At 37.6% G+C, this 1,153,433-nt stretch overlaps 2 protein-coding genes, 1 long non-coding RNA gene, 2 other non-coding genes and 2 pseudogenes across 10 annotated transcripts; 6 read left to right on the top strand and 1 right to left on the bottom strand.

Moving 5' to 3' along the window:
- The first annotated feature begins 105,884 nt into the window (after nt 1-105,884).
- On the top strand, nt 105,885-106,009 carry LOC133079401 (U6atac minor spliceosomal RNA). Its single transcript, XR_009698183.1, has one exon. It is a non-coding gene; the product is annotated as a U6atac minor spliceosomal RNA (small nuclear RNA).
- Nucleotides 106,010-155,245: 49,236 nt separating this feature from the next.
- On the top strand, nt 155,246-155,376 carry LOC133079326 (small nucleolar RNA SNORA18). The gene has a single exon (XR_009698161.1). It is a non-coding gene; the product is annotated as a small nucleolar RNA SNORA18 (small nucleolar RNA).
- Nucleotides 155,377-248,999: 93,623 nt separating this feature from the next.
- Nucleotides 249,000-250,117, bottom strand: LOC133096682 (WW domain-binding protein 4-like; annotated as a pseudogene).
- A 168,367-nt stretch (nt 250,118-418,484) lies between these two features.
- LOC133096671 (large ribosomal subunit protein uL22-like) lies at nt 418,485-419,028 on the top strand (annotated as a pseudogene).
- Nucleotides 419,029-550,750: 131,722 nt separating this feature from the next.
- On the top strand, nt 550,751-1,077,582 carry CHRM3 (cholinergic receptor muscarinic 3). Of its 4 annotated transcripts, none has more exons than XM_061198258.1 (5): nt 550,751-551,308; nt 699,707-699,815; nt 785,957-786,009; nt 830,282-830,384; nt 1,075,209-1,077,582. In XM_061198258.1, the coding sequence occupies exon 5, from the start codon at nt 1,075,228-1,075,230 to the stop codon at nt 1,076,998-1,077,000; it is 1,773 nt and encodes a 590-aa protein (XP_061054241.1). In that variant the 5' UTR covers nt 550,751-551,308; nt 699,707-699,815; nt 785,957-786,009; nt 830,282-830,384; nt 1,075,209-1,075,227; the 3' UTR covers nt 1,077,001-1,077,582. The 4 variants fall into 4 exon arrangements, with proteins under 4 accessions (XP_061054241.1, XP_061054236.1, XP_061054247.1 ...); XM_061198253.1 differs by having other exon boundaries at nt 785,957-786,019; XM_061198264.1 differs by lacking the exon at nt 550,751-551,308 and adding an exon at nt 552,114-552,361 and having other exon boundaries at nt 785,957-786,019.
- Nucleotides 1,077,583-1,091,249: 13,667 nt separating this feature from the next.
- Nucleotides 1,091,250-1,094,041, top strand: LOC133096663 (uncharacterized). The gene is made up of 3 exons (XR_009701803.1): nt 1,091,250-1,091,423; nt 1,092,054-1,092,247; nt 1,093,945-1,094,041. It is a non-coding gene; the product is annotated as an uncharacterized LOC133096663 (long non-coding RNA).
- A 4,387-nt stretch (nt 1,094,042-1,098,428) lies between these two features.
- LOC133085057 (zinc finger protein 33B) lies at nt 1,098,429-1,152,753 on the top strand. Of its 3 annotated transcripts, none has more exons than XM_061181932.1 (5): nt 1,108,305-1,108,430; nt 1,109,517-1,109,652; nt 1,123,940-1,124,084; nt 1,124,735-1,124,830; nt 1,150,486-1,152,753. In XM_061181932.1, the coding sequence occupies exons 2-5, from the start codon at nt 1,109,638-1,109,640 to the stop codon at nt 1,152,567-1,152,569; spliced, it is 2,340 nt and encodes a 779-aa protein (XP_061037915.1). In that variant the 5' UTR covers nt 1,108,305-1,108,430; nt 1,109,517-1,109,637; the 3' UTR covers nt 1,152,570-1,152,753. The 3 variants fall into 3 exon arrangements, with proteins under 3 accessions (XP_061037924.1, XP_061037915.1, XP_061037904.1); XM_061181921.1 differs by having other exon boundaries at nt 1,150,483-1,152,753; XM_061181941.1 differs by lacking the exons at nt 1,108,305-1,108,430; nt 1,109,517-1,109,652 and adding an exon at nt 1,098,429-1,098,556 and having other exon boundaries at nt 1,150,483-1,152,753.
- Nucleotides 1,152,754-1,153,433: the final 680 nt, after the last annotated feature.

Here is a 1,153,433-nt window from a genome sequence, read left to right as displayed (position 1 = left end):
GGCATAGCTCTCTGATCCCAAGAGAATTAAACTGGAAATCATTAGCAGAAAGATTTCTAGAAAAAATTCATGGATAACTGGAAATGTAAAAACTCATTTCTAAATAGCCGATGTGTCACAGAAGAAACCACAAGGATATTGGAAAATACAAGAACTGAAAGGTAATGAAAACAAAACATATTAAAATTTGTGGAATGCAACCAAAAAAATGCTTAGAGGGAAATTTGTGGCATCACATTCTTATACTAGAAGAGAAAAAAAGTCTCAAATCAATGATCTAAGTTTTCACTTTAGGAAACTGGAAAGAGGAGGGAAAGTTAAATGAAAATAAGTATAAGAAAGGAAAAAAATAGAGACCAGAGAAGAACTCAAAGAAATAGAAAAACAATAGGGAAAATGAATGATTTAATTTGTATGACCTGGCCATATACCTGGAGAAAAACATAATTCAAAAAGATACATGCACTTCAATGTTCATTGCAGCACTATTTACAATAGCCAGGACATGGACGCAACCTAAACGTCCACCAACAGAGGAATGGATAAAGAAGATGTTGTACATATATACAATGGAATATTACTCAGCCATAAAAAGGAACGAAATTGGGTCATTTGTAGAGATATGGATGGACCTTGAGACTGTCATACAGAGTGAAGTAAGTCAGAAAGAGAAAAACAAATATCATATATTAACTCATATATGTGGAATCTGAAAACATTGGTATAGACGATCTTATCAATATTTACAAAGCAGAAATAGAGATACAGACATAGAGAACAAATGTATGGATACCAAGGGGGTAAGGGGGGTGGGATGAATTGAGAGATTGGTATTGATATATATACACTGTTAATATTACGTATAAAATACATAACTAATGAGAACCTACTGTATAGTACAGGAAACTCTACTCAATGCTCTGTGGTGACCTAAATGGGAAGGAAATCCAAAAAAGAGGGGATATATGTATATGTATAGCTGATTCACTTTGCTGTACAGTAGAAACTAACACAACATTATAAAGCAACTATACTCCAATAAAAATTAATTTAATGTTCTATATCTTGATTGTAATGGTAGTTATGTGGGCAAATTCACTGTAAAAATTTTTTTAAAAAGTATACACTTAAAAGCATTGCTTTTTTATTGTAAATTATCTCAGTAAAGTTTATTAATTTTTTAAAAATCAAAATGTAAATTAAAATATCCAGGTAAAGTTATTTTCCTTTTTATTGGTAATACTTGTGTATTTTCTCTAATTTTGAACTATTTCTGTCTTACAAAAACAAATGGCTCTGTTACATTAAAATAAATTAAGACCCAGAGCATATTTGGTTCTAAATGATTATGACCTCCATAAAGAAAAGCTAGTGCATAGATGCAAAGTGTTGAAGTACAATTACATTCTGGACAAAATAGAATAAAATATGGATTCAATAAACACTGGTTTAATTATTGATATCAACATCTGCACTGGCCATTCCCCTCTCAGCCAACTCTGTGATTTTCAATGACAGTATCTTGGGAAAGATTCAGCAGAGAACGTATAGATGGTGGTGCTGGACACTATGGAAGAGAGGAAGCTGAATAGTGGGGTCTAGGAAATATAGGTCACTGCGTTGGTGAGAGCTCTTATTTGTAGACAGGGATTACACTGTACTGGGCAGAAAGAGATCAAGTCAGAATATAAAAAGAGAGAGGACTGAAAACAGATTCTAAGCTAAACCTCAGGGAATGATTGTTAAAATCCACCATACAACAGGGATTTCAAAGAAGCTGATTTTTCTACCTCACCCAGGAGGCTGTAGATAAAAAGCTGCAACTGCACAACTGCTCCACCTCTGCTATGATCAGGAAGGCACTGACTTAGGAAACCACCGGCAAAACCTAAAAAATTCTGCCTTGGCCATGATCCATGACAAAAGAAAATGGAGGCTGTATGCTGTGCCCTCCTTCTACGTAGTTCAGTTTCAAATTATAGACTTGGGTTTGTGCATCCCAAAACAAATCAGGGACCCTGGCCACAAGAGCATCATCAGAAATCCTAATTGCAGGCTTTAGCTTTGAGAATTTGGAATTGAATAAGAAAGCCTAGAAAGTGCTTGAACTCACTGTTTAGTGAAGCAATTCAAAGACCCTGGGGGCATCACCAAAGATCTCAATTGTTGCAAAAGTTAAGTTTGCAACAATTTTAGGGTCCATTTGTATATCTGTTAGGTTAGCTGCGGACTGCATTAACACATAAACTAAGATATGTAGTTGTTGCAAACAATGGAAGTTTAGATTAGGTAACAGACACAGAAAGCTAAATTAGCAACAAATGTTAAGGTCTAGGTGGACTTTAGTTCTGGTATAAATCTTGTTAGGGAGGAAGACATTTTCCTCTACCCTTCTAGGGTCTCCTGACTGGACTAAGAATTAAATTGACATGAGAAATTTAACAGGAGAAAATTAACAGGAGAAAACCAAATGAAAGTTTAATAACATGTATACATAGGAGAGACCCAGGAAAACTGAGTAACTCACCAAAATGGTAGAAACCCTCACCTTAAGTACCATCCTCAGCGAAAGACAAAGAGGATGTTAGGGGTGGGGAGAGTCAGTTATAGAAGGTTACCAAGAAAAGCACAATAAACAAGGGTAAGGTTGTAAACAGATTTCAGTCATTGACTTCTTCACTGATAACAGTTTGTAGAGATTTGGTCATCTTCTTAGTACACAAGGAATGCACCCTTACTAATGGAAAGTTCCCTTACAAATGTAAATGTTTACTATGAAAGGGTAACTCCTACTTGGTTTTCAGAGTTTTTCCCCTGCCTGCTGTTTCTTAGAAAATAAACAGTTTAAAATAATTAATATGCCAAAGAGACATATTTTGGGGTGGCAAATTCTGCTCCCCTCTACTCTAAACATGTTGGCCTACAAACAATAGCTCAATATAATAGTAGGTTCTTTTCTTTATTATATAACAGATCAGTATAGTTCCAGATTGATAGGAATTCTATTTTCCGTGTGTGTGCCGTGGTCACTCCTGTGTTGTTTCCACTTCAATCTGACTGAAAAGAGAAAGAGATGAAGAATCATGTGTTGTAGAGATTTATGGAACAAATTTAGGAGTAGCAGGGTTCAGTTTTGCTCACAAAGGCATTGTTTAGATATCACTGATATGGCCACACCTAACTACAAAGGAGATTGGGAAACGTGGTTCAGCTATGTGTGCAGGAAGAATGGAGATGGGTTTTGATGAAAAGCTACCAATCTCTGCCAAAATATAAAAGAGAAGTTGGGTGGTTGTGTAACCAAGCAGGACCCTATGGGGCCTTCCTGGGGCAGACCCCTCCCCCCCCCCCATATCCTCTGCTGTAGCTCCTCTCTGAAGTATTCAGATAATGGTATCTCTCGCATATTTCCTGACTTTTTCAGCTGCTAAAACCCACCACCAAATGGAAGAAATTAACTACTTGAGGATCATGAGCATGTAGCCCCAGACCTTCTGGTGCCTAAGGATTGATAAAATTACATTCCTGGTCCTGGCCTGTTACCTCAACATCAACCAATCAGAACTGTGCATGAGCTGATCACATACCCTGGGACACCACTCCCTCACCTGGCCTTTAAAAATGCTTGCTAAAACCCTTCGGGGAGTTCAGGGTTTTTCTGAGCATGAGCCAGCCGTTCTCCTTGCATGGCCCTGCAATAAACCTTTCTTTGCTCCAAACTCTGACATTTCAGTTACTTTGACCTCACTGTGGGTGGGGCACGTGAACTTGCATTTGGTAACACTTTGCCATTTCAAGGACAGTTATGGTGGACAACATAAAGGCTACAGTGTATAGCTTGGGAAAGGCTGGAAATGCATAATTAGTAGGTAATGTGACTATGGATGAATTTACAGATGAGCCCAGCAAAGGATGTGGCTTAAGATGGGCAATATCTTCAGCTAGAATTATGGAGTGTTTAACTTGTGGAAACTATTAAAGACAATCACAACTTATACAATTAAACATTCATGATTACTGATGATACAATAAAATCCTACTAAGGTTTCTGATTGAGCCGAAGGACAGTTTTCAGATGAATCGGGATGGGTTGAATTTATTGGGTGAGGGAGCTTAAGAAAAGGAAGAGAAATGGCAGGCAGGAGTCACTGAGGAAAGAATGGGGACTGCAGAAAGAGTATGTTTTCTGGAAAGATTTTTACCCTTTAAAGCTCAGCTCATTCCTGCTGACATGAAAATGGAGCCATTAACTATTGATACAACAAGTTTCATTGACAAATCTATTCTTTGGATTCTTAGAACCCTTACAATCCTCAGTATATTACTCACGCTTAGTTGCCATGGCTTAGGTTTGGTCACAATTTCATTTGGGTTTGTATATCAAATAAGAATCATCAAAATTACAGACAGTATCATGTTATTGATACAAGTTTTATTTACTTCAAATATAGCATAAATTACTTGAAGGCACAGTATGGAATCTTATGCCCATAAAAAGTTGTTAACACATATTCACTTAGTTAATAAATGTATAAACTGTGGATAATAATTTGAAGACATAGTCTATATTTTAGACCTCTAATATAATAATAATACCTAATAACCTGTTGTAATATATTCCAACACAATGTGACTTTTACCTCCCACAAGGTGGCAATTCAGCAAATGTGTATCCATTTTGGAAAAGAATGAGAAAACTAACTCTAAGGGACATCTCATCTAAAGAATATTAAATTAAACATGCTGGCACTAATTTTGTTCAAAACTCAGATGTGATGCAAATTCTAGATTTGCCACTCAGATATTTTCAAATGATTCAAAACAATACAGATAAAAAAGTGTTCAATCCTGTTTTAACATGATGTTTATACATTTATGTGATTTGTGCTGCAAAGAATTCTTTTTTCTTTCTGCTAAATGATGAAGTAACAACCAGCAATTAAAAATAAAAATGTGCCTGATTTGTTTTTTATCAGAATACATTGTTCAAAAGCATATATATTTACAGTAAAGAAAATACAAATATCACATTGATAGGTTATATTTACTGTAAGTTGTTTTATGCAAAATAGATAAAAACATATAAAATGCTTAGCTTCACACAAACAAAATATTCACAAAATCTTTGAGAAGATAAAGTTAATTATCACAGAAGAAACTGCATTGAAGCTGTCTAGGTGAGATCAAATAAAACGTTAAAAATAAAACTTTAGCTTACAATGCTGAGTACATTTTTTTCTGAATTTCAAAAATTATGCATGTAGTTATTTCTATTAATAATGGTTTTGTAGATGACCTTGCTAAAGACCTCTGATATGGCAAGGAATTTATTTCAAAAGAATGACAGAGATCTAACACATTAAATAAGTGGTTCACATATTTGAAAATAAAGAAATGTTGAACATTGCTACTATATAGTTTTACACCTGGCAAAGCTGTATGCCTTTTTTTTTTTTTTTTTTTTGGTAAAAAACGAGTAAAATTTCCAAATTAATAACTTCCCAAAGAAGTCTTTATATTTTTAAATCTTTTTTCATATCATTATGTGGGATTTTTAAAAAAAATTTTCTCTTGTAATTGTCTAATCTCTGACATTGAAATTAATTAGTTCGAGGACTTTAAATTTTTCCAGGAACAGAAATGAAAACCAAGTAACAAAAAGCAAAATCTTTTATTTGCTTCAAAGTCACATTTTTAGCAGGTGTCAGAGAGAAAGAAATTTTCCTCTACTCTTCTAGTGAAGAACTGTGCCCCCTGCAGTTAACAGAAGCTGATAACTAATAGAAATTCTCGAACTTGTGTTACAGAATAAGAGATAAGGGATCAGCTGGCTAAAACCCCTTTGCTTGTAAACTGCCTTCATGGATAAATTTCACATTAGGTTTTTTTTTTCCCCCCTTTCTTTTTTTTCTCTCTCTAATTGCAAACCTTCCCAGCTTCACACAGCCCAGTTGTTTTACAGGAACTTGAAGTCAGCCCCTGCCCAGTGCAAGCTGGCTGGGGGCCGGTTAGGACCTCCAACCCTAAAACTGGGCCTGCACAGACGTCAATGAATGGTCTTTTGACTTCAGAGGCTGGAAAACCCCACCCTCAGATCATGCTAACAGGCTCCATTTTGAATATGCAAAAGCATGAAACTGAGGTGCACCTGTGCAGAACACCGATTACCTCACTTTTTCCTTACCTCCAATCACTTTTCCCAGCACTTAAGACTACCTTGCTTATCCCATAATATCCCAACCCCCTTGCCTTTGGGGAGGCAGATCTGAGAATTGTTCTCCCGTCTCCTCGCTTGGCTGCCTTGTGAATAAACTCTACCTTGGTTGTAAACCTCAGCATCCTGGCATTTGGCTTACTGCACATGGGGCAAATGGACCTGGCTCAGTAACACTAGGTTCTTTTGGTTGGTCTAAGAATTAAACTGACATGAGACAGATTAACAAGATAAAATCAGACAAAAGCTTAATAACATGTATGTGTGGGAAAGACCCAGGAGAAAAGGGTAACTCACCCAAATGGCTGAAACCCTCACCTTAAATACCATCTTCAGCTAAAGACAAAAGAGGATGTTGGGGGTAGTGGTTTGGGACTTCAAAGGGGAGGAAGGCAAGTCACATAAAGATGAAAAGCAAATGTTTGGAAAACAAATGTTTGCTTGGCCCAGGCTGAGACAATGGACACAGAGAGGAATTTTAACAGACTTTGCTAGGTTTCTCCCTGTCTCTATACCTAGTTCACACTATAGTTATCTACGGTGATAGCCCCCTTCCTGGAACAGGTCCTCCATCTACATTCTTTAGTCAGTTAGGGGGAAGCTCAAACTTTCTTCCTGAGTCTTTATGACCTTGACTGTTTTCAGTTTGAAATAATCCATAAGCCAAAGAGACATTTTGGGGTGATAAACTTTGTTCCCCTACAGTATACAAATAAGTAATTATTTTAAAAAGCAGACCTAGAAATCCTAAACTCAGAACTGTGGAAATTTTTCTATAGACATTGAAGAGTGAGGTTCTGCTTTAGAGCAAGAAAGAGTCACAAACCTCAGCTGCTTCTGGATTGTTAGTAATGTGATGTTTGGCTGAGAGAATAAATGAAAACATGGGGAAGACTGGTAGTACAGAAGCCTGTGAGTCTTCTGCTCTGTTTAAGAATTGTTAAGGATTGTTTTAAAGTAGAATATTTACAAATGTTGTGCAGCATATACACAATTATGTAAGGAATTCAGAGTAAAAATATCATCATTTTTAGTGGCTGTGGATTTGATAGACTTAATGGAAAAATTAATTATGAAGTAAGCATAGGATTTGGGCATTAAGGAGAAAATATACTCCAGGTGAAACCGAGTGGGACCCTGTGGGGCTCCTGGGCACAGAAGCCTTTCTGTGTCCCCTGTTTCTTGTTTGTAGGGAATAGGCTTCAGCCTCCATGACCCTCCCTAGGTTCCAAAGGGGGCAGTTTAAAACAGTTGCTAATCAGGGAAGGGAGGGGATGCAGAGACAAAGGAGGAGCAGTCAAGAAACAACAGTGTAGTTTTGGGGCAGGGTCCTTGTTCCACCTCAAGGGATACACATAACAATATCTTTGAGCTCTTCTGCAGAACTAAAACCTCCCAAAATGGAAGATGTTAATGACTTTATGAAGCATTCTTTATTCCAGAGATAAAGTCACAGTTTGATAACCTTGAGAACCACAGAAGCTCATCAGGAGACCACCTGAGGCCAGATTAAAGAATGCAGGCCCTGCACACACCCTGATCCTTATCAGCAACTCTGCTCTTGAACCATTGCTATAAAATGCCTCACCAAATCCCCCCAGGTTGGGACACACAGTTTTGAGGGCATGAGCCTGCTGTGTCCCCCTTTTCCTGGCAAAGCAATAAAGCTATTTTTTTCTACTTCACCCAAAATTCTGTCTCTGAGATTCGATTTGGCACTGGTGCACAGAGGCTGAGTTTTTGGCATCACAGGAAAAGGAAATAGCATGATGATGGGAATAAAAAAGCTATAGTGAATTGATAGTAGACATAGGGGTGTGTTAGGAGTTGAAACAAGGATGAATATAAAATAAGAAACAGCTCAAGTTTCAGAGTTTGTATTTGATTTGGTAAATAAATAGGCAAAATTAGGTGCTTACATACAGAATCATACAATGATACAAAATGATACACAAATTGTATTCAATTACCAGATTTTCTGATGATTGATTTCCTTCATAAATAAAGTATTGAACATAGAGATAATTTGAAAGCTTTCTTTTTTGGTTTGAATTGGACATTTCTACTAGGTATGTGCTAAGGACTAATCTTGTTTTATATAGGATAATTAGTAAAGTTTCCCATAAAATAAAATAAACTTATGGTATATAACTCTGTGGAAATCTGGGCTTTCAGCTACTGCATTTTCGCCTTCAGAACAGGACAACAGATCTTCAAACAACAGCAATAATGATGAGTTCTGTTACCTGGTTTCTGCCAAGGCTCGCTTTATTTCAAAATTCTTCCTGATTACATAGAGTTCTTCACAGGATGAGCCATCTGGCAATTTCTCTGAATGTCTCACTGGGATGATGGCAGAAAATAAGAACAGAGCCAATTCGCAGAGAAAACAAAGGAAGAATGTCTAGATTGCCATGGCAAATTTTACATCAATGCCAAGAATCTCTGCATAGATGCCAGGTAGACTATTACCACTGAAATCTGATTTAACTATAGAAGGACATCTGACTTTGAGCTTACTAACTGAAATTTGCAAATCACCATCATCTGCAAAATTTTTAAAAATCTCAAGCATATATTGATTTGCAAAAAAAAAAAAATTGTTGATATTAATGAAGGTACCACTAAATTTTAGTAAGCTCGTTTTAGGAAATAAAAACATAGGATGACTAATTTTACCAATCAAATGTGGGTTTAAATAAGCATAAAACTAGGACAATATAAGAATAGATATGAAATAATGACTTTGTTGCAAACAAGAAAGCTACTACTTCATTTTTAGATGAATTTCTAAAAAAAAAATTTTTGGTAATGAAATTAAAATATGGTTTTTTAAAAAAGCTGAAAATAATATAATTTATACTTCATCCTGATCTCATAAGCTCATTATTAATAAGTAAATAGAAATAATCTATTTTTTCTCCAATTAAAGTATTGAATTAAGTTTTAGTAGTTATGTTTTGTTTTCTTTTTACTAATTCAGGTTCAAGAATTTTATTCACTCCTCATTCATCAGATATTTATTAATGCCTACTATTGATCAATTATTGGGGGACTATTAGGAATACAAAGAAAAATAAAACAGATTGCAACTCTGGGAATTTTTAGAAACCAATATGGAAGACAGAGAGCTAAATAAATTACATGCAAATATTAGACTCTTTCCATCTGGGGAGGAAAATATATTTATATTACGATACTCTTCAATCCTGATTAGATATGTCTTTAAACAGGCACCCTTCAGTAGAATTGTCAAAATCCTTGGTTTCTTAGCTATTGAGTTTCTTTAAGATACATATTAACTCATTCTACCATACCCAAAGCTCATTGAGACTAGCTATTATACCATGCAATTTATGCTCAGTTAATGATTCTTCAGTAAATATTAATAAATAAAAATAGCTTTTTTGGTATAAACACCTGCTTGTCTTATTAATTATATATTCCCATTTCATGGTAACACTGGGAGAGCTAAGAGTAATACTAGCTCTGAGCCTCAATACCCAGCTTGCTTTTTAGTGCCCCATGTACTTTCCATTTCTCCCTGCTGCCATCTTCAGGGATGAGGGAGAGGGTTCTCTTGTGGTCACAGATAGCTGTAGCAGTTCCAGGAATTATACTGATGTATGATAAATCCAGATAAGAGAAACTATTTGTTATACTATTTCATTTTAGAAATAAGTCCATTTTTCCAGACTCTCCTCCTTAGATTGACTTTATGTCTTATTGGTCAAGATTTTGTCCTGTCAGCATCCCTAATCCACTCATTTATGGGGCCAGGGTTTATCTAGGTGACCTGGATTCTTAGATGTATAATTGGGGATGATATAGATGTTTGAAATTCAGCCATTTTGACTCATTCCAAGTTATATTTCATTCTTTTTGCTCATTAGGAGATGTGAGGGCTAAGGATTTTCATGGTAAGAAATTCATTCTATCAATTTACATTCCCAACAACAGTGCAAGAGGGTACCCTTTTCTCCACACCCTCTCCAGCATTTATTGTTTGTAGATTTTTTGATATGGCCATTCTGACCAGTGTGAGGTGATACCTCATTGTAGTTTTGATTTGCATTTCTCTAATAATTAGTGATGTTGAGCATCTTTTCGTGTGCCTCTTGGCTATCTGTATGTATTCTTTGGAAAAATGTCTATTTAGGTCTTCCACCCATTTTTTGACTGGGTTGTTTGTTTTTTTGATATTGAGCTCCACGAGTTGTTTATATATTTTGGAGACTAATCCTTTGTCGTTTGATTTGTTTGCAAATATTTTCTCCCATTCTGAGGGTTGTCTTTTCCTCTTGTTTATGGTTTCCTTTGCTGTGCAAAAGCTTTTAAGTTTCATTAGGTTCCCTTTGTTTATTTTTGTTTTTATTTCCATTACTCTAGGAGGTGAGTCAAAAAAGATCTCTCTGTGATTTATGTCAGAGTGTTCTTCCTATGTTTTCCTCTAAGAGTTTTATAGTGTCCAGTCTTACATTTAGGTCTTTAATCCACTATGGAGAACAGTATGGAAGTTCCTCAAAAAACTAAAAATAGAATTACGATATGACCCAGCAATCCCACTACTGGGCATATACCCAGAGAAAACCATAATTCAAAAACACACATGCACCCCAATGTTCATTGCAGCACTATTTACAATAGCCAGGTCATGGAAGCAACCTAAATGTCCATTGACAGACAAATGGATAAAGAAGATGTGGTACATATATACAATAGAATATTACTCAGCCATAAAAAGGAACGAAATTGTGTCATTTGTAGAGACGTGGATGGACCTAGAGACTGTCATACATAGTGAAGTAAGTCAGAAAGCGAAAACCAAATATCGTATATTAACACATATGTGGAATCTAGAAAAATGGTACAGATGAACAGGTCTGCAAGGCAGAAATAGAGACACAGATGTAGAGAACAAACGTATGGACACCAAGGCGGGAGGGGTGTGTGTGGGATGAATTGGGAGACTGGGATTGACGTATATGCACTAATATGTATAAAATAGATAACTAATGAAAACCTGCTGTATAGCACAGGGACTCCACTTATCTGTATAGTAGAAACTAACACAACATTGTAAAACAGCTCTACCCCAATTAAAAAAAAAAAAAGAAATTCATTCTAACAGAATTGATGTGCAGGCACATCATGTTTAAACATAAAGAGGGATTAGTTTACATTTGGATACAACAGAGTGCATATTATTTGGAGACTCCACTAGCCCAGTTTTCTCCAAACAGAGGAAGCCTCTGGAAGAAAAGGGACCAAACACCAGTGTCTTTAAGATTCTGATTGGGCACTGACAACATAGACAGACTGTGAATTAAAGTCTCATAAGGTTTTGATGGGCAGTACTTTCCAGTACAGACACTGTTAAAACCTACTGGATAATGAGGGAAGAGTTTTGCATCAGAAACAAGAGTGATCCATGTGATCATTGCTGATAGGAAAAGAGGAAAGAAGTACAATTACGTATGGTAGTATATGTGAACAGTGCTTAGATATTGAAAATAATTCAGGAAATTTTGTAGATTCAGGTGAAGCCAGAAAGAATATTGACTATTATTATTAATAAAATACTGTATCTCTCATAATTTTTGGCCTGGCAAAATGTGAGCTATCAAGGACAATTAATGAATAAGTTTTTTGAGGAAAGGCAATGAAACCAATTTTGGAAATACTGGCATTATTGGGTCATTTAGACACAATTGTTTAATCATTTAATACAATATAGCCATAAAATTGACTATGATTCATGATATTTCATTGCCTAACAGTTACTTCAGAAGTGTATATTCTAGGCTACATGAATGCAAACATTTCAGTATATGAAAGAAATTCCTTTAAACTCAGACACGCACACAACACAAACACATAAAAACTTAATGTTTACTGTGTGATGTATCAAAGATACTATTTCTTCCTAGTTGTTTGAAAAACAGGATGCTATTTCATTTTTTTCAAGATGGAATTTCTTATTTGATGTTAGGCATAACTCAGTTGATTGTACTTCATATGACTGTAAAAATTGCTAATAACCTTACATAATTGGCTTTTTTAATGAACAACTAAAGGCTATTAAAACACGCAGCTGTATTTTAAAAATGCATATGTGCAACTACTGATTTCAGAATCACAGTTTCTTAGTAGAATAAAGATTTAATTTTATCACACTATTGATGCTGGCCTCCCTAAATCTTTGAGGGATTGAAGTAAATTTGTTTATGGGACAATTCACTTCAGAGAATTAATTCATGCTGTATCAGTTTTTTTCTTATTTCTTCTTATTCTTCAACTGCAACCTTTGAGGGGCTAGCCCTCATTAGCCACTGTTGAATAATTAAGAATGAGAAAATATAGTATGAATGTTTCTTATTAATAATACCCTGGTTCTTTTCCTTCATTCCCCTTTTGCCCCTCCTTAAATTCAATTATTCATACTGTTGCCCAAATAGTCCTTTAATACTCTATCAGATCATGGTCACACCTCTTCCAACACTCTCTCCAAAGTTCTTACCAAAGCCTGATACTCTCTTAATTGTCGATCTTAGGCTCTCACTTGCTCACAGAACTTAAGACTTCAGCCTTTGGGTGATTCTTCTGATACCAAGCATATTACTGCCCCAAGGTTTTGCACTTGCTATGTATCCTCTGACACTCCACAGTCACATGACACCCTCGCTCCTTTCATTCACGTTTCTGTCTAACTATCTTCTCAGGAAGGACTCTCTGATTCTTTACAGTAACAACCCCTACCATTATTTCCTTCTTATTATTTATCATCATTGTCTTAACATTTAATTGATCATATATTTGTAAAATTATTGATCTATTTCCTTTTCTCTTTCCTACTAGAATATAAGTTCTATGAGGTTGGAACTTTTATAGGTTTAGTACACTGCTATATTCCTAGTAACTGAAACAATATCCAATATACAGAATATATCTGGGAATATATGATGAAGTAAAAGGGACAGTAGGCTCTATCTTGGGAGTTAAAAATGGTTAGTGGGGACAATAGGTAGTGTATCAGTCTGCTAGGGCTGCCATAACACAATGCCACTGACTGGGTGGTGTAAGCAACAGAAATTTATTTTCTCAGACTTCTGCAGGCTAGAAGTCCAAGACCAAGGTGCTGGAGAGTTTGTTTTCCAGTAAGGACTCTCCTCCTGGCTTGCCAATAGTTGCCTTCCTGCTGTGATCTCACACGGTCTTTTCTTTGTGTGCGCAGAGAGCGAGAGAGACAGAGAGAGAGAGAGATTTGGAGTCTCTGCATCTTCAGCAGTCCTATGGGATAAGGACCCCATCCTTATAAAATCATTTAACCTTAATTACTTCCTAAAGGCTCTATCCCCAAATACAGTCACAATAGAGGTTAGGATTTCAATAAACGAATTCTTGGGAGACAAAACTCAGTTCATAACAGGTAGCAAAAAAGATTAGAAAGGTAAAGAAAAATCAAATAAAGAACGACTTCTATTGCATAGTAGAAAGTTTGAAATTTACCTTAGGTATTCTTCTATTATTCACTATGTTCTATTAACACTATGTCTACTAGATCAATTACTAATCTACTTGATTCTTCTACACCAAATCTATTTTTTTTTTTTTGGTATTTTTCCTTGGTCATTATTATTTTTTCTTTTATTACATGACTCAAATGACTTTTCTACTGCTGAATTTGACATAAAATATTCTAATATATTTAAGGTCACGTGAATTATGTGATAATTATTTGAAACGTGTGGCTTAATTCCTTTGAAAAGGTTGTACTCTTCTTGCTATTTACCATTTTTAGAGTTAAACACAACAAAGTATTTGATGTGGATGGAGACTATTTCAAATTAAAAACTAAAATAGGAGTTAAAAGAGCACAAACTTTCAGTTATAATATGGTTAAAGTCAGGGGATCTAATGTGTAACATGAAGACTACCATTGTTAATACTGTATTGTATGATTGAAATTTGCTAAGAGAGAACTTAAATGTCCTCACAGAAAAAACAAAAGAGGAAATACGCGAGGTGATGGATGTGTTAATTAACTCGATAGGGGGGATTCTTTTCACAATGTATACATATATCAAAACATCATGTTGTACAGTTTAAATACCTTACAATTGTATTTATCAATTATACCTCAATACAACTGGACAAATATTTTAAAAGCATAATAAAACTAAAATAAGAGAATAAAATGTGGGATGATTGGACTTGTGCTATATGTATACATGGAAGAGAAATATTAAACAACTCAGTGATCACCTATAAGTTGTTCTCAGCTCCATCAGATTTAATGCTCATTAGTCCAAAAGAAAATATATACAGAATAAAACTTGTCTATATATGTAATTTTAAGAAAATCAATATAATGCCCAAATTGTAGTATAAAGGAGAAAAAAAGAAAACTAATTTATAAAAGGATTGTATTTTTAATATGTACATGCTGGACAAGACTACACAAGAAATTATGATGAAGATCACAGACGCTCACACTTACAGAATGTATCACTGTAAATGCAATAACCATAAATGCATTTTTATATAGACACGTTTTAACAGCAACTCAACGTTCAAGGCATTAAAATATTTTTGTAAGTGGTGAATACTTCTCAAGAAAGTTCTAATGAAACAAATTACACTTTTATCTCAATTTACATGGTGTCTGTATTCTTGGAAAGTTTATGGTGCCTAAAACTATGCACAAAGTGTTTCCGTTTATGTAGAAAATGAGGTTATTTCTAAGCTTAGATAATTATAAAGAGGTATTTCACCTGCATGACATTCTAAAGTCAAGTAACACACAGGGTGATATTTAATGGCCAAAACTGTCACGGGCCCTGCAGGAAAACATCATACCTGGCCCACAGCCACTGAATGTCAGTGGCACTCCTTAATCATTGTTACAACCTAAAATGTCCTCAGACATTTGCAAGACATCTGCAGTGAAGTATGGAATTGCCATCTCCCTCTATCCCAGCAACTGAAAACTACTGAAATGCAGTCACTAAGTATCCAAATAAACTTCCTCTTGTAGGCCATACCAGTCTTTTGAAAAATTCATTTCTAACAGTCTTTATTCATCTGTGATTATAATTCTTAAATGCATTCATTCACACTCCTTCATTCATTTAATAAACACTTATTAAGCACCTACTACTCTTTTAGTTCATAGGAATATTTTACAAAGGACCAAAAAAAGTCTAAAAACAAGCAAACAAAAACGAGTTCTTCTCTTAATGAGCGTTACAATCTAGTTAAGTACAGAGATTCTTGGCCTGTAATTTTAATTAAAAGCTCTCAAAACCTACAACTTTAAAGCTCCTAAAGCAACAATTATTCAACACAGATCACACTGTTTTTCCCACGCTACTGACCCTCGACCCCTACCTTCATACCCCCAAAGCCATCACCAAAGAAATTCAAGGTTCCAGTAATCACAGTGGCTTGCACTTCCGGTGGCTACTGTTGCATGTAGACCAGCCAGTGGAATAAAAGGTAGATTTTTAAGTGAGTTATTTTGAAGTTCAATTTATACACAATGAAATTCACTGTTTTAAAGCACACAGTTCTATGAATTTGCATAAATAGATACAGCCATGTTACTGCCAAAATAATCAAGATACAGATTATCTCTTAAGCTTCTTAAATTCTCTCAGAGCATTTGGCAATCAATCTCCTCTTCCAAAAACCACTAGTTTGTTTTCTGTAGCTTTGATTTTGCCTGTTCCAGGAAGTCATATAAACGGACTCATACATAATGTAGCATTTTGCTTCTGGCTTCTTTCATTTAGCATTAGTCATTTGAGAATCATTCATGTTTTTGCATTTGTCAGTAGTTCATTCTGTTTATTTCAAGTAGCATCCCATTTTATACCTAGGAATGTGATTGTTAGACAGTGTGGTAAGTGAATATCTAACTTTCTAAGAAATTGCTAAAGAATTTACAAAGTGGTTGTAAAATTTTGCATTCCCACTAGCAATAGATGACATACCATGTTGCTCCACATTTTTGCCAGGATATGGTCTTATTAGTCTTTTAATTTTTGTCATTCTGCTGAGTATGTATAATCTAAATATTGTGGTTCTTTTTTTTTTTTTTTTTAATTTATTTATTTTTGGGTGTGTTGGGTCTTCATTTCTGTGCGAGGGCTTTCTCTAGTTGCGGCAAATGGGGGCCACTCTTCATCGCGGTGCGCGGGCCTCTCACTGTCGTGGCCTCTCTTGTTGAGGAGCACAGGCTCCAGACACGCAGGCTCAGTAGTTGTGGCTCACGGGCCCAGTTGCTCCATGGCATGTGGGATCTTCCCAGACCAGGGCTCGAACCCGTGTCCCCTGCATTGGCAGGCAGATTCTCAACCACTGCGCCACCAGGGAAGCCCAATATTGTGGTTCTAATTTGCATTTGCCTGCTGACTAATAATGCTAAGAATCTTTTCCTATGCTTATTGGCCATTTATACTTCTGCTTTAATGAAATGTCTGGTCAAATCTTTCCTTCATTTTTTAAAGTGTGTTCTTTGTCTCACTGAGTTGTAAGGGTTCTTTATATATCTCTGATACAAGTACGTTATAAAATATACATTTTGAAAATATTTTCCCCCAGTATGCAGTCTGCCTATTCATTTTCTTAACAGCATCTTTCAAAAACAGAAGATTTTAATTTTGATGAAGCCCAATTTATCATTTTTTTATGATTTTTTTTTTGTATGTCTTAACACATATTTGCTTATTCCAGGATCACAGAAATATTCTTGTTTTCTTTTTCTTTAAAATAAATTTATTTATTTTATTTATTTTTTATTTTTGGCTGCATTGGGTCTTCGTTGCTGCATGCAGGCTTTCTCTAACTGTAGTGAGTGGGGGCTACTCTTCGTTGCAGTGCAAGGGCTTCTCATTGCAGTGGCTTCCCTTGTTGCAGAGCATGGGCTCTAGGCATGCAGGCTCAGTAGTTGTGGCTCATGGGCTCTAAAGCGCAGGCTCAGCAGTTGTGGCACATGGGCTTAGTTGCTCCACGGCATGTGGGATCTTCCCGGACTAGGGCTCGAACCAGTGTCCCCTGCATTGGCAGGCAGATTCTTTAACCACTGTGCCACCAGGGAAGCCCTCTTCTATGTTTTCTTCCATAAGAGTTGTAGTTTTAACTCTTACACTTATGTTTATTATCCATTTTAAGGTAACATTTACATGGTATGTGTTAATAGTCAAAATAGTAATAATTTATCTTATTATTATTATTGACTTACGGACTGTCAGTTAGTCCACCACCAATTGCTGAAAAGACTTATTCTTACTCAACTGATTCATCCTTCTCTTTGTAACAATGAATGGCCCATGTATATGTGGGGTCTACATCTTGACTATTCATTCTGTTTCATTTACCTGTGTAGCTACCCTCGCTCTCAAACCACATTATTTTGATTATTACAGCTTTACATTAAGCATGTAATTAAGTACATTAAGTATACATTATTTATATAATTAGTTCTTTTTCAGTATTATTTGGCCACTCTAGGTCCTTCACATTTGCATATACATTTTAAAATAAGCTTGCGTGTAGATATAATGAATTGCATTGACTGATTTTCAAACAACAACAACAGCTACTGTTGTTTTGGTCTTTATAATCGTGCTAATTTTTTCTCCACTTGGTCCATCAGTTACTGAGAGAAGAGTGTAGAGGTCCCAACTATAGTTTTGGATTTTTTGTTTCATTTCTCACTTTAGTTCAATCAGGTTTTTCTCCATGAACCTTGAAGCTCTGTTGTTAAATGCATACTCATTTAGAATTATCACGTCTTCCTGCTGAATTGTCTCCTATCTCTAAAGTCTCCTTTATCTGAAATTAATAGAGCAGCTCCAGTTTAAGTGTTTGTCTCTTTACCTTTAACTTATCTGTGTTTTCGCATTTAATGTGAGTTTCTTATAGACAGCATCCAATTTAGTCTTATTTTTTAATTCAATCTACCACTTGCTACTTTTTAACTGGAGTATTTAGACAACTCAAGTTTAGTGCAATGATGAATATGGTTGTGTATAAACATCTTGCTATTTTCTATTTCTCCCATGTATTCTTTGTTTGATTTTTCTTCTTTATTTCCAACTATTTAGACTATTTCTTTTATTTCATTTTATCTCCACTACTTGCTTCTGAGTTAAATCTCTTTATTTTATTTTTGCAAATTGTCTACCTTTTCCTCCAGAAACTTGAAGATATTACTCAGTTATTTTACAGTCCCATATCTGGGTTTGCCTCAGGTGACTATTTCTTCCTTTATCAATCAGTTGGTTTTAACTGCTTCTTTGTGTGTCTCATAATTTTTTTTTAATGATTTCTGGACAGTAGAGACCAAGATAGTTTTCTCTCCCTGAAATGATCACATCTCTTCCCTGTGTCAGTACAAAATTACTGTGGATTGAATCAATCTCATAAGTAGTTGAGCTGGATTTGGGATTAGTTGTTGCTTTCCTCATATTCAGTGACTTTAAATTTCACCAATGCGATACTGCCTCAACCTTCAGACATTTTTTAATGACTTCAAACCACTCAGGATAAAATTTAAAAACCTGCCATGGCCCAAGGGTCCCAGATCTCTCTGTCTTCCACCTTCCTCAAATTTAACCTGTTCTCTTTAAGTTTTGTAAGCAGGATAAGCTCTCCACTGTTTTCAGAGACTGTTTTTGCTTTTGTCTTCTAGGACTGTTCACAGTTGGCAATTATGTATTCATTTCTTGCTTACTTTATTATTTTTTACTCCCTTACTGAATTATAATTTCCATGAGTGCTTAATACAGTCTGACATATTATGTGTTGTCAGTAAATATATTTAAAAAAAATAACAAATGAACTGTAACAAGAAGAAAACACACCAATTAAATTAAGACTAGATGTTAATTAGGAGGGTAATGAAATTACCTAGAACATGTGTGCAATACTGAATAATTTCAGACTTATAAAGTTATTTTACATAGTGATTCTCTGTTTTAAAATATTATTATACTTGATGTATTTCCTTAAAATATGCTAAAACTATCAGAATTAAATAGATTTTGCTCTAAAAGTGGCCTGTTCTGTTTAGTGAAGTACAGTTGCTCTGACTTAAAAAAAATGGCTGACCTCTGTGTATAAATTCAATATTTAATCTAAATGTATAAATAGAAGCATACCATTAATTGATCCATGTGGGATTTATATGAGTTACTTTGAAATTTGTCCCACATACCTAACCACTTTTTAAACTTTTTGTCACTGTGGTTGTGAAAATAAAAACTAAAAAAAATTTGGAAGAATTTCAACCACTATGATCTTCTTCAAAAACTGTTCATAGTTTTTCTTTTATGTCATTTCCTAACATTTAGCATTATAGCACAAACTTGCACACATTGGAGACAAAATAAGATAATTATAATCTAACTGTACAATGCCAGAAAATGTCATTTTCATATTAGTGTAACATACTACAAGAGTGATTTTTAAATCTTTCTAAACCCACCAGTTTCCATATATTTATTAAATAAGCATGGGATTATTAAGAGACTTCATTATGCTATAAAATGTGTAGTTCAATTGCAGAGTCATATGATTATTTGTATATGTATTCAATTGGTTAGCATATATTTTAAACTAGATTTTAGCTCTCCAAATTTTATTTTAAAACTTTGGCTAACAACAAACTTGAAAACAATATGATGATTTTGCTTAATAAAAAAATAACTTTGTGATATACATACAGATAATCAGGAATTATAAAATCTTCAGGTACATCTCCCTGGCTATGTTGAATTTGGAGGTTAAAGTAATTTGTATGCAGGCGAGAAGAAGGAGATAGAAAATTTTGGAAAAAAAATTTCTAAATTCTGTATCTTTGACAAACATCAAATACAATGGGGAAAAGCGAAGCTAGAAATATAGAAAATATTTTTTCTACATTGTGGGATATGCTTTCTTAAATAAAATTCAGCGTGTCTATGGCTCCATATATCAGTAAAGTTCATTAAAAGGACTGTAAAATTATGACAAAGGAGCAGTCTGGTACCATATTTAGAAGGTGCAGCTTAGAAGGTTATCAGCATCTTTGCTTCAGTCAAGTGGAAAAGCAACAAAACCTCACAGCCCGCTATGTGACTTCATCACTATAAAGGGGCAGAGGGCAAAGGAAAAAAATCAGCTGGTCAACAGCACACTGGCTGATTGTGTCCAGAGCATCATACTATATTTATCATCCTTATAATCATTACACCATGATTATACATGATCATTTTATGTATTGTATAATGTATTATATGCCATTAAAATTGTATATCACCATTATCTGTCTACTATGGACTGAATGTTTGGGTTCCCCCCAAATGCATATACTGAAACCTAATCCCCAGTATAATGTTACTTGGAGATGGGCCTTTGGGAGGTGATGAGGTCATAAAAGCAAAGCCCTCATGAATGGCATTCAATCTCATGAATGCCCTTAAAAAATAGATCCCACAGGGATCCCTCACCTCTCCCTCCCTGTGAGATTACAGAGAAAAGACTGCCATCTATAAATCTGGAAGAGGATTCTCACCAAACACCAAATCTGCCAGCTCCTTGATACCTTGATGTTGTACTTCTTAGCCTCTAGAACCATGAGAAATAAATTTCTGTTGTTTATAAACCACTTAGTCTATAATATTTTATTATAGCCACCCAAGTGAACTAAGACAATATCATGCACCATTGTGTTTTATATAATCCTATACTTATATATTACTATGAAATTTATATGTCCTTCTAATAATTATATGTATATCTAATCATTCCTGATAGACATCACTCATTTGCACTCATTTGCATTGTATTCCTTTAGCAGAATCATAACACTGATTAAATTTGAATTTCCACCTGCCTTGGGCATATACAATGATGTCCTAAACATGGCTGTAGATACATACGTAAATATGCTGACCGAATCCACTTTGAATTCATAACAACTAATGTGAATTGGGTACTTAATCCTGCTTCCCTAGTTTATTCACTCTTGAAGACCTGAAATATCTATTCCACAGTTTTTCGTATATCTTCCTATTTCCAACACCTCCTCCACGTCTTCAAACTTGAGGACTTTGCTTTCTTTTCAATTGAGAAAATTAATAGTATGAAGATTTCTATCTGTGCACCTACAAACATGGGTATCCACACCACCTATTCAGACTCCCTTCCTGACATGAACTAAGAATCCATTCTACTGTCACCTGCAAATTGGCACTTGACATCTACCTCTACAAGGATCAAATTATGAGCCGCTGCAGCTGCTGAACTTCAACACCCCTGAAAGGAGTTCAGAGTGAAGATGAGAAATGAAGCACTTTGTGCTCTTGAAAAAACTGGCAGACCAGGTCTTCAGATAGTTAGATATTTTTGGGAGAAGATTTTATGAGCCCAATTGTTGCATCTCCCCATAACTAGAAAAACACTAAAGTCCTTCATGGTGATGTCTACTCCTCGTGACTAGCGGTAATCTTCATGAGACGAGCAGCAACCTTCTGGAAAAAATACGTGCTTGATTGCATGTACTCCCCCTTCACCAAAATCACACACATATATATACTGACCTTCCCCTCCTACCTCTTTGGAGCAGTTTCTCAGACCTTTCTGAAATGCTGTCTCCCAGGCTATAGCCCTCATTTTGCCCCAAATAAAACTTAACTCACAACTCTCATGCTGTGCATTTTTTTTTAATCGACACTACTATCCAAAATAATTTTAACCTGGGAACCTGATATCTGTGGATAGGATTCATACAGTTAATAAACTTGGGTGGGGGGGGGGAAACAAATGAAATTATATCTTTATTTTCACTAACAAAAATTATAAATTTTGATTATAAATGTGGATGAAAAACCATGGTTGTATTAGCAGATTTGTTTTCTGCTGGTCTCAGCCTATTAATAACCAATGTTGGACTGGCCCTTGTGGTTATTAAGATTCCAAGACACCCTTTAGCAATAACCATCAGGAAACTTTGAAAAAATAAAGGTTTTTTACTTACAAGACCTGGAAGTTACACAGCACACCCGGGGCTACACAGTGAGGTTTTGGGTAGAGAGAGAGAGAGAGTGCACAGGCTTTTATTGGGGTTGAAGGTGGGGACCTTGGATTTAGGGGGCTGACTCACTCTTTACTGACAAATTTAAAGCATTAGAGGGAGCGTTTAAACCAAGAGAAGAGAACAAATAAGTGGCCCAAATGGTCAGTTATTGAAATCAACCAAGATCTCTACAACAAAAGAGCTTCAGGGGAAGGTGGCCTGGCTCTTTATCTAGTCCTTCCTGTGGTTGGCAAATTGTTTATTCAGGAGAGCTCTCTTGATGTGGATGCCTCTTAATCAAAGATTAAGTCATGTACTTGCACTGCAAACAAAACAAAATAAAAACAGCAACAACAAAACAAAGAAAACCCCAAATCAACAACACTCAGGCTTTACAGTACAAGATACTATGGCTTTATCTCCAATATTTTCATATCGTATTATAAATGGTGCAGGTATCTTGGACTTTCCAGCCTCCAGGACTGTAAGAAATATATTTCTTTTGTTTATAAACCATCTAGTCTATGGTATTTTGTTATAGCAGCCCAAAGGGACTGAGATAATTATAATGTCTTTTACATCTATCACTATCAAGTGAAGTTGTTCAGCCATCATTCCATCTAAGGAAAAGTAATCTTCACATTTATATGCCTTTAAAATAATAAGTTTAAGTTTATCTGTATTATATTGTTTTATCTAACTGAAATAATAATAAGCATATATTATACATTACAATTGTAAAATATTTTGATGACAGTATTTAATTATAATTTTGTATAATCCTATGGGAATTCATTTTATACATTTAGGACTTATTCATAATAAGAAGCCCATAGGCAACCACAGAACTTCAATGGGATTCATGAAATACATACACACACACACACACACACACACACACGAGATTAAAATTTCTTGACCTAAAGCCATAAACCACTCTTCCCAATTGTCTACTCCACTTCATTCCCTCTCATATATTCAAGGGCATCCCTTAGTGGATCTTTGTTCTCTCTCTTATATTAACATTTATTATGTTACATTTCCATCAGCTGGCCATTATTTCTATGTTCCCAAGGAAAGAAAGAGAGAGAAAGAGAGAGGGAGAGAAAGAAAGAAAGAAAGAAAAGAAAGAGAGAAAGAAAGAGAGAAAGAAACAAAGAAAGAGAGAAAGAGAGAGAAAGAGAGAGAGAAAGAAAGAAAAGAAAGAAAGAAAGAGAGAAAGAAAGAAGGAAAGAAAGAAAGAAAAAGAAAAGAAGAAAGAAAGGAAGGAAGGAAGGAAGAAAGAGGGAGGGAGGGAGGGAGGAAGGAAGGAAAGAAAAGAAAAGAAAAAGCAAACTCTTTTTCTCGAGTATCTCACACTCCTAGATGAGACTATGTCAGAACTGAAAATACAGTCTTTGAAATAAATGTAGCTTACTTTAATGGCACTATAATTAATAATGAATTGTTACAAACAAGCTACCACCAAAAATAAAACAAAACAAATGCTAAATTGGAGAGGCTAGACCTTTCCTAGTCAAATCAGGATATGGATATGTAACTGAAGCTGAGTGGAAGCACCGAACTGAATGAATAAGAATTTAAGAATTTGCTGGAGGGAGAGAATAAGTCATAAAGAAATTGAAAAAAAGAAGATGGGCTCTAACCACGTCTTGAAGAACCCTGATATTTAAAATGTAAATTGGGAAAAAGATAACAACTAAGTGGCTAATAAAGAGAGGTGGAGAGTAGTTTGTTTACATAAAATAAGAAAAGAAAGCAGATGTTTTCCTCTATAATTAGTCAGTGTAAAATTTATTTTTCTTCTATCCTCAGAAAGTCTACCATTTATTTGTGAAATAAGCAAAGGAGCATGAAGAGAGGCTCTATACATGGATACAATATTACAGCCAAATGCAACTTGGTTATCACATCAACCAAATGTTCTATTTAGTAATAAATGCAACCAAAAGTTACTGAAATTCTATATTTCTTTCAGGTCAGCTAGTCATGGAGGGGCTGAACATAGAGATAGTGAGTTATTCTCCCCAGGGTAGATTTATATTATCAATTTTGAATGTTCTATTCTTATGACTCAATTGTGTTACCCATTTCTGTCTTAGTCAGTCTGGGATGCTGTAACAAAGTACCATAGACTGAATGGCTTAAAATTTACTTCTCACAGTTCTGGACGCTAGAAAGGTCAAGATCAAGGTGCTGGCAAAGTCAATGTCCAGTAAGGGTTGTAAGGGTCTGCTTCCTGTTTCACAGATGTCCATCTTCTTACTGTGTCCTCAGGTGGCAGAGGGGTGAGAGATCTCTCTGGGGTCTCTTTTATAAGGGCCCTAATCCTGTATATGAGAGCTCTACTCTCCTGACCTAATCATCTCCCAAAGCCCCCACCTCCACATACCATCATGCTGGCAATTAGGTTTCAACATATAAGTTTGGTTGGGACACCAACATTCAGTCTATTACAATGTCCTAGTTAAATGTCTTATATCACATCAGAGTAGTCCTCACATCATTATTCCCAACACAGGAACACACATTAGATTAAAAACAGACTTGGGGGAGGAGGAGCCATAGGACTCACTTACTGATAACTGACATGCACTCTATCAACTGGTATCAAAGACCTTCCATAATAACAGAATGCCTACTATACAAACTGAGGAATACCAAATTGGCAGCTAGAAGCTGGCTTAAAAGATACAAGATGGTCTATGATTAAGGACTGTTCCTCCTTTTACTAACACATTAAAATGAGCCTACAAATCAAGAGGTGGAAACCATAGGTGGTGCTTATAGTTGCAACAAATAATGGACTTTTAAAATAGTTGTTTCTGATCCCTGTGATTCTGAAATATGGCAGTTTAGGATATGACTTCTTAGGGACAGGAAACTTAAATCAGGGAACATAATAATGTTTTTAAAGTATTGAAATCTGATAGTGCCACCTGATTCTGGATAATGGGTCATGTTGTTGGTCGGAATGATTGACTTGAACTGTCAAGAGGAAACTATTGGAACTATAGTTGCAGTGATACCAGAAGTAATAAAGATGTGCTGAAGACACATTTGGGTTGTCTGCACAGCTTTTAGTGATTCATTCCTTTCTGAGAATTACTAACCTTCTGCAAGCTTCCATTTCCAAGCATACAGTGGGAGCAACATATGTGTTCTATATAACCACCTCGTGACCACCGTTGAATGGACCAAACATAGGAACAAGACCAACACAGAGACACTCAAGTTCTTCCCAAAGTTGAGACTGCATAGTAAATTCAGGATTTGATGCATACTACCAGCCATAAAGATAGATACGATGTTGAAAGTGATAATAAATAGAAGAGATTGTTGGGTTCAGAAATAAGCCAACCAGTTTCCTGAGCCAGCAACAAAATTGATATTTTGAAGATGGAACAGGAGTATTTTGCTCATCAAATATGAAGATTTAATATCAAGAATAGTAATTAAGACACTGTGGTATTGACACAGGGACAAAAAGACCAATGAAACAGAGCAAGAAGGCCCATTCGGAACCACGCATATATGGAAACTTGATATATGACACAAGGGGCTCTACAGCATAATAACATGATAGACTCTTCAGTAATTGGTAAGTGGTTGTTCGTTTTTAAAAAAAAAATTACCTCTTGCAAAAACAAATATCAACTCAATTTAGCATAGATATATAAATAAAAGCCATTTTTTTACATCATTTAGGAAAAAATGTCAGAGAACATGTCATTAGCCTTGGGTAGGGTAGGACTTACATAGGTACAAAACGTACAAGCCATGAAAGTAAAGTTTAATAAATTTGACTACATTAAAATATAAAACTTCTGTTCATAGAATGACACCTTAAAAAGAGTTAAAAGACAAGCCACTGAAAGAGAAATGATTTTTAAAACATGAATAAGTAATCAAGGAAGTATATTAAGAATTGAAATAAATAAATAGATGTATTCTTAATGAAAATGAGGAAAAGAAAGTTAACTCACTAGAGGAAAGGGCAATTCACAGAAGAAAAAACTGAATGACTAATACGTGAAAAGATGTTCAAACTTTCTAATATTCAGGGAAATGCAAATTAAAATAAGATCACATTCCACACCAATAAGATATATAAAATTTTAAAAGCCTTACAATATCAAGAACCACTGAGACTATGAAAAGAAACTTCTAATGTGTCATTCTTGAGCAATGCTGAATATGTGACTGTCCTACAATCTGGGGGAGAGGAAAGAAAGACATAAATATCTTGAGACTAATTACAAAACAGAATGATCCACTGATACACATGCTAACTCAGTTCTAGGGCCTTTGGACTAGCAAATGATACTATGAAATAGATTTCATTTAAAAATACTAATTTGCATTTATAATTAAAAATCTCTCAGAGACTAAAAAAAAAAAAAAAAAAACAAAACTTCCTCAAAATTGTCCAAAAGAAGGATTTGCCACAAGTCTTTCATTTACATAGAAAGAAAGAGAATCTGGCATGCATGGAACCCCAACTTGCTGCAGACCCTAAAGGCAAAAAAGAGATGCAAACTTTCCAAAACTGTAGGCAGTGATAGTCCCTGAAAGGAGAGTCTTTTTAAGATCTGGCTGCTGTGAGGAATGTCTCTGCTCTCTTGTGTGACAGAGCACATTGTACAAATTTTTGAAAATGCATCTTGCCAGGATGATCCTGAAACTACTTCTCCAATTACTCAAGACCTTGATGACATGGGCAAGTTTGAATATTCCCCTCTAACTAAACATTCCAATCTTCCTGCTTCTGCGCTTAGCGGTAGACGTTCTAAAAGTGTTGTGCCTTAGCTTTCTTAGCAATCTTACCCATTTCTTTGCTCCAACTCTCACTTTTCCATGGGTAACCATAAAATCAATAATTCTATATAAAATCCCACCCCTTCCCCTCATTTACAAAGCCAGATTACCAAACGTTGGACATCTCCAATTGTAGGTCTACCTTTGGATTGCCCAACTGAACGTCTAAGACCATGGAAATGTTTTCTGTGTTCACTGCTGGCATAGCCTCAGATGGCTAGTGAACCTTTAAAATGTGGCTACAGAAACTGAGCAACTGAATTTATTCTATTTTATTTTACTTTATTTTAATTATAGTTTAAATAACCGTATAACCACATGTGGCTATGGGCTACTGTATTGGAAAGCCTAGTGCACCTGAAAGCACAAAAACTACCCTATAATATTTCAATTGCCAAGAATAAATTTCTCCAATTCCCCTCTAGCCTCAATAGTAATTTTTTGTAGCTTTGTCAGTTATCCCAGGGAAATGCTTACTCAACCTTTTTATTTTCAAATGGTATAAAATAAGAATTGACAGGGCTTCCCCGGTGGTGCAGTGATTACAAATCCGCCTGCCAATGCAGGCGACATGGGTTCGAGCCCTGGTCTGGGAAGATCCCACATGCCATGGAGCAACTAAGCCCGTGCGCCACAACTACTGAGCCTGTGCTCTAGAGCTGTGAGCCACAACTACTGAGCCCATGTGCCACAACTACTGAAGCCCGTGCACCTAGAGCCTGTGCTCCGCAACAAGAGAAGCCACCACACCACAACCAAGAGTAGCCCCCGCTCGCCGCAACTAGAGAAAGCCCACGTGCAGCAACGAAGACCCAATGCCAAAATAAATAAATAAATAAATAAATAATTTTTAAAAAAAAAGAATTGACAAAGATACTCTACAAAAATCAATTCTTAATATTTTGTCTTTTAACAAGTATATCTTTTAACATTTTATATTTACTGTGTCAAGCCTATTTTGCTTTACTTCAAGATCTGGAGCTGTGTTGCATTAAATTATCCCTCCTTTATAAGCTTTAGCCGAATGCAAACAAACTCTTAGATTCCAACTCTCAAACCAAAATTCTAATCAACATTTCCAAAGGTAAAATGGAGCCTATACTACAACAAAAGTGAGCACATAATTTCTTGATGTGTGCTTAATTTTCTCTGCAGGTAGATGATAGAATAGAAAATTACGAAAATCAATTAGCTATTGTTTGTGAATAGATAATTACAGACTGGCTGCTTTGAACTTGTTCATGCAAGTAAAAATGAAAAGAAAAGCCTGTTGCTCCATTTTAAAACAAAATGTCAGGATGAAGAGCTGGCTGAGAGGAAAACTGAACCACAATTGAGTGGTTACTATTCATGAATATATATGAAGTACTATTGTTACTGTTAATTTGCATAATGAATAATTTCTCTTTAATTTTTCATTTTAAATAGAACTTTCTCACAATTTAACAACATACAGAACATTAACAATGTTAATATTCTTTACTAATACTGTCACAAATAAGGTTAATATTCTCACATTACAGTGAGAATTAAGAATAATGCTTCCAAGATCACCTCTATATTATCAATTGAATCAAAGTCAGAAATAAGAGTTTTGCCACATCGATATAATTACTTAGATATTAAAAGAATAAAAAATTTTAACAGTGGTGTCTTTAGAGCCAACAGATGTGTTGGCTCTAAAGAAATCTAAGGAAAAGGCAAGGGACATATTCATTCCCTTGCCTTTTCCTTAGATTTCTTCAGACCTGCTTTGATGGGACACTTACGGCACAGAGCCCTGCCTTCAAATTCATATACGCAAAAGGCACATCATGAAAAAAACATAGTTCAATAGCAATATATGGTTTTTAATACTGTGAACTCAGATCCAAACCCCAACATCCCAAACACACACCCCCCCAAAAAATAAATTATATAAGCGTACAAATAAAAAGGCTAACTTCTTAACATACATTCATTTTCTCTTTCCTTTCTTTCTTATGATTGGAGCTACTTTAAAATAAAATGGATCATCTAAAGTGTCAGTAAGTTCCTCTCAATAGAAAATTTGAAGTTAAATCAGGACAAATGCAATAAGCCAGCTGTTGAAATGAGAACAAAGCAGATGCCGGGGAAATAAATTAATTATTACTTCCTACCTTCTTTATAATCTCAACGATCTATGAGTTTTCCCTAATTCTGTATTTTGACAAGCCAGAGTGTTTAGAAATAAATAATAGAAGCTTAATGGCATACTTTCTTACCAAATTCTAAAATAAGCTAAGAAATATAAAAACATGGAAAAGCAACTATGAATACTGAAAACTAAGGCATGGAGCAGTCGAAATAGTCAAAATATAATAACTTGTAAGGAATTCTATCAGATGCAGTGCAAATGGAACCAAATATAGAAAGTTGCTCCCTCAGAGAGGAGCAAGGCTTTGGGAAAAAATTTTTATGTTCTGTAAATGGGCTCTCTCTGTGTGGAACTATCAGAGTTCTGTTATCTTTTTCAAATAAATTGAGAAAATTAATATGCAAATTCTTCTAGTGCCTGGACAGTTATTATGCTACCTATATTGCATGTTATTTGAAAGTTAATTGTATTATTTTCTAAAATTATCTGTACCTGGTATACTTGGGCTGTAATTCATTAACAGCTATTTGGCATATATTTATTAGACTATCCATATATTCTACTTTCAATTATGTTTTTATAGACTATATTAAGGGGGGGCAAATTTAGGTTCACAGCAAAATTGGGAGAAAGACACAGAGATTTCCCATATGCCCCCTCCTCCCACACAGACATAGCCTCTCTCACCACAGTGGCACATCATAATCACGTAAAGTACTTAGTTTATCTCAGGGTTCATTCTTGGTGTTATACATTCTATAGGTTTGGTTTTCTCAGTCTTTGTTCTCTCTACTTTTTGGTGTTCAAAGATTCTATTGGTATACCCTCAAGTCCAGATATTCTTTCCTCAGCTATGTCCAGTCTGCTTATAAGCCCATTAACTTCATTCTTCATTTCTATTACAGTCATTTTAATCTCTATCATTTCTTTTTGGTTCTTTTTTAGGATTTCAATCTGTTTACATGAACTGTTTGTTTTTGCATGCCGTCTACTTTAACCCTTACAACATTTAGTATATCAATCATAGTTGTTTTAAATTCCCTCTCTGATAATTCCAACATCCCTTCAATATCTGGTTCTGATGCTTGCTCCATCACTTCAAAGTGTGTTTTTTGCCTTTTAGTATGGCTTGTAATTTTTTCTTATAGCCAGACATGATGAGTTAAAAAGAATTGCAGTAAATGGAACTTCAGTAATATGGTAGTAAGGTGTAGGGGAAGGGAAGTGCTCTAGTGTCCTATGATTAGGTCTGTCTTTTAGTGAGCTTACACCTCTGGATGGTAAGCTTCACAAGTATTTCTCAGGTTTTTCTCCTCCCTTGGGTGAGACAGGATGGCTACCCAGAGCTAGAGTTGAATACTTCCCTTCTCGTATGTCAGTTATGCTCTGATAATACCTTTTTCAGTTTAGACTCTAGTTAACTAGTTTATCAGAAGGCAGGTCTTTATAAGAACAAAGTGCCGTGGTGTATTTCAAAGTTTTCTTTCCCTCCCCTGCCTTACTGAAATTATGAGTGGATTTTTGTCTAATATTTACTATGAGAACCTGGTTGGGCTCCTGGAGGTAAATCTCATAATATTGTATGATCTCTACTAGGATCAGGTACCCCTGGAGTTTTTAACTCTCAGATGTGTCCACACTGAGCCCCCATAAATTCATCAACAATGGTTTAAATTTTCCCATTCTGGCACTGGTTCCTGTGGTGGTTTCCACTCATAAGTCTCTGTTGCAGTAAGCTACGACTCCCTGTATTCACCTGTTTGTTTCTCCAATCTTGGCTGCCATGGTTTGCCCTATGCACCTACCTCTCTCATGCATCCAAGTCTGTTCCACTTTTTACTTTTGTTAGGACAGAGTGTCAACTTCCTAGTTCCTTACATGTGGAACTGGAAACCAGAATTTGATTTCTTTATAGTAAATTCCTTTTGCCTGGAAAAATTATTATTTCATCACGATTAAGAAAAATGTTTTGTTATAGAATTGCCTTACAGAGCAGAATCTATCCTGTTATGATTCTTAAGAGTGTATTTGTGCACACATGTTTATTATTTTTGATATGTCTTGACAGTTTCTGCTATATTATTCTTTTATTGAACTACACGGTTTTGAATTTTACATTTGTATTTGTTTTCTAATTTCTTAATAACTAGACTTACATGGAATATATTTGTGTTTATATTTAGCTTGACCCAGAACAAAACCTCTTATAATGGGTGGCTGTTGCCCACGTCTAAATATGCAGTTACCTTTGGGGCTGTCAATCAGTAAACTTCCATTTCCCCTCTCCCAGCTATTTTTGGCATTCCTATTGCTTGTACAAGTGTTATATTCCTCACAATTCATTGTTATTGTATTATTCAATTTCATTTCACTTGCAAATGATGCAAAACCAAATTAAACCAAGTTGAGCAAAAACTAAAAAGGAGGAGGAATACATTGTCTTGAGTAGCCAGAGGGTGGAACTAGTTGGATCCAGAAACTCAAATGCTGTTGGAATGCTATGTCTTCAACTCTCAGATCTATTCTCTAAATTTCTCCATGCGCATGGACATATGAACACAGGACATGTAGAAATATATATCCTTACAGGCTCCAGAAGTGAGAGTTTTCCTGCTCTGTATGTGATAATAAAATTTTGTAAAAAATACTACAGGCATAAGTTAAAGATACATATACATTTATGCACCAATAATTTCAGCCAGGTCAATACAAATATGCTACTCACAACAGTCAAGTCTATAGAGATTGGAAAGGAAAAATTAAAACTATCTTTATTCACAGATGATATGATCCTCTCTGTAGAAAATCTGAAAGAATCTACAAAAAAAAAAAAAAAACCTACTAAAATTAATACTTCAGTTTTGAAAGTGTGCAGAATGTAAGGTCAATATACAAAAGTCAGTTGGATTACTATGTACTAGAAAATAAAAATGTAAATTTTAAATCTGAAACATATTTAGAATAGCATCAAAAAATATAAAACAATAAAAAATGTTTGTCAAGAGATGCAAAAGATCTATACACTGAAAACTTCAAACATTGCAGAGAGAGATTAAAGAATGAAAAAGTAAGTGGAGAGATAGATATACCCTATTTATGAATTTGGAAAGTCAATATTGTTCAGATGTCTATTCTTGCCCTAATTGAACTACAGATTTAATGCAATGACAGTCAAAATCTCAAATTGCTTTTGGTAGAAATAAATAGGCTCACTTAAAAATTAGCATGGAAATTCAAAAGACCTAAAATAGCCAAAAACAAATTTGAAAAAAAAAAAAATGTAGAACACCATTATTACCTGAATTCAAGATTATTTTAAAGTTACTACAATCAAGCAAGTGTGGAATTTGCATACAAATGAATACATAGAAAAACGGTACTGAATATAGAGAAAGAACCACCTCAATTACTTGATTTTTGACAGAGATCTCAGAGAATTAAATGGTGAAAAAATAATGTTTTCAACACATAGTGTCATTGCTATTGGCTATTCATATGCCACAAAAAATAAAAATAATCCTTGGCTCTTACCTTTAGCCATAGACAAAAATTATTGCCGAAAGTCCTGAGTGTAGTTGTTAAGTCTACAAAACTTCTAGAAGAAAATATGCGAGAAAATCTTAGGGAATTTAGGGTTCGGCTAAGATTACATAGGCTGCAAAAATCACATTTTATAAAAGAAGAAACTTCATAAACTAGAATTCTTCAAAATGAAAAAAAAATGGACTCTTTAGAGTACAGTTACAAATGAGACAAGTGAATCCACAAACAGGGAGAACATATTGTAAAACATAAATCAGACCAATGACTTATATCCAGAATATAGAATGTATATATACATATATGCATATATATGTGTATGTATAAACCTTACACAACTCAAGTATAAGACAAACCAATTTTTAAACTGATAAAAGATTTGAATGACACTTTGAAAATTAAAATATTCAGGTGGCAAGTACATGAAAATATCCTTAACATTATTGCATTATTATGTATAGGGATATGAACATTAAAATGAAAATGAGATACCACTACATATCCACTAGAATGCCAAAATTTAAAAGAATATTGTTTTCAACAATTGAAAAAAATGAGTGCAATCCACTATATCAACAAACTAGAGAAGCAAAATCACACACAGACCGATGGAAGGTATCATGGCTGCAAACGTGCCACGATTTTGGAAAACAACAATCTCCAAATTTGTGATGACAATAGAATTGCAATAAACTGAAAATGCCCATGCAAAGCTGTGTATAAAGAAGGTAAGGGAGACCAGTGTGGTCAGAGTGCAGTGATATAGGGGAGAATGGTAGAATATAAAATCAGGGTACTAAGTAAGGAGGCTGGATCATGTAGGACCGTAAGTGCCATGGTAAGAATTTTGAAGTTTATTCTGAGTGAGGTGAGTCGCCACTGGAAACTGTTGAGTAGGAGAGTGACACTACCTGCGAGAGGTAAAGGTTAATTTGTTCAAGAATGATCTCCTGCAAGCTGGCCTCCCAGAAAAGGAGCTGGCTTCTAACAAATTTCAATGGACATCAGTTACAGCCTACTGATTAAAATATTAATCTTGGTCAACTATAAGACATCAAAGGACCCTCCTCTCCAACCATAAGTGCTGAGGGGCAAACCATACTGTTGGCTTATCTCATCATATGGTTGCAACTATAAGGGTGCATCACACGTCTCTTGTCACTAAAATGGAAGTTATGCTCCTGCAACTGTGAGCTGGCAGAATAGGGCTAGAGCCAAGGATTTGACACGCCATCTTACTATTGGATCTCAGTCCCTGATCAAGCCACAGAGGGCACTTCCATTAAAAGCCTCAGGGCCAACATCACTCTCCCTGTATCTTATGTCCATCCATATTAGTGTTCTATTCACTTTCTTATAGTGCAATGGACAGCAAGGGGCCCATACATTTGTGATTTGTTATTGGCTTAATGAGTTTTCCCCAGTAAGAGCTGTTTACAGTGTCTTTGGTTTGTTTGATACTGGCTTAATTAAAAGAAAAAAATACTATAGTTGCTATGCTAAGAATAGACCATATGGGGAAATGGGATAAGATGGTATAGCAGAGAGATCCCGGGCTCACCTCCTCCCATGGAGACACCAAAGTTACAACTACATATAGAGAAACTATCTCTGAGAATGAACTGAAGATTCAGAAGCAGAAAAGATTTTCCACAACTAAAGGTAAAAAGGAAAAGTTGCATTGAGACAGGTATGACGGGCAGAGATGCAGTCTGCCTGGGACTCATACCACCAGCGCTGTGACCCATAGGCGGGAGAGATATCACAATCTCGGAGGTTTTCCCTGAGGATCAAGGGCTCCGAGCCCCATATTAGACTCCCCAGACAGGGAGACCTGCTCCAGGAAGATGATGACATAACCTCTGGCCTTGAAAACCATCAGGGCTTATATCCAGGAGAGCCAGAGGGCTGTAGGAAACTGAGAATCAACTCTTAAAGAAGGCACACAAAACTCAATCTCTTTGAGTCCCAGCACAGAGGTAGCAGTCTAAAAAGTGCCTGGGTCATACATGAAGGAGATTCTTTGACTAATTTTAGGAATTTGGGGGACTTTATTTGGGTATGGAGAAACTGGTATGCACGACTTTTTTGTTGTTATTTTTGTTTGTGGCTCATCTTTTACCAGGGCTGGCAGGTGCACAACTACCCTATTTGCTCACCTTGTTGCAGGTTCACCTGCAGAAGAGACACAGTCAGAGCTCCTCCAGAGTGGGCCCCCTGTTCTCTCAGTCCCAGTTAGTGCCCTTGGCCAGCACCAGTATACCCCCAAATTGGCTGCTCCCTGGGGTCTGGTCCCATATAACAGAGTGCCCACAACAGTCGAAACCAGGCCTTACAGCCAGCTGTACCAGGGGCCATCCCTGCGTACCTGTGTGCCCAGAGCAAGCACAGCCCAGCCACAACAGGAGGACACATACATCCCACACAGACGACACTCCTGGAGCACCTGGCTCTGGCGACCAGAGGACTGCATTACTGGGCCCCACAATAATACTAGGGGACTTTTAACACCCCATTTACATGAATGGATAGATCATCCAGACAGAAAAACATTAAGGAAACTCTGGCCTTAAAGGACACATTTAGACCAGATATACTTAATAAATATATGCAAGCTATTCCACCCAAAAACAGCAGAATACACATTCTGTTCAAGAATGCAACACTCTCCAGTATAGATCACATGTTAGGTCACAAAACAAGTTTTAATAAATTTAAGAAGATTGACATCTTATCTTTTTTCATGATAATGGTATGAAGTTGGATATCAACTACCAGGAAAAATAAAAAAGAGAAAAAAATGCAAACATGAAGTGAAGTCAAAAGAACATGCTACTAAACAAACAATGGGTCACTGAAAAAAATCAAAGAGGAAATTAAAAAAATACCTGTAAACAAATGAAAATGGAAACAATGCTCCAAAATCTATGGGATGCAACAAAGGAAGTTCTAAGAGAGAAGTTTACAGGAATAAAAAACAAGTATGCCCACTTTCACCAATTTTATTCAACATAGTACTGAAGTCCTAGCCACAGCAATCAGAGCAGAAAAAGAAATGAAATCATCCAAATTGGAAAGGATGAAGTAAAACTGTCACTGCTTGCAGATGACATGATATTATAGTATATAGAAAACCCTATAGATTACACCAAAAAACTATTAGAATAAATGAATTCAGTACAGTTGCAACATACAAAATTAATAGACAAAAATCTGTAGCAATTCTATAACTAACAATTAACTATCAGAAAAAGAAATTAAGAAAACAATTCCATTTACAATTGCATCAAAAATTATAAAATATTGGGGAATAAATTTTACTATGGAGGTAGAAGACTTGTACTCTGAAAACTATTAAGACATCAAGGAAAACAATTGATGATGAAACAAATAAATGGAAAGATATACCAAGTTCATGAATTGGAATAATTAATATTATTAAAATGTCCATCTTACTTGAGGCAATCTAAAGATTCAATGCAATCCCTATCAAAATACCCATGGCATATTTCACAGAACTGGAACAAATAATCCTAAAATTTGTGTGAAATCACAAAGACCCCAAACAGCCAAAGCAATCTTGAGAAAGAAGAACAAGCTGGAGGTATTATGTTCTCTGATTTCAAACTATACTTCAAAGCTATAATCATCAAAATAGTATAGTACTGGCACAAAAAACAGACACATAGATTAATGGAACAGAATAGAGAGCCCAGAAATAAGCCCTTGTATGTGTGGACAACTAATCTTTGACAAAGGAGGCAAGAATATACAATGCAGAAAAAGCCTCTTCAATAAATGGTGTTGGAAAAACTGGACAGCTAAATGCAAAAGAATCAAATTGAACCATTTTCTTATACCATGTACACAAATAAATTCAAAATGGATTCAAGAATTAAATATAATACCTAAAACAATAAAACTCCTGGAAAAAAACATAGGCAGTATGCTCTTTGACATTGTCTGAGCAATACTGTTTTGGATCTGTCTTTTCAGGCAAGGGCAGCAAAACAAAAATAAACAAATGGAACTACTTCAAACTAAAAAGCTTTTGCACAGTGAAGGAAACGATCATCAAAAGAAATGGCAACCTTTTAAATGGGAGAAGATATTTGCAAATGAAATATTTGATAATGGGTTAAAATCCAAATTATATAAAGAAGTCATACAGCTCAGTAACAAAAACAAACAAACAAATAAAAAAACCCAAACAATGCAATTAAAAAACGGGCAGAGAACCTGAATAGCCATTTTTCCAAAGAGGACATGCAGATGGCCAACAGGCACATCAAAAGATGCTTGACACCACTAATTACCAGGGAAGTGCAAATCAAAACCACAAAGAGATATCACCTCACATCTATCAAAATAGTTATCATCAAAAAGACAACAAATAACAAGTGCTGGGAAGGATGTGGAGAAAGGGAACCCTCTTGCAAGCTGGTTGGAATGCAAACTGGTATAGTGACTGTGGAAAACATTATGGAGGTACTTCAAAAATTAAAAATAGAACTACCATAAGATCCAGTAAATCCACTCCTGAATATTTACCCAAAGAAAACAAAAACACTAATTCAAAAAGATATACGCACTCCTATGTTCATTGTGGCATTGATTACAATAGCCAAGACATGGAAGCAGCCTAAATGCCCATTGGAAGATGAATGGATAAACGAGAAGCTTATTTCCTGAATTCATACTTAATTAATTATCTCTCTCTGTATTACAATGGCTATACTGGATTTTTTTTTTTTTAACATCTTTATTGGAGTATAATTGCTTTACAATGGTGTGTTAGTTTCTGCTTTATAACAAAGTGAATCAGTTATACATATACATTTTCAGAGCATCCAGTATGGAGCTGTGCCTAGTGATTTTTTGTTGAATGAATGCATAATAGAATAAATTCTGTTTTACCTAATCTAATAGTAGGCTTTATTTTACAGATCAAGATTATGATCAAGCTAGGACTAGCGGTTCCCTAGGACTTAAAGTCTAGCTTAATTTATATTAGAAATGGCTAAAAGATCGCTATTTTTAAGAGATAAGGTTTTAAAAGAGAGGAAGGGGCTAAAGAGCCGTTCTAGGCAGAGTTTATGAACCACGTTTCAGAGGCTTGGGTCTGCAGTTGAAAGAAGACATTGGGAATAACTGAGAAACAGTAAGATATTGAGGGAGAGAGAGGGAGAAGGGATTTGAGTTATGCTCTTTATTATAAATTTAACTCTGTCTTCAACCTGTTGGCATGTTCTTAGAAACTATTGGAAAGATGTTAAATTGCTTAGCAATTATTTTTGGATGCCATTCTGGTACATCTTTGAATGCCATACTGGATCAACATGGAACCACAACATAGCCCCAAGCTATTTTCAGGTTAGATGAATGAACGGAAATTCTCTTAGATAATATCCATGACTCCAGTCTTGAAATTTTTGAAATCGAATTCAACGATGCGGTCAGAATAGAATTTTTGAAGCACAATTCTAGCAAGTCAGTCCTCTGCTTAAAACGTTTTGGTGGTTTCATTCTTTTTTTTTTTTTTTTTTTTAACATATTTATTGGAGTATAATTGCTTTACAGTGATGTGTTAGTTTCTGCTTTATAACAAAGTAAATCAGTTATACATATACATGTGTCTGACCAATCCCTTACAAAGACCTTGCTACAACGAGTTTAGGTCTCTTCTCTATGTTCTGATAGAGTAAGATAATCAGTTATTCCTTCTTTAAACGGGTAGTATCTTGAATATGTACTATATTAGTCTCAGAGCCTAGCCTAGTGCTATGGTCTAAGTGTTTGCATCCCCCAGAATATATATGTTGACATCCTAATGCCCAGTGTGTTAGTATTAAGGAGATGGGGCCTTTGGGAGATGCTTAGATCATGAGGATAGAGCCCTCATAAATGACATTAGTGGTCTTGTAAAAGATACCCCACAGAGCTCCCTAGCCCCTACCGCCATGTGGGGACACAGCAATAAGTCAGCAATCTACAACTCAGGAGAAAGCCTTCATCAGAATGCGAGCACGCTGACACCCTGATCTTCGACTTCTAGCTTCCAGAACTGTGATAAATAAATTTCTGTTCTTTATAAGCCACCAAGTCTGTGGTATTTTGTTATAGCAGCCTGAATGGACTGTTACCTAGTAATCTCAATAAGCATTTAAGAAATATTCAATTAATACATGATATATTATTTCAAATTTACTAAACTTACTATATAAATTCAAAAATAAAGTACCCATTATATGTGAAACGTATGCATTTATTTCTAACAATGTTTCAAGAAAAAATAAAGATGGCTGCAGCTATAAAATATATGAAACAAGTATATGTGGGAAAAAAAAGAAAAACAAGAAGAAATTCTTAAAATCAGTAACTATTTAAAAATCCCATATATCTACTATACCTTGTCCTATGTACCTAGTATCATATTTCTTCATTTTATGGAAAAAAAATTGACAACACTTTATGTAGTAAAAATGTAAAGGCAGCAGTAAGTTCAAAGTGAATCTTCTTTATTGGAAAAGTTTGTTAATATATTCTGTGTGAGTCCTTGGTTGATTCTCAACTCACTAAAGCTTATATTTTATCTTATCTCCAATAATATGGTATCTGGCTCAGTGTAACGACTTGTGATCATTTATTTGATTGCAACCATCTGTTCCCTAAAAGTCATTTATCTTTCTTGGGATTTGGAATGATATCTACAGATTCCTAGGGTGTCCTCTTTCTTTTCCCTTGAGGGAAATTACTTTGTTTTGATTGCCTCTTTCTTTTTTACTCTCTCCTGGGTTTTGTCCTAAATCAACCCTGTCCATGGGGAGTTCAAAGGCAGCAACTACAGAGCTTGAGTCTAAGAACCACAAGTGACTGCGTATCAGAGAAAATGAGTATGTGTGTTCACGGGCCCCTTAGGACTTTTCATCTACTTTCAGCCTTTCAAATTCCTATGCAGAAGCAATAGTATACAGAAAACTCTGAACACTTTTTGTAAAATGGTTTTCTCTAGATAAAATATGGAGGTGCTAGGAAGAGGAAATCAGAGAACTTACCTATAATGGGCAGGTAGTGTGTGTCCATCACTATGCAAAATAATTTACTTATATAATCCATTGAATCCTCACAACAAATCAATAACGCAGGCATTCTTTTAGCTATTTTTAGTAAGAAAACTAAGAATTACAGACTTGCCCAAGGAGAACCAGTTAGTTAGTGGCAGAGCTGAATTCAAACCCAAGTCTGAATAACTTCAAAACATGTTCTTTCATAAGAGTTTCTTTACTTCATACAGCTATATAACAGCATTTTAGTGCACTTTCAGCTTGATCTAAAGCTCTGTTTTAGCTTGGTGGTTTATAGGTTCTATGAATGTCAGAGGGCAGTCAGCCCTTGGTATCCAAGGGGGATCAGTTCCAGGACCTTTTACCACACCAAAATCAATGGATTCTCCATTCCCTTATGTAAAATGGTATAATATTTACATGTAACCTATGCAATTCTCCCATATACTTTAAATCATCTCTAGATTACTTATGACACTTAATATGATGTAAATGCTATGCAAATAGTTGCCAGTGCACAGCAAATTCAACTTTTGTTTTCTGGCACTTTCTGGAATTTTTTTCTAAATATTTTCTAACCATGCTTGGTTGAATCTACAGATGTGGAACCCACAGATATGGAGGGCTGAAGTGTATATGTAAGAAGAGTATTAGATGTTTCTGTCTCGCAAGGTCTGTATAGTCTAGTTTGGAAGATAGTACATGAACCATTGTAAAACATTTAATTAGATGTAATGAAAATTTGAAGCCACATACATTTTTCTTTTTTCTTTCCTTCCTTCCTCCCTTCCTTCCTTTTTTCCTTCCTTCCTTTCTTCCTTCCTTCCTTTTCCTTTTTTATTTTTTTTAATTGGTTTTTAAGGCTGGAGGGTAAATCCCTTCCCATTACTTACCTGGCGAGCACTGGAATTTAACTGTTAAAATCAATTGGTATTTTCCTCCAACTTTGTTTATTGCTTTAAAATTTTTTTGACTTTTATGTATCATTAATATTTCTATATAAATTTTACAATAAACCTAACAATTTCTAAAAGATTCTTGCTGGAATTATTGTTTGAATTGTTTGGAATTTATAGATCCATTTGGAATTAAATGACATCTTGAAAATACTAAGTCTTCCAGTTCATAAGCACAACAAATCTCCTTTATTTAGGTCTTCTTTATATCTCCCAGCAATTTTCAGTGGTTTTAATGAAGAGGTCTTACATATTACTTATCCCTAAGTATTCCATGATTTTTGGCACTACTGTAAAATATATTCTTTTAATTTCACGTTATACTTTTGTCCTGGCAGTACCAAAAATTGTAATTGATTTTTGAGAGGTATTAAATAATTTGATCACTTTTGAGTACCTTCAATTATGGTTATTAGTAACTGAATGTTGTTTGGAAATTATTGACAAATAATACTATTTGTTTAACTAGCCCTTTATAATATAAAAAGCCATTTTATATTTATTACATCATTTTGTTCCTTCAACAAACTATGAGGCAGTCTGGGAAGTTATTATTTTTATTTTCTCAGTTCAGAACAGAAAAAATATATATAGTAGGCATCATTTATTGAACACATTAATTACACTTACTTGTTATATCGTAAATTTGTATCCTACAAGCTTATTAGATTGATCTAATAGTTTCAGTAGTTGTTTTATCAATTTCTTAGGATTTTCTATGTAGACAACCATGTCATCTACTTATTTTTTGCACAGACTAGGACAATCAGTGTGAATTTGCATAGAAATGTGATACTGGGCATCCTCGCTTTGTTCTCAAACTTAAGAGGAAAGTGCTAAAATTTTTATAGGACATATAATATTTTTGTTAGTTTTTTTTTTTTTTGTAGATGCCCTTTATCAGGAAGAAAGAATTACATTTAATTCTTAGTTTCTTGAGAATTTGTATCATGAAAAAATGTTGACTTTTGACAAATCATTTTTAGTCTCCTATTGACATGATTATAAAGTGTTTTCCATTTGTTTTATAACATGGTGAATTACATTAATGATATTTGAATGTTGAACTGATATTGCATTTTTGGAATAAATTCCACTGGGTCATAGTGTACAATTGTTTTTACATAGGAATGGATTTGAGTCACTAATATTTTGCTATCATTTTAGTAGTATTGATTATTTTTCATTTTTATTAATGCCTTTGTCTAGTTTTGCTTTTAGGATTATGCTGCTTCATGAAACTAATTGTAAAGAACTCCTGTTCTGTACTTTGCGAAAAAGATTGTTGATAAGATTTAAATTTTCAAAAAATATTGTATATAATGCACCAGTGAAGCCATGTGTCATTGAAAATTACTTTTTTATATTTACTATATAAATTAGTATATGTAAAGAATATTTTCTAACATATAACATCTTCCAAATGAGCCCTTTATCTAAGTGCTGCAAAAGGTCTAATGTAGTCTTAGATAGCCTCATCCACCAGAGGGCAGACAGCAGAAGCCAGAAGAACTACAATCCTGCAGCCTGTGGAACAAAAACCACATTCACAGAAAGATAGACAAGATGAAAAGGCAGAGGGCTATATACCACATGAAGGAAGAAGACAAAACCCCAGAAAAACAACTAAATGAAGTGGAGATAGGCAACCTTCCAGAAAAAGAATTCAGAATAATGATAGTGAAGATGATCCAGGACCTCTGAAAAACAATGGAGGCAGAGATCAAGAAGATGCAAGAAATGTTTAACAAAGACCTAGAAGAATTAAAGAACAAACAAACAGAGATGAACAATACAATAACTGAAATGAAAACTACACTAGAAGGAATCAACAGCAGAATAACTGAGGCAGAAGAACGGATAAGTGACCTGGAAGACAGATTGGTGGAATTCACTGCTGTGGAACAGAATAAAGAAAAAAGAATGAAAAGAAATGAAGACAGCCTAAGAGAACTCTGGGACAACATTAAACGCAACAACATTCGCATTATAGGGGTCCCAGAAGGAGAAGAGAGAGAGAAAGGACCAGAGGAAATATATGAAGAGATTATAGTCGAAAACTTCCCTAACATGGGAAAGGAAATAGCCACCCAAGTCTAGGAAGCGCAGCGAGTCCCATACAGGATAGACCCAAGGAGAAACACGCCGAGACACACTGTAATCAAATTGGCAAAAATTAAAGACAAAGAAAAATTATTGAAAGCAGCAAGGGAACAACGACAAATAACATACAAGGGAACTCCCATAAGGTTAACAGCTGATTTCTCAGCAGAAACTCTACAAGCCAGAAGGGAGTGGCATGATATACTTAAAGTGATGAAAGGGAAGAACCTACAACCAAAATTACTCTACCCGGCAAGTATCTCATTCAGATTTCATGGAGAAATCAAAAGCTTTACAGACAAGCAAAAGCTAAGAGAATTCAGCACCACCAAACCAGCTCTACAACAAATGCTAAAGGAACATCTCTAAGGGGAAACACAAGAGAAGAAAAGGACCTACAAAAACAAACCCAAAACAATTGAGAAAATGGTCACAGGAACATACATATCAATAATTACCTTAAACATGAATGGATTAAATGCTCCAACCAAAAGACACAGGCTTACTGAATGGATACAAAAACAAGACACATATATATGCTGTCTACAAGAGACCCACTTCAGACCTAGGGACACATACAGACTAAAAGTGAGGGGATGGAAAAAGATATTCCATGCAAATGGAAATCAAAAGAAAGCTGGAGTAGCAATACTCGTATCAGATAAAATAGATTTTAAAATAAAGAATGTTACAAGAGACAAGGAAGGACACTACATAATGATCAAGGGATCAATCCAAGAAGAAGATATAACAATTATAAATATATATGCACCCAACATAGGAGCACCTCAATACATAAGGCAACTGCTAACAGCTATAAAAGAGGAAATCGACAGTAACACAATAATAGTGGGGGACTTTAACACCTCACTTACACCAATGGACAGATCATCCAAAATGAAAATAAATAAGGAAACAGAAGCTTTAAATGACACAATAGACAAGATAGATTTAATTGATATTTATAGGATATTCCATCCCAAAACAGCAGATTACACTTTCTTCTCAAGTGCGCATGGAACATTCTCCAGGATAGATCACATCTTGGGTCACAAATCAAGCCTCAGTAAATTTAAGAAAACTGAAATCATATCAAGCATCTTTTCTGACCACAACACTATGAGATTAGAAATGAATTACAGGGAAAAATACGTAAAAAACACAAAGACATGGAGGCGAAACAATACGTTACTAAATAACCAAGAGATCACTGAAGAAATCAAAGAGGAAATCAAAAATACCTAGAGACAAGTGACAATGAAAACACAACGATCCAAAACCTATGGGATGCAAGAAAAGCAGTTCTAAGAGGGAAGTTTATAGCTATACAAGCCTACCTCAAGAAACAAGAAATATCTCGAGTAAACAATCTAACCTTACACCTAAAGGAAATAGAGAAGGAAGAACAAACAAAACCCAAATTTAGCAGAAGGAAAGAAATCATAAAGATCAAAGCAGAAATAAATGAAATAGAAACAAAGAAAACAATAGCAAAGATCAATAAAATTAAAAGCTGGTTCTTTGAGAAGATAAACAAAACTGATAAACCATTAGCCAGACTCATCAAGAAAAAGAGGGAGAGGACTCAAATCAATAAAATTAGAAATGAAAAAGGAGAAGTTACAACAGACACCGCAGAAATACAAAGCATCCTAAGAGACTACTACAAGCAACTCTATGCCAATAAAATGGACAACCTGGAAGAAATGGACAAATTCTTAGAAAGGTATAACCTTCCAAGACTGAACCAGGAAGAAACAGAAAATATGAACAGACCAAACACAAATAATGAAATTGAAACTGTGATTAAAAATTTTCCAACAAACAGAAGTCCAGGACCAGATGGCTTCACAGGTGAATTCTATCAAACATTTAGAAAAGAGCTAACACCCATCCTTCTCAAACTCTTCCAAAAAATTAGAGAGGAAGGAACACTCCCAAACTCATTCTATGAGGCCACCATCACCCTGATACCAAAACCACAGAAAGATACTAAAAAAAAAAGAAAATTACAGATCATTATCACTGATGAATATAGATGCAAAAGTCCTCACCAGAATACTAGCAAACAGAATCCAACAACACATTAAAAGGATCATACATCATGATCAAGTGGGATTTATCCCAGGGATGCAAGGATTCTTCAATATACGCAAATCAATCAATGTGATACACCATATTAACAAATTGAAGAATAAAAACCATATGATCATCTCAATAGATGCAGAAAAAGCTCTTGACAAATTTCAACACCCATTTATGTTAAAAACTCTCTAGAAAGTGGGCATAGAGGGAACCTACCTCAACATAATAAAGGCCATATACGACAAACCCACAGCAAACATCATTCTCAATGGTGAAAAACTGAAAGCATTTCCTCTAAGATCAGGAACGAGACAAGGATGTCCACTCTCACCACTATTATTCAACATAGTTTTGGAAGTCCTAGCTACGGCAATCAGAGAAGAAAAATAAATGGAAGGAATACAAATTGGAAAAGAAGAAGTAAAACTGTCACTGTTTGCAGATGACATGATACTATACATAGAGAATCCTAAAAATGCCACCAGAAAACTACTAGAGCTAATCAATGAATTTGGTAAAGTTGCAGGATACAAAATTAATGCACAGAAATCTCTTGCATTCCTATACACTAATGATGAAAAATCTTAAAGAGAAATTAAGGAAACACTTCCATTTACCATTGCAACAAAAAGAATAAAATACCTAGGAATAAACCTACCTAGGGAGACAAAAGACCTGTATGCAGAAAACTATAAGACACTGATGAAAGAAATTAAAGATGATACCAACAGATGGAGAGATATACCATGTTCTTGGATTGGAAGAATCAATATTGTGAAAATGACTATACTACCCAAAGCAATCTACAGATTAAATGCAATCCCTATCAAATTACCAATGGCATTTTTTACAGAACTAGAACAAATCAACTTAAAATGTGTATGGAGACACAAAAGACCCCGAATAGCCAAAGCAGTCTTGAGGGAAAAAAACGAAGCTGCAGGAGTCAGACTCCCTGACTTCAGACTATACTACAAAGCTACAGTAATCAAGACAATATGGTACTGGCACAAAAAGAGAAACATAGATCAATGGAACAAGATAGAAAGCCCAGAGATAAACCCATGCACCTATGGTCAACTATTCTATGACAAAGGAGGCAAAGATATACAATGGAGAAAAGACAGTGTTTTCAATAAGTGGTGCTGGGAAAACTGGACAGCTACATGTAAAAGAATGAAATTAGAACACTCCCTAACACCATACACAAAAATAAGCTCAAAATGGATTCGAGACCTAAATGTAAGACCGGACACTATAAAACTCTTAGAGGAAAACATAGGAAGAACACTCTTTGACAAAAATCACAGCAAGATCTTTTTTGATTCACCTCCTAGAGTAATGGAAATAAAAACAAAAATAAACAAATGGGACCTAATGAAACTTCAAAGCTTTTGCACAGCAAAGGAAACCATAAACAAGATGAAAAGACAACCCTCAAAATGGGAGAAAATATTTGCCAATGAATCAATGAACAAAGGATTAATCTCCAAAATATATAAACAGCTCATGCAGCTCAATATTAAAGAAACAAACAACCCAATCCAAAAATGGGCAGAAGTCCTAAATAGACATTTCTCCAAAGAAGATATACAGATGGCCAAGAAGTACATGAAAAGCTGCTCAACATCACTAATTATTAGAGAAATGCAAATCAAAACTACAATGAGGTTATCACCTCACACCAGTTAGAATGGGCATCATCAGGAAGTCTACAAACAACAAATGCTGGAAAGGGTGTGGAGAAAAGGGAACCCTCTTGCACTGTTGGTGGGAATGTAAATTGATACAGCCACTATGGAGAACAGTATGGAGGGTCCTTAAAAAACTAAAAATAGATTTACCATATGATCCAGCAATCCCACTACTGGGCATATACCCAGAGAAAACCATAATTCTAAAAGACACATGCACTCCAATGTTCACCGCAGCACTATTTACAATAGCCAGGTCATGGAAGCAACCTAAATGACCATCGACAGACGAATGGATAAAGAAGAAGTGGTACATATATACATGGAATATTACTCAGCCATAAAAAGGAACGAAACTGAGTCATTTGTTTAGACGTGGATGGATCTAGAGACTGTCATACAGAGTGAAGTAAGTCAGAAAGAGAAAAACAAATATCGTATATTAACGCATGTATGTGGAACCTAGAGAAATGGTACAGATGAACCAGTTTGCAGGGCAGAAGTTGAGACACAGATGTAGAGAACAAACGTATGGACACCAAGGGGGGAAAACCACGGTGGGGTGGGGATGGTGGTGTGCTGAATTGGGCGATTGGGATTGACATGTATACACTGATGTGTATAAAATTGATGACTAATAAGAACCTGCAGTATAAAAAAACAAACAAAAAAAACAACTAATATTAAACTTTCTTTGGGTTATTTGTATGGAAATATGTTAATATAAATGTTTCAGACATTACATGAAATTTCTAAAAATCTTATATGTTCTGGTATAATGTTATAAGTCATAATTCTAGTTATTACTTTAAAATGTACATCTCAGAAATAACTAAAAAAAAAAAAAAGGTCTAATGTAACATCAGATCATTCTGATTGGCCATCCATCAAATGTAAGCTTGCCATAGTTTTTGAGGAGGTCCCTCAAAGCCCATCTACTATGAAATGTTTAGTCCAAATTATTAATGTTTAGCATAAATGCCTCTAATTCTACAATGCGAAAAAAAATTTATGTTCCTAATGGCAAGTTATAGCATTTATTTTCACAAAGCAGTGTACATATGGAGAAAATGTATTGATTTATATAAATATTAAAAGTAGAATTTTATGCATACTATTCTGAAATTATACATTTATTTAAATTACAGACCTTGCAAATGCTTTCTATGTAATTTAGATAGACTTTCTCAGCAAATTTAACATAATTGATATAAGTTAAAACACACATGTTTATCAAGTCATTTCCTTTTGCCAGAATTGTTCAGAATTCCAAACTTTCTCTGAATCTAAAATATTGAGGTAATCTGAACATAGAGTTCCTTTCAATTTAAAAATGCTCTCTCTATAATGAGAATAGGGTGGGGGAAAATGGCATAAATTTTTAAATGTTCTTCAGAGAAAGCTCTGAAATATGCAGCTTTTCTTCTCATTTTCAAAGGGTGAAAAGTATACTGTCATGTATCTCTCAATGAACAAATGTGTTTGGTTATACAAGATACATCTTTCCAAGAAAACAGTTTGACTTTCTATAGTTTTTGCCATTAAGTTTTGCTTTTGAAACCAGAGGTAAAATTGTTAATGTCTCTTTCCCTATACCAGATGGTACAGGCACACACACACACACACACACACACACACACACACGGAAGCGCTTCTGTTTATTCGTTTATCTCCTGGAACACTATATATCAAATTACATTTGTTTATCTAAGAAGAGAAAAAATAATAATGCATTATCTTATTAGTTATTTTTCATCTTTGCATCAGTTATACCAGACAGTAACGGTTTCTCTTATTCAGTAGTTCCTCTTTCATAAAGTCTGTCTGTAATTAAATCCTTAATGTTAAAAAAAAAAAAAGAGACAGAAAGCCTTGGTTAGTATGCCCAATGCCTCCAATATTTTAAATATTCCTTTTTTAAAACGGGCTAAGTAATCAGCAAAATTTTAGTCAATCACAAAAAAGATGCTTGGTAAAGCTGACCATGGTATAGTGATTATGAAGCAGCTGAAATTCCTAAATTTCTTGGTAATTTTCAAGAATATGCTTGTTTAAAGAATGATTTTAGTAGAAACCATTGAATATATATATGCCTTTGAATTTTATTTTAACTTGGTCTACTCATGACATTTTATCTCATCAACAGTGAGACTACATTCTCAAAATGTGGTTGCTGAATGCTTTTAACAACATAATGATTACAAGTATGGAATTGAAATTCCTGAGATGTATAGGAGCTTCAATTTCTTTCAAGATCAAATTGCCTGTGCCACACTGATGTGGGATGTTCTCTCCCAAATGAGGAGCATATATCTTGTGTCGTTAATAACCTTAAAGCTAAACATGTAAATAAAAATAAATTTTATTTTAAATTCTATGCATATTTTATTCTTTACCTCCATTATAAGGATCTGTAGCTAAGCAGTAGTTACTCTCTGTTTTTCAAAATAAGTTTTGGAGTATGAGGATAACCTATGAATAATAATGAGTTTGAGGCACAGAAATTTATAGCTCTGCAGAATATTGGTAAAAATTCATGTATTATGTCTGAAATGTAGAAATTAACCCATTCCTAGATAAGGTAGTGTGTGTAAAAATGGATACATGCATACCCGAGCCAAATGTTAAAATATATTAAGATTATATGCTTCTGTTTCAGAAGACCAGACAGACTCCTATGCAAACTGAATGTTTGTCCGGTTCAGTATAAAACAGAAAGTATCTCAGTGTGAGTATTTCAAAATAATGTTCAGAATATTAAAACTTGTTAAAAGAACAGTTTATATCTATTGGAGTAGCATTAAAACTCCCAAGGCCTTAGAAAATCACTATATGTAGGCATTCTCAACCTCTTACATATACGCCCCTCACACCCATAAGTACCTTTCCAATACACCTTTGAAGCGTTAAAATTAACACACAAACATCCTGAGACATGTGCATGCATGTGACTGAATGCGCGTACATGTAAGAGGGTAATGGGAAGCAGTAATGCATGAGAATAAGAGAATTCTTATGTGATTTGCCACAAAAATGTTATTGAGAGAGAGTTAGGGAGTTATGGTTTCAGCTCTGACATGCAAAGCATTTGAATTTCATCCTTCTCATCACTATAGTAAGAAAAAGCTGAACAAACTAAATTTCAGTAAATTTTCTTGAACGCATCAGATAACTGAGGACACAGGGAAATCTGCATCCCCAAATCTGGAGATGTAAGTAAATCGAGAGAGTCACAGCTGTGATTTGCTTACTTGGAGTAGAAGCCACAGGAGCAATAAGCAGGTGGGAACACTTAAATGGTAATTTTGGAGATTGCTAGAGGCTGAGTGGGAACAAGTTCAAGAGAGAAAGTTCTGGGAACCACAGTCTTAGGGGTTCCCCACGATGTTGTGGATTTTGCCTCAAGGAAACCATCATGTTCTCAAAGTGAAGATCCAAAAAGGATCACCTCATAGCTCAGGCAGAGGGAGGAGAAAATTAACCATTTGAACCAGAACATTAACCAGAACATTTCTTAGAACAGAAGCCTATTCTTTAATAAATACCAAGATCAATCATAAGATGACAGGCTGCTTCCCCTCCTTCACACCTTAACATCACAGCAACAAGACTACAGTGTAATAACTGTGGATTACAGCTGAAGGAGCATGAGGCAAAAGCTCTATTTAATGAGGAGATCATAGGGAAGTTCAAAGATAACCAGGGAGTAAAAACAAGGGCATTAGAGGAATATGAAGCCTCCGGAAATTATAGTTAGAGAAAATATTAAACACAACCCAATGTCTATCCAAATTTATATCAAATCTCACAATAAAAGCCTATTTTCCACATTTCCTATTTCTCAACACATCATAGTAGACTTTCAACAGAAAAAATTGTAAGGTTTGTGAAAGGCAAGGATAATCGTAGTCTGAAGAGACAAAAAAAGCAACCAAACCAGATTCAGATATGACACAGACTGTAATTATGAGGAGAGAACATAAAATAACTAAGATTAATGTGTAAATGTTTCTAATGGAAAAGAGTAGGGATATGAAAGAGAAGTTGGGTAATGTAAGATGAGAAATGTAAAATCTAAGAAAACGAATCAAATGGAAATCCAAGATATCAATAAATGGTAACAGAAACAAAGAATATCTTCTATTGACTCAACAATAAGCTCAACAAGACCAATGAAAGAATTGTTGAGCTTGACTGAGGCAAACAGATACATCTCAAACTGAATGAAAACAGAGCAAAGCATTCCAAAACAAAGTCACTATTTCAAAAGGTGTTAGAACACTCAATTGGATATTAGAAGAAGAAGAAAGTAAGATGGTGCAGAAAAGATTCGATATAAAAATGGCCAAGAATATTTCAAGATTAATGACAGACACAAAATCACAAATACAGGAAGCTCAGAGAATTCAAAGCAGGACAAATAGCAAAAATGCCACATCTAGACATATCATATTTCAAATGCAGAAACTGAAGACAAATACAAAATAATGAAAAAATACAGAGGGGAAAAGTATGTTACCTGTAGTGGAACAAGGGTAAGAATTACAGAGGACATCTAGTCAGAAACTATGCAAACAAAAGACAATAGAGTGACATATTTAAAGTGTTGAAACTAAATTTTACTAACCGAGAATCCTGTATCCAGTGAAATTATCCTTCAAATTTCAGGATATATAAATAGTTTTAGAAACAAATAAATTAAGACAATGTATATCTAGGAGCACTACCCTTCAAGAAATGTTAAAAGGGGGCTTCCCCGGTGGCACAGTGGTTGAGAATCTGCCTGCCAATGCAGGGGACACGGGTTCGAGCCCTGGTCTGGGAAGATCCCCCGCGGAGCAACTAGGCCCGTGAGCCACAACTACTGAGCTTGCGCATCTGGAGCCTGTGCTCTGCAACAAGAGAGGCTGCGATAGTGAGAGACCCGCGCACTGCGATGAAGAGTGGCCCCCGCTTGCCGCAACTAGAGAAAGCCCTTGCACAGAAACGAAGACCCAACAGCCAAAAATAAATTAATTAATTAATTAAAAAAAATAAAAGAGTAGTTGTTAGGTCTAAGTTCTCAAAACTTAGTTAAATTAATTTCATATGATGGCGATCATCAAGTTTTATCCAAAGGAAACTTCCTTTTTGGTATTCTCAGACATCTTTAACTTCAGACACATAAAGTAATACAGAGCAAAACATCCCCTAGGGTCTATAAACGTAAAAACAAACAACTCCCCCACCCTACCACTGCAGACTTTAGCACGTGAAACAGTTATTTTTTATCGCAAGAGCCAGATTTGCTTCGGGAGCACTCATTTCACAAATTTACCCCCAAACTTAGTATAGTCTGAACATACAACCCTTCAACAGAAAAAGACCGACAGTCTTAGAAAAACTGAACCAGTTTTGAAAATAAAACTGATGGTTTTATTTCCTCTTATGTCTATGTCAGCATCATAAAACAGTTAATGCTCAGCCCAATAATTTCAAAAATTTGAACCCCAGATATGTGTTTATTAGTAATAATGGGTTGAGTTTCTAAAAATTCCCATAATGTAAAATAGCCCAAATTATAGTAGGATTGGAGGCAAGCAGCCACTGCTACACAAGCAGTGGGATATGCATGGAGCCAGCTGAGTCTCATGGTGCCAAGAACTCAGAAGGGCACCAGCTTGCGCAGGGGTGGAGTCCTAAAGAGCGGTGGCTAGGAGATGCCCCTTAGGTGGTGTATCACCTGTGAATAACGGGAGTCCAGAGACAAGAGTTTGGTCTAGAAAATGGGGTGAATACCAAGAGATTCAGGACAGTGGATATACGCCAAATCTTAAAGATGTTTTTGATACTAAACGAATCTCTACAGTAAAGCCATAAACCCTGACCATACATAATAATTTGAGACCATTTCAGTGGCTCAGAGACATCAAACCTATTTTCATAATAATACCAAGATTTTGTATTTTTTTCGCTGCCATTTTTTTATGAGTGTGGAGTGGAGTTTTCAGAGGCTGTATGAAGTATAAAAGGTGATAAATAAATAAGTGAAATACATAAAGTGTGATAAATGAATTCAGGAGCAAATATAAAAATACAGCCAGATATTAAAGACATTTGCAGCAATGTAAAACAGTTTCATTCTTCTCACAATGTTTTTCTTGTTTTCCGAAATATAGTTATTTATTTATTTTTAATTGTTTTAATATTTACTTTTTTCTTCCAGTTTTATTGAGATAAACTAGATATACAGCACTGTACTGTATAAGTTTAAAGTGTACAGCATAATGATTTGATTTACATACATCATGACAAGTTTACCATAATAAGTTTAGTGAATATGTATCATTTCATATAGATGCAAAATAAAATAGAAAAATATCTTTCCTTGTGATGAGAACTCATAGGATTTACTTTCTAAACTACTTTTATATATAACATACAGCAGTGCTAATTATATTTATCATCTTGTGCATTACATCCCTAGTGCTTATTTATCTTATATCTGGAAGTTTGTACCATTCGACCACCTTCCTCCACTTCCCCCTCCCCCTAACCCCCGCCTCTGGTAAGCACAAATCTGACTTCTTTTTCTATGAGTTTGTCTGCTTGTTTTTGAAGTTTAATTTGACCTACCACACTATGTTAGTTTCTGTTATACAACACAATGATTCGATATTTCTATACATTTCAAAATGATCACCATGGTAAGTCTAGTTACCATCTGTCACCATACAAGGATATTACATAATGATTGACAATACTCCTATACTGGACATTTTATACCTGTGACATTTATTTTGTAACTGAAAGTTTGCACCTCTTAATTTCCCTCACCTATTTTTCTCCTCCCAATTCTTCCTCCCCTCAGGCAACCACCTGTTTGTTCTCTGTATCTATGACTCTGTTTCTGTTTCTTTATGTTTGTTCATTTGTTTGGTTTTTTAGATTTAACATATACAGTATTCATCTTTCTCTGTCTGACTTATTTCACTTAACATAATACCCTCTGGTCCATCCATGTTGTTGCAAATGGCAAGATTTCATTCTTTTTTATGGCTGAGTAACATTCTTTGGAAATATATACCACTTTTTTTTTAACATCTTTATTGGAGTATAATTGCTTTACAGTGTTGTGTTAGTTTCTGCTATATAACAAAGTGAATCAGCTATATGCATATGTATATTGCCATATCCCCTCCCTCTTGCGTCTCCCTCCCATCCTCCCTATCCCACCCCTCTAGGTGGTCACAAAGCACCAAGCTGATCTCCCTGTGCTATGTAGCTGCTTCCCACTAGCTAACTATTTTACATTTGATAGTGTATATATGTCAGTGTTACTCTCTCTCTTCGTCCCAGCTTACCCTTCCCCCTCCCCGTGTCCTCAAGTCCATTCTCTATGTCTGCGTCTTTATTCCTGTCCTGCCCTTAGGTTCTCCAGAACCATTTTTTTTTTTTTAGATTCCATATATATGTCTTAGCATACGGAATTTGTTTTTCTCTTTCTGACTTACTTCATTCTGTATGGCAACTCTAGGTCCATCCACCTCACCACAAATAACTAAATTTTGTTTCTTTTTATGGCTGAGTAATATTCCATTGTATATATGTGCTACATCTTCTTTATCCATTCATCTTTCCTTTCTCTTTTTTTTTTTTTTTTTCCACTGTAACAGCTCCTTTACTTTGCAGTGAAAATTGATTTGTATATTTTTTGCCTCTGAGTCCTTATGGGAATTTTTTTTTTATTCAAACAGAAAGTCAAAAAAATTAAAATCATCCTCATCACTTCACTCAGTCCCATGTAATTAATTTTTTTTATCTTGATTTTTTGTTAGCACTTTTATGAATTCATCAGTTTTCCATTAGAGTTCTGAAAATGCTTATTCATTCAGTTCAGCAGTATAGTCAGTTACCAGAAACCTGTACTTGTCAGAGTGTTTTCCATCAATTCTCTGAAGATGAAACCCTTTTATAGGAATATATTTGCAAAAGCATCAGAGTTCACCCAGAACTGTCTGTAAATTATTCATTCACATTTCGATGGACACTTGGGCTGCTTCCATGTCCTGGCTATTGTAAATAGTGCTGCAGTGAACATTGTGGTACATGACTCTTCTTAAATTATGGTTTTCTCAGGGTATATGCCCAGTAGTGGGAATGCTAGGTCATATGGTAGTTCTATTTTTAGTTTTTTAAGGAACCTCCATACTCTTCTCCATAGTGGCTGTATCAATTTACATTCTCACCAACAGTGTAAGAGGGTTCCCTTTTCTCCACACCCTCTCCAGCATTTATCGTTTGTAGATTTTTTGATGATGGCCATTCTGACTGGTGTGAGGTGGTGATACCTCATTGTAGTTTTGATTTGCATTTCTTTAATGATTAGTGATGTTGAGCATCCTTTCATGTGTTTGTTGGCAATCTGTATATCTTCTCTGGAGAAATGTCTATTTAGGTCTTCTGCCCATTTTTCGATTGGGTTGCTTGGTTCTTTGATATTGAGCTGCATGAGCTGCTTGTATATTTTGGAGATTAATCCTTTGTCAGCTGCTTCATTTGCAAATATTTTCTCCCATTCTGAGGGCCGTCTTTTCGTCTTGTTTATGGTTTCCTTTGCTGTGCAAAAGCTTTTAAGTTTCACTAGGTCCCATTTGTTTATTTTTGTTTTATTTCCATTTCTCTAGGAGCTGTGTCAAGAAGGATCTTGCTGTGATTTATGTCATAGAGTGTTCTGCCTATGTTTTCCTCTAAGAGTTTTATAGTGTCTGGCCTTACACTTAGGTCTTTAATCCACTTTGAGTTTATTTTTGTGTATGGTGTTAGGAAGTGTTCTAATTTCATTCTTTTACATGTAGCTGTCCAGTTTTCCCAGCACCACTTATTGAAGAGGCTGTCTTTTCTCCACTGTATATGCTTGCCTCCTTTATCAAAGATAAGGTGACCATATGTGCGTGGGCTTATCTCTGGGCTTTCTATCCTGTTCCATTGATCTATTTTGTGCCAGTACCATACTGTCTTGATGACTGTAGCTTTGTAGTATAGTCTGAAGTCCGGGAGCCTGATTTCTCCAGCTCTGTTTTTCTTTCTTATGATTGCTTTGGCTCTTTGGGGTCTTTTTTGTTTCCATACAAATTGTGCCATTTTTTTCTTCTAGTTCTGTGAAAAATGCCAGTGGTAGTTTGATAGGGATTGCACTGAATCTGTACATTGCTTTGGGTAGTAGAGTCATTTTCACAATGTTGATTCTTCCATTCCAGGAACATGGTATATCTCTCCATCTATTTGTATCATCTTTAATTTCTTTCATCAGTGTCTTATAGTTTTCTGTATACAGGTCTTTTGTTTCATTAGGTAGGTTTATTCCTAAGTATTTTATGCTTTTTGTTGCAGTGGTAAATAGGAGTGTTTCCTTAACTTCTCTTTCAGATTTTTCATTTTAGTGAATAGGAATGCAAGAGATTTCTGTGCATTAATTTTGTATCCTGCTACTTTACCAAATTCATTGATTAGCTCTAGTAGTTTTCTGGTAGCATCTTCAGGACTCTCTATGTATAATTATCATGTCATCTGCAAACAGTGACAATTTTATTTCTTCCTTTCTAATTTGGATTCCTTTTATTACTTTTTCTTCTCTGATTGCTGTGGCTAAAACTTCCAAAACTATGCTGAATAATAGTGGTGAGAGTGGGCAACCTTGTCTTGTTTCTGATCTTAGAGGAAATGGTTTCAGTTTTTCACCATTGGGAATGATGTTGGCTGTGGGTTTCTCATATACGGCCTTCACTATGTTGAGGTAGGTTCCCTCTATGCCTACTTTATGGAGAGTTTTTATCATAAATGGGTGTTGAATTTTGTCAAAAGTTTTTTCTGCATCTATTGAGATTTTCATATCCTTCAGTTTGTTAATATGGTGTATAACATTGATTGATCTGCGTATATTGAAGAATCTTTGCATTCCTGGGATCAACCCTACTTGACCATGGTGTATGATCCTTTTAATGTGTTGTTGGATTCTGTTTGCTAGTATTTTGTTGAGGATTTTTGCATCTATGTTCATCAGAGATATTGGCCTGGAGTTTTCTTTATTTGTGACACCTTTGTCTGGTTTTGGTATCAGGGAGACAGTGGTCTCATAGAATGAGTTTAGGAGTGTTCCTCCCTCTGTTATATTTTGGAAGACTTTGAGAAGGATAGGTGTGAGCTCTTCTGTAATTGTTTGATAGAATTCACCTGTGAAGCCATCTGGTCCTGGGCTTTTGTTTGTTGGAAGATTTTTAATCACAGTTTCAATTTCAGTGCTTGTGATTGGTCTGTTTATATTTTTTATTTCTTCCTGGTTCAGTCTCAGAAGGTTGTGCTTTTCTAAAAGTTTGTCAGTTTCTTCCAGGTTGTCCATTTTATTGGCATAGACTTGCCTGTAGTAATCTCTCATGATGCTTTGTATTTCTGCAGTGTCAGTTGTTACTTCTCCTTTTTCAGTTCTAATTCTTTTGATTTGATGCTTCTCTGTTTTTTTCTTGATGAGTCTGGCTAATGGTGTATCAATTTTGTTTATCTTCTCAAAGAACCAGCTTTTAGTTTTATTGATATTTGCTATTGTTTCCTTCATTTCATTTACATTTATTTCTGATCTAATCTTTATGATTTCTTTCCTTCTGCTAACTTTAGGGGTTTTTTTTGTTATTCTTTCTCTAATTGCTTTAGGTGTAAGGTTCCGTTGTTTATTTGAGATTTTTCTTGTTTCCTGAGGTTGGACTGTATTGTTATAAACTTCCCTCTTAGAACTGCTTTTGCTGCATCCCATAGGTTTTGGGTCATAGTGTTTTCATTGTCATTTTTTTCTAGATATTTTTGATTTCTTCTTTGATATCTTCAGAGATATCTTGCTTATTTAGTAGCATATTGTTCAGCCTCCATACGTTTGTATTTTTTTTTACAGTTTTTTTTCCTGTAATTTATATCTAGTCTCATAGCGTTGTGGTTGGAATAGATAATTGATATGATTTCAATTTTCTTAAATTTACCAAGGCTTGATTTGTGACCCATGATATGGTCTATCCTGGAGAATGATCCATGAGCACTTGAAAAGAAAGTGTATTCTGTTGTTTTTGGATGGAATGTACTATAAATGTCAATTAAGTCCATTCTGTTTAATGTATCATTTAAAGCTTGTGTTTCCTTATTTATTTTCATTTTGGTTGATCTGTCCATTGGTGAAAGTAGGGTGTTAAAGGCTCCTACTATGATTGTGTTACTGTCAATTTCCCATTTTATGGCTGTTAGCATTTGCCTTATGTATTAAGGTGCTCTTATGTTGGGTGCATAAATATTTACAATTGTTATTTCTTCTTCTTGGATTGATCCCTTGATCATTATGTAGTGTCCTACTTTGTCTCTTGTAATAGTCTTTACTTTAAAGTCTATTTTGTCTGATATGAGAATTGCTACTCCAGCTTTCTTTTGATTTCCATTTGAATGGAATATCTTTTTCCATCCCCTCACTTACAGTGTGTTTGTGTCCCTAGGTCTGAAGTGGGTCTCTTGTAGATAGCATATGTACGGGTCTTGTTTCTGTATCCATTCAGCCAGTCTATGTCTTTTGGTTGGAGCATTTAATTCATTTACATTTAAGGTAATTATCAATATGTATGTTCCTATTACCATTTTCTTAATTGTTTTGGGTTTGTTTTTGTAGGTCTTTTCCTTCTCTTGTGTTTCCTGCCTAGAGAAGTTCCTTTAGCATTTGTGGTAAAGCTGCTTTGGTGGTGAATTCTCTTAACTTTTGCTTATCTGTAAAGGTTTTAATTTCTCTGTTGAATCTGAATGGGACCCTTGCTGGGTAGTGTAATCTTGGTTGTAGGTTTTTCCCTTTCATCACTTTAAATATGTCCTGTCACTCCCTTCTGGCTTGCAGAGTTTCTGCTGAAAGATCAGCTGTTAACCTTATGGGTATTCCCTTGTATGTTATTTGTTGCTTTTCCCTTGCTGCTTTCATATTTTTTCTTTGTATTTAATTTTTGATAGTTTGATTAGTACGTGTCTCGGCGTGTTTCTCTTTGGGTTTATCCTGTATGGTACTCTCTGTGCTTCCTGGACTTGATTGACCATTTCCTTTCCCATGTTAGGGAATTTTTCGACTATAATGTCTTCAAATATTTTCTCGGACCCTTTCTTTTTCTTTCCTTCTTCTGGGATCCCTATAATTTGAATGTTGATTCTTTTAATGTTGTCCCAGAGGTATCTGAGACTGTCCTCAATTCTTTTCATTCTTTTTTCTTTATTCTGCTCCCTGGCAGTTATTTCCACCATTTTATCTTCCAGGTCACTTATCCGTTCTTCTGCCTCAGTTATTCTGCTATTGATAGAGTATTTTTAATTTCAGTAATTGTGTTGTTCATCACTGTTTGCTCTTAGTTCTTCTAGATCCTTGTTAAATGTTTCTTGTATTTTCTCCATTCTGTTTCCAAGATTTTGGATCATCTTTACTGTCATTACTCTGGATTCTTTTTCAGGTAGGTTGTCGAATTTGTCTTCATTTATTTGGTCTTGTACGTTTTTACCTTGCTTCTTCGTCTGTAACATATTTTTTTGTCATTTCTTTTTTTTTTTTTGATGGGTGGTGCTGTATTCCTGTCTTACTGGTTGTTTGGCCTGAGACGTCCAGCACTGGAGTTTGCAGGCAGTTGGATAGAGCTGGGTTTTGGTGCTGAGATGAGGACCTCTGGGAAGCCTCACTCCAACTGATATTCCCTGGGGTCTGAGGTTCTCTGTTAGTCCAGTGGTTTGGACTCCTAGCTCCCACCACAGGAGCTCAGGCCCGACCTCTGCGCTGGGAACCAAGATCCCGCAAGCTTCATGGAATGGTTAAAAAAAAAAAAAAAAAGTAAGAAAGAATGAAAGGAGCAGTACAATATCAAAGAATTAAAAAGAACATAAAATTAGAAAGATAAAAATATATTAGGAAACGTATAACTATAACTGAAACAACTGCAAGAAGGTAAAATAAAAGCACCATAGAAAAAAGAAAAAAAAGGGTGGGTGGGAAGGCCAAAAGGAGAGAACAATCACAAAGTATAAAGAATAAAATATAATTAGAAAAAGAAAAGATTAGGAAAAATAAAAATATAAAAGAATCAACAGGGGCTTCCCTGGTGGCGCAGTGGTTGAGAGTCTGCCTGCCAATGCAGGGGACACGGGTTCCAGCCCTGGTCTGGGAAGATCCCAGTGCCGTGGAGCAACTAGACCCGTGAGCCACAACTACTGAGCCTGCGCATCTGGAGCCCGTGCTCCGCAACGGGAGAGGCCGCGATAGTGAGGGGCCCACGCACTGCGATGAAGAGTGGCCCCCACTCGCCACAACTGGAGAAAGCCCTCGCACAGAAACGAAGACACAACACAGCCAAAAATAAATAAATAAATAAATTTTTAAAAAAATTGGGCACCCATGAGGGGTGGGAGAAGATGAGGGTTCCTTGGTTGTTGGGTTACATCCCTCTTAAAAAAAAAAAAAAAAAAAAAGAATCAACAACAATGAATCAACAATGTAAAACAGAACCCCAATCTAAAAGAGGAAAAAAAAAAAGCCTTGGCTCTGGAGGCAGAGTTCAGATGGGTGTGGAACTTAGGCAGGGGCGGGTTTTTGTGTGGGGCAGGACCTAGGCAGGTTTGGGAGGTGACGTTCAAGCGTGGGGTGGGCCCTCTGCTTAGGACCTGCACAGAAGGGTAGAGGCAGCACGTTGAAAGGAGGGCCTCTGGAGTGTGGAGTTCCAGAGTTTGGAGGTAGAGCCCTGGGTGAGGGTGTGTGGTTGGGGTTTATGCCCAGCTCATTGGAGGGGGTCTCAGAGGGGGTCTCCGAGTGTAGAGATGGGGCCCTGGGTGGGAGTGTAGGGGTGGGGCTTGGGTTCTGCACGGCAGGAGGGAGTCTCCAAGGGCAGAGGATTAGGCCCTGGAGCCCAACAGGCTCCCCCATGCCTAAGTGGACAGGGAAAGTACTGCCCCCGTTCCCTTCCGTTCCTTCTCCACTGTCTCCCCCAGGGTCTCCCCCGTCGCTCCTGGACCCCTAACCGTGGGTGGGTCCTGCTGTGTGTAGGAACTCCTTCCCTCCCCCAGCCGCCCCTCAGGAGTGCTGGTCCCGGAGGTCCGGCCCTTACTTTTGCTCCCCCTTCCCTCCCTCCCTCTCCCTCAGGACCTGCGTGGCTGGAGGAGGCCTGGGTGGGCAGAGGATCAGGCCTGGGATCTCAGCAGGTTCCTGGGGGCCCAAGTGGGCAGGGGAAACCTGGACATGCTCTCTTTTGATCCTCTGCCCTCCCAATGGTTCCCCAATTTCCCCCTTCCGGCGTGGGATCTCTTCCCCTCCCCCAGCCACCCCTCAGGAGCGCCAGTCCTGGCCAGCCTCCACTTCTCCTTCCCCTTCACTCCCCCCACGCCCCATGTCCTACCCCATCGCCGGGGGTTCCTCCCGTCCCTTTAGGTGCCCGTGTCCCCCCACGGGTGTCTGGCAGGTGCCCTAGTTGTGAGGAGTTGGGAATTCCACGTCCTCCTAGTACGCCATCTTGATTCCATCAGTATACCACTTCTTATTTATCCATTTATCTATTGGTGTGCACATAGGTTGCTTCCCTATCTTGGCTATTGTAAATAATGCTGCAATGAACATAGGAGTGCAGATATCTTTCTGAATTAGCGTTTCCATTTTCTTCAGATAAATATCCAGGAGTGGAATTGCTGGATTGTATAGTAGTTCTATATTTAATTTTTTAGGAATTTCCATACTGTTTTCCACAGTGGCTGCACCAATTTACATTCCCATTAACAGTGCATGAGGGTTCCCTTTTCTCCACATCCTGTCTGACACTTGTTATTTGTTGTCTTCCTGAAAATAGCCATTCTGACAGGTGTGAGATGATATTTCATTGTGGTTTTGATTTGCATTTCTCTGATGATTAGTGATGTTGAGCATCTTTTCATATGTCTCTTAGCCATCTCAAAATACAGTTATTTTAAACAAAAATATGTTAACATATAATGGATGTATTACTGCTATTTTAAGTGAATTAATAAATACTTAAGATTTTTCTCAGTTTTAATTTGTAATGTGGTAAATATTAGTAGAAATAACCCATACAAACAAAGTCTCTTTGAGACGCTCAATAACTTTTAAAAGTATAAAGGAGTCATGAGTCAAAAAATTTGGGAATCATTATTGTACATTAACAGATTAAAATTGAGAAATTAAACTTCTCAAAAGATACAGAAAATGCATCTTATAAAATTAAACATATTTTCTGATAAAGAAATAAGCAGGAATTATTCTTAATAATCTTCATCACAGATTTATTCAAACTATATTCAGATGTAGAAAGAAAGGTTTCTACCTGACTGAATAATCTGAAAATTTACACTTTCAAATCAATAATAATTTGGTCTTTTCAAGTTTAATGGTCTTTTTTTTTTTCATTTAAATAGTCAATATATGTAGTAGCCAAGGTTTAGATTCCTATTTGTTGCTGAATTTAAAAGTCTTTTTAGAGATTCTCTCCCCTGAATTAAATGCTTTCAGAATGCCACTTCTTTCTTTTCTTCAAAGAGCATCTGGGGATTGAGGATGTCCACTCCAGCTTTATGAAAGCACAGAAGATCTGTGCTTGGATCCATATGGTGTCTTAAAAATTCACTTTCTGCTACAGTTTCCATCTGGACTGTTAACTGGGTTGGCGACTCTCAAGTGTGATATTGATAGGTTCCACTGGGTATTTTGAATTATATTGGGATACAGTATCTGAGTGAATGCCTTACCCATTTTCACATGCTTTCTGCTCTCTGATTAGTCCTCTAGGTGTCCACAGACCCTTTCAGAACTTATGTTTTTTTTTCATTCGGGTCAGCAGTGAATTGCCTCACACCGGAGACAGAGTGCATGAGCCCAGGAGCTTGCCGTTGGACTCTGCAATATTCTTCAACATTTATTCAGGAGTTTTTATTTTTTAAAAATTTTTACTGGAGTATAGTTGATTTACAATGTTGTGTTAGTTTCAGGTGTACAGCAAAGTGAACCAGTTATATCTATACATATATCCACTTTTTTTTTTTAGATTCTTTTCCCATATAGGCCACTAGAGTTTTGAGTAGAGTTCCCTGGGCTATACAGTAGATCCTTATTAGTTATTTATTTTATACATAGTAGTGTGTATATGTCAATCCCAGTCTCCCAATCTATCCTTCCCCCCGGTATTCAGTTTTTAAAGCAACACTTCCTCATCAATGATCAGTGTGAAGGAGTGGATAGAGGAAACCAAAACCTGGCATATTAATCACTGTCTTACTGTTGTCTCCCTTCTACACTCACTCCCCATCTCTTGGGAACAGAGAGACAAGCTTTACTCCCCTTCCAGTTTTACTGGGACCACCCTTGACTTCCTCCTCTTCCTCCTTGATTCCATTTTCCCTGATAAGCTCTCATACTAATAAGAGAAAACAAATCAGAACTTACAATATTTCAAAAATTATATATCTATTATGTTTATATTTTTATATAACCTGAGAATAGATGAAGAGATATCTTCAAAAATCTATAGCAAACTTTATACCAAATAATACTAATCATTATACCAAATAATAAAATGTTAAAAACATTTATAGGAAAGTCAAGAACAAAACATGGATGTTCAATATCATCTGTAATATTCAATGTTTGCTTGCAGTTCTTACATAACACTCTGAGACATTAAAAAGAAAGAGGTGTAAATAAAATGGAAGAGACATAACAGATATATTTACACTAATGTTATGGCCAATTTGGAAAAACCAAGAGAATTATCGGTCACATTGGTATTGAACAGATGTGTAAGAATTTTTAGTAAGGTTGTCTGCTGTAAAATAAACATGAGAATGTCAGTAGCTTCAGAATGCCTTTAAAAAGCAAGTAAATTAAAATAAAGTTCACAGTAGCAATACATCAGCGCAAGTGAGAACTTTCCTGTTCCCTCTTTATTTCTCCCTTCCTTCTCCTTTCTCAGAAACTACAGTTAACACACTGGAGAGGGAAAACAAGTAAAGAAAGAAGAAGCCAGAAGTCAAAGAGGAGACCTTTGCTGATCAAATAATCCCTTCCTGCAGTACCTATCTGGGAATGGCAGATATACTTAAAATTAATTTCAAAGCTTTCATTATATAATGGTGCCAGACAATTTAATTTGTGAAATGAGATGATGTCTTAATTTATAATGTAAAAACATGACATGTGATTACAAAAATCCTGAAACCACCTGAGTTTTCATGCAAGGCAATGGAAAAAAATTCTACTGAATGTGTCTTAAAGAAACATGGAAGACAAAACTAAGTTGCTTTGTAATTTCATCTATGAGTAATGCTAGTTCAACTTACTGGTTATGTTATTTCATAAAAGTATATGTCTTTTACTGTCTGACTTTATTCAATCATAAAATAGGTTATGTAGAACATATTTTACATAAGTAAGTAATCAAGTCATGGATCTTTGCTTTGGCAAATGTCAGGAAAATTTGGAAATAATTTTTAAAAACTGTAAACTTCTGATATCAAAATATACATGTGCATGTGTACTAACTAGAAGGAATTGCAAGTACTTTTGCAATGTATCAATAATACGGATTATTTTAAATAATAAAAGAGTCGTTGTAATAGGAAACCATAAACTTTTACATCTTTAAGATACTTACACTATTTATTATATATACCTATAAAATCTTTCTTGTAACATGAAGCCCAATGGCCATGAACCCTGTCAAACCTTTTTCCTAAGCCTCAAATTAGAATTATTTGCTTCCTCTTTGTGTGTTCCCCTTGTTCCTCTTAAATAATGCCTGCATTTTGGGGTATTGCAGTGGGGTCAGCTCTCTCTCCTGTTAGATTAGGCTCCTTAACAACAGGACTAATGTCCTCTTAATTTTTGTATTATCTTTGCTTCATATATTCTAGATACCTATTAGAAAAGTAATGCATAATAATTCTGTTAAAAGAAATATTAATATATAACTTAGAATTCTCAGAGTCATGAATTTTTTTTACTATTATGAATGGTTATGATGTTTTTCTAAATTTACTACTTTCCTTTCGCTATTTATTACATTGTTAATCATTGTTACATTACATGATTATACATGATCTATGCTTACAAATCCTCAAGAATGATTCCTTTGGCTTCTATCTTCAAATAGTTAAATTTACATAAACCAAGCAAACTATTATAAAATGTATATTAAAAATTATGATCCATTTGAGTGACATTGCTATTATACATATTGTAATAAAATATTATATAATTTTATTTTCTGACACTAAATAATGGAAATTTTAAGACATTTGCCTGTCACGCTATGAACAATGAGAAAATATTTACTTTGAAAAAGTAAAACAGCCATAAATCTGTGTAATGGCTGATAACAGAGCCAATATTTTAAAGAAAACAAGGTAGTGGCTTAATATATTCCAACTGAATTTTAAATTTTATAAATAAAATATAAGTAGCTAGGAAAGAAACTCATATTTCAAAGGGAAAATAAAACACAGTACATCTAAGGCAGAAGCAAACTAAAAAACATGATGAAGATCTCTGGAAGGTATTCCACAATTTCATAGTACACCCTGAAATGATCTACATACAATCTGTCTGATAATGACATTTATTGCCCCAATTTAGCATAATATAAGAAATACAAATGGCATATTTACCCTATTTTCCTCTTTTTTTTTATTTTCCTCTTTTTAAAAATGTCTATGTCTCCTTCTTGGAATGTGAAATTTACAATGTATATACAACGCACTGTATTCACGACCTTACCTTCCCCTTCCTTCTACTTTTCATCCACCTATTTGTTCTCTTTCTCTTCTTTTCTTTTTTTTAGCCTCTTTTTCTTAATTAAACCCTGTTTCTTGCCTCCTTTGGCCTTTACAATGAACGGTAGATATGCCCATCTCAAGTCCAGGAATAGGTTTTGATTGATTTAAGTCAATCATAATGGTTCTATGCCCTTTATCAATGATTGGTTTAATGATGCTACGGGTCACAATTTTGGCTAATGAGAATAAAGGGAAACTTCTGAATGGCTTCTAGGAAATGGTGTCCTTGCTCTTATTGATTATGGGAGAGTCCCTTTTATAACCCTGGATTATAGGGGCTAAAAGATATTTTGACACAGATGAACCAGCCTAAGATAATATAACATAAGCTAGCAAAGCAAAAACATTTGAAAATCTGGGTCTCTGAAGCCATTATTGAACCATGATGTCTCCATCAGTTTGGGCTGCTATAACAGAATACCATAGACTGGGTGACAACAAACATTTATTTCTCAGAGTTCTGGAGGCTATAAGTCTGGTGGGGGCCCTCTTCCTGGTTTGCAGATAGTTGTTTTCCTGTTGTATCCTCCCATGGGAGAGAGAGAGAGAATGGAAACAAGCTCTCTCATGTCTCTTCCTGTAAGGGCACTAATCCCATCAAGAGGGCTCCAATCTCCTGACCTAATTACCTCCAAAAGTCTGCATCTCCAAATACCATTACATTGGGGATTAGGGTTTTGACATATGAATTTTAGGGGAACACAAACACACAGTCCATAGCACATGGGTTCAACATGTTCTGAAGCTCCCCTAACCTGGACTTCTTTCATGAGACAATAGGTTTCTTTGTTGTACAGACAAATTTGAATCTTAGCATTAAATAACTGAAAAAATTCTACTGGATATAAAACAATTCTACAGCATTGTGATAACACTTTTGAAGACTCACACAGTAATTCTCTGAATGTACCAATATTGTGATTTTTTGTACCCCTCTTCATTGAGACTCCTTTGAAATCCATCATGCATTAAGAATGCTTCTTCTTTTCTTGGTAATTTCCACATTTTCTTGGTAAAATTAACATTTCCCATTTTTAACCTTTTATTAAAGGTGAGGTATAGTATACATTCTGTGCCTTAAAGGTACGGAGAACACACTTGCACAACTCAGTGGTCAACAAAGTAAATGATAATGTAAACACAACTCAGATCAAATAAGAGAAGAACTCTGGAAGCTGCCTGCATACCTCTGCCCAATCACAATCCTGACTTCTAATACCATAGATTAGCTTTGCTTGTTTTGGAACTTGTCATAAATGGACTCATAAAGGATATATTATTTTTATTAGATCATTTCTTTTATATAGAGTATGTTTCTAAAATCCATGTATTTTTGTAAGTAGCTATTAATTACTCATTTTTTTGCTATATGGAATTCTGTTTAATGAATATATCACCATTTACCATCAATTTTAATATTATTTATAATATGAAATATATATAAGTATTAATTATTATTAATTTATTAAAAGTTATTAAAAATGTGAAAATGTAAGCCACAAACCATAGAAGTACTTGAAATATATAAAACTGACTGAGATCTCACATCCAGAATACATAAAGAATCCCTAGAATTAAGTAAGATAAAGACAGAAAAACAAGTAATAAAATGAATGAGAAATTCACAAGTGCTGTACAATGGAAGACACCTAAGTCTCCAATAAAAACCTGCCAAGATTATTTTTATTAGTAGTAGTCAGAAAAATACATATTAAAAAGCATAGTTAAATTCCACTACACATTACATTCCTGAGAACTGCCAAGAAAAAAAAAAAAAGACAACACCAAGTATTAGCAAACAAGTGGAGCAACAGGAAATTTTAGACTGTGCCATTAGGGTTGGGAATTAGATCAATATTTTAGAAAATATTTTTCTTGCTCTTACAAACTTGACCATATGCATTTTCTGACCTGAAAATTTCATTCATAGGTATATCTTTACCTGGTAGCCATTTGTTTCGAGGGACATGTGCTTGAATATTTTTAGTAGAATCAATCTGATTGGTCCATAAAACTGGAAAGTACTTTTTAAAAATCATCTGAATGTGTGCTTTAATATCATTCAAGTTTCTATATCAGTTCAGTTGTGTGGGTGGTGTAATAATTTACAAACGACTGAGCACTAAAGAATGGAGAAAAATAAGGAATAAGAGTTTAGTGTTGAACCTTGACAGAAATTCCCAGGAAGTCTATTGTGTTCAAAATCCAAGAACACTAAACCTAGCTATATCAATTATAGAATCCATTATTATGTTTATTGAGCTCTCATTCTCCACAACGATTTTTCTCACCCTCTCAACTATTCTCAAGCCTAATGTAGCAGCCATGGATGTGTATTGCTCAGCTCTCCCTTTAAGAGAGACCCAATGGGAGCAATGTAGTTGGTTTACTGACTCCAGCTGCCAAAACTTTGAATACATCAGAGCATTCAGGATGGATATATTTCTCCCTGGGCTGCTCCCAGCCAATGATTGTGCATGGCAGAGAGAACAGAGCACTGTTTCTGTCTGACAAAGGACTCTTTAAATGTATACTCTTTGCCCCATCAGACTGGTTGAGAATTTCTCAGAAGTGCACTGTAGTCTGTGACTTCTCCTATTCAATCATCTTTCTTTTCCTATTTCCTTTAATAGTTGTCAGACCTGCATTTGGTCTAAAAACTCTCATTGCTTACTGCTACTACTTCTGTCCTTTGCCCCCTGCATTGACTTTTCCTCAAGTAAATCTTTTGCACATCCAATTCCATCTTGGTGTTTGTTTCCAAGAGGACTTGAACCAGCATGTCTAATAACCTATGCCTTCTCCAAAAACTCTCAAAAGTATTATCTCACTGTCTTATCTTACAGAGATTCTAAAAGCAAACTTACATTTTTATCAATTAATTCTTCCTTCCAGATTATTAAATAAAAGTTGATCTTCTGCTTTAGATTAAAGGTGACTGAAAATTATTCGCCACTTTCCAATGAGTAGTGAAATCTAATTTTTATGCCCTTAAAACTGAACTGGAGCTTCTGAGACCAGATCACATGGAGCCTTGCAGATTTCAACCAAGTCTCTTAGAACACTCTTTCGGGGAGGCCTGGGGCACTGTGTAAGAAGTTAGATTACCCTGAGACTAGAAATAAATCACATACTAGCCTCTGATCCATAACCCCAGCTAAACCCAGCTTTCTGGCCATTTCCACCAAGGCACAAGGCATGAAGGAAGGAATCTTGGATGGTCTAGACCCACCCATCTACCAACAATCTCTCAATGGCACATGGTACAGAAGAAGTGCCCAGCTAAGCTTGCCCTAAATTCCAGACCCTCAAAATCTTAAGCTATAAGTAGATACAGTGAAATTATTATTGCTAAGTTTCAAAATAGTTTATTATACAACAATGGATAACATGAACACTCTTTCCTCTCTGTGGGCCATTTCTCAACCTTTTATTCTGTCCTTATCCACATTGTTTTGTGAAGGATATAGAGCTATGGTCTGTCTCCTTTGCCTCTAATATCCAAGTTCACACTCTCTTCTGATACCATTTTAATACACTTAAATCTTAAAAACACGGACTCTGTGGACTAGACCTTTTGAGCTAACAATAGACACCAACATTTCAGTGGTTTAATAACATAAAAATGTATATCTTGTTATTGTTCGAGTCCTGGGGAAGAGTTAAGATGGTCAGAAGAGCTCTACTACATGTTCATTCAAAGACTTGTGCTCCTCTCATCTTGTGTATCCATCCTTGAGGGATCATCACAGTCTGCCTCTATCGTACAGAAGAGAAAAGAGACAGAAAAAGGGCACAGAAGATTTTATACACCAGGCACGATAGAGGAACACCGCAAAACTGCTCATAATTGGGACTTCCCTGGTGGTGCAGTGGCTAAGAATCTGCCTGCCAGTGCAGGGGACACGGGTTCGAGCCCTGGTCTGGGAAGATCCCACATGCCGCCAAGCAACTAAGCCCATGTGCCACAACTACTGAGCCTGCGTGCCACAACTACTGAAGCCTGCGTGCCTGGAGCCTGTGCTCCACGTCAAGAGAAGCTACTGCAATGAGAAGCCTGTGTACCACAACAAAGGGTAGCCCCCACTCGCCACAACTAGAGAAAGCCTGCATGCAACAACAAAGACCCAACGCAGCCAAAAATAAATAAATAAAATAAATTTATATATATTAAAAAAAATAAAAACGGCTCATAATCTACTGACTAGAACAGAGTCAAATGGCCACAACTACCTGCAAGGGATCCTAAAATACAGTTGACTTGCAAACCCAAGAACGGGAGAAAATGATTCTTGAAGAAGAACATAGGTTCTATCATATTTACTACTAGATCAAGCAAGTTATTTGTTAAAGTGCCCCAAATAACTGTGAAAGCTGGGCATTTTGTAATTCTTATTTAAAGAATTAGCAAATAATTTTATGAATTCCCGCTATCAGATAACTCCATGAGAGCAGTCTTTATATAGTCTCTTCCTCCTTCTTCTCCCCTCATTTCCTTCATCCTCAAGGTATCTCTGGAACTACTCATAGAACATAGACCACTGTATACAACTAACATACATTTAATAAAAGCATGATTTAATGAATTAGCATGTTTTTTCAAAAATATTAAAAGTTATCATTTTTATATGTAAAATCAGTTGTCCTATAGCATTATATCGAGAGTCTAACCTTTTCTTAAAAATAAGGGATGCCAGTGTTTTATACATTATGTTATACATTAATGGATCTATTTTAGGTCTCTCTATTCCATCTACATGTTCACTCACTATCCTATTTTAATTCCCAGAACTTTACAATAATTCTTTATATGACAAAGAGCAAGTACCTCACCCCCAAATTATTCATCTACAAAACCATATTGGTTGTATTTGATCTTATTACTGTGTTTTAGATCCAACCTCTCTGGTAAATAAAAACGCTTTGAGCCAAAATGTCAACATGAGGAGCTCTGGGACCTTCTCTTCATGAAACAACCATAGGTGGCTAAGGTCTCTGGAAATTGTCCTAAGGGCATGTAGCAAAAGAAGAAATATTTATTCAAGAAAATCTGTTAACTCTTATTAAGAACAGCAAGAATCTGTGGCACTTGAGCAATGACCCGACCCCTCCTGCTCATCCATCACCAATGCAGCAGCTGTGGCCAAGGAAATGGGGCTCTCTCTCCTCTCATTTTCTGAGTAAGGGATGTGGCATCCCCCCCAGGAGGATCAGGGACCAGCACTTCTCATCCCTCTAAACTCCCAGTTGCAGAGGCTAAGTTCTTGGTAGGTGTTGCCAAGAAAATGGGGGCTTCCTTCCTCCACTTAGCTCCCACTCATAAGGCAGAGTTATATTCCCAGAAATGGCAGGCTGAGAATATTGGGGCTCTGATCACTATCAATCCCACTTAATCGTGGGGTAAGTTTCCATTATGGGAGAGACAAACAAAGAGGACTAACAGCCACTGTCCCCATTCAGCACTGTACTCTAGAGCACGGGTATCGTTCAAAGAGAAGGGGGCTATTGTTCCCTCCCACAGCTCTAGACAAAGACTCAAAAATTTTTCCCAGGGGACCAGGCAGTCCATAATAGAAGAGAACTCTGAAGCTCTCCCATGGAAAATGCCTTTATTTGAAAAAGAGTGTGGTGAAGTTCAAGCATAAGATACTCCCAAAACAATGGAGATTTCAGGGGTAAACCATGGAGATCTTAGTGGTAAACAGTAAGAGCAACAGGCTAAACCGTAGTCCATATAGTTTACCAGAAAGAATCAGAGAATGAGACAGCTAAGGTGAACCCTTCTAGGGTCAGTATAAAGCTCAAAGACTAAATCTTTAAAAGAAGCCTGAATTTAACAGGAACAGAATATGGAGCAATCTATGTCCCAAGGCATCATCAAAAACAACGGAACAATCAGCCTGCAACTAGTGAAACTGAGTGGAATACCAGCAGAGGCAGACAGATTCATGGAGAGATCAGGAAAAGAGATAGTCAAAGATGGTCATGCAAAAACCAGTCATCTCAGTGTGGTTGTGTGCATACCCAAGGCTGCACCCTCAGAGCATCAGTATCAGAGGTTTCACAATGAAGGGCAAAAGATTTCAATGAAATACTCAGAATACCAATTCTTCATAATTGCACATAAACATTTTCCAGGATAGACCATATGTTAGGGCATGAAACAATCTTCAATACATTTAAAAGGCTTAAAATCATACAAAGTATGTGCTCATACCACAATAAAATGAAATTAGAAATAAATAACAGAAAGAAATTTGGGAAACACACAAATACTTTGATATTAAACAACACACTCCTAATTAACCAATGAATCAAAGAAGAAATCACAAGGGGAAACAGAAAACATAATGAGATGGATAAAAATGAAGATAGAGCACACCAGGGTGTATGGGATTCAGCTAAAGCAATGCTTAGAGAGAAATTTAGATGTGTAAACACCTACATAAAAAGGGGAAAGATCTCTAATCAGTAGCAAAACCTCCTACCTTAAGACATAGAAAAAAATAAAAAGTAAAGAGCAAACTATACCAAAAAAAGGAATAAATAATAAAGATTAGAGGAAAATAATGAAATATAGAATAAACAAAATTGACAAGCCTTTAGCAATACTAACCAATTTTTTTTTAAAAAAGAGAGAGGATTTAAATAAACAAAATCAAGAATGAAAGAGGGGACATTATTACTGACCTTGCAGAAATATAAGGGATTATAAGAGAATACTATGAATAATTATATGCCAAAAAATTAGACTAGATAAAATGGACAAATTTACAGAAGCACATAAACTATCAAAACTGACTCAAAAAGTTAGCAGAAATCTGAATATACCAGTAAGCAAAGCGACTGAGTTAGTGACCAAAAAAACTTCCAACAAAGAAAAGCCCCCAGTCAGATGGCTTTATGGTGAATTCTACCAAATGTTTAAGGAAGAATTAACATCAATCTTTCTCAAACTCTTCCAAAAAGTTGAAGAAGATGTAACTCTTCCTAACTCATTTTATGAGGACAATATTAACCCTGATACCAAAGCCAGACAAAGACATCACAAGGAAACAAACAAACAAACAAACACCTATAGACCACCACCTTTTATGAATATAAACAAAGGAAAACATAGGTGTAAAACATCATTACCTTGAATTAGGCAGTAGTTTCTTAGATATGCTACCAAAAGCATGAGCAATAAAAGAAAAAGTAGATAACGGTCCTTGGTTTTTGTAAAAAAATTTAAAAATTAAAAACTTTTGTGCTAAAAAAGACACAACCAAGGAAGTGAAAAGATAATCCACAGAAGGGAAGAAAATGTTTGCAAATCATGTATTTAATAAGGGACCTGTTTCTAGCACTTGTATAGTTTAATCAGTCTTACACAGACAATACATATTTTCCTATAATCATTGCTCAACATCATTATCTTGTCATCACATTGTCCCTGTCCTTTTCTTTTTACTTTGAATAATTTATCTGTTAGATAAAAGATTTACTTGTAATTCTTTTCCAACAAGGATGCTTTCATCTCTAAATACTTCTCTGTGTTGCCATTGCACGTGAATCGTAGGTTGGCAAAGTGTGAGATTCCAGGGTCATAATATTTTTCCCTCACGATTTCGTAAGAAAAGTTTCTTTTTTTTTTCCCAACAAGTAAAGAATCACTTTTTTGCCTCCCTAACTTCAATTAACCTTCTCACACGCATGTTTTGGGCTTAGTTTACATATGAAAGTGAATACCTCTTAAATAAATGTATATAATAACACAAAATTTCTGTGAGCAAGTTGACGATTCAAGCAATAATAATATACTAATATTTTAAATCAACTTAAATGCTAAGGATTAACACTGATTTATAAACACAGATACTCACACAAATGTTAAAACATTAGCCAAGAATTTTTATTGGTTTCACCATAGAAGTTTCATAGATGTGTTATCTACTTAGCCATACAACTTCTCATGGTGCTTAGTATAGAGTTTATAAAGAGCATAAATGCAAATGGATATATATATACACACACACACACTCCCACCTCCCCAATGATGCCTACTTTTCCTAGTTATAGACACTTCTAAAACAAATTTTACAATACTGAGGTTATGCCCCATAGATACTGTTCTGAATGTTTATAGTTAAGTTCATTATGCTGTATTTGTCTTCATTGCCCTAGGGTTTATAGCTTCCATTAAAATGACACAGGGCCTACTTGTTTCAATGAAAATTGTATTAAATCTGGACCAAAGAAAATTAGCATAATTCCCACTGAAGGGTAACTTGAAAACTTGTGAAACCCTTCATTTTTTAAAAAAGGAAGCCTGACTTTGAACACTTGATATTTATTTAATACTGTGTAAACTTGTAAACATGGGTTAAATCTTCTCAGCAAAAGTAAGTGAAATTAAAGTTTAGTTCAAAAGAAAATCAGTACTGCAGAAAGGTAGATGAGAATGAAAATAAATTAAAATTACAGAAATTAAAAAAAAATCTAAATTAGAAAAGGTAAAAATCACACCAAGGGGACGTGGAGAGCACACATGACAAGTTTAACATTGTCCAAAATATTACATGGAGCATGGGATCAAAAAAAATGCCATTAGTATTTTTGTTGCAGAATCCAGAGTAAATAAGAATATTTTGATTTAAATCATCCTTTTTAAATGGTAACATAGATATTTGTTTTATTTATTCATTTTGATAACATTCATTTACTGAGAGAATATTCTGCAGAGTGGAAAGGCACATGACAAGTAAGCTATACATTTTAATTGGAGAATCTTCATAAACAACTTTGCTTCAAAGCAGACTGTCATGACCACTATACAAGATGTATTAAGTGCTGTGGGAATACAAAGAAGGGAGAGGTGACTCCTTATTGGTGTGATCAAAGAAGGCCGCATAGAAAAGGTCACATTTGAGGGAGTCTAGAAAGACAATAGGATTTCAAAACTCACAGTTCTGAGGGTGGGTAAGGCCTCAGAAGGATCATGAATACTTTGAACAAAAGTCTTAAAGCAGAAATGTATCCAAAGAATGATAAGGAGATCTGTTTGAGTGTATAGCAGAGGGCTTGAAGGATTGTAATGAGAGGCTAAATTAAAGTGTGACATCAGTGCCAGAGTTATAGAAGCCTTGGATGCCAGACTGAGGGCTTCTTTATCAATTTGATAGAAAACTATGAATTTTAATTTGAAAAGTTTTTTATCTAGAAGTTGTTACAAAGTGTCAAATATTTAAAGAGTGAGATTCAGGAGCTTCATGGATTACACTGTCATATATTAGCTAGATTATGCCTCAAAGTAGAACCTTAAACATACTTTTTCTAAATGTATCATGGACTGAACATTGTAACAACAACAAAGACATGATCAAGACATAAAGGCAGACTTGACACTGCTCCAGTGCTTGTAGGAGGAAAACACAATGAGGATCTAATACGATATGACAATAACTTAGCATAAAACATTTGAACATTTTCCAAACTATTTGAAATTTTCATTTGCAATCATTACTTTTAAGGATGAACAGTTTGCTTTTAAGATATAAGCTAATAAAAGCATGAGGCACTGCCATTATCGAGCTATTTTAAGATAGTGTTAATCAAATTCTTTATAAATCCTTCTTTAGTTGAATTTTGTCAAAATTCAACATCCATTTATGATAAAAACCCTCCAGAAAGTAGGCATAGAGGGAACTTTCCTCAACATAATAAAGGTCATATATGACAAACCCACAGCCAACATCGTCTTCAATGGTGAAAAATTGAAACCACTTCCACTAAGATCAGGAACAAGACAAGGTTGCCCACTCTCACCACGATTATTCAACATAGTTTTAGAAGTTTTAGCCACAGCAATCAGAGAAGAAAAAGAAATAAAAGGAATCCAAATCGGAAAAGAAGAAGTAAAGCTGTCACTGTTTGCAGATGACATGATACTATGCATAGAGAATCCTAAAGATGCTACCAGAAAACTACTAGAGCTAATCAATGAATTTGGTAAAGGAGCAGGATACAAAATTAATGCACAGAAATCTCTTGCATTCGTATACACTAATGATGAAAAATCTGAAAGTGAAATTAAGAAAACACTCCCATTTACCACTGCAACAAAAAGAATAAAATATCCAGGAATAAACCTACCTAAGGAGACAAAAGACCTGTACGCAGAAAATTATAAGACACTGATGAAAGAAATTAAAGATGATACAAATAGATGGAGAGATATACCATGTTCTTGGATTGGAAGAATCAACATTGTGAAAATGACTATACTACCCAAAGCAATCTACAGATTCAATGCAATCCCTATCAAACTACCACTGGCATTTTTCACAGAACTAGAACAAAAAATTTCACAATTTGTATGGAAACACAAAAGACCCCGAATAGCCAAAGCAAACTTGAGAAAGAAAAACGGAGGTGGAGGAATCAGGCTCCCTGACTTCAGACTATACTACAAAGTTACAGTAATCAAGACAGTATGGTACTGGCACAAAAACAGAAATATACATCAATGGAACAGGATAGAAAGCCCAGAGATAAACCCACGCACATAAGGTCACCTTATCTTTGATAAAGGAGGCAAGAATATATAGTGGAGAAAAGACAGCCTCTTTAATAAGTGGTGCTGGGAAAACTGGACAGCTACAGGTAAAAGAATGAAATTAGAACACTCCCTAACACCATACACAAAAATAAACTCAAAATGGATTAAAGACCTAAATGTAAGGCCAGACAGCATCAAACCCTTAGAGGAAAACATAGGCAGAACACTCTATGACATAAATCACAGCAAGATCCTTTTTGACCCACCTCCTAGAGAAATGGAAATAAAAACAAAAATAAACAAATGGGACCTAATGAAACTTCAAAGCTTTTGCACAACAAAGGAAACCATAAACAAGACGAAAAGACAGCCCTCAGAATGGGAGAAAATATTTGCAAATGAAGCAACTGACAAAGGATTAATCTCCAAAGTTTACAAGCAGCTCATGCAGCTCAATATTAAAAAAACAAACAAGCCAATCTAAAAATGGGCAGAAGACGTAAATAGACATTTCTCCAAAGAAGATATACAGATTGCCAACAAACACATGAAAGAATGCTCAACATCATCAATCATTAGAGAAATGCAAATCAAAGCTACAATGAGATATCATCTCACACCAGTTAGAATGGCCATCATCAAAAAATCTACAAACAGTAAATGCTGGAGACGGTGTGGAGAAAAGGGAACCCTCTTGCACTGCTGGTGGTAATGTAAATTGATACAGCCACTATGGAGAACAGTATGCAGGTCCCTTAAAAAACTAAAAATAGAACTACCATACGACCCAGCAATCCCACTACTGGGCATATACCCTGAGGAAACCATAATTCAGAAAGAGTCATGTATCAAAATGTTCATTGCAGCTCTATTTACAATAGCCAGGACATGGAAGTAACCTAAGTGCCCATCAACAGATGAATGGATAAGGAAGATGTGGCATATATATACAATGGAATATTACTGAGCCATAAAAAGAAATTAAACTGAGTTATTTGTAGTGAGGTGGATGGACGTAGAGTCTGTCATACAGAATGAAGTAAGTCAGAAAGAGAAAAACAAATACCGTATGCTAACAAATATATATGGAATCTAAAAAAAAAAAAAGGGTCATGAAGAACCTAGGGGCAAGACGGGAATAAAGACGCAGACCTACTAGAGAATGGACTTGAGGATACGGGGAGGTGGAAGGGTAAGCTGGGACAAAGTGAGAGAGTGGCATGGACATATACACACTACCAAACGTAAAATAGATAGCTAGTGGGAAGCAGCCGCATAGCACAGGGAGATCAGCTCGGTGCTTTGTGACCACCTAGAGGGGTGGGATAAGGAGGGTGGGAGGGAGGGAGACGTAAGAGAGAAGAGATATGGGGACATATGTATATGTATAACTGATTCACTTTGTTATAAAGCAAAAACTAACACACCATTGTAAAGCAATTATACTCCAATAAAGATGCTAAAAAATTAAAAACTAAAAATAAATAAATCCTTCTTTAGGATTCCTTCTTTAATCCCTCTTTAGTGCTTTATTTTCAAAATATATTTGGCATAGTACTGCACATTAATCATTTAATACATATGCTAAACTTTTAACTAACAGTAGTTCCTCATCGGAAAAGTTTGAAAGTTCTGTAAAGTATAAGAATATTTGCAAACTGTATTTATGTGTGAGGAACCTCTTTGTGTGAGGAAAATATTTGAATTTTTATGTGTGAAAATTAAGTTAGTTGAGACTACAAAATATAATCTGTAGGTACTCTAAATTGAGCATGTGTTGTGCAGGATGTTCCTATTTGTCAAACATGAAGGAAGGAGTGAAGCACTCATCTCAGGGTTGGGATATGATCAACCTTTTAACATATATGATATGAGACCATCCAGCATTCAGACCAGGAGGGAGGACCAGTGTCAATGTGTTAATTAAAAATTCGTTTAAATATTAGTAGATCTTAATTTTTTTATTATTTAGATTAAAATAAATATGAACAGGAGTTCTGATGTTTGCTTCTACACCACGATCAATCTTTCTGATCCCTACTTTGTAAATCACTACTCTACAATTATACCTTAAGCTTCATATTAAAATTCTATTCAGATGTGAACGTAGCAACAGAAAAATCTCTCATTTCCAACTGTCTGCATAAAATAGTAACACCTGATTACATTAAAATAATCCACTCTTTCTGGTTGACTGTTCTGTATTTTCCCTTACCTGAAAATTTTACAAGCTTACTTTGCCTGTGGTCTAAGCTATACTATTAGCCATATTATTCTTTTTTTTTTTTTTTCCTCTAGTGTAGCAGTTTATTGTAATGATTAATCTTACAGTAAGATTTTCAGAATCAGAAGAAAACATACAAGTTGGCTAGTAGTGCAGGCTATATAATTTTGTTAGTTCTTTTTTTTTTTTTTAAACATCTTTATTGAAGTATAATTGCTTTACAATGGTGTGTTAGCTTCTGCTTTATAACAAAGTGAATCAGTTATACATATACATATGTTCCCATATCTCTTCCCTCTTGCATCTCCCTCCCTCCCACCCTCCCTATCCCACCCCTCTAGGTGGTCACAAAGCACCGAGCTGATCTCCCTGTGCTATGCGGCTGCTTCCCACTAGCTATCTATTTTACATTTGGTAGTGTATATATGTCCATGACACTCTCTCACCCTGTCACATCTCACCCCTCTCCCTCCCCATATCCTCAAGTCCATTCTCTAGTAGGTCTGTGTCTTTATTCCCATCTTGCCACTAGGTTCTTCATGACCTTTTTTTTTTTTTTTTCCTTAGATTCCATACATATGTGTTAGCATACTGTATTTCTTTTTCTCTTTCTGACTTACTTCACTCTGTATGACAGACTCTAACTCCATCCACCTCATTACAAACACCTCCATTTCATTTCTTTTTATGGCTGAGTAATATTCCATTGTATATATGTGCCACATCTTCTTTATCCATTCATCCGATGATGGACACCTAGGTTGCTTCCATGTCCTGGCTATTGTAAACAGAGCTGCAATGAATATTTTGGTACATGACTCTTTCTGAATTATGGTTTTCTCAGGGTATATGCCCAGTAGTGGGATTGCTGGGTCGTATGGTAGTTCTATTTTTAGTTTTTTAAGGAACCTCCATACTGTTCTCCATAGTGGCTGTATCAATTTACATTCCTACCAACAGTGCAAGAGGGTTCCCTTTTCTCCACACCCTCTCCAGCATTTATTGTTTCTAGATTTTTTGATGATGGCCATTCTGACCGGTGTGAGATGATACCTCATTGTAGTTTTGATTTGCATTTCTCTAATGATTAATGATGTTGAGCATTCTTTCATGTGTCTGTTGGCAATCTGTATATCTTCTTTGGAGAAATGTCTATTTACGTCTTCTGCCCATTTTTAGATTGGCTTGTTTGTTTTTTTGTTATTGAGCTGCATGAGCTGCTTGTAAATCTTGGAGATTAATCCTTTGTCAGTTGCTTCATTTGCAAATATTTTCTCCCATTCTGAGGGTTGTCTTTTGGTCTTGTTTATGGTTTCCTTTGCTGTGCAAAAGCTTTGAAGTTTCATTAGGTCCCATTTGTTTATTTGTGTTTTTATTTCCATTTCTCTAGGACCTGGGTCAAAAAGGATCTTGCTGTGATTTATGTCATAGAGTGTTCTGCCTATGTTTTCCTCTAAGAGTTTGATAGTGTCTGGCCTTACACTTAGGTCTTTAATCCATTTTGAGTTTATTTTTGTGTATGGTGTCAGGGAATGTTCTAATTTCATACTTTTACATGTACCTGTCCAATTTTCCCAGCACCACTTATTGAAGAGGCTGTCTTTTCTCCACTATATATGCTTGCCTCCTTTATCAAAGATAAGGTGACCATATGTGCGTGGGCTTATCTCTGGGCTTTCTATCCTGTTCCATTGATGTATATTTCTGTTTTTGTGCCAGTACCAAACTGTCTTGATTACTGTAGCTTTGTAATATAGTCTGAAGTCAGGGAGCCTGATTCCTCCAGCTCCATTTTTCGTTCTCAAGATTGCTTTGGCTATTCGGGGTCTTTTGTGTTTCCATACAAATTGTGAAATTTTTTGTTCTAGTTCTGTGAAAAATGCCAGTGGTAGTTTGATAGGGATTGCATTGAATCTGTAGATTGCTTTGGGTAGCAGAGTCATTTTCACAATGTTGATTCTTCCAATCCAAGAACATGGTATATCTCTCCATCTATTTGTATCATCTTTAATTTCTTTCATCAGTGTCCTATAATTTTCTGCATACAGGTCTTTTGTCTCCTTAGGTAGGTTTATTCCTAGATATTTTATTCTTTTTGTTGCAATGGTAAACGGGAGTGTTTTCTTAATTTCACTTTCAGATTTTTCATCATTAGTATACAGGAATGCAAGAGATTTCTGTGCATTAATTTTGTATCCTGCTACTTTACCAAATTCATTGATTAGCTCTAGTAGTTTTCTGGTAGCATCTTTTGGATTCTCTATGTATAGTATCATGTCGTCTGCAAACAGTGACAGCTTTACTTCTTCTTTTCCGATTTGGATTCCTTTTATTTCTTTTTCTTCTCTGATTGCTGTGGCTAACACTTCCAAAACTATGTTGAATAATAGTGGTGAGAGTGGGCAACCTTGTCTTGTTCCTGATCTTAGTGGAAATGGTTTCAGTTTTTCACCATTGAGGACAATGTTGGCTGTGGGTTTGTCATATACGGCCTTTATTATGTTGAGGAAAGTTCCCTCTATGCCTACTTTCTGCAGGACTTTTATCATAAATGGGTGTTGAATTTTGTCGAAAGCTTTCTCTGCATCTATTGAGATGATCATATGGTTTTTCTCCTTCAATTTGTTAATATGATGTATCACGTTGATTGATTTGCGTATATTGAAGAATCCTTGCATTCCTGGAATAAACCCCACTTGATCATGGTGTATAATCCTTTTAATGTGCTGTTGGATTCTGTTTGCTAGTATTTTGTTGAGGATTTTTGCATCTATGTTCATCAGTGATATTGGCCTGTAGTTTTCTTTCTTTGTGACATCTTTGTCTGGTTTTGGTATCAGGGTGATGGTGGCCTCCCAGAATGAGTTGGGGAGTGTTCCTCCCTCTGCAATATTTTGGAAGAGTTTGAGAAGGATAGGTGTTAGCTCTTCTCTAAATGTTTGATAGAATTCGCCTGTGAAGCCATCTGGTCCTGGGCTTTTGTGTGTTGGAAGATTTTTAATCACGGTTTCAATTTCAGTGCTTGTGATTGGTCTGTTCATATTTTCTATTTCTTCCTGGTTCAGTCTTGGCAGGTTGTGCATTTCTAAGAATCTGTCCATTTCTTCCAGGTTGTCCATTTTATTGGCATAGAGTTGCTTGTAGTAATCTCTCATGATCGTTTGTATTTCTGCAGTGTCAGTGGTTACTTCTCCTTTTTCATTTCTAATTCTATTAATTTGAGTCTTCTCCCTTTTTCTCTTGATGAGTCTGGCTAATGGTTTATCAATTTTGTTTATCTTCTCAAAGAACCAGCTTTTAGTTTCATTAATTTTTGCTATTGTTTCCTTCATTTCTTTTTCATTTATTTCTGATCTGATCTTTATGATTTCTTTCCTTCTGCTAGCTTTGGGGTTTTTTTGTTCTTCTTTCTCTAATTGCTTTAGGTGCAAGGTTAGGTTGTTTATTCGAGATGTTTCCTGTTTCTTGATGTAGGCTTGTATTGCTATAAACTTCCCTCTTAGAACTGCTTTTGCTGCATCCCATAGGTTTTGGATCGTCGTGTCTCCATTGTCATTTGTTTCTAGGTATTTCTTGATTTCCCCTTTGACTTCTTCAGTGATCACTTCGTTATTAAGTAGTGTATTGTGTAGCCTCCATGTGTTTGTATTTTTTACAGATCTCTTCCTGTAATTGATATCTAGTCTCATAGCGTTGTGGTCGGAAAAGATACTTGATACGATTTCAATGTTTTTAAATTTACCAAGGCTTGATTTGTGACCCAAGATATGATCTATCCTGGAGAATGTTCCATGAGCACTTGAGTAAAATGTGTATTCTGTTGTTTTTGGGTGGAATGTCCTATAAATATCAATTAAGTCCATCTTGTTTAATGTATCATTTAAAGCTTGTGTTTCCTTATTTATTTTCATTTTGGATGATCTGTCCATTGGTGAAAGTGGGGTGTTAAAGTCCCCTACTATGATTGTGTTACTGTTGATTTCCCCTTTTATGGCTGTTAGTATTTGCCTTATGTATTGAGGTGCTCCTATGCTGGGTGCATAAATATTTACAATTGTTATACCTTCTTCTTGGATCGATCCCTTGATCATTATATAGTGTCCTTCTTTGTCTCTTGTAATAGTCTTTATTTTAAAGTCTATTTTGTCTGATATGAGAATTGCTACTCCAGCTTTCTTTTGATTTCCATTTGCATGGAATATCTTTTTCCATCCCCTCACTTTCAGTCTGTATGTGTGTCTAGGTCTGAAGTGGGTCTCTTGTAGACAGCATATATATGGGTCTTGTTTTTGTATCCATTCAGCCAGTCTGTGTCTTTTGGTGGGAGCATTTAATCCATTTACATTTAAGGTAATTATCGATATGTATGTTCCTATTCCCATTTTCTTAAATGTTTTGGGTTTGTTATTGTAGGTGTTTTCCTTCTCTTGTGTTTCTTGCCTAGAGACGTTCCTTTAGCATTTGTTGTAAAGCTGGTTTGGTGGTGCTGAACTCTCTCAGCTTTTGCTTGTCTGTAAAGGTTTTAATTTCTCCATCAAATCTGAATGAGATCCTTGCTGGGTAGAGTAATCTTGGTTGTAGGTTTTTCTCCTTCATCACTTTAAGTATATCCTGCCACTCCCTTCTGGCTTGCAGAGTTTCTGCTGAAAGATCAGCTGTTAACCTTATGGGGATGCCCTTGTGTGTTATTTGTTGTTTTTCCCTTGCTGCTTTTAATATGTTTTCTTTATATTTAATTTTTGATAGTTTGATTAATATGTGTCTTGGTGTGTTTCTCCTTGGATTTATCCTGTATGGGACTCTCTGTGCTTCCAGGACTTGATTAACTATTTCCTTTCCCATATTAGGGAAGTTTTCAACTATAATCTCTTCAAATATTTTCTCAGTCCCTTTCTTTTTCTCTTCTTCTTCTGGGACCCCTATAATTCGAATGTTGGTGCGTTTAATGTTGTCCCAGAGGTCTCTGAGACTGTCCTCAGTTCTTTTCATTCTTTTTTCTTTATCCTGCTCTGCAGTAGTTATTTCCACCATTTTATCTTCCAGGTCACTTATCCGTTCTTCTGCCTCAGTTGTTCTGCTATTGATCCCATCTAGAGTATTTTTAATTTCATTTATTGTGCTTTTCATCGTTGCTTGGTTCCTCTTTAGTTCTTCTACGTCCTTGTTAAATGTTTCTTGCATTTTGTCTATTCTATTTCCAAGATTTTGGATCATCCTTACTATCATTATTCTGAATTCTTTTTCAGGTAGACTACCTATTTCCTCTTCATTTGTTAGGTCTGGTGTGTTTTGACCCTGCTCCTTCATCTGCTGTGTGTTTTTCTGTCTTCTCATTTTGCTTATCTTACTGTGTTTGGGGTCTCCTTTTCACAGGCTGCAGGTTCGTAGTTCCCGTTGTTTTTGGTATCTGTCCCCAGTGGCTAAGGTTGGTTCAGTGGGTTGTGTAGGTTTCCTGGTGGAGGGAACTAGTGCCTGTGTTCTGGTGGATGAGGCTGGATGTTGTCTTTCTGGTGGGCTCGTCCACGTCTGGTGGTGTGTTTTGGGGTGTCTGTGGCCTTATTATGATTTTAGGCAGCCTCTCTGTTAATGGATGGGGCTGTGTTCCTGTCTTGCTAGTTGTTTGGCATAGGGTGTCCAGCACTGTAGCTTGCTGGTCGTTGAGTGAAGCTGGGTCTTGATGTTGAGATGGAGATCTCTGAGAGATTTTCGCCGTTTGGTATTACGTGGAGCTGGGAGGTCTCTTGTGGACCAGTGTCCTGAAGTTGGCTCTCCCACCTCAGAGGCACAGCCCTGATGCCTGGCTGGAGCACCAAGAGCCTTTCATCCACACGGCTCAGAATAAAAGGGAGAAAAAATGGAAAGAAAGAAAGAAAGAGGATAAAATAAAATAAAATAAAGCAATTATAATAAAAAATAAGAAAAAAAATTTTTTTTTAATTTTTAAAAATAGATTTATTAATTTTTTATACTAAAAATAAGAAAAAAATTATTAAGAAAAAATTTATTAAGAAAAAAATTTTAATTTTTTTAAAGTAAAAAACATGAAAAAACTTATTAAAAAATTTTTTTTAAATTTTTTAAAAATAGAAAATAAGGAAAAAATTATTAAAAAAACATTTATTAGGGAAAAAAAGTTTTTTTAAGTAAAAAAAAAAAAACAAAAGAAAAACCGGACAGACCTAACCCTAGGACTAACGGTGAGAGCAAAGCTATACAGACAAAATCTCACCCAGAAGCATACACATATACACTCACAAAAAAAGGAAAAGGGGAAAAGTTAATATATCCTGCTCCCAAAGTCCACCTCCTAAATTTGGGATGATTCGTTGTCTATTCAGGTATTCAACAGATGCAGGCACATCAAGTTGTTTGTGGAGCTTTAATCCGCTGCTTCTGAGGCTGCTGGGAGAGATTTCCCTTTCTCTTCTTTGTTCATACAGCTCCCGGGGTTCAGCTTTGGATTTGGACCCGCATCTGCATGTAGGTCGCCTGAGGGCGTCTGTTCCCCGCCCAGACAGAACGGGGTTAAAGAAGCAGCTGATTCGGGGGCTCTGGCTCAGTCAGGCCGGGGGAAGGGAGCGGTACGGAGGAGGCGGGGCGAGCCTGCGGCGGCAGAAGCCGGCGTGACGTTGCAGCAGCCTGAGGTGCGCCGTGCACTCTCCCGGGGAAGTTGTCCCCAGATTACGGGAGCCTGGCCGTGGCGGGCTGCACAGGCTTCCGGGAGGGGCAGTGTGGAGAATGACCTGTGCTCGCCCACAGGCTTTTTGGTGGCGGCAGCAGCAGCCTTAGCGTCTCATGCCCGTCTCTGGGGTCCGCGCTGATAGCCGCGGCTCGCGCCTGTCTCTGGAGTTTGTTTAAGTGGCGCTCTGAATCCCCTCTCCTTGCACGCCGCGAAACAAAGAGGCAAGAAAAAGTCTCTTGCCTCTTCGGCAGCTGCAGACTTTTTCTCGGGCACCCTCCCGGCTAGCTGTGGCGCACCAGCCCCCTTCACGCTGTGTTCACGCAGCCAACCCCAGTCCTCTCCCTGGGATCCGACCGAAGCCCGCGCCTCAGCTCCCAGCCCCCGCCCGCCCCGGCGGGTGAGCAGACAAGCCTCTCGGGCTGGTGAGTGCTGCTCGGCGCCGAGCCTCTGTGCGGGAATCTCTCCGTTTTTCCCTCTGCGTCCCTGTTGCTGTGGGATCCGCGCTGATAGCCGCGGCTCCCGCCCGTCTCTGGAGCTCGTTTAGGCGGCGCTCTGAATCCCCTCTCCTTGTGCGCCGCGAAACAAAGAGGCAAGAAAAAGTCTCTTGCCTCTTCGGCAGCTGCAGTCTTTTTCCCGGACTCCCTCCCGGCTAGCACCGAAGCCCGAGCCCCAGCTCCCAGCCCCCGCCCGCCCCGGCGGCTGAGCAGACAAGCCTCTCGGGCTGGTGAGTGCTGGTCGGCACCGCTCCTCTGTGCGGGAATCTCTCCGCTTTGCCCTCCGCACCACTGTGGCTGCGCTCTCCTCCGTGGCTCTGAAGCTTCCCCCCTCTGCTACCTGCAGTCTCTGCCCACGAAGGGGCTTCCTAGTGTGTGGAAACCTTTCCTCCTTCACAGCTCCCTCCCACTGGTGCAGGTCCCGTCCCTATTCTTTTGTCTCTGTTATTTCTTTTTTCTTTTGCCCTACCCAAGTACGTGGGGATTTTCTTGCCTTTTGGGAGGTCTGACGTCTTCTGCCAGCGTTCAGTGGGTGTTCTGTAGGAGCAGTTCCACGTGTAGATGTATTTCTCATGTATCTGTGGGGAGGAAGGTGATCTCCGCGTCTTACTCTTCCGCCATCTTGCCCCCTCCCCCATATTATTCTTTAAACAGTGGGTAATTTTGTAATCCTTTTGTTTTCACCTACCTGGGTTTGTAAGAAATTGTATGTTAGACTAGCTCTATTCTTTAATTCTTCATGGGCCTCCTAAGCCTGACCACTGATTTCTTCCTCTCTAGACCTATTAACATCTTTATCTTCTTCTTCTTTCTCCTCTTCTTCTATTTTTAAACCACTATTATAATGTCATAAGACATACCGCAGAAAACTAACACATTTGTCAGGGGAATGCAAAACTTATATAGGGTGGCAACTTTAAGAGAGAGAGGGCCAGAAGAAGGCACTGTATTGAAAATGATTGATGGTATATGTCAGTTGATTTGAAAAGGAGTTAATGAACTCAGAATTTAAGGCAGAGAAAATGCAAGGATATTAATACTACCAAGTAATAGAATACAAAATCTGAGCCCATGTGAGATAGATTTTGCCACTTGATGAAACTTGTGAGCTCAGATTTTCCTAAGTCATTTGTTTCTTTTTATTATTATTATTGTTTAGATGCAAGAAATTAATATTTGTGTAGAATGAGAAGTATGAGAAGATTAATTAATTATAAGATTGATTGATTCATTTAATAGGCTGATTTTTGAAGCCAAGGGAAAGATATCAAAACCAAAGGAGCTGAGGTCTAAATAGACATTTCTCTAAGAAAGACATACAGATGGCCAAAAAACACATGAAAAGAAGCTCAACATCACTAATTATTAGAGAAACGCAAATAAAAACTACAATGAGGTATCACCTCACACCAGTCAGAATGGCCGTCATCAGAAAGTCTACAAACAATAAATGCCGGAGAGGGTGTGGAGAAAAGGAAACCCTCCTACACTGTTGGTGGGAATGTAAATTGGTACGACCATTATGGAGAACCGTATGGAGGTTCCTTAAAAAACTAAAAACAGAACTACCATATGATCCAGCAATGCCACTCCTGGGCATATATACATAGAAAACCATAATTTGAAAAGATACATGCACTCCAATGTTCACTGCAGCACTATTTACAATAGCCAAGACATGGAAGCAACCTAAATGTCCATCAACAGAGGAATGGATAAAGAAGATGTGATATATATATACAACAGAATATTACTCAGCCATAAAAATGAATGAAATAATGCCATTTGCAGCAACATGGATGGACGTAGAGATTATCATACTAAGCGAAGTAAGTCAGACAGAGAAAGACAAATATCATACGATACCACTTGTATGTGGAATCTAAAAAAAAAAAAAAGTTACAAAAGAACTTATTTACAAAACAGAAACAGACTCACAGACTTCAAAAACTAACTTACGTTTACCAAAGGGGAAATGTGGAGTGGGAGGGATAAATTAGGAGTTTGGGATTAACATATACACACTATTATATATAAAATAGATAATCAACAAGGACCTACTGTATAGCACAGGGAATTCTACTCAATATTCTGTAACAACCTATACGGGAAAAGAATCTGAAAAAGAATATATATATATATACACATATATGTACACCTGAAAGTAACACAACACTGCAAATCAACTATATTCCAACATAAAATAAAAATTAAATAAAACAAACAAACAAAGGAGTTGAATCCATGGATGTCTAAATATCTAAAAACCAGCATAGATTTTTGGTTCATTAGAAGCACACAGATTGACTAGAACCCCATTTTTCCCACCACTCTGCCACGTACCCCTGGAGCCACAGTGCCAGTGGGGCACCCTGAGGGCAGAACAGTAGTGCTTGGTCCTACATGGCTGAGCTTCTCAAGGAGAAGCTGGCACTGGCAACAGAGGTGGTGAGGTAGTCTGATGGGGAGTCCTACGGGACATTGATGACCATTAAGTAAGCTTGTCTGAATCTGCATGTGACAATCTGCAGGGACTCCCAGAGATAACTGGGAGAGACTTTGTAGTGGGAACAAAAGACACTGTGATTTGATCACTAGTGTTTATTGCTCCCTTAGAGTAGTAAAGCTCAAGAACACTCAGATACAAAGAGGAGTAGAGAAATCAACAATCACAGGCAACAGTTTGAGGTTGGTTTTATGGAAGCAGAATCACTCACACTGAGATCGTGGCTCAAGCCATGAACATAAATGTGGTTTGTAAATGAAAGGTGAGCAGAGAAATGTGAGAAAAAGATCTTAAGAGATATCCTCATTTATTCTGCTATTTCATTTACATTAATATGTATTTTTTCTATAACCACTGAGACTCCAAACTTTTGATTTTTGGTGAATAAGTGTTGAGAAAGGGGAGAAAATGAATCAAATAAAGTAGAATGTGTCCCTAAAGATAAAGCCATTTAAGTCATAGGATGCAGATGAGATGTTTTAAGTATTATTCATAAGAGGTCATTACTGTAGAGATGTACATATTAAATTCTGCTTAATATAAAGACAGAGACATATCGGCACTGTTAAGGTCATTTTAATTAAAACTGGAAAAAAAAATCACTCATGTTTGAGATTCTATATTTCATTTTAGTGGCCCTGATCATATGTGCTCTAGAGAAATTCTTTAGTCTATTTTCAGAGATACATTTTCTCAACTATAGGTTTGGTTACTTTAAAAAGGTATGAACCACATAATTTTGTATCTTTTGAAATCCCATTTTAAGCAAAACTTCTTTCTTTGTCCTATTTTATTCAGCAGTGGAAAAATTTATTTTAAGTATATATCATATGTTACATGAATCATCAAGTGATTTACACTGCACTTTAGTTTCAAATATTTCCTTTTTTATATTGCCAGATTACTACCGATAAGAAGAAGACAGCACTTTTTTTTGGAGTTGTGCTAAAAAAACTAAATAAAATCAAAGAGTAATTTCTGTAATGTTAATTTTAAAGAGTTGTAGCTACTGAAACAGGCGGTATAAAAGTGAATGGCGTGGGACTTCCCTGGTGGCGCAGTGGTTAAGAATCTGCCTGCCAATGCAGGGGACATGGGTTCGATCCCTGGTCCGGGAAGATCCCACATGCCGTGGAGCAACTAAGCCCGTGCGCCACAACTACTGAGCCTGCACTCTAGAGCCTGCAAGCCACAACTACTGAGCCCACGTGCCACAACTACTGGAGCCCGTGCACCTAGAGCCTGTGCTCCTCAACAAGAGAAGCCACCACAATGAGAAGCCTGCACACTGCAATGAAGAGTAGCCCCAGCTCACCGCAACTAAAGAAAGCCTGTGCGCAGCAACGAGACCCGACGCAGCCAAAAATAAATATATAAATAAATTTTTTTAAAAAGTGAATGGTGTAAAATCAATATGAATTGACTTCCTTGACTTCATCAAGTTTATCCCATAGCTTTACCTTCTAACTCTTCTAACTTAGATTAGTCTGGAAAACACATTGAAATGCTGAATATGTTACATAAGCCAACAAAAGAGTGAAATTAGCATTCGAAGGATTGTATAACCAAGGGGATAATATTGTTAACTGTGAAAATTTAAGGATTATTTAAAATAATAGAATATTTTTAAATTTGATTCTTTCTACAATTATAGAAAGAATTGTAGAAAGGAAAACAAATAGAAAGGAAACTTATAGAAAGGAAAACAAATCCTTAATAGTCTTCCTAAATGCTGAGCTTAACTAAACTAATGACTAGGTTAAGCAAACCCTGAGAAACATTTTTCTTTGTCTATTTCTAAGAATTGGAATGAGATAACAATATTAAGTACCAAGGAACATTGTAAAATGGAGAAAGTGCAGGTAATTGTTAAAAACATGGGAATACCCTCCTAGGAAATCAATCCTTTAGTTGCATACAATTAGTATTTGAAGTAAATAAAAAGAGAAAGACGAGTGTGTCAACCATTAATTCTGTATCAACATGGGATCAAAGGAAATCAAAATGGAAAAATAAAGTAAAATTAGAAGATACTGTTCAAAAGCTCAAGAATGTAATGATGCTATTGGAAGAACCCAATGATCCTTATAAATGCTGACACCTTGGAAAAAGTGTTTTAAATACTTGCAAAGTTGCAAGCAAGCACAAATGAAAGCAGAACATAACTATGTGTGTATTTACTATTAAAGTACAGGACAAAGATTCCCACAGAGGCTTCTGCTAGTTTCATTCATCGTTTCATAAACTTCTGTTAAGAGAACATTCCGCCTGTCTCCGTAATATGTAAGGTCAGACATAAAATAATAAAAGCATGTTTCTTTCCACAAGAATTTGTAGTTTGGTTAGATATAAAAAGATGTGACCTGAAATTTGTGAGATGGGAAGGATGGAGAACTAGTTTCCAGGACGTGGATGAGGAAGAAAACAGGAACATCAGGACGAAAACACAGAGATTAAATCTGCTCAGCTGTGATGAATTACAATAAAAAACCAAACAACATTTTAAAGATTCAAGGGATGCTATATTTCTGTTTTATAGATTAGGAAACTGGAACCAATTAGCTTATCTAATGTTACACACATAAAAGTAGAGCTCAGAGATTCCAGCCCCATGTGCTTCTAACTTCACAGTATCTCTGAGGTTCACTCTGAGCCTTGAGTAGAAGAGATTATATTTGATGGAACTGAGCCATCAGAAAGTCTTAAGGAAGTTTCTGACATGAGTATAGCGCAGGAGAAACAAGAATGCCCAGCAAGAAACAATAGGAACCTCAAATGTGTATCAGATATATTCAAGTACAGCTCTTATGATTAACATGTCTTTTCTTGATTGAGTTGCTCAATTTGTTAAGAGTAAAATCAACAGAATTTACTGGCTTTATCTTTAAGGCATTGATGTGGTTTTTTACTGTGTCAATTTTGCTAAACAGAAGCTACATTTTCTAGATTCCCTTCCTTATACGGTTCTGGGTTAAGTGTTGCCCACAAGAGAAATTAGCAGATTTGGAAGGCAGGAGTGAAGCAGTAGGCCTTACACTACAGGCAAAATCCCACACGTTGTTGCTGATTGGCTGGCTCACGTCGGTGACATGGGACAGCCAACTTCCCATTGGATCTCCTCGTTACACTTTTCCGAGCTTTGGGCCAGGTGTGTGTGCAACTCTGAAAGGCAGCAGCTTCTTCTTCAGGTCACCTATATGGTTGGGGTTAGATGCAGTAAGAGACAGACAGGGGTTCCAAATTGTGCCTGTGGGTTCCTGATTTCCCTCGAAGATTACAATTTATTTTTGCAGGTCTCAGTTTGTTCCTGATTTCCTCCCTTACGCTACCTGGAAATGGCCTGCCTTGATGAATTTAATTCAGGGCTGCCCATCAGCAAAAGCAGAGATCACAGTCTTTCAGAGACTTCTGCAGCTCCCTCTGTCATTCCTCATTGGTGGATGTTCTCTGCTCCACCAGCCACTCCCACTCAGAGCTTGATTTCCCCTACTTCTCCCATAATTGTGTAAGGTCTCAAGCCTGCAGTACATTATTTATTTTATGTCACTTTACCAGACCCTAACAGATACAGGCATGAAATGAAGAGAGTTCATTTTTTCCAATTTAACTAAGAGTTTAATTCCTACTTTTCTATTAGTCAAACATACTTCCAAAATGAACTCAGAGTTCTTTTAAGTGCCATTTTAGAATGTTTTTATCCATAATGGTAAAATTTATATTGAGGAAAAGATAGTTAAAATAATACAAGTTGTATTTCCTTTCTTAGTCCAGGGACCATAGGATGAATGTAATATATCTTCTTATGATAAGGGCAGACTCTAGTCGATAAAAATTTGGCCATGACAACTCACCACATTATTTACCATATGATCCAGCAATCCCAATCCTGGGCATATATCTGGAGAAAACTCTAATTTGAAAAGATACATGCACCCCAGTGTTCACTGCAGCACTATTTACAATAAGCAAGACATGGAAGCAACCTAAATGTCCATTGATAGATGAATGGATAAAGAAGATGTGATATATATATATATATATCATATATATATCATATAATATATATAATGGAATACTACTCAGCCATAAAAAGAATGAAATAATGTCATTTGCAGCAACATGGATGGACCTAGATATTATCAGACTAAGTGAAGTAAGCCAGACAGAGAAAGACAAATATCATAGGATATTACTTATATGTGGAATCTAAAAAAATTGATACAAATGAACTTATTTACAAAACAGAAATAAACCCACAAACAGAAACTTATGGTTACCAAAGGGAAAAGGGAGGGAGGGATAAATTAGGAGTTTGGGATTAACATATACACAATACTATATATAAAATACATAAACAACAAGGACCTACTGTATAGCACAGGGAACTATACTCAGTATCTTGTAATAACCTATAATGGAAAAGAATCTAAAAAAGAATGTATTATATGAATCACTTATACATTTATATATATATTTATATATACATAAATATATATATATTTATGTACATATAAATATATATATATAAAACTGAATCACTTTGCTGTACACCTAAAACTAACACAACATTGTAAATCAACTACACTTCAATAAAAAATGCAATCTATTGTGTTTTTGATCTGTTGTTTGTTCTGTGATTATCTGTTCTTTAGTGCTTCATTCCTTCTAATGTATTAACATTCATATAATTGGAAATGCAATTTGACAGAAAGATGTTTGACATCACAGGTTAGTCATTATCTAGAACTTGGAGGTAACACCCATACCTTAAATTTGGGATGGCTTCATGAAAAATAATGAAAACAACAGCAGCAGCAGCAGAAAAAATACAGTTGAAACAAATACTGCATTCAACAGCTGTATTTTTTGTATGCTCATTTAATCTTCTCTATCACAGAACATTTAGAAGTTGATGTTATTAATCTCAGTTTAAACATGAGGGGCTAAAGCCCCAAGAAAAAAATTTTTAAATTGCTTCTAAGTCATATAGCTCATAAGTGGCAGAGAAAATATTTGAACACAGATCTGCCTATTGTCCAAGGGCTTATTCTTTACACCAAAATTCTCTGCTTCTCTTCAAAATTCACCTATCTTTCTCTTTCCTTCAAAACTCAACTTTTTTTGTTTTAAGGAAATATAACACATTTTGTTTTTTTTACATCTCTGCATATAGCTCATTTACTTAAACCCATATGAATCCTATTAAAGGGCATGCAAGATTTTAAGATGAAATGTTGTTGTTATGGATGCCAAAGGTAATACACAAACTGTTTTGTATGGCTACTTTAAAATATGTTTTTCCAAAATTATCACATCTGACAGGGATGTTTTGGCCATCATAAAAACAAAAACCAATGACAACAAGACAGAAAAGCAGAGAGACAAGTTGGGTAGTCTGGGTCTTGAATTTATAGTGGGATCTTGATAGAATTAAAACCTTCTGGAAGTGCTTTCTACCCAGCCAATTTGGAAATATGACAAGAACCATCTCTCTCATGACATTACAGTACTTCGCTTGTCAAACATTTAAAGAGCCAAAAAAAAAAAAAAAAAAGATGTGTGTTGGCTTCAGTCCCAGTTTAAAATTGGTTTGCCCACTGATGACTAGAAGCACTTTTATAAATGCAGTCTGCTTACCCACTCATCTGTCGACATTAACAAGGCTTTGTTTCACTGAGAGGTTGTGCTGGTTTGGGTTGGGGGAAGACAATGTCCATTTCCTATTCCATTTTTGCATTTCCAAAGCATGAAACAGAGACTAAGCAATGGAAAATATAACCTCTCTTTGATAATATGTTCATGAATCTATTTTCCCAAAATGATTTTGTCATGACAAAAACTGAGGGTGATTTTGATGTCTCAGATTTAAAAGTATAGAATATGAGAGAGAGACTATGTAAGGGAAAAAGCTGAAATCCATGATTACTTAAATCAGCAAAGACACAAAGATAGAGCATAAGTGATAAATGACAAATATATCTTATAATTTAACAATGGATAGCTATAAAGAAACCTGTCATATCTATTTCTCTTGTGGAGGCAGATTTATATTCTCAATTAAGGAATTCAACATTTCTTCCTAATACAGCCATACTTCTTAATATAAAACAATAAAATTCAGAACACAGTAATAACTTGTTTTGCAGCATAACCTAATAATTCAGTTAACCCTTTACTTTTTCCTTAGAAGTACATCCATTATTTTATCTGTGTGTCTATGTGCATGCATGCATGTTTGAGTTTAACCTACAGAGTTGAGTAGCTAGAATCTTAAGAGTTGTAGCTTGAGAGGGGAGTGTGAACAGAACTGATGGTATGCTTCACATATATTCACGCCAGCTTTAAAGAACTAGCTTGCAACCTGTGAGATCATAAAGGTTAGATAAATATATACTTTAAAAGAGAGGCTGCAGGTATAGAAAATGCAAAATCTTTTTTCCCTGCTGTCTGGAAAGCTCTTCTCAATTCCTTCACTCTATCTCAGCTCAACAACAAAGAGTCCCCTAAATCCCCTAGTCTGGGTTAATGTTGTTTTGTTAGATGCTCCTTTGTTCCCACAATTTATCTCAGTTCATAGGATGAGTTCAACAGAATCTCTAAGGCCTGTGGGGGAAACAATGTTACTGGCTTTGCACCACGGCCTCTCCAGTGAACAGGAACTGACACTGTGCTTAGAAAGTATTAGGTGCTCATAAATGTAAGTCAAATCAGGGACTTCCCTGGTGGTCCAGTGGTTAAGATTCCGGGCTTCCACTGCAGGGGCCGGGGGCGTGGATCCGAACCCTCCTTGGGGAATTAAGATTCCTGTATGCTGTGTGGGGGGTGGGGGAAGGAATGTAGTGTGTAAACAGTATTCAAATGAAAAAATAATCCACGTCTAACAGTACAATCTGGCCTAGAATCAAAATTTGCTCATCATAAAAGACAAAGACAAAAATGCTAAGAGAAGATATGGCAGATGAAGGCTCTGTTCCAAAATGCCAAAGTATTCCTTGACATGAAATGATAAGAAGAAAACATACTTTGGAGAGAAGTGAAGTCAACTTTAGTATTAATTTTGCTACTTTTGTATTTCTGAAGGGCATAATGGCTCAGACTCACTTTCCTGCAAGAAAGATAAACAGGAAGGGAAAAGAATGAGAAAGACAGAGGAAAGGAAGGAAGACACAAGAGGGGAGAGAGGGCTGGAGCTTCTCTTTCTTGGTGACTAACTGGTCTCTCCTGACCTTATCAAGGGCTGCTGAATGGAGTGATCCTTCGGCAACCAGAGCAGAAAAGACAGAAGGTTGATAATGATAGTATCCTCCTCACGGCATTGCTATGAGGTTTAAAAGATTTACTAAAGTTCAAGTTTCTAGCATAGTTCCCGGAATATAGTAAACCCACAATGAAACAGCTCACTAAAATACAGCTCCTGTTTAGCTAATTGAAGACTTTGGAGATTTTTTCACAATAAATGTTAGATATCATTATTGTTCTTGATGTCTCCTTATTGTTTTTATTATTCTAATGCAGTCAGATTGTTTGTCTTTGAAAGGGTGGGATAGTGCCCTTGATGCACTGCTGCAGTCATAAAATCACTGAGTGATAATATGCAACATTTAAAGTAAGAACCACAAAAATTGGTCTAACCAATCTGACCAGGCATAATTCACTGAGAATAAAAATACAAAATCAAACAAAGCAAACTACAAATTAAAAGAAATATATAGGTATGTTATTTTACACTAATTAGAGAAAATTCAGACCATATCAATAAGAAGAAAAAATGATCCTTTTTCTTCACATAATAAACTTATATAATAAACCTAAAAAATTTTAAACTAGAGTCTTTTATGTGTTTTATCTTCTAGAATGTAGGTGGTACAAAGAAGTTGATACATTTTCTGAATTAAAATATTATATACAATATTGAGCCTAAAAATAAGATTTTCCTCTTAGAGCTCTGAGAACCAACTAGTTAGAAATTATGCAAATATATTAAAAATAGGAAGATCTTTTTGTATTATGTGCAGATTTTGTTATCTAATAATAAGCACAGATATTATTTGGTTGATATTAAATATAGGTAACTATTATTTCTATTAGAGTATATACTATTGTCTCAATTTGAAGATCTTTTTACCATTCATTTAATTTAGACAGGCTCTAGTTGAAGGTAAAGAAGCAAACATGAATTGTTAAGTCTCAATTCCATTCAAAATATCCATTAGTGAGACAAAATTTAGTTTATAACTAAGAGTTTCAAGGTAAGTAAATAAACTATTTAGAAAAACTTTAAAACAACTAGATAATTCATAAATTGTTTCTGAATTAACTCAACATGAAATTCAATGGACAGATGTAATTTTGTCTTCAAAATTAAATTATTCCAAAACCATATTTTTTCATAAAATTACTTGCATCTTCAAAAATATTTTTACTAAAATTAAATGAACAAATCATAAAGACCTAATAAGCAATGGTCTAGGAGTCTAAATTTGATGGTTGCCTTTTGTCAAATGTTTACTACCTACAGTTCACAGTCAGTTAATTAGGGACTTAGGGTTTTTTTTAAGGCCATTGCCTTGCACACTGAATGGCTACACTGACAAAAGTGTCAGGGGTCTATGTGCTGTGATAGTGTTGCTCAAAAATGTGGAATTGTTGGTAACATTTTCTTTTAGAAGTAAATGTAGCATCATCTCTTGAGATCCAAACCCAGGAAGGTAAACAGACATCTATAAAGAAATAGGAGCAGAAAGCTGGAAATGGTGCTTAATCCAACTTCTTTTTTTCCCACCCTTTGTGGCAATGTGAATCAAAAGAGTTCATTAAAAAAGAAAAATCTCAGCAAGCATCCTGATAACAGTTCATGCTTCAACTCTTTTATTTTACTAGTGGGAAATTAAAAAGAATTTGCCCTACATAGTTAAAAAATTGAGTTCCTTTTGTGGCTGTACTCTGGTTTTATTATTATATTTTTCTTCTCTAGTTGAAAAAATCCTAGATTCTATCTTGCCATTCCAATTCTTAAGCAACAACATTTTGTATTTAAACTATTTATACATTGTTATTAAAACAATCTCACATATCACGCCACCTGCATAAAAATATTTGACGAAATATATCACCATCTAACCACAGGGACCTTGACTAAAATTTTGGTATTAGTATGCTGAGTTTTATTAGACAGCATATGACAGATGTTTTTATACAGTTGAAAGTCAAATGTTAGGATATATATGTACAATAAAAACCTTAGTTCTATGTTGTACTGTTTCACTACAGTTGTATAACTTCATGTCTATTAAAACATTGTTTATTAAACAAATTTAATAAATGGCAAGTAACTGCTGTTGTAGCTACTTTACATGACTCTTAATTTATAACCCTTCTTTTCTTCTTTTGAGTATAATGTGGATAGAATTGCAACATACAGTATCACACATATACAACTTCTCCAAACATGCAATATATTATTTTTCACCAAGGAGACGTGGTATTTTAAATGGTGCAGCTAAAAAGACTCAAGTCATGATCACCAAAATTCTTTTTCTCTATCTGAACACTTTTATCACCTGATAACTCAGCTGGCAGAAGTTATCTAAATGCTTTAATGTTTTGGTTAAATATTTTGGTTTGTTAATGGATGAGCTGAAAAAAGGAGGCAGCCACTAAATCTATTAGCATCAGAGTAGAGAATAATCAAGAGTTCAGGGAAATGCGAAAACATGGTAAGAAGCTAGAAAAGGGAGAATAAATGAATAGAGAAAGTCACACCCTCTCTGAAAGATGATAGACTAGGGTTTACATTACACTTAAGAGCAATAAACTGTGAGGAACATTTATTCCAATAGAATACCACAGGGTAGAGAAGCATACAGATAGAAAGAGAAAGATGTCATCATTATCTGATTTGACTTCGATCCATAAAATAGACTTGGAGTAATCTCTCAATAAGTAGAAATTACAATAAGGAACATGTTATGAAGTTGGTCAGTAAAAGGTACTATCATTTGATTATACTCAATTGAGTGGGAAAGTACACTTTCTGCTTCAATATTCCTAGAGACAATTGTTGGTTTCATTTTATATTTACTTACACAATTAATGAGTTCATTATAGTAAAAACATCATATTATCCAATCAGGGATAAATTTTGTTTGTATTCCACCCATTTTCTATACTTAATGTACATAAACGGGAACCTGTATACATACAATTAGGTATTATTTTCTGATTTTATAACAAGGTAATTTCTTTCTATATCAGTAAATACAATACATAAGAGGAAAATACTATCATTATTCTCATGTTATGGACAATAAAATTGTGGCTAGTTATAGCTAGTAAGAGAGGTAAGATTCATAAAATCTTTTATTGCTCATTATTACATTCACTCATTATTAGAAGAGTGGCAATCAAATGTAAAATAACGTTTGCTGCCCAAGTGTTTTGACTTTTATTATCAAATTGCTCAAATATATACCATTATAATTCCTACAGCAATATGTATTTGTATATGTATATATACATACATACATATAGTTTAAGGGATTTTATATATTCTCTCATCAATACAGATAATTTTCAAATTTTTTCATTTCTGCTAAAATCCCACTTACATTTTTAATTTATCTTTTGCTTACTTTTGAACTGGAACATCTCCATGTAATTATGAATCATTTATTTTCTTATTTTTTATTTGTGGTTTTATTACTATGTGTAAGTGCTTTTTAAAAATATATCTTTATTGGAGTATAATTGCTTTACAATGTTGTGTTAGCTTCTCCTGTGTAACAAAGTGAGTCAGTTATATGTATACATATATCCCCATATCCTTTCCCTCTTGCGTCTCCCTCCCACCCTCCCTATCCCACCCCTCTAGGTGGACACAAAGCACCGAGCTGATCTCCCTGTGCTATGCGGCTGCTTCCCACTAGCTATTTTACATTTGGTAGTGTATATACGTCAATGCTAACCTCTCACTTCGTCCCAGCTTACCCTTCCCCCTCCCCGTGTCCTCAAGTCCATTCTCTACATCTGTGTCTTTATTCCTGTCCTGCCCTTAGGTTCATCAGAATCTTTTTTTTTTTTTTTTTTTTTTAGATTCCATATATATGTGTTAGCATATGGTATTTTTCTCTTTCTGACTTACTTCACTTTGTATGACAGACTCTAGGTCCATCCACCTCACTACAAATAACTCAATTTTGTTTCTTCTTATGGCTGAGTAATATTCCATTGTATATATGTGCCACATCTTCTTTATCCATTCATCTGTCGATGGACACTTAGGTTGCTTCCATGTCCTGGCTATTGTAAATAGTGCTGCAATGATAGTCAGCAAGTACATCCATTACTTTTTATTACACAGATGTTTAAAATTTTTTCTTAATTTTAACATGTGTTTGAATTTGTGGCACAACCCTGCCAACTTTGAATGTTTTCACTTAGTGGAGTTTAATCTCCATATATACTTTCAATATTTTCTGCCTTTGAATTCATGCTTCACAGTTCTTCTCCACCACATTTATATTTCCCTCTATATGCTTATGGTTTCTCTGTTTACATGTAATAAGTATTTAGTTCATCCAGTATTTATTTGAGTAAATTATATGAGAGGAATTAGAGTATTAAATTTAGTCTAGATTTTCCCAATTTCATAAAAGCAATAATGCAATCTCACACATGGATTTGAGATGCTATTTTATTACAGATTAGAACTATACATTTTGAAGATCTGTGTAACACTTTCTCTTCTTGAAATATATTTGGCACCTAATTATTTTACTCTTCCTGTTAATAGGACTTGATGCCTGGGAAGGCAATTTTAATTAAAAAATTTTTCTTATTCTATTTTATTTATTTGTCCAAATAGATATGATAATTATTTTGTAAAGAAAAAGAAAACATTGCTAGTTTAATCAAAATTTCATCTAATCCTAGGAAAGTTAAATAGTCTTTCATTTATTAAATTATTATATTGCTCAGCAAAACTTGATAATTCTCTCTATAGATTCTGAACAATTCTTGTTTTAATGTTCTTATGCATTTTATAATTTTGTTGAGATCTTTTTGTCATTTGTACCTGATTCCTAGATTTAATGTTATGTTAATATCTGGTGACTTGCTCAGTGTTTATTGTTGGAATCAATTGATATTTCTCTATGGAAATATTTTAAATTATTTTTTAATATTTGGAACCAATGTCTGCATATGTAGGACAGAATGACAGCAATATAAATATATGTGTCAGTTATATATATATTTATAAATACCAATATCAAAAATCTTATTAATCATTCAGACTCTACAATTGATATATAAATATAAATATTTTAATAATTCCCACTTTTAATTTACTTAGCAATTTTGTGAAAAAATTCTTAAATAAGCAAATCATCATGGGGTGAATGAATTAAAGAGCAGCAATATTAAAGAATTCTTTATTTATATGGTAGCCAGATCTTGTAAGTGATACATTAGATATATTTGATTTTATTTATTGCATTCTCTTTTGTTCTATTTATTATTTTGCTTCTATTGCTTTATAATTTTCCTGTGACATAATTCTTAGCTTTCAACTTCTCCTGTTTCTAGAGTGTATTTACAGGGTGTTTTTGTTTCTATTAATAATTATATTTTACATTTTCAGAAGTATTTATTATCTGAAGTTTTTTACAATTTAGAGTCAAATGTAAAACATGCTTTATATTCCAGCTAATTAGGTAAATATCAAGTTTTTCCTCAATCCCTATTGCTTTCATCCCACCTGTTACTTCTTTTTAAAATGTTTTATTCACATTTATTATCCATATAGTTTTGCATTATAGAAAACTTCTACAGGGAAAAATTGTACGTTTGCCTTCTCATAACAATCTCTATTTTAAATGATTTAAGTACACATAGATCACCTTTTTATACCCTGGCTTTCTCATTCTTACCTATACTTGCTAAATTTTTTTTTTGGTAGGGTTAAAAATATGTTATATATTAAAACACCTTTCTTTAACTTTATACATTTTAAAAAATGTGATTAAACCCTTGAATGTTAATCTTTTTCTTTAAACTTTATTAGTATGGCTCTACTAATTTTAAGAAAATGTTACATCAAAAACTGAAACCATCACTTTTATTTTAGATTTACACCAAGAATAGCATTTCGTTAGCTCACCATTTTTTCACTCCGTACTTTCCTTCTTTAAAACATTTCTCCTAAAAGAAAAAATTTGTGTTTTAAGCAAATCTTTAAAAGTTCCTTTAGAGAGGATCTTTTAATAATAAACTTTTCATAAAAGTCTTTATTGTTTCTGAAAGATAGTGTGCCTGGGTGTAAGATTCTAAGTGGAGGACAATTTCTCTCATAATGCACAGTTAGCATCCCACTGTCTTCTGGCTGCCTTTGTTATTACTAAGAAACAAGAAATTATCACACTAATTGCCCTGCCTTTGTAGGCAGTTTAGCCCTTTTTTCTGGCGACTTTTAAAATCTTCTCTTTGATTTGAATATCTTCTGAGTTTCATTTTTATGTCTCTGGGTATAGACCTGTGTTTGTTATTCCTGTTTGGGACTCATCGGGCTTCCTGAAACTAAGGACCTGTGTCTTTCAACAATACTGGACTAGTATCGGCTGTTCTACATTTCCAAAATTCCGGCTCTTCCATTCTTTCTATCCTCTTCTTTTGGCTTTTGTATATCTTTTATATGTATATTTTGCATTTTATACCAAAATATTTCTTGCTCTCTTCTCTATTCCAGATTTACTCTCCTTCACATTTCCCAGCCTTTTCTCTATCTCCTATTTCAGGTTTTCTTTTTCTTCAGATGTGTCATCCAGTTTACTCTCTCCTACTTATCTTTGGCTTACCCCATCCATTGATTGATTTTTTAAAATCAATTCTTACATTTTTAATTTCTTAAAGTTCTGTTTGATTTTAATCAAATATGCCTGGTCACATTGATACATATTTATTTTTTAAGCATAATTTTGATTTTCTTTTTTTTTGTAGTTTAACAACAAAAAAGTCACCATTATATTCATTACATAAATATTTTTCTTATCTGTGATAGTATATTTTGTTAGTTTTGTTTATGATCATTTTTTCCCTGATATATTTAAAGATTTTTGATCGTGAGTTTAAGTTTCTTACCACTTTATTTAGAAAAATTTTCATGTCTGCAATTAAAATGCATCCCCTAAAGAAGTTTTAGTTTCTTTTGCTAATTCTCTAAAAGCACTTAAACATGGGGACAATTAAAATATATTTTTTAATTTGGGCGTTTTCTGGCCACATAGGTAATGTGAATTGCCCTAAATCCAAGTAAGAGTAGGTGTTTCTTTAGAGGTTTTCAAATGAAATATTTTTCCACTCTATTCAAGGCCAACATAATTATAGATCACACTATTGCCCTTTGTAGAGTTCTTTCTTTTTTTTTTTTTTGAATCTAGTCAGCCCACTGTGAATGTGGACTTTCAGTGGTTCCAACAGGAATGAGCAAATGTGTCACAGTAACCCCAAGATTCTCTTTGCCCCAATGGATTTAAAGTGTGTCACTTCTGAAGAATTTTTCTTTCACATCAGCTCAGTTATGTATTTAGGACGATGAATTTTTCTGCCTCTACCAGTATTTCTAGGTGCGTTCCCAGAAAAGAAGTTCCTCTGATCATTTAGTACACAGTATTTAAAAATAGTAAATTAATTTAGTTCTTTGCATCCAAAATTACTCATATATTTTTCTTTTTATACATTTCCTAATTATTGACTTCACATTTTCCCAGGGTTTATCAAGATGAGTCTCTTTCATTAAACTGTCATTCAACATGAATTGGTAGGATAAAGTTTGGATAGAAATTTTTTTAAAACTCCAAATAACAGTGGTTTTTACAGGCTTAAAAAAGATAGAAGTTTATCTCTCTCGTGTAACAAAAAGGCATTCTAAGACAGGTATGCTGGCTTCAATATCATCAGGGACCTAGGATTCTCTGCACCAGCTTTCTACTTCACAGTCCAAGATGGCTGTGCTAATTCCAACTATCACATTGGCACTGAACCCAACAGAAAAAGATAACATTGGGACTTTTACTAAGACTTTTTAGAAGTTATACATACTACCTTTGTTACGACCTTTCAGAAGTTATACATACTACCGCTACTTATATGACATTGACCATGACCAGAACATTGCCACATTGGAATATTTAGGTTCAAGGTATGTTTGAAAATACCAGCTAGGTAATCATGTGCCCAATTTATATTCAAAGATCCTATTAGTAAATAAAAATAAATTGAAACTGGGGAAGAATCATCAGTCTCTGACACAATACATCCATGAACACCCATCCTTGCATATGGAACATACTGACTTTCACCACCAAACAAGCAATTCCAAAGTTGCATCCGAACACTGTACCCAACTTCAAGCCCAGGATGTCTAGGGATGTTCCTTTCTTTCCATCAAGCTGTGATATGACTTCCAATGGCCTAGTTATTTATAAAATGGTGCAAAATCATAAGGGTAATCACAATACAATTTTCCAAATAATAAGCAATTAGCAGCCTGGTGGTAGGGTAAGTTCTTAAGCTTGTCCAGCTGGCAGCCCCTGATTCTACTTTTTGGGAAAAACTCCTTTGTCATCTGTAGTCCCAGTCTCTGTCCTTAAGAGGTTGTCCCCTGTCCATTATCCTCCATCGCCCCATCTAAAGATGCCCTTAGAGTGTCCAAAGTTACAGATGGTGCAGATTTGGGAGCCCCACAGGTTGATTTTAAAGGATGAATTTACACAAATTTTTGTAATTTTTTGCTACCTTCAATGCCCCTTTTAGAAACCATTTGATTTGTTTGCTTGGTTCCATATACAAGAAACCATAGCTAAGTATTTTTGCCTAGACATAGTTTTTAAGCCTAAAAGCTGATCTTACACATACTGGCTCCTAAACCCTTCTTACCTTTTTTTTTTTTTTTTCTCAAAGAAGATATATCATTTATTTACAAAACAATAGCCTTGGGTAGAAATATAATACACTAACTTTGTCTTTCCCTTGGGAGACTTGCTTAAGGGGAAGGGAACTCTTAACCAGGGAAGGTAGCAGTTGCTGAGGCTGCAACTACAGAGCTACCGCTGGGAAGAAGGAAGGAGCAAAGAAGAATATTTTCTGCAATCTCTTCCCTTAAGGTTTCTAGTACTGTACATATCACTTCCACGTCATTACATCGGATAGAACATATTCATATGACTACACCCACCTTTAACAGAGTCAGTCAAAAGTTGGCTTTATTTCTGGCAACTGTATGCCAAAAGAAAGGCTGGGGGTTCTATTACACTATAATGGAGGAGAAAAATATTCAAAGAGCAGTATCTGCCACCAGATGACCTTGTTTTTAGTGCAAACAAGAGCTTGGGTTATGGAGCCAATGCCTCAGTTCAAACCCTAGGTCTGCTACTTCTAGTAACCGCTGGCAAGTCTGTTTCAAATGAGGATAATGCTATTGCCTAAGCCTCAGGGTTGTCATATGAAGAACATAAAATAATGTTAGCAGAATGTCTGGAACTAAGTACAGAGCTCTGTGAATATTAGATATAATTATACTACATTATGGTGCTTATAATAATTATGATAATGATTGTATGTTTTGTCCCATACCCTTTAGATTTACTTTAAGATTTACAGTGGAATGAAGCTAAAGACCACATTTCCTGTCAATTCTCTGTATCCATATAGTCAATAATTACTATGTAGGAGGCACTGTTTGAGGCACTGGGTCAGTGAAGAAAACAAGATCCTGCTCTAATGGAACTTCTGAGAGTCTTATCTCCAATGAGCCTCATTTCCCACTGCATGACACCCCAGTCCTCTAGATAGGTATAGTAAATGAAAAACTATAATTTCCTAGCATGCATTGCTATCAAAGTTTTTCCTGAAGGCACATGCCTGACTTTTCTCAAGAGACTGTACTCCCAGAATAAACCACCAGTTTACCTGACTATTCCCTTAGTTATCTAATGGGCCTGTTATTCTTTGCCAGGATTTAAAATTATTTCCATAGGTGAGAAACACAGGAGAGTGCTTACCCTGTGTATTTAAGCCTGATAATACATGGTGAGGGAGGTACTCAACATTCTCCTACCTGTTTCAGGTACACTTCGTTTCAAAAAGCAGACTCAAAGCGCACTTTGTGCTCAAGTCTTAGAAGATTATTCTCAATCTATATCTGTCTGCCTTATAATTACTGTCAAATCTTCCAAGATTTTACCAGTAGGTGTTTTGCCAATTTTTATTTTCCATAGTTTGAAAATTCTGTCTCCCTCCTCCCATGTCTGCAGAAGAATTTTAATTAGAATTTTAGAGAAAATTGATGTGGCCCTGCTAAACACACACCATTTGAATTAGATAGCCATCATTTTCAGATAAAATATTAAACATGTTATAACCTTGACTATTCATTTGACTTGATTTTCTTCCTGTAATATTTTAGTACTTTTTATTTTGTTTTTTAGTAACATGAAGAAATTCTAACCAAACTTAGTTATACAACATCTTTAACATCTAGGTAATTTTAATATCTAGTTAAAACATTCTTTCCAAAATATGAATTTATGTTATGCTCCTTAATATATCTACATTATATTTAAATTATTAAATTTATATCTTAATTACAAGTATACCTAACCTCTAAAATATATCATTTTTGGATTTTTTTCTGACTCTAAGCATATTTTTAAAATGTGAATACTGTTTATTGATGGTATGATTTTATGTAATAAAAAATAATTACACAATATTTACTTGAGGCTTGTAACCCAAAGTCTCATTCCCAAGGAAATCAGAAGCAAAATAAATTAGAGCAATAAAACACATGTCCTCACTATAAATCTAGGGATCATTCTGCAACATTGAACAGAAGATAAAAAACAAACTTGTTTTAAAATTAGATTTTAGTGTTGTATGAAAGGAGAGAAGGTTAGCACTCCCCTTGACAAGGATGGAAAGGCCCTTGGGCCTGACAATATGCATATGGTTAAGGCACTGCCACCTACTTCGTGGCATCAAACACTGTTTTTATTGGGATTGACATATACACACTACTATATATAAAATAGATAACTAATATGGACCTACTGTATAGCACAGGGAACTCGACTCAATACTCTGTAATGACCTATATGGGAAAAGAATCTAAAAAAGAGTAGATATATGTATATGTATAACTGATTCACTTTTCTGTGCAGCAGAAACTAACACAACATTGTAAATCAACTATACTCCAACAAAAATTAAAAAAAAAAATCCCAAACCATCCTCGACAGTTAAATAAATGAAAAATGAATCTTTAAAACAGATAAATAAATAAATTAGATTTTTAACTAAAAAAGTATAATAATAACTTGTAAAGATTCTGAATTATCTACAGGATTGTGACTCACTTGATAAATGTGAAAGACTTCTTTTACCTTGAGAAAGACAAGCAAAAGCAAAATGTTTATGGTGTGTGTTCGTGTGTGTGTGTGTGTTTTGAAGAGTGGATGAGGAATCTTGAAACACTAAAATCAATGGCTAAAGTTGAAAGAAAATGAATATTGTTCCCACTGGGAAATAGGAAGATTCATACTGAGTAATGAGTGAGTTTTCTTCTTATCAAAAGAGCTGGAATTTATACCTCCTTAATTATCTGTACATCTTTTAGATGTTAGGCAGTAAAACAGGCAAGAAGAGAACATAATCAAGAATTCTATTTTGGTGCAGTTTATATCCATTATATCTCTTAAATATTCAAAACAGCATGCCAAGTAAACAGTGGGATATATGAATCAGAAATTCTGTGGTGAACTCAGGGGTGAAAATACAAATTTAGGAGTTATTGGCATGTGTATGATATTTACGACCAGTGGACTAAAAATAAGTCACCTTGGAAAAAGTAAAGATAGGGAAAATTGTGAGTGTATTTTTTATTTATTTATTTATTTATTTTTGGCTGCATTGGGTCTTCGTTGCTGCGTGTGTGGGATCTTCCCGGACCAGGGCTCGAACCCGTGTTCCCTACATTGGCAGGCGGATTCTTAACCACTGCGCCACGAGGGAAGCCCTGTGAGTATATTTTAGATTAAACTTGTTTTGTTGAGCACATTTATCTCTATTTTCTCTTAAAGCCCCACTAAATAAGGGTAACATAATTAAAACTCTCTCTCCCTACTAATGCTATCAAGAGATAAAATAGCAAGCAGCAAGTGCAAGTGTAGTCAATAACTTTTGGAAGCTAGAAAGCACATGAAGGAGGTAGGAGGACTGGAAAACTGGATACCAAGTGCCTGAAGGGTGAGGCCAATAAGAACAATTTATTCCTCTGGAAAACTCTAGGAAGGCTTAAATATCAGAGGAACTATTTACTGCAAAATTTACAGGTGAGGTAGGGAGTTGAAAATAAGAAGATTGGTGGAATTCTTCAGGATAGGAGAGCAATTAGAACTTCAAATCCCCTTCCTCAGCCTGTTCTAGAAAAGTTTAACCAGGAAACTATGTAGATCACAGAGAGTTAAAGAAGGGTTTGGTTAGTACCATACTATCTTGCATTTCAGAAGCTGAGAAACTAGAAACTACCTCTGCTAGACTCCCTTGCAGTTGAGGTTCAATGTAAAGGCCACACTTACACTGCTTCTTCACCTCTGATGACACACATCAGCAAGGAGGAGTAGGGATTCTCCAAGACTGTTAACAAGGTTCCATGTCCGGTCACTAGCTGTGTGAGTGTCAAAAGACAAGCAGCAGATCATACAAATTTGCCATGTTTGTCTAGCAGGTATGGTTTGTTCTAGAATCAACAGTGAGGTGGCCTTGATTCCTGCTTCTTGATATCGCAATATATTCTCTGGGCTCTGGTTTCCTGATCCCAGGAATGCTGGTAAGAGAGATTATTCCTGGGATCAACAGAGCCAGTTACAATTCCCTGATTCCTGACCTTCTTAAGCATGACAGTGATTGTGGGTCCTTTCACAGGCCAGTTCTAGAGTGTTTTTCTGGGGATAATTTTTGAGAACCCTACCTGGAACTACTTCTCCAATCTTCCCAATGTCTTTTTCTAAACATAAAACTTGCTGTGTTAAATTCCCTCAGTTTAAAGTGGCCAGGGTGATTTCCCTTACAGGTATAGTAGATGGAAAGCAGCCATACTTGAAAGAGGAGGATTAGAAAATGTCTATGTATAGGAGGATGAGACTCCCATTCTTACCACATTTGTTCCATTTCTTTCCAAGTATGATGGAAGCCCACAAAACCCCCCTTCCTAAATGCACACGTATACATACACTGTGTGCATACACACAGACGCACATACATAAACATACACGGTTATGTTTGTTTTCTGACAGACTACCTTACAGACAGGCTCCCAGTTAATGGTCCACGCACATACAGAATCCAACTGGTTTTTAGTAACTTACACTTCCAAATATTTGAGCAAGCCTTCTACATGTAAGACAAACATTTAAAAAAAAGAGAAGAAAAAGAGGAAGGAAGGAAGGAAGGAAGGGAGGGAGGAAGGAAAGAAGGAAGGAAGGAATGAAGGAAGGGAGGGAGGGAAGGAGGGAGGGGAGGGAGGGAAGAAAGGAAAGAAAGACACGATGTGTGATTCAGAAGGAAATTTCAAAACTATAATTAAAAGCTGTAAGCAAAGAGCAGAGGGTCCAGGCTATCCTCTAGGTAATCAATGTTTAGAGGAGGTTGTCAAAAGAAGCAGCCATCAAAGAATACTCTGAAGGAGTAAGCATTAACTGAGGAGGAACTTTAAGAAAGCCCGACGTCAAAAATTTGGAGCAGAGATTTCTGTGTTCACCAAAACACATCTTATTTTCCTTCTGGGCACCACCTAGAGCACATTTCCCTGCATCCTTGCAGTTCACAGTGACTGTGCTGTAGACACACAGTGGCATGTGTTCTGGGAATCAGCCCCCATGGAAAGCCTTTCCTGCACATTTCCATGCTCTCTCTTCTCCCTTATCTGGGGCCTTTTTTCTGAGCACTGACATCTAGAATGGGTCCCCAGATGACTGTGTGGAGTAGAGCCTCTTCCCTTCTCTCACCACCGTTGAGACTTTATTCAAATAAGAAATAAACTTCTACTGAATAGGGCTTCCATGGTGGTGCAGTGGTTAAGAATCCACCTGTCAATTCAGGGGACACGGGTTCGAGCCCTGGCCTGGGAAGATCCCACAGGCCACAGAGCAATTAAGCCCGTGCGCCACAACTACTGAGCCTGCACTCTAGAGTCCACAAGCCACAACTACCAAGCCCGCGTGCCACAACTACCGAAGCCCGCGCACCTAGAGCCCGTGCTCTGCAACAAGAGAAGCCACTGCAATGAGAAGCCCACGCACCACAGTGGAGAGAAGCCCAGGCTCACTGCAACCAAAGAAAGCCCGCGTGCAGCAACAAAGACCAAACGCAGCCAAAAATTAATTAATTAAAAATAACTTCTACTGAATAAATCCATTTGATTTTGTGGTTGATATTTTACAGCAGTTAGTGTAACCAGACTGATTCTGAAATCAAGTAAAGTGATCAATGAGATTTCCTTTCTATATCAGGCTCCTAGAGAGGGTGAAGCAAGTCTCAAAGGTTGGGTGCACCGGGGGAAGGAAAACTGTTATAATATTAGTCTCACCTCTTTTTTAAAAAAATTTTATGTTTGTTTATTTATTTATTATTTTTTTAATTAAGTTTTATTGGAGTATGGTTGCTTTACAATGTTGTGTTAGCCTGCACTGCACAACAAAATCAATCAGCCATACACATACAGATATCCCCTCCCTTTTGGACTTCCCTCCCATTTAGGTTACCACAGTGCACTTGGTGAGTTCCCTTTGCTATACAGCATGTTCCCATCAGTTGTCCATTTTACATGTAGTATCAATAATGTACATGTGTCAATCCCAGTCTCCCAATTCCTCCCACCCCACCCCTTTCCCCCTTGGCATCCATACATTTGTTCTCTACGTCTGTGTCTCTATTTCTGCTTTGCAACTAAGATCATCTATACCATTTTTCTAGATTCCACATAGTCTCTCCTCTTTACCCAATTACATCCCCCTTGCGTATCCTCTCCTTTATTAGGATTCACTTTAAGAAATAGTTCACAGACATACAAGCACCACAGGGTACCTTATTCCCTGCATTCATGTGCTGTGTTCTGAAAGTGGTACGTAGGTTAGCAGCAGATCCTTTTTGGGGTTAGTGAGTCCTGAAATATCAAAAGTCAAAAAGAATTGAAACAGCCAGCTACTATCATTGTCAAATGTCAGATCAGTGAAAAAAAATTGTTCCAGCAGTCTTGCAAGGGAGGGACTGACCTCAGCATAAAACACCTGCCCATACGGACCAGATAATGTAATAAAGAAGGCAGAACGCTGTGGAAGCGTGTGTGTACATGTTTGTGCAGGCTTGCAAACACGCTCAAGAAATGAGCCTCTATAACCCTCCCAGTACATAAAGTATTGAAGTTAATGCAGGTTAAATTTATGTCATAACACGGAGGACGTTCCAGGTGGTCTTCCTTGCTCCATCAGTAACCTCACACTCATCTCAGCACCTTGGCCCCAAAATCAACTCTCCTGAAAACTGATCCCAAGTCCATAAAAGCAGGGATACCATTTTGCCAGAAATCATCTTCTCAGTCTAAGAAGAGTTGAAACTACACTTGAGAACTCCTGAATCTTCTTTATTTGATTAAAAGTTACCTTCATTTGCTAAGCACATAAATCTATGCACACACTCACATACACACCCTGGCAATACAATTATGGGAGAAGGAGAGTAAGTAGAGAATAAAATGGTTTGGCTTGGGACTTCCCTGGTGGTCCAGTGGTAAAGAATCCGCCTTACAGTACAGGGGATGCAGGTTCGATCCCTGGTCAGGGAACTAAGATTCCACATGCCACGGGGCAACTAACCTGGCGTGCCACAACTACTGAGCTCGTGTGCCTCAACTAGAGAGCCCACATGCCGCAAGCTACAGAGCCACACGCTCTGGAACCTGCGGGCCACAATTATAGAGCCCACGTGCCCTGGAGCCTGCGCACAGCTAAAGAATAGAAAACCCGCACGCCGCAACTAGAGAGAAGCCCATGCACCACAACGGAAGATCCCGCATACCTCAACGAAGACTCCACGTGTTGCAACTAAGACCTGATGCAGCCAAAAAATAAATTAAATAAATAAATAATAAAATAAAATGGTTTGGCTTTAATGTCAACTGTTAAGAATCGTTATGTGCACTGACCCTTATCCTAAATAACATGATGATAATTGTCCACCAAGCACAATAAAACAAAAAAGTCTGTGATGATGATTTTGCACAAGTGGTATGAGGTAATGAGGAACACCGGAATATTATTTAGGCAAAACCAAAATACGGACCAATGTGTCCTAATATTTTCAAGATTCTTGTCATCAGAACTGTAAGATGCTTCATGTTGCTCAGACTGTCTTAGGTCCCATTTCTAAAGTATTTTTAACATCAAAAGTCTCATCAAAACTACAACTATACATACATAGTTAAATGGGTGTTTGAGGTAAAGGGTTAACAGCAAGTCTAAATGCTTTTTCTGTGGAAAGAATGACCTCAGAATTACCTCTTTTAGCACTGCTTCCCTGGAAACCTAATGCTTTAAGTTAAATGTGGCACATAAGCTCTGTTACTAAGAAATGATGTTTATTGTAAAAATTTTTGGTTAACTGCATATTTGGTTAACTGCATTTGGGCTTGCAGGGCTGGGAGTGAGCTATTAAAACCTACTGAGGCACAGGTCTCAGATCCCTGCGTGTGGTGGACAGCTTGTAATCAAATTGTTCCTTAGGATACCTGAAAGTTTTGCTCAAGGATGTTATGAGATAGTGGTCCAATGTTGAGTGAGACTAATCAAATCCAGGGTGGTTTCTTCCTCAACACACACGGTCTCATACCTTATAAAAGAACTGATGCTTGGGTGGCCTGAACAATGTGTTCTTAAGTCCTATAAGGATTCCTCTTAAAGACAGCGCTCCTGAAACTGTCAGTTATGTTGAGATTCCTGCCCATATCTCTGCACAAAACTAAAGTGAACATGGTGCCAGATTATGCCACATAGTTATGTGAAGGAGAATGCCAATCCAAACCTGAAACTATCTCCCATGTTAGGTGAAGCAGGTGTGACAGTTCTATATATATATATTATCTATACTATTACTGTTTGCAAGAGTAAATGACACAGATGGTTTAAATGTTTTACCAACATGTCCAGTAAAAATTCGACTATATCTTAACGTTCTGAGCAACTGTATTTCTAATTTAACTTATATTTACAAATGTTTATTCCTGCTAAGGATACATAATTTCTTTGGGACTAAATAAATACTACTATAAAAGCTCCATCATTAAAAAAAAGTATTTTCACTTCATTTTTTGCTGCATGTATTTTTTACTTACTACATAACTGCATTTTAAAGCACTTGTTTGGAATGAGTTTTTATTTAATTCATAAATTTTTATTAAAGATAATTTCCTTATTTATCACAATTTTCATTACAGTATGTTTTATAAATTCTGTTGTATTTTTAAAAATATACATTGCCTTTTTAATTAGATAAAGGTTTTCTTTATTTGTCTACTTTTTTCTTTGCTTATGCCAATGTCGATCCAAGAACTTTGTACCCTGAGGTTGGTAACATCTACCAGAACTAGCTGACTTATGCTGGATAAAAACGCAGGCCCAATTTTTCAATAGAGGCCAGATATCTTGCTTAAGATGTGAAATCTACAAGTTTTAAAACATTGACAGCTACGATGGAACCCACTGAATGTGCACTGGTGCCTTTTGTCCTCTTTTTCCATTAGGTAAAAAATTTAAAAACATCCCTGTCTCTACCTTACTAAGCTAGGGCCATGGTCATCCAACTCCTATTCTCTCTATAAATACACATGTCATGCCACTGGGTTCAATGTCACAGGGCATGTGAGTAGAAATGACTGCCTATTTCAAGTTTAACCTTAAAACATTTTTGAATTTGTTTTCTTCCTCTATTTCCTCTTTCCTGTGATAGATCACAGATATGGCAGTGTCCCAGCTTCCAGACTGCAAATTAGGGGAAAGCAGAGCAAAAAACTGAAGGAAGCTGTGTCTCTGAAGGCCAGGCATCCTGCCAATCTGTACCACTGACCTTGAACTGATAATGAGAAGGAAACATTTCAATCTCATTTAAGCCAGTTTATTCTGAGAACTCTGTGTTGCTGCAGCAAACAATTACTTTAACTAATACAGTAACTCATTTAATATATATTTTCAAAATTTTGTGAAGGAAATAGTTTAAAAAAAAAACACCTCTTGGCATGTAAATTGACATCATAGGCCAATATTTCCAATATAACCCTTACCTCCTACACCAGCTTCAGCTCCTCCTTGATGGAGTCATACCAAACTACTTGTACCTCTCTGAAAATATACCCATCTGGGGTTTTGAAAATGTATTCTCCCTGACCGAAATGGCCTTTTACACTTTCTGTACCAACCACCAACATCTACTATACTGTCAAACTTCCCTTTAAACTGATGATGTGATTTAAATGATAAATAATAAAATGATAAATTTTAAGACTATGCCAACATTACTGATTCAATAAATATTTATTTAGCTTGCACTGTCATACCGTGGCCAGGGAGAATGATGACACAGAGCATAACGCTGTGTTCTGCTGCCCAGATGTCCTCAGGGCCCCCTTTCCTGCTGTGTCTACCTTGGGTATGATTGCTCACTCTCTGTCATTTGCCTCAGTATATCCTACTTAAACATTCACTATGGCATCCTTCACGATATTATTTACTTGTTTGCATGCTACTCCCTCCTCTCTATTCTAAGCTCCCTGGGGCTCACTCCGAGCCTTATTGATCTTTGTTTCCATCTTAGGCTTATTTCCCAGGAAACAGACACTGAAACAGAGATCCCCACTTAAAAGGCCTGTTGGGGAGGACTCTCTGGAGCAGATTCCCTAAAGGAGTCTGGGCAGAGGGAGTTGAACCACACAGCAGTTGTAACAGAGCCCTCAGCTGATCCCTCGGAGAGCTCTGGAGCTAGGATGACTCTTCAGAGTTGGCCCAAGTCATGAACTTCTTAGCCTCCTCCCCTATTGAACAAACACTGGATTTGAGCTGCCTCTAGGGAAGGAGTGACGTAACTGTGAGGGAGGCAGCCCCTTCTGCCGAGGGCAATCCCTGAAGACAGACTCATCTGTGAGCTGCCAACCGCTAACTTCCCCAGCGGCTGGAGAAATAAATGTGCGGTCCTCAGGGAGATCCAGGTAGCGGGACACAGGCCCACAACAGCATCACGGTCACTGTTCACGGTACGACAGTGCCTGCTAAATAAATAAACATTTATTCAATTAATAATAATGTTGGGATAGTTTTTAAATGTGTCACTTGATATTTGTGAAATGATGGGTATGGTCTTGTTTAACATAGTTTCTCAATCACCAGTGCCATGACATACGGATTATTGATTCCCTCACTGTCAGGGCAGCTGACCAGGATCTGTGATTCAGAGCTGTAGTTCTGTAACATCAGGCCATGAACAGCCTTCTCCATCTACTATATTCAGTGCTCTTTAGAGTATTTGCATTTTCTATGTGTGCCATTACATGGAAAAGGTTCAGAAGCACAGGAGCGCTGGAAGTAAAAATAGAGAAAATATGTCTCCTGAGGACTCTTCAAGGCATAAGACTTTATAATTTTACTCACAGAAAGTGTGACAGGATATGCATTTTATTTTTACTACTGGAAAACTATGACTTAGTATATGAAAGAGAAAGAAATTTGAGGTGATTACCTTTCAAGTTTAACTTACAGTGAGTAACTGTGTCTCTAATTCCTGAAGCTATAATCCTAGTCATGGATCTAAGCTCATTAATGACCATGGGGATGATGGAACCCCAAAGGAATAGAGTCATTTAAACAACAGAAGTTAGGAGGCCTCAATTACCATAACCATCTTCAAGGGATAGCTAAGGGACCTTGAAAGGGGGAGTGGTGGAAATGATTAATAAAGCACAGTGTCCATAGGACAAAAGAGATGGGCAGCCAGGAAAAGTGCTGCTTAACATATACATGAAATAAAAGGCCATGTGGTCAGTGACCTGGACAAAAAAAAGGACAGGTGCATCAGAAACAAGGAGACTCGGGGAAGACGCATGTGGATGGACACAAGAGAGTGTAAAGATTTTTCTATCACATGTTATCAAAACCCAGGATCCCTCACAGAAAAAAAAAACATTGAAATACCAAAGAAGAAATGGCTCAGCCAATGACATTAGCCAACCTCCATCATTAGCCACTCCATAACTGACAACATAATCACATGGACAGAGTGAAAGTAGTGGCAAAGAAAAACCCGGTGCGTAGACCTAACAGGATGGAACCCTACTTATCAAAATATAGATACTGCTGCTCCTGAGTGTCCAATTTGTCAGCAACAAAACCAACCCTGGGCCCCTGATAAGGCCCTGTTCTTTAAGAAAACCAACCAGCAACTTGGTATCAAGTTGAATACAGTAGGTCTTTTTGCATCTTAAAAGTACTGGTGATTTATCTTCACAAGAATAGATACCTATTCCTGGTATGGAGTCACCTTTCCTGCCTGCAGAGCATCAGCCATCACCAGGATGCAGGGACTAATACAGTGACTGATCTATAGACATGGAATCCTGCACAGCATAGGCTTTGACCAAAGAAGGAGGGGTAGGACTGAGCCTATGACCATGTGACCCATTGGTCATCACATGTATCCACCATCTAGAGGTAGCCAGTTTCTTAGAATGATGAAGTGCCAGCATGGAGGAAACATGCTGAAAGCATGGGGTACCAAACTTTAGGACAGAGTGACTTTTCTAATTAAAGAGCGGTATATGGTGCTTTTTTTTTTTTTTTTTTTTTTCCCAATAAGGAGAATAGGTTGGTCCAGGAACCAAGGAGTTGAAGCAGGAGTGGCTATGCTCACCATCCTTCCCAATGACCTACTGGCATATTTTGTCTTTCTCAGGCCTGCAACTCTAAACTCTGAAGATTTAGAAGCCCTGGCCCCCAAAGGGAGAACACTCTTGCCAGGGGACACAGCAAGAGTCTCACTGAACTGTATCTTAGGGCTGCCCTCAGGAAATGTTGAACACCTTGTGTTCAAGAACCAGTAGGTGAAGAGGAAATGTCATATCATCATGTATAATTGACCCTTATCAGAGGGCAGTAGGGCTGCTTTTACACAATGAGGACAGAGAGAAATATCTGTGGAACCCAACTGATCCTTTTGGGTACCTCCTGGTCTCACTAGCCACACTGCAACTATAAATAGAAATGTGTAGCAACCTGGACTGAGAAGATTTTAATTATTAATTATTCCAATCTCCCGGATATGAGGGTTGGATCACATACAAGCTACATATCAAGGCAACTTGCATAGTCAGTACAGTTTACCATTGATTCCTCCATTTTTCAAAACTTTTGCTCCATCCTAAAGACGTTTGCTTTCATCTAAGTTTGCATTCCATGCCTCCTCAGTAAAGAATCTTTAGGAATTGATAATGTCCAGCCTTCAAAGAAAGCAAGCAATAACGCTGACCAGTAGTAATTGAGATAATCACTGTAGGCAAAGAAACTTTTAAGCCAAAGCCTATAATAGTATCCAGTGGAATGAATAACTCCATCAAGGTAAAGGCTTCCGACTGCTGAATGCTCTGTGGTTTATTTAACTAGTCTGCAAGATTGCTTTAGTTAGTCTGGCTGTGGAGCATCTGTCTGTTATTTGGTTTCTGCTTATTTCTGATTTTTTTTTTTCACTTCTCACTATTTTCAGTGAATTTGGTAAGAGAAGAAAATCTTTAAAATTTTTGTTACGGAGTATGGTTTCACGATATGACACACCCGTGGGAAAATTGCAATTTTACTAACCTAACTTGTAGGCTTGCACATTTCCTTTGGGAATGGTATATTCTGCGACTGGGAGGCATTTCGTCCCTGCAGGTTGGGCAGGAGAAGAGTGTAGGCTCTCACTCTACCTAAGAGGGCTGCTTACTTTCCACATGAGTGAATCTCATTAGACCTAGTGAGCACAGTGACTAATTCCGAGCAGATGTCAAGTTGACTTAAATGACTGAGGTACACAGTACCAGGGGACTTAAGACGCAAAGTACCTACATTTTAATGAAGGAAGACATATGTGAGGGATCTGAGATCTGCAACGTTTCTCACCATCTTCGCCAAATAAGCAGTTGCTACTTTGCCATCCTAGAATATTTGTTATTATGTTGACATGGATTAGTTTAAAGCCAGGAGATTTTGTTTCTGTATTCCAAGTATGTTTCTTGTAAAACAGGTAAATCCAAAGTCTTATGGTTCTTTCCAGTGACAGAGGAAATTTATATTGATTGTAAAAGAACTTTTAACTATCTGGTCAGATGGGAAATACATAAATGGAAAAATACAATGGTAGTGATTGCACTAGTATTTGCTTTGCTTTGTTTCACTAAATTTTCTGATCTTTATTCTCACCTTAGCACAGATATAGGTAACCTATTTAATAGTAAGAGCCAATGAGCCACAGGGAAAAAATTAATAAGGCCACATAAGGAAAAATACTAAAAAATTCAGAGTAGACACACACACACAGAGTTTCATAGATGAGGAAGGAGTTCCTTGAATATACAAAAATGGAGTTATAAAACAAAGGCAGGCACGGGAAGCCAAGGGTTTTGTTCATGTCTATACTTAAAATTGTATCCAGATACATATATGAATGTATGTGTAAAATATTTTAAAATGACGATGTCCTACCTAATGTTTGGAGATCCCTGCATCTTTAAGAATACAGAGTTGCTGCTTTGATGATGGGAAGGCCTCTTCCTACTTCATAATAAATACGGTCTTCCTGAACAGAATATGGCATTCAGTGATGCTGGAAAGCTACACTGTGCTTTACCATCACTGTTTTGTTTTTTTTTTTTTTTTTTTTTAATTTATTTATTTTGGGGCTGCACTGGGTCTTCATTGCTGTGCGCGGGTTTTCCCTAGTTGTGGCGAGCAGGGGCTACTCTTCGTTGCGGTGCCCAGGCTTCTCATTGCAGTGGCTTCTCTTTGTTGCAGAGCACGGGCTCCAGGCCTGCGGGCTTCAGTACTTGTGGCACACGGGCTCAGTAGTTGTGGCGCACGGGCTTAGTTGTTCTGTGGCATGTGGGATTTTCCTGGACCAGGGCTAGAACCCATGTCCCCCGGGTTGGCAGGCGGATTCTTAACCACTGCACCACCAGGGAAGTCTCACCATCGTTGTTTTAAGTTCCCTCCTTTGCTTGTGCGTGTGGTGTCGGCCAACTCATATCAAGGCTGACGCACCATCATTATACACCATCGCTTGGGTCTCACCTTGGAAGCCAGATCTGCTGCATTCCTCACTCTGCCATGCAGCTCTTACATTACCTTGAATTACCATTTATTAATTAGCTATGTTTTCCTTCTCAGGAAATAATGTTTTATTTTTAGAAATATGCATAGCCAGACTTTTAATTTAAGAGAATACAGAAAAGTAACAAGAAAATTATACAACACTATTTCTCATATCCAGACATTTTAAGAAAAAACTAGTTATTTTAGACTCGTGTATTAGAGAGTAAGTACATATATTTCTATGGCATTTACTACAAGCTAAGGAAAACAATCTCTTTTTTTTTTCTGGACCTATATTACAGTGCAGAATTAATTGAAAAGTCAAGAGAATTTTAAAATATTAGAGACAGTTTGTGGGAGAAAAGAAGAAAGTAAAAAGAGCCCATAATTCTACCACTCTAAGAAGTTATGATGATGTTTGCGTATATTCTTCTAAAATTTTTTTCTCAATAATATACCTTACATGGTTAAATTAAATTAGATCAAATTTATATTGAATTTGCTGTTGGAATACTACTTACTTTACATCAATTTCTCTTTTTGGTCATAACACCACCAATATTTGACCATAATAACATTTTATAACACATTTTAAAATAATTACTAACAATAAATTTAATAGAAATTAAAACACACAAATATGTGTTTTAGTGTTTACTTATAACCAAATTAGAATTTATTCTAAAAATATTAACAGAATATATAAATGAATGTCTTTATGATGTAAAACCATACCCAGATGCCCAAATAAAAAGACTGATAAATAAGATTAAAATGACTGTATTGCAGAAAATTAGCTTAAATAAACTGAAAAAGAGATATAACACAATGGGAACATATTTTCTAACTTCCTTTTTTTTGTGGGGGCCATGCTGCTCAGCTTGTGGGATCTTAGTTCCCTGACCAGGGATCGAACCCACGCCTCCTGCAGTAGAAGCGCAGGGTCCTAACCACTGGACTGCCAGGGAAGTCCCTCTAATTTCCTTTTTTACAAATAACTCTGATAAATAACAATAGCTTGCTGGGCAAGGACATGACCTAGAATTTTAAATACAAAATTCGATGAATAAATTCATATTTGTTGAACCTTATAAAACTTACAGAATATTAAATATTACCCTAAAGTTTATGAAAACCAAAATAGTTATAGTGCTCTTTTTAAAAATGAGGACTGTAGAGTCACACAATCAGACAATCTATGTACAAATCTCAACTCTAAAACCAGGCTGGTCTTGTGACCTCAGACCCATCATTTAACCTTTCTATGTCTCGATTTCCCCATCTGAAAAATGGGGATAGTAGCAATTCATAGAGTTGTTTCCAGGATTAAATAAGTTAACCTTCTTAAGCACTGGTGAGATGTTCAGCCACAGTAAGCACTGCATATATATTATCTATTACTATGATGTTATATTTTATCTACAATCATGATAAATATTGAAGAGATTGACAGTATTCTGTACTGATAAAAATGAAAGAAAAATACACTCTCAAATTCTACTGAAAGTGGAGGGATTTTTTGTTTTGAATGGCAATTTTAAATGATAAACACTTTGACCTCTAGATAGTCTACCTTAAAAAAATAGCTGTAGAAAGATGAAACAGTAAACATCCTAAGTGATGTTCACTAAAGCATTGTTTGTAATAGCACAAAAGTAGGACAAATGCTTGAATATGTTGTTGTAGGGCACTGATTAAAAATGTTTTGATGTAACTGTGTAATGAGATGCTATGCAACCATTTAAAAAATATATAGATATACTGGGATGAAGCCTGATATATTAAGTGGAAAAAGGAAATTGCAGAACAGTTCATATAGTATATTGACATTCATATGAGAAAAATTCATTCATAGATTTATGCTTAAACACTGAGAAAAAGATGCCTAGAAGAAAGAAATGATACACAATTCCCTGAGGTTATCTTTGGGAAGTGTGCTTGGAGTAGTAGGGAAGGGGATTTTTTTTTTTTCACATTATATCTTTTTATGGTGCTGAAATTTTTTTTATAACTGATTTGTTACTTTTATATAATAAAACTAGAAATTTTATTGCCTTTAAAAACAAGAATAATAAATAAGTATATTGAGTCTGTGTGTCTCAGACTCTTTAAGGAAGAAAAAAAGTTGAAGCTAACGCTCAGCTTAAACGAAGGGCAGGCTCCAAACCTTAGTATTTTTTTTTCTATTGTATCTTTTTTTTGGAATTTCTTTATACATATAATAGATTTATTAGCAGATTGCTGAGTACAATGGCCTTCCAAATAGTTTGTATGAGAATCAAATGAGTGCTTTTATAGAATAAAAATAGATTGGTTCAGAATCCACAAGAGTGGGCCTCTTGCTCTTTTTTAAACAAGCCCCCCAGGAAATGATCTGGAGACCACCAAATTCTAAGAAGCACGTCTGCAGTGCAAAGGGATTGAGCTGGATGTGAGAGCTGGTTTTTTTTCTTTATCTGTTTCTGACAAGTATTGCCGTATGACCTTGAACAGTCCCAAAGAAACCTCCTGAGAACTCAGGTTCCTCATCTGTATAATTAAAACATTTACAAATTGATGAATTCCTAGATATCTTTCAATGCTTCTATGGGGCTTAGCATGTAGGCATTTTGTAATTTTTAAAAACCCATTAAGTTTCGGTGTATTTTTTTCAAACTTAAATAACAATTTATTAGTTCTCTTAAATAGCAACTAGGGCTTTAATTGGTACTGCACTTTGTGAAGCAATTTATCAGTATATATAAATAACCATAAACCGCTCATGAAAATGTATATGAGTGAATATTTAAATTATAAGATAAAACTGTATTTCAAATACAGCGTATCTAAACACAAAATATCAATATTATCGATGATGGTAACGTTTTTGGGGGAAAAACTTCCCGTTTGTTTAACAGTGAGGAAAAGTGAATGTGATGACAAATCAATCTAAAAAGTTCCTATGTGGCATTATAAGTATAATAGCAGTGAATGCAATAGAGTACAATGGAAAATGTTCATAATAGGTCAAATGAGAAAAAGAGTTCACCAAAATACATATATATTTGCAAACTGTAAAATGCGCATGTAATTTTTTAATTTTCAGTTTGAAAAAATGGTATACTAATTAGATATGTCAACCCCAACTTTACTATAGTACATTTACTATATAGTAAAAGATTTAAAACATTTAATCCTAATATTCAGATGTTCTAACTGAAAATGTAGGAAGGATATATCAATAGAGGGGTTGAATTTTGTATCATAGCTAATTTGGGAACACATCCTCTCTCCTTGCTAGAAAAAATCTTTGAGAGCAGGTGTAGTTGCAGACTTCTAAGATTCCTGGCCCCTGGAGTATACACTCTGTATAACTTCCTCCCATTCAGTGTGGGTGTGGCCTATGAACATGGTGCAGTCACTCTATTAGGTTGAGTTATATAGACTGTCTTAGCAGACTGCAGGGATAGATTCCCTGCAGGAAAGAATTTCTCCTGTTGGCCTTGAAAAAATGAGCTGTCCTATTGTGGGAGGAGGGGGGTCACATGGTTAGGACCCAAGGGCAGCTTCTAGGAGCTAAGAGCGACCCCAGCAAGAGCCAGCAAGAAAATGGAAAATACAGCCCTACAATTTCAAGGAACTGAATCCTGACAAAACCAGTGAATGGGGAAGAGGACCCTGAGCCCCAGATGAGAACACAGTCCCCACTGACACCTTGATTTCAGCTGGTGGAAGCCTAAGCCAGGAAACCATCTAACTAATAACCACCATCATGACCCATGGCAACTGTGAAGTAATAAATTTGTGCTGTTTTAAGCCGCTAAGTTTGTGGTAATTTGTTAGACATCACCTTCTCCTTCACTGAAGGTACCACAGGGTCTAGTAGAGTATACTTGGTTTGTGAATAAATATCTGTTCAGTGAATAAATAAATAAGTGACCAACTCTGACTTTTTACTGGCTTTTGGATATTTTATAGTAAAATCTAAAGTCCTTCTAGCTAAGTCCTTCCTATGATTCATAAGTCAAAAAAAATGCATTAGAATCATTACTTATATCCAAGGTGAGAAAAATAAGGAATGAAAATAAAATACTGAGATTGATTCCTTAAATCACCTGAGAATTTTTTTATGCCTTATTGTATTGTAGTAATATCAAGTATTTTGGAAAGGAAATGGAGAAAGGATTATGAAATATGTCTTTGGCTGGTGAAGTAGGAAAGAATATCAATAAATTAAATGATGCATTTACAGCAGAGTGAAGCATATTTTGCTTGTAGTAATATCCAGTTAAAGAAATAAATAAAACAAAACTCTCTGTTTTCTTGAAGTCCATCCCTACTTAGGATCACACGTTGATGATAAAACTTCTGATTTTTCCCCCTATCACCCTGTAGCATAAGTTTCTGTTTAATGAGGGATCTCAATGTGATGAGGTACAAACAAGAAAATATCCTCAATCATAAACCATACTCACAAGGACTGATAGAAAATAATTGCTCTGTTGAAAATCTCTACGGTAGTGTCTAACTCCTTTAGTGAATGTTTTCCTTTAATTGGGATACCCTACGAAATATCCATGTAGACTTCCTGCAACCTCACTACTACTTATTTGTAATTCCCTGCTCTGGATAATATATGAAGAGTTTGCCACCTACATATGTTTGAATTCATCTGAACTTTTCCCCTGTGCTACAAAAAGAAAAACATACATCCTATTACTCCAGCTCGTGGAGGTAGAGCTCATATTATCTTTGAAGGACATTCCCTGCTACGAAAAAAGAGTGCAGGGACATGAGAATGAACCATATGATTTTTGAAATAGCAGGTATAGAGAGAAGATAAAAAGGCTTTAAAAAATAATGACTTTGATGTCTACCAGCAGCCCAGAAACATGAGGACAGCACCCTAACAATCCTATTAAATTGCTATTGACCAAAGAAGCAATTTTTTTTAAAAAAGGGCCTTTTACATTTGTTTTTTGTTTTTTTCTTTTTTGGACTACATGTCAACTGTCACAACTTTTATTCTCTCAGGAGTGTTTTAAGAAGTTGATTACCAAGCAAAGTTAATTTAATAATGGATACACTGCTCCAACTGATCCTGTCATCTGTCATGCTGCCAGCAAAGCAGTGCATTATTTCAAGTCCAGGAAATAAAAAGGACAGGTAAAGTATGATTAAATTGGCTGTTATGAAATTTGGCTAAAACCTGGGAACGTATGCCTTTACTTTTTCGCTATTAAGTACCAGAGGACTTGGAAAATAGCAAACTTATTGCTTTGAATGTAAATTGCATGAAAAGATGTAACTTTGAGAATTATTTGACCTTTCATTCATATTGAGGAATAATGTCTATCTCTCCAAATTTTATTTTTTACCTTGATCTAATCCATTCCCCCACACAGCTGCCAAAATCAAATTAAAAATTATGTTAGGAAAATATATGGTGAATGCAAATTGGTGGACTCAGCTAAAACTCTCACTTAAGACATCTAGAAGCACTTAGTAAATGATAGCCAAGAAAATAAGGATAGGAAATATACAGGTGACAAAGATGAGGCAAAAAACAGAAACCAGAACAATCAGAGGTGAATTGACATGGTCATAGAGGGCTAGAGAAGAGGTGGAGGTGATCTGATCAGTAGCCAGGAAAGAAGACAAGGCCTTGGTACTTGTTAGGCAGGAATTGCACCTGTGACCATATATTACTGTGGGATACTTTGACAGCTGTCCCCTCAGTAGAACAAAGCCATCTCTTAGTCCAGGAAGTTTACAAGCTGTCTGGGTATTGGGTGTTAAAAAAGTATCCTCTGAAGAACAGAATCATGTGTTTTACATAGACTGAGTAAATTTAGGCTAACCATGTGTCAGGATTCTCTAAGATCAAAGTAAGAACTTTGGTGCATCTGGTAGAAGCAAACACAGAACTAGTTGAAGGACTTTTCAAAAACCAGTCCTTGGGATATTACCATAGAAGAAAAAAGCCCTGCCGTAGATAATGTAATAACAAAATTGCAGAGAATATAAGAAAAAAATCTTATATGAATGTGAACAAGTGAACCCAACACACAGAAGGATTCAATCCTAAGAGCTTCAGCACGGATGAAACAAACACACACAGCTATATAATAATTACATTTTATAAGTTTAAAGATATAAGAGAAAGAATAAAAAATCCTAGAAAGGAAAATAAACACTACTGGCAAAAAATAACATGGTTTGAGACAGAACTAGAACTTCCATAACCAAAAACAAATAGAGCAGCTGACATGAAAATATTAGAAAATGTGTCAAATAACAAGTATACATGAATGAGGAGAGAATTGTTAAACATTAGGATAGGTTTTAGGAAATTACCTACAGTTTAGTCAAGAGAGATAAAGAGAGAGACACTAAGTGGAGATAAAGGCAGAAAGAGTAGAATGAGAGCATTCAACATACGCAGTCTAACAATAGTTTGAGAAGGAGCAAATAAAGATAATGGGTAATAAGTAATATGCCAATAATTTTTAAAGGAGTAATTAAATGTATGATTAAGCTGAAATATTAGGGAAAATAGAGATAAATCCACCTCTAGCCAAAGTGCTAGAAAACTGCAGAAAGCCAAGAACAAAGATAAGGCAACTAGAAAGAAAAGACATTCCCTACAAAGGAATAATAGTTAGATTGAAACTAGGGTTCACCACACAATAATACAAGATAGAAGGTAGCAGAAAACGAGCTCCAAAGTGCTGAAGGAAAAAACTGTCAATTTATATATCTAGCTAAGCTGTAATCCAAGGATCACTGTGTGTGGTGGAAATAAAGACATTATACACAATAATGAAGGATATTACCAATTCCAGATACTAACCAAAAACAGTACTAAAATGTATTGTACTTCAGAAAGAGGGATGGAAATCTATCTCATAAATTTGGAGTAGGATAAAAAAAATTGTGCATTAAGAAATTAGTTGACCTAGAGATTGTCATACTGACTGAAGTAAGTCAGATAGAGAAAGACAAATATTGTATGATATCTTTTATATGTGGAATCTAAAAAAAAAAAATTGATACAAATGAACTTATTTACAAAACAGAAACAGACTCACAGACTTAGAGAACGAATTTATAGTTACCAGAGAAGGGTGGGAGGGGAGGGATAGATAGGGGGTTTGGGATTGACACGTACGCACTGTTATTTTTAAAACAGATAACCAACAAGGACCTACTGTATAGCACAGGGAACTCTGCTCAATATTATGAACAACCTAAATAGGAAAAGAATTGGCAAAAGAATAGATACGTGCGTATGTATAGCCAAATCACTTTGCTGTACACCTGAAACTAACACAACATTGTTCATCAGCTATACTCCAATATAAAATAAAAAGTTAAAAAAATTAGTTGTTAAGTATAAAATTAAATTATCATTGACTCAAGAAAACAATGATAATATGAACTATTCTGGAAGATAAATAACCAAGATGATAAATACAGTGTGAAACTAGAATAATGTGAAAAACTGTAGTTGGGTAATCAGAGAGGTAGCATTCTGAGATCCTGCTGTTAGTTGGAGAAAGTTGGGGATCATGATTGATAATATACTTAATAAAGTCAAATGTACATATTAAATATTTAAGATAATTACTTATAAGAATTAAAACATGTCAAAATTTTACTCCAGGACACAAAAAACACTTAACAGAAGGCAGAAAAGGAGAATAAAAATAAAAGAGAGTAAATAAAAATATAATATGATAGACATTAATTCAAATATATAAAATATTCAAGTAAAATAGGAGAGTATAAAGTTTAGCTATATACAGTGAACGTAAGATTAAATTATCATGCAGCAGCACATTTAGAATGGAATCTGCTACTCAATAAAAGTAAAAAAATATGGCAAAAAAAGTACAGTTGACCCTTGAACAAGGCAGGGATTAATCCATGTATAATTTATAGTTGGCCTTCTGTATCTGTGGTTCCTCTTCATCCACAGATTCAACCAACCTGTAGCATTATAGTACTTATTGTTGAAAAATATCTGCATATAAGTGGACCCCTGAAGTTCAAACCCATGTTGTTCAAGGGTCAACTGTAGTCAAATTCAAGTTTTTCAGAGCCCAGGAAATTAACCAAAGACTTGCAATCATCAAAACAGCATTTATTCAAGAAAACTAGTTGAATCTCAGTGAGAACAGGGAGTTTTTTTGGCATTTTATCTTGTCCCATCCCAAGCCTCTTCTCCCCATCTCCATGGTAGTTGTAAAAACCAGCATCCCTGCAGCCAATGGAGGAGTCGAACTGGGTATGGAGCTCACAGAAAAGCCCATCCTGAGAGAACTGTCACCATTTGATCTGCCTGACATAAAACCCATTTGCAAGGCTTTTTCTTATTTGATCAGAATCAGCACTCACTCAGTGAGAAAAGCCCTACTCCCAGGGAGTTAAACAACAGCAACAACAACCAAACACATACACACATACAGCACACACACCAAAAACAGACACCGATGTTTAACACTGCAGCTGCCTGAGGCAGTAATACCCGTAGGAGCAAAAAAGAGGCTGGCAAAAAACAAAAAGGAATATCTGGGGAGTGAAAGATTCACAAGGGCTTTGAAAATCTCCAACATGAGGCACGTATACAGGTCTGTGTGTATGCCCCGGGAAGCCCTAAGAAGGCCCCAGTGTCTTACATCTGGCTGACCCACAGGCTATGCAGAAGTAGGGAGAGAAGCCTAAGGTGGAGGTGTAAACTGCCAGAGCACTGAAGGTATGACCCACAGCGTACAAGAGTCCCACTCCACAGAATGGGAGATTGATTGGATCAAGCTTTTTTGGGAAATCTTTTTATATAATTGAAATTAATATGAAATTTATATCATTGGTATTAATATGAAACAGACTGTAAATTAAGGTTTTAATTATAGTCCCCAAGTAAATTACTAAAAACATACGTCAAAAAAGTCAGTAAAAGAAACACGGAACTAAAATGGTACACTAGAGAATATTTAGTTAACACAAAATAAGTCAGTAATGGAAGAAGAGGAACAATAAATATGATATATTTGTTTATTATATATGATATACAGTAAATGTGTATGTATGATATACAGTAAATCTTTATCATATATATGATATATAGTAAACAAAATAGCAAAATGGCAGATATAAATCCTATATTATCAGTAATTGCATTAAAAGTAAATGAATCAAGCATTTCATATAAAAATCAAGACTGGAAGAATGGATACAATATATATGTGCTGTCTGTAAGAGACATACTTTAAAGATACAAATATATTAAGAGTAAAATCAAAGAAAAAATATATACCAAGGAAACTGTAACCAAAAGAGAGCTGGAATATCTCAAAATAAATGGAGTAAAATAAAATATTTATGGTCAAAATAAATGGAAAGACATTCCATATCCATGGATAGGGATAACAATATTGTTATCATGCTATAACTCCTCTAATTGACCTGTAGATTCAACACAGTTCTTATCAAAAAATGCAAGAGATTCAGAATAACCATAATAATCTTAAAAAGGAAGAATAATGTTGGAAGATTCAAACATCCAGATAGTAAAACTTACTAAAATGTTACAGTAATCAGTAATCAAGACAGTGCATTACTGAAATGAGGATACAAATACAGATTAATAAAATAGCACTGAAATTAACACATATTTGTGGTCAGTTCATTTTTCAATAAAAGTTCCAAGACTATTTAATGAGAAAAATTGACTTTTCAACAAATGATGCTTGGAAAACTCGATATCTATATGAAAAGAATGAAGCTGGACCCCTTTCTCACAACATATAAAAAATTAACTCAAAATAAATAAAAAACTAAATGTGAGAGATAAAACTATAAAACTTTAAGAGAAAACATAGGAGTACATGAAATGCTGAATTCTGAGAATATGTTCTCTCATCACAACAAAATTAAATTAGAAATCAATAACAATAACCAATCTGGAAAATATCAAATATTGGAAAATTATATAACATAAATTTTAGAAACTGATGGACAAAGAACAAAATCTCAAGTGATTGTAAAATATATTAATATGAATGTTAATGAAAATAAAATACATCAAAATTTGTGGACTACATCATAATCAGTGTTTTGTAAGAAATTTATAGCTTTATATGTGTGTATGAAAATGAAGAAAAATTTCAATTAATGAAGTTTGAAAAACTTTCGCCATAAGAAGTTTGAAAAGGAATAGAAAATTAAAGTAAAACAGAGTAGATAAAGGAAATAATAAAAAGAAGACAAAAACAATGAAACTGAAAGCAGATAAATAATAAACACAACTAACAAATCCAAAAGTTGATTTTTTGAAAATATTAATAAAGTTGATAACCTGTAGTGAGGCTGAACTAAAAAAGGCCAAACCAGAAATTATTAGTAATAATGACTAGAGAATCAGCATGTATGAACCACTGCTTCCTATGCTGTCTTCTCTTCTTGAGCTCATCTGTCTTATTAGCCCTTCCCTCTCGTCTGACATTCGTTGCATGCTGCTAACCGTGGTGCCTGTGCTCTGCTGTAAAATAAGATTTTAGCAAGGACTTTGTAAGTTTCAGCTACTAGAGCTTGATGACTTCAGTAGATGAAAATAATTACCACTTCCTTTTCTTGGTTTTTGTGTCAGCAAGGGAGCCTGACAAGTTGTGTTTGATTTGTTGACTCATTGACAGGATGAGACAAGTGAAAGGAAAGGGAAAACTCATTTCCTGCTTAATCACAGAATGAGTAAGATAAGAAATGAAGTGTAGAATAGATTGGACAAGGTAAGGCAATAGAAGTCTTACAGTTCACAAATATTTATGATTTTATTTTGATTTTGAGTGTGTGTGTGTGTTTACTTTCACACTAATAATGTAAATGAGCCAGTGGTGAGTACATTCAGAACAACTATGATATCTCTAGAATAAAAACAAAACCAAACAAAACCCAAAACTCCTGGCACTGTACATACTGATCTAGTGTCTCTTCCCCTTTAAAAAAAAATGACCTTTAAAAATGATTTGACTATTAACAAAACTAAGAGTTGGTTCTTTGAAAAGGTAAACAAAATTGGCAAACCTTTAGCTACACTAACCAAGGGGAAAAAAAGAGAGAGAACCCTAATCAACAAAATTATAAATGAAAGAGGAGATATTACAACTGATACCACAGAAATACTAAAGATCATAAGAAGCTGCTATGAACAACTATACGCCAACAAACCAAACAACCTAGAAGAAATGGAAAAATTCTTAGAAACATACAAACTACCAAGACTATACCAGGAACAAATAGAAAATCTGAACAGACCAATTACTAGTAAGGAAATTGAATCAGTAATCAAAAATCTGTCAGTGGAAAAAAATCTCAGGACCAGATGGCTTCCCTAGAAAGTTCTACCAAATATTTAAAGAAAAATTCATGCCAATTCTTCTCAGAATCTTCCAAAAAATAAAAGAGGAGGGACCACTCCTAAACTCATTTTATGCAGCCAGCATTACTCTGACACTAAAGCCATAAAAGGACACTACAAGAAAAGAAAAACTACAGGCCAATATCCCTGAGGAATATAGGTGCAAAAATTCTCAATAAAGTACTAGTAAACTGAATTTAGCAGCACAATGAAAGGATCATTCATCATGATCAAGTGGGATTTATCCCTGTAATGCAATGATGGTTCACATAAGCAAATCAATAAATGTGATACATCACATGAAAAGAATGAAAGAAAAAAATCATATGATCACCTTAATAGATGCAGAAAAAGCATTTGACAAAACTCAGCATAAATTTATGTTAAAAACTCTTAACAAGTTAACAATAGAAGGAACATATTTCAATATAATAAAGGCCATATACGAGGAGCCCAAAGGTAACATTATACTCAATGGTGAAAGGTTAATAGCTTTTCCTCTAAGATCAGGAATAAAACAAGGTTGCCCACTCTCACCACTCCTATTCAACATAGTACTGGAAGCCCTAGTCAGAGCAATCAGGCAAGAAGAGAAGTAAAAGGCATCAAAATTGGAAAGAAAGAAGTAAAACTGTCACTATTTGCAGATAACATACTTTATATATAGAAAATTCTTACACTCTACCAAAAAACTTAGATCTACTCAATGAATTCAGTAAAGTTGTAGGATATAAAATTAACATACAAAAATTAGTAGAATTTCTATACATTAACAATGAGTTACTTGAAAAAAAATAAAGAAAATGATCCCTTGTACAATATCATGAAAAACAATAAAATACTTAGGAATAAATTTAACCAAAGAGGTGAAAGATACCTAAACTGAAAACTGTAAGACTGATGAGGGAAACTGAAAACAGAAATAAATGGAAAGATATTCCATGTTCATTGATTGGAAGAATTAATATTAAAATGTCCATACTACCCAAAGCCATTTATAGATTCAATGCAACCCCTATCAAGATTCCAATAGTATATTTTTACAGAAATAGAATAAACAATCCTGGAATTTATATGGACCCACAAAAGCAATCCTGAGAAAGAACAACAAAGCAAGAGGCACCATAGTTTCTGATTTAAAGCTGTATTATACAGTAATCAAAATGGTGTGGTACTGACATAAAAAATAGACACATAGACCAGTGGAACAGAATCTAGAGCCCAGAATATACCTGTGCATATATGGTCAACTAATATTTGACAAGGGAGCCAAGAATCCTCAATGGAGGAAAAACAGTCTGTTCAATAAATGGTGTTGAAAAATTTGGATATTCACATGTAAAAGAAGGAAACTAGAATCCTATCTTATACCACTCACAAAAATTAACTTGAAATGTATTAAAGACTTAAATGTAAGCCTGGAAACCATAAAACTCCTAAAAGGAAACATAAGAAAAAGCTTCTTCACATGGGTCTTGGAAGTGCTATTTTTGGATATGACACCTAAAGCATGGACAATAAAATAAAAAATAATCAAGTGTGAGTACATCAAGCTAAAAACTTTCTGCATAGCGAAGGAAACAATCAACAAAATGAAAATATAACATACCAAATTGGAAAAAAAATTTGCAAATCTTATTTCTGATGAGTGGTTAAATATATAATATATAAAGAACTCATATAACAATAGCAAACAATCTGATTATTTTATATTTAATATTATGTAACATACAGCACAATGACTATAGTTGACACTGCTGTATGGCCTATTTGAAAGTTGTAAAGAAAAAAGATCCTAAGAGTTCTCATCAGATGAAAATATTTTTTCCCTTTTTTTGTATCTATATGAGATGGTGTATGTTAACTAAACTTGTGATAATCATTTCAAAATATATGTAAGTCAAGTCATTATGCTGTATACCTTAATCTTATACGGTGGTCTGTATCAATTCTATTTCAATAAAACTAGAGAAAAAAATGCCTTCACTGTACTTACACTTCCTTACTTCCCAATCTTTCTTAAATTACTCTATAAGATTTTCATTATATCATTTCATTGAGATCCCTATTACTTTCATCTTGGTTACAGATTTCTAAATATAAAACACAATTGTAAGTTTCCATCTTACTCGGTCTCTCAGTAGCACGCAAAAAACATTACTGTCTTTCTTGAGACATTTTATTCCAGGATAGCCACTTCTCTGGGTTTCTTTTAATTCACTGGCTGTCCCTTTTTACCCACCTTTGTTGATTCTGCCTCACCTTCTTGACTCTATTACCATGCCCCAGGGATCAGGCATTAGACTTCTTATCTACACTGACCCTGAACTCTCACCTAGTCCCATGACTTTACTATCATCCATTTTCTAGTATGCCCCAATTTGTATTGCTCTTAAGAAACAGGAATACCTATTGTTTAGTTTATTTTTGATATGTGTCTATATCTCCTCTAAGCCCTCAATGAAATCTATATACAATTTCTGGGGGGAAATTAAGGAACTGGACTGTGTTTATCTAGTCTACAGAAATCGACGTAAGGACTATATTAATTAGATGGACTATATGAATAAGATGCTGAATTGGACGAAATTCAGCAGAGGTAGGAGCTTAAAATGAGAAGCAGCTTTGAGAACATAAGAGCTACCCTTCTTCAGCCCAGTTACTTCACACTGAAATGTGGGGGAAGGAGACTAATCAACAGATGGGGATTTGAATGAACCTTGTCTAGGTCTTGGGGAAAGGGGCATCTCTGTTTATATATACAGGGTACATTTAGAGAAAATATAATAAACTCTCAATTTTACCAGTTAACTAATCCATTAATCATAAATGTTTAAAGTTTTTCATTTTTAAAAATGAAAGGTAGTTCCAAATTTGTAAGTACTTGCATGCAAACCTACTTTATAACGCAGAATCCAAACTTAAATGAAGCAACTCAAATATCATTTGAATCTTTCTATCACTGGCCATGTAAAATTATATCAAGATGACTGTTCCCCAGAACAGGAAGGTACCTGTTTGAAGTATGAGTTATTTTGTTTTTATCATAGTTATCCTGGGTTTGGAAAAGAGAACAAAATTAGACTGAAACACTGGTTTCTGAATTCACTGGCTTGTGGTTACCTATTGTTTTATAATAAATAACCACCGAACTCAGTGGCTTCAATTATTATCTCTCCCAGTTTTGTGGACTACAGTCAGCTCTCCATATCCACAAGTTCCAGAGCCCTGAATTCAACCATCTGCAGGTCGAAAATATTTGGAAAAAAATCCAGAAAGTTCCAAAAAGCAAAATTTGAATTTGCCAGACTGGGCAACTATTTACACAGCATTTACATTGTACTTACAACAATTTATATAGCATTGACATTGTATTAGGTATTATAAGTAATAGAGATGGTTTAAAGTATATGGGAGGATATGCATAGGTTATATGCAAATACTTTGCCATTTTATATAAGACACTTGAGTATCCTTGCATTTTGGTATCTGAGGAGGGTCCTGAAACCAGTCACCTGAGAATACTAAGGAATTAGTACTGTACTGTACTGACCTTAGCTGGATGGTTCTCACTGGGGTCTCCCATTTCATAGATGAAGCTGCAGTCAGCTGAAGCCTTGACTGGAAGCATGTGGAACATGGCTCATTCCAATGACTGGAGTTTGATGCTGGTTCTAGACAGAGCTCAGTTGTGGCTGTGACTGGAGTGTCTACACAAGGGCTCACCTTGTGGTTTGGGATTACACATGACATCTGGGTTCTCAGAAGAGTTCCAAGAGCAGGCATTCTAAAAGAGCCAAACAGGAGATTCTGTTACTCATATAAGTCAGCCATGGAAATCATACACTGTTACTTAGTTCTTTCGCTTTTTATCAGGCGAGTGAATGACAGGGCCAGTCCATATTCAAGGGGAAGGGAACTAGACTCCACCTATGGATGGGGAGAAAGACTAAGAATTTGCAGCCACCTATAATCTACATATATGATGAGTTTTAGTTGCATCTATGGTTAGACTAGGGATAACTGTATCAATTAATACTACCTAGAGTCAACAAACAGATCATAAGTAGGCTTCTAAGGGGATCCATGAAGTGACTAAGCTATTGAGAAGAAATACACACATACACACACACACACACACACTCTTACTGCTAACGGAATACTACTAAGGATAAATTGAATGAGGGCCACTCGTGTGAGTTGATTTTCTTCCTCCCTAACTGAAGTCAATGAGCACTTTAAGAAATGAGAAATAATTTCAAAAGCATTCCTATGAACTACTGCTCCATTAATAGAGCCTCCTGTGATAACTTTGTTAGATATACTAGCCCTTATAGGTTTAAAGTTAATGGAATAATTGAGGTGAATGGTTTTGTAAGTTTAACCATTAAAATACTACAACCAAGAGAGCAGCTGGGGAAATATATTTTAAAAGTTGATTGAAACAGCATATTATGATATTTGAAGTCAAGGATCTAAAGGAGATATTCACAAGCTGACTGGTTTTATTTTGGGACCTCCAGAGAAACAAATGACTAAAAAACAAAGGTAGGTAGTTTATAGTCTTCTTTTTTTTTTTTTTTTTTTTAAACATCTTTATTGAAGTATAATTGCTTTACAGTGGTGTGCTAGCTTCTGCTTTACAACAAAGTGAATCAGTTACACATATACATATGTTGCCATATCTCTTCCCTCTTGCATCTCCCTCCCTCCCACCCTCCCTATCCCACCCCTCTAGGTGGTCACAAAGCACCGAGCTGATCTCCCTGTGCTATGCGGCTGCTTCCCACTAGTTATCTATTTTACATTTGGTAGTGTATATATGTCCATGACACTCTCTCACCCTGTCACATCTCACCCCTCCCCCTCCCCATATCCTCAAGTCCATTCTCTAGTAGGTCTGTGTCTTTATTCCCATCTTGCCACTAGGTTCTTCATGACCTCTTTTTTTTTTTTTTTCCCTTAGATTCCATATATATGTGTTAGCATACTGTATTTGTTTTTCTCTTTCTGACTTACTTCACTCTGTATGACAGACTCTAACTCCATCCACCTCATTACAAACACCTCCATTTCATTTCTTTTTATGGCTGAGTAATATTCCATTGTATATATGTGCCACATCTTCTTTATCCATTCATCCGATGATGGACACCTAGGTTGCTTCCATGTCCTGGCTATTGTAAACAGAGCTGCAATGAATATTTTGGTACATGACTCTTTCTGAATTATGGTTTTCTCAGGGTATATGCCCAGTAGTGGGATTGCTGGGTCATATGGTAGTTCTATTTTTAGTTTTTTAAGGAACCTCCATACTGTTCTCCATAGTGGCTGTATCAATTTACATTCCCACCAACAGTGCAAGAGTGTTCCCTTTTCTCCACACCCTCTCCAGCATTTATTGTTTCTAGATTTTTTGATGATGGCCATTCTGACCGGTGTGAGATGATACCTCATTGTAGTTTTGATTTGCATTTCTCTAATGATTAATGATGTTGAGCATTCTTTCATGTGTCTGTTGGCAATCTGTATCTCTTCTTTGGAGAAATGTCTATTTAGGTCTTCTGCCCATTTTTGGATTGGGTTGTTTGTTTTTTTGTTATTGAGCTGCATGAGCTGCTTGTAAATCTTGGAGATTAATCCTTTGTCCGTTGCTTCATTTGCAAATATTTTCTCCCATTCTGAGGGTTGTCTTTTGGTCTTGTTTATGGTTTCCTTTGCTGTGCAAAAGCTTTTAAGTTTCATTAGGTCCCATTTGTTTATTTGTGTTTTTATTTCCATTTCTCTAGGACCTGGGTCAAAAAGGATCTTGCTGTGACTTATGTCATAGAGTGTTCTGCCTATGTTTTCCTCTAAGAGTTTGATAGTGTCTGGCCTTACACTTAGGTCTTTAATCCATTTTGAGTTTATTTTTGTGTATGGTGTTAGGGAGTGTTCTAATTTCATACTTTTACATGTACCTGTCCAATTTTCCCAGCACCACTTATTGAAGAGGCTGTCTTTTCTCCACTGTATATGCTTGCCTCCTTTATCAAAGATAAGGTGACCATATGTGCGTGGGCTTATCTCTGGGCTTTCTATCCTGTTCCATTGATCTATATTTCTGTTTTTGTGCCAGTACCAAACTGTCTTGATTACTGTAGCTTTGTAATATAGTCTGAAGTCAGGGAGCCTGATTCCTCCAGCTCCATTTTTCGTTCTCAAGATTGCTTTGGCTATTCGGGGTCTTTTGTGTTTCCATACAAATTGTGAAATTTTTTGTTCTAGTTCTGTGAAAAATGCCAGTGGTAGTTTGATAGGGATTGCATTGAATCTGTAGATTGCTTTGGGTAGCAGAGTCATTTTCACAATGTTGATTCTTCCAATCCAAGAACATGGTATATCTCTCCATCTATTTGTATCATCTTTAATTTCTTTCATCAGTGTCCTATAATTTTCTGCATACAGGTCTTTTGTCTCCTTAGGTAGGTTTATTCCTAGGTATTTTATTCTTTTTGTTGCAATGGTAAACGAGAGTGTTTTCTTAATTTCACTTTCAGATTTTTCATCATTAGTATACAGGAATGCAAGAGATTTCTGTGCATTAATTTTGTATCCTGCTACTTTACCAAATTCATTGATTAGCTCTAGTAGTTTTCTGGTAGCATCTTTTGGATTCTCTATGTATAGTATCATGTCATCTGCAAACAGTGACAGCTTTACTTCTTCTTTTCCGATTTGGATTCCTTTTATTTCTTTTTCGTCTCTGATTGCTGTGGCTAAAACTTCCAAAACTATGTTGAATAATAGTGGTGAGAGTGGGCAACCTTGTCTTGTTCCTGATCTTAGTGGAAATGGTTTCAGTTTTTCACCATTGAGGACAATGTTGGCTGTGGGTTTGTCATATACGGCCTTTATTATGTTGAGGAAAGTTCCCTCTATGCCTACTTTCTGCAGGACTTTTATCATAAATGGGTGTTGAATTTTGTCGAAAGCTTTCTCTGCATCTATTGAGATGATCATATGGTTTTTCTCCTTCAATTTGTTAATATGATGTATCACGTTGATTGATTTGCGTATATTGAAGAATCCTTGCATTCCTGGAATAAACCCCACTTGATCATGGTGTATAATCCTTTTAATGTGCTGTTGGATTCTGTTTGCTAGTATTTTGTTGAGGATTTTTGCATCTATGTTCATCAGTGATATTGGCCTGTAGTTTTCTTTCTTTGTGACATCTTTGCCTGGTTTTGGTATCAGGGTGATGGTGGCCTCGTAGAATGAGTTGGGGAGTGTTCCTCCCTCTGCAATATTTTGGAAGAGTTTGAGAAGGATAGGTGTTAGCTCTTCTCTAAATGTTTGATAGAATTCGCCTGTGAAGCCATCTGGTCCTGGGCTTTTGTGTGTTGGAAGATTTTTAATCACAGTTTCAATTTCAGTGCTTGTGATTGGTCTGTTCATATTTTCTATTTCTTCCTGGTTCAGTCTCGGCAGGTTGTGCATTTCTAAGAATCTGTCCATTTCTTCCAGGTTGTCCATTTTATTAGCATAGAGTTGCTTGTAGTAATCTCTTATGATCGTTTGTATTTCTGCAGTGTCAGTGGTTACTTCTCCTTTTTCATTTCTAATTCTATTAATTTGAGTCTTCTCCTTTTTTCTCTTGATGAGTCTGGCTAATGGTTTATCAATTTTGTTTATCTTCTCAAAGAACCAGCTTTTAGTTTCATTGATTTTTGCTATTGTTTCCTTCATTTCTTTTTCATTTATTTCTGATCTGATCTTTATGATTTCTTTCCTTCTGCTAGCTTTGGGGTTTTTTTGTTCTTCTTTCTCTAATTGCTTTAGGTGCAAGGTTAGGTTGTTTATTCGAGATGTTTCCTGTTTCTTGATGTAGGCTTGTATTGCTATAAACTTCCCTCTTAGAACTGCTTTTGCTGCATCCCATAGGTTTTGGATCATCGTGTGTCCATTGTCATTTGTTTCTAGGTATTTTTTGATTTCCCCTTTGATTTCTTCAGTGATCACTTCGTTATTAAGTAGTGTATTGTGTAGCCTCCATGTGTTTGTATTTTTTACAGATCTTTTCCTGTAATTGATATCTAGTCTCATAGCGTTGTGGTCGGAAAAGATACATGATATGATTTCAATTTTTTTAAATTTACCAAGGCTTGATTTGTGACCCAAGATATGATCTATCCTGGAGAATGTTCCATGAGCACTTGAGAAAAATGTGTATTCTGTTGTTTTTGGGTGGAATGTCCTATAAATATCAATTAAGTCCATCTTGTTTAATGTATCATTTAAAGCTTGTGTTTCCTTATTTATTTTCATTTTGGATGATCTGTCCATTGGTGAAAGTGGGGTGTTAAAGTCCCCTACTATGATTGTGTTGCTGTCGATTTCCCCTTTTATGGCTGTTAGTATTTGCCTTATGTATTGAGGTGCTCCTATGTTGGGTGCATAAATATTTACAATTGTTATACCTTCCTCTTGGATCGATCCCTTGATCATTATATAGTGTCCGTCTTTGTCTCTTGTAATTGTCTTTATTTTAAAGTCTATTTTGTCTGATATGAGAATTGCTACTCCAGCTTTCTTTTGATTTCCATTTGCATGGAATATCTTTTTCCATCCCCTCACTTTCAGTCTGTATGTGTCTCTAGGTCTGAAGTGGGTCTCTTGTAGACAGCATATATATGGGTCTTGTTTTTGTATCCATTCAGCCAGTCTGTGTCTTTTGGTGGGAGCATTTAATCCATTTACATTTAAGGTAATTATCGATATGTATGTTCCTATTCCCATTTTCTTAAATGTTTTGGGTTTGTTATTGTAGGTGTTTTCCTTCTCTTGTGTTTCTTGCCTAGAGACGTTCCTTTAGCATTTGTTGTAAAGCTGGTTTGGTGGTGCTGAACTCTCTCAGCTTTTGCTTGTCTGTAAAGGTTTTAATTTCTCCATCAAATCTGAATGAGATCCTTGCTGGGTAGAGTAATCTTGGTTGTAGGTTTTTCTCCTTCATCACTTTAAGTATATCCTGCCACTCCCTTCTGGCTTGCAGAGTTTCTGCTGAAAGATCAGCTGTTAACCTTATGGGGATGCCCTTGTGTGTTATTTGTTGTTTTTCCCTTGCTGCTTTTAATATGTTTTCTTTATATTTAATTTTTGATAGTTTGATTAATATGTGTCTTGGTGTGTTTCTCCTTGGATTTATCCTGTATGGGACTCTCTGTGCTTCCAGGACTTGATTAACTATTTCCTTTCCCATATTAGGGAAGTTTTCAACTATAATCTCTTCAAATATTTTCTCAGTCCCTTTCTTTTTCTCTTCTTCTTCTGGGACCCCTATAATTCGAATGTTGGTGCGTTTAATGTTGTCCCAGAGGTCTCTGAGACTGTCCTCAGTTCTTTTCATTCTTTTTTCTTTATCCTGCTCTGCAGTAGTTATTTCCACCATTTTATCTTCCAGGTCACTTATCCGTTCTTCTGCCTCAGTTATTCTGCTATTGATCCCATCTAGAGTATTTTTAATTTCATTTATTGTGCTTTTCATCGTTTCTTGGTTCCTCTTTAGTTCTTCTACGTCCTTGTTAAATGTTTCTTGCATTTTGTCTATTCTATTTCCAAGACTTTGGATCATCCTTACTATCATTATTCTGAATTCTTTTTCAGGTAGACTACCTATTTCCTCTTCATTTGTTAGGTCTGGTGTGTTTTGACCCTGCTCCTTCATCTGCTGTGTGTTTTTCTGTCTTCTCATTTTGCTTATCTTACTGTGTTTGGGGTCTCCTTTTCACAGGCTGCAGGTTCGTAGTTCCCGTTGTTTTTGGTATCTGTCCCCAGTGGCTAAGGTTGGTTCAGTGGGTTGTGTAGGTTTCCTGGTGGAGGGAACTAGTGCCTGTGTTCTGGTGGATGAGGCTGGATGTTGTCTTTCTGGTGGGTTCGTCCACGTCTGGTGGTGTGTTTTGGGGTGTCTGTGGCCTTATTATGATTTTAGGCAGCCTCTCTGTTAATGGATGGGGCTGTGTTCCTCTCTTGCTAGTTGTTTGGCATAGGGTGTCCAGCACTGTAGCTTGCTGGTCGTTGAGTGAAGCTGGGTCTTGATGTTGAGATGGAGATCTGTGAGAGATTTTCGCCGTTTGGTATTACGTGGAGCTGGGAGGTCTCTTGTGGACCAGTGTCCTGAAGTTGGCTCTCCCACCTCAGAGGCACAGCCCTGATGCCTGGCTGGAGCACCAAGAGCCTTTCATCCACACGGCTCAGAATAAAAGGGAGAAAAAATGGAAAGAAAGAAAAAAAGAGGATAAAATAAAATAAAATAAAGCAATTATAATAAAAAATAAGAAAAAAAATTATTAAGAGTAAATTTATTAAGAAAAAATTTTTTTTTAATTTTTAAAAATAGATTTATTAATTTTTTATACCTAAAATAAGAAAAAAAATTATTTAGAAAAAATTTATTAAGAAAAAAAACTTTTTAATTTTTTAAAATAAAAAATATGAAAAAACTTATTAAAAATTTTTTTAAAAATAGAAAATAAGGAAAAAATTATTAACAAAACATTTATTAGGGAAAAAAAATTTTTTTAAGCCAAAAAAAAAAAAAAAAAAAAAAAACAGACGGACCTAACCCTAGGACTAACGGTGAGAGCAAAGCTATACAGACAAAATCTCACCCAGAAGCATACACATCTACACTCACAAAAAAAAGGAAAAGGGGAAAAGTTAATATATCCTGCTCCCAAAGTCCATCTCCTAAATTTGGGATGATTCGTTGTCTATTCAGGTATTCAACAGATGCAGGCACATCAAGTTGTTTGTGGAGCTTTAATCCGCTGCTTCTGAGGCTGCTGGGAGAGATTTCCCTTTCTCTTCTTTGTTCGTACAGCTCCCGGGGTTCAGCTTTGGATTTGGACCCGCATCTGCATGTAGGTCCCCTGAGGGCATCTGTTCCCCGCCCAGACAGAACGGGGTTAAAGGAGCAGCTGATTCGGGGGCTCTGGCTCAGTCAGGCCGGGGGGAGGGAGCGGTACGGAGGAGGCGGGGCGAGCCTGCGGCGGCAGAAGCCGGCGTGACGTTGCAGCAGCCTGAGGCGCGCCGTGCGCTCTCCCGGGGAAGTTGTCCCCGGATTACGGGAGCCTGGCCGTGGCGGGCTGCACAGGCTCCCGGGAGGGGCAGTGTGGAGAATGACCTGTGCTCGCCCACAGGCTGTTTGGTGGCGGCAGCAGCAGCCTTAGCGTCTCATGCCCGTCTCTGGGGTCCGCGCTGATAGCCGCGGCTCGCGCCCGTCTCTGGAGTTCGTTTAAGTGGCGCTCTGAATCCCCTCTCCTTGCACGCCGCGAAACAAAGAGGCAAGAAAAATTCTCCTGCCTCTTTGGCAGCTGCAGACTTTTTCTCGTGCACCCTCCTATAGTCTTCTTTAAAAATATTCTTTGCAATTGTCCAATTTCTAATTAGCTTGATCAAATACTCATTCACTGTCATAATCACCCTACTCTTCCTTGTTTCCAGGGTGAACATCTTGAGATCTAGGACCAGCATCTTGAAAATATCTGTAATCCTCATAGTACCAAGTATGGTGACTTTCACATTACAGAAAACAAGAAATAAAGGGACTGTGTAGGAAAAGTAATATTTGATCATTCTTTAAGATGGCCAACAAATCTTTCAAAGCAATTTTACTGCATAAAATCCTGGAATACACCACACAGCTTGCTTTTTATCAGGCAAAGCAACTCTAACCTGTTTAACAAACACATAAGAACAGTTGCTATGGGTATAGGGTCCCATGCTAGAGTCTAAAGAGAAAATGCAAGTATAAAATGTAGTCATATTTCATACTCATATGAATTTAAGCTGATATATTCAGTTCATTGTTATGAGGATATTTAAATTGTTTTCACTTAGTGATAATACAAAAGAACTATTTTGAAGAAATTAAGTTTCCTGCTTTTCAATAAGGAAAACAAAAACAATGACATACTTTTGTTATAAAGAAGAGTTGGAAAAAATATCTATGCTGTAAAACAAGCAGTCATTGTAGTCATTCAGTTAAAGTAAAATTCTATTGGAACCAATTCTGACAAGTTTTGAAAACTTCTAACCCTTAGGCAGTAGGTAATAAGCAAATGCATGATTTAAAAAGTAGTGGTAACAGACAGTAGGCGAATCTTATGAACTTCTTTATCTCTAAGGCATCCTTGACCAAGAGACTGATAAGCGGTCCACCATACTCTATTTTCTATTCTTCTAGCTAGTCTCCAAGTCCCCACCTGTACATGGCCATATGACTGAGCTCTAGTCAGTGGAAAGTGGGTCAAAGGAATGCATGCCATAAAGAATACTCATGGACATGACCTAGCTTATTTTTCCCACTCTGCTCTATGAAATAAAGTAGAACTTAAACTCCTCCCAGCACCACCTTCCACTGACATGGACCCACCATAGTCTGTTAAATGTGTGAGAATTAAACACTTCTATTTTGTTGCCCCGTTCTATTTCTGGGTCTCTTTGTTACTCCAGCGTAGTCTACCCCAACTCATACATCATACATGTTAAAATACACCTGGATTCCATATTAGTTTCCATGAACTTTTAAAAAGATATTTATGATTATGTTTCAAAAATATGTCTAAATGAACACCTTTAACATACAACTGGCAATGTGTCTGTAATTATAGTATAAACCAGTTAACTTTTGGAGTGTAAAAATTTTTTCTTTTAAATTAATTAATTAATTTATTTATTTTTGGTTGTGTTGGGTCTTTGTTGCTGCTTGTGGTCTTTCTCTAGTTGCAGCGAGCAGGGGCTACTCTTCCTTGTGGGGCGTGAGCTTCTCTTTGCGGTGGCTTCTCTTGTTGTGGAGCACGGGCTCTAGGCGCGTGGTCTTCAGTAGTTGCAGCACGCGGGCTCAGCAGTTGTGGTGCACAGGCTTAGTTGCTCCGTGGCATGTGGGATCTTCCCAGACCAGGGCTTGAACCCGTGTCCCCTGCATTGGCAGGTGGATTCTTCACCACTGCACCACCAGGGAAGTCCCTTGTAGTGTAAAAATTTAAACTACAAATTCCTGACAAAATTAAGTTCTTGTGAATACCAAATTGACAATCATAACGTTTCATTCTAGATATTTAAAGGTTAACTTTTTAAAAATTAATTTTTATTGGAGTATAGTTGATTTACAATGTTGTGTTAGTTTCTGCTGTACAGCAAAGTGAATCAGTTATACTTATACATATATCCACTCTTTCCTAGATTTTTTTAAGCTTAACTTTTGAGTTTACAATTTTCTCTCCATTAGGAGTCATTGCATTTTTTATATGCCTAGGATGTGTGATGAATTACTCAAATATACATCCACTCACTCCATTCAAAGGCACAATTCTAATTCCCTCCAAAAAATAGAAAATGGTGATACTGCTGTTTTTTCCAGGCAATCTCTGAAATATATCCTGTGCTTATCATTTAGTGTCTGGCACATGGTAAACTCAAAATAAACAGTTGTTGCATGAATTGTGGAGAGAATTTCAGTCTTGATGAAACTTGAGCACCAGGTAGGGAAGATCAATGTAGTCACTTAGAAATTGGGTAAATGCTTAGAAACTGAGGGTGCAAGATAGGGGATGGGTCCTATTGGTCAAAGACAAATAGGCAGAATACCAATACCAGCCCAAATTGGGATCAGAGATTGAATGATGTTGACACTGAGTTCCTCAAAAAATAAAATTTCCACTAATCAAGAGCTCTAATGGACCCTGGCCCTTCAGGGAAAGCCTGATGATCTCAAACGTATAGTTTGGGTGATTTTGCTGTAAGGCAAAATACAAGAAAACCTTTCTATTTCTACTTTAAAAATACTGGCTTCCCATAATTTGTTAACCTACTGTTTATTGTTTTTCCAAATTAGTTTTAAACAAGTGGACTGGGGATGCACGTAATAAAGAATAAGGTTTGACTAGTTCTGGACATTTTTTAAGGAAGCACTCTTGTTTTTGGGGACCTATATGTCTATCATTTTTTCCTTCATCCAAGTAACTGATCTTAAGAATACAGTCTGATGAATTTTGGCAAATGTATATACATATGTAACTGAAACCCTTATCAAGAAACAGAATAGTCCTACCACCCCAGAAATCAACTTTGCGCCTCTTTCCATTCAATGCTCAAATCTATCCTGGAGCAAAAACTACTTCGATTTCTGTCAGCATAGTTAAATATTGCTTTTTATAGAATTTGATGTAAACAGAGTCGTGCAGTATATATTTTTTATTTCTGCATTGTTTTAGTCAACATAATGTGTTTAAGATCCACCCATGTTCTGTGTATATAGTTTGTTCTTTTTATTGCCAAATAGAATATCCTCCTTAGTTGATTATCCATTCTTATACTGTCTGATATTTCCTGCTATGAACTTTTTTGTATTTGTCTTTTTTGTCATCACATGCTTTCATATCCCTTGTGTTTATTATACTAGAAAAGGAACTTCAAGGACATGATATATATTAAATAAAATCGCCTATCAGTTTTTCAAAGTGGTTGCACTATTTTACACTCCCTCCAGAAATATGTTGAGAGTTCCTGTAGCTTCCTCTCCGTAACAATAGTGGGTATTGTCTGGTTTTTTATTGTTTTCATTTTAGTGGATGTGAAGCAAGTCATTGTGTATTTAATTTGAGTTTCCCTGATAAGTAATGATACCGAGCATCTTCTCATGTACTTATTAGCCATGCAGGTATCTTCTGTTGTGTTCTGCCAGTTTTATTCGGATCATTTGCTCTGTATTATTGAGTTGTAGGAGTTCTTTGTGTAATTTAGATATAAGCCTTTTGTTAGACCTATGTATTATATTTTCTCCAGTCTGTGGCTTTTCCTTTCCTTTTCTTGACTGGTGTCTTTCGACAAACAGTATTTCAATTTATTGTTTCTTTCTTTTGTAGTTGGAACTTCTTATGACAAGTCTAAGAAATATTTGTCTACCCCAAGTTTGATAAAATATTTTCCTGTGTACGCTTTTAGTAGCTTTATGGTTTAATTTTTTTGTTCAGGTCTATAATCCATTTGGAATTAATTTTTTTAGTAGTGTGAAGTAGGGTCAAGGTTCATTGTTCCACTTGTTTTAACACCATTTATTGTAAAGACTGTTTCTCTACTGAATTGCACTGGCTCCTACGACTCCCTATTCTGTTCTATTCTGTAGATCTATTTGCCTTTCTGTCAATACCATGTTGTTGAAATTAATGTAGCTTTATTGTAAGCTTTACAAATAGGAAGTAATTGTACCTTATGATACAGTATGTTACCTTGAAATCAAGTAGTGAAAGCCCTCTGAAATTGTTTTTCTTTTTCTAGATTGTTTTGGCTATGCCAGATCCTTTTGAATTCCATATACATTTCAGAAACATCTTGTCAATTTTACCAAAAAATGCTGATATTTTGATCTAGATAGCACTGAATCACTAGTTTGAGATTTAACATCTTACCAATATTGATTCCACTTTTTGAATGTGCCATATCTTTTATTATTTGTCATCTTTAATATCTCTCAAAATGTGTTTTATATTTCATTGTAGAGTTCTTACATATTTTTCAATAAACTTACTCCTAAGGGTTTTATATTTTTGATACTGTATTGTACTTAAAAGAATTGTCATTTTCCAATTATTTTTTCTTATTATGTAGAAATGTAATTAAATTTTGTAAATTGACCTTATGTCTCCTGGCCTTTCCAGTATTTTTTTTAAAAGATACTTTTGGATTCCTTTGTTGATCTGAAGACTTTCCTTTAGGATTTTTTAGGGTGGTTTTTGAGCCAATGAATTCTCTCAGCTTTTGATTATCTAAATATGTCTTAATTTTGCCTTTATTTTTAAAGAATATTTTTGTTGAATATTGAATGAAGGCTTGGCTTTTTTTCTCTTTGCACACTAAAAGTCTCATCTTGTTGTCTACTGGCTTCTATTATGTCTGATGAGAAGTCAGTTATCATTCTTACTGTTTTTCCTTCAGTGCAGTGTCTTTTATTCTGTCTGCATTCAACATTTTAAAATTATCTTAGGTTTTCAGTAGTTTGGCTTTGATGTGTCTAAAGGTGGTTATTTTTGTATTTATTGAGCTTAGATTTTGTTTCTTGGAAATGTACATTGAATTTTTACAATGAATATGGACCTTTTAAGCTATTTTTTCATAAAAAAATTTTCTAGCATATTCTTTCTCTTCTCTTGACTCCAATTATAAATAGGTTAGAAATTGGATGTTTTTCTACAGGTTACTGGTTGTCTATTCATTGTTTTATTTTTGTTTCTGTGCTTCGATTTGGATAATTTCTATTAATCTGTATAAGGATAACTAACCCTTTCTTCTGCTGTGTCTGAACTGCATCCAAAATTATCACAAAGGATAGGAGGGGGTAATTGATTTATACTGCTTTAAATTTATTTTAAATAATTTTACATTTAAAATATCATATATTTGTTTTAGAAGTTTTCTTTCATATACTACGTATATTCCTTTTCCATACCATAATTTTCCATTTCTTGTCCCAAACTATTTTTCTGTTTTGTTTTCTGTTTTCGTTTTTTGTTTTTGTGATTCTTAACATAGTTATAGTCCTTTCAAACTTTTCCTACTCATTACACTCTCTGGGTCATCTGTTGCTCTTCCTCTATTGACTATCTTTTCTCTTAATTATGGTAACATTCCCTGCTTCTTTGCTTATTTTTTTAGAAAGATTTAATGCTGGGCATGTACATTAAATAGAGATTAAACTATAAAATATTTTGTTGCTGTTGTGTTATTATTTTTCCTAGGGAGTTCCAGTAGTATTCCTTTCTCAGGGGACAACTAGTAAAAAGGAATGATTTTTCAGATCCCATGAAGGGTTCAGTTGAGTTTGTATGGCCTGTTACCATAAATTGATTGCATTCAGCGGTGGTTTCAAATTGGATTAAGGCCCTCTTTTTATTCTTCAGCTAATCTCTTTGATCTTGTCAGAGTTTGAGCTGGAAGTGGTTCAGGTTGCAATTTTAGGTAGTTTTGGTTCATTTTTGGATTCTTCTGTAGCTGATCCCTGGAATATTAAGTACCGTGTAGCTGCACAAGTCTGCTGAAAGACTGCTTTTCACTCTCACCTCCACTGCCTTTACTCAGCCATATTGTGCAAAGGGAAGTGACAGGATTGCCAGACCAAGATATTTAAATTTTTTATTACTGATTTTCTATCTTCCATTAGTAACTGGCTGATTTTACATTGTCTCTACAAGGCTCTCTCTCTATGAGGATGGGCTTACTTTCCCATTTACCTGTTCCCACAGTAGGTGCTTGACCTCAGGTGTAGAAGTGGCACTTTGATAACCTATAAAGGGCTCATCTCTCTCTCTCTCTGGAATTTAGTTCATTAAGACATCTTAATGTCCAGTTCTCTTCAATTGTTTTATAAAAATTATACATTCTAGCATAATAATATTTTTGTCTTGCTGCTACCATAGAAGTGAAGTTCGTTTATGTACTCCTACATCCTAATTGGAAGTGGAAATCCAAATAACCTTTTCCAAAAACATGAATCTCTAACACTTATTAATACATTCAGCGGGTAGCTTGTAATACTTTCTGCAACATTAAGGTTATATTTACACAGATTTCTGTCCCACTTATTTGCCCATCTGGAAAGTGTCCCTATTTGTTAATGATACCATTAACCACATTACTGATTGCAAAAGAAACAGTAGGTTTCTTTTGAGAGTATGGACTTTGGTGTTGAGAGACTTGAGTTTGAGTACAGCACTGCCGTATACTAGAGATGTGACTTTGGTCTCATCTGAAAATGGTGATGCTAATGGTAGTTTCTTCCTTTAGTTGTTATGAGAATTAAATATGTCATCGCATGTGATATGTGTTGCACACCTGGTGCATAGTAAGCACCCAATAATAAGTCCTACTATTGTTCTACATTATTGTAAATGTCTTTTATTTTCTCACACCTGTCACTCTATTGCCTTCTTTTTTTTCACTGTCAAATTATATAATGAGAATTTAGATGCGTTCTAGTGGATGGTTTGCTGTTAAAACAAGGAACTTCTTTGCATATCAAAGTATCACCAACTCAACTATGTCTAAGTGAATTTGACATACAGATGAAAGACAACTGAGAAAATGGTTGCAATGTTTAAAAAAATTTTTTAACACAGTTACTTTATTTAATTCTCTGTCAAAACTTTGGCTTAATGAATCATAGGTTGATTTAATAAATGAATTAATCAACTCTTCAGAGACTCTAATCAACAATTAGTAATTTCAAGTGTTTATTTTAGAAGCAAATGCATGTAAATTTCTACATTTTGCTAAGGGAAATACATTGAAATGGTAATATCATTTATTAATGGATAGAACACACAGTATGATAACAACTTTGTTTGTAACTGCCATATGTATGTGAAACAATGAAATGAGGAGTAACATTCATAATACTTTGTCCTGAGCTGCTAAATATGTTGCCCAAGGTTAAGTTATAAATTTAATTTTTTAATTTTTTAATTGAAGTATATGGACTTGCAATGTTGTGTTAATTTCTGCTGTACAGCACAGTGATTCAGTTATACTATATACATTCTTTTTTTAATATTCTTTTCCATTATGGTTTATCACAGGATATTGAATATAGTTCCCTGTGCTAGACAGTAGGATCTCGTTGTTATCCATTCTATATATAATAGTTTGCATCTGCTAACCCCAAACTCCCACTTCATCCCTCCCCCATACCCCTCTCCCTTGGCAACCACAAGTCTGTTCTCTATGTCTGTGAGTTCATTTCTGTTTTGTAGATAGGTTCGTTTGTGTCATATTTTAGATTCCACATATAAGTGATATCACATGGTATTTGTCTTTCTCTTTCTGACTTACTTCACTTAGTATGATAATCTCTAGGTCCATCCATGTTGCTGCAAATGTCATTGTTTCCTTCTTTTTATGGCTGAGTAGTATTCCACTGTATATATGTATCACATCTTCTTTATCCATTCATCTGTTGATGGACATTTAGGTTGTTTCCACGTCTTGGCTATTGTGAATAGTGCTGCTATGAACATAGGGGTGCATATATCTTTTTGAATTATAATTTTGTCCAGATATATACCCAGGAGCAGGATTGCTGGATCATATGGCAACTCTATTTTTAGCTTTTTGAGGAACCGCCATACTGTTTTCCATAGTGGCTGCACCAACTTATATTCCCACCGACAGTGTAGGAATGTTCCCTTTTCTCCACACCTTCTCCAGCATTTGTTAATAAAATTTATTTTTGATATTTGTTGAATATCGACATTGTGCCTTCAAAAGAAGTTAACTCAGATTTTGTAAGGAGCTAATATAAAAGGAAAAAAATTTAATTCTTTATCACTTTTTGAATATTGACAAGCTATCCTGTCAACATTTCATATTGCCAGACAATATAAAAAAAAAAATTGGATGGTTATTCTTTGCCTTCATCTGCAGGCCCAAAAAAGATGTTAGCTAGGGGAATGTCCTCCATGCCAGTTCCCTTGAAAGCCATGATGGCTATGGACATCTTTTTCTTTAGGCCTGGAGCAAAGCTTGCCTAAACTAATTTCCAATGCACTGGGCTTCTATATTATGACAATTGGTTTACCTTCCAAACGTAAGAACACCTACAGGCAGAAGTAATCATCAGGCTACCTTATCAGCACTGCAGCAGGAGAGGAAAGGAACAAAAACTACAAGAAGGAAGAACACTCAGACCTCCACTGATATGGCCCCTAAAGCCCCACCCATTGGCACACTGATTTGAAGTCTCTCAGAACTTCAATTTTTCTTTGATCCACCTACAACTCTTCTCCCTGAGGATGGAATGAAATGAGCTCACCCAGGAGATTAGCCTGTGACCTACAACCCAATGCTTTTATTTCTTTTTATTATTTTTAAATTAATTTTTTTAAAGCATATTGTTAGAAATTATTACTTTAGAATTTGTCTCCACCATTGCTTAATCATTTGCTGACCCTAGATCTGCATTATGATGCTACACAAAATTTCTTCACATGAAAGTCCATTAATTATATAAACTTCTATTAGTTAGGCTAAAGATGCTTGATTCTCCCAATCACTTCTCCAAACTCATCACCAAACCTGACTGACTTAAGTGGACAAATGATAGTTTCTGAAATTTAGTTTCCACCACACAATGTGAATGTACTGTGTGCTACCACCTCTTATCAAATCATTTTGTTATTAAAAAATCATATATTTATATTTAAATATTAAATAGATACTTGCAATATGTTTAAATACATAAGCCAATTTAGAATATATGAAATATGTGTTCAAAAATGTAAGATAGGGAAAACTGGTAATTAAATAATAAATAGTTGATATCAAAGAACTATAAATAGGAACTATTCTATACTTGATGGGAATTTCTTGGCTAATCTTCATTAAATTTTCTTTTCACTCTATAGGCTTCTAAGTTTCTTAAAATCTCCACTGAGAAAACAGTTGCTTGCATTATCTGCTTAAAAATGAAAAATTCACTTGTAAAAGACCAGCTTTGACTGTTGCTTTTGCAATTCTGATTATGATTTAAAGAATTCATTACTTTAACTTGTGTAAGGGTAGCCTTTATCAATAAACCAAGTGAACAAGTAGCTGCTTGTGGTGGTCAGTATAAAAATTGTTCAAAACACATTTTCTTAACTACTGTCTTGATATGGTTGCTTGGTTGCACTACCAAATGCTATGCTCCCCAGTAAAATAATTCAATTTTGCCTGCATTACTAAGAACTTCGCAGTTTGGTCTCATAGCTAATGGGAGATCATAGTGCTGTCTGATTCTGGGGAGACAACAGTAGGAGTTAAAGTTAATAATGCATGCAGAAGAGTGGCCCTGCATTAAGTGAGGCAGAGAGAAACTGAAGTTCAGGTTTCTAAATGCACAGAGAATAAAACTGAATGTCACGTCAAGGGTACAACCTCTGCTAATGCAGATTAGAGCCTCTCCAAAAGACAAAAAGCTTTTAAGGAAATTATAAATATTTCTTTTTACCACTGCTGAGCCTGGACAGAAAATCTTTCTTAGTCATATTCTCTTAGTTGAATCTCAAATAAGGTTTATTTAATTTCTGCCACAGTAGTAATTATGGTTAAAAATTCTAAGCCTTGAAACAAAAATAACAGCACATATTTCTTAATTTTCTGTTGACTAAGGGAAAAAACCTTTTTTTTTCTTTTCTTCAAATTTGGCTCTGCCATTTCTTAGCTGTGTGATCAGGGGTATGATTTTTATACTTGTTGAGACTAAATTATATCATCAGTAAAATTGTTTAAAGGTCACTTATGTGGAATAATTTAGAAAACGCCTAACTTGCCCAGCAAAGAGTGTCAAGCAAATAGTAAGTACTATTGGAATTTGTTATTTGTTCTTGTTATTTGTTTGCTAGTATATTTGTTACCTACCCAGTCTTGACCAAAATAGACAGAATATTAGTCATCTCAGCTTCACAAAAAGAGGTTATGCATCCAAGGTTATTTGAATGAACCCAGACAGTTCTTGTACATAGACAGTTCCTGTACAATCTACTGAGCTATTCTGTCTCAGCTTTCTGACTTGTATTCCATTTATCTTTTAATGACTGGAGTCCTGGAATGAGCTTTAGACCATTACTCTTTAATACTTTAATGTACACACATATCACATAAAGATGTACTAGGGCTCAAGTTTCTGCATTTCTAAAAACCTCTGAGGGACTTCCCTGGTGGCAGAGTAGTTAAGAATCCACCTGCCAATGCAGGGGACGTGGGTTCAATCCCTGGTGCAGGAAGATCCCACACGCCTCAGAGCAACTAAGCCCGTGCGCCACAACTACTAAGCCTGCGCTCTAGAGCCCGCGAGCCACAACTACTGAAGTCCACGTGCCTAGAGCCCATGCTCCACAACAAGAGAAGCCACCGCTATGAGAAGCCCATGCACCACAACGAAGAGTAGCACCCGCTCACCTCAACTAGAGAAAGCCTGCACGCAGCAATGAAGACCCAACACAGCCAAAAATAAATAAATAAATACATTTATTTTAAAAATAAAATAAAATTAAAATTAAAAAAATAAATAAAAACCACTGGGTGATGCCAATGCTGCTGATTCATGGACCACAATATTCTGGCTTGGCACTGCCCCGATGATGGAAATGTCCTGTATCTGTGCTGTCCAGTACGTCAGCCACTGAGTACTTAAATGTGGAGAGTGCTACTGAGGAACTGCATCTTTAATTTTATTTAGTTTTAAAACATTCAAATTCACCAGTAGCTAGTGGCTACTGTACTGGACAGTGCAGCTGTAGATAATTTAGCTGATTCTCTGACATTCTTTTTTTTTTTTTTTTTTTTTTTTAGAGATTGGAGTTTATTAATTTATTAATTTATTTATTTCTGGCTGCGTTTGGTCTTCGTTTCTGTGCGAGGGCTTTCTCTAGTTGTGGCAAGCGGGGGCCATTCTTCATCGCGGTGCGCGGGCCTCTCACTATCGCGGCCTCTCTTGTTGCGGAGCACAGGCTCCAGACGCGCAGGCTCAGTAGTTGTGGCTCACGGGCCTAGGTGCTCCGCGGCATGTGGGATCTTCCCAGACCAGGGCTCGAACCCGTGTCCCCTGCATTGGCAGGCAGATTCTCAACCACTGCGCCACCAGGGAAGCCCCGAGACATTCTTTTTTAATATTCCCTTTGTATTACCAGGCGGTAGGTGGGTTCTGTTCTGAAGCAAATGACAATTGTTAGTGGGTTGGCCAGTAAGTTCATTCCGGATTTTCCGTAAGACGTTAACGGAAAAACCCTAATAAACTTTTTGGTCAATCCGATACAATCCTTGGTAAGGGTTGTCACTGCCCAGAGATTCCTGGTCCTTTGTTTCATCTACAAGATCAGACCTCCTAGAATATAACCAAGACTGGTATTAGGCCACCTAACAGGCCGACAACTCTAGAAGTCATCTGAGTGTTCTGGATGACCACACTGTCTTTCTGAGTTTCTGCTAAGAGTTGCTTAAGGGTCAGTATTCCTGGAGGCTGAGTTGATCTGATATTCAGCACTAGAGAATATTTCTGTTTTCCTTTGTTTAGCCATTCACTGCTTTGCTCATTCTGCATCCAACTTACACTTCTCCTTCTCTTTATTTCATTTACCTAATGATTCACAGTTTTTACAGGGAGGTGCTTACTGTTTCTAATGGACAGATATTTAAAGAGACAGAGGAGGAAGACGGAAGTGGTTGCACTGGGATGATACAATCTGAAGGATTGGAATATGTATTAAACTCGTATCTTTTCCTCATAATCACCAAAACAAAGGAATGTAAAAATAATGTGTTTATATAGAGTTTTGTACTTTTTGCTTATTTTCACTTATTTCACTGGGGTTTAGCCTCTATTCAAAGACTTCATTCATCCTTTCAAAGAAGGTGCCCAATTAGTTCCTACTTCCTCATTTTTTACTTCTTTGCTCTCGATTTCCAAAGTGCACAACACTGGAGATGAGAAAATACTAAGCGAAACTCTAAGAAAAGCTTGATAGATACATATACTGCCATTTAACACAGCTAAATTAAATATATATGTATATATTTAAATACTTTTATTTATACTATATATATACACAGTAAAGGAGCACTACTGGAATCAACTACAGTTGATTTGGTAGATATTTAACTTAAAACAGTTATTAAAATGAAACTCTGGGACAAATTCTGCCAAGATTCTCTGTCACATTACCCAAGTTGTTTCTCCCAAGTCAAATGGTCTAGTGCTGAACAACACTTCTGTTGTAAAAGATATTTCTTTTGCTGCTGTTGAAGTTATTTGGTGTTTAAATGATTTTTCTTTTGAATCAAATAAATTATTAGGACATTTATTTTCCTAATTCTTATTTTACCTTTGAAATGGGAAATACATGATATAAATATAACCAGTGCATATGGATTTTCTTTTACTTATGAATTAGGGAATTTAAGTCAATTTCAGCTGTGATAACTAGTAGCGCCATATTTTGACTCCATTTCTTACATTTGTTTCCAAGACAACCCTGGAAATTGTTCTCTTGTTAATGAATGATATGCACTAGAAAAAACATTTAGCAAAAGGGTAGGAAAATGGATTTTGTTTAGTGTGAAAAAATTAAGAATTAAAGGAAATGTTTGAAAATGAATAGAGACCAGAACATTTTAAAAGAACAAGTCTAAAGATGCTGATCAAAGATACAGGAAAGGCAAAATGCCGTAGTAGTTTAGGTGCGGGGGAGATATTTTATTTTGCTATTCTAATTTTGAGAATAAAACATTACAGTTAGAAACCAAGAGTAATCCCATGCAATCTAGAGGTAGAAGCCACAAATCACTTCATGAAAATGTGACAGGACTAATGTACCTAGTTCTCCTACTCTTCTGCAGCTGAGGAAAGTGTGGCAGGGCAGACACCGACTTTCATACTAACCTCCCTTACAGAAGGGCAAAGCCAGGGGAAGAACTCAGGTCCCTGATTTTCCACTCACCACAGGCATTGATGGGAAGAAACCAGTTTGCATCTTCCTAAGTCTCACTCTAACACTTGAGACCTGGGAGCCATTTCCTGTTGATTCCCACATTGTGTTCTTCCTGTTAGTCTGAAACATCCACCTGCCTTCTCACTGATCTGGGTGATATTTCATGAGTTCATGCTTCCCCTTCAATCTACTTCAATCTCACCCCACTCTTTCCTTCCATCTCCACAGTTTTCAGATTGGTTTGATGCAAATATCAATTTCTTCATCATCTACTTATCCATTTTTAAAAATTGAGAAAGAATTCTAGCATACCTAGAAGTATAGAGAATAATATCATAAACAGTCATGTAGCTACCCAGTTTAAAACAAAATACAAGGCTACTTTTGCTTCAAAGCAGCATTCATGGATTTAGTGACACAATTTCATTTCCTTCCCTCTCTTCCCAATTAACCTTGATCCTGAATTTAGTGTTTATCATGCCAAATCTGTTTTTATACTTTCAACAAATTTGTGTGTATCCAGAAACACGCATTATATTTTTTTCCAAAGTGTAAAGGTTATTTTTTATTATGTGTAACATAGGCAAAATTATTTGTCAATAAATTTTTAAGGTATTTCACATGTTCTGATTCTTTCCACTGCCAATCACCTTAGTTCCTCCCAAGTCACAATCTTCAAGATAAGACAGCCCTTTCAAAAAGAAGTTTTGCTCAATCCACAGCTGTCATGTCAGTCAGTCCACAATTCTTTCAGTTGGGCTTCTTTGATCTCCTATGGAATACAGACACACTTCAAAATTCGCTGCCTATAACCTTTGCAATCCAATTTCCTCAAGCAATTTACTTTAGGACCATGTTTAGGGTCAGGAGATGGATCTGCCTGGTTCTGAATTTGACACCCTCTAAAAATGTATTAAGTTCAAATCATATTCACTCCTAAGCTATCACACCCTAGAACAGTGGAGGTCTATCCCGATGGGGCTTTTTCTGTAAACCTACATGGTTGGAAATACCTCACAGAGTGACTATGTGGTTTCCTTTACCTGTAGAACTACCTGTTAGATCTGTGGGGAAGAACTACAAGCCAGAGCTGCCAAGTAAACTATGAAAAACCTAACAAACTTTTAAAATCTTAGGTATTGGCATATCCCAACATCTGTACTGTTATATTTTTACGACTGTACTAAATGCTTTTGCTCATATATCCACATGCAACTATGTGAGAATTTCCTCAGCACTTAATTCCTGAGTTAAAGACTATGCACAGCTTCAACTTTAATGCATATTGCCTAATTGCCCTCCAAATATTTGGACAAACTTATATGCCTACAACCAGCATATATCTATTTCCATTGGTCAGCATCCTTTATAACACTTGGCATTATCAGACTTTTACATTTTAACCCTCTTGATGGGTATGAAATTATGTATTACACTTGCTGTATTTTAATTTCTCTAATTACAAATTCTTAAATTCCTATTGATGGCTTTTATGTGCATTAGAAATTTGCTGTTTATAACTCTGTAAATAATCTCATATCTTTTATCGACTGAGTTGCATTGGATTATTTGTTTTGTTCTGATGCATGCTAACACTATATTAGTTATATATTCTTATTCTTCTATACTCCTCATTATTTTATGTGCTAAATTTTCTATAAACTTGTCACAAACTCTCCAAAATTCTCCTATGGAACTCTTACACACTTCTGATAAAATAATGATTTGTTTTAAAAAAATGGGAGGAGCTTAAAGACAGCGGAAGAGTAAGACGCGGAGATCACCTTCCTCCCCACAAATACATCAGAAATACATCTACATGTGGAACAACTCCTACAGAACACCCACTGAACGCTGGCAGAAGACCTCAGACCTACCCAAAGGCAAGAAACTCCCCACGTACCTGGGTAGGGCAAAAGAAAAAAGAAAAAACAGAGACAAAGAATAGGGACAGGACCTGCACCAGTGGGAGGGAGCCGTGAAGGAGGAAAGGTTTCCACACACTAGGAAGGCCCTTCGCGGGTGGAGACTATGGGTGGCGGACGGGGGAAGCTTCGGAGCCACGGAGGAGAGTGCAGCAACAGGGGTGCAGAGGGCAAGGCGGAGAGATTCCCGCACGGAGGATCGGTGCCGACCAGCATTCACCAGCCCAAGAGGCTTGTCTGCTCACCCGCCGGGGTGGGCGGGGGCTGGGAGCTGAGGCTCCGGCTTCGGTCGGATCCCAGGGAGAGGACTGGGGTTGGCGGCGTGAACACAGCCTGAAGGGACTAGTGCGCCACGGCTAGCCGGGAGGGAGTCCGGGAAAAGGTCTGACGCTGACAAAGAGGCAAGAGACTTTTTCTTGCCTCTTTGTTTCCTGATGCGTGAGGAGAGGGGATTAAGAGCGCCACTTAAAGGAGCTCCAGAGACGGGCGCGAGCCGCGGCCATCAGCGCGGACCCCAGAGACGGGCATGAGACGCTCAGGCTGCCGCTGCCGCCACCAAGAAGCCTGTGTGCAAGCACAGGTCACTATCCACACCTCCCCTCCCGGGAGCCTGTGCAGCCCGCCACGGCCAGGCTCCCGTGATCCACGGACAACTTCCCCGGGAGAACGCACGGCGCGCCTCAGGCTGGTGCAACGTCACGCCGGCCTCTGCGCTGCAGGCTCGCCCCGCATCCGTACCCCTCCCTCCCCCCAGCCTGAGTGAGCCAGAGCCCCCGAAGCAGCTGCTCCTTTAACACCGTCCTGTCTGAGCGAAGAACAGACGCCCTCAGGCGACCTACACGCAGAGGCGGGTCCATGCATCTGTGGAATACCTGAATAGACAATGAATCATCCCAAATTGAGGAGGTGGACTTTGGAAGCAACAATATATGTATTTTTTTCCATTTTTCTCTTTTTGTAAGTGTGTATGTGTATGCTTCTCTGTGTGATTTTGTCTGTATAGCTTTGCTTTTACCATCTGACCTAGAGTGCTGTCTGTCCCTTTTTTTGTTTTTTACTCAAAAAAATTTTTTTTCTTAAGTATTTTTTATTTTAATAACTTTATTTTATTTTACTTTATTTTATTTTATCTTCTTCTTTCTCTTTTTTTCCTCCCTTTTATTCTGAGCCATGTGGAGGACAGGCTCTTGGTGCTCCAGCCAGGCCTCAGGGCCGTGCCACTGAGGTGGGAGAGCCCAGTTCAGGATACTAGTCCACAAGAGACCTCCCAGCTCCATGTAATATCAACGGCGAAAATCTCCCAGAGATCTCCATCTCAACGCCAAAATCCAGCTCCACCTAATGACCAGCAAGCTACAGTGCAGGATGCCCCATGCCAAACAACTAGCAAGACAGGAACACAACCCCACCCATTAGCACAGAGGCTGCCTAAAATCATAATAAGCCCACAGACACCCCAAAACACACCACCAGACGTGGACCTGCCCACGAGAAAAACAAGATCCAGCCTCATCCACCAGAACACAGGCACCAGTCCCCTCCACCAGGAAGCCTACACAACCCACTGAACCAACCTTACCCACTGGGGACAGACACCAAAAACAACGGAAACTACGAACCTGCAGCCTGTGAAAAGGAGACCCAAAACACAATCAGTTAAGCAAAATGAGAAGACAGAGAAACACACAGCAGATGAAGGAGCAAGGCAAAAACCCACCAGACCTAACAAATGAAGAGGAAATAGGCAGTCTATCTGAAAAAGAATTCAGAATAATGATAGTAAAGATGATCCAAAATCTTGGAAATACAATGGAGAAAATACAAGAAACGTTTAACAAGGACCTAGAAAAACTAAAGAGCAAACAAACAGTGATGAACAACACAATAAATGAAATTAAAAATTCTCTAGAAGAGATCAATAGCAGAATAACTGAGGCAGAAGAACGGATAAGTGACCTGGAAGATAAAATAGTGGAAATAACTACTGCAGAGCAGAATAAAGGAAAAAGAATGAAAAGAATTGAGGACAGTCTCAGAGACCTCTGGGACAACATTAAACGCACCAACATTCAAATTATAGGGGTCCCAAAAGAAGAAGAGAGAAAGGGACTGAGAAAATATTTGAAGAGATTATAGTTGAAAACCTCCCAAATATGGGAAAGGAAATAGTTAATCAAGTCCAGGAAGCACAGAGAGTCCCATACAGGACAAATCCAAGGAGAAACAGGCCAAGACACATATTAATCAAACTATCAAAAATTAAATACAAAGAACAAATATTAAAAGCAGCAAGGGAAAAACAACAAATAACACATAAGGGAATCCCCATAAGGTTAACAGCTGATCTTTCAGCAGAAACTCTGCAAGCCAGAAGGGAGTGGCAGGACATATTTAAAGTGATGAAGGAGAAAAACCTACAACCAAGATTACTCTACCCAGCAAGGATCTCATTCATATTGAATGCAGAAATTAAAAGCTTTACAGACAAGCAAAAGCTAAGAGAATTCAGCACCACCAAACCAGCTGTACAACAAATGCTAAAGGAACTTTTCTAGGCAGGAAACACAAGAGAAGGAAAAGACCTACAATAATAAACCCAAAACAATTAAGAAAATGGTAATAGGAACATACATATTGATAATTACCTTAAATGTAAATGGATTAAATGCTCCAACCAAAAGACATAGACTGGCTGAATGGATACAAAAACAAGATCTGTATATATGCTGTCTATAAGAGACCCACTTCAGACCTAGGGACACATACAGACTGAAAGTGAGGGGATGGAGAAAGATATTCCATACAAATGGAAATCAAAAGAAAGCTGGAGTAGCAATTCTCATATCAGACAAAATAGACTTTAAAACAAAGACTATTACAAGAGACAAAGAAAGACATTACATAATGATCAAGGGATCAATCCAAGAAGAAATAACAATTGTAAATATTTATGCACCCAACATAGGAGTACCTCAATACATAAGGCAAATACTAACAGCCATAAAAGGGGAAATCGACAGTAACACCATCATAGTAGGTGACTTTAACACCCCACTTTCACCAATGGACAGATCATCCAAAATGAAAATAAATAAGGAAACACAAGCTTTAAATGATACATTAAACAAGATGGACTTAATTGATATTCATAGGACATTCCATCCAAAAACAGAATACACATTCTTCTCAAGTGCTCATGGAACATTCTCCAGGATAGACCATATCTTGGGTCACAAATCAAGCCTTGGTAAATTTAATAAAATTGAAATCATATCAAGTATCTTTTCCGACCACAACACTATGAGACTAGATATCAATTACAGGAAAAAATATGTAAGAAATACAAACACATGGAGGCTAAACAACACACTACTCAATAACCAAGAGATCACTGAAGAAATCAAAGAGGAAATCAAAAAATACCTAGAAACAAATGACAATGAAAACACAACGACCCAAAACCTATGGGATGCAGCAAAAGCAGTTTTAAGAGGGAAGTTTATAGCTATACAAGCCTACCTCAAGAAACAAGAAACATCTCAAATAAACAACCTAACCTTACACCTAAAGCAGTTAGAGAAAGAAGAACAAAAAACCCCCAAAGTTAGCAGAAGGAAAGAAATCATAAAGATCAGATCAGAAATAAATGAAAAAGAAATGAAGGAAACGATAGCAAAAATCAATAAAACTAAAAACTGGTCTTTGACAAGATAAACAAAATTGATAAACCATTTCCAGACTTATCAAGAAAAAAAGGGAGAAGACTCAAATCAATAGAATTAGACATGAAAAAGGAGAAGTAACAACTGACACTGCAGAAATACAAAGGATCATGAGAGATTACTACAAGCAACTATATGCCAATAAAATGGACAACCTGGAAGAAATGGACAAATTCTTAGAAATGCACAACTTTCTGAGACTGAACCAGGAAGAAATAGAAAATATGAACAGACCAATCACAAGCACTGAAATTGAAACTGTGAATAAAGACGCAGACATAGAGAATGGACTTGAGGACCCGGGGTGGGGAAGGGTAAACTGGGACGAAGTGAGAGAGTGGCATGGACTTATATATACTACCAAATGTAAAATAGATAACTAGTGGGAAGCAGCCACATAGCACAGGGAGATCAGCTCAGTGCTTTGTGACCACCTAGAGGGGTGGGATAGGGAGTGTGGGAGGGAGACACAAGAGGGAGGAGATATCAGGATATATGTGTATGTATAGCTGATTCACTTTGCTATAAAGCAGAAACTAACACACAGTTGTAAGGCAGTTATACTCCAATAAAGATGTTTAAAAACAAAAAGTCTACAGAATAGGACAACTAGGGATAAGATTTAGAAGTCTTAATGTGATAGAAAGAGCAAGAAGCTATAATTTTAAAAATTATGGTTAAGATATGGTGAGTTACTGATCCAACATTTGCCTACCTAATCTAAAAAGTCACCTTTGATATAAAGAACGAGGTGTTAGGAAATCTTTATGATGTTTTTCAAAAGATAATAACTTTCTGGCAAGCATTCACTCACAATTGATTACCTACTATGTATAAAATACCATGTTATTAACATGTAAAAAGGGCATGGGTCCTGATGTAAACTTAAAATCTCCAACAGTATTAAGACAAGCATGTAATATCTATAATAAAAGTAGACTGCTTTAAGGCTCATAAAAGTAATAAATACCCTGGGAGTTAAATTATGGAGAGAGTAATTCCAAAAGGGGGCAAGATAGCTCTCTATGTCACTAAGACACTGAACAGAAGAAATTGTACTATCAGCTTAATGTTACTCAAAATATGATATAAAAGGGACTTAGAACCCTGGATCCAGCATGCACTTGTTGTGTTACTTCAAGTAAGTTATTTAATATCATTAAGTATAATTTTTTCCATCTGTAAAATAAGGATATTAATACTTTCTTCCTCTAAGAGTGAAGTGAAATAATTAATAAAAATTTTATACTTAGTGAATGGCACTTGTGAACACCCATTAATGGTTGATTTTTCAGATGTTTTTACTTTATACATTAACCAAACAAGGAATAATATTGCTTTTTTCTGCTTCCCTTGAAATTATTTTCATAGAAGTTCTCAAGTGAAAATTAACGGTTAGAATGAAGATTATTTTTACAGAGATATTTTAATCCTAAACCTAAATGATACTGAACAAGTTTCCTTCAGAATTAACAATATCTTAAGCTTTATGATACCCATCATACCAGTACATCAGGTATTTATTGCTTAGAGGGGGAACTGAGTTATCTGTTGAGGAATTTAATTTGCAAAAGTAAAATATAAGATAGAATAGAGGAAAACCCACTTAAAATACAGGAGACCAAGGACTAAATACTCATGATTGTAGGTTTTCCAGCACTCAAATTATTTCCATTAGATAAGACAGTCTTTGCATTCATATGTGTGCCAAATAGGGCTCCCAAATTAAAACTCAATGTGTTTTTGCATGTTTGGAGTTTACTTGGTAAAGGAAAGTAATGTGAAAGTAAAAATAAAAAATTAAAATATTTTGGTATTATTTTCATTTGGCGTTTCCTTAAGAGTTTACATATAACTATCTTTTGTCATGAGAAATACATGACAAATACAAATCCTTTTTGTTTTACTTTGTCCTCTTCACAACGTAAAACAAAACAGATATAACTTGCAGTTATAATAGGTGAGCTTTACAATCATGCAATATTATAATAAATGTGAAAGGAGAAAACAACAAAAGGACATAATTCTCAATCATTAATGTGGAGAATTTAGGAAAAAATTAAAATCTTGTTTTCTGTGTTTTAACACATATGCATTTGAAATGAGCTTTTTCCCTCTAGGAACTTCTGACTTTAAACATTAGTTTTTAATTTTTGAGAATGCAAAGTATGAATCATTGACAAGAAATGTAATAGGTGATCCTTAACTATTTATCAACAGAGCAGAATACCAATGACTTCTTTCCTCCCCCTCTCCCAAAAAAGACAGATTTGTCATTCTTCTTTCTAACACCTCTGTTCTCCACAGTTGTGAAAAATTTTACCTCTGGTGGCTGAGTGGCCTTTCCTACAGACCAAAAGAAATATGTCTGGCAGTTGGCCAGGCTAACTATTTCCAAACATAAGGCTAAGATGAATGTTACCACCCAAACAACTTCTGCCAAATCTGGTTCCATTGCCCCCCTCCATGGTCTAGATACCCAATGGGCAAAATCCTCCTATAGAAAAATCCTCAAGAGAAAGGAAAGCACCAAAGAAATGAATCATGGGAAGAGGCAAGGGATTCTGTTTCACTGAAAGTCATCTGCTTAGAAAGAAGGCTATTTTTTGCTCTAGCCCTGTTTCCCCATCAATTGACGAAGAATGTTTTTCTCCAAGCCCTGGCAGCATTTCTCTCCTTATCTAATCAGCGTTCACAGTACCAGTTCCATAAAAAAAAAATGGAATTGGTTTTAGTGACCACATTCAAGTAAGTCTGCCAATTTTTTCTTGCATTGCTGAAGCTTGCAGTAGTTATGCACATATATCTTTCACCATGAATGAGGCAGTCTTTGTTCCTTTCATGTTTTTCATGTGGCTATGCTATTGTGACCATAGTCACATGAATTGGCCTAAGCCTTTATCTTCAGAGACTTTGACAAAGTTAATCTCTTATACAAACTGGACATGAGCCAGTATTCATAAGTCTCTACAGCAGAACAGCATGTTGTGACAAAGCACAAGCAATATTTTCAGCCAGTTGATTGCAAAGCATATGGATATTTTCCCCTTCTCAGGAGAATTTTATGAGGACGGCAGAGTGTTCATTTGGAACATTTTATGTTTGGGCCATAATGCTCCTTTCAATACCTTGGAGGTTTAAGTTGTGGCCATTGATATTATGTATGTATTATGAAATTCAATAAAATTGAGAAAACATTTTTAATCACTGTATTTCTGGTACTAAGTTAAGTACTAGAGATATAAAGAGAAGTAGAATGTAAGGCAAATGAATGTTTCCAAGATTTCCTAATAAGTTTGGCAATAGGAACAGTTGTAAGTTTAGAGGTTTTAAAGATTCACCTCTAATTTTTTTGCAGTTGTATTTATTATATGTGGTCAAATTATACTCAATTTCTTATTTTTTCCAGATGGGGCTTAATGCCAGTTTTTCTATATAGAAAAATATATTGTCCTGTTTTTCTGTATTTCCCAAACACTATTATCTTTCATGTTAAGATGCTCAAAACTGCAGAAATTCAGTACTTCAAGATTTACCAAATATAGCAACTAATGCCTTTTGTCCTTAACTTGGTGATTCATTCAACTTATTTCAATATATCTAGTAAATATTTAAAACTACCAGTAGTCCATAACTTTTAGAAGTGTCTCTAGAAACAATATTTTCACTTGACTGCTATGGGGTGAAACACTGATGATATATGTCTTTCCTATATTTTGTGTAAGTCATCAGAGAAAACAATAAAATGATGGAGTAAAAGTGGTGAGCATTAAAACTTTTTAAAAGTCCTATTAAAATGGAATGAGCAGAATGACCAAGTTTGAAGCATTGAAAAGTTGGCACTGCAAATATTTTTATATAGTTCATAGTTTTTGCAAATCCCTTAGCTGATTCAACTAAGAGATAATCTTTAGTATTTGAATGGACTCATGAGACATTTCACTGGGTAGTGGAAAGAATTCTGGATTTGCAGTTATGTGCGGGTCTATTTTATGTCCAGTTTTGATCTGATCTACATATTTGCTGGGGGGGATCTTTCCTTATGACATTCACAAGTTTCACACTTGGCAAAGGAATTATGAAAATATTAGCAGGAGATTTCAAATATTGGCAAACATTCTATCTTAGGAGTGTAGATTGAGATGCTTTAATTATAAATTTTTCAGTTTTCATGAAAATCAGTTTATTTATTTTTTTAATATGGCCACAGCTTGCACCAATAGCATTAGCCTCCTTTTTTTTTTTTTTTTTTTTCCTTGCCTTGTTGGATATAAGGGAGCAGGGTAAGATATCTGCATAGAACAGTAAAAGATCATCCATCCATTCACATTAACTAAAGCAACTCAGAGTCTGTGTTTCAGGAATGGTGAGCATAATCAAAGTTTATCAAAATTACGCCTGCTTTCCAGTGATGGAAGCTTTGTAATGGGGAACAAACACTACTATTACAAGATCTGAATTTGAGACTATTTTTCTTGCCATTTACAATGTGTTTGAATCTCATCTCTAAAGAGAATAAAATAGTATCTTTCTCAAAGGTCTTTTGACAGAAATCACTGATGTGATATATTTGAAAGCAGTTTTAGATAATAGGAAGTATTAACTTACCTATGCCTTTTAGCAGGTGAATATTTGGTTCTGGTTTTGAGAATACGTTTTATTATTCTGTGTTCACTCAAGGAAAACCTAGATGAATAATATCATGAGGTGTGGTTTCTGGATTGTGTGTAACTTCTATTTTCATGATATGCAGTAGTCTTTTGACTAGTAGAAAACAGAGTTCCTAGACTCTAATTGTAGGCACTAAAACTACAAAGTCTAACAAAATCACTATGTGTATTTGAGTAATTTTCCTATCTTAAAATACTATTTCTGATATACGTGTGTTGACTTCAGTATTGTGTTTAATTTAGGAATTATGAAATTTGTCAAAAATAACTTGGATAAGGCAGCTTCACATGTGAAGCTATTCCTACTGATACTTTGATTATGACTCTTTGACACTAGTAGCACAACATCTATATGGGACGTTCATCTCGTACCTGAATTCATCTGTTTCCTCTGTGTTCATGTCATTGGTACCAGCTCACTATAGTATTGTTAAAAGCTGAGAAATTATATACTACACTATACTATATTATATGTTTTAAATTGAAGTATAATTGGCATACAATATTAGTTTCAAGTGTATGACACAATGATTCAATATTTATATATATTGCAAAACAATCACCACAATAAATCTAGTTAAAATCACCATACATAGTTACAACAAACATGTGCACGTGTGTGATGAGGACTTTTAAGATTTCTTCTCTTCCCCTTCTTATAAGGACACTAATCCCACCATAGGGCCTCACCTTCATGACCTCATCTAAATCTAATTACCTCCCAAAGGCCTCACCTCCCAATACCATTGCACTGGGGATTAAGATTTCAATATATGAATCTGTGCATGTGGGTGGGTACAAACGTTCAGCCTATAATAGGCACTATTCTTTCCCTCCTACATTATCTCTATTCTCTTCTTCACTCTTGTGTTCTATCAAGTTAATAATTTTAATAAGGATCCCAAATTCCAATACAAAACAATTAATATGGCAATTTAAAGGAAAAAAAATTTTTTAATGAATTTTTACTCCAAAACTTAACTAATAATGAAATGTTCATATTGGGCATTACAAAGATGAGTTATTCATAACAAATGCAGTTAGAAACTAAGTATGATAGAAACCTATATATCAAATTAAAAATAGAATTTTCTGAAGTCTAACAGACACATGAGAAAAAACAAAACTACCTAAAACATAAGTATAGAGCTCAGTAAGATATAAACTGTGTAAACTCGTAGATCAAGAACTAGAACACTGCCAGAATTACAGAAGTTCAAAACAAATAAATGTAATTATTACAAATATTGATATATGCTCTGAAGAAAGCAAATGAAATATTGCATTTTCAAATAAGAGGAGCATCTATGTTAGTGGGTAGATACAGGTACATATCTCCATGCTGAGAGGAGTGATGGACAAGGCAGGATGAGTAGCAGACAACACATGGTTTGAGAAGAAAGTGATGGGTAACGTGCTGAATAGATTTTCCAGAGTCAGACATTGATAGATGAAGAATACTTTCTTCATTGAATTAGGAAAAAAGTGGGAGAACATGGGCACAAGAAAGGACAGGTTTCTAGGTTTGTGGTGAAACTTTTATCTGATGACTATTCTACGATGCTGATTTATTTTTTGAATATGGATGTATAGGAAGAGTCTAAATGTTTTAAAGAAATAGGAGAAAATAAAGAAATGATGGTGCTATAATGGTCTCAGTAATGAGAAAGCCTATAAAGGATGACTGGAGAGTAATGATTGCCTGATTGAATTTAAGCACCATAGATTAAAAATACAATCACCTGATCTGGTTGAATTTTCCCCCCCCCCCGAGTTGCGGATTTTTAAGGTAAACTTAAAGACAGCTAGTAGGATTTATTCAGGTTTAGCATTTTGACTAAGTATAATGGAAAGAAATAATGATAAGGAAGTTAAAGATTTTGCAAAGGACCATCAATAAATTGCAAAGGCAACCCATGGAACAGGAGAAAATATTTGCAAATCAAATATATCTGATAAGGGGTAAATACCCAAAATATATAAAGAACTCATACAACTCACAGAAAAAAAAAAAAAAAAAAGAACCCATCTGGAAAATGGGGAGAGGAACTGAATTGACATTTTTCCAAAGAAGACATACAAATTGCCAATAGGTACATTATAAGGTGCTCAACATCACTAATCACCAGGGAATACAAATCAAAGCCACAATGATGGGAACTCCACTCAATATTCTGTAATAACCTAAATGGGGAAAGAATTTGAAAAAGAATAGATATGTGTATATGTATAACTGAATCACTTTGCTGTACACCTGAAACTAACACAATATTGTTAATCAACTATGCTGCAATATAAAATAAAAATTAAAAAAAGAACCACTCTCTTCAAACCTGATGCAAGCAAAAACAAACACAAAATCAAAAAAACAAACAAACAAAAACCCCACAGTGAGCTATGCCTGTTAGAATGGCTATTATCAAAATGACAGAAGATAACGAGGGTTGACAAAGCAGTGGAGAAAAGAGAACTTCTTTGCACCATTGGTGGGAACGTAGATTGGTGCAGCCACTACAGAAAATAGTATGGGGGTTCCTCAAAAATTTAAAAATAGAACTGCCATAGGATCCAGCAATCCCACTTCTGGGTATACAGTTGTCCCCTTATCTGTGGGGGACATATGCCAAGACCCCCAGGGGATGCCTGAAACCATGGATAGTTCCAAACCCTATATATACAATATTTTTCCTATGCAAATATACCTATAAGAAAATTTAATTTATAAATTAGGCATTGTAAGGGATTCACAATCATAATAATAAAATAGAACAATTACAACAATATACTGTAATAAGAGCTATGTGACTATGGTCTCTCTCTCTCTCAGAATATCTTACTGTACAAATTTAATGCCTTTTCTGTGTTAACTTAAGTGCTTATCACACACTGTGGCTGTAACTTCTGCAATTCAAAATGCAATGGGAAAGCTAGCATGAATTTTTTTCTCCTTCACAATTTCACCAAGAGAAGATTCGTTCTTACCAGAGATGTCAGCAACCTCAGCATGTCTTTCCTTTCCATACTAAGTCGAGAACTTTTGTTACGGACCCTCCTGAGTCAGTCCCCAACAAGTTTCCTTCTGCCCAGTGTCCTTGGAGCCAATAGAAGGAGACTAAGTTTGGTTCAGAAACTACGGAAAACTTTCTTCTCTGACGAAGAATGGAGAGGCGCAAGCTCTCGCTCGGAGCACACTCTCTTCAGGTTAGGACAGTCCGCGGGCGGGGCTCCTTTATAGCTTTCTCCACAGCGGGGAGGGGGCGGGGTTCTCGCAGCGCACGTGCAGGCGGGCGGCTCACGCGGAGGATCCCCGTGCAGATCGCAGCGTCTCCGCACACTTCACTGCCGCCATCTTGAATTGAGGTGTCGTGCGCAGAGCTTCCCGTGCAGCTTGCCAGCTGAGGCGTCAGGTGCCCCCGTTTTGCTGTAGGAACCCTGGTCTGAAGTGCCGGCCGCGAGGCCTCTGCATGCAGCACAATGGAAAGAAAGGTCAGACTTTATTACCCAGATTCTATTTTTATTCCCCAGGAATGAATGGTCTTTGCTGGTAATATTTTCACCTGTTCACTTAAAGGAAGCGCTTTATGGCTTCTCTTTGGCGTATACGCATCGCCTATAGCACTGCTCTTGTGCTTTGGGGCCATTTAGTAAAATAAGGGTTACCTGACACAAGCACTGTGAGACCTCGACAGACCATCTAATAACCCCATGGCTGCTAAGTGACTAACGGGCGGGATGTGCAGACAAAGGGAATGAGTCATGCAGGAGGGGTGGAGCGGAGTGGCGCGAGTTTTCATGATGCTGCGCAGAACAGCATGCAGTGTAAAACTTATGAATTGTTTATTTATGGAATTTTCCATGTTATATTTTCTGACCATGGTTTTCTGAGGGTAACTGGAACTGAAGAAAGCGAAACCCTGGATAAGGGGGGACTCTTGCGTGTTCAGAAGAAATAAAAACAGGATCTTAGGATACCTGCACTCCCGTAGTCATCACAGCATTATTTACAATAGCCAGGATATGGAAACAACCTAAGTCTCTGTGAATGGATGCATGGATAAAGATGTAGTTTATATACACAATAGAATATTTTTCAGCCATGAGAAAGAAGGACATTCTGACATTTGCAGCAACATAGATGGGCTTTGAGGGCATATGCTAAGTGAAATAAGTCAGGCAGAAAGATAGATATCATACAAATAAGTATGATCTCACTTATATGTGTATTCTAAAAAAAAAAAAAAACAAACTCCTAGAAACAGAGACAAGAATTGTGGTTATCAGGGGCCGGGCAGTGGGGGAAAAGGGGAGATGTTGGTCAAAGAGTACAGACTTCACTTAGAGGATGAATTAGTTCTGGTGATCTAATGTACAGTTTAGTGATTATAGTTAATACTGTATTACATACTTGAAAGTTGCTAAGAAAGTAAATCTTAAATGTTTTCACCACAAAAAAGAAATGGTAATTATGTGATGTGATAGCAGGTGTTAGCTAATGCTATGGTGATAATAATTTTGCAATATTAGTATATCAAATCAAAGTGTTCTACACCTTAAACTTACGCAATGTTATATGTCAATTATATCTAAATAAATCTGGGGAAAAAAAGATTTTGCAAAGGAGAAATTGTAATTATTGCTCTTGGATATTTTACATGGATATGTTTACTTTTGTTTCCCTTTTATTTTCCACTAGGTATATTTATTCATGCTGACATCATTGTCATAAATATTTATGGAGTTCCTTTTATACACCAGTTCTCATTCTACAGGCTAACAATTCAATATTGAACAAAATGGGAAAAAAAAATCCCTGCTCTCAAGGAACTTCCACTCTAGTATTCACACACTGTTAGATTTCGTCAGTTTGTATATTCTTGCTACCTTGTTGTGGTCATCCCTGGCCATTTTGTTTACTTAGTTTCATACGTACAAAATGGCACAGACCAAGTGGTCATTGTCGGCTAAGCTTTTGGTTTCCATATTTTACGTCAGTCTTAGAGCAGAGCCATATATACAGAATCCTGAAAAGCTGGGATCTGAGACCTACCTATTTATGTGTTGTGAATGGTATACCTAGTCTCATTCTTTTTCTTACCATGTATTCTCCTCACTCTTTTAAGTATTTCTTGATGTTACTACCTGCCTGGTGAATGCCTTCTGTTGTTCAAACTTAAGTCTAAAATTAAGACTTCGCTGTGAAATTTTTACTTTCATACACATCTCTTCCTTTTTCTTTCCTTTCTCTCCTATTTCCTTTGTTGCCTTGCTCCCTCTCTTCTTTCTTCCCTTCCTTTGTTGAAAACTGGATAGGACTCAGTCCAAGTTATTTACTTAATCCTTGGTGTTTTGTAACGTCTCACAGACTAAATTTATATAGGAGCCTATTATGCTATACATGTTGGGTTTTGCTTGTTGGTTTGGTGTTTGGTCTTTTCCACTATCCAGTAAGCGCTTTATAGACAGATCATATATTGATCTCCAATATATATTGGAGACATCTTTTTATCTTTAATACCTTGTATTTTGCTTAAAACTTAGTAAGCACTCAGTCAATTTGATGGATTAATATGTTGGGCGTATTGTGGAAGATACTGAATGTCAGCCCAAGGTGAATGGATTTTGTCCTTTCTTGTGTTAGGTCATGATGATTCTGGATTGCAAAATTCAGGGAAGTTATGAGAGAAGAAGTGCTGTCTGAGTAGGGCCTTGCCAGGTAGACGTAGATGCTTGCCAAAGAGACAAGAAAGAGAGAATGGCATTCCTGGCATAGGAAGAAGCCTGTGCCAAGGTGCAGAGTTAAGAATCAGTACAGTGTGTCAGGGAATTCTAAGTATTTTGTGTTGCTGGAACATAAATCATGAGTGAGGTGGACTATGTGGGAGATGAGTTGGAGAGGTAGGTGGGAGCAACGGCATTTTAGGCAGAAAGCCTTGTAATTGGAAGCCTTAAAAGCCTGCAGCATCCCTGCAGCCAGCTCATCTTTATAGAGATTTCTACATGAATACGCAGTGACCTGCCAAGACAAGCATGGAGTCCAACCAGAGGGCAAAATGAAGCAAAGTCAGCCAGACCCTGGCGCAGTCGGAGAGCTGACTTCTAGCTAGTCACCAGTAAAAGACAATGAATTCCCAGTTAAGAGAGTTTGGCAGTAAGCAGGAGAACAACTAGGCATCATGTACAGATATTTTGTCATTAGTTATACATGTTTCTATCTAGTTTATTCAGGAAGTGGATACATATTTCAAACATTGATGCATTTTAGTTTCTCACAGATCCTTGTTTGTCACATGCCAGAAGTACATGATAACAATGAATGTTGTGAAATTGTTTTTAAAAAGTACTTGAAATTGGGTAAATCTAACCAGCTTTCCATCACAGTATACATCTGGTTGAGTCTACCAGCTATCATTGAGTTCACTTGGACATATTTTTAACTGAGCTGCTACATTAAGTTAGGTACTAGCTACACAGCATAACAAGGACACAGTTCTTGATCTTGAAGAGCTTACTGAGCTTACAGATGCTGAATATCCAAGTGGTTTCTAACAGGGACTGCCTCTAATTTGGGTACCACCTGGGAAGAAGATGCAAAATGGTTTAAGCAGAGATTGAATTTAAAAACAAAGACGTGCTTTTAAAAATGGGGTACGTCATGAGTCTTTAAACTATAAAGATGTATTATCGACGCAAGCAAGTAAACAGAAAATAGCGGAAAATAATATGACATATCCATATAGTTCACATTGAAAATTTTAACATGTTAATATTTTTCAAAAGCATCTCAGAAAACTTTACTGTTTTTTAAAGGACTATTACATTACAGTTGAAATTGAAGCCTCTTGCCTAATTCATTCACCTTTATTCCTTCCTAAAGATATAATCAAGAGCCTAAATTTGTTGTTTATCCTTTCCATTTGTATTTTCATACCTTTCCTACATAGGTATGTATCCATAACTAATGTATTATATTTTTGCTGTTGTTAAAATTTATATAAAGGAACATATATGTTAATTTACTTTATTGACACTGCTGTTTAGTGGTCCATTTGCAAATACATCATAATTTAAATACTCAATTTATTATTGATGAAATTTTAAGTTGTATTTCCCTCCCTCCCTCCCTTTCATTCCCAGCAGCATTCTAATGTACATTCTTGTACCTGCATTGCTGTGTACAAATGTTTCTATAGTGTATATACTCAGAAGTGGAACTTCTTGACCTAAGATGTTCACATCTATATTAAGTTACCTGATACTGGGAAATTGTTCTCCAAAGTGGTTGAACTAATGTATACTCCCACTAGGATTATCAGAGCATTCCTATTTTTCCACATAAGCATCAACACTTGGTATTACAAGACTTTTCAACATTTATACCAATTTGTTTTGTGTGGAATTGCATTTCTGTTTTAATTTGTCTAGAAACTGACAGCTCATGAGGTTGAGCCTCTTTCATATTTATTAGCCACTTGGACTTTTTCTTCTGAAAATTGCTTTTTTATCCTCATTTCTAGGATTTTCTTGTTTAGAGTATAAAGAGTAATGATTTGGAGATGTGCAAAGCAACCACTCTTGCCCCAATACATACTGAGCTCCACCCTTGTAGAGTACCAGACTTTTAACAATCATTTGGAAAGACAAATGGTTTTCTTGAAAGGAAAAAAAATATTTTCAATTTCAGCTATAATCCAAGTCATTCATGTAGGAATAGTAAATCTTTTGGAGAATGAGGTTGTCAATAAAGGTCGTGGATCCCCAAGTGTTTATTGCACTTCAGGAAACAGTGTTGGTCAATGCAATGCACAGAAAATGTGGGGACAAAAAGGTAAAGATATTTTCACTGTAATTAGGAACTCTAGTTTTATAGCATAGTCTTTACATAAAAATGAAACTGAATACATGCTTTTCTGAGAAGATAAGTGCAGTGATATGGAATGTAGAACCAAATTGATATCTTGCTATTTATTTAGCAGCAACTACAAGTCTTTTGTTAACGTCTTTAAAATATTATATCTATTCTAATATATATACATCCAAATAACATATGTGTTAAGATACCACCTAGTAAGAGCTGTGGTTGGCTCTGCAGTTCTCCTCCATGTGGTGATTCAGGGACATAGGCTCCTCACACCCTATGACCTTGCCCCAAAGGGACCAGCGGTACTTAGCATCTGCAGGTGGGTGATGAGAGGGTGAAAATGAACGTGCACTTTCTAAGTCTTTGGTGTAAGGTGACCCATATGACTTCAATTACTCTTTGTGAGTAAGAAGTAATTATATATAGCATCACCTAGACTTAAAGGAGAATTAGGAATTTAGTCTCTGGCTGGGAAGCTGTTTTGAACAGCTCTGTAATATTTAAAGAGGAATCACGAATTTGGGGAGCTAATAGGCATCTCTGTGACGTTAGAGTGTTTGCTTTATAAGTTACCTAGTATAGATAACATCTTGTACAAATTGCTCAGTTGGCATCCTGGTTGTTTAGTTTAATGTACATGATCTAGATTCATCTCCTGTTAGTACTGCCTCTTCAGCCCCGTGGGATAATGTGTTGAATGGTAAGAGAATATTTCAAGTTTCTAAGTCTTTTCTTTCACTTCCTCATATTGATAACACCTAATCAATTACTCTTTAAGTCTTAAGTCAAATTTTACTTTATTGCATAATTGTTAATACTACCCAGCATTTGCCATTTTATGATCCAACATCACCCAATATTGCTTCTATTAAACCAGGCTACAATTTTTCCTCTTGATGTTTGACTGCCAATCTGGGCTATAAGCATCTTCTGGGCAGAGAACATGTGTAACTTCTGCCCCAGCACAGTATTTAATCAATCCTAGTGTTTTGGACTGAATAGTGATTTGAAAGAATAAATTAATATACCTAACCTCATTTCTCAATTAAGGGGAAGGATGTCATGGATCCGTAAGGCCAGAAAACACGTTGATCTTGTTCCAAATTTGTCTCCAGTTCTAACCATAACTAAGCAGTAGTAATCATCCAATATATATTTGTTGGATGAACAAATATGAATTTGAATAGGACTGGGGTCCTTGGGTGGGGGTAGGGGAGTAACCAAAATTCCCCCAAAGGATAAGGGAACCAAAGTCTTATATATCAGATACCGTAAGTGTGGATGGAGAGCAAGACGTATATCCAAGTGGCAGGATCTGAAGGTGAGATGGTAACACAGAGTACGAAATTTCTGAAATGAGCTGGAGTATTTCTTTAAATCAGTTGAATGCAGTGGGAGGGAGCCACAGCCATTCAATTACATATCATCTACAGCTGTGTTCATGCTGCAATATCAAAGCTGAGTAATTGTGACCAAGACCAAGCCTGCAATATATTTACTATCTGGATCTTTAGAGAAAAAGTTTGTTGACATCAGAAAAGATTTCAGTTGATTTAAATCTTGTAAATATGAGTATAGAGAGCTTGTGGTTTGCTAAGACAAGGTAGAGAAACATGATCATTGTAACTAGTTAGGATATAGGCTCTGATTGTATTAAAGGAAAAACAAAACAACCTAGAGTAAAACTGATTATGAAGAACATAGATAACATGCAAAAGCATCTGATCTTTTTCACATGGGAAATGGGAAATTCTGAAAAAATTTTGGTAGGTCAATAGCACAGTCACTTTCAAGCTTTAGAAAGATACCCTGGCAGCCACGTGTAGGATATATTGGAGTGAATCGAAGCCAAGCGTGTTCTTAAGTCACCTAATGGACGCAGTTCAGCATGTAACTGCCTGAACTCTTTTCAAGGAGATTCTGATCTGGTTTTTCTGAAGTGAAAACTGACGTTGGCATTTTTAAAAATGATTTCCGTTCTTCACAAATGATTTCTGTTGTATATTCCTGGTTAAAAGCCATAGTACCATACCATTTAGAAACCACTAAAATAGTTTTGATATGAGAAAATATATGAATTAGGGCAATATTAGCAGGGGTAAGAGGCTAGGAGATGCATCAGTATTATTAACAAGTTTAATATGGATGACCAGTTATTAGTTATATGTGAGAGGTTATGTAAATTGGAGCAGGTTTCAAGCTTTAGTTGCTAGGCAGCTGCTGGTACCATTCATAAAAATAGAAACTAGGTGAAGAGAATATGGAAATAAAATTAAATATGTAAAGCTTGAGTTACAATTTGTATATCCAAGTGAAGGCTTCTCACTAGGCCACAGAATCTACAGATTTGGCGTTCAAGAAAAGTTTGGAGTTAAGTTGAATATCAAAAAGTTAAACGTAGAGCTGGTCACTGATCCCCAAGGACAGATACAATTTCTCATGGAAATCATACAGAATGTGTAAAGAAGGCTGAGGAAGAGAATCCCAGGAAACACCTTCTCAAGGGCATGAAGGATTTCTAGAAAGAATTTGGAATGGAGAACTGTATTTCTGGCTATGAAATTTAGCTTACATTAGGCAAGCACTTCTGCTGAGAACAACTATGAAAGCTGGATAAAACCCAAAAACTGACTGAAGGCATCAGAGATCTACAAGGCTGCAAGGACTTGAGGGACCGAGAGCTAAGACATGTAGGAGACTTAGAGGGTTGTGCCTAATATCCAGCAATGCTTTTGCCATTGAGACATGTTTCAGCTTGTAAGTGTCTACCAAAAGTCCAAGAAGCCAAAATAGAATGTGGCAATTAAAAGGTTGAGAAACTAAACAGAGATTTCTAAGTCCCATGGTAAGGAGAAAAAAAAACAGAGATAAAAATCTACATTTTTTTTTTTTTATCAAACTAGGACTTTACCTAGTTTGAGTCAACTAACTCATCTAAAGGCTTTATCTTTTTTTTTTTTTTTCATGTTTTGGCTGCACCATGCTGCATTGTAGGATCTTAGTTCCCAGTTCCCCAACCAGGGATGGAATCTGCAACCCCTGCAGTGGAAGCACAGAGTCTTAACCACGGGACTGCCAGGGAAGTCCCTAAAGGCTTTATCTTAAGAAGTGCAAAGCTGAAAATAAAGTGGCCTTCAAACTCATAATTTTAAATTATCACTACAATATTTTATGCAAAATGTTGAGCATTCAATCACAAATTACCAGTCATATGAAAAGACAAATCTCTAATGACAAAAAAACAAGACAAAAATCATAAGATACAGGACTGGATTTTTTGAAAATAGAAATTGAAATAACTACAGTAACATATTCAAGAAAATAAACGACAACATCAAGAATTTCAACACTGAATAGATTGTAAAAAAAATCTGGAACTGAGAAATATAACTAAAATTACCAAATCCATAGACAGTTTAATTGGAAAATTAGACATAGTTAAAAAGATTAGTGAATTGGAAGATGGGTTAGTAGAAACTACTCAGACCACAGAGCAAAAAATTTTTAGTAAGATAGAAAATATAAAGAAGATATTAAGAGATATATGGGACACACTGAAAAGGTTAATAAATGTGCAATTGGAGTGCCAGAAAGAAAGGAGAGACAGAAATTAGGTAGAAATAATAATTGTTTCCAAGAATTAGGTAGAATAATAATTGTTTCCAAGAGTAATGACCAAGAATTTCCCTGAACTAAATATATACATCGAGCAAGAAAATAAAGACTTCAAAACCAAATAGAATTACAAAAAGAAAGAAACCATGCAAATAAAGATCACAGTTAAACAAATGAAAATGAGAGAGTGTGAATCTTAAAAGCAACCAAAGTAAAAAAAAAAAAAAAAAAGAAAGAAAAAAAAAACATATTTCTCAAAGGACCATTAATAAGACTGACATGGGCTTCTTGTTTCAGGCATCTATTGACATGTTACATAATACCAATATCATACATATTCATTCAGAAAATAGAAAATATGGAAACACTTTCCGGTGTTTTATGAGATAAACACAGCTTTGATATTTAAAACCTGATAATACATTATAAGAAAGGAAATTATATTCCGACCTCTCTCATACACATAAATGCAAAAAATCCTATACAGATATTAGCAGAGCAAATCCATGAATCTATATTTGTGCAGAAAGGAGTTGATATAGCAGGCCTGAAACTGCTTACCTGTTTACAGGGTAGGCCTTGGTTGATGTCCAGGATCCTAGATTTCAAGAGAGTTTCCACCATTCTCTGATAAGAATGACTTCTTGTGTCCAAACAGCTTGTGCAAAAAATATGGTTTATGCTGAACATCTGCTTTCCTTCTGGGAGTTTGGCAGTTTAGTATGCGCTGGGCAGAGGATGCCAACGTGACCAGCCCCCCAGTAAAATCCCTGGGCCCTAAATTTCTAATTAGCTTCCCTGGTAGACAACATTTCATGTGTGTTGTCACAACTTGTTGCTGGAGGCATCAAGCGTGTCTGCGTGACTCCACTGGGAGAGGACTCCTGGAAAATTGCCCTTGGTTTCCTCTGGAGTTTGCCCCAGGTGTCCTTTACTGTAGCTGACTTTCCTTCGTATCCTTCACTGTAATAAACCACAGCTGTGAGTACAACTGTGTGCTGAGTAATAGGAGTCCTCCTTGTGAATCATTGGTCTGGGGGACCCCTGACACAACACCAAAACCTAGCTGTTGTTGTTTTCAGAAATGAAAGGGTTTTGTTTTGTTTTTTGACATTTGACAATCAGCAAATGTAATGCACTATGTTAAAAGTAAGAAGAAAATTCTGTGATCATTGGATAGATTTAGAAAAGATATTTGAACATTTCAGTATCAAGTTTTGATTTAAAAAAAATTATTAGCAAGTAGAATTTCCTTCTGCTAGAAGGTATCAACATGAAATCTATAATAAACCTCATACTTAATGTTGAAATATTGAAACTTACTTCCCTAAAAGATAATGAGACCCACTAAAAGACTTGACCCACTACTGTCAAGTCATTGTTCATTTTCAGGAGAATAACACAAGAAAAAATATATACAAATTGGAAGCAAATAAATTTGTTATTCATAAATGACATGACTGTACACAGAAAATTTTAAAAATAATTGACAGTTAATGTAGTAGAATATGTAGGTGAATTTAACAAGGTCACTAGATATGAAATCATAATATGAAAATCAATGTATTTCTAGATGCAATAACGAACATTCAGAAAATAAAGTTTTAAAAATATGATACCATTTCAAACTAAACATTTTTTAAAACTAAAATAAACAAATAAATCTAACAAAAGATGTTCAAAAGTCTTGTATACATTTTCTATTGCTGAATAACATATTACCACAAATGTGTCGACTTGAAGCAACACAAATTTATTAGCTTACAGTTCTATTGATAGCTGGATACACATGGCTGGTTTCTTTGCTAATAGTCCCAACAAAGCCAAAATTAAGGTGTCAGCCAGGTGGGATTTTTGTGTGGAATCTCTAGGAGAAAATTAATCTCCAAGCTCATTTTTGTTGGCAGAATTCATTTCATTGTGATTGTAGGACTGAGATTCCCATTTCATTGCTGGCTGACAGCCGGGACCCATTCTCAACTTCTAGAGGCCACACACATAGCTTGCTGCATGGCCCCATTCAAACCTGAAGCCAGCTTTGAATCTATGACTTTCTCCTTCTTTGACTTCTAGATCCAGATTTAAACACTGATGTGATTAGGTCAGTCTCATCTGATGATCTCTCTATTTTAAGGTCAAGTGATTTGGGGCTTTAATTGCATATACAAAATCTCTTTTGCCATACAATGTCACATAACCACAGAATAAATTTTTCATATATACAGATTCTGCCCACATTCATGGGGAAGAGATTATTATACAAGGGTAAAAGTTTTTAAAAAAAGGCCTGCATGGGAAAAACTGTAAAACATTACTTTGAGAAATTTAGAAAAAAAATCAGAGACATAAACTATGTTCACAAATATAAATAATGTATATTATAAATCTTCAATTCTTTTGAATTGATCTTTAGTTAGTTCAATCAATTAATATCACATTGGAGAATGGAAAATAAAAGATTCATTTGAAAATTTATTTATAAGTATGAATACATATGAATAGCCAATATAATCTTGAAAAACAAAGTTGGAGAACTTATACTAACAAGAAACATTTCTTACTACAAAGGTATACTAATGCAACATTGATAGGAAAATAGACAAATGAATATAGTAGTTGACTCAACAACAGTTTCACACATTTTATTTTTATACTTCTTTATTGGAGTATAATTGCTTTACAGTGTTGTGTTAGTTTATGCTGTACAAGTGAATCAGCTATAGGTATACATATATCCCCGTATCCCCTCCCTCTTGAGCCTCTCTCCTACCCTCCCTATCCCACTCCACTAGGTCGTCACAAAGCACGGAGCTGATCTCCCTGTGCTATGCACCTGCTTCCCACTAGCTAGCTATTTTACATTTGGTAGTGTATATATGTCAATGCTACTCTCTCACTACATCCCAGCCTCCTCTTCCCCCCACTGTGTCCTCAAGTCTGTTCTCTATGTCTGTGTCTTTATTTCTGCCCTGCCACTAGGTCCATCACTACCATTTTTCTAGATTCCATATATACGCGTTAGCATACGGTATTTGTTTTTCTCTTTCTGACTTACTTCACTCTGTATGACAGACTCTAGGTCCATCCACCTCACTACAAATAACTGAATTTCATTCCTTTTTATGGCTGAGTAATATTTCATTGTATATATGCGCCACATCTTCTTTATCCATTCATCTGTCGATGGACATTTAGGTTGTTTCCATGTCCTGGCTATTGTTAATAGTGCTGCAATGAACATTGTGGTACATGACTCTTTTTGAATTGTGGTTTTCTCAGCGTGTATGCCCAGTAGTGGGATTGCTGGGTCATATGGTAGTTCTATTTTTAGTTTTTTAAGGAACCTCCATACTGTTCCTTCATACTGTAGTGGCTGTACCAATTTACATTCCCACCAACAGTGTAAGAGGGTTCCCTTTTCTCCACACCCTCTCCAGCATTTATTGTTTGTAGATTTTTTGATGATGGCCATTCTGACTGGTGTGAGGTGATACCTCATTTCATACATATTTTAAACATTTGATTTATGACACAGGTGAAATATAGAATGAGCAAAGAACAGTTTTTATAAAATGGTGCAGTGTAAATTGGATTCCATATGAAAAAATAAACACACCACTAATATTGACCCCCTTCATCATGCCACACACACAAAAATCTATATGGGTTGTAGGGTTGGTGAGAATGTGGAATAACATTATTTGTGGGATAAAATTGTTAAATCATTTTTAGAAAATTGTTTGGCAGCATTCAGTAAAATGAAACATACACCTCACCTATGATCCAGCAATGCTACTCCTGAGTAAAAGCAATATGTATAAGCGTGTGCAGTGGGCACATACAAATATGTTCACAGCAACATTATCAAAATAGCTCCAAACTGAAAACCACTAAGTAGTCCATTGACATTGGAATAGATATATTGTAGTAAATCTACAAAATGAAATATTACATCATAGTAAAAATGAACAAAAATATGTACACAAAACGCTGTAGATGAATCTCAGATATATAAATTTAAATGATAAAAGCCCAGTCATTAAAGACTGCATACTGTGTAAAACTATCCTCATTTTACTAAACATAGTGAGCTGGAGAAACTTGACACATCCAGTATTCCAATTTTCTAATAATAGACATGGTGTCATACCATGGGGATTTAGTAGTCAGCAGTAAACACATGTATTTTTGCTTTTGCCATTTATTATAAAATATTAAAAAATATATGCATGATATTCCCTTACTCCTCTAATTACCAGGTATAAATGACAAGCAAAAAAAGATTTATCTTTCATAGTGAAAATTAAATACTGAGTAAATAACATTTCTGGGAGGTGCATATAAGTGTATGAAATAACACAAATTTCTTAGAAATATAGGAGACAATTACATGGGGAGACATGTTTTACTTAATGGAATGGAGAGATATTTTAAATATTAACATGTATCAAATTCCTTTACATTTTTATCACAATCCCATTTAAAAATAACATAAGATTTTTAGAAAATTATTATTAGTTAGACAAAACTCAAAGGTTAAACTATGAGATTATCAAAGCATAAAAGACAAATATGATGGCAAAAGTAGTACAAATATATATCAGAATATATCAAAGGAACAACATAAAAAAATGAATGTTTCTGACATACAATAAACTATATTGGAGTAGGACTTCCCTGGTGGTGCAGTGGTTAAGAATCCGCCTGCCAATGCAGGGGACACGGGTTTGAGCCCTGGTCCGGGAAGATCCCACATGCCGTGGAGCAACTAAGCCTGTGTGCCACAACTACTGAGCCTGTGCTCTAGAGCTTGCGAGCTACAACTACTGAAGCCTGCACTGCAGAGCCCATGCACTGCAATGAAGAGCAGGCCCCGCTTGCCGCAATTAGAGAAAGCCCACACGCAGCAATGAAGACCCAGCATAGCCAAAATAAAACAAACAAAAAAACAAAAACAAAAAATATATATATTGGAGTATATAAAAACTTTAAATAAATAGAAAGATAAAAACTTTTGGACAGAAAAATGTTTGATGTGTAAAATAGAAGAAAATCTGAAAACAGCCAGGAATAAGGGGTTCCAATGATGTTGATATGTGAAAAATCTAATGAAAAACCAGCTGTTTTGGTCATAAGAGTTGAAAGGGAATTACAGCTATCTAAAATTTCAGTTTTTACAAACACAAAAAGGGCACAAATACAGTGATATTTAATTTTACAAAGAAAATTTGAAAATGTATATATTAACTTATATCGCATTGATCTTCATAAAGAAAGAAAAGCCTCTATGTATGATATTACAGAGAAAACTTTTAAAGTTTGCATTATATGGTGATATTGAGGACATTCAAATCCAATTATATGATGCTTAAAGTGAATTCTGAGAAAAATCTAACACTTTTGGTAATTTAGACCTTCCAGCTCCCTTCTGACAACCCCCACTAGATCTTAACTGGCTTATTTTTTTTTTAAATAAATTTATTTATTTATTTATTTATTTTTGGCTGTGTTGGGTCTTCGTTTCTGTGCGAGGGCTTTCTCTAGTTGTGGCGAGTGGGGGCCACTCTTCATCGTGGTGCGCGGGCCTCTCACTATCGCGGCCTCTCTTGTGGAGCACAGGCTCCAGACGCGCAGGCTCAGTAGTTGTGGCTCACGGGCCTAGTTGCTCTGCGGCATGTGGGATCTTCCCAGACCAGGGCTTGAACCCGTGTCCCCTGCATCGGCAGGCAGATTCTCAACCACTGCACCACCAGGGAAGCCCACCTGGCTTATTTTTGAAACAAGTTAAAACTTTTTAAATCTTTTAAAAAATTAATTAAGATATGCCAGTATTGTATAATGGTAAGTGTCCTACTTGGAATGTATAATGGTAAGTGTCCTACTTGGAAACCAAGACATTAAATTATATATTCTTCTAAATAAGTCCTTTAATATCTGTTATGGTTTCCTAATCTGTAATTAATAAAGGTGGATTTGTGTTTTTCTACTTCTTAAATACTGATATGATCTAGCCAAAGACAGGTGACCTGGGTTCTTAGTTTGATATTAAGCACCTGGGGACATTTGAGCATACTTAGAAGCCTCACAGGACTTTCTTAGCCTCCCTGGAATTTGCTTTCCTGTGAAATGAAGCAGTTGGAGTAAATGATGCTTCAAATTCTTCCATTTCTAATATGCCATGTCTCTATTTTGCTGCTTCTGACAGGCCATCCATGATATCATCACTGAAATAGTTCTTTGTCATTCCAGGATCAAAAAGCTATGAAACCGGAACTAATGTAACATCTTACAACATTGTTATTTTGTCATGTCTTTCCCTCCTTTATCCTTTCCTCGTTTGTAGCCAAAGGCATTTTTTCACTTAGGCAGTCTTATCCCCTTTATATCACACTGAACCAGAAAAGAAATAGCCCTTTCCAAAATACATATACATTGAATAGATCTTTCTCTTGCTTTTTCCTTTTGTCAGGCAGTTTAATAATTTACACCATCTTGAAATCTCAGGCATTATATTATTGGTGTGTGGAATTGTCCAGAGACCACAGAGACGTTTCAATTTTTATTTTCTCCACAGAGGTGGTTTGTATTCTTTGCCAGTTCCGATATGCTTCATTGTTGCTGCTGCTGTTGTCCTCGCTGTTGCAATAGTATCCAATTTCAGTTGCTCTAAAGGTGGGGTGTGGGGAAGACTTGTGTAGGGGCCCTGAATAAGCCAGTTGGCATACAAATTATTTTGAGCTGAAGGCATTTAAGTTCCTGAAATACTTAAATGCAGAGACTCCAAAAACAGCTCAGTTGCCATAAATTCCTTCCCCAGAACAACTTCAGTCTTCTCTTACCAAAGATGAGAAGCCAGCGCTACACCCAAACAGACATTGTCACAAAACTATCATATCTCCTATCTATTCTTACAAGGGCCCATTTATATTTCCAAAAGTTATTTGTTTTTCCACAAGTGCTCCTTTTCCCCAGTTCGAGTGCCCCTTTTTCCCATTTGTTCTCCCAGAGGTACCCCTATGCCCCTTCTTATCCCAGATTACGATAGTATATAAACCCCAAATTCTAATCTCCTCTGAGTCACAGTTTCTTTGTCACTCCAGTGTATACATATGTAATTAAATTTTTCCTTTTTTTTTTTTTTTGTCTCTGCTAATCTATCTTCTGTCAGCTTAATTTGCAGGCTCCCAAGAACTGAACCTAAGAGAGTAGAGGAAAAGTCATTTTTCCTCAACACTTGCTTTCTGGTGGGTCTTTTGCCTATCAGGCAATAACTTGGCAGATCTGCAATATCAGTACATGAAGTTCATTTCTTTGGAAACTTTCAGTTTCTTAAGAGAAGAGTCCTCAAATCTCAAGTCTTAGAAGCATATCCTGGAGAGAAGAGGGAAGGTCCAAAACATCTCATAGTTCACTGGAGCATCTTTCATGTAATCCTCCTGCTTTCATGCCTGTGCTTACCCTTCTCCATCAAGTGCTCTTGATATTAGTGAGCCCAGAGTCTTTCTGACTAAATTCCTATAAAAATTAAATGTCAGATCGAACTCCTGTAGAAGGTGAGAGTTAGTGAGCTTACGCACTATTTGTAGGCTACTGGTAGCTTTCTGGTGGTCCAGCTTTTCTGTCCTGGCATTTTCCTTACTTTGAGGGGTTATGCTATTTTTCATTTCTGTATTATAATTTTAGTGAGATTTCAGAGAGAAGAGAAATGTATGTGAGGATTCCTCTATGTTTAAATATGTTAGCTGTGGTGAGCAAGTCAGCCAACCCCTCTTTTTTTAATTTTTTTTTTTAACTTGGTGTTATGATTTAGGTGAAGTTAGAGAGGTTAGGGGAAAATTGTGAAAGACTTTGAAAAGGATGAAAAGATTACTGGGTGTCTTCAAAAGAAAACTAGACACCATGTGAGTCTGTGATTCTGTGGACCCTCTGGGCCTTTCATTGTCTTTAAGCTCTTCTGTAAATTGTCAAATACTGAATCTTGATCACAGAAATTAAAATTTCCTTGGAGATAGGGTTGATTATTGCCCTGCTGATGTTGTCCAGTTTTGCTTTTATTAATAAGGGAAGTTTATGTCAGCATTCCTGGCTTCCCAGACATGTGTCTGCTCTTTGGATTTTCCTTTGAACCCCTTGTAACATATTCCTGGTCCCCACATTAATGAGTTAATATTGGACGTGTGTCCATTTCAGATTTGTATGAGTCATTATTTTATCTTTTAAAAATTATTCTTTAGCAATATGAATTTTATAATATGTGAAGTCCTAGAAAATAGTTTTTATTATTATGGTTTTATAAGAGTGAAATTATAGTTCTGTATTTCAATTTGCAAAGTGAAAACATTATTTAAGAAATAGTGACTACAGAATGGCTAACATAAATGAAGGTAAAGGAAGTAAAATAACAATGGAAGAAGCTTTGTCATGGAGACATTATGTCAATGTTCTATACTTGGTAACCAGATAGATACCATTTTAGAATGTAAACTGCTCCAGTTTCTGAGGAAGTGATATTGAAGGACCAAACAATCTTATTTTTTCTTAAGTGCAAATAAAAATCACTTCAAAGAGTTGTGAGGATTAAATCTAAATATCTGTGTGAATTATCTAGCAGGGTGCCTGTTATGTAGAAAGCATTAAATAACTGATAACTGTAACAGGTACCAGATATCTGTGCTCAGAGACATGCGGAATTAATAGAATTATTGCAAATGACCCTGGTAGATTTTAAAGGTAAAGAGTTCAAAATATTTGAAAATTTCTCTTTAGTATGTCACGAATATGATTAATGATATCCTTCTGCATTATCAAAATAATATGAATCTTTTGCACCAAGAGGAAATTAACTATTAGGTTGAGTTTTTTGCTTGGAAACTTGATTCTCAGAATGATCATTATTAATTTTAAAAAGTAATTTTTGTATCATATACTTGCTATTTTGATCATTTCCATGAAAGATTACAATAATTTGCCACTTTTGTGCAAGACCCTTGAGTATTTTTTTCTGTTCTCATAAAAACTCCTCCCATTTTTTCTTCTGAATTTCCACTAGCTTCCATGTATATTGACCTTGAGCGGTGATAATAGCTACTGCTCCTGAGAGCGAAAACACCATTAGCCATTCTTTCTTCTCCGTGAAAGGGTTTTAGATGCTGCTGATGCTGCTGATGCTGGAGGTTAGGGTTGTGAAGGTGTTTTAGCTAATGAAGCGTGGCCACAAACACACTACTACTATTCACGGACTGGTTCCTGAGAAAGAGGCTGAGCTTTATCATTAAAACCTCATTTCCTGTTGTTGATAGTATAAACACTTCGCCTTTCCTCCTTCTTTTACTAAGAATGTCTGATTGCTTGTACAATAATTTACAGCTTTAAAGAAGGTGAGAAGGGATCTGGGGAGAAAAGGAGAAGAACATAAAGGAGAGAAATTTGTTAAATTTTTACTTGTTCCCTATTTGATAAATGATTTGTTTTGGAGGGAGGTTGTTATAAGGATGTTATGGGTTACTTAATGATTTCAGTTGTTTCTGTTTCACTGGTTGTTCCCATTAGCACAAATAAGACAAAATGGACCATTTTACCTCTGTTCTGTTGTATGAATTCTGCAAAACAAAAAACAAAAAGGGTGAAGGACAACACAAGGGGACAACAAAAATGTTATACAGTGGTTTACTTAGAGTAGTACTAAAATAAATTTTGCTCTGAATGGTTCTTGAAGGATTAAAAAGAAGCTAGGCTGGCTTGGGACACAAAATATGGGGTTTTCCCCCAAATATGGGGAAAGGTGACAAACTCTTTAAAATGACTACTCTGAGTCAAACATTGTCACCATTTTTCCTCATTCACTGTTCACAATGAAAACTCTTCTCCACCCCACCCCTCTCCCATTTTTCTTTTTTGAGGAGAAGACTGAGGCAAAGAATGTTTTAAAGGATTGCTTCAGGTAAATCAACTAATAAACGGCAGAGCTGATATTTGAACTCAGCCTTGCACGGTTTCAAAAATAAGGTACTTCCTAGAGTGCCATGTCAGCTTAAGATGTAAAAGCAACGTAGACAAGCCTTTACCTTGGCATGAAAATGAAAGACTTAAAAACACTTAGAAACCAGAAAAATGAGTGAGATGGTTTTGTTTTGTTTTAATTTTGCATAAGAGGATTAAAATTACCTTTTCATATTCTTCTCTGAGATTGGTTAAAACAAATGTTCTGTTCTTCATAGATGAAAACTGAAGGTATCTTATATTTGGTACATATCCAGCAGTTTTCAGGCTCTCTTCCTGGCAGTGACCTGACTTTTTTCTGGTAACTCCTGGAGAATATGAAACTCCTCCCTGTCTCTGGAGCTATTTCAACCATCAGGATTGACAAGGTTTTCCCTTTTATTTTCTTCTAGAAATTTTATGGTCTTTGCTCTTATGTATAAATCTGTGATCCTTCATGAACTAATTTTTAGGGATTTGTTAAGTAAAAGTTGAGGTAAAGTTAAATTTCTACTTGTTTCCTTCTTTAACAAATAGGTTTTTTCTGAAGTAGGTTGTAGAAAGTAGTGTCATGGATTAGAGGCTTAGAAAGATTAAATAACTTCAAAAGTCATAGTCCTACTAAGAGGTGGGGGCAGGACTAATTACAGGAAGTCTTTCCCTCTAATCTATGTTCTAGACCACTAAGATCTACCTCTTTTCGCTGAATTATTGAATTTATAATAAATAACTCATTTTTCCTACACTGATAAGAATGCCACCCTATTCTAGTATTATGTTAAACTCATATAAACTTTGGTTGTTTCTAGCATTTCATTGATCTACTTTCTCTAACCAAAACTATACTGTTTATCCTTTTAAGATGGTGGAGGAAATAATATTTATTTTTAACAGCTCTAATGAGGTAGAATTGACATATAATAAACTGGACCTTCTCTTTCCTCCTGTTCTGAGGCAACCATTGATTTGCACTATGTTGTCATAAATTAATTTCCAGTTTCTAGAATCTTAAATGAAGGGAATCATATGGTATATACTCTCTTTTATATGGCTTTTTTCACTCCAAATAATTATTTTGAGAGTCATCAACAGTTTTTTCTTTTTATTGCTGAATAGTATTCAGTTGTATGGATGTACCACCTTCGTTTGCTCATTTATCAATTTGATGGACATTTGTGTTATTTCCAGTTTCGTGCTACTACAACTAAAGCTGCTATGAACGTTCTCTTGCAAGTTTTTGTATGGATATATGCTTTACTTTCTCCTAGATAAACACCTAGGAGTGGAATGGCTGGTCTATATAGTAGGAGTGCGTTTTGCGTTTTAAGAAAAAGCTCAAGAGTTTTCCAGAATTGTTGAGTTTTTGTTAATATTCCCATCAACAGTATATAAAACTTTTAGTTGCTACATGACTTTGTCAACCAGTAGTATGGTGCAATTTTTTTTAAGAAGTATGTTTTATTCTACTAGGTACATTTTGATGTCTCATTGTGATTTTAATTTTCATTTCCCGAATTGACTAATGATGTTAATCAACAGTAAATAATGCTGTTAGAGGGCCTTTTTAATATGCTAATTTGCCATTATTTTGAGTGAAATACTGTTCACATCCTTCCTTAACTCTTTTATTGGTTCACTTTCTCATTATTGAATTTTGAAGCCTCTTTATATGTATTAGGTTCAAATCCTTTATCAGGTAAGTAACGTGCAAATATTCACTTCCAATCCATGACTTGTCTATTTATGATCTTATGAAGAGAAGAATTTCTTAATCTGGAAAAGTCGAATTTACCAAATTTTCCTTTTATTGATTGTGCTTTTGATGTTGATCTATGAAGTCTTTGGCAAACCCAAAGATATAATGATTTTCTTCTCATTTTTTTCCTAGAAATTTTATAATTTTAGTTCTACATTTAGATCTATGATCCAATTTAATTGTGGTGTGAGATATGGACTGTAGTTACTTTTATTGTGGATGTCTAATTGTTCCAGGATCTTTTGTTGAAGAGACTATCCTTTCTTCATTGAATTGTCTATGAAACTTCTCCAAAAATGAATTGGCTGTGTATTTACCAGTCTGTTTCCGTATTCTTGTTTTCTAACTCATTGATTTGTTTGTCTAGCTAAAGGCCAATACCACACTGTCTTGGTGACACTAAATTTAAAATAATTCCTAAGTTGTTTTGGCTTTTCTAGGTCCTTTGTATTTCCATTCACATATCAGAAGCAGCTTGTCAACTGTGTTAAAAATGCTGGCTTTCATTGTGATTATGATTGCACCATATCTATAGACCAATTCAAGAATTGCTGTTTTAGCAATATTTATTTTTCTGATCTATGGACAGGGTATGTCTCTTCATTTATTTATTTACTTTTTAATTTCTCTCAGGAATGATTTATAATTTTCAGTATAGAGATCTTTTGTCAGATATAGCCTTAAGTATTTCACTTTCTTTGATGCTTTTATAAATGTCACTGCTTATTATTTTCAATTTCTTATCGTGCATTGCTAGTATACAGAAATAAAACTCATTTTCATATTGATCTTGTATCCTGAGACCTTGTTGAACAATTTCCATTAGCTTCTTTGTAGATTCTACAGGATTTTCCACATAGACAATCGTGTCTGCTGTGCATAGACAGTTTACTTATTTCCTTTCTCTGAATGCCTTTTTTTTTTTTTTTTTTGACCTGATTACACTGGCTAGAACTTCCATTTTATTTTATTTTATTTTTTTATTTATTTATTTTTGGCATTGAAAAGAACTTTATTGCAAAGGAAGAGGAGAATGCTCACTCGCCAGCGACTGGAGAAGCCCATGCCCTGGTTCACTGACACATCAAAATTAGGGACTGTGTCTTAGAGCTGAGCATACCCAAGACATCACCACAGCCCCCATACCCTTAAGAATGACTTTGGATTCATAAACAAGCTTCAAAAGAAGAAGGTGATACTTTCCAATGAAAACAAAGGGAATCAGAGATATCTGCCCAGAAGAACAGAGGGAAGTGTGCCAATTATTAGACTAGTGTCGCTCCACCCCAACCTCGCTCTTCTACATCTTTGCTTGCCAGTTGTTCCCTGTTTGGTTCTGCCATGAGGGGACGCCAGAGGGACACGGCAAGATTGGAGGAGGCACTACTATATATAAAATAGATAACTAATAAGGGCACACCGCATAGCACAAGGCACTCTACTCAATACTCCGTAATGACCTATATGGTAAAATAATCTAAGGAAGAGTGGATATATGTATATCTATAACTGATTCACTCTGCTGTACACCTGAAACCAACACAACACTGCAAATCAACCACACTCCAACAAAAATTAAAAAAAAAAACAAAAACATTGGAGGAGGGAGAAGGCTGTGCTTCTTGTTTATTGCAGATTCTGTTAGTGTCTCCCCAGCAGTGGTTCTTTTCTTTTTTTAACATCTTTATCGGAGTATAATTGCTTCACACTGCCATGCCAGTCTCTGCCATACACACATGTTAATCAGCCATACGTACACACACATCCTCATATTCCCTCCCTCTTGCCTCTCCCTCCCGTCCTCCCTGTCCCACCCCTCTAGATGGTCACAAAGCACCGAGCTGATCTCCCTGTGCTATGCGGCTGCTTCCCACTAGCTAGCTGTTTTACATATGGTAGTGTATATATGTCCATGCCACTCTCTCACTTTGTCCCAGCTTACCCTTCCCACTCCCCATATTCTCAAGTCCATTCTCTAGTAGGTCTGTGTCTTTATTCCCATCTTGCCCGTAGGTTCTTCTGACCTTTTTTTTTTTCTTAGATTCCATATATATGTGTTAGCATAGAGTATTTGTTTTTCTCATTCTGACTTACTTCACTCTGTATGACAGACTCTAGGTCCATCCACCTCGCTACAAATAACTCAATTTAGTTTCTTTTTATGGCTCAGTAACATTCCATTGTATATATGTGCCACATCTTTATCCAGTCATCTGTCGACGGACACTTAGGTTGCTTCCATGTCCTGGCTATTGTAAATAGAGCTGCAGTAAACATTGTGGTACATGACTCTTTTTGAATTATGGTTTTCTCAGGGTATATGCCCAATAGTGGGATTGCTGGGTCATATGGTAGTTCTATTTTTAGTTTTTAAGGCTCCTCCATACTGTTCTCCATAGTGGCTGTATCAATTTACATTCCCACCAACAACACAGGAGGGTTCCCTTTTCTCCACACCCTCTCCAGCATTTATTGTTTATAGATTTTTTGATGATGGCCAGTGTGAGGTGATACCTCATTGTAGTTTTGTTTTGCATCTCTCTAATGATTAGTGATGTTGAGCATCCTTTCATGTGTTTGTTGGCGATCTGTATATCTTCTTTGGAGAAATGTCTATTTAGGTCTTCTGCCTATTTTAGGATTGGGTTGTTTGTTTTTTTGATATTGAGCTACATGAGCTGCTTGTATGTTTTGGAGATTTATCTTTTGTCAGTTGCTTCATTTGCAAATATTTTCTCCCATTCTGAGGGTTGTCTTTTCGTCTTGTTTATGGTTTCCTTTGCTGTGCAAACACTTCTAAGTTTCATTAGGTCCCATTTGTTTATTTTTGTTTTTATTTCCATTTCTCTAGGAGGTGGGTGAACAAGGATCTTGCTGTGATTTATGTCATAGAGTGTTCTGCCTATGTTTATGTTTTCCTCTAAGAGTTTTATAGTGTCTGGCCTTACATTTAGGTCACTAATCCATTTTGAGTTTATTTTTGTGTATGGTGTTAGGGAGTGTTCTAATTTCATTCTTCTACATGTAGCTGTTCAGCTTTCCCAGCACCACTTATTGAAGAGCATGTCTTTTCTCCATTGTATACTCTTGCCTCCTTTATCAAAGATAAGGTGACCATATGTGCATGGGTTTATCTTTGGGCTTTCTATCCTGTTCCATTGATCTATATTTCTCTTTTTGTGCCAGTATCATACTGTCTTGATCACTGTAGCTTTGTAGTAGAGTCTAAAGTCAGGGAGCCGGATTCCTCCAGCTCCGTTTTTTCTCTCAAGATTGCTTTGGCTATTCAGGGTCTTTTGTGTTTCCATACAAATTGTGAAATTTTTTGTTCCAGTTCTGTGAAAAATGCCAGTGGTAGTTTGATAGGGATTGCATTGAATCTGTAGATTGCTTTGGGTAGTAGAGTCATTTTCACAATGTTGATTCTTCCAATCCAAGAATATGGTGTATCTCTCCATCTGTTTGTACCATCTTTAATTTCTTTCATCAGTGTCATATAGTTTTCTGCATACAGGTCTTTTGTCTCCTTAGGTAGTTTTATTCCTAGGTATTTTATTCTTATTGTTGCAATGGTAAATGGGAGTGTTTCCTTAATTTCTCTTTCAGAATTTTCATCATTAGTGTATAGGAATGCAAGAGATTTCTGTGCATTAATTTTGTATCCTGCTACTTTACCAGATTCATTGATTAGCTCTAGTAGTTTTCTGGTAACATCTTTAGGATTCTCTACGTATAGTGTCATGTGATCTGCAAACAGTGACAGATTTACTTCTTCTTTTCCGATTTGGAATCCTTTTATTTCTTTTCTTCTCTGATTGCTGTGGCTAAAACTTCCAAAACTATGTTGAATAATAGTGGTGAGAGTGGGCAACCTTCTCTTGTTCCTGATCTTAGTGGAAATGGTTTCAGTTTTTCACCACTGAGAATGATGTTGGCTGTGGGTTTGTCACATATGGGCTTTATTATGTTGAGGTAAGTTCCCTCTATGCCTACTCTCTGGAGAGATTTTATCATAAATGGGTGTTGAATTTTGTGAAAAGCTTTTTCTGCATCTGTTGAGATTATCATATGGTTTTATCTTTCAGTTTGTTAATATGGTGTATCACATTGATTGATTTGCGTATATTGAAGAATTCTTGCATTCCCGGGATAAACCCCACTTGATCATGGTGTATGATCCTTTTAATGTGCTGTTGGATTCTGTTTGCTAGCATTTTGTTGAGGATTTTTGCATCTATGTTCATCAGAGATATTGGCCTGGAGTTTTCTTTTTTTTGTGACATCTTTGTCTGATTTTGGTATAGGGTGATGGTGGCCTCGTAGAATGAGGTTGGGAGTGTTTCTCCCTCTGCTATATTTTGGAAGAGTTTGAGAAGGATAGGTGTTAGCTCTTCCGTAAATGTTTGATAGAATTTGCCTGTGAAGCCATCTGGTCCTGGGCTTTTGTTTGTTGGAAGATTTTTAATCACAGTTTCAATTTCAGTGCTTGTGATTGGTCTGTTTATATTTTCTATTTCTTCCTGGTTCAGTCTCGGAAGCTTGTGCTTTTCTAAGAATTTGTCCATTTGTTCCAGGTTGTTCATTTTATTGGCATATAGTTGCTTGCAATAATCTCTCATGATCCTTTGTATTTCTGCAGTGTCTCCCTTTTTTTCTTGATGAGTCTGGCTAATAGTTTATCAATTTTGTTTATCTTCTCAAAGAACCAGCTTTTTGTTTTATTGATCTTTGCTATTGTTTCCTTCATTTCCTTTTCATTTATTTCTGATCTGATCTTTATGATTTCTTTTCTTCTGCTAACTTTGGGTTTTTCTGTTCTTCTTTGTCTAATTGCTTTAGGTGTAAGGTTAGGTTGTTTATTTGAGATTTTTCTTGTTTCTTGAGGTAGGATTGTATTGCTATAAACTTCCCTCTTAGAACTGCTTTTGCTGCATCCCATAGGTTTTGGGTCATCGTGTTTTCATTGTCATTTGTTTCTAGGTTTTTTTTGATTTCCTCTTTGATTTCTTCGGTGATCTCTTGGTTATTTAGTAGCATATTGTTTAGCCTCCATGTGTTTGTATTTTTTACAGTTTTTTTCCTGTAATTGATAGCTAGTCTCATAGCGGTGTTGTTGTAAAAGATACTTGATACGATTTCAATTTTCTTAAATTTACCAAGGCTTGATTTGTGACCCAAGATATGATCTATCCTGGAGAATGTTCCATGAGCACTTGAGAAGAAAGTGTATTCTGTTGTTTTTGGATGGAATGTCCTATAAATATCAATTAAGTCCATCTTGTTTAATGTGTCATTTAAATCTTGTGTTTCCTTATTTATTTTCATTTTGGTTGATCTGTCCATTGGTGAAAGTGGGGTGTTAAAGTCCTCTACTATGATTGTGTTACTCTCGATTTCCTCTTTTATGGCTGTTAGCAGTTACCTTATGTATTGAGGTGCTCCTATGTTGGGTGCATAAATACTTACACTTGTTATATCTTCTCTTGGATTGATCCCTTGATCATTATGTAGTGTCCTTCTTTGTTTCTTGTAATAGTCTTTATTTTAAAGTCTATTTTGTCTGATATGGGAATTGCTACTCCAGCTTTCTTTCAATTTCCATTTGCATGGAATATCTTTTTCCATCCCCTCACATTCAGTCTGTATGTGTCCCTAGGTCTGATGCGGGTCTCTTATAGACAGCATATATACGGGTATCGTTTTTGGATCCATTCAGCCAGTCTGTATATTTTGGTTGCAGCATTTAATCCATTTATATTTAAGGTCTTTATTGATACGTATATTCATATTACCATTTTGTTTTGGGTTTGTTATTGTAGGTCTTTTCCTTCTCTTGTGTTTCCTGCCTAGAGAAGTTCCTTTAGCATTTTTTGTAAAGCTGGTTTAGTGGTGCTGAATTCTCTTAGCTTTTGCTTGTCTGTGAAGGTTTTAATTTCTCCATTGAATCTGAATGAGATCCTTGCTGGGTAGAGTATTCTTGGTTGTAGCTCTTTCCCTTTCATCACTTTAAATATGTCTTGCCACTCTCTTCTGGCTTGCAGAGTTTCTGCTGCAAGAGCAGCTGTTAACCTTATGGGGATTTCCTTGTATGTTATTTTGCTTTTCCCTTGCTGCTTTTAATATTTTTTCTTTGTATTTAATTTTTGATAGTTTGATTAATATGTGTCTTGGTGTGTTTCTCCTTGGATTTATCTCATATGGGACTCTCTGTGCTTCCTAGAGTTGATTGAATGTTTCCTTTCCCGTATTAGGGAAGTTTTTGACTATAATCTTTTCAGATATTTTCTCAGTCCCTTTCTTTTTTCTCTTCTTCTTCTGGGATCCCTGTAATTTGAATGTTGGTGCATTTAATGTTGTCCCAGAGGTCTCCGAGACTGTCCTCGATTCTTTTCATTCTTTTTTCTTTATTCTGCTCTGTGGTATTTATTTCCACTATTTTATCTTCCAGGTCACTTATCCGTTCTTCTGCCTCACTTATTCTGCTATTGATTCCTTCTAGAGAATTTTTAATTTCATTTATTGTGTTGTTCATCATTGTTTGTTTGCTCTTTAGTTCTTCTAGGTCCATGTTAAACGTTTCTTGTATTTTCTCCATTCTATTTCCAAGATTTTGGATCATCTTTACTATCATTAGTCTGAATCCTTTTTCAGGTAGACTGCGTATTTCCTCTTCACTTGTTTGGTCTGGTGGGTTTTTACCTTGCTCCTTCATCTGCTGCATATTTCTCTGTCTTCTCATTTTGCTTAACTTACTGTGTTTGGGGTCTCCTTTTTGCAGGCTGCAAGTTCGTAGTTCCCACTGTTTTTGGTGTCTGCCTCCAGTGGGTAAGGTTGGTTCAGTGGGTTGTGTAGGCTTCCTGGTGGAGGGGACTGGTGCCTGTGTTCTGGTGGATGCGGCTGGATCTTTTCTTTCTGGTGGGGAGGATTGCGTCTGGTGGTGTGTTTTGGGATGTCTGTGAACTTATTATGATTTTAGCAGCCTCTCTGCTAATGGGTAGGGTTGTGTTCCTGTCTTGCTAGTTGTTTGGCATGGGGTGTACAGCTTGCTGGTCATTGAGTGGAGCTGGGTCTTAGCGTTGAGACGGAAGTCTCTGGGAGAGCTCTCGCCGATTGATATTACGTGGGGCCGGGAGGTCTCTGGTGGTCCAATGTCCTGAACTCGGCTCTCCCACCTCAGAGGCTCAGGCCTGACACCTGGCCAGAGCACCAAGACCCTGTCAGCCACACGGTAGATCACTGGTTGATTATAAAAGGATGTAACTCACGAATAGTCAGGTGAAAGACACGCAGAGGGCAGGTGTGGGAAAGGGCACGGAGCTTCCATATCCTCTGTGAGCGCCCCACTTTTCCCAAATTTCCCCATGTTCACCAACCAGAAGCTCCAAGCCTCCATTTTAATATTGAATAAAAGTGGTAAAAGCAGACATCTTTGCCTTATTCCAGATATTGGTGAGAAAGCATACAGTTTGTTACCATTAAATATCATGTTAATTTTTGGTTTACCATAGACTATAGATGCCCTTTATCAGGCTATGGAATTTCTCTTTTCTTTCTTGTTTGTTGAGAGTTTCTTATCATTAAAAGGAGTTGAACTGGTTAAATAGTTTTTCTGCACCTCTTGTGGTGATCATATAAATTATGCCATTTTTTCTGTGTGCATGATGTATTACATTCATTGATTTTCAGATGTTAAAGCAACTTTACACCGTTAGAGTAATTTCCACTTAGTCATGTATAATCGTGTTTATATGTTGTTGGATTTGGTTTCCTAAAATTTTATCAAAGATTTTTATATCTGTATTAATGATGGAAATATGTCCATAGTTTAACATAGTTTCCCTGGTTTTGGTATCACTTGGCTACTTTTAGTGAGTTGTGAAGGGTTTTCTCCTCTTCATTTCCAGTTTGTGGATGTATTTTCTCCTTTCAATGTTTTTTAGATAATACGAGTGAAGCCATGTGATCCTGAGTTTTTCTTTGTGAGGAAATTTTAAGTTATTTAATTCCCATACTTGTTATAGTTCTATTAAGAGTTTTTAGTTCTTCATGAATTAGTTTCAGCAATCTGTTTCTCTCTAAGAACTTGTCCATTTCATCCATTTTTTCTAAATTTTATTGCCTAGAGCGTATCATAATATATGTTTATAATATGTAAAGTTGGTGGTAATGTTCCCTCTTTCATTCCTGATTTCTGTCATTTTCTTCAGTATTTTTCTTTGCTCAGTCTGGTAAAAGGTTTGTCCCTCTTGATTTTTTCTAGAAACCAACCTTTGGCCTCCTTGATTTTTCTCTGTTGTTTTTGTTTTCTATTTCAATGATTTCTACTCATATCTTTATTATTTCCTTCTGAATGCTTGCTTTGCATTTATTTTTCTCTTATTTTCATAGCTTACTAGGTGGAAGATTTTAAGATAGTTATTTAAAACTGTTTTACTTCTCTAATATAGACTGTTAAACTAACTGCTGCTTTTGGCTGCATCACATAAATTTTGATATCATTTAAAAAAATTTTTTTAATTCAATTCAACTATTTTATGATGTTTCTTGTGAAATTTGCTTTGCCCTATTGGTTTTTAGAAGTGTGCTAATTAATCAGTTTCTTTTTGGTGTTGTATATAAGAAACTGTTGGTTAATGCATGATCATGAAGATTTACACTTATATTTTCTTCTAAGAACTTTAAAATTTTAGCACTTACATTTAGGTCTTTGATCCATTTTGAGTTAATTTTTGTATCTGATGTGAGATATGGGTCAAAATTCATTCTTTTTCATGAGGATATACAGTTGTTCAAGCACCATTTGTTAAAAAAGACTATTCTTTCCCCCGTTGGATTTTCTTGGCATCCTTGTGGAAAATCACTTGATCATAGATGCATATTTTTTTCTAGACTTTCAGTTCTATTCCACTGATCTATATGTCTATCTGTATGCCAGTATCACGTCTTTATCACTGTAGATTCTTACTAAGCATTGAAATCAAGAAGTGTGAGTCCTCCAAATTTGTTCAATTGGGTGTAAAACTTTGCTCCTATGTAAGTCCATTCCCTCTCCCCAACTTTGTGTTTATATTGTCATATAAATTACACTGTATACCCATTAACACAGATTTATGATTATTGTGTTTACATTTGTATTTTAAATCACATAGGAAAACAAAAGATATATAAACAAAAAACATATTTATACTATCTTTTATATTTGCCTATGTAGTTGCCTTTAATGTTGCTCTTTGTTTTATTCCCTATGGATTCAAGTCAGTTTCCAGTGTCCTTTCATTTCAGACTGAAGGACTCTCTTCTTAGAATACATCTCTCCTAGAGTCATAATTTCTCAGTTTTTGTTTTCTGTGAATGTCTTAGTTTTTCCTTCAATTTAAAGGATTATTTTGATGTATATAAAATATGTGTATATATGTATATGTATATATATACATATATTTTTTTTTTCTTTCAATACTTTTAGTATGTGGTTCCTCTGGCTTCTATGGTTTATGATGAGAAATCAGCAATTAATAGTACTGAGGATTCCTTTTATGAGATTAGTCACTTCTTTCTTGCTGCTTTCATATTTCCTTTTCCTTGGTTCTCAACTGTTACATTTTGATGCATCTAGGTGTAGATGTCTTTGAATTTATCCTATTTAGAATTCATTGACCTTTTTAGATATATAGGTCAATGTTTTTCATTAAGTTTGCAAGTTTCCAGTCATTATTTTTCAAGCTGTCTTTCTGCCTTTTTCTTCCCTCTTTTCCTTTTCTGGAGTTCTGAAAAAGCCGATTCTGACATTATCTGCTAGTTTTCTCATTGCCCTTTAGGAGGAGTAGAATTTGGAGGTCTTTCTGTGCCTTCATCTTTTGAATTTCAGTCTATTAGTATATTTGAAACTAATGGTTTTTGTTGTTTTTTTTTTTTTTGTAGATAGTATGTTTTTAATCTAGTCTGTCTGTTTTTTGATTGGAGTGTTTTAGTCCATTACCACTTAATATAATATTTATATGGTTGGATTTATGTCTGCTTTTATATATGTGTATATATATTAACATATATACATACATATTTTTATTTTGTTCCTCTGTTTCATAAGTTTTTAAATTGTATATGTATATTTCTTGTTAAGACATATGTATTTATGTATGTATGTGCAGAATCCAATTTAATTCCTCTGTTGATTTTTTAGTAATATTGTACTGTATAATGTATTCACTATATTCTTTAGCTCTTTTTTTTTCTTTCTTTCTTTCTGTGCACTTCCCAGATCAGATCTGCCTTAGTATTCCTGTCATGCTCAGTTATTAACTGAGAGTAGCCCTTGATAAGTATGGCCTCAGTGTAAATGCACCAGTGGATTTCAGAGTATAGAGCTGGAGCCTTTAATATTGCAGTCAGAGATTTGAGAGGTGCATTCTCTTTTCCTACAGACCCAACCTCACCCCTGTATCACAGTCCAAGAAATGTCTATAGGTAGAAAGCTAGAACAATGGCAGGGTGTTATGGAATGGAAGTTTATGTCCCCACCCCAAAATTCCTATATTGAAGCCCAAACCCCAATGTGACTGTGTTTAGAGTGAGCACCTTCATGGAAGTAATTAAGCTTAAATGAGGTCATAAGTGTTGAACTCTAATCCAACATAAGGTCCTTATAAGAAGAGACATAAGAGATGTCTCTCTTTTGCCAAAATGTGAGGCCACAGTGAGAAGCCAAACATCTGCAAACCAGGAAGAGGGTCCTCACCAGGAACCAACTTGATTTGGGACTTCTAGCCACCAGAACTGTGAGAAAGTAAGTTACTGGTGCTTAAACCACCCAGTCTTTGGTATTCTGTTATGGCAGCTTAAGCCAGACTAAGACATAGAGTTTATCTCATTTGTTTCTTTTCTATTAGGGGTCCTACAATTCCCATCTCTTGTCCAGTGTCTGGTAGTGATATTTTTCATATATCTAATCCAGTTTTCTAACTTTGTGTGTGTGTGTGTTTGTGGTAAAAGGGTATTCTCAATCCCTATTATTTCATTGCAGCTGCACTTGGAAATCTTTTAATAAAGTATCTGCTTTTTCCTTTGAGTTGAGCAATGTAAATAGCAGCAGAAGGACTTGGGCCACTACTTCCAGTTTTAGAACTCATTACCTGTTTCTCTGGCCTAGGGCAATAACTTTCTGTACAGATTGTCTACCTACAGGAAGCCTAAGCTAATTCTTAGCACATCTCCTTCCTGTCCCTCTTCATACATTTCTGTTTATAGCTTTAGTGGAATGCTTCCCATAGTGCATATTCTAACATAATATATCCATGAGGTATTCCATTACAAGAGAATCAGGGCTAAATATTTTGGGGAAGCCATACTGCAATTCCTTCTTGGTTGTTCGAAATGCAGTTTGGCATATTTAAAGCTATGAAAACTCTTACTCTTTTTTTTTTTTGAATTATAGTTGATTTACAATGATATGTTAGTTTCAGGTGTACAGAAAAGTGATTCAGATATATAGATATATAGATCTATCTATGTATATACATACCTTTTTTCAGATTCTTTTCCATTATAGGTTATTACAAGATATTGAATACAGTTCCCTGTTCTATACAGTAGGTCCTTGTTGTCTATCTATTTTATATATAGTGGTGTGTACCTGTTAATCCCAAACTCTTTTGATTTATCCCCCACCCCCTTTCCCCATTGGTAACCATAAGTTTGTTTTCTATGTCTGTGAGTCTATTTCTATTTTGTATATAAGTTCATTTGTATGATTTTTTAGATTCCACATATAAGTGGTATCATATGATTATTTGTCTTTGTTCACTCAGTATGATAATGTCTAGGTCCATCCATGTTGCTGCAAATGGCATTATTTCATTCTTCTTTAGGGATGAGTAATATTCCATTGTATATATATACCACATTTTCTTTATCCATTCATCTGTTGAAGGACATTTAGGTTGCTTCCATGTCTTGGCTATTGTACATAGTGCTGCTATGAACATTGGGGTGCATGTATCTTTTCGAATTAGAGTTTCCTTCTTTTCTGGATATATACCCAGGAGTGGGATTGCTGGATCATATGGCAACTCTATTTTTAGTTTTCTGAGGAACCTCCATACTGTTCTCCACAGTGGCTGCACCAATTTACATTCCCACAAACAGTGTAGGAGGGTTCCACACCCTCTCCAGCGTTTATTATTTGTAGATATTTTGGTGATGGCTATTCTGACTGGTGTGAGGTGATTCCTCATTGTAGTTTTCATTAGCATTTCTCTAATATTTAGCAGTATTGAACATCTTTTGATGTGTCTGTTGGCCGTCTGTATATCTTCTTTGGAGAAATGTCTATTTAGGTCTTTGGCCCATTTTTTGATTGGGTTGTTTGTTCTTTTGATATTAAGCTATATGAGCTGTTGGTATATTTTGGAAATTAATCCCTTGTTGGTTGCATCATTTGCATATATTCTCTCCCAGTCCGTAGGCTGTCTTTTCGTTTTGTTTATGGTTTCCTTTGCTGTGCAAAAGCTTTTAAGTTTAATTAGGTCCCATTTGTTTATTTTTGTTTTTATTTCCATTACTCTAGGAAATGGATCCAAAAAATGTTGGTGCAGTTTATGCCAGAGAGTGTTTTGTTTATGTTTTCCTCTAGGAGTTTTGTAGTATCTGGTCTTACATTCAGGTCTTTAATCCATTTTGAGTTTATTTTTGTGTGTGTTATTAGAGAATGTTCTAATTTCATTCTTTTACATGTAGCTGTCCAGTTTTCCCAGCACCACTTATTGAAGAGACTGTCTTATCTCCATTGTATATTCTTGCCTCCTTTGTTATATATTAATTGACCATAAGTGCATGGGTTTATTTCTGGAATTTCTATCTTGTTCCATTGATCTATATGTCTATTTTTGTTCCAGTACCATATTGTTTTGATGGCTGTAGCTTTGTAGTATAGTCCGAAGTCAGGAAGCCTGGTTCCTCCAGCTCTGTTCTTCTTTCTCAAGATTACTTTGGCTATTCGGGGTCTTTTATGTTTCCATACAAAGTAAAAGTTTTTCATTCTAGTTCTGTGAAAAATGCCATTGGGAATTTGATAGGGACTGCATTGAACCTGTAGATCACCTTGGGTAGTATGGTCATTTTAACAATATTGATTCCTCCAGTCCAAGAATTTCCCATCTATTTGTGTCATGTTCAGTTTCTTTCATCCGCATCTTACAGTTTTCGGAGTACAGGTCTTTTGCCTTCTTAGGTTTATTTCCAGGTATTTTATTCTTTTTGATGCAGTGGTAAAACTCTTTTTCTTTAAGTCATCATATTTATTTGTTATTGACAATGAATTTTATTATTCTATGGAATTCTTGCTTTGCAGAATGCTATTTGAGAAATACTGTCCATTTTTGTGGAAAAGCTTAGAGGTGAAATAGAGTTACTTTAACTTCCTATCTTCAGCACATACATGTTTGTTCTTTGAGTAGTGCCATGGTAAACTTTTTGAGCTCACCTAAGATATGAAAATATTGTGAGAATGAAATGAAATAATACATATTATAAAGTGTCTGTTTCATAAGTAGATGCTCAACACCTGTTAGTTCCTCTTAACTCTACCTTTATAATGCAAATACAAGAAGTTTAAAAATTTTAAAGCTACAAAATACATTATCCAGATGTCATGTACTTTTGTATTTACACCATCTAAAATAAATCTAGGACTGCCCTGGTGGTCCAGCAGTTAAGACTCTGTGCTCCCAACGCGTGGGGCACATGTTCGATCCCTGGTTGGGGAAGATCCCACATGGCGTAGCTAAAAAATAAATAAATAAAAGATTTTTAAAAAATAAAATAAAATAAAACTGTAGCTTTTTATTATAGGATCTAACCAAGGAGGACTTTTTATTTTTGTTACTTATGATGTATTCAGTGGCTGGCAGTGTGTCTCTATGGTGAAATACATAAATATTTTAATATTTGTCTAATATTAGGTAGTGTTTTCCATTATATTTGGTATTTATTGCCCATTTCCTACATGATGAGTTTTGAAAGAAGTATAATTATAGAAGTAGAGGTATATTTTTTCCATTTTACATAAAGAAGTTTTAATTGATCTCTATGGAATTTGAAGAAGTGTTGGAGCTAAATATAACCTAATCCAGGAGACTCACTAAAGTCACTGAATAAAGTTTATTCTCAAAAAACCTGTGAGACCTCAGAGTGTGCTTCAGCAGAGTACTTCAGAAACTTGTTGGTTTAGAGTGAAGACAGTGCCATAGCTTCCAAGGCTGACCAAACCCACTGCTATGGAACTGAACACTCTCTGCTTATGCCCCCATTGTACACAATCTTAATTCTAGAAAAGGTCTGAAATATTTTATCTTCTCCCCACTATGTTTTAGAATTTGCATATTTCCTTTAATATCTTGTGAGACCCACTAAGCAGGAGTCATGCTTTATTTTTGTTTGTTTTCCTGGGAAATAATAGAGTGCTTAACAAGAAAGAGGTATTTAATAAATGACGTTAAATTCAACCTTTGTCTTCTCCCTGTCACATTGAGACTAGTATGATTTTGCATTTTTGATGCCAATCTTTGTCTCAGTTTTGCATTTGCTTTGCACCAACTAGAAAACTGATATCTAGAAAGTAATAAAAAATAATTTTACTCTACAATATCCACTGCAATGAACTGAGAACAGACACTACATCAGTTTATTTCCCCAGCAGTTGAACAGTGAATTTCATATAGTTGATATTTAATAAATGTTTGTTGAATTATAACATTAAAATGTTAGCGCCATTTACACTGTATGTTAATATATTCCAGTATTGAATGCTATTAAAGAATCATAATAAAGGAATTATACATTATAAAGTTTTATATTTAAAAATTTTATTTTTCTATTAAGCATCCTTTCAATTTTAAGAGATCAGTTACCTTTATTTATATTAGAAACATATTACTTTTAAAATTATTTTTCAGACCTTGAAAATTCATTTGCAAATTTTTATTAACATTTTCATAGCACCTTATTTTCAAAATGCTTTTTTTTTTCACTTTATATCAGGGCACACAATAGTCCTAAGCAAAAAGTCAATATTCTCTCCAATATGAGGAGGTGAACAGAGGTGAAAATAATTTTTAAATGAGTTGTATGTTTTTCATAATGAGTCAGATACACCTGGATTCTGTCCCAAACTAAGTCCTGACCCAGCTTTCCTCACTCTTGGAAATGAAGGCTATAGTTCTTAGCCAAATATCTTTTTTTAAAATTAATTAATTAATTTATTTTTGGCTGCATTGGGTCTTTGTTGCTGTGTGTGGGCTTTCTCTAGCTGCGGTGAGCGGGGTCTACTCTTCCTTGTGGTGCGCGGGCTTCTCATCGCAGTGGCTTCTCTTGTGGAGCACGGGCTCTAGGCACGTGGGCTTCGGTAGTTGTGGCACGCGGGCTCAGTAGTTGTGGGTCGCAGGCTCTAGAACTCAGGCTCAGTAGTTGTGGTGCACAGGCTTAGTTGCTCCACAGCATGTGGGATCTTCCCGGACCAGGGCTTGAACCTGTGTCCCCTGCATAGGCAGTCGGATTCTTAACCACTGTCCCACCAGGGAAGTCCGTAGCCAAATATCTTTAGATGAGATTTTCATATAAACAGGTTAGTTTTTTTTCCATTGTGCTCGTCTTCCCTCTAAATCCAATTTTTGTTGTTACAATTATAAAGTGGCTTTTAAGCTGACTGATTTGAAAATGATTGTGTGTGCTAAGTGTTGTTGATGACTATAGTAATAAAGGAGATTCTGTTCATAGAGAAGTTATGTTATGATACTATTCTCATGGGTATATATGCTACTTGAAAATCACTATCGCATACAAAGTCAGAGGTGATGCTCATTTGTCTTTGCAGAGTTTTCTAACTGCAAGTTGATTTGCATATTATTCTGATTTGTGTTTCTTAGGAAAGATAACACTCGAAATCATTTTTCACCTGAGACATTTTTGTTGAGGATTGTTTTCTTTTTATGTATTGTACATTAACCCTGGCAGCAACTTTTTTGTAAATATAGTGGAAACTGTAGAGATAATATACATGCAGTGTAGAAATTCCTTAACTCTGTTACCCACCTTCGCCTAAATGATGTGCCAGATTAATTGGCACCCTCTCTTCTCTCAGTTAAACAAAATTATGACTGCACATAGCGCTTTATTTTCAAAATGCTTTTGTCTTCAATTTCAGTCTCAGGACTGTGTGGAATCCTCAGAATTAGAAGGACATTTGTTAGTATCCCTATACTTTTATGCTTCCAATTGATTTATCAATAGTTAATTGTGTTTTCATAAGAACTATTTATGACTCTAGCTTAGAATTACTATTCTAAGTATATTATTTAAATAAGTCTTATTTAGCCAGTATAATAAAAATAATTCTTGTTTCCATGAAAATTAAGTTGATTTCTATGAAAAGAATCAATAATGATGACTTGCTAAGAAATCAGTCAGATCAGGAGTAAGATAAGCATAAGAGATTGCGAAAATATTCTACAAATCTAGAAGCTTTCTGCACTTCCTTTGCAGTAGTTGTGGGGTTGTTTTAATTTCACTGAAACTGAATATCATGGACAGTCTCCTTTGAATATGTGTTTTGCAATAAAGACAAAACTCAAATCAAAGAACTTGTGTTCAAAGAAAGTCTTTTTCCCTCTTCAAAAAACGTCCAAATAAATGCACATACACTAGTTTTAGATTAAAAGAATACCTTTAAAGTGCGTTTAAAAATATTTACATGTTTAGCTAACTTTTTTTGACTGACTGGGTTCAGTTCACTGTCTTATGGCAGGAGACTTTTCTTTGTTTTTGTTTTGTTTTTTGCATGTACACAATTGAAAATACTTTTTAAACATAATTCAAATAACATTGTAAGCTCAATATTTTTGACTATTTCATTATCCTAAGTTAAACTCAAAACATTTTCAGAATCCAACTAGTGCCATGATCGTTATTTTTGAATATTAAAGATAACAGTGTAATTGAATTTTCAGTCTTTATCTTTTTTATTCTATATTAATCTAAAGGAATTTAGGAGTAGGAAGGACTTATAAGGATGATTCCCACTCCGTAGATAGGGGAACTAAGGTCCATAGACCTAAAATGACTGCTGCAGGTTCCAGGCTGGGGACTCAGAGTGGAGATCAGCCCCAGTGCCCTTGACTTGCAGGTTTGGCTCATTTTATTTTAATGCTCCTAATTATCTTTCAGGGCTGAGCTATGCCACATATTCTTCTTCCACAAATATTTGGAATCATATGGAAATCTAAAGACAGAAGAAAGATAATTTGTGTTGTTGTCTGTTATTGGCCCCCCACCCCACCCCAAGTAACAATGTTGCTTAACTTTTCATCAGCTCTGTTCCTGGCACCCAAATATCACTTCTGGCTCCTTCTCTGGTTCCTCACCTTTTAATTAGTCACAGATAATGGAGATTTATGAAATCTTTCACAGCCAAAAGTTCTCCATCTCTAAACCAGAAACTGCCTGAATGACGAATTATGAGGGAGTAAGAATAGATTTTAACTTTGTTCAGGTCAATTTGAATATGCCTTCGATGACTTAATGTTTTAAATCAACATCATCTTTTTTTCCTGCAAATTAAATAATGCACATTCACTGAAGAGTATTAGGAAATTTAAGACAGAATATATAAGTGCAATAATTGTCCGTTAATTATCCTCCCAGAGATAATTGTAACAAATATTTAGGTATTTTTTCCCCAATATTTTTCTATATATGCCCACATGCATATATTAAAAATGTCATTCCTACATTTTAAAAACACCTAGCAAATATTGATACTATAATAAAATTTCCCATATTAATAAAAACTTGTTATAGTAATTGTTTAAGTATTGCACAGTATTCAGGTGTATGGATAAAAAACGTTATTTAAAAATATTTTCATATATTTTTAGGAAAAGAAGACATCTCTTGTTTATCAACATATTTAATTACTAGTACAGTTGAACATTTTGCATGCTTTTGGTTTTTAATTTCTTTTTTATTTATCAGTGCTTTTTATATACTTATGATATTATAAAATTGTATCACTTGATTTTTTCAAAAATTTATTTTGAATTTAAAGTTTGTTTAAATATATTGGCATAAATTTATGTGATCAAACATCTCCTTTTTTCTATGGCTTTTTTCCATGCTTTTCATCTTAGAGAGTCTTTGTCATCATGATATTAATGTTGCAATTTCCTCATCTCTGTGGCTTGAGAGTTGTTCTCAGTAATCTAATTTCTAAAGTTATTAGCTGTGCTACCTTTACCAAATATTATAACTCTCAGTGCTTTGGTTTTCTCATATGTGAAATATACACATCATTATTAACTCTCTCATGTCGTGAATCTGAATTTTACATGAAAGTATACATGTAAAGCATGGAAAAGGGCACTGACCACAGAATGAGTGTTCAGTCAACGTTAGCTCTTATTATTTTACAGATTTAACACCTGAAGTTTCTTTTCTCAATAAATAGTTTCAGCATTATTCATTGAACACTTCCATCTCACATGATTTTTATTTCATATTTTTAAACATTTAAATTTTATTCGTGAATATGTATGCACGTCATTAATGTTATTTCTTTATTATGTAGATTACTGTGTACAAAAAACATTGGTCAACAAATTGTTGTGCTAATCTATTCCGTTAATTAATGGAAAGGAAGTATTTCATTTGTATTAAGATAGGCAAAATTATGCTTGCATAAAAAAAGTTACCTATGACAATAAAAAGTTTATTTCTTGCACCCACTACATGTTAAATATACATTGTCACAGTGCTCTGAACATTATAATCACTTAGGAACCAAGGCTGATGGAGCTCCATCTTCTTTTTTTTTTAACATCTTTATTGGAGTATAATTGCTTTACAATGGTGTGTTAGTTTCTGCTTTATAACAAAGTGAATCAATTATTCATATACATATATCCCCATATGTCTTCCCTCTTGCGTCTCCCTCCCTCACACCCTCCCTGTCCCACCCCTCTAGGTGGTCACAAAGCACTGAGCTGATCTCCCTGTGCTATGTGGCTGCTTCCCACTAGCTAGCTATTTACATATGGTAGTGTATATATGTCCATGCCACTCTCTCACTTTATCCCAGCTTACCCTTCCCCCTCCCCATATCCTCAAGTCCATTCTCTAGTAGGTCTGTGTCTTTATTCCCGTCTTGCCCCTAGGTTCTTCGTGACCTTTTTTTTTTTTCTTAGATTCCACATATATGTGTTAGCATAGAGTATTTGCTTTTCTCTTTCTGACTTACTTCACTCTGTATGACAGACTCTAGGTCCATCCACCTCCCTACAAATAACTCAATTTTGTTTCTTTTTATGGCTGAGTAATACTCCATTGTATATATGTGCCACATCTTCTTTATCCATTCATCTGTCGATGGACACTTAGGTTGCTTCCATGTCCTGGCTATTGTAAATAGAGCTGCAATGAACATTTTGGTACATGACTCTTTTTGAATTATGGTTTTCTCAGGGTATATGCCCAGTAGTGGGATTGCTGGGTCATATGGTAGTTCTATTTTTAGTTTTTTAAGGAACCTCCATACTGTTCTCCATAGTGGCTGTATCAATTTACATTCCCACCAACAGTGCAAGAGGGTTCCCTTTTCTCCACACCCTCTCCAGCATTTATTGTTTGTAGATGTTTTGATGATGGCCATTCTGACCGGTGTGAGATGATATCTCATTGTAGTTTTGATTTGCATTTGTCTAATGATTAATGATGTTGAGCATTCTTTCATGTGTTTGTTGGCAATCTGTATATCTTCTTTGGAGAAATGTCTATTTAGGTCTTCTGCCCATTTTTGGATTGGGTTGTTTGTGTTTTTGATATTGAGCTGCATGAGCTGCTTGTAAATTTTGGAGATTAATCCTTTGTCAGTTGCTTCATTTGCAAATATTTTCTGCCATTCTGAGGGTTGTCTTTTCGTCTTGTTTATGGTTTCCTCGTCCTCAATGGTGAAAAACTGAAACCATTTCCACTAAGATCAGGAACAAGAGAAGGTTGCCCACTCTCACCACTATTATTCAACATAGTTTTGGAAGTTTTAGCCACAGCAGTCAGAGAAGAAAAAGAAATAAAAGGAATCCAAATCGAAAAAGAAGAAGTAAAGCTGTCACTATTTGCAGATGACATGATGCTATACATAGAGAATCCTAAAGATGCTACCAGAAAACTACTAGAGCTAATCAATGAATTTGGTAAAGTAGCAGGATGCAAAATTAATGCACAGAAATCTCTTGCATTCCTATACACTAATAATGAAAAATCTGAAAGAGAAATTAAGAAAACACTCCCATTTACCATTGCAACAAAAAGAATAAAATATCTAGGAATAAACCTACCTAAGGAGACAAAAGACCTGTATGCAGAAAATTATAAGACACTGATGAAAGAAATTAAAGATGATACAAATAGATGGGGAGCTCCATCTTTAAATGAACTTTTATAATCAGCTCAGTAGGATGCAGGGAACATGATGAATCAAAAACTGGTCCTATAAGCTTCCACTGATGACACACATCACTTTTCCTCACATTTCATTGGACAAAACATGCCACATGGCCACAAATATTTAAAATAAAGTTAGAATGTAACGTTCAACTATGTGTCTGGAATATTTATGAGCAGTTATATTAAATACTATACCGTCTTTACTGTTTTCCAAAATGTTTATCTATTCCTTCCTTACCGCTTTTCCAGAAAAAAAATTGAAGCATTTTCCAAAATTTCAATGACCCTTTAATTCATATCACATTAAACATACACTTGAGAAGAATTTTTAGCCCAAGAATATAAAAGTTTTATAATTCATTTCAAAAATACTTCTCTCCTCAAAAGCGTCTTACATATTTCTTCGTGCATTTAATCTCACAACCCTGTGTTTACAGCTACATTGAGAGAGAACAATCTCTTTATCTATTATGTTTTCTAATTAGTTATGGGTAATAAACCTGAAAGCCATTAATTCTTATAGATTTAGGTTATCCCTGTCAAACAACAAATTTGCTAATAAATTGTAAACTTTTCCTTTGATTCTCCTGGAATTTGTTATAATTATTCTTTTGGCATACAGTCATGTTATTTGCAATAGTGATAATTTGTATACCTTTCCAGTTCAAGCTATATATTAATATCTGTGTTATTCTTATTGTATTAATCTCAAATTCTAAGCAATGTAAAATGTGTAATGGAAAGAAAAAGAATACATTCTTATGTAACAGTCACTACAGATAATTTTGTCCTCTATATGCAATAGATGGCAAAACTACTGTTATGAAGGAAATACATGTCTCTTCTGTGTCCTTCTTGCCAACACTAGTTCAGGTGATATGAACATGTTTCTGCTTCTACCTGAATAGACGGCCAACAGGCACATGAAAAAATGCTCAGCATCACTAGTCATCAGAGGAATGCAAATCAAAACCACAATGAGATATCACCTCACACATGTCGGAATGGTTATCATCAAAAAGACAACAAATAACAAATGTTGGCTAAGATGTGGAGAAAAGGGAACCCTCCTGCACTGTTGGTAGTAATGTAAATTGGTGCAGCCACTGTGGAAAACAGTATGGAGGTTTCTCAAGCAATTAAAAATAGAACTGCATATGATCCAGCAATTCTACTTCTGGGTATTTTTCCAAAGAAAACAAAACCACTAATTCAACAAAGATATATACACCCCTCTTTTCACTGAAGCATTATTCACAATAGCCAAGATATGGAAGCAACCTAAGTGCCCACCAATAAATAAATGAATAAAGAAGATGTGACATATGTATGAAATATTACTCAGCCATAGAAAAGAATGAAACCTTGCCATTTGCTACAACATGGATGGACCTAGAGGACATTATGCGAAGTGCGATAAGTCAGACAGAGAAGGACAAATACTGTATGATTTCACTTATATGTCGAATCTAAAAAACAAAATAAATGAACAAACATAATGAAATAGAAACAAAGTTATAGATACAGAGAACAAACAGGTGGCAGCCAGAGGGAAGATGTGGGAGGAGGAGAGAAACAGGTGAGGGAGATTAAGAGGAACAGATTTATAGGTGCAAAATAAATGAGTCATGGGAATGAAAATGTACAGAGTGGGGAATATAGTCAATAATAATGTAATATCTTTGTATAGTAACAGGTGATAACTAGGCTTATTGTGGTGATCATTTTGTAATGTATAGAAATATCAAATCACTACGTTGTACACCAGCAAGTAACATAGTGTTACTATGTCAATTATATCTTAAAAAAACCCTGACCAAACAAACAGGCAAACTCATAGAAAAAGAGATCAGATTTGTGGTTACCAGAGGTGGGGGGTCAGGGAGGAGGAATTGGATGATGGTGGTCAAAAAGTACAAACTTCCAGTTATAAGATAAATAAATACTAAGGTTGTATGTACAGCATGATTAATATGATTAGCACTGCTGTATGTTGTATATGAAAGTTGTTAAGTTGTTGGTATACCTTAAACTTACACAGTGCTGTATGTCAACTATGTTTAATAAAACTGGAAGAAAAAATTATTTGTGATTCTATTAGTAACAAATCAACATGCACTGCTATTACTGTTGTGGTTTGTTGACTGAGCCACAATTGAAAGAAATGATAAATTTTGGCTGCAGGTTAGTGAAAATAACCCATACATATGCATGACACTACTGAATTCTGGTTTTTGGACCTTAGGTTAAGAACCCATGTTGTAGCAGATCAAATGAGAATGGTTGAGGTTGCAAATACGATGTGCTTAGTGCCTACTAAACTGGACATCAAACGTGTTTCCTTTGAGAATGCTTCAGATAGGTATTTAGGATTTTAGAGAATTAATAAATGTTGGAACAACCCAAAGGATTCTAAAATACGTTGCTTTCCTTGAAAAAAATTCCTTTAAATTAACTATGTAACACTTTTACCTGAACATAAGCATAACAATTCATTAATAATCACAAACAACTTATTGGCAAAAAAGCAATACAGTAGCAGTTCTATGAGCCATTGTCTAGAAGACTTAGTAGAATGCGTGATGCGTCATATAGAAATGTGCCTTTTTTTCCTCACCTATTAGAAAATAAAGGTGTATTGTAGAGAGGGGACCCCCTTATCAAATTTATTCCACATATTTCCAGAGCATAAAATGTGATCAATTTCATTCTCAATTACAACCCAAAACACAGGCTAATTCAATTGTATTAAGAGTTGACTTCTTTAAGTATTTTGTGGGTGGCATTATTTCTTTTATAATATATCAAAATCATTGTCATATGGAGGAAGGTTAATATAATACCTTTACATGTTTTTGTTTTTAACCATTGAAAACTAATTTGAGGAAAATCTATGTAGTGAGAGTGGACTTTTTTAAAATTATTTTTAATGCACAGGATTAAATGCTAAGAGAAGGTAAAATTTTATTTTAAATTTCAATTACATGCTTTCTAACAGAAAATAAACTATGCTATATTTAGTGCTGTAATTAGGAACTAAATTATTATCTTTTCTTACTGATTTTGATGCAAGGCAAGACTCCTTGCCACAAAAAGAAAAAAGTGCCTCCGTTAAGATATACTAAAAGATTCTTCTTCTCACACTGCTTTTGGGTGCTCATTTTGCAAATTATCACTATTTATATACACAAAATAAATGCTTTTCTTTATCCAAGTAGAAACATTAGTAAAATATACATTTGCTGTTAGAAGAAACAATAGTGATAAAATTTAAATGTTCAGTGAGTTGAGTTCTGCAATTTTGAAATTTCTTATTGCATATATTACATAGATAAGGTTATTAATATTAAATATAAATGTTAAAATATGTTAAAAATAGTATCCATCTGCCTCCAGTCTGACTATACTTCCCAAAAACTATAAGCTAAGGTCAACTACCTAATGGGACCACCTTGTAAATCAAACCAAGTATTATGAGAAGAAGGAAGGATAAATGCTCGGCAAAACACAAAAAGTCTCCCATGTGCCAAATGTGAAGTCTTTAAAGAAAGACCTTGACTAATGTCTCAGAACCTCCATTGCATACCCAACCAGATGATGTGCAGTGGGGGTACATAGAGTTAGAAAAAGACACCGATCTTACCTGCAGGAAACATACAGTCCAGCTGGGAAACATGTCACATGGTCGAAACTTGGCTTCTCTGCAGTCCTTGCTAAATATAAGACCGGAACTAAGGAATGGGGAGATATTATGAAGGATCAGAAGAATATATGGTGTTGGAAGAGATATCAAATAATTCGCATGGTATATGCAAATTTAAGAAAACATACATGACTTTAACTTCAAGACAGGAGGGAACAATGACACTGGGAAGCCCAGATTCTGGGGCTGGTCAAATGCCCTGTTCAAAGAGCTTAGCAAGGTCCCAGACCTGGTATATAACTGTAGCAGGGGAATGTGCTAGATCTCAATAGATTCATCAATCCACTATGAGGAAATAGTAATATCTCTCCAGGTAGCCCCATGGAAGAGAAGGCCTAGCTGTAGAACTTGGAGTTATGCAGTGGGATGGGTTTACTAAAGAAAGCTCTGAGTGTCGCCATTAAAACTCAGCATCTGGCAAAAAGTCTCTTTTGTACCATATGTATGTAAATGCACTGTTCAACTCACATGCTGCAGGGTGTTTCCTTGCATTCAGGCCAAGGCCATGCTTCTCCCAGGTTTCTGCCATCAGTGATAGAGACTGACAGAAGTACTAGTGTTGGCCTATTGCTATAGTATATGGAATTCTCTAATGAAGGCCTTTGAGTCAAGAGTACTCATGGGTCTGGTTGAAACAGTCTTAGAACTGAGCTATAGTGTGAGACTCTTGCTAACTAATCTGCTCTCCTTACCACTCTCCTTTCACAGGTATCAGACATGTATCATAGTCTGCAGACTCTCCCTACCTATTCATATTCCTTCTCTTTAATCCATCACAGGCATTTCTCCTAATAAATCTCTTGAATGTCTAATCTCATTTTAGCATCTGCTTGTTAGAGGCCCCAAACTAACACCAGAACCTATATTTAGATTATCCACTTCTTTCTCTTTCTTAATTACCTGCACTACTTTAAGGTTTCATTTATTCTTACCAAATTCTCTATCCAGTATTTGAACTTCCTCCACCCTGCCAGCCTTTATTTCTCTGCTTTCATTCTTGCTGTCACCCATTCTTTCCTTCACACTCCTGATTATTTGGTTTTATGCCTACTTTTCTGACTTTCCTTTAGGAAAACATTGCTGATTTCTTAATGGCCTACCTTCAGTGGTGCCCTGGTAAATGTTTAACAATAGACTCTTAGGGGAAAAAGCCCTAATTTGTAGCAATTGTCTATTTCCATTGCGTGAAGACCCCCACCGTGATCAATTTCAAAGTGTCAGCATACATTAATGAAAATGCAGTTGGGAAGAGATGTACCCAATTAGCTAATGTAAGCCTGTACAAGCTGACTCCGACACAACACTGCCCACCTCCCTTCTCAACCCATCCGTATTCTAGTCTCCCTATCCTGGAAAAATCCTTTGCATGGATACTTTCTCTTCTGTCTATCCTGGACAGCAACAATGTGGGCAGTGAGATAGGTGTGGATCATAGGTTCCAGGATATCAAAATTCTTTCTTTTTTTTCTTCCTGCTTCTGGCATGCTCCTGGATATCATAAGTGAATTTTCAGGGCAAGATGGTTATTAGTATTATGCAGTATACTTTGTTCCTGATTGAGGTAATAAGAAAAGCTTGGGAAGTACATTTTTAAAGTTACCATACATGAAAATATTGGTAAATATGAGACTGCAAGTCAGGTAAGGCTTGAAATCTGTGATAAGTCTAAAACTGCTAACCATTGCTAAAAAGCCACGACATTAATTGTACAGCTATTTTTTTAAATGGCCTTTTTTCATGCTACGAGGCCCTTTGCAAATATCATGGTGAGAAACAAAACGAGAATGTGAAGAAATATGGGGAAAATGAATTAATATGGTAATTAGAATAATGAAACTGATAGTTTCTCTCATGGAGAGAAAGGGATAGACTGTCATTTCAGTTGGCATTAACGTCCCCCAGCAGCTCCTGGAGATGAGTGTAAGAGCTTTCTTGATAGAAATACATTAATCTTCCCACCATTCTCTGAGGAATTAATTTGAGCAGAGTTCCTAACTCTGGGTTTTTAAAGTTGAGAAACTTAAGGTCATGGAAATTAATTGCCTTGTTCCCACATTGCCCAACCTGATTCCAGCAGAATTCGCATTTATCTTGCCAGAATGAGTACTACAAAATATATTTTCCTTGTAAATCTTTAGGCTCTTCCTCTTCCTAAACCAACATTACTGAAATATATTTCTCAAAAAGCAAGACCTTTTGCAGATTCAAAAATTTTAAAGATTGTTCCATTCTTTTAGTCACCTAGGGATAAAAATACAGAGTTATTTTTGTCCCTTTCATCATCATATTTAATCCATTGCCTACTTATGCAGAGTTTACATCTGCACTATTTATAAAATGATACCTATCATTTTACTGCTTATTACTTTTTATGGCAATAATCTCTATATTAGTGCTTTCTCTTTTGTAAGAGGAAGTATAGCAAAGTACTCAAGAATATAAGCATTGGATTTTGCACAGCAAAGGAAACCATAAACAAGACGAAAAGACAACCCTCAGAATGGGAGAAAATATTTGCAAACGAATCAACGGACAAAGGATAAATCTCCAAAATATATAAACAGCTCATGCAGCTCAATATTAAAAAAACAAACAACCCAATCCAAAAATGGGCAGAAGACCTAAATAGACATTTCTCCAAAGGAGACATACAGATGGCCAAGAAGCACTTGAAAAGCTGCTCAACATCACTAATTATTAGAGAAATGCAAATCAAAACTACAATGAGGTATCACATCACACCAGTTAGAATGGGCATCATCAGAAAATCTACAAACAACAAATGCTGGAGAGGGTGTGGAGAAAAGGGAACCCTCTTGCACTGTTGGTGGGAATGTAAATTGATACAGCCACTATGGAGAACAGTATGGAGGTTCCTTAAAAAACTAAAACTAGAATTACCATATGACCCAACAATCCCACTACTGGGCATATACCCAGAGAAAACCATAATTCAAAAAGACACGTGCACCCCAGTGTTCATTGCAGCACTGTTTACAATAGCCAGGTCATGGAAGCAACCTAAATGCCCATCGACAGATGAATGGATAAAGAAGTTGTGGTACATATATACAATGGAATATTACTTAGCTATAAAAGGAACGAAATTGAGTCATTTGTAGAGACGTGGATGGATCTAGAGACTGTCATACAGAGTGAAGTAAGTCAGAAAGAGAAAAACATATATATTAACGCATGTATGTGGAACCTAGAAAAATGGTACAGATGAACTGGTTTGCAGGGCATAAATTGAGACACAGATGTAGAGAACAAACATATGGACACCAAGCGGGGAAAGCTGCGGGGGGTTAGGGGTGGTGGTGTGATGAATTGGGAGATTGGGATTGACATGTATACACTGATGTGTATAAAATTGATGACTAATAAGAACCTGCTGTATAAAAAAATAAAATTAAATTTTAAAAAAGATTAATAAAAAAGAATATAAGCATTGGAGGCAGATTCTTGGGTAGAAAAATTGATGGCAACGTTCGGACTTGCTGATTAAGAGATGGACATGCATATCAGAGGTCCAGTGACAAAACGAGACCACAGTGTTGGCTCTCCCATTTACTGGTTTTGTGAGATTTAGAGATTTAACCTCTTTGATCCTTAATATCCTCATCCCTGAACATAACAATGATAAAAATAATACCTATTTTAGAGAGCCATTGGGAGAGTAAAGGCGAATATGTATGTTAATTGCTTAGTACTCTTCCTAGCACTTAGTGAGAACTTAACAAATACTAGCTATTAGTGTTATATGTGAATAGGTAGTTGCTATTCATGAAGAGCTCACACATTCTCTTCTGAACTGTTAATTCAGTGACCTCATATTGGTAGCTTCAAATTAGACATGGTGGGTTATTTAATCACATAATACAGAACAGTTTGGTTTTTGTTTTTGTTTTTCCTAGAGAGCCTACTGCTAAACATTTACTACCATACCACTGATGTTGGGTTTATTAATATTGTACTTTGATATAGTTGTTCTAAATAGGTTAAAGAAAAAACAATGGACAAATGAGTGAACAGGATGAGTTCATACCTAGTACAAGTTGGCCAGGATATGAAGTAATTTCTCTAGCAGTAAGCTAGAAGTGAAAGATATACTTAGTTAATTGGTTGGAGCCTTCCTTTGACTTGGATTATGTTCGGATGTGTAATTCAAAACTCTGTTAAGCTTTGGTAGCCTCTTAGTTAGGTCCTCTTTAGTAGGTCACAACCTAAAGATGATGTTTGTATTTTATATGCCACATTATCCATGTTTTATACTCTGTATCAACCTGCAGATGAGTCTTCAGTAAATTATTTCTTAATTGTTCCAATCTTGTCTCTTCTATGCTATGCAGGCTGTGGAGAAGAAAACAGGTGTCCAGTCTTGGGTCAGAGAACAGAGGCAGAGCGGTGGCGTCGGCTGTCCACTCTAGTTGTCTGAGTGGTCATCATGGGGACCCAAAGCGAAGGTAAACTTTGGGGAGGAAAGTTGTCTTCCATCTCTTCTAACAAGAAGATTCTCTTTCAAATACTGGCTTTTAGCTTTGTGCTTTATTTTTTACTAAGTATATTTTTCTTATACTGTCAACATCTTATTTCAGGCTGTTATTTAAACTTTCATCTTGTTTGTGTTGTTGCAATTGCCTCCTAAGTATATTTACAGCTTCTAATATTTTTCTGTTCTAATTCTCTTTATGCCAACTTCTAAAAGAGAGATGAAGAGAGTGAAATAAAGAGAGACTGAAGTTTCTCATTAATTTGTGTTGTTTAAAATATGTTGTACAAACTCATCTGTCTGGAATTCAAGATCCTTCTCAATATGGTTTTAGTCTGCCTTTCAGATTTGCCTCATATTACTCTGTCCCGTATACCATAAAGAGAAACTAAATTGAGCTATTTATTTATGGTACATGATTTGGACTTGTTAAAAGACAAAATTCAACTGAGTCAAATTTAAATATTTTATTGACTTTATTTTAATGATTCATGAATCAAGCAGCATCTAATCTAGCAGATAGAAAGGAGCTCTGAGGAGCTGTAAAAAAATGAAATACTTTTATAGAAGGGAGTAGGAACAAGGAAGTTATACTGGGCAAAAAATAAGTGGATTGGTTATTGCAAGGTTACTTTCCTTTAGGGGGTGGCAAGGGTATATCAGGCAGATTACCTCACTAGCACTGATTGGGTGAGTCCTGATTGACTGGTTTAAGATTCCATTTCTGAAAGAACTGAAACTGTCATTAAGTTTAGTTTTGGTTTGGTGATACTGAGCTTAGCATAAGTAACTCCATTTTGAGCCTATTGTCTTGTTGGAAAAAATTAATAAACAGAAACTTCAGTTAAATAGAGTTGGGAGACCAGAATAGGGGGCTCTCACACCCTGGGTTTATACCAGAGCACAAAAGGAAGAAGAAAGATTGTTCTCTACTGGCAAGGACTCAGCCAGTGAAAAGCCATGAACTCTGTTTTCTAGAGCCCTCCCAACTTCCTTTTCCCCGCTATAAAAGCATCTCCTTGCCTTGCCTTGCAGGGACTTGCACACGGCTCACCATGTTTGCAGAGCCTGAATTGCAATTCTCTGCTGATCCCAAATAAAGCCATCTTTGCTGGAGAAATATCTGGCAATCTATTTGTTTCAGGTCAACATCGTTAACAGACTTTTGTGTTTCGTGCAGTTTGCCAAGGCTATTCCTCTGCTTAGCCTACCGTTCACCATCTTTGCTTGTCACAGAATTCTACAATGTGTACCACACGTTTCATTGGTCCAATTGTACTTTCATCATTTTTTTTAACATCTTTATTGGAGTATAATTGCTTTACATTGTTACATTAGTTTCTGCTGTATAACAAAGTGAATCCGCTATATGTATACATGTATCCCCATATCCCCTCCCTCTTGTGTCTCCCTCCTACCCTCCCTATCCCACCCCTCTAGGTGGTTACAAAGCACTCAGCTGATCTCCCTGTGCTATGCGGCTGCTTCCCACTAGCTGTTTTACATTTGGTAGTGTATATATGTCAGTGCCACCCTCTCACTTCGTCTCAGCTCACCCTTCCCCTTCCCCATGTCCTCAAGTCCATTCTCTACATCTGTGTCTTTATTCCTGTCCTGCCCCTAGGTTCTTCAGAACCTTTTTTTTTGTTCGTTTGTTTTAGATTCCATATATATGTGTTAGCATACAGTATTTGTTTTTCTCTTTCTGACTTACTTCACTCTGTATGACAGACTCTAGGTCCATCCACCTCATTACAAATAACTCAATTTCGTTTCTTTTTATGGCTGGGTAACATTCCATTGTATATATGTGCCACATCTTCTTTATCCATTCATCGGTCGATGGACACTTAGGTTGCTTCCATGTCCTGGCTATTGTAAATAGTGCTGCAATGAACATTGTGGTACATGACTCTTTTTGAATTATGGTATTCTCAAGGTATATGCCCAGTAGTGGGATTGCTGGGTCATATGGTAGTTCTATTTTTAGTTATTTTAAGGATCCTCCGTACTGTTCTCCATAGTGGCTGTATCAATTTACATTCCCACCAACAAATTTTCTTTTTAATCTCTGAAAACCCTTAACACTTTGTCACTTTGTAAACATTTGGCAACTGTTACATTTGGTTTTGTATTATAGTTATTGGGGGACCAATTACATTTAGACATACAGATATGAGACAAGATGGAGGGACTCAGGATCCAGGAAATAGCACAACTGCCCTTTAAGACCAGAGAGATGATAAGAAAAAGAGTGAAACCAAAATTGACTCCAGACTGTGTGGAGAATTGGATGGGTGGGCACAGAGTTCAGAGTATGTGGAATGCTCAGACAAGATTCAAGAAATGGTTGGTACCAGCATTTCTAAATGGGAGTGGAGTAAGGCAGGTAGCCTGTGACATTGAAGGTACAAGATAAGACAACCCTAGAGAAGCCAGTTATAATCAGAAAAATAACCAGGCCGTAACTCCTGCCATAAAAGGGGATAGAAGAACCAGGCCGAATAAATGGGTGAAAATCAAAGTACGGCTCTTATAATTTCTATGTTTGGGCAAGCATGGCATCAAAGAGGACCAGGTGAGCTTTGATCAATGTGAGCACTCAAGGATAATTCCTGCAGGTGTACCTGGCTCTGATTCTTAGCAAAAACCTAGCAGTGTTGCCTGAGCTCAGATTTGAGAGGCCTAACTCAAGCCACACCAGAATAAAGGGGAAGGAGAGGGTGGAATTAGGTCTGAAGCTTTAATCTAATCACTGCCTCTGTCAGAATTATCTCAAGAATAAGAAGACCCTGAACCCACTAATGCTGATGCTGGAGGTAGCTGGGCAGGAGACCTCCAGGCTGTGAGATTTTCTGAGTGGCAGATGATATGGAGGTAGGGCTGTGATACTTGATACTGATTTAGCTGTGTTTTGAACCAGTGGAGAGTAGCAACTTGCCTCATTAGCATGTCTGTTGCTTAACATATCTGAGACCTTGCATATAGAAGGTACTCAGAAAAATTAGGATTGGTCGTAGTATAGGCTATTATGGCAGAACATCTCTGTAGCACAGTTGAAACTCAAGATCTGGGTCTTGTGCCTTTTTCCCCTCATCTATAAAATGTGGATAATAGTTTTATATTATAAGGTTATTGTGAGAATTAAATGAGATAATTTATATAACAAAATAAAAATACATAGTAATTAGCAAGCAATCCATACAAGCTAGAGATTATTTTGTCATTATTATTCATATCATCGTCATCCTTTTAAAAAAATTCGTATACTTTATAAAGTCCAATTACAGTAGAGGTGAGATATTCCTATTTTATTTTCTGTTCCACAGATTGAGAATAAGATTGCTATTAATTATTCATAATAAATCTACACTTCAATCAAAATTGTTTATCTCTTTGAGTTGCTTATAATAGGCAACCTGTATAGATTATACAAGATTTCAACCTTTTATGCTAGCTTTTTAGAGACACTCACATCTACGTTGAATGTGGCATTTTTTCAATTAAAGAAGAAAAAATATAACATTTAAAGGTCGTATTGTTTATATCCTTAATAAATACAGTAAAATAAAATGCCAGTCTGAATATTTCATTAAGTAGCTAAGTTTGCTAGGCTGTCATTCTCAGAATTTAATTTAGAAGAAAATATCTGCATTTTTCTTGGATGTTACATCTTATAAGTTGCAAATACTGACTGCAGCAAGTGAGTTTAATACAGAAAAATAATTAGAAAGCATAGCACTGTTGTTCCTGAAGGGGGGGCAGCTCTGTTACAAAAAATACATTAAAAAATAAACCTTCTTGTCTTGTGGACTAGAGTCAGTGGTCTTCAGAGCCTGGGGTTTATGCAAATATTTGGATGATTTTTAACTTGTAAGAGAATTGCTAAGTTACAAAATTTATCTCTAAAGAATATTCCCAGAGGCCTCTAACACAACTCATGTTATGCAAATACCGTGAGTTGGACAAAACTATCAGCATATTGCCAAATGTATATAAGCAGTTAGATTAAAAAATACTTACATAAAAATACTTTCTTATTACTAATATCATTTAATTTCAGAGTTCATCCAAGATTTCCAGATCAGTCTCTACAGCCGCCAGTATTGTTAGTACGTTTGAGACAATTCACTCCAGTGTAATTTGCTCAGAGGTGTTGTCTCAGAAACAAACATTTCCAGTCCACTGGAATTTGTGTGTTGCAAAGTCTTGTCAAAGCTTGGGAGAATAATTGTATCTCCTTGAATGTGAAGCTATTCATTAATTTACTTATAATAATAATAATAGAACTAATATTGATGAAAATGATGATGATGAACACTACAGTTTTTGAATTTGAATGCTTATATGTACCAGGCTTTGTGTTAAGTGCTTTTTGTGTATTATCTCCTTTATTTGAATCTTTACAATGCCTTATGTATTGAGTAATATTATTTTTAGTTTGTTTAGGAAATATTCATTGAGTGCCTATATACCTCACACTCTTAAGTGTTGGAAATTTGGAGGTGAAAAAAATATACAAGTTTCCTGCCTTCATAGAGCATATGTTTTTGGGTTCATTAACACTCTCGATTCAAGAGTTTATATTTTATTATTTATATATCATTAGGTTCCTGAAGCTCTCAAAGATTAGATAAGTTATCCAAGGTTGCACATGGTGTGTGGTTTTTAGTGTCCTTCCCTTTCAGATGTCCTAAGGATCACTTTGCTTACAATTAGTATAGACATTTTTTTTTTCTCTATGGGGTATGTGGAAATAGTAAATTTCAAAAAAGCATGCCCTATATCTCATAGCCCCTCCCATATTCCTGTATTTATGAATTAGCTTTTGCCTTTGCTTTATTTTTTATTTTAATGTAGTCAAGCTACTTCAACACTAAGTGTGAAACTTGCTGACTGGATAAATACTGATTTTTTAATTCTACCCTTAATTTGTGCAACGAAATTATTTTTTAAATCATGACTGATATAAACCTTTTCAAATTCAAATATTGAGATGAACACATACTTTCCTCTTTCCTTTAAAGTGTTGAATTGAGTCGCATTAATTATTTTTCTAAAGTCAAACTGTCTTTGCTTTGGATGTACCACTACCAAATGATTCAGCTCACATCTCCTAAGTATAAGAATATTATCCTGTAACCACAATATCATTATCAGGCCTTAGAGAACTACCAATAATTCCATAACATCATATAGTACCTAGTCTGTAATTTTTCACATTGTTGCGAATATTTTTCCTTCCCCTCAAGAGCAACTCAAGATTCTTACATTGTCTTTCATTGCTATGTTTTTTTCAATCTAGAAAAATATTTTTCTTGTTTTCTTTTTCTTTCTCTTCAGCTTTTATATTAATACCCAATACTGAAGACACTGGGTATGCATTTTTAATCATGATACAAACTCACACCCTAGGCCAGAGTCAACTTCCATTCCATAATGGTTAAGTAGAGTTTTTCTGTTCTCCTCTTTACAGACACTTTAGATATCTTTGGCTACAATATTTATGTAGAAAGTACTTTTCCAGGTCACTTTGATAATGGGTCTAACTAAAGACTCATTGGTTGTATTTGTGAGTACTTTCAAATTGCAGCTCCTAAAGCTTAAATCCAGTGTTGATGATCATGTGAGACTTTTGGTTTGACCTTCTGATCACCAAGGTTTGAGTACCCTCTTCTTTGATGAAGCTGTCACGATTTTTCATCTTTGGTTTGCATTCAACCAGATAATTTTTTTACATGTTAAGTATTTTATCCAGGGCCTTCCCTGGCTGTCCAGTGGTTAAGACTTCACCTTCCAGTGCAGGGGGTGTGGGTTCGATCCCTCGTCAAAGAGCTAAGATCCCACATGCCTTGCAGCCAAACAACCAAAACATAAAACAAGTAATATTATAACAAATTCAATAAAGACTTTAAAAATGGTCCACATCAAAAAAATCTTTAAAAAAAATTTGTTTAATAAACAAATGTTAATTTGCCATTCTTGTTTTTGTTGACCAAAAAAGTCATTCATCTTTTTTACATGCTAATAGCCTATATTACCCCCACCCCACCCCCGCCGAGGAAAGATTGTATGCAGAACATGTGGCTAGTGAATTAAAGTATTATAAACATTGGAGATCTATCAGTGTATTAAAACCACTACTGTAAGAATTTTGCATTTGTTATAGAATATAAATTTCTCTGAGCTTATAATGATTGTATAGCTTTTTAGCTGAAAGAGAATTTATTTATTTGCCTAATCCTCTAATTTTCCATTGGAGGAAATTGAAGAATGGAAATGTGACTTGTGCTGGGTCACAAAGCTAATTAATGGCCCATAGCAGGAGATGTTCCCAGGATGCTTGACTCCTAATCAAGTGTTCCTCTAAAGGGCAACCTGTACCAGATAATATAAAGTTCAACCCACATATATATGGTCAATTAATTTATTACAGAGGAGCCAGGAATATACAATTGAGAAAGGACCGTCTCTTCAATAAACAGTGTTAGGAAAACTAGATGGCCACATGCAAAAGACTCAAACTAGATCACTATCTTACATCATATACAAAAATTAATTCAAAATGAATTAAACACTTGAATGTAATACCTGAAGCCATAAATCTCCTAGAAGAACATATAGGCAGTAAGCTCCTTGACATCGGTCTTGGTGATGATTTTTTGGATTTGACACCAAAAGCAAAGGCAACAAAAGCAAAAATAAACAGTGTAACTACATCAAACTAAAAAGCTTCTGCACAGCAAAGGAAACCATCAACAAAATGAAAAGGCAACCTACCGAATGGGAGAAAATATTTGTAAATCATATATCTGATAAGGTTTTAATATCCAAAATATATAAAGAGCTCATACAACTCAGTATCAAAAAAAAATTTGATTAAAAAATGGGTAGAGAATCTGAATAGACATTCTTCCAAAGAAGACATACAGATAGACAACAGGCACATGAAAAGGTGTTCAACATTGCCAATCATCAGGGAAATGCAAATCAAAACCACAATGAGATATCATCTCACACCTGTTAGAATGGCTATTATCAAAAAGACAACAAATAGCAAGTGTTGGTGAGAATGTGAAGAAAAGGAGAACTTGTGCACTGTTGGTGGGAATGTAAACTGGTGTAGCCACTATGGAAAACAGAAAGGAGGTCCCTCAAAAAATTAAAAATAGGACTACCATATGATCCAGCCATTCTACTTCTGGGCATTTATCTGAAGAAAATGAAACTACTAACTTAAAGATATATGCACCCCTAGGTCCATTACAGCATTATTTGCAATAGCCAAAAAAAAAACAACCTAAGGGTCCATGGATGGAGGAATGGGTAAAAAAGATTGCCTCTCTGGCTGTCTATCTATCTATCTATAAATATAGGTAGATTATGGAATATTATTCAGCTCTAAAAAAGAATGGAATCTTTTTTTTTAACATCTTTATTGGAGTATAATTGCTTTACAATGGTATGTTAGTTTCTGCTTTATAACAAAGTGAATCAGCTATACATATACATATATCCCCATATCTCCTCCCTCTTGAGTCTCCCTCCCTCCCTTCCTATCCCACTGGTGGTCACAAAGCACACCAAGCTGATCTCCCTGTGCTATGCAGCTGCTTCCCACTAGCTATCTATTTTACATTTGGTAGTGTATATATGTCCATGCCACTCTCTCACTTCGTCCCAGCTTACCCTTCCCACTCCCCATGTCCTCAAGTCCATTCTCTACGTCTGCATCTTTATTCCTGTCCTGCCCCTAGGTTCTTCAGAACCATTTTTTTTTTCAGATTCCATATATATGTGTTAGCATATGGTATTTGTTTTTCTAAAAGAATGGGATCTTGATGTTTGTGAAAACATGGTTGGACCTTGAGGACGTTCTTTTAGTGAAATAAGGTAGACAGAGAAAGACAAATGCCATGTGGTCTCACTTATATGTGAAATCTAAAAAAAAAACAAAAAAACCCCCCAAAAAATCAGCAACAAAATAAAAAGCAAACTCATAAATACAGAGAACAAGTTAGTGGTTGCCAGAGGCAGGGGTGGGAGGGTGGGCAAAATGGGTGAAGGGAGTCAAAGGTATAAACTTCCAGTTATAAAATAAAAAAGTCAGGGTGTAATGTATAGCATGGTGACTATAGATAATAATACTGTATTACAAATTTGAAAGATGCTGAGAGAATGGATCTTAAAAGTTCTCGTCACAAGAAAAAAAATTCTGTAACTATATATGCTAACAGATGTCAACTAAACTTCTGTGTGATCGTGTTGCAATATATACAAATATTGAGTCATATTGTATACCTAAAAGTAAAATAATATTCTATTTCAATTATATATCAATTTAAAAAGTTCATTCTTTAAAACTTCACTGTTAGCATAGAAATCAAATATAGATGAAAAATATTTCCTTATTTAAACAATGCATCACATTACAAACAATATATTCTACTGGAAGCCTATTAAATGATTCTCTTGCCATATGATGCTACATTGGTTTTTGTGAATTCAGCTCAAGTCCTAAGTAGCTGTGTAACTCAGTCTGTAAAAGCAGCAGGCATGTCCTTATTCAGTAAGATTCAAAATATTTTATGAGTGAATGGTGTATGATTTATAAGTGCCAGTTAGGGTCTCTCCAGTCCTTGACATGCAATACCACTTTCTTCATCAAGAGTTAGTAAGTACAGGACCCAAGTTCCCCTCCTAATTCCCCATTATATACCTTCTCCCTGACCCAAGGCCCTGACAGCATCACTAATCAGCCTTGGCCTTCCTTTTGACTTTGTCTGGATGTAGCCTCACCTTCCTTGGCCACCTAGTGCTCCAGGAAATCCCTAAAAATGAAATGGAGTTGGCAAATGAAGTGAAACTTGTTTAGCCTCCTGGTCCTAATCCCTTTTGCTTACACTCTGGTAGATATTATCTTCTTTTCCCCACCTCATCTCTATTTGTCTTGAAATCACAGAAACATTTATTTTAATAGCTTGGACTTAGAATGTACAGACACAAATTAACTTTTTTTTGACATGAGGATATTACAGAGACTCATCGTGATGCAGTACGGCAATACAATTTTGAATTTCTTGGTTATTTTTGCTCTTTCCATTGTTATGTCTTCATTTTTCCCGTGATTAGTGATCTGGCAACCAATAGGTCTCCTCTTCCCTTCCATAAAACAGTACAATGTCCAGGGAGAAAGATGCCGCCCCTGGATATTCCCTTTTAGGGACCTATTTACCTATCAGCAGAGTCAGTTTCACAGTTATCTTGGGATTCTGCAACAATTTTCCCAGATGTTGGACAGGCAGGAATCATGGCATATGTGTTAGCACAAGTCCGTAATTGAATCCTTGCCAGTATGGGATTAGGAATAAGAGGCAGCCCTCATTCCATCTGCACGGTCCTCTGACACTTAGACTTCTGCTGAAAGGGAGCAGGTTATTGGAACTTAACTTTCCCCCTCTCAGTTACATTCTTATTTAGAATTAACCTCAATTTCATATTCATTAATGAGCTCGGTGATGCAGCCACTCAAAATATTTCCCTGGAAAGTTGTCAGCGTTAATCATCAGAAATAAAATCGTTGCCACCTCGACATTCTTTATCCAGTGTGAAGCTCATAACCACCTCCTCCTTGCTTGTTATAATGATATCCTTGGGGGTATTTACCAGTTTTACTGAGAAAATACTGGCAGTCATTCAGATTTTTCAGTCCTCCCTCAATAACAAACATCATCATAAGCATTATGTTCTCTGTTAAACAATAAAAGTTGTGAATATTGATTTTGATTCACCCAAAATGCTTCTACTGCCCTTTAACAGCTGGTGTGGACAAGGATGGTAAAGTACCTTTTATTACTCTGTCATGTAAGGAGCTCCTCCTTGAAATGCACTATCTTTTGGACAAGTCCAAATGCTTCTTGTTTGTTTCCTTTTATAAGGTATAATTGGAGATACCAACAATGTTAGTGGTGGCTCCAGAATGGGTTTGAGAAGAGAATGGGTACCACCATTCTGTGTGGAGAGGGCTGGTACTGAGTGTATTCCTGAGCATTTTGCAGGTTGAGGGCATCTCTTACATCAGAACTTACATCAGTTCACTGTCACATGAAGTGCCTTGTTTTCATAGCAGACTGACATCAGGGACCGAATAGGACAGGTTTGCAAATGCTGCAGTCATGGACCAATGGAAAAGCTGCAAACTGGCTTGTAGTGGACTGAACAGCAATTCAGAGCTAGGAAGGTGATGTACATCATTAGGGCACAAGGACCAAATTTTAATAATTTGAGATATTTCATGTCTTCCAAGATAATCCCCCTATCTGCAATTTAAAGGTCTCAGCAATGGAATGTGGCCCCTCATTCCTCCTCTCTATGTACTTTTGCTTTCTCTACACTTTTTCTCACTCTAGTATTTTTTTTTTTTTTTTGGCCTTGCCACGCAGCTTGCAGGATCTTAGTTCCCCGACCAGGGATCGAACCCATGCCCCCTGCAGTGGAAGCGTGGAGCCCTAACCGCTGGACCACCAGGGAATTCCCCTCATTCTAGTCTTAACATAGATGCTAGACAACATAACAAAAAGCTTAGACAACTAGGTACTAGATTATGGGGAAAAAAGTTTGTTAAACCCCAGAATTAACTCTTCAGTGTGGTTTACCATCTTGGCAAATCCTATGTTTTAACTTAAAATGGGTAGTTTATATTCTCCAGGAAGATAAATGCTAAAAGAAACAATATTTTAGGGTGCACTGTCCTCAGGCACCCCACCAAGCATCCCTGTGCTCGGAAAGTGGAAGCTCTTTTCTGCGGCAGTCCAGCTCTGTCTCAGCTGGCCCTTCTGTTCAAGACTCCAAGCACTTCCCTTCCCAAACATCCACAATAGGGGGCAGAAGCTCAGGCCGGGGAGATGTGTGGCGTTCCTCGGACGAGGGAGCATACAGGAATACACTTTACCAAAGGACTAGGATGATTTCTGGCCAGAACTCTGCACTTAGACCGAATGGTTGATTTTTTCTTGTACTGACCTTCTCGGATGTGGCCTTGGCCGCTGCTCCCGAGTTTCACCAACTTCCTAAGACTCAGACCCTCTTTGCCTTTCTTGATCCACTCCTAAGCTTGAATCTAGACTTTTCTTTGCTGCAGCTCCTGCTAATCATTTCTTCATGGCTGAGGACTCCCCGGCCATTATGAACAATTGACCCTCAAATCAGTGAGATGAATTAATCACTTATTTCTTTCCTAACATCAACCCCCCCTTCACCCACCCCACCAAATTAATTAGGATCTAAACCTTACCTGAGAAAGGATAGGGTTTACCAAATCAAGCAAACAGTTAATGTGACTGCATTCTACACCAGCATCTTGTCATTCATCAAAGACAGCAATTCTCCAGGAAAAGAGTAATCACATCTCTTCTAATATTTTTAATATAAAAGCTAATGCTGTCTTCCTGGCAATTTTAGAGTTCGTGTGAAATGTATTTAAAATTAGAAAACAATATTGAGAGAAAAAGTGACTGCATTCTTATTACTGTCATAAAAATAATAATACTTTTAGTTATGTAGTTTAATGACTCTTAATTCAGATTGTCGTAAACTGCTTTAATTGAGTGCCTATAAAAATATGGAATGTATTTGACAGTGTTTTATTTCTTATTTCTGGTAATATTTTGTGACCATCTGCCAGACTTCAAGCTGCTGCAAGCAAAGGTATTTTGTGTTTCTCAAGATCAACAAAGTATCTTTGCTTCAGAGAGAGTCTAATCCTCCTTGTGGGAACTGGCTGTACAAATTACCTTATTTTGGGGAAGGACCCTTTCTAAATTTTTTTGTTTATTTCACTGTGCTAATTTCATGCAGTCTAAGTACCAATTACCTTAGAATGAGCTCCTTTTCTCTTAGTTATTTTTGAAATATTATAATAAAAATTTTATTGAATTGCATACCTCCAAAGAAGGTAAAATGTATTTCTTTCTGATATATTATTTTCCTACTAATGGATATTAACTTCTTTTCTCTAACTTGTCACTTTTATGGTTGACTAATAAAAAGTAACAAATTGACTTAATTTGGAGGAACTGTCATGGACAGAGTAATTTGTAGGAATTTTAGAAGAATGAGTTGTAAATTAGGAGTGAGAAGCAGAGAGAAGCATGTATTGGGCCAGAGGAGGAGACTTGGTAATGTTTGGAGGTATTTGATCACTGTGAGTCTAACCAATGTGTGATAGGAGATAGATATTTGCTTCAAGAAATTTCTTTCATTAAGCATAGGAATCTACTGGATAATGTAAGCTTGGAGAAAAAAATGATTATAAATTCATCTGAAAAAAGATGTCCATCTCATACTCTCCAACCAAATATTAATACATTCTAGATTATTTTTAAGTTTGAAAGAAAATAAATAAAATAATTAAAGTACTGGAAGGAAATATAAGTGAGTGATAATACAACCTTATGAAAGCAATGGACTATCTAGGTATGACGACAAAAATTAAAATCATAAGGGAAAGCGTTTGACAATAAGAATTTTTTAAAACTTCCTTTTGGCAAAAATGGCTTAAAAATTACCTAAGAAAATTGTTTGATATATACAGATATAGATATATAGATATAGTGACAAAGGGTTAATATATCCAAACATGATGCACTTATTCTCCAGGCCTTTATTCCTTTTCCCTCTCCATGAAATATTCTTCTGTCCTTCTTCACCTGGCTCATTGCCATTTACTCTTCAATTTCAATTTAAGCCTTTCTTCCTTGCGTGGTCTTTTCTGATGGCCTGATTCTCTGACCTCTCTTACCATACTTTCTGTGCCAGGGAATTATTTACCAACCCAGCTGTCTTTTTTAGTGTCCCTCTTCTTTGGTAGACTTGAGGCGCCATAGGGAAGGGGCCATGTTTTATATTCACAGTGGTATCTGCAGCTCCTAACACATATTATCGAGCGTATAGTAGGTCTCAATATTATTTGCCATTGAAATGAATGATTTGTTAAAGAGCTTATTATGAACTACTAGATGAACAAGCAATTCAAAAAGAACACACACACAGAAGTGGCCAAACATGAAAACGTGTGCTGCTTCAATAACAATCAAATATTAAATCATATATTTACGTATATATCTCTATTTTCTATAATTGTGTATGCATTTTTGTCAGAATACCTAAGAAAATGAATAATGTCAGCAATGTCATGTAAGGGTGTGATGGCACATGTATCTCATAAGCCACCTCTGGCAGGAATTTCAACTGGTACAAATTTTCTGTGAAAACAATACTGTTCATACACAAATTTATATTAAGAAAATAATTTGTTTAATTGAGCAAGGATGCATATAAAGCAAAGCTTTGATAGTACTGTTTTACAAAATTAAAGAATCAGAAATAAGCTAAATGTTTATCTGTAAGATACTATTTTTAAAATCTGGGCACAACCATCCAAATATTGCAGTATTACCAATGCAGCTATGAAAACATACGATATATCTAGCGTTATGGAGATAAAGAAATACCCATGTGACGAATAATTGAAAAAGAGGCTCTCTATATGTATCTATGTATATGTGTGGATATATGATAGTAGGATCCCGTTTTTTTGCAAAATACATTATAGATGCATAAATATTTAAATATTCTGAAGAAAAATTGTGGAAGAGTATACCTACAATATTAAAAGTGCTTATATGTTGGCACTTATTAGCATTACATACTAGTTAATCTGATGACCTATGATTTCTCTCAATGCAGTAATTTTCGTATAAGTTACAATGTCCCTAAGAAGGGTGAGTAAATAGAAAGATAACCAGACAGATTAACAGAGAGGGATAATGAGGCATGAAGGTACAGACTGATTTTGGGTTCTCGCAAAAGCAGAGCTTGAGAGAAAAAAATTGCATGCAGATGGTTGATTCTGGAAGACCATCCCAGGGAGGAGGCATTAGGAACAAGAGAATGAAAGAGGGAAGGACATAAAATCCATTAAAGACCATGTTATCAATTTGACCACCACCTTTGGTGACAAGTTGCTTGATTCCATGGACCTTGAAGGTAAGATTGATTGTATCTTCTGTGTGGTGGATGAAAAGTCTGACCTTCATTGCTTCCACTGTGCACACATATCTCTGTGGAGGTCAGGAACTTAGGAGTCAAGCTCTGCCAGGTGGATGTGACTGAGCTACTTGGAAGGAAATAATGAGAGAAATGCAAGTAATTATTGTTAATTGTTAATTTTGGAGTGAACATGGCTGGGATAAAATACTAGCAGTAAAATTGGGCTTAAAAGCATTCCTTTGAGAATATCAGTTACTGGTTGGGAAAATTCCCTTGGCTGTCCACAGCAGTTTCAGCTTTGATTCTGTTTCTGAGGACAGAGAAAGTGCACACGAGGAAAGATGCATTCAGTCTTTCATGAGTTTCTAGCGTGGATCACGAAAGAGTCCAGGAGAGACTTTGGCCCCATTTCAGAAATGGGATCTAAAGAGCAGATACCTGGGTTGGGTCACTAGGGAGTAGGGTCAGCAATGTAAACTAAGCAAGGGAGTGTCCTGTTAAACATATCTCTGCCAATTAGGGATTCATTTGTATCCAGAAGATATTTTTAGGTCCTGACCCCCGATAAGGGTATGATAACTGAGATCAACCATACTGAGTGTATTTTTTTTTTTTTTTTTTTAAAGGAATTCCTTTATTTTTATTATTTATTTATTTATTTATTTATTTTTGGCTGTGTTGGGTCTTCGTTTCTGTGTGAGGGCTTTCTCTAGTTGCGGCAAGCGGGGGCCACCCCTCATCGCGGTGCGCCGGCCTCTCATTATCGCGGCCTCTCTTGTTGCGGAGCACAGGCTCCAGACGCGCGGGCTCAGCTATTGTGGCTCACGGGCCCAGTTGCTCCGCGGCATGTGGGATCTTCCCAGACCAGGGCTCGAACCCGTGTCCCCTGCATTGGCAGGCAGATTCTCAACCACTGCGCCACCAGGGAAGCCCCCTGAGTGTATTTTTTAATTTAGGATTAAAGGATAGGGATGTTTTAAGTGCTAGATACTTCCGTTTGGAATATTGAAGTGACAAAGAGTCTGTGGTCTGGTGACAATTATGTTTCTCTCAACAGTGCCTCACCAACTCTCTCAATGCTGCCATTTTTGGAATAGAAGAAATTAGAATTCATAAGAATTGTTTTTAGGCATGTGTTCAAGAATCTAAATATAAAAAGTCATTAAATTTTTTTAATCAAGAATTTTTTTTAATATAGCATTGGGATCTCATTTGTTCAGCTGTGGACAGTAACATGTTGCTTATGCCCTGATTAAATATGCTTACGTTGAAGAGCAGATCTATTTGCATATAGAAAATGCGAACAGGCATGAATGGGAAATAGTATCATAAGGGAGATCATTTGCATACATAGATGAATGAATCTGAGGTTTAAAAATGAATGAATCTTACCAGGTCCATGCTCTTAGGATTAAAGAAGTTAATATCACTGAAGTTCTGATTAAATTAGAAGTGTTCTAAAATGTGACTAATTGCCTTTTCCAAAAGAAGAACAATGTGGAAGTGGGTACTTTTTTTTCTTTCTTTTTAATTAAGGCATAGTCATTCATTTCAAGTATTTTATATTTCATTCAGCATAATTCAGTTAATAGGAACATGATCCAGAGGTAAGGGAAAATGCTAGGATAATTTGCACAGGGCTGCTCAAACTCTGTTGAAACTGAGCTTCACAGGCCAAGGGACTCATTTAGACCCCAGTTCCCCTAACTCTCAAAGAAATGTGGAATGCTTAAAGAGACAGAAAGAAGTCTGCTAAGTATTTCTACTTGAAGAGAGAATTTGAATTAAAAGGTATTTACTTCTGCCAGCTTGAATATTTCTTATGTCCTCCAACCCTTTACACATCTTAATTGAGGAAATAGATATCCATTTGTCCAACTGATTACCTCCTTACACTGCCCCAAATACATTTTTTCTCTTCCTAATGAACTAAAATCTTCACCCTAGAGGAAACACTTGTGGTCATCTATCTTTTCCTTTAATTCCATTCCCAACTGGTTTTTTTGTTCGTTTTTCTGATCCTTTCAGCCCATACTAATTCCTGTACCCTTCCCTTACAAGTTGTTTTGGTATCTGTTGGAAATACTACTGAAATATCAAGAAGTTTCCCAACATTCTTCACCTTGCCTTGAAAGTCGGCTGTGACACACTGGATTACCGATCTCAATCTTTCAGTCTTTCAGTTAAATGACAGAGCTATTCCCTCACCCATGGGTGGTGCCCATGACCATGTCACTTGCTCTGTCCAATAGAATATGAACAAAATAGTGGTTTGTTTGTTCCAAGCTAAGGCCTCAATGATCCTCCCTGTTCTCCTACTCAAACTCTTGTTATCCACTGATAACTTGCCTCAGGTAGCCACAGATCCAAGGAAAGGGAAGAGATGACTAGAACAGATCAGAACCTAACTCAAAGTCTGGAAGCAAATCCAAGTGATCTGTAGGCTCGAGCAGAGCAGCCCCAGACAAACCTGTGCGTAAGAAAAGAAGGGCCTTTGCTTGTGAGCCACTGATTTTTGGGGTGGCTTATAATGCAACAGTTACAGTGATAGATGACAAAATTCATTCCTTTTACCGGCTGAAATCTAACAACTTCCTTCTACTCTTCTAACCTCACTTAGGTAAAAAATTGCTAATTTATCTATATCATTTGTAAGGTTATCAAATCCATTCGGATAATTGCAGTCATTCTGTAGTGCAAGCTGACACCATCTATTCAAATTAAACATAAGCCTTCCCTACAACCATGCACTCCTGCGTATATATCCAAAAGAAACACTCACCCAGGCCCACAGAAGGGCATCTATGAAATCATTTAAGTATAATTTGTATTGTCAGAAGTTGGATATAATTGGAGTGAAGCCTGCAGCAGATCAAAGGGTCTACTGAATCCAAACAGACAAGTAGGCAATAAAACTAATCAATAACAAAACAAAAATTCTGTCATCTCTCATTCAAGAGATGAAAGATATCTATAAACCATTGATCTATTTACAGTGCTCATCAAATAATCAGACCATAAAACCAAATCTTCAATCATTGCTGCCACCAATGGGGAATAATAACTTATCCGTCTTTAACAAACCAAAAGCAAAAACAAAACACAAAATCACTCCATGCCCACCCACCATGGAGTATCACGCAGCAATTTGAAGAAAGTCATAATTGTACACATGGCAACAGGCAGAATTTTGAAAACATGATATTGAGTGAAGAAAACGAAATAATGAGATATATAACAATGGCATTTATGAAAACTAAAAAACATATGTATACTCATGAACACATATAAATGGAAAATACCAACATTTAAAAACATCAAAACAATTCTCTGGGAGGGAAGTAAGGGATGGAGTATGAGATATGAACATTACCACAAACAAAAGATGGGACAAGAAGAGAGCTTTGAAGTGACCAAAGACAAGAGTATGCCACAGACCGAGAGTATCATGGAATCAAACCTATCCATCTGAGTTAAAAAAATAAAGTATGTTACAAAGTCTTTCCCCCAAACAGTGTAAAAATAACTATATTATTTTTTCTGATAGTTTTTAAAATGATTGATTTTTTTCATTTTGTCAGTTGATATATTTGAACTGGATTATACTAGATAGTACTGTAAGATTGTGATTTAATTTTGTTTTCTTTCCAAATACCTAAATCTCTCAGTCTTTTATTGAATAATCCTTATTTTTTCCACTGATCTGTAATGCCTCTGTTAACATATATTAAATTATACTATATACTCTGTGAACTCAAGGCTATTTCATCTTTTATTGAATTGTTTTCCAATTTTTGGTACTATTATCCCAATGCTTAAATATTGTTTATCTAATTTTAAAAGGCTTCCCCAGAGATGCTCAATGGATGTACGTGACAGAACTGGATAAACTTCCTCACCGGAGGCGTGGGTAAGTCTTAATTATGGTAACTCCAAAGTCATAGTGGAACTTGGCTGATTTTTTTAAAAAAGTTAATTTCTCCTCTTCAATAATTTTCCGTTATGCTGTGTTGTGTTTTTGGTTTGTTAAAGGCAGATAAGTTGTTATTCCTCACTGGTGGCAGCAGTGATTGGTAATTTGTTTTATGGTCTGATTACTTGCTGATCACTGTAAATAGACTAAAGGCTTATTGAGATCTTTTATGTTTTGGATGAGAGATGGTAGAGAAACTATTCTGTTATTCTGATTTGTTTGATTGCCTATTTGTCTATTTAAGTTCAAATCAATTACGAATTTTATGACCACTGGTGAGAAAAAAATGTTCTTTAGTGTCTAGACTGGTGAATTTTTGTGTTTCTGTATTTATTCTTTGCTAAAATTGGAGAATTGCAATTATAAATATCCTTTATGTCTGTATGTCTGGTGTCTATAATTCAGAATGGCCTTTACCTCTAATTGTGATTCTGTGATGTTTTCCTATTTCTTGAGACTATTAAAGATTTAGATGAAAGAGATCCAGTTTGGGGAGGTATGGATGCAGGCATAGGGGCTTTCCTCAAACCTGGGTATCTGATCCAAAGTTGGGGAGAACATTTAGACCCCAGTATAATCTCTCCAGGCAGAAATTACTGAACATGATGAGGTTAACCATATCTTACAACATTTTTTGTGAGACAGTGTAATGTTTGCCTTCTCTCTGCTTTATTGTAACATCAGTGTCACAAATTTGGATGGAAATTTCTCGATGAATTTTACATGCATTCCATGTTCAGTTTCTAACAATCACATGAAAGTTATATGTCTGAGGAAGGTGCACAAAGATGTTCATGTAGCATGTCTGAGAATAATAGTTAACAGTCACAATTTATTATTACTGTTATTATTATTATTTGTCCAAGAGAAAAAGGACAAAATCTTGAGAAGCTTGCAAGGTGTTTGGATAAATCAGAATTTGACCAGTGGTCACCCGAAACACCCAAAGCAAAAGCACACACAGCCACACACTTTGAGCCTACACACCCAGAAGGATGTGCACAGTGCACAAGTGTCTGTGTTGTGTTTTACGGAGAGCCTGGAGCTGAGCAAGGACATTTACGTGGCTCAAATAGAAACAAGTAAAATTTTAATTTTAAGCATCACATTTCTCTTTCCCTCCCTTTTAGGAGCTATAAATAACAAGCAAATAATTTTTTAAAAATTACCCTCATTTTCTAATTCAGAAAATCTCTTTCTAGCTCAGACCTCCAAAACCAGCTCTGAGACTCTCTGGTCCTAACTTGTACAAAAGCTGGTTAAACTGCTCTGCCCTCCTTTCAGGGCCGTTCTCTTTCCTCCTCTAGTTGCAGCAAGGCTTTTACAGCAGTGTAAAGATGCTGTTCCTCTAGTCACACACGTGTTCATCACTCAGGACAAAAGTCAGTTATGGTTTAAGTACCAAATCTCTCTTTTGGTTATATCAGTGCAGTTTGATGTTTATATTTCTGTTTCTCCTTTCCCCCCTCTATTCATTTGCTGATTGTTTTCCTTTTCCTTTATTATTTTTAAACATTCAGTATATTTCAGAAGTGTTTCATATAACTGGTATATAGTTGGATTTAGTTATGTAAATTAATTTGAGCCATATCCCATTACATTTCCATTTTTTCTTTTCTTTCGTCTGCTTAATTGCCCCTCTACTTTTTTTTTTACTTTTACATGTTTAGTATATTTCAGAAACGTTTTGTATAATCAGCATTTAGTTGGGTGTAGTTATGTAAACTAATTTGAGTGCTATCCCAGTTTATCAAGGTTATGGTCATCTTGTACCCGTTGTGCCTCATTCTTGGATTTTGAGGATAACATTTTTCTGCATAATTCAAAACTCTCTAAGCTTTCTCTTTGCTTGTAAGCAAAATTTGTAAAACACTTTAAATTCCATGATGCATCACTGCCACAATCCTTCCACTTTCCACTTGAAAACAGCTTTCTTTAGATCCAGATGCAGTAGACCCCCAACCCTTCTATTTCTGACCTTTTTAATGAAAAGGAAAGGCAGTGTACTGTGAACCTAGTGAGAGAGAAGGTAAGGCATCCTGAAGCAGTGACTTCATCTTTCAGCTTTCCATATTCCCTCTACTGGAAGATGGATATAATAATAGTACTGGCCTCATGAGTTTTTTGGTTAGGAATAAATGAGGTAATATATGTAAACTTCTTGGCATAGTGCCTGCCGCATAATAAACAGGAAATACATGTAATTACTATTATTACTGTTTTTATTTTTACTGCAAATGAGGTTTGGCTGGTTTTTAAGATCCCTCGTGCCTGGGCTAATACATTTGGAGCATCCTGAGTTGGTAGTGACTTCATTGCTTCTACTTTAGGAATCACCAGTGTGTAGGAGAGACTGCAAGGGGAGGTACAAGCCAGGAGGTTCTACCATAGTTTAGGCAAATCAGGATGACTAGCTCCTTCTGCTTTTCAGGCTTGCAAATTCCCAAGTGAAAGGCAACATCGCACTGGTGAAAGAGCAGAACACTTTTGGATTTACTTCCCAGTTTTGTCACTTACCATGTATTGACTTTGGGGAAATAATTTAAATTCAGGCAGCCCAAGCATCCTTATTAAAAGGGGTAACAACAACATGTATCTCCTAAGTTACTTTGGAGTGCTGAAGGAGATAGTGTGTGTGGAGCACTTTCATAATCCTAAAGCACTATTCAAATGTCAATTATTTAAAGACTTTCAGGAATGTCAAACGTAATGCTGTAAACAAAAGCTAAATCAAAGTTCTTGGAAAAGTCGGGTAACAGGGCAAGAAATATTTTTCACATCTCTTTACCCAACCCTCCCCCTCCCATAGAATAACTTCCTGGATGTTTATTTTCCTTCTTAAGATACTTCCCTTCTATCTAATTATGCAGCATTCTACAGTTTCATCAGCTATCAGCAAAATCAAGCTGTCCTTACTTGACTTAGAGTATCATAGAAATGATAAACTAAACAGCTTAGAATAGCACAAACCGGAGAGCGTAATGCAACCGTCTCAAGTTTAGAGAGAGACGGTTAACCATTCTCTGCAGATTGTACAAGTTAACTTTTAGGAGCTGATTAAAACTGCACGTGTTCAATAGTGTCACGGTTTGTATTTCACAGCATTTGTTAAGTTCTCATTACCATGTGACCTTCATATCAACAGTGTAAAACTGTAAATTAAAGAATAGCTTTAAAATTGCCTTCAATAACTGACCTAAAAAATAAAAAATCTATCAGTTTCCAAGCTTTGAATATAACTTGTATGATTTGAGAATAGTTCATTCCTTAGCTATCTTAATGTTTATTCTTTAATAGACATGTCTCCCTAAGGCAAAAAATGTTTATCAAGAATAACATTTTTTAAATGTCAAAAAGGTCACTTTTCTGCTATTTTTTTTTAATGTTCCTCAGAAAAAGCATAATGCACTCTCTCAGACAACTCTCAGGCTTCTATTAATGAACATGATCTTCTCTAAGCCTTGAAGGATGTGATTTCTGATGATATAATCAGAGACATACATTTATATATTTAAAGATCTGAGATGCCCTACCCTCTCCCCAAGGGCTCAGACCATTTTCTATAGATCATACTCTTTTTTGAAGGAAGGGTTGTCTGAGTTCTGTCTAAGATGTCTCATCTAGTGTAAGAGTCATTTAAACTTAGCTAAGTTAATTTTCATCCACAGAACATCTGAGGAGCTAACTCTCTGATCTGGTTCTATATCTGTCTATATCAGTTCAGTTCTACATCTCTGTTCCCAGCCACAATTCCCCTAACTCCAGAGGCCAGGCTGGTAGAAGATCCTAGGAAGGTCCATCTGTACTGCAATGGACCAGGGTGTCCCTGGTTCAAAAACACACTTCCTACGGGTTATAGAGAAAAGCTACTTGCATTCTATGATCATTAAAAAAAAAAATCCAAATTCCTTTTTGCATTCCTTATCAGGTGCTCTCTACATTATTTTACCTTAGTGAGGGTGAGTCTGAAGTTTCTAGCTCGTAATAAAAGTGCCTTCCCTCCTTTGGTGTTTTCACAAAGACTGCACGTTCACAGCAGACTTTCATTCTTGACAACTGAACAAATGATCATCTTGCTAATTCCATATTCAGTGTGACTCATGACTCATCCAGCAGTACTGTCAAGCCTCCTTTGTGAGAAGCAACAGCTGCTTTACATTAACCATCTTTACTAAACAGCTTTTCTTTAAAGATGGGCAGAAAAAAAATTCCTCTGTCTTAAAACATAGATAGCTTTTCAGGTTTAGAAGACTACATTTAGTTGAGGAGTCTATATTTTACAATCGGTTTATGAACTCTGACACTCTGTCTCCTTTCTCCCCTCAAAAAAGCTGTGTGGAACAATGGAGAGCCTGAGAGTCAAGAGGCTTGGTCCCCATTTTTATTTTTTTTGCTCACCACTAGCTGGACATCTTTAGGACCTTTGATTTAATGAGGCATCTGAATGTTTTCCAGGTAAAATAACTGTGAGCCTCATGAAAATGTAAGCTTGTGTTTCTCTCTATAGGCTAAGCACTTTATTTTCTGGTTTTTTATCACATGTCCATGGTTTTTATCTGACTTTTAATAGACTCTTTGGTCCTCAACAGGTTAATAACTACTGCTATATGCAACGATTCTCTTAATGGGGTTCAATTTCATGGACTTTTCCATTCTCCCAATCCTCATCCAAAGATGATCAGAATAACAGATCACAACCAAAAGGAAAAGGCTATCTTTTCATTAAAAAAATATGTAAATCCAGACTTCATTGTTGTAGATTTGATTCTGGATTACTCTGAACAAGGCTAAATTTTGAGTCAGTCACTGAGAAGAGAAATTATTTTGAAGATGGTATGTTATGAAATTTACTACACTAATGGAAGATTTTCTGTATACTGCTCTTTAGAACAAAGTAGAGGAATCGAGTGTAGGCATAATTATTTATTGTTAATAGCAATAAAAGTGTTTCTTTCTTGTCTCTAAGTGTGTTTCTGCTAGCATGTGGGGCCATCAGGAAATCCAGACTTTCTGCCCTTCAATGAGGAGAGTTAGTTGTTTCTGCCACCCTCCCTTATGGCTCAGTCTTTAAATGGTCACGTGTCCTAATCTACACGTCCCTGCTGGAGGTCTCACAGGATGCTTTGGAAGTGCTTAGCATCCTTTCCTTAGTACTTTCTGCCTTATCAGTGTTCCCCAGATTATGATAGATACATATGAAATGTCACTCGCATCTCACGGAAAAACCGAGTGTTTTGTTGTTATTGTTAACCGAGAAATACAATGAGAAGAATTGAGGCTGGAACTTTAACAAATTTACTTCCTTTCCTCACACTAGGATTGGGTTCCTTTTTCCACTTTAGAATTAACATATTCCTTCTACCTGGATCTTTAAATGTCCCTCCACCCCCATTCTTTTCCCAGAAGTGTCTTTAAGCTTTCCAGTGCCATGCTCTCTCTGCTTCCTTCGACCATTTATTCCTCTTTGCAGAAAGAAGATTTTTTTTAATCCCCTCTGTGTCCCTTCAATGCTTAGGCTTCAGCACATGCTAATCACAGCTCTTCCTCTAGAGGTATTGCTCCTTGAATTTTCTCCTGATCATTAGCAGTCTATTTATCATTCCACATGGATGGCTAATAGGTACATCGGTCCTAAGATGCTCCAAACCGACTTCTTGATCTTCTTTCCCAAACCTGCTCTTCCCTCAGTCTTTCCCCACTGCCTTCTTGTCTCCCTCACTAATTCTCTGCACTTACCGCCTACTCCTCTTCCCTTGGCTCACTCCTGTGGCCACACTGGCCTCCTTGCTGTTCCTCCAACACAGAACACACTACCAGACACACTGGAGACCCTTGCTTCTGCTTGAAAGGCAACCCTCCAGGCTTTTCATGGTTTGTTTCTATACACCCTCCAGGTCTGCTCAAAGGTATCTTCTAGGTTCACACTTCCCAGGACACACTGTTTAACATGACAGTTCCTCTGTCTATTTCTCTTGTCCCCTCCTCTGCTTTATTTCTCTCTGTAGCACTTATTTCCAAGACTCATAATATATATTTTATCTATACCTTTGTGAACTGTGTCCCTACAATCTAACTAAAATGTAACCTCCATGAGGGCAGGGATTTTTTTTGTCCACTGCACCTGGCAGAGTGCTTGTCACATTTTAGGCTGTCTGTAAGTATTTTTGAATGAAGTTGTGAAAGAATGAAACTACAATTTAGGTCTACCTTGGGAGGGTAGACTCTAATCTTAATGGGAAACTGACCATTTATGGATGGATTTCTTTGTGTTTTAGTGAAGCAAAATCCTTTATCAGACATTTACAGCTGTCTCAGCCAAACTAAAGAAACACCCAAGCTTGGGACCATGCACAAAGGTTTTAGCCTAGGGCTGGAGTGGCAAATGTATTTGCTTACATGGCAACTTGTGTTTGAAGGCATCCAGAGAAACTCCTGGTGTAGGGGCAGGCACACTATGATTGTACCTGGGTGTAAGATTAAGGAATGGGGACAGTTGGTTGTGTTGGTTTTTATATTAGATTCTAATTATTCTAATGATAATATTCAAATACAAAAACAGTTGAGAATAAGTTTTAAAGATAATACGAAGGCTCAGTGCCATTCGGTCTCAATGGCATTTTATTGAATTTCTCAATAAACCATTTTTATAGGAGTCCAGGACTGAGATGAACTAAAAAGAAAAATGATGAAAACTTATTACCTGTGTCAGAAAAAAAATCAAACCCAGATTTTCTGCTTTTTGGTGATATTCCAAGGTCAGCACAATTTATCCTTATAATAATTATGTGACAAAAATGATACTTGATGACAAAAAACTAAGGTAATACAATGGTAAAAAAAAAAAGAGTATTTGTTCCTTAGGGGTAACTGGCTGCCTGTGATTGGAAACAAAAGAAGGGTGCTAGGATATTTATAGTGGTTTCATCTAGTTTAGTGGAATCAGTTTGTAGTATCAAGCAGATACGTTTTGAATAGAGGCAAAAGTTGATTTCATGTGCAGACTTACATCTTCTCTGCTCAAAATCCAGCCTCCGAATCGTGACTGGGAATTAAATGTCCACAAGACATGTAAAAAAGTTCTGTCTTTGCCATAATGATAATTCATTTTGTTGCAGGAAGGGGGACCCCTTCCAGGGCCCGAGAGTGGGCTCTTGTCTAACACTTGGAAATGAATTGTCCGAGGAGACACAGATGCTGACAAAGCAAAAGACTTTATCGGGAAGGGGTGCCTGGGCAGAGAGCAGCAGAGTAAGGGAAGCCAGGGGAATTGCTCTGCCGCCTGGCTCGCAGTCTCGGGTTTTATGGTGATGGGGTTAGTTTCCGGGTTGTCTCTGGCCAATCAGTCTGATGCAGGGTCCTTCCTGGCGGCACACGCAACTGCTCAGCCAAGATGGAGTCCAGTGAGAAGGATTCTGGGCGTTTGGTAGGACATGTGGACTGGAGTCTTCTCTCTCTTTTTGACCTTTCCCAAATTCTTCCGGTTTGTGGTAGCTTGTTAGTTCTGCGTTCCTTACCAGGACCTCTTATTGTCAGGTAACTCATGCAGGTGGTTACTATGGTGCCTAGCCAGGGTGGGTGGTTTCAGTCAGTGGTTCCCCTAACAATTTCATTCTCAATCCTGATTAGGAAGACCAGAGAAAAGCTTTTCCTGGCTTCTCATGGAAGGGATTTTACCCTTGCACCCAGAGAGCTGCATCTCTTAAGCCGTGAGGAAACTCGTATGGTGAAACAGCTGCACTTGGCTACCCACCTTTGGCTTTTGGTCAGTGCAAGTCATTGTATATCTCATCCAATGTCCTCACCTTTACTTTTCTATCCAATGAGGCCAAGCTAACTTGATGGAGAGGGTATCATTCTTTTTCCAAATTTGTGAAGGATTGCCTGTTGGCACATGTAATTCATCTTTATCTTCTCTCCTTTCACCATTTTGTTTTATCTTGGCAGGAGAACTTTCTGCTATACACACAATTCCACTTGGAAAAATAGATTGACTCAAGCAAAACAAAACAAAAATAACGTTGTCTTACTCATTTCACTTCCTCTCTCTTAAATAGCCTGGCTTCCATGTGAAGATATTGCTTAATTCCTACACCCTTATTTTATATTTGCATGCAGACTATTAACACACCTTTTTCCCTTTATTGTATAGCCCTAGTTAAACTGTTCTTGAGAAAGAAATGATCTTTTATTGTTTGTTTGCGTAGGCACTGTTCTAATACTTTAACATGGGCATTTCCTTTTTCCTTTTTCTCACTACTAAAACTGTGAGGTAGAAATTATTATTCCCATTTTACAGATGAGGAAATGGAAGATCAAGAGGTTAGCTAATTTGCTCAACAACACAGAGTTAATAAGTCCCGCATCCGGGATTTAAACAGAAGTCTATGTTTCTTAACATTACCATGCAGCCAGTTTCAGTGGAAACATCAGTTAATCTAATGGCTTTTAGGAAAGACTACAAATGAGACTAAAAGATAGTAGAATGACTTAAATCCTTGCAGTTTTACTTTCTAAATAAATTTTCAATCCAGCTTATCTCCAAGCTTATCTTCCTATCACCATTACTCATTCTAATTCCTTCTTAATGGGGCCTTGTGTTTTGTCTTTTTCGGTCAGATTTGCTCTTCCCACAGATACTAGACATATCCTTCAAATGTAAATCTGATAGTATTATTCCCTTCCTTAAAATTCTCTGGTAATTTCCCTTCACCTACACTAGCAGTTTTCAAACTGTTGTTGCATGCAGGTGCTTTAGGGAGTCTGCAATTGCTCAATGACAATTTTAGTTTAAAATAGTTTTAATGTTCTATACATTTTAAAAGATCAAAGTGTTGTAATAAAATTTATTTTTAACCCCTTGAAGTTGGTGTAGGATTAAGGGTCAGGCTACCACATAGCTGTTCATGATGCCTGCATATTAAGGGACACTAAAACTTCCCTAGTAAGAATAGGAGCTCTGTGATGCCAGTACACTTGGATTTCTATGAGAGACCCTTTACATCATCAGCAAAATGTAAATGTGTTCTTCTTCCTCCAAAGTATTTAGTGCTCTAATACAAAACAAGGTAAATCAATAACAACAACAACAAAACCTACAGTTTTCACTGATACTGACCTATCTTAAATACTTTACAACTGCAAGGCTCAGTTCATGACCCAATCAAGTCCTGCTGCAAATTGTCATAACTGATCAAATATTCTGAATTATCAGTTCTTTTTTGTGGATAGGGAGCATTCTTTAATTTTTAGAGATAGCTGAAGTCTATAGGTTTCTAATCCTCGAACTGTGCCCCACCATAGAAAGTCTTATCAATAAAATGAAAGTGAGTCTTGGACTGCCACATGTAAAACCATCTATTAGCAAGAAATTACAAAAAGTTGTACTATCACTTCTGAAGACTTGAAGTCTCTGCTCTCTATCCTCACACTTTACATAAAACATTCACTCGAGGCAGATGTGACAGCATTATAGCAGCATAATTCAGCTAAAGTTTAGGTTAGGGAGAGGAACTATTTCTCATTAATTTGCTACAGACAGGTCTGCTTCTGAATCCTAAGTCCAGGGCTCTGATGCATAATGTGTAGGACACTGGGATCAATGGATTCTTGAAAGGGTGGAATCTTAAAAATTTCTAGTTAATGACATATCTTGGAAAATGTTAAGATCCGGTATGCTAATTAACACATCCTCATAGAGGATAAAGACAGTGTTAGCACTTACAGTAGCTATATTTGGATTGTGAGTTTCTGAATAATAGGCTTTTATACCATAACTAAAACTGGAGTTGTTAACTAGCCGCCTCTGAGATACAGAGTAAAACTCAACCTGAACACCAGCCCCCTAAAATGAATAAGTGGGATCCAGAAAATCCATATGTGTAATATGGAGGTGATCTTGGGGTATGGGACCTAAGGAATACGTGGGATACTGCCTGATCCTCCAAATAGAAAGAAATATTGTCCAGTATCAGAACAAGGGCTCGACAAAGGATGGGAGGCAATCACTGGTCAATTCATACTTAAATGGGAGTTTTCATGGGATATTTTATTTTATATATCAAACTATGTTGAAGTATTACAAGATAAATTACAAACCACATAAAGCAACCTTACTACCAATCAAATGAAATCCCTGCCAAGACTCCCCTGAAGTTGACTGTCCCAGTAACCATGAGCTCTAACCTAAGTAATCTGTTGCCCACTAGTCCTTATTTTGATATTTATTTATTTGGGAAAAATAATATTTATTTTTATGGGAACAAGTGATTTATTATCTCTAAAATTTAAAAATCTTTAATATATTTTAGGAAAATGTTTGAATTGGAAAATTACAAAAGAATATCAAAAAGAAAATAAGAATAATACGATAGTAGGAAATGTGTTTTCACGTAAATGGCAGAAAAACATTAATTATATTTTAAAGAAAATTTTGAGAATTATTAGTCACTGTTCTTCATGAATATGAGCAACCAGTGTTATCTAGTAGGGAGTGATGAACAACCTGAAAAATAATTCCAAAAGTTACTTTCGATGTACACAAATTCTTTATTTTTCATCAAATGTAGTTGGTATCAACTTTAGTCCATAGATCCTCAGGAGAAATGTAGCTTATAGGCTACAAACAGAGACTCAGGAGGCTGGCTGTCTGGATTTGAAACCTGGTTCTGCTCTTTATTTACTGTATGATTCCATTATTTAATCTCACTGTTTCTCGATCCCTCATGCATAAAATAGGGGTAATACTAGTACAGTCAACCCTTGAATAATGCAGGTTTGAAGTGCAGAGATGCACTTATACGTGGATATTTTTCAATAGTAAGTACTATGTATGTAGTACTGTATGTACTACATACACTTGGTTAATTCGTGTATGTGGAGGAACCTCTGTTACAGAGGGCTGACTATAAATTATGCTTGGATTAAACCCCTCCTTGTTCAAGGTCAACTGTAACTATTCTGTGGGTTGATGTGAAGATACAATGACTTGAATGTGTAAAGTGATATGACTATTGCCTGGCCCACAGTAAATGTTTGAAATTAAGATTTTTTTTTCAACATCTAAACTCTATTCTATGCTTTGCTTACTTATCCACCAAATTGCCCTCTCTAGAAAGGTTCAAGAGTCTTATAGAGTATACTGAAGTTTCAAGGAACAAGTCCTTCTGAAACTCAGTCCCTCTTGGTAATAGCTGGTATGTAGTCAGAATAACAATGTCCCAGGAAATTAGCTGTTTCTCTTCCTTTGCACCAACCTCAGGCATTTTTCCATTGTGGCCAGAGAAAAGGTCACTTAAATGCCAAACTTCTTAGGTCACCAATCAACTACTTCTCTCTGATGTCCAGTGAATTCCCTAGGATATTGTGGAAAGAAAACGTTGAGACCCTGCTATTCATAGAATACCTAATATTCCCATTCCCTTCTGAGTTTCGAGGGAAATCCTCTGGGATCTCTTTCCTCCATGATGGACTGACATCTACCTTCTAAACCCTGGGCACGGTCTCATTCCCTGTCAGCCACCATTGCTTACCCTCTACTACAGAAGCTCAGGGCAAACAGCCTCCTGCTGCCCATCCTCTGAGAGCCAGGAATGGGCTCAGGACCTGAGCTCAGCTAAAAACACATTCATGCCTGGGGTGGGTTGGGAGTCACCCACAACAGCTGCTGCCATGTCCCGCAGTGGAGAGAGGGGTGTCCTGCAGTGAATGAATGCATCCTGGGCAGACTGTTCCTGATGAAGGTAGAGTTGCCCTTTTTCCTTATTTTGGAACTTTCAGGTTTGTCTGTGTTTCTGTGCGTTTTCTAGGCTGGGTTTTCCACCCTCTTGTCAATTCTGGGAACCCCCATGCCTTCCAGTAATTTCTTCCTTTTGCTTAAATACCTAGATTTGGATTTTCTTACTTGCTAATAAAAAATTTCGGATACAAAGAAACACATTATTTCCTGAATGAAAACCAACTTCCAAATGCCCCCACCACTGCCATTAATAAATGTTAAGCAAGTATTTAAAGGTTATTGGTGAAAGGCTACCAAATCCTTGGCCTTTCCTGGGGGCTAACCTGAATGACCGACCCCTGGTCAGCTTATTACCTGTGCTTCAGGTTTGCTAGTGTTCAAGCTGTCTCTTTTTCCATTCAGATCCCAGAATAATGCTTCTTTTGCCACTTCTGTCTAATAAAAGTTGTTGAATGACTATTTGCAAACTTTTATCTCTATGATTTAAGACTTTTTTTGGCTAATATACAACTAAAATTAAATTTAGAAATAAATCATATGGTAAGGGTGAGACTTTGGGGGTTTATTGGATTGGCCTCATTGCACTTAATGCCTGACTATAAACTGATGTCACCAACTGTAGCTTGTATAATTATGCTAATAAGACGCTGTGTTTTCATCTTTTTATATATTAGATCTCCAGGTAGATATTATTTGAATAAAGGGTTATTCTACTTCAAAAGATTGAAAAGCAATGCCCTGCAGAATATGCTTCAAATTATTTACCATAGGGTTATAAGGCCCTCTATGATCTGGGCCCAACTCACCTCTTTGTCTTCATTTCTGTCTATGTAATGACTCATTTTGTAAACATTCTGACAACCGCTAAGCTTGTAGGCCTACTTCTTCCCTCCTACACTATGTATTGTTTTTGCCTCCTGTTTTCTAATCTGCCTGCAAAGCTTTCTCCTTTCCTGTGAGTTGGTTAAGTCCTACTAGCCCTTAAGACTAACCCTTAGCAATAGTGCCCTCCCCACACACATCCCTTTGGCTGGGTTAGGATCCCTTAAAAGGTGGCTTCCTTATACCACATGGAAAGAGAGCTTCCTCACAGTGTGTCCTCGTTGGCTGTGCTTTGCATTGGTTTTCCTGTCTGCCTTAATGGAAGGAGAGCTCCTTGAAGGTAGAGAAACACAAAGCTCGGCCCCTAACAGATTCTGTGATGTTTTGATTTATAATAAGAAATGTATACGTATTTGATCTTCCTTCCATTTCTGGCACAAAGCAACTAAATTTTCCTAAGTGATAAGGGCACTAGGAGCATCTTTAGTTCGCATATTTGGTCTTTGGCCCCAGTTCCTGACACAGGGCTCCTAAACCTCTTGTAATTTCCTGGGTGATAGAATTACTTCTAACGAGGGGACTCTGGGTGGGCTCCTGGATGGTCCTGGATGAGGGCTGGTCACCAGAAAGACCAAGCCATGATTAGAAGCTTGGAATTTTCAGCCCTGCCCCCCCATTCTCTTGAGAAGGAAGAGAGGCTGGAAATGGAGTTACTGATCGATCATGCCTATGTGATGGAGCCACTGTGTTTCTTTTTCCTTTGTAAACCTTGGTTTTTGTTTGTTTGTTTGCTGTTTTTGTTCATTTTGGTGCTGTTTGTGTGTGTGTGTGTGTATGTGTATCTGGACGCTTGTAGCATTTCAAATTTATCTTAGGAATTCAAAATTTCTAACAGGATTTGTGTGTGTGTGTGTGTGTGTGTGTGTGTGTGTGTGTGTGTGTGTTCCCAAAATGTTTTCCTCAGCTCTGGAAATTTGTCATATATAGTTTGCTTGATTATTCATTTCCATTCTTTTTTCTTTCTATATGCTGTTTAATGGTTGTTGCCTTGCCTAGATTTCACAAGCACATATTTTATCTATTCTCTATATATTTTATCTTTTCACTTTCCCATAGTTTTAATACAGTTGATCTTCACAAATTTGGTTTCTAGAAATATACATTTCATTCTTGAATTGCTATTGAGTTATGACATTTCTCAATCATACTTTTTACTTCCAAGAACTCTTCTTGCAGCTACATTGCCTCCCTATCTTTGTAACTTGCTCTTGTTTTTACCACTGCAGTTCTCTTGGATCTGAGAATACTAATTAGATACTTTTTAAATTCTCTCTTATTTTTTCAGTAGCTCTGTTTTCTTTGGTGGATTTTCTCTCATTTTAGAGTATGAAATTATCATTTCTGGCAGCTATTTTCCTCATGTGCCCAGGGTTGTATAACGATTGTTCATATTTTTTAAAAAAGTGAAAGGGTAGCTGCTAGTTTTGGTTGCTGATGCTGGTTCCTCCAGGGTTTCTGTGGTCCAGGGATGATTTCTCCTGCAGGGACTGTGGCCACAGATCTCCACTTCCTTAGTGCACTGTCTGTATTTGACTGAAGCCTGACATGGTGGTGATGGCAACAGCTCAGGGAAGAGGATTCAGCACCCAGCTATTCTGCATTCAAACGTTTTATGGAGACCCTGGAGAACTGATTTTTTTCCCCCTAAAAGTTCAGTTAATTGACTATGCACTATTTACGATTGACTTAATTCCCTAGCTATTTGGGGTTTTTTCCCACATAAAAAAAGATTTATTTTAAATTCACATAAAATACATTTAGAATAAGTCTAAACTTTTAGCATTTAAGTACTGTAAAACAAACACAGAGGAGCTTTTAGGATGTATATTCTCCATTCTGTCCAAAAAGCCAGTACAAAAAGCTTTTTTTTAGTTATTGATCATCACCTCGTTGCCTTAAATTTCTAGATTTTCCATTTTCAATTCTTCTCTTTTTGAAGACTGGGGCCACTCCATCTGCCACAACTCCAAGAAAAGTGTCTGTTTTTTCTTTAAAAACCACTTTGGGTTCCCCACCAGCATCAGCCTCTGAAGTTGATACATATTCATTTTCAGTGCTTGGAAGTTCCAAATCTACCTCCTCATGGGACTCAGCTTATTTAATTTCTTGCCATTCTCCATATGGGTTTGATTTTTCATGAGCTTTGGGTTTTTCTTCACTTGGACCTGATGAATTCTTCCCTTGGGTATTTTTTTCTTTCTGTGTTTCTGCTTCAGTTCCTTTATCACTATTTTTATTTTTTTCCTTAAACTTTATTTTTAGCTTTTGTGTTTCTGTAGAGTCTTCTCCTTTTTTTCCCCCTTTGTCTGCTTCCTGTTCCCCATCAGAATCACTATGTGAATCTGATGATTTGGACTCTTCTAGGGTGCCAGGTGACTTCTCATTGACCTTACTAGAAAGCAGATCGCCAGAGTGTGGAATGAAATCATCAGGTTTTTCCCATCTGGATTCCCCTGTTTCTGTATTATAATAATAGGTATAACCATCTTTGCTTAAACCTTTTACCCAAACAGTTTTCACTGCCGTCTTTTTTAAGTTTCCTTGAAATCCTTCAGGTTTCTCCCACTCAGATGCTCCTGTGATAAGATCATAATAGTAATGGTAACCCTCAGAGGTTATGCCTTCTACCCATCTGCCCCTTGAAGGACCCCTTTTCTTGCTGCTGATTTGATGCAGAGGTGGGTGGGATAGTGCTGGTTACTGGTGATACGCTTGGCTCTGAAATTTCTGACTCTAAGCCAAGCCTTTTCACATGCTCTTGGTATGCTTTCAGGGCAGCTGCCTCCATTGCAGCAAACTCCTTTGATGCCTTTTCTTCTTCCTTTGCCTTATCCAGGCTTTTCTGTTTTAATCTCACTGATCCTCTTTGCCACATTTTCCTTATGATTCTTTCCTCTTGCATGAAATTCAATGCTAAGCCTATTGTCCACTCTCTAGCACTTGTCGTAATCATAGAATTTCTTTGGTTGTGACTTCCACTAGTCTTCCATGACTGGACCAGCCGCTCCGCAGGTCGCCCCCAGGCCCAGCTGAGGCATGCGTTCCCCACTCGGGGCAAGTTGACGCCCAGCTCACCGCGAGGCTCACTGGAGCCTCCGAGCCCAGACACCTCCCTTCTTCCCTGGGTAGCTATTTGTAATGAAAAGGTAACTGTGTACTGAATTCATATAAATAAAAATTATAAATAGAAATTCTAATAATTAAGAAAACTGTTGTATCTCTTCAGAATCATGATCCATTGAAGTTTTAGTAGTATCTTTGCGTAAGTAACCTATTCTTTTAATCATTGAAATTTCAAGTTCCTTCTGCTTACATCTTTTTAAATATCTTAGCTATTCAGCAATTTACAATTTCATTGAATTTGCATTCTCACAATAGGATATCAAATTAATCTCCACTGACATTTATTTGAAATTCGTTAAAACTACTTAATTGAAGAATTAGAATTTGAAAATTTTCTTTCTACCTGTTCAGGTACATATTTCTATGTCTCTTCAATCAAGACTCACATGTGATGCACATTTCTTTTTAAAATATCCCTAGGAATTTTATATTTTGTATTTATTTTTAAAGTGATGTTTTTTCCATTATACATTATAACTGGTTAAACATTTCATGTTTCATATAATCATTTGCAGGTGTTCGTCTTACACAGTTTTTCCTTAATTCTATTAGACTTTCAGGTAACTTTATTGTATTTTCTCACTTAAATAAGATGTATTTCAAATACAAAATAATATAATAAACATTTGTACCCATCTCTTAAAGTGATATTTAGTTATATTTATTTTTGGTATGTAAAAAGTTATATAAAAATAACTAAATAAAGTTAAAACCCCATCCATAGACACCCTCACAGAAGCACTCAGAATAATGTTTGATTAAATGTCTGAGTATCCCATGGCCCAGTCAAGTCGACCTATATATTAACCAACACATGGAATCTATTTTTTCCTGTTTTATGTTTATCATCATATCTCATATAGACATCCACTTAACATCCTCCAGCAGTATGTCATGATTACTATTTGCTAATTGGAAAAAAATTATAAAATATCACTTCAGAAGAAAATATTAAAGACAAAGTATAAACTTCTACTTCTACTTCTTGGGTTCTTCTTTTTATGTGGCATTTGCACTTAATTTTAGTGGTAGAAAACCTTATCAGGGACATTCTGGTCCATAATTTAGAGCCTATCAAAAGATGTATTTCCTGTGAATAAGCCTCAGCTCACAAGGAAAACTGGGTGCATTTGGATTACAACACAGAAAGTGGATACAGGCAGGTTTGGATTTGACTCCTGCCTCAATGTCCACTTTAGCCAATCATCCTTGGGCCTCGGAGAGACTCAATAAATGTTTTTTTTTTTTTTTGATGGATAAATGAATCGATATAATTTAGCTTTCTATTTTAAATTATGTTGAAAGTGTTGCAAAGATTAAATAAACTTAAATGTGAATATACAGAGACCCTGGCAGACAGTAATGGCTCAATAAATGATAATAATAATTGTTAGGGTGGTGGTAGCTTTTACTACTTTGAAGCTAACTTTGGCCATTCGACCTTAAGTAGTAGACTAGAATATCTGTGTTAACATGAATGCCTGGGGATACTGAAAGCCTTATTCAAGTGAATTTAAAAAGTACACCTGTAATGTATTCCTATCAAGAGGTGTCATATACTTGAGCACTTAAGAATTTTTTGTGATAATGGTAAAAAGACAAGATAATTGATAGTCTGAAACATTTTCACAACTTGCATACATGCTTTAAAATGAAATAGGGCTGTTTTGGCCCTACGTGTATATATATTTTTTTTATGAGTTTTAAATTTTATGCTTAAGAGTAATTTAGTTAATATAGCAGTTAGCAGAAAGTATAGTAATAAAAAGAAGAAACTTATTATGGTAGAAAAAATGTATCTAAAGTGAGATGATCAGATTGATTGCATTTTCTTAGAAGTAAGACTGGCTTATTTCTTCTGACACTGCTCCAAACCATTATGAATTGAAATTCTACTGAGGCAGTATTTGTCGGGTATTTGTCAGAGTGCAAACTGAGAGACTGAAATGGAGAGTAGCCAGACCATACATAAAAATAGAATGCTAATCCACAATCTGCATCAACCAATCCAGGGTTAAGCCAAACCACCTCTGTAGCAATCAGCCCAAAATAGAAGTTATCAATAACTGCCAGCTTCCCAAATTTTTGCTTCCACTTCTAATTTACAGCCAACCAAAGAGAGCCAAATATGCCCCCCTAACCAGTCGCTTAGAATGCCCCCCTTCTAAATTAGCCCACCTCCAGCTTCTGCATGCCAACAACCTCCAATCAAGGCAAACTTGAAACCTTCCATTTCTTTCCACTGTAAAGTTTTCTCACTGCTCGACCTGCCTTTTCAGTCTCTGCCAAGCACAAGCGGTGGTGACTGACTCTCTTTCTATATAGCAAGCTCCGAATAAAGCTTGTATTCATTTGGGTGGGCTTCATTTATTCCCACAGGACAGAAGAAGAAACTTAACTTCCTATAAAGGACTATATAAAATCATTTCATATAAAGAATCCATATAATCATTCAATATAAAGGACTTCAAACAGTGAATAATATTAAAGATTTTCATGTGTCATGTTAATTAGTTACTACTCTGTGATTTTGTTTACCTTAGTTTTATGATGCCCTCCTTATTTTATTGCTCTCCGTTCAACCACATTATCTTAACTTTGTAATAGCTGGAGTGGCAAGTTTATTAGCTGCTAAATTCTCAACCATTGCTAGCAGTATAAAGTATTATAATAATAATCTCAAAGATAGCTTCTTACTGTAAGGCACAGATTGTGATCATTTTACCTGGAGCAGTTAATGTTTAATGGATACTTTCAACAGCTGGCCGTGTTTAGTTTTTAGAAAGCTTTTGAAGAAAGAGTGGACTTAAAAGTATATGACTGCCTAGATATCAAAGACCTTCTTAGGCGGTATGCGGGAAGCATATTTAAAATTACTCCTTAACTAATAACATGACTGGTTAACTAACTGTACACGTAAACATTTATAATAACATTGAAATTGTTGTTGTGCTTGAGTATAACACTGGATTAATTTTAAATTGAATGGAAGTTCTAAACAAAGGCAATGAAAATACAAAATCCATGATGGGTATTCCTATGGATTGAATTGTGTCTCCCCCTCACCCCCCAAATTCATATGTTGAGGCCCTAACCACCAATGTGATGGCATTTAGAGGTGAGACTTTGGGGAGGTAATTATGTTTAGATGAGGACACGAGGATGGAGCAACCATGATGAGATTAGTATTCTTATAAGAAGGTAAAGAGACCAGAGCTCTCTTCACACAGTGAGACCGGCAAGGAAGAGAGCCCTCTCTGGGGAACAGAATTGGCTGACATGTTGACCTTGAACTTCCCAGTTTCCAGAACTGTGAGAAATAAATTCCTGGCTTCTCAGTCTGTGGTTTTTTATTATGGCAGCTTGGGCTGACTAATACATGTTTCAAAAATTTACCAAATTATCCAGATATTTCAAATGTTCTGATTTTGACATTCTAATGAATGTTTCAGTTTTCATCCAATAACCTACTTTATTGAATTTTTTATGAATGCCCCTTTTTTTTGCCTTAAGAGCAAACTCTGCTAAAATTATTCAATTTGATTGGGCTGATTAAATTTAGATATTAAGATTACTGAAAACCATGAATCTTAAAAGATATTATTTGAATTAGATTCAATATAAAGTATTAACAATCATGATTAGATAATGAGAAATTTCAGCAGAGTAATTGTTTTCTTTAATAATTAAGGCATTTAAGGCAATACTGTTTTTTCATTTATAGTAGTTTTGCTTGATTGTATAGGTTTTGGTATGATGTGTTTTTCTTTCTGTACCTTTGTATATGGTGTGCATTTTCTATTTTGTTCCAAAAGTTATCGTGCACTTTTGTTGCTTAATTTCTAAGTAGGTAAGATTATGTTGGTATGGTTTTTGTTATTTCTGATTTCGTGCGTTTTGTGATGAAAACGTAATATATATTTCTTTCTCTGGATTATACATCATATATGTGTGTGTATTCAACATTGTTGATTATCCAATTGCTTTCTTCCTTTTTTATTTATACTAATAAATCTGTTTCTCTATGGTTTTTCTCTTTATCTTAAAAAGTTTTTAAAGCATTGAATAAGTTGTGTTCATTTTTCCTGTAGCTCTTATTTCGTTAATAGCCGTCACCTCTATCTTGCCTGTCATAATTACACTGTTTCCCTGCTATACTTGGGGACAAGTCCCCAGCTATTCCCTCACAAGGACTGTGTCCCCTGCTCTCCAGCACCATTCTCCACAAGCTGAGCTCCTAAGAACATATTTACTATCCTTTTCCACCACAATCTGAGACACTCTCTTTTTCTTTTCGGCCGCACGACCACGTGGCTTGCGGAATATTAGTTCCCCCACCAGGGATCGAACCCACGCCCCCTGCTGTGGAAGCACGGAGTCCTAACCACTGGACCGCCAGGGAATTCCCTCTCTTTTTCTTTTGTCTCTCCTTCACTACACCTTATCTCAGAGTTTTAATTAGGACAGTTTAATACTTTTAATCTCAGATTCTTTGTATATTTTTCCTCTCAATGACAAGAATTACTCTTCAATTTTGATAATTTACATCCATTTGATTTCAAGGATTTCTCCTCAATCCTGAGCATCCTTACGATCATTTTATTGCATTCCTACACAGTGTCTCATCAATTTCGATCGTATGTATATAAAATAAGAGATTCATCCCACCCTACCCCCATGATTCTTCTTCTCTTTACCTTCCAGTCTCTTGAGGTTTTTCCCAGATACAATGTTATTGGTTAGATGCAGAACAGGACAGTGTATTTCCTGAAGTCTAGCATATCCACATATATCTTTCTTTTTTTCCACCCACTTCCCCTCATCAGAGATTAGTATCTCTGCTAGGAATGGAATGACCAAGCTACATTTCTTCTCAATATTCTGTTGGTGGTTTATACTCTCCTGTTGCCAATGTGGCAGATTACTTGCCTGTGGCTGGTCTGATCCTTTTTCCTTTTTTCCTTTTTTAAGTAAATTGTTTCTTCTCTGGAAGCTTGCAAGGGTTTTCACCTTTTGTTTTAAGTTCTGGAATTTCTCCAAGCTTTTTTCAAAATCATTAACTTTGCCTGGGTTGTTTAATGAATAATTTTCACCTGCAGGATCAGCTCTTTTTTTCAGCTCAAGTTAGCAAGTTTTATTTCCTGTCCTCTATCTGTTTCTGTCCTTCCCTCCAGAATTTCTACAATTGACATTTCCTCAGCTCTCTCCTCCAGCCCTCAAGTTTTCAGTATGGTTTTCTGTCTTTATATTTTTGGCTCTGTGCTTTAAGATATTTGTTACACTGTATCATCTAGACCACCAATCCTGATCTCACCTGTAACTGCCCTATTTTTCAACATCTACTGAATATTTTTAGTTTTACATTTCTATAAAGTCTTTTTGAACCATTCTTGAAACTCCCTAAATGCTCACTGTTATTCACGGCCTGGTCTATCTCTTCTTGATGGATTGATTGATTGATTGATTGATTGATTGATTTGGGGGCTTAATCTAAGGGTACTTTTTTTCTCTCTCTCTTAGCTTGCTCATTTGTCGTAGATGTATTACTGAAACCACAATCCTTCTAAGATGGGACTTGAACCCAGCCAAAACTTAGATTGGGACTCGAACCCATGGGCTGGGACTCAAATCCAGCCACACCTCAGATTAAGACTTGAACCCATGATCCCTGACTTAGGAGGGGACCCAAATCCACTGTATTTTAATTGAAACTGCTCACCTGGTGTCAGGATTTACTGAAGCTCAGGTTCTGTTGTCTCAGAAAGAATTCAACATGAGGCAAAGGGATAGGCAAAGAGTGAGTTTATTAGCATAGGACACTTGTGAGAGAAACAAGCGGGCAGGCAAGGGAGCGTAGCCCTGAGAACAAAGAAGCCTACATTTTTATAATCCAAGGAAAAGTGGGGAGGGGAGAAGACCACCTTCTTCCTCATTCTTCAGTAGATGTCAAGGCTTACATCATTAGTTCCTCCTTTGACCCTGTACGGTTTAACCGGGACTGTCATGGTGCTATTTAAATCATAAGTATATTTAGCAGAAGGGCGGTACCATATATAAAAATATGGTAATTCATCCCAGGTTTTGGTATAATGCCCCCTTTCACCTAGTTTCTTTCCCCTTTCACATATATTTTTGTCTTGGCTACATGCAGAAATGCTACTCTTCAAGGACCATTAACTCCCTGACTTCATGTAACAATATTCAGACCTCATATCTATTGTCTTGTGTTTTAACTAACAGGGTTTGTGGCTTGAGTGTGCCTGGTGCTTGGATGGGCCTGATCTTCCTTCAAGGTAGTGTAGCTTGTTGCTAGGTTGCTGAATTCTTTTCTTGAGTGGTCATTAGCTTCAACAGTCTCCCAGACTCCCTTACAATTCCCTCTCTGCCTTTAATCTCCTAGTGGGATTTCTAAACTATTTAATTATCCTACTCTATCCCTATCACTACCATGGTTCTTTCCTTGTTTGTTGCCGTTCTGATCTTCTGGGGAACCTCCAGAGGAAATAGCCACATTCGTGGAAGAATTAACGGGATTCTATGGGCCAGTAGTTGATTAGCAGCAGGTTATCAATCCCCCATTACAGCACAGAAGGTCCACATTTTCTTCTTTCATCTCTTCTTCCTCTCTTATCTGTAGATTGAGAAAACCATTTGGCTTCTCAGTTCTTTAGGATTGAGAAGACCAATCTCATATTGGCAGATGGAGTGCACAGAGCTGCTTTCACTAGGATATACTATATTAAGAGTCTCTTTTTGGGTATCCCCAATACTGGTTTCCCGGTTCTTACATGGCGCAAATGTGAGACAGTCCTGCACCAGTTATTGGTCAAGTACCTCTCATATATTCCAGGTACCAGAAGATACTTGACTCCAAAGAGGTAGATTGATAAGTTGGATCTAACTTGAATCAAATGCTCCAGTGTTTTGGTGGTATATACACTTTTATTTATGTATCTTTCATTATATGAATGGCCTCTATTTACTGGTTTCCAGAGGAATCTTATTCATCCTCAGAGAACCAGTTCCTTTTTCTCCTTCCGTGAAGCCTTTGCCTATCCACAGTGCTTTCTCCTCTGAATATCTCGTGTATTCACCCCCTATTCCTTTAATTTTACAGTTTGAAGACTTAATTTAGTTTCCTGCCTTTAGCAGTCCTTGCCACATAGTAGTAAGTTAATACATATTCACCTAACAAACGAGTCCATGCTAACGTAAGTATATTTAATGCAAGATCAAATATGGAAAATTAATACGTATCACAACACCTGGTACCATATGATACTCTTCATAAGTAAAAAAGAATATCTGTAGAGTATTTTGTAAGAAGCAGATAGTGGCTGATCACTGGGAGTCTTTTCTTTTAGTGCTACTTCTCCTATCAATTTATTTCTATAATTTTACTAAAATACCATTGGCAAAATGTATAGACAAAAGGTGTTGAAACCATCTAAGATCAAATACTGTGTCTTACTCATCTGTTTTATGGCCAGACCCTACTCAGGGTAGGTTTCTGATTGACAAATGTTACTGTGCATAAGAATAACCCAGAGGCCCTGTTAAATGAAGGTTCATTTTCCCCCCTTCTTGAAAGTCTAATTGAGTAGATGTGAGGTGGATCTCAAATACCTGCATCTTTAAAAAGCATCCCAGGTGATTCTGAATTAGGTAGGTCACCCAAAACCAACACCTGGAGACACACTGGTTAAATGCCTCAATGAATATTGGTTGAAATGAATTAATTCATCTAAGGAGTTTCATCATTTCATAATGCATTATTCTTTAAGAGATGATCTAAAGATTTCTTCCCTTAAAAGTGATTTTTTACTATTTAATTTCTCTATTTATGAAAATATAACTGACTGAATGCCCAAGTGAAATATGTCAGGTGACTGATGTTGAGAAATTTTATGTAAAGCTGTAAAGGAAAAAGAGCAATATGAAATGTCCAGAACAGACACATACAGAGTCAGAAAGTAGATTAGTGGTTTCCAGAGGCTGGGAGGAGGGAGAAATGGAGAGTGACTATTTATGAGTATGGAGTTTTGGGGAATGAAAATGTTCTAAAATTAGATAGTGATGGTGGAACGACTCTGTGAATATACTAAAAACCGCTGAATTGTGCACTTTAAAAGGGTGAGTTTTATGGTATGTGAGTTATAATTCACATACTATTTGTATATTCTCAATAAAGCTATTATTACAAAAGAAAATGAGTAAGTCTAGTAAATTATATAAAGATTAAAAAGTAAAATGGAAGAACAAATGAACAACCATGCACTTACGTCTAGCTCTTTTTAGTTGTAAAGCTGAGACCTTTGTGGAAGGCATTCTTATAAAGAACTCTTATGGGTCTGAAGGGAATTTTATATTCCAATCTGATTGTGAAGGTTTCTTAACAAACTGTCAGTAGAGCTCAAATATTAAATGAGATTATGCACATTGTGATCAGAAGGAAGAATTGCATTTACCATGTAAATAAGCCAAAAGTGCATTGAGTGCACACGTGCGTACGCGCACACACACACACACACGTCATGTGTTCTCGTGGTCCTGTAGAGAAATATGGAAGCAGAAAAATCCCATCCAGTTTATCTGTGTAAAGATAAAAACTGAAGTCAGTTTCTTAAAACTATACTATTTCCTTTTGGTTTATCTGATTTTTATCTAGTCTTTTAAAGGGTAAGAATCTACCTTCCTTTCCTGGTTTGCCTTTAGCATTAACCAAAAGATTCAGAAGCCCATAACTTTTCTTGTATCTTGACAATGAGTGGCAGAAAGAGCAGAAAGGAAGGATGTTTTCAAGCAAGGATTGAGCAAAGGTAACAATTTTCTTTTGTTATCAGGCATCTTCACTGACATGGAGAGTTTTTTTTCTTTCTTTTTTGTGAATTTGAGAGACAGCAACTGTAGAAAAAGGGCTAGACATTCCTTGAGATTTATCTTTTTTCAAAATTGGTAATAAATGTTCAAAAGATGCCACAAGCCAACCAAAATTATGAGTGACAGAGAGAGACATGCTAGATTTTTTTTTAAAGTTTGTTCAGCTTCTTTTCCTGTTGTAAAGATGGGACTGATGTCTTCTGATCTCTTTATATGACTGAGCTGAAACAAGAAATATCAAGATTTATTAAATAACCAACATATTTGGATGGGAAGAACAACATAGGTAATATTTATCTTATTCATTATTACAATTTTACTTTAAGGTCATATATTTTTCAAGTGATCCCATCAGTATAGTAAATTGAATTTGTAGAGCCCACACAACCAGTTTAGTTAAATTAATCCCCAAATCTCAAACACTGACATTCTGATACTGTTTGAAATTTCCAGCTTAATTAAATAGACCTTCCAAAATAAGAGGATAATTCCCTTGCTTCATTTGATACTTTATACACACACACATATAGCTTATCACATAGTTTTCAAAATATTTAAAATAACACCCTCTATTTTATATTTATTCCAAGGTTTCTATAACCTATCACAGTTTCTGTTGCTATACAACAGAGCAAAAATTATTAACCTATTTCACTGTATGGTCATGAAGAACAGCTGGTAACCTTGACTGCCAAACACCCCACAGCTAGAAGCTGCTAAAGACAGCTTTGATGGTACAGGTTGTAACTTCCAACCCGACACATAATACACTCTCTCTGCTGAATAAATGCCTGTGTTCTTATGCATAATTATACTCAGTTCTGTTATCAACATTTTTAATACCCACCTGGATTCACTGGAGATTTGGTTTGAAGTTCAATTCTTAAATTATCAGCTGTAACCTCAAACTAAAAAATGGAGGCTGAGTAGAAAAGTCATAACCAAAACTAAATTTTACATCTGCCTTGTAGAGTGTCTCCCCAGTCATCAGACTCTGGTAGTTCCTCTGGCACTACATCTTCTCTCTCATCCAAGGTAATTGCCCATCTGCTCCCACATCTTTTGATTCAAAATGACAGAAATGGGATTTTTAAAAGCTATGCACTGCTATAGTTTCTATATACAGTGCACTTATCTAGACGGAGTAAAATATACACTGTAGTCTGTTCTGGGAACCACTGTTTACTTTTAGATCCTGCACACAAAAAAGAAATGGGTGGAGTTTGCTTTTTTATCATTTTTAGTCTGAGTGTGGTAAGAAAGACTCCCTTGACGCAAAGATAGTAGAGAGCTAGACTCAGACATTATGTGTTTCAGATTTCACATTTGTTGATGGGCACATAAGGGGTATACAAAAGTGACAGATGATAGTCATTTGTGGAATGACAATTATTTTTATGTTTATAGTCTAATAGCAAACAGTGTCTCAGCAAATTTTGACATGGAGTATTATGGAGACAGGAGTGATACTTAACACACTTCATAATCTTAAAATTGGGAAAAGTTTTGAGTAGACCACCTAGAAGAACACCAGCCTTTGATTCACTGGCTGCCTAAGAGATGGGTACAGTGGATTTCACACTCGGATACTTGCTATATTTAGTCATCTCTGAAATCTGTATATAATTGCTTTGGCATGTAAGCCCTGCTTTTTTGATCAAAAGATATACTGCTCTTTTGGGATAAATGTACATGATGGTTTAGCCATTTTACTAATTTCACCAGTAAGAAGCTAATCCTAGAAAAATTATTTTGGTTATAGTATAACTAAAAAAAAATAAAAGGTTCCAAAAAGGAAGATAAAGTAGTTTGAAGGAAAACAGCTCTGATGTCTTGTTGGGTACAACAAGAATATCAAGGAAACTACTTGATAATATTTGTGAATTGTTCTAACTCTAAATTACACCTATATAACATATCAGAAAATTTTATTTATAATCTTTATTACCCTCACCTTTCTCAATTCTCCCCTCTACTAAGGAAGGTAAGCCCTGGAAACTTTTACTCAGACATACTTGCCAGCAGTATTCCACATAGATTTTATTAACAGGAGACATTTGGCATTTGAGCAAGATGCAAAGATGGAAGAGAAAGGGAAGCTATTAATCTCCGGTTTCTGTGTGGTGCCTGATTAGATTAATCAATCCTATTCTGGAATCCAAAGCATCACATAGAACGTGTGAAACGAGAGAGTAAGTAGGCTCCTCCTCCCGGATATTTACATCACACCAATAATGTATTTTCAGAAATTGTGAGCTTATGTTCTGAATAGGTAGATACATTTTTCTGTAAGATCCTTGAAAATTCAAGTGAACCTAGTGGAGGAGGGAAGCTCTAGAATTGCCTAAGGTAGTCAGAATTTAACAAGTGCCTGAGGGAATCTGACTTTCTACCTTGAGCTTGTACTATCCCAGCAAATGAAAATATAGCTGGAATCCTAATTAAAGATGACTCCTGACAACTGTTCATAAGCAAGAGTTTATTTTAGTTTCTGATAACAGAAACTGTAAAAGTAAAGTGACAACATTTTTGTTTGAGACTGTCACTTAAAGCTTTGCTACTAAAGCAGATCAGATATGCTACCCTCAAATATGCCACACTGGAATATGGATTACTGTGAGCTGAAGGCAATTGAGAATTGACAGATTCAGAAAGAAGTCGTCTTGGGGCTTCCCGTATCTTACTAAAAGCAGAAACTTCTGAGAAATAAAGACTGCCATAAATCCCCTCTCCAGGGGAACTTTATGGCCATGGAGAAGACAAAGTCAGCACTGAGGTGATTCTGCACAAACAAAATAAACAACCTTAAAAAAATAACCCTTATCTTCCATTAACTTCCCCGTATATTTACCTTCCCACAGCTTATTGTCCCTAGAAGCCCAAGCCCCCTTTCTTTTATTTAGTCACTTCTTCAGAATTTATCACTGTTTGTTAAAATGGTATATAAGCTCTCATGTCTAACCATCTCTTTGGATTTTCACTTCTTTTCTGTGATGTCCCCATACATAAAAAAAACATTAACATCATTGAAATTTGTATGCCTTTTCTCCTGTTAATCTTTTGTCAATTTAATTTGTAGACTTCAGTCATTAAATCTAAAATGGCATAGGAAATGTTTTCTTTTCCTACATTACCTCCATAGAAAAAAGTGACTAATATTTTCCCCTTTTGCAAGACAAAAAATTATAAGATGAGACAAAGTGACTTTCAGGCTTTTGATGGAGTTGGGAATAAAATTATTCATGAAATGTGGAAAATAAGCTTATTTTCTAAGTCCCTAGTTAGTTGACTCAAGAATCCAACCTTGACCCTATAATCCTATTCCATAAATTCTCATTTCTAGGTTTTTATGGATTGGGATAAAGTCATGGCTGCCCAGGGCTTACTTATTCTGCTATTGCAATTCAGTGCAAGGTATAAAATAGTGGTAGAAGGGGAATACTGTTGGAAATATTTTTAGTGCCAATTCAGATCTGATTTGAAATTTTAATTCTGATGTTCATTAATGTATTTTACATGACTTATTTTATTGTTTTTCCTGTAAAACATAATTTTAAAAAAGATTTTGTTTCTATTATGGCCAATTACAATAACCAATCAACTTTGAAAACACAAATTAACCAAAACTTACATAATGGCTGAGTGGATTTTTTAGGATATTTGTATATTTAAAGCTTTCTATGTTTATTGCTGTCTAACAGGTAGAAGTAAGCATGTCTGCTCAAATACTCTGTTTTTCAAGTTTTTTTTCCCTTCCTGAAAATTCTAATGTGAAGCTACAGCTTCTAAACTTTTCCCTCACAGTCAAAATAAAACAAAGCAAATGAAAAGACCTGTAACAATGCTTCACACATAGCAGTGCTTCAATAAATACTTAATTGTTTATCATGAGTATAAAATTTAAATTATTTTAAAGCTGTGGATATATCTCCTTTTTAAAATTTTTGCAACTACCTTAATTGCTTTGATATAGTAGATACTCCAACATTTATTTTGAATTGGAATAAATTATAATTTCTTTAGCTGAATACATTTTATTTTATTACATAAGAAATGTTCAATGTTCATATGAATGTGTTCTTTTTGTTAATTTGCAGTTTTATATCTATTTTTCTTCCTTTTCTTCATTGGAACATATTGCTATGTTAATGGGAACAACTGCTGATTTTTAAGGATAAGAGAGCTTTATGTATATTATTTGGTTGAAAAATATGTTATATAGGAAAAACTAAGTGAAAACAGATAAAATAATACTAATAACCACATCCACATGACCTCAGGACCTTCAAGATGTTACATTTCAATCACTTCACTCTACCTATGAGAAGACTAGATGAAAGAATTGTTACGAATTTGATCTGGAGTCTGTTCAAGAAAAATCTCTAATTTCAAACATTTTGCCATTCTTTGAATGTATGTGCATAGATGCCCAGAATTTATGGCCTTTTGTTTGCCATCTATGGATTTTGGGTGTTCAAGGTTAGTTGTTTTGGGGAAATGGAGAGCTAAACTGTTCTGGTTAGGATTGTAATGGTTTGCAGCTGGTGGCCAGAGAAAAGGGAAAGAGACAAAGAGGAGTGTAGTACATGAGAACCAAGAAAAGACAAATTCCCATGGTAGCACATGGCCAGTGAGTTTGAAAACAATGAACTCCTTGAGGTCAGGGGTTATGTCTTCTTCATGTCTTTATCTTTAGTGCCTAACCAAGTGCTGGTCATTGCCTAGGACCTAAGTAAATGTTTGTTGAATTGAATCAATTGAATTAACTTAATGCATTTATACAATGGCCCTACAAGGTCAGGAATATTTCCTGTTTACATATGATGATATCAAGGCTCAAAAATTTAATTAACAGAGGCAAAATTGGGAGGAATTGGGATTTGAATATAGTCTTCAGTAATCCAGAACCAGTAATATTTCCACTATACCAAGATTTTTCATAAAATGTTTTTAGTCCTGTGATAAAGTTGACAAAAAAAGGGTTCTATGATTACAGATTTTTGGGAAATCCCACATGCAGTGTTGCCTCTCCTGCAATTTCATAAAGCTTATTAAAATCTCTGATAAATCTTTTAATTAAGCAATTGTTCTAACTTTGTTTTTGTCAGCATTTCTTAAAGGTGGTTTATTGCAGTTTTCATCTTTTTTTTGCATAATTTATTTTTAAATTTAATTTTTATTTTATATTAGAATTTAGTTGATTTACAATGTTGTGTTGGTTTCAGGTGTACAGCAAAGTCATTCAGTTATACATATATCCATTCTTTTTCAGATTCTTTTCCCATATTGGTTATTACAGAATATTGAGTAGAGTTCCCTGTGCTATACAGTAGGTTCTTGTTGATTATCTATTTTGTGTATAGTAGTACGTATATGTTAATCCCAAACTCCTAATTTATCCCTCCCCCAGTTTTAATATCTCTTTTAAATGAGTTATTTTTTGAAGGGTCGGAGGAAAATGTCAGGAAATGTTCACTATCCATCATAGTAAAAGAAATTATAGCACTAGCTAAAAACATGACGAAATATCTTAGTCACTACATTCTGGAAGAAAATTATTTTAGCTTACAGGAAGCTATTAAGAGAGTATAAACTAGTGGCTTGTAAGATTTCAGTACTTGTAAAGGTGTTTATGTAGAGCTTCATTAGCTATCTACTTTTATATTTCCTAGAATGATAGGACCTAAAATTGGAAACATACATTTTTAGCATCTACTACTTCCCTGAAATAAACAGAAGAAATGGATACTTTTAAAAAATTGTCCAAATATTTGTCATTTAATTATAAACTTTGATACTTAGAATTGCAAAATCTTTTTCCATTTAGGGAGTTTATTGTAAGTGTTGTATCATGCATTACTGCTTCCTGTCTTAAAGTTCAAACAGATTCAACTGAAGTTATAAATACTACAGTCTTTAAAGGAGGTGGTTGGAAGTGAATTAATTGACTCTCAAGTAAATAGGCTGGCTGTAGAAATTGTATCTTATAAATGACTAGTTCTGTGGAAGATGTCAAACTAAAGTATTCTCTTTTCTAGATAAGATGTTTGACAATCACAGGCATATATCCCTATTATTGATAGAGCTTTGGTGAGAGAAATAAGCAAGATATACTCGTAATGAAGTGTTAATATAACCCATTTAATGTTAACACCAAACGAAGTCATGATGATTACTTTTGTTAAACTGATTTGGAATAAGATAGCTTATATTAATAGAGATCAGGCAAACCAGACAAAACATATATTAGCATCCTGGCATTTTCATTACACCATATATAAATTTTTCCAAAGAAAACCTATCATTTTTATAAAACCTTCCCAGGTTAGAAAGGAAAATGCAACTCACATTAAAGGAGAACATGTTATTTTCTTAATAAAACATACTCATTGATTCCTTAAATAAATATGTACATTAAATGTTTATCATGTGCAAAATTGCTCTATCATAGGAACTGAAGAGTGAACAAGGGAAATTAATAAACAGATATTGATTAAGCAGTTATTACTTTTTTTAACATCTTTTATCGGAGTATAATTGCTTTACTTTGTTGTGTTAGTTGCTGCTGTATAACAAAGTGAATCAGCTATATGTATACATATATCCCCATATCCCCTCCCTGTTGCGTCTCCCTCCCACCCTCCGTATCCCACCCCTCTAGGTGATTACAAGGCACGAGCTGATCTCCCTATGCTGTGCGGCTGCTTCCCACTAGCTAGCTATTTTACATTTGGTAGTGTATATATGTCAATGCCACTCTCTCACTTCGTCTCAGCTTACCCTTCCCCTTCCCCATGTCCTCAAGTCCATTCTCTACATCTGCGTCTTTATTCCTGTCCTGCCCCTAGGTTCTTCAGAACCATTTTTTGTTTTTTTAGATTCCATATATATGTGTTAACATACGATATTTGTTTTTCTCTTTCTGACTTACTTCACTCTGTATGACAGATTCTAGGTCTATCTACCTCACTACAAAAAACTCAATTTCGTTTCTTTTTATGGCTGAGTAATATTCCATTGTATATATGTGCCACATCTTTATCCATTCATCTGTCGATGGACACTTAGGTTGCTTCCAAGTCCTGGCTACTGTAAATAGAGCTGCAATGAACATTTTGGTACATGACTCTTTTTGAATTATGGTTTTCTCAGGGTATATGCCCAGTAGTGGGATTGCTGGGTCATATGGTAGTTCTATTTTTAGTTTTTTAAGGAACCTCCATTCTGTTCTCCATAGTAGCTGTATCAATTTACATGAGCAGCTATTACTTTTCAGTTTAATGTCGAAGAAAGAAAACAGTTTCCTCTACTCTTCTAGGTTCTTTTGTCTGGTCTAAGAATTAAATTGTCATGAGACAGATGAACAGGAGAAAATCAAATTTAACTTTGTACATACGTGGGCTTCATAAGAAAATGGAGCCTGAGGGCAAATTAGGCAATTGAGGCTTATATGTCATCTGAGAGGAGAAGGAGTTAGGAGTCTGGGATTTCCAAGAGGAGGAAAACAATTTATAGGAAGATGAGGAAAATAAATTTTGGGTTTGCCATACTCTGCAGAGACAACTGGACACAGAGAGGACTTTGATAGAACAAGCCTTGCTAAGTTCTCCCCAGTCTACCACATCTAACTCACGTTCTTTGTAGTTAGCTCTGGTGACAACTCTCTTCCTGGGGTTGGCCTCCTATCTAAATTCTTCTAGGCAGTTCAGGGGAGGAGGTAAAAGCTCTTCCTGAGCCTTTTGTTTCTTTAAAAAAAAAAAAAAACCAACCAGCCTAATATAACTGTCATGCCAAAGAGACACATTTTAGCAAATTTTGCTCTCCTACAATGTATTGTTACTTTTGTGATGCCAAGAGTCATATTCAAAACACATCAGAGAGGTTTGGTTGCAACCCAATAAATTACCAACTCAAATTATTTTTGATAGGTGAAACATGAAAAGGTGAAAACAACACCTTATGTTGTATTCTAACAACCTAAGAATGCAAAGAATAATTATTAAGGAATTCAGGATAGTGAGCTATCAAAGTGGATCGGAACACAGGAGAAAAACTCAAATAGAAGAGGGGCTTTACTTGGATTTCAAAGGTGAGAGTAGTTTGTTTGTTTCTTTGGTATTTTTAATGGGAGGTAAGAAAAACATTAGAAGACCAGGACTAATGCTTAAAGCAGAAGCATTCAGAGATACAAGGTGGAATATTGGAGTAAGGGGAGAGAGATAGTAAAGATGACTGCCGATTTGATGGGACAGAAAGGTACCGAGATGGAAACTGAGATTGCAAATGTACTTTTTAGTTGAAGTTAAATGAGGGGCAGGGGAAATCTAGTAGGATATAAATTTTAGCTGCTGAACGTTTTTATCAAGGAGGAAGGCTCATTTCCACTCATTAAGAAATTCTCTGTAAGCTAAACTAGGGTTCGGTGAAGCCCTGGAAAGTGCATAGATTTGAGAAGCTATTCTGGAAGTTCACGTCTGATGTGAATGGAGGCCTGGTGTAAGAAAGTGCAAGATGGTGTGTAAGCTAGTTAGGCATGAGGAAGGGACAGATGTGAGAACATTTCAAAGAGAAATGCCACAGGATTTACCAATTATTAAAATTAATAAAATAGCAAATTTACTGAAAGTAAGATCAATATAAAATAGTGAACTTCACTTCTTATTTATCAAAAGAAAAATATTACTTAACATAGCAATGGCAATAGAATACTGAAGTACCAAAGAATATATCTGAATGCTATTAAAAGCATGTGAATGTTATTAAACAAAAATTGTACTTTACCTAGCAACAACAATAATAAGTATCAAGGAATATATTTAACAAGGACATGTAAAACCTTTATGGATAAAATTATAAAACTTTCTTGAAAGATATTAAATAAGACAAATTTACTAGAGACATAAAGTGCTCATTAGGTGTCATGATGATGTCAGTTTCACTGAAAACATTATTTCAAGACTGTGTAATTCCAAACAGAATGCCAGTCATTTTTTTTAACTTGAAAGGCTGATTCTAAAATGTATATGTAAGAGTAAGAAGGGGGAACTTCCATACTTGGTACAAAAACTTAAAATAAAATTGTAGCAACTAAGGCAGTGTGCTTTTGGTTAAATGATACAAAACGTGAAAAATGGAACAGAAAAAAGAACCCAAGATCAGATGCATGCACACATAGGAATACGGTGTATGAATGAGATGATATTGCAGACCAGTAGTGAATAGGCAGACTACTCAAAAATATCTGAAATAATTATTTAATGGGATCTTTATTGTATACAAATACACAGAAATACATTCTAGATAGGTTAAAAACAAATGTGAAAAACAAAATGTAAAAATTTTAGCAGATAATTAACCTTGGGCTGGAGGTGGGGGGGATTCTGTAAATCAAGGAATCAAAAAACATTGAGAAATATTGACAAATATAATTACATTCAAATTAAAATTTCTTTTCAACAATGAAATCATATGAAGAACATGTAAAAACTTTAAAACACAACAAGGAAGTGACAATAAATCCAATAGATAAAAGGAGTTAAAGACATAATCAGACAGTTCATAGAAGACATATGAATGACTCAAAACACGTGAAAATACTCTGCACATCAAGAGTCATCAGAGAAATGCAAATTTAAATGAAAGGAGATACCAGTTTACATGTAATATATTGGCAAAAATTTAAAAATCTGAAAATGGTAGAGATGTGGGCTAGGAGAACTCTTCGAACCTGCTTGTGGAATTAATCTCTGGAAAAAATAATGATATTACCTAGTAATTCGGATATGAACCAACACTATGACCTAGTAATTTTACTGCTCATCATATACTATATGGAAACTATTTTCACGTGCATAAGGAAAATGTTCATAGTGACATTATTTATAGTAACAAAAAATTGGAAAGCACCCCTGGTCTATTAATGGGAAAATTAATAACCCATTTTGGCAAATTCATATGATGGAATAGTATATAACAGTGAAATTGAATGAACTATACCTACACATTATAACAGAGTCTTAGAAACACAACATTGGATGAAATTCAATGAAAAAGTAAATTAGTGAAGAATTTATATACTTGTATTTATTAAGGTCTGAAAATAAGCAAAACTAAACAATATCTTATTTAGAAACACAAATCTAGGGAGAAAAGCAATAAAGAAAACCAGGGAATGACAAATATAGAATTAAAAATATTGCTTACCTTTGGCTGGTAGAGAAGATGATAAAATTGGGGAGAAGCACTCAGAAGGCCTTAATAATATTGCTAATGTTTTGTTTCTAAAGATAAGTAGTGGCTTTTTAATAAATATTGTATTATACATATGTAAATATAAAATACATATGGTAATTCTTTTGTATATGTCAAATATTTCATGAAACCTAAACCATGAAAAAAATAACATAGCTCCAAAAAGGTTTGATAAGAAGCTACAACTATGGAATGACTCCTGAGTTTTAAGCCTGGTTCAGTGTGTGGAGTTAAAACACTGATAGTCATAGAAAATTTGAATTTTGAGTTGGAGCATTCTTTTGAGTATGGAATGATGACATATGGTTTGTTTTTTTGCAAATTGATTTAAGGTAAGGGTAAAATAATTAATTAGTACAGTTCACCTGGTTAGCCTTAAGTTTCAGATCATGTCTAGAAAATTTGTGCAGATTTAACAAACATCACAAAAAATTTGATAGAATGCCGTGAGAACACATGAGTTTGTGGTTCCTGAGAAGTGTGACAGGTGCTTCTTCCTCCCTCCTGCATTTTGAACGGCTGGCATCTTTATCTCCTTTTCGTTCTAATTTCTCCGACAGCCTGCCCTGTCTGAGCTAACTACGTCCTTTCCCTCTAACTATTTACCTAGCTTCTAATTTGATTCTATCCTAATATCATTCTCAGGTTATTTCAAATTTGTGTTTGATTGGTTTCTTGTATGTTATTTCTCTCTTCCTCTAGACAGTAAGCTCTAACAAGGAAGAATATGTCTGTTTCATTTGCAATTGAATACCTGTATCAAAGCCTGTGTATAGACATTTCTGAATATTACCTTATGAACAAATGAGTGAGGACTGGAACCAACCAGTACTGGAGAGAAAAGAGACAACTTTTCACTTTGACACATCATTGAGAGCAAGTTTAGACTAATTCCCTGAAGGCTGGTATTTTTCTCAGTGAAATAGATGTTCCTTTGTATTATGCATGATCCAGGACATATAGGTCTCAAGGAATTGGACACCAGCCACATCTGATTTCTTTCTTGCATGTTGTACCCCTTGTGGTCTGAGGTTAGAAGTATGTTTTATGGGATCCTGAAGGAGCAATAGAGTCACTCATAATATTCCTTTGCCACAACTTCACCAGTATTGCTGTGTAGCTGCCACTATTATACCTTCTTCTTTTGTCTTCAATTATGGGGTTAGAATATTGAATTCCAAATTGCCTTACACTGAGCTTTCTTATTCCCTTAATACAGGGGTCCCCAACCCCCGGGGTGGCCTGTTAGGAACCAGGCCGCACAGCAGGTGGTGAGTGGTGGGCGAGTGAGTGAAGCTTCATCTGTATTTACAGCCTCTCCCCATCGCTCACATTACCGCCTGAGCTCCGCCTCCTGTCAGATCAGCAGCGGCATTAGATTCTCATAGGAGCGCGAACCCTACTGTGAACTGCACGTGCAAGAGATCTAGATCTCTAGATCTAGATCTTGCGCTCTCCTTACGAGAATCTAATCCCTGATGATCTGAGGTAGAGCTGAGGCGGTGATGCTAGTGCTGGGGAGTGGCTGCTAATACAGATTATCATTAGCAGAGAGGTTTGACTGCACAGAGACCATAATAAATCAATTGCTTGCGGACTCATATCAAAACCCTATCAGTGAGCGGCAAGTGACAACAAGCTCAGGGCTCCCACTGATTCTGCATTATGGTGAGTTGTGTAATTATTTCATTATATATTACAATGTAATAATAAGAGAAATAAAGTGCACAATAAATGTACTGTGCTTGAATCATCCTGAAACCATCCCCCATCCCCTGGGTCCATGGAAAAATTGTCTTCCATGAAACCAGTCCCTGGTGCCAAAAAGTTTGGGGACCACTGCCTTAATACATGGGCAATCTTAGCTCCCCAGGCCCTCAGGCCAAGTCAGTCCATCAGCCATGCCCCAGACTGTGACAAGACATTAATTTGTATCTATACTGGGACCTCACTATACACAGTTCCAAGTGTCAAGCCTGTAATTCCCCTGAAAGTAGCAAATTCACTTTCCAAATAAAACTGCAGACCATACTACTGCCATTATATTTCCCCCATGTATTTTACGGAGAAAAACACCAGCCTTTGGGGAATTAGTCTGGATTTGTTCTCAGGGATATGTGGAAGTAAAAAGTTATCTCCTCGCCCCCAGCATTGGTCTGCTCATCACAGTCTTCATTCATTTGGCTGCTTGCTCTCCTCCAGTGAAATTCCTTTACCTGCTACCGAAACTTGCAACCTCTGATGGCTCATTTGTGATGCACAAAGGGACAGAGGTACTGGTAATTTATACTATTATAGTAAATAATCTTCATGGCTAGAAAGATCAGGTCAGATTTTTTAAACTCAGTAAGGACCTTGAATATGACAATATAATTCACAAATAATTCTTTTATTTAACCTTACTATGCTATAGAGAGATGATAATATGTATTTATAAAGTGGAACTCAAAACATTTTAAAACTTAGAGAACTAGTATTCAGTAATGATGGTACAGTAAAACATTTAGTTCTATCTCTTTACTTCATTCATTTTTTTTTTTTTCACTCAGCCAATCCTATAGACTAAGAATGGGCTGTATGATTCCCCTAGGCTTTCCAATCTAGAGAGATAAGGCCCTTTAAAACTATTTGCTCTGCTTAATTTATTAACAATTAGCAAATGGCTTGCACTAATATGTACATCGGACAATGCAAAAATGCAGTGCAAACAATTTGTTTTGGTGGTAAAGTGACATTAAATATTATTTTCCCAACTTACTGCAATATACATATATACAAAGTTTCTTGTAATCCTAGAAATATTCAGATTTGCATTCCATTCAAGTTGAAACCAGACAACAACAAAAAAGTTTTCACCAAATATTTGCATTACTAGACAAACCTGGAGATGTGACAATTGCTCAATAATCTGAATTGATTAACTTTCGAATAATAACTTTATAGGGAACGAAACTTGCACCCCAGAGTGTAAGTTGGTGTAGCCACTATGGAAAACAGTATGGAGGTTCCTTATAAAACTAAAAATAGAGCTACTGTGTGATCCAGCAATCCCACCCCTGGGTATACGGAAAAAAATGAAAATTCTAATTTGAAAAGGTATATGCACCCCAATATTCATAACAGAACTATTTACAATAGACAAAACATGGAAACAATCCAAGTGCCCACCAACAGACAATTAGCTTAAGAAGATGTGGTATATATATATACACAGGAATATTACTCAGCCACAAAAAATGGCTGAGTAAAACAGAATGAAAAAAGAATGAACTATTGCCATTTGCAGCAACATGAATGGACCTAGAGAATATTATACTTAGTGAAGTATGTCAGACAGAGAAAGACATATATTACATTATATCACTTATATGTGGAATCTAAGAATAATACAAATGACTCTACATATAAAACAGAAACAGACTCGCAGACCTAGAAAACAGCTTATGGTTACCAAAGGGGAAAGGGAGTATGGGATTAACAGATACTAACTACTATACATAAAATAGATAAGCAACAAGGATTTACTGTATAGCACAGGGAATTATATTTAATATCTTGTAATAACCTATAATAGAATATAATCTTAAAAAAAAACTGAACCACTTTGCTTTACACCTGGAACTAACACAATATTGTAAATCAACTATACTTCAAAAATAAAAGCTGAAAAAAAACCAAACCAAAACAAAACAAAAAAACCTTGCTGCCCCAAAATATCTCTCTGGCATACAGATTATTTTAAGCTAAAAACAATCGAGGCCCAAAGACTCAGAAAGAAACTTTGACCTTCCCCCTAACTGCCTAAAAGAATGAAGATAGAGGACCTGTTCCAGGAAAGGAGCTATCACCGTAGGTAACTATATTATGAGCCAAATGAAGTAGACAGGGAGAAACCTAGCAAAGTCTGTTTGTTAAAATTCTACTCTGTTTCCCATTGTCTCTGCATGAACCAGCAAACGTTTGTTCACCAAATATTTGCTTTTCCATCTCCATGTCAGTTGCCTTTCTCCCCTTTGAAGTCCTAAACCGCTACCCCTAACATCGTCTTGGGTCTTTAGCTGAAGACGTTACGTAAGGTGAGGGTTTCAGCCATTTTGGTAAGTTAACTCATGTATATGTGTTATTAAACTTCGTTTGATTTTTTTCCTGTTAATCTGTCACATGTCAATTTAACTCTTAGAGCAGTCAGAAGAACCTAGAAGGGTAAAGGAAAATTTCTTTCTCCCTGACCACTTCATTTTTCCTTGATTTTTATGGCTTATTTCTGGGTTACTAATGTTTTATCTCAGGATATTATGATCATTTTACAGGTGAGGAAATGGAATTGTGTGGAGGTTAACTAATGTGCCCGAAGTTTACCTAGTGAATAATTCAAGCTACTATTCAAAGCCAGGTCTGTAAGCTTCAGAGCTTGAGCACTTATCCAATATATTATATAGCAGTCAGTCAATGAAACTTTGTTTAATTTAAGTGAATGTTGCTACCTGAGAATCAAAGTGCCAAATTATAAGCTGAAAGGATTAATGAAATTAATTCAGAATTTGAGAGAAAGGCAGAATGATTATAATGAAACTTGAATCTCTTCAAAAATGCTGAACCATGTTATTTGTGCGTGACTGCAAAATAAAAAGAATATTTATGAAACAATAGAATAAACAAAATAAAATAGTTATGCACTGTATGATAAATACGAAAAGTACTATGGCAAGAACATTCAGTTTATTATTTAGAAATTCTATGGCAGGATGGCTTGGCCTCTATTTCCCATATATTTCACGTATGTTTTAAGATAACGTCCTACATTTCCCACTGACCCTACCAATTGGTGGCCTAGAAGCTTTCACATCTTACAGTGCATTGCTGGTTTAGGAACAAGTGCCTGGTAAGCCAAGTGGCTTACAAGGGCACCCATGTTGAATAACACTCTGACCACTACCCTAGACAAGAAGGAGTTAGCTGCCTGAATAGTTTCATCAGTAAGTGCATTTTATGCTGTTATTAAAAGTGAGGTCTGAGCTACATTGCATCTGGAAAGTGTTAGGAAAGAGAGATAAGTTGTCACTGATTATATTTTTCCGATTCACCATGTGTGTGCATGAGAATTCTGTTGCCTGTTAAAATGTCTCACATACTAGTAGAAAAGAGCAAAAGAGAAGCTAGGAGTACAGCATGGAGTTCTCTCTAGTCCTTCCTGGATTGTTTCAGTGCAACTATTAACAATAATCATTGCTAGAAATGAAAAAAATCTGGGGCAAGTACAAACGGGGACATGATGCTGGGACAACAGTTAAATTGGGGCTGTCTTGAGCAAACTATGATTTATGCACGGTCAGGTTAGCTGATGACACCAGAGTATTCCAAAGTGTATGCATAAATGTCTCATGCATGTCTCATGATTTCTTTGATGTAATAGGATGGGGCTAGTCTCATTTGATGTTTTGTTTTTCAAGTTCATTAAATGATATATAATCTATTTTTATTCTCCATTTCATTCCTCAAGAGTTTTATCTTCTTTATTGGAGAAAGCACACATTTAATTTAAATTCACCAATATAGAATTCAAAGCATTAAGATAAACCAATTAATTCAGTGCTTAAGAATAGACAAAGTGACTAATAATATCAGCTTCTGAAAAATGTATAAATTATAACACTGTCTTTGCAGGACAATTTCACAATATATGATCAAGTTGAAAATATGTGTATTTTTCATGCAAAGACTGGGGTTCTTGCTGTGTATGCCGAGACATATTTATCCATTAACACAGAGGCTGGTTCAAATTTTTTGATTAAAGATACAATATGATAATTTAATACTAAATTAATTAAATGAAATCTTTAAAATGAATTATGTAAGCTATATGTTATTTTTCAATGAAAACACAGCCAGTGTAAATTTTTCAGTGAAAAATAAGTACATTGCTATGAATATGGACAGACCGATTTACCAGAAAGCTAATGAAGCATAATATGCAGAGCCCTTCACTTGAAGGGCTGTCCAATTCTTGGATCTTCCCCTGAAAATATGTACATTATAATACCACATAGGTAGTAAAGCTTTTCACAAAACAAAGAGATGTGTATATGTTCATGTCTGTATACATATATTCTAACAAACAATTCAGAAAGATTATACTCTAAATGCATAAGAATGATTATTTTTGGAGTTGGGAATTAACTTTCAGAGTCTGGGGTTGAGGCTGGAAAAGTTTGAAGAAGATTTAACTTTATATACATTAAAATTTTCTGTAGAATGAGTATATATTATTGTATGATTTATGCATTTGAAATAAAAATGTTAATTTTAGATATCCAAAAAACAGAAAGAAAATACGTGGCAGAATTTTATTTTCTTGTCAGGTGTAGAAAAAGGATATAAAGTGAGTAGAAAATATTATGAAAAATAGAATTGCGACTTAAAGGATAGTTTGAAAGTCTGCAACATACTTCTGAAGGAAGCTACAGAGAATGAAAATGGAGAGAATAGTTTGAAACGATATTCAAAAGGATGAAGTCTGAGAATGTTTATAGTAAGTAGATAGGTGAGTTTTCAGCTTGGAAGTAACCTACAAGGACTAAGGTAGAATGAATTCTCCTCCTGAATGTTGAAACCCTCCCTTTGTCATGCTGTGCAGTCTCTCCACTTAGCGGAAGAGTGTACTTCGTACCTCTTGACTCTGTATTTGGCCATGTGTCTAGCTTTGCCCAGTTGTATGTGTGCAGAAGCGAGAGTGTTAGGTCTGGGTCGACCTGTAGCTCAGTGCTGTGTCTTGCCAAGTCTTAACTAGGTCAGCTGATCCCAAGACTACCTGTAGATTCATGAGTATGAATGAATGTTCTTTTAAACTACTGAGTTTTGGGGTTGATTATTTTATACAGCAATAGCTTGACTAATACAAGTGCCATATAGTAGGCTTGACATAAAGGATAATAGAACTATATCTTTAATCTAGAAAGTTATGCATGGTAAAATACTCTTTAAGAATGTGGGCAGAATAAAAGAGACTAAAATGCCCAAAGACATTACAACTACTACTACTACTACTACTAAAATAAAGGTATCATGGATGAAATAATAATTGTATGTTTTAAGTATCATGTAAGTGAAAATCTAACAATTTCAGCACAAACTGATAGGGAAAGTGCTTAATCACAATTGGAAAAGTCCTCCAAGAAAATTCAACAATAATGACTTTAAGTGAGTTAATATTTGCAAAGTGCTAACAAGAGTAACCTGGACCATAGAAAATACTCTATAAGTAAAATATTTTCAAAATAAACAATCTTATAGAATTTTGAGAACATATTTACTATCACATTGTTGATTTGAACATTAGCCTACTGGAGATTGATCACAGAAATACAAAATATTAAGTATATAGTTGAACATAATCAAAAAACTTAATCTGATAAATACAGAGCATTATGCAATAGATAGAAATTATATATTTATTAATAAATATATATAAATATATTTATTATATAAATACAGAGCATTATGCAATAGATAAGAATTATATATTTATTTCAAGAAAACACAAGACATTTAAAAATTTATTATATTTAAAGTTACTAAGGAAGCCTCACCTAAGGTCAAAGAAATGATACATGCAGACCACTTTCTCTCACTACAGTTAAGATACAATACAATATGAAAGTATGAATACCTCATATATTTTGAAGGAACAAGTTATTTAAAAGAACCCATGGATTAGAGTGGATGTCAAAATGGGGTTTAAGACTGAAAAAAAATAAAATATTGTGTATCAAAATTCGTGAGGTGTATTTAGTGTATTTAAAGATGAATATATATGAAAATACATGAATACGAATATATATGAATATGAATATAAAGATGATATATACTCTTAAAGAATATGAATATATATATATATACACATAAATACTCTTAAAGACAGTGAGTGACGTGGCGGGTTTGTGGTAGCTGTGGGAAGGACTTTTGGTTGACCAACACATCCAGGAGGAGATCCCTGAGCGGAGTGCGGCAGGTCCTGTTTGAGACCATCCAGGAGGCTAGGATGGAGGGGAGGCAGTGCAGTGGTGAGTGGGAGTAGAGAAGCCAAGATATCCAGGGCTTGATCATGAAGCATCTATAGGTCCTGATAAGGACCTAGAATTTTATTCTAGGGACAATGGAAAACAAAAAGACGGATTTGAAGAGAAGGATAACATGATATCTCATGCTTTTTAAAGGATCACTCTGGATGCTGCAAGGAGATGGAATTGTAGGGTGCCAAGAGTGGAGGCCGGGAAAGGAGTTTGGAGGCTAGTGCAGGAATCCTGGTCTATGGTGACCAATCTTTGCCTGTCCCCCCAGCTTGACCTCACAATCGTCTCTCAAATCTATTACTCACTTGAATAAATAGGCATTATTTGAAGGCTATTGGTAGAATGACCCTCTCCCCTTCCTTTCTAAAGGCCAAATGTTCCTGGCACATTTTATACGAATTTTATTCTCATAATTTAATCATTTGACTTGTCTTTCTTTGAAACCTCTCCAAATTATGTACATTTGTCTAAAATAGCGGGCTCCAAAAATAAAACCAGGGCTTCTAGAGTGTCCGAAGTAAGATCAAGACAATTAAGCCCAGGATACATATTTTTCTGTTGAAGTTAATATATTCTGATGATTCATACAATTGTCTTTTTTATCGAAGATTCTTTTGCTGGTGGCTTTATAACGTGTACAAAGGAACTGGTCATTTGAGAAGTTTGTCCATAGGAAAGCTGTTGTCTTAGGTCGGGGTTCCTAAGAAATAGACTCAGGGAGATTGTGTGCAGGAGGTTTATTCTGGAGTACTTTTGTTAGCACTTGTAACGCTGTAATGGAGTGAAAGAAACAGGACTGGGCTGATGGAGAATCTAACCTGCAATAAAATTAAAGCAAAGGTCTCAGCAATTTCAGAACTGCTCTAATTTGAGACAATATCTGGTCTTCATCCTTCTGTATTCACCAGTCACTGCATGCTGGGTGTCCCTGGATGGAGTTATAACCTTGACCATGGCAGCTCCCTTTGCCCTACCCAGAAAGGGACTGAGGCATGAGCCTTCTCATTCACCAGCTGGTGAATGAATACCTTGGGCTCGAAGAGGGGTTCTGGGCATCCTGTATGGCTGCTTACTGATTTGTAGTTCCACGCAGTCGTGATAAATAGCGCTTATCCTTTTGCGTGTCTCATCATTCCAGAGTTGTTACTCTAAATCTGACTGAGAAATTGCTCTGCTTAACTACTCATTCCTTACAGCCAGCCAAGATTCAAGCATCATCCTCATCTCTTCTGTAGATGCCTTCTTTCTAACCACATCTTGTGCTGTGTGTCGAATGTAGCACTTCAACTTCTCTGAACTGTGCTGTGCTTTGATTCTGAAATTATAAGATGGGACCAAAAGCCAGGAAAGCAGTCAAAGCTCTTTCTACAGTAAAACAATGCATCAAACAATATAGAGAGTACCTATTCTATCACACTCATGTTTATTTTGCCATGCTCCCAGCAATTTTCCTGAAGGCAGGAAACTGTAATTGTCCTAATAGTCCTGAATTCTACAATTGGCATTTCTTATTACATGCTTATTGTAAAGCGAGGTAAGAGAAGAGGCAGAATATAGAGGATTATGGACAGTAGTTTACCCCTGAGCTCCTGTTGGGAGTAGCAAGGGATCACTCCAGCAACCTGCAAAAGTGGTTTAACGTTTATTTACATTGCTTTGAGCATAGATTGTTAATCCTCGAGGAAATGAAACGTTGACATTCTTTTGCCTTACTTTGGATACTAAGGGCAAACTTACAAACTTCTTTGTTATTTCCATGGAAATAAGGAAAACAAAGAAGCACAATTGGAAAAACAAAGAAGCACAATTCCTAAACAAAGGACTTTTAAGTGAGAGATAGTATTCATCCTCCATGAGTGCAAATAGGAATAGTCTGTAGTGACATTTTCATAGTTTACTTACTAAAAATTGTCATTATTTTTCTATTTGTTTCATAAAATCCTTTAAGAAGAATATCTCATTAAATATTGGTGTTCAGAGTGTCAGGCCTGATTTTTGTATTTTCCTAAGCATCTCCCATCACATATAACTAGGGAAAAAGGATCTCTCTCTCCTTTGAATTCATATGGCAGTTGGGATTATGAGTCAGTATCATATATCAGTAAGAGCAGTCTACTGGTCAACAGAAAACTGGGTGTGAGTTTGCGTTCTCCATTTATTTTTTAAATGAGTTGAGCAAGGTAGTGTGGAAGAAGATTATCCAGGGCACAATAAACATACGCCTTTATTTGTAATACTGTGACATGAGAAGAACTCCAAAGCAGGGTCCTGTCTTGGAATAGAAAGGTGGAGTTTTTATACAGTTTTAGGCAGAAGCATAAGCTGAAGTTCAGCTAGTTTTAGGAATAGTTGGTCAAAATGGTTTTTGGAAAAGGCAGGAATTACTCTTGCAGTTCAGAAGTTGCTGGTTGGAGAGTTTAGGTTTAGCAGGAAGGTGGAGCAGGGACTGTAGCAGTAGCTAATCATTTACAAAAGTGGGAAGGAAAAGCTGAGGGGTCAGAGAAATGCTAGGCCCACGGGAGGAAGTTTTAGTTTTACAAGGTCTCTTCTGGGCCGTCCTCTTGGTCTGCAGGGGAACTGTGGCTCTGCTCTGACTCTAAAGCAATTACATCACTTGCATCCCTTGCCGTCTCAGACTCACTGAGCGTCACCGCCATGGGGGCTTTTTGCAGCTTTTGATGCTGTAGTTGGACTTCAACCATAAATTGAGTTCATAGCTGTGCAGGAGGAGCATTTAAGAATCAGGAGAAAACCCGCGAACTGTGGTGACAACAAGCATTCACGTGAGAATTATCAGAAGGCTTGGGACCATGCCTCTTAGACCAAATCCTGTCCCACCTGGGATTGGGAAGGAGAATTGATCCCATCCCTTCTGGAGTTTATAGGTAAGGCAGGTTTAACATCCATGGATTTATGTTCATTCTCTAGCTTTGTCTACAGAACCAACATTAAAAGGAGAAACTTTTAAGAGCTTCATTTTAGCTATCAAAATTTTAAAGCAAGAGAGAACAGGGGAAATGGCAATGAGAAAAAGAAAGAGAAAAAGACTAAAGAAACTAGCAGTCTGGGGCCTGGGGTCTTGATCTAAAGGCCTTGCGCAGAAGGAATTCATTGGATGCTTGATCTGAAGTTCTTGAGAGAATTACCTCCTTTGTGATGAAGTTTAATTCTGCCGAATCTGGAAGAGGTTCTGTTTTAGATCTCCCGGTAGTGTGGGTATATAGGAGGTAACTGTAGGAAATCTCTTAAACTTTGAAACAAGAATCCAGACTTTTAAAAAAACAGTGGAAAATACCTTAAAAATAAAATTTAATATGATACTTTATTAAATAAAAAAATGAAATCTGAGCTACTGTTGTTGAGGTGGTGGTTCGGGGTCTAAGGGTTATGCAGTCAGTCCTCTCCAGACCTCTCCCTGGCGGTACTGAAGTGCCTGTGGCCTCCAGCTAGATCTTATGAACAAAGTTCTTAAAAGGCTCTTGCGGGGAACAGAGTATAAATTTCCGTATATGTGTGTGTGTGTGTGTATAATGCAAACTAGAACATGTCAAGTACCGCAATACTTAGAAGCAAATTTTATGGCAGTTAAAGAGGGAAACATTGTCACTACCTATTGATATGCATCGTGTAAACAAAAAAATCTCAAAATGCTGTTGATGATTGTGAAACTAATGGTACAGTCCAGTTTGGGAGGAACAGATAGTGAATGGAAAGGTTTAGTGAAAGACAACTTGAAAAAACAGTTTTTGGACAGTCTGATATGCTATGCTAATGAGTTACCTTGTAGGCGAAGGAGAGCCCACTGAAACTGTTTGGTCCATTAAGAAAAAGATTAAAGTTATTCTTGGGGAAGGTTCCTATGGCAACAGTGTGTGGTTTGGCTTGAACAGAGAGAGCCTGGAGGCATGGGACAATTTAAAAGTTATTGGAACAGTCCAGATAAGTTATAAGGGTTTAAACTAGTGAAGTGGCAGTGGGAATAAAACAGAAGGGGTGTGTGTGTGTGTGTGTGTGTGTGTGTGTGTAGAGTTTTAGAAGTAGTTTATTTTAATCTGCAAGGCTTTGTGACTAACAATACTTGGAAGGGATAAGGGAGAGAGAAATTTAAACACAATTTTGAGGACATCTAGGAGGAGGACCATCTAATGGTCCCATTAAAAGAGATAAAAGCAACAGGAATACAGTCAGGTTTGTGTGGTTGGCAGACATCTCAGATTTTGATTTTGCACATAGTAAAGCTTTCATCTTGTCACTAGTTCTCACTGGTAACATTGTTAAATAGAGTGCTTCAAATCAATCCTTTTGATTAACCTTCATTTGTGAAATGACTGTTAAGCCTGAATTGTGTGTAGTGTTATCTTCTTGCAGTTTATACTTTTTTTTACTTTATTTATTTATTTATTTATTTTTGGCTGTGTCGGGTCTTCGTTTCTGTGTGAGGGCTTTCTCTAGTTGCGGCGAGCGGGGGCCACTCTTCATCGCGGTGCGCTGGCCTCTCACTATCGCGGCCTCTCTTGTTGCGGAGCACAGGCTCCAGACACGCAGGCTCAGTAGCTGTGGCTCACGGGCCTAGCCGCTCCGCGGCATGTGGGATCTTCCCAGACCAGGGCTCGAACCCGTGTCCCCTGCACTAGCAGGCAGATTCCCAACCACTGCGCCACCAGGGAAGCCCCCTACTTTTAAAATAAGTTTCACGCTAGCTTTTATGATGACCATCAAGACAACCTGCGCTAACAGGAGGTTTACAAAGCCATTTATCCTGATGAAGACCTTAAGAACTCTGAAAAGTAGAAAAGATGCCTGTATTTTTATGTTAGAAGTAAACTTAATAACATAGAAACACAGTGTAGTACTGCCAGCCACTTGACAGCTTATTTTGGTGCAATGATAAAAGGACAATTTAAATGGAGAAATGTTTCTTAGATATTATCACAGATATTCAGAAGAGCAGCAACGCAATTCAGACAGACATGGATGGTTCTTCTCCAACTTTTGTACCAATGGCGCAGTTTCTAATGTGAAATAGAGTCTCTCAGTATTGACCACCACTTTTGTGGATGTTCATTCTTTCTCTGTGGGCACACCTGAAAATGTGTCAGAAATCCTCAGCTGCAGATTCGTTGTGGATTATCCGATAGAGCTTGGAAGAGAGGGAACTTGCACATTTTGTAGGCCCAAAATTAAGGGTGAGTATTTTAAATTTCAAGGCAAACAATTAAAAACATTCTCCTTTGTCATTGCTAATTTGCACAAAGAAAGTTCTTCCTGCCTTTCTGTAAGTCAGGAACTTATTCAATGTATTTGACTCTGGAGAGAAAAAGTAGGATTTGCATACTTTTGGAGGAAAGTCTGAGCTATTATCCCAAAATACAGATGTGCATATAATAGTCCTTCATTTGGGTACATGCTGTCTAAAAGACAGATTCACAGCCCTATATCAATACCCACAAAATGTATTCCAAAGAAACCTCAATCTTCCCCACCTCTCAGACTCCAACCAACTCTGTACTCCAGCCATACTGATTTCATCTTTCCCCACAATTCCCTTTCCAGCCTCCCATCTTGGACATGATGCTTCTTTTCTTTTCTTTTCTTTTTTTTTAACATCTTTATTGGAGTGTAATTGCTTTGCAATGGTGTGTTAGTTTCTGCTGTATAACAAAGTGAATCAGCTATACGTATACATATATCCCCATATCCCCTCCCTCTTGCATCTCCCTCCCACCCTCCCTATCCCACCCCTCTAGGTGGACACAAATCACCGAGCTGATCTCCCTGTGCTATGCGGATGCTTCCCACTAGCTATCTATTTTACATTTGGTAGTGTATATATGTCAGTGCTACTCTCTCACTTCGTCCCAGCTTGCCCTTCCCCCCGCCCCCCATATCCTCAAGTCCATTCTCTATGTCTGCGTCTTTATTCCTATCCTGGCCCTAGGTTCCCATCTTGGATACAATGCTTCTTACACATAAATTTTTCTTCTCATTTACTTAGTAAACATGTTTATTCTTTTAGACTAAATTCAAGTATTAGGTTTTCTATGATCATTCTGGAATTTCTTTAGGCAGCATCAGCTTTAAATTAAATATAATTCTGTCATATTTCATTTTCCATTTGAACATTTAGCACATTAGTGTGTTTTCATATATTAACTTCAGTTGGTCTGTCTGTTCTGCCTCATGATATACTTCTAATTCAGGACTCCCACATAAACTCAATTATGAAAGAAAAATAATTCGTAATAATTATTATTGAGAAGTTATTATGTATCAGGAGTTGTACATACAATATCTCATCTAACCTCAGAGCAACAGTCTATGTGGTAGGAATTAGTATCCTTCATTTGCAAGAGAAATAAAGTCCCATAGAAGCCTAGCGACTTGTTTGAAGTCACACAGCTAGAGAACAGTTGAGGAACCAAACCCTGCTTTACCTGACTCCAAAGACCTTGCTCTTAAACACAATAATATATATTCCCTGTAAGATGATCTATTTTTAGCCAGTTATTAAATTATACATGCCTTTGTAATAGCTTGATCAATTTCTAATTTATCTTTTTTGAAAAAACAGCTATGACACCTAAGCTTAATATGTGAATATTCATACAAAAGATCAGAGTGAATCCTATTCCACTACTCATTTTATTTCTAGAGGACATTTGAAAAATTGTACTGTGAAACATTCATTTTCAGTCAACTATTGTAGCCACAGAAAAGAACTTGTCAAGGTGAGTAGTGATGAGTAATGAAGCAGTGCCTATTATAAGAAGACTCTCAATAAGGTATTGTTGAGTTGAATATAATGGATTAATTGTGCATGAGAATGTGAGTTAAAAGTTTTGACATTTTCCTAAAACTGCTTTTGACATACAAATATTGTCCCCACGTTGCTGAACTTGTATGTGCTTAATTAATATGTATTATTGATCACTCTTAGCACTTTATCTGGGGCTTCTCTGGCAAAAACAGGATAACAATTACTTAAATGGATCATACTCAAGCTCTAAAAATTAATCAACTAGCATTATTTAAGTTCATTGCGAGCTAAAACAGAAAGGAGCTGCTAGATATAAGGGAAGAGTATATAGATGAACTTTCTAAAACTGCCAGTACTTTCTTCTTTCTTGGTGTAGTTGTGCTTGAGGCTCTTGGATTCCACTTGGAAGATGCTGATACTGACAAAATGCTCTCCTTAACCAAATTCTAGCCAGGCTCCTCTGAGCCATCTTCTCCATTAGGTCTCAACTCTGGTCTATAAAGACTTGAACAAACGCTAACATAGTTTCTGATAGCTCAAGGCCTCATCCCTAAGGTGACCCAGTCCCCCTTAAAGTGTCAGCCTGAGAAAGCTCCAGACTACCAAAAGAATTGACTGTTCTAACCAACACCTGAGGATGGACCCTTGACCACCCTTTCTTAGGGCATTTACTAAAAAGGGCTTGCCCTTGTGAATCCTTCCTTTGTCCCTTTGGGATGTTTACGTATCTTCTACAACTCAAGAGTGTCTTTCCCAAGGATCTGAAGGCCATCCTTTGAAATGCAATCATCAGGAAGCATAGGGCTTGTCTCCCAGTCCCTGTGGATGGACAGAATCCTAAAGTTGGTCATTGCCAGCTAACAGAGGAAGCTGGCTCAGTCATATTTACCCTGACAGACCCTTGGCATTTTTACTTTTCTGATTCTACCGAGCTCCTGCTTAACCCCTTCCCTATTCCCTCATTCTTCCTTTAAAACATGCAGTCATCTCTGTACAACTTGACACTGGACTTGTTTCCCTATTGCAGTACTTATTACTGATTAAAAATCTGTCCTTAACCATTTTATCTAGTGTCCAGCTTTGCTTATCTTTGACAATAGTTTTGCAAATGCTTGATCTTCATTAAACCTAGATACTAGGGAATTCAATCTGGATTAGTCAGTTTACTATGAAGTAAGATATCAACTTTAATGTTAAATAATGAATAGCTGAAGGCAAGAGTGATCTGCATCGTACTGATAATTGAGATAATATAAAGAATATTGGTAATGCTGTCCACTTTGACTTTCAAAGATAGACACATTCTAAATATACCTTTATTACATAAAATATTATCTCTGAGAGAATGAACATTTCTCCCTAACTTCACTGAGTATAAATTGGCTCAGTTTTCTATGTAATATTATTTTGTTTATGATGAATTTAATATTTATTCTTTGGGAAAAAAAGAACACACTATAAGTAGGGAAATCATACATATACTCACTACCCTTCGTTGGTCACTGTTAATATTATGTAGCTTTTCTGCCAAATTTTTTCTGTTTACTTATAATTAATGTTACATCACAAAAAAGTCTCATGTGTCATTAACAAGTCTCAAAAACCTGTATTTAATGCCCACATAGTATCCCAATATGTGCGTGTATGCAGCACAGTTCCTACAATCACCCCTCATTTATACTGGTTCTGATATACTTTCTATAGAATAATGCAGAAAAGAATACCTACGTATGCAAATAATTTTATTAATTGGATTATTTTAGGCTTCATTTGTAGAAGTGAAATTATTAATACAAAGAGCAAAAATCCTTTATGTTTTTGATGTATATTGCCAATTTGCTTTCTTTCCTACAAGTGTGTCCCAATTTACAACCACTTTGGAAGTATAAGAAATTGCTGCCTAGGGACTTCCCTGGTGGCGCAGTGGTTAAGAATCCTCCTGACAATGCAGGGGACACGGGTTCGATCCCTAGTCCGGGAAGATCCCACATGCCGTGGAGAAACTAAGCCTGTGCGCCATGACTACTGAGCCCGTGTGCTGCAACTACTGAAGCCCGTGTGCCTAGAGCCCACGCTCCGCAACAAGAGAAGCCACCGCAATGAGAAGCCTGCACACTGCAACGAAGAGTATCCCCCACTCACCGCAACTAGGGAAAGCCCATGCAATGAAGACTCAATGCAGACAAAAATAATAATAATAATAAAGAAATTGCTGCCTATACATAGTCTTAAAAATATTACTCCTTTGTTTTAAATCTTAAAATAATTTGGAGAGAACTGACATTCTGTCAACATTGAATCTTGTCATGAAGAGTAACAATTTTGTCTACTATTGTTCGTCTTTATATTCCTCATTAAAATTTTGTTTGCAAAAAAAAATTACTCCTTTTAAATTTTCTCTCATCTGATAGATAAAAAATGGTCTTATGCATGTGTATTAATTTCTTTGACTATTGTAAAGATGTATTAAATCCCCCAAAGAGAAATTTAGGATAAAGGCGAAGCTGTGCAGTATAGCAAGAAAACCATAATGAAGTCTACCTTCCTAGACATAATTTCAAACTGTAGAGATACTTATATCCCTTGAGAGGTTTTGTCTAACACCACCTCACAAAAAGAAAACATCACATTCCTAAACTGTTAACTCTTGTAGTTCATCTGAACCGGTGGATCTCAAATATTCTTCAGCTAGAAATCCTCATTTCAAAAGGAATCCTATGCAGACTTCCAAGGCACAATAATTGCTCAAGCTGAAACAGAGTAAAGGCCACAAGCTTCACTGGTTTTAGTGCTCCTGATCAGAGAAATGCCTGAATGGGCTACAGGGAACCTTGCTTTCACACCCCTGATGTGGGTTAAAGAACAGCAAACGAAATGGAGGCAGAGAGAGATTACACAGTTTGTCAACTGTCACACAACCCTTAGTGATATAGCCAGAATATCTCATGATGCTTTACAGACTTATATACATCCTTGTATATTTTCTCACTTTTTTTTCCCCTCCTGTGTCCCATAGTCCCTATTCTATTTGGCAAGAGGGCAGTTTTCCCAAAAATGTACTATCTGTTGGCAATATTTGTTTCAAATATTAATCATGCCTAACTTCACAGCTGTGGATTTCATGCTATTCTCATAATCCAGGTTTTATTGGTTCCTGCAACATACTCATATGCAAATATTGAAGACGAGAGAAATAAAATGACAGGTTAAGTAAATGAATGGAAATTGAATGAACTTTAATGTTCCAGAAGAGGTTGCATTTCTTCAAAATAAGCATAAAGTGGTTACTTGAAAGAAAGAAGCATGAAAATGTTGGTTCCTTCTAACCATTTATGGGACATTGGTAGCTTTCTGGTGGAATTCATGTCAGGGCCTGTAGTTTTCTTCCATATTGAAGTAACGGTTTTTATTACTGAGTTGGCAACTTTTACAGCCTCTCAAAATACTGAGATCACTGTTATGGTAAAAACAATTTTTCTTTATTTCACATGAAGGTAATACAAATTTTTAGTTTTCTTCTTATCAATTAATCTTATTTCCTCCTGACAATTTAAATGGTATTACAAGCGCTTAGAATTTGCGATAAAGAAAATTTCAAGAAATACATAGTTTATTGTTTTTTTGAGATTTTAACTGGGTCTCTGTCAGCTAAGTAACTAGACTATGACATCCTAGGTCAACTCACTTAACAGGGTTAAAGTTCTGGGCAGTTACATGCTTTATGAATCCAACATATAATTTGCACTCAGTCATGTATATTTGTATCTGAATTCCACAGCTCAGAATGATTCACAGTGACCTCTGGGCCTTTGTGTGCCCAATTAGCTATTATATATCAAAAATCTTTTCCCTTTTCAGTGTTTCCTCTTACATAATAGTGCCTAGAATCCTGGTAACTATATTTCTCAGGACCTCTGCCAGCAATCAGAGGCATCAATTAGATACACTTGCTTGAGATTTGGGAGGTGGAAGACAAACAGAAACTATTATGGCCTCTTGGCAGATTTAGGCACAAGTGTGGGTATCAGGCGGTTCCAGCAACTCTGAGAGTCCCCCTGTGCAGGGCATGCAGGTAGCTGAGCTCATTGGCTGTCCTCTGCTGCAATCCCTGATTTCTTGAACATCAGTAAGTAGTATTTTTCCTGACCTTGATTTCTCAGTCTCCAGATGGTTTTGAGAGCTGCTAAATTTTCTTCATGGAATGCCTTCCTTCTTGAAATACCTGCTGTAATATCTGTTTTCCTAATGAAACACTGATAACACTACTTTCCTTCATTTCTGAAAAAACTGATAAATTTCCTCCTAGACTAAGTCATTCTGTGTTTGCTAAGTCAGATAAGACATTATTTTATTCACTTCTCAATTTAACGTGACATATAAACTTCTTGGGTGGCCAGAATGTGTGTGTACTGTTTGTGAAAAGCATTGCCCATGGTACTGATAAAACATGAAGATGAGTAAGATTCAGGAGCTTCCAGAACACATGTGGGAAGAGAAAAAAAAACACACAACTTACATAAGATAGACACTGAAATGAGAGGCATAGCAGCAATACAAACAGAAATTAAAAGTACTTGAATTAGGGCGGTATGGGGAAGTTTCATAAGGGACGTGAAGTTTATATGTTAAAAAGTTGGGGAAGGGCTACTTAAGAATTCAATAAAAGGAAAAGAATAGTGGTATGGACATGTATGATATACTTGTAAAATAGTGTGAATTTCCATGATGGGTTGAAGGTAGGGTCAGAGCGAGAGATGTTGGGACCAGTTGGTAGATGGCTTTGACTGCCACGCCAAGGAGTTTGTTCTGTGTTCCACAGTGAGGAAACTTTCAGTAATATTTGAGCATGGTAATAATATTGGCCTTTATAACATGAACCTGTTTAGGAAAGAATATTGAGCAGTATCTACACTTGAGGTGAGTGGAGGCAGAGTCACCATCAACAGAAAGGTAGCTTGAAAATTTGAGATGTTAGATATAGGTTTTTCCAGACCATCTAGAGAAGAGACATTGAAGAGTTGAGGATGAAAACAGCATCTATTTGTTCTTGCCTTCTCATCTCAGGTGGAATGAATCCAGAAATTTTCCTGTTTATGCCAGCTACCCTGTATCTTTGATAAATGGAGAGTACCTTAAAGGAACTGCTTTCTTCTTTACTCCTTGCCATTCTGCTCTCAGTTGTTATTACTGAATCTCATTTATCTGGGGAAGAAAGGAGGCAAAGAGAGCTGCCGCACAGAATCAGCCACTCACTGGCAAGAAGAGAATAGATTTCGAGCACAATGCTCCATCCAGTAGAAGGCTTTCTTGTTCAATTAGCCTAAACTCAAACATTGTCAGCTTACCTCTATCCTTCTGTCAACTTTCTTACTCAATTTAGGGCAGGGTTACTAGTTCGGAATTAAAAACAGGGATTTCATAGGCACTAACAAATAAACTACTAAAGGCATGATAGAGTGAGTTGACAAACTGAAGCTATAGAACTCTCATATTTAAAGAATTATTTACAAGAAAGAAAACTGACCTTCCAAGGATCATGGTGAAAAACATAGTGATTCTAGTTAATGGCATAATGGCAAAGCCTGTGGAGAATGATTTGTTTTTTATTGCCGCAAAGTTTGATCCAGGGCACTGGGAGTTTGGGATAAAGTACGTTAATTTTCTTGTAGCAATGCATAGCTAGTGTGCTCTAGCAAGTCGCTTAACTCAAGATTGGAAGGAGCACCGCTGAGAGAGGTGGTGTGGAAGAGTAAATGGGTAGTGGTTGAGACAATCGGAAAACGGGTTCCAGGACTACTTCTGATACAGGCTTACTATGTGCCTTGAGCAACTGATTTAACTCTGTGGGGCATCCATTTTCCCACCTACTTAAATTGATGAAGTTGAACTGAGGGGGCTTAACTTGAGTTTTTAGCTCTCAAAAATTTTATCACTATGATGGAAAAAATAGTATATATACTTCAAAAAACTCTTGTATGTGGTCCTTGAAATTCACCCTGATTTCTCTCAGGGCTTCCTTTTACTACTTGCTTTTCTTTTTCTTCAAGAATATCAAGAGTAATGTGCCACCATCTCTTTTACAAAATTCATTTTCAGGAGACTTAAAAAATAATTTCCAAATATTTAAGTGCTAAATTTCTGTTGGGAAAAATCTTTTGATGGGGAAATCTTTCTGATAAAATTATACTTACCATTTTTGTTTCTGAAGGAGGGTTCAAAATATTGAATAGGGAGTGGGGGATGTTTGTCAAAGATATTCCTATAAGAATTTTAGGTGCTTGGAATGTGTTCAGATTAAACTTTGAACTGTCTGGCAAATGTTTATCTGATTTAACAGGGAGGATGGTTACAAATAAACTGGGAACCATGTTCATGCCGATAATGGGACATCAAAGCAAATTTTTTTTTTTTGGTAAATTTCCCTTTCTTTACCACCAGTAATTAACATGTAAATTGGAAGATATTTTACTTTGACAGAAATAGCATTGCCATTTGACTTTTACTATGGATTACCTACATTTAATATTTTATTTATCCTATTCATCAACTTCAAAGTAGACAATAAAAATTTGTGATTTCCATGTGTGTTGAAAATCGACTCTATCAATTTCACAAAGGGAGAATGCATTTGGCTTTGTTCGACTTATAGGAACCATTGTATTTTGTTAATTTGTTTTCATTGTTTTTCATGCTCACGTTATTTGCATGTTGTTTTCATTTATTTGCAGTGATCCTGGTTAACTTCTCATGAATATGATTCTGAGTTTTCTCTTTGTAACATCGAGCAAGTGATTCAATTTAAGGGAGATTTTTTTTTTCTCTTTCTTTACTGTCTAGGGTGCTGTTATCTCTTTCTGAATTGTTGAAAGCCATACTTTTTAGAACTTTTAGGACTTTTAGAACTTTTCTCTAAGTTTTGCCGGCCTCTTACAAAAAGGAAGCTCCAATTTGGAAAAATGTGGCAAGGAATTGAAAATACCTTGCACAAAAGAGACAAATAAGCAGGTATTTACTAACATTTCACACCATGATACTAGCTATTGAGGAAAAGGGTTCTTGCACTACATTACATTGTCAGTCGTCAGATACCAATGGTGGGCATCTTGAGTTTTTGTGCAGTGAGATGATCCAGATTTCTTTTAGTTTTCAGGGCCAACTTAACAAAAGTCAAAGCAAAATAAATAATGCTATTCAACTAGATAATGCATCTCTGAGGAAGCTGGGATGACTATCTAGAAAACTGTTTTTCATACGTCCATAAATAACATTTCTCTGAGTAGCTTGAAATCCCTGTCTTCGGTTCTGTCTGCAGCCCTTCAGGCTTTGGCTGTCATGCTTTTAATAACCAGCCGCCATTTTTTCCCTTGGGTTGTTTTCTTCAGAAACAACTTTTCTTGAAATATAATAAGCATTCAAAAAATTGTACAGCTCGATGAAATTGTCACAAATTGCCCACATTTTTATAAACAGCATTCAGATAAAGAAGTAGGACATGAAGCTATCTTTATGTCTAGTGACTTTCCGTGCCAAAAGCAACTATTGTCTTGGTCTCTAACAGCATAGGGTAGTTTTGCCTGTTTTTGAAATTTTTATAAATGGAATTATACATTAGGCAGTCCCTTTTTGTCATTAAGTTTATGATATTTATCCATTTCATTGAATATACTTGCAGTTTGTTCATTCTCAATGTGTTATAGAGGTTCACTGTCTGATTACACTATAGGTTATTTTTTTCACTCAACTGTTGATTATCCTTTGTTTAGTTTCTAGGTTTTTTTGTTTTTTTTTTTTACAAATAGTGAACATTTTACAAATAGTGAACATTACGAATACCTGAACATTTCTGTGCATGTCTTCTGGTAAGTGTGAATGTATATCTATAAGATATGTACCTAGGGGTGGAATTGCTGGGTAATAGGCATTGCATATATTTAGTTTTATTAATCATTTTCAAAGAGTTTTCCAAAGTGAATATATCAATATAAATACCACCAGCAATGTATGAATAATAGTTTTACCACATTCTCACCTAAACTTGGTATACATTTTCTTCTCCTTTTCCTTCATCTTTTTTAATTGTATCCATTCTAATGGGAATGTAGTTATATGACTTTGTGGTTTTTGCATTTTCCTAATGTCTAATGAGGTTAAGCACATTTTGTATGTATTTTGGCTGATTGAATATACTCATGAATTTCCTGAACAAGTTTTTTGCCCAGATTTTAATTTTATTTTGACTTTTTCTTATTAACTTGCAAAAATTCTTTATCTATGGAGGATACAAGTCTTTTGTCAGATACGTCAAATATCTTCTCCCACTCTGCAGCATGCCTTTTTCTCTTTATTAATAGAAGTCCTTAATATGTTCTGATTCATCAAAGTTTTAAAATTATTTATGGTTATTTTCCCATCCTGTTTAAGGAATTTTTGCCTCCTTCAAAATCCCGAAGATATTTTTCTGTTTTCTTCTGAATATTTTGTTGTTTTACCATTTTCAATTAGATATGCAATGAGCACGGCATTAATTTTGGTGTGTGGCATGAATTTTGGATCAAGATCCAATTTTTTTCAAAATGGATATCCACTTGACACATCAACATTTATTTTTAAAATCCTTCCTGCATTGCAGTGACATCTTTGTCAAAGTATACATACATGTGTGTGGTTGCTCTCTTTTTTGAGCAAATACAAAGCTCAGGTAAACTAAGAAGTATAGAGTGGTTTGGTAAGTGTGTGTGCCGGAGTTGTGTGTGTGTGTTTGTGTGTGTGCTTGTTTTAGTTCCTTTGAGATATAATTTACATATGACAAAATCCACTGATATTAGATATACAGTGATGGATTTTTCTAACTGTATACAATTATATAACCTCCATCAAATTCAAGATATAGAAAAGTTCTGTCACTCTGAAAAGTTTCTTCATGCCCTTTCTCAGTCACCTCTCTCCAGACTACCAGCCACAGGCAACCACTGATCTGCTTTCTGTCACCATAATTTTGTATTTTCAAGAATTTCATAGAAACATGTTCACACTATATGAAGTTATACTAGACTTATTTCTATAGCATATATATATCTGAGATTCATTCCTGCAATGTGTGTACTATTATTTGGGGTGTTTTTGTATTGTTGAGTGGTATTCCATAATATGAATATGCCACATTTTGCTTATGTACTTACTAAGTTGATGGATCATTGTGTTGCTTCCAATTTTGCATTGTTATGACTAATGCTGTTATTAATATCAGTAAATAAGTTTCTGTGTAAACATGTTTTCTTGCATTTCTCTTGGGTAATGTTTCCAATGAAACACATTGTAATATATTGTTCTGATATAATGGAAATGTTCCTATAGCCACATTTTACCATATGGTAGCCGCTAGCCACAGGTGACTATTTGGAACTTGAAATGAAGCTAGTGTGACTGAGAAACTAAATAAGCCACCTGTGGCTGGAGGATATTGTATTGCGCAATGCCATGAGTGGGATTACTAGGTCAAATGGTAAATATATGTTTAATTTGATAGCATGTTGACATAGTATCCAGAGTGGTTGTACAGTTTGTCATTCTCACTAGCAATGCCTGATAGTTCTAATTGCTCCACATTCTTGCCAACACTTGGTAATGTCAGTTCTTTCAGCTTTAGCCATTCTAGTGGGTAGTTTTAGAATGTATTTTCCTAATGAGTAGTGATTTGGTGCATCTTTTCATGTATTCAATGGCCATTGTATACCTTCTTTTGAACTATCTGTACAAATATGTTGCCTGTTTTTATTGGATCATTTGTTTTATTATTGAGCTGTAAGAGTTTTTTGTTCTGGATGCAAGCCAGATTTGTGTTTTGCAAGTATTTTCTCCCAAATGTAGCTTACCTTTTAGTTAACCTAAATATGTCATTTAAAGAGTATGAGTTAATTTTATGTGTTACCTTGGCTAGGCTACGATACCCTGATATTTGGTCAAAAATTATTATGGATATTTCTGTGAAGGTGTTTTATTTTTTGGAGGGGTGATTAGATTGACATTTAAATTGGTGGACCAAAACTTGAACTGCAAGTCTTCCCTGGGTCTCCAGTTTGCTGGCCTATACTGCAGATTTTGGGCTTGCCAAGCCTCCACAGTCACATGAGCTAATTCCATAAAATATCAATAAATCCCTATCTATCTGTCTACAATATCTATCATCTATCTGAATCTATCGTCTATCCATATCCTGTTGCTTCTGTTTCTCTGGAAAACCATGACCAATACATAAAGTAAATGTTTTTAGTTTTGACAAGGCTCATTTTGTTAATTGGTTTATTCATTTATAGATTGTGGGGTTTTTTTTGTGTGTTCTGCTTAAGAAATATCTCCTTACCCAATGTCACAAAGATTTTCTCCTTTTTTGTCTTCTGGTATGGCTTTAGCTCTCATATTTAGGTTTATGATTCATTTTAAGTTTTATTTCTGGTGTGAGGTTAGGGTTTATTATTATTTTCCACATAGACATCCTGTTGTTCTAATACCATTTGTTGTAAAGGCTATGTTTACTCATTAAATTACATTTATACCTTTGGAGAAAATCAATTTACCATGTAACTATGGGCTTATTATTGACCTTATTCTGTTCCATTGATCTATATATATATCTCCTGATACCAATACAACACTGACTTGATTAATGTAGCTTTATAATAACTATTGAAATTAGGGAGTGTAAGTTCTTCAAACTTGGTCTTCTTTTTTTTTTTTTTCGTTGTTTCAGGTCCTTGGTATTTGTATATAAATTTTAAAATCAACTTGTTTATTTCTTTTAAAATAAAATCCTACTAGTATTTTAATTAGAATTGCATGGACTTTATAGATCAATTTGGGGAGAACTGCCATCTTAACAATATTGAATCTTCCAAAACATACAATAGTTTATAGTTTTCTATGTATTTATCTTGTGTTTTTCAGTAATTTATTCCTAAGTATTTTGATGTTGTTATAAATGAAATTGTTAAAACAATTGTTAAAATAATTTTATTTTCTAATTGCTCATTGCTGGTGTATATGGACACAAATTATTTTTATACACTGATCTTATATCCTGCAACCTTCCTAAACTTACTTTTTAATCCTAGTAATTATTATTTTGGGTAGATTCATTAAGTATTTCTATATATTTGAGCATATTACTTCAAGTTGAGTTGTGCTTCTCTCTTCCAAATTTTTATTTCTTTTTCTTGCATTACTGCACTGGTTAGGATCTTCCTTACAATATAGAACAGAAATGCTGAAATTGGACATTCTTGCCTTGATCCTGGTCTCAGTTAGAAAGCACCAAGCCTTTTGGTGTTTTGATGTTAGTTGTAAATTTTATCATAGATGCCTTTAATCAGGTTAAGTGTCCTTTTATTCCTGGTCTCCTGAGAGGTTTAGTCATAAATGGGAGTTGGATTTTGTCAAGTATTTGCATCTGTTGCCATGGTTATGCATTTTTTTCTCCTTATTCCATTAACATGGTGAATTACATTTATTGATTTTAAATGTTATAGAAACTTTAATTTCTAAAATAAACCTTACATGGTCATGAAATATTTTTGTTTTACATATTGTATAATTCAATTTGCTGAGAATTTGGTAGATTTTTTTTTTTAATCTATGTTCATGAGCAATAATCATCTGTAACTTTCTTACTTTATACCTTTGACTGGTTTTGGTATCATGCTAGTAGTACCCTCATAAAATGAGCTGTGAATCATTCCCTCTTCTATTTTCTGAACATTTGTGTTAAAATGGTAATAATTCTGCTTAAAATATTTGAAAGAGCACACTAAGAAACCATATCCAAATTTGCTTTTAGGAAGGTATTATGTTTGGAATCGAATGTCTTTAATTCATATAGGGATTTTTGAGTTTTTTCTTTTTAGGTCAATTTTGATCATTTTTGCCTTTCGAGAAATGTATCCATTGAATCTACATTTTCAAATTTATTGGTACTATGTTGTTCATAATACCCCTTTATTATCACTTTAATGTATGCAGGACTGGTAATGTCCCCTTTTTATTCCTAATACTGTCAATGTTTTCTTTTTTCTTTCTTCTTTTTAAGATTAGTCTTGCTAGAGGCTTATTAATTTCAGTGAAATTTTTAAAGAACCAGTTTTTGGTTCATTGATTTTCTGTTTTTCTACTTTCTATTTAATGGAATTCTGTTTTTATCCTTATTTTTCCCTCCTTCAGCATACTTTGGGCATACTTTCTCTTCTTCTAATGTCTCAGGGTGGGCAACAGATCATTAATTTTCAATTTTTTCCCCTTAGAGAAGAGCAAGCCTGGTTGTTCCCTCCTCAGTGCAGGTGGGAGATTCAAACATTACAAGGGTCTGCCTGTGCTCAGCAGCTCTCACCCCAGCCCCAGCCCTAGCCCTAGCCCCTAACTACAATAAAGACCGGGGCCATCCCTTCTGGACCTGCTTTAGTGGTCTTCCCTGTTTCTGTAAGACCTCAATTATGTAAGTAATAAACCTCCTCATAGCCTTTTGGTGTGTGCGCACATGACCTCATCAGTCTTGACATTGATCCAAATTTGGGGTTGGGTTCATCTGCTTGTGAAGGTAACCCATAACAGCTATTAATTTAGTCACTGTGGTCCTCCTGCCTACCTCTTTGCATGGTATGTTTTCCGTATATTTACTTTCATCTTACCTCTCTTTATATGGAAAGTGTGCCTCTTGTAGACATCTTATAGTTGGGACTAGTTTTTAAATCTGTTCTGACAACCTGTATCTTTTAGTTGTTGCCCATTACATCTAACATATTTTTTTATATGTTTGACTTTGGGCCTATCATTTTCTTATTTGTTGTTTACATATCACTTTCTAAGTTTTTTTAATTCCTCGGTCTCTCCTTTACTGACTTTTGTTAGATTATTTGAATATTTTCAGAATTCCATCTTAATTTTTTATTTACCTTTTAGCTAGAATTCTTTTTTTTTTTCCCAAGGGGCTACTCTCCAGTAAAAAATATATGCCCTTAACTTTTCACAGTTGAACTGTTATTAATACTGTACCTGTTTATATAAAACATAAAAACCTTGCCACCATATAGGTTTATGACTGACTGTCCCTAATTTTTCATGTTATAATTGTTACATGTATCATACCTACATAGATTATAAACCCTATAAGAAAATATTATAATTTTTGCTTGAAATTGTTATGATTTATATAGAAATGAAGAAGAATAAAAAACAAAAAGAAAAAACATTAAAAAAATTTCTTCCCCTTGGACATTTACTATTTTTAGTATTCTTCATTCTATTCTTTGAATGTGAGTTTCTGTCTGTTATCATTTCCATTCATCCTGAAGAACTTCCTTTACCATATCCTATAAAGCACATCTGCTGGCAAAGAATTATGTCAGTTTTCTTTTATCTGAAAATTTCTTTATTTTGCCTTCTTTTTTGAAGAATATTTTCACTAAGATATAGAATCCTGGATGGATTTCTTTTCTTTTAGCATTTTATAGTTGTCGTTCTACTCTGTTCTGACCTCGTGGCTTCTTATGAGAAATAAGCTATTATTTTGCTCATTGTTCCCGTTTGTAAGTTTCAATTTTTACTTGCTGCTTTCAAGATTTTCCCTTTATTTTGGCTTTCAAAGTGTGAATAATAGGAAAATCTGAGAAGCCAAGCCGGTGTAGCCGCTGCAGAGAGAACTGTGGGAACTGCTGCCTCTGTGTAGCTGCTTCCGCTGTGGGAACATATCTGGGGGCCTGGGAGAGGGCCTGAGGCTGCTTTTGCTCAATAGAACTAGAAGGTGCAAAGATGAAATGTACATGGAACACAGGAGAGAGAATAACCTGAGGCCTGATGGACACTTTTATTTTTGTTTGTCGTCATACTGACCCATTATGACTTTTCTGAGAGCAATGAATTCTGTCCTCCAAATCACACTCAAGATTAATGAGAAGCAATGAAGGTTTTCAAGCACACATAAAGACGTTGTTTTCGTAGGTATTGCTCTGGCTTAATTGTGGAGAGTGGCTTAGAAGGGGGCAAGAGTGCTCCATCACAACTGTGTAGGCAAAAGCAGATAATTGCTAGGACAAGGAATGTAGTAGCATAGGTGGTATGAAGAAAATGTAATTGAGGTGCACGTTGGTGGTAGATCCAGAAGAACTCGGTGGTAGATTAGACGTGAAGGAAAAATAAGGGAGATGAGTAAAAGGTGATTCAAGAATAAATGAATAGATGGTGGGGGTGGGAGCACTGAAAACAAAGCTGGTTGGGAGACAGAGTGGAGGGAAAATTGATGTGGGAGCATAAAGGCTTAAGATTCTTGTGTCACATCCACATGGAAATGTTCACTAAGCAGTTGGATGTTTGATCCAGGATCCCAGGACACTGCTGAGATGAAGATCTAGACTTGAAAGTCAACAGCAAACTGATGGGAATTAAAATGTTATAGATATGATGATATCCCAGAATAATGATAACAAAACACTAGGATAGAAATTATGGGATGGATAGAAGAGCTCACTAATAGGCCTGAGCTGGAGGTTTGTCTTTCATACAACTGTATATGTTTATTGTTGGTCTTGGTAATGACTTGGAAATCAAACTCTGTTTTTTGCTATGATTTAGAACATAATGCAATATCAAGGTTCACCTTTCCCTGGGTTTATCTTATCTATTCCTTTTTTATTTTGTTCTGATAAAAATTATGTAAAGCGTCTTATCAGTAAACTATACACTGCATGTTTCACTACTCTAAATGACCATCAACCTAACACCCAGACAGATGACCTGTCAGGATTTCTCTCTGGGCATTTCTTATTGTATGTTTTCTATTTACAATGCAGATTGGACTTGACAACTTTTCCTTCCCCAACTGCAATCTTACTTTAAGTTGCTGCCATTTTATCAGTGGAAAAGAGAGACAGCATTAAAAAAAAAAATACAAATGACCAGCTGCTTAGACAGCTAGGGTTTTTGACTTCCACACTCTGGTAAATTGGGTGGTATACAGTATTAACCACTGTGTCCAGTTAGATACTTACTAAACATAAATAATCTTATTTGAACATTTAAAGACTAAGTTGTTTAAATTTATACTTCATTAGAACAAAGGTGATATCAGACTTTATAAATGCAACTGCCAGTGACCATCGCTTATATACTTGCTTAAGGGGATTTTCATTTGTATCTTGTAATTGTAATTACAGTTCAGACTTTAAAGATAAGCAATTATCAGGATTCACTAAATTAAATATCAGTTGTCTCTCTGCAGAATTATCCTTCAGGGACTTTCATTATACTGTGATACTCTATCTTTTCCCTTTTTTAAAAATAATTATTTTATTATGAAAAAAAGTATAATTGCAACCATCCAATGGCTTTGTCTGTCTTTGTAGCATCCTTTTTTAAAAATAATATTCAGAGAAACAGATTTATTCAGAGAAACAGATTAATTCAGATACTACGAAGAATAATTACCTTTAAATAACACATTGTCACTGGCAAACTCATTAAAGATTTAACTGTGAACTCAGCATTGATTACAATACAAAATGCTACTGTCATTAAAATTTGTATAAAATGCCAGTCTATACCATCTGTAGTCTCCTGTAGGTAAGATAGCTGTCTCTATGTTCTCATGAATGTAATACCCTGTAGATGCTCTTTATTTTGTTGTTTAAACCCTCTGAATTAACATAGGTATAGAAAACAAAGTGCTTTTGTTTGGCATGTTTTGTTTGGTTTACATATTTTGCTTAAAAAAATATGTATGCTGTGGGAGTTCCCTGGTGGTCTAGTGGTTGGAATTCGGCACCTGGGTTGCTGTGGCCTGGGTTCAATCCCTGGTCGTGGTCAGGGAACTGAGATCCAGCAAGCCATGTGGCACAGCCAAATAAAATAAAATAAAATAAAATAAAAATTTAAAAATATGTATGCTTTTAGATACACATTAGGACATTTCTCCCCAGTTCACTAGTGACCCCTCCACCACAAACTGGATTTCTCATTTGACTGACTGGGCTTCACCCTTGTTCAACATTTGGATTTATAATTTATAATCATTTCCTTATGTGGGACCTTCTCAGTGGCTGTTTTAAATACAATCTTATTTTTCAAATTAGTTATTATTGTTATTATTAATATGTCAGCACACACATCCCACTAGTAGGGCCTCTTCCTGAATTAATTAGTTAATATGGGGTATGCTATGCTAATGTGATGTGTAGCAAATCAACCAGGAAGAGGCCTGGCTAATTTCACATTATTTAAAGAGAAGTGTTTATTTGGTCTGCACACTCAGTATGCAACAATTTTTACTGAAATTGTCATTTGGATTAACCTCAATCCAGTCTTTTCAATCATTGTCATAAATAATTGTTATAAATAAAAACACTATATTGAAAATGCCTGTACATGTGGATGCTGACATTGGAATGAGAAATAGATAAAGTTTCTTTTATGGCCAAATATAATTTTGTACAAGTTTATACATAATATAGAGATAGCCCTATCTTAACATGAGGTTTCCTAGTAAGAATTGGCCCACTGTGGCTAAAGGGATACTCTGTAGTGCATTGATTTTACTTTATTTTGACATCTAAGTCCTACTGATCCTCTTTGGGGTGTCCTGTGTTGTTTGGTGCCCTCATCAGACTGGCCAATGTTGTCTCTTGTTGGTAGAAACACCTTTATTTACTGGTTGTAGAGATTTCTCACATCTGCACAGGTAGTTACTCAAAGTTAAGGTTTTTCAATGTTGCTTTTTCTTGAATTACGTTATCTCAAAGTTTCATAAAATCCCCGAAGCTATTTTCTCCATTCCTGGAAGTGTTTCTCTTTGTGGACTTTCATCCTCATGCCTTTGACTTCATCCCCATCACTCCTTCCTGCTGATGCCGCCAGGTCTTAGCAGAGGGTGGAACTTATATTTTCTCTTCTTGTAGGAAACATAAATTCAAGGCTGAACTAAAACTGAAAAATCCCCTCATTGAGGAACAGTGTAGATTCTATCACATGTTCAAATATTCATTTGGCTGTAGACATTTGGGTTGATTCCTCTCTGAAATTATGTGGAATTCAGTAATTATATTTGAGGTAACTTTACACAAGTCTTCTAATATATTAATTAACTATTTATTTATTTATTTATTTATTTATGGCTGTGTTGGGTCTTTGTTGCTGCGCACGGGGTTTCCCTAATTGCGGCACGTGGGGACTACTCTTCGTTGCGGTGCATGGGCTTCTCATTGTGGTGGCTTCTTTTGTTGCAGAGCATGGGCTCTAGGAGCGCATGGGCTCTAGTTGTGGCATGTGGGCTCAGTAGTTGTGGCTCATGGGCTCTAGAGCGCAGGCTCAGTAGTTGTGGCGCACGGGCTTAGTTGTTCTGTGGATGCTTAACCACTGTGCCACCAGGGAGGCCCCTATAAGATTTTTAAAATGCAGTTATTTGTCTTACAGAAGTATTTTTGAGATGTGCTTTCTAAAAAAGTGATCTAATGAATCCCTGAGTCTAACTTCTGTCTGGATTTGACAATAACACTAGTTGAATTTAACAACAAATCCTACTAATGCTGCATTCACTGAACTAGTTAAGAAGTTTAGAATATACACTTAGAAAATGTATACTCTCTTCATCAAAGAATCTAGGGTTTATCTCTCAGCTTCTGTCTGCCTGATATATTTTCCTATCACCCCAGGCAGAATACCCTTCAGTGCAAAGACTAGTTCACATCCGGTTCAGGCACAAGGCATGAAAGAACAAACACACTGCTTTCCTCCCTCATTTAAGCACAGTGCACAGGGCTTAATCCATGGAACAATTTTTCATTTTAACAGAAAAGCATTAATATTTTATAGAAATGGTTGTGTCATATGGGAGAAACCCTACCAAAGGAATACTATTATAAACAGTGTTTACAATGCCAAAGAAATGTAGAGTTGGGAAATTTGGCCCATTGAACTCCATCTCTGTCAATAGCCTTGAACCTCATGTTGTAGAACTATTTGAAGTGCTTTGGCATAAACTCACACTTGGAATATTTTCTTAATCATCCTACTTTAAAAAACTGGTCTATTGGGCTTCCCTGGTGGCGCAGTGGTTGAGAATCTGCCTACCAATGCAGGGGACACGGGTTCGAGCCCTGGTCTGGGAAGATCCCACACGCCACGGAGCAACTAGGCCCGTGAGCCACAATTACTGAGCCTGCGCATCTGGAGCCTGTGCTCCGCAACAAGAGAGGCCGCGATAGTGAGAGGCCCGCGCACCGCGATGAAGAGTGGCCCCCACTTGCCACAGCTGGAGAAAGCCCTCGCACAGAAACGAAGACCCAACACAGCCATAAATAAATAAATAAAAAGAAAAATAAATAAATAAAATAAAATAGAATTAAAAAAAAAAACTGGTCTATTGTATGTATGTGTGTGGTTGGGGGTGTTCTCCTATGAATTTTGACACTGTAAACTTTTTGATGCCATGTAAGAAGATTTTCTCACCTCTTTCAGGAATTGAAACTCAATAATTTCTATACCTATTAGTGATTTATGCTTTTCTTTAGGTTATTGAATATATTTTTAGTCTCAAGGTTGATGAAGGCCTGTTTTAAGTATTTCAAAATTTCTTATGTAAGTCTATGTTAACAGTATTCAAATTCCAATTAATAATAGCAGTATTCTATAAACATCATTGCTATTTCCTTATAGGCTTCTCTTTGTAGACAGAAAGGATTTTGTTTTCATAGTTATTTGTGATGGGTTTTTTTGTTTTTGTTTTTGTTTCTTAGTGCAACAAAAGTCCTATGCTTGCTGATTGTAGGTTCCTTCTTTTCATGTCCTCTGGCTCCATTAAACTTTTTGGATGTCTGGCAATAAGGATGGCTTATAGTATTCCATTTCCAAAGGAAAATTGGACTATGAATCACTTTTCTTTCTTTGTTTGTAAGAGCATTCTGAGTGGTGGGTAATTCATTCAGGTGGTCTGGTATATTCTTTATTTTCAGAACAAACTTTTGAACTGTGATCAGTTGGTCTCAGCAGTTTCTGAGCTATGGATTAGACTTCAGGAAACACATTTCAGATGTGTCTGTGGTTAAGGTAATTTCTCGTTTGTACCTTAGTATATAGGGACATTTATTGGAAAACAGTGTAGAATTGAATTTGGGTGTCTCACTCTATTCTCTATTCAATGCTCTAGTCATTTGCTGTTGACTACTTAAGGTTCTTTCAGACCAAGTGCCTCTTTAAGGGACATGGTAATATTCAGATAGGATATGAATCTGGTAATTGTCTGAGGTATATGTTGTTTCCTCAATGAAAGGCCATTTGTTTTGTTTTGCCTTTTTCCTTTTGAAAACAGGTTTCATAACTGTGCTCAAGAAGCATACAAACCTAAGGTCATTTTGTTGATTTTGATTCAGGCTTACTCTGAACTTAAAGGAAAACTTACTGGTTAGTACTCAGAAACTATACTTAAATGAATATATAAATAAATGCATACACATATATATGAATTTTACAAATATATCTACTTATACATGTACACCTGAGTTATTGCTAGGTAGAAAATATCATTTCCCTCAATTATTATGATGCCAAACAATTTCATGGCTTCATTCTTAGAAATTTAAATTAATGTTTGTGACATATTATAAATTATATTGAATTAAAAGAAATATATTTAAGTATGTTTTAAACATTTTAAATATTTAAGTATTTTAAATATAAAATATATTTTATATTTTAAGAACCATTCATTTTGTGCTAATATTTATTTCAGATTTTTAAATCTTCTCATTTTATTAATTACGGTTTTTCCTAGACCTTCATGAAAACTGATTTTTGAGTATCATTCAAAACAATACAGGCAAATAATTTAGTCTTTTATTATATTTCCTTCAAAAGATATTATAAACTCTCTTTTTCCCTAATGCATTATTTTTTTAAATTTTTAAAATAATTTATTTATTTATTTTTGGCTGCATCGGGTCTTCATTGCTGCACAGGGGCTTTCTCTAGTTGCGGCGAGCGGGGGCTACTCTTCGTTGCGGTGCACGGGCTTCTCATTGCTGTTGCTTCTCTTGTTGCGGAGCACGGGCTGTAGGCGCGCGTGTTTCAGTAGTTCTGGCACTCGGGCTCAGTAGTTGTGGCACACAGGCTTAGTTGCTCCGCGGCATGTGGGATCTTCCCGGACCAGGGCTTGAACCCGTGTCCCCTGCATTGGCAGGCAGATTCTTAACCACTGCACCACCAGGAAAGCCCCCCCCTAATGCATTATTAATTGAATTTGAAAAGGCAAGGAAAAATATTTTCTAAATTTTTTAATTCTACTAATTTTTTCATGGACCTTTTGTGACTCAGTGTCTGCATGATCTGTGTGCTGATTAAATTTTGATGTCTTTTCATTGCTTTTACACAGGGATTGACAAGTCTAATCACAATTACTTATGCAGTAATTAAAATAAAGCTAAGAAGAATACTTTAATTAAAAACACTAATATATTAAAAACACTCATAATTTTTATTCAATTTGCTCGTGCCCGATTCCATTAATTTGCATTTTTTCTCCTTTTCTTTTTCTTTTTCTTTTTTTTAAGCTATGACTTACCTTTCTGTATTCAACTTGAGTATCAGCATCTCATCGTGGCTCTCTTTGGCACCCCAGCACCTCACTTATATGCCCTGATTGAGTGCCACAGTTTTCTGTCCCATTTACTGCAATGGATTGTTTACTTATTTCTTTTTCTTTTCTTGTGATAGTCTGTAAGTTCTATGAAAGGGAACTTTTATTGTCTTCTTTTCCCCGCTTTATCCCTCAGTTCTAGGACAGTGCCTGGCACAGAGTAGTGCGCAGTAAATTACCATTGGGAGGAAAAAATGAATTGACCAAAATAAATGAATTGACCTCCATATTGCATGTGGTAGGACATATATCTTGGAATTCCAAATCCATAATCTCACCATTGGGAACACTGCTTCATTATCAAGAGTCAGAAACCAATCAGCATATACCAACCAGTTAAGGAAGATATCCTGAAAGAGTTGAACTACTCTTGTTCCTGAATGGACTACTGCTGGAATCTGAGAGGAGTTAACTGGTGTGTATAATCGTGGGAATGTATTCCTTAAAATGGCATAGATGTTATAAAAAAAATTTAGATGAATGACAATGATTTTCTGTCATTTCCAATGTGTAAGTAAGCAAACCAATGAAAGATTGTTGTCAGGTTGTCACTGGTGCTTAAAAAAGTAATCCTCCCATTCACGAAGAGGCTTCAGAAGAAAAGGTACAATTCTGGTTAGATATTTGGGTATGATTTGGAATCATGAGATGATCCAGATAAACTGTGTGTAAAGGTCTGGAGTGTAAGAAAAATTAATAAGATAAATTTTTCCAAGGTCAGCCAGAATTAAGTGATCAGAGAAAGAGAGAGAATGAGAGAGTGAGTGTTTCTTTGTTGGTTTTAATTTTAGTAAGCATGATGGACTTAATATTTCAGCTCAGGTAGGTAAAATGCTAGAAAGAGCACGACTCCCACTCTTATGACAAGACGAAAGCTGGATAAACTGCAAATAAGTGGCTTTTCTTGAGCCCTTCAGAGAACAGGAATTGCAGAGCAAACAATCTGTAGAGAGGTAGGTGCCTAAGTGGAGATAGAGGACCCTAGCATTTGCATACCTAGAAGAACAGGCATTGTCAAGGTGTGGATGACAGTGTGAAACTCCTCGGGGAAGCAGACATAAAAGGGTTCCCACCCTCTCGCTGACATTTCCTCTAGTGATTCAACCTAATACTCACAGGGAGTTTCAGGGAGGATCCAGAGAAAGCGCCCAGATACTGGTTGGCTGAGGGAAGAGCAACCAGTACCAAAGTCTCCCCAAACTCATGTGCCCATCTCCCCTATGAAACAGAAGCCTTAGTCAGACTCATGTCCCCCATTTTCTCTATGGAACAAAAGCCTTAATCCCTATGCCTTGGCCTGGAAACTTTCTTCAGGGAGTCAACTGGGGCAACAGAGGGCTCACCTTTGCTTCCTGTGTCTCAGGGATCACTATCCTTCATTGCCTGATGTTCTATGTTGTGAATACTATTGACATATATAACTTCTGGTTGTTTAGAGAGGAGGGTAAATTGGTCTCTGTTATTCCATCTTGGCTGGAGACACAAGTTTCCCACCAAAAGAGTTTAGCACCCAATTATAAAAACATTTCTCCAGAGCTTTTTGTGTCTTAGAACTATATAAAGGATTAGGGATCGCTTCAGTCTTCGCTTGAGTTAATACATAGGCTACAAATTCCTGAGATGTACAACCAATTCTCATGCTGAAGAATAAATGTGTTCTGATTTGTTTGTTTCTTACAATCACAAGTTCACGTCATAAGATCACTACAAAGTATGTTTATTATTGTTTCTAAGAAAATGTTCTATTTATTTTATTAAACATATATACTTTTTTCCACTGAAAACATTCATACAAAGTTGATGACATTTTCCCAAACATCTCCCAATCCTGTTTTATAATCCTATTATATATTTTAGTAAAGGAAATATCTTGAAGTGTTATTAAATCTGTTTCTTGAACTGAATACTGTTCAGAGAATCTTTAAAAATTCCTTTAAAAAATCTAAGAGTAAGTCATGGAGTTTTCAGGACCATTGCTTGTCAAGGTCTTGTATTGTCTGGCAAAACTTAAAGTAACATTATTTGTTTTGAAGCACTTTGTTCAATGTGGCAGGCTTGTTTATGGATTGCTGTTCCTCTAATTGCTCTAACTCTCATGAAAGTCAAATGACTATATTTTAGTCATTCTCTCCTTAACGCAATTACTAACTCATTGTCTCCTATTTTTTGTATTCCTGGTCTGCTACTTTTTCATATTTCACATTTTTTTTTCCTCATATTAATTTATGAGAATGTTCCCTCAATTTGTACTTAACAATCAATAATATTTATTATTTTATTTTTATTGATATACATGTCCCCAGACTGTGTGACAAAGTGCCCTGGGGCAGCATTGCAAACTCACATGGCACCGTGGAATATTTTAACATTACTAAGAATCACATTGATAGCATGTTTGACACTGTGTGAACTGCTAGCTTGAGTTCAAAATTGCAACATTAGAATGTGCAATTCCGTTAGAACATAACTAATGTTATTTCCATTAGAACATAGCTAATGTTCTTTCCATTAGAACATAACTTGGCAAAGCTGGTTTTTGGCAGTTGCTGTGACAAGTAGGAAGGGCCATACAAAAATTTTTGTGGAGTAGGAAATGGGAGCAATGTTGTCCAGTCTGATTCTGAGGTTTGAGAAGTTGTAAATGCCCCACAGATGCCCACATCGCTTAACTCGGGAATTGGGATTTTTTTTTAAATTTATTTAATTTTTTAAAGTTGGCGTATAGTTGATTTAACAATGTTGTGTTAATTTCTGCTGTACAGCAAAGTGAGTCAGTTATACATATACATATATCCACTCTTTTTTAGATTCTATTCCCATAAAGGTCACCACAGAGCACTAAATAGAGTTCCCTGTGCTATACAAGTAGGTCCTTATTAGTTACCTATTTTATGTAGAGTAGTGTATGTCCATCCCAATCTCCCAGTTTATCCCTCCCCCCCTTCCCCCCGGTAACCATAAGTTTGTTTTCTACATCTGTGACTCAATTTCTATTTTGTCAATAGGTTCATTTGTACCATTTTTTTTAGATTCCCCATATAAGCGATATCATATATTTGTCTTTCTCTGTCTGGTAATTGGGATTCTTTTAAGAGTGAAAATAAAATATCATTTCCTTTTAATTTATGTGTAGTATATTTTGAAATAGTTCCTAAATTGTTAGGACACAAATATTATGAAGTTGTTTAGATTTATCTACTGAATAAAAGAAATAGATATTTGTTGTAGTATAAGAGTGTGGTGAAACAATTACTGAGACATTAAGGGGGCCATGAAGTGAGAATGTAAGGGAACCTCTGTTATGCCATTCTCTCAACAGACTACAACAGTAAAAGTATTAACAGTGAAAAGTTTTATATATATATATATGTGTGTGTGTGTGTGTATATATATATGTATATATTTGGTTTTTTGAGCATCTTCTTTGTACAGCAGTATTTATTATACGTATTGTTTCTAAAGCATACTGTAAAACTATAATGTTAAATCATTTCAAGATTGAGAAAAGTGAGGCTACCTTTTTCTTAACCACATAGTTATTAAGTGATACGCAGTTGTAAGCTTTAAATCTAACAGTGTCCAGAAAAGATGAAGATATTTTACTATGTTTTTCATGACAAAAAAAAACCTTATTAATAATGCATAGTATAATCATTACTCAAGTCTCATTAGTTAGAGATATCTAGATTTGATTTTAAGTTTAGTTTCTTTCTTCTTTTTTAAACATTTATCTCCACGTTAAAAGTGAAAAGGGAGTAGAAAGGAAAGTATTCTTGAGGGCTAAGAATCTGTGGCTCATAGGTCCCTGTTCATTCACTTCAAATTCCCAACATCTTCTGTCTTCTTAAATTTGGTAGTGCCTCTACTTTTTATTCAATCTCATAATTTGTATTAGTTTTTATAAGAACCAACACATGAAAGAGAATTATTTTTAACACCAGTGCCTACTTGTTTAGATCTATGTCTAAAAAAAGGTTTGAGGCAGTGAAATGTGGTAGGAATTAAAATATAACGAATTTTTGTTATGCCAATAGAAAAAACGCTACCTTGACAATTTAAACTATAGAATTAATACAGTAAGCTGAATTAATGGAAAACAGAAACACAGATTTTATTTAAGAAAATTTAATTACCTTCAAATACATTGGTCAGCTTATAATACACTATTATAACATTATCAAACAGAGATGCTTTATTTCCAAGTTGAACTGATGATTTTGTGAAACATATTAACTATAAACATACGTCCAACTTAGTTTTTGCCAAATTAAAAAAAAAAGATCCCCTAATCATGAGATTATTCAAAACTACTTTGATTTCCTCTGCTGTGTTCCAACCTCCATGTCTTAATAATTAAAGAAAGTGAATTATGAAACAAAAATTAGTTCATTGAATTTTATTTTCTTGAAAAGAAATTAACAAAAAAATATACACAAATGTCCATTTATTTTTGGATTAAAAATGATGTATAATTACAAAGAATAAAATGCAAAGATATTAAGTGTATAATTTGATGAGTTTGACAAATAATTATACTTGTTTCACCCACATTCCAATCAAGATATAGAACATTGCTGTCACCATAGAAATCCTCTGTGCTTCATTCTAAATAATCCCCTTTACCTTGAGAGCCAACAATTATCCTAATTTCTACCCATGTAGACTTCTTTTGCCATCAAGTGACCCAGCCAATATGGAAGAAGCTGCATGCCTTTTCTGTCCCAACTTCAGAAGTCATGCATCATCAAGGCCACCGTATTCTATTTATCGTGAGTTACAAGCAGAGAGAACATAGAGTCTACCTCTGAAATGAAAAGAGTGTTAAGATCATATTGTAGAAAATTATGGTGGCAGATAGTGCTGTGGCTGGATCATTTACAGTTTGATTTTGTGATTTCTTTTATATTCTTTCTATTCCCAACATATTTGTATTCTTGGCATATTTCATTATATTTGATAGTATACTGTACTTTGTATATAGAAAAAATAGAAAAAATTGAAGAAGACTACTACCCTGCTTTTATTTTCTGCAAAGAATGTGAATTTTTTTTTTTTTTTTAAGTTTAATTATTTATTTATTTATTTATGGCTGTGTTGGGTCTTCGTTTCTGTGCGAGGGCTTTCTCTAATTGTGGCAAGCGGGGGCCACTCTTCATCGCGGTGCACGGGCCTCTCACTATCGCGGCCTCTCTTGTTGCGGAGCACAGGCTCCAGACGCGCAGGCTCAGTAATTGTGGCTCACGGGCCTAGTTGCTCCGCGGCATGTGGGATCTTCCCAGACCAGGGCTCGAACCCGTGTCCCCCGCACTGGCAGGCAGATTCTCAACCACAGCGCCACCAGGGAAGCCCAGAATGTGAACTTTTATTTCATGTCTGGAAGATAAAGTGAGGTGGTTATGTTTTAGATTTTACCAAGTTTTAAGTTTACTGGGGCCTGTGCTGCTGCTGTATGAACAATGAGCTAGGTGAGTTCATTTGCTCTACAGCCTCAATTTACTTGTTTTTTCTCTGCAAAATTCAGAGGTAGAAGGAGGGGAGAACAATCGTAATGCTATACAAAAAATACTGTATTTAGGAGTCCTTCAGACTAATCCATTTCTGTCTGTCCCTACCATTGCCAATGGCTCAATTGGTCTCTTCTTTGCCTTTAGCAAGTCTTCTCTTTTACCTGATGTTTGCCCACGAAAGTTGATAAAATTTGCTGCTAAGCTATGAAGGGCGCTTCTCTGTGGAAATCAGTTTAATAAGGATTTGTGTATGTGTGTCCACTTCTCTTTGATACGGTAGCATTTATAAGGATGATTTTTTATTTTATTGGATTTTTCTTGGTGTTACCATATGAATGAAATGCTTTTATGCCCTTCTACATCTTAAGCAGAAGAAAAAACTGTTTACTCAATTTTAAAACGACAAAATTTTAAAGAGATAAATGCAAACCTGCTGAAAAGAAAGTTATTTTTTCTCGTCAAACCCATTCCCTCCTTCTGAATCTCCAGAAATTATTTTCTTACTGTTTTAGATAGTAAATAATAGACTATATTTATTTACTTCTATATTTATTTACTTTCCCACAAATAAACAAATGTTTTAAGCACTTATCATATAATATGCTTACACATACACACATACACAAATTATACATGTAATATGATCTCCACTTGATTATGACATTCAAGATTACAATATGACTTACGAGAACAAAAATAAAATAATGTGTGAGCAGTTGAATTGGGCTGATGTTATATAATTATAGGAGTGCCTGGAAAATACTCTTTAGATTAAAAAAAGATTTTAGAAATACTGGGTAGTCCCAAAATAGACTCAACGTGCAGGATTTCTAATTTATTTGATTACAGACACAATTTTGTAGAATTTTTGGGAAACCAGTGTTCCCAGAAAACACTTTGAAAAATATTCTATATGAATTCTGAGCATGGAAAAATACTTTTGAGCTGGAGTCATCAGCAGAAATTACTCAAGGAACTAGAACTTCAGGTAAACTTTAAGAAGGTAGAGAGTTTGGAAGAAATGAAACAGAAAGGTTATGACAATTCCAGATAAATTGTGTGGGAGACAGAGCAGCTGAATAAAAGGAGCAAGATGTGAGGGTAAGAGCGTGGGTTTGGGAATTGGGTTCACCTGGATTGGATGCAAATTCTGTCACTTAATTGGTTTGAGCACTCTATTTAATTTAAAGTCACCTGAGACTTAGTTTTTGTTCTGCAAAAGTGGCAGTGCCACTCTCCTCCCAGGCTGTCATATGGATTAAATTAGATCTAAGTGTAAACCTAGAGAAAGTATTAGCGTATAGGGACACTCAATAAAGGTCACTTTCCTTCTTTCCCCAGTGACGCAAAAGAAGCAAAATATGGAAAAATGGACATTAAGCAGGAGGTGGGATTAGTTTAAATATTTTTTAAATTTTTTCTTTAGAATTGTTTTGTTGCTGTTACCCCATGTCCAAGTCCTTATGACCATAGACATATTACAGTAAAAACAATCTATGCATTCTTTTTCTCAAGTCTACAACATTAATTAAGCAACTCCTCTGCCCAGGATTTTTCCAAAACAAATATCAGTGATGCTTAAACTCAAATGTTTATCCTGAATTGAACTCTGCCCACTCCACAAGAAACAAGTTCCTCAAACCTCACCTAGTTCTTTGGTTAATTCCTGAACACCTCCACCTAACCTATTCTTCTCCCATTATTTAGTCTCCTCTGGACATTAGTCTTCGTACTTACATTCCCCCTTATTCTCCCTCTCCCCTCAAATTCTGTGCTTACCTTGAACAATCCCTTTACCATCTCTGGGTGACTTCACCCATTCCTTTGCTTCAGCTCATAAATCTCTCCAAAATTTATGTTTCAGGTCATCAGCTTTTAAGTTTCATACCTATAATCTCCGATTTATACCAGAAACCTCAGCAGAACTGAGGGGTGCCTAACATGTACATGTTTTGAATTTACGATCTACCACCTTCCTTTCCCTCTGTATCCAAGTCAGGACCTGGTTCTGTTCCACCTTCATGAATAGCGATATGATCCACCAGCAGCTCAAGCTAGAATTCTGGATATCCTTCATAAATTTCCTTTTTTATTCCTATCCTTGCCGTCTACACACTCCAATTAACTATGAAGCCCTTTTGATTCTACTTTCTCAGTATTTCTTGAATTTATTCATGTGAAGCAGGAAGTGCAATTGCATGAAGGAAAAAGTTTACTGGCAGTATATCAAGTTCTTCACCACATTGAAGACCCTAGTCTTGCATTGTGAAGGCAGAGAGACACTATCTTGTCAGTGCCCGGAGTCTGCTGGGAAACTGATTTAGTTAGACAGAAAGGGGAGCTAAATAGTGAAATGACTTAATAAATTCACAGTAAGAACATACTTACCATGGGAACTAGAATGCCCTTTTTCCCCTTGGGCTCTTTGGATTTCTTCTTTTTAATTTAGTTTTTCCCTTTTCTGGTAATCATAAGGCCATTGATAATAATATATTCATAACAAAGCTTAATATGCTAGTAAAGGCAGGCTGCCCAGTGCTACATCCTATTGGCCGACTCCAAGTGATTATTTTGTCACAGTCAAGTTATTATTTAGGCTCGTGGGTTTAGAACTGACCACATTTCTTCCACTGTGTGTTACTTTCATAATTTAAATATCAGAGAGCAATCTGTTTTTCCTCATTTAATAGGATTTGTTGGACAATGCATCATGTGTTCACATATCACAATAATTTACACAGCACTGCTGCTTTCTGATTTCTGTGCAGCCTCCTAGCTGATCTCCCTATGAAAAACCTTTTCACTCTCCAAATATTTTTCCTCAGCCACCAGAGTGAACTTTCTAAAATGCAAATCTGTCCATGTGACTGCCCTGCTGCAACCTCTTCAATTGCTTCCTATCACCTTCAAGATAAAGTCTGCCCAGCTTAGAATGTCAGCCCTTTATCTTTTCCATCCACACTCACAGATGTGTGATTTTTTTTCTCACAAAAACATTTTCTTTTTGCCTCTGGTCCTTTCCACACAATAACACTTTCTGGTTTGAATGCCCTCATCCCTTAAGGATAGTCCTGCTCATCCTTCAGGACTCCCTCTACAGGTTTCTCCTATTGAAAACTCTTCCTGACCCCGAATTCCCTGATAAGCCCTGCACCTCAGCTGGATGGGTATCCTAGTTCCCATGTGATGCTGCATATATGTCTGTCGATTCATATCTCTCTCTCATGCAGTTAGTTCTCTTGTTAGTGTCTGACTTCCTGGCTAGATTCTTGAGAGCACAGACTTGATCTTAATCCCTGTGGTCACCCTTCTGTTTATTCAGTGCCTCACATACAATAAGCATGTGATAAATGTTTGCTGAATAAGTGAGTACCTGGTTAATCATTCAATACATAAATAAATTGTGCATATCTTTGTCCTTCTAAGTAGGAATTTGTTTACCCTGACTATGATTCTGCCTTTATAATACCTCTTATACTCCTTTTATATCTTTGACAATGCCTAGCACAGTGTTGAGCATATAGTAAATGCTCAATAAATCATTTCCAGTGGCTAGATTAATATGTCACATTCTATAGTTTTCTTAGTTAATATTATTGTTGTAGTTGTATATATGTTTTTAATTTATACTATGTCTCTGAGGCTAGTAATAAAAACATAAACATATCCAAAATGAATCCAGGCCTGAAAGATTGTTAGTAATTAAGTAGTGGCTATTTCATACTAGAAGCTTCCGAATTACATCAACTGTTCTACAACCATTTAAGTCCTACATTTTTCATACATATTCTCTTTGTTCAATAGGGAAGAACAATTACCAAATCCATAAATGACCTTGCTGATAATAAAATTCCCTAGGTAAATATTAGGTTAAGTCATGCTTTGAAAGGCAAGAAATTATGCAATGGCTGTGTGAAACGGAGACTGGGAAATGAAAACATGCTTGAGAAATTAAAATATACTTTATGAGTAAATTCTAATGGGCTGTTATTAAAAATAAAACTGTTAGAAAGCAAGACGTTAATTGTAGATAGTTGTTTTTGATGCTACAGTAAAAATAAAATAGGACAAAATAAGTAGCTTTAGATAAAAACCTGCTTGCTGGGAAGGACCTTCCTTTGATAATTTGCATTAGTTTTCAATTCATGCTGTAACAAATTATCACAAATTTAGCAGCTTAAAAAAAACATAAATTTATTGATTCACAGTTTCTATAAGTCAGGAATCTGGTTGGGTTGGACTGGGTCCTCTGCTTAGCCTCTCTAAAGGCTGAAATCAAAGCCCTGTCTGGCTGCATTCCTTACTGAGGGTTCTAGAGAAGATTTTGCTTCCAAGCTCATTCCAGTTGTTGGCCAAATTCAGTTCCTGGAGGTTGTACAACTGAGGTCCTTGTTCCTTGCTGACGGCAGCCAGGGGCTGGGCTTTGCTTCTAGAGGCTGTGCATATTCCTTCTCATGCTTCCTGTAAGGTCTCATCCCCATCCAGCAAGGATGGGTCAATTTCCTTTCATATTTGGAAACTCTCTGACTTCCCCTTCTGTCACATTTCTCTTATCTCCAGCTGGAGAAAGTTCTCTGCTTTTAAGAGGTCGTGCGATTAGATTGGGTCCACCTGGCTAATCCAGGATAATCTCCCTATTTTAAGGTCCATTCATTACATTTGCACCCCCCTTTTGCATTGTAATTAAACAATTTACAGCTTCCAGAGATTAAGGTATAGATGTCTTCAAGGGGCAATTTTTCTTACCAAATAACCTGCGATAGTAGAACGTGGAATAGAAATCCTCACTGCAACTCTGAAGGTATGGAACAGTCGGTGATAAATCCCCTGGATTATCCCAATTGATGTGTGTGTGTATTTTTTTTTAGGAATATACATTTAATCCATCATTTTTATTAACATCTCCATTGAAATACTTAGTTTTGTAGATTTTTAATGTTGAAAGCAAAAATTTCAATGTTATATCCAAATATAATTCAATAACAAAATTTAAATATTAATATTATAAATATGAGTCTAGCAAGATAAATTGAAAAAGACTGAAATATTTTTCACTGAGACTCACTTTGTATTGACTGGCTCCGCTTTTGAGGAATGCAAGTTAACATTGAAATGGCCAAAAAAAGAAGTAGCACAAAAACATGCGGAAAGATGGGGATCTAAACATTCTGTGGTTCCATAGATGGTGTCCAGATCATTGAAAGCTGATTCAAGTTCTTCAGAGAAACTTGTGGAGTTTGGTGAGAAGGAATGGGATTGTACAGAGAAATCTCTTTTAGAGATAAATTTTACTAAGGAAATAAAACCTTAAAGAATATTTCTGAAGGAATCAATTAATCTTTTTCTTGATACATGTTTTATATAAGTTGTAACTTAAAAATACTTGGCAGTATTTGAATATAGAGAACTGATTTTTAAAATCTATGGATTTTTACAATGTTCAGTCTCAAGGAAATTGAAGATATAAATAAGATAAATTTATGTCCTAGTTTGATGGGAATGGTATGATATGTGAAAATCATCCAGCAGGAACTGCAAAAATCTTGTTCTTATTGTTTGTCCATCCTTCTGAATAAAACTTTGCCACAACATAGCAGGTAGAGTAAGTGTGACGTTGCTGTGCTACACTTAGTCTTCCCGTGGTCATGTTTTAACCTACAAGCAGCTCTGCCACTTAATACATCATTGTGGGCCTTTCAGAATCACCCAGGCTATAAATCAGTGAAAACAGCTTGATGGGAGTGATTCTGGCTATTAAAGTTTTATTTGAGGTTTTTATTTGAAATGTGTATCAGACATTTCACACCAAGCTACCACTGACCTATGATTAAGTGGGATAATATTTGCTGTTAACGATGTTGTTTCCAAAGATTTCAAACAATCGCTAGGTGTGAATGCATCATTTTTGGTTAAGAGAGGTCAAATTGAAATTTGATACATTGTTATTAAAGGCTGTAAAGAGTATAATCAAGATACTCCTCGTCAATAGTGGGAAAAGGCAGGAAATACCATCACAAATGTCAAATATTTTGATGTCTTCTTGGAAAGCTTGTTGGTTAATATTCAATATTTTATAACTCCTCTTACATAGAAAATTTGAATTAAGGCCTTTAATTTTTGTTACACGATCCAAAACCTGAAGAACAAAGGAAAAATAAAGTAACCAAAAAAGAGAAACAACATGAAATGTCAACCCCCAAGAAAACTTTATTAATAAATTATACTTTGCTCATGTATGTATATACCTGTTCCAATTTTGTGCATTACAATTATTTTCAATTTATTTTAACCTGGAAGTTGAAAATAGTACCTCATTCTTTAAATAATATTCATTGCAGTGCATGTTTATGGATATATCTTTTTATGTATATTGACTCTTTTTCTTCTTTTGTGACATATTTATAGAGTTACCTGTTTTTCTATTGTGCACTTGTTCTTTCCTTAAAGATTTGTACCACCTATTGATTTATTGAGGTTATTAGATTTTATCTATGACATAGGCTTTTTACCAGGACCTTAATTGTCTTCAGTTTTATTTATGGGACTTTATACTTAATAAATTTCACATTTTTATTTATTCAGGTTTACTAAATGTTTTTGTCACTTCTATCTTTCTAATCATGCTCAGAAAGACCTTTTTATCACTATATTTTAAAATTTGCATATACATACGTCTACTTTTATGTTTTCATATTTTACATATAAAGTTTCAGTCTATCTGGAGATTATTTTGGTATTGGTGGTGGTGATGTATTTTTCCAAAATAGCCTAGCTAAACAATGTTAATTAAATACATTGACAAAAGTATCAATTCCTTTTGATTTAAAATGATGACTACTGTATATTAAAATTTATATATGCTTGAATCTGCTTCTTGACTTTATTGATGTGTTTGCCTGTTATGATGCCGAGGACACACTCTTTTGATTAATTAGCTTTCTGCTTTAAATGATTGATAGGGCTTATCCCCCTTTATTTAAGATAAAATTCCAGAAATTTCCTGACTTGTCTTTCATATTTATTCTTTCACTTAAATTTAAGCTGTATTTTTTAAGGTCCATCAAAATCAGATGGAGAGTTTAACTGGGATTATCTTAAAGTTTTTAATTTATTTTGGGGATAATTGAGCCCCTATCTTCAGTACTCCCATCTTTCTGAGAAACACCCTAATTTCTGCTGGGAGAAGTTTTTTCACAGATATTTTTACTAGATTATGTCTATCCTGGTCATATTTATTTGATTTGGGATAGATCTACTGGCACTTACACTTGTGGAGAAGTCTTACGATACTTTTGCTGTTTTTAATCTCTGCATTTAACAGATTTTCCCTTTACCTCAATAATTCTATTTGTTCTTAATATTGAATACTTTAGTAATTATTTTATTTTTTATTGAAGTGTAGTTGATTTACAATATTATAATAGTTTCAGGTGTACAACACAGTGATTCAATATCTTTATAGATTATACTCCCTTTAAAGTTGTTATAAATGTTGGCTATATTCCTTGTGCTGTACAGTACATCCCTGTAGCTTATTTATCTTATACATAGTAGTTTGTATCTCTCCATCACCTAACCCTATCTTGCTCCTCTCTGATTCCCTCTCCCCACTGGTAACCACTAGTTTGCTCTATGTACCTGTGAGGCTGTTTCTGTTTTGTTATAGTCGCTCATTTGTTTTATTTTTTAGACTCCACATGTAAGTGATAACACACAATGTTTCCCTTTTTCTGTCTGCCTTACTACTTTAGCAACTATTAAATTATAATCTAGGTGCTACCTGCTGATGATTAATTTTATGTGGTGAACTCCTTCCATCTTACAGTTTAAGAAGATTTATATTTCTGATATTGCTCTTTATATTTTAAATTTTACATTTGGCCTTCCCTCTATTTCAAGGAAATGTTTTATCTATATGTTAGCTTTTCATTATCTGTTATTCTTCATTAATATCCTCTTTATAATGACTTCCACATCTTTCTCACTTTCCTCTCTTTTGTATGTGATTTTCTCAGTGCCATTCCCCACATCATTGATCCAACTTTCTTCATTGTTGATTCTACTCTTTACTTCTTATATGCCATTTTCTTCCATTATATTTTTCTATTTTAAAAACCATCTCATATTTCACTAAGTTCAGTTTTAATAGGATTCACACCACCTCCACATAATTTTTTTTACGTAAGATAGAAAACATTAATTTGGATTTCCCTCCTTAACTATGCTTTAAATATTTTCATAAATTCTTTCTTAGTTCTTTAGGGAAAGATTACCTGGATAAATGCATGTGCTATAACCATGAAGTAAAATCAATGATATATTCTAAACGAATGGAAGATGATGATCTTTCATTATAATGTGTACTGATAATGCAGTTATACCCAATTAAACATAAAGATATAAGGAATTCAAAGCTTTTTAAACATATCACCCTTTTCTCCTACACATTTATCAAAGTGTCGATTAAACTTGAGAATATATATTTAGTTCACAGAAAAGAATGAGTTACTATAATTATATCTAGCATAATTCGTTCACCCACATAGGCCATTTTACCAAAATGGCAGAAATTATCACCTCCCTGGGTGGTTATATTGACATTATGCCTCAGACTGAAAATCTGCCATAAAAAAAAAAAAACTTACAAAGTACTTTCATACTTTAATAAAGGTAAGTAATCTCTTCATAAAGTTTTACATACAAAAATAATTTATCCTCCATTATCTCATTTGATTTAATCTTAAAAAACTAAAATGGACTTTATTACAATTTTTATTTCCCCTTTTGTGATGGTTAATCTTATGGGTCAACTTGACTTTGCTGTAGGATACCCAGATATATGCTAAAGTGTTATTGCTCTGTATGTCTGTGTGTGTGGTTTTAGAAGAGTTTAGCATTTGTTCCGTAGACTGAGTAAAACAGATTAGCCTTCCCTTGTGTAGATGGGAATCATCCAACCCATTGAGGGTTTGAATAAAACAAACAGATGGAAGAAGGAAGAATTCTTTCTCTCTGCTTTAGTGCTTGAACTGGAACATTGGTCTTCTTGTGCCCTTGAACTAGTACTTACATCATAGGTGCTCCTGGTTCTCAGACTTTTGGACTTGGACTTGGACTGGAACTGCACCACTGGCATTCCTGGATCTTCAGCTTGCAGGTGGTAGATCATAGGACTTCTCAGCTTCCATAATCACATAAGCTAATTCCGTACAAGAGTCTCTTTATGTATCTATATCTGTTTTTTCTATCTAATTCATTATACATATATAATATATATATATATATATCCCCATTGGTCTTGCTTCTCTGAAGAACCATAATACACCATTTTTCAGATGGTTAAAGGTTAAGCTCAGATTTTTATTTATTCTAGATAACCTGGCTGGTTTTGAGATAGGCTTAATACTAAAGCAAATGTCTTTAGACTCTGAAATAATGAACCCTTGCAGTGTAATATACTGCTTTTCAATTAATGGTGCTCCAAGCTTTTATAAGTCATAGAAAATTACACTTTCATAGATGGGAACAGAATATATTTGAGCAAATGCACCAACACTCTGTCCCTTATGAGTAGATTTTCCATTTTCTGAGTAAGCAGCAGAGATTGGAGACTACAACAAAGTAGAAAAATAATCGGATCCCATAAGAACTTTAACCTGGGCTTCATCAGTCTCATGCTTTAACTAACTGAATAGGTAACAGCCTGTACTATTTGTCCATTTTGACTCAGCAAAAAGTGAGGAATAGAATGGTTATGGCTGGTCAGAGTATAAAATCCTGTTTGCTTTTATATCATTTTCCGTTCTATGTCATTTAGACGCCCTCATTTTAAAATATAAACCCTTGTGGGGAAAAGTTGTCATTGTCAGAAGCTAAAATTTAGAGCTTACAGAGCTAAAACATGAGTTGTACTCTGCTAAACTCTTCGGTAAAACTTCCCCTATAAGCTTGCGCTCAAACGAAAATGTAAATACTTTCTACAGTTAAATCCCAATTTCTGACCAAAATGAAGTTGGCAGAACTTGCTGAAGCTTTTGTTCTTAAAAGATTCAAGGATCAGCTGACATGGGAAGCAATTCAAAAGAAAGCTAAAAATGACTGTATTAAAACTGCTGGTAGGGGCCACAGTGAAAACAAACCAGAAACCTTGAAATATTTCAACTCATCCACTACACAATGACTGTGGCTAGCTCAGGACTTTTCTAAGTTCTAAGACCAAATTACAGGGACTTCCCTGGTGGCGCAGTGGTTGAGAATCTGCCTGCCAATGCAGAGGACACGGGTTTGAGTCCTGGTCCGGGAAGATCCCAGACGCTGTGGAGCAACTAAATCCATGTGCCACCACTATTGAGGCTGCTCTCTAGAGCCCGCGAGCCACGATTACTGAGCCCGCGTGCCTAGAGCCCATGCTCCGCAACAAGAGAAGCCACCGCAATGAGAAGCCCATGCTCCGCAACGAAAAGTAGCCCCCACTCGAGAAAGCCTGCGCTCAGCAATGAAGTCCCAACAACGAAGACCCAATGCAGTCAAAAATAAATAAATAAATTTATATATTTAAAAAAAAAAGACCAAATTACATTCTACTCTTCAAGGACAATGAAAAAATGAGCTATTTATGTAATGTTTCACACTTTGTTTTCTGAAATACTTTTTTTTTTTTGGCCGCGTTGGGTATTTGTTGCTGTGCGCGGGCTTTCTCTAGTTGTGGCGAGTGGGGGCTACTCTTCACTGAGGCGCGCGGGCTCAGTAGTTGTGGCTCGCGGGCTCTAGAGCGCAGGCTCAGTATTTGTGGTGCACGGGCTTAGTTGCTCCACGGGATGTGGGATGTTCCCAGACCAGGGCTCGAACCTGTGTACCCTGCATTGGTGGGCAGATTCTTAACCACTGTGCCACCAGGGAAGTTCCCTGAAATACTTTTTTATGAATTTGTATTCTAAAAGTGGAGTATTTAGACGACCATATGGAAAACTTAGTCATCCAAACATAAACTGCTAAAATATACCAGGAACTGAAGTAATTTAGTTTGAGTTAATTGGTAAAATCAGTATTAATTTTCCTTTCTAAGTTAATGCCATTGGTTAAGGAGGTAATGCAATTTCTTAGAATAGCCTGAGGAAATAGGATTCTAAGGAGAAGAGAAATCACACATATCTGGCAATTTGGATTGGTTTTCCTGAAGTTGTTGACTTTCTAATGCCTACCATTCTAGAGTTTCCTTGTTGATTTCCAAAATAAAAGTAAACTTTTTCCAGTTAAAATCACGTTCTAAATAATTACTAGACTCATGGTGGCAAAAAGAAAACCATGGCTGTTGGCCTAGATGACTTTATCTTCTATTGATCATCATCTAACTACCTACAAACACATAACATAGTTATTAACATTATTAACACTTACATATAAATGTTAATAAATAAACTTATAAATTTCTATATAAGTTTTAATATCTTTATATCTATGTTATATACATGTATGCATGTAGGTATGTGCAAGTGTGTATAAAATCTTCATGTTAAGATATTTAAGAAGTTTTCCCATGTATTCCCAAAGAGCACAAATTATTTACCATCATAGTACTTTTGTGCATTGATTTTAGATTGGTGAGTTCATTTCTTATAATCATCCTCTAAGGCATGCTCCCTGGTTTTTCTTCTAGTAGCCCCTCAAAATACATCCTAGGAGCTCCTTAACCTATACTATACCTAATAGGTATAGGTAATGCTGATTAATACATGACAAACTATGCAGTAAATTTTATTCTGGGAAGAGCACCTTGTAAATAGAAAGTTTGTGCATTAAATTGATGAAACGATTATTTTTGTTTTCAATGATAAAATATATCTACTCTCCCATCTGTTTTTTAAAGAAATATGTACATTGTTAAAGCTAAAGAAGACTACCAGGCAACACACTCAAGGCCTCAGTTAGGAATTTGTTGCTTTTAATCACAGCTTCATGGAATGTGGTCTCATCTGAAACAAAACAAACCAGCAAAAAAACCCCGAAAAAACAGGGTGCCATAGTTTTTTTATTCCCATGGCTTCTTTTTTTATAAACTTTTTCCTTTTATATAGTTTTTTTTTTTTTGGAAAAGTAAACACAAGTAATTTCAAGAAGTCAAACTTTATATATATATAAAAGAATAATATAGGGCTTCCCTGGTGGCGCAGTGGTTGAGAATCTGCCTGCCAATGCAGGGGACACGGGTTTGAGCCGTGGTCTGGGAAGATCCCACATGCTGCGGAGCAACTGGGCCCATGAGCCACAACTACTGAGCCTGCGTGTCTGGAGCCTGTGCTCCGCAACAAAAGAGGCCGCGACGGTGAGAGGCCCGCGCACTGCGATGAAGAGTGGCCCCCGCTCGCCGCAACTGGAGAAAGCCCTCGCACAGAAACGAAGACCCAACACAGCCAAAAAGATGAAAATAAAATAAATTAATTAATTAATTAAAAAATAATAATAATTAGAGTTGAGTAAAGAATAACTACGGCCTGTACCACCTCCCTAAGGGGTAAAAACAAGTTCAGTTTGGCCATACACACCTTTAAAAAAAAAAAAAAAAAAAAAAGAATAATATAGAGTACAGTTGACCCTTGAACCTCGCAGGGTTAGGGTTGCAACCCGGTGCAGTAGCAAATCCACAGATTGCTATCTCTATCTCAAAAACTAAAGAATTGATAAATGACTTACCCAAAGGCAGGAAGCTGAAGCATTTTGGATAGAATCAGGATTCAAACTCTAGTTCTTTTGATTCCACATATTGTGATCTCTGAGTGAACACAAACATTCCCCTGCATTTAGACCTGTAAAATGAAAATTATTGAAAAAAAAATCCATGTATAATTGGACCCAAACCCCTGTTGTTCAAGGGTCAACTGTAAATATGTATATATATTAATATACATATCAATCTTACCATACTGTTTACCAATAACCTTAGGTAATCTTTCACATTAGCAGTTTCATTCCACATAATATATTTTCCAAATATATAAAAATATATTATGTATCTGTATATTCTATATATTTATTATTTTATGTCTTTTCAAGTATCTTCAAATATATAGAATACATATTCAATATATATATATTTGTGTATCCATTGACTCACATACAAACCTGTACAATTTGATTTCTGTTAACAGTAGCTATAGCTTACAACTCTGGTTACTGCCTTGAGAAACAGATGAAATTTGGGGGGGAGAATGGTAGGAGATTGCAAAAAAATCCTCCTGTCAAAAAATGATATATATGCAGCCAAGAAAGACTGAGCTGCTAATACAATATATATATGTGGGCTACAAAGTGAAAATAAATACAGAACACTGTTCTACAACAATTTACCACAAAAATACACAGTATCACATAGTGGAACATTTCTTTTGCACTGTTTCAAATTCTCTTATGCTGTGAACCTCTCCTTGTCTCATGTTTTGAGTATGTGAATGGTGGGGAATGTAGGAAACTCACTCCCATTGCAGTCAAGTGGGAACAACCTTCCAGGAAAGAAGAGGGTGGGGGACATTTAAAACCATGTGTGTCAATTCTTGATCAAGGGAGACAGGAAGTAAGATAAATGTTCCTCCCTTTCTCTTCAGGATAACCTGATCCAAGACACATTTCATGTGATCAGGCAACCAATTACCTATTGGTTAGATTCTACTATTGGTACATAACTTGATGACACATGCTTGTTTTGGCTTTTCCTTTTTCCCTGTTTCCATCCCCTTGTTTCTTACCCCAGACACTGAGTGGTACTTGCAAATAAACTGTTTACAAATAAACCTTTTTCTCAGGCTCTGACTTTGGAGAAATTGAAGTTAAGACATAAAGTAAAATTAGAGTTTGAATCAATATAAAGATAAAATGTAAATTCATTTATTACAAGACTATTTTACCTTTTTGCCTCATAGATTCTCCACAGTTTTACACTACCTTTTACAATAGAAAACCTATAAATATGTTACTTCTTTTTGGTAAAAACCAACATGGTAAGAGGAATGAAAACAGGATCAAAGTAAGGCTGGATCTTTGCAATGTTAGCAGTCAATATAAAACTCAGCCCTAGACATAAAATACTAAGTTACAAACATCTGATTTCCTAGGTGAATGGAAGATTATAATTGAATTGAATTGTTGTTTATAAGAGTAAAAGAGTTTTAAACAAATAAAAACTAGTTACAATGGAAAGAAATGTCTTAGAGGAAGCAACTGCAATTATTCATCAACTAACCAGTATTGGGCATATCCTATGTGCAATACCACATGATCCTGGGTATAACAAAGTAATCACGTTAACCTGAAAATATTTCCATTGTAAAACACCATGAAATGTTGGGTAAAATATAACAACCAACCTTTAAATGCATATCAAAACTCACAAGAGGCACATACCAACAACGAAGGAAAAACTTAAAAAAACAGAGCAGTCAATGGAAGCTCCAGCACATCACTGATAGAATCCCAGCTACAGAGTAGCACGTATAAGTAAAAAAAAAAAACTGTTAACTAAGCTATGGCACACCTTAAATTTTAAGATACGTCTTAATTTCAGAGATCTTAATACTTGCCAAGTTCACAGCCATCACACTATCAAAAGTGATCATCATTTCCCTTGCGTGATCAAGATAGCCTCTAATGGGTCTGTCTTCCTGCCTTGCATTCTTGCCTTACTCTGATTGGTCCACACATGGCTGCCAGTCATCTTTTAAAAATGCAAATCTAATAATGGTTTTCTGTGTAAAGACTTTCCCTGATTTTCAACTTAGAAAATGATTGTTTAAAATAATTTTACGGGGCTTCCCTGGTGGCGCAGTGGTTGAGAATCTGCCTGCCAATGCAGGGGACACGAGTTCGAGCCCTGGTCTGGGAAGATCCCACATGCCACGGAGCAACTGGGCTCGTGAGCCACAATTACTGAGCCTGCGCGTCTGGAGCCTGTGCTCTGCAACAAGAGAGGCCGCGATAGTGAGAGGCCCGCGCACCGCGATGAAAAGTGGCCCCCGCTTGCCACAACTAGAGAAAGCCCTCGCACAGAAACGAAGACCCAACACAGCCAAAAATAAATAAATAAATAAAATTTTAAAATAATTTTACCATGATCTACAATACTTTGCATGATCTGGCCCCTGACTTTCCCAAAAACTTAATGGCAAGATCTCTCTAATTCATTGTGCCTCAGCTGTATGGCCTTAACTATGTCATACTTGCCATACTTCTTTTTATCATATGTCTAGATTACCCCCTTGCCCTCTCTACTCAACCTCTCTAATTGCTACAATGACTCGTCAGTCTTTAAGAACTCAGCCTTCTCTAACCTTCAGACGAGATAAATTTCCTTTGTTTTAGACTCTAACCTCTTTTGCACTTGTCATAAAACTTCATAGAATCACATACAATTATCACGGTAGTTGCTGAATCATTGGATAATGTGTATAATTAAATTTAAACTTGTATTACATTGTAGCACACATACAAAAAAAGAAACAAAGCATTAATGTACAGTTCAAAAGAAAATCAAAAAGTAAACACTCATGTAACAACCAGCATCAAGAGAACATTATGGACGTGACAGAGCATCCATCCAGCATTCCTTATCTCAACAGATACCTCTCCATCAATCTCAGTTAACCTGCTTTTCTTTTTATACCATAGTTTAGGTATGAGTGTTTTGAACTTTTCAATCATACGTTTATTTTATTTTGTGTTTATTTTTGCACTTAACATTGTATTTGTATAATTCATCTCTGCAGTTGTGTAAGTAGTTCTTTCTCATTAATATAAAAATCCAGTCTTCTATCTTTTAATATTTTTAGTTTTTGTTTATTACCTATAATGCTGCTAAGACATACTTGTACATATCTCAGTGCATATTTTCACACATTTATTTTGGTAGAAAGTAACAGTGGATTTTCATTGTCATAAAGTATACGTCTATTCAAATTCAAAAAATCATGGTAAACTATTTTTCAATGTTGTTATGATTTAAATTTCACAGCGATATATGGGAGTTTCCATTGTCCTAAAGCATTGCCAATATTTTACATTTTAGCCATTCTTCTGGGTATGGAGTGATATTTCATTGTGTTTTTAATTTGCCTTTTCTTGATGATTAATCAATTTGATCATATTTTATTATCTATCATAAAATCGGCCATGTGGATACATTTTTTGAAGTGCCTGTGCAAGTCTCTTTTCCAGTTGGTTCTTGGGATGTTCAAACTTTCCTTACTCATTTGGGGACATTATTTATTTTGAGTATGAAATACTTCTCTGTTTTATTTTTTCTGTGGTTTGTCTTTTCTTTGTTTTAATGGTATTTGTTGATAAAAATAAGGTCTTAATTTTAATGCACAATGTTCGCCTTATAAAATTGCATTTTCTGTTGTCAAAAATGGTCAGATGGTGGCATTTCATATGATTCAAACCAATCGTTCAATTTTTCAATATGTCTCCTTAGGGGTAAGTATTTTTCATATCTTTTTAAAAAATACCTACCCCAAATCATGATATTCATATAATATTCGAGGAGATTCCTTGCCCTTTCATTTACATTTAGTGCTACAAATCATCTGAAATTCATTTTCTTGAGATTGTCATACACATTCCAGTGTCTCCACAGTAAATAAATTATTTATCGGTATATATAGATCTCTTTCTGGGCTTTTTATTCTGTTCCACTGGCCTTTTTGTCTAACATTGCTTCAGTAGAAAACTCTTAAATCCTGTATTTTATTTTTTTATATTATTAAAAAAATTCCTTTGCATTTTTATTGAAGTATTGTTAATGTACAATATTATATCAGTTTCAAGTGTACAACATAGTGATTTGACATTTATATAATTTATGAATTGATCATTACGATAAGTCTAGTAAATCATGTCACCAAAGTTATTACAATAGTATTGACAATATTTCAAGTGCTGTAGATTACATCCCCATAACTTATTTCTTTTATAACTGGAAGTTTGTACCTCTTAATCCCCTTCACCAATTTTGCCCAATCTCAAACCCTGCTGCCCTCTGACAACCAGCACTGTGTTATGATTCTTTCTATTACTGTGGTTTTGGTTGTAACTTCTTTTCCATTTCTGATCTTATTTATTTGGACCTCTCTATTTTTTCTTGATTTTGACTAAAGGTTTATCAATTTTGTTTATCTTTTCAAAGAATCAGCTCTTAGCTTCATTGATCTTTTCTATTTTTTTAGTCTGTATTTCAGTTATTTCTGCTCTCATCTTTATTATTTCCTTCCTTCTACTAATGTTGCACTTTGTTTCTTCCTCTTTTTCTAGTTTCGTTAGGTGTAAGATTAGATTGTTTGAGATTTTTCTTGTTTCCTGAAGTAGGATTATATTGCTCTAACTTCTGTTTTAGAACTGATATGGAAAGGTTGTGTTTTCATTTTCATTTGTTTCCAGGTATTTTATTATTTCCTCATTGACCCATTGGTTGATTAGAAGCATGTTGTTTAGCCCCAATGTGTTTGTCTTCTTTCCAGTTTTCTTCTTGTAATTGATTTTTAGTCTCATACCATTGTGGTCAGAAAACGCTTGTTATGATTGTCTTATTAAGTTTATTGAGACCTGTTTTCTCTCATAGGATGTGATCTATACTAGAGAATGTTCCATGTACATTTGAAAAGAATGTGCATTCTGCTATTTCGGGGGTAGAATGTTCTCTATCTATTAAGTACGTATTAACTAACGTGTCCTTAATGCCAATGTTTCATTTAGATTTTCTGTCTGGATGATCTTATCCATGTAAATGGAGTGTTAAAGTCCTCTACTGTTATTATATTACAGTAAGTCCCCTACATACTTACTTTCAAGTTGCGAACTTTCAAAGATGCAAACGTGCGTTCGCATGTCCAGTCACGTAAGTTAGTTCACATGTCTGACATACATTGTCACTTGCGTGCATCCTCTACAAGTGGTTATGCTTTTGTGTACTTTACTGTACAGTACTCTATAGAGTACAGTAGTACAGTATCTTTATTTGAAGCCCAGGATATCCAGAAGCAAGCATAAAAGCAGCAGTGATGTAGCTGGTACTACTGTACCTTTCAAGATACTGTACTGTAAGATTAAAAATGTTTTCTTTATTTTTTGTGTTGTTTTTTATGTATTATTTGTGTGAAAAGTATTATAAACCTATTACAGTGCACTACTATATAGCTGATGGTGTTAGTTGGGTACCTAGGCTAATTTTGTTGGACTTAAGAACAAATTGGACTTACAAATGTGCTCTCAGAACAGAACTCATTCGTATGTAGGGAACTTACTGTATTGTTTATTTCTCTCTTTATGTCTGTTAAAATATTTTTTATGTATTTAGGTACTCCGATATTGGGCTCATATATATTTATAATTGTTATATCTTCTTTTTGGTTTGATCACTTTATCATTATATAATGTTCTTCTTTGTCTCTTGTTTCAGTCTTTGTTTTTTTTTTTTTAATTTATTTATTTATTTTTGGCTGTGTTGGGTCTTCATTTCTGTGCGAAGGCTTTCTCTAGTTGTGGCAAGCGGGGGCCACTCTTCATCGCGGTGCGCGGGCCTCTCACTATCGTGGCCTCTCTTGTTGCGGAGCACAGGCTCCAGACGTGCAGGCTCAGTAGTTGTGGCTCATGGGCCTAGTTGCTCCGCGGCATGTGGGATCCTCCCAGACCAGGGCTCGAACCCGCATCCCCTGCATTAGCAGGCAGATTCTCAACCACTGCGCCACTGAGGGAAGCCCTCAGTCTTTGTTTTAAAGTCTATTCGTCTGGTATAAGTAGTGCTACACCAGCTTTCTTTTCATTTCCATTTGCATTGAATACCTTTTCCCATCCTTTCACTTTTAGTCTGTGCGTGTCTTTAGATATGAAGTGAGTCTCTTGTTGGCAGCATATATATATGGGTCTTGTTTTTTTAATTCATTCAGCCACCCTATGTCTTTTATTTGTAGTATGTAGTCCATTTACATTTAAAATAATTATTGACAGGTGTGTACTTATTTTCATTTTGTTAATTGTTTCTCATTGTTTTTGTAGTTCTTCTCTGTTCCTTTCTTCTTCTCTTATTTCTCTTCCCTTATAATTTGATGACCTGATTTAGTGTTATATTTGTATTGCTATCTCTTTTTCTGTGTGTATCTGTTATAGGTTTTTGGTTTGTGGTTACCATGAGGTTCATATATAACAACCAATGTATACAGCAGTCTATTTTAAGTTGATGGTTGCTTAAGTTCAAGAGGATTCTAAAAGCACTATATTTTTACTACCCCTAAACATTTTATGATTTTGACATCATACTTTACATCTTTTTTGTGTGTATATCACTTAGCTATTTATTTTAGATATATGATTTTACTACATTTGTCTTTTAACCTTCATACTAGCTTTATAGATGGTTGATCCACTACCTTTATTATATATTTGCCTTTACCAGTGAGGTTTTTTCTTTTATAATTTTCTTGTTTCTAGTTATGACCTTTTCTGCTTAAAGAAGTCCCTTTAACATTTATTGTAAAGGCAGTTTAGTGGTGATGTACTCCATATGATATCCTTGCTGGTAGAGTGTTCTTGGTTGTAAGTTTTGTTTGTTTGTTTGTTTTTATTTCAGCACCTTGAGTATGTGGCATCAATTCCTTCTGAACTGTAAAGCTTCTGCTGAAGAATCAGCTGATAGTCTTATCAGGGGGGTGGGGGGAATCCACACAAAAGTAACTAGTTATTTTTCTCTTGCATTTTTAGATTCTCTCTTTATTTTTAACTTTTAACACTTTAATTATAATGTGTTTTGGTGTGAGTCCCTTTGGGTTTATTTTTTTGAGGACTCTCTGTGTTTCCTGGACTTGGATGTCTCTTCCCTTTGCCAGGTTAGGGAAGTTTTCAGCTCTTATTTCCTCAAGTAGGTTTTTTTTGTCCCTTTCTCTCTCTGCTTCTGGGACTCTTACATTGTGAATGTTAGTAGGCCTGATGTTGTCTCAGAAGTCCCTTAATCTCTCCTCATTTTTTTTTTCTTTCATTTTTCTTTTGGCTGTTCCAACTGGGTGATTTCCACTACACTGTCTTCCAGATAGCTCATCATTCTTTTGCATCTGTAATGTGCTGTTGATTCTGTCTAGTGTTTTTTTCACTCCAGTTTTTGTAGTCTTCAGTTTTGATTGGTTCTGTTTTATGTTTTTTATCTATTTTTTGAAGTTTTTGCTGAGTTCACCCATTCTTCTCCTGAGTAAGATAGCATTTTAATGACTGTTACTTTGAACTCTTTATCTGGTAAATTTCTCATCACTGTTTCATGTAGTTCTTTTTCTGAGGTTTTGTTTGGAAGGTATCCCTTTGTCTTTTTATTTTGCCTAACTCTCTGTTTATATGTATTATGTATATCAACTATGTATCCTGGGCTTGAAAGAGTGGCCTAAAGTAAAAAGTGTCCTTTGGGGCCCGGTGGTGCAATCTCCTCTTGTCGCCAGGGGTATCCGCTCTGTGGGCTGCATGTGCCCTCCTTTTGTGGTTGAGCTGCAGTTGCTGCAGACATGCTGGTGGTTGGGGTTGGTACCCAGGCCAGCTGGCTTCAAGGACCAGCTGCAAGTGCTGCATGCATGCTGGTTTGCAGGGCCAGCCTATTGGAGCATCAGTCATTTTGGAGGGGCATTAGTGCTGGCTCTGGTGACCCACTGGGTGGAGTGGGGCTGGAGCATCTTTGGAGAACCCAGGCAGGGTAGGCAGTTTGGGTATGGTAGATCCTCATGGAAACACCTAGGAGGGGTGCATGGTGTTACTGATGGAAATGGTACCCATCAGTGCTGGGCTGGCTAGGTGGAAGGAGATTTTTTAAAAAGCTTCCACCAGTGCTTCCATCCCTGGAGAATGTTTCACCAGATCCCTGCCCTTCTGGCTCACACTCTACAATTAGTTAATGAATCTCCTTTTCATATGACCTAGAGTGTTTTAGTCTGCTACCTCTGTGCTAGGACTTGGATCAAGTGTGTTGTGTGTAAGCCCTTCAAGAGTAGAATCTTGGTTTCCTACAGTTCTCTAGCTCTCCTGGACATAAGCCCTGCTGATTTTCAAAGCCAGATGTTATGGGGGCTCATCTTCTCAGTGCTGGACCCCTGGGATGGGGAACCCAATGTGGGGCTCAGAGCCCTCACTCCTCAGGGGGAACCTCCTCAGTTGTGATGTCTCTCCTGCTTGTGGGTCATCACACTGGGGGGTATGTTCTGACTAGATCGCATCTCTGCCCCTCCTACATATCTTGATGTGGTCTTTTCTTTATATCTTTAGTTGTAGAAAATCTGTTATGCTAGTCTTCTACTTTTTGCTAGTTCTCAGAGATCATTGTTCTATATGTAGGTGTCATTTTGATGTGCCCATGAGAGGAGGTGAGCTCAGGATCTTCCTACTCTGCCATCTTGATCTGGACTCTAGCCAATACTTTACTTTAAAAATAATATTTAGTAGAGAATGTGTTCTCCCTTATACTTCTTTTTCAGGAGTCTGTTTTTTTTCTCTCTTTGGCCTTTTAAGTTTCTACACAAATTTTAGACTGACTTCATCAAGTTCTAAAAAAAAGCTGAGTTTTTTTGGCATTGCTTGCTTTCTTATTTTATCTTCTTGTGGGACTGTGTTTTTCTTTCAGTTGAAGTATTATATGCAAAAACTTTAGAAATAATTTGAGGTCAAGATATTGTTAACTTCTATTTGTCGTGATTTAAGGCTGATTTTTAAAGGTAGCCATGGATGCCAGAAATCCATTCTTACTTTAATCCAATTATAAAACATAATATAATTTGAAGTTAAGCTCTATTTCCTTTTCATCCTGGTATATTTCTGGTTCACCTTTTCTTTAGGGCAGGAGTCACACGACAGATATGGGTCAAATCTGGCCTGCTGCCTGTTTTTGTAAAGAAGATTTTATTGAAACACAGTGATGTCTGTCTATTTATGTATTGTCAATGATGGCTTTTTTGCTAGAAAAGCAGAACTAAGTAGTTGCTACTGATAGTACGTCTCACAGAACCTAAAATATTTACAACCTTGCCCTTCGCAGAAAACACTTACTGACTTCTCTTTTAGGATACAGTACTTTATGATCTCAACACAAAATATAAGGGGTTAATAAAGATTTCCCTCTTTGAAATACCTGGATTCCAGTGTGTCCTTCAGCCCCAGGAGCCTGCCACAATCACTACTCAGTATCTCAGGCTCTCATCTGCCTTTTCAGTAAATGGCAGATGTCCCTTGTGGAAAAGATGTTCCAAAATGCTAGGTTAAACTATTTTTGTTTCTTTCTCCTACTTCATTGGTTTATAGTTCTCATTACACTGCAGCATTCCTACGTCTTCAAATATATTTTAAAAACATACTTCCCAGTGTTTCTCACCATTCTCAGTAAAAAGGTTAGTGCACCTTACATAATACGCCATTAGTATAAACAGAATGTTCTGTATTAAACCTACATATATCTGTCTGCTCTACTAGGATATCAGCTCCATGAAATTCAGGATTGTGTCCCTGTTCTTCTTAGCAATGTATCTCTGGGTTCTTCTGTAGAGTTTGCATTGTGTTAAATAAATGGGCATGGAGTCATATAAATATGTAGAACTCAGGTGCATTTGTGATCCAGGATTCATGTTATGCAGCATTACTTTCCTAAATTAAATTTTCTTCAATCATTGGAAGCAAGAACAGACAAGATCGTGATAAATACTATTCGTATTATAAAATATTAATAATCCCAAGCTTCAACAAAATGGTACTTGGTTTTATAATAATGTAAAGGTGAACTTTATTGGTTAAGCAGTTGAATTTATTAAGCTGTTTGTGGTTGTTAAAACCCAAGAACTTGCTTTAACTTTGGAAAAGTGCCTTCTTCTCCTTTTGGGAATAGATCTTTCATATAAATAATAAATAGGCTTAATGCTTCCCCTCAGAGAGAAGACCCAGATATCCGTAGAACAGAGCTTTAGTTCCAAATAAGATTTATTTTTCTGAGGGCCTATAATTGTAAGTTAGGAGCTTGATTCCTTACTGGAATGCAGAGAGGGTCTTATAAATAGAGTCTTTTAAATATTTTAATTTATATGAAGTGATCATTTTATTGGGTCAAATAACCAGTTTTTATGATGTAGAAGAAATAACATCATACGTGCTAGCACATTTTCAGGAAAGTTCTGAAGAGTGTGGACTTGACTATGATGATGTGCTAACATGAGTCATTCAGTTTTGCATATTAAAGAAAATAGTATGGATAATTCATGTAGTTACTCACTACAAAATCATTTTAGTTTAAATTTTTTCTCTGTTAATGATTTGATCAGTACAACCAATGGTGGTGGGAAAAACCTTAGAAAAATAATTTAGTCTCATTTTGTCATCTTACTTTGACTCCTTAACTTAAAGAGACTTTCTAGGTAACTCTGTTCTGCTGTGCTAGAGGGATAGTTTTTCAGACCTCTTCCTTCCCCTTCTTTTCTTCCCTGATAGGGTTTCTGTATGTATTTGGGGAAGGATCTAGCTTATATGATCTCATGGCAGCTAGAAGAAAAAAAAAAAGCAAACAGATTCTAAGATCCCTGTAGAGTTCATTGGATCTTCCTGGGACTGCTGTGGAGCTAGGCTGATCTACTACTTGAACTTTTGAACACAGAGAAGCAATTTCTTTGGCTACTTGGATTAGTCATACTGGTTCCATTACGGCAAATGAGATCTAGCCCCTGATCCAACATCCTTGTCCTCTACAAGTGTTCAGGTGTGCTGCTACATAATATACTACCTCAGTGTCACCCTGCTGGCCACTCTGCAATTTTCAGGATCCTTAGGTCATTTACCTGCTTTCCATCTGATAACACTTTCACATCATATCTCTTGCAGTGCCGTCAATGGTTTATTTATACATTCTTTGAACAAAACATTTTGAGTGTCTCCTAATGTACAGGTTGTTGCTATGTGTCTATCTACATATAGCAAAACACCTAGAAACATGTATTTCAAATGTTAATAGTGTCTGTGCACAGTCAAGCTTGTTTTGCTTTTATATTTTGCAATTTTCTAAAATTCTATGCAATACTTGGTGTTCAATGAAAAGAGAAATAAGTGAAAATCAAACAAATGAGTAAAGTGCTTTATTAGAAAACCGACGAAGGACATAGCCTGTTTGATAAATGTATAAAAATGGTAACTTCATTAGAGAATAAATTAATGATACTTAAAATTTTTTTAATTTGCCTTTTTTCAGCTAACATAAGAAAATATTATGCCACCTATTTTTCTACTACAGAGATAAGTTTTGAGATTTGGGTGAAGACAGATTGTAATGGCAATCAAAGATCAGGCAGAAAGAATTGTTTTGATTTCCTTGGTACTCATTAGGAAACACATCCAGTAGGGAATAATTTCTTCCATTCGTGGATAGATTAAAACTTGTTTTTAAGGTGGTCATTGACAATCTCATCAATATCATAATGTCAATATCACATTAGTGATACTCTCCTAGAGAAGTCTCCAGGTCTTTAAAAGTGGAAGAGAAAGGAATCTTTTGGGACTAAAACAAATAAGCATCTTGAGGAGGAAATTGATATGAAATCACAAAATAGGTTTGTGTTTTAATTAACACTTCGGTTGAAATTCAACCTGTTTCATAACACGTACTTTTTTTTTTCCCTCTAGGATCACAATTGCTGGATGTTAATCTAAAGTTCTTTCTCAGTGTAATAGAGTTTTATTAACTTGTGGTTATTAATTTATAGTTTATAGAGCCGCTATTCAATAAAGTTGTTTTTTTAGGTTGTAAGCACCCCAAATGGCTATTGAGATTAGTATACATTTTAGATCTCTTAGAACACTACATTACTTAAGGCATACTGTATGATGAGGATACTTGTTAAATTAGAAACCCTGTCTAAATAGAGTTCAAAATTTCAAATATGTGTATTTTATTAGAATTGGTCAGAATTCTTTATTAATTTATTGTTATGAACATAGTTAAGATTTGTGTAGCAATCTGTAGTTTGGAATTTTCTAATATCTCATTTGATCCTCAGAAATTCACTGATGTAGAGTTGTTATCCCAATTTCATAGATGTGGAAACCAAGGCCCAGAAAGGTAAATGATTTCTACAGGATTACACAGGTAGACTAAAATTGCAAACATTGGAAACTTCATTCAGGTATTCCAATTCCATTTTATTGTGTCATCTCCCTTAGTTATAGAACACAGATAAGGTTCCACATTGCCTCATATGTTCTGCGGCTTGGTTCCAAATGCAAATACTTATCAAAATTAGATATAAAAAGAGAATGAATGAAGAGGGAGGATGGGAAATATGATGAACTGGAAAGCACATGCTTAAGCTAAAAGGGAAATTGTTGTTCATCTACTGGGTTTTGTCTTGGGGAATTGTGGGCCTACCGTTTCCAAATTTCTAATATTCAAGAGAAGCTCAAAATTATATTTACATATGAAATTTTACTATTTAGAATGACTGAAATGAATTCTATATTATTTTATTCTATACACACCAGAAGCAAAACTAAACTACACTAAGCTAACTAAAAAGCATTTCTGCAAGCTAAAACTGCCCTGTTGACTGCCATTTTATGAACTCTGTTCTAGAGTAAATAGTAATTAAATTGCTATAACTCCTGAGTCCTCAAAGCAAAATAGGATAAAAAATATTTGGTTAGTTTCTATTTTTGAAGTAATTTCAGACTTCAGAAAATTTGCAAGAACAGTGAAAAGAATTGCCATATACCCTCTCAAGATTCCCCTGTTTTAAATATTTACTTGTATTTGTTTTTATAGTGTTTTCTCTGCATACACACACATTCTGTGTGTATGCAGAGAAAACACTATAAAAATGTATAAATATACATCATATATATATATATTTGAACTATTTGACAGTAAGTTGAGGACTGAGGCTATAATGCTCCATTTACATGTAAATGTTGTGTTTCCTTGGAATAATGACATTCTTTTACATAAATTCAAATTCAAATCAGGAAATTAAATGATTCACACTACAATATAATCTACAGCTTTTATTGAGAGTTCACAAATTATCCTTAAAATTTCCTTTATAACAACAGAAAATCTCAGATCATGTGTTGCATTAAATTGTCACATCTTTTTAGCTTAATTTGGAAGAGTTTTTCAATCTTACCTTGTGTTCCATGACCTTGAGATTTGTGAAGACTACTGATAGGTAATTTTTAGAATGTTCCCCATTTTTGGTTTATCTGATGTTTTCTCATGATTTGGTTGAGATTTTACATCTTTGGCAGACATAGACCAAAAGTGATTTTTGTCCTCAGTGCATCGTATGAAGAATCACATGTGGTTGGCTTGTTCCATTACTGATGACATTAACTTTGGTCACTCAGTTAACTAAGATCCTGTCTTACAGTTTTCTCCACTGTAAATTTACTATTTTTCCCTTTGGAATTGGAGAATATTTGAGAATATGTAGATATCTGGCTCATCATCAGTTATACTAGGATATGTGTCAAATAGTGACTTTCTAACTGCATTGTTATTACTACATTTATCAGTTGGCATTCTACTACAAGGAAGAACGTGTCTTTCTTTTTATTCATTTATTTATATCATCAAGGACTCGTGAGTTCCTGTTTCATTCAATGGATTCTAAACACTGTGTTCTAATCCCTTAATATAATTACGTATTTTCACACTGAAATTATCCCAGACTTGGTAGTTTGGAGCTTCTTCAAGCTGACTTCTGCGTACTTACAGTATTTCCCTGTCATTCTTTGAGTACCTCTTTACTTCCTGGCACAAAAAACTGTTCCAGATTCATTGTGTACTTCCCTGCCCCAGTGCTGAAATTATTTCTCTGAGAAGCCAAGCTTACTTTAAGTGAATGGTATTTAGAAATTAATATCTGTGTGCCTAGTGTGTTAATTGCTACTGAGTGCTATTATTTCTAGTCCCTCACAGTAAGCAGAGGTAGAAAATAAATATTTTTAACAACCACTTGTGATGCTGAAGGACAAGAGGAAGTACTACCATGCTTGTGCCATCAGTCTTAGGCATATCTGAGACAAAGTCAATGAATAAAATAACATTGCACTGTTGTGTTGTATATATAAGATATTATTTTGAAATATCCTTTAATGTCTCTACCTTAAAATATGTTCTGTGGAATTTTCAACATAAGAATATTAATTATTATCAGAGATGGATTCAAACTGCATAGGCCAATCTAATATTGAAAGAGGCTCCAATAATTTTGGTGTCTTCCTGTTTACATTAAACAAATGTTCAAGTAGAATTAAATTTTACAACTTCCATTTGATAGATGCTGGCACATCAGCCAAAACCCAAAAATAGTATGAAAAAATAGTATTTTATTTCAAAGTAAAGTTTTTCACATGCAAAAAATTTTCTCTCCTCTTTTGCTGTTCTTTACGGCCCAACGTATTTCTTCCTTTTTAATGAGAAATACTTCAGGAAGAAGAATCTTGAAGAGTGTATAACTTCATATAAATAAAAAGAACATATTTTCTGTCAGATCTGAACTAATTTATTAATAGAGTTCTGAGAAGTTACCTTCCTGAGAGAGACATGAAAAAACCCCTGGGCTCATAATTTGTAAGACTGCTGGTGAACCAGGGTATACTTTAGAAAGCCACTATAATACTGAGGTATAATAACATTCTAGAGCAAGCTTGTAGTAAAGGTTATAGTAAAGAAAACAAATATTCTGATGTTCTAATTGTGTTTCAGAAAGAATGAACATTTGAGTATTGTTTGAGGAAGTATGAAAATTGAAACCTTAAATATGGCTCAAAAATATTTTGAGAACATAGTTGCTCATAAATCTCCAAATAAGAGCACTTCTAGGTTCTTGCTCAAGGGCTGAACTTGGTGCTTTATCTTGTTTGCTGTAATACAGAACAATAAAATAAAATATAAACTAAAATAAACTTCCACTATTTCTAAAATGCTGTTTGGATCTGATCAAAGACCTTGGCAGAATGCTGGTTTTCACATCAAATCTCAGGTAGATAGTTCCATTAATTGAATAGATTTATATTTGTGCTGATTGTTTACTGGAATGGGGCCCATCCTTAAAAGATAGAACGTCCTAACTTAAGTAATTTCTGATGATGGAAGAAGGATGACCTTGGTTTTTATATTAAAAAGCAACATTTTAATACATAATTATTTAAGTAAATAGGCCCTTTAAATAAAATTTCTTTTTTCAGAAAATAGTTTTCTCATAATTGTTTTATTAGCATATATCTTTTCCTCCTTATATAAAATAAACAAAAATTGAATTTTTTCTCATTACAGTAAATTTACATTCACTGAAATTTCTTCTCTGTAAAATATAATTGTAAGATATGCCATTTGATAGGTTTGATCTTTTAATGAATTACCACAGTGTAATATAATTATTTGAACAATATTGTAGATATTTTATTACATGTAATATATGTTTTCCTTTTATTGACTTATGTATAGTGCCCAAAAGGAATTAGAAAGTCCTCAGGAGGTGTGACTTAAGAAAACTACCCCGGTTCTTACCTGTCCCAATTTTTCTCCTTGTGTCAGATTTTTCTTCTTCTTGTTAAATCCTTCTGACTTTCCTAGGTGTTCTCTCCCTTCCGCGTCTGCACCAAGATACTGCATATTCATAATTATGACTTTGATTGAGCAACAGTTTCTCTGTCTGTGCAACTACTCAAAGTTTAGACCTGAAATATCAGATAGCTTTTAACATTGCCTTGTCAATAAGTCTTTATTTGCCTTTAAATGTGCTCTATAAACCTACATGTCCCTTACTGTTGATTCAACAATGGCTTCTCTTTCATTTGCTCCCCATCCCACATCCATCCAGCTTCTGTCTCTATCACATCTGAGTAGTCACAGACGTTATTTGTATTAAAGTCAGAGATACACACCAGCGAAGGTTTTGTTTTTCCTTCTCAGAAAGAAACAAGGGAGGAATGAAGTAGGAAGCAGGCAACACTTACTACTTATATTATTTTTATTCTGAAAATAAAATCTGTCATCCACTGACCCATCTCAGGCAATATACTGATTGGAGAAATTTTTTTTCACCTGAGAAGAACTAATCGATTTTGCCTTTTTATTAGAAATCTATTGAATTGTAACTGCTATAATTCTCTCACATACCAATATTGTTGATGAACTTATTTAGGTCTAAAGTATTTGAAGTGTAGTTTTGATGTTTAATTCAAGTAATAACAAACCAGCGATACTGGTTTTGTTTGTTGAGTTTCATTTTTCTTAGTAATAAATTTTGTTGCACCAACTCCTGAATCAGAACTTTGTTCTACTGATGCATAGTTAAGTGAGTATTATTACTCAGTGAAGTAATATCGATGTTAGTCTGATACCTTGTTGCTTTTTCTTTTCTGCCTCAATTATTGGTTTTATTACTTGGCATCAAAACCTTGCTCCCCCTGCTAAGGTACCAATTGTCTGTATGGGATCTCTGATGCAGTCATTCATGCTAGGGTTCTAGACATAACTGTACTTCACCCTGTCCAGGTATAACAATAGTGACCTACTGACCAAGCGCATCTTATTTAAGTACTATTATGACCCAAAAAAAAGTAAAAAAAATGCATCTATCAGACTCTTTTACTGAAAATGTTAAAAATGTTACTGAACATAGAGGAAAATAAAGAATTTTCAGTAACTACAGAGGATGATGGCTCATCATATATTTATCATATACTTATAGATATATGCAACATACACATAGGTATATATAAAAATATTTAATCCCGAGTTGTGAAAAGAAACACCATATATTTATCAGGCATCAAAATATTGATTAAAATTTGTAGAAAATTATGGTGTGTATATTAAAGTACAGAGAGGTATAGCTTTGGAATTGGATTTTGATTTTAACTATTTCAGTTAGTAACCATGGGTTTGTAGTGAAGTTGCTCAGCTCTTCACATTTCTTTCTCCATATCTGTAGGATGACGATATAGAGTGTACGTGCTTCAAAGAATTTTTGAAAGGTTTAAATGAGATAATGAATGCAAAGCTTATAAGTGCCCACACTTGTGAGATATTCAGTAAATGCTGAGTTGTAATTATTATCATCATTAGTAGCTGCTGTAGAAGAAAATGCAAAATTTTCATGACTCTTTGAGAAATAAATAGTTTAAATAAATTTCATGTGTATTTTTATACCTGTAACTATATTCACGCCCTACCTTTACTTCTCAAATTTACTTCACCCTCATTCTGACTTCCTAGCGACCAGGTCAATGATTTCTCTGATCATATATGTATCATATCACGAGTACTTGTGTGGTGGTTAGTTTGGATTTATAGTTATATTATGTTCACAGAAAAAAAAAATCTAGCCAGAATGGCTTGGTTAATTCATACCACTCTACTCTCATTCTGGCCTGTATGGGATTTTGAGAAAAATAACTAACTTCCTACCAAAGGAAAATGAGGAAGTTTAAGCCAACCGAAAAAAAAAAAAAAAATGATCTCTACTACATGGCCTTTCCCTGCCTATCATTTAAACTGAAGCCTGACTATGTATATGTATTGGTGACAAGGTCTTTAGACTTTTCATATTTTTATCACTGTAAATTGTTTTTTATTTCCTTAAGAACTTTTAATACTGTTAAACTAATTTAAAAATTATGGGGAGGTGGGTTGTTCAGGTGAGGTTAGTTCAAACAGAGGAATGACCAAAGGCACATATAAGGATAAGACTGAAATTCGAAGATATTGCCCCAAACCCTAATTCATTCTTTAGCTTCACTTAACTACCATTTCTGCTCCCACTAGACAGCTTTATGAGTAAGTGATGTGTTTTATCAATAAAAGTCCTGTGTGTTTCCTCATTTTCATACTAGGCAGTACATTACATTGCATAAGATATTGGACAAATAAGGGAATATTGTTGGACTAATTTGTGAAATTTTTTACTCCCAACTGGGAGCAAATGTTCCCATATTTCATCATACAATTTAATTTTTAAGAATAATTTTTCACTTTCATTTATTTATTTTTTTAATTTTTTAAAATTTATTTTATTTATTCATTTATTTTTGGCTGCGTTGGGTCTTCGTTGCTGCACGTGGGCTTTCTCTAGTTGCAGCGAGCGGGGGCTACTCTTCGTTGCAGTGCATGGGCTCTAGGCACACAGGCTTCAGTAGTTGTGGCACGCGGGCTCAGTAGCTGTGGCTCGTGAGCTCTAGAGCGCAGGCTCAGTAGTTGTGGCACACGGGCCACAGTTGCTCCGTGGCATGTGGGATCTTCCCGGACCAGGGATCGAACCTGTGTCCCCTGCATTGGCAGGCGGATTCTTAACCACTGCGCCACCAGGGAAGCTCCTCGTTTTCATTTAGAAAGCAAGAATCATGAAATAATTTTGTTTATGCTAAAGCTCACAGAATCCAATGAAGGTATCCATAGATGTCATGACTTCGGCAGTGATTGTTCTTGAGCACAGAGGTGGAGTAAGTCTATGAAGCAGTTGATGTGCCTTGATGTAGACTCCATGGGGCTGAGCTTTGGGGCAACCACAAGCTCCCAAGAAAACTTCACTAAGCAGTGTGTGAGCACTCCCAGGAAGATGGGACGGCAGTCTGCCATAGCATCTGTGCTCATTTTCCACTGAGTCATCTGATCTCTCCTAAACTCACCCACTCTTCCCTAAATCCTTCAGTTCAAAATATGTGTTATACTTAGGAGCACTCGCTGAATGAAATAAATAGGAATCTGCAAACTAAAAATAATAGATAATGTGGTATGGTAATTCTCAACCTACTCAATCTTCTCAGGCTGTTCTCTACAGCTTTTAAATATGTGTGTGTGTGTGTGTGTGTGTGTGTGTAATTTCTTTTTTCTTTCCACCGTCTGCTCTAGTCCAGTGAGAGCATTTCCTGCTGTACCTCTCCTGCAAGTCCTCCCATGCCAACTCTCTGACATTCTTTTAGGTCCCTTGGTATATAACTCCTTTTTATTCTCCAATGCTCCTTCTCTCCTATTTCATGGCTTAGCATACCCAACCCACACTCCCAACATTGCAGAGATGTCCAGTTTCTCAGGATTTGCTACTGGCTTAATCTGATAGCTATGCCAACAAGCCTATGCATTGTTGAAAATAAGATTATCGAGCATAAAGGCAAAACATCAAACAAGAGTTAAGAATAAAATTCCAAACAACACGAAAGTAAAATTCAAATTTTTATTAGTTAAGGAGACAGAAAACCTTAGCTTGTATATTTACTCTTCTGGAAAGTTTCCCAGGTCTCCCCATTCATAGACTCAGATGGCTGACTCTCTGTTTTTTCCACTAGCTTCCCTGTCCATGTACCTATTATAACATTTACCACACTGACAGAGCCTTTTTTTAATATAAATTTATTTATTTATTTATGGCTGCCTTGGGTCTTCATTGCTGCGTGCAGGCTTTCTCTAGTTGCAGCAAGCGGGCTACTCTTCGTTGCAGTGCGCGGGCTTCTCATTGCGGTGGTTTCTCTTGTGGAGCATGGGCTCTAGGCGTGTGGGCTTCAGTAGTTGAGGCATGTGGGCTCTAGAGCGCAGGCTCAGCAGATGTGGCGCGTGGGCTTAGTTGCTCCACGGCATGTGGGATCTTCCCGGACCAGGGCTGGAACCCGTGTCCCCTGCATTGACAGGCAGATTCTTAACCACTGTGCCAACGGGAAGTCCCACTGACAGAGTGTTATGTCTCTCTTTTATTAGAATGAAAGTTTCCTGTGAGTAGAAATCCCCTCGTTCATCATTTGTGATTGGCACATGATATGTATTCAGTATATGTTTTTATAAAGAAATCAACTACAGGAGGCTATCTCATTCTTTATGTTACATACATAAGAAGAAAAATATTATACAGGTTAACTTTATCTCAGATTTAAGAATTTCATTATTGATATAACTAAATTATTAACAAATTTATGAGGTGAAAAAGTAAATCAGAATTGTTCCCCATCGCATGTACTAAGCTGTAACAAGAACACAGAATCTCTGCAACCTGCCACTTATATCTCCACTGAGAACCTAATACACTCAGGTATTTTTTCTTGATACAAAATGATTGTATAGAAAAGATCACAGATTTGATTTCTCAGCTCTAAGACTCTTGCTGTCAAGTGATTAAACTGAGGTGTGTCCTCACCTTGATTGCTCTCTGATTTGAAATTTTATTATACTAAAATTTCACCATCTTAACATTTCAAGCTGTCTCATTTTACTAAAATAGAATTAATAGTGTGTTTTATATAAAATGAATCCTTAGTTAATTTTTAAATGACAAGCATAAAATTACCTATTTTCTTAAAAATAGTTAATAGTTTTAGTCACACAAAATTTTGGGGAAAAAAACTCAAAAACTACAGTGTAAACAAAAGTATGACTTCTTCTGACCCCAGAAGGTATTCTCTCTTCAGAGGTACCCACCCTGTTTCATTTATTGTATTTATCTCTGAAATGTTCCACACGTATTAAAGCATGCATTTACATGTAGTACTATTTTTGTTATCCATTGTGACATAACAAATTACCACAAAATTGGCAACGTAACCCACATTTATTATTTTTTTATTTTTTTAATTTAATTTTTATTTTATATTGGAGTTTAGTTGATTTATTGTACAATGTTGTGTTAGTTTCAGGTGCACAGCAAAGTGATTCAGTTATACATACATCCATTCTTCTTCAGATTCTTTTCCCATATAAATTATTACAGAATATTGAGTATAGTTCCCTGTGCTATACAGTAGGTCCTTGTTGGTAGTCTATTTTATGATAGTAGTGTGTGTATGTTAATCCCAAGCTCCTAATTTATCCCTCCTCCCCACCTTTCCCCTTTGGTAACTGTAAGTATTTTTTTGAAATCTGTGAGTCTGTTGCTGTTTTGTAAATATGTTCATTTGTATCATTTTTTAAAATCAGATTCCACGTATGAGTGATATCATATGATACTTGTCTTTCTCTGTCTGACTTACTTCACTTAGTATGATAATCTCTAGGTCCATCCATGTTGCTACAAATGGCATTATTTCATTTTTTTATGGCTGAATTGTATTGTATATATGTACCACATCTTCTTTATCCATTCATCTGTTGATGGACATTTCGGCTCCACATTCATTATTCACAGTTTCTATGAGTCAGGAACCTGGACATGGCTTAGCTGTACCCACTGCTGCAAGGTTTCCCACAAGGCTACAGTCTTGGCCAGGGTTGGGGCCTCATCTGAAGGACTGACTGATGAAGGATCCATTTCCAACCTCATATGTTTGTTAGCAGTATTTAGTCTCCTATGGGCTATGGGACTGAGAGCCTCAGTTCCTTGCTGGTAGAATTCCAGAGGCCACCCTCACTCAGCTCCTTGCCCCATGGACCTCTTTGAGAAGGCAATAGGGAGAGTCTGAAAGCAAGACAGAAGTTAAATTCTTATGTAATTCTAATCATGGAAGTTATATCCCCTTTGCTCTGAGGTATTCTATTAGTTAGAAACATACTACTTAAAAGGAGGGGTTTCCACAAGTTCATGATCATCAGGAGGCAGGGATATTGGCAGTCATCATAGAAGCTGCCTAACCAAGTCTGCACTCTGACCCCAAAACACATCACTTTCACATGCCAAACACATTAAACCCCCTTTCTCAAAAGTTCTTTAGAGTACTAACCTGTTACAGAATTTGCTCCAAGTCTAAAATCTCACCTTCAGAATCAGGTGTAGGTGAGAATGAGTGTAGTTTGTTAAGTAAAACTCCTGAAATACAGTTTCTCTTCCTCTGCAAGCATGTGAAACTAAAGAGAAGAGTTATCTCCTGTCTATCTCTCCAACACACAGTGGTGGGTGAGACATAGGATAATGGCTGCTGACATTCCCATTCGAAAAGGGAAAAAATGAGAGGTAAAAATGGTCTAGAATAATTTTGAAATCCACCTGGGCAAAGGTTGGAAGGTCCTTGATTAGGTTTCAAGGCCTGTGAGTAACTCTCTGTAACTTTGTTTTTTGGTTTGGGTTTTGGTTTTGTTATAGATTTATGCATCCAGTTTGGAATCCATTTTTTTCCAGGAGTCTTTCAAAGGTGTTAACTGCTCTAATACATTTAGTACGCTTCAAAATCTCCATGGCTGTGGCTAGCAAATTTAGAAGGAAAAAAAAATTAACTCCTAGTGACTGGCTTTCTGGCTATTCAATTTGCGACCTCTTAGGACGTATCACAAAAGTCAAGACAGGTTACGATACACACATCATTTCATGTATGAAGCTAGTGAAAGACTTCATTTCTACCTCTAAAATCTTCTGTCTGTGGCACTGGGAAAAAATGACAGCCACAGCCACTTCCTCTGCACTCCTTCTATTGGTATACGTCCATCCTGGACCAGCTGAGTATATACCTGAGAGACATTAGTGTTAAAACTTGTAAACAAGGACTGGTAGATGGGGCCAAAGTGCAGGAAGCATGTTTTCCCTTGGTTTATTTCATTGTGAGCGTCACAGTTTTTAGAGCTCCTTTCGCTGCCTTTCCACAGTCTTGGTTTCATCCTCTGAGTCTCCCTGACTTTTTCATGAAAAGTAGCACGTGTTTGCTCTTGAGTAGTTTTCGCAATATGGTCACTGTCAGGAGACATTTAGAGGAGACCAACAGTGTCTTCTCATTTTCTACTCTCTTTGTTCCTTTTAGTTCAAACCGTCAGTGGTTTAGGTGACATGATTTTCTCAAAAATTTGTGGGCTTTCTGCAGATTTCATTGGGATTTATTCCATTAGGCAAGGCCACACCCAGAAATGCCTTCTAGATAAACCTCTTTCTGCTTTGGGCTCCTGCAGAGCTGGCTGTGGACAATGCCCTAAAGTTTCCTAGATGCCCTATGGTTTGAATGAAGGGTTCTATCAGCCACACCATTAGTCTCTCTAAATGACTTTTTGTGACAGAATACTCTGATACTTTATCTTTCTAAAGTTTTAACAAAAGATTTGTCCAGTTACACACTCAACTTTATTTCCAGACCAAACCTCATCACTAGAATACATTTTTCTGACATGTTTCTTGGAAGTCATTTCTTAATTTTAGCATCTTTTGCCATCTGAAGAAGCTGAGCACTTTGCAAATCATTGGTCCTGGTTCCTTTTTTGTTTGACACCACAGGTCACCCCTAATTTGTCTCCTCTTGCACTTTGCTGTAAGTAGTAAGAAGAAACCAGGTAGCATTTTCAACACTTGTCCCTCACTTCTTTTGAGCCCTCACTGGCTGTGTCCTCAATGTTCAAATTTCTACTAACAGACTGGTCAAGGCAATTTAGGCTTTCTTTGTTATTCTCCTGCAAATCCTTCCAGTCTTTAACTATTGCCCAGTTCCAAAGCCACTCCCTCACTTTAACGTTGTAGAAGCATCCCACTTCCAGGTACCAAAATTTGTGTTAGTTATCTACCGCTGCCTGACAGTTTATCACATAATAAGCAGCTTGAAACAATGCATATATACTTACTATCTTACAGCTTCTCTTGGTCAGGTATTCAGATATGGCTTAGCTCGGTCCTCTGCTTCTGTGTCTTTCATAAGGCTTCAATTAAGGTGCCATCCTGGCCTGGGGTCTCTTCTGAACATTTGACTGGGGAATAATCCACTTATTCTCTCTCTTTGTGGCCTGTTGGATTGAGGGCTTCAGTTCCTAGCTGACATTGGCTCAAGGCTGCCCTCAGTTCCTTCCCATATGGACATCTCCAACATGGCCACTTGCTATATCAAAGCACGCAAGCCGAAAAGAAATAGAATCTGCTAGCAAGATAGAAGTGGCAACCTTATGTAACCTAACTTTCAGTAACATCCTGTTCCCTTTGTCATATTCTGTTTCATAGAAGCAAGTCACAGGTCCCACCCACATTCAAGGTGTGGGAATTACATAAGGGTGTGAACACCAGGAGGCAGGGATCATTCAAGACCATCTTAGAGTCTGTCCACTACAAATTCTCTACACCATTTTTTCCCATTAAATGATATATTTTGATGATCATTCTATATAAGCATATATAGATATATCTTTTTCTTAAAATGACTTCTTTATATTTTTATTTATAAAAACTCTTTCAGGTGTATTATGTCCTTGATCAGTGCTATTTTATAAAGAAAAATGCAATGTGAAAGAAAAGATTAATCCTGTCTCTAATATATAAGTGAGCAAATTGTACTGAATTAATTCTACTCCACAGAACTGTTTTTAAGAAATTCTTATCGTCTTCTCCATACTAAAATTCATATAGAAATAAAAGTGACAAGGCTTTTGTTATTTGTCATTTATTATATCTTTTCACCACAAGTTTGATTAAACACACTGGAGAGAATTAAAATTTGGCAATATTCTCAACTTAATATGCCACTTACTAAAGCCTTCATCATATGACCATAATGAAATCAAACCTAAAATGATAATAATTATATTAAACTAACAGAACTATTAGGTATTGTGAATATAAGTATAGAGCTGGTATCACTTAGTAATAAAGAAAACATGTAGAAATTTTCTGGGTCAAATATTTGAGTCAAATCTTTTGAAACTATGACAAGGGGGTAAAGGAAGCATTGCACTTTGAATACTTTGTTGATTCACTGCACTCAGAAGGCTGTTTCTGTTTTCTTTCTCTAGCTTAAGTAAATAAAACTGTGGTTTTTTGCTCATCTGATTTTTAGGTGCCAAACCTTTGTTTAGCCAAATGTTTCATGCGCATTCCTGTTAAACAAAGTAGAGAAAGATGACACTTAAAAGAGTTTATTTAAAGATTCACTTCATGAATCTGGAAAAGCTGTGTATGACTTCAGGAATAGGAAATTTCCCAAATTCCCAATATCAAATGCTTCCCTCCAATAATAGAAAAATATGTCAAGCAAAGAACTCTAGAAATGCTGAAGCAAGTCTCCAATGTATAAAAATGTCACCTTTTAAAAAACTTTCATTGATTCTAGCAGGACTGTTTAACACTCCTGTGAATTTCCAAGAAAATCTGTCAGGGACTTCCCTGGTGGTGCAGTGGTTAAGAATCCGCCTGCCCATGCAGGGGACACGGGTTCGATCACTGGTCCACGAAGATCCCACATGCTGCGGAGCAACTAAGCCCGCAAGCCACAACTACTGAAACCCACGCGCCTACAGCCCGTGCTCCACAACAAGAGAAGCCACCGCAATGAGAAGCCTGCGCACGGCAACGAAGAGTAGCCCCCGCTTGCCACAACTAGAGAAAGCCCGCACACAGCAACGAAGACCCAACACAGCCAAAAATAAATAAATAAAATAAATTAAAAAAAAAAAAGAAAATCTGTCTGTTAATAGGAACTTATTTTGTTACTTACTTTGAACTTACTTTGTTACTTGTAAAAAAATAATAAGCAGAAATCTCAGTTAAATAGAATGCCAGAGGGGGGAGCTCTCACACCCTACGATAATAGCAGAGCCCAACAGGAAGAAGAAAGACTCCCTCTTCTTTCCTGGCAAGGACTCAGCCAACGAGAGACTGTCACAACTCAGCCAATGGAAAGCCATGGCCCTCCCAACTTCCTTTTTCCCTCTATAAAAAAGTTTTCCTGTCAATTTTTGCAGGGGACTTGTAAGGGCTCACTATGGTTGCAGACCCCAAACTGCAATTCTTTGTTGATCCGGAATAAACCCATTTTTGCTGGAGAAACAACTGGCAGTCTTTTTGTTTTAGGTGAACATATTATATTTGATAACAAAACTACATTAGAAGATTTCTCAATAGAAAAGACTTTTTATTCATTTAATACACAAACATGATTGACTTGTAATGTGACTGAACCTGGTAAAGTGATTTTATAACAAAGTTTTGATTTAAGTTAGATTAAATCTCTGAGTAATAGTATTTTTTTAAACTCTAGAGCTAATTCAAACTTTGAAAACTTTTAGAGTTAAAATTTATAGTATTTTTTTCACAATGGTAATAAGATATCTACTCAATAAATTATCTTGGCTAGGTCACATGTTGAGGGCAAGTTGATGTTCATATCTTCTTTTTCCTTTTTTGTGCAATTTCTTTTTATTTTTTAAAAAACTTCTGCTCATATACTAAGTTTTCCTATTTAAACGTTAATGTTGCTACGTCTTTGAAACCATGAAACACAAAGTACATATTGGCATGTCACTTGCTAAATTTTGTAATTGTTTACCATTTCTTGCAATAGGTTTTACCTGTTGTGAAGAAAATGGTATAATCATTTTCTTCAGAAAGCATAATTTTAGACAGCGATATAGATTTTGGAATTCTTATGCTTTGGATTTCAAGGGGAGACATTGACAGTGCCATCTAGAGATTATTAACTTCATTGTGGTCACAGTAGTAAGAAATTTAACCACCTAGACAATTTTATCTTGTACAAGTAGAGCACATGTATTCCTGATTCCAAATTGGGTTCAGGTCATTATTTGAGCAAATCTCTTACTTTCTCCGATACTCTGTTTATGTATATAGGATAGATATGATTTCTAAATAGATGAAAATACCCAAGAATATCATTTCTGATACTTAATAAACACTCACTGTATGTTAGGTACCACTATTAGCATTAATAAAACATACCAAATATATATATATATTTATATATATATCTCACACCTAACTCCCTTTTCTAGTCTCTTTTTATTTTTTAATTTTATGTCATGGAGTTGTGAAGCATCTACTCAAGAAAGATAAAATTTCTAAACATACAAGTTGCATAGCAATGGGAGTGAGTGTTGTAGGCTATGATACATGCTGGACTTTAGTCCCAGGGGCTGTTTCTAATTCATTATATTATTTCAAGAGCCTAGTAGGCAGTTGAATAAAGTATTAGTTTCCTAGCCCTGTTGTAACAAAATGTTACAAACTGTGTGGCTCAGAACAATAGAAATTTATTGTCTCACAGTTCTGGAGACCAGAGATCTTAAATCAAGCTGTTGGCAGGACCATTCTCCCTCTGAAGGCTCTAGGGATGGATCTGTCCAGGCCTCTCTCCATGTTTCTGGTAGTTCCTTGGCTTGTGGCAGCATAACTCCAGCCTTCATATAGTATTCTCCCTATGTGCAGTCTTTCTTGAATCCAAATTTCCCTTTTTTATAAGGACACCAGTTGTATCAGATTAGGGGCCCACCCTACTAATCTTAATTTAAATAACATATGTGATGAATATGATCATATTCTGAAGTACTAGGGGATTAGGACTTCAACATATGAATTTTTGCAGAATATATTCAACTCATAATAGGCAGCAATTAAATAAATGTTACATTACATTAAGGTGATATAGGCTATAATCTCAATAAATGACCTTTGAAATTTTTGTAAAAAAATGTTTTAAAGAGAGTTTTCTCTGATTTTACCTTCTAATAAAATTTTATAGGAAGTTACCCTTCATCTTCCTTAATTGTATTTTAATACATACATTTTTAATCTGCCCAATTGTTTACCTCCACTTGTGGGTTTTTTCCTCCAAGAAACAGCATGAAATAATAATGGAAGGCACAGAAATTAAATTCCAGTCTGAGGACAGACTAATTACCACACTGATGTTTCTGCAAAAGTTGGGTGTGAAGCTGGGTATTTAGGTTTCTCCTATTTAATCAGTGTGTGGGTGTTTCAGAACTCTATTGTATTCACATCTGTTCATAATCCAATGGTGGAACACTCCAAAAAAGCTATCGTGTATGTTGTTGCTTCTAATCAGTTTTATTAATTATTTCCTAGTTTTCAATAGAATAATTGCCATTTCTTTTTTATGCAATCCCTTTTTTTCCTTTTCTCTTTCTCTCACTTTTTTGCTTCTTATGTTTTGGGCCATTGAATACAAATCAACTTTGTTATTACTTGGCTGTTTTTGTGCTCTCTGTTTTTTGTTTTTTGGTATTTTTTTTTTTCCAGAAATGAGCTTTAATATTTAGACGTCTGGGGGGTGCTACTGGTTTTGTTAGTGATTATAAGCAAGTACAAAAATAGGAAATCCTTATATTGGCAGTTCTTAGATGCTAGTAGTGTTCTAAGCCCTTTAGATATATTAATACACTTAATCTTCAAAACAACTATATGAATATGTAGGTACTATAATTTTAAGGCCGAATTTGTGGGTGAGGAGATTGAGTCACAGTGTTTTGTTTATTATGTTATAATTACATTTTACATGTAAATGGTAATATATTTTATGAGTGTTACGAAGCTGAAATATGTTCAATCCTATTTTTAGGATTAAATTTCATTCTGCCTGTCTCCAAGATGGGTGGTCAGCAAAATTTTTCTCTAAAGAGTCAGATAATAAATATTTTAAGCTTAGTTGGCCATATGATCTTTGTTACAACTAATGAATTTTGTCATTGAAAATATGTAAATAAATGATGTGGCTATGTTTCGATACAACTTTATTTATAGAAACAGGAAGTGGGCCAGATTTGGTACATGGGCCATACTTTATAAATTTCTGATCCAGAATATATTTTTTAAATCCATTTTGTATTCACTTATGCTTAAGGTGAAAAAATTTACTGAGCTCCTACTTCCTATGCCGCATAGATTCATTTTCCTCAGAGAACATTTCACGAACCTTTGTAAGGTAGTGCTTTGCCTTAAAAATAAAAGATTTTCCTCAGTGCTTAAATTTAATGTTTGTGGTAAGTGCATACCTAAATCCAGAAAGTACATGTAAGTTTTAAAATGCAGTATTGCATCAATTCTAAGATGCACACTTTTTATACATCAATATCTGTGAAATTGGAATGTGTCTTGCAATTTGTAGTCTTACACTTGAGGAATTACAGAATTAGCTCATTTAGTTATGTTACATGGTTGATAATTTTTGATGAAGGACCACCAGAAACATACCTGGAGTTGACCAAGTTGTGTTTACTACTCATTTCAGGGAGTAAGAAGGCACCCAGGAGTAAAATGGTGTTGAAAATGACTTACAGAATTGGGGTTTGTGTCAGCAGATTTGGGGGAGGGTATAAAAGTGGATGTTTGTTCCTCATTGGACGCTGTCAGGAACTGTGGGTAATTCTATGCCTGGGTATCTTACTAAATCTTCTCTGAAGATGAGAGTATAGATCAAGGCTAAGCTGTAGTTGGTAAAAGGGCAGTAGTCACTCATATTTTCCAGGATAGAGTGATATTTAGTCATTTTCGTGACATGAACAGTGTTACAGAGTGGTCTTCTTTTTGTTCTCAATTCATCGTGGTCACAGAGTGGCTTTGTTTGATGTTGATGATCTGTGAAAGTGTTTATGTTCAAGGGCAGAGCACTGATGCCTCCCCGTGTGTACCAGGCCAGCCTCCGGATGGACGGTCAGAGGCTGCTTTTCTCTAGCTCAATATAATGTTACCTTAATCAACTTTTCATGCTGCTATAAACTTTTAGTTGACATCAAAGAGTTCTATATGTACCTTTTATTCTTTGAATTTAAGATTTCTTGAAGTAATCAAGTTTGAACTAGAGTGACTAGTAGAGTTTCCTGAGTGTAGTAGGTATTCAGTAAACGGTTGCTAAATGATTTCGTTACACTCATACGGTATATTTTTCTCCATGAATATTGAAGGCTGAATTGTAAATGAAATGTATCAGAGCTGAATGACACACAGATGTCCAATATATAGTCTGATATGTCTAACAGACCTTTTAAACATTAGACTGATGAACTTCTGTGAGTTCACTGAAACGCTGGAAATTTTTCCATCTGTTTCCTTACTCTCACCTACAGTAACACCACCTTCAAAACAAGACAAAGTGATTTACAGTTGGGCCAAAAGACCTCTCAGACATGAGTTTGCCTTAGATAAGTATGTAAACTCTTCATCCTAAATGAGAAAATAAAAAGTTAAAAATGATTCCAATAACCATAAATTTTAATACTTCTGACTGGAGTATTATTGAGTGATTTATTTTGGTTCCTAATCCTTTCCAAGTCGTGGTCCCAGAAGGTAATAGCTTTACATAATAAGGGCAGAAAATATCTATTGCTAAGACTCACAATAATAGGGGAAAAAACAAAGTTAGAAAAAATATAGTAAACAAAGCACATAGGATCTTATACAATGGGAACATTCTGCACTAATAATGGAGTTGTTGAAGTCATTTAGTCTTTGACTTAAATTTTTTGGTTAAGTACATCATTCTTTTCCAACAAGTCTTAAAATGTCATATTTTTCACAGCAACATCAGTCTCATAAAAAAATGAAAAGAACTTGTTTCTGAAAGTGCCATTTTTTAACACCAAGAGCAGAGTTGTAAAATGTGTTTCCTTATATAAGTGGGGAATCATGAAATCATTTAAGGAAAAAGTTGCTGAAAAAATTTCTTGAAAGTGCTATGTGTATCTTGTTGGGATGGAGTTTAGTTCTGACTTATAGGATCACAAAAACACTCATTAAACTGTCACTCAGATGCTACACAAGTAGAATAAGCTATTACTGGTTTAATTAGGTCTTTGGGATTTTGCAGTTTAATAGTGACAGTTGCCTACATGTGAATAAAAATGCATATTTTTGCTTTTTTATGTTATTAAATTTAAAGTTGATGATGTAGTAAAGGCAGAATATTGCCCTTTTCTTGACAGTAGTCATGGTTTATATCTGATGTCTCTCAGTTAAGGAACATGGCTTTTTAAAATTCAGCTTCATTAGGTTCTTCAGATGGCATGGGCTAAAGAAGAAGGGACTGGAAAATAATTATAAATAGTAAAAGAAGAAAATATGTACTTTGGGGGGCATAAGGAAGTAAAGTTAATTGAGTATAAGGTCCTGTTTCGACAAGCATGCTCCCCATTCAATCATAAATTGCTTCTGGGTGGACATTTTTTGTCCATCAAAACACCTAACAGCATTTCTTGGCACATAGATAACTATTAAATCTAACCGTTTAGTATAATCTTTCAAGAACTTTATTTTAAGCCATCATTAAGAATTCATTTTTTAATGTGGTTATTTGTAATAATACATATTAGCTAGTTGAATAAATAAAATTTCTTGTATAGGATCCAAGATAGGACCATTCATATGAAATTCTAAGTTGCAATAAAGTAAAAAATTCAGGGATATTATTAATCTAAAATGCCTACACTGATTGCTTCTATTCTGAGCAAGATTCTTGACAGCTCTAAGTACCATTATTCCTGAGAGCATCCTTTGGGAAGATAAGAGAGAATGGAATCTAGAGCTTTACTAATTTAGGCAGAAAGGTGCCAGGATGGAGAATCTCCGTACAGGATGTGAGTGGTGAGAGGAGGCAGGGATAAACTCCTGCTATGAAAACAAAATTGTCTAGGATGTTATACTAGACTTCGTATTTCATGGCATCGCATTCAGTATGTCTCTGAACATAGGGAGGAAGGAACCCTATCAGCCAGGTAAGTAATTGAAGATCTCTTGGAAAACTTATGCTTGTATGACCTACGGAATCTTGTGGAATCTCTTCTCTAGGCTGGCATAACACTTTTATGCTGTCAGTGCTTAAACTGCAGTGATTAGTCTGCGAATTCAACAATCTATGTTCATTAAAAACTCCCCCAGTTTGAGTCTATATACATAAGTAGCATGAATAAACTTTGCTAGCTTCGTGGTCCTATTTTCACCCATAAGTTTGTTAAAACCTGTAGAAACTGCCATCTCCTTCATGTTAAATTCTCTGTACTCTGCATAAGAGTGTAAATTGGTATAAACACCATGGAAACTATTTGAAAGATCTGAAAAATCTAAAAGAACATATATGAACCAAATTTCCATTCCTAGGCATATATACAATAGAAATGCATAGATATATGTTCAATAAAAATATGAGTAAAAATATTTATTGCAGCTCTATTTCAATAGTCCTAATATTAGTTTTCTAGGCTGCCATAACAAAGTACCACACACTAGGTGACTTAAACAATAGAAATGTATTGTCTCAGTTCTGGAGGCTGAAAATTTGAGATCAAGATGTAGTTTGGCAAGGTTGTTCCTTCTGGGGATGGTGAGGGAGAATCTCTTCCTGGCCCTTCCCCTAGCTTCTGGTGGTTTGTTTCATTTTCACATGGTGTTCTCCTTATATGGATATCTGTCTTGAAATTTTCCCTTTTTATAAGAACAACAGTCATATTGAATGAGTGTACACACTAATGATCTCAGTTTAACTTGATTACATTTATAAAGATTTTATCTTCAAATAAGGTCACTTTCTGAAGCACTGGGGATTAGGACTCCAACGTATGGATTTTGGGGGCACACAACTCAATCCATAACAGTCCTCAAATAGAAATGGCCTAAATATCCGTCAGCTCAGAATAGATTAAATAAAGTGTAGTATATTCCTAAAAAGGAAGAAATGCTAAATGGTAGTAAGAATAAATGGTGTATTGACAAATGAATCAACGAGGATGAATCTCACAGTCATGATACTGAGCAAAAGCAGCCAGAAATTTACATGCTGCATGAGCTCTAGAATGCAAACACAGTGAATCATTGCTCATAAAGTCCCAAAATATGGGCTACATTGCAGAGATAGGAGCAGCCACTACTGGAGAAGGCTCAAGGGTTGTCACTACGGTATTTAATTCTTGATCCAAAATGATTAAATCGATGGAATCACGTAATTAATTAATTAATTGAGCTGTAGAGACATTTGTGTGCTTTTAAAAAATATATAAAGACACAGTATAAAAAGTTCTAGGACACAAAAGAAAGGAATAATTATGTGTTACCTTTAAGGAAGCCACGGAAAACTGTCTCCAATTTCAATAAAAGTAATTTCCAACTTAAAAAATTGCTCATAATCTCATGCAAAATGAATGGTTTAATTAATATGCAAACATGATCATATTGAAGCCCAGATAACTAACTCTTTCATTAGAATATATGAAAACTTCAGAGGAAAAGTGATTTAAGAGCAGATTTTTTTATGGGTGAGTAAAAATGCTACAGGTGAAAAAGTGGAAGAAAAATTCTAGAAAAAAAGAACTCACTGTGAATTGGCTGAGATTCACAACAAGACTATGACACAGTTGAACAGGAGTTACTGAGAGATTTAATGTGACTAAAACGTGAAGGAAAAGTCTCGGGGTAGTTGGTATATGTCTCCTGCTAACTTACAGAACTCACAGCTTGGAACGCTTTTCTGTATTCTCCTGTGATTGTTGACTCTTTTAACATGGTTTCTGTAAATTACATTTGTTTTGATGCCTTCCTCAATACCCACAGTTTATGACTGACAACGTATTGAATCAAAAACATATATTTTCTCTGCTCGAGAGATAGACTATGCCAGCGTTGGCTTGGAGTTTAGTTTCTGGGAATATGGGAGACATTTAAAGAAACATCTCCTAAGAATGTTAGATAAAATATTTATTTTGAAAATTTTTATAATGCATAGGTGAGTGGAATTTAATATAAGTATGAATCAGTGATCAGAAATACAGTAAAGGGCAATGCCACAGAGGTTAGGAGATCTATAGCAAATGTTTGTCCCAAGTATATGCGTCAAACCAAAGTGTTTTGATGTTTGAGTGTTAAGGGTTGCGTACCTGTGATAAAGGAGACAAAGCCTGGCCTGAGCAAGGTGGAAACTCAGATTAGAGATCCCGTGAGTAAGACTGAGACAGCAAAGGATAGTATCTTCCCCTTATTTCCATTTGTACAGAACAAACAATGTATGCTTTGGAAAATGACCTGTCTTTCCCAGCCCTGTTTCTAAGTGAAGAAAATTCTCACTTAAAAAGCCTTAATAAATCATGAGATTGAGGCCCTTATGCACAACATCCATTGAGACTCTAAAATCTAAATTCAAGATTTGCATTAAATATGCTACTAGGCATCTGGCAGAAACCAGTGCATATTCTCTGTGGAGGAACTCAATTTAAGTGCAGGTTTCAAAGATTTCCCAAAATTAAAGTCAAAGAAAAATAAGCCCAAACTCAAAAATCACTGAAAATATTAGAAAACAAATCATAATGCAAATGATGCAACAGAAAATAAATCAGCAAAATCACTTTCAAAAAAGCTTGTAAAAACAGGCATTCCTCATTTTATTGTGCTTCGCTTCGTTGCACTTCACAGGTATTACATTTTTTTACAAATTGAAGGTTGTTAGCAACTCTGCATTGGGCAAGTCTATTGGTGCCATTTTTCCAATGGCAGTATTTTTAAATTAGAGTACGTACATTGCTTTTTCAGACATAATGCTATTGCACACTTAATAGAATACAGTGTAGCGTAAACAGCTTTCATGTGCACTGGGAAACCAAAACCTTCATGTGGCTCACTTTATTGTGATACTCACTTCACTGGAGTGGTCTGGAACCAAACCCTCAATATCTCCAAGGTATGCCTGTAGTAGAATTGTGAGAGACAATATAAAATAAATTATGTTTAATATTTTGAAATACATAAAGAATTAAAAACGTGAAAATAATAAATTATAAAAACGGACCAAGCAGATTTGTAAAAGTACTAATATGAACTTTCAAAAATTAAAAAATGCATAAGTAAAATTAAAAATTCAGTTAATAAACATCAGAATAGGTGTAACTCAAGAAAACATTGACAAGTTAGAAAATATATCTGAGAAATAACCAAGAATTCAGCACACAGAGAAGTAAGTAAAATACAAAGTGGAGGTTTATAGACTTACAGAATAAAGTAATAATAATCAAAATTCATCTAATCAGAGATTTAGAAGTAGATCTGGGGAAAAGGAAGTAATAGCTAAAAAGAAATTTCTAGAACTGATGAAAAATATCAATCCAACTGATTGGAAGAAGACTAATGAATAATACACATGTTGTAATTTAAAGAAGTAAAACTGAAACACATTGACAACAAATAGAAGACTTCAAGATCAAATACAAAAGGCACATATTCAGTAAATGAATGATTACTTGGCTGGTAGAAATAACAGATGCCAGAGACATTAAAATAAGTTCTTCAACATTCAGAGAGAGAAAACAAAGCAATTCACCTAGCTAGAATTACATATCCAGAGAAATTATCTTTCAAAAATGAGGGTAAAATGATGGCAATATTACACAAATAAAACTCAAAAGATATTATTAACAACACACCCTCAAAAAAGGAATTTTTAAAGATGAACTTTAGAAAGGAGTTTCCAAAAGGAAGGTGTCAGGTGTAAAAGAAATGATAAAATTATATTTATGTGTAAATCTATTCAAATATTTTGAATAAAACAATAAAAAATCACTCTGAAATTTGTGGGATTGAAAAATCAATATAGAAAATAGCATGTATCTCACACAGAGAGTGATAGCACTTTAAAGTTCTCCAGTCCTTGTTTTCTTAAACTGTCTAAACTGTTCCCTAAAAGATTAGACAAGTAGTATATAATTTTCATAACAGTACAGGCAAAACTGAAAGAAAAGAAAAAGAGACGATTAAGAAAAGGGGAAAGAGGAAAAAGAAATACAGGAAAAGTGTAATCACTGAGCACACAAATATGATGGTAGAAATAAATCCAAGCCTGTCAATAGTTATTGTCAATATAAAAGGGTTAAAATCTCCAGTAAATGTCAAAGATTGTCAAAAAATCCAGTTACATGTTGTTTACAGGAGACATACTTAAAGCATAAGGACATAAAATTTTAAAACTAAAAATTTAAAAGTAAAAATGTTAGTAAATTTTATTCCCTATGAATCCTAATTACTATCAGTCAAAATAGATAAAAGCAAAACATTGTAAGTGATGAACAATAACCATATGCTAATAGAAGGCTTAGTTCCTCAAAAATCTCTATCAGTAATTCACCAGTATAGTCAATAACATGACTCCAAACTCAATAAGCAAGTTGTTTTTTTTTAACATCTTTATTGGAGTATAATTCCTTTACAATGTTGTGTTAGTTTCTGCTGTATAACAAAGTGAATCAGCGATACACATACATATATCCCCATATCCCCTCCCTCTTGCGTCTCCCTCCCACCCTTCCTATCCCACCCCTCTAGGTGGTCACAAAGCACCCAGCTGATCTCCTTGTACCATGCAGCTGCTTCCCACTAGCTATCTATTTTACATTTGGTAGTGTATATATGTCAGTGTTACTCTCTCACTTTGTCCCAGCTTACCCTCCCCCCCCCCGTGTCCTCAAGTCCATTCTCTACGTCTCTGTCTTTATTCCTGTCCTGCCCCTAGGTTCATCAAAACCTTTTTTTTTTTAGATTACATATATATGTGTTAGCATACAGTATTTGTTTTTCTCTTTCTGGCATACTTCACTCTGTATGACAGACTCTAGGTCCATCCACCTCACTACAAATAACTCAATTTCATTTCTTTTTATGGCTGAGTAATATTCCATTGTATATATGGGGCACATCTTCTTTATCCATTCATCTGTCAATGGACACTTAGGCTGCTTCCATGTCCTGGCTGTTGTAAATAGTGCTGCAATGAACATTGTGCTACATGACTCATTTTGAATTATGGTGTTCTCAGGGTCTATGCCCAGTAGTGGGATTGCTGGGTCATATGGTAGTTCTATTTTTCATTTTTTAAGGAACCTCCATACTGTTTCCTTCATTTCTTTTTCATTTATTTCTGATCTGATCTTTATGATTTCTCTCCTTCTGCTAACATTAGGGTTTTTTAGTTTTTCTTTCTCTAATTGCTTTAGGTGTAAAGTTAGGTTGTTTATTTGAGATGTTTATTGAGGTAGGATTGTATTGCTATGAACTTCCCTCTTAGAACTGCTTTTGCTGCATCCCATAGGTTTTGGGTCATCGTGTTTTCATTGTCATTTGTTTCTAGGTATTTTTTGATTTCCTCTTTGATTTCTTCAGTGATCTCTTGGTCATTTAGTAATGTATTGTTTAGCCTCCATGTGTTTGTATTTTTTACAGTGTTTTTCCTGTAATTGATATCTTGTCTCATAGCAGTGTGGTCGGAAAAGATACTTTATACGATTTCAATTTTCTTAAATTTACCAAGGCTTGATTTGAGACCCAAGATATGGTCTATCCTGGAGAATGTTCCATGAGCCCTTGAGAAGAAAGTGTATTCTGTGGTTTTTGGATGGAATGTCCTCTAAATATCATTAAGTCCATCTTGTTTAATGTGTCATTTAAAGCTTGTGTTTCCTTATTTATTTTCATTTTGGATGATCTGTCCGTTGGTGAAAGTGGGGTGTTAATGTCCCCTACTATGGTTGTGTTACTGTCAATTTCCCCTTTTATGGCTGTTAGCATTTGCCTATGTATTGAGGTGCTCCTACGTTGGGTGCATAAATATTTATAATTTTTATATCTTCTTCTTGGATTGATCCCTTGATCATTATGTAGTGTCCTACTTTGTCTCTTGTAATAGTCTTTATTTTAAAGTCTATTTTGTTTGATATGAGAATTGCTACTCCAGCTTTCTTTTGATTTCCATTTGCATGGAATATCTTTTTCCATCCCCTCACTTTCAGTCTGTATGTGTCTTTAGGTCTGAAGTGGGTCTCTGGTAGAAAGCATATATAGGGGTCTTGTTTTTGTATCCATTCAGCCAGTCTGTGTCTTTTGGTTGGAGCATTTAATCCATTTACATTTAAGGTAATTATAGATATGTATATTCCTATTACCATTTTCTTAATTGTTTTGGGTTTGTTTTTGTAGGTCTTTTCTTTCTCTTGTGTTTCCTGCCTAGAGAAGTTCCTTTAGCATTTGTTGTAAAGCTGGTTTGGTGGTGCTGAATTCTCTTAGCTTTTGCTTATCTGTAAAGGTTTTAATTTCTCCATCGAATCTGAATGAGATCCTTACTGGGTAGAGTAATCTTGGTTGTAGGTTTTTCCCTTTCATCACTTTAAATATGTCCTGCCACTCCCTTCCGGCTTTCAGAGTTTCTGCTGAAAGTTCAGCTGTTAACTTTATGGGGATCCCCTTTTATGTTATTTGTTGCTTTTCCCTTGCTGCTTTTTATAGTTTTTTCTTTGTTTTAATTTTTGATAGTTTGATTAATATGTGTCTCGACATGTTTCTCTTTGTATTTATCCTGTATGGTGCTCTCTGTGCTTCCTGGACTTGATTGACTATTTCCTTTCCCATGTTAGAGAAGTTTTCGACTAATCTCTTCAAATATTTTCTCAGGCCCTTTCTTTTTCTCTTCTTCTTCTGGGACTCCTATAATTCAAATGTTGGTGCGTTTAATGTTGTCCCAGAGGTCTCTGAGACTGTCCTCATTTCTTTTCATTCTTTTTTCTTTATTCTGCTCCCTGGCAGTTATTTCCACCATTTTATCTTCCTTCTCACTTATCCATTCTTCTGCCTCAGTTATTCTGCTATTGATTCCTTCTAGAGTATTTTTCATTTCAGTAATTGTGTTGTTGCTCACTGTTTGCTCTTTAGTTCTGCTAGGTCCTTGTTAAATGTTTCTTGTATTTTCTCCATTTTGTTTCCAGGATTTTAGATCATCTTTACTATCATTTCTCTGAATTCTTTTTCAGGTAGATTGCCTATTTTGTCTTCATTTATTTGGTTTTGTAGGTTTTTTCCTTGCTCTTTCGTCTGTAACATAGTTTTGTCATTTCTTTTTTTTTTTTTTTTTTTTGATGGGTGGGGCCGTATTCCTGACTTACTGGTTGTTTGGCCTGAGACATCCAGCACTGGAATTTGCAGGCAGTTGGATAGAGCCGGGTCGGTGCTGAGATGAGGACCTCCAGAAGGCCTCACTCTGATTAATATTCCCTGGGATCTGAGGTTCTCTGTTAGTCCAGCACTTTGGACTAGGAGCTCCCACCACAGGAGCTTGGGCCCCACCTCTGGCCTAGGAGCCAAGATCCTGCATGCTTCGTGGCGTGGTAAAAAAAAAAAAAAGAAAGAAAGGAAAAACAAAAGGACCAGTACATTATCAAAGAATAAAAAACAAAATAAAATTAGAAAGATAAAAAATATATTAGGAAAAATAAAACTATAATTGAAACAACTGCAACAAGGTAAAATAAAACCAGAACAGAAAAAAGAAAAAAAAGGGGCAGGAACAAGCCATTAAAGAGAGAACAATAACAATGTATAAAGAATAAAATAAAATTAGAAAAATGAAAGGTTTATTAGGACAAATAAAAATATATAAGAATCAACAACAATGAATCAACAAGGTAAAACAGAACCCCAATCTAAAAGAGAAAAAAAAAAAAAAGCCTTGGCTATGGGAGTGGAGTTTAGGCAGGGGTGGAACTTAGGCAGGGGCGGGGTTTTGGGTGGGGCAGGACCTAGGCGGATGGGAGGGTGATGTTTGAGAATGGGGCGGGGCCTAGGTGGGGAGACGTTCAAGTGTCGGGGGGGCCTCTGCTTAGGACCTGCATGGAAGGGGAGAGGCAGCACCTCGAAAGGAGGGTCTCTGGAGTGTGCAGTTCCGGAGTTTGGAGGCAGGGCCCTGGGTGAGGGTATGTGGGTGGAGTTTAGGCCCAGCACGTTGGAGGGGGTCTCAGAGGGCGTCTCCGAGTGTAGAGGTGGGGCCCCGGGTGGGGGGGTGTAGGGACGGGGCTTGGGCTCTGCACAGCAGGAGGGAGGCTCCGAGGGCAGAGGATTAGGACCAGGAGCCCAACACGTTCCCTGGTGCCTAAGTAGACAGGGAAAGCGCTGGCCCCATTCCCCTCCGTTGCTTCGTGCCCCTCCCCCACCATCTCCCCCAGGGCCTCCCCCGTTGCCGCTGGACCCCTAACCCTGGGTGAGTCCTGCTGGGTGTAGGCAATCCTCCCCTCCCCCAGCCGCCCCTCAGGGGTGCCGGTCCTGGAGGTCTGGCCTTTACTTTTGATCCCCCTTCCCTCCCTCCCTCTCCCTCAGGACTCGTGCGGCTGGAGGGGGCCTCGGTGGGCAGAGGATCAGGCCTGGGATCTCAGCAGGCTCCCAGGGGCCCAATTTGGCAGGCAAAACCTGATCGTGCTCCCTTTTGATCCTCTGCCCTCCCAGTGGTTCCCCAATTTCCCCCTTTGGGCGTGGGATCCCTGCCCCTCCCCCAGCCGCCCCTCAGGAATGCCAGTCCCGTCCTGCCGCCACTTCTCCTCCCCCTTCACTCCCCCCCCACGCCCCACATCCTACCCGGTCGCTGGGGGTTCCTCCCGTCCCCTTAGGTGTCCGCGGTCCCGCACCGTTGCAGGGTAGGTGCCCTAGTTGTGAGGAGACACGAATTCTGCGTCCTCCTAGTACACCATCTTGACTCCGCCCCCCAATAAGCAAGTATTGACAGAATAAGAAGGAAAACAGAAAACTTCACAGCCATAATAGAATATTTTAATTCAGCAATCTTAGTTATTGTTGAATCAAGCAAAGAGAAATTCAGTGTGCATCCAGGTGATTTATTTAACATATATAACAAACTTATTTAATAAACTTATATACAGTATTTCATTGTATACAAATGTGCATTGTATAGTTAGTCAAACTCTTCCAGAAAACTAAAAAAGAGGAAATACTAATTCATTTTATGAAACCAGTATTGCTCTCTTACCAAAACAAAATGAGGATGTTATAAGACAGAAAATTTTATTAATACTCATAAATCATTAATGTAGATACAAAATAATAAAATTGGTGAAGCCAGTATGGAAAACAGTATGACAGTTCTTCAAAAAATTAAACATAGGATTACCATGTGATCCAGCAATTCACTTCTGGGTATAAACCCCAAACAATCGAAAGCAGTAACTAAAACCGGTATTTGTTCATCTGTGTTCATTGCAGCTTTATTCTCAATAGCCAAAAGATGGAAGCAACTCAAATGTCCGTTAATGGGTGGATGAATGAATAAACAAAATGAGGTGTGTATACACACACGCACACACACATATATAGGCACAATGAAATATTATTTAGCCTTAAAAAGGCAAGACATTAAGATACATGCTACATCATGGATAAACCCTGAAGACGTTATACTGGATAAAATGAATCAGTCACAAAAGGGCAAATGTTGTATTATAAGAAACATGTAGAACAGTCAAATTCATAGAGACAGAAAGTGAATGGAAATTGCCAGAAGCTGGAGGGAAGGAGAATGGGAAGTTAGTGTTTAACTGGTAAGATTCCTCCAGCTCTGTTTTTCTTTCTGAAGATTGTGTTGGCTCTTTGTGGTCTTTTGTGTTTCCATACAAATCGTGAAACTTCTTGTTCTAATTCTGTGAAAAATACCCTTGGTAATTTGATAGGGATTGCATTGAATCTGTAGATTGCTTTGGGTAGTATAGGAATTTTCACAGTATTAATTCTTCCAATCCAAGGCCATGGTATATCTCTCCTCCATCTGTTTCTGTCATCTTTGATTCCTTTTATCAGTATCTTATAGTTTTCTGAGTACAGGTCTTTTGCCTCCTTAGGTAGGTTTATTCCTAGGTATTTTATTCTTTTTGATGCAATTGTAAATGGGATTGTTTCCTTGATTTCTCTTTCTGATCTTTCGTTGTTAATGTATAGGAATGCAAGAGATTTCTGTGTATTAATTTTGTACCCTGCAGCTTTACCAAATTCATTGATGAGCTCTAGTAGTGTTCTGGTAGCATCTTTAGGATTTTCTATGTATAGTATCATGTCATCTGCAAACAGTGACAGTTTAGGAGTTTCAGTGTGGGAAGATGAAAATATTCTGGAGATGGCTGGTGGTGATGGTTGTACACAATGTGAATGTACTTAACACCACTGAACTGTACACTTAAAAATAGTTAAAATGGTAAATTTCATGTTATGTATATTTTACTAAAATAAAAAGTCATAATAAAGTATTTTCTAATTGAATTTGACATTTTATAAAAAATAATATGCCGTGGTAAAGTTAAATTTATCTTAAGTATACAAAGATAACTTAACATTTAGGAATATGTGCACTTAACAGGTCAAAAGAGAAAAATATTATCAAGAGGAGTAGAAAGTATTTTCAAAATTAAACACTCCTTATGATTAGAAAAAAAGTCATGAATAAAAATGAGGAAGAGAAGGGAACTTCATTAGGCTAATAAATCATATCTAGAGATGATTACAGGGCAAAGTACATCATTCTAAATGGAGATTTCTGTAAAGAGAAGCAATCTCTTTAAAATCAGGCATAAAAGATGATCACTATCATTGCTTATGCCCATCAGTATACTGGAGATACTGGCCAGGGTATTGAGGAAAACAAACAAAGTAAACTGGAGGATAAGAATAGGAAAAAAAGAACATAATATCATCACTGCATTAGAAAACCCTAAAGAATTGTCAGGCAAATTCTAAGAATTAATAAGAAGAGATTAGTTAGATGGCTGGGTATAAGACTGATGATCGTAAGTCTTTTTACACATCACTAGCCAATAACCCAAATATAAAAGAAAACACAGCTTACAACCATATAGGCAAATGTTAAGTATCTAGAAATAAATTTAGCGAAAGGGGCACAAGGCTTCTACAGAAAAACAATTTCACACATTTATGAAAGAGATAAAGAGAGATTTGCAATGTATATGGATAGAAAGAATGAATGTTTCACAGATTTTAATTCTTCCATGTTAATCTATAGATTCAGTACAATTACATTAAAAATCCCAACACATATTTTCATAAAATGTGATAATATTCTAAAAAACTTAATTGGTCAAGTGAAGGAAGAATAGTTAGAACACTTTTGAAAATAAAGAGCAAAGTGAGGGGACTTGCCCTACAAGATGTCCAGATTTATTCCAAAATTGTCATCGAGAAGATAGTGTGGTATTGTCATAGAGACATACAAAAATTGACAAATGGGTTAGAATAGAGGACACAGAAAGAGACTTACACATGTAGAAAACTGCAGTAAATGCTACAGATGGCATATCCGATTAGTGAAAAAGGAGAGACTTCAATAAATGAATCTAGAAAAGAACGATTATCAATATGGGAAATGTTGGATTGGGGGACTATCACCCACCATATTATAAAGTAACTCTAAATATAGCAAAGACTTAACTGTTCAAAGGAAAATTTTTAAATCTTAGGAGAAAATAAAATGTGACAAACTTATTAAAACGAGTTAAAGATAAATCTAAGACTCAAAGAACATTGTTCAGGAGAAAACAGATCAATGTAACTTATTAAAATTAAATGTGTTTTTCTTCAAAAGACAACAATGAGAAAACATGATAGAGACTGAGAGAAGATATTCTCAGTACACACAATTGGTAAATGATTGGTATCAAGAATGTGTAAAAAAATCTATAAATCAATAAGAAAAACACAAACATTTCAATAGAAAAATCGTTTAATACGTGTCAGTGAAATGGAATTACATATTACCAATAAATCTAGGGAGAGTTGTTCATGTCATTTTCAGTTTGGAAATGCAAAACCTAACCATAAAGAGTGATAATTTTACACCTAAATAGCAAATTAGTAAATTTGAAGATTGTAACACTACCTAGGATTGGAGAGAGTAATTACCCTTAGAACTGCTGTTATATTGACTGTGATAGTGAACTAGTACTACTGTTTTACAGATGCCGGGTCACATTATTTTGTAAAGTTGAATTTTTATTTACCTTGTGATCCAGTTCTTTACGACCTAAAAGAAAGGTGGCAATAGCAAATGTGACAGTTGCGAATACCTGAGGATGATCCAACTGCCCATCAACGAGAGAATGGATGAAAAAACTGTTATAATCACACAATAAATATGATGTAGCCATTAAAATGGATGAGAGTAACATGTAACATCATGGATGAATCTGCAAACAAGTTCCAAAATATTATATACAATAAATACCTTGTTCCTATAGTTGAAAACTATGTAAAACTAAAATTTATGTGTGCATATGTGTATGTAAACATATGCAAATGATTTTTAGCAATACCTATAGAAGTAAAAAATAAGTTGAAAGCAAGGAAAAAATGAACACAGCATTCATTATTAAGTTAGCTCAAATGTAGGGGAGATGGAGTGAGGAGATAACTTGGTTAGATGAAAGGCACAGTTCAGGTCCTAGCTTTTGTTATGGGTGTTGATTTCACACATAATAATATGATTAACAGTGATATATAATAATATAAATATATTATAAATGAGAAACTAGATAAGAAACTAAAATGGTTAGGAGAATGTGTCATGATATTAATGCTATAAACAAAAAACATTTGTTTATATTTATGGGTTACCAGAATGGCATTGACTGTAACGAAGCATTCGGTTACTGTGCCTATCATAAAATTAAAATATTTTGCTCATCAAAGGTCACCTTAGAAAAGGTAGAAAAGATAAATTACAAATGAAGACAATATATATGTCCCCAGTTCTCCTTTTCCCATATATTTGGGAAACCATAAGTTAAAGCAAAAGAATGATTACCCCAATTCAAGTTAGCGGTTAACTCTGGGTGTGGGGGGAGGAGGCTGCAATGAGGAAAGACACAATGGAAACTACTAGCAAAATTTGGTGTATTAAGCTTAGAGGTGGTCATATGGCTGCTCTTAATTATTACAACATTGTTATCGCAATAATTTGCATGTGTATTGTGTTAATACATATACTACCTGGCATCAATTTCCACTAAAATACCTTCTAGTTGGGTGAAGTATATCTTTCAAACTGATGTTAGAGTTAAATAATGTATTACATATAGATAAATCAGAACAGTGTCTAGCAATAAGTCCTTATTTTAGTTAAATCAGAACAGTGTCTAGCAATAAGTCCTTATTTTAGTAAGTCCTCAATAAGTGTCAGCTGTTATCATTATTTAAAATGCTGCAAAAGCCATTTGCAGACTTATCTCATTTAGTCAGCAGAACAGTCTTCTGGAATCAATATGTCTGATAACATTTTATAGATAAAGGGTTTTATGTTTCCCAATAAAATGCCTTTGTCTTGGTCATATTTCTAATGTGAAATAGAATCAGAAGTCAGATTATTAGATTCTAAATAATAATCAGTTTACTGTAAAATGCCTAAAAAGAACTCAGTGTTAAAAAGTTGGCAGGCATTATGCCACGGCCAAAATGCAACGTGGCCTGGGATTCAGCTCCATTCTGTTGCCGACTAGCCTGTGACCATGGCCACTTAACCTCTGTGTAACTCAGAAAGTGACCTGGGCTGAATAAGGTTATATCTTAAGCACATTTTTAGCTCTAAGATTGTGTCACATATTTGATTTTTTTTCCGTATTGCCACTGATATTTTTGTAAGGCTTGACAAGAGTAGGTGGAAAGGAGGATACATCCATGTTAATTTTCCAAGATAAATGTGGCTGCCTGTTAATCTACTTTTTAATCCTTTATTTGCATCACTCTTGCTTGCTTTGTTTTCTTTTCTCTTTTCTTTTTATGTATGTCAACATAAAATTATTTTTTTCTCTTCAGAATTTTTTATTAGGAAAAATAAAACCCATGTCTTTCGTATAGCACTGGAGCTTTCTAAAACTATGCACCAACCACAGCCATAGTCTTTTGTAGAGAATATAACACACTTCCGACCAGCTCTATATCCCAGTGGTTCAGAAGTGATATTATGTTTTACATGTTTAAATCATTGAAAATATTTTACTGATTTGCAATTCATGAAATTTAATCTGGAGAAAGAAAAAAAGAATAGAAGGTGCTCACATTTCTATTACTTGAAAAGTACTTAGATTGCCTGGCGTATAAGAAGCAACAAATAAAAATCAGTTATTATCATTGCTAATACTAAGTAAGTGGAATTAGGCTTAAGAAGTGACACACTTTAGGCTGTCAGTCAGTTACCTGGTAGGATAAATACAATTTTTGGTACAGTTTGGAGATAGTTTTCTTGTAATATGTAGCAGACAGGCACTGGGCTCCTGGAAATAGGACAGAAGGTACAAAACTAGTTGCTGAGGGCACTGAAAACATACTTCACTGATTTGCATTTGCTTAGGAATAGTCTTTGAAAAAAGGAAGCATAATTAGATAAAAATGTTAAAGCAAATTCCATATTGATAAACAAGTATTAAAGCAATGAGCTCCCACTTTGGAAATAATAGTAATTATTTATATAAATACTATTTTAATGTACTTCACATACATTAGTCAAAAAATTATACTGTAGATGGAATAACTAGGAGAATTCAAATACAAAAGGCATTAATGTTACTGGAAGTGTTAGATGTTATTTTTAAGAAATGACTATAAGAAATTGTGTGGATAATGAGAAAATAAACATTGGGATTTATGGAGAACTCAACATCCATTCAAATAACATCATTCTCTATCTACTATGAGTAAGGACTCTGATTGATTTTGGACTTTATGGTCTCCAAGATAAAAGTAAAAATGTCAAATTACTTTTATAGGAAAAAAGAGATTTTTAGAACCACAGAAAAAGTCATGTAGGTGTTGCTTCTTCTGCTACTAAAATATTTGAATAGCAATCATTTGGTGTTAAGAGTATCAAAGGTTGTAAAAGACAGCAACTACCTCCAAAGGAAGCAATATCCATGTTTTCTGAACTTTCCAAAGATTGCCTCCAAAGAACTATCATATTCTTTATCAACGGGCGATATGTTCCAAGACCCCCAGTGGATGCTTGGAGAGCACCAAACCATATCTATACTATGTTTCTTCCTATACGAACATACCTATGATAAAGTTTAATTTATAAGTTAGGCACAGTAAGAGATTAACAACAATAACTAGTAATAAAATAGAACAGTTATGACAGTATACTGTAATAAAAGTTATGTGAATGCAGTCCATACCTTTCTCAAAATATCTTGTACAAATGCAGTGCCTTTCCATCTTAACCAAGCACTTACCATGCACTGTGGCCGTAAGTTTTGCAGGTTGAGGTGTGACAGCAAACCTAACATGAATTTCTTTTCATTCTTCACAATTTCAAAGATAGAAAATTCATTCTTACCATACATTTTAGCAATCTCACTATAATGATTTTTTTCTTTCCTTATTAAGTGGAGAACTTTCAACTTTTCACTTACAGGAGGCATTTTGCAGCTTCTTTTTGGCATATCTGAATTGCCAGCATCACTGCTCTTGTGCTTTGGGGCCATTTAATAAAATAAGGGTTACTTGAACACAAGCACTGTGATACCTCAACAGACTATCTGGTAACCCAGCTGCTGCTAAGTGACTAACGGGTGGGATGTGCTAGACAAAGGGATGATTCACGTCCCAGGTGGAATGGAGCGGAATGGCATAAGATTTCATCTCACTACTCAGAATGGCGTGGAATTTAAAACTTATGAATTATTTATTTCTGGAATTTTCCATTTAATATTTTCTGACCACATTTGACCATGGGTAACTGAAACCTTGGAAAGCAAAACTGTGGATAAGGGAGGACTATTGTATACTTTCTGAATATTTCTTTCAATAGTATAAGTTGATGAACTATATTAAAAAGCTCATCAGTTGCCAATCATCTTTAAGAGAATATTAACTTTATCAGGCCAGATATATAGAATATACATTTAACATTCTGCCCCAAATAATTTGAGGCAGTAGTATATACACATTGGTTACAATGAAAAATAATAAAATAATGGTTCCCTGTTTTTTCTCTGTTCCTTCACCCATTCTTCCCTTTATGAAAATAAGCATACTAAATAAATTACTCTAGACAATGTCACTTGAAAATTGAATGGCAGCCAGGCATTTTCTTAGGAAACATTTAGAGCACGGAAGTACTTAGAAAATTGAGGGTTTTAAAAGTGCAATATTTCAAATGTATCATTTTCTAACATTTTAATTTTATTTATTTATTTATTTATTTATTTTTGGCTGCGTTGGCTGTTCGTTGCTGTGCGCAGGCTTTCTCTAGTTGCATTGCGCGGGGGCTACTCTTTGTTGCAGTGAGCAGGCTTCTCATTGAGGTGGCTTCTCTTGTTGCGGAGCACAGGCTCTAGGTGCACGGGCTTCAGTAGTTGTGCCTCGCAGGCTCGGTAGTCGTGGCTCATGGGCTCTAGGGCACAGGCTTAGTGGTTGTGGCGCACGGGCTTAGGTGCTCCATGGCATGTGGCATCTTCCCGGACCAGGGCTCAAACCCGTGTCCCCTGCATTGGCAGGTGGATTCTTATCCTCTGTGCCACCAGGGAAGTCCCTTATTTTAATTTTTAAATTTGTTTTACTTTTGAAAGAAGAAAGAGGAAAAATTGCAAGGCAAAACAACCTTACAGAAAAAAAGCACAACAGTTTGAATTGGTTCTTTCCAAGAAACTAATGAATCAGTTCAATAATGAGTGAACGTAAGATTCTAAAAATAGTCTATATTTTAACTCATTAATTGGTTGCATACTAATTTGAAAAAATATCGTTAGGAAATTGGAGGATTCTGGGAAAATTACATACTAAGTATAATAATGCGTTTTCTTTTTCCCAGAAGTTGACCTTGTGTGTGTGTGTGTGTGAGCCCATGTGCACATGTATGTGCATTGGAGGTAAGAGAGGAAGATGATTAATCCCCAAAGCTATGATGGGGCTCTCTAATCTGTTTCCAGTGTGCCATGATGATGTGGATAGGTGTGGATATAAGAATGAGAGGACTTAGTGTTTGGCGAGGAAAGTTGCCTATCCAAGTAAGCCAAGAGCAAATAAGCACCTTGATATGCTAGCTAACAGAGGGTACCCAAATAATTTACATATTGTATCTTCTTAGCCATCTGTTCATTTATCCATCTGTTTAATTTGTGCTCACTTATTTTACATGTATTTATTATCTACTATTTGTTGGAACTAACTTGGTATTAGGGATACAATGGCAGCAAAACAGACATGGTCCTTACCCTCATGGAACTATCAGTCTGGCTGGGATTGGGGTGGTGGATGTGTGATGGGTAGGAAATAAATACAAAAACATAAAATTCTCTTTTAGAAAAACATACAGAAAGTGGAGACTGTAACAAGCATAATCTTGCCAGAGGAGGTCGAGAAAATCTTCCTGAAGGCAGTGACATTTGAACTAAGACTAGAAAGATGAGTAGGAGTTAATTAGCTCAGTAGACAAAAGACTTGGAAAGGGCAAAAGTCCCTGAGGCAGAAGGGAGTCTGGTTCATTTCAGGAACTGAGAGTTGGACAATTTCACTGGACTAAAGAGAAGGAAGAAGAATTGTACATCATGATGTCAGAGGGGCAGACAGTGACCAGATTTTGTCCTTAAAACTAAGGGAAGTTATTGATTGAAATACTTAATCAGAAGAGTGTATGGTTAGATTTGTAGTATGTAAACGGCTTCTATGACTTCAATCTGGAAAATGGTCTAGTGGTTCCCAAGAGTAGATGTGCAGAGACTATTAATACCATAGCCAGAAAAAATTGATAGTACATAGGACTAGAGATGGTGAAAAGAGGACAGATTTGTGAGATATTCGGGGGAAAAAATATCAGGTGCTAGAATGTGATAGTAAAATTTGAAGAGCCTTCAGTTATTTGCCATGGGGTATTTTATGTTGGGTATATTGAATTTGAAGAGCATTTGAATTGTGTGAGTGGAGATTCAAAATAGTATTTGGGTGTGTGTAACTGGAAATGGAGCAATATGTATTGAGCAAGAGGTTTAGATTTAGGAGTCAACATCATATATGTGCTATCTGAAACTAAGTGGAAGTGTTAACCAGAATCATGTAGAAATTTGAAGGAAATTTGAAGGAAAAGAAAATTACAATATTATTTTGAGGAATAAGAAGGAGAATGCCTAAAAGCAACGAGAAGGAAGAAGCAGAAAGGTAGGAGGAATTGGCAGAAAAGAAGAGTATTACATTTTTTTATAACTGCAATGATACGAAAAGCTGCTGAGATAAAGACTAAAAATGTTCATTATTAAGAATATGGAGGGTCGTGGAAGTTATTGGAGTCTTTGACAAGAGCAATTTTAGTGGCTGCTTGGTAGGAATGGAACTAGGATTGCCTTGGGTTCAGAAGTGGAACGTGAGGAAATGGAGAGAGTTAGTGAAGGTAGTGTTGGAGTGGGAAAGTGGAGTGGAAGATAAGAAAAGCTCCCCTGCCCCTGTGTACCCCATCAGAATGGGAAATAGTTGAGTATGTTGGAATGCTGATGGAAAAGGAACCATTTGAGATGGAAATATTGAATATAGGAAATAGAAAAATATAGAAAAAATAGAAAATGTTGAACATGGGTAAGTAGTAGGAGTCATTGGGATCACCTTAATCCAATCAGGCATTTAACTCAAAACTTTTGGTATGGTTTTTTCTACCTCTGCTTTGCCCCGTATTGTAAGGTGTAAATTTCCAGGGACACCAAATGTTTTCTAAGACTCCTTCTATTTAGTATAATCTCATTTTCATCTCTAAATCAGCTTGAGGCTACTGATAACTCTGCTCTGCTTTTTTGGTGGCTTTCTGCCTAGTTTTTAGCATCTTGCTGTTTTCCTGGTTAAAATTTCAGCAAATATATCAAGGAAGGAACCCCTTGAGTTTGACATTACTTCCCTTCACCTCCCTTCTCAAGATTTTGGCTTATTGAATCATGGATGACTGGCCAGCAGCAAAGTTTATCTCACCTTGCCCTTGTGAGGTTGGCAAAAGTTTGCCTTGCTCTGCTGATTCTTTGCTGCATTCCTGACGATTTTATCAGCCTCTAGTTCTACGCTATTATTAGCAAATACCCTGCATAGAAAAACAACTTACATGATACTAGCTCACATTTCTGGGATTCCCTTTCCTTCAAGATCTTGTCCTCTCAAATGCTAGTTTCTTCAGCAACTCTGCAATGGATTCTACCTGATTTTGTATTTTATCCAACTCCTCTGGTTGTTCCCAGTGGGAGCATGGCTTTGCGGCAAGTTACTCCATCATATTCTAAAGTGGCAGAGTTGTGCTTCATCTACCTCTAAATACCATGATTGATTCAATAAAAATCTCAAAAGTTATGCTCAAGGTGTTCTCTTGTTTTATACAGTTAAATTATTATAGTGGCAATTCATTCAGCGTTCTGATTTTGCATAGAAATCTTTAAAATGGTATGCTGTTAGCATCCAATACCCAGTGTAAAAATGAAGTTCTTTTAATTAAAACCTGCTTTTCCATTAGGGACAGTGCACAGTCTTCAAAAAACTGGTAAACAAAACCAACAATTTGGGTTTGATTCACAATCCACAAGCCATGGATTTTAGAATGTCCTCTGAAGAGGAAAGGCATGTTTTCTCATTCCAATGATTTCGGGAACAGAGAGGTGCCAGATGAAGCTTTGAGAACTAACAATGCTCCCCTTAATCTTGATTTTTTTAACAGGGAATCTTTTATTTTGCAAAATTTATAGAATTAAGTAATGAAAAGAATTTTTTACATGCTTCTGTTTATTCTATAAGAATTTCCCTGTAATAGGAGACAAACAGCATCATTCCTCACGTATAAAGTTTAATTTATATTATAATTCACTTGGTGAAAGAAACGAACTCTATATGTAGTATGTTGTCCAGTTATAGCCCTATTAAATTCTCCTCCTTCCATTGTCCTTTGCTTTGTTTTATTAGTGATTGGACATAGCCCAAAGCTGTTGCACTGTTCATATGAACTACATATTGATTCAGGGCCTTCTTTTCTAAAATCCTGTATTTGCATTCCAAGTTTCCACAAGAAATCAAGAATAAAATTATATTGACACTGGGAGATAACTACAATATCCTTGGAACTTATTTTTAGGATATCAGACAGAAGATCATTTTTTATCTGCTAAATAACCTGAAAAGATCTTTCTTTAACAAGTCAGGTTGGTTATATCTCTCACAAAGTTTGAATAATTTGGCTTTTACCTTCTTGTTCTCTACTGCTTTAGTGATTAAGGAAGGTGAATTGAGTATAGGAGTGATAATATATGTCTATTTTGAATATTGAACTGTAGCTTTCAAAGAATCTGAACAGCAGCTTTGGGCCTTTGTGTTGATGTGTCTGTAAGTCAGTGTGAAGAGTTAGGCATGGTGACATCTCAATCAGAAGGACTTGAGAGTGCAAAGAGTCTGATATTGACTAGCTATATCCTTGGGCAAGTTACTTAATTACTCAGCTCTATAAAGGGAGAAGAATGGAACAATAACAATACTGTCCTCAAAGATATTCCCTCAAATGCAAATCAAAGAGTGTGTGAAAGCACTTTATAACCACATAATACTAGGTAAATGTTAGATTGGACAACAGTTAATAACTAGTAATCGAAAACATCAAGGGTAGTCAAAAGGTACAAACTTCTAGTTATAAAATAAATAAGTCAAGGGGATATAACATACATTATGGTGACTGTAGTAATAATACTCTATTGTATATTTGGAAATTGCTAAGAGAGTTAGATATTAAAAGTTCTGAACACAAAACAAATTTGTAACTGTGCGTGGTTATGGATGTTAACTAAATGTTGTGGTGATCATTTCACAATATATACATGTATTGAATCATTATGAAACTAATATAATGTTATTTGTCAATTATATCTCAAACAAACAAATAAGAGCTTAAATCTATACTTAAGGATCATGGTAAATCCTAAACCACAATCTAACACTTCATTGAGAAAACAATGAGATTTGGTTTAAAGAAAATACTATTTTTTTTAACACCGTAGTGGTATATAAAACATTGAGGATTTTGTTCTTATCATCATGACTTTCAAATACAAAATTAGATGTGTCATACTGTGTAAGTGCTTCGAATATCTTCATGTGCAAATGACCGATCATCCAATTTTGTTAACATGAATGAAAACTTTTGGCTGCCAAATAATTGCTAATTCTATAGAGATGGCCACATGGATAATCTGAAGAAAGATATTAGCATTGTATAGTGTTTTCATTTTGGTTAAATCCTCATTCCAATCTGATTTAACATTTATAAAGCAATTACTCTGCTTTTATAAAGCAATTATAAAGTCCTGGCCTAGGCTTGGTTCATAGTTTGTTCTTCCTTGGTCTTCATTTTCTAAACAATCACATTATAAAATACTTAATAGATATTGTAGGGCATCACATTTTTTCCAAAACACATCTATTGGGATACTGTATAAAATATAGTGTAAGAAAAGTATGACTCCCTGCAAATAGTTGTCTATAGTAGACCATATCTATTTTGTTGAAAGTATAATTTTAAAAATGTATAAAAGACAGTAAAAAGAAAGCTCAATTGAGAAATCATATGCTTTTGGGAAAACTGAATAATAAAATAGTGATATCTAGCAAAAAAGCACAAAATTCGATTGTGTAGATGCTTCCTACCTATAGAATGAAAGGGTTTCTATTCATTTTAAGATAAAACAGGGGTAATAATTTAGGAACAAGAATGAAGAAATTGACCTCCTGTTAATAAGGCACTAACTTGAGAACAGTTTGTTTACGTTCCTGAAAAAACTGAGTCATGATACCTAGCCTGAGGTGTTTGCTGGGATCTGAATCCCAGCCCCATGGCCTCAGAAAACCTTGTGCAAAGGAGGGCCATGTACCCCAGCAGGCGGAGACAGGGGAAGTGGGTTTTGCCTTCCTTTACTACTTGTCTTGTGAAAACCCAGTTGAGGGGATTTTTCCCCCTTTCCTCCTTTCTTTTTTCTGTGTCCAGTTCTAGTGGTGGGTGGATGGTGGGAGTAACCAAAAGCAGGCAGGAGAAAGCTGTAGAATACATGTTAATGTTGTGTGCACACAACCAGTACAATACAGATTACCAGGATTTAAGAGACACATGGTAACTGGAAGAGCTTTCCCTTAGCTGTCAACCCAACAAAAACACAACAGTGACCCATTCTTTCTGAGTATCGGTCTGTGATTGTCCTTCAGTGTCTACAGGTTTTCCTTTCATCTCCTGTGCTTTTGAATGCCTTGGCGCAAAGATTTCCCAATCTCTTACTGTTGTCTCCGGGATAACACAGCCAATGTGACAGGCAAAGTCTCACGCTTTAAAGTTCTGCTTCAATTTTTTTTTTTCTTGTCTTCCTGCTTCCACATTCTGTGGGCTTATGCTCTGGCACAGATCCAGCCTGGGACTGAGCATCAATATTAAAAGATTGGATTTGTCTAAGGAAGTTGTTAATCCTATTGTGCTAGTTAACATTATGAAATATTTATGAAAAAATACTGCAAAACACTTGGAAAACACCCTCAGTATTTTGTCACGAAAGAATACTAGAACTTAAAAAAAGTAATACAATAAAAATGTGTGGTGCACATACTGATATGAGCCCAAATCAAAGGTTATTTATTATATAGTATACAAAGTAATAATGTTTTTAGGAGAAAAAGGCCAGAGTAAAAGGCACAGCCCCCGTTTTTATGGAAATAGAGTGTAATTACAGACACAAGTAAATAACTAGTTACATAGAGATTGAGCATATTATTTTTGTTATGATAGAGTAATAATCATACAGAGGATAAAGAAATTATTTTGATTGGCAACATAAGAGAAAACTATGGAAGAGGTAACATTGAGTAGAGATTTACAAAATTTCAGCATATCAAGTTGAGATTAGTAGGGTAGGTTGTCCAACATAAAAGAAAAAATGTGAAAAAAATTAAGAAACCAAATGATCAGAGAATTGGAAATTACCATGTGTTTCATTTTTTCATGAAGAAATAGTTATTGAACATTTGCAAACAGTGTTTAATAAAATAGGATGAGCCTTACTGCTTAGTGTTGAATACAAACTTTAAATAAATGAATAATTATAATTGTGATAAATGTTATGAAAAACGTAGCCACTGTGTTTTCATAGTTCCTTACTTGGTCAACTCAGGGTGGAGGAGCAGAGAAATCCATCTGATAAAGAGATTTTTAATTAAGTTAGATATAAAAATTGTTTACATTTTGCCATACTAATTGCATCCTTTTTGCTAAATTTTGTGGGGGTTTTTTGTTTTGGGTTTTTTTTTTTGGCCACACCCCTCGGCATGCAGAACTTCCCTGACCAGGGATCAAACCCGTGTCCCCTGCATTGGAAGCACGGAGTCTTAACCACTGGACCACCAAGGAAGTCTCTTTTTGCTAAATTTTGAAAATAAATTATAGACATTGTCATTTCACACCTAAAGATTTTAGTAGGAATCTCTAAAGTATAAGAACATTTTCTACATAATCTTAAAATCATCATTAAAACTAAGAAGGTACCAATATTTCCCTAATATCATACACTTCCCAGCCATATTCAATCTTCTCAAACTGCTCCCTTAAAAATGTTATTTTTTTAATAACCAGACTATAGTCAAGGCTACGCATTGCATTTCTCTCTCTTAATCTATAACATTGCCACTGCCCAACCCAAATGTGTGTGTGTGTACGCACACACATGGAACATTGGAACATTCTACCTTCTGGATTTGTCTCAGTCATTTCTTTTTGGTGTGTTTTAGGTTGTTTTTCTATACCCTGTATGTTCTGTAAACTTAAGGTTAAATCTAGGGACTGGATAAGATTCACTCCATAGATGATGTTGTGTACTTCCTTTTGCATCATTTCAAAAGGCATATAATGTATGGTGTAGGTTTTCTCATTATCCGTTATTTTAAATTTGATCTCTGGGTTAATGTAGAGCCAGCAAGCTCTCTCCATTGTGAGGTTATATTTTACTCCCTAAACCAGCAATTAAGCTGAGACAATACCTCAGCTCCTTGCAAATTCCAGTTATCCATTGATCTTTGACCTAATAGTTTTAGTGTCTAATGATTATGCTTGGTTACCAGTTCTACCACTACAGTTGCAAAATTGTGGTTTTCTAATTCTACCACTCAATATATTTTTATTAGCTTATAATTTTTAAAGAAGTTCTTTGCAATATCACTATTTGGGGATATTTGGTAACCTTGAAACACAATTGTTACTAAGAAGGTATCACAAAGGCTATTTCTTTTCCTGTAATTACCAATGCTTCAAACAAGTAAATAGTTAACTAATTCATTTGATGAAACATTTTTAAGCTAGGAACAACAACAACAAAAAGAACAAGATGTGGAAAATAATTTTTGAGACAAACAGAACAGCATTTCAGAGTGTACACTTTTTAAAAAAAGATATAGTTCTTTAAAGGAAACAAAAGAATGGAGTGAGGTTTAGATGGGGAGAGTGAAATAATGCTAGAAGAAATGAGGCCGTAATTGTGGGCCTTGTAACTGATGGTAAGGATTTTGGTCTTCGTTTCTATGTAATTACAAAATCACTTAAAGGTTTTAAGCAACAGAATCAAATGTGCAGATATGCATATTTTTACATAGTTCCATTTTTTTCTTTCTGTATGTCTATTTTTTAAATTGAGGCATTTCTTACATAGGATAAAGTGCACAAATCCTGACTGTACAGCATCATGAATTTTCTGATATCAGTACATTCATGGAACTACCCAGATCTACATATAGAATATTTCCAACCTCCCAGGAGGTTCCCTGATGCATTTTCCGAGTCAGTACCCTGTGGTACCATCCTCAAGATGAATCACAATGACCCCTGTGTCCTGGTATCCACATCCTTGTGTAGTCCCCTTGCACAATAAATAAGGCTGGGTTTTCTTGTCTTCTTGTTTTGTTTTGTTATAACAGATAAGATGGTGTATGTTGCTGATAGAGGTTGCATTGAATATGTAGATCTCACATTTTAATAATATTATTCCAACCCAAGAACACAGAATACCTTTTCATTTATCTGTGTCTTCTTCCATTTATTTCGTCAGTGTCTTATAGTTTTAAGTGTATAAGTCTTTCACTTCCTTGGTTAAATTTATTCCTAGAGTTTATTATTTTTGATGCTATTGTAAATGGAATTGCTACCTTAATTTCCCTTTTAGATAGTTCATTGTTAGTGTACAGAAATGTAATGTATGTTGATTTTGTATCCTGCAAGTGCACTGAACTCATTTATTAGTTCTAACAGTTTTGGGTGGAGTTTTTAGGGTTGTCTTATAAGATCATGTAATCTGCAAACAGAGATAATTTTATTTCTTCCTTTCCAATTTGGAAGCCTTTTATTTATTTTTCTTGCCTAATGCTGTGGCTAGGACTTCCAGCACTATGTAAAATAAAAGTAGTGACAGTGGGGCATCATTGATCTTAGAGGAAAATCTTTCGTCTTTTCACTATTGAATGTGATGTTTGTTGTGGGCCTGTCATAGATGACCTTTTTATTTATTTATTTATTTTTTAACATCTTTATTGGAGTATAACTGCTCTACAATGGTGTGTTAGTTTCTGCTTTATAACAAAATGAATCAGCCATACATATACATATATCCCCATATCTCCTCCCTCTTGCGTCTCCCTCCCATCCTCCCTATCCCACCCCTCTAGGTGGTCACAGAGCACCGAGCTGATCTCCCTGTGCTATGCAACTGCTTCCCACTAGCTAGCTATTTTGCATTTGGTAGTGTATATATGTCAGTGTTACTCTCTCACTTCGTCCCAGCTTACCCTCCCCGCTCCCTTTGTCCTCAAGTCCATTCTCTACGTCTGTGTCTTTATTCCTGTCCTGCCCCTAGGTTCATCAGAACCTTTTTTTTTTTTTTTTAGATTCCATATATATGTGTTAGCATATGGTATTTGTTTTTCTCTTTCTGACTTACTTCACTCTGTATGGCAGACTCTAGGTCCATCCACCTCACTACAGATAACTCAATTCCGTTTCTTTTTATGGCTGAGTAATATTCCATTGTATATATGGGCCACATCTTCTTTATCCAGTCATCTGTCAATGGACACTTAGGCTGCTTCCATGTCCCGGCTATTGTAAATAGTGCTGCAGTGAACATTGTGGTACATGACTCATTTTGAATTATGGTTTTCTCAGGGTCTATGCCCAGTAGTGGGATTGCTGGGTCATATGGTAGTTCTATTTTTCATTTTTTAAGGAAACTCCATACTGTTCTCCATAGTGGCTGTATCAATTTACATTCCCACCAACAGTGCAAGAGGGTTCACTTTTCTCCATTCCCTCTCCAGCATTTATTGTTTGTAGATATTTTGATGATGGCCATTCTGACCGATGTAAGGTGATACCTCTTTGTAATTTTGATTTGCATTTCTCTAATGATTAGTGATGTTGAGCATCCTTTCATGTGTTTGTTGGAGATCTGTATATCTTCTTTGGAGAAATGTCCATATAGGACCTTTATTTTGTTCAAATCCATTCCCTGTATTCCCACTTTATATATATTTACAATTGTTATATCCTCTTGATAAAATTACTCCATCATTATATAATAACATTATTTGTGTCTTGTTATAGCTTCAACTTAAAGTCTATTTTGTCTGATATAAGTAGAGCTACCCCTCCTCTCTTTTGGTCTCCAACTGCACAGAATATCTTTTTCTGTCTCTCCTATGAGTGTTCTTAAAGGTTAAGTGAGTCTCTTGTAGGCAGCATATATTTGGGTCTTGTTTTTATCCATTCAGCCACTCTATGTCTTTTAATTAGAGATTTTTAAACCATTTACCCTTAGAGTATTTACTGATAGCTAAGGACTTAACTATGGCCACTTTGTTCATTGCTTTATGATTGTTTTGTGGTTGCTTTCTTCCTCTCTTGCTATCTTTTGATAATTTTTTATAATGGTATTCTTTGATTTTTTTTTCTCTATATCACTTGTGTATCTATTGTAGGTTTTTGCTTTGTGATTCCCATCAGCCTTTCATAATACATCTTATAACGGTCTATTTTAAGCTGATAAGAACTTAATTTCTACCTACTTACTTGACCTCCCCCCACATTTTACATTGTTGATGTAACAATCTACATCTTTTTATATTGTGTATCCATTAACAAAATATTGAAGCTATATAGTTATTTTTATAACTTTTGTCTTTTAACCTAACTAGAGTTCAAAGTGATTTATGCACCAGCATTTCAGTACTAGAGTATTTTGAATTTTACTATATATTCACCTTTACCAGAGAATTCTATTTTGAATTCTTTGTCAGGTAACTCATTGATCTTCATTTCTTTGGGGTCAGTTACTGGAAAATTATTGTTCCTTTGATGGTGTCATGTATGATTGCTTTTTCACATTTCTGATGGCTTTGCATTGATGTCTGAGCATTTGAAGGAGCAGTCATTTCTTTCAGCCTTTTTGGACTGGCCTTTTTGGACTGGCTTTTTTGGAGAAAGACTTTCACCTGTGGTTGGCTGTGAGGGCACTGGCTGGGTGGGGTGTAGTGTCTCCGGTTCCTGGAAGGGCAAGGTGGCAGTAGTCTCCACGCAGCTCTGCCAGCTGAAAGCAGCATCCACAGAGACTGGGGGGGCCTTCTGTGGTCAAGGCTACAATGGTCCCATGAGTGGCAGGGTACTCAGAGGCAACGGCTGCTAGACTCCTGTTTTCCCCTTTTTGCCCATGGGAAGAAGTTTTAGCTGAGGGGATTCCTCTTGGCGCCAGTTATGGGGTGCTGACGCCCAGAGCAGCAGCTGATCTGGGGTCCTGGGATCAGGTACAATTAGAACTACTGTAGCACCTGGGTTCTGGGTATGCTTGTTGTGATGGTGGTGCAGGTATCTGAGATGTGGGCATGTGCAGATCTCTTGTGGAACCTTGCTCTGGGTCTCTGGGGATTGCCACAGTGACTCAGGCTAAGGGTGAGGGGGGAACAGTGGAATGGTCCCTGGGTTGAGAGGGTGTAGCGGTGGCTTGGGCTCAGAAGGCAGGGTGCAGCAGTAGCCTGCGTTGGGGATAGTGAGTACAAGTCCCAACTCTGGCCCCTGGGGGCGGTCACAGAACAGCAGTAGCTCAAGTTTGGCAGGTCAGAGCCCTAGCTTGGAGCCCAGCGGGTGGGATGCAAAGCAGCAACAGTGGAGCCCTGGTAATACTGGGTAAAACCATGACATACAACCTTGGGGATGGGGCAGAGCTGCAGCAGAGCAGCCTGGTGATGGCAGGTCAAAGCCCCAACTTAGGACCAGGGAGTGGGGTGTAGAGCAGCTGCAACTTGGCCTCGGTAATGGCAGGTCAATGACGTAACTTGGGGCCTGGGGAAACAGGGGGTGGGGTGCAAAGCAGCAACAGCTTTGGTCCTGTAGATGGTGAGGTGCTTTGGTGATGTGATCTAGGAGAGCCAGGCACAGCAGTCAGTGGGGTCTCACCGCAGAGACAGCCCCAGCCCCAGGGAGGAGACACAAGGGCAGGGACTTTAGGCAGCTCCATCATCTGGGTTCAATATTGGTGAAGAATTGGGGGATCCTGAGCAGCAAAGTCTGCGTAAGTCATTGGTAGTAAGGATTGGTGACGTTCTCCTGCTCTCCTTTTCCCTTTGGCATGAACTGCCCCCAAGGGAGTGTGTCTCTATCGGCCCCAAGCTCCTCTACACTGGGGGATGGGGTGGTGCAGGTGAAATGCTTCCTACACTTTTCTGTGTAGCCATCCTTGAATTTTGAGCTTCATAGTTTTTTGCTACTTCTTTGCTGTAGTCCAGAGCTTTCCCAGAGATATTTTCTTCAGTTCGTGGTTATTTATTTACTACTTTTGTTGTTTTTGTGGGGAGAACAAGTGTTGAGACCTCCTAGCCCTCTCTTTGCTGACATCACCCTCATGCAAATTTACTTTTGTTCTGAAGTCTTTCGCTCAACATAATGTTTTTGAGATAGATTCATGTTCTTGGGTATGTATAATTTGTTCCTTTTTACTGTTAAATACATTTCATTATGGGGATATACCATATTTTTAAAAATTCATTCTACCACTGAAGGGTATTTGTTTTAATTTTTTCCATTTGGGGATATCATGAATCAAACTCTGTTTTCTATTACACATATTGTATATGTCTTTTCATGGAGTTATGCACTTCATTTGTCTTAGGAATATGCATAAAGGTAGAATTGGTGAGTCATAAGGAAGAAGTTCGTTTAGTTTTTAGTAGATTCTGCCAAATAATTTTTCAAAGTTTTTCTATCATTTTACAGTCCTACCAGCAATATATGACCATTCTAAGTTGTGTCACCGCTAGGTATTATCCCTTTCTAGTTTAAGTCATTTGTTTAGATTTGTAGTTGTTTTTTTTTAAGATTTTTTTGATGTGGACCATTTTAAAATTTATTTATTTATTTATTTATGGCTGTGTTGGGTCTTCGTTTCTGTGCAAGGGCTTTCTCTAGTTGTGGCAAGTGGGGGCCACTCCTCATCGCGGTGCGCGGGCCTCTTACCATCGCGGCCTCCCACCATCGTGGCCTCCCTTGCTGCGGAGCACAGGCTCCAGACGTGCAGGCTCAGCAATTGTGGCTCACGGGCCCAGCCGCTCTGCGGCATGTGGGATCTTCCCAGACCAGGGCTCGAACCCGTGTCCCCTGCATTGGCAGGCAGATTCTCAACCACTGTGCCACCAGGGAAGCCCTATCTTGTAGTTTTAATTTGCATTTCCATGGTGAGTATTGATGTTTCATGGTTTTTGGCCACTTAGATAACTTGTGATATATCTGTTCATATCTTTTTCCCATTTTACTTTTTATTTTGATCTATAGCTTATTGATTTGAAGAATTTTTAGGACTTCTTTATATAATCAGGATATGACTCATTTATTGTATATATGTATTGAAATTATCTTTCACAGTGAGAGATTTGCATTTTCAATCTTTTAAAACTGTCTGCTATTTAGCAGAAGTGATTAAGTTTAATAAAATTCAACTTATCTATCTTGATTTTATGTCTAGTGATTTCTGTGCCCTAAACATTTAAGAAATGTTTGCTTACTCCAGGTTATGAAGATATTATCTTATGTTTTATTCTAAAAGCTTTATAATTTAACATGTCACACTTAAAGCTACGATCCATTTCAAATTAGATTTTGTATAAATCATGGGGGGAGGTCAAGGTTCATGTTTCTCTACAATATTCAGTTGGCTCAGTATCATGTTTGGAAAGGCTATCCTATGCCCTATGAATTGCAGTGGTGTTTTTGTCATAATCATATAACTATATAGAAGTGGGTCTTTAAATGCAATGAATGGATCCTATAACAGAAAACAGGCATGAGTGGAAAAACTGGTGATTCTTCAGTAAAGTCTGGAGCTTAGTTAACAGTAATGTTTCAATTTTGGCTTCTTGGTTTTGACAAATATATCATGGTGATGTAAGATGTTAACATTAGGGAACACTGGGTGAGGGTATATGGACACTTTCTGTATTATCTTTGCAAATGTTCTCTATATTTGAAAGTATTCCAAAATAACTAGCTTGTTTTTCAGAAGTCAAGTCAGCATGGACTCTATTTTGCTTATTTGGTTTATTTTTCTACCATTTGCATTGATAGCACAGTGCCTTAATTGCCATGGCTATATAGCAATCCTTGTATGTCTGATGGCTTTAACCAATTCAAGGTGATGGAAGTAAACTTTGCCAGTTCTGGGATTAAGCTGGCCTGTTAGATTCTGCTTTTTCACTTTTAGGAGTCATGAGTCTCCAAGTAAGTAATTCCAGTTAGAGAGAGTATAGGAGCTGTGACACGGAGAGATGAAACGGAAAGGAAGAGAAAGAGACTCAGCTAACCCAGAATCCCTGCTGAGCCCTGCCGTCAATATTATCCCCTACGTCAGCTGACTTGGGAGTGAGTCATCTTGGAACTCCCAGTTACTGAGGCTACTGCTGGTATCATTGGGAACAGAACGCTCCAGCTGAGCCCAGTGAACATATGGAATTGTAAAAGCCACTTTTAAGCCACTGAACTTTGGGTTTGTTTATTATGCCACAAGAGCTAAACAACATTAAAGCTCTAACAAAGGCCTAGGCAAAAGGTAGGGTAGTTTATCATTGAAGTTAAGAAGGAGGATTCAAGTGACCAGGCAGGAGAGAAGTGTAAATGTGTAGAAAAAAAGGAAAGCACATGACCTTCTATAATGCTCTGAGGGACACAGTGCATGGCTCTTTCAGGAGGTGAAAGGAAGAAAAAAGAAGAATGAGTAACCATCTCTACTTCTCTACATGCTGGAATTCAGGGAGCAGACTTATTCTCCTACCTTAAACAATAAAATATGACAAAACATAACAAAAATTGTTCTCAAATATGGGACAATAAATAGTGCAGGACTGATTATTTTTTTCCTTTTTTGAAATATTTATTTATTTATTTGGCTGTACTGGGTCTTAGTTGTGGCATGCGGGATATAGTTCCCTGACTAGGGATGGAACACAGGCCCCCTGCATTGGGAGTGCAGAGTCTTAACCGCTGGACCACCAGGGAAGTCCCAGGACTGATTCTTAAGCAAAGGGGAACAAACATGGTGAACCCCGTGACTGTACCAGATATCTATCCAGAAGCAATTTTTGAATCATGGTGCAGGGAAGAGGAACCGAAGCAGAGCCAGTAGTCTTGCTTAGCTGAGGAAACAGATCAAAGTTCAGGAAAACTGCTGCAGGCAGAATTTGGAGGGCAGAACACTGAAAAGGAGGGCACCATGAGGAGAGAGCTCCATAAATCAAAATAGGGGTCCCATTGACCCTTTAGCTGAATACCTATCCACACTTACCTGGGGTAAAAACTCATGAAAAAGGTGGGAGGCCAGGAATCTTAAAAGTCCATAGTTCCTGGTTTTCAACAGGACTGGGAAATGTTTGAATTCCAGCCACTGTGGAGACCACTTTGGACAACGTTGAAATTTTAGTCAGTAAAGCCCCAAGACAAGTCAATTCTTACTAGTAAGGCTAATTTAGTCTTGAATAAAGGCTGCTGTAAATCTTCCCTGCAAAAGCTTAACAATAAGCCTCCAAAAGATCAACCTGATTTGCAAGTAACTTGATTGCCTACCAAAACAAACTTCAAAGCTCTGAAAGAAAGAAAACAAAATCCGAACAACCAAAATTCTATAAAGGAAGAAAACAAGTTCTAACACTCAAAAATATAATAGTCAAAATATCATACATTCAATTAAAAAATAGTAAGCATATATGGACATAGAAAAAAGTGATCTATTATTGTAACATTTAGTCAATAAAATCAGCCAGAAATAATAGAGATGATAAGGATGCTAAGGAATATGTTTTAAATGTGCTCAGTATGTTTAAGGATTAAAGGAAATTAGGACAAGAGTAGAGGGAGAAAAGAAACACATGGAAAAAAAGAACTGAAGGAAACTTCTAGAAATGAAAAATGTAATATTTAAAATGAAAAATTCAGTTGATAGAATTATAAGTAGATTAGTCATTGAAGAAGAAAATATTCAGTGAAGTTGAATACACAGTAAAATAAATGAGCTAATAGTGGAGATAAAATGGACTGTAAGGAAATATAAAATTAATAAAGAAAAAAAGAAGGGCATAAAAAAGATGAAAAGAACAGAAGGGAGAAATAGAACATAATTGGAATAGGGTTGATTTACCCTAATCATATTAAAATTTTTATTAAACAAACAATCTAACTATTCTAACAAAGCAGTGGTTTTAAATACAAAGATACCAATATTTTTTACAGAAAGTAATAATTTTAAAGTGATATAATCATCTAAAATAACAGTAATAAAGCAGCAGTGGCTGTGTTAATTTCAGAACAAGTAGACTTTATGACAAAGAACATTACCAAGGATGAAGAAAACATTTCAAAATTATAAAGAATTCTACTTATCCATGGGACTTCCCTGGTGGCGCAGTGGTTAAGAATCCGCCAATGCAGGGGACACAGGTTCGATCCCTGGTCTGGGAAGATCCCACATGCCACGGAGCAACTAAGCCTGTGCGCCACAACTACTGAGCCTGCACTCTAGAGCCCATGAGCCGCAACTACTGAGCCCACGCACCACAACTACTGAGCCCAGGTGCTGCAACTGCAACACGATAAGCCACCACAATGAGAAGCCCGCACACAGAAACGAAGAGTAGCCCCCGCTCACCACAGCTAGAGAGAAAAGAGCTTCAAAATACATGAAGTAAAACTGACAGAACTGAAAGCCAAAAATAGACAAGTCTATAATAAGAGTAAGAGTTTTCAACACTCAGAGCTTAGTAATTAATGAAACAAGTAGATAGAAATCTTTAAGGATGGGGGAATTTATACAAAGATTATCAACCAACCTGATCTAGTAAATTTGGTAGAGTACTCCATACAACAGCTTAAAAAATAGACATTCTGTAATGCACATAGAAATTTACCAAGATAGGCCTTATGCTCATCCATGAAACAAGTCTCAATACATTCATAAGAATAGAGGTAATTCAGAATGTGTTTTCTGACCACATTGGAATTAAACTGGCAATTAATAACAGAAAGAATGAGACACTGCCAAATATTGGTGAAATTATAATGCACATTTTAATGTAACTTATAGATAATAGAAGAAATCACAAGAAAAAGTAGAAAATATTTTGACCTAAATGGGGATGGCAACAAAACGTATAAAAACTTGTGTGAGGGCTTCCCTGGTGGCGCAGTGGTTGAGAATCTGCCTGCCAATGCAGGGGACACGGGTTCGAGCCCTGGTCTGGGAAGATCCCACATGCCACGGAGCAACTAGGCCCGTGAGCCACAATTACTGAGCCTGCGCGTCTGGAGCCTGTGCTTCGCAACAAGAGAGGCCGTGATAGTGAGAGGCCCGCGCACTGCGATGAAGAGTGGCCCCCACTTGCCGCAACTAGAGAAAACCCTCGCACAGAAACGAAGACCCAACACAGCCAAAAAAAAAAAAAAACTTGTGTGATACTAATGAAGTGAAATTTGAGGGAAATTTATGGCTTTAAACATTGTTATTAAAAAAGAGGATTTATCTAAAGCTAAATAATCTAAGAGAAAGAGGAGAGAAAAAGGACGAGGAGCAGGAGGAGAAAGAAGAGGGAGGAAAAGAAAAGTGAATTAAATCCAAAGTAATTAGAAGGGAAGAAGTAGTAAACATAATAAAGATTAAAATCAGAAAATGGCAAAATAAAATATGAAAAACAATTAAAAAAACAATGAAACTAAATGCATATTATATGGAAAGGTTTAAAAAATGGGGGGAAAAGTCTAGTTATCAAGGAATAACAAAAAGACAAAGACATAAATTCCTAATACCAGGAAGGAAAGGGCCCATTACTACAGATTTTACAGACATTAAAATGATACTGAGGGACAGTTATAAGCAACTTTATGCCAGGTTATTGAATATCTTAGCTGGAATAGACAAACTTGTTGATGAACACAGCTTACCAAAATTGACTCAAAAAGCAATAGAGTACCTGTCTCTCAATAAAATGAAGTAATTTTTAATTTATAATAATTTGCCACAGCAATGATTTTAGGTCCGGATGAATTCATTGCTAGTTTTGACCAAGCATTTAATGAAAACTAATATCAATTCTACAAAACTCATGCAGAAAATACAGGAAGAGGAAACACAAATCATTTTATAAAGCCCACATTACTCTAATATCACAACCAGACAATGACATCGACAAGAAAGAGATCCACAGTCCAATATCTTTTATGATCATAAATGCAAAAATCTTTTTCATAATATTAGCACATCAAATTTAGTAATATAGTGGAATAACATACCTGACCAAGTGGGATCTATCCCACTTGATTTCAACATTTGAAAACCATTCAATGAACTTTATTAACAGAATAAAACAAAGGAGATATATGATTGTCTCAATAAATGCAGAAGAAAACACTTGACGAAATTCAACATCCATTAACAATAAAGAGTCTCAGCAAATCAAAAAAATTCAACTTTTCATGTTGAAAATAGACATCTTCAAATTTCAAAGCTAAAATTATACTTAAGAATAAAAGCATGGGGCATCCCTGGTGACTCAGTGGTTAAGAATCCACCTGCCAGTGCAGGAGACACGGGTTCGAGCCCTGGTCTGGAAGATCCCACATACCGTGGAGCAACTAAGTCCATGCGCCACAACTACTGAGCCTGCGCTTAGAGCCCACAAGCCACAACTACTGAGCCTGCTCACCTAGAGCCTGTGCTCCGCAACAAGAGAAGCCACCTCAACGAGAGGCCTGCACACCGCAACGAAGAGTAGCCCACGCTTGCTGCAACTAGAGAAAAGCCCGCGTGCAGCAATGAAGACCCAATGTAGCCAAAAATAAATAAATAAATTTATTTAAAAAAAAAAAAGAATAAAAGCATGAACACTCCACCCATGAGACTGGGAAAAATCAAAGATGTTCCTCTCACCACTTACACCGAACATTGTACTGGAGGTCTTGAAAAGTGCACTAAGGAAAGAAAAAAGGAAAGCATACAGTTTAGAAAAAAACTAAAATTTTAAATTAATAGAAAATATGATCATGTATGCAGAAAATTCGTGGAAATCTACAAATAACTACAAGAATGACACAAGTTATTTGACACAAGTCGATATGTAAAATTAATTGTATTTCTACACACTAGCAATGAAAATTGGTACTCAATATTTGTAAAAACTGATTATTTAGAACAACATAAAACATGAAACAATTAGGGATACTTTTTAAAAATAGTGCAAGAATGGAAATAAAACACTGCAAAATGAAGCAGAGAGAAAATAAAAGAGATCTACATAAACGGAGAAGTAAGTATATCATGTGGATAGATCAGAAGATTCAGTATTATTAAGATTTCAATTATCCCACACACTGTTGGTGGAAATGTAAATTGATGCAATGACTTTGGAAATGCATTTGGCAGTTTTTTAAAAAGTTAAACAACACTTATAAGTATTTATATCCTTAGACATGTTTGTCAAAGAGAAATGAAAACTTGACCACACTGATACTGGTATACAAATGTTTATAGAAGCGTTATTCAGAATGGTCAAAAATGGGAGTCAGTTTATCCATTGAAAGGTAAATGGATAAATACACTCCAGAGTATATATAGTCATACATAGAATACTACTCAGCAATAAGAATGAACCAACACCTGATATATGAAGCATGAATAAACCTCAAAAATAGCAAGATGAGTACATACTGTGTACTACAATTTAAATTAAATACTAGAAAAGGTAGAAGGCAGAGCAGTTGGTGGTGGTATCTGGTTTGGTAAATGGTATACCGGCAATAAGTACACGGGAACATATTGTGGTGATGGGCATATTCTGTATCTTTCTAATGGTGATAACTATATGGATGTACACACCGAGGTGTTTGTGAAAACTCATCAAAATGTGCACATAAAGTGGATGCATTTCATAGTATGTAAATTATATTTCAAAAAGTTAATGAAAAATAAAGTGTATAAAAAATAGCCAGGAATACAGGATTTGGATTGCGAGTGAGGAAAGTAGTGGAACAAATATTTGGAATTACATGTAAGTTCGGATAATGGAGGGAGTTGAATTCCATTTTAAAATTTGGGGATTTTATTCTGCCTTTCAGGCTGTTGTAATATCAAATTCTCACAGTTTACTGTCAGACACTCAACTTTATGAATTGTTTTACTATTGTGTCACATAACTTGACATGTAAGAGACTGATTTAAAAATACAGGTATGGACTAACAGATTTTACAAGGATGGGTAAACTTGGCCTGATGATTGAGGCTGGTTGGCTGAGGAATTGGCCCCTGTTTAGAAGTTTACTCAGGAAACAATTAGGACAAACTTGGTGAGCATAGCATAAATAAAATAGACCTCAGTATTCTGAATGGGGTATTTCCATGGTGAAGTGATAAATCCTCTTCTACATTGAGAAATATACACTTGTACTATGCCCTTTATTTTAGGCTGTAAGGGACAAGCAAGGAACTCTCCTTTTTCATGTATGATGATCATCCTCCATCTTAATAAATTCTAAAAAATGACTTGATTTTACAGTTTGCAAAGCATTTTCGTGTAAAAAATTTATATTAGTTTTATTAATTGCATTGGTAATAGTATACTAGCTTTATTTATATTAGCTTTATTATTGCTTCTATTTTAGAGGTAAGGAAACTATGATTCCAAAAGTGAAGGAGAAGACACAAATAGAACTGACATTTATTGAACATTTATTATGTGTCAGCATTATGATGTAGAACCTAACCTCTGTGTGCTGTCTGCACTAATCCATACAACACTCTTGAGAGATCAGAAGTATATCACTGTTAATACATACAGAGACTCAGAACCAAATGTCCAGGCTAGTAAAAAATAATAGTAAAGAACAGAAACAATGTTTTAATCCAAATGTCTGGCTTCAAATATCTGTATGTTTCACTAATCAAAACTGCCTTATGTGAGTTCCTAAAGAAAATATAACTTGAATCCTGCACTTTCTATTCCAAGTTTAGTTTTCTTCACTGTGCATCAGCTGGTCAAAGTACATATTCCCCCACTTACAACTCATTTCAAATTAACTTTATAATATAACAAGTTTTAATTAATTCTTGTGTGTAGAATAATTTTTATCCATTTTATATAACTGAAAGTATTCAAATTAATATGTAATTTTATCAGGAATATGATCCAAACCAAACTCCAATAATGGTCGTTCAAAAAATGTTTAATTTAGCATCTGTTCTTTCCTGTAATGTGCAGATTTTTGTAGACTGCATTTGCAGAAACATTTTCTGACACAATTATCCCATCCTTTTATTTAACATTTGACAACTGACTCTAGTTTTACATTTTGGGGCATGTCTGTCTTAATTATTGGCACATAGTATGTTCTTTCTCCAGATATCATTATTGACTTCTTTCACTTTGAGAGGCATTCCAGTTTTCCTCCCAGGGTCTATAGCTTGAAATCCTTGGCTGAGAGTCAAGACTACAAATTTATAGTCCAAAGATACCATGGGATATAATTGGGGATTCATATGAAAACAATGTAAAAAATTTTATGCTCAGAATGATTACAATATGTAAGTTTATAACAAGATAGTACAAAGTAGCCATATGAAAAGTATAGATACACTAACAAATTTTTGTGGGAATCAACAGGCAATTAACAGGGTCATTTTGTTCCCCACAATGCTGGCTACAATGAAAAGAACCATGGACTCAAAAGAAACATGGAGGGCTTCCCTGGTGGTGCAGTGGTTGAGAATCTGCCTGCCAATGCAGGGGACACGAGTTCGAGCCCTGGTCTGGGAAGATCCCATGTGCCGCGCGGCAGCTGGGCCCGTGAACCACAATTACTGAGCCTGCGCGTCTGTCTGGAGCCTGTGCTCCGTAACAAGAGAGGCCGCGATAGTGAGAGGCCCGCGCACCGCGATGAAGAGTGGCCCCCGCTTGCCACAACTAGAGAAAGCCCTCGCACAGAAACGAAGACCCAACACAGCCATAAATAAATAAATAAAAGAAACATGGAAGAAGCTTGCAGTGCACCTGACAACTTATATTCTCTTTTTAAGAATAAAGCGGTAGATTTACATTTCTCTAATAATTAGTACTGCTGAACATATTTTCACGTGCCTCTTGGCCATCTGTATGTCTTCTTTGGAGAAATGTCTATTTAGGTCTTCCGCCCATTTTTTGATTGGTTTGTTTGGTTTTTTTTTGATATTGAGCTGCATGAGCTGTTTGTATATTTTGGAGATTAATCCCTTGTCAGTTGCTTTGTTTGCAAATATTTTCTCCCATTCTGAGCATTGTCTTTTCATCTCATTTATGGTTCTCTTGATGTGCAAAAGCTTTTAAGTTTAATTAGGTCCCATTTGTTTATTTTTGTTTTTATTTTCATAACTGTAGGAGGTGAAATCTAGAAAAATGGTACAGATGCACCAGTTTTCAGGGCAAGAATAGAGACACAGACATAGAAAACGGATGTGTGGACACAGGGTGGGGAAGGGGGGTGGGATGAATTGGGAGATTAGGATTGACATAAATACACTACCACGTGTAAAACAGGTAGCTAGCGGGATCCTGCTGTATAGCACAGGGAGCTCAGCTCGGTGCTCTGTGGTGACCTAGATGGGTAGAATGGGGGCGGGAGGGAGGTCCAAGAGAGGGGATATATGTATACATACAGTTGATTCATTTCGTTGTACAGCTGAAACTAACACAACATTGTAAAGCAACTATACCCCAATTAAAAAAAAAAGAATAAAGTTGCAGAGTGGGACTTCAACCACTAAAGCATTTCCTCTAAATAGAGTTGAAAACACAGGATCTTTCACCAGACTTTGAACTGCTCTTGGTTTTTAAAACAATGGTCTAGGCTAATTAAGTAATGTTTAGGAATGTAGTTACCTAAGATTTTATTTGCTCTCATTTCAGTAACAGCTGACAGCACCTTGCTGTCTATAACTAAGAGTAGAAAACAGTTTTGGACACTGTAGACCTAATACTTTTGAAATAATTTCTAATGAGTTGATGAATTGCCTAAGTTTTAAAATACTGTTTTCTTTCTCTTTGGTTTTATAATTCATGAGGTTTCAGAGAGTTAAAAAAATCACACATATTCAGCCTTTTAAACAGCTGAAAAACATCAGTAATTTATCTAAAAGTTACCCAGATGTAGGCAAAGTTTGTAACATTTCCTAGAGTTTTGTTTGTGTATGGTTGACCTGGAGTTCATGATCTTACAAATTAAATTCATGCTGATGTTAATGGACCCAAATATATTTGTCTAGTGAGTATTGCTACTTTACGCAATTTTGCCTGAAGAGGACAATGCTTCACCAATGGAAGAAATCTCTAAGGGTAACCTTTTGGAGACTGCAGTGATTCTGGGGGAAAAAAAAAAAGCCCACGGTCTATGTTTTGGTTGCTCAGGTGGCGACTTTTTTTCTTTTTTGTTGTCTTACTTAATAGTTGAGATTACTAAATAAATAGGAAGAGATCCAATTTGAAAAGACCTTGGAATGATCCAGTGGCACATAAGAAAAAAGAAAAAAATGCCAGGTATAAAAGGCTGGGGAGGAAGAAGTCTTGGAAAATGAAAATAGTGACAAAGCTTTCCATAAATAGAAAATAACTATCAATAGTGATATGTATACTCATATAAAATTTACTTCAGATCAGAAATTTTTTTGGAGACATATGAATGCAATGTAAAGAAATTTGAATATTATTCTGTATCTCAGCTAATATATACAGAATTATTTAATGGGTGTTGAGAAATGTACTCTTCTGAAAAATCACACTTTTTTGTTATTGTTATTGCTTAAGGATATCACTGCCAAAATGAACATTAAAGGGGAGTAAATGCAGTAAAAGTGAGCAGAACAACACATTAACTTGTCTTAAAAATAGTTCTGCGTGTGGGAGAGAAGATGGTTGCTCTAAACTTCATTAAGCCAATTGTTAAGAAGACATCTGGAAGCTGATATACTAGGGGAGGCCAGGCAATAAACGTGCATTGCTATTTTATGTTAAAATGCAGCCGTTTTAAGTTGTATTTGCTTGAACAAAATGCATTTTTTTAGTACTTGCCAATTGTGTTGCCTCCCTGGGTCCTTGCTGGTGTGGCAGGAGGACAAGAGAGATGGGAGGTGAAGTGGGCAGGCTCAGTCTCCATGACAGGACAGATACAATTAAGTGATGGGCAATCATAGGCCAACTCCCCAGAGTGGGACAGTCTAGATCTGAAATTACACTTGGGAGCAATTTTATTTTTTCTTCCAGTATTATTAACTCATAGAGGGTAAAAAAAAAAAAAAAGTGTATTTTTTTGGTATCTCTATCAACTAAACTAATAGGTATTCAGTGAAAACAAAATAATGAATTATTCCCCAAGAAATATTATTTCCCGAGAAATAAAATATGAAAGTTTTATTGGAAAAAAAAGTCATTCAGAATTGGATATAGTGGTGGATTTAAAGAATTGTTTCTGTAAAATATCAAAAGGTTCCTGAACCATTTTATGCAATTTTTTCAGTCAATGCAGGATTAGGCCGTATTAATTTAAAGGTGAATAAGACACAGCAGCTGCCTTCAAGAAATTTAAAAGCCACTGGGGCCAAGTTATGAGTATACTAACTTTTTTTCTTGGAACTTCATATCTAATAATTCTTTAACATCAATTCATTACTTACGCATGGAAAAATGAAGTCTTATATTCAATGATAAAGTTGATGTAAAAGTATATATCCAAAGATATTTTATGAACTTTCATTTTTGCTTTAATGATATTGCCAAAGACCCACCACAATCTTGGTTTGGGTCTAGAGCATAATATATGGAATACAAAAAAAAAAAAAAAAAGTTTTAAATCACAGCAGTAGAATTAGGTTTATTTAAGAACCTTATGCTGTTATGCTATGATCTTTTGTGGAACTTCTGTCTGAATGACAAGCTTTCTTTCAACTCTGGCATGGAGCAACAAACAGTAATCTTTAATATACTTATAAGTTCAAATTTATTAATTATTTCATTGTTTTACTTCACCGACATTTATTGAGTGAATACCAGAGCCTAGGAACTGTTCTGGACAGTGGTGATTTAATGATGAATAAAAGAGATAAAAATCCTTCATTGAAGGAATTCCTATTGTAGTCCACCCAGACTCATCTCCCTCTTTCCATACCATTTGCACAACCATTTAATATCTGTTCTATATATTTCTGCACAAGTATAGCCTGTGCATAATGGTCACTTCCCTGCAATGAGCATCATTTATTTGTCTTCCCAAGGATTCTGAATATGCATGGATCCTCAAAGCCACCACCAATTCTTGCCTAACTCTGGTTAACAATCTGTTTTTATTAGTTTGTCATCTTTCCATGTCTTCCCTTGCCTTCATCAAAGCACATTTTAAAAGGGCTGAGATTTTTTTTCTATTTCAAAGCAGCTGTTTCAAAATATATACAAATGAGTTTCTTTAAAAATGTATTACCAAGGATTATGCTCAGCATAAATCTCCTTGACCCTGACTCCCACTTCGATTACAGAACACTTTCACTTTCTATTTTATACATCCCTCTACTGTTTGAAGTTTCACAAGCATGTATTGCTTTTTCTATTCAGGGAAAACAATAAAGATATTAAAATTTTGAGTAGGCTTCTAAGGGGATATATCAAGCAATTATATCCTCAAAAGAGTTTTCCAAATATTAAATTTAATTTATGTGAGCTATTGAGAGAACTGCAAGAAATTTAAGTTTTTCTAATGCAGAATAGAGATGATATAAGAAGAAATATTTTCCCAACCCCATCTCCTATATAATTAGGAATACCATGAAGGATAGAAGTGTTTATCCTCTAGAATAAATGTAACACTAAACAATTCTTATTCTTCAGCATGGAAATGTATTAATTCAAATAAATTACAGCAATCAAAGACTTCAAGTATAAAAGAGAAAATACTTGAAGGATGCCATTTAAAACATAGTTTATAGACCTTAGAATTTGATTGTAATTTTCAAAGGCCCTGAGTCAGATAAACAGATAGGACCAAAACATGACTCCTGATTTTGTCATATTTCTATTCCAATCCTCATCTGTGTCATCACCCTGTTTTTGAGACATTTCTCACCCCTACCACATTAAGTTCCCCAGTTCAGAAGATACGGGTGGAAATGAGATGAAAATCATGGATAAATTCAGTCATGTATGGCACTATTACTTTGACTACCCTTTTCATTTCTTTATACTCACTGAGCCCTCCAGAAATGCTTGCATATCTCTTTTATAATTTTCTCCCACTGTTGTACATTTCTGCTGTTTCCAAATAGCTCTGTACCACCTGTATATGATATCTTTAAGAATATTTGTGTAACTTCCTTCCTAGAGGAGTGAGTGTCACCTGATAGAGGATAAATGTATTTGTTATCAATAGTATTTTTATTTATTTATTTATTTTTAATTTATTTATTTTTGGCTGTGTTAGGTCTTCATTGCTGTGCGTGTGCTTTCTCTAGTTGTGGTGAGTGGGGACTAATCTTCATTGTGGTGCATGGGCTTCTCATTGTGGTGGCTTCTCTTGTTGCAGAGCACAGGCTCTAGGTGCTCGGGCTTCAGTAGTTGTGGCTCGCGGGCTCAGTAGTTGTGGCTCATGGGCTCGAGAGCGCAGGCTCAGTAGTTGTGGTGCACGGGCTTAGTTGCTCCACAGCATGTGGGATCTTCCCGGACCAGGGATTGAACCCGTGTCCCCTGCATTGGCAGGTGGATTCTTAACCACTGCGCCACCAGGGAAGTTCCCAGTATTATTTTAATGAGTCTTCAACATGGAAATTTAGGCAACAGTAAGGCTGTCAGAAAAGCAAAATGCCATTTAAGAAATGTTAATCTAGGACATAATGCTATAAATGGAATGAATGAAGTCTAAGAGCATGTTTCCAATGCTTTTCTAATTATTCTTCTGTTTATTTGGGAGTACTCAAAAAAGCTTTTTGATGGTTATCAAGTAAAGACATGCAGTTGTAGTAGCCAGCTTTGATGATGGCCCCAGTGATGCTCACCCCCAGATGTGTATCCCTGTTGTCTTCCCCTCCTGCATTGAATAGGGATGACCTGTGAAACGTGTAGCAGATTGGGGAAATTATTGCAGCTTCTGCTTTTCTCTCTTGGATCATTTTCTCTGGGTGAAACCAGCTGCCATGTCCTGAGAATACTCAAACAGCCTTTTGGAGAGATCTCTGTGGCAAGGAATAGATTCCTCCTGCCAGCAGCCAGCACCAGCTGGCCAGGCATGTGAGCACTCCCCTTAGAGATGATCCTGCAGCCACAATTAAACCTGCACATGACAGCAGCCCTGGCCAACGTCTTGACAACAACTTTATGAGAGGTCTTAAGCCAGAACCACCCAGATAAGCCACTGCCAAATCCTTATCCACAGATGTGATCAAATAAATAGTTATTGCTTTAGGTTGCTAAGCCTGGGAGTAATTTGTTATGCAGCAAAAGCTAACTAATATAAGCCTGTTTACTAAAGAAATTACTGTAACTTTAAAATTTTTTTCTTTTATTCCATCACATTATAGCTAGAAAATATATTTAAAATCAGAAAAAAAAAAATTCTGACACAGTCTAACGGTTATAACCATGAGAACATTCTACGACAGACATATTTAAATATATCTTGCTCCTGATCTTTTTTATTTTTAACAATGCCAGCAGTCAACATAATAAGTCTTGTTAGTGCAGAGTCACGGAAACTTCGTCTTAGAAATAGTTATACAGCTTTTGATTTAAAAATACCATGAATATTTAATCCAAATGGTGTTAAATTAAAATGTATCTTAATTCAACTATTCCCAACTTAACATAATTTAACTTTAATAAGATGTCCTCAAAATTAAAAAAATATGAACCGTGAATATATGCATATAATTTATCGGAAAGCAAAGTGATTCCTATTGCTAGCTTTTGACCTGCTATGCTTAATCTATTTTTTAAATCCTTTTGTAAATGATGATTAAGATGCACAGCATTCAAAGGTAAGAATTTCAATTAAATTGTTCTAAAAAAAAATCTAAATTGTTCCAGATTAGAATGATAGACTGACATTGGAGTTCATTTCTCCCTCAGACTTTATATTGGAAAAGAAAAGAGAGATAACAATTACTCATCCATCCTCCTAGTAATTGTACTTTATAGTTCTTCTTACTGATTTATTCAAATAAGCTGCTGTAGTTTTTCCTTCCAATATACACCTCACAGGCAATATCTATTCCATACTCTTCCCCCCAAATTTAATATATCTCTCATAAGAGAAGTATATTTTATGCATTTTTTGGATAAGTGTATTTTTAAGAATTTTGAGGCCCAGTATTTATGAGGTAGAGGTGGTAACTGGAGTGAAGTGTTGATCTCATCAAAAAGAAACAAACAATGAAACCCGACCCAGGTATCAAATCTATTTCTCTTGGTCAGGATTATCAGGTCTCAAGTGGAAGCTCATCTCTCATCCATACTAATATTAACTGCTTTTGTTTCTTAGGTTGTTAGGGAAAGGTTAAATATATTTCATGGGAATTCATGGTTTGTAAGTCTCCCTGATTACTTGCCAAGAGAGGGAAGGGAAGATAATAGCGTTGTTTTCCTCATCTAACTCCCTTAATATTGAAAAACAATCTGAGCCTTCTCGGTGAAAAGCTTTGCTGAATATATTCAATTCTCCTGCAGTAAAACTGAAAGCATTTTTTGTATTCAATTATTTCTAGTTATTGCCCCTGTATTTTCAATGCTGTTTTTTTAACCACACTAAGGAGTAAATCAAATAGACTTGGTTTTGCTACTTACCAGCTATCTTGAATATGTTTCTCAATCATTTATGTTATTTTTCCTATGGTGACTGTATTTCTTAATCACTCTGGGCCTTAGTGTCCTCATCTACAAGATGGGAGTGATAATACCTAACATTATGTCTAAGAAATGTGGACGGTGATTATTTTACCTTGAGAAAAGGGAAAGTGAAACCACACAGGAAATATTTTGGTTTAGAATGTATTACTCTGAGTAAATGAAGTGTAGATAATTTTGAGCTGGACAATATCATCAGGAATTGGTAACAGCAATTTCTTCTTTGTAGAAACATTTATTCTCCCTGAATAAAATAGAGCAGTTTAGCATTGGTAATCATATCCCTGATTTTCTGAGCAAGCCTTAGGAGACATTGGCTGCTCCCTTGGGGAGATGCAGAACAGCTGGTCTTTGATGGGCAGGCATTCGGTTGGTGGTACAGGATACACTTGGAAGGCGGAGGCCTGGTAACCAGGCATGCCTATAATGTAGATTTGACTTGTTCACAAAACACTGAAGTTCTGGGGACGCTCCCTTTAAAATAACAGTGGAAGATAGGTCCTAGTACCAACAAACCATAGTTTAACACAGGTCCCTGAAATCTGCTGCGATCTCAGATTTTGGAAGGGAAAATATCCATAGTCTATGAGCATTCTCCCTTGCATCCCAGGACAGGACAGTGGCAGAGATGGGGGAGGTTGGTTCTTTTATTGTCCGTTGATCCTTAACAGTTCTTTTTCCCTTGCCTGATCCTGAGTGCTCAACGCCAGGACCCACATATGCAGTTTCCCTACCTAACTCAGAAGCACACAGAGCACCAAAATGCACAAGGTTGTGGTGATGATTAAGTAAAATATGAATGAACATTTACAAAATACCCAGCCCCATACCTGGCCCAAGGTCATCATCCAGCAAATCATATATATTCCCTTGCTCAATCCTTTGCATTCATTTATTCAACAAGACTTACTGTCAATGAGATTTCTTAATTAAACATTTTCTCTTTTTGTCTTAAAATGTTAATTTATGAAGAATTTTCATCTAAGCATGTTGAAGTTGTAGATGATGAAAATTGAGATCATTGCAATTTTTAACACTAAAAAGGTATCTGCTTCTCAGTTTTAGGCAAAATGACTCTTTGGTTTGTTTACTTTCCCTTTTTTTGGTATTTCTTGCTACATGTCAGTAGCCCTTGAGTGTGATATGTGGTCACTGAGCAGCAAAGAGCCAAAAGGAGGAAGAAGCCAGATGTGAGGGAGAGGTACTGACTGGGTAGTGGGAGGGGGGCAATCCTGGTAGAGTATCCAAGGCCCTTTCAGTGCTATTTCCAGAGTAGTTTTCCCCAGGACATCTAATGAAGTGGAAAGTTATGACATCTTTTTTAAATTGAAGTATAGTTGGTTTACAATGTTGTGTTAGTTTCTGCTATACAGCAAAGTGGTTCATATATATATATATTCTTTTTCAGATTCTTTTCTGTTATAGGTTATTACTAATATTGAATATAGTTCCCTGTGCTATACAGTAGGATCTTGTTGTTTATCTATTTTATATAAAGTAGTGTGTATCTGTTAATCCCAAGCTCCTAATTTATCCCTCCCCCTCTGCTTTCCCCTTTGATAACCGTGTTTGTTTTCTATGTCTGTGGGTCTATTTCTATTTTGTAAATAAGTTCATTTGTATGATTTTTTTTTAGAGTCCACATATAAGTGTTATCATATGATATTTTCTTTCTCTGTCTGACTTCACATAGTATGATCATCTCTAGGTCCATCCATGTTGCTGCAAATGGCATTATTTCATTCTTTTTTATGGCTGAGTAATATTCCATTGTGTATATATACCACATCTTCTTTATCCATTCTTCTGTCAATGGACCCTTAGGTTGCTTCCATGTCTTGGCTATTGTAAATAGTGCTGCTATGAACATTGGGTGCATGTATCTTTTCAAATTAGAGTTTTCTCTGGATATATGCCCAGGAGTGGGATTGCTGGATCATGTGGTAACTCTATTTTTACTTTTTAAAGAAACCTCCATACTGTTCTTCATAGTGTCTGCAATTTACATTCCCACCACCAGGGTAGCAGGGTTCCCTTTTCTCCACACCCTCTCCAGCATTTATTATTTGTAGACTTTCTGGTGATGGCCATTCTGACTGGTGTGAGGTGATACCTCATTGTAGTTTTGATTTGCATTTCTCTAATAATTAGTGATGTTGAGCATCTTTTCATGTGCCTGTTGCCCATCTGTATGTCTTCTTTAGAGAAATGTCTATTTAGACCCTCTGCCCATTGTTTGATTGGGTTATTTGTTTTTTGTTTGTTTATTTTTATTTAGCAGTATGAGCAGTTTGTATATGTTGGAAATTAAGCCCTTGTCAGTCGCATCATTTGCAAATATTTTCTCCCATTCCATAGGTTGTCTTTTCGTTTTGTTTATGGTTTTCTTTGCTGTTCAAAAGCTTTTAAGTTTAATTAGGTCCAGTTTGTTTATTTTTGCTTTTATTTCCATTACTCTAGGAGATGGATCCAAAAAAGTATTGTTGCAGTCTATGTCAAAGAGTATTCTGCCTATGTTTTCCTCTAGGAGTTTTATAGTATCTGGTCTTACATTTAGGTCTTTAATCCATTTTGAGTTTATTTTTGTATATGGTGTTAGAGAATGTTCTAATTTCATTCTTTCACATGTAGCTATCCAGTTTTCCCAGTACCACTTATTGAAGAGACTATCTTTTCTCCATTGTATATTCTTGCCTCCTTCATCTAAGATTAATTGACTGTAGGTGTGTGGGTTTATTTCTTGGCTATCAATTCTTTTCCACTGATCCATAGGTCTGTTTTTGTGCCAATACCACACTATTTTGATTCCTGTAGCTTTGTAGCATTGTCTAAAGTCTGGGAAGAGTATACCTCCAGCTTTGTTTTTTTCCTCAGGGTTGATTTGGCAATTCTGGGTCTTCTGTGGTTCCATATAAATTTTAGGATTATTTGTTCTAGTTCTTTGAAACATGTATGGGTAATTTGAGAGGGATCACATTAAATCCGTAGATAGCCTTGGGTAGAGTTATACCATCTTATGGTAATCCAGCTGGGAATTAAAAATTTGGGAGCAGAGGCGTGAAGAACATCATGACCACAGATACGTATATAGGTACTGAAGTGTTTATGATCAGGGTTAGGTGTACGGCCTAGAAGCAGGGGATAAAAGCTGTATAGAGAGAGTGATGTAGGGTTCATACGGATAAGTTATACATTTGTTCACCTTCTGTGGATAAGTATATGAGACTGACCCACACATTCACTATCACCTTCCTAGGACAACTGCATTAATTGCATTATTACATAATATTATTCCCTTTGCTTTGGGCAGAATTAATATTAAAACCAGTTGTGTGAATAATACTTTGGTGTGTTTTGGAGCTGATATTCACTTGGGTCCTTGAGTTACTTTTATTTTTTAAATTAATTTATTATTTATTTATTTATTTTTGGCTGCATTGGGTCTTCGTTGCTGTGCGTGGGCTTTCTCTAGTATCTATTTCTAGATAATGAAATATAGCTAAACAAATGTTTTTGTTTTTACTAAAATATTTCTTCTCAACTGTAGTAAGGGATTAAAGTCAAATGGAATTCCAATAGCTTCTATTTTGTTTTACCTTAAATATCCTAAGGGGTGAGTTGGACATAAGAACAACTAAATATAATATCATAAAGGCTTAAATAGAAAAATGTTCATTTGAACAAAATCTTCGTTTTCTATAGATTTTCTCATGGAAGCAGCCTAGAAAGTCTTGTTCAGAGATTCAGACAGTTGAGGTTAACTCTACAACCTACTGTACTCACTTTTGCATTTATCAAAGAGCATGGTATGATCTAAATTTATTTTGATATTTTTGATATTTGAAAGCCTATTAATAATATTTATCAAGACAATGGAATGTGCATTTATATGTTCTCTTGAATCTGCAGTGGAAAAAATCCAACACAGTATTCGGCAAGAATATTGAATTATGAATACTAATAGATTCTGGGTTTTTATAAGACTCTACATCCATTTATTTGATAAATAAAAACAATGGGTGAGACTCTGTGCTAGGTCAGAAAGATTCAATGTATTCCAGGCTTCATGAATCATGGAATCTAAGAAGCAGGACAGACTTTAAACAAATTAACTATGTAGGGACAAATGAAAGCATTTATCAGAAAAATATTGAAATATAATCCGGAGGGCCAGAGAAATATCTTTGAGGAAGTGATTTTAGATGAGTCCTAAGGGTTGAGAAGAAAGTTATACTTGTGAGAGTGTGAAAGGAAAGATCAAGGTCTAAAAAAGTCACCATCTTTCAATGTTTAGTGGAGAGAGGAGGATGATGAGGGAACTGAAGATTAGGAGAGGCCATAGAGATAAGAAAGAGGGGAAAAAAAGAAAGGAATTAAAGAAACAAAACTGGAATTACAAGTGATAAAAAAGTCAAAGGAGTGTAAGATGAGGAGGCCTTGGTCAAAACTGCAGACTTGTACAGAGAGAGAAAAACTAAGACGAATACTGATAGAAGACCACTCCATTTGGTGGGCTAGACATCATTTGAAATCTTACCAGTGAGTGAAAGGTAAGGGAAAATAAAGGGATGAAGACAAACATATACCACTCTTAAAAAGTTTAGCTATGAAGATAAAAAATCAGAAATTGAAAGAAAGTAAGGGTAGTTGGAGTTTTTTGTTTTGTTTCACTTTGTATTGTCTGAGAATGCAGTGCTATTGTGATCGTTGCTTATAACACAATGGGAGCTGCAATATAGAAAATAATTTGAACATGTTTGTAGAAGTGAAAATGTGTTAAAAGGGAGTCTTCTTTCTAATTAATGATTTAACTATATACAAAAATACTTACAATATGAAACCTGTACAGAATTATGAGATGAGTGTGATTACATCTCAACATTTTAATGTCACATAAAATCAAGAATATTTCAATAGCACTTAAATCTTCAAAGCTAAATCCATAATTCAAATTGATTTTAATGGCTCATAACACAATGCCTGATTATTTTCTCTGCTTTCACCCAGTATATGTAAGGATATTAAATAAAATCAAGTCGAAACTATCTTTAAGAAAGGAAGCTTTGTCTGGCCTATAATTGTGTCAGATTAGATGGGTTAACACCACTGTTTTAGCTTAAATATAAACTCTGGATTTGGGTATTGAAAAAGGATAACTTTCTGGACTAGTCTCTAACAGACTAGAACTTTTTACACTGCTGGCTTAACAAATGGGTGAACTAAAAAACAAGTACAGTTTGAAAACACACTCAGTCTTTTAGATGAAAAGTATGCCAAGATTGTTCATGTCAATAACTGATACCATTAAATTAAGACTTGTCTGAAGTTAATCAGGGAATATATTTTATCCTTGCGAGCTACAATTGCCAAATTTCTCCAAGTTCAATATTATTTGTGTTAGATTAAATGATTATCTTAATGATATTAATTATTAAGTACTTACCATTTAATTAAGCATTTAGTAACCACTGTCTTATCAATTGAGATGATATTCATGGTGGCACTGGATTAGTTCACTAGATATGTTATTTTCCATGATCATGATTCTATTACAACTGTGTTTTCAAAATCAGATATTGTAGCAATAAAAAAAACTGGTAGAGCTTATGATTTCTAATAGTATTAAAAATGTGTGAGTCAATCCAGATAGGAATTCTGAGAATAATAAAGGTGAAAATTAAAAGCTGATAATAAAAGCGAATAATTTAATCAATGATATTAGAAAGAGTGGGGCACCAAAGTTAATAAAAATAAAATAAAATTTCTACTTAATTTTTTAAATTTCAAAATAAATTCCAGTTGGATGAAAACTTTTAAGATAAAAATAAGAATGATTTTAGCCCCAGTATGTAAAGAGCTGACAAGCTGCTATTTTCATCCTTACAACAAGAAAGCTGGACAAAATGAAAACTGACAACTTTCTACTCATCAGATGACTGAAGTCACAGGGCAGACTGACACCCCAGGCACATCCACAGAAAGAAACACAGATCTGACTACCGGGAGCAGAATCCTTTGAAGTCATAACCTGATAGGAGCAAATAAAGGGTAATTTTGATTAATTGCAGAGATTCAGTGTGGACTTGAGTGTGAATTAGAAACTCCTTGGTCTCTTAGGGGAGCCCTCACACAGTTTTCACTTTGAAGATCTGAGAACATCCCCTCCTAGCCCTGACAGGGGGAGGGAGAGGGAAATCAATGTGAAAGAAGCCCAGCGCGTTCTCTACCCAACTCCCGAGAGTATGGGCTGTGGTAGAGGAAGGAGTAAAAGCATTTTACCTGAGCTCAATTCTGAAACCATATCTCAGCTGGGAGAAGGAAATTCCTCTTTCCTCCAGCCCCTTGAGCTTTCCTGTCTTACCTGAGCGGGGGGAAGAGGAAACACATTTCAACAGGGGGTAGGGCTTCAAGAAAATAGACTGGAAATGTTGTAGCCAGGAAAGTCAGCAAGAAGAAAAAGCTGTATGAATGGAAGAGGGGAAAAAAAATCACTTTTGAAGTCTACGGTGCAGAGACGCAGGCCCACTAAATGGCTGAGGCTTTTTCAGAAGACTATATAGAATGTTCCTCCTCCTCCCCTACTTGACCACCACACCAACTGGGATCCAGGATAATAATAATGAATTACAGTTGAAAAAACAGCAAGCTATAGACTCTCTCTGAGGAAGAATACTTAGATAAGCCCAAAATCAAGAGGAGAGACAATAACAAAAGCTCTAGAGAGATCTGAAGCCTCAGACACTCATAGCTACAGCAAACATTAAACATAGGCTAACTCCTAGTAAGATTAACATAATACTCAGGCTAAAGGAATTTCTGTTACCTAATACAACATGTCTGGCTTTCAAAAAGCAAAATTACAAGCTTTGAGAAAAGGCAATAAAATACACACTATGAGGAGATAAAGCAAGTGTCAGATTCAGACTCAGATATGACACAGATTTTGGAATTATCAGACAGGAAATTTAAAATAACCATGAATAACATGTTAAGAGATCTGTTGAAAAGGAAGACAACATACAAGGACAAATGGGTAATGTAAGGAGACACAGCAATTCTAAGAAAGAATCAAAAGGATACATTAGAAATAAAAATAAAAACAGTAACATAAATGAATACCTTTGACTGGCTCATTAGTAGACTCAACATGGCCAAAGAAAGAATCAGTAAACTTGAACACAGGTCAGTAGAAACTTCTCAAGCTGAAATGTAAGAGGATAAAAATAAAAACAATAACAACAACAACAAAAACCCAAAACATAATAGCACATTGAAGAACTGTGGGATAATATTAAATGATATATCTGTAATTGGAATATCAAAGTAGAAGAAATAATGAACAGAACAGAAAACACGTTTGAAGTCACAATGGCAGAGAACTTTCTAAAATTAATTACAGACACCAAATCACAGATCCAAGAACCTTAGAGAACACCACGCAGGATAAATACCGACAAAGACACACCAAATCATATCACATTCAAACTGCGGTAAACCAAAGAAAAAGACAAAATCTTAAAAGACATTAAGGGATGGGGGAGTGTCTTACACATAGAGGAACAAATATAAGAAGCAGGCTTCTTACTGAAAACAGTGCAAGACAGAAGACAGAGAAGCAGAACCATAAAAAGAATGAAAAACCTTTAAAAATAATACTGTCAAATTAGGATTCTTTTTTTTATTGGAGTATAGTTGACTAACAATGTTGTGTTCATTTCAGGTGTACAGCAAAGTTATACATATACAAGTATCTGTTCTTTTTCAAATTCTTTTCCCACTTAGGTTATTACAGAATATTGAGTAGAGTTCCCTATGTCATACAGTAGGTTCTTGTTATCAACCTAAATGTTCATCGACAGATGAATGGACAAATTAGGATTCTATACCAACAAGTATATTTAAAAATGAAAGTGAAATAATGACATATTAAGACATACAAATCTGACATAAATTATCACAAGAAGACCCACATTTTAAATATTAAACAAGCCCATCAGACAGAAAGAAAATGATAACACTTGAAAATCTGTATCTGGGTAAAGAAAGGAAGAAGACTGGAAATGACTTACATTTGGGGAAATTGTTATTTGTTTGCATTATAAAAACTACAAAGCAAATTACGAAGACTATGAGTTATCTCATATGGGTTATGTCACATTTTTTAATTAATAACTTCCAGATAGAGCCCACATTATAATGATTTCTGTTGCCTGATTTTTTCTGGCATATCAAACATTCTTTTCTGGGTTTTGTTGTTATTGTTTTTCATTTGTCATAATTCTTTGTGTAAACCGCATTTTAGCTAAAAAAAATGTTGTAGCAACTCTGTCCCCCCACCCCCAAAATTTGTTGTAGTTTTTCATTATCTCTTTTGTTTATTTTTTTAGTGACTAACTAGATTATTTAATTTAAATCTCTTCTGCCCTGTACAGAGTTAAGTCTCTAATGTTCTTTAAGAGGCATAGCCTCGGTTATGCCCAAAATTAACTGGGAGTGACAGTAGTTTTGGCTTGTTTCTCTTTGACTTTCTTTCCTTAACCACATCCAGCTCTTACATTCCATTAATTGCTAATCTCTGTAGTTATGAACAATGTCCTGAAGCATAAATAACTCAAAACACTATACCCATCAATAGCAGACTCCTTTGAAAGGATCTTTCCTTAGGTTAATGTTTGAGATGTGTTTCGACCCCAGTCAGGCTCTTCCGTGCTGTCTCTTTAGCAGGTTCTCACAGGCAAACTAACCAGCCTGTAGTTTAGCTTATGTGCACAATGACCCTACCAATCTTCTGCTTTTTGTCTTTTACTACAAGCGCCACTGTTTTTAAGAGGAATCGGAAGCTTGAAGTTCTCCATACTCTATTGCCAATAAAGATAGTCTGTTGGGGTAAAGAAACTATCTGTTTTACGCCCTGCTTTTGCTCCCCCCAAAAATTTCTGAGCCTTGAGTCTGGAGTTGGGCTTGGGGATATTGTGCACTTCTCACTGGATGGGGTCATTGCTTTGGTAGTGCAGTGCTCAGTGAACAGGAAGCAGTAGTCTCAGATCTTCTACGCTTGTCTCTCCTGAAATGGAACCATTGCTAAAGGAGGGGCTCCAGGATTCTCAGCTCCATGCCCAGGGTAGACTTTCTGACCCACAGGCGAGGGCTGGCTGAAAGAAGAGAGTTCACACTAATCAGCTACACTCACCCAAAACTTAGCCTCAGCAACACACCCTGAAGGCAGGAAGAGACATGCTGACATCCTGCCCATCCCAGTAAGATAACCCTCCATCTGGGCATTGGCTGGATGGGGAGCCTTGTGTCCTTGGCTGTACCAGTCTGAACTGGGATTTTCATCTAGCTGAACTGGAAAGGGAAGGGAGGAAGCAGGTTTCAGTTCAAATACCACAAACTCTCACTATTCTTGCCAAATGTTAATGAAATCTCTTGAGTAAACAGTTTCCTCATTTGCCGAATAGGCAGACCTCAGAGATGGGGCGGGTTTGGTTCCAGACCACCGCGATGAAGAGAATATGGCAATAAAGTGAGTCACACAAAGTTTTTGGTTTCCTAGTGCGTGATATATGTTATGCTTACACTATACTGCAGCCTAATAAGTATGTAATAGCATTATGTCTAAAAAAACAGTATACATACCTTAATTTTAAAATACTTTATTACTAGAAAATGCTAACAATTGTATGAGCCTTTAGCAAGTCGTAGTAGTAGCATCAAAGATCACTGATCACAGATCACCATGACAAATAAAATAATTATGGAAACGTTTGGAATATTGCAAGAATTACCAGAATGTGGCATAGAGACAAGAAGTAAGCAATGCCTTTGGAAAAATGGCACTGATAGACTTACTGGATGCAGGGTTTCCATAAACCTTCAGTTTGTAAAAATTGCAGTATATGCGAAGCACAATGAAGTGAAGCACAATAAAACAAGGTATGCCGGTATACCCATGGGACCATTTCCGGAGACTACTGATTTTTTATATATACATATATAAAATTTTTACAGATATATGTGTAAAATTTTCCCCAGTATCACTGAGGAATGGATCCACAGAGCATCTCACACTGTCATGCTAGAAAATACTGCAAAGAAATTATTAAAGCATCTAGTGTCCAATTCAAGTAGAAAATACAAAATCAAGTGCTTGGGTTTTAATTTGATCCAAAGAATTATAATATAGAATTAACTAGGAAGAAGATAAAATGAGGAGGCAGAGTGATTACTTTTGTATATTAAAAATTTTTTAATTTGGAACTCATCCAGTACCTTCATTTATTTTAAAGGCAGCAAACAGGCAGATAACGAATTAAAAAAGGTCTATGACCAACTGTAATAGATGTTACAAAATCCATGCACATACTTAGAATAAAGTCATTCAGGTCTTCATTCAGAATCAATTTACTTTAATATGTACAGAATTCTAACAATCTTAGTTATCTGGATTTGAAACCTAAAGCTGACTAAAAGCAGCTACTATGAAGATGAATAAATTCTACTGCTGCAAAATGTAATAGCACAACAGAATAGACCTATTTAGTATAGGAGAAATAATCTTCAATAATATAATAATTTATGTTAGTAATGATCATTTTTTAAAATTAATTTATTTATTTTTGGCTGCATTGGGTCTTTGTTGCAGTGCGTGGGCTTTCTCTAGTTGCGGCAAGCAGGGGCTACTGTTCGTTGCGGTGCGTGGGCTTCTCATTGCAGTGGCTTCTCTTGTTGCGGAGCACGGGCTCTAGGTGCGTGGGCTTCAGTAGTTGTGGCTCGTGGATGCTAGATCGCAGGCTCAGTAGTTGTGGCGCACAGGCTTAGTTGCTCTGTGGCATGTGTGATCTTCAGACCGGGGCTCGAACCCATGTCCCCTGCATTGGCAGGCGGATTCTTTACCACTGCGCCACCAGGGAAGTCCTCTCTTTGCTCTTCTTAGAACACACTCTGACATGTTCCTACCTCAGAGGTTTTGCATCCCTCTTCCCTCTGCTTCAACTTCTCTTCCCCAGATATCTCCAGAACTCCTTTCTTTACCTCTGCAGCATCTTTGCCTGACTGTGAACTTCACAATTAATCTTCCCCGATCTCTGTACTAACTTGTACACCTCCTCACCATTTCCTATTCACTGTCCCTGCATACTCTCCACAGCCCCGGTTGCCATCAGACATATTTATTATCTAACCCTCTTGTGTACGATATAACGTCTATGACAGCAGGAGTCTTTTTTGTTGTTTGTTTTGTTCATTGCTAAGCCTCAGTTGGTAGAAAAGTGTTTGACACAATATATCCTCTTAGTAAGTATTTTTGAATCAGTAGGTATGACTGGAACACTGGTGTGCTCAAGCTCTTAAATTTAGTTGGAAAAGGAATCAGTAAAGATCATTGAGAGCAAAGAGAGAGGAGAAAACAAGTCATATAAGTCATGGGTAGGAAGAGTCTCAAGAAGGTTTAGATAGGTGAAGATTTTCAAATGTGAAAAGTAGTCAAGATTTTGAGGTCAGGTCATGCACTTTGAAATTAGGAGCTTGGTGATGAGACGGACTCTTTCCACAGAAGCATGGGTCTATAAGTGACATTGCACTGATGTTTTGTTTTGTTTTTTAAATATTTATTATTTATTTATTCTGCTGCGTCAGGTCTTCGTTGCCGCGCGCAGGCTCTTCATTGTGGTGCACGGGCTTCTCTCTAGTTGTGGCATGTGGGTTTTTCTCTTCTCTAGTTGTGGAGAGGGCTCCAGAGCACGTGGGCTCTGTAGTTTGCGGCATGCAAGCTCTCTAGTTGAGGCGTGTGAGCTCAGTAGTTGTGGCGCGTGGGCTTAGCTGCCCCACAGCATATGGGATCTTAGTTCCCCACCAGGGATCGAACCCACGTACCCTGCATTGGAAGGTGGATTCTTTACCACTGGACCACAGGGGAAGTCCCTGCACCCATGTTAAATGTGATTTGGAGTAGATGAAGTCAAGCAGCAGCATTTGACCATCGTGTTACAAAGCCTGATAAAGCAAGAAAGGATAGAGACTGAAAACGATTCTATGTGGATTTAGGCATGAAAATAGGTTATTTTAAGATGTGGGAGACTTGAAAAGAAGGCTGAAAAGAAGGAAGGCAGTAGAGATGGACCATGGCTGAAGATAATAAGATAAAGTGTTCTGCCTTCATGGATCCACCATTCTAACTGGAGAGGAAAAACAAGAAATTTCAGTAAAGAACAGAGTATAATCAATGCTATCAGAGGAGTAAAGGAGTTCAGCCAGAACAGATAAAGTTAAAAAGGTTTCAGCAAGGTTCTGACATATGAGACACCACTTGGAAAATACAACAATCCCTTCATAGTATTTATACATTTATACAGTTATAGTTTTCATGTAAGAATAAAGTTTGGGGGAAAAAAAACCCTTATGCTTCTGAGTTTTGTAGACCCAACACAAGAAGCAGAACTAAGCTGCTGTAAAAAATTATTAAGGTTAAAAAATTATTAAGGCAAAGAAAAGCAAACTTTATAGAAGCAAACTGTAAACCTATGATCCTGATGGTTTTAACAAGTTCCAGAGTAGACATGCTATACAGAAGGAACTTCCACAACAGCACAGAACAAACCAAACTGAGCCAGGGAAAGGGTATTTTGATGCAGTGTTACAATAAAATATTTTACCTAAAAATAATTCATTGTGTCGTAGTAGGGAAGTAAATTTGCCTGCAGAAATGACAGATTTTGGAGTTATAGTCCTAATTCAACTATTAAGATTGATTTCATTTTTTTGGAGAGTGGTATTGGGTCTTGAAATTTCTTAGTATCTATTTGCTTATAAAATTGTCTACTTTATTTGAAGGATATTATAAAAATGATAAATAAAATTAAACTTGAATAACACTTGCTCTGCAAATAATAGGCAAAAAGATATTGCTGCTTCAGTTTTAGAGACAGCAATGCATTGACATTTGAAGGCTTTCAAAGAGTGACAGAGCAGTGGCCCTTGTCAAAATCAATCTAATCCTTAAGGAAGTATCTATATGGCTCCCACATTTTGTTGTCCTTAACATGTCACATTGAGAAATTTAATGGTTAAGAATTATGTTTGATAATATATAATTTTAGAAGGCTTTCGAGTGAGTATAATACTGTATTTTTATGGATAAAGCCAACACATGTGAAGGAGTAGTTATTTGGAGTGCTCTTATGGGAATGATATTCAACTTGTCAAATCAGTATTGTCAACATGAGAGTACTTAGTAAAAACAAGGAAGGGGAAATACAGGGAAAATGATCTCTGTCAAGAGGAAAAAATGTTATTTTGCAATGTTCTAATACATTAATCAAATAGATTTCATGTTTGCTTTTCATTTCCCAGTGGTATGCTAGTTTAAGATAATTAGTGCTATGTAAAATATATTATTTAAGTAATTGAAGGTTGGTTGTGGGAAAATTTTTTATCTATTTCTATTACATTCTGGATTTTATATTAACACAGTGAAACATGGTTTCCAAGAATATAAAATTCTAATAAGGATTTTTTATGGTGATGTCAGGTATAAAGTAAAGATTAGTTGTTTTTTTTTAGTTACACTTCCTTGGCAATATATTTTTTTCATTGTTTAACTGAATGAAAATTATCTAATACAAATTATCCTCTCTTTCTTCTAATGCTTAAGAGAAATAGAATGGGTTTATAGTAACAATCATTAAAAATGAGAATCATTTCAAATGTAAAATTTATCATTTTAAAAGAAATGATTTCAGAAAAATTTACACTCATTTTAGCAATAAACATGTACTTTAGGAACAGCTTTCCTGCTATTTTATTTCAAGCAGAAATAATTCAATATCAGCCTCTTTTTACAATGTTAAATTATTCAATATGTTCTTTGATTTGAGACTGGGAATTGAGCAAATCATTTACCACAAAAAAATTGCATAAACTCAGAGCTCAGACATTGGAATCTCTTTGATATTTTGAAACTTTTAATTGTCAGTGAATAAAAACACTTAGTCCCAATATTAACCTCTGAGTCATTGAATCGGTCAGTTCTATCAGTGATCACCTATTGTTTTATGGTAAGCACAGTGTTAGGCCCTATGGGTATCGAACAAGACTAACTTCTTGACCTCAGGAAGCTCACAGCCCAATGGCAAAGAGAGTAAAAAAGAAATTAACTTGGCACCGTAACTATATGCAGCTAACAAAAGAAACAATCTGTTTACCTTTAACAGAAGTAGTGTTTATGAGAACAGCACTGGAGAACCCAGAGATTAGGAGGGAAGCCTGAGGACCTTAACTTGTAAAACCCAAAGGAACCAAGGCATGGTGGCTCTGCTGATGGGGTTTTGGATGGTGTCGCGGGCACGGTCACCACTTGATAACTGCTTCACCACCGCTAGATTCTTGTTGAATACAGTGCTGGTGTTGGGAATTTCTCATCTTCCCCTGCAACTCTGTGTCACTCGCTCAAGATTCAAACTCGAAGTGGAGCGCAGGTTTGACTGAACTTAAGTAATGTATCCCATGCCCTGTGTGTCAAAGAGAAGGGAGAAAATATCTTCCCCATGTGGTCCTGAGGTTGGATGCACGGCTGAAGTTCTCATCATAAGAGTCAAGAGGAGGGAGCATGGGCTGATGAAGCAGCTTGAAGGAAGCAAGGTGGCTCGTGCCATACTGAGGTAAGGCCAGCTCTCATTCATATAAATTTGACAGTAAGAGGAGTAAAATGTAATTTTTCAGTATCTGCTTCAGCCCTGTTCCCACCTGCTCATCCTTTATAACTACTATTCTTGATTTCTTCTGTATCTGTCTAGAATTTCTATCTTTATAATCAAGTAAATATGAATATAGAGTCTTATTTCCTTCCCCCTTTACACATAAGAACATATTAAACCACTGTTCTACATCCTGCTTTTATATTTAATTTATCGTGGAGCTCTTTCTCTATCAGTACATATTTTCCTCCCCTTTTTTTTAAAGTTCCATGCGTCATTTTGGATTAGCATAAGCTATTTAAATTACATAGAATTTAAAATAAACTGGCTTAAATTATTTTAATTTAAATTATTATAATTTAAGATAAATCAATACATTATTGATGTCTAAGTTTGTCCTTCAACCTTTTGCCATCACAAACAATTTTTGCAATGAATATTCAGAAGTCATTTTGCAAGTGTGTGTATACATCTATATAGATATAGATATGATAAATTCCCATATGTGAAGTTCCCCGATTGAAAAATACATGTATTTGTTATTTTGAAAAAATATTTACAAACTTTCTTCCATTAGGATTGACGTTTTGCTCCCACCAGCAGTATATGAGAGTGCCCATTTTATCCCAGCAACTTGACAAAAAAAGTGACTTTGAACTTTTGTATTTTTGCCCATCTAATGCAGTTTCAAATTTTTTCTTGCCACTTTTATTTACATTTGTTTATCAATTTTGCCAATTTTAAGTTTGGCGTTTTAGATTTTTGTGGTTGCTGTTTATTAATGTAGTCAAATGTATCTTCTCACTGTTTCTAAATGATGAGTAAGAAAGGCATTTTCCACCACACAATTATAATGCAATCTCCCACATTGTCTTCCTAGGCTTTTACACTATTATTTTTACATTTAAATCTTCGATCCACTTGGTTATAATTTAGTGTAATGCATATGATGGAACTCCAAATTCATCCTTTTCACATAGATATTCAGTTACCCGCTTATTCAAGTCTATAATTTGCTAACTGTCTTGGGTCTCGCTTTTAATCTACACTAAATTACCATACCATTTTGATTTATTTCCAGGTTTTTAATCATATTACATTGGTCTGTTTGCCTATCTTTCTAAAAAATGAATCTCTTACCTACCAGGGTTATGATTTACTTCTTAAAATGTAAAGGAAGACCCTGATGCAAATTGTTGCACTGGATTTAATTTTAACTACTGAAAAATAACTGGTGCTACGAAAGTGTGTGAAGGCTTGGGAAAAAGGTAGTCACAGTGAAAGTTGCTTTTTTTGCCAAAAATCTCTCCCCTTCCAGTCTTTCCATAATTCTTGAAATTATCGCACAATGTATTCTGTAGGGTTACAGTGTGAATAGCTCCTTTTCAAATGCAAATATTAAACTGCTTAAAATGTTTTTTTTAACAAAATAATACGTAGCTACAGGTAAATCTTAGACACAGCAGTCAAAATCCAGGGTAAATTACATTATATCAGAGGCACTGGAAAATCTTCAAGGATGTCTTCCATTTAAAAGATTTTATACCTTTCTGTTCCCTGTCCATTTATTTCCGTAAAGCCACATTAGATTAATCCTGTAGGCAGCAATCTGCTGAGTACTGTGTCAGGAGCGCAGTAAAACTTCAAAAATATGGTTCTAAAATGAGGAATATTTTATCCAGAGTAATGATTGATGTTTACTGCTATCAGGGAAAGTTTGAGGATTGTTATGTTAGTAAGTTCCTTTTCTCATCCTTACACGTTAACAGATGCAACCTGAACTTCATTGCCAAAACTCGAAAAACATTCCCTAGAGCAGGGGCACAAACATAGGTCCATTTGATGGCAAAACATGAACTTCTTGATTGCAGCTCTTACAGGGACTTTTAAATGTGCTGGAATACAGGAGAAGCCTGCTTTATTTCACCCTGTGTCTCAAGCCCAACAGATCTGAAAGACAAAGCCATCTGCTTATTGGTCATTTATTATGATATGAACAGTATCTAAATCCTTAGAAGAACAACAGAGGGCATCCTTACTTAAAATAGATTTTTTTCTCTTTTTCCTCCCTACCATTTATTGTATTTTGCCATAGTTTTCTGCACACTTTTTATTGAGTTAAAATTTATATAACAAAACACAACTACATTTTACTTTTGAATTAATTTTATTAATATGTAATGTCATGAAATAAAATGCATTCATTTTAAGAGCACTTTTTAGTGAGTTTTGACAAATATGTACACCATGCTATACGCTTCCCCCCAACACACGCATATTCAAAACCAAGAAATATTTCCACTCCCGGTGTACCTGCGTGCTCCTCTGTTCCCTTTTTAGTAGACTGTGCACGGCCCCTCCAGGTGCCTGACCCCAGGCAACCAGTAATCTGTTTGCCAGAAGAGATCAGCTTTGCTTTTCTAGAATCACATATTAATGAAAATCATGGTGTATGTACTTTTCTGTGTCTTGTTTTTTTCTCTCAAAAAAATGTTTTTGAGATTCATCCATGTGGCTCAATGCCAGTTTTTAAATCTTCTCTGAGGTTGCCCATTTGAATAAAGCTGCTGTCTTATTAAATTGTAGACATTACATATTTGGATACCAGTCCTTTGTCAGATACATGTATTGGAATATTTTCTCTAGTCTATAACATGCCTTTCACCAGAAATCAGAAGTTTTTATTTTTGATGAAGTCCAATTTATCCTTTCTTTGCCTTATATGCCCCAAATAAGATAGCTCTGCCTATTTTAAATTAAAAAACAAACTGCTTCTTGTTTTACAGGCATAGATTTTAGGTTTAATGATCCATTTTTAGTTCATTTTTCCATATGGTATGAGGAAAAGATAGTAGTTTGTTTTTTCCCTCCCAAATGATATCCAGTTGTTCTGGCACCCTTTGTTGAAAAGGCTTTAATTTCCCCATGAAATTACCTTGGCACTTTTGTTAAAAATCAGTTGCACATGTATGTACGGTTTACTTTCTGAATCCTTTCTGATCCATTGATCTATTACCAAATTACCTTCATTACTGTAGCCTGTTAAATACTGAAATAAGATGGTATAAATCCATATGGTATAAATATGTTCTACTTTTATAAAATTGTTTTGGCTATTCTAGGTCCTTTGTGTACCCACATCCTTTTAAAAATCAACTTAACAAATTTCTACAAAACACATCATGCTTTGATTGAGATTGCATTGAATCTATAGATCAATATAAGGACAACTGATATCCTAACATTTTTCAGACCAGGAGCATGGTATATATCTGCATTAATTTATGTCTTTAATTTCTCTCAGCAACGTTCTATAATTTTCAGTATACAAATCTTGCATGTATTTTGTTAAATAACTCCTTAAAATTTCATGTTTTTGATAATGTTGGAAACTTTTGTTGTTGTTGTTATTGTTGATGTTGTTTTGAAATTGTTCATGGCAGGTATATAGGAATACAATTGATTGTTGAGAACTAACCTTGGCTTTTCTTGTTAGTGGCCTGAGATCATCTCTGAAAATTGTTCGCTGTTCACTTAACCCAGAAAACCCCACAAAATCATGCGAATCAAGAGGTTCAGATCTTTGTGTTTACTTGTAGAACATGAGTGAAACTTTTCAGGCCATCAGGGGCATGCATACCCAAAAAGCCACTAAGTATCTGAAGGATGTCACTTTATAGAAGCAATGTGTGCCATTTTGTCATTGCAACAGTTGAGCCAGTTGGTGTGCTTAGGCCAAGAAGTGGGGCTGGATACAGGCTCAGTGACCCAAAAAGAGTGCTGAAATTTTGCTGCACATGCATAAAAGTGCAGAGAGTAATTCTGAACTTAAAAGTTTACACGTAGATTCTCTGGTCATTAAGCACATACGGATGAAAAAAGCACCTAAGATACAGAACTTACAGAGCTCATGGTTGGATTAAACTATACATGAGTTTCCCCTGTCACACTGAGTTGATCCTCAGTGAAAAAGAATAGATTGTTCCTAAACCAGAAGAGGAAGTTGCACAGAAGAAAAAGATATCCCAGAAGAAACTGAAGAAACAAAAACTTGTGACCCATGAATAAATTCAGCATAAAATAATTGCAAATAAAAGTAAACAACAACAACAAACTAACCTTGTATCTTACTACCTTACTAAATTAACTTATTATTTGTAGTAGTTTTTTATAGATTCCTTAGAATGATCTACATACTTGGTCGTGTCATCTACAAATAACAGTTTTGCTTCTTCCTTTTCAATCAGTATGCATATTATTTATTTTTCTTGCTTGTTGGACTGGTAAGGATCTTTATGATGCTAAAGAGGAGGGTTCAGAAGGAACATCCATGGCTTGCTCATATCTTAGGGGAAAGCTTTCAGAATTGCATCATTAAGAATATTGAGGACTTCCCTGGCTGTGCAGTGGTTAAGACTCCTTGCTTCCACTGCAGGGGGCATGGGTTCAATCCCTGGTTGGGGAACTAAGATCCCACATGTCATATGGCATTGCCCAAAAAAAAAAAAAAAAAGATTATTGAGAGTTTTCCTCATTGATGGGTATTGAATTTTGTCATTTTTTTTTCCACCTATTAGTATTACATGTGGTTTATCCCTTTCTTTCACTTAATAAAGTGAATTACTCTGATTCACCTTTCCATGTTAAACCCAATTTGGTCATGCTGTATTACATCTTTATGTGTTGCTGCATTCTATGTTCTAATATTTTGTTAAGGATCTTTGCCTTTATGTTTAGCAAGGTATTATTATACACATTCTGGGGTTTTTCCCCACAGACTTGTGATGTTTCACTTTGATTAGTTTTGGAAAATTGTATACACCATGAAACAAATACTTAAAAAAAGTACAGGACATTTCAGTTACACCAGAAAGTTCTCTCCTGCCTCCTTACCCCGTGGGTAACCATTGTTCTGATTTCAATCACCATAACTTAGTTCTGCTTGTACTAGAACTTTATATAAATAGAATCATACTGAAGTCTTATACTTCTCTATTTTTACTCAACCTGATATTTTTTTGATTCATTCATGTTTTTTTCCATGCAGAAGTAGATTTTTTTCCCTTTATTGCTGAATGGTAGTTCATTTGGTGAATATACTACAATTATTTTAAAAATCTCCTTGTTGAAGGACATTTGGCTTGATTCCAGATTTTGATGAGTATGAATAAGGGTCCGAGAAGATTCCCGTAGAGGATTTTTGGGGGACATATGTTTTTATTTTTCTTGGGTAAATACCTAGGAGTAGAATTGCTGGGTCATAAGACAGACGTATATTTAAATTTAAAAAAACACAGAAGAGTGTTTCAAAGTGATTATACAATTTTTCTTTCCTGCCCACAATGTATGAACATTCAAGTTGCTCCACGTCCTCATCACCATTTTGTATTTTGAGCCGTTTTGATTTAAGTCCCTTTAATGGGTATAAGAGGGTATTTAAATATTGTTTTAATTTGCATTTCCGTGATAACTGATGAAGTTAGAAGTATTTCTATGTGTTTATTGGTTATTCACTTACCTTTCTTTTTAATTGCCTCTTTATGTTCTTAACCCATTTTAATTAGATTGTTTTTCTTTTAATAGTTTAGTATTTCTTCATGTTTTCTAGATACTATGCTTTTGCCTGGCTTTGGTCTACTGATTCATTTCCTTAATTGTACTTTTGATGAGCAAAACATTTTAATTCTGATAAAAATCCAATCATTCTTTTCTCCGTTTTAATTGTTAATTTTTATGTCTTATATTAAAAAATCTTTGCTTATACCCAGTTTGCAAAAGTATCATCTTATGTTTTTCTTTAAAAAACTGTATAGTTCTACCTTTGTATTTATGCCCATGATCTATCTTGAGTTAATTTTTGTACATGAAGCATAGTCATGGTAGAGGTTCTTTTGTTCATATGGATACCCAATATTACAAAATTATTTATTTAAAAGCTTCTCTTTTTTTATCAAATTGAATTGATGCTTTGGTTGAAGATTAATTAACTGTATAGGTATGATTCTATTCCTGGACTCTTCATTCTGTTCCAGTGATTTATGTGGCTAGCTTTCAACCAGTACTACACTATCTTGATTACTATAGCTTTATAGTAAGTCTTGAATTCAAATACTGAGAGTCCTTCAACTTTGTTTTCATTCTTAACCGTTTTTCTTCTCTGGCCATTCTAGATCCTTTGCATTTCAATATTAATTTGAGAAGCAACTTGCTAATATATTTTTTAAAGCCTGTGGGATTTTAATTGAGATTGTGTTGAATCTGTAGATCAGCTCCATGAACATTGTATATGTTTCTATTTACTTAAGTCTCCTTTAATTTTCTCTCAGCAGTGTTTCATAGTGTTTAGGTCTTGCATACCTTTTGTTAAATTTACCCAAAGGTACTTGATGGGTTATATTTAATTATTTTGAAATTCAATTAATTTTAAATTTGATTTCAAATTGTTTATGGTTACTGTAGAGAAATAAATTAATTTTGTATTGACCTTGCTAAATTAATTTATTAATAATGATAGGTTTTTATAAATTTTATAATGTGCCCTACATACAATCACGTTAGCTGAGAATAATGACGGTTTTTTACTTATTCCTTTATATACTTAATGTCATTTTTTTCTTGCTAGTATCTTCATGAACCACTACATTAGGCCCTCCAGATGTTATTTTCTTAACTTTGTTTTGATTGAAACATAGTTTTCTCTTTTTTTAACAGCTTTCATAAAATATAATTGACTAAAACAAACTGTACATATTTAAATTGTACAATTTGATAAGTTTTGACATATGTATATCTGTGAAATCATTGCCAGAGTGAAGAAAATTAACAAACCAATTATTGCCAAAAATTTCCTCTTGCCCCTGTAATCTCCCATATTGTTCCTTCCCATATCCATTTCCAGTCCCTCACTGCTACTGGGCTGCTTTCTGTCACTATAGATTAGCTAACATTTTCTAGAATGATATGTAAGTGGAACCATACATTACTCACTATTCTTTGACTTATTTTGCTCAGCATAATTATTTTGAGATTCATCCATATTGTTGTCTGTATAAATAATTTATTTTTATTGCTGAGGACTATTTCATTGTAAAGATATACTACAGTTTGTTTACCATTCACCTTTTGATGGGCATTTGGGTTGTTTTCAGTTTTTGGCTAATAGCAATAATGTTGCTATAAACATTTGTGTGCAGGTTTTTGTAAGAACGTAATCTTTCTCCTGAGCAAATACTCAGTAGTAGAATGTCTAGATCATATGGAAGATGTAAATTCCCAAGCTGTTTTCCAAAATCGTACCTTTTTATATTCCAGCAGTGTTGGAGAAATCAACTTGCCCCAAATATTTGTTAATATTTAGTATGGTTAGTTTTGTTGACCTAAAACAAATAGACTGCCAGATATTTCTCCAGCAAAGATGGATTTATTTAGGATTAGCAGAGAATTGCAGGTTGGGGTCTACAACCATGGCAAGTCATGTGCAAGTCCCCTCACAGCAAAGGAAGGCGAATACATTTAGAGAGGCAAAAAGAAAGTTGGGAAGGCTCTAGTAAACAAAGAGTCCATGGCTCTTCATTGGCTGAGTCCTTGCCAGGAAAGAAAAGGAGTCTTCCTTCTTCCTGTTAGGCTCTGCTATCCTTCTAGGGTGTGAGAGCCTCCGCCTCTGGTTTCCAGACTCTATTTAACTGAGGTTTCTGTTTATTAATTATTATACTCTTTTAAAAATATTATATATTCTAATACGTGTATAGTGGTTACTCATTCTAGTTTGAATTTGCATTTCCCTAATGGTTCATAATGTTGACATCTGTTTATATGCTTATGTATGTCATGAAATTAAAATAAACTGGTAGTTAAAAATGACACATTTGCAAGAAAAAAACAACGTGGCAAGAAAACACAGATTTATTTATGCTTTAATAAGTTATGAGCAGAATAGTTAGTATGTATGAATTACAGTTGCAGTATCTTGGCACTGGTAAATTTATCTGATTGTTACACTATCCCAAGCTTAAAATATATTTGAATATTAAAAAACAAAAATGATTGTGTATTTCAAATATTAATATTTCTTTTCACTAGAATATTTCTTTCTGAATATTCCTCTAGTTTTACAGCGCACACACATGCACACACATACTTTAAAAAATAAGATTAAGTTACTATGAAAAGAAAACAGTATCATACTGAGACTTATAAATTCTTAACTGTACTGTTCTTCTGATACTGCATCTGATATAGCTCCCAGGTGATGTAATATGCTTAATACATTTCTCATTAGTAGTGAATAATTTGTGTTATTTCATAGGATCCATCCGGTGACAAATATCAACTTAAATTTAGTAGTACTGTCAACAACGGTGCTGCAAATTGTCTATGAGAAGGCTTTACAGGAATTAAATCCACAACCTTAACTATGTTGTCAATCTTTTCTAACAAATGAGTTACCTTATGTAGGACTGGTTTCTGTACGTGGTCAGAAATGTAAAATAATGCTGAATATTTATGAATTTTGGACTCAGATGACCTGGGTTTGATTTTGAGGTCTGAAATGTATTAAGTATATATTGATAATTTTAGACAGATAATTTAATCTCACTGCACATCAGTTTCATATTTTATATGATTGCATTAAAATCTTTTTTATATGTCACAAATAGTAAGTATAAGTTTACAGGAATAAAACTAACAAGAAATATTTCAATCAATACATATTTTTGATTGCCTATAATGTGCCAGTCCTAGTGTTAAACCAGAGATTTTTTTTTTTTTGGCCGCGCTGCGTGGCATGAGGGATCTTAGTTCCCCAACCAGGGATCGAACCTGCGCCCCCTGCAGTGACAGCTTGGAGTCTTAACCACTGGACCACCAGAGAAGTCCCTAAGCCAGAGATTTAGTTATGAGTAAGTCACATGTGATTCCTGCCTTCAAGGGAGTTTATTTTAGTAGAGAAGATAAAGCTAAGGAAGTGAGAATTCAGTAAAAATATCTAAGACTAAAGGAGTTAAATAGCCAAATGAGGAAAAGAGATAATATACCAGGCAGAGCAACTTCCGCAGGCAAAAGCCAGTAACTGAGAGAAAATAACATTAAAATTTTGTGTCATGGCTAAGGTTTAGAAAATAACAGGAGAGAATGGCACAAGATGAGCCAGGAGGGTTGAGCTGGAGACATCTCAGAGACCATGTAAACATATTACTAACATTGCAATTAATCCTTAAGACAACTGAACAACTAGGTTGAACTGTACTAAATTGCTGTCCTTATAGATGAAAACAACTCTTTGGTTCAAGCTTAATAAATAATAATAAATCATAAAATAGGATGAATAATCATACCTGACATATAAGAATAGAGATTTACATGATCCAATATATTTAAAGTGCTTAGAACAATGTTATACTGTGTTAGCTATGTTTTAAAAAGGCAATGGCAACAATGATGGGGAAAAGATGACCAATAAGAGGTTATATTTACAAAATGTGAGATTATTTGGAAATTTTTTGGTTATAAAGGAGACGGAATAAATCCGGGGTTTTAAGGATGATCTTCACATTTCTGGCTTGATGCAAGTGATTTGTACCGTTTCTTGTCAGCATGAACAGTGTTCAGATATCACATCTCGGGGAGCTCAGTTTTGGACATGAGGAGTTGGGGATGGCAGTGGAATGTGGACATAGAGGTGTTTGGTATAAAGTTTTGGCGTAAATGCTGTTAGGAAATATCAATATAAGAGTTGCTAGCATGTGGATGATAATTGAAGGCATAGGAAGGATGAGTTACGGGTGTCCCAGGGAGAGTGTGGGCAGTGGACAAAGTGAAGGTATTATGCTGTAGCTCTGAAATACACACACTTTTAAAGGGTAGATGGGAGGATGGAAGAATAGAGTAAGAGACTAAACAAAAGTAATTTGAAAGCAGGAGATATGTTGTCTTAAAAGTCAAAGGAGGAAAGTATTTTGAGGACAAATCATTTCATGTGGAAAGCAGTCAAATTTAGTGGGGTCAGTTGGTGCGTCACCATGAGTGAGTATTCTGTACTGCTGCTTTTCCTCCATGCACGTTTCATTTTCTTATTTTTCTCTGCCAAGAAATATACTTCATGTGTCACTCACAGGGAGCACAGTGTACAAAAATCAGCTAAAGAAGACTGTTATTCATAATAACCTTCTTGATAAAAGCCAAGAATGATAGTTTCAATATATTACAAAATAGACATATGCTTTTTTCCTTTGCTAAATGCCTACAGTAGTGACTGAGATAAATGCATAAGAAAAGGCAGAAAGGGGAATTCCCTGTCCATCCAGTGGTTATGACTCAGCACTTATACAGCCATGGCCAGGGTTCAATCCCTGGTTGGGGAGCAAAGATCCCGCAAGCCACGTGGTGCTCCCCCTCTCCCCGCCAAAAAAAGAAAAGGCAGAAAGTTTGAAAATGAAAATTTAATAATTTAAATTATTACTGTTTAAAATCATTAACATTCATTGCGAACAAAGAGGGAAAGAATGTCAATCTTTTAATTCACAAATAAACTAAACAAATAAATATCACAATTTAAAAAATTTTTTAAATAAATTTATTTATTTATTTTATTTTTGGCTGCGTTGGGTCTTCGTTGCTGTGCGCAGGCTTTCTCTAGTTGTGGTGAGTGGGGGCTACTCTTCATTTCGGTGCACGGGCTTCTCATTGTGGTGGCTTCTCTTGTTGTGGAGCACGGGCTCTAGGCACGTGGGCTTCAGTAGTTGTGGCACACGGGCTCAGTAGTTGTGGCTCGTGGGCTCTAGAGCATAGGCTTAGTAGTTGTGGTGCACGGGCTTAGTTGCTCCGCGGCATGTGGGATCTTCCTGGATCAGGGATCAAACCCGTGTCCCCTGCATTGGCAGGCATATTCTTAACCACTGTGCCACCAAGGAAGTCCCTAAAATTTTTTAAAGAAAGTTTTGTAAGGAGTTGGAACACTCCAGGTTACCAATGGACTCTAAGGACCACACAGTGGAGGCCTATTGCCTCACTTAACTTGTGGTGCCTTTTGAGGAGAATACTGACCTGAACGCAGTGTTGGCCTGTATGATGAGTTTATCACAATTCAACAGAATATTTTGGAGATTGTGTTATCCCTAATCGTTTCATTAAAGAATAATTTCTGAAATATTTTCATTTTCATATGTGATGCCTATCATGGAAGATATTTATAATCTAGTTTTACAAACGTTCTTAGGATGTGAAATAACAAATTATATATATTTGTCCCAATAATTCTGATAAAATTAAGTGTAAGGGTAACAGAAAATTTACACCGATGGGAACTTATATTACAAATTAATTTGCATAACAACCTGGACACTAATGATTAAATATTACTTATGTTTGTGGCGTGAGAGGGTTGAAGGGGTCATTGATGCTATAACAATGAAATCACTACTTATTGTTTAGATTATATAACATTTAATTCTGTCACCTAAAAATGGAGCATCAGTGTTACTATACTCCTCTCCAAGAAAATGGTATGAAATAATGTGTTATCATCAATAAATGTAGATGAGCTGGGCAGGAGTTAGCAGGGCACTTCCTTATAGTTTCTTTGCAGAGTCAGCCTGTTTCATTATTGACCGTTAAAAAATTGATGTCCTGGTTTAACATGCTGACCAAGCACTTCATGTCTCCTGGATTACTTTAGAGAGGTTGGTGAAGCATAGGAGAAGGTTAGGGCCATCAGTTGCTGGCAAAATGCGGAGTATATAGCAGCAAGCTAAGTGGAGTGGCTGTAAGATCATAACTCTTAGAGACTTACAGTTTATCAGGAGGTTAATTGGGGAAAGAAGAAAATAAATCAGTAGCATAGAAGAGGAGATTAGAGGAAGAATTGTAACAAAATAAGTAAAGTGCAAATAAAGTGCAAAACAGAAGAAATAGGGAAAATGTTATCCTACTCACCTGGAGATAGAGAATTATGAATTTAGAGAAACCCACCAGAATAGATGAAATTACCATTTCTGAATATGAACTCTTAGGATTTGTTCGAGTATCTCATAGAAGCAGAAGTGAAATAATTCTGAGTGTTTGAAAGATCTACAGCTTTAATGAAATGAAAGTGATTTTGGGGTGGGGATTTTTGAACATGCTATTAATTTATAGTTTTGCCTTATCATGCACAACAATGTGAATTATTACTAACATTAGTTATTGTTTTCCATTTCATAGATTCCTACATTGCTTTCATTAAACTGACATTGCAAATGTATCAGTGACATTTTTCCTCCAAGGTCCAGTTGGAATCTCTTTAAATAAATGAGCTGATGTCATCTTAACTTTGAGTGATACTGAGATCAGGTCAATACCTAAGGATGAGAATGCACTTTCATTAATAAAAAAAGAAACAATAAAAGAAAGCATCTAATAAATCACAATCTTCTTTGATGGCTTTAGAATGAAGCCTCATTCTGTAATTCCCTTTCAATCAGAAAGAACATTATCATGTATTTTTTACTTCTCTTGCAAACTATTTTAAAGAAACCTTCAGCATTTACCTAAGTAACCTTACTACCGGCTCAAAACTTAATTTCTCTGAACCTTCTCAATTTCTGTTAAACTAAGTGAACATTTCTATTATGGTATTAAACTTAAAAATATTCCTTAGAAAATCCAGCATAACTGGCAATTTTGATTTTTATTGATTACTACATCCCCCATGGAACATCAAATATATTATTTCTGATGTTTGTTTTAGGAATAGTTCCAGAAAATATACAGAAATTTGAAATAATAATCCAACTTAGAAAAAAAAAGAAAAAGAATGAAATTGGCACACTGGATTGGACAGCATAGGAAAGTAGTCAAGAACAGGGACAAATCTTGGCTGTGTGATTTACTGGCTGTGTGATTCCAGACAACTCTCTACTTCAGTTTCCTCTTGTGAAAATCAAATATACTAGTACCTAATTCATAGAGTTGTGAGGATTTGATAAGGTGATATATATAAATTACATAGAATAGCACTCTCTCTCTATAAGTGCATATATGTGTGTATGTGTGTGTGTGTGTGTGTATATATATATATATATATATAAAATTATTGCCTAAGGTAAGCCAGGGATTGCTGACCAAATTATATCTATAAATGACAAAACAAATAAAACTAGTTTATCATTTAGAGATCCGTGATTGGTTATTAACATAATTTAACATTGTTTTCTAATTTATGAAGACAATTGTCTAATTCTATTCAGGCTGCTATAACAAAAATACCATAGACTAGGTGGCTTATAAACAACAGAAATGTATTTCCCACAGTTCTTGAGGCTGGGAAGTCCAGGATCCAGGCACTGGCAGATTTGGTGTCTGGTAAAAGCCCAATTCCTGGTTCATAGATGTCTGTCTTCTGTGTCCTCACATGGCATAAAGGGCTGGAGGATTCTTTAAGGTCCCTTTTATAAGAGCATTGCCCACCCTCGTGATGTAACCACCTTCCAAAGGCACCACCTTTAAATATACTCATATAAGGAATTAGGTTTCAACATATGAATTTTGGGTGGGGATGAATGCAGTCTATGGCAACAATCCAGAAAATATGTCTGTGTGAATGCAAAGACTGTCTCCTACAATCATGGTCTAGAGATCGTTTGCTCAATAGAACATTCTGTGATGACTAGCATGTTCTATAATCTTTATTGTCCAATATGGCAGCTACTAGCTTCATGTGGCTCTTGAGCCCTTGAAATGTGGCTAGTTTAAATGATGAACTAAATTTTCAATTTTAATTAATTTAAATCTAAATAGTCACGTGTGTCTCATGGCTACTATATTGAATATCACAGGTGTAGAAGATATGATAGAGGACCTAGAAATATATTTTTAATTATATTTTATTTTGTTTACAGGTTATAAAAGACTGCACAGTCTTTTCAACAAATTTGCATGCTATATAAACAATAATAAAGGGAAAACTGCCTATAGTTTCAAAATGTATAAGAAATAACCTCTCATAAAACCTAAGTAGATTTTCTCCCAGATTTAATCATGAATGTGTATAAAAATTCTATGTGCTTTTGTTTTTTGAATAGTTGGTATCATAATGTGTAAAAACTAGGGAATTTTGAAAAATGGGTACTTACGTACAATGTTTTTGGGGCCATTGGGTGCCTCTGGAAATGAAGGCAAATTCGTTTGTGTTTCAAGAAAAGGTATTACCAATATCAGACAAATGCAAATGGACAGACGTTCCAAAAAATAACTGATCAGTACTCGTCAAAATTGTTGATATCATGATGAACTGGTGTGATGTGGAATGCAATGTGGAGCACTAGATTGGGTTCCGGACCAGAAAAAAAGAAAAAGTACATTAAGAGGGGGGACAATGGTAAAACTCAAACAGGTTTGTAGCTTAGTTAATAGTGTTTTGGATGATAATTGTTCGATAGTTACATAAATTGCTAACATTAGGGGAAGCTGAGTGAAGGAAATATGTGAATTCTATAATATTTAACAACTTCTTTGTCAGTCTAAAATTATTTTAAAATTAAAAAAAATTCACCAAATTATGTAGCTTTAAAGATACACATTCAGTAAATTTTCTTGAACTGAATCAGACTTCAGTTAGCAACATGTACCTTTCTGTATTCCTCCTGCCCATTTTCCTTCAGCTTAAGCATAATGGCAACACACATCATACAAGTTGTGTGTATGCAGGAAAATGGCTTAATCTCTCTGAAGTTTAGTTTCTTCACTTAAAAAATCAAATAAAACCTGTTGCCTGCCTGACTCATAGGATGGTTGCCAGATTCAGATAAGGTTTGGGAAAGGAAACTTTGGCTCAAAGCTTTTCCCTCCTTATTGAGCCTGAAACTCGAAACTTCATTGATTTATTGTATAAATATTGAATGGGTATCTAGTACAGCATATAAAATCATGGCTCTCAAAGTGTGCTAACCTAATGGAAAACACAACAAAGTCAACAGATAAGCAAATCCTTTAGGATTCCACATTAGGAGAATCTTATTCGATTTTGGATATCAAAAAGTTTTCTCTAAGGTGAATGTGATTTTGAGATTTAAATAATTAATATGTATTATCAAATGAAATATGACTTTTGATCCAAAGACACACACATAACCTGTTTAGGAAATAAACTTCAGCATGACTAGACAGTAGTGAAGTGAACAACGGGAGCTTTAATTGTTTAACTTAAGACAGAAATTATATCATGATGCCTCTTGAACATCACGCTAAAAGATTGTTATCTTTAAGGTTTGGGGGAGGAAGTATGGATTTTAAGCAGAGGTTTTGGAGGCCTGTCATCATGATTACATTTTGGAAAAATCATTCTATTGAAATGTGGAAAGAAGATTGATGAATCTTTTCATGAATCTGTATGATTTATCCAGGAATCCTAAAAATAAGCTTTGGTAGGAAATGGTAAAAATAATTACAGGTGCTACTGTTCTTGCAATAGCAGTGGGAGCAGGAAAGAAGAGATTCCTTAGGTTTAAGGAAAGGTAATTGGTATGCATTATAACCCAGCTAGATGTTGGGAATGAGAGTAGTAATCGGTGGCATCCTTGATCTTGGGTGGTCAGTTAATTAAGCAAGATTATGTACATCAGGAATTTGTGTATGGAGATGGGGATTTAGAAGTTGTCAATAAATATACTGTAGTTGAAAGGAAACATCACGAGAAAAGATTATTAGTGAAAAGTATACACCACAAGACAAGAGAAGGGCTGGAGGATGAAAGAAAAAAAGAGTACAGAGGAGTGTTGAGTAGGAGTAGCGAGAGAGATTGAAGAAACATCAAACATGGAAAGGGTTTGAAATTCATTAATGATGCCAAATACTGAAGAGCGGCCGAGATGCTGACTTGGCACTCAGTTGTTCACTGGTGACCTGGAAAACAGACTTGGTAGAATGGCAGGAATCCAGAAAGCAGCATGGAAAAAGAGTAAATGGGAAATAGTAAAATTGGAAAGGCAACTATGGCTAGTTCTCTCAAGAAGCCACTCTGAATCTGTATCTCTAGCTAAACAAAATTGTTGAACTCAGTTATCTTGAGGGACGCTTAGCAACTCTAAAGTTCCATGTAAATAGTACTGACTGGAGCATTGCATCACTTCTCTATAAGTTATGTATTTGGACTGAGTGATCAGAATTCTTAGTTGGTATGCTCTTATAAGAACCATATTCTTTTTGAATTCCCTATTCAGCATACACATTAATGATGTTAAATGATCAAGGAGGCTATTAACATTCCATTGTTTTAAATTTTGTCAGCGGATTTGATAAAAATAAAAAATACAGCAGTTTCTCTTTTCTCTACCCAAGTAATAATTATCATATTTGTTTGCTTCTGCTTATTTCTGTGTTGAAATATAAATGAAATGTAGTCTAAGCGCTAGTTCCCTTTGTTTATATACTTTATTTTAATTTACCTTTAAAATGAAGTATTAAAGATTATTTTGAGTGCCTCAAATTTCTGCTAAATGTTTTATCATAAGATAGTGTAAAATGTGCAAGTCACATGGCAGAAAAGATTATTCCAGCCCAACTGAAAATTCTTCCCTGTGTGTTCCTTGGCATGTTAATCAATCATGAACATGAAGGAACAGCTGGTGCCAACTAGTCTCATTGACAAGGAAGTGCTAGCTTCTGGAAATAGATGGTCCAAGATTTCCTTATGTTGATTTCTTTAACCCTCTCTCTCTCTTGCCTTCTTTCTAGTTTCCTCCCTACCCTCTTTTCACACATACACACACACACACACACACGCTCACGCATGCATGCACACATGCACACGTGATTCATGGCCAAACAAATAGGCATTTTGATCAACTTATTCATGATATCATGATTAGACACTATAAAGAACCATACAATTAAAAAACATAGCTTGGGGCTTCCCTGGTGGCACAGTGGTTAAGAATCCACCTGCCAATGCAGGGGACACGGGTTCGAGCCCTGGTCCGGGAAGATCCCACATGCCACGGAGCAACTAAGCCCGTTCGCCACAACTACAGAGCCCGTGTGCCACAGCTACTGAGCCGGTGCACCTAGAGACCATGCTCCACAACAAGAGAAGCCACCTCATTGAGAAGGCCACACACTGCAACAAAGAGTAGCTCGCCGCAACTAGAGAAAGCCTGCACGCAGCAATGAAGACCCAACGCAGACAAAAATAAATAAATAAATAAGATTTATTAAAAAATAATAAAAAATTTAAAAAATTAAAAAGTAACTTTAAAAAAACATAGCTTGGAAAACATTGGGATTTATTTTTATTTATTACTAACCATGTGTTCATTTCCCTTGACTATGAATAAATTTCTTTTTAGAGACTAAATTATCATATTCAAACATTTATGAATACTGGCCCCCTAATACATTGAACAAATATGGTTATCAGTCTTGATTTTAATGTATATATTATTTCTTCTTGAATTCCTGATGCCATTTTTATTGTATTCCTTATTATGCATACCACAGATGAAAATCCTCAGAAAGTATTTCAATATGCATTTAGAAAAACTTGTACTAATTCTGGATTTGCAGATTGCTGTATCACTCTTTTCAAATGGGTGGTCCCCAGTCATTTGTTTGAATACTATAATTGTATATTTCTGTAAATTTGTTTTAGGTGTTGTTTTAGAATAAAGTCAAAAGAAGATATTTATTATAGTTTGTAAAAGGTAGCTAAAATAATGTAAAATTCCTAGAACTGAATAAAAAGGGTCTTACAGAGACAGAAAACATCACAATTTCACAGTGAATTGGAAACAGTATGTGTCACCTTGGCAAAACCACCTTTGTTTGTAAACATTACAAAACAGTGTTACCTAAGCAGGAGGAAGAAAATGGAGTGATAAATTACATGAAAGGTTCTCCATTATAAGAAACATACAGGAGGAAAAAAATTGTGTTTAAAGGAGAAAGGAACAGATTCTGTTCAGCTTAGAAATTTCGCCAGTGAGGAAAATGAAGATAAGGGAGATTAAATTGTTTGCTCTAAACCACAAAGTTATTTACTTAATGAAACAGGTGGGAAAATAATATTTTCTTTAATTCAGAATTATAACTAGTTTTTCATTAAAATGCATTTCGCTTGCATTATTATGCTTCCAAATTACGATTATATTGGCAATAATTCATCTTCTCTAAATAAATACACTTAGTTTAATCTGAGTATTTACAGACGAAATAGGATTGGGATACCCTCATTAGTTAGAGATTTAAATGTAATTTGTGCCTAATAAGCAAGAAAACTAAATTGTAAGAAAACCAAGTAGGCTATTACTGCAAATAATGAATCCATTTAGTAGATGCTAATTCTAGAGTACATACATTACATTTAACTCTACATTGTTTGTACTGCATAACTCTACAATATATCAAATAGATGATCCATGAAAACATTCACTAATATTTCAGAGTTTAAGCTTAATTTTCCTTTCTATAAAATGGAGGCCTTAGACTATTTGTCCTTTAAGATTTCATCTGAGTTTTAAAACTTTTCTAACTTTTACATCTGATATTATTAAGTAGTATCAATTTTATGACGAAGCATTAAGTAATGGAACAGTATATCTTTACAGTAGAATTGTAGGAGAGCTCATTTCTTTTCGCTCTTGTCTCCTTGCCGTTGGTCTCTACTTCTAGGACTACCCTTCACGCTGTCAGAGTTATAATATTTCAATCAGAGAACGAGAAACACAATAGAAAACTCTCAACCCACCTTTCTTTAAAAAAAAATACACAACAACATGAAATGTTTCAACACCTGAAAACTCACCCCCTGAGGTCCCCAGGCATCTCAGAAGGCAGGGGTTAGGCTTAAGTCTAAAAATAGAGGGATTGTTCAAACTTCCCCAGAGGGAGCAGGTCAGTGGCTATGTACCCTCTGAAACCTCTTAGCATCAGCTAGATTGTGACCCTTCTACCTACACCACTACGGGAGACTGGATTTCTTCTCTGAAGATTTAAAATCTGAGAAATTGCAGACTAAGGACTACCAGGTGCAGAAAAGTTTAGTGTTGAGGTTCAGGAATACAAACATTAAATGAAAGTCAAAAGGCTGAAAGAAACTGCTCCAAGCCCTCTTGCTCCACCTTATCTAAGAATACAGGCAGCCAGGAGAATCCTCTCCAGAGAGAGCATTCCTCTAGATACTAACGTTTGGGAAATTCTCAGTGAAAAAGTAACTCACTATCTGTTCATTCTACAGGGAAGCCTACAAGTTAATAAGTCCTGGGCATGCACACCTAACTTCCAATCAACACGATTAGTTTTTAAAGAGCAGAAGGAATTCTACTTTAGGAAATACAGTTAAGGTGAATTGGTCTCCTTCCACTGTAAACATATAGACATTCTTGATTAAATATATTTTATATTAAACTACACTGTTCTTGTTAATACATTTGTATTTTATTAGGAAATCAATCAAAGTGTCCAGATTCAAATGATAAAGAAAGGAAACAAATTGGTAGCATTAAGTTGGAGCTGATGTCAAATAACCCAGATGGATTGGGTCCTACTTCCAACTTTTTGTGACCATTTAGGCATAAATGTGACTTTATTAATAGATAGCATCACATACACAGTAGTCCAGAGTAAAAATGTCTTCATAATAAAAAATATGTAACAGTGAACTTTGTTGACATAATATAATACTATGTTATAGTTAACATGATTTCTAATCTAAGGATGTACCTAGGGAGTTACTTTCAGCAAATAGTCATGCCTCATAACACTATTTTTCATCCATGTCAAGAAAAAAAGTGAGAAATATCATCTATGTATATAGACTATTGTACTAACCTCTAGCCACTTTGTTTTTTAACTTTTAGCCTATCTGTCCAATTGTTTTGACAATTCTCCTTGCACAAGGTCTAGAAAGAATTAATCAAAGTAATACCAAATAATGGCAACTAAGATGTAGAGAAAATAATTTTGTTTTTTACCTAGAAAATGTTATTAGCATAAATAAATCTTTTTCAAGCCATTAAAAGGGTGAGTTTAGAAATATAAAATTACTGATTTCAAGAAATTATAAGATTTAGTACTCTGTATCATCTATTATTTTTCTTGATGTAAGCAGCTTATTAAATGGGCTGAACTCAATGCGCGTGTAAATGCCTTAATTTATCTCCAACTGCTGGTATCTGGAGATCAGAGATGTGACGTCTCTCACATCCTCCCACTCTGGATGACATCTCCAGCACACACCTTATTTTTTCAGAAGTTGAAGGAAGTGAAGGAGGCAGGAGAGGAAAGGGACAGGTTATTTGTTTGTTCATGTTGTTGTTTATTCACATTTAACTGTCCTGGTATGGCAGGTCTTTCTTGGTTAATGCTCATAACCATGAACGCTCAAGATGTGGCAGTCGCTCCAAAGCTTACTTGGAGATACATGCATATGCTGTTTGGAGGCCCCATGGGAGAAACACTAGTATGTTTCATGATATGGACAAGGCACATTCTGGCTGCAGTCTTGCCACATGTCCCTATTTTTGCTCCTTTGCAAGAAGTAAAGTCTATACCCTTTAAATAGTTGAGGTCTTCTAATCTTGGCAGTATGCCTACTTTGGAAAAATACTTGCAAGACGGCTCTGTTCAGCTATCATCCAAAACATCCATGTGCCAGTCAATTCCCACATCTTTGAATGTCAATCCAGGATGCTCCCCAGCTGCCCTCTCTACTCACCCTGTCATAAGAGGCTCATCCAGGTCATTTCATATCTTCATCGTCCTTAAGGCAGAGAGGTCGGCGCCAGTTGCTGTGTTTGCGTATGTCCTCAGACTCCAATAGATGTATCACCTTCTAGCTACAGTCCATTTTCGTGGTGCCCCTGGGGTACGCTTAAGAGTTTCTAAAACTCAGTCTCCTCTTCTTTCAGACATCCCCAACTCTACGACAGATCCCCGTGAAGCCCTCTTTACCTGGCATAACTATAACATTATGTGAAGCTTGATATTTTATGAGATAAATCATCTACATTAATCAACTTCAGAATTACTTTGCTATTTTCAATAACTTGTTCTTCCATATGAATAGTATGAAAAATACCTCAGTGTCATTGTAAAACACCGCTGAGATTATTAGAATTACATGTAATTTATACGTTATTATGAAGAAAATTGGCATAAGATATTGAATCCTTTTATTTATGAACATGGTTTCATTCTACAATTAGATTCTCATTAGTTTATTTCAGTAGAAATTTATAATTTTTTGAAAAGCTCTTGTACATTTTTATTTAATTATTCAGTATTTTCAGTTGTTGATACCATAGCTTAAAAACTACTTTTTATTGTGGTAAACTATACATAACATAAAATTGACCATTTTATCAATTTTTAAGTGTACATTTTAGTGGAATTAAATACATTCACATTGTTGTGCAACCATCACCACTATCCATTTCCAGGACTTTTCATAATCCCAAACTAAGCTCTATCCTTTTAAGTTAGATTGCGTAATTAATTCTTTTGCTACTATAAAGGATAACTACTAATTTTGTATAGTTCATATAAGGAAAACTCTCGAGTCTATTATTCATTCTAATAGTTTATCTCTAGATTCTTTTATATTTGCTGTATAAAAATTCACGTTGTCCTAAAACACCAACTATGCGGTTTCCTGATAGTTTCATGTAACTTAATCTCATATTTTATAACACTTTATTTCTCTATTCTAAATCTTGGGCATTTTCCTTACATCTTTCCTAAATTTCTGCTAATTTCCCTTTCAGCTGGGTGTAATTAGCTATTTAACTCAGTTGCTGAGGTTTTAAGTTCCCAATTTTAATTTTTCTCACATCTACCTGTTCTCTTTTTTTTTAAGATTTATTTACTATTTATTTATTTGTTTCATTTATTTTTGGCTGCGTCAGGTCTTAGTTGCGGCACACGGGCTCTTCTCTGCAGCACGAGGGCTTCTCTCTAGTTGTGGCGTGCAGGTTTTCTCTAGTTGTGGTGCTGGTTCCAAAGCGCTTGGGCTCTGTAGTTTGCAGCACTCAGGCTCTAGTTGAGGCACACAAACTCAGTAGTTGTGGCGTGCAGGCTTAGTTGCCCCGAGGCATGTGGGATCTTAGTTCCCCGACCAGGGATAGACCCACGTCTCCTGCATTGTAAGGTGGATTCTTTACCACTGGACCACCAGGGATGTCCCTCTGCCTGTTCTTTTGTTCATAGCACCGACTCTTTTCATTATAACTTCTCTTTGTATTTTGCTTCTAAATGATTTTTTTAACATCTTTATTGGGGTATAATTGCTTTACAATGTTGTGTTAGTTTCTGCTGTATAACAAAGTGTATCAGCTATATGTATGTGTGTGTATATATATATATATATATATATATATGGCTCCATATCCCCTCCATCTTGTGCCTCCCCCCACCCTCCCTATCCCACCCCTCTAGGTGGACCCAAAGCACCGAGGTGATCTCCCTGTGGGATGCGGCTGCTTCCCACTAGCTGTCTGTTTTACATTTGGCAGTGTGTATATGTCAATGCTACTCTCTCACTTCGTCCCAGCTTACCCTTCCCCCTCCCTGTGTCCTCAAGTCCATTCTCTATGTCTGCGTCTTTAAGTGATTTTTACATCACCTTAAAATTGTTCTGTTTTAGTTTCTCTGGGTGCTAATATTCACGTATGTCGTTCTTGTGTTCTCTTCTTTATGGTAGAATGTTTAACATGGAACTTTTTTTTCTGTTAGCTCATCTTCTGTTGCTTCTTCCAATCCTGTAGTCATCCCAGAAACTTTAATACTACCTGTTCCTCTAGAGTTATTTCATGTTTGTCCCAGCTGGTGCTCAATGGATTTCAAAAGTCACCTTATTTGTCCCTCTATATTAATTACTGGCTTGTAGATATCTAAACAAAGGGAATGCGGCCAATTTGAGCTGAGTGCTTGCACCAGGTAGAGGCTATAGCTTTTTCCACATGCTAAGTTCAAGTTAAAGCCAATTTTCCTATTCCATCTTGACCTGCAGGTGGTTTCTTTTTCATCCACTATCCTAGAGGGTGATGCCTGCCAGGCTTCCTATATCATGCAGATATCTCAGTTCTAGAGTCTGATTTGCTTGGGCCCAAGGAAAAGTCCTTATGCCCCTTACCATGGGATACCCCAGACACCCAGTCATTATGTCCTATTTCTGGACCTAGTTCTTTCAGGCTGCATATTACTGTTGTGTCAAGTTCACTCTAGTTTTGCACGTTGACAATTCTTTTTTTCATTATTTTTTTTCTCCTCTATTTAAAAATTCTTCGTGTTATTTTTAATCCAGGATTTCTATGGGTAGAAGGAAGACGACTAGGTTTAATACATTTTGTTTCATGTTGCTAACTCAGAAAAATATTAAATAGTAAATATTATATGGCAGTATGAGCTCAGGGAGGAAAACATGGTTTTGCAGCAACATGGGAACCAAGACCAGGTGGCTTTGGGAAGTTAGAAACATCAATTTGTGAATTACTGTGCAAGATAAAACAATAGGATTTAAAAAACAAGGATCAGAGTCAGACAAGCTATTGGAGGTTGCCTATATGCAAACATATTGTCTAAAGCTGATGATAGAGCGGCTTGTATTCCCATGAGCCAATCAGGTCTCAGAAGACTCCTATTTCTGGCTCTTCTCTTTTAGGGAGAATATTTTCCTGCATATCCACATATGGAATTTTAACTGCACAACCAAAATCCAAATATGTCTGAACTTGCAGAAATTAACTTTCGAACTCCACATTTTATCAAATTTCTTGGCAGAACTTGCTTTACAAGAGACAGTGTTGTAAACTCTTTTGCCTTTCATGAATTGTAACATTTTGAACCATATAAATAAAATAGTATCATTTCCCTTAGAATTTCTCATAACTGTACTAGGAGTTACTAAGTTTATTTATTAAGAATACTGAGTACAATTTTTAAAGGTGTTCTTCCCTTAATTCAAATCCCGAGGACAGTTGCTAAAAGTCCTGAATCTTGGAGTTTGATTATAACCACATTTTAATAAAAACGTAGATGCTGGAAGAAACTGAGAGATCTTTTAAGTCTAACTACTTCATTTTAGAGTGAATCTTCTTATTTATGCAGATTTGGCTGTTGGCCAAATTGAATGCCTCTTATCCCCCTGCTTTTAAAAGGAAGAAGTCTCAAAGTAATCTGACTAAAGTACAATAATTTAGTCTACTTCTATTTCAGTACTAAACATTGCAGAATATATTTTTTATTTTTGAGTACAGATGCTTTATTAAGAAATAGCAGAGAAACAAAAAGAAATATAAGGCAAGGAAGAATGGGAAATAAAGAGATAGTGCATTACACAGAGGTCCTTTCTTCATGCAGAAACACAGACCTCCCCTCTGTTACTTGCAAGATCGGCAGACAGGCTATAGAGAAAACAACATGCTCCAAAATGGACATAGAAGGGGATATGGAGAGGGAATTTGTCTGTCTGCTTCCACCATCTTCCATTGGTCAATGTTTGCCCATGGGGAGTTCCAGTTTGCGTCTGACAGATGAGATAATGGAACTGCCCAGATGTGCGTGGGGAGTAGGTCTCCTCAGCAGCAGCTTGAGCTGAGCAAAGGGTCAAGGACTCCAGAGACAGGTAAACTGAGAACCTAAAACAGTGCCTAAGAGGTATCATAGTACATCCATAGTCCTCATCATCTTTTCTTCATCAGATTTGCTTGCGTGTCATGTGGCACCAAGTTCCCTTTCTGAAACCCCGTAAACTCTTATTGTTGGATTTTAAGCAGACATAGATGAGAGAGGTCTTTCATCACCAGAAATATCCATGTAGAGGTGCTGTAGTACAATCTGAAGCGTACAATGCCAGAGGATGTTGAGCATCGAAATTATATATTGATCTTCCAGTCTTGTTGTCCAGTCTTGAGCCATGCAGAGTGTCACAGCTCTGGGCAGTAGATTCCAGTGCTGCATCCCTGCTAACACAGAGTTGTAGGCTCACCCTGAACTTTCAAAAGAGGTTTATGGTCAGTAGAAATTGGAATTTTTTGCCCTAGAGGCATTCTTTTTCACCCCACAGACATTCTTTTTAGATATAAAAATATCTTCTTAAAGCACATTGAACCTGGGGAGGTAAATATTATAGACAGGTTAAGAAGTGGTTTTAATTACACAGTAAATTTTGGGCTAGTCATTATTGAAGGAAGATACGGAATTCCTTTATATCTCTCTGTGAGTTGTCCTAAATGAAGGATGTTCTCTGAACTGTAACTTAGTTATTTTAATACACTTCAAATGAATAGATTTCAGAAATCACCTGAAAACATATTAAGTCAGTTTGAGTCTCTCCTTCGATTTCTTTTAGGTTTTATCTATGGGTTACAGAAATAAATTTGGTTAAGTTTTAAATGTCCTTCCATTGTATTTCAGAAGAGGAATCACAAATAGTCCCTCACACTAGCTGCTGACTTGAAGAAATAAAAACTCATAAACCAGTTGGAGCTCTTTGGGTAAAAGATAGTATGTATAGTCTAGTAAATAGCCTATATACTAGCCTATTATATACCATAGTGTACCTATAATATACAATATACACTATAGTATAGTATGTCTTTTGGGAAGGAGGATGGGAGTTGGTATCAGTGAAAAAAAAAGAAAATAAGCAAGGGAAAAGTAAAATGGTAAGCTAGCATCTTTATACAAACTAATGAGATGGTGTACTCTGAATTGAGAGCATGTAAACTCAAATATATGAACTCAGGGAACACCAAAGTTTTAAAATAAAAGTGAAGTAGGAAGAAATGTAATTTCAAACTGTATTCTGTTTTCCTTCCTCCTTTACATGGTGATTTTCCATAGACCTTTAGAGGTACATTGTATTAGACAACTTCTTTTGAAATTCAAGGTCATGCTCTAAATGTAAATTTGAATCAAGCACGGTGATGGGTAGTTTTACATGTCAGTGGCTACACTATAGTACCCAGTAATTCAAACACTAATCTAGATGTTGCTGTGGAGGTGTTTTGTAGAAGAGGTTGACATCTACCATCAGTAGTCTTAAAGTCAAGGAGATTATCTGCAATAATGTGGGTGAGCCTCATCCAGTCATGTGAAAGACCCTAAGAGCATAACTGAAGTTTCCTTAGAAAGAAGAAATTTTGCTTCTCAGCTGCGTTTTCTGTTCCTGCTTGTAAGTTTCCAGCCTGTCATCCTGCCTATGGACTTCAGACTTGCCCAGCCAGACCCCACAAACACATAAGCCAATTCCTTGAAAAACAATCTGTGTGTGTCTGTGTGTCTGTGTAGTTCTGTTTCTCTGGTGGAACTCTGACTGATATAAACCTTGAAACCTTGACTGTCAAATACAAACATCAGAATTATGAACAAAATAATCAGCACTTTCAGTATCAACAGTGAATTTGGCTTAAAGGGGCACAAATTCTCAAAAACAAATAGCCTCTTTGGATTGTTTTCCTCGATTATGAATCAACCATGTTCTGAATTTCTGACACTGCTGTAGAAAGGCAGTTTTATATATGAGTCTATATTCAGAGATTTACCTCATTTTCTGAACAGTCTTTCAATTTATATTCTTAGGAGTTAGCACATACCTTCACAGATGCAAGCATGCAGATAGTAGATGATAATTTTAGGTAGACAATTGCAGGAACAATAATTTGTCATCAACAACAAAAATTTTCTCAATTTTTATTCAATTATGAACTGCTTACTTTCACATGAAATGTTTCGTAGACTTTTAGTTACAATAACTCATTCATTTTATCATGCTCCATTTTCAAGTATACTGCAAACTTTTGTTTTTCTTTTATTTTTTACATACATACATATTTATTTATTTATTTATTTATTTATGTTTGGCTGCACTAGGTGTTCATTGCTGCGTGTGGGCTTTCTCTAGTTGCGGCAAGTGGGGGCTACTCTTCCTTGTGGTGCACAGACTTCTCATTGCAGTGGCTTCTCATTGCGGAGCACGGGCTCTAAAGCACAGGCTCAGTAGTTGTGGCGCACAGGCTTACTTGCTCCGTGGCATATGGGATCTTCCCGGACCAGGACTCGAACCCCTGTCCGCTGCATTGGCAGGCGGATTCTTAACCACTGTACCACCAGGGAAGTCCTGTTTTTCTTTATTTGAAAACATTCAGTCAGTTCTCTCAACAAAACAATTCCTTCTCTACTGCCCCTAGGGGAGTTTGCACCAACCTGTTAGTAGTTTATTTTTCTGAAATATCAGTTTTGCTGTTTGAATATTTAAGCCAAAGAGGAGGGGGTCAGAATTAAAAAAGCATTGCCTACCTTGTAAAATAGCAAGTAAATGATCTTAGAATTCTGTCAAGGCAGGATGTGCAGTTTTGCAAAGGAATTTCCCTTCATAATTCTGCTTTTCCTTCTCCTTCTCTCTCACCTGTGGAATGGCTTGTGTGTCTGAATACTTCTGTAAGGCTGGGCTTGGCTGGACTTCCTTACACTGACTCTACTTGCCTGGTCCCTCATTGTCATTTGCATCACCTTTGATCCTGGCCATGGAAGATGGAGTTCGTTGTTTCTCCCAATGCTTTCATCTCTTCATGAGCCTTACCAACTCCACTGTTTCAAGTGAGGAGGCAGTCTAACCGATTTTCCTTGAAGGCCCCCCCACTGGACCTCTTTCTACTTTAGACACTTGAACCTTCAATTATTCTCTTTGACCGAGAAGCAGGTGTGTTTGCCCTAAATATTACACACTCTGAAACAAAATATGTTGCATGCACATTCATTTCTGTATATACATGTTTAGCATAACTTCTTGAAATGTGGGTAAGGGGAAAGCTAAAACTTAGACAACAATTACAACAGTTACACAAGTAAGACTTTTTCTTCCCCAGATCAGATAGTCTCTGAGAAGGAAAATTAAAGGCCCTTATTAGCTTTGCAGTCTTGGACAAATTATTTAACTCTGAGTTACATCAATGAAATGCAAATGATATCTATCTTGCGGAGTAATGTAATGATTATGTACATAAAGTTCCTGATACATTGTAGGTGTTCAGTAAAAGATAGCTGTTACTGTCATTAACTTTCCCTCCAGAAAAGGACATCATCACACTTGATTATATCTTCCCTGTGATCCACACCCCAGGGTCTGAGGATGGGCAGAGAAGCCTCAGCTCCATCCAACCTCAAATTAATACCCTGCCTGTGAAGGGCATTGCCCTTAATATTAGGGTAGCTTTGGTTCCTGCTAGTTGTTCAAGTGTCTTGACCCTAGAATATCAGGACAAGCACATCGTCACTGTCTTCCCCATGAGCCTCATTCAATACAAACTTTGATATCAAGAAATTGTCCATGCATGCACGCAAATTGGGCAATCCACGTTGCCCTACAGTTGTTTATCCTACTCAAAGATTTTGAAGCTGATAGAGCTGGAGAGGTCAATTTGAGATCAACTGGATCCCACATAGTCAACAGCATATATTTGGAAACATTTATTTTAAGGTTTTGGTTTTTAATTTTTCTCAAGTTGGAAGATACCTATGTATTTGAGCTTAAACTGATTTTTCAAAATCCAACGAAGAGTGCTACCCACTTGACATGGAGATCCAACCACCAATAAAATTCAGGAGTTGGAGCTGAAATAAGGTGGAAACAGAGTCAGAGCCAGATCGCACACCACTGCCATTCGGGCACCTACTACAGGGTGTGTCCGTGTTAACTGGAAGAACAAAGACAACCAACACGCAGAGGACTCGACCTCGCTCATTCTGTAGAGACATCTGCCCTTCAAAACCCTCTTCGATGACTCCCAAGACTGAAGGGCTGTAACCTGAGAAGGGAGAGGACTTGCTTGGAAGCTGCCACTTTGCTCTTTTTTCCTTCCACGCTCTTGAAATGTTTCCCCTCCTGCTGGGAGTGCCACCATCCTTCTCTTTCTCCAATGAGATTTCTGCATTCTTATTGAATACTGAGCTCATCCAGGAACAGAACAGGAGACTGTTCTGAGTCTCAATGGATTACGTGCTCATTCTTTGTGCTCCCACATCCTCATTAAAATTATTACAGAACTGTAATTTGTATCTATGTGCTCCACTGGAGCAGGATCAGTTTAACAGCAGAGACAATGCGACACTCATCTTTGATCTCCAGTGTTTAGAATATTGACTGGTAAATGATACAATTTTGGCTTTTAGAAAGAGTTACATCAATAAATAACATTTGTAAGATACATTTATTCAAACTACTATGCATTTACTTAAGAATACTGTTATTTAGCTCAAATCTTTATTCATTTTTCAAAAAAGATATCACAATAAACTTGATTAAATGATCTGTTAAACACAAAGGAAAATACTGATTTTAACATACCTTCATGTGCCACACTAGAAATGTCATTAAGGGAGGAAATGATTTGTCTGTAATGATCCCTTAGGTGGCCTGAGTTGGTCCCACTTACAAGTTCTTTCTACATCCTAAGACATGATTTGTTGATATGAAGCCAAGGTAAATCATCTTTTGTCATCCTTTCTTACCTTTGGGGCAGTCCATTTCTGAGATGGTTGGTTCTCCTCTTCCCGTCTCGTGGAGGTGCCTTAATCACAATAGAGATTTACTACTGGGGGCTTTTCCTCATCATATGGAAATCTGTACCAACCATCCCAGATAGTAATCCTGTCTTTTGCGTCTTTGTTCCTTATTGTTTCTTCTCTATTTACCCAAACACATTTAAATAGTTACTAAAGTTTGTAAATCCACAAATTCTTCCCTAGTAATCACTGTCAGGTCTTATTGCTTCCCTCCATGATTTCCTGTAGCATTTTTTCCTATACCATTCACTTTGCCATTTAATTCTTTCTCCAGCTGATGACAAATGCTGTGCACTCTATTTCCAAATATAATATAAGCTGGCATGTTAACAAATGGATAACATCTCAGTGTGAGTTTTCCCAAGCCTGAGACAAGGGATTGTACTCCGGTACCTTATTTTGGGAAGTAATTCCAAGGGACAAAAGTGGGGGACTGGGAAACATGAAACCAGGAAAGATTGCCAATTCAAGGCTAAATGGTTACTGCTGTGGACAATGGGGTCCCAGTTCTACTGGGGACTCTCTGAAGAGCCATGTAAAGTAGTCCTTAGAATCATTCACCTTAGTCATTGAATCAGGGTATACTTATCCATGGACCTCCCCCTTCTCTTTGACCAAGGGCTTGCCCATGCTTCTTGGTTTAACTTACCTCAGAATGGTGAGTGGATCCCTGCAGATACCCATGTGGGGGCCATAGAGAATTCTCATGGCAAAAAGTAAGAAATGTGTGATGCTGCTAAAGCATAGTATTTCAGGTTGCACTGCATAGCGGTGGCCACACAAAACCTAGAGTAAAAAGGTGGGTGAGGGAAGGTGAGGGGAGCATAAAAATGGCTCAGATAAGCTATAAAAGCGGCATCTCTGGCTTTTGGTGGGTAAACACATGAGGAGCTACTGGTCAGCTGCTCCATAGGGCAAGAGGAGGGACAGGGAAAGCATTGTAGATGGGGTGATCATTGAGTTGCACAAAATATTGACTTCAGCCTCAATGAATTACTATAGTACAGAATGAAATGCTTTGGCAAAGTCAATGAATATAAAGGAGAGATTTTTCTGTTTCCCTTCTTCGGCATCTTACTTACAGGAATAATTTCATTCTGGCTCTGCTTAATGAGTTTTATGACCCTGGGCAAGTGAACACCTTGGCTGGACTCCAATTTCTTCATTTATGAAATGAGGTGATCACTGAACTCCACTGAGGCTCTAACATTATGATTCCATGAATCCATATCCTCATAGTACACTAGAGCCTAAAATCCCACTATCTTTCCAGAAATATGCACATCTGTATTACTGTGCTTTGCTTTCCTGCTAGATTCTCTGCTAGAATTTTTCCAAGGCTGGGAGATGCCACTAAGCTTCATTTTGGTTTCTCATGTTCTGTATACTGATATTAATGATTCATGAATTGCTTTGGAATTTCCTAAATATTTATACAAGAAAAAAGTCTGTAAAGAATGCAACCCTGAAAAAAATAGTTAATGGTGACTTCATGAAAATCTTAGCACATGTGCCCTTGGAAATAGTGACTTATAACTGCACGCTAAATGGTAAATTCCCAGAGTGTTTCCACTAAGATGAAAAAAAAAACAAAAACAACCCTGAACTCTTTCCCATGGCCTCCAGATTATCTATAATCTGACAAACGAACTCTGCTTCCTCATGCCCTTCCATCTCCCTTCCCTCTCCTAGTTCGAGCAACAGTGGCTTGCTCTCTACTTCTTGACCATGCTTAGCTCATCTCTGACTCAGGGTCTTGCCATTCATGTTCTTCCTGCCTGGACTGCTCTGCTCTTCTGTGTCTTCTCCTTGTCATTCATCTCTCCAAGCCAATATCACATCCTCAGAGAAGCCTGTCCTGCCCATCCAGCCTAAATTTGCTACGGTCAGTCTGTATTACTTTGTTTTATTTTTCTTCCCCAAATTATCACCATCATATTTTTTGGTTATCTAGTTTATATTTAGTTATGTATTTATTTATTGTCTGTCTCTAATGAAAGATAAGCTTCCTTCTTCAATTGCATCCCCAGTTCCTAGGAGAATATCTGGAACATAATCGATTCAGGATTGCTGAGCGGCCCATGGTCAACATTCAAACAAAAGAAAACAAACATTGAACTTGAAACTAGAATTCTTGAGTTGTTTCTGATACGAGATTATATAATCTGAGAATAATACCATCTCTCCTGTCTATTGCACAGGTTGTTGCTTTATGTTTTGACTTTAATTATCTGAGACTTTCCCTTCAAGAATATTCTAGAAGAATGCATTCATTCATTCTTTAACACTTTATGCTTATGGTTTGAATCCCAACTTCATCATATATTAACTGTGACAACTTGTCCAAGTTACTTAGCTGCCTTATGCCTCAGTTTCCTCATCTACAAAACAGTGATGACAACAGTACCTACTTCATATATTATATCCAGAGTGCTTAGGAAGTACCTAACACATAGTAACCACTATGTAAGTGTTAACTACTATTTTTTTTCATTCTGTATAGGCTTCTTTCTCTGTTAATAACTCTGATTAATCCTAACCATCCTCCTAGGCAACACTCAAATGCTTGGTCTTCCATAAAACCCTTCCTTATATCCACATTTGCCTTTACCTTCCCCAACCAAAATCCACGTAACATTTATAATTTCTTACATTCTATTCACTTAGTAAACACTTCAATACTTTCTTGTTTGTTTATTATTTGGTTTTGTAACACACAGTAAAGAATCATCAGGTATTTTCTTAGTGCCAGTTTATGAATAAATTTATTTTTCTCCCAATAAATGGAATTAATTCTGTCTCAATTTACTTAAAATGTGTATTTAAAACATTTGATTCAAACGGTTCCCTTTGTAATGATCACAGGTCTTCATGAATAGAGGGGAAAATATCACATCTACTTTTTCAAGTCAGTTGTCTTTTCATTTCAACATACTTCAGAAAAAGTTCATTTTTATTTTACTACAATTTATTTGTTATAATTCAAAATAAATTTTTGAGAAAAATAGTTACTGAATTTAATGAAAAAGATCTGTACACCAACCCCAAATGATGTGTATCTGCTGTTTGTCCAGAAGATTTGTAACTTTAAAAGTACAATACAATATTTTTCAGGATAGTTCTTATAATTTAAAATAGTTTATACCCAAAATGAAGTGTGAAGCAAAATATTATACACAAATGATAGTTTACTTCTATTTTCCAGTTATAGTCAGAAGTGTTAATTTCTTAGTAAGAACTTCATTTGCTTCATCTTCTAATGATAGAAATATAGATGAAACTCCAAAGATGTTCTCCTAAATATATTTAGAAATTGAACAAACATAATTCCTTTATTTATCTCCAGTCAGTCATCTCTTCTATTTCCTGAAAAGACTGGTCTAAATCTTTATCACTAGCCCCAGTTCCCCAGGTATACACCTGCAGGGACATTCAGCTGCAGATAAAATAGGACCATCGGATATGAACCTTTTGATTTCCCTCTACTTCCGGTCATAAAGATCTCTGTGTTCACTTATATTTACTTCCTGTTCTTCTGTGGAAGGTCAAAGAAAAGTACCCCATTTTCAAGCTCAACACCTTTGTCCCCTTGGCTTGCTGGAATAAAGAGTATTAGATGTACCTGATTTAGATGTACCTGAATATGAATCCCAGTTCTGTTACTTAATAACCATGGGACAATGGTTATTAAAATTTCCTGGGTATCTTTTGTTTCTTTATTGTAAAGTGGAGATAATAAGTGCTACCTTGTCGAGTGATGATTATAAACATTATAAATTACATAATGTGTTAAGCAACCAGCAGTGTACACGTACAGGACCTAAAAAAGTTGATTTCTTCCTCTGCTTCTTTTTCCTGTCTTAAACTCACAACTCGCCAGACCTCAATTGTCTTTGTCTCAATGAGGGGAGATTCCTTTTCCTTTCATCCCTCTCTAACATCTCATTTTCTTATTTTTGTCTTGTCCTTATCCAAATCACTCCATTACCTCCTGGATTCTACACTTAAAGACCCTTTCCTTACTGTCTCTCTTCTCCTTCTTATAGCCAAATTTCTCTAAAAGTTTCTCCTGTCTTCATTTCCCCAGTTTCCCATTCATCCTTCAAGCTAACTCAGACGCCAATCATGTTATTAAAACTTCTGTTTGCAAGATTAACAAGAATCAGTTGTCAATTTTACCATTTTCTTTATGATCATTCTACTTCTTCCACGTCCTTGAAAGTCGTACCTTTCGTGGCTTTGATGATGTGGTGCTATTTTCTCCTTCTCTCTAGGTAAGTCTCCTTATTCTAGCTCCCTCTTACATACACGTAAGTTCCAGCAGCCCCTTCTTTGTCTCATGTGCACTCTGTCTATTGTAACAGAGCATTATTACAAGTTCCCACAACATGAATAGTTTCCTCTCTGCTTCTGTCTCCCAAATCAAACTCCCCAGCCAAGCGTATCAACTGGTTAATATGCATTTCAACCTGAATATCCTGCATGACACTCAAACATCTAGAATCATCATCTCTTACACCCTCAAATCTATTGCTAATGGTTTTCTATATGTTGCTTACTGGACAAAGAGCTTTCAGATGTCCAAACTACAGGCAAATGAAACTTTTCAGATTTCACTCTGGATTCCTCATCAACCCTATCCAAATGTCCATACAGTGAATTCTACCTCATAAATGTCATTCCATCTGTTCTGGTTTTTTCCACTGCTTAAATTTAATGCCTTAGTATTTTTCACCTACACTATTTTCATATTTCCCAATTGGTCTCCTCAATCATTAAATTCTCCTTTTTTATTGATCATTGTCCAAAATACTACCAAAATTGTTAACATTCTAAAACATAAAACTTAAGAAAATTTATAAACTTTAATAAATTTAAGTTCATCAGCAGCCTAATTATGTATTTAATTACAGTCCCTAGAGGATGGGAGAGGACAGAAAAAATATTTGATGAAGTCTGTAACTCCTTCATGAGAAGCTCAAAGTTATGAATACTTCCAAGAATCCTAACATCCTCCTAACTTCCCCCCCCCAAAAAATGAAGGAATCTATAGTTGCTTAAGAAAATTACTTAAAAGAAGTGATGAAGATAAAATTTTAAAATCAGCCAGAGAAAAAGTTTGAATTACACACAATGGAACAAAGATATGGATGACAGCAGATTTCTTATTGGAAACAAGGTAAGCCAGAAGAAAAAAACCGCTGAAAGAAAAAAATTTCTACCAACCTGATATTCTAAATTCAACAAAAATTAAAATTCAAAAACAAAGGCAAAGTACTTTTTTAGACCAAAAAATGCTGAAAGAATTCATCATCGATCAGGAGACCTTCATCATACTATATACTGAAGAAAGTCCCTCAATAAAAAGGAAAATGACAGAAGCTGAAAATCTAAATATACACCAAGAAATGAAGAGCACAGGAAATGGTAACTGCATAAGTAAATACAAAAGATGTTTTTCTTGCACATTAAATCATTTTAAATGGTAATTGATAGCTTAAGGCAAAAATAATAATGCACTGTAGTATTTGTAACATTTGTCAGAAGTAAAATATATGACCAAAAAAGCACAAAGAACAGGAAGGAAGAAAGAGAAATATGGATTTGAACAAATACTTTATCATAAAAGATATATGGAAGGCAACTAAATACATGATAAGCTGTTTAACAGCATTCGTCGTTAGGGAAATGAAAATTAAAACTATGATGAGATACCACTGAATACTTATGTGAATGACTCAAATTAAATGACAATACCAAGTGTAGACAAGGATGAAGAGCAACTGGAACTGCTGATGGGAATGTAAAATGGTACAATCACTTTGGCCCATAAGTTAACAGTTTTCTAACATTGTGAATAAACACTTACCAAGTGACGCAGCCATCCTTCTCGGAGGTATTTGCCCAAGAGAAATGAAAGCATATAACAGTATTCCTCTACATGCATGTTCCCAACAGCTTTGTAATAGCTCAGAACTGGGGACAACCCATATATCCATCCATAGTCTAATCAATAAACAAATTACAATATATGCTTACAATAAAATGCTACTCAGCAATAAAAAGAATGAGCTATGGATATATTTTAAAATATACATGAATCCTAACCTGTTTACGCTTAGTGAAAGAAGCCACATCAAAAAAGTACAACATTATGATTCCGCTTATAAAAGTCTAAAAATTACATGTAAATCTCTAGTGACAGAAATGAATCAGTAGTTTCCTGGAAGGGGATGCAGGCATTGCAGGAAGGAGGAAATACAAAAGGGGCATGAGGAAATTTTTGGTGATGATGGATATGTTCATTATCTTTATTGCTTTGACTGTCTCATCAATGTCTACCTATGTCAAAATGTATCAAATTGTACACTCTAAATATGTATACAATACAGCTTATTGTATATTGATTATACCCCCAATAAATCTGTTAAGTTTTTTTAAAATTCAATATCCATGTTCTTCAGCATATTATGAAAGGTGCTGTTTTATGTGCATAGCCTTAATTTCTACTTCGCATGTGCATGCATCCTATCCTTCAGTCATGCTGCATCACTACCTACTATGCCCTAAGAACCATTCTCATGCCACCGTGACTCAATATCCAGGCCTTCTTTCTAGAGCAGGCTTTATCCCTTAACTGAAAAATGCATAATTTTTCTTCAAGATACAATTCAAATGCCCTTGACACCAAAGTACAACCAAAACAACAAAAAGAAGGAAACACTATTTGTTGGGTATGTCTTATTGAGTTGACCCATAGTGAGTGAAAAATCTTAATGTCAATAACCAGTAGAAGTCCATACAATCAATAAACGAATTTCAAGGATTCTTTACTCTGGAATTTTTAAAGGCAAGAAAGATACTAGTTGAGAATGATTAATCCAACACTAGGAGTGTATGATTAATCGAGAGTTTAGTAAAGAAGTATATTAGGCACACAGATACTAATAATGTTAGCTAAATTTTATTGAGTGATTATTATACTGTGGTTACTACAAATGTATTATTTAATGCAGAAATTATATTAGTGACACATTTTTATTATCTTCATTATAAAAATAAACTGAGACTTTATAGTTAAATTAGCTTTCCCAAAGTCTCAAAGGTCATGAATTGGAAAGCAGAGGTTTGAATAGTAGTAGTCCAAATTCAGTGATCTCTCTTACTGTCAGCACCCTGCCATTCATCTATACAATGGATTATAACTAGCACACACTGATTCTTATGGGAATTTCTAAAACCACTTCACTGAGGAATTAGTTAAACATTTGTCCAGGTATAGTTAAGTAAAATGTCTGTTTTGTTTTTTTATAGATCCTGTTAATTTCCCATTCATACTCTACATTATGTCCTAAACTTTTATCTTCTCCCTTACAGATAAGTGACAGAATGAACTCTTTTTAGTATTTGGGCTGCTAAACTAATTTCACAGAATTTTATATCTCTGTCTGCTCAAAATCCAGATCCTAAAACCCATCTTTCATCAACGGCATTCACATTGTTTCAAATATCCCTGACTCTGGTTGTTACTGCATTGAGTCTATATAATGCAAAGCTTCCCAATGCTTCTTCTGCCATATGTCTAGTGTCAGTTGCTTCCAAGATGGTGTTTGTCTCTGTTTATCTGTAATGTCTTCAGCAGTACTAATAAGGGTGGGAGGTATTGTGTGGTCAACCCTAGCTATTACCAAAAAGAAACATCTTCCAGACTAAGTTTCACTAGATTAAGTCTCCTCCACTGAAGAGAAATAATTTATTCTTCGTCACTTACTGCATAATATTTTCAAATATTTGCCTTATGATTTTCTTCATATCAGGGCTTATGTGGTTATATCACATTTTCCCTGCACTCTTTCGCGTCACCCTCAGTTAGAATTGCCACCCACCCCCTCTGTACTGCCCTGGCACTTTGCCTATAGCAGAGTTATAAAACTTTGCCTATTGGAGTCTGCTAGACTATGAATTACTCCCAGGGCATGACCATGTCCTATTTCTTTCATATGAAAAAGCCATCCGGGACTTCTCAGTCCTCATCTTATTAGAGCTCTCAGCAGCACTGGACACAGTTGCCTCTCCTTCTTCCTTGAATCCCTTCCTTCGTTTGGCTGCCAGGTCACCACCCTCTATTAGCTTACCTATGCTTGTGGTGGCCCCTGCTTCTCTGCCTCTTTCTGGCCAAGGTGAGTGGTCCCCAAAGGGGTCATGCAGAGCATGGTTGTGCCATTGGGTGTGGCAACCCTGTCCCTAGGGCCAATCCTTTGAGCATTTATATTCTATCTACTTTAATTCTTGTTTTCTATCTCACCCATTTCTGTGGCTTTAAAAACCATCTCTAAGCTGACAAAACGCACATTTATATCTCCAGCACAGACCTCTCCATGAACCCCATCCTCTTACATCTGTCTGCCTATTTGACATGTCTGCTTGCACGTCTAATAGACATACAAGTCCTAGCTTGCCCTAAATTGAACCCTGAGTCTTCCCTGCTCCCATATCTCCTAATATGGGCTTTCACATTTCGGTAAAAACAATTCCATCCCTCCTGTGGCTCAGGGTAAAACCCCTGGAGTCACTTCTGATTGTGCTCATTTGTCTCCTATAATATAAATGATCCATTAACAAATCCTCTCATCTCTCTTTTCAGTATATATTCAAAAACCACACACTTCATACCTCCTTCACTGCTACCACCCTGACCCAAACCACCATCATCCTCTACATGGATTATTGCAGCAGCTTCCAAATTGTCTCCTAAATGATAACCTCACTCTCTTCAGCCTACCCTCAATACGGCAGCTAAAGAAATTCTGTTGCTCAAACCTGCCCAAGGCTTCACATCTCAGAGTAAAAGACAAGCTTATTGCAATGGCCTGCAGGGTCTTTCAGGATTTGTCATCGCGCCTTCAGCGCATTATATCTACTCCTCCTTTCCCTACTCACTCTGAGGCACGCTGGCTTCTTTGCTGTTCTTCAAATATCCCAAGCAAAATCCTCTGTACTTGCTATTCCCTTTGCCTAGAACCGTCTTCTCCCAAATGCCAAATGTCCGCACAGCTCATTCTCCCCCTTCTCCCAGGTTTTGACTCAAATGTTATCTTCCTAGGGAAGCTCTCCTTGATCCTCTCTAGAAGATAAAAAGTTTCTGACCACTTCCATCTCCCGTCCTACTTTGTTTATTTTCATAAAATTTACCTTGGTGTAGTCTATTATATATTTTAGTTATTTAGTTAATTTATTGTCTTTCTCTCCCCTTATTAGAACGGAAAACCCAGAGTGCAGGGACTCTGTTTTTCTCACCATTGTTTTCCCAGCACTTAGAACAGTGCCTGATACATAGAAGGCACACAAAAAGCATTTGTAGAAACTGTAAAAGTATGAAACAAGTGCATGTGTGAATGAGAGAGTGAATGAATGAATATTTTCCATGACCTAACCTCATTTCTGTGATAGATAAATAACACAGTAAGTATTTATTGAAATGAAAAGGAAAGCTCGGGCAAATAGGACAAAGTTAAAATGAGAAAAAGGTGAAGATTAATGGAGAAGGACAAAAGTAATAACAATATTACTCTCTTCTCTGGTCTTCACATCTGATGTGGGAAAAGGAGAATTGTTTTGGACAGCTTATACTATTCTTTATTTTAGCACAAGCACTGAATTTTTCTTTTCATTTTTTAAGTTCCCTGCCACCTGCTTTCTTTATGTTTGTAAATATTGATGATCCACCTCCTACTCAGTTGGCTTCTGTCAGCTATCCTGACTTTTGTTCCAATCTTATTTTGCTGTTTGACCTACTCTACCATGCTGTAAAGACATTTAGATTTAAAACTGCTAAATAAATCAAAAAGAATATGCCAGTTCCTTTTAGAAGAGACTGTACTTTGGTTCTCAAGGAATAAACATGAAGAATTGTTTACATATTAGTGGAGACATAACTTGTCTCTATACGTATTTTTTAATGTATTATATATAATCCCACTTTCGCCAAGTTATGTCAGGAAAATTTCCCAGTATTTTTCCTCACTTCACAAAAGTCAGTTTATCAGGGTTCTTATAAAGTAAAACTGAAGAGGAACTCATTTGTGCCTAATCATGTTGGTCGATTCAGACACTCATACTATCAGTACAATTGTCACTCCATTTTGAGAGGCATGTTGTATGCAAACCTCTTGCTTTTTCTGTAACTAGATGGACATTGTAATTTCTGTAGTTTGCTGTTCCCACTTGGTTACGTTTTGGAGACACTGTCAAAGCACTAATGAAAATTACTAGTCAATGAGCAATCATTTATTGAGCAGAGCCCATGCCTTCAAGGAGCTAATGATGCAGCAGAATTATCAGACATACATATGGGATTATAATATTCAGATTAATAGTACACTGCTATTAAAAAGGCATGCTACTGTAACTCACATACAAGTGGGCGTGAACCAGAGGTTGCCTTTCAACTTTCATTGAGACAGCATGTTGCTTCTCTCTGCCCAGTCTGTAGTCCGAGACAAAACTGATCATGTTAGAAAACAACTGAAAGAGAAACAGCTAATCCAATGTGTTTTCTGCTCACACAGGGAACAGAAGACAATTTATGCTCTTCTAAAGCCAGAGGGGAGTGTGTAAACCACCCCTTACTCCCACCTATGCATAAAATCATTCACAAGCAATGCAGCCTAAAATGCACATTTTAAACAAGGTTTAGCAGAGCCAAAGAAAGCAGAGCCTCTTTCAAGCTTTCTTTGGCTCTTACTAAGAGGGAGATGAAGACAGTCTGTAGTGTCAGAACAACCAGGCTGCAGAGAGGGTCCTGCTGTTGAGACTGAGGAGGGGGATTCACCTGAGGGATCAATCTGGGGAATTCTGCCTCCTGACAGTCCCTAGTTATTGCCTCTGTGGCTGGGAAGAGTCAAGAGTCAGAGGATTCTGCAGGGCATGGAACTATGCCTATATTCTTCTTCCAGCTCCCTTTTCGCTTAATGGCTTTGAGGAGAGCAGCCGGATGACCTCGATGTGACTGCCCCAGAAATAAGCACCTGGCACTAGCACCCGTGTGGCTTCCCGTCTTTCTAGTCATTCTGAACCCTGCATCTCTGAATTGCAGGATATGCCCTGTTTGCTCTCAAATCATTTCCTGACAGTCTCCTGCCTGCTCTGCGTCTCAGGAAACTATTTTCCATGCTCCCTTGTCCTCTGGCTTCTGGGTATTTTGAGTCCATGGGAAGCGGGGCCAAAGGAAGGGAGAAGCCCTTATATTGGATATCGCTCCCTCTCAGCCTCCTGGCAGCTCCTCAGTAGCTTCATTTCATGCTGCATAGGACCTACCTATGTCACAACTCCTGCCAGGGAGCCAGCCTCATGGCGTCTGAGCTCTGTTAACACGACCTCTTCTTATTCCTCCACTCCTGGGGTAATAGGGGCTTCCTGGTACAGCTAAGCTCTAGGTTGCCTTCCTGTCTCTCTCTGTCTTGTCAGGCTACTCTTCACCTGTGTTACCAATTTCTTGCATTAAATTATTTTATTTTGAAGGAGCCAGTGTCATTTCTGTTTTGCTGCTGGACACTGATTCACAGGTTGTCAGTCAAGTTGGATCGTTCAACCTCCTTCTTGGCTGGGGTTGCTAAGGTATAGAAAAGGACAGCGTTCAATAGACCACCAATTGTTTTCCCAATCCAGCAGATGATAGCCCTGACGTGCATATTAACTATATATATGTTTTATTTTGTATATTCTTGACGCTCTGACATCTGGGCCCTCGGTGATTGGTAGGAGACTGCCCCTTGAAGGGCTGGCTGATTCTTAGAGGTGGCAGACAACCCCTCTGTGAGCATAACTCTCATAAGCAAACCAGCCAATCCAAAGCCCACCGAGCTCAATCACCTCCTTTATCACAATCGAACGCTTCTAGCCGTTATCCACCCGCCGTAATGACCCTGGCCAGTGCTTGTACTCCAGAGCCCACTGAAAGTATTCAAACTAGCCAATCCCAAGCCTGCTTCCCCTCCTGCCTCACCCCTTCTTGCCACGGAAACCATGATAAGGGCTTTTGCTCATATTTTCCTCTTACTTCTTCTGCCTCCTGACTGGTTCCCCATGTGGCCCTGCATGGTGTGTCATGTGTCCTATTTCTAGGGATCTGTGAGTATAAAAATTTCTTCCTTCATAACAGTCAGTTCCATGTCTGTTTGTCTTACCACACATGTTTAAACAAATCTTGGTACATTTTTAAACAATGAGATACAGTCTTTGGTTTCTGTAGATTTTTTTCCTCTAATTTTTTATTCTTAAATATCATCATTCTATTAAGATAGTCGGTTGGGAGATCAGATGAAAGGGAATGTTAGCCTGAAGCTACGTTTGTCTAAACACCACAGAGTGTTTACATGCCACTGGTTAGCCTTAAGCCATCTTCCTTAATGGTCATTTTTAATTGTAATCAGTCTTATTAGGTCTTCTGCCCTAAAAGAACCAATCTCCTGGTTCACCTTTCTTTCCCTCCTATTTCACAAAGAGAATCGAATGCACCATAGGTGAATTACTTCAGTTACCTATCCCCCCCACACAGCATGTTCTGTTCCTGCAACCTCAGAGAATGTGGCTTCACTCCTCCTGGAATCTAATCCCCTCCCCTGTGCTCTATATCCCACCTGCTCCAAACTGCTGTATGCTCAACCCAGCTCTCTTCCTTGGATTCTCTACTTTTTTAATTCTTCCCCTCAGCTTAAGAAAAGTCCAAGTCTTTTCATATTTTTTAAAATTTATTTTATTCAAGTATAGTCGATTCACAATGTATTAATTTCTGCTGTACAGCAATGTGACATATATATATATATATATATATATATATTCTTTTTCATATTCTTTTCCATTATGGTTTATCATAGGATATTGAATATAGTTCCCTGTGCTATACAGTAGGACCTTGTTGTTTATCCATTTTATATATAATAGCTTGCATCTGCTAATCCCAAACTCCCAATCCATCCTTCTCCCACTCCCCCTCCCCCTCCCCCTTGACATCCACAAGTCTGTTCTCTATGTCTGTGAGTCTGTTTCTGTTTCGTAGATAAGTTCATTTGTGTCCTATTTTAGATTCCACATAGAAGTGATATCATATGGCATTTGTCTTTCTCTCTCTGACTTACTTCACTTAGTATGATCATCTTTAGGTCCATCCATGTTGCTGCAAATGGCATTATTTCATTGTTTTATATGGCTGAGTAATATTCCATTGTATATATGTACCACATCTTTATCCATTCATCTGTCGATGAACATTTAGGTTGTTTCCATGTCTTGGCTATTGTGAATAGTGCTGCTATGAACATAGGGGTGCGTGTATCTTTTTGAATTAGAGTTTTGTCTGGATATAAGCCCAGGAGTGGGATTGCTGGATCATATGACAATTTTATCTTTAGTTTTTTGAGGAACCTCCGTACTGTTTTCCATAGTGGTTGCTCCAATTTACATTCCCACCAAAGGTGTAGGAAGGTTCCCTTTTCTCCACACCTTCTCCAGCATTTGTTATTTGTAGACTTTTTAATGATGACCATTCTGACCAGTGTGAGGTGGTACCTCACTGTAGTTTTGATTTGCATTTCTCTAATAATTAGTGATGCTGAGCATCTTTTCATGTGCCTCTTGGCCATCTGTATGTCTTCTTTGGAGAAATGTCTATTTAGGTCTTATGCTCATTTTTCAATTGAATTGGTTGTCTTTTTGTTGTTGAGTTGTGTGAGCAATTTGTGTATTTTGGAAATTAAGCCTAGTCGGTCACATCATTTGCAAATACTTCAAGTGTTTTCATCTTTAAACAAAATATTTACCTTTTCCGTGTGTCCCCCCTCCTTCCCGCTTTCCTTTCATACCCGAACTTCATGGAAGATTAATACTTAAAAGTCACACTTCCTAATTTATCTTCTCTTCCTCAATTATAATCTGGTTTATGCCCCTTCTTTCCACTGAAACTGATGTTTCTGTGGTCTCCAGTCACCTCCCAGTGAACTACTTTGTAAATCTGATTTGGCCTGTGCAGTATTTATCACCTTAGGCTCCTCTTTCTTCCTTTGATTGATGTGACACCACCCTCTCTTGATTCTCAGGCTGCTCCTTCTCACTTCCCTTCCTGTCTCTTCTTCTTCCTGTTTGCCTTTTGAATATTGCAGTTCCTGGGTTTCTTCCTTTGTCATTCTCAAAGATCCATTCACCTACTTTCCTGGCCAAAACGGTGTCACTCCAAGTTATACCATTGGGTTAAGCCAGCATTTCCCTAGTGGGTATTACAAAGAAAATGTATGTAGATATATACAAATATTGACAGATATTGGTAGAAATGCTATAAAAGAATGTTTTCCCTAGTCAGATAAGATTGGGTAACAGTTAACTAGAGAAAATTAAACAGAGAGAGCATACCTGCGATGCACCATTTCTAAAATGTTTTAATTTTTTTTTAAATAAGGCATATGTTAACACCTTTTGGCAGTATTGTCATGCAGAAGCTAGTTTATAAAATGTCAGATGGTAACACTGTTTCAGAAGGACCTTGCATAAATTTGCACTAAGATACATTAATTTATTAGGACCCTCTAATAAACTGTCTAGTGTGGGCAGGAATATCACAGTGTCTGTCATATTAAAACGTAAGTTAAGCAAGTTTTGGTAAAAAGGAAGAGACAGGCCTGAGGCAAGTCAGGACCATGAGAAAGTATGGCACTGGGCTAACTTAGACATTCCCAGAACTTGAAGAGATTTCAGGAAACTGCAGTAAGGTAGTAGACATACCAAAGGAATGAAAGATTTGTACAAGACTATTGTTCTGCACCAGTGAAAGTAAAAAAATACATGTTTTTTTAAGTTGTATAAGTCAATGAAAGAAACTCTTCAAAATATATATAACTTCTCCCCATCAATTTCATCAAAATGTAATACTCAGATAAAACCTTTGAAAAACTAAAAAAAAAAAAACCCTTTTCCTTATAAACAATTTTATTTCCTTTCACAAATGATAAGGCTGTAACTAATCCAATTTACAAAGAGAGAAACCTAGTTTTAGAAGATAATTGAATTTGTGTTATTATGTCCACAGAACTAGTCTTTGTTTTTCTTGTAGGTATAATTAGAAATAGGAAAATGAAGAAACAAAATTGAATTTCACCTAAAGCACATATGAAAAGTTTAGTTACAAACATGGTGTATGTTGTTCAGCTTTGAGCTGTGATGAATCCTTTTCAAAGTCGTGGAAAGCTGTTTTAGAATGGTGTCCACAGCAACCTAGCAAAATCTAAACAGAGGTACAATGTTTTTAAATTAGTCTTTAATTGTCCCTTTTCGAAGCTGGAACAATCATATCAAAACTTTCAATAGATTTCATTTATATTGACACAAAAATACAATACTTTTAAATAGTACCCTTTAGCATCTACACTACAGATAGACACAAAATTAGAATACAGCTGTAAATAGGAAATTACTCATTTCAAATTAGCTATTAAAATAGAATGTGACATTACATGATGCATCTCTTCTCATGAAAAAAGCATATCACAGATATTTCAAGACAATACCATATTACATAGAATTTATTTCTTTTTGCTTACACATGTGATTTTTTAATATTAACCACTGACTATGGTGTTCAAAATTACATACTTGGCCACATAAAAGTTTTACAACATTTTAAATGCATACATTGAAAGTTTAGATTACATTGTAATCTAAACAAACAATATTCACCCAGCCAGCAATACACAAGAGAAGGGAACACTAAAAACTGGACATTTTAATTTTAAAATTTTGTATGAAAGAGAATTTGCTATCCTCTCAAAACTTGACGGAACTATTACCTAACTGCAGATTATGTCTCTTCGATCCCTCTGGGAGCATCTATCTACCCAGCATCTGTCCTTGTTCCCAGCTTCACTCCTCAGCGTCACAGCTTGTGTTAAAGTATAACATCTTTTCTATCACTTAGCAAACTACTCTTGCTCACAAGCACAGAACTTGGGATTTCCAAGGCATTACTCTAAACTTGAGAAGAACATCTTTGAGGATGTAGCACTTCTCTGCTAATCCTTCCTCGTTTTCCGTCTTCAACACACACACAGGCAGCAAGGAAATAAACAGGACCATACAGTTGTTTGGAGGACTCTATGATGAGGAAGTGTCTGGGTCTCAGTGGATTGTGTAAGACAGTGATGTCAGCCTATGCAGTATTCATTCTTCCTTTCCTCCAACCTGAAAGGCTCCCATCTGTTCAGGATTACAGCATGCTCAGATAAAAATTCACAACTTATAGATCCTTTGTTATTAGACATAACTGAATGCTGGCTAATAATGCACATAATGGCATTGAGTGGGGCTTTGGGAAAGTTTCTTTTAAAGGGGGAAGATTTAGCTGACATGTGCCCTTTGCCTTTTTTTTTTCCTTCTTCCTGCTTGAAACTCAGTACAACACTGGAGGCAAACCAGAGGTGCCAAGTATAACATGTGAAGGATGACTGAATGAAAGGCTGAATCCCACACAGAGTCTTGGGACCACCATACCTGTCCCGGGCAGCCTATCTCTGGACCACTTGATATGTTGAACAAACAAACAGAAAAACCAAATCCCTCTCATGTACAACTGATTTTTCATTTGGTTTTCTATTATTTGTAGCTGAACACAGTCCTAGCTACTACAGTAAGAATAGTCTACCCTAGTTAATTTTTATAATGCTGAAACATGTCCATAGTATTTGTGCCAGATAAGCATGACTTTTTCTGTATTATAATAGAATGAAAATATTAGACTTTATCCCTATTTAAATCCTTGTTTTTGTGGATAAACTTAAAAGAAGCATAATTATCAGCACTATAGCCATTAGAAGTCAGAAATAAAACCAGATAAAATCTGAAAACATGTTTGTATTGGGTGTTGTTTAGAGCTTTAAATTTAATTGTTAATAAATTGTATATATAGTACATGAATTAAAATGGATAACTCCACAATAAGGAAATATATGACATTTGAACTATTAAACATAAACAATTAAATAAAAGAAAGTTCAATTTCAATAAAAGAATGTTATAACTTAAAACCACCAGAAAGCTGGTAACTGAAAAGACATTATTTGAATTTAAAATTTAAGGATGGAATGAGCAGCTATGTTGTTGAAGAGCAGTATAGTTTTGTAAAACAAAGTGCTTGTGTAAAATCTGTGAAACCAAAATCAACGCTATCCACTCTTATCACACTAAATAGATAACATTGATGAGAGAGAGAGAGAGATGATAGATGATGGGTAGATGGATAGGCAGATGGGTGGATAGATAGATGAAAGATAGATAGATAGATGATGGGTGGTTGGATAGATAGGTAGATAGGTGATACATACATACATACACAGATGATAGAAAGAATATGGCAGTTATCATGGTACAAACTCTTTATGTGGCCTTCATGACTCTCAGCGAAGTATCCCCAGCCTCTTTCTCCAGTTCCTATCTTCCCACCTCGCCACCCTCAAACTCTATAATCAGTTCAACACAGTTCGAATAAATGGCTGCAGATAGAAGGAGAGTTACCACAGCCTTCCCACACTCCCTTAGGAAGAGCAGACAGGGTCTGATAACTGTGTTCCCACTTTGCACACTGAGTGAAGAATGTCTCTGAAAGAAAATTAAAAATGGGAAATTCAGTGCTTGTGAACATGCAAGAATCAGGACAGCTTCATTTTTTAGATTGTGTAAAATGTGAGACTATGGCTTTACTTTGATAAGCATGTATTTGAAGGTGGCTGAGTTTACTAATACTGTAGAAGCATTTTAAATTATTTGCTGTTGATTGACTCTTAGAATTACCTGGTATTCTCCATTTTCCTTGTAAAAATATCAATATGGACCTACCCACCTGATGCAGGAGCCCTTCTGATCTCATTTGTTTTTACTTTCTTTTGTTATGTTCATTATGCATTTTAATTAAACATCAGGAAACCAAATAAAATATAGGTGTATAAAGAAAAGTAATTAAATAGCTTTGAAACTTGTAAAGGCAAGCTGTTGCTGCTCTCCTCTACCTCCCAAACCATCTGTGGAATTAGGTGTGAGATAAATAACTGTAAAATATGAGTAAAAATGTAAAAATATTGACTAATTCTTCATTTGCTTCATAAGTGTTTATAAGCTACCACTTGATGTTAAAAATAAAAATTGAAACTTTAGACAATGCGTTATGAATATAGTTTATGCAAGAAAGACTAAGAGATATCCATCATGGGCATCTATTCAAATGAAAGGCTTTGGTCTTACATCAAAAGATGGGAGATTGCAGGTATACTGATCAGCTTCAAGTTACAAAAATGGTGTTAAGCTATTGGACCAGATGATTACTTTGTTGCCTCTGAACTCTGAACTCTGAACTCAGTATAATTTATGCCTCTCTTATAGAAGAGGAAAGACTAAGAAAGGGAAGCAACATGGCCAAGATCACCTGGTAGAGTTCATACTTGAACAAAATCAGCTCAATTCCCAAACCGCTGTAAGCAGATACTGAATTCCTTCCTTAGGTGACCACTATGATATAGTAACATCATTGACAGTGGCTAAATTGGCAACAAGTATACATACATAGAAAACATATGTATCCCTCAAACAAACTGTATTGATTTTCAGTTTTGCTTTCTATGAATCAAATAGAATAAAAAAGACAGCATTTTAGTATTAATGTTTGTTACCAACGAATTATGATTTCCATTCAACCGGAATGCATTTACTTGGATCCTGGATATTAAGATGTTTACTAAATTTATATTGTTGCTAAGTAACAGATTAAATCCAACCCACCTCAGTGATTCTAAACACTGGATAAATGCCACCAGTTTTTAAACAGAAAATGTTAAGTATTACAGGATACTCAGTTTTGGGTTCTTGAGTTGCATTATGATTGGAAACAATTTTTCAACTTATTATTCTTCCCTCAGCCTTCTCATATCATGTCATTCCCTTTGCCTTCATGTCCTCCTCATGTAGGAAAACTTATTATGTACACAGAAAAAATATGAAGGCTCTTTATTTAGCTCATAGAAATTATACCTTAAGCCTGGAAAGATTTTAAGTAAATAGTAAAAGATTATTTAAAAATCTTATGGCCATTAAACCTAATAATTTTTTTTTAACATCTTTATTGGAGTATAATTGCTTTACAATGGTGTGTTAGTTTCTGCTTTATAACAAAGTGAATCAGCTATACATATACATACAAACCCATATCTCCTCCCTCTTGCGTCTCCCTCCCTCCCACCCTCCCTATCTCACCCCTCTAGGTGGTCACAAAGCACTGAGCTGATCTCCCTGTGCTATACAGCTGCTTCCCACTTGCTATCTATTTTACATTTGATAGTGTATATATGTCCATGCCACTCTCTCACTTTATCCCAGCTTACCCTTCCCCCTCCCCATATCCTCAAGTCCATTCTCTAGTAGGTCTGTGTCTTTATTCCTGGCTTGCCCCTAGGTTCTTCATGACCATTTTTTTTTAGATTCCATGTATATGTGTTAGCATACAGTATTTGTTGTTCTCTTTCTGACTTACTTCACTCTGTATGACAGACTCTAGGTCCATCCATCTCACTACAAATAACTCAATTTCATTTCTTTTTATGGCTGAGTAATATTGTATTGTGTATGTGTGCCAGCGTTCAGTAGGTGTTCTGTAGGAGTTGTTCCACATGTAGATGTATTTCTGATGTATTTGTGGGGAGGAAGGTGATCTCCACGTCTACTCTTCCACCATCTTGAAGCTCCTCCCAAACCTAATAATCTTTTATATAAATACTTTTGTTTGTAGCATTCAAAAATATGAGAAATAATTATTATTTTAGATTAAAAAAGAATGCTTTCTTCAAACTGGACATTTTTACTTATTTCTGTTACAAACTTAGGGTTGAAAAGATCCACACCACTAAATTCCTATAAAACTTCTTTTAACTTTAGAAATGTTTCAACACTGAGATCAGAACAGTGTCTCTTTAATTAAGTAGTTTCTTTACCAAATTCTATGGCTATTTAGGGAGGTATATTCATACTGCTTCCTCGGAAAGTCATAAATCTCACAAGGATGTGCCTCACTTTAGAAAAATTCATCTTGAAAAGCCACCACTTATGGAAAAACGATAACATGTACATATATTTTTGCATAAGTCCAAGCAGCCTCTTAATTATGTACAAGTCCATAGCTCATAACAAAATCAATAGCGGCAAATACCTTTAATGTGCTTTCAGCCCAGCAGATCTTAGTTAAACAGATGAACAATTAGTGTATTTACAGTAAAGAACAAGGAATCAACATGAGTAGAAAAGCCAGCTGCTTTTAACTTGTACATTGGCTTTTAAAGAATGCTTATCTCAGATAAGATGTCTCCAAGAATGTGTACCTTTGTTTGCATTAGGTTTCTGACTTAAAAAAAAAAAAAACACTACTCAATTTTCCTTGTATTTAGATCTTTGGCTTCATCCTTGGTTGGGTTTTTATTTTTATCTAGAGTACAGTGTATTTGTTTTCTAGGAACATACTTAATTTTTATAACGAAACTTGGAAAGAACTTAAAGGTTCAGTTGTTTTAAGAAGTTGATTGAACATGTATGGTTGTGGAATGTGTCTCTCTGCATAGTGATGGATGGCTTAGCCTAGTAATTTAGAATTTGATTTTGTTACAAAACCTGAAGAGCTGAAGTTTACTGTCACTATCAATATCTTGACTTTGGTTGTGCAGATTATTGGGGGGTACTTAATTACAGACATGAAGAGGAGGATTTTTCACCATGCCTAGATTATGCACTGGTAAATTATTTTACAGTAGTAAATTATGCACTTTTTATAAAATGCCTTATCTCTTTCAGAAATAACTGCTGCATTTAAAATGGATACATAGTGTTTCTGCCTGACTGTCAACTGAATTGTTAGCTCAAATATCATCAGTAACTTCTTATTTATTTATTTATTTATTTATTGCTGCGTTGGGTCTTCGTTGCTGCGTGCGGGCTTTTCTCTAGTTGTGGCGAGCGCAGGCTACTCTTCGTTGCGGTGCACAGGCTTCTCATTGCGGTGGCTTCTCTTGTTGCGGAGCACGGGCTCTAGGTGCACAGGCTCAGAAGTTGTGACTCCCGGGCTCTAGAGTGGAGGCTCAGTAGTCGTGGCACATGGGCTTAGTTGCTCCGCGGCATGTGGGATCTTCCTAGACCAGGGCTTGAACCTGTGTCCCCTGCATTGGCAGGCAGATTCTTAACCACTGCACCACCAGGGAAGCCCTCATCAGTAACTTCTTAATCTCCAAATCCCATGGCCTTTTTGGTCTACATCTTCATCAGTCTTTTGCATCATTTGCCCCTGTTGATTATCGTTTCCTTGACATGTTCTCGTAGGGGCTCTCTAACCCTGCTTTTCTGTCCTGCCAATCATTCTTATTCCTCCTTACATCCCCTGAGCGGCAGTGTCCTGAGTTCATTCCACTACCTTTTATCTTCTTGATTTCTTTCTCTCTGAAGTCATGCCCTCCTTGTAGCTCCAAGCATCTCCTCTATGAAGATGACTTCAGAATCTGCAGGTCCAGCCTAGTCATTTCCCCACTCTCTGGGTCCACACTCCCAGCTGCCAGCAGTTGTGTCTTCCTGGATGTCTCATCAACAGCTTAGACTCTGATTTCCTCACCATCAGATGCAAACTCCTGACACCACTTGGTCCTGATCTTCTTCCATGCATCAGACAAAATGAGTTATTGGTCATTTCCTAAACACAGCTTATTCACTTATTTGACTCTTTTGTCCATTCTGTTCTCTCTGGGTAATATGTTTTATAACTTTTCTCCAGAAAAAAGTTTACACAAAATGCTTCAATTCAGTGCTTTGTAATTCTGTAGAATTTCATTTTAATTGCCCTTAAGCTCTCATAGGTCATCACTTTCATCATGGATATTTATGTCAAGATGTGTTTTCTGACGAAGATCCTAAGTTTCTTGTGGGCAGGAAACCTCATGCCATCCACAGTGCCTATGTGAGCTGTTTGGAAGGTGGTGTTCAAAGAATATACAACGGCTCATAAACAGAGTGCAATGAACTCATGGCTCTTGAAGCAGAAGGATGCTGTTATTGGTTTGGAAAACTGAGCTCTACAACAAGCTGTCTAAAGGGAGAGTGCTAATGGTAACCTTAAGAAGTAAATTTGCTTCCAAAAACCTGTGATAAATTCCCAAGGAGGGATATACTCACCAAGATAACCTGTCTCTATATTTGAACTTGAAATCCATGATTTTTGCATTTAAAATAAATTACTTAAATCATTGTGGAGCTGCATTTTTCCTTATATAAATGGTTTTAGGAAAAGCAAACCTGAGTATACATAAAAATGTGGTTCTCTTACATATAATTTTGTTTCCAGCAACATAACTTCGTATCGGCAATGTAATGCCAAAATCCAAATACCTGAGCAACTGGTTTAATTTTTAATATTGTAGAAATGTAGAGAGCTCTAATTTCCCTTATCACTTTCAATAGATATCTGAAAGTATCTTTTTCAGTCAAACTATTCAGAGAATTGGGGAAATATTTACATCAGTTGAATATATCATACAAAGTTCAAATACCTTGGCAATATCTTAATTTATCATTTTTCATACCAGAGAACAGTTTTCAGTCAAAAAAATAAATTTTGTATGAAAAATTAAAATACTGGTGTAGATTTTTAAGAAGAAAGGACTCTCATAAATGTTGTTTCATATAATGTACTCTTGTTTTTTGCCAGGTCCTGATAATAAATTACATAATACACTATTAATCAGAGTTCTGGTTTGTGAGTCACAGTTTTATTTTGATATTTCAGGTGCCCTGATTTTTTGCCTATAAACGAATCTGTTCCAGAAAGCCTCCATGATTGATTTTCATGTTTTGTTTTGTTTTTCCCAAGAACAGCAGCAGGCTCAAAGTCCATGTGGGAGAAAAACATAGGGATCTGTGACTTTTTTCCCTTTGTTAAGTGTTGATGTATAGCAAAAAAAGTAACTTTATCTTAAGAAAAGATAAAACAAAGAATAGGTCTCATATTTTCACTGTAGCCCAGGAATTAAGGCTCTCGAATCGGTCTGCCTGCCCCTGGCAAGGAAAAGCTCTTGTGGGTTAGAAGCATGCTCCCAGCTCTAGGGGTGATCAAGATTCCACATCTTCCTTTACATCTTCTTCACTTTTCTGAGCAGGACACTGGCTGTTGGCTTGGACCAATGCCAAAGACACCACTGGTGCTTTTTTTTCTGAGGCACATAGTTTTGGGTTGGGTTGGGGTATGATAAGGATTCTAAAAGCAATTACTCCCAGTTGGAAATCTTCTTTTCGGATGTTCCGTTTAGGATCACCACTTTGGGGACCAATCTCTTTCAGCTCTATCACTTTTGAAATCCTTCTTTCCTATTTTGGATTGGTTCTTTTGGATTGCTTCTGTTTATTCTCCTGTTGGGTCTGATACAGTACCTCTTCTTGCCTGATGTGATGAATCACAGTCATCTCCTTAGAGCACCACATGGGAACCAGGGTGAGGGCCAGGGAAAGAAAAGGTGGGGCAGAAAGCATAGGTTTGTCTCTAGTCCTTATGGTGGAAATTCCTGACTCATACATAGTCTGTTCCATCCCCATGAAATAGGCTTCATGAACACTGGAGGCCAGAGCTCCAGATACTAATACAAGGTTAATTTTATCCTAGAGTTTCTCCTCTGCCCAACTCACCCAAAAGCTTGAGAGAAATCAGCCAGCTGACTGGGGCTAGACATTCAGGCTCCTAGCCATCTCTCTTCAGAGACTCCACATAAGAGAAAGATTAAGACCAAAGATTTGGGTCATTTATATATAGGAGATTAGCGCAAAGAGAGAAAGGGCCTCTGAGGATTAGAGAAATGTAAAGACCTCAAACCTAGTCTAGACACCCTCAGGTAAAGCCCTAATGTCAGTTCTACCCAGGGTCTGATACAGAGAGGGCTTCACACAGTACAAAGAGAACTGAGATACCACCTGATTCCATCTAAGCAAAAACAGGCAGAGATTGCTAACAGTCATTTTTATCAGAGTTAAAATAGATGATCTGAGTCCTAAATGACAATTTTTCCAGGTAACAGCTATGTGATATTTACTGATGAGATAGCACTCATCAGTCAACCCTTATTCATGCCATTCATAGGCAGTACCACTGTTAGATCTGGCTAGGCAGGGTCCTTATTTGTACTTTGGAGTGTCTTCCTGAAAATATCCTAAGACCCCTCTGCTGTGTGGGCCTGCAATGTCATCAGGCAAGAGGTCCCAGGCCTGGACTGCTTGGCCCTAGTCTCCGTTTCTCTGTTTTAGGGCACTCTCTAACCATATCCCATCAACCCCCTCTCCTATGCCCACTCCACATGAGGCCAATGAGATGCCCCAAGGAGGAGAGGAAAGACTCAAGCCTTCAGAGTTATCCCAAGACCTTGTGTCCTCAGTCCCTGCTTCTAGAAGGAAGATCTGCTAAGCAGATCAATCCAACTAGCTAGCACAATATTTCTTTCACATGCCAGTATTATGCCGACACTCTGATTTTAACTCATGGAGGAAACAGAAGACATTTACAGCCATGGGTACCAAAGGACCACCACTAATCCATGGGCCTGAGCCATGTGTTGAGGCCTGTTCATTGGCTCTCACCCATCACTGCCTCTGCTCTGTACCTGAGAGTGGTGGAGTAGCACCAGAATTCCCTTACTCCATGTTCCCCATGTCAATAGCCCCAAGAGAAGCCAACTCACCTCCTCTACAGTCTTCACCACACATATGAAGCAGTTCTCAGGGGTGGCTGTACCTATTTCTTTTAAAGGATTTTGAGACCCTTAAAATCCGCAAGAGAAACCTGCCATGCTAATCAATGTCCTCTTTTGCCTCCAATAAATGTGGTGATGTTTTGTTCTCCTTGGTCATTATTAAGCCATACCAGATGAGAGGTGGACATTGCTTATTCAAAGGGAATCACTCTTCTTGCTTTGCTCATGGGCTCCTTAACTACCCTCCCGACTTGTGTTAGTATCTAGAAAGCAGGGACACCATTGTAGGAGACCACATTCTAGGAATTTAGTCATCGTGACCTAAAAAGTTCAAGAGACATGGTTGGATGTTGTCCTGTGTTTACACCATAAAATACTGACAGTAAATTTAATGTACCAAGAAAATGAATTATCTTTCACGTTATTCTGAATATTCTGAGTAAGATTTGCATTTGAAATCATTCCTAACAAAGCACAGTAACAAATTTTGATAGTCATTAGAATACAATATTCACAGATGGCTCAATGGATGATATGATGTCATGAGTATCAATGTAATCAGCATTAAATAAAGGATATCAGGAAACTGAAACAGCAAGAATATCTGTATTGTTTTAAATATAGATCATTTGAATAATAACATTTTAAATATTAACATTGTTGCTACCTTTTCATTGTGGTGAACATATGAAATTATCCAAGAAGTATGCGTTTGATAATAAAGTCCATGAAGAGATAGTTTCCTAGATCTGAAGAGAAGATGATAGTGCCTGAACACCACAGAGAATCCTCATGCATTGATTGGACAATAAACAAAAAAAAATAAGTACCTCTTCTCTACTCATTATTCTAAGTCTAAATCTAAATCTGTGGGTCACTATACCTCACATGGTTCCTTGAATTTTGCTTATAGATACAAAAGCCCCACACACAAAAATTGCCCAAGTTCCCACATACTAAGAGCAGCCCTGCCCACATACTGGGGTTTGGCAGCCTATTTGGCCCTGGCAATGTCAGCACAATCATTCTTTAGTGTCTGTCCCAAAGCAGAACTGATCTCAGCAAGAACCAGCAGGTTTGTGATCATTCCAAAGACAGTCATTTCTTAATAGGTGCCGGCTACAATACCAGTAGCTGAGGTGTGGCTTGGGTTGGGGAAGGGGTATGCAGAGCAAGAGCTTAAGGAAAGTGGAAGAATGTTTTAACTTTTTGCTTAATCTCTATCACAACCTCCACTACCATCAGCTTCCAAAATAAACCAATAGACCAGTGTGCTAAGGAGTGCAAGCAACCTCAACCCAAGCCCCAAGCATTTCTCATTTTAAACTAGATTGTAACTAGTAAGCCTTTCTTTTCTAGAAATTATAGAACCACCACTCTTAGTAGGATTAATATCAACGGACTATGCAGTAGGATGATAAATGAACCCTTTCCTGATGTTCAGGAATTCTTAATGAGCCACAAACTGAGTCTAAAGAAGTGTTAAGTACTCCCATAATCTAAAGAGATCTCTTCATAGTGGAATTTGCTACAGAAAGAGCTTACTTCAAGGAGAAAGAATGAACTATGTTAAACTCGGTTCATCCCAACCCAGAAATTTTAAATACGTTTGAGACATTGAGAGAAAGGGAGAACTTCTCAGGTCTTCTCAGACAAGGCACATAGTCTTACCCTCCAAACGGGAGAGGAAAGAAGGAAGTGCTCACCCTGCTCTCTCAAGCCAGGTGAAGGTGTCTGCAAGAGATTTTCCCATAAAGCTTAAAGATGTCTTCCAGAAGGGGGTCCTGGTAATAGTTTGTGGGCCTATTTTATATTTATTCTTTGTAGACCAATGCCAGTAACATTAAGATGAATCCATCTAGGCCTAGCCTAAATATAGTGAATAAAAGATAATTTTCAGAATGTTGTATCAGAGCAGCTCCTGAATACCAATAGGGATCACCATAAAATTGTTACAGTGATGGGGTCCAAGCCAAAGTGGAGTTGAGGTTTGTAATGACTCCTACTGACCTTTTCTGATTCAGTTTATAAGTTGATTCTAAGAAAGTCTTATTCACAAATAACCCAAAAAGTAGGCAAGTACAGAAGAAACGTAAATAATTTCCATGATAATTTGTCATCTCCTTCATTTGTCCTTACTCCACTCTCTGTGCCAATTTTCCATGAATTACATAGACAAACTTTCGATAATGTTAGAGCTCTTAGGATAAGTCCTCAATTTTCCTTTACTTTTTGTGACATAACTATTATTTCTTGTTGAATTTTTGAAAAATACCTACATTGCTTTTAATTTCTTAGGTAGATTTCCTGAGTCAGAGTTCAGTGTTCCATTCACTGTAAAAATTCAGTAATCGCTTATTGATTGATTGTCTCAAAAGAGGAAGCGTACAAGGTAGTGTAGTTGGACTTGAACCTGATTAAACGCCAGCTGACACTTAAATGTGCTGTGGGATCTCCACCGTGTCACATGAACGTTCAGGGCCCAAGGTTTTTCAACTGTATAATGAAGGGAATGGACTCAAATATCCATCTTGAGGTGTCTCATCCTCCATTATCTTGAATGTTTTGCGTAGTTTAATTGAGAGATTCAGCTGTTTTCCAGCCTGAGCAATGTTGCATCTGAATATCTGGGTTTATTAGCTAAATGTCAGAGCCCCTTCTTATGCCAATGAAATGTACATGAAATGTACATAATTTAGACTCTAGCAGAAAAGGTCTGCTTTACTATGACACTGGAACAGACTTTTCCCTATGCACCCCACTCACACCATCTCTGGTTGACTGAGACCAAGATGCTTCCTGAGTAGGAAATGTCACCCTTACCTTGAGAATAGATCACAATGGAATGGACACTTACGCCTGTGGGTTATGACTATGACTATAGAAAAATATACTGGGAATCTAAGGAGAGTGAATTAGAAATGCCAGAAGCCTCTTATACATTACCTGTTGAAATATTCGTACTCTTCCTTTACTGAGGGTTGTTTTCTAACCTCCAAAGAAATGTCTGGCCATTTAGTGAAAACTATTATATTTTCATTAAAAAAAAAAAATCCCACAATTTTATACAGAAAATTCTACCTTTGTACCATCATTACTTTATACCAGCAAGAAAAAACAAACCATATTCTTCAGAGCATTTTAAAATGTGTGAGAACCTAGCATATTTCCTAAACAAGATTCATTCTTTTGGCATATATTTGGGGAGGGGAAAAGAAATTATAATACAAAACCGTCATTGAGTTTTTGCTTCACAGCTACAATATATTTGACTTCTTTCCCTTTTGTTGTTAATTTATTCCTTTGGCCAAATTGACTTTTCTTTTTTTTTAACATCTTTATTGGAGTATAATTGCTTTACAATGGTGTGTTAGTTTCTGCTTTATAACAAAGTGAATCAGCTATACATATACATATATCCCCATATCTCTTCCCTCTTGCATCTCCCTCCCACCCTCCCTATCCCACCCCTCTAGGTGGTCACAAAGCACTGAGCTGATCTCCCTGTGCTATACAGCTGCTTCCCACTAGCTATATATTTTACATTTGGTAGTATATATAAGTCCATGCCACTCTCTCACTTCGTCCCAGCTTACCCTTCCCCCTCCTCGTGTCCTCAAGTCCATTCTCTAGTAGGTCTGTGTCTTTATTCCTTTCCTGCCCCTAGGTTCTTCATAACCATTTTTTTTTTTTAGATTCCATATATATGTGTTACCATACGGTATTTGTTTTTCTCTTTCTGACTTACTTCACTCTGTATGACAGACTCTAGGTCCATCCACCTCACTACAAATAACTCAGTTTCGTTTCTTTTTATGGCTGAGTAATATTCCATTGTATATATGTGCCACATCTTCTTTATCCATTCATCTGTCAATGAACACTTAGGTTGCTTCTATTTCCTGGCTATTTTAAATAAAGCTGCAGTGAACATTGTAGTACATTTCTCTTTTTGAATTATGGTTTTCTCAGGGTATATGCCCAGTAGTGGGATTGCTGGGTGGTATGGTAGTTCTATTTTTAGTTTTTTAAAGGATCCTCCATACTGTTCTCCATAGAGGCTGTATCAATTTACATTCCCACCAACAGTGCAAGAGAGTTCCCTTTTCTCCAAACCCTCTCCAGCATTTATTGTTTGTAGATTTTTTGATGATGGCCATTCTGACTGGTGTGAGGTGATACCTCATCGTAGTTTAGGTTTGCACTTCTCTAATGATTAATGATGTTGAGCATTCTTTCATGTGTTTGTTGGCAATCGATATGTCTTCTTTGGAGAAATGTCTATTTAGGTCTTCTGCCCATTTTTGGATTGGGTTGTTTGTTTTTTTGATATTGAGCTGCATGAGCTACTTCTAAATTTTGGAGATTAATCCTTTGTCAGTTGCTTCATTTGCAAATATTTTCTCCCATTCTGAGGGCTGTCTTTTCATCTTGTTCACAGTTTCCTTTGCTATGCAAAAGCTGTTAAGTTTCATTAGGTCCCATTTGTTTTTGTTTTTGTTTTTGTATTCCATTTCTCTAGGAGGTGGGTCAAAAAGGATCTTGCTGTGATTTATATCATAGAGTGTTCTGCCTATGTTTTCCTCTAAGAGTTTTATAGTGTCTGGCCTTATATTTAGGTCTTTAATCCATTTTGAGTTTATTTTTGTGTATGGTATTAGGGAGTGTTCTAATTTCATTCTTTTACATGTAGCTGTCCAGTTTTCCCAGCACCACTTATTGAAGAGGCTGTCTTTTCTCCATTGTATATTCTTGCCTCCTTTATCAAAAATAAGGTGGCCATATGTGCGTGGGTTTATCTCTGGGCTTTCTGTCCTGTTCCATACATCTATATTTCTCTTTTTGTGCCAGTACCATACTGTCTTGATGACTGTAGCTTTGTAGTATAGTCTGAACTCAGGGAGCCTGATTCCTCCAGCTCTGTTTTTCTTTCTAAAAATTGCTTTGTCTATTCAGGGTCCTTTGTGTTTCCATACAAATTGTGAGATTTTTTTGTTCTAGTTCTGTGAAAAATGCCAGTGGTATATTGATAGGGATTGCATTGAATCTGTAGATTGCTTTGGGTAGTATAGTCATTTTCACAATGTTGATTCTTCCAATCCAGGAACATGGTATATCTCTCCATCTGTTTGTATCATCTTTAATTTCTTTCATCAGTGTCTTATAGTTTTCTGCATACAGGTCTTTTGTCTCCTTAGGTAAGTTTATTCCTAGGTATTTTATTCTTTTTGTTGCAATGGTAAATGGGAGTGTTTCCTTAATTTCTCTTTCACATTATTCATCATTAGTGTAGACGAATGCAAGAGATTTCTGTGCATTAATTTTGTATCCTGCTACTTTACCAAATTCATTGATTAGCTCTAGTAGTTTTCTGGTAGCATCTTTAGGATTCTCTATGTATAGTATCATGTCATCTGCAAACAGTGACAGTTTTACTTCTTCTTTTCCGATTTGGATTCCTTTTATTTCTTTTTCTTCTCTGATTGCTGTGGCTAAAACTTCCAAAACTATGTTGACTAATAGTGGTGAGAGTGGTCAACCTTCTCTTGTTCCTGATCTTAGTGGAAATGGTTTCAGTTTTTCACCATGGAGGACGATGTTGGCTGTGGGTTTCTCATATATGGCCTTTATTATGTTGAGGTAAGTTCCCTCTGTGCCTACTTTCTGGAGGGTTTTTATCATAAATGGGTGTTGAATTTTGTTGAAAGCTTTCTCTGCATCTATTGAGATGATCATATGGTTTTTCTCCTTGAATTTGTTAATATGGTGTATCACATTGATTGATTTGTGTATACTGAAGAATCCTTGCATTCCTGGGATAAACCCCACTTGATCATGGTGTATGATCCTTTTAATGTGCTGTTGGATTCTGTTTGCTACTATTTTGTTGAGGATTTTTGCACGTATGATCATCAGTGATATTGGCCTGTAGTTTTCTTTCTTTGTGACATCTTTGTCTGGTTTTGGTATCAGGGTGATGGTGGACTCACAGAATGATTTGGGAGTGTTCCTCCCTCTGCTTATTTTGGAAGAGTTTGAGAAGGATAGGTGTTAGCTCTTCTCTAAATGTTTGATAGAATTCGCCTGTGAAGCCATTTGGTCCTGGGCTTTTGTTTGATGGAAGATTTTTAATCACAGTTTCAATTTCAGTGCTTGTGATTGGTCTCTTCATATTTTCTATTTCTTCCTGTTTCAGTCTTGGAAGGTTGTACATTTCTAAGAATTTGTCCATTTCTTCCAGGTTGTCCATTTTATTGGCATATATTTGCTTGCAGTAATCTCTCATGATCCTTTGTATTTCTGCAGGGTCAGTTGTTACTTCTCCTTTTTCATATCTAATTCTATTGATATGAGTCTTCTCCCTTTTTTTCTTGATGAGTCTGGTTAATGGTTTATCAATTTTGTTTATCTTCTCAAAGAACCAGCTTTTAGTTTTATTGATCTTTGCTATTGTTTCCTTCATTTCTTTTTCATTTATTTCTGATCTGATCTTTATGATTTCTTTCTTTCTGCTAACTTTGGGGTTTTTTTGTTCCTCTTTCTCTAATTGCTTTAGGTGTAAGGTTAGGTTGTTTATTTGAGATGTTTCTTGTTTCTTAAGGTAGGGTGGTATTGCTGTGAACTTCCCTCTTAGAACTGCTTTTGCTGCATCCCATAGCTTTTCGGTCATCGTGTTTTCATTCTCATTTGTTCTAGGTATTTTTTAATTTCCTCTTTGATTTCTTCAGTGATCTCTTGGTTATTAAGTAGTGTATTGTTTAGCCTCCATGTGTTTGTATTTTTTACAGATTTTTTCCTGTAATTGATATCTAGTCTCATAGCGTTGTGGTCGGAAAAGATACTTGATACGATTTCAGTTTTGTTAAATTTATCAAGGCTTGATTTGTGACCCAAGATATGGTCTATCCTGGAGAATGTTCCATGATCACTTGAGAAGAAAGTGTATTCTGTTGTTTTTGGATGGAATGTCCTATAAATATCAATTAAGTCCATCTTGTTTAATGTATCATTTAAAGCTTGTGTTTCCTTATTTATTTTAATTTTGGATCATCTGTCCATTTGTGAAAGTGGGGTGTTAAAGTCCCCTACTATGATTGTGTTACTGTTGATTTCCCTTTTATGGCTGTTAGCATTTGCCTTATGTATTGAGGTGCTCCTATATTGGGTGCATAAATATTTACAATTCTTATATCTCCTTCTTGGATTGATCCCTTGATCATCATGTAGTGTCCTTCTTTTTCTTTTGTAATAGTCTTTATTTTAAAGTCTATTTTTTCTGATATGAGAATTGCTACTCCAGCTTTCTTTTGATTTCCGTTTGCATGGAATATCTTTTTTCATCCCCTCACTTTCAGTCTGTATGTGTTGCTATGTCTGAAGTGGGTCTCTTGTAGACAGCATATATATGGGTCTTGTTGTTGTATCCATTCAGCCAGTCTGTGTCTTTTGGTTGGAGCATTTAGTCCATTTACATTTAAGGTAATTATCGATATGTATGTTCCTATTACCATTTTCTTAATTGTTTTGGGTTTGTTATTGTAGGTCTTTTCCTTCTCTTGTGTTTCCTGCCTAGAGAAATTCCTTTAGCATTTGTTGTAAAGCTGGTTTGGTGGTGCTGAATTCTCTTAGCTTTTGCTTGTCTGCAAATATTTTAATTTCTCCATCGAATCTGAATGAGATCCTTGCTGGATAGAGTAATCTTGGTTGTAGGTTTTTCCCTTTCATCACTTTAAATATGTCCTGCCACTCCCTTCTGGCTTGCAGAGTTTCTGCTGAAAGATCAGCTGTTAACCTTATGAGGATTCCCTTGTATGTTATTTGTTGGTTTTCCCTTGCTGCTTTTAATATTTTTTCTTTGTATTTAATTTTTGATAGTTTGATTAATATGTGTCTTGGCATGTTTCTCCTTGGATTTATCTTGTATGGGACTCTCTGCACTTCCTGGACTTGATTAACTATTTCCTTTCCCATATTAGAGAAGTTTTCAACTATAATCTCTTCAAATATTATCTCAGTCCCTTTCTTTTTCTCTTCTTTTTCTGGGACCCCTATAATTCGAATGTTGTCCTAGAGGTCTCTGTGACTATCCTCAATACTTTTCATTCTTTTTTCTTTATTCTGCTCTGCAGTAGTTATTTCCACTATTTTATCTTCCAGGTCACTTATCCGTTCTTCTGCCTCAGTTATTCTGCTATTGATTCCTTCTAGAGAATTTTTAATTTCATTTATTGTGTTGTTCATCATTGTTTGTTTGCTCTTTAGTTCTTCTAGGTCCTTGTTAAACGTTTCTTGTATTTTCTCCATTCTTTTTCCAAGTTTTTGGATCACCTTTACTATCATTACTCTGAATTCTTTTCCAGGTAGACTGCCTATTTCCTCTTCATTTGTTTGGTCTTGTGGGTTTCTACCTTGCTCCTTCATCAGCAGTGTGTTTCTCTGTCTTCTCATTTTGCTTAACTTACTGTGTTTGGGGTCTCCTTTTCTCAGGCTGCAGGTTCGTAATTCCCGTTGTTTTTTGGTGTCTGCCCCCAGTGGGTAAGTTTGGTTCGGTGGGTTGTGTAGGCTTCCTGGTGGAGGGGACTGGTGCCTGTGTTCTGGTGGATGATGCTGGATCTTGTCTTTCTGGTGTGCAGGACTACATCCGGTGGTATGTTTTGGGGTGTCTGTGACCTTATTATGATTTTAGGCAGCCTCTCTGCTACTGGGTGGGGTTGTGTTCCTGTCTTGCTAATTGTTTGGCATAGGGTGTCCAGCACTGTAGCTTGCTGGTCGTTGAGTGGAGCTGGTCTTGGCATTGAGATGGAGATCCCTGGGAGAGCTTTTGCAGTTTGCTATTAGGTGGAGCTGGGAGGTTTCTGGTGGACCAACGTCCTGAACTCAGCTCTCCCATCTCAGAGGCACAGGCCTGACACCCAGCCGGAGTACCAAGACCCTGTCAGCCACATAGCTCAGAAGAAAGGGGAGAAAAAAAAGAAAGAAAGAAAAAAATTAAATTAAATTAAGTTATAAAAATAAAAATAATTATTAAAGATTAAAAAAATTAAAAAGTAATTAAAAAAAGAAAGGAAGAAGAGAGCAACCAAACCATAAAACAAATCCACCAATTATAACAAGCGCTAAAAACTATACTAAAAAAAAAAACGAAAAGAAAATGGACAGACAGAACCCTAGGACAAATGGTAAAAGCAAAGCTATACAGACAAAATCACACACAGAAGCATACACATACACACTCACAAAAAGTAAAAAAGGAAAAATATATATATATTGTTTCTCCCAAAGTCCACTGCCTCAATTTTGGGATATTGGTTGTCTATTCAGGTATTCCACAGATGCAGGGTATATCAAGTTGATGGTGGAGACTTAATCCGCTGCTTCTGAGGCTACTGGGAGAGATTTCCCTTTCTCTTCTTTGTTCACACAGCTCCCTGGGTTCAGCTTTGGATTTGGCCTTGCCTCTGTGTGTAGGTCGCCTGAGGGTGTCTGTTCTTCGCTCAGACAGGACGGGGTTAAAGGAGCAGCTGCTTCGGGGGCTCTGGCTCACTCAGGCCGGGGGGAGGGAGGGGTACGGATGCGGGGCGAGCCTGTGGCGGCAGAGGCCGGCGTGACGTTGCACCAGCCTGAGGCGCGCCGTGCGTTCTCCCGGGGAAGTTGTCCCTGGATCACGGGGCCATGGCAGTGGTGGGCTGCACAGGCTCCCGGGAGGGGCGGTGTGGATTGTGACCTGTGCTCGCACACAGGATTCTTGGTGGCGGCAGCAGCAGCCTTAGCGTCTCATGCCCGTCTCTGGAGTCCGCGCTGATAGCTGCGGCTCGCGCCTGTCTCTGGAGCTCCTTTAAGCGGCGCTCTCAATCCCCTCTCCTCGCGCACCAGGAAACAAAGAGGCAAGAAAAAGTCTCTTGCCTCTTCGGCAGCTCCAGACCTTTTCCCGGACTCCCTCCCAGCTAGCTGTGGCGCACTAGCCCCCTTCAGGCTGTGTTCACGCCGCCAACCCCAGTCCTCTCCCTGGGATCCGACCGAAGCCCGCGCCTCAGCTCCCAGCCCCCGCCCGCCCCGGCGGCTGAGCAGACAAGCCTCTCGGGCTGGTGAGTGCTGCTCGGTGCCGAGCCTCTGTGCGGGAGTCTCTCCGCTTTGCCCTCCGCACCCCTGTGGCTGCGCTCTCCTCCGTGGCTCCGAAGCTTCCCCGCTCCGCCACCCGCAGTCTCCGCCCGCGAAGGGGCTTCCTAGTATGTGGAAACCTTTCCTCCTTCACAGCTCCCTCCCACTGGTGCAGGTCCCGTCCCTATTCTTTTGTCACTGTTTTTTCTTTTTTCTTTTGCCCTACCCAGGTACGTGGGGAGATTCTTGCCTTTTGGGAGGTCTGAGGTGTTCTGCCAGCGTTCAGTAGGTATTCTGTAGGAGTTGTTCCACATTTTTGATGTATTTCTGATATATTTGTGGGGAGGAAGGTGATCTCCACATCTTACTCTTCTGCCATCTTGAAGGTCTCTCCTAATTGACTTTTAATGCTAAACTTGCTTTGGGGTTTGTTGGGTTAAGATTGGCAGTGCTCAACTTATTTGTCTTATTAAAGACACTTTTGCTCATTAACCAATATAGACAGCTTACTTGTTTTTCTAAATCTTTCTCCCTCTAGAAAACTTACTCTTTGGAAAGATTAAATAAGTAAGGAAACTGTAACAGAGAACAAACTTTCCTCTTTAAAGTAATATCTTAGAGTTAAAACCAAAATTTTAACCATAGAATGCAATGGAGAGTTTCCACTGTAAGTAATGTTTGAAGATCCGATCCTGTTTTCTGAGACCACTAGTATTTTCATAAGGAATAAGATATTCTCTTGACACTTAAATTTATGCATTTGACCTTCTCCCATAAAAGATAATTTGTTTAATACTTAGACAAAGGTAGTAAGGAATTAGTTTCACTTCAAATAACTGTCCCACACAGCACTGACCTGATAACTTGGTTACTGAAAGCCACAGGTCTGGGCTATTAACAATTAACTAAGGTAAGCTGCAATTGTGAGGGGTGATAAGAATGACCTTGTTTAATAATACAATTCACAGGTGAGCAACCAAGTTTATGTAGCTCTAGGCTTAGAATAAGTTCTAAATAAGCCCTAACATATACATGCACACAAAAATGACAGTGTTCACCAACCTTATTCTAATATTTGTCGGAAATTTTATTATTCTATGACGGGATCAGTCATAAGGAAGTTTATTTCGCGTGCTCGGATTTGATAAAATAATATCATCCAACTTACTTCCTTATATGTACTGAACTAAGTCATTGTGAAATGATTTCAGGAACACTGTCTTTTAAATTTCATATCACATCTGAAATGTTTAGTTTTCGGAAGATTTTATATCCCAACAATCAATTGTTTTGCATTCCACAGTAAGTGTTCAAGTAAGCGTTTCAAACCATCCTAAGCATCTGTTCTTACTACTGCTGAAAATGGAAAAATGATAAATATTGCATTTGTTCAATGAGCAAATAAAATTGTCTAATCTGTTGTTTACTTCTTTTCTTTCCTTTTTTTTGAGCAATTAGATATTTTAAACTATAGTAATGATTTTTCACTGCAGAAAATATAAATAAAAAAAATTATTTGCAGTTTGAGAAATAAAAATGTGAGAATTTAGTCTTCCAATGACTCGCATGAACAAATAGGCAAGGGCCCTCAGCTCGACGACTGACCCAAGCACCACGAGCTCCATGTTCTGTGCTGACTGAGGATTTGCAGGGTTCAAGAGAAGATAGGTAAATTAAGACATCTGCTGGTACCCTACACAAGTCTTAAAACATTGACTTAAGCAGGTTTCTGTACCCCCAAGATTTTTCAAAGCACTTACTATGCTTTGGGTGCTCTGTGTACCTCCAAGTAGGGGATCGAGTAAAGCACGATCCTAAACATTATTTCCAGTGGAACTATTTTTCGGTTGAATTGCTATCACCAACGTGAGGAACACTCATGCCCCACAAATACAGTTTGGGGAATGCTGGGCTATAGATCTATGTTTAGGTGGAAGTAAGCAATATTCTTGTGGTAGTTAAATCCATGAGACTACACAAGGTGGCTCACAGGCAAAAGACAGAACAAGAACTTTGCAAAAGAACACCGCAAGTTCCGGGACAGGCAGAGTATTATATTGAGTTTATTATGCATGCCATAGACTCACAGACTTGCTAAATTAGAAGTAAGAACAGAGATCATTTAGTTCAACTTCCTCACTTCAGAGCTAGGGCAATTAAGAACTGAGGAATTAGGTGACTTATTTAAAGTTACACAGCTTGTTTCCTGTTTGCTAGTGGAAATCAAGAGAGAAAATATATTCGCCTAAGGAAACTTGCTCTAAACAAAAGCAGCAACTTCGGGTCACAAGTCATTAAAGTACGTTAAAACTAATTTCTTAATATAGAAGATGAAGGAATCCACTGGGCTTCTTCCTTCCTTCCTTCATGTAATTTTTTTTTTAATTTATCTATTTTTGGCTGTGTTGGGTCTTCGTTGCTGCGGCAGGCTTTCTCTAGTTGCGTTGGGCGGGGGCTACTCTTTGTTGCAGTGCGCGGGCTTCTCATTGCGGTGGCTTCTCATTGCGGTGGCTTCTCTTGTTGCAGAGCATGGGCTCTAGGCACGTGGGCTTCAGTAGTTGTGGCACGTGGGCTCAGTAGTTGCGTCTCACGGGCTCTAGAGCAGAGGCTCAGTAGGTGTGGCGCATGGGCTTAGTTGCTCCGTCGCATGTGGGATCTTCCCAGACCAGGGCTCGAACTCGTGTCCCCTGCATTGGCAGGCGGATTCTTAACCACTGTGCCACCAGGGAAGCCCCCCTCCATGTAATTTTTGATAATGAGGAAGGAATGTTTTGAGTGGACAAAGTAGACCAAACCTTGGCTGGAAGCAACCACACAATGATAGTTCTCATGACAGTGATAAGAAGAGAAAGAAAAAGAAAATTCCTGTGGTTTGTAGTTTTATGGGGCCTTTTGTTGTTTCATTTGAGAGTGATGAATACAGAAAAAAAAATAGAGTAAGTTCTTTTTATTCCTCTTGACTCCTCAACAGCTCAAGTTATCTAATATAGGTGGAGTGATTTTACTCTTTAGTAAAAGGCTTTGTGTATGTTGGCCTAGAATAATTCAAAATGATATAATACAACTTCCAGCAGCATTTCACACTCATTTTTTATGCTAAAAAATAACAACAACAAAAAATGACTGGCAACTTTTTTAACACAGTCTTAAAAGAACTATATTTTTGGAGCTGCTGGAAATCTAGTTCCTTGCCCTCACGGTTAACAGTGTTTGCTCATATAAAACAGGCCACTGAACCTCTAATTGCTTAACAACTGTACCTTTGATCTGTTCTCATTTTCTATCTAATTAAATGAAAATATTATTTCAGATTATAAGCCAATGAAACGAGGTGTCATTTTTCTACCCTTCTCCATATCTTCCCTTTTTTCTAGAGCAGGTGCCATAATAGATATTCAATATAAATGCCTACAAAGTAGAGATAACAATAATATCTCCCTCAATCTTATTGAGAGGCTTCATTGAGATAATATATGTGACCATTCTTTGTAAAGAGTACAGCACTACTTATACATCATGGATGATGATTATTATTATTACTAGTGTTAACATTGCAATTTACAAGACAATGCTCCAAACACGGAATGGGGGATATTAAAAAAGAATCAGGATATTTATAAAGCTAGGTTCACAACTCTTAGCACACAATAATCCTTCAAAAATATTTGCTGAATTAAATATAAAATCAGTAGAGAACAAATGGAACACAGTGGAATGTGGGTACAGAATAAAGGATGAGTAAAAGCCTCATGAAATTAATGTGGAAAGTGAGTAGTAAGATAATTTTTTAAAAAGTGAGAGACCTTGATTCATAATTTGATGGAGAAGATAACATAAGAAAAGTAGCCTTGGTGAAGTCAAAAATGACAAGAGTGATTCTGAGCAGGGAGCTATGATTATAATGTGATCAAGGAATTAGGCAATAATTAAAGTATCATAATCAGGGCGGGTATTTATTTGTGAGGGTGATGAAGTTGGAAACTTCTCTGTATATAGAGAGAAGAAAAAAGAGGTGAGATCATCCAGGATTTAAGAAAGAGCCAGTTCTGTTCGACACAACTGTCTCAATGCAGCAATCTTTGCTTCACTTTAAAGATATCTTTTGGACTTCCCTGGCAGTTCAGTGGTTAAGACTCCGAGCTTCCAGTGCAGGGGATGTGGGTTCGATCCCTGGTCAGGGAACTAAGATCCCGCATGCTGTGCAGCCCCCCCAAAAAAATATCAGCTTAATATATCTGTATTAAAAAAATTCTCCAGTCTAATCTCTCCCTTCAACTCCAGAATTAGACATCTAGTTATTTAGCACCCATGCTTGCATGACTAATATAAGCCTCAAAATTAACAGGTCTGGGAATGAACTGTTGCTTCCCTGCACCCAAAACCTTGGCTCCCTGGGTCTTCCCCATCTCAGCCAGTAGCAACACCTTTCATTTAAGCTAACATGCTTGGATCGTTTTTAACTCCTTTGTTTTGCTCATACCTCAAATCCAAACCATCAGCAAATTCTCTCAGCTTTCCTATCAAAATATATCCTAAAACCGTGAATTCACCATTTCTCACAATTCCTACAGTTCTGTGCTAGTAAAACCCACAAAATGCAACAGATTCTTAAATGGCCTCTGTGCTTTCTCCTTTGCCCTACGACAGTCTATAATCCGATTGGCAGTTATTTTTGTTTGTTTGTTTGTTTTTTGAAGTATAGTCGCTATACAATATTATATGTTACAGGTGTACACTATAGTGATTCACAACTTTTAAAGCTTATAATCCATTTATAGTTGTTATAAAATGTTGGCTGATTTCCGCATGTTGCACAATATATCCTTGTAGCTTATTTTATACCTAATAGTTTTTACCTCTTAGTCCCCTACCCCTGTGTTTCCTCTCCCCCCTTCTCTCTCCCCACTGGTAATCAAATTTTGCCAGTTGCAGCAACATGGATGGACTTGGAGGGCATTATGCTAAGTGAAATAACATCAGACAGAGAAAGGCAAATACTGTATGATATCACTTACATTTGGAATGTAAAAAATACCGCAAACTAGTGAATATAATAAAAAAGAATGACTCACCTGGGAATTTTTGCTCTTGCTTTTCCTTCAGTCTGGCACACCCTTCCCCCAGATGGTCACAGGCTTCCTTCCAATCTCTGCTCAAATGTCACTCCTTCAGAAAAGTCTTCTCTGACATCTCATCTAAATATTACCCTTAAGCATTCTCTGGCCCTTTACTAAGCTTTATTTCTCTTCATTGCAATTATCACTACAGACCTCACCCTATTTAGACACTGTGTATTTGCATGTAGCGTGTCTCCTCCACTGTAAATTAAGTGCATGAGGCATGTCATCTGTCTTACTACTGAGTTCCAAGGACCAGTGCCTGGAATATAATGGACACTCCACAGATGTTTGCACATAACGTTTACTAGCCCCTAGAACCCTATTTTTTTATTCGAGGTAATCTGTATTTGACATTTGTGATTTTTACCTATGATCATCGCCTGAAGAAGAAAAAGACTGAATTCTGCAACTTTTCAACAGTACTCTTAAGGCATACTTTTAGCTCCTCAGGAGGGCTCTGTATTATACAAGTGAGTCATTACCTGCCCCAGCACACACACTTCTAAGAGAAGCCAGTCTCTATCCCACTGCAGATGGGCATTTAGAGCAAGGTTCTGTTCTATGTGAACCTAAGGGCCTGCCCCAGCTTATTGGCTTAGCTGTGGTCACCAGGTTCCTGATCATCCCACACACACCAGCTGGCTTGAAAAAAGGAGCAGAATCAATCATATTCATCTCTTCAGAGTTTAGAAATAGGAAACGGTGAGATTGAAATAATTAGCTGAGCTGAACAATCTTCAGAGGTGGGGAGCTGGAGCAGCCGTTCTAGGTCTTTTGCAGGTAAAAGACAGAGCAGGGTAATGAGCACCTGTGCTCAGAGGTGCCAAGATTCCCTGTGTGAGCTGCCAGGGAAGTCCTAAGAGGGAGACAGAGAAGAGGACACCGTCACAATTCAGCTCCAAACTGTGTGTATCTTGAAAATAAATAAACCCCGTCTTTCTTTAAGTATTTGGGTGGACCCCTTTTCTCTGAACCCGAGAAAACCGTGACATAATCTGCCTAATTACAGACTAAGGACCGCAAAAGATACAATATCATACATAACATTCTTTTGCTCTCAACCAAGGGCAATTACAGGTTAAGTGGAAGTCTTTTTTTTTTTTTTTTTTTTTAATTTTGAATGGAGTATAGTTGCATTACAGTGTTGTGTTAGTTTCTGCAGTACAGTAAAGTGAATCAGCTATACGTATACATATATCCCCTCTTTTTTGGATTTCCTTCCCATTTAGATCACCACAGAGCACTGAATAGAGTTTCCTGTGCTATACAGTAGATTCTCATTAGTTGTCTATTTTATACATAGTAGTGTATATGTCAATCCTAATCTCCCAATTCATCCCACCCCTCTTCTGCCCTTGGTATCCATATGTTTGTTCTCTGTGTCTGTAGGTAGCAGTGTTTTGATGATGGTCTGTGAAGCCCATGCAGCTTCATCTTTATCCATAGTCACACAGGCACTTTACCTACCTGCTCCTTGCATGTGAAGTTAGATGTTTTATTCACCTTATAAAAATATAATGAAATCAACTGCCAATAAAAGTTCTAGGGGTGAAGGTCTGAATTGGAATCTCTCAGGCTACTTGCTGCCTTAAGCCATTTTTCCCAAGGTTAGCTTTCAATTAGCAAAGCAAAATATAGGTTTAAAGCAATTATCTGGATAATTCAAGCAAAAACATTGCTTTGACTTAAATTGCCTGAATAATTGTAAGTTAATCATATCTTCGCTATTGACTTCCTCTCAAGTGAATTGTCCAGGTAATAGAGACAAAGCATGGTGGTAGCTTAAGTTACCCAGATAATTACATGCTTGCTTTACTCCACCTTGTCAACAAGACCTGGCTATGATGTAAAGAACGCCAGTGGAGAAATGACCTGAAGTGACAGCTAAGGCCAGACCTATCAATGGGAGGTGAATCAGGCATTGGACAAAAACCAAGAAGGCTTTATTAGGGAACACAAGGTGTGTGGGGCACCAGGGACAGCCCAGGTGGGCAGACCTGCCTCCCTGCAAGGCCACTTGATGAGTAAGGGAGTGGAGGTGGGGAAGGACAAAGCCTGATGATGACAAATCCTCATAAATGGGAGATGCTTGGGGAATAAAATGGCCTTCCAAACCCACAAACAGTCACTATGTAATATGTTCAGCTGTTGATTAAAGAGAAGAATTTTTAAAATTTTAGGAACTTAAAGTCCAACATAATATCACTCCAGTGCCTTATACATCAGATAATTTGAAATGTACTGTTAGTAAAATTACATCCAACAAACTAAAAGCACAAAGAAATACTCTCCACCATTATCTTATTTTTATAGGCTTATTTTTTTTTTTTTTTTTTAATTAATTTATTTTTATTTTTGGCTGTGTTGGGTCTTCGTTTCTGTGCGAGGGCTTCCTCTAGTTGCGGCAAGCGGGGGCCACTCTTCATCGCGGTGCGCGGGCCTCTCACTGTCGCGGCCTCTCTTGTTGCGGAGCACAGGCTCCAGACGCGCAGGCTCAGTAGTTGTGGCTCACGGGCCTAGTTGCTCCGCGGCATGTGGGATCTTCCCAGACCAGGGCTCGAACCCGTGTCCCCTGCATTGGCAGGCAGATTCTCAACCACTGCGCCACCAGGGAAGCCCCCTATAGGCTTATTTTTAAAGTGTGATTTCCTCAATTAAACTCTCTAATTCTAATGCTAGCTATAGGGGGAAAAAATAAAGAGGTGACCTTTGAAATAAGAACCTAGAGGCAAGACAGGAATAAAGATGCAGACCTACTAGAGAATGGACTTGAGGATATGGGGAGGGGGAAGGGTAAGCTGGGACAAAGTGAGAGAGTGGCATGGACATATATACACTACCAAACGTAAAATAGATAGCTAGTGGGAAGCAGCCGCATAGCACAGGGAGATCAGCTCGGTGCTTTGTGACCGCCTAGAGGGGTGGGATTGGGAGGGTGGGAGGGAGGGAGATGCAAGAGGGAAGAGATATGGGGACATATGTATATGTATAACTGATTCACTTCGTTATAAAGCAGAAACTGACACACCATTGTAAAGCAATTATACTCCAATAAAGATGTTAAAAAATAAAAAAATAAAATAAAATAAAAATTGAAAAAAAAAAAAAATAAATAAATAATCCGGGCCGTGCTAAATCAACAATGACTCCATTTCCAGAACTGAGGGAATTCATGAAGTAATGACTCTATATCTCTATTGCTTTAAATCCATCTGCCAGTAAAATAATTTCTGCTGAAAGGCTGTCCTGTGAGCTATTGGACATCTGTGTTATGAAGGTTATAACCAAATTATCGTTTAAGGTTTATGGATGTATCATATTCATTCAACAAACTTTTATTGTACACCTACAATGTGAGAGGTAATGTGCTTTCACATATATTATCTCATGCTTTTATTTGCACCACAGAGCAAGTGATACATTATCCTTGTATTTCACCATAGGCTACTTTACTTTCAATTCCCAAAGCTGTAGCTTCTATATTAAAATAAAAAAAGAAATCAAAACAGGATAGGATATAAAGGGAATCAGTATTCAGATATTGTCCACACTCTGTCAAATAACGGTTTTCTCTTCTATACTATTAGTATGTTGGTATAAAATGTCAAGCTTTCCCTTTTACTAAAAATTCAGACTCTATCTCATTATTATCATTAAATAAATAATATAATTTGTATATTATCAGTGGTGGTAATTATTATTTATAATGTTACCTAAGTCTTTTTTCTTACCTTTCATGTTCAAATGAATCTTCCTGACTATGTTGGCAACAGATCTGCTTTTGTGAAAGAATGATTCTGTGAAAGAAAATCTGAAATACGTGGTTAAAAGAGTGGTTTGGAATTACTTGAGTTTCAGTTTTGATTTGTAAGAATCGTTTCTGCCTTAATTTTTAGGTATATTATAGATTATAGAATACATGGAACTATGCCAAATTACTCCATATAATGTAGACCTGTTTCTTCCTCTTTAATTGATTGGTCTAAATTACCAATTTTTCTTAACTTGTATTTTAGAACACATATATTCATATTTGAAGACTCAATTTTGTAATTTCTGTTCCCGGTTAATGCACACCAGGTCAGATATGGATACTATGTGAATTACCCAAGGTCACGCAAACTGCTCCTATAGGCAGGCAGTGAGGGCTTATCAGAATAAATCAGCAAGGCACAGCGCAGCTTTGAGTTTACGTAAGAGGAGACAGAAGCGTACAAATAATTGATGTGCCTAATCAGGTAAGGGATCAGCTCCAGAAACCACACTGCTCTGTATAAACAGCATGTTTTTGCTCAGATGTCTGCCTTGATCATTTCCCCCCATTTTTGTTCAAGGAGTTTAAAACCTTCAGGCTGATGGATCCCAGGAAAGAAGTCAAATGGGCTGTAGGAACTACTTGGTGGTTTGGTTACTAATACCACAACAGCAGTTACACTCAATTAGATGCCACTGAATTGGCAGTTTTTAGTGGCTCTTTTACAAAGTGCGTGTGTGTGTGTGTCTATATTTCCTCTCTCTATCTCTCATTTCTTATGTGGTCACACTCTGCAGTTGACACTTATATGGGCCCCTAGAATTTTTCATACACCATATGATAATGTCAACATTTTTACTTGGAGGCCATTCTGAGAAGTTTATTAGAAGGCCTTCCCATGTGCATTTGGTTCAGCTTGGCTCTGGTTAGATACCTGTTTGTTCTTAGATTTTTTTTTAACTGCTATGTATGTTGGAAGGGAAGTTGGATGACATTTTATTTATTTTAAGTTGTCTTTTTGTTTCCCCTAGAGCAGCAAAAGGAAGGATGTTTTTGAGAATAATCTTTTTTTAGTTACCGATTTCTACAAGGAAAAGCTTTTTCATATATTTGAATAATTCCTTTTGTAAAACAGACTATTTAACTTTGAAATACAGCTGCTATACGCACTTAATTGACTACTCGACACAGCAATTTTCTACTCTACAGGGTGTCCCAGTGCTACAGACTACCATATAAAGTGATTTTCAAAGTGCATCGATAACCTACGGAATTCTTGGAACGATTTGAAAATTACCTTTCCCTTTCTTAACTTTTACATTCAAAAATATTGTGTGACAATCTGACAAAAGTAAACTTGAAGCTGAATTTTATATCTTAGATATGTGATGGATGGTACGTTTGTGTTGTTGTTGTTGTAGTCTATATACAACAACATAGACTTTCTTTTCGTTCGTTGGCCATCTTTAAATATTTACTGAGTACCTGCTATGTGCAAGGCACTGACCTGGTACACGGAAGTATACAAAGGACATAACATGTAGTCCCAGATTGCAGTGAATATATCATCTTTTATGTAATATAAACTATGGATACAAACACTTTGCCTTCCAAACCCCAAAATAATGTACAATCTGAGTACAGAGGAGGAAAGATAACTTCCTTCTTTATTGAAGTTTAGTTGATTTGCAACACTGTGTTAGTTTTAGGTGTACAGCAAAGCGATTCAGTTATATATGTATGTGTTTTTTTCAGATTGTTTTCCATTATAGGTCATTACAAGATATTGAATATAGTTCCCTGTGCTATACAGTAGGACCTTGTTGTTTATCTGTTTTATATATAGTAGTGTGTATCTGTTAATCCACTACCCCTAATTTATCCCTCCCCCCTTTCCCCTTTGGTAACCATGAGTTTGTTTTCTATGTCTGTGAGTCTGTTTCCATTTTGTAAATAAATTCATTTGTATTATTTCTGATTCCACATATAAGTGATATCATATAATATTTGTCTTTATCTGATTTACTTCACTTAGTATAATATTCTGTAAGTCCATCCATGTTGCTGCAAGTGACATTATTTCATTCTTTTTTATGGCTAAGTAATGTTCTATTGTGTATATATACCACATCTTTATCCATTCATCTGTTGGTGGACACTTAGTTTGCTTCCATATCTTGGCTATTGTAAATAGTACTGCTGTGAACATTGGGGAGCATGTATGAAAGATAACTTCTAAATAAGGGATCTGAAGAACACTTCCAGAGGTGATGATATTTGAGGGAGAGGATGTTTAGGACTTCCACATGTGAGATTAAAGGTTGGAAATCTGAAACAAAGAACATGACCAAAGTGAAGAAAACACAGGATGCAATAACTCACCAGGAAGTCTCCTACTTTGATGAAACCATAGAATAACGATGTAATAGTAGAAGGTTGGAAGATGAACCAAGATTCAATTGTAGTAGGTCTTGACTGTCAATCAAAAGAGGCAGTTTGTTATTCGGTGGGTAATGGGATTTAAGTAAAAAATAATAACACAAACAAATATCTTTGCTCAAGAAAAATCAGATGGTAAGAATTGGATAAATCAAAATGTAAAAATAATAATGTGTAATAATGTATTACTGTTGCTATAACTGTTATTGTTAAAGAGGAGTATTTTCCCATACCTTCTCTTTCTGGGGAGAAAGAGCAAAGTGTGGAAGAAAAGCAAGGTAGACTGAATTCAGAACAGAATTAAACCAATAGCAGAATGAAATGAGAAAAAGATATTGAATTTTAAAATAGCAATGAAGATATGTTAGGGGATAGAAATCCCAATCCGAATCCACTTAGAGAAAAGTGTATTAGATCACGTAACTGAAAGTTCTGGAACAAAGCAAGTGTCATCAAGCCCTGGTCTGCCTTTCAGCTTTGTTCTTGTCTATGTATTGGTTTTATTCTCAAGCACAGTGTGATTCCAACATAGCTGCTTGTAGCTCCAGGCCCACATCTTCCCATGCCCAAAGCTGGTGGAAAGGAATATCTTGTCTTCCCCAACACCTGATGAAAGTATCAGGCCCTGATTCACACTGACCTGAGTCGGGTCAATGTACATCTCAGAAACATTAACTAAAGCCAAACAAGCAAAGAGACAACCAAACACCTTTGGATCTGACAGCCCAGAATTGCCCTGTTTCTCAGAGACCTGTTCTACTTCTTTGGAATGAGCACCTGGTACCCTGCTGACAATGGGTAGCTGCTCCTTAGCCATAGCCAAGTAGATAAAGATATTCTTCTGACCCAAACTGGGCTGATCAGAATCTGTCTCCAGGAATTTGGATTCAAAATGTCTCTGCATGTGCCTAAAAGTAAGGATTTATAGAATCTGTAGCAGAGGGAATCCATGTACTTTTAGAAGCAGACATAGTCCATAAAACAGGAAGAGTAAAATTAATGTGCAGAGAGAAAAAAGGATAAAGAGACCATGTACCTCAAAAAAAAAAAAAAAAAAAAAGAGCTTGAGAAAGTCTTAGTCCCTCAGAGCATTCAGAGCCTAGTTCCTGCCCGTTCTAAAAGCCCAGCTACATAGCCTGCAGCTGCATAGGTCTCGGACGGACATCCTTGTGTGCTTTTTAATGAATACACACGGGCTCCAATATCATAATCCTCCCCTTTCTTTTATTTTCTTAAGATAGTTGTAGTTTTTTAAAATTTGCAAATGAAAAACATGCACAAAACCAGAAACAAATAGGGCTTAAGTCAGCCACTCATTCATATATCTGAATAAACTGCAGTGGTTCCTAGAATCAGTAAATGAAGAAAGTACAATGAAATTTCCTGCCAGATATAGGATGGCTTAAAGGTCTGAAGCTAAAGAGGAAAGGAGGCTAAGAATAACGAAGAGGAAAAGCTAATTATCTCACTAGTAGAGGAAAAGTCATTTGCACATTCTGCTTTACAATGACTTCTGTCTGAAGGGATCAAAGTTGTCAGCTATAGCATTTTAGAATATGAATGATTTAATCACAACGTCTTACAGTTGAGATTTGGGATTTTTTTTTAATGTGCTTGTTTTTGAGGTAAAAGGAAAGGGTTTCTAAATGCATCCTTAATTACAAAGTTCAAAACAAAATTTGGTACCTTTCCAGCCCTATTCACGACTAAACCCCAAGGCCATTTCAAGATGATACCTCAGTCAAAGAAGCAATGCTGTTGGTCTATTGTCATTCTTAGATTTTGGGAGCATTAAATAATCTGGGCAGCCTGGTTAGGATGCCATTAACTCCTGTATAGTTTGATTCAGTAGGTCAGATATGTGGCCAAAAATCTACATTTTTGACAAATATTCCAACTGATTCTGACTCAGGGGTCCCTGAACCAAGCCCTGAGAATTCTCATTCTGGGAGTAATTATCACTGATCTTGAGTAGGCAGTTTGGAACAGCAGATTAAACATTGACCTGTATGTCAGAAGTCACGACTTTTCTGAGGCTGTTTCTTCAGACTAAGAAATATTAATTCTATCCTTACGCATTTCAGTTATTGTCAAGTTAAAATAATGTAATAAAGTATGATTACAATATTCTTTGTTCACCATTTATGTTGCAAATCCCAAGAGTGAAAGCATTCTTATTCCATGGGAAAGTGCCCTGAATATCAAAGTACTCCTCAGCTGCAATTGTTAACAGGTATGAACTAGACAGCAAAACTAAATGTTTGCAGGGTGATTACAAAAACTCTCTTTGTTTTGATATGAATTGGGTTTCCTTTCTCAAGACCTCATTCTTTCTCAGTGGCCAAGGGTTAACAAAATCATGACATTTCCAGTTATTCTTTTCTCTTTTAGTTCAAAGCTTCACTTCCTTTGGGTAAATATTCAGTCAAATTCAAGTATTATTATTTCCATCACTATCCACAGCACGTTACTTCCCCCTGTCTTAAGGTCTTCACCCCCTGTTCTCACTTCTCTTTTTATAGGCCCTTTGTGTCCCTTTCCACCACAGCTGCAGGTAGGAAAAGAGGAGTGGTCTTATGTAATTGACCTCCCTCAAGGAGAGGCATTGCATATCTGGTCTGTGCAGTTCTTTTGTCTTCTGCTGTTACTGTTGAACTTTAGTTAGTGTCTGGGATGAGCAGTATCCCAGCTGGCTTTCAGCCTGGACAGCATCCGAAGGTGGTCTCAGCAAATGAAACATTCTCTTTCTGCAGGTCCCCAGCTGGACCCCAGTGCAGGGAAGCATGGCTGCCTCCCTCAAAATCCAGATGGAGTTCTAGGCTGTCTCTAGTGAGAGAGAGCTCTCTTTCTGCATGGTATCCCCGTGTAGTGGTGGAGAAATGACTCACTCTTCTAGATTCTTTCACAGGTTATCTTAGGCCTATTGGAAACCTATGAATCTCTGCCAGGCCAAACTCAGTTCTAAGGGAAACCGGGGATTGTCCTTGCCGTCTCCCACCATGTTACAGCTCTCCCCAAGTTCTGCGCTATCCACATTCCCAAATTGCTACACTTATCTGTAGGCAGGTTTCACTGCCAAGCCGACATCACCAAACTTGATTCCCTTATACACAGAATAGCCTCCCTAATGTTCAGCAATGTCCTTAGTGGCCCCCATGTTAAGAGGAGACATGTCGAGTATACCCCTCATACCAGGACCAAGTTCCATTCTTCAACTTTCTTCTCTGCTGCTTCTCTCTTTTTCCTTAGCTAAGTTGTCTTTTTATTTCTTGCTGTAATCAAATAAAAAGAACTAATTTTGCCTCATCCACTTGGTTTGAATCACAGGCTTTCAACACCAGTGACACCAGTGTGGGGTATTCCTTACATTTGGCCTTTTGGAATTCAGTCTCTTTTATTCTCAGCTGTGTACTGTCTCATGGGAATCCACGCATTTTTACTTTGGTCCCCAGATGGGACAAAGAGCATGCTTATTTCTTAAAAACAACAACAACAAATAATAACAAATGATAAAACCTATAGACACTGCCTATGTTTTTAAAGCATTTACAGTTTTTTTTTAACATCTTTATTGGAGTATAATTGCTTTACAATGGTGTGTTAATTTCTGCTTTATAACAAAGTGAATCAGCTGTACGTATACATATATCCCCATATCCCCTCCCTCTTGCGTCTCCCTCCCACCCTCCCTACCCCACCCCTCTAGGTGGTCACAAAGCACCGAGCTGATCTCCCTGTGCTATGCAGCTGCTTCCTACTAGCTATCTATTTTACATTTGGTAGCGTATATATGTCCATGCCACTCTCTCACTTCGTCCCAGCTTACCCTTCCCCCTCCCATGTCCTCAAGTCCATTCTCTACATCTGTGTCATCTGTGTCTTTATTCCTGTCCTGCCCCTAGGTTCATTAGAACCTTTTTTTTTTTTTTTAGATTCCATATATATGCGTTAGCATACGGTATTTGTTTTTCTCTTTCTGACTTACTTCACTCTGTATCGCAATATATTTTAGTTTGTCTTTTATCATCATTTTTGTATCAGCAGTGCCTACCACAATAACTCAAACTTGGTAGAGGCTCCTAAGACTTTTTAAAATAATTAATTTACCAATATGTTAATTGCATTAAGACAAGTGCAATTACTATTAATAAAATATCACATCAAAGATTTATCATGTGGTTGGCAATCAGAGAAGAAGAAGAAATAAAAGGAATTCAGATTGGAAAAGAAGAAATAATACTGTCACTGCTTGCAGATGACATGATACTATATGTAGAAAATCCTAAAGATACAACCAGAAAACTACTAGAGCTCATCAGTGAATTTGGTAAAGTTGCAGGATACAAAATTAATACACAGTAATCGCTTGCATTTCTATACACTAACAACCAAAGATCAGAAAGAGAAATCAAGGAAACAATCCCACTTACCATCTCATCAAAAAATAAAATACCTAGGAATAAACCTACCTAAGAAGGCAAAAAACCTGTACTTTGAAAACTATAAGACACTGATGAAGGAAATCAAAGATGACACAAACAAATGGAAAGATATACCATGTTCTTGGATTAGAAGAATCAATATTGTCAAAATGACTATGCTACCCATGGTAATCTACAGATTCAATGCAATCCCTATCAAATTACCAATGGCATTTTTTGCATATCTAGAACAAAAAATTCTTAAAATTTGTATGGAAACACAAAAGACCCCAAATAGCCAAAGCAATCACTGATGCTGGTCAGTGAGTAGCCTCCTTCTCTGGTGGCAAAGGCACAAACAATTATAATCAATGTGATAAGTGTTATATGGGACCTACAAAGTGCTATGGGGAGAAAGTAAGTCCTACTTAAGAAAGCCAAAATAACATGTACAAAAAGAGTGGGTTTAAAGATGAGTAAGAGTTTGCAAGACAGTGGCAGTTACAGCATGTACCAACCTAAGGAGTAGATTAAAAACCTAAGCTGCCTAAGGACCAGTGGGGTCTGGTGTGACTGGAGCATGTTTTATATCAATTGTGGTAGGAGATAAGGGTAATGCTAAAACTACTAAGCTTTTAGAAGACACTGAAAAACATCTTCATGAATTTGAGTTTTGGGAAGACATTCTTAGTATGAATAAACTATCGGCCATAATTTTTTTTTTTAATTACTATTTATTTATTTATTTATTTATTTATTTTTGGCTGTGTTGGGTCTTCGTTTCTGTGCGAGGGCTTTCTCCAGTTGCGGCAAGCGGGGGCCGCTCTTCATCGCAGTGTGCGGGCCTCTCACTATCGTGGCCTCTCTTGTTGTGGAGCACAGGCTCCAGACGCGCAGGCTCAGTAGTTGTGGCTCACGGGCCTAGTTGCTCCGCTAGCCATAATTTTTTAATGAAAATTGGATTGCAGTAAAATTAAGACTTCTACTTATCAAAATACACTGTTAAAAAGTGAAATGACAAGCAATAAGCTGGAAGAAAAATTTTTTAGTCAATACATATTACAAGGGACAAGTATCCAGAATATATAAATAATCCATAAAAAGGAATAATAAAAGAAAAGTTGTATCTAGAACATGTAAAGAATTCCTACAATACAATAATAAATAAATAAAACCCTATATTAAGTGGGCAAAAGATACTTCACAAAAGAAGATACATGAATGGCCAGTAAGTGCATTAAATTATGTCCAATATTATTAGTCATCAGGGAAATAAAAATTAAAACTAAAATGAGATGCCATTTGCCTCCCACTCAAATGGCTAAAATTTTAAAAAGAGGTCAGTGCCAAATATTGGCAAGATTTGGAGCAATGGGAACACATTTACCATCTTGGAAACCTTTTTGTTTTATGTGTTTTTCTTTTGTTTTGTTTTGTTTTTTTAATTACACATACCTTTACCAGATATGCCTGCAATTTCACTCCTAGTATCTGCACAAGAGAAATGAAAACACATGTCCACGAAAACAATTCCACTAGAAGAATGTTCATAGCAGTTTTGTTCATAGTAACACAAACGTGGAAACAACTCCATTCCCACCAACAGACACATGGATTAACAAATTGTGGTGTAATCATTCAAGGGAAGATCACTCAGCATTTTTTTAAAAATGAAGTAAGTTAGACCTCTTCAAAATATTTACTAATAACAAAGTGAAAACTAATAATTTTGCCAAAGAAAACACTAACAGACACCAGCTTAACCAGGTATCCAATGTAAGCATCACAAGTCATGGGGCAAAGTGATAGCATGAGCCTCCCCATAGGATGTACTGAGAAGGAAACATCATCATCCCCATGACATTCCTGCCAAAAAATGTATAGCCTGAATTTAATAATGAGGAAATATCAGACAACCCGAACTTAAGGACATTATACAATGCCTCTGCTCTTCAAAAATGTCAAGGCTATGAAAGACAAAGTCAGACTGAGAAACTGTTCCTAATTAAATGATCCTGAAGAGACCTGAAAAGTAAATGTAACACTTGATCCTAGATTGGATCCTGAACCAAAAATCATGTTTTTTCTATAAAGGAAAATATTGGGGAATTTGGTGACATTTTAATAAGGTATCTAGATTAGATGTTGGTATTATATTAATGATGATTTTCTGACTTTGATAAGCGCACTGATATTCTGCTGTTTTGAGGCATTATGCATGGAAGAATTTAGGGGTAAAGGGGCATAATGTCTGCAACTTACCTCAAAAAGCTCAGAAAGAGAAAGAGAAAGCAAACGTGGTAAAATACTGACAATTGGTAACTTGGGTGAGTGGTTACACAGAAATTCTTTAAACTGTCCTTAAAACTTTTATGTACATTTGAAATAAAGTCTTTTTTAAAAAATCTGATACACACAGTAACAGGGATGAAATTCATAATTAGTATGCTGAGTGAAAGTAGCCAAACAAACATTAACATATAACATACTTATATAAAGCTCAGAACAAGCAAAACCAACCTACGATGATAGAAATCAGAGAATATTTTTTTTTCCTATGACCAGTAGGGATTGATTAGAAAGGGGCACTGGGAAGCTAAGAAAAAACCAAAAACAGGAACTGAGGACATTTCAGATTATATTTTGCAATGAAGCAGGAAGTATTAAATCAAGCTCCTATCTGGCCCTACCTTAACGGATCAACTGTTTTATAATGGTTGATTAGGTAGGACAGCTTTCTTCCAGAGACATCATATCAGTTAAATGACACGGAGGAATTGTTATGTTGTTTCTTTTCTTACTGATGTCTTATGTTAATTTGCCATATAGGAGAAATTTGGACTCTTAAGGAAGCTGTTTCCGACTCTTCTGAGTAAATACTTCTAAAAAGAGCTTTAGTAAGTGTAAAGGCTACTACTGATAAGTATTATTGATAGTTCACAATTACTGATTACTTAGAACATCCCCAGCACCATGCAAAGTATGTACCGTCTCCTAAAAGTGGTTATTCCCATCTTACACATAAAGAAACGAAGAGTCAGAGAGTTTAAGCACCTATAGAAATTTACAAAGAGGCAGAGCTAGGTCTGGAATCTAGATCCAAACCTGGATCTGTGTTAACCCAGAGGCCCCTATTCAACATATATTAGTATATCCATTATTCATTGTATAGTACCTGTTGGTACTGCCTCCCTTATGTGACAGAGTCTGTATAAACAAGAAACACACATCTAGTTACTTATCTTTGTAGAAAATTAATAACATCCGATCTCTCACATGGACTGTGGTGGTATGATAACATGTTGAGTCATACTGTATGTCATTTCACAGTAGTGTGAAAAAGCTAGGTATTTGTTTGTTTCTTTGTTTAGAAATTCAAATAAAGTATAGGGTATGTTGAGGTTCATTTGTGGTTTTATCATCTCTGACAAAGTTCACCAGTATCATGTTAAATGATGCCAGGATACCACTTTTCCGACTAAAGGATCTGAGGATCTAAGATCATTTTTTTTTTTTTTTAAGATCATTTTTAGAGTATAGAAACACAAATGATTTTTGTACACTGATTTTGTATCCAGCAAATTTACTGAATTTGTGTAATAGTTCTAATAGTTTTTTGGTATAATCTTCAGGGTTTATTATATATAATATCATGTCATCTGCAAATAGAAACAGTTTTGCTTCTTTCTTTCCAATTTAGATGGCTTTTTTTTCTTGACTAATTCCTCTGGCTATGACTTCCAGTACTATCTTGATAAAAGTGGTGAGCGTATCCTTTTCTCTTTCCTCATTTTAGAGGAAAAACTTTCAGTTTCTCACCACTGAGTAGGATGTTAACTATGGGCTTGTCGTAAATGGCCTTTATTCTATTGAAGTTTATTCCCTCTATTCCCACTATGTTGAGAGTTTTTATTGTGAAATGATATTGAAGTTTGTCAAATTATTTTTTGCATCCATTGAGATGATCATCTGATTTTTATCCTTCATTTTGTTAATGCAGTGTATTACATTGATTTTTTGTGTGTGTGCATGTTCAACCATCCTTGCATCTCTGGAATAAATTCCACTATATCATGGTGTATGATCCTTTTAATGTATTTGAATTCTGTTTGCTAATATGTTATTGATAATTTTTGTATCCATGTTCATCAGGGATATTTGCCTGTAATTTTATTTTCTTATAGAGTCCTTGGCTGGCTTTGATATCATGGTAAAGCTGGCCTCATAATATGAGTTTGGAAATGTTCCCTACTCTTCTATTTGTTGGAAGAATTTGAGGGTTGATGTTAATTCTTCTTTAACTATTTGGTGGAATCCACCAGCGAAGTCATCTGGTCCTAGGCTTTTTTTGTTGTTCAGAGGTTTTTGATTACTGATTCAATCTCCTTACTAGTAAGGAGATTGCGGCAAGCGGGGGCCGCTCTTCATCGCGGTGCGCGGGCCTCTCACTATCGCAGCCTCTCTTGTTGCCGAGCACAGGCTCCAGACGCGCAGGCTCAGTAGTTGTGGCTCACGGGCCTAGTTGCTCCGCGGCATGTGGGATCTTCCCAGACCAGGGCTCGAACCCGTGTCCCCTGCATTGGCAGGCAGATTCTCAACCACTGCGCCACCAGGGAAGCCCTCCCCTTCTGTCTGAATTTTCGTTAAATATAGTCTTTATCATGGCACTTCACTCCTTTAAAAATATGATTAACTTGATTTTATTTAAGATGTTAAAATTAACTCTGTTTTTCTCACATTCAGTACCCTTTGTAATCTGGCCCTAGCATACCTGTCAAAATATTTTCTGCTATCTCCTTTGATTCTCTGCACTTCTAAAGCTAATTCCCTAAATGCTTGGGGAAAAGTCTCATTTGTCCCTTTTGTTGGTAGCTTTGCTTATATAGTTCTCCTGTTGAAATAATGCTTTTCTCTAAATAATGCTTATTTTCAAAACCCTTTCTCCATGAAATCTTCTCAGAAGGATCCTTGTCTTCAATCATTTCACTCTTTTCTGAAATCTTATTCAACTAACGTCAGCATATCACAGATAATTGTTATTGTTCAGAGGCTAGAGTTCACACCTTAGGATTCATCTATGTAATATCTTGTATGGTTTGCTAATTGTTTTCATGTAGGTGATGAACACAATCCAGTTTTCCTAAAGGCCTTCTGGGAGAAATTTCATGCCTTTTGTTTCTATCATTTGTAGGTCACTTGTTGAATGGGTCACACATATTGGCACCAACCCTTTCAAAAATGAAGTAAACTGTTACTATTATTCAAAATTTATGGTTGAAAACAATGTGGTTCTGAAGAAGTCAGTCGTTAACCCAGATTTACACGATGATAAAGTTGAAAGCCAAGACTTAACTCTAAATCAGCCTTATTCCAAAGCTTGTTATTGAGCATAGTTCAAAAAAAAAAAAAGTAAAAAGCCTCAGAAAATACATCCTTAACCCTAGTGGCACAATCCAGTTAGTAGTAGGAAGCTCCCCAATATTGTAAGATTTTTCAGCATTTTCAAGATTTCATAAACCAAGTCCTTGTCTACCTGTGACTTATTGGTCAATGTAGTGGTGCTTTAGTCTTGTCACACATAGTGGGTAAATTTATCCATTTACACTATACCACTTTTTCTATATGGTGAATAAAGAAGTGGAAGTAAAAATCACGGCCATAAAAATTCTTAATTGCACAGATATGATATACTTTAATTTAGAAAATATCTCACTTGATAAAATTGGAGTTAAAACATTTGGAATTAATTTTAGTTATGTGATTAAAAATGTGTGTGTGCCCACGTGCATATAAACACACATGTAAATAAAGAGCTGAGGGAGTTTTTGGTGTTGCTGAGGGATTCTTTTTTATCTTCTCTCCATATTCCTTTCAATATTCATTTCTTATTCTTGGTTTAAAAGTAGCACAGATTATTTTTATATTAGGATTCATTAGCCTACATTCCAGATATGGATATCACTCATGGATATATCTGGTTTTGAAAAAAAATTAACTGTGACAATAAAAATAGAGCTTTCTTTTGTAATTACTAGTAGTGAGAACAGGTAAATATAAAAACTCAAAGAAAGTATAGGGTTGTTTAGGACATACGGACCACGGGACAAGCAATGAGCAGAGCTTATCACAGCAAAGCACACAACACCTGGGAGATGGGCAATGCTGGCCAGCCTTGTCCATTCACTTTCTTGAAAAATCACATCTTTAATTTTAATTACAGAGTACAATTTAGATAACTAATTGGACTGTGTTGGAGCAAATGGAGCTTAAGTGAATATCAGATCAATGACCTTAGAAATTTAACTTTCCTAAGAAACAAGTTATAAAAGTGTGTATATTCACTTCAATAAATATTTGTTGAATACCTACTCTGTGCCCCATGTTACATTAAGTGCTGTTGATGGGGAAAATTAGCAAGACTGGATCTTGACATTTCAAGAATTTCAGTCTGAATGAGAAAACTATAAATTATAATGTGACATATACTATGGGAAAAAATTTTAAAGCAACTTGTAAAAAGAGATAAGAAAACTAAAGACGAGAAGCTTACTTCTAAATGCTGTCAGGATTTGAACTCAGCACTCATTTATGAGTAAAAATGCTGAAGAGAGCTTTCTAACATGTTTGTAGTCAAAATGTATATCTTGCAGAATAGTTTATGATACAGTTACTATTACCAGTGTGCCAAGTTCTGTGTTTTTTGCTCAGTAGGTCATAAAAATAACTCTAAATTGGCCTTATTCCAAAGCTTGTTATTCCAACTTGTGTTGAAGTTATTAACCCTCCTTTGAGGATATACAGGGAGTTACAAAATGCCTTAACCTCCCACGCTTACATTGCACATGTAGTACAGAATAGGAAAATAAGCACATTTGATAGCATCTTATATTTGTAGAGCACTTTATGGCTTTCAAAACAGTTTAACATAATTTTCACCAAAAAAATGATGTATGAGTAATTAGCAAGAGAATGGCAAAGAAGTTTCAAGACTCATTAATTATGATGTAATATAGGAATTGAATCTATTATCACAAGGTAAAACTGAAATATCAAGTTTGTCAGTAATAAGCTCTGAGACCCTGAGCTTATCACTCCACCTTTCTGAGATTTAATATTATTGTCATTGAAATGATTTAATACTTATATTGCAGGGTTATTAGAAGAATTGAGAGAAAGAGAGATCTTAGATATATCTCTTTCTACATATCTTGGCAAAGTTAAAAATACTATTGCTTTTCACATCCCAAAACGTGATACCATTTTTTAAAGCAAATTAATTGGTTTGCAAGATATAGAGATCACAAGTTTTCTTCATTTAGTAAAGTGTCACTGTAGGTAATTATTTTTGTCAAATACTTGAAATACAGCTTGTTTAAAACTGAAGATGTGAGATTAGCATCTAGTGGAGTGGATTGTCTTTACTTCTGAATAACAAAGGAAGCAAATAAAACATGTTTGAATCATTTCTCCAGTACTTTATAAACATAAGTACTTGCAGCATCCAAGTTGAAAAAGGAACTTATGCGTGCATCTCACCTAAAAAGCTTATGTAAAATGTGGAGATATGGATGTGAAAAAAAGAACAAACTGGACTGGGAACTAAGTTTTATTCTGAAGACTACATTTAAGACATAATAATTTAGGTCCCAATATCAATTAGTTCCTAAACTAAGAAGTTAAAAAAACCAAACACCTACTCAATTCTACTCTACAATTTAGAAATAGATTTTATGATGCACATTCCTGGCATGCAATCACCTGAAACTCACGTACTTTTGATATTGGCTCAGACCTCTTTGCATTCAAGATGCATACACTTCTGCATAGTATTAATAACTCTCACATTCTCTTCTGAGGGGGCAGGAGGCATAACAGCGCTTACGTACATCTTACAGGGTTGGCAAGATACTGGTGTGATGTTATCCAAAGCCATAGAGATTGTTGCCAAGACTATATTTGATATAGGAACTGCAGTTAAAATGCAGTTAGAGTTATGGCTCTAAGAATTCTCTGTAACTGTAATCATCTTAAAATAAAAATGATGTAATTAAAATTTTTCCTGAATAAATACATCCATAAAATAATTTTCTTAGCTGGCAAATCAAATTATGCTTGAGGTAAAGCAGTTCATATTATAAGTGATAGTAAAACTGAAAAATTTTAATCAAAATATCAAAATTAGAAATTTAATATTTTATTCCCATCCCAAATATTAATTGAAAGTCTTTTATATCCAATCTCCCAGCTTCAAGTAGTAAAAATACAGAAACTTATATAAACTTTGTAAATTTTAGGGTCAGGTTTAGAGATTAATGCATTCATATAAAGAAAGATAAAACTAATGATACAAGACAGTAATAATATGAATGATAGCTTTAATTTTCAGTGTGCCTATTATGTAGGTAGTCCCAGATGTTTGTAAAGTGTTATATTGTTCAAGCCTACCATTTACCTTTTAAAATAAGCCTTTATATTCCAATAATCCAGACGAAGAAACAAGCTCAAAATGGCTATTGCAGTTTACCAAAGCTACATAGTTAGACTTCTATAGACAGAGCCAAAATTGGAGATCAGGTCTTTTGGATGCAGTCCCACTTTTTTTCTTTAGTGCATGAGACATATTTACAGTAAATGCTATCAGATATTAAAAGAATGAGAGAGATAGGTTGATTACCTAAGCCTGAATTGAGCCCTTACAAATAGATAGGAGACAGATATAGGCCAAGCTTGAACAAAAATATGAAGCTCTCCCCTGCACCCCCATGAGTGAACTGAAGTTCCGTAGCATACCTCAGCACACAACTGTGGAACCTTAGAACTGGTAATCAAAGATCGAGTAAAAAGCTGTAATGGTAACCATTGAAATAGACCAAATTCAAGTTATCAGCACAGGGATATAATAGATGGTAGTAATGAAATAAAGGGCGAGCTGACTGGAGGGGAACATCAGGAAGGAAATGCTTTGCAGGTCTGGGTGGTTGAATCAACAACAAAAGAAAAAGAAAGAAAAACGTGTCAAAGGCTTTAGCTTTCTAACACTTTCCTTGCATTTATTGTTATGCTTTTGTTCAAACTGGAGAGCTACTTATATGGCTCTGGAAAATTCACTTCACCCCATTGGCCTTAAGAATATTCACCTAAATAATGAAGGATTTTTGACTAAAAGATCTCTAAGGATCTAAGGTTTCTTCTAGATGTGCATTTTAATGATGTTTTGCTTAGAGGGAATTTAATAAATATATCTTGAATAAATGGGTCCCAACCTCCCACATAGGAATTTATTATAACTCAGTAACTGTAGAACAATGAAACAAGTATAGGGACATTTTAGATAATGAGTTTTTGAGAGCACTGGAATTGTTTTCCCTTTTGATGAGCAAAATTAGAAAATGAGAAAGGTAAATTATAGGACATGCTAAATTTCATAGGGGCAAATGAACAACAAAAATAGCGCTCATTTCAGGGTAAGCATTTGTTTTTTCCTATCTCCTATCAGTAGTTAATACCACTGAAAAAAAAACATGGTATGATTGACAGCATAAGATAAAAGCAGATGAATGATTCATCAAAGCACCAAAATTCAGTCTGTAGTAAAACAATTCACAAATAAAGTAGAAGAGTCAAAGTCTTCTTCCCAGAGTGTAAACCCATTTCTCTAGCTAATTAAAACTCAAATATAAGCTGAAATAAAAACAGAAAAAATCACAATAATTCTATGAATTTTACCATCTGAGAACAAAGCTGATATCTTGAGGATTGGGGGGTAATTTTCTCTTAAGATAACACTGTAGCTGTTTCTAAAATTGTCTCAAGGAGAGATGTCGATGCTCCTTGAGCATGGATTCAAGAGATTTTTAAGGAAAATTAATGGGGAAAATAGTTAATAAAAAGAAAAAAAATAATTTTTGTTGTATAATAATCATAAAAATTTAGCAAAGATAACAAAAGGGAAAATGGAATCAAGTGAGAATATTAGCATTATCCTTTTGATAATATTGAACACATTTGGGGTTCACACAATCAGTAAATGTTGGGTCAGCAGAGCATGCATGTGTGAGCACACTTTGCAGCCATGATCTCTCAGAGCAACCAGAGTAACTGACACATCTACCATTAGTTAAGAAGAATATTGGACAACAGAACACATTTGCACAGACTCAAATCTATTTCCATTGCTAGAATATCAATTCAAAGGCCCTTTCTTATTACGATGGGTCAGACCATCCTCAACATGAAGATTGTCATGTTCCTATGGTCATCATTATTGACAATAATCTAATTTCTTGAAAGTTAGCCAGACTTATAGGAGTCACCTCATATATTAGACCAAATATATATGTGCAGGTGTTAGTGAAAATATCAAGAGTAAGGTCAATGATGATTAAATTTTAACTCTTGGTGGTTTGAATATGGGTTTCAGTAGGAACTCTGACTTGATTTTTTTCTCTCACACACTTTTATAATATCTCTTTAATTATATAAGAATTGAATTAAAAGAGAAGTCTCTCTTCTCTGTAGTTCATCTAAAGCTTGCCTTCTTTCATTACTTTATCTTCTGATCTTTGCTACAGAGCACAGTATAATATATAATTGAAACCACACTTCTTTCCCATCCAAAATGGCAAGAAAAAAAAAAAAAAAGCAGCACATTCTTTTTAGGACATGGTTTATCTATAGATGTGGTTTCCTGTCTGTACTTTGTGTAACTGTTACTGAAGCCTTTGGCATTTATGTGATCACACAAGGAAATGCCATTTTTCAATTTAATACAGATGCAACCGTATTTTAGACTGTATTGATACAATGGAAACCTGCACAGTTCATATCACCAATTCAGTCTTTCACTTCTATGTTCCTTTCTCAAGAAACAAGAATATTAACCCAAAGTTGTTGATAAACTATAGTTTCTACTTTACTGTTTACAAAAGTTCATCTTAAATCATTAGACAAAAATAGAAACAATAGCAATGTAATGAGTTATATGGTACATACCACGTTCTGGGCACTGGTCTATATGCGGTAGTGGTGAGATTTGGTAATCACAGCTCACGTAATAGTAAGGAAACTGAGAGGATAAGTAATCCACTGAATGTCACACAACTCCAGGGGTAAGTCAGGATGTAAACCCAGGCACTCATGCTCAAATTCTAGAACAGCCACGGCTTAGGCTGCAATGAGCCACTTCAGCAAATATCAGCATTTCAAAGCCTGACTTCTTTTCACCTTCACAGAAGGATAACTCTGAAGCAGGCCTTCTAAGAATGAAGCAAACATTAAGAAAATAAATGAATATGTTGACTTTTATTTACTTTTGAGGGAAAAGAAGTGATCAGGAGAGTTTTGTAACATTATGGCTTTTAAAATACATTTTACTTCTCTTTATAAATACCTCACAATCAGAAAATTACTTTTAAAATAATCCCAAGATGTATGGTTGTAAGAATTTTCATAAGCACCTAATTATTGTGGGTTTACTTCTGTGTAATTTCTGATATAATCAATAGAATAGCTCCTTTATAAAGCTGAAAACGAATACACGTCAAACTAATTCAAGTCTGTTTGCATTTTTAGCAGAATACTTGATGTGCTTTTAATTTAGTCTTCACCTCAGATTAAATATCAAGAATTTGTATTGATCATCACTAATTCAGTGTGTCAAGTTAGAATTCTACAAAAGTTTTCTTGTCTTTTCTAGTTTCAAATCTAAAGAGGGGGGGAAAGTATACAATTGGCCAATGTAAGCTTCATTTCTAGTATCATTTCCAGCTGTTTCTATTGGAATTAGGCAAAGAAACAAGTTGACAAAGTAAAAATAGCTACAAAAAATGATTCTGGAGAAATTAAAATTTTCAGGTCAGGTCTACAATGAAGAAAAAAAGCAGCATTAGCAGGTAAGAAATTCAATGAAAATGGAAGTCACGCACTTAGCAATAGACATAATGACAGAAGAAGACCTTGCTATGTAACCACTGCAAGCCTTGGGATCTCTACTGTTTAAGTTTTTTAAGCTTGCTTTGGTCGGAGAAAAAAAGAAACAAAATCATTCATAAGTTCAAGTCCAGAGGACTTAGAAACAAACACAGTCTCATTCATGTAACTCTGATTGAACAAAATAAATTTCATGTTAAAAGCATTTGCATTACTTTTGATTTATGATAAATACCATCAAACTAGTTCTCCTTGAATGACTTCATGCTCAAGGCATTAAAAATTCAGGACATACAAGTAAACTTCTCTAAATACTTTTTCCCAAACGTGTCACAATAATTCATAGGAAATTAAATAAACTTCCTATTCAATGATATTTTAAAAAAATTATTTGATTTTCTCTTCCTTATGCAACACCAGCTAAACCATGTTCTGTTATCCTGCATGCAGACATACATCAGAAAAAAGCTAAATGAGTAATGTTTTTATTAATATAATTATCTTCTTATCCTATAATTTAATACATACTGTGTTTTACTTTTTGGAAAAAAAAGCTTTGTCAGTACTTAATAAACTAAGGAAAATACTAAAGATCTGGGCATACGATGCTGCATTTAATATGTTTATAATGATCATGGAATATTTTCATGTGAACCAGCCAAAACATAGTCTTTCCATATCTTAAACCCAGCATAAGATAATGTCAAGAAGAAATGCTAACTGGAATAACCAAAAGGAAGAACCAGTGCTTACAAAGGAGCATAGCTTCACTTCATGCCTGAAAAAATATATAGGCAGGTCTACTTGCAAGAACATTATTTAGGTTTGTCATCTGATTTTACTAAAGTCAAAAATGTGACACATCACTTCCAGTGGAATGAAACATTCTTCCGGTTTAATTAAATATCCTGTCCGTTGAATATATATCCACACTATACCATTATTTAATATATAAAGCCCTGGCTTTCACTATTGTACATAAATAACCATAAAGAAGATTGCATAAGTAATTAAATGTGCTATATAGTGACTCACTGTGGCTATATAAATAACTCTGGATTATGCACATAGTATATGTACATTTGCCACCTTAATAGCAACAAATGATGCAAAATAGATGTGGGAAATCAAAAACCAAATGATTCACCTTTTCTTGATACAGTATTGAGTGTCAATAATTCACGCAGATGATCCATTAAAAACTTTGTGTTTTTTTTCCCAAAGGAATATTAAGAGAGTCTAATGTTCATAAACAAAATGCAGATGACAACCACCATTCCAATTACAAGCTCTGAACACAAAGAAGAGTGGTTTTCTTATTACCTAAAAGCCATTGGTCATTTGCACATTTCCACAGGGATGCCAGGAACAGAGAACTGTCTGGATACTGATGATCTTTTTATTTCTACTTTGTGACCTAGCCTCACTAAAGTTAATACATCCTATTTCTTACTACATTTGAAGAAGAACAAAAAAAAAAAGAGGGAGAGAGATCATTGAAAGAGTAAAAGAAAGAACCAGGAACATGAGATAACGTGAAATTAAGCTAAGGAAATTATGTTTCCAGAAGAATGGTGTTATCTAGTCTGGTAAACAAATTGCCCCCAACTTAATTGCTTAGAGTAACAGCCTTGTATTTCTTCACGATTCTGTGGGTTGGCACTTGGTGTGGCACTCAGTTGGGAAGGATTGTTCCTGCTCACTCATGTATGTAGTCCTCAGTCAGGACAGCTAAGACGACTGGGCCTCTGTCTCTCTGTGCTCTCTCATCCTCCAGGAGGCTAGCCTGGGCTGTTTGTTTGTTCTGTTGTGTTTTGTTTTTTAATGTTGAAAGAGCAGCAACAGAGAGTAATCTCCCTTCAGCAAGTCCTTTTCAAGTATCTGATGGCTCCCTTGACCAAGCACTGAGGGAATGTAAGAAAAAAATCACACAAGCCTGAGAGTGGAGGGAGGCATGAGTCATTGCATGAAATTATTACAACAATCTACCCCAGATGACAGAGTCCACTTTATCACAGGTTGAAAGAAACGGTTAAAAAAGATGAAGGTTGAAAAGGGGGTTGTTGGATTTGATACTTAGACACAAGTTTTAGGAGTATGGGGGGGGGGTGGCAAACCGAGATTGAAAAACTAAAGAGAGAGAGATTGGGAGGGGAATATGCTCTCCTTTTTGTAGTCATTTATTGGCAAAAGAAAGAAGAGAAGCAGGGCAATGCCAGAAGAGGCAGCAACAGTAAGGAGAATTTGTCAGCTTCTTTTTGTTCGTTTATTTTAGGCAGAATTGATTTCAGCAGTTTTTTTTCCCCCCTTGAGGAGAGTAAGTAGAGAGGAAAGTTTTAAAATTTTGCAAGACAAAGGCACAGCTACTCCCTAGGCAAAGATTGATAGATAAAAAAGAGAAGGCCAACTCTGGTCTTCTTGAGCCCTGAACTGAGGTGTAATGAACCGGAAAGTTTATACTTACATGTTAATGATTAAACATGGTAATAATATAAAAAGGTGTTTATTTGCACTGCAATATAACTGGCACTCAGATAAACTTCCTTGGAAATCTCCCTTGCCTTACATCCTCTTTTGTAGCTGTGGAGCTCTCAGAAGCTCTGGGAGATTTGCCTGATTTACCACCTGCCGTAATTGGATTATCAAGAGCAATGAGAGCAGTTTTCCCAAATGATTTTCAATTTATTGTCTTCCTGATTGAGAGGAAAGAGAACATTTTCCATAACCCTGGAATTTAATCCTTGGGAACTTAAACAAAAGTATCTTTGTCTCAAAAAAAAAAAAAAAAAAAAGGCATGTAGGTAGTATTTATGGAATTGTAGTTGAATGGTCTGAAACGTCAAGTGCCACATTATAAATAAATGCCTGGAGTTTCCCAGTATCACATTTGTCTGCCTCATCAAACACTATTGACACTATTGCTAATAAACTACATGGCAATCACTTGGCAGTGAGCAGGAGAAAACAAATGAAATCTAGTTCTTCTGTTGATTAGAATGTTAAAAACAGGCTGTTGGCAGATTACTCTCCTAACACAGTATTTATATAGACTGTTTCCCACATTTCCTTGTAGTTGTTGATATGAATAGCTTTAAGGAAAAAAGATCTAACTCCAAGCAAGAGGATTTTGTAAAGCCAGTAAAATAATATACTCACTTATTTTGTTTTGAAATGGGAGTGGGTAAGAATAAAGAAAGTCACCTTTTCACTATTGATTCAGGAAATCTCTCCACTACCACTCTTGTTTGTTTCCAAAACTGGAAAAGCAAAAGGAAAGACCTAGTGTACTGTTGCAGAAATGGAAAAATCTCATAAAAATAAAAAAGCGGGAAGTAGCAATGTAGAGCTATAAAAACCCAACCCACCTGGGGGGAGAGAAAGCATTTTCTCACAAATATTTAAGACAATCTGAGAACTGCCCTTTGCATATAAAAAAAAATGTAAAGTGTGAGATTAGACAGCAATGTTTTTCAGACTTCTGTACACACAAGAGTTATCTATGGGTCATGTTTTTTAAAAATAATGACTCCTCGTCCCTTCTTCCCCCTTCCCAAAGGCTCTAGAGTTTTTTTAAAGCATCTTGAGTAATTATAATGAAAGTGTTTGTGAGGCAAAACTTTGAGAAATATGGACTAAAAGTGAGAGTGTCTTCTACATGTGTGTAAGCTTCTATTCTATTCTTTCCAAGCCTGCAGCCTATACATTTCCAGGTCCTGATGACTTCACTTGGAGCATCTGCCTCACCTCTTCCCACAACTAGGTTTGCAAGGTCCCAGTTTACACTCTTGCATAATGCTAAACCAATTTAGATGGTGCAGATAGATCGTGTTTTGAAATGGTTTTGGCTTTTAGTATTGTCTTTCCTTATTTTTCTACTGTGCTCATTTGCTATTTGAAGAAGAAGGGCAAACAGAGAGACAGATGTCCCATGCCACTCTTAGCCACTAGATACATAAAAGGGAGAGAGAAGACAGAGTTGGTTTCTAACTGAAGGATGAGAGGTTGGTCATAGGCAGTGAAGGGAAAGGGCTCTTGAAGTATAGGGAACCAGATAAGGAAAAGCACCAAAGAGTGATAGAATGTAAAGTTTCAGAGGCCTCATGTAACGATATGTAAGATGTAGTGCTGGAGAGCTACAGGTGCTTTCAGTGCTAGATAGAAGAATGACACTGTCAAGAGACACATTAAATGAATCAGTATCTAATTACGTTTAGAAGAGATGTTTACTAAATAATAATATAAAAGAACATAAGCACTTTTTGTAAACATGTGAGTATAAAAGTTTATCTTTTATTCCTTCTTTTTATATCTAGGTCTTCAAGCACAAAAATATTCTCTTAATTCACTAAACGTTAATCTCTTTAAATAGTATGTGCAGGAATTCAAAACATCTGACCAAAGCCACATATGAAATTCCTTCACGGCAGACTGCCATCAAGAAGGGTGTGAAATCATAGTGTATGTTTACTGTCAGCATAGGTTTAGAACTTTTTTCATTTGAGAGCTTAATAATTGGGCAGGGTTTTGATAGTCCCCCTGAGAGCTAATCAAGTATAAATTCCCCAAATCAGTTAGCTTCTCCATTGTCTTTGTGATAGGAAAATACAATTCAAGAATAAAGAATAGAAATGAATCTTTTGTTAATATCTGTTCCAGTGAATTGGTTAAACTGGTTCAGTTCTGATTAAGAGATGTATGAGTTAAAGAGAGATTTTCCCAACTTAAAAAAAAAAAGTTTATTGAAATGTTACGAGAACTTGGACTAATTGCCCTTTAGAGAAATTTAGAACTATCTGGTTTATCTCTAACATTTGAATAGTAAACATCAGGCAAATATTTATATATTATATATATATGTATATGTACCTAGATGTACATGTATGTGTGTGTGTATGTGTGTGTGTGTGTTTGTGTGTGTGTGAGTGTATGGGTTAGTATACATATACATATTTCCTAGCTCTTTCTACTGAAAAGACCTAGGAGCAGTGACACCCCAATAGCAATTAGCACACATAGAGTCCAGATATTGGTTTCTAAATAACATTATATAAAAGGAACCAGGGACACTTGGAGAAATGATTGATTCTAAAACTAGGGCAGAGAAAGTATCTGGCATATCTTGTGGCTCCAGAAAGTTTTTTTTAAAGGGGAATTAAAAAAAAAAAAGATGAAGCTATGTATAAAAGGCACAGAACCTAACCTGAAATAGCTCCAATGGCCAAAGATGGAACAAATTGAGCCATGAAATAAAAAATAATACAATCTCTAGAATAAAGTAAATATCTATGAATCTATAGTGATATAAATAAGTGATAGAGTAAATAAATGAGGGAGAAGGGACAGGTCTTCCTCACATAAAAATTACAAAAATTAAATGTGAAAGGAATAACATTTTTAAAAAAATCATTAAACCACCAGATTAATTTATGCAGACAAGATCGACAGATACTAAAATTAGTGGGCAAAAGTTTAAGGGGGAACATATTTGCATAGTCAATAGTATCTCCCCCAAGTATTTCTTATGTACTTAAAAATACAGTGTAGAAATGTATCTGTAAGTAGTTAAGAAAATACAGTAGCATTACAGTGAAGAAATCCGACCAGCAAACACAGTTTAACCAGATTCCATTTTAAACACGGTATCAAGTTTAACATCAGCAATAGTAAGATCTGTTGACATCACATAACTCCTGTATGTAGCACTGACAGTGGAACACCATCACTTCTGTGATGTTCTGGGCAAAAATATATTAATATAACCTCAATTCTTTTTTGCCGCGCCATGTGTCATGCAGGGTCTTAGTTCCCCAATCAGGGATCGAACCTGCACCCCCTACAGTGGAAGCACAGAGTCTTAACCACTGGACCACCAGGGAAGTCCCTATAACCTTAATTTAATCATGTGCAAATACCAGACAAACCTAGATGGGAAGACATTCTGCAAAATAATTGATCTGTATTTTTCAAAAGTGTCAGGGACATAAAAGATAAGGAAGACTGAGGAATTGTCACAGATTGGAGGAAAGGAAGGAAATCTAACAACTAAATGTAATGTGGAATTCTGGGTAGGATCCTGGAACAACAAAAGCCATCAGTGGAAAAGCAGGTGAAATCCAGATACAATCTATAGTTTAATTAACTATACTGTACAATGCTTACTTTGTTGGTTTTACTAACTTTATGATAGTCATTAAGACTTTACTATTAGGGGAAGCTATGTAAGAGGCACACAGAAACACTCTACATTATTTTTGCAGATTTTCTCTAAATCTAAAATTACTTAGAAATATAAAAACAATCTAATCCTGTACAGATACCCACAGGGCTTTTGCAGAGGCTAATATGATTTTGCCCTAGGAATACACAACCTAGGACCGGCCGTAATTCCCAGGGAAAACCGCTCCTGCAGAAGTTGGAAACCACAGTTAACAATTGCAAATCTTGCAAGAAACTCTCATGAAGGAGAGTTCATGGGATCAACCAGAAGGAGAATTAGGGCCTAAAAATTAGAGAAAATGGACGAATATGAAAAAGACCTTAAAGAATGTATGTTTCAAATGTTTAAAGAGGTTAACAAAAATAAACAACAGAAGAACAGGATATTCTGAAAGTTTAAGCAGACTTTACAAAATCAAAAATTAATCTCCAGGCTTCCCTGGTGGCGCAGTGGTTGAGAATCTGCCTGCTAATGCAGGGAACACGGGTTCGAGCCCTGGTCCGGGAAGATCCCACATGCCGCGGAGCAACTGGGCCCGTGAGCCACAATTACTGAGCCTGCGCGTCTGGAGCCTGTGCTCCGCAACAAGAGAGGCCGCGATAATGAGAGGCCCGCGCACCGCGATGAAGAGTGGCCCCCGCTCGCCACAACTAGAGAAAGCCCTCGCACAGAAACGAAGACCCAACCCAGCCATAAATAAATAAATAAATAAATAAAACCCAAAAGTTTAAAAAAAAACAAAAAAAAACCCCAATTTAAAAAAAAAAAAAAATTAATCTCCAAAAGAAAAAGTAAAGCATATACGGACAGTCCTCAACTTACTATGGTTTAATTTACAATTTTTTCGACTTTACTATGGTGCGAAAGCAACAGCATTTAGTAGAAAGCTGTACTTCAAATTATGAATTTTTATCTTTTCCCAGGCAGGTGGTATGCAGTGAGATAGTCAAGAGGGGAAACAACCAATACAGTTATAATCATTCTGTTCCCATGCAACCATCCTGTTTTTCACTTTCAGTACAGTATTCTATAAATTACATGAGATAGTGAACAGTTTATTATAAAATAGGCTTTGTATTAGATGATTTTTGCCATATATATATATATATATATATATATATATATATATACACACAGATAGATACACACAGATATATGTATATCTGTGTGTATATATATACACACACACTATATAATCCAATATTTTAAACATAGTTGAAGAAATAATAATCAGTTTTAATTAATACAGCCTTATGTTTCACTAAATGTAGTTTTATATAATTTTGTGCAAATTTCTCCTCATTGGGGTGTGTGTGTTTATGTTATTTTATATCAAAAGTGCTATTTCCAATGAGTAAATGAGTATGGTAATGATGGACAACTTAAAAGGTTACATAAGTGAAATTTGTCATTCATTTGGTTAAAAAAAAAAGAAAACTCTACCTCACATAAGACGTTAAGTAATTCCTGGTAGATTAAAGATCCAATATAGGAAAATCTATTTAAAATCAGAATGGGTAAGCATGAAGAAAAAATTCACAAATTTGACAGCATAAAATTAAAGCATTTGGTTTAGCAAATTAAATTAAATTAATGGAGGAAGGAGAAAAATGCAACAAATGATGAACATCCAGATAGCTAGTATTCCTAATATCCCTAATATTTATAAAGTTTCTTCTCAGGCATTGATTCACTTATTCAACAAGTATTTAGTGAGAATATACTTTGTGTCAAATGCTGATAAAGATCCTGGAAATGCATCTGTGAATAAGGTAGACATCTACCATTATAAAACCTAGATTTTAGTGGAATAAGCTATTTTTACTCTAAAAAAGAGTAAAGCAACAAATAAACAAAATGATTGCAGACTGAATAAGCATTGTGAAATAAGCAATAAGTGCCTGAGATGAAAATTAGAGGAAGACATAAGATTTTTACTGAGTCCGAGCTCATACTGTTTGCCACATGACAGGCCAATAAATCAAGGTAAGGTTTTGGGGCAAGGAGTAGTGACTTTATTCAGAAAGCCAGCAGACAGAGAAGGTAGACTAGTGTCCCAAAGAACCATCTTACCCAAGTTAGAATTCAGGCTTCTTTTATACTAAAAGGGGAGGGGGTGTGGCTGGTTGTTGTAAACCTTTTGGTGCCAGAATCCTTTCTTCTTACAGCTGCCCATGTAAGTCTGGACAGGGTGTTCTTGTAAATCTCCAACAAGACAAAGGTTATTCTCTGTTCTGCAACTTTTTATCTCTATATGAATATACAAGTGTCGTTTAAAGATCAGAGCCTTGAGAATGGGCTATCATGTATATTTCAGGCTATAGACAACATTCTTTTACAGAGGTGCAGAGCCAGCATGACTAAGCATAGGCAACAGAGCATAAGGCTTAGAGCTAAAAGAATCGATCCAATATGGAGTCAGGTTTGTTCTTCTCTGTTACAGGATGGTCCAAGAAGGCATCGCAGAAGCAGGGACAATTTATCTGGGAACAGAAGAATAGTATGAGCCAGTCAGCTGACAAATGGAGAAAAGAATGCTCAAGTCAACTGGAACAACATGTGCAAAGTGTGTGAGGCAGTCAAACTTTATTGTCTTTGCTATTACTTTAAGAACTCAAAGAAATAGAGTTAGAAAAAAAATGGCTCAAGTATATGGAGGCAAATATACGGAGGCAGAGGTCACATCATACATGCAGTTATCATGTAGGATATGGTTAAAATGTTCCAATTTTACTCCAAGTGCCTTGGGGAACTATTTAAATATTTTAGGCAAGGCAGTGATTCTATGTCATTTTTCTTCATCTTTGTTCCTGTGAGGAAATTGAATTGATGGTGTGAAAGACTGGGAGCAGGGAAATCAGCTAAGAGATTGCCAGGGATGTGTGATGCAGGCAAAAGTGTTGTCAATGGAGATGGGGGTCATGCCAAATTCAGGTTATATCTTGAAGATTTAATTTGCAAGAGTTTTGATAGATATGATGTATATTTAGGTACCTAGGTTATTGGCTTCAATATAAATTTAGGTTTTCATTATAATTTTAAATTAAGCAAAAGATATTACTAGGCAAATCACATAATAGGATATATAAATATTTAATAAACCTGTGAATGGATCCTCTACCTTACTAGTATTAAAATTTGATAATTAAAGATAAAAATAAACACAAATACCAAAAGATTGATAATATCCAATGTTGGCATGGATGTAAGGAAATGAGCATGCTCACATATTGATATTGGATGGTAAATTGCCTTAACCTTTCTGGGAAGTAATTCAGCAAAAATTACTTGATCAAACAATATAACTTTAAAAAATTTATCTTAGATACATAAAAATATTAATCCACAAATATATTTTGCACAGATACTAAAAGTAAATTATATTTCTCACAGTACTGTATGTCAAAGGAAAAAAATGGAAACATCTGAATGCTTATCATTAAAGGATGTTTGAAAATATGATGCTATGTTTGTATATGGATTAAGCTATGTTTTGTAGTAGTTATTGGAATGGTTCAAAAGTACGTCATTTCTCCCCCTTCTGGGCATGGAGAATATACTTTGCACTTTCTTGTTCTTTTGAAGTTAAGCATGACCATGTGTCTTGGTTTGGCCAGTGAAATCAGAGCTTCTATGCTGGGCTGAAGCCTATGCACAATTTGTGTTTTCTTTCCCTCCACACAGATATAACTTGCTCCAACAAACTGACTATCCATAATATAGAGCAGAGACTCAAGCAACTTCAATAAATATGTAGTTGAACAAAAAATAAACCTTTATTGTCTATTTTCTCCAAAAAACCCTGAAATTTGGGAATGATTTATTACCTATTACTGAAGCATAACCCAGCCTACCATAACTGGTAAAAAGTCTTTTTGTGCTTAAAACATGTCCATGATATATTGTACGGAAAGCAAGTTGTAGAATAACATGTATATTAGAATCCCACTTTTTAAAAAATTTAAAAAAACTATATATGTTATATGAGACAGGAAAAATATCACAAGGTAACTGGTAACTTCTGGAAAGCAGGAAATTATGAGTATTAATGTTTTCCTATACACATTGTAATTTTATTTAAAACAAGAAGCAGTTGTTTCTAAACTTAAAAAAGAAAAAGTTATCCTGATCAATCAGACCAAAAAAACTATACTATAATTCTATATTTATTGAAAAGTATTGGTTATGCATGAGAATAAAATGATCAATTAAAGTGAATAGCAAGTCCAAAACCAGACCAAATACAATTGAATAAAGAGGAGTTTATCATTTCAAGACTGTGCAGAAAGAAATATCTATTCAATGTATTCAATTGATATATTGGTTACACATTTGAAAAGGATTAAGTGAAATCCATACCTCCTCTTTTTAGCAAAATTAATTCCAGATTCATTACAGTTATGAATGCAATAAAATAAATCACATAGATAAATGGTCTATGTCTCATGGGTTGAGATGGCCCTCTAACTGTGCTGCCAAGGCCAGAAGGAGTTATGAGTAAATTGGTAGATTTGTCTACATAATCATCAATCAACCAATTACAAAATAGGAGAAATATTTGCAAACACATGTAACAATGCCCAGTCAAAAATATATAAACCTATCCAGTAACATAGCAATTACATCTCTAGGTAAAATTTAGCAGAGATTGCAAAAATGGTTTTTTTTTTGCACTGCTAAGGCATTAGGGACAATCTGGGTGCCCATTCTTGGGAGACTGGACTCATAAAATGTGATTAATGAACAGCACAGAATATCTTGCAGAAATCAGAATTAATCAACTAGATATACACCCAGCAATATGGATTCTTCTATTTAAAAAAAAAACATGGTGATGAATGAGTAAATTATAAAATAGAATGAGATGTATAGCGTATAAAATTTATGTAAACTAACCTCATAAGTGCACAAAAGGACAACATACATTCAGAAGCACATGCAAACAAAAAAAATGTACATTAAATACTTTAGAATGGATATCTGTGTGGGAGGAGATGAGAAATAAAACAAAGGAAATGGAATATATAAATAAACATAAAACGAAAACAAAGGAACAAAACAGAATTAGACTTTGCAGAGACCAATGATAATGTGCCATACTGTTGGTGAGTATAATTATCTCAGTGCACTCAAAGTTCAAAACATATATCATCAGTATTTTAGAAATAGGCTAAGGCATGAACAAGTAAATGAGTAGCTAAGAAATACAAATAGGTAGTAAGTATATGAAAAAGACTTCACTTTTACTATCAATTAAGTACTTACAGATTAATATAAAAATTGCTATGTGTTTATTTATTGACTAGTCCATTGTGAAATGTGATACCAAGTAGGAAGTATCATTCATAACCATTGCTAATGGCACTAGACAGTGGTAGAGAAACTTTCTGGACCATTCAGACAAGGCTCAAACAATACTTGAACAAAAATGTATATTATAACAGTCTTTATAAAAGCTAACAGCTGGGAAAGAAATATCCAATCCTTAAGGGTTAAATCACATAAATGCTTCATCAAACAGTGAAATACTTAGAATTGATGAGTTAGAGGCATTTTTCTCTGTCTCCATATTTTTAAATCTTTCTACAATAGACATGCATTATTTTCTGCAAAACATGTAATAAACAAATAATAAAAATAAGATGAAATAAATTTGGAGGGGTTTCAGAAATTAAACTCCTGTAGAAGAAAAACTCTACTGTTTATATTCTGTTCTGTGACAAATAAAATTAGAATTTTAATGTATTTTACTTTGCTTCTTTTCACATAGATAACCTGAAGTGGTCTTTATTAACCTGTAACTTCATACATTCCCTTCCCACAATTAAGAAATGTTTGTGATTGTTATTAAAAATCTACATGGACACTTACAGTAGTTAAGAGGAAAAACTTACTTAGATTTTTCTGCAATAAAAAGGCTTTTAAAAAATATGTGTGCTAAGCCAGGCGAAAAAGTTTCTTGAATAGGAAATGGCATAAAAAGGTGTTTTTCCCCCATTAAATTAATTCAGTATTACATTTTGATAAAACGTAAAATGAAATAATTGCAAATTTGATATATTTCATGTGATTTCTCGGTTCAGGGGTAAATAGTAAAATTTATGGACAGCATTTTTTTAAATTAAGACTTGATTTTCTAACGTGCCTTCCAGTTGGTGTGGAAGATGCCAGACTCCATGAAGACTGGATAATCCCACAGGCTTCTAGGAGGTCATAAACACTTTAATGTCGGTGGAAGGTGAGAAAACAGGAGGCTCAAAGAGGCAAGTTCAGCAACTTTCATTTATTTAACCTCATTCATTAACTATTTATTGAGTACTTCCTATGTGTCAGTATTGTGGAAAAAAAAAAAAAAAAGGACGATTTTTTTAGAGCGGTTTGAGGTTCAGAGCACAATTGACCGGAAGGTTCAGAGATTTCCCATTACTGCCCCATCCCACATATGCACAGCCTCCCCCATTATCAACATCCGCCTCCAGAGTGGTACATTTGTTACAACTGGTGAACCTGCATTAGCACATCATAATCACCCAAAGTCCATAGTTTACATTACAGTTCATTCTTGATGCTGTTCATTCTATGGGTTTGGGAAAATGTATTACGACATGTATCCATCATTATAGTACCATACAGAGTATTTTCACTGCCCTGAAAATCCTCTATGGTACACCTGTTCATCCCTCCTCACCCATAACCCCTGGCAACCACGGATCTTTTTGTTGTTTCCATAGTTTTTCTTCTTCCAGAATGTCATACAGTTGGAATTATACAGTGTGTAGGCCTTTTCAGATTAACTTCTTTAACTTAGTAATATCCTTTTAAGGTTCCTCCCTATCTTTTCATGGCTTGATAGCTCACTTCTTTTTAGTGTTAAATAATAGTCCATTGCCCGTATATACCACTTATTTATCCATTCACCTACTGAAGGACATCTTGGTTGCTTCCAAGTTTTGGCAATTGTGAATAAAGCTGCTATAAATATCCACGTGCAGGGTTTTGTGTGGACATTCGTTTTTAACTCCTTTGGGTAAATACCAAGGAGTGCAATTATTTTTTTAAACAGATATTTTTCAAGCTAATCAGATGTTTCAGATATCCAATATTGAACCTTCACACTCTAATAACTTTTATTCCTTCTGAAATGGAAAAATAGTTTTATTCTGAGCTGAGTGCTGGAAGTTGCCTTGCTCATCTGTCTTTGCCAATGAAGTTGTCACTTACAAGAAAAATTTGTCCTTCACATCATCTGACCACACAAACCTGTATTCCCCCTATGTAATTCTCCTTTCCTGTTGTTAGACTTATTTCCTTTTTTAACAAGATGTTTGCACTCTTTCCATGTACACTCTCATCCACAAAGATTCAAATGATTAAAGTACAAAAGAGACCCAGAGGTATGTCTTGGTCAGCTGTGTACAGTGAGAACTCTGAGAGACGAAGGGCTGGAGCAGAGTCTTATCTTGCCAAAAAAAGTTTATCACTTTTTTTTCCTCTGCAGCTACAGGGGATGAAGAATTCACTCTTTTATTTGTGGTCTGATGACAGTTTAAAGTTTTATTGAGGATATGGTCAGGCAGTGGTAATCTGCAACCCACATACAAAACATAGCACTAAAATCTTTATAATTAACTGTGTATGATTTAGTAGGGTCATTTAGAAAGATGATTCATCGGCAGTAGGTATAAACTGGTTCACTAAACCTAAAGCTTAAGGGGAAAGAAGAGATAGAACAGTTTCTTGATTCCACTTTAGGCTATTAGCCAGGTGATTCAGAGTCCTTAAGAGCCCTGATTCAGGCTTCATTTCTCATCTCTGATAGGATGCTGGAGTTTCATGCCAAAAAACTTATCTTTCCACACTTCAGTTATGTAAATCTCTAAAATAAGCCTCTAACAGGGGTATAGGGAGTATGCTACTTGTAAGCCTGTGTTCCAAAGCACTAATATTTTTCTTCATTCTTCTTTATATTTGAGTGTGTGGATTATTTGTGTACAGGGTTTTCTTTTCCCAATGAGATTGCACATCTTGGAAAAATTGTGTGATGGGCACTGCTTTCTTTTGGTACCTTTTCATCTTTTCCCAGACTGGTCATACCTAGTCTTTTTATGCTTCTGAGCCCTGGCAGACACTCTCAGACAATTACAACAGACACTCTCTCTGGGTAGCCCTTAGCCTCGGCAAAAATATTTACCCTTTTCTCTTTAGAATCTGCTTTCAGCAAGCTGTCAATTTAAAAAAATCTGAAAATATCTTCCTCTAAATGGTTAATAACAGCTCACTGGAGTTCACCGTTATTCTGCTCAGCAGAACTTGCAGGAAAACGTATCCTTTTATGATAAAAGGAAATGGATCCTTTATGTGAGGCCGTGTTCCACAACTAAGGGCAGCAGAATCTCTTGGAATGAATTTCTAGGAATGCAGGTTTCCAGGGTGCCAGACATGTATCCTTTAAACAATGTCCTGAGATTGAGGTTGGGAAATAGGAATGATTTTACTGGAGCAAACACATAAGGACCACTCTGCTCAGCCTCAGAGTTAGGGTTAAAGCAAGGGGCTTTTTGTGCCGCTTAAATATTTTCTACCATGACCTCTAAAGAGATTTGGTATCCAAGGTATTATATTATATGAGTGCTATAATTTGGCCTTATGCCAAATGCCAAGAAGTATAGAATCAAATAATGAGCATTATACATCTATTACAACCTCTAAGACATATGTGGTCAGCTCAAGATCAAGTTTTAGAACATTCGTTGATTGTATATCGCAAGACAGCTGCATCTCTTATTTAGAGGAAATTACATCCACTTCATCAGCAAGGTGATTCTGTTTGATACCACTGGTTGTCTGCACAGTCCATCTCCAGTGGTTTCATAATATTTTTATTAGTTTATTGCAAAGCCTTTTGTTGTAATTTTTATTCCAAAAGTAATGTTTGTTACGGCAAATTTAGTAAAAGCAATAGAATAATTTCCGATGTTTATGTTACTACTATTAACATTTTAATGATGATCCCTTCATTCATTCATTTATATATTCATCCATCCTTCAGTAAATGTTCCAGGAGCTGCTGTAAGCCCTATGGGTACATCTGTGAACAGGCTACATAAAGCTCAGATAGTCAAGATAGCAGAAGTGGTACAAGAGAGCAGATAATAATGAAACACATAAGTTTTGAAAAAGACAAACCTGAGTAATGTGACTAACATGGTACAGAGAGGGACTGAAACTTTAGACTGGATGGTAAGGGAAGACATTTCCCAGAAGGTACTTTTGAGCTGATATCTGAGCAGTAAGAAGGAGCTCATCCTGAGATGCTCTGGAGAATCAACACCCAGACAGAGAGACTGGCAATGCAAAAGACCTAAGATGGGAATAGACTTGGCATATCTGAGGAATATAAGGAAGGTCAGTTTGACTAGAGTATGGTCAAAGACGTGGAGAGTGATAACAGCAGAGGTAGGAGAAGTAATTAGGGCTAAGCCATGTGGAGCTGCACTGTCCAATACGGGAGCCACTGGCCCCATATAGCTACTGAGCACTTGAAATCAAGCTGGTCTGAATTGAGATGTGCTGTAAGTGTAAAACATAAATACACACTGGATTTTGAAGATCTAGTGTAGAAAAATAATATGTCATAATTTTTATATACACTATATGTTGAAATTATGTTTTTAGACACATTGGATTAAATTAAACATACTTTGACTATGAAATCATTTGTTTTACTTTTTCTAAAATTGCTACTGTAAATTTTAAATTGCATATGTGCATTTAAACAGCACCAGCTAGAGATTTGCCATAGTCTGAAGTTTCAGTTTGCTTTAAATACAATGAGAGGTATTCAGTAGATTCTAAGGAGGTGATATTATTTACCCTTTAATGAGATTACATTGTTGCAGTGTAGAGAAAGGACAAGAATGGTGGCAGGGAAACCAGGCATAAGATCAATGATGGTAGTTTAGACCAGTATGGTATAAATGAAGATGGAGAGAAGAGGATAGTTCCAATATTTGCTTTGAAAGTTGGGCTATAGGAAAAAGAGATGATTTCCAGTTATTGAGTAACTGAATAAGTGGATTCTTGGGGTGCCCTTTTCTGGTGTGGGGAAAACTGAAATAGAAATGGGCTTGAGAGCAGGGGAAACAAAGAGTTGTGCTTTTGAAATATTTTGAGATGCCAAGTAGACTTCGAAAATGAAATTGTTATCTGAGTTCAAGCTTTTACTGCTCATCTAATGACAGGCCAATAAATCAAGAGACAAGTTGTTGAAGCAAGGAATAGCGACTTTATTCGGAAGGACAGCAGACCAAGAAGATGGTGTTCTAGTGTCCCAAAGAACCATCTTCCCCAAGTTAGAATTCAGGTTTCTTTTATACTAAAAGAAGGGAAGGGGGTAAAGTCCTGGTTCCAGCCAGACTCCTGAAAGGGTGTGTTAATTTCTCTCTTCCTGCAGCCCTGCACTGGTGGGCCTGTTCAAGATGTTTCCTGTGAGTTAAACAAAGGTATTTTAGCTTAACGCTCGTTACCTGGGAGGCAGGGTTCCAGGAGATGGGTCACTGTGTATGATTTAAGCTTATAGGCAACATCCCTTTAGGGACTAACTTGTACTAGAATACAAAGGTTTTTCGCTTTTACAAAATCAAGTAGAGGAGGAAGAAGGGCCAGTAAATTGCAGGACAATAATACATGGCAATGTCCCCGAGGTCAAATAAATAACTTGCTTCACATTACTTGAGAGTGGTTCACAATGTCACATTCTGTTTAGTAAGCAAGGAAGATGTGAGCAGAGAATTAGCCATTACATGTGGCAATGTGGAGATAGCTAGCAACCTTGATGAGAATAGTTTCTTACAGTCATAGTGATGAATGTCCAACCGACGTGGACGGTGGAGTAAATGGGGGTGATAACATTAGAAAATCACTTCGCTGTACAGTAGAAACTAACACAACATTGTAAAGCAACTATACTCCAACAAAAATTAATTTTAAAAAAAAGAAAATTAAAAAGAGGTTAGCAGCTCATTCGAGATTTGTTGTGAAGATAATCAGACAGAAGGAATAGTAGCTGGAGAGAGACATGATGTCTGTACTTCTTTTAAAAGTTAAGGCCTATTGGGGGATTATCTGTGTGCTAAAGAGAGTTATTCCATAAAGTTAGAAAAAAAACAATGCAGTAGAGAGAGAGGATAATCGTAGACACACGATTCCTGACTAAAATAGCTGGAACAAGATCTAGATCTCAAGGACTTTGATATGACTAGGATGCTTTTCCCATTGTATCTGAAGAACAGACAATGTAGATGAGTACAGATACAAGTGAATATTTGTCCTCTCTCTCCCCACTTTTTTCCGTCCTCCCACTACGTGTGTGTGTGTGTGTGTGGGTGGGTGGGTGTGTATTTACAAATCTCATATCATTCCAAACTTATCAGTTTGTAATATTTGGAGACAATTTTGAATGCATTGATCAATGTGTTCTAGCTTCAGATATCATTACAGAGAACTCTTGTGCCTCTTTTAGGGTTAGGACCTGTCACTTCACTTTGGTCAATTTTATAATATGATTTTAAAGTCTCCTAAAAATGTGACATGGTTAAGTCTTTTGCTTAGTTCATTATTCTGAACACTTAATGATTCACTTCAGTTTGGAGATTCATGTCCTCCACTTTGGGTAATTTTCTGTATTACTTCCTTGATTATTTCCTCCTTTCCAATGTTTATTTTCTCTCATCGTGCAAACCCTATTATTTGGATGTTCCATGGATTATTCCTACAATGGCCACACCTTTATTTCTTATTATCCATTTGGTTGCCAATATGTTCTACTTTCTAGTAGTTTCCAGTAGACTTTAACATCCCAAACGTTTTCTTTTTAAAGGAAAAAAAAATGTTACATGGTGCTTTTAATTTCCTAGAACTCTTACTTTGATCTCCATTCTTCTTCACTACATTTTACTCTTCCCTCATGGGTTTGGTATCTTATGTCTCTGAGTATATTAATTACAGTTTCTTTGAAGTTTTCTTTGCTTTCAACATTGCTTCTGATCCTTCTGAGCTCCTTATGTGTTATTTGTTTGTTGGTTCCCACCTTTCCTGTCAGAGACTTTCCTCATAAGTTTTGAGATACTCAGCTATCTGTTCATATTTAAAAATTGTTTTAAGCTCTGTGTGAATGGCAGAATATACTGTCTGGTAGGATTCATTGTAAGATGATCAGATGGCCTTTGGAGAATACTAAATAGCAAGACCTAGGTTTTTTTTTTCTAGAATGGTTCAGTTTATCTCAAGAAGGATCCCTCAAATTCTTGATCTTGTATAAAACTTGATTGCTGGTGTTCCACAGCCAGGTAGGGGAAAGAGCTTGGGAGGAGGGTAGCAGTTCAGCATTTAGTATGTGAACTTCCATCTAACACACCTCTTTAATCTTGCACTTCACCCTACATTTTTCAGTATCTGGTTTTCCTTAACCTACGCCTCTATGGTTCAGTTTTCTCCAGAGAGCAGTTCCCCTTCCCTACAAAGCCTGGAAGCTGTAGTTGTCTGACAATGTAAGGTGGAGGTGGGAGCTAGGGATCTAACTCCTTCTTCTGTAAATTCCAGGCCACCCCAGGCTTCCTTCCCATCTCCAAACACACTCCTTTCTATAGCTGTGGTGCCTTAGTTTGTAAGTTTTTCCAGAATTCTAAAGAACAAAATCTGCTTTCTTCCCGTTGATCACCTACTTTGTAGATACACATATTTGATCTTTCTCTACTTTGTTAAATAACTTAATTCCTACTTTTCCTTTCCATCTTTGTATGTTGTAATTCAGAATTATAGATGTCTCCTAATTTCATGAGAAATTAAACCTGTGTTTCTGCTTCCTGGCAGAGGCAGCAACATTGCTGAGTTGCTAACATTGCTAGGTTAACTGTTTACATTTAATTTTGACAATGGAGTTCTTCTTAACAATCAAGATTCTTGAATATATTGCCTTTCTCAAACTCTAAATTAATAGCAACATTTACAGTGTTCTATACCCTCATATGTATGCTGAGTATTGCTTTTTATCCTAAATATTAATCAAAACATAGTATGGTGGGCTTCCCTGGTGGCACAGTGGTTAAGAATCCACCTGCCAATGCCGGGGACATGGGTTGGATCCCTGGTCAAGGAAGATCCCACATGCCGCAGAGCAACTAAGCCCATGCACCACAACTACTGAGCCTGCGCTCTAGAGCCCGCGAGACACAACTACTGAAGACTGCACGCCTAGAGCCCGTGCTCCGCAACGAGAGGAGCCACCGCAATGAGAAGCCCGCACACCGCAACTAGAGAAAGCCCACGTGCAGCAACAAAGACCCAGTGCAGCCAAAAATGAAAAAAAAACCCAAACATAGTATGGGAAGAATAGCTTCTTGTTCAGATTCTCATACTTAAAACCCAAAAGGGTTATTATCTTCTGAAAAAACAACAACAAAAAAAAGCCTTCAGAACCAGAATGGAACGTAACTAATTCTGGTTTCCTGGCGAAACAGAGGCGACTTCATGAAGGAACTAATATTTCACCTATATCTTGAAATATTTGCCCACCTTTTTTAAAAGACGTTTAAAGAGGGGATTATAAACAAGAGAATGGAGGCAAATAGGAGATCAACATGTTCAGAGAATAATGAGATATTTGGGAGGAAAAAAGAGATAATGTATGAGAAAGGATTTTGAGAAAAATAAAAAGCTTCCATAAATTCAAAGAAGCATTACTTTTATTGATATCAGTTCCATCTTCATCCTGGAGTTTCGTGTCTCCTCAGTGAATAATATATATGCTTAATGGTCTAGTTTACAAGGAACCCACAAATCTTCTTCAAGAGAGCCCTAGAAGAGATTCCATTCCAATTTCACAAGAATTATTACTTGATAAAAATGTTCATAAAATTGTCTTTTGCTTTTTTTTTATGATTAAGAATTAGGCTATTGTCAATGGTTGTGATGCATCATGCAAAATTCCCTGAGTCCAGCTGATTTCCACTCACTGGTGGTGGACAGTTCCAAGCATGCTGCCAGTGGCCAACATCTTGAGTGCCCCTCTGCTTTGCTGCTTCAAGGCCCTCTTCTAATCCACAGGAGGCCATTCAGCTGCAAGCTGGCTCAGCCTGCACAGGTAGGAGGATTAATCTCCTGGGAGCAATCTGCCACAAGCTAGAGACAGGAGTCTTGATAAATGCCCCAGCCTTCCTGTCTTCTGTGGTGGCGATGCTAAGGCAGTTTCTACAGAGTTTCTCACCAGGGTCCATGGTGGGGTTGAACTTCACTTGCTCACAGTGGCAACTGGATCATCAAAACATAGAGCTGGCTCTTCTTCCTTCTTTTTCTCTTTTTATACACTTTTAACTCTGCTCCATGAAATTTCTTCTGGGATAATTTACCTACACCCAATTCCTTTTCTCAGGTTGGGCCTTTGGGGAAATCAAAATATACCATATACTTAACAAATTATGTGCCTCTACTACTTACCTATTTCTGTTAACTCCACGTAATTTGCAAGCATCCAGACTTTCCTATCTCTTTATCTTAGACTGACAATTTAAAATTATGGCAAAAATAAATAAATAAATAAATAAATAAATAAAATTATGGCATTTTTTTCCCCAACTTGTTGGCATTGATTACATTGATATACTTAGAAGAAAGATTCATCAATGATACATAAAGGAAGAACACTGACCTAAGAACCAGAAAACCCATATTGTATTCCAAGATTTTGTATCGCCTAATGGGGAGACTGTATAAAAGTCATTTTACCTCTCTAAAACCTCAGTTTTCTGGTTTATTGAAATGAAGGTGATATAGAAGGTTATTCCAAGGCACTGGTTTTATGATTCCATGAAATTATTAGAGACAGGCCTGCTTTAGACAAAGCTGTCAATTGAGCAAGTTGCTAGGTGGTCCGTTGGTCATGGTTTGGAGGCCCACCTGCACGTGTGGCCTGCCATCCCCATGCCCAGAGCAACTTCTCACCAGCCTCCAGTCCAAATCTGTCACTTGCTTGGAGAGTTCCTAATATTTCAATTGCCCATGGCCTTAAATATACATAATACTTAATTTATGTAAATAGCAGGTACTATCTGCTTCTAGAGAATATAACAAAGTAAACCATGTAAACAGGAAACTTGCTAAGGAGGACAAGCCTACAAATACCATGCTAACCCCAGGTTCTTCCCCTTTCTTAATCAACCCTCTTAGGTAACACGCATGAATTTGTGACTTTCTCCATATAAGTCACCTGGCTTTGTGTTGGCACTCAATCTTGGCTCCAAAGGTGAAGTTTCTAGACAAAAGGGAGGTGGATACCCAGCGGTGGGCGGAGCTTGGAGGCAGGAAAGGCTTTACTGCACTTTGCAAGTCATCCTATGTCACTGGTTACCGATTCACCTACCCTGAAGGCTGGCTCTGCTGGAAGGTATTACAAGAAGAAAGTAAAATAATCTTTTTGTTCTGACTCTAGAAATGCTGAAAGGAAATTCCTGTTCACAGCAGGTGATTAAACAAGCTTTATTAGAGGCCATTACATGGAGTCACTAATGCTGCTTTGTTGCAATAAAATGGTTCATTTTCCCATTTTCTCATTCTCTGAATTTCAAATAGAATTAATTAGATTTATCAACAATTTTATAACTCCAAACTGGCTGCCAGAGTCTTATAAGAACACTTTTATAACCTGGGCTCTTAAAGCAGTAAAGCTCAAACTTATCCACTAAATTCCCCCTAAGATAGAGGAGAATGGAGTTATATCTTGAAGGAAGGGATGTCCATGAAGTTTCCAGCTACAAGCATGAGAATTCTCCAGAACCTTCTTCTTCATCTTAAAAATTCATATGAATTTGCCTTCTACTCAGTAATAAACCTCAACTTAGGTCAATTTCAATGTAATGTATGAAATTATTTACTAATTATTTTACCCCATCAAAATGTTTAAGGAAGAATAATAATTTGGATTTTATGTTTTATTTGTATATGATTTGCAAGGATGAAATAGAAATATTTCTCTTTCTTCTCATGACACCTCTAAACTGCTCCTGTGTCATATATTCAAACTGAATTCATTATGAAGCATATTTTTGGTGCATCTGAAATCCTATATCACGTCTAAATATGAAATTCATTGGGAGATTGGGATTGACATATATACACTAATATGTATAAAATAGATAACTAATAAGAACCTGATATATAAAAAAATAAATAAAATTCAAAAAAAAAAATTCAAATGTCAACTCCATTATCCTTGCAAGAGAAACATAAGGATCAAAATTAATTATCTATCAAGTGAAACTGGAAGAAAGAGGACGTTATGGTCTTTGTGTCTTTAGGCTTCAGAATGTGTAGGTTTAGCATGTTAGCTACATCAGCTGAACAAGTCCAGAAATTACTTTTTGCTGCTGGCATCTGACCTGCCACAATATCTAGGGCAGGTTCAAAGTGAGCACACAGTGTTCAACAGAAACATTCATTTCTCTTCCTGTATCCCTTTTTTTATCTCACAAACTCATCCTTTTCCTTTCTTTTCCTTCCTTTTACTTTATAAACCCAATCACTGCCCACTTCAGAGCACACTTTTGCAATTTTGTTTCCACCCCACATTCTCCTGCATGGTAGATACTGTTGTTTTGTCGCATTAGAGAAAGGCATAAATATTCTTCCTCCTTTCCCTTTAGCCACTCTCTTTGGATTTCGTATTAATGAAATCATTACATTTCCTTGCCTAATCAATTATTACTCTGCTATTCATAAATCCAGTAAGTTTGATGGCAAAATTTTGATGGCAAAAATCTGCCAAGTCCTTTGGATATTACAGAATGGAAACCTCTATATAAATGTCTGCTGTGATTTCTATTAGATGAAGACACTTTACGGTATGTTTTATTGGCCCATTAATAAATGACCGGAGTGGTAAAGATATCTGGCTAGAAGCCTCGTTTCTTGCAAGCATAAAATATGTGGGTTAATGGAGCAATTAAACATACTTTCATATCCCAAGGCTGTAATAATATTAGGAAAAGTAAGTGAACTATTAAAAAGGAAAGACAACTGTAAATACAGAGAAAGAACCAGAAGCTTAACTTCTGTAAAAGTGAGCAGGAAATATATGACAGAACTTCAAACAGTAAGCAATTTATAGGGCACCAGATAAATTGATATCTTTATATCTTTTCTTGTCCAAAGAGGTATCTTGTTTTACTGGGGTGAAGGAAATATAAAGTGGGTAAATAATCCTACAAAAGAAGCAAACAATAGGGCAGTAGTAGGTCCTGTGGGGGAATAGTAGTCAAAAAGCATTTTAAGAGGTGTTAGCAGTTATCTGATTATGGGATGTTGGTATAATAGGCTGTTTGTTTGGGAGATATAGAGGACATGAGGGTTTGTAAAATGAAGTGCAGGGCCCAACGTTGGTCATCTTTGTATTCCTAGGACGTTGCACATTTGTGCCAGGTAGTGCTTGTTCAATAATTGGTAATCTGCCAATATTAGTACACCAGTAATTGGTAATAATGGTAATAAAGGTAATAGAAAGATTGGGTTTATTGGTAACTTATTGTCAAAGCCAATTTGAAAGATAAAGTTTAGAGGAAGATTTACCCACTTGATATCAACAGCATATACATCCTCCCAGGACTCTCACCTTCTTCTTTGTCTTTCCTCTTCTATCCAGCCTGTTTCTGACACTTCTAGTCTCCCCCCTCTGATTCCTTTGTACTCTAATGCTTCCACCACCCAGACTCAGTACACTCATTATGATAATCTAACTTCTTAGCTCCTATACCCTGCAAGCTGAGGGTTGCTATAAATAACTGCCTAACCATAAACTCTTGTGGCATTAAAAGTTAGCTGAGACTTTAGGGAAACTTGTAAAAATTTCACTTTTTTTTTTTCTTGCGCTGCTTCTTTCAACTCCCTCAGTAGCTTCCGAAGATCTCTCTTTTTTATTACTCTCCTTACACTCTCTAATCAAATTCCACCCTCCACACTACAAATGACCATTTGCCCCCTAATGCATGAGCTCTGCTTAGTTAGCCATTATGCCTAATATCTTGCCATATTCTTCCTCACCTATGACAAATTGTGTGTATGTGTGTGTAAATCTTGGCCTAAAGTCATTTGTAGAAGAGTTTTATGTCCAAAAAAGCCACAATTTTTACTTCAAATGCATTCAAGAGTAATGAAAGTCTATGCTGAATTCCCCAGAGTAAGTACTAACAGGATTATACAAATAGCAAGATGTCATAAAACTTCCCCAAATTTTGACTAATCATTATAGCTACTGTCCTAACATCTTTCTTTTCTTATTCTCTAAAAAATTTTCGCCTGTTGCTTCCTTATCCAGATGTGTTAGGATTTCCTCTCCCAGAGGAGTGCCATGTCTTTCCTTACATAATTCAGTTTTGCTTGCAGAGACCTCTTCCAATCTGTCATCAAAGAGGCCCTTTGGTGCTTCCCTGGTGGTGCAGTGGTTAAGAATCTGCCTGCCAATGCAGGGGACATGGGTTCGAGCCCTCGTCCGGGAAGATCCCACATGTAGCGGAGCAACTAAGCCCGTGTGCCACAACTACTGAGTCTGCATGCCACAACTACTGAAGCCTGTGCTCCTAGAGCCCACGCTCCGCAACAAGAGAAGCCACCGCAAGGAGAAGGCACGCACTGCAACGAAGAGTAACCCCGCTCACCACAACTAGAGAAAGCCCACGGGCAGCAACAAAGACCCAACACAGCCAAAAATAAATAAATTAATAAATAAATAAATTTTAAAAAAATGTTTAAAGAAAAGGCTCTTTCTGGCAAGTCACAGAGTGAGCAAAGACTCCTTAGAATGCAATGGGAACCATGAGATGCTTTGAGTATTTGTGTTTCTACATTCATGCTTGTCTTTGCTTTCTCTCCTTCAGTTGTCAAAGACAATTATGCCAGCTCTTTTCAGCTAACCCTGCTGTCTATTCCTTTGAACACACACCTTTCTGTCTTCAACAAATTATCCATCAGTATTTCTTTCTTCTATCCCTGTATCTAGAATATATTTAAAAACCACCTAACTAAGTAATAAGAAAAAATAGTTTAAAAACAGGCAAGGGACTTCCCTGGTGGCACAGTGGTTAAGAATCCGCCTGCCAATGCAGAGGACACGGGTTCGAGCCCTGGTCCGGGAAGATCCCACATGTCTCAGAGCAACTAAGCCCATGTGCCACAACTACTGAACCTATGCAACACAACTACTGAAGCCCACGTATGCAGAGCCTGTGCTCTGCAACAAGAGAAGCCACTGCAATGAGAAGCTCGTGCACCGCAACGAAGAGTAGCCCCCGCTCGCCGCAACTAGAGAAAGCCCGTGCACAGCAACGAAGACCCAACGCAGACAAAAAATAAATTAAAAAAAAAAAAAGTAAAAACAGGCAAAATAACTGAACTGACATTGCACTAAAGATGGACCAATGACAAATAAGCAACATGAAAATATGCTCAACATCAGTAGTCATTAGGGAAACACAAATGAAGACCACCGTAAAATATTACTATACAACTATTTGGCTAAAAGTAAAATGACTGACCATATCAAGTGTTGGTGAGAATATGGAAGGACCGGAACTCTCATACATTGCTGGTAGCAACATACAATGGTACAGTTGGGTAGTTTCTTAAAAAAATTAACATAAACTTTTTGTATGATCAAGCCATTCAACACCTTGGTATTTACCCTAGAGAAATGTAAGTGTATATCCAAAGAAGATTTGTACAGAAATGTTCATAGAATCTTTATGTGTAATAGTCCAAACCCAAATGTCCATTAACAGGTGAATGGATAAACAAACTGTGGTACTCAGCACACACACAAAAAAAGGAATGAACAACTGATAATAACTACAGCATGAACAAATCCCAAAATACTACACTGAATGAAAGAAGCCAATCCAAAAAAAAAAAAAAATACAATATATAATACATGAGTCCATTCATAGAAAATTCTAGAAAATGAAAACTAATCTGTAGTGACAGGAAGCAGATCAATGGTTGCGTGGGGGGGTGACAGAGAGTGAAGACAAGGAGAGGTGGGAGTGACACGTTACAAAGGGTCAGGAGAAAACTTTTGAGGGGCTGGATATGTTCATTAAATTGTGGTTATGACGTTACCAGTACACATATAAACACTCCTGTGCTTCTCCTTCAGTCTCACAATACTACCACACTCACAACAGTTTTTTACACCAGATACGTGATTTTTCTACATGTCAAGCAATTCTGCAACACTAACTGGGTGTCCTACATTTCAATGCAGTCATGACACTATCTACTTGGAGTTAGCTTCAGATCCCACAGGTTAAGGGCTCAGTCCCACAAGACTGCCCCTACTTCAGATGCCATTCCCAAGTCCCAGGTTGTCACCTGTACTTCTGATCAATGGGCTATAAATAGAGATTCCCATGACCCTTCTTTGTGATCAATAATTTGCTAGAATAGCTCAGGGAAACACTGAGTTACATTTATTGGTTTATTGTAAAGGATATAATAAAGGTAACAGATAAAAGATAGCAGCCAGATAAAGAGATGCATGGGGCAAGTTATGTGGGAGAGGGTATGGCCCCTCTGTGCTCTCTCTGGGTATGCCACTCTCCCAGCACTCCATGTGTTCACCAATCCAGAAGCTCTTCAAACCTATAATATTGGGATTTTTATGGCAGCTTCATCATGTAGGCATGATTGAATATTAACTCCATTTTCATCCCTTCTTTCCTCTCTGGAGAATGGGAGGGAGGCCTGCTGAAAGTTCCAAGCTTCTAATTATTGGCTGGGTCTTTCTGGCAGCCAACCCCCATCCAGGAGCCTGCTGAGAGTTGCCTCATTAGAACAAAAGATACTTCTATCACCCAGGATATTCCAAGGAATTTAAGAGCTCTATGTCAGGAACCAGGGTCAAAGACCAAATATTAGAACAAAAGATGCTCCCAGTTCTCTTATCACTTTGGAAATTGCAAGGGTTTTAGGAGTTCTGTGCCAGGAACTGGGAGCAGAGACCAGTATATATATACATAATTTTCCTATTATCTCACTATATATATATATATATAAACATCCAATTTTGCACTTTACTATGTACACTTTATTGTAAGTCAGTTATACCTCAATAAATCTATTAACATTTTCATACACTTGCTTTCCTATTTATGTCTTAACCCATTAAAATTTGGTTTCTATTCCTATCACTTTAGAGAAGCAGCTTCAATAAGATCTTCATTGATATTTGAATTGCTATCATCCATCTATCTATCTATTTTATCCTTATTTTACCAGATCTTTCTGGTGCATTTGATAATTGTGGTAAGTTCCACTACTTGAATTCCTTTACTCCAACTGGCTTCTGTGACACTGTAGTCCTTTTTTTTTTTTTAATAAATTTTTGTTTATTTATTTATTTATTTATCTTTGGCTGTGTTGGGTCTTCATTGCTGCGTGCCACCTTTCTCTATCTGTGGTGAGCAGGGGCTACCCTTCATTGCAGTGCTTGGGCTTCTCATTGTGGTGGCTTCTCTTGTTGCAGAGCCCCGGCTCGGCACGTGGGCTTCAGCAGTTGTGGCACTTGGGCTCAGTAGTTGTGGTGCATGGGCTTAGTTGCTCTGCGGCATGTGGGATCTTCCTGGACCAGGGCTCGAACCCATGTCCCCTGAATTGGCAGGTGGATTCTTAACCACTGCAGCACCAGAGAAGTCCCTGTGACACTGTAGTCTTCTAGTGGTCATCATACCTTTTTGAGAGATTTTGTCTTTTTTCTGTATGTACTCCTTTTTCTTTTCTGATTTCTAAACTGTGGTTGTATCCCAGGATTTCACTGACATCTCGTCTCAACCTAAATATTCTTCCTGAATATTCTCCTTGACTCTCATTGACCCAGCTGTCTCATAGATGCTGGTCACCCGCATCTACATTGCTAATGTGAGACCCACACTCATCTTCAGAGTATTATTTCCAAATGCTTGATGGACAGCTCCACTTCTATTTCCCATAGAATAGTGGATACAACAAATGAAACACTGAAATCACCATCTTCACTCTTAAACAAAGTCATCCTCCAGAACTAACAGCCTGGATTTTAAATATCATAAGCCCACCTATCACCCACGAATCACTCTTGCATTATCCTCTTAAATCACTTCCTCCTAATTTCTTGCTTTTATTACCTGAAACAGCCTCTCAAGTAACCCCTCTGCTTCTAGTCAACTCCTCATCAAGCCCATGTTTCCCATAATGGCTGCCATTTCACACATCAGCTGTGTTGCTTTATTAACCACAAGATGAAATGCAAACACCTTATAGGACTAATCAGATACAAAATTTTCTAAGGTCTGGCCTTATCTATCTTGTTAGCAAACATCTACATTTACCTTCTGCTACCAACACTCTGCTCTGGCAATAGTCAAACAGCTTTTAGTTCTACACATACACTGTGCTACATATTGCTAACATGTCATTACTCCCACTGTCCTTCCTGCCTGAAATGCTCTTTCTTCTTCTGTTTTTTTCTGGATAACTGTGCTTGTCTGTCCAGATTTAGCAGAGGCTTTAACTACTCTAGGAAGCCTTGCTTTATCACTCACCAACTCAGTCACACCACAATTACTCCTGTTGCATCCAGAGCCTTTTTCAGTGCTCTCCAAATATGGTTTGATCTAAATCACTCCACTAATTAGTTATTTATGTAATAATCACATTTTACCAGAATAACTTAGTGTCATTCTATGCCTAATACATATCTAATATGTCTCAGGTACTGTGATAGTAACTTTACAAACAATTATTCCTCTAAACATTCCTTTGAATCAAATATCCCCATTTTTAGGGTATAGTTTAAGAAATTGAGATGTAAAGAGATTAATTAACCAGTTATTAGGGGGGAGGTATGGGATTTGAACTCATCTATGTAACTACGGTAGCTTAAGCTCTTCTTAATCAGCACTATAACCAATTTTGTTCTCTCTCTCTCTCCTTCTTCTCCATCTCTTCCTCCTCCTCCTTCTCTTTTCTCTTCTCTTCTCTGTTTCCACCTCTCTCTCCCTCTCTCTCTTTCTCTCACAGCAGAAATTGTGTGTTCACTTCAGAAATTGTGTGTTCTTAGGGAAGAATAGGACCTAGCACAGCTGACATTCAACATACATTTGCCCAGTGAAAAAAAGAATTCTGACATCTAAATCATTTTCTTTCCACTGCATCAAATTAAAATTGGAAAAAATAATAACTTTCAGTAGGAACAATTCTGAAAATTCATCTGCTCCCATTTGATCACATTTTTATACCGAGAAATTAAATGTCTGGTAAATCTTATTCTCCAGTGACCCTATTCATTCCTCAATCTTAAAAGTGGAACAAATATGGATCTGAATATTATGAGATTATTTTTTAAAATCCCAAATAAAATGCATTCTGTAACTGGCAAGAGGCTGATAATATAATGAGCCTGTGGTAGAACTCATTTTATATATATTAGAAGACTGAGTTGGTTACAGAATTTTGGAATGGGTACAGAAAAGAAAAAAAAGACTGAGAAATGAAAAATTGGTTGAAATGTTGGTAAAGACTTAATACCTAAATGTCCTTAGAAATAATGATATACCAAACTAAAGAAAGTTAAAGAGGCACTTCCCTGGCAGTCCAGTGGTTAAGACTTTGCCTTCCAATGCAGGGGGTGTGGGTTCGACCCCCTGGTCAGGGAGCTAGGATTCCCACATGTCTTGCGGGGAAAGAAACCAAAACATAAAAAAAAAAAAAAAGAAGCAATATTGTAACAAATTCAATAAAGACTTTAAAAAAATGGTCCACATCAAAAAAATCTTTAAAGGAATTTAAAGAAAAAACTTGAGTCAATATGAAGGAATGATGTGGGGTGAGTTCTAATGCCAAGAGTGCTTGTGAATCCTGAAGTGGTATGCCTTAATGAGCTCAGGGAGTTCAGAGATAAGGCATTGATTCCATGGGTTTGTGTACTTTGTGTTATCTTCGGTTTGAAGGAAGTTTAATTTTAACATGCATTGAGGGCCCACAAACTATCTGTAGCCATGGGAGGTATACGAGATACATTTGTTCAAAGCGTGCCCAGTCCTTTGCAGAAGGCACAAATACAGAGCTAAAAATTAGTCAGCTAATAAGTTTTTTTTTTAAGTCAGGTTGCCTGTATCAGTGAAAGCGCCACAACTTCTGAGAGTCCTGGAAGATTTTTTGCTTTTTCTCAATTAATTTGTATTCTCATTTATGCATTTTGACTAATTTTTTATAAGGTTTTGACTAAGTTTGGGGCATATGTAAATGAATACAACTTATTTTCTACCTACATGAAGCCTACAGTTAAGAAGATGAAAACAACCTTTAGTACCTGATACTCCCATATGTTCTTCAGCTAAGTGTTAGATCCTAGGTTTGTTTAGGATGATATAGAAATGTACATATAGCAGTATAATCAGTTATACAGATTAATCTATTTTATGAATAGGGTGGTGATGTAGATTGCGGTAGAATTATAAAAGGATGAGTAAAATTTTCTGTGTTAGAGACTGCCTTATGGCTAGAAGTAGGTAATACTTCTAAATATGGTATACATTAATCCTAAGAGAAAAGGGAGTATGCAGCAGAGATTGTTAGAGTTTTTATCTGATATTCATTTTCCCTTTCTTGTTTACAAAACTGCAATTATAGTCTAAGCAAAGAACCATGTTTCATAACCTCTTTTGCAAATGGAATTGCTAATGATAAGTAAAGGGGCAGATGCTGGATGGATCTTTTTGACCTTAAAGTGGACTATCCCAGGCTAGAGGTTATCCTTTTATCTTCCCTCCTCTCCACTTCCTCCTTTTTCTTGCTTCCAGCACAGACATCATTACAGGAACTCCAGCAACCACTGTAGACCATGAAGAGATCTTGATGAAAGCTACAGATTTCTGTTGAAGCAGAAAGCTGGCAGGAACATGCCTCCCTGGTGATTGCAATGTTACCATACTTCTAAGATTTTTTTATGGGTGAGGTAAATGAGTCTCTATTATGTCTAATGGTGAAGTTAATTTGAAGTTTTATTTTATATGTATCAAATTTAATCCAAAAAGCACCGATACAGAAATAGGATAAAAATAGTCAGCTAATAAGTTCAGGTAAGAGTCAAGAACTTGGGCTTCCCTGGTGGCGCAGTGGTTGAGAATCTGCCTGCCAATGCAGGGAACACAGGTTCGAGCCCTGGTCTGGGAAGATCCCACATGCCGCGGAGCAACTGGGCCCGTGAGCCACAACTGCTGAGCCTGCGCGTCTGGAGCCTGTGCTCTGCAACAAGAGAGGCCGCGACAGTGAGAGGCCCGAGCACCGCGATGAAGAGTGGCCCCCGCTCGCCGCAACTAGAGAAAGCCCTCGCACAGAAACAAAGACCTAACACAGCCAAAAAAAAAAAAAAAAAAAAAATTGCAAAAAAAAAAAAGTCAAGAACTTGATCTGACCAGAATAGAAAGATCCCACTAATGTCACTGACAAGTATTAACACCACTTCTCTCATATACAATTATAATTTTCAGCCTCCCCTATACAATTATAACTCTTCATTTAAGACGGCTTCGGACTTGTTGAGTACATAACCTTCAAATGTAGCTCTATGTTATTGACATCTATAACAATCAAGCCAAATTTTCCAAGGAGAACAAATAAAAATTGTGGATAATGTTTTTTAAAAAAAATCAAGGATATTAAACTGCTGTCCATGCAGCCTGGATTCAGGGACCAACATCTCCAAGAAGAGGAACGTATATTGGGGTGAGCCTTGTGATTCACTACTTTTCCCTTAGAGACATTTGTCTCTGTGAGCCAAGTAGCTGATGTTGGTTTGCAACTTCCAGGATCCTCAGGTGAAATTGAAAGTGGCCCCCTTACACAGAGGGCAAGGAGAGACTGAAGAAAGAGGCAAACCACCCCAGATTGGCAGGTAGCAGATTGAATAAGCAAGGGAACTTACATACAAGGCTTGTCTTGGGCGGCTGCAGGGTGAGATCTCTGCCAGAATCTGAAAAGTTTATACAGAGGCTTTAATGAGGTGCAGTTACATACTGTCCAGATGGTCTCAACAACACTTTACTCTCTGAAGATTGCATCCTTGAAACAGCTCAGGCTATGGGAATGGTGGGTGGAAGGTGCTTTCCAAGGACACTGGGGACGGTGAGGAGCCTCTGATTGCCCGGATCCAGTTCACAAGTCAACCAACGGTCAAGTCCTTTTGATGACCTCCAACAGCTGAATAGCCTAGCAGAAAGCAGGGACGAAAAGGTTAGGTAGCAGAGCAGACTATCAGCAATCTCTGTTTGATAGGAAAACCAAAATTGAAGTTCAGGGCTGGCCAAATATAAGGGTCCTGGTAACCATCCCAGGCATTCAGGTGGAGCCCTTGAAAAACTAAACCCTAGATGGCAAACTGGAAATTGTGCAGCTCTCTCTAGGATTAAAACTGAGTTTCAAATCAACTCATGCTAGACTCGATTAAGGTTGTCTAAGTCTAGACTAACTGCTTGCATTTTTGAGAAATTAAAGAATATTTAAATTAATGATGGGATATATCATATTCATGAATTGTGAGATTCAATATTATAAAGGTGTCATTTCTGCCCCAAACTGATCTGTAGATTGAATGTGATCCCAATGAACAATCCAGCAGGCTTTTAGTGGGAAGCTACCACTGGTTGTAAAAGTTTTATGGAAATGTGAAAAATTAAGAATAGCCAAGGCTTTTAAAAAAGAACAAAATTGAGCTACTAGAAATACAGTGATGAGAAAAGCAATGAGGTCCCTGTCACTATAGGGCGAACAGTCTTATGGGAACATCAGAATATAAGCATAAGTTTTTTTCAAAAGAAAAGCATAGGATATAGGGGCAATCCAACCTAGTTTATTTAGGGAGCCTTCCTGAGAAACTCATCTTTAAGCTGAGCTCTTGAGGATAAAGAATAGTTATCTAGGAGAACAGTAGAGGTAAGAACCTTCTAGGAGAGGGAAACGTTGGTGAGAATTCCCTGAGAAAGAGAGAGGGCTTATAAAATGGAGTGGAGGGTGGGACGTGGGGATTGGAATGAGGATTGGAAAAGGATAACTATAGATACGTAAGCAGGGACTAAAACTTGGTAGGGCTTACAGGGTGTATGAAATAATTTGTACTTCATGCTAAAAGTCAGTATTTTAAGGGACATCCTCCCCCAGGGAATACAGAGATAGAATTTGCATTATCAAAATATTATTCTGTCTGCAGTGGGGAAGATCAAATAGAGAAGTTGGGAGAGAAACTAGCAGGGTCTTCCTAGAAAAGTTCATTAGAGAAATGCAGTTGTTTAGAATAAGGTAGTAGAGGTAGAGAAGACTAGATGCAATAAAAACTAAGACACACATATATGGTACTAATAAACGCTAGTACATCGTTGTTAAATGTTGGGAGAGAGACCTATTGATTTATGGACCTTGGAATACTGGGGAAGAAGGAAGGAGGAAAGGAAGATAGGAGGAATGGAGCGAGGGAGGGAGAGAGGAAGAAGGGAGGGAGGGAAGGGAATTCAGAATCCCAGAATGTCTGGGAGGTATGCAAGCAAAAAGAAGAAGGCGGAGGAGGAATCAAAACTCCAAAACTCCAAACCAAATGAAAGGTTTATAGACAGAGATTGAAACAGTAATAGAAAGTTTTGTTACAAGTCAAAATACAGTCTTCACACTGTTTACACAAGATTGTGGGTCCTTTTAGCACAATCTACATGGTTAATAGCTCTGGAAGCATCAGTCAATATATTTGATGATAAGTAAATAAGTCTTAATTATAATCATTAATAATTCAACAGATAATCAAGAATAATGTATAGATGCCTTTTAAATTGGTTTTATGATATTTTTACAAGGACATTCAATTTCTAAATGATGCATTTCTTACTTTGGCAGCTGTTGTAATTATTTTGTGTTCCTGGGCACAGGCTCTCTAGAGCACACAAACTCCAAAGCTTGTAAGATGATGGGAAGGAAATTCATGAGTTAAAATTACACAATAGATAATCCATGGTAAATGAGATACATGATAAAAAAAATTAAATTTATATATTATAAAAAACTATATGAGAGGAGTCATTTGATTCATAATAAATAGCATAAAGTTTTATTTCATTTTGTTTTACTTAAAAACAACTGTTCCCATCACCAGAATAATTTTATTTGTAGGCAGAAATCACCACTGTGTGATTCTGAGTGTGATGGAAAACTAAATATGAATCCAACTTCTGCCATCTATTAATTTCTGTCACATTTAACAAGACATTCATGCCTATTCTAGCCTGTTTTCACCCCTACAGAATGAGTTTCATCAAGAGATCAAAATAACAGAAATAAGAGTATTCAATGTATTAAAATATTACATATAAATATCATACACAATATTGTCATATTGTTCCCAGATATGACATTGCCTCAACTACCAAGTTAAAGCTCATTTTCTTGCTTTAAAATTGTTCTCAATCTTGATATTACTCATTAACATTCTTATTTTTGAACCTCAATAGATTTATAAGTTTAGGAAATTTTTAGAGAATGAGTTCAATGACAATTAGTGATTTGTTTAAGGTGTAAGGTGATGAGTCAAGGGAATATAGGACTGTTATGTAATAGACTGGAGAGGTCTGTCACTAGGTGACATGAAACATTCAGAAGGAAAAAAGGTTTGGAAATGGAGGAGAGGAGGGAAGATGAGTTCCACTGGGCAATGTTTAATATGTCATCGTTAAATCTGAGGTAGTGGAAGTCTTGGCTATGGATGGGATGGCTCAAGTATAGAACACAGAGCAACAGGAAGAGGGCCAAGGGCTCAGGGAAGCTAAGGGAGCACCGAGACACAGGGAGAGAAATAAACCAGAGCTCCAGTTGAACCACATTCCAACAAACAGTATTGTCAGAAGAAATAGAGGCAAAAGCAAAACAAGAGAAAAGGAAATATGTGATTACCAACATGTTTCTCACCAGCTAGTCATGGACCCCTTTTCTCTCACAGCTGCTTTCTTGGGTCACTCCCTGTTAGCTGTCAAGGTGTCCTAGAGCAGAGGTCCAGCTGTCATCTCCGTTTTCCAAATTCTACTGGAGAAACCCATCATAAGCAGCTCCTTACCAAAGGCATTTATGACAAATAGGTAGAGGGTGACTAACTTGGAAGCGAATAAGCTCAAACTTCAGTCTCTCCTTGTATGAGCACTCTTCTAAGGCCTTGGGGCTATTTTAGTATTCATAAATGTATGTTATTTTCTCCTGAAGAAAACTCAGCCCCAAACCAGGGTCCATCCATGCATACTGGATAAATTCACACATCTTTGATTTGGAAAGGACTTTAAAGGTCATATGTGTCCTCCCACCTTACAGGAATCCCTCTGCCAACATTATTTAAAAATCATCATCTAAAGGAGGTAAATGGCCAACTGTGTTTGGATTTTGCTCTGTCACTTGTCCAGTTTCCCCATCTCTAAAAGGGCAATAATATGAATTTCCTGAAAAGGAAGCTGTTGAAATAAATAAAAAGTTCATAGCACCTTACCTAGCACAAAGGTGGGGTTCATGAGTGATTGTTACTATTGTTCTATATTGGAATGTTTCCAGAGATTAAAATCTCACCGCTTCTTTAGGACAGATGGACACTTTATAAAGGTTAAGCTACGTCTTCCTTATCATGAGCTGGAGCCCATATCCCCATAACTTCCTCTAGAACTACACCATTTGTTTACCCTTTCTTCAAAAGTTTAAAAGAGCCATTCATGTCCTCTAAGTCTTCTAAGAAGAGCTACATTCTTTAACTATTACTTGACGTGTCTTGAAATCTAGAAAGCACAGCTTAGTGTCTGGCATTTAGCAAAATTCAATGAGTGATCTAAAGTAAGTGAATGAGTAAGGGGATGCATGAAAAAATAAAATTAATCTCAATCATTCTATCCTTGGTTCTCACTTCTTAAAATCTGGTGGACTGACTCTGAAGAATCAAAAGTATTCTGTCCAAAACAGAGTGCTAAGGAATTATCTCCTCATGTAATCAAATTACTACTTTTATTCTCTTGACACAAGGAAAATTGTACACATTTTTAAACAAGTTAATCCCAAGTTTTTGTTAATGAACTTTAGACCAGCCAGGTATCCCCATTCTTGAGAGCAGGAATTAGGTGTCACTCAAGTTTGCATTCACCACCTTGTCTTGGACCTAGTGCTTTGCCTCTAATAGATACTCAACATATAATTTTTAAAATTTGAAATATGACATACACATAGAAATGTGCACACATTGTAAGTGTGCAGTTTGATTAATTTTTACATATGTATTTACTTTGGTAACCACCATTCAGATCAAGATAGAACATTATCCCCACCCCACAAATTTCTTCTTTTCCCTTCCTCGTAAATACTCCCCTCCAATCAAGTAACTATCTACCACCGTAAATTCGTTTACTCTGTTCTTGATTTGATTGTTAACCAAGTTAAAATAAATGTGTGAGTTTATTTATGGATTTTCCTTTACTTTCCACTTTTTTTTAATTTTATTTTTTAAGACTTGGTTTTTTTAGACCAGTTTTAAGTTAAATTATGTTTTAAGCTAAATTGAGGGGAAGATACAAAGATTTCCCATTACCACCTGTCTGCACACGTGCACGGCTTCCCGCATTATCAACATCCCTCACCAGAATGGTACATTTGCTACAACTCATAAGCCTACATTGGCACAACATAATCACCCAAAGTCCATAGTTTACATTGCAGTTCACTCTCAGTGTTGTACTCTCTATAGACAAATTTACCATGGCATGTAGCCATCATTTTGGTATCAAACAGAGTATTTTCACTGCCCTAGAAATCCTCTGTGCTCCATCTATTCCTCCTTTCCTCCCCTCCAATCCCTGGCAAGCACCGATCTTTTTACTGCCTCCATAGTTTTTCCTTTTACAGTATATCTCTTATAGTTGGAATCATACAATATATAGACTTTTCAGATTGGCTTCTTTCACTTGATAATATTCATTTAAGGTTCTTCCATGTCTTTTCATGGCTTGATAGCCCATTTCGTTTTAGTGCTGAATAATATTACATTGTCTGTATGTATCAGTTTATTAATCCATTCGCCCACTGAAGGACGTCTTGGTTACTTCTAAGCTTTGGCAATTATGAATAAAGCTGCAATACACATTCATGTTCAGGTTTTTGTTTGGACATGTTTCCCACTCCTTTGGGTAAATACTAAGGAGTGCACTTGTTGGATCATATGGTGAGAGTATATCTTGTTTGTAAGAAACTGCCAAAACGTCTTCCAAAATGGCTGTATCATTTTGCATTCTTTCCAATAACGAATGAGAGTTCCTTTGCTCCACATCCTCGTCAGAATTTGGTGTTCCAGATTTGGGCCATTCTAATAGGTATGTAGTGGTATCTCACAGTTGTTTTAATTTGCATTTCCCTGATGTGAAGCATCTTTTCATATCCTTATTTGCCATCTACATATTTTCTTTAGTTAGGTGTCTGTTAAGGTCTTTGGCCCATTTTTTAATAGGATTGTTTGTTTTCTTATTGAGTTTTAAGAGTTCTTTGTATATTTTGCATAGTGGTCCTTTATCAGATGTGTCTTTTGCAGATATTTTCTCCCAGTCTGTGGCTTCTCTTCTCATTCTTTTGACATTGACTTTCACAGAGCAGAAGATTTTAATCATAATGAAGTCCATCTTATCAATTATTTCTTTCACAAATCATGTCTTTGGTGTTGTACCTAAAAAGTCATTGCCATACTCATGGGCACTGAGTTTTTCTCCTATGTTATCTTCTTGGAGCTTTATAGTTTTGCATTTTACGTTTAGATCTGTGATCCATTTCGAGTTAATTTTTGTGAAAAATGTAAGCTTTTTTCCTAGATTCAATTTTTTTGCATGTGGATGGATGTACAGTTGTTCCAGCACCATTTATTGAAAAGACTATCTCTTTTCCATTGTACTGCCTTTGTTCCTTTACCAAAAATTAATTAGCTATATTTTTCGAGGCCTATCCCTGGGCTTTCTATTCTGTGCCATCGATCTATTTTTCTATTCTATCGCAATTCCCACACTTTCTTGATTGCATAGGTTTTTTAAAACTTTTTATTTTTTATTGGAATATAGTTGGTTAACAATGTTGTGTTAGTTTCGGGTGTAAAGTAATTCAGTTATACATATACTGTATAGATATATGTAGATATACATGTATCTATTCTTTTTCAAATTCTTTTCCCATTTAGGTTGTTACATAATATTGAGCAGAGTTCCCTATGCTATACAGTAGGTCCTTGTTGGTTATCCATTTTAAATATAGCAGTGTGTACATGTCAATCCCAAACTCCCTCACTATCTTGATTACATAGCTTTATAATAAGTCTTGAAGTTGGGTAATGTCAGTCCTCCAACTTCGTTCTTTTTTTGTTTATTTTCTTTTCCTTCTGCCAATACCATAATGTCCTGATAACTGTAGCTTTATAATAATTTGAAAATCTGGTAGGAAGCCTAAAAGTCCAATTTCTAAATTCTTCAGTACTGTTTTAACTACTCTAGTTCCCATGCATTTATCTAAAAATTGTAGAATCACCTTGTTAATTCATACGCACATACAATGTAGGGATTTTGATTGGGATCACGCTGGAACTATAGACCCATTTGAAGAGATTCAACATCTTAAAGTGTTTAATATTTCCATGGTAGAATTTTTCCATCTTTTTATTTTCGACCGTTCTATATTCTTACATTTAAAGTTTGTTTCTTGTAAACAACAAATAGTTGGGTAATTTTTTAACCCATTCTGAAAAATATTTGTCTTTTTAAAGGCCATCTATATTTGATATAATTAATAATACAGTTGGATTTTACGTTTTCTATCTTGCTATTGTTTTCTATTTGCCCTATCTGTTCTTTGTTCATTCATTCTTCCTTTCCTGCCTTCTTTCACATCAATCAAATATGGTTGACAATTCAACTTTATCTTCTCTATTACCTTCTTTTTTTATACCTATAGGTATCATTCTTCCATTGGTTACACTAAAAAAGAATCATCCTTAATACTCTATACCTTAAATCATTACCAAATTCAAGAAGAGAATATTTAATCTTTCCACCTTAGTGTTATTGTTATTATATGTTTGACTTCAGTGAATGTTTTAAACTCCACAAGGGGGACTTCCTTGGTGGCACAGCGGTTAAGAATCCACCTGCCAATGCACGGGATGTAGGTTTGATCCTTGGTCCAGGAAGATCCCACATGCCATGGAGCAACTAAGCCCGTGCACCACAACTACTGAGCCTGTGCTCTAGAGCCCGCAAGCCACAACTACTGAGCCCACAAGCCACAACTACTGAGCCCGTGTGCCACAACTAATGAAGCCCATGCACCTAGAGCCCGTGCTCCACAACAAGAGAAGCCACCCCAATGAGAAGCCCGTGCACTTCAGCGAAGACACAATGCAGCCAAAAATAAATAAATAAATTTATTTTAAAAAAACCCACAAAATAGTCCCATTATTTATGCTTTAAACAGTTAGCAGTCTTTCTATTTTCTCATACATTTACCTTTTATGGAGCTGTTTATTTTTCCTTACACTTCTCTGATTCAGACCAGGATCACTTTCCTTCACCTTAAAGAATATCCTTCAATAGATATTGTAGTTTATGGTTAGCTGACAATGAATCCTCTCAGCTTTTGTCTATCTGAGTGTATCTTTTCCCACCTGCAATTTTAGCTTTTTTTCAATGGGCATAGAATTGTAGCTTGACAGGTTTCTTGTTCCTTTCAGTCCCTTAAATATGTCTTTTATTATCTTCTGGCTTCCATGATTTTTCTGTTGAAGTCAGTGTTCATTCATATTTTTCCTCCAAAGGTGACATTTTTTTCTTCTGGCTGGTCTAAATATTTTCTTTTTATCTTTGCTTTTCAACAATTTGAATCTTACGGACCTCGTTGATGTTTTCTTTGCTTTGGGTTCATTGAACTTCTTGAATTTCTGGGTTGACATCTTTCATCAGATGTGGAAAGTTCTCATGCATTGTTTCTTTGAATGTCCTCCTCCTCTTTCCAGATATTTTCTATGGGCTTGTATTTGAGACCATCAGCCCCATCTCCTGTTTTGCCCAGGTGCCATCCATCTAGTTAGTTCTTGATTTGGCAGTCCAAAAAGCTCATTTTATTCTTTTTCATAGAATGTAATAATCTGCTGAAATTCTCTTTGTATTCATTTATCCCATTTCCAGGGTAGTTTACTTAATATATTATTTATGGTTATTTAAAAGTCCTTGACTATTAATTCCAGATCATTTCTTGGTCTCTGTTTATTAAATGTATTATTATTAATTTTTGTCATCAAATTTCTTCTTTTTTTCTTCTTTTCTTCTTCTTTTCGTGTCTACTAAGTTTTTATTGCATACTGCATTTGTAAAAGTTCTAGCTTAGATTTTCTTCCTCTAATGAATTTTGAGTTGTGCTCTGGCAGATAGTTAAAGCGTTGGTGGATCATCTTAATGCTGAAAAGGTCTAGTATTATTAGGGTGAATCTATTTTGCTTTTATTCATTTTCCTAGGGCGTTATTTGTACACCCAGAAAGTATCCTTCGGGGTGGTCTCAACCAAATGTCTAAGGTGTTCACCAAAGTCCCAACTTAAATATCTCCCCAGAATTGTGTGATTTTCAGGATCTGTACTCAAATTTCCACTTCTCAGCCACTATATCAGGCTTCCAGAATCTTGCCCTGGGACTATGCAGCGTAGGCATTCGGCTAAGGAATGCACAGGAATTTCCGCAGAGACTTCTGGGGTTTCCTTTCCATGCCCCTCTCTCTCGTGCCCTCCCAAATCTCAGTTACCTTTGCAGCTCCAAGCTCTTGAGCTATGTGTCCTCTGCCTGGTGAAACTCGCTGCTTAGTCTCAACTTCTCAGTACTTCTGCTGGAAAAAATGGCCCCTAGGGAAATATCTGTGTGAGTGGGCTCCTGACTCAAACATTGTAGCCCCGTGTTGGTTGCTTTTAATAACTGAAAATGTAGTTTTATATATATTTCGTCCAGGTTACATAGTTATTTTATAGTAGAAGGCTAAACTATCTGTCTTGTCCATATCCAAAGTCTTGTCTAATAATTGAATAAATGAATAAATCTTATGCTTATCCTGCTCTTTTTAAAAACAAACTTAAAATGCAGGATTTCAAAATATATTTTAGTTCTAGTTTATCTCCTTTGTTTTAGATCAGCATCCAAAGTAAAGTACTCTTTGGGTTCTGATTTTGGCATCTTGCAAGTTAGCATTGCCCCTCCTTTGGTTCATTCTCAAATCTAATAAGTATCCCTTTTATATTTTTCTCTTAAGTATAATTTGATAAATCTGCTGAACAGTAGGGCAGTAAGCTCAGAATCAAACACCTTACTCTGATCTAGCAAGAATCTACTTACTAGGACATTTGGGGCAACCCTGTCCAAACTGTTAGTTTTTAGTTTGTTTAATATTAACACAAGTTTACATTTACCTTGTTCATAAAGATAATAGGAAGGTTGGCTGAAATTAGAAAATGCCATATGTATGAGTTTAATGGCTACTTACAAAGAGAAATGAAGTTAACCTGGTAAGATATTTTTACTACATTGTAGTTGTTTCCTATTCTTTTCTGACTACTGCCAAAAAAATCATTTCAGGATCTTCTATAGAATATTGCCAGGGATCCATCTCAAACTTAATCATTGTATCGATAACAGGATCTACTTAAAAAAATAGAACATATCATATCTCTGTGCCCATTCTTCTGGCCCCTTGTCTGTTACTTATGGATTTACCAAATATTATCAAAGTTACCCCTGTTCCCACAGGCCAATAGCAATTTCATACTCCTCTTACTAGCTATGTAACAGGCAATTTACTTAGACCTTTAAATTCCTGTGCTTTATTAAATGGGGATAAAATATTTGTGTGAAAGTTTGCTTTGAAGATTAGGGGAATATATGAAGACAACTATTATTTCCATCTGAGAGTTATCCAAACAAGATGGCTTATATATTGATATCATTGTCATTCTAGTATTCTGCATGTAATTCACCTGAGCTTGGATATTTGAATTAATTTAAGTAGCCACACGTTTTCTCATTATCTTTTTTCCTATTATGATCTTAATTCTCTCTAATCAATGTTTAGTCCCTTCTCTCCTAAAGATTGTTCTACCTAGAAGGGACTATGTAGACTCAGAAAGGAAGGTGTATATTTCTATTTCTCTCTTCCCTTAGTATTACTTATTTTCTCCAAGAAGAGGTTTACCTTTTTCTGTTTGTCTTGCTCCAAATAGAATTAACAAAATCATTTTGCCTCTTTTAATATTGTTCAAAAGTTTAATTTCATACTGTGCTCTTTTTTTTCTTATTTTTTTTTCCCAGTTACCACTGTTGTCTTTGTCCTTCTTTGTGGGATTCTCTTATAATCTTTCCTTGCATACTCTTTAAAATACCCTTAGCCTTCTGTGGGGTAACCTCATTGGCATCTTTGCCACTTTGAGATCTTTCCACTAGTTAGCTGAAAGTATTTAGTAAGAAATTTATTTTTCCCTCCCTTCTTTCCTTTTCCCTCCTTTCTTTCCTTTTTTTCCCCTTCTGTTCCTTCCTCCCTCCCTTTCTTCTTTCCCTTTTCTTTCTTTTTTAGCTTCCCATTCCTCTTGAGTTATATATGAAACTTAAAAGCCTGGCTAGCAAGGGCCTATCTTTTTTTTTTCTGATTAAAAAAAAAAAAAAAACTGTGTGCTTGTGTGTGTCCGCACACCCGTGTCTTTTTCACACACGTTTGTCTCATTTACTCCTAAGGCGTAAACTTCTAGAGAAGGAAAAGCCAAGAAGTCCTTTATTAGTACATTGCTCTGTATGAACAAACTCTCACTAAATGTCAAAAAATAAATGCATCAGGCTGCTCTCTGGTGAAGGTTTTCAACCGAGGCGTATACTGTAACTGAGCTGATGTTCTTTCATCAGTAAGTTGTGCCCAAGAATCTACGTCCTTCCAATCCTTCCAGGCAGTTCAAGCAAACCAATTTAGAAGAGAACACGAAACTAATTGGCCAACAAAAGCCGTCCTTGAAACACCAGGGGCACAATTAGGGGACACGTGTGCCCGGGCTGGGTGGGTGGGTGGGTGAGTCTTGCGTCTTCAGGGAGCCCGCCCGAGGAGGACGCGGGGCTCTCCCACAGCTGGGCGCCCTCGCCCCCGAGCAGGCGCGGCCGGCGGAGCCGAGCGAGCACGCGGGAGTCGAGCGCCACGCCGGCGGGCAATTGGGCATGCTCAGAAGGCCGGCAGGTTTGGGTCTCACCCAGGCAGCTTGTGCATTACACCAGCACGCAGCTGGGGCGGGGGGGCGGGGGGAGGAGGGAGGGGCGGGGGAGGCAGAGGAGGAGGAGCGGCCAGCAGTAGCCACGACCGCCACCACCAGGCAGAGGAAGAGTTCGCGAGGAAGGAAAGACCCTCCTCTCACTTGAAGCGCCTGGCATCTGCTTTTGGAAAAAGAGAATACAAGATAAAGGAGGAGACGGAAAGGAGAAGGGGGGGAAAGAAGTGAGCGGGGAGACAGAGGAAAAAAGGACGTGAACCGAAAGGGTTAGATCGTGCAGGGAGCCCGAGGCGCGGGGGCGGCAGTGCGGAGCCAGGAGCGCCGCCGCTTGGGCAGGTGCCGCGGCTGCTGCCCGGAGGCGGCATGTGACGCGCGGCCGCAGCTGCCCGCGGGCGGAGCGCTCTCGGACCCGGGAGCGCACACCGCGGGGCAAGTCGGTACCATCCCGGATCCCCACGCTCCTCCTCAGTTCGCCGGGGCGGCAGCGGCGCTTCTGGGAAGACAGGCGATGAACCGAAGGGCGGCTCCGGGCATGGGCGCGCGGTCCTAGGACACTCGCTTCCTGAACGCCGAGCGGGAGGCGACCAACGGACGGTGGACCGGGCGCCTCCCGCGCTTTGGGGAAGCGCAGACGACCGGCGTGGGACGGCCACCTGGAGCGCAGCGGCCAGGTAAGGACGGCCCGCGCCAACCCGGCGCTGGGCAAAGCGGGTGGCCGTAGCAGCTGACCTAGTTTTTTGCCTTATCGCGTTGGAAAAGGAGGAAAAAGTTTTCTGCGCGAGTAGGAAATGTCCTTGCTATGGGGAGTTGAAAGCGGGTACTGGGGAGGGAGGAGAGAGTTGGTCTGTCGATTTGGGGGGCCGGGTGGAGGCTTGAACCTGGAGAGAGCGGGATCTGGTGCGGAGTTGGAGTTCTGGGACCGAGGGTGGGAAACGCCGGGGTGACCATGTGCGGGGAAAGCGACGAGAATAATACGAGCGGTGGCCGGGAAAGAACCTGGGATGCCCCACCCGGTGCTCCTGCGCTTGGATTCTCTGTCCCCCGAATGCGGAATCCGAGGCACGGAGTGTCCGGACAAGAGGAGCTTCTTGGGTCGGTGTGTGTGTGTGTGTGCGCGCGCGCGCGTGTGTGTGTGGTGCGTGTGTGGGTCTCCCCATTTGATTTCCTGACCCTTTTAAGAAGGTTAAAGCAGACACCCGCCAACCTCGCAGTGGGGCCGCTACCTCGGATTGCATTTCAGGGACGAAGAGGCCAATTTGGCACGTAATGTAACACCTGGGCGAAGGTACAGAGCCCGGGTGCGCGTCTTTACTGACCCAGGCAGAGTTTGCGCTCGCGGAGTGGCAGCCGCTGGATTGCGGCGGATCTTCTCTCTGGAGCCCTCCCCCAGCGCAGCCTCCTTACAGCTGGGTTAATTTCTGTGTGATTTGAAGCGGTGGGGGTTAGGGGAGGGTTGACTCGAGCAGCAGAATTCACTTGTCTACTTGGCGCTTGTGCGTGCTGGCATGGTGATCCTGTTCGGCGTGTGTGCGACTCTCCTAGCACGCAGGTTGGAAGTGGTAGAGGAAGCAGAGGTTTGGGAATTGTATCCCATATGGACAGATTTCAAAACGCAAACATTCATTTGTCTGCAAGTGCTATTTGAACCTGTTCGATGGCTGTAAGGATATGCTTCCCTCCCGGTGTCCGTGTTTGCAATGTGAAAGGATGGCTCTCCTTAGGAGGTAAATGTATTTATCTAAGCGTTTATGTTGTTAAGGACACTGATTATTTCACTGTATGCTTTGCACAGACCTTTCATTTCTCTCTTGGCCTCTGAATGCCAGCAAGCCAGTAGTCCTTCATGTGGGGTCTTTTGGGGTTATGTTTGGAAAAATAATCTTTGTAAAAGGTATATTGGCTGGTTATATAGTGCCAGATAATCTTATGTTGTGAGATCATTGTATTGCATGAAGCATTCATCACTATTTTCTGTGTTTAAAACAATGCCCCTGTATTTACTTAAGAGGCACTGCACAAGAACATACACTTAAGAAAGGGGAGAGCTGACGCTGGAACAAATCCATGCATATAGACAGGGTTGTGGTAGTAGCTTATTAATTAAGAAGAAGAAGAAAAATGAAAACCTGAGGTCTTTCTGTTCCAAATGTGGTGGGATAGATATGGTGGTGGGATAGATATGGCGTTGGGTGCACCCTCTTGTTACGGGAGCTGGTATTGTGGAGTATACATAGAACACACGTGCCTCTCCAGTGTGGATTCAGCATGCCACAGATACGTGGTTTTGATCATACACTCCTATCACTGAATAACCTATCTTTAGATTTTGTTTACATGGTTTGTTGCAATTAGCTTAATATGTAATTAGCTATTGTTGAGCTAGAAAGCACATTAATTTTGAAATGGGTTTCCATATGGAAGTATAACTTGAGCTTAAATTACTAATTTAAAATTAATTACATTGCAGGTCTGATTTAGACTGTTTCTGTAGGCTGGGGAGGGTGGTATAAGATTGAATTTAATATGAAAATAGTAGTATTGAAATACTTTTAAATAACAACCCATATTCCAATGTGCTTGATATTTTAAAAAGAATATGAGATGAAAAGTAGATTTTGAAAAGGATCCTCGACAGTGTATACCTTTTGCATGGAAAATTATGAGAAAAGTGTAATTTGGGAAAAAGGAAAGCAAGTTTATGGAATTGGTTAAGATTTACAGAATGATCCAGAGTGTTACAGTAATGAGTAGTTCTGCATTAAACCTGCATTTAAAGTTATTTAGGAAACTTTCCTTTAAAGTTTAGAGAAATGGGTGATTGTATATTACCTTATTTTTTCTTCCTGGGACAAAAGGTAAAAATATAACTTCAAAAATATTATTTATTTCTGAAGATTATTTAGGCATACTTAAAAGTTCTTTAGGGTGCACCGTTTCATTTTCTCTTCCTTATAAAGACAGCTGATTTATTTCCTTACAAAAAGAAACTTTGTTATTTTAAGTGTGTAAAAACAACTTCTTTGCATGATATTTTAGCATTTGATTGCAGACAACCTGTTGAACATGAGCCTAGAAAAAAATACGAAATTTGCAGAACTAGAATTTCTTGAATCCATACCAGGAAACTGATTAGACAGAAAATTAAACCATATGATTAAAAAGCAAAGCTGCCTTGTGTATTTGAACATAAGAAAGTAATTTTCTCTATCGTTCCCGGAGCCAACATGGTGTTCTCGCCTAATAAAGTTGTTAACATTGGCAAAATTAGTTGCTTACCCCTAAATGGCCTGGACGTTGTCAGTGTAACTATTAAGAAACTGGGTCTTGTTTGCAGTGCAGGGAAGTTTATGTTGAGAACAGCTGTGATGTAGTGGCACTTCAGATAGGAGATGAATGAACTGTGACGCCTGTGAAGCATGAGCCTCTGATCAGGACGCAGAGAGATGCATCTGTCCTTCACTTACGGGACCTAATTTGATGTCATAATGTATTGTGACTAATAGCATTTTCCTCGCGTTGTGGTTCTGAAGTATCAGTGAGTGACTGGAAATGTTTTATTTTACACAATAGGTTGGTGAATTTAAAACACGTTTTTCTTACAGAAGAGTATCAAAAAGGCATATATGGCTGCAGTAAAAAAAAAAAAATAGTCAAATCCCTCCACCATGGTGATTTTTTAAAATTAATCAGGATAATAAAATGTGTCTCATGCTTAATCCTTGAATGCAGTGCTTTCCCAGGTGTGATGGCAGTGACATGTTCCACAAGATTTTTCGCCTATCCATCTCATTTAGTCCAGCGGAATCCCTATCCTGGTTATTAGTCTTAACAGAACTTTGGGATAAAATTTCACCCTGAATGGAAAGTTTTAATTTTAGAGGGAAAATGTGAAGAGATCATCGAAGGAATTTGACAGGAGGCAAAGCTAGTCAAATTAGAAATTAATTTCAATTTCTCGACTCTAACAGGCTCTATCTTCTCCATTAAGGAAGTGGTCCTTGTTCCTATCAAATTCAAAGTAGCCTCTTTGAATCCTAAATCAGTTGTCACTGTCCTTCTTCCTCCATGGACGCTCCGCAGAAAGGCTGTGCAAGTGTAAAGGGTACCCCCTTTCCTGGGTTGTGAACCCAGCATCTCTAGAGAGCTCTGTTAGACATCTCCATTCCCTAAAAGTTGCATATCCTGTGCAGTACAGATCTGCATTAGCATTGTCTTCAAACAAATAAATAAAGACAGTTTTGATGCAGTGAAGCTACTGCAAACGTTGAATCCCAGTGGGCCTTACAGGAAAACTGTGTTCCCTCTCCAGAGCATTTCTTTCCCAGTGCACAGATGAAGATGATCGGACAGTAGTTGCGGAGTGGATTTGAGGGTTGAAAGGCATGATGCCTGTGCACGCACTTTTTGATCAGTCTCTAAAGCACTGTAAAATGCAGTGCGCGATTTGGGTGCCCACCCACCTTTATATTCCTTGGCGTGGAGCACGGAGAGCCAGTGTGTAGGCATCCCTCTGGCTCAGTATTTGGCTACTGTGTGTGCCTTTTTGTCCAGAAGTTCGGGCGGCTTGCAGACTCCCCTGCCTCTGGCAGGCTCTCCCCTTCAGGCTGGCAGTTTCGTTCTCCCACCTGATGGAACTTCCTGCTCATCAGCTCCTAAGGGCCAAGTTCTCTGGCTGGCGTGCACCTTCTCAGACTTCCTCTGCGGAGGTGCAGCTGCGGCTTGCCACGCTGACACAGGACCTGGGATCTACTGGCGATGACAGCGAGCCAACAGAAGGAATATTTGAGCCACTGCCATCTTCTTCCCACCAGCTGTGCCAGCTCATCCTGAGGCCAGCTAGAATGTGAACACTTTGAGGAGGAACAATGGTGGAAAAAAACCACAGTAGCTGGCGGATGCGCTGTGGGGTTTGAGCTCTTGCCTTCCCCAGCCCTGTTCTGGTGAGACTGGGGGTGGGGGGAGGGCTGGCCTTCCTGATTCATCAACCCGTGCAGACACAGAAGAAGGGAGTCTGAGATGGGATTACCTGCCCTAACCCTAGTCGGCTCTACTAATTCCCATGCCCAGCTAGCCTCGGTTTCTGCAACCTTTGTCATATTTGCCATTTCATAGGACGAAACTTCTCTCATGTTTTCAGTTTGCATTTGCAGGACTGAAGTTCTGCCTAGAAAGACTTTAGCGTGACCTTGACAGTTAGTCTCACCCTTTCCAAGAACTTCTGTCCAGAAGCAAGAGTTTACTCCTTCCCTTGCCAGTCTCTGCTGCAGCCCTGAAGTGGACAAACCCCTAGCTAGGCCTGAGGCACGGCCACCCTTGGGACAGTGTATCATTTCTGCCTGGAGACTTGTGCTGCCAGGTTCCACTTGACAAATCTCCTTGTGTGTCATTGTTGGCAGGATCAAATCTCTGTTCTCCACGCTCCTCCTGGCCACTGTAATTTGAGTTGTTGACTCTCCACTACGGAATTAATCCTTCATTAGGTCATTTGTTCTAGCCTAGCCCCAGCTTATTTCCTGTCCCCGGTGTTCCCTTGAAATCCGGCACACCAGCTGAGCCATGACATATTCTACCTTCGGTCACCTCTACTGCAGGAAGTGGTGCTCGTCTAGACATCCTGGGTTGAGCAGGATATCCTCCAGTGACTGCTGTTTAGATAAAAGTCAGGTGAGGTTAAACCAGAGTAAAATACTACCAGCTGGTGTCAGAGAGGAGAGGGCTACCAGATGTCTACTGCAAAGGCTGTGCCTTTATGGTCGTGAGGTGCTTTGATGTTCTTCCACTGAAGCCTTCTAATCGATCACAGGTAGCTATGGCCATGGCATTAGATTCATACAAAAATATCCTGTCAGTAAGCTCTGGGAAAAGGCATCTGCTGACAGCCTTTGTCAGTATTTTTGTATTTATCGCTTTGGAGTAGATTACCTCATTCGAATTGCCGGCAGGACCCAGTCTGGAGAGAAACCTAGTTATTGCTTAGCTAGGTACCACTTCTTGCCCACAGCCATTTGAAGTTTCATCCAGCCAGCTCTCACCTCCAGTGGACCCCAATCCAGTGGTATTGTGTAGACTCCAAGAATCCATATACATTTCAAGTATCATTGGGTTCTGTGTGTCTATATCTGTGTATCTATGTATCTATCTTTATTTATCTCTGTATTTCTATCTCTGTGTCTTTCTGTATCTCTATCTGTATCTATCTGTGTACATTCATTTAAAAGTATTATTGAGCACAGTGATTTTGTTGGTGATTTTCAATTTTTTTTAGTTCAAAATAGTCTAAAAGCACAACTTCTCTCATGCAGAGATCCCTCAAATCAATTGCATTGGAAAGAAGTTCTCATACCTGAAATGGAAGCAAAGAGCCTCCTGTCTTCCTTGCCTATGATTTCTCACATGTGTGATAACACATGTCACATGCATTACCTCGTGGGAAGGGAGCCCTGCAGGGAAACTGGCATTGCCACAAGGTTCCTTTACATGGGGTCCTCCTTTCTTCCCTCTTTATCCCCAAACCCTTCTCATCACACAAGAACCAGCCAACCTTTTTCAGCTTTCCTTGAGTGCGGCTATGACTCTGCTTTCCCTGTGATAAATTATTTTAAACCCCTCAATTCATTTAATAATAAGAAACTGAAAATGTATCTAAGCAACTACAAGCCACATGTCCCTCATCTGAGTTCTGGTTGGTCTCACTATCTTTAATATTAAAGTCGACAGTCAAGGGTAACCCAGGTAGTATTTATGATTCTTTCTAAAGAAGTTAAGTTCATGAGAGTGTTTAATAAGTACATTTTAATAAATACTTGCTTGAGTAAAATGAGTCTATCTCTCTGTCATCTGTCAATCATCTGTCTACCTATCCAGCCATCTCTGCTTTTCACTTATACACAGGAGTGTATATCCCTGTGGTAACTTTCCTGTCAGTGTTATCTAATGTGCCAGGCACAGTGCACATTCTCTTTTGTGGATGCTCAGAAGGGTGAGTCTGGGGCTCTGCCTTCCAGGAGCATATGATCAATATGAGGTGAGAGCAGCTCAAGAAATCTCAGAATTGGAAGGTGATGTTAGACATTGTATTCGCTACCTAGGGCTTAAAACAACAGAAATGTACTGTCTCATAATTCCCACACTCCCTTCAAAGGCCCTAACGGAGAACCCGTACTTGCCCCCTGCAGCTTCTGATGGCTGGCTGCATTCCCCGGCCTGTGACTGCCTCTCACCACTGCCCGGAGTCAGACCGTCTCCTCCCTTTCTGTCTGTGTGTTTCCTCCTTTGTGTGTCCATCTTATAAGGATGCGTGGGATTGCATTCAGGTCTCACCCGGAAAATCCAGGACAAGCTCCTCCTTTCAAGAGCCTTAGCTGTATCACACCCTTTTACCATATAAGGTAGTATTCATGGGTTTGGGGGATATTAGGACGCAGACAGACATATCTTTTGGGGGGCCGTCATTCGGCTCACAACAGAAGTCATCAGTGAAGGGCATCCTACTTTGTGACTCCCCATTGGTGATTGTCCAACTGTGTGGTTTGTACGATGTGAGAAATTAACGCTCGCAACGCGTCTCATTCCGTTTCTAGAGAGCAGGGAGAGGCAGAGCCTCCTTACAGCTGAGCCAGAAATCCAATTCCTACTCACTGTGCCTGTTGGCCTTCCTAATCCTTCTGAAAATTATGATGGGAATACTTCTGATCTTTCTGCCATAAGAAAATCTTTCTCAAGTTCAATAGTTTCAAGTTAAGTCAACCTAGCCCTTTCCGCCCCTTCTAACTTTTCATGTTCATTCCTAACCTTTTCATTTACACTCGGTGAGTAACATCCACATATCTCTAATTTTACCGACTTCTGACTGTAACGTTTGCTCTCTGGCTTCCATCCTCTGGAGGTTCACAGAAACCACTCGGCCAAAAACCACCTGTCCCCTCTTAGTCACAAAGAAAAGGCCCTTTCCCGGGCATCCCCTTTAATCTCTTAGCAGCACCTTCAACCACCCTTCATTTTCAAAACATTGTACTCCCCTGGCTCTCCTCCTCCTCTGGTTCCTCTTCCGCCTTCCAGCCTCCCTGCCCCGTCTCCCGAGCTGCGTGAGGCTCCCCAGGTCTTTCTCGTCCGTTGACTCCCATGCCTTTCTTGCACCCTTTTCCCTTTGTGACTTCATTCATTGTCATGATTTCCACTGCTTTTCAATGTGGGTCACCCATCTCATCATCTCCAAGCCTGGTGTGGCTTCTGGAAGGGGCATTTCTATGAGCTTGCTGGGTGGCACCGCCTTCATTTGTTTCCTCCTCACCCTGCTCCCCTGAGGTTTCCCATTTACATGCATAGGGTGGCCACCCTGTGGCTTGGAGTTTTCTGAGTAATCTTGATTTACTCTCTTGCATAGCTTCCCACATTTAGTCAGATACCAAATTGTAATAATTCAACCAAGTAATAGCTCACTCAACCTCTTGGCTTCTTTTCTTTCCTACTACCAACACCTCAGTTCATGGCTTTTCCAACTTTCATGTGCAGTCAGGTCACATGGGGATCTTGTGAAAAGGCAGACTCTGATTCAGGAGGGCTGGAGCGGGGCCTGGGGATCTGCATTTCTAACACCCCCAGGTGATGCTGATGCAATCAGACCTTTATACGTTTCTCTGAGTCTCCAGGCTTCCCAGCTGATTTCACTGACTATAGTCCCTTCTTCTAATCCACTTTAGAGATTACTTTTATTGAAGATCAAATCTGATCATTTTTTCCCTCCTATCCTCAAAACACTTCTCTGACATCCCCTTCTATTACCTATTGAATAACAATGAAATCTCTTACATCAGCATTCAGCTAGCATTCCATATGTTCCATGGTTTGGATTTACATTAAATTCAGTCTCAAGTCTCAAGGTCACCTTTAACTTTACCCGCAGTACTTGCTGTTCTGTACACCCTCTCTGCCATTTTCATGATTTTCACATGTTCTCATGCTGCTTGGAATGCCCTTTCTTCCACATCCTCATGGGTCCAAATTTTAGCAGTTTGTCAAGGACAAAGTGCTTGAAATGACACTTTTCACTGTGAATTCATCTTTTAGTACTTTATCAGATTCTCAGTTTTATCACTGATCCCGTTCACTCTTATTTGTGTGTGTGTGTATAAATTATTTCAAATACTAGAGTGTGAAGTGCTTGAATGATGATGCCATGTTTCATTTGTCTTTGATTGCCCTAAAGTACTTACTATGGAGTCATCCCCATAAAATGCTCAATATACATATCGACATATAAAATATGTAAATATAGTGGTTTTGCTGTTTTTCTCATTATAAAAATAATATGGATTACACAAAATTCAATCATGAAAGAAATATATTATGTCAAAAGTAAAAGTCCATCATGATCCAGTGACCCCAACGATAACCGAGGTTAACAATTTGATGCATAATCCTCTGATATTTTTCTGTACATATCCTAACATTCATACAAAACTGGGATAATAATAGACTTTTGTGAGCTGACTTTAAATGTAAATCTACCTCCTTAATTTTTAAATCTGCAGTGTGTTCTAAAAGATTGACTGATTTCACTGCACAAAAATCAATCCACTTAAAGTGGCCCAGCAATAAAGAAATCTGTTTGCTTTGAATTTCTGATTAGTTAAGTATGTCTATGTTCAGCACTTTCTCTGCCCCCAGGATCATACTAGACACTTCGGATTTGTAAGAGTAACACACAAATACTGCCCCAGAAGACACAAGCTATTCTTATGCTGTCAGGCTAATGTCGGCCAGTGGACTAATGGAGGTGTAGTGGTCACTCATTTTTGATGCCAGATTAAAATCATCATGTTTGATGACATGCACTCTCAGATCGTTAACTATTATGTTGAAATTTAAGCTTTTGCATCATTTAGATCCATAAAGTACAGGTGACTCATTTTGAATTCTGAATGTGGACATTTTAATCTATCTAACGCACACATATATATGTATATATTTTTTTTGTTTCATGAATGAATATAAGTTTGGAATAAAAATAGAAAAACTTTAACAAAGACAACAAAATCTTGTATATGCAATAAAACTACAATTTAGGGAGAAGTATGGAGAAAAAATAAAACATCATGATGATCTGTGTCTTAGAATGCCAGTAAGTCAAGACACAATATGACACCTTTGTTGAAAAGAGAATTCCTTTAGAATTCGTAATCAATATTCCCCTAAGAATTTTGTAGAGAGAAATCTTAATAATGATGAATGTTTGTCATTGCTACCCTATTTGTCATTTAGAAAAATCAGTTTGTGGTAGAATTCTGGAAGATAATTTTCCTGGATAGTGGGAGGGCAGGTATATGGTCAGGGAATCTAGAATTATCAGCAAGATTGGTTGTGTCTTAAGAAGAAATACTTAAAACTAGAATGCCAAGACAGTAAGGGGAAAAAACTTTGAAACTGTATGAGATTTCTGCAGTCTGAGTTAGTGAAATTATATAAAGAATATTTCTGCATCCTGTTGAGTGATTCACCCAAGGTCCCAAAATTCACAGGCCTGGATCTTTTGACTCTGTGTCTGGTTTTCCCTATCCTTTCATGCTAGATCTCTTCTCAGGAATCAGCTCACCTCTTTCTCGCTTGACATCCTCTCTCTTGGTGATTTCAGCTGCACTTAGGGCTTCAAGTGTCAGTAGACATAGTTTTGTAGACCATAGCTCTTCCCTTGAGTGCTAGATTTCCATGCTGGCACCCTGTTGGACATTTCCACAAAGAATATCAATCAGGCACCTCTAGTGTACCATTTGGACTCTGGAACCCATCATCTTTCTCCAAAATATGCTGTTCCTCCTATTTTTTCCTGTATTAATTGACTGCATCACAGTCATCCTAGGAGCTCAGACTTGAAGCATCTCAAATCTGCATTTCCTTTATACCCTCCCTCCTCTCATGCAGTCTCTAAATCCTACTGGATTTTCCTGAACCGTCTTATCAGTTCCTTCCTTCCTACTCCCACTCCCACTTTCTTGATACAGGCCTTCCCCGCCCCCCCCCGCCCCCCCCCCCCCGCACTGTCCCAATGGCCTCTGACTTGTCTTTTTGCTTTGTTTGCTTTTACCTATTCTACAATGAGATCAAAGTCCATTACAGTTTCACTCTCCATAACTTTCAGTCCCTTCTTCCTTTCCTCCCTCTGATGTGGTGCTGTAGCCACGTCAGCCTGCTTTGAGGGTCCTGGGATGTGCCTCTAGGTGGACCCTCCACACTTCCTGAAATGTGCTCCCTAGCTTTGGCCTTAGCGGTCCTGCAAACCAGTGGAGGCCTGCGTGCCTCCTTTAAGACAATTCGTCTTTTCATTCCCCATGCCCCTTGAGTGTATTATTCTCATGGATGTGATAACATTTGCCATACTTGTTTCCACTAGAATAAACTATGCAAATATCAAAGTTTTCCTTTGGATTTTGAGCTTCTTATCAGGAGCCACCCATTATTTATTTCTCTGTACCCAGGACTTGCACATTGTGAAATGGGGATGAGCAGCTCACTAAATTGAATGATGGTTTAGATCTCTGTCAGGGCAGAGATGTTTATGTTATGTTTCATTCATGATATAGTCCAAGGGTCTAAAACGGTGCTTGACAGTAGTACTCTCATTAAGTATTTGTTCTTGAATGAATTCCTTCTTACTGTTCCTTTTGGGGGGGGGGAAGAAGTCTGAGGTTTAGAAGTTTTCAGTGTATTTTGATAATGACAGGATAGTTTACATGTTAATAAACAGTAAGGAGTTCTTGATGAATATGATACAGAACATAATAAAATTATCCCAGGTCAGACTCAGAGTTTCATTTGCTCGAAGCGTTGTCTGCAAGGATATAATGGTTGCCCTGGTGACCCTAACATTTTGAGAGGCATGGTTCTCTCAGATAACATCTAACAAATTAGGGCTCTTCTCACCAACTTGTTCTAGTGGCCAGGACTTTTGAAGGAGTCATTTTTCGTTGATCACCAGCTGCTATAAGTAGCCAGGTCTCCTAAGGGCTTTTCATAATCACTGAAAAGATTTCCATCACAGGGATTTAAGGTGATGTTTCTACCATTGTGGCCTAGGATCATTTGACCAAAATCACCTGGGGTAGTTGTTAAACTGTAGTGTTGGGGATTGAAACCAGACCAGCTGAATTAGAATGGGGGGGGGGCAGGGTCTGTCAATCTGCATTTTAAATAAATACCTTGAATGATACTTCTGCCTGCTAAATTTTAAAACCCACTAATGGAAGAGAGAGACAGAATATTTTGATTGAGAGAACGATTGAATGAGCTAGAGAAACACTTTAGAAACACTTTGTATTTTTTTAAAGTAGATTAATAGCCTGGATTGGCAAGGGGTACATTATCTTGGGCTGTTCTCTGGTAAAATGAGCCATTCAATTTAGGGTGTTTCTCCGGCTTTGAGGAAGGGCAGAGTGCTCTTTTCCACTGGAATTTAAACACAATTGAGGAATGACTGAGGTCTCAGGTATAGAATTAAGGTGAAACCATTTCCATCACATGTACCCCTTGGTAACTAAATATACAGTTTTTTTAAAATATGGATAACATTGTTCACAAGGTGGTATAAAAACAGAAGTTATCTCAAATACATCTAGTCCTCAACATTTTTTCTGTGTTTCTTGTGTTGTACCATGGAACTATATCAGAAGCAGACCACATTTTTGCATGTGTATGATGCTATATTTAGAGTCTAACTTTCTGAGCAAGTACATCACATATATTATTGCTGTGAACAACAGGATGTCAAGAAAGGAAGGACAAAACAGTCTATAACTGCTGCATATGTGCACAGTAGTTTAATTATTATGAATGGTTTTAGAAATGGGCATAGATTAGTTTTGCTCATCAATTAAAGGGCATTTTATAATAGATCTTCTAGACATGAGTGCATTTTAAAAAGCATATACAGTACAATTAATACTTTTACACAAATTTAATGTAAAGTATTACATACATTTTAAGAGAATTAAACAAAATTGTCAATCACTCTGTTCCTTAGAACTTTAGAAATTCCTCTGGTAGGTGACCCACACAGTCTGGTCTATTTTCAGCTTTTCTACCGGCCATTCACATGTTCATTAAATTTAAGTTCTTGAATTGTTTCAGGCACTGTTCTAGATGCTAGAGATAATTAGATGAATAGTCATTCTGCTTTCATGGAACTTATGTCTTTGTGAATTCAAATCCATAAAACCTGGAATAATATTCCCAGGGTTTTCTAAACAGGCCTGTTCCTGCTTAGTGTCAAGAAGAGAGAAGATGGGGGTATTAGGATAGTGTAACCAATTAGATGTGTGATCTTCCTGAGGCTTTACTTTCCCCTCACCTCTTAAACATGGGGTTTAGATTAAATTTTTCTCGGCAAAATATTGCCCCTTTTCTAGAAAATTTAGACTGCTGATACTAACTTTTGCCACTAGATGGCAAACATCTGCATTTGTGTGTCCAATGAGTGAGTCAAGTTTTGAAAATTAAAATGATGTTGAAAATGATTCACTTGATATGAAAAATAATGTTGTCAGTCTCACATGAATGAGAGGTAGCGGTTGCTATTATGTGCCATGGATTCCATCCTTTAAACGTGACCATTTTAAAATTCCCTGGCATCTACTTTTCAATGTGGCTACCTGCTCTGTTTCTTTTCAAATGCAGGACAACCGATTTTTGAAACGCTTTTTAAAAATCACATATATTGCTGAAGTTATGATATAACAGTGAGTCTTTAATGTACTTTTACCAGTGTTCTTTTTATATGAAAAAGTTAAAATAGTCTTTTCAAGCTGAGGCATAGATGAACACACTGGGTGGATCTGGAGAGTGTGTTACTTTATCAGATATGACATGAGAAACAAATGTTTCATTTTCCTGTGACGGAAGAAACAAAGATACTAGATACTCTCTGCCTGACTACTTCACTTGATCTACTGTTGGCTACAAGAGTCCAAAGAAAATGAAACAGGAACAGAAGTTAATCTGACAAATCACATGTATAAACCAAGATTAGCATCACTGTTACAGAACTGAAAGCTGGCCCAAAGCCTGGTGACGAAGAGCCCACCTGTATCCCCTTTTCAGCAAGGAAATAACTAACCAAAGCATGAATACAAGCATGTCTTTTGGAAGACCGAGGGTGCCATATCAAGTCCAAACCACACTAAGCTATGAAAAGTAGTGCCCACTGGCTCTAAATTTCTGGGAAACCCATACCAACTACACATACTGCCTTTGACTTTCTAAGACAAGATTGTTTTGAGGCAGCTAGGTTCAGAAGGGGTTATACAAATTTGCAGCGAGTCTTGACCCTAGATATGTGTTTATAATCTACAAAGATGTTCACTTGTAAAACAGAGTTTTCTGGGCCAAGCTGTTCTTGGGATTCAAAAGGTGGAGAAGCCAGATCTTTTTGGAGGGTTACCAGGAACTTGTTGGTGTAAAGGATTTCGCTTGAGAGAGATACTTTAAAGGACCAGTAAGGTTTAAATAGATGGAGACCATTTAAATAGATGGTAGAATATTTAGGCGGATATTTAGGCAAATATTTAGGCAAAACTTAACTTACATGTGAAAACCCCTTGCCGTTTTTGGTCTATACCATGAACACTCCATCTCAGATCCTTTGCACTTACTGTTCTGTTTGGAACACTCTTTGTCCAGAAACCTATACAGCTTGCTTCTGCACTTAAGATCTGTCCTCAAATATCACCTTATCAGGCCAGCATTTTGTGACCACCTCATCTGAAACAGCATGCACCTCTTTCATCATTCACCATCTCCTTAATCTGTTGTTTTTCTCTTCTGAGCATTTATCACCACCTGATACAGTGCATATGTATTTTTTTTGGCTTCATTTATAGTCTGTTTACACCCACTACAGCATGAGCTCTCTGAGACCAAGGAATTAATCTTTTATTTTAATTACTAAATATCCAGTTCCTAGAACACTGCCTGGCCCAGAGTAGGCTCCTGTCAAACCCTAAATGACTAAATGGATATGCAGTGTGCTTTTCCTAGAGCCTGCAGGAGGAGTGCAGCCCTGCTGACTGGTTTTTTTTTTTGTTTTTTTGTTTTTTGGCTTCTGGCATCTTAGTTTCCTGACCAGTGACTGAACCTGGGCCTTCGGCAGTGAAAGCTTGCTGTCCTAACCACTGGACCACCAGGGAATTTGCAGTGCCACTTTTATTTTTCTTATTTATTTTTTTTAACATCTTTATTGGAGTATAATTGCTTTACAATGGTGTGTTAGTTTCTGCTGTATAACAAAGTGAATCAGCTATAGATATACATATATCCCCATATCCCCTCCCTCTTGCGTCTCCCTCCCACCCTCCCTATCCCACCCCTCTACGTGGTCACAGAGCACCGAACTGATCTCCCTGTGCTATGCGGCTGCTTCCCACTAGCTATCTATTTTACATTTGGTAGTGTATATGTGTCCATGCCACTCTCTCACTTAGTCCCAGCTTACCCTGTCCCCCGCCCCGTCCTCAAGTCCATTCTCTACGTCTGCGTCATTATTCCTGTCCTGCCCCTAGGTTCATCAGAACCTTTTTTCTTTTTAAGATTCCATATATATATGTTAGCATACGGTATTTGTTTTTCTCTTTCTGACTTACTTCACTCTGTATGACAGACTGTAGGTCCATCCACCTCACTACAAATAACTCAGTTTCGTTTCTTTTTATGGCTGAGTTATATTCTATTGTATATATGTGCCACATCTTCTTTACCCAGTCATCTGTCGATGGACACTTAGGTTGCTTCCATGTCCTGGCTATTGTAAATAGTGCTGCAGTGAACATTGTGGTACATGACTATTTTTGAATTATGGTTTTCTCAGGGTATATGCCCACTAGTGGGATTGCTGGGTCGTATGGTAGTTCTATTTTTAGTTTTTTAAGGAACCTCCATACTGTTCTCCATAGTGGCTGTATCAATTTACAGTCCCACCAACAGTACAAGAGGGTTCCCTTTTCTCCACACCCTCTCCAGCATTTATTGTTTGTAGATTTTTTGATGATGGCCATTCTAACTGGTGTGAGGTGATACCTCATTGTAGTTTTGATTTGCATTTCTCTGATGATTAGTGATGTTGAGCATCCTTTCATGTGTTTGTTGGCAGTCTGTATATCTTTCTGGAGAAATGTCTGTTTTAGGTCTTCTGCCCATTTATGGATTAGGTTGTTTGTTTTCTTGATACTGAGCTGCTTGTATATTTTGGAGATTAATCCTTTGGCAGTTGCTTCATTTGCAAATATTTTCTCCCATTCGAGGGTTGTCTTTTCGTCTTGTTTATGGTTTCCTTTGCTGTGCAAAAGCTTTTAAGTTTCATTAGGTCCCATTTGTTTATTTTTGTTTTTATTTCCATCTCTCTAGGAGGTGGGCCAAAAAGGATCTTGCTGTGATTTATGTCATAGAGTGTTCTGCCTATGCTTTCCTCTAAGAGTTTTATAGTGTCTGGCCTTAATTTTATGTTGTTAATCCATTTTGAGTTTATTTTTGTGTATGGTGTTAGGGAGTGTTCTAATTTCATTCTTTTACATGTAGCTGTCCAGTTTTCCCAGCACCACTTATTGAAGAGGCTGTCTCTTCTCCATCGTATACTTTTGCCTCCTTTATCAACGATAAGGTGACCATATGTACATGGGTTTGTCTCTGGGCTTTCTATCCTGTTCCATTGATCTATATTTCTGTTTTTGTGTCAGTACCATACTGTCTTGATTACTGTAGCTTCATAGTATAGTCTGAAGTCAGGGAGCCTGATTCTTCCAGCTCTGTTTTTCTTTCTCAAGATTGCTTTAGCTATTCGGGGTCTTTTGTGTTTCCATACAAATTGTGAAATTTTTTGTTCTAGTTCTGTGAAAAATGCCATTGGTAGTTTGATAGGGATTGCATTGGATCTGGAGATTGCTTTGGGTAGTATAGTCACTTTCACAATGTTGATTCTTCCAATCCGAGAACATGGTATATCTCTCCATCTGTTTGTATCATCTTTAATTTCTTTCATCAGTGTCTTATAGTTTTCTGCATAGAGGTCTTTTGTCTCCTTAGGTAAGTTTATCCTAGGTATTTTATTCTTTTTGCTGCAGTGATAAATGGGAGTGTTTCCTTAATTTCTCTTTCAGCTTTTTCATCATTAGTGTCTACGAATGCAAGAGATTTCTGTGCATCAATTTTGTATCTTGCTACTCTACCAAATTCATTCATTAACTCTAGTTTCTGGTAGCAACTTTAGGTTTCTCCGTGTGTAGTATCATGTCATCGGCAAACAGTGAGTTTTACTTTTTCTTTTCCTATTTGGATTCCTTTTATTTCTTTTTCTTCTCTGATGGCTGTGGCTAAAACTTCCAAAACTATGTTGAATAGTAGTGGTGAGAGTGGGCAACCTTGTTTTGTTCCTGAACTGAGAGGAAATGGTTTCAGTTTTTCACCATTGAGAATGATGTTGCCTGTGGGTGTGTCATATATGGCCTTTATTATGTTGAGGTAGGTTCCCTCTATGCCTACTTTCTGGAGAGTTTTTTTTAATCAAAAATGGGTGTTGAATTTTGTCAAAAGCTTTTTCTGCTTCTATTGAGATGATCATATGGTTTTCCTCCTTCAATTTGTTAATATGGTATATCACATTGATTGATTTGCATATATTGAAGAATCCTTGCATTCCTGGGATAAACCCCACTTGATCATGGTGTATGATCTTTTTAATGTGCTGTTGGATTCTGTTTGCTAGTATTTTGTTGAGGGTTTTACATCTATGTTCATCAGAGATATTGGCCTGTAGTTATCTTTCTTTGTGACATCTTTGTCTGGTTTTGGTATCAGGGTGCTGGTGGCCTTGTAGAATGAGTTTGGGAGTGTTCCTCCCTCTGCTATATGTTTTGGAGGAGTTTGAGAAGGATAGGTGTTAGCTCTTCTCTAAATGTTTGCTAGAATTTGCCTGTGAAGCCATCTGGTCCTGGGCTTTTGTTTGTTGGAAGATTTTTAATCACAGTCTCAATTTCAGTGCTTGTGATTGGTCTATTCATATTTTCTATTTCTTCCTGGTTCAGTCTCTGAAGGTTGTGCTTTTCTAAGAATTTGTCCGTTTCTTCCAGGTTGTCCATTTTATTGGCATATAGTTGCTTGTAGTAATCTCTCATGATCCTTTGTATTTCTGCAGTATCAGTTGTTACTTCTCCTTTTACATTTCTAATTCTATTGATTTGAGCCTTCTCCCTTTTTTTCTTGATGAGTTTGGCTAATGGTTTATCAATTTTGTTTATTTTGTCAAAGAACCAGCTTTTAGGTTTATTGATCTTTGCTATAGTTTCCTTCATTTCTTTTTCATTTATTTCTGATCTGATCTTTATGATTTCTTTCCTTCTGCTAACTTTGGGGATTTTTTGTTCTTCTTTCTCTAACTGCTTTACATGTAAGGTTAAGTTGTTTATTTGAGATGTTTCTTGTTTCTTAAGGTAGGATTGTATTGCTATAAACTTGCCTCTTAGAACTGCTTTTGCTGCATCCCATAGGTTTTGGGTTGTCATGTTTTCAATGTCATTTGTTTCTAGGTATTTTTTTATTTCTCTTTGATCTCTTCAGTGATCTCTTGGTTATTTAGTAACGTATGGTTTAGCTTCCATGTGTTTATATTTTTTACAGTTTTTTTCCTTTAATTGATATCTAGTCTCATAGCGTTGTGGTCGGAAAAGATACTTGATATTATTTTAGTTTTCTTAAATTAACCAAGGCTTGATTTGTGACCCAAGGTATCGTCGCTCCTGGAGAATGTTCCATGAGCATTTGGGAAGAAATTGTATTCTGTTGTTTTTGGATGGAATGTCCTATAAATATCAATTAAGTCCATTTTGTTTAATGTGTCATTTAAAGCTGTGTTTCCTTATTTATTTTCATTTTGGATGATCTGTCCATTGGTGAAAGTGGGGTGTTAAAGTCCCCTACTATTATTGTGTTACTGTCGATTTCCCCTTTTATGGCTGTTAGCATTTGCCTTATGTATTGAGGTGCTCCTATGTTGGGTGCATAAATATTTACAATTGTTATATCTTCTTCTTGGGTTGATCCTTTGATCATTATGTAGTGTCCTTCTTTGTCTCTTGTAATAGTCTTTATTTTAAAGTGTATTTTTTCTGATATGAGAATTGCTACTCCAGCTTTCTTTTGATTTCCATTTGCATGGAATATCTTTTTCCATCCCCTCACTTTCAGTCTGTATGTGTCTCTAGGTCTGAAGTGGGTCTCTTGTAGACAGCATATATATGGGTCTTGTTTTTGTATCCATTCAGCCAGTCTGTGTCTTTTGGTTGGAGCTTTCAATCCATTTACATTTAAGGTAATTATTGATATGTATGTTCCTATTACCATTTTCTTAATTGTTTTGGGCTTGTTTTTGTAGGTCTTTTCCTTGTCTTGTGTTTCCTGCCTAGAGAAGTTCCTTTAGCATTTGTTGTAAAGCTGGTTTGGTGGTGCTGAATTCTCTTAACTTTTGCTTGTCTGTAAAGGTTTTAACTTCTCCATGGAATCTGAATGAGATCCTTGCTGGGTAGAGTAATCTTGGTTTTAGGTTTTTCCCTTTCATCACTTTAAATATGTCCTGCCACTCCCTTCTGGCTGGCAGAGTTTCTGCTGAAAGATCAGCTGTTAACCTTCTGGGGATTCCCTTGTATGTTATTGGTTGTTTTTCTAACTTGCTGCTTTTAATATTTTCCCTGTATTTAATTTGTGATAGTTCGATTAATATGTGTCTCAGCGTGTTTCTCTTTGGGTTTATCCTGTATGGGAGTCTCTGCGTTTCCTGGACTTGATTATTTCCTTTCCCATGTTAGGGAAGTTTTAGACTATAATCTCTTCAAATATTTTCTCAGACCCTTTCTTTTTCTTTTCTTCTTCTGGGACCCATATAATTTGAATGTTGGTGCATTTAATGTTGTCCCAGATGTCTCTGAGACTGTCCTCAATTCCTTTCATTCTTTTTTCTTTATTTGGCTCCCTGGCAGTTATTTCCACCATTTTATCTTCCAGCTCACTTATCCGTTCTTCTGCCTCAGTTATTCTGCTATTGATTCCTTCTAGAGTATTTTTAATTTCAGTTATTGTGTTGTTCATTATTATTTGTTTGCTCTTTAGTTCTTCTAGATCCTTGTTAAATGTTTCTTGTATTTTCTCCATTCTGTTTCCGAGAGTTTAGATCATGTTTACTATCATTACTCTGAATTCTTTTTCAGATAGGTTGCCTATTTTGTCTTCATTTATTTGGTCTTGTAGGTTTTTACCTTGCTCCTTCGTCTGTAACATTTTTTTTTGTCTTTTTTTTTTTTTTTTTTAATTGGTGGAGCTGTATTCCTGTCTTACTGGCTGTTTGGCCTGAGGCGTCCAGCACTGGAATTTGCAGGCAGTTGGATAGAGCCAGGTCTTTGTGCTGAGATGAGGACGTCCGGGAGGTGTCACTCTGATTAATATACCCTGGGGTCTGAGGTTCTCTGTTAATCCAGCAATTTGGACTTGGAGCTCCCACCACAGGAGCTTGCGCTCGACCTCCCGCCTGGGAACCAAGATCCTGCAAGCTGGTTGCTGGGGGTTCCTCCCATCCCCCTAGGTGCCCGTGCCCTACCGGTGCCTGGTAGGTGCCCTAGTTGTGCAGAGACGCGAATTCTGCGTCCTCCTATTCCACTATCTTGACTCTGCCCCTATTTTTCTTATTGCAGAAGGGAAAACTGACAAACCTATCCCATATTTTCCTTTCAACCAGGGCCTTTTCTTTTGAACATCCATGTTGAAATAGTCGCTAATAGCATCATTTACAATGAATAACAGATTACAGGTTAACAATTGTAGGCTTGAAGAATAATGAAATAAACTAGCACATTCAATCAAATTGAATATGGCCAGCTTTCTTTTCAATAATGCTGTTTTACTCTGTTTTTCTATTAGAATTAGATAAGAGAGAAACAACTTGTTGCCTTCTTATTCTTTTCAATTCTATTTTTGTAAATGCCCACTGACTTAATTATGAACATATGCTTTAAAAAGGAAGTAAAGAAATTTTTCTGGTTGTAAAATGGAAGAGGAAGATGGAGTAGAGATTTTCTGTAGTTGGGATTCTGTGTCATACTTTAGGAAGTCAGTAGTTGAGTGCCTACTGTGTGCCACTGTGCAAAACATGATACACAATCAAGAGTATGTTGGCCTGGGATGCTCTTGACATGTCATAATATACTTAATTTTCTACGTTACTTTGCTAACATGATTTATAGTGGTTCAGTTATGCTGAGTCTCTCTAAAATAACGACATGGTATACTCTATTACCGTTTTCACAGCCAAGTCCAGGTTTTGAAATATTGCTAAACAAGCTTGAAGGTAATGTCTTCTGTCTTTCCATCCATCACACATTTATTAAGCAGCCGCTAATGCTAGGATGCTGCTCCATGCTGGAGGCAGAGTGATGAGGAAAGAAGACAGGGTCTTGCCCTCATGGAGTTTGAGGTTTGAGTGAATCAACTAATTTTTCTTTCTGTTGAGAAGTAGCTTTAAAAAGTAGCATAATGTAAGAGACAGTCTGGTTTGAAGGATGCCGATGTGGGCATAATGATGAGAAGATCAGTGTCCCTAATACTGTAAATTGTGTTCTGTTGGTGGTTGGGTAGAAGACGCTCCCTGGAGATACGGTTTCTTTGGAACCTGGGCATCACCAAATCACACACACACTCAAGTTTAGAAACTGTCTTGACCTCAGTTGGGCCTGAATTTTTCCCATCTCAGATCTTGAAACCATATGTGTATGTGAAAACCTTTGATGGTCTGGGCTCTGAATCAAGGCGGAAAACAGTATTTGTGTAGGTGTGGCTTCAAAGCAGATATTTGGAAAGTTAGGAAGATATCTTTCTGGGATCACATAGGTTAGTGGTCAAATAGAATTTGGGATGGTCTTGAGGTTGGCTCATTGATCTCTAAAAGGTAATGAGATGCTTGGGGTTGGTATCAAAGAATTCACTAAATAGAGAATGTCTTTTATTAAAACAAAATCAGCGATCTAGGCAATAGGGCAGTTTTGATTTGAGGATATCTACTGTTGTCTTCTAACATTTTAAAGAAGCTTCTCGTGTATGGTATTAGATGTCTGATATTAACCTTAAAAATGGTTTCAATCACAAAATGCCCTCATGCTCCCAGAATTTGTAAGGTCCTTCTCAGTGTTTACCAATTTGCATTCCAAAGTTCTCCAACCATTATTTCTCCTTTTTACCTTTTCCTTTAATCCAGTGTTTCTCAAGTGGATTTTCCTTATTAGTGCCCTCCCCATCCCAGGAGCCTTTTAGACTTTTTCTTTCCTAATCATGAAAATTTTAATGCCATACATTTCTTGTATATTTGTTTATAAAATGTGACCATTTAGAGAGTCAGAAACCATTGCCATCTCTAAGACATTTTCGCCCTCTAAGAACTCATTTTCACCCCCTTTGGGGTGATATCACCCCCATAGAATGCATACTTTAATCGTTTATACCAGGGCGATATGAAGGCAGGAGCGATTCCATGCCCCATTGCACACACAGTCCCTCAGTCCCCTTCCTCACTCCTCTCCCCACAAGTTCTGCAGTGTTGACACGATTCCCTCACTGAAGCCTGCAGGATCCCTTCTCACCCCCTTCCTCCATCTCCATCTCTTAGTTGAATGCTCTGATCCTTCAGGACTGGTCCCTGTGTAGACTCACCTGCTATCCCTAGAGAAGGATTTCCATTAAAACGTCGACAGGGATGTCCCTTAATGCTTGGTTTCTGAGCAGTAGAAAAGATCAGTATATTTTTTTCTGAGGCAAAATGAGAAAATCCAAGTACGATTTCATGTATCTTCCTGCTTCTTATTGCTTTTTTTCAGCCCCATTGGCTCAGGGAGTCCTAAGCTGGCTGTGTTCTTCCTGGCAAATCTGCCTGTTCTCAGCACCCAAGTGCAGTTGAGATACAGGACTGCCTAGATACGTCCACTCTGTTGTGTTTTTAATATGATTTTACACAGTCCTTGCATTCTTGTGCCACCAAAGAGTTTTTCAGTTTTTGTGGTACCCCAGACATTTAGAAAGTCGCAAAGTTCCCAAGGCTACAATAAAATGATAGCATCCGCAGTGCCCACCATTCCTGGATCCCCATTCATGAGAGGCAACCATTTTCATCTCCTTAGGCTCTTTTTTCTGTTATTTACTTCCATATTTCTAAATAGCATGCCCAGACAGCTATGTTTTGCTTTTTGACTTTTAGAATTTACTTCTTACTATACAAAATGAGGGCTGTTACTTCTTACTATATAAAATGTTTTAGCCCTGTTATAAATCATTTTACTCCCAAGAGAATCATTAAAATTTTTGTTATATCAATATTCATTACAAGCATGTTTTGACTATATGTTTTACTCATTACTGAACCATTTAGAGACCTATGATATTTTCTTTTTTTTGTATCATTTTTTGGTTTTCTTGGAATTGTGTCTCATAGTCTCCCTTCCTCTCTTTCCTTCCCTCTCCCTCCCTTCCCTCCTCTCTCCCTCCCTCCCTCCCTCCCTCCCTCCCTCCCTTCCTTCCTTCCTTCCTTCCTTCCTGTCTTTCATCTCCTCAGGAGTCTTCCAGCCTTTTGCTCCAGTCAGGACTGGCTGCTCTCTAGACCTGCCAGGTAGCTGTCCTCTAGGATTTTTCCCTCACTATACCCATCCCCATATTGTTTCTTTTCTTCAGAGTTCTTCAATTTTATTATCTGCAGAGTGAGAAGGATAATTACTATCCTGGCTTCTCCTGGTTCTCAGGAACATTAAATGAGTATATATGTAAGTACATATTAGAACTCGCATGTAGGACTTCCCTGGTGGCACAGTGGTTAAGAATCTGCCTGCCGGTGTAGGGGACACGGGTTCGAGCCCTGGTCCGGGAAGATCCCACATGTCACGGAGCAACTGATAAGCCCGTGTGCCACAACTACTGAGCCTGCGCTCTAGAGCCTGTGCTCCACAACAAGAGAAGCCACTGTAATGAGAAGCCCACGCACCACAACGAAGGGTAGCTCCCGCTCGCCACAACTAGAGAAAGCCTGCACGCATCAACAAAGACCCAGTGCAGCCGAAAAATAAATAAATGAATAATAAAATAAAATAAAATTTAATTTAGAACTTGCATGTAGTACACACCCCAAAAAGGTAATAACAACTTACTGCTACTGTGTATACTGTTTGTATAGTTATTTATTTTTCCATTACGTGTCTTCAGTGGAAAGTTTCTATGGGACAATATGAGTAGAGTAGGAGCTTACCGTAGAATAAGTTAAGAGTCTTGCAGAGTGGTAATGTAATCATACTTATTAGAATTACTATTAATGGTCCACCATACTGCAGACTTTTTTCAAGGATCAATCAGAGCAGATACCACTTGAAGGAGAGAAGGGTAGTTCTTTTCAGTGTGACTGAGGTTTGCTGGTTAGCCACTGCTGCCCTCACCTTCCTACACTCTGACCCTGACAAGACAGGCCCATTTTCTATGAAGGTGGTAACCTTTTGTAATCTGAATTTAAGTTGTATGCTGTCTTTTAGGAGTGTTTTATATTTTATGAACTTCAATCATATTAAAATCAATATCATTTGAAGAAAACTGAATCATGAAAGAGTGAGTATCTATGTTGGAATAGAGAACTCACTTGTCCAGGGTATTTAGCTAATTAGTTAAATGGAAAGGCTGAAAATCAAGTATATTTAGATGTTACTTTGGCACTAGTGAGGTTTGGGGATGTAGAGGATACACATATACATGTATAAACATTTTTTCAAAATAACCAAATGCCAGCTTGTTTCCCATTGTTATTATTTCCATTGCAAATGTTTGCTTGGGTGGTTTAAAATCATATTGATGATATCAGAATAATATAAACCCAAGGGGGAGGTGTTTGTTGAAAAGAAACCAGGGTTCTTGACAAAAATAATTTGAATTTTAGCCTCTCCTAGGCTCTCAACATTAGTGGAGCCTCCACAGTAATTTTATAAGCAGCCCCTGTGTTGCCATTAGGAACAGGTGGCGTTTGTCAGCTGAACATCTAAACGTTCTGAATCTCTGGGCACAGGCACATACCTCATCACTGCTGTGCTCTTTCATCTATTCCTTTGCTTGCTTTCTATTCATAATTAATTTTGTATTGAACCCACTGGCTTTGATGACAGTTAAATACTTGTTTTTGACATAATGAGAAGAATACTTCTTCAGTGAATCACACAAGTGGCCTACCTTTTTTAAAAAGGGTTAATCCCTTCCTTACTTTGATTTTTCGTAAACCTAAGTAATGTGAATATTCATTTAGGTTGCATCTACCTAAGGCAAGTGTTTACAACCATTTGATGTTATTTGGAACACACTATCTTCCATCCTGTCCCATTGGCCTCTGCTATGTGACATTACACAAGCATCAACCTCTACCTTATGTTTGCTCCAAAGCAGGTAGTAAAAAATCTGGAACAGAACAAAATAGTTGAGATCACGTAACAGACATTTCGAGACAATGGGATAGCATAGACAGTATGCCTAATTTTATATATTTCTTTAAATTCAATCCAGCTGAGATTAAGGAGGATTAATTCAATGTATAGAGTAGAAGTTGAAAATGTATTTTATTTTATGATCAGTTTATTGGGAGCTCTTGCCCTTAATGGAACAGTGGCTCTTAGTGGAAATACAGCTAGGTTATAGGAAACCACAGTTTGAGCCTTCCTAGAGAATGATTCACTGACAATAATATAAATATTAATACTTACAAAATATTGTGTGCTTACTCTGTGTTAGAACAGTGCTAAATACTTCCCTGTGTAATGTATCATTTAATTCTTGAAACAATATACAAGATAAGTACTCTCTCTTGTTTGATGGATGGATACAGTAAACCACAGACAGGTTAAATGACTTGTCCAGATCAGGTTTCAAACACACGAGTGTTTGACTCTGGTTCTGGTTAAAGACGTTTGCAATCTCTGGACTAAAAAAATGAATCTCATAGACTGATCAGAGAAAAAGTTTTCTTTTTACAGAAGTTACTCCTTATATTCCTTTCTACGTGTCACAGTAACAGCGCATTAAATTTAAAAAATTAAGGCCACGATAAAAATATGAAAAGCTGGAAAATGAAAGTAACTGGAGGAAAACATAAAGTTGTAAACAAGTAAGGGACCCAAATTTGGATAGGGAAAATTTTAATATATCTAAAAGTATAATTCTTTAGCTGCATTGCTGTGGCATACCCATGATAATTTTCATTACCAGTGAAGCTAAAACAAGAAAGACTAGTAACTGCTTAAGCAGCAGCTAGAGAGGAAAAAAAAATTTTTTTTAGTTAGACTTATAACCAGATTCCAATAATATGTGATTTTATTCATTTAAGTAGGATCATCCAGGGCTCTGAGTATAATGTTCTCTGTGCAACTTGGAAACTGATTCAGTGGTCTTAGGTAAACAGTGCATAACTGATATAAAAGGTGACAAGTAGAAGTCCTAAATTTCTATATTTGGTATAGATTTTCCAAGTAGATGAAAATTAAGGGAAGAAGAGCGGACTGGTCAAATATGAACATGGGCTAGTGGGACATTGCCATTGTGCCTACCTTCCTTGATGATCAGTCTCTTGAGAGAAATAAAAGAAAGGCTCTTCAGGAACAGAATTAAGTATTGTGGGGAAACCATATTTGCTCTGAATTTCAAAATCTGTTTCAAAAGAATAAAATCTTAGAGACCATATTTCATATGGTCATGGGTCTTCAGTGATTATAAGTTGTTTTTTTATTAAATGATGGTTTAGTTTTGTAGAATAATTTTTATCTACACTGACTTTCCTCTAAAATTTAGATTCAAACAACTTACAACATGTTATCAATACATAAACTAACCATTGACATGTATGGTAAAGTAGAAGGATATTTCCCCTTCATAAAAGATTTTCTCTATAGAACAGTACTCTGGGGTGAGGAGGAGAACCTCTGACAGGCATTTCATTCACTTTCTAATGAGTCGCATTGTCTTGAAGGATAACTATTCAGCAGTGTGAACTAGAATGAAATATTCTGGTATCTTTTTTCCAAGGAAAAATATCCACCTACACTAATGACTGTGAGTTATCAGTAGTGGTGTAAACTATGTTCTCTTTTTGCTGCCAATTAATAGTTTTCTTCTTTTCAGAAAATGATTTCATGGAGTGCTAATTTGTAAGTCAAAAGAAGAGGGGGAAAGTTTATGTTAAAAAGTATAAGGTTTAACAAAGATTATGCTCTGACATGTCAGACTCATTCCATGGTTGGTACGTTACAAGACTTCCAGAAGGGTACATCTGTAACCCTTCTCCCCTCCAGCGGATATGGTTTGGCAGCCCAGATTACTGCCAGCTAGTAAGCTACCTCAGCTCTCCCTTTAGATACAAGGCTGGACAGTTCAGAAAGATGAGGAACTGGGTCATGCCATTGTTGAGGGTGGAGGCAGGAGACCAGTAGGAAGGAAAGTGGTGCCAGAATTGCTTCTCCAGTTCATGGATAAAGGGTATTGAACAAGGGGATAAATTATTACTTTTTGAGGCTTTAAAGTTCATTTGTAGGATGAAGAAAAAAAAACCTTGAAAAGGATGGAAACCCATGGTATCAGAGGCTACCTGATAACAGATTGACTAGGTGATTTTGCAGTCACCCTTACCTTCTGCTTCTGAGTTTCGGGAAAAAAGATGCATGTTAACATTTCATCATCCTCCTAAGATGTGAAGAAAACAATTTGAGCTGTGAATATGTGTTGCTCACGCATGCTGTTTTCAAAAGAAAAAAATGTGTCGATGGAGAAAGATTTTGTGAAATGAAATTCATAGACTTCATGATTGAATAAAGAATATAGCATATTTTAGAACAAGCGGTCTGTGTTTCTGGGTAAACTTTGTGCTTGTTCCATTTGGTTCTTTAAAGAAAAAAAAAGTTATTCCTGGTTGCCCTTCTCAGTCGCTGCATCCTACTGGCCAGGCATCGCATCTTTTGTTTCAGGAGATTGCCATAGATATCAAAAGGTTAACTTTGTAATGGACGACAAATTATGAGTGCATGGTGGTATGTTTATTATCCTAGACAGTCATTGTAAATTTATATGTTTTAAGCCAGCATATGAGATTGGAAAATTATTAAAATTAATGTTTTAATTTTTGCTTTCCATAACTTTACACATAATATGTATATCCCCTAGAATGTAATTTGGTACCAGAAATGACTTTTGACTGTCCAAAGACATCTGTTTTAGATATTCCTAATTTTAAATTTTAGAAGTTGACAAGGACTTAATAACTTTGAGTTCCATAGGTTTCCCTGTAACTAAATACAAATTGAAAAGCACAAATCTTTAAGTCTAGACACATGAATACAATGAAGAAAAAAATAATCCAGGTCATGATTTTTGTTAAAACTATTTAACAGCAGATAACCAATTGTAACTGATTTATTTTTCCTTTTCAACAGATTTTTAGTTTACCTTCACCAAATATTTGCTTCTGAGTTAAAACCTACGCAAGATAGGATGCCTATACATCTTAATAAGAAATAAAGCAAACTAAGTATCAGATTTCCTAGACTGCTCTATTAGTTAAGTTTCATAAATGACTGCTAAAACATATATACGTTAGGGTGTTGAAGCAGGGATACTAAACGCAGATGCCTACAGCAGTGAGGCAGTGGGCCAAGTGGATGTAAAGTGTAGCCCCTGGGAGAGGGTAGGGACTCAGGCCAAGTAGATGGTGCCCACCATTGTGAAGGTGACCCACTGCTCACCTGAGCCTGTCTTTATAACACGACAATGCTGACCCTCTGTTGTCAGATGTTCTATGTGTTTAACGGATGCTTAAAATCAAGTTTTTAATGTGACTTTTACTAATGTTTAGATGTTGCTTTATATGCATATATTTATATGCTATAGATGTGTATATGTATTTATTTATTTAAAAAATATTGCATAAGCAAACAAAAGATTTACTAGGATCAGATCTATCTGGGTGGCAGGCATTTTGCAATCTGCATTAAGGAACTCATATTTGTGTGTGCACAAAGTGTTCTATAAATTGTCTGAGAAGCATTTGTGATTTTTTTAGTCCATTTGGTACATTAGGGAGAAATTTGGTTTTTTCAGGTTATCTTTTTTTTCTTGAAAACCTTGAAAGGTTTAAAATTATTTTTATTTATCCTAACCATGTATAGGAAGAATGCCCTTTATTTTCTTCATAAAGAATAAGTAAAATATCAGAACTTTGTACTACTTTGTTATGGTCATATGTAATGTGTATTTTTGTTGTTGTTTTTTTAAGAAATTGCATCTACATCACTCTAGAGTGGACTTGGTCATTATTAATCTATTATTAAATCCAATATTAATGTACATCATACACCAAAAGTCAGTGAATAAATGCATGAAAGAGTGCTTACATGGATTTCTTTTCAATGTAGAAAAAACACTGCAAGAAAGCCAGAAAAAAAATGAACAGTTATTTTGTGCTAGCCACTAGTGATAAAATGGTGAGCAAGAAAATCTATGTGCATAATGGAAAGTACGATAATGGTAGTTATTCAATTTGTAGCATGCCAACTATCAATAGATAAAATCTGCTTGCTTTAGATGAAGGAACTGAAATTTTCAATGTATTCTTCTCTTTACCCTCAATGTTTCTCAGGGAGAAATTATATTGATATTGATACTGGAGTGGGACAAAGTGTAACACTTGAGAAGGAAAACATCTCCCGTGACAATGAGTCATTTGGTTGGTTGGTTTCCTCATTGCGGCTTCATGGGACACCGGTGCAGTCACTCTTGGTGTCTGCACATTCTAGTCTAAGGGTCCTTGTATTTTTTACCTCTGTCTGTTAGATGTCTATCTGACTTATGTTTTTGACGGTAGAGTCATCTATTCTCTCTCTAATCCATAGTATTGCCTCAGTGAATTTGACTTGATCTGACTCTATATGTCCAGCTCTCAAGAGGATTCTTTTAAGTATAGTCTACTTATTCAAGTCAAACAAATTTTAGTGCTGTGAGCTCCCACCCAACCTTTTCATATGGATTAACTTTTTTGGAAGAGTCAGGATGGAAATGTTTTTTGGAAGAGTCAGCATAACATTTCCATGTGGAGATATAATTTGTATTGACATTTAGATTTTTCTTTGAGTTTATAACAAAATACAAGTTGGATTTAAGATTTGACGTCAGGAAATCACAATAGAAGAATATATAAGAGTATTTAGTTCATCTACCTTTTATTTTGAAAGATGATAGTTTAAAGAAGGATCAGATTGTATATGATTAAAGTTTTCAGACTTGAGTCTGTAGTCCATATTGTTCATATATTCCAGCATTCAATAAATTCAATAAATTAAATGTTAACAGTGTCCACATGTAATCATCAGGATGCAAATGGGGAGCAATTTACTGTATTAAAAAGATTAAAATGGAAATAACTTATGCCTTCTCACTCTGCTTTGCATCATTTTTCCTGGTATTATTTTACACCACTTGAACTAGGGAACCATTACTTTGAACAAGCACAACTAGTGTGATGCCAGTGAAAGCAATTGTATTTATATCTTTCTCCCATTGCCCCTTCATGTCATTTCAGTGGGACTGATCATTTCCCTGCCCCTGAATGAAAATCTACAGTCCAGTGACTTTCTGGTCCTCCTGTCAGATGCACGGACTGAACTCAGTGATTAGACTGTATACTCCATCTAATGGTCAAAGGTCTAACATGGTTTTAGGGAAGGTCTTTTCTTTATTCTCAGGCTCCCTGAAGATCAGGACCTTTAGTCAAAGGAAGAGAGTGAGAAGGCTTCTCATTTTTGAAGACTTGAGCTCTCTCACAAAACCACATCTAGCTTAGGGGTTCCTTTTCATTGTTCCAAAGCACTCTGTTTGCGTGCCTCTATCTAAGGTAAACTTATCACACTTATCACAAACAACTGTTTCCCCTCTTTATCGACAGGACTTAATGTTTTCTGCATCTGTTTTTTCCCAACGCTTTACATAGTAGGCACGTAGGCTGGATGAATAAACTCATAACTGGAATTCTCAAAGCTCTTGCAGAGCTTTTAAGAAATTCAGATGCTCTGACTGTACCTGGGAGATTTGAGTCAGTAGATTTTTTAAAGTTTCACAGGGGATCTTGATTTACAACAGAGTTGAAAGCCACTGAGCTGGATGTTTAAGTTTTGGTAAACTTAATAGCGTCAAAACAATTTAATTAAGGGAGATGTACACTTTTAACCTAAAAATGAGTTTCAGAATAAGAAATCTTATGAGGTCTTTCTAGTTTTTCCTCATTCTGAATAAAATTATTAAAAATACCCTCTATCTTTTAAGACTGATAAGTAGGTATTGATATCAGTATAAATCTTCTGGGACAGCTATGCCAACTTTCCCAGTTATTCTCTTTTAGTAAGTTTTATGCAAATGGTCAAAGTTTAAGTGTATCTTTGACCTCAATATATCTTTATTTTTTAAGAAACAAAGAAAACAAAAGTTATATAAATGTATTATGATAGTAAAACATTGAAACATCAGGGCACCATGATGTAAGTTGTTTCCCCTTCTCATATTGGCATGTAGATCTAGTGGCTGTTTGATAACTTCATCTAATCTCTTACAAGTTATTCTACTTAAAAAAAAAAAATTCATGTTTTTAATGGTGAAAAAAGGCAAAAGAGTCTATAGGAAATGAGTAAAACCTCTAAGATAGATGGCGTGTAGGTAGAGTTAGTTTTTTTTTTTTTTAAGGAAATGGATAATACAACATTCCAATTTACTGATTTTTTTAGACTACACCAAATTTCTTTAATAATTCAACAGATATTTATTGTGAATCTATAAGGCACATTTGGTTGTCATGAAATGGCAAGATTATGCTGTATGTTTAGCATGCTTGTTAAAACGCATTCTTCCTGATTTTATTACTTTTTGATTTTCAGGTTTAGTAAGCAGTTACCTTGGAAACATGGTGTTAATTAGTGATAACTAGGAGCCTTATATATGCTTTTCATTTTCTGACTGCCTTGGATGAAATGCCACAACGTTTTATGTTCTTTATTTGGGGTCCTTGACCTTTTCATTAGAGTAGAATAACTTGGGCGGGGGATAAATTTGCATTGAGTTATATAAACTTAACTATCTTTTTGCTAATAAGTACTTATCATTTAATTACATTTAAATATTAAACTATCCTTTAAGACTGTGGTCCCCAACCTTTTTGGCACCAGGGACCGCTTTCGTGGAAGACAGTTTTTCCACGGACCAGGCGGTCGAGTGATGGTTTCGGGATGATTCAAGCGCATTATATTTATTGTGCACTTTATTCCTGTTATTATTACATTAGCTCCATCTCAGATAATCAGGCATTAGATCTGGAGGTTGGGGACCTCTGCTTTAAGATACCCTGTAAATAATGTCAGTTTTAAAAATTGCATTGATGCATTGCTTTTATATGTTTTAAATGTGTGACTTTCTATTTATAAAAGTTTCTTTGCTCTCCAGAGATTGAGCTATCATTCTTGATTTGACCTCCAGAATGTAGTTTAGGAAATATTAAGTGTTCTTAACCTTTTATTGAGAAATTCCAACCATCAGTGTGAGACTTACCCTGTGGAATGCTTCACCTCTAATATATTCTTTATCTCTCCATTTCTCTATATTAGGCTAGTTTTGCAGTCTCTAGTTTTCATTGCCAAACCACACCGTACTGATGCCAGATTTTTTTTTATTGGGCTAACGAATATGTTTAATTTTTTTTAACATGTGAAGAATTCAGCTTATAATTTATCTTATACCATGGAATGTGCAAAATACAATAATTTTAACATGTGTACGGATAATTATGCTCTGTAGATGACATGTCACCATTGTTAAATTATAACACAGATAACATTACAGAAAAGTGAAGACCATGTTGACACCTTAGCCAAGAGACAATAAATGAGGCAAGAAACAGCTTACCTATTATGGCCAAAAAAAGGGTGGTTTATCTTCCTTTTATATTTTACAAAATGTTTTAATGCAAAAATAAGCAGTGGTCTCAATAATACTACCATAAGGAAGCTTTGGGATTACAATGTTTAGACATAGACTATGTTTTTTTCTGTTGCAGACTTCAGCTGAGGGTTGAGAATTTTACTTTGTGCAGTAACTTCATGTGTTAGACCCTGTAAATCCTGAGGAAATGACTTGCCCAGTGCATGTATTTAGAGATTTTCTGGGAAGTCAGTAAATAGTCTTCTGTTTTATTTTCTTTTTTCTATTTTACTTTTTTTCTTCGGAACAAGCATTAGAAAAATATGGATTGTGGTTGTACTGTGTTGAGCTCCACATTTTTATTTTTAAAAGACAGTCTCATGCCATTGAGAAGGTTAAGTTTTCATAATGATAATGACTTGTTACATGGGAATAAAACCCATTTAATACATGAAAGCTGTGATCTTATAGAGCAAGTCATTGGAGAGATCATTTTGCAGTTGAGAAAATGCGTGATCAGAGAGGATGGGCCTCAAGTTCAAATATTCTGGGTGCCAGTTCTGTTTGATCTTGGCCAAGTTTCGTAACTATTGTTTGATCCTTTGTTTTCTTATCTATAAAATGGAGGTAATAATACCAATCCCAAAGGGCTGTAGCTAGGACAAAATGAAGTAAAGCCTGTTCGTGTCACCTGCATGGTGCCTATATCTAAGGAATTTGGGGAGAATTAATTGAAATTCCCAAGAAACTGTCTTTCTCATTCTTTTCTTGGTCTTTTAAGGACATTCATTAAAAAATACATACAGCAGGTGTGCAATGTTGATCCTCATATTTTTGCATTTAAAAGAAAATCATATGCAATTAGGAAGTTACAATTCTCATGATGAAGATAACTTGTTTATGGAACACTTTGACTGGAATAGAAACTCTACCACACATGCTCAAAGACCACCTGGATTCCATTTATCCAAAGGTATCCATTAATCAGTTACCCTGCCTCTAGCACAGCACTGTGGAGGAGGATGAGGAGTGGGGATGAGGGAGAATACAATATCAGATTACAGTTTTTGAGCAGCATTTGGGAAAGCCAAGCCAAGTAAGTGAAACAATACAAATAACAATCGTGCAATGTATATTTGGGTGGGATTTTGTTATAAAACCATGTTACTAAAATTTAGAGTCAGAAACTATTATGAGGTAGGATTAAATTAGGAAATTTGTAAAAAGCTTCAATCAGAGTGACTGGTACAGAATAGAAGCCCCATAAGTAGTAGGTTTAAATGTACTTATATATGTCATTATCATATTTTTCTTAAGAAATAGAAAAACATTCAAGAAAAAAGCTGTAAAACTGCAGGCCAAATGCTTCTTCCTTTGTGATGCTGTCTTGAATATCCAGAGAGTATTAATCTGTTTCTCCACTGTGCTTCCATAAATTCTAGTCATACCAATATTAGTGCTCCTTGCACATAACATGGCAATTAGTGGTGTATCCTCCTGGGTAGACCAGGCATCCTCAGGGGAGCTGGTGAGAACTTATGCAGCCATATAGTCCCTGCCCCTAACACAAAACCTGGAACAGAAGAATTCGTTAATATTCGTTGCATTAAGTAATGGGTTTTGAGCTGGGCATGGAAAGAAATGTTAGATTTGCATTCATGGCAGGACATGAAGGTGCAGGGTGGCAAGGTCACTCCAGGAATGAGAACAATCTTTTAAAGATGTGGAGATTGAAATGAACATGTCATTTTGTTCATTCATTCAACAAATACCTATTAAGCAGCTATTTTGTGCCAAACACTTGAGTAAAAGCAGATATAGCCTCTCCCTCTGGAACTTACGAACTAGTGGGAGAGATCAGCATTAATCAAACAGTTGTAAGAGTAAGTACACATTTATAACTCTGATAAATTCCACACAGGAGAGGTACATGGAGCTCTAAGGCGGCATCTGACCTGGTCAGAGAGGACAGAGTGTATGTGCAGTTGGGTGATGAGAGAAGGGGGAGGATTCCTAACAAAAGGAGCAGCATTGCAGGCACCACTTGATGGCCTAAGAGAAGGCTGTGGGGTCAGCACAAGGGGATCTGTGGACAAGGTCGTGGGTATCAGCCTGAAGAAGGCACTGGGGCCTGAGCAGATAGGGCCTCGTAGGCCACATTAAGGAGTGTTGACTTTCTTGAGTCAAACTTATAACAACAGTCCAAACCACTGAAAGACCTTGAATCTCTTTTTTGAAATTTATTCAAGTATAGCTGATTTACAATACTGTGTTAATTTCTGCTCTACAGCAAAGTGATTCAGTTATACATATATATACATTCTTTTTCATATTCTTTTCCATTACGGTTTATCACAGGATATTGAATATAGTTCCCTGTGCTATACAGTAGGACCTTTTTGTTTATCCATTCTACATATAGTAGTTTGCATCTGCTAACCCCAAACTCCCAATCCATCCCTCTCCCTTGGCAACCACAAGTCTGTTCTCTATGGAAAGACCCTAAATCTTAAATGAGCAGTGACAGGGTGGCAGAAAACATCAGACTTTCATTTTGGCATTTTGAAAAGCAGACTCTGGCTGCAGCAGGGGTGATGCAGTGGAGCAGGGCCAGAGTGGATTCTGGTTGAGGTTTCCAAGGGGCTAGTGCAGTCCTTGGAAGCATAGACACCAGTGCTGGTGATGGAGACAGAGTAGTTGGATACTGGGACAAAGAAGAATTAATAACTTCACTACAAGTGAATTAGGAGTACTAAGAATCAAGGTTAAAGAGGTAGTATTGGGTACCAAATGACACAGCCTTAGGCCCAATAGGTGAAACCCAATACAAATGCTTTTTCACGTTTCTGCCTTTACCCATGTTTCACCCTTAATTCATTCACTCAACCGTTTATTCAATGAATCATTTACGTATTTATTCATTCTCTCAAATATTTGTTGAGTGCCTACTATGTGTCAAACACAATGCCAGGTTCCCTAGCTGACCTTAATTTCCCTTTCCTCTGTCTCTCAATTTATCATAATATTTCTCACCAGGGTGCAGCTCAAAGCCTCATCTTCCAAGAGCACTTTGTAGATCTTCCCAGTTAGAAATAGCAGCCTTAGGACAGGAATAAAGACGCAGACGTAGAGAATGGACTTGAGGACATGGGGAGGGGGAAGGGTAAGCTGGGACGAAGTGAGTGAGTGGCATGGACTTATATATACTACCAAATGTAAAATAGCTTGTGAGAAGCAGCCACATAGCACAGGGAGATCAGCTCGGTGCTTTGTGACCACCTAGAGGGGTGGGATAGGGAGGGTGGGAGGGAGACGCAAGAGGGAGGAGATATGGGGATATATGTATACGTATAGCTGATTCACTTTGTTATAAAGCAGAAACTAACACGCCATTGTAAAGCAATTATACTCCAATAAAGATGTTAAAAAAAAAAAAAGAAATAGCAGCCTTCACTTGTCTTCCCCCACGGAGAAAGAGCCCAGGTCTCGAGCATTAAGTCATTCCACTTTACCTGTAAATCTTGGTCAAAGAGCTCTTTTTCACGTTTGGCTTCTTCCACTGGAACAGAGACCCACAAAATATAGGCACATGGTAAATGATTATTCAAATGAGCCAAATGAAAGAAAACAAAGGTGGGAAATTTTTCATGGGGCAAAATTAAATTTTCTCCAAATGATGATCAGATTCCCATGATGCCTCTAGCTTTATGTACTATTTTTATTATTTTTCCTGTAGAATTTTAAGATACTCTATTCCTTGTAATTGTGCTCTTTCAGAAATCTCTGATGTGTCTTTCAGTGGCCTGCTGGAGCCAGCTCATTCCAGCTCAGGAGAGCCAGATGTGCCCATCTTTTTCTAGCTCCTTATTCAGTGATGTTGCTTTGGTGACTTGAAATTGACAGTGATGGCAGTGTTTTCACCATGGAAATTGGCACATGCTATAAATCAGAGATGTGGCTTTTTTTCTCAGAAAGCTGGTTGTTAATTATCTTCTAGCACACCTTTGCTGTGAATTCAAAATACAAAACAAAATTAAGTTTAGTGAATTAAATTCTCAAACAGATGTGTGTGTGTGCATCGCGTATGTGTGTGTGCGCGTGCAAATTGAAGTGATTTGGAGCCATTTGTAAGACCTGTGGAAAAAGTGAAATTCTATTATTCTGATCTTCATTTTGTACTTCACTCACTCAGTCACTCATTCAACCAATGCACTTACTGGTGAATGTAGCAGATGATTGTCTCTTTCTTCAAATTGATTACAACCCAGTTGGTGAGAGACAGCAGGGATTCCTTCTCAATATAATGAAGATGGATTCTAAACTAAAGGAGAGGCCATGCAGATGAAGAGGAGGAAATAGATTTAAGAACTATATAGGAGACAAAACCAAGAGCACTCGATAAACCGGCAAGAGAGTGAGGAACAGAGGATAATTGCCAATTTTCTAGATTGTGCAGGTGGTGGATGGTTGTTTTTCTCTAAAATGAGAATGCAGGCAGAGACATGGATTGAAGGGACCTGTGGGTTGAAGGGCAGGCAGAGGTGGGTGAAAGAGATGGGTTTAATTAGGGGCATGTTAACTTGAAGTTATTTTAGAATACTTAGACGGTGCTTTGAAATATATATATATTTGGAAATTGGAAAGAGATTGGGTTCTAGTGAATTAAAGTAATTACCATGTAGTGGTAATTAAAGCTGAATGAGACTACGATGGAGTGTTAGTCAGGATCCCAGCAGGAAACAGATGTCATTCTCAAATGGGTAATGAAGGAGAATTTGATGAGAAGACTATTCATAAAGGTTATGGGAAGGATTAAGGAAACCAGCTGAGTTGGTGAAACACTGGGATTAGCAATAGCAGAGAGCTGTTACCACTCTTAGGCCTGGGGGACCAAAGGGAAGAAGATGGACAAGTGGAAGCTGAATCTGTAGATGTGGCTGCAGGAGAGAGTTGCCCAGTAGTATCTGTAGCCTTCCGTAGAGGAATGTAGACACTGCCAGGCCTTGGCCCAGCAAGAGAAGAGGTTGGGGGATACATCTGATGTCCTCCCTCTCTGCCCACCCTCTGCCCTTTGGCCTCCCATTAGCCAAATCCATAATGAAACCAAAGGGCAAGGAAGCACCTTGAGGCTCCATAGAGGTCATCTTCCTTGGGCGCAGAGCAGGGTAGAGAAAGGTGGAGAGTATGATAGTGGATTTAGAATGGCAAGTGGAAATTAACCAATGAGATGATCTAGAGACTGAGACAGGACAGAACCTTGAGAAGCACCAACACTGAAGAGACAGGTAGAAGGAGGAGCCTGAGAAACAGCATCCAGAAAAACTAGATGCAAACCAGGAGTGGGTAGTTTTGCTGAAAGGAAGAGTGGTCTAAGAAAGAGGAAACAATTGTCACATGCAAGGGAACAATCTAATAACAAAAGTCCAAAGAATGCCCAGAAAATTAGCCATGTAGGGTCCTTGGTGACTATTTTTACTTCACATTGTGATTTTCACAGACAAGGTTATGAAATTGGTGGTAGGCACAAAAACAGATTTGTAAAATCCAGTGTCACTGTTCTTGAGTCAAACGTGAAGATAGAGGTAGAAAGTGTGCCACCCTCAACAGTGGACCCCTCCTCCCCCCATGGTATCTCCTGTTCCATGCTTGCTCCTGAGTCTGCAAGCACACATTGTGAAAGGTACCTGAGGGGAGATGGGTAATTATCACCTTGATTCCACCATGACATTATCTAGGAAAGGAAGACAGTGGTAAGTGCCAGCAACAATAAAGGAGTAGGCCACTCCTTTCTGAAGCCTCTTGGAGTCTGACAGTAGCAGACACATGTGCAAGAGTTCAGTATTTTCCGTTTCAAAACTGGTGGTGAAGTTATAGTTGGAAACTTCCCTAATATGGGAAAGGAAAGAGTCAGTCAAGTCCAGGAAGCACAGAGAGTCCCATACAGGATAAATCCAAGGAGAAACACACCAAGACACATATTAATCAAACTATCACAAATTATATACAAAGAAAAAATATTAAAAGCAGCAAGGGAAAAACAACAAATAACATACAAGGGAATCCTCATAAGGTTAACAGCTGATCTTTCAGCAGAAACTCTGCAAGCCAGAAGGGAGTGGCAGGACGTATTTAAAGTGATGAAGGGGAAAAACCTACAACCAAGATTACTCTATCCAGCAAGGATCTCATTAAGATTCCATGGAGAAATTAAAACCTTAACAGACGAGCAAAAGCTAAGAGAATTCAGCACCACCAAACCAGCTTTACAACAAATGCTAAAGGAATTTCTCTAGGCAGGAAACACAAGACAAGGAAAAGACCTACAATTACAAAACCAAAACAATTAAGAAAATGGTAATAGAAACACACATATCAATAACTACCTTAAATGTAAATGGATTCAATGCTCCAACCAAAAGACATAGACTGGCTGAGTGGATACAGAAACAAGACCCACATATATGCTGTCTACAAGAGACCCACTTCAGACCCAGGGACACATACAGACTGAAAGTGAGGGGATGGAAAAGATATTCCATGCAAATGGAAATCAAAAGAAAGCTGGAGTAGCAATACTCATATCAGACAAAATAGACTTTAAAATAAAGACTATTACAAGAGACAACGAAGTACACTACATAATGATCAAGGGATCAATCCAAGAAGAAGATATAACAATTGTAAATATTTATGCACCCAACATAGGAGCACCTCAATACATAAGGCAAATACTAACAGCCATAAAAGGGGAAATCGACAGTAACACAATAATAGTAGGGGACTTTAACACCCCACTTTCACCAATGGACAGATCATCCAAAATGAGAATAAATAAGGAAACACAAGCTTTAAATGATACATTAAACAAGATGGACTTAATTGATATTGATAGAACATTCCATCCAAAAACAACAGAATACACCTTCTTCTTAAGTGCTCATGGAACATTCTCCAGGAGAGACCATATCTTGGGTCACAAATTAAGCCTTGGTAAATTTAAGAAAATTGAAATCGTATCAAGCATCTTTTCTGACCCCAATGCTATGAGACTAGATATCATTTAGAGGAAAAATCTGGAAAAACTACAGACACATGGAGGCTAAATAATACACTACTAAATAACCAAGAGATCACTGAAGAAATCAAAGAGGAAATCAAAAAATACCTAGGAACAAATGACAATGAAAACACGACCAGCCGAAACCTATGGGATGCAGCAGTTCTAAGAGGGAAGTTTATAGCAATACAATCCTACCTCAAGAAACATCTCAAATAAAAATTAGAGAAAGAAGAACAAAAAAACCCCCAAAGTTAGCAGAAGGAAAGAAATCATAAAGATCAGATCAGAAATAAATGAAAAAGAAATGAAGTAAACAGTAGCAAAGTTCAATAAAACTAAAAGCTGGTTCTTTGAGAAGATAAACAAAATTGATAAACCATTAGCCAGACTCATCAAGAGAAAAAGGGAGAAGACTCAAATGAACAGATCCAGAAATGAAAGAGGAGAAGTAACAACTGACACTACAGAAATACAAAGGATCATGAGAGATTACTACAAGCAACTATATGCCAATAAAATGGACAACCTGGAAGAAATGGACAAATTCTTAGAAAAGCACAACCTTCTGAGACTGAACCAGGAAGAAATAGAAAATATAAACAGACCAATCACAAGCACTGAAATTGAGACTGTGATTAGAAAGCTTCCCACAAATGAAAGCCCAGGGCCAGATGGCTTCATAGGCGACTTCTATCAAACATTTAGAGAAGAGCTAACACCTATCCTTCTCAAACTCTTCCAAAATATAGCAGAGGGAGGAACACTCCCAGTCTCATTCTACGAGGCCACCATCACCCTGATGCCAAAACCAGACAAAGATGTCACAAAGAAAGAACACTACAGGCCAATATCACTGATGAACATACGTGCAAAAATCCTCAACAAAATACTAGCAAACAGAATCCAACAGCACATTAAAAGGATCATACACCATGATCAAGTGGGGTTTATCCCAGGATTGCAAGGATTCTTCAATATACGCAAATCAATCAATGTGATACACCATATTAACAAATTGAAGGAGAAAAACCATATGATCATCTCAGTAGATGCAGAAAAAGCTTTTGACAAAATTCAACACCCATTTATGATTAAAAAAACCCTCCAGAAAGTAGGCATAGAGGGAACTTTCCTCAACATAATAAAGGCCATATATTACAAACCCACAGCCAGCATCGTTCTCAATGGTGAAAAACTGAAACCATTTCCTCTAAAATCAGGACGAAGACAAGGTTGTCCACTCTGACCACTATTATTCAACATAGTTTTGGAAGTTTTAGCCGCAGCAATCAGAGAAGAAAAAGAAATAAAAGGAATCCAAATCAGAAAAGAAGAAGTAAAGCTGTCACTGTTTTAAGCTGTCACTGTTTGCAGATGATATGATACTATACATAGCGAATCCTAAAGATGCTACCAGAAAACTACTAGACCTAATCAATGAATTTGGTAAAGTAGCAGGGTACAAAATTAATGCACAGAAATCTATTGCATTCGTAGACACTAATGATGAAAAATATGACAGAGAAATTAAGGAAACACTCCCATTTACCATTGCAACAAAAAGAATAAAATACCTAGGAATAAACTTACCTAAGGAGACAAAAGACCTGTATGCAGAAAACTATAGACACTGATGAAAGAAATTAAAGATGATACAAACAGATGGAGAGATATACTATGCTCTTGGATTGGAAGAATCAACATTTTGAAAATGACTATAGGTACCCAAAGCAATCTACAGATCCAATGCAATCCCTATCAAACTACCAATGGCATTTTTCACAGAACTAGAACAAAAAATTGCACAATTTGTATGGAAACACAAAAGACCCCAACTAGCCAAAACAATCTTGAGAAAGAAAAATGGAGCTGGAGGAATCAGGCTCCCTGACTTCAGACTATACTACAGAGCTACAGTAATCAAGACAATATGGTACTGGCACAGAAACAGAAGTATAGATCAATGGAACAGGATAGAAAGCCCAGAGATAAACTCACGCACATATAGTCACCTTATTTTTGATAAAGGAGGCAAGAGTATTCAATGGAGATAAGACAACCTCTTCAATAAGTGGTGCTGGGAAAGCTGAACAGCTACATGTAGAAGAATGAAATTAGAACACTGCCTAACACCATACACAAAAATAAACTCAGAATGGATTAAAAACCTAAATGTAAGGCCAGACACTATCAAACTCTTAGAGGAAAACATAGGCAGAACACTCTATGACATAAATCACAGCAAGATCCTTTTTGACCCACCTCCTAGAGAAATGGAAATAAAAACAAAAATAAACAAATGGGACCTAATGAAACTTAAAAGCTTTTGCACAGCAAAGGAAACCATGAACAAGATGAAAAGACAACCCTCAGAATGGGAGAAAATATTTGCAAATGATGAAACTGACAAAGGATTAATCTCCAAAATTTACAAGCAGCTCATGCAGCTCAATATCAAAAAAACAAACAACCCAACCCAAAAATGGGCAGAAGACCTAAATAGACATTTCTTCAAAGAAGATATACATATTGCCATCAAACCCATGAAAGGATGCTCAACATCACTAATCATCAGATAAATGCAAATCAAAACTACAATGAGGTATCACCTCACACCACTCAGAATGGCCATCATCAAAACATCTACAAACAATAAATGCTGGAGAGGGTGTGGAGAAAAGGGAAGCCTCTTGCACTGTTGGTGGGAATGTAAATTGATACAGCCACTGTGGAGAACAGTATGGAGGTTCCTTATAAAACTAAAACTAGAACTACCATACGACCCAGCATTACCACTACTGGGCATATGCCCTGAGAAAACCATAATTCAAAAAGAGTCATGTACCACAATGTTCATTGCAGCTCTATTTACAATAGCCAGGACATGGAAGCAACCTAAGTGTCCATCGACAGATGACTGGATAAAGAAGATGTGGCGCATATGCCATAAAAAGAAACGAAATTGAGTTATTTGTAGTGAGGTGGATGGATGTAGAGTCTGTCATACATAGTGAAGTATGTCAGAAAGAGAAAAACAAATACCCTATGCTAACACATATATATGGGATCTAAAAAAAAAAAAAAAAAAATTCGTTCTGAAGAACCTAGGGGCAGGACAGTAATAAAGATGCAGACATAGAGAATGGACTTGAGGACACGGGAAGGGGGAAGGGTAAGCTGGGACGAAGTGCGAGTGTCACGGACATATATACGCTACCAAATGTAAAATAGCTAGTGAGAAGCAGCCGCATAGCACAGGGAGATCAGCTGGGTGCTCTGTGACCACCTAGAGGGGTGGGATAGGGAGGGTGGGAGGGAGATGCAAGAGGGAGGAGATATGGGGATATATGTATATGTATAGCTGATTCACTTCATTATGAAGCAGAAACTAACACACCATTGTAAAGCAATTATACTCCAATAAAGATGTTAAAAAAAAAAAAAACTGGTGGTGAATTATTTGACATAAATGATTAATAGTACTAGTCTTGGTCTCGCACAGTTTGAGTAGGTAGTTCAGAATGCAAAGTATGACCTGGCTGTGAATTGACAAGGAATCCCAAATCATTGCATGGGATAGTTTAGAGGAAAATGATAAAAGACTTTGTATTTAGTAGGCAATGTCAGGAGACTAGCATTTTGAAGTATGAGTGAAATGCATATAGGGAAGGGAATAGTACATAGAAAACATTCCCTGAATGTTTGTTAAGTAAAACAAAATAAAACTTAGATGCTGAAACATTTAGTCATGAAAATACTTGATAGGAGAATTGTTCTCATCTTAAACTGTTTGTCGTCTCACCAAAGGATCAGCAAAAGTAACATTTGCCCTATATGTTTCTAGTTGATTTTTTCCATTACAAAATATAACTTCATTAACAAACCAACTACACCAAAAATTTTAATAGGCAAACATAGCCATCCCTTTGATAAATTCCTTTCAAGGTTGTTATTCTCTCTGCCCTCTTTTTCTACATATTATATATGCAATTATGTATAGTTTTCCTTATTAGCTTTATATGATGGGCATTCTATTACTTTATAGCCATCATTTTTAGTGGCTGAATAATAGTCTGTCCGGAAGATGCAAGATGGTCTTCTTAGCTTTCTCCATGTTACTGGGAGTTTGTGTTTTTTCATGTTTTTCACTATTATCAATATACTTGTGATGAGGTCTTTGTACCCAGAATTTTTCCCCCTGAGTATTTGGTTGTTTCCTTAGGAAATCTTTTGGAGTTCCTGAAATCAAATTACTAGGGTCAAAAATATTGGTAGGGATCTTGATGCAATTTACAGCTAGTTGATATTACTGTTTCTTAAGCTCGCCTTTGAATAAATACAGTTTTAATTGCTTCACCCCTCTGCATATCTAACAACTCCCTCAACCAGGTAAACCTGGTGGTTTTTAATCTTTAGGCCTGTAGAATGCAAATGGTAGTAGCTCTGGGTAAGAGGGAAATTAACAAACAGACTTAAAATCCATTATCCCTGAGTACGAAGTTAAAGATTAAGTCTGAATACATGATTCTTAAGTCATTATCTGTGATTTATTTCCATCTAATAATTATTTGCTGTAACACTTCAAACTAGATCAAAAAGGCTAGCTGTGATCTTGGTAGTCATACCCACTGTAACATATGCTATAAAACCGGGATGTAACTGTTATTAACCAGTACTTGTTTAATGGGTTTAACTCTCGCCCCAGCAAACACCGCAGAGCTCAAGCATGTGGCACATATTTTCTGTGCTTTGCTCTTTTACACTTCTGAGAATGTGTTGATTTTTTCATATCTGGTGTTTTTATTTGGCTAGTCTGATTGCATTTTTCTTCTCTTTGCATTGAATTATTTTTTCCCTTCTGTCAGTATTTTCTGCCCGTCTTTATTATCATGAGTTTTTCTCACCATCTCATGGTAATTCTTTTGCATTTTCCAAAACTACCTACACAAGGATTCTGCCATCTTTATACTTCTTAAACGTATTAAACGTGATTACAGTTAAATAAAATACATGTTCAAATTATAAAAAAGCATTTGATTAAGTAAGTAAATGCCCAGACAGTCCTTTAAATATTTTTGCACTGTGCAATAATAGGTGAAATCTGTAATTTTACACATTTTTTGAATTTTCACTTCTGATTCCAAGTTAAGTCAATAAATGCCCCAAATGCATAGAGTTTCATAAACTCTCACAAGCTACCACCATGCATCTGTCTAAGATAGGCTCAACATTGACAAGTTAGTAGGTTTAGTTTTCATGTAACCATTGGATACTTTTTCATTCATGGGCCAAAGTGATCAGAAGAAAACCATGTTCAGCTGGATTTGGGGAAAACATTGACACAGATAAACTGGTAGACTCACTATTTTTTCTTGAGATTATTTTTAGAGCAGTTGTAGGTTAACAGAAAAGTTGCAGAGAAGATATAGAGATTTCCCATATACCCACTGCCCCTGAACATGCATAGCGCTCTCCGTTACTGTCAATATCCCCCACCAGAGCAGTACATGTGTTGCAATTGATGAACTCAACACTGACACATCACAATCACGCAAAGTCTGTACTTTACATTATAGTTCACTCTTGGCATTTATTGGATATTCTGTCGATTTGGACAAATGTAAAATGACATGTGTGCATCAGTATAGTATCATACAGAATATTTTCACTACCCTAAAAATCCTCTAGGCTCTGCCTATTTCACCCCGTCCCATTCCCCCTACTCCTGGCAACCACTGATCTTTTAACTGTCTCTATAGTTTTGCCTTTTCCAGAATGTCATATAGGTGGAATCATACAGTATGTAGCCCCTTCAGATTGGCTTCTTTCATTTAGTAATGTGCATATAAGTTTCTTCCATGTATTTTTATGACTTGATAGCTCATTTCTCTTTAGAGCTGAATAATACTCCATTGTCTGGATGTACCACAGTTTATTGATCCATTCACCTACTGAAGAATATCTTGGGGCTTCCCTGATGGCGCAGTGGTTAAGAATCCGCCTGCCAATGCAGGGGACACGGGTTCGAGCCCTGGTCCGGGAAGATCCCACATGCCGCGGAGCACCTAAGCCCGTGTGCCACGACTGCTGAGCCTGCGCTCTAGAGCCCACGAGCCACAACTACTGAAGCCCATGCACCTAGAGCCTGTGCTCCGCAACAAGAGAAGCCACCGCTATGAGAAGCCCGCGCACCGCAACGAAGAGTAGCCCCCGCGCGCCACAACGAAGAGTAGCCCCCGCGTGCCGCAACTAGAGAAAGCCCGCGTGCCGCAACTGGAGAAAGCCCGCGTGCAGCAACGAAGACCCAACACAGCCAAAAATAAATAAATAAAATAAATAAGTTTATTTTAAAAAAAAAGAATGTCTTGGTTGCTTCCAAGTTTTGGAAATTATGAATAAAGTTGATATAAACATCCATGTGCAGGTTTTTGTGTGGACATAAGTTTTCAGCTCCTTCGGGTAAATACCAAAGAGCATGACTGCTGGATTGTAGGTTAGCATGTGCTCAGTTTCTTGAGAAACTGCCGAACTGTCTTCCAGAGTAGCTGTACCATTTTGCATTCCCACCAGCAATGAATGAGAGTTCCTCTTGCTCCACATCTTCACCAGGATTTAGTATTGTCAGCGTTTCAGATTTTGGCCATTCTAATGGGTATGGTGATATTTCGCTTGTCTTAATTTGCATTTCCCTGATGACATATGATCTGCGGGGAAGACTGAATTTAAAAAAAACACTTTCCATACCTAAAAATAAGTTTTTTTACCTTCCAGATACAAATATGTGTGTATATATGTATATCTTCAAATATCTAAGTAAGGATATCTTAGTTATTTTTAATATTCAGTGAATAATAGAAAAGCATTTTCAACATACTGAAAATCATAACATCAGTTCCTCTTAGTTGACGTTGGAGTTCCTTTTAAACGAGTCTCTGCTTCTGATCCATACATTACAGTACTGAGCCAAAGTTTTCACCGTGAATGATAGAATAAGACTTTCATAATCCTTACATACTGAAAAATCTAATGATATTAACTCATTTATTCACTTGTTCATGAAATATTTATAGGTACCTACTATGCTTATAAAATGCTCTGGGGTACAATAGGAGTAAAATTAATTTACATAATAAATCTATGCAACCTAGCTTATTTACCCCCTAAGATAAATTTATGAGGTTCATAAGGATCACGTAACAGGTTTTTGTTCAGTCAGTCCTCCACAGTTGATCAAGTCTGCCTCATTGATTTTCATTTCCAGGAAAAGGATCTTTAAAGTCTATAAAATAGTAATTAAATTGCCTGAGGATAAAACTAGGCATGCCAAATAATGAAATTAACAAGGTTCAGTGGATCTACAAGACACAATAGCCTCTTTACTAACAAGGTAATAAATAGTATCGCTAAAAGTTACTGTGTGTGGACTTAGGTTAGAGCAAAAATAAACTTGGAGTTCAAGGTCAGGCCCTGCTTTTCAAAGAGAAAGACTTACTGTCTGTTAGTGTTAAGTTTCCTGAGATTTCTTGCCTTTCCCATGCGCTGTAATTTAAAGTCAAGGATAGCATCCGTTACCACTTGAGTGTATAATGATTCATTTCCTTCTTTAGTGCTTATTAAGTACTATGAGAGATACAAAGAGATAGTGTTTGGTGCCCTTTGAAGAAATTAAGCTAACAAGGGTACCTTTTTCCTACCTTGTGGGATTTTGAAATGCTGTTTAACTAACTAAACTTCTGGGCCATAATTCTAAACTACTTTCATTTCCATTTTACTGTATCCAGATACTTTTTCCCAAAGGTCAGGGATTCTTCTGCTGAGGGTACATCTCCAGGAGTGCTAGAAGCTGTAACTGACCAGTTATAAACACTTAGCAAGCCCCTGCCCTGGGGGGAGAGTGGGGACCATGGCTCCCCTTGGTCCTCACTCAACCCAACACAAACTTTTTGTAACCATCTCTCTCATCCTCAAAGAATGTGGATTTGAAGGGGACTAAGATGGTTTATGGATGCTATCAAGGGGGTCTAGAGGGGGAGGGGGAAAAAGACAAGTGAGAAGTTCAAATTCAAAATCCCATCTGGAGGTGGTCTGTTAGGTGATGACCTACTCAGTCATTCCATAAGCAGTTTTGTTATCTTCTGGGAAAATTCTGGGAACATCTTGTTATTGGTTGATAACTTCTCAGGGGCATTAAATCAGCTGGTCTGTGCTTCAGTGATTTGACATGATAGATTTGAAAATTCATTCTTCTATATTTATATTGAAATACATTAATCCTCTTCTTCAGTCATCTAGGTTTCATTTGCGTTTAATCTTACCTAATTAGCTGCCACTATACTGCCACTGTTTGCTACAAGGAGAGTTACTGGGGAAAATGCTCTGTATGTAGATTGTAAGCAGAGCTGCTTTTGCAAAAGTGAACTAATTTTGGCCTATCCTGACCCCATGGTACGCCATTTATAAGTGCTATGCTAGGGTATCTACTTTGTTTACTTTGAAAAGTTGGTTTTGATGCTCATTTATGAAAATATGGTATGATAAACAGCATGATATGTATGAAAATGGAATGTATGAAAGCCAATTATGGTACCATTTAATAATCTAATTTAGAAAGAAGATGAGTTTTCTTTGGTACCACAGACTTGAAAGAGAAACTCAAATTCAATCGAATGCATTTTCTACCCAAAGATAGTCTGTTAAATAATACACAAATATCACTCTCTCAGCTGCTTTCATAGGTGCTTTTATTTTTGAGTACTGGGGCTTCCCAGGATATTATCCTGGGTCCTTTTATTAATTCAACAATTTTTTATTGAGTTCTGTCCTCTTCGTTATCCTCTCCCACCGCACTCTGGGTTACCTTAACCCCAAACATGACGTTATCAGTTAAGGCTTTTCAGCCAGCCCAGTGCTCTGTCTTCATCTCTACCAGTGTTATTAACTGTCCGATCCATGGCTCCATCAGATGCCCCAAACCTCCACTTCAAACCCAGGACCCAAACTTATCTCTCCCCAAATATCAGAACCTCTACAGCCACCTTTATCCATCGTCTCAGTGAATGGAACTCAGAGGCTCTCAGTTGTTCAATTCAGAAAGCTCAGATCAGCCTAAATTCCCCTGCTCTCACCGTGAGTCATTTAGTCATGACAAATCCCATTTCCTAAATATCTCTCTTATCCATTCTCTTTCTTTTAAAAGCACCTCTATGGCCTTAGTTCAGGCTCTTCTCATTTTTTGCCTCAACACATGCACTTAATCCTTAGGCTTCAGTCTTCTTGTCTTTTCTACCTCTCCTCCTCCCCCTACCTCAAAAGGTGCTTTTGAAGATCACAGTCTGATCAAATCACTTCTTTGTTTAAACTTTTTCATTGGTTTCCCGTCAGTTACACTTGAGCCTTGATAATGCCTGGTAACTTCTGCACCCTCATCTCTATAAACAAGCCTCTCAGTAGCTGGGCAGGCAGTATGTTGTGATCTCATACTCCAAGTCTTTACATGTCCTGTTTTGTCTACCTGGAGGGCCATTTCTTGCCTTGTCTGTGTAGTTAATCCTATTCCTCTTAAGAGAAACATCTTCTCTTGGATATTTCCTAAGACCCTCCCTCTGTATCGGAGTAGAGTTACCATGCTGCCCTTCTGCATTCCAGGAACCTTTTGTTCATGACTCTTACAATTTACCACATAGCACGTGTGTTTATATGATAATCTGGTCTGTTTCCTCAAATATGTAGTGACTGCTTTGAGAGCAGGAACTGTGTCTTATTTACCACTGTCTTCATAGGAATGGGCGTATTCAGTTGCAGTCAACAAATATCGAGCACCTACTGTCTGCTGGGCACCAAGTGCTTATAACACATCAGTGAATGAAACAGACAAAAATCCCTGCATACATGAATTTATGTTCTAGCATATATAATATTTGGTTGGTATTGAGAGAGAAAGAAGGGAGCAAGAGGACAGAGAAAGAAGGGAGGAAGGATACCTTGAGATGAAATGATGGAATTGTAATTGCTTTGAAAGGACACAGGAATAGGTATTTTGGTTGAGAATTTCCAAACACCAGTCTGTAGAAAGGGAAGCAGACCTCTTGAGATCTCCTCATGTTTTTTTCTCATGCTGGCTGCCACCTTAGGACTTCATTGTAGGACTTTACTGCCTGTGGAGGGCAGTATTGTTCCCATGTATTTCCTATTAATAAATGTTTTATAAAACTTAAAGAAAATTATATGAACATTTATTTAACTTTTTTTTAGAAATTTAAAAGAAAACTAGTAATGTTCAATGCTTTTAAGGAGGGCATAAAAAGTTTCCCCACTATTGCTGGTGGGATTTTCTTATCCCAAGGAAATCCTGAGTGAATAAGTGAATGAATGTTTGCATTGATACCTATAGCTTTCCTACTGATCAGTATCTGAGGTAGGCATTTGGAAGTTTCATATTTATTTTTGGCAAATGTCCATACTTTTAAAAAGATGCTCTGCTGTTTTTCATGCTTTACAGATAAAGTCTAGAGGGTGAATTCCAACATGTTTCTTCAGTGCCTAGATTTAATCTTGAACTCAAATGGACCTTTGCTTTTCCTGGAAATAATTTTATAGCCTTATTTTTTAAAAATTATGTGCTATATATTATAACTTAGGCCGAGAGTCTAAGCTTTTCATAAATTTATTTATGTATTTATTTTTGGCTGTGTTGGGTCTTCGTTGCTGCATGCGGGCTTTCTCTAGTTGCAGTGAGCGGGGGCTACTCTTCGTTGCAGTGCGCGGGCTTCTCATCGCAGTGGCTTCTCTTGTAGCAGAGCACGGGCTCTAGGCACGTGGGCTCAGTAGTTGTGACTCGCGGGCTCTAGAGCACAGGCTCAGTAGTTGTGGTGCACGGGCTTAGTTGCTGCGCAGCATGTGGGATCTTTCTGGACCAGGGCTCGAACCCGTGTCCCCTGCATTGGCAGGCGGATTCTTAACCACTGTACCACCAGGGAAGTCCTACCTTTTTTTCAACATTTCCATAGTGTGATGTTTTGCACTGCTAGGGCTTTATGTAAGGCATTGTTAGGAGGATCACATTTCTCTTTTGAGAATTAAAGATATGTGGTACTTTTTGAAAATAAGTTTGAAAGATACTGTAAATAATAATGAGACAAATTTTTAAAAAAAAATCTATATGCACATGTGTGCATGTGCGCGCTCATGGGCACGTAAGAAAGAGAGGGAGCAAAATCTTGGCTATTTAGCTTAGTATTTTAAAAGACAGTAGGATTGGTTTGGAAGAGTTTTCTTGAAGTTTTCCAGCAGATTGTAAACACATTAATTTAAAAGAGACCACTTTCGGCTAGTCAAGGCGTCTCTGAACTGGCGAGTTTGAGGGACACCAGCCATTTGGAACTTGGAGGTTCCCAAGGGACCGTTGGTCCTGAGCGTTCGGGGTAGAGGCACCAGGATGAGCACGTGCTTCCGCATGGTAAACAGAGCTGTGGGTCCTGAGCAGCTCTCACTAGACCACCATGAACTGAGCGGGCAGGTGGCCCCTGCCCCGTGGCATTTTACTGTGGGCAGCCCAGCGGTGTGTGGGGATGACACAGCTTTCTTTGTTCCTGTGTCTGCTGCTGTACTCTTTCCTCTGTTTCACCCACCGGTCCGAACCAGCCAGGGAAAAGTCACTTGTCCTTGTTTTGATTGAAAGTGAAAGAGCTTTATGAATTTCTCTCACTTCATTAATTGCACTCAGATACTTTTTCTATATGAGATTTCTTGTAAACTCTTTTTCAAATGTTATGCAAGTGAAAAACCCCAAAGAAATGGTTACTTTTTCTAGGGCAGACATATTAAGTTTAGTAGTAAGGTAGGGTTCTGTCTTTATGCCTTGTTTTTTTCTCCAGCACCTTCTCAGATAAAACCCAGACTTGTGTTACTCTTATTCCGTCTTTATTGGGAGGTATGCTTTTGCCTACCCATTTTTTTGTTTGACCTTATCACTTAAGGAAGCCCCCATGAAGTGACCTCTCATGGGATTTCCAGTTCTAGACCATGTGAATGACTCACCAGATACAACATAGCTCACACAGGAAGTCTTTTTTTCTCTTAAATAAGTGGCCTCACATAGTTTGTAGTCTACTGAGTAATGCAAACTTGAACTTCTGTCCCAGTTAAACAATTCTTGATGCCTTTGTCATGCTTCATTCAGAGCTTTGAAATAATACTACCGTCTCTGCTCTGGGACACCGTCTTCTCCCCCACCCCCAGTGGTCTTGGGGACCTTGGGGATTGTGGTGGCATGGAGAGCCTTTCTGATTGGACCGCTGAAGTGGCAGAAGACGAACAGTGACCAAATAGAAATGAGAGTCCAAAAGGTTCACCAAAACAGCTCAGGGAATCTGAGACTGGAATCTGAAACTAGAGAGCATGGACAGCATTTGTTCGCTGCTGCTAAAAGTACAAAGCATTTCATCTGTTTAAGATGAAAACTAGAAACATTTTTGAATTATTCTTGCAGATTTCTAAGGCCTTATTATCTTCCTAGTGCTTTGCTTCCTGAATAACTGTGCTCCCCACTGGGGTCATTGAAGTAGGGAATGGAGGAATCACGTGGTGTAGGTCACAAGGAATAGAAATGGCAGATGTAACCACGGATCTTAAAGCTCGTTAATGACTTCTTACGCACTGTATTTCTTCCTCAGCCATATGCATGTTGCATTTTAAAATATACCAAAACACGTTCTCACCTAAACCGTCTTGCATGATATTATATTTTAAGTACATTAACATTTATTTCCACCCCGGGATGTTTCTTAATAGTTAAAAAAGATGTAATCTCTCAAATTATAGCTAAAGTCTTGCGATGTAAAACTTACATAAATTATAAATAGTGCAGATTTTCGACACATGCATAAACACAGACATATTCAAGTAAAGCCAACTCTGTGATTTCAAATTCATATCCAGTTGAAAATGGAGCTGCCCTTTATAAACTAACTAATAAAGAACAAGATTCTGCTTTGATTTGCTCAAGCTGAACAAGGCATTATGCTGCTTATCTTGGCATGCTGACCCTGGTGGAGTCTGGAGTCTGATTTTTTATATTTTTCTGTGATACACCAAAGTCTGTCATATAAGCTCCTTCCTGTAGATTATCTGTATGACATGGAGTCATAGTGAACCTGCAGTTACTATGAAATTGATAGAACTGTTTTGTCAGTCACAGCAGTGACTCAGTATTTGAATTATGAGAAGCTTTTCTGAGCTACAGAAGGTTTAAAAGATCTATATGTTAGAAGAGATAATGGATATTTTTATCAAGCTATGAATCTCTTATAAAGAGCATTGAGGCTTTCTGATTGTGTGCAATCTAAGAAAACATAGTTATTTCACAGCATAATAGTTTTCAGTAATGATGGGCTTCTGAAACCTATTCCAGAATTCTGAAAGGACCTAAGCAAAAGGTTGCCCAAATATGCACCATTCATCAAAGAATAAAAAACCAAATCAACAGAACTTAGGGACTCTGGAAACAAAGAATGTCTCATATGGGAGCAAAATACAACTCTGATTGTAATGAACAATAATCACCCTCCTTCTAAAGAGGTGTGTAAGTTGAGCCTAGCTTATTATCCAATTTCTTAAATAGTTGCAGCAGTATCTTCTCTTGGAGTACTTAGTGTGAAAATCTAGATTCAGACACATTAGTGGCAGTTACTGAAAAGGGCACATGGCCCTGGGTAGCCCAGCAATTCCATTGAAGGCCACTAGATAATGGTTAGTAAAGATACAGTTTTGAAACATGTGCCTTGGGTCTGTGTTGGATTGGAACTCCTGGGTTATCGTAGGTGGTCAGGTCAAGATGCGGCTGTCTTTTGAGACCTAAATCCAAATGGCTCTACGGACTTTGATAATAACGCTAGCACTTTGTAGCTTTTATATTTAGTCACTTGTGGGAAAATGTAAATTTATGGAGGAAGGAGAAGTAGAATTAGAATTTGTGGTGCTTCTGAGGACAGTAGCTTCTGGGGGGGCTGGGGTCAGAGCTTTGGATGCTAGTGGCCAGCACCAGGACACTGAACACCTGGAAGTTTGTAAGGACAGGAAAGGGAGAAATTGAAGTAGGGTACAAAGAAAGATAAGAGAGGGCTTGTGCACAAATTCTAATTATTTGTGTTTTTTAGAATAATGGAGAAGGCAGTCAACCAACATACTATACGAAGTTGATCTTAAAGATGTCCAAGTTGTTAAAATTCCTTTAAACTTAGGTTTCATTAGGGTATTAGGATCTATTAGAGTCATTTCGAGATTGTTATGCCTGGGCCTTTGCACCTGAATGGTGCAAGCTGGGCACGTCTAGGACGCTGGGGCTGTCAGTACAGAGAAGGTTTGCTAGGGAGCAAAAGGCAGTCGTGTCTTCAGTTAGGACAAGGCATCTGCCTATTAGATTTTAGAAAATCATGTACAAGAAGATGGTGTCAGGAAGTTTAAAAGACCGCACTACAAGGCCAGGAGGCTGGTAGGTTTAGACATGAGTGAAAAGTGAAGAAGCTAGTACTTGAAAATGAGTCACAGGGGAAGAGAAAAGAGGACAGGAGACCAGCAAATCTTGGTCTGCTGGTCTCGGACAATGTGTGTGTCCTGTTTAGGAGAAATACTGGCATTAAGGGCAGGACTAACTCTGTATGCATGTGTTAGGTCATTCCAACTTGGAGGAACATAAGGCATTTTTATCATTAAAGTGATGTTTAAAGGGTCAAAGTATTCCTATCTCATAGTCATATCAATACTTACTGAATGTAATATTTTTTTGTCAGAGAACAGGTCTCAGTGCTCTGTTGTTCTTTAGCCAATTAACAAATGTATCCTTTAGAATAGTGCTAAAATGGCACATCACCCAAAGTGTACCTAATTAAGTAATTTCTTAATCCTTGCCTGCAAACCTGTAATATTAGCTCTGACATCTTTATGGTTAAACTCCGTAAAGAATTCAGTCTCCCCTGGGTGATTGAATTTGCATTTACTCTTTGTAAGGCAGACGGTACTTTGGGTGACGTTTCTCTTTGACAGTCATTCCATGGCTTAGCACTCTTGAGTATTGACAGCTAAATTTATAAATCAGCAGATTGAGGACAGAAATGGAAAAATAAGCAGAAATAAATTCTCCTGATAGTGATCATTAACGAGAGGAAAGGTTTATAAAGTTTCCCCAAATTATTGGTTATTATTTTAAGCATGCATCAGCATTTGCTGATGAATAGATCTGAAATGGAAACAAAATGTGAAAGAACATTTATAATTGGAAAAATTATTAGAGCTCTTGGTTCCTAGCCGAGTTAAGCAGAAGTAAGACAAAACAAAAAAGGAAGCAAAACCATGACCATTACCTAAATCGGAGCTAGTTTTCATGCTTTTCTGTGTCGTTCTAAGTAAGGCTTTGGACACTTGTACGTTTCATCAGTTTCTCTAAGATGTTTTAAAATCTCTTTTCCCTATAAAAAGGTAGAGGGGCGAGTTGACATTTCTTTTGCTTCATTTTTCATTCAGAGCTCCCAGTATTTCTCTACATTTGAGCAGAATGGAATCTACACATGGAGGGTATAAGAATTAGTAGATTTATAGCTGGGCACATCTGTTTGCAAACCAATAATAGACCGGTTTTCAAATGTTGGGGAGGGGGATGGACACTAAATGGGCCAAACCAAGTGCCAGGACATTTTGAAAAGGTCCATAGATAGTGGAAATGCTTGTGACCTGTGATAAAATAAAGCAGTGAAAATCCTTACAAGTAAGTTCTTGAGAGAGACTAGGAAAGGCTTTCCCAGGTTGTTGAAGCTCTTCCTTATTTTTCCTAGTTGTAATTAATAATTTTAAATAAGACAAAATTCTTAATTCTTGCCCTGACCAGTTTATTTTATAAAGCTGTTTGTGTGTGTAAGAATCCATACCCTTCTCATTAGCCGAACTCAAGTTACCATGCACAGGTGAAGAATCTTAAAATCCTTGAGAACAAACACTTAAGAGAAATGAAAATACAACTCCAAATACATCATTTATGTTTTTAGCATACGGTGCTATTTGAATTTCATTGTATACCTAGAGAAGAGGCGGCCCATATATTAATTGTCAAAGTGTATATAATTGTGTGTTTTCTCAAATGCTTCCTTTCACATAGCAGGGCTGAATATCAGGTCCTGTCAGATTGTATGTCGTTTAGCATTGAAGACATCAAATGCACGTTAGTTCTTGATGCGGCGTAGATAGACACGACACTTTTCTTTCTTTCTGTGTTCTTGAGGTTAATGAATTTTTCAGGTTGAGAGGTATGGACTGTCTCTGGATATCTTTTCTGGTGAATTCTTTGTGCTGGTTGCCTCTCTCTACCAGACAGTGGGCGTGCTAGTTGTTAATATGCACAAGGCCTTCGGCAACATTTTACTCAAGGCTGAGGTTTAAAAAAATGTATTTACAAATAAGGATAAAATGTCAATTTAATAGATGCACCTATCTTTAACATTTTGTGTTTAATTTGTTGTGAGATAACAAAGCTTACTTTATTCCATTTAATAGTGAATTTCAAAATTCTGAGGTAATTGTTCTCACTTATAAAAATATTTGGGGGAGGAGGGGCAAGATGGCGGAAGAGTAAGACGCGGAGATCACCTTCCTTCCCACAGATACATTAGAAATACATCTACACGTGGAACTGCTCCTACAGAACACCCACTGAACGCTGGCAGAAGACGTCAGACCTCCCAAAAGGCAAGAAAATCCCCACGTACTTGGCCGTGTGGATGAAAGGCTCTTGGTGCTCCAGCCAGGCATCAGGGCTGTGCCTCTGAGGTGGGAGAGCCAACTTCAGGACACTGGTCCACAAGAGACCTCCCAGCTCCACGTAATACCAAACGGCGAAAATCTCTCAGAGATCTCCATCTCAACATCAAGACCCAGCTTCACTCAACGACCAGCAAGCTACAGTGCTGGACACCCTATGCCAAACAACTAGCAAGACAGGAACACAGCCCCATCCATTAACAGAGAGGCTGCCTAAAATCATAATAAGGCCACAGACACCCCAAAACACACCACCAGACGTGGACGAGCCCACCAGAAAGACAACATCCAGCCTCATCCACCAGAACACAGGCACTAGTTCCCTCCACCAGGAAACCTACACAACCCACTGAACCAACCTTAGCCACTGGGGACAGATACCAAAAACAACGGGAACTACGAACCTGCAGCCTGTGAAAAGGAGACCCCAAACACAGTAAGATAAGCAAAATGAGAAGACAAAAAAACACACAGCAGATGAAGGAGCAGGGTCAAAACACACCAGACCTAACAAATGAAGAGGAAATAGGTAGTCTACCTGAAAAAGAATTCAGAATAATGATAGTAAGGATGATCCAAAATCTTGGAAATAGAATAGACAAAATGCAAGAAACATTTAACAAGGACGTAGAAGAACTAAAGAGGAACCAAGCAACGATGAAAAGCACAATAAATGAAATTAAAAATACTCTAGACGGGATCAATAGCAGAATAACTGAGGCAGAAGAACGGATAAGTGACCTGGAAGATAAAATGGTGGAAATAACTACTGCAGAGCAGAATAAAGAAACAAGAATGAAAAGAACTGAGGACAGTCTCAGAGACCTCTGGGACAACATTAAACGCACCAACATTCGAATTATAGGGGTCCCAGAAGAAGAAGAGAAAAAGAAAGGGACTGAGAAAATATTTGAAGAGATTATAGTTGAAAACTTCCCTAATATGGGAAAGGAAATAGTTAATCAAGTCCTGGAAGCACAGAGAGTCCCATACAGGATAAATCCAAGGAGAAACACACCAAGACACATATTAATCAAACTATCAAAAATTAAATATAAAGAAAACATATTAAAAGCAGCAAGGGAAAAACAACAAATAACACACAAGGGCATCCCCATAAGGTTAACAGCTGATCTTTCAGCAGAAACTCTGCAAGCCAGAAGGGAGTGGCAGGATATACTTAAAGTGATGAAGGAGAAAAACCTACAACCAAGATTACTCTACCCAGCAAGGATCTCATTCAGATTTGATGGAGAAATTAAAACCTTTACAGACAAGCAAAAGCTGAGAGAGTTCAGCACCACCAAACCAGCTTTACAACAAATGCTAAAGGAACTTCTCTAGGCAAGAAACACAAGAGAAGGAAAACACCTACAATAACAAACCCAAAACATTTAAGAAAATGGGAATAGGAACATACATATCGATAATTACCTTAAATGTAAATGGATTAAATGCTCCCACCAAAAGACACAGACTGGCTGAATGGATACAAAAACAAGACCCATATATATGCTGTCTACAAGAGACCCACTTCAGACCTAGAGACACATACAGACTGAAAGTGAGGGGATGGAAAAAGATATTCCATGCAAATGGAAATGAAAAGAAAGCTGGAGTAGCAATTCTCATATCAGACAAAATAGACTTTAAAATAAAGACTATTACAAGAGACAAAGAAGGACACTATATAATGATCAAGGGATCGATCCAGGAGGAAGGTATAACAATTGTAAATATTTATGCACCCAACATAGGAGCACCTCAATACATAAGGCAAATACTAACAGCCATAAAAGGGGAAATCGACAGTAACACAATCATAGTAGGGGACTTTAACACCCCACTTTCACCAATGGACAGATCATCCAAAATGAAAATAAATAAGGAAACACAAGCTTTAAATGATACATTAAACAAGATGGACTTAATTGATATTTATAGGACATTCCACCCAAAAACAACAGAATACACATTTTTCTCAAGTGCTCATGGAACATTCTCCAGGATAGATCATATCTTGGGTCACAAATCAAGCCTTGGTAAATTTAAAAAAATTGAAATCGTATCAAGTATCTTTTCCGACCACAACGCTATGAGACTAGATATCAATTACAGGAAAAGATCTGTAAAAAATACAAACACGTGGAGGCTACACAATACACTACTTAATAACGAAGTGATCACTGAAGAAATCAAAGGGGAAATCAAAAAATACCTAGAAACAAATGACAATGGAGACACGACGATCCAAAACCTATGGGATGCAGCAAAAGCAGTTCTAAGAGGGAAGTTTATAGCAATACAAGCCTACATCAAGAAACAGGAAACATCTCGAATAAACAACCTAACCTTGCACCTAAAGCAATTAGAGAAAGAAGAACAAAAAAACCCCAAAGCTAGCAGAAGGAAAGAAATCATAAAGATCAGATCAGAAATAAATGAAAAAGAAATGAAGGAAACAATAGCAAAAATCAATGAAACTAAAAGCTGGTTCTTTGAGAAGATAAACAAAATTGATAAACCATTAGCCAGACTCATCAAGAGAAAAAGGGAGAAGACTCAAATTAATAGAATTAGAAATGAAAAAGGAGAAGTAACCACTGACACTGCAGAAATACAAACGATCATGAGAGATTACTACAAGCAACTCTATGCCAATAAAATGGACAACCTGGAAGAAATGGACAGATTCTTAGAAATGCACAACCTGCCAAGACTGAACCAGGAAGAAATAGAAAATATGAACAGACCAATCACAAGCACTGAAATTGAAACTGTGATTAAAAATCTTCCAACACACAAAAGCCCAGGACCGGATGGCTTCACAGGCGAATTCTATCAAACATTTAGAGAAGAGCTAACACCTATCCTTCTCAAACTCTTCCAAAATATTGCAGAGGGAGGAGCACTCCCCAACTCATTCTACGAGGCCACCATCACCCTGATACCAAAACCAGACAAAGATGTCACAAAGAAAGAAAACTACAGGCCAATATCACTGATGAACATAGATGCAAAAATCCTTAACAAAATACTAGCAAACAGAATCCAACAGCACATTAAAAGGATTATACACCATGATCAAGTGGGGTTTATTCCAGGAATGCAAGGATTCTTCAATATACGCAAATCAATCAACGTGATACATCATATTAACAAATTGAAGGAGAAAAACCATATGATCATCTCAATAGATGCAGAGAAAGCTTTCGACAAAATTCAACACCCATTTATGATAAAAGTCCTGCAGAAAGTAGGCATAGAGGGAACTTTCCTCAACATAATAAAGGCCGTATATGACAAACCCACAGCCAACATTGTCCTCAATGGTGAAAAACTGAAACCATTTCCACTAAGATCAGGAACAAGACAAGGTTGCCCACTCTCACCACTATTATTCAACATAGTTTTGGAAGTGTTAGCCACAGCAATCAGAGAAGAAAAAGAAATAAAAGGAATCCAAATCGGAAAAGAAGAAGTAAAGCTGTCACTGTTTGCAGATGACATGATACTATACATAGAGAATCCAAAAGATGCTACCAGAAAACTACTAGAGCTAATCAATGAATTTGGTAAAGTAGCAGGATACAAAATTAATGCACAGAAATCTCTTGCATTCCTGTATACTAATGATGAAAAATCTGAAAGTGAAATTAAGAAAACACTCCCATTTACCATTGCAACAAAAAGAATAAAATATCTAGGAATAAACCTACCTAAGGAGACAAAAGACCTGTATGCAGAAAATTATAGGACACTGATGAAAGAAATTAAAGATGATACAAATAGATGGAGAGATATACCATGTTCTTGGATTGGAAGAATCAACATTGTGAAAATGACTCTGTTACCCAAAGCAATCTACAGATTCAATGCAATCCCTATCAAACTTCCACTGGCATTTTTCACAGAACTAGAACAAAAAATTTCACAATTTGTATGGAAACACAAAAGACCCCGAATAGCCAAAGCAATCTTGAGAACGAAAAATGGAGCTGGAGGAATCAGGCTCCCTGACTTCAGACTATATTACAAAGCTACAGTAATCAAGACAGTTTGGTACTGGCACAAAAACAGAAATATAGATCAATGGAACAGGATAGAAAGCCCAGAGATAAGCCCACGCACATATGGTCACATTATCTTTGATAAAGGAGGCAAGCATATACAGTGGAGAAAAGACAGCCTCTTCAATAAGTGGTGCTGGGAAAATTGGACAGATACATGTAAAAGTATGAAATTAGAACACTCCCTGACACCATACACAAAAATAAACTCAAAATGGATTAAAGACCTAAGTGTAAGGCCAGACACTATCAAACTCTTAGAGGAAAACATAGGCAGAACACTCTACGACATAAATCACAGCAAGATCCTTTTTGACCCAGCTCCTAGAGAAATGGAAATAAAAACACAAATAAACAAATGGGACCTAATGAAACTCAAAAGCTTTTGCACAGCAAAGGAAACCATAAACAAGACCAAAAGACAACCCTCAGAATGGGAGAAAATATTTGCAAATGAAGCAACTGACAAAGGATTAATCTCCAAGATTTACAAGCAGCTCATGCAGCTCAATAACAATAAAACGAACAACCCAATCCAAAAATGGGCAGAAGACCTAAATAGACATTTCTCCAAAGAAGATATACAGATTGCCAACAGACACATGAAAGAATGCTCAACATCATTAATCATTAGAGAAATGCAAATCAAAACTACAATGAGGTATCATCTCACACCGGTCAGAATGGCCATCATCAAAAAATCTAGAAACAATAAATGCTGGAGAGGGTGTGGAGAAAAGGGAACCCTCTTGCACTGTTGGTGGGAATGTAAATTGATACAGCCACTATGGAGAACAGTATGGAGGTTCCTTAAAAAACTAAAAATAGAACTACCATACGACCCAGCAATCCCACTAGTGGGCATATACCCTGAGAAAACCATAATTCAGAAAGAGTCATGTACCAAAATATTCATTGCAGCTCTGTTTACAATAGCCAGGACATGGAAGCAACCTAGGTGTCCATCATCGGATGAATGGATAAAGAAGATGTGGCACATATATACAATGGAATATTACTCAGCCATAAAAAGAAATGAAATGGAGGTATTTGTAATGAGGTGGATGGAGTTAGAGTCTGTCATACAGAGTGAAGTAAGTCAGAAAGAGAAAAAGAAATACAGTATGCTAACACATATATATGGAATCTAAGGGGAAAAAAAAAAAAAAAAAGGTCATGAAGAACCTAGTGGCAAGATGGGAATAAAGACACAGACCTACTAGAGAATGGACTTGAGGATATGGGGAGGGGGAGAGGTGAGATGTGACAGGGTGAGAGAATGTCATGGACATATATACACTACCAAATGTAAAATAGATAGCTAGTGGGAAGCAGCCGCATAGCACAGGGAGATCAGCTCGGTGCTTTGTGACCACCTAGAGGGGTGGGATAGGGAGGGTGGGAGGGAGGGAGATGCAAGAGGGAAGAGATATGGGAACATATGTATATGTATAACTGATTCACTTTGTTATAAAGCAGAAGCTAACACACCATTGTAAAGCAATTATACTTCAATAAAGATGTTTAAAAAAAAAAAAATATTTGAAGTGAATTTACAATATTTTTCTCCTCCCATATGTGACTTGCAGCTTTTGGTGTTCATAGGGGATGAAAGTCATTTATAGAAGAGTCATGTATTTGAGGAATAATCTGATGGTTGCATAATTTGTCATGAGTAATATAGTCTCCTAATATGGTATCAAAGTGAATATTTCTTACTGAAGTCTTCGGCAGCTAAGGAGAACTTTTTTTGTAGTGTTACGGGTATAAAATTGATACCAGTTTTTCTAAATAAATAATTATGAGAACATCAAGTCTGGAAAAAATTGCAATAAACTATTACATTTTCATAAGGACAAATTAAGTTGGAATTGCAAAGATCACATCAAAGTGTCTGTGAGGAAGAACAGATGCTAGGATGAGATTTTGGGGACTTTTTTTAAGTTGACTGTGACATCGAAAGTTGTATATAATAAATACAGAGTACTTTGTTGGAAACTATTAACTTTAATGAAGATTCTGAAGAAATGGTTAGGAAGTGAAAATTTAAAGAAAATTATTATTTTTTTGTTTAAACATTAGTCATATAATATTTTGACTTGTCAAAGGCTAGGTATGCCTCAAATTGGTTGAGTAGAAACTTGAGTCATTACAGAGAATTTGAGAGAGACTGAAAGAAGAATCAAACATTTGTTGAGGTCTTCCTTTTCTCCTAATTGTATTATTTGAGCTCTTTCGTATAAAATGTGTTTCATATTTTATAGTTAACAAAATCTTTCTACACTTACGTGTTATGTAATGCCTACCAAAAAAAGAGCTTGTGAAACATTCACTTTTAATACTTGCAATCATGACCTTTTTGTACTAAGAACCAAGCATGCCAGGTACGTCATGTATATGTCTTCTTCGATTCTTACAAGAACCCTTCAGCTTAGTTATTAGTATTCTTGCTTTATTGATGGGCTAAAAAAAAAAAAAAAAAAAGCCTTAAGCTGGTTGTGGGTCTTCCCTCAAGAGTCACACAATTCCTATGTACCAGAGAAAATATGAAAGCCCATTATATTTTAACTCCATCTGGCTTCTCTCTATATATTAATTGCTTTCTCTTTTAAAAAAGAAGAAAATAAGATGAAAAGAGTTAAATAACACACACACACACAGATTCTACTGGATACAACCAGTCCTACAAAGGTAAGCAAGACATTTTGCCTTATAATAGGAGAGAGAGGCATTTCATATACAACTGTAATAAAAAGAATGCTTTAAATAAATTGAGGAGGATATAAAATACTAGGGATTTATAAAAGAGGAAGCAATTAATTACTAGTGGAGGGAATAAGAAGGACTTCATTAGAGGCCCTGATGGGCAAGCTTGGATCTGAAAGGTGGGTAGATCTTTGTTAAGGAGAGAGGTCAAGTGTGAGGAGTAGATAGAGATGGAGATGGAAGACCGGAAGGCAGGGGGTAGGGGGTGGGGTGGAACTAGATCAGGGAACACCTGGAATGTCATGCTGAAAAGTCTGTTCAATTCAGTTGATCTCAGAGAATTTAGGGGGGAAAGTCAACTGAATGATAGAATGATAACTCTGATGAAAGAATATAACATGTTTTAGATAAAGAAAAAGAGAATTAAAAAAGAACAGAGCATGTTGCATATTTCCTAGTGGCATACAGGAGGGACCTGAAATAAGAGAGTTGGAGTGGAAAGGATGGAGAGCCTCTCTAAGGTGGAAGGATTGGATTGGATGATTTTTCATTTGATGATGATTTACTTGTAGGGGCACATAGAAAGAGAAAGAACTAGGATGGTACCAAGGTCTCTGGCATTAGTGACAGGGAGGATGGAAGGTTTTGAAGGTTTAGGGGGATGGATGCTGATTTCATTTTGTGCAACAGGCCAGCAGATTTAGCACTGAGGAGATGATTGACACTGGAGGTGGTTATCTTCTTGAAGGGTAATCCGATTGTAATGTGGAAGAATATGTGAAAGTTGGGGAAGTTGAACCATACAGATATGAAATAATAATTTTTCAGAAACTTGTCTAGCTTGGCACAGGAGAAAGAATGAAGACGCAGATGATGCTAGCTTGTCTAATAAAAATGATGCTGGTGATCATAGCTGAGAGTTTTTGAGCTCTTCCAGAGGTCAGGCATTGCCCTAAGTATTTCCCCATTTACTCCTCATTGCACCCTTATGAAATAGATTGTATTATTATTTTCTTTCTACTGATGAAGGAAAAAACACACATAGAATGTAATGGAAAGTGAGTACTCATATAACACATGTTTCAAGACTAAGGCATCTGAGTTTAGGAGTGAGAAAATGGATTCACAACGGGAGCTGGAATGTCATTAATGTTTCATGGCACTTTGCATACTCCTTTATTTTACAGTTGCTGGTGGACAGTGTGGCCACCCTCTAAGACATAGGGTGGAGGCATAAGTTTGATGTTTATTCTGTAATGCCCCTTCATTAGAAAAGCAGGCTGTTTAACGTGGATTTGTGACTCTTTCCAAGATTACTATGTAGGTATGATTAAGAATAGAAACCTCAGTGCATCAAGTTAATATTTATAAAAGTGATTAGAACAGTGCTTAATAAGAAGTCAAATAATATTAGCCATTATTATTAGCATCATCATCCATCTTTTCATCCATCCATAGAGCCAGTAAATATGGAGTGCGATTTACTAAGCACTGGGGATTTGAGATGAAAGACAGAGCCTGCCATTAAGGAACAGTCCAAGGGGGAGGAAAGCAAAGCAGCCAACTACAGAGGGCACTGATCCCTTAAAAATAAAAGATTGAGTTAATTATCGAACATCTTAAGTGGTGTGTGCTTTCTAAGCCTTGAAGACAGAAGATACAACAAATAGAATTGAATGCATTTGTATTTATAACTTTTATACCAAATGAAAAATCAAATTAGGAGCTTATTAAACTGTGAATATAACTTGTAGCAAAATAAAGGGAAACTGTCTTTAGTATATAATGGTATCAATTAAACTGTTAAGAAATTAGTAAGCATCTCATAGATTAATGATCAACGTATGTGACTAACCATTTGCTAAAGAGTGATCAACATGTCTAAACAAGAACAAAAACACTACAACTTAAACAGTAATCAGAAAAATATAAATTAAAACCATTATGAGCTAACTTTTCCTTTGTAGATTAGACACACATTTTAAAGACATTTTCATTGATAATGTGCAGTGAAATGGGCTAACTCATGAATTACCAACAGCAGTATAAATAGCACAATCCTTGAAAAAACAACTTAGTAATATGTGTTATACTGTATGGCCTGTTCTACAGCAATACTGTTATGTGTGGTGAAAGCGATGTGCATTTCCATTTCAGCCCTATTTAAGCAGGAGAAAATTGGAGTAATCTAAATGTTCATTTAGAAGTGGGGAATGATTAGGTAAGCAGTGATTCTATAAGGCATCTTTTAGAAGGGCGTTAGTAATATTATTCAGTACCATGGAAATTGCCCATATAATGTTAAATAAATAAAGCAGGATACAAAAATTATGTATGTAAAAATATAGGCATTAATAAAAAGAGAGGACATATATATTGTTTTTTTAAAAGTAGATAATCTTTTTAAAGATTTTTAAAGTCTTTATTGAATTTGTTACAATACTGCTTCTGTCTTATGTTTTGGATATTTGGCCGTGAGGCATATGGGATCTCAGCTCCCCAACCAGGGATCGAACCCACACCCCCTGCATTGGAAGGCGAAGTCTTAACCATTGGACCACCAGGGAAGTCCCGAGAGGATATATTTTGCTATTGTATTGGGTTTGCGGGTAGCAGGTCTATAAGTGACTTTTTTTGGTTTTTCCACATTTTACAAATTTTACTTAATTAGAATCTATTCATGAATATGTGTATATGTAATCAATTTCATCACCAACTTAAAATTGATTAGGATTTTAAAATATTTACTAAATGACTTCACTTTGATTTTTCAGAATAGCGTGTAAGTTAGATAGGGCTGGTAATATATTTTTCTTTTTAGAGATAAAGAGGGATTCATGACTTACCAATATTAAAAATATTCTGTTAGAAAATGTCTTAAGAATCTTTATACAAAAAAAGATGTAGAAAGAGAGGATTAAGTAAAAGTGGCTTTTCTAAGTTAGTTTCTATACATATTTTCTTAGAATATTCCAAGAATTTGGGGAGAGAGAGAAGGAAGGGCAGAAGGGAAAGTTCTGGAGGGAAAAAAAAATGCATGCATTTTTTTCTTCAAGAGCAACTGAGTGCCAGAAAAGCAAACAAAACATTTACAAATTCTTAATACTATAGTAGGAGCTTTTGGTTCAAACAGGAAAAGGAGAGCCTTAAAGTTGGAATCAACTTATCAAGAAGGCATCTTTGGAGTTGACATTATGAATTAGAGTGTTTTTCTTGGCCTCTACACTCTTTACTATCTTCTCAGTTTTTGGCTGGGTTTGGTGTGTCATCATTCAATGCTAGATGCGTCCCAGCCACACTACAGGGTGTAAACCCCACCCAACACTTTGTCCTCGAGAAAACACACACTTCAGGTCAGACAGACCTGGATTCCAGTCTGGATTCTGCCACTTCACCATTACAAGGTCTTGGGTGAATTATTCCAACTCTCTAAGCCTCAGTGTCCTTGTTTTTATACCAAAGGCGCCTTGTAAAGTGATTTGGTGGGATTAAATGAAATAACATAGGAAAAGATTTAGCAAAGCGTCCAACACATCATAAATGCTCAAGCAATGTTTCTTTCCTAAATCAGCCACTGTCAGGGTGTTGTTTACTCTGCTCTTGGTTCTGAAAGGTGGATACAGTGTTCCTATATAATTCACTTTCTATCAGAGTCTTAAGAGTTTCAGCCAAATTATTAACTTTATTTTTTAAATAATTATACATGAAATAACATACTTGGCAAGTTGTTAATACATTAGGTTGGAGCCTAGCATATATTTCATTAAAAGATATCTCAAATTTAGTGAATTATTTTGCCAAGAAATGATATGTAGTATTTGTTACAAACTGTGGGTAAAAATACTTGTTTTTTTTAGAACATGAATACTTTATCAAGTTTGTAACAAATATTTAGCCCAATTTTACCTCATATGAGAAAAGATTACTTAAGTTGCCTAAAAATTGAAATAAATGTTCTTTCGTAAACATTCAAAATGATGTTTCAACAGACTTATTTATCATGACTAAAAATATTGCTGTTATAATTTTAAAAGACAGAAGTATTGGTAATAATCTTCCCATAAAACACCAAGTAATTTTACTTCAGGCAAATAGTTAATTTTTTTCAATGTGGTTGTAAATCATCTAAACCATGAAAAAGGATACTAGAGGGTGGGCTAGAAATAACAAACTTAGACCAAAATTCTCCATGGGTCAATATTGGGAATTGAGAGCCTTTCTACTTTTAAAATACTCTGTTCTGTGGGTCTTCGGTATCACAAAGTATAAAGCTGAGGAATATCAGGTTCTTTTCAACTAGAGGATGAACACTGAGCCTTCCATTTGATTTTTAACACAACGGCTCTGTTTATTATAACCGTTTGTTACCATAAAAGTATAAACTGAAAGGTAGCAATGATGGGTGAGTGTAATATATTACGTTAAATAAACTTGTCCCGTGCGCAGTGCAGGGAAAGCTCTGTTTACATTACAGTAAGCTGTTTTCTGCTGCATTTACAATTCTGCTGGGCAAGTAAATTAAGAGGGCTTATGACAGCTCAATTTAGTTTATCTGGTCAACCCCCCAAGACATTATTAGTATAATTTTAGCATATTTAACTCTATTTAGGTATTTAGTAATGCAATACCAACAAAGTCTTTTTTTTTTTTTTTTAAGGAAAGAATGTTTTAGCTTTATCATTTAGAAAAAAGAACAAAAGAAAATTACTGGGCCAAAACCTGAACAATACAATCCAACATCACCAAACTTGCAAAGAAGGTGAATATAAAGATCACTGTATGAGGCTGAAGGAGACTTGAAAAACGGAAGGATGTTTAACATATAAAAATAATTTTTCATACTCCTTCCCACAAGTTGATTCAGGTTTCAACTTTGGTTTGATCCCAGGGTAAAAATGGAGGAGTTGAAGGGAGGTGTGGAATTTGCAGATAGTTCTAAATTCTATTCTGTATTAAGTAGAATAGATACCAAGACAAGAAATTTACTTAATGACAGTGTTTTTTTCCCCAGACTTCATTTTCTCAGCTTTCTATTATTTAGGATGACTTGTCACTTTCTGCTGTGTGTGTGTGTGTGTGTGTGTGTGTGTGTAGTTGTAGCATAAAGAGGCAGGGCAGCAACGTGCAGTGGAAGGAGGCATGGGTTTGGGATTAGAGCACCCAAATTCAAGTCCCTGCTCAGCCATGTGTCAGGTAGGTGCCCACTTACACTAAGTAAATTGTTGGAGGCTTAGTTAAGGCTCACAAATTCTGGAAACTCAAAATTATATGAGAAATATGGGTTCCCTGTTCCTGTTAATCATATAGGGACCTTTGCAAGTTACACATGTTGTGCCTTTCAAGCCACTGTTCTTTACCTTTCCCTCCAGCCGAATAGATCCCACTTCTCTTAAGCATCTCATGGCTCTGCATTTGCACATGCTGTTCCCTTTGTCAAGAATGCTTTTCCCCCTCCTCCTCCAGGTGAGAGTTTTATCATACTTCTATGCCCATCTCAAATTCCCCCTCTACACTAAAGCTTTTCGCTAAGGTACCTTTAGTTATCTCTTGTTTTAAAAATATATACTGCTTCCGACAGACTCACAGACATAGGAAACAAAATTATGGTTACCAGAGGGGAGAGAGAGGGAAGGAGAGACGAATTAGGGGTATGGGATTAACAGGTACAAACTACTATACATAAAATGGATAAGCAACAAGGATTTACTGTATAGAACAGGAAATTATATTCAATACCCTGTAACAACCTATAATGTGATATAATCTGAAAAATATATAACTGAATTACTGTGTTGTACACCTGAAACTAACACAATATTGTAAGTCAATTTTATTTCAATTAAAAAATATAAATATATACTGCTTCTAAAATTAATATAAATACATTTCTATAAAAATATAGAAATAAAAAGGTAAAAATATCAACCATAACTCCATGTATAGAGATAAATATCATTAGTATTTTAGTGTAGTTTCTTCCAATTTAAGTTTATGCAAACCCATTCTCCTCCTCCAAAAAGCAAGCAGTTACAACAACAAAATCAACTCAGGAACTGGTATGTATATACTTCTGTATTCTGTTTTCCACTTAATATTAGATCATGTGCATTTTGAAAAACTTTAAGTATTCTTAGAAAACATTATTTTAATATTTTCATAATAGTCCATCACACAGGTAGAGCATAATTAAGAGTTCCTCTCTTGTTGGCCATCGAGGCTATTTAACATATTTTGCTTTTATAAACAAAGCATTCTTGTGCACATCTAATACTGTATCTGTAGGACAGATTCCTAGAAGAAGAATTCCTGGGCATGTGCATTTCTAATACTTTTGAAATATACTGCCAAATGGGCCCCTAGTGAGGTTGTATCATTTTTCACTTCTGCTAGCCTAGTGCAGTAGCGCCTGTTTTCACTGAGCTCTTCCTGCAAGGGCAGCACTCATCACACCGTATTTTAATGATTTATTACTTGTCTGTCTTGCTCCCTAGCCTACATACTTCCCGGTGGCAGGAGCTGTATCTTACTCATTTTGAATCCTAGGGTCTAGCGCAGAGCCTGCTCTGGAAAATAAGTGCCGAGTTAAAATCTACAGAATGAATTATACTTTACTACTTTTTTGTTTCTAATCTATTTGTCATGTATTTCTATAAGTTGATTCTTAATTGTTGATGATATTGAAAAAATATGAAATTCTGCCATTTCTGTCACTTCGTTGAACAACCCTGTCATTTCAGTACGTTAATTTTAGGACTGGCCTTGTTCTAGCCTATGACAGATTTCCTCTCTCACACAGTGTTAGCTGTGTAGAGGATAAATATGGTCATGAAAGCTGAGTTAGTAGCTATCCCACTTTTGATTATGAGTGTTTAGAAAAAAATCATGAAGCTAGGTGTAAAAACATCTTTTAAAAAAGGATATAGACTTTCTTCACGATGCTTGGGAGTTCCTTGCTGCTGGTATAATTTTCCTAGGTTACTCAGGCTCGTAAATGCCCACAGTGGTAATATATTCATTTTGTATCATGTGGCATTACAAGATGTTGATAATTTATCTTTGGTTAGGTGTCTCTCCTTAAATCCTTTAATCATTCTTCTCAAGTCAGTATTGAGGTATTACTTATAAAATGGAACGTTTGTGGATCTGATCCTAAGAATCACATTATAGTGGTGAAGTGATAGATGGAATGTGTCGGTGCTAAATGGCACTGTATACTATCAGCCCAGTAAGTGCTCAGTGAGCGGAGAAAGCACACCCTAGCCATCTGAATTTGAGGTAAAGCAGCCTATCTTTTATAATCCGACAGAATTAAATTTGTAAGTTATACCGGACAATACCAAGATTACTGCCAAGGATGCATATTGAGTTAAGAAGAGACTGTTAAGTCACGAACGTGGCCTCTCATGGTATTGAGAGCGCAGAATGGGGATTTGGATGCTGGCTTAGATGTGGCCGTGGGCAGCTTACCCCAGCTCTTGCGCCTTCCTTTCCTCCCGGCATACCAAGGATAGGAATGGTACAGACTCACTTCACAGATGTCGTGCAGATTAAACGAATTCAGCGCATGTGGAACACTTTAAACAGTGCCTGGAACATATTTTTTTAATCAGATTTTCTAATGAATCAGGGTTGCAAACTTCAGTAAGATCTTTTTAATGATTTTAACCTGGTAGCCAATAAAAAAAAATCCAGCCAAGGGATGGGAAAAAATAAAAGAAAATATATTGTACAATGCAGTATTACTGAATGCAAAATATATGAATAAAGTAGTCTAAATGAACATAATACATAAAATATTTGATCTTGGTTTCCTAAATTCTATTGCCTTTTTAAATTGAATATTATATTTTAATATAACTTTTTAATTAGATTTTAGAAATAAAATTATTAACTGATTAAATGCCATATACTTAAAAATTAAAGAAAGTGTGAAATTTAAACAGACTAGCCTGTATTGTTATTACATTATACAACATTCTTCCATAAATATACTTTCCATGAAATAATATGCCCATCTTTTAAAAGATGGTGTTTATCCATTTCCCATAACTATGTAATGCAAATTGATGCCCACATGTTATAAATCAAAGTCCCATTCTACCCAGATTTTGGACACATGAAACAAAAATTCACAAGTTAAAATAATTGTGAATACATGTGTCTTAATTAGTTTTTAACCTGGGTTTGGATTCCATAAATGTAGCAGAAATCACTGGCCATTTATTCAAGCTAATCGGAATATGTTTCTTTAAAAAGTTTATATAGTTTATTATTAAACAGTTAACAGTACTCTCATTACCCAGCCACGAATAGCTACAGCAATAAGTGACTGATGACAGTTCCACGGGGTTGCAACTAGAGTGAGAAAAAGACCAGGAATTCTAGAAATTAATTGCTTCATTAAGCCCAGATTTTAAAAACAGTTTCCTGTTTTAAAAAATCTCTGCCTGAAAAACCACTGAACTGCTGAATATGTTCCAGTATTTCCAGTATCAGTTTTCACTGTAGCCAAGATATTTCACCAAGATATAAGTTCACTGCAATAATGTTGGATCAGAGTCTATTGCCTGATGTCAGCAAACAAAGAAATAATGGAAGTGTCAAAATGCATTACCCAAAGGGAGTATAAATTGTAAGAAAACTCTAGATTAATATCTGACAGTTATATTTGAAAAGAATGTCGTTTCTATTCCAGAAAGCAGTGAAAGTTGGAAGGATGAAACAGACTCTTGATTTAGCCTTGCTTCTAATTAAACGATGCTGGGGAGGAGGATGGTAAGAGAAACGAGGAAGACAGGGGTTCTGCTCAGAAGCCCCTGAGTTCAAGCTCAGTATCCTGTCATGAACATAATTTAACTTCTCCATCTTATTTCAGCCCTACTTCCAAGAAATAAGAAAGAGGAAATCTTTTCACTGTTAATCTTTGATTCCTACCTCACAGTGTTTATCAATATGAAAATAGAGCTAATTCAGAATAATAAGTGGAAATGACTTTGTTGCTACCCCATGTGTTGTAGCAAAAGCTAAGCTAAAATGCCTACTTTTAGAAACAGATTTCATTTTTTAATGTGGTTTCATCTAAATATATGCGAATGTCTACAGTAACATTCATGTTCTCGTTTTAAATGGCAAAGCTACATCTCTGTAGAGTTGTGCAAATTGTTGTGTGACCACATTTCATATCATGTTAGAAATGAGATGTTGCCCACTTATATTTCCACACACTGAACACAGACACATTCCAAAATGAATGGACAAGTTTAGCTATTAAAAAAAGGATGCCCATAGATGTAAATTACGCCTTCTACTAGACAAGACATTAATTTTGCATCCTATTAGACAATCTTAGATACTGCAAAGATTCTGAAACAAAGTATTCTTATTCTCATGAGCAAATCTAACTATGTCAGTTCGGAAACAGGCACCAAAATGGATGCACCAGGGATTTCTTGGGGGAGGTGTCTGTGAAGGCTGAAGAGGAAGGGTTTGGGGCTAGGCAGGAGGACCTTCAAACCACAGTGCAGGGCTGGCATCTCTGAAGGGTGAGGGAAGTAATAGGATGGGAGGGTCTCAGACTACAGTGCAGTTTGGAGAAAAGCTCGGCCAGGTTGATAGGAAGTCTCCGAGGCACAGAGATGGGCAGGAGTAGCCTGATTCTAGTACCTGCCCTTGCTTGACCACTGGCTAGGAGTGCCTGGAGGGGGGACAGGGGTTCTGGGCCTGATGGAGGGCATGTGGCCTGCTGTGAACACCACAGTGGATCAAAAAATACAATAACTCCGGGCTGAGGCAACGACCCTTCCCAAAGCAGGTTTTATCAAAGGGAGCTCTGAGCAGGCAGCGTTGTGGCCACCTTAATGACTAGTATGTAAAAGGTAAAAATTCATATTTTACAAATGAGCGGCATTTGCAAGTTTATCTACCTCTGACCTGTTTTATTGTTCATAGATGTTTACATTTACTTTGTGGCTTGGTTTCTAAGCGTCAGCCCTCCCATTTCTGAGCGCCAGCAGTGAAGTAAGCAGCTTGCTACTGTTACTCCACAGGAATCCCCTGCTTGTTGCATCTTTGACGTTCGTATGATCCTTTCCGGGTTCTAACCAGGGCAGTCAGTGGGAGTTCGGATTCAGCCCTCCACCTGGCTTTCTTTGTATGATCTTCAGGAGGGTTACTGAACTTTTTAATCCTCAGTTTTCTCGACTTGTAAACTGGTAAGAATAAAATAAAAGATGGAAAGTGAAGATTTAATGAGAGAACACATATAAACCTCTCAATATGATGCTCGGCATGTGTTAAGCACCTTAAAACATTAGCAATTTTTATTGTGACTATAATTTTTGAGTATTCTCCTATTATCTATCCATTTCATACTCTTATACAGACATATCTGGGTTACTGTAGATGTTATATTGCTTCCATTTGAGCTGAGGAGCTTTGCTTTGAAAGCTCCAACTGGATCTTTCAACTTAATATTTAATAGAGAGTAAGTGATGTCAGAGGTCCATAAAGTACCAAATTAGACCTGAGTCTAGTGCTGTAGATTTTAAATGTGACATTTTTCCTATTTGCAAACAAAATGCAAGTTTCATGAAGTGTACTAAGCTTTCATACTTGTGAGAACAGAAATAAATGTCAAGCACCCTGAGGCTTATGGATAAAAGGGAGCGTGTTACCTGTCTGGATGGAGGCCAGGACACCTGCAGTTCAGAGACCTGGTTTACTAATCAAGAAATGATACACATTTTGTTACTTTTGATGCTTTGTGAGAAATGCTCACCATAAAATTATAAACTGCTTGAGAATGCGCTTGATGGATAGTTTAAAAAGTAAAGGACTTCCCTGGTGGCGCAGTAGTTAAGACACGGGTTCGAGCCCTGGGCCGGGAAGATCCCAGAAGCTGTGGAGCAACGAAGCCCGTGTGCCACAACTACAGAGCCTGAGTTCTAGATCCCGCAAGCCACAACTACTGAGCCCACGTGCCACAACTACTGAAGCCCGCACACCTGGAGCCCGTGCTCTGCAACAAGAGAAGCCACCGCAATGAGAAGCCCGTGCACCGCAACGAAGAGTAGCCCCTGCTCGCCCCAACTAGGGAAAGCCCACACGCAGCAACGAAGTCCCAATGCAGCCAAAAATAAATAAATTAAATAAATAAATTAAATAAATAAATTTTTCAAAAAAAAAAAGAAAAGGTAGAATATATAGTATGTTGAATGGTGATAAATCTATGGAGAAAAATAAAACTGAAATGAAGGCTTTGGTTTTGAGTGACAAGGGTTACCGTAAACTGTAACTGTTTTTCCAAAGGCCCATATTTTAAGATACTGGCTGGGTTTAGGGGTGTAGTATGTGGCTGGGAAGCAGAGCTAAATGCATGGTCTGGGTGATGTTGGGATGGTTCTTACTAAAAGAGCACTAACTGTGTGTCACACACTATTCAGGGACTTTACACATATTCATTTAGATTAATTCTCAGAGCAGCCCTATGAGGAAGGTACTTCTGTCTCCATTATACAGATGGAGAAATTGAGACACGGCATGGTTATATAACTTGGCTGAAGTCAAGAAGTTAGTCAGTGGTGGAGTTGGATTCAGACCCACAGAGTCTGGCTCCAGAATTATGTTCTGAAAAGGAAAATGTGCCTGGAAAAGAAGGGCTGGCTCCTGTTTCTCCATTAGCTTGTAAGGAAGTGTAAGGAGTAAGTATTAGGGAAGAATGGAAAGGTAAAAGAAAAACAGTGGCTCAGGGAAGAAGTGGATCCATATATGCTTTTTCTCCTTCTCTGTTCTCTCCTGGGCATGGGCTTCCAACTCCCTTTTTTTTTCCATCGTAACTGAAGGGTTGATGCTTACTGGGGAAATGCTCCAGGGTATTAAGAGAGCTGTACCTTAATTCATCTTTTCCGTGGTGAAAACCAATGAAATCACTTCGTATTAGGGGATGGGTTTGCCCAACACAGACCATTTGAGAATGATTTGTAACTAGGGAAGCTAGTGGTTGATTTCAACCCAAGGCTGCATATTGTATCGTCTTTTTTCTTCTTCATTAATGCTTTGGGCAATTATCCTCCATCTTTATATATTATTGATCCTTGCAGCTAAGTAAAACATCTTTCCTTAACCTAATTCCTTTACATCAAAAAAAAGATTCTATACACCTTTTCCCAAAAAAGATTTAAGGCAATTTTCAAAAATACTTCAAATATAACACAATAAAATGAAATGAAAGAGATAAGGAAAATAATGATAGGAAAAAAAAGTAGAACTGGGAATAAGTTAACATCAATTCATGTGTACTTAAAAGTGATAGGAAACAAATAGGATTATAGACTCCTGGTAATCAACACAGAAAGGAAAATATAAAGTAAAATGCAGTGTTCTTTGGGTTTGAAAAGATTAATAGAAGTGTAGTTATCTGTGTACCACAGAGAGAAACTTCCACAGTTCCTTATATAGAGATATTGTGTGAAGTCATGAGTATCATCTGTGATACTGATGGTAAATTAAAAAGTGTATACAAAAGATACATTGGACTGTTTCTTAAAATGACCTTTATTGAGGTCTATAACATAATATCCAAGAAAAATTCAGCCAAAACAGTTCTGCTAGGGTCAAACATGACATGGTTCCCATGTGCATCTCCTGATTATTCTGGCTTGATTCAAGGATCAAATTTAGTGTGTTTGCAGAAGAAAGTTCAAGATTATATTCTCTGACAAATGCTTTAAATTTAGATATGACGTGCCAATAAAGAAGGACAGACTTACATGAGTTATAGGTTCTGATCATGTTTATTTTAAAAATTAAATGGTTGTTTTTCTTTTATTGTGTAATGAAAGCATTAGAATTTAGAGATTGTGTATGACTTCCTCTGAGAGGGGATGTAAACTGATGCATTTTCTGTTCAATATACATAGATGATAATGGCGTCTGAGTCTCAGACCATCTCAGGGAGAAATAAAGATGACAGAAATTGCAAAAGCTTATGTTATTTATTTATTTATTTATTTATTTATTTTTAAGCAAATTATATTGTGGGAGAATTGGCCTCCTTTACACCTTCACGGTTCCTTTACATCTGTTTTTCTTCGGTGTATGTTTAATGAACATTCTACACAAGCAAACCTTAGAGAATGTGCTTGTCTCCATATATATTGATACAATACATATATGTATGTATGTGTATAAAAGTCCCTTGACAGGATGGGCTCTTCAGGTGGTGGTTCAGGTTGATTTACAATGCGGTTTCATCCAGCACGTGCAAACATAGACCCTTTCCCTTGGAAGGTCACTAATAACCGTTTTCTACCCTAATTCTCTCCCCACTTCCTACCGTGGCCTGCCCCCAGCATATCCCAGCCCCTCCCAGCTCCTCTGGGGACATCTTTGCCAGTTACAGGTTGCCTACTGTTCTTCACTGTTTCCCTTCCTACCAGGTCTTTCTACTTCACATTCTCAATTCCTTCCCCTTTTCAAAAGTAAATTAAGTAAAATGACAGGAAAAACCAACCTTTTGTCGAACCATCCTTGGGCCCCTCCACCCCCAGATAATACCACGTTTATTCAAAGGTAAGTAGAAATATTAATTTTTAAAATTATATTTGATTTAGCTATGAGTTGAGTTTCTGTTTCCTGCATCCATTTAACTAGTAAATAATTGTGAAATTTTTTTTGTCCTTTTCTCTGAAACATAAAATGCATAAGTGCTGAATTTACTTAAAGTGGAAAATGAGATTTAGGGGCATATACTAAATTTGAGAACTCAGGAAGCATTCCTTTTATTTTTCCACAAACAGTTTCCTCTGAGCAGAAGCGTTTACTGGTTTGTTATTGTTATTTTGTTTTTCACTGGGAAAATAAATAATGTATTTTGGGTTTTACAAGGTTAGTCATATTAACAAGAACCAGTTTTTGTTACCCAAAGTTTATTTGTTTCAAAAGTTGTGATTCTGAAAGCCCATTGTCATCAAAAGAAAAAAAAAAGTTTTTTGTATTCATGTTTGTTCCAGATCATAAATACTTTTGTTTTTATAATATAATACATCCCAGGGATACAAAAAACAGTCAGCATTTCATTTTGTACATTCACACTTTTACAGCTGCTTGCAGGGTATGTGTAAAAATAATTGGACTACAAGTTCACTTTTCTGGCAGATTAGGATAACAACATAGATGATTGATATTAAACTACTCAGAAATGCTCTAATAGAGATAACTTTAAAATGTGTAAGATAAAGTCTTAGATTAACTTTATGTACATAGTGTGTTTGCAGCTAAAAATAATTTTATAAAGTTTTGAACTTATATCTCAAGTTTAGTTGACAACTATTTCTGCAGCTTTTTTCTTAATTACATTAACCTAAAGTTTTAAAATCCCATAGTGTGAAGTAAACTGAATTTGTACATTTTATGGAATCCATTTTGGACATTTGGTATAATATTTCTCATACTTTGACAAAATTTTCTGATCACCATTCAGCAAATATATGACAAGAGGAAAAGAGAAAATTAATGAGTCATGATTCCTAGAAAAAGCAGTTTATTTTATGTAGCTAATATACATGACTACATTTTGATATTATTCCAGACTATGCATAATTACTTCATTAATTGAACAACATAGATGACCAAGTGGAGAATATTAACACCTTCGTTTAGTGGTTGTGATGATGACATGAAATAATACTAAGCTCCTGGCACAGAGTCTTGTATGTAATAGATAATGATAGTAACTAGTAAGCAAATAAATGAAGTGAATAAGTAAATAAATAACATCTGATTATATTAGTGTTGCAATGATATGAGACATTATTTTCAAACCAAGGAGAGAATTTTTTTCCACATATAAGCTAATTTTAGTAAATTTTCTTGGTGAGGTCTGAAAGCCTTCCAAGGCTTTCATGACAGTATTCCATTCTGCCTCTCCTTATTCCTCCTTGCCCATTCCTTTGCTCTTTTCCTAGAAGAACTGCACTTCTCTGCCATCCTATTTGATGTTAGCAGCCTAGCTGACTTTTTGGAATCCAGGCTCTCCCAGTTCTGATCTATCGCTTCCATATTCATTTTTCTTAAATAGTACTTTCACAAGACATCTTCTCAGCAAGTAAGTGTTCAGCTGTCTCCCATTTGGCCTTACAATTAGAATCTAAAAGCCGAAGTATCTTACCTTTCTACCTCTCATCAGCGTGCGTTCTCTGTATTTGCTTGGTGCTTCTTCTTCCCGTGGTGGACTTTACTTCCCATTCCTGCCAACTCCTTATAGCCTCCACTGCCATGGGGGAACTTCTCCCCTTGTGTGGACAGTGCTCTTTTCTCATCCCCAAAGCCAATGTAACACTTGACTCTGCCATAATAGAAGTACACCTGCAGTTTTGTGTTTATTCTGGGTGTGATGGATTAAAGATGACCACAAATTATTTGACTTTCTTCCCATGGAGGTGTGATGTCTGTGTGCCCTTCCCTTGGCCATGGGCAGGCTCTGTGATGCTCTGACCGACACAATATGGCAGAGGGACACTCTGCCAATTTCCAGTCCTGGACCTTAAGAGGTGGGCAGCTTCGGCTGCTTTTCTCTTCCTAGAGCACTCGTTCCCCAAGCCTCCGTGTAGAAAGTCTGAGTATCCTGAGGTGGTCCTGTTTCTTTTATGAAAGAAAGGACTGTAATGGGTTCCTGACTCTAACTTATGTTTTTTATATATATATATATATTTATATATATAAATTTATTTATTTTATTTATTTATTTTTGGCTGCATTGGGTCTTCGTTGCTGTGCGCGGGCTTTCTCTAGTTGCGGCGAGCGGGGGCTACTCTTCATTGCGGTGTGTGGTCTTCTCATTGCAGTGGCTTCTCTTGTTGCGGAGCACGGGCTCTAGGGCACGCGGGCTTCAGTAGTTGTGGCGCGCAGGCTCAGTAGTTGTGGCGCACGGGCTTAGTTGCTCCGCGGCTTGTGGGATCTTCCCGGCCCAGGGCTGGAACCCGTATCCCCTGCATTGGCAGGCAGATTCTTAACCACTGCACCACCAGGGAAGCCCTAACTTATGTTTTAATTTGAGGCTTTCCCCAAAACAGTGGTCTCCAAAGTATAGTGTGAAAGACAGTGTGTTTAGGTGTAGGAAGTAAATATTATAAATTGCATTGCTAAGTATTTTTGTTGAATATTTTAAAATTTCCATTGGTGCATCATTTGTATTTTAGTAATGTGTGATATGTAATACATGGTTTTGATTTATGTATGAATATACATCTACTTGAGGTATAATATATATTTTAATGAAAAATTGCATTGTTAAAGTGTTCAAAGTTCCAGGAGTCTGTAAAAATAATCCTGGACCTCTGTGTGTATATGTACCTACCTGTGCTTCCTAGAAAAAGAGCAGTAATTAACTTCTGATGCAGAGTTACAAGTCCCTGAAATGTGGAGAACACACGTATAAAAGAGAGGTGAGCCAAAGGCTCTCCTTGCAGATTTCCAGATCTATGCCTCTAATTTGATTTGTTCTCCCCAAATCAATTCCATGTCTTTAGGTGCCTACATAATTTCTCTACACGTTTCATAATAATATCAAAATGTAAAATGGAGATTTTATACTTTCTGAATTTTCTTTATTTATGCAGCAAGCAAATCAATCTTGAACACCCATGGTAGCTACATAGCACTGGGCTAAGTGCCGATGCGGCAGAGATGTGGAAATCGTGGTCCTATCTCTCAGCTCACATTCCGTTAGTGAAAGCTATGCTCTGGGCTCTCTAGAGAGGAGTGAGGTAACAAAGAGAACTTTCCAGGCTTGTGAGAAGGCGTAAGGGAAAGGAAAACTCTGGAAATGACCCAAGACATTTAGAGGCCAGTGAGCTGTCCATTCTGGTTACAGCATAGGATGTGTGTCCAGTAAAACTCAAACTAAAGTTGGAAGGATGAGGTAGGAGTAGAGAGTCTTGAATGACAGGGTGGGGACCTTGACTACCCCTCCATAGGTTTGAGATACAGCCCAGCAGATGGTTGAACAGGATCCAGATGGAGGAGTGAAGGTGCTTTGCTTATCAGTTTCCCCCTGTGGTGATTGTACTTTTGTTCGCCATTTGTGGCTTCTGTTCCACAGCCAAGCTAGGAGGTGTGCAAGGTTAAGGGTCATTTTTTTGCTCTTCCGTGTTACTACAGCCATGTTGATGACCAGGTAGCTTAGATTCAGATGATGCTTAGTGGGGCTACATAATTCCAAACCTTCAAATCTGAGTAGTGAAATGTATTTCTGAGAAGGAAGATTCTTCACTTTCAATTCATTATTATGTAGCATTTATTATTTTAAATTATACATTACACTTCTATTCCAATTTGGAAGAGTCACCAAAAATCCCATAATATGGACAGGATGATGATATTATCTGTAGTTAACAAATGAAGAAACTGGGTCCAAGAGGTTTCGATCAGCTTCTCATGGTCACTTCTCTGATTAAGTGCAGGACTAGGAATAAAGTTCACATGTTTGGAATTCTATCCCTGTGCTGTCTCTAGTTACTCTAAAGATATGATAACCCTGGAGAAAGAGGAACTGAGGTTTTAAAATAATAAAGAAGCATTGTGCCGTTGCCCTCTTTAAATAGGTGATAAAGTATACTGAATTTTTTCCTCTGGTTATTTAGTATTTTTTCTTTAACAAGGTACAGTTGGCAATTAGGAAAGTGACCCTGTCACTTTAAGAACTCCATCCATGGGAGCTGCAGGCCTTGAAAATGCTTGTTTTTCTTTTATTTAAAAAAAAAAAAAAATTCTCTGTGATGAACAGGTTCCAGAGATAGGCAAATGCATACAGGTTGTTGAGTTAAATGCCTTTAGAACTTGAGTAAGAAAACACAGACATTAAGAAAAAACATATCTGGGGTAAATTATTGCTGTGACATTGGATATTCTATAAGCTTTACTTACTGACTTTATTTTAAAAAGCATAGCACTTTTGCTGAGATAGTTTGAATCTTGAGTTAAAGGGAATTATGATGAATGTCATGCTCTTCTTTTGCTCAGGAGGTTAGATCAGTTCTATTTTAAGGATGACACTCGGGGAAATAAAGAAAATAAAACTGATCATTTTCTCCACCAGTTTTCCCTACCCCCTCCCAACTTTATTCCAAGAAGAAAAGATGACAAAATGTGATCATTTGTCTCCTCAGACTCTGAGGGTATTAAAGAGCTCTGAGTGGTAAAACAGATGGAATTATGCTAAAAACACATGGCCTCTTATAATTTTCTTCTTTAAAAAGCTCCAAAACTTAGGCTTAGTAATGGAATAGGCTTTTCTATTCTTGTGTAAGGCTTAAAGAAATCTCTGCTTCTCCCTATTCTGACTCACTGCTGTTTTCCCAGAGTGCATGTCCATTTTGGATTAGCAGTTGAGAAATGATGATTTAATAGACTCTCACTGCCACTTCTGAAGTGACCATGATTCCTAATTTTATTGAGAAGGGAAATAAAGTATAGCAGGTTATGAGAGTGATACTGAGTTTTCTCTGAAGCTTCAGAGTCTTCAGCTGTCTTTATCATTAGAGTGTGTTTCTACCATTACATAAATGGTAAATATATTTTTTCTATAAATAATGACTCAGTAGCGCTAATTTTAAAGTATACTTTTTCAACAAAAATTAAGTTTGTTGAAGTTAATATCTGGCATTATGTTTCTGGCAAAATGAGGGTGATAGTTGCCAGTCCTCTATGAATGAAATTTGCTGTTTTAGGAGGAAATGAAATTTGCTGCTTTGTTAGCTCCTAGAAACAGCAGTAAGATCTTTTAATTCTTTGCTTTAGATGGTACACTCAAGTATTTGGAACAATGCCATTTTACTATTTAGCATTTGACATACTGAAAATATAAACAGTGGAAATTGAATGTCATTCCTTTGACTCTGTCTTCAAATTTAGTGTCAAAAATATGCTTTAAATGGTTAATGTGTAATAACTATGTAGTCTCATGTACAAAAAAAATTGAGAAGACTGAGTATGGCCCTGTCACTTTGAGAACTCCATTCCTGGGAACTTCAATCACAGATTGCAAACTATGAAACTCATGTACCTACTATGTGGATCCTTAGGTCCACTCTCTTAGCCAGATTAGGAAAGATAGGACCAGAAGCCCAAGTAAAGCAGGAGACAACTGTACACAAGTCCAATAGATTCATTAGCAGACCATTATTAGTAAACAATATCAACTTACTAGTATGTTCCTACAGAAAGAAAAATTATACTGGGGTTATAAAAGCCAGAATTAATAAGGGAAAACCAGAGGTGGTTAACTCATATGAAAGGCAAGTGTAAAGAGAACTCTAAATTTGACTAGGAGTCAAAAGGCCTAGTTTTAATCTGTAATTGACATCTATCCAACAGGGAAATCTGGGTAATTTATTCAACCTGGGTTGCAGGGTCTCCTCCTCTAAAACTAGCACTTACCACAGAATTGTTATGAAGGGTCAGATGATAACAGTGCATGTTGAAGTGTTTTGCACTTTCCTGACTCTTTTCACGTAGAATAGATCATACTTGTGTCTTTGTCTCCCTTCCTCCCATACCTTGTCCTTGCAGTTTATTCTGTTCATTTATTTCAGATGTCTCTCTCTGTCTGTTAGACTGTCAGCTCATTAAGGTTTGTTTCTGAATCATCTTATCTCCAGCTTCTAGCACATTGAAAGTTCTTAATAAATGTGTGAGTAACATTATTTTCCTAATCATTACTATCACATAAGATCTTCAAACTAACTTTAAATAAATAAATAAATTCGGGGTATGTTCTGGATACAAACCTTGAGCACTTTCTCACATTCCTTTCATGGCCTCCTTCTTTCCAAAAGCACCACCTGTTCCTGGGACTGTGTCCACCCCTGCCCTTGCCAAGTTTCCTGAACAGGCTGGAGTCTGCAGTGAAACCCCAGGACTGTGTGGCCCTTGCACCCCACCCACTGAGCTCTACCTGTGCCGTTCACCTTGTGAGGGATTGAATAGTGGTCCCCAGAAATGTATGACCAAGTCCTAACCCCTGGCACCTGTGATGGTGACCTTATTTGGCAATAGGGTCTTTCAGATGGCATTAAGGATCTTAAGATGGTCTCTCTAAATCCCATAACTGGTATCCTTATAAAGGAGAGAAGAGGGCGATCTGAGATACAAAGAAACAGATAAGAAACACGGGGAGAAAGTGATGTGAAGATGGAGGCAGAGGGTGGAGGGATACGGCAAGAGCTGCCGGCAGCCACCAAAAGCTAGGAGAGAGCCACGGAAAAGATTCTCGCTCACAGCCTCCCCAGGGGACCAACCTTGTCAACACCTTGATTACTGAGTTTTGACCAACCGAAAACCGAAGCAACCAGCCAGAAAACATCCCTGTTCTTCCTTCCTTCCTTGGACTGTGCCATGATGTGGCTTCTTCTTGCACTCTTTGCAGGGAAGCCTCAATGTCTACCTGTCACACTTGCCAAGCTCCCTACATTATCTCTTCCCAGTTCATTGTGGAGGCCAGCACTATAATAACACCATATGGCATTGTTTTGTGTTTTCACAATTAGGTATAAAGTCTGTACATTTTTATAATCTCTTAAACAGTCCTAAGAAATGGGCGTCCATTCACTACACTGATATTACACTGATTATATGAGCTAACTCAGTGACTCATTAATTGTACTTTGAAGAATTTCAAAATAACTTCTGCATTTGTGAGACTAAATTTTAGTTGATATTTCATTGTTGCTGGACTCTCTTTTTTTTTTTTTTTTTTTTTTTTTGGTCAAAGAGTGGTGTCAGGAGCTCAGCTGAGCTGGGAGAGGGCTGAGCTGCCAAGTGTTGGAGTCGCCGGAATATGCCATTAAAGCACCAAGCCCAAATTGAAAGAGTTAAACCTTTAATCACTTTCTGAGATGATGCAAGCAACAGGTTAAAGTGGGAGAAAGTGCTGACTCCCCCTCACCCATTTTCCCCTACGGAACGGCACACTGGTGGCTGTCAGGTGGATCAGCCCAGACGGCTCACTGTGGAGCCAGCCCGGAACTATAGGCTCTGGCAGATTTATGGACGCTGGAGTGGGGAAGGGGGAGCAAAAGGGGTAAAGGAGTGGAAAAGTACTGGGTACTGAGTCAGAGTGGAGAAAGGTGTCTTCAAGGTTTTGCTCTCCTCCCCCACATGAGGAAGTTTCGGCAAAGACTCTTGAAGAAAACGATTGCCCAAAGCCTCAGATAAAGAGACCTAGGAATGAAGGCACCAGGGCTAGTTATGCAAAGCTGTGTAAGAGCAGGACCAGCCAGAGGGGGGAGGTAAGTCTTGACTGCAACTCCTTTCTTATAAATTGATAAAAGTTTACAACTTTATACCATATTTACATCAAAAAGTTAAATTTAAATAAATAATAAAAATAATAAGTTGGTAATACTTCTATGCTATTGTATTTTGGGCTGTAAGCAGAGCCAGTGATACTGCCTACTCACAAGAATAAAGTTAAACTATATTTTTACTTTTGTATTAGCTTTGGGGCACCAAAGTACGACAGATATATACAATTAGGAGGAGGTTCTGTGAAGAACAACAGAACTGTTAGGAACATGGGATGATTTATTTGCTAAGTAAAATTAAGTGGACAAAATCATGCGTCGTCTGGTTAAGGAGATAGAATAGACCATCCGTGTTGTATCTGTGAAGGATATATACAAGTGAGAATGTGACATGAGGAAAATAAAAGCTATATTGTAAAAGAAGAAATTTAAATGTTAATAGTTATATTAATATCAACAGTGATAAACCATGTATGCATTGTGAAGTGATCACCACAGTCTAGCCAATGAACACATACATCACCTCAGGTTACCATTTTCTTCCTCCCTCCTTCCCCCCCACTCCCTCCCTCCTTCCCTGCTCACTCCCTCCCTCCTTCCCCTCCCCTCCCCTCCCCTCCCCTCCCCTCCCCTCCCCTCCCCTCCCCTCCCCTCCCCTCCATTCGTTCCTTCCTTTGTGGTGAGAGCACTTAACTGTCTTAGCAGATTTCAAGTTGATATGTGGAATCTAACATAATCAAACTCATGGAAGGAGAGACTAGTAGTTACCAGGGGCTGAGGGGAGTGAGAAATGGCAGATGTTAGTCAAGGAGTGTAAAACTTTAGTTATGTAGGATAAACTTACTTTTTTAGAAAATGTTAATTACATTTTCAAATACTATGCACAGTAGGTTTTTCTTCAAACTCCAGATATCTTTTTAGGAGAAGTACCTCTAAATTGAAGGCAATTGTTCCCACTGTTAAGCTGAAAAAATATAGTAAATACACTACCAAGCAGTCAAAAAGTCTGGAAACACAGGGAAAGTAGGATAATTTTCAAGGGCATGGAGGATATAGAAGGCTCTCAGAGGCCAGGATGAATGATGCAGGTACTGGAAGAAGAATGGAAGATCAGTAGGGGTTAGACCCACAGACCATCCAGGGGAGGGCAATCTGAACTTTGGAAACAGGATGAGCAAAGGTGCTGGGGGAAAGTACCATGGCAAACTCATGGAAGCCCAACTCCTAATTTTGTGTGACTTAAGCTCTGGTTAAAACAAAGCGAATAATAGATTAGGTTAGTGCTCCTTAGGTTAAAACCCTGACTCAGCCACCTGCTGCCTATATAAATTGAGCAGGTTATGTACTCTCTCTGTGACTCAGTTTCCAACTCTGAAATTAGGGCAAGGCTAGCCGTGATCCCATAAAGTCATTAGGATTAGAACAGTTAATACATAGAGAACACTTAGATATGTGCCTAGGAAGTTGCCCCTTAAGATTAACATTTAGAAAATCATAAGAGACTGTTGTTACCACCCTAACAATGAGAACAACATAGATTTGCTACAAAATCATAGTTTTTAAAACTACCCAAGACCTAAGGAAGCAAAGAAACTTAAATGAACTGAAAATCCAGACAGTGATGAAAAGAGACACCCTCCCCACCCCACCTCCATTGCTCTCAGTCTTAACAGAAGTAGCAAGAGAAAGAAGAAGTCTGCCATTGAGTGGGTGAGAAGAAACCAGCTAAATTTTAATGGACTTTTAACATGTGCATGGGCAGTCATGGGATGGTTTAGAATTCTGAGGAACAACAACTACAGGATGGGTCTGTATCTACCCATCAACTCTTTCCGATGGGCCTTCACTGATTATGTAGTGCCCTTGCAAGTATAAAACTGAGGGCATGGCTGGAAAGCTTATGGAAAATCTGAGAAAGCTGAGAAAAAAACTTTTTATAGAATTGTAGGCTTTCTATGAGTACAAAGCAGTGGAGGAGCAGGAGAGCTGAGAGAATCCTCTTAGAATCCTCTTGGAAGCACTCCAGTCTTTACCAAGCACAAGTAATGGCTGCTTAACACTTTGAAAGGAGCGGGAATGCTGAGAACCATTCCCTTGAGGCTCTGCAGACATTTATTGCAAGTTCTGCAGATGTTGTGTGAAGCTGGGGCAGGGCAGAAAGAGAGCAGTGAACCAGGACCAGGAGAGAAAGTGAATCCCCCAGTGAAAAAATTTCGGGCAGGAAGGTGAATAAGGCAGGGAAAGATCATTCACAGTATGGAAACCAGGTGTCTTGTCTACAAGCAAAATTAAATATCTCAAGTCTTACTGGCATTAAGATCTGAAGTCCTATTGAGAGGGAAGTCCAGATTTTTCCCTCAGGGGTTAACTGAATCAAAGATGTCAAAAGCCCAAACAAAGCTCAAATTCAGAGAAGACTGACTCATCCCCACCACTGGCAGTGTGACAGAAGAAGGAATGAACCCTTTCTGAAAGAATATGTTGTTCCCTTCAGTCTTGATTGTTCTTTGCACACTATATTCAGCATAAAATAAACAGCAAAATGTTGAAGAAGCAAGAGAAGGTGGCTGACTGTCAAAAGAAGAACAGTCAATAGACATTAACCTAGAAATGGTACAGATGTTAGTATTATTAAAGAATTAAAATACCTGTTATAAATATTCCCAGAAATCTAGTAGAAAAGGTAGACAATGTGAATCAACCATGAAAATTCAGACTATAAAAAAGAGACCATTAAAAAAGCCAGTGAGAATGCTAAACTTGAAAAATATAAGATATGAAGAATTCATTCCATGGATTTAACAGCAGAATGGATACAGCATAAGAAGAAATCAGTGCATTTTAATATAGATAATAGAAATTAACTAAAATATAACAAGGAAATAAAGAGTGAAAAAAGTAACAGAATACCTGAGAACTGTGGGACAATATCAAACATTCTTCTGTTAGTGTAAGTGCAATCCCTTTAGGAGAGGGGAAACACATGAGGCAGAAGAAATATTTGAATAAATAATGTCTTTTTTTTCCAAAATTAAACCAAGACAGCAATCTACAAACCCAGTAAGTTTAGTAAACCCAAGCAAACTGAATACAAGGAAAACCATACTGATACGCAATATAGTCAGACTGCTGCAACCAAAGATAGGAGGGAAATCTTAAAACAGCCAGAATAGAAGGTACATGACCTACAGGAGAACAAAGATAAGAAGAACAGCTAACTTCTCATCAGATACGACAGAGGCGAAAAAGATGATGGAATGTTTTCAGAGTGATGAGAAAATACCTGTCTACTTAGAATTCCACATCTAGAAATCAATATTCTTTAAACATGAGGACTCAATAAAACATTTCAGGCAGACAAAAGCTAAGACACTTTGTTGACAGCTAATTTGCCCTAAAGGAAATACTAAAAAAAAAAAAAAAAAAAAAGATTTAGGCTGAAAGGTAATACCAGATGAAAACTCAGATCTGTAGAAAAGAATGAAGAACAACAAAAGAATGAAGATAAAACAAAGGGCTCTTTTTGGTGTATGTCTGTCTGTCCTTATGGCATATATATTTATTTATCTGTAAAACTTAACTGTTCAGAGCTTATATATAGCAATGTACTGTGAGATGTATAGCACATGAGCAGCATCTCACAGTACTTAATACAATCTTACAAAAATAAGAGATATGATTTAGTGAGTGCCTCCTGTGTGCCTGGTACCATTCTTTATACATATAGCTCAAGTTTATGGCCCTTACTTTATAGACTAGGAAACCAAGGCTCAGACAAGTGAAGTCACTTGCCTAACACCCTACAGCCTCTAAGTTGCAAAACAAAAATTTCAGCCCTTGCTCTCATACACTCCAAAGTGGATGAACAAGGTTTTAACATTGTTTGTATGAATAGGAGACTGAAAATAACTCGATTCTATCAATAGGAAACTTTAATAAATTATTGTGTTTCCATTTGGTGGAATATTATGCAGCTGTTAGAGTCAGAGATCTAAGTGGGCTAACCTAGAGCAATATCCATGACATCACTTTCAGTGGAAAAAGTCCAGATTGAATATAATGAGAATAGTGTATTTATGTATGTGTGTGTGTATGCGTGTATATATATATATATATATATATATATATATATAAAATATAAATATGCATATTTTGATGCTTTTATGCACACACACTTAGTACATGTACACATAGAGAGAGACCAGCTCTTAACAATACATAAGAACTGCTAAGAGGTTTTGAATCTAAGGAGAAGTGCTTTAGAACTTGAGGGTCAGGATTGAAAGAGAGACCTGCTTTTCTACAGCACTCACTTTTGGTGTTTTAAAAATTTTTACTACATACTAGGATTTTTTCCCCTGATTTTAAAAAGCCTAGTGTTAAAATAAGTGTTTTGCTCATTTCACTACACTAAATTAATGGAGGACTCACACATAAGCTTATTAGGGGCAGAGGCCATTATTTCTTTCCTTTTTACCCAGCTTAATGTGCTGGTATATAGACATTAATATTCATTGACCTTAAATTAAAAGGGTATCAGTAATATTAAATAGTAAAATTTCTTTTAAATACCGGTATAGGGCTTCCCTGGTGGTGCAGTGGTTAAGAATCTGCCTGCCAATGCAGGGGACACGGGTTTGAGCCCTGGTCCGAGAAGATCCCACATGCCAGAGAGCAACTGAGCCCGTGCACCACAACTATTGAGCCTGCTCTCTGGAGCCTGTGCACCACAACTACTGAGCCCATGTGCCACAACTGCTGAAGCCCGCATGCCTAGAGCCCGTGCTCCGCAACAACAGAAGCCACCGCAATGAGAAGCCCGTGCACTGCAACGAAGAGTAGTCCCTGCTCGCTGCAACTAGAGAAAGCCCGCGTGCAGCAACGAAGAGCCAACGCGCCAAAAAATAATAATAATAAATAAATAAATAAATAAATTCTGGTATAAGAGACAAACACAGAAATAAATAGGACTGTTTAGAATAATACATAATGCAGGAAGTAATATTTGAACAGATGCTGAATGGGTAGTGTTTGGGGGGCTGAGCTATGAAATATATCACTTTAGGCAAGAATGATACACAGATGGGGAGGCAGAAAAGTGTAGATATGTGTTGGTGAAATGGAGTCTTTTTTTGGAAAATGATGAGCTGATGAAGGTAGGTTGCTGCCCTATGTGGAGTGAAGGGGGTTCCATTGATGGGTTTTGAACAGGGTGTCCCTCAGACTTAAGAGTATTTCAGAAAGATTAACCGGCAAGGTGTTCTTTCTGTGAAGCAAAGTTTTAAGTCAGTCCTCTTTGCCATTATAAGTACTCTCTTCGTTTTCTCTTCTCCTTTCTTACTCTTCCAGCCACCCCTCCCATGTTTTGGCTCCACTTCCTTTTCCTCTGCTCTCTTTTTCTGGCACTTCTTCCCCTGCCTGGGCATGGCAGTGACAGCCCAGTGACACCCTCCTGCTTTTCTGAGCTGCTCTGCTTACTCATAGAACCAGTATTCTCTCACACCACTGTTGAATATATCATTTCTTTTTTTTTTTTTTTCATTTCTCTTTTCTGCATGTCTTTTTTTTTTTTTAACTTCTGTCCACGTGGACGTGAAACAGTGGTGGGAAACAGTATGGAGCTTTCAGGGAGAAATACCCCCACAGGACTTGAAGCCAAAAAAAGGGACAGTTTTCATATTTCTGCTCCACAGAGTAGCAGGTTGGAGCTTGGAGTAGCACATACCCTACCGGACTACAGTTTCTTTTCTCTGCAAAAAAAAGAACGTTTTTTGCCTAGAATATCTTTGTCGTCCCCACTCTGCCCAGCACCCTCAGTTCACCTGGCTAACCCATGCTCATCCTTCACTTCTCAGAATGGATTCACTTCCTCTAGGGAGGCTTCCCTGACGTCTCACACCCAGGTTGCATCTACACAACCCTGAACTATACATTTGTGTTATTACACTGAGGTGCAATTGCCTGTTTGTCTGAATTCTCCACTGAGCTATAAATTTCATTCAGGTTTGTTTCATATCTGTCATATTCATCTTTTATGACCACTTCCTAGCTTAGTTGCTGGAATTTAGTTTAGGACTCTCAGCAAATATTTGTTAAATGAATGAATGAATAACATGATATAAAAATATAGCGAGGTATTTCCTTATTGTTTTCTTGAAACTAAATTCCTCAGAACTTTTTTCACGTCTAGCATTTTTTGTATTCATGCAATTGTAAAACATTGCTTTTTCCCCCAGAAGACACTACATTATATCTGTGCTGATTTCATAATCATGTTTGTAAGAGGCACTATTTGAATCAAATGAACTCTTTAGTGTTGGTTTATTGCCTTCTGAAAGTAAATTTGAGAGCGGTAAGGAGAATATTTTGAGGATACTAGTGTGAACTTAGCAATAATTAACAGATTTGTTAAAGTGTTTGAAAAGACTACATCACAGAAAGTCAGTATTACAGTTCTTCCTGCTATTACATGTCTGTTCTACATCTTTTACATTCTAATTATTCTAACCTTTATTATACAGGAAGGCATTGAGGATTTGCTGACTAAAATGAGGCTTCAGAATATTGCACCAGTAGAAAAATGCTCCTTTCCAGAAGCTGTTAAGAAGCTCTCACTGTCATAAGCTCTCATTGTAATTCTAATCTGCTCTTCTGTGCTTCTGTAAAATTAACTAATCATACCCTGCTTGGGTTCCCAGTTGTGGTCTTCCATATCCTGCACACCACCCTAAAAGAGGCCGTTCACTGTTGGACTTCCCAATCGGATGGAGCCCAAGTAGTTGAATATGGTCGCCCCGCAAAAGAGTGGATGGGGGAGGCACAGACTTGGGTTCGCAGGAGCAAATGGGAGTGGTTTGCCCTTCTTCACCTGGGAAGTCGTTTTTGACAAGATGCTTTGTCACATGCTTGACATCTTTTTTCTTTTTTTTAATGAGGGAGTGACTGGAAGATAATTTAATCTGAAATGCTGACACCTACGTAGCTACAGATTAATGGGATACTGTCTGAAAACTTATTTCAGCACCTCAGAGACAGAGTCTACATAAACAGAAGATGGTATGAATAAAGTAGCGGCACATCGTGCCCCTTTCTTGGCTATTTAACTAGGCTGTGGGTAAACCATTACCCTTGCTTTGTGTCTACCCTCACATTGGCTGAAAAGATAATTTGGTATCACAGCAAATGTGGACCTTATAAGACCAGGATATTGCCTACTTCTAACACAGTTATTAATTTAGTGACCTTTCTTTTGGATGCTTATTTTATACAGGAAGGAAAACAATAATTCCACTGCAATGGACGTTGTTGAATCACGTAAGGTTATTAACAAAGCGTGTAGTCTTCTCAGCTTTGAAACATCCCTTCAGGATCTCCAAAAGATCTTTATTTTTAAAGTGTTTCTAGGATCTCATTCCGGCAAGAACAGCACAGTTATAAGCATGGAAGGAAGTCAGACATGGGGACAGGGGGCAGGAGTGGACGTGTTGTGAGGGCTAGGCATCCTGCCTTGACCGAGGCAGTGATATGGTGTGAAGCTCACAGTGTGACGCTTAGACCCTCAGGTTGCTGTGTTCTGAGAAAGCAAAGTTAAGATCTAAAAGGAATCTTATGACAAAACCTTCTGTAAAATAAAACCTCATATAAGAGAAAATAATGTAAGTGAACTCCAATGCATACATTTTCATAAAACTGTATGTTCACCTGTCCGGTCTTGCTGGGAAGGGGAAGATAGTGCACAACTCCATTATGGCAATCTTGAAGTCAAGTTGATTTTGGCTAAACATTTCCCCGTTCATTATGACATAAGGTCATAATTAATATTCTGAAATGGAGCATTATTAATTTTTATCTATTGTGTTTATCTATTTTATCCCACTATGAAAACATTACTTTATCGACAAATTTCATTATCTTAGGGTGCCTGGGAACGCAGCTATCACCTGTGTCTTTGCTGTGTCTCTGCTGTGTCTCAGATTCATAGGATTAGGGCACAAAGCTTACGTGTCCACAGGAGTCATAGAGCAGGCCGGGAGTTTGCTATTAAATGGGCAAGGCTAGTCTTTTCATTCTCGGACCATATGCCACCTCCCATCTCTTTTCTGAAACATGCACCAATCTTGGTCTGCCTTTTCCTTCTCTCTTTTGATAAGAGATGTGGGAATAGAAAAGTATATCTCCACTAGGGAAAGATATAAATTCCAGCTCAATGATAAATTGCAAATGAGACTTGGCCTCAGCGTTGGGAAGCATCAGGGGATGGCGGGGCTGTGGCCCCCTGGGGACCCATCCCGTCCTGAGCAAGACTTCCTACATAACTCCTACTTGTTACTGCCATGCATGATCAGGGCACAGTGTGGACCAATTTCCCGATTATTTCAAGAGAAAGCAGGTATTAGGTTTTCATTTTAAAACTTCTTGATTTTAAAAGATTGCTCCCAAAAGCATGTATATCACCTGTGAAGTTTCCTTGCTAAGATCCTTGACCACAAACTCTAGCCCTGCATTTGCAGATGTGAGATGGACATTTTCACTGAGCAGTCTTTGCTTTCACCTCGAGTTTGGTTTCACTAATGCTGAAGTGACTACCTCCTGTTAAAGCTAGAAAATTTGCTCCTCTGCTTAATATTTTATTTCAGTTAATGACCCCACCCCCTCTCCAGTGCTCCTTTTAATGTTATTTTTAAGTTCCTCAGTACTGTTAGGCAAAGTCTATATTTTTTTCTTCATAATCCTCTCAAAATTCTCTTTCCCTTTTCATCTCCACTAAGCACCTACTTGGGTTATCATCATTAACTTATTCCTGAACAAATGCAATAACTTGGCTGCTTTTCTTCATTCAAGGAGAGAAATTTATTAGTCTGTGGGTGTTGAACATTGTGTGATGTGCTTGGGACACAACGCTGAATAAGCCACATTCCCTGACTGCTGCGATGGTTCTCATTCAGCTGTCTTTTTTTTTTGCAAAATCTCCTGTACAGACATCAGGTATCTTTCTTAGTTTCTATATTGATCATGCCCCACCTTCTAGAACATCTATAAATCCCTTCTGCTACCAAATGGATTCTACACTGCTTAGAGTTGAAGGCTTTTCTTAGTCTAGCTGTGGTCTGCCCTGTTTTCCAGCCTTCATTTATCACAGTGCCTTCTGCGGACATGACAGTCTTGTATCTTAACTCCCAACTTACTTCTCCACAAACCCCATCTGCTCTCCATCCTGTTACCCTCCAACTGTCCCCCACAAACAATGGAAAATATCTAGTTCTTTTCTATCTATGGGAACTTGATCATGACATGGTTTAGAACAAGCGTTGGCAAACTTTTTCTATAAAGGATCAGAGAGTAAATACTTAGGGCTTTGCAGCCCATGTGGTTTCTGTTGAAACTACTAACTCTGTAGTTGTAGCCTGAAACCAGCCAGAGAATATGTAAAGGAAAAAACATGTTCCAGTAAAACTTTATTTACAAAACAGATGGCTGACAGGCTGTAGTTTACTGACTCCTGACTTAGAATGTCCTCCTCTATGTCTGTGTTCCCGAATTTTCTGTTCTCTGATGCTTTCTCATCGTCACCACCAGAAAAGAATTCTTGTTTTGATTTGTGGCACTCACCTCTATCATATCTACTGTAACAAAGTGGTTACCTCCTCAGCAAGATGGCAGATTCCTGGGTGACAGGGTCAAATGTCATTCTTCTTTATATCTCCTGTATTCAGTGTTGAGTGAATGAAAATATGAAGACATGAAAATTATATAATGTAATAAATCAGCATTACCTCAATAAAAAATAGATCTAAAATTTTAGAAATAAACATTTGCTCTATTTCACTGAAATTTCTGGATTTTGACATGTATCACAATTCCAAATGTTTAGATAGAACTTAGTGAAAAAAAGCAGTAAAAACCAATGCAGGGAAGACCAAATTCTTGTTATAGTTATACTACTCTTTCTTCCTTTCAAATATGGAAACCAATAAGGAAAATTGAAACCATACATGTGTTGAATTTTGTAGCATCAGTCAACTCCAATTAAGTGCAAGAAAAAGGCTCTCATTTAAAACAAAGTATGATAGAAAGACAAAGCTATTTTCTATGATTTTTGTGCATGATAGTTTAGGTGAAGAACATTCAAAATCCCAATTAAAATCTCATTAGCCTTTCAAATTAACTATAAAATTAGCATTAATAGTATCTATGATAAGCCTGAAAATCTCAGTGAAAACAAATTTTAAAAAAGAGGAGAATTTAATAAAGTGTCTAATTTTTAAAAGTATTGTAGGAAACTTAGTATAAACTTTTTTTTCATAAATACAACAAATAAATACTTAGATTTTGGAAGAAGAGCCTTCATGTATAATATCAATAAGAAGGATAACATATCTGGGAAGAAATTCAGTAATAAATATGTAGGAACCACATGAAAAACTTTAAACCTCCACTATTGGCATAAAAGAATGACTGAATACATGGAAACACGTGGCATGATTTTAGATGGGAAGATTTGGTATCGTGAAAATATCAAGTCTCCATAAATTAATCTATAACTACATTGCATTCCCAATCAAAATAACAAAGTACTATTTTATGAATACTTACAAAGATGCTAGAAAGCTAAACCTAAGATAATATCAAATTTATCAATCATATCAAATTTATAAATCTTAATCTATAAAGGAAAAATATTTTTCCTTTCAAAAAATCCATACTACTAAATATACAAAGTCAACTGACAAACATGCTTGTGTAATAGTTGCAAAAACAATAACAATAAGAACAACAACAACAGGTAGACAAAAGAGAAATATCCTTAAAATACAAAGAGAGGAATACAAACCACGAAATAGAAAATTAAGCGTAGAGCAACTCACAGTTAAAGAAATTTGAATAAGTAGACAGTAACCATATGGGAATAAAGCTCAGCCTCATTACTAAGTAAAGAAATGCACATTAAAATGAGGTACTTTCTTTAACTACCAGATTGGCAAAGATTAAAAGGTTTGTTAATTCTCAGTATAGTAAGGGTATCGGTAAACGGGCACTCTTCACAGCCTCTTGATTGAGAGTGTAAATCGGTATAGAGCTGTTGATAGGCAGTTTGGCTAACTTTCAAATGTGAAATGCACATCTTCAACTCTTCTCAAGAGTCAAATTCCCCCCTTAGGAAGATTTCCTACTTGTGTAGTTTTGAAAGGTGTTATTGAAATTACAGTGGTTACACCTAAATGTTCATTAATAGGAGACCCACTGAATTATGGTAAATCAGTATTTTGGACTACTAAGTAGTTATTAAAATGAATTAGACAGTTTTGTAGATATTGATATAGGACAGTCTTCAAAATATAGAGGGAAGAAAGCAAGATGTAGACTGTTCTATGCATGTTACAGTTTCTTCTGTATAAGTTGTTTTTTTTTTTAAATTAATTTTTTATTTTTATGGCTGTGTTGGGTCTTCGTTTCTGTGCAAGGGCTTTCTCTAGTTGTGGCAAGCGGGGGCCACTCTTCATCACAGTGCGCGGGCCTCTCACTATCGTGGCCTCTCTTGTTGCGGAGCACAGGCTCCAGACGCGCAGGCTCAGTAATTGTGGCTCACGGGCCCAGCTGCTCCGCGGCATGTGGGATCTTCCCAGACCAGGGCTTGAACCCGTGTCCCCTGCATTGACAGGCAGATTCTCAACCACTGTGCCACCAGGGAAGCCCTATATAAGTTGTTTTGCACTTGATATGCATAAAAATTTCAGAAGAGTTGGTAAGAAATTAGTGTCTGTAGCATAGTGTTATAGTAGGCCAGGAGATGGTGTGGAAATTGATTTTAGATATATCAAAATTTATATCTATTTTCAATTTAATCATATTCTATTTTTGTAGCAGTCTTGTTGCAAATAAAGATTATCAAGCTTTGCCTAGATACTTTGCACTAGAGAAAGGCAAGATGCAGTTTTTGAGTATGAAAAATACTTAGTAGGTTAGTTAACAACACAGCTTCTCATACTAAGTATCACTTATATCACTGTAATGAATGTAATCTAAACCTTAATATATTTTCGGGACCTCCTGCCTCATAGCTGGGTATGGCAAGAATCACAGTTGAATTTGTTAAACTTTGTTTTTTCTCTACTCCTGATTTCCTGGAAGGTATTTTTGCCCAAACGCACTTGGTCTCAGTATACTCTCTCACTCTTTCCTCTACCCCGCCCCTGGGAAAGTGAGTTAGCAGAAATGTGGGCAGAATAACCTGGTGGGGTGTTTGCTGCTCTGGGCCAGGCTGTGAACTGGGGGGTAAAGCCCCCGCCTTGGCAGAGGGGGCCTGCCCGGTCCAGAGCTGTCAGCAACAAGGTACGTGAAGTCAACCTCAATCAGCCTGTTCTCCAGGACAAATTTTCTCAGGGGGATGAAGGCCTCCATATTCTGACTCTTGGTCTTACTGTTCGTTTGTCCAAACCTCATCTGAGAAGACAGATGGTACTTACTGAGTCTCCTCAAAACTCCATTGTTATACTATTCAGGAACTGAAATAGTCCTGAGAACTCACCATTGCGAGCCTCTCAGTGTAGAGGTGAAGAAACTGAGGTTCAAAACAATGAAGAAACTTGTACAATTTGAGACAGTAGCTGAACTGAAACTAAGGCACAGATTTAGTTCTCTTCCAGTAATTAAAAGAGTTTGCAAGGAACCACTAATATCAAAAACAAAAGACTCTTAGGAATTGTGTTTCATGTAATTAAATATTAGAAATCTACAGCTGATGGACTTATACATTGCTGATGTATTAATGGTTTTTATGTAGACTCATGCAAGATGACCAATACAATTTCTCAGTAAGACATCTGGATCCACCTGAAAGATCCCCAGTTACTATTTGGAGAACTGTGTTTTTGTTGCTAAAGTAGACACAATAGGTCAGGCTTTACTTGGCAGGTTATTGCCTTGAACCACAACCCAATTATTACATGGGTTTTACAAAAAATCCTGTCCATCCTGTACTGAAAATATCTCAGCTAAATTAATCTCTGTGGGAAGTTGCTCTTACCACATGTTTATAAGCTGGACGTTTATTTATAGTTGAAGTTTCTTGAAAACTTTGTTTAAAAAAAGTAGCTTTAAAAATTATTTGGATAGACTGCCAGACACACAGTAGGGATTTGAAAAGCAGTAAGGCTAATAAGAGTTTTGTATTTAGTTAATAGGTTCCTACTGAGCAGAAGATTAAAATCCCCAACTTGCAATGTGATTTAACTCTAAAGTCAACTAAGCCAGGTTCTCCTGTTTAATAGTGTCCAGTAGGGTCCTTAAATACAGACTGTATACTGGACCAGTTCAGCCTGGCTGAATTCATGTTATGTTCACTTCAGTAGACTATTAACCTGATATTGAACATATATATGTGGGTATTTTCACATATGACACCTAAATAGGTTACCAAAAATATTTGCATATTTTCAGATTTTTACTTCATCTCCTCCCTAGGGAAAGTGTTTCTTCCAAGCAGATACAAATAATTTCTTTGCCCCCGGGGCTTCTTTTTCAATCATCTTGATATTAAAGCATTCATTGCCATTTTTCACTATTCCATTTTCCGTGTCTGTCTGGACTGGGGCAGTCAGTTCCTCATATCACAGCTTCTATTCTAATGACATACAAAATTCTTAGTGGCTCTACTTGCAATTTTGCAAAATTCACGTAATAGGTACAGGACTCAGCAGTATTTATGTTGCTTCATGTATTGTTACTGAGTTTGTCTGCCAACTGCGATACAAGAAGGAGGGTTCCATCAGTGTCCTTAGAATTAAACTCATTGGAATCCATGTAGATATTTGGGTTTTCTGTGCATTAAACCATCAGCTCTTAGACAAAAGCCAAGACCAAGAGAGCAGCTCAAGAAACAGGCAGGCAGTGGACTTTACCCCTATCTCTCTTCCCTCTAATTTACCTTCCTTTTAGCTGAAGCCCTCCTTAACCACTCCCTCCAGTGTGCAAATTTGACTCTTTTCTGTGAACCACCCGTTCCTTCCCACCTCTGAAATACTTCTGTTTATCCTGAGCTGGTCTGTGGTAGGACTTACATCCTCTGTGGTCACAGTGGAATGGGGGTTTAGTGCTGCCTAAGTAGCAGACAGGTCCCACTTGGGAGTCAACCTTACCTCCCTTTGAATCCAGTTCTGCTCTTTGCCAGTTGTGAGCCCTCAGACTAGTCACACTCAGCTTCAGATCCCTCGTGTGTAGAATGGGGATGATAGTAATAATTGCTGTTGCAGAATACTGAAGAATCAATCAACGAATCCATGTAAAGTCCCCAGTGCATAGTAAGCACTCAGTAAGTGTTAGTTATTATCGTTAATGATGACTGTGCCACTGCTCTTGTTTTTGTTCATTCCTGCACACTCTGTCTTGGATTTTCCTTCTCCTACCCAAATTCAACCTATAAGATAACTAGGATTACAAGGGCAAAGGGGTGGAGAGTATATCTGCTATTATTGGCTTGTCAGAGGGACCAGGGGTCCTGGAGCAATATTTCCTGCTACTGCAAGTGCCTAATTCTGTGCTGTGCTGGAACCTAAGGACATTCATCATCTTTCATGCATTCTCTAAAATGATGCCTCCACCACGCCTTATTTTCTTATGTCTCTCTATATTTCACTTTTTCTTGCGGATGTAGATGCAGAAATCATTCAAGGCACAAACCAGATGAAAATAGCATAATGGTGTCATCTGAGGGTAGGCTAGCAGGAACTGGCCTTCCACAGTACAGATACTATTATTTCCATTCTATGTGTTAGAATTCCAAGGCTTGGAGAGACTGAACCAATTATCTACATTCAAATTACAGCCCTACACTTGCTAGTTTTATGAGTTTATTTTTATCTTACTAAGCCTGTTTCTTTCTTTGTAAAATATGTATAATATCTACCATGTGGATTATTTTAGAGATTGAAGAAGATAATATCTGAATAATGGCTGACATAATCTATCATATATTATCTATGTATATATGTATATACACATATATACATATATAACATATGGGGATAATAAATATTTTTCCTGCAATGATAACTCTTGTCTCTTTTTTCTCCAGATTTTACTACAAATTAATTTTCATCAGCTCCTTGTATTGATACTTACAATTATCCAACACAGGTGATGCTTAACATCACACAGTTTTTATGTGTGAACCATAATTACACACTCTGAAGTTTTGTTTAAATTTTATTTTTTTAACCTTCTGCAATCAGGGTCCTTTTTTTTTTAGCAGACAGTTATTGAGATATAGTTTATTCACATGTTCAGCTTTACAAGACAGTACAGATTGTTTTTCAGAGTGGGTTAAATCAGTTCACACCCACACACAGGGCATACAATTTCCATGAATACACATTCTCAACAATAACTTTCGTTGTTTGATGTGTTTTTTAAAAACCCGTTTCACAGGTGTAAAATACCATTTCATTATGATCTTAAGTTCCATTTGAGTCAGGGTTTTGTTTTGATGAATCCCTGATGTTCTCTGCTGAAGAAAAGCTACTACTGAATCCATTCTGTCTGCCTCACCATTGCTTTTGAAAATCCACTTTCCCTGGCCAGTCCTCTTATCTGTATGTGTACGTACATTTGCTAAACTCGACCTCTTATGCTTTTAGTGAGGAGTATTTTGGTTTGGGTGTATGCTAAAATACCTAGGCAGACCCAGAAAACAGTTGCATTGAAGTTCCCAAATACAGCCTATTGAAAATAGTAACCAGGATCTTGTTTTTGGAGAGTAAATTTAGAGAGAAATGTTATTCCAAGGAATGTGAAACGGTGATAACTTTTTGGAAGATCGTTGGTGATGATGATGAGGGTCAGTCTGGTCATTCCTTTTATGCTTTGGAATAGGGGCTCAAGGCCCTGCTTTTGCAATTACTTTTCATTTTATCCAGTGTTCTCTAGGGATTGTAAAAAGACTGATTAATATACATTCCAGTTAAACAGACTTTGGAAAAAATATGTCAACAAATACATTATTAAGTAGTGTTCCATGTGGTAGTAATAATGGCAAGTAGTGAGTGAGCAGGTCAGCACCAGAGACTGTCACTAAGCCCTGCAACTCGCTGAGGGTGTCGGTTGAATGTCTATTTGTGCTTCTTTCATTGTCTTAGTACTTTGCTTGTTCATGAACTATTTCCCCAACCCATTACTTGGATGAGGAAGAAGTAGATCACAGTGTTGTTCCGAGGTCTTCCTTTCCTTATCTGGAAGTTGCTGTCTTTAAAGAATAATGGGAAGTGGAGAGACTCTATAAGTCTGTAATACTCTATAATACTCGCTTTTTGTCCTTGCTTCCTTTTTCCTGAGGTGATAGGAGAGAGGTAAAATGGCAGTATGAGTGAGGCCAGGGCAAAGTAATGGTGATGGACCTAGCAAGGAATGAGGCCATTGCCAATGCTTTAAGAAAATCGGGAGGAGAAACTGGGAATGAGTGACATGTAAATCATTTAAAACAAATGGAATAATAGAACCGGCAACAGGTCAGAAGGGATGTGGCCATGGTGCTGGAGCGGGGAGCCCACCATGCCACTCACTAGGTCTCCAGTGGAAAAGTTCTAGAGTGTCTTAGGTTATGAACCAGGCCTGTCTGGGCAGCATGGGAACAACTGGGGTACAGCTATTTACTAACTGATATAAACATGTCCTAATAACTAACTGCTATGAATATCTGTCCTAGGGCTGCAAATGGAGCAAGATTGAGGTCCCAGTGATGAGAGCTGCTAGGCAAATATGGACATTGAGCATTGTTGATTTGGGGAATTACATATTTGCTTTATTCAACCTTTTCTTAATCATATATAAGTCCATATCAAGACATTTGCCTGGTGGAACTAAAAATCTTGCAAGTGTCAAGTTTTATTATAAACAATAAGAATTAAACTTATGCTAGGGATTTAGAGATTTTGAAATACCTAGCACTTTAAGTTTGATTATTAGTCACATGCATTCTTGGCTTTTGTAGTCACTGTATTTATTATTCAAGATAACCTAGTAATTACAAAAATAGATTGCAGGAAATAGTTTGTTCCGTGAAAAATATATTTAATTTAAATAAAATTAAATTTCCACTGCATGAATTCTACAGCTTTTTGTGTGTGTGTAACCTAAGTTTTCTAAAGAGCAGGTGGTCCCAAAGAAGACCAAAGGTTGCTTTATTAATAAGCAAAATAGAGGAACATAAACCATAAGTATAGACTTCCAGAGAATTTTAAGAAAACTGTCTCTCTCTGACGAATAAATTATTCATCAATGTTGTAATAGACAACACCCTAATATCATGAGCTGAAATGTAGGTGTCTGGCAAAACCTGATGTATTTTGTGTGTAAACTAATAAAGAGTTGCATGGTAAAATGTATCTTTTTCCTCTTGTCCTGCTGGAGAACAGATAGTTAATAAAACTAAGAGATCAGCTCCAGCTTCTAGGTATTTACAAGCTACTGTACAATTACATTTTAGACATACCTGCCACCTCCATAGTATGCTATGCCTATTTTAATTTATTTTGCACAATCTCTTATGGAAATCCACATTCCCTAGTAAACGTAAACATGCTTGCATTCAAGAACTTTTATCTTTATAACCTCTTCAGTGCCAAGCAATGTGGAAGACTCTTAGGAACTATTTGACCTGAATTTCATTCGTGGCTGGGATTGTAGAATGGAAGGCCACCTTGGGGAATGGCTAGAAACAAAGTGGGAACTTCTCCAGCTTGGTCTTTTACCTCTGATGGTCCCATGATTTAGAAAAGATTTGGCTTCTGGATTTAGGAGATCACTTGCTAGTATCACATGCTTTTAAGGAGGTACAAATAAAGGACTTTTGTAGTTCAGACTGAGAGATTATTTCTAGCAGGAAGATCAGGATTGACCTTTCAGAGGAGATAGTATTCAAGATCGGGTTTAAAAGGTAGACATTTTAGGCAGAAGGATGAGTTACTCATGACTTCATTCAGTAAGCATCTATTGGATACTTGTTATATGTTAGGCAAAGGAAACAATGTTGAGATATGTATGGCTACAACAAGGAGCTTTCAATGGCTTTAGAAGGTAGGAGTTAAGCTTGGAAAGATGTGGGGCTGGCCAAAAACTTCGTTCAGATTTTTTTGTAAAATGATATGGAAAAACCTGAACAAACTTTTTGGCCAACCCAATAAATTGGGACCTTAATGTGCAAGGCTGGGTGAAAGATTGTGTTTTGTTTTGTTTTGTTTTTTAAATAAATTTATTTATTTATTTTTGGCTATGTTGGGTCTTCATTGCTGCGCACGGGCTTTCTCTAGTTGCGGCGAGCGAGGGCTACTCTTCGTTGTGGTGCATGGGCTTCTCATTGCCGTGGCTCCTCTTGTTGCAGAGCGCGGGCTCTAGGCATGCGGGCTTCAGTAGTTGTGGCTCACGGGCTCAGTAGTAGTGGCTCATGGGCTCTAGAGCGCAGGCTCAGTAGTTGTGGCACACGGGCTTAGTTGCTCCGCGGCATGTGGGATCTTCCCGGACCAGGGATCAGACCCGTGTCCCCTGCATTGGCAGGCAGATTCTTAACCACTGCGCCACAAGGGAAGTGCCAAAGATTGTGTTTTTAAAGGAGAGATGGAACCACGTCTCCCATCCCATGAGCTCTTCTTGGACTCTGCCACCACCACCACCATCATCAAGGGGTAGAGTTTGTGTCTCTTTCCCTTGAACCTGAGGAGATCTCTGTCACTGCTTTGACCAGTAGATAAAGTGGAGGTAAATACAGACACCAAGTCATAAAAATGACATGCACTGCCACCTTGTTCTCTTGAAATGCTCATGCTAGGAACCCACCTACCATGCTGTGAAGAAGCCCCAAAGCAGACTAAGACGAAACCCACGTGAAGAGGAACCGAGACCCCCTGCCCTCAGCCCCCACTGGGCTCACAGCTGGCAGCTAGCAACCAATATGCTTGCCCTGTGAGTGAGACACCTTGAACGTGGCTCCTCCAGTCCTCGGCTGAGCTGCTCCAGGTGGAGATGAGCCATTCCCACTGAGCCCTGCCCAAGCTAAAAGAATGGATTGTTACTGTTCAGTAACTCCATATTATAATGGAGTTCAATGATAATTAAATAGATTTAAGCCTTATTAATTAATTATATCATCAATCTATATTAATACTCATCTACATTCTACATTCATATATAATTTTAGTATTTATTATTATATAACATTAATTATTAATACATAGTTAATTCTTAGAATATAGTTAATACTATACTGTACTATAATTGATGATATTAATAAATCATAGTTTAATAATAACTAGAGACATAGTTTAATAATAACTAAACAGACCTGTTTACCAGCTCTGTATTTTGGGGAAGTTCTTGATCTCTTGAAAATTCTTGGCCTTGGTTTCTTCAACTTTAAAAGTGGGGATCATACTAGTACTTGCCTCTTAATGGTATGGTAAATAAGTGGAATTAATTAGAAAAGTGCCTGAGATGTAGTAAGTACTCGGTAGCTGTTCGTTGTGATGATGATGACAATGATCATGACGATGTTGATGAGGGGGATGAAAACAAAGAGATCACCTTTACATGGGCTACTTGCTTACTCTGTTATATTTTCAGTGTTATTTTTATGGGCTGGTTTATGTGAATTGACTAAAACTCACGGAATTCAGGGAATTGGTCCATTTATTTTTGTATGTCGAGCACAGCTGTGCTTGTTGGACTGTCGAAGAACAGGCATTAGAGTGAGAAAGATAAATTCTGTTTTGGACTTCTGGTGTTTAGGATGTGAGGGGCATATCCCTATAATTTATATAAAAGTCCCTGAAAATACGAGCTTTGTGCTTATGAGAAAAGCAGAGATTTGACTGATAATTGAAGACACAGTTGAGAAGATCTCCATGGTATATGACTGATAAGCATACAAGGCAGAATGCAGTAATTGTTTCAAGCACAAGCTACAGAACCTGCGGCTTCCTCTGACTGGGAAGACAGAGGAAGAATTCTCAGAAAAGGTGATACTAGACAAGCTTCTTCTTTAAATCTTGGAGAGTCACTGGAAATGACTATCAATTTTATTCAAATTTAGTTTCCAAAGAAAAGAATTAGATCCGCTCTCGCCAGGTTAGTATTCAGAGAAAAATGGGAAGTGAAGCTACACATTTTCAGTTTTAGAGTAGTTGGTGTTGAATGTGGAAGGGCTATTATGAAGTTGGGCACTTCTGTACAGTGAAATGGGATCTCAAACTGTGTCCCTCAATATTTTCTGGAATTTGAGTGAATTATCATGAATGTCAGAAGTTCTCATTAAAATATAGAAAACATGTTTAAGCACCAAATATGGACACAAATGAATTCCTTGTGTTGTTTTTGTTATTATTGTTTGTTTATTTTTTTAACTTCACCACCTCTACTTTGGCCGTGTTTTAATTATTTTTGCTTTTGCTGTTCTCAATTTAATACTTGTAGTATTCTTTCCTCTTCTAAGTTTTAGGGTAGAAGTGGTCTCTATTCTCTTTCTCAGCTCACCAAAGTCTGGCTTCTGATTTTACTTATGATTAACTTATGATCTGGCCTTCTGATTTTACTTCATGTATAATCACCCATAACCTCCTATTTATAATTCCAGTTGGCACATTCTTATGGAAAGGAATAGAAGCTTACAAAGAGGACCAGAATGTTTCCCGTATTTGTGCCTATTTTTAGAGCATGAAAGTTAGTGTTATGGGTCCTCTTATGAACAAAGGCAACAAGAATTATGTTAATCATGTTCTACAATCATCTGTCTCCTGTGCATACTGTCATTCCACAAACATTTATTAAATACTTTAGTGTACAGGCCAACACAATTTTTATACAGTGGGATATAACACTTGACAAAGTAGGACGAGGTCCTTGTTGTCTTGGAATTAACATTTGGGTACTCTAAAATTTGATGTTTATTAAAGACACCTGTTCTGCTTGTTTAAAATTCAGATTTCTAAGCTTCATTCCAGATCTCCTGAATCATAACCTTGTGTTGAGGCCAATTAAGTGTAACAGGCAATTCTAACATTGGAGGTCCAGAAACTTAGCCCCATACTAAGCCTTTGAGTGTGCCCTTCCTCTTTCTTAGGATAACCAGCCCAGACCTCCCTCTTACCTATACATGTATTATCCTTCCTAATACGCCTCTCTGGAGTTCTTCTTCCTGTAAACTTAATTCTCTCCTCCGTAGCTCTTTCCTCCTCTAAGTTGTTAGTAGCTAAGGACTTCCAAAACCATCTGGCAAGTTAATCCTGTATGAACTTGAGCTGGCTCTTTTATTTGTCTTAAAATATTTTTCTTCTGTTTGTATTCTCTTTGGATCTGCATTGTAAGTTCCATAAATACACAAACATGTGTATGATGCTTCTATAATCAGTCCTAAAGCTTAGCTGGGTGTTTTTGACGGAGTACATCTTCAACATATAATTACTGATCAAATGAACCATGAATCAGGTAGCAAATAAGCTTTGTTATGATTCCAGTGCTCTGTGACTAGTTGTGATATAGGACAAGTCATCAATCTCCTTCAACTCTGGCTTTTTCATCTGTTGAACTATGCACTCCTGAGGGCCCTTTCAGTTCTGTGTTGTGAGATGATTTGAAAAATGTGAAAAAAGTCAGCTTTGCCTGAATTGTCAGCAGTGGATAAAACTAGAAGAAGCAGGATTTTACTTCAAAAGAAACAATCCCAAATAAATATACTGGATACACCGTTAGAGGACTAGACCTTAATCTCACACTGTATAAAATTGCTCTGGTGTAATAAACACTTACAACACTCTCTGAACCAGGTATTTTAGTGATAAGGAACTTGTCACTTCAGTTCCAACACAAGTTCTTCAGAATCAAGCTACTATTTTACTTTCTGGATTTAACTAAACCATCCAGTGAAAATGTACAGAGGAAGAATAAATATATTTGATTCATATTATTTCTTGAAAAATATTCTTTCTTGTTACCTCTCTTCCTGGACATGTTACAGCTAGAAGATTTTTTTTTAACTCTTGAGTAATTACATATCCTATTGTGGTCTTGAAATTATTTTAATAAATTCCACTAATGGGAATACCCAGTTATAGGCTATTTTCATTTATATAAAGAAGAAATTAACCTAGAATTTTCTTCCAACAACCATGCTTCTGACTCTGGGAAAATCTGTATGGAAGATACTTGCAAATGTTTCCCTTAAGGTGCAGCTGGAGTTGGTTTCCACGTGATCACTCCAGCCAGAAATTCACAAAATTCTGGGATCATGTGAAACCATTCCTGTTAACAGAGAAATGTTGATACTGTAGGTAGCAGATAGAACAGTGTTTTTTTTTAAGAATGGCATGCTGTTCTGAGCTTTATTTATGCTATTGTAATGTCTGTAAGAATAACATTAAGTATTTTTATGTTTTAGAATAAATTCAGTGCATAAAAATATGTATATGTGCGTTTCTGAGCATGCACTTTGCTTTGGAATTGTGTGTTGATGAGTTTTATTTGCTTAGTCAACACTTGAAAACTTTTAATAAGTAAAAGCTATTTATCCTGTGTAAGAATTCTGAGATACCATAGAAAAAGCTGTAGTTTTCACTGAGGTTGATTTGTCAAAATATATCCTACTTCCAGATTATTAGTTTAAGCCAAACAAGGTAACTCTATTTTTCCTACCAAATACTGGTTTAGAGAAGAGTAGGTGCAGTAATCCAGGCCTATGAGACATGAGTAGAATCAGCTGGAGACTTCTGCCAAGGTTTTTGTTCATTAGAAAGAGACATAAGAAAAATTGTTCCCTCTTCTTTCTCTGGGTGTTAAGAAATACAGATGCTGCAGCTTTCCTTTTACCATCACTGAGAAGCTAATGGCACAGCTGAGAGAGGGGGACAACCTGCATCTTTAGTGGCATCATTGGATTGGATCGTGCCTGGAGCCCACGCTGACACCCTAGACTTATTGTAATGTGAGATAATAAATTTCAGCTGTAATGAAATTACAATTTCATTGAAATTGTAACTAAATTACATTAAATTTCAATGTAGTTGAAAACCTCCTAACAGATAAAGAATAGATAATGAAACCTTAGGGGTGAGATAGAATAGTCCAGAAGAACAAAATGAAACTACAGCAACAAAGATAGAATATTAAAGAGAGAAACAATTCTATATGAGGAGTGAAATGTCCAAAGGCGAATCAAAGAGAAGTACCAGATGCAATTAATTGAACAGTATTCCGTGTTGAGCATCACATGGTCGGTGTTTATAGCTTACGCACTCTGATGCAAGAGGTTGGAGAGAGGTGTTAATCAGATTAATTCCATGCAGTTTTATTTTATTAACAACTATGAGGACAGGCTAGAACCATGGATATTCCTTTCCAATACTATGGATAATATGTTTGAAAAATTAATTACACATGGAATAAATCAGTCATCTACAGCTGTGAGGTTATTGGTTCCTGTTTCCATTTTTCTCATAGTTGTTATCTTGCAGATGTATTTAAGATCAAATCATTATAAAGGTGAGATTTATAATTTGCTCTTGTAAATTTGTTACTCCGTAACTAAAATAAATTCATTTTCTTCTGGTGAGATTAAGTGTTTTAAAGGGTTCAAAAATGAAAGTGTCAAATCTGATTTCTATGGTTATTTTTCTCCTTAAAAAAATAAATTTCCAAAAAGATTAGATATGTCTATTCCATTTTTTGTCTTTATTTTGTTAAATGATTTCAACTGTGGGGGAATCATAGTTGAAATCATTTAAAAATAAATAAATAAATCAGGCTCAATTAATTTAGGAGTTGGACCAGGTTATGTTGGGAGAAGAGTTTGGAGAATTTTTGCCTAGCAGATAACCAATTAAATATTTTGATTAAATTTAATTCCATAAAGTACAGACTGATACTTACTTTCATATTTACTTCTTGATTGGAATGAAATGTGTTTCATGGGAAGTTCAGAAGGAGAGAACAAAAGTTAAAATCCTGCCATTGCCAAATCCATAGTTCAGGGAAGCAAAATAAGCTTTTTGTAAGGTCATCAAAACTGTAATGAATGATATCTTTGAATTTTTCTTGCAAGTACATTTTTAATTCACTTATTTAAAGAGAGGAATATTATAGGAATACTAACTGGTTATGATATGTGTACGTGGCTTGGAGGGTTAAGACTAAGAGAAGAAAGATGGAACAAGGGACTTGTTTTGGATGAGGATTTGGACTAGGACACTGGCATATGGCAACTGGATGGAAGGAACCCACATGAGAGGTGAAAGATTGACTTCACAGGTGAGCAGGAGAATGAGTTGAGTGAGAAACAGGAATCCAGAAGAAGGGCAGTCCAGTCTGGAGAGGGCGTGGTTTTGGTGGAGACCCCAGTTCACTCTCAGACAGTCATGATGCAAAAAATGGGATGCCCAAGTCCAGGTTTTCAAGCTGCAGGTAGCATTCAGGGCTCCAGTCAGGTGCATGGAGATGTGGGGGCATTCTGAGCTCAGGTGATAGCTAAAGGATTTCAGTTCAACTCAGCAGAGTTTGCTTGAATGAATGCCTAGTCTGTCTGGGAGATCTCATGGGAACGTGGCTAAAAGTGAAGGCACAGGAAGTAGCAAGTAGCGGAGGCCTGAGCTTCAGGACTGTTTCCTTGACCCCCACCCCCTCCTCAGTCTCTTGTTGACTCCACTACTGTTTGACAAGCACTTCAGGGTGTTTATTCTCTTTAGAGGCTCCTTGTCACCTCCCTCCCTCCCTCCCTCCCTCCCTCCTCCCCCCTCTCCCTCTTCCACTTCCATATCCCTTTGCTGATGGACATTCTTTTTCTGGTGCCCCATTTTCTTGAAGGTGTATCCAGTCCTCTAAGGGACTTAGCTTAATGTGGAGGTGTCAGTTTCGTACCTTGTATGAGTCCAAGGCTTAACCTCTTTCCCCAAGAAGAACTACTAGAATCGAGACTCTTGGTTGAGCAGTGAGGCAGGGATGTGTCTCTGAGTGTCTGTGGTTCTGCAGCAGCCCAGCAACCCAGCTGTCAGAGTCCCCTTCCAACCCAGGCTGTGGGGTGGGATTTTTCTCATGTTGCTGTGAGGTAAGCCATGCAGTTGAGCGATGCACGTTCTCATGCCCTTTCCAGCATAGGTAGGTATTTTATATTGAAAAAGATTTTACATTTTAGGTCATATTTCTGATATTAGAAATCTGTATTTGGGAAGTTAGTCCAATACCAACTGATTTTCCAGTGATATGTTTTAAATGTTTTAATAGGTACTGTAAAAAATACCATAGAAGTTAACAAAAAGAGCATACAGTTATTAGCCTTTTGGCATCTTAACCTGATGCTTTCTTTTCTTTGGATTTTGATTAAATGAGCTTAAATCTGTATATTTTAATTTTGTCTTTGTTTTTCTGAAAAGCGTAACTTATTTATTTAAATATCCATCGATGCTGGGTTTTTTCCTATTTTCTACAAACTTTATAAACTTGCTAACAATTGGAAATAGAACATTTTCTGTAAAGTAGATATTCAAATTCTAAATTTTTAAATGATCTTTTTATAAGTCATTTACTCCTGTTATTTAAGATATTAATTAACCAATCCGATCAATTGGCCATTTAACACATATCCATGGCAGTGGACATTTACTGTTCTGGGCACTAGAGATTCAGTTGTTAATAAACTTTCCGATATCACAGCATTTACAGTCATCTGGAGCAAACACATTATTTACTTATTTCAGTTAGAGTTTCTTTTGTGAATGAAAATAAAGATACCTTTGGAAATTGTGTCTTAAAGTACAGCTTACTTTGAGGTGCATGTTTGTTTTTAAATTGGACTTTATTTTTTAGAGCAGTTTTAGGTTCGCAGCAAAATTGAGGGGAAAGTACAGTGGGTGCCCGTATACCCCACGCCCTCCACCCACTCTGTCAATATCCCCCATGAGAGTGATATATTGGTTACAATCGATGAACCTACATGGACACTTCATCGTCACCCAAAGTCCTTAGTTTACATTAGGGTTTACTCTTGGGTTTATACATTCGGTGGGTGTTGACAAATGTATAATTCATCCACCATTATATAATAGTATCCTAGAGAGTAGTTTCACTGCCCTAAAAATCCTCTGTACTCGGCCTATTCACCTTCACTCCCTCCTAACCCTGAACAACCATTAGTATTTTTGCTATCTCTATAGTTTTACTGTTTCAAGAATGTCATATAGTTAGAATCATACAGTATGTAGCCTTTTCAGACTGCTTCCTTCACTGAATAATATGCATTTAAGATTCCTCCATGTCTTTTCCCGGCTTGATAGCTCATTTCTTTTTAGCACTGAATAATATTGCATTGTCTGATATACCATAATTTATTGATCCATTCACCTACTGAAGGCATTTTGGTTGCTTCCAAGTTTTGACAATTGTGAATAAAGCTGCTATAAACATTCGTGTATGGATTTTTGCGTGGACGTAAGTTTTCAGCTGATTGGGATAACGACCAAGGAGAGTGAGTGCTGGATCACATTGTAAGAGTATGTTTAGTTTTGTAAGAAACTGCTAAACCGTCTTCCAAGGCAGTGGTACCATTTTGCATTCTCACCAACAATGAATGAGAGTTTCTGTCACTCTGCATCCTTGCCAGCATTTAGTGTTGTCAGTGTTTTTGGATTCTGGCTATTTTATTAGGTGTCTATCTTGTTTTAATTTGCAATTCCGTAATCACATGGAATGTTGAGCATCTCCCCACATGCTTATTTTCCATCTGTATATCATCTTTGGTGAGGAGTTTGTTCAGGTCTTTTGCCTGTTTTTTTTTTTTTTTTTTTTTAATTAATTAATTAATTAATTTATGGCTGTGTTGGGTCTTCGTTTCTGTGCGAGGGCTTTCTCTAGTTGCGGCGAGCGGGGGCCACTCTTCATCGCGGTGCGCGGGCCTCTCACTGTCGCGGCCTCTTTTGTTGCAGAGCACAGGCTCCAGACGTGCAGGCTCAGCAGTTGTGGCTCACGGGCCCAGTTGCTACGTGGCATGTGGGATCTTCCCAGACCAGGGCTCAAACCCGTGTCCCCTGCATTGGCAGGCAGATTCTCAACCACTGCGCCACCAGGGAAGCCCCTTGCCTGTTTTTTTTTTAATTGCATTGTTCATTTTCTTATTGTGGAGTTTTAAGAGTTTTGTTTTTGTTTTTTTGTATATTCTGGATAAACAGTCCTTTGTCAGATGTGTCTTCTGCAAACATTTTCTCCCAGTCTGTAGTTTGTCTTCTCATACTCTTGACAGTCTTTCACAAAGCGGAAGTCTTTAATTTTAATGAAGTCACGCTTATCAATTATTTCTTTCATGGATTACACCATGGGTGTTGTATCTAAAAAGTCATTGCCGTACCTGAAGTCATTCTAGATTTTCTCCTATGTTATCTTGTAGGAGTTTTACAGTTTTGCATATTAAATTTAGGTCTGTGACCCATTTTGTGTTTGTGAAGGGTGTGAAATCTCTGTCTAGTTTTTGTTTGTTTGTTTGTTTTTGCCTGTGGATGCCCAGTTGTTCCAGCACTGTTTATTGACAAGACAGTCTTTGCTCCATTGATTTCCTTTGCTCCTCTGTCAAAGATCAGTTACCTATATGTGAGTCTAATTCTTGGCTCTTTATTCTGTTCCATTGATCTATTTATTCTTTCTTTCTCAGGTACCACCCTGTCTTGATTACTTTGGCTTTATAGTAAGTCTCGAAGTCGGGTAGTGTCAGTTCTCCAACTTTGTTCTTCAATATTCAGCTGTCTGTTGTGTGTCTTTTGCCTCTCCATGTGTAAACTTCAGATTCCCTTTGATAATACCTGTAAGATAACTTGCTGGGATTTTGATTGGGATTGTGTTGCGCCTATAGATCAAGTTGGAAGGGCTGACACCATGACAGTATTGGTTCTTCCTTTCCATGGACATGAAATATCTATTTGTTTAGTTCTTCTTATTTTATTCACCCAGAGTTTTGGTTTTTCTCAGGTAGAACTTGTTTATTTTTTTGTAAATTTATAACAAAATTTTTCATTTCTGGCTGCTAATGTAAATTTTATTTGTACTTTCAAATTCTACTTGTTCATTGCTGGTACATAGGAAGGTGATTGACTTTTGTGTATTAACCTTGAACTTGCAACCTTGCTATACTCACTTATTTTTAGTTCAGGAGTTAAATTATTTTATTGGACATTCTATATTGACAGTCATGTCATATGTAAACCAAGTTTTATTTCTTCCTGCCCCATCCATATACCTTTTATTTCCTTTTCTTTAAAGTGCATTAGCTAGCACTTCCAGTGGAATGTTGAAAAGGAGTGATCTGATCAGAGGAAACGTCCTTGGCTTGTTGACGATCTTACCGGGAAGGCGGCTAGTTTCTCATGAGGTCCCTTTTTTCAGCTAACTGGTTTTGAGCATTTTCTATGCGCAGAACTTAACTGTTTTACTTGCATTACTTAGTTCAATTCTCCAACCTGACTGCTGTCTGCTGAACTTGATCAAGAAGAAAAGTTGCAGGGGGAAGTGTTCCATTATTTGGTGTTGGACCATGACACAAATAAAAATTTGAAACTTGCAAGACTCAGTTCATAAAATCCTCTCTAAACCCAAATATCACCCAAAAAAATGAAGATTAAAATTATCCCATTGAATTTTTGAGAACTTACAAATATTTTCCTTTGTCAACATCATCTATTTTTGAATAAATAACAGAAATGTGAGTAAATATAATGCTCATGGAAATACAGTGTTTTTCTCTATCAGTATGTGTATTCACTGGCCATATTTTAATGCTTAAAATGTTGCTAGTGTTTGATAATTATATATATTTTCCTACAAATAAACTAAATATTCAAATCAAAAGTTCTTTAAAATTCTTATTAAAAAATAAATTAAAATTTTATCTAAAAATTGGGAAGACTTCAGGTGGCTTCTGAATCATATATTGACTTTATGAATAAACAATAAGATTAAAAAGTACATATGAATCAAAAGGCAGAAAATGTGTCATATTGTAACTTAATGGAACATCTAGAATAATTTGTAATTGTGCACTTTTTTAAAAATTCTGGGATAAGGATGGGGTAGGGGCAATATGTTTTCTTAGCTTAAAGAATTTCACAATATTTATACTTCATGAGAAGCAATGTCTGTTGCAAACCTGGTTTTCTGCCATAAACAAAGGGAGAGTTATTTCTCTGGATTTAACTTATTTATTTTTCTAAAGCATGCTACATGGTTTCAAAAGCATTGCAGACAAACAACTATTGTGAGAAATGAGAAGTGACAATGTTTTTAACTCCTTGCATCAGATTTTTAAGCAGGCAGAAGTCTGTATGTCTAACGAATAAAATGTGAATACACTGAACTCCGTCATCGTTTTGCCAAGATAGTACAAAATGATTTTGACGTATTCACTTCACAATGAATAAAAGTACAATACCATTAATAACCAGTTAGATATCTAAAACATGTTATATTTTAAATTTTTATGACTTTTATGTTTATTAAGATAAAAGCTCATTAAAAGCCTCTGGACATTTTAGGAACATAAACTATGAAATTAAGACTGCTATTCTTTGGCCTGGTTATTGAATGGGACCATAGGGCACCTTATTCCTGATAACCTCCTTATAATGGTATTAAGAGCTAGATAACTCATTGCTTCCCCCCTGCCCATTTTTTTTTTTTTTGGTCTAGATTTGCAGAAAGCTCAGAGTTAATTTTTGCTTATGTTTTTGCTAATGTTTTGCTTATTTGCAGCAACTATTTGTAGGCTAGTCCTTCTAGTATGATATCTCGTTCTCTTTTTAGAGGGAATTCACCATATGTAAGAGGGCATTCCTAGCAGGAAGAATATTGTAAGCAATTATGAAAACATATTAAGTAAAGGGATATAGCTAAGAGAAATATGCTAAGAGAGTTATTTGCAAGTAGTTTCTCTGCAAGCTTGAAAATAACACAAGCTCCAACCTTCAATTCCCTTTTCTGTAAAATGGGCATCAAACTTACCTTGCAAGGCTACTGTGAGAATTAGGGCAGATACTGCCTGTAAAGATGTTTTTGCACATACATAGCCTGATAAATATTAATGACAGCTACATCTGAGTATTTTTTGAGCTCTTATTCTCATATCAGAGACTTTGGTATCCTATTATCAAAGACTCTGGTTAAGCCCATATTGTTTTCTACTAGAGTGTAAGATGCTAGAAAATCTATAACCTCTTAAAGCTTCAGTTCCCTTCCTCTGAATTGGGGAAAACCAGTGCATCAACCTCCTAGGCTTTCTGAGAGAATTAAAGGAGAAAATGTATGTAAACCTTGGCACGTTATAAGTGCTTGAAAAATGCTAGCTATTGTTATCACTGACTACAGTATCTCAGTAAAACCTTGACGCTTAGGTTAGGATTGGTCATTTCTCTCAATTCACAGATTGAAGAGCTGAAGTAAAAAGAGACTAAGTTGCCCGACTTCACTCAGTTAATAAGTTAACTAAGCAAAGTGTTAGTTTCCTTAGTTCCAAAATCTTAGCTTTCCCATTTATGTTACATCTGTGAACATGGCTGTGTTTTTCATTTAGACCATAGACAAATGAACAATGTGAGTTTACCATAAACATAATATATACCTTATAAAGTTGCTCCAGAGTTTAGTGAAGTGTGATACATGGGGTGTTCAGTTATCAGTTGATATTAATGAAACTCAGGCAAAGAGTGTCCTTCAGACTTTCTAGGAGTATAATGGAGTTAAGAAAATTTTATCATCTGAATTATTTTTGGTTTTTCTCCAGGGACTACTTTTGTCTTAAGGAATAAGCATTTTGGAAGGACACATTTTAGAAAGCACTGTTTTGATTGTCTTATATATTCTACTTTAAAATTAACTAAAGCAAACTGGGGATAAATAATCAGTCTATCTGATGAGATAAAGACAATTTCCACACGTTTTAATTTAATTGCTTTTTAAAGAGCACGAGGGAAAACTAAATAGTCAAATTAATTTTCTAGGCTAACTGTAATAAGCAAAAGTAATAAGCTCATTAAATATATGCAGTGGAATAGTAAATACAGATGAAGCATTTCAACCATTTATAAAAGAGAATCAAGTAAATGTGGGTTTGACCCTATCTAAGTCCAATCATCATTTAACCCCACTGCACCCCTTTTGTCAACCCAAATCATTCTCAACTTTACAACTGGATTAGGGATGCATAATATAAGCACAAGGGTAGTTGATTGGGTTCAGTGACATATGCTGTACAATCTCCCAAACTGAGGTGCACAAAAGACACATCCCATGAGGTGCTCTTGGTGGAAGGTGGAGAAAGCAGATACGGCCAAATGTGGACAGTTGTTAATCTGGGTGAAGACCCTTTCAATTTTCTGCAGGTTGGAAATTTTTCAAAATCAGAAGTTTGGGGGGAAAAAAAAGAAGCTAGTTCCAGGAAGTTAACTAGAAGTTGACCTTTAAATGCAGTGAAGACAATAGCATGATTTAGGGTCATTATGAGAAGTTGTGTACAGCAGTACTTATGAGGAGGAAGTTTATGTGCAGTTGTTGCAGATGAATCCCCTTGTTTAAAAGGCCGAGGGGCAGTGGTTGGGCTGCCGAAGACAGGAAGACAGCATGCCTTCCTGTCTAGGGTGATCTCATTCCTTCTTCTGAGTTTAGCCCAGTCTGTATTTGATACAGAGGCTACTATAGACACAGAATGATGGCCTAATGGTATTTGCATTAGAATGATTTGCCTCTCAGAAGTCATAAACCTATATTTTTGTTTGACTGTAATTTAGGGATAATTGGAATGTAATTTCTTCAATGTAAATAATATAAAAATTTAGTGTGTGGTGCACACTTATCTAGATAAATAAAAATTTGTACAGATTTTTCTCTGTAGTAATTTAAACTCAAATTCTATGATTACATATTCTAGTTTAAAAATGCATCTGTTATGAGGCAGTCTTAACAAATATAGCATCTTCCCATATGTTTTAAGACCTACCAAAATTAACTTGCAAAGTTTTTTTGTAGTTCTTTCATTGATATTAGAAATCTGGTTTTCTGTGTTTGACACTTGAATTGTGAGGGATTCATATGTTAAACAGTTCATTAATTGGGTGAAGGTAGGCATAAGTATTCTTTTTATCATCAAAACAAGACCTATTTTGAAATAACTCTATTATTAGCAGAGAGATTTTTTTTTAAGATTTTAAAAAAATTTTATTTATTTAATTTATTTATTTTTGGCTGCTTTGGGTCTTCGTTGCTGTGCGTGGGCTTTGTCTAGGTGAGCGGGGGCTACTCTTCGCTGCGGTACATGGACTTCTCATTGCGGTGGCTTCTCTTGTTGTGGAGCACGGGCTCCAGGCTCAGTAGTTGTGGCTCGCGGGCTTCAGTAGTTGTGGCGCATGGGCTTAGTAGTTGTGGTTCACGGGCTCTAGAGCGCAGGCTCAGCAGTTGTGGCACATGGGCTTAGTTGTTCCGCAGCATGTGGGATCCTCCCGGACCAGGGCTCGAACCCATGTCCCCTGCATTGGCAGGCGGATTCTTAGCCACTGCGCCACCAGGGAAGCCCCAGCAGAGAGATTTTTAACAGAGAATATTCAATGTTCATCAAATTCGTTTTCACATCTCCAATATTTATCTGTAAGAGAATTGTTCTCCCAGTTTCCTTGCCATTTGAATTTACTTTGTCATTTTCTCCTGGTTAAAAACTAGCTCCTTGGTTCTTATTCTTTTCCTTTCTCCATCTCTTAAGCTTCAAAGTGTATTGTCTCACATGTCAAATACCAAATGTTTAACTATAAATGTGCTCAATTATTCCTGAGGAAAAAACCATTTTAATTCTCATAGTGTATTAGTATTCTTGTATCCAAGAAATGCACACAAAAAATTAAGTTGAAAGCAGGACAGTTTGGGGATAGAAATGTTTTATGGTCATCAAGTACTCTAGTGTTTAAGAGTAGAGCAGATCTGTCATAATTTAAGTCAAATCAATAACTAAAATAGCAACCTTCCCATGTTCTTCTAGGCCTTGCAGCAGTAAGCTCCCTTGAGCAGATCTAATGCTGACCCTGTTTTAGGGAAGCTTTCAGGTATTTGCCAAGGCATTTGTTGACTTTCAAAAGGCAACTTCAATGCAAAGCATTTTGTACGTACATGACATACTGTTAGTACAAACTTATGAAGAGTTTCAAGTGCACCCTGGTAAAAATACTGTCTGTTTGGAGTTACATAATAATAAAGCACAGAAAAGACAGAGATCTGACCCAGTATGAACTTGAAGGAATCAGGGTTGGCAGTGAGAGTGCAAAAATAGACATATGCAGGAAATCCTTTAGAATGTATTTGATTATTCTGATTTCTATTAAAATAATTGGATTAGACGGTCCTCCCACATTGTAGCAGCATCCAGAAGTTTATTAGCTTTACTTCCAAGCACAGCCATAACCTAGACTTTGTCTATCAGCCAAAGACCGAAGATCTTCTTTTGTAGTAATCAATACACAGACCAGTTTGAAGCTCTCCCGTGGTCGATAGATGGTCATTGCCAAGCGCAGTGTTGCCCTGTTCCCACCTCTCTTATGACATGAAAACTATTTTCCTGGACACAGGCCTTTAGAGTTATGGCTCCACTAAAGCCAGAGGACTACAGGTGGCTTTGTGAAGACAGTGGGTCTCTGAATAACACAAGAAAACAATGGATCTTCTTCATCCTCCTGGAAGACAGCTTCCTTCCAGGATTATTCCCTGAAAATTTGTGCTTCACATAAATCTATAAAATTCTCCAGTGTTGACATAGTAATAATTGTTCCCATAAATAGAATGAATATATACTATGCATTTTTTGGTTATTCACTAAACGTTTGAAGTAATTTCTAATATTGAAATAATATACCATATGAATTCTGCTAAACTGTCAAAGGATTTCTTCAATGCATTAATTTTATGAAAAGGTAGTGAACTTTTTTGCACAGCTGGACATACATGTTTACCCTCTGTTTTGTATGTGGGAAGGTTGTATATTGTTTTGGCCGTAGTACTGTTCTTACAGCATGATGCTGATAACTCTCTGTCAAAAGATGGGAATGTGTTCTCTTTCCTTGAACATGGGCAGACTGTTGTTACTGCCCCAATTCTTAGAATAAGAGTTTTTGATTTCCATGCCATCAAAGACTTTACAGGGTCCATCTTGCTCTCCTGGATTTTGTAATTACGGGGCCAGGTGTCATGTCAGGAGGACCTTGAAGCATCCTGTGGAGCAAGAGGGCCGTGCAGAGGGTCTGATGCCTTAGGCCACCAGCCAGCACCAACTTGCCAGCCATGTGAATGAGCCTCCTGGGAAGCTGATGCCCCAGCTCCAGTCAAACCCTTAGTGGGTCCTCCAGGCTTAACCAACCCATGACTACCCTGCGTGAAAGACCCTAAGTAGACATCCCCAGTCAAAGTCTTCTCCAGATCCTGTCCAACAAATACTATGAAGAATAATAAACCATTATTATTGTTTTGAGCCGCTATGTTTTTGATTACTTTCTACAGCAATTGATAGCAGACACTGATCTTCGTTGGGCATATGTATTCATTATATGTTCTCCTTTTGTGCCTGTAGGGAAATGGACTTTCTGGCCACTGAAAATCAGGAGGTAGAGACATTGTTCAGATGAAGGCCTTTGAGTCCATTTTCTCCTTCCAAGAGGTATGTGGCCTTGCAGATGCTGAGCTTAATTTAAGAACAAGGCACTCTCAGTGTTTCTAATCATTCCCCTACGAAAGTTTATACATCCTTCGTTAGTTTAAATGCTTCTGGAAAGGTTATATAACCTCACAGAAGAAAAGGTGGCCTTCTAGCAGAAACTTGAACTTTTCAGACCTGGTACAATCCTTTCTTGAGTCCGCAATGTTAACTACATCTAGGGGTGTCCATATGGACTCCAGGGCCCAGGAAGGCTCTGCTGTACGAGGCTGAGTCAGCTCCAGCCTTGCCTCATAAGATCAGACATCGTGATTAACGGGAGCAGAGAATTAATCTAGCCCCCATGGGGTGGTGTCGTTTGGTCTCTTTCCACCTGTCTAACCTACATGAAAAGCAGCACTGAAAAAGCAGAAAATGACAAAAGTCAAGCTGATTGCATATGTAGATGGCTTAGTCAGGATTCTCCAGAGAAGATATAGAAGCAACATATATAGTTGACCTTCGAATAACGCCAAGGTTAAGAGAACCAACCCTCCCCACTCCCATATAATTTTAAGTGGGCCCCCTGTATCTGTGGTTCCACATCTGCAGATTCAAGCTGTAGTACTGCAGTTCATATTTATTGAAAAAAATCCACATATAAGTGGACCCGAGAAGTTCAAACCTATGTTGTTCAAGGGTCAACTGCGTGTATGTATTTATCATAAGAAATTGGCTCACCCAGTTATGGAGGCTGAGAAGTCCCAAGAGCTGCAGCGGGCAAGCTGGTGTCCCAGGAGAGCCCATGGTGTATTCCAGTCTGAGTGCAGGCCTGAGAACCAAGAGAGCCAGTGGTGCCAGTTCCAGTCTGGGTCCAAAGACAGGAGAAGACAATTAATTGTCCCAGCTCAAGACCTTCAGGCAGACAGAGTAAGTTCTCACTTTTACTCTAGTCAGGTCCCACAGTGGGGAGGGCAATTTCCTTTATGCAGTCCGCCAATTCAGATGTTAATCTCATCTTGAAACATCCTCACAGACACACCTAAGATAATGTTTAACCAAGTATTGGTCACCCTGTGACCCAGTCAAGTTGACACAGAATTCATTATCACAGTAGGTAACGTATGTTATATGTACATGCACGTAGAAACATATTTATGACTATATATGTACATATGCACACGTACACATAGATACGTATATTCTAACCATTTACCGACCACTTACAATGCACAATAAATAACCATTTCCAATGTGTCAAGTCAAAGATGTCACCTCATTAAATTTTCTCAAAAATCTTCATAACCACTCTTTACATATTTTATAGAAGAAGAAACTTAAACTAAAGAAGTTATCTGCACTAGGCCCATCCCAGAACTAACTTCAGAGCGATAATTTGAAACAACTCTGATTTTAAAATCTTCCCACTATGCCTCAGAAATGTATTATCACTCAGCATCAAGAAATAATTGTGTTAATTAGTCTCCTAATAAATTAAAGAACTCTGTAGTGTAATCGTGCCAAGTACACAACAGGCATCCACGGAATACCTGTGGAGGGGTTGACTACATTTCAAAACACGCATAATGGAAAGTTGTGCAGCAAAATCATTCCAAAACCTAGGCGTAGCTTTTTTTTTCTCTTTTTTTCTTTTTTTTTGGCCCTGCCACACAGCAGCTTGTGGGATTTTAGTTCCCCGACCAGGGATCGAAGCAGGGCCCTTGGCACTGAGAGCATGGAGTCCTAACCACTGGACAGCCAGGGAGTTCCCTAGGCTTAACTTTTAGAGAGTAAATCACAGACAGCATCTTATTCCACAGCCATGCCTGTTAACTGAGCAAACAGTGATAATGATATTCTTAATGCTGACCTGAGGTTCTTTCAGAATCATCAAAGGATTTTGTGCCATTTAGTTTTACTGTTTCCTGCACTCAAGTTTTACAAATTATTGGAAAAGAGAATATCTGTCTATACCAACTTGCTATTCATGAATTATTTTATCAAAAACATTTCTCTAGTGATTTCAAATAGTAAGTATTGTCAAAAACGGTTTATCAAAAATATGGACAGTGTTCACACAGTGCAATTCAAAACTGCCCCCAAATTTTCCATAGCAATCTCTCATGCATTCCAAGGTGGAATAAATGGGATATTATTGAGTGAAAATACCGTGCTGTTTTCATTTGCAAATCATCATTGCTGCCATCCAGCAGTTTCAGCCTGCTCTAGGAGTTCTCATATTTTGCCTTCCACAAATATGTTAAAAGATAACTTTTAGAAAAGTTAAAAGTTGTATGTTACATTTGGAATGTTTCACTAAATTGAGCATTTCAAAATGAGATCAACTTAATTCTAAGAAATTGAATACAATTCTTCTGATGTAGTTAATTTTCTTTATTGCCTACATTTCTGAACCTTTCATTTGGGGGCCTTTCATGAGATCTGGCAGTTAAATGACAGTGTGTGAATATAGCACCATAGAGACAGGCACACGTGTGTGTACTTGTCCAAGTTTCCTTTTCGTGGAAAGCTTTTCCTCCACCTCTGCACATGACTAGTTCACTAACATCCTTCAGGATCCTGCCCAAAGTCACCCCCTTAGAAAAGAAGTCATCCCATCCCCCATTGCTTCATTGCTCTCTCAGTTTATTTTCTTCCTAGCAGTTGTCACAATGTAATTACCTGTTGAGGTATTTGTTTACTTGGGTATGTCTATCTTTCCAACTGGCATGTCAGCTCTACAAAATCAGGAACAGGTAAATTTTATTCCATGATATACTCCTAGCTCCTAGCAGAGGGCTTGGCACACAGTAGGTACCCATTAAATATTTGGTGAATTGTTGAATAGTTGGCTTTTATTTCAGCCTGTTGTTTCATCAGCTGGTTATCTCAGAATATATATACTATAGTAAACAAGTCAGTTCTGTATATTGGTCTGTTCCTTCTTACTAAGGAAGGTGCAACATAGTAAGAATCCTTGAAACTTACACTCTTGAAGTTTGAAGTAGCCTTATGATCTCTTTAGTCCTGGTTGGTCATTTAATGGTGGAGTTAGAAGTCTTAAAGGTAAAGATAATGCCCAGGATTACACATCATTAGTAAGTAACATATGTCCAAACAAGGTGCCTGGCTCACAGCTCTCTACTCTAGATGCTAGCACTGCAATAGGAAATTAATTTCTCAGTAGTGATGTTTTGCAAATGAAAATATCATTTCACAGTTACAGATAAGCTGATGAATGCAAATAATCAGAGTGACAGATGTGGCTTAAGATAAAAAAAAAAATCTGAATCCATTGTCCCTATGTGAAAATGTTTTATCTTAATTTTTTTTATATTCTTACTTTATGTCTCTGTTATTGTCATATTGTAATTCTGAAATTCTTATTTCAGTTTATCTTCTTGATCAAAATAGAACCAGGAACATAAAAGGTACCATAGAGGCATCCAGTAACAATTAGCAAGAAACTATTCACTGTTTGGTAGAACAGTGTTTCAGAAGGGCCAAAAGTATAGCTGAAGTGATAGAGGTAAAATGAAATTAATAGGAAGAAACAGTGTGATGGTGTCACATAAAACCTTTCTGTTCAGATTTTTGTGATTTAGTACAAAAGTTACAATCAGAAAAAGAGTGGTCAGATCAGGAAATTGAATAAATAAAAGAATAAATTAATAAATGAGATATTCATGATGAGTATATTAAATCAGTTAAGTTTGTTAGAAAGTAGGATCTATAGGGTGGAACTGATAACAGGAGGGCCTGAGTTCTGGAATGCCTGTATAATTTCAAGGCACATTTCTCAGCTTTTAAGTGTTAAAACCACCCAAATCATTAAGCCTGCACCCTACCCTTCAACAGTTTTGAAAATCCAATAACCCCACCTGTTATAATTCTGGATCCCTACCGATTTAAAGAAAATATATATATACCAGTTTTGCATATTATTATTTGCTATTTTTTTTCCAAAAGCAGGCCTTCTGTGACTTTCAAACTAAGTGCAAATTTTACTGACAGCGTATATTTTTATCTTCTCAAGAAGACAGCTCCTTGTCATTGTTCTTTCCAGCAATTTGGCATTTGATTTCAGTCACTTCCTCTCCAGTTTGTAATACTTGAGCCATCATCCCAGCAACATTGCTCTGTATCTATATAGAGTTGTAGTTTTTTGAAAACATGGACAAAGAACTCAATTATTTGTTGCCAAGTCCATCCTTTGGGTTGGCTATTATCCAGCTAAATTTGATAAATGTAACCAAGAAAATTGTTATCATAGGGGTTTTTCTGTTAAATATAATCAGTGAATTACTCAGACTGAATTCATAACCTGAGCATGAAAACCAAGTTTCCTTTCCATTTTTAAATTTTATTTTAATAATTTTTTTTTTTTACTTGAAGTACCGTTGATTTACAATGTTGTGTTAATTTCAGGTGTATAGCAAAGTGATGCAGTTATATATATAATATATATTTTTTCTTTTCCATTATAGTTTATTACAAGGTATTGAATACAGTTTCCTGTGCTATACAGTAGGACCTTGTTGTTTATCTATTTTATATATAGTAGTATGTATTACTCTCAGGGTGATGCATTTTTCAACAGGACAACTTTCTGTCTGTTTTATCATTATTTGGAATAATGGCAAGTAGGCAGGAAATGAGATATACTATCCATAACATATTGCCCACCCCAGCAGTTCTCCACCTTGGCTGCATGTTACAATTAAATAAACATAAAATTTTGAAAAAAGAAAATGATAAAATGTAAGTAGGTTATTTGAGCTGTAGCTTCTTTAGCATTCTTCCCAGTAGCCTGGCTTAGTTCAGAGGCCTGATCAAGAAAAATTGCTTCCAATCGCTCTTCTTCGATTTTTCTCAAATCTATCATTTTTTTTAGGGGAAAAAAATCTAATTATCCCTTATTTTAATACTTGGATAAATGAAGACGTTTTTGTATATTGAGTTTTGTAAAATGAAAATAAGAGCAAGTTCAAGCATTCCAATCTGTTAACATCCTTTACAAAATACTAACCAGAATATATTATTGTGCATTTTGCTTCATTTTTCTTATACAGATATCCATGTATTAAGATAGCCAACCTAATTTTTACTTTCCTAGCCGCATGATGTTGTATTGCTGTATCCTAGTTTGATTACCGGTTATTATATTGTTAGGCATTTTGGTTTTCTCTCTTTTTTAAAAACTTTTAATCATGTATAGTATTAACAATTATGTACAGATTCAGCTATTTATTTAGGTTTAATTCAAAAGCTCAATTTAAGTTGAATAATGCAAATCATAACATATTCCCAGATTGTTCTTTAGAGAAAATAAATGAATTAACTGGCAATATATGTATATGTACCACTTCACCTTCCGCCAACCCACTATCTCATGACAGCGTATGTTTTTTTATTTTAATGCCTGAAAGTAGATTAAATTTGTGGCTCTTTACTCACTCTCAGGGTGATGCACTTTTCAACAGGACAACTTTCTGTCTGTTTTATCATTATTTGGAATAATGGCAAGTAGGCAGGAGATGAGATATAATCCATAACATATTGCCCACCCCAGCGGTTCTCAACCTTGGCTGCACGTTACGATCAACCCAGGGACCCTTTAGAAACCCAGTGCTCAAGACACCCCAATTCCACTTAAGTGAGAGTCCCTAGGAGTGGTAATCAGGTATCAGTACTTATTAAATCTTCTCAAATGATATTCCACTGGGCAGCCAGGTTTAGGAAGCACTGATCGGGAGTTTCAGCTTGGTTGGATGGGGGATTGGAAGGAGAGAAGTAGTCTTAGCTCTGTCTTATGGGGCAATCAAAATTAAGTGGTATTGCCTGCCTTACTCAGATCTCTTGTGCTGAAGCAAAAACTGCCTCGACCCTGACTCTTCTCCTGTTGTCCACATCCTCACCCATCTAGTCTCCATATTGGAATAACCCATAAGACAGGGCTCCTTACCCAATAGTTCCTCTTCCTCTATAGTCAGTATGATAAGCGTCTCATCTTCTTCTTGTGTGCTTTTTTCTGCTCCTTTTCTTTGCAGAGCTAAATCTTGCTTCCTGAACCTCCAAATTATGGCTCAGTTGTACTCTCAATGAATAACTGGTATTTTTACATTAGAGTCACAACAACTCTACTTCATCCCAGTGTTTTTACAGCTACCAAGGCACACCCTGCCCACTGGGTTTGACCTCTGTGTTGAATATGGAGGCTGGCCTGGGTACCAGTGCTTGCTAGGGGCCCCTGGCTGGGTTGGGCTCCCATAGCGTTAATAAGCAAGACATTTTCTGGCCTCAGCAGACACATTCCTGCTCTGATTCCTTTGCTGCAGTTAAGTGCAAGTGAAATGTTGATGCTATATTTGATAGGACTGACTCCTATCAGATAGCAGGGAGCAAGGGAAAGGGACCCATTTTCATTTATTAGATTTTTCCTTTTTTCCTTTTATTTTCTACCAGCTGCAAACTAAGTCTGTCTCATCCATAATGATAATAAACATATGAATAATGATGAGAATAACTTTCAATAACTTTCAATAACTTTCAATCCAATAACTTTCATTGGATTCTTTTTACATTTATATACCAAAATGTCTTCTACAAGTGCTATATCTCATTTACTGCTGTAACAACCTACAAAATAGTTACTATACTTATTCCCATTTTACAGATGAAGAAACAGTGGGTTAGATAAAGTTTCTTAGTCAAAGTAACATATTTAATAAATGATAGAGCTAAGAGGATTCCAACCTAGAATTATTGAATTCCCAGAGCCTGAATTGTTAACCATTGTGTTGTTCAAACTGGGCTTCTTAAAAAATATGCAAGGCCCTCAAACAACCTACTCCCAAACTCCATTTTATATCCTTCTGTGTTCTCACTCACTGCCACTTTCACCCACCCTTTCCTCAAGCACTACCGACCTACTGGTTGTTCCCCGAACCTGTGACAACTGCATGTCTTTCCCTGTGCTGTTCCTTAAGTCTGAAATTTTTCCTCTCTCCTTCCAGGTGAACTCCCACTCACAAATTTCAAGCCTCAGTTCAAATGTCAAACTATTCTCTTTGAAGCTTTAACTGAGCATCCAAGTTGGTTATTTGCTCTTTTCTCTGTGTTCCTACAGCATACGGTAAATATCTCAATCACAGCATCCATCACTTACTACCTGAAAACTTCTGACAATTTAACCTCTGTAAGCCTCAGTTTCCTCATCTGTGAAATTAAAGATAATCAAAGAACCTATCTCAGAGGCTTATGAATATTAAAAGAGAGATAATGAAAGATACACAACTGCATATTATTTAGTACGCATTTTTAAAATATTAACAATTTTTATTACCATCTCATTGTAGTACAGTTTTTTGAAAATCTATTCTCTCATACTATACAGTTAATTTCTATAATGATGGGTGTGATGACATGTATTTTGTACTTTTGTATTTTGCAAAGTGCTCAGCACAGAATGGAAACCTGTGAGCTCTTGCAAGTTCCTTAACTTCTCTATCTCCAAAATGAAAACACTCATGGGGTTGATGTGAGGATTAAGAGAAAATGTAAAACTGATTAGCATAGAAAGCCTTTAATAAATGTCAGCAGCTATCATTATTTAATAAGTGAGTAAATGAATGGATGAATTCAAGAGGGAGTAAAACCCTTTCATGCAGCTGCTTTCTTTTTCTTATACTGAGATGACGGCAGATCACAGCTGTCCATGTCAGCCATCTCTTAGCTAGACCTCGTTGTGTGATGGAATACGACACGTCTTGAGATTCTGTCTTATTAATACTCAGCAGGACTGATTCCTGTTGTCGTGCAGGGAGTATGTGATGTATTGATCAGTGAGAGGCCTGGCACGTCTTGTTGAATGTCTCTTGTGACAATAGGATAAACACTTTCTGTAGATCCTTTCTGTTCTGCACTGGGCTTTTGGCTGACCATCTGTTTGAAGGTGCAGGGCATCAGGATGACAGAGTAAACAAGGTGCCCTCCTCTAAATTCTAGTGATCCAGCTACAGTAAATGCCAAAACATGACTTGAAGAGTGTAGTTGACAATCTTTGTTACAAATAGGACCTGTAGATCCTGGAACAGCAGAGGTTAGAGATGGAAATAAAAGAGCCTCCATTTAGCTTGGGATGGAGACAGTCGTAACAACATATTTTCTTCTGGAATAACTCAAAAAAACATTATGGATATTCCCCTTCTTATTCAGGCTTAAAAGAGTAGTCTACACTTGCTGGATTTTCTTCCTCCTCTTGCATTCACTTTTCAACCCACTGATGTCTTTTTCTAGTACTTGAAGTGTTTCAGCAATGGTTCCCTTTGAGGAAAGAAAAGATTTTAAAAATTGTTAGTGAAGAAATACTTGCAAATCTTGCTCTGTTTGCAGGGGTAATACATCATGGAATATAGCATATCTTCAGTTTAGTGAGTACCAGCTGCTCTGATGTGATAGTCTGAGAAGTGAGTATAGAAAGTTCTAATTTAAAATGCCTTTCATTTTGAAGCTTAGATAGCTGATAGTTATGAGGTGTCTTGTTAATTTTCTGTTACTTTCACTGACTATGTATTTCCTACCTCAGTCCATTTATCATTCATCTTTACATCAACCCTATAGTCATCCATCTTCAGAAGTTACCTGATGCAGGCTCAGTACTAGCTTCAGGTGCTAGTCTCAACCCTTTTCTTCTACCGAAAATAGCAAACCAAATCAATGTATAAATTAACCAATGTGTATAAATTAACTAAGTGTAAGTTGTTCTTTGAATGCAAAATTGGTTTAATAGCAAAAAAATCAATGTAATGTGCCAAATTAATAAAATAAAGGGAGAAAACACACTATCATTTTAGTAGATGCAAAAAGGCATTTGACAAAATCCAACATCCATTCCTGATTTAAAAACAAAAACAAAAAACTTTCAGCAAACTAAGAATAGAAGGAAACTTTCTTAGTCTGTGAAAGGGTATCTACAAAAAACCCTACAGCTAACATTATGCTAAAGAATGGGAGGAGCTTCAAGATAGCGGAAGAGTAAGACTTGGAGATCACCTTCCTCCCCACAAATACATCAGAAATACATCTACATGTGAAACAACTCCTACAGAACACCTACTGAACGCTGGCAGAAGACCTCAGACCTCCCAAAAGGCAACTATCTCCCCACGTACCTGGGTAGGGCAAAAGAAAAAAACGGAACCTGCACCAGTGGGAGGGAGCTGTGAAGGAGGAAAGGTTTCCACACACTAGGAAGCCCCTTCGTGGGCAAAGACCGCGGGTAGCGGAGGGGGGAAGCTTCGGAGCCACGGAGGAGAGCGCAGCCACAGGGGTGTGGAGGGCAAAGTGGAGAGATTCCCGCACAGAGGAGCGGTGCCGACCGGCACTCACCAGCCCGAGAGGCTTGTCTGCTCACCCGCCGGCGCGGGCGGGGGCTGGGAGCTGAGGCTCGGGCTTCGGAGGTCGGATCGCAGGGAGAGGACTGGGGTTGGCGGCGTGAACACAGCCTGAAGGGGTTAGCGCACCACAGCTAGCCGGGAGGGAGTCCGGGAAAAAGTCTGGAGCTGCCGAAGAGGCAAGAGACTTTTTCTTGCCTCTTTGTTTCCTGGTGCGCGAGGAGAGGGGATTCAGAGCGCCGCTTAAAGGAGCTCCAGAGACGGGCGCGAGCCGCGGCTATCAGCGCGGACCCCAGAGACGGGCAGGAGACGCTAAGGCTGCTGCTGCCGCCACCAAGAAGCCTGTGTGCGAGCACAGGTCACTATCCACACCACCCCTCCCGGGAGCCTGTGCAGCCCGCCACTGCCATGGCCCCGTGATCCGGGGACAACTTCCCCAGGAGAGCGCACGGCGCGCCTCGGGCTGGTGCAACGTCACGCCGGCCTCTGCGCCGCAGGCTCGCCCCGCATCTGTACTGCTCCCTCCCCCCGGCCTGAGTGAGCCAGAGCCCCCGAAGCAGCTGCTCCTTTAACCCCGTCCTGTCTGAGCCTGAGCGAAGAACAGACGCCCTCAGGCGACCTACATGCAGAGGCGGGGCCAAATCCAAAGCTGAACCCCGGGAGCTGTGCGAACAAAGAAGAGAAAGGGAAATCTCTCCCAGCAGCCTCAGGAGCAGCAGATTAAATCTCCACAGTCAACTTGATGTACCTGCATCTGTGGAATACCTGAATAGACAACGAATCATCCCAAATTGAGGAGGTGGACTTGGGAGCAATGATATATATATTTTTTTCCCTTTTTCTCTTTTTGTGAGTGTGTATGTGTATGCTTCTGTGTGTGATTTTGTCTGTAGAGCTTTGCTTTTACCATTTGTCCTAAGGTTGTGTATGTCCGCTTTTGTTTTTGTTTTTGTTTTTGTTTTTTTAGTATAGTTTGTAGCACTTGTTATCATTGGTGGATTTGTTTTTTGGTTTGGTTGCTCTCTTTCTTTCTTTCTTCTTTTTGTTATTATTTATTTAAAAATTTTTCTTAATTATTTTTAATTTTTTATTTTAATAACTTTATTTTATTTTACTTTATTTTATTTTATCTTCTTCTTTCTTTCTTTCTTTTTTTTTCTCCCTTTTATTCTGAGCCGTGTGGATGACAGGCTCTTGGCGCTCCAGCCAGCCATCAGGGCTGTGCCTCTGAGATGGGAGAGCCAGGTTCAGGACACTGGTCCACACGAGACCTCCCAGCTCCACGTAATATCAAATGGCGAAAATCTCCCAGAGATCTCTATCTCAATGCCAAGACCCAGCTCCACTCAACGACCAGTGAGCTACAGTGCTGGACACCCCATGCCAAACAACTAGCAAGACAGGAACACAACCCCATCCATTAGCAGAGAGGCTGCCTGAAATCATAATAAGGCCACAGACACCCCAAAACACACCACCAGAGGTGGACCTGCCCACCAGAAAGACAAGATCCAGCCTCATCCACCAGAACACAGGCACTAGTCCCCTCCACCAGGAAGCCTACACAACCCACTGAACCAACCTTAGCCACTGCAAACAGACACCAAAAACAACGGTAACTACGAACCTGCAGCCTGGGAAAAGGAGACCCCAAACACAGTAAGTTAAGCAAAATGAGAAGACAGAAACACACAGCAGATGAATGAGCAAGGCAAAAACCCACCAGACCTAACAAATTAAGAGGAAATAGGCAGTCTACCTGAAAAAGAATTCAGAATAATGATAGTAAAGATGATCCAAAATCTTGGAAATACAATGGAGAAAATACAAGAAACGTTTAACAAGGACCTAGAAGAACTAAAGAGCAAACAAACAGTGATGAACAACACAATAAATGAAATTAAAAATTCTCTAAAAGGGATCAATAGCAGAATAACTGAGGCAGAAGAACAGATAAGTGACCTGGAAGATAAAATAGTGGAAATAACTACTGCAGAGCAGAAGAAAGAAAAAAGAATGAAAAGAATTGAGGACAGTCTCAGAGACCTCTGGGACAACATTAAATGCACCAACATTCGAATTATAGGGGTCCCAGAAGAAGAAGACAAAAAGAAAGGGACTGAGAAAATATTTGAAGAGATTATAGTTGAAAATGTCCCTAATATGGGAAAGGAAATAGTTAATCGAGTCCAGGAAGCACAGAGAGTCCCATATAGGATAAATCCAAGGGGAAACACGCCAAGACACATATTAATCAAACGATCAAAAATTAAATACAAAGAAAAAATATTAAAAGCAGCAAGGGAAAAACAGCAAATAACATACAAGGGAATCCCCATAAGGTTAACAGCTGATCTTTCAGCAGAAACTCTGCAAGCCAGAAGGGAGTGGCAGGACATATTTAAGTGATGAAGGAGAAAAACCTACAACCAAGATTACTCTACCCAGCAAGGATCTCATTCAGATTTGACGGAGAAATTAAAACCTTTACAGACAGGTAAAAGCTAAGAGAATTCAGCACCACAAAACCAGCTTTACAACAAATGCTAAAGGAACTTCTCTAGGCAGGAAACACAAGAGAAGGAAAAGACCTACAATAACAAACCCAAAACAATTAAGAAAATGGTAATAGAAGCATACATATCGATAATTACCTTAAATGTAAATGGATTCAGTGCTCCAACCAAAAGACATAGACTGGCTGAATGGATACAAAAACAAGACCCGTATATATGCTGTCAACAAGAGACCCACTTCAGACCTAGGGACACATACAGACTGAAAGTGAGGGGATGGAAAAAGATATTCCATGCAAATGGAAATCAAAAGAAAGCTGGTGTAGCAATTCTCATATCAGACAAAATAGACTTTAAAACAAAGACAATACAAGAGATGAAGAAGGGCACTACATAATGATCAAGGGATCAATCCAAGAAGAAGATATAACAAATGTAAATATTTATGTACCCAACATAGGAGCACCTCAATATATAAGGCAAATACTAACAGCCATAAAAGGGGAAATCGACAGTAGCACAAACACAGTAGGGGACTTTAACACCCCACTTTCACCAATGGACAGATCATCCAAAATGAAAATAAACAAGGAAACACAAGCTTTAAATGATACATTAAACAAGATGAACTTAATTGATATTTATAGGACATTCCATCCAAAAACAACAGAATACACATTCTTCTCAAGTGCTCATGGAACATTCTCCAGGATAGATCATATCTTGGGTCACAAATCAAGCCTTGGCACATTTAAGAAAATTGAAATCGTATCAAGTATCTTTTCTGACCACAACGCTGTGAGACTAGATATCAATTACAGGAAAAATGTGTAAAAAATACAAACACATGGAGGCTAAACAATACACTACTTAATAACCAAGAGATCACTGAAGAAATCAAAGAGGAAATCAAAAAATACATAGGAACACATGACAATGAAAACACGACCAGCCAAAACCTATGGGATGCAGCAGTTCAAAGAGGGAAGTTTATAGCAATACATTTCTACCTCATGAAACATCTCAAATAAACATCCTAACCTTACGTGTAAAGCAATTAGAGAAAGAAGAACAAAAAAAAAACCCCAAAGTTAGCAGAAGGAAAGAAATCATAATGATCAGATCAGAAATAAATGAAAAAGAAATGAAGGAAACAGTACAAAGATCAATAAAACTAAAAGCTGGTTCTTTGAGAAGATAAACAAAACTGAGAAACCATTAACCAGACTCATCAAGAAAAAAAGGGAGAAGACTCAAATCAATAGAATTAGAAATGAAAAAGGAGAAGTAACAACTGACCCTGCAGAAATACAAAGGATCATGAGAGATTACTACAAGCAACTATATGCCAATAAAATGGAAAACCTGGAAGAAATGGACAAATTCTTAGAAATGCACAACCTTCCGAGACTGAACCAGGAGGAAATAGAAAATATGAACAGACGAATCACAAGCACTGAAATTGAAACTCTGATTAAAAATCTTCCATCAAACAAAAGCCCAGGACCAGATGGCTTCACAGGCGAATTCTATCAGACATTTAGAGAAGAGCTAACACCTATCCTTCTCAAACTCTTCCAAACTATAGCAGAGGGAGGAACACTCCCAAATTCATTCAACGAGGCCACCATCACCCTGATACCAAAACCAGACAAAGATGTCACAAAGAAAGAAGACTACAGGCCAGTATCACTGATCGACATAGATGCAAAATCCTCAAGAAAATACTAGCAAACAGAATCAAACAGCACATTAAAAGGATCATACACCTGATCAAGTGGGGTTTATCCCAGGAATGCAAGGATACTTCAGTATATGCAAATAAATCAATGTGATACACCATATTAACAAATTGAAGGAGAAAAACCATATGATCATCTCAATAGATGCAGAGAAAGCTTTTGACAAAATTCAACACCCATTTATGATAAAAACCCTCCAGAAAGTAGGCATAGAGGGAACTTTCCTAAACGTAATAAAGCCCGTATATGACAAACCCACAGCCAACATCGTCCTCAATGGTGAAAAACTGAAACCATTTCCACTAAGATCAGGAACAAGACAAGGTTGTCCACTCTGACCACTATTATTCAACATAGTTTTGGAAGTTTTACCCACAGCAATCAGAGAAGAAAAAGAAATAAAAGGAATCCAAATCAGAAAAGAAGAAGTAAAGCTGTCACTCTTTGCAGATGATGATACTATACATAGAGAATCCTAAAGATGCTACCAGAAAACTAGTAGAGCTAATCAATGAATTTGGTAAAGTAGCAGGATACAAAATTAATGCACAGAAATGTCTTGCATTCCTATACACTAGTGATGAAAAATCTGAAAGTGAAATTAAGAAAACACTCCCATTTACCACTGCAAGAAAAAGAATAAAATATATAGGAATAAACCTACCTCAGAGACAAAAGGCCTGTATGCAGAAAATTATAAGACACTGATGAAAGAAATTAAAGATGATACAAACAGATGGAGAGATATACCATGTTCTTGGATTGGAAGAATCAACATTGTGAAAATGACTGTACTACCCAAAGCAATCTACAGATTCAATGCAATCCCTATCAAACTACCACTGGCATTTTTCACAGAACTAGAACAAAAAATTTCACAATTCGTATGGAAACACAAAAGACCCCGAAGAGCCAACGCAATCTTGAGAAAGAAAAATGGAGCTGGAGGAATCAGGCTCCCTGACTTCAGACTATGCTACAAAGCTACAGCAATCAAGACAGTATGGTACTGGCACAAAAAGAGAAATATAGATCAATGGAACAGGATAGAAAGCCCAGAGATAAACCCATGCACATATGGTCACCTTATCTTTGATAAAGGAGGCAAGAATATACAGTGGAGAAAAGACAGCCTCTTCAATAAGTGGTGCTGGGAAAACTGGACGGCTACATGTAAAAGAATGAAATTAGAACACTCCCTAACACCATACACAATATTAAACTCAAAATGGATTAAAGACCTAAATGTAAAGCCAGACACTATCAAACTCTTAGAAGAAAACATAGGCAGAACACTCTATGACATAAATCACAGCAAGATCCTTTTGGCCGACCTCCTAGAGAAATGGAAATAAAACCAAAAATAAACAAATGGGACCTAATGAAACTTCAAAGCTTTTGCACAGCAAACGAAACCATAAACAAGACCAAAAGACAACCCTTAGAATGGGAGAAAATGTTTGCAAATGAAGCAACTGACAAAGGATTAATCTCCAAAATTTACAAGCAGCTCATGCAGCTCAATATCAAAAAAACAAGCAAGCCAATCCAAAAATGGGCAGAAGACCTAAATAGACATTTCTCCAAAGAAGATATACAGATTGCCAACAAACACATGAAAGAATGCTCAACATCATTAATCATTAGAGAAATGCAATTCACAACTACAATGAGGTATCATCTCACACTGGTTAGAATGGCCATCATCAAAAAATCTAGAAACAATAAATGCTGGAGAGGGTGTGGAGAAAAGGGAACCCTCTTGCACTCTTGGTGGGAGTGTAAATTGATACAGCCACTATGGAGAACAGTATGGAGGTTCCTTAAAAAACTAAAAATAGAACTACCATATGACCCAGCAATCCCGCTACTGGGCATATACCCTGAGAAAACTGTAATTCAAAAAGAGTCATGTACCAAAATGTTCATTGCAGCTCTATTTACAATAGCCAGGACATGGAAGCAACCTAAGTGTCCATCAACAGATGAATGGATAAAGAAGATGTGGCACATATATACAATGGAATATTACTCAGCCATAAAAAGAAACAAAATTGAGTTATTTGTAGTGAGGTGGATGGACCTAGAGCCTGTCCTACAGAGTGAAGTAAGTCAGAAAGAGAAAAACAAATACCATATGCTAACATATAACATATATATGGAATCTAAAAATAATAATAATAATATAAGGTCATGAAGAACCTAGGGGTAAGACAGGAATAAAGACACGGAACTACGAGAGAATGGACCTGAGGATACGGAGAGGTGGAAGGGTAAGCTGGCTGAAAGTGAGAGAGTGGCATGGACATATACTCTACCAAACGTAAAATAGCTAGCTAGTGGGAAGCAGCCGCATAGCACAGGGAGATCAGCTCGGTGCTTTGTGACCACCTAGAGGTGTGGGATAGGGAGGGTGGGAGGGAGGGAGATGCAAGAGGGAAGAGATATGGGGACATATGTATATGTATAACTGATTCACTTTGTTATAAAGCAGAAACTAACACACCATTGTAAAGCAATTATACTCCAATAAAGATGTTACAAAAAAAAAAAGAATGAGAGACAATCTTTTTTCCCTTTGATAGAAAAAAAGAGAAGACGCTCAATTTTAATACTCACCGTTGTACAGGACATTCTGGCAACTGCAATAAGGCCAAAATTAAATATAGAGATAAGCAAATTAAAGACATCCAGATTAGAAGAGAAGTAAATTATGCTTATTGGCAGTTGATGTGATCCTGTATGTAGAAAATCCTAAGCAATCCACGAACGTATTATTAGAACTAGTAAAGTGTTTTGCAAAACCAGAGAATATAAGATCAATATGCAGTCAACTGTATTTCTATATACTACCAATGAACTTTCTGAAAATGAAATTAAAATAATTTTATTCACAAAAAATTAATATGTAGGAATAAATTTAGCAAAAGAAGTATAATACTTATGCATCAAAAATTATAAAACATTGCTGAGGGAAGTTTCTGAGAGAATGAACATGTTATCTGAGAGAAGTTAATGAAGATTTGAGTAAATGGAGAGCCATGCCATGATCATGGATTTAAAGACTTAATATTGTTAAGATGGCAGTTCTTTGCGACTTTATCAGTAGATTCAGTTAAACTATCAATATCCCACTCAGACTTTTGCAGAAGTTGATGAGTTGATCCCAAAATATATGTGGGAATTCACAGGACCCAAAATAATCAAAAGTTTTTTAAAAAGACAGATATACAGATCAATGGAACATAATTCAGAATCTAGAGATAAACTCGTACAATTATGAGTCTTCCACATATTAACATATGCTCAGTAAAAGAAACCAGACACAAAAGGGTTTAATTTGTAAGGCATTCTGGAAAAACTTCAAGAATAGAAATCAGAGCAGTGGTTGCCAGGGCTGGGGAGGTGGAAGGGTACTAACTACAAAGGACACAGGTAACTTCCTAGGGCAGTGGAGATGTGTATCTTGATTGTGGGCATGGATACACTACAGTGAACATTTATGAAAACTCAACAAGCCATATACTAAAAAAGGGTGAATTCTACTGTATGTAGATTATTTCTAAGTAAACTCACATAATTTTGTATTTTCTTCATGCTTTATCTTAAAATGTAGAAAACAAGAATTGAAAGTTGAGGAATTTTTTTTTTAATTCGTCTTTTCTGTTTTTGCCATTTCAAAGATAAAAAGCTTAAAAGCAGTGCATTTATTTTCCCTTTGCTTATCCTGTTGAACAAACCTTATTCTCCAATGCAGGCAACCTAGTTTTCTACACTAGACTAGCTGACTTGCCGTCACTAACAAAACCTCTCTCCCATGTACAGCACCGGCTGTCCTTTTCTCATGTTTTTCTGCTCTCATCTAGTCCAAGTTCAAATAGATGTATTGTGGGAAGCTTTTCTCAATCAACTCAGTTTGATATGCACATCATCTCATTCTCTTCAGTAGCCCCTCTCATTCAAATGTATGGAAATTTGTATGCATGTGATTTCTTTTATACATTGAATTATTTGTCTCATGTGTCACTTCATAAAGTTATATCAAAATTTATCTCATTCCATTGCTCAGTATTCTTTTAGAGGAACAAGATTTCCTCTACCCAAGCCATATGAGCCTCATGGTGACTAGAATCAAGCTTTGTACCAGGATCACTCTGTTAACGAGTTTGATAGTAAGGATAAAAGAATAAATAGGACTCATTTCAGAATTTGTTTCTCATTATTGTATTTGGCCATTATTTTTTAAAAGCTTTGGGGCCCAAAACAGGAAAAAACTACGTATTTGATAGTGATGATGAATTTAGATGAGGGAAATTATATTTTTTTCCCAGTTTTTTTGAGAAATAATTGAATACATCACTGTGTAAGTTTAAGGTGTACAGGAAAATTATATTTTAAAATGTTAGAGGATCATGAGAACATATGATAAGAAACTTAAAAAATAGTTTAATGGAACCAATGATTATATTTAGTGATTAAGTATAACTCATATAGTTTGATCATGTCAGGTGTCGTAAAATGTTAGAAGCATTTTCTGTGACTCTACTTAAAATAGAATTTTTGTGGATTAAGTGTTACAAGATATCATGCACTTAATTAATTCTAAGGAAAATATGTCTCCTTTTTACTTTGTCTTGTAGAAAAGAATGTCTCTAGAATGGGCTTCTAAGATGAATTTTTCTTACAAGATACGTAGGAGTTCACTCTACCTGATAAAGTTTAATGTTAAGATCCTAAAAAAAAAAAAAAAAAAAGCAAAGTGTAATGAAAACTGGGAGGTTAAGTATGAAAGTAATCAGGAGTATACTGGAAAAATGTAAGAGAAAGGATTGCCTGGTAGTTTAATATAATTTTGCTATAAATGTATGCAGCATCACCTCTAACGAAATGAGAACAAAAAGGATTCAAGCAGATTCAGCTGAAATATTATTTACGTCTTTTAAATTTTCACTCTATTAGTTGCCTGAAACAAAAGATTTATTTTTGCAAAATGCCCCCTTAATTAAAGCCTTAAATAGTAATATATTTGGGAACATTTTCATTCTCCTTTAGGGGGAAAAAAGGCCAAATCACTCTGTTTTTAGAAAAGAAAAGCATTCTATTCTTCCTATTCCTCAATTTTTATGTGAATATGATAATAAAACATACTGAATAAAACCTCCATAATTAAGCTCAGTCTTCCATGATAGTAGACTACTACATTAGCAGTGAGGCTTATCTGCCTGCCACCTCCATTGCCCCATTGAGTATAGGCTGGCTTGGCAGTTCTGGCTGGTTGTCCCCTGCTTCTCTCCCTCACCATTACATGAGTGTCAGAATGGAAATGTTCATTAGAGAACACACACACTGATATACACTTCTACATCCTTAATTTTCAAAGCATTTTCACGTGTTTATTAACTTATTTTATCCCATTTCATAGATTGGGAAGTGCATCCCTGGCTAGATTACTATCATATAACAACATCATCATGATGCCAGAATTAGCTGCCACCTCTCACCTCCAGAAGTCTACCTATTATTTCTGATTCCAGGAACATTCTCTGTGACAGAAGATAAAGAAATTATTGTATGGTGGAAAGTGAATGAAATTTGGCAAAATTCAACCTAAGTTTGAATCATCAGTTTCTTAATCTGTTAAATGAGGCTAATATATATTTTCAAGGTTGTGATAAGGATTAAATGATACAGTCCATATTTGGAACAGCTAGCATTTTACCTAGTTCATGGGAGAACATGACTAAATGATACAGAATAATAAAAATAATAATCTGTGCTGTAGTAAAGCTGTCATTGATTGAAGGGTGTAATACCACTGCTAGGAACTGCTAAACTTCAGTGAAGACTTACTTAGAAGATGCTGTCTTTCTATAAGAATGCTCATCCATCCAAAGATATTCCACTACCTGCCGGGCACTGTGCTACATGCTGTAGACACAGCAGTGAGCGAGTTTCTGCTCTCGTGCAGCTTACATTCTAGGTGGATCTTTAGCATTTGCAGCCTGGGCTGCTTTTACAACTTTCTTCCACCAAATGATTATACTTTTATCAGAACCTGAGTAGTAGAATTAATTCAGCACCAAATCTTTGTTGAGGGAAAGAAGACAGACAGATTAAAACTTGGGAGAAAACTTTCCCAGTTGGGAGAAATCTTTCTGTTAGTTAATATTGGTATTATGCACTCAGCATATCTGGGGCAAAAAGATCGCAATCTATCTGTCTCTTCTCTCCTAAAAGGGAAGTTCATCATGTTGCTGTCATATTACCAACTTCCAGTGGAGCCCCAGTCACCAGGTCTTACTTAAGAGACCTTTCTTTCCTATCTAGTATATTTTAAGTCCTTTGCATTTCTTTTTTTTCCCCTTAGGCCCTGTGTTTCTAGAACCCCAGACCCACATTGAGTGTGGGATCTACCTTGTGAAAACACTTTCACACTCTTGTCAGCAAATTCTTCAGGCTCGTTGTGTTGCCCTTGGGTTTTGCTTAGGCCTAAGAATCCTGTCCTATTGGGAAGATTTTTTTCCCCCTCATCCCTACATTTGTTTTTTTGTTTGGGAATCTCAGCAGATTTCCTGGCCTGGACCTGCTGTTGGTACTTTTGAAGCTTGTTCCCTAGGATCAAGGAGTCAGCCTCATGGAGGTCAGTGGCTTTTGAGGGCAGGGCCATCGGTTAGGCCGGAGTAAAGGCAAGAGCTGTGAAAGAGGCTGTCAACCGGGCCTTTGGGTACAGGCTATTGCAGCTTGACCTTGAACCAGAGGGATGCAGCCTCACCTGGAATTGCTGATGAGGCTGAGGCAGATTAGGTATCTTGAACAGCATGCACTGTTTTCAAGCTGCAAGCCTGCCGCATGTATGGGAAAGCATACTTTAGACTTCAACGATGCATTGCTACTTCCAAGCCTATAAGGCATCTTAAGTCTGTTGCTCCCGACTCCGTTCTGTATTTGGAGTCCAGGAGGCAGGAATAACATTTGGTTTAGGGTTCTGTGACTATCCTCATGGTGTCAAGTTTCCTTTCGTTGGATGAATTACCTAAATTCTAACCTTGGCTTTGGTTTTCCAGTTCCCAAAATGTCCAGAGGAGAATGTGGTTTGACTACTCCCCATTCTATCTCAGTAGTTTATTTCTAGCTGAATCATTTATTTCCAGTTCTAGCTGGAGGACCTGGTTCCTAGCACTCCCTTGGCTAAAGGCATTCTCCTCCTATGGCAAACAGTCTCTACTGGGATGGAGAACATAGCTTCAAGATTAATGCGCGTGAGCTGTGACTGAGGAAGAAGGGAAACTTTGTGAAGAGCGTGTTCTATAAAGGTATTGCTGAGCATGAACACTTGCCGTAGCTCTTACTTCATGCATTCTAAATGATACCTTTGTAATAACAATTTGATTATGCTAGTTTCAGAGTTAAACTAAGCACTTTTGAGTATATGTATACATTCTGCGATTTTAAAATTTAGATTTACAGAAAGTCAAATGTTAAAATGCCGAAAACATAAATAATTCCTCCTTTAAATGTTTTTGGCAATTTTATATGCATTGGATGTTGAAATTCTATTATTATAAAGTGATAAAAAGTCCAGAGTTAATTACAGTAAACAATTATTCACATAAAAAAAAAAAAAAAGAGTGCATTCTACTAACTGGCTTAGAGTTTACTGGTGGGGCTGCCAGCCCGTGTTCTTATGTCCATCAGGAAGTTGGAGGCTTATGGAATTCAGCAGATAACTGCCAAGAAGGTCAGTAATCTTAATGGTTGGCCTCACTGTATAAATGCATAGCTTAAGGACAATCTGTGCATATACACTTATGGTAGAGGAGTTCCTATCCAAAGCCTTTATCGTGCCCTCTACTTTAGGATTATTGCTTGTTCTTTGTTTCTTAATTATATCCTTGATATCAATTTGTAAGTAACCAAAAACGTACTTTCTCTAATATATAAGCGGGAAGGCCCTCTTTTTATCCTTATTTAAAATGATACTTCCCTTGCTTAAATGTAGAGGTTAGAGGAGACTTGGGCTAAGAGACAGCTGTATGAAATGATGCATCTGAAGTACTGAATGCGAAAGCCACACTTGTGCCATCTTAGGTGATGAAGTTGTCCTCTTTCTGCCCTGAGCACACCCTATCCTATTGCCCTGTTTACTTGTCTTTCTCACTTAGTCAAGAGAGATCTGAAATATTAGTACTAAGGAATGCTTACCGCATTTGTCTTTAACTCTGCTCTGGGATTAAAGGAAGTGCTGTCACTTCCAAAGACTAAATAGCGTTTGTGAAATTTGTAAATATTTTAACTCCAAGACATACCCGAGGCATCTCTATACCCCAGATACTAGGAAGCCCTCAACTTTTTGAAAATCGTCCTATCCACTTGAGCTAACTATGATTTCTGAATCATAAATCATTTCATTTCAAGACAAAACTAGGAAAGTATCCAAAGACATTCACGAAGATAACCATCTAAAAGTCCAGGCTGGTAATGTGAAAAGAGAAAACCCTAACCTGAATATTTTCTGTGCTTTTTTGGCTGTCTTCCTTCGTACTGTGCTTCCAGGAAACCAAGGCCTTTTCAGGTTTCAGAATCAAGAGTGCAAGGGCTTCTCAAGTACTTGAAAGTAATTATGTATTCTAGCAGACAGCTTAGGAGAAGTTGTAAGGGTGCCATTTCCATCTCAATGTAAATGCATGTTTTGCCTCTGTGGATGTATTCTGGTAGAAAGCGTCCTCATTCCAATAGTGGGTCCTATGAGGTCTTAAGGTAATAATTAAGCTTGCTTTTCTTTCTTTCTTTTTTCTTTTCTTTCATTTCTTAGGTTTCAAAGGTGACTTTTTTTTTTTAATGAATTGACATTTTTTATTTATTTATTTATTTATTTATTTATTTATTGGCTGTGTTGGGTCTTCGTTTCTATGCGAGGGCTTTCTCTAGTTGCGGCAAGTGGGGACCACTCTTCATCGCGGGCCTCTCACTATCGCGGCCTCTCTTGTTGCGGAGCACAGGCTCCAGACGCGCAGGCTCAGTAGTTGTGGCTCACGGGCCCAGTTGCTCCGCGGCATGTGGGATCTTCCCAGACCAGGGCTCGAACCTGTGTCCCCTGCATCGGCAGGCAGATTCTCAACCACTGCGCCACCTGGGAAGCCCTCAAAGGTGACTTTTAAGTTTGCTTTTCTTGGGGTCCATCTCTAATATTCCTAGCATATTTCAGGTGGCCGAGGTAGTCATAGACTGCTAATTTTGTTGCAGTTTGATAAAGAAATACCCCTTTAACTACCCTGCCTGTTTAGATAATCTGTTGGTCTAGTAACAGTTGTCTGTCTTTGTTTTTATCATCCATAAGTTAACTGGTACATTGACCCTATTGTCCCTCCTAACATTAAGGTTCAGAAATTACTTTCATTTGTTCCCAAACTTATCTGTTGCTGTTATTTGAGAATGTTTAAGTGAATAGCTCTCTGATATGGAATTGTGTTTTGAAGGATAACTTAATTCAGCTCCCAGATTCCACCATCCCAAATAACATTCCTAATTCCTTAGATGCGCAGGGTCTGTCATGTTCTGCTAAATTCTGCATTTGCAAAGAGTTCTATTCCCAGGAACCTTTCTTTTACTAATAAAAGAATTAGATTGAATCAGATTTGATTCCTACATTTGCTCACTCCCTGGCTATTTGGCTGTGAAATTCACTTGATAAGAACTGCAGCTTTTTAAAAGTCGGATAGTAATAGCAATTCTGGAAGACCTTGAAAAGAAAACAGATACGCGTGTAAAGCCCCCATCAAAGTGTTGTGCACACGGGAAGGCACATAAGTAACACTGATTATGACGATGCTCCTGCTAAAAAAGGACAGGTAGAAAGAAGAGGAAAAGGAAGAGAAGCGAGGGATGGGGAGAAGCAGAAGAGAAAAAAGAAAGGGAAAAGCAGGAGCATGTAGTGGCTAAAATAATGAGATTGTACCATTTGGGGAGGGCTTTCCAAGTATCTCTTTCTTTGATTTACATAGTTCTCATCTTCAGTGCAATTACAAAGCATGATGGGAGACTCTGAAAGGTTTTTTATCCTCTTTTTTTTTTTTTTTTAAAGTAGAAGCCAATAGAAACTGCTTCCCACTTTCTCTGTGTTGGCTTTGCCCTAACTTTTGACCTTCTTTCTGCATTAGCTCACCTCCCCAACGCCACTCCATCTGACAGTTTAACCACTTCTGTACCATCGTGACAGCACTGATTCATAAGAGAGCCCTTTATCCACAGCCTGTCTAATGGTTGTTTCAACCCAGTTAGGTAACGTTGGAGTTTGATTTAAAATTTAAATAGAGTGGGAGGCCGCTGTCTCTGTTTTGTAAACTACATATGAAAAATAATCCACTGATTTTTGTTTAGTTAATTTAACTGTCCTTTAGTTAAAATTAAGAGAGAAGAGTGACTGGAACACGAGGAGAGCAAATGTAGACTAAACATAGAAGTTAATTTTCAGTGCAACTATTCTTTAAACTCTAATAGCCAATAAACGTAAACATGAAGTGACAGTTGCCTCATTACAAATGTAAACACACATGTAAACCTGCCCGGTCGCAATTTAAAACAGACTTAGAGATATACCTCCTACTTTGCTTATGCCTGAGCCTTTTTCACCAAGGCTGTCTTTCTTTTTGGTTTATTATTTTCTACCTTACCACTGTGGCTATCAAATACAGTTACTAAAATAGTTAAGCCTGGTGAAAAATAATTTTAGAGTCAACGAAGAAAGAAAAAATACTCTTCAAATAGTCTTCAAGTTATGGAAAACCTAGCTAAAATGTGTATTTTCATCTAGAATATCGCTCTTTGCCTCAGACCTAACCATTAGTTTGCTCAAACCATGGATAAATCAAGCATGAAACCCTTGACATAATCATGGTAGGGAAGAGAAGCCACCCACTCACACAGGAGGAGATGCTTCTGATTCCTAGATGAGTAGGTTTCATAGCTATGCAATCAAGGTCACTTTCCTGCGCCTTCACTGATAAAAGGTGCTTTTGATCAAACAGAATTCTTTGAATTTTTTGTACCTTTGTTCTCTTATAATGCGATGAGAATAAAAGAACACTATTTGCTTCCGGAGTGGGTGACACTGATTAGAACTGCCTTCAGAGGAAAGTCTGAAACTAAAACGAGCAGTGAGCTGGATAGCCTCTGGTGGGGTTAGTTTTCAGATAGCTGTCTGAGCACAAATCCACACGTTTTTGAGTCTCAACTGTTGCTCTTGTCAAATATTCTTACCCTTTTTTGGATAATAACTTTTGACACTATTCTTTTTGAGGTTCTGCTGAAATAGCTCTTTCTTTCTCTCATATATATGTGTGTGTATATGTATCACATATATATAATATATACATATAAAACCTTTGTGTATAGGAGTTAGCATCATCATATGTTGATTGCTTATGCTAATTGGGAAATATTAAAGTAAACTATGTCTGCTTTAACTAGAGTAGATGGTTTAAATGACTCCATTTCAAAGAAAACTTCAGTCATTCTTATTTTTTAAATCAGCCCCTAAATGTTTCCATTCCTAACAGCAAAATAAATAAATGGACAAACAAACAGCTCTTTACTGAAACAATAGTAATATATTATCTTACTCAGAAAAAAAAATGACCTTTCAAATGTGGAGAAGGTCTAGGATGTTATCACCACTTTTAGAAATGTATATACATTATCTGTTTTTTTAAACATAAATTTGAACTCAAGCAAACTTGCACTTTCTCAAATAAATTGATGAACTTCAAATAAGTTACCTATAATCGCACAATTTTATTATATGTATCACACTGTCTTCTAATTTTTGTTAAGCTACCCTATGTGAAACTGCCTGCAATTTTAATGAGTCTATATGTAATATTTTGTATTCTGCATTTATGTACACATTTCCTTATATCAGCATAATTTTCATACTTTTATAGCAATAAAGCATCATATACATTTAACAATGTAACATTCCATAGTGTTGAACTGATTCCCTTTTGTTGGGTTATGGTATTAATAATAGTAGTAATAACAGCTACCATTTATCAACTGTTTGCACAATTAGTGTTCTGTTAAGAACATCTTTTTACAACATAGAGACCAAGCTTAGTTTCTTATGTGGCAATGCCTAGACTTTAGAATTTGATATACTAATGTCTCCACTACCTGTGTGATACTAGTCAAGAAAAAATTCTCTTGTTTCCTCACCTTCAATTTTCTCCTCTGAAAAAAAAAAGAAGAATAATAATAGCTACTTAGAGGTTGTACCTCCCATAGTCTGGCACATGGTAGATGTTCAAGATATGGGAGAAGTTTGTCATTGGGGACTACTTCTAAAGATGATTTAATAACCAAGTGTGTAAAATGAAGAGATTTGTACGATTTTGTGCATATTTCCAAATGGAGTTCCAGGATAATTAAGTGGTCAGGGTCACCAACAGTATTCTAAGTGTCCATTTTTTATGTATCAAATCCTCACCAACTTTACCTTTCCATCATTCTTTATTTATTCCTTAAGAAAATAATAGAGCCTGTTATTCACCAAGCATTGATGAAGTCACTATTTGACTCCAGGTGGCACCTTGCATGAAGGAGGTGCTGTCCATTCAATAAGGATCAAAAGACTTGGGGGCATTGTCCACTGCGAGGTCAGTGAATAGGCAGAAATGTAGGCAGAGAGTGTGTGTGTGTGTGTGTGTGTGTGTGTGTGTGTGTGTTTCCATTGCCATGTCTGTCTTCCCCGTGAGACCATAGTTGTTCCTCTTGATGTATCCTATCAATGCACTTGACCAAGATATAGCCTCCTGGGAAAGACACATGTAAATAAATAATAATACAGTATTAATCATAAAAATATATTTAATGCACAAAATCTTGTGGCTATATATTTCTTCCTAAGGGATTAAGGATGGCTACAGAATTCACTTCTGAATTAAATTCTTTTTCAAGTGAATACCAACTTACCAGTTAAATAGAGAAGAGCCCAAAGTTAAAAGGTGTAGTCCACCTAGAGAAAGCAAGGTGCAAAGTCAAATGTGACAGCATAGATGAGACCTACATGTCCGGCAACCATTTTCCTACAGCTGTAATGATCGTGGTAGTTGATTGGTGTTAGAACAAGAGGGTGAGAAAGTAAGCAGGGCCAGAAAGAACATACGAAGCTGCTAAGTATCCTGTGCCTCCCATGTGACAGGCAGTATGCTGGATTTTTTTATGCATATTTTGTCCTACAACTCTCAGAATAACCCTGTTGAAGAGGTGATGGAAATGACTTTGAATAGAAAGTAAGTTGTCCAAGGTCGTACAGCAAGAAAATAAGTGGAATTGATGTTCAGACCCAAGTCTTTGAGATCAAAACCCCTCTTCTCTTCACCAAGATGCAATTAAAATTTAAATGGGAAACCACTTAAGTGTCATTCCATTTACTTGGGTGTAATTAACTTCTCTAAAGATAAATCTTTGGGATTTTCTTCTGTGTTGTCTCAAACTTCATCAAAAGCACAAAGCGGTTGTGCTACAAAACATTATTTTAACTTTCTTTGATATCTTTGAAATGCAAATACTTCCTCTTCATCTATGGTTTCCTTGTGTTATGTAGCAGATTCTTTTTTATATAGTCTTTATGCTTTGTTTTGTTTTGCTCCATCACCTGTTTATCCATCCTTAGATATGGCCCACCATTTGCCCTTCTATGGGATAGGATGGATGGAGTGTCTTTTACCTGCTTAGGGTTTCTCTGTTTGCTCTTGTATGAAGACCTACAGCAGATAAAAAACAAAAACAAAAAAACTGGTTATCTAAGTTATCTGCCTTTCTTGAGGCTGGCACATATGGGAAGAGAATCAGAGCCCTGGAGATTTGATTTCCTTCATGAGAACTTCATTCTGCCAGATTGAAAAATGGCATCCTGGTAGCCAGATTTCTCCATCCATCCTCATTGGCCCAGCCTGTGTGCCAGATTGCGTATGGCTGAATTTACCTTCCTTTCTGGTGCTTCCTCCAGGGAAGAACCCCACTGCCCCCAGAAAAAGTCCTGCTATATTCGTAATACTGCGTTGTCCATGGGTCTATGTAGGGAAGTGGATTCCCACCTCCTGCTTCCAATCTGCCCTAAAGCAGCCCCTTTCTCTAGTATCATCCCCTCCAAATTGAGAACTAACAATTTTCTAGACCAGAAATCAGCCAATGATTTCTGTAAAGGGTCAAATAGTAAATATATTTTAGACTTTGCAAGTCATACTATTTTTTTCACAACCTCTCAACTCTACTGTTGTAGCATGAAAGTAACCAGAGACAATATGTACGTGAGTGGTTGTGGCTGTATTCTCATAAAACTTTCTTTATAGACTATGACATTTGAATTTCAAATAATTTACATTTATATGATTCTTTTAACTTCCTCCAACGATTTAAAAGTGCAAAAACCATTCTTAGCTCACGGGCTACCCCAAAACAGGCAGCAGGCTATGGTTTGCCAGCCCCTGCTATACATAGGCAGGGTGCTGAGACGCTGTTCGTCTGCAGGGTAAATTAGGGTCTGACCATCAGAGTCTCCAATCTGGCTGCTTCTCTACAGCATCTCCAATCCAAAGCAGCACTTCTTAGTTTCCTATGATCATGAAGTTTCTACCTGGAGTCTTTAGTCATTTCAGTTTTCTCCTCTGTTAGGATCTGACCACAGGAAAGGTGATTAGGTTTTGTTAGCCAGCTGATGTCTGACCTAGAAGTGAAAGGTGGATTTTTTTTTTTTCTCCCTCTCTGGAAAATTTTTGTTATTTTACCTTTTGCTGTTCTTCAGAAGCCTCTCCAACTGAACTAAATTAAACTGACAACTGACTAGTTTGTAATTCTTTGAATGATTATATTTGAACTTCATTCACATGATTTTTAGATGATTCTTCCTACTTTTTCCTGAGATTGTGTTGCAAACAGGAAGACAAGTTTGGCAAGTAAATGAAAGGACTGACAAAGTGAAAAGTGTGACTTGAGACAAAAGATATACGCAAATTCCTACTTTTGTTGTTGCTGTTATTCATTTATTTACTCAGCAAATAGTAGTGTGTGCCAGGTACTGTATCCCAAAACAAGATCTCACTTTACATTTTGACATACAAAGATGAGTAGAATACAGTGCTTGTCTTCTAGGGAACTACAGGGGAAAGAAAGATAACGTCTTTATATAATCCTCTTGGTATCTGTTATTCATATCGTAATTTACATAGAGCACAAGTAAGCATAGGAAAAAGTGTGTGCTGGGTACACTCCACATGATATGGAGGAGAAGCGTAAGCTATAGAATAGGGACTTGGACCAACTGCCCTGCTCCTCTAAGCCTTAAATGTTGTAAAGTGAGGAGATTACCTACATTGCAGTTTTGTTGTCAAGACTAAATGAAATTTCATACACAGATGTGCTATAAATGTCAGCACATAGCCCCATCCCCCAAAAATTTACATCAGAGTATGTTAATTTTTTTGCTTTAGTTTGTTATTGATAAATTTATAGCCTCCAGTAACATGATACCAGTTTACTACTAAATTTATTACTTCCTAATTGCTACATAATCACTAAATTTATTACTTCTTTACTGACTGTACGGTGTGTTTCCACTGCTATACTACTCATCATATAGAAAACAGAGGTGTGTAAATTAAAGCCCTTTCATTGGCTTGGTTGTCAGACTTTTTTTTTTTTTTTTTTTAATGCTGCAGGTTGGAAAGATGCTCTTGTGCAAATGGTATGAAATGGTATTTATTGACTAACTGTCATCTCTTTGTGTGCCTGTTTAGGTCTGAACAGTGATGGCGCTTATTTCAGTTATGAGTTGCTCAGTGGACTGTGGATTGACTGAACTGTACCCATTCCCATCATGATGTACACCACCAAGGCTCCTCACTAGTAAGTATTCTCTATTCAGTATCATTTACGTGGTTATATATTGAGATCTTCAACACAGTGTGCACTTACCTTGCAAGAAGTGTACAAAATACTTGCGTTTGTTTTGCTGTTATGAAATCGGCTAGACTTAGTCTATGTACCAACCAACTGCAAAAGGAAAAGATAGGTTTAGGTGTATCTATTATGTATATGTGTGCATATTGATATGGTAATATATATGTATCTAAATAGGCAGAGTTTAGAAGTGTAGAATTTTACCTCTCTTTTAACTGAATAAAAAAAGTCAATGGAGGGCTTCCCTGGTGGTGCAGTGGTTGTGAGTCTGCCTGCCAATGCAGGGGACACGGGTTCGAGCCCTGGTCTGGGAGGATCCCACATGCCGCGGAGCAGCTGGGCCCGTGAGCCACAACTACTGAGCCTGCGCGTCTGGAGCCTGTGCTCCACAACAAGAGAGGCCGCGATAGTGAGAGGCCCGCGCACCGCGATGAAGAGTGGCCCCCGCTCGCCGCAACTAGAGAAAGCCCTCGCACAGAAACGAAGACCCAACACAGTCAAAAATAAATAAATACATTTATTAAAAAAAAAAAAAAAGTCAATGGAAAATTTCAGTGTCTTTTGTTTCTTTAATATATAAATCAGTGTAAGCCTGAAAATTTTACTTAGTTTAATATTGTGAAACAGTTCAGTTTTATTGCCGTTTTATCTAACAGGGTATCTAATACACTTTCACTTACACAAGTATCATACGGGCAATTGACATAGGCTGTTTATGGTGTCATTGAAAGGAAATTCTACTCAATTCCCTTAATTTTAGTTCCAGCTCCAACATTTATCATCTGACTAGTCCCTTAAAGATTACTTTTTAAAAAATTAATTAATTAATGTATTTATTTATTTATTTATTTTTGGCTGTGTTGGGTCTTCGTTTCTGTGCAAGGGCTTTCTCTAGTTGCAGCGAGCGGGGGCCACTCTTCATCGCGGTGCGCGGGCCTCTCACTATCGTGGCCTCTCTTGTTGCGGAGCACAGGCTCCAGACGCGCAGGCTCAGTGATTGTGGCTCACGGGCCTAGTCGCTCCGCGGCATGTGGGATCCTCCCAGACCAGGTCTCGAACCCGCGTCCCCTGCATTGGCAGGCAGACTCTCAACCACTGCACCACCAGGGAAGCCCCACAAGATTACTTTAAAGGACAAGTAAGATAATGAATGTGAAATTATTAACAGTAAAACCCCATAAAAATAGATATCATTTGCGGCTGACTATTATTACAAGTAGGGAGCTGGAAAAAATGTTGTGACCACAGTGTTCTTTTTAAATTGGTTAATAGAGTCTAATATTTTATTTGTTATTCACCTAAGAGATAAATGATGAAATTATACTTAACATTAACTCATGACCCCAATGATGAAATTATACTTAACGTTAACTCATGACCCCAATTATTTGTATTTCAGAAAGTAATGTTTAAATGAAATATGAAAAAAACACGTTTCTCACACACACTGCACACACAAATCCCCACCAACCATAATAATTAGGTTTCTACTTCTGATCTCCAGGATGTTTACTCTATTATAGTTTATTTTTAGGTGTTTTATTCTTGGAGGAGACAAGATACACTAGATACTTATTATGTATCATTTATTTCAGTATCCCAAGGGAGCAACATAGAAATTCGATCAGATATTACTCCTTCAGTTTAATGTATTAATTTTTTTGTTTACTGAAATCTCTTTAACACCTCATCTGACCATTCTCTTTAGCCAACAGAATACAGCTAGCCTGTTTAAAATAAAAGACTGTAAATGAAAATCTTGACAACTATATTTAGTAATATTGAGAAAGACTTTTCCACTAAAATTAAACAAATTATTATGTAACCGGGTCAGTGCAATAAAACTGGTTTGGAAATTCTTTTCCAGAAATTAGTTATGATTACCATTGAAGAGGCAATGGTTTATTACACAAATAAAATTTTTACATATAAGTGAAACAAAAATCTTAAAAATAGGTAACATACATTCACTTGCTGATATTGTAGCGTAGTCCTTAAGTATGGTGGGGGGGTCGGGTGGGGCGGGGCGTGGTAGAGTCAGATTGCCTGGGGTTACAACCCAATTTCATCATTTTCCTGCTTTGCAGTGTTGGACAAGTCACTTAACCTCTCTATGCCTTAGTTTGCTCATCTGTCAAATGGGTCTAATAATAAGAGTATTTATCTCATAGGGTTGTTGTGTGAATTACATGAGTTAATGTGGTCAAGCACCTAGGAGCACTGTTTGACACTTAGTAAGTAACCAGTCAGCATTAGTGATTATTATTCACTGGATGAGCATGGGATTATGGTGCTGACTATAGATTTTGGAATCAGAAAGTCCTAGGTTCAAAACCATTTATGAATTAATGGTGAAATCTAAAGTAGTTACTGAACTTTTTGAAGTCTCGGTTTATGAGAAATAAAATGGAAATAATTAAAATATACTCTATAATGCTTTTGTTAGGATGGTTGAACACAGCATCTGGCAAGAAAGGGTAGCTATCACCTTCATTGGGAATTGTGAAGGTACAATTGCAAATTACTATGTAATGCAATTATAAAGTAATGTAAATGAGAGATTCTCTGATTCTGAAAGTGTCTTTGCAATATGTTGTATTTAGGGGACTTTTAGAAATGTGTTCAATTATAGGATTTGCTTTGTTAGGTCCAGAATTTCAAAAAAGACACACAATAATTTAAGTCAAATTACAAGTACAAACATAACAAATACGGCATCCTGATTTAAAAAATAAAGGTGACAAAAATCCATTGGCCTTTTTTAGGCCTAACAGAGAACATCAGCTCATTATTTAATTTGTTAGGAAGATTGGGCTGTTACCACATTTAAAATGACTTTCTGCAAAGAAAGGGAAGAAAGAAGAAAGGAGATGGAAATGTAGAATATGTATCACAAAACAATGGAGAGGGAGGGTTTGAACTTCCACTTTCATAACCCTATGCTCTAAGACAGACTCTATACTTGTTCTTGTTATGAAGAAATTTAAAGTATTGTCTTTTGGGTTTGTATTGGACAAAATTCAGTGGTTGGAATGGGTGGCATTTTTCAAATGAGTCATGATTTGTTTCCAAGGTGGAAAATACTGATAAGCTGGGGCCATAATCCAAGAGTGGATTGCCTGGCTGCCATGTATCAATCAGAACAGAAAGCGCAGCCTCTTTCTCTCACGTGTTAATTATAAACCATCTGAAACAATGGCGGTGTTGGGTCTGGTCCATCTCTGTATCCGTCTACATCAGCAGCCAGAGAGTCTTTTGCATGTAAATGGAATGTGACTTGTCTGTAACTCAGATTATAACATTATTGAATGCTTCTGTGTGCACTCCCTTTTATTCTTGTTGCTTATTTCTGCAATACCTTTAGCCTTTATAGAGTTTGTGCCTGACATGGAAAATCATGTTTCTGGAGGAGGCTTTTGAGGGTAAAGGTTTTGGAGGTGGATTCCTAGGTAGGAGCCCACAAACCATGGATGTGGTGTTAGGCTGGACTTCTGCTTTGCTGACCCTGCTTGGGGCTCTGGGGGAGAGATGACCATGGTGCTTATTCTGTCCTGCTTCTCCTGGGCCCCGCCTCATTCCATACTTGCAGTCCTTTAATGTGGCCAGCGTTCACATTTTGACCTCTCATATTAGGATTTAGGATGTAGTAAAATGAAAAAGCACGGTCATGATGTTGGAACACAGTCCTACTGAACAGATAGATGCTCATGTGTCCTTATTTCCATGACCATTATAGATTTGTGATGTTAATCTTAAAAACTGTTCGTGACTTTAGATGTCTCCTTCTAAAGGAGTCTGACTTAGATGTCAGTCTAGTACTTCATAAAACAATATCTCTCAAAACTAGAGAGAAGTACCAGAGTTTGGAGGAGACCTCGGGTATTCAGAACTGAAGTCTCCTGTAATTTGGAGATAGAGATAGATGAAGTGTTTATCAGTGGGACTTTAACAACAGGCAGACTTTGTCAGGCTATAAGTCTAAGCGTAGCATCATCATGATAAAGGGAACAGTTTAAGCCTCCGATTCACAATTGTGAATGAGCAGGAGGTATTCGAGGACAAGCAGACGATGAGTCCGTTAAAGTTGAATGTCTGCTGCAGAGTCACCGGAAGTGGAATCAGATGAGTTGGGAGTGCCCTGGGGGGGCTTTATGTGGCCCCCTCTCGTTTGCCTGCTGCAGATCCCCTCCACCTGTTTGCTGACCACCTGTTTGCTGACCAAGCCCTACCTAGAAGCACCCCAGCCTTACCTGTGTGACACCACAAGCCTCCTAGTGTTTGCAGATACTGCCCATCAAACTCTGATTCTTCCTTCCAAACTCATTTTACCTGCTCTGCTACCTGTGAAAACTTCCTTAATCCTCCTCTTAAAATTGACTGTTGCCTCCTTTTCTTTAACCTCTGTACTGTATACATGCCTCTTTGATAGAACACATTCACTTCTTTTGCAATAATTGGTTGACATTTCTGTCTTTGTCTCTTTGGGCTGCTAAAACAGCACCGTTAACTGAGTAGCTTATAAACAACAGAAATGTAATCACAATTCTAGAAACTGGGAAATCCAAGATCAAGTCACTGGCAGATTTTATGTATGGTAAGGACCTGTTTCCTAGAAAGCCATCTTTTTGCTGTGTCCTCACCTGGTGGAAGTGACAAAGGTACTTTCTTGAGCCTCTTTTATGTTTCATAAGGGCACTAATCCCATTCATGAGAGCTCCACACTCATCATCTAATAATCACCTCCCAGGGGCCCTACCTCCAAATACTCTCACATTGGGCATTAGGATTTAACATATGAATTTGGTGTGGCATTCAGTCTATAGCAGTATCCATCTTTCCTGTTACATTCTTGGTTTATTGAGGGCACTCCTTGTCTTATTCAGTAAAATTGTTATTAATGTAAGTCAGTAAAAAGTATAAACAGAAAAATGGAAAGTGGCCACTTTCAGCATACCATGATGGTTATATCATTTAAACATTTTTAGCCAAAGGTAACAGGAATTTTGAAAATGTATAACTCACCCTACTAACTTCCATAGTAGTTTATCATTAAGCATATTGTTTTTAGAACAACATTTCAATAATGGTGAGAATTATTTGACCTCATCTTGACTGAGGTTAGCATGATTTCCTCCATGTAAATTAATAAGACAACAATAAAACAGTTCTTAAGGTTTTATGTTATTATATTAATTGTATATAATACATTATTACATATATGTATATATATACACATATATATTTCATATGTTCATAGAAGGTGTCAACTACTAATTTTATTTGAGAGAGGAGGAATATATCAAGTGTAATCAAAGGTTCCTATAGGTTCAAGCTGTTTTTTAAAAAAACATAGAGGGAAAAATAACCAAATCCCCAAAACCCCTCTAAGTCAATAAACAAAACCTTTGTTATAGAGCCAACTGAAATTTTATCTGAAATTTATTTCGGTAACTGTATATCACTCAGAGGAGGACTTAAAATTGTTTAGGTTAAATATTCTTGAATAGTACTATATTAACAGGAAAGCCCATTAAGTCCACCAAATCAGTATGGAAACACTCTGACTCTCATCTTTGTTACTTAGTGTACATCAATCATACACAGAGGAGTCAATATGGGCTGACTAGGTAGAGTTATAAGTAGCACAGTGTATCTCAAGCCATTCAGCTTTCACAGATGGCTGTAGACAGATAAGTGGAAAGCATTAAGCTAATAAAGACATCTTTAAGAGAGGAAAATGGGCTGACAGGGTACTCCAGTTTTCAGTGCATGAGCTATTTTAGGTTGACATGCTTTAAGCAAAAAGGCATAATGTTTGAATGAATCCTATATTAAGAATATTCATCCAGTTATGTAAGCAGAAATATAATGGAGTAATGTAGGTATTATCACAGTATGCAAGCTTTGATATGCTCAAGTAGGTAGAGCAATGCAGCAAGAATAATATTCTTCAAAGAACTGGGAATTTTTAAAATTGTGCCCAAAGGTAACATTTGACAGAATTCCAGGTTGTTTCCTGATAACTTATTAGTCTCTATTTTATGTATTAGTCTTGAAACTACAGTAACTTGGTGACCATTTTCTGACATTCTTTTTAGCTAAAGGACCTAGAGTTGCATGTTGAAATTTAATGATAATGCTGATAATGGCCACCATCTACTAAGGTAGTAACTGTGCAGTGGGGTTTCACTGCACAGCATCCTTTAATATTCACAACAGCTCTGCAAGGATGGCTTTATCTTCTCTTTACAAAGGAGGAGATGTATAATGTGCAGGGTACCCTACCAATTTTTATGCATATTTATATAACCTAAATTTGTGACAACCTCACCACTCTAGAATGATACATAAATATGGAGGCACATAATATTTTATATGTGGAATTAGAAAACTAATTTTACTTTTAAAATAAAATTAATTTTGAAAATATAATATGCCTCAGGTTTTAAGTCATGCTTATTTAATATCCTGAAGAGTAAATAGCTTATAATATTATAATTAAAGATTTCCCCTTCTATCCTTCTCCAGCAGTTGATATGGATAAAAATGAGAATCTGTTAGATCTATTAGAGACATGTCCTCAAGCAGATACAGGCAGGTGTCTTTCAGGAGAACGCATTAACCATTTTTAAGATTGAACAGTTTATCCTTGAAGTCAGATAATATCTTCATTTAACAAGTTTTATTACATTTTATTTTTTTCACATTAATGGTCAGTGTCAATACCATGGTATGAGTGTGTGTGGAAGCATTAATTGATTGATTCCACGAGATGAAGACTAAGATTCTTGGTCTCAGTAAGTATCTTATATCCACTAACATTCCACCAAATGCTTTCACATGAACTCTTTGTTTTCAGCTCAATTAGTTGAGAAGAATTCTGTTGATTCATCTCACATTTTGCTTATCTGTATGATGGACAGAGATCACCTGTGTTTTACTGTCCCTTAGATGTGCCACTCAACTGATCTATTTACCCAAACAAAGAAAATATAAATGTAACACCAAACATGCCTAGGAAGCAGAGATAGTTTTGAAGAAGCAGTGTTTTTTTATTTTTAATTAAAAAGCAGGTGCTTTTTAAATTAAGAAGCACCTGCTTTTTAATAATGAAGATAATTATAATATTTGGAAGTCATTTGAAATTTAAGGGGATTAAATTACCTGAAAAGAAAGTCATGTTTTAAGTTATGTTAGTTAAATATTTGAAACTGGAGAACTTAGGTATCCCATGTATTCATTCAACAAATATTCATGGACTTCCTTCTATGTAGTAGGCCCTGGGCTATGAACAATAAACAAAGTGCCTATCCTCATGGAGTTTATATTTCTAGGTAGCCACTGGGGAGTGAGGGGCAGGTGGTGGAAAGAAAGGAAGTAGAATAGAATATGTGTGCATTTATGCATATATGTATATATATATATATATGTGCACACACACGTATACACATGTATTTATATAGAGAGTGATATATATCACTAAATACATGTATATACAAATAGTAATAAATTAATTTTAAATAAAAGCCACTTCTTTTATAGCAAAAAGAATTCTTGTTTTGAACATTTTCTTTTTTTTTTTTTTTTTTTTAAGCTTGATAACATGCCATGATAGGAAGTTATTTAGATGATGGATTTTGTCTGAGAAATGTTTTTCCCATATTTTACTCTGGTCTGTTGACTCTTCAGGGTTTCAGCTTGTGCTTTTTTTTTTCTTTTTTAAAGTATTTGTTTATTTATTGATTTATGGCTGTTTTGGGTCTTAGTTTCTGTGCGAGAGCTTTCTCTAGTTGTGGCAAGCGGGGGCCACTCTTCATCGCGGTGCGCGGGCCTCTCACTATCGCGGCCTCTCCTGTTGCGGAGCACAGGCTCCAGACGCGCAGGCTCAGCAATTGTGGCTCACGGGCCCAGTTGCTCCGCGGCACGTGGGATTCTCCCAGACCAGGGCTCGAACCCGTGTCCCCTGCATTGGCAGGCAGATTCTCAGCCACTGCGCCACCAGGGAAGCCCCTGAACTTTTTCTAAAGCATTTCTATAGCAAAAAGAATTCTTGTTTTGAACTTTTTCTAAGTTTTAGATTACAGAGTTTGAAATTCTTACTCACCAAAACTTCATATTTTAATCATTTCCAGAAAGGGAAATTCTGATAACATATCTCAGTCATTATTTTTAAATAGTTCATATGTTTGCTATCTTATTTTCTTTATTCATTTTAAGAATATTTGTAGGTGTTCCAGAATGTAAAGGAGAAATCCCCGAGACTGTTTTGTACATCACCAGGTTGCACTGAGAGTGCAGTGGGCTGATGGGGGACAGAAAACTTGAACCCTGTGAGACCCAAAGGGGGAAAAATTACACTGGAGGAAGAGAAGCGATTTCTAAATTTTTTTTGTTCTTTAATCGAAGTTCAAGTCCTCTCTGTGTCGAAACACGGAATAATGCGGGCACGTTGTGCTTGTATTACCTAATCGCACGAAAGTTGGTTATGGAACCAGAGTCGTTTCATATAAGTTATTTAATAAGAAGTGTAATATCGGATGTGCACCTAGTGCTTGTGACAAAAGGAACAATTCAAAAATTGGAAAAACAAAGCGTCAGCCATGCATTCACTGTTATGAGCCAGTTCTCCAACTGGACTGAGTCAGTCATTTTTAGTGGTTTTTGGATACAATATAATGACCTCTTTATTAAGCTCAGCAAGTAAGTGGATATTAAACTCTGTTTCCTTTGATTGCAATGATAGATAAAGTAGACCATTCCTTTGGGGGAAGACGAAAAACCTTGTAACAGTGCAGTTATTTAAAAAATCTTTCTTTCTTTCCATGAAGCACATGTTCATGTTTGAAAACTTACCTACTTTTTAACTCTGAATACATGGTTTTGGTGACTTTCTCAAATCAAGATCATTCAGCTTTCATGCCACTGATGTAAAAATCAGTGCTTGATACACAAATGTGCCACAAAAGATTTCGTAGTTGTTCTTAATTCATTTTTGAATTTAGTTTTTTAAAAAAATCTAGGTTAGAAAATAATGTCAAATGATAAGGTCTAATGGCTTTTTGATGATGGGGTAAAAAGAGTGTTGAGGTGGAGTAACGCCAGTAGTGCCTCCGTGCTAATTTTGCTGTTTTTCATTACTCCATTTAGGGAGCAAAAATAAAGAAATGTCTGCCAAAGTAAAAATTGTTGACAAAGTGATTATCATTGGGTCCCTACCCTAGGTACTAACAACCTGCAAAATGTAGCACTTGAATAATAGAGTAATTAAAACTGAATTTTTTTGAGTGTCAAAACTGTATAATCATATCAAATAATGCAGAAAAATAAATCGACTGAAATACTCTGAACATTAAGCCTATTAAAATACATTAAACAGATTATGGTAATGTCAGAGGCTTCCTTACTTAGGTTAGGGTTGCATCTGCACCTTTCACAAGGAAGAGGCACGTAAGTTGCAAGGTAGAGGTGGTAAATTTAAGGCAAAGAAAAACCCTTGTATACATAAAGAGTTCTAGGTTGTTTATTTCAGTTTTTTTATAGCTCTCCCTGGAAGATTAACACAAAGCAGGGCACATAGGAGAAGCAAATAAATGTTAGCTGAATTGAATGATGCTCCTGTTTATTAATTTGAGAGATCAGTTACAAGTTTAGAATACATTAATAAAAGTGTTTTTTTTTTTAATCTTAAAAAGTAACTGGGTCATGGACTTTAATCTCATTCTTTCCTTCATGTGTTGGGCTAGGGGGCCCTCAAGGACTGTGCAGAGTAAGGAAAAGATAGTTAAGAGAGAGAATCCTCTTCCTTTGTTCAGACTCTCCCTGCTAATGAGAAAGGTGAGAAAGGCAACTTGATCACATTGTTCCTGACACCCACACTTCTTTGTTTAGCTGGCTGCTGAACAAAACTAGTCCTGCCATCTAAGTTCTCTGTCAGTGTTGTTCAAACTTCATGGGTGACCTAAGAATCAATCATAAAATCAATTTAGTATGTTATCATCAGCATTTTAAAATGAAATATAATAAAATAAAGACTATATTCCATAATTATTTTTAATAACTTGTATATACATGTGTGCCTGACTTACATGGTAAGATGTGTTTTTTACTGTGGGTCACAGTCAAAACAGAAAACCAGTGTTATTAATCTAATCCCCTTGGGTTATTTGTCCTTTGTAACTCATACATTTTCAAAATCTTCACCTCATTTACTTTTTTCTGTCAGTTTAGATAGTAGCTCTTTAGTTTCTCAGGGTCTTCATCTTTCTAGCCAAGTCTTAGTATAGTGAGAACTGGAAGAAGTGCTCACTAGATGTTTGTTGTTTGAAGCAATGAATTAATGGCATTCTAAAAAGAACTACAATTTTGTGAGTCCAAATGCCAATTTATTTATTAATTTCACCTTTTTTCTCTTCCCTTAACCCCTATTATGATTACTGGCAATTGCCACCATGCAGTTACGCTTTAGAATTTGAGTCATTTTCTAAGTTCCCTGGCCTCTTTAATCAAGATAAGTGACCAATCCAGCTGACTCCATCACTTAATAGCCTTTAAAACAATCTTCTTCTTTACTTTGCCATGACTACTATGTGGGCCTGCAGTTTATACCTAGATTGTGGCCATAAACATTTTAATATCTATCTGACTCCAGCACTTCTTCCTACTAGCATGTCATTGCCCTTGCCGTTGGGATTCTTTCTGACACACAAATCTGAATATTTTACTCTTTGGGTAAATATCTCCTGTAGCCATACTCCCTTTGCCTTGAAATTTACAATCCAGACACATTTGAATGAGAATAAAATGCCCTACAATATCTGATTTCAAGAAATACCCCAGATGTATCCAGCCACACCCTATCATGCACCAAACATTTGAACTTGGGTTGGCATTCTAAACTATTACATAAGTTACAGTCTTTTGTGTAACTGGGCCAGTGGACTAACGCATGTTCTCCTCTTTGCCTTGAATAACTTCACCTTTTCTTGTGCCTGGAAAATGACTACACATCCTTCAACATATGGGTCAAGGTTTTGCCTCATGTAAGAATATTGAGTCACATTGTGTCAGCTCCTCTGCTGTTACTTACTAATTATGTAGGGAACTGATAATCCTTCACTGTCTGTATGTCCATCCTCCTGTCCCTAATTGGACTCTGAGCTTCTCTTGCAGAAGTATTGTCAGTTCTCCATTGTAACCCTAGATAGAACCTATCACAGTGCTGGACACTTGGAGGATGCTCAGTAAATATGGGCTGAGTGAATTCTTGTCTCAGAAACATCTAAGAACAGTCACAGCCATTCTCCATCACTTTTCCTTTACTTTCTTTCCCTAAGACTATGAGTTTTATAACCTGTGAAAAGATCATATAAGCAAAGCAATTTGTCTACGTTATTATTGTCTGTAGAAAGCCACTGATAACCAGTGAAAGCTCTGAACTTGGGTTATGATCTTTTTATATGGATTCACAAATTCATATGTCTGGTAAGAGTATCCCTACGGTGTATTTCCTGAAAGAATGTTCTAATATGAGCTTGAATACTTACCTAAACACTTATATTTAAAATCAAATCTTGGGTTTCAGCTTAACTTTGACCTTAACCTTGACCTTGAATACCATTATATAACACATTTTCCCTAATTTCTTCATTACAGTCAAACATTTTTAATTAAATGCCAACAACTGACGTATTAAACTATTGCATCAGATTTTACCACCAAATTCTGAGGGGTTGATTTTTATAAATATAAGATTTCCTTCATAAGATTTCAGGAAAAATTAGATAGAATTTCAAGACAGCACAGTGATTGGGTTAATTTGGTAAATAAGACATTACTGTTAGTGCAGGAAGCTAATTAACATTTATTGTGCCTGAGTTAATTATATTGTTACATTTCACTGGATGGTCATGGGAATGTATATTTTATAAAGGAAGATATTGCATTAACTCCTTAACTGCAGATATATATAGCACTAGTCCAGTGACTATGATATACCTTACCCACTCTTTCCCCCTCTTTGTCCTTGCAGAACCAATTTTCACACAATTGATCATTCCCAGTGTGGCATCCAAATCAGCCATTAAGGGGAAACAAAACATTTCATGGCCCTAGTCCATTTGTTTTGGAATTAACAGCAGTGGATGTCACATTGCATTTTGCCAAGTAAATTTAAGAGTGATGGATGAACTAACTATATACCACTTATTCATAATAATAGGTACAAATGGTGAAGTACGGCACATTGTATGCAAAATTCTCTGGAACCAAACATTTATGTATGCAAGGAACAGGAACGAAACATAGAAAATTTTTGTTTTGTAAAAATTGTTAAGTGATATAATTATACAAGCAAATTAACTAGGATATATATATCAATACTTCTTAGTTAATAAATTTACAGTAATGTTTACAAAATGAAATATTGTTAAACTATTTTTGCTAAATCTTTTTTAGTACCTTCAGCTGTTTTATTGTAACTCATAAGCTAACTGATATTTTTAAAGACATTTGTCTTTATGACCATTAATTTTTCATACTTTTATAAACTTGAAAATACAAAAAAATACAAAAAGTAATACAAACACCTCTAATCTTAGCAATGAAAAACTCCAAAGTAACTCTTCAAATAGTTTTATATTCTTGTCTTCTAAAATTTATATATATGTATACAAATGTGGGATCACATTATTTGTACCTTTTTCCTCCTAAAAGTATAATAGTACATTCCCATTTTCCATGCCTCTAAATATTATTCTAGAAGATGACTTAAGGGCTACATAACATTATATTGTATGGCTATATCATAATTTATGGCATATTATGGTGATAATTTAGTTTGTTTTCATTCATTCTGTATTACAACTTTCTTTAACATCCTTGCATACATTTTTTGACTGTGTCTACGTTCAGATGACAGTTCCAGCTCTGATCCCTTCTCTGACGATCAGATTCCATGCAACAAAGATGGTATCTTTACTTGAATGCCTAATAGGTGTATTTACTTGAATGCCTAAATTAACTTGTCCAGAACAGACTTAGAAAACAAACTTATGGTTACAAAGGGGAAAGGTGGGGGGAGGGGTAAATTAGGAGGTTGGGATTAACATATGCACACTACTATATATAAAATAGATAATCAACAAGGACCTACTGTATAGCACAGGGAACTCTACTCAATACTCTACAATGGCCTATATGGGAAAAGAATCTAAAAAAGAGTGGATATATGTATATGTATAACTGATTCACTTTGCTGTACAGCAGAAACTAACACAACACTATAAATCAACTATACTCCAATAAAAATTTTTAAAAAAATAAAGTGCAAAGCTCAGTGCCTAGCACATAGCACTTTATTAAACATTACCTCTGATTTTGTAACTATAAGGGATTTCTAGGGACCTGATAGCTATTTTCTAAGAAGTAGCTCCTGGTTACTTACACCAGAGCTCGACAGCAACTAGTTACTGAATCATTTATCAATCTAGGGCTTCTAAGACTTTTTGATCTTTAGTTCAGGATTCAGTGGATGTCATCTCTCTCAGTGGCTTCCTGCCTATTGAGTGCAAAAGGAGCACTCCGGCCACTCTAAACAGACCTCCACATTGTGTTTCCTTCATATATGTACCATTTCTTAAACACTCATGCATTGGCTTATTATACAGTACATCTGTTCATCAGAATGTAAGCTCCATGGAAGCAGAGAAAGAACCTGGTCTTGTTCACTCACAGCTCTATCCCTAGAACCAAGAATAGAGCTTACTGTGTGGTAGACACTAATTATTTACTAAATAAATGAATAAATCCATGAAGATTTACTATTATAAATTGTGTAAATAGAATTTCTCAGTCAAAAAGAAATTTTTACTTGAAGTATAGTTAACGATGTTGTGTTAGTTTCTGTTGTACACCTAAGTGATTCAGCTAGACTTCTCTGGTGGCACAGTAGTTAAGAATCCGCCTGCCAATGCAGGGAACACGGATTCGAGCCCTGGTCCGAGAGGATTCCACATGCCGCGGAGCAACTAAGCCTGTGCTCCACTACTACTGAGCCTGCGCTCTAGAGCCCGTGAGCCACAACTACTGAAGCCCGCGTGCCTAGAGCTCACACTCTGCAACAAGAGAAGCCACTGCAATGAGAAGCTCGTGCACCGCAACGAAGAGTAGCCCCCGCTCACTGCAACTAGAGAAAGCCCGCGCACAGCAACGAAGACACAGTGCAGCCAAAAATAAATAAATTAATTTTAAAAAAACCAAACTAATTCTAAGTGATTCAGCTATGTGTATATATATACACAATATATATGTATATGCTTTTTCAGATTCTTTTCCATTATAGTTTATTATAAGATATTGAATATAGTTCCCTGTGTTATATAGTAGGACCTTGTTTATCTATTTTATATATAGTAATTTGTATCTGCTCATCTCAAACTCCAAATTTATCCCTCCCCTGGCTTCCCCTTTGGTCACCATAAATTTATTTTCTATGTCTGTCAGTCTGTGAGGCTCTGTGTTGTAAATAAGTTCATTTGTGTCATATTCTAGGTTCCACATATAAGTGCTATTATATGATATTTGTCTTTGTCTGTCTTCACTTAGTATGATAATCTCTAGGTCCATCCATGTTAGTGCAAATGGCATTATTCTTTTTTATGGCTGAGTAATATCCCATTATACATATACATATCTATTCATCTTTATCTGTTCATCTGTCCATGGACATTGAGGTTGCTTCCATGTCTTGGCTATTGTAAATAGTGCTGCTGTGAACACTGGGGGTGCATGTATATTTTTGAACTAGAGTTTTCATCTTTTTGGGATATATGCCCAGGAGTGGGATTGCTGGATCATATGTTAATTCTATTTTTATTTTTTTAAAGGAACCTCCGTACTCTTTTCCATAGTGGCTGCACCAATTTACATTTTCATCAACAGTGTAGGAGGATTGCCTTTTCTCCACACCCTCTCCAGCATTTATTATTTGTAGACTTTATGATGATGGCCATTCTGACTGGTGTGAGGTGATACCTCATTGTAGTTTTGATTTGCATTTCTCTAATAATTAGCGATGTTGAGCATCTTTTCATGTGCCTGTTGGCCACCTGTATGTCTTCTTTGGAGAAATGTCTATTTATGTCATCTGCCCGTTTGATTGGGTTGTGAGTCTCTTTGATATTGATGTGTATGAGCTGTTTTTATATTTTTGAAATTAATCCCTTGTTGGTCGCATCATTTGCAATTATTTTCTCCCATTCCATAGGTTGTCTTTTTGTTTTGTTGACAGTTTTCTTTGCTGTGCAAAAGCTTATCGGTTTGATTAGGTCTCATTTGTTTATTTTTGCTTGTATACCTTTGGCCTTGGGAGAAATGTTTTGCCTGTAATCCATAGTCCCCATACCCCAAAATACCAGTTTTCCTTCCCACCAACCCTTGTACGGCAGGACTAAGTTTACTGCACTCCCTGCCCAACACTGCATACATAAATCCGTTTTGCGAGTTCACTGTACCATATTTAAGCAATTGTTTTAATTTCCATATTAGTGTCTACATATGGGGTCAAAACATTTTGAAGTTTGAAAATCTTTTTCATTAGAAGCTGCAGTCACTTCTGACCCAGTCCCCGTAGGCCACATGCATCTGACGACTTCTGCAAGAAAAGTATAAAGAAAGTGGGGACCCGTTTAGTGAGATAAAATGTTAGGGACCATCCTCATTATTTGTTTTTCATTTCCATATTTACATTTAAGTCATTTTATCCTCCTAACAATAGGATAGATATTATTCCCTTTTGTCAGATGAAGAGGCAGCCTTTGAGGTTATGGTTTGTGAAGCTAATAAGTCATAGAACTGAAATCTATACCCAGGGTTGCTGGTGCCCAAACCCCAAAACTGTTAGTACAACATCGTAAGAAGAAGAGGTTTGTGTCTGTTACCCAAACTTCCTGAGACTTAATGACTAAATTTCATGTAGCTTCTGGATATTAGTGTTCTATTCAGAGCATTTTTAAAGGAAACAAGTGTCATTCCTTTAGAAGATTTCCACAGACTCAAATATTTGTTTTACTATGTAAAGTTTCACAGGTAGTGAAATGGAAGAGACTGGAATTCATCGTTTATATGGGCAAAGAAACAATAAATTGCTGTTGAAAATTTCAACGGATGTTTTATTTATGTCATTAATATAATCACATCATTATAATTTGCACTGATGGAATTTATATTATCTTCTAGAAATGCTTACAACCTCAGAGACTTACCTACCTTCTCAAGAAGGGTAATGTTTTCCTTATTCCAGGGTGGATGTGGAGCAACAAGAAAAGAGACCATAAAAAGGTCTATCCAGGTGCAAGTTCTCTCTTTCAGTTTATATAATCAAAATTATGAATATTTATTTGTTTCCAAGAATAAGTAGATCATCACAGACATAGCTTACCTCAAATCAGGAAGGTGAGCGTGCATCAAACTGTTAGTTTCTCAGATAGCTAACTTAATACAGAGTTATCAGAATGTCATTAAAATAACCAATATTGGGGAAAATAAGAAAGGTAAAAGGGATAAGAATGGCTTAAGCTAAAAAACTAGAAATAAATCTGAATTACTTTTATACTAGTTCCCCAGATATTTGAATGACTTTTCATTATTGCTATTTTTTAATCCAAAGCATTTAACAGTGTAGTAACTCAGTAATCATGAAGAATTCCAAATGGGTTCATAGAATTTTGATTTTTTTATACTATAGCAGTGATCTGTTTTAAGACACGGAGGCAAAATGTCAGTGAAAAAGTTGTGTTTTGTGACTTTTTAATTAAAGGGAGATGGGTGTAGTGAATTGGAGGGTCTCTTTATTTATGGTAACTCTGTGTGGATAGCTAGGTATGTATTTGACAAGAGGCTGTTTGTAGGAAGCTAATTTAAAGTGGAAACAAATAGTTGTGAAAAATGAGGAAATCCTGCTGGAGAAAAAGCTATGGCAGGATCACCTCAAATAGGAGTGTTAGAATAATTTACTATTGTAGGAAATCCAGCAGCTGGTTTATCTAAAGCATTCCTCTTTTTCATGAGTACTGGAACAAGAGCAGGAAATGGTTCAAAAAGCACGCTGACATTCCGGTCACAGATTTCTGTAAACATTTAATAGCAAAAAGTGATTTTTAGAAGCTCAGTGCTTAGCCATGTCAGGGACTCTTTAATGAGGTAATGCATATATTTCTAACCTTGGTTACTTAGAAATGATTCTAGAATGAAGAACTTCAAATAGAATAAAGAGGAAACAAATTTTGGCTTATGTCATTCATAAAAAGTACACTGTATTGAACTCAACACTTAGAATTGGTTTTACAGAATAATGAAGATTAACTAAACATTGAAAAAATTATCCAGAGACCTAATGTAAAGTAGAATATGAGTAACATTTTATAAAACAACACTTAATTGTTCCAAATAAGGAAATAGAAGGACTGGTATAAAAAGTAGTTAAAAATCCCCAAAGATACAAGAATTAGAATAGACAAAGGAAACATATGTAGATCACATGCTGTAAAAACATATCTAGGTCATTGCAAAGCACTGAGCCGATCTCTCTGTGCTATGCTGCTGCTTCCTACCAGCCAACTATTTTACATTCGGTAGTGTATATATGTCAATGCTACTTTCACTTCGCCCCAGCTTCGCCCTCCCACCCCATGTCTTCAAGTCCATTCTCTATGTCTACCTCTTTATTCCTGCCCTGAAACTAGGTTCATCAGTACCTTTTTTTTTTTTTAGATTCCTTATATATATGTGTTAGCATGTGGTATTTGTTTTTCTCTTTCTGACTTACTTCACTCTGTATGACAGGCTCTGGGTCCATCCACCTCACTACAAATAACTCAATTTCGTTTCTTTTTATGGCTGAATAATATTCCATTGTATACATGTGCCACATCTTCTTTATCCATTCATCTGTCGATGGACATTTAGGTTGGTTCCATATCCTGGCTATGGTCAATAGTGCTGCAATGAACATTGTGGTGCATGTCTCTTTTTGAATTATGGTTTTCTCAGAGTCTATGCCCAGTAGTGGGATGGCTGGGTCATATGGTACTTCTATTTTTAGTTTTTTAAGGAACCTCCATACTGTTTTCCATACTGGTTATATCAATTTACATTCCCACCAACAGTGTAAGAGGGTTCCCTTTTCACCACACCCTTTCCAGCATTTATTGTTTCTAGCTTTTTTGATAATGGCCATTCTGACCAGTGTGAGGTGATATCTCATTGTAGTTTTGATTTGCATTTCTCTAATAATTAGTGATGTTGAGCATCTTTTCATGTGCCTCTTGGCCATCTGTATGTCTTCCTTGGTGAAATGTCTATTTAGGTCTTCCACCCATTTTTTAACTGGATTGTTTGTTTTCTTGATATTGAGCTCCATGAGCTGTTTGTATATTTTGGAGATTAATCCTTTGTCTGTTGTTTCATTTGCAAATATTTTCTCCCATTCTGAGGGTTGTATTTTTGTCTTGTTTATGGTTTCCTTTGCTGTGCAAAAGCTTTTAAGTTTCATTAGGTCCCATTTGTTTATTTTTGTTTTTATTTCTGTTACTCTAGGAGGTGGGTCAGAAAAGATCTTGCTGTGGTTTATGTCAAAGAGTGTTTTTCCTATGTTTTCCTCTAGAAGTTTTATAGTGTCTGGTTTTACATTTAAGTCTTTAATCCATTTGGAGTTTATTTTTGTGTATGATGTTAGGTAGTGTTCTAATTTCATTCTTTTACATGTAGCGTCCAGTTTCCCCAGCACCACTTATTGAAGAGGCTGTCTTTTCTCCATTGTATGTTCTTGCCTCCTTTGTCGTAAATTAGGTGCCCATATGTGCATGGGTTTATCTCTGGGCATTCTATCCTGTACCATTGATCTATATTTCTCTTTTTGTGCCAGTACCATACTGACTTGATTACTGTAGCTTTGTGATATAGTTTGAAGTCAGGGAGCCTGATTCCTCCAACTCCGTTTTTCTGTCTCAAGATTGCTTTGGCTATTCGGGGTCTTTTGTGTTTCCATAGGAACTGAAAGATTTTTTGTTCTAATTCTGTGAAGAATGCCATTGGTAGTTTGATAGGGAGTACATTGAATCTGCAGATTGCTTTGGGTAGTATAGTCATTTTCACAATATTGATTCTTCCAATCCAAGAACATGGTATATTTCTCCATCTGTTTATGTCATCTTTGATTTCTTTCATCAGTGTTTTATAGTTTTCTGAGTACAAGTCTTTCGCCTCCTTAGGCAGGTTTATTCCTAGGTATTTTATTCTTTTTGTTGCAATGGTAAATGGGAGTGTTTCCTTAATTTCTCTTTCTGATTTTTCATTGTTGGTGTATAGGAATGCAAGAGATTTCTGTGCATTAATTTTCTACCCTGCTACTCTACCAGATTCATTGATTAACTCTAGTAGTTTTCTGGTAGCATCTTTAGGATTCTCTATGTATAGTATAATGTCATCTGCAAACAGTGACAGTTTTACTTCTTCTAGAGGGCTGGGATAGAGACGATGGGAGGGAGGCTCAAGAGGGAGGGGATATGGAGACGTGTATGCATATGGCTGATTCGCTTTGTTACACAACAGAAACTAACACAGTATTGTGAAGCAATTATACTCCAATAAAGATCTATTAAAAAATTAATGTAGAAAAGCAAACTAGTCTACCATCAGTTAAAAGGAAAGCATATTTGTTATGTGGTTCAATAGCCTTAATGTAAAATAGAAAATTGATCTCCATTAAGTATTCAGAAAAGTCACATTTCTATGGCCCAAAGAATAAAGAATGTTCAGTTGAAAGAAAAAAAAACATATCTAGAGGAAACCTGGAAAAATATTTTAATGGAACTAATTCCCTGTAAGTAGGACTATTATTATTACTTTTTAAAATCATCCCAAGAAATTTAAGTGTAATCTCTTTATAAAGACCCCATAAAGAAAGAGATTTCCATTACAGGGGCTAGAGGGTGGGGGAAATGCAGAGATGTTTGTCAAAGAGTACAAATAATTCAGTTATAAGATAGAATATGTTCTGAGGGTCTAATGTTCAGCATTAGGTAATATTGTATTGCATATTTAAAATTTGCTAAGAGAATAGATCTTAAGTGTTTTCATCACACACACACACAAAAGGTTTACTTTTCTTTCCATTTTCCATAGTGAAACAGAGAAATTAATTCTTTATTCCATGCAAAATATTACCTAAATATTTAAAACCATTTTCTGTTCTCATGGTTGCCAATAGAATCATATTTCCTAAAATATCTATTGCAGTGGTTAGCCACTGCAACTAACTATATTTTTAACAGAAATACATGTTCATTGGAAGTTTTGCCTTTTTCTTGTTCTAGGGTCATTAAGAAGACACAACTAGGCAAAAAATATGTTATGACACTTTTTAAATGATACACATGTCTTAGTATAAGGATCTCCTTGATTCTAAATTTTATTTGGGTTGAGAGGAACAAAAATCAAATGCTGTGTATTAGTTTTCTATTGCCACTACTAAAAAGCAGAACAAAACAAAATCTTTGTGGCTTAAACAATAGAAATTTATTCTCTCACAGCTGTGGAGGGCAGAAGTCCAAAATCAAGATGTTGACAGGGTCTTACTCCCCCTGAAAATTATAGGGAGGAATCTGTTCCCTGACTCTTCCAGCTGCTGGTGACTGCCTTTATTCCTTGGTTTGTGGCCATAGCACTACTATCTCTGTCTCCATCTTCACATCACCTCCTCCTCTGTATGGGTCAAATCTCCCTTTGCCTTCTTCTTATACAAATAATACATTTAGGGCCCACCTAGATAATCCAGGAAAATCTCCTTATTTCAGGATCCTTAATCACACTGGCAAAGACCCTTTTTCCAAATAAGGTAACATTTACAGATTCCAGAGATTAGGGATTTCATCCTAATCCAGGGATTAAGATATCTTTGGGGGGCATTATTCATCCTACTGAATGCTGCAACATGTAGTTTTCTATTCTCTAGTAGCTTTACATCTCATGCAGTTTGGGAATATATTAGAATGTAGGTGTTAACTAGAGCTTTTAGTTAACTAAAGCTAATGAAAGCTACCATAACTGTAAATAGTGCAAGGTGGAAAGTGTTTGGGGTGAAAATATCTTTGTATCCAAATTACTTTTCACCCCAAATATTTAATCTGCTCTCAATTACTGAGGTCATGCTATAAAGCTATCTATTGTTCTGTGCCAACTAAGTGCTGTAGAAATCAAGTTTTAAATGTTTCAGTAAAAAGTGATTTAATTTACTATAAATTTTTTTTACAAGGTTTCTTGTAAAGAAACCTTGCTTAAAAGGTTTGCCTAAATGTCTAAATTCCTAAAAAGAATTTCTTGCCTAAATGTTCCTCATGATGTTTACTGGAAATAGATTGGAATACTTGCTATTAGGTGTTTTTAAATTTACACAGTCAGGTGAATAACTCTCTTGTTTTTGTTTTGTTTTCTGGTGATAATTTTCCTCACATTCAGGCAATTTGTTATCATGGTTAACAAAATTAAGAAGATAAGATAACAAACTCTGATGTGGCTTTGTATTATAGCGTGTCCAACTGAGAAAATGATGTATGTTAAAACACCACATGGGTCTTTAGAGAATGGACTTGAGGACATGGGGAGGGGAAGGGTAAACTGGAACAAAGTGAGAGAGTACCATTGACATGTATACACTACCAAATGTAAAATAGATAGCTAGTGGGAAGCAGCTGCGTAGCACAGGAAGATCAGCTAGGTGCTTTGTGACCACCTAGAGGGGTGGGATAGGGAGGGTGGGAGGGAGACGCAAGAGGGAGGGGATATGGGGATATATGGATACATATAGCTGGTTCACTTTGTTATACAGCAGAAACTAACACAACATTGTAAAGCAATTATACTCCAATAAAGATGTTAAAAAAAAAAAAACACCACATGGGTAAGACACTGTTTTCATTTCAAGCATCTTTAATTTTGATTCAGCTGCAAATCCCCAAGAGTGAGCTAAGCTATAGATAATAATGTGAATCCGGAGATTATGTCATTGTGTCTGTTATTAGGTTAATCAGTTTAAGTGAATTACCAGTGTCCAGCAAGACATTACTCACTTTGCAATGCATTCCACTAGCAATTTATCATAGTAATAAGAGGTAGAAAAGACATATTAGTTGCTTAAGTGGCGGCAGTTGTACCTGCTAATGGAAAGGGAGTCTGTAGTTATTAAAACACATTATATCTTTTGTATCCAAGTTATTCATCTTTACTTAGATGCCTAATTTCCATTCCCTTTGATTCAGGTTCTTCTGTATATGTTTATTACTTTTGAAGAATTCTTTGGATCCAGGCTAATTATTTACTTTCTATCCTAAATTGCTGTCAAATACGATGAGACATCATAACTGATTCCCTTTGGGACATGAAGATTTCTCCTAGGAATGTAGATTGGAAGGGAACTTTGAGGAAGATTCCTTGCTCTCCCTTAGGTCAAATGTTTGTAATTCAGTATTGAGTTTTAAGCTCATCAGGACTGCCAGGCTCGTAGCCTATGGAACAGTAGGTCCAGTGGCAGAGCAGTGACCCCAAGATGAAGGGTTACCCACAAAGTACAGCTTTCTCCAGGTAAACAAATATGATTCCTTTCACTAATCACAAATACATATAATGTGTCTGGGTACAAGTGTATTCTCAATGATAGACTAAAACTTCTTCGCAGAAATGTACCACATTTGTATAGAGTTAAATTAACTAACTCAAGATCTTTATTCCAGAATGACTAGAAGACCTTATTCTAAGAAAAGCATCATTGTATTAGAATGATTGGATGGAGTAATCATTTATTTCATAAGTATCTCAGAAAGTTAAATTTAATTCTTTGCTGAAATTTTAGCAAAGAATTGGCCCTTCTCAACAGTAAACAAAGTTGTAACTATCCCATCAAAGAAATATTTAAGAATTACTGTTAGGGGCTACTTAAGCTATCTATGACCTCATTAAAACTGATAAGCTCTCTTTATGTACATGCTAGTTTAAAAAAAGAATTATTTATGATGTAGTCAAGATTTTCGTTCTCTCTACAACACAGATATGCAGATAAAATTCATTCCCTCTATGGTAACTGTAAACTACTGGTTAAAACACTTTCAGAATTTATTGTGAAGCAATAATTTAAACAGTGCCTTAGATACTGCGCATTCTCTGATGGAAATGATCAGCCTCAGGCCACCTACCACCCCCACAGGTGAAGATTGCTTCTGTGAGTGGAGGTGAGTGTGTGGCTTCCATTATATCGTAGAGGATATGATGCGTGTCACTGGGGACCAGGGCCCTCTGGCTGTCTCCACTGGGCTCCAGGATGCTGCCCCGCTTGCCCTGTTGGCATATAAGGATGAAAGATGGATTAGTGGAAACATAGAGGCTGCTCTGTTTTGGCACCGAGCCTGGTGGCTTTCCCTGCCTGACTCCCCCTCTCCATGGCACCCGCTGGTGGGTTCTCTCTAGGCCCCCATGGGGTCTTCACTTTATCCCATTGGGCTCCAACTAGGCTGGCACTCAGCAGCCCCTTCCCCCTGCTCTGATGGCCTGCCCTAGTCTGCAGGCAGCCTCTCAGCTACTTCCGAGCCCATCTGCACCTCACGTGAACAGGGGGAGGCCAGGAAATGGAACTTGCATGGTCTCCCGTGCTCAGTCCTGCAGGGCAGCCACGTTCCCTTTCTCGTGGCCGTACCCCAGGCTTGTGTGGGCAGCCTCTTTCCTGAGTCCAAGGTAGGGAAGTGAGACAAAAGCCCTGCTGGGCATGCTTTCTTCTCTCTTCCTTAACCCACCCTCCCATCCCGTGGACAATGCAGAAAGAAGGGCAAAGTAGAGAACACCTACCTCGCACCCTTGTGTGGGTCCTGGAGAAGAGCAGAAGCCCAGGACCCGCACAAAGGCAGCTTTTCCTGGATGATATGCTGCTTCTTCTGGATACAAGCCTAATAATTAGTTCCAGAGGGAGAATAGGGGCATGGTCTCTACCCACTGGGACATCTGCAACTCAAGTGCCCCTGCTTAGCTCTTGAGAAATTAAAGGAGAGAGACTGGAATTCAGCAAGTCTTTTCTCTATGTATCATGCCTGGCTCTCATGTCTCCTGCTAGATTAGACAGTTTCTTTCCATTTTGTGTCCAGATAAGGGAAAGGCTGCACTGGAACATAATTAAAGGAGAAAAAGTGGAATACGTTGGTCTAATATTTACAGTCGTATTATCTCTAATATTTAAATATATATGTGATGCATGTGCATACCTATGTATGTAAATACAATAATCTTGTCATCTGTTAGCTATACAACAATAAGAAAGTTGCTTCATTTTGTAAGCTTTAATTTGCTCTGTGAATATAAAAGTACATACATCACAGGATTGTTTTTTTTAAATGGTAAGCAGAGCTTAGTAGGTGAAATGACAGATAAAGGCTTCAAGAGTTTTAACGATACAGATCTCCTAGTGATCCTTTTTGACCCTTGTTCCCACGGTAACCTTCCCTGTGGCCCCTCCAGCTTTGTGCAGTGTCACACACTGCTTTGGACTTCTTTTACTCTCAGTGATCTCTGTCCCACACTTCGTTACTCTCTCCTGCTCTGTCAGGGCAATTGCAGCCCATCAGCAAGGTCCCTCATGTGCCCATCCCCAAGTGGAAATGGTCAAAGCTCCAGCTCCTTTTCTCTTAAAAGTATTCACTGTACTAATTTGTAAATGCAAATAGATACGTGGGCATTGGGCATTTGCCTCTTTCTTCCCACACGGATTCAACCTCTTGATGCTGGTCAGTGCACTGGAGCAGGGCTGACTTCCTTGACTTCTTTTCCCAAGAATAAAAGCTCAGCCAGTATCTCCTGTCTCACCATGTGTCAGATGCCATGCTAAGTAATGTACATATAATGTCTAAATTACCTTTACAAGCATCCTATGGGAAAGTTGCAGTGCTCCCCATTTTAAATTGGATTTGACCTAAAGCTGCATTATTAGCTAATTTAGCAACTCCTATGAGTTGCCAACTAGGACTTACACATGTGCACAGGATTACAGATGCAGGAGCTGGGGGAAGTATTCCTTTACCCAGAATGATTTTTGAGCCTGGGGGGGGTTCCATAGTGACTGCTGAAGAATTCCTGGGCCACCTTGATGAGGTGGAGAAGAGATTTCAATGGATCACTTTTTCACAAATTCAGTCCTCTTTTTCAGGCACTTATGTGGATAACAGATACTGCTAATTTTCTGGTCCGAAAATGAGAAGATTTAGTTATTTCTAGGCTGTATGTCAGTAAATTACTGCTAGAATTCTGATATTGATGGAGGGTCATGTTGGATGAGGTTTCCTAAATCAGTATAAACTGGCATCAGGATAATGCACATGTTTTCCAGCCAGTATTCATCATAAAGAATAATCATCAACAATGAGCAACTTCATAAATTTGTATTTGTCTCCACTGCTCTTTTAAACCATTTTATTTAAATGATGGCTTCTATTTCCATTAGGTACTTAATATGTCAAATCTTTGTTCTCAAGAATTACTGGATTTCATACATCATTTTGATGCAACGATGTTCCCCTGGTCAAATAATTAAGTTATGTGATCTGGTACATGTATTATATATACATAGCCATTGTTTCAAATTTCTTTCAAAGTGATTGGTTTATTTCAGAGAACAAACAAAGTCATGTTATTAAGGATTCCACAAAACATTTCAAAGTAAAGAGAGAGAAAAATAAGCCTGGATACTTGATATATAGCCTTCTCTTGCTTGTGATTATTTATAACCCTCTTTTGAATTTGGCTTTCAAGCCCAATACTCTTTCTTCTCTAAAACATTCTTACCTCTGCTTCACTGAATAGGTATTGTATTCTCTCCCATTTCACCCAAGCTTCCAGGGGTTCTTTGGCATACCTGATCCTTGAACTACCGTATAGAGTATACACCATATATGTGTGTGTGTGTGTGTGTGTGTGTGTGTGTATGCGTGTGTGTGTGTGTATATATATATATATATATATATATATGGAAGACATAGAGCACAAAGCCCTTATATCTTTTCTTCCATTCCTTACGCCTTTCCATTACAAGGCTCATCTTCTTTTCCAGCATCCTTTCTCCTACTGCTATTCAGAGCCAGTTTTTTCCCCCCTTTAGCCATCACCTTCCCTTTTCATCTCTGATCTCTGGCTCTCCCCTTCCAGTGCTATGCTGATTAGCTAACCAGGCAGTTTGACAGTGCCCTCTAGGTGATAGTGCCCTCTAGGTGATGAAGGTCAAGGAGATGAAGATGCTGAGCAATATTATCTTGATACACAAGAAGAGGTTCTCTGAAGGAAGTTTCTTTGATCAATTTAACATGGATACATCTCAGGGCCAGAATTTGGCCCTGGTTCCCTGGCATGTCCCAGGAAATTCTCTTCTCCAAGCCATATTCTTCCCAAGGTGATCACTAAAGTTCTTTAATGATTTCACTACATAGGGTAAGAACAAAATTGTATTAAAGGCACATAATCTGTATTAAAGAACTTGTACGAATGTACATAATACTGCATAACAATGCAGCATAGGTCCCCATAAACCATGCTTTTCATCCCCTTCAGCTCTCTTGCTGGTAGTAGCCATTTTGGCCAAGACCTCCTTTAGGTGACCCTCAGGTTCCCCGGTCAAATCTCTTTACAATTGTCCTGTTCTCTTCTGAGTTTTGTTCAGATCATTTCTCTGAGCTGAAATCCCCATTTTCTAGCTCTATTCGTCTTATATTTCTTTTAAGTCTTTCGTTTCTGGCCCACAGTTTTCATATAATTCTATCCCCATAGCTTTATCATCCTGGACCTTGTCTTTCACACGAGGTCACCATCATGCCCTAGAGAGGCTCCGAGTTAGTTATGCAGTCAGTGGTAGAGGTTGGATCTGATCTCTTGTCTCCTGATCTAGTGCTCTTCGCACTGTACCAAGACAGCCTTGGTAGCATCACACCTACAAGCAATCCACACTGAGTTGCCCTGACAACCCCTGAGAGCCATTCTTTTATCTGCACACAACTGTTGTTGTTAAGGGGAAGAGAGATTCGATCTGCCTACTCCTTGCCCCATTTTCGCTTACTCTTAGCAGAGCAGCCACAGTGGCCCTTGTAAAATACACACCAGAGCATACTGCCTTTCTGCCATATCCCTGCCAGGGCTCCCCATTTCACGCAGTGTCAAAGCTAGAGGCCTCGCACAGTCCTGAAGCTCAGCGTGGTTTGGGTGTCCATGTGCTGTCAAGCCTCCTCTCCTACTTCTGCTATTCACTCCTCTCCAGCCCATCATCCTTGCTGGTCCTCATACCTGCCACACATGCTTCCACTGTGGCCTGGAGCCCTCAGCTCCCAGATGCACTAGGACAAGCCCTTCACTTCCTTCAAGTCTTCAATGAGATCTCACTTCCTTTACCAGGCCTACCTGGACTGCCCTCTTTAACAGAGCCAGCTGCCCTTCCTTGCTCCCCACTGAACCCTAGGCATTTCCCATCACTCCTGGCTTACTCTACTTATTCATTTTTGCCATGTTCTTATCACTTTCTGATGTTGTATATAATTTACTTTTTATTGGATTTATTGCTTATTGTCTTATTTCCTCTGCCATAATTTATATTCAATAATGGCAGTGATTTTCATCTGTATTATTATTACCATCATCAGCATCACCTAGATGAACAATGCCCAGCATATATGTGGTATTCAAAAAATATTTATTGGATGGAAGTATTCATCTTAACCAACCAATGATTTGACCCTAATATTACCCATAGAACAGAAGACGCCATTCCAGAATTTTAAAATGCTGATTTTATAGTGGCAGAAACTATGCCTTGATTCTTATGTAAAATAAATGTCAGTGTAATGAAACTCTTTAAACTTTGTATGTCCTAAAATAAGAATTGAAGAATTTAAGTTAAGGAGTTTTTTGTTTTCCAGCTGGGATATTAGTTTTGTGGTGAAGTTTCTCCTTTAGGACAATAGATTTTAAAGAAAGATTCCTCGTATTTATTAGCACTCAGCCCTTAAAATTCTCTGAGTAAAGTAGAACAGAAGGTGGTGATGGTTCCTCTTTTTGCTGAGTAGCCTTAAGAGTTTTGGGGGGTGTATTTCATACACTTCTGGTTAACCAAGGTCATCAGTCTATCATAAATGCAGAGAGAGAAACTCCAAGTCCTAGGAAAGCCCAGGGAGAACCAAAATAGCTCCCATTATTTTATTCCTAATATCTTACAAGAATCTCCAAGGAGGAACCAGAGTACTTTCTGACTTACTGTGCTTTGAATTGGTTGCATCTCACCACTTCTCACTTTCCAGAGAAAGTAGAACACCTTTGAGAGTGAGGGTCGGCCTGACATCATGCCCAGGACACAGAGTCAATTCTGGCTCCTGATTTACGTCTCTTGTCACCAGAGATAGGTGTGGGCTGAAAGTCCTGGATGTTTCGTGGTATCTGGCAAAGGGGTTCATGTTTTCCCCTAGGTCAAGCCAGTCATTTAGATTCTCTGCTAAAATAAGATTCCCTTCTAGAGATTGGGAAATCTATGGGATATCAGAGCCAGGAAGGTGTCATCTCTGGTCAGTTACGGCCATATGCAGCCATCCGTCAGGACTTGAGCAGGACAGCTATGTGATGACAAGCTGGGTCTGAACATGTGCATGCGTGCCCTTCCCTGGGCTGTGTACAATTTTAATATTTTGAACATACACACACATATTTAATTATTTTTTTATTGTGGCAAAAAAAAAAACCATGGCATTAAATTTACCATCTTAACCATTTCTAAGTATACAGTTCAGTTGTGTTAAATATATCCACATTGTTAAGTGCAGTGAATCTCCAGAACTTTTTCATCTTGCAAAACAAACTCTCCTCATTAAACACTAACTTCCCGTCCCTTCCTCCTCCCAGCCACTGGCAACCATCGCTTGGCTTTCTATCTCTATGAATTTGACTACTCTAGGTGCCTCCTATGAGTGGAATCAGACTTTTTGCCTTTTTGTCTTATTCTGTCTTTGTCTTCTTGGTGACTGGCTTATTTTACTTAGCTAATGTCCTTAATGACCATCCATGTTGTAGGCTGTGTCAAGAATATCCTTTCTAAGACCAATTAATATCCCATTGTGTGCATGTACCACTTCTTGTTTCTATTCATCTTGTGAGACTAGACCTCTCCCGGCTCCATGCCCTTCCTCTCAGGGTCACAGTTAATAGCACTTGTAAATGAAATTATAGTGGTTATAGGATGTGCTTGAGATTATTCAGAAAGTGGCCTCAGAGAGTATTAGAACGGCTTCTATTTTTAAGCGAGGAATAGAGGAGTAACTCGTGAGCAGTTTGGTTCATGATGAGGAAATATGAAAGTTCACCATTTCTGCAGTTACCATGGCCTACAGGTGTTTTATCACAGCAAAGAGACCCACGGCTCCTTATGTGTCACTCAGGAAAACACACATTGTGCACGCAAACATACACAAGCCCAATCCTCCGTAAAGATTAAACACATAGAGATTTTAGCTGTAAAGCTTGACTACTTACTTCTCCATATAAAAAACATTTCCAAAGGCAAAAAAATGATCAAAAACAGTTGAGAATTTTCAAGACCATTTGAAGTCTTTAAGTTGAAAGTGAAATATTAGAAACTTCATCTGTTTGTAATTGCTCCTCTAAAATGTGTAAAGGACTTCTAATGGGTCTCTGACTAGGATCCAGAGGCTTCTAATGGGTCTCTGACTAGGGGTTATTCTGGTCTAACCTTTCCTCCCTCCCTCCCTTCCCTCCTTCCTTCCCTCTTTCCTTCCTTCCCCCCCCCTTTCTTTTCTTTCTTTCTTTTGGTGTTTATTCACTGATAAAGTTATGCTATGACCCTTGTCCTTGTGATTTCAAAATGAGAAATATATTTCTCATTTCTATTTCTTCAAATACATTTTGAAAAACATAATGGACAATAAGCTGGTCAGAGAAAATTCATAATGAATGCAGTTCTTCACTGGAGATGAGGATGGCTGGCTTGGTTGGGATTGACACATGATCTTCTCCTGCACGGGGGCCAAACAGCACGTGTTCGCACGACACCGTGCACACCGTGCATCATCCCCTCCCCTTCTTTGCCGTTCCAGAATGATCAGTTATATAAATCCTTACAACTGTTAAAACATGCACTTAGGTTTCAGAATGATTGCTTCTGAGTATGAACTGCTTCCTAATTTTGCATTGGTACCTATTCCATTGTAAAATTCTGCAGAAAATTGGTCACATTTGAAGGTAATATCCTAAATTTTTTCCTAATCTTATTTCCTGTCAGATTTATGTGTTGGTTGCTATGTCACATATGCCCAAGCCGTGCATTATCTTGAAGGAGTCAAGTCCTCTTTGCAGCATCCTCACTTCCCCTTTTGTTTGCGTTCCCTTAAAGTGACCATCACAGGCATTCCGATCCCTCGTGAGAATAATTAGCTTCTAACAAAACCTGGTTCCTGAAGGAAATGACAGACTTATTGGTGTGAAGACATTAATATCTGAGAGGGCTTATTATGTCATTCTTCCCAAGGGTATGTGCATTTTTGTAACAGTCAATGCTATAAGCCTGAGGAACAGAACACTAATGGTTAGGTTTTAAATGCCTGCAGTGGACCAAGGAAATGAGTTTTTTTTTTTTTTTTTTTTGTAAGATGTATGCTCCTGAGTACCCCTGAAGTCCTATCACACAGATGATTGTCTTTATGGGAGGCCAGCTAGGTCTTTTGGCACCTTCCAGTCATTTTTAGCCCCATCTATGTGTGCAATTATGGTAAATAGATTCATGAATTTGTGTCTTGTGGCTTTGCAGTTTCTTGTACAAGAAAAGTTTGTGTATATTTTAAGATTTTGTATATTACATTTCATATTTTATGTTTACCAAAAATATTTACTAAGTTTTACAAAGATGTATTACATATATCTCAGTGATACCACTTTCTTCAGGAAAATTATTGACTAGTTGATTATGCACTTTATTAATATTATTTAGCTCTGAAAAACTGGACATTTTCCAAAAATCAAATCTATCCATAAAGGTCAAAATTTACTACCATGGTCAGCATTCAAAATATCACGCTGCAGAATCTGAAGGACATTCCAAAAGAGGCACTCTATCATGTTTTAATCAATGATATTTTCTTTGTCATTAGTATATAATCTCTTACGTGACTATTTTGAAGATATCCTGACTTACTAGAAAGTATAGATTGGAATGTGTTGGATTTTATAAAATGAATATGATTATCCCAGGTTGAGCTCTTCATTAAATGCTGTCTTTTCAGCAGTTCCCAAGCCTAGATGAATATCAAAACCACCTGGAAAGCAAGTTACACCAGGACTCTGCCCAGTCCCCTGACCCAGCGTCTCCAGGTCTCCTACCCAGGATGCACAGATGTAATTGGCTTCCCCAAGTGATTCCTATGTAGCCAGGTCGACACCTTTCGATGGACCATTGGGAATCATTGATCTCTGTGGCCCTAGTTCAGACAACTTGGAGCAACCTCAGAGTTTCTCATCCCCCTTCTATTAAGTAACAAGATCCTATTGACTTTATTTTTTTTATAAATTTATTTATTTATTTTATTTTTGGCTGCGTTGGGTCTTTGTTGCTGCTCGCAGGCTTTCTCTAGTTGTGGCGAGCGGGGGCTACTCTTCGTTGTGGTGCGCGGGCTTCTCATTGCGGTGGCTTCTCTTGTTGCAGAGCACGGGCTCTGGGCGCGTGGGCTTCAGTAGTTGTGGCACATGGGCTCAGTAGTTGTGACATGCAGGCTGTAGAGCACAGGCTCAGTAGTTGTGGCACACAGGCTTAGTTGCTCTGCAGCATGTGGGATCTTCCCAGACCAGGGCTCGAACCCATGTCCCCTGCATTGGCAGGCAGATTCTTAACCACTGCGCCACCAGGGAAGCCCGATGATCCTATTGACTTTATAGTTTAAATATCTCACTGTCCAGCTTTTACATGTATTAACATAAATGTCTCACTATTTCTTTCAAATAGAGGAATTAGATTCTATTCTGGCATAATTTTAGCATGTACTAAATATCTGTTGAATGCACGATGAAAGGAATGAATGAAAGAAATCGTGACAGACCTAACAAGGCCAAATGCCTTTTTGGCCCCAGGTTTTATGATATTACACATTTCCCTAAGTTACCAATCTACCAACTCTACCAAAGAAAATAATGAAGTTAGTTTGACACATACTGGTTTTATTAAACCCATACTGGTTCTTAGGGATTCACAAGTCTCTCTTCATGATGTCCCTTGCTATACTAATCTATTATAGAATCATTAAACATATTAATCTCAATATTTGGGAATTACATTGCTTTTAGAAATTAGAATAGCATATGTCATTTTCCAGAATTGTAGGAACTCTTATTTTGTATAATGTTTTAAAGATCTCAGGTCATAGAGAAGTTTTCTTACTTGTGGATCCTTTCGGTACCTCTAAAGGTATTTTCCCTGAGGCCAGGATACTGGAATTCACAGAGCAGCCCTGTATAATCCCTGCATTCATGTAATGGAGTTTAGATTTCACCTTAGCAGTTGTCATATTCACTTAGAAGCTCATTCTCCTTGACAAAGAAGACAGAAATTTATGAAAACTTGAAGAGTTTTCACTTTCTCTTTCACTTTTTCATCCAGTAACATAAGTCCATTGTTCAAAAGCATTAAATGTGAGCTTACTTACTCCTAAAACAGTTCTTCTTGCCTTTAATAATTATTGTTCACTCAATGTGAGTTTTAGATTTTTTAAAATGGTGTTATTTGTCCTTAATAATAGTTCATACTTACTTAGTACTCCCTGTGTGTCAGGCATTGCTATAAGTATTTTATACACGTATATTAACTTATTAATTAATCTTCACAAAAACTCTGTGAGATAGGCACTATTATTATCACCATTTTACAGAGGAGGAAACCAAGGCACAGAGAAGTTAAGTAATCTGTCCAGGGTCCTACAGCTCAAAGATATCTGAGTTGAGAGTTGAATTTAAGCAGTCTGGCTCCAAATATTAACCACTGTGCCAGACTGTCTCTTTACTTAGCTATCTTCTGTTACTTACCCTTTGTCCATATATTTCATCCATAGCTTAATACTGTATGAATTCACATCCACATTGATTCTCTTAGTTACCTACCCCTTCTTCTATTACTAAGAGAACTTAACGAATACACAGAAGAACATTACTTCTCTCCCCATATTTTCCCAAGTCTCTTGGAACCAGACGATACTATGCAGAAGACAGACACACACACACACGTGCACACACAGTTACATGAACACGTACATTGTAAGTTGAAAAGAAACTAACTAAACATATTCGACTGAGTATTACTATCAGTTTCCATATTTTCTTCACTTTTAACCAAATTGTTAGTATGCTATTATCTAACAAGGAAGGAAACTAAAATTCCTCCATGCTGTTCACACTTTTCAACTATTTATATAATCTTCTATTTTGGCAAATAGTTTAGCAACTGTTTATGCCTTGTTGAGAAGTCACTGTTATCCTCACTCAACAAAAGAAAAAACTGTTAAGTGATGGATTTGTGGTCCTCGAGAATTTCTGAAAACTGATAATCCAGTTGAATGTTTCTGATCTCACCCCCAGACCTAGTGTCAGAATATCCACCAGAGCTGACTCCCACTTGATATTTGTATGTGGTTTTATATGTACCACTTTGCCTATATATAAAATATATTCATATTAGTTATATACGTGAATTATTAAGAAATGTGATGTTTAACATGCAGATGATTCCAGTGAAAATGCTCCTTCCTGTTGGTTTTCTGGTGAGCACATCTCTCTACACTGGAAGCAGACGATTCTTTACGTCTAGGGCATTTGACTACCAAAACGTATGTTGATTGGGTCTTGCTTAGAGCACTTGACAGTGACCCAGGGACATCGTGGCCCTTTACACAGACCTCAGGATACTCCGAAGTTGCATTTTGTCCCCCTTTTTTTTTAATCCTTTCAAGACAGATGTGCATTTTAATTTAGGGTTTCTTGGCAGGAAGTTATCATATGAGCCATATGGTACCACTACAGACCCTGTACTCTCATATGTAAGGTTTTGTTTCTCAAATGAGAATATTGACAACATGAAGGAGGAGGAGGAGGAGGTTATAATAAAAAAGTTATCTTGTTTAAGTTCTTTTTTTAAACTGACATTTAAAATTTTTATTTATTTATTTATTTATTTTTTGGCTGTGTTGGGTCTTCGTTTCTGTGTGAGGGCTTTCTCTAGTTGTGGCGAGCGGGGGCCACTCTTCATCACGATGCGCGGGCCTCTCACTATCGCGGCCTCTCTTGTTGAGGAGCACAGGCTCCAGATGCGCAGGTTCAGTAGTTGTGGCTCACGGGCCTAGTTGCTCCGTGGCATGTGAGATCTTCCCAGACCAGGGCTCGAACCCGTGTCCTCTGCATTGGCAGGCAGATTCTCAACCACTGCGCCACCAGGGAAGCCCTTGTTTAAGTTTTAAAGCATCCTTATGAAGTGGTTATTGTTCTTTTCTTTTGGATGGAAACAATCAAAACGCAGAGGGTAAGAAATTATTTAAGGTCACACAACTGTTAAGTGGCAAAGCTAGAATTCAAATTCAGGCCTGTCTGATACCAGCACTCTATCTTGCCTGTGTATGTGTGTGCACACCTGTGTGTGTAAAATGCTTGCAAAGTTTCCTTTGGGCAAACATTTATTGAGGACCTGCAAAGCTGACCTCCCTGTGCTGGTCACCTCTGGGTACTGACATGATTAAGGCCCAATCAAAATGAATACAATTTACCATGGTTAACTATGTGTCGAGTGATTGGTAGGTGACCAGCACTGTGCGAATGCCTTGGTGGCATTGTCTCATTTGATGCTCATAGTAATCCTAAAAGGTGGGTAATATCCCCATTTGATAGATGATAAAACTGAGGCTCAGAAGATTAAGTTGTCACTTAGTAAGTAAACGGAAAAGCCAAGACTTGAACTTAGGTTGCCTGACTCCAAAGCCTGTGTATCTAACCACTTTACCATTCTGAAGGAAAATTAGGAGAAAATTTTTCCTACTTTCAACTGTATACAGAGCAGAGAAAAATAAGTTCTACAAATGATTTGTGATGTCTTTCTTTTTATCCTTTTTCATCCCTGCCATAATGCTGTGACAATAAAAGAATACTTATAAATATCCAGTATTTGTAGGACTTTTTTTAACCTACCCACTTTGCAAATACATGTCATTTAAATAACTAAAACTTTGAATTTCTGGTAAGAGGGCACAGTGACACTAAATTGTGTGCTGAGTACAACCATAGTTTATGTACTAGAAACTTTGGATACTGCTGGGTAATACAAATTATGCCAACCTGCTAACCTTTATGAGTTTTTTCCTTATGTTCTTGTTAACTTGACAGCATCAAACCAAAGAGGACTCAGGCTGCACTGTAGAATTGGAGAATTTACGGGCTTAGTTTGTCTGCTGAAAATGCTTATTTCTAATCTATATTATCATCTCACTGGAAAAAATGAACCATTGTATAAAATATGTATGCCTGAGGTACTTACCTTTTGAGTATTATTTTATCCCTAATGCAGTTTGTTACCTGTAGAAAAATTGTTCACTCAAGTGGAAAATCTCTCAAGACGTGGTCTCCCTGAGACCCATACACAGCCTGGCTTCAGTTACCAGCCATGTGCTTGTGGCTCTCAGACGATTTCCCTGGTTAGCAAGAATCTGCTGAGCTCCAGAATGATATATCCTACATTTTATTGCATATCACCTGTTTTGTGCTGCAGGCATCTCATACCGAACACGTTGTTTTCTCTCATTCCCTCAAAGCCACCTCTCCAGCCCCATCCTAATCCACAGTGCTATCCTCTCTAACCTGAGTTACTGAAACATCACCATAGCCTGTGCCTTAACTGATCTCTCCCCTCTGGAATCCATTCTTTACATAACAACTAATGCGAACCTTCCAAAATCACATGGGGTCTTACTGATGGGATCAAGCTGTGAGTTCACGCAGAACTCTTCGATGTCTTCCATGGCAATCAAGTCCAGTGGCTTTAACTTGACTTGCAAGACACTTTCTGATATGGTCCTGGGTGAGCTCTCCAGAGTCCGGCTAAGCCACTTTCCTTTTTCCCTGCTGCCCTTCAGCCAGTCGGCAGGTCTCTCAGTTTTCTGGATGAGAGCTTACTCATACCCATGCCTTCACATGAGCTGGCTCACTGGTCTGGCTAACATCTTCCTTGTCACCCATTCAGTGAAACGCTGCTCACTTTGGACCAGACGAATTTCCTGTATCACCACTCACCATACTACAGTGATAGTTTAATATCTGTTTTCCTTGGGAGGGTGAAATTCTGTGAAGGCAGGTCACATGTGTGAATAAACCATATGGGAAGTCAGTATGTTAATAACTGTGTATTTTGTATTAAATATGCATATGTGTTTGTTTATAGCTTAATTACAAATGACTTACTGAGGATATAAAACATGGAAATAGTCAAATACATCAGCAGTCTCAAAAATATTTATGTTAATTACTATTATGTTTATTACTAAATGCTAGGCACAAGAAAGAATGCGTTTGTTCAATAAATATTTAGTAAATTCTTCTGCTATGCCTTGAAAATGTGCTAAATATAAGAGATATGAGGCATAGTGTGTCTTCAAAATTTTGGACAGTTTAGTTGGGAAGATAGGACACAGACACAAAGAACTATGGTAATTTAGGCCAATCTGGTGTAGGGGTACTAGGTCTCAGAATCTATCCTTAGTGACTAATTACTTAGCTAGGAATTACTTTGAAAGTAATTTTACTAATTTTGACTTGCTTTTCTCTCTGTTTGCTCCTCCCACACACCCACTTTTCCCAGCAGAAATGTAAGATTTATTTAATTCCCTTCATTTGGCATCATGACAACATAAAGTCATCAGCGTAATCACTGTAAGAGGACTTTGTTTTATTTTTTGTCAGCCAGCACATTTTTATTGTCAGAATGGTTACTAATCATTCATTTTTATTTACTCTAGCTGGGGAAGTTTTGCAAAAAATCTTGTGACTATTTAGAAAAAAAATGCTTTAAATAATGGGATCTCTCCTAGCCTGTTGACCAGCGAACACACCATAGACTCAAACCTCATGACTCCGTTAGATTAAGCCTTGAGTAATAGATAAGGTCTGTTTCTCCCCTTGCCGACTGGGGCTTCCTGGCCACAGAGCCTCCTTACTCCTCCAGACCATGCTGGGCCCCAGAATGTCAGAGCAAGGCTGTATATTTCTCAAGTTCAATTAGAATAACCATTCTGAGTGACTGAGATAGAAAACAAAGATATAGATGATTCCTGTCTATTTCAAACTCTTGGGCTCTTAAGTTTTTTGTTTTTTGTTTTTAGTTAGTTTTGTTTTATAGTTTTGTTAAGCTGAATTCAAATATTTTAGTGGTGTATTTAAGAACACATGGAAGAAAAGAAGAGAGATGGGGTAAGGGTAAACATAAAATAGACTAAAAAATAGTACAGTGACAGAAATGATGAATTCTTTGGAAGCTGATGAGAGTAGCTAAAACCTTGTGTTGAGATAGCATCAAGGAGGGTTGGGATTAGAGTAATTCTCGTGGGTGTCCAGATTTAGCCTCCTCTCCTCTGTTTACAGTGTGTTCCTCATAATCTCATTCAGGATGCCAGTTTGAAACACATCTGTTGGTTTTGTGGCCATCACGTTGACCAGCAGTGTGTCATGTCAGTTGTAGTTCCTGATACTCTGGAAGCTCCTTAAGACCTCAAATTCATATTGACTGAGATATCCATATCATAATTCTAAAGTCGAATTAATTTTGTGAACTTTTGCACTAGGTTCTGGTTGGAGTGATTCAAACAGGTCCATGGCTTACTACTGTCAGAGGCAGTAGTTCATCACGAAAGCAACAAAATAAAACTTGAAAAATTACATAAGTGATCATTTGGAGATATAATGAACATATATAAATCTATGCATACTTTAGGACCCATATTCACATATGTAAAATATAGTCAAAGTCTAAGGACTTAGATGCTAAAAGGATGATAATCTGGAAATTCCAGTTGAATAAGGGGTGGTTACCCTTCCTCCCTTGGGATTTTCCAGGTGAGTTATCTGGGAGAAAAAAAATAGATGCTCGGGACCTTTATGAGAGTCAACTAGCTGCTCAGGAGAAAAGGGGTGTTTAAGTTTGGTGAGAGTGGAGAGATATGTGAAGCTGAAGTCAATAGGAAAAGATTTTGACCAGTTATGTCTAATGTAATTAAATGAAGTGACTCCTGTTATTAAAGGAAGAGATAATATGATGCATTCATGGAACAGAACCCTTTGTAACCTGTGGTAATTCAGAGAAGTTTAGGAGAAACCTCACTTTTGATCATTTTGTCATAAAAGTCACCCCTCAGCCTTTCCCTAAATAGTATTCACGAATAAACATGGAGCTGACTGGATCCAGGACAGCTTGTGTCTAATGATCGCAGTTGAAGATGCTGGAAATGCTTGGCAGGCATATCACTACCCTCTTTTTCAGGCTGAATCTTACGAAAGCCAATGAGGAGTTCTATTTCAGTAAGTCCTTGTACTTTAAAAGAAGACAAAAAACATGAATTCTGAATGGCCACATAGGATTAACTTGGTTTGTAAACTATGGTAACCATCTTATATCGAATTTTGAGTAGGATGCAAGGAGGAGAAAAAGAACTAGATGTTAATGGACACTTGCGATTTCCTAGGCACTTTGCTCTCATTTTTGCCAAAAAAAAAAAAAAAAAGTTTTTACTCTGCAATGTCAGTTTTATTTATCATTCCCATTTTAGAGATGAGAATACTCCGGCCCAGTCAAGCAACCCTGCTAGAACTCAACTAATCAATCATGATGCAAATCCGGAACTTCTAGGTCAGCAGTCCATCTACTTTCTACCCCCCTTGCTGCCTTTCTGAAGAATATTTCTATCTACCCTGTTCTGCCTTAGGAAGCAGACAGCCCCAGACGGACTTCCAAAGTCTGTGAATTAACGTGTTAAAGATGTTTAGATTCTTCACGAAATAATACCTGAGGCCAAGTCGAGTCAGAACTGATACAAAGTTATATAGGTGTTTTTTGTTGCTGTCTCTTAGTGAATTTTAGCTCTGGAATTACACCAAAGCCTATTAATATATAACTGTGGTCCACACTGCCATAAAGGTCTTTCTGTGAAAACTGCAGAGGTGAGCTTGGACTGCAGCCTATTTTTTGCAGCATGGAAAGTTCTCAAAGAGAATGTCAGGGCTTTGGATACTCATGAATCAAAACACAGACAGAAATAAAATTTTAGGTGCCTCTTAGAACCAAAACTAAAGGCCAGAATATAATCCCCTTCTCATTCTTCAACGTCTGAAGGAGATTATTCTTAAATTCGCCATTAATTTATTTGTAAAGTATTCAGGGGTTCTTTGTGAAACATTTCAGTTCTTTTCATTATATATATTCAGATGTTATAAAGCAGATAGGTTGCACACTTCCTTTTTCTTCCTGTGTGAAAATTATAAGTTTGACATTCAGGGGAAAAAATGTGCTATGTAAGCTTCTTAAATTTTTTGAGTAAGTTAAAATTATTTTTTTGCACTTTATGTGATACTCCCTGAGCGACAGCCAGTTCCAGGGTTGGTACTGGAAGTTTGGTGTTCCAGTTTATTGCCTCTCTTCTTTTCAGAATCTATCTGGCAGAGATAAAGAGGAAGGTTGAAGGGTCAGCTTTCTTTAGGATGAGCATTGACACCTCTTGATAGGCAGGTGTTTTGGGTAAAGCTGGATTTGAAAACATGGCTGGTGGAGAAATCTGGGCTCCTTGTAAGTCCTCAGGGCTGTCCCTTTCCAGACTTGTCAAGAAATCTGAGTGCACGTCCCTTACCTGAGCCAGCGGGTGGTCGACCTCAGCTTTACCTCACACATGCAGACCAGAATCAGCAGGGTGACCCTCCTGGTCACCCTCTGGGAAGGTGGGCCCTGAGCCTTACCACCGGTGTTGAAGGGAGCAGCCGGCTGGGTCCTGGTGCCTTCCTGCAGGTCTGTGATGTGCCCACAGGGACGGGGCAGTGCCATGCAACCCACCCCCACCTAAGGAGTAAGCTCAGCCATCCATCGTGTAAATGAAAACACCTGTAGAGGCCAACCTTTTAACAGTCAGGTTACTGGAGCTCCGTTTCTTTTGATGAAAAATATAGTGGAAAGAGGGATATAAAGTTGAAGAGGGTCTCCTCCCCCCAACCCCACTCCCGCCCCCAAACACACACACACCAGAAAAGACTTTGCTTCTCATCAAGAGATTCCTTCATTGACAGGCAGAGTAGGGATGTGGGGAAGCAGAGGGGTGCCCATGCAGCAGAGGGGTGCCCAGGCAGCAGAGGGGTGCCCGTGCAGCAGAGGGGTGCCCAGGCAGCAGAGGGGTGCCCGTGCAGCAGAGGGGTGCCCAGGCAGCAGAGGGGTGCCCAGGCAGCAGAGGGGTGCCCGTGCAGCAGAGGGGTGCCCAGGCAGCAGAGGGGTGCCCAGGCAGCAGAGGGGTGCCCGTGCAGCAGAGGGGTGCCCGTGCAGCAGAGGGGTGCCCAGGCAGCAGAGGGGTGCCCGTGCAGCAGAGGGGTGCCCAGGCAGCAGAGGGGTGCCCGTGCAGCAGAGGGGTGCCCAGGCAGCAGAGGGGTGCCCGTGCAGCAGAGGGGTGCCCGTGCAGCAGAGGGGTGCCCAGGCAGCAGAGGGGTGCCCGTGCAGCAGAGGGGTGCCCGTGCAGCAGAGGGGTGCCCGTGCAGCGCAGGGGAATTTCAAGCCGTGCACTTAAGGGTAGTGGGGTTGGCAAAACTGTTTAAATTACCTACAGACACTTTCTAGTCTCTGTTTTATTTTTCTGTTTATCTGTCTGTCTCTCTGTCCTGCTCTTCCTCCTTTCTCCATTTCTCTTATCCCTAAAAAGTAACAAAGTCATTTTTTGTAGGGCTTAATTCAGCAATTTTGGCCAAGGTTACAAAAGCATGTTCTGGCAAAGAGAAACATCCTGTCAGATTCATATATAAAGAAATTGTCTCCTGTGCTAAGCAACAAAAGAAGCTCCAGAATGTTTTTTTTTAATTTATTTATTTTTTATTTTTTTAAGTTTTGGCTGCGTTGGGTCTTCGTTGCTCTGCACAGGCTTTCTCTAGTTGCGGCGAGCGGGGGCTACTCTTGGTTGCGGTGCGTGGGCTTCTCATTGCGGTGGCTTCTCTTGTTGTGGAGCATGGGCTCTAGAGCACAGGCTCAGTAGTTGTGGCGCATGGGCTTAGTTGCTCTGCGACATGTGGGATCTTCCCGGGCCAGGGCTCGAACCCGTGTCCCCTCCATTGGCAGGCGGATTCTTAACCACTGCGCCACCAGGGAAGCCCCCAGAATTTCTTAACTTCTACAGATCTGACATAACCAATATAGTTTTCTCACACATGCTAATTATACTTTCATTAGACCAGTGAACAGGCTAACGCATTGCGATTTTCTTTTTTCTTTTATTTAAGTGCAAAGGTTTCTGAAATTTGGGTTTTGAATATCCTATTAGACCCATAGATCAGCTACATATCTTTGCTCTCTCAATTCAAATCATGTAGCATATTTTAAATTCTATGTGAATCCTCCATAAAAACATTATGAATTGAATACATTATGCCATTTTCTAATTTTAAACAAACTTGATTTAAGCATGTATGCAGATTAGTTCATTTGCTAGTTAGAATACCACCCCTGCAGCTCGCAAGGAATAGGTGAGGGACAATATTTATGAAGCCATCGTTTAGAATATTGATCAGCCTTCATACTGTCCAGTTGGAAATGAAGTGACATATCTGCAAGTGCCTCTCTACTGTATGGAGATATTTTTATTGTTGTTAACAAAGTACCCATCTCAAGAACTCATGGACCTCTGGTATGCAGAACATTGCATGGTATCTGGGAGAAATTCAACAAATAATTGTTGCCTGAATAAATGCTCCTGTACTTAATCCATGGCCATAATCAAGCCCCCATTAGAAATGTTCAGTTGTCCTTTTCATTTTACATTTTTAGATGTTATATTGCAGTGATTGAGTGCACAATCATCCTGTGAACGAAAGATGATTTTGAAAATCTAAAGCAAAGTAAAAAAAAAAAAAAAAAAAGAGCATTGAGACACTTTGAAAAAAGAAGTATATATATTTGTATTTCACCTGCCATGTGCCCCAGTGTCCTGCTCTGTGGCAAAGGAACCAGAATGCCAGCAGGTCTGGGTGCACTGCTGCTCATAATAGCATTTTACAAAAACCTGCACAGTCTTTAGATATGCAGAGCAGTGGAAGGAGTATATGCACGTGTATATGATGGTTCACAAATGCCAAGAGCACTTTGTAGAAAAGGAAGTTGGTTTATGAATCCAGCTTAGACCTCCAGGTGTTACAAGAAAGCAAAACTGTTACCCTAGTGAGTTACTGAAACATCATTATAAGTGCGAACTGAAAAACGTATTAATTTATGAATAATCAGTGTACTGGTTACAATGAAAAACCAAATTTTAATATCTACTAAATCACTCAACTGAGTGAAAATAGCCTCCTACACGTGTAGACATCTCTCTGCCAAAGATGATTCAAGGTGCTAAACGTAAGCACCGTCCTGGGCTTCCTTGGTGGCGCAGTGGTTAAGAATCCGCCTGCCAATGCAGGGGACACGGGTTTGAGCTCTGGTCCGGGAAGATCCCACATGCTGCGGAGCAACTAAGCCCGTGCGCCACAACTACTGCGCCTGTGCTCTAGAGCCTGCGAGCCACAACTACTGAGCCCGCGCACCTAGAGCCCGTGCTCTGCAACAAGAGGAGCCACCACAATGAGAAGCCTGCGCACTGCAACGAAGAGTAGCCCCCCCTCGCTGCAACTAGAGAAAGCCGCAACGAAGACCCAATGCAGCCAAAAGTAAATAAATTTATTTTTAAGAAATGTAAGCACTGTTCATGAAAAAAAATCATATATTAGTGCATGAAAATTATATATTTCTGACTTTGCATCTGAAGTACTGTATAAGTCTCCATTAAATGTATGACTTTAGATACAAGATCATTTATTTACAAATGCCATAAAATGCCTTAGTGATAAACATAAAGTAGTGGTATCTTTTATTTTTATATGAATACCCACATTTTAAGTATCACTGATTTTTAAAAAATCTTATTTTAGATTTCTCTCTGAGGCATGTTGTAATGTTTGTCTGTAAATTGTCTTGGACCTAAAATTATGGATGTGATGGATCCACAGCACTCAACATCACCTTCATAGATCACCTGGTCTGTCTGATTCCCTTTCTCTCATCGTCCCCCAGGAGGCCAAGATGGTGGCCTTGCCCCTGTGGATCTCTAGCTCTACCTGGAATATAATAGGTGCTGAACGTTCGTTGATGAGATGACTGAATCCTTTTTCCTAATACTTTCATCTTCAATTCATTCACTGATTTATTAAGTTAACCATTAAAAATCTGTTAAATGCCCATGATATATCTTGGGTTATAAGGACCAATAAGATATGATTCTTATCCCCAAGGACTTTACAGTCTAGCATAAAAAGAGGACAAATAGGCAAAGAAGGGCAATACATCTTACCAGTTTTATGACCTACGTATAAAACAAGATGCATGTGGGACACAAGGAAAGGCTGGCCAGTTCTCTTCGAGGCAGGGATGAAAGTTTACTTACAGGACTATGGTTTAACCCATTTTTAATAAGTTGAAACTTTATAATTAAAAAAAAAAGTAGAGACAAAAAATTTCCCTGTATTTATTCTAGCTTCCCTGATCTTCCCATTAGGAAATTCTTTATCTCTTACCCAGATTCTTCATGATGCATTTTTAACTTGAAGTTCCTTAGTTTCTCCAGGGAAGATAGAAAATAAAGGATTGGTATCCCTTATTTAGCAGTCTGAATTTTTGGCAGTCTGAATTGCTGGATCAAAACCAAAAAGATTAAATATAACTGGAATAAACATAAAATCCTATATTTAAATTAAAAATTTTATCATACGTATAAAAGATAAGAGAAGCACAGTTTTACATGGGAAAAAAAAAAGGTCTGAGGATTTTAGTTGGCTACACACTTAAATATAAGCCCATTGCAGGATGTAGCTGCTAAAAATGTAACTCACCTTCTTGCTCATAGTTGGCATTAGTGGAAAATGTCTTCACATCACAGTGAGAATTAGGCTCGCTATGCTGGGCACTGGGCGGAACACATCTGAAAAATGATCAGTTTGGTTCTGCATGTCACACTGAAAACTGTGGAAAACCTGAAAGCTGCTTCTGGAGAAGACCATCCACATATGCATCTCTAGACTAGCCCTGGCCTGCATCTTGATCTTCAGCTCCAGCCATCTGCTGAGCAGCTCTCTCACCCATTTGTAACAATTCTCAATTGTTCCATCAGTTCTTCAATCCAAACAATCCACAATCAGTTATCTAAAATTGCATTGCTCTTCCTTCCCTCCACAAGCACTCTGCCTGTAATGCAGGCTTCCATTCGTAGCATCTCTGCTCTACATCCACCCAGATGGAAAACTTTGGGTTTCTTTTTGCTTTAACCTCTCCCTTTTGCCTCTGCTTCTCTGACATTCCCTGGCACCAGAGACAGGGCTTACACACGTCATTGTCTCTCCTTTACCTTTAATCAGCCTGTTCTTCTGTCTCTCGTATTCAGTTCACAGCTAAGGTGAAAGAATATGGTCACACCATCTTAAAAATGCTAAAACAAGGACTTAAACTTACTAGTGATGAAGGGTTATTTTTTTTTTTAATTTTAAAGTAAAGACTATGGCAAAATTCACCCTGCATGTGGTCTTTATTTTTAAAAATATATACAAGAAATAAGAAGATGACTCTGAACTAATATTCTAAACTGGAGTTTTCATAACCACTTAAATGAATGTATGGGGGCTTCAGCTGAAAGTTGAGAATAATTGAGTCCCCACCACGCACGTTTTCGGGGCCTTGTGTCTGAGAATGTAGCAAAGTAACACAGTTTGAAGTTTATCTGAGTAGAACTGCTACAGATTTTATGTCCTGAAAAACGACAGTGTTTCTGAAATTAAAAAAAAAAAAAAAAGACAGTATTTTGTCTATTTTTGTAAGGAAGAGGGGTGCCATTTCCTCTCCCTCATTCCCCTGGAGAGAAAATGCAGTAAGTGAAATGGGAGATCGCTGTCTCAGCTTAGGCATGGGATGTCAGAGTTCAGAGGTCTTGATTGGCGAGCCCCAGAGCCCTGCTCCAGAGCTCTGAGCTCGCAGAACACAGGGTCCCAGGCTTGCAGAGTTCCAGTCTTTTATTTTCTCTCTTGCAAAGAAGCTGGCTTTCTGTAAGTGGAGCTTATTCATTTGAATTAGGACTTCTCACCATGTCTTCATTAAAAATAGATGGAGTCTCTGATATATGACACTAGTACGTTCCTTAGTGGCCTAGATGTTATAGTGGCAGAGCTGTATTGAAAAATGAATTTTAGTCTCAGAAGGCTTCATTGTAGTGAAGAGGTTTGGGCTTTTTTTCCCCGAAATAGAGCTGGTCTAGAAACATGTGCCCTTATAATTATTTGAGCACGAAGTGATCTACCTTGATTGACCTTAAAACTAAAATTTAATTCTGCATCTATAGTAGCTCTGCCACTTTTTTTCCCTCTATAGAAATTGTCAGGTATTCTGTTTTTGCTTTTTGTTTGTTTTTTAATCTTCATTCTAGTGCCTGAAGGACCTGGTTTCTCCTTTAGTTTCCAAAATTTGTTTGGGTGTCAGACCAAAGTATAATAACTGGATTAACTTGATTTATTTCTTACTTTATTTCTTACTTTAGAACGTTCCTTTAAAAAAAAATGAAGCTCAAATATTTTATTTCATTTGGCTGAGATCAATTCTGTGATCTGTTTACTAGGTTTTTATAATTTCAATATTGCATTCAAGCCATCTAAAAAAAAAACTCTATTAACTTATATTTAAAACTAAATAATTATATTAATTTCAGCAGCTGCCCCCAAACTTTTCCCTTCTCCATTTCTACGAACAAATGAGTAGGGGGTTTTTTTTCATTTTCTCTTATTTTTACTGATTTCTCTAAAAATATATACTTATGGACCAACTTATAAACAGAAGAGCAATTTCAAATCTGTTGCCTATTTTTAATCTCAGTTTAGAGAATATAGACATTTCTTTATCAGGCTCAGAATTTCCCTAGAAGCTCAACTTGAAGTAATTTGAGTTAAAAGATGAATAATACCCTGAGTAGTTCTGGGCTATGACGAGTCCAGTAAGGTAGCATTTCTCAAGTAGAGGACACAGTGTCAAGCCCTCCGTTGAACCATCAGGTGAAGAAAAACATCAACTGATAGAGACCTTCATTCAGGCCTAAAGAGAGCAGAAGTCATTAACGTAACTGACATATTACAGCAGTTGATCAGTTGGTTATAAAAGCAACCAGTTTGTTCAAAAGTAATCCCTAGCACCTTTAACCCTTACTCAAAAGCAATTGCTATTAAGTTGAAAATAAATCTTCAGAATTGTAATTAAACCCCTGAAGTTCAAATCCACAGATAAGCAAGCTTATCATTTGCTGCTTTATATAACCACTTTAATTGTGCTGTTAGGTATTTTCCATATCATTGGCATCTTTTTTCCCCTTTGAAACTGTATTGATTACCAGTGGCCTTGGGATATACCAGGAATTACTGTAAAACATGTAAGTAGATAAACTTTTTCTCCCTTTTGATGTCCAAAACATTCTGCTAGGTGTAAAGTATTTCTGTATTCTGTGTTCTGACACAACATAATGTTATTAGTTTTAACATTTGGAAATCAGAAGTGAAGTACTTTGCACATGACTCGTTTGATTTACAAGCAAGGCACTAAAACTGCATTTCTAAAACGAGAAAAATTTGATAAGCACAGTTGTACTACAGGGAGTTTGTTGACTTTTGTTTTAGGAGACTAAAAATGGCAGCAACAAAGCTTTTCCCCAAATGGTTCATTTTCTATATGTGTTATGTTATCGTGAGATGCATTGGCTGAGAATGCATTTTGCAAGATGTTTGTGTTTATAACAAGCACTGTTTGTATCTGTACAGGAATATCTTAATTGTGAATATAGCAGTCATACTGTTGTACCTATAGATTACTGTCTAAAACCTGTGAATTTATTGTTCTGGAATCTACTTGATATTGATGGAAAGGCTCACATAAGTTCAAAGTCTGCTTAAGACTGTCTTCAGTGTTTCAAATTTTGATGGTATTTTGAGAAAGTATAATTTCAGATACATTTGTGGCCATTTCTAGGTTTGATCAAAGTCTCACCATATTTCAGTTTTTGATAGCTAGAATTCCAGTAGCCTGCAGAAAGCTGCCAGAATGCATGATTAAAGTATTTTAAGAAAGGAAGTGGTATGAATTTGTTAACTGAAAAAAAGATTTAAGTCTTCAGAAGTATTTCCCATAACTTAAGGTATTAAAATATGCAAGTTGACCTCTACTATAATCACTTATCTATATTTTATTTTTATAAAGCACTAAGTCATTGGATTTATTTAAGTATTCGAAACTCATGTATTTCCAAGATGTTTCTTATATTAAAGCATTTTTCTAAACTTCTTTTTCAGTTACCCAGCTCTTCAAGGTTGTGAACATTGTGAGTAGTCATTGAAATTACGTTTTGTATTTATTCATTTCAGTGGAAGAGATTAGAATTTTCGTCCAACAAATCTAAACCTACCTTAACCGTTTTGCTATAAAATGGTAAAACTAGCTTCAGTGCTGCTTGAAAACTGGATTGTATACCAGGGGAAATATGTTCAATATAAACATCATTGTCAAAATTTAGTTCTGTTTTTCTACTTTCTACTTTACTTCCTTAATTTTAGAGTTGATTTTTAGAATACTGTAAGTTTTTGCAGAGAGTCCCATAATTTTGACCACTATTACAGCAGTCTTTCTTACTACATGTTGTTACATGTGTTTTATTTAAGAGACAGAACCTTGCCTACAACATACAGCGTCTTTATACTAGGAAGCAGTGTTTGTTCATGCTTTTTAGTTTTAATTACAGAAAAAAAAATCCACTTTAAAGTACACTTCACCTGGATGGACTTATGAAACTCAAAATTTTTTTAATTTGATGTGTAGTATTTCTTCCATCTCTCAGCTTTCACTAGACTGAAGTCACTAGAAATAAATCAATGCTGAGATAACCCCTCTAAGAATGCCTTCTTTAAATCTAGTAATTTTCCACCTCTGACTCTTCACAAGAAAAGCATTTGCAGCTCCTGGGACATTTCAGCTGTTGACACTTCAGGAACCTCCAACTCTGTGTAGGTGTTTTGAAGTAAATTTGAAACATGGAGGTGGAAGAAAAGCCATATGTCCCTGAAAGTTTTATTTTATTTTATTTTTTAAGTGAAAGATTGCTGCAAGTACGAAAGGAGAGACAACAAGCAGCTCATCCATAAGGAAAGTCCTAATAAGAGAACCAAAGTAGAGCCTCTAGTGTTTAAAATATTCTTAGCAAAAATAACAAGCTATTGTTTTACTCCTTGGAGAGTATGACAAATTAAAAAAAAAAAATAGCTGCATAACTCTGCAGTTTCTTTTTGATGGATAAAAAATTTTAGCAGCAATAAGTATATCACCTGATAATACTAAATTTTAATTCGTAAAGAAATTGATTAATTTTAAATCAGAGAATGGACTCCAGCTCTAACCATCACACTTTTTGAGAAGGGTGCTTTCTTGCAGCAATGCATGTATTTCACAGTGTTTCAGAATTTGCAGCACTTTCTGAGGAAGCAGAGGTACTCTTTGTTGATGATTTTAAAATAGGTTAATATTTAATGGACAAGAGAACACAAAAGTGGTTTTTTCTTTTGAGTATCTGCACGTAAATACAAATACTTTATATATTTGTTAGTGCTGCGGAAGTGACCACAATTTTTTAAGCAAGATTCAGGGGAACCGAAAACAAAAGAAGCTTCATTCTTCTATGTGTTTCTGTGGGAGGGAGGGAAGGAGGGAGAATCTGAGAACCAGAGCCTTTTCACAAAGAAAATAAGTAATTTTTAAAATTTTCCAAATAGCTCAGAGTTTAAACTGAAGAATCAAAATAAAAAGTAAACACATCTGAGTAAATTGAATTAAATTAAAGTGAAAGATTTATGGGTGAGAATTCAATTATAATTCACTTCAACTTATATTTGGGGAATATTCCTCTTTTTACATCATCCTACCATTTATTATCATCATCACTATGCATTTTTGGACATTTCCTATGAGCAGGGCCCTGAGGATACAAGAGGGTATACGGAATGTTCTCCATCATTTAGTGATTCCAATCTGTTTTCACTTTTTATGTTGAAAAAAAATAATTGCACCTTTATTTTTGTTTCAATGGCTTTATCAAGAGGGAAATTTATTTCCGAAAGGTAAAATGGTATATAATAGCACAATTACCAGTAGCTAACATGTAGAGGATGCTGAGAAATCTTGTCCAAAGTATAAAGTAAAACCACAGTAAAAACAGTAGTGTTAGAAGTTTCTGGTCTAGTGGGGTTTTTTGGTGGTGGTTTTTAATGGAGTGACTGCAAATTAGCTTTCTCATCATGAATTGTTTCTAATGATACCTTTTGATTTTTTTTTAAATTAATTAATTAATTAATTTTTGTCTGCGTTGGGTCTTCGTTGCTGCGTGCGAGCTTCTCATTGTGGTGGCTTCTCTTGTTGCGGAGCACAGGCTCTAGGTGTGCGGACTTCAGTAGTTGTGGGTCACGGGCTCAGTAGTTGTGGCTCACGGGCTCTAGAGCACAGGCTCAGTAGTTGTGGCTCACGGGCGTAGTTGCTCCGTGGCATGTGGGATCTTCCCGGACCAGGGCTCGAACCTGTGTCCCCTGCATTGGCAGGCAGATTCTCAACCACTGCGCCACCAGGGAAGCCCCCTTTTGATTTTTTTTAATCTCATTAAAATTAGGCCAAATGATTACAATATGTGTTTATTCGCCCAGCTGTCCCCTGACCTCACTTCAAGCATATAGCCATGCTTTAGTATTTTCTTACCTCTGCTTAGGTTCTTGTATTTTTTTTTTTTTTTTTTTTTCTATCAGGAATATTTCCTGTTTTCTGTTAAAGCCTAAACTTGTTGACAGGATTTTTTGCCACAGTGTATCTTGTGAGGGCAATAAGAAGAGAAGAAATGATTTGCTAGAGCTTTCCTTTCCCCAAAAAATACAACTCTTGACAGTTGAGGTCTCTGAGAATAGGGGTCCCTTGTATAATTCAGTGGGGGACACAGCACGTCTTCAGAGGACGTTCTAGAAAGATTCTGGGCTTAGACATCTAATTCTTAATTGTGCAGTTAATTCCTGTGCCTCATCATAGCACAGAGCCGGGACGTTGAAGGCAAAACCCAAAGTGGGTAGCTGACAAATGACTGCTAGCGTGGGTGAGGGGCTCCCTCGTGTTTTGGTGCTGCGTAAAACACTGGGACCTGGGAAAGGCCTCAGTCGTTATTGAGATTGTTATTGTTATGTTATTATTCTTTAGATTTCCCTGTCAGCCCAGCAGAACAGAGGCTTCAAGTTGGATCTTTGTTGATTCAGAGAGGATAAGAAAGCGTGTTATTTCTTGGCTCCCTTGCATCTTGAATGCGCCCTGAGACACATCAGGATCCATTACTTTTATATTCTTGTGAAATTGATGTAATGAAAAGGTCGCTGGACTAGGGCTCAGGAGACTCTGATTCTAAGTCTGGGATTGCAACCTTGTCTTAGTAGAACTTGGGACATAAATAACTTTGTAACTATATTTTCACTGAAGTGATGTTAAATGGAGTTTGCTGTATCCATGACCCCAAATTTAAAGGTAGGGTCACTTGATTAAATGTTCCTGATTATGGATAAGACACGAATATGATCCATGGACAGAGTCACAGGGTCGGTGCCCCCCAACTTGTTCGCGGAAGCAGCGCTAAAGGTTTCCATTTTTACACTTTAATTGGCTCTCAGATTTTGAGTGGATGCAAACTGCTCTGAACTAATTTTTCTCCTTTACACACAAAAGTGCCCCTAGCCTTTCCCACCTCTCCTCTCTTTATTTATTTTATTTTTTTATTTTTTTGCCAAAATTGACAGTGCTTTTTCCAAATGTGGGCTGTGAAAGTCAGAAGAGATGAGCTTGAGGGCTAATCATATTCTCCCCCAACCCAAACCCGTGCTGCCACCAAGGTCTGCACAGAGGCCACCAAACACAGCCAAGACTTCCCATGCTAGCACCTCCAAGTTCAGGCACCCCTCGCTCACATTTTGGCTCTTCCATCATCCTGTCTCAGCTGCTCCCTCCTCTTGTGACATCTCTTTGGGGATCTTATTTCTTCTCTGTGTTTTCAACCCCTCTCTCTTTTAGCTCCTTTCCACAGCCTGGACTCAGCTTTCTTTTCTTTTGAAAAGAGATCCTTCCCTTTGTTCTGTGTTCCGTGTAGACGTTGCTGCACACCTTCCCGTCACCAGCAAACTTCTTCAGAGGTTAGAGGGACTTGGCTTTGTCGATTTCTTTATCTCCCATTTTCAGCTCCACCGGTGGCCATGAAGATTCTGCCTTCATCACCCAATAAAACTGTTCTTTCTCAGATGAACAGACCGTCTCATCACCAGACTCACTGGACGCTCCTCCACTTCTCCACCCTTCTGCATTTCAGCTGTCTCTCATGGTGACTCTCGACACAGCTCTCTCCTCCCAGACTTTCGCCTGCTTCTCATCCTTTGTCAGTCTCCTTTGCAGGTTCTAGGTAGCTTTTCTTCCTCTCTTGGATCCTTAAACATTAATAATGTTCCACAGGGTTACTCCCTGACCCTCCGTTTTTCTTTCCTGACACCATATCCTAGGGCTCTCCATCCTTTTCCCTTGGCTTTAACTTCTACCCATTTGCTGATTATTTCCAAAGTTGATTTCTTACCCATACCTCCTGCCGAGGTAGTATAAGACCCACACCCAGTAACGTACAGTATATGCCCACTTGGCCACTCCTCTTATGCACACATAAGAGCTAATTTTCCCCTAAACCTACATGTTCATGTATATTTCTTCTCCTGGTTATAAGCCATGCCACTCGCCACCAAAACCAGGAACTTCAAAGTCGTCTGTGAATGCTCCTCTTTCCCCCCTCTTCACATCCAATTCAGAACTAAGTCATGGGGCTTCCCTGGTGGCGCAGTGGTTGGGAGTCTGCCTGCCAATGCAGGGGACACGGGTTCGAGCCCTGGTCTGGGAAGATCCCACATGCCGCGGAGCGGCTAGGCCCGTGAGCCACAATTACTGAGCCTGCGCGTCTGGAGCCTGTGCTCTGCAACAAGAGAGGCCACGATAGTGAGAGGCCCACGCACCGCGATGAGAAGTGGCCCCCGCTTGCCGCAACTGGAGAAAGCCCTCGCACAGAAACGAAGACCCAACACAGCCATAAATAAATAAATTTTTTTAAAAAATGCATTGAGTTTGGGGGACATATATCTAATATTTAAAAAAAAAAAAACAAAAAAACTAAGTCATATTTAGTTTAACTCTCAGATAATCTCTGGTATCCTCCTCTTCCTCTCCATCCTCGCTGCCACTTCCTTTAAAGCCCACATCATCTCAACAGTGATGGTATCAGTAGGCATTTTGATGGTTAGTCTCCCTTGGGCACCCCCATCCCAGTACATTCTCTGCCCTTCCTCCTAGATGGAGCCCTGGGAGGCTAACTTCCATGTGGGCTCTTCTTTTTGAACTAGATTCATGGGAGGCTCTGGAGGATGACAGGGAGTGAGGAGAGAGGTTGGGTCCCCGTGGTTCTGATTTGTTTGCCTTTCTCCAGGGACACAGCTCCTCCAGGGAGGCCCTCCTTCCGTTCCCAGTTTTCTCCAGGCTCTGACATGGCTCCCTCCTGCCCCTTTCTGCTTTGAGCTGGTAACAGGTTTTCACTGTTACTGGTCTCTGGTGCTTCACCTTTTTTTGGTGGTTCTTTGTCTCTGATCACACCTCTGTAAATAGCCCCTTCGGTAAAATGTCTTCTCTTAAACCCTTCAAGTGTACCAGTCTGTCTCCTGCCAGGACTCAGACGGATGCACCTTTTAACTAGTCTCTGTCTTTAGCTCTGCATTTCTCCAATCCCTCCCCCACCCTCTTATTGCAGGATGAACTTCTTAATGTAAATTTGATGTCACCTACCTACTTAAAACCCTGCAGTGACTTCCTCCGCTCCAAGAATGAGAATGAAGGCTTCTATGGCAAACAGTGTCCTTTATGATTCGCAGCCCCTCCAGGCTTTGCCCACACCACATGCCCCTTCTCAGGGTGGAACTAGTTTAAGGCTAAGTGCTTATAAGCCGAATCAGTACAGAAAGCCCTGTGCTCTAGCTCTGGAGAGACTGACTCTGGCTGTGCTTTGTGTGACCTGCTGGTCCTCCTCTCCCAGTGCTACCACCATGTGAACCAATAGGTATTTTTTCAGATTTTGTCACTTAGGTTAATATCCAAGAAAAGGAATGGAAATGAGAAAGATTGCTTTTTTCCCCAGTGGATGACTTTTTTCCTTGGAAGATGTTAAATTGGAAATAAGGATGAAAACAAGACGGATGAAATGAGGGTTACTCAGGGAAGCTCAAGAAAGAGGTATTTTCTCCTGTATGCAAGTACCTCTGGATAGATCAAAGGAACATTTCCCCCCTCCCTCTGTTCCTCCCTCTTTCTTTCTACTTTTCTTTCACTCCTTCCATCTTTGTTTCTATTCTCCATGTTTCACTTAGCATTAATCTCTAGGCATGACATGTTTTCCTACATTATGTGAAGTGTATTTGAGATTTTTAAACCCATTGATTTAAATATGTGGGATGGGAAAGAGGGAGAAGAGTAATTTTAAAGCCCAGTGATAGAAGGCTGGGGTCATGGTTCTCCTTTGAAATATTACTTTCAAGAATCCAGTGGAGAGGATTATGTAATTTCTTAAGTGGCTCTTCACATTTCAGGAAAGGTATTACTTTTCCTAAGGGAGTGAATCTCATGCTGGATCATTCCTTTCAGCAAGCCCCCCCTCTTCCCCCCCCCTCCTGCCATCCTCCACTCTCAAATCTTGTGTTTTCTGCAGTTAATTTGCTGAGGTCTGGGGCGGGTGATCGATGGGAGATTTTAGAGAAGCATGGACTCTTGAGTGGTGGTGGTACAAGTAATGACAATTTTGGGTTGTTTCCTGATCCATAAAGCAAGCAAATAATTTCTGTGACCTGATGGATCCCCTGTGACAGAAGTGGTTTTTAAACTGTATTTTCTTAAAGGAAATGTCAATATGCATGAAAATCTGGCAGAGAGTATTGAATAATAAAGTGGAAAGAAATGGGAATGGGTTTAGAGCGAGAAAAAGGGCATGTGTTTTAGAGAAACTTCTGAGTTTTTTTTTACAGTTTTGTAGTTCTGTGACCAATTAGGGGGGAAATAAAAGTAGGCTCATGAAAGCAAGACTGTGTGACATTGGACAAATTACTCAATTTCTCTGAACCTCAGTCTTATTTCTGAAATGAGGGGAAAGAGTATACCACATGTACTTATTGTGATGATTCAATAAAATAGATAACCTAGAAAATATCTAAGCGGGTACAAAGCCTGAGTGCTCAGTAAACGGGTAAATGATGGCTCTTGCTCTGTTCTGGTGGCTGTTCTCATGGTTGTTATTTAGACATTCTTGTGCGTCTCATCGTTGTCTGTATGTATGCTTTTTATGTCAATTTGGTCTCAATCCTTTTGTTCCTAGTTGTGCAATAACCTTTCCACCGTGTTAATCTTCAATTTAAAGCTTCCATAGTGTCCTCCTTTATTCTCATAAAACCTTTAATATCAATATAAATGCCAATAATTTGATCCTTTTTAAAAAAAATCGTGTTTTGAATAAGAGGAGTTATGTCTGACTTTAAGATTATGATTTTATAATAAAAATTTAATTCTAGTAACAATCCTGGACAATTTTCAGTATTTTTTTTTAAGAATTTTTTTTTCATGTGGACCATTTTTAAAGTAGTTATTGAATTTTGTTACAATATTCTTTCTGTTTTATGTTTTGGCTTTTGGGCCGTGAGGCACATGGGATCTTAGTTCCCTGACCAGGGATCGAACCCGCACCCCCTGCTTTGGAAGGCAAAGTCTTAACCACTGGACTGCCAGGGAAGTCCCAATTTTCGGTATTGTTAGGGGTGAAGTCTCCATTTAAGATCATGAATTTTGGTATGAGAAGAAACTAAATAATTGGGAGTGTGAAATACTGACCTAATAAGGGGTTTTAATTAGTGGTGCCTTCAGGTAGGAGAAAACAGATTATCTGTCTGTCATGGAAAGCACATCTTGAACTGAAACCAAAAAAAAGTGTTCATTGATAGATCTTTACACAATAAAAGGTAGCATTTTAAATAACATGTAAACAGTAGATGCTTAATACAGACCTTTTGAAGTAATGCTCAGTATTCAAACAATTATTTACGAAGCCTGCTGGAAGTATGTCTTATAGGACTAGAAGCACTTTTCTAAAAATCTGTAGAAAAATTCACTTTTTCAAGCTATTTGCAATAATAGTGTAAGGAAATTTAACCATTTCTACATGTGCAGTTCAGTTACATTAAGTACATACACATTGTTATGCAACCAATCTCCAGAATTTTTCGTCTTACAGAACTGAGACCCTGTCCCTATTAAACAACTCCTCATTCCCCCCAGCCTTTGGCAACCACCATTCTTTGTTTCTTTTTTTTTTTTTTTAATTGGACTATAGTTGCTTCATAACGTTGTGTTACTTTCTGCTGTACACGAAGTGAATCAGCTATATGTAGACATATGTCCCCTCCCTCTTGACCTCCCTTCCATGCCCCGCTCATCCCACCCCTCTAGGTCATCACAGAGCACCGAGCTGAGCTCCCTGTGCTATACAGCAGGTTCCCACTAGCTATCTATTTTATACATGGTACCATTCTTTGTTTCTATACGGTGACCACTTTAGATATCTCTTGTAAATGGAATCATACAGTAGTTGTCTTTTTGTGACTGATTTATTTCACTTTGCATAATGTCCTAGGGTTCATTCATGTTGTAGCCTAAATCTGAAGGCTGAATAAATACTCCATTGTTTGTATTGATATATACCACATTCGTTTATCCATTTATCTGTTGATGGACACTTGGGTTGCTTCCAGAACCCATGGCTGTTGTGCATAGTGCTGCTATGAGCGTGGGTGTGCAAATATCTCTTTGAGATTCTGCTTTCAGTTCTTTTGGATATATATATACAGGAGTGGAATTGCTGGATCATATGGTAATTCAATTTTTAATTATTTTGAGGAGCCTTTATATGGTTTTCTATGGGGACTGCAACATTTTAGATTTCCATCAACAGTGCACTTTTATTTCTCCATGTCCTCAACATGACTTGTTATTTTCTTGTTTTTGATAGTGACCATCCTAATGGATGTGAGGTGGTATTTCATTGTAGTTTTGATTTGCCTTTCCTTAATCATAGTGACATTGAGCATCTTTCCATATGCTTACTGGCCATTTGTATATCCTCTTTGGAGAAATGTGTATTCAAGTCCTTTGCACATTTTTCAATCAAGTTGTTTTTGTTGTTGAGTTGCAGTAGTTCTTTAAATATTCTGTATATAATCCCTTATCAAATATATGATTTACAAATATTTTCTCCCATTCTGGGGGTTGCCTTTTCACTCTGTTGATTATACCCTTTGATGTATAGAAGTTTTTAATTTCGATATAGTTCAATTTGTTTAATTTTTAGAATGATTTTTAAATTTTTTAAATATATAGTGAATGAATATAGAGTTGTATTATAGTACTTCTAGTTCATTGTTGTTGTTTGCTATGGAAAAGAAGTAACATGGAAATATTAATAGTCCCTTATCACAATAGGATAACATTTTTAAGAAGTATAATGCTTATTTTTATCTGAAGTTTTTTGTAAGGAATTCCTGCAATTAAAGGCAAGAATTTAGACAAAGTTAACTTTTTGGAAAAGATAGATAAGGCAAGAATAAATAATAAAGTGATACTTCAAGACTATCTGAGTTATTCTAAACAGATGCTATAACTACTACTGCTATTCAGTGATAGGCAAGGCCACGTATCCTGCATCCTGGTGGGCATTCAGTTGTCTTGGACAAAGTAGACACATACTATTTATAGACTACTCATCACCAAGTTCTCACCTGAGGTTGGTTATTCAGTCTTCCTTAGCCTTTGGAAGGAAGTTGTCTCTAAAGTAAGCATGTATAGTAAAAGCCAGTGAGCTCTGGGTTTGACCTTTATTATAGCCAGGGGTTTTTCAGTCTGGGTCTAGAAACTGACCCTCTGTTTTACCAGAGAAAATGTATTAATGGCCCATGAAAAAGAGCCTTATATGATTAATGCACAAGACACTCACAGGGAACCTCAAGGTAAGTTGGGGTGCATGGGCATTTCTTTTAACCTTAACCATGTATCTATATCTATATCTATCTACACACACACACACACACACATATATAACAAAATTTTATACACACACGTAGACACAGACACATTATGGATAGTTCATAGATATGATAAATTTCACAATAAATGAACAGCTTTACATTAAGTTCTGTTTGGAGTGAAAATTATAATTATAAATATTTTTCTGTAGCTTAGTCATTTGCCACTGGAGAGAGTGGTTTTATGGCCCAAATTCTATTTGATTTTCTTTGGTGGTAGTATGAAGTTTCAGACATGCAGTAAAAGATGAACTTTGATAAGAACAAGAAGATACCTAGTTACATGTTAATAAAAATGAAGAGGACTCATGAATTGTACGTTTAAAAATTGAAATATATTTTTAAAAATTTCTCTCCTTAAGTAAATCCTTTTTCTTTGAATTAGACATCCTTGTTGTTGAGTTTGAGATTTAAGATACAGGATTAAACATTTCTTGCCTGTGTCTTTGTGTTCCGTGAGTGAAAGATGTTGATTATTTACACTCTAAGAAATAGTATTTCTTAGGTTGGAAATTTAATAAAACTGTAAATGGATTAGAAAACTTAGCCCATCTGGGAAAACTGAGGTTGGAGTCTTTCTTTTTTAATGACAAAAGCAATGTGAAAAAAATTAAGTTTTCTAAACACAACTTTAGTATACTGCCATGATATTCGTTCACTCCATTGATTTCATCTACCTAACCCCTGTATTTCCTGGGCTAGATGAATTCTTGAATATATTTTCACCTATTTTTGAAATATTGAGAAACGGAAAGATTCTCTACAGTCTCTGACAATATGTCTAGCAATATACTTGCTTCTCTGAGATTTATGTCTAGAGCCAAGGGAATCTTGGCTGGCTCTCTTTCCCCTGTACACTCAGCGTGTCAGGTGGCAGTTGCCCTCTAATGAAGTGGTAGACTGTGCATCTCCAGAGACTGGGGTCATTTTCTGTGGCTTACAAATAATCCAAGAGAAATAGATCCCAGCATCAATGTCATCAGAAGCATTTCAACCTGAGAATTTTTAGATATTTCCATTGTTCCTTTAATCTAGGCATTTGCAGATATCGTTCCTCTGAAATGGTGCTGTTGGGTAAAGTGGAATGCCAACTAATATTTTAAATTTCTGTACCTTTTAAAGGTACTATTTCTGGGATGATTAATTACAAAGTTTCTTCAGTGTTGCTTTCTTAATCTATGATTGTGTGAGTTCATTTCATTAAGGTCTCTTTATTTTCAGTCAGAATGCCCTATTTAATGACTAAGATTTTTAATAGAAAAATTGGATTTGATAATATATTTCTAAAGGTAGGATGAAATACATATCTCATGAGATCATTTATGGGTTGAGTTACACTGGTTTTTATGCCAGGAAGAACCACATGAGCTATCCAAAATTTAATCAGCTAACATTTTAAATATCTGTATGGTTGTATGGTCCAGATAATATAAATGAGTGAAGAATTATTGTCACATTCAAAAGTTTTTATGCAAGAAGACATTTACATATCTTAAGATCTAGATATATTCAAAATCTAATCAAGCCATCAGCCTGTGTGAAAGTTTCAGACTTTTTTAGTAGAAGGAAAAAATAGGTCATGCCCGTAACTGAATTTAGGGTTATGGAACACGTGTTTTCTCCCGTCTTGATAGTCAGTGATGGAGCCATTGATACAATGACCATGTGGAGTTGAGTGCCTCTCATAAGATTGAGCAACAAAATCCCATGAAAACCCTGCCCAAAGAGCAGGTCGAAAGGACTCACAATCAGGCTGACAAAGCAAGCATCTTTCAACTCTGAGAAGATGTGGAATTAAAATATAAATGTTTAAAAGAATCAAGACCATAATATTAACATTTTTGTTTTAAGGAGAATCCGTGCATATTTGGTAATTTACAGACATGTCATTTTAAGATTGTCTTAGTAGAGTTACAGTCTGATAATTCTACTTTAAAATGTGTAATCATTTAAATTTGGGATTTTGACCAGAAATCTCACTGTTTATATTTTCCATTAGAATATTTAAGATAAAGTTTCTGGCATTTGTAAGGTTAATTTATTAGGTTATGAGAACTACCTAATACTTAAGGAAATTTTCCATTCCAGCATGTATAACACTTTAAAAGGATTAGACATACCAATTGAGAACAACTGTCATTCAAGGTCACCCTGGGATCAGTTTCCAAAGTGTGCCTTGGTACCCTTTGGGGTCCTTCCAGGTCCTTTAAGGGGTTTCATATGGTCAAAACTATTTTCATAATACTACTAAGAGACTATTTGCCTTTTTCAGTCCTGCCCCTCAGCATGTCCAGTGGACTTGCCCATAGACTTCATGAAGGTACTATATTGCAACAGAGAGATTGCCGAAGCTGATAGAATCCAGCTGTCTTATATTAAGCCAGACATTAAAGAGATTTGCAAAGATGTAAAGCAATGCCACATTTTTCCTACATTTTATTTGTTTTGAAAAACATAGTTATTTTCCACCAAAACATATTATTTATGTTAATTTTGTTATGAATTTATTTTTTGATTTAAGTGAATTAAATAAATATGTGTTTTAATTTCTAAAACAGTAAATGTTGACAGGTGTAATTCATTTAAGAATAGCTCTTTTAGGGTCCTCAGTAATTTTTAAGAGTGTCAAGGGATCCTGAGACCTAAAACTTTGAGACTCACTACTCTAATGATTGCCAAAATTACCAGATTTATAAAGTAAGACAGGCTAAGTAAAATGCCTAAGGAAACCTTGATTTTGATTTGTAAATTTAATGAATTGAATTCCAAATTCAATTTGAAATTTTAATTCTGAAGTAAACCTAAAAATAGTCTCTTCTATGCACCAAAAATGCTCTTAACATCAATAAAAAATGTGTGATTACATAAATCAAGCAACACCTAAGTTTTAGTTTCCTGACTGCAATCCTGTCACACACTCTATCTGAAGAGGGTACTGGGTTTTCACTGTCATCCACATGCCCTCTCTTCCCTCTTGCTGCTAAGGTTTCATTTAGGTAGAAATGTGTTATTTTCTAAACTTAAAGGGCAAAATAAAGTTTTTACATAAAAAGAATATTAATAAAAGTCCATGTGTTATGGGCAAGCCCAACAGGCTAACCCCATTGTTTCCCTGGGACAAATTACCTCATCATTCTGGGCGTCGGTACTCTCAGCTATACCAGGCTGATAATAATGCAATAATCCTGCATAGGATTGTTGGGAGGGATGAATTAGTAAATTTAAGGTGATTATAATAATTCCTGGTACATGGTAACTGTAGAAAAAGTACCCAATTATTGTTTGTATTTTTCTTAAAAAGTTGTCAAATTCCCATTAACAAATGCATAGGCATCTTGTTGAGACAACTTTTTCTTGGTTTGCAGGTTACCTGTATTCCTTGCTTTTATATACCTAGGGAAAATAAAAGTACATGTAAGACTGATGTTAATTGTGGGCCCAGTTTCTTTAATAATTTGGAATACTGGCAAATTTTTTAAAATTCCTGACTCAGCTTTTTCTTTGTCATAAAAATTTTATTTTATTTGACTTTTAAAAATTTATTTTTATTTTATTTAAATTATTTATCTCACTAGTATGCCACTAATATAAAAGTGAAAACCAAAGAAAGTTCAATTTAAATCAGCCATTCCATTATATGTGTATGTGTGTGTATTATAAATTAATTTTAAATTTATTCCTTGATCTGAAAAATATCTAAACTTAACTTGCATTCCTTAGATTTATTTTGAAGTGTTCTTGCAATGTAAGTCGTGGTTGTAAACTTAAAACTATAAGATCAAGTGGGATTTATTCCAGGGCTACAAGAATGGTTTTAACATCCACAAATCAATCAATGTGGTGCACTACATTAACAAAATGAAATATAAAAATCATATGATCATCTCAATAAATGAAGAAAAAAATTTGACAAGATTCAGTATTCTTTTATGATAAAAACTCTCAACAAACTGAGTATAGGGGGTATGTACCTCAACATAATAAAGGCCACTTATGGGACTTCCCTGGTGGTCCAGTGGTTAAGACTCCACGTTCCCAATGCAGGGAGCCTGGGTTCAATCCCTGGTCAGGGAACTAGATCCCACATGCCACAAGAGCCCACATGCCTCAACTAAAGATCCCACATGCCACAACTGAAAGATCCCACATGCTGCAACTAAAAAGATCTTGCACATGACAACGAAGATCCCACATGCCACACAACTAAGACCCAGAGCAGCCAAATAAATAAATAAATATTTTTTAAAAAAAGTAAAGGCCATTTATGACAAACCCACAGCCAACAGCATACTCAACAGTGATAAGCTGAAAGCTTCCTCTAAGATCAGGAACAAAAAAAGAATGCCTACTCTTAGCGCTTTTATTCAACATAGTACTGGAAGTCCTAGCCAGAGCAATTAGGCACGAAAAATAAATTATACCCTATGTTCTGTTTTAATATTAGAACATAAGTGTTCATACTTTTGTTTGCATTTAGAATTAGGGAAAGCTTTCATTAGGCAATTTCCCATTGCCTTCTAGGAGTCTGTGTATTTTTAAAGGAAGGTGCATTTTCACTGGAAGAAATGCCCAAATATTTATTAATAAGCACAGCAGTTTTCATACTCTCTCAGGTTCTAAGTTCCTTTATTTTATGGGGCCAACCTTGTATCATAGTAAATATAATAAATTGCAACAACATCCTATGTTAAATATAATATTATTTGTAGTAAAACTTTGAAGTTTATGTATAATTTTATTTTGGAATCATTTAGTTACAAATGAATCAAACTTATTTGTCATTGGCTGAGATTTCTTGATAAACATCATGGTAGATGCAAAATTTAACCCAAGTATTCTGCCATCTGAATCCTTAAGTGCTTATCACATATAACTCCTTCGCTCAGAGGTTGCTTTTGAAAATATTCCAAACATAGTTACTTGAAATGAACTTTTGTGGGTTTTAATAAATTAGAGTTTCTGAAAAGAGTTGCTCTGACAAAATTCTTGTTGGCAAGGATATTTCCTGCTAGATACTTCCATCTGTTTTAATTGTTCTGTATGCCCTAAAGTAAGCAACATGGATATTTTACATGCAAGGAAGTACCATAATTCTCTTGCCAAACCATAAAACAATAAACCTTGATACTTCTGTGATTTAGAACATGGAAAAACTCATTTGGTAATTTTGAGTACCACCTTGCTAATGCAGAGAGTAACAATGACACCGCTAGCCAGTGTCACACACGCAAGAACATTAACGAAAGGCAAAGTTTATCAGCTCCATTACTCAATTCTAGGGAAAATGTAACAATTTTCATCAGAACAAAAATTTAAATACAAAACTATTAGACATGATGTCAGCACAAAGAAGATTTTTAACTTCACAGATTCTACGTGCTATATAAAGCAATTCAATTCAAATTATTTTTCTTGCAGAGCCCCATTTTTTCTATTTTTTTAATTTTTCATCATTTTTTTAACATCTTTATTGGAGTATAATTGCTTTACAGTGTTGTGTTAGTTTCTACTGTATAACAAAGTGAATCAGCTATATGCATATGTATATCCCCATATCCCCTCCCTCTTGCATCTCCCTCCCACTCTCCCTATCCTACCCCTCTAGGTGGTCACAAAGCACCGAGCTGATCTCCCTGTGCCATGCAGCTGCTTCCCACTAGCTATCTATTTTACATTTGGTAGTGTATGTATGTCAATGCTACTCTCTCACTTCGTCCCAGCTTACCCTTCCCCCTCCCAGTGTCCTCAAGTCTATTCTCTACGTCTGTGTCTTTATTCCTGTCCTGCCCCGAGGTTCATCGGAACCTTTTTTTTTAATAGATTCCATATACATGTGTTAGCATACGGTATTTGTTTTTCTCTCTCTGACTTACTTCACTCTGTATGACAGACTCTAGGTCCATCCACCTCACTATAAATAACTCAATTTCATTTCTTTTTATGGCTGAGTAATATTCCATTGTATATATGTGCCACATCTTCTTTATCCATTCACCTGTCGATGCACACTTAGGTTGCTTCCATGTCCTGGCTATTGTAAATAGTGTGGCAATGAGCATTGTGATACATGATTCTTGTTGAATTGTGATTTTCTCAGGGTATATACCCAGTAGTGGGATTGCTGGGTCATATGGTAGTTCTATTTTTAGTTTTTTAAGGAACCTGCATACTGTTCTCCATAGTGGCTGTACCAATTTACATTCCCACCAACAGTGCAAGAGGGTTCCCTTTTCTCCACACCCTCTCTAGCATTTATTGTTTGTAGATTTTTTGATAATGGCCATTCTGACCAGTGTGAGGTTAGAATGCATTTCCGTGCATTAATTTTGTATCCTGAAACATTACCAAATTCATTGATTAGCTCTAGTAGTTTTTTGGTGGCATATTTAGGATTCTCTAGGTATAGTATCATGTCATCTGCAAACAGTGACAGTTTTGCTTCTTCTTTTCCAATTTGGATTCCTTTTATTTCATTTTCTTCTCTGATTGCTGTGGCTAAAACTTCCAAAACTATGTTGAATAATAGTGGTGAGAGTGGCAACCTTGTCTTGTTCCTGATCTTAGAGGAAATGGTTTCAGTTTTTCACCATTGAGAACGATGTTTGCTGTGGGTTTGTCATATATGGCCTTTATTATGTTGAGGTAGGTTCCCTCTATGCCTACTTTCTGGAGGGTTTTTATAATAAATGGGTGTTGAATTTTGTCAAAAGCTTTTTCTGCATCTATTGAGATGATCATATGGTTTTTATCCTTCAGTTTGTTAATATGGTGTATCACATTGATTGATTTGCATGTATTGAAGAATCCTTGCATTCCTGGGATAAACCCCACTTGATCATGGTGTATGATCTTTTTTAATGTGCTGTTGGATTCTGTTTGCTAGTATTTTGTTGAGGATTTTTGCATCTATGTTCATCAGTGATATTGGCCTGTAGTTTTCTTTTTTTGTGACATCTTTGTCTGGTTTTGGTATCAGGGTGATGGTGGCCTCGTAGAATGAGTTTGGGAGTGTTCCTCCCTCTGCTGTATTTTGGAAGAGAATTGGTGTTAGCTCTTCTCTAAATGTTTGATAGAGTTCGCCTGTGAAGCCATCTGGTCTTGGGCTTTTGTTTGTTGGAAGATTTTTAATCACAGTTTCAATTTCAGTGCTTGTGATTGGTTTATATTTTCTATTTCTTCCTGTTTCAGTATTGGAAGGTTGTGCTTTTCTAAGAATTTGTCCATTTCTTCCAGGTTGTCCATTTTATTGGCATATAGTTGCTTGTAGTAATCTCTCCTTATCCTTTGTATTTCTGCAGTGTCAGTTGTTACTTCTCCTTTTTCATTTCTAATTCTGTTGATTTGAGTCTTCTCCCTTTTTTTCTTGATGGGTCTGGCTAATGGTTTATCAATTTTGTTTATCTTCTCAAAGAACCAGCTTTTAGTTTTATTGATCTTTGCTATTTTTTCATTTATTTCTGATCTGATCTTTAGGATTTCTTCCCTTCTGCTAACTTTGGGTTTTTTGTTCTTCTTTCTCTAATTGCTTTACATGTATGGTTAGGTTGTTTACTTGAGATGTTTCTTGTTTCTTGAGGAAGGATTGTATTACTATAAACTTCCCTCTTAGAACTGCTTTTGCTGCATCCCATAGATTTTGGGTCATTGTGTTTTCATTGTCATTTGTTTCTAGGTATTTTTTGATTTCCTCAGTGATCTCTTGGTTATTTAGTAGTGTATTGTTTAGCCTCCATGTATTTGTAATTTTTACAGTTTTTTTCCTGTAATGGATATCTAGTCTCATAGTGTTGTGGTCGGAAAAATTACTTGATATGATTTCAATTTTCTTAAATTTACCGAGACTTGATATGTGACCCAAGATATGGTCTATCCTGGAGAATGTTCCATGAGCACTTGAGAAGAAAGTGTATTCTGTTGTTTTGGGTTGGAATGTCCTGTAAATACCAATTAAGTTCATCTTGTTTAATATGTCATTTAAAGCTTGTGTTTCCTTACTTATTTTGGTTTTGGATGATCTGTTCCTTGATGAAAGTGGGGTGTTAAGCCCCCTACTATTATCGTGTTACTGTCGATTTCCCCTTTTATGGCTGTTAGAACTTGCCTTATGCCTTGAGGTTCTCTTATGTTGGGTGCATAAATATTTACCATTGTTGTATCTTCTTATTGGGTTGATCCCTTGATCATTATGTAGTGTCCTTCTTTGTCTCTAGTAATAGTCTTTATTTTAAAGTCTATTTTGTCTGATATGAGAATTGCTACTCCAGCTTTGTTTTGATTTCCATTTGCATGGAATATCTTTTTCCATCCCCTCACTTTCAGTCTGTATGTGTCCCTAGGTCTGAAGTGGGTCTCTTGTAGACAGCATATATACGGGTCTTGTTTTTGTATCCATTCAGCCAGTCTATGTCTTTTGGTTGGAACATTGAATCCATTTACATTTAAGGTAATTATTGATATGTATGTTCCTCTTACCATTTTCTTAATTGTTTTGGGTTTGTTTTTGTAGGTCTTTTCCTTCTCTTGTATTTCCTGCCTAGAGAAGTTCCTTTAGCATTTGTCGTAAAGCTGGTTTGGTGGTGCTGAATTCTCTTAACTTTTGCTTATCTGTAAAGGTTTTAATTTCTCCATTGAATCTGAATGAAATCCTTGCTGGGTAGAGTAATCTTGGTTTTAGGTTTTTCCCTTTCATCACTTTAAATATGTCCAGCCACTCCCTTCTGTCTTGCAGAGTTTCTGCTGAACAATCAGCTGTTAACCTTATGGGGATTCCCTTGTATGTTATTTGTTGCTTTTCCCTTGCTGCTTTTAATATTTGTTCTTTGTATTTAATTTTTGATAGTTTGATTAATATGTGTCTCAGCGTGTTTCTCTTTGGGTGTATCCGTATGGTACTCTTTGTTCTTCCTGGATTTGATTGAATATTTCCTTTCCCATATTAGGGAAGTTTTTGACTATAATCTCTTCAAATGTTTTCTCAGGCTGTTTCTTTTTCTCTTCTTCTAGGACCCCTATAATTCTAATGTGGGTGTGTTTAATGTTGTCCCAGAGGTCTCTGAGACTGTCCTCAATTCTTTTCATTCTTTTTTCTTTATTCTGCTCCCTGGCAGTTATTTACACCATTTTATCTTCGAGCTCACTTATCCGTTCTTCTGCCTCAGTTATTCTGTTATTGATTCATTGTAGAGTATTTTTAATTTCAGTTATTGTGTTGTTCATCACTGTTTGCTCTTTAGTTCTTCTAGGTCTTTATTGAATCTTTCTTGTATTTTCTCCATTCTGTTTCTGAGATTTTGGATCATCTTTACTATCATTACTCTGAATGCTTTTTCAGGTAGGTCGCCTATTTCATCTTCATTCATTTGGTCTTGTAGGTTTTTACCTTGCTTCTTTGTCTGTAACATATTTTTTTGCCGTTTCTTTTTTTTTTTTTTTTTTTTTTGATGGGGCTGTATTCCTGTCTTACTGGGTGTTTAGCCTGAGGTGTCCAGCAGTGGAGTTTTTAGGCAGTTGGATATTGCTGGGTCTTGGTGCTGAGATGAGGACCTCCAGGAGGCCTCATTCTGATTGATATTCCCTGGGGTCTGAGGTTCTCTGTTAGTCCAGTGGTTTGGACTCAGACCTCCCACCACAGGATCTTGGGTCCACCTTTCTGCCTGGAACCAAGATCTTGCAAGCTTTGTGGCATGGTTAAAAAAAAAAAAAAAAAGAAGAAGAAAGAAAGAAAAAAAGGAGCAGTACAACATCAAAGAATAAAAAATAAATAAAATTAGAAAGATAAAAAATGTATTAGGAAAAATAAAACTATAATTGAAATAACTGGTCGCTGGGGGTTCCTCCCATCCCATTAGGTGCCCATGGTCCACCACCGGTGCCTGGTCAGTGCCCTAGTTGTGAGTAGATGCGAATTCCGCGTCCTCCTAGTACGCCATCTTGACTCCACCCCCCATTTTTTCTTTAGTTTCTATTTGTATAGATTACAGGACATTGAAAAATACTATAAATTGAAATATACAGTTGATTTATTATTTTCCAGCTTTATTAAAGCAAGAATTTTATCTATAAATTGCATGTATTTAAAGTGTACCTTTCTGTCTTATAATGTATACATATATGAAACTGTCAACAAAAGATAATAAGTATGCCCATCACTTTTTAAAGTGTTGTAATGTAATTCTTTGTAATCCCTCCCTTCCACCTCCCACGGGTCATTCTCCATCACCAGGAACCACTGATGTGCTTTCTGTCAGTATAGATTAGTTTGCATTTTCTGGAATTTCATATAAATGGAATCCTGTAATAGGTACTCTTTTTTGATCTAGTTTCTTTCACTCAGCATAATTATTTTGATATTTATTCATATTTTTGTGTGTATCAATAGTTTATTCCATTTGTTGCTTATTATCATTCCATTATGCTTATACAGTACTATTTATTTATCCATCCACCTTTAATAGACATTTGGCTTGTTTCCAGCACTGAGTTGTTAAAATTAATCTGCTCTAAATGTTTGTGTACGTGTCTTTGTATGGAAAATGTCATTTTTCTTAGTTCAATACCCAGGATTAGAATGTCTTACGGTAGGTGTATGTTTAACTTTGTAGGAAACTCCAAGCTGTTTTTCAAAGTGGTTATAGATTTTACATTCCTAGCAGCAGATGGGAGTTCCAGTTCCTCTACATCCTTGCTAAAGCTTGCTATGATCAGTATTTAGTTATTCTAACAGATGTGTAGTGGTACTGATTTTTATTTGCATTTTCCTAATGGCTAATGATCTTGAGCATCTGTCATGTTGCTTATTTAACATCTGTGTATATTCTTTAGTGAAGTGTCTAATATATTTTGTTCATGTTTTCTGTTGGGCTGTTCATCCTGTTATTGAGTATAACAATTTTTTGCCCACTTTTCAGGTATAGTTCTATAAACTAAAACTTAGAGCTAATTTGATGCTGTTTAAAATCACCTTTTAATGCATAAATTCATCAAACGAAATTTCCATATCCTTTAAAATTGATCTTAAAAGAATGGTCCAAAATGTGAACCATTTCTAGTGTTACTGTTCATGCTTCAAGAGCTGATATCATTATTTATGCCTGTTATTTTTTAATGTGTATGTCTTGTATATATGAGATTATAATTTCTTCTTAAATGATATATTGCTGTCACATTTCTCATGCCATGGTTATCAAGTTCTTTTTAATGCTTTTCCATATCTGTAGTATATTTATAAAACCTTGTAGCTTTATATAGATATAATAATAGCTAAAACTTGCCAGGCACTAAGCTGTTTTAAGCCCTTTACATGCATTAAACAAATTAGTCCTCACAACACCTTGGGTGTACTATTGTGATCCCATTTAGAAATGAGAAAACTGAGTCTCAGAAAGGGAAGACACTTGCCTGAGGTCACGAGTAAGTGACAGAGCTAGGATTCACATAAGGCTGTCTAGTTCCAGTATGTGCTTCTGTTATAAGCTTGAAATATGTTCTTCTGTTAGAAGCTTGAAGTTTTTCTTTTAAAAAACTGCTCTGGACAATAATCTTTTTATCAGCAGAGTGTAAATCATGCCTTAATTTTCTCCCTCCAGTTAACCTTTGTACAAAAGAAAATTTTCAGTTTTATCTTATTTTCCTTTTTAAGCAATGAAATTGCCTAAATATATGTAACGGGAGGAAAGAAAACAAAGTTTAGCTTACTGGAAAAATATGTAAATTGTAGTCTGAGTTCTTATCCATTATACAGATTGAATATGATACACTCTTACATGCTAATTTTTACAACATGACTTCCAAGAGTATAGTGTCATATGAACAGACACTCCATTAAGCATTGGCTAGATCCAAAGTTTATAAGTGGAATTTTTTGCCTCAGAGAAAATCTAAGGAGGGTCATTTCTCTGTGTAGCCTGTGTAGACAAAATTCTCTAACATGGCAAATTTGGACAGATCTACCTAAAACTTATTGTCAACAGGTTATACTTAAGAAATTTATGATATCAATGTTAATGAAAAATGAAGTAAAGAGAAAATTTTAATTGAAGTTAAGAATTCTAAGTACAATTTATAAAATTCTAATTTATGTAAATATATGCAATTAGGTTCGTTCATAAAATGACTTAACCACTGGGTCATAGAGTTAGAATGGCTCTTGTGGCTTTTCTAATGTGGATCTCTGCCTTTATCATCTCCTCATGAACCTGGCAATAAACTTCTCTCTCTGCTTAAAGATACTCAGAAATAGAAATGCCATGTCTTTTTTTTTTTTATCATAAATCTCAGTATTTTATCATGTCAAAGGGATAATCACAATTTCTGCTGCCCTAACCTTCTTAGAAGGGAGACTCTTAGAAAACATATGCCAGATTTTAAATTTTATTTTCATTGGTATGTCACAAGACATAATACCACATATCATTTTGCAGCTTTTGCTTAATTTTTATTAGGTAATTTTATTAATTGATATATAGCTGTAGTGTGCATTTTTGCGTGATGAATTGCCACTTCTATAAATCAAAGATAGCAACACTTTCTGACTTTTGCAAAGTCCTCTTTAGGATTTAAAACTTTTCCTTAAATCAGAAAATATCTTTTTTCTCGTTCTGTAAATTGCATGGCCTTTTTTCAGACAGGTAAGAAGAAAGCAATCAAACCCACAGATAAACAGAACCCAGCCCATTCCTCCCTGTCTGTGAAACTCACTTTTCATTATGCACTGAGAAATATCAACCCAGACAGGGTCTTGTTCACCATCCCAGAAGCATCTTCATTTCTTTGGGTTTTTGTTTTTTTTTTTTCTTCTCTTCTCCATCATTTCTTTTCCCTTTCCCTGCAGGATGCACCTAAAAGAATGCTGACTATTGTCTCACACTTACGTTTCTGTACCCACCGTGGAACTTACTCCCCACTGTGTGTTTCCTTGTGGGGTGACGTGGAATTTACTCACCCAGCAGCAGTGTGGAATTGCATTTGGGGGAGAAGAGCCCCAGTGCTGGGGCCTCACGGCCCAGGTTCAAACGCTGCCCCTCACCACTTGTGTCATCTTGAGGAAGCTACTCAGTTACAGGGATGATAATAAGAGTACCCTTGCCATTGAGTTATCATGAGAATTACAGGAGGTAATTCATGAAAATCATCTGGGATATGTTAAGTGCTAGGTATGTACGCTCTTTCGTTTTTGGATGTAAACTCAAAATTAGGGTAATGCTCCCTGAAACTATATTGCAGAACAGGCAGATGTGATTTGGGGTATCCTCTCCCAATCTTCCGTATGACTCTTCCAATACTCCGAGGGGGACCAAAGCAGGGAGTGAAGAGGTGATGTGACATTCGTGCAGCCCAAGTTTTTGCTAAGCCAAGTTCAAACTGCACTGACTGTGCACAAGCAGAGGCTAAATTAGGTACACTCCTTCTTATAGCCTTTTCTGCCCTGTTGACGATTATCTTTGAGGAGTAACTGATGACTTGGAGAAGAACAAGCAATTTCAGAGCAACACACTGCTGTGTTTTTTTTTAAAAATAGAATTAAGACAATGTTCATCTTTATGCATATTTAAATATAGGGTTTGTAGTTACAGAAAAGTGAGGATCACACAGATGATGTATTTTGAAAATCTCCCAGCCTCAAGGACCACATAATATGACTTAATTCACTGTCAGTCTCATGCCAGCACACAAAGGCAAAGCCTAAAATGAGCCAGGCCTCAAAATGAGTAATGTTAGTTGCTGAAAGGTCTGTAGGTACAAGAGAAATGAAAACAAAGAGACCATAAGGGGAAGAAAAGGAAATGTCTGTCACTGTGTATGTGTGTATCTATCTATGTTTCTGTCTTTGTCTCTCTCCCTCTGTCAATCTTTCTGTGTGTATGTGTTTCTTACTCTATCTCATTCTGTCTCATGCTGTCTCTCTCAGTCACTCTCTTTCTGTCCTACACATGTGCACACATACACATATTAATGACTGTAATTATTCAGAAATGGAAATGTGACAGCAATAATCAAGAAAGATGCAACATTGCATGTAAGAGAAAAGGATAAGAATAAGGAAGTTAAGTATCCCTTTACCTGGCCCGTGCTTTCTTCAAGATCGAGTTTTGTGTCTCAAGGTGACTAGTTACACATCAAAAATTAATCTCTCATGAGTCTGACTTATGAAGAAATACACAAGCTGGGAAAGTAGCCACTTATTTGAAAACAAATTTGCAACCAATATTGATCCCTTACAACTGTTTAGTTGTAAAGGATGAAATGAAAACGTCAATTGGATAATTGGATGAGCAACCAAAAGATGCAAAAGAACAATGTTACATATCAAATTTTCGACAAAATAAAAATCTGAGTTTAAGGATTCATCATATTGTGTATGTGGGGTAGTGGTTGTCAGGTCACACTAGGGAAGACATGGAAATAATTGTTATAATTTTAATGCTTATTCACAGAACAGGCTTATACTAGACCTAGGAAACGTAAATCTTGAATTAAGTTCCAACATCTTTTTTTAAACTGTACCTCAGATTCCCAGTGATTTCGTGCTGCCCTTCTAGGTTGTTACAATGCCCAGCCGTTACCTCGTCCAGCAAAACTTGTATTCTCTCAGTATACCTCGTGTGATTAAAGGAAAACAGTGTGCTTTAATACATGCAAAGGTGGAATGATTTCATGTATTACAGAAATGTTTACACTTAAAGTATTTTTGAATCCCTAAATGAGTGTCTAATTGCCAAAAATGTAGGTAATCTCTTTCAAAGTAATGAATATTTCACAGTGGGATTAGTGTATTTTAAAAAGCAAAATGGAATACAAAGGTTTAACATTCAAATAAAAATACCCTACTGTTAGCTTGAAAAGTATTCACTTCTTTCTAGTCTCCATTAGGTGGGAAAAAGTCAGTATGTATTTTCAAGTGTTATCTGGTTGACTATTCCTTAGATAATTCTTACTGTTGTTTTTTAACAACATGTAGAGGTTTTTTAATTGTAGTATGGTTGATTTACAGTGTTGTGTTAGTTTCATGCGTACAGCAAAGAGATTCAGTTATACATATATATGAACGGATAAAGAAGATGTGGTACACGCATGCACACACACACACACACACACACACACACACACACACACACAATGGAATATTACTCAGCCATAAAAAAGAATGAAATAATGCCATTTGCAGCAACATGGATGGACCTAGAGATTATCATACTAACTTCAGTAAGTCAGACAAAGACAAATACCATATGATATCACTTATATGTGGAATCTAAAATATGACACAAATGAACTTACAAAACAGAAATAGACTCACAGACATAGAAAACAAACCAGTGGTTAACAAGTAGAGTTTTATTAGAGTCTGTTTTCTTCTTCCCTTAACCTTGCCCATGAGTTTGGCAGGGGTGATCTCAGAAAAATGGGTGTTACTAGAATGAGACCGTTTCTGTAAAATCCAGATGGACCTTTCTAAGGGAAGACAGGGACCCCTCCATTGCTGTCAGCCATCAATCAAGAATAAGCTCCTCCCCTGGCCTGGCCCTGGGCATCCTCCAGACTGCTTCTGCTTCACAAAGACTGGGGTATAGCCTTGCTTACTAGAAGGCACTGATTGTTCAACAACAAACACAGCCCAAGACAAAATATAACTTCTATAGGTATTTTCAGGATTTTAATCTGGGAACTCACAAATGAACTAAGGAGAGTCAAACATCTTAAGTGGGAAAGAAGAATAATACTACATGAATAATACAATTATCTTCATTACCATAGTGCCTATTCCCTGATATAATTCGTGTCATCCTTTTGTTCCACTCCTTGGGCCCAAACTGAGGGAAGTCTTTTAACACTGGATGCAGCAAACATTTTTTTCCCTCAACTCTGGGAAGCCAGGATCCTTTCTTACATATCAGTTTTACAGTGAGATGTTGGAATCCACATATGACTTTTGAAAATGGTACCTAAATCACGGTCCACACTCTTCCTTCGGTTTCTTTATCTTCCCCTCCAGTAAACAACCTAGTGCTTTCATTAATGTTTTTGCTTCTGTGTCTTCTTGTAAAAGTTTAAAGGTGTATTGTATAAAAGCAGTGAATGCCCATTGTGAGATTTCGAAAATAAGCGAAAGAACACACACACAAAGAATAAAAATAAACCATTATTCAGTTCCCAAGTTATAGCCACTGTTAACATGTTGATCTGCAAGTTGACCTATATGAAATTGCTGATAATTGACTGTTTTGGACCCGGTCAATCAGCACATTCATTTGGTTAAACCTAAATTTTCTGTGTCTTTTTAAAGATTACTTTATGTGTGTATTTGTGCTTTTAAGATTGTGGACAGCTTGTCCAGACAACATTATATCTAGGTTGGTTTTTTTTATCGTAATATAATATAGAGTACATTTTGCCATGTGACTGTTCTTTAAAAATATAATTTTTACATGAGAGTTTCTTTTAAGGAGCTCCTTCATCTGTTTTTTTGCTTCATAGATTGGGGGTCCTGGGCTCCAGGAGGGGTGTTATTCAGTGGCATGTGTTAACCGTTTACCAACCAAAGGCATTGCTTAAGCCAGCATAAAAAAACTGTATTAGCTCAGGACATTTGAGCATTTTCTGAAAGGTATTTAACAAGAAAAACTCCAGGGAAACTGATTAAATACGTTATTTACACCACCAACAGTATTATATTTCCTGAGAACAGCTGTACAATAGGAACTGACAAAATTATAATTCATCATATCAAAATTGACCTTTCCAAATATTTGAGAGGTTGGAATTTTAGCTAAATCCATTTTGAAGAGTTTGTTCGATTTTCAAGAGTGTATCTAAGAATGTCATGGTTGCATTTTAAAATGTGGTATTCGAAAATATGTATTTCTAAATATTATCATTGAATGTTTTTTCTATCCCAGCTCAATTAGTTTTTGTTTTGCAACATAGCATGCAGTATTTCTTTTTCAGAAAAATAAATTTATTTTTCGTGATGTCATGGAGTCTTTGAATTTTGAGAGAAATACTTATCCAGACTCAAGAGCAAATTAATTTTCAAGCTAGGCTAGACTCTGACGAATAGATTTTTTTTGAGCTGTTTGTACAATGCAGCATTTACCCTGGTTCCCCTAAGAAAACCTCACCTGGCCAAACAAGAGTCAGGATATACCTGCCTTGAGGAAATTCACAATGCATTGCTCAGTTTTAACATTTCTGACTAATCCTGTTGTAAAGATAATGATAACATAGTATTTAAGCCAGTATTTCCCAAATTTATTTGAGCACCAAATCTCTTTTTGGAATATTGTGGAGCTCCTAGGACTTGGGGTGAAGTCTAGAAAATACTGTAAACACCTATGAAGAGTCCTTTGATTGCTCGATTTTGTCTCCTCTACACACTGTCATCTTGGTCATTTATTAGAATCCAGACAGTTAAAGTGGCTCTCTACTACAATGCCAGCAAGAGTTACTTTTTATAAAGATGATAAAGTGTTGTATCAAAAACTTTGATCTACAGTGTGGCATTTAAATATCAATATTTTTAATAAGCACAAGTATACAGCACTGTGAATGATGATGAGTTCTAATATTAATTTCCATTGTGTTCCTTATACACACACACACACACACACACACACACACAATGGATGACAGATTGTAGATCAGATGACCACTCGAATGATCCCCTGGAGGTTCCTTTTGTGGCTGGAACGAATGGCTGTGACAGTCCCTTTTATGTCCCCACACAGTTACGGTTTCATGACAGTATCCCTGAGTACCCTGCTTATCTTGTATCTTCTAGAAGCATTTATAAATCTTCTCAGTCTCTGCCTGCAGTTAAGTTTGTTTATTTTAATCGCCTGTATTCCCAAGGAGTCTGGCCTAGCTGCATTTCTCTCTGAGAAGTGCCTGCAGTTAAGAGTTTACCAGGCAGGTCCTCCTTATTTGCTCTGGTCTTCTCTGTGTGTCTACTTTGGTAGCAATGTGGACCTAAGGGCACATTTGGGGCACACAGTCCTTACCTACAGTCTTGTGAAAGAGATGGACCCATGAATAGATGAGTGGGGATAACTTTTAACTACAGGGAGTGTCGGAGTCTCAGAACCTAGCAGTCCAGAGAGGGAGTGTGGTGAGGACAGAAGCTGAGAGAGGCCAGCAGGGCATCAGGTGTGGCAGATCCTGTCTGACTTGAACAGGAGCTCAGCCTTCATCATGTCGGGGCTTTGTTTTCAAGTTACTTTTCCATTAGAATGTAATATATGGCCATTAAAAAAAAAATCTTAGAAAATAAGAATGTTAGATTTTTAAAAATCACACACATTCCCATCATTTAAAAGACAGGCACATTATCATTTAGCTGTAGTATTTCCTTCCTCTTTTTCACAAGGTGCAGTTATTTTTTTATCATTCCTCTGAGGTAAGTTGATGATTTTAACTTCAGGCTGTGGATGAGAAAACCAAGGCACTGAATCACGTTAACTACCCAGAGTCCAAATTGCTTCTATTGCTGAAGACCCAGCATGGAAATTTCCTGAGTCCTGAAATGAAGAGTAAAAAGTGGGGAAAAAAAAAGAAAGAAAGAAAAACTTTAGTCTCCAAACAAGCAAATTCTAGGCATAGAGAAAAATATGCCTTTATTATTATTAATTTTAATTTTTAAAAACATATCTGCCTTAGATGTTTTAAACTGAGCTAATATGATTACTAATTCTTCATCATCTAATGAATTCCAAAGTGTAATTGATGAGTTTGGCTGTCTCATTACCAAGGGGAGATCTTAGACTGCAAATTTGTTAGTGGTCCTTTAAGGTGTTTCTCTGATTCCTGTGTTTTTCCATGTAGAGCAACTTACTGAAAGGAGTGTTTACTCATTTTCACTTGATACAACACAAGCCTTTAAAAATCCTTTCTCTGAATAATAGTTCTTGTTGTTTTCCTGAAATATGTTTTTCCAAGGATTATTTCCCTTTTATGACACAGCATTGGAACATTGGCTAAAGGTTGTTTCCAGTCTGCCCTTGGTACAAGACCGCCTCTGAGAACCAACAGATAATAAAGAGATGCTGCTGAGAACAGTTTTTCTTGCCAAAAATCAGATAGACTTATCGATTGATCAATAAATAGACAGAGGTAATATCCAATTACAGTGAGGAAAGTGGGAAACAAATCGCTAAATATTTTTGATAAGTAAATAGCATTTTCTACTAAAATAAATGTGATGATCCTAGGACCTATAAGTTACAGTTTTAGCAATATATAACTATAAAAATTAACGTACATGTACAGAGACACAAGGATTATTATTGCTAAATTGTTTATAATAGAAAAAAGGAAACAATCCTGTTCTCATAAACAGTAAAAGGATTGAATAAATTGTGGCACATCCATGCTGAGGTGGGTTCATCAGCTCTTACAAAGCGTGTGTTAGATCCACTGGGATGGATGAGGAATTTGTGCTGTATTGTTTAGTGAGAAGGGAATATGCATAATAATATAAATGGCAGGATAACAGTAAAGGAAATGGGTAAGTTTGAAAAGTGAAAGCATGTGTAATGATAAACATCAAACTGTAAACATGCAAGGGATTAAATTTGGGAGTGAGAATGGGAGGAAGACAATCATTTTTTTCCTTTTATGTAACTAAGTATTGTTTGGTTTATTAAATGAGCTTTATTACTTTATAACTTAGAAAAAAGAAAAGCGTTTTGTTATGTATTGTTATACAGGAATGGTCATTTAATTCTGTTTCTAAATTGCTAGGCTGCCTAGAATTCAGGCTGACAGAGATTAAGACCTAAGAACAGAAAATGAATGACAGAAGCAGGGTGAACAAAACAGCTTCCTGCCCCTTAGGATTCTTCCCACTCTGTTTCCATAGGTTCTTTAGAATTGTAGATAAGTTAGTCTCCTAAGCTTACTCACAAGTGCATGTATCAACTCATAAATAACTCTATCTCCACTATGAATAAAAAGGTAGAAAATAATAGTTTTTCTGGATAAAAGGAAAAGTGAACGTTTGTAACCCATGGCCCGTGTTCTTCCCACCTCATTTCTACCAGTAATACAGATTAACTACTTTTTGACCACCCTGTCTTACCAGTTTAAGAAATATCATGGTGAATCACATGCAATAAATTACTCTTTCACCCTTTAATTCAGATAATAGGTCCCACATAATATCCAGTGGTATGAGTTGCCTTCAAATTAATTGTTATGAAAGGAGCTGTGGTTTTGAAATGTGCTTGTTCGTTTTTTATCCTTATACTGAAAGGTGTTAGTTAGCAAACAGGGATATTTCTCTTCTGTCATCATACATGTTCTACTCAAAGGTCATATTTTATTTTAAATCCACCACTTGGAAGACAAGGACAAAATTCAGAAATGGTAGGACTTGGGCTAAGTGATTCTTTAATTCTTTTCAGCTTCAACATTCTATGATTTTATGATTTTAAAGAAAAATAAAAGCCAAAACTACAGATAAAGCTAGACATAATCTTCTGAAGGCTTTTGTTGACTGTAGAACTGAATATAAAATTGGGAGTGTCTTAGTCTTCTAGGGCTGCTATAACAAAATACCAGATTAAGCTTAAACTGGAGGCTGATGGGCCAAGGTCAAGGTGCCAGCAGCGTTGGTTTCTGGGGAGGGCTCTGTCCTTGGCTTGCAGACAGTGCCTTCTCAGTGTGTCCTCGTGTGGCCTTTTTTCTATGCATGGGGGCTGGGGGTAGAGAGAGAGCAAGAGAGAGCTTGTTCTTGAGAGCACTGGGTGTCTCCTCCTCTTCTTATAAAGACAGAGTCCTATTGGATGAGGGCCCAACCCTACGACCTTGGGGGTTAGGGCTTCAACTTATTATAACTTTGAGGAAGACACAGTTTAGTCCATAACAGGGAGAAAAATAGGCATAGGATACTATAGGATACTAGAGTTGTGTATGTTTCACTTTATGCTAAGTTTCTGCTTTCTGAGTTTTCAGTGCATCTTTTAGTAAAAGCAATAAATTGAAGTGACATTTAACTGCCTTTTCCAGCCAGCAGTCATAATCTTTAAAGTCTGATTTTATAAAGTCATGCATTATTTCATTAAATTGTTAAAATGTCTTTATGTTTAACATTTTATGCAATACATATATATGCATATACCTTTCTAAAGAGTTACATTTAAAACTATCTTTTAAAAAGTTTTACTTTTTTTTTTTAATTTTATTTATTTATTTATTTATTTATGGCTGCGTGGGGTCTTCGTTTCCGTGCGAGGGCTTTCTCCAGTTGCGGCAAGCGGGGGCCACTCTTCATCGCGGTGCGCGGGCCTCTCACTATCGCGGCCTCTCTTGTTGCGGAGCACAGGCTCCAGACGCGCAGGCTCAGTAATTGTGGCTCACGGGCCTAGTTGCTCCACGGCATGTGGGATCTTCCCAGACCAGGGCTCGAACCCGTGTCCCCTGCATTGGCAGGCAGATTCTCAACCACTGTGCCACCAGGGAGGCCCCAAAAGTTTCTTTTAAAATAGCTTTAGTGTTGAAAGAACTGTTTAAACCTCAGTTAGATGTTAAATGTCATCAAGTTTCTGTTATTTAACTGGCACTGTAGAAATACTAATCAGTTGTTAAATACTTTTTTTTTCAGAATTATAAAAAAAATTAAAATACAGAACACAAAATTCACATCTAATTACAGAAAGAACTAACCAACAAGCATTCATATTATTGGTTAAATTCCTTTCAGTCACTTTTCTGTGTCCACAGAGCAAAAAGTGAAATTACAAAATTTGGGTAATACTCTTCACCCTGTTTTGTGTATCTAGCTGAATTTAGCCTCCAACATTTATCTCAGCAGTACGAGATTAGGTTTGCTCAAATTGGATTGACAAGCGGTCATTTTTCATGAATGGGGGTAATGTTTCCTTCTCCCATTAAGACTCTGTCAAAATTGAAATGGAGAACAATACTTTTCACTTAATTGTCTGTTGATACTGCCTCGAATTTCTAGAACTCTTGGCCTAATGAGACTTTCTAGGAGTCTCAGTATCCACTCCTGCAGGCCTCAGGCTCAGGGAGTGGTAAGAATTGAAAACTAGCAGGCTGCAGGTCTCAGGCCTGCCCAGTCTCTGTGCAGTAAATGAGGAGATTCATCCCCTTCTGTTAGTGGTTTCTGGGAGAACCAACAAGAGATCTGGGGTAGGCCTTGGCAAGAGACAGTCTATAGTTTATCTTCCTCAAATCCTGGTTTGCTCTCCTCGTTCTAATTTAAATGTAGATGCCATCCACCACCACCCCAGCATGCCTCCTGTGAAGGTAAGGGACTTAGTGATCTGATCTGCTCCACAATCACCAATCCCCTCACCCCAAAATACTGACTCTTGCCCATGTTCCCAACCACTGGCTGAGGTCTTGTCAGCTTATATGATGAACCACCAAGTTGGCTGCCATCTTGATAACAAGTGTGGAACCTGCCTGGAAGACTTCTGAAACTGTGCTCCCCATCAGCCAGCCTGGCCCATTGGATCTCATTCTGGGTTTGCAGTGTCTCCTGAGATACTTGTCGACTGAAAAAAAAATGCACGACCTAAAAATTGAGGATTACGTTTTATTCGGCAGACATACTTAAGCCTAGGTGACAGCCTCTGAGGGATTGCTCTGAAGAGGTAAGGGAGGAGCCAGGGTACAAAAGAGTCTTTGCAAAATAACTAGGTAGTCGGAACATCAAAAGATTACTGTTAATTAAAGAAAAACAGACATCTCAAGTTAATGAATTTAGCATTTTTCTATGTATAGGAAGATGCAAGAATCTAGACTCATTGAAATCATTCCTTTGATGTGCCTCTTGACTATCTAGGGCCAGTGTCTTGCTTTTCTCCATGCTGAATCCCCTCAGGGTGCACAGTCAGGGGACAGACAGCTGCAGCGGCTGACGGCTTGATGGCCACAATATCCTTTGTTCACTGATGTGGCAGGCAACACTGTTTGTCTCCACGCTGCAGTCAGTGGTGATACAACACTCACTGATTGAAAAAAAAAAAACAACTCCCAAAGTGGATGATTTTCTTTAGCTCCGGAATGCCGTTCCCATTTGCTGTCTCTTCCCTGCCACAGTGTTGTGCGCTCAGGAATACCCAGGTAGAGCCTATCTTAGAACACTTGGTGTCCACCAGGAACTCTTGTGCTGCTCTGAGCAAGGCCCATTGACCAAAACAGCCAAACAACTTCTCAAAATCCTTGTAGCGATTGACGGACCAAAGGAACCTCTCTACTCATTCAGACCAGGAGTTGTGTTCACTTCATAAGCTGGATGAAGTAAAACAAGAAGGATAGAGAGAGGAGGATAATGGTAAATGGAAAAAGATGAAGCAGCACCAAGTTTTCGCTCGATAATCCCTGCAGAGCTGTGGTTCTATACAGAGCAAGCAAGCATCTGTTTCTTTATCTATAAAATGCGGGTAGCAATAGATAGGGCTGTGCTGATGACATGATTGGGTGTATGTCAAGGGCTTGGAATAGCACCTGGAATATGGAGAGCGTTCGGTAAATGTTTGTTGTTGCTATTGTTGTTCCTACTATTATTAAATGGGATTTGAAATGGAAAAGATCTAAGCTAGTTCCTTAACTGGTCAACTTGGAGACAGTTATTTGATCCCTGAGCCGCCTCTGCAAATTGGGAGTAATAACCAGTCCGGCACACAGGAAACAACACTTATTCTCTCAGCCTCTTTCACCTGCTGTGATTTTTGTTTTCCTTCAGTTACAAAGGAATGAATGATTTTATTCGTAAGAACTGTTGCATGTTTTCATTAGTTCTGTCTCTCCCTCTCTAGATGGGGTGGATAAAAATGCGAAGATGGGCTCTGAAGGGAACAAATCAAAATACAAATCTGAATGAGCAAAGATATTTAGTGAATGCTGTTTTTGAATAAGAACTGAATGCAAACCAGACCTAGCATAATATATACATTTTTGGAACTGTATTTATCCTATTCCCATGAAATAGGCTGTCAGGCTCAACTTTGTCAAAGCACTTGTTATCAGATAAGGAGGTTAAAAGACTAAAGATACGTTGTGAAATTAAATAGGGGAATATTCTAGGTCCTCCCTGAGAGTTTGGGGTCTAATTTCAACCAAATACTAGAAGTTAATTAATTAAGCTTATTTATTTCAAGACTGTGAGCAGGTAAAATGCTGTCCAAATTAGAGGGCTGCAGATTCATTTATCAACCACTTAGCTCGCAAAACATTCACATAAATGCTTTGCATCTTCCTAGACATGGGAGAATATGCACATTCAAAATCATTAGGAAGTAGGCAAAATGATTTTTTGAAAAAATTTTAAGGAAATGAGACAGCTCAAATTATCATATTAAACGTCCAAAACCGGTACCTCATTGAGTGATCTTCTCAGAGCGCGTGCTCCATAAACACCGGATGATCTGACAGAAAGAAACTACTACTTAAAAGACCTTGTCAAAATAGCCTACCTTTCTCTATATACATCTTAACTCAAAGTAATATTTCGTTGGCCTATTGAAAGAAGCCTCTCACCTGGCCTTCCATAATTATTATTCTGTCTCTGGCTTTGTTTTCCTCATTATTTGGCTAACTGCATAATTACAACAATGATCTCTAGAATCGCCAATTATATTTTGATTATGAAACCTTTTGAACTATGTTTACTGGAATTTGGAAGAACCTGTCATTTATACTCAGAGATTTGAAGCTTACCCCTAAATGAATGTCATGTGCAATTAACTTGCAATAGAGTGAATGTGAAGCTAGGATGAAAGCCAGTTCCCTTGCTGGTTTTCAGAATGAATGCTTTGCTGAATCTAATCTAGAGAAACTTAGATAAACTTCAGGGTGTTCAGTCTTATTTATTGTTCTCCAATTCATTTAGTGAATAAGGTCTTTTTATTAGCAGACACGTTAATGACTGAATGGTGTTCGTTTCTTTTGTCATTAATCGTGCCACTTAATTTTTATTATTGAGAGATATGTATTTGCTTATTTTCAATTATGTGAATCTCAATATGTAGGCATGTTGGGACACTCTTAATTGTAAATTAGGCAAGTGTGTTCTGGATATTTATTAATTTTAATGATAAAACCCATATAACAAAGACATATTGAGCAACAGCTGGGTGCAAGACACTTAGTAAGTTACTGTGAAAAGACCGGCACGTGCTTAGCGGAATTCACTGAGCACTTGCCCTTTAACTCGTTAGATTTGATAAGGAATCTGTGGTGAAAGATGAATTCTAGGCTCACTGGCATGCCCCGTATGGCAGAAAACGTCTATTTGTTAGATAGAGAGGAGAGACAGAAATCAGTATTAAAGAGGCCTCCATATTGGTTTTTGGTAGACTTCCTTGATTATACTTTCTTTATTTTAGACTTTGATGGATTGCATTTTTTGGCAACAAGGTTGATTTTCCTTGTTTGATGACTTACCCATCACTTCCTCTGGTAGGAATGGGCGTGTTAATACACTGTTGAATTTTCTCCTGAAGTTCCCATCATAGAGATACTATTTCCTAAAGAGATGCTTGTATCTAAAAGGAGCAGGGCAATGAGTGGAAAGAGACAGACAGCCTGGATTCAAGTGACCTCTGCTCACTCACACCCCCAGCCTCAGTTTCCCCACGCATAAAGTGAATGGCTCTCATGAAAGATTGGCTCCAGCCACTTCCTTCCTTAGGACACCTCAGACTGGGGCCCCCAAGGGAGGAGCAAGCTGAGAGGCCTCGCTTGAGTCAGGTGCCCGCCTTTTGCCAAAAGGAGGAGAGGGTCCCTTGATTGACAGTTCCAGTGCTGGGGGCAGTAGTAGAGGGAGAGGCTCTGGGCGTGGGGGGATGGGTGGTTCTGAGCCGGTAAAGTGGCTGATGTTCTCTGAGATAGTGCTTCTCCAGCTGCGAAGGACCAATGACTTTTTTTTTTTTTTTTTTAATTCAAGGGCTTCTGCTAGGGTTCTTGAGAGTCTGTACAGGAAGTGTTTTTGTTTGTTGTTTTGTTTTGGTTTTGTTTTCATCGTCCTTTGCCCTGGTCTCTGTTTTTTTTTTAATATTTAATTTTTTTATTTTTTATTTATTTATTTTATTTATGGCTGTGTTGGGTCTTCGTTTCTGTGCGAGGGCTTTCTCTAGTTGTGGCAAGCGGGGGCCACTCTTCATCGCGGTGCGCGGGCCTCTCACTATCGCGGCCTCTCTTGTTGAGGTGCACAGGCTCCAGACGCGCAGGCTCAGTAATTGTGGCTCACGGGCCTAGTGGCTCCGCGGCATGTGGGATCTTCCCAGACCAGGGCTCGAACCCGTGTCCCCTGCATTGGCAGGCAGATTCTCAACCACTGTGCCACCAGGGAAGCCCCGAATGACTTTTCTTTCTTTTCTTTTTTCCCAATCCTTTGCAGGTTGATACTTTTTTTTTAAAACAAACATGTAAAATAAAAATGTATCTTTAAATGATCAATCAAACATTTCTCCATCTCTAGGCTTATCCTGTCACACACCCTCAGAGGAGTTCCTTGCCTCCTTGCTGAGGAAATCCCCCTGCACATGCCCCTAGGATCCCTCCACTTCTCACCTCGCAGCCTCTTCTCATCCTCCTGTCATCTGACTTACCCTTCACCTCTCTAGAAACTGCAAGGTCCTCCTTTTAAAAACCCAGCAATGTCTTATCAGGTCTCATCCTCAAGTTCTCCTGTGGCACCTACTCTTCCTTCCAGATGGATGCTCTGTGCTCAAGGACATCCCTTACAAGAACACACTTCCCTCCTCCTTCTCTCATGGAACTTGGTGCCTTTTTCCTCTCTGGATCAACCTTCTAAGAGAGATGCTTTTCTAAGATTCTGGCCCAAATGTCTGGCTCTGTACACTTTAAAATGTGAATATCAGTGTCCAAAGAGGGGTTAGGGGATTTTCTTTAAGATTTGATTATATCCCAAGATATTTGCAAACAATGTATTTGATAAGGGACTGAAATCCAAAATATATTTTAAAAACTTGTACAACTAAATGTCAAAAAAAGAACCCCAACAACCCGATTAAAAAATGGACAGAAGACCTGCAGAGATAGTTTTCCAAAGAAGATATACAGGTGGCCAACAGGCACATGAAAAGATTCTCAACACCACTACTCATAAGGTAAAAGCAAATCAAAACTACAGTGAGATACCACCTCACACCTGTCAGAATGACTGTTATGAAAAAGACAAGAAATAACAAGTGTTGGCGAGGATGTGGAGAAAAGGGAGCCCCTCGTACACTGTTGGTGGGAATGTAAGTTGGTGCAGCCACTATGGAAAACAGTATGGAGGTTCCTCAAAAAAGTAAAAGTAGAACTACCATATGATTCAGCAATTCTACTTCTGGGTTTTTATCTGGAGAAAACAAAAACACTAATTTGAAAAGATATGTGCACCCCTATGTTCATTGCAGCATTATTTACAATAACCAAGATATGGCAGCAACTGATGTGTATATTGTTAAAGGAATGGATAAAAAGGTGGTGTTCTGGAATATTACTCAGCCATAAAAAAGAATAAAATCTTGCCATTTGTGACAACATAGGTATACCTAGAGGATACTATGCTAAGTGAAATAAGCCAGGGAGAGTAAAACAAGTACTGTATGATTTCACTTATATGCAAAATGTAAAAAACAAATGGACAAAATAAAACAGAAACAGACTTCATAGATCCAGAGAACAAACTGGTGGTTGCAAGAGGGGAGAGGGTTGGGGGAACAGGTGAAATAAGTGAAGGGGATTAAGAGGTACAAACTTCCAATTGTAAAATAAGTCAGAATGATGTAATGTACAGCATGGGGAATATGGTCAGTATATTGTAACAACTTTGTGTGGTGACAGATGGTCTCTAGATGTATTGCGGTGATCATTTCATAATGTGTACAAATATCAAATCACTGTGTTGTACACCTGAAACGAATCTAATATTGTATGTCAATTATAATTCAATTTATAAAGATTTGATCCTGTCTCTGTGTGAGAGTTGAACTAATCATAAGATAGTGGTACGTATATACTTCCAGTAGTGTCTGGGAGAAGACAGTGAATTGGAACTTCTAAGGAATCATTCCTGTGACTTCTCTTTGAAAGTAGACGGCGCTAAGTCATTTACTGAAAAAGGAAGGCACCATCACTAACATGTAAAATTAAGGGATGAGCAACTTTTTTTTTTCTCCTTACTTTATGTCCTTTCACTGTGACTGGAGCTTTGGCAGGTATGAGGAACTACAGAAAGAGCCTTTCATCCGAAGTCAGTAGATGTGTTTCTTTTTCCAACAACAGGTGCCTTAACTCTCTGACCACCTGTGTCCTCATCAGTTACGAGAAGCGGTAGGGCACCATGATCTTTGAAGTCACTTTCTAGAAAATTCTGTGATGTTCTTACATTTTTTAGAAATCATTGTGTGTAACCTAGTGACTTTCCCTTTTCCAGGGTCCTGGCTTAATGTAAACTCTATTTTCTTGTTCTCTTCTAGCACCTGTTTTCTGATTAGAGACGAAATAAATGACATTCAGAACTTCCACTAAGGTACTGTAAGGTAAGATCTTTTTTTGAGTTGAGTTCTTTGCTTTAAAAAGGGGGCTTATGGCTTGATCTGTGAGCAGAGGTTAATGAAGAATAGGAATTTCTAGGTTAGTGTTTTTCAGTACAATTTATAATTGTTACTGTGTGCATCTTAAGGTAAATAAGTCATGCTCAACTTTTTGTGTCTCAGTAAAGGTACTTTTTTTTTTACTAATTTGTTCATCAGATTCAAAATTACAATGAAGGAATTTGTTGAAATATGAAATACGTTGATTTTATTTCAAAAACGTATTGTATCTTAACTGTAGTAATGTGAGGGTTTTTTAAATAGTGCAAAATGTTTGAATTTTTAGCAAATATAGGACCTTATAGCTTGTCTAATTCATACCTTAAATATTATCTTTTGATTATTTATATTGCCTTATTTGGAATCCTGTACAAAATCCGATTGTAAGTATAAAGAAAGAGCAACATTGTGAAAAAGCTCAATCCTTTTTAAATGTTATTGTTCATAATACTTTTTCTATTCAGCAGACAGTGCAGATAGCCTACCCAATATACATTCTCCCCTATTCCTTTCTTAAAAATTCCTGAAGTTTTGAAGGACAGTAAGACTTCCCAGACTCCTTTGCTGCAGCCACATGACCCAGTTCTGGCTAATGAGTTCTGAGTGATGGGCCCTGGGGAGGGTTTCCCTTCCTGAATTAACTCCTTCTTGAATTAAAAGAGCAGAGCTTCAAGAGGAGAATATTTTTGGAACATTTTCCTTTGTTATTACCCCTTCTTTCTACCTAGAAAGTAGTTCTAAAATTTGTAGCTGCAGGGTCTTAATTTATGAAAGTGACTGAGTGATGACACAGAGAAGTCAGTGTCACTGGAAGAAGAATTTATTACTTGCATTTCCCGAGAGAAGGGGGCACTCCATGAAGGGCCACCTGAGGAAGACCAGGTCTGGTCAAGGGGCAGAAAACAGAAATGAGGAGAAAGTCTAGGTCAGTGTCTTTCTTGGGAGTTTCCTCAGGAAAGGAAAGGCAGGGCAGGGTAAACAGATTAGGATTGGCCAGTTAGAATAATGTCGGTGGGCCCTGGGCTGCAAGGGTGGTCTCTGGTTGCCTGGTACCTGGCAGGGTGTTGATTTAGGCGGGGGAAATATTGACTTGGTGTGTGAGTTAGATAAGAAGGTGGATGGGACTGTAGACTCAGGATTGTTTGGTTTACATGCGAAAGATGTGCTGCAGGCCAAACCCTTTGCTATTTCTAAGAATTGGCTAGTCTTGGGACAGGCAGTTTCTCCCTGGTCGGTAACTTTTAAGATGTCAAAACATCATTAAATACAGAAAATAAAAAACATGGTTAATACAAAGCACAACCCCCATCTTGTAATCACAAGGACAAAAGCCACAACCAGGGATATTGGAGCAGAAAGGTAAAAGGAGCTTGACACCTTGATGACACTCTTAAGCTCTAGTGAAGCTACCATTACATTTCTTGTAGGAGACAAATAAATCCCTTAGACAAGCTTGTTAGGTCTTCTGATACTCGGAGCCAAATGCAGACTTAGCTGATTCTAGCATTCATATCTGTTCATGATGCTAGACGTATTTCTATACCTTATTTAGTCTTCACAGTAGTGCCATCAGGGTAAGTATTATGATCCCCATTTTACAGTGAGGAAACTGATGCTTTGAGATGTTAACAACTCTGTCCTATGATAGTAAGTATCAAAGGCAAGGTTTGAACTTGGACCTGTCAGGTGCCCTTCCCTGTACTCTGCTACGTCAGTGCTGGTCCTCACATTATGATGCCAGGAGCCTGTACTGTTGTTGTGGCATCATCAGTGCACTAATCCTTTGCACGTTCTTCAATAACACAGAAATTCCGCTAGATTATCCATTTATAAAACTAAGTGAACTAAGGCTATTCCATATTTTTAAAAAAAAGGAAAGAGAAAACTCTGGTTTGGGGGAATCAGGATGAATTGAAATTGCCTATGAAAGCAGGTGAAAGAAATACTAATTCCAAGTTTTTTAGTTTGCTTTTTGTTCTCTTGAAATAAAAGTTTAGGACTAATGGTCTAAATATGGCCACCAAAACTGAGCTTTTAAGCTACAGTCCTAATATTAAATACTTTCCTTCTAACAGTGTCCATTACTTCACTCAGGAGGCTCAGAAAAAAATGCAGGAAAAAGATAAATTATATAATAAAATTCCTTTCCAAAGAAAGACATGCAAGATATTGAATAAGGTACTGAGCTGAGTCGGGGGAGGAGGTGCTGGGTAATGGAAAAGTCCCTGGGCTGGAAACTAGGAGATGGGAAATGCAGGTGACAGCCAGCTCTTTGGAGGCTTAAAAAAGCTGTTTCCCCTCTCTGGACCTTTGTTCTTTGTTTGTAAATGGAGGGTGTATGATATTCTGATATTATCTTAATATAAAATAATAACTTACCTTGTTGGATGTCCATTGCTAATGCAGGGAAATGCTGTGTCTACTAAAGTCAACTTTTTTCTTTTTGGCCATTAAACTAAAGAGTTATCCGTGATTTTCCTTTTCCTGTCCTTTATTTCAAATACATCCTGAAATTCTTAATTTCTTTCTGTCTCTTCTGTTACAACCCTGCTCCAAGTCATCATTCTGTCTTGCCGGGACAACTGTGTAAGCTTCCTGGTGGTCTCCTGGCTTCTATTCTTGCCACACCAGAATCCCTTCTGTGTGCAAGACCAGTGTCTGGGGAACCTAGATCAGAGCTTGTTATTCTCCTGAGACCTGCTCAAAACCCTTCAACTCCTTTCTCTGCATTTAGAGTAGAACCCAAACGCCCGACCATGTCTTACCTATCTGGTACAATCAGGCTTCTACTTGTGCCTTTTCTCCCTGCTTCCTCAACACCAGTGGCCCTGTCTTTCATTCTGTTCCTTTGTGTTCTTGTCTCCCTAGGGCCGTGGCACGGCAGTCCCCTGGCTTGCAGGGGTCTGTCCCTGACGTTTCCCATTCAGATCTCAGCTGCAAATCTTCCCTAACCACTCTCTCTAAATGAGCACTATCCCAAGTTTAATTCCTTTTAAAAACTAGAAGTTTTAGGGACTTCCCGGGTGGTCCAGTGGCTGAGACTCCGTGCTCCCAATGCAGCGGGCCCGGGTTCGATCCCTGGTCAGGGAACTAGATCCCACATGCTGCAACAAAGATCCCGTGTGCCTCAACTAAGACCCGACGCAGCCAAATAAATAAATAAAATAAGTATTAAAAAAAAAAACTTAGAAGTTTTATTTTTAAGGCATATTAAAATACTCCCATATGGAAAAAGTACTTATTTGTATAGCTTAAGGGATTTAGGCAAGACATGAAGAATTCTGACATGTGTTTATGGTTTGTTGTATGGTCTAAGCTCCTTGAGGGCAGGGCCTCTCTGGTCTCTTTTCTTCACTGCCTGAACCGCAATACCTATAAAGATGCCTGTTCCCTGCAAGAAGCTTAGTAAATATTTATTGAATGAATGAATGTAGAGTCAAAAAATGCCTTAGGTAAAATATCCCAAAAGAAATTAAACAGTGCTTATAGATGTCCCCGATGGGTTTATTGCTCTAGACTGGAAAGAAAGGGAAAAAAAAAGAAGAAAAGATGAAAAAACAAATTCTGGGAACAGGGACAGACAACAATGCATGCAGAAAATAGCAGTAAATCCTTGGGAGGGACCACTTTTGGTATTGTCACTGGTGGCATTTCTGATCTATGGTGATGGGTGACAGAGCCCAGTTCTTTGGATCTTACATAGATTTATTAGTTAAGCCTAGCACATAGATGATTGGAAATGTTTGTTGAATGAAGGCCCAAAAGAATGAAATAATAAATTATCGAACTACTAAGAGCAAAGCTGCCTTTTTTTTCCAGTGGCCAACATAATATTCCCTTGATGCCAATATTTAGTCCCTGTTAGTAACAGACATTCCAAATACAGTGAGTGTGAAAAATGTTCCATGAAACTGAGTTCAATTACTGTGCTAGGCTTCTCCCTTAGAGAGCTTCAGAGTTAATTCCATCTTCCAAGTCAGTTGTCACAGGGACGATCCAGGATGGCACACCATGCAAATGTATTAAAATGCTGATGGGAAAATGGAAGTTCGAAAAATGTCTTATCTGTCAATTAAATGATGTAGCCTCGTGGTTAGATTACAGTAATTCGGGGGGTTTTTGTTTTCTGCCAATTGAGATTTGACAGCTGTTTATAAAATATTTACATTCTGATTTCAGTCACGTTGACAGCACTTTTGGATCTTTGGAAGATGATAATTATATGTTAGGAAAATGTTTTTAAAAATTTGAAGCTGATCTGTTGAGGGGGAAAATCTGTTTTAAAAATTGTACAAAGGAAGGAAATCCACTTTATAAAAGGATATACTTCTAATAAAAGTCAGAAATAATAGACATTTGTGACCTGAAGACACACTGCATGTTATGGGAAGGAGTATCCTTCTCCACTCTGCCTGTTTTGGGTCCCTTAGCTTTTCTTAACTCTGTCTAGCTGGGTATATGCTTCTCACCTTTTTTCACTTAATTATGCACGTGTGATATTTGTGTGGTAGGTACTTGGGTAAATTAGATAGGATTTGGGGGCATCCATATGGAATTTCGTGAAAAAATTTTCAATACATATACTTTGTATTAAAAGAAGAGAAAATAATGAAACAGAAACAGACTCATTGATGCAGAGAACAGACTTGTGGTTGCCAAGGGCGAGGAGGGTGGGGAAGAGATGGATTGGGAGTTTGGGATTAGCAGATGTAAACTATTATATATAGGATGGATAAGCAACTGTGTAGCACAGGGAACTATATTCAATATCCTGTGATAAACCATAATGGGAAAGAATATGAAAAAGAATGTATATATATGTATCACTGAATCATTTTGCTGTACAGCAGAAATTAACACAACATTGTAAATCAACTATACTTCAATAAAATAAGTTTTAAAAAAAGGAGAAGAGAAAATAAAAAGTATTGGGAAGAAAACTAAGTATTGAATTTCCAAATAAAATATTTTCAAATGTTTTAATGAAAAGCATAAATTCACAAATAACTTTTTCTTATGAGGTATTATGTTAGAAACATTGACTTGTAATTTCCAATCAGTGGTCTCTCCAAAGTCTTGATAGTTGCTATTTGTGGGATGCTTTGTAAGAACAAGGAGATGATAAAAAGTTTAAAACCTATTTTATAGCCATTCAGAAGGTTCCTGGAATTGAAATTATACCTAGAGAATCTGACGGCTATTACTTTCTTTCATTGACAACTGTAATGTTGAAATTTCTTAGAATAAGGCAAGTGATTCTGGAATCCAACCTAACATTTCAGTATCAAATATTTAAAATTTTTGTAGAAAGCATATATTCTTTTGTAGCCATCACCCTGCCCATAGCTTGGCCCCCACTAGATATGTATATCAGCTCTAAATGGACAGAAGTGGGCTCAACCCTGTCTAAAGGGACCAGGAGCAAAAGTATAATTGGAGGCCCTGGACCCACCCTCCTTCCCACCCCTGGCTCTTTCCTGCTCCTCCAGGGCCTCATGTGGACACTCAGCCTGGAAGTCCACCCCACCCCTCCCCACTGTGTCACAGCTGTCCCATGACCACCTGCTGGGTCCTGGATGCAGGGGAGGATGTATTGTGAAAACAACCACTGTATACCCTACAAATGAGCAGACTTGGGCCTGTGGGCAAGGGATTCTGGGGACCTGAGTTTGAAGCCTGGTCTAAAAGGAACCCAGCTCCCCTTGGGCATGTCCCTTGGAAAGGGTGAGGGCCAGAGTGGGTCCTCTGATGCAGTGCTTCTCAAATGCGAATGTGTGTACAGTCACCTGTTCAAATACAGATTCTGATTCCTAAGGGCTAAGGTGGGCCTGCGCTTTTGCATTTCTGCGGCGCACCCAGCTGCTGCCGTCAGTGACTGCACTCCGAGAAGCAAGACTGTAATGCACAAACCAAGGCAGGGGTCCCTTGCCTGGGTCTCCGGGAGGTACTGGACAGAAGTACCAGCTTTAGGTAAAGACAAAGATGGGGGCCTGCCGTGGAGAGCTGTTCTCTCCAGGAACCCCCAGCCCGGATCCTGTCCACCTGGTAACTCCTCCCTGTTCTGCACCAGGCCCCTTGGCAGCCTATCCCTCCACTTCCTTCACCCGCTCACAGCCCCTGGTCCCTGAGGGGCGGCAGCTCCCTCTCTGGTTGGACATTGAACTTGACGTCCGGGTGGCAGAGTCCACCTCGTCTGTGCTCAGAGCATCTCGGAGAAGCAGCAGGTACCGGGAGTCCCCATTATCCTTGCAGCCTGCGAGACCCGAGGCTCAGTACCAGACTCGGCTCAGCCACACCTGCCTCTGAGGATTGGGCCCCATGCCCAAAACCTGCTGGCCACACAGGGGTCTCAGGGCACCAGGGTGAATCTTATACACCAGGGTACTGCTGCCCAACACGTGGAATGCCCCACAATTAGGTTTAAGAAGGCACTGTAAGTGAAGGTAGTAAATCTAATAGTTCTCTAGCAAGATTTTAATACATGACACGGAAATAGATGAAAAAGCAAATCCGTTTTCAGAAATGACCCAAGTGAAAGCAATCCATTTTTTAAAAAAATACTTAAATTCTCAGTGGAACGTTTGAACTAAAAGGAAAAGAAAATCCAAATCAGGAACAAAATAAAGCAGAAAGTCACAGATCGTATTTTTAAATAAAAGGAGCATTTGTTTGTTATGCTATACACAAAAGAAATAAAATACAAAAAAAATCAAAATAAGTTGATCAAATAAGTTGATAAATGATCAAAATATATCACAGAGTAGCATTTAAGACACAGAACAAAAAAACCACAAAAATAGTATCAGAATATGGACATAAAAATAAAATAAATCTTAGGGGATAACTAAAAATTATAACGAGAGTAGCTGTAGAAAACTAGGAGTGATAGGTAAAGTAACAGAGATGATTTATTCCATAAAAATCCAAATTTGCAGTTCGTAGATGATACTTTTTAACTAAAAGAAGGTTTTAGACACAGTTCCATAATGTGGATAAATTAAATTACATTCTAAGAGAAATGAGGGAGCTTGTAGGCTTACAGTGAAAATCATAGAAAAGAATGTGAAAATGAGAGGCACAATCTTCACGGCAAACAACATGCAGCATGCATGCAGGTATAAGAAGAAATAAATCCAAAGCACATATAAGAATGCCTTGAAAAAAAAAGATCTCATAATGTGATAAAAGGCAAAAGCGGTGGAAGTGCTATATTTACATTCCAGCATATTATAGGGGGAAAAAAGAAAATTCAATTTACACCGTTTCTTATTATTCTGAGATTGCAAATTCTGTCCAGTTTCCTTTCAGCAAAATACTTATTCAATTCTTGCTGTATGTTCCTGAGATGAAATGTCAGATGATCTGTGCTAATGCTTTAATACACAGCTTCTCTCTTGAAGAGCTTGCAGTCCAGTTTTGATGACAAGGTACACACATTTTTTAGTAAGTGTTAAAATATAAGACCAGATTTAAATAATGTGACCAAGTTGTTTAAATACCAAACAGATTATGACCCCATAGTTGTCATGGATTGTATCTTTAGCATGTTTATATTCTTGATACTTTTCGCAGTGATAAACATATATAACTTTTGGAAAATGTTTATGATGTGTTGATGACATGCCAAGGTAGAATAAAAGGTAACATTTTTATATGGCTTCAAGGGCACGGAGACCCTTCTCTAAGAAGAGGGTGACATATTATGAGGTTTCAGGAAAAGTAGGGTTTATATGGGCAGAAACAAAACCCAACCCAGTAGGCATTGCAAAGGATCACAGGTATAGGGTAGAATGTTACAGCCTCAGGATTTGGCTTGTGTGGATGAGGGGTGGTGCTCTAAGAACAGGGCAAAGTGGGTAAGACCAAAAGGAGAATAATTATATTTCTAAAGGAGCTTGGATTTTATTTTGAAAATAACAGAATACACTGAAAGAGTAGGAGCAGGGGAATAACATGAGGAAAATTAACTGGACAACACTCTGTGGAAATAGATTGAAAGTGGGAAAATACATTGATAACTTTTTCAGGAAAAAGGAGATTAGAGACAAAAGAGGAAACTGCCAGCAGGAGGAAAGAATAGATTCAAAAGACGGCATGAGAAAGTCTGGACCTTAGTCCTTCCTACATCTGTTTTGTGTTTGCTGCCTCTTGGGTCTTCACACTTTCTGGTTCTTTGGAAGATTTGCCTCTCATATGTAAATGGAAAATGGGCTCAAGTCGCAAAGAAAAAACAAACAACACCCCTGCCTAGGTTTTCTTTTGATTTCTATGTCTCCCTCCTTCTCTTTCTCCCATCTTCCATGACCCTGTTCTTTCCTTCAGTTTCCTCATGTTCCCAGAACGCCTCAAACAGCTGCAGTTTGGCCTCTGATTCCACCACTTCACTGGAACTGCAGTTGCCAAAATGAGAAAGATCCCCTGGTTGATAAACCCCAAGAATTTTTGAGCCTTAACTTTCTTGACTGCTCTGCAAAATTTGTTACCAATGACCTTTTTGAAATTCCCTCTTTCCTTGTATTCCAAGGAACTTTCCTCTGCTTCAATCTCCTGGTACTCTTTTCCCCTCATTGTCTTTCTCTCTTTCTCCCTCCCTCTTTTCCTTCCTTTCTGTTTTTTTCTTCTGTCTATTGCTTAAGTACAAATCCCCTTCCCTGCCAGAATTCTATTCAGAATTCTTTTCTGCCTAATTCACTTAACTTCCAGGCTTAAGCTATGACCTTTAGCCCAGTGACTCAGATCTCTGCCCCCAGCCTAGACATCTTTCCCTAGTCCACATCTGTGTATCCAGTTGGATCACTCTAGCTGGACTTTCACCCCAGACCCCCAATCACAATGGCAGAACTGAACTGCTGTGTACCTCTTGCCCCTCCCCACTTCTCCATATCTCTGCCCTAGCCTTCTGTGCATTATACAGAAGCAGCCCAGAAACTGAATACATCGCTTTACCTTTCTGAAATGAAAGTCTCATTATCATTCAAATTGAGCCTCTTCCTAGCTGTCTGACCTTCAGCATTACTTAACTTCTGTGTCTGTCAGTTTTCTTATTTATACAATGGAAAAAAAATAATAGCACTTGCCTCGCAGGAGTGTTGTGAAGATAATAAATGGCACATTGTAAGCCCTCAGTAAATATTAACTATTTTATTGTTTGAAGTAAGCAGACTCCCCACTGACTTGAAAAAAACAAAACTAGTTTTCTTAGCGTGTGATTTGGTTTTTGCCTAATTCTCGAGCTTTGTTTCCCACCATTTCCTAACTTCCACCCTGATTTCTACCCTTACAAAAAGATGCTCTAACAGGCCATGCTCTGCCCCTCCCTCTCCCAAGCTCACTGATGCCTCTTCCCATTACTGGATCATGACTTAGCCGTGATAATTTCCACTGATCTTCGAAGTGTGTGTGGGATCTCTCTTCCTGCCCTCTTCTCCCCAAGTGGAAACTAGTTTTTCCTCCATGTACTCCTGGAGAGCCATTATCTTAGAGATCGTTCATGCTGCATTACCACTGTGTGTGCATCTCTGTGCTAGCAGCTTCTTAGTGGTAGAGGATGCACTATTTATCTTTAGGTAGGAGTCATTTTGAGAGGAAGTGTGACCATAGGGCGTGGACAACAAAAGAGAATAAACAGTAGCATGCACCAATTGTACACCTAGATGTGGCCCTGAATACAGCCAGCCCTCTTTCCTCCTCCGTTTGAGCCTGAGGTAGCTGAAAAGGGGGAAGTTTGAAGAGCAGGAAACAAAAGGCAACATGATGCTATCAAGGTAAATCTAAAACAAAGATGCGAGGGGAAAAAATGGAAGCCAGTTGGTAGACTGTTCGCAATGGATCAGAGATTCCGTGAGTCACAGTGGAAGGGACTCACACAGGGGCGGCTGGCAGGAGAGGAGAGCTCATGCTGACCTGGTGATAAATCTGTATGAAATCTTCTGGAACAAGATTTCAGTCTCAAGAATGAGGAGAGGACGAGACTGATAACATAAACTTGTGATATATAGGAATTTGATCTGTAACATTGGCATATACACACAGTTTTAATGAGTCACAGTATTTTTGGTTATGAGATGTGTGTGTGTGTGTGGTGCCATATATAAAAGCATACTACCTATACATTTTAATATATTTTGATAATAAGAGTAGTACAATGTTTATTATAGAAATATTGGCAGTCAGAGAAATATAAGTCTGATATGAAACGGTGGTGAGGAAATGGAGGTAGGTGGTATAGACGACTTTGTAGGCAAGGTTGACCTTGAGAGGGAGAAGAAGCGTCGTGTGGTAGTGGTGTGGTCCAGGTAGAAGACGCAGGACCTGGGACCAAGTGAGGCTTTCTGAAGCTGGGAGACTGTATAGCCTGTTTGTAAAATGATGGAAATAATTGAGAAAGGAAGGATAAACTGACAGTGGATGGGAGGGGGGGCACTTCAGGAGTAAAGACCTTGAGTGGGTGAGAACAATGGGCTGGGTTGGCCCTGGATAGGTGCAGGGGCACAGATGCCAGTGGGTAGACAGATGATGATGGTCAGAAAAGGAAGCAAGTATCAAATTATTATTACTTTCCCTGTGCTCCTTTGAGTTCAAATAATGCACAGATTTAAACCTGTCCTTTGGACTGAGAAGGATGGCTCCGAAGAAAGTAAGCCGTGTACACAGTGACTGACTTTAGGGGCTTTGTGTTCGGACAGACCTTTGTCTCCTGGCTCCGCCACTCTCCTTCAGCTGTGGGACCCTCATCAGGTTAGCTGATGGTGGGTAAGAGCCCAGGTTCCGGACTGGACTCCAATGCTGGGATCCTGGCTCCATCACCAACTGTCTGTGTCAACTTGGATCAAGCACTTGGCCCTTTCTGCCTGGGCGCTTCTTGTGTAAAAGTGGAGATTTAAGATGACCCTACCCATAGGCGGGATAAGTAATAAGTGAGAATACTGTAAATTTTGTAGAGCATATATATTTCTAGTCAATGTTAGTGGTTATTATTTCACTCTCTAAGCCTTCATTTCCATCTGTAAAATGGGGTAGATAATAGACCTGCCACATGTGATTGTTGTGAGAGTAAAAAAGACATTACATACAAGGTTCTCAGCATTACAGCAAGTGAGTGTAAAGGGAAAAAAGAAGTGTGAGTGAGGGTCAGGGATGGCTCCACTGGACAGCCAGAGATTGGGAACTTTTGAATGAAGATTGGGAGAGAGAAGATGACTGGTGATTTGAAGGCAAAGTTTTTAAAACTTCATTTGCAACAGAATGGAAGCCAATTAAAGCCTGATGATGTGGCCAAGGACACAAAGCCTTTCCTTTGAAGCTGATAAATTTAATAAAAATTGATTCATTTTCACTTCACTAAAGGTGAGGGGAGATTGTGTGTGTGCATGGGCACATTTTAGAATAAATATCTGCAGAGGTTGAGTTAATGTAATGAGATTTTATATTGAGAAGTGACATTAATTACCACATTATATCAGAGCATCTGAACAAGTACACTAAAATAGTTAAAAATAAGTAAGCTAAATTCATTTAATTAAATTACTGTGTTTTGTAGCATCATGCACATAATATAAAAATAGTGTAATAAAATATATATACATTATGTTTTGATTTCCAAACGAACATAAGGATCACGAGGGCAAACCTAGCATAGTGCCTGGTATACCGTAGCTGCTGGATAGTGATGGGTGAATAAGTGGGTGAATAAATCCCACATTTGCAACTCCTGTGACGTACATTGGACCTCTCCATCTTAGGAAAAAATAGCTAACACATTCTATTTGTTTCTTTACAAACAAGTGCAATACAAAGTGATGCTTAGCGATGGAAATCTAGATAATTAGGGACTTCTATATGAGTTGGTGTGTCAAGTCAAAGAACAAAGCAGGGCATTATGAAATACATGTAAGGTAAGTGTAGATAGGATTGTGTTCCAGACAAAATGATACCATTAAGTATTATCTGAAATAATGTCTTTTGTGCTTCAAGATGAAAATATTCTTATGAGAAAACAAGGAAGGGAAGAGTTAAAGCTGGAAGCAATGGAGCATAGCACAAGGAACAGTGAGGGGCATTCAGAGAAGCTTGAACGGTAGGCTTGGCTAAGACAGTCAGGATCCTCTCTCCTTCCCTCTTTCCCTGCCCCCAGCTAGTCCCCAGAATTGGAACGTCAGTGACTTGAGTTGCTCACTCTAGCACTTTCTCAGGGGAGTATAAAGAAACTGGTACTTAAAGTGTGGTCTCTGGACCATCAGCCTCAGCATCATCTGGGAACTTCTTGCAAATGCAGAGTCTTAGCCGCCCTGTCAGCCCTACTGAATCGGAATCTGCAGTTAACAAGTTCTGCAGGTGATTCACATTAAATCACAGATTAAAATTTGAGAAGTATTGGCATAGAGATGAGAAGTGTGGGCTTTAATGCAAATTGATCTGGATTCAAATCCCCATTCCACCATGGGCAAGCTAATTTTCCAATTTTGTTTCATCATCTGTACTCTGTAGTTATAGGTACCTCATAAACACTATTATGTAAGGTAAATGAGATAGTTCCATGTAACGTGTTTATGTAGTGCCTTGGATGTTTAGTAAGCATCCAATAAATCTTAGGTATTTTTCATTATTTCCCTTCTGCTGAGCAAAGGAAATAATAGTGAGGAAGAAGACTTCTCACTGTGACCTTTCCCTCTGCTCCCTCAATCTTATACTTAGCATACACTTGCAGATAGATCTCATCATCTTTCTGAATTTACTTCTGCCACTGGAAGTTTTTTTGTGTTTACATTACTATGGACAAGTCACTTAACCTCTTTGAGCCTCGTTTTTCTCCTCGATATTATGGGATGGTCACATCATCCCATCTCACAGACTTGTAAAAATCAAATGAAGTGGTTCATAAGACAGCATTTCATTCATTGTGGAAATTAACACAACAGATTTCACAGAAGAATCATCTGAAGATGAGAGGGTAAATAACGTAAGATGGTAAATTAGATCATTTATAATAATGATGGTATCAGTGACTGATACGGCCGTTCCCCCTTTGCTAGGGAGAGAGAAGGTGGCCTCTGGTTGCATATGGGGAGGAGAGGAAATTGGTTCCCTCTTCAGAGACAGAGGCCTCTGCATGTAGATCCCAGACAGTCTGTCGTTGAAAAATGATCTAGACTTAAAAGGGATAAGCGTTTTGCTCTTTACCTACATAGCAGCAGAAAATGAGACACATATACTTAAAGAGTAAGGCAAAATTAAACAAGTAGGCATCGAGGAAAGTTTCTAAGGAGGATTAGAGGAAGGACTGCATCTGGTTGTATGTCAGCAGGGCTTCTGAGACAGAAGGTGTTTACGGTTGGCCTTGGGGGAGATGGACTCCTGAGAGGGAGTTGCAGTGCAGTCTTCTTGGAGGGAGTAGCATGAGGAAAAACAGAGCCAGGAAAGCCTGAAGCACATAAAGGAAGGATTAAAAAAAAAAAAAAAAAAAAAGTCTACTTTGGAAACTCCAGATTACAGAGGGGTGGAAAGAAAAAATGAATGGTATGGGTAGGTGTGGGTCAGATTTTGAAGGACCTTGTTTGCTCAATTCCTAATTTCTCGTTGATGGCTAGTCATTTATTATTTTGGAGGTGGGAATTGTCACGACCAGGGATGTGTCTCAGAACATTTATCTGGCATCCAAGTGTGAGTTGCTTTAAATCAGGAATGAGTAGGGAGACTAACTCAGAGCAGATATTTTGTGGCCCAGGAAAAGTAATAAGACCCTGAGCTGAATTTGTAACGCTGGGAATGGAAAGGAAAGAACAGTTTGCAACAAATGCCTTTCTAACAGGTTTAAGTTGACTCTTTCATGTCAGCAAGAAACCTCAATGTTAGAGGAAAATAAAAATGATTCACCTCATAGTGGGTGTTGCTCTTGCCAAGTTCCATCTCTCGGTATATTTTTTGAAGTTAGTGTGAGTAGATGTGCAGATACACTAGTTACTTATTCTATTTTTATGTCCCTGTGCAGGCAAAGAGAAAAAGGAAGAATTCTATTCACGTGTCATACTCTGAGACTTATGGTAGTTTGCTAATAATAAGTTCTATTGTCTTGGTCTCAAAAGGCATTCAAGGGCTGAACCAAGTATGGTAAGGTCTCCCAGACCCCACTGATTACACAGCTGCAAGATTTGTAGCCGAAATGTCAGGCTGCCTTAGTATTTTTGCAGGCCAAAACGCCAAACAGAGTCAAGTCAAATTGTTTCTTGTTTCTCTTGAAAATTTGCAGGATCTAACAATAGAGGTCAAGTTTGCCTCAGAAACGTTAGTCTCTTCTTTAACCTCCTGGATTGTTGGCTGAGCCTGGTTTTTTCCATCTGTTGAATGAGGGATAATCATACTTTCATCTATTCCTGCCTTTCTAAGAAAGGCTTTTTGAGCTCCTTGGTTTCAAGATATTTTCGTAGAGTTGAAAATTAAATATACTTCAGATGTCCTCCTACACGTGGCTCTAGGCCAGTTTCACCCTTGGTGTAATTCTTTAGACTGAGGATTATCTGCCTTCATCTCACTTTACTCTCAGAGTTTGGTGCCTACCTGCCTTCTCATCTCTATAGTTCATTAACCTGCAAATCAGGCATGATATTAGTGTCATCTTGAAACATCTCTGTATAAACAGTGCTTCTGAAGGCTTCCCGAGTAATATGAAGTGAAACAATCGACTTGATGCCATCCCTCTTCTTGTAAAAATAAATATTAAGAAAATGTAAAGAAAAAGAACTGACATATAAATATATCAGTATTGGGATTATAAGTGATTTTTAAATTTTTAATAATTTCTTCTTTTCAAATTCTCCATAATGAACAAATATTGCTTACAGGAGTTAAAAAAAAAACTATTACTAAAGTACTTTTTTCTAGCTGTAGTCATCATACTTCATTTTTATAACTTCTGTGTTTTATTTCTAAAAGACATATCCTTGAAATGTTTTGATGATTGTGTACATCAAAGAGTTATTTTTTTCTATAGCAATGGTTCTCAAATTTTAGGATTTCAAAATAGCTTAGGAGGCCAAGAGAGAATTATGAATTTGGGGTTTTGAAAATGGGGATCACTTAAAGCAACTAATCTTTGCTGACAACATTTTTAAGGGAAGGATATTATAATACTATGCTTTTTATATAATATACTTTTTACAATATAAAGGATTTAGTCTAAGAATAAAAAAGGGCCTTTCACAAGAAAGGCCATAGGTATATTTGCAGCAACACTTATGCATGATATATTTATATATGTATATACTATTTCAAATTCATTAAACTTCTGTTTAATGACATATACTGAATAAATTATTTTGGAAACAACCATTTTACAGTGGAACATGAAGAGGAGCTGGACTACCTAAAATGTCTCAATGTTCTTTCTGTAATTTTATTGCCATTATAAAATTACCCAGCTTTACACAGGATATTGAGAAAATGGAAACAATAGTCTTTAATACTATTGCACTCAATTTGGAATGTTTCCAGTAAATTGAGAGAAACCAAGGTAGAACAACCACCCTGCCAAAATTTTTCCACTGCAGAACCTGGTATTAAGGATTGAGCTGACTGGCTAACAAGGTGGGCTCAGCAGTTATGGGCCCTGATGATTCAACACACAAAGGTCAGCAGCTTATGTGAACTATTCATCAAGATTGCTACCAGAATAGGCGTTTGAGACTCCCTTTTCTTCTTTAATTCCCTATTATACTCTGATATTTTTTTCTCGATCAGAAATATATATTAGGTACTAAATCTCATGATAAAACCAATTTTTAACTCCCGTTTGATTCTGTGATTTGAAGTTTGGACAGGTAAGTCACTGGACCTCAGAAAATGTTCACAGTGGTAGGTTGCCTTTTAAAATAAAGCAAAATCTCATAAAAAATATCATCTGTCTCCACTGCCCTTGGTTGCTTTGTGGGCTTCATATGTCCTTTAAATAACTAACATGTCCATATTCTTCCTCCTACATTCCTTGGAGAGAAATTGCAATGTTTATCTTCTTACTCTGACAGCTTTGTTGTTACATCCTTACTGAAAAATTGAGAACAATGGAGTATATTTTATTGGGGTTATCTTAAGTGGTCTAGTATGTGCCTCTATGTTAATTTCAATTTGCAGTTATTCATATGCTCTGTTTATGGGTCTCTCTAATAAGGAAAAGTTCCTAGATTAGGAGTTAAATATCTAAAAGAGCTGAGACCAGCTATTGAGGTCTACTCTTTTATTCTGATGAGTGATTCTCTTTGGATTTCAAACAGTGAGATGAGTGTATTGTTATCAAATAAATCTGTAGCTTTACCATGGGCTTCCTCTGTGTGATTCACTATACAATTCTAATGTCATTTGTACTGATTTACAAATAGGTTGTGTTTCTCATACTAACTAGTAGATTGAATATGGGTCTTGTGTTGAAAGGCATCCCGAGGCTTCCTTGGGCTCGACCAGAAGGAATGTCAAGATTGATTCATGATATCTATAAAACGACAAGAGCAACGAGTTGCAGCCTGAGTGCCAGAGGGTTGCCACCCCTAATTTGAGATAACATGTTTAAGCTGTACTCTGTAATTTAACATTTATTTATGTTGTTCTCCAAGATCTTTCCATAAATCCAGACTTTCAATTTCATTATGTTTGCTTAGAATGCCTGGTATATTAGGATCCAATACATAATAATTGTTTGATTAATGGATATGAAAATTATCAACTATTTTGGCACCTAGAAGTTGCCAAGTTGTGAAAAGTTATCTGTGCATGCTCTTGGCTTCTTCAAAATAATTTTACTGATTTTGATTTTCAGTAAGTACACTTATTCCGTATCCACTGTGTGAAAACACTAGTCCAGTCAAAGTTCTTTTTTTTTTTTTTTTTTTTTCCTGCCTTCCTGAGGGTTACCTGAACAAATTACCACAACTTACCCAGTGTGAAATAATCATTTGAAGAGCCCCATAACTATTAATGAAATTGAATTTATAATTAAAAACTCTCCCTAAAAATACCTCCAGGCCCAGATGCTTTCACTGGAAAATTCTTCCAAACATTTAAGGAAATAAAAAGTGATGATACTGGAAGATAAATGTGAATCAAACTAAATGTAGTTATAGAATAAATAGTTGACCATGGGAACGTGGATACACTGTTGCAGTTTGAGAGGAACTAGATATGCAACTAGAGGAACTTAATGAAGGCAAACTTATGGACATAAAGAAAGTGATTGTGATGAAAAGAATGAAGATGCCCCAGAGAAAATGATGCCAGAAAAAAACTGCACATTAATGGAACTCTCAGAAAATTTTTCAACAGTCAAAGCACAAAGGACAAATGTTGGAAACTGATCCAAGTTCAGAAAGGAGTATGACAACTTGCTAAGACATAGAAAAGGTGCTTGCTCTGTGTCATAAATTTTGTAATTAAACGAAGGAGTCAAGCACTGTACTCTTGATAAGTTTTTACAAAGAGATAAAAGAGTTTAAATTCTCAGTGTTTCAAATTATAGTATATTAAATACATATTGGTTTTACTATTTTTTATTTCCCTATATAGTTATAGCCAACAGTAAGAGAGTAAAATGCTTTGACAAAAATTTTAAAGGTCACTGAACAATCACAGTTTTCCCCATTGATTATTAAGGTTGCTTTTCACAGTTTCAGTTTGCACAGTCATTTTTACAGTACAGTACCACTGTGCAAAGCGAGGACTACCTGCTTTAGTGACAGCAGATCAGTGGTTTTTTTGGAAGTGGCCAGTGGAGCAGGAGGGTACAAGGAAACTTTTAGAGGTGATGGATATATTTATTATCTTGGTTGTAGTTCTGGTTGCACAAATTTATATGTGTGTCGGAACTTGTTAATTTGTACATTTTAAATATATGCAGCTTAGTATGTCATTTATACCTCAATAATGTTAATAAAAGTATCATCCATATATGTAATTATAAATATATATTTAAATATATAAACAATCCTCACAAATAAAGGAGTGTATAGATGGTAATAAAATGTGGTAGTGGGCACATGAAGGCACAACAGTATGTGATTAGAAGAGAAAAGGAAGAAAGACAACAAATGTGACTATAAGCTACCCAAGAGCAGAACCCTTACTGTCAAATAGTAGGTTTTCAATATACATTTACTATTGTAAGGAGAATAGGACGAAGGAAGGAAAGAGGAAAGCGGGTGGGTGTTAGGAAAGAAAATTAGCAAACAACCAAAAGATATTATAGTTGACCCTTGAACCACATGAATTTGAACTGTGCAGGTCCACTTATATGTGGATTTTTTTCAATAGTAAATACTACAGTACTACACAGTCTGTGGATGGTTGAATCCACAGATCCAGAACCACAGATATGGAAGGCCAACTGTAAATTATATGTGAATTTTTTTTTTTTTTTCCCCCACACACACTGTATTTTATTTTTACAAGAGATAAATAGACTGACACCAAGCATTGTACATGGATGACCACAACAAAAGCAACAATGATTGCAATTACCAAACATGAAACACACTCATACTATGTCATAATATTGACATTCAGTCCAGTAATCCTCCACTGTAACAGCTCCTTTACTTTGCAGTGAAAATTGATTTGTATATTCTTTGCCTCTGAGTTCTTGTGGGATTTTTTCTTTTTTTAAATTCAACCAGAAAGTCACAAAAATTATACTCATCCTCATCAGTTCACTCAGTCCCATGTAATTAATTTTTTTTTTTTCATCTTGATCTTTTGTTAGCACTTTTATGAGCTCATCAGTTTTTCATTAGAGTTCTGAAAATGCTTATTCATTCAGTTCAGCAGTACAGTCAGGTACCAGAAACCTGTACTTGTCAGAGTCTTTTCCATGAATTTCCTGAAGATGACACCCTTTTATAGGAACATATTTACAAAAGCATCAGAGTACACCCAGAACTGTCTGTAAATGACAAAAGACTTAAAAATGACCACGGTTAAAGATTTGATGAAAGTTCATAATAATGCAGTTGACAAGAAAATTAGTTATTTCTGAGATATACATTTTAAAGTAATAACTAGGATTATGACTTATAACATTATACCAGAACATATAAGATTTTTAGAAATTTCATGTAATGTCTGAAACATTTATATTAACATATTTCCATACAAATAATCCAATGAAAGTTTAGTATTAGTTGTTTTGTTTGTTTGTTTATACTGCAGGTTCTTATTAGTCATCAATTTTATACACATCAGTGTATACATGTCAATCCCAATCGCCCAATTCAGCACATCACTATCCCCACCCCACCGCAGTTTTCCCCCCTTGGTGTCCATATGTCTGTTCTCTACATCTGTGTCTCAACTTCTGCCCTGCAAACCGGCTCATCTGTACCATTTTTCTAGGTTCCACATACATGCGTTAATAAACAATATTTGTTTTTCTCTTTCTGACTTACTTCACTCTGTATGACAGTCTCTAGATCCATCCACGTCTCAACAAATGACTCAATTTCGTTCCTTTTTATGGCTGAGTAATATTCCATTGTATATATGTACCACAACTTCTTTATCCATTCGTCTGTTGATGGGCATTTAGGTTGCTTCCATGACCTGGCTATTGTAAATAGTGCTGCAATGAACATTCGGGTGCATGTGTCTTTTTGAATTACGGTTTTCTCTGGGTATATGCCCAGTAGTGGGATTGCTGGGTCATATGGTAATTCTATTTTTAGTTTTTTAAGGAACCTCCATATTGTTCTCCATAGTGGCTGTATCAATTTACATTCCCACCAACAGTGCAAGAGGGTTCCCTTTTCTCCACACCCTCTCCAGCATTTGTTGTTTGTAGATTTTCTGATGATGCCCATTCTAATTGGTGTGAGGTGATACCTCATTGTAGTTTTGATTTGCATTTCTCTAATAATTAGTGATGTTGAGCATCTTTTCATGTGCTTCTTGGCCGTCTGTATGTCTTCTTTGGAGAAATGTCTATTTAGGTCTTCTGCCCATTTTTGGATTGGGTTGTTTGTTTCTTTAATATTGAGCTGAATGAGCTGTTTATATATTTTGGAGATTAATCCTTTGTCCGTTGATTCGTTTGCAAATATTTTCTCCCATTCTGAGGGTTGTCTTTTCGTCTTGTTTATGGTTTCCTTTGCTGTGCAAAAGCTTTGAAGTTTCATTAGGTCCCATTTGTTTATTTTTGTTTTTATTTCCATTACTCTAGGAGGTGGATCAAAAAAGATCTTGCTGTGATTTATGTCAAAGAGTGTTCTTCCTATGTTTTCCTCTAAGAGTTTTATAGTGTCCAGTCTGACATTTAGGTCTCGAATCCATTTTGAGTTTATTTTTGTGTATGGTGTTAGGGAGTATTCTAATTTCATTCTTTTACATGTAGCTGTCCAGTTTTCCCAGCACCACTTATTGAAGAGACTGTCTTTTCTCCATCGTATATCTTTGCCTCCTTTGTCATAGATTAGTTGACCATAGGTGCATGGGTTTATCTCTGGGCTTTCTATCTTGTTCCATTGATCTATGTTTCTGTTTTTGTGCCAGTACCATATTGTCTTGATTACTGTAGCTTTGTAGTATAGTCTGAAGTCAGGGAGTCTGATTCCTCCAGCTCCGTTTTTCTCCCTCAAGACTGCTTTGGCTATTCAGGGTCTTTTGTGTCTCCATACAAATTTTAAGATGATTTTTTCTAGCTCCGTAAAAAATGCCATTGGTAATTTGATAGGGATTGCATTGAATCTGTAGATTGCTTTGGGTAGTATAGTCATTTTCACAATGTTGATTCTTCCAATCCAAGAACATGGTATATCTCTCCATCTGTTGGTATCATCTTTAATTTCTTTCATCAGTGTCTTATAGTTTTCTGCATACAGGTCTTTTGTCTCCCTAGGTAGGTTTATTCCTAGGTATTTTATTCTTTTTGTTGCAATGGTAAATGGGAGTGTTTCCATAATTTCTCTTTCAGATTTTTCATCATTAGTGTATAGGAATGCAAGAGATTTCTGTGCATTAATTTTGTATCCTGCAACTTTACCATATTCATTAATTAGCTCTAGCAGTTTTCTGGTGGCAGTTTTAGGATTCTCTATGTATAGTATCATGTCATCTGCAAACAGTGACAGTTTTACTTCTTCTTTTCCAATTTGTATTCCTTTTATTTCTTTTTCTTCTCTGATTGCCATGGCTAGGACTTCCAGAACTATGTTGAATAATAGTGGTGAGAGTGGACATCCTTGTCTCGTTCCTGATCTTAGAGGAAATGCTTTCAGTTTTTCACCGTTGAGAATGATGTTTGCTGTGGGTTTGTCATATATGGCCTTTATTATGTTGAGGTAGGTTCCCTCTATGCCCACTTTCTGGAGAGTTTTTATCATAAATGGGTGTTGAATTTTGTCAACAGCTTTTTCTGCATCTATTGAGATGATCATATGGTTTTTATTCTTCAATTTGTTAATATGGTGTATCACATTGATTGATTTGCATATATTGAAGAATCCTTGCATCCCTGGGATAAATCCCACTTGATCGTGGTGTATGATCCTTTTAATGTGTTGTTGGATTCTGTTTGCTAGTATTTTGTTGAGGATTTTTGCATCTATATTCATCAGTGATATTGGTCTGTAATTTTCTTTTTTTGTAGTATCTTTGTCTGGTTTTGGTATCAGGGTGATGGTGGCCTCATAGAATGAGTTTGGGAGTGTTCCTTCCTCTGCAATTTTTTGGGAGAGTTTGAGAAGGATAGGTGTTAGCTCTTCTCTAAATGTTTGATAGAATTCACCTGTGAAGCCATCTGGTCCTGGACTTTTGTTTGTTGGAAGATTTTTAATCACAGTTTCAATTTCATTACTTGTGATTGGTCTGTTCATATTTTCTGCTTCTTCCTGGTTCAGTCTTGGAAGGTTATACCTTTCTAAGAATTTGTCCATTTCTTCCAGGTTGTCCATTTTATTGGCATAAAGTTGCTTGTAGTAGTCTCTTAGGATGCTTTGTATTTCTGCGGTGTCTGTTGTAACTTCTCCTTTTTCATTTCTGATTTTATTGATTTGAGTCCTCTCCCTCTTTTTCTTGATGAGTCTGGCTAATGGCTTATCAATTTTGTTTATCTTCTCAAAGAACCAGCTTTTAGTTTTATTGATCTTTGCTATTGTTTTCTTTGTTTCTATTTCATTTATTTCTGCTCTGATCTTTATGATTTCTTTCCTTCTGCTAACTTTGGGTTTTGTTTGTTCTTCTTTCTCTAGTTTCTTTAGGTGTAAGGTTAGATTGTTTACTTGAGATTTTTCTTGTTTCTTTAGGTAGGCTTGTATAGCTATAAACTTCCCTCTTAGAACTGCTTTTGCAGCATCCCATAGGTTTTGGGTCGTCGTGTTTTCATTGTCATTTGTCTCTAGGTATTTTTTGATTTCCTCTTTGATTTCTTCAGTAATCTCTTGGTTATTTAGTAACGTATTGTTTAGCCTCCATGTGTTTGTGTTTTTTACGCTTTTTCCCCTGTAATTCATTTCTAATCTCAAAGCGTTGTGGTCAGAAAAGATGCTTGATATGATTTCAATTTTCTTAAATTTACTGAGGCTTGATTTGTGACCCAAGATGTGATCTATCCTGGAGAATGTTTCATGCGCACTTGAGAAGAACGTGTAATCTGCTGTTTTTGGATGGAATGTCCTATAAATATCAATTAAATCTATCTGTTCTATTGTGTCATTTAAAGCTTCTGTTTCCTTATTTATTTTCATTTTGGATGATCTGTCCATTGGTGTAAGTGAGGTGTTAAAGTCCCCCACTATTATTGTGTTACTATCAATTTCCTCTTTTATAGCTGTTAGCAATTGCCTTATGTAATGAGGTGCTCCTATGTTGGGTGCATATATATTTATAATTGTTATATCTTCTTCTTGGATTGATCCCTTGATCATTATGTAGTGTCCTTCCTTGTCTCTTGTAACATTCTTTATTTTAAAGTCTATTTTATCTGATATGAGTATAGCTACTCCAGCTTTCTTTTGATTTCCATTTGCATGGAATATCTTTTTCCATCCCCTCACTTTCAGTCTGTATGTGTCCCTAGGTCTAAAGTGGGTCTCTTGTAGACAGCATATATATGGGTCTTGTTTTTGTATCCATTCAGCAAGCCTGTGTCTTTTGGCTGGAGCATTTAATCCATTCACGTTTAAGGTAATTATCGATATGTATGTTCCTATGACCATTTTCTTAATTGTTTTGGGTTTGTTTTTGTAGGTCCTTTTCTTCTCTTGTGTTTCCCACTTAGAGAAGTTCCTTTAACATTTGTTGTAGAGCTGGTTTGGTGGTGCTGAATTCTCTTAGCTTTTGCTTGTCTGTAAAGCTTTTGATTTCTCCATCGAATCTAAATGAGATCCTTGCCGGGTAGAGTAATCTTGGTTGTAGGTTCTTCCCTTTCATCACTTGAAGTATATCATGCCACTCCCTTCTGGCTTGTAGAGTTTCTGCTGAGAAATCAGCTGTTAACCTTATGGGAGTTCCCTTGTATGTTATTTGTCGTTTTTCCCTTGCTGCTTTCAATAATTTTTCTTTGTCTTTAATTTTTGCCACTTTGATTACTATGTGTCTCGGCGTGCTTCTCCTTGGGTTTATCCTGTATGGGACTCTCTGCGCTTCCTGGACTTGGGTGGCTATTTCCTTTCCCATGTTAGGGAAGTTTTCGACTATAATCTCTTCAAATATTTTCTCTGGTCCTTTCTCTCTCTCTTCTCCTTCTGGGACCCCTATAATGCGAATGTTGTTGCGTTTAATGTTGTCCCAGAGGTCTCTTAGGCTGTCTTCATTTCTTTTCATTCTTTTTTCTTTAGTCTGTTCTGCAGCAGTGAATTCCACCATTCTGTCTTCCAGGTCACTTATCCGTTCTTCTGCCTCAGTTATTCTACTATTGATTCCTTCTAGTGTAGTTTTCATTTCAGTTATTGTATTGGTCATCTCTGTTTGTTTGTTCTTTAATTCTTCTAGGTCTTTGTTAATCATTTCTTGCATCTTCTCAATCTTTGCCTCCATTCTTATTCCAAGGTCCTGGATCATCTTCACTATCATTATTCTGAATTCTTTTTCTGGAAGGTTGCCTATCTCCACTTCATTTAGTTGTTTTTCTGGGGTTTTTTCTTGTTCCTTCATCTGGTATATAGCCCTCTGCCTTTTCATCTTGTCTATCTTTCTGTAAATGTGGTTTCTGTTCCACAGGCTGCAGGACTGTAGTTTTTCTTGCTTCTGCTGTCTGCCCTCTGGTGGTTGAGGCTATCTAAGAGGCTTGATGGGAGGCTCTGGAGGTGGGTAGAGCTGACTGTTGCTGTGGCGGTCAGAGCTCTGTAAAACTTTAATCCACTTGACTGTTGCTGGGTGGGGCTGGGTTCCCTCCCTGTTAGTTGTTTTGCCTGAGGCAACCCAACACTGGAGCCTACCCGGGCTCTTTGGTGGGGCTAATGGCAGACTCTGGGAGGGCTCACGCCAAGGAGTACTTCCCAGAACCTCCGCTGCCAGTGTCCTTGTCCCCACGGTGAAACAGAGCCAGCCCCCGCCTCTGCAGGAGACCCCCCAACACCAGCAGTTATGTCTGGTTCAGTCTCCCCCAGGGTCACTGCTCCTTCCCCTGGGTCCTGATGCACACACTATTTTGTGTACGCCCTCCAAGAGTGGGTTCTCTGTTTCCCCCAGTCCTGTCGAAGTCCTGCAATCAATTCCCACTAGGCTTCAAAGTCTGATTCTCTATGAATTCCTCCTCCCGTTGCCGGACCCCCAGGTTGGGAAGCCTGACGTGGGGCTCAGAACTTTCACTCCAGTGGGTGGACTTCTGTGGTATAAGTGCTCGCCAGTCTGTGAGTCACCCACCCAGCAGTTATGGGATTTGATTTTACTCTGATTGCGCCCCTCCTACCGTCTCACTGTGGCTTCTCCTCTGTCCTTGGACGTGGGGTATCCTCCTTGGTGAAGTCCAGTGTCTTCCTGTCGATGATTGTCCAGCAGCCAGTTGTGATTCTGGTGCTCTCGCAAGAGGGAGTGAGAGCACGTCCTTCTACTCCGCCATCTTGGTTAATGAATCCAGTCAAAGTTCTTTATTCTCCATGGTTGTTTTTCCTCCTGCTCCAGGTTTTCATACCTGCACAGGTATGAGTGTCTTTATCTTCTGTTTCAAACTGTCTACTTTTGTGCTTGTCCTCTGCTCCTTATGTCTCTGGGGAGAAGGGGCTTTTCCCCTTCATCTCTAAGTAAGCCTCTGCTCTGCCATTATCCTCTGTCCCTCCTGGGCTCTTGTAGCTCAGCTCAGTTGTTCCCAAGATTTCTAGTAACTGCCCTGTTGTCCTCTTGTCTGGAGCCTTCCCCTCTCCATAAAGATGTACTCGTCTCTGCTATTTCAATGTAAGCTGCACTTCATCTTGCTCTCTCTGTCTTTCACCTCCAGCTTTCATCCCCTTTTTCCCCTCTGACAGGTGCCCCTCTAGCCTCTCGACCTTCTTCCTTCTAAGAAACTTGATACGATGATGGAAATGTTCTACATCTGTGTAGTTCGGTGAAGTAGCCACTAGGCTCTTGTGGTTATTGAACACTTGAAATGTAACTAGCGTGACTTGAAGAAATTATTTTTTTCTTTGCATTTAATTTAAATTTAAACCATTCCCGTATGGAAAATGGCTACAATAGTAGGCAATGGGTCAACCTTCTCACCCACGGAACACCGAAAATTATTTGAATCTATCTTCTCAGTTCTCCAAGGATAACCGGTACTATTCCAAGATACGTAGAAGAGAAGTTAAGTCATTACGTACAGCAGATGCTTGAGCATTAGAACGTTCTGCTTTCTGCTTAGGTAGCTGAAGTCTTTCTTTCCTGCCCATTGAAAGAGGAAGTTTAAGTATCTGTCATTTGCAAAGGTCACCAGCATCTCTAAAAGGCAGTCAGCGTACGTTTCTCATTCGCACCTCCTAACTCTCTACTTTAATCAAATGGATCACTATCCTCCAAATGCTTCTTTTACTTCTACTTCTCAGCCCAGTATTATGCTATATCCTCAACCACTTATATCCTTCTTCCTCTCTCCACTTACCAAACTGTATACTTTCTTCAAGGCTCACATCTTGGCTTTTCTCAGAAGCGTCCACAGACCAAATTAAGCCTATGAAAAGTGGAATCCTCCAGTCTTTAAAAAATATGTATCTATTGAAGTTTTACTATATTCTAGGCAAAGATAAGAGTGGTTAATAATAATAGATTAATATTTGTTGAAATCTTAAGTGCCAGATCCTCTTCGTAGCTCTGTGTGCATGATTCATTTACTTCTCATAGTACACAGTGTGATAGATATTAATATTATATAAATTTTACACATGAGGAAACTGAGGCATCCAAAAGTACCATGCTCAGTCTCCTGGTCAGTAATTGACAGTAAGGTCCTGCTCTTACAGAGTTTCTATCAGGGCACTTGCCAGTTCTTCATGTTCCTCAACAGTACTAATGGATTTCTAGTTCTGTTCTGATTTACCCTTTGGTTACTAAGCATCTCATAGATGTAGACCTTTCCTTCCCAGTAACATTCTAAACTCCTGAGATAGGGACCAAGCTGTTTGTTCCTCTGTGTCCAGCAAGAACCTAACATCACATTTTAGGCAATAGTTTCCACACTACAGCTATGACCCACTCATATGTTCTGAAATCAGTTTACTGTTTGCCTACTTCACAGCCAGACTATTTTAATGAAATAGAATGCAGTAATAGCAAACTGTGGTACATCCATGCAATGGAATATTATTCAGCAATGAAGAGAATGAGCTCTCGAAGACATGGAGGAACCTCAAATGCATAGTGCTATGTGGAAGAAGCCAGTAAAAAAGCTCCATGCTGTGGGATTCCAATTATATGACTTTCTGGAAACAGTAAAACTATGGAGACAGTAAAAAAGATCAGTGGTTGCCAAGGGTTGAGGGAGAGGGAAGGAGTGAGTGATGAATAGATAGAGCCCCGGCATGGGGGGGGTGGTTTAGGGCAGTGAAACTCTTCTGTAGGATAATGTCATGGTGGACACATGCCATTATATATTGTCAAAACCCATTGAATGTACAACACAAAGAGTGAACCCTAATGTACATTATGGACTTTAGTTAATAAAGATGTATAAATATGTGTTTATTAATTGTAACAAATATACCACAGTAATGCAAGATGTTAACTATAAGGAAAATGGAGGCTGGGGGGAGTGATGAGAGGGATATATGGGAATTCTCTGTGGTTTCTGTTCAGTTTTTCTTCAATCCTAAAAGTACCCTAAAGAGCAAAGTTTATTAATGAAAAAAATGGAACAAAATATCTAAGAACACCATGCATTGTGAGAATAAATATTGTTACAGGAAACATTTGTTGCAGTTTTAGATCCTCATTTGTGTACACAGGTACATGGGTACACTTGGTTGCAATGTAAAAAAATACGTATCTGATTGCCGGTAAGAAGTCAAAAGAGTTTGAAGGTCACTGTTTCAGAGATTATTGTAAATACAAAACAACTATTTGCCAACTGATTGAAAGCCATCTTAGAATTCTGGTAATGATTGTAAGCTTGCCTCACATAAGTAGGAACAGTCTTTCATCCAGACTTTAGTAGGTATGAAATGTCACTGGCATAATGTATCTGTTTTCTAAAATGATTATACATGATAGTTATAGGATGCTATATGAAAGCCTTTAACCATGTGATATAACAGAATTAACCCAAAAGGTATATAGATGACAAAATGACTCTTGTATGAACATTTTTCACCCTTCCTGACTGGATGTGGTAGCTACCTATTCAGGTTTTAGTAAGATATTGGGAGTATCTTGATTTTTTTAAATTGAGGTATAGTTGATTTACAATGTTGTATTAGTTTCTGGTGTACAGCAAAGTTATTCAGATATATATATGTGTGTGTGTGTGTTCTTTTTCACATTCTTTCCCATTATAGTTTATTACAAGATATTGAATGTTGTTCCCTGTGCTATACAGTAGGACCTTGTTGTTTATCTATTTTGTATATAGTAGTTCTGCTAATCGCAAATTCCTAGTTTATCCCTTCCCCACTTTCCCCTTTGATGCCATAAATTTGTCTTCTATGTCTGTGAGTCTGTTTTTGTTTTGTACATAAGTTCATTTGTATCGTATTTTAGATTTCATACATAAGTGATACCATATATTTGTCTTTCTCTTGTCTGACTTACTTCACTTAGTATGATAATCTCTAGGTCCATCTATGTTGCTGCAAATGGCATGATTTCATTCTTTTTTATGGCTGAGTAATAGTCCATTGTATATACGTGGTATGTGTGTGTGTGTGTGTGTATATATATATATATATATATGTATGTATATGCCACATCTTCTTTATCTATTCATCTGTTGATGGACATTTTGGTTGCTTCCATGCCTTGGCTATTGTGAATAGTTCTGCTGTGAACATTGGGGTGCATGTATCTTTTCAAATTAGAGTTTTCTCTGGATATATGCCCAGGAATTGGATTGCAGGATCATATGGTAACTCTATTTTCAGTTTTTTAAGGAACCTCCATACTGTTTTCCTTAGCGGCTGCACCAATTTACATTCCCACTGACAGTGTAGGAGGGTTCTCTTTTCTCCACACCCTCTCCAGCATTTATTATTTGCAGACCTTTTGATGATGGCCATTCTGACTGGTGTGAGGTGATACCTCATAGTTTTGATTTGCATTTCTCTAATAATTAGCAATGTTGAGCATCTTTTCATGTGCCTATTGGCCATCTGTATGTCTTTGGAAAATTTTCTGTTTTGATCTTCTGCCCATTTTTTGATTGGGTTGTTTGTTTTTGTTGTTATTGAGCTGTATGAGCTGTTTGTATATTTTGGAAGTTAAGCCCTTGCCAATTGCATCGTTTGCAAATCTTTTCTCCCAGTCTGTAGGTTGTCTTTTCTTGATTTTTCTTTTTAATACAGCAGAACTGATTTATAGCCTCAAAACAATATCAGGCCTAGTTTTTAGGAAATATCTGAAGTAACCCATGAGCATAGAGACTGTATTTATTTGGTTCCTACTGTTGTCCCTACGCTTGCTCAGAATAGGTGCCCAATAAATACAAGTCGATTTTAGACTGACTCAAGTTAGCAGTTTTATGCAATTGTCATTAAAAAAGGATAAGAGTGTTTATTTGGTGATTTTGTTTTTGTTACAGGTTGGTTGGTTTTCATCTTTCTTTTCTTTCTTTTGGGGTTTTTTGGTGTTCTTTCATTTTTTCTAAATATCTCACATGGATTCCCATGTCTGGGAAACAGAAGGTCTTAGTTTGGTAGCCAGTGCAGTCCTGGTGCTGGGGCAGCTCTGAGTTGGAGCTGACGGGGGCTGCTGTCCTGTCTGCTCTGCTTCCTCAAGCTTTTCAATCTCACCTCTTTTGTTCCGTCTTTTTCTTATCCCCTCTTTCAATACAGATCACCCTGAGAGCTTTGACTTTTATCTCAGCAAACTTACAAGAATATCAGAAGAATTAACACGATGAATTTTGTCAACAGTTTGCTAAACTCCCAGATCCCATTTACTTCACATTTCTTTTTCTTACTTTTCTTTCCCTTGCTGCCCATCCCAAGAGAGTGAAACATGAATGCTTCCCTGTTGCAAATATACTGGAAGGTGATCTCATCACATATCAGTGCTATAATGGCCAATAGAATGGAATCATAGGAGAAAGGAAGAATATACAGTGGTAAATTAATTTCTAGTTTATGGCCTAATTATCTTTAGTCTGATTTATATTCTTAAGGAGGAATAAATAAAACCTAAGTCGTTCATATTAGGTTTCCAATGCCATAACAAGCTAGTCTTATATCTGGGACAGGAGTTGAGCAATGCCAGTTTACTCTTAAATTTTGTACAGTGTCAATCAAAATACATTTATTTTGCAGTTTGTTAATTATAGTCAGTCCTTACCAGTAGAAGACTCTTTCAGTATTCCTTTGGAGACTTTTTGTAAAAAATACAGATCTTTGTGCCCAGTCTCAGGCCTCTAGAATTAGAATCTCTGGAGATGTACCAGAAATCTTTCCCTTTAAAGAAGTCTCTGGGGAATTTCGATGAGTTCATCAGCTTAGGGAACCAGTGGGATAAAATCTTGGTACAATCTTGGATGGTAAGTGAAAGTCAATTACATATCAGAACAATTTTCTAATATACATACATGAAACACTTATAAAAATAACAGTGTTACATTTCTTCTTAGTCATGAAACCAAGTTTCACAAATGTGATACTCACATTTATCCTCTGGGTCTTGCTTGTGGTCCCCATGAAGTATTGAAAGCTACCAAAATCCTAATGTCATCTCCACTTAAAAAATACTTTTATGACGTCAGAAAGCAATAGATAAGCATTCAGTTATCTAAGAACCCTCTTTGCCTGTAAATACTTAGAGTCCTTTCTTTTCGGGCATAAAACAGTATCTTCACTTAAATTGTTCTATTCAGTCAGCTCTATTAGTTCATGTACACAGCCAGGGAAGGAAAATAGCTGTTATTCCATGTTTGGTTTATCACTGATTCAACAGAATCAAAAGCATTTTTTAAATTCCTCCTTGTGTGTGGCCCCATTCTTTGTGCCCTACCGTGAAAGTTGCAAGCACACTGGTCTTGCTTCCTTTGAACTAATGGGGCCTTCTATATATATCCAAAATACTTTCCAAACATTTTCATTTTTTATTCTGTGACAGAGAATACAATTACCCTTGTTCCTTTGGTGGAGGGGCTGTACCGTGTAGAAAGTTTATTTTGTTCGCCACACCTCTTATCTTCAGAATCTTGCCTTGTGAACTCCGGGCTCCTTTTCTTCCTCAGTCTCCCATGGAGACTGTGCTGCGAGTTCCCTTCAGGCCACACCAGGCATCTTGTCCAGACCCCTTATTGCCACCCTCTCTGATGCTCCAGCCTCTGTCACCCCTTCCTCTGGACTTGCCCCGTCACCCGCCTTGAAGCCCTCCTCTTCTCGTGTTTCAGTGTCACAGGACATTATGGGGCAAACCCACAAGGCTTGTAGACAAGGCTCATTGTGACTGTGGCTCTTCCTGGCTCCTCAGCACACTTCCGGTCCGCCTTCATCATGGCTTAGTGCACTCTTCAGAGTGGCTTTGCCAGAAGTTCCCCTTCAATTTCCACCCCTAATTCTATACACTGCCCTTCTGACCGAAGCTCTCTTAGAATACCCCCATGACCTGCTTCTCTGAGAAACCTAGAGCCCACACATCTTTCCTCCAGTCTCTTCAACACATCTGTCCTTATTCTGCCCCTTTCTCTGTCTCTGAAGAGGAAATGTCCCTTCCACTAAGACACTCACATTTCTACCTGGACTTTCATCCTCTCTCTGGTCTCTAACATCTGCCCTTTCTGCCTATTTCCTGACTTCGAATCCTGGTGTTTTAAACATTAAAACTCAACTTTTTTCTTATCACGAGAAAAAAAATGTGTAACTATGTATGATGACAGACGTTAACTGGACTTATTGTGGTCATCACTTTGCAGTGTTTACAAATATCGAATCGTGTTATACCCTTGAAACTCATATAACATTATATGTCAATTGTACCTCAATAAAATTTTTTAATTAAAATTTTTTTCTTGGGAATTCCCTGTCGGTCCGGTGGTTAGGACTGTGTGCTTTCACCGCCGAGGACACGGGTTCAATCCCTGGTCCAGGAACTAAGATCCTACAAGCCATGTGACACGGCTAAAAAAAATTTTTTTTAATGTAAAATATTTCTTGACCTCACCTCCCAGCCTCCTTTTACTCCTTCAGAAAGATTCCAGTGCCTGCTGTGTGCCTGGCACTGTATCCTCCAGCTTGCATGCATTTTCCTGCTTTACCTTCACTGCCAGATTCATCAGCGTTGTCTGCCCTGCCCTGCCTTCCCCTCCCCTCTCATCTTTAATTCACTGTCATTTAGTGTCTCCACTTTAATTATCCTGAAACATTGGTCTTAAAGGTTATCAGTGAACCCTTCTTTTTCCTAACCTGAGCTGTTTTTTTTTCCAGTTTTTCTATCTGAAAACTTCTTAGAATTTGAGGCGGTTTTGTGACATTGCAGTCAGTATCTCAGCATCCTTGGGTTCTTCTGCTTTCTCTTGCCGGTCTCTAGGTTTTGGCTGGATTCTTCTTTTCCACCTCCTGCTTCCTGAAATAGTGATTCCCTAAAACTGAGTCTTCCTCAACTCTTTTACCCTCTCTTTGCTTCCTTTTCTACATCTCTCAAGTCACTCTCCCAGCTGTTACGCAGGTAGGTCATCTTCATGTTTAATCTTTAAACTCTCTCTCCAAAGCTTAATTTCTGTGTTACTAGTTGTTTGTATTGCTGAATGAGTCCCCCTCACCCCAGGCTCAGCATCTCGAAAACACGGATCTATTTACTATCTTTCCTGAAATACACACACACACCTTTCCCTTTTTATTTCAAAGGAAGTACTGTTCTTCTGGTTCCTTAACCATATAAAAATATGGGAATAATCACCTTTTTCTTTTGTATCCAGTCTGTTGAGAATTTGTCTTGTTGGGTGTCAGCCAATTGACAGTGACTGATAGTGAACTGATAGGCTGAGAATGCCTGGGCCTGTATTATTACTTGTATTGAACCACCACAGACATTTCCCCAGCTAGAGCCAGAGTTGTGGCTTGACCAACCCTTGTGGTTCCTATTATGATTGCAAAATGCACCGTAGCAAAAACCATTAGGGAACTTTGAAGAACAAAATTTATTACTCACAGGTCCTAGAGGGTACATGGCACTCCTGAGAACCAGACAGCAAGGTCAAGGGTAGAGAGAGGGGGATGACGTGTAAACCCGAGACTCTGTCTTTATTGGCGTCTAAGGGTGGGGTCACTAGGGTTTCTCAGGTTCACTCTTTATTGGCAAATTTAAAACATAAGAGCAGGAATTAGGGTGCAGGAAAGGAAAAGCAGGGTCACTCCAGTAGGTTGTTATCTAGGTCACCCAGTTCTTTCTACGAGGGGAACTTCATGGGCGGGACAGCATTGTTTCTTATCTAGTTGCTTTATTAGCGGCTGTGTCACACAGCTGGCAGTATGTTTATTGAGACTTTGAAATGGGTGCCTCGGCAATCAAAAGCTTAATGTCAGGAACTTACATTACAGTCAGAAAGCTCAAAGTCAGGCACTTACACTCAGAACTCTGGTGACATGTTTTCTTTGGCACCTGTCCCTTATTCCACCCCACCTGAACACCCTTCTCTGTTTCTCTGTGCCTGGTACATTGCAGTCATCTCCCAGGATCTATCAAGACCTCGTCTTTTCTTATGATTCCCACCATGACTGCTCCCCATGATCTCTCTATTTCAGTGCTCTCAGTTACAGGGTGATTATCATTTAACTTCTGGGCAGGTCTTCAGTGTGAATTTAAACTGTAAAAATATAAAGTTCCGTTGCAGGAAGGGGGACCCCTTCCAGAGCCTGAGAGTGGACTCGTGTCTAACACTTGGAAATGAATTGTCCGAGGAGACACACATACTGACAAAGCAAAAGACTTTGTTAGAAAGGGATGCCCGGGCGGAGAGCAGCAGGGGAAGAGAACCATCGTGGCTCGCAGTCTCAGGTTTTCTGGTAATGGGGTGAGTTTCCGGGTTGTCTCTGGCCAATCATCTTGCTTGGCCCATGCTGGGTCTGACTCCGGCTCCTTCCTGGTGGCACACGCATCTCTCAGCCAAGGTGGATTCCAGCGTGAGGGCTTCTGGGAGGTTGGCAGCGCATGTCGTCCGTCCCCTCCCTCCTCCTTTCGGCCTCTCCCGAATTCTTCCAGGTTAGTGTAACAAGATGTACTATGGGCTGGTGTGTCCTTCCTCCTTTCTGCCCCCCCTGAATTCTCCCAGTTAGTTTTTTCCAGAGGCAGTGGGATCTCCTGTTGTGAGACAATTCAGGCAGGGAGTTATCCTCATTCCTGGCTAAGGCAGGTGGTTTCGGTCAACAGTTCCCTAAGAGTTCCATGAAGAATCTGAAGCCGAAAGGGGAGAAGTAACTTTCTCAAGGAAATATTCCTTCATTCTCTCCTTCCGCACATGCCACCTCCTATAAATACAGGGACAGGCACTCGTGGAGCCCCCTGACATGTTCTCTGCTGCTGCCTCCCGACCTTTTCCTGTATCTCTCTGTGTCCGAATCCCCTTGTCTTCAGTGTGTTCCTGTCAAAACCTGACCCCACCCCACTCCACAGGTTCTAGCACAAATCGACTTCCTCTTTGTCCTCTTTCACTGTCTTCCAGGGCCTGAGGGACACCAAACTCATCCTTCTCTGTGCTCTTGTGGCTTTGCAACCCTGTGATGACCTCTGTTGTCTTTCTCATACAGCTTAAAGCTGTAGGCAGTCAGTGTTTCGTGTTGAATCACGTTGAAATTCAACAATGTGTGCAGACTCTAAGCACTTAATTTTATCAGGAATTTACTACTACTTAGAAATGTTCCTTAGTCATCACTTAAGGTCGATACGCTTTTAAAATTTGATTTGGCCTCTGGTTCTTTAGCCTCTTGCCCTGTGTCCAGTCAGCATAGCTTCTAGATCTCTTTGATGTAAAAACCACCTCTAGTGTGTCAGTCTTCTACTCAAAACATTTCAGCGACTGTGCTGCTCTCAGGCTAAAATACAAGTTCCTGAGGACCAGCGTTCAAGGCTTTCCCAAGTCGGGCTCCAACCTGATTTCCTCTAACTCAGCTCTGTCATTCTCCCTTGGTCCCATGGTGTGTCATCTCTATTCTTGATTCTTAGCCTTTGTTTTTATTGTCCCCCATCCCTGAAGCACCTCCCTCCTATTATTTTATGAGTGGTACACATAATTTTTGAGATCTAGTTTATCTCCCACAAAGCATTTCCTTCTTTCTCAGTTTATCCTTTCTGAATCTGTGCTTTTCCCATGACGCTATAGTTCTCACTGCCAATAATGCGAGGACCACATTAGATAGAGAGATAGATAGGTAGGTAGGTAGGTAGGTAGGTAGATGGATAGATGGATGGGTGGATGGGTGGATGGGTGGATGGGTGGATGGGTGGATGGGTGGATGGGTGGATGGATAGATAGATGAATGGATGAATAGATAGATGGATGGATTCACATTATATATAATATACATATATATATATAACTTTTTATCATGTTACTTATGACGTGATTATCTTTCTGCCTAAAAGATAAAATAAACTTCCCAAAGGCAAGGAAGATAATTACACTTCTCTACATCCCACAAAGACACTAGTATATCATGCTTTCTACCTGTGCATTCCTTTGGAATAATTAAATGTAGAACATTTTGGTAAAGAGACAGGTGTAATATGTCCCTATCCTAGGAATTTTTCTGTCCCTTGTTCTATAGTCAGACTCTTTTTTAAATTTTTGTTCTTTAAGTTTGCTCCTAAGGCGAAACGTTGTACAAGAAGATATACTTAGAAAAGGAATGTGTCTAAAGGAAAATGAGAGCTCTATGATAATAGGATTGGGTGTCGCCCCTGCACAGCCTCCACTCTTAAACATCCTGTGCCTTATTGTTCTAGTTTAACATTAAGAACAATTCTCAGTTTGTCCATAATGGGTTAGGTTCTGGAGAACCAAGTTCTAATTTAGCACATCAGAGTGTGATTGCAGCGCTTATGTTCTTTGTTGGTAATTAGTACATGTTTTTTGTCCACTCTTGCTCATTAGAAAAACAGTTTGGGGTCTTATACACAGAAAGAACGGGTAGTTCTAGAGATAATAGGATCAGGGGGAAAACACCATTTTCTATTTTATACATCACTAAGAAACTGAAAGGAACATTAATTTCTCTAAAGACCATCCCTGCCTACATAGTTGAACACTGCCATCTATTCAATATATCATTAATCAATCTATTTTGACTGACTTCATTCTGAGCTTCAGTCTCACTGGAAGATCTATAAAATGATTTATAAAATCTGTAAAGGGCTTCCCTGGTGGTGCAGGGGTTGGGAGTCTGCCTGCCAATGCAGGGGGCACGGGCTCGAGCCCTGGTCTGGGAGGATCCCACATGCCGCGGAGCAACTAGGCCCGTGAGCCACAACTACTGAGCCTGCGCGTCTGGAGCCTGTGCTCCGCAACAAGAGAGGCCGCGATAGTGAGAGGCCCGCGCACCGCGATGAAGAGTGGCCCCCGCTCGCTGCAACTAGAGAAAGCCCTCGCACAGAAACGAAGACCCAACACAGCCAAAAATAATAAATAAATAAAAATTAAAAAAAAAAAATCTGTAAAAATAATGTCAGCATGGAGTCCGTGCACACTCTGGGTTAGCCAGAACCAGGCTCAGCACTTCCGGACCAGAACCTTACTCATGTGACCGGGAGCCTGGAGCCAGCTTTGCCTGAAGTTAGCAAGACTCCGAATGCCTTAAAAGGGAAAGGTAGGATGAAAATAATTAAGCCCAATTTTCTTTCCCTTTTAAATTTTTCGTACTCTTTCTTTGTGTTCACTGTATTGAATTGGGTTCCTTGTTCCGTTTGTTTCAATCATCACGTTAAGCAGACTGTCATTCAGCTTTACTTAACGAAGTGGTATCTCTCTGCACCTTGCTGTTTCATTTGTTCCTGAAAGGGCCTCTCTTCTGCAGGTAGGCTTACTGAAATTCGTGATTGTTGAATATAAAGGACTAGACTGAGAGGTTTAATTAATTTTTTCTCAAATTATTCAGGTCTTGACTTATCCATGTCACACAAGTTGATTCTGTGAAAATTGCTGTTGACTAAGAGATGAAAGGAGAAAAGTAGAGGATGAAAAGGAAAATGTAACAAAGATGCAGAAAGACATTACACAGAATCAGGAGATAAGGATGTGGAGAGGAAGTAGTGAAGGCAGACATCTACCGCTAACTAATATATTAATAATATCTTAATTAAAGAAATGCAATCCACTAGATGTTTAAAACGTTTTAAATAAAAAATTGCAGACATATTCAAAAGTAGACAGAATAACATAATCAACCCACTGTGCTGACCATCTGCCTTCAGTAAGTAGCAGTACATGGCCAGCTTATTTCTTTTCTGTGGCACCCTTTTCCCACAAACACTGGATTCCTTTAAAACAAATGTAAGACCTGTGTATTTCCTATTGTACCTAAATTAATATTTTAATATTAAAAATTACTTAAAACTATTGTAAGAGATCAGTTCTGATATTATAAGAGAATAAGAAACCAGGTAAAGTTAATTTTAATCTCAATATTATATTGAGATATAATGTATATACAATAACAAGCACTCACTTTTAGTACATATTTGGTTGAGGTTAAACAAATTTATCTACCATGTTATTACCACTAAATCAAGCTGTAGGACATTTCCATCACCACACAAAGTTCCTGTGTAGCCTTTCCTTGTCAATTGACATACCCTATCCCACCCCAATCCCAGGCAATCACTGTTCTGCTTTCTGATCGATCCTTAGATTAGATTTCTTTTTTCTAGAGTTTTATAATAATTGAGTCCCACAGTGTGCACTTTTATATCTGGCTTCTTTTGCTCAACATAATATTTTTGAGGTTTACACATGGTATTGTGAAATAGTATCAGTGATTCATCCCTTTTTATTGCATTGCATCCCTATTTAATTCCATTGTATGACAGTATCAAGATGTGCTTTCTCCATTTCATCTGATGGACATTTTTTTCCAGTTTGACTGTGAATGAAGTTGCTTTGCTATGAACGTTGATACACAAGTTTCTGTATAGACATATATTTTTATCTCTCTTGGGTAAATAGCTAGGAGTAAAATTGCTCAGCTACATTTTAAGCGTATATTTACCTATATAATAAACTGCAAAACGGTCTTCCAAAGTGGTTGTATCATTTTACATTCCCACCAGCAGTGTAAGAGAGTTACAGCTACCTCACATCCTTGCCAAGGTTACTATAATCAGTTGTTTTAATGGTGTCATGGCATCTGATTGTGGTTCTAATTTACATTTTCCTAGTAACTAACGTTGTTGAGCATCTTCTTCATAGGACTACTGGACTCCTCAAACTTTCGTCACCACTTCCTCAATTTAGTAAGGCAACCAAGCTGTGCTTGACTTCCCCTTCCTGTGCCCACTTTCCAGAAACCTCATCCAAACCAAGAGCCCAGATACAGGTTTCTCTTCTCTTCTTGGTTTCCCTTCTCTGTCATCACAGTCCTACACTACTTATCCAATTCCTCAAAATAGTTATTTCATTTATTATATTTTCTCGGGGTTTTCAGGGGATGGGGGGTGCCAGAGTATAGGTTATACTCCATCCCTGTACTCTGTCATGGCTAAAAGTGGAAATCCAAGTGAGTTTTCGAGAAATAATTTTCTAGATTTTTTTAGTTTATCAAGGGTCAGCCCAGAAAATGCCAGTCATATATGGTGGAAAAACCCTTCAACTTATTACATCTAGGCTCACTCTCTGATATTAAGAGACTACAACACCAAGAAATAAAAGGAAGACATGACCCCTTGCTGAGTCTGAGGAATTCTGCAAAACAAGAATGACAGTGGAAGGAAGGAAGGAATTCTGCAAAACAAGAATGACGGTGGAAGCAGTCTAATAGGTGCCTCCCAACTTTCTCTCTTGGAGTTTCAGCCCAGAGAATGAGGACTGTATTTATGAGAAGGACATGTGTACCAAGACAGGCAACTAACTATTTCATATGCAGCCCTCTGCCAGCATCATAGCAAACTTCGCAGTTCAGCCTGGTCAATCGGAGGAAAGCCTTGGAACTTACGTTCTGGTGTGGCATAGATAGGACCCCGGACAGCTGAAGAATGTGTCAGTGGTTCTGACCTGAGGGCTGCAGCACCCCAGGGCTGAACGTGCATCGCAGTCAGACGTCAGAGAAGGCTGCACCGTCAGCGGGAGGTTGGATGAGGCTGAGTTAAACAGAAACGTCTACCAACTTTAATTGGTCAAGAAGTAACAAATGGTATGCATGCCAGTGGCGAGCCTAATTCTAAATGTCAGCTGGGCTAGGAGCACCCAGATGGATAAGGAGCCCTGCCCCATAGGTCAAGGGAGATAGACTAAGTCATGTTTTGAAATGCAGAATGTTTCTTCTCTTCCTTAGTTTACTGAAGCCATACCCCTCTCCACTGTGTGTGTGTGTGTTTGTTTAAAGAAAGAGTGGGAGAGGAAGGCTAATGGAAAGGCTGACTTATACAAAAGAGATTGAACAGTACTTGAATTACATTTAATTTTGCATTTCTCTTTATATGTACATGTATAAACAACTGCCGGGGGAGAGACAGGGGATGTGGTTTGTGAATTTCTAATGATTTGTGAGATTTACAGATTTAGGATGTTCCTTTGCTTTCTAAGAGCTATTGAGCCAGGAGATAGGCAATGTAGTTTTTCCACCTTAATCTCACTTCTAGAGGGTAGGAGATATTTTGGAGCAGCAAATGCTAGAAATTTACTGCCTAAAACCAGGAATGAGACCACGACTAGAGAGAGATGAATAGATACCATCTGAGACAAATGACGAACACTGGCTAGTTCATCCTTGTTCTTACGTGAGACAGAAGCCAGTAGCCATGAGTTAGCTATTGTTTCTTCAAATGCACCCTCTCCCTGCCCTGGGAAGACTAAATGGCTTCCCAGGGATGGAGGAGACCCTGTTTGGGAGATGGGTGATGTCTTAAAGAAGAAAATGAAGAAATGGGAGATTCTGAGGCTCAGCCAATTTTCTTTAGCTTTTTTTTTCCTTTAGAAAATGGGATAGAGGGAATGTAAGAAGGTGAAAGTTATGTTACAGTGTGGAAAAGACTGTTGATCATAGATTCATTTAAAATCACATGCATTAGCAATTATGTCAACAAATCTTCTCAGTTTTGTAATCATCTTTCTGTGGACTGTCATTATAAGAAATTGATTTTCACCATTCTGTTAAAATATGTATATATATATTATCTCAGCATCATACTAAGTATATCTCCTTCATCTCCTACCTCCTTCCTCCACTATCAAATACTTAACGATGTAACAAAATAATATTTTATGTGCTGGAGACCATTTAACCATGTAAACACATATTACAAATATATATCATGTTTGTGGGTCTGTATTTTTATTCAGTAGGTATTTCAAATGAGTACAATTTTAAAATATATTATGAGAATGGGGTTAAGATTTTTTTAATGCATTCACAACTACTCTATCCTAGCACCACAATTTTCTTTATTCTGGTTACCTGGCTAGTATTTATTCCATATACATTTTGTACCTACTTATAATCAGAACATACAGTTTTTTATACCACTTTCTCTATACTGTGACTTAGTTATTACTTTATTGGCTACTTAATATACCGTGGAGTTAATATACAAACATTTTCTTAGATGCCCTGCTGTGGGATACACAAATAGTTTCTGTTATTCACTAGTATTATGAATAATGCTACAATGAACATTTTCCTAATTTTGAATTGTTTCTTTGGGATAATTTGTGAGTGGGATTACTAGGTCCAAAGATATGAATATATTTAAGGACCCTAAATATAGGTGCGGGTGAGATCGGTGATTCAGTGGGTTCTGCATATGCATAATACCACCAAAATATATGAGTTTATCCATTGTTTTCCCAGTAGTCTCATCTGCATTTTATTATTTATAATTGTAGCTAATGCAATCTGTGTCATTTTTTAAATTTTGGATTTGTTTGATTGCTCTTGAGATTTTTTAATTTACATATTGCTTACTGTTTGAGAATTACTGTGGTTTTAATTAGGAAAATCACCTAAGTATCAGGCAAACATAGTTTCTGATCCCAGCTCAGGCCACTTCTTGTTGTGTATTAAGTAAATTAGCCTCTCAAAAGCAAAATAATTTCTTCATTTGTAAACTAGTGACGATGATATCTTCTTCACAAGGTTGTTGAGATGATCAGATGAGTAATCAATGCCTGGTGTGTTAGTGCCATAAGGGAAATAATGAATTCTCCTTTCCTCTGCCTGTACCTCCCTCATCTCATCTACCAATCCTCCTGCCCCGACTTTTTCTTGCATGGATTAAGCATCCAGGTTTTTTTGGTACAAATTTTCATAGAACCCGATTTCTCGTTCCAGAGTTTACAGGGGCTAGTTGTCAGGTTCCTCTAGAGAACCAATTTCTATCATGCCAGCAAATGCTGGATTCTACAGCAAATCGCTGAGGTCAAATCTGTTGGATCCCATGAATTCCCTAAGTATTCATACAAACAAATGGAAATACATTCGAAATAATTTTTTTTCCATAAATTACTCATTTTAGAATGTTGTGTGTAGTCCAGTTTCTCTTTTAAATGACTTATCCAAGTTTTCTTCCATTAGGTTGCTCACAGGTATTTTTGGTTCGTTTATTTGCTCCTACGTTTTGGTTTTAAATAATGCTTCTGCTTCATCTGCTCTCTGCTGCATGTCAAGAACAAGCTTATTCTGTAGTAACAAGTGTGGTTTGTCAAGCAGCTGTAACACAAAATCACTGCTGGAAGTTGCATATGTGGATGATACTGTCATTTGGATTTTGTCTGTCTTACATCCAGTGTCTGTCTGTATTCTAGGCATTATTGTTCATCTGTTGCCTGTAATTGGTTTCTATCTTGAGAGCCTCTGTAGCAGAAGCTGCCTTTTTAAGCAATCACGCTTCTTTAAAGCCAAAATAATTCCTAATATGTTGTAAGGTCTCAGAAAGCCTGTAACAAGCATACAGTTTCTCAACTGGAAAAGCATTGAAAATAAAAACTTCTATCCTCTTTCATGAGGGCAAGGAGATTTCAGGGCTACCGAAAGACTTTCCAGTCTCTCACCTTCATGATGAGAAATTGAACTGAGTAAGATGTATTCTAAGCAGTTTCACTTCAGGAGTTTAAAAGAGAAAAAGTGGGAGGAGAGAGAAGAAGAGGAAGGGAAAAAATCCTCGCAATCTTTCCAACCTCAGCAACTATATTTCTCATCCTTTGGAGAATGCCACAGGCTCCTTTAGAGTTTTTCTTATATAAGCTATGTGTCATAGACAAGGTTTCTTCATTTTTGCATTACTAAACCTGCTTTTCCCCCATCTCCATGCTTTCTCTCCCCATTTTTACATGTTACAAATGAGTGCTGGCCTCCATTCCTCTCTGAATAGATGCACTAATTCCAACCTCTGCCTAGAGTTCAAAGCCCTTTTATCCATACCCTGCATCAGCAAAGTTATTAAAGTGCTGATGAAGTCAGAGGCAAGAACCACCAGGCCTGAGAGAGGCTCATATGTAACAGTTACATCCACAGAGGGCATTTGAGGATCAGAGCTGGATGTAGACAGAATCACCAGTTTCTCCACGGTTGCTGGGCAGTACACAGTCGCCAGTCTTACCTTCAGTATGGCCACACGGAGAAGTCTTTTATTAAAGATATCAAAATCCAGGAGGTGAAAACATGTGGAATTAATCACAATTTTTCTACCCCACGCTTGACTTCCTGAAATTGGAAACAGGAAAGGTGATGGTGGCAGCAATTTGGTTGTGCCTGGAGTCTGCAGGGCAGTACAATCGGGAAAGCACACGTCATGAAATAGGACAGAGACTGGCATGTCCATACCACATGCCACACGCACCTCTCCCTGCACAGAGAGGGCACTGGACTGGTCTACACGAATCACTTTTTTTTCCCAATTGTATGAAGTTTTTTTTAAGTTTTTTTATTTTTTATTTTTATTTAATATAGTTGATTTACAATGATTCAGGTGTACAGCAAAGTGATTCAGTTATATATATATACATACACGCACACATATATGTATGTAACTTCAGATTCTTTTCCATTATAGGTTATTACAAGATATTGAGTAGAGTTCCCTGTGCCATACAGTAGGTCCTTGTTTATCTACTTTATATATGGTAGTGTGTATCTGTTAGTCCCAAATTCCCAATTTATCCCTCCCCCACCTTCGTTTTGGTAACCATACGTTTGTTTCCTATGTCTGTGAGTCCGTTTCTGTTTTGTAAATAAGTATATTACTCAGTCATAAAAAAGAATGAAATAATGCCATTTGCAGCAACATGGATGGACCCAGAGATGATCGTACTAAGTGAAGTAAGTTAGAGAAAGACAAATCCCACATGACATCCCATATATGTGGAATCTGAAAAAATGATACAGATGAACTTACACCAGTTATTTTCACGTCTTGGGCAGGCCCCTCAACCTTGTGAAGCCAGGATGAGATGACATGTGTAGAGGAGCTTGGGAATAGGTTCAGCTTCTATACAATTATTGGAGTGGGTGCTTTTGTTTGCACCGCTGTGCCGTGGACTGATTTACAGCCCTTTAAATCTGTAAAAGGATGTTCTGCCATTTCCTTTGTGCGTGTTCTGTTCCCTCACATTATTGTAGGCCCGATATAAGGCAGCTTTCAGAACATGCCGTTCTCCCTCACAGCTTCCTGTGTTTGAACATGCTGCCTGAATAACACCCTTCTCCTCCCTCACCCCCGCTTCGCCGGCATAGCTCTTTGTCTGCCTGTCACTCTCTACTCAACATTCAAGGCTCAGCTTGAAGACCCTCTGCTCGGTGATGCCACCCCTGTACCCTGTCTGCATTGTGAACACAATGACTTAGACCTCAGGGTTGATGGGGGTCCAACGTGGCCTTTCCCACTTGAGTGGACTTGGGTTTTTTGAAGGCAGGACCAAGTCCTGTTCATTTTCTCAACCCAATATCTGGTTCATGTTATTCACTCAGTAAATATTGATCAAAATGATGAATGAATGTCAAATACTTGTTGCCATGAAATAAATTGTACTAGTCAGGTGAGTGGTTCTTCGCTAATTCACTATGAAACTTGTGAAGGAAACTCAACACTTAGCTTTCTATATGTGTTTTAAATATATCTGCCTTATGTGCATATTTTAATGGGGAAGCTTATAAAGTACTCCAGTTATTGGAAGTATCAACCTGAGAACATGTGACCGTATGACAGAGTCTACGAGATGTGGCATCTCGTGGAAAAGTAGGGTACACAGGTCATTGTTTCCACAGTAACTGCCGTGGATCACTCCTGCAGCAGGATGCTAATAGGTATTGTGGAATGAAAGGGTTTCTTGATGAAGTCCATTTGGGGAAAGTCTGGGATAAATCTCCATTTATGAAATCTATCATTTAATTAAAATGCCATTTCACAATCAAGTGATCCAAGTATCCTACTTCTTCTTATATCTTGTTTTAGATTTATTTACTCCTTCTTTATTTGTTTGGTTTTCAGCTTTTGTGGTGACATGGCATCTGGTTTTTTTCTACAAGGAAAGTTCAGCACACAGCACAGTCCTTGATACATTGGATTGGTTTGATGATCCTACCTGGAACAGGTACATAAAAGCTTCAGTGTTTGCTTACCTATCCTTTGAATCATACCTAGGGATGGATATCCATTTCTGCTTTTCTGTTGTTGACTGAGGATGAAATTTGTTCTGGAGAGTAAAATTCACGTGTCAGAGATGACCTTTGTCTTTTCTACTTAGCGTATGTGTTTATAGTATGACCTACAAGACTCCCCAAGACCCTTCATTTCCTTTGTTATGGGATTAATACAAATTAAGAATACATTCATGCCAGTAGAGAAAGGAAATTCCATGCTCATATGGTTCTGAAACTAATAAGATTTAATATACAACTCTATGGAACTCAAGTATATGAAATATGACAAATCCCCTGGTATGTTTATAAATATAGTATCTGTAGCTCAAAAGTCTAACAGAAGGATGTAAACTTTTTTTTCCAAAATTAGTTCAGTCTTAGACAAAATTGAGTACCAAATTATGAACTAAATGGGAATTAATTAATGATCGTTTGATCCTCTTAGGTTTTGTGACAAGTACTCCCTTGGTATAATATATAATGACATAAATATGACATGAAACCAAAAAGAAATACAGTATTTGAAAGTTTCATTGTTTAATGAATACTCTTGAAGGGAATATTCTGAAATTAGATTCTCATGAGATATAAGCCTTGTAGCTCCTGATTTAATTCAGTTCAGACTAGTTTGATGAGTACTCTGTGTGTGTGTGTGTGTGTGTGTGTGTGTGTGTGTGTGGTATTTTATCACTAACAGATACTTTATTACAAGATTCATTGCTTTATTGTATTCCACTTTCAAAATATTGTTGGGAATGTGGTAGACTTGTTGAAATTCTGGTATGTATTTAGAAAAGTGTCCGATGTATATAAATTGTATTTTCAAAAGTAAAACTTTATAACAGCTCCCCTGCCCACCCCCTTCCCCCAAAAAAGTCTGCTGAAAACCACATTTGAGAAGTAGCACAGACTGAGACTTAATCAGATATAAGACCTAGCTCTACTCCTTAACCATAACCTTGGAAAAACATGTTATGCTTCCTTAGAAAGGGGGAGGGAGGGAGAGAAGGAGGGAGAAAATAAATTCACAATTGCAGTGCACCAAATACTCCAGGTCACCTTTATTCTTAATGAGGTATCAAGTAATTAATCGATGTGTTTCCAGGAGTCTCCAGAGAATTTCACTCCTACATTCTGTGACAGTCTGAAATCCATAATTAGAGTTTAACCTCCCTGATTTAAGGCAGAAGTCGTGACTGGTCCCCTGAATGTTAGGGCTATCTTAGGTTGCTTATTTTATAGTTTTGGTGGGGTTTTTTTGGCCTACACAAAATTGATACACATGTGTTTAAAAAATTGCCAAATCGAAAACATCAGGAGAGTTCACATTCAAATCTGGGCTTCCAGTCTTCTTTTCCTCTGGAAATTGCACTACAAGTAAACTAGTTACTCATCTGCCACAATTCTAGTTGTCATACAAATTACCTCCCTCGTCTTAACCTCTCCACGTCGAATCCATCAAGTCCTCCAAAGCCTTGCTGGGACCCAGTGGTTCTCAACCCTCACTGTGAAAAGGTCATTTTCTGAGAGCTCAGGCTGCAGCCAGAAAATTAAGCCAATAGCTCTGAGGGTGGAGCTGGGGTTCAGAACTGTAGAAAGCTCTTCAGATGATTCTGATGTGCAGCTGAGGCTCCGAACCCCTGACCTAACATCTTCATGTCTCTATGTCAAAGGCCATGCCCCCAGTCCAAGTCACATTCACCACTTTCTGGTCTCAACCGTCTTCCAGTGTCATCCCTAAATCACCTTCTCATTTCTATTCTTGTCCCTGTTCAATCTCATCTTCACCCAACTGCCAGAGTCATTGTTTATGAATAGAAACATATCTGGTCAATGCCTGGCTTAAAGCTCTTCAATAATAATAGCAGTGATGATATCAACTGATGATGATCATTGATACCTTGGTTGAATAAAGAATCTGAGTTGAGGCTTTGTTGAAGGATCAAGTCATTGAGACATTAAGTATCAGAAGCAAATGGGGGAAAGGGCACAAAAGGCACAAAAATAGAAACATATCTGGTCAATGCCTGGCTTAAAGCTCTTCAGTAATAATAGCAGTGATGATATCAACTGATGATGATCATTGATACCTTGGTTGAATAAAGAATCTGAGTTGAGGCTTTGTTGAAGGATCAAGTCATTGAGACATTAATATCAGAAGCAAATGGGGGAAAGGGCACAAAAGGTGTGACTGAAGGTACCAAGGAAATTTTTTTCCATTTCCACAGGGGGCCTGTTGCCTAATATGACAATACCTTCCCCTTGCCTGCTTTTCCAGGTAGTGACGCTTAGGCCAGAAGCATTGCTGACTTCTACAAATTGCCATCCAGTCAGTGTCCTGATGTCACACTACTGTTAGGAGCGAAGGGATTTTATAGTTTGGCAGTGACATTATTATAAGATTAATGTTCGAGCACAGCTACCAAAGTTTATTAAATGTCACTCCTTCGTAGTTGCATGATTCACCCAGCAAAATAAGTTGATGCTAGTAAATTTTTAGGCAGAATAACTGAATTAGGGATGTGTGTTTGTCGGGGTTGGTAGTTAAACCTGGGATCATATCTCTTGCCTGTCTGACATATAGTTCCTCCTTTTCACCAACACAAAACGTAAATCCGATTATTTATTTGAGCTGCAGTGGAGACTTTTTTTCTCAAAATGACTGTGTAATGACTGTGTAGACCATAGAGGTAGTTACTGAAGTCTTTCCTTTAGACTCCAACCACCCATAACTGGAGACGGTGTGCTTCCCGTTGGAAGGGAAGAAGATAAGGTGTCATCAGAAAGTTTTCATCAAAGACACCTTCTGACATACTGTGATGTTATTTTATTCAGAGTTTAAAAATAAACCGGTAAATGCAAACTTCTTTGAAGCTGAGTGGAAACTTGGGTCCATGTCAGCACTCCTTACGTACAACATAATCAACTTTATTTCGTACTGGTGACATTTTTTTCCTTCAATATAAAACCATCAGTGTTTCACAGTTGACATTATAAAAAGTTCAAGGATCTGTGTTAAGACAAAAATGTGCCTCCGATGTTCAGGTAATGGAGACCAATAAAGATGTTGAAAACTCTGTTACCTAGGTATTAAATTAATGCATGAGGAACAGCTATCTCCTTTACCTTAGGGGACCTAATTTACCCAAATAATATGTCTGGGCAGAGCTATCCTACATTTAAGGAAAGAGTTGATATTTTCAGCTCTCTCCTAAATATTTATTTTGGGGGACAATGGAGAACAAAATACACAGAGAGGCACAAGCACATACACACTTAGCATCCCTAGACACAGTACAGGATGGTGCTTATTGACAAGATGCCTTTGTATTTCCTTTGGGGATCAAGCTGGCTTGGCCTTGCGTATAATTCTTCTCTGTGGTGAATAGAGTTGTAATAAGGCCACAGATTCTTCTCATGTCGTTTTAGGAATTTCTTTGAAAGGATTCAGGCAGGGATGTCCATTATGTTTTAGGGTTCTACGTTAGTATAGACAAAGCTTTTCCAGTAAGATAAATCCATTTTTCTAAATTCTTTATATCACTGACTGCCTGGGATCTGGACAGAGGAAGATTAAAAATCTCTCTGAAATCTACCATATTGCCACCACATGAAACAGCTATTGAGAGGGAAATTAATAGTGTCTGAAATGAACCTTGGGTTAAGCATACTTCACTTTGCATTTTCTACTATTTTTTTCACTTGCCATTAACTCCCTTTAATCAGAGAGGTTCCCTAAATTAATTAGGATTAATTTTTCCAATCTAATATAAAAGATAAATGTATCCTATATTTATTATAGGGCAGGAACAATATGGACGCTGAGTTGATTGTGAAGATCTGTGTTATGTTATAGTAATACATCAAACGGCTCCAAAAATATACATGTTTGTCATAGACATTTACTATTGTATCAGACTTTTTCTTATTCCCATCATTATTTTAGCACTTTGTGTTGACTTTTAAGAGTGAACATTTTGGAACAAAAGATACATTCTTCCAGGATCCTCCATGCTTGAACAATATTAGACTTTAGAAAATATTTGTGAAATGAATGATGAATAATTCAAATGCATTTTAATCTTAGACACAAGCAGATGAAATTATACCAAAGCTAGGAACTGACTTAGCCAGTGAACTAAATATATAAAATAATGACCAATAAAAATGGTAATTCATCAGATCAGATATTATATCTGGTATGCTCTGTGGAATCAGAGATGGGCATCATTTTGAAAGGATTTGGACAAAGTCAAAGGGCCAGCAAATCTAATATTTTGGTGAGCAGCTCACCCTGATTTCATTAAGGCGTGGCTCTTCACTTCCCTCTTCTCCTTCACCAGTATTTTCATCTTTAAAATCTTTTTTTTTTTTTTAACCTGTCATGTTAAGGGGACATTCTAGTCTGAAGACTCCTGATTGAGGTGCCTTATCTTTAAAAACTTTGCTAGGGGCTTGTGGGACATTAAGAGGTAAAACACTATAGCATTTCTGCACTTGTGAATAATTGAACAGAGTCTACTGTTGTCTGATCGGGTAATAATCCTACCCAAGTAAACTCTCTAGGAAGTACTAGAATCATTCTTATGCCTCCATCTACTTATCTATTAAATCTCTGACTTTTCTTGGCAAAGCTCAAAGCCAATTAAAGTCCCATATGCTTTACATTGCTTCGCTTTTGCATTTTAGAAAAAGAGTAGATGGTCCAAATGGATGTGATGATCTTATCAGCCAGCAGTAATATAAGCCCTTCATACATAAAATTATGTTTCTCGGAAGAATGTGAAATTTCACTTTGAAATTATATTGCATTCTTAGTATCACAACATACTGTGCCTCAGGGATAAATAATTTCATATATTTAGGATCCCTAAATTATATTCCTATATTGGAGAGACATTTAAAACAAATTATTTTACTTTATCTGAATATTAATAATATGATCAATGATAACTTTGATTACAAGTATTCTGAAATTGGGAACTTTCCCATGTTTAAGTTAGCCATCTTAATGTTCAAACATATTTCTCTTTATATTATTAATTTTTTTTCTTTAAACATTCTCATTCTCTACTGTTCACTTGTTCGTATTGATGTGTCTGTACTCTGCTTTTTTTACCCAAAAAAAAAATACTTTAGATAGATTGTAAAAAGAATAAAACCTAATAATTATCAACAAAATAGAAAATTAAGGCAGAACAAATATAAATAAAATTGTAGAATCAACTGAGAAATCAATATCAGTCACAGTTAGGCAGACCCTAGGGACCAACAGTTGCTGCTGTTGGTCATCAGACATGACTCTGGGTTTACTGGGGGCTAAAGCAAAATTTTGTTGGGCAATTCTGCTATCTGAAAAAGATATATTTGCCTAACATTAAAATACTCATTCTGTAAAAAGAGAAATTACACATCTGATAGGAATGGAGGGGCATAGAGTGCTTATGATACTATGGGAACACTGGACTAATATTTGAGGATTACTGATGTAGGAATGAGATACAGCTGTCCTGAACCATGTGTGTCTATCATCAGCCCCTTTTTATTTATGTTTGTAATCATGCTTCAGCTGATGGTCGAAAGAAAACCATTGAAGTTAGAATTTTATGTATTTTATTCCATTGGCCTTTGAACCTCTCTGTGCTCAGAGGTCTTGATTTTGTTTTCTGTTCTCTACCACTATCAACACTAAATTTTAAATGATGTTTTATGAAATCAAGTAGAAGCTATAGTTGCAAAATTGTTGACTAGGGTCTCATAAAAGTGGAGATAGATTTATTGAGTTAAATTCTGTAGTTTATTTCCCTTGGCATAAAATTACGTGTTTGCCTAACACTGGTTTTATTTATAATATTGGCTACTACTAGATACGTGTATTTTTTTAACATCTTTATTGGAGCATAGTTGCTTTACAATGTTTTGTTAGTTTCTGCTGTATAACAAAGTGAATCAGCTATATGCATACATATATCCCCGTATCCCCTCCCTCTTGCATCTCCCTCCCACTCTCCCTCTTCCACCCCTCCAGGTGGTCACAAAGCACTGAGCTGATCTCCCTGTGCTATGCAGCTGCTTCCCACTAGCTATCTATTTTACATTTGGTAGTGTATGATATGTGTATTTTTAATTTGTTACTCTTTGAGCTTTTGGGGGGGGAAAAAAGGCAAGTTTTTATATTTTCTTTGACTGAGACCATTGAACGAAGAGAAGTAAAGTGCTACTTATTTTCCTAGACAGCAACTTGTTGGATTCATGGCACAAGCTTTATATCATTGTCCCACTCTTGAAATCTACCCCATTTTAAATCTTCTATCAAATCCTTTGCAATATGAAAATTGTTGTGATTAATCCTCATAAAAGCACAGCACACAATTTAATCATTTTAAAAAGTAAAAAAGGGAATCATATTTTGCAAGCATCATTCTATAAGATAAAGGGAGTTGGGAATGCCTACACATGGATTCCGGCCTTAAAAGATTGAAGACTCATTTTCATTTTGGAAAACCAGTAGAGATAGATCTGTAAAAAAAGATGAGTCATTAATTTAAAAAAGCTTCTCCTCCTGGTAAATTACTTAATTATATATTAACATATAGCTTATTTCCAAGTACCACATTATAAACTACACACAGTTTTCAAACAATGGTGGCAAATAGAAGCAAGTAATGAGTGGCCAAAATCTCAACTTAATGTTCGCCTTCCACGAGTTAACCTATGACTTTGAGCATATTCTTAACTTCTGGTTGCAGTACATTTATTTCCTGTTTAGAAAAAAAAGATAAAGACATTTGAGAGCCTGTCTCAGAGTTGTAAACAAAATATCACCATGGTGGTTCTGAAAGCTATCCTTCTGGGACATTTTTTCAACTAATAAAAACCATTTTAATCTAAACTGATTATCTGTACAGTGCAAAACAATTAACACAATTGAGTTTCCCCTTTAATATGCTGGACCATCTCACATTTACAAGGCACTGTCATGGTCCAGTCCCTGTGTGAGTGCCCTAACACATATGTTTACTTCAGAATCTCTTATTTAATCTTCAGAGTAGCCCTGTGAGATAAGTAATATCCTCACTTTACAAGTAACAAAGAAAAATGGGTTACAGAAAAATTATGTCATGAGTCATTCCTATCTAATTACTAAGAAGGATAAACTGTGATGACCGGAGCTTTTCCTCTCTTAATGCAAAACCCTTTTCCTCTAAATCAGTGCTTCTCAATCAGGGTGATTTTGTCCCATAGGGGAACATCGGGCAATGTCTGGAACCATGTTTGGTTTTCATAACTGAGAGGGGAACTCGGTTGGTTTCACGACTGAGTTTCTATGCAAGCTCGTATAAGCTGCTCTCTTCCATGCGTCCTACGTATGCTCCACATTCCAGCGTCTTACTGTTTCCTTGGAATTATACAAACACTTGCTTGCACCTACTCATCATTCTGCCTGGAGTACCCTGAACCCCCTTTCCTGACAAATGTGTATTCATCTTCAAGACCCAGATGAAATCTCACCAGAATGCTGATGTCTTTCCCCATGCCCTGCTCATCTTCTCCCCAGGCAGAGTTAAGTTCACCACGTTCTTTCCCCAACCCCTCCCTTCGTGGTTACCCAGCACTTATGGCTCTGTATTGCAACCTGTTGATTTCCTTGATTGTTTACCCCTGAAACTGAGTTCCTTGAGGACTGGCACCCCCATCGTATTCATCATAGTATTCCTTAATGGCAGTGCAAAACAGTCACTAAAAAAATGCTTTATTGTGTATTGAATAAATGCTAAGTGATCCATGAATCCCTCTTGATTTATCGTTCCCTTGCAGCTAGGGAAATGATGGAATAAATTAATTTGCCCAAGCATCCAAAAAGATTAGCAGTGAGTTTCATTAACTTGAGCTTTCACACTCTCACCCTTTTCTAGTTGGAAAAAAGTCCAAATAGAGAAAAATGTAATGTTTTAGAAGGTGACTCCTAAAACTTTAACACCTTTAAAAGATGTAGTGTCATTCAAATTCCTCTACTTATTAATATAAGTACTTAGAAAAAATTTAAGATATTAAAATATTCTCTTAAGAAAAAAAACTATCACTTAAGGTCAAATGTTGTCCATTCAACAGATTTGTATTGATTGCCTAACATGTGCCAGGTTACCTGGAACATTTTTTTTTTTATTAATACTATATTTTAATAATTATAGTAAGTTGGGGGAAAATTAACAAGATGTGAGATGTGTCTTCTAATGCCCTGGAATAATTAATTGATTCACTTTTGCTAAGAAAATATCTACACATTTTATGTTTGATCTATGACTTTAAATTTATTTGTTAATAATTTTCTTTAATGGAAGCTGATGTTACCTGGTAACCCTGGTGCTGGGTTCAGAGGTTATTCATCAGTATTGTTTATGAGTGAGAATATTCCAGAACAATAACTTCATGTAGTACTATCACAGCATCATCTTTCTGAGTAAATTAAATCATATTGATACTTAGATATACTTTAAAAAATCAGTTCACTGCATAGTTGAATCCATTCTAAGTTTCAAACCCTTTAATATAGAATAAGAAACAAATTTGTGGTCTTTGTATCCCAAAATTATAAAAAACCTGCCTTTACTAATATAAATGTGACCTATTTTAACTAGGTGCACTCAAGAAATATATACATTAGAGTTTATAATTATATTTTTCCCACCATCAAATACTACTGTTATCAGTGCATCGTGCCATACTGTTTCACATTAATCCACAAAACTGTCTGCTTCTAAAGTAGTTTCCAGTCTGAAAAAAGGATATACCTCTTTTACTTTTTTTTAATATATTGCAATATTTTTCATTGATCTATTTGCAGAAGGGACTGATATAAATGTATTAGTGTGTAAGTAATAATGTATATAATTAATGTATAACTCTGTGTGTGTGTGTCTGTGTATTTCCCATCAACTTAAACACATTGTTTTGGGGTTTTCCCCCCTTTACCATGCTGATTTTCAACAAAGATCTAATGACCTTTTTTTAACTTTATTGAAACTACATTATCAGTACAATATTTAGTGTTTTAGTTGCTGTCTATTTGAATGCTAAAATTATTCAAGCCTACTAAGCACATTGTGCATATTTATTTGTACACGTGCTCATCTTCCTTTAAGAGTAACAGTATTTTATGTTGGTGTAGCTATGGTTTAGCAGTACTTCCATATAGTAAGTAGTATAGTTAGTGGATATGGGCATCAGCTTTGCACCCAGCAGCTCTGGATTCAAGACCTGGATTAAAACCTACCAATTGTGTTTCCCTGTTTCTTGACTTATCTTGGCCTCTGCTTTCCCATTCATTCTGCCAGTGACGGCAGTCAGGCCCACTTTGTGGAGTGGCTGTTGAAAGGATTCAGTGAGATGAGGTATATAAAAGGAATGCCTGGGCATGGTGAGAGTTCGGAGAATGGTGATTTTAATTTAGACCTCACCAAGGCCCTTAATAGTTCAATTTTATGTCAAAGGGAGGGACAAAGGGAAAAAGTGATGTCCCCAGAGACTATGAAGTGTCTAACCCCAGGTCACACAGCTTTGATGTTCTAGCTTGAAGGCTTCCCTCCTGCATGCCAACATTAGGCCTGACTGATCTTTGCATCCTCTAAGTTCTGACACATAGTAAGCATTCCAGAAACAATGAGTAAGTGAGTTTTAAGAATTCCTGTGAAGAATTAAAGTCAAGGATGAGCACATGGAAAGTGAGCCACACTAGTGTAGCAGAAAATAATCTTTTTTGCTGAGACTGTGTTGCTCTCACACCCCATGAGCAAGAATCCTATATTACTTGTTTATATGTTGCCAGTACTTAAGCGAGGGCCTCGTGTAGACACTCAATACAGCTTTGTTTAATAATTGAATAAATAAATGGATGAACTTGAAAAACTGAGAATTAACTTTTAATTAAAATGTTTTTAATTTTAAAAAGATGTTATATTATTATCATTATTTTACCACTAACATTTTGGAAAGAATGTATGTCTTTCAGTAGGTTTTTTGTTTTGTTTTGTTTTTTAACATCTTTACTGGAGTATAATTGCTTTACAATGCTGTGTTAGTTTCTGCTTTATAACAAAGTGAATCAGTTATACACATACATATATCCCCATATCTCTTCACTCTTGCATCTCCCTCCTTCCCACCCTCCCTATCCCACCCCTCTAGGTGATCACAGAGCACCGAGCTGATCTCCCTGTGCTATGCGGCTGCTTCCCACTAGCAATCTAGTTTACATTTGGTAGTGTATATATGTCCATGCCACTGTCTCACTTTGTCCCAGCTTACCCTTCCCCCTCCCCCTATCCTCAAGTCCATTCTCTACTAGGTCTGCGTCTTTATTGCCATCTTGCCCCTAGGTTCTTCATGACCATTTTTGTTGTTGTTGTTTTTTAGATTCCATATATATGTGTTAGCATACGGTATTTGTTTTTCTCTTTCTGACTTACTTCACTCTGTATGACAGACTCTTGGTCCGTCCACCTCACTGCAAATAACTCAATTTCGTTTCTTTTTATGGCTGAGTAATATTCCATTGTATATATGTGCCACATCTTCTTTATCCATTCATCTGTCGATGGACACTTAGGTTGCTTCCATCTCCTGGCTATTGTAAATAGAGCTGCAATGAACATTGTGGTACATGACTCTTTTTGAATTATGGTTTTCTCAGGGTATATGCCCAGTAGTGGGCTTGCTGGGTCGTATGGTAGTTCTATTTTTAGTTTTTTAAGGAACCTCCATACTGTTCTCCATGGTGGCTGTATCAATTTACGTTCCCACCAACAGTGCAAGAGGGTTCCCTTTTCTCCACACCCTCTCTAGCATTTATTGTTTGTAGATTTTTTGATGATAGCCATTCTGACTTGTGTGAGGTGATACCTCATTGCAGTTTTGATTTGCATTTCTCTAAAGATTAGTGATGTTGAGCATCCTTTCATGTGTTTGTTGGCAATCTGTATCTTCTTTGGAGAAATGTCTATTTAGGTATTCTGCCCATTTTTGGATTGGGTTGTTTGTTTTTCTGATATTGAGCTGCATGAGCTGCTTGTAAATTTTGAGATTAATCCTTTGTGAGTTGCTTCATTTGCAAATATTTTCTCCCATTCTGAGGGTTGTCTTTTCATCTTTTTTATGGTTTCCTTTGCTGTGCAAAAGCTTTTAAGTTGCATTAGGTCCCATTTGTTTATTTTTGTTTTTATTTCCATTTCTCTAGGAGTTGGGTCAAAAAGGATCTTGCTGTGATTTATGTCATAGAGTGTTCTGCCTATGTTTTCCTCTAAGAGTTTTATAGTGTCTGGCCTTACATTTAGGTCTTTAATCCATTTTGAGTTTATTTTTGTGTATGGTGTTAAGGAGTATTCTAATTTCATTCTTTTACATGTACCTGTCCAGTTTTCCCAGCACCACTTATTGAAGAGGCTATCTTTTCTCTACTGTATATTCTTGCCTCCTTTATCAAAAATAAGGTGACCATATGTGCGTGGGTTTATCTCTGGGCTTTCTATCCTGTTCCATTGATCTATATTTCTTTTTTTGTGCCAGTACTATACTATCTTGATTACTGTAGCTAAGTCAGGGAGCCTGATTCCTCCAGCTCTGTTTTTCTTTCGCAAGATTGCTTTGGCTCTTCGGGGTCTTTTGTGTTTGCATATAAATTGTGATCTTTTTTGTTCTAGTTCTGTGAAAAATGCCAGTGGTAGTTTGATAGGGATTGCATTGAATCTGTAGACTGCTTTGGGTAGTATAGTCATTTTCACAATGTTGATTCTTCCAATCCAAGAACATGGTATATCTCTCCATCTGTTTGTAACATTTTTAATTTCTTTCATCAGTGTCTTATAATTTTCTGCATACAGGTCTTTTGTCTCCTTAGGTACATTTATTCCTAGGTATTTTATTCTTTTTGTTGCAATGGTAAATGGGAGTGTTTCCTTAATTTCTCTTTCAGATTTTTCATCATTAGTGTATAGGAATGCAAGAGATTTCTGTGCATTAATTTTGTATACTGCTACTTTACCAAATTCATTGATTAGCTCTACTAGTTTTCTGGTAGCATCTTTACAATCCTCTATGTATAGTATCATATCATCTGCAAACAGTGACAACTTTACTTCTTTTCCGATTTGGATTCCTTTTATTTCTTTTTCTTCTCTGATTGCTGTGGGTAAAACTTCCAAAACTATGTTGAATAATAGTGGTGAGAGTGGGCAACCGTGTCTTGTTCCAGATTTAGTGGAAATGGTTTCTGTTTTTCACCATTGAGGATGATGTTGGCTGTGGGTTTCTCGTATATGGCCTTTATTATGTTGAGGAAAGTACCCTCTATGCCTACTTTCTGGAGGGTTTTTGTCATAAATCATGTTGAATTTTGTCGAAAGCTTTCTCTGCATCAGTTGAGATGATCATATGGTTTTTCTCCTTCAATTTGTTAATATGGTGTATCACATTGATTGATTTGTGTATATTGAAGAATCCTTGCATTCCTGGGATAAACCCCACTTGACCATGGTGTATGATCCTTTTAATGTGCTGTTGGATTCTGTTTGCTAGTATTTTGTTGAGGATTTTTGCATCTATGTTCATCAGTGATATTGGCCTGTAGTTTTCTTTTTTTGTGACATCTTTGTCTGGTTTTGGTATCAGGGTGGTGGTGGCCTCGTGGAATGAGTTTGGGAGTGTTCCTCCCTCTGCTATATTTTGGAAGAGTTTGAGAAGGATAGGTGTTAGCTCTTCTCTAAATGTTTGATAGAATTCACCTGTGAAGCCATCTGGTCTGGGCTTTTGTTTGTTGGAAGATTTTTAATCACAGTTTCAATTTCAGTGCTTGTGATTGGTCTGTTCATATTTTCTGTTTCTTCCTGGTTCAGTCTCGGAAGGTTGTGCATTTCTAAGAATTTGTCCATTTCTTCCAGGTTGTCCATTTTATTGGCATATAGTTGCTTGTAGTAATCTCTCATGATCCTTTGTATTTCTGCAGTGTCAGTTGTTACTTCTTTTTCATTTCTAATTCTATTGATTTGAGTCTTCTCCCTTTCTTCCTTGATGAGTCTGGCTAATGATTTATCAATTTTGTTTATCTGCTCAAAGAACCAGCTTTTAGTTTTATTGTTCTTTGCTATCGTTTCCCTCATTTCTTTTTCATTTATTTCTGTTCTGATCTTTATGATTTCTTTCCGTCTGCTAACTTTGGGGGTTTTTTTTGGTCTTCTTTCTCTAATTGCTTTAGGTGTAAGGTTAGGTTGTTTATTTGAGATGTTTCTTGTTTCTTAAGGTAGGATTGTATTGCTATAAACTTCCCTCTTAGAACTGCTTTTGCTGCATCCCATAGGTTCTGGGTCATCGTTGTGTTGTCATTGTCATTTGTTTCTAGGTATTTTTTGATTTCCTCTTTGATTTCTTCAGTGATCTCTTGGTTATTTAGTAGTGTATTGTTTAGCCTCCATGTGTTTGTATTTTTTACACATTTTTCCTGTAATTGATATCTAGTCTCACAGCGTTGTGGTCAGAAAAGATACTTGATACGATTTCAATTTACTTAAATTTACCAAGGCTTGATTTGTGACCCAAGATATGATCTATTCTGGAGAATGTTCCAGAGCACTTGAGAAGAAAGTGTATTCTGTTGTTTTTGGATAGAATATCCTATAAATATCAATTAAGTCCATCTTGTTTAATGAATCATTTAAAGCTTGTGTTTCCTTATTTATTTTCATTTTGGATGATCTGTCCATTGGTGAAAGTGGGGTGTTAAAGTCCCCTACTATGATTGTGTTACTGTCAATTTCCCCTGTTATGGCTGTTAGTATTTGCCTTATGTATTGAGGTGCTTCTATGTTGGGTGCATAAATATTTAAATTGTTATATCTTCTTCTTGGTTTGATCCCTTGATCATTATGTAGTGTCCCTCTTTGTCTCTTGTAATAGTCTTTGTTTTAAAGTCTATTTTGTCTGATATGAGAATTGCTACTCCAGCTTTCTTTTGATTTCCATTTGCATGGAATATCTTTTTCCATCCCCTCACTTTCAGTCTGTGTGTGTCCCTAGGTCTGAAGTGGGTTTCTCGTAGACAGCATATATACAGGTCTTGTTTTTGTATGCATTCAGCCAGTCTATGTCTTTTGGTTGGAGCATTTACTCCATTTACATTTAAGGTAATTATCGATATGTATGTTCCTATTACCATTTTCTTAATTGTTTTGGGTTTGTTGTTGTAGGTCTTTTCCTTCTCTTATGTTTCCTGCCTAGAGAAGTTCCTTTAGCATTTGTTGTAAAGCTGGTTTGGTGGTGCTGAATTCTCTTAGCTTTTGCTTCTCTGTAAAGGTTTTAGTCTCTCCATCAAATCTGAATGAGATCCTTGCTGGGTAGAGTAATCTTGGTTGTAGGTTTTTCTCCTTCATCACTTTAAATATGTCCTGCCACTCCCTTCTGGCTTGCAGAGTTTCTGCTGAAACACCAGCTGTTAACCTTATGGGAGTTCCCTTGTATGTTATTTGTTGTTTTTCCCTTGCTGCTTTTAATATTTGTTCTTTGTATTTAATTTTTGATAGTTTGATTAATATGTGTCTTGGGTGTTTCTCCTTGGATTTATCCTGTATGGGACTCTCTGTGCTTCCTGGACTTGGTTAACTATTTCCTTTCCCATATTAGGGAAGTTTTCAACTATAATCTCTTCAAATATTTTCTCAGTCCCTTTCTTTTTCTCTTCTTCTTCTGGGACCCCTACAATTCGAATATTGGTGCGTTTAATGTTGTCCCAGAGGTCTCTGAGACTGTCCTCAATTCTTTTCATTCTTTTTTCTTTATTCTGCTCTGCAGTAGTTATTTCCACTATTTTATCTTCCAGGTCACTTATCCGTTCTTCTGCCTCAGTTATTCTGCTATTGATCCCTTTTAGAGAATTTTTAATTTCATTTATTGTGTTGTTCATCACTGTTTGTATGTTCTTTAGTTCTTCTAGGTCCTTGTTAAACGTTTCTTGTATTTTCTCCATTCTATTTCCAAGATTTTGGATCATCTTTACTATCATTATTCTGAATTCTTTTTCAGGTAGACTGCCTATTTCCTCTTCATTTGTTAGGTCTGGTGGGTTTTTGCCTTGGTCCTTCATCTGCTGTGTGTTTCTCTGTCTTCTCATTTTGCTTAACTTACTGAGTTTGCAGTCTCCTTTTCACAGGCTGCAGGTTCGTAGTTCCCGTTGTTTTTGGTGTCTGCCCCCAGTGGCTAAGGTGGGTTCAGTGGGTTGTGTAGGCTTCCTGGTGGATGGGACTGGTGCCTGTGTTCTGGTGGATGAGGCTGGATCTTGTCTTTCTGCTGGTCAGGTCCACTTCTGGTGGTGTGTTTTGGGGTGTCTGTGGCCTTATGATTTTAGCAGCCTCTCTGCTAATGGGTGGTGTTGTGTTCCTGTCTTGCTAGTTGTTTGGCATAGGGTGTCCAGCACTGTAGCTTGCTGGTCGTTGAGTGGAGCTGGGTCTTGGCGTTGAGATGGAGATATTTGGAAGATTTTCGCCATTTGATATTACGTGGAGCTGGGAGGTCTCTTGTGGACCAATGTCCTGAACTTAGCTCTCCCACCTCAGAGGCACAGCCCTGATGCCTGGCTGGAGCACCAAGAGCCTGTCATCCACACGGCTCAGAATAAAAGGGAGAAAAAAAAGAAAGAATGAAAGAAGAAAATAAAACAAAATAAAGTTATTAAAATGAAAAATAAAAAATAATTATTAAAAAAATGTTTTTTTAAGTTTAAAAAAAGAAAGAAAGAGAGAGCAACCAAACCAAAAAAACAAATCCACCAGTGATAGCAAGCACTAAAAACTATACTAAAAAAAAAAAAAAGGTTGTGACCACCTAGAGGGGTGGGATAGGGAGGGTGGGAGGGAGGGAGATGCAAGAGGGAAGAGATATGGCAACATATGTATATGTGTAACTGATTCACTTTGTTGTAAAGCAGAAGCTAGCACACCATTGTAAAGCAATTATACTTCAATAAAGATGTTTAAAAAAAAAAAAAAAAAAGGGACAGACAGAACCCTAGGACAAATGGTAAAAGCAAAGCTATACAGACAAAATCACACACAGAAGCGTACACATACACACTCACAGAAAGAGAAAAAGGGAAAAGAATATATATATCGTTGCTCTCAAAGTCCAGCTCCTCAGTTTGGGATGATTCGTTGTCTACTCACGTATTCCAAAGTTGCAGGGCACATCAAGTTGATTGTGGAGATTTAATCTGCTGCTCCTGGGGCTGCTGGGAGAGATTTCCCTTTCTCTTCCTGGTTTGCACAGCTCCTGGGGTTCAGCTTTGGATTTGGATCCGCCTCTGCGTGTAGGTTGCCTCAGGGCGTCTGTTCTTCGCTCACACAGGACGGGGTTAAAGGAGCAGCTGATTCGGGGGCTCTGGCTCACTCAGGCCGGGGGGAGGGAGGGGTACAGATGCGGGGCGAGCCTGCGGCGGCAGAGGCCGGCGTGACGTTGCACCAGCCTGAGGCGCGCCGTGCGTTCTCCCGGGGAAGTTGTCCCTGGATCACGGGAGCCTGGCCGTGGCGGGCTGCACAGGCTCCCGGGAGGGGAGGTGTGGAGAGTGACCTGTGCTCGCACACAGGCTTCTTGGTGGCGGCAGCAGCAGCCTTAGCGTCTCATGCCCATCTCTGGGGTCCGTGCTGACAGCCGCGGCTCGCGCTCATCTCTGGAGCTCGTTTAGGCGGCGCTCTGAATCCCCTCTCCTCGCGCACCAGGAAACAAAGAGGCAGGAAAAAGTCTCTTGCCTCTTCGGCAGCTCCAGACCTTTTCCCGGACTCCCTCCCGGCTAGCTGTGGTGCACTAGCCCCCTTCAGGCTGTGTTCACGCCGCCAACCCCAGTCCTCTCCCTGCGATCCAACAGAAGCCCGAGCCTCAGCTCCCAGCCCCCGCCCGCCCTGGCGGGTGAGCAGACAAGTCTCTCGGGCTGGTGAGTATGGTCGGCACCGATCCTCTGTGCGGGAATCTCTCCGCTTTGCCCTCCGCACCCCTGTTGCTGCGCTCTCCTCCGTGGCTCCGAAGCTTCCCCCCTCCGCCACCCGCAGTCTCCGCCCGCGAAGGGCCGTCCTAGTGTGTGGAAACCTTTCCTCCTTCACAGCTCCCTCCCACTGGCGCAGGTTCCGTTTTTTTCTTTTGCCCTACCCAGGTACGTGTGGAGATAGTTGCCTTTTGGGAGGTCTGAGGTCTTCTGCCAGCGTTCAGTAGGTGTTCTGTAGGAGTTGTTCCACATATTGATGTATTTCTGATGTATTTGTGGGGAGGAAGGTGATCTCCACGTCTTACTCTTCCGCCATCTTGAAGCTGCTCTCCAGTAGGTTTTTATCTTAGAGTCTGCCTTACTGTATTCTTTTCTACATTCAGTCTAAAATTCTACAGTTACTTTGTCTTCTCTTAGTTTTTTTGTTAGTTTATAAACAACTGACTTTGTTTTCTCAATATTAATCTTTTTCTTAAGACTCTTTTATTGAAATAATATAAAACTACTCATGTGTACTAAATTAGTAAAAAGTCAAGACTTGTAGATATTTTTTTGCTTTGGTTTATACGTAGTATGTAACTCAAATTCAGGTAGCAAAGTAGTGATGGTGATGTTTTGAGGAATCTGTGTTACAAGGTGAAAAAAGAAAGGTAGTCACTGGGCATAACAACTTGCAGTAACACAGACACTTGTAAAGTCCTTTAAGTCATTTTGTGTTCTTAGGACAGTTAATCTTGCACTGAAATCTTATTTACTCTCATGTTTTTGACAGTCAAGTGAAAGACTCTATCACTTTGGTCCCAATATTATGTTAAACTCACCATTGATTAAGTCACAATTAAAGATTTAGCTCAGAGAATAAAGATTGAAGGTATACTATTTATTTTAAAATAAGGTAAACGTCACTAGGTCTCTCCATGGAAGTTTTTAGTAACAATTAGAGTAAATATGTGATTTGTTTGAATGTCACTAATTTGTTTTGTTGAAAGATACAGATTGAGATTTTCTCAGTTTATTTTTTTTCTGGGGAGGGTTCTGTATTGAAGTGTCACAAATTTTAGTTGCAGGAAGAATGATGAATAATAAAATATTAATGGAGCCAATTGTTGCCTTGGCTTTGAGCACTACCTTTGTATACAAAGAGATTTACATTGAAGCTTAGGTTAAGTAAACATTCGCATAAAACAGTGATAAGAACCTGAATAAAAATGTAAATTTCTCTGATTAGAGTGTTCTTTAATAGTGAAAAAATTGTAAAATAGCGGGGCTCATGAATTAGATTTTTGAAAATGCTGCACATTAAAAAACATAAACTCCCTCCACAAATATAGGAAAATTGTTTTGTATTTGGTATTTCCTATACTTCACCAACCTTACACTATGTCTTCAAAAAGAGTATACTTTCTCTTTCTGAGAGATCCTAAAACTGGGATATTTATTGACTACATACTCTGTGCCAGACATTCTTTCAGGTACTAAGGCTATGACAGCAGATAGAACAGAAAAAGCTGTGCCTTCATAGAGGTTCTATCCTAGTAAGGGGCGGATAGAAGGAACATATGTAAATACACAGTGTCAAGCGAAATCAGTCTTATTAAATGTATTAAGGCAACAGAGAATCATGGCAGTGGGGGGAAGGGGAACCTCCAGTGTTTTTTTATAGAGAGTGTTCAAGAAAGTCATTTTTAGTAAGGTCACATTCGAAGAGAGACCAGAAGAAGCCCAGGCAGGGGAACTAGCCATCAACAAAGGCCCTAGGGTTGGGGTATTGAAGGAGAGGCAGAAAGGAGCCATCAAGCCTAGAGGGGAGAGCAGGAAAATGGTGAGTAAATGGAATCAAGCCAGAGATGAGTGGAGGAGGAGCAATGTATGCAAGGCCAAGTAGACCATTTTAAGGACTTTGAATTCTGTACTAATTGATCTGCGAAGCCATTGTAAGACTTTGACCTGTAAGGGAGGATAATTTTTCTTCTACCCTTCTAGGTATTTTAATTTAAATTGACGTAAGACAGATTAACTGGAGAAAAATTTAATTTTGTACATACGGGAATCTCACGTAGATATGAGAAGCTCCCAGACGGTCAGGCAACTATGGCTTATGCACCATCCTGAGCTCATGGGAAGGGAGGAGGGGTCTGGGGCTTCAAAGGGAAGGAAGACAATTCACAGGAAGGTGGGAAGAGCAAACGTTTGATAAACAGATGTTTGCCATGCCAGGTAGAAGCCATGGGACACAGAGGGGACTTTGAACAAACACCCTGCCTGGCTCCCCCCAGCTTCTCACATGGTGATGGTTCTCTTCCTGGAGCAGGTCTTCTATCTAAATGCTTTTAGGCAGTTAAAGGGGAGGTAAAAAGCTCTTCCTGAGTCTGTTGGGCCTTGATTGTCTTCAGATCAAGATAATCCACGTGCCAAAGTGACACATGCTGGGGCTGCCTGCCCTGAACCCCATCAGAGCTACGGAATGAACTAATATAAGGATTTGTTTTTAAAAAAATACATTTATTTATTTATTTTTGGCTGCGTTGCGTCCTCGTTGCTGCGTGCAGGCTTTCTCTAGTTGTGGCGAGTGGGGGCTACTCTTTGTTGCGGTGCGTGGGCTTCTCATTGCAGTGGCTTCTCTTGTTGCAGAGCATGGGCTCTAGGCACGTGGGCTTCAGTAGTTGTGGCTCACGGGCTGTAGAGCACAGGTTCAGTCATTGTGGTGCACGGGCTTAGTTGCTTCGTGGCATGTGGGATCTTTCCAGACCAGAGCTCAAACCCGTGTCCCCCTGCATTGGCAGGCGGATGCTTAACCACTGTGCCACCAGGGAAGTCCTATAAGGATTTTTTAGAGGAATCATTCTGGCTTTTCTGTGAAGAAGAGATTAGGGAAAGGGTTGCGTTCCATCAACAACGTGCGAGAGCGTGAGGAGTAGAAGGGGGTATTTCTCTTTCGTGCATGGCCACGCCTTGCTGCAAGGAAGGTAGCCATGTGACCAGCTCAATGTCTGAGGTATCTGTGATTCCAGGAAAAGGGAGAATGGCTGTAGGTGTGTAAAGGGCAGTTTTGGTGTTGCTCCTAGGAGTAGGACCTGGAGTAGGAGGGCTTAGTGGAGGGGAGGTCATGAGTCAGGATTTGCACGTGAAGAATCTGAGGTTCTTAGATGAACTCCAAGGGGAAGGTTTGGGAGAGGCCCCCAGGAGGTTTGGATTTCAGGAGTTGTCTGGTTGGAGAAGATTTGGTGGAATTTCATATTATGATATGGCAGTTCAAGGCCTGGAAATGAGAGCATGTAAACTGAGAAGGGATTAGAACCCTGCTGGTGCTTCTAAGCCCATATGGTCCTAAAAAATACTCAAAGGGTCACCTGACCCTCGGAGGGAAAGGAGAGGTTGCTGGGTGGACTTCTCTTTTTCTTCAAAGTCTGTACATTTCCTTTTGCTGTAACTCCCAGAGTCCCATGCATTCACATTCCAGTTTGTGGCTCCAACTTAATGTGAAGGCCAGTTTGGGGAGGTGTAATACTTGATATTCCCAGATTGATCCCAGCTTGGCAAAATAATCACCAAAAGAAAGGGCTACATTAACATAAATTGAGCAGATTTCTTGCAAAAGTACTTTCTCATCTTAACAAAAAAAAAAAAACACTTAAAAATAGGACTATGAAAAAAAAAATAGGACTATGTTTCTCAAAAATTACTCCTTATATGGAAATTCACAGTAAATAATTTTTTCCTGCTTTGGAAAAGGACCGTCGTTGAAAAGAGTTGCATACAGTTGTTTTTGTTAGTATTCCTAAAAATTCAAAATGTTTGTGTGACATGTAGTGGCTGAAACTTTTAACGTATATTTATTTCTAATTCATCTGTTCATCACAAAATACCTAAATATATAAAATCCAAGTGAAAGGAATCCAGAGAGTTGATGAGAAACTGCAGAGTATCTGAAGTTGAAGTCATTAAGGATGCTTGGACCCCAGCTGAGAGCAGCCAAAAAAAAGCAGAAACCCTTGGTTTCTAGGTCCCTAGGCGGGACCAAAAGAGCTAAGGAACCAGCATCGCTCAGGAAAATGTGTCAGACTCAGATGGGAGTTGTCAAGGGCTGAGCCCTTAATGCTGGCTAGAGGAAGCTGCTCTCGGGTGTGAGAAGCCAGGAAGTAGTCCTGGTCAGGTAAGGAATCATCCAAGGTCACGGAGCTGGGCGGAGGGGCTTGAAGGGCTGATTCACCATCTCCAGGAAGCAGTAGGATTTCATGGTAAACTTGTAGGAGCCCATCTGCTTGTAAAGGGAGGCATTGGTAAGTGTGATTAAGGACTTTCAAAGGTTTCAATTTTAAGAGTAATTTTTAAAAGTATCATGGATATGATTTGTGTTTGCTCAGAGCATTTTTGTTACTCAACATGTTGTTTGAACATTTTCTGAGTCTTACCCAAAATCAAGAAAAAGAAAATATTTTAAAGGTCAGAGGCTACAAGCTTTTCATCATTTAGCCAAGAGACATAGATAATATAGTCCATGTATTCAATTTAATTTAAATAAAATGTCAGCTTGAGGGTGTAACTACTAAGCACTTATCTGAAGATAGATTAGAGTGACATTAAGCCATGTTCCTCCTGTCTACCTGGGGATCTCATCATATAGTAATTCATACATTTTAAGTTTTAAATATTGTTGCTATGGAGAAAATATTCATAATTTTAAATGAACTCTAAGGGTTTTATGTTCAGTCATGATGATGTCTCCTAATTTGGAGGCGCCTGTAAGTGGAAGAATTGGCTCTCTCCATATTTTGATGAGAAATAGAACGTCCCCTCTTAGACTCAATGCTTACAGCCCCCTAAGGCACACCATCTGAGGATTTTCCCTCAAGACCAAGTGTCTGGAACGATCAATTGTGAAGTAATGAAATCAAAGAGTACTTATTTCCATGTTTTGACAAGGATCCTGAGGCAATAGACCCCAGGGGATGCAATACTCTCAAAATGAATTAGCAATTTCAAATGTCATGGTATGTCAGTTTCCTCTAAGCTAGTTCCCTGGAATCTGTTTCAGGTTCTTTCTCTTGAATCTGAAAGGTGACCACCTTTTAGGCATCTTGAGCAAAACATTTAATATCTTCCAGATAAATATTCAGAGGCTGGAATCAGTGGAGCAGGGAAAAAAATTAGTGCATCTTTCTTTTGAAGAAATTGGCTTTGTGGATCACAGCGCCATTCATCCTCCAGAGAATTTTGCATATGCAATGGGCCAAGGAGTTCTATGGGGGGGGCACTGAATCTATGGAGTTTAAGAGAATTAAGGTTTCAAGGAACAACACTCTGGGATTTAAACTCTAGTTCGAGATGATTTATATGTCAAAAATAATTGAAGGCTTGTGGTTAGTTACAGTTTCAAAACACAGACTCCCCTGGAATAAGAAATAGCAGCTGAGATGGAGTAAGGAACTGTCGTGCCTCTCTGTTTTGAAGTTTTGCCAGCTATTTTCCAAAATAGTAAGGTAATCCTGCTGTTATGCTCAATACTGGTGAGACCCTAATGAGTGTATTGGTTCCATAACTCAAGAGGAGTGTGGAGAATTTGAAGAGGGTTTGAAGGATAATCACAAAGATGAGTAACAGAACAAAAGGCAGGAAAAGTTAGGAAAACTGAAGAACTCGTCAAGAACTTCAACATTCTTGTAACTCTTGAGTAGCTCCTTGAGAGAAGATGGTGTACATGTTTGCTCTCTTCCTGGCTGGAGGGCTTTCCACTGCAGGAAGAGAACGGTTCCTTGACAGTGAAACTTGGGAAATAGCAGGAGAGGGAACCAAAAGAGATTGTAAAGTTGAATAGTGATAGTTCAAAGAGTTAGGGTGAGGAGAAGATCTATTTTCATCTATTTTTTGGCTTCAGTAAATTCTGACCCAGATTGACTCCTTAGTCTTTTCCAACCATTTCTATGAATTTATTCATGTACTCCAGAGAAATACATCTTAAGTGCATTTAGGAGTAGGAAATCAGATCATCAGATCATGCCCCATGTTTATATTCTTGCTCTGCATTCATGCACATCTCTGTCTCCTCAGTATTTTCCTCACATGGCTTTGTAAGAAAAGTTTGACGGTCATTGCCCTCAGCACTCTGCAAAATGATGGCCACATAGTTCAGAATAGACTCTCTCTCCACCTCCTTTTTGTTCACAAAGCTACAATAGTTCTTTGCCTTTTCAGGGTGCTATTGATTCAGCTGTCTTCCCTCAAGTTCATATGTTGAAGCCCTAACCCCCAATGCAATTTTATTTGGAGACAGGGCTTTCAGGAGGTAATAAATATTAAGTGATATCATAAGGATAGGTCCTAATAGCATAGGATTGGTGACCTCTATCCCCACACCAGGAACTAAATCCACTGGCACCTTCATCTTGGATGTCTTAGCCTCCAGAGCTATTAGAAATAAATGTGTATATTATCGAACCACCCAGTCTATAGCATTTGGTTATGGCAACCTGAGCACATTGATATACAGAAGAAAGTTTGCTGCTTGACTGTCATAATTTCATTTGTTTCAAATTGGTTCTCATGAGAAGAAACCTTAGAAATTTTTTTTCTCATAATTATCTCAACAGAGGTGAGAGGTGGGGAAACTGAAGGTATCGGGGATAGGATGAGGGTGGTGAGAAAAGCTTGAGGCAGGTTTACCTTCAGCCATTTTTCATTAGAGTGAAAACAGAGACTTGGTTGACTCCATACCTGAGAAGTGCCAGAATACTCCTTTAATCTTTAAATTGGGCCTACTTAATGCTTTGATGATATTAGATTAGTTGATAAACTTACAGAATTTCCCCTGATTTCATAAGTTCCCCTGGAACTTATTTTTCCAATATGATTACAAGATAGCTTAGCCTCTGACGAATATATGAATGACAGAAAGCCATACTTCAGAAAGATGATTTTCAGTTCCTTTACACATAGCAATAGTTTTTTTTAATATGTATTGGGATGCCATGAGCTTTATGTTATGTGTGGTATGCAGGTTTCAGACCTTTAGGTATCTGCGAAGTTTAAGACATTTAAGGACAGAAGTCAACACTCAGAAATGTAAAATATAGTTAGAGAAGAGTCATGTTTGAAAAACAGTTGAAGACTTGTGGTTGCCAGTTGAAGACTAAGTGATCTGATGCCTACCCCCAGTGCAATAGGAATTCAGCTAAGGAAGGCTTCAGTTAGGAATGGAACTTGAACTTAGCTTTGTTTTCTCATGGTATATCATTACTGTTTAAAACTTCACTGAACAGAAAACTGTTTCGTTCTTATATTCGTGTATTCACATAGATGATAACAGTTGCTCATAATGGAATGAATGCCCAGAATGAAAGACTGAACGAGTAATAGATATTAATCTAAGAACTGTCTCAAAGACTGGTGATTTACTATAGAAGCTTATAATTGAATGCAGAAGCCTCTTCATGATACTGGCTGGATTTATTATGATCTGGCAAATTTAGAGAATCCTCAGACCTAGAATTTCTTGAGTCATAGAAATGTCTAAGGATTTTGCATTTATTAATTTCTCTCTTCCTCATAGCAGTCCTCCTCTGAGGTAGACGCTGATCATTGTGCCCATTTTCCAGATGAGGAAGTTAAGGCTGTAGAATATTGCCTGTGCCAGTCTCAGGGATGGGAGCTGAACTCAGCAGTCTTGAGTCTGTACCTCCTCTGGTCTATACTGCCTCTCACCAGTTCTAGCCTCTGTAGAGTCCATACTGCCTCACCCTTGAGCTTCTCTACCTCTCAAACTTGTCTTATTCATAAAAAAATAGATCAATATGTAACCAAAAACTTACGGTCATAACGAAGATATGTTTACATTCTCTTAAGATATGAAGTCACATAGTGTAGGCAAGGTCTTCTGCCTCATTTTCCACCAGGGCACATGGGAGCTCCCCTGGGTCGGAAAGAACAAAGTACAAATCATCTATCACAGGTGATGGGGACCTCAGCCAAATCGGGCATATGGTTATGTCTGTGCTCCCACATGGTGGCCTTGTGTAAATGAGCCATCTAAGTTCTGAATCTTTGAAACGAGGTTAGATGTTCCAAGAAATAAGAAAAGGTCTCTGGCACTATTGGGTGAAGTGCTTATATAATGTAAATTTGCTCTTGCATAATGGTAAATTAATTTTTTTTTTTCTGTCTGGTGTTAGAACAGTAGAGATTTCCCTCCCTCTGTTTTAAAAATATTTTATTTCATTTTTACCTTGAGACTCTGGGCTTGAAAATCAAAGCAATTAAAATGTTCCATTCTCTTGCACGTTAATGAACAAATAAAAATGGAACTGAAGAAAAAATTGAGTCATCATTTGTCTTTTAACATAAACTTAACATCCTAAAATTTATCACACTAATCTTTTTTTTAATATATATATATATTTTTTTTTGGCTGCGTTGGGTCTTCGTTGCTGCGTGCGGGCTTTGTCTAGTTGCAGCGAGCGGGGGCTACTCTGTTGCGGTGCACAGGCTTCTCACTGAGGTATCACACTAATCTTGATCTGCATCTTCAGTGTAAAGAAAAGTATCCTCAATTTTATTAATAATACACAGGTAATTTTAATAAAAACTACTTTCATTTTCATCAATTTTTGTTTACCTTTTAGAGATGTATGTTTTTCATTGACATCTATGCTGCAGGCAAAAACAAACAAAAAGAACCCTAGAAATGATGACACATAAAGTTGGAGTTGAATATTAAAGAATATTTTAATTTTATTTTTAAAATTTTTTCTGATAATTTAAAAAAATATTTTACTATACACAGCACTAACAAAATAAAATAGTATTTTGTGGGTTATTTTTATTTAGGAAAATTTAGTTTACTGCTTTGACATGTTGGCACATTTATATGACTCATAAATTTATTTTTTCTTACTTTCACAAGAAATGTGGGAGATCTTGAGGAGCCAGTGACTAAAATCATCACCCTAAACTCTATGTAGTCAACTATAGTCATTACATGTAAAGCGATAAAGGTTGAAGTTCCTGCTATGAGCTTACGTGATGAAAATTCAACCTATGCTGTAAGAATTTTTTAAACGATTTTTGTAGTTAGAAAAACTAACTTTTTTCCCTTATATGCCTCAGGATAGGCATATTTAGGTAAAATGAAAAGGAAAGGAAACTCACTTTTAAATTATGTTTAAGAACCAGAGAAAGAATTTTCATTTTCTTTGAAATATTTCAGATTCACTGTTCTCTAATTGGATTTTGAACTAGACTTACGCAGTTATTTAATTTCACTTATTTGGAAAATATGCTAGAGGATATGTACAACTCAAGTGACCTAATTGCCTCAAAATCATTTATCTTGATTTCTTTTTTCATTTTAATGTATGCATTACATCTGTAGGCATAATAATATATAAGAAGAGTTACCTCTAACTTCAACATCTTTTTCACCCTTTCTGTCTTTGCACTAACAAATTATCTCTTAAGAATATTATTTACAACACAGAGAGTATGTAAACCATCTTTATCAAGTAAAGTAATAGAAAGCCCATATTTGGATTTGAAGCCAGAGGTCATGATTTCTGGCCCTGTCTTTGTTACTTGCTAAAATTCTGGCCGTTGGTAAGGCACTTAACCTCTCTAAGCTACAGGTCTGCATCATTAAAATAGAGATAATGATACCTGCCCTGAGGCTTGTATGAAAATCTCGGGTCAAAAATATAAGTGCTAACTTTTGTAAACTGTAACGTAGTATAAAAAGGCAAGCTCCTGTATGCTCTCACTTCGTAGAAGTTGAAAGCTGTTAAGAGAGTAGATCTGAAATTTTATCACCACAAAAAGAAATGTAATTATATATGGGGATGGAGGTGCTGACTAACCTTATTGTTGTAATCATTTTGCAGTATATACGTGAATCAAATCATCACATTGTATGCCTTAAACTTACATAGTTGTATGTCAGTATCTCAATGAATCTGTGATTGTTTTAAATAAAAAAGAATAAATAACAAAAAAAAGAGACATTCCAAGAAATAATATAAAATTATGAGTATAAAATTATCTGTGGCTAGAATATCCAGTAATGTAGCCACTTGCCACATGTGGCTATTCAGCACTTAAAATATACTCCAAGTATGAAGTTCATCATGTTATGAGGACTTACTATGAAAAGAATGTAAAATATCATATTAGTAATTTTTATTTGACTACATGTTGAAATTCTAATATTTTGGATATATAGGGTTAAATAAAATATATTATTAAATTTTTTTTAAGTGCAAGCTCTCATCGGGGCCGCAGCATAGGTGTCTTGGTGGAAACATGAACACGCGTGTCCTCCTGCTACAGTTCATCCCATTCCTGTCATTCTTACCAGCCTAGTGACTTAGGATGAGATCCTTCACCTTTCTGAGTTTCAGTTTCTTCATTTTTTTTTTTTAAATTTATTTATTTATTATTTTTGGCTGTGTTGGGTCTTCGTTTCTGTGCGAGGGCTTTCTGTAGTTGTGGCAAGTGGGGACCACTCCTCATCGCGGCACGCGGGCCTCTCACTATCGCGGCCTCTCTTGTTGCGGAGCACAGGCTCCAGACGCGCACAGGCTCAGTAGTTGTGGCTCACGGGCCCAGTTGCCCCGCGGCATGTGGGATCTTCCCAGACCAGGGCTCGAACCCGTGTCCCCTGCATAGGCAGGCGGATTCTCAACCACTGCGCCACCAGGGAAGCCCCAGTTTCTTCATTTTTAAAATAAGAATTATGAAAACATTCCCTTCCTGGGGCAAAGTGAAATGTAAACAAGAAAATACATGTAAAGCACTTGTAGAAGAACCTGGAAGGTTCTGAGCATAAAATAAATAATAATTACAATCTTCGTTAAAGATAATAATAATTAAAATACACATATTCGGCAGCATACTGACGCATTTTTGTACTTGGCATTTGCGGTACATGCTCAGAGTAGTCTGTATGTTTAGAAGAGAAAAAAAGTGATTTTTCAGTTTTTATACTATTTCTTTTTCTGTACTAGATAATACATATGTGCTGTAAAAGCTCAGAATATACAGGAAAGCACTGAGAAGAAAACAAAAGCACCAGCCATCCAACTATCCAAATATAATCACTGTTTAACATGTTTCAGAAGGAAAAATACTTGAGCAAAAGTGATTTCAGGGAAAACCAAGGTAAATAGATGATAGCAGTAGAAAGTGGACGGATTTGGGTTGCAGAGGAACCAGTCCCTAAGAATGGAAACCAGTGGATGGGGTGGGATTGGGGTGGAGGGCAGAGGCACGGACTCAGGAAGTATAAGAAAGGCAGTTTTAACAAGGACTGATAATTACTCCAAAATGCCGGAGACTAAATAACTAAAGCACTTGCCCTTGCTTAGGGTAGAGTCGCACTGATTTCACTGTTGCCTCCACAGCATTTGGCTGCCCTACTATCAGTGATGTCTCCAAAGCCTGGTTTACAGAGTTACCCACACAGACACAGGGAGAGGGGTCAAGAGGTATAAACCACTTTCCAATCCTTTCCCGAGAAAAATAAAATAGAAAAAGGAAAGATCACTAAATTCCCTCTATCCTTCCCTTCATACTTATGGTGTCAGAAAAACGCTGTCCTCATGGACAGAGAGTGAGTAAGACCTGGCAGCATAGAAAATGAGGAAGAGAAGGAAATTTGACATCCTTGGATTTATGCCACTGCAACTGGAGAATTATTCATACACAGGGGCAACTTAAAAAAAAAAGGATTCTAAGAAAGAAATGACAAACCAAGTTTGTCAAATTCATTTTCTAGAAACAGGCATTAAGAGGTAATTATTATTTTGTAAAACCATGCTCCGTGACAGCTATTATGAACGCTACAATGTCTGTACTTGACATTACTACATAATTAAGAACAGATTATTTCAAATCTCGAGAAATTACTCTCCTGTTTCCTCCTTAAAGGTCATTATTCCTAAATCATTAATCTGAAATATTACAGTGCTTTAATAGCATATATAAAAAATAGTTTAAAAGTTTAAGACAGATTTATTCTTTTACATGCTGCAGTAATTTAATTTACAGTTGTGGAGCCCTCAAAAGATAGAAGCTACCTGATATGCCTGACATTCTGGAATTCTACTCAATACTTCACTGACACAGAGTGAAGTGCATCAATTGCATTTTGGAGAGGAAATAAATTACACATTGCTATGAGGCCATTCAGTTGTTCAGCAGTACAAAAGATTTAAATCACAATAAACATAACGTACTTCCAATCGAGTATACACACATTTGGCAAAAGTTAATTGTTCCAAATAAAAAAGGTTAATTAACTAAAATACATACACTTGCTTGGGGAAGAACCGCACTGAGTTTCCCATTGCCCCTGTAGTATTCAGCCCGAAGAAACAATAAGTTCAATAACTAGTTACTGAGGGTAGACTATGTGTCTTATGGGCTGTGACTGCAGTGTATGGCCCCTACCTCCACATGGCCAGGGTCCTGGTTGTCTGTCTCTCTCGCCCCTGGGAGTCACTTGTGTAACACAGGTGGTAGAGGCTCAGTCAATTCTTGAGAGTTAATTAGCAGGTGTGTTTTCACAAATTTAACTCTCTAGCACAGTTTTAAAGTTGTATATACTTATTTATTAAAACCTGGAAAATAAAAATTTAAAAACATTCATAGTCTTAACACACAACACAACCACAGCTAGCCTATTGATATTTTTCTTTGAAGAGTTTTTTTCTAAGTTTTTCTCACCATGACTTTAATAATATTACGTGTGTAATTTCTGACTTCTTTATTTAATGTATCAAAAGTATGTTCAGCTTTATTACATAATTTTATAAAACTCATGGATGAGTGGTGTTATGGATTGACTGTTTGTGTCCCCCCAAAATTCCTATGTTGAAGCTCAGACCTCCAGTGGTATTTGAAGATGGGGTCTTTGGGAGGTGTTAGGGTTAGATGGGATCGTGGTAGTGGGGCTCTGGTCTGACAGTATTAGTGCTCTTTTAAGAAGAGATAGCAGAAAGCTCATTATCTCTCCATACAAGCACAAAGAGGTCATGGGAAGACACAGTGAGAAAGTGGCCGTCCGTAAGCCAAGACAAGAGAGTCTTCATTAGCCTGAATTGGCTGGTACCTTGATCTTGGACTTCCCAGCCTCCAGAACCATGTGAAATAAATGTTGTTTAAGCCATCCTGTCTGTGCTATTTTGTTATAGCAGCCTGAGCAGACTAAAGCAAATGACTATATTATATACTGTTTGATTGTTTATAATTGTTAATAGCAATCAATATCATTGTGATGTATATCTTTCACATAAAATATTTTTCTATATTTCATATTACTTTTGTGCAAATTCTCAGAAGTGGAATTATTTGACCGAAGAGAAGAACGTTTGCTAAGGGTTTATAAACTGTACCAATTTACATAGCCAAATGGAATATGGAAAAAGGATGTCTTCGGCCTAACAGCACTGAACAGAAAAACATGATTAAAACTCTTTAAATATTAGTTAGGGGGCTTCCCTGGTGGCGCAGTGGTTGGGAGTCTGCCTGCCAATGCAGGGGACACGGGTTCAAGCCCTGGTCCGGGAAGATCCCACATGCCGCGGAGCAGCTAGGCCCGTGAGCCACAATTACTGAGCCTGCGTGTCTGGAGCCTGTGCTCCGCAACAAGAGAGGCCGCGTTAGTGAGAGGCCCGCGCACAGCGATGAAGAGTGGCCCCCGCTCGCCGCAACTGGAGAAAGCCCTCGCACAGAAACGAAGACCCAACACAGCCAAAAATAAATAAATAAATAAATAAATAAACCCAGAAGTTAAAAAAAAAAAAAAAAAAAAAATATTAGTTAGAATATCAGAGCTATATTTGAAACCAGCCTTAGGAAAATAGGGAAGACATTTCATTTCTTTTATCTTTCCTTTTTCCTACTCTTAATTTTCTTCCCATTCAGCAGGATTATATTTTCCTTCACTCTGGAAGGAAAAAGAATCCTGGATCCATATGCCTTCAGTTTTTAAATTTATTCTGTACCTTTCCGCCAGGGTACCAATGTTCTTTTCCATTCTCCCCTACCTGAGACGTTGATGTTATATAATGCTAGAATCTTAGATGTGCAAAGGATTTCAGAGGCTATCGACCAACATCCCATCTAATATATGTTATTCACTCTGTAACATCTTCAGCAAGTATTCATTTAATCTTAAATCACCTTCAGTGATAGGAAACTCACTATCTCACAAGCCAGTCTCATTTACTGATATCCATCTCTGACTGTTGGAAAATTGCCCCAAATAGCAAGCCCAAAACTCTGACATCTCTTCCTGTTAATACTGATACTACCTTCTGGAGGGATCATGAAGAACAAATCTAATTCCACTTTGACTTGAAAACCTTCAGAAATTGGAAAAGAGCAATCAAATCCACTTTCTGCTGGATAACTCTTATCAGTCCAGCCCCTGTCCCTGTGTGATATGACTTTGAGTCTCATTAGCATTCTGTCACCCTCGGGATGCTCTCCTGTTCCTGTGAAAGCAGATGTCATAAACTCACAGCCTGCAGCCTAGTTTTTGATCCTTGAGTATTTGGGAGGAAAAAAAGAAAGATCCGAAGGGCATTATTTCTTTAGTTTGGCATGTTCCCCCTTATTTCCTACTGCTAGAAGTTATGAGTCATCTAAGTTACCTATTGACTTTTGGAAGCATTTCTGTGGCCTCTGTCTTTAAGGGTAGGTTCCTCAACTCACCTCAATACTGTAGGTGATCTGAAGAGTTGGGAGGAAAAGAGAGCTGTCCTCTCCCTCATTTTATTACATTTCACTAATGGGTTAAAATCAATGTAGTACTTTTATCAGCCATTTATACTCTTGGCTTTTGTTTACTCTTCATTTGTCTTCTTAATAATAACTCAAGTTCCTAAGACATTTTTCCACTCTTTGACATTCCTGATGAGTCATTTCTCGGCTGTCTTTTACTTGTGCGGTTAGTTTTCTGAACCTAAGCAAGACTTTGCATTTGTTACCACTGCTTATCTTTTCCTAAAGGCAGTCCACCGAGGCAAAATTGGAGAACTCTTTGTGTCCTGGTTCTGTCAGTCCTTCACAGGATTGTGTTGTCTGCAGAAAGCTTTGTCTCTGTCATGTGCTGATAAGCTGGCGAGCAGGACCAGACTGAGGAGGTACCCAGAAACAGGGTTCTGCAAACGTTCTTCTTCCCCCCAAGTTCAGCTCTCCTTTCTCGTCTTTGAGTCTTTCCTCCTTCACCAAGACTTGACACTGAGGTGTGGGAGGTTTGACTTTCAAATGGCCCTCAGGTTCTTCTCCTCATTCTCATGGATGGGAGCTGTCCCTCATCTAAGTAGGCCTAGAGTTTTGTGAGTAATTACCTAGTTTGGCTAGCTGACTCTTTCTTTTAATCCATCTTTCATAACATTACCCAACCATTTTCCTAAACTATCACACTCATCATGTCTGCTCTGCTCCTGGTCTTTTAATAGATGGTAGTTAGCCATGCAGATTCTTCTCTGTGGGGTACATGGCCTCAGTGATCCCCTTCCTTTCAAACCCACCCATTGTCCTAGGCAGCCTGGACTTCTGTGTTTGCTCATCCTCACTCCTTTCTTGTTCTTGCTATTTCCTTTGCTTAAAATATTCTTTATTCTCCTTCCCGACTGTCCAATTCTTACCTGTCCTTTAAAGGCCAGATTTAATCCTTTTCCTCTATATAATTTATTTACCCTGGTCCACACTAGTCAACTTTAAGTCAACTCCTAAAATCTAGGTAATGAATATTCTGTTGTCACTCTCTTAATAGTTCCAGTTGTGTTATGTTCCTCCTTCTGGGCTGGAGAGTAAGTGCCTTGAGAAGGCACCATGTCAGTTAATGCTTTGGTCTAAACCACTTCCTGAAATAGCATCAATCCTCTAGTTGGTGCTTGGTAAATATTGCTCTTGGGTTGATACAGTTATCTTTCAAAGGAATGTGGTGCTAAAATGAATCACTGATTAATCATGGAATTAATTTGATTGATGGGTTGAGTGTGGAATTTACACTGAGGATAATATTTGGGGATGATCAACTTATTTCCAGCTCTTCTAACAATATTTCGAAGAGCTGTCTACTTGCCCCACAAGCATGGCTATCTTGATTCAATTCTGGCATTCCTATCAAAGAAGGACACTGAGGGCAGTTCTTCTTTTAAAAACTCTGTAGGTAAATTCTTCCCTTTGCTGAGTAATGGGCACCACTCTGAGCTGTCTTTCACAAATGCTCATTCAGAACACATTGTGTGTGTGTGCAGTTTAAGTCTAGAAAAGTAGGCATTGCCTTTTTCTCCATTCTTTTTTTAAAATTCATGTCATATACTAAATCAACGTCTAACATTTACAAAAACAAAATTCTCCTCATTTGCTACACAATAACATCTTAAGACTTGAATTCAACCCACTGAGTTATATATTTCTATAGAGACCTGAGTCTCCGTTCAAAAAAGTAGCATGCAATGAGTAACTTCTTTTGTTTGTCCTGATTTACAGTGTCTTTATTTCAACAACATTTGCAGTCTTCAATAGATATGATATATGAATTGATAAAATTTTAAAGTGCTTTCAAAATTCCACAGACTGAGTTATCCCATCCCCCTCTATTATATATTGTTATAATTAATTCAAAGTTGTATCACCCACTGCAGAAATATATTGATTAGGTCCCTAATTAAGAGTGGCATTGGGCTCCATCTTGCGTAAAGAGAGCAACATAGATAAGCCATATTTCTACTCTCCTGGGACACTCATTTTTGCTTGATTCTCTTGCAGATTTACACCAGTTTCTGGTTCCTAGGGTGACAGAGGAAGTTTCTAAATTGTCTGGAAATTACATATCCCTACACACTGGAATCCCCTTAACTGGGTGATGTAGCTTTCACTACTGCTGTGCCTGTGGGCAAAAAGCAAAGTGCGAGGCACTTCCAGGTCCCAGTCACATTCAGGAGGCGCCAGGCTAAGGAAAACACAAAAACATTCATGTTTACTAATATGGTTTGATTTCTGTTGTTTTGGGTAGAGGTGTGAGAAATTACTACAGTACAAATCAAGAAATGCATAAGGGCAACCAGCTGATGACTGTTATCTGGTAATCTTTCATTTTCTCTTCTTTTTACCTCAAATATGTGTCCTCTTATTCCAGATAAAGGAAGCAAAGTCTTCTTGCTCTTGTGAGACAATAACATAATAAGCATTAAATTCAAATTTTGGTATACCTGTCTTCAAAGCTTTAGGCTGAAATGGTTTAATCAAATTATAACACAGATTGATATGTGTATATACATCACTTTAATAAGTAATAATGTCATCTTGTAAGAATTAGTTGAAATTTGTGTTTGATTCACCTCTATTCAGAATTTACTTGTTTATTAATTAATGCAGGAATAACTTTTTTTGCATAAATTTGACATTTCACCTGGAAAGAAGTGGAAGAACTTTGGGGGAATAGTTCTTTGGGATGGTAATAAACATTTGTCCTTTAGACATTTTATGAAAGTCTCAGAGGCTTAATCCAGCTTTGTTCATTTTAAAGAAGAAATCTTGTTGGGGAAAGTTTTTGAAACACCCTTTCACAGCTTTTTTGGAAGTAGTCTATATCAGCTGTGATTTCTGCACAACAAATAACTTTGAAGATGATTAACACAAAAAGCAGAAAGAGCTGCACATATGAATCAAAAGTATGTGCAAACTTTAGAGTGGTTCTGCATCTTGTGCAATTGGGGAAGTGTGGGGTGAAACAAACAATGAAGAGCTGACCATGAAAATTATAAATGAATGGGAGAATTCTTCCTCCCATTTAACTGATGTATCAGTCAGCGAAGAACTTTCTGCAGAATGGTGATTTGAATTTTTGTATGGATTACAAAAAGGGAAATTTTGGTAAACCAGATCCACGAAGAAGACGTAATTTGAAAGAATGTTGAAAAGACAATAAACAATCAAAAGTGTATTTTAGCTTCTTATCGCAGAAGCAGGAAGACAGTTCTCTGCAACCTTTTCCCAGGTAGCTGGATCTCTCTTGTGCAATACAAGTAGCAAAATAAACATGAAGTACCTTCTCTGTGTAGAGCACTCCGATCAACATCATGAGCCGTACCAGAAGGAGGAAGAGGTAGCCCTTGTCCCGAAGGACTTGGTTTATTTATTAGAGGAAGATAAGATATGTATACAAGTGGCTACAATGCAAGAGGGAATTTGTTAATATTTATAATAAAGGTACAAATAAAGTGCTAGAGGAAATAAATTTACTCCAGCTAGGGATTTTGCAGAAGAATTTACGTGGAAATCATCTTCGTGCTAATCGTAAACGTTAATGAGAAATTCTCTACGCATATGAAAAGAAAAGGCTCTCCAGATAAATTTGGAAAAGAAAAAAGTATGGAACATGGTTGCGGTAAAGCAAATAGCCCCCTTTGAATATAGTTCAAGTTATACTTGCATATATTAGTTTCCTAGGACTGCTGTAACAAAGGACCACAGACTGAAGGACTTAAACTACAGAAGTTTATGGTCTCAGAATTCTGGTGGCTAGAAGTCCAAAATCAGAGTGTTGGCAGGGTTGGTTCCTTCTGAGTGCTGGAAGGAATCATCTGTTCCATGCCTGTCTCTTAGCTTCTTATGCCTGCCAACAATCTTTGGTGTCCTTTGGCTTGTAGATGCATCTCTCCAGTCTCTGCCTTCATCTTCAGATGGTGTTCTCCCATGTCTCTGTATCCAAATTTTTACTTTTTATAAGGACATGAGTCATATTGGATTAAGGCCCACCTGGATGACCCCATTTTTACTTGATTACCTCTGTTAAGACCTTATCTCCAAATAAAGTCACATTATGAGATGCTAGGAGTTTAACATATCTTTTGGAAGGGATACAGATCAACCCATAACAGTATGTAAAGGAGAGAAAAATGACAATTTGGGCTGGAAAAGAGATTCACTTTATGTATCAAGTGGCCTTGATGTTCATAATAAGGAACATAGACATTATTTTAGGCAGTGGAGCTGTGTGGCCAATATGTGCAAGGTGATTAAATTACCTTGGGATACCAAATAAGCTTTTATACACAATTGGGATGCAAAGTTGTGAAGGAAAGGGTAGACATAAATGATATTGAAGACAAAGAGAAATGCAAATTTAAAAAATTTTAACTCTGAGATGAGGAATTTGGATATAAGGGAGGATGGTTAATTTATTACAAGATGGAAGGAAAATTTATGGAGGAAAATAATACCTTCATTCAACTTCCAAGAGATGGAAAAGACACTGAACACAGCGAGGACCCATGACCAATGTGCAGACCATTTCCCCACTCCACGTTGTGATAGTATCTAAAACCCTGTTTTCAAACACCATCTTGAATGGTGTTGGATGGACTGTCTTCTTGGAAGTTTGGAAGGAGGAGAATTTGCTAACCATGAAGCAGAACTGGGAGAGACTCCCACTAACTTCTTAAAACTAGAAAAAGAAATTACTTCCTCTCTGCCCTACACATGCGCACACACACAGGCGCGAACAGGCATACTCTCACACACCAGAGACAGGGAAATGCTAAGGGGATACATACAGAAACTAGATTTATTATACAAGTAATTTCCAAAAAAATGTAAAAAACAAAATGATGTCTTTCAACATATATGAGGAAAGGGAAGGCAGTGTACAGGAGAGGAAGAAGCAGAGTTTGGGTGGAGTCTGGCAGGCAGCCTTACACAGAGCTCCATAATCTATTTTCTGGGTGACTGTGGACAGATGAACTAATCTTTCAAACTTAGGTTAACGTGCTATGTAAGGTGGGGATAAATATGTCATATAGTTATTTGGAGGATTAGGTGAAATAAGCTATATAAAGAACACAATAAGTGTTACGTAACTCTTTCATTATTATGAATTCTAATTTTCATAAGCATAAGGATTCCAGACGTTACTCCCCATAGAGTTAAACATGTGCTTACACACAGACTGACTTGCTATCTTATTCTTAAGCTGAAAAGAAATTAACTGGATGATAAAAATTTTAATCTGAATCTTTGGATGGAAAAACACATGGCTTTTGTGGCACTGTGATGATTCTTAGCAAAAGTGGTAACTATTGTTTGTGTAAAGTTTCCGTCAGTTTGTTTAGCTTTGCAAACCTAGACGTTCTGAATAATGAGATACTTGTTTTAGAAGTAAATAAAGTCTACATTTTCAAATGAATATACCAATAATTTTGTTGGAAGAAAACTTAAGGAACAATTCTAAACTTTTAATGCAGATGTGTGATATTGGGCCTGCAGAGAAATAGAATAGCACAGAAGCACTGGTTTTGACATAGGATGTAAATAAAACATCCTCCTTTTCTCGTTGCTTTTGTATTTTTTGGTACGCAATAATTCCAGTAGACGTTTTCTGGGCAACAGAGTTTGTCAGCAATTACTCTGTTGAGAATGTAGAAAAGAAAGCAGTAATTAAATACCCTCACTTATCCTACTTTACCCCTGACTCTGTAGCTAAACTTAAACATAGATTGAAAATAAACATACCTTGGGATAACTTAATATAGAAAAGTATTGGGTATCCTTGCCCTTGAAGCAATCTTTTATAAGGTTATAGACAGTAAATGCTTTCATGTATACTACTTTAGCTTTTTCTTTCAATCTGTCTCTGACTTGGTAAATAAATGCTCTGGGATATTTTGTTAAGTGAAATACCCACTTATCTTCTTAAAGAGTAGACTGTGGCAGCATCTGAACGTAGTAATTCTGGAACATGGGAGAGAATGTAGCCTGCAGGATGTTTGAGTCTATGTAGTAACACCTTATTTTATGGATTGAAAAAATAGCCAGGAGACAAAACAAAGCAAAAACCAATCCTACCAATATAACACTACACAATTTTTTAGAAAATAGGAAAAATATAGTCATAATTTCACTCAGCTATTAACATTTTTATTCTTTTTCCTAGTTATAATCACAGTATGTGTAAAAGTTTACAGACATTATATTTTGGAAACCTTAATTAAATTTCCCATCATAATGTGAACTTTTACATTGCTTCATCAGATTTATAATTATCATTTTATTAGATATGTAATATTTCAGAAAATAGTCCTTCATCTTATTAAATATTTCTCTATTGTTAGGCATTTATAGTAATCTCAATGTTTCAATATTTTCAAAATTATAAATAACCATGCAACAAGTTCTCTCGTATATTAGCTAAGATTTCATGTTATGTGTCTTGCCTGAGAATATAATTCCTGAGGTTAGATTGTTCAGGTTTCCACTTCTCAGAACCAGGAAAGAAAATATATTTCAAATTAGAAAAATGTCTTAGCAGAGTTACTATGAATGTGTCTTGAGTTTTTTAAGAAAATAAACCTACAATGTTAGCATTAAATATTCCATAAAGAAATGATAAAATTAATTTTCTGAGAAATTAGGATATCCAAATTGATATTACTTTGTGGGCTAAAGCAAAAATAGATCAAAAAGCTTTTCCTCCTTCCTGGAAGTGGTGTTTATGAGCATGTAAGATACATATTTGAGTTCCTTTTATGAAATATGCAAGGTAACTTAAGAAGGTAGCTACTTCTCAGAGGCAAAAGGCTAGAATGGTTAATTAATTAAATAACTTTTATGAGTCTCTAAGCTTGTCTTCCTCCTTGGGTGTAGAAATGGTTTCTGAGCCTGAAGGGTGAAGGTAGACTTGAGCTTATTTATCGTTATCTTTTGTTGGGCTGTTAAATTGTTTCATTCACAATAGTTTGTTCCTATGGTCCCATGACAAGTTCAGTAACATCAACCAGCCTTCAAGGTCCATGTTGCCAAAAAGAAATTTCCAACTTAAAAAAAAAAAAATGTTACCCAAAACTCTTATCTATCTAGTCCTGCCTAGTTATTTGTATATTTTAAAAAATATAATGCTTCCTATTCCTATTTTTCTGCAACTAAATTGAGTATTCATCAAAAGTTTTAACAGTCAAACCTAGTATAGTCACACTGACCTTGCACCTTCTTGAAACCGTGAAGCTGGTTCCCACCCCAAGCCTTTGCTCTCTCTGTTCCCGCTGTCTAGAATGCTTTCACAGACTGTCCCCTGGTGAGCAGGGGTCTGCTCAAATGCCTCCATCCTCAGGCAGCTTTCACTGATGACCAGATCTAAAATAGTCATACTCCGGATGGTTGCTCCTTTTACATACGTACCCTGCTTTATTTTCTCAGTAAAGCAGCTAATGTTATCTTATTAATTTTGCCGCAATTTTGTGTTCCCCTCTAGAATACAATTCCTTTTAATCAATGACTTTATCTATTCTGTCCATATAGACCAAGCTAGAATAGTCCTTGTTATGTGGTAGGTACTCCATATTTGTTGAAATGATGAATGAATGAGTGAATAAGTGAATTAATGAATGAATGAAATCCATGTTATAGACCTGGATCAGCTGAGAGGGGTTGGGATCCCTTTAAATGGTTATTGGCTGCTTTTGGAAATAATTGTTGTTAGAGACAGGCTTTTAAGAGTTCTCTGACTTAGGAGGCAGTTTCTGGCAGTTTCTTATTTGTTGTGAAGTTCTAGTTAAGTAACTAAATAGAAATAAGTTTAAAGAGATAACCAATGGTATATCTAAATTCTTCATTACTGACAAATAATTGCTTGGTAGCAAAGCTACTTGTTTAATTTTATCCTTAAAGCCTAAGTGTTTAAAAAAAGTCAATACCATAAGTCAAAATGATATCCATATTATATAGGTTAAAAATGATATTAATTGGCATTTGGCACAAAATGTCATTGTATCATGAGATACAACTGAAAGAAACTATGTGGTCCTCCTATACCGTGGCCGGATAAGAAAGGAACTGATGATGATTCTTATAATGGCAATTTCTTTTCACCATCATTGACCCTGAAGGCTGGTTAATATTGTCAAACTTATCATGGGAACCCAGGAACAAAAGATTGTGAATTAGACAATTTAATAGCCCAATTAAATACTAAAAGATAAACAATCTTTCTATCTATATCTATATTCGTATCATTGAAGATCAATCATTGCAGAATTCCCCCATCTAAGTTGGGCAGAGATTTCATAAAGTCTTAGTAATTTCATATCAATAGGTAGGCAGATAATGCAAGAAAATACATCAGGACTGTCTGAGTAATGACATAGCATTGTGAATGATTAATATTGTTAAAACTGTAGAGATAGATGTGATGTGGGTCTGTGTATGCGACACATGGGGAGGGAGACAGGAAGGGGGCAACCTGAGGTTCACTTCAAAAGCAAGCCTCAATTAAGCATGTAAATTAAAATATTTTACTGCATATTATTTAATCATTTAACCATGTATAGTGCAGAGAATTTGATAGCTATAGACTATCAAGTTTAGATTAAGTAATTTAATAAAATTTTCTTATGTCTCATTCTTGGGAAATCACTCCTTTCTGTGCATAAGGACAAAAAAATACAGCCTGTCTCTGAGCACTTCTCATCCATGTACCCAGCATTTTTCAGTACTCCCCAGACAACCTTTGTCTTACTTGTCAACCTCATTCATGCTCTGCCCTCTGCTGGGAAAGCCCATCCTCTTCTTTTCTGGTTTTGTTCGGCTTCATTTTAGGGAATTGAAGGGATACTGTTCTGAGTTTTCACAATTAATTGACCACTCGTGCTCACCCTGCAAGACCTGCCAAAAATGCCACCTCCCCTGTGACACCTGCCTGAGTCCCCAGGTGAGGTAAGTGGGGGCTTCTTTGTGGCCCCCATGGCTTTGTGCAGATGCGACCACTCTGGCGCAGGTGAGATTATTTAGGTTTAGTTCATTGCTTGCCCATCTGTCTGTCTCTCCTTCCACACCATGAGCCCTTGGAGCTCCGCATGGATTATGTCTGTAACAAGTTGGAATTTTTCTGCTCCTCTGAGATCTGGTAAACTTTATTCACCCGTGTCTAACTTTGCATTGTCTTAGAGTCCAGAGCTCGCCCCACAAGTCCTGAAAACTACTCGAGTTAATTTCTGTTCAATCACCAGTGTCTTCATTCCAAGCTCAACGTGCCTTAGTAATTCCCTAGCACCCAGACTCACCACTCAGCCCCTTCCCAATTTGCCAGAAAAAATATTTGACTTTCTCCAGAATTTGGTGAGCTTAGTTAATGATTCACCAAAGATTTGAGGGGTTATGAGGGAAGGGTCACAAAACACAACAAACCCTCAGTCCCCTGCCACTCTCCCTGTCTCCCTTTCCCCGTGTAAAGCTTCAGCCAGATCCTTCCCCAAAGCTCACTCAGGGCAGCTCCTCCTAGACTTAGGCTCCTCCTGATCTCAGCTTTTATCCCTAGCAAGCTTGTTCAGAAACATTCCCACAAAGGAAGCTCCCCCTTTAAGAGAAACTCTCAGACTACCCAAAAAGGGAACAACTGCTTTTATCTCAAGCCTTATTCATCTTTGTCAGGAGCACAAGACCAAGATTTTTGTAGATGCTAAAAAGAAAATATGTTGGACTCTGTTGTCTCATTTAACTTGGTCCCTGATCAATTTCAGGCAACTTCAGCTGTCTTCTGTTTTGGTTATTCTTGGTTGTGATTTGAATGACTTAATTGATTTGTGAGCTATTTTAATTTTCCTTTTGCCCTTTACAAAATTCTCCTCAGATCAGAAGAGAAAACTAGATTGTGTGGAAGTCATCTCTTACTTAGAAATACTTGTGTAAAATAAGTGAAATCTATTATTTTAAAAAACTAAAAATATCAAAATGCACCTTTGAGTTTATCAGTAAGATCATATACTAATAGAACTCTGTGGTTGGAATGAATGAAAACCCAGAGGTCTTTGTAACTGGGAGGATATGTGTGACTATTGAAAACACTCAGCGTTTTAATGAGCTCCTCTTGCCAACCTTTAGGAGGATATAAGCACGATGGCATATTGCTTCTATCACCATAATGGCAATCTCAAAAGCAATTTCCCTTAAGAACCTGAGAAAGGTGATAGAAAGATCTATTTTGTAAAGACTGAAAGAGAACCCCAAAGCACCAATAAATTAGAATTCATCTGTTAACGATAAGGTAAAATGTTCCGTAGTGGACAGAACAGTGTGTGGTGGAGATGATCTGTTATCCCCAAGGGTAGAGTGACTATATCTGGACTATTTCATTACTCCCCTGAAGTGGAATTTGACCATAAAGTAAAAGGACATGTTTTTGGCCTTTTAATTTACCCAGGATTTAAACATGGGTATGATCCATGACGAGCCAATCAGAGATGTGTTTGGCATTCTAAAGCCCCTTTAAATCCTTGTCACGGGGCCAGTTCCCACTGCCTGAAAAGGAAGTCCACACAGGCAACACAAACACTGCCTGCTGAACCTGGGCACAGTCTGCTTTTAAAGAGACTGTGTAAACGTTCTTCATGGGCGTTTCTGTGTGGTAGTAGACAAGAACATAAAACACATTTAAGGGTGTCATCTCCATTTTGGTAGCTTAGCCAAATAAACTAAACTCTGAACTGGAAGTCAGAGATCTGAATTACAATTCCAGCTCTGCGATTTACTGTCTGCATAACGCTACCCAAGTCATTTCTGAGTTCTGGGTGCCAGTTTCTCCATCTGTAAATATGGGCGATACTACTTGCCTTATCATTAAACTGTCCATGCTGTAGGAGTGGTTGATACCTTGTGCGTCCTTCACATCTGCAGTTGTGCCTGGTCCAGTGCTCAGTAAGTGCCTTTTGAGGAACTGAGTGGGGTTTGTCGTGGTCATCAAATAGAATGATAAGCAGAACAAGGTCCAGATAAAATATGGAATGATTAATGCAATTATATTATCGATGAGACGTTATTGGAGGTAACATTACTTACTCAACAGTTTGCACAAACACCAACGCCACATGATTTTGTTGTTGAAGTATGGTTTGTTTTTTTTTTTTTAATTGAAGAATGGTTGGTTTACAATGTTTCAGGTGCACAGCAAAGTAATTCAGTTATACATATCTATCTACCTATCTATCTATCTATCTATATATATATATCTCTTCTTTTTCAGACTCTTTTTCATTATAGTTTATTATAAGATATTAAATATAGTTTCCTGTGCTGTATGGTTGGTGCTTGTTGTTTATCTATTTTATGTATGGTAGTGTGTATCTGTTAATCCCAAATTCCCAATTTATCCCCCCTTCGGTAACCATAAGTTTGCCTTTTATGTCTGCCAACACCACATTGTAAGAAGCCTTCTTGTGTAATGGATTTGGTCATTCTGTGACTCCAAACACAGTTCCCCATGCTCAGAGTTTTGCGCTTACCTATTTTATTCTGTTATGTCAGCTAAAGCTAGTGTGACCACATGTCCCAGTTTACCAGGGACCTCCACAGTCCACCTGTGTTGTCCCAGCATAATTATTAATATTACCCCCTTTCACCAGCAAATGTCCCAGTTTGGATGATAAATCATATGGTCATTCTATTTAAGCCTAAATAATGATGTTCTATTATATTCTATAAGGAAAAGAGACTAAGCAAGAAACTGGAGAAATGTATACAGCTCCTTATGGTTTTAAACCTTGATCTTGAGACTAGACATATTGTTAAAACAACAGATTTCTCTTATATCACTTGAGTAAGTCATCCATCTTTGTCTAACCAGCAATGCTTACTGAGTCAGATTCTACCTCAAGGCCTTAATTTCCTGGCTTAGAAGTGCTTTCTGCTTGCCTGCAGGAAATCTAGTCTTCTACCAGTTTCCCCACCTGAAGAACTGGAAAGTCCAGGGTCTGCATTCATTCATTCAGTAGATATTTATAGGATCAGCACAGCTAGCATGGCATAAACAGCTAGGTGTGCAGTTGTGAGCAAGAATGTGACCATCCTTCATGGAGGTCACCTTCTAAAGAGAGAAACAAATATTACTAATCACCCAAACATAAAGCTGTGCTTCTGATAATGTTCCAAAGAGAGGTGGAGGTGTAGGGTGCTCTGAGAGCTGATAATAGGGGGATTTGAGCTGATGAAGAATATTCAGGGAAGGTTTCTTTGCGGAAGCTTCAGTTGAGTTGAGATCAGAAAGATAAGTCAACATTACCTTGGTGAGGAAAGAAGAGTAGAGGTGGAAGATCTCTTGGGCCAAAGTCCTGTGGTGGGAGGGGCGTATAAGCACAAGAGTGGGAGGGTGCAGAAAGGCCAGAACTTGCCCAAACACAGTACAGCAGTCAGGGAAAGCCTTGTGGGAAATGAAGCTTCAGAGGTATCACAGGAGGTAGGGAAGAAACAGAAGTGTCTTAAACCAGGGGTATGTGATCAGATTTGTGCTTGGACTATATCAGCTCACCTAAGTTGTGTAAGACAGATTGAGAGGCAAGGGAACCAGAATAGGCAAGATTACAAGGTAGGAGGCTTTCATAGCAGTCCTGGCTGGAGATGAAGATGGACAGATTACAAAAGGAGAGAAATATGCTGGCTTGTTACTCAGGAGGTAAAATCTGTAGATCGAGGTGATGTTGGTAAGATATGGGAGGGGGAAGATGAGGATGGGACCAAGGATGACTTGCAGTTTCTAGCTTGGGCAATTTCATGGTTCACAAATGCATCTTGGCTGCCTTTCATCTTCCACTTTGTCCATCTGACACCAGTCTTGTGTTCATTCTGCTGCAGGGCATGGGATGCTATCCCCAAGAGTGGGCAAAGACCCTGATCTTAATTCCCCAGGAGGAAAACTGTGAGACATTTTTCTTCCTGTTAGAAGACTGTATGTACTAAAGTTCAGGGAAAACAGAAGAGAATTATAACACAGAGAGTAACTCAAAACTACCCCAGAAGTAACTACTTTGGGAGCCCGAAAGCCCACACTCATCCTCATGGAGTCTATAACAAGGTGTATCACTACTTAACCTAGAAAATACCACCAGGTTGCAAGGGTGGACTTACATTCACCAATGGGAGTGATTTCACACATGTAGATGCTTCTTGATATTAAGGCCCTATCCTCCAAAATTCTGCAATAAGGCCATGTCTTTCTTACCCTATTGTAATGCCCTCGTTTCCTTTCCCAAGATTACCTTCTTCCCATAATTGACTCTGCAGATGACCCTTCTATTGGTAAAAAACCAACTTCCCAGCAAAAAGGGTGTCATCTTGTCTTATGATCTCAATAGGTCAATGAGATGGGAACACAAAATCAGAACATTCTGTGATATTCGGACTTAAATTACCCCCTGTAGTTAAACCCTGGAGCGGGGTGTGTTATGAGCAGATTTCATAAGCTTTCTTTGGCTGCAATGTGGATGATGGACTAGAGAGAGGCAAGAGTAGGTATATGGAAGTGAGAAGAAGACTTCCATAGCAATCCCAACATGAGAAGACGAGAATTTGAACCAAGGTAGTGACAGTAGTGGCAGAGAGACACAGAAGAAAAAAAAATCAAAATCATTAAGGCTCAATGATTGAGACAATACATCATAATAATTGAGTCAAGGCTCTGGAGACAACAAATCTAGTTTCCAGACTTGGTTTACTATATACTAGAAATTTGACCTAAGAAAATTGCTTAATTTCTCTAAGCCTCAATAACCACGTCTGTAAAGTGAGAAGGGTGATACCTACTTTACTAGATGGTTGTGAGGATCAAATGGGATAATGTTTCAGAACACTTTGTTGCCTGTCACAGAGTTAAGTGTTAGGTTGAGCTAGGAATTTGATGGGCTCAATTTGGTGAGTTTTGGGTTAGAGGTGCTTGGTGTCTTGGACCATCTAAATGGACAGTTACACAATGGTAAGTGCAACAAATGAAAAAGATGTGGGAGAGAGAGTGATAGAATTGTGCAGACAAAGGCACTGACTATTGCGTAAGACTCAAATGAGTGAGGTGTTAAATAAATGGAGGGAAAAAAAGGCTGAGGAAAGAACACTGGAGAAGAACTTGTTAAAAGTGGGCAAATGAATGGTCCCTGGGGGGAAAAAAATAACCCTGGAGAAGAAATGGCCAGAGAGGTAAGGAGAAATTCAGGAAACGGTGATATTCTAGAAGCCAAGGCAAGAGAGAATTATAAGGAGGGAGTGGCCAATAGTATCAAATACCACAGATTGAGTTAGTAAAAACTGAAAAGTATCCATTAGATCTATCAACTAGGAAGTTATCGATTGCCTTGAAAATATCAACTTCAGCGAAGAACTGGTAAGAATTGAAGACATTTAGATTGGTTAGGAGTGAATGATTGACTGAGTACACAGTATATTTTTAAGTAGTTAGAACATAAAAGGAAAGAGAGAGGGTAGTATAACTAGAAGAGGAGATAGGCTAGATGCAAGGATTTTTGTCAGTGTTCTGGTTTCTTTTGTTTTGAGCAGGCTTGTGTGCAGTGGTGCCCTGATAAACCAGCAACCCGAGGATGGGAGAGGAGACAAAAGCCCTGATTTGTGGCTTTTGCCATTGCCTTGGTGCACATAATTCCATGACTGAAGTCAGGCTATAAGTGTAATATTACTGAATGCAGTTAAAAGATATACATACCTAGAATCAGCCACCAGCTCCAATGTACCACTGCATAGAAGCCAGTGCAATGGGAAAGCTTGAAGGTTTGTATGAGAAATGAAATATCTGATAGAATAGATAAAGACAGTGAGGGTAGAATCAAGGGTACAGGGGGAACTCAGTGTTGGACAAGAGAAAAATGTACCACTTTTAATGAGTTAGGAGGCAAAGATTTGGGTTGGAATAAATTGATAGTAAGGAGATGAAGCTGAATAAGTTCTCACTTCATGGGCTAGCACAAGCCCATGTAAATTAGGAAATGAGGGCTTTGCTGAGAGGGAGCAAGTGGCGGTTGGTATCTAATATTGGATTGGAAGGAACAGATAATGTTTGAAGGAAAAGTGGATGTGGTAGGAGAGTTGGACAGCGTTGAGGTCCCAGTGATATTGAGACCAGCGCCATTCTGCAGTCACATGGATTTTTCCAGAACTTAGCAGCGCAGAAATAAAAAGTATTATATTGTTCTTGGGTTAAAATTTTGCAGGAGAATGTGGAGGGTGGGCAAGAATTCAGGGGAGCAGTGGGTATTGACAAAAGCATGCTTAAAGTGATAGGCTCTGATGTCTAGGATGAAGAGAGAGAAGAGTAGAGCCAGAAGCATCGATTCAACCATTGCCATTGAAAAAAGAAAGTGGCCTTTTGTTTTTTTTTTTTGTTTTTTTTTTTTTGGCTGTGTTGGGTCTTCGTTGCTGCGCGCAGGCTTTCTCTAGTTGGGGCGAGCGGGAGCTACTCTTCATTGCTTCTCATTGCACTGGTTTCTCTTGTTGCAGAGCATGGGCTCTAGGTGCGCGGGCTTCAGTAGTTGTGGTGTGTCAGCTCAGTAATTGTGGCTCACGGGCTCTAGAGCGCAGGCTCAGTAGTTGTGCACAGGCTTAGTTGCTCCGCGGCATGTGAGATTTTCCCGGGCCAGGGATCGAACCCCTGTCCCCTGCATTGGCAGGCGGATTCTCAACCACTGCGCCGCCAGGGAAGTCCAAGAAAATAAGACTTTTAAGAGAGTTAAAGTCTTAATGAGGTTGTGGAACAGACGTAGAGGAACTATGAAATCGAGAAAGCTGAAAAGATGGAGGGGGCGGTGCTGGTGAGAGAATATCACAGAGTGAATAAGTAAAGAGGGAACAGAGTTTGGGTGACCATGAATGTGACTGGCTGAAGCAGAGTAGAGGTGAAGATCATTAAAGTGAGTAAGGGAAGGCGTTGGATGGTCATTCAAAAGGACATTATAGTTACCCAGGGTCTTGGGTTGTATATTAAGACTTTAAACCACGTGTCCAAGTGTTCGTTGGATGTAAGGGGGGGTCACTGGGATTACAGCCGTTTGCAGGGGAAAATGGGGTATAGTTAAACAGTGCAAGCCTCAAAAGAGAGCATGCTTTATAGGACAGTGAAAAAATAGTATTTTTCTAAGTGATAATGAAGAAACCTAGCCAGTGAGTCCTGAGATAGTATGATTTTTTTTTTTAGTTACGAGCCTGCACTTCAGTAAACATTAGTAGACACAGGGAAGAGCCCAGGTGCAGCTAAGGTGGAAATCAGGGGAAGGCAGCTCTCTCCCAAGATGAGAATGCACAAGAGGGTTTTGGTTTATTTGGCTTGGTTTAGGTTTGTTATTTAATTTGGTTTTAGCCATTCACACAAGCATATTTGAAGAATATATGTTTCTGAAGATAGTTATAAGATGACATTTTCAGGAGTAGTAATTGAAATGTTTTCAGTTCCAGAAAGACATAGGTATTCTTAATCACCGTTCCTGCTTTGTGGGTTTTTTGTTTTGTTTTTTTTTTGGCATGAATAAAGTTGTCATGAGTGCATCTTCCAAAGAAGTAAAAGTTCAAGTGTAAGATCTGAGATAAATTGTGAGGTTCTCAAAAAGGCTTATACCTATGCTGGACCCATATGCTTGCTGAGAAAGTAGCCACTGGCCTTGAAAGAAATCAGTTGTATTGACTTTGTTATGCTGGCACCAGGAAAGCACAGAACAGGCTCTTTCGAATAACGGGAGCCTTGCTGGACATTTCAGTATCACAGAAGGGAGTTAGGGCCATTTCTTTGACAGAAATAGAAATATTTTTCTTACCAGACAATTCCATCATCATTGGAAAACGCTAATACAGAATTTAAGAAGGAACAGACACACATATTTATCATAGTTATGTTACTAAAGAGTAAATTAAATGTGGTTGTTGATTATTATCAGTTGGTTAGGGATTTAGGGATTGAAGTGACATTTCTTCAGATACGAGCAGTGACCTATGCGGTAAAGTCCTTGTGTGGCAGAAATGTGAGGTTGGGGATGCTTATAGCTTTTGCTTTCTCAAAGTGTGGTTTACTCTTTTATGCTACCTGTCACTTCTGGCTTAAATGTTGTCCAGGAAATTCACCAACACTGAACAAAGAACCCGCTGCGTGACTTGAGTTTTATCCTTCCGCCTCTGAAATTGACATTCCTTGAGGCAGTGTCCTGAAATGACTTGTCCTGCTCTGGCTAAATGGTAGTAATTTGTGTTTAACTCCAGCGGTTTTTCAAGCAAGCTCATTTTATGCCGTGTCAGTGTCTAGAGTGACATAGTTACAATAGGACAGGGAAGTGGATTTTTCTACATTTATTTCCACTTCATGAGAAGCATGATTTTGCATACTGACAAGTAAATGTTATAGGTGTAAGGGAAAGAGTAGCAACCACCATATTGTTTTGCAAATAATGGTATACAAATGGTATCAAAAAATGCCGAGAAAGATAACAGTGCATGTTATAATGTTCCTGTCAAATAATGGCAAAGCTTTAATCAACTGATATACAGACACACTCAGGATTGAAATGCAGCTTACAAGGTTGAAACATGGCAAGTGGTTCATTGAACGCTGCGCAGAAGGTAAATGAACTGTATATTTTCCAATCACAATTGGAATTTTAAGTGAGCGGAATGGAATAAACTCAGTTTGGAATTTGAAATAAATTCAGTTTGGAATGTGTCTTAGAGACCAAGGTTTACACAAGAGCTACACAAATCTCTCAGCATGGAACATGACACAAGGTGAAATTTTCCTGGCATCTTCGAAGAGCCAGATATGGATTTCTGCAGGACCAGGGCACAGGCAATTGGTCCAGAGCTATTTGTTTCTACTTGGGGAAGGAAACATAGACACTTATTTAGTACCCTGGGGTGGGAGTAACATTCCACCTGGTGGATGGAGTTGTGTATGCTTTCTCAGAAGGGGCTATTTTTAGTTTGGTGTTACCAATAAAATATTTTCATCCTATTTCCATTTTTCTTTCTTTTGATGTCTACTTCAGTAGTTCTAAGTGACTTTATCTATCACACATAGTAAAACTAGTTAGGAAAAAAGAGAAGTGTCTGGAGAAAACACAAGAATCAACTTCCAGTAATTCAGGAGTAACCACCAGCCGCAATTTCCCTGTCTTGTTGCCAAAGCTGTTTTCTCAAACTATAGATTCTCATGAGCCCATAATTTTGCAGGGGAATCGTAAAGGAGACTAGACTTTGTATGCAAAGCTGAAGAAGCAATTGGTAACTAACAATACATCTTTTTTCTAAGGTAAGTTTAAGTCACAAAAAAGACTTAACCTGCAGAGTAGAAAAACCTACATATTTCTTAGGAGCTTAGAAATACTGGGTTAGTTAGGGCTCCAGGGAAATGCAAGGTGCTAGACTTCAAAAAAGACATCATCTGTAGATTAACACACTGGAAAAGGTGGATGACTCCAGGAAAATGGAGAAAATATAAAGAGCACGGGGCTGTGGATTAGAGGTTCATAGTTAGAGTTCGAGGGTTTCGGAAGTGAAATGATGAAGTGGGTGAGCTCCGGGAATGCGGGATAATCAGGTTTGATGGATTGCTTGTTCTGAGTTTATAGTTGTTTGGAGGGATGGAATTATTCCCTTGTACTGCATGTTACATTTTTCCACTAAACCATATTTCCATTCAACAGTAGCTTGTGATTATTTAGCCCTCGTTTGCATTCAGGGAAAATCAAGATAATGCCCTAGAATTTAGCAAATATTTGTTTTCCTGGCAGTGACAGACTTGCCAGTATTACTCTTTCGGGGGCAGATGTACATTGTTTATAGTTTCCACTGCTTGGAGCTTTCTATACATTTATCCTTGGATTAGACTCAAAGTAAGCTGATTTTAGCGAGCCACTGGGTAATTCTGACCATTTCATCTGGCGATTTTAGTCCTGTATTGTTGCAGCTGACCTGTAGACATAAGGAATTACTGGGTCACCAGCTCACGGAAATGTCTTTTGATTATGAGCACACTTTCAACATGTGTCCATTGAAGGTAAGGGGAAAAATATTGCATGATCTACTTGAATGCCAATTTTAGTTAAATAAAAGTGGGATTTCAGGCATGGCCTAGTTGTATCTTCTTAAATTTATGTAGTCGTTCCGCAATTCTGTGTAAAACAAGAGGTCTTTGAAGAGCTGAACGCTCGGATGAAGCAACCGTGTCCTTCAAACCACATCCTTCCTGCTGCCTGTGGGAAAGAGGTGGTGTTAGTAGGGACCCTGAGCACATGCAGAATAGATCTGTGTGTGTTCCCACAAATAAAAGGACATTGTGTGTGTGTTTGGCACCTGTCATGGCAAGAGCAGTTGATTGCTTCCTAAAGCTTTGTTCCAACTCCAGGATCAGCAAGATTTTTAAACACTGAACTAGGAACTAGGCACTAAAAATACATACACAGGAGACCTATGATAGCATTAAGTTTTGGAAGCAAGGCGAAGGCTTGCAAACTGTGTTATAGCTGTGTCATTACTCTCCTTATTATGGTTCAGGGGAAGGGATTTGACAGGCTGTGTATCCAACCTGCAGACTAATGAACCATGTTGTAGTAGCGATTTGAGGTAATGCTTATTGTTTCAGTGAAGATGATCCGGAATGTATAGAACATGAGCATGTATTTTGCTAAAACTGGAAACTTTGCCCTATTTTCTTTGCTTATGTTATTCATATCGGGTTTCATAGAGCCACTGGCAATTCATGATCTTGTCATTTATTCAGAGACAGAGGAGCACCCAATCCAAAAAACAGTTTAAGATAGAATAAAAGTTATATTACAAATTAAGCTTGGATTATTAAAATGAAACAGTAATTTTCTAATGCCACTTGGCTCCAGTTTTCTCAGGGCAAAAATTGGGACTTTTCCATGTTGCAAATAGTTACCAAGTGAACAAAGAGCTCAGTGTGATGTTTTAAATATGCCTGGTGTTTCCAAATGCTTACTCCCAAGTCTTCAAGGGTTTTGTCTGTAGAGATATGGGAAATTTGAGTGTTTTTCTTTTTTAGATTTTCTCTTACTTGATTCTCTAGAGCTTTTACTATATAAAAGTTCATGAACAGGCATGATTTAAAGAGGAAACAACGTCTTATGAAATTCACGTTGGAAATCATGAGTGTTGTATTTGATCCTTACATCAAAGTGGTCATCTCCTTGAATATAATGAAAATAAAGACAGGTGCCATCCCCTTAGGTTTTTTCGAATGCACTTTTTTCAATGTGAATTAAATTTCCTTCTTGAGATATCTATGGCAGGGAGTGATTGTGTTGAGAGGCAGTATGCATTTTTAAATTTTATTTTTGTTTTATTTACACTCAACTGAAATAGATTTGAGAAGAATATATATTTATTTAAGGAAGGAGCTCCAGCAATTATTATAATATGGGAATTATATATTGTGAAATTTTAAATAATGATAATTTTATTCAGGTGATCCAATTAAAGGAGCACTGTTTTGAAGAACTGGGAATATGTCAGAAGCCCAAACTCCATGCTGTGTAAGGACATCTATTTCTCAGAAAACCCAGTGTGTTTCAGTTCTTAGAACAGATACTATGAAAGACTCCCTGTATAATTCGGTGAGTGAAATTCTCTTCAAAGAGAATGCTGAATACAGAAGATGAGGTTAGTAATAGGTAAGAAAGGAATGTCCTTCTCCAACTCACCTTACGGTAGGACTACCATTCCCCCCAGCTCAGATAGCTCTACTAAGTTCATAATCCCAGAGATTTCATGATCAAGTGGGAAGAACCACATTTAAATGATAGGCCTGGCATTAAACATTAAGAATGGCATTTTATTGAGTAATCATTAATGGTTTCAGGGCTTCTAAAACACAATAATGTGTAACCCATGAACGATATAAATGCATTTCATTAACAGGCGGTACAAAGTTTCCAACTGAAAGTAACTCAGAATGGGAGTTTATATTTTAATGAAGGTCAGAAAAAGTACCCTCGTAACAGATTAAAAAGAATGAGAAAAATCTTTTATATATTAGTTCAAATAAAGAACATTTCATTGAAATGATTCCTACATTGAAAATTCATCATGGAATAATCATTGTGTTCTCTTTGTACAGTATGGGAAATACAAAAGAAGTGTTGTATAATCTGGTAGGAGATTATACGCACTCATTTGTGTTATATGCACCTGCGAAACAATTGGAGAAAAATGCAAACAAGGCCAAAAAAATATTAAATTGTAGCATGAAAAAGTAAATGTTGCAGAAGGTGAGGGAAGGGAAAGGAGTTGATGTGGGAGATTTCCAGGACAGTGAGGTATTTTTAAGAAGAACCTTGAAAATGGGTAAAATTTGTACCCTCAACAAAAAGGTAGGGAAAGGTATTCCAGACGATGAAATCCTAGAAGAAAATGAAAAAAATAATTATTTACCCAATTCACATTCAGCTTTTGGTTCAAGGGATAAGCATTTAGAAACAATGCAACTTATTTGATCTTCTCCTGCATAAATTGTTCAATTTCTTTAATGTTCCAGCCAAAGTCTGTGAAGCAGTTTAACCACTTGATTTTGCCAGGCGATTTATAAAGATGTAGTCACCTGGAAAATGCTAAAAGGATTGACTGAAACCAATTTTCTTCCACTCTTGTGAAATATGCCTTTGGTTCAGTCAGGTTGACTTGATAGCTAAGAAAACAAAAAGAACCCATGGGACACATCTCTTAGCGCCCCTTGGCCATGTGGGCCTAACCACTCACATGTACCTAGTTAGCTGCACAAACAGATATTATTGCTATCTGCCCCCTCCCCAATTTAAGTATTATTTTTACCAACTGAAAAATCTTTCCTCTCGCAGTTTAATAGTAAAAAGGACACAAATAACAAAATCTGAAGATGTAGATTCTAGTCTTGTAGTTATTCCTGTTTGTGACTTTGGTCAAGTCAGTTACCTTATTTTCATCTTCGTTTTCACTCATTGAGTTACTGCTCATTAAGCACACTGAGTAGTACAAATGCCTCGTCTGCAATGCAAGTATACTGGAGTTAAGAATCTTCAATATTTAAGCTATTAAAGATAACTTTAATGTACAAATAATACATTTCATTTAGAGCTAAACCAACATATGCAAGAGTTGCATTTATGATGATCATTCAAGGGAATTATAAGCCTGGAAAAGCTATGCATTTTTTTTAAGAACACAATTCATAAACACAATTGTGCCGTATTGAGTCCCACATTTCTTTTACGTGCATTTCTTAAGTACATTCCAGGGTAGAAATAGAGCAGATATCACTTAAGAGATTATAAAATGTTAAAAGGGAAATAAAATTCAAACTAGGTTTGGTTGATTGTGTCATCACTGTAGTAATTTTTTTGATTAAAGCTTGATAGTTCCTTATTGAGAGAGATATAGAGAGAGAGAGAGAGAACCTAGATGAGCACTTGGAATCGATGGAGACTTATGAATTCACTCAATACCCTCTGCTTTCTATCTCTTAATTCCCTCTGTGTAATGTGAAAAATATTGCTGAGTTGCAATGTCAGTGCTATCTAAATCTGCTTTCATGAGAAAGAGGCCATTACTTCAATTTATGTAGCCATACACAAGGCATCATCACTCAGTTATTTACCAGAAATACCAAACACAGGAAACAGTTCCCTTCAGTAAGCATAAAACAGGGCCCAAGTAATTTCTAGAGGTACTTTATTATGAGGATAGTTTTCTAAAGTATAATTGAATTACAGCTTTTATTTTTTAAATTTTAATGCCTTGTCAATATTTTTCTTTGAAAGATCAATAGTTTATATTATCTTTGACAGCAATGACATAAACAGAATTAGATTTTTTTACTTCTTTTGGACTTGATATTTTCAACTTTATCTTTAAAGTGCATAATGGGTCACAAGGACCGGCAAGTTCAACAGTTGGGCAAATGTTTATTAAGCTCCCCTAATGTTATTACTAAACTATATTACCACAACTTACAATAATAATAGCTAACAGATATTGAACAAGTTGTTTGTGCCAGACACAGTGTTTGGTGCTTTATATGCTGTATCTCACTACACTAATCCTGTGTGGGATGTCAAGTGATTAAATATGATCCCCGTCCTTTGTATGAAATGTTTCTAGAACTAGATTGGAAATTACTGTGGTCAGGGTGACTGACCCAGGGCTAATACAGCTCTTTTGTGGCCCCTCCTCTTCTCACCACTGAGCCCCTGCTGTCTAGAACTTAAATATGAGGCCCCAAGGTGTAGACTAGTAGCGTTTTGCATCTTTACAGCCCCAGCTTGGTTGAGTGCCAAATCGTGGAGCTTGCCGAAAATCCGGGGACTTTCACTACAAAAAAATCAGGAAACAAACTCCATTTTATGAACGAGTATGTTTGGGCCCTGAGTTGATAGTCACTAAAGCCAAGCTGTACAATCTCTGTTACTTTCAAATATAGTCGAAAACTTACGAATCTACCCTTTGTCTGTGTCCAAATCAATATTGGCCAAAGCCAGAAGCCTTGCCTTTGTTGGCCATGTTGTAGATGCTGGAACAGTGGTCAGCTTGGCAAGAATGTTGGCTTAGGAGGGCATGAGTACATTCCAGTCTTTATAAACCTCCCCAATTAACAGAAGCATGTCCTGAGCTCCTAGTGGAGTGTAGTAAGTGTGATTCTCTTTCTCAAGTCATTTGTTGATGGGACACATGGCAAAGCCCAAACAGTGCACCTGTGGGGCTAGCACTGAGAAAAAACAGTAATTTTTTGGAGTGTTCTTCAGATTGAGATGTTTTATTATCCCAAGATATTATAGTGGTTAAGAGTCAATTTGAGAAGTATGAATTAATGGGTTGAAGTCCAGGCTTTGCCATTTATTTAATTGTGTGTGCTTTGGGAAGTTACTTAACCTCACTAGACTTCAGGTCCCTTACTTGTAGAATGTGTATACCAGTAGCGCTATCGTGCGGATTCAATGAACTTGTACAGTCAAGTGCTTAGCACAGTTTCTGGTGCAAAGAACACATTTAATAAATGCTGATGTTAGAATAGTTTATAATAATGGTTCACCAATCTGGCATTTTCTCCACATGGATGTTTTAAACATATCTCAAATAGAGCACCTTAATCTTCTTTCGGCATGCCGTATTTCAGCTTTTCACCAAATCATCTAAGCTAGAAATTCTAGTTGCTTCCCCTTTTTTTCTCTTATCTCCCACATGCGATCACTTACCGAGACCTGATGATTTTACCATGTAAATATTCCTAAATTTTCTGCATTCTTATACCAGGGCCTTATTTCAGGCCCTTGTCACCTCTGGAGCTGATTACTAAAGCAGCCAGTCACTTATTCTCTCATTTAATCTTGCCTAATAACCCCTCATCGCTCCCTCCCCAGCAGTGTTCTTCTACAGCTCATGCTCCCTATGGCACTCTTCCCATCACCTGTAAGTGTAAGCCGAGCGTTTAAGGGTAGCATCTTCGTTGATCTGGCTGCTGCTTCCCTCTCTAACTTAATTGCCTTCCTCAACATACTGTGCACTTTGGAAGTTACCTAGGAAATGATTTTTTGAAAATAATTTTGCTATTAGAAAAGTGCTAGCTTTATCATTGTCTGGAGAATAATGGCACTATATTTTCTTTGCTTTTGTGGTATAATGCTAGTATACTTTACCAAGTGATTGGGCCGTTTTTCTACCATTGTAACAGTTAAATTGAAGCTTGGAAAATGAATATTAAGTAAGAACCTAAAGTCAATAAATTATTGATAATCTGTTTTCAAAATATTATAAATTCAATGAATACACATATTAGGTAGAAATATACATATATAAACTAAAATTGAATATATGTTTACTTAAAATGGATGCAGATATACAAGAGTATATATGTTTTTATATACTAGAATAATTCCACCCTCTGCTGTGCTTTTTTGTTTCTTGTTACTAGACACGCCAGTTGTTTCTATGGATGGTCATACTTTTCATGCCAAATGTCTCACTGCATAAATTAAGGTGATATAATTACCTCATCTATTAGGTTTTAAGCTTCTTGACAACAGGGAAACTCTTACAAGAGTGCTACTGTGCTTAGAAAAGGCAAAACACTTTGTAACCAGTCTGTGAATGCTTGTTGATTGGCTGATTGAGGGTCAGATCATGAATTTTGAATTATTTACCCAACAATAATGAGAGTTCTGCTGTCTGGCTAAATACGTTAGAAAGACTCCTTGCCCTAAAATCCAGCCTGGAATTTACAAACTATTTCAAGGGAGGAAAGGTGAAGTGGGTTAAAATAAAAATGGTTGCTGGCTTGAATTCAAATGAGGAACAGTATAGTCTGATTCTTGAGATGTGCACGTTTTCCCCTTTTTAAAATTTATTAAACTTTTCCATACCCCCATAGTCTGACACAGGAGTCAGCAAACCAGGGCCCTCAAGTAAAATGTGCCCCACTGACTGTTTTTTTTTTTTTTAAACAGATTATTTTATTTATTTATTTATGGCTGTGTTGGGTCTTCGTTTCTGTGCGAGGGCTTTCTCCAGTTGTGGCGAGCGGGGACCACTCTTCATCGCGGTGCGCGGGCCTCTCACTATCGCGGCCTCTCTTGTTGCGGAGCACAGGCTCCAGACGCACAGGCTCAGTAATCGTGGCTCACAGGCCCAGTTGCTCCACGGCATGTGGGATCTTCCCAGACCAGGGCTCGAACCCATGTCCCCTGCATTGGCAGGCAGATTCTCAACCACTGCGCCACCAGGGAAGCCCACTGACTTTTTTAAATGAAGTTTTATTGGAACACAGCCATGATCATCCGTTTGCACAGATAGAATAGAAACTCTCAGGTCCTTTAATGGAAGTTTGCTAACTCCTGAAATAGCATATTAGCTCTTCTAATTTTTTTGTCTAGATTTACTTATATTAATATGTAATTTTGGTACATTGTGAGTGGTTATATGTTTTATCTGTGTATTATAAATAATGTTCATCTTGGCACTGAACTTTTGAATAAAAAATAATGGTAAATTAGTTCCCTGGTGGTCTAGTGGTTAGGATTCAGCGCTTTCACTGCCGAGGGCCTGGCTTCAATCCCTGGTGGGGGAACTAGGATTCCCGCAGGCCACAGGGCGTGGCCAAAAAAAATAAAAATAAAAATAAATGGTAAATTCATAATACCCATGGAGTTCATGTGCCCTATATTACTAAACTAGACCCCATTTGTTGGACATTTAGTTTTTTCTATTATATTTTGACTGATTTTGATTTACCTTTTTAAAAATATGACTACCATAGACTTCAAAGTATAAAGTATTAATGTAACTCCTGTATCTAGAGAGGTTTACCAGGTGGTTTACCAGGTTTGGGGGGATAGAACTCACCTTTATGGCCTCAACAATTACCTTTCTGATTATCTACAAGACATATGGTGATATTTAGTGGACAAAAGACTTGCCTGAAGTCAACGGGCAGTAATTCTATTTTCCATTGAGCGTAAAATCCTGTACAGTCTCTATTTTAGTTTTCCTCTGTGAAAACAGACACGACAATAAATGCCTTATGGAACCAACTCCAAGAAATGATGCGCTGATGAAACTGTGTGTTTGTGAATAAATAAGAATGATTTATTTACTATTATGATGTCAGCATCTCACAGTGCCTAACAGATAGCAGTGCTTATTAGATATTTATCATCTGAATTAATAATGATGCAGTAGAGAATTGTAGATGTTCTGGAAGGCTACCAGAACAGTAGTTAAGAGTGTCGCCTCTAGAGAGTTAGCAACCCTGGGTTTGGATATTGGCTCCACCACTCACTACCCCAATCACTTTACATGCATTAGTTAAACTCTAAGCCACAGTTTTGGCACCTGTATGATAAGTATAATAACAGTACCTACGTCACAGAGTTACTGTGAAGATCAAATGGTAAAATCCAAATATAGCACTAACAATGTACTTAGCACATGGACACCTCTCTGTGTATGTAAGTTATTATCATGTACTAGTATGAATCTCAAGTGAAGAGGTATAGCCTGTTTTGAAGGTAATTCTTCCTGGAAGGTCTTCATCTTCTGTTTGGATATCATTGTTATTCTGAGGAGCCTGGCCCTGACGCCAAAAGAATGAATATTAAAATCTTCTCTCATTTCAAAAATGTCAGTTTCATAATTTCTTTGCCAATTGAGCCCTCGACAGGGAGACACTCTCTCTGACCTTTTTTTGGTATTACCAATTGTTTAAAAGTCTCTATTAAATTTTTAAAAGCTCTTGTACTACTTCTCCTTGATGCTTATTGTAGGTTTGGAATCGTGTGCTATAAAAAGTATCTGGCTGTATGTGCTTGTATAATGGAAGTAATTTAATTGGGCACTCTGCCTCCACAGATCAGAAAGGGTCAAATGACTTTTTTAAGAGTACGTGAGAGAAGTATTACAGAAGGGGGGAGAAAAGAGAAGAAAAAAAAAAAAAACCAACCTCACCATTTGCTTTCAGCACTGAATTGTTCATGCTTCATTAAGGCCATTGGTGAGTCTCCCAGGCTGTATATTTGCAAACCTGCTTCACTGACAGACAAGCTCTCCACATGTGTGCTCCTAGAGTGGACGGCTAATCACACCTCACATCTGTTTAGTTTCTATCTGCACAATTTGAAAATCCTGGGACAAGGGCACCTCAAACACGCTGCACCTAATATACTTAACGCACTATTTTGTCAGGAATTCTTGCTGCCTTCGAAGTTTCCTTACTGAACTTCTCCAGGATTACACTTGTCACTTTGGAAGAGTACAAGAAAAAAGATACCTTTCTTAAAAAGGGGATAGATGACCCAACCAAGTTCATCTACATAACCTACTTCCTTTTCACACAACGTCAGCAGAATTAGAGTTAACCGCCTCTCTGCCTTTTTTTGATAAAGGTTTCCTGTCTAAGTGGAGGAAACAGCTTGCCTCTTTCTGAACATACACACACTCATGTCACTCCCCACTGAGAGAAGCTAAATTGGTGGTCAGGGTTACAGACCATTTGAATGAGATTAGGATAGAAGAGATTGCGACCTTAGGGGTCCTGGCAGAAATCCTGAGTTTCTGATTTATGCAACATTAGGATATACGCATGTTGTGGCCAACTCGCTGGTAAACGAGGTAATGTAGGTACAGTGATGAGGGGAGAAAACTAAATCTCCTAGCAAACACCACGTCCATCTGTCTATATTCCTGACTCAGTTTGGTTGAATGAGTCTTTTAGATCTTTCAATCTTTGTCCCCTGTTTTGTAAGTTCACGATAGTAGTTTGGTTATGTGTTATGTAGATGATTTTTTCAAAATAATTAAAATAGAGTACATTGACAAGTTTTTATAGAAAATGAAGCAGAAATGTTTTATTCCCTTGTAGCTGATGGTATTGCAATTAATGGAATAACTTAATCCTTTCCCTTTAGGATATTCCCAAATCAGAATGGAAATTTTGGCACAAAGTCTGTTTTTCATTCTAATTTTGACTCAGGGGTCTATCTTTCATCAAGCAGGCAGGTCTCCGTTGTACACACATGCACACACACACACACATACATGCATGCATGCTTACACACTTATTTGTATCCTTTGAGCCACCAAAAGGACTATCACTGCTATAGATAAAACCAACACAGGTTCATTCATTCAGTTCTTCATTTGGAGTGTTTTGAGTACTCATCGTGTTTAAGGTGTCGTCTAGATCAGCAATTCTCCAAGTGTGGTCTGTTGAGATGTTTTTTGTTTTTTGTTTTTTTTTCAAGACTATTCCAGAAGGGAGTACACCAGGTCAGAACTCTTTAAAATATTAAGATGATACTCTGTTGACATTTGCACTGATGGTGTAAAAACAATAGTAAATAAAACTGCTGGTTCCTTAGCAAGAATCAAGTTAGGGATACAAAACTACTAGTCATTGTAGTCTTCACTACCCCTTGCCCACGCAGATTTCACTTAAGAATGTTTGAGATGAAGCAGTTAAAAAATAAAAGCCAACTATTTTGTTAAATCTCTATCCTTGAGGACACATCATTTTAATATTCTCTGTGCACAGTGTGAAATATGCATAAATTTCTGTCTCATACTGAAGCATGATGTTTGGCTTAAAAAAAAACCACATGTGCTTGTTTCAGACGCAAGCTGAACAAACCACTTTTTTCATGGAACACCATTTGTATTTGAAAGAACAACTAACAGACAAATTCTGGTTATTCAGACTTGAATATTTTCTTTAAAATATTTTTTAAAGATATTTTCTTTAAAATGAATGAAATGAGCTGTGAGTTAAAGAAAAATAGTTGACAGTACTTGTTGACAATGGTAAATTTTAACCTTTCAAGTAAAAATTAAAATTTTCAAAAAATTATATCCACCACATGAGTTTGACAGCTTTATAATATTTTAAAAGTTTGAGACAGGTGTAATGAGACCGGTGATATTAATTAATGTGACTATTTTGTATTGCAAAAAACGTGTTGAAATCTGGAAGATCTACATAAGTCAATGAACCAATGTTTTTTTTAAAAATGCAAGATGGTACAGAATTATGCATTGGTAAAAGATTCATTCAAAATACAATGGATTTTAATATAGCATTGTATGAAAAGTATGGTTTTAGATTTCACATTGCATTTCATATTTAAGAAACTACTACTGTTGCGTTTGGGTGTATTTTCAAAGTAAAATATCACAATTATCTGAAAAAAAAGTATTAAAATAATATTCTCCTTCTAACTATGTAATCTGTATGAACCCTGATTTTCTTCATGTATATCAACCAAAACTATTAATATATATCTCATTAACAAATTCAGAAACAGAAACAAGAACCTGTCTTCTGTAAAGCCAGACATTAATGCAATCTGCAAAAATATAAAACAGTACTACTCTTATTAAGTTTTTGTTTTAGAAAATACAACCACTTTTCAACAAAAATATGTTATCTGTGTTAGCATGTGATTGGCTTGTTATTATTTTTAAATTATCAAACTTCAAATATGGTAAATACTGTTATGTATAGCCCCATAAACAAATGGTCTTTCGTGTCCTCAGTAATTTTAATAGTGTAAAGAGGAGCTGAGACCAAGAATTTTGAGAAACAGTGTTTTAGACATGGAAATGCAGAATCAAAGACACATAGTCGCTACCTTCATAGTTTAATAGAGGAAGCAGAACAAGCAATACAGCTATTATATTTCGTGCAATATTGAAATAGAAATTTGTAAGGAGACCATGAGAAGACAGAGGCAGGACTTCTAACTCACAGGTGGGACAGGAAAGGCTTCTTGAAAGAAATATCACTGTATCTGAGTCTTAAAGTTCCTCTGAATCTTGATGTTTATCTGAATCTTGAAGACCAAGTACACATTAGGCCAGTAAGGAGAGAGTGGGCATTCTTGTAGAGAGAACAGTCCATTCAGAGAAACTGATGATAAGAGCACAGTTTTCTGGAAACTGCAAATTTAGGTTGCATGAGCGAGCCACGGGTGCTGAGATGGTAGCAATAGAAGTTGGCTGTGGTTCTGACTGTGGCAGGAGCAATTGAAAGATTCCCCTGGTAGAAGGATAAACTTCACAGTAGTATGGATGCTCACGTGGGCATTAGGAAAGACTGGCTTAAGGAGAAGTAATTTAGGACTCTGTTGCAATAGTCTGAAGAAGGATTGATAAAAGCCTGTACTAAGGCAGTAGCATGGCAGGGGTGGGGAGAATGAAGGAGTGGATTTGAGCAATGTTAATGAGGTCATGTTTATAGTACTTGGTAGTCAAGTCAGCTGAATGCAGAGGAGGATAAGGAATGTGGAAAATATAACGAAGTTTTTAAGCTTAGGTGGTTGGACAACAATAATGCCATTCTTTGAGTGAGAGAAAAAAAGGAGGGAAAACATTGGGGAAGGATGGTGTTGATAAATGTACTTTAATATTTTGAGCCGTATATGACTGTGGATCATCAGTTGGAGAGAGCCAGTGAGTAGCTGAATGTATACATCTGTTAAGAGAAACACAGAGGCTAAAAATAGAGATGTGGGAGCTATCAGTATATAGATGTCAGCCAAATCCATGGGTCTGATACTGAGATCACTCAGACAGTGGGTACAGCATGAGAACATAGCAGGTCTGAGGATATCAATGTGGAAGAGATGAACAAGGCAAAAGGTATTATACTGCAAGTGATACTGGCTATTGTAGTACATTTAGCCTTATTGGATATAGTTTTGTTTTCAACTTCAGTTAACCTAAGATTGAGATTAAGGAAGATCTGAGTTAGTGACTTACTCATAATTGAAGAATTCAACGATTGATTCTCTGTCACAGTTAGTTTGTATATGCCATTACTATTTTGCTATCTGTATGCATTCTTGCATGTGAGCGAGAATAAGAGTGGGGAGAAGGGGAGGGTGGCTTAGAGTGTAGTGAATGTGAATGTGTATAGAAACTATAATGCTTTCTCGTACAGATCTTCCCTTTTTAAATATCTGGCAGCATTTAGATAATTGAAAACATTTTAATTTTGGTTTAGATTCAAATGCATCTTTTGCCAGTCATTTATGATCTATAATAAATAGCCATTAGGATTGTTTCCTCAAAAAACACTTGAAAATCCTTACTGCTGGCCTCAATGATTTGGCAAAAATGATGGTCCAGAACTGGAAAAAAATTAACCAGTAATTAGCCATTTGTGCTTGTGTTTTACATTTTTAAATGTCTATTAAACTGCTTTATGAGGATTGTGGTTCTAGACTATAAAGAGCAAATGTAAACAATTAGGTTCAAACACAGTTGTTTAGCAACCTGTAAATGTCACTTCTAACTCAGAAGAATCTCTAGAAAATGCTCAGTGATACAGCCATGGGACACAGCTTGCTTGAGCAGAGGCCCTTCTTCCCTAAATTTGTACTTGGTCCGCCCTCTACCCACATACAGATGAAATTCAGTGATTCAGATGAAGTTTTTTAAAACATATCACATAATCACAATTAATATCTCATTATGTTTGATTAATTGGGCTAAATTTATCCAAAAAGAGGAACAAATGTCATTTGAACGTTGCTTACATTCTTAGAAGTGCTATTTTCCCTCCAGATGTCTCTATTGTCTACATGCCATTTTATTCAGTTAAGATTTTACGGCATCTTATCCTTTCATCTTCTGTTTTCCTGGTCATTTAATCCTGTGGACCAAATTCTTCTGTTCCCTGAGTTCTCCACCTGTTTAAGTTACCTTGCTGTGGCCTCTAATTTCAAACCGTAGGACCAACTACCTCAATCAGACATGAGACAAAGTGGAGACAGCTCCAGCAGCTGGACAGCTCCCCAAGCTGTGCAGGCTAGGAAGAGGCTCCAAGAGCAGAAAGGATGCTGAGAACTAAAATGAGGACTCCACAGGTTTCTTCAGCTGTCTTAGAGACTTAGGAACAATTGGAGAGAATTGAGGCAAACAGTTCTATTAACAGTGGGCAAGTAGCTATTTGTAGATATATATGCCCAACATATAGTAAGCATCCAAGAAATACTTCATTATTATTATTGTTGTTTAGTCATTTTCAAGGTATACAGTCTTACGTTAGAGACTAGCAATAAATTCTTGTTTTGCTACCAGCCTCTGTAGGTACTCATAAAGGTACTTTAGTTTTATCACAAAGTACATTCATTTCATTTTTAAATTTTTTTAAGTATAATTATTTATAATATTTTTAAAATTTTATCTATTTTATTTATTTTCGGCTGTATTGGATCTTCGTTGCTGTGCACGGGCTTTCTCTAGTTGCAACAAGCAGGGGCTACTCTTCGTTGCGGTGCGCGGGCTTCTCATTGCGGTGGCTTCTCTTGTTGCAGAGCACGGGCTCTAGGCGCGTGGGCTTCAATAGTTGTGGCTCGTGGGCTCTAGAGCGCAGGCTCAGTGGTTGTGGCGCACGGGCTTAGTTCTCCGCAACATGTGGGATCTTCCTGGACCAGGGCTCGAACCCGTGTCCCCGGCATTGGCAGGCGGCTTCTTAACCACTGCACCACCAGGGAAGCCGTATAATATTATATTAGTTTCAGGTGTACAGCATAGTGATTCAGTATTTTTACAGGTTATAAAAAATGAAGTAAAGTTGAAGATGAGGATTAAATAGGAAATTGGGTTGAGTCAAGAATTAAACTCAAATATTAATTTAAGTATGCCTCCAGTACATTTTCCTTGCGTAGGGAAAGGTGAAAGGAGGTAAATTGTTTTTAAGCATCTGTGATCTTTCAGACATTGCTAGGTCCTTAACAAACCTTATTTCATTTAATTCAATTTGATATAAAGCATCTCCTCTCTTAGACTTCTTCGTATAAGGTATTAAACTATACTGAACTTGATTCGAGATGTTGTGAATCCAAATTTTATTTTCCTATAAGCAGTTTTTCAAATGACAGAAACCATTCATTGTACCCTGCAGACTTTCCACATGTTTACACAGCATAGAGGGTACTAGTCAGTTGTTAGTTATTTTTATTTGTGACATTACTATTACCTCTGGCTCCGCAAAGCAGAACTTTTATTCATGAAAGGCAACTAACCTAATATTGATAGCAGTGAGCATCTCAAGCATTCAGATTTTGGTCTCTATAAATCATTTGCCATTTAAAGAACAGAGTCGCTCTTGTAGAAATGGCTATAGCTCCAAATCTGGGACGGGAAATGTTCGGAATGAGCCTAGAGTATGTTGTGCTGAGAGTGAGGAAGCCAGAGATGACTGGGGTCAGGTCAAAATGACTTGGATTCAACTTGAACGGACCTCCGTTAGTGAGAGATGGGACAATTTGAAAATCAGAAAGTGTATTCACAAATAATTGAAATACATTAAATGTGTTACAAGTCTATGGATTTGTGATGATCGTGCCAAAAAATTGGTAATTTTCAAGGAATGCTAGGTACTCGACTTAATATTCTGAAAACTGGTAAAAAAAAAAAAAAAAAAAAAGGGAAAGAATTTTTTCTGCCTTTCCTTTGCAAACTGTATCTTGGGCTGTACCACATAATTGATGAGAGAAATGTTGTCTTTTTGAACTCCAGTTAACTTATGAAGAATGGCAAACTTAGAGTCACTACTTTTTAACCTGTAAGTGAAATAATGAATTTGAGCAGTGATCACCAATCACTGTCAAAACCATTAGTAGAAACAGCTGATGAGAAATTTATACATGATAAATAAATCAGGATCTTCAGCAAAGGGGGAAAAGGGGAGGGCCCATATATTAAAAGAGAACTAAGGCCAAACAAATGCAGTGTGTGGATCCTGATTTGAACAAACCAACCATAAAATAACATTTATGATATAATCAGGGAAATGTCATTAGTGAACATCAGGGAATCTTTGTTAACTGTTTAGGTGTGATACCTGTATAGTGGTTATGTATAAGTGGTTATATAAGCAAATCTGGGATTTGCTTCAAAACAATCCAAGATAGAGAGAAGTAGGTGGAGATTTAGATGAAATAAGATTGCCATATGTTGGCAGTTGTTAAAGCTGGGTAATGGAGTTCATTACAGTATCTCTACACTTGTGTATGTTGGAAATTTTCCATTATTTAAGATAAAAATAAATATTTTTTATTCTGTAGGGTATAGTCATTTGAAATACCGTGCATTTGTATTTGCTCCAAAAAGGTGGTTATGTCAGAATGGGAAAAGTATTATTATACTTTTAATTTACCTATTTTTTAGGGGAGAAAACACACTGAACATATGTCCTCTGACCCAGAAACGTAAAACTTTACTATGAAGTCAATGTAGCATGAGTTTATCATCTCTGATGTCACCCTGGCTGAGATCACTGTGACTGATCTCAAACTCCAGTGGCTCCACATGGGTCTTCTTTCAAAGCAAAAGTCAAATAGTTTCTACCACCACATTATAGATGATGCTGATTTGCTTGGTCCATAAATTGGGTATCCAGAGCACATTGCACATGCCCGTTTCCTATACTGCCAAATAATCGTATTCAGCACTATCTGCTGTAACAGCATGTTTCCTGTAGCTGACAAGTTTTAAATGAAAGACAATTTTTCCCTGCTTTTATTATTTTTTAAAAATGATAAGCCAATTTAAAAATCATGGAAGAGTTTTGCACGTTTTTATCAAAACAAGTCACTGTCAAATTTTTTCCCAGACATGGATTCATTACTTTTGAATAAACTAAAAGCAGTGACTAAAAATAATAAATAATAAATGAAACGGCATTTGGGCTTGAGGCGTAAGTTGCTGTCACATTTCTTTTTTCTGACCATCTATAGTACTTCATTTGATTGATCATTACCTCTGGAGGACTGAATTTTGTTCAGTTACTGCTTTTTTTTTGTCCTTGGAATGTGCCACCCAGAGAAAACTGCCTCCCCTAAGATGAATGCTGACAAGTGAACATTATGATGTAATTTACACGAACAAAATACATCAGAAAAGCAGTTATGCTGAAATAATTTAGCTGCTGAGGCCACACAGGAGGATTTCCTTGGAGATGCATGGATATGCCATAAGTTTTGCTGGTCACACCCTTCAGCAATAAGAAGTCCTTCTGTAAACACTGTGGACAAATAAATTAATGACCTCCTGATCCCCATCTCTACTACCTCTCCCCTTGAGATTTGAGCCCGGAGGACAAGGAGAACTAAACCAACATAATGTTATGATGTTCTCCACTAAATGACAGCAGCTAACAGAACCTGTTCTCTCTCCATGTGCCATAGGTAGCTCTAGTGCTTTTTATATATCAAGACGTTTAATCTTCACAGAAGTCCCATAAGGAGGGTATTCTTTATTATTGTAGGTATGTATGTCATATGAGGAACTGGTGGTCTAGGAAATAAGCTGCCCCGAAGCCAACAGGCTAGGCAACAGGTTATAGAACAAGGATTTGAACTCTGCATTCTGCTCTGAACCCTGCACTTTTAATCTCTACTCAATACAGCTGCTTTGAGAATGAATAGGTTAAAATATCTGCTAAAAAATAATATGCAGTTAAAGACATAACCAGTCACCAAGTAATATAACAAGAAGAAATAGGAGAAGGAAGAGGAGGAGGAGGAGGAAGGGAAGCAGAGGAAGAAGAATTTAAAACTTGTTGATATATCATTGTGTAACTCCATCTCCACTTTAATACTGTCCTAAAGACGAATGACACCAGCTTCAACTGCATTATATGCAGGGACATGGGTGTGCCACAGTTATTGCTGTGGGAATAAAGGATTTATTTTAGGGTATCGTACCAGACGTTGAACCTAATGACTGTAAGATTAATATAGAATGCTACAGATTTTGCTTTCTATCATAGATTTGAAACTCCATGTCAGTTTATTGTTTTTGAAATGTTTCCAAGATTAATTGCTGATCTTGCTGATGTTAGTTCCATAACAGATGATGCCAACAAAATTCACATCCCCAGCATTGAATTGGCAACATTGAGTCCTTAATGTTTTGTTTCTTTAAACAGAATAAAGTGTAATAAAGTAACTTGTAAAGAAATTGCCTTCTAAAATGGCTGCAACTTGGCATCTACTTAAAATATTCCATTGAGTAATCACAGAAACCGATTTTCTGCTTTTAATATAATTTTGCATGAAAGTTTAGTCTGGCTGAAAAATGTGTGAATACACTTATATAACACATTTATATTCGTATGGAATAACTGCTACTGCAGAAATATTTTTAAATAGTTTATTGTTGGGGTTTATTTCAAGGATTTTCCCCCCAAAACACTAACTTCTGGGCAATTAAGTATGTATTTGAGTTAATATCTATGTTTCGCACATACAAATCACACTGCAGTATAGCATTCTAAAGTATACATATTGAGAATGATGTACCTGAGTCTATTTACAATCATTAGTCATCCAGGGCATATTTATTTTATTTACCAGAATTTTTAGCCACGTTTTCATAAAATGACAAAGTAACTTTTGTTATTTTCTTGTCCTCTATCACCATAGGTAATGGGTATAGCCACTTTGTAATGATCTCTTTGGAAAAAAGGAATTTTCCACAAAAAATTAAAAACTTAAATCTAATCCCTAGATCCAAGATCCCTCAAGGAAAGTGTGATAATGTTACTGTTGGGGTAACAACTTTATTTAAAGAAAAAACAAAACACAACTAACCATAGGTACAGGTGTTTAAATGTTTCAAATGCCATTTACCAAAGTCCCAAACACATAGTTCAAAGCTGGAGCTCTGCCAGGCAGCTTTGACCTTGCTTCCATTTTTCAGATATCCTCTGCTCCTCGTCCTGGAGATACAACCACTTTCTTCTTGCGTATTTGTATCACTACTCTTTGCAGCTTAGACCCGGCACTGTGGGTTGACCTAGAGCAGAGAAGTATTTTCCAGAGTTGAACTGCCTCTGTTCATAACACGATGCTTCTGTCTCTGCCACTCAGATTTGTTTGAAGTAATAGATAATTCAGAAATTCTTCCTAAAATACCCTGCCTAGGAGAGAATCGTGATGGATTACAAAAATGCCTGTCCAGGTATCTTTGAGATCACACCTTTGAGAGTCCACAAATGGAAGTAAACTAATCAGAACACATGTGAAAACTGTATTTCTCACGGTCAATTAAAAATAATAGTAATTACTCATGGATGTAGCTTCTTTAGTTTGCCTATTTCTTTAATTGCCAGCAGGAATTTAGAGAACCGCTTTCAATAATGAATTGGGGTGAGGGTTGCGAGTTTTATTCCGTGACAGTTTTGCAGGAAAGCATCAATGTGACTGGACTTTTTCTTTAATCGTACTCTATGCCTGCGTTTTGGAAATCAGCTTTTGGTCCCTTCTCTCAGCCCTATCCTCATCCCTGATAACCTTGTGCTTTTCATTTCTCACTCTGATGCCATCTATAGTTGTAGGATCCACCTCTGTGGATCAGGGTCAGGCTCCGGCAGAGCCGAGGATTGTGTATAAATGGAAGAAATACACTAATATTAGGGTGACAAAAAAAAAAAAGTTCCTCCACAGGGAAAGTTTTCAGTCTTTCAACGCTGCTCTTGGATGGCTGGATGTGGTCAGTTTGGTATTAGAAACCTGTTAAATAGATGTTTGGACATGAGGAATAAAATGAGAGAGAGAAAGCCAAAGCCTAGCCTAAACTTTCTTTTCCCAGTTCTTGTGCCCTGGGAACAGAGACTGAAAATTAACCACTTGGGCAGTCTTTCTGCTCTCAGGAGGTTTGTAGAGTGTCCTCAGTGCACTTGGAAAAGCACTGTGTACAAAATAGATATTATTCAGAAAGTTGTGTATTATTAGGAAAGGATTGAAAATGACCATCCATGTAGGGCCCCGGAAAGGATAGGTTTCATGTACGACTTGTTTTTCAGGTAGAAGCCTCGTCTCAGTCACTACTGAAGCGGGGAACGTGTCATGTCTTTTCTGAGGTTGCTCCTGAGGGATTTTATACGCCCGCTGCCGCATTCCCCTCTCACTATCCCTACCTGTTTCCATAGATTTCAATAGTTTTGTTAATGTTCACTACTGGAGGAACCTAAGAATTGACTTGCTGCTCTGAGCAGGTTCTATCTTGGGACATGATGGCGGGGAGAACAGCCAAGAACATTGTAGCAAATAGGTGTCCAGTTGGGCTTTTCAATATTATGTATTTGACAGAGCACAGCGGCACCAGCATGCATCGGCATTGAAAAAATGCAGTGCCCAGTGCTGTTTGAAAGCTCCCTGTCACTTCAGAAGCACTTGGAAACAGGCATGTACTGGGCTTTGCTGCTGTGCTTGCAGGGACTATGAATAGGAGTTCAAGACTTGTACTTGTATTGCCCTTCTTATCTGAGAAAAAAAATCCAAAAGCTTTTCTTTTCCAGAACAGTACCAATCAAGCCAACTGTGGCCATCTTCCCACAGAACAATCACGTAGCTCTTAAAACTTGTCAGGTGAGCTGAATCACATTCACTTTTAGGCAAGATATTTCCTTTGTGCAGAAGATATTATAGGATTCACATTGAATGAAGGTGGTGAATGCTGGGCTTCCCTACCCAGTCTGGGAACTAGCCAACTCAGGGATAATGCCAGGGCACTGGGTGATTCTGAAGAGCTCAGTTGCATATTATATACCCTGATAGCCACAGTCACGTGCCAGAGGAGATCTAGGTATAGGTACAGATATAGGTATAGATACTTTTTTTGGCTTGTTTTAAATACTATAATGTAAAAAAAGGGAGTGTGTTCCAATCATCTCAGGGAAAAATAGTGGAAGTGATGTCAAAAAACTTAATGTCTTTTTTTTCAGTAAGTTAATATTTTTATTTTTATTTTTTACATGAATTTCCATAGCATTTTTATTTATTACATCCAAAACCTGGATTGAGGGAAGGAGTATCCATCAACTGGTGAATAGATAAACAAATTGTGCCGTATCCCAAAAAGGAATACTACTCAGCCACAAAAAGGAACAAACTATTGATCCATGCAACAACGTGGATGAATCCCCAAAGCACCATGCCGAGTGAAAGATGGCAGACACCAGAGAGTACAGAATAAATAATTCCATTTATATGAAATTCTAGAAAAAGCAAAACTGAAATGATGGAAAACAGGTCGGTGATTGCCAAGGGTTAAGATAAAAGAAAGAAATTAACTACAGATGGGCAAAAGGGAACTTTCTGGGATGATAGAAATATTCTGTATGATGATTACAGTAATGATTCAGGAATCTAATATTTTTAAAGAGATCGATTTGTCTTACGCACTGCTAGCTGGTGGGTGCTTGGCATCTGGAGGCCAGTTGACTTTGCTTTTTGTCCTGATATTTAATGGGAGAGTGTGAGCTGCTTTACATGGGAGAGCTGTCCAGGGAGATGTCTTTTTGTGTGGGACTTCACTCCATGGTCATTCATGGAGTAAATGTGCTAGTTTCTGAGTCAGAAGCGCAAAAAAAGGAAGGGAAACAGTCCACAAAGGGCAGAGCACAATGATTCAGTAGTAGAGCAGAGTCAGCCTGCTGGGAGGAATACGGGTGCCTCTTGCAAGGTCACTTTCCATCATACAACCGTCTTCTTCCTGTCAGGGAAAAGGATGTTCCCTAGGCCAGGAATTTTAGAGGTTGAAACTGAAGTTAAGAAAACTATTCTCCTTTAAAACAACAACTGGAAATCTCTTGAAAATAATACCATGAAGTGCTTTGCCTAGGATTTGAGGGAAAAAAGTATTTCTTTTTTCCTTACTATTGTTTACCAATTTTCAAAGCTGGAAGTTTGGAATTTTGACAAGATGTTCTAGGCTCCATCAGAGCTGCTCAAGCAGGAAACATGAGTTCTGCTTGTTCTGAGGTGCCGCTGGCTTCCAAGGAAGTTGACACTGAGGATGTTTTTACAAACATGCACTGAGGTGAGGGTGAAGGTTAAATTTAGTTAAATAAATCGTTATTGTTTTTAAAAATGATTCCCCCAGCCTAATCTTATTAGCACTCCCTGTTCTTATTTTTTCTTGATGTATTCATATATTTTCTTCTCACCTCTTTGTGTGTGTTCTGTAAGCCATCTCATATCCTTTTAGTAAAACATCTGGGCTTGAACCAATAAAAGAATTCCATCACTGAAACCAATGGAATATTGGCCGAATTCAATCAGTTAAAGCCTTCTGAGATGTTTGCAATTAAATAAGTCCCCACACCCACTCACATATACTTACATTCTCACACACACACACACACACACACACGCACACGCACACACACAATCTTATATTCGTATGTAAACATAGTCAAAGCTATGTTTCGCTCTACAAAGATAGAATCGTGGCAGATTAGGAGAAGAAAGTAAGACTTCTTTCTAAACAATAAATCTAATTTCCTTTTGCCCATCAGCCTCCTCTCCGCCTACCCATCTAACAGCCTCTGTATGGGGTGGAGTCCGCCTCACATATCATGGCAGTTGTGGCTTCTACTCATCTCTTAAGCCCTTCACCTTGTCACCATCTTCTCCAGCCATCTTTGCCCTGTCCAAAGCCTTCTCACACTCCTCCAAATCCCAGGCCTCTCTCATTCGTTTGAAGATCTGTTCCATTTCCATTTTGACCTATAGGCCCTAGCAGTTAACATTATTTATCCCTTAAATAATTCGACATTTTTGCTTCCTAATTATGTAGTGTGTAAAAGTATGTATGAATTCTGCGTCTCATGAGTCACAAAGTACAACATGAGGCACCTAAAAGGTACTTCATGATTTCAGTTAGTCGAGAACTAATGTAGAAGTTGGTTTCATAATACACTTTTGGAGAAATGTCTCTCAACTTTTAAATATCTTCCAAGATATGATGAATCCAACTTTTTTCTGGGGAAAAATAAAAGATAAGTGAAAACAATTGCCATGTGTATTTGCCTGAATGTTGCAATTTTCGCCTTATCACTGCAGCATGCATACATATTTTGGCCCTTCTCTGTTTATGTGGCTTTGGCTAAACTTGATACAAGAGAAATTTTATATTAAAATGACTTATTTTAGGAAATATTTTTGTGATTTAAGTTATTTTAAGAACTGCTGTCTCAGTTACCAGCTGCTGTACAACCACCCCAGATTTTAGTGACTTAAAGCAGTAACCATCTATTGATGACATTTCTGTACCTTGGACTGGTCCCACCTGGGGTCACTCATGAATCTGGAGGTTCAGCAGAGGCCGCATGGCCCTACATTGTCTCACTAGCCTGGGTGGCAGCTGGTGGGGCTGTCTGCAGGTGATTCAGCCCTCCTTCACTTGGCTGATCTGGCAGGATAGCCTGGTTTCTTATGACAGTCTAGCCAGTCCAAGAGGGGAAGAGCAGAAGCAACAAACTTGGCAGTTACACATGTTAGGACCTTCACATCCTCTTGGTCAAGGCAAGCCACAAGGCCAGCCTAGATTCGAGGGAAGAGAGGAGATACACTCCCACAATGGGAAGAGCAGGAAATAATTTGTGACCATGTTTAATCTATCATCGTCTTAATTTTTATCAAATTCATTTAATTCGTAGTAGATATGCAAATAAGAGAAGTAAGATTTTCATGTTGCAAGACTGAATATTAGGCAAGCCACAGGCCAGGCTGGATTCAAGGGAGGAGAGGAAATACACTCCCATGAGGGAAAGAGGAGGAAATAATTTGTGGCCATGTTTAATCTATCATGGTCTTAATTTTTATCAAATTCATTTAATTAGTAGTAGATATGCAAATAAGAGAAATAAGATTTTTACGTTGCAAGACTGAATATTAATGAAACAAGTGTCTGGTGTCATTTTTAAACCTCTAACAAAGTTCATTCAGAAACTATGGCCCTGTGATAGTTGAAAGAAAACCAAAAAGCTGTATTGCTGTTTTCCATTTTATTTATGCTTACCACCATCTAGCTCTACCTAAACCTCAACTGAATATAGATGTTTTAAAAAGCTACCAATTTCTATAATTTATTGTAAGAGGAAACAGTTTCAGGATATGTTTAACATCTAGTCATATTTAATGAAGCCATGCCTTGGAACCTAAAGTAAAACCAGTCAGAAAAAGAAATGACTTCTATTTAAGTAGAAGCTAACAATTGTTTAAGAAATGAGGATGCCTTCATTTTACTACCTACTTTATTTATAATTTGAACTAAAAATTGAAATTGGTTTTCTTTTTTTTCTAAATTAGCTACACATTTATTTGTTTCAGTATTTTTAAATCTAAGCTTTATGTCTTTTCTGAACACTCAGAGTAATTGAGTTGAAATAATTTAATGATATAACAGCTCAATTAAGTAAACTCTCAGGATATCTTCCATCTTATGAGTCTATTAAAAATAGCCCTCTATCCTGTAATAAACCATAATGGAAAAGAATATGAAAAAGTACATATATATATATATATATATATATATATATATATATATATATATATATATATCTGAATCACTTTGCTGTACATCAGAACCTAACACAATATTGTATATCAACTATACTTAAATTAAAACAAAATAGCGCTCTTGGTATACCTAGTACCTAGATCTTGGTCTTTAATACCATTTTGCACTAAAAGGAATCCTTGGAGAAATGGCTGAGTCCAGAGCTGGCACAGGAAATACACAAGATGAGCCTAGAACATCTTGTTAGGCCACAAGTAAGGAAGTGCTCAAAATAAATAAATAATGGAGCATGTTACAAAGACTAGGGAGATAGCTTGAAGGTTTTCCACTGGTCAAATCAAAAACAACTTGAACACAAAATAATTAAGTACACTAATGAATTATAAACAATTCCAAAAAATCAGAAATCATGATTCATATTAATAATAAATAGGTAAATAAATAAGTAGGGGTAAGGGAGTACTCTGGAGGAATCAGGCTCCCTGACTTCAGACTATACTACAAAGCTGTAGTCATCAAAACAGTATAGCACTAGCACAAAAATTGAAATTGGTTTTCAAAGGAAAGAGAGAATTTTTTTTTTTTTACATTAGCAGTAAGTTTCTTTCTTAGAGGATTGTAGGCTTGAGTTATTTAGGGAGGGATCCCCTAATCACATGCTACTATAAAATTAGCTAATGATGCAAACAATAATAACAGCTGCCATTGCACTAAGGTTTCTTGAGTGTCTATTGCAGTTTTAAACAATTATCCCTTTTAAGCCTAGTTTATGGAAGATGGATCTTGAGGATCTTAAAGATTATGAAATTTGCTGAGGGTTACACAGAGGAGATTGGGAGCTGGTATGCCTGACTGCTACTCACCTCTACAAATAAGGGCAGGCATCACACCTTCTAACAAGCTTCCTCTGTCAGCCTCACTGAATTGAAATTTGGTACCGAGCTCGCCCATCATGCCTGTAATAAAATATATAGCATATAAGTAAGTGATAAAAACTATAGGGAAAATAGGAAAAGGGAAGGTGTGTGGGGCAGGGGTGGTGATGGGGGAGTCATCAAATCAGTTTTAGATGGAGTTCAAGGAAAGCCTCACGGAGCAGATGCGTAAAGGCCTGGAGGACTTGAGGGAGGGGCCAGGTAGCTAGGGAAGAAGGATGTTCTGGGCAGAAGGAAAGAAAATTGCAGATGTCCTGCGGCAGGAGTGTGAACGGCTTGTTCAGGAAAGAACAAGGAGGCCAACATGGCTGGAGGGCAGCCAGCAAGGGGAGATATACTGAGACTGGGAAGAAGGGAAGGTTGGCAGGGGAGGGTTTGTTTTAGATATTTTAATTTTCATATGCTTATGAAACATCCATGGGGAGATGTAGAAGAGACACATAAATAGATAGATGTAAGAATCCAGACTGCCAGGAGGACATCAGGGCTGGTACCTACCTGTGGAAGTCATCGGTTCATAGAGTGTTTCAATCTGTGGCAACTCAGATTGGGAAGAGAATAACAAACTTGTGGTGACTTGTCCAGGGAGAGATGCTATCAGGGCAGGATCCTGAGGAAGTTGCCTGAGATCAAGGAGCAGAAATTGGGGAAGAGGACATGGCAGGTGAAAGGATCGGCTTTATGCAAGGACACCAGACGTGGGGAGGTTTGGAGTGTGGGAAGCAACGTCAGATGTGGCCGCTTGCAGGACACAACACTGAGGGAGAAGAAAGGGTGTAGGAGAGGGGCTGGTAATAAGGTTAGAGAAATAGATTGGAGAGCCAGATTGCTAACATCTTTATATGACACACTAAGAAATTTAGTATTTGTTCTGCAACCAGATGGGAGCCATTGAAGGCTTTTAAGCAGGAATGTCACACAATCAGATGCATCCTTTAGGAAAATAACTAGCAGACCAGTGAAGGTTAAATTGGAGACGAGAAAGATTTAATTCATGTACATAATAACTGTCAACAGTGTTGAAAGTGATGGTCACACGATGTACAGGTTAAGTGCTATGGAAAGATTTATATGTACCTCTTTCATGTTGAAAAATATCTCTAAAAGGACAAATAGTGATCTGTGTTTGATGTTACTCTTTTTGTTTTCTTTCTACATCAGTCCAGTTTATATTTTTTACCTTATAGTCTGTAATTTAAGAAGAAATTACAGACTTTAGGAAGCAGGTTCCAAACCCAAGTTAAAAGGACCCCTGTTTGTAACAGCTACAGCATCATTGTTTTTCATTTCATTTTAGTTTGTTTTGCCTTCCAGTTAAAATCTCTAAATATATTTTTTTCACAGTTTATATAACGCCCATCAGTCAGACATCTACCTGGGTGCCTTACAGTTTTTTATTTAATTTTTATTTTATATTGGAGTATAGTTGATTTACAATATTGTGTTTGTTTCAGGTGTACAGCAAAGGGATGTTACTCTTTATTATAATTTTTGTTAGAGAATAATATGCTATGATTGACTTCTTTTTCCTAAAGGCCTTTCTTATCTTGAAAGATCTAAAATTATAATCTATTTTGAAATGTGAATACACTGTAAATATTCACATCTCTGTCCACAGGACTGAACCCTCAGGTGTCACAGTTAGCTCACCATTTTACTTGGTTCCTAAAGAAACCTATCCAACTCACTTGTAATTAAATCCCATTTCAATGGGATATGAGAAAAAAAAAAAGGTGGCAATTCAGAAATGCCCTCGTGTTTTCTATCCCAGAATACCATCAGCCATGTAATACTGGTAAAATTGTAGTATTTCATTTTGGAAAAACAATGGAGCATTTAGCCCAAACACAAGGTATAGGAGCCAGAAATATGCATCCCTTAAAGCTTGCTTAAAGGAATTCCCCTTAATCAGACGGGAGCCTATTCTTCCTGTTGATGGAGATGAGAGCAAAGCCACATTTCTTGCATGTCTGTTCTGTGCCAGGCAACTTTCACATGAATTTTCATTTAATTTTTAAAACACTGTGGTATAGGTGTAATTTTACGTGACAAAATTGAGGCTCAGAGATTTAAATAACTTGGCTAAGGATAACAGCTCTTATCTGAAGTGATTGTTACTTCCATTTCACCTCTGCTTACCTTGTTAAGAGAAAACATACTTGATGTCTATAGCAAAATATCCACAGACAGGTAGCAGAAAGGTCCTATGAATATTGTTTCTCATAGAAGGGTTTGAGTGCTGTTGAAGATTCATCCATCTCAATAAATATCAAGTCTCTTTCTTTCTAAGTATTTCTTTCTGCATCCCTGGTCATGATGCAAGTGTTGACTGAAAAAATGCACACCCCAGACGTTGAGAGTTATGTTTTATTCGGCCGACTGTCTGAGGACTTCAAGCCTGGGAGACAAGACTCTCAGATCACTCTGAGGGACTGCTCCAAAGAGGCAAGATGGGGAGCCAGGATATATAGTTTTTGCAACAAAGACCAGGTAGTCAGAACATCAAAAGGTTACTGTTAATTAAAGAAAACCAGACCTCTCAAGTTAACGAAATTAGCGTTTTTCTGTATATGGGAAGATGCAAAGTCTGGGTTCATTGAAATCATTCCTTTGATATGCACCTCAGCTACCTGGGGCCAGTATGCTGTGTTTTCTCATCCTGAGTCTCCCCAGGGTGCACTGTTGTGATGGGGGGAGCTGCAGCAGTGGGCGTTCTGTTTCCATCCTGAGTTCCCTCAGGGCTCACCGTCGGGGCAGCTGTAATGTGGTGGCTTGATGGCTGCAACATCCTTTGTTTATTGATATGGCAAGTGGCATTCTTAGTTCACACAGGTATAGGTATGAAGGGTTGAAAAAAATTAAATTGGGAGGGTTTTTTTTTTCCCTCCAGGACTTAAAAGTCTTATTAAAGATGAGCATTTATTACTTTAAGTATGTCATTCCATTAAGAAGATATTTGGCTAATTTGGGTGAATAATTGATGAAATTAAGAGAAAAATCTAAATTTGTTCTTGTATCATGTAAAAAAAAGATAAATTATTTGAATTTTCCTGCATTCGAATGGACTGATTTCTACTATCGTTTTCTCATCAAGGGACTCAATAAATATCATTCATAGTGTAAATATTTATTGAGCACCTACTCCCTCCCTACTAGGCATTGTTCTGGAAGCTAAATAGAGAACAGTAAACAACATAAACAAAAATCCCTGCCTTTTGGAAGCAGACATCCAGTATAAGTTTGTGGTGTGTTCAGTGAAAGTTGTACATCAGAATCGCCCACAGAGCAGTTTAAAGATGCAGAGTTCTTCCCATCAGAATGTGAGGACATTTGCATGTTTTATCAGTTCCACAGAGGATTCTGATTAGGAAGCTCAGACTGAGAAACTTTTGTAGAAAGAAGTGGTGATGCTCACATTTTTCCTCCATTGAAACCGGTCTTGCTCCACTTTTCTTATCAAATCCCCACCCTTTGTCAAATATGGAGAGAATATGAGAAAACACAAGGCACAGAGTGATTGCTTTGAGAAAGTGTGGTTTGCTCAGTGTTTTAAATGTATTGATTAAATCAACTTTACAAGTAGAATAATGTTTTTTTTTAATAAATTTATTTATTTATTATTTATTTATTATTTTTAGCTGTGTTGGGTCTTCGCTTCTGCGCGAGGGCCCCCTCCAGTTGCGGCGAGCGGGGGCCACCCCTCATCGCGGTGCGCGGGCCTCTCACTATCGCGGCCTCTCTTGTTGCGGAGCACAGGCTCCAGACGCGCAGGCTCAGCAGTTGTGGCTCACGGGCCTAGTTGCTCCACGGCATGTGGGATCCTCCCAGACCAGGGCTCGAACCCGTGTCCCCTGCGTAGGCAGGCAGACTCTCAACCACTGCACCACCAGGGAAGCCCCTAGAATAATGTTTTAATCCATGAGAAATATTGATGTATAAAGGAACACTATCAAGATAAGAATGAGGAAATGATCTTATTCTAATTTGAAGAGACACCTATAGATCTCACTGTTTCATAAAATTGTACTGAATCATCAACTGTGGGGGTATCTTAAACCACCACCCCAGAAGAAGGTGTACACACACACACTGACCCATTTTCTGCACTAATCTAGAATGTATTGGATATTAACTACCTTTATCGTTAATTCTCATTTGGAGAGTCACATTTCTCATTTTTGTCTTATTTTGGTTTTCCAAACATCAATGCTCTCTTGTTATGAGGACAGAGTTTTATTGGCACTTCTTTCTAATTCTCAGCCTGATCAGTCTCCCATTGTATAGTGTGCTTTTTGCTCAGCCATACTCTTAAAGGATAAATCATAATACCCACCGGTCCTTGACGCTTTTTAATTCCATAAAATTTTTAAATATATGTTTTTCAGTTAATTAAATGTCTAGACAGCTAAGTAGTAAATTCTGTGCAGAAGTTGATTTCGAGGCCAGAAAAATTTGAACTATGAAGTTATTAACTAGAATCAGTTTGCATGTATCTTGCTCCATTGTTACCTCAATGTTAGGAAGGAAAGAAGGAACAGCCAGGGAATATGTGATTAGTCCAAAATGAATGAATTGAATTCATTTGTTAAATATAATTAGCCGTTAAACACCAACTTCATAAACAGGGAACAGTTCGCAGAAAACAAAGGTGCATGCAAATTCCGGTGTGCATTCTATTTTATGTTAGCCCTTCTCTAGATGTATGCAGGACTGAGATAACTTGACCTTCATGTTGAGTGGATGGCTTTCTTGAGGGAAAATTATTTGTGTGGAATACCAAGGCTGCACTGGTGGCTCTGTGATGGATGTTTAACTCTGAGAAAACAGGTGCTGAAATGAGCATCAGTATTGAAATACACAGTAATGATGGCTCCTCATTAAGGTGCAGGTAAGGAGAACCTAGGCAATGAGCAATACAGTTACCAAGGCCACAGGCTGTGTTTCTCACTAGTTCAGAAGGCCAAGGATACATTTATTTTTCACCCCTCGATGTTTGCTTTCTCTTTAGTAAAATTTGGGGTAGGCACTATGTGGTAGAGAAAGGAATCATTACCAATGGCGAAACTTTACCTTTTGACCCTTGACAACTTTGCAATAGTGAACTTAAATAGTATCTTTTTTTCCTTTTTGGAGGCTGGTTTTGATCAGACCACTGTACGTGGCTGCATAGGTCAGATAAACCCTAAAGCAGGAAAGCAGATGTCTTCTTGTTATCCCTCCAAACTCCGAGAGCTGGGCACGAAGTTTCAAGGGTGGCTTTGCATACTGTGTGAGCTGAGTTTCAAGGTGCTGGAAGCCCATTTTAACAAGGACAGTTAAATCACTAACCAGAGTGGTTGCATTTGGTTAAATCAGAATTTCTTTTGTAAGCAAATTAAAATTTAGGTAGGACATTCTGACCTCAGATTATAAAATAGTCCATTTAGGAAGAACTTACCCAAATGGTAAAAGGATACTTGAGTTATAACGATCTGTGTGAATGATACAAAATAGCATAACACTATCACTTTGAGTCTCAGTTAAGGGTTAGGATACTCCATGACTGCCGTTGAAGAAATAGTTATTCATCGATTGAATTCTTGCTAGTCAGGATAATAATTACCCTATTACATCAAGTTTTGTCTTAAATATCACCCATTCTTACCACTCCTCCATTCATATCACCTCCTCTTACTGCTCTTTTCTGGAGCACTCCTTTTCGTAACTGTTCTGACCTGTACTTACCTGCGTCTTTGCACCTGTAACTCAGCATTAGAGTTTGCAACCTACTTGTTTGGTTGGCTGGCACAGGATTTAATAAACATGTGCAGGATATAAATGGAAAAATATTAGATGAATAGATATAAAGTCACTTGGAAGAAAGTACATGAAAGGCTATAATAATGAAATTGTAAAAATCATACCTATGCTGAATGAATACTCTAGGAAGTCTCCAATGACATGTATTTATCGTAGTCAATGCACTTTTGCCATTTATCCAGAAATTTCTTTCTTTGATAACTTGTGTTGCTGCCATCATTCAGTCAACTCTTCAAATTCCATTTTCCACGTGAGGACTTCTCATTCAAAGATTTTTGTATTGCCATCACCCAAAAATCTTCTTCTTACCGAATTTCTCCTGATGGATTCTTTCATCTTATCCTTAACAAAGGATGAAGGAACCCCTTTGGGATTTCTTGCTAACATCAAAATGTGTAAAATAATTATCCCTTGAAGGGATATTCAATGAATAATTGTTGCTACCTCCTATTTGCATCTTTTTTGTTGCTCTAAGGCAGGGGTCCCCAACCCCCGGGCCTCGGACCGGTACCAGACTGCACATCAGGAGGTGAGCCGTGGACCAGTGAGCAAAGCTTCATCTGCCACTCCCCATCGCTCGCATTACTGCCTGAACCATCGCTTGCATGAGTGCTTGAACCATCCCCACCCCTCGTCCATGGAAAAATTGTCTTCCACGAAACCGGTCCCTGGTGCCAAAAGGTTGGGGACCGCTGCTCTAAGGGAAAACAAGCGCAAGGTTTCTGTGCTGAAGGTGCCAACCTCCCGGTCAGTTTCCACGACGCAAATCTGCATTTTACATCAGTCACCTTAACCTGACTTGTGCTGTTAAGATAAGAACAAGTAGACATTGGACGTCTAAATAAAGTTCATGTTGTTGGGATTCTTATAAAGATTTTTATTAAAATGTTTTTACTCATAACAACATTTCTTTTGGAAATGGACTTGTGGGTCACGGTTCATGTGCATAACTAGCTAGCATAATTCCAGAGAAGCAAAGAATCGTCAGGTCAGAAGAAAGAGCATAGGCACTCAGTCAGACACACTGTGATTCTCATCTCAGAACCACCGAGTTATTCAAGGAGCCTCAATATTCTCATCTACAAAATGGGGACAACAATAGAATCTACCTGAGAGAGTTTGTGGTCAATAAATAATATCCATGTAAAGTGTTTAACATTGGGTGAAACACAGACTAAGCATTGCAAAAATAGGAGCTATAATAATTTTAACACATTATTATTTTAAAGGTATGCAAGAAGACACAAAACAGAGTTAATTTGCTGAAGAGTCCGTCAGGACTATGTATTAGTTAAGGAATGCTACACTGCTCTATCAAAAGATTCCTTATAGTCCAGGGGCTCAAGGAATGCAGAAGTTTATGTATTGTTCACTTAACCCTCCTCAACAGGTATTCCAAGTCAGCGAGTTCTATTTTATATGATCATTTTCAAGGTCTCTCTGGTTAGCATCTTTTCAGCACGGAAAGGACAAAAGAACATGGAAAAGCAAATGTGGGAGATTTAGGGTCAGACATGGAAATTGCACCTGTCAGGTCCACTCAGATTGCACTGGGAGAAAAAAATAGTCACAAAGCTTTTCACAACTGGAAGGAGGCAGGATGGTAAAGGAACATACGTAGCTGGGCAGCCATACGCTTTTATGGAAGAAGAGGAAGATGAATTTTCGTGAGCTGTTAGTCTTCTACGAAAGATTGACGTTTTCGGAAAATTGGCAGAGCACACGAGGGTCTTAAGGAAATTGCCTACTTTAGAGATAATAAGCCAGCCTGTCTAGAGTTTATAGTTTTGTGGTTTTCCTTGTATTAAATGAGTGAGTGGGAATAAACTGTTTACAAGATCGTTTCCAGTTCTCGGTATTACAGAATTAGAGAATGCTGACTTTTAGCAAAATACCACCTTGGTTATCTTTCCTAATTGGAAAATCACCAACAAAAATATAGGGTAAGTACTATGTGGATTTTTTTTTTCCATTTTCAAAGGTGAATAACATTAAGTGTGAAGTTATGATGAACAATTGCCAAATGTATCCATTCAGACATTTTTAAAATAGTTTAATTATGCTGGTTTTTCTAAGTTGCTTTTCTGAACTGGAAAATCGTGAGATTTCTGTGATTGTCTATTTGATGTGATAGTTATATTTTTAAGTGTATTTTCACTAGGCTTCACCTGTTGTGGGATTCATATCATAAATCAGAGGGAAAAAAGGGATTAGGGTCAGGGTTAGCCTCTTCATATCTCGGTAAAGAGAATGTGAAGCTTAAGATATACATCATTTTTATTGATATTTATGTAGAAGGAGATAGGTAATGTTTTTTAAATTCATTCTTCTTTTAGGCAGCACAGTATTTGTTTGGAAGAAATACTTTGATAAGCTACCTAAGGTAGAGGGCAAGACTGCAAAGACATAAACTACTGTGTGTAAGATAAGAATCATTTATATTCTTTCTGAAATCTAGAGTGAGCATATTAGCACTTAGAATGACTTTGGGTGAAAAACAGAGAAGTTTCTTTATAGTTTCTTGAAGGCAAGAGTTATATCTGTCTTGTTTACCAAGGAGCAGCCCCAGGATCTGGAAGGATGCCTATATCTATATCTAGACATAGATGATATAGGTATAGATGTAGATATAGATACAGATATAGGTGTAGATATAAATGATAGAGACAGTGCATCCTCATATTTTGTTGAATGAATGGATGATTGTAGAAGTCTGAGCTTCAGGGAGACCCCAGCTGACTCCCGGGTTGTATAGGTAACCTGCAGATTGGGAAGATGTCATTTAGCAAATGACTGCACTTGTTACAAAGATGACAGTGGATATTTCCCAAGAGATTTTTTTTTAAAGACGTTTTTCAACAGAGTAAAACATGTAATTCAATAGAAGTAGACAATTTCTTCTGTTGACCTTTTGAACATCGAAAGTCATGGGTGACCGAGCTCATTTCTGCTTGAATTGTAAGTGTCTTGAATCGTTGGTGGAGACTTTGCTGAGTTCATTCATTTACTAATTTATTGTTGGTTTTCAGTGTTTATTTATGCCAGACCCTGTGCTTATTAGCACTGTGATTACAGTGACAAACAAGGGAAATAAGACACCCTACTCTAAATGAGCTTATAGTTCAGAAGCAAATGTAGCCAAGTCATCACCAGGCTATTAGGTGTAGGCTGACTGTGGGGGGGAGGGGAGGGGAAGGGGGAGATCCAAGCAAATGTCTGTCAATTGCAGTGGTTGGTACAGAGGAAATATGCCTGATAACCACAATTACAAGCTATGAATATTTGTGTTCCATGTGAACAAATAATTTAGAACCTAAACATCTTCCGCATATTGACTTAGCAACTATTTAATGGGAATATCACTGCTGGCCTAATTTTAATCTATGTTTGTTGAGATGGTGATGGTTTCTGTAGACGTTTCAGCACAAGACAATGACTACAGTGGTTCTCAATTGGGGCCAGTATGACCCCTCCAGGAGCTTTTTGGAAATATGTTGGAGCCTTTCTGGTTCTCACAATGACTGGGGACACTGGGCAGAGGCCAAGATTCCTAGACACCCTACAGCTCAGTAGCAGAGAGGATTGTTTCACCCGAAATGTCACTGGCTCTCCACTGAGAGGCACTGGGAGAGATAAAGTCATTCTTTCTCCCTTTCTGTGTTCTGAAGCTCCTGCTCTAGGTATCCATCCCGGGCTAAGCAGGTAAAGAGGCAATCCGTTCCCACACTGGGGCACAAGACAAAAAGAGTCATACCAGAATGTGTGATGACTAAGGAGCGGTGATCCTGGAGTTAACCCCAACCAAAGGACAGTGGGGAAGAAAAAACATCAAAGCCCATCAAAGCCATGAGTTATAGGCTGGTCCTCTAGAGGCTGAAAGAGGCAGAAGGAAGAAGGAAGATTTTCTTTCATAATTTGCCTGATTGTGGGAAAAAATGCCCAATCTAATTCTCAGCTTAAGATCATTAATGAATTTTAAATGTGCAGACCCAAGGCTGTCCTACCCAGTCTTAAAAGGATTATGGATCGTTTTAAAGGACTTTTCTGTTCCATCAAAACTTACGAGAACTTTCCTACTTTATTGAGGTAGAATTCTTTCTAATCTTAATGAGATTTATCCTTTCTTTGTTCTCTTAAAACTAAATCTAAAGCATGTCCTTATCAGTGCTTCTATTACCCAGGTTAAATATTCCAGAGGCCTCTATCCTCCTATTTTTTTAAAGGAAATCTGTTCAAAACCACTGGGGATGTTGTGATCAACATTCTAAAAGGTTTCATTTACCTTAAGTATGTCAGGCAGCCCCCAGATTTAATTTTGCAAACCATTGTGTTTTATTTCAGTAACACAATAAAACCTCACTTATCAGGAAGTGCCTTATCTGTGAACTTCAAATACCTAGGACATGGTAAACTCAGGGAACAAAGTTCCTGATTTTTATGCCCAAAATGGAAAACTTTAGGCGTCTCCTGGGAGTCAATTTATTTTCAATCTACATAGAGTTCTAAGGAGCTTGGTTACCTGGTTCTCTAGCTTACAACAGATTGGAAAATGAACAGCCAGAGTCTTGTTTAGTTCAGGTTGGGGACTGGAGCAGGAGCCTGCCTATAGCCTAGCAAGGAGAAGGTAGAGAAAGTGGTATCAAACATTTGAAAACAATAAAGGAAGTCCAAAACCATGAGAGTCTGGAGCCTGAAGCGTGGCTGGTGCCCAGCTAGGGATAGTCATTGATGATCATAGTAATCATATCGTAAGAAGTGAGAGAAGTTTGTAGCATATTTTAAAAGGTTCTCCTCGGGGGCTTCCCTGGTGGCGCAGCGGTTGAGAATCTGCCTGCCAATGCACGGGACACGGGTTCGAGCCCTGGTCTGGGAAGATCCCACATGCCGCGGGGCAACTGGGCCCGTGAGCCACAATTACTGAGCCTGCGCGTCTGGAGCCTGTGCTCCGCAACAAGAGAGGCCGCGATAGTGAGAGGCCCGCGCACCGCGATGAAGAGTGGCCCCCGCTTGCCACAACTAGAGAAAGCCCTCGCACAGAAACGAAGACCCAACACAGCCATAAATAAAAAAAGTAAGGAAATGTATACATATATATAAAAAAAAAAAAGGTTCCCCTCAAATTTGTAATGTTTTTAAGTTGTGTTAATTATAAGATTAAGCTATAGTGGTCTGGGGGGAAAAAAAGCTTATTTAGACTGTCTTATTTCCTAATAAAATTGGACGGATGAGGCAGTTGTATGTGAAATTCAGTTGAGATATCCACCATTGAAAGTTGGAACAATTCAAAGCTGATCCCAGCAAGTTCTGGATTTTCTTATGCCCCTCAAAGGCTAGGTGTGTTTCTGACCTACAGACTTCCTGATACTGTGTGTACTTCACTTGGTTTCCTCATATGCACATTTGGATCCGTCCTGGCTCAACCTCATGCTAATGTGTATCCTCAGGCTGGTTCATGCATGAGATCATCAGTTCCCAGCATTTATTAAGGTGGAAGGAGAGAGCTTCTCCTACTCAGTTCGCACTAGTATGGATAAAAAGGATTGAGGAATTGGACTGAAATCAGATGCTACCAAAATAGAAGATAACTGTTACATAATATTACTAAAGCTTATTACATATTACATTATTTCTGTATCTTTGTTTATCACTCTTAGATTAATATAATTGCATTTGTATTTGTAGAGTATGATTTCTATGAAATCAATTTATTTCAGAGAAAGACTAATCCATGTTGATAGAGTAAAATGTATAGCCCTAAAATGTTTGTATGTACTGGGTCACTATTGTTCTAATACCCAATGTCTGATAAGGAAGAAAAATGTAATAGTTACTGAAATGATGATAAACAATAGGAGTGCTTTGAGACAATGAACTGGATGCTCTGAGGAAAAAAAAAAAAATGGTGGGAGGAAGATTGACCTGTTTTCTGTGCGAAGTTTTGAATTATAGAACCATCCAGTTACAGTTATATTTTGATGCCCAAAGTGGGCAGCATAGGTAAAAGGTTGCTCTTACCAAATATTGCCTCTTCTTGTCTTATTCTTTCCTGAGTTTTTAACATAATATTTCTGCCCTCTTACTACACAGAGCTAAATTTTTAGACTGTTTATATTATGAGGAAATTCTGAGATGTAGGTTGTCATTTGCATTTTTAAGCATTATGCAAGCGACTTGTAATCATTGAAGAGTTGTATAATTATACATAATCTATTTAATGGAATCTAAAATAGAACATATGCCTTGCTGTAGCCTCATGTTTCTCATTTGAGAATAAAATAGCATCTCTTTTCCTCACATGACAATGTTGTGAATATTGTTTGTAAAGGACTTTGAGAATTTCAAGACAAAGGTGCTAAAGGTTTTTCAGTACAGAAATGAATATTGTTGCAGTTCTTAATTTATCTTCCTCATTCATGAAATAGTTTCAAATTCCTATTTATTCCAAACTTCATCTAGTTGTTAATTCAAGGAGTGAGATACTGAAAGATCAACTTCACATGTCTTATCTTTTCCTGTCTAGTTAATGAATGTATGTTATGTCTCCATTCAGTATATACAACCTATTTTAAAATAACTATAGGGAAGACTTCTTTATTAAGAATGTCTGAGTGGTAGGTGTGGAAGTATTTTTTATGTACTTGCCAGTGGTTTATAAAGTAGAAGTTCAATATAAGCAATCCATTTTAATCCTTTGCTGTTCTGACTTTAAAGCTCAATAAACATTTGGTAAATGAATGTTGAATGTTAATGCATTCTGCTTACCCAGCTCATGAAATAGACAAAAGGAGGCAGGTACCTTAATAAAGGCAGCAGTGACTGAAGCACTTAATCCTGGTGATATGAAGGTGTTTAAATGCAACTCACTCTTCCTGAGTGACTCTAGGTCAGAAGCAGTCAGTTCATCTGCAAACATCTTAGGTGTGGTTAAGAAATCTAAGTTAATTTGTAGAATTTAATAATTCCCAGCACTGCCCAGCAAAGTAATGCTAGATCTTAACTGTTTGTTGGATAAATAACAATTATTCATATTGGCTTAAAACACTGAGTATCTTACACAACTCTCCTGGACTTACCAGGGATTCCTGAAACTGCCCAATCTCATTGGACATCATAGTCAAGAATAACACGTTTCAAAGGAATCCTTTCTCTTGCTTGTTACCAGTGTAAATTTTGGCTCTGACCATATCCCCAAAATATGAATATAAAAATTTATCAAATTATATATATTTTTAATGCAACTTTTTTTACTGGAGTATAGTTGATTTACAATGTTGTGTTAGTTTCAGGTATACAGCAAAGTGAATCAGTTAGGCATACACATATATCCACTCTTTTTTAGATTCTTTTCCCATATAGGCCATTATAGAGTATTGAATAGAGTTCCCTGCGCTATGCAGCAGAGTAGGTCCTTATATAGAGAGAGTCCAATATCAGATTTAAGACTGCTTTTGGAAGGTAGGGGATAAGAAACAGCTTGCATCGACCTATTATAATATGTTCCAAGGATTGTAGCTCTTGAAACTTTAAATAGTGTCTCAAAATTGTCATTAGGAAAGAGCCTTTTATAGCCAGTATTTTTCATAACTGTGTCCTAGGTGGTAGGCAGGAGATATTTTCTGTTCCTCTGAGTTTTGCCCCAAACATCCAGCTCTGCTCCTGCACATAGTAGCTCTTGGTGAGTAAATGCTGAATGCGTCACTGAGTGGTACTTTCCACGGTGTCTCCCCTCCCCACCCCAACACACAGGGTGGTGTGTAATGATTGTAATGATCCTGCAGAAACAGCAGCACATTTCCATGAAAATGGTTGGCAATTGCATACTGGGATATGAATATATAAAAACATTTATGTAGGTGATTCCAAATTTATCCAACATTTTGGGAGTTGTCTTCGTGCTTCATAATTTTTAGGTAACAGGAATTGTTAAATGCCTGAACTTTTTGTTTAATTGCCTTGTCTATTAATACCATTTCAAAGGAAAGAATATTTTTTCTACTTCTATGATTTTTTTTTTCTTAAGAAAACTCTCATCTCACATTGTGTTTTTTGGTAAATTATTGTGGTTATTGATTGATTTCAGAAGTGGGCAACTTTGTTTTGTAAATATTCATGTAATAGAGTTTGGGCTTGATCAATATGATTCCTCATTCTCATGCATCTATTTAAGCTGTCCTGCCAGGAAATTCTAAGCCTCAGGCATCTTTTCTAAGAAATCAGGGAATCAGCTGTACAGATTGTCTCAGAGTCAGGTACTTGATGCTTAAATTTGTAGGTTTTTCCACAGTGTTTGTGGTCGAGCATTCAGATTTATTAAATGGAGCCATACCTAAATCATCAGAGCAGGAGTGGACGACCAATCAAAACTTGGACATTTCCTCCGAACTCAATGTTTAGTTTAAGCGGCTTATCCAGAATGTCTGTGGGCTTTAGCAGAGAGGAAACTCATATTTTAAAATAAATGCATACTCACTTTTGGCTGAATTTTAACTCAATAAAAAATACGTTATTTTGCAACAAGCTCTTTAATATGTTATCTGTTTAAGTTTACCTGGGATTTCATTTCATATTAATTTATCAAAGAGGAAGGGATGATGAATAGGGATACCATTCATACGTTAAAAAAGGAGCTGCAAGCAAAAAAAATAACAGGCTTTTTGGTATTCCGCATAAATCTTGGCCATGTAACCACAAAACAAAAGGGACTAGAGGATTTAACCTGCAGCATTTTCTAGCCTTTTTATCATTCAAAATGAAACAAAATGCTGGAGAGGGTGTGGAGAAAAGGGAACACTCTTGCACTGTTGGTGGGAATGTAAATTGATACAGCCACTATGGAGAACAGTATGGAGGTTCCTTAAAAAACTAAAAATAGAACTACCATACGACCCAGCAATCCCACTACTGGGCATATACCCTGAGAAAACCATAATTCAGAAAGAGTCATGTACCAAAATATTCATTGCAGCTCTGTTTACAATAGCCAGGACATGGAAGCAACCTAGGTGTCCATCATGGGATGAATGGATAAAGAAGATGTGGCACATATATACAATGGAATATTACTCAGCCATAAAAAGAAATGAAATGGAGGTATTTGTAATGAGGTGGATGGAGTTAGAGTCTGTCATACAGAGTGAAGTAAGTCAGAAAGAGAAAAACAAATACAGTATGCTAACACATATATATGGAATCTAAGGAAAAAAAAAAAAAAGGTCATGAAGAACCTAGTGGCAAGACGGGAATAAAGACACAGACCTACTAGAGAATGGACTTGAGGATATGGGGAGGGGGAGGGGTGAGATGTGACAGGGTGAGAGAGTGGCATGGACATATATACACTACCAAATGTAAAATAGATAGCTAGTGGGAAGCAGCCGCATAGCACAGGGAGATCAGCTCTGTGCTTTGTGACCACCTAGAGGGGTGGGATAGGGAGGGTGGGAGGGAGGGAGATGCAAGAGGGAAGAGATATGGGAACATATGTATATGTATAACTGATTCACTTTGTTATAAAGCAGAAGCTAACACACCATTGTAAAGCAATTATACTTCAATAAAGATGTTTAAAAAAAAAAAAATGAAACAAAACTGACTGTGGCTTCTTGTTTGTTTGTTGATATCTAAATTTGTTCTTCAGTCTGTGTATAAAAATAGCAAAAAATAATCTTATTGCTACTTTAAATTTATTTTGAAAAAACTATAAAATTAAGAGATTTTGAAACGGAAAAATGGGTGTGGTCATGCCATGTTTCCCCATTTTTACACAGCCAGGAAGGAACAGAGGAAACGAGTGCAGGCCCCTGCTCTTTCTCCTGTAACAAAATTTTGAGTGCTTAGTTGATTACAGTGTAATTTTACTCCTTAATAATAGTAAATAGTAAATAAGTAGTAAATAAGACATGATTTTTTAAAGCACCTAGAAAGGTGTAGGTGAATAATTTTTAACCAATTTTTTTTTTAACGTCTTTATTGGAGTATAATTGCTTTACAATGGTGTGTTAGTTTCTGCTTTATAACAAAGTGAATCAGTTATACATATACATATGTTCCCATATCTCTTCCCTCTTGCGTCTCCCTCCCTCCCACCCTCCCTATCCCACCCCTTTAGGTGGTCACAAAACACTGAGCTGATCTCCCTGTGCTATGTGACTGCTTCCCACTAGCTATCTATTTTATGTTTGGTAGTGTATATATGTCCATGCCACTCTCTCACTTTGTCACAGCTTACCCTTCCCCCTCCCCATATCCTCAAGTCCATTCTCTAGTAGGTCTGTGTCTTTATTCCCGTCTTACCCCTAGGTACTTCATGACCCTTTTTTTTTTTTTTTTTTTCTTAGATTCCATATATATGTGTTAGCATACTGTATTTGTTTTTCTCTTTCTGACTTACTTCACTCTGTATGACAGACTCTAGGTCCATCCACCTCACTACAAATATCTCAATTTCGTTTCTTTTTATGGCTGAGTAATATTCCATTGTATATATGTGCCACATCTTCTTTATCCATTCATCCCATGATGGACACTTAGGTTGCTTCCATGTCCTGGCTATTGTAAATAGAGCTGCAGTGAACATTTTGGTACATGACTCTTTTTGAATTACGGTTTTCTCAGGGTATATGCCCAGTAGTGGGATTGCTGGGTCGAATGGTAGTTCTATTTTTAGTTTTTTAAGGAACCTCCATACTGTTCTCCATAGTGGCTGTATCAATTTACATTCCCACCAACAGTGCAAGAGTGTTCCCTTTTCTCCACACCCTCTCCAGCATTTGTTGTTTGTAGATTTTCTGATGATACCCATTCTAACTGGTGTGAGGTGATACCTCATTGTAGTTTTGATTTGCATTTCTCTAATAATTAGTGATGTTGAGCAGCTTTTCATGTGCTTCTTGGCCATCTGTATGTCTTCTTTGGAGAAATGTCTATTTACGTCTTCTGCCCATTTTTAGATTGGTTTTGGTTTTTTTTTTAATATTGAGGTGCATGAGCTGTTTGTATATTTTGGAGATTAATCCTTTGTCCAATGATTCATTTGCAAATATTTTCTTCCACTCTGAGGGTTGTCTTTTCATCTTGTTTATGGTTTCCTTTGCTGTGCAAAAGCTTTTAAGTTTCATTACATCCCATTTGTTTTTATTTCCATTACTCTAGGAGGTGGATCAAAGAAGATCTTGCTGTGATTTATGTCAAAGAGTGTTCTTCCTATGTTTTCCTCTAAGAGTTTTATAGTGCCCAGTGTTACATTTAGGTCTCTAATCCATTTTGAGTTTATTTTTGTGTATGGTGTTAGGGAGTATTCTAATTTCATTCTTTTACATGTAGCTGTCCAGTTTTCCCAGCACCACTTATTGAAGAGGCTGTCTTTTCTGCATTGTATATCCTTGCCTCCTTTGTCATAGATTAGTTGACCATAGGTGCTTGGGTTTCTCTCTGGGCTTTCTATCCTGTTCCATTGATCTATATTTCTGTTTTTGTGCCAGTACCATATTGTCTTGATTACTGTAGCTTTGTAGTATAGTCTGAAGTCAGGGAGACTGATTCCTCCAGCTCCGTTTTTTTCTCTCAAGACTGCTTTGGCTATTCGGGGTCGTTTGTGTCTCCATACAAATTTTAAGATTTTTTGTTCTAGTTCTGTAAAAAATGCCATTGGTAATTTGATAGGGCTTGCATTGAATCTGTAGATTGCTTTGGGTAGTATAGTCATTTTCACAATATTGATTCTTCCAATCCAAGAACATGGTATATCTCTCCATCTGTTGGTATCATCTTTAATTTCTTTCATCAGTGTCTTATCGTTTTCTGCATACAGGTCTTTTGTCTCCCTAGGTATGTTTATTCCTAGGTATTTTATTCTTTTTGTTGCAATGGTAAATGGGAGTGTTTCCTTAATTTCTCTTTCAGATGTTTCATCATTAGCGTATAGGAATGCAAGAGATTTCTGTGCATTAATTTTGTATCCTGCAACTTTACCAAATTCATTGATTAGCTCTAGTACTTTTCTGGTGGCATCTTTAGGATTCTCTATGTATAGCATCATGTCATCTGCAAACAGTGACAGTTTTACTTCTTCTTTTCCAATTTGTATTCCTTTTATTTCTTTTTCTTCTCTGATTGCCATGGCTAGGACTTCCAAAACTATGTTGAATAATAATGTTGAGAGTGGACATCCATGTCTTGTTCCTGATCTTAGAGGAAATGCTTTCAGTTTTTCACCATTGAGAGTGATGTTTGCTGTGGGTTTGTCATATATGGCCTTTATTATGTTGAAGCAGGTTCCCTCTATGCCCACTTTCTGGAGAGTTTTTATCATAAATGGGTGTTGAATTTTGTCAAAAGCTTTTTCTGCATCTATTGAGATGATCATATGGTTTTTATTTTTCAATTTGTTAATATGGTGTATCACATTGATTGATTTGCGTATACTGAAGAATCCTTGCATCTCTGGGATAAATCCCACATGATCATGGTGTATGATCCTTTTAATGTGTTGTTGGATTCCGTTCGCTAGTATTTTGTTGAGGATTTTTGCATCTATATTCATCAGTGATACTGGTCTGTAATTTTCTTTTTGTGTAGTATCTTTGTCTGGTTTTGGTATCAGGGTGATGGTGGCCTCATAGAATGGGTTTGGGAGTTTTCTTTCCTCTGCAATTTTTTGGAAGAGTTTGAGAAGGATGGGTGTTAGCTCTTCTCTAAATGTTTGATAGAATTCACCTGTGAAGCCATCTGGTCCTGGACTTTTGTTTGTTGGAAGATTTTTAATCACAGTTTCAATTTCATTACTTGTGATTGGTCTGTTCATATTTTCTGTTTCTTCCTGATTCAGTCTTGGAAGGTTATACCTTTCTAAGAATTTGTCCATTTCTTCCAGGTTGTCCATTTTATAGGCATAAAGTTGCTTGTAGTAGTCTCTTAGGATGCTTCGTATTTCTGTGGTGTCTGTTGTAACTTCTCCTTTTTCATTTCTAATTTTATGGATTTGAGTCCTCTCTCTCTTTTTCTTGATGAGTCTGGGTAATGGTTTATCAATTTTGTTTATCTTCTCAAAGAACCAGATTTTAGTTTTATTGATCTTTGCTATTGTTTTCTTTTTTTTCTACTTCATTTATTTCTGCTCTGCTCTTTATGATTTCTTTCGTTCTACTAACTTTGGGTTTTGTTTGTTCTTCTTTCTCTAGTTTCTTTAGGTGTAACATTAGACTGTTTATTTGAGATTTTTCTTGTTTCTTGAGGTAAGCTTGTATAGCTATAAACTTCCCTCTTAGAACTGCTTTTGCTGCATCCCATAGGTTTTGGATCGTCGTGTTTTCATTGTCATTTGTCTCTAGGTATTTTTTGATTTCCTCTTTGATTTCTTCAGTGATCTATTGGTTATTTAGTGACATACTGTTTAGCCTCCATGTGTTTGTGTTTTACGTTTTTTCCCCTGTAATTGATTTCTAATCTCATAGCGTTGTGGTCAGAAAAGATGCTTGATATGATTTCAATTTTCCTAAATTTACTGGGGCTTGATTTGCGACCCAAGATGTGATCTATCCTGGAGAATGTCCCGTGCGCACTTGAGAAGAAAGTATAATCTGCTGTTTTTGGATGGAATGTCCTATAAATATCAATTAAATCTATCTGGTCTATTTTGTCATTTAAAGCTTGTGTTTCCTTATTAATTTTCTGTTTGGATGATCTGTCCATTGGTGTAAGTGAGGTGTTAAAGTCCCCCACTATTATTGTGTTACTGTCGATTTCCTCTTTTAGAGCTGTTAGCAGTTGCCTTATGTATTGAGGTGCTCCTCTGTTGGGTGCATATATATTTATAATTGTTGTATCTTCTTCTTGGATTGATCCCTTAATCATTATGCAGTGTCCTTCCTTGTCTCTTGTAACATTCTTTATTTTTAAAGTCTATTTTATCTGATATGATTATTGCTGCCCCAGCTTTCTTTTGATTTCCATTTGCATGGAATATCTTTTTCCATCCCCTCACTTTCAGTCTGTATGTGTCCCTAGGTCTGAAATGGGTCTCTTGTAGACAGCATATATATGGGTCTTGTTTTTGTATCCATTCAGCCAGTCTATGTCTTTTGGTTGGAGCATTTAATCCATTCACGTTTAAGGTAATTATCGATATGTATGTTCCTATGACCATTTTCTTAATTGTTTTGGGTTTGTTTTTGTAGGTCCTTTTCTTCTCTTGTGTTTCCCACTTAGAGAAGTTCCTTTAGCATTTGTTGTAGAGCTGGTTTGGTGGTGCTGAATTCTGTTAGCTTTTCTTGTCTGTAAAGCTTTTGATTTCTCCATTGAATCTAAATGAGATCCTTGCTGGGTAGAGTAGTCTTGGTTGTACGTTCTTCCCTTTCATCACTTGAAGTATATCATGCCACTCCCTTTTGGCTTGTAGAGTTTCTACTGAGAAATCAACTGTTAACCTTATGGGAGTTCCCTTGTATGTTATTTGTCGTTTTTCCCTTGCTGCTTTCAATAATTTTTCTTTGTCTTTAATTTTTGCCAATTTGATTACTATGCGTCTCAGTGTGTTTCTCCTTGGGTTTATCCTGTATGGGACTCTCTGCACTTCCTAGACTTGGGTGGCTATTTCCTTTCCCATGTTCGGGAAGTTTTCTACTATAATCTCTTCAAATATTTTCTCGGGTCCTTTCTCTTTCTCTTCTCCTCTGGGACCCCTATAATGTGAATGTTGTTGCATTTAATGTTGTCCCAGAGGTCTCTTAGGCTGTCTTCATTTCTTTTCATTCGTTTTTCTTTATTCTGTTCCACAGCAGTGAATTCCACCATTCTGTCTTGCAGGTCTCTTATCCGTTCTTCTGCCTCAGTTATTCTGCTGTTGATTCCTTCTAGTGTAGTTTTCATTTCAGTTATTGTATTGTTCATCTCTGTTTGTTTGTTCTGTTTTTCTTCCAGATCTTTGTTAAACATTTCTTGCATCTTCTTGATCTTTGCCTCCATTCTTTTTCCGAGGTCCTGGATCATCTTCACTATCATTATTCTGAATTCTTTGTCTGGAAGATTGCCTATCTCCATTTCATTTAGTTGTTTTTCTCGGGTTTTATCTTGTTCCTTCATCTGGTACATAGCCCTCCGCCTTTTCATCTTGTCTATCTTTCTGTGAATGTGGTTTTTGTTCCACAGGCTGCAGGGTTGTAGTTCTTCTTGCTTCTGCTGTCTGGTGGATGAGGCTATCTAAGGGGCTTGTCGAAGTTTTCTCTTTTTATTTTTCTTAATTTTTTTTTATTGGAGTAGAGTTGATTTACAATGTTGTGTTAATTTCTGCTGTACAGCAAAGTGAATCAGTTATACATAGATCCACTCTTTTTTAGCTTCTGTTCCCATAGAGGTCATTACAGAGTATTGAATAGAGTTCCCTGTGCTGTACAGCAAGTTCTTATTAATTATCTTTTTTATATATAGTAGTATATGTGTGTCAGTCCCAACCTCCCAATTTATCCCTCCCCCTCTTTCCCCCTTGGTAACCATAAGCTTGTTTTCTACACCTGTGACTCAATTTCTGTTTTGTAAAATAGGTTCATTTGTACCGTTTTTTAGATTCCACATATAAGTGATATCATATGATATTTGTCTTTCTCTATCTGACTTACTTCACTCAGTATGACGATCTCTAGATCCGTCCATGTCGCTGCAAATGGCCTTATTTCGTTCTTTTTTCTTGGAGGTCACTCTTGATGCTCCTTTCCGGTGGGCCTTTCCCAGACCTCAGGTAGTTTCCTCACACACCTGCACCAGTCAGGTACGCCTGTCGATTTCTGGAACTCTCTCTCTTTGCAGCTGTTTCTTCACTGTGCTGCTGACTCTATTCACTTTGCTCTCCAGAAATTCTCAACTTGGTTTCTCCAACCCAGGGAGAACCCTGCCTCTGTGTGGGTTTCCCTTTCCTGCACTGCAACCTGGAAAGTGCTCTCCAGGCCGTAAACAGGGACTATCATATGACTTACTTCATTTGGTTTCTCTTCTCCTGAGGATCCCTGCCTTGTGCTGCCTGTGGTCCAGTGTCACCATCGATTTATATATTTTGTCCAGTTTTGTATTACATGCCTAATGAAAGTTTGTGAATCTCTTTTTTCCCCCAAGAGAAATGATTGTGACTTTGTCTACAGGTTTTCACTTTTTTACTTCTTCCAGCATTACTGCACATCTCTGTTCTACTTTGTGTTATTCCTCAAGATTCACAAGTTACCTCTCAATAAACTGTAAGCTTCTTGAGAACAGAATACATGACACACCCTTTTTTAAATTCTCCACTGCACATAGCAAAATGTGCTGTACCCAGATGGTGCTTTATAAAAGTCAATCAAATGATTAATAAATTGTCTCAGAGGCATTTATGTTTTTTTAATTTATTTTATTGAAGCATAGTTGATTTACGATGTGTTAATTTCCACTTTACAGCAAAGTGATTCAGTTATACATATATATATATATATATATATATACACACACATATACACAGACACACATATTCTTTTAGTTCCCTGTGCTATTCAGTAGGATCTTGTTGTTTATCCATTCTGTATGTAATAGTTTGCATCTGCTAATCCCAAACTCCCAGTGCATCCCTTCCCCACTCCCCCCGCCTTGTATAATATATTTCCATTAATTAAAATGTGAGAATTTGGGCCTCTGTTTAACATTGCAGATAAATGGAATCCATTTGTCTGTATTTGCATTCACTCTGCTTTCCCTCTTTAAGTCCTTCTGCACAGTTTTACCAGGGACAGGAATAAGGGAATAATAAGCATGTTCATTAAATTTCTAGATGATACCAAAATCCAAAGGGAATCATAATCTCGAAATATAAGATTAGAGCTAATATCCTTGGCAAGTAGGATGAGTGATCACAAATAAGTAAGTAAAATTAAATGAAACTACAAGGTATTAAACTTTAGAAAGAAACTAAGCCACATGGTATGATAGAAATGGTTGTAACCACGTGAGATAATAAGAGCCATAGTGAATCACAAGTTGAAAATGCGTCAAAAATGAAATTTCCTGTTGTTATAAGATGATACATAAGAATGACAAAGATAATTATCCTTTTATAGTCATAATTATAAAACCCTTATTAAATTCAGTGGCATTTTTGGGGTCTATTTTTATTTTAAGCACATTAGCAAATATAGGGTTTTAAGAAGAGGGCTATTAAAATGCTCCTAATGGATCCCAAGAAGAAAAGGTACCCCCCTTTTTCCCTTTTCCTTTTTCATTTTTCTGTAAGAGCAAGGTGTGTATACAGAAAATTAGCATGTTTTAACAAAGAAAACACACAAACAAAAAGGAACAACCACTGCCTTTAACTGAAACAAAAGCAATAGCCTTAGTATTGGGAGTCAGTAAATGAAAAACATGACAAACTGTCATTAACATTTACTAGGTTTTCAGTGGTTGCTGTACTAACTGCTTTTCAGGCATTACAAAAGAGCGCCTAGCATTGGAATAGCTCTTTTGACTTTTCAGCTTTTCATGAATATATAATCCTACTTAAACCTCATAGCTATTCTGTGAAATATTATTTCCATTTTATAGACGATAAAATTGAGTAGTTCCAGAGAAATGAATCCTAGGTCAAGTCAGGTAGCTAATTATCAGCATAGTCCAGACAAATATGGAGGTCTCTACAATACTGTGTCAAACAAATAGTAATCCCAATGCTTGAATATATGTGGAAGTGCTCTGAAGGCATCAAAATGCTATAAAATGGAAGGTGGCAAATATTTTTGTCTGTAGTCTGGAGATTGGGCCCTCCTGCAAAAGTGCTGCTGTGAATTTCCATGAATCCCTTCAACATTCAGGAAGCAAAAACTTATTATGTATTTTCCATGTTCTGGCAGTAGGAATGGAAGAGGCACACAACCTAAGACCTTCGTCCTCAGCGAGCCTTGATCTCATTGACTCCTCGGGGGTATGGTGGCCATTAATATTACACACTGATAATGTTGCCAACTCCTTCCCCACTGTGCAAGAATAGTTCTTCTTGGGGAACTAAGATCCCACATGCTGCGAGGTGTGGCCAAAAATTAAAAATAAAAATAAATAAAATATAGTAAAAAAAAAAAAAAAAAAAAAAAGAATAGTTCCTTATGTTACCGTGCCACCTCCATTCATTTGCTTTGTTGTTGTTTTGTTTATTTTTTTATTGAAGTGTAGTTGATTTTCAGTGTTGTGTCAGTTTCTGCTGTACAGCGAAGTGACTCAGTTACACACATATATATATACATTCTTTCTTTATATTCTTTTCCATTATGGTTTATCACGTATATTGAATATAGTTTCCTGTGTGTTATTGTTGTTTTGTATTCCTCTTTAAAAGTGATAAGTTCATAACAGGGCCGCTTGAAATGAATGTTGAAAATTTGGGCGAAAAAGGGTAAAACTGACGCTGAGTCGGAAGAATTATCCTTTGCTTGGAGAAGACTCCTCTTCCATTGGAACAAAAGGAAAAGAGGGATGAATTGGCACAGAGGCTGTGCGGCAGGTCTGCTTTCTCAGTGAATTCTTTGGAGCAGATCAGCTGCCCAGATGTGTATGTCGGACATGAGACTTGGGTATGGGAAAGGTGAGGAAGTGGAATAGGGGTTTGAATTGAAGGAGTTTTAAATAGCTCCCGTGGAAACCCCACTTCTCAGAATCCTTTCATATCCTTTCTGTGTGCATGTGGTTTTTCATAACAGAAAACAATCTTGGTACCTTCCGAATGTCCAAACTTAGCATAATGGGTTGATAAATTAAGTGACATTAACTCAATGGAATAATTTTGGTAAAAAGAGGCGATTCTCTAGCCACTTCTCATCAAGATTTATCTCTTGACTTGACAAATTCTGAACAGGTAAAGACATGTCCACATAGTTACTGTTCAAGAGAGTCTTGTCCAAATGAGCCTGAGATTGCCTTTGGTTGGATAACAAGTGTGATCATATGAAGGAATTTAGTCATGCAGTTGACTGGCTACCACTGAGGTAACATTACATGACTCTAGAAAGTCTCCTCTGCGTTTTTCCGTAGTCTACAACTCAGAATATTCTAGAAAAAAATTTTTTTTCAAGGCCCTTCTGGAATCATAGACTTACAGCAGGCTAGAAATGAAAGGGACCTAGAGATCATCATTTTATTCCCTCATTTTAGAGATGAGGAGAGTCTACCAGTCACGGGGTGCCTTACTCAGTGGTCCAGTAAGTACTAGTGATGCTGCAGTTCTGCTGCCCGGGCTTCTCCAGGGAAATGCTGATCTTTCACTGCGGGAGCCAGCAAACATCTCTACAGCTCTCTCTCTATTCAGAGAGCCTGGGAATCTGTCTCTGTCCTCCTGTTGCTGTTCATTGCCTCCTAGGAAGCAAGGAGATCCCTTTGCCATTGGCCCTTCAGCCTTGCTGGCTATTTAAGTCCTCATCACTATGGCAATAAGTCCTGTTCAAGGTCAAGTCCGGTTAATGCTTTGTTATTTTCTAGTTATGATATTTGTAATGCTAATTGTTCATGGCAACAGAAAATAGGAACCTACGCAGACTTTATTTTGACAGTCTGTGACATTTGACAGAAATAAACTGAAAACACATTTTTAGGACAGAAGATTAGTAGTTGAATCTCTTGATGTTGCCGGTGTCAGATTGGTCATAAAAACTGAAGTCTACTTCTTTCCTTACTCAGAAAGTGGCATTGTAGGAAAAGAGCCCAACTTCTGACTTTCATCTATTTTATTTGATGTAAGAATGTATAAAATATGTTGGAAAGGCCCTCGAGAGGTCAGTACATTCAACATGCATCTACATGGTCAAACTGGGGAAAAAATCAAACTGGCAAGGAATGATGAAATGAATGAGTATTTTCTTAACAAAAATACATACTAGAAATGGGAGAGAGAAGTAAGAAGAGGTGGTATGTATAAATAACTGAAATTCTGAGAGCTTATCATCAACCGTGGGATTACCATAAATGGATATGCTGTCATATAGAAGAAATAAAATGAAGGGAAAACAAGAGGAAAAACAGTTCACCTATCACAGCACACTGCCCTGCCAAGGCTTGTTGAAATACATGATGAATAACAAGGGTCCTTTAAGCATAATAAATAAATAATTATTTACCAATACTGCAAATAAAGAAGTTTAAAAGTCTTCCCCTTTAAAATGCAGTAAACTCTTAATGTCATTTCTGTTTTTACTTGATTTTAGTAAGCATGCACAGGGAGCTGTAGAGAGTTCATGAAACATCCAGCCCTTCCTCTTACAGAGTGTTCTCTGTGTGGTATCGGTTATAGCAGATACAGAAGGAAGGCCATCCATGCTCCGAAGGTCATGGATCTCACTCACCCTCCTGGCCAGGTGGATGGGGAAGTGGTTTCTACATAAGAAAGGCAGTCAAGCTCCCAACCAGCTAAGCTACTTTAAGAACATGCAGACTCCTACGCTTTAGAACAAAAACTTCCAGAAGGCTTAATATTGACGCAATAGTAGGTTTAGCAAAGAGATGGAATACAAAACAACAACAACAACAAATTCACAAAAACCCTGATTTCTTATTCTAGCTTTGCCTGTGAAACACCGTATCCCTTAAAAGTCCTTTAGTATCCCTTAAAAGTCCTTTAAAAGTCCCTTAAATTCCCCAGGCCTCTGAAGCGTCCTATTAAAAAAAAATACTGTGTGTCTCTTCTACTTCTAGGAAAATACTGTGAGATTTAAAGAGGGGTAATGGGATGCAAGAGGGAAGAGATATGGGAACATATGTATATGTATAACTGATTCACTTTGTTATAAAGCAGAAACTAACACACCATTGTAAAGCAATTATACTCCAATAAAGATGTTAAAAAATAAATAAATAAATAAAAAATAAAGAGGGGTAATGGGAAAGGACCTTCTGAACATTTAAAAGTAGACATTGTGTGTGTGTTATATATGATATATGATACATATGTATAATATAGAGAGAAGATTATAGAGAGACTGAAACACATAATTCCTAGGACTTCCTAATCCTAAGAAAAAATGAAAAGTTTTGGCCATTTAAAGCACGTGTGGGTACAAAATACAAATGGAGTTCATAGGATATATATTAAATAATGTAGCAGAAATAGAAAATGTCACAGAAAGGATTTTGCTTGTCGATCAGTTGTTTTTTGTTTTTTGTTTTTCATTTAGCTTCACTTCTTTCCCAACTGACTTTTGTACATTTTTCTTTCTGATAGTATCTCAGTAAATGTCTGCTACATGCAACATGGAAAGCAACATGGAAAGCAACATGGAAAGCAAGCTAATGCAGTTATTTAAAAAATGGATATTGTTTGTACATGCCTGAGATAAGTTGAAGTTGAATTGCTAATTAAATATTAGGGTATTAAATTAATGGCATAAAATGTGTCCTCAGGAATCTAAACATTTCAGACATGAGACTTAAATTCCAATTCTGTGTCCTCCATTTCTCCTGCAGGAAAAGGAGAGCAACCAAAAGAGAACCATCTCAGATTTATGTAAAACAACTTCCTATTCCTCTGAAAGTGTAGGTCCGTGTAATGAAAACAATTCCTTTGGAGAGGTGAAGGGGAACTTTTGAGGTTACGGAATTCCCCTTTCGTTGCAATAAACATTAATTATACTAACCTTATAGAATCAAAACTATTAACAGATCACTTCTGGTGGTCATTTGAAGTGAACAACTATAATTACATATTATATAATGAGTGGAGTATATATAAGTATGACTAACAATCATAATAGCTATAATTTATTTAGTAATATTTATCATGTGCCAGGTGATTTATGTATATTACCTTATCTTCACAATGACCATGCAAGATATATATTGTCTTTGCAGGAGATTACACGGTAATCAGATAGATCCATCTGGTTCCAAAGCTAAAGCCTTTTCCAGTTACACCAGAATTTCAGTTGTGTCCTACAAACATTGATGTGTGTGTGGATCACTCTGGGTATCTTGTTAAAGTGCTGGCTCAGGTTCTGTAGGGCGGCGGTCAGAGGCCTGAGAGTCTGCATTTCCAACAAGCTCCCAGGTGATGTCAGTGCTGCTGGCCCATGGACCACACTTTGAGTAGCAAAGTTCTAAAGCAGGATAATTCCAGAGTAGGTCAATAGAAATGATTAAAACAAAAAAGTACTCCTATTCAACGTAATAGGTGAGACTGAGCTAAACGTGACTGAACTGATCATGTCAGTGCAGGTCTTTTCAGAGCCTGTAATTTGCTGTGTGCCTGTGACTTCCGGAAGGAGAATAGTATATACCCAATTTTTCAAATCTATTTGGCAGTAGGAATTTTTTCTCATAAAGCATCATACAGGGTTAGTGTTCACTTCTGAAGCGTTGCACTCCATCAAGCTGACTGTTTAAAGGTAATTTTTTTTTCTGGAAAACACTGTAATAAAGACTTGACAGTAGTCAGGAGAGGGTGAAATTATAGAACCATTATTATGCCTAATATATGCCTGGTAGTTACCGGAGTTGGGAAAGGATGGGGTGAATAGGGAATACAAAGATGAAGAAAGCAGGACTCGTGCCTTCAAGGAGAGGTCAACCTGGTGAAAATAAATGTGTAAAAAATTAACTGCAGTGCAGGATTAAATAAATTCTAAGTTGCAGGCTGAAAAAAAAAAAACCATGCTGTAAGAAATAAAGGGAGGAATTGTTAATTTTAAACTTTTGTTAGTAGTTTGGAATTCTACTTTTTTCTTCCTTATCCAATGCTTCCGTTATTGACATCTTTAGACACTGTGGGAATTGCTTATGGAGAGATGTCGAGGGCTGAGTACATTTTTCAGATTTAGCCTTTTACCATATCATAAGTTTCTTTTTTGCTTGACTTCTCCATGGGGCTGGGCTACAGCATGAGTGATTTTTTCTTTTTCTTCAGAATATGTCCTGCATGATTTTGCACATCTAGGTTTTGAATTTCTTCTTTAATGCAGTTGCTTTATGAGGGGAGTGGTAGGGCCTGTGGTCCATTTGCTTTTCCCTGCCGGCGTCAGGAGAACCTAGGCAGTTGGTAGAAAGGATGGCTGTGTGTCACCACCTGCGCCCGTAGCACCCTCGGCTGGTCTAACAAGGCTCTGAGCAGTCTTGTCTGAACTTCCCTGGAGCTTATCTCAAAAGTCTCAGGCAGAGGCATCTACATTGTTGTTATGACACTCAGAGCTGCCAAAGAACTTTAGTAGCAGGGTTGCTGGTTCTCGTAGACAAGAAATCCTAAGATCTTCCTTGCTTCACCATGTGAATTTTGGTAATAGCATTACTGACCTATTCAGCATGTAGAACAGTTGTGTAAGCACCATGTTCCAAAAGAGATCATGGCATTTTGCTATCAGCTTTGTTTCTGTAACTTCTTTTTCTAGATCACTCAGTAATTCCATCCACGTTTTCTTCTCAGGGTCCAGAATCATTTAGGGTCCACCTCTTCCTTTCCAGTCAACACTTAGTTTATTTTGGTCAAATTCTGTCCATTACTGGAGCTCCTTTCCTCTTAAAAATTGCAGAAACAAAACCACGAATGTTATCATATTACTACCTCATTTAAAAAATACTTACAGATTTTAGAACACTCTGGTTTAATACCCACCAAAGCTCTGTAATAAGTCATGTTAACAGCCCACTGTGGAAAATCCCACAGCGCTTGGAAAGCACAACTGACCTATGACATTTTCAAATTTATTAGCTTTTCTTCGACTATGCGTTGTTGCTCTCAAATTCTATGGACGTGTGTTTGTGGAGGCCTAAATCCGCATGGGCTCTGGGACGAGGCAGGGGTCCCAGGCAGTATCTGCCTTTATGAGTTCATGTGACTTTATGGGCCTCTGGCAGTCTCAGCTTAATCAGTAATGCCTGTGACATGGAAAGTGTATTTGTGAAAAATGGTCATCAAGTGAAAGAGATAATCTCAGTGAAACTTAAAAACATGTTTAACTTGTGGTGTGGGGATATTCACAGGAAATATGTGACTTCCTACGAAAATGTGATTCAGAAGAAAGCTAGACGCCTGGATAAACATTTCAGTGATCATGAATTTAAGGATGCAAGGGTGTTTGCCTTATGAGTTTTGTCTGCTGTTCGGGGGGATGAGGGACAGGACTGCAGGGAAGGTGGCTGCGTAGGTGACCAGGGGAAGGCTGGCGAACCAAGGGGAGGCTGGCGAAGGACAGTGGAAAGACAGCAGGGTGATGACCTCCACACCGGGAACTGTTGGATTTAAAATAACTAGTGTTGGTTGTATACCTGAAACTAATGTAATAGTGTAAATCCACTAGACTTCAAGAGAAACAAACTTACATGGGTAATAAAGAATCCAAACCTTTGTTGACGGTCACACTTACTTGTCCCAGAATGAAAGTACTCATGAGAGTTTTATATCAATTTGTCATAACAGTGATATTCAAGTAAAATACACTTCCTTAAATTCACATTTCTGATGGTGCTTATCTTTTCTTTCCAGTGGATGAGTTACCTAACCTTTTGATTTCAGAAGCATTTCAACCCCAGAAACATTCAACACCTTCCTTCCTTCTTGACTTTATCCACTGTGAATAACTTGACTATATCCAATGTGGCATTCTCAGCATTCCCTCCTGAATCTCTTCAATTCTAACACTTCTGCCCATTCCCACCTTTGGACTTGCCTAATCTCTAACCTAGATGATAAGAATCACCTTCTAATTGATCCATTTGCCCTAAGACTTCTAACTCCAGACTCTTCACACTGCCACCAGGATTCTCTCCAAAAAATGAAAAAAGAAGAAAATCTGTTAATATAGCAAATCTACTTCTAGAAAACTCTTCTACAGAAACATTCACTTAAACAGATAGAGATATACGTATCAAAATGTTAGTTACAGTTTTATCTGTGACCAAACAGTTGGGTGACCTGTCTGTCAGTATGGAAATGATAAAATTTATTCTAGTGCATATATATTATAGACTGGCAGTCAGCAAATGTTTTCTGTAAAGGACCAGTTAGTAATATTGCAGGCTTTGCAGGCCATATGGTCTCTATCATAACTACTCAACTCTGCTCTTAAGAAAGTAACTATAGACAATATGTAAACAAATGAGTGTGGCTGTCTTCCAGTAAAACTTTATTTACGTAAACAGAGCTGTGCTGATTTGACCCTTCAACCCATGGGCTGCAGAGCCTGTTATAGATTACTATGCAAATGTTAAGAACAATGAGATAAATCGGCATGTGCTGACAGGGAAGTATACTCTTAGGTAAACAGTAGACTATAGATATATCCTGTTTGTTATCCTATCTTTGCAGTTCTCTCTTTGTTGAAAAGATAGATACATACTCAGAGGGAGATAGATACAGATGCAGACAAATAGATAAAATAGATGACAGTATACGTGAAAAAGAAAAATCCAAAAGAATACATACCAGATGTTACTAGAAGATTATCCTGAGATAGAATAGGTGTGAAGGCAAGAAAACTTTCCATTTGTATATATTTTACATTTTTATATATTCTGTAGTATTTGAACTTTTACATGATTATGTATTATATTTTTGTTATAGAAAAATATTGAAATAATGAATTCTCTCCCCAAATCTGATTCTGTCCCTCCACTGTTTCAAGACCTTCTAGTATTCTGCATCATCTGTAGGATAAACTCTAAGCAGTTGATCAGAGCATGAAAGGCAGTTCACAGTCTGCACAGCCGTCTACTCTGGTGTCACCTCCCATCATCCTGCCTCCTCTGCAAAGTCTCCCTACTCCCGTGGCTGCCATGCCACCCTATGACTCCCTCCCTTTACAAAGACCGCTTCCCTTTCTCTAAATGGCTTTTGCCCTGCTTCTCCTCCAGACAAACTCTTGCTTATATTTCACAGCCCCAGCTAGATGTCCCCTGCTTTCACATCTTTCCCGTCCCCTTCAGGCAGAAGTTGCTCCCAACACTTTATTTTAATGCATACTTGGTTCCATTTTCCATATCCACTCTTAGAATTAGTTTCTAATCATTTCTCAATCCCCACACTCAGCACAGAGCTTAGCACACTGTACATACTCATCAAGTCTATGCAGGTGAGAACTTCTAGTTAAGGAAATATTTTGAGTATCTTAGTGATATGATACGGAGATTTTTACACTGAAATTTAATATATTCAGTAAAGTCTACAACATAGACTCGTATGGCAAAATTTTTTAAACATCCCCATCTAGAAAAGGGTTCTTCGTTAATGATCTGTAAGAGAAAAGTGCACATTCGGGTGTCCCTTAGGGCTTAACGTACTTACGTGTTTTCAGCATCATCTAAGCAGCTAAAACAAACAGAAGCTTTTTGCAGTAGAAGTCAAACAGCACATTTTATTCTAAAACGTTGACTTTATAGCTATATTTGTAGTGAAGGTATTCAGCTGCAAATGATAGAATACTCTATTAATGGCCTAGAATATTAAGAGCTTACTTGTCTCAAATATGAGATAGTCTAGAGGAAGGCAGGTGTTGATCTTGAATTAACTGCTCAGTGGTAGCATCAGGGGCAAACGCCCTTTCCATCTTTACTTTTACTGTTTCTTAGCACATTGATTTTGACCCCCATCCTTGTTGACTTATGGTTGCAGGGTGACTACTGCACCACCAAGAAGCACATCCACATTCAAGGCAGGAGTTAAAGTGTAAGAACAGAAGACCTTCTCTTCTTTGTCTTTAATTCTGAAAGAGAAGTCTTTACTAATAGTCTTTGCCTTAACATTTCGTTGGCCCCTTACCCATGGCCACTCATATCAGTCTAGTTAAGGGAAGTGAGATGAAGATGATTAGTTTAAATCAATCATGATTTAACCCTCAGGCTTAGGAGAATGAGCATAGCCTCTCTTAATTGAAGGAATCTCTACCTGTTACCTCAATATGTAAGGATTTTGTTAGAATGGAAGACAGAGGGAGGATGAGCGAGCATCCTCCCTCTTAGTGAGCAAAGAACTTCTACATCAGTGTTGCTTAGCCATTGTCAGATTGGTAGGTGATTGGACTCAGATATACTAGAAAAAAAATCATGGAATTTATAGTTACACAGAAGGATTCTAGTTCTGCTATTAGCAGCTATGGGAACCTGAGATAATTACTTAACTTCTCTGGACATTTTGCTCTATCTCTAAAATAGGAGAAAATACTATATGTCTCACGGGATTATTGCAAGGACTCAACCAAGATGGCTTACCTCAAAGCCTAATGCAATGCACCACGTGGCCGTCATGCCAGCAATCCAGGGCCCTTCTTTATTGGTCTTGGCACAGGGATTGAACTTGATCGATTCTTACTTATCCTTGAGTTTCAGTCTCCATTTCAGTCCACTGATGTCACTTTTCTTTGTACGATCATGGCTGTGTCAGGCTAGATATAAATTAGGTTCTTTTAAAGCTCTAAGTGTGTATTTAAATAGTCAAAGTAGGAATACCTTGGCAATGTGTTTATTTAAAGAGAGTGGTGAGGTGCTCACAACACAGAGCAGTTCCTGTGTTGCTTACTCATGAAAGCCAAATACTGTTTCAACATGGGGAGAAGAAAGATTTGTACAATCAGGATGTAAAAGAAGAAAATTTAATTTAGGAACCAACGCAAAATGAAATTTCTTTTGAATCTGAAGTCCTTGGATGACATAGCTTTGATTAAATAAAATATTTTGTTCATCAACAATGACAGACATTCCATTAAATAAAATAATGAGTCTAAGGGACTGTTTCGTGCTTCAGAATAGTCTTGACCCTCCAGGGCCCTTCACCCATACTTTCCTTCTGGCAGCTTTCTACAAACTCTGGGGTTCCATGTGAGCAAAGTCCCTCAATTTAGAAATAAGAACTATCTGATCCCCACCTTGTCAGATATCCCTACTACTAAAAAGGACCAGGAAGGTTTTCCCCTCTCAGAAGAAAAAGACACCATGTACCACTCAGACATTTCCCAACAGCTGCTGTGGTGCAGGGTGCTGAGAGGGAAGGATTTGGGGAAGGGGAAATAACTTCCTTAAAACTTATTGTGCAATAGTTCTGGAACTCTTCCTGTCATAAAAGAGGGAGTCAATCTCCATGGAAAAAAAGGATTGGGAAAAAAAACCCAAAATCAGAAAACCTCCCATGTATTCTTTATATGAATTCTGTCTTTTTGGAGCCCTACTGAACTGAACTTTGCAATAAGTGCTATTTGATATCATTCCCTTATCTGACAACCTCCCATATCTGTTCTAATTTAGGATCATGGCTCCAAAAAAAAGTTCATGTCTTTAGGTAAGTTAAAAAAAAAAATCAGATTAGTTTTGAGAATTACTAAAATATCAAACAATAACTTTATCTTTGATATCCACATTAATAATCCAGTAACACTTTTCTATTTATTATTAAAGAAATGGTTTGAAGTTTGAAAGTTTTCCTACTTACTTCTTCAGGAATATTTGAACTGCAGCCTTGCACAATTAAGTATTACTCTCTGAAAAGTACTTATTTGGGAAACTCCAGGTACTCTTTTTATATTTAATACAGTCAGCTTTTTAAAAAGTGTAGGACTGTCTATGAAAATGTTCAAGATTTCTACCCAGATGGGAGAGATTTTTCAGTTTTCAAAATCTTACCGAAAAGAATTGTGCCATGAAAAAGGTTTAAAAACACATATTGTCTTTTGTAATATGAACAGAGAAGTGTCCTCAGTCTCCTTGAATAGAAAATTCAGTTCGGCTTTAACTTGTACTTTGAGAACTCCCAAAATCTCCCAAAGTAGCAGTTGCTGTTTTCCTCGGTTGGTTGTGTACTACGGCAATGCCTGCAGTGTGTTTGATTTCAAGATTCCATTTTAGGTTGCTTAGTGAAAGAAAGCAGGAGGTATTGTACAAAATAAATTGTAGAATACCGTCATGTGATGGGAGAAACAAACATTCAGTATATTGCAACTTGTCGTTATATAATCAGTGGAGAGGTGCAACAGGCTATCACAGGGCAGAATTTGAGAAGCAGCCTAAGATTTAGGGCTGCTGCTAGTGATACAAAAAGGTTTTCAGTTCAGTACAGGTGAGTTTTTAAGAAGGGAGCTTTCTGGGAAAGATTGGTTTAGCTATAATGCCCTGGTGCATCTCAACCTTAAGAGACTTTTAACCTGTATACTTATGTGTACACCTGAAGTTCTAGCATGCTTTGTACATGTCCTAATAAGAGAAGTCTGATAGGTTTTTTTGCATCCCTCCTTTCTTTTGTGCTTGTTATTTGTTTCTCCATTCATTTTCTTTGTATTATCTTCTCTGTCGAAAGGGGCATCAAATGATGATTTGGCATCTGGAGACGTTTTTCCTATTACTTCCGTAGCAGCATAGTGTAGAGGCTAAAAGCACAGACCATGGAGCCAGACTCCCTGGGTTCGAATCTGGGCTCCACCTGTTACCAACCTTGTGCCTCAGTTTTCTCATCTGTAAAATGGGAATAATAATAGTTCCTATCTTATAAAGTTGTTATAAAGATTACATGAATTAATTATCATAAAGCCCTTAAAACAATGTCTGAAACATAGTAAACACCTATATAAATATATCCTAAATTAATTTTTAAAACATAGTCTAACCTGTTATTAAATAGGATAATAACATAAAGGTTTGTTCAATATATTCTCATTTCTCTCAGTGCTGCCACTCAGAACTAGATGACATACTCCATATCTCCCTCACCCCCTGTCAGAGCGTAAGCCCGTTACAAAATTTTATGAAAGGCAAGGAGGAAGAAGAAGAAAAGGAAGGAGAGGAAAGCAGGACTCTTCCCTTGGGAAAGGATCTACTAATTGAGGACCATGCCAGGCGACTGACCATAGAGTGGAATATAAAGTAGTACATCCTTCATCCATGAGCTGGAACAATAATTCTCTCAACCAAAGTTTTTTGACTGTCTATGTAATACACTGTACTACTTGTATTCTAGAAAAGTTTGTTAAGTAGATGATTGTGAATAATGGGAAAATAGAAGACATTCCTAGGAATAAACAAGAACTCACCAAAAGAAAGTCATGCCAAACCAACATCATCATCTATTTGATAGAAGAGAGTAGTAGAGTCAAATGTTGTACATCTTGATTTCAGATGAGGGAATCTTGACTTCAGAAAGACATTTGACAAAGTTACTCAGGGTACAGTGCTTGAAAAGAATATGGATTGCTTAATAATGCAAGGAGATGGATGTTTAATTGGATCAACAACTGTAAAAAAGAAAACGAACATTATTTCATAAAACTTTTTTCTGGAAATTGTGCTATGTGTGAGGTGGGATAGTTATAATCAACGAAGACTTCACATAGACAAAACATTGAAGGTATCATGTTTAAGTCAGTAAACTTTAAGCCCCAAATTTGGGCGAGGTCCAAAGTTTTTGTTAAGGGAATTAGGTAGGTGGGTGGTGCACAGAGGGGAAAAAACATAACCTTATCCTATTCTTTGAGCAGCCAGGTTATAAGGCTAACTAATGATTTATGCTATTTAGACACAAATGCAGTGCGAATAAAAATGAAGGCTTGAAGAGAGCCAACTGTATTCTAGGTTTTTATGTAAGACATTAGCAACAAACTTAAATCCCTCAGATAGTTGGAGGGTGTGTTTCTGGATACTCGTGTATTGATAATATGCCTTTGGCCAGTTTCTTTTCTTCAGGGGAACATAAGAAACACAGAACTGGGTTTGATCTTTGATCATCCACCTCAGCATTCTGCCTAAGAGCAGCACAGCAAGCAAGGCCATATCCTTAAATTCAAGACATTACTGGGATATAGTCTCAAAGCATAAAATTGCACTATTAGACTTGATGTTATGCAAGTCTTTTGGAGTTCTGTGTACTTGTACCCTTTACCAATTCTTGAAGTAATGAGTGACAAAAGTTTACTATCTACTGATTAAATGGTACTTTTATTTATCCTAAATTGACTTCTGAAATCTCCAAGGCATCACCTCTACCACCCTCTCTCCATCTCCGGGTTTTAACAGCATCGGGCTGTAAAAGTTCCATGTTTACCCTACCCGTGCCCTTTTGATTCTGTAGACTTCCATCAGCTCCCTCTTCCACATTCATCTTGGTAGACGAGAATTTATACAAATTTAACGGCCCCCTCCTGACCATGATCATTTCCACTCCCTTGCTCTGGCCACCATCCAGTAACATTATAGGATTCTCACAGGGCAGTAACGAAGAACTCAAGTCCTTGCTGTGAGGTGGATGATTGTGAATCGTTGGTTTGCATACAGTTTTCCTGATAGCAGCTAGGGGATTTGGATTGGATTCAGAAATGACTTGGACGTTACCCACACGCAATCCTGTAATTCCTCTCCTTAGAGCCACAATTACAAGGGATGCCAGGTCCTATTCATTTTGGCCTTTTTTGTCCAACTTTTCCTCCTCTAATTATAAACACTTGCCATGACCATATAAAGTCCTATCCTTAAAGGACACTCACTTATAGGTTCAGAAAGGTGATGTCTCTGAGTGCAGCTCCGTTTCCATCCTTCTTCCTTCAAAAAGTGTGGTTTAACAGTATCTTCTTGTCGCTTGTCAGAAGGAGGAGTGGACAGTTTTTCCTTTCTTTATATTTACAGCGATCACTTACTAATCAGTCTTGACTTATGGGTTTGTTTTTATTTGTTTATATTTTTTAGGGACAGAATTAACTTACTAGTGACAATGCCTTACATAAGTCATTTGAGCCTCCCTGTATAAATATTTGCGGGGGTGGTCAGGGAGAGAGGGGGCTAAGTTATTTCTAATGTCTCTTCCAGCTCTACTTTTCAGTGATTTTAGTTGAGTCTTTATCTTCTTTTATTGCTCACTAGATTTGCATACCGAATTGTTAGTTAAAACCGAACAGCGTTGTATCCCACAGTTGTCTAGCATTTCCATTGTCTCTTCAGCTCCCTTGCTCTCTTTCCAATTTGCCATCTGTCCGTTTGCTGACTTGGCAATATTTCCACCACCCTTGTGCCAGCTTTGCAACCTCTCAGCAAAGCTTGCAGCTCCTTACACGTGATTTGAGGGTCTCAGTATAAATAAAACCAGGGAGGCAGAGGGAAGCCTTCCAGCCCCTGCCATGTGATTGCTCTCCTGTAAACCACACAGGGCCCATCCAGCATCCTCTTGGCCCATGATTATAGATGAACCCCCTGTAACCTCATTTAGAAGGATTTCGTTTATATAGACAAGGTGAACTTAATGAGTTGACAAAAATAAAACCTAGTTATGTGACTTCTTAAAGTTAAATTCTGAGTTTTGAAGCCTGCATGATTTTAAATGGATTTTGGAATTTAGTTGAGATGAGCATTTGAGGATGTAAAAATAGAAAAATAAATCACTTAAGCCCCTGGCTTTCTGTCCGCCTGCATGGAGACCACATAGCTTTTCTTTGTTACAGTCTCACCCTGTCTCTATTATTATTCCTTGAGATGTTTGCCCTACTCTTCTGTCTTCTTTCAGTGTGAGGTTTCTTTCTCTTCTCTTTTCGCTTTTTCTTTTTCTTTTTTTTGATGTTTATGTAATTTCTTATTACCTTATTGATACTTTGTGGATTTCTCAGCTCATGTTTGCCTTGGATGATGATTTCTCCTGATCCCACATGTATTATCGGGGATTGACAAGGGTTAGTTCCTTCAGGAAAAAATGGGAACTAAACTGATTGTGGGAGCAGCTGTCACCAAGAGGCTATAGTTTTTATTTTAATCTTCATGGAAAGGTTTAGTTTGTAGAACCTTCCTGCTTTGGCCCTTAGGAGCCTTTCCTATGCAAGGGTGTGGAAATATTTTCTTTGGGTAAAATTATGTATTAAAAAATGTCGTGTGTGTGTGTGTACACGTGGGTATAAGTGATTTTATAGGTCCAAGTGCTTTCATTATATCACTGATCTAATATTTTAAACATTATCTCAGGTTACTGAGATACATTAAAGGGTTCATCAGCTGCACTTTTAATCCATCTTCTGTTTCCCCAGTGGTAGCATTAGCCTGTACTTCTCCTGATGTCCATTTAATTTCAGGAGGACTTGGTATTGCTATAGCCAAGATGCAGTCTGATTTCATTTTATTTTTAAAATACATCCTAAGAGCAATCGCTCCCGCAGTTATGTGTAGTTCATTATATTAACATTTTCTGCCCACTGTGCTAGGCTGTGCTGAGGCAAAAGCAAATCGTAATTATTACCAATGCTTATAAAATACTATGTGCTGAGTATCATTCTAAGTGCATTATAAGTATTGCCTCATTTAATCCTCACAACATTCCTATCGCACAGAGACTGTTACTAGGCAAGAGAGACAGCAGTATAGCATCAACCAGCTTTAGGGCATCGTTTAGCACAGTGGAAGGCAGGGTAGGAACTGGGTAAACAGTGCAGAACAGGAGTTTGGAGAGCAACAGGAGAGGTGGTGGAATATCTTGTAGCTAAACCAGTTTGAAGTTACATTGTGGGCCGGGGTGTGGGGTTGCTGTTAAAGGACATTATGGAAGCAAATTCAATGATAAGATTTCTTTTTCAGAAAGAGCACTCTGGCTTAAATGCCGAGGTGGTTGGCAGAGGGGCCAGACAGAAGTCAGGATGACTATTGGTGAGCTCTTGCAATAAACCAGAGGGAAGGTGAAAAGGTTCAGATCTAGGGTATTGGCTTTTGTAAACGTAGGAAGACCAGGTGGGAAAGGAAAGATGGCAAGTTCGATGGCAGCTCAAGAGGCCTGTCTGGAAGTCAGAGGACATTTGATTTGAAGAAATAGAGTTCCCCTTGAGGTAGCTGGTAAAGGCAGGGGACTCGGACAGTTAAGTAAAGCCATTCCCATATAGAGTGAGAAGTCCATGGGGCAGAGGATGCAGCAGAAGTTGTGTAGAAGCTTGAAAGAAGCCTGCAAGAGGAAAGAAAACCAGGAGAGAATTAAATCTTAGAATCTAAAACAGGAGTTTCCAGTGGCAGGAATGTTCAATAACCTGGATTCTGAGAGAAGTCAAATAAGGATAGAGAAAGGGTCAGTAGCTTCGGCAGTTCAGAGGTCTTTGTGACCTGAAGATAGGTCAGTGGAGTGAAACAGGCAGAGGCAGACTTCACTGTGAGCCTGCTGGCCCATGCTCAGAGGATGTAGGGACAGCTCTCTCCAGCTTCTCTTCTAATGAGAAGGAACATGGTAACCAGCACAACTGAGTTCACACTATAACCCTGTCATTTGCAAGTTGTCTGGTCTTAGGTAGGTGACAACACACCCTTCCAGCAGTTTTCTGACATGTGAAGTTAATACTGTGCATCTCAAGGAATATTTGGGGGATTAAATGTATAAAAAGATAAAAAGATTTTATATATAAAAGATGTTATATGTGATATATGTAATATATCTATTGAATACATGTAACATATTTTATAACATTTTATAACATGTTTTATAACATGTTTTATTATGTATGTATATATATATTTACAGTACATTGGTAATGTGAATAGTTATTTTAAACTGTAATTCTTAAATAGATAAGTGTTTTTCTTCCCTTGAATCCCATTTTGGGCAAATATTTTAATATTGGGAAACCAGATAACCACTGAGCTCCAGCAACTAGGCATTTTTTTACATTTTTCATTTGGATGACCCCAAATGTAAGACTCTGCAGTCCATGTTAAATCACCAAAGAAAGATGAAACTTCATTCAATTATAGAGTAAGGTATATTTTATGCTATTTAAATTATTTGAAAGAATATTGAATATGTATTAAATATGACAATTCTAGCTGATATAACTGATAAACTCCAAAAACTCAGTGGATTAAAACAGTGTTAACTTATATTTCGCTTATGCAAGAGTCCACTTTGGATTTTTCTGGTCAGCTATGTCTTCTCTGAGTGGTGATTTGAGGATCATTCCATCCTCTGGGTTTATCATGTCAGATACAGTTTCACAGTCACCCTAAGGTTCTCTCTGTTGCAACCAGTGGGAAGAGGAAAAGAGCATGTAAGATTGGGCATGGGAGGGGATGCTGTGGGCGGGGCTTGAAGTGGTGCAGATTATCAGTACTTCTGCCCATGTCCCACTGATAGCACTCAGACCTCCCTAATTACAAAGGAGGCTGGAGAAAGTCATCTAGCTGTATGCTCAGAAGGAAGAGAAAATAAATTTTGTAAAAATTAGCCAGTGTATGCCCAGTATGTAAGCAATAAGAAATAAGGCGTATATTTTTACTGTTTTAACTAGAATACCACTTTCCCAGCCACACTGAATAAATATACAGTTAGTTCCATTTTAGTCTTTTGAGGATTACCTGAGATAATTCCTCATTATTCTTCTGAGGATTACTTAAGATAAATATCCTTTCTCTGGCCTGGCGATTGTGCAAACCTAAACAGAGGCAACCACAAAACTGTTAGTAGCAGAACTAAAAGTGGGAAGATCAGTTCTCTGACCTCTTGCACAGAATATTAGTTCCTAAATCACACTAACCTCCTAGAGCATAGACACAACAGAGCCAAGACCTGGCTTGTGCCTCGAGATACAGCTTTATTGACATCAGAGTCAGTTGGAGGGTAAAGCTTCATCTACTCTGCCGTCGTACTAAATGTGTAACTTTGTGAAAAGAACAGTTAAAAAAGAAAATGTACAGTGAAATTATTCACAGATAAACTATTTTGTGTTTTTACTAGCAAAATTCCACATGCACAAAAATAATAGACAAATAGCTGCAGGAGTCTCTGCTGAAGAAAAAAAAATAGCATGTCGTACAGCTTATCAAGATCGATAGTATTTCTTTAAAAGGGGCACACTGGGCAATTTTAGTAATATCATTAAAGATCTGCTGAGCAAGGAGAATTGAGTTGAGTGAACATGGCTGAGTATCTCTGCATCTTTAGCTGCCATAGAAATGCAACTGTTGGCACTTCAGTTTTTCTCATCAGTTATATTTTTTGATGTTTGAGGTAATGATAGATTTTGCTGGTCATCGTAAGGCTTGCTTTGCCCTGGGAGGTCTTGAACCAAACCGAAAGCTCAGTGTAATCTCTGCCAGTTCTGAGAGCTTGAAGGGGAAAAAAAAGTATTCCATTAGAATACACAGGCACTAAGATGGTGTGGAAAAGAGGAAGTGGGTCTTTGTGAAGTTGGGTGAGGAGACCGGATTGAAAGCCTATGGATTCAGTTGTGAAGATGAGAAAGTGATGGGGGTGTGGGTTTACCAGAACCACATTGGGTAAGTGGGCAGCTACAGGAAGGCCTTTAGTAATATATGTGTGTGTGTGTAAATATATGTATTTAGTCTTTTTTTTAAATTTTTATTGGAGTATAGTTGATTTACAATGTTATGTCAGTTTCAGGTGTACAGCAAAGTAAACCTGCCATACCCATACATATATCCACTCTTTTTGAGATTCTTTTTCCCATACAGGCCATTACAGAGTATTGAGAAGAGTTCTCTGTGCCGTACAGTAGGTCCTTATTAGTTACCTATACTATATATAGTAGTGTGTATATGTCAATGTATTTAGTCTTATAAGTCCTACTCAGCATACTGATTTAAAGAAGAGGAAGAGGAAGGGTCCAGTGTGAAGAAGAAGCACGTGGGTGGTCGGGATACAGAAGCGGTTTCTCACTTCCCCTTCCTTGTGTCTCACCGTCAGCGCTGTCCACAGCTCTGGCTACCTTCCAGCCTCTCTTTCTCAGCTCCTTGGCCACTGGGGCATCAGGCTAGTAGAAAAAAAAAAATCCTATTTTTTTCCTGTGCCCTTTTTTCTCCCTGATTTTCACTGCCAGGATAATGGAGGAGAAAAAAACTGCTATTTATATGTGTGTTAGTTTATGTATTACTGAGTACCTACTATGAACCAGGCATTGTACTGGATACCAGGGAAACAGTGAACAGAAGTCCCTGCCCACTGAGAGCTTTCATTCTGTTCAGCAAAAAGCTTCTGAGATGGAGAATTAATGTTCAGACATCAGCCAAAGAAAGCCTACGTACCTGCCAGGCTACTAGTGAAGCCTTAGAAAAGACAGAGACAAAAGTCACTTTCCTGTTAGTAACTAGTAACATGTCTTTTAATGTTCACACGTAGATGAGATCATTTTTAATTTTTTCCTCTTATTCAACAAACTATAAATATGATGACTTCAAAATTCATTGTTCTCCCCTTGTTTATAGCAATTTGTTAAAATCAAAATGTGTTTGTATGAAACTACAGGATGTCAGGACTATGGATTTTAAAGATGGTAAAATTCAAGGCTCACTGAGGATACCTAGTTCTTTCCAAGGACATTCAAATCATGGGCCACAGAGTCAAGTCTAAAACCTGAGTGTTGGGCCCTGGGCTTGAGGCTTGTTCATTAAATTATATCATTGCTAGTGTCTTCAGTAAATCATGACATGCTTGAATGACACAGCTATGATTGGCATCTTATAGCAAGACCTAGCCTGTGTTTGTGAATGGCCAAGTTACAGATGCCATTAAATAGAAAATGATTACCCTTTATGATACAAGTATCAATAGGAATCCAAATCCTGAACTTGCTGGCTGTTCTCAGCTAGAGAGAGTTTGACTTGGCTTGCAATTATTTTTCAAGAAATACTCCCCATGTGCTTTAGTTATTTCTCATTCTGTGTCCCACACTTGGATATCTTCCCAATTTTAGAATGAATTATTGAGCTTCCATAAAACACTGCTATGGATTTTAATTTCACCTTTTAAAATGAGTTATGGGACTTCCCGGTGGTCCAGTGGTAAAGAATCCACCTTCCAGTGTAGGGGACGCAGGTTCAATTCCTGGTCGGGGAACTAAGATCCCATGTGCAGTGGGGCAACTAAGCCCTTGCGGCGCAACTACTGAGCTCCTGCGCCTCAATGAGAGAGGCCACGCACCATAACTAGAGAGAGAAAATTCGCACACCACAACTAGAGAGAAGCTCGCACGCCACAACGAAGAGCCCGCACTGCAATGAAAGATCCCGCATGCCTCAACTAAGACCCGATGCAACCAAAAAAAAAAAAAGGAGTCATCATTCTTAAAGGTATTATAATGCTGGTTTCGTAATTCTCTAGGGATTACTTCAGGATTGTTTGTTTTAATGTAGTTTTATCTCCTGTTTCAAGAGTTAAGATTTTGTCTGCCCCTGGAAGAGGGAGAAATAAAATCATGATGACCTCGTCATTTTTCACTGGGATGGAGTCGTGGGGAGGATACTGGTGAGACCAGTGGGCTTCCCTTTGATGGGAATCACCTCTCGGATTCTCCACCAGGTTATCATAATTCCAGGAAAGAATGAGGGGGAGCTTGCCCGCGTTAGGGACTTTTTGAAAACTGATGGTAAGCAATCAGATGTAAATCTGAAGAAAAATGATTCCTAGAAACATCCAAAATTTTACCTAACTGCTCAAGCAGATGAGTTAAACATATCAGATTGGAATCATGAGTGAAAACTCCTGTAAATGCCCTTATCTTTTGAGCTTTTAAGCATAAAAACATTTCATCTACTAGGATTAGGCAAAGGAACCTGAATGATGGAACTGGCATATCTCCTTAGCTTTTTTGAGGAGTTTAGGGAATTCTCACTTTATCACCACCTTCCGAGTAAGGCGTAAGCCAATGTGTACCTTGCAAGAAATGAAATGTGTACTTTCTCCTCCGATTACCTGCTGTCAATTGTTTAGATCAGAACATTTTTCTTTTCTGTACAGCCCATATTTCTGAATGGAAAATATAGAGATTGCAGTAAAATAAATGATATTCCAGCTATTAGCTGTAACGTTTCTGTTAGGAGACAATACGAAATGCACAGTAAAATAAATGGTAGGCTAACTATTTGCTATAATGATGGTGTGTGCATGGCTGGGGGAACACCTCACAAGTGTAGCAAACACCTTAGCATGACCTTGAGTTTTGTCTCACCACTTATTAGCTTGTTCCTTTTTTGTCATTTTCCCCTGGGCTGACCTCTCATTTGTATTAGATTTATTGTGTGACCATCATATAAATCAAACAGATACATCTATAACATGCAAGATTTCAGACATTAGAGCCAAAGGGTTGGTAACCAAGAATCTGCTATATGCAGTCTGTGTTTGGTTTTAATTAGTGTCACTTGGGCACTTGATACCTAATCTCTCTGTGTTTTTATTCTCCTAGCAGTAAAATATGGGAGTTGGGCTCTATGAATTTGGAGGTTTGTTTCAGCTCTAACACGGTAGTTTTAATTACCACCCTCTGAACAAACAGTAGTGTTTGTTTATTAATTTGCACATTTTATAAGATATGAAGCCACTTCTAAGATGAAGCAAGTATTTGATAATACATTGCTATGTCTCCATTTCATCATTTTTCTCTTTCATTCTATATTTTCAAGATGTTTCTGTTCATATCAATGAAATTAGTAGCTCTTTTAAACAGCAGAATGGCCCCTGTGTTGGCCAGATAACAGTACTTAACTTGTTATCACATCTCTGTAAATATCTAGTACTGGACAATTTCCAAAGTTGTTTATATTATCCATACATGAGGACAGGTTATTCATCTATTCATTAACTCACATTTGCAAACTAACTCTTGATGTTCCAAATCCTTACAATATTATACTGGTTATTCTTAAGAGGGTACAATCATCTTTAATAATTATCTTGTACTCTTTGTATGAAAAACAAATAAGTATCAATATCTTCGCTGTGGCAACCAGGTTTTTTTTAAACCTCAAATTAAGGAAATATTGGCTTCTCTGGTGTTAACTTATCCAAAGTCCTTTGATTTCATGAGTAGCATTTTGAAAATGAGTGGCATAAAAAATAGGGGGAGAATAAGGAATATTTTTATTGATGATCTTTTAAGAGTAATTTTACTGAAGTAGATGGGTTTAATGAATATTTTTATTGAGGAACCTTAAGAGTAATTTTTCTTGAGATCCTCCAAGAGAATATATGCCTTTGACTAAAGTGGCTTTAATTTTTGTTCACCAGTGGAGTTGAATTGCATCACGAGTGACTGGTACAAGTACTGGTCAGTTCAACCCCTTATGCTGTGAGGTAGCACATCGTTGTCTCAGAGGGTGTGTTTTGATTAATTGTTTCTGAAGCTGATCTCCTGCCTGCTGTCTGAGTTGGCTCTCTTCCAGTCCTTGTTAATTGTCCAAGTACATGCCGATCGGAGTCAGGCAGGAGAATAAAGATAAAAGCCTTTCTCTTAATTTCTTCATTTGTTTCCACCTTCTATAAAGTGCTTTATTAATCTGTGATAATAATGGACTCCTTGAGTGGATTTACTATAGCCTCAGAAATTGGGAAAACATTGAAAGAGTCACAGTTTTTACTGAAAGTTGATCGTCCTTGTGTGTTCAAGAACAGCTTTTTTTTTTTTTTTTTCAGGTTTAGAAGGATCGCATTTTGAATAACTGAAAATTTTTGTTTGCTTAGCTGGCAGCACATTAGATCCGACCAATTTGTCTTAGCTTATTTATACTCAGCTCAGACTATCATTTCCACACGATGAGGTATAAGGGGAGTTTATGCTGATATTTTTATGTTGACTGTGTTCAGTGACATTTACATTCTGGCCTGGGGAACACAAAAGAGATCTTGGAGTCTTCTGGCAACGCGTATTTTTTAAGTTCATCAAAAAATGCAAATGCTGAAAATCCTATTGCTATTATAGTTAGTTTTACGACATCTGTTAATATTACTACTGCTTTGAACAAATGTATATTAAATATGCACCTGGATGGAACCTCATCTTTCTTGAAGAACATCTAAAGTTACACATATATGTGTCGGCGTTTTGATGTTTTCCTCCTTTCTCTATACTGTACTCTATTTTTTCCATTAGAGTTGAAGAAATAAAAATAGAATAAGATGAAGTAAGAAGGAAGGCAGTCACAGGGGATTAAAAAAAAAAAAAGGAAGTGGAAAACAGTGATTTTTACCTGTATGTCACAGGGGAAAGAAAATCACATTTTTAAGAGGTATAGGGGTCTCAAAATGAACAGACATCACAAGAGGTCCTTGCAGATAGGCAGAGTTTCAGTGTAACTTTCCAATTATTTCATAAATAGTGAATGGAGACTGGAAATCAGTTGTGTGGGTTCCATGTACATTTTGGTGTAATTAGCTATTCACTTTAGGCTCTTGTGGCCACTGGCAGATGTCCGTGGGAGGTCACTTGGATGATCCACCTCTCAGAGGCTTTCTCTCCGTTGCTGAAAGGCATGCTCCCATTGTCTCTTCTTGGCATCCGCCACATCATACTGTAGAATATTTCATTTGCTATTGTTTGTAAACAAAGTAAATGAATTCATCAACTATATGAACATTTCCTCTCAACATCACACTGTTTTTGCAATGAAAGTAAGACAAAAGGCCTGAATTGTTCCCAAATAATTGGTTTAAAAATATGAAATGGTTAGGCCTGTTTGAAGGAATACCTCAACTGTATGATAGAAACCACTTTATTTAGTGGATGGCTGTTTTCAGTGTGTAGTGTGCAAAACAGCAGTAGCAGCTTGTGTGATATGCCTCATTCCTTCCCCTGTGGGATCTATTTCCTTTTGCTATACAGCATTTTAAACGTTCTATGTTCAGCACAGTGGTCGTCTAAGAGTGTAGCAACTAGGGCACGTATAACAAATTGCTTCCTTGATTCTATGCCTGATGCACACTTCAAAATTAAAAGGTCCAAACCCAAATTCCATATTCCCATAGCCCCAAACCTGCCCCTCTGTCTTTTGACACCTCTTTTTTTTCCATTTGCTCAGGTCTACAACTTTGGGGTTATCCTTGCTTTTGTCTTTCTCCCCTATTGCTGTTGGCTCTATCTTTAAAAAAACAGACCAAAAAAACCCTCATAATATCCAGCCAGTTCTACCAGCCCCTCACTTTTTCCCAGTCCAATTCACCCCCAGCTCTCACCCGAGTTATTTTAATCATCTCTCACTACACTCCCTGCTTCCATCTTTGAATACACAAGTTTTTCCAGCATATTCTCAACGTGGCAGTCAGCACGATTCTTACACTTACATCCATTACATTCCCAGCACTCTTATTCAAAACTCTATACTGGCTTCTTCTCTTATCCAGAGTAAAATCCAAAATCTTTGCTGGCACCTGAGCCCCAGATGATCTGCTCCCCAGTGCTTCTCCAGTGTCACCTCCCACCACCATCCCCTTCCCTCTCTGCCTGGCCCACACCGGCTTCATCACTGTGTCCCCTGTATGGCACACATACTCTTTGGGGGGCACCTGGAATACCTTTCCTGCAGTTGTCCTCATGCCTTGCTGTCTCTTCCTTTAAACCTCTGTTCCATATCAGGCTGTCAGAGAGGCCCCCTTGAACAACCCTAAATAAATAGCCATCCTCTACAATCATGTCATTTCCTTCCTACTGACTTTTATTTATGTTCCTTCATGGTGCTTATTACCACATGAGATATATATATATATTTTATTGGCCAGGTCCCCCTTCTATTCCAGAATAGAAGCTTCTTGATGGCAAAGCTGTTTGTAGACTTCTCTATTCCTAGCACATAGAACAGTGCCTGGCACACAGCAGATACTCCATAAATATTTGCTGAATGAACGAGTGATACAAGGCGGAAATCTCACCCTGCACAATGTCAAATGTTGCTCCATGCTGCACTGTCTTGGGAAGAGAAATAGCTCTGTGAAATACCAAAGAGCAAAGACTACTTTGCAAATCTTAACTGGCACACATCAGTAGGAAGAGAGGGGTTGTTATAGGCTTAGAAGTCTTTGAAGGCTTCATGGCGCAGATAAGACCAGGGCTCAGCCTGGGATGATGGGTAGTGTTTAGAGTTAGATGCAAGTAAATGGAGAGATTGCCAATCATATGCAAATGCCAGGGAGACAGTGGGAGATTCATTATTGGATTCTGGGGAATAAAAACCTCAGATGCTGATACCTATATTCTAGAGATATTTTCAGTGAAGTATCATTTGAAGCTGTTGGAGTGGATGAGTATCTAAAAATGAGAATATAGCTGGAAGAAGGGCAGAGACTGGACCTCAGGAAGTGGCTGCGTTTAACAGATAGGGTGAGGGGTAAAGCCATTAAAGACAAAACAGAAGAGAAGGCCAGATATGTTGAAAAGAAGCCGAAAAATGAGGTTCCAAAGGAAGATAAGACATTGAAAGACAAAACTGTTTCAAATATTGAAGTAAAGTCTAGTAGAAGAAGAGCTTTTGAAAGGCTATTGGGCTTGAAACTTAAGAGGTCATGGGTAGACTTTGTGCCATTTAAGTGATGGGAAGGGATGCAAGCTGGACGGAATGAGCTTCAAAGTGAGCACGTGTGAAAGCAGGGCAGCTGGTACGGATAACAGGCTCAGGAAGTTAGGCAGGAAAAGGACCAAGATATAAACGTGATCAAGGAGCAGGGCCAGAGGTGAGGGATCTGCTGTTCCGATGCACACGAGATAAGCCCTCCTTTCCCTGCCTATGCCCAGGACAGAGGAACCACGTCACAGAATCCCTCAGCCCACCCTCTTAGATAACCCACCGGTTCTGTTGTTATCTGCCCATGCCACAGAGGACACCTTGTCACTTTGTCCCTTTTGGTGACCCAGGTCCATTTGTAGACATTAGGAGAAACAGTCATATTGGACTTGCATTGACTTTTCTGCCTTAGCTTTTTCTGCCTTGACCATCTTTTGTAACAGTGCACATCTTACTGTCTTCAGGTGAAAATGCCGCTCGGTGCAGCCCTGTCTTGGGGAGAAAATAAGAGCTCTGTAAAATACAGAAAAGCATTCATTCCCTTGCAGCTTTCAACGAACCCATGAATTATTAGCAACAGAGTCAAATGAGCACATGTCAGAAGCTTAGACCGCCAACAAGCGTCTGCAATGCACACACAATTCGTTATGCACCCTAAGAGTTGCCGCAGGAAAACTGCTTATTGCTGGTCTTGTTAAAATGGATTTTTATTTCTTCTTCATACCAGGTCATTTATTTTTTTTTCAACACTAATGATATGTGTAGGAACGTAAGCATAATATATGAGAATGCTGAGGAATTTTTTAATAGGGCTGGATATAGGTAGGGAAGTGGAGAAGGGAATAGATGGAAAGAGGATTATGGTCATTTTTCTAAGATTTCCAGGTAAAGAGCACCAGTCTCCTTTATTTGCACTTCTCTTTTAGGTGGGTGATCTCTAAAGAATAGCTGAGTAAATTTCTAATGGAGCAGATGGCAAGTTCCTGTGGGACCAGCTCATTGCTGCTCCCTGGTTTCCAGCTAGAAAACCCTCAAGAGAAGGGGGACATATCACTGTCATCTCTGTGTTCCTCGCAGCTTTTAGCACAATGTCAGGCTCCCATTAGATGCTCGATGACTGTTTGCTGATTTCTCCATCTTCATCACAGTAGGTTAGAGCCTGTAGTTCCTTGGAGATCATTAAGTTCATTGCTTCTCAGTGTTAACACGCATACTAATCACCCAGGGATCTTTATAATATGCAGCTCTGCTCCTGTGGGTCTGCAGTGAGGCCTGATTGTGCATTTCCCACCAGCTCCTAGCGGTGCTTCAACCACACTTTGCGTAGCAGGGATCTGGTGGAATGCATTTCCCAGGGCCCCCCCCCACCGCCCCGCCGCCTACCTCTGTGGGTGGGCTGAGGGGACCCAGAGCCAGAAGATGATCAAAGTTCTTCTTCATGAAATGTCGAAGGTGGTTGAAGAGAATTTGAGCTCTGATATTTTTTTAAATATTTAGATAAAGATTTAATATGAAGCAGAATACAAAATGTGATTAAGGAAATTTGTAAAAAAAAAAAAAAATGTAAACTGTTATAAAAACGTAAGACAAATGGAAGGGATGTTCTTGCAGTTGAAAATTCCCTCTTCAGATTATACTCCCGGTTGGCCTCCAGGGGATGCATTCTGATCAGATGCTCTCAACGGTACTTTAGCGGAAAAGTTTCAGAAGCACTAACGTAGTACCGATGAGGAAATGGGGACCCGGGGAGGTTCAAATAGCTAGTTAGTCTCGTAATAATTAACTTTTAAAAATTTATTTGTTTTTTTAAATTAAAGTATAGTTGATTTACAATGTTGTGTTAATTCCTGCTGTACAGCAAAGTGATATATATATATATATATTCTTTTTTATATTCTTTTCTGTTATGGTTTATCCCAGGATATTGAATATAGTTCCCTGTGCTATACAATAGGACCTTGTTGTTTATCCATTCTATATAATAATCACTAACTTTTACTGGGCTCTTACTATGAGCAAGGCGTGGTGCACAAAACATACATCATCACATTTAATATCAGGCTAATTTTCTCAAGTCCATATCACTGTTGTTTCCATTTGGATCTGAGGAAACTGAGGCTTCGAGGAGCTGGGTAGTTTGCCCCAGAAGTTACCTGAAAGTCCCTGCTGTCAAGTACGGAGTTTCAGATCCTCCTGAAGTGAGAAGGCCTGGGGCTGGAACCAGACTATATCACTTCTGTCCAGGACTCCACGGAGAAGCTGGGCTAAACCAGGACGATGCACCTGGCAGCCCTCAGTGTTTCCAAGGAGTGCCTTTGACGATTATGGAAATGTGTCTCATATGAATCGGGATATTTATTCCTTCCTTGTTTCTTTCATGATAACAATAAGCAGATTGACTAGGTTTTCTGTTCAGTAACTGAGCCCCGGTTCTAGGCTCAGAGAAAACCAATAGTTTCTCACTAATGTGTACTTTTCCTGCCAAGCAGCCATCGGAGTTAAAGGAAAAGAGCGTCTATAATGAGCTTCTATAACTTGCATTACTAGGTGACAGTTAATGGCTTTCATTCCTTAAACAAATGGGATTAAAAAGAGTAGTACCCAGAGTGCTGTAAAGAGTGACTGCTCCGCTTCTCTGCATTTCAACTCAGCATTCTGGAACCTATCCAGACAAATCTTGTGGATTTTTCCATGCTTGTGATACTACACCTTCCATGTTTGTGATAGCAAATATGCACTGAGCTCATCATGGGATGAGGCTAAACGTGCCTGCTGCCCCCAGATCTCCCTGGTGACCAAGGGCGGGTGCAGCAGGAGCTTCAGCCCCAGTGGCAGGTCTGTTTTTCTTGTTCATTATGGCTCTCCGTCCTATAAAAATAGACCAAATTTTTCCTCTTCCCTCTAGTGAATCCCTGACATTTCCAAACGTGAGAAACACTGGGTCATTTCTATGACGTGAGATTTTTGTAGAGGTTTGGGTTTGGATAAAGCCAAGACGCTTTGAAATTATACAGTCTGACATTGCCGAGATCATCTGTAGATCCCAGGGTAAGTAGAAACCCTGAGGTTTTGTATCTCTCCCCTTAAACTAATAAACGTTAAACATGTGCTAAAGAAAGAATATGATTCTGAACCACACGATATCATCATTTTGAAACTTATTTCATACTGACAGCTGAGAATATGTAAAAATTTAACACAGCTCGTTAAGGAAGAAATACAACAGGAGCTGAAACGCCACACGGCAAGGCAGTTCAGAACACTTCCACGCCTGTGAATTACATGCTAAAGACCCCATCCAGTGGCTTAGCGGTGCCCTCTGTTTATCAGCGGCAGTAAGCAGTGCCTAGCCTTTGTGAGAGTAAGAAGCTGAGGAACCCAGGACTCACTCTATATGTAAATGGCATGTGTAGTCAGCTCTAAATCTTAATTTGAGGTTTGATTGAGAGGCGCAGGGAAGCTGCTCCACAGGAAAATATCTCCTCTAACGAAGCCTAAAAGCCACCATATGCACACTATGATTCCTGCTAAATCTGGCCATACTCTTCCCATTGTCTTTACGATACAAATATCCCCGAGAAAAATGATATATTAAGTTCCTCACATCACAGTGTGAAGACATTTTTTTTAAGGTTTTTTTGGTGTGGACCATTTTTAAGGTCTTTATTGAATTTGTTACACTATTGCTTCTGTTTTATGTTTTGGTTTTTTGGTCCCGAGGCATGTGGGATCTTAGCTCCCCAACCAGGGATCGAACCCACAACCCCCTGCATTGGAAGGCAAAGTCTTAACCACTGGACCACCAGGGAAGTCCCTGGAGATATTTTTAGAGTCTTCCTTCAGAGCATAGCAGGGGGGAAAGCTGTATTTTTTCCTAATGCACGGGGACACAAGGTCTTACCTTGTTGGAAGTTTGGGGTCGGGTAAGTATCCTTTGTGCCGGGCCATTTTGATATAGTCTGTTATTACAACACAAAGCCTAACACATGGCAGCAAATTCAGACAACACTTTCCTTAAAGCATATCCTGCAGGTGAACTTTGGTACATATTTGCTTATCACTTATTCACTTGGCTATAGTGGGGAACACAAAGAATAAAGTACTTAAAAAACACAGGGCATGCATCTTCGTCATCACACTCCTTTCAAAACCATGAGTCAGTTTACCAAATCCTTTTTTTTTTTTTAACATCTTTATTGGAGTATAATTGCTTTACAATGGTGTGTTAGTTTCTGCTGTATAACAAAGTGAGTCAGCTATATGTATACATATATCCCCATATCCCCTCCCTCTTGCGTCTCCCTCCCACCCTTCCTATCCCACCCCTCTAGGTGGTCACAAAGCACCGAGCTGATCTCACTGTGCTATGTAGCTGCTTCCCACTAGCTATCGATTTTACATTTGGTAGTGTATATATGTCCATGCGACTCTCTCACTTCGTCCCAGCTTACCCTTCCCCCTCCCCATGTCCTCAGGTCCATTCTCTACTCCTGTCCTGCCATACAGTACATTTCCCGGAGAGCATGGTATATCACCACATTAGGCAAGAATCCTGGGAAATGTTTTCCTTTTTTATCAGCTGGAGCCGATTCAAAGAGCTTTGAATTTCAAGAGGTGACCAGTTTCTCTACCCATCCTCACTGTGATCATTTCACTGTCAAATTTAATTATGGATTAAATTCTTAAAGATCAACTTTTTTTTCTTAGTATGAATTTTCTAGTCTTAGCCGCTAAGCTAAAATCTGAAAGGCATATGGTAGGTAATCATGGTTAACAAGTGAAATGATGCGGGCCAGCTAAGGGTGTGTACCACGTTGCCAAGCAGAGCGGACCTCTCATCAAGTGACGCAGAACAGCAGGGCACCGGCTCTCCCTTTCAGAACTGTCTATTGGAGCTCCCAGTAAGTGCCTTAAGTCACAATGTCATTTGTCTGAATTCAACTCTGCTGTGGTAGCCCTGGGTACAGCAGCAGACAGACTGGTATCTTGCCATTGTCAGACTTGCCAGATTTGCCAACCAAACCAATTTACTTTTTAAACTATGATGATTAGAGGATTTATAGTCTCCAAGAGCAGTAGACATTATGCTAATGGGAGAGAGGCAGCCTTCCCCTTCTCGGGGAACATTTATCTCTCCTGGGTGATGACAGCTTTATGATTTTACTGAGAAAATCCATGGAAGGTGCTTTTACAAAATCGACTGTCTTTTGAGATATTTCCAAGGGCAATGGCACAGGAAAGAGGAACCATATATTGAAGCAGAAGCTTAATAAAACTCGGGAGTGAAAAACGAGATGTCATAACCATGAGGGGAAATTGACTTTCTTTCACTTGATCCATCCCATCCCATTGCATCCTCACGTTATCCATTGCATTTCTTTATTGATAATGGACCACAATGGGGAAGTTATTTGTCCTGTGGTAAAGACCTGTGCGTTTGCCGTTTGACGTGCTCTCCTGGGAAATTCTCAAAGTTAGGGGCCTTTGAGCTGCATTGTTCCTACTTGGCACAGGTAGAGGGGCTACCCCACCACTTCTTACTGCTGGAAGTCTTATCCTCATTTTGATCAGAACTGCCTTTTGTTTTGAAGGGAGTTTGTTTTGCAGTCAGGTGTCTAAGGGAAACAGGCTGCTGGTGACCCTGACTTCCACAGCATCTTTCCTGTACGTCACGTGGTCCACAGGCCATGTGCAAGTTCATCCCCAAATCCTATGACTCAGCTTGAGTGAGCTACAGTCCTTTCCTCCTAACTGGGGCCGAGGAGGCAGCAGAAGACAGAGCTCCATCATTCTTCAAAATCTTCTTCCCTAGCTGCTCACATTGATCCTTTTTCTTTCGGTGTCACTTTGCTCTCATATGTTTTCCTCTTGATTTCTCTCTGGCTGTGACTTGTGCAAACTCCTTGCTTCTCCTTTATCATATCCTTGTTCTAATATTTCTACTATTTCATTTCTTCTCATTCTTCCCGAAGATTATTAAGTCATTTCCATCTCCTGTTCCTCCACTATCCTAAAGTCATCCTCTGCTCATTTCCTTCCCTCTTGCATTATTTCCCTTCTAGACCTAAAGTAAGTCATAATGATGAGAGTAGTAATTATTGCATATTGAAGCTGCTGTGTTTCAGGACACACTGGGCTGCACACTTCACATTTGGCATCTCCATTAATCCCTGCAAATGAGAGGGTGGTATCATGCCCTTTTAATTGATGAGAATCAATGAGGTTCATAACAGTGATTAGTTGGCAGAGCTCCTGGTCCAGCGCAGTTTATCTGACTCCTGGTGTACAAAAAAAAAAAGCCATAGCTTGCTTAATGATGAGCTATAACTCATAGGCCTCAGGTGAATTTGAACAAATATCTACACCCTTTCGCTCAGGGTATTCATTGACCTGTATCCATTGATGCAGATAAATTCCTTTTCCTGCAAACCTGTCAATAATTATATATTGAATGTCTAGCTTAAGAAATTCATAAATTGAGGTATGATAGGTAGACATAGTGGAGGACCAGGAGGAGGAAGAGGAGAGGAAAGGACCACAGAAGCAGCTGAAAGAGAAAAAAAATTAAGAGCTGGCTTGTCTATACTTTTAAAGCCTCTGCTCCAGCTAAGCTCTCCAGGAATCTGGGGCCATGTTGGAAGGTGAGATGAGGAGTCAGAGCCTCAAAGTGGTGGGATTTCATCTTGGTCCCACTCGCCCCTTTCCCATGAAACTGAAGGATATTTCTTCCTGCCAAGGAGAAAACTGCAAATATATCTTGCAACTGTAAAATTGGTTTACCTAAGTATAAAAACTCACAAGGTTGGTTTTCAGTCAAAACGTACAGCATGCACATGATGTACCAACCCAACTAGTGAGGACCAGGTGCCTTTCTGGGCTCTCTTCCACTCTATCTGTAATACCACCACCAAATCCATCATGAAATCATTAACTAGGTAAAAGGAAGAGGGGAATGGGGTATGAAGCAGGATAAGCATTAATGGAAAAAAAGCACCTGGGTTTGAGTCCAAGCCCCATCACTCCTATCACTTCATACATACATTTAGATCTGTTACATGTTTTGAATAATGGGAATACTAGTGCCATATATCCTGTCCTATTATTGTAAGAGCTAAACGAACTAGGGTACTTTAAAATGCTTCGTGAAATGTAAAACACTCTCCAAGGAAGGGAATAATTAGCATCATCATTTTTATTATTATTTACTATACTAACTTCAAAGCACGTGATTTCCCTTACTGGTTAATTCTAAAGAGGTTTGCTTCCAATGTTTTTTTCCAGCGTCTTAATAAATGGTATTTCAGTACTACGTTTTTTTAAAAAAGAGGATCTCTCCTGAGTTTGTTTTGTATTTTGAAAGCCTTTGTTTCCTTGGGCCAAGATATCAAGGAATCCAGCCTGCCCGGACACCTTTGACACAGCTCCACATAAAGCCCCTACCCTGCTCCTGTCTGCAGGTTCCTGGGAGAGGTTCTGGGATGGAACGAGCCCTCGGCTGCCAGCCTCCAATTCAGTAGCAGCTTTTGCCCAGCTTCGAGCAGCCATCTAATGAATAAGAGACCTGAAAGAAAATCTCAGATCTCAGAACTTCTGCTCTTCCAGTGTCCTGACTGCTTGCTTAAAATGGCCTTGGCCTCATTCACTTAAAAAAAAAACAAAACAAAACACTTGTGCACAGGTGTTAAGCAGGGCCCTGCAGTATGGGTTGGAGTTACACCCCACATACACATCTGTGGGCCTCCCGAGATTATAATTGTTGAGTTCATCAGGAGTAAGTGGGCATGCTTAGCAAGAAAATAGGATTGGCTGCAGGAATTAAGCTGACAGCAGTAAGTGAATTAGTGGGCCAGATGCATCAGGCCTACAAAGTAAGGGCATGTAGCGTTGCAGGTCACATGACCTTGAGTGTGCCCACACGCCATAGGGCCAGGCTTCCTCTGAGAAATGGGCCATTACTGTGTTCACATATATCATAGAAAACAAATACATAGCTGCATGCTATTTCCACTTCTAAAAAAATTAGACAAATTTTAACTTTCTTTTCGTGGTTCAGAATAGGCAGGGGTTCTTTTGGTTTGTTTGTTTGTTTGTTTTAACTTGAAGTATAGTTGATTTACAATTTTATGTTAGTTTCCGGTGTACAACATAATGATTCAATGTTTTTATAGCTTATGCTCAATTTAAAGTTATTATAAAATATTGGCTAGATTCCTTGTGCTATATAATATATCCTTGTAGCCTATTTATTTTATACACAGTAGTTTGTACCTCTTTAATCCCCTACCCCTATCTTGCCTCTCTCCCCACTGGTAACCAATCACTAGTTTGTTCTCTATATCTGTAAGCAGACTAGGCAATTTTGGCAAGGAAAGTTAATCGCTGAAAGAAAAGCTAGATATACAAGGTATCTAGAAATATTAGATGTACTTCCGTTATCTTTCAAGGCGTAAAGATTATAGTTCAAGGAAGAACCAGAAAGAAGCACGTATTCTGTCATCTCTCCGTAGGCTGCTCCCTGGTCAGAGAATATTCCAAATGGCTGTGGCTCCACATGACTTTTGATGGTGATGATAATGAAAATTCCCATTAATGCAGTTTCTTTATTTGAGGTTAGTATTAGATGACTGTGTCTAGCAAAGTCTCAGGATTTGACTAACACATCCGTCTGCAGGTTTTAGTCGCTAACACGATGAAAATATAAGAAAAGAAGCAAAAGTCTTATTTCGGTAGAAGATCATGTGACCTTTTTAATCTTTAAAAATGTAGTTCCTTTTTGTTCTTTGGAGAAGGAAAAGTAGCTCCAACTCCCTAATACCTCGTTGTAAATAATTATTCTTCTGGCCTTTTTATTAGTGGGTTTTAGCTTAGAGTTTTATGGCAAGAATAATGTTTATAGGTTGGCACACCCTAAAAAAAAATCACCTTGTTAAAAATTGTCCTACCATTTAAATATCATCATTTTGGCAGTGAATACCTTCTAAACTTCTCCTTCTCAATTGTGGGCATTAAGCCCATAAATAGGAATGCTAGAGGGGGAGAAAAGGGAGTCTCTTCCAGGAGAAGAAAAGCCTTGGAGAAGTGAATGGAAAATGTTGCCTCTGTTTAGCATGAATGAGCCTGGGATTTAAATAACATTCTTCAGGCCAGATAAAGTTTTTCTTTGGCTTAGTAATCATGCATGGCATTCAAATATTTAAGTGAAATGTTTTCTGGCTTTCCTCACTTCCTCTTTGATCTTTACGTGCCCTGTTGTATTTTAACTCATCAGCTTCACCAAATAAAAACTCTAATTTATTCCTTTTAGTACATGTAACAGAGGCAAATTTGCTGTAAGACATTGGAAATACACATAATCAAGTTTTTTGCTTTATACACATATATCCCTAAATGCTGAAATACACCAGGATAATTAAAGTAGTCGCTGCTTGATGGCTGCATCATGAGAGATTATGATCTCATTTATTCTTTTCTTTGCTCTCTTTTCAAGCTGTTCCACAATGACTATGCATTACATTTATTTTGAAATGAAGATGTTTTTAAAGAGAACTATTCCAAAATTTATTTGAATTCTTTGTCAGTAAAATTCATTTTGAGACACTGGTTATTTTGGAGTTTTGGGGGGTTTTTTGTTTTGTTTTTAATTTTTATTGGAGTATAGTTGATTTACAGTATTGTGTTCGTTTCAGGTGTACAGCAAAGTGAATCACTTATACATATGTCCACTCTTTTTTAGATTCTTTTCTCATATAGGCCATTACACAGTATTGAGTAGAGTTCCCTGTGCTATACAGTAGGTCCTTATTAGTTATCTGTTTTATATATAGTAATGTGTATATGTCAATCCCAATCTCCCAATTTATCCCCCCCCATTACCCCCTGGTAGCCATAAGTTTGTTTTCTACATCTGTAGCTCTACTTCTTTTTTGTAGATAAGTTCACTTGTACCATTTTTTTAGATTCCACATATAAGCGGGATCATATGATATTTGTCTTTCTCAAGACACTGGTTATTTTGACCCAGATCTGAATAGCCCCAAAGTCCAGTTGCAGCCAAGCTCCTCTGAAGTATTTATTGCATGGGAGTTCGATAAAGACAGCCTTACAGAATGTATGCACACATCATGACAAGTCATAGCTGAAATCAGATGAGCAAAAAGGAATTGCAAGTCTATTTTGTGTCTCTCCCTTTGTGTGACCGTCAGGCAAGGTAGATCATTACAGCCCTGATCACTCAATAGAATGCTAGGTTATTTTAGGGGCAGGATTAATCTGCACCAGAGAAGGTGGGAATTCATGTTGGGCATTCAAAAAAAGGGAGACAAATAGAGTTTGCCCTAGAATCGTGCTATGGGTAAGGAGACAACCTCATGCTGCCTTTATTACATGCTATGTGAACTATTTTCACTCTTATACAGGTGATCTTTTCTAGGTCTAATGATATATCAAATCTGGAGGAATAAAGAAGTCTGTTACTTGTCACCTGGAAAGGGCCTGGTGATAATCTTTGCTGTGTCCATAGGGCTGATTAATCAAGTGTGACAAGACTGGCACCCCTTCTGTTTCCTAAAACTCAAAATGGATCATGAAGAAAGAATCAGGGCGAACCACTGATTTTCTTCATAACCTTTAACTGTACATAGACTCTGTATAAGCCTTTCAGACAATTGCCTAAAGTATTTGCATTTCCTGGAAATAGACTAAAAAGAATTAATCAGCTCTTCTATAAAACCCAACACAGATGACTGCTCGTGTTGATGCAGTGGACAGGCAGTTATTGAAAAGGCTTATTTATAATACTGTCTTTTCCTATCAGTAGTATCTTGACAAGCTACCAGTGAAGCATTGCATGTTAATCTTTACAAAAGGAGGAAATAAGGAAGTCGGAACCAGGGGTCTGTGACTCTAAAGTCTATTTTTTTTCTCCAAATGGCTTAGAAAGATCAGCTTTTGAACCCAAAAGATTTCAGCTCGGAAGCCAGTGTGAACCCCCCCCCCTCTTTGTCCCGTCCCTCCCCCAACACTGTCCCTTCCCAGGAGTACATCTTGGGCCCACTTGTTTTTCCTTTTTGCTTCAGCAAAGCCTCCTTTTGCCCTTTCAGCTGAGCTGATTTGCCACGTGAGAAGATAAGGAAGCCACACACTTCTCCACATAGGTGGTAGGCAGACTCAGGAAAGGCCAAGGCAGCGTCTGCTCAGCCAAGGAGGAGCGGGTATTCGTGGCCATTGCAGTTTTCAGTCTCGGGACTCGCAAAGGTTCCTCCTCTGCCTTGAGATGCAGTGTATTCTCAGGAGGCCCACGTGTGGAATGCGGCCACCGTTAGCGTTGTGTTTATCAGCGTGGGCCAAGCTTAGGGGACCCGAGATGATCTGTGTGCTTCCGCTGTCAGAATGTAATGACTGTTCTTCCAAATATCCTTTTGCAATCTCTGGGGCTGGGGTGAAATGCCAGCTGTGAGGTAATCCTCACCAAAAAGGGATCTGTGCTGCTTTGCATTCCCAGGCTATGAAAGGGATGCCGGAGAACTTGAGGGCCCACTTGGCTGTCCTGCTGAAGCTCTGATGAAGAGCCCACAGACACTTGGGGGCCAAGTCACAGCCCGCTTCCCCATGGCCCTGGGGACCGCGCTGCTGGTATTCCAGAGGAAAGCTAGGCTAGCCCTGGGAAATGTCGACTTCCTCCTGTGAGATCAAAAGAAGGCCCTGCCAGGGGAACACATCCCAAGATCTTCAAGGGGAATACACCTGAAGGACTGGGAAGGGGGAGGATTTCCAAATTATGTGCTTAGGATCCCAGAATTTAAACCTGTGCCACGTACTTCAAACGTTATTTTCCTGGAATTGATTGGAAGTTTTGTTTCCCAGTAGCCTATCATAGAGGGCCAAGTGATAAATGTTAAATTTCAGAGTACTTGCAATTATCAGTAGTGTGTCCTTGGCCAAGTCCAAAGACACGTTGATCATTTGCTAGTAAGAGCTAACAACTGGGGCTGGACTACCAAGTTGTGATTAAACACTGCCACCTGCTTATCAGCCCTTTGAAGCTAAGGAAAATAGTTGTCCTCATTTCACCTTTCATACGTTGTAATACTGCCCTGGTAGCATTTCTGAAAATGGTCATCTGTAAGTGTAAAATTCACTGCTGAGTACCTGTACCTGTGTGTGGTTCTAACTGAGCCATGGTTTCCAAGATATCCTTAGAATCATCCTAAGTTTTGCTTCTAAGAGCATAGAGCAACCTTGATATATCTTACATATTCGGGGCATAAGCATACTCAATATATATGTGTGAATTTTTAAAGCGTCTCCTCTCTTTTAAAGCAAGACACGGTTTATGGATTTGCACTTGCCCATGATTTGACTTTGTTGGTAAAAGCCATCCTGATTGCCAAGTCTGGATAACATTTCAGGGTATCACTGAGAATGCTCTGTCTATGAACTGTAAGGCTCTGCCTTTTGTGTTTCCCAGGTCGTCTGTGATTAGATTTATTTTAGCAATTATGATGTGGCCGCTCATCTGGCACGTGATAGCACGCTGACCACAGGACCTATTGTCTCGCATTCAGGCCATCCAAGACCACTGTGAAGATTATCTTCTTTGCCAGCCGCTTTGATCTGGTCACTCTGGCACTGAAAGCTTCTGGCTGTTTCCTAAAGCCCTTCCCATTAGCCTCAGCCTCCTCACGCTGGTTGCTGCAGCTTGGCCCTCCCCTAACCACAGACTTTCCCCTGATCTCCTGTCACCTCCTTTGCTTCAGCCAAAGAAGGCTATTCTCAGAGTCTTTTGACACAATCTGACATTTTTGATACCTTGATTTCACTAGCACGGTTTACCGAAATAGAACGAGGATACATACACCAAAGTCTATAAGGCATGTGTTAGTTCCGTTGGCTTCCTAACCTTTAGAAGTTAGGAAAGGATACAAGAGAATGAGACCTGCATGTTGAGTCATGCTTTGCATCTTTTACATGGTTATCAGGCATTTAATGTCAAAGTCACTCTAGGAGAAATTTCAAGAGGGAGAAGGAACTGTTCCATGTTATTTTAATCACAGTTTAAGGATGTTTTAAACCCAATTAAAAAACATGATAAAAGAAACAGAATTTATAGCATCAAAAAGTATCACAGGTGAGGAGGCAACCCAAATGAATAGAAGGTAAAGCTATTCAGTGACCAACGGATAAATTTTGCAAGTGAGCAGCATGAAATGAAGTACAAGGCACAGAACGTGGATAAAATGACTTTTTAAGCCACATTCATTCATACATTCATTCACTTGTTTGCTAAAATATATCAAGAGCCTGATATGTGTCAGGTGGAGTCCAAAAAATAAAAAATATTGTCTCTACCCTGCAAAACTAACAACACAAGTTACGGTTATAGGAAAGCGAAACATATAAGATACAGTGGGGATAGAAACTATAGTGGGTTCCCCATGTAAGCCCTTTAAGTCTACTTATTTTAAATACTATTTTAAAATTCATGATTTATACTAAGAAAATATATGGACAAGTTTTATAATAATACTAGTCTCTTTGCAGTTGTATCTATTTACTATTTTTCAGTCCATTTCTTAGACCTTTGGATATCAATCGTGTAGAGAGTACACCTAGGATTCATGTGTGAACCTGAAACCATGGCTGCCAACTCAGCAGCAGAGATCCTGGGATCAACACCAGAAGCTAAGCTTGGTTTCATTTCAATCATGCATGAACTGGCTGATTGCCACCATCCTGGGGAAGGATTTTTGTCCCCTTGGAGTCTTTTGCTATAATCTAGTATCTGGTAGAAAACATCACTTCTCTTAGAGGAAAGATGATCTGGTCCTGCCATTATGATGACTCTCCAGCAGTGAGATGGGAGGTCCTATCCAGTGGTGTTGGTGATTGCTGAGCAACGGAGCCTGGGTCTCATTGAGGCATTCCCAGAACTGATGGTGAAACTTGGGGGAATTCCCTTAACCACTTGTTTGAATCTCCCCTACCAAACGGAGAATATTCCCATAAACATGTATGTGTTTACTTATAAGATGTACGTGGTAGGGCTTCCCAGAAACTATAGAATATGTTGTTAAACATTTCACATGCATCAAGTCCTTTTGCATTGCCCGCCTATATGACCTTGGGGACTTAACTGCTATGCTGCCATTACTTCATTTGGTTGGGATTTCTCAGTGCCTTCCCCTCCATTTGAAATAAGACTGGGAAGTAGGAGATAAGCTGTTTGCTGAAGCAGTTGAGAAAGTGAGTATTTGCCAAAATTAGTTCATGGAGAAAAGTTTTCTTGATCAAACAAGTGTTTGAAATTCTGGTTAGTCTAAGTTAGATTTTTTTCTCACACCGCCCACCCCACCTTTTTAAGTGTAGGTTGTACTTCTTAGGACCATTAGTATACTGATATGTATTGTGAATCTCTGAACGGGAGAATATAGTGGGCATCCTTTGCTAAATTCATTTTTTAATTGAAGTGTAGTTGATTTACAATGTCGTGTTTCAGGTGTACAGCACAGTGATTTGGATATATATATATATATATACACTACCCCTCTTTCCTCTTTGGTAACTGTATGTTTGTTTTCTATGTCTGTGGGTCTGTTTCTGTTTTGTAAGTTCATTTGTATCACTTTTTTTAGATTCCATATGTAAGTGGTGTCATATGATATTTGTCTTTCTCTATCTGGCTTATTTCACTTAGTATGATAATCTCCAGGTCCAGCCATGTTGCTGCAAATGGCATTATTTCATTCTTGTTTATGGCTGCGTAATAATTTTAAAATTTGTATGGAAACACAAAAGACCTCGAATAGCCAAAGCAGTCTTGAGAAAGAAAAAATGGAGCTGGAGGAATCAGGCTCCCTGGCTTCAGACTATACTACAAAGCTCAGTAGTCAAGACAGTATGGTACTGGCACAAAAACAGACATATAGATCAATGGAACAGGATGGAAAGCCCAGAGATACACCCACGCACCCATGGTCAATTAATCCATGACAGAGGAGTCAAGAATATACAATGGAGGAAAGACAGTCTGCAATAAATGGTGCTGGGAAAGCTAAATTCATTTTTTTAAAGAAAATTTCATGGAACTAGTTTTCTGCAGAAGCTTCTTTAGGAAGTAGTGGAGTAACAGACCAATGTATCTCCTTCTAAAACCTGCCTTCTTTCCACTGTGAAGTAAAGGCAACTTTCACACATAGAGTTGTAGGACGGCCTTCCCAGTGACAGAGTTCTTTGCTTTTATTCACACCTAACTTCACAATAATCCTGTGAAAGTTATTAACTTGCCTTAGGAAAAAAACGGATGAAATAATCTCAAAAGGCCAATTTGAGATTTTTTTTGGTTGTTTAAATCCAAATTTAAATGAAAGATTATAATCACTTTAGGTGCTCGTGGTCTAGAAGTCAAATGGTAAATATCAAAGTGAGAATGGAGTTCAGTATGTGATTTCTTTCTCTCTCTCTCTCGCTCTCTCTCACTCTTTTTCTCTCTTTCTCTTTCTGATTCTCTTTCTCTCATTCTTTCATTCTCTCTCCCTTTCTCTTTCTCTCTCTCTCCCTCTCAGTATCACAAAATGCATATGGATTATCTAAGTCTTGCGCATGGGATTTAAGCAAGGCACCGTAGAGTTTATCTGATGTTATTTCTCGGCAAACTTAGCCTTCCCTGCTTTACAGTGTAGGCTGCTTCTCCTCTTAGTCACTCATAAGAGAAATAGTCTTGAGTCACATCAAAGCCGCCTGGGCCTGGAGACAAATATAATGTAAATTTCAGAGGCACACAAAACTTCCTTTCCCTCCTCCAACCCCACCCGGGGGGGAATGCACCTGTTTTCCTTTCACCTGTGGTAACTACCACGTGTACCTGCTGGCACCTTCAGCATTAAGGATGTCAGTGAAATTGCCTGTAATGCTGATTCTGTCATCCCAGGGATGAGGCACGCTGATGAGTGGCTGAGCTTGGGAGAAAGAGGGTCGACAGAAGGCAGCACGCAGAAGTGCTATAAATGAGGCATTGTGTTTCAGCCCAGCAGGTGGTTTCTGAGGGTGACTCAGTCGGCCTCAGGGATAGGAACAGGATTTTGGCTCCTCCTGATTCTTTTCTTTTTATTATTATTTTATTTTATTGAAATATAGTTGATTTACAATGTTGTGTTAATTTCTGCTGTACAGCAAAAGTGATTCAGTTATATATATATATATATGCTTTTTCGTATTCTTTTCCATTATGGTTTATCACAGGATATTGAATGTAGTTCCCTGTGCTATACAGTAGGATCTTGTTGTTTATCCATTCTATATATAATAGTTTGTATCTGCTAATCCCAAACTCCCAATCCATCCTTCCCCCAACCCCCTCCCCCTTGGCAACCACAAGTGTGTTCTCTGTGTCTGTGAGTCTGTTTCTGTTTCACAGATAAGTTCATTTGTCATATTTTAGATTCCACATATAAGTGATATCATATGGTATTTGTCTTTCTCTTTCTGACTTACTGATACTTGACTCAGTATGATCATGTCTAGGTCCATCCATGTTGTTACAAATGGTATTACTTCATTCTTTTTTATGGATGAGTAGTATTCCATTGTATGTATTTACCACATCTTCTTTTTTTTTAATTTTATTTATTTTTGGCTGCATTGGGTCTTTGTTGCTGCACGCGGGCTTTCTCTAGTTGCGGCGAGCGGGGGCTACTCTTTGTTGCGGTGTGCGGGCTTCTCATTGCGGTGGCTTCTCCCATTGCGGATCACAGACTCTAGGCATGGGGCTTCAGTAGTTGTGGCTCACGGGCTTAGTTGCTCCGTGGCATGTGGAATCTTCCCAGACCAGGGCTCGAACCCGTGTCCCCAGCATTGGCAGGTGGATTCTTAACCACTGTGCCACCAGGGAAGTCCCTACCACATCTTCTTTATCTATTCATCTGTCGATGGACATTTAGGTAGCTTCCATGTCTTGGCTATTGTAAATAGTGCTGCTGTGAACATAGGGGTTCGTGTATCTTTTCAAATCATAATTTGTCCAGATATATGCCCAGAAGTGGGATTGCTGGATCATATGGCAACTCTATTTTTAGTTTTTTGAACCTCTTGATCCTTCATGTTACTGTGTACTTGCTTTTCTTTCTCTTTCCTCTGGCAAACCACCCATCGATCCCATTTGTACATTTTAGCACCTCATCATGTTATCAGAAGGCAGAGATAAAGTCAGTTTTGCCAATCGAAGGCCACAGAAAAGGTTTCATGAATAAAATTGAAAGTAGCTGTGTTGATTTATGTATACCCTCCTCTGTACTGTCATCGCAAATCAGAGCGTACTCATTTTCAGGACTCACCCAGGCAAGGGAATATGTGACTTGGAACTACATTTCAACTCTCTTCACTTTGTTTTGTGGAAATTTTTTCTTCCATTTCTTTTTTTTTTTAATTAATTAATTTATTTTTATTTTTGGCTGCATTGGGTCTTTGTTGCTGCGCGCAGGCTTTTCTGTAGTTGCGGCGAGCGGGGGCTACTCTTAGTTGCAGTGTGCAGGCTTCTCATTGCGGTGGCTTATCTTGTTGCAGAGCACAGGCTCTAAGCACGTAGGCTTCAGTAGTTGTGGCACGTGGGCTCAGTAGTTGTGGCTCGTGGGCTCTAGAGTGCAGGCTCAGTAGTTGTGACACACGGGCTTAGTTGCTCCGCGGCATGTGGGATCTTCCCGGACCAGGGCTCAAACCCATGTCCCCTGCATTGGCAGGCGGATTCTTAACCTCTGTGCCAGCACGGAAGTCCCTTTTCTTCCATTTTTAAGCAAGTTTCTTTGTTTGTAAAATGAAGAGATTTGTCTAAAACGTTCTAAGAGCCCTCCTGCCTTGTCTGATTCCATATACTGTGCATGAGTCCATATCTTCATTGAAATGGTACTTATTTCAAAACTTATAGTAATTAAACCCAATAATATAATACAGTCTTTCTGAAAGCTTAAATCTTTCAGAAAAACTAATTTGAAAAGTGGAAGGAAGTGAGCTTGTAGACCCAAGTATAAAGAAAATGCCAGAATATTTGCCACCAGGTAGGCCTAGCTCAACCTACAGGCAATTAAATCAAATGTGAAACAAAATGTTATTTGAACATTGAACAGAGGTAAATTGACTTCAGGAGGAGGAGGGAGACATTTTCATCTTGAAACCTTTATTTGATCTTGAGGCACACGCTGCCTGGGTCTCCTGCTACACCTTTGGTCTGGGTTTTATGTATCTCTGAATTGCACTCTTAATTGACTCTTCTCCAGATGAATGATGTGTAGTGACAGCACTTCAGCAAAATCCATGTGGCACTTTTATCTCAATGACAAATTGGACAGTAGGTCATTACAGTTCATCAGACATCAATACATTTCATTCTCGTTGGCCTTTTTTTTTTCTTTTTGGCTAAGAGTCATTTAGGAAGCCAAAAGAAAGAAACAAACAAACAAAAACAACAAAAAAGGGGCTTCCCTGTGGCACAGTGGTTAAGAATCCTCCTGCCTGTGCGGGGGACACGGGTTCAAGCCCTGGTCCCAGAAGATCCCACATGCCGCGGAGCAACTAAGCCCGTGCGCCACAACTACTGAGCCTGTGCTCTAGAGCCCACATGCCACAACTACTGAGCCTCCGTGCCACAACTACTGAAGCCCGTGCACCTAGAGCCCATGCTCCACAACAAGAGAAGCCACTGCAATGAGAAGCCTGCGCACCACAACGAAGAGTAGGCCCCACTCGCCACAAGTAGAGAAAGCCCATGCGCAGCAACGAAGACCCAATGCAGCCAAAAATAAACAAATAAATTAAGTAATTTCAAAAAAAGAAAAGAAAAATGATGACAACAACAACAAAAAAAACAAAGCCAGGCTTCTAGTCAGCTTTCTCCCCTCAGACTCTCCTCCCAGTGTTGTATATCCAGAGGATTCACCCACCAGTTGATGCCATCTGGATGCTCTCATAGCTGGCAGAGCCACAGGGCTGCAGAGAAGCTTCTAGAAGGCAGAAAAGGCTGCACCTCAGCATGATTGATGTCTGCTGCTACCCATTCCCATGAGGCTGATTCAGGCTAAGGGAATGTGTTTGCCTTGCTTCAAAGAGATGGTCTTTCCTAATACAGTCTTGCTTTACTACTCCAGCAGGAATGCTCCTTTTTTTTTTTTAATCCACATAATCCTGTTTTCCTGAGCAGAATTATTAATAACTTCCAAGAATTTCCTCACTAATCCCACAGAGAGTCTATAAGTAAGATCTATAGTGAATGACACTGTTTGAAGGAAGGCAAACTGAGACACAGGTGGAGGAAGAAAAAGAGTCAATGTCAGCCTTTCTGATACCAAGCTCGGAACTTTGCTGGCCATGCCTGCCTGCCCCTCTCCTGGTCCAGGAAGTACAGAGCAAGGTGGATTTCTTCAGGAAGTCACCAGGAGGTGGAATTTAGTGGTTAAGAACAGGGGAGGGAGTCCACCTGGGCTCAAACCTTGGCCCCTTTACTGGCTGTGTGACCTGAGAAACTACATGCAGCCTCTCTGTGCCTCACTTTCTTAATCTATAAACTTAGGGATATTAGTACAGGTTTCAAAAAGCACTTGTGAGGATAGATGAGGTGATGTATGCCAAAAGCTTTGCAGAATACTTGGACATAGAAAGTGCCACCTAAGAGTTTGCTGCACTCGTGACCCTCTCTAGGGAGGCAGGAATGCCCAGCACGGAAGCTCCCTGTTCAATCCTGGAGACCTACTTAAATCCAGGCTAGCTCTTCGTTCAAGGTCTCCTTCCCTGAGTCTTTGCAGAACAGCCTTTACCTCCTTACTTTCCCCTTCCTAACAGGGGTTTCTCAGTCAGTTCGATGTGAGTCATATTCTCTAATGGTCCCCTCCCCAGAACTGCCAAAATTTTCAAGATAGGACACAGCCCCACTGAAATCGTCATGGGCCAGAGCTCCCCCTGGGTCCTTGGGACCACCTAGAGTCTTTCAAAGGCATGTAGAAGCCTCCCACGGGCTGCTGGGGGCACTGCCTTTGGCTTCCTCTGCCTTAACTTTCCCCCAGCTCTTCCCAGCTGATGCCTCCCCCAAACACACAAGCACTCACATGTACAACCTCCACCCTCACCCCCGACAAACCCACTACTCCACCCACTGGCTTCCACAAGCTCGCACCGATTTCTAAGCTCAGATCTTTAAGTCATAAAGAGATTCCCCCTCTCCGGACTCAGGGAACTGCAATTCAGTCAAAAAATGAGCTCTGCTGTTACTGTGCCCCTTCCCTGTTCAAATGTCAAGAGACACTTACTTGCCATGGAGCATTAGAGACATGGCTTTCTTTTTCTGAGCCTGTTTCTGCATGCATGAAACGGAGATAATAAAGCCTGCTTCACGCAGAGGTTTTGAGAATTAAATGAACTAATAGTACCTGCGGTGTCTGCCACACTGTCTCTGTCTACTCTGATGGCCACCACAGACTGGGTGACTTAGGCTACAGTCGTGTGTTCTCTCACATGTCTCAGGAGGACAAGTTCAAAATCAAGATACCAACAGAGTTGGTCTCGGGTGAGATCTCCCTTCCTGGTTTGCAGGTGGCTACCTGCGCATCATATCCTCACTGCCCTTTCCTCTGCGCGTGCCTAGAGAGAGATCCCTGGTGTCCCTTCTGGATTAGGGGCCTACCCTTATGACCTTACCTAACTTTAATTACCTCTTTAAATGTACTGTCTCCAAATATGGTCACTTTGGGGGTTAGGGCTTCAATGTAAGAATGGGGGACAGCATGGATACACATTTCAGCTTATAGCACACATCATAGTAAATGATATTCACTCTCGCCCTTCCTGTGCTCCTCCCACCCCCTGGCAACCCCTTGGTTTCCAATTATTAAATCAAATGCATGTGTCCCTCTTGTCCTAGAGTCCTGCCTCACATGTAATCCGTTGACTGAGAACCACGGTCCTGCATCATGCATATGGCCAGACTCCCAATGCCCAGGGTCCTCCGTGCTCCTGCGAGCACCTCATGTTGTAGGGATGTCAGTCATCCTCTCTGCCACCCACCACTCAGCGCATCTGCCTGACCGGAGCCCGCGGCCAAGCTGAGTAGCAGTGCCCCTGTGGGAGATCTTCCCTCCAACCAGTGTCACCTGGAATAACGGAGGCTGGTAGGCATGGATCCCACAGTTGCAGGTGTGCATCTTAGGTCCCCTCTGAGAGGCACGTGGTCAGTTACTTCATCATATGCATGGGAAGGGTTTGGGTCAACACTTTCCACAGTTACATTTGTAATATTTCTAGAAATCAGCTATCATCCTGGGACCTGTGGTTCCTTCGGAGGGAGAATAGTAGCACAGAGATGGACCTACAGTCCCTTCCGAGCTCAGCCTGCATTTGACCTCAATTTTCTACTATCTTCTGGCCGTGTTGAGAAAGATCGTTAAAGGCATTGAGCTGCATATATACTCATTTAAAGGGTCGGGGAAGGTTGATTGGAAAGTTAAATGCATGTACAAAAGCCTGTAGAAAAGATAAGTGTGAAGATTAAAGTCATTAAGATGACTGTGGGATTTGCTGTGTTGAAATGTTCATTGAAGAAACGTGTATGGAAAAAATCTCACTGAAGCCCTGTTACCGTGAGCTCTGACATATGTCAGGCTGCTAAATCAGAACACCATCATCCTGTGAATGTGTTGTTTACAGTAAAGCTTGAAGTACAGAGCAGGCTAGAGGTGTCTAAGAGCTGTTTTGCCCTGCCAGTCATCTTCTGGTTCTCATAAATGAAGAGGCTCTGTGACTGATCTGGGGTCCCCTACTCCCCTCCGGCCGTGGTCCCCACCCTTTTCACAGTTCATTTCTAGACACAGTCTCAGGGGCCGCCCCAGAGACAGCTACCTGCCCCTGTGCCCATAGGGCATCCAGGACACGGGCGAGGCCGCACCCCATGTTTATCAGGTGGGCAAGACCTCCAGGGCGTTCAGATAATCCATTTTTGAATCCCCAAGCCCAGAAGAACCAGTAGTTCTACAGCACAGTAAATAGGAAGATGCCTCACTGATCTTCAAGAGAGACACCAAAATGAGTGGCCAAAAATTGTGCTTTTTCTGCTTTACATTTTAGGGGCAATTATGTATTTCTTTAAACAATCTCACACTAAAGCTATAGCCATTTAAAAATGGCCACGGCTAGATGTGTATATTGTTCATTAGGGACTCACACAACAGAGGCATTGAATGAGATTTCTTCTTTTCTCTCCTTACATTCTCTTGCGTCGTTAACCTGAAGGCGAACTAGAAAAGTCGTAACCCATGGTGATTTATGTGGGCTTATTACTATCTTATGATGTGCCCCCAGACCATCCAAGGAGGCGAACAGCAGAAAGAGCTGCATGTTGTGACTTAATAGGTTAGGTGGTCATCCCAAATCAGAAGAAAGCATCTGTAGTTCAGCTGTTGTTAAAATTCAAGCTGCCTTATTTACTTTATGGTGTGTCCATCGTGTAGGATAAAGTCGGCCAACTCTTTCAATGATACTGTGGTTAGGGTCTGTAATCAGTCACATACACACTGATCTCTGCTCCATCTAAAGAGCAACAGCACGTCCCATCCTCTACCCCAGTTAATCTACTTTAGTACGTGGAGCGATCTGATTTGTCTCCAAGAAAGCAGGGCAGTGGAGCCCCTCTGATTCCTTTACTTGGAGTCCTTGCTGGTCTTGAAGCGACTCTCCACTCACATCAGTTATCAAGATATTCCCAGATTCTGGTGCATATCCTGATGACACTCGCTTCCATTCTGCGCTACCTGATGCTGGGTGGGAAGTAGAAACCAAGAGCCAGGAGCCAAGGGAGTGGCAGTGATGAAGGGCAGAGGGGTGGGGATGGGCCCCAGGCCTTACGTGTGCCGTCTCCCAGACATTACCCCTCGACATGCACACCAGCGCTCACTTCCTTGTGGCATGCAAAAGGGACGGATTTGAAACTGCTTTATTGAAGGTTAAGAACGGAATCTTTAAATTCCAAAATCAGAATACAGTTTTCTAAAACTGCACTTTGAACATTCGAAAAGTAATAGGGGAGAAACATTCATGGAAGTATTTCTGGATGGAAATCTAATCCACTAAATTATAATGTCGTTCAAAAATTATGGCACCATCACCAACACAGTTAAGTATTAATAATTGCTCTTTGTCCCAGGAAAGATTATAAAGCAGAAACTAACACACCATTGTAAAGCAATTATACTCCAATAAAGAAGTTAAAATAATAATCATAATAATAATTGCTCTTTTATAACCAACTAACAATACATATGACTTAATTCTGATGCTGGGATTCCCAAACAGTGTCTTATAACTTGTATTTGTGTTTGTAAAACCAGGATAGAAAACTAACACAAGGATAACTAAGTTGAGTAACAGGAGTTGCAGGAGAAAAGCTTTTTGCTGCTTTCCAGGGACTGTGCATTTGTTTAACCAGAATCTGTTTTAACACATGTAAAGGTGGGTGTACAGGGATGATAATTTACGCAGCATGAAATGTGAGTATATTGGAGAATCGTTATTCTCCAGAAACTCAGTGAGTACTTCTTCAAATAACTTTTGCAACTAGAAAAATTGCCAACACAGAAGAAAAAGTTTAGACTGAGACTCAGATCCTGCTTTTCAATATCAATCCAGGAAGGTAACTTTATATTTATACTTAAGTTAATTATTATATAACCTTAGTAAGCAAAGATTCCTATTATCTATCCCCACGTTTACCCTAACGTGCAAGGCAAAAAAATATGTATAAATAATCAATAGGAGTGAAACTTGTGTTATGAACGCTAACACCATTGCTGAAAAATGAGACGTGGAAATGTTTTTCATTAAGTTGTGCCTTTGAGGAGCCTAGGAAATTTGCACTGTTTGCATCATTACCTAAGTAACATAGATACCCAGAGTAGCAATGAAACAGTAAAAAAAAAAAAAAAAAATCAATGAAAAAGAAAAAAAGGACATGCATGGAGAACCAAACCCAACAGCTGTAGTTTCCCCACAGTTATAAAGTGGCAAAGAAATAGACTAGAACTCTGGTCTCAAAAAAATAATAATTAAAATAACAATAATAATAATAATAATAATAAGGAGGAGGATGAGAAGTTAATATCAGAAAGAATTGTTCAGTCAGGTACTCAGAAGTTTGAGAGTGAAATATTACAAACCAATGGTGGAAAGTTTATCACAGATTTATGCCAAAGTGTGATCATTGTCATTATACATAATCTAATTTCAAAGCACTGTGTCCTACATTATGTTTTCTAATTTTTAAGAAAACTTGATGAAGGAGGCAGATATGGTGATACCCCTCCAGAAACTGAGACTTGGAATCAGTGACATAATGACGTTCAAGCTAGGAATGTAAAAACCAGCAGCCTTATGGGATAATAGAGCCAGAAAAGGCCTCCAGGTACCACGTGGTCATGCCTGATCCCTTTCAGCAGGATGATAGCTAATGCTCCCAAGAAAGTTGACAAGCAGATGATGACAAATTCCCCTAGCCTTGTTCCAGGAAGGCCACTTATGTGGTGCCCAAGGCAGAGGCTGGCTTTCGCTCACTTCTGTGCATTCTGTGTATCCAGCAAGTGGACCATTATGCCTTTGTTCCTGCTCCCTTCCCTCTCAGCCTCAAGTCAGTATCGTCAAGAGAATATAATTGATTGCTCAAAACATTCCCCATGAAATAACTTACTAATGAGTCCGGGTCATCTTTAAGAAACCGTTCAAAAAACAGTTATCACTTTATGATGCTGATAAAATGAATTATTTTTCTCATAAGTAAGCGGTTTATGGGAGGTGTTTCAAATAGGAAAGACAGAAAAAGCAGACAACTCCAGAACACATTTTTTTAAGTAAAATGACAAACTAGGGAAAAAATAGTTTTCCAAAAGGAATTAAAGAGAAAACTGCCAAGCAGAGAGAATGTCAAATGATACTAAAAGAGGGCAGATGCGGTGAAGGAAACTATAACTGTGCAGCTGTGGGCGGAACCAGATTAGACGCTGACCTTTCACAAACACCTAAAGAACACAGCTCCCGAATAATAAATGTTGAGAGTAGCTGGAGGGGCCCCTGTGTGCCTGGGCCGGTGCCTCCTCGCCATGTGCGTGGCTGTCTGCTACCCAGACACAGAAGGCCAGGCCAGGGTTGGTGCCTCCAGCCCACGCTGGTGATGCCTCGTTTCACTGCAGTTTCTCATGACATATTTATTAACTATCTTTGATCTTTATAGTCTAAAACATCTGTTTTTTTAAAATATATTTTATTGAAGTATAGTTGATTTACCATGTTGTATTAATTTCTGCTGTACAGCAAAGTGATTCAGTTATACATGTATATATTCCTCTTCATATTCTTTTCCATTATAGTTTATTACAAGATATTGAATATAGTTCCCTGTGCTATACAGTAGGGCCTTGTTTTTTATCCATTTCATATATACTAGTTTGCATCTGCTAATCCCAAACTCCCAGCCCATCCCTCCCCCACCCCTCTCCCCCTTGGCAACCTCAAGTCTGTAAAACATTTGTTTTATATCCTGAGTCTAGGATTGGAAAACCTTATAATTTCATTACCAATAACACCATGTTGAGGATGATATGTGCTAGAAACAGTCAGCAAACATATTTATCGTGTTCCATTTAGGACCCAAGAATACACAAGGTGGGCTCAGTGCCTTCAGCCAGGGCGTTTCCAACATGGAAGTGTAGACTAAATTTTCTTCCCTGGCTTAACACGTAAAACCATAAAATCCCAGTATTCAATTCTAGTGCAGTGCCAGTCACATCCATTTATTGCTGGCATGTGATCACATTTAGGGGAAAAAAATAAAACCTCTACTGTTTGTGCATAAACAGAAGATAATTAATGAATGCATTGTTTCTTTTTTTTCCACCCTGGAAGAAGTAAGGATAGACTAGTCTAATATAACAAAATAAGCATATCCATTAATTAGAATCATGTTTGTGTTCCTTTTTTTTTTTAATTGAAGTATAGGTGATTTACAATGTTGTGTTAGTTTCAGGTGTACAGCAAAGTGATTCAAATATATATATATACAAAATTCTTTTTTCATATTCTTTTCCATTATGGTTATTACAGGATATTGAATATAGTTCCCTGTGTTATACAGTAGGACCTTGTTGTTTATCTTATCTATTTTATACATAGTAGTTTGTATCTGCTAATCCCAGACTCCTAATTTATCCCTCCCCAACCCCTTTCCCTTTTGGTAGCCATAAGTTTGTTTTCTATGTCTGTGAGTCTGTTTCTGCTTCTGTATCCTTTAGGATGACAAGTATCTTAATAAGAAAATATTGACTACAGGCAAGCCTTGCAAAAGAAAGGTAGTGATTGAGAACACACTCAGGGCGGAGGGAAAGAAATTAACACCTTGTTAAAATACCCATTGGTTATAGAAAGTTAAAGTAACTTAGAACAAACTAACACATTTGGGTATCGACAATAGATATAAACAAAATCCTAGCATTTTTGTCTCACAGATTCTTCCTTCTTAATATGTTTCAGATCCAATACCTTTGTTATTTCTTAGAGCTATGCCAGTCAGCCCTAATTCCTCCAGATAAAACCAGCAACAACAGCATTCTCTTTTAGCCCATCTTCATCAGCAACAAGCATCTTTTGCAGTTGTATGAGCATGAGGTGCCTAGAGGAGATCACTTATACATGTATTTGACAGATGTTTACTGAGTGCCCCTGGGTGCCAGTGCAAGTACTGTTTGCTGGGCATTGGGTCACAGTTGTGAGCTAGACCTGCCCTCAAGGGACGTACAGTCCAATGGATAGCTCTTTAGTTCTAAGAAACTCACTTTCTCATTGTCATGATTTCTTTGCAGAAACATGAAAATCATGGTGTTTAATGTTTTATATCAATTGCATGGCATTCTCCTCATTTATTCTGGCCAGTACTGTATGTTCTAGCCTAGACAGTGTCCCACCCACACTTTATCCCCCGCGTCACTCATTTCTCAACGTTTATGATTATTCTGTGCACAATACTAATAGGCCAGGTGCCCTCCCTGAGTACTGCTTTCAAACTCCTGCCACTTTGAAAGTGCCACTCAACAGTTCCCTCTTCTGCAGAGCTCCCATCTGACGTAAGTGCTTTCCACGGTAAACTTAAGCACTTGTGCACAGCTCTCATCCTATATCTGTGTTACTCTGTGACTTTAAGCCTTTTAAAATTGCACACACTCTGAAGAGATACTTGCACACCCATGTTCATGGCAGCCTTGGTCACAGTACTCAAAGGGAAGAAGCAACCTAAGTGTCCAAGGACAGATGAATGGAAAAACAAAATGTAGTGTATCCGTACAGTGAATATTATTCAGCCTTAAAAAGGAAGGGAATTCTGATACATGCTGCATCGTGGATGAACCCTGAGGACATTATGCTGTGTGAAATAAGTCAGTCGCCAAAGGGCAAATACTTTATGATTCCACTAATATAAGGGACCTAGAGGAGTCAAACTCATAGACAGAGGAAGTAAAATGGTAGTTGGTTGTCAGGTGCCAGGGAGAGTGGGGAATGGAGAGTTATTGTTTCATGGGTACAGAGTTTAGTTTTTCAAGATGGGAAGAGTTCTTGAGATGGATGATGGTTGCCCAACAGTGTGAATGTCCTTAATACCACTGAACTATAGGTACACTTAAAAATTGTTGAGGATTTTTTTTTTTTTTTAAAGAAGATCTCTTTTTCTTTAACTTATTTATTTATTTATGGCTGTGTTGGGTCTTCGTTTCTGTGCGAGGGCTTTCTCCAGTTGCGGCGAGCGGGGTCCACCCCTCATCGCGGTGCGCGGGCCTCTCACTATCGCGGCCTCTCTTGTTGCGGAGCACAGGCTCCAGACGCGCAGGCTCAGTAGTTGTGGCTCACGGGCCCAGTTGCTCCACGGCATGTGGGATCTTCCCAGACCAGGGCTCGAACCCGTGTCCCCTGCATTAGCAGGCAGATTCTCAACCACTGCGCCACCAGGGAAGCCCGAGGATGTATTTTATCATAATTTTAAAATGTGTTTTTTAAAATTACTCATGCTCATTCCCCCACCCCACTCATTTGTGAATGGGACTCTTTTGCTATCTTATAATGCTGATGTCATTTGTAATGTTCTCTAGACACTGAAAACATAAGATAAACAAATATGCTTGATAGACATAATAAATATGATTGCAAAATGCCACCACCTGAGAGAGAGACACTTCTTCAACATCAAAGCATGTCTGTCCTTCCTCTGGGTTCAGTGTCATGCAACAGTCATAGTCTGATTAAACTAAGGTCAATGGAGCAGATATTTAGGGAGAGGACTGTGGCAAAGAACCAAACAAGAAAAAAAAAAAATTACGTTAATCCACAGCATTGGAAAAATGAAAAGAATCAGGTAAAGTAATCAGTAGAAAAGCTTTGACATAAATACAGAAGCAGGACACTTTATTAAATAGATTTTTGAAACAGGGCGGAAGCAAGCACTGTCATCAATAAAAGAAACCTGTGAGACGTATAAGATACACGAGTGAAGGGACTTCCCTGGTGGTCCAGTGGTTAAGACTGTGCCTTCCAGAGCAGGGGGTGCAGGTTCGATCCCTGGTCAGGGAGCTAAGATCCCACATGCCTCACGGCCAAAAACCAAAACATAAAACAGAAGCACTATTGTAACAAATTCAATGAAGACTTTAAAAACGGTCTACATCAAAAAAAAAAAAGGTGAGTGAAATCAGATGAGAGAAAGTGCATCAATATATTGAGGGGAAATGCAAGAAAATCGCATTTCCACAATGGAAAGACATGAACCATTGGAAATAATAATAACATATTTCTTCCCGGGCCAACACTAAATGCAAGTTGCAGAGCTGGCCTGTGGTGGAACTCGCAAGTTTTATTGGCAATATATGTGAGGAGACAAAAAACAGCATATGGAGGAATGCAAAAATATCCTCTCTAGAGACACTGCCTCTTCAGATGTCAAGAAAAACCTGGCTGAAGTGCAGCAAGAGTGGCACACTGCAAAGTTACAGATTCAAGGCCACCCACAGAAGCAAACAGCAAGGCTTAGGCAACTTATTACTGAAATAGCCCCTTTCTTCTCTGCGTTCAGTAGAAGACTCTAGGGGACGAAGAGGGAGAACCTGAATCACTCCACGGTGCTTAATGACCCCACCATTAATATGGAAATTACAATGGAGAAGGGACTAACTCTGTGCCCAGTGAAGCATCCCTGTTCCCATCACCCCAGGTGGGCTTGGCCTCTCGGGCAGCCTGGTGTCCTGTCCACTCCCCTGTTCCGTGTGACAGTAGGGGTTACGTCATTGTGTTGCATCCTTGCTACTTGACTCGATGCCTGATACACTGTAGCTAAATAAAAGGTGTTTTTTAAATTAAAAATGATGACTAAATAGAAGTGTGAAGGCATTGTCATTTGTACCCTGGCTCCACTGCTAAGGAGCCCTGTGGCCTCCATTAGGATACTTTAACTCTCTGTATTTCAGGGTCCTCACTGGTAAATTGGAGGTAGTAATAGTTCCTACCTCAGAGATTTTTTTTAAGGATTAAATGAATTAGAACAGGTAAAAGGTTTAGACCAGAGCCTATAAATAGCGTACCTCAATAAATATTAGCTATTTCTCATATTATTTTCCCTAAGTGATTGCATAAACCTAGTAGCCATCATAAATTTCGCTATACATAGAGAATAAGAAAAATTTTCAAGTACAAATTTAACCCACTAAAAATTTCAACATAATTTCCACCTAACAGTAAAACCTCAATTGTCCATAAATTTTCGGCAGTATATCACATTGAACTGCAAAGATTTTTATGGTACCTAAGTAGTAAATGCTAGGATAATTTTAATGTGCTTTAAATAAGAAAACATTATAAAATGCACCATATACTTCTTTTAGAATATGTGGGAGATAATTTTCTCTTTGCATTTCAGATTTACTGTTATGATCATAAATTATTCATTCCTCATCAAACACATTTTTATTAAGCATCTATTATGTTTCAGGCATTGTTCTAGACACAAAGGAGGCAGTGATGAATTAAAGTCCCTGCTCTCATGGAGCTTGTGTTTCCATTAGAAAAAACAAACACGTACACATACACACACATAATGTTATGGGGCAACAATTGTCATGAAGGAAAATGGTTCCAGAGGGCATAGCATGAAGAAGATGGCTTATTTAGTGTAGCCAGGAGTGGGCTCTGATGCAATGACATTTGAGTAAAGAACTGAATGACATGATGCTGCTCTCTGGGAATCGACTAGTTCAGGAAAGAGGACAGGTGATGCAAAGGCCCTGAGGTGGGTGCATGTTTGGAGTGTTCACGGAGCAGCATGGAGGCTGTATGGCAGTGGGTAAGAGAAATTCAAGAAGGTAACTGGGAGCTGTAACATGGGTTTGGATTTTGCTCTAAGTAATAGGAAAAGATTGGAGGGATTTTATGCTGAGGAGTGAGATGTTTTATGTTTTACAAGTGCCCCTCTGGCTGCTGTCAATATAATGGATGGTAGGAGGCCCAAGATGGAGAAGCAGAGAACTCAGGAGACTGTTGTGTGAGTTGATCACGGCTTGGACTAAGATTCTGGACATATTTGAAGTGGAGCTACAGGGACCTGCTGATGGGCTGGAGGTACTAAGGGTAATAGATGCTGGTGTAGATTCCGTGGGGCAAGATAAGTGTGATTTCCCACAACAGGTATGCAGAGACTTGCTTTTTTGAAATGTCCTTTATGTCATCTTGCTTTTGTTTTTGTTGTTGTCTGTTTTGGTTTGAACTTATTTCTATCCTTTTGTGAAAGAAATGAATCTGTTTGGTGAATTGGATTGTTTAACTGTAGTGGTGTGTGGAACTAGCAGTTCTAAATCTAATTTCAGCAGTGGGAATCTTGGCCTCCCTGAGCCTCACCTTCTTTAATTATAAGGTAAGAAAAATTGCTGCCTCTGAGAATCTTTGTGACTCTCCTACCAGAAGGTATGGCAACTGTTGCTTTAAAGCCTAGTTTAAGCTTGCTTGCTTTCTTCCTTTCTTTTTCTTTCTTTCTCTCTTTCTTTCTTTTTCTTTCTTCCTTTGTTTCTTCCTTCCTTTCTTTCTTCCTTTCTTCCTTCCTTCCTTCCTTTTCTTTCTCTTTCTCCCTCCCTTCCTCCCTCCCTTCCTTCCTTTCTTCCTTCCTTCCCATCTTTCTTTCCTTCCTTCCCTTCTTTCTTTCCTTCTTTCCTTCCTTCTTTTCTCTTTCTTTCTCTCTCTTTCTTCCCTCCTTCCCCCTTCCTTCCTTCCTTCCTTCCTTCCTTCCTTCCCTCCCTCCCTCCCTCCCTCCCTCTTCCCTTTCTCTCCCTCTCTCTTTCTTTCTCTCTTCCTTTTTCTGCTTACCAAGGAATTTTAGAACTTTCAAACTTGATTAGCTTAGTTTCCATTGAGGTCAAGAGTTATTCCAGCAACCCTGAGGTTCGAAAACACCTGCTATCTAGTATAGTGTTTTACTTTCCATATTTAAGAAGCATTTATTTTCAAATCAGTTTCAGTATATCAGTCTTTGGTGTTTCTTCTCATACCAGCCTTCCTTAAAACTCTCCAACCTGCCTTGTCTGCATGCAGGTTGGGGAGAACTGGGAAAGGCAGCCAACAGAAGGGTTAAAGCAGGATCTGTAGAGCCTGACCACATAGATTTCAAACCCAACTCTGCCACTTACTAGCTGTGTGATCTTGAGCAAATTACTCCACCTCTCTGTGTTCAGTTTGCTCATCTCTAAAAAGAAGATAACAACAGTACTGCCCTCACAGGATGAGGATCAAATGAATTCATGTCTGATAGGCACTCGGGGCATTGCCTGACACATGGACAAGCTGAATAGGACTTCTTGATCATTATCATTCCTTCACCCTGCTCAAATACTGTACCCTTCCTTTTAAAGAATTTGAAAAAGGCTTAATATTTAAAATCTCTGTGTCTCTTTGCAAGAATTCTTTTTAATGGTAAAATGATACCCATGCCCTGGAACTGTGATTTAAGACCGACTGTGAAATGTGCCTTTTAAAATACCATGAATTTTCAAATCAGAAAGAACTCAGTTAATCCCATCCTGCTTATTTATTGTCTCCATGTGTCTGGGGAGATTCTGAGTTTCTAGTCCTACATCTGTCACATAAACATTAAAATATGTACTTCTTGAGGTGGTTGTAAGGTTTAAAAGAGATAATGTATGTAAAGTGCTGGAAAATACATTACATTCTTTACCCTTCACCCTCAGTCAAAACGCGCTTAATTTAAAGCAGCGTATGTAATATTTAACATGATGTCCACAAGATTCAGAAATGAAATGTGTCAGTGGACCACGCTTGGATGAGAGTTGCTTCTAAGAAAATGAGGCCCTATATGGTGACTCATGTGGGCAATGGGGGACAGATGACGTCCCTGGGGGGTGGGCAGTGCCAGCACATGATCTCCGCAGGACCACTCTGTAGCCTCTCACCACCCTGAAACTACTGTGTTTTCGTTTGATGTTTCCTCTGTCTCAATTTCAGAACATCTAGTACCAGGTGACTGAGGAGACAGAAAATTCCCCTATTCATTTCATGAGGAGTTTTTCTCAATTGTCTTTCTTTGTGTTTGGTGTTGTTTTTTTAATGCGGGCTTTGTATTCTAAAAGCACATTTAAGAAAGTCAGAGCTATACAATGTTGCCTTATTTCCTTTTCCATCACCTGTCACCCAGAGAGGTGGGTAAAAGCAGCATAGCTACAAAGAAAGAGCCTGGACCAGGAGTCGGAATAAGGGGCTTGGTCCCAAAACACTACGTAGTGGCCAGACACTGTTGGAGGAGTTGGTTAATCTATGCATTTTCTCAACTCTAAGTGGAAGATACTGAATCAGATGCTTTCTAAGCCTTCCTTCCATCTGTAATCCTTGGATTCCCCGTGAGCGATTTATTTGAAGGGTGAAATTGAGACGTGGTTACACCCCAGGTCCTGGATGTACCAGGAAAGGACGCAGGAGGCTGCTGGTCTCTGAGGTTCACTCCTTCAACAAAGCCTTTTGGCATCAAGTGCTGTATAAATACCCTCTTGACCGACTTGAGGGAACAGGTACACTATCAGAATACCTGAAGGAACCGTTTTTCTTTGTATATGAATTTTTAAAATACGTTGCTATTCCTGACTATGATGGTAAGCGTTCTGGCAATTTTAACAGATAGGAGCAGAAAAATGAGAACTCATCCTCCACAGTTTTGTCTCCAATATAGAAGGAGCATCAAAGAGATTATAGAACTGTTGAGAGTCCCAAGGAAGGGGATAATTTATCATTACAAAGTTAGCCTGGCTAATATCCATTCTCTGAAAATTAAGTCAGAAGTCCAGAAGCAAAGGTGAGGTCTGGAGGTGCCCTGACCTGGAGCAAAAGCCCACCTGTGGGATGGGGAAGTGCTCTTTGCCAGCAGCGTTCCGGGGACATAATTTACTAAGTACCATGTGATGAAATCAGCAATACAGATTGAAAGCAATATTTTTATATTTTATCAGGAATAAGCAGTAAGACTTTTTAAGTAGCTAGACTTTTTTTTCCTCTTAGAAGCATCCTTCCCCCCAAAGCAAATGGACATTAGCATTCTTTATGTGATATGCTTTCTCTGTGTATTTACGGCGTTACGTTTTTGCCTCATCTGTCATGCTCATTTTTGGAACATGACCTTTATGGAAATGAGGGGAAAAATTAACTCTACCTGCTTGTGGTCTAGGACAGAATGTGTCGCTTAACGTTTTATGGTAAAATCACTTAGAGAAAACCGCTGCGTGTGAATCTATGTGGTCCCTCCGTTGTAGTGCCTACCTCCTGATATCTGGAGGAAACTGCTTTTCCACGGGTTAGTTGCCAGCCAATTACCTTTTGTCCTATTCTTGTTCTTCAATTATAATTTTGTCAAACGGAGACAAAAGCTGCCACATCATGTGAAAAGCAAATGATTATTGGTGTCTGTGCTGCCTTTGAGGACATCTGGATTTCCGTGGCTCCTTGTTCATCTTTGAATTTTTTTTTTCCTTTGCAAAAACCCCTAGCATTTGTCTTCATTCTTGGACATTCAGAAACCCTCCACTGGATCTTTTCCTTATTAGAGCATGCTAAGAGGGCACCCTGGCCTTCTTGAGCAACAGGGACCCTGCCACTGGGTCCGTTGTGCAGGGCACAATTGCATAAGCTACAAAGCCTTGTGGCTTAATTCTCCCAGAGAGTTAGTGCAACTCTGCTTTCATATTGACCTGATTTGGGGTCCACCTTCCTTGTGCAACTGGGCTGGGACTGAGCCAGAATTAAATGACTCGGTCCCTCCCCTTGAAAGTGAAGCTTTTTCCTTGGATTGAGCTTATTACCTTGACTCTGTCCTCCTTCGGGATGAGATCTTTCTCAGCAGGCTTTTTGATTGCTCATGCAAAGACACCCAGGCCTGTCCTATCACTAGGATGAATATGGCCTATGCTCAAGATGGGGCCCCACAAGCCAGAGTTTAATGTCCATGGAAATCGAGAACTAGCCCCTGAGAGGAGAGGTTTCTCAAAATCCTTCAGGCATTGACTTCTCAGAGCCTCTTCTGGGGTCACAGTATCTTATGATCTACATCCCAGAGGAGGTCGAGACAAGACCCATCAAAGGAGGCTGATACACTTAGACTCAGGGTATTATTCATGGAGCGGCCTCTACCCCAAAATTTCTTGTTACCAACCGAGGAATTCCTATTCACTAACTAGGGATAATTTTCTTTTAAATCCCGAAGGAGGGGAAGACCTTCTATGTGTGCTGTTCGTGACTGAATTAAAAGACACCCTGATGGGGTCCAGAGGCTCTGCCTTGTGATTACTTTTGGCATAAAACTGCCTCATTACCGAGTCCTCCTGGTACGTCTGTAGCTCAGTTTCCTTGGAAGGTGTCCAAATCAAAGCTACCTTTACACTAAATTCGTCTGTGCCCTGAATAGTGAGATTATCGGGTCCACCCACCTGCTCCTGCACTTCCTTCCTGCTCAATTTAAATAAGCAGTGAGCTGTTTTTCTTTTTGACTAAATGCCAGTCTATACAACAGCAGCAGGAAGATTGCTTTCTATCTGTATGCAAATGGGCTGAATTTTTTCCAGTCCTTGGGAAAAGACCCTTTTAACCAAATGACTTATACTTCTGTTTCTTCATGTATAAAATTAGTGGTTTGGGGGTAAATAACGTGAGTTTCCTTCCAGCTATATAATTCCACATCACAAACACTGAGGAGGACAAGCTTTGCACACTGTCAACAATTAAAGAATAAACATAGTGCTACATGTTTAAATGCCCAGTAAATACCCAGCTGCCTACCATGATACTCTAGTTTTTTCTCAACTGGATATCAGCTTCTTCCTGTTCAACTTGCACCATAAACCTTTAAGCAACAAAAATACCCAGCCACTTAGCAATCCCTAAAGCATCCTAGACTTACCTGCTCCTGGCAGCCAAGTTCATATAGTCCCCACTAACCTGAATGCCCCTTACCCTTCGACTTCTGGAAATTCCCATTCCATCTTTAAAGACCTGCTCAAACGTCACCTCCTCTGTCAAGTCCTCCCCCTGGACTCTACCTCTCACTCTTGGCATAACAGGAGACTTTCTTTCTGTGTATACACAGCTCTTTACTCAGATCTATGGTCTGATGCTTGAAATACCATAGCAAAGCTTACTGTGTACATGGCTGCCTGCACCAAATAGGCTGAGATCTGGTCAGGTTTCACTTACCTTTCATGCTATCTAGCACTATGCCTGATGTGGAGCAAGTTCTCAGTGACACTCGTTGCATATAGCTTGAATAAGATCCATTAGGGAAAGGTTCTTAAAATAATCTATTTAGGCTAAAGTTTAACATGTTGTGTATTTAAAGTCAATGCTATAGGAAAAGCAAATGAAGATATGGGCAAGCTTTGGTTCCTGGCAGATTAGTTTGCTTTCATTACTTGGAGATGTTAGAGGCCATATCTGGTAAAGATTCAGGTGGTGCTGGGGATCAAGGGAGAATTACCCTTTCACCTGAAATTGCCATTTTGATTTAACGTGTTTCCCTGCTAGCAATGTTTTGTCTAGCAATGATAAAATATAAATCACATGGAGCTCTCATGGGCCAACATGAAACTCGGCAGATCTTCAGTCTTCCTGGATTCTCCATGCCAGCTCATTCCTATGCCTTTTGTTTGAAAATGAACAGAGCTAGCTCTGCCTTTCTTCCCTTTTTTTCCTATTCCTTCCTTCAATGAAGACATTAAAGAATGAATCTTTTCTACATTTCTGTGGCCATTCAGCAAGCGACTGTCCAGCTCCCACTATGTTCTCTGCACCACACAAAAAACAGGAAGAGAAATCAAAAGATGGTTTTTGGGTAGTGCTGTCCAAGAGAGTATTCTTTTTACTTAGGAAAAAATATGTATGTAACAACATTTCTTGACTTTCTTCTATGTGTGAAGGCACCGTACGAGATAGAGATGAATAAAGACTGGTTCTCAAAGTCCTTAGAGCTTCAAACAGTGCTTTTCACATTTCAAGTCATGAAATCAACTTAGTAGATTTGGAAGAGCATTTTTATTTATTTAGGATAGCATAGAATAGAACGCATCAGAACGACTCCCACAAAGTGAGGATATTGTCACACGAAATTCATTCTCAGTAGAATGCGTATGTGTGTGCACTGAATCACAAGGTAGAATGTGTTTTTATTTCTGTAAAACACAGTTAAAAAAAGTTAGAAGCCCACTGATTCAGAAGAATCAATGAACATGTATATAAGTCACTGCAATTCAGGTTTTAAGAAATTGAAGATGAGAAGAAAAGTGGGAGTGAGAGGACTCTATGTCAAATTTATAAGCTTCAAGGATCTTAACTGCCAAAACTGTGTCACGTTTGTGCCACTTTATAACTTCCTTCCTAGGACCAGTCAATTCTGTATTAAAGTGTTATCTCTAAGCATCCCATCATGCAGTATTGGAATTAGATGAACTAATTCTTTGAATGTCCTGCTTCAATTGTTAGTATTCATAACAGGTAGAAGGAGACTGATGGGAAGACCTCATATCTGTCTTCTGACTACTATTTATCATCTTTATTATATCAATAATACATAGTCACCATATTACATTGCAGTATTTAGAAAAATGACCTATAACCTCATCTCCCAGAGATAATCACTTTTAGTGTTTTCCTCGAGGTCATTTTCTGTACATATCATATACTATACATTTATATAAGATCACTTTCTTGGATGTCTAAATGTTTTTGAGGAAAGCTCGTGTATTCAGTCTTCTTAAAGAAATAACCAACCATATCCCTAACACATCTTTTGCATCAACTGAAAAAAAACCTTAAAGATTTTCAAGATAATCTTTAGAGTTTTATTTTCAAATTAAATGTAACAAATATGAGTGAACCCCCTATGTGCCAATCACCAGGAGCACAGGTAGGTAAACATGTTCCTTCCCTTTAAAGGGTTTGTAATCTAGTAGGGGATAAGAAAAAGGTAAATCACCAGAAAACTAAGCAAAACAATGCAGTAAGGCTCATTTGAAAAGTAAGTATTACGTGCAGAGGAGAAAATGAAGCAGGTTTTCTGGGGGGGCGTCCCAGGGAGCTTTCCAGAGGAGGTGACCTCGGTAGAATGAGTGGTGCTGCCGAGCTGGCAGGGAACCTACCCGATAAAAAGCCAATTCAAGAACCATTTCCAGGCATGATTCAAACACAGAACCAACTAAGAAGTAGCAAAATCTGGAACGGGTAGTGCATAAGGGGATTCATCTGATCACAAATCTGGGGACCTTCTCTTTCGAGTGGCGCAGGGATCAATCATGACTGGAGAGAAAGAAATGCAATTCTAGTTCACTCTAGCTCACTTCTTGGCTCTGCATTAGAGTCGTAATAAAGGAAATGTTCATTATTGGCTTTCAACTTTTAGAGTCAACCTGAAAACAAAATAAAGAAAATGACGATAATGTAACAGATGTAGACATTATCAGTTTTGGCAACAGAAATACTAAAGATGTGGTCAGCAGAAGATGGAAAAGGGACAGAAAGAGGAAAGTTGGGCATAGCAATAATACCTCATCTTGCAAAGCCAGGGAAACAGATCAGAGTTGATGTTATAAGAATGCAGGGGTTAAGTATTTAAACTGTAAAGGCCACGCCATTATTGCTTTGAGTAAAAAATAAAAGCATTTACAATAGGTATCATTGAGGGGAAAAGCCTACCATAAATATAATACCTTTAGTCGGAGCTATTTCAAAGATTCTGTAACTGTAGTACTAATTTCTCTTTAAGCTTTTATTCCTGGAACGCTGAACTCATAGCATGATTTTATTTAGGAAACAGTAGTCTAATAGGAAATATATTACTGTAAGTGAAAAGGTAATTCTTACGAATGATGTCATAAATTTGTTTTTTTAATGTAGCCACATCTTTTTGGCTTATGTGTTTTGATTGTTCTTCTAGCTGAAAGAGCAAATAAAAGTTGCAAACTCAAAAAAAAAAAAAAGAATCCTTTCCAATTCTAGGGACAAAGGTTGAAACTAGGTAAGAAGAGCCAGCTAGGATGAGGGGAATAAATCAGTCTCCTTTATCTCACATTTGAATTCATGGAGCTCTGCGTATGTCCCCAGAAACCCATTTGTTTTCCCTGTGAAAATTGTATCAAAATACCCAGGAAATAATACCATGCATAGCCCATAAAGTCAGTGCAAAAGGACAGGTGCATATGTATACAATAATATATTCAGTGCAGAAAGAATGTACTCAGGCAGGGTTATTTAGAGGTCGGCTTCTTTTGAGTTGTTGGAGGTACATTGGTAGAGGAGAAGGAATTCAGTGCCATGTGTGCACAGGCATGGATGGCATTTCGTGGATAGAACTGGCCACAGATTCCAGCCAATCACCTGGTATCACCTCTTGTTTTCACCAAGGGGAATATTAGCTTCATCCTGATGAAGCTAAGGTGACCAGTTCTGCAACCAACAAATCCTCAAATGAGAAATAAGAAGACTTAACAAAACATCAGGAAATGCAAGTTATTTTAGCCCTGTCTCTCTCAGCTGTTTCAGAACCAAAATCTTATCCTCAGACCAAGAAAAGGTGTAGCTTTAGAGGAAGTATGCTTTTCTCCATTCTGTTGCCTAGCCAAGCATCTGAGCCTGGCACAGTGTTTGCTGAATGAAGCCATATCAAATCTTTCTCTCTCTTTTTTTTTTTAAACACGCAGAATATAAATATATTCCAATTGATAAAAATATAAGAAACCCTGTGATTATGTGATTCCTATTTCATTATTTTTCTTGCCTAGGGAGCTGAGATAGGAACCAGTCTGTCCTTAACATCCTCCTCTGCTACAAGTGTGGGATCCAAATTTATTCCCACTATCCCCGGACAGAGCCCTCAGAGCTCCTTTTCACCTGAGAGCAGACCCTCTTAGGATTCCAGGAAGGAGCGCTGTGGATGTGTATGGAAATCAGAAACAAAAAGAAAGTTTCTTAAAGTGTAAGATGGATAGAGGGGTAGGGAATCTTTTTGAGCACATAGCATCATTTCCTGCTGTCAGAGATGCATAATAAATAAGGTTGTAGGAGAAGATATGGAACACTTTTGCCTGGTGTTTCGTGGATCCCCCACTGAAATGCTAGCTAAACCATGGATGGAGAATCTGTCATGCCTCAGGGTGTGTGAAGCACTGGGGGCACCTCTTGCTTTTCTTTCATTTCCATGCTTACCCTTTGAAGATCTGTTTAGAGCCAATAAATGATACCTTTGACACATCCTTAATGATAGCTCAGGAGAGCCAGAAAAATATCCAGGGGTCTAGATTTGCAAAATTAGGATGAAGTTGTCGAGGTCATCCAGCCCAGCCTCTTGTCTCCAGATAGTCCCGTCCCTGACATTGCCAATTATAGTTTTGAGATGGGAGGGACCCTGGAGAGGGAATCAGGTACAAGTCCTCACTGTTTCGCTCTCTTAGCCCTGCTCTCCTTAGAAAGTGGCAAACCCTGACAGACATTTGCAACCAATTAATTCCAGAGACTTAGTGGCTCCGTTATGTTGTATGTTTTAGGTTATACTCCACAGAACACTACTGTGAAACACAGCAGTAAAAACTGTATGACTGTAGTGAATTTGAATTCCTGCAAAATATTTTTGCACTTAAGCACTTAACTACACAATTATGTAACGATTACTAGCCATTTCTCCTTTGCAGTTTCATCGATTTGCTGATTTTACTTGTTTATCTCAAGTCCCCAATCTCCTAAAGACGGAGTTGGGGTCTCCTTTTGATAATCTCTTATCTGTATCCACTCAATGCAGCCTTCTCTCTCTCTGTCTCTCTGTCTCTCCCCCTCTCTCTCCCCCTCTCTCTCCCCCTCTCTCTCCCCCTCTCTCTCCCCCTCTCTCTCCTTCCTCATTTGCTGAGTCTCTGTTAAGTGGTGCCTTGGCCCACACTGTGTAGTTACTATAAGGCTGAAACAGACTGGGTTCTACTCTCGAGTTTACAGTGTCATCGAGAAGATACATTGCATGCAGAGATAACAATACTAAAAGGTAGAAATGATAAAATGGCAACATTCTGTGGAATTTTAAAGAACAGAGAGAATACTTCAGAATACAGGACTCAAAGAAGGATGGTTAAGCAAGTGGCATTTGGATTGAGTCCTAAAGACCAGGACATGTAAAATGACATGTAAAAATGGGACAGAGTGTGCTAAGAGGTGGATAAACAATGAGGTAGAAAATTTCAAGGAGTATTAGGTACACGAGAAGCAGTTTCTTTTGACTAAAAAATGGGGTCTATTAATGGAAGGGTAGTTTAAAGTCAGACAGTAGTAGGCAACAGAGCTTCAGCTTGATTCTAGATTGTGGGAACCAGGGAAGGTGTTTAGGCAGAAGGAATAGATTTGATCAGAAACAGATGTTTGTGGTTAAAGATTCCAAGCTACACAAATACCATCTGTTTTCATGCAGTGTGGGATAACACTGCAACATATCCCACGATATAGGGATCGTGTTGGCTGTCACTGGAACAGAACACATGGGAGACACATTCCTTTTTTCACTGCTCCTCTTAACATTTGTAAACTCTTTAAAATTGCCACGCCCCTTTTGTATGAAACTGATCTCATTTGTTCCTTACCACGGAGCCTATGAAGTTTTATCCCATTGTATAGGTGAAGAGAAGCACACTCAAGGAGGTTGGGTGATTTGTCATCTGGGCACATAGCTAGTTAGTAACTAAGTGAACACTGGAATCTTCTTCCTCCAGATCCAGGGAACTTCTCATCGTATGACGGGCCGCCCCCCACATAGTTCTTATGTACTGTTAACCACAAGCTCTGTAAAATACTATGGGTCGTTTTATGTGTGAAACATTGTAATAAATAAAGAGAGCTCTTACTGCAGACATTTGAAAGGATTTTCTGGGAAACTGACATTTCTAAAAAATGCAGCTAGTTTTTTTTATATATTCAAAGAATCAAGAAGGTTCAAATTAGACTAAGGAAGATGTCAAGCAAAGTGTCATATCATCTAGAAAATTAAAGCTTGGATGAGGACCTATTTTCTAAGAGGAGGAGTAAAAAGAAGGGAGTGTTATATTCATCCTTGAAAATATAGGATGCGTAATAAATATCCCTTCCCTCTGATCACCCTTCAGGCCATTTTCAAAACACCTGATCCTCCAAATGACCCCATAAGAAAGGCGTGGTAGATGTTATTATGCCCCGTTTGGTAAATAAGAACATCAAGGCTAATTAATTTGCCCCAGATCATGCTAGTAAATAATTGTGCTTATAGATCGTGTGGCTCTTAATTCAAAGCCACTTTCACTACCCTTAGATCTGACACATGACTGAAGATTTTTTTGTTTTTTTGTGTTTTTTTTTTAATTTATTTTTGGCTGCATTGGGTCTTCATTGCTGCACGCAGGCTTTCTCTAGTTGCGGCGAGCGGGGGCTACTCTTCGTTGCGAAGGGCAGGCTTCTCATTGCGGTGGCTTCTCTTGTTGTGGAGCACAGGCTCTAGGCGCGTGGGCTTCAGTAGTTGCAGCACACGGGCCCTAGAGTGCACAGGCTTCAGTAGTTGCGGCGTGCGGGCTCAGTAGTTGTGGCTCGCGGGCTCTGGAGTGCAGGCTCAGTAGTTGTGGTGCACAGGCTCAGCTGCTCCGCGGGATGTGGGATCTTCCCGGACCAGGGATCAAACCCGTGTCCCCTGCACTGGCAGGCGGATTCTTAACCACTGCACCACCAGGGAAGTCTTAAAGATGTTTTGAGATGATTAAATAATAAAGTGCTATCAGCTGTACATTGTTTGGGAAATATCATTTATTCCAGTGGTTCCACATGCTGATCAACCACATCTTTTAGGTTTTTCTGGGACAGTTCTTTGTTTGGCCTTTGGGAAGTGCTGTCCAAGTCAGAACAGGATGCTTGGGAGCAACGTTACCATTTTTTTCCCTAGCTATTTAAATGCTGTAAAACATTCAGGGTCAGTAATCAGAACCTCCTGAGGGTCCAGTTATTCATATGTATCCTCTGAACAGAGAGGCACGGGTGAAGTGGCTCACAAAGGGGTTAGCAAGTGCCATAAATGCCTTGAGAGGTTCGATATTAAATTCAGTGGGGGAGGGGGGGGTGTGAGCAGTCCTTCCGCACAGCGCACCAGAACTGGAAGAGGAGAAGTAAAAAGAGACAAAAGGAGGTGACATGGGCTCTCCTCCCAGCACTCAAGGAAGAATGTCAGTTCCTGGTGCAGAGTGCAATCCAGCCTTGGCCTCAGTTTTTAAGTCATTAATGAAATTGTTACATGTTTTATTTATTTTTAATTTTGACAGTAGTGCAGGAATACATTCTTACTCCAAAAACCTCAAACAGGAAAGAGGGAACTAATATCTCCCTTGACCAGCACTCAGTCTCACCCTCCTCCCCAGATGTAACCACACTCTTCAATTTTGGGTGTATCCATCCAATTGTCTATAAATTTACCTTAATGTGTGCATTCAGAAATACATGGGTTTGTTTTGGTTATGGTCTTTTTTTTTTCTTTTTGGCATCCCGTTAAAGATATTAAGAAGTCAGTGACCTTAGGACACTGTGTAAATTAAAGAATTCACCCCATTAACCTGTTCTCTATGCCTCATAACTCATTCAAGAGACCATCACTGTCTGGCAGCCCTTGGACACTTGACAGGGCATTGATTTCCTATTCTTTTTTTTTTTATAAATTTATTTATTTATTTTTGGCTGTGTTGGGTCTTCGTTTCTGTGCGAGGGCTTTCTCTAGTTGAGGCAAGCGGGGGCCACTCTTCATTGCGGTGCGTGGGCCTCTCACTGTCGCGGCCTCTCTTGTTGCGGGGCACAGGCTCCAGACGCGCAGGCTCAGTAGTTGTGGCTCACAGACCAGGGCTCGAACCCAGACCAGGGCTCGAACCCGTGTCCCCTGCATTGGCAGGCAGATTCTCAACCACCGCGCCACCAGGGAAGCCCCTGATTTCCTATTCTTAATCATGTCCAAAGAAACAATCTGGTCTGCAGTTCCAGCTGAACTCCTGACAAACTGATATTTGGAGGAAAGTGACAGATAATACACAAAAGAATATTCTGTAAAGAAGCAAATAGCAGTATCAAAATGTAGTCTTCTGGCCTGAAGAAAAAGACGTGGGCAGCAGAAGTGGACAGCATTCATCTATGGCAGGATGTTAGATTTTGAATTATTACTCATCAAGTACAGACCGTTATCCTGGGGTAAACAGAAAACATTTTAAAGATCCGATTTTAAAAGTCACACCAAACAAAATCTATTCGGACCATAGAAATCTCATTTTTGCATTTGTATATTCCTCCCATAATTCAAATAACATCAGTTAGAATAAGAAAAAGAGTTACCATGGTGTTTTCTCTTCAAAACTTTCAGGATTACTTCCATTTGTAGTATGCTGTTCAGAAATTGAGCACAGTCACTGTTTGTTCCATTTCTTTGTGATTAATATTCATTGCTGTCACTCTGGCATATGAAGTGATTGTCCCTTGATTCATGGTGCACGTGTGGGCAGCAGACACGGAGAAAGCATCATAATTTTAGGCCATTTACAAAGGCCCAGCTATCAGAACAGATTGCTCAGAGGTCATCCACCTACATTGTACTTCAAGACACCCTGCCTCTCTGTCTGCTGTGAAACTGACCCGAGGCGTCTTCTTCAGTAATGAGCAAAGATTAAGTGAGAACATCTAGTATTGCCTTTCACTGATCCTTAAAGATTGAGAAATGACTTCAGATATGATAAAGCTCTGTACACTTAACTCTGAATTTTCTTGTGGAATCAGCCTCTTGTTGAATGATAACAGTGTAGTATGTGTTAGATATTGGCCCTTGGGGGGGCAGTTTGCTTGAACTTTCAACGTGAGCCTGGAGCTACTATGCTCTAGAGATGAATTTAGAAGAAATGTGGGATTTGGTGGGACATGTCTGAACCTGATGTTGCATTTTGGTAAAACAGAATTAGGTTCATTTCCGATGTTCTATTGGGATTCACTGTAGAATTTTATTGTGTGCAGATTCACAAACTCCCAGCTGTCTCAAAGGGGGAAAATAGGAAGTAAAACTCTATTATTTGTTGAATTGCTATTTTTCATTAGGGCCCACAGGGCCCCATATTTTTCCACCACAAGAGATTTTCCATGTGGTTAGAAACCTGAAAGGCTATGGGACTTGGTATTCTGAATCCATTGACAATTAAGGTAGAAAATGAATCCCAAGAGTCAGACGGCCAAGGCCCCGGGAGCTGACTAGACTTACTTCATTTTCCAGTTGGAGTCATGAGTAGTGTGTGACTCCTGGCATAACTGGCTTTTTATTTTTGACTCCAATGGGAAGATGGTCCCAAAGGATAGCCTCAAAAGCCACAGAAAGTTGTCTCTATCTCCAGTGGCTGAAAACTGGAAGTAAACAGGGTAGGATGAGGAGAGAAATTGTGCAAAATAGAATTATAGAATTGTGCAAAATAGAATTATAGAACAATAATACTTTGCATCTGGAAGGAAACTTGGAGTTCATTTATTCCAGAGGATTCTTAGCTGTTGGTCCTGTGTAGTTTGAAAATCTCCTTCAGGTGAGGGTGAAATGGGCTGCCCCTAATTTTACTAGTGAGACTCAAAGATATTGAAAGATTTATTTAAGTTTATCCAACTTATAACAAAACTAAAATTTGAATCCATGCTATCCATCTCCAAGCCCTATGATTATTGCGTATCATAGAATTATAATATTTTACCTTTAAATCCCATTTTTTTCTTCTTCCTTATTGATAATGGGTGGGGAGAGCTGGAAGGAGAAAGGAAGGGAAGGGGAGGGAAGGAATGATAAACATAGGAGAAGAGTACAGAACTATATAGGCATCTTTTTTGCCCCAGATGTTTTATCACTTTGAGGTATTAGGAATCCAGGCGTCTTCATAAAATCCCAAAGTTAGATGGATCATCTAGGCTACCCCAACACACACACACACACACTTTAAACATAAAGTATAGCAGGAGATTTGAAAAATGTTAGAATATTATCACCATATCTCAAAACTCTAGGGTTTCCATTCCCATGGCCACCATGAGGGATTCAGATCTTTGTCATCCCTCACCCAGACTGTCTCATCAGACTCCTAGACGGTCTTCCTGCCTCTAGAACCTCCATTGTTTTGACCATCCTTTAAATCAGAGCCTAAAGTTTTGTGGTGATCATCTCATTCCTCTCTTCCAGAAACTTCAATAGATAAGATCCCACCACTTACTGAATAAGGACAAAACCTCTTACGTGGCTTTTTTGTCCCAAGTTGCTTTTGTTGCCTTTTACCCTTTTTACTTCTTACTTTCCAGGTAATATAAATTTGTGGCCCCAAACAAGGACTGTGCTTTGATGACTTGGTGGCTTTGCTCATATTAATCCTTCTGTCCATAAACACATCATCATTGTACTCTTTACCTCCATTTACCAAACTTTTGCCCATCCTTCAAAACTTAGCACAACTGTGGAATGTGATATTCACTTCCTTTAATCATTCTATAACAGTGCCTTTGTAGCACCCAGGGACCCATGCTGACTTATGTTACAGTTATTGATAGATATTTCTTACCTACTCTATTAGAAATTCTGTTGCATTCTCATTTTTCTTGGCATTCCTCTGAGGCCTTATCATTTGCCTTGATATAGCGGATTAGCTGGAGGCATGAATGATTCAGCAATGGTCGTATATAGACAAAGGAAGAAATCCAGCAGAAGATTTAGTTATCAATAAAAGAGCAAGAGTTTCCCGTACTAAAATTTAGGTTAACCCAGTACCCTTAGCATTTCCACATGTTACCAGCTAAAAAAACTAATTTTCTACATAAAAGTACTGGGTCCCTTTCCCCCCTCCAAAGAAAAAAAAAGGGGAAAGAAATGGATAAATTTTTAAAAACAAGGACCTAAAGATGCTAATTTTAGTTTCCCTTTCAACCAATAATGGACAGGTAATTTATGTCTAGAGGAGATTATTTGCCGACCTTTTTTCTGAAATTATATTTTTTTCACTAAGGCTTCAGGAGGAAAAAATGTAAGTTTCTACACTTAGAATCAAAAATCAAAGTTTAGCAGATTTGATGTATCGATGAGCTCAGTATGAGTCATTGATGTCAGGCACTATTATTTTCTATGGCAAATGTGATCCCAGACTATAGGAAAAGAAACGCAGTCAGTATCTAGAATAAAGGAGGTGATAGTAAATCCCCTCTCCAAATGGATCCAACCACACCTGTTCACTTTGAAATTATGTTTAAGATGAAACATGATTGCTTCAACCCTAGGAAGTAGCACTGGGGCCAGTAGATGACATTTTAACTCAAATTCAGGGAAAATTCCCTGGGAATAAGAACCATATGATGATGAAATGAGTAGCTCTTGCTAATATTTGCGGTTAAGGATAGAGCAGACTCTGATTTGTTATTCCATTCAGTCCTTCCCACCAGTAGATTCTATTATTATCAAGCCCATTTTACCAATAAGAATATTTAGATACGAAGAGACTAAGTAATTTATCCTGGGTTACTTGAAGAGTAAGTGGCAGAGCAGGTAGTTTACCCCCATGCATTTGACTTTAAAGCCCAGGTTCTTAACCAAGACACTGATACCCTTTAGGTAACTGAAGGTGGAGGAGGGAGAGGGGTGGGATAAAGATGGCCTGAGAAAGTTGTAGATGGAATGCAATGCAAACAAAGGGAAGGGGCTTGTAGTAGATGTCATAAAAATTGTTACCAACCCCCAGATTCAGGGGAGATTTAATCTGCCTCCAAAGGATACGCTCTTTGAAAGGTAGAAGGTCACAGATGGGCTAAATGGCATGGTATCAGCAGAAAAGAGCTTATAGCCAGTTCACAATGAGTTTTCCCTTAAGCTTCACTTAGTCACAGCATAAAGAAGCTACGTAATGCCTGTGAAAGAGCCAATGAATAAGGAGATACTAGAAAACTGTAGGAAGTGCTTCCTCAATGAGGGGATGAGTGAGGAAAAGAGATGGTATAAACAAGATGTAGCAAACCGGCAGCCCCTGGGCCAAATCAGGAATTAGACCCACAGATTTTTTTTTTTTTTTTTTTAGTTGATTTTTACTCTGCTAATTTGGGGGAGGGAGGGGTGTGTTTTAGGTCTGTTTGTGTTTGCTTTTCAAATAATTAGTTGCCAATATTTTAAAATCAGAATGTTTACATACATGCTTTTCTTGAAAAGTCAAATCTGGCATTGCTGGACCTGAGTCCTTGCTTCCAGAAGGTTCCTACCATACACTATGGTCTTAGACCTTGTCTGCTTCACTCAGTATATGGTCTGCTCAGCTCTTGTAGTCATTTCAGCATGGTCCCACCATTTATTCCAACTTTAAGAATACTTTTTAAGTTGCTGGAGTTCACTAAGTGAATAAAGCATCATTTTGTTTCTGAAACAGTTTTGCATAAAGAGGCATTAAAGAAAAAAAAACCTTCAGTAAATCTAAAGAACAACAACAACAAAACAGTTCAAAGCTTAGGCCTTGCATGTCAAATTATAGCTTCTGACCTATGTTACAGATACATTGCTAAACACCTATCAAAAGTGGACACATATATCACTGTAAACCATATACAGTCAAATGGGCCCTTGCTTACTCTGGTTAATCTTCCTTTATTTTTGCTTTTCCAAAGAAGTATCACTTTTAAGCATTGCCTTTATGAAAATGGATTTTAAATTTGTATTGATTTTACAGAATGAAGGTTTGGTAGAGAGTGATTTGTCAACTGAGGGATAGGTGGGAACATTTTTTAAATGCATACTAATAAAATTTTAACTGCTAAAAAAGAAAACGTATCAACACACTTATCTCAGGTTCAGCGATTTTGAAATTAATCTTACAACTTTCTTTTAAAAAGCTGTGATTTAATAGATGTTTTCGAGGCCAGGGCTCCTGCTGTTGTAATAAATCTGTGCTTTGTTTCCTTGTAAATTTTCTTTCTGACAGAGACAGCAGTGTCAATGTCATTTTTAAAGTAAATTTCAGAAAATGCTTTCTCTTGAAAGGCCTATAACAAAAATTATATTCTTGGGACTACTATAGTTATTGGCTATTTGAGACTTGAACATTTATCTAGACATAAAGGAAAAATTATTACTCCTAGTAGATATCTAGTGATTTTTTTTTTGTTATAACACAAGAAAAATCCAACAGACTGTATCTAAATTCAGTAAAACTAATTGCCTCCATTTCACATAAGGAAAGGAGTCTCAGTCTAGTGCACCAATGGACAACACAATGAAATATACTCCAGACATGCCAGCTTGGCCAAGGTCTGAGAAAAAACTGAGAGACAGGTCTTCCCAAGCAGCAAGTTAGCAAAAGGCTGAGTGATATGGACAATTCATGACGAATACTAATTCAGAGGAACAGCAACGCAGAACAGCATTTCCCAAAGTGTACTGTGTGGAAGGGATACTAATAACCCAGGATATTAATAGGTATTATTCCAACAATTAAAAAAGCTGTGGTCATATAAGTTTGGGAAACAGTGAGTTAATGAAGTCAAGCGTTTTCTTTTATTACAGGATTCTCTGAGTTCTTATAGTTATTGTGTTAATATGAATGGTGAATTCCCAGGAAAGATATGTGGCATACAGTAATTCTTAAAAGAAATCCAGTTTGTATAGAACATCTCTTTGGATGAGTACTCCATATACTATATCTTGTATATTGATTAGGAATAAGTCCAGCTGCAGGAGACAGGATACTAAGCTTCAGTAATAGTGACTTGTTTCTCTTACATGAAAAAGAAGTTTAGGAGCCAGGACAGGACTCACAGGGCTCCATGTTTATAGAGTCCTCAAACTCCCTCCAGTGTTCTGTTCTATCTACCTTTTTATGGTCAAAGATGGCTGCTGTAGCTCCACCCATCACATCCATATTTCAAAAATAAGATGAAAGTGAGGGTGATATCCCACCTCTCTTTTAAGGAGATTTTCTGGAAGTGCAGCCAACATTTTCTTTTATTTCTCAATGAACAAGACTTAGTCCCGACTGCCAGGGAGATTGGAAATGTAGTCTTTTAGCTAAGTGGTTATATGCATGACTAAAAGTGGAGAATCTGTTTAGTTCAGAGAGAAAAGGAGGATGGGTATAGCATAGGCTATTAGAATATGCCATGCCTCAGAAATCACCAAAATAGATAAAGTAATATATAACATAAATATTTATCTTTGATTTAGATACATTTAAGGGTTATTTACAAAGGCTTTAATGTTTTTACCAGTATGAATTTTTTAAGCCCATAACCAAAAAGAAATAAAGAAAAAGAAATAGATGTAATGTTGAACTACATGGGAAAAATAAGTAAATGAAAAATAACTACATGGATTCGTGATAGTGGGAAGCTGATCTCATTATTTGAAATATATAGGAGATAACCACCATTTAACCCAGTCTTCACCCTCATATTAAAATATCTTTCTGTTAAGATTTTTATGCATAAGTTTGCCTAATTGTAATAGATATATCCACCCATCCATGGCAAGGGAGACATTGTCTAAATTCAGAATTTTTTCATACCGTCCAATAAAATTAGCTCTGACTCAGCTAAGCGATAAATCACTATTACAAATGCTTTAAAAAGGAGTAGGAAGAGTTGTGGTCAATGTTTCTGTCATTCAAAGTTATTCTCAAAATTATCCTAGTTGGCTCAGTCATTTGTTCTGCTAGGTTCAAACCCATATCAAATCACACTATGCTTTATTTATCAATAGTTTCCAAACATCCTGTTGTTGCAGTTGATTTTATATGATTTTAATGATTCTCTCAAAAAATTAGAGAAAATTGTTACAGTTTACTGACTGCTAGGTATTGTGTTAAGTGGTCTATATACATTGTCACTTTATCCTCATAATATCTTATCTCCATTTTTCAAGTGGAAACTGAGGCGCAGGGAGGTTAAATAACCTAATGTCCACATTTAGGAAGCAGCAGGTGCAAGCTTTTTGGTCTTAGTTTCTAAACTCTATGCTATATTTCTCCAACTTGGAAAGAGACTATTAATCCTTTCAGAAGTGTTTATTATATCTATTTGAATTTATTTCTGCAAGGGCATCTCAATATACCATGTTCGTGTATAATAGAACAACACATGCCTATTGTTTATTATCAAGAATAATAAACCTTAACTCATTAAACTGTGGCATTAATGTGCCATGGTGTTTACACAGCATGCACAGGAATACAATTCTGAACATTCTTGGTCCTATTAGATTGAAAATAATTTGATCATCTGCAAATAAATTTCACCAAACCATCATTACAGTATAGAGTTTTCAAAATAAATGATTCCATTTTCACCATGGAGTCTTTGAGACTTAGTCCTTATGGATAAACTTTAAAGCATTTTAAGAAAAGGGACAGAATGCTGGTTTCAGCTGATTATATAAAAAAGTGATGATGGATAAGTAGTCTTTTAAAAATCAACATCTGTTGCCTATGTATCCTCTAGTCATATTTGCTTAGTTTACACTTCAGGCAAAATCTGGGCTGTTTTTAGCAAAGCCAACACATCAATGGAGGAAGGCGCTGAATACCATTCTGATTTTGCATATTTACTTCCCTGTCCCAGGAGTCTTTATTACTGATGATGATTCAAGTATCATTGCAGCACAAAGATAAGACCAACAGCTACATTCTTCCATCTACAGACATTTCCTATTATAGGTGCAGTGCATGCCTGGGGGTTGAGTTTAAAACATACCTAAAATCCTGTCTATATAGGAGTTGTTGACTTAATCTCTTTAAATACTAGAAAAACTGTCATATGAAATGATAAAACTTACAAGAAACAAAACACAGATATTTATTGTGCAGCAAAATACAAAGAGACCCTAATAAAATAGTTTTACATTCTTCCCATATTCTAAGGTGGTAGTTAAAAGCAGAAACTTTTTTTTAAATTAATTTTTATTGGAGTATAGTTGATTTACAGTGTTGTATTAGTTTCTGCTGTACAGAAGAGTGAATCAGTTATACCTATATATACAGCCACTCTTTTTTAGATTCTATTCCCATATAGGTCATTACAGAGTATTGAATAGAGTTCCTGTGCTATACAGAAGGTTCTTATTAGTTATCTATTTTATATATAGTAGGATGTATGTGTCAATCCCAATCTCCCAATTTATCCCTCCTCCCACCTTTCCCCATTGGTAACCATAAGTTTGTTTTCTACATCTGTGACTCTATTTCTGTTTTGTAAATAGGTTCATTTGTACCAATTTTATTAGATTCTGCATATAAGCTATATTATATGATATTTGTCTTTCTCTGTCTGACTTAATTCACTTAGTATGATAATCTCTAGGTCCATCCATGTCACTGCAGATGGTATTATTTCATTCTTTTTTATGGCTGAGTAATATTCCATTGTATGTATGTACCACATCTTCTTTATCCATTCCTCTGTCAATGGACATTTAGGTTGCTTCCATATCCTGACTATTGTAAATAGAAAACACAAACTTTCGATGTAGGTTGATCTTGATTTGTTCAAAGAAGCACCATTCTTTCACTAGCTGTGTGACTTTGTTGATTAACCTCTTGTTTCCTCAGTTTCTTCATCTATAAAATGAGATGATAATGATACTTGCCTCATGGGGTTTTTCTAAGAAATAAGAGAGTTAACATAGGTAAAGTTCTTTGAAAGTGACCAGTAAACGTTAGCTATTCTTGTTAATATTAGTAATGGGTGTAATTGGTATCTTCAGCTCATGAATCCTGGTTTTCTTACTGAAATGTATCTGCTCCCTTTTTGACACTTGGCATACACTTTTAATACAAATATGTCCAAATTCCTGGGAAAATACTTAAGAAATATATAATCTTTTCAAAACTTTGACATCATTTGCTGGGAAATACGTTATAACCAGCCATCTATGGAGAGTAAGTTTCCAATTATGGGACATGCCGGCTTCTATTTGCTGTATGTTCTCATTGGTAAGAGATAAAATGGTATCTACCCAATATAGGAGAATAAGTGGTCCTATCATCCCACATATTTATGTCAAGCAAAAGAAAAATGACTTCTCTCTTTCCCAAACTATGGGCTTCCATGACACATGTGGCATTCTTGGATCTGTTACAGACCCTAAGATTCAGCTCCTATATCCCAAAGAAAATAGTCAAGTTCTGGGAAAAGTGAGTAAAACCAAGGCTGGTCTGGCTCAGGAAAAAACAATATTGATGAGGAAAACTCACTGTTATTACTTTCTAGTGAAAAACATAAAATGAACTGAATGAATGAAAAAGTGTAATTCATTTTGAAGAGTAATGGTTACCTAGCAAATTTAATCATTGGTCTCAGAAATTAAAATTTGAAGAACACAATCTAGAGCCTTTAATCCTTCATTAAGAAACAATTTGCTACTTTAGTTGGAATGTGTGTCACTCTGAAATATCAAGGAAATTCGAAGAAAAAATAATTTCCATCTTTTTGATTTCAGAAGAACCATATATCTTTGCTAAATTATTGCAAATACAAGCGAAGCATTTTTATCTTCCAATATTATGTAGCAAGATAAGGCAGAACCACAGAAAGGCACGTTTTTTAAGCCTCTTACTTACCCCTCTCTCGTTAAGAAGAAGCTATTTCATATAATGCAATTGTCTAACAAATGAAATTTAGGTGTAAAAGAATCCAAATTTGATTTCAACCATGTTCGATTAAAAAAAAACTTTCCTGAAACATATTAAAGACCCACAGCCCTTTTCAGATAGGAAATAAATAGCAAAATTTGACACCTTCTTAGGGACCCAGAATTGTCATAATATAGATATGGAAGAAGCATGTGCTGCTCTCAGCAGTGGCCTAGGACTTAATTTATAGGAACCCTTGCTGTCACCTACTTACCTATTGACTATTTGCTTATTTCCATAAAACTAGCCTAGTAAAGGTACAGTTGCCTTACCTCTAGGGATGAGTCTATATAAAATTAGTTGAGAAATGAAAGGCTTTCTCCAAATGACTTTCCTACCATCTAGTAGACATTGGCTTCTCAAAGTGACCAGCAACATCAACATCACTTGGGAACTCGGTAGAACTGAGGAATCTCAAGTTCAGCCCCAACCTCATGGAAGCGGGCTGTATTTGACAAAATCCCTGTAGGCACACTAAAGTTTTGAGAAGTGCTGATTTAGATAATCTGGTTCATTATCACCCTTAACTTAGCAGAAACATGAGACAACAACTCTAATTCAACTCCAATTAACTGGTCCATTCTTATTTACAGTGAGTTTGTTGAAGGTCTGTGAAGGAAGTTTCTCCCTCACCAAGTCAAGGAATCACGCTAGGGTGTTTTGGAAAAGGCTTTTTTTTTTCTTTTTTTTTTTTTGGCTGCATTGGGTATTCGTTGCTGTGCGTGGGCTTTCTCTAGTTGGGGTGAGCAGGCTTACTCTTCCTTGCGGTGGGTGGGCTTCTGATTGTAGTGGCTTCTCTTGTTGCGGAACACGGGCTCTAGGCACGCAGGCTTCAGTAGTTGCAGCATGCAGGCTCAGCAATTGTGGCTCACGGGCTCTAGAACGCAGGCTCAGTAGTTGTGGCGCACAGGCTTGGTTGCTCCGCGGCATGTGGGATCTTCCTGGACCAGGGCTCGAACCCGTGTCCCCTGCATTGGCAGGTGGATTCTTAACCACTGCGCCACCAGGGAAGCCCTGGAAAAGGCTTATTTTTAAAAGCTATGTTTGTTTCATAAAAGAGACATGGAGGAAAATGGGACAGTCTGACAAAACTGAAAAAGCAATTAATTAGACACTGCCCATCATACATTAACTGTAATGTGAACTTGGTCTAGTCATTATAACTCTGAGCCCGTTTCCACCTCTGAAAATTTCTCAAGTCCCTTACAATATAATGATCGTGCACTTGCGCAAGTATACCAACAGGCATATTTTTCAAGTCTTCAATTATATTCTTTGTATAGGATTTCAGATACAAGCACTACTATGTCCTTCCAGAGAGGGAGTTTTTCATTTGTAACAAAGATCATGAAGTCATGGGTAGTGGCTAAGACTAGAATCCAGGTCTCTTGATTCAGCATTCAGACCTACATTATCAATAAATTCTTCAGGAAATTATGTGTAAATGAAAAAGGTGCCCATACTCTTGGATTATAAGCAACCAATCTAAAAGGTTTCAGTTGCCCATATTTTATCAATTTTTCATATACTCTAGAATTAGTCAGCAAATACTTTGAATTCATGACATGAAGTATTTTCAAGAAATTACCAGTACTGCTATATAGTATATTTTAAAGTTCATAAGAAAGTAGATCCTAAGAGTTCTCATCATAAGGAAAATTTTTTCTTTTTTTTTTAATCTATATGAGATGATGGATGTTAACTAAACTTATTGTGGTATGGTAATCATTTCTCAGTGTATGTAAGTCAAATCATTATGCTGGACACCTTAAATTTATACAGTGCTGTGTAATGATTACATCTCAATAAAACTGGAGAAAATGAACAGTGATGGATAAATAAGAAATTAAAAAAACAACATACTCAAAAATATTTTCAAGAAATTAAATGAAAATGAAAAAAGTTTGTACTTGGTAGTTTTACTAAAAAATTTCGTGCATCATTGTGAGCGTTCTAATTTATGTATTGACAAGAATTACATGGTAATTTTTACTTTGTTTTCTCTTAATCTATAAGAAATTAATATGTTCTGTTGTTGGTTTTTTTTTTAATATATCTTTATTGGAGTATAATTGCTTTACAATGGTGTGTTAGTTTCTGCTTTATAACAAAGTGAATCAGCTATGTACATACATATATCCCCATATCTCCTCCCTTTTGCGTCTCCCTCCCACCCTCCCTATCCCACCCCTCTAGGTGGTCACAAAGCACTGAGCTGATCTCCCTGTGCTATGCGGCTGCTTCCCACTAGCTATCTATTTTACGTTTGGTAGTGTATATATGTCAGTGCTACTCTCTCACTTCGTCCCAGCTTACCCTTCCCCCTCCCTGTGTCCTCACGTCCATTCTCTATGTCTGCGTCTTTATTCCTCTCCTGCCCCTAGGTTCTTCAGAACCTTTTTATTTTTTTTTTAGATTCCATATGTATGTGTTAACATACAGTATTTGTTTTTCTCCTTCTGACTTACTTCACTCTGTATGACAGACTCTAGGTCCATCTACCTCACTACAAATAACTCAATTTCGTTTCTTTTTATGGCTGAGTAATATTCCATTGTATATATGTGCCACATCTTCTTTATCCATTCATCTGTCGATGGACACTTAGGTTGCTTCCATGTCCTGGCTATTGTAAATAGAGCTGCAGTGAACATTGTGGTACATGACTCTTTTTGAATTATGGTTTTCTCAGGGTATATGCCCAGTAGTGGGATTGCTGGGTCATATGGTAGTTCTATTTTTAGTTTTTTAAGGACCCCCTCCATACTGTTCTCCATGGTGGCTGTATCGATGTACGTTCCCACCAACAGTGCAAGAGGGTTCCCTTTTCTCCACACCCTCTCTAGCATTTATTGTTTGTAGATTTTTTGATGATAGCCATTCTGACTTGTGTGAGGTGATACCTCATTGTAGTTTTGATTTGCATTTCTCTAATGATTAGTGACGTTGAGCATCCTTTCATGTGTTTGTTGGCAATCTGTATATCTTCTTTGGAGAAATGCATATTTAGGTCTTCTGTCCATTTTTGGATTGGGTTGTTTGTTTTTCTGATATTGAGCTTCATGAGCTGCTTGTAAATTTTGAGATTAATCCTTTGTAAGTTGCTTCATTTGAAAATATTTTCTCCCATTCTGAGAGTTGGATTTGAGTCTTGTTTATGGTTTCCTTTGCTGTGCAAAAGCTTTTAAGTTTCATTAGGTCCCATTTGTTTATTTTTGTTTTTATTTCCATTTCTCTAGGAGCTGGGTCAAAAAGGATCTTGCTGTGATTTATGTCATAGAGTGTTCTGCCTATGTTTTCCTCTAAGAGTTTTATAGTGTCTGCCCTTACATTTAGGTCTTTAATCCATTTTGAGTTTATTTTTGTGTATGGTGTTAAGGAGTGTTCTAATTTCATTCTTTTACATGTAGCTGTCCATTCCCAGCACCACTTATTGAAGAGGCTATCTTTTCTCCACTGTATATTCTTGCCTCCTTTATCAAAAATAAGGTGACCATATGTGCGTGGGTTTATCTCTGGGCTTTCTATCCTGTTCCATTGATCTATATTTCTTTTTTTGTGCCAGTACTATACTATCTTGATAACTGTAGCTAAGTCAGGGAGCCTCATTCCTCCAGCTCTGTTTTTCTTTCTCAAGATTGCTTTGACTCTTCGGGGTCTTTTGTGTTTGCATACAAATTGTGAACTTTTTTGTTCTAGTTCTGTAAAAAATGCCAGTGGTAGTGTGATAGGGATTGCATTGAATCTGTAGACTGCTTTGGGTAGTATAGTCATTTTCACAATGTTGATTCTTCCAATCCAAGAACATGGTATATCTCTCCATCTGTTTGTATCATCTTTAATTTCTTTCATCAGTGTCTTATAATTTTCTGCAGGTCTTTTGTCTCCTTAGGTACGTTTATTCCTAGATATTTTATTCTTTTTGTTGCAATGGCAAATGGGTGTGTTTCCTTAATTTCTCTTTCAGATTTTTCATCATTAGTGTATAGGAATGCAAGAGATTTCTGTGCATTAATTTTGTATCCTGCTACTTTACCAAATTCATTGATTAGCTCTAGTAGTTTTCTAGTAGCATCTTTAGGATTCTCTGTGTATAGTATCATATCATCTGCAAACAGTGACAGCTTTACTTGTTTTCCGATTTGGATTCCTTTTATTTCTTTTTCTTCTCTGATTGCTGTGGCTAAAACTTCCAAAACTATGTTGAATAATAGTGGTGAGAATGGACAACCTTGTCTTGTTCCTGATCCTAGAAGAAATGGTTTCGGTTTTTCACCATTGAGAACAATGTTGGCTGTGGGTTTGTCATATATGGCCTTTATTATGTTGAGGTAAGTTCCCTCTATGCTTACTTTCTAGAGGCTTTTTATCATAAATGGGTGTTGAATGTTGTCAAAAGCTTTTTCTGCATCTATTGAGATGATCATATGGTTTTTCTCCTTCAATTTCTTAATATGGTTTATCACATTGATTGATTTGCATATATTCAAGAATCCTTGCATTCCTGGGATAAACCCCACTTGATCATGGTGTATGATCCTTTATAATGTGCTGTTGGATTCTGTTTGCTAGTATATTGTTGAGGATTTTTACATCTATGTTCATCAGTGATATTGGCCTGTAGTTTTCTTTCTTTATGACATCTTTGTCTGGTTTTGGTATCAGGGTGACGGTGGCCTCGTAGAATGAGTTGGGGAGTGTTCCTCCCTCTGCTATATTTTGGAAGAGTTTGAGAAGGATAGGTGTTAACTCTTCTCTAAATGTTTGCTAGAATTCGCCTGTGAAGCCATCTGGTGCTGAGCTTTAGTTTGTTGGAAGATTTTTAATCACAGTCTCAGTTTCAGTGCTTGTGATTGGTCTGTTCATATTTTCTATTTCTTCCTGGTTCAGTCTCGGAAGGTTGTGCTTTTCTAAGAATTTGTCCATTTCTTCCAGGTTGTCCATTTTATTGGCATAGAGTTGCTTGTAGTAATCTCTCATGATCGTTTGTATTTCTGCAGTGTCAGTGGTTTCTTCTCCTTTTTCATTTCTAATTCTATTGATTTGAGTCTTCTCCCTTTTTTTCTTGGTGAGTCTGGCTAATGGTTTGTCAATTTTGTTTATTTTCTCAAAGAACCAGCTTTTAGTTTTATTGATCTTTGCTATTGTTTCCTTCATTTCTTTTTCATTTATTTCTGATCTGATCTTTATGATCTCTTTCCTTCTGCTAACTTTGGGGGTTTTTGTTCTTCTTTCTGTAATTGCTTTAGGTTTAAGGTTAGGTTGTTTATTTGAGATGTTTCTTGGTTCTTGAGATATGCTTGTATTGCTATAAACTTTCCTCTTAGAACTGCTTTTGCTGCATCCCATAAATTTTGGGTCGTCGTGTTTTCATTGTCATTTGTTTCTAGGTATTTTTTGATTTCCTCTTTGATTTCTTCAGTGATCTCTTGGTTATTTAGTAGTGTACTGTTTAGCTTCCATGTGTTTGTATTTTCTACAGATTTTCCTGTAATTAATATATAGTCTCATAGCAGTGGGGTTGGAAAAGATACTTGATACGATTTCAATTTTCTTAAATGTACCAAGGCTTGATTTGTGACCCAAGATATGATCTATCCTGGAGAATGTTCCATGATCAATTAAGAAGAAAGTGTAATTCTGTTGTTTTTGGATGGAATGTCCTATAAATATCAATTAAGTCCATCTTGTTTAATGTATCATTTAAAACTTGTGTTTCCTTATTTATTTTCATTTTGGATCATCTGTCCATTGGTGAAAGTGGGTGTTAAAGTCCCCTACTATGATTGTGTTACTGTCGATTTCCCCTTTTATGGCTGTTGGCATTTGCCTTATGTATTGAGGTGCTCCTATGTTGGGTGCATAAATATTTACAATTGTTATTTCTTCTTCTTGGATTGATCCCTTGATCATTATGTAGTGTCCTTCTTTGTCTCTTATAATAGTCTTTATTTTAAAGTCTGTTTTGTCTGATATGAGAATTGCTTCTCCAGCTTTGTTTTGATTTCCATTTGCGTGGAATATCTTCTTCTATCCCCTCACTTTCAGTCTGTATGTGTCCCTAGGTCTGAAGTGGGTCTCTTGTACACAGCATATGTATGGGTCTTGTTTTTGTAACCATTCAGCCAGTTTATGTCTTTTGGTTGGAGCATTTAATCCATTTACATTTAAGGTAGTTATCGATATGTATGTTCCTATTACCATTTTCTTAATTGTTTTGGGTTTGTTATTGTAGGTCTTTTCCTTCTCTTGTGTTTCCTGCCTAGAGAAGTTCCTTTAGCATTTGTTGTAAAGCTGGATTGGTGATGCTGAATTCTCTTAGCTTTTGCTTGTCTGTAAAGGTTTTAATTTCTCCATCGAATCTGAATGAGATCCTTGCTGGGTAATCTTGGTTGTAGTTTTTTCCCTTTCATCACTTTAAATATGTCCTGCCACTCCCTTCTGGCTTGCAGAGTTTCTGCTGAAAGATCAGCTGTTAACCTTATGGGATTCCCTTGTATGTTATTTGTTGTTTTTCCCTTGCTGCTTTTGATTTTTTTTCTTTGTATTTAGTTTTTGATAGTTTAATTAATATGTGTCTTGACGTGTTTCTCCTTGTATTTACCCTGTATGGGACTCTCTGTGCTTCCTGGGCTTGATTGACTATTTCCTTTCCTGTAGTAGGGAAATTTTCAACTATAATCTCTTCAAATTTTTTCTCAGGCCCTTTCTTTTTCTCTTCTTCTTCGGGGACCCCTATAATTCAAATGTTGGTGCGTTTAATGTTGTCCCAGAGGTCTCTGAGACTGTCCTCAATTCTTTTCATTCTTTTTCTTTATTCTGCTCCCTGGCAGTATTCACACCATTTTATCTTCCAGGTCACTTATCCATTCTTCTGCCTCAGTTATTCTGCTGTTGATTCCTTCTAGAGAATTTTTAATTTCATTTATTGTTTTGTTCATCGTTTGTTTGCTCTTTAGTTCTTCTAGGTCCTTGTTAAATGTATCTTGTATTTTCTCCATTCTATTTCCAAGATTTTGGATCATCTTTACTATCATTACTCTGAATTCTTTTTCAGGTGGACTGCCTAGTCCCTCTTCATTTGTTTGGTTGGGTGGTTTTTTACCTTGCTCCTTCATCTGCTGTGTGTTTCTCTGTCTTCTCATTTTCTTAACTTACTGTGTTTGGGGTCTCCTTTTCACAGGCTGCAGGTTCGTAGTTCCCATTGTTTTTGGTGTCTGCCCCCAGTGGGTAAGGTGGGTTCAGTGGGTTGTGTAGGCTTCCTGGTGGAGGGGACTGGTGCCTGTGTTCTGGTGGATGAGGCTGGATCTTGTCTTTCTGGTGGGCAGGACCATGTCTGGTGGTGTGTTTTGGGGTGTCTGTGACCTTATTATGATTTTAGGCAGCCTCTCTGCTACTGGGTGGGGTTGTGTTCCTACCTTGCTAGTTGTTTGGCATAGGGTGTCTAGCACTGTAGCTTGGTGATCGTTGAGTGTTGCTGGGTCTTAGCGTTGAGACGGAGATCTCTGGGAGAGCTTTTGCCATTTGATATTACATGGAGCTGGGAGGTCTCTGGTGGACCAATGTCCTGAACTCGGCTCTCCTACCTCAGAGGCACAGGCCTGACACCCAGCTGGAGCACCAAGACCCTGTCAGCTACATGGCTCAGAAGAAAAGGGAGAAAAAAAGAAAGAAAGAAAGAAAAAATAAAATAAAAAAGTTATTACAATAAAATATAAGAAAAATTATTAAAAATTAGAAAGTAATTATAAAAAAAAAAGAAAAAGAAAAAAAAAAGAAAGAAAGAAGAGAGCAACCAAACCAAAAAACAAATACACCAATGATAAGAACTGCTAAAAACTATACTAAAACACAAAAACAAAAAACGGACATCCAGAACCCTGGGACAGATGGTAAAAGCAAAGCCATAGAGACAAAATCACACAAAGAAGCATACACATACACACTCACAAAAAGAGAAAAAGGAAAAAAAAAATGTATCTTTTGGGAAGTCTGAGGTCTTCTGCCAGCGTTCAGTAGGTGTTCTGTAGGAGTTGTTCCACATGTAGATGTATTTCTGATGTATTTGTGGGGAGGAAGGTGATCTCCACGTCTTACTCCTCTGCCATCTTGAAGGTCTCTGTTTCTTACAACGGATATAACTCAGGGACAGCCAGATGGGAGAGACACACAAGGCAAGGCACATGGGGAAGGGGCTGGAAGCTTCTGTCTCTCTCTACGGGCATCACTCTTGCAGCACCTGCCTATGTTCACTCTCCTGGAAGTTCTCTGAACGCTCCTGTTGTTGGTTTTTTTAGGCCATTATTTTACTTGGATTTTGCTTTTGTGTGTTCCGCTAAATTTACCAATTTATTTTCATAATTTTTTCTTTTTACTCCTTGAATTTTTTGTCTTTGTTCTTCCTATAACTTCTTAAATGGAATGCTAGGGTGTTTATTTTCTTTGCTTCTTTTAATATAGTGAAATTATTTATGACTAAAAAGTAATCTCATAAAGGTTTGGTCTCATCCTCTTTTTACTTTTATTTTTAAATCTCAGTATCTCCTTCACAACCAAATAAATGTTTGGGGAAGTGGTTTTAAATATCTAAAGAGTTGGAAATATTAAGTTATTTTTATTGTGAAGTTCTAGTTTTATTAGACTAAATTTAAAGGCAGATTCTGTTGTGAAATGTAATTTGACACCTCTAAATTGTAGAAAGTAAAAGTAAATGTAGCATTTTGAAACATTTTTTAAAGTTCAATGACAAAAAATATAAGTGACTTGGAAAATGAAATATATTTCTAAGTTCCAACATTATAAAGAATTGCCTTTTCTGTAGAATTTAATTGCTCTTTTAATTTGAAAAGTGAATACTCTTTGTACCTCCACTGTTTATTTGTGTAAAAACTTCATCAGTGTGTGTGTCTCCCTGTCTACATAGCAGATTCTTTATCTTCAGAGAACATGTGTGATTCACCTGTGTGTTCTTTTTCCTCTCCTTTATGCAAAGCTCAATAGAAAATCGATATTTTTGAAATTAGATTAAGTTGAAAGGAGAAGAGATAATGGATGAAATCACATCACCTCCAAACACATAAAAAAACTTAAGTGTAAAAGTGATCTTATTTATCTTTCCATCCTTTTCATATTATAAAGGGCTAGAACTAAATGGAAAGAAAGAGTTGAAAAAAAATACAAAGGAAAAGATCTGGTCTGATTTTCTCAAAGTTTTGATAAAGGCCCACCTTGGTGGAGAAATTAAGAAATACATTACTCCCTGTTTTCAAGAATTTTAAAGATTTTTGCATATGTAGCTTCTTGGGGGAGAGGGATATATGTGATATTTTATTTAAGATATGAATCATGTGAAATCTAAAAAAAATACCTGAATAAAGTAAATTCATTCTTCTTTAGAATTTTGAAATTTACATAAAGACATCAGCTGTAATAGGCAACATAGATGAAGAGACCGTCAAGGATTCTATCAGAAACAATATCCATGGTTTTAGAATTGATTTTACTCTTCTGTCCCTCTGAAAATGGAATCATTCAGAATTTACTTTAAATATTCATTCATTCATTTAGTCATTCATTCATTAAATACTTGCTGAGCTCCTACTGTGTGCCAGGCGCTCTTCTCAGTAGGGGATGCAGCACTGATCAACTACAACAAAATCCCTTCCCTCATGAGGATTACTGGTTGTATCCTGAGCAGAAAGGAATGATAAGGAGCATGAAATCCCAGCATCATGTGTTTCACCCATGAAAGTACAGGTGAGAAAAAACAGTATGAGAGGGGCTTCCCTGGTGGCGCAGTGGTTGAGAATCTGCCTGCTAATGCAGGGGACACGGGTTTGAGCCCTGGTCTGGGAAGATCCCACATGCTGCGGAGCAACTAGGCCCGTGAGCCACAACTACTGAGCCTGCGCGTCTGGAGCCTGTGCTCCGCAACAAGAGAGGCCGCGATAGTGAGAGGCCTGCGCACCGCGATGAAGGGTGGACCCCGCTTGCCACAACTAGAGAAAGCCCTCCCACAGAACGAAGACCCAACACAGCCAAAAATAAAATTAATTAATTAATTAAAAAAAAAAAAAAAGGAAATCAGGCTTTAAAACTCTGAACAGGACAAGCCTTCTAAACAGGATTCCCCATTTATCCCATTAACTTTTAAAAAACAAAACAAAACAAAAAATAAAAAACAAAAAACAGTATGAGAGCAAGAAGAAATGCCAGTCACTAGCAACAGTATGATAAGCTAGTAATAAATGTTTCCCAGAAAACAGAGTTCTGAGAAGAGAAGATCAGTAGGATCAGAGTACAGCAAAGAAGGAAACAGTTGGAAATGTAAGAAAATGAAAACGAATTGTTTCTTATTTTCATAGGCTTTCATTCAGTGTCGGTTTTGGAAGTTCTTAATATCAACGTAAATTATTGTTGTTCCCTCAATCCTAAAATGGATGAAGTGGAGAGTATTTAACTGAATGCTAGAAAACAAGATGTGAGCTGTTAAAATATGGTATAGAAGACAAACTAAGGATGTTCTTCATATGTTTTGAAGAGAAGGATGTTTCAGGTGAAAGGTTGAAAATATTCAATAAAATGACCAATATAGAGATATAGATAAAGATACACATATATAGATATACACATCTGGTGAGAAAGAATCATTTAAAATATCAATGCAGTTTATGATAAAGGGCAATTTAAAACATTTGAGACACAAATAGATTTATTTCTATATAAAATAGAATACTTTCAAGATGATTCTTTAATGAATAAATATTAGGTCAAGACATAAATAAATTCAGTGAATATATAGCTTTGTGTTTTTAGGCTGGTAAATTCACACCATGATACATGAATCAATATACACATAGAATGAATAAGGAAAGGATGTGGGAAAGGAGTTGAATTATTTATTTTTTAATTGAGGTTTTTTACAATTTTTGAGATATAATTGACATATAACATTATATTAGTTTCAGGTGTACAACATAATGATTCAGTATTTGTATATGTTGCAAAATGATCACCACAATAAGTCTGGTTAACATTCATCACCACACATAGTTACAATATTTTTTTCCTATGATGAGAACTTTTACTTTTAAGATGTACTCTCTTAGCAACTTTCAAATATTCCATAGTGTTATTAACTATAGTCACCATGCTGTACTTAACATCCCCAGGACTTATTTATTGTATAACTGGAAGTTTATACCTTTTGACCACCTTCACCCATTTCACCCACCCCTCACCCCCTAGCTCTGACGACCACCAATCTCTTCTCTGATTCTATAAGCTCATTTTTTGTTGCTTTTTAAAAATTCCACAGGTAAGTGAAATCATAAAGCATTTGTCTTTCTCTGTCTGACTTATTTCACTTAACATAATGCCCTCGAGGTCCAAGGTTCATCCATGTTGCCACAAATGACAAGATTTCCTTCTTTTTTGTGGCTGAATAATGTTATACATATTCCATTATGTGTATGTGTGTGTATTCTTTATATATTCATCCATTGATGGACACTTAGGTAGTTTCCATGTCTTTGCTATTGTAAATAATGCTGCAGTGAACATGGGAATGCATAAATCTTGTCCAGTTACTGTTGTTGTTTCCTTTGGATAAATACCCAGAAGTGGAATTGCTGGACTGTATGGTAGGTCTATTTTTAGTTTTTTTGAAGAACCTCCATACAGTTTTCCAGATTGGCTGCACCAATTTACATTCCCACCAACAGTGTGTAAGTGTTCCCTTTTCTTCACATCCTCGCAAACGCTTGTTATTTGTTGTCTTTTTTTTTTTTTAAACAACAGCTCCTGTTTATCTTTTTTTAATTTCTATTTTTATTTTTTTTTAATTTATTTATTTTATTTATGGCTGTGTTGGGTCTTCGTTTCTGTGCGAGGGCTTTCTCCAGTTGCGGCAAGTGGGGGCCACTCTTCATCGTGGTGCGCGGGCCTCTCACTATCGCGGCCTCTCCTGTTGCGGAGCACAGGCTCCAGACGCGCAGGCTCAGTAGTTGTGGCTCACGGGCCTAGTTGCTCCGCGGCATGTGGGATCCTCCTGGACCAGGGCTCGAACCCGTGTCCCCTGCACTGGCGGGCAGATTCTCAACCACTGCGCCACCAGGGAAACCCTTGTTGTCTTTTTGATAATAGCCATTCTAACATGTGTGAGGTGATATCTCATTGTGGTTTTGATTTGCATTTCCCTGATGATTAGTGATGTTGAGCATATTTTCATGTACCTGTTGGCCATTGGTATGTCTTCTTTGGAAAAATGTCTGTTCAGATCCTTAGCCCATTTTTTAATTGGATTGCTTGGTTTTTTGCTATTTTATTTTTTAATAAGGATCTAATGAAAGAGTGAACTCTTTATTCTAAAATATAGTTCAAAAGATTTTATAATGGAAGTTACTTCATGTCATGATGTGCTACTTTAGAAGTCATTTTATAAGGTTATCAGATTTGCAAGTAATTATTAGAAGGACTATAGGACAGATATGCATTGAGAGCTAGCTATGTATTGTGAATATTTTGAAATGTAGTTAAATGGGAGTAAATTAGCAAATATAAAATCATCCATGTGCCATTCCTTTCCAATTAACCCCAAGGATAAAGCCAAAATAATGACAGATCTACAACGATGATTTGAAAATTAAGTCCCATGATTCCTGCTTTTACTGTCCTTTATGTAAGACTAGAGATATTCCTCAAAAGGGAAACATGACAACGCAATTCCTGGGTAGGATTTTTAATAAGTATATTGAATTTAATTGGCCCAGTTGAATCTCCTTCTTCCATGAGCTTTCAAACTCTCCCAATACTGTAAAGATCTAACTTTACAAAGGCCAGCAATGCCCTGATAACTGTTAGGAGAGTTTAAAGCAAATATATCACTTCTTTATACTTTCTGTGTCTCACCAATAATAAACTTCTGTAACCTATGCTACCCTCATTAAAACTCCTTCGTATTCGATCTTTTGTCATTCACTAGTGGTTTCCAACCACATTGCAAGCACTTGCAGTTTCACCATAGGGAACAGAGTTGGCCCTAATGCCCACTTGATTGACTGTTTGAAATGCATGCAGTGTGGGAACTGAGCAGTCAGTGATTTATGAAGGCTTAAGTGGATTGTTTCTGGGTTATCCTTGAGAACACATTTTATTCTACGTATGAACCTCTTTGTTGATAACACCGGGAAAACTCTTGGTCATAACCTATAGGTCCAAATATAAAGAAGCTTAAAAAATAGTAATTTCATTTGAAGATGTCTGTTAAAATCATGTGGTCTCTTATTAAACAATTGCTTACGTCTCTACGGTTTAGGAGCATTAAACAACACTCTCTGTCATGGTGGCCATGTCCCTAGAATGAAGGAATTTAGCAAGATATATTGAATCCATAGGCATTGAAGCTTGCATTCATTCTTTGTCCAATGTGCAAAAAAAATGGGCATGTTTTAAAAAGAGACAAATGCCAAAGTACTCAACGTTTATGGGCTCTATTTAGCCTGAAGGTGATTGACAGAAGACATGACTCATATGCCACCTGGGTTCATAATGAAAAAAAAAGAAATCCTTTCCAAATTGCCTGTCGCCTTGCCTTTGTGCCTAAGGAATCACATCCACCATGAAACATGGGCTCTCTGTCGTTACTGTTTGCAGGGAAGAAATGATAAGTCCAAAGGTTTTACCAATCTGTTCATTCTAAATCACTTTGGCTGTTAGGGATTTCAGAAATATTTTACTGTGTGGAAAATATGAAAAATTTAAGCTCTAGCATGTTCTCGTCACTCTTTTAAAGCTTAATACTGAATGACTCAAAAGAATTCAGATAAGGGGAAGGCATTTTAAAGTTAATTGCTCCATTTTACAAATTGCGTTGCTCAGATTCAAGAATAAAAGCCATTTCCTAGTTTTTGTCAGGTACTTCTTTCACTGTGTATCAGATGTCAACTTCATTCATAAAGTCTGCAAAGATTGAACAGCCTTATTATGCAGTTGTTTCTGGTAATGCCCTTCACTCTTGACTTTGCAAATTGAAATATGTTTTATTGATCCAGATGCATTAAGTGTTTCAGACGCTCTTCAGCATATTCCACCTTGCTCGCAGCTACTTTAGGAATGCCTACTTGAACATAAATGATGACTGTCCCTTGATTAAACCCTTGCCTTCCAATAATGGCTTTAAAATGGTCAAAATGATCATGAGTCATCATACATTCCCAAAATATTTTTTAGCACTTGAGTAAAAAAAATACAGAGGGATTTTTAGGTTTGAAGTGGACCTTTTTTGATTTGCAGCTTCATTGTGAAATGCATTCAGAAATTACATAACTCAGTTTTACATCAAATATTTTTACTTAAGCTTCAGATGAATTACTATTGTCAAAAGACGTTAGACAAGAATTTCCTTCACTACATGTGGACAAAGCAGACTATAAGCGAGATAAACGCATATTAGTCTAATATATCGATGTGTCCTATGAAACCTAGTCAACATTAGTGGGTTTTTGGTAGCAAATGAACCTTTTTTCAGATTCACAACACACACGCGTGTGCAAACACACACACACACACACACACACACAGGCTTTATTCACGATAAACTTATCTGTTTATAGATTGACCAGTGGGTGAAATAAGAGAACATCTCTTTATATCGCCTTTTTACATTATAACTAGCTTTCTCTCCCATCATTGATTATAAAAATTTTCAAACATACTGAAAAGCTGTAAGAAATTTTACAGTGAATATCCCTAAACCCACCTCTTAAGAGTGGATAATTAGGGTTGTGCTGTATTTGCTATGGCACATATCTGCCCACATGTCCATCCAACAATTTGTCATGTTTACTTGGTAGATTTCAAAGTTAGCTGCAGACATCGGTACATGTTCCCCTAAATATTTCAGCAAACATATCATTGTAACTCATTTTTATGTTGTTGTGGTTTTCTTTTTTAGTAGTTTCCAAGAGGGGATCATTTCAGGAGATCTTAAGTATTATAAACTACTGAAAATTTTAGTCTAGTTGTTCTAGCTTCCGTAAAGATCCAATATTCTCCATTCTCTTTTTGGCTACATCCACTGCTCCCTTGAGACTGATGCTAATTGTCCTAACTCTGTGTTTCCATCTCTGTCCCTTCTGCTTCACCACACTGATTTGTTTATGCAGCCATGAATCAGTTAGAGTTCTTGAACCAAGGTGCTCGTAGCTGTGTAGGTTGTATGAGATCACTACCATCAAGACAATTGGCAGCCATAGACTATTGCAGACCATGAAAGGCAGGGATGGTTGACAAAGTGTCTAACGCAGTGTCTGTGACACCTAGATGGTGCTTGATCAACGTTTATGGGTGGGAGGTTGGAAGCAGAGAGGAAAGGAGAGAGGGAGGAAGGGAAACTACAAGCTAAGACAGTAAGTGAAGGCTTCTTGGAAGAGCTGACATTTATTTGAATGAGATTTCATAAAGAGAGTAGGCAAGGCTCATCTCAGTAGAAAATTTTAAGCAAACCCTCAGCTGAACATAATCTCTACAGCACATTAAAAGAAATGAATCCCTTGCTAAATTAAAAGTAGAGCTGGCCAGTGTGTTCTTTGTGGCAGCAAGTTGATTGGAGAAATCTTCCTGAAGACAAGTAGCCTTCAGGGGTGTCTTTAAAACTTAGATGATTTTGTAGGCATCTGCTTAAAGGACTTGAAAATCAGATAGAAACCACAGGGTAGAAATGAGTGAGTGGTGAGTTTGGGGCAAACAGAAAGTTGCTAAAGCCAAATGGCTAACTTTCAGCCACTGATCCCAGTATTTATTTTTTTTAAATGGTAGTATGTCAACACACTTCCCAAAGGGAAAGAACCATTTTTATTTGGAACAAGAATCTCCTTACATTTAGTATATGAAAACTAAGGCGCCTTTCCCAAATTGATTTACAATGATACTCTGACAAACAGGCAGAAATACTAGTCTGTTTCCTAAAGATGAGAAGATGAGATTTATTGCTTTCAAGATGAAAAATATTAAATAATCCAAAAAATTCCATGTGTATATAATTTAAAATTATATATATTAAAAAATCAAGATAAAAATAAGACATCCTTCTAAAATTTATCATATAATTCCAAAAGGTTTTGAAATTACAAGCTAGGTCTAAGGAAACTGAACTAATATGTACCATTTGTTTTTATTTATTTATATCATTTAAAAATTACTCTTATAAGTTAGTGATGCCAGAGGCTCTCTATGAGTAATTTGGGCTATCACTTGAAGTGCCTTTTTTTTTAACCTTGTTTAGGTCCATGAAGAGACCTTGAGGGCAGCTGGATAAGCATAATGAATGACAGTACAGTCAGACTTTCTAGTTCAATTGGACACAAAAATTAAAATAATTTATCAGATGACAAAGAGTTTAATTATCCATAAGTCTTTAATCATGTTTTACCACTATTACTATCTATCTGAAATCTTAGATGTTTTAACATGATCTGAACTTGCTTTGGACATTACCTAGTGTGGTCCCTAGTCAGTTAAATGATCTAGGTGTTAAAATGTTTGTGTTTAAACAATTTATATGGTATAGAAATATGGCTATAAATATGTGTACAAGGTAGAGGTTACATAGTTCTCACCGTATCCATCTCTCTTATTGGTTGCCTAAGAGCAAGATGACTTCAAATTAATTCACTCAGTGATGCACTGGTCATTTTATTAGACAGCAAGAAAGCATCAACGGTTAAATTCATTCACTGGTTTTCAAGAGCTCTCACAAACTGGCATCCTTGTTGTGATTTCACAATATTGCACAGCCAAATGGTGGTGTTCTTTAATCATACACACGAATGCATTCACTCTAAGTATATATTAGATCATCCCTTTCCTTCTCCACACATCCCCTTTTAGAGCTGGCTCTTACTTTTTATTGTCACTTGAATCAAATCAAAGAACATCCAAAAGGAATAGTAAGAGGAACATTCGTAAGTAGTTGAGTATGTGTTCTAGAATCAGACTGCCTAGACTCCTGTTTTTGTTCTTCCACTAACTACCTATGAAACTTGCAGCAAGTTGCTTAACCTTTCTGTGTCTGAGTATTTTCATTTGGAAAAAAGAGATAATTGTACTTGCTTCATACAGTTTGCGGGATTTTTTTTAATCAAGGTAAAATTTATATAGCATAAATTAACCACTAACCATTTTAAAGTGTACAGTTCAGTGACATTTAGTATGTTCACAGTATTAGTAATGATCACCTCTGTCTAGTTTCAAGTTCTTTTCATCACCCCATAAAGAAACCTTGTACAAATTAAGTAATCACTCCCGATTCCCCTACCCCCAGCCACTGGCAACCACCAGTCTGCTTTCTGTCTCTATGGATTTATTCTGGATATTTCATATAAATGAAATTACACAATAAGTGACCTTTTTTGTCATGCTGCTTTCACTTAGCATATTTTCGAGGTTTGTCCGCATGGTACCATGTATCAGTACTTCATTACTTTTTATGGCTGAATAATAATCCATTATATGGAAATACCACATTTGTTTATCCATTCAACAGTTGCTGGACATTTGGGTTGTTTCTCTCTTTTGACTGCTGTAAATAATGCTGCTAAGAACATTTGTGTACAAGTTTTTGTGTGGACATATGTTTTCATTTCTCTTGGAGTAGAGTTACTGGATCATATGGCAACTCTATGTTTAACCATTTGAAAAACTGCAGGACTGTTTTCCAAAGTGGCTGCACCATTTTACACTCCCACCAGCAATGTATGAAGATTCTAATTTCTTCATATCCTTGCTAACACTTGTTATTTCCATTGTATTTTGATTTTTTTTTTTTTTTTTTTTTTACTATAGCTATCCTAATGTTCAGGAAGTAGTACCTCATTGTGGTTTTGATTTGCATTTCCCTAATGATGAATGAGGTTGAGCATGCTTTTCACATGCTTGTTGATCTTGTACCATTTTTAAATAAGAATTGAATGAGCAAATAATACATAATACTTATATAGTGCATACTACATGTCAGACATTATACTAAGTTATATATGTAACTAAGTTATATATATATAAAAGTGTGTGTATATATAAAACACATACATATAATCACTGAATCTCAAAATAGGTATAGTATTATTATATATAAGGTATTTAGAACAGTACTTTGCAGATAGTAAATGTGAGTTAGAAGGGAAAGCCAGAGAGAACAAGCATAGGAAAGAACACCATATCTTCCTTCTCTTACTACACCATTGATTAACGTTTATGACTGACTACCCAAAGATGTCGAAATTGTTTCTCCTGTTCTCTCTGTCATACAGGAATTCACCAGAAGTAGGACAACTACTTCATTGCTTTTGGTTCATCAGCAGTGAGGATTTTGTTCTTAGGGTGGAGCAGAGTGTTTTTAAGGTTCTGTATTATAGTGGCATTGATATTTTTAGCCAGTCGGGTTCCAGAGATGAACTTCACTCACTTTAAATTCAGTAACTCCTTTAAACTGCTATGGGGAAAATGTGCACCTTTATTTCTCATACCCAATCGTAATTTTGAGAAGGAGTGAGAAAATGACTATTATATTCTTTCTTTAGCGTTTGCATATGACTCGAAGATTTGGTGGCTCCATCTATCACAGTCCACTGATAGTTGCTAGAAATATAAGCTTTGCCATTAGCAGGGACATTTCAACAAACCAACACAACCTAATTTTTCAGAAATGTCTAATTCAGCTATGAGCAAACAATAAGGTGCCAAGTATGTACCTAACATCAAAGGCTAGTCTAAAAGTATTTAGCAACAGACATGGCCTGTTTATTACTAACCAATCCAAAAAGATTCTGGCCTTGAACAGTGGCGTGGCCATGACAGTGTGTGTCAGCCAGATGTATGCTTATGTAAGATCACTCTTCCTCTTCCGTACTTAGATCCTCTTTTATGAATTAAAGAGGCAGGGGTATATTGGGGAGTACTAGAGCCAGACAGACTTGGTTTTGATTCATACTTCTGGCATCAATTGCTGCAAATGGCATTATTTCATTCTTTTTATGGCTGAGGAGTATTCCATTGTATATGTATGTACCACATCTTCTTTATCCATCCATCAGTGGACATTTAGGTTGTTTCCATGTCTTGGCTATTGTAAATAGTGTGCAGCTCAAATTCTTAGCATCAAATATGTAGGTGGTAGCATTTATCTAAGAAATTTGAAGCATTTCAAATATCTTTTAAATTAATCCCTAGAAGTTTCAATCACATCTATTATTTTGTTCTTATAATATCCTTTGAGCACTGTTGTTATTATTCATATTCAGAGGTTAAGAAAATTAAAGACCAAAAAAGTGTAGTCTCCAGTATCTCACAAGTTACTTAGTGGAGTAATTATGACTAAAATTTAGAGGTTGTTTTCTTTCTATAATTAATATCTATTATAAATAACATTCAGTTCATGTCCATTAGTACATTTTATGAGTCCGGCCCTCTGCTAGACTGTAGGAATTCAACGTGAAGAAAAAGAAGCTGTGGAGCTTATGAAGGAGAAGGAACTGTTAGTCAAGTAACCACACAATTAAACATAAAATCACAATTGGAGAAGTGTCTTTGAAAGCAAGTGTTTTGGTATTTTGAGAGCCTGCCTTGGGAGATTGATGTAGATGGGGAATCAGGAAAGATTTCCCAAGGAAGTGATGATGGAGTTGAGATCTAAAGGATAATTTTATATTGATTCAGCAAGACCAAACAGAAAGCTAATTCCAGGCAGAAGAAACAGTATGAACAGCATGTGTTGAAAAGAAACAAGGCCAGTGTTAGAGACTGAGAGAGGACTGAGGCACTGGAGTGCAAGAATGGTGCAGAGAAAGGTCCAAGATGAGGCTGGAGAGGTACAAGGGTCAGCTTGCCCAGGGTCACACAGGGCTTGTAATTGTTCATGTGACCAAGTGGGACAAGGCAGGGGTAAGACAATGTTGAGTGATGTGTCTAAAGTCACATGAACTTCTTTGTCCCCTCTCCATAAAGACATAGCAGAGCTCTTGAGAGCCGAAAGCACATTTCTAAAGCCCTTGGAAATGTCCCTGAGAAATTCAGATCTTCCAATCCAGTGTTTCATATTGTTTTCTTCTTCTAGGCCTTCTTAGTTCACGTAATTTTAGTAAGAGATTAAGCTGATCAAGTCATTAAAAAGTGAATAAATGTTTTAGTAGAAAGAACAAAAATGGTTTTGGGAGAGATGAACAATTTTGTAGATAGGACATTGAATTCTCTGAAATAGGCCTCTCTTTTGAGACTGTGGAGCCCAGAGCCATCAGGAAAATCCAGTAGAACAGCTTAAACAGTAAATCAGCCTTCCTGTCTGGTTTTCTGGTTTGCAGTAGGGGAATGGCATGACGCTATCCAGACCCCAGCCTCTCAGTTTAGACAGGAGTGCTTGTTTCAACAAAGGCTGCAAAATTAAGGAAAAGATTGCAAAGCCTTCTGAAGTCTGTGGAATTCTCTCATGATTTTTTTTTTTTTAAGTTTAATTTTTTTTTTTTATTTATTTATGGCTGTGTTGGGTCTTCGTTTCTGTGTGAGGGCTTTCTCTAGTTGTGGCAAGTGGGGTCCACTCTTCATCGCGGTGCGCGGGCCTCTCACTATCGCGGCCTCTCTTGCTGCGGGGCACAGGCTCCAGACGCGCAGGCTCAGTAATTGTGGCTCACGGGCCTAGTTGCTCCGCGGCATGTGGGATCTTCCCAGACCAGGGCTCGAACCCGTGTCGCCTGCACTGGCAGGCAGACTCTCAACCACTGCGCCACCAGGGAAGCCCCTCTCTCATGATTTTGTGAATGTTACCTACTATGTAAACCCTAGAGGAAGTTTGCTAAGTTTCTCAATAACTATGCAGACTTTTAGAAAAAAAACAACTTTTATGCTGGTTTATTTTCCTCTTATCTGAGAAATCTATGGTATTAAAAAGGAAGCTGTATCAGAAAATTGAAACATCCCTGCAGCATAACTGCTTGGACAGTCATCATCCCTTTGACTTTACCCATAAATCGAAGAATTACAGGTTTATCAAAATAATCAGTGCAGTGATGACTGTACTTTGGAAGTCATTAAGTGACAATTCTAATGACATGGTTATTTTTACTTTTTTTTCTTTGCTAAGTCCCAAGAGGATGGTAGAACACACAAAAAAATAAGAATTGAAATTTAAACATAGCACTTGGAGGTAGAGATTTTCAGGTAGAGTGTGTTTGAACATGTAGGCAAATAATTAAATTTAATGTTTTGATAGTTATTCATTTGATTTCTATAAGTGGCCTATTACTTAGTAACATGTTGTGAAAATAAATATAACAAAGACTCACACTCTATTTCATAAAGCAGAAAGAAAAACGAGGAGCTCATAGGCTCTGAATCATGTAAGTGCCGCCCACACTCACAGAACCTTCTTTCCATTAGGCTGTATACATCGCAGCATAGATTCCCATGAAATTAAGGGACACTTTTAGGAAAATAATCACAACAGTTTTCTAATTTCTTTTCACCCTTATAATTCTAAATGAAATGCTTGTGGGAAAAAAAAAAAAAAGATTCACAGAAAAATGTCCCTAACGTTTGGATCATTAAGGTGGATGTTAGGTTACAGAATCCATATTTACATAAATGTTTTTGAGCCTCAGGATGGATGTCAGGTGGTGTTTTTGCCTGGAGGGAACTTGCAGTCAGTTGATGAGTCTTGGAGTGGGTGGTGGGAGGCTGGAAGAGGATGGAGGGAAACCTGGGCTTGTTCGGCTCCAAATCCTGTACTCCTAATGGCTAAACCACAGCATCTCATATTATGTAAGTTCATAAATTGCAAGGAAGAGACACTTTGTATATAAGCTTGGACCCTGTTGCTCTGAAAGCAGAATGACATGCTCGGCGGTCCTCTGAGAGGATGGAGACCGTGGCTGGTCTTTATTCTGGCTATAATTGCAGCACCTGCAGTGACCCAGCCATCATCTTATGAGACCCTCAGAAGCCAGGGCCACTTTCTCTCTGTTCCTTCTGTGTGGGCAGCTCAGACTCAGAATCCCCAAGAGCAGAACACATCAGGTCCTGAGTCACTTTGCAGTATGAATGACCTCACTGGCCAGAACCTTGCGGTATGAATGATCTCACTGGCCAGAACCTTGCTCTGAAGGGCCTTAGCCCAGCCAGTTGACATCACCCAGTAGAAGCATTCTTGTCTAATCAGTAATAACCAGGGTAGCAAACAGAACCACTGATGGCTGGTTCCTAAAAATGGGAACATGAAAAGCATGGAGTCACTATCCCCATTACTACTAACATTGTTTTAAAGTTACTGCAATCAAAAAAGAAACTAGATCTGAAAGTTTTTTTACTTGATTCTCTTGGATTCTCTAAGTATAGAATGATATGCAAATTAAACTATCCAAGATCTCATTTTTTATCTATTGGATTGGAGAAGATTAACAAGCATGGTGACACATTATGTTGTCAAGAGTGAGAAGAATCTGGCACTCTCATGTGTTGCTGATGGGAGTGTAAATTGATACATCTTCTAAGGTGGAGAATGTGACAACATCTATCACAATTACAAGTTCATTTCTAGGAATACTTATGCATGTTACATAAGTACAGAATGAAGAATGTACACTGCAGCATTGTGTGTAATAGTAAAAACACAGAAAACACCTAAATGGCCACTAGTTGATTAAATCATAATCCACCCATGAAGTGGAGTCAATGCAGTCATAAAGAGAATGAGGAATGTCCTTGTGAAAGGACATGGAATTATTCTCCTCTGTGGTATTTTAAATGAGAAAAAGCAAGATGGAGAACAATATCTATAGTAGAAACGCTTATATGTGTACAGCATGCCCCCATTTGGATGAAAAGAAGAAAGCAGAATCTATAAACTTACATATGCATAAAATATCTCTAAAAGAATCACGAGACGCTGAAAACATGGGTTGCCTGTGGGGTAGAACACTGGGTGTCTGGGAGTTATGGATATCAGGGAAACATTTCCATTTGGAGTTCTTAAATTGTGAACCATATGAATATATTACCTTCTCAAAAATAAGTGAATAAAATGCAAATTAAAGAAGGAAGGGGAAGGCAGAGGAAGAACGGGGGAGTATGGCAGGAATTTAGAGATCAGTGGCTGGTCTGGTCCAAGTAGCTAGAAGGACGCATCACCTGGAGAAGGAGTAAGGGCAGAGAGGAGCAGTGTGGGCGTTCCATGTGGTGGGAAGGCTGGAGCAGAGGGGTAGGGCTGGGAAAGTGCAGGAGGGAGAATGTTCAAAGGGCAACAGCGACTCAAGTTTGTCCAGAAAGAACAGAGCAAGAATCAAAGGTAGAGGACTTCCCTGGTGGTGCACTGGAGAAGACTCCGTACTCCCAATGCAGGGGGCCCAGGTTCGATCCCTGGTCAGGGAACTAGATCCCACATGCATGTCGCAACTAAGAGTTCGCATGCCACAACTAAGGAGCCCACCTGCTACAGCTAAGACCCGGTGCAAGCAAATAAATAAATAAATATTAAAAGAATAAAAAGAATCAAAGGTAGAAATATTGGGGCAGCATTGCATAGGGCATTTGGCAGCAGGCTTGAAGGGGCTGCCTTTTACTTGGTAGACAATGGGAAACCATCAGAGGCTTTTCATTAGAGAGGCAACGTGATCAAAACTGTTCTGTTAAAAGCTTAACCTGTTACCAATGGAGATGATAAATTTAAAAGAAAAGACATTGCATGTCAGCTGCTTGAGCACAGAAACTCATGCTGGTTCAGCCCTGCAGCCCCTGTGCCAGGAGCAGTGCCTGGTGCAGAGTAGGGAGACATGCAGGCAGGACTAGCTAAGGCATTACCACATGCTAGACACTGTTCTAGAATGTTCCATGAAGGGCCTGATTTAATCCTGGCAACAAACATATGAGGGGGCTTCTGCTGTTGTCCTCATTTTATAGATGGAAGAAATTGAGGTTGGGAGGGTTTAAAAATACTTGCCCAAAGTCACAGCCAGGAAAGGTGGAGCCTGGATTCGCCAAGCATTCTGGCTGTAGAGTCTGTGCTCTTGAAGTACATTGAACTCTGTTTGAAATACCTCCATAAACTAGGATGGTCACAGTGTACCTGAAGAGGAAGGCACGGATTCAGAAAAAAAGAAATACAACAGCACACACTGAGCCCGGCAAAATTAGGATGACATCCTTACATTTGCCATTAAATTAGGTAATGAATGTGGAATTTTTTTAAGGAAAAAGAAATGATAATACAGCATATTCCTTCCTTCATTCAACAAATATTAGTCATTTTGTGCAAGGAAATTCATTTGACTAGATATAGGATGAATAATAAATACTAACCCCACTTTTAAGAATTGTCTATGAAAAATAATAAATATCATTTATTATTATGCACCTAGGATTAATAAACCTTTACCTGGGATTTTGCCTGCATCATGCTATTGGATCCAGTGATCATGGGGTAAAATAGATACCACTGCCCCCATTTTACATAGGAAGGATGGGTACTTATCCATGAAAACTGCTTTGCCAGGGGTCCTACTAGCTAGTGTGTGGTAGAACCGCAGGCAAATCTGTGTGTCTGACTCTGGAGCCCTTTGCTGAAGCCCCAGGCTGGCTCCTGCGGCCTCCCCTTCCCTGCCAAACTCAGAGTAGGACTGCTTGCACAGAGCTCCTTTCTAGCCCAGAGCTCCAACCCAAAACCTCAATCAGGCACCCGTAGAATGTGGGGACATTGCTCAAACCGAAATAAAATTATAAAACAAATAAATATAACAAAATACCTTTTCCCTGACACCAACCCAGGAGAGGACTTTTTTTTTTCCTGTTTTACATTGATACAGAAAGTGTATTTAAGTTGTACTTAGTGGTTTCCTTATCTGATATTCAGATATATTGTGATTTTTTTAAACATCTTTATTGGAGTATAATTGCTTTACAATGGTGTGTTAGTTTCTGCTTTATAACAAAGTGAATCAGCTATACATATACATTTATCCCCATATCTCCTCCCTTTTGCGTCTCCCTCCCACCCTCCCTATCCCACACCTCTAGGTGGTCACAAAGCACTGAGCTGATCTCCCTGTGCTATGCGGCTGCTTCCCACTAGCTATCTATTTTGCATTTGGTAATGTATATATGTCCATGCCACTCTCTCACTTCGTCCCAGCTTACCCTTCCCCCTCCCCCTCCCCCGTCCGCAAGTCCATTCTCTACATCTGCGTCTTTATTCCTGGAGAGGACTGTTTTTAAATGAAGATTGTGCTGAGGACAGCAAAGCCTGAACATACAAAATCAATGGTTGTATGATCATGTTCTGCATATTTGAAAAGTGAATCAGATTGTAAGAAATAGGAATATACCCACTAGGAGTAGGGCATTTTCTGTGACACTGAAAGTCACATACAGTATACGACTGTCTTTCTTTCATGATAAAAGAACTTAAGAGTGTACCCGGAGAAATACGGCATATTTTTATAGCTGTGTCTGCTGTAGCCACGCCCACTGGGGCCCCGAACAACACACGACCTCCTATGTTATCTTCCATCTCCCCTCCAAAGGTAGCCTTAGATGCACTGCAGAACTGGCAAAACCTCCAGGCCCCAGAAGTGATGGGGGTGCCGGGTCTCTCCTGGTAATCAGTGTCATTTCATGAGCACTTTGGAGGCACCAGCTGTCACCTGTCTTGTATTCAGCTAGACATGGGTGAGCCAAGGAGGAAGATGAGGCAGAAGCCCACCGATGATGTGCCCATGGCACCCCTCCTCCAAGCGCTTCCTTATCTTTCCCTCTCCCGTCCTCCGTGCACTGTAAACAAATATGAAACATGGGCCTCCGAAGGAGTTTGCAGGAAAGTACTAGTGTGTGGGCAAGAAATTAAACTGCTCGGCAATAGCCTTGGATGCTTTCAGAGAAGAATATTAGGGAACTACTACAGCATGTTGCTGTAAGTGGTCTCCGGTGACCTTAAATGATAATGCTGCATCAGGGTACCCTAGTACAAACTTCCATTGGGCATGTTTATTTTACATCTGTCGCCGAATACCACGTGTATTTATTCCTGTGGCGTAGCTGGACTGCCACCCAGGGCCCATGTGCAGGGGCTGTTCTCCTTATTTTCTCTGTCTCTGTTTCTGTCTCTGTCTCTGTCTCTGTCTCTCTCTCTCTGTAAGTGGCAGCTCCTGACCTTAAATGATAAATTAGATAAAAGATATTTCAACAGAAACACCCAAACAAAGCTCACTTTACTGTGAATGCGACCCTGCTGTTTTGCCTCACCCACACCTTCAAGCCAAGTCTGTGACCCCATCCTAGGAAGTCCTCAAGTTCATTCTCAACCACCATCCAATACTCAAAATCTTCCTTTACCACCCTCCTCCCTGCCTCCCTGCTCAGCTGAATAAAAGAAGATCTAGTACTTCCAGCCGTGCACCAGGGGAAAGACCCCAGAGCCTGGAGCCCCATCTCAGCCTTGGGGGAAGGGTAGGTGAATTAATGGAAGTATGGTGCTGAGACAGGAGCCTTTGCTGCTTACTAAGCCCTGTTGTTATCACTGATGGTACAACTTCATGTCTTTGAGCTTCAATTTCAAGATTGAGAAAATGTGGACAATAGCCTGCTTCTCATGAAATAAAAATACCTGTGAAATCGCTTTGTAAACCTTAGGTCAAGTTCCCGGGAAACAGCCTGTGGTGAGAATTCCTGTGCCTGGAATGGTTGGGGCAGTGCTCTCAGGAGCTGAGCGGGGATGCTTCTTGGCTGGAGCCTGTTTCCACCCAATCCCAGGAGAGCCCTGGAGCCCACCTGCACCGCAGAGTTGGTCCCACCCCGAGGCAGGGCCCCAGGTGAACCACTGTGAGTTATCAGCCCTAACACAGCAGGGCAGTAGGGAGGGAAGCTGTGTAGCCCTGGAACATGAAGAGGGGGTGTGCAAGTGGGGTCTGCGCAGGGCCCCAGCACCGTGCACCGAGAGGAGCTGTGGAACGTGATACTACAGATTGTCAGCCACATGCAAGGCAGTGTGATGCAAACTGAAAGCTGGGCTTGGAGGAAGATGAAGGAGTTGAGAATTGGTCCTGAAACAATGGTGGGAGGCAAGTCAGAGGGATGCTTTCTCAAGCCCCAGGAATGAGCCAACAATTCTTCCCCACTTCTGGCTCTAACCTCTCCATCGGAAAAGAACACGCAGTCCAAAACAGTCTTGCAGCCTGGAACATGATAATTAGGCGATTAGGTGGAACAGAGAATTCACCTGACCCGGAGGCCTGCAGCTTCCTTTGAGGAGGCCTGGCTCATCCCATCCACACCCACGGGCTGCTTCCTCCCTCTGACCCCCAGAGCCCTAAATTTATACTTACTACAGTATTTATGGCCTCTTGGTAGGTATTCTCTCTTCCTGTGCATATGTCGTCATTTGCCCAAATTGTGAATTCCTGTAGGAAAGGGCTGTGTCTAAAATTTTTATATGCCTTGTTCTACCTGGATGTTTGGTAACTATTCATTGATGGGACATAAATTCCTTTATTATTGGAGTGCCAGAGGTTTCAGGCATCTGGAAAGGAGGGGAGAGTCTGTGAAGGGGAGGAGCCCTTGCAGTCACGTTCAGCTCGTTTCTTGGTTTCAGGTGCATTGTCTGTCTTCTATTCAGAATGGGCTGTTTGGGCTTATTGTTTCCACTGCCATGTATCCTTTACATTTGAGAGCCATTCTGGCATTCTTCTTGGCCAGTTATTCCTTGGTTCTCAAAGCCGAATAGGATTAGGGAACATTCTGTGAGGCTCTCCTGGGAAGATTCTCAATGTGTAAATCACACAGTCTTTGCACACGAGGAGTTTATTATCTAAAGAAGGAAAGAAAAGGTGTTTGCATACAAGGCTGACAGAAGGAAGTAGACCGACAAGTCACATACGCTGTACAGTCACAGATTTAGACCTAGGGACGTTAGGAGAGGTGAGAAGCAAAGAGCTGAGCGTTTCCATTTCCCAGGCGCCTTACAGTTGTCCAAATAAGTGGAATTACCCCTTCCGGGCAGGGAGGACAGATGAAACCTTGTCTGTTGGTTTCCTGTGCAGGCCTTCAATTAAGTCATATGATAAGGATTAATATTGTTTGTTGAGTGTCAGCAAGGTGCCAGACATCTGACACCATCCCTTCCTGCGAGTGCTAGACAGGCGGACAATTCAAACACAAAACGGATCAGCTGACGAGATGGCTCCATCTCAGAGGTGAGCTGTTTCAGGGCTCCAGGGACTGGTTTTGTTGTTTGTTCTTTAGATATTTTTCCCCAAATTTTCACCTGGCGCTCTGGAAAGAAGTAAAGTGCCTCCTGTGTGTCTTGTGTTGGGCAATCACTCTGCGGTTATGCTTCCAGAATAGCTGTCAACCTCGTTAGCCACCTTCCTTAATATTAAAATCTGTCTAAAGCAGAATTGCTCTAAGGAGATCCTGCTTTCCATCCATTCTCACTGGTGCATTAAATAGGTGAGTGATCACAGGTGCCGGGTACGTTTATCCTCTTTTAGACTAAAATGACATTCATTCGTTTTCGCCTCTGGCATAACCTGAAAGCTAGCTTCACTTCAAGTGAGCAGGGATGAAAATGATAACAATTACAGAAGCAATTTTGTGCTTTCCTTCTCCTTGTATCTCCCAGACTCATAGCTAATGTGCTACCCTTCTGATCTAAGGTACCATGTCTGACCTACCCCAGCAGTGAGATGTTCCCAGTGAGTTCTGCAAAGTGAGGCTTGTGGAATTGCTCCAAAACTGCTAGTGAGAGAAGATGATCAAGAAAAGTGGAAAGTTAAAATTATAATGGCATTTATTTAAACACATACTATTACTTATACAGAGGATGTCTGGGAGGTACTACAGAGTAGCCTATGGTATTATTATTTTCTGTGTTTTATGTACAGTATGGGTGGAAATAAGTACTGTAGTAAACCTGAATCAGAATATATGATTAGTGGTTTGTTTCTTCTTCTCTTCGCTTTGTCTCGGTCTGTTAATTTGTAATATGTCCCTGTCGTTGTATTTTGAGTAGATACTTGCAGCTCCATGAGCTACCCAGCCTGAAAGGGATTCTGGGGCTCTAATGCTTACTGCCTTAGACTTAATATAAGTGCATTAACCTAGAATAGGTTCTCCTTTTCTCCTCAGTAAAAGGCAGCATTCCCAAAGATTGGCCAAATAGGAGGGGTACGCTGAAAATTTTAATTGGGGCCAAGAGTAAAAAAAGTTATTGGGCCACAAATATGCCCATGTTTATACGCAGCCTTTTTACATCTTGCTAATTAATTTGGACAATTGTGTTGATTGAATTCTGAAAATAGAAACACAAAACAATTAGTCCCTGGTTGTTCTGATAAACTTGGTAAGGTGGCCAACATACCTCACCCGCACCCTAGCCCCTGGCCACTTTGGGAATTGCTGGTGTTTACTACATAGATGAGGCCTGGGTTTCCAGCCCACTCTGACCTGGAGCTACTGATTAAACACTGGGTCAAGGGGAGGCTTGAGAGTTTAGAAAAGTGGCTGCATAGTGTGGTCAAAATACAATTTCCTGTGAGTCAGAAGACCTGAACCTTTGTCATGTTACCACTTCTCAGTTTTAGACTGAAACCCTAAAGGCCTCAGTTTTCATGTCTGTAAAATGGGGTAAGAATCTGGCATGTCAGTTGAGGTTGGTGAGCTGATGATACCTTCCGACTCCGACACTCTGTGACAAATCAAAGCTTCAGTTATACCCAACAGACCTTCAGGCACGGCTAGGCCAGGAAGAGGAGTACCTATGGCGAGAACCTTCCTGAAGAGAACTAGCTCACTACCTATGTGTGAGAGGGGCCCACACTCAAAATCATCTCCACAACAAGCAACTGGGGCTAAATGATTTATCCAGAAGAACTGAGAAATGGCGGGCTACGACACGCATCCTTTCCTGAAGCAGCCCTCTTTAAGCCTGAGTCCACACGGTCTACTTTTATAAAGAAAAACCAAAAAAAAAAGTAAACATTATACTTGTGAAAATGTCCAAATATCAGCAGGAAGTATCAAAATTAGAATATAACATTCTGACAGCCTGCAGTCAGGCTAGACTGGGGAGTATTTTTGGCATCATGAGTCTGTTTTTTCAAGTCGTATACATGCTGTGGTCGATGTCATGAACAGACCTCAGGAATCAGCAGTCTCTGAATTCCTCAGAACATAAGCCACCTGCCCAAAACAGTGCTTTCATCAAAGTTTCTCTTGTTCAGCTTGAAAGATTTGCAGAACAACCCTTCAGTTCATATTTTTTTCCTTCTGGAACTACATGCAGAATCTAGGACCAGAAGATTGTTGTCTCCAGAAAGTACTTTTGAAATGGCCCCAGTACATTGATGGCCCAGGAATTGTTAGGGAAGCACGACTCTTCCTGGGATCCTCAAGTGGTTTTAAAATCACGACTGGGCTCAGCAAGGACACTGGGATGTATGCATCCAAACACCTCCGGGGTCTTCGAGGCTAGAACTGTGAAAAAGCTGAAAGCCCACGCTGGTAACATGATCATGTGGAGGGAAATTTTCTAAAAACTACTTTACAGCTATCACTTCCTGTAGCAGACCTCAATTCTTTTCACATAAGAGTCAAAACCCCGGAAGCAGGCCGTGTGTAATTTGCTGTTTCTCTCCCTGTGTGTCTTTCATCACATTTCCCTGTACGTGAACCCTCCGGTACTGCCACCCTCGTTTCATTTTCCTCTGCGTGTGCCACATACTTCCTGATGCTGACCTGCCCTCTTAGATCCAGGATCTGGTTCTTCACAGGCCAGCTAAAGACCCCCCTCTCCTCCCAGTTGTGTTCATAACACTCAGGCTCTGTCTCCACGGTGTTCACTGAATTCTTAATACATGAGGACTGTCATTTATCTCATGCCCACCACTTGACTAGGAATTTTACACACATCATTTTATTTTAGCTTCACAGGAACCCAGAGAGGTAGGCAGTATCCCCATTTTATAGATGAGGAAACCGAGGCTCAGGAGGACAAATGACTTGCCAAAGGTGCCAGCATTCATCTTTGGAACTGGTTTTGAACTCAGTGTGAACTCAATTTGAACTTCCCTGTGTGTAGGTTTCCTTCACATAGTTTCCTTGCAACTTTAGTTTTAGGATATATATATATTCTAAATAAATATACATGTAAATATGTGTATGTATGTGCACATACACACATATATGTATTCATTTAGAACATACACACATGTATATGTTCAATGTCCCTGGTTAAATTTAAACCTAAAGGCAGGGTCAGTATATTATATGTCTTTGTATTTGTCTGACTAGAAAAATGACCAAGAAGTCATTGTTCATTGTTCAATCATTTGGCAAATATACTGAAATGCCAACTACCTGGGAAGCCTGTGCCACTTGCTAGGTAAACAGTAGTAATAAGACAGACAAGATCCCTGCCCTTCAGGACCACACGGCTCGAGAGTAGATGCTTGTTTCAAAGAAGGCTAGATGTGCTTCCATGGCAGGGGGCCACAGACTTTTTCTGTGAAGGGCCAGAGAGTAAATACTTTAGGTTTCACTGTCCTATGGAGCTCTGTTGTAGCATGAAAGCATAAACAAATGGGCCTGGCTTTTTCCAGTAAACTTTATTTATAGAGACTAAAGATGGAATTCCATATACTTTCCTTGCATTGCAAAATGTTATTCTTTTGATTTTATTCTGAACCACTTAAAAATGTAAAAACCTTTCTTAGCTCAATAGACCTTACAAAGTAAGAGGGCTTGCCAGATCTGGTCCACAGTCAGCCCCTGATCTATGGAACAGTGTGACAATTAGGACGTAACTGAGTCGTGTTTTTTATTGACAATAGTGATGTTAGGGGCTGTATCTTCAGACAGTGTTGTGTAGCCATTGTTGTTTTATGTTCAGTCTGCCTCAGATTGTTGATCTAATCTTGGTGTTTCATTTAACATGTTGGGGGAAATGAGTAGCAATTGGTCAAAATTAACTGGAAGTTAGTATTTTTCTATATAATGCTTCTTATAATCTCTCCTGTTGTTTCTTCCAAGACAATTTCAAAGGAATTAAAGGACAGAAATTTATATTTAATTGCTCCCTCCATCCCCCAATCAGGACACTTACTGCCACCCCAGCCTCTTTCCCAAACTGTCCCCCTCGAAGGTAGTTTTATACATGGCTGTAGAAGTAAATAGCATCCCCTATACTTGACTGCATCTTCATCCTTAATTTGTGAAGATGGGGGCATCAAAAAGCTGATTTCCATACCTTTCCCACTGGTAACATGCTGTATAACTCCACTTTTGCAGATTATTCAAAATCAAAGAATGGCATTCCAGCCCTTGTTCCCAGTTCCAGCTCTCCTTTGGCTGTTAGTGGTATTAGCCCAATGGATAGGAATTATTTGAATAACCAGCTTCAGTTTACGGGGTCTTTGCACATAACTGATAGTTATACACAGAGATAAAGAGCCCCACATCCTCAAAATTGATCTGATTTCTAAATGTTAAATTATCGGTATGCATTTATGGTTGATACGTTACGGCTCCTGTGGTTTATCAGCTTCAAAGCAGCTGGAGATAGTGTAAGCAAAACAGAGAGGTAGTGAGATGATAACACGTATCACAGGGAACCTGAGGCCGGGAAAAGGGTGAGGCTTACGTGAGGCTCTAACTAGGACCTGGAAAGCCATTAGGACCCCAAGCAGAACTGTGTCTTCCGCTGTGCCCTAGTCTCATCGGCAGACCAACTTTCTCCAAACTTCTCTACACATCCATAGCCTGAGGGTACATCTCCACTGTACAGGAAACTAGCCTCCACCGACCCACCACCTGCCATTCAGTCCCAAATGCACATTCTTGGGAGAAAGAATGTCATCCGACCTGCTCTGGTCAGCTCACCCTGGCCAACCATCTCTGCCAGCACGACAGGGTTAAATAGCAGAAACTAGGAAACCAGAGGGATTTCTGCTGAAGTTACTCTACATTTGGGTATACTATATATTTTTTTTTTCTTTTTTTTAAAATTTTGGTTATGCCAACAATCAGTTTCTAGAGTGGTTATTCAACACTCCATAACCTTTTTTTTTTAAATTTATTTTATTGAAGTATAGTTGATTTACACTGTTGTGTTAGTTTCTGGTGTACAGCAAAGTGATTCAGTTACACATATATATACTCTTTCATATTCTTTTCCATTATGGTTTATTATAAGATACTGAATATAGTTCCCTGTGCTATACACTGGGACCTTGTTGTCTATCCATCCTATATATACTAGTTTGCATCTGCTCATCCCAAACTCCCAATCCATCCCTCCCCCACCCCCCACCCCCTCCCCGTTGGCAACCACAGGTCTCTTCTCTATGCTCATGACCCTTTTTTAGCTTCACTTTTGGGGTCACTAAAGTGTTTCAAACCAGGCAGATTTGCAAAAAGTCGTTTGCTTATTGAACAGCTCTCAGGAAGAGACAAACATCATTTTGTTTTCACTTTCCGCAAGTCATCATCATTGATATCTTCAACAGAGAGAGCAAGTACAAAATGTCTGGAAAATTGCTACGTGAGAAGTGGCTTACAGAACACGAAACAAGTTTATGTTAGAATTTCTACCTCTCTCTCTCTCTCTCATAAACACAGGCCTACATAGAGTCTTTGTGTTTGCTTGCAATTTTAATCTATAAAAGGCACTCACAGGTAATTTAGGTTCCACTTAAGATTCTATCATAATCATTCCTTCAGAACCTAACTGAAAGATGTGTATTTTGAAACATACAGGCACTTTTCATTAAAATCCTATAGGAAGTTGGGGACTTTAGGGAAACCACAGTCCTATTTTTTTTTTTTAACAATCAAATTTTCAACTACACGATAAATAAATTCTACCTGGTGAATAATAACACCAGTTGTTATTTATTTAGTGCCTATTATGTGCTAGATACGGCTGTAGGTGATTTCTAACTTTCAAAACTGCTGCAGAAAGATAATCGCTCCATTTTACAGATGAAGAGACTGAGGCTCAGTTTTGTGCGAGGATTCAAACCCAGGGGTCAGTTGCCATGCTTCTTCCCCTGCAAAGAACATCCAGAACTTTTTTCTAACAGAAAATGTTATGTGATGACCATCTTCTCGGTGTTTTTAAATTGTTAGATTTAAAAAAAACAAAATCTACCCTTAGCTTGACCACAGGTGCTAAGGGAGGTGGGCAATCAGACGGACAGTTGAAACGCAGTTGGTTTCATCATTGCCGTGTGAGAACACGTGCTGGGTGCTCTGTGACTGCCTAGCTGAGGCACCTAACCCAGCCTGAGGATGTGCGGGATGGGGGGAGGATTTTCCATCAGCATCTTCTGGGCTTGACCAGGTGACCCTGGAAGGTGAGGCAAGACTTTACAGGTCTAGAGAGTGGCAAGTGCACAGACACAGCAGAAAGAAAAGAGGTAGTCCTTGAACTTGAATGAGCATCAGAATCCCCTGGCAAGCTGGTTAAAACAACCCTGATTGCTGGGTGTCACCCCCAGAGCTTCTGACTCAGCAGGTCTGGCATGGGGTCCAAGAACTGTGCACTTCCAGCAAGCTCCCCAGTGACTCTGCTGCTACTGGACGCCCCCCCGCCCCCGTTTGAGAAGCACTGCTTTAAACATCCCAAGCCTCAGTAGGCCATTCAAACTGGGCTTTGCTTTCCAGGTTTTATCAATTTGGTGTTTATAGCCACATGTTACCTCAGAAGCCAATTTTGTGTCACTAAACATTTACTAAAGCATCTATAAATCTGTCAGGCTTTCTTCGTTCAATCTGAAAACTCCCCCAGCAAGGGGGCCATGAATCGTCAAATTGAAAATCGGGCTCCCCGATGAGCTGGTTGGTCCAGGCACCGGGCTACATGCTGGCAGTTCCCGGTGAGCAGAAGCCAGAGGGATGAAAGCCAGAGAGGAGAGAGAACTGCCCTCCTTCCTTCTCGCCCCTCCAACCCCCTTAGAGAAGTACTCGCTGGTCCAAAGCAGAGCCAGTCAACCACACACCCCTCCAGGCTCACACACAGCTTCGTGTCTGGTCCCTCTGCCTCAATAAAAATCTCCCCTCCCCAGTCATGACAACAGCACTGAACATACTTCGATTATATCTGCTTCTGACGGCCATGAAGGTGCAACGGAGAGTTTCAGACATCTCTTGTTGCTGTTAATTTGTATGATACTCCTCTGAGGTCAGAAGAGGAAACAGCAGCAATCCCAGTTTTCAGCTGAGGAAGCGGAGAGTAAGATACTTAGTAATGAAGGCAGCAAGCAGGTGCCCCATAAAAGAACTGTGAACCAGAAGGCAGTGCGGGTTGCTAAAGCTGCCACCAACTGGCCTAACAGGAAAGTGGGAGAAGGGGGTAGAAATGAAAGGGAAAAAAATGAAAGCAAGAGAGAAAGAATAAATCAAGAGTGCAAATTGATTGGGGCCCCATCCACAAATATACCTGGGTTCTCATTTGGATAATTATCAGTTGCCTCACGCTGCCCGCAATCGCATTTTCCCCAAAGCTTCCCATGTCCTAAATCAAACAGAAAAATCCACATCTCCAGATTCTACCTTAATTTTCCCAGGGTTCTTTCCTAAGCTACTGAGTTGGAACTCACCCTCAACCATCTGCTTCCTGTGCCCTTTGAATAACTATTTAAAGGAAGTTGTTTGCGTGCCAGTTTCACCAATGGAAGAAAACCTTTTTATGGTTGTTTTCCCTGCAAGGCAGTAGGTCTCTCTCTTGATGGAGCATTAGTGAAACAACAGAACCTACAGAAACAACAGAAGCACTGAGGGGGTTAGAAACACAAGAGTTCTACAAAGTTACAGCTGGAGAACAGTGATTTCCTCCATTGTCCTCATTTTACCCAGGAGAAAATTGAAGCCTTCAGGGAAAAATGACTTGCCCCAAATCATCTGCTAATTAGTGCAGAACTGCTCCAAATGATGGTGATCATTAGTTAGTTGTTCGTTTGGCTTGTTTTTACTAATTAAGAGGTTTTGAATTAAGAGGTTTCCCAGTTACGGGGCTTCCCTGGTGGCGTAGTGGTTAAGAATCTGCCTGCCAATGCAAGGGACACGGGTTCGAGCCCTGGTCTGGGAAGATCCCGCATGCAGCAGAGCAACTAAGCCCGTGTGCCACAACTACTGAGCCTGCGCTCTAGAGCCGGTGAGCCACAACTACTGAGCCCACGCACCACAACTACTGAAGCCCGCGTGCCTAGAGCCCGTGCTCCACAACAAGAGAAGCCACTGCAATGAGAAGCCCACACACTGCAATGAAGAGTAACCCCCACTCGCTTCAACTAGAGGAAAGCCCGTGCGCAGCAACGATGATCCAACACAGCCATAAATAAATAATCTTTAAAGAGGTTTCCCAGTGATACTAGTAAAGGATAACTGTAATCATTCAACACTTACTGGGTCCTTACTATGTGCAGACACTGTTCAAACTACATAGAGTAACTTATTTAATTCCAGCACAATCCTGGGATGGTGCTGTTATCTCCACTTGACCATTTAGGAAACTGAGGTACAGAAAGCCTCCTAAAGCCTTTCACATATTTAGTCTTTCACATATTCATGCATATTTAGGAAACACTGAGAGTAGTCAATTGTTAACTTGCATGGGAGCAATAAGACAAATTTGAAGGAAAATCTAATCTATGCTAAATTTTAACCTGAAATGTACATATCTTTATACTACCACGTATGTCTGTTACAACGAGGCCATATGGCCTAGCAGCCATAGCAGGGTCCCTTGCAGACCCTCATATAGGGCAAACTGGCTGCACCACGTGTGTCAGATAAACCTATAGTGAATTGAAATTTACCGATGGGTGGGATTTCTATTCCAGGGTACTCCACAGTTTTGAGGCTACTTTTTACTATAGGAAGGATTCTCTCCAAGATGATTTGAGGATCATCTTGCTGTAGTAGCTTAGGAAATACATATCCATGCATTCCCTCTGCATGGGATGTTTTCTTTGTGGCTCTGGAGAATTTCCTGCCTGTGTCCACCCCCTGTAGTCTAGGTTCTGTTGAAACATCAAATGACATTTAACCAATTACTCAATAGAATAAGTGCCCCCCCCCCACTTTGACTCATCATTGTAAAATATAAAAGTTTGTCTTATCAAGAACCAAGATCTCTCAGCACATAATGCTCCCCCACCCACATTTTGGGTGGCTTCACTTTTTTACGCTTTAGTTGTCAGGTTAAATGGCACCTCATTAAAGAGCTGACCCCTCCCCTCATTTTCTAAAATTGGGTCCCCAGCTACCCTTTAACTCCAGCTCAGAGCTTTATTTCTTTGTAGCACCACAATTGTGTCCATTCATTTTTTGAAGGATTCTCCTTTCTGTTAGAATGTAACCTTTCATTTGTCTTGTTCATCCCAAAAGCACAGAATCTGGCACTTTTACGTCTTTAGCAAACACGACCTATTCTATATGTGCTCAGCATTTGAAGTGTTTAATTTATTTATTTTATTATTATTTTTTTTGGCTGTGTTGGGTCTTTGTTGCTGCGCGCGGGCTTTCTCTAGTTGTGGCGAGCAGGGGCTACTCTTCATTGCGGCGCGCGGGATTTTCATTGCCGTGGCTTCTCTTGTTGCAGAGCACGGGCTCTAGGCACATGGGCTTCAGTAGTTGTGGCACGCAGGCTCATTAGTTGTGGCTCGCAGGCTCTAGAGCGCAGGCTCAGTAGTCATGGCACACGGGCTTAGTTGTTCCGTGGCATGTGGGATCTTCCCGGACCAGGGCTCGAACCCGTGTCCCCTGCATTGGCAGACGGATTCTTTTTTTTTTTTTTAATTTTTATTTATTTACTTCTTTATTTATGGCTGTGTTGGGTCTTCGTTTCTGTGCGAGGGCTTTCTCTAGTTGCGGCAAGTGGGGGCCACTCTTCATCGCGGTGCGCGTGCCTCTCACTGTCGCGGCCTCTCTTGTTGCGGAGCACAGGCTCCAGACGCGCAGGCTCAGTAATTGTGGCTCATGGGCCTAGTTGCTCCGCGGCATGTGGGATCTTCCCAGACCAGGGCTCGAACCCGTGTCCCCTGCATTGGCAGGCAGATTCTCAACCACTGCGCCACCAGGGAAGCCCTGGCAGGCGGATTCTTAACCACTCGCCACCAGAGAAGCCCTGAAGTGCTTAATTTATTTAATCCCCACACTCAGGCACTCGTTCCACGTTTAACAGGTGAGGAAACTGAGGCACAAAACTGGAATAAGGGTTTGAACTCACACTAACTCTGGATTTGTGTTCAGCCATTACTTTTAACCAATCCATGCACATTGAATTTTTTTTTAATTAATTAATTAATTTATTTTTGGCTGCATTGGGTCTTCATTGCTGCGCATGGACTTTCCTCTAGTTGTGGTGAGTGGGGGCTACTCTTTGCTGCAGTGCGCGGGCTTCTTGCAGTGGCTTCTTTTGTTGAGGACCACAGGCTCTAGGTGCACGGGCTTCAGTAGTTGTGGCTCGCGGGCTCGGTAGTTGTGGCTCGTGGGCTCTAGAGCGCAGGCTCAGTAGTTGTGGCTCACAGGCTTAGTTGCTCCACGGCATGTGGGATCTTCCTGGACCAGGGCTCAAACCCACGACCCCTGCATTGGCAGGCGGATTCTTAACCACTGCGCCACCAGGGAAGCCCTGAATTCTTATTTGTTGAACATATGAGCATGTTACTGAATGCGTGTTCGTGTGCCCAATGCACAGTAAAGCCAAACAAACCAAAACGTCATAGTTTGGAGCAGAGAAAGGTTTATGCAGGGCCACGCAAGGAGACGGGTGGCTCGTCCCCAGAAAACCCCAAACTCCCCACAGGATTTCAGCAAGGCTTTTTAAAGGCCAGGTGAGGGAGGAGCGTGCTTAGTTGTTGCACACTTCTTGGTGTCGACATCCTTTGTTCTTGCAGCTGTGCAGGTAGGTCAGGTCAGGATGTTCCTTTAAACCTCCAACAAGACAAATGTTATTCTCTGTTATGTAACTTTTTATTTCTATATGAATGCACTCTTAAAGGTCAGAACCCTGAGAATGGGCTATCCTGTATATTTCAGGCTATACACGACCTTTCACAAAAGGTGCAGAGCCAGCATGACTAAGCACAGGCAACAAAACATAAAGGTTAAAGTAAAAGAAACAGATCTAATATGGAGTCAGATGTGTTCTTCCCTGTTATAAACATATGAATAAATGAAATTGAAATATAGGTAAAGCAGCTGAGGGTGAAATGTCCTACTGTGTCTGCTTTCCTACCACTTCACTTCCTACATCTGTATGCACCTTTATCCACATCTCTAATTTTGGGGTTTTTGGTTTTTTTTTTGAAGAACTATTGAAAGTGTTTCTCTTCTCTTAAAATTTTTCTAATGCAAATAAAAAACACACTGATGAAGCTAGCATTCCAAAGGAAATATATTCATCATATGAAAAGAGAACCCCATCAACAAACACAAACGTCAGCCTCTGTTTGATAAAAGTTCTATTCTCAAGAGGAGAGCTAAATTTGCCTGCTTTATACTATGCTAACTTTAGCCCCCAAAAGATATGCCCACATCCTAACCTCGTGGAACTTACGAATGTTACCTTATTTGGAAAAAGGGTCATTAGAGATGAAATTAAGGGCTTGAGATAAGAAGATCATCCTGATTATCTATGAGGGCCCCAAATCCAATGACAAGTGTCCTTATAGAAGACATCCAGAGGAGAAGACAAAGAGGAGTTGGCAAAGTGACCATAGAGGCAGATTACTGCCACAAACCAAGGGATGCCTGGAGCCACTGGAAGCTTGAAGAAGCCTGGAAGGGATTCTGGAGGAACTGCAGCCCTGCAACACCTTGTTGGACTTCTAACCACTAGGACTGTGAGAGAATAAATTTCTCTTGTTTTTAAGCCACCTAAATTGGGGTAATTTGTTATGGCAGCCACGGGAAGCTAATACACTGATACATGATGATTATATTAAATGCTTCTTAGTTTCCTTAATGAAACTTTTTGAGGCTGATTTGGTTCATCTCTTTTGTGTAAATGGATGATAAGGGGTAAGAAAAATAGCTCACCACAGGCATCTTGAAATATCTTTTTTCTTTTAGTAACTCTGGCTTTACTGAGCATGCCTATGCATGCAGATTAAATCCAGCAGTCCTACGGTGCTTACTAGTAAGTTTTAAATATTACTCTTCCTAGGTAGTCATTCAGCAGGTCTTTGTTTAAGGTCTGCCCATCACTTTATCTGGCGTTGTGGAGGGAACAGCAAAACAGAAGTCTGTTTTTAACTTCAATGGTTCTGACTGTTTCATTCTCTTCACCTGGACCATAATCCCCTGAGTTAAAAACACATGCCTTGAACTTTGTTAAGTATCTTTCAAAGCCTTAGGAGGCTGAATCTGTAGGAAAGGTGCAGAGTGAATTCCTGTTCAGTGGCTGGTAGAAAACAAGTAAAGTGTGCTTAGCCCCCAACAGCAAGATGTCTTAGAGATAGAAGACATGGCTCAGGCCACTGGTCTTGATTCCTTCTTACTGTCAAAGAGTTTACAATCTAACTGCCTGTTTAGAATCTGATAAGAATTGGGGTTGGGGAGGCGACCAGGAGGAATGCCTGAAGAGAAATTTTGAGAGATCATTGGAAAAATTGTAACAGGCAGGTGCCATAGAAGGAATGAAAGATAATTGATATCCCTGAAATGCCCCCATGGTACACAGTATGTGAGGGTGTCTTGATTCTGTAAACCAGTGAGGTAGAAGACACATGCCAATCATCTAGGACAATGGTTCTCCACCTTGAACATGCATTAGAAAGACCTGGAAGACTTGTTAAAACACAGATTGCTTGTCCCCACCTCCAGAATTTCTGATACAGGAGATCTGGAGTAGGACCCAAAAATGTGCATGTCTAACAAGTAACAGGTTGAGGCTGATGCTCAAAGTGTGACAGGGACCACACTCTGAGAACCAGTGGTTGAGGAAACTCATATGAGTGAAGCCCATACTCATCTAATTAAAACTGGTTGGCTTGTTGACAGTTATTGGCGATCATTTTTTGTACCCTGAAAGAAATATCACTACGTTGTTTTTGTGCTAAAGCCCTCAGTATATTTTTAGCAGCAGATAAGTTTATTTGGTGACAACTTTGGTACCAAACAACGACTTTCTGCCGTGGGTACTCCAGCAAGCACGTCATGCCTTAATCAAGTAAAGGGCACACCTGCTCGGTGCTTCCTATGTCCATACGGTGACTAAGCCATTAAGCCTCTGTAAACATGACACCTGCCGTGGTTTTTCCCTTAAAGGTCCCATAGGGAACCCATTCCAATACAGTGGAAGGCGACTAAGCTAAATAGCTAACTGATCCAAGTGCACCAGGTTAAAGTGGGTCCTACATCTTGATCATTCTCTGATCTTGTCAAATGGAAACTAACCTCTCTCTGGTTCCTCACTAGATTATTGAGGGGAAGGCTAATTAAAATGCTCCTGAAGCTGTTTCTAAATGATCTTGTGACTATTTCTAAGAGTTTTGCTAAGAAATTTAGTACCATATAGGCTGCTCCCCTAATTTCTCCTTAGGTGTGTTTTGTTATTTCAAGCCAGAGTGAGTCATGTGGCAGTGATTGTTTACGTAAGCAAGGAGGATAAGAATGGTTCTTCTTCAATCCTTGTTGAAGTAGAGTCTAAGCCTTGAATTGAATCTTCTCTCATACCCAAACTTTGGTGAGAGAGGGAAGTCTTGGGTTGCAATTATAAGCATTCCAGAACTGATCTTGAGCCCTGGATGGCCAGCAGAGGAGTCTCCCACAGGAAGGGAGATGTGCTAAAGACCAATGATAATCCTTTGGGTATGTGCAATGAGGGTTTCCAACACTGATGGATATGTATTCTAATTTAAAATATCACAGGGAGGAGAAAATAGACGTTCCCATGGAAACATTTTCTCAGGGCCAGCTCTTCTGTCTCATTATCATATCTTATTTAAATATTTCCTGGAAACAGTTTTAACTTAATCCTTCTGTATGTCTTCTATCTTCAGTGGCCTTGAATAGCCTAACATCTGGTCAGAGATTTTCTTTAAATAAATTGCATAATAGTGGGCAGTTCCTTCGATTTCCATAGGTCTTCTTACAATAGTTGCAAATCTAATATCATGTGAAAATTGCATTAGCATTCATTTCCAGATCTGTAATTAAGAATTTTAAGTTGGCTGAACCTCACATTCCTTCAGGGACTACAGTAGACACCTGCCTGCAGCTGGATATAGTACCATTTGTCACAGATATGCTGTTTATTCCAGCTGGGCTCCAATAAGCCTTACTGGGCCTCTGTGCATGACATTGTACCAAATACAGGGAGAAAATTGTCCCATAAATGTTGCTTTGGCATGTGGTATTATCAAAGTGACCTCCTATTTATTATTCTTCATTATTCTCAGAAACACTAAATCCCCCAACTGTGATGTTTGCATGTCCCGATTTGTCCCTTTGTCCTTCTTGAAGAACTTGCTTATGTGACTCACAATGCCTTGTGTTCCCTGTGTTCAGGGATGGGTCCCCTTACTTCTGGCTCTGCAGTGACACCAGCTCACCAACAGAGGGAATTTGCTCTTCCTTTTTTCCCTATTTCCCCTTTTTTTGATGGGATCATTTGATAGTGTACAGTGGGAACTTGTGGGTTCTCAAACAATTTTAAAAGCTGATTACACCTTCAGTCATCTAATTCCCTGAAATGCATTATACCTGGGCAAGTTGAATTTCCTTCCTTACAGCATCAGGATTTCCAGCCATTCTATTTGTATACGTTTGTTGAGAAGCTTTTGGAGAGACTTTCATTACCTCTAAATATATGAATGCACATATTGAGTTACTTAGCTATATGCAGAGATTTTAAAACTTTCAGTATCTCAATCATAACCAGATCATCTCAATTTTTATTGGAATCAGGAGAAAATCTACTGTGAATCTAATAAAACCTTCAAGTTCTCTCACTTACATAGGACCCCTGAGGGAGAGAGGAGAGGTGGCATTTTGTAGTCATAATTTTGTGTTCATTTTGTTAAAGGAGGACAATAGATTTAGAGAAGCTCCAGTCTCCACAAAATCTGTATCTGCCCCTGGTTGGAATATATTGAAATATGAATTTTATAAAAAACCTTTTCTTTTGCAGTCTCTTTTTAGAGTTGAAAGGTTTTCTTGTTGAAATTGTGGTGTTGATGGTCATTGTGGTGTTTTTCTCTGGAGACAGATGCATTCTGACACCAACACTCATATGTCATTAAGAATGGCAATGAAAAATAAACTGGATAAAGCTGTCCATTCTGAGGCATGTCCATGCCTTCACGGAGAAACCAAGCAGTGTGTTAATCAGCTTCCCCAAACAATTAATCGTCACCAGTAACTTCCCACATCCAGGTTTCCTAATGTGCTAGGGCCAGAGGAGGAAGGTAGTGATCTTAGTGCTGCTTGCTCTGGAGTGTGACACCTGCCCAGAGGTCTCAGGTCACCTCAGTGTATTACTGAGTCCAAGCTCATACTACTCCCTGAACGACAGGCCAGTAAATCGAGACATGAGGTATTGGGGCAAGGAACAGAGACTTTATTCGGAAAGCCAGCAGACCAAGAGGATGGCGGACTACTTTCCCAAAGAACGATCTTTCTAAATGAAAATTCAGGCTTTTTTTATACTAAAAGGGGACTGGGTGTGGTTGGTTGTTTCAACTTCTTGGTGCAGGAATCTTTGGTTCTTGCAGCTGTCCTTGTAGGTCAAGCTAGGATGTTTCTGTAAACCTCCAACAAGGCAATTGTTGTTTTCTGTTCTGCAACTTTTTATCTCTATATGAATGGAAAAGTGTTACACTTTTACAGGTCAGAGCCAGAATGGGCTCGCCTGTATATTTCAGGCTATAGGCAACATTCTTTTACAAAAGGTGCAGAGACTGCATGACTAAGCACAGGCAACAGAGCACAAGGGTTAGAGCTAAAGGAATAGGTCCAATGTGGGGTCAGGTTTGTTCTCTGTTACAAGTGTACAGACGGGCCCTGACTTATGATGGTTCGGCTTAGGATTTTTCAACTTCATGATGGTGTGAAAAACAACACACGGTTGAAACCGTACTTCAAATTTTGAATTTTGATCTTTTCCTCGGCTAGTGATATATGGTCAAAATCCTCTCCTGTGATGCTGGGCAGTGGCAGCTGCAGCTCCCAGTCAGCCACGTGATCACAAGGGTCAACACCTGATACACGTACAACCATTCTGTACCCAGACAACCATTCTGTTGTTCACTTTCAGTACAACATTCAGTAAATTGCATGAGATATTCAACACTTTATCATAAAATAGCCTTTGTGTTCGATGATTTTGTCCAACTGTAGGCTAATGTAAGTGTTCTGAGCACGTTTAAGGCTAGGCTAAGCTATGATGTTTGGTAGGTTAGGTGTATTAAATGCATTTTTGTTTTAGGATATTTTAAGTTTACAATGGGTTTATCAGGGCTTAATCCCATCATAAGTCGAGGAAAATCTGTACATCTCCATCACTTTTGGCTTGTGCAGGCTGGTTCAGCCAGGCTACACCAGTGATGGAGAACAACAAAGTACCTCATCACCTCCATGGCAGCTGGTGACCAGGAACCAGTCCATTCACTTTAGCAGGTGTTCATGGGGCAGTGTTTCAGCCTTCAGTTCCTGGGCTGAGATATGCTGAGACTGTGTCAAAAATTTAACCAATTCTAAATGACAGGTCTTCCAGAGGACACATAATGAGGGAGGTTAAGTATGAAAAAGACAATCATTGGGACTTAGGGATTGACATGTACACACTGCTGTATTTAAAATAGATAACCAACAAGGACCTACTGTATAGCACAGGGAACTCTGCTCAATATTCTGTAATAACCTACATTAGAAAAGAATTTGAAAAAAAAGATAACATGTATAAGTGAATTACTTTGCTGTACACCTGAAACTAATACAACATTGTTAATCAACTATACTCCAATATAAAATAAAAATTAAAAAAAAGAAAAAATCAAAGAGCATAACTTTAAATTCTGGAAGGCCCTCACCCTATTTAGTCTTGCACCCTCTTACGAACCATTTCCAGGTTCATCTGTCACAGAGAAAGAAGAATCAAATGTGTTGATTCTTAAACTAGCAATGTATGAACACAACAATAATCACGTGATTAATGCCAATTACAAGAGGAGCCCACTGTAGGGTAGGCTAAACAGAGAGTGTGTTTCAGTGTCAGATACACACAGTAATCCCAGCACTGGTACTTAACTAGTCCAGTGTCCCTGGGGCAGGTTCTTAACTCCTCTGAGCCTCAGTTTCCTCAAACATAAAATACTAAGAATATCCACCTTATAGAGTTATTATAAGGATTTACCCTAATGAATATGTATATATATTTTTTGAATATATATAATTAATATATGTATGCCATATAGAGAGTGCCACATTACATATATATATGTGGCACTTATGGAGGCATATCACGTACACATGTGTGTGTGTGTGTGCATATATATATATATATATATATATATATATATGCACACACACACACACACCTTATATGGAGCGGCACATTATATATATGGCATTTATGAAGGCATATTCTATATATGCCATATATGGAACGGGACATAGTAAGCACTCAATGGATGACAGGTATTATCAGTTATTATAGAATTGGCTGTGTCATAAACCATGTTGTAGACCCTGAAATATATCAGTTCAGCAATATGCACAGCACTTTGCAACATGCAGTGCAATCTCCACTGCGAATGTTGTGTTCCATGCTGAATCACTTAGATCATGAAGACTTTAAAATCATTTGATGGATAAAGAAGATGTGGCACATATATACAATGGAATATTACTCAGCCATAAAAAGAAATGAAATTTATTTGTAGTGAAGTGGATGGACCTAGAGTCTGTCATACAGAGTGAAGTAAGTCAGAAAGAGAAAAAAAAATACCGTATGCTAACACATATATATGGAATCAAAAAAAAAAAAAAGTGGTTCTGAATAACCTAGGGGCAGGACAGGAATAAAGACGCAGACATAGAGAATGGACTTGAGGACACAGGGAGAGGGAAGGGTAAGTTGGGACGAAGTGAGAGAGTAGCATGGACATATATACACTACCAAATGTAAAATAGATAGCTAGTGGGAAGCAGCCGCATAGCACAGGGAGATCAGCTCGGTGCTTTGTGACCACCTAGAGGGGTGGGATAGGGAGGATGGGAGGGAGGCGCAAGAGGGAGGAGATATGGGGATATATGTATATGTATATTTATAGCTGATTCACTTTGTTATACAGCAGCAACTAATGCAACAATGTAAAGCAATTATACTCCAATAAAGATGTTAAAAAATTAAAATAAAATCAAATAATTTGAATCTGGGGGTTGGCAATTGCTTAAAGAATTCCTTTGGTGAATTATGGCTGCCCCATTGTGGTATATTAATTCTATGAAGCGTTTTATGCATGTAATCAACAGTAAGATACAGCTAATAATAATATTTCCTGCAGATAGAGACTTCATATCTCAGCCACTGAATTATATGCTTTTCAAATATTATCCCAGGGAAGATAAACACAAGCCTCACCACAGAGGGTGAAGTCATCTACCCAGATAACTTAGGTGTACATGGACAGTTTGCTGTCAGGTGTGTCTGGCTCCAAATCGTCCACTGGCTGGGTTGTATATGCGTATGAGCCCAGTTCCTTGACCTCGGGGAGCTTAGGGGCAGGTGGTAAGACATGATACTTCTGAACTCATCAGCGCAAAGTACTCTCATGCCAAGATGCCCAGGCGAGGCCCAGGCAGCCAGTGTATCACTCAGAGGAAGTGCAGATTCCTTCTAAAAGTAATTCCAGGCACCAAACCACAACAGTCAACGTGAAGTTATTTTTTGTTTGTTTTTATTCATAAACCCCAGTACAATTTCTTCTTTTCTGCCTGGATAAATCTTTTCATTTTATTGATTTCACACTTTCAGGATTTAATTTGTAATTCGCATTCCTCTCGCATTTTACAATGAGGATTCGCACTGTTTCTTTGGACTAGCTCAACTTTCTTCCTTGGTCTCTTTGTTTTTCATCCCATGGAGCCAGAATTAATAGTGATGTGAGTTTTAGTTTCCATTTGGGTTCAGGAAATTTAAAACAAGAGATCATTGTTTTCCAATATTTAATTATACAGGCTGTGCCAAAATATACATTTTATTATTATTTTATTTCAATTCTCACAGTTTCTGTTCTCATTGTTTCATTTTAAGAGATAGGTAGTACTTTCAATAAAATAGTCTCTTTTTTTATACTTATATATCATATTTAAAGAATTTAATTTCCATTTTATTTTTTAATCAAAAACTGCAAATGCCCTTGGAGTTTAGTGTTTTAAGAGTTGTTTAAGCTCCTGATCCATCTTATACTTCATCAGAGTGCTTTCATATCTATTCATTTGTTTGATTTTCTACACAATTTTGTGATGTGAGCTAGGTAGTCAATGGATAGCTCTTTTAAACACTGATAAACTGAGGCTGGCCTTTAACTCCTTCTGAAATTACAGTAGAACTTGTGGGGGGAAATGAGTTTGGATACCCACCAGACTCATTTTTGGAGTGTCTTAGGGATTTGTATTGGCTGCATTCATGCTCTTCACCATTTCACTTCAAAGAAAGAATCTTCAGCAAACACAGCAACATGCACTTACCTGCCCTGAAAATTCTATTTGAGTCAAGAACACAATCTGCCAATAGATGAATCCTCAACAGTCCCTCTCTATGTTTTTGAGTTCATTTTAAAGTATGTGTGACATAGGTTTATCTGCACTGAATGAGAAAGATGCCCATGATACATTGTGAAGTGAAAAAAAGAAAACTCGGGAACATAATATACCATTGTTTGTTTGGGAGCAAAATTTTGGGTCAGATTGCCTTACTTCACATCTTAACTCTGCAACTGAGGAGCAGTGTGATCTGGCTCAGTCACTTAACCTCTTTGTGCCTCCATTTTCTCATCTGGACATTAAAAGAATTAACTCACAGGGTTGTTATGCAGATTAAAAGACTTAATGTGTGTAAACAAAGAGAACAGTGCCTGGCACATAGTGAGTGCTTAAAAACACACATATGTATTTTGTAATTACAAGAACACGTTTGGGAAAGACATATCCATTCATCTAACAAATATTTACTAAGTGAACTGTTACCAGTGGTTACCTCTAGGGCATGGGAATGAGAGACGCAAGGGCAAGAGGACTGAATTTCTGCTTTATACACTTAGGTGTTGTTTGGAAATTTTGCTTGTTCATGACAAATCCACTACTAGGGTAGAGGTTAGGAATAGACTCGGAGCCAGCACACCTGTGTCTTACAGTTAGTTGTATGTGGACTCTGGGCAGGTCTTTTAACCACTTGCTGTACCAGCTTCTTCAGTTTCAAGTAGAAAGCCTAATAGCCTCCACCTCCCATGATTATGATGAGGATTAAGTGAGTTAACACATGCACATCACTTAGAAAAGCACCTGGCTCCCTGAAGAACAGATGCTATCACAATAGCAGAAAGGAAACACTGAGAGCAAAACCTGCAGTGTCCTGAGGTCATCATGATGTTTGTCCTCAAAGCCATATAAAAAGAACTTAGAAAGCATGTCCCTGGAAGGACAAAAGAAATCAAAATATAATTGCGGTGTCTTGTTTTCATTTACCTAGTTTCCTATCCTTCCCACAATGCTTGTTTTTAATTTGAAGTATAGTTGATTTACAATGTTGTGTCAGTTTCCCACAATGCTTTTAAATCTCTTAGCCATGCATAAAATTCTTCACTGAGTATCTAAAGCCATCTTGCTAGGTTGTTTTTTATTCCCCATGACTGGTGGGGTTTTTTCATTTTGTATCCTGTCTTTCCTTCTCCCCATCCTTCAATGCTTCTTATTCTTCAGTAGAATTCATTTTGATCTTCAGGACTTTTTACTTTCAAGTTGTTGAGAGAAACCATGATTACTATGTCTTTTTCTTGCCTAATTTGCTTTCATAAAAAAAGATGAACATTTATTAATAAAATCATATGTATCAAATATCTATACATTAAACATGTTACCTATGAGGAAACCACTTTATTTTATCACAAAAAAAGACTTGGAAACTTAAAGAAAGGAAGGAAGAAAAGAAAAGAAAAGAAAAAGTAAGCCTTTGTTACTGTCCCCGGAGGTTTATAACCAAATAGTAAAATGAAAATTCATATATACACAAAGTAATATTTCAAACATTTAAAAACAAGGAATGGCACACGTGGCTGCAAGTGCAAGTGGTCACCTCACCATGGCCACCTTGACATATCCCAGTGAAACAGGAGGGAAGGGGTCAGGGCACAACCTTTAAAAGAATGAAATATCCATAGGACATGACAAAAACTGACTAGAACCAACTAGGTCCAAGATGGCAGAATATTCAACTTCCAGTGGACCTTGAGCCTCATCACACGCTCCTTGTAATACATTAGCTAAATGACACACCCACCAGCATCATGACAGTTCTGAGGCTAACCACAAAAGGCCAATAAGTGGGCGGTGGCCCAATTCCTGGAAATCTCCACCCCTTCCCCGAAATAACTGGAATAATCCTCCCACTCATTAGCCTATGAAATTACCCAGCCCATAAAAACTAACCACACCATGTTTCTCCCAAGGCCTCTCACTTTCCAAGATGGCCCATGCTCTGTCTGTGGAGTGTGTTTCTCTCTAAATAAATCCACTTCTTACCTATCACTTTGTCTCTCACTGAATTCTTTCTGTGATGAGACATCAAGAACCTCAAATTCACTGGGACCATATTGGCGAGACAGCCAGGAGAATTTGGTAAGTCTCAGCCTCTTGCCTCCCTTGCGCTTGAGAGGTGCTGCCTTACTTCCAGCCATCTCCATCTCTCTCTCCCTCTCTTTCTTATAGTCTGTCTCATTTTCAGACCTATTGCCACAAAAATGTGGACGCAGGACGAGCAGTTAAAAGCCATCAGGGTGCTTGGCATGGAAAAGAAGTCTCTGTGAGAGGATAAGTGGATCGTGGAACAGACTACAGAGACGCTAGGTCTGTCCGCCCACCTCAAGGCAATTTCCACGCAATGATTTCAGGCTCACAGTTAAAAGCATAACACTGCCCCCTCCCCGCGGCTACCGTCATAGGCTTATTATTGGTCCACCTACACCTAATTATCCTTGTCTCAACTCTGCATCCCTACCTCACTCTTTCCACTCTTATCTCGTGCCTTACTCTGCTGCAAGTGGGGAAAAAGAAATCTGCCAGGCACTCTCCAACCTTGCTGGTAGGTCTTTCACTTCCTAATGTTACATATGGGCAGGGCATGTCAGGGAAAGTTTCCAGCCATCGTCACAGGCAACCAGGGACCCGAGCCGTGGGATCTTTGCCCTCTGGGTTTGCCTTATCCACCATTTGATTAACTGTTAACAGGTCCAGTTGTGTAAAAATATGAAATACAGCCTTACTTAGAGTTTGTGCCATGGTTGCAGCAGCTGTGATCCCTTTGGGAGCTCCCTCACGTGGTAGGCGGGCTGTGCGCATAACCCCCAGGTATCAGGAGGGGGATGGTCCTGAACCACATGGTTGGGACTCAGGGTAGTGGGACCATCTTTCACCTCCCCACCCCCACCCCCCACCCCCCCACCTCCTGGTGTTTGGCCGGCCCCTCCAGAGTCTGCCCTGACCCCACCCTGTTAGGGCAGGGCAGGCGACTCAGGCTTGGTGGGTCACACACATGACCGCGCGCCCGGGGATACATGCTTGGGAAATGACCCGAATTTGCTGTGCTTGCCTCCCCGGTGTCGCAAGATTGGGAGTGTCCTTCCAGGGTCATGGGGCCTTCCATCCCCCTAACTACAGTCACGTGCCTCCACTTCAGCTGCCATATCCGCCCCTGCACTCAGCCCCACTGCCCACTGGCCAGAGCACATGTGGGAAGAGGGGAGGGCGAGGATGGCACCAAGGCCCCAGGGGTGCCACCCACACAAAGAAATGGAAAAGAGAGGTTTTTTTCCTTTTTCACAAACCATCTCCCTTCATGGCCAGTGCCTGTTTTCCGAAACTTACCACCTTTGTAGAGAAAAAGGCTGGGACTTAAATAGGTCCTAGAACCATGAGGATGTCCATTCCAGGGGAACATATCCCAGAATACAGGGATTAATCTATAGAATCTATAGAGAAACCTTCAGGAAGGTCACTTATCCTGGGTACTGCAGATGCCAGGATAGGACACGTGCCCCAGAATGCTGGGGCCAAAAAGACTGCCACATGGGGAAGTAGCTAACCCACATTGTGGATAAAGTCGACAGGACAAGGGGAATGGGGACACCTGGAACCAGTCCTGTCTTAGCCCCTATGGGACCTCTTAATGCTAGTGCTCCTCTCTGGTACAGGAGCATTCTCTCCCTGAAGGAACGATGGGGAACACCTCCTCCATCCCCAAGGACTCACCCCTCGGGTGCATTTTGAGTCACTGGGACAAATTTTCTCTAGATTCTTTAAAACAAAAAAAGCTTATTTTCTTTTGTGATGAAGTCTGGCCCCAATATAAACTTGAGGACGATGAGGCCTGGCCAGAAAATGTGAGCCTCAACTATAGTACCATCCTACAGCTAGACATCTTTTGCAAAAGGCAGGGGAAATGGACAGAAGTTCCTTATGTACAGGCTTTTATGGCCCTAAGAGAAAACCTGGAGCTATGCAAGTCCTGCGTTAGGGAACCTTGCCAGCTGGGACCCATTCGGGCTACACAAAAGCCCTCTCTAGTGGCACCCGGAAGAACAGGAGCCCCAGACAGAGGACCCAAACCCCAATACTCTTCCACCATCTTCAGTCTCTCCCCTGCCCTACTGCCCTATAAGCCTCTTTATGCTTCCATACCAGAAATGCAGCCAGAGCCTCTTTGCCCTCTTCAGGAAGTAGTAGTGTTCCCGGTGAATTTGAGGTTCTTGATGTCTCATTGCAGACAGAATTCAGTGAGAGACAAAGTTATAGGTAAGAAGTGGATTTACTTAGAGAGAAACACACTCCACAGACAGAGTGTGGGCCATCTCAGAAGGCAAGAAGCCTTGGGAGAAACATGGCGTAGTTAGTATTTATGGGCTGGGTAATTTCATAGGCTAATGAGTGGGAGGATTATTCCACTTATTTCGGGGAAGGGGTGGAGATTTCCAGGAATTGGGCCACCGCTCACTTTTTGGCCTTTGGTGGTTAGCCTCAGAACTGTCATGGCACTGGTGGGTGGGTCATTTAGCTAATGTATTACAAGGAGCGTGTGGTGAGGCTCAAGGTCCACTGGAAGTCGAATATTCTGCCATTTTGGACCTAGTTGGTTCTAGCCAGTTTTTGTCATGTCCTATGGCTATGTCATTCTTTTAAAGGTTGTGCCCTGCCCCCTTCCCTCCTGTTTCATTCCCTTCCCCAGAGATTTTACTCCCATATTCTTATGGGAAGCAGAGGGGCGACAGTCCATCTTCTGTAACTGCTTCAATGCTGAGTAGGGGCATCGACCCTGCCTGTCAGGGAGTAAAAATCTCTGCATGCCTGATCTAGGGGCCCCAGGGGCAGGACAACTCCTTGTTTTAAGTCGGTATGGGCTGAAATCCTCACATAGCCATCTTCTTGATGTGGAACTGTTGTAACTGTTTCCATAGCCTTTCTGTGGATCTTCTTGATGATGAAGTACTTTTTGTAACAGCATCATAGTACGAAATATCTAAAAATGACAAAAGACTTAAAAGGCATGGTTAAACATCTGATTACAGTGTAATTGAGAAAGAACCTTGGTTACAGTAACCAGAATTACAAATGATTACATTTAACTTAACATACCAAATAATCCTAGTTAAATATTTTTCTTTGGGTTACCTCAGGGCCCCCCTAAAGCATCCCAAAGTTAGCTGGAAATCAAAAGAACTTTAATTAAAATTTGATATTTGGGAAGTTTGTCAAGAAGTTTTAAAACACTTGGTCAAATAAGATCATAGGGCACTGTGAGACAACACTTATTTCTCAACCAAAGTTACAAGAGATCTCAAAAGCAAATACAAATCACTTAAAGGCAAAGAAACTCACACAATCTGTTGTAAAAGGCAGCATTTCAAGAATACTTTGGAGGGAGAAACCAAATGCAGTCTTGTCCTAGCCCATTCCCAACAAAATCCATTTACCTGACTAGACGTAATTCAATCTTAGAAAATCCTGATCATGCACAACTCTTTTCTCAGGGTCCACTTTCCACAAACCTTTCATCACTTTCTGTATCCATCACTTTATTTTTCCATCCAGAAACAGCCAGCTCTAAGTCAGACCTATTTCCTTTTTGCTTAATAAAATGCAATTCCATTCCTCATACTTTCTTTACTGAAAACACACATCCTACTTTTCTTAAAAGTTTTTTTTTTCCCCATTTTGAGTTACTTTTCTTGCTAACAGATTTGCCAGATATACAGTAATAAGGTTTTATTTGACCTCTAGTAAACCTAGGTACAATAGAAGTACTATACTTAACATTGATGACTGTAAAGACGTGTCTGTATTAATCAGACCAACAAGCTTAAGCCACCTTTAATACCAGATATCAGTTTAGTATTGAATATTTCCCAGATGACATGAACCTGAAATTCATTTTGGCCAGTTTTATATTTCTGAGTATTTATATAAGCACTTAATTAAGTCAATTAAGTAGAGCTGTTTTACTAATTAATTTTGGTAATACCATACATTTAAAACACATATAGATACATATGAACACACAAACAAACAGAGAGACCTCATAGTTCTCATTTCAGAATTTCAGCCCTGAGTCAGGTACAAGGTAAAACCCATCAATTACAAAGGGTTGGATTCAAATTGGGCTTCTGGCAGATGGAACAAATCAAGGTCACCTGTCTAGATGGCTAAACCCTTTTTACTAATGTTCACAGAAAAGACACTTAGGATTTCTACTTATTCTTGACAAGTCTAGTTCTAAATTACTTTACTCCCTTTTGCAAAATTTGCTTTTTATAAGGATGGCAGAGATGAGGGTTCCTGAGAAGACCAGGTAGGATTGGAGTATTACAGAGAGATTGACATGGCACCAAAAGCTCATATTTAATGAGAGCTCATATTTAATTTGAGATTAGGGGTTGGAGGCCTTGTCAAACCTCTGGTTTTATGGGGTGTTGGTGCCTGGAAGGGAAGTTATTAGTTTCCTTTAAGGTGATTTTTATAGGAGTGATGAACTTTGTCTTCCCTGGGATTCCCTGATCCCAGGCCTGGGGATCTATGTTTTTCAATTTCTGGGGGAATATTTTGGGTTGGACTGTCTGTGTCTTGTATAATACATAGTCCAGCCAAACACACTCCTTGGCTTTGGTCTTCAGAGAGAGTAAGAGTTGCCGCCAAGGCTGAGAGAAAATTCCTCCCCAATAATGGGCTGGGGCATTCAGGCATGACAAGAAACTTGTGAGTTATAAGAGTCTTTCCCCAGGTGCAAGGTAGAGGGGTGGCGAAATATTTTAGTTTTGGCTTTCCTCTGACCCCAACGATAGAGCAGGTTTAGGGACAAGGGGCCTAGCATGAGACATCAGGACAGAGTAAGTGGCTCTCGTGTCCACTAGAAATTGGACAAGCTTATCTGCCACGTCAGTGGTCACCCGTGGTTCCTCCCATGTGATGATGACAGTCTCCTCAGGAGCCTTGGGAGGTCCCAAGTCCCATCAGTCAACCACTGTCATAACTGGCGTGGGGGAATTTCCTCTCTCCCTTCAGTGCTGGGGGCATTCCCTCTTCCAGTGGCCCATCTTCTTGCAGAGTGGGCATGGCATTTTGGGTGTAGGCTGGGACCTGTTTCCTGTGCATTCCTTGCTCCAGTGTTCAGGACTCCCACAGCTGAGAAAGGCTCCCTTCCTTGGCAGAGGTCTTCTGGGAGTACTTTCGGGGAGATCAGGTGGTGGGTTAGGTCTTGTCATGATGGCTGCCAAAAGCCTGGCTTCCTGTCATTCCTTCCTTAAGTCACGCTGTTCCTTCTTTTCCTCCTCAACCTGGTCTCTATTGTTAAAAATACTGAAGGCTATGTCAATAAGAAGGTTGAGAGGGGTTTAGGACCCCATGGCAAGCTTTTGAAGCTTCCAACGGATGCCAGGGGCTGATTGGCTAATGAAGTGAGTTGCAAATACAGTGTGTCCCTCGAAAGTATTTGGGTCTACATTCGTATACTTTCTGAGGGCATCTACCAGTCGGGCCTGAAATAGGGCTGGATTTTCATCTTGGCCTTGGGTGATCTCTTTAACCTTATCATAGTTAACAGGTTTAATTATGCATCGTTTCATCCCTTCAGTGAGGCAAAGAATCACGTGATCCCTACTAGTGATACCAGGCTGGCCTGGTTGATAGTCCCAATTGGGATCCATTAGAGGTACTGCTGTCACAGGGTTTCTATGTGGTTGGGCAACATGTAGCCTGTGCCCAAATTCAGGCCTTTTCCTCATTGGTGCGGCAGTGGGAAAGGACAATATTTACATTCTTCCAGGTAAGTCCAAGGAAAGAGTCAGGGCCTGCAATTCTTCACTGAACCGGTTAGGGTCCTCCGAGAATCTGCCTAAGCAGGGGCAGCATTGGTTAACGTCAGACAAGGAAAAAGGGGTGTAGACTTTGGTAATTCCCTGCGGCCCACCTACTGAAACAGGAGGGAAGGGGGCAGGGCACAACCTCTAAAAGAATGACATAGCCATAGGACATGACAAAAACTGGCTAGAACCAACTAGGTCCAAGATGGCGGAATATTCGACTTCCAGTGGACCTTGAGCCTCATTATATGCTCATTGTAATACATTAGCTAAATGACCCACCCACCAGTGCCATGACAGTTCTGAGGCTAACCACCAAAGGCCAAAAAGTGGGCGGTGGCCCAATTCCTGGAAATCTCCACCCCTTCCCCAAAATAATTGGAATAATCCTCCCACTCATTAGCCTATGAAATTACCTAGCCTAGAAAAACTAACCACACCGTGTTTCTCCCAAGGCCTCTCGCCTTCTGAGATGGCCCACACTCTGTGTATTGTGTTTCTCTTTAAATAAATCCACTTCTTACCTATCATTTTGTTTCTCACTGAATTCTTTCTGCGATGAGACATCAAGGACCTCAAATTCACTGGGAACACCAGGGACCCCAGTTCTGGGTGTGAGGATGAAGTGGGAGAGGAGGGGTCTCCCACTTATAAAACATCTATTGAGTGATGGCAGTTGTATCAGATGCTTCACCTGTTACCTCACTGAATCTGCTTAACAACCATACGGTATTACTGCTATTACTATTCTTAATTTTCTGGTGTGTGTGGAGACTGAGAGTTTCCGAGCTTTCATAACTAACGGGAGATGCCACAGCTGGGTGAACAGTGAGCTAGGACTCAAACCCAGGGTACCACCTTGCAGGACTCCTAGTGACATCAGGGTATGTGACCAGTGTTAAGGGTATGAGGTCCAGAGTACATTCAACGGCAGCAAAGAGTGATTACAAAATTTGTGTATTATGTGATGCTTGTTTTTCCAGAAAACTCTTGTGTTTGTATTGTGCCAACTACCAGGTGAACCTTCAAAGAGAGGGTGTGGTTATTTGAGAACCCATCTCTCTTTCTCTTAGGTGGAAGAGGCTGAAGCCACCCCTGGCAATGGCCTGGTGATCAAGGCAAGACTCCTCTCTCACTCACGTTCTTCCAGTCCTGAAAGATGTATTCCACCGAACTCTTTCTTTTCTTGGGTCATTCCCAGCCAAATGCCACCATATCTGAGGTCGCTTTGAGAACCCCAGAGAAGTTTGTCAGCCGTCCCTACAGCTGGAGCCCCCAGCCTGTTGCAAATACAATGTGTTTCTTCCTTCCTGCCGCCTTTACCTTCTCCAAGCTTATCTCCTGGAGCCCTTATCAGTTCTCCTGTCCAAAGTGTAACAGTGTTCATCTCAGTAATGCTGGGGTGGAGACAGTAGTTCTGGGTCTACTCTGGGAAGGAAATTGTGCTAGATGTCAGAGGAAAGAGTTGACTAGCAGAAGACGGAATCTTCGGTGTAGTGAGGGAGACAAGTTGAAATGCTGTGGGCTCGGATGGGAGGATGTGCAGGGCGTGCAGGACCACTGGCCGGTCGACTTTGAATAGTCTGTGTCCTACCTTCGCAATGCTGTGTTCTCCTTTTACTGCATGGCAGCCTGGAGTTACATTCCTCAAACTCACAAAATAGCCTCGCCTTTCTCCTTCTATTGCAGTGATGTTGTTTATTTGATGGTGTCTCCAGGTGGTTCCTAGACAGCAAGAACTCTGTCTTCCACATAAGGCCTGCAGTAAGCACTCAGACACATTGACTGTCTGAAATAATGATTGAAGAGCCAAATAAATGAATGTGAGATTCATCCTCAGGGAGAGTGGGGAGAGTGTGATTTCCAGAGAAATTAAATGTGAGCTGATTCTGGAAGAGACTTAGAGTATGCCAGGTATGTGAGTGCCAGGACGTTTTCCAGATTCTCCTGGCAAATGGAATGTTGCAACATTTTCTGAATCTCTACTCTCTTTCTTTATAGTAGAGTTTCTCAACTTCAGCACTATTGACCTCTTGGGCTGGATGATTCTCTATTGTAGGGGCTTGTCTGGTGCATTGTAGGATGTTTATCAGCATCCCTGGCCTCTACACACTGTATGCCAGTAGCACGTTCTCCCCAAATTGTGACAAGAAATGTCCGCAGACATTGCCAAATGGAGACAGAGTCACCCTGGGTTGAGACCTCAACCCAACAAGTGTTTTATACTCAACAAATGTCAGCTCTTGTTAGCCTTGAAAAGCGCCAATCTATAAAATCAAACAGTCATAGAAAATTATTCAATTAGTCTTACCATTTTTGAGAAACTGCCATGGACCCGTCAGACTATACTGAGTGTTTTCTACACATTCTATCCAATCCTGAAATATGATAATCCTCGTTTTATAGATGAGGAAGCAGGATCAGAGGACTCAGATAATGTGCCCATGTGGCAGAATCAGTATGTTTCTGACCCTAATGCATCGTGGCAGGGCTTGTTACACTGTTTTCTACGTGTCTCCCGCTTACTTCTACTTTCTTTGCAAACAGATAGTCTTCTGTACATGTGTGAATTGGGCAGGACACATGTAGGCTGAAGTTTAAAAGGAAATCACATGTATGGACTATGTCCAGATACAAAAATAAATACTCTGATAAATATGGACCTTGAAAAAAATCATAGCTACTCTAACTTAAAGTAATCACAAGAAGTCAAAATCAAGCCAGAAGAACTTTCTTCAACTTTCTTGTCCTTTCAGTATGTAAATGGAGATGTAAGAAATATTTAGCCCAAATGATTGTTTTCACTAAAAAGATTTCCTATCAGAATTATTTCTACAATTATGTTAGCTCTAATAACATTGCAAAAGCACGGTCTTCAAAATATTAATAAATAACAATGAATTTGCAGAATGTTGAAACCATACTGAACGTACCTTAGGTCATAAAGGTTTGCAGTGGAACAGAATCCAGCTGCACTCTGTCCCTCTTTTTCCCTCAGAAAAGGACTGCAGGGGGAGTGCATGGACTCCTGTGGGCAAAGTGGGCTTACAGATATTTATTTATTTATTTTTAAATTTATTTATTTTTATTTTTGGCTGTGTTGGGTCTTCGTTGCTACGGCGGGCTTTCTCTAGTCGCGGCGAGTGGGGGCTACTCTTTGTTGCGGTGCGTGGGCTTCTCATTGCGGTGGCTTCTCTTGTTGCGGAGCACGGGCTCTAGGCATGTGGGCTCGGTAGTTGTGGCACGTGGGCTCAGTAGCTGTGGCTCGCAGGCTCTAGAGCGCAGTTGTAGCACCCGTGCTTAGTTGCTCCGCGGCATGTGGGGTCTTCCCGGACCAGGGCGCGAACCCGTGTCCCCTGCATTGGCAGGCGGATTCTTAACCACTGTGCCACCAGGGAAGCCCCCAGATATTTAAAAAGAACTGCTTCCCCTCTGTTTTTCATTTCTTGTCATTTCTCTAGAAATTCTAATAACAAAGGCTTGAGAGTGCTGAGGCAGATAATCATTAGTCCCATTTAGGCTTTTGTTTTTAAGGTAAAAACCATGTTATTTCAGTAGCAACTTCTATGCCTAGGCAGTGCTGATGCAAGTGCTTTTCCAAGCAGCCTTCATTTTTGTTGTCAAACTGAATAAAACATATGAAAGGCGGCAACCAAGGGAGGCAGCACGATGCATCCACTTTTTGAAAACAAGCTTTGTCCTTATTAAATGGAATTCTGTTCCAGTTTTGGCTTCTGGGATGTTCTGTTTTGCACCAGGAGTGACTGCACCATATTAGGGCACATCTGTCCTCCCTGCAGCTTGAAATGAATAACACGAGCTGAGTTCACAAAGTTTGATTCTGACTGTGCGCGTCTGAAAAGGTTGGATGCCCTTTAAAGACATGTTTGATTGCCGAGCGTGTGTTGACCCTGTTTGATATCCTTCACGGACTGCATGACTGAACTAAGCTGAAGTTTCCCCATCACCAGCCTGGGGAAACAGGCGGCGCTTTGGCGCCTGCTGGAGAGGTTGTTCTCCGAGTCAGCTCTGCCACCTAGTGGTCGGCGGTGGCATTTCCTGTGCCCGACCAAGCTAGTTTCGGGAAAAGTCATTTTAGCTTGAATACTGTGATGAATTATGACAGAAAACAAAGACACTCTTAGCAAAGAAGGCAGTCCAAGAGAGACCCGAAACAAACCCTGCAACATGAAGCATACCAGATTTCGAATATGGAAGAAGCACTAAATAATTGGTCTTAGAAAAAAGCATGATTGTGAATTGCAAGATATTTTTCCTTTTTTTCCCTGAGCCTTCATGATTAAAATTATAATAATAGAGGTAGAATTCATTTAGACAAAGCCTTCAGATTTATATTGGCCTTTTAGGACTCTCTAAGAACTTTCGCATGTATTTTCATATCAGATATTTAAACATTTTTTTTTAAAGTTATCTATATATTTTACAGATTTATAATCCCAGAAAAATTTTATTCCATAACTAGGGGGAAGGGAGTTAATTTCTCATGAGTGTCCTTCGCTTTCCTCTAAACTTAGTACTCTCAAATTGTTCTTTCATATTTTCTCCTTCACTTTCTCCTTTTAAATTTTAAAAAGATGTCAAACTATCAACTGCAGTGGTTTTCAAACATTGTTGAATGTGACCCACAGTACAAAATACACTTTACATCATGCCTATATATTGAATGTGTGGGTGTGTGTGTGCACATGCGCTAATCAGAACTTTTATGAAACAGTACTGTTATCATTATGTGGTTCGTGTTCTGCTATGTCCCATTCAATTCTGTTTATTTCCTTTTCTTTTTTATTCTCATGCTGGCCCACTAATTGGCTCCCGACTTACATTTTGAAAAACTAAGTGAATCAATTCTGTTTGTGCTCCTAGATGGAATGAAGTGAAAACGGTCTGGAAATCTATATATACTCAGAGATGAAATCAAGAACCATCCTATATGTACAGAGTTGTAACTAACCCACATGGAAGGATGACCCTCCTCCCAGAATCCAGGAGGGCTCTAGAAGGTGCTCGTCTCGCCCACCGGCAGGATCATGTTCAGTTTTGAGCTCCTTGCCTGGGGTCTGGGCCTGCACCACTTCAGTAGCAACGCCCTGAATGTCCCAGGGACCCCACAGCCCCCAGCTCCCACCCTGGGCAGGAACCTGCTGTAAATCCCAGAGCGGATCTAGAGCCACCCCCTGCCCCCTTCTGCTCCTATGTGATAACCCCGTTTGCCCTCATGCGGGCTGCATTCCTGCCTGGGACCGCTTACAAAGTACTAAGGTCAGCAGGCTTACAGGCCTCTCTGTTCCCACCACCTGTTTCTTCCGGAGCATTAAAAAGAAATGTTTCCCTTAGCTCTCCTCACCAATATAAGTCAATTCAATGAGCACTAACCATGACCTCCCTTGACTCAAAATATACTAACTGCACAGCATATAGGCTGTTGAGTCAGGATGAGGAAAAGAGCATGGAGCATAGACGTGACATCCCTTTCTCAGAAAAAGCACCTTAAACAGAATACATTTAGTCCAGGTTTATCGTTGTTTCATCTCGGTCTCAACTAGAACCCCTGATTCTTAGGAGGTCACATATTACTTATGAAAGGATAGCTGTACAGGAAGAAAGGCGTTGGGTGACTATCACGTCTAATAAGAACTTTCAGATATTCTGTGTTGAAGTCCTTATGAACTTTTGATCAGGTTCTTCTGATGTCATGCTGTGTACTAACAAGACATCAATTGTCAAGCCTCCAGAATGGGAGGATCCTTTTTATGAGATGAATATGGCACAGTGGCATGGAGCCCAGAGAAAAAGGTGATGGAATATGTCTCGGGTACAGGGACCTGAGTGAAGGTTGGGGGAGGGAGATCTTTCTTATTTGCCTAATGTTTAGGCCACTGCACCATCCCTTAATGCTCCAAGATCAATGTGTTTGCAGCTCAAAAGACCTTATCTCAAAGCTCTGTCTCTACTAGAGTATTTAAAGACCAACTGACCATATATACATGGATTTATTTCTGGTTACATTAGTCTCTATTTAGGTCAGTAAAGACATATCTTGTTTTATTGCACTTCGCTTTACTGCTCTTCACAGATAATTGCATTTTTAACAAATTGAAAGTTTGTAGCAACCCTGCATCAACCAAGTCTATCAGTGCCATTTTTCCAACAGCATTATTTTTTAATTAAAATATGTACATTGTTTTTTCAGGCATAGTGCTAATGCACACAGTATCTGAAACTTTTAAGTGATATTAGATAGTGAATTAATGTTGAATTATAAAAAGAACAATGGCTACTGGTAAGTATGCCAAAGATTTCAGGTCAAAGATCACCTAACAATTTGTGGTTCACAGGTTTTCTGATGATGAGTCAAGATACCCCTAGACACCAGAAACACCAGGACAGGTATTTAATCAACCCATTATAGAAAGCTGGTCCTAAGTGTAGGTGTCTTTCCTCAATTCTGGTTTCTTTTATACTCTGTATTCCAACAAAGCATAATTGGACTGGAATATTGTATAACGTGTATTGCCCTCACGAGTCACAGAAATGAACTGAAAGAGAGAATTGATCTCGGGCTTATTTCCAAAGTTCCTACTTATATTCTTCACTATTATCGGTCAACTGAGCAAAATAAATTGATATTAATTTGTACAAACATAATGTGTTATTTGCAGTGAGCAATGTGACATTTCCTTAAAAACTATGTGCTTTTTAAAATTATGTTATCCATGTCCTGTATCTCATCTAAGGTGTAAGTCCTTGGAAGGCAGAGTCTTGACTTACTGAATTCAGTGGCACCAATCTTAATGACCTAAAGCTAGTAGTGGTTCAGTGAGAAGTGCTGATGTAGCTGATGGCAGTTATGTTAATAAGGACCCTTTCAGTTGCCGATGACAGTAACCTTTCTCAGGTAGCCCAGGCAGCAAAGGAAATGGTTGGCTTACATAACTGGCAAGTTCAAAGAGGCAGAGTTGACTTCAGGAATGGCTAGATCCAGGTTTGAGAGGCCATGATGATCATACTGTCTCTATTCCCCCACATTCCCTCCCATCCCTCTCCTTCCCCCATATCTCTCCTCTGTGTTTGCTTGCTTCACAGATTTTTCCATGTGGGTATAAATAGTCACCAGCACCCAGGAATCCCAAGGAACAGAGAATTACCCTCTCTCTTTCCAACATCCATGTCAGTTCCCCATATTCACTCTTACTGCTCCTCTTTGCATGTCCTTCAGGCCCATTACTGAGGCAGAGGAGTCAGACCATGTGATTGATGCCCATCCAGAAATACATACTGTAGATGACAGGCCATTTCCAAAAGAATGGCTGAAGGAAAGACAAATAACAGCCATCCACTGCATGGCATTGATAAAAAGAAAAAAAAAGAAAGATGAAAGAAGACTGATGTATTATCAGCACAAATATAAAGCTGTGGGATTATTAGCCATTGTATTTATTTATAATAAAATCAGCATGGCATAAATGATAAAAATAGGTCTATAGAACGTGATCAATTCCATATGACATGAAAGCAGAGACCTAGAAAGTATTTTAAGTGTCTTAAAAGGTGCTAGAGAAGGTTACGTGAGATTCAGAGCACACCAGTGACTGGGGTGGGGAGGGAGTAGGAGGAAGCGAGGAGCGTAAAATGGGCCCTAACCCAACCCAAGCAGGGGACAAGGAGACTTAGCTGCTGTGTCCAGGAAGCTTTGGAGTGAAAGGTGGTGGGAAGATAAAAGCTGTTCAGAGAGCACAAACCTTCCTTGACTTATGATAGGGTTGCTCCTGATAAACCCATTGTAAGTTGAAAATGTTGTAAATTGAAAATACATTTAATACACCTAAACCTACCGAACATCATAGCTGAGCCTACCCTGCCTTAAACATGCTCAGGACACTCACATTAGCCTACAGTTGGGTAAAAACATCTCACACAAAGCCTATTTTATAACGAAGTGTTGAATAGCTCATGTTACTTATTGAATACTGTACTGAAAGTGAAAACCAGAATGGTGGTCTGGGTACAGAATGGTTGTAAGTGTATCAGTTGTTTACCCTCATGATCGTGTGGCTGATTGAGAGCTGCAGCTCTCTGCCACTGCCCAGCATCACGAGAAACTATTGTAACTTGTATCACTCACCTGGAGAAGAGATCAAAATTCAAAGTATGGTTTCCACTGGAATGCATGTCACTTTTGTATCACCGTAAAGTTGAAAAATCAAGTCTAAACCTCATGAAGCTGGAGACTGTCTGTATATAAAAACTTAGCAAGGGATGGTGCAGGAAAAAGAGAAATGCATGAATAAGGGTGAAAATGCAAAAAAGAAAAAAGTGATCCTTATCTGAACATATGTAGTAGAGGACGTAGGAGAGGGATCCTAGACCTCCTAGTAGAAAAGTGGTTACTAACCTCAGAGACGGCACATTGAGCAGAGGTGTCTCATTAAAGACAAGGCTGATCTCATTCATATATGTAGTTGCAGGTGTGATGGGGGGGATTCCAAGGCAAACACCTATAGAACTAAGGTGAACCGGGATCTGGGTGGAGAGGAGACAGCAGATAGACTTTCCATACATGTATCTTGGAAGAAACCATAAATGTGAGTACCCCAAACAGCATGGAGCACTTCCCAGATATGGACATCCCCTCGCTGAGAGGGAGTTGGAAATATAGGTGAGCTGACAACACCTAATAAAACCCAGAGAAATAAAAAGGAGTAAAGAAGAAAAAAAATGCATCAATTACCTATAATTGGAAATTAGTGCAATGTAGATTTCATCTATGGGAAAATAGTGATGAATTATACAGTTCTTAAACTATTCTTCTCTGTAACAGAATAATACATTATAATATTTAGACTATTTCCAATATTCTACTATTGCAAATAGTGCTGAAGTGAATATATGTAAGTGTATTTTATATATGTAAAAGTGTGTATGCTTTCATAGGTCCAACCGTGAATGTATGTACACACACATGGTACATATATACTGCATATACACACTTTTCAATGTTCTTCAATTATACTTTAAAGAGGTGTATAATGAGTTATAACCAGTTAGGAGGGACTAGTTGTATGGATGACCTGGTGGTGAGACAGAGTAATACCACAGTTAAACAAGGAGGCAGTAGGCTCAGATTATCTGGTTGTGAATCTCTGCCCCTTTACCTTCACTTGTTAGCTTGAATCTTTGGACAAATTACTTAACTCTCTGGGTCTCGATTTCCTGTTAAAATGATGTTATTTTAAAGATTAAATGAGACAGTGCATATGATGGTTTACAAAATGTGTACCACGTAGGAAGTGTCTAATAAATATTCTCTTCTGTCATTAATAATTGTGCTAAATTGACCTCTGAGCATCTTGGCCACCAAAGCAAAGTGAGTTCACTGTTCAGCAAAAAAATAATAATAATAAAACAGCAGACACTACACTTATGTAGCATGTACTACCTGCAGACTCTGGTCTAAGTACTTTACATGTATTAAAACATTTTGATGAGAGACAAAGTTTCTTTCACCACTTACTATTGAATTCTAGGTTGAATTTATTCCATTATACAGAATGTTTCATTCCCATTTTTCAATGAGGAAACTGGGACTCAAAGAGGTTAAATAATACCCAAGATCTCACCCTCAGGAAGTGGTTGAACTAAGATTTGAACCTATGCCTTTGGGACTCCAAAATCTTCCTGCTACACCCTAAGCTCTTTCCAAAAGGCAGTGTGTGAATCTGACTACACTCCTTTGAGAGATACCCTGACCTGCAATACCTAAAGGTTTGATTTAGGACTCTTAACCATGTGCATGGGTACACAGATTTGCACTGTAAGAATTTACAGCTGAACATTTTAACCAAGAGCCAAAACACAGCAGAAGTGTTCTCAATAGATTTTTGCTGTGATTCTCAAACGTTGAATTCTTAGAATGACACTCGTTGAGGAATGATTTACTGAATAAAGTCCACAGAGATTGGTGGTGTGAGAATCCCTGAGTCAGTTGCGTCCTGGAAGTAAAACTCTGGAGGTTCTGAGAGGTTGGAGCTGGTCTCAACCAAGGCTTTCCGTGACAGCATAGAGGGTCTTACTAGAGATGCATTCATTGTAACAATTCTTGGTTATTTATTTATTTTGGTAACACGTGTTTGAAAGAACTAATTGCCAAAGAAAAGGAGTGATGCAAATGAACTTACTTACAAAACAGAAACAGACTCACAGACTTCGAAAACAAAGTTATGGTTACCAAAGGGGAAAGGTGGGGGGGAGCGGGATGGGGGATAAGTTAGGAGACTGAGACTGACATATACACACTACTATGTATAAAATAGATAACTAGTAAGGACCTACTGTAGAGCACAGGGAACTCTGCTCAATACTCTGTAATAACCTCTATGGGAAAAGAATCTGAAAAAGAATGAATACATGTGTATGTGCAACTGAATCACTTTGCTGTACACCTGAAACTAACACAACATTGTAAATCAACTATACTGCTATATAAAATTAAAAATTAAATTAAAAAAAGAACTAATTGCAGTTTTCCAACTATTTATATGCAAATGTGTGTGGTGCTAACATGCTTTTTCATAGCTAGAAATAACATATCTAAATACTAGAAATATTCAAAACTGGTTCGGTCAGTTTAGAACAGTCTGGTCAAGGTTCTGTATATTATCAAGCAAAAGATAGCTGCCTCGTATACTGTTCCCAGCCATTACAAGGAACCAATACATTACTTTTTCTGTGTGTTAAAGAGATAATATAATGTAAAGTGATTTATGCATATTTCCCGCCTTGCTCCAGGTTGCTGTTGCTTATTCCAGTGAGGCTTACATGGCTGGAATTGCCTTAAAGTTGCTTATGTTTGAAGCCTGGGTTAGGTAAATGCCCAGGTGGATAAAATGCAAATGAATAAGATCAATTTCTCATGTAGTGTGATGATAAAGCTATGCTGGATGAGTATCATATATGCGTCTACTATTTTTCCCCTACTTTTCAAAGAAAGAGAAGGAAGGAAGATTTTGTTTGATAACAACATCATGTGGAAGTATATGTGGTCTGTATTTAGAAAGGTGGAAAATGTGGAGAAAAAACACAATATTCAGTGCATGTCACCAGCTAATCGTGCTACCTACCTTGAACAAATCGATCTCTGCCTGCCCTGTGCTCCTCACCTTTACTTAATTTATCTATTTTTATCGAAATAAAGTTGACAACTCCTCAGCTTTAAAATAAGGGGATGAACTGATGTGCTGGACTCTCCCAGGTTCGCCTATAACATAGGTCCTATTATCCAATAATAGGAGGAGTGCTACTTTTAAAGGATGCAATGCAAAGAACAAATCCAATGAAGGCAGAAATGGTCCTGACTCCATCTTTTCTCTTTTCTCCCCAGACTATGTCAGAGAGTCACCATGACCTTGCACAATAACAATACAACCTCACCTTTGTTTCCGAACATCAGCTCTTCCTGGATTCACGGCCCTTCCGATGCAGGGCTGCCCCCAGGAACGGTTACTCATTTTGGCAGCTACAACATTTCTCGGGCAGCTGGGAATTTCTCCTCTCCAAATGGCACCACCAGTGACCCTCTGGGAGGTCATACCATCTGGCAAGTGGTCTTCATTGCATTCTTAACGGGCGTCCTGGCCTTGGTGACCATCATCGGCAACATCCTGGTGATAGTGGCATTCAAGGTCAACAAGCAACTGAAGACCGTCAACAACTACTTCCTCTTAAGTCTGGCCTGTGCTGACCTGATTATTGGGGTCATTTCAATGAATCTGTTTACTACCTACATCATCATGAACCGATGGGCTTTAGGGAACTTGGCCTGTGACCTTTGGCTTTCCATTGACTACGTGGCTAGCAATGCCTCCGTCATGAATCTTCTGGTCATTAGCTTTGACAGGTACTTTTCCATCACGAGGCCGCTCACGTACCGAGCCAAACGAACAACAAAGCGAGCTGGTGTGATGATAGGTCTGGCTTGGGTCATCTCCTTCATCCTTTGGGCTCCTGCCATCTTGTTCTGGCAATACTTTGTTGGGAAGAGAACTGTGCCTCCAGGGGAGTGTTTCATCCAGTTCCTCAGTGAGCCCACCATCACCTTTGGCACGGCCATCGCTGCCTTTTATATGCCTGTCACCATTATGACTATTTTATACTGGAGGATCTATAAGGAAACTGAAAAACGTACCAAAGAGCTTGCTGGGCTGCAGGCCTCTGGGACAGAGGCAGAGGCAGAGAACTTTGTCCATCCCACAGGTAGTTCTCGAAGCTGCAGCAGCTATGAGCTTCAACAGCAAAGCATGAAACGCTCAGCCAGGAGGAAGTACGGACGCTGCCACTTCTGGTTCACAACCAAGAGCTGGAAGCCCAGCGCCGAGCAAATGGACCAAGACCACAGCAGCAGTGACAGCTGGAATAACAATGACGCTGCCGCCTCCCTGGAAAATTCCGCTTCCTCCGATGAGGAGGACATTGGCTCGGAGACAAGAGCCATCTACTCCATCGTGCTCAAGCTTCCAGGTCACAGCACCATCCTCAGCTCCACCAAATTACCCTCGTCAGACAACCTGCAGGTGCCGGAGGAGGAGCTGGGGGCAGTGGACTTAGAGACGAAAGCCAGCAAACTGCAGGCCCAAAAGAGCATGGACGACGGAGGCAGTTTTCAGAAAAGCTTCTCCAAGCTTCCCATCCAGTTAGAGTCAGCCGTGGACACAGCCAAGGCCTCTGATGTCAACTCCTCAGTGGGCAAGACCACGGCCACCCTGCCTCTGTCCTTTAAGGAAGCTACTCTGGCCAAGAGGTTTGCTCTGAAGACCAGAAGCCAGATCACTAAGCGGAAACGGATGTCCCTCATCAAGGAGAAGAAGGCGGCCCAGACCCTCAGCGCCATCTTGCTTGCCTTCATCATCACCTGGACCCCCTACAATATTATGGTTCTGGTGAATACCTTTTGTGACAGCTGCATCCCCAAAACCTATTGGAATCTGGGCTATTGGCTGTGCTACATCAACAGCACCGTGAACCCCGTGTGCTATGCCCTGTGCAACAAAACATTCAGAACCACTTTCAAGATGCTGCTGTTGTGCCAGTGTGACAAAAGGAAGAGGCGCAAGCAGCAGTACCAGCAAAGACAGTCGGTCATTTTCCACAAGCGGGTGCCCGAGCAGGCCTTGTAGAATGAGGTGTGTTGTCAATAGCAGTCACCAAACGCACACATCAACCCACAGACCTTAGGAGGGAGTGAGGCGAGGGTGGGGGTGATTTCTGGCGCTGATAAAAAATGTCTTTATCACCCAGATGTGAAAGAAGCTGCCTGTTTACCGATCCATGAAATAAATCCATTTTAATATCAAAAGTCAAATACCAATTCAGCCAAAAATAAATAAATAAGCGTATTACTGAATATAAAGAAATTTATTCTGAAATAGACTTTGTTTTTTCTTAAAGAGAAAGAAAGAATTGTTTCATAGCAATTATATACCCAAATTGGTCTGCCTGGGCCTTTTCATTCCCATTAGCTCTGGAATCTCGGTGAGCGTACCTAGCTGGCCCAGTTTCCCTGTTCTTTCCAAGGATCCCCAAAGTGTCGATCCAGATCCCACGTGGAACATGTCAGGCTAGTGAATCCGTGGTTCTGAAATTCTTTCGTACGTTGCAAAGCCTCACCTTCTCGTCCCAATAGAGCTCCCCGTCTTCTCATTGGTGTGTCGTTGAACTCTATTTGTGGACTTGATTCTTGATTCTTGCAAAGTACTGTTTTGTGCAGTTCAAGTTTCATACAAATAAAAGATACATAAGTATATATGTATATATATATATGTGTGTGTGTGTGTATGTGTGTGAATTCCACGCACACACACATAGTGTATATAATATAATGGGAATCACTGAACTGGCAAATTGTTCCGGCAATATATTCTTTCAGTACTTTGGTGACTGACGTTTCTCTAGGATCCTAACACAACGTAAAGGTGAACTTAAACCCCGGGTAGTGTTTTGGAAACCAGGGCTGTTTTCCCGAAGACTATGCAGCAGAGAATAGCCAGGCCCTCCGGGCTGGTCTGTGTGGAGCGGTCAGCCTGGTGAGTCAGATGAGCACCAAGGTTCGACCAGACTCTGAGTAAGCTGTTACCTTTGTGGACACCCTCAACAGAGCTAAATCAAATGGGGGCCCCTCTGAGCTCTAAGAATGAACCGCATCCACAGGTTTGAATTGAATGGTCCAAATCTGAATGTTTCCCAACAAAACCTTTGCTATCTTACCTGCTTGAAACTCAATAATAGTGTCACGTTTGAATGTCATACACAGCATTACATGGGGCAAAGCAGAAGAGACCTTCTGAGGGGCAAAGAACACGGGATTCGATTTCTTGCTACTTGACATCTTTAAATGAAAAAGGGCTTACACCTTTTGTCACTTAGCTGGGGCCAGTGCTTTCTGGTGTTCATTGTGCAACCTTTACCCAGGAATGGGTGGGGTTCGTGAAGTCAGAAGTCCTCTAAAGAAAGTATTACACTTTGAAAAGTATTGCTTCAAATTGATTTCCTTAGTACATTTCTAAAAAGTGATTTTGTATTCTCTTCTGAATTGGCCCAAACGCTAACTGTTCTGTTTGGGGGAGGGGAGGGCTGCTGCTGTAGCCGTCGTCTGTGTTGCTGCTGTAGGTGTTAGGGTTCTTTTTTTTCCTTTTGTGGGCTGTGTGGGGAGTGGGAGGGGCGGGAGGCGGGGGGCTGAGGAGAAATCTTCCCTCTGTACAGGGTCTCCGTGGTGTGAACCCGGAGCCAGGGTAGAAGCTGCTTTTGTGTTCGGTGTGAGCTGGTGTTTACAGCAGATTTTGACAACAGTGGAAGTGTACTCAGTGGTGTCTGTGTTTCTGAACTATTTAATTTTGTGTTATGTTTATATGGAGATGTATTTATGCATATTTCACCGAGTTCTATTTAATGTTGATAAATATTACTCTTCAGTCTTCAGCAGGTGGTGTCCCTTGAAAGTGATTCTTTAAGGTCCACTTGAGCAATGGGTAGGGTATATCGAGCTTTCTTGTGGCTAAGAAGAGGAAAAAGTCATCCTGTTGGTGCCAGGAGGTACCTAACTCTTTCTAGGTAATAAAAAGTCAACTTTAACTTCAACATAATGGTTTAATACCGTTCTAGTTAAACCTGATGGGAACCGGTCAAAGCAACCCTCCACCAGTGTATTTGAAATCACGTGACAAGGGCAAAAAAAGGCAAATCGGCATAATTGAAAGAATTAATTTTTTGGCCCACATTCGACCAAAGAATAAGAAAAAACAGAGACTATTTTCTAACATGTATAGCAAACTACAGAATGTTATGTTATTAACCTGTGAAATGTCTAGTGAGCAAGTGCATCTATATTTTATTACTCACGTTGGCCTGGCACTAATAAATTTGTGAATGCTGATTCAAGTCTCCCTGTACATCAGTAATTCCCATTCTCTTTGAATCTCCTATCTTGCCTCCCTCTCAAAAGACTGTTTCCTGTATTTAAAAAAAAAAATAGAATTAAATTTAAGAAATGGAGAAACGTAAGTTTTAGCAGAACTGTGAAGGTTAATAACAACTCTACTTAAACATGATTATCTCCTCATCCTTGTCCTTTTATGATGCTGAGAATGGAAGAAAAGAAAGACGTCCAAGACGTCAGCTCTTCTGTTACTGGTTTAATTATCGAATTATTTTTAAATCTCTCGTGAATGAAAGCTGCTTTTAAATACTGTCTACTGACTCTGTTTATAGAAATATATGTCCAACTCTTAGGTCATTTTCAGAAAAAGAAAATAAGAAAAACAGATTCTTTTGAGTTTGGAAAATTTAGAAGTGTAATCAAAGATGTAGTGAAGTGTTTAAAACCAGACATAGCTGCATATGCATTTCTCAAAGGACTTTGTCACTAGAAAAGGTATTCAGCATTTACATAAGATCATCCCCCCAGATGGGAATCAAATTGTTTTCAATCCATGTGAATGAGGTTTGCAGAGCTTTCATGATTATCCACTTTAATTGAGAGTAAAATAATCAAACCTAAATAAACTACACATGAAGAAAGCACCCCCCCAACACACACACACACACACACACACACACACACGTGCGCATGCACCCCCAACCCTGTTCTCCCATTCTCTATTCTCCAGGATCTACCAGATGGATAAGAGAAGTGAGCTTTCTGGTCCCGTATTCCCCTTGGCTCTGCTCTCTTTTATCCATCACCTACCTGTAGTCTTTCTGCTAGTTCACCGTATTACCCTGAATCATCCTTGACTTCAAATCTAGTCTTGAGTCTCCAGATAAGTTCCATTTCTATTTACTCTTTCACATATAATAGTTCTAGACTCTCACAGAAAAAAAAAAAAACAAGAAAGCATAAGCATAAGAAGCTGCAGGGGCTAAAGATCTAGAAGGCATAGCAGCTTTCTCTGTCAACCCCCCTGTGTGCAGATGGGCAAGTTCATTGCTCTGGAGAAGGATGAGAGCCCTTTGTGCATCACTTGTGAGAAAGGTGAGGGCACAGCTCTGATGCAGAGTTAGCTGCCTCAGGTCAATCTCAGGAAGGAAAAGGATGCCAAGGCTCAGGCACAGTGGAGAAGCCTGATGGAGACAACACGAGACAGAGGCAGAGCCTCCGGATCATTCTGGGTGCCCCATACTTATCCGAGTAGAGACGATTCCCAGATGGGGACGTATGGCTGAGAAACTGGACAGTACATCCCAGCAGCTTCAGAGGACAAGTGAAGGTATCACAAAGAAGCTCTAACTTAGCATGAGGAGCCCTGAGCTTTTGGCCCAGTTCTGTCACCAGGTAATTACATGTCCTCTGCCATGCGTGTCATTTACCCTTAAACTCACTGGGTTGTCTCCATACGCTCTTACTCATTAACAACATGAAAGCATCTTAATTTGCCTTCTAATAGCAAACAGGTGAAATAGAGTCAGGGCATTAGGTAAATAACTACCGTGATGAATGTAAATGCTCTAACTGAAGAACACTTGCAAAATTCTGATTTTATGTATCCCTCAGAGTTATTTACTTATATTTCAATACAATGAACTGTAAGGAACTCTCACAATTTGTTGGTAAACCTGGAATTTTATTTCAAATACCACTTTATTCCAGGATGATCACCTAAGGCCTGACAACCTTACAAGTAGAGCTGCTGGGTAGGGGGTGTTTGGTTTCTCAGTGGTATTTCTCGAAATTGACTGAAACTGTATAGAATACAGCACCCAAAACGCTGGTCCTTTCTTCAACCTGACAGCCCTACTTGTACCACCTCCTCTAAAACCGTATTTTTTCTCATATGTCATGCGTGACAAACTTGGCACAGCAGTGAAAACACCACCCCATACTAGGATGCAGGTCAATTTTACTACTTGCCTTTACGGACCTAGGTTATGCTGTCTCTCCTGGTGTTTTCATGCCTCTGTTTTGTAGGAATTCCGCCTCTACCGGGACTCATGCTGTGAGAATAAATATTCCAGCCCTAAGAGGTTGGCTCCAGGGACAGAAGCCCAGGGCTCTTGAGAACTAGGAATATTCTGTTTTCTTTTTCTGGCTTTAGTGTCACTGCCTGAGAAAGGAGGCTCGTGTTGAGATAATAAAGATGAATAAAGAAAACCAAGTTCCCAAAGTGACTGTGTTCAACATACGTTTGGAACTGCATAATATTTTGTCACCAGGCTCCAAGATGGGCAAGGGTTAGTCTTGTTGTTAACTGGACACACATTACATTCACAGCTTCACACACAGAGATAGACAGTGCACTCGGACATGTGGAAGCGGACACCCAAGCACTTTAGCACAATGTTAAGACTGTGGTCACTCTGGTAGAACCAGGAAGACTCAGCACAGAGTTCAGACCCTACAGTTCTTGGCCTGGGCTGGGAACTCCCCAAATAATCTCCCAGATCCAGGGCGGCTCTCATCTGAGTTGCACAAGACATTCTATACGAACGGGAAATGGAAAAGGAGGCCATACTCTCAGTTGCAAAGAAGTATTAATAACACTTCCCTCACCCAAATAATCTTATCTTAAGCTTAAAAGATTATCCTCAGAATATAAAGCTTTATTTTTGTTCTTTCTTGAAGTCCAAAATACTTATTCATTCTGCAATTTACATACCAAACCCCAAACTATTTTTATCCTGGATTCTGTGATTTCCTTGATGATAGAAAGCAGGTCTTCCTCACCCTGTGGCTGGCACATTATCTGTCAAACAGTAGACATTCAATAAATGGTGTTGAATGTTTAATAAACTCCTTATAATTAATATAGCAAATATTTATCAGAATTATGTGCACGTTAATGCCCCACACTTCGACTGTAGCCAGAGGGCATTGAGCTGGGAAAGTAAATGAAGGGAAAAATGGTTCATTGATATGATGGTTTCCTAATAAAATATTACTAAGCAACAAGGAGAAATATTTTAATAGATTTGAAGTAGTAAATATAATTAAGAGGACAGGAACGAAAAAAAATCAACTCTATCCCTAGAATTTGGAAACGTTTTACCAGGTTGGTCAACTCTACTTGATCCTAGTAAGGGAAATATTGAGAGAGCCTGGAGAGTCTATACATATAAGTCTTCTGTTTGTACAGGTGAAGTTCTGTAGTTTGGCTTAAAATATCCTTGCATGTAGTTTTGCTTGGCATGAAGGTTAGGAGAGAATCCATACTGTTCTGCAAGCATTAAACAAAGCCCTCTCTTCATATCCTCTGTTCATTCCTCATGTAACACGTGGATATTTTCAGCCTCCTACGTACAACACTCCAGAGAAATTTCTTTGGGGCTTGTGCTTAGAGCTATGGCAAGGCAACATTTTCAGGAATGCCCCCCCTCCTTTTTCAAACACATGGAAACTGTCTCTAAGTTTGGTGCAGGTTCGAGGAATAATAATTAAAATAGGCTTCAAGTTGGTGAATCAGCACATTGATTTTTCTTGGCAGAAAGCTTTCTGGGAAATGTCTATGAAATGTTCAGTGATGCTCACATCCTTCTAATTTATGAGGGTGTAGAAACCACTGTCCAAAGAGATGGCTATATATTTGCTTTGTAAGCAAAAGGCATGTATCATAGTTGCATCTAAAATAGTGTCCCCATCTTTATCAAAGGCACTGAATTTTACTTGTTTTTATTTCCTAGTGTCCAGCACTTCCTCAGTAGTCATTTTAGGTATGTCATATGCCATTTTTATTCCTTCTTCTAAAAATAATTCAATTGTCTGTACTATAAAATGATGCCTGCAACTTTGTGGTGATATTATCCCCTAAGTTTAATAGTGAAATAAGGAAATAAAACTATAAATAAACAAAGAATGTGGTTGGCTTTCTTTTTAATCCGAGGTCTATAATACAGCAACAGCTTTTTTATTGTATAAAAGGGTGGAGTACATGGAAGGGATAATGCTGAAACAGACCTTTATTTGCATTGACTTCTCTGTTTTTTACATGCACTAGAACTTTCTTCAACAATGAACATTGCTGCTGTCATAACTCAAAATAATACTCTGTGTTTTGGACTGCAAGTTAAGCATGTATTAACTATATCTGCACACATAATCCTAATTTTAAGACTGCAAGTGAAGAAAAATATTTCTCTCTAGGTATATACTATGGACCTAACACAAATAGATTACTAGTTACTTCTCCAGCAAAGATGGGTTTATTTGGGGTCTGCATCCTGGCAAGCCTCGTGCAAGTCCCCAGAGAGCAAGGGAAGAACACTTTTACAGGGGGCTGCGGGGATGGGGGAGTGGGATTTGGGAGGGCTCTAGTAAACAGAGTCCATGGCTTTTCATGGGCTGAGTCCTTGCCAAGAGAAGAGTTTTTCTTCTTCCTGTTGGGCTCTGCTGTCCTCACAGGACTTGAGAGCTCCCCCTTCTGGTTTTCCAACTCCCTCTGAGGTTTCTGTTTATTAATTTTTTATAATACTTTGAAGTGGGTTTTATTTTCATCTTTTTAAAAGAAATGCTTATTATCGTCCCTTCCCCCTTTGCTGTTTCCTTTGCTGTGCAGAAGCTTTTTAGTCTGATGTAATCCCACTTGTTAATGTTTGCTTTCATTTCTTTTTTTTAATTTTTAAAAATTTTTATTTATTTATTTTTAAAATATTCATTTATTTGGTTGCGGCAGGCGGGCTCCTTAGTTAGTTGTGGCATGTGAACTCTCAGTTGCAGCATGCATGTGGGATCTAGTTCCCTAACCAGGAATCGAATCCGGACCCCCTGTATTGGGAATGCAGAGGCTTATCCACTGCGCCACCAGGGAAGTCCCTGCTTTCATTTCTTTTGCTTTTGGTGTCAGATCCAAAAAAATCATTGCCAAGACTGATGTTAAGGAACTTACTACCTATTTTTTTTCTAGGAGTTTTATGGTTTCAAGTCTTCTATTCAAGACTCTAACCCATTTTGAATTCATTTTTGTGTATGATGTAAGATAGTGGTCCAGTTTGATTCTTTTGCATGCAGCTGTCCACTTTTCCCAGCAGCATTGATTGCAGAGACTATCCTTTCCCCTGTTGTATATTCTTGGCTTGTTTGTTGTAAATTACTTGACCATAAATGTGTGGGTTTATTTCCGGGCTCTCTGTTCTGTTGCACTGATCTATGTGTCTGTTTTTATGCCAATACCATACTGCTTTGATTACTACAGCTTTGTAATAGAATTTGAAAGTAGGGAGTGTGATGCCTACAGCTTTGTTCTTCTTTCTCAAGATTGCTTAGGCTATTCAGGGTCTTTTTTGTTTCTATACAAATTTGAGGGTTGTTGTTCCTTTTTTCTATGAAAAATGCATTGGAATTTTGATAGGAATTGTACTGACTCCTGTAGATTCCTTTGGGTAGTATGGAGATATTAACAATATTAATTCTTCCAATCCATAAGGATGGAATATCTTTCCATTTATTTGTATCTTCTCCAATTTCCATCGCCTATGTGGTATTATGGATATTGTTATTCTGAATCTGCGTGCATAAGTTGAGATAAAACAAGTGACTAATTAGATATTCGAATTCAATTAGAGAACCAGAATTGCCAGTCTGGAGGAAAGGAGATACAGATGTAACAGAAGAAGTTGAGTAAAAACTATACAGTTCTCTGTATGAGTTGGATGTATCAATATAAACTCCCAGAGTATTTTACTATATATGTAATTTCTAGCTCTTCCCACAGAAAAGAACTAGAGACAATGATCAACTCAGTAGCAAGGAGGATTCCTAACATCCCAACTGTAGTCTTTAATAAAGGAAACCAAGCCTTCCTGAAGAAATAGCTGATTCTAGTCTTGGGCAGGCAATGTACAAGATGAGCTTGAAACATCTTGCCAAAGTAGATATCAAGGAAGCATTCAGACTACTAGAAAAGACATTTACATACACAAACAGTTGCTATCTAGCAGAAGTGGCACAGCAGGGCAGTGGGAAAATGACATTCTTCTTAATAAGTGGTACTTAAATATCTACATGGGAAAAAGACTTCTACTTCACCACATACTAAAGTAAATTACAGGTGGATTAAAGGCCTAAATTAAAAAGTCAAAGTTAGAAAGCTTTTAGAACGTAAAAGTTGGAAAGTTTTTAAGAGAATATTTTCATGACCCTGAAGGAGAGAAAAACTTCTTAAACAAGATTCAAAAAGCATTAGCCACAAAGGAGGACAAGACATAAAGAAAGTGAAAAGAAAGCCATGATGGAAGAGATCATTCCAAAACATATAACAACATTGAGCAAATACAGAATGTATGAAGAATATCTGTAAATCAGTAAGAAAAAACGATGTAACTGCAGGAGATAAAAATTCCTTGCTATTCCTCACATGGAAAGGTGGCATCTAATTTCCCTTCCCTTGAATCAGGCTGGCCTCAGTGACTTGCTTGATAAATAGAACACATCTGGGACGTGCAAGACTAGATCAGAAGAAGCCTCGCAGCTCCCACCTGGATGTCTTGCAGTGCTTGCATTGGGGGAAACCAGCTGCTATGTAAGGAGTCTAACAACACTGAGACCGCCATGCTGTGAGGAAACCCTTCTCCAGAAAGTCCAAACCCCAGCCTTGAATCATCCCAGCTGAGGCCAAGCCCTGCTCATATTGAAGATTCATGAGCAAAGTACATTATTGTTGATATTAAGCCACTAAGTTTTAGGGTGTTTTTTATGCAGCAATAAAGAACTAAAATAGCAACCCAATTAAAAAAAAAAAAAAGACGAAAGATTTGAGCAATGGTTTCTAGAGGCTTGAGTAGTAGAAATAGGGAGAAGTTGGTAAAAGGGTACAAACATTCAGTTATAAGATGAATAAGGTCTCAGGATCTAATGTGTAACATGGTGACTATAGGTGATAGCACTACATTATATAATTAAAGTTTGCTAAGAAGATAGAACTTATATGTTCTTACCCAAAGAAAAAAAAAGTAAATATGTGAGGTAATGGATCTATTAATTAAAATGAGGAGAATTATTTCACTATGTATACTCACATCAAATATCACACTGTACACTTTATTTTTTTTAATTTTATTTATTTATTTTTGGCTGCATTGGGTCTTTGTTGCTGCACGCGGGCTTTCTCTAGTTGCGGCGAGTGAGGGCTACTCTTCATTGTGGTGCGTGGGCTTCTCATCGCGGTTGCTTCTGTTGTTGCGGAGCATGGGCTCTAGGTGGGCGGGCTTCAGTAGTTGTGGCACACGGGCTCAGTAGTTGTGGCACACGGGCTCAGTAGTTGTGGCTCACGGGCTTAGTTGCTCTGCGGCATGTGGGATCTTCCCAGACCAGGGCTCGAACCTGTGTCCCCTGCATTGGCAAGCAGATTCTTAATCACTGCATCACCAGGGAAGTCCCCACACTGTACACTTTAAATATCTTACATTTTATTCATCAATTATACCTCAAGAAAGCTGGCAAAAATAAAAATTAACTTTAAAAAAAACAAATTAAGTTAAATAACAGCCAAGATGTTTCAAGAGTACATTTAGATGGCAAAATTATTTTTAAAATAGCATCAGCGAAGGCAGAATGGTGGATACATCTAGGGCAGAAGGAAAAGATTCCGATTGGAGAGGAGCACTGGGAAGATTTTTTTAAGGTGTTAATAATGTCTTTTTCTTCCCCCCCCCCCAGGTGATGGTTACACAGGTACCTACATCATTCATAAAGTAGTATATATGTATTTTATGTGCTTTTCGGTAAATATATTTCACAAGTTAAAAAACAGAAAGAGATAGAGAGAGAGGACTTTGACAAGCAACCCTCCCTCCAGCTGCATCTGTGCACACAGTCTGTTCTCTTGTTTCTGTGCATGAGGTGCTCTGGCTCCTGCAAAGTCAAGCTCTCCACCCTAGGACATCGCTCCAGCCACTCTCCCCTGTCCTGGATCAGTATGTTCACCTCTCTATTAGGCCTGGTCACCTCCCTCCTCCCTCCAGCTGCTACCCCATCTCTCCTTCCCTTTAAAACACTGTCAGAGGCTCGTCTAAACTCCCCTCCACTGCTCCTCCAGTTCTCTCTAGAACCCACTCCAATCAGGCTTCACCCCCACCATTCACCCAGCTGCTCGGTCAAGGTCACTCATGGCCTCCATGGTGCTGAATCCAGGGACCGCCCCCCCCCCCCCAGTCCTCATCTTGTCCCATCAGCATTTGGTACAGCTGATCATCCCCTTCTCCATGAAACACTCCCTTCACTTGGCTTTCCCGCCCTCCCACTTCCAGGTTTTCCGCTTACCTCCTAGCTTCTCTGGCTCGGTCTACTCCCTACCTCAACCCCAACACACCCACATGTTTTGCTCTCTTCACATTCACTCTCTGGATGGTCTCACCTAGTTCCAAAGCTTTAAATGCCATCTCTCCATGCCTCCCCAACCTTGATTTCCAGCCTAGACCTCCTGTGAATTCTTGTCTCTTTTATATGCAGCATCTAACCAGCAACACCACTAGAGATCATCTATTCAGCTCTAACTGGACATGTCCAAAGGTGAGCTCCTCATCTCCCCCTCCCAAAACGTGCTTCTCCAACAGCCTTCCCCAACCTGACAATTCCAGCCTTTCTGATAGTCAGAAACTTGTGAGTTTCCCTTGAACCCCACATCCAATCAAACAGTAAATCCTATCTGCTCTGGCTTCAGCTTAGAACCAGAATCCAGCCTCTTCTCACCACCAGCACCCTGGTCTCCTGATATCACAATAGCCCCTAACTGGTCCTGTGACTCCTCTCTTGTCCCCTGCCGTCTTTTCTCAGCTGCAGCAGCCAAAAAGATTCAGTTATTGGGTGTCCATCCTGCCACTCCCAGGCCAGGAGCCCTCCTGCCTTCCCCTCCCTCGGAGGAAAAGCACACCTCCCACTACGGTTTCCTCCCAGGCCTCATCCCACTCTGCCCTCCCCACCCATCCCAGCGCCCTGGCCTATTTGAATCCCTTGAACACACCTGCGCACTTGCTGTTTGCTCCACCCAGAATGCTCTTCTCCCAGACAGATACTTCCATCAGAGCAGTGGGAGGGGAATCTAGACAAGCATCTGACAGTGTTTGCTTTGAGGAGAAGGAGAGATGGGGTAGTAGCTGAAGAGAGATGGGAGGGTCCAGATCCAAGGGACATAAACGTGTTGACGATCGGTCTCCCCACAATAGACTGTAAACTCCAAGCCAGAAGGCTTTTTGTAGGTTTTCTTCACTGCAGTATTCCCGGGCCTAGAATAGTCCCTAGCACGTTTAATAAAAGAAAAAAGGTGACTTGTACCAGCACATAGTGGAACAGCATTTGCACCCAGGTGTCCCTGACCACTGATCTTTAGACACCAACCTAGGAAACTGAAAGGGGCAGGGCCTGTGAGGGGCGGGTCAGGATTTGGAAGCCCCACCCCCGGCTCTGGCTTGCTTTCTCCTTCTCTAACTAAATTCCACCTGGGAAACCAAGCAGGTGGCAAGGCTCAGAGAGCACTGCGAGGCCTTTTCTCCCCGGGTCGCCAGGTGGCGACAGAGCCCGCTGGGCTCACCTGCCCACCCGTGGCTGAAGCAGTCCCAGGACTGGCCACCTGAGGTTGCCTAGGGTCCCAGGCTCCTGCCATTTCCTCTGGCAAGTACTGGGGCCCAGCAGGCCATAATGACAACTCCCAGGACCATGGAAAGAGCCCTGAGGGAGGAACGGAGGGCCCCAGGCAGAGCAACCCTACAGCAAAACCTGAAGGAGGAGGCATCCACGTAAAGAGCTCAATGGTATCCAAGCCTGGGGCTTTTGAAGGCTGGGGAGGGGGCACCCTTGGAAGAACAGACAGAGGCCAGTGTGGCTGGACTGAGGAGCAGGCCAGGTGGGCTGCTGGCAGGACGAAGGGCTTGAGGTCTGGCTAAGGACTGGGGCTTTTCCACAAAGTGCTGCTGATTTCCTGCTTGTTAGCAGAGCGACAGGAGAAGATCTGTCTTTCAAACATCCCTCTCTTGGATCAGAGGGAGTGAGAAGCAGAAGCAAAGAGCACGAATCAGGGACAGTGTCAGTGGTGGCCTGGACTAAGCCGGGAGGGAGATGAAGAGAGGTGAGGAATGCATTTTGAAGTTGGGATCCAGGGAAGGGGATGAGTTGATTGCATGTGGGGGTGAGGAGGAAAGAGGGAGCAGACAGAGCCCCAAGGTTCTGGTTTGAGCAGGTGGGGAAATGGAGCTACATGGACGTTGAGGGAGGGGTGGGAAGAGAGGTCCAGAAGGCAGTTTGGGACCAATTAAAAGTTAGACACTTCTGAGGTTAGATCAACTCTGATCTGCTTTCCAATGAAGTCCCTGGGAGAAACTGCTTACCAGGGGATTTCAAGTGAGGATGAGGGTACTCTTTCCCCAGCTGATTAAACATCATCTTGTTCCTGGTAAAGTTGACTCTGTTTATCCTGGGGTTGGGCCTGTATGAAATGTTCCAGCCAGCCTCAGTATTGAGGAGAGGCATTTAAGGACAGGAACATAAAGGCAGAAGCAAATGAGACTGTCATGTCTGTGTGCTGATGGCAGCCCTTCATCTGCCAGTCTGTCCCTGGGCCACTGTGAGTCCAGCCAGAGAAGCCGAGCTTGTCAGGCTGTGAGCCCCGTGAAGGCAGCGGTCTCACTGCGGCCAGCACAGTGGTTATGAGTGTGGACAGTGGAGCCAGACCGTGTGAGTCTGTCATCCCAGCTCCTGCTACCTGTATAGCCTTGTGTCACTGTGTCCTAACCTCCTGGGTCAAGGCTGGAACACTTCTCATCAGATTTGCTTTGGAAATTAGAAACCCTAAGATCTTGGGAAGCTCTTGCCCATCCCTCCCTATGGGGGCGGTTTTCTTCTGGCCTCCCAGAGTAAGCACTGGCATCATACACACACACAAACAGTGACAAACACATACATGTGCCCAGTGACATTAAATAAGGGCTACAGAATGGGATCAGAAGACGAACAGACATGGGGGAGGTAATGCGAGAAAGGAAAAAGAGGTTGGATGCAGGACCTGCATGTGACACGACTCCCACATTTTTTAGGTCTTATCCCAGCTATGCCTGAGGACATCCCTAGAAATACATGCTAGAATAATTCCTACTGTGCAGGTGGAGAGACAGGCCTTGAGAGACACAGTGGCTTATCCAGAATGAGAACAGGTAAGAATGAGGAGATGAGTCTGAACCCAGGTCTGTCTCCTCAAAGCTGCGCACAGACCCTCCCCGGGAGCGGTGGAGAGGGCTGTGAGGTGTGACTGTGTGAGATATGGGGTTGCGTGGAGAAGGGGTGAGCCGTCAGCAGCCCAGAGGGCTTTGTGTAGAGGTGTTGTCTGAGGAGGAGATTCAAGTAAGGGGCCCCCAGGAAGTGAAGTCACCTCCTTGGCAACGGAGCCCAACAGAACTCAGAGCCCCGGGAGCCAGGCACACACGTTCTAGCGACAGCCCCGCAGTCCGCTCACTTGGCTGGAGACGCTTCATAGAGACGGATGTTCTCCTGCTGTGTCCTGACTTCCCAGGGCTTCTGCTTCAGGAAACCCCTGAGTGGGAGGTTTCTCAGATGCATTAGACAGTTCAATACTTAACATGGACGACTCTGGTCCTTTACCAGGAGGTCCCTAAGGGACACGAGGTGGCCTAGAGCAGGTCAGTCCAGGCCCGGCCACCTCTGGGAGCCCTCCCTGGGCAGCCTCACGTCCCCGCATCTCCATGTGGGGGGAAGGGGGACTTGAGGGGAGGTTTCCCCTCTGGGCAGGAACGGGTGGATGGGAACTTGGTCAGTTGGTGGTCCTGTCGTAATCACACTCAAGCACAAGGGTGAGAGAGGATTCCTGAGGTGCCTCTTATCTGTGCCAATGCGGATCCAAGGCCCTCAGGTTGTCATCTTTTTTCCCTCTTTGGAGGAGGTCTGTGCAGCGAGTGGTGTGCGTGTGTCTGGAGTGGAGATGGCTGGTGGGTCTGAGGAGCAGCGCAGGCGGCAGACAGGGCTCTGAGCTTTCCGCCTGGCTGCCGGGCACTGTGTTCACAGGGCTCCACACAGGAGATCGGACAGGAGCCGGTCCATGGCGCCCCCTGCTCCGTCTCCCTGCAGGAGGGGCAGGAGCCCCACACCAGCACCAGAGCCCAGGGCAGGCTCAGGGTGAGTGCCAGCGAGGAGGAGACTCCACACCCAGGAGGCCCCAGAGCCGCCCTGCCCCTCCCCTGGGTCCCTCCTGGCGTCCTGCTCCCAAAGGAATCTGGGCCCCCATCTCCTCTCCCACCCGCCCTCACGGCCCAGGCCCTGCCTTGTCCAGATGCAAAGTCACTATCCACATATACGTGGGAATCTCAGAAAGAGACTTTCATAGGATTCCCTTCGTGTGAAGTTAAGTCTGTTTCTGCATTTTTCTGCAGATTTTCCTCTTTTAATTCCATCCTCAGGTGTCCATGTTGACCTGACGATCCTGACGCCTCCCACCCTGGGATCAGCCTCTGTGTTCTCATCCCCAGAATGGGATGTTTTGATAACAGTCACAGGGATGATGCAGTTAATACAGGGGGAGCTGTCAATGCTGTGCTACAAACTGCCCTGAGATAGTAACACGTGTAACCATCGCCCACCGCCAATTCTACTCGTGAAGCCAGAACCTTAATTCTGCTGAGGGCACTCCTGTCCCACCTCTTGCCACAAGTCCCTGAGGCTTGGGGATTCCATCTCAGCTGCAGCCCCAGCCCTCCTGGTGTCCTTGGTGCTGCCTCTGACTCATGTCCCTGCTCTGTTCCACCCCAGGGGGAAAACGTGTCCACAGGGGACAGGAATGAGACCTGCATGGTGTGGAGCGTCCAGGCGGGCAGGCTGGAGAAGCTGGGGGGAAACCTGGTGCCTGCCTTCCTGGGCGGGGCCCCCTCCGACCTCGCCACATTCCTGGTCTCCTACAGGGCTTCCCCTACCACCCAACAGATGCTGGAGCTTCTCTTCACAAGGTGAGCACTTTCCCCACCGTGGGACATTGGGGAGTCAGTCACCTGCTAGCTGTGACATGGGGGAATGTCACTCCACCTCTCTGAGCCTCAGTTGGCCCCTCTGCACACTAGGGTAAAGAGGACCAGCCCCCTACGGTGACTGTAGGGACCAGCGGGTCCTTCACGGAAAGTGCTTCCTGGGGACCTGGCCTGTGGAAAGGTCTGCTGGAGGGGCCGTGGTTGTGCTAATTCCTCATGTCCCTCCTCCCCATGAGGAAGCCTCCGCCTCAGTTGTCACTGTGCCTTTGACCTTGGGATGAAAGTTTTTCCCATGTGCAAGGTGATGGGTGATTCCACTAGGGGTGCCCTGTCCTGGGTGAGTGAGAGCAGGGATCCCTGAGGGCGAGCAGTGGGGCCCCAGGCCGCTCAGATGTGTCTGAAGGGGCTGGTTGGCCTCATTCATTCTTCACATATAGAGGAAGGCCACTATGTGAAGGCACTTTTCTAGGAACAACCATCATTTAACACATCGAGCAGACAGCAGTCCTGCCCTCCAGGGCTTCCGTTCTACCGTGGTCACACTGTCACACTAGGCATCACATCCAGGTGTGTCCTCAGGACAGTCCATGTGATGCCTTCCTAGCCTCCTCTAGATATGGATGCATCCTCCCTTACTCAGAGGACGGTGGGCCCCTGCACCGGCTGAAAATGTGAGTGGGCTTTGGTTCAAGAGGGAGGGACTCCCTTCTCCAAAGAATTGCATGGAGATGTGGGGTCTGTGGTTGGGCAGGTCTGGCAGAACCCTGGATCCCACACATGTGATGGTTCGTGCTGAGGGCGGAGGTCTGAGGGCTTCTCCTGGAAAAGAGGAAAGGAGTCCAAAAGAGCTGCGGACGGGGCTGGGGTGCCGTGAGGAGCATCCAGGAGGTCAGAGGTCAGAGTCAGCCCCTAACAGAGTCCACACCCGTCCCCTTTCCATCCCAGCCCTGCCTCCACCCCCCATTCTGGGACCCAGAACACAGGGTGTGGAGAGCATCCGGCTCACTGTCTGGTGGATCCTCTCCAGTGGATGCTCAGCTGGTGCGCGGGGACCCAGTGACACTCAGGGGGCAGCTGACCCCGCGCTGTGGGAGATAAGTGGCAGTGGCAGAAGGAGAGCCAGGCAGGGCCCCTAGAGGATGAGGCAGCATGTAGGTGCAGGAGGTAAATCTGAGGCGTTAGGAGGCCCACAGGAAACCTGGACGGGAAGATAGAGACTGTGTGTTCCCTCCTGGGTCAGATATTCATGGAGCATCTACTGTGTTCCCGAGAGGGCAGGACCAGAGCAGACACCCTGCCTGCCCTCACAGTGGTGACATCCAGTGGGGAGGGGCCGGGAGAGGGACAGAGCAGTGTGTCAGGCTTCCCTGAAGAAGTGGAGAGGTGGTCACAGCGTGGATCAAGGGCTGTCCCTTCAGCAGGCTCGTTGGCAGCCCCTCCTCTGTGTCCAGGCCCCCTCTGCCAAGTCTGCCGGGTTAGACGGGACGTGGAGCAGAACCGGCCTCTGGATGGGCAGGAGCAGAGGGCACAGAGGCTCAGGTCCCCGCAGGGCCGTCCTGGGGGCGCAGTGGGGAAGGAAATGCCTGGCCTCTGACTCGGCTGCCCACCTGACTCCCCCCAAGGCCGTGCCCTCCATGCTGCGCACCTGGCTGCACCCTTACCCTGAGCATTTCCACCAGCCCCCAGCATTTCCCCGCCTGAAGATGCTCCTGGCTTACATGGAGCTCAGCATGCCTGGCTCAGACCTGGAGCACCGAGCCCGCCTTCTCCTGGCACAGCTGGAGCACCTGGAGCCCCCTGAGGCAGAGGGTGATGGTGAGGGGGGGACTCAGGGTGGGTGATGGGGGGCGAGTGGGGAGGGGAAGGGATGGGGCCACACAGAGCAGAGCCTCCCGAGGCTGGAACTGGGCCAGGAGCAATGAGGAGGCTCAGATCACTGTTCCCCTGGACCGCAGTCAGGGAAGGCTTCCTGGGGGTGGCATCTTGGACTGAGACGTCATTGATTGGCAGGGAGAAGTTTCCTGTCTTTGGGAGGCACGTGGAAAAGCAGTCCTATTGATGATATTTTCTCTTCTTGGGTCTATAGCACCAGCTCCAGAAGAAGCTCTGGAAACTTCTGCAGACCTAGAGCCAGCTACACCTCTACTGCCTGCTACAGCTCCAGAGCCAGAGCAAGTCCATTTTTAATATTTTTTTATGACATTTACTAAATTGTTTAATCTAGATATAAAGTTCACTTAAAATAAAATTTAATAGTTTGATTATTTTAAATTGTACATGTAAACGGCAGTAAGTACATTCACAATGTTACATAACCCCCCTCTAACGTCTATTCCAGAACATTTGCATCCTTTTTGTCACTGAATAATATTCCATTCTGGGAATACACCGCATTGGGTTCTCCTTTCATCTGTTGATGGACATTATGAATGTTTTCACCTTTAGGCTCTTGTGAATAGTGGTGCTCTGAATACTTGTGTACCAGCATTTGAACGTCTGTATTCACTTCTTTTGGGTATTGATGTAAGAGTGGAATTTTGGGGTTGACTGAAAACTGTATGCCTGTCCTTTGAAGACCTGCTGAAGTGTTACATACAGTGATTGTACCATTTGACAATCCCCCAGAATTATTTAGGTATACAATTTCCATGCTTCATTTATGTTGCAATTTCCTCTCTCTCTCTCTCCCTCTCCCCCTCTCCCCGCCCCCCTCTCCCCTCCACCTGGTCCCTCACCCTGGGGAACAAGGCTGTATGTTATGAGATGCTATCTGAAGAGGTCCCTGTGGCCTGGCACTGAGGCAGACCAGTAGACAGAGGAGCACTCGGGTCCTGACTCAATTGAGTCCACAGCCCCAAACCCCTGGGAGACGCTGACAGAGGCCTCCAGCTGAGTCCTGTTCAATTCCTGGCCTACAGATAGTGTGAGATAATGTTTCTTGCTTAAGCCACTAAGAGTGGCTAATGTTGTCACACACAGTGGATCACTCACACAGCCATCAAGCACCAGGCCCTGGCCCTGCCCTCCCTACTGTCCCCTACTATCCTCCCAAGCTCCCACCAGCCACACTGGCCCCCTTCTGACTTCCTCTCTGGCCAAACACATTCAGCTTCTATGTTTCACACACTCGTGCCTTCTTCTAGGCTAATTCTCCCCAGATGTGTGCAGGGCTGGCTCCTCGTCTCACTGCTGGGAACAGACATGTCACCTCAATGCAACCTTTCCAGATCCCCTCACCTAGTGGACCCCAGGACCCCGTTGTGGCATCCTGCTGTTTTTCGATGTAGAACTTGCTGTTTTCTTTCTTTTGTTTCTGTATCCTTGGTTTTGTCTATTTTCCCTTCGAGACTGTGAGCTGCTACAGGGCAGGGACCCTGGTGGTTCTTTTCATCATGGCCCCCATTTGAGGGCTCAGGGCACAGCTGGTGAATGAATAGATAAGAGGCTCCATCCCGCCACTGACAAGCTCAGATGTTAGAGATGGATGCTAATAAGAGGAGGTACAGGCCAGGTGAGGGGCAGGGGAATGTTCAGGAGTCCAGGGGACACTCTCCTGGCCCCAGTTGCTCCAGTAGAGCACACTGGACGCATCATTCCCCCTGATGGGAACCACTCATACTACACACCAAGCAGGGAAGCCACAGCACAAAACATATCTTTGTTTGAGAGACTTCAGGGCATCCACTTTCCTTGGGCCCCAGGGGGGCAATGTGACAGTATCCATAGGAACCAGGGGCTTTGAGAGTGACCTCGGAAGCTTCCCTCAACCTTCTCTTGTCCACATTGGCCGTGGGGTGTCCAGTTCCCTTACAAGGACTCCTCACCACAGCCAGTGCAATGGATCTGGCCCCGATTCCAAATGAGACCCCTGATGGTCCAACATGGTGGTCTTTGCTTCAGTCCAAGGAAGAATGATCCAGGTTTCTGTCATTGTCTTCTTTTACATTTGTCACCACCTCAGTGTCCACCCTTCCCCTGACCCCATGTCCTATTGTCCCTTTCTCTGATGTTAGTGTGAGTGTCAGTGTACACTTGTGTGGACACGCAGAGGAATCTACTCCACATGGGTGGGGGTGTACTGGGGTCCTAGGAGCTCTAATTCCAAAGCAAGCCCTGTGGGAGGGGGGCAGCCCTAGCCTAGGAGGTCCAAACTCTCCCTTCTTCTCAAGACTCTGCCCCTGCCCAGTGCCCTGGGTTTCCCCTGCCCCTCTCTGGACCTCAGTTTTCCAATTGTACAATGATGGTTTAAACAAGGAGCTTCCAAACCCTGCACACAGTCTACCCAGCCTTCCACATCCCTGGATATGGTATGTCTGGGAGACATGAGCACCCTCAGGCCTCCCTCACAGGTTTTAGGCACCCCAGTGGCTCTGTGGGCCCCTCTGCCCTGCAGCTAGGAAGGGGTTTCAGCCTCAACTAACCTTGTGCACTGAGGGACAAGGGACAGTTCCCCAAGAACTGATGAGGCCTTTTAAGTAATAGAAGATGATGTAGATGTGGACCAGGCCAAAGAATGGGATCTTCAGGATATATGGGCCATCTTCAACCCTGCATCTTCCATGGTACATACGAGGAGGTTTCTCCGAGAAACACACAGTGTTTCAGTGCAAAACCAATAGTTCCCTTAATATTAGATTTCCGTAATATAGCAGAAAACCCGAACAATACAGGCTCAGACAAGAGGGAGACTTTTTCCTCTCTCATGTAAAAAGATTTATGAACTTGGACAGTCCTTCCTGACCCTCAACTGCACAGCACTGTAGTCAGCCATCATTTGTCTTTCTGTCCCATCATCTTTTAGCTAGTGTCAATCCTGAAGGCTGTCTCCTGGCCCAAAATGGCTGCTGGAGCACCAGCCTAGGCCAGACATCATATCTTCATTTTTGAGGCAGGAGGGAGCAAAGATGAAGGACCAAAGGGTCCACACAGCTATCTCTGCCTATCTAAGCAATCCCGTAAGTTCCACATAATCATTCTGTTCACGTGTGATTTGCTTAAAGTTTGCCTGGCCACTCTGCGCTGCAAGAGAGGTTAGGAATTAGAGCATTAAAATTGGTGAACTACTGGGGCTTCCCTGGCGTTCCAGTGGTTAAGATTTTTGCCTTCCAATGCAGAGGGTGCGAGTTCGATCCCTGGTTGGGGAGCTAAGATCCCAAATGCCTTGCAGCCAAAAACCAAAACATAGAACAGAAGCAATATTGTAACGAATTCAATAAAGACTTTTAAAAAATGGTCCACATCAAAAATATCTTTAAAAAAAATTGGTGAACTACTGTCCTCAATAAAACTGTTTGTCTTCCTAAGGAAAAAAAAGAACGAAAACTGCATGGTGATGACCCGTGCTATTTTCCTACACTAATCACCAGGATGAAGAGTTCGAGATTGAATGCTTGTCAGATGAATTGTTCATTAATTTCCCCAGCACAGTCTCTCCTTGGTGTTTTTTCATTCCTAGAGGAATTGGAGATGTGGTTTGTAACTAGGATATTCAAGTGGGAAAGGTTCTTTCAACTCCTAGGCAAGCAACTGGGAACAGTTTGTTAGCTTTCATCTGCCTGTACCTTGGAATCAGCTGAGAGAAAATCCTTTTCTATTCTCTAATGAAGAGGACAGACGAGGAGGGTGGGGTCTTTGGGGGAAGCAGCATGTTCAAAAAGCTGGATGAAAATTGAATATCTGTCTTAAAAAAAAAAAGAAAAAGAATCTCTGTGATCAAGGTAGTATACCTAATGGACCCCTACATTTTCACCCTAGGGACCATGGGCCTCATGGTGATTATTAGTAAACGTGATGCACGCTAAATAAAACTCCACGTGGCACAATGTATTATTGACTGAAAACTGATGGAAGGAAAATAGAATTTTGAAAAAATTTGATTCCTGTAACTTGACTCAGGTCGGTTGACAGCGGATAAATTATGATCACTGAAGAAATCTTACAAAGGCAGCATCTATAGTCAGTAAATTATGATTTGGAGAAGAAAACGTGTCATTTATTTTTTTTAAATTGATTTCAAGTAAAACACTTTCAGGAAATTAGAAATAGACACGGGTATCCAGACCGGGGGTCCTGAGGCCGGGAGGCGCCCCGCCCCGCGGCGCCCCGCCCCGCGGCGCCCCGCCCCCTCCCTCCCGAGGAGCGAGTGCGCAGGCGTGAGCGGAGGCAGGTGAGAGGGCTGTGCAGCTGGGATGCTGGGGCTCCTGCAGACCCGCGTCCTGAGGAAAGAGAAGTTGGAGACCGAGTCGGTCCCCACACTGTGACGCTCCCGGAGGGGGAGCAGCGCAGAGACGAGTAAGTGCAGCTCTACCCGCAGCCCCTCACCGCGCGCCCCCCGGCCGCCGCCCCCCGCCTGCCCAACAGCCAGGGGCTCGACCCCTCCAGCCCCGAGGGGCGCGAGCCTCCCTCGCTCCCCGGCTCCGGGGCCGCCGCCACCGGCCGCAGGGTGAGGACGCCGGGCGGGGGCCACGAAGGCGGCCGTTGAGCGGTGGGCGCCCCGGGCGCTCGCAGCCCTCCCTCCTCGGCGCCCCTCGGGCCTCCTCGCGGCGGGGCTGTCCCCACGCGCCCGGGGGGCTGGCTTCTGGGTCTGCGGACGCCGGACTCGGCCCCGTCGCCGCGGGCTCGCGGGGCCTGGACGGGGAGGCGCCGCAGAGGAGCCCGAAGACGGGGCCGCGGGGCGGGCGTCTCGGGCACGGTGGGTCCGGAGGGGTGCAGGGGCCTCTGCTCTCGGGATGCGCGCGGGTGATGGGCGCGCGCACAGCTCGGGGATCCTGGACCCCCGGCCGCCAGGAGCGGTGTTCAGACGGGGGCCTCTGTGCCCTTTCCTGAAGCCCTCAGGAGGGTCAGCTCCAAAAGGCTGAAGGTTCGCTTTCAGCGTTTTCACCCTTGATTAACTGGAATGACTCGTAACTGACTCGCAGAGCGCTCTCTGGAGGGTAACGTGTGACACAGTAACATCTAACCAAAGTTAGAAATAAGGAAATTCTGTGCTTTTTATATTTTTGCGTATGGAGGGCTTTTTGAACAGTGTATGTTATTCTTGTTTGTGTTACTCTTTTCCAGCAACAGGTTGTTGCGAAGCAGCGTTACTCTAAGTTAAATGAGCGTTTAAAATTTCATTTTTGAGTAGTTATCATAGGCGCTCAAATATTTGAAAATTCTAGCTACTATCGGGCTTGGTTGGGTTTTTTTGTTTTTCTGGGGGTTTTTTGGTAAATTTTGCATGAAGAAAGGAAGACTTCCGAATCAGGGGAAATGTTTATTTCATGACATTCTGCTGTGCATTATTGCCATTTTGAATTTCTAATCGCAGGTAAATCTCAGATTGTCTCCAGCAAATGTGTATTTTGTTTGATAATAGTTTGTTGTTTTGTTCTGTGGGTTTTTGTGTGCTATTTTCTTGGTACAAATCTGCCTAGTTAGCAGGCCTCAAATCATCATAGAATGTACTTAAAACTAGTGATTGGTGCAAGAGTATTCCTAGGATAAAGTTTGAAGTTATAACTCTTATCACACCCCCGCAATGTAAACATAGAGCACATCACCTGAGACTACAGCCTTGGCTCAATTAGTAGAAATTAAAACTTTAAGAGAGAGAAAAAAAAAGAAAGGAATGAGGCTTTTTTAAACTCAAGCAGGCAGACTGTGAGATCTCCGTGTCTATCTGGATGTATGTATGTCTGTGTGTCCAAGATATGAAATTTTGTCCTTTTTTTTTTTTTAATGTTTATTTGACTGCAACAGGTCTTCGTTATGGCTTGCAGGATCTTTTAGTTGAGGCATGTGGGATCTAGTTCCTTGACCAGGGATCGAACCCAGGCCCCCTGCATTGGGAGCCCAGGGTCTTAACCACTGGACCACCAGGGAAGTCCCTATTTGTGAGTTAACTTTTATAAATGGTGTTGGTAGGGTCCAGCCTCGTTCCTCTGCACGTTCGTATCACATTCTCCCAGCACCTTTTGTGGAAAAGAGTCTTTTCCCCCTGAATAATCTTGCTGTTCTTGTCAAAAATCATTTGACCATATATGTGAGGGTTTCTTTCTGGGCTCTGAATTCTATTCCATTGATGTATAATTCTGTCTTTATGCCAGTACCAAACTGTTTTGATTCTTGTAGCTTTGCAGTAAGTTTTGAAATCAGGGAGTGTGCATCCTCCCACATTGTTTTTCTTGCTCAGAAGTGTTTGGCTCTTTGGGGGTCTATTCAGTGTAAAGTGAAGTTTAGGATGGGGTTTTCCATTTAGGATGGGGTTTTGATAGGGATTGCATTGGAATTGTAAATTACAATGGGTACTATTGAGATGTTAGCAGTCATAAGTCTTCCAGTCCGTGAAGATGGGATTTGTGTCATTTAGTCTCTTTCACAAAGTTTGGCAATTTTCCTTGTGTAAGTCTTCACCTCCTTGGTTACGTTAATTACTGAGTAGTTTACTCTTTCTGATGCAATTGTAAATAAAATTGTTTTCTTAGTTTCCTTTTCAGATTGATCATGTTAGTGTACAGAAATAAATGATTTTTAATGTTGACTTTGTATCCTGATACTGTGCTGAATTTATTTATTAGTTTGGACATTATTTTTGTGACGTCCTTAGGATTTGTATGCATGAGATCATGTCATGTGAGAACAGAGGTAATTCTGCTTCCTCCTTTCAAATCACTGGATGTCAGTGATTTATGCATTAACTTACTTATTGATCTATCTTTCCTAACTGCTATGGCTAAAACTACCAGTACTATGTTGCATAGAAGTGGTAAAACCCAGCATTCTTACATGCTTCCTGATCTCAGAGGGAAAGTTTTCAGGCTTTCACCATTGAGTGTGATGTGGCTGTGGTTTTACATATACGGCTTGAATTCTGTCGTGGTAATTTTCTTCAAACCTAGTTTGTTGAGTAGTTTTCATCATGCAGAGGTGGTTAATTTTTTCAGTTGCTTTTTCTACCTTGAGATGGTCATGTTTTTTCCCCTTCATTCCATTACACCAATGCATTTTCCTAGGTTGAAACATTCTTGCATTTCAGGAATAAATCCCACTTGTTCATGGTATAGAATTCTTATTATGTAGATAGATATAAATAATTATTATATAAATAGATATATATGTGCTCCCAACCTCAGCTCAGGCTTCCCGAACCCTGGTAGGGTGGCAGGTGATGGCCAGGACACAGCACTGAACCACAGAAGTTTATGCCTCCAATTAGTCATGATTATTGTTATTACTAATCCATGACTGTTGTTTCACACAGTCGATGACTGTCTGAGACCTGCTTTCCCCCATCTCCTGCTTCTGTGTCTCTCACACTCCACTCCTTCCTTCTGGGATTCACTCACTTCTTCCTTAAATGCATCCTTCCTCACTTTCAGTGAGAGCCTGAGAGGCAAACTCTCTTAGTCTTTTTTATCTGAAAATGTTCTTATTTTGCTTTTATTCTTGAGTGATAGTTTAGGGAGAAAAATATACAGATGTTTTCTGTGATGCTTCCCTTGACATGAAGATGTCTTTGCTTTGTGTTCCTCCCTGAATTGTGACTGCTGACTGGGCTGCTGTTTGGTCTCACTGTGGTCTGCCTTCCCTGCTCTGTGGTAAAGTCTTCAATTATCTTTAGTATTCTACAATCCATTACTGTAGGGTGAGGTTCAAGTTTGTTTTTATTTTTCCTGCTCAGGACTGGAATCTGAAAATCCATGTTTTACAGTAATTCTAAAAGTCTTCAAATCCTGTGTCTTTAACACTCCTCCCATTTCTCATTGTAAAATCCCAGGGAATATTAAACTCTTTCTTTCTACACTTCATCTGTCTCACTGTGCTTGCCCTGTTTTTATTTTCCATTAGTTTATCTCTCTGCAACATTCGGGTTCACTAATTCTCTCTTCAACCCCAGTTAACTTGCTGTCTAATCCACCCAGTAGTGTTCATATTTACATGGCAGTGTTTTTCTAGTTTTAGAATTTTTTTTATCTTGTTTTGTTTTTCTAATTTTCCTGGTATTTTTTTTCATGGTGTGTTATTCACTTATGATTCCAATGCAATCTTTTAGGTCTTTAACCAATTTACAGTAATTTCTTTTATAGTTTTGTCAAATTACCTATTTCATGAAGGTGTTGGGGTTCTAATCCTCCCATTTGTAGTCTCTGCTTACTGTTGTTCATGGTGAGATCAGGGCATGTTTTGGTGATAGCGATTCTTTCTGGCTTTGGGGTTTTGACGTATACATGTTTTTTTTTCATGTTAAGGACATTTCTAACTATTGCCATTTTTGTTGTGTTATTTTGGTTTTTAATTAGAAAAGGATATTGAATTTTCTTAAGTGCATTTTCAGGCCCTATGGAGGTGAACATATAGAATTCTTCTTAAATATCAATTCTTTCACGTTCCCCCTGACACAAAGACTTCACTTACTACCCTAGTTAAAACAAAACGTCCCCCACTCCCCACCTCCAGCCTCTTCTTCTGTTTACTTATATCCATAGCACTTACAATCAGACACTGGCTGCTTGAATCACAGGCTGTCTTATTCCATTTGGGCTGCTGTAACAAATACCACAGACTGGGTGGCATATAAACAACAGAAATTTATTTCTCAGAGTCTTAGATGCTGAGAAATCCAAGATCAAGGCACCTACAGATTCTGTGTCTGCTGAGGGCCCACTTTCTGGTTCATAGGTGGTCCTTTTTTTGCTGGGTCCTCACAGATCAGAAGTGGAAAGGGGACTCTTTCTGGCCTCTTTTACGAGGGCAGTCATCCCATTCATGTGGGTGCTGCCTTCTGACCTCATCTCCTCCCACAGGCCCCACCTCCTAACATCATCACCTTTGAGGCTAAGATTCCAGCATATGAATGTGGGGGACATAAATATCCAGTCCACAGCACAGGCCTAGTGATTTTCCCCTCAGGAGGGTCTCTTTCTTGCTCACCCAGAGCCCAGACAGTAAAGCTTCCTCAGTGAGTAGAATGTTTCTAGTCACCCTTCTGTTAGGGGCACAGTCCACCAGCAGACCTGGCTTTCTGTGTGTGTCCATCCCTGATCCCTGCCTCCTTTCCCACCAAAAGGGAGTGAAACTCAGCCCCTCACCTGGCTCCGTAGACCAGTAGCAGGAACTTCACCCTGACAGCTGAAACATTGGGTCACAAACTTTTACCCGGTTTTCCCTTCTCTCTTCACTCCCAGGGCCTTTCCCTTTTCTCTCTTCTGAGCTGGGCCAGGCCATCCCATCCCATGTGTTTGCGCTACATCTTGCCCGGACCAGGAGCTGCCACATCCCTATCAGTTGCAATCTACCTTGTTAACAATGGGAACATGTCTAGGCCTTGAGCAGAAAATAGCCTTTTGTGGGGTTTTTTTGTAATGTAGTTTTAAAAAATGTAATGTTTTTTTCTGTATGTAAAAAATTAATTCCGTTCTCCATTGTTTTCTTTTGAAGTACCGTTTTAAAAATAAAATATATTTAGGAATTCTGGGAAGTTGGTGTGATCATGGAAGCATAGTTTTTATGTTCCAGAATCTGCAATATAAACACAGAGCATAAGACATTAAAACCGAAACCCCTGGGCAATATTTACAACGAGACTAGATGACAAGGTATCCCCGTGTTACTGCAAAATACAACGGGGTGGACAACAGCCATTAGACCTGCTCAACATCACCCTAAGTGTGGGGAAAGCAGAAGGAAGCAACCGTGTAGCTGGACACAAGAGGGCCCTGCGCATGCTCAGTACAGAGGCAGAGTGAGCCTGCGCGTACCCCTTCCTAGGAGAGTCCCACGCATGCGCGGTGCAGGGACCAAAGGAGGACCCACAGCAGAGCTTTGAGCTTGTGCCATGCAAGAGCCTGGCCAGGAGCTGCAGCTGAGACTGGGAGAAACTTGGTTTACTCCACCAGTTAGTGAGGCAGAGGTCTAAGGTAAGGCATGGCTGTCTTTGAATTCTCACACTGAGCCGCCAGGGCTCCTTTGGGACTGGGTTATGCATGCACAGCAACTGTTGGGAGCTCTCTCAAATTAAGTAGGATGGAAACAGTAAAGACAAAGGACAGAGAAGCTCCAACTCCGTGCTTGGACCAGGGTGAGGTGAGAAAGGCACTGGCCCCGGGCACAAAATTTCAGGGGCACCAACAACTCAGTAATCAAGATAAATGAGACTTTAATGCAATAATTATTCAAAAACTAAATTCAGTGTCAAAAAGTCCCTGATGAACAAAATATCAAACTTTGAAATAAAAGGCAGAATCATTAAAAGTCCCATATTGAATCATATTGGAGCTGGAGGCAAAAAGAAAAGTCAGTAATACTGACCCTGTCTTCATTACAGTGTTTCAGGAGAGTGTTCCAGGAGCCCTCCTTGAGGAATCTACTGAAGAACCAGCTTCAGAAACCACAGTAACTAAAGAGACATTGCAATAAGGATTAGTGTGAACAGTAAATATATAGTTACTTCTAGAATTAAGATTAAATGTGGGTTAAAAAGAAGAGGTTATACTATGTAATTGATACAGATTTGGGTCCTTGGACTCTTTAATCACAGAAATTGATAAGAGGCCGGAGAGGAATTCAGGCAAGCCTTTATTGGGACTAGTGCTGCAGCACAAGGGAGCGAAAACAAGTAACAGGTGCCCTTGTTCACTCTTCTAGAGGGGCAGACTACTTCCTTAAATGGAGTGAGGGTGGGGGCAGGACTGGTGGGTCGGACTGAGGTGTGGCTTAGGTGGCCTGCCCACCCCCTTGGTGGTGCTGTGTGCAGGGATCATGTGCAGTACCCTGCTTTTGCTCCTGGCACCTCAGAAGCAGCAGTTGGTTTGTGGCCCTTAGTATCTTACTGTTCCCAATTGCCCCCAACTGGCGTGCATGCAGCTATTTTTAGTCCCTTATAGTTGCATACTATTCAGTTGCTGGAGGAGACGTTTGCCCAGGTACAAGTACACGCGTACAGGTAGAGGATCCCAGGTCCCAGACTATCTCAATGGCTTTATGTTCTGAGAATGTAGATATGGTACAAACAAAAAATGGGGAAGGGAAGGAGAGAATTTCATGCAAAAAAAGTTTTAACTCTTTTCAGAAGTCACAGCTTGTTCTGATATTGTACTGTTCCTAGGATATCATAGTTTTTTTTTTTTTTAAGGTATAGGTGACATATAACATTATGTTAGTTTCAGCTGTACAATGTAAGGATTCGTTATTTGTATATATTGTGAAATAATCACCATGGTAAGTCTAGTTGAGATCTGTCAAGATACATAGGTACAAACATTTTTTTCTTTTATGAGAATTTTTAAGGTTTGCTTTCTTAGCAGTTTTCACATATGCAGTATAATATTATTAACTATGGTCACCATGCTGTTTCTTACATCTCCATGACTTATTTATGTTATATTATAGCTGGAAGTTAGTACCTTTTCACCTTCACCCATTTCACCCCACCCACCTCTTGTCTCTGCAACACCAATCTGTTCTCTGTATCTAAGATTTTTGTTTTCAAGATTCCACATATAAATGAGATCATGCAGTATTTCTTTTTCTCTGTGTTATTTCACTTAGGATAGTGCCCTCAAGATTCTTCCATGTTGTCACATGGCAAGATTTCATTCTTTTATTTGGCTGAATAATATTCCATTGTATATCTGTACAACAATTTCTTTATCCATTCATCCATCATTGGACACTTCTGTTGTTTCGTATCTTGCCTATTGTAAATAATAGGCAAGATGCTGCAGTGAGCATTAAGGATGCATATATCTTTTCAAATTACTGTTTTCCTTGTATCAGAAGAGGGATTGCTGGGTCGAATGGTAGTTCCACTTTTAATTTTTTGAGGAAACTCCATACTTTTTTCCACAGTGACTGCACCAGTTTACATTCCCAGCAACAGTGCAGAAGGGTTGCCTTGTCTCAAAATCCTCTCCAACACCTGTAATCTCTTGTCTTTTTTAATAATAGTCATTCTAATAGGTGTAAGGTGACATTTCATTGTGGTTTTGATTAGCATTTCCCTGATAATTAGTGATGCTCAGCATTTTTCATACCTATTGGCCACCTGTATATCTTTTTTGGAAAAATGTTTATTCAGTTCTTCAGCCCATTTTTTTAATCAGAGTGCTTGTTTGTTTGTTTGTTTGCTATTGAGTGGTATGAGTTCTTTATATATTTTGGATATTAACCACTTATCAGATACATGAATTGCATATATTTTCTCCCAGTTGGGATAGGCCTTTTCATTTTGTTGATGGTTTTCTTTGTCATGCAGAAGCTTTTTAGTTTGATGTAGTCCTACTTGTTTATTTTTGCTTTTGTTTCCTTTGCTTTTGGAGTCAGATCCAAAAAAATCATCAACAAGACTGAGTTCAAGGAGCTTAGAAAAATGCTGAATAAAGTTGGAGGTAGCAGGCATCCTTATTTTTGTCCTACTTTTAAGTTGAACACTGTCCATATTAACTGTAATATTTGCTGTAGGTATTTGTAAAAATACTTTTTTAAAAAGGCAAACATATAAGCATGAAGAATACATAGTGGTTGCCAGAAGTTAAGAGTGCTGAGAGGTTTTTATTTCAAAAGGGTATGAAGCAGTTTGGGGGGTGGCAGTAATGAAAGAGTTCTGTATTTTGACTGAAGTGGTGGTTACACAGATCTGTGCACGTGTCAGAACTCATAAAACTGTACCAAATAAAATGAACTTCTGTGTATATATATACATTTTAAATTAAAAAATTTTAAATCTCAGTAAATATCTTACATGTTTTTACATAAACATTTACATTTCTTTCAATTCTCATAATCAACTTTTTCAAACACGTACTATTCATTTGAATTTTCTTTTTTTATTATATTGCTGCTTAGTTCTGTAGCCCATTTTAAGTTTTTTCCTTCTATTGATTTAAAGATCTTATTAAGTAATACATCTTTTCTTTTATATAGTAAAATATAATTTCCTGGTTTCTTTGCTTTTAACATCTTTTAAAAACTAGAACTGAGTTGTTTGCTATTTTTTATAATAAAATGCATCACATTAAATTTATGGGTTTCTTTCTGTCACAACTTCTCATCTCAATTTATTTTCTTTTACTAACTTAGTGGTTTACTTTAAACATTTCAAACCTTGAATCCATGTGAACTGTATCACATGTGATCTATGGATATAAACTTTATTCCCAATTGTTGGGAATGACTTGATGTTTGGAATACTTCATTCTTTCCCTCATTGTTTTGAAATGCTACGTTTATTATACTACATTTAAAAAACATTCTTAATCATGGCCGTTGTATTACCATGAAGCAGATGCCAAACTATTTTGAATAACTGAGCAATTATACGTATTGATATTTCTTAGGCAATTTTCTCCTTTTTGAAATGCTTTCTGGCTGTTAATTTAGATTTATTTTTATTCCAGATGAAGTTGAGAATGCTTTTGTAAAGTACACAATACTTTAAATAAAGTCAAGGAGAAAAAAGTAGATGCAAAAATTTGTTGAGATTCTTATTGGAATTTTGTCCAAAATTTTTGAATCTTTCTATGAAAGGGTATATCTCCCTTTATTCAAGTAATTTTAATGTCACAAATGAAAGAATATGTTTATATAAATGACTGTTTTCTTTTGGATTGCGTCTTATCTACAATTTTCCTTTATTGCTTTCATGATTTTAATGAACTGGCTTTCTTGTCCGCCCCTCCTCCGCTTTTTAATTCCTGAACAAATCGCTGATGATGGCGCATATTATTCTTTTATTAATGGGGTCTATTTCCCAGTATTTTTAAAAAAGTGAAATTGACATACAGGTTCCCTTTCCTTGACAGCTCTGTGTGTAAATTTGCATTCTGGCTGCACAGAGAACTCAGCTGTAATGCATAACTTTTGGGGGAGTCTCTGACCGGCTTAAAGCTTACGGAACTTAAAGCTCCAAACTTCCCACTGCTAGGTAAGGCTGCTCTCTCAGCCAATCCCGAACCGCCAGTCGCGGAGGCTCAAGGGAAACAGACTTCTGACGTTCGGCGCAGACTGTCTGGCCCTGCGTGCGGGCCATCTGCGCATGCCTAGAGCCACCTTTGGCCTCTGCACTTCCGCCTCTGTGCACTGCAGCCTTTACTTCTGTTTTCCTCAGGCCTTGCGTGGGAAGCGGTTCCGGGGCTGGCGAGTCTATGCGCTCTTCTAGGGCCAGTGCTACACGACGAGGGAGAGGCGGGTGAGCCCGGGAGGGTTGGGTGAGGGCCGACGGGAGCCCTCGGTTTGGAGGGCGGGAGGGAGAAGGTCGGTGCCCGCTGGTGGGGAGGAGCTCCGCGGACCCCCGGGACGGCGTGAAGCTGGCGTCTCAGTCAGGAAAAGGAGCCAAAGCCCCTGCTTGACTAGCCCCAATGTTGAGCGGGCGCGGCTGTCTGAGAGGCCCCCTTTTTCAGGGCGCAGGAGGAGGACTTAATACGCATGCGTGACGGGTGCAGCGAGCCCCCCGGGGTAGGTGGGCGGTGCTGCGGGGAGAACGCGCGAGGCTGAGTAATATAATAGTTAGCTTTGTACACATACCCATGCCTATGGTTCTCCATTTATGCTTTTTGGATTCCGAACTGCTCTTCAGTCATGTCCATCCCTTCATCTTGATAAACGTTGTCTCTCTGTTCTCCCTGCCCTAACATTCAGGAAGGATCTTCAAGAATTACCCGGTTTTTGTATCATGTGATAGAATTTGTCTTTTTTTTTGTTTCTGAAGATTAGTGCCTTGTTCAGATCAGTTAGTGGCGAAGACTAAAAGATCCGACTCCTAAGCCAGTACTGTTTACTTTTCCATACAACTAAAAGCAGTTTTTTTATGAAAGATCCTTTTGAGAAACAGCAACAAAGATAAATTAAAACACGGGTCTTTCCTTAAAGCACTGCTTTTCATAGCTTTCTGTGGAGTCACTAACCAAAGGTTTAGTAATATTAGTGGGGAAATTGATAAACAGCTTAGTTTTGAGTTTTATTATTTTTCTTTAGTCTTGAGTGTTTTTTTTTTAACAACAGCTTTGGTGAAGAGTTAATGTTCCTTCATAATGTGTTTTTTAATTCGTTTTAACCAATTTTATCATTTAAACTTTTTTTGTGAACACCAGGGGAGATTTAAACTGTTAAAATATCCTTAGGAGGCAAATACCTAACTCTGAACAATTTTATACCCAAGAGTTACCTGATTATATTAGAGTCATATTAGGTAGGTGGTCTTCCACCATCTGTCTCCCTGACTCTTCTGAAGGTCAAAGGGACATTGAGGTTTTTCCTTATCTAGTGGTGTGTTTAGCTTTATAGGGAAGGAGAATTCAGGAGCTGCCACACAGGCCAGATCTTTCATGACCCCAGTCCTCCTCTTCTAACCCAGCGTATCTTGAGAGTTGTCTACATTTTTCCAAGAACAGCAGAAAATGAATAAATCCCAGGTAAGTTTGTTCATTCATTCCTTTATTTAACAATGGATTTTGTGAGATTTGTAAGAGTCCACATGTTAAGATGGAAAATTATAGATAAAAATCAAACTTAATAGAAAATGTAAAGTTCACAGATCAATAGCAGGACCAAATTGGCTTACAGATATATACTGATCATTATATAATGTATAGTTTCTAAGTTAATTTCTAAGTTGACCTGCAGATACGTTTCTGATGACCATGGCAGAAAGGGAGACACTGTATCTTGGATACAGACAGTTTCCTTTCAAGACATAAAGACATATCTTCTTACTGGAAGATATCCTTCTTGGTGTTAACATAGGGACACATAGTGAGTAACCTTCCCTGAAATGAGTGCCTCAAACCATTCCTTACTGGGAGTAAAAGGGTCCAAGAGAGGGTTCAAATAATTTTATGATAGTCTTATTAATTTTGGTATAAAACTTAGTGTGTTTAGATGAATAAATGGCCTGCACGCCTATTACAAAATTATTTTATCTTAGCCCAGCTGTGTGTACAAGTCCTGCAGCAGATGGTTCAAAGTTAAATTCTCTGGTAAATGTTTCTGAGCTTCTCAGTCAAATTTCACCCCATAGCATTCTGTCTTGGTTCTTCTCCACTTCAGAATCTATTCAGGTAAAGGTCACCAGTGACTTAATTGTAGTTGCCTTCCTTGAACAACTGCTACATTACCCTACTGACTACTCTCTCCTGGAAAGTCTCCTTTGTCCACTTCTGATATTACTCTTCTGATGGCTTTTTCCTGGCATCTTCCTCATTATGCCCCACAGTTCAGTTCCGAGTCTAGTTCCAAGTTCTACTGGTCTTCTTATTTTACCCCTTGTATGTACATTGGAAAAATATATAGTTAGCTGAACAATACTGTATATTGTTTTGGGTGCTTTTTAAAAATATGTAAATTATTTTAACATATGTATGATACACATTTTTCTCCCAATTCACTAATAATTTGAGATCTATCCATATGTAGTTTATTTTATTCCTTTTAAAGTTATATTTTCCCATTCTAGGTATTTTATTGGTAGACATTTAGATAATTTCCATTTTTCAGTAATATAAACAGTGCTGCTATGAATATCCGTGTCATTCTCTCTGCACAAATACAAGTGTATCTCCAGACTCTAGAGCAGTGCTTCTCAAAGTGAGGTTCTTTGGCCAGAAGCAGCAGCAGCACCTGGAAACTTGTTTGAAATGCAGATTCTCATGCCCTATCTCAAATGTACTGGAAAGAAATTCAGGGGTGAGGCTCAGCAGTCTGTTTTAACAAGGTGTTCATGTGATGCTGATACCTGCTGAGTTTAAGAATCACTGCTCTAGTGTTCTATGATTAGTATTTTTGAGTTATAGGATATAAGGATTTCTAATTTTTCTATGTACATTGTTATTCATTAGCAGACTACTTTTCTTCCTTCCTCACCAGATATAAAAGTTATTTCCTCAGTAATGGGTGAAAAACTTCACTGTTTAATTTTGTGACTGATTACTGAGGTGGTGCAATTTTCATAAATTTATGGCTTTTCAGGTTGTTTTCTTCCACTGAGTTTTGTAAGCATTCCGTATGTATTGTAAATGTAATCTTTCGTTATAATTGTTACTAATTATCTTTCCTCAGTATGTTTTGTGTCTTTTAATTTAATGGTATATTTTCTGTAACTTTTATATTGTGATACAGTCCTCCTGTGCTTTCTATTTATTTTTGGCTGCATTGGGTCTTTGTTGCTACGCACGGTCTTTCTCTAGTTGCAGCAAGCGGGGGCTACTCTTTGTTGAGGTGCGCAGGCTTCTCTCAGCGGTGGCTTCTCTTGTTGCAGAGCAGGGGTTCTAGGCACATGGACTTCAGTAGCTGTGGCACGCTGGCTCAGTAGTTGTGGCTCGTGGGCTCTAGAGTTCAGGCTCTGTAATTGTGGCTCACGGGCTTAGCTGCTCCGCGGTGTGTGGGATCTTCCAGGACCAGGGCTCGAACCTGTGTCGCCTGCATTGGCAGGTGGACTCTTTTTTTTTTTTTTTTTAATTAATTAATTAATTATTGCCTGTATTGGGTCTTCGTTGCTGCACGAGGGTTTTCTCTAGTTGCGGCAAGCGGGGGCTACTCTTCGTTGTGCGCGGGCTTCTCATTGCGATGGCTCCTCCTGTGGAGCACGGGCTCTAGGTGCACGTGTTTCAGTAGCTGTGGCACGCGGACTCAGTAGTTGTGGCTCACAGGCTCTAGAGCACAGCCTCAGTAATTGTAGCGCACGGGCTTAGTTGCTCCGTGGCATGTGGGATCTTCCTGGACCAGGACTCGAACCCATGTCCCCTGCTTTGGCAGGCGGATTCTTAAGCCCTGTGCCACCAGGAAAGTCCCTGCTTTCTATTTTTCATTCTGTTTTCTTTACCCCAAGGGCCTAATGAAATTTTTCTTTATTTTGTCTAAAAATACCAAGCATGTTTTTAAAAAAAATATGTAGTATCTTAATCCATCTGGAGTTTAAAAAATATATATATGTGTGTGTGTGTGTGTGTGTGTGTATGTAATGTGATTAAAAGACCTAATTTTATTTTGTCTGTCTGTGAAGAATAAGCAGCACAATAAAAGGATAACACTTCCTGACCAAGCACCAACAAAACAGATTTGAGTGGGAGTGCCTGCCATATTTCTTCATTATGCATGCTGCTGGCTTGGACTGGGTAGACTTTGTCATGTTCACAAAGTATTCACTGAGTCTTATTAAGAATGAGAGTTTATTTTTTCCAAATGCTTTCTTAACATTTTATGGGGGATATTTCCACATTTCTTAATAACTAATCTTTGTGTTCTGAAACAAGGCCCACTAGGTCAAAAAGCATTATTCTTTTAATGATCTGCATAATTCTGTTCATCAGTATTTTTTCCATAAACTTGTCTATAGTATTATTATTTTTAAAATGCTTAATCTGTTGCTTTTTATTTCTAACAGTTTTTCATTTGTGACTAATTTTTATTACAGATATGTATTTATTAGTCTTTCAAGGAACCAGCTTTTGGCTTCATTGATCTATAATTTTCATTAACTTCTACTTTTACCTTTATTCCTTGCTTCAACTGTCTTTGGTTATAGGCTATTTTTTCCAACTTTTTGTTGAAGATGAGTTTATTTTAAAGCTTTTAAGTGTATGCATTTAAAGATGTAATTACCCTCTGTGTACCACTTTAACTACAAAATCCAGGTATCAATATGTAGTGCTTTTTTTTTTTTATATGCAGGCTTCAGTTTCTATTCTCATGCCTTCTTTGATCAATAAATTAAAGTGTATCTTAGTTTTTAATAAATCTTATTTCCATATGTATAGCAGGTTTATAGAAAAGTCACAGATCTTAATTATAGAACTCAATGAATTATCACAAATCCATTGCCCATGTAACTAACACATAGGTCAAAACAGATATTACTAGCACTCCTGAAGCTTCCCTTGTGCCCCTCTCACCATCCCAATACCTCCCTGGTGATTCATTTACATATAATCTGTGGCTTTAGTGGAGAAGTTCAGTAGTGAAGTGACAGAGACCATTGGGCCCTCAAAGCCTAAAATATTTACTGTCTGACTGTTTACAAAGAAAAGTTTGCCAATTTTGAGATTAGTTTATTAAGTTTGTTAGTGTAGGTGTTATTTGTGTCCTGTTTAAAATTAATTTTCCTACTCCAAAGTCATGGGGTTAATCTCCTTTGTTATTTTAAAAATATTTATTGTTTTGGCTTTCACATTTATGCCTGTTTTAATGGAATTGATGTTCACTTTTGTATGTGGAAGACATCAGGTTACTTTTTTCCCCATGCAATTTATCTATAATCATTTTTGAAAAATGATTTAACCCACTGTTTTGTATCTTAAAAACTGTGTAAAAAGAAAATTCTCTGTGTGATGTCAGATCTTTGAAGTTTGTTGAAATCTGCTTTGTGTCCCAGACTGTGGTCAATTTTGGTACAAAAGGTCTGTGTAAACTTGAAAAGTATATATATTCTGCAATTTAGGGTGCATTTTTTCATTTATCTTTAGCTGCTTTTAAGTTTTTCCATTTATCTTCAGTCTTTCTCATAGTTTTCAGTTCCCTGTTGAAATCATCCACCTTGCCATCTTTTTTTCCTTCATTATTTTAACCACAGATTAAACAGATTGTTAAGTCTGTGTCAGGTAATTCCAACACCTGAAACTCCCATGTGTCTCACTTAAGCTTGAGTTTTTGGAAAAAATATACTAAGTTATTCATTCAGCAAATATTTTTTGAACTTTAGTTCAAAATTATAGACTGTTTTTAAGTGTTTGGAAAACATAGTGGAAACAAAATAATCTGCTTTACTGAAACCTAGTTGGAACCTGGAGTGTTCTGGTTGGACATGCTGAATTACTCTCTTAATAGACTGGTGTGAATTGAGATTGCTGAAGTTTTATTTACAATTTTGTATCAGAATTAAATATGACCTGTTCTTGACCAATATTTTGTTTTGGTATTAAGTATGTGATAGTTACGTATTTTCCTGTGGTATGGGCTGTTTAAATTACATGGGTTGTCATTTTATTTATTGCTGGCTAGACTTTTAATTCTAAAAACATCTGGCACTGGTGGTTTTTTTATGGTAGCTCTTTAAGATCTTCAGTTGATTTTTTTTTAAATAAATTTATTGATTTATATTTATTTATTTTATTTTTAGCTGTGTTGGGTCTTCGTTGCTATGCGCGGGCTTTCTCTAGTGGCGGTGAGAGGGGGCTACTTTTCATTGCGGTGTGCGGGCTTCTCATTGTCATGACCTCTGTTGTTGCAGAGCATGGGCTCTAGGCGCGCAGGCCTCAGTAGTTGTGGCACGTGGGCTCAGTAGTTGTGGTTTGCGGGCTCTAGAGCTCAGGCTCAGTAGTTGTGTCGCACGGGCTTAGTTGCTCCACGGCATGTGGGATCTTCCCAGGCCAGGGCTCAAACCCATGTCCCTTGAACTGGCAGGCGGATTCTTAACTACTGCGCCATCAGGGAAGCCCTTCAATTGATTATTAAATCATATTTCTGGCTTTTGATCTTTAGACTAATTTTCCATCTATTTCTAAAGCAATTTTGGTAGTTTCTTAAAGTTTCTAAAGAAAACATCTATTTCCTCTGGGATTTCATATGACATTTTCTTTTGTTTTCCTACCTCCTGTATTTTCATGAATATGTGAGTGTGTCTTAATCATAGTATCTTTATATTTAACAGTAGTTTTTTCCTTATGTTATTGGCCTTTATGATATCTGGTGCCAAAAAGAAAATTGCCCAAATTACAGTAGGTCCCCTACATACGAACCTTGAAGTTGCGAACTTTCAGAGATGCAAATGTGTATTCGCATGTCCAGTCATGTAAGTTAGTTCACATGTCTAGCTTACATTGTCACATGTAGCTTGCCCTCTGTCTCCTATTGCTGACTATCCTTCAGCTCTACTATTTCCCACCTCCTCTCCTTCCTCCAGTCAGTAACTCTTCTTGCCTGTTCACTCAGTGCCAGCCCCTGGATGGCAGCTGTTGTACTGTACTACTGTACTTTTCAAGGGACTGTACTGTAAGATTAAAAATGTTTTCTTTATTTTTTGTGTTTGTTTTTTTATGTATTATTTGTGTGAAAAGTATTATAAACCTATTACAGTACAGTACTATATAGCCAATTGTGTTAGTTGGGTACCTAGGCTATCTATATTGGACTTACAAACAAACTGGACTTACGAACGTGCTCTCAGAACAGAACTTGTTCATATGTAGGGGACTTAGTGTATTTCTTTTCTTGGAGAATCATCTTTGCTCATTTAATTCTTTTGGCCCTCAGTGTTACCTTATCTCATGTAAATATAGCCAAACCTATGTTTATTTTACTTATATTTTCTGCAGCATGTTTGATTTTTGCCCATCATTTCATTTTCAAATTTTCATGTTCTTTTCTTACAAATAACCTGTGGCAGGTTTGGTTTTCAAATCAGGTATGTCTGTCATCGATAAGAAATTTAGCACATTCATATGCCATCTTATGGCTTAGTTGCTGTTTTTGCTATTTAGTTTAATATATATCTTAGTATGACATCATTGATATTTTTTATGTCCTTTATATTATATGTTTTGTCACACTTTCTGGTTCTTTATGCACTGCTAGTCACATTTATTTTTTTGTTTTTCTAATTTGATAGATGGCTGCTTTTTGGTTCTGATTACCAACACATTAGTAACTGTTGTAATTGAATCTGTATTTCTTTATTAACATATGTATGTTAAATAATACTTTCTCATCAGGATCTTTTGATTGTCCATTGCTCATCTTTCATCTAAGCTAGAGAAGAACTTCAGAAAAATTTTGTATTTCCACGTCACTCCTAAAAAAGTGCCTTGATTTTGTTTTGATATTTCATAATTTTTTGTTTCGGGCTATTTGTTTCACGAACAGTATATCAGTTTTATTTCAGAGACTTTCAGTCAAACGGATGTTATAAATTCCAAAAAATATTTGTATTTTTTTCCTCAGTTCATTGAAGTAAAGCGTACATAACTTAAGTGTCAAACTTAAGTATCCCATGAGATTCCCTGGTGCTCCAAGTTCCTCATTATTCTGACTTCTGTTATTGTTGATTACTTTTGCTTCTGTGTCTGGCTTTCACTCGATATAGTTTCTGTGAGATTCATTCCTTTTGCTAAGTATACCTATTTCTTTTTATTGCTGTATAGTATTCCACTATATGATTATGCTACCATTTATTTCTCCATTGTATTGGTGGGCATTTGGGCTCTCTCTAGGTTTTGGCTATTATAAACAAAACTGCTGTGAACATTTTCTACAGGCCTTTGGTTAAGAAAAACACACATGTTGGGTGTATAACTAGGGGAGGAATTACTATATATGGCTTGAGGAGAAATTCCCAAATGTTTTTCCAACGTGTATATGTTTACTTATACTCCCACTAGCAAGGAATGAAAGTTTCAGTTGCTTCATGTTCTTGCCAATATCTCCATTTGGTGTTTTCTGACTTTTTCGTTTTAGACATCTAAGTGTGTATAGTGGTATGTCATTGTGGTTATCATGTGAGAGTAAGATAGGGTGTAGGCAGTAGATAGGGGCATGAGGGAACTTCTGGATTTAAGGTAAAGTTTTGTTTCTTGACCTGGATTCTGGTTAAGTGGGTGTGTTCACTGTGAAAATTCACTGAGCCATTTGTACACTTAAGTATACTTGTGCATTGTTTTTGTATATATATTATACTTCAATAAAAATCACAAAAATCACAAAGAAAGAGGTGACAATGACAAATTAAGTTATCTAAAGAAGTCTGAAGAATAACATTAAGCTAAAACCAGGAGTCAGAATAAGATTACTTATTTTATACATGGGGATTAGGTCAACAAATATAATTGTATCAACAAATATAATTATACCAATAAATATAGCATTGTACATATTTCAGGTGTACGATGTGATGATATGATATGCATATATATTGTGGGATGATAACCAGGATCAAGATAATTGACACATCCATCACCTCAAGTAGTTAACTCTTTTTTTTTGATGGTGAGAATGCTTGAGATACACTTTCAGCAAATTTCAAGTATACAATACTGTATAATTAATTATAGTCACCATACTGTACATTAGATCCTCTGAAATTATAATAACTGAAATTTTATACCTTTTGACTTACATCATTCCATTTCCCCATTCCCCCAGCCCTTGGCAACCCCCGGCAACCCACATTTCATTCTCTTTCTATGAAATTGGCTTTTCTTGTTGTTTTTGTTGTTATTTTTAGATTCCACATATAAGTGCTACCAGTAGTATTTTTCTTTCATTGTCTGACTTATTTCACTTAGTATAAGTCCAGCCACATTGTTTCCAGTGGCAGAATTTCCTTCTTTTTATTGCTGAATAGTATTCCCTTGTATATATCCATTACATTTTCATTATTCATTCATATGTTGATGGACCACTTAGGCTGTTTCCATGTTTTGGCTATTGTAAATAATGCTGCAATGAACATGAGGGTGCAGATATCTCTTTGGGATAGTGATTTTGTTTCTTTCGGGTTTATACCCAGAAGTGGAATTGCTGGATCATATAGTAGTTCTATTTTAAATTTTTTGAGGAGCCACTATAGTGTCCTCCATAGTGGCTGCACCAGTTTACATTCCTACCAGCAGTGCACAAGGCTTCCCTTTTCTCTACATCCTTGCCAGCATTTGTTATTTCTTGTCTTTCTGATAATAGCCATTTTAAGGTGTGAGGTGATATCTCCTTGTGATTTTGTTTGCATTTGATGATTAGTGATGTTGAACACCTGTTCATATACCTGTTAGCCATTCATATGTCTTTGGAAAAATGCTTATTGAGGTCCTTTAACCATTTTTCAATTGGATTATTTGCTTTTTGCTTTTGAGTTGTATGAGTTCTTTATAGATTTTGGATATTAACCCATTATCAGAAACATGTTTTAATATTTTCTCCCTTTCTGTAGGTTGCCTTTTCAGTTTCTTGATTGTTTCCTTTGCTGTGCAGAGGCTCTTACGTTTGATGTAGTTCTACTAGTTTATTTTAGCTTTTGTTGCCTGTGCTTTTGGTGTCTTGTCCAAGAATCATTGCCAAGAACCGTGTCAAGGAGCTTCTTCCCTATGTTTTCTTCAGGGGTTTTATGGTATCAGGTCTTATGTATAAGTCTTTGACCTATTTCAAGTTAATTGTTGTGAGTGGTATAAGATCAGGGTCCAGTTTTATTCTTTTGCATGTGGATATCCAGTTTCCCCAACACCAGTTACTGCAGAGACTGTCCTTTCCCCATTGTGTATTATTGGCACCCTGTCAAAAATCAGTTGACTACATAAGTGTGGGTTTATGTCTGGGCTCTTTGTTCCACTTGACCACAGCTATTTTTATCACAGATAAGTCTCCCTTTCCCTGAAATTAATATTCACTTAATGTAACTTAATTGGTTCTTTATTCATTCTTCCAGAAACCATTTATGAATATTTATTATGTGTTCTATTGTGTGCCAGAGGCTGAGGATTCTAAGAAGAATGAGATATATAACTCTTCATAAGGAGAAACTCTTAGAATTATGTAGGGCATTAAAACAAACACATAATCTTTGTATTATTACAAGTCCTACAGTAGAGATGTAAACAAAATCCTGTTTTGTTTTCCTTAGGATTTTTTTCTGGTCAAAAATAAAAAGAAAGAAAAAGTGGGACTTTCAAGCTTAAGATAACTGTTTTTTACATTGAGTGATTTAACCTATTTTCATTTATTGTTGTTTGGTTTTAGTCCTTCCATCCCACGGTATATTTATTTGTACTTGTTGGTTGTTCATTACATGTTTTATTTTATTCTGTTTTGTTTTTTCGACACTGAGCTTACAATGCAATATTCTGTTTTAACATAAGATACCTAAATTTTATCATCTCTCTCCACCTTACCTCTTCGTAAACTTATGTTACTTTACTTCTCATTCAGTGTACTCTCCCTCTTCAGATATTTAAGGAATCTCAGCCTTGGTACTCATGATATGTATCTGCATCAACAGATAAAAAGATTTTACTTACATGTTCTTTATTAGCAGCATAAGAAAATGTCACAGCTTCGTATCTTTCCTTTCAGAAGGTATAAATTATCCTGTTGCAAACTCCTACAGCTGCTGGCTGTCACTTTACTAGCATCTTGTTATTGCTGCTTTTATGAATTCATTCACCATTTCATATATGCCATTTTCCTCCTTGTTTGCATTCTGGTTTTTTTGGTTTTGTTTTTTGCTATGTCATAATTCAGTAAAGTGTGTAAGGTGCATTCATCGTAACTGTATACTGCTTTAAAAAAAAAAACAAACACATATTTGTCCTAGTAACTACCAACTAGGTCAAGATATTTAACATTTCCAGCACCCCTTCAGGTTCCTTTACGACCTTTCCAATCTTTAACAACTTCCCTTCCCTTATGTGGCACTGTTCTATCATTATTTGTTAATCTTGTCTGTTATTGAAACTTAGATATATAGAATTAGTGTATACACTTTTATATGAGGCTTTTTTCATTCAATATATGTTAGATTCACCCACGTTGCTGCCTGTACCAGTAGTTTATTCCTTGTATTACTGCATAGTGTTCCACTTCATGAAAATACTACAATTTACGTACCCATTCTCCTTTTGAGAGGCATTTTTTCTTTTTATATCTAGTAGCTTTTTAGTTATAAAATTTTGTATTTTTTTAGTTTTTACTATAGATATTACAGTTTGCATTTGTGATGTTGTTATATGTAATGAATATTTATTTGGGTGTTCCTCCAGAATTCCTTAACTTAGCTCCTAAAACTCTAATAATATCCCTAAGAGCTGTAGGGGCATCTGTTGTTACAATATTTAGTTTTTGTTCCCAGTTCCTGAAGTAGCTCCAGAGAAATTAAGGTGGAATTGGTGTCTTTTGTTGTTCATAACAAGCCGCTTTCAACCACACCTGGGTTTGTGTTAATGAGGTGACTTTTGGAATGCCTCTAAGAATGAGGTACGGGTACCAGGAACACTAACCATATGATTAGAGGGTTGGAACCCTCTGAGGAGGGGTGAGGGGCTGGAGGTTGAATTAGTTGCTAATGGCCTGTGCTTTAATCAATCATGACTATATAATGAAACCTCCATAATAGTCCTTGAATTTATGGGATTCAGAGAGCTTCCAGGTTGTTGAACATGTGGAGGTACTGGGAGGGTGGCGAGCTCTGAGAGGGCATGGAAGTTCTGTATCCTTTTACCCATTCTTGCTTTGTGTATCTCTTCCTTCTGGGTGTTCCTGAGTTGTATCCTTTTATAATAAACCATTAATCTAGTAAGTAAATCATTTTCCTGCATTCTGTGAGCCACTCTATCAAATTATTGAACCAAAAGAGGAGGGTGTGGGAACCTTGATTTATATCCAGTGGTGAGATATACAGGTGACAATCTGGATTTGCAATTCGTGTCTGAAGTGGGAGTGGTGTTGTGGGACTGAGCCTGGGATCTGACGCTATAGTGTCAGAGTTGAGTTAATTCCTTGGAGTGGGAAAAACTCCCACAAATTTAGTGACCTGAGTAGAATAAAACAGAGGAATTGAGCTTTTCCTCTGCAGTTTTCTTATTTTTGTCTACTTTGATAGTGCTTTACCACTTGACAGACAATACAAGAATCTTAAAACAGTTTAAGTATCCTTTTACTAGTGTTTTGCTGTATTCTACTTTTGTGTTTGTCACAGATTCCAGAAGACATCACTTGTTGCTTCAAAGTCTATTTTCAGTTTTCTTTATTACTTCCCGAAGTTTTATGCTTCCATCAGGTATCATTTTCCATAACTGTAGTATTTCTTGTCTGTGTGTACTGTTGATAATTTTTTCAACCCTTATGTGGAAAATATATTCATTTCAGAAGAATATTTTTGCTGGATTTGGAATTTTCTAGTGGCATTTTTCCTAGCTGCTTAAAATGACATTCCATTTTTGTTTTCTTATTTGCAAATGGCTTATTCAAATTACTACCCAGTGTCTTCTCATTTTCATAGTTTCTGTTGAAGGGTTTGCTGTCAGTTTAGTTACCAGGATGACTTGCCTTTTTTTTCCTCGTTAATTTATAAAATGTCTTTCTTTATTGGGGATAGGACTTCTTTGTCAGGTATATGTATTCCAAATGCCTTCTCCCACTCTGTGTGTTGAACTTTTATTCTCTTTCTGTTTTTTGATAAGGGTAGGTTCTTAATATTATAGTATTATTATATAATTTGTGACCCGTTTAAGAAATCTTTGCCTATCCTGAGGTCATGAAGGTATTTCTTATGGCATTTTCTAAAATTTGTATTGTTTTTTCAAATTTAGATCTATATACCGTCTAAAATATATTTCTCTTTACACTTAAGGTAGCAATGAATGTTCATTATATCAATAATTAAACTAGCATCATTTATTGAAATGATTGTCCTTCTGTTACCCTTGTCATAAATCAAGTGACATATATGTGTGGGTCTGTTTTTGGACTCTTCTTCCATTCTGTTGATATGAAAATTCTTATGCCAGTATCACACTGTTTTAATTATGGTATATTGATAATTATACGTGATAAATGATACTCTTTCTGGCTTAATTTTTTCTTCAAGATTGTTTTGTCGATTTTTACCCTTTGCATTTTCACATATTTCAAAATTAGCTTGTCTGGGATTTTGTTTGAAATTGCTATGAATTTGTACATCAGCATGGAGAGAATTGATATTTTTATAATATCATAATATTTTATAATATTGAGCCTGCCTATCCAGGAATTTGTTACATCCCTCCATTTATTTGGGTCTTCTTATTTTCCTTCATTTTATTTTTTGTAAAGATTTTCATATTTTTCTTGCTATTGTGAGTTGTACCTTTAAAAAATTTAATTTTCTGAAATTTGCTATACTGAACTTGTATCTGATTTCTAAAACTTTTATTTTAGATACTTTTATTTGGATTTTCTGTGTACTTGATTGTTGTACTATATTACTCTAAGAACTTCAGAAAAATGTTGAATAAAATTGGAGATAGTAGGTGTCTTTATCTTGCTCCTAATTTTAAGTGGGACACTTTCCATATTTTACCAGTAAGTGTGATATTTGCTGGAGGTATTTGTAAAAATCCTTTATCACATTGAGAAAATTCCTTTCTATTTCTAGTTTGCCAAGAGGTTTTTTTTTTTTTTTTAAATCCTGCTTTTCTGTATTTACTGGGTTGGTCATATCATCATCTCTTAGGTTTAAAAACTATTCTTTCTTGTAGTTCTACCTTTCAGAAAATTCCGTCGTGATCTTCGTGACCTGTTCTTTTTCTGTAAGCTAGTTAAAAAGTGATTTTCCCTCAGCTTCCAGTCTTTTTTATTTTCACTCTTAATTTTCTGAGAGCCTTCTGATTCATTCTTGATGACTTCAAACACTACTAAACTATTAATGTCTACCAAGTCCTTATTTTCATTCTACATCTCCAGTATTATGCTTCAGATTTATTATAGTTAAGACATGTCTTGCTAAAATACAGTGCCCAATCTATTTTCTTCTAATGTTCCTGGCTTGCTTTGTGACTCTAGTATCTGTACAGCTGTTCATGCATATACCCTGAGAAAACATTTCCTTTTCTGCCAGTGAATTGCTGATCACATTCTGTTGCTGTCTATCTCCTTTCATCAGTGCTCTACTTGCATCCCAGTTTCTACTTTAGTAGTTTATGTCAATGGTGTTGTTTTGTCCTTTAGCTTTCCCTTCCCTTTTTTAAAAAAGAGAATTGGTTCTGAAATAAACACCTGGTCACATACTTTCAGTTTATCCTTGAATCTCTTCTTTGGCTCCTCTTTCTCTGCAGCAGTGATCCCTCAAGTAGAGGCATGAACTCTGGATGATATCAAAAACAGTGCAATTGAATATCTTCTCTTATATGTTTTACAGACATTTCAAGTTCAGTAGTTCCAAAATCTTTCCTGTCTCATTTTCTACACATCCTAATTATTGTCTCTGAGTTGAAGGATTGGAACCTAGAATATGTATTGTAGTGAAATAAAATATTAGACTTTTTTTACATTTTAAGTCTAAGAATAGAACTAAAGTTCATAATAAATTTATTGTTAGTTTTTTTCTATAATTTATAAATATAAACTTCTGTAGTGTTCAAAAATATTCTTTAACGTGGAAAGTTATCACATACTTTGGAGACTATTGGTCTGAAGTTACTCTGTAATCTGTTCCTTGAATACCTCCATGGCCCTTTTTCTTATCTCAACTCCTCCTCTGCTGTTTGCCTTTTTGCTCATTTCCCGAAGATGTTAGAGGGCCCCTGCCTTTGCCTGTGCCCTGGCCCTGTGTTCATGAAGAACACAGTGTTACTCTTTATCCAACAGCTGTTCTTCCTCAGTGAAGCTCAAAATAGAACTAGTTTTACTTCTCATTTACATTAATCTATTATGTGTGTACTTTAACAATAGTGCTTGTAACATATTACTGCAAGTTTTCTTACCAGATTATATGCTTCTTGAATACAGGATGATTTTTAGTAATCTTAGTATTTCCAAGAACTAGCATAGTTCCAGATCCATTGTGGGGACTTGATAATTAATAATTAATGCAATGGCAGAATATTTCTACTATGATTTCTCTTCTTTTCCTAGAGTATGAAGCAAAAGAAACATTCTGCAAATCAATTTGGTAATCTGTAAACAGTAATCATGGTAAGGATTTGTTTCCATACATCTTTTTCCATGTCACCTTAACTCTAAACATTTCAGATTGAACAGAAATTCCGGGGATCGGTATCATTTAAGGATGTGACTGTGGGCTTCACCCAAGAGGAGTGGCAGCACCTGGACCCAACTCAGAGGTCCCTGTACAGAGATGTGATGCTGGAGAACTACAGTAACCTTGTCTCAGTGGGTAAGGTCTGTTTATTATGTAATTCTAAATGGCATTTAAAAATTTTCTTTTAAACCCTAAGCCTAAATTAGGGTTAGATTAAATTTTTAGATCCTCATGGTGGGATTAATGCACTTACAAAAACAGGAGGAGAAAAGGGATCTTTCTGCGTTCTCCACCGTGTGAGGACACAGCAAAAAGATAGCTATCCGCAAACCGGGAAGAGAGGCCTCACCAGATTCTGACCATGCTGGCACCTTGATCTCAGACTTCTCAGCCTCCAGACTGTGAGAAATAAATTTCTGTTGTTTAAGCCTCCTGGTCTGTGGTATTCTGTTATAACAGCGCGAACTGACTAAGGCATCAAGTAATAATAAATGCATGAGAATCTTAAATCAGACCCTCATCCTGGCCACAAATTTATAATGAAAAAAATGCTTTTAATTGAGAAGCATATGGACATTCTGTAGAGTTTAATGATATTTAAGATTGGAAGTCAGGAGTCAATGTTTATTGGTCACTTCTGGGCACCAGGAAGACATATGTATTTACTTCTCCAAGGAAATGTTCAGTGGCACTTTCATTGACCAGCTCTAGAAGCTTCCTCCTCTTTCAGAGGCCCTGAAGTCTAGGCCACCCGGTCCAAGTCCTAAATTATTTCACTTTGATAGGGTATTGTGTTACCAAACCAGAGGTGATCTTCAGGCTGGAGCAAGGAGAGGAGCCATGGGTATTGGAGGAAGAATTCCCAAGACAGAGCTTCGCAGGTGAGTTAATGTGTACTGAACAAATGAACATCAGGGAATTTATTAGTCCAGAGGTTGACAACTTTAAAATGTTTTTTGAAGAATATCACATTAGAGATTCTAATCTTTATAAGTGACTTAAAATACTGATTTTTTGAATCAAATCTCCAGATACCACTCTTACAAAAAATGTTCTCCTTTTGATTCACTTTTTGAATATTCATCATTCTTAAATTTGTCGGTAGTCCAGTTTTTGCCCATCTCATCTTTACTGTTGTTTTTCTTGGTTACTCTGATTCTCAAAGCAATTTCAGTTGCCCACCGTACTACCTCCATTGCTCTACATTCCTGTTGTTTTTGGCCATTTTTTGACTTAAATAATTTTTGAGTACCTGCTATACTGCAAGAGCTGAGAGTATAGTGTGAAAAAAATGTGTCTTAATGAGTTTACAGAAGTAGTGTTGTTAATGGCCATAGGTATGTGAAAAGATGCTCAACATTACTAGTCATTAGGGAAATGCAAATCAAAACCACAATGAGATATCACATCACACCAGTTAGAATGGTTAGCATCAAGAAAACAAGAGTTAAGATGTGTTGGCAAGGATGTGGAGAAAAGCGAACCCTTGTACACTGTTGGTTAAGATGTGAATTGGTTCAGCCACTTTGGAAAACAGTATGCAGGTTCCGCAAAAAATTAGAAATAGAACTAGAATATGACCCAGTATTTATACTTCTGGGTTGTATACCCACCCAAAATGAAAACAGGATATTGAAAAGATATATGCATTCTGATGTTTATTGCAGCATTATTCACAGTAGCCAGGGTATGGAAACAATCTTAGTGCCCATCAACAGATGAATGGATAAAAAAGATGTGATGTGTACAATATGTATACACAGTGGAATATTATCTAGCCACGAGAAAGGGAGGTCATCCTGCCATTTGCAATATGGATGGGCTTTGAACACATTATGCTAAGTGAGATAAGTCAGATAGAGAAAGACAGGTTACTATATGATATCACTTATATGTGGAGTCTGAAAAAGCCAAACTCTTAAAAACAAGAGAGTGATGTGGTGGTTACCAGAGGATGAAAGGTGAGGAAATAGGACATGCTATTTAAGGGTACCAACTTGTAATCAGTAAATAAGCCTTAGAGATCTAATGAACAGTATAGTGAATAGAGGCAACAGTATGGTATTATAATCATCAAATTTGCTAAGAGAGTAGAACTTAAAGAGACTAGAACTTAATTCTTCCAACTACTAAAAAGAAATAATTATGTAACATGATAGTTGTGCTAATTATTGCTACAGTGGCAGTCACAGTATAACTTATAAATTTGTCAAGGTAACATGTTGTACACCTTAAATTTATAAAGTTATATGTCAAATATATTTTAATTAAAAAAAAGTAGTGTTTTGAGTTACATTTCCCTGATGATTAGTGATGTTGAGCACCTTTTCATGTACTCTGTGGCCATCTGCATGTCTTCTTTGAAAAAATGTCTATTCATATCCTCTGCTCATTTTTAAATCAGATTTTTTTTTTTGCTATTGAATTGTATGAGTTCTCTATGTATTTTAGAAATTAACCCTTTATCAGATATATAGTTGTAAATATTTTCTCCTATCAGTAGGTTGCTTTTTCATTTTGTTGATGGTTTCCTTTTATGTGCTAAAGCTTTGAAGTTCCATGTGGTCCCACGTGTTTATTGTGCTTTTGTTGTCTTTGCTTTTGGTTTCAAATCCAAAAAAAAATCATTGCCAAGACCACTATCAAGGAGCTTATTACTGCCTATATTTTCTTCTAGGAGTTTTATGGTTTCAGGTTTTATGTTCCCATCTTTAATTCATTTTGAGTTAGTTTTGCATGTGGCTATACAGTTTTCCCAACACCATTTATGGAAGAGACTGTCCCCTCCCTGGTGTATATTCTTGGATCCTTTGTCTTAAATTAATTGATTATGTATGCATGGGTTTATTTTGGGGCTCTCCGTTCTGTTGCATTGATCTATGTGTCTGTTTTTACGCCAGTACCATGCTGTTTGATTATTATAGCTTTGTAGTATAGTTTGAAATCAGGAAGTGTGATACTTCCAGCTTTGTTCTTTTTTCTCTAGATTGCTTTGGCTGTTTGGAGTCTTTTGTGGGTCCATAGAAATTTTAGGATTGTTTGTTCTACTTATTTGAAAAATGCTGTTGAAATTTTGGTAGGGATTGCTTTGAATCTGTAGATTGCATTGGGTCATATGAACATATTAATAATATAGTTCTCTCAGTCCATGAGCATGGAATAACTTTCCATTTATTTTTGTCTTCTTCAGTTTCTTTTATCAGTGTCTTATAGTTTTCAATATGCAGGTCTTTTATCTCCTTGGTTAAATTTATTTTTAGGTATTTCATTGTTTTCAATGCAGTTTTAAATGGGATTGTTTTCTTACTTTCTTTTTCTGATAGTTTGTATTAATCTATAGAAACACAACAGATTTTTGTATGTTGATTTTGTATCCTCCAACTTTACTGAATTCATTTATTAGTTCTAAAAGTTTTTTGATAGAGTCTTTGGTGTTTTCTATGTGTAATATCATGTTATCTGTAAATAATGACAGTTTTACTTCTTCCTTTCTCATTTGGATGGCTTTTCTTTAAAATTAATTAATTAATTTATTTGGTTGCACCAGGTCTTAGTTGCGGCAGGCAGACTCCTTAGTTGCAGCTTGCCAGCTCCTTAGTTGTGGTACGCGGGCTCTGTAGTTGTGGCATGCAAACTCTTAGTTGTGGCATGCATGTGGGATGTAGTTCCCTGACCAGGGACTGAACCCAGGCTGCCTGCCTTGGGAGCACGCAGTCTTAGCTTCCCTGGTGGGGAAGTCCCTGGATGGCTTTTGTTACATTTTCTTGCCTAAGTCCTCTGACTAGGACTTCCAATACCATGTTCTGAATAGAAGTGTCAAGAATGGGCATCCTTGTCTTGTTCCTGATCTTACAGAAAAATCTTTCAGCTTTTTACCATTGAGTATGATTTTAGCAGTGGTCCTGTCATACATGGCCTGTATTATGTTGAGGTACATTTCCTCACTACCCACTTTGTTGAGAGTTTTGATCACGAATGAGTGTTGAATTTTGTCAGATGTTTTTTTTTTCCATCTATTGAGATGATCATTGATCTTTATCCTTTCCTAATATGATGTATATCACATTGATTTCCAGATGTTGACTCATCTTTTCATTCCTGGAATAAATTCCACTTCATCGTGGTGTATGCTGCCTTTAGTGGATTGTTGAATTTGATTTGCTAATATTTTGTTGAGGATTTTTGTGTCTGTCTTCATCAGGGATATTAGCTTGTAATTTTCTTTTCTTCCGGTGTCTTTGTCAGGTTTTAGTAACAGGGTAATGCTGGCCTTCTAAAATGAATTTGGAAGTGTCCCTCCCTATTAATTTTTTGGAAGAGTTTGAGAAAGATTGGTAATAATTCTTTAAGTGTTTGTTAGAATACACCAATGAAGCTGTCTGGTCCTAGCCTTTTGTTTGCTGGGAGTTTTTTTGATTATTGATTCAAACTTCTTACTAGTAATTGGCCTGTTAAGATTTTTAATTTCTCCCTGATTCAGTGTTGGTAGGTTGTATATTTCTAGGAATTTATTCCTTCTAGTTGTGAAATTTATTGTGGTATAGTTTTTTATAGTAGTTTCTTACCCTTTGTATTTCTGAGGTGTGACTTGTAACATCTTCTTTTTTGTTTCTGGTATTATTTATTTGAGTCTTCTTTTTCTCACCATGAGACTGTCTAAAGGTTTCTCAATTTTGTTTATCTTTTCAAAGAACCAACTCTTAGTTTCATTGATCTTTTCTACGTTATTTTTAGTCCCTATTTCATTTTTATCTGCTCTAGTCTTTGTTATTTCCTCTTCTACTAATTTGGGCTTCATTTCTCCCTCTTTTTCTAGTTCTTTGAGTTGTAAAGTTAGGTTGTTTATTTGAGAGTTTTCTTATTTCTTGATGTAAGCATTGCCATTATGAATTTCCTGCTTAGAACTGCTTTCACTTCATCCTGTGAGTTTTGGTGTATTGTGTTTACATTTTCATTTGTCTCAAGATTTTTTTTCTCCTTTGAGTTCTTCTTTGAGTCATTGGTGTTCACTAGCATTTTGTTTAGTCCCCATATATATGTGAACTTTCCAGTTTTCTTCTTGTAATTGGTTTTTTTCATTCTATATCATTGTGGTTGGAAAAGATGCTTGATATGATTTCAGTCTTCTTGAATTTATTAAGACATATTTTGTGGGCTAACACATGATCTATCCTGGAGAATGTTCCTTGTACATTTGAGAAGAATGTGTATTCTGTTGCTTTTGGGTGGAATGTTTTGTGTATATCTGTTAATTAATCTGGTCTGATGTGTTGATTAAGTCCAGTGTTTCCATATGGATTTTCTGTCTGGATTATCCATTGACAAAAGTGGGATATTATCATCCCTACTATTATTATATTGCCATCAGTTTCTCTCTTTAGGTCTCTTAATGTTTACTTTACATTTAGGTGCTGCTGTGTTGCGTGCATAAATATTTGCAAATGTTATATCCTCTTTTGGGTTGAATCCTTATGACCTGTGTTGGTTTCTATGCATTAGATAAAATAGCCTCTCTCCACTCTTGAAGGAGTAGTCTCATGTAAGAGATATGTTTTACTCTTCAACTCTGCCCTAGCTCTTGGTTGTCCTTTAAAACTTTCCTATTGTCTAAACAGCCTAATTTATTTTTAGTGGCTCCCAATATGTGAGGGTGTTCCAAGACCTATCAGTGTCCCAAAGCAGAGGATCTCACTCAGAATCTAGATTCAGGCTGATTGGAGGCCAGACCCTCAGGCAGTACCTTTTAAAGAGTGCAGATATATAATTCTGTGGGACCGCAGGTATAAGCCCTGCTAGCCACCAGAGCCAGGTGATCTTAGAGGTGTCTCTCTAAGATTGTAGCAGTTGCAACAGTCAGGGTACCAGACTAGTGTGGAAGTTCCTTTCTGGAAGATACCCGTGAGCTGGAGTGAGGCACAGGGAGAGTGCAGAGAAGTCACCCTCCAGGTGGAGTGAGTTAGGAGAGCACAAAGTTGCCACTCATTTACCATTTTCAAATGATAAACCTACCTTGCTTTAGAGGGGTAAGTTCCACATGGTCATCCTTTATAATCCTTTTTATATGTTACTGGATAAAATTTGATAGTGTTTTGTTGAGGATTTGTGGGTCTTCAATACTCATAAGATGTTCATCTTAGTATTCTTGGATATTGATCTGTAGTTGTATTTTCTGATGTTTGATTTTGGTACCAGGGTAATATTGGGCTCATAGAATGAATTAGGAAGTGATCTTTTCCATTTTTTTGAATAATTAATATTAAGTATTTTCTAAGTGTTTGGTAAAATTCACCAGTGAAACCATCTGAACCTGAGCCCTTTTCTGGGAAGTTTTAAAATGACTAATTCAATGTTTTTACTTGTTACAGGTTTTTTCAAATTTTTCTCTTTATTATTGAGTCACTTTCTATATTTTTTCCTAATTTCAGGAATGTTTGCCTTTCATTAAAGTTATCTAATTTGTTGGCATATAATTGTTCATAACATTTCTTTACAATTATTTTTGTTTTTGTAATGTATAAAATATTACAATTTTGTAATGTTAGTATATTATATCCCTAGTGTATATACCGTCTTTCATCTGTAATTTTAGTAATATGAATCTTCTCTGTCAGTCTAACTAGGGATTTGTCAGTTTTGTTCATCCTTTCAAAGAATTATCTATTTTCTTTCTATTCTCTGTTTCATTAATTTTTACTCTAATCTCATTTCCCTCCTTCTGCTTGCCTTGAGTTTGTATTGCTTTTTTCGCCCCGTTTTTCTAAGGTAGAAGGTTAGGTTATTGATTTGAGATCGTTCTCCTTCAATAGCGTTATTTGCAGGTATAAATTGCCCTATAAGTACTGCTTTACGTGTGTCTCATAATCTTGGTATGTTTTGTCTTCATTTTTACTCATCTCAAAGTATTTTTCTAATTTCCCTTGTTTACTGCTTTTTTGATTCTTTTATGTAGGGATGTGTTATTTAATTTGCTCCTATTTGTGAATTTTCAAAATTCCTTTCTATTATTGATTTGTAATTTCCTTCCATCATGCTGGCAGAATCTTTTTGCATCTCTTCTGAGGAATGTTTCATGGGTACTTTTGAAGAATGTGTATTCTGCGACTTTGGAGTGGAGTTTTGTATTTATGAATGTTAGATCTGGTTGCTTTATAGTGCTATTTGTGCCTTCTTTTTCATTTGTTTGTTTTTTCTTCATATTCTGCCCAGTTGTTTTATGCATTACTGAAAGTGGGATATTAAACTCTAATTATTATTGTTGATGTGTGTGTTTCACCTTTCAATTCTGTATTCACTTCATGCATTTTGAAACTGTGTTGTCAGCAGCATATATGCGCTTAGATTTATGTCTCCTTTATCAGTTAACTCTTTTATCATTATATAATGCTTCTCCTTATCTCTAGTAACATCTTTTATGTTAAAGTGTGTTTTGTCTGATATTAGCATAGCCATTCCAGCCTTATAGATGTTGTATACTTGTTTTATGTTTTTCTGTTTTCAAAAATTTTTGATCTATTTGTAGCTTTGAATATAAAGAGTATCTCTTGTAGATAGCATGTGTTTGGATTCTCACATTTTATTCAACCTGACAATTGCTGTCTTTTTATTGGATTTTTCAATCCACTCCAAGTTTCTGTTATTATTCATATAGTTGGATTTACACCTGCCATTTTACTTTTCGGTGTTTACTTGTGCCTTTTTGAGTCTGTGTTCTTTTTATTACTGCCTTCTTTTTCATTAAGTGGGTATATTTTAGTATAGCATGTTGATTCCTTTAATGATAATTTTACTTAAAAAATTGTTTTCCTAGTGGTTCCTATAGGATTTACTTAATAAATTCTTACCTTTTCAGAATGACTTCAGGTTTATACTACCTTACCTCCAGTGAGGTATAGAAACGTTACTCATATATAGCTCTATATTTTCTTTTCTCTTTTTGTGTTATTACTTTTGTACATAGTACATCTGAATATGTTTAAATCCCAACAATACATTGTTGTACTTATTACTTTATATAATTTGAAGTTTCTTAAAGGGACTGAGACAAGAATGGATAGCAAGTATGTATTTATGGTCTGTTACATTAACTTGCTTTTTCACCATTTCTTCTTCATTTGTTCCTGTGGATTCACATTACCATCCAGGGTCATTTCCTTACTCCAACATGGCTTTGTTCCTCTGCCTCATTTTGCTTTATTGTCAAATATGTTACATTTTTATATGCTATGGGCCCAGCAGTACAATACAATTACATACATGCTGACTTATTCACTGCCTTGGTAAAATTGTTAGGGGAAGAAATTTGCCTTTATACTGTCCTTTAAAATTATGTAATTACTTTTACCTACAATCTTTGTGGATTTGAACTAGTGACTAGGATCACTTGCTTTCAGTCTGAAGAATTTATTTCTTGTAAGGCTGCTTTAGTAGCAGTGGGTTCTTGTTTTTTTGTTTTTGCTTTCTTTTAGTTTTTTAATCTGTGGATTTATTTCATCTTCAGTTTTGAATATTTCTGCTATTTTGGTTGGCAGATTTTTTTACCCCAGCACATTGAATATGTTATCCCACTTCCTGGACTCTTGTTTCTGATGAGAAGTCAGGTGTTAATCTTATTGGAGTTCCTTGTATGTTAATAGTTGAATTTCTCCTGATGCTTATGAAGTTTTGTATTTGTCTTTTAAATATTTTTACCTGCTGCATCTTGGCGTGGATCTCTGTGTTTACCCACTTGGAGTTTATCCACTTGGAGTTTATCTTGTTGAATTTGCAGATTAATGTTTTTCTTTACATTTGCAAGATTTTCGCCATCATTTCATTGAATATTTTTTCTGCTCCTTGCTCTTTTTCTCTTCTTCTGGTACTCCCATTATGAATGTTAATGTAGTTAACAGTGTCCTTCATTTATTTGAGGCTTTGTTCATTCTTTTTTCTCTCTCTGTTCTTTAGATTGCATTTTGTTGATTGATCTATCATCAGGTTCACTAATTCTTCTTCCTGTAAGCTTCAATCTACTTTAGAGCCCTTCCAATGAATTTCTGTTTCAGTTATTATAAATTTCAAATCTAGAATTTTAATTTTGTTCTCTCTCTTTATTCTTACTCTCTATGTGACGAGGTGTCTTCATACCAATATTTACTTCCTTAGGCTTGGTGGTTTTTTGAACATATTTATAATAGCTGTTTTGATGTCTGCTAAGTCCAGTATCTGCATCCTCTCACAAGCAGTTTCTATTCTTTCTAGTTCTGCTATTTTCCCACTATATGTGGAATTTTCCTGTTTCTTTGTATGTCTTGTAATTTTAAAAAAATACTTTAGATAATATTTTGTACCTACTCTCATGGTGATTCCTTCTTTCTCTACAGAGCTTGTTATTTTTGCTTACTTATCAATATTTGTTTAGTGACTTGGCTGGACTATTTGAGTGAAGTCTTTTTCTCCCACAGTGTGCTGTCTCTGATGTCACTTGTCATAGAGCTCTGCCTTGGGCATATACACTGTTCTTAGAATGACAGTGATGTTAACAGGGTGCTCATTGAGTGTCTCTGTGATGGTTAATTTTACATGTCAACTTGAGTGGCTGAAAGGATGCCTAGGTAGCTGCTAAAACATTATTTCTAGATGTATCTTGGAGGGTGTTTCTGGAAGCATTAGCATTTGATTCACTAGACTGAGTAAAGAGATCCACCCTCACCAACGTGGGCATCATCCAGTCTGTTGGGGCCCAAATGGAACAAAAAGACAGTTGAAGGGCACATTGTTTCCTCTTGAGCTGGGATGTCTATCTTCTCCTGCTGTCAGACATCAGAGCTCCTGGTTCTTGGTCTTCAGACTCCGAGAGTTATACCAGTAGCCCCTTAGTTCTCAGGCCTTTGACCTCAACTGGGAGTTATACTATGGGCTCCCCTAGTTCTCAGACCTTTGGACTAGGGAATTATCACTGGCTTCCCTGGTTCTCGACCTTGCAGACCGCAGGTGTGAGACTTCTTGGCCTTAATTGCATAAACTAATTTCTTTAATAAACCTCTCTTTCTCTCTCTGTTATCTATCTGTAGATAGATATATACATGTGTGTATATATGTATATGTATCTCCTATTGGTTCTCTTTCTCTGCAGAATCTTGATTAATATAATCTCTTTCTCTGATCTCTTTGTTAACTTGTCTTCCTCTGTTGGTATCACACCTTGCATTTAGCCTCTACTAATTGTTGTGTTTTGGTTTTTTTCCTGTCCCTTTCTTTTTTTCTTTTTTTTTTTTTGGAGTATAATTGCTTTACAACGTTGTGTTAGTTTCTGCTGTACAATGACGTGAATCAGCTACATGTATACATATATCCCCTCCCTCTTGGACCTCCCTCCCCCCACCCTCAATCCCACCCATCTAGGTTGTCACAGAGCACCGAGCTGAGCTCCCTGTGCTATACAGCAGGTTCCCACTAGCTATCTGTTTTACACAGACAGATGGTAGTGCATTTATGTCAAACCTAATCTCCCAATTCATCCCACCCTCCCCTTCCCCCCGTGTCCACATGTCCGTTCTCTACATCTGCGTTTCTATTGCTGCCCTGCAACTAGGTTCATCTGTACCATTTTTCTAGATTCCACATATATACGTTAATATACGATATTTGTTTTTCTGACTTACTTCACTTTGTATGACAGACTCTAGGTCCATCCACATATCTACACATGACCCAATTTTATTTCTTTTCATTAGCCTGTACTAATTAACTGATTGCTCTGCTGTTTCCAACAATGTCCTGCGTCATATATTGCTGTACAGATTGGTCCAATTAAATTTGAGCCCCTTTCAGATGGTAGTATTTGATGTTGCCCTTCATGTCAACATTTAGGATATCACCTCCCAGAAAATATAAGAAAATTATTACTGTAGGAAATCTGGGTGTATTTGCATGAGTGTTTTTTGGTAGATAGGAACAAATCCAGTAGCTTGAGATGCCTCTTCTTACTTGTCTGTCTCCCTTGTTCCTTCTGGTATATTTTTAGTTGGTCTGTGCCTTAGCTTTTTGCTCTCATGGAGCTACTAGCCTCTTAATTACTTATCACTGAAATTTCATTGTTTTCAGTGGTGACCTTAGGCTTGAACTTACCTACAGTCTGTTCCACATAAAGTGAATTTTCTTGAGAAGAGCTTCTGAGTTCTCTCTTCTTATGGCCGGCCTCTATCTCTGGGTGAAAGCACTGCACCATTGCTCTGGAGCCAGGAGCTGGAACAGTGTCCTGCTTTTCTCAAACTGACAGCGTGTTTTACGATCAGTAGGAAATGTGTGTATGTTTCTGATAGCTTGTTTTAATACATGGAGTACCTTTATATAAAAAATACAAAATGTTACTGAAAAACTTAAAGAAGCTTTATATATGTGAATATATGTATCTGGCTGATCACTGGAAGGGCCAACATCATAAAGATGTATTCCTCTCTAAATTCATGTATCTATTCAATTAATGCTAATTGGAATTCCTGTGAACTTTGTTGTGTTCGTTTTTGTTTTCAAGAAGTCAAGTTACCCCTTAAGAAGTTAGAACCCAGAAAATGATTGAGATATATAATAAGCCTGTGGTAATTTGGTTTGTTGGTTTGGTTCAAGGAGAGCCCAGAAGATGACCTCTCCATGTATGGGAACTTGATCTTTGGATAGATCTGGTACTGCAAATCATTGGCAAAAGATAGGAGAGTTTTCTGAATTGCAGTTAATGCATGTAGTGTGTTACTTACATGTATCATTACTGTGTCTCTCCACTGGGATGTAAGGTCCATGAAAGCAGAGATTTTGCCTGTTTTCTTTTCAGCTGTATCTCCACTTCCTAGAATAATGCACATAGTAAATACTCAAAAATGTGATGAATGTTAGCCTCTTATAAGTTAATATAAAAATACAGCTCAATTTTTAAAAAATTGTCATAAGGCAAAGATGCAAAGCTTCATTGGTAATAGAGAAATGCATAATAAGACTAGAATTAAATACCATTTTATATCTATTTAAATAAAAAGAATTGTAGAGTCTAACAATACCAAATATTGTTTATAATGCAGAGAAATGAATGTTTTTATTCAGTGCTATGGCCAGATCACGTTGGAAAACAATTTGTTATTACCTTTTATAGTTGAATATACATATTCCCTTTGATGTAGTTTTATACTTATATCCTTGAGATATACTTTTATATCTCAAACTGTGATGAGGAACTGGTGTTTCTGTTTTGCTTTAAAGATTTAAAATATATTATTGATAAATACTTTCATAAAACATAAGCAAAAGATACAGAGCAAAGACATACAAAATATAGGCTTTGCTTTTTTTATTACAGGCATACCTTGGATATATTGTGGGTTTGGTTCCACTAAAGCGATATATCCCAGTAAAGTGAGTCATAACAATCTTTTGGTTTCCCAGTGCATATAAAAGTTTTATTTATACTATACTGTAGACTATTAAGTGTGCAATAGCAGTATGTCTAAAAAAAGCCAATATATGTATCTTAATTTAAAAATATTTTGTTGCTAAAAAATGCTAACCATTATCTGAGCCTTCAGTGAGTTATAATCTTTTTGCTTGTGGAAGGTTTGAAATATTGTAAGAATTACCAGATGTGACACAGAGACATGAAGTGAGCAAATGCTGTTGGAAAAATGACAGTGATGCAGGGTTGCCACAAACCTTCCTTTTACAATTTGTTGCCACAAATTTGTAAAAAATGCAGTATCTGTGAATCTCAGTAAAGTGAAGCACAGTAAAATGAGGTATTCCTGTATTAGATTCAAATGTAAAATTATGCTTTAAAGTTTCTGTTAAAAAAAAATAATTTTCCACACCCAGCCAAGATGGAATGATAGGGACTGGATTTACCGTCCCATCTGAAACAACCAAAACGATCAGACAAAGTAAATGAAACAATGAATTTCAAGACAGTAGTCATCAACCAACCAAAGGCAGAAATTACTTAGAGCCAGAAAACATAGGACTTGAGGTCTGTGATAACCCTACCAGGTCACTGAACCCTGATAGAGCCTTGCACTCTCACTAAATTAGGAATTGGAGTTGACAGTCCAAAGAGATTAAGGCTGCTTACGGTTCACATGATAGAGGACAAAATAGGCAGTAACTGCACAGAGAGAAAAGTCTGGATATCTACAATGGATTGTCCTTGAGTATTCAGCAGAATATTGATCAGCTCATATAGTGAAGAAATTGAAGAAAATTTGAAAATAACTGGAAGACACAGTGCACAGCACTCACAGAGGGGCCCAGAAAAGGACTGTTCTCACCAGCCAGAGTGGAAAAAGTCATAATTCACAGAGTGTTAGGTAGAATACTTAGAAAAGTCTTGCCTCAGAGTGAGCGGTAACGCACCTTGGAATGAATACTTATTTAAAAGGCTGCAGTGCTGTGTCAGTATCAGATGAAATACATTTCAAAGCCAAGGATGTTGTTAGTGAAACAGATTTTTAAAATAATGATAAGAGATTAAATTTATCAAAAGAATTTAACAATCCTAGACTTTAATGCCACTATTAAAGTTTTTCAAAGTGTGTGAAGGAAAAACTGATACAACTTGAAGAAGACAGATCCATAATTATAGTCAGATGTTTCAGCCTCTCTCTCCCAGTAACCGATAGAAGAAGGAAATGGCAAATGAGCACAAAGATATGGTAGACTTGAACAACACTAAATAACCAAATTGACTTAATTGACAGTTATAAAGTATTCCTCCCCTACCCCAACCAGTGGAATACATACTCTTTTTAAGGGCACATAAATAGTTACCAAGGTAGATTACTACATTTTTGGACATAAAACAAGTCTGAATAAATTTAAAGGGATACAAATCATTTAAAGTATTTTCTCTTACCAAAATAGAGTTAAATCTAGTTCAATTAAAAATCAGTAACAGAAAGATTTGTAAAATCCCTAAATACAGTGGAACCTTGAATAACATGCGTTTGAACTGCACAGGTCCACTTATACCGGATTCTTTTCACTACATACTACAGTACTCCATGGTCCATTGTTGGTTGAATCCATGGATGTGGAACCCTGGCTATGGAGGGCTGATGGTAAAGTTACCTATGGATTTTCAACTGTGTGAAGGGTCAGTGCCCCTAACCCCTGCATTGTTCAAGAGTCAACTGCAGTTAGAAACTCAGTAACACACTTTTACATAACCCATGGTTCAAAGAAGAATTCAAAGGGGAAATTAGAAAGTATATTGAACTTTTAATGAAAATAGAATTTGTGGGTGGGAATTCCTTGGTGGCCTAGTGGTTAGGATTTCGGGCTTTCACTGCCATGGTCCAGGTTCATCTCTGGTCAGGGAACTGACTGAGATCCTGCAAGCTGTGTGGCACGGCCAAAAAAAAAAAAAGGAAAAAAGAATTTGTGGGAAATTAACATATAAGATTTTTTTGTATAGGTAACATAAAATAAATATTTCATTGATTTCATTATTTTCCATCCAGATCTTTATTACTTCTTTTCTTCTGCTTACTTTTGGATTTAATTTGCTCTTTTCAGGTTTTTTAGAGTGGAAGCCGCTAAGGTAATTGATTTGGGACCTTTCTTCTTAGGCAACCAAATTAGTTCTGTGTGTGTATATCTCAGAGAAATATATATGGAATTTTGTGTATGTGGCATACATGTAGTGTATTTTATATAATATATTTAATATATAATGTAAATTTCATGCATATGGGAATATATATCCAACATACACATGTGGAATTTGTGTTGGATAAGAAGGAAATTCTCAAATCAATTGCTTCAGCTGTTTCTACCTTAAAAATCTAGAAAAAAAGAACAAATTAAACCCATAGTAAGCAGAAGAAATGAAGTAATAAAAAACAAAGTGGAAAACAATGTAATAGAGAAGATAGTTGAGAAAATTAGTGAAATCAAAAGCTGGTTCTTTGAGAAGACCAGTAAAATTGATAAACTTCTAGATGAAACATTATTGATATAAGAATGGGAGTGGTGGGCTTCCTGGTGGCACAGTGGTTGAGAATCTGCCTGCCAATGCAGGGGACACGGGTTCAAGCCCTGGTCTGGGAAGATCCCACATGCCACGGAGCAACTAGGCCCGTGAGCCACAATTACTGAGCCTGCGTGTCTGGAGCCTGTGCTCCGCAACAAGAGAGGCCGCGATAGTGAGAGGCCCATGCACCGCGATGAAGAGTGGCCCCCGCTTGCCGCAACTAGAGAAAGCCCTCGCACAGAAACGAAGACCCAACACAGCCATAAATAAATAAATAAATAAATAAATAATTCCTGTTTTAAAAAAAAAAAGAATAGGAGTGGTGATATCACTAAAAATTGTGCAGATACTGTGAGGAAAAATAAGGGAATATTGTGCCTGTAACTTTATAAATTCAGCAATTTAGATGAAATGGGCAGTTTCCTTCAAATAAATGACTACCAAAGCTTATTCCAAAGGAAATAGATAACGATTCCACAAAGAAGATCCCAGGTCCAGATGCTTTATTAGTGAATTCTGCCAGACATGAAATAATACTAATTCTACCTAAATGCTTCCAGAAAATTCAGGAGGAGGCTATACTGGAAATTTGTTCTTTGAGGCCAGCATTGCCCTAATACCAAAACTAGACAAAGACATTGTAAGAAAAGAAGCTACAGACCAGTGTGTATTTTGAACATAAATGCAAAAACTCTAAATAAGATTTTAACAATTAGAAACCAAAAATATATTAAAAGGCTCAACATCATGACCAAGTGGAATTAATCCTAGGAAGGCTTTTTTGACATTTGGAAAGCAGTCAGTGTAATTCTCTGTATCAAGGCCAACTTCATGGATATGCAGCCTGTTTAGTAACACAGTACTGCACTCTCAGAAGGGGCCCTGTACTTGGTTTAATGCTCTGCTGTTGCCATCTCAAAATTCCTAACAGTTTTGTCTTTGAACTTGTGATTTGTGTGGCAAGTCTCATGGGACAGTGGAGCGTTATGTGTGAACAGACAGGATACATTGAATGGCAGTGTGCTCACTAAGCTTTTGGTGTGGCTGCTTGGTGCAGTCTGGTGTCCTGTATTCCTGAGTGGGTGACAAAGACCCACGTCCTCATTGGTGACAGCAGCAGCAGAACCAGAGCAGTAGTGCAATGATTGCAGGCCCAAGAGAGAACCCACAGCGGGAGGCTAGCTTGCTTCTTCTCCCTGGAGCCTATCCCTTTAGCACTTGCATAAAATATTAACTTTCTGGGCTAAGTGTACTGGGACTGTATTCTGGCACTCAGGCAGTAATCATAGTCAATAAGGTATTACAAAATAAAAGCATACTCATAGAGGGTGCATTAGGATGTACCAGGTAGTCACTAGAATTCTTCAGAGTGTAGACTCTGGTCTTGAAAACAACTGCTACATTGCAAAGCTGGTGTCACAGGTTTAGAAATAGAAATTAAACTTGATGGAAAAGAATATTATTTTCATATGTAATTTTGGATAAACCAACTATGAACAAGGAAGTCAGTTTTGAAATTACTTTTAACTTGTTTTTGAAGATACAGCAATAGACTGCATAAACAGGTGTTTTGAATTATATACAAATCCTGAAGGCATTTTTGGTTTCTTGTACAGATTATAGGAAGTGTCAGAGGAAACATTAAAATGTTATTGTATAAATTTACATTTAAAATTAAAGTCTTGGACAACCTAGAAGAAATGGACAAATTGCTAAAAATGTACAATCTCCCAATACTGAACCAAGAAGAAATAGAAAATATGAACAGACCAATTAGCAGTAATGAAATTGAATCAGTAATTTTTTTAAAAACATCATAAAAACCGAAAGTCCAGGACCAGATGCCTTCACAGGTGAATACTACCAAACATTTAGAGAAGAGTTAACACTTATCCTTCTCAAACTATTCCAAAACATTACAGAGAAAGGAATGCTTTCAAATGCATTCTAGGAGATCAGCATCACCCTAATACCAAAACCAGTGATATCCCCCCAAAAAAATTACAGACCAGTATCACTGATGAATATACATACAAAATTCTTCAGCAAAATATTAGCAAATTGAATTCAGCAGTACATTATAAGGATCATACACCATGATCCAGTGGGATTTATCCCAGTAATGCAAGGATTATTCAGTATCTAAAAATCAATCAGTGTGATACAACACATTAATAAATCGGAGAATAAAAATAATATGATTATCTTACTAGATGCAGAAAAAGCTTTTGACAAAATTCTACATCCATTTACAATAAAACTCTCAACAAAGTGTGTGTAGAGAGATGTGGCCATATGTGATAAGCCCACAGCTAACATCATATTCAGCAGTGAAAAGCTAAAAGCATTTCCTCTATGATCAGAAACAAGCCAAGGATGCTCATTCTCACCACTTTTATTCAGCATAGTATTGGTAGTCCTTGCCACAGCAGTCAAGAAAGAGAAATAAAAGGAATATAAATTGGAAAGGAAGAAGTGAAACTATCACTGTTTGCAGGTGACATGATATTATACATAGAAAATTCTAAAGACACTGCCAAAAAACTACTAGAGCCCATCAATGAATTTGGTAAAGTTGCCGGATACAAAATTCGATACAAATTTTGCAATAGAAATCTGTTGCATTTCTATACACTAACAGTGGGCTATCAAAAAGATAAATTAAGAAAAGTCTCATTACAATTGCATCAAAAAGAATAAATACCTAGGAATAAATCTAACTAAGGAGGTAAAAGACCTGTACTTGGGAAACTAAAAGTCACTGATGAAAGAAATTAAAGATTACACAGATGGAAAGACATACCATGCCTATGGTAGAATTAATGGTTAAAATGACCATACTACCCAAGACAATCTATAGATTCAATGCAATACTTATCACAATACCAGTGGCATTGTTACAGAACTAGAACAAATAATTCTAAAATTTGTATGGAAGCACAAAAGACCCCAAACAGCCAAAACCATCTTGAGGGGAAAAAAAGCTAGAGGTATGCTTCCTGATTTCAAACTATACTGCTGAACTACAGTAATCAAAACAGTATAGTACTGGCGCAAAAACAAACATACATCCGTAGAACAGAATAGAGCCCAGAAATGAACCCACATTTATATGGTCAATTAATCTATGACAAAGTAAGCAAGAATATACAATGGGGAAAAGACGGCCTCTTCAATAAGCAGTTTTGAAAAAGCTGGACAGCTATATTCGAAAGAATCAAACTTGCCTGTTTCTTGCACCATGCACAAAAATAAATTCAAACTGGATTAAAGACTTAAATGTAAGAGCTGAAACCATAAAGCTTCTAGAAGAAAACATAAGCAGTATTCTCTTTGACATCAGTCTTAGTAATATTTTTTTGGATATGTCTCCAGAGGAAAGGGAAACAAAAAAATAAACGGGACTACATCAAACTAAAAAGTTTTGCACAGTGAAAAAAACTGTCAACAAAAAGAAAAAGCCACGTACTGAATGGGAGAAGGTATTTGAAAACCACATATCTGACAAGGGTTTAATATCCACAATATACAAAGAACTCACACAACTCAACATCAAAAAACAAACAGCCTGATTTAAAAATGGGCAGAGGATCTAAACAGACATTTTCCCAAAGAAGACATGCAGATGGCTTCCAGGCACATGAAAAGATGCTCAACATCATGAATCATTCAGGGAAATGCAACTCAAAACTACAATGAGTTATCACCTCACACCTGTCAAAATGGCTTTTATCAAAAAGACAACAAATAGCAAGTCTTGGCAAGGATGTGGAGAAAAGGAAATACTTGTGCACTGTTGGTGGGACTGTGAACTGGTATAGCCACTATGGAAAACAGTATGAAAATTCCTCAAAAGTTTAAAAATAGAACTGCCATATGATCCAGCAGTTCCAATTCTGGGTATTTATCTGAAGAAAATGAAAACACTAATTTGCAAAGCTATATGTGCCTATGTTTATTGGATCATTATTTACAGTAGCCAAGATATGAAAGCAATCTAAGCACGCATCAGTAGATGAGTGGATAAAGATGTACACACACACAAACACACGAATATTACTCAGCCACTAAAAAATGAAATTTTGCCACTTACAACAACATGGATGGACCTAGAGGGTATTATGCCTAGTGAAATAAGTCAGACAAAGATGAAGTGTTATTTCACTTATATATGGAATCTAAAGAAACAAAGCAAATGAACAAACAAAACAGAGAGTTACAGATAACAGAGAGCAGGTGTTTGCCAGCGGGGAGGGAGGTAGGGAGAGGAAAGAAATAGGTGAGGGAGATTAAGAGGAACAAACTGCCAGTTGCAAAATAAATGAGTCACAGTTATGAAATGTATAGTGTGGCGAACATAGTCGATAACTATGTATATCTTTGTATGGTGACATAACACCATGTGATCAGTTTGAAGTTTATAAAAATATTGAATCACTACGTTGTATAACAGGAACTAGCATGACATTATAGGTCAATTATATTTCAAAAACAAAGAGCCTTATAGAAAAAGAGCTGAGATTTGTGGTTACCATAGGTTGGGGCGGGGTGGGGGGTGGATTGGATGAAGGCAATCAAAAGGTACAAACTTCCAGTTATAAGATAAATAAGTACTAGGGATGTGATGTACAACATGATACATATAATTAACACTGCTGTGTGTTATATATGAAAGTTGTTAAGAGTAAATCCTAAGTATTCTCATCACAGGAAAAAAATTCAAAAATATATAAAATTAAACTCTTACATATACCTATTTTAGCTAGTTTTAGAAAACTGTTTCTCAAGAATCTTTATCTCTAGGTATACTAAAATTTATGTTTTGAAATAATGTGTCAGAAATTTAGCCCATGTTGTCTGTTTTGCAATTTGTAAGTTTATATAGTTCTCTATCACTATTATATCTGTTGAGTTTTATAAGTAATGAAATACTTTTAGACTAAAGCATAATTTTAATAGATTTAAGTATAATTTTGTTTATGATATTTGACCAAGTGGCCCCACATTTTCATTTTGCACTGTCCCCCATCAGTTATGCAGTTATCATTAGCTCATATTTTAAAACTAAACAAAAGAAAAACCTGTATGATCATTTCAGTAGATACAGGAAAAACATTTGACAAAATCCAGCATTTATTCCTGATGAAAGATCTCAAATGAAGAATAAGTTAAAGGGTATCTTATAGAAAACTGACCAATGTTGTGCTTAATATTTAAAAACTGAATAGTTTTCTTAACAATATCAGGAACGAGACAAGTAGTCCACTCACACTCATTAATATAATGTAACCTGGCTACTGTAATCAGAGAAGAAAAAGAAAAAGAGGCCAGAGTGGAAAAGAAGTAGAACTGTCTTTATTCACAAAAAAATGATTATGTAGAATGGAATCTACAAGAAAAAAAAAAAAGACTAAAACTTTTAAGTGCGTGTAGGTTGCAAGATAAAAATCAATATACAAAAATCAGTTTTATTTCTATATACTACCAGCGATTGATTGGAAAATGAAAAATTAAAAAGTATTATTTGCAATAGCATGAAAAATTTTTTTTTGGCTGATGTATCTGGCAAAGATGTGAAAGACCTCACTGAATATTATAGACCATTGCAGAGAGAAATTGAGTACCTAAATAAATGGAGAGAGATACCTTCATGTTCTGTACATGTATACATTTATATATGATACATGTTCATGTATCCAAGTGCTCAATATAGTTTAACATTTTTCTCATTAAAAAGAACTGTAGATTCAGAACAATCCCAATCTAAGTCCCAGCAGGTTTTCTTACAGTAATTGCCTAGCTGATTCTTAACTTCATGTGGAAGTGCCAAGGAGCTAGAATAACAAATAACTTCGAAAAATAAAAGCTAAGTTGTAGCACTAACACTGCCTGATTTCAAGACTTATTATAAAGTTATGGTAAACGAGACAGTGTGGTGTTAGCATCAAGAAAGACACGTAGAGGAGTCAATCAGAATATGGAGCCCAGAAATAAATCCATTCATATATATTATGTCAGAACTTATCAAATTATATAGTTTAAACATATTCAGTTGATTCATCAGCTGTGCCTCACTGAAGCTATTTTGAGATTGCTGTGAAAGTTTCTAAATGGTTGCTGTCAGTTTATTTATGTCATCACATCTTGTTATATACATATATTGGCTGGCAGCGATATGCAAACCCCACTTTTGAGTAGCACTGCTTTAGGGACACTTTTCCAAGTATTCACCAGGGATGTATAGAAGCATGTCTGTCTCTATATTGTTCATAATAACAGAAAAACTAGGATCAACCAGACTATCCATCAAATAGGGGAATCAGTATGTAAATTACAGTACATTCTCACAGTGGTCTTTTATATATATCTGTGTACAACAGTGTGGATGAATTTTGGAAACTTAGAGTGAAAAAAATAAGTCAAAGAAATATACTTACAGCATAATATTTCAATAAATTTCAGAATGTATGTGGAAATTTTTAAAATAAAACAATTTTGATGAAATCCAGTTTCATGATAGCAATACCTCTGTTTTTGGAGGATTTTTCAGTGAAAGGAAGATATTTATATAGCTGAAAACCACATAGGTATTTTCAGAGATACTGCTCTTCTTGAATGGACTGTATAATGGATGATACATTATCAGGGTACAATTTCCTTGAGTGTGACCATGCCTTTATTCTTAGGAGATAGAATGCTGACGTATTTGGAGTAATGGGTCATGATGTTAGTATTTAACTAAAATAGTTAATGGTTAAGAAGGGTTTATATAGAGAAAGATAAAGCATATGTGGCAAAAGTTTAACAATTTGTGAATCTGGGTGAAAGGTTTAGAGGTGCTTATTCTACTGCTTAGGCAAACTTGCTATTTTCTGCTTCTTATGTGGAAGTTTTTCCGTTTATATTTTCTGTCTCTACCAGGGTAAATTTTGATAAGTTGTATTTTCCTAGGAAATTATTTACTTCTTCTCTTTCAAATGGGTTTGTGTCAAGTTGTACAAAAATAGTCTTTTAAGATTTCTTCATACCTTGTTTCAGTGATTGTTTCTTCCTTATCATTTCTTGTTTTGTATAGTTGAGATTTCTCCCCCCCTTGTTTTGTTGATTAGGTTAGGCAGTGATTTGCCTCCTGTGTGAATTTTTTCAAAGAACCAGGCTTTTGACTTAATGTGTTCTTTTTTTCTGTTTGTTTCATTAATTTCTAATCTAAGAAAAACTGCTAGACCTTAAAAATGAAGATGTTTTTATATTTATTATTTTTAATTTATTATATTTATCTGTTTTTACCATTATTGTTTCCTTCTTCATACTTTCTACTTTCTTTTACACTACTATTGTCTTTTTCTAGTTTTTTTGAGTCAAGAAGTGTTGTTTTCATTCTTTCTTTTTTCATTGGTAGAAATATCTAATGCTGTGAAATTCTTTCTGACCAGTACATGTATCCCATACATCCTCATAAGTAATATTTTCATTAGTTTTTCGTTTTAGAACTTCTTCAGCTTTGGTTTGTGTTTCCCCTCTCACCAAAGAGCAGTTTACTACAGAGTTGTTTTTCAGGTCCAGATGGAAGGTCATTCTTCCCCATTAATTTCTGTTTTTACTGTATTATTACCCATGCATGTTATCTATATCAGTTTTTGTGAATGTTTCATGTACCCTTGAGATGTAAGTATATTTTCTGTTATAAGTTTTGATATTATAAAATTAGATATGAATTTGTAATATGTGTGTAATTATTATATTTACGTTTTCTATACACCTCACTTTTTGCTTTAATCCATCTTGAAATACTTTTCGTATTAGCGTTTTTCTGTTTTTCCTTGCTTCTCTGAGTTCTGCTTCATAAAGTTGTTTGGTCTGTGTAGGTACTCATAAGTGTTATTTCTGCACTCAAAGTTAGAGATTTTAGCATTGTAAAGTGTTTCTTTGTCCTTCCTGATACCAAGATTACACCTCTGCTTCCTTTTTGTTTCCCTTTGTCTGGAACGATACTGTCCATCCCCTTGTTGTTAGCCTTTTTGTGTCATCTTCCCTAAGGGTGTTTTCCCTATACAGTATAGATTTTGGTTTTGTCTGTGACTCACTTTGAAAATCATTTTGGTTTTATTGGTGAGTTAAGCTCATTCATATTTATTGGTATGACTCGTATGTTTGGTCTCAATTTTGTCTTGTTACATTTAATGAGTGTATCACATTTACTGAATTTTTCTATTTAGTCTTTTTCCTTTGTTCCTTTTGCAGGGGAGACAACTAGGAAATTCTGACATTTTCTTTCTGCTTTTATACTGATATAATGGCATTAGTTACCCATTTCCTTACTTAACCCTCTATTTGATTTTTCAGGTTTTAGTGACATCCTTTAGACTCTATTTTTCATGTGGCTATTTCTGAGCTTATTCTTATTCTTATTCTCTCCTATTTCCTGTAGTTTTTAAATTACATTATTTCTGTTTCACCAGGACATGTAACATTTATGTATTATTATTCTGTCCTTGTTTTCATCCTTATTTTGGTCGTAGATCTACAGTTAAATGTATTCAGTGTTCAGTTTTTCTGCGAGTGTCTCCTGTCAGATCTCAGTTGCTTGAAGTTTGTTCTCTTCTAGAAGGTTTCATGATTACAGTTATTACCCAGCTTCGTGAATATCTAAACTGGTTTGCCTTTTCCCATAGCCTTTTACTTAAAGGATTATAAATAAAGGATAAAACTGCTTGACTCCCACTTCCTTTTCTTGAAAATGGTGCTCCACTGAGCTTTGTTTTGTTTATTGGCCAAACCTACATTTATGTTTTTGTTGAGACTTAGTCTTTTTGTCCAGAGGATTTTTCTTCATTTTAGTAGTTTTACTAAGGGATGTCTTAGGACTCTTGCAGCTCAGTTTTTCCAGGTTCATGGTGGTCCTTTTGAATATGTGGATTAGGTCTTTTATCTCTGGACAATTTTCTCAGATTATGGTTTTTAATTTTAGATTTATTCCATTATTTTCTATTTTTTCCTCTTTATTTTTTTAAACTTTATTTTATTTTTGGCTGCGCTGCATCTTTGTTGCCGTACACGGGCTTTCTCTATTTGTGGCGAGCGGGGGCTACTCTTCATTGCAGTGCGCGGGCTTCTCATTGCGGTTGCTTCTCTTGTTGTGGCGTGTGGGCTTCAGTAGTTGTAGTGCGCGGGCTCTAGGGCATACGGGCTTCAGTAGTTGTGGCACATGGGCTCAGTAGTAGTGGCTTGCGGGCTCTAGAGTGCACATTCAGTAGTTGTGGTGCACGGGCTTAGTTGCTTCATGGCATGTGGGGTCTTCCCAGACCAGGGATCGAACCCGTGTCCCCTGCATTCGCAGGCAGATTCTTAACCACTGCACCACCAGGGAAGTCCCGATTTTTTGTCTTTAGAGACTACAATCACACATACATACAGTTTTAATTTTTATTTATTATATTTTCGCAGACTACTTTTTTTTCCTGGATGGTGAAATTATAGGTGTTTATTTTTTCCATTTGCTTCTCTGTATTTTTTTTAATTTATTTTTTATTGAAGTATAGGTGATTTACAATGTTGTGTTAGTTTCTGCTGTACAGCAAAGTGATTCAGTTATACATATATGAACATTCTTTTTTTAATATTCTTTTCCATTGTCGTTTATCACAGGATATTGAATATAGTTTCCTGAGCTATACAGTAGGAAACACTGTATTTGCATGTTGTTATCCATGTTATGTATAATAGTTTGCACCTGCTAACAATAAACTCCCACTTCATCCCTCCCCCAACCCCCTCCCCCTTGGCAACCACAAGTTTGTTCTCTGTTTGAGTCCATTTCTGTTTCGTTGATAAGTTCATTTGTGTTATATTTTAGATTCCACATATAAGTGATATCATATGGTATTTGTTTTTCTCTTTCTGACTTACTTCACTTAGTATGATACTCTCTAGTTCCATCCATATTGCTGCAAATGGCATTATTTCATTCTTTTTTATGGCTGAGTAGTATTCCATTGTGTATATGTACTACATCTTTATCCATTTCTGTGTTGATGGATATTTAGGTTGTTTCCATGTCTTGGCTATTGTGAATAGTGCTGCTATGAACATAGGGGTGCATGTATCTTTTTGAATTATAGTTTTGTCTGGATATATGCCCAGGAGTGGGATTGCTGGATCATGTGGTAACTTTGTTTTTTGGCTTTTTGAGGAACCTTCATACTGTTTTCCATAGTGGCTGCACCAACTTAGATTCCCACTAACAGTTAGACTATCTTTTTTTATCCAGAATTTACTTTCTTATTCAGTTTTCTTTTTTTTTTAGTTTTTTCTTGTTGTGTTTTTGCTGCTTTTATGCCTTTTTTTTTTCCACTGCTATTTATTAAAATTTCAGTCAAGTCTGTTTTCTCTTTGGGCTATTAGTCTGCTTGGGCTGCTATAACAAAATACCACAGACTGAGTAGCTTACAAAACAAATTTATTTTCTCACATTTCAGAGACTAGATGTTCAAGATGAAGGTGCCAGCAGGGTTGGTTTCTGGTGAGGCCTCTCTCCTCAGCTTGCAGACAGCACCTTTTCACTGTGTTCTCACGTGGCCTTTTCTCTGTGTGCGTGTGGAGAGCAAGTGAGCTCTGGTGTCCCTTCCTCTTCTAATAAGGATCCCATTCCCATCAGCTTAGTGATCCACCCTTATGACCTCATTTAACCTTCATTACCTCCTTAAAGGCTTTGTCTCCAAGCACATCCACATTGGGGATTAGGGCTTCAACATAGGAATTTGGGAGGGGGACACAATTCAGTCTGTATCTGATTCTTTGTAATTTAAGTCCTAAAGTCACTTTGTCTTATTTACAGTTTTGACCAGCGCTTGCTTGTCTCCTTAGTCCCACATACTACGAGTCCCTTCATTTGGGTTTCCCAGTAGTCTGAGCTCTGTCAGAACTGTGACATCATCTCAGTATTTTCCCACTCACAGTGGAACTTTTTCTTGCTGGGAGTAATTTTTATTTGTGGTTAATCACCTCTAAGTTTTCTGTCTCTTCTTTTACATGTGTTTACCGCAGTCTCCAGCTGACTCTTTTCGTAGATATGGGCTCTATCTCAGTTTCTTCTGTATTTGAATATTTATTTCCTTACTTAGTGGTGATATGAAGTTAGTAGTATTCTGTATCTCCTAGTTGTGCCAAAGTCATGGATTGTTGTTGGTAATTTTATTTGTTCTCCTTATATTGATCTTTTTAGTTTTTTGGAGGATTCATGGAGAGATTCAAATTTAAAGAGTTTCTGTTATTCCTCAGACGTTGGAAACCAAATGTATGTGTTCTGATAACAGTTTCCTCTCCCTTTTTCCACTATACTGGCCTTTTTCTTTCTTGCTTTTTTATTTTCACCTGAAACCCTAGAAATAGAAAAAATACATACTTGCAGTTATTTTCATCCCTGGAGAATAGACAAGAAAGCAAAGTCAGCTACAAACAATGTAGGGCATTTGTATATAGTATATAGGTCTTGTTCCATAAGAAATGTGTTAATGTTCATATGATGAGATTAATTTTTCTTGTTTCTAGAAGTCTGGAAGACTGATCACATGAAAGAAAGGAGCCAAGAAAACCAGCCTAAACATGTGTGGGAAGTTGTATTCATCAATAACAAAATGCTGACTAAAGAACAAGGTAATGTAATAGGAAAACCACTTAACTTGGACACAGATTCTTTTCCTTCCAGAAAAATACTCTGTGGGTGTGACTCATGTGGAATGAACTTCAACTATGTTTCAGAATTGGTTATCAATAAGAAAAACTATTTAGGAAAAAAGACTGATGAATTTAATGCCTGTGGAAAATTGCTACTCAATATTAAACATGAGAAAACTCACACTAGAGAAAAAAGTGAATTTTTTAAAAATGGGAAAACGGTCAGTCATAATGAGGATGCTATTCAGCTTGAGAAGATTCAAACTTTAGAGCAAAATTTTGAATATAGCATATATCGAGAAACCTTCCTTGAAAAGGCAGTATTGTATACACACAAAAGAGAGATCACTGAAGGGAATGACTGTGAATATGATGAATATGGGAGAAGGTTCTGTGATAACTCATCCTTCTTGTTCCATCAGATAACTCCCCCAAAGGAAAATCACTATGAACTTAGTGATTGTGGGAAATCCTTATGTGTGAAGTCCACCCTTTTGAAACGTCATGGGCCACATTTGAAATACTATGAATGTGATGAAAGTGGGAATAATTTCAGGAGGAAGTTGTACCTCTCACAGCTTCAGAAAACTCATACAGGAGAGAAACACTTTGAATGTAACGAATGTGGGAAAGCTTTTTGGGAGAAGTCACACCTCACTCGACATCAGAGGATACACACAGGAGAGAAACGCTTTCAATGTAATGAATGTGGGAAAACTTTCTGGGAGAAGTCAAACCTCACTAAACATCAGAGATCACACACAGGGGAGAAACCCTATGAATGCAGTGAATGTGGGAAAGCCTTCAGCCACAAGTCAGCCCTCACGTTACACCAGAGAACACATACGGGGGAGAAACCCTATCAGTGTAACGCATGTGGGAAAACTTTTTACCAGAAGTCAGACCTCACTAAACATCAGAGAACACACACAGGACTGAAACCCTATGAATGTTATGAATGTGGGAAATCCTTCTGTATGAATTCACACCTTACAGTACATCAGAGAACTCATACAGGTGAGAAACCCTTTGAGTGTCCTGAGTGTGGGAAATCTTTCTGTCAGAAGTCACATCTTACACAACATCAGAGAACTCACTTAGGAGATAAACCCTATGAATGCAGTGCATGTGGGAAAACTTTCTACCACAAGTCAGTACTCACCAGGCATCAGATAATTCATACAGGGTTGAAACCTTACGAATGTTACGAATGTGGGAAAACCTTCTGCTTGAAGTCTGACCTTATGGTACATCAGAGAACTCACACAGGGGAGAAACCCTTTGCATGCCCTGAATGTGGGAAATTTTTCAGCCATAAGTCAACCCTGTCTCAACACTATAGAACCCATACAGGGGAGAAACCCTATGAATGTCATGAATGTGGAAAAATCTTCTATAATAAGTCATACCTAACTAAACATAACAGAACACATACAGGGGAGAAACCCTATGAGTGCGGTGAATGTGGGAAAACCTTCTGCCAGAAATCACAGCTCACTCAGCACCAGAGAATTCACATAGGGGAGAAACCCTATGAATGTAGTGAATGTGGAAAGGCTTTCTGCCATAAGTCAGCTTTAATCGTACATCAGAGAACACATACAGAAGAAAAACCCTATAAATGTAATGAATGTGGAAAATCTTTTTGTGTGAAATCAGGACTTATTTTGCATCAGAGAAAACACACAGGGGAAAAGCCTTATGAATGTAATGAATGTGGGAAATCCTTCAGTCACAAATCATCCCTCACGGTGCATAACAGGGCTCACACAGGGGAGAAATCTTGTCAATGTAATGAATGTGGGAAAGTTTTTTACCGTAAATCAGACCTTGCTAAACATCAGAGATCACACACAGGGGAGAAGCCCTATGAATGTAACACATGTGGGAAAACGTTCTCTCAGAAGTCAAACCTCATTGTACATCAGAGAACTCACACAGGAGAAAAATCTTATGATTGAAGCGAATATTAGAAATGTTGAACATTTCAGAGAATTCACACCATGGAGAAAGCTCTGTTGACATCCTGAATGTTCAGTAACCTTCATCCACAAACTGGCCTTATTTTACTCCAAAGTAATGACGTGGAACAAATCTCTAGACTGCAACAAGTATAAGACAGTCTTGTTAAGAGGTAACATTCCATTGAACGTCACGTAACTAATACTGGCATAAAACCTCACAGATATTTTGATTTTGTAAAAATTTTAGCAAAAATACAAACTAGGTTATGTCATAATTTATGTTGGGGAGAAGTCTGTCCATTTGAGACATATGGCTTGAAGATTTTCTTTAGAGGTAATCTAACATTAGAAGTTAGAAGTTGTGTTTTGGTTTTGATGTCATAGTTATTTTTAGGAAACAAATTGTAATTTATAGATGTATATTGTGCAATGTAAAGCTTTAAAAACTAAAAAAAAAAGAATAGTAAAATAGACTCACAAGAAGTTGCAGTAATAGTACATAAAGTTCTCATGTGCCCTTTACGAAGCTTCCTCTAATAATGATGTTACATAACCATAGCAATTCTCAAGTACAATAAATTGATGGTACTCTACTACTAAGTCAGATACAGACCTTATCCAGATTTCACCATGTAGTCTGTGTGTTTGTGTGTGTATTTCTATGAAATTTCATGGTTTCTATATTTGAGTTAACCTTCAGCACAGGTTGCAAAATCAAAAAGGAATCTGGAATCTGTATTACATTAAGATTACAAAGGAATCAGGATTTCACAATAAGTTCCCGTGTATTAATAATCACAGCCTTTCTGCCACCCTGATTCTGGCAACCATTTGAATATGAAGCTTTTTAAAAGCAGAGAT

The sequence above is a fragment of the Eubalaena glacialis genome, chromosome 1, assembly GCF_028564815.1.
Source record: "Eubalaena glacialis isolate mEubGla1 chromosome 1, mEubGla1.1.hap2.+ XY, whole genome shotgun sequence".
Taxonomy (NCBI): domain Eukaryota; kingdom Metazoa; phylum Chordata; class Mammalia; order Artiodactyla; family Balaenidae; genus Eubalaena; species Eubalaena glacialis.
This window is presented reverse-complemented; position numbering and strand designations above follow the sequence as displayed.

Coding starts and splice junctions, on each gene's coding strand:
- CHRM3 (XM_061198258.1), top strand. CDS start 1,075,228: ATGACCTTGCACAATAACAATACAACCTCACCTTTGTTTCCGAACATC.
- LOC133085057 (XM_061181921.1), top strand. Junction 1,124,085..1,124,734: donor CAGTAACCTTGTCTCAGTGG/GTAAGGTCTGTT, acceptor TCACTTTGATAG/GGTATTGTGTTACCAAACCA. Junction 1,124,831..1,150,482: donor CCCAAGACAGAGCTTCGCAG/GTGAGTTAATGT, acceptor TCTTGTTTCTAG/AAGTCTGGAAGACTGATCAC.